This window comes from Pseudorca crassidens, chromosome 10 (assembly GCF_039906515.1).
Source record: "Pseudorca crassidens isolate mPseCra1 chromosome 10, mPseCra1.hap1, whole genome shotgun sequence".
Taxonomy (NCBI): Eukaryota; Metazoa; Chordata; class Mammalia; order Artiodactyla; family Delphinidae; genus Pseudorca; species Pseudorca crassidens.
The window spans coordinates 53387834-54474067 of record NC_090305.1 but is presented as its reverse complement, the minus strand read 5'-3'; the positions used below and the strand labels follow the sequence as shown (position 1 = coordinate 54474067).

General features: G+C 42.8%; 6 protein-coding genes, 1 long non-coding RNA gene, 2 other non-coding genes and 4 pseudogenes across 20 annotated transcripts; 5 read left to right on the top strand and 8 right to left on the bottom strand.

Moving 5' to 3' along the window:
* The first annotated feature begins 12598 nt into the window (after positions 1–12598).
* CMTM6 (CKLF like MARVEL transmembrane domain containing 6) lies at positions 12599–64677 on the top strand. The gene is made up of 4 exons (XM_067753603.1): positions 12599–12832; positions 38906–39082; positions 59075–59173; positions 61708–64677. The coding sequence occupies exons 1-4, from the start codon at positions 12695–12697 to the stop codon at positions 61837–61839; spliced, it is 546 nt and encodes a 181-aa protein (XP_067609704.1). The 5' UTR covers positions 12599–12694; the 3' UTR covers positions 61840–64677.
* A 137-nt stretch (positions 64678–64814) lies between these two features.
* On the top strand, positions 64815–72187 carry LOC137232200 (ATP synthase subunit a-like; annotated as a pseudogene).
* Positions 72188–91019: 18832 nt separating this feature from the next.
* Positions 91020–109564, top strand: LOC137232913 (ATP synthase subunit a-like; annotated as a pseudogene).
* A 4185-nt stretch (positions 109565–113749) lies between these two features.
* CMTM7 (CKLF like MARVEL transmembrane domain containing 7) lies at positions 113750–155959 on the bottom strand. 2 transcript variants are annotated; one of them, XM_067753602.1, is made up of 6 exons: positions 155598–155959; positions 123310–123483; positions 118513–118611; positions 115926–116007; positions 114428–114542; positions 113750–114322 (listed from the first exon to the last, which is right to left on the bottom strand). In XM_067753602.1, coding segments are annotated over exons 1-6 (630 nt in total). In that variant the 5' UTR covers positions 155757–155959; the 3' UTR covers positions 113750–114321. The 2 variants fall into 2 exon arrangements, with proteins under 2 accessions (XP_067609703.1, XP_067609702.1); XM_067753601.1 differs by lacking the exon at positions 114428–114542 and having other exon boundaries at positions 155598–155849.
* A 10410-nt stretch (positions 155960–166369) lies between these two features.
* On the bottom strand, positions 166370–258255 carry CMTM8 (CKLF like MARVEL transmembrane domain containing 8). 3 transcript variants are annotated; one of them, XM_067753599.1, is made up of 4 exons: positions 257974–258255; positions 172309–172482; positions 168249–168365; positions 166370–166803 (listed from the first exon to the last, which is right to left on the bottom strand). In XM_067753599.1, the coding sequence occupies exons 1-4, from the start codon at positions 258118–258120 to the stop codon at positions 166720–166722; spliced, it is 522 nt and encodes a 173-aa protein (XP_067609700.1). In that variant the 5' UTR covers positions 258121–258255; the 3' UTR covers positions 166370–166719. The 3 variants fall into 3 exon arrangements, with proteins under 3 accessions (XP_067609700.1, XP_067609699.1, XP_067609698.1); XM_067753598.1 differs by lacking the exon at positions 257974–258255 and adding an exon at positions 198766–199367 and having other exon boundaries at positions 172327–172482; XM_067753597.1 differs by lacking the exon at positions 257974–258255 and adding an exon at positions 198766–199029.
* Positions 258256–265844: 7589 nt separating this feature from the next.
* LOC137233073 (uncharacterized) lies at positions 265845–311963 on the bottom strand. The gene is made up of 4 exons (XR_010947282.1): positions 311306–311963; positions 310967–311100; positions 267510–267576; positions 265845–267385 (listed from the first exon to the last, which is right to left on the bottom strand). It is a non-coding gene; the product is annotated as an uncharacterized lncRNA (long non-coding RNA).
* A 5613-nt stretch (positions 311964–317576) lies between these two features.
* GPD1L (glycerol-3-phosphate dehydrogenase 1 like) lies at positions 317577–374496 on the bottom strand. 3 transcript variants are annotated; one of them, XM_067753594.1, is made up of 9 exons: positions 374335–374496; positions 361749–361926; positions 348078–348218; positions 346481–346619; positions 339813–339925; positions 328741–328974; positions 328393–328499; positions 326258–326410; positions 317577–320628 (listed from the first exon to the last, which is right to left on the bottom strand). In XM_067753594.1, the coding sequence occupies exons 1-8, from the start codon at positions 374379–374381 to the stop codon at positions 326293–326295; spliced, it is 1077 nt and encodes a 358-aa protein (XP_067609695.1). In that variant the 5' UTR covers positions 374382–374496; the 3' UTR covers positions 317577–320628; positions 326258–326292. The 3 variants fall into 3 exon arrangements, with proteins under 3 accessions (XP_067609695.1, XP_067609697.1, XP_067609696.1); XM_067753596.1 differs by having other exon boundaries at positions 326258–326386; XM_067753595.1 differs by lacking the exon at positions 326258–326410.
* A 209-nt stretch (positions 374497–374705) lies between these two features.
* OSBPL10 (oxysterol binding protein like 10) lies at positions 374706–751447 on the top strand. 7 transcript variants are annotated; one of them, XM_067753588.1, is made up of 13 exons: positions 374706–376016; positions 464629–464836; positions 557850–558025; positions 564461–564540; positions 605791–605982; positions 667749–667959; positions 685273–685427; positions 717179–717328; positions 730904–731285; positions 740389–740575; positions 743694–743876; positions 747248–747401; positions 750123–751447. In XM_067753588.1, exons 1-13 carry the CDS (start codon positions 375893–375895, stop codon positions 750165–750167), a joined length of 2247 nt encoding a protein of 748 aa, XP_067609689.1. In that variant the 5' UTR covers positions 374706–375892; the 3' UTR covers positions 750168–751447. The 7 variants fall into 7 exon arrangements, with proteins under 7 accessions (XP_067609689.1, XP_067609687.1, XP_067609690.1 ...); XM_067753586.1 differs by having other exon boundaries at positions 374708–376016; positions 730904–731381; XM_067753589.1 differs by lacking the exon at positions 374706–376016 and adding an exon at positions 460221–460374 and having other exon boundaries at positions 730904–731381.
* On the bottom strand, positions 558939–559011 carry TRNAW-CCA (transfer RNA tryptophan (anticodon CCA)). Its single transcript has one exon. It is a non-coding gene; the product is annotated as a tRNA-Trp (tRNA).
* Positions 676331–676792, bottom strand: LOC137232197 (large ribosomal subunit protein uL23-like; annotated as a pseudogene).
* A 14716-nt stretch (positions 751448–766163) lies between the features above and the next one.
* STT3B (STT3 oligosaccharyltransferase complex catalytic subunit B) lies at positions 766164–864064 on the bottom strand. Its single transcript, XM_067753585.1, has 16 exons — positions 863321–864064; positions 812900–813008; positions 809387–809674; positions 795676–795741; positions 793951–794050; positions 785681–785779; positions 784403–784549; positions 783103–783151; positions 781563–781717; positions 778953–779164; positions 777543–777730; positions 776645–776816; positions 775595–775768; positions 773066–773179; positions 770833–771045; positions 766164–767810 (listed from the first exon to the last, which is right to left on the bottom strand). Exons 1-16 carry the CDS (start codon positions 863629–863631, stop codon positions 767730–767732), a joined length of 2478 nt encoding a protein of 825 aa, XP_067609686.1. The 5' UTR covers positions 863632–864064; the 3' UTR covers positions 766164–767729.
* On the top strand, positions 819100–819578 carry LOC137233072 (non-histone chromosomal protein HMG-14 pseudogene; annotated as a pseudogene).
* A 197935-nt stretch (positions 864065–1061999) lies between the features above and the next one.
* LOC137233165 (U6 spliceosomal RNA) lies at positions 1062000–1062104 on the bottom strand. Its single transcript, XR_010947335.1, has one exon. It is a non-coding gene; the product is annotated as a U6 spliceosomal RNA (small nuclear RNA).
* Positions 1062105–1086234: the final 24130 nt, after the last annotated feature.

The following is a 1086234-nucleotide window of genomic DNA, read 5'->3' as shown; positions in this document are numbered from 1 at the left end:
TACTAAATGGTTGCAACTTAGTGAAATTAATTTTTACTTCATCAAGGGAATTCTTAAGTGAACTTGGCTTTATATTTTCCCACAGAGTGGTAGAGTGGTGAAGAATACGCTGACTACAAGTTCAGTTTGGTGCCACTGCCTTGCCTTGTGCTAGAGTGCTAGCAGTTTTACTCCACCTGCGGTGCAAACAAATGTTCACACAGTGAAAAAGGCAGATGACCTCTTAGTAGTTGTATGAGAATAGTTTTGACTTTATGGAATCCCAGAAAAGTTCTCAAGACCTCTAGGGGTCCTCTGAGCACACTCAGAACTGCCATTATAACCCAGTAGCCAAAATCAGTCATTTGATTTTGTCCTGTGTTGCCTTAGAATTTAAAACAAGGCTTTGGTTCAGAAATTTTGGTTGACGTCCTGTAGGATGTGACTCTTCTAAACATTTTCTATTAAAGTGTGTTCTGTCTTTAATGCTACAACTTTGCCAATAGTTACCTGGGTTAGTCTCCTATTATTCTGTGTTTTGTGCATGTGCACTCTGGTCTTTTCAAGTTCTACTCAGATGGGAAACACTATTAAAATGACAGGTGAGGGCTTCCCTGGTGGCGCAGTGGTTGAGAGTCCGCCTGCCGATGAAGGGGACATGGGTTCGTGCCCCGGTCCAGGAAGATCCCACATGACGCGAAGTGGCTGGGCCCGTGAGCCATGGCCACTGAGCCTGCACGTCCGGAGCCTGTGCTCTGCAATGGGAGAGGCCACAATAGTGAGAGGCCCGCGTACCGCAAAAAAAAAAAAAAGGTGATAACCAAATTTTATACAATTTTTAAAGGTTACTTTCCATTAATAGTGATTACAAAATATTGGCTCTATTCCCCATGTTGTACAGTGTATTCTTGAGCTTATCTTACACCCAGAAGTTTGTGCCTCCCACTCCCCAACCCCTGTAACCATTAGTTCTCTATATTTATGAGTCTGCCTCATTTTTGGTTATATTCACTAGTTTGTTGTATTTTTTAGATTCCACATATAAATGATATCATATCTGAGCCTGGAGCAGCCACCTGCACCTTGTGTTCCTGTCTCCCTGTGTCTGTGTGCTGCCCTGGTCCACTCTCCTTGAATTCCCCCTGGTTAATCCCCTAGTATTTGTCTTTCTCTGTCTGACTTATTTCACTGAGCATAATGCCCTCCAAGTCCATCCACATTGCTGCAAAGGTCAAAATTTCGTTCTTTTTAATGGCTAAGTAGTAGTCCATTGTATATATGTACCACATCTTCTTTATCCATTCATCTGTTGATGGATTCTTAGGTTGCTTCCATATCTGGCAATTGTAAATAATGCTGCTATGAACATTTGGGTGCATGTATCTTTCCGAATTAGTGTTTTTATTTTTTTCGGGTATGCACCCAGGAGTGGAATTGCTGGGGATGGCCACATCTTTTGCTGTACTCCCAAAGCTTTTGCTGCTCTTTAACTTCATATGCAAGAACTGCGGTGCCAGGATGCTATGGAAGACCGTGGAAAGAGGCAGAAGAGCTGGATTACTCCATTTATTAATCCCTTGACTCTGTAAGTCATTTATTGTTCCGTAGCCTTAGTTCCATCGTCTGTGTGGTGTCAAGGACAACCTGCTTAGGTGTAGAGTTACAAACGTGGTAAATGAAATTGAGGCTGTGGAGTCCTTTCTAAACTGAACCGTTGCACAGATAAAATTTTCATAGCCGCAGGGAAGGAGTTTTAATTTACATAAATTCCTTAAATACTAGTCCCATGATTATTCAAGTATGTTTAGCTATCTGCTCTAAATATATTTGTGTAATTAGACCACTTCTGAAACACCTACTGCCTTGTATGCTTGTTTCTATAAGAAAAGTTATATATATACACACATATATATATTTATACATGTGTGTATATATTTATACATATATGTATAAAATGGGATTATACCAACTGATAGCTATTTGTAAAGATAAAATTAGATCCATACCTGACATCAGTCACAGGAATCAACTCCAAATGTATCAGACCTAAATATAAAATATGAAACCATAGAATTACTAAACGAAGACATAAAATTGTTTTGTGTCTGAGTGGGGAAAGGCTTTCTAACTTTAACTCAATGCACATGCAATGAAAGAAAAATTTTATATTCACCTACCTAAAAATAATTGGGGAAAAAAAAGCATGATGGCAAAAAGCACCATAAGCAGAGCCAAAAGACAAGCAAAAAGTTTGAGATAGTAGTTGTATCACAGATAAAGAGCTGATATACCTAATATTTGAAGAACTCTTAAAATAGAGGTGGGGGAACTAAAATCCTTATAGAATATAAATAGGCAAAAAACTGAACAGACAAGTAAAACATAAAAATAGCCCTTGAACATATGTAAGTATGTTCAGTTTTCCTCAGGGAGAAGTGCAAATTAAAATTACACCAAAATACTATTTCTCCCTATCTGAACGAAGAAAATTCAAAGCTTGATTCTGCACTTTGTAGGAGATGTGGAGATGTTGGAGAAACAGCTGTGTTCACTATTCCTGGGAGTGCAAAACAGTGTAACCTCTCGCAAGGGCAATTCACAGTATTTAACACAACTACACAAACTTAATACTCACCTACCTAGGAATTTACCCCAAAGATACATATCTGACAATACAAAAATAATATTCACACAGTTATTCATTGTGACATTATTTGTAATTGCAAAATATTGGAAACAAGCTAAATGCCTATTCATAGGAAATTGGGTGAATAAACTGAGGTATGGCCACTCAATGTAATTATTCAAAAAAAAACAAAACCAAAAAATGAAGCTGATTTCTATGAACTGACATGCAGGAACTTCAGAACAGTGTATGTCTCTTTCCACTAAAGAAACACAGGGGAGATAACCAGAAGCAAACAAAATGTTACCTGCAGAGGGTGATTGAGCAAAATGAGACAGAACAGATAGACTGAACACCTAAGTGTACCTTTTTGTATGTTTTTACTTATGGAACTTTTGTTTATGCTTCACATTTTCAAACACTAATACTTAATCGATGATGAAGGGAAAACAGATTGTTTTCTGGAATCTTTAATGACGCTCAGTGTGAGGCACCCTGTGTTAAGAGTGGCCTTCTAATGACAGAGACACCCTGTAATCTAAATCCCAAACTGGACCCCACCCTCTTTTCCCAAAGCAGTCAAAAGATTCCACCTTGCTCCATCACATCTCCCACCCAAGCAATCAGACTGTCCTGAAGTAAAATACCCAACTAATATTAAGGAAGGAGGCTAAGTTATCTAGAGTCTTTTCCCGCAAATACCTCTGAGGAATTAACTCCGCACACAGGAGTGCAGAAAGCCTAGAACGAAAGGCATCACTAGCATTCCTTTGCCATCGCAGCCCTCTGCTGGTATACATAAAATGTGGAGATTGACGAAGTTACTTGCTTATCCTCTAATCTTGTTGATAAACTATCATCCCTAGGAGATTTCTGATCCAAACTTTTCTTTGCTTACTTGGCACACCACAGCACCAAACACTGAAGTGTTTGGAAACGTTGACGAGGAAAACTTGAGACCTTTTTCTTTGCCTCTGTGACACTACTTCTGTGTTCTCCTGCTCTCTAAACATGCCTTTATTTCTGTGACTCCTGTTCACCTTCTCTCGCACTCCTGCCAAAGTCCTAGCCTAAATCCTTCTCTCTGTAGGTTCTTCCCTTGAATTTTTTTTTTCTTTTTTTTTTTTTCTGGCCGTGCAGCTTGGGGGATCTCAGTTCCCTGACCAGGGATTGAACCCAGGCCATGGCAATGAGAGCCCGGAATCCTAACCATTAGGCCACCAGGGAACTCCCTTTCCTTGAACCTTTGTACAGTTCTGTCAGTTTGATGAGTTTCCCAAATGTTTTATCTCCTCCAGATCCATATTTGAAACTAGGTACTAAGAACTCCACTTGAACTTACTTCAGGCACGGAAACCTTGGTGTGTCCTAGTCTGAGTTCTTCACCTTGGCTTTGTTTAGACAAAAGATCCAAAACCTGAAAATAAGGCCGAAGGATTACCAAGTGCCCTTTCGATGCCATATATCAGACTAGAGCAGTGCTTTTCAAAAGGTGGCCCTGCGGATGAATGGATAAAGAAGATGTGGCACATATATACAATGGAATATTACTCAGCCATAAAAAGAAACGAAATTGAGCTATTTGTAATGAGGTGGATAGACCTAGAGTCTGTCATACACAGTGAAGTAAGTCAGAAAGAAAAAGACAAATACCGTATGCTAACACATATATGGAATTTAAGAAAAAAGAAAATGTCATGAAGAACCTAGGGGTAAGGCAGGAATAAAGACGCAGACCTCCTAGAGAACGGACTTGAGGTTATGGGGAGGGGGAAGGGTGAGCTGTGACGGGGCGAGAGAGAGTCATGGACATATACACACTAACAAACGTAGTAAGGTAGATAGCTAGTGGGAAGCAGCCGCATGGCACAGGGATATTGGCTCGGTGCTTTGTGACAGCCTGGAGGGGTGGGATAGGGAGGGTGGGAGGGAGGGAGACGCAAGAGGGAAGAGATATGGGAACATATGTATATGTATAACTGATTCACTTTGTTATAAAGCAGAAACTAACACACCATTGTAAAGCAATTATACCCCAATAAAGATGTTAAAGAAAAAAAAAAAAAAAAGGTGGCCCTGGGCTAGCAGCAGCAGCAGCACGTTGGAACTTGATATAAATACAAACTCCCAAGTTCCACTCAAGATCTCCTGAGTCAGAAACTGTCGGGGTGGAGCCCTAGAAATCTGTGATTCAACAGGCATTCCTGGTGATTCTGCTGAGAATCTGAGGTAAGAACTACTGAACTAGAGTGGGATTGTCAGACTGTGGCTTGTGGGCCAATCCGGCCCAGTGCCTGTTTTTATAAAGTTTTATGGGGATATGGTTGCAATATAGCATTTATTTATGTATCATTTATGGCTGCTTTCACTCTACAACAACAGAATTGAGTACTTACGACAGAGACTGCATTGCCCTCATGGCCTAAGACATTTACCATCTGGCCCTTTACAGAAAAAAGTTTACAAACCCCTAAACTACAGCATTGTCCCCCACACCCTCTGAAGGGTCATCAGTGGTCTAGGGAAAGATAATTTTACTTACTATTTATTATTGAATTGGGCCCAGAGTCTATAACGTTAGGTGTTAATTATAGAAGATATATAAGCTACAAATAATTTTTTGTCTTTATTTATTTTAATTTTAAACATTGAAGTATAGTTGATTTACATTGTGTTAGTTTCAGGTATACAGCAACTTGATCAGTGAGACGTATATCAATTTTTTTCAGATTCTTTTCCCCATATAGGTTATTACAGTGTTGAGTTCCCTGTGCTATCCAGTAAGCCCTTGTTGATTACCTATTTCAGTGGTCCCCAACCTTTTTGGCACCAGGGACCAGGTTCATGGAAGACAATTTTTCCACTGACCTCCCCCCTGCCGCCAGTGACCCACGGGGCGGGCGCGGGGGTATGGTTCAGGTGGTAATGTGAGTGATGGGGAGCGGCAGATGAAGCTTCACTCTTTTGCCCACCACTCACCTCCTGCTGTGCGACCCAGTTCCTAACAGGCCGGGACCAGCACGGGTCCGTGGCCCGGGGCTTGGGGACCCCTGATCTATTTTATATATATTAGTGTGTCTATGTTAATCCCAATTGCTAATTTATCTCTCCACCCCTACCTTTCTCCTTTGGCAACCATAAGTTTGTTTTCTAAGTCTGTGAGTCTCTTTCTGTTTTGTAAATTAGTTCATTTGTATCAGTTTTTAGATTCCACCTATAAGTGATACCATTATATTTGTCTTTCTCTGTCTGACTTACTTCCCTTAGTATGATAATCTCTAGGTCCATCTGTGTTGCTGCAAATGGCATTATTTAATTCCTTTTTATGGCTGAGTAATATTCCATTGTGTATATGTACCACATCTTCTTTATCCATTCATCTGTTGATGGACATTGTGGTTGCTTCCATGTCTTGGCTATTGTAACTAGTGCTGCAGTGAACATTGGGGTGCATGTGTCTTTTCGAATTATGGTTTATCCTGATATATGCCCAGGAGTGGGATTGCTGGATTATGTGGTAGCTCTATTTTCAGTTTTTTAAGGAACCTCCATAGGGTTCTCCATAGTGGCCATTACCAATTTACATTCCCACCAAACGGTATAGGAGGGTTCCCTTTTCTCCACGCCCTCTCCTGCACTTATCGTTTGTAGACTTTTTGATGGTTGGCCATTCTGACTGGTGCGAGGTGATACCTCGTTGTATTTTTGATTTGCGTTTCTCTAATTAGCGATGTTGAGCATCTTTTTGTGTGGTTTTCTCTTTTTAAACAGTGTGAGTAAAATTTACCTCTTGAAAGTGCCCGGTTTTGAATATTTTTTTCTTTTTTTAAAAGTATTTATTTATTTATTTGGCTGTGCCGGGTCTTAGTTGCGGCACGTGGGATCTTTGTTGCCGGTGCGGGATCTTTAGTTGCAGTATGTGAGATTTTTTTTTTTAGTTTCAGGACGCAGAATCTTTTAGTTACGGCATGCGAACTCTTAGTTGTGGCATGTAGGGTCTAGTTCACTGACTGGGGCCCGAACTCAGGTCCCCTGCATTGGGAGCTTGGAGTCTTAGCCACTGGACCACAAGGGATGTCCCTTGAATTGTTTTTTGATGACCTACCCCAGGACATTTCTTGAGGGCAAGTGTCATATACAGCCCCTCAGGCCTTGTGAAGATGGAAGTGCCCGTAAGTCGAGGTTTTAAAGTTGTTGTTGTGGGAAATAGCCACAAGGTGGCAGGATTTCTTCATGCCCAGGTCTGATTACTCAGGCAACCAGAGCCTTAGCGAAAGTGGTGTTCCTGGGTTGTCAGTTAGAGTGGAATGTGCCAGAACAAAGGCCCAAGGACTTGTGTCTCATTACTTCTTACCCTTTACTTTTCACCTTTCCCCAGACAAACCCCAACCCCTAGAAAACCGCTACACCGAGGGTGCTTTCGTCTGGAGGTGGGGCGATTCTAAGGAAGGAGGCTGGAGGTGAGAACCCCACCACCAGGAGACGTGGAGACCAGGTAAGTTTTCAAAACTCTTCCAGCCCAGAGGGTCCACCCTTCTTTGCGTGCACTGGGCTTGGTTTAGCTGTAAGAGGGCCCGCCTGAATCTGGAGATTGTGGTCCCACCCAGAGGGGACCAGGCACTAGAGGGTCAAGGGGGGCTTATTTGATGGTACATCCTTTCTAACTCCCTGAATCCCAGGGTAGTCCAGCCTTGAGACCCAAGCCTACTCAGGCTCCAGGGATGGGACACCAGCTTGGGTCACCAAGGCCTGAGGGGAATATAGTAGGTGTTTCTTTTTTTCTCTTTTTAATTTAAATTTAATTTTTATTTTATATTGGGGTATTGTTGATTTACAGTGTTGTGTAAGTCTCAAGTCTCAGCGACTTGATTCAGTTATACATAGACATATATCTATTATTTTTCGGATTCTTTTCCCATATAGGTTATTACAGAGCGTTGAGTAGAGTTCCCTGTGTTATCCAGTATCCAGTTATCCCTGTTGATTATTTTATATATATTAGTGTGTCTATGTTAATCCCAATCTCCTAATTTATCCCTCCCCCCCACCTTTCGCCTTTGGCAACCATAAGTTTCTTTTCTGTCTGTGAGTCTGTTTCTGTTTTATAAATTAGTTCATTTGTGTCCATTTTTAGATTCTACCTATAAATGATATGATGTTTGTCTTTGTCTGACTTACTTCACTCTTTTCTGATAGAAGTGAAAATGATTTCTCTGCTAGAGTTAATCACAAAGGCAATAATTTGTGATTATTACAAATTAGCCATTTAGCTAATGGCTAAACATTAGCCAGTTTCGGATCTAACCTAGTAATCTTATTTCAGCTTTTTTTCATACATAGACACACTCACAGACATATACACACATACCACGATCTTTCATATAATTCTCTGAACCATTTTGCATTCTTTTGATTGCTAGTAAGTTAAATAATTCTTTGAAGCATGCTGACATACTTGGAGGACCGTCATGTTTTTCACTTTTTGAAGTTTATACTTTGATCCTGACAAGAGTTAATTCCTCCCATGTTCCTTGTCTCTGTCAATCTTTGTTATATGGCTTGAAATTTTAGCACCTGTTCCAATTCCTCCCTTTTTCTTCAAACACATCAATCGCCAAATCGCTCTGGTTTTCCCTCCCGCACGGTCTTTTCAAGCCACCCCTTCTGCTCTCTTTCCATGACCACTGTCTGAATTTGAGCCTCTCCTTCCTACTTCCAGAACTTCTACAACAGCCCCTACCTGGCTGTTTGTAACCAGCCCAGTCTACACAAGGCTGCTAGAAAAATATCCTCAAGCAAGAGCTCTGGTCATTTCACTTCCCTACTTTGGTGGTTCCTCATTGTTCAACAGTAAAGGAAAGCCCTAGTTCCTTAGCCTGATTTCTAAGGCCCTCCAAAATCTGACCCTCAGTTTATCCTCCTTGACAACCCTTTGTCCTTCCAACCTCTGTTCTATGTGCAGTCTCTTTGCTTTCCATCCCGTTGCCCCTCTGCCTGCAGTGCCCTCTGTCTTCTTTCTGCATGTCCAAAGCTCAGTATTCTTTAACCCCCAGCTTGAAGCTCTACCACGTAGATCCTTTTAGCTGAAAGTCATTTCCCTCTACTCTGAGTTCCCAAAACATTTACTTTGTATCTCTTTTATGGCACATACACTTTGTTTTGTGACCTGGTCTGTTATGTATGTTTCTTGTTTCTGTGGCCTCTTTGTTGTTTTTTTTTTGCGATTCGCGGGCCTCTCACTGTGTGGCCTCTCCCGTTGCGGAGCACAGGCTCCGGACGCGCAGGCTCAGCGGCCATGGCTCACGGGCCCAGCCGCTCCGTGGCATGTGGATCTTCCCGGACCGGGGCATGAACCCGTGTCCCCTACATCAGCAGGCAGACTCTCAACCACTGCGCCACCAGGGAAGCCTTCTGTGGCCTCTTTGTAGGACAGTGTCTGTGGTCCAAATTTGTATCCACATTACTGCCTAACTGTGCTAACATAGATAAGAGAGCCATGAAGTTTTTTCAGTAGGAGCTGCTGGAAACTTAAAATTTCAACTGAAAAGGTAGCATCAAATTATTTTTTTAATGTTGAAAATCTCCTCAAATTATATTTTCCCAAACTATCTCTTTTTGTGAATGTTTTCTTTCCTTCATTTAAAAAATATTAACTATATTAAAGGAGAAAACTGAATACTCTCCAAAACGTAAATGAATCTTCCTTTCTTCTATTTAGTGTATCTTTTCTCTATAAATAAGATTTCTCATTTCAATGCAGCAAGTCCCAGCATTTAACTATCCAGTGTTCTTTATTCATTAATGAAGCGAAAGTTTTCTATGTGGCTGCCATTTCCACATCCAAAAGACTCCCTAGTACAGTCATCCTATGGTGTCCGGCGGGGGGACTGGTTCCAGGACCCTCCCTGGATACCAAGATCCTCAGATGCTCTAGTCCTTTATATAAAAACATGTATTTGTATATAACATATGCACATCCTCCCATACATTTTAAATCATTTCTAGATAATTTATAATACCTAATACAATGTAAATGCTATGTAAGTAGTTGCTGACATACAGCAAATTCAAGTTTTGCTTTATGGAACTTTATGGAATTTTAAAAAAGTATTTTCTATCTGTGGTTGGTTGAGTCTGCAGATGCAGAACCCATGGATACAGAGGGCCAACTGTACAAGTGTTTGTTCATGAAGACCTAAAATCTTCAGTTGGTCTTTTAATTTATTAAGAAACAATAAGCAATGCACATTTTTTTAAACTGGCAGGGTATTAGTGTCCAAATGCTAGGCACCCCCAAATCAATCAGAGCAAAGGAGGTTATGGCACATCTGCTGTCTCCTACCTAATAGCTTTCATTCCCATCGTGTTATGAAACAGTGTTCCTCCACATTTGGATGGATTTCTCACCGGTAGTATCTGGAGAGCTTCTTACAAAATTATATTCCCAAGACCCACCCAAATCCAGACACTTTGGGGCTGGATCTCCAAGGAGCTTTATTTTATTTTATTTTTTATTTTTTTTGTGGTACGCGGGCCTCTCACTGTTGTGGCCTCTCCCGTTGTGGAGCACAGGCTCCGGACGCACAGGCTCAGCGGCCATGGCTCACGGGCCCAGCCGCTCCGCGGCATGTGGGATCTTCCCGGACCGGGGCACGAACCCGTGTCCCCTGCATCGGCAGGCGGACTCTCAACCACTGTGCCACCAGGGAAGCCCCAAGGAGCTTTATTTTTAACTTCGCAGATGATTCTTCGGCACCCTGAAGTTTGCGAATCACAGGCTACATTCTATCCTCTTCTAAGTTCAAAGAGAAGCAGAGAACCTTTTTAGACTTTCCCAAGTGCACCGTAAACAAACCAAGAGCGTTGAGAGTCGTCCATTTTTTCTCCTCTCTCTAAGTGTCCTTCTTTGTAACTTTCCCTTAATATTTTATTTTGAAAATATCCAAACACAGAAGTTGAAATAATTGTGCAGTGGACACCTATGTACTACACCATTAACATGTTATCACAGTTGCTTTATCACAAATCTCTCCTTTCATCCATCTCTCTATTCATCAACTCATCTTTTTTTTTTTTTTCATGAATTTCAAAGTAAATTTCAGACACAGGTAGTATCTAATTTGGGATGATGCTGACTTGAAGAATAACAAGGCAATGAATTCTTGTAGCCCTTGTGAAAGCACAGTGGCTTTATTGGCCAGGATTGGTGGCTGCTTGACCTCAGCAAGAGGTTAAGAATGTGTTTAATCAAAGACAGAAGGATAGTTTGGGCTGACTGTAGATTATCTCCCCGCCTGCCACCCTCATCCCCTGCAGCAGAGTAGTTTCTGTTTGTCTCTATTCATTTGAATGGGAGCTTTTGTTTTGTTACTGGGAGAAGAAAGGGAGGTTTGGGGCTGTGGAGAACAGAAGATAAATGTGAAAGCAGAGGGCAGCAGTAACCCCTCCCTTTAACACTGTTTCAAGGCCCTAATGGAGAGATGGGTTACAGGCTGAGGTTGCTGGCTTAGTGGTTAGCAGCAAGGCCATGAGTCATACTGCCTAGGCCTACATTCTACTTGTCCCTGGGTGTTCGACCTCGGATGTGATACTCAGCCTCTTGGTCTTGTTTCTGAACCGAACTTGGGTCCTCTTGCCCAGCATGCAGCAAAGCCAGTTTACTGACACTGGGTTGTAGTAAAGGAAAGTACTGCATTTATCGGAGGGCCCAGCAAGGAGAATGGACAGCTCATGCTCAAAAGACCCGAGCTCCTTGATGGTTTTCAGGGGAGGGTCTTAAAGGCAACATTTGGGGTGAGAGTTGCAGAGGGCATGACTTTCTTCTGATTGGTTGGTGTTGAGGTAACAGGGTGGTGTTTCAGGAATATATTTTTTTTGTGGTATACGGGCCTCTCACTGTTGTGGCCTCTCCCGCTACGGAGCACAGGCTCCGGACGCGCAGGCTCATGGGCCCAGCCGCTCTGCGGCATGTGGGATCTTCCTGGACCGGAGCACGAACCCGTGTCCCCTGCATCGGCAGGCGGACTCTCAACCACTGCGCCACCAGGGAAGCTCTGTTTCAGGAATATTAATCACCAACCTTCTGGTTCCAACCAGTCTGGGGTCTATGTGCTTGTGGTCAGCATGTAGTCACTATCCTCCACCAGCATGGGGGTCTTAGTTCCTGCAGAACAACTCAAAGATCTGTGGTCAGATTATGTGTATATATGCCCTGAGGAAGAACTAGGACTCTGTTTAATCCCTGAGCTATCATTTCTTGACTGCTTTTCTTTTGTTTCTGCATTCGTCACTTCCATAATTAGTAATTGCTTGACTCTGCTCTTGGAAACTCAGGGAAGGCCTAGGAAGACTAAAGCCTTTTATTAAAAACAAGAACTGGGGGACATGGAGGGGCTTTTGTACCTGGGAGGACTGGGTTCCAGCCTCAGTTTTCTCATCTGTAAAATGAAAGTAATTACAGTACCTACATTATATTGTTGTGGAGAAAATATGTGTGCCTAGCATGTAACTTGATCAACTTCGGTTGCTAAAATATAATTACCTTCCTTGATGAGTATCTTTAAGTTCACACAAAATTAACATATAGGGCTGTAGCAGCTGGTGAACAAAAAAGAGACAAGTAAATGAAACAATTTTGATAGTTAAGCCTAGAAGGAATTCAGAGAGAAGCAGGAGGGAGAAATCCTGAAAGTCCTTCAAGAAAACCCATAGCACTTAAAATGAAATCCAAGTTTTTCCCTTGCTCTGCAAGGCCCCTACATTATCTGGCCTCTGCCTACATCTCCAACTTCATCGCCTCTCTTTCTCCCTTATTTAACCTAGCCACACCAGCCGTTTCATAAGGACCCGAGCTCATTGGATCCTCAGGACATTTGCACCTGCTGTTCCCTTTCCTTGGGTCTCTCCGCAGATCTTTACAAGTTAGAAAAGAGGTAAGGCCTCGCGGCAGGGGGCGGGGCTCTGGAGGAGGCGGGGCAGGGGCGGAGTCGGCCGGAAGTGGGGCGGAGGGCCAGGAAGTGAAGGCCCTGGTAGCGGAGTCGGCGAAGTCTGCGAAGCCAGTTGCGGCCTTGCGTTCCCGGACCGTGGGCGATGGAGAACGGAGCGGTCTACAGATCCACGACCGAGGCGCACCCGGGGCCCGCCAGAGGCGCCCGGAGCGGCCTCGTCGCCTACTTCAACCTGCGCCGGCTCAAGGGGACCCGGCTAATCATCAAACTCCTTCAGCTGGTGAGTCCGCGGCCGGGGCTCCCGGGCGAGAGGAGACAGTCGAGCGGCTCTCAGCTGGCAGTTAAGAAGCGGCCGTTTCCACATCTCCAGTTCCTTCCCTCTCCGCCTGGGGAGGGTCCGTTCCCCTCGGGGCTCCCCCTTCCTGCCGGCTCCCCCTCATCCCGGCTCCCTCCCCCGCTGGGTCCCCGACGGCTACCTAGGACCACCGAGCGTGTTTGGCGGGCGCAGGAAATGCGTCAGAGACCCAAGTCAGCCGCGTAGACTTTCTCTCCTCCTCTGTAGGACTTCGGCTCTTCTCCCAGCTGTAACTCTGCATTATCTCCCAAAGTGCCTGTATTTAGACTGTGAAACGCTTTTTGTTTATCTTTCTCTGGTTCTTGCGGGTTTCCTGGTGCGAGCCCAAGGGGGCAGTTTAATTTGTTGGACAAAGTCTTCCGATACTACACGAGGCATAGAGATGTGTGTGTCCAATAAATTGTCTCCCAAAAGTTTTATATTGACTGGAAAAGAATTACTTCTGAATGAGCAATATGTGTGTACCAAATACGAAGTCAAAAGGACAGCTTTTTGTGTGTTATGTGTAGGTAGCAGAGCGAGGGCATTCTTTTTCAATGTCGCTGAGTTTCAGTTTACTTTGGGCATTGGTTAAGGACCTTAAACCTACTACTGAAAATATCAAAACATCTTTGAGATTTAAATTTTAATTCAGATTACACACATATTAAGTTCCTATGTTTTGTTTTAACCAATGATGGGTAACATTTTCTGCAAGAGGAAAACTCAGACTGTTTATAGAGTGTTTATGGGTTGGGTTGGTTTTTTGAACCAACCAAGTGAAAATAGCCAGTTAGTTTCCTTGGAAAAATCTTAAGTTCTTAGAAATCAGGTAACCAGAACTTGTATTCTTAGAACTCAGATGACCTGCTTTTATTGGATAGAAAAATAGTAGTCAGAAAACAAACAGTACTTTTTAGCCACCAAAAAGATCACTTCTGAGAATAATTGGGGAGTCATTTGGAAGCAAGTGACACTGTGGCCTGTGGAACCCAAGGGTCTGGCTCTGTCTCCTTTTAATTCCATATTGGCAACCTTTCTGTTCTTACCAGGTGTCATCAGCTCCCTCCTGCCATTGTTCCTTTGCATGGGCGGTTCCTTCTACCCAGAAGGGCTTCCTTCTGCTCTTCCTCTTGTCAGCTCTCACTTGACTTTTAGATATCAGCCATGTTTCTCTGCCTTAGAGCTAAAATGTTTCTACATAAATAGAACTCTTTAGAACAGAAAAGGGGTAATATTCATCTGAAGCACTCTTGCTGCTCAAAAGACATCATCAATTCTGGTCTGTTGCCCATTAAATCTGCTTTTAGTTGCCTTTATGTTTCCTTTCTAATCAGAACTGGCAAATCTAAAGTAAAATTTCCCATTACCTTGTTTATAGTTTAGTAAACTGTAGTTCCATATCTTCAGAATAGAATACAGCCAGAAGTTTGGATAGACTTTTTACTTGGATGTGGAGAGGAGAGGAAGATGAGTTTGCCTTTCGAGGGTTGTTAGACTATTCCTGCTTGTTCTCCATCATCCGTAGGAGAAAGAGTGAGAGAATAAAAACTGCCACTGCACAGCTTGCGGGATCTTAGTTTCCTGACTCGGGATCGAACCTGTGCCCTCTGCAGTGAAAGCTCGGAGTCCTAACCACTGGACCGCCAGGGAATTCCCTCTGTTTATGGGGAACTTGTAATGTTACAAGAACACTTTCTTTAATATAGATAAAAAAAATATTTCATTATTGCCTTTCATTTTGATGGTTTCCTTTTTGTTCCTGCTTTGTCTGTTTTAATGTCTTGCCTCTTCACAACAGTATATTATAGGAGTTACCCAGAAAGTCCCAAGGAAGTTATATATAGAATAAATGAAAACTGTCATCCAGCCAGGGGCAACAGGCAAAGTCTTCTTTGCCTTAACTCAAACTCTGCCTTTAAGTTGTTTTACTTTAGATAACTTATTTTTTAATTAAATAGAATTGGAAAGCTCCAAGAAGGAAACAACCATAGTGGAGAAACCCCTAATCAAAAGAGGAGGTACTTTGGGCTTCCCTGGTGGCGCAGTGGTTGAGAGTCTGCCTGCCGATGCGGGGACACGGGTTCGTGCCCCGGTCCGGGAAGATCCCACATGCCACAGAGCGGCTGGGCCCGTGAGCCATGGCCGCTGAGCCTGCGCGTCCGGAGCCTGTGCTCCGCAACGGGAGAGGCCACAGCAGTGAGAGGCCCGCGTACCGGAAAAAAAAAAAAAAAAGAGGAGGTACTTTAATAAGAGACCTGCAAGCCCTATGACATTTTATTCAAAATATAGTGCATTTCTGTGTTTGGGTACATTATTCTAGACCCATAAATCTTATCAGATTCTCAAAGACCCCAAAAGGGAAATGAATCTTATTCTAAAACTTAAAAAACACTGTGTACTTAGGAAATTCTTAGAGTCCTAGGAAGTTGCATTGGATTTCCTCTGAGGTTCTTTCCACTCTTAAGATTTTTAGAAATCTCTGAGGCTCTGTGGGATGTGCTTGCTGGTACAGAGCTGAACACCAAAGGGTAGACAGAGAACGGAGCCTGCAAACAGAAGGGGAGGTTAGAGAGAAAAGAGAATAACCAGTTCTTGAGTTAACATACTCTGGGAGTTACATGGCTCTGTCTACCATTCAGATGTGACCTTAATTTTTTCAAAGGCTTGTCCATGCACCCTTCCAGAGCTGAAGAAAAAATAGAGACTCAGCTGAGAATTTACCATAAGGAGTCATTGCAGGTCTAAATTGATGCACTTTATTTATTGTACCCTTAGACTGGTCCTTATGCCCATATTTTATTTTGTGACGTTTTTGTTATTGTTATTTTTGAGGGAGTTTGTTTTTGTTTTAAGGGAAGAACTGACCTTTGGCAACCTAATTCCTTGCTAGTAAACTGGTGCAGTCATCTAAGTATGTGTGATATTCTCTCTGCCACAAGCCAGCATGGTGTTTATGGTACCAATTGAATGTCCTGAAGGTTGCATAGTACTATGATTATAATGACTTCTTTTTTTTTTTGGCTGTGTTGGGTCTTCGTTGCTGAGCACGAGCTTTCTCTAGTTGCGGCGAGCCAGGGCTTCTCATTGCGGTGGGCAGGCTCTAGGCACGCGGGCTTCAGTGGTTGGGGCATGCTGGCTTAGTAGTTGCGGCAGGTGGGCCCTAGAGTGCGCGGTCTTCAGTATTTGTGGCACGTGGGCTCAGTAGCTGTGGCTCGCAGGCTGTAGAGCGCAGGCTCAGTAGTTGCAGTGCACGGGCTTAGTTGCTTCGTGGCATGTGGGGTCCTCCTGGACCAGGGATTGAACCCACGTCCCCTGCATTGGCAGGTGGATTCTTAACCACTGCGACACCAGGGAAGTCCCCATAATGGCTCTTCAGGCAAGCAGTTTGATTTAGAATTCACCAGTCATTTAAATTTATTAAATTATAAATATTGTTACTCTGTAAGTGCCAAGAAACAGATCACTTAGAAACAGTTTGTATTATGTTGGTGCTCTTTTCATGATTTAAATGTGAAAACTGTTAGGTACTAAATTGAAATGCTCTGTTTTTACCTTGAAGAAGATCTGTAATGTCAGCAAATTATATCTTCGAATGTTTGGGAGAATAAATGTTTGCCAAAGGCAAGGGAGGCTTACCTGATTTCAGGCTGACTGATTTGTTTACTTGAACCTTATGTATCACTACAAGGTTTTTAATAGCAAATTCAGAAATTCACAGACTAATATAATTGTGTAGATGGAGCCTTATAATCAATAGCAAATGTTAAAAAGTTCTTTTCATGGGAAGTTTTTTGGTGGTAGACTGCTAAATGATGGAGAATTAGTATGTAGTATGATGACTGTTAATTTTAGGGAAGACTGAAGTTTCAGAAAAGGTAGTGAAACTGAAATGGAGACACAGGGTAGTCATTATCTGAATATTTAAGTCACCAGAAGTGTAAGGCCATCTTTAGTCACTAAGACTTCCCAAATGTGTTGACCCTAGCACATTGGTTTTAATGTATGATTTACCAGCAAAAGGGGAAATGCACAAAACTATGGTTGTAACTTCAAAAACCCAACTTACAGGGAAAACCTACACAAACATACATAGTCGTAAAATGAACTTAACAAACAGTGCTTTATGGGGGGAAACAAGTACAGAGTAGGAGTTAGGAGACCCGGGTTCTTGTCTGTGCCTGGCTCACTTGGGATTTAGTCTGTCAGAGATTAAGTCCATCAACTGTAAGCATGAGGCTGGGAGACTGTGCTCTCCAAGGGCTCTCCCAACTCTAAGAGCTTGATAATTCCCTTAATTATGTTTGGGTAAAATTTCGTCATTAGAAGGAGCCGCATTGGGTGTACGTACTGTTGTTAGATACTTAGCCTAATATCCAGTAAGCAATCTTTAGTACATGCCTTCATGCCATTGAGAGCAAAACTGTTTGCCAGAAAGTAATCAGTGAGCCTCTAAATTTATGGGTTGCATTCACCATTATTTCCTTATGCAATTCAGTGACTTTATCTCTTTTCCAATCTTTAACCACTTTGGTATTTAATGCTGGTGACCACACATTTCTCAAACTTCTTCCCTTAACTTTCACATCTTTTTTCTTTTTTAATACAAAAAAGTGTCTGCTTACAAATATAAACATAAATATATACGATTACTTACATATATATGATTAATAAAATAAGCCACATTTCAGCCCTCACACCACTCACACACTCCGCAGCATCATTGTTAGATTTACAATTTGGAGGAGTGTGTTTACTTCCTTTCTTTTTTTTGGCTGCACCGTGCAGCCCCCTACATCGGAAACGCGGAGTCCCAACCGTTGGACCACCAGTGAAGTCCTTGCTTTTAAAATTTTTTGAATTTATTTGTTTGTTTATTTACTTATGGCTGCATTGGGTCTTTGTTGCTGCATACGGATTTTCTCTAGTTGCGGCGAGCGGGGGCTACTCTTCGTTGTGGTGCGCGGGCTTCTCATTGTGGAGCACGGGCTCTAGGTGCGCAGCTCAGTAGTTGTGGCACACGGGCTTAGTTGCTCCGTGGCATGTGGGATCTTCCCGGACCAGGGATCGAATCCATGTTCCCTGCATTGGCAGGTGGATTCTTAACCACTGCGCCACCAGGGAAGTCCCGGAAGTCCTTGCTTCTTAAGGAGTTTAGGAAAGAAGTGTTAAACTTCCTGTGACTTGCTTGTCTGGTGCAAGTTGCCCTGTTCTCTCCTCCCCTTGAACTGTTGATGTTCCTTCAGGCCTCATCCGGACCTCCACTCCTCCTGTCTGCTAACCAACTAAACCAGACAGGCAGTGCCTGCATCTAGAAGTCCATACTCCCTGACACGATCATCACTGTCACTCAACTCCTTAACCATTTTCCTCATCATTTCCCATCCAGTTAGGTTGGTTGCCTTATTATCCCTTTTGGGCTACTGTGCAAATCCTTGCTGGCATGAATCTGTTCCTTTTGTGCTGCACCTGGAATGCCCTCTGCCTATCCTGATCCTGTGTGTCTCTTGGCCCTGATTTGAGTCTTGCTTTCCCACTCATCTTTCTCCAGCTATTATTAGTGCAGGTGGATCTGAACATTTTCCTGATATTTCCTGAATTTATGTATAACAAATGCTCAATTATGAGATATAAAATTATTGTTTTCTTATACATTGATCTTGTTGCTCTGTTATTACATGTTCCTATATATATTACAATGTTGGATACATGATACTCAATACACTGTATTTTTTTAACTTTTTTTTCCAGCATCTTTATTGGAGTATAATTTTGTTTAAAATTTTTATTTATTTATTTATTTATGGCTATATTGGGTTTTCATTGCTGCGTGAGGGCTTTTCTCCAGTTGCGGCATGCGGACTTCTCATTGCGGTGGCTTCTCTTGTTGCGGAGCACAGGCTCTAGGAGCGTGGGCTTCAGTAGTTGTGGCTCATGGTCTCCAGAGCGCAGGCTCAGTAGTTGTGGCGCATGGGCTTAGTTGCTCCCACGGCATGTGGGATCTTCCCGACCAGGGCTCGAACCCGTGTCTGCTGCGTTGGCAGGCAGATTCTTAGCCACTGCGCCACCAGGGAAGCCCTATTGGAGTATAATTGCTTTACAGTGGTGTGTTAGTTTGTGCTGCATAACAAAGTGAATCGGCTATACATATACATATATCCCCATATCTCCTCCCTCTCGCGTCTCCCTCCCACCCTCCCTATCCCACCCCTATAGGTGGTCACAAAGCACCGAGCTGATCTCCCTGTGCTATGTGGCTGCTTCCCACTAGCTATCTATTTTACATTCGGTAGTATATATAAGTCCACGCCACTCTCTCACTTCGTCCCAGCTTACCCTTCCCCCTCCCTGTGTCCTCAAGTCCATTCTCTATCTCTGCGTCTTTATTCCTGTGCTGGCCCTAGGTTCTTCAGAAACATTTTTTTTTTAATTCCACATACATGTGTTAGCATATGGTATTTGTTTTTATCTTTCTGACTTACTTCAATCTGCATGACAGATTCTAGGTCCATCCACCTCACTACAAATAACTCAATTTCATTTCTTTTTATGGCTGAGTAATATTCCACTGTATATATGTGCCACATCTTCTTTATCCATTCATCTGTCAGTGGACACTTACATTGCTTCCATGTTCTGGCTATTGTACATAGAGCTGCAGTGAACATTGTGGTACATGACTCTTTTTTACATCTTTATTGGAGTATAATTGCTTTACAATGGTGTGTTAGTTTCTGCTTTATAACAAAGTGAATCAGTTATACATATACATATGATCCCATATCTCTTCCCTCTGGCGTCTCCCTCCCTCCCACCCTCCCTATCCCACCCCTCTAGGTGGTCACAAAGCACCGAGCTGATCTCCCTGTGCTATGCGGCTGCTTCCCACTAGCTATCTATTTTACGTTTGGTAGTGTATATATGTCCATGCCACTCTCTCGCTTTGTCACAGCTTACCCTTCCCCCTCCCCATATCCTCAAGTCCATTCTCTAGTAGGTCTGTGTCTTTATTCCTGTCTTACCCCTAGATTCTTCATGACATTTTTTTTTCTTAAATTCCATATGTATGTGTTAGCATACGGTATTTGTCTTTCTCTTTCTGACTTACTTTACTCTGTATGACAGACTCTAGGTCTATCCACCTCATTACAAATAGCTCAATTTAGTTTCTTTTTATGGCTGAGTAATATTCCATTGTATATATGTGCCACATCTTCTTTATCCATTCATCTGATGATGGACACTTAGGTTGTTTCCATCTCTGGGCTATTGTAAATAGAGCTGCAGTGAACATTTTGGTACATGACTCTTTTTGAATTTTGGTTTTCTCAGGGTATATGCCCAGTAGTGGGATTGCTGGGTCATATGGTAGTTCTATTTTTTTTTTTAGTATTTTAAGGAACCTCCATACTGTTCTCCACAGTGGCTGTATCAATTTACATTCCCACCAACAGTGCAAAAGGGTTCCCTTTTCTCCACACCCTCTCCAGCATTTATTATTTGTAGATTTTTTGATGATGGCCATTCTGACTGGTGTGAGGTGATAACCTCATTGTAGTTTTGATTTGCATTTCTCTAATGATTAGTGATGTTGAGCATTCTTTCATGTGTTTGTTGGTAGTCTGTATATCTTCTTTGGAGAAATGTCTATTTAGGTCTTCTGCCCATTTTTGGATTGGGTTGTTTGTTTTTTTGTTATTAAGCTGCATGAGCTGCTTATAAATTTTGGAGATTAATTCTTTGTCAGTTGCTTCATTTGCAAATATTTTCTCCCATTCTGAGGGTTGTCTTTTCGTCTTGTTTATGGTTTCCTTTGCTGTGCAAAAGCTTTGAAGTTTCATTAGGTCCCATTTGTTTATTTTTGTTTTTATTTCCATTTCTCTAGGAGGTGGGTCAAAAAGGATCTTGCTGTGATTTATGTCATAGAGTGTCCTGCCTATGTTTTCCTCTAAGAGTTTGATAGTTTCTGGCCTTACATTTAGGTCTTTAATCCATTTTGAGCTTATTTTTGTGTATGGCGTTAGGGAGTGATCTAATTTCATACTTTTACATGTAGCTGTCCAGTTTTCCCAGCACCACTTATTGAAGAGGCTGTCTTTTCTCCACTGTACATTCCTGCCTCCTTTATCAAAGATAAGGTGACCATATGTGCGTGGGTTTATCTCTGGGCTTTCTATCCTGTTCCATTGATCTATCTTTCTGTTTTTGTGCCAGTACCATACTGTCTTGATTACTGTAGTTTTGTAGTATAGTCTGAAGTCAGGGAGCCTGATTCCTCCAGCTCCGTTTTTCTTTCTCAAGATTGCTTTGCTACTCAGGGTCTTTTGTGTTTCCATACAAATTGTGAAATTTTTTGTTCTAGTTCTGTGAAAAATGCCAGTGGTAGTTTGATAGGGATTGCATTGAATCTGTAGATTGCTTTTGGTAGTAGAGTCATTTTCACAATGTTGATTCTTCCCATCCAAGAACATGGTATATCTCTCCATCTATTTGTATCATCTTTAATTTCTTTCATCAGTGGCTTATAATTTTCTGCATACAGGTCTTTTGTCTCCTTAGTTAGGTTTATTCCTAGATATTTTATTCTTGTTGCAATGGTAAATGGGAGTGTTTTCTTGATTTCACTTTCAGATTTTTCATCATTAGTGTATAGGAATGCCAGAGATTTCTGTGCATTAATTTTGTATCCTGCTACTTTACCAAATTCATCGATTAGCTCTAGCAGTTTTCTGGTAGCATCTTTAGGATTTGCTATGTATAGTATCATGTCATCTGCAAACAGTGACAGCTTTACTTCTTCTTTTCCGATTTGGATTCCCTTTATTTCCTCTTCTTCTGATTTTTGTGGCTAAAACTTCCAAAACTATGTTGAATAGGAGTGGTGAGTGTGGGCAACCTTGTCTTGTTCCTGATCTTAGTGCAAATGCTTTCAGTTTTTCACTGAGGACGATGTTGGCTGTGGGTTTGTCATATATGGCCTTGATTATGTTGAGGAAAGTTCCCTCTATGCCTGCTTTCTGCAGGGTTTTTATCATAAATGGGTGTTGAATTTTGTCGAAAGCTTTCTCTGCATCTATTGAGATGATCATGTGGTTTTTCTCCTTCACTTTGTTAATATGGTGTATCACGTTGATTGATTTGCGTATATTGAAGAATCCTTGCATTCCTGGAATAAACCCCACTTGATCATGGTGTATGATCCGTTTAATGTGCTGTCGGATTCTGTTTGCTAGTATTTTGTTGAGGATTATTGCATCTGTGTTCATCAGTGATATTGGCCTGTATTTTTCTTTCTTTGTGACATCCTTGTCTGGTTTTGGTATCAGGGTGATTGTGGCCTCGTAGAATGAGTTTGGGAGTGTTCCTCCCTCTGCTATATTTTGGAAGAATTTGAGAAGGCTAGGTGTTAGCTCTTCTCTAAATGTTTGATAGAATTCCCCTGTGAAGCCATCTGGTACTGGGCTTTTGTTTGTTGGAAGAATTTTTTTTTTTTTTTTTTTTTGCGGTACACGGGCCTCTCACTGTTGCGGCCTCTCCCATTGGGGAGCACAGGCTCCGGACACGCAGGCCCAGCAGCCATGTCTCACGGGCCCAGCCGCTTTGTGGCATGTGGGATCCTCCCGGACCGGGGCACGAACCCGTGTCCCCTGCAACGGCAGGCGGACTCCCAACCACTGTGCCACCAGGGAAGTCCTGTTGGAAGGTTTTTAATCACAGTTTCAATTTCAGTGCTTGTAATTGGTCTGTTCATATTTCTGTTTCTTCCTGATTCAGTCTTGGCAGGTTGTGCATTTCTAAGAATTTGTCCATTTCTTCCAGGTTGTCCATTTTATTGGCATAGAGTTGCTTGTAGTAATCTCTCATGATCTTTGGTATTTCTGCAGTGTCAGTTGTTATTTCTCCTTTTTCATTTCTAATTCTATTGATTTGAGTCTTCTCCCTTTTTTTCTTGATGAGTCTGGCTAATGTTTTATCTATTTTGTTTATCTTCTCAAAGAACCAGCTTTTAGTGTTATTGATCTTTTCTATCATTTCCTTCATTTCTTTTTCATTTATTTCTGATCTGATTTTTATGATTTCTTTCCTTCTGCTAACTTTGGGGGTTTTTTGTTCTTCTTTCTCTAATTGCTTTAGGTGCAAGGTTAGGTTGTTTATTCGAGATGCTTCCTGTTTCTTAAGGTAGGATTGTATTGCTATAAAGTTCCCTCTTAGAACTGCTTTTGCTGCATCCCATAGATTTTGGGTTGTCGTGTCTCCATTGTCATTTGTTTCTAGGTATTTTTTAATTTCCTCTTTGATTTCTTCAGTGATCACTTCGTTATTAAGTAGTGTATTGTTTAGCCTCCATATGTTTGTATTTTTTACAGATCTTTTCCTGTAATTGATATCTAGTCTCATAGCATTGTGGTCGGAAAAGATACTTGATACAATTTCGATTTTTTTAAATTTACCAAGGCTTGATTTGTGACCCAAGATATGATCTATCCTGGAGAATGTTCCATGAGCACTTGAGAAAAATGTGTATTCTGTTGTTTTTGGATGGAATGTTCTATAAATATCAATTAAGTCCATCTTGTTTAATGTATCATTTAAAGCTTGTGTTTCCTTATTTATTTTCATTTTGGATGATCTGTCCATTGGTGAAAGTGGGGTGTTGAAGTCTCCTACTATGAATGTGTTACTGTTGATATCCCCTTTTATGGCTGTTAGTATTTGCCTTATGTATTGAGGTGCTCCTATGTTGGGTGCATAAATATTTACAATTGTTATATCTTCTTCTTGAATTGATCCCTTGATCATTATGTAGTGTCCTTCTTTGTCTCTTGTAATAGTCCTTATTTTAAAGTCTGTTTTGTCTGATATGAGAATTGCTACTTCAGCTTTCTTTTGGTTTCCGTTTGCATGGAATATCTTTTTCCATCCCCTCACTTTCAGTCTGTATGTGTCTCTAGGTCTGAAGTGGGTCTCTTGTAGACAGCATATATATGGGTCTTGTTTTTGTATCCATTCAGCCAATCTGTCTCTTTCGGTGGGAGCATTTAGTCCGTTTACAGTTAAGGTAATTATCGATATGTATGTTCCTATTCCCATTTTCTTAATTGTTTTGGGTTTGTTATTGTAGGTCTTTTCCTTCTCTTGTGTTTCTTGCCTAGAGAAGTTCCTTTAGCATTTGTTGTAAAGCTGGTTTGGTGGTGCTGAACTCTCTCAGCTTTTGCTTGTCTGTAAAGGTTTTAATTTCTCCATCAAATCTGAATGAGATCCTTGCTGGGTAGAGTAATCTTGGTTGCAGGTTTTTCTCCTTCATCACTATAAATATGTCCTGCCAGTTCCTTCTGGCTTGCAGAGTTTCTGCTGAAAGATCAGCTGTTAACCTTATGAGGATTCCCTTGTGTTATTTGTTTTTTTTCCTTTGTGGCTTTTAATATGTTTTCTGTGTTTTTAATTTTTGATAGTTTGATTAATATGTGTCTTGGCGTATTTCTCCTTGGATTTATCCTGTATGGGACTCTCTGTGCTTCCTGGACTTGATTAACTATTTCCTTCCCCGTATTAGGGAAGTTTTCAACTATAATCTCTTCAAATATTTTCTCAGTCCCTTTCTTTTTCTCTTCGTCTTCTGGAACCCCTATAATTCGAATGTTGGTGCGTTTAATGTTGTCCCCGAGGTCTCTGAGACTGTCCTCAGTTCTTTTCATTCTTTTTTCTTTATTCTGCTCTGCAGTAGTTACTTCCACTATTTTATCTTCCAGGTCACTTATCCGTTCTTCTGCCTCAGTTATTCTGCTATTGATCCCATCTAGAGTATTTTTAATTTCATTTATTGTATTGTTCATCATTGCTTGTTTCATCTTTAGTTCTTCTCGGTCCTTGTTAAATGTTTCTTGCATTTTGTCTATTTCCAAGATTTTGGATGATCTTTACTATCATTATTCTGAATTCTTTTTCAGGTGGACTGCCTATTTTCTCTTCATCTGTTAGGTCTGGTGGGTTTTTATGTTGCTCCTTCATCTGCTGTGTGTTTTTCTGTCTTCTCCTTTTGCTTATCTTACTGTGTATGGGGTCTCCTTTTTGCAGGCTGCAGGTTTGTAGTTCCCGCTGTTTTTGGTGTCTGTCCCCAGTGTCTGAAGGTGGTTCAGTGGGTTGTGTAGGCTTCCTGGTGGAGGGGACTAGTGCCTGGTTCTGGTGGATGAGGCTGGATCTTGTCTTTCTGTTGGGCAGGTCCACGTCTGGTGGTGTGTTTTGGGGTGTCTGTGAACTTATTATGATTTTAGGCAGCCTCTCTGCTAATGGGTGGGGTTGTGTTCCTGTCTTGCTAGTTGTTTGGCATAGGGTGTCCAGCACTGTAGCTTGCTGGTTGTTGAGTGAAGCTGGGTGCTGGTGTTGAGATGTAGGTCTCTGGGAGATATTTTCGCCATTTGATATTATGTGGAGCTGGGAGGTCTCTTGTTGACCAGTGTCCTGAAGTTGGCTCTCCCACCTCAGAGGCACAGCACTGACTCCTGGCTGCAACACCAAGAGCCTTTCATCCACACAGTGCAGAATAAAAGGGAGAAAAAGTAGAAAAAGAAAGAAAGGAAGGAAGGAAGAAAGGGAGGGAGGGAGGGAGGATGGAAGGAGGGAAGGAAAGAAAGAAAGAAAGAAAGAAGGTAAAGTAAGATAAAATAATTATTAAGAAAAAAATTTTTTTTAAAAAAGAAAAAAAAAACAAGACGGGTAGAACCCTAGGACAAATGGTGAAAGCAAAGCTCTACAGACAAAATCTCACACAGAAGCATACACATACACACTCACAAAAAGAGGAAAAGGGGAAAAAATCATAAATCTTGCTCTCAAAGTCCACCTCCTCAATTTGGGATGATTCATTGTCTATTCATGTATTCCACAGATGCAGGGTACATCAAGTTGATTGTGGAGCTTTAATCCGCTGCTTCTGAGGCTGCTGGGAGAGATTTCCCTTTCTCTTCTTTGTTCTCACATCTCCCGGGGCTCAGCTTTGAATTTCGCCCCGCCTCTGAGTGTAGGTCGCCGGAGGGCGTCTGTCCTTCTCTCAGACAGGACCGGGTTAAAGGAGCCACTGATTCGGGGGCTGTGGCTCACTCAGGCCAGGGGGAGGGAGCGGCATGGAGTGCGGGGCACACCTGCGGCGGCAGAGGCCGGCGTGTCATTGCAGCAGCCTGAGGTGCGCCGTGTGTTCTCCTGGGGAAGTTGTTGCTGGATCCCGGGACCCTGGCAGTGGCGGGCTGCACAGGCTCCCCGGAAGGGGGGTGTGGATAGTGACCTGTGCTCGCACACAGGCTTCTTGGTGGCGGCAGCAGCAGCCTTAGCGTCTCATGCCCATCTCTTGGGTCCGTGCTTTTAGCCGCGGCTCACGCCCGTCTCTGGAGCTCCTTTAAGCAGCGCTCTTAATCCCCTCTCCTCGCACACCAGGAAACAAAGAGGGAAGAGAAAGTCTCTTGCCTCTTCGGCAGGTCCAGACTTTTCCCCGGACTCCCTCCCGGCTAGCCGTGGTGTACTAACCCCTTGCAGGTGTGTTCACGCCACCAACCCCAGTCCTCTCCCTGCGCTCCGACCGAAGCCCAAGCCTCAGCTCCCAGCGCCGCCCGCCCCTGCGTGTGAGCAGACAATCCTCTCGGGCTGGTGAGTGCCGGTTGGCACTGATCCTCTGTGCGGGAATCTCTTTGCTTTGCCCTCTGCACCCCTGTTGCTGTGCTCTCCTTCGCGGGCCCGAAGCTTTCCCGGTCCGCCACTCGCAGTCTCTGCCCGTGAAGGGGCTTCCTAGTGGGTGGAAACCTTTCCTCTTTCACAGCTCCCTCCCACTGGTGCAGGGCCCATCCCTATCCTTTTGTCTCTGTTTATTCTTTTTTCTTTTGCCCTACCCAGGTACGTGGGGACTTTCTTGCCTTTTGGGCGTCTGAGGTCTTCTGCCAGCGTTCAGTAGATGTTCTGTAGGAGTTGTTCCACGTGTAGATGTATTTCTGGTGTATCTGTGGGGAGGAAGGTCATCTCCGCGTCTTACTCTTCCACCATCTTCCCCTCATCCCCATGACTCTTTTTGAATTACGGTTTTCTTAGGGTATATGCCCAGTAGTGGGATTGCTGGGTCATATGGTAGTTCTATTTTTAGTTTTTTAAGGAACCTCCATACTGTTCTCCATAGTGGCTGCATCAATTTACATTCCCATCAACAGTGCAAGAGGGTTCCCTTTTCTCCACACCCTCTCCAGCATTTGTTTGTAAATTTTTTGAAGATAGCCGTTCTAACTGGTGTGAGGTGATACCTCATTGTAGTTTTGATTTGCATTTCTCTAATGATTAGTGATGTTGAACATGCTTTCATGTGTTTCTTGGCTGTCTGTATATCTTCTTTGGAGAAATGTTTATTTAGGTCTTCTGCCCATTCTTGGGTTGTTTGTTTTTTTGATATTGAGCTGCATGAGCTGCTTGTTAATTTTGGAGATTAATCCTTTGTCAGTTGCTTCATTTGCAAGTATTTTCTTCCATTCTGAAGGTTGTCTTTTCATCTTGTTTATGGTTTCCTTTGCTGTGCAGGAGCTTTGAAGTTTCATTACGTCCCATTTGTTTTTTGTTTGTTTGTTTTTTGCGGTACGCGGGCCTCTCACTGTTCTGGCCTCTCCCGTTGCGGAGCAGAGGCTCTGGACGCGCAGGCTCAGCGGCCATGGCTCACGGGCCTAGCTGCTCTGCGGCATGTGGGATCTTCCCGGACCGGGGCACGAACCCGTGTCCCCTGCATCGGCAGGCGTACTCTCAGCCACTACGCCACCAGCGAAGCCCCCATTTGTTTATTTTTATTTTTATTTCCATTTCTCTAGGAGGTGGGTCAAAAACAATCTTGCTGTGATTTATGTCAGGGAGTGTCCTTTCTGTGTTTTCCTCTAGGAGTTTTATAGTTTCCAGTCTTACATTTAGGTCTTTAATCCTTTTTGAGTTTATTTTTGTGTATGGTGTTAGGGAGTGTTCTAATTTCATTTTTTTACATGTAGCTGTCCAGTTTTCCCAGCACCACTTACTGAAGAGGATGTCTTTTCTCCACTGTATAGTCTTGCCTCCTTTATCAAAATAAGGTGACCATATGTGCGTGGGTTTATCTCTGGGCTTTCTATCCTGTTCCATTGATCTGTATTTCTGTTTTTGTGTCAGTACCATACTGTTGATTACTGTAGCCTTGTAGTATATTCTGAAGGCAGGGAGCCTGATTCCTCTACCTCCATTTTTCTTTCTGAAGATTGCTTTGGCTTCTCAGGGTCTTTTGTGTTTCCATACAAATTGTGAAATTTTCTGTTCTACTTCTGTGAAAAATGCCATTGGTAGTTTGATAGGGATTCCACTGAATCTGTAGATTGCTTGGGGTAGTATAGTCATTTTCACAATGTTGATTCCTCCAATCCAAGACATGTTATACCTCTCCATCTGTTTGTATCACCTTTAATTTCTTTCATCAGTGTCTAATAGTTTTCTGCATACAGGTCTTTTGTCTCCTTAGGTAGGTTTATTCCTAGGTATTTTTTTCTTTTTGTTGTTTCCTTAATTTCTCTTTCTGATCTTTCATTCTTAGTGTATAGGGATGCAAGAGATTTCTGTGCATTAATTTTGTATCCTGCAACTTTACCAAATTCATTGATTAGGTCTAGTAGTTTTCTGGTAGCATCTTTTGGAGTCTTTGTGTGTAGTATCATGTCATCTGCAAACAGTGACAATTTTATTTCTGTTCCGATTTGGATTCCTTATATTTCTTTTTCTTCTCTGACTGCCGTGGCTGAAACCTCCAAAACTATGTTGAATAATAGTGGTGAGAGTGGGCAACCTTGTCTTGTTGCTGATCTTAGTGGAAATGGTTTCAGTTGTTCACCATTCAGAATGATGTTGGCTGTAGTTTTGTCATATATGGCCTTTATTATGTTGAGGTAAGTTCCCTCTATGCCTACTTTCTGTAGTGTTTTTATCATAAATGGGGGTTGAATAATGTTACAAGCTTTTTCTGCATCTGTTGAGATTATCATATGGTGTTTCTCCTTCAGTTTGTTAATATGGTTTTTCACATTGATTGATTTGTGTATATTGAAGAATCCTTGCATTCCTGGGATAAACCCCATTTGATCATGGTGTATGATCTTTTTAATGTGCTGTTGGATTCTGTTTCCTAGTATTTTGTTGAGGATTTTTGCCTTTGTTTTCATCAGTGATGTTGGCCTGTACTTTTCTTTTTTTTTTTTTGGCTGCATTGGGTTTTTGTTGCTGCCCGTGGGCTTTCTCTAGTCGTGGCAAGCAGGGGCTACTCTTCCTTGTGGTGCTCAGGCTTCTCATTGTGGTGGATTCTCTTATTGCAGAGCACGGGCTCTAGGCTCGTGGGCTTCAGTAGTTGTAGCATGTGGGCTCAGTAGTGGCTCGTGGGCTCAAGAGTTGTGGCTTACAGGCTCTAGAGCACAGGCTCAGTAGTTGTGGTGCATGGGCTTAGTTGCTCTGTGGCATGTGGGATCTTCCCAGTCCAGGGCTCAAACCCGTGTCAGCCGCATTGGCAATCGGATTCTTAACCACTGCGCCACCAGGGACGTCCCTGGCCTGTAGTTTTCTTTGTGACGTCTTTGTCTCGTTTTGGTGTCAGGGTGATGGTGGCCTCATAGAATGAGTTTGGGAGTGTTCCTCCCTCTGCTATATTTTCGAAGAGTTTGAGAAGGCTAGGTGTTAGCTCTTCTCTAAATGTTTGATAGAATTCACCTGTGAAGCCATCTGGTCCTGGGCTTTTGTTTGTTGGAAGATTTTTAATCACAGTTTCAATTTCAGTGCTTGTGACTGGTCTGTTTATATGTTCTGTTTCTTCCTGGTTCAGTCTCGGAAGGTTGTGCTTTTCTAAGAATTTGTCCATTTCTTCCAGGTTGTCCGTTTTATTGGCATATAGTTGCTTATAGTAATCTCTCATGATCCTTTGTATTTCTGCATTGTCAATTGTTGCTTATCCTTTTTCATTTCTAATTCTATTGATTTGGGTCTTCTCCCTTTTTTCTTGATGAGTCTGGCTAATGGTTTATCAATTTTGTTTATCTTCTCTAAGAACCAGCTTTTAGTTTTGTTGATCTTTGCTATTGTTTCCTTCATTTCTTTTTCATTTATTTCTTATCTGATCTTTATGATTTCTTTCTTTCTGCTAATTTTGGGCTTTTTTGTTCTTCTTTCTTTAATTGCTTTAGGTGTAACTTTTGGTTGCTTGAGATATTTCTTGTTTCTTGAGGTAGGATTGTATTGCTGTAAACTCCCTCTTAGAACTACTTTTACTGCATCCCATAGATTTTGGGTCATCGTGTTTTCATTGTCATTTGTTTCTAGGTATTTTTTAATTTCCTCTTTGATTTCTTCAGTGATAGCTTGGTTATTAAGTAGTGTATTGTTTAGCCTCCATGTGTTTTTTTTTTTTTTTTTTTAGAGTTTTTCCTGTAATTGATATCTAGTCTCATAGCGTCGTGGTCGGAAAAGATACTTGATACGATTTCAATTTTCTTGAATTTACTGAGGCTTGATTTGTGACCCAAGATATGATCTATCCTGGGAATGTTCCATGAGCACTTGGGAAGAAAGTGTATTCTGTTGTTTTTGGATGGAATGTCCTATAAATATGAATTAAGTCCATCTTGTTTAATGTATCATTTAAAGTTTGTGTTTTCTTATTTATTTTTATTTTGGATGATCTGTCCATTGGTGAAAGTGGGGTGTTAAAGTCCCCTACTATGATTGTGTTACTGTTTATTTCCCCTTTTATGGCTGTTAGCATTTGCCTTATGTATTGAGGTGCTCATCTGTTGGGTGCATAAATATTTAAAATTGTTGTATCTTTTTCTTGGATTGATCCCTTGATCATTATGTAGTGTCCATTTTGTCTCCTGTAATCGTCTTTATTTTAAAGTCTATTTTGTCTGATATGAGAATTGCTACTCCAGCTTTCTTTTGATTTCCATTAGCATGATGTATCTTTTTCCATCCCCTCACTTTCAGTCTGAATGTGTCCCTACATCTGAAGTGGATCTCTTGTAGACAGCATGTTGGTGGGTCTTGTTTTTGTATCCATTCAGCCAGTCTGTGTCTTTTGGTGGGAGCATTTAATCCATTTACATTTAAGGTAATTATCGATATGTATTTTCCTATTACCATTTTCCTAATTGTTTGGGGTTTGTTATTGTAGGTCTTTTCCTTGTGTTTCCTGCCTAGAAAAGTTTTTTTAGCATTTGTTGTAAAACTGGTTTGGTAGTGCTGAATTCTCTTAGCTTTTGCTTTTCTGTAAAGGTTTTAATTTCTCTGTCTAATCTGAGTGAGATCCTTGCTGGGTAGACTAATCTTGGTTGTAGGTTTTTCCCTTTCATCACTTTAAGTATGTCCTGACACTCTCTTCTGGTTTGCAGAGTTTCTGCTGAAAGATCAGCTGTTAACGTTACGGGGTTCCCTTGTATGTTATTTGTTGTTTTTCCCTTGTGCTTTTAATATTTTTTCTTTATATTTAATTTTTGATAGTTTGATTAATATGTGGCTTGGCATGTTTCTCTTTGGATTTATACTGTATGGGACTCTCTGCACTTCCTGGACTTGAATTAACTTTTCCTTTCCCATGTTAGGGAAGTTTTCAACTATAATCTCTTCAAATACTTTCTCAGTCCCTTTCTTTTTCTCTTCTTCTTCTGGGACCCCTGTAATTCCAGTGTTGGTGCGTTTACTGTTGTCCCAGAGGTCTCTAAGACTGTCCTCAATTCTTTTTTCTTTATTCTGCTCTGCAGTAGTTATTTCCAATATTTTGTCTTCCAGGTCACTTCTCCGTTCCTCTGCCTCAGTTTTTCTGCTGTGGATTCCTTCTAGAGACTTTTAAATTTCATTTATTGTGTTGTTCATCATTGTTTGTTTGCTCTTTAGTTGTTCTAGGTCTTTGTTAAACGTTTCTTATATTTTCTCCATTCTAGTTCCAAGATTTGGGATCATCTTCACTATCATTACTCTGAATTCTTTTTCAGGTAGACTGCCTATTTCCTCTTCAATTGTTTGGTCTGCTGGGTTTTTACCTTGCTCCTTCATCTGCTGTGTGTTTTTCTGTCTTCTCATTTTGCTTATCTTACTGTGTATGGGGTCTCCTTTTTGCAGGCTGCAGGATCCTAGTTCCCGTTGTTTTTGGTGTCTGCCTCCAGTGGCTAAGGTTGGTTCAGTGGGTTGTGTAGGCTTCCTTGTGGAGGGGACTAGTGCCTGTGTTCTGGTGGATGAGGCTGGATCTTGTCTTTCTGGTGGGCAGGACCGTGTCTGGTGGTGTGTTTGGGGGTGTCTGTGACCTTATTATGATTTTAGGCAGCCTCTCTGCTAATGGGTGGGGTTGTGTTCCTGTCTTGCTAGTTGTTTGGCATAGGGTGTCCAGCACTGTAGGTTGCTGGTTGTTGAGTGGAGCTGGGTCTTAGCGTTGAGATGGAGATCTCTGGGAGAGCTTTCGCCGTTTGATATTACATGGAGCCGGGAGGTCTCTGGTGGACCAGTGTCCTGAAGTTGGCTCTCCCACCTCACAGGTACCGGCCTGACACCTGACCGGAGCACCAAGACCCTGTCAGCCACATGGATCAGAAGAAAAGGGAGGAAAAAAAGAAAGGAAGAAAGAAAAAATAAATAAAATAAAGTTACTAAAATTAAAAATAATTATTGTGCTTCCCTGGTGGCGCAGTGGTTGAGAGTCCGCCTGCCGATGCAGGGGACATGGGATCGTGCCCCTGTCCGGGAAGATCCCACATGCCGCGTACTGGCTGGCCCGTGCGCATGGCCGCTGAAGCCTGTGCGTCTGGAGCCTGTGCTCTGCAATGGGAGAGGCCACAACAGTGAGAGGCCCGCATACTGCAAAAAAATGATAATAATAAATAAATTATTTAAAAAGTTAAAAAGTAGTAAAAAAACGAAAAAAAAAAAAGGAAGAAGAGAGCAACCAGACCAAAAAAACAAATCCACCAATGATAACAAGTGCTAAAAACTATACTAAAAAAAAACAAAAACAAAAAACGGACTGGCAGATCCGTAGGACAAATGGTAAAAGCAAAGCTATTCAGACAGAATCACACAAAGAAGCATACACGTACACACTCTCAAAAAGAGAAAAAGGAAAAAAATATATCTCAAAAAAAAAGGAGGAAGAGAGCTACCAAATCAATAAACAAATCTACCAATGATAACAAACTCTAAACACTAAACTAAGATAAACATAAAACCAGAAATAAATCCGATGCAGAAAGCAAACCTCAAGTCTACAGTTGCTCCCAAAGTCCACCGCCTCAATTTTGGGATGATTTGTTGTCTATTCAGGTATTCCAGAGATGTAGCGTACATTAAGTTGATTGTGGAGATTTAATCCGCTGCTCATGAGGCTGCTGGGAGAGGTTTCCCTTTCTCTTCTCTGTTCGCACAGCTCCTGGGGTTCAGCTTTAGATTTGGGCCCACCTCTGCGTGTAGGTCGCCTGAGGGCGTCTGTTCCCTACCAAGATGGGATGGGGTTAAAGTAGCAGCTGATTAGGGGGCTTTGGCTGTCTCAGGCCGGGGGGAAGGAGGGGTGTGGAATGTGGGGTGAGCCTGCAGCAGCAAGAGGCTGGCGTGACATTGCAACAGTCCGAGTTGCACGTGTGTTCTCCCAGGGAAGTTGTCCCTGAATCACAGGACCCCGGCAGTGGCGGGCTGCACAGGCTCCCGGGAGGGGAGGTGTGGAGAGTGACCTGTGCTTGCACACAGGCTTTTTGGTGGCTGCAGCAGCAGCCTTAACGTTTCATGCCCGTCTCTGGTGTCCGTGCTGATAGCCATGGCTCACGCCCATCTCTGGAGCTCCTTTAGGCAGTGCTCTGAATCCCCTCTCCTCGTGCACCCTTTTGGGAGGTCTGAGGTCTTCTGCCAGAGTTCAGTAGGTGTTCTGTAGGAGTTGTTCTGCATGTAGATGTATTTCTGATGTATTTGTGGGGAGGATGGTGATCTCCACATCTTACTCCTCTGCCATCTTGAAGGCCTCCCTCTAACTTATTTTTTAAATTGAGGTATAATTGACATGTAACAGTTTCAGATGTACAACATAATAATGTGATATTTGTATATATTGTGAAATGATCCCTTTATTTGGTATTAGAGACTGTACAGTGCTGTGGGAGATTTTAAAGGAAGGTTAGTAGCATCAGAGATGGGGAGTCAAGAGAAATTTTCATACTGAATATAGCTTGTCATGTTAATTTCATGGCCTTTATCTGGGAATAGGAACTAGTAAATTCCAAACTTGATCTACTACCCCTTCATTCTCTAAGATGTCCATGCAGAACCCTCCTCTTGATACTGCTTTAGGGCTTAAGGTCAGTAAGAATGACTCCTTTAATAAGTTTGGAATAGGTCTTGTAATGACTTGTCACTGATTGCTTCTGGCCCAGCTGGATCCTGCCCTTTTCTTAGGGAGAGTAGATAAGCAGTCTGTGTCTCTACTACAGATAAGATTTTATTGTCTTACAGCCTGCACTGATGAGTGTTCCTCATAATCTCATTATTGTAGAGAAGAATGGTTCAAGATCAACTATTCTCACACCCCTATTAGAGTTTTAGGCTCATATCTTCTCATAGTTAATTGACTTTCATACACCTCAGGTGTATTTTGCAAATGTCTCATAGAGAAACTCCTAAAACTTGGACAAGATTTAACATAGAGTCAAGAATAAAGCAAATGGAATATTAAGACATTTGGTATCTTATTATACTGTAGACTTATAAAAACTCCTCTTGTAATTATAATTACAGGTGAAGAAGTACTTTTACACAATGACCTTTTGGGACTTGGCTTGATGTGTTGCTTTATCCTGTGGTGCGGTGACTGGGAACGCCTCGCCTAACATCTGTCTGATGTGAGGAAGTTGTTTGGGATATTCTGGACCATTTTATGCCTCATTAACTTACAGGAGATCACAGCAATAGGACCTATTTTCGTCCTTACATGCATTCTTTTTCAGTTGTGGGAATATATGAATTTTGTATTGCCAACAGGAAGGGGGAAATCCCTTAGAGGTTTAGATGCCAATTTGGATTTGACTTTTTTAACTTTTTATTTTGAAATAATTATAGAATCACAGGAACTTGCAAGAACAAAATGTAAAGGGAGGTCCTTTGCATCCGTGTGTGTGTGTGTGTGTGTGTGTGTGTGTGTGTGTGTGTGTGTGTACCTCTATGCTCTTTTATCAAGTGTAGCTTCCTTAATCACTGCTGCAATCAAGAATCAGAACTTTTCCATCAGACTTCCCTGGTGGCGCAGTGGTTAAGAATCCACCTGCCAGTGCAGGGGACATGGGTTCAATTCCTGGTCCGGGAAGATCCCACATGCCGCGGAGCAACTAAGCCCGTGCACCACAGCTAGTGAGCCCGCGCACCTAGAGCCCATGCTTCGCAACGAGAAGCCACCGCAACGAGAAGCCTGCACACCGCAATGAAGAGTAACCCCTGCTCGCCGCCACTAGAGAAAACCCACACACGGCAACGAAGAAATATTGCAGCCAAAAAATAAATAAATAAATGAATAAAAATTCAAAAAGAAAAAACAAAACTGTTCCATCACCATGTGGTTCCCTCGTGCCACCCCTTTATAGCCACACCTCTCCCCTCTCCCCTGGCCACCACTAATTAGTTCTCTATCTCTATAAGCTTTGTTATTATATAAATGGAGTCATGCAGTATGTAACCTTTGGAGATTGGATTTTTTTCACTTTGTATAGTTCTCTGGAGACTCATCCAGATTGTTGCACATACCAAGTTTGTTCCTTTTTATTGCTAAGTAGTATTCCATGGTATGGATTACCACAGTTTGTATAACCATTGAAGGACATCTGTAGTGTTTAGAGTTTGGGTCTCTGATGAGTAAAATGTTATGAACTTTCATGTATCAGTTTTTGCAGGAACGTAAGTTTTCATTTCTCTTGGTCATATACAGAATGTAGGAATGCAGTTGCTGGGTCATATGGCAGTTGCATGCTTAGTTTTTAAAGAAACTGCTAAACTGTTTTCCAGAGTGGCTGTACTATTGACCTCTGATTTGATGAAAGTGTTTCGTAGGATAAAATTTTGATTGCCTACTTAACGTATGTGTTGATTTTGGTAGCAGTTTTATTGCCATTAATATATCTGGTGGCTCCTGCTGGCCTGACTTGTGTGAGACGGCATTTCCCAAAAGGCTTTGACTTGGGTCATCAGTCATTTTGATGGTTTAATACCCAGAAGGAAATTCCCTTAGCTTCTACAAAACCCACACAAACTGCACAAGTGAATCTCTTCTCTCTCTTCCTTCCTATTTCTAGAGAAGAGTTAGCCTTACACCTTGAGCCCTGAATCTTGCCTTTAGAGATCCTCTTTTCTTTCTCTGTCTTTAGACATCTTACAGGTTTCTGTCTAAGCATTTAAACATGCTCAGTTCTCTCCTGTCTTGAAATTCCTTTCCCTTTGACCTCATCCACTACTACCCTTTATCTGGCCACTCAAAGCTGCACTGGGTGACTGGGCTGTCTCTATTGCACTGCCTTGTCCAGCCCTCACTTCCAGTGTACAGTATAGTAATCTAGGTTGCCTCCCTGAGCACACTGAAATGGTCCTGTTGATGTCACCAGCAACCCTGTAGCTCAGTCTCATGTAAGCGTTTCAGTACTGTGAGTAGCATTCAGCACTCTTGATTACTTGCTCTGAGTAGAAATACTTTTTTCTTGATCGACTACCCCTTGGACTGCTGCTCCTAATTGTCCTTTGCTGTTGTCTCCCCCTCTGCTCATCCCTTAAATCTTGGGGTTCCTCACAGTTCTGCAGAGGGCCGACTTTCCTCATTCTGGGTAATCTCCTACATCTTAGTCTCCACCTCAGACCTGTCCCCTGAGCTCCAGACCCATATATCCTTTTGCCTCCTAGCCAGCTCCACCTAACTCTTCTGGAATTTATTCTCTTCCCAGCACCCTTGCCTCTTAAAAAGAAGAAGAAAAACTCTTCTTTCTTCAGTGAGGCACCAGTGTGTTAATACCACATCACACAACAGTGGGAGCGCTGTTAAAACCACCTGCATTTAATTGAGTTGCCAAATTAGCCAGAGATAACTGTTCTCCATTAAATACAAATGCATAAAAATTATACTTAAAATTATTTATTTAGCTGCGCCGCGTCGTAGTTGTGGCACGTGGGATCTTCACTGCCACGTACGGGATCTTCATTGCAGCATGCAAACTCTTAGTTGCAGTATGGGGGATCTAGTTCCCTGACTAGGGATTGAACCCCGGCCCCCTGCATTGGGAGTGCAGTCTTAGCCACTGGACCACCAGGGAACTCCCCAAAATTATACTTTTTATGGCCAGTTAAATAACTGCAAGACTAAAATTGAATGTGAAAAGGAATTGTTTCTATGAAAATAAATTGAATGCTTTGGAAAGACGAAAAAAGCTACTAAAATACTTGCAGTGGAATTAAGTAAGAGCAAGGCAACTGTGAAAGGCTAGTAAAACTAGTCCGACTCTAGAAGGATTCTGTGCGCTGCTTCTCAGGTGTCCCAGATCTTGCTCCACTTCAAATAACATCAGTCTGGAAGTGGTAGTCATAAATGATGGAAGTGATTAATGCAGAAAACATGATGAGGAATTCCAGTCAGGTGCATTCTCAAAGAAAAGGCCCACTTCAAAAGACTGAATAAATAAATGTGCCTTTTGTTTTAAATGAAAATAAAATGGTTTAAGCATATATGTATTAACTTCTTTCCTATTCCATTTGTATTCATCCTGTCTGATGAGGGCTTCTACTGCATCTTCCAGTGATTTCACTCTTGTCCATTACTACTACCCTGCTCACTGTCTTTCCTCTGATTTCTGACATCAGCTTCCCCAACTGGATGTCCAGCCCCAGTTTTGCCCTCCCCCACTGTCTCCCCCTCCCCGTCTCCAGCCCCACCCCGGCTCTCCTCCCCATCCCTTCTTTATATTGTAGCTATAAAGAACTACTAAAAGCATAAACCTGATCATGTTACCCCTTTGCTTTATACACTTATTTATTTATTATTATTTTTAAATTTATTTTTGGCTGCATTGGGTCTTCATTGCTGCATGCAGGCTTTCTCTAGTTGCGACGAGCGGGGGCTACTCTTCGTTGCAGTGCGCGGGCTTCTCATTGCAGTGACTTCTCTTTGTTGCAGAGCACGGGCTCTAGGCGCGCGGGCGTCAGTACTTGTGGCATGTGGGCACATTCGTTGTGGCTCGCGGGCTCCAGAGCACAGGCTCAGTAGTTGTGGCGCTCAGGCTTAGTTGCTCCATGGCATGTGGGATCTTCCCAGACCAGGGCTCAAACCCATGTCTCTTGCATTGGCAGGCGGATTCTTAACCACTGCGCCACCAGGGAAGTCCCTACCTCTTTGCTTTAAAAACGCTTAAAATCCAGATTCCTTAAACTAGTAAAAGGAGGCATTTAGATCTGGCCTCTGCTTATTACCTCTCTGGTCTCATTTCATGATTTCAGTGCTGCCATCCCCTCCCCTCTGACATGTTAGCCATGTTGACTCAACTCACTTTCACAGTTGAGTGGGGCTTGTGGGATATCTGTGTGTGGTTGGCGTGGGAAGGTACCGAGCTCTCTCACTTCTAGGTCTTTCTGTGCACTGCTTCTCTGCCTGGAACTTTTTCCCCTATCTTTCACCCCACAACTGACTCTACTGTCCTTCTGGTCTCAGCTTTCCTTCAGGAAGCCTTTCCCAACCTCCAGATTGAGTGCTTTTTCTGTGTGCTTTTATAACAACACCCCGGATTTCTCGTATTCTAGCATTTAGCACACAGTAGGTAGTTAATTATCTGTGTACCTATATTCCCTTCAAGGCAACTGGAGTGTAAATTATGTGTAGATCAGGTTCATTCAGTAATCTTGTTTGCCGAGTCTCCACTTGATAAATATTTGAGTGAACAGGTGGTGTTTTCTGAATACTATAGGTTTCCCTGAAAAACACTTAAGCAAAATGTTTTGTTTCTTTTGTAGGTGCTGTCTCTGTTGGCCTTTATCTGTGAGGAAGTTGTGTCACAATGTACTTTGTGTGGAGGCCTTTACTTTTTCGAATTTGTAAGCTGCAGTGCCTTTCTGCTGAGTCTCCTTATGCTGATTGTGTACTGCACTCCAGTTTATGACAAAGTTGATCCCGCAAAAGTCAAGTCATCGGTAAGCATGAAAAAATATAATCCCTATAACAAGAATTTATATATTTTTGGATCTTGTGTAGTTGTATTATTCACAGTAGTAATGCTTTCATAACTCAGTAACAGGAAAAGACTCTATCCATTGTTCCAGCTCTGCCTCTAAGCAACTCAGTTTTTCCCTGCCAGATGGTATGGTAGAGGGGGAAGGTGAAATTAGAATGAGAGTGACAGACACTGCTGATAATTTACAGTTATTGGTGGTTTAATCTAATTCACATGAGGTATTTTGTAAAAACTAGGATTTTGTCACTTTTGATTTCTCACATTTCAGACTGTCACTCACTGGTTCTACAGTTATTCACTGTGTGCCTGTTGTAGGCCAGGTGTTATGCCGGACGTAAGAGATGGAGTAATGAACTAATGGTGATATATTGATATTTCTAAAGCCTCTAAACAAAAGAGCATGTAATTCTACCTATTTTGTTTTGATTTTATTTTATGAAAGAAAGTTCTCTATAAGTGAATTTAGAAGGTATTTGTTAAATTCATTGTGCAAAAATTTCCCTTTTAATAAAAGTCTATGTGAGAATTTTATACTCACAAAATTAGAGATGTATAACTTTCTAAAGACTTAGTCTGCTGACCCTCTTTTTATTTGAGTATAATATGGATTTTTGAGATAACAGATGAGATAATTTATATAGTTACTGCATTTAAGAAAGAAAGAATTGAGCAGTTTACTTCTTCAATAGCATTCAAGTTATCAGGAGTGGTTTATGAGGAATTGTAACTATCAGGGTTGCTTTATGAAAGAATTCACAGTTTTGAGGGAAGAGATCAAAATTAAGGTAAATTTTAACTATTAAAAAAAGAGAGGGACTTTCCTGGTGGCACAGTGGTTAATAATCCGCCTACAAACACTTCTCCTCGGCCAATTGGCAAAAAAAGTGGCCCACAACATCCAGAGTCCCATTGTTGCTGTAGAAATAGAAGCCCAGAGAGAGCTACAGGGTGAAAGTGAAAGGGAGATCAATCAAGAAAAAATGTACAAAGAAGACAGGAGATAAACAGAAAACAGGAGGAAGAGGGTTTTTTCTTGAGGAAAAAAACAGAAAAAAGAGAGAAATAACAGATGGAGCCCTATGGCTGACAGGATCTTGGTGCTCAGGCCGGGTGTCAGGCCTGTTCCTCTGAGGTGGGAGAGCCAACTTCAGGACACTGGTCCACCAGAGACCTCCCGGCTCCACGTAATATCAAACGGCGAAAGCTCTCCCAGAGATCTCCATCTCAACGCTAAGACCCAGCTCCATTCAACAACCAGCAACCTACAGTGCTGGACACCCTATGTCAAACAACTAGGAAGACAGGAACACAACCCCACCCATTAGCAGAGAGGCTGCCTAAAATCATAATAAGGTCACAGACACCCCCAAACACACCACCGGACGCGGTCCTGTCCACCAGAAAGACAAGATCCAGCCTCATCCACCAGAACACAGGCACTAGTCCCCTCCACCAGGAAGCCTACACAACCCACTGAACCAACCTTAGCCACTGGAGGCAGACACCAAAAACAACGGGAACTAGGATCCTGCAGCCTGCAAAAAGGAGACCCCAAACACAGTAAGTTAGGCAAAATGATAAGCAGAGAAACACACAGCAGATGAAGGAGCAAGGTAAAAACCCAGCAGACCAAACAATTGAAGAGGAAATAGGCAGTCTACCTGAAAAAGAATTCAGAGTAATGATAGTGAAGATGATCCCAAATCTTGGAACTAGAATGGAGAAAATATAAGAAACGTTTAACAAGGACCTAGTAGAACTAAAGAGCAAAGAAACAATGATGAACAACACAAAAAATGAAATTAAAACTTCTCTAGAAGGAATCCCATAGTAGAATGACTGAGACAGAAAAACGGATAAGTGACCTGGAAGATAAATTATTGGAAATAACTACTGCAGAGCAGAATAAAGAAAAAAGAATGAAAAGAATTGAGGACAGTCTTAGAGACCTACGAGATAACAGTAAACGCACCAACATTGGAATTATAGGGGTCCCAGAAGAGGAAGAGAAAAAGAAAGGGACTGAGAAAATATGTGAAGAGATTATAGTTGAAAACTTCCCTAATATGGGAAAGGAAATAGTTAATAAAGTCCAGGAAGCGTAGAGATTCCCATACAGGATAAATCCAATGAGAAACACACCCAGACACATATTAATCAAACTATCAAAAATTAAATACACAGAAAAAATACTAAAAGCAGCGAGGGAAAAATAACATACAAGGGAATCCCCATAAGGTTAACAGCTGCTCTTTCGGCAGAAACTCTGCAAGCCAGAAGGGAATGGCAGGACATATTTAAAGTGATGAAAGGGAAAAACCTACAACCAAGATTAGTCTACCCAGCAAGGATCTCACTCAGATTAGACAGAGAAATTAAAACCTTGACAGAGAAGCGAAAGCTAAGAGAATTCAGCACTACCAAACCAGCTTTACAACAAATTCTAAAGGAACTTCTCTAGGCAGGAAACACAAGAGAAGGAAAAGACCTACAATAACAAACCCTAAACAATTAAGAAAATGGTAATAGGAACATACATATTGATAACTACCTTAAATATAAAGGATTAAATGCTCCCATGAAAAGACATACACTGGCTGAATGCATACATAAACAAGACCCATCTATATGCTGTCTACAAGAGACCCACTTCAGACCTTGGGACACATACAGACTGAAAGTGAGGGGATGGAAAAAGATACATCATGCAAATGGAAATCAAAAGAAAGCTGAAGTAGCAATTCTCATATCAGATGAAATAGACTTTAAAATAAAGACTATTATAGGAGACAAAGAAGGACACCAAGGGATCAATCCAAGAAGAAGATATAACAATTGTAAATATTTATGCACCCAACATAGGAGCACCTCAAAACATAAGGCAAATGCTAACAGCCATAAAAGGGGAAATCGACAGTAATACAATCATAGTAGGGGACTTTAACACCCCACTTTCACCAATGGACAGATCATCCAAAATGAAAATAAATAAGGAAACACAAGCTTTAAATGATACATTAAACAAGATGGACTTTATTGACATTTATAGGACATTCCATCCAAAAACAACAGAATACACATTTCTCTCAAGTGCTCATGGAACATTTTCCAGGATAGATCATATCTTGGGTCACCAGTCAAGCCTCGATAAATTTAAGAAAATTGAAATCATATCAAGTATCTTTTCCGACCACAATGCTCTATTAGATATCAATTACAGGAAAAACTCTGTTAAAAATACAAGCACGTGGAGGCTAAACAGTACACTACTTAATAACCAAGATATCACTGAAGAAATCAAAGAGGAAATCAAAAAATACCTAGAAACAAATGACAATGAAAACACGACGCCCCAAAACCTATGGGATGCAACAAAAGCAGTTCTAAGAGGGAACTTTATAGCAATACAATCCTACCTCAAGAAACAAGAAACATCTCAAACAACCTAACCTTACACCTAAAGCAATTAAAGAAAGAAGAACAAAAGAGCCCCAAAGTAGCAGAAAGAAAGAAATCATAAAGATCAGATCAGAAATAAACGAAAAAGAAATGAAGGAAATGATAGCAAAGATCAATAAAACTAAAAGCTGGTTCTTTGAGAAGATAAACAAAATTGATGAACCATTAGCCAGACTCATCAAGAAAAAAAGGGAGAAGACTCAAATCAATAGAATTAGAAATGAAAAAGAAATAACAACTGACACTGCAGAAACACAAAGGTCCATGAGAGATTACTACAAGCAACTATATGCCAATACAGACAACCTGGAAGAAATGGACAAATTCTTAGAAAAGCACAACCTTCCGAGACTGAACCTGGAAAAAATAGAAAATACAAACAGACCAGTCACAAGCACTGAAATTGAAACTGTGATTAAAAATCTTCCAACAAACAAAAGCCCAGGACCAGATGGCTTCACAAGCGAATTCTATCAAACATTTAGAGAAGAGCTAACACCTAGCCTTCTCACACTCTTCCAAAATATAGCAGAGGGGGGAACACTCCCAAACTTATTCTACGAGGCCACCATCACCCTGATACCAAAACCAGACAAAGATGTCACAAAGAAAGAAAACTACAGGCCAATATCACTGATTAACGTAGATGCAAAACTCCTCAACAAAATACTAGGAAACAGAATCCAACAGCACATTGAAAGGATCATACACCATGATCAAGTGGGAACGCGAGGATTCTTCAATATACGCAAACCAATCAATGTGATACACCATGTTACCAAATTAAAGGAGAGCCATCATATTATCATCTCAATAGATGCAGAAAAAGCTTTTGACAAAATTCAACCCCCATTTATGATAAAAGCCCTCCAGAAGTAGGCATAGAGGGAACTTACCTCTACATAATAAAGGCCATATATGACAAAGCCACAGCCAGCATCATTCTCAACGGTGAACAACTGAAACCATTTCCACTAAGATCAGGAACAAGACAAGGTTGTGCACTCTCACCATTATTATTTATTTATTTATTTTTAAAAATTTATTTATTTGTGGCTGAATTAGGTCTTTGTTCTTGCACGCGGGCTTTCTCTAATTGCGGCAAGTGGGGTCTACTCTTCGTTGCGGTGTGCGGGCTTCTCATTGCGGTGGCTTCTCTTGTTGCAGAGCATGGGCTTTAGGCATGCGGGTTTTAGTAGTTGTGGCTCACGGGCTCAGTAGTTGTGGCTCACAGGCTCTAGAGTGCAGGCTCACTAGTTGTGGTGCACGGGCTCACAGGCTTAGTAGCTCCACGGCATGTGGGATCTTCCTGGACCAGGGCTCGAACCCGTGTCCCCTGCATTGGCAGGCAGATTCTTAACCACTGCGCGACCAGGGAAGCCCCTCACCACTATTATTCAACATAGTTTTGGAAGTTTTAGCCACGGCAGTCAGAGAAGAAAAAGAAATAAAAGGAATTCAAATCGGAAAAGAAGTAAAGCTGTCACTCTTTGCAGATGACGTGATGCTATCCATAGAGAATCCTAAAGTATCTACCAGAAAACTGCTAGAGCTAATCAATGAATTTGGTAAAGTAGCAGGATACAAAATTAATGCACAGAAATCTCTTGCATTCCTATACACTAAGAACGAAAGATCAGAAGGAGAAATTAAGGAAACACTCCCATTTACCACTGCAACAAAAAGAATAAAATACCTAGGAATAAACCTACCTAAGGAGACAAAAGACCTGTATGCAGAAAACTATAAGACACTGATGAAAGAAATTAAAGGTGATACAAACAGATTGAGAGATATACCGTGTTCTTGGATTGGAGGAATCAACTTTGTGGAAATGACTATACTACCCCAAGCAATCTACAGATTCAGTGAAATCCCTATCAAACTACCAATGGCATTTTTCACAGAAGTAGAACAGAAAATTTCACAATTTGTATGGCAACACAAGAGACCCTGAGTAGCCAAAGCAATCTTCAGAAAGAAAAATGGAGGTAGAGGAATCAGGCTCCCTGCCTTCAGGCTATACTATAAGGCTACAGTAATCAAGACAGTATGGTACTGACACAAAAACAGAAATACAGATCAATGGAACAGGATAGAAAGCCCAGAGATAAACCCATGCACATATGGTCACCTTATTTTTGATAAAGGAGGCAAGACTATACAGTGGAGAAAAGACAGCCTCTTCAGTAAGTGGTGCTGGGAAAACTGGACAGCTACATTTAAAAGAATGAAATTAGAACACTCCCTAACACCATACACAAAAATAAACTCAAAATGGATTAGAGACCTAAACGTAAGACTGGAAACTACAAAACTCCTAGAGGAAAACATAGAAAAAACACTCCTGACATAAATCACAGCAAGATCGTTTTTGACCCACCTCCTAGAGAAATGGAAATAAAAACAAAAATAAACAAATGGGACCTAATGAAACTTCAAAGCTTTTGCACAGCAAAGGAAACCATAAACAAGATGAAAAGACAGCCCTCAGAATGGGAGAAAATACTTGCAAATGTAGCAACTGACAAAGAATTAATCTCCAAAATTTACAAGCAGTTCATGCAGCTCAATATCAAGAAAACAACCCAATCCAAAAATGGGCAGAAGACCTAAATAGACATTTCTCCTAAGAAGATATACAGATTGCCAACAAACACATGAAAGTATGCTGAACATCACTAACCATTAGAGAAATGCAAATCAAAACTACAATGAGGTTTCACCTCACACCAGTCTGAATGGCCATCATCAAAAAAATCTACAAGCAGTAAATCCTGGAGAGGGTGTGGAGAAAAGGGAACCCCCTTGCACTGTTGGTGGGAATATAAATTGATACAGCCACTATGGAGAACAGTATGGGGGTTCCTTAAAAAACTAAAAATTGAACTACCATACGAGCCAACAAATCCCACTACTGGGCATATACCCTGAGAAAACCATAATTCAAAAAGAGTCATGTACCACAATGTTCACTGCAGCTCTATTTACAATAGCCAGGACATGGAAGCAACCTAAGTGTCCATCAACAGATGAATGGATAAAGAAGATGTGACACATACATACAATGGAATATTACTCAGCCATAAAAAGAAATGAAATTGAGTTATTTGGAGTGAGGTGGATGGACCTAGCATGTGTCATACAGAATGAAGTCAGTCAGAAAGAGAAAAACAAATACCGTATGCTAACACATGTGTATGGAATCTAAAGAAAAAAAGATGGTCATGAAGAACCTAGGGGTAGGAAAGGAATAAAGATGCAGATGTAGAGAATGGACTTGAGGACATGGGGAGGGGGAAGGGTAAGCTGGGACGAAGTGAGAGAGAGGCATGGACTTATACATACTACCAAAATACATAGCTAGTGGGAAGCAGCCTCATAGCACAGAGGGATCAGCTTGGTGCTTTGTGACCACCTATAGGGGTGGGATAGGGAGGGTCGGAGGGAGATGCAACACGAAGGAGATATGGGGATATATTTATATGTATAGCTGATTCACTTTGTTATAAAGCAGAGACTAACACACCATTGTAAAGCAATTATACTCCAATAAAGATGTTAAAAAAATAAAAAACAAAAACAATCCGCCTACCAGTGTAGGGGACACGGGTTCAATCCCTGGTCTGGCAAGATTCCCACATGCCACGAAGCAGCTAAGCCCGCGTGCCACAACTACTCAGCTCTGTGCTCTAGAGCCCGTGAGCCACAACTACGAAGCCCGCACGCCTAGAGCCCATCCTCCACAACAAGAGAAGCCACTGCAATGAGAAGCCTCTGCACCACAGTGAAGAGTAGCCCCTGCTTGCTGCAACTAGAGAAAGCCCGTGTGCAGCAACAAAGACCCAGTGCAACAAAAATAGAGAGAGAACTGGATAAATACAAAGCAGTAAGATTTTATTGTTTTAAATTAATGAGAACCAAGCGTTGGGTCCTATATTGATCATACACCTAAGATTTACTTTTTTCTGTATACTCTTTTGTACCTCTTAAGTTTTGTACCATAAGAATCTATTGCCTTCTTTCACTTATTTATTTTTTTGCATTTAAAAAATTTTATTGAAATATAGTTAATATACAGTGTTGTGTTAATTTCTGCTGTACAGCAAAGTGATTCAGTTATACATATATATATCCTTTTTCACTATGGTTTATCACAGATAATGAGTATAGTTCCCTGTGCTACACAGTAGGGCCTTGCTGTTTATCCATCCTGTATATACTAGTTTGCATCCGCTAATCCCAAACTGTCAATCCTTCCCTTTCCCACCCTCCCTCCCCTTTGGCAACCACAAGTCTGTTCTCTAAGTCCACGAGTCTGTTTGTTTAGTAAATAAGTTCATTTGTGTTGTATTTTAGATTCCACATATAAGTGATATCATATGGTATTTGTCTTTCTCTGTCTAACCTACTTCACTTAGATGGACCTAGAGGTCATCATACTATGTTGCTGCAAATGGTGTGATTTCATTTTTTATGGCTGAGTAATATTCCATTGTGTGTATGTATTTGTGTGTGTGTATACACACACACACACACATATATACACCACATTTTCTTTATCCAGTCATTTGTTGATGGACATTTAGGTAGTTTCCATGTCTTGGCTTTTGGAAATAGTGCTGCTGTGAATATTGGGGTGCATGTATATTTTTGAATTACAGTTTTGTCTGGGTATATTCCCAGGAGTGGAATTGCTGGATCATATGGTGACTCTATTTTTAGTTTTTTGAGGAGCCTCCATACTGTTTTGCATAGTGGCTATACCAATTTACATTCCCACCAGCAGTGTAAGAGGGTTCCCTTTTTTTCACACCTACTCCAACATTTATTATTTGTAGACTTTTTAATGATGGTTATTTTGACCATTGTGAGGTGGTGTACCTCATTGTAGTTTCGATTTGCGTTTCTCTAATAATTAGCGATGATGAGCATGTTTTCTTGTGCCTATTGGCCATCTGTATATCTTCTTTGCAGAAATGTCTATTTAGGTCTTCTGACCATTTTTTAATTGGGCTTTTTTTGTTATTGAGTTGTTTGAGTTGTTTGTATATTTTGGAAATTAAGCCCTTGTCAGTCGCATCATTTGCAGATATTTTCTCCCAGTCCGTAGGTATAGTCTTTTCATTTTGTTTATGGTTTCCTTTGCTTTACAAAAGCTTATAAGTTTGATTAGGTCCCATATGTTTATTTTTGCTTTTATTTCTATTGCCTTGGGTGACTGGTATGATTGGTACAACTTATGTCAGAGAATGTTTTGTCTACGTTCAAGGAGTTTTATGGTGTCATGTCTCATATTTAAGTCTTTAAGCCATTTTGGATTTATTTTTGTGTATGGTGTGATGGTGTGTTCTAACTTCATTGATTTGCATGTGGCTGTCCAACTTTTCCAATACCACTTGCTAAAGAGAGTGTCTTTTCCCCATTGTGTATTCTTGCCTCCTTTGTTGAAGATTAATTGTCCATAGGTGTTTGGGTTTATTTCTGGGCTCTCCACTCTGTTCCATTGATCCACATGTTTTGGGGCCAAAACCATGCTGTTTTTTTAATTTTTAAAAAATTTATTTATTTATTTATTTATGGCTCTTGTTGGGTCTTAACTGCTGCGCGCAGGCTTTCTCTGGTTGCTGCAAGCGGGAGCTACTCTTCATTGTGGTGGCTTCTCTTGTTGTGGAGCACGGGCTCTAGGCACGTGGGCTTCAGTAGTTGTGGCACATGGACTCAGTAGTTGTGGCTCATGGGCTCTAGAGCACAGGCTCAGTAGTTGTGGCTTAGTTGCTCCGTGGCATGTGGGATCTTCCCAGACCAGGGCTTGAACCTGTGTCCCCTGCATTGGCAGGCGGACTCTTAACCACTGCACCACCAGGGAAGCCCAACCATGCTGTTTTGATTATTGTAGCTTTGTAGTATTGTCTGACGTCTAGGGGGATTATACCTCCTGCTTTGTTCTTTTTCCTAAGGATTGCTTTGGCAATTCTGGGTCTTTTATGGTTCCATATAAATTTTAGGATTATTTGTCCTAGTTCTGTGAAAAATGTCATGGATAATTTTATAGCGATTGCATTAAATCTGTAGATTGCTTTGGGTAGCATGGCCATTTTAACAGTATTCTCCCAATCCAAGAGCATGGGATATCTTTCCATTTCCTTGAATCCTCTTTAATTTCCTTTATTAATGTTTTATAGTTCTCAGCATGTAAGTGTGTCACTTCCTTAGTCAGGTTTATTCCTAGGGGTTTTTTGTTGTTGTTGTTGATAGTGGTGCTATTTTAAAAGGTATTGTTTTTTTACATTCCCTGTCTGATATTTCATTGTTAGTGTAAAGAAACGCAACTGTTTTCTAAATACTAATCTTGTATCCTGCCTACTTTGCTGAATTCATGTATTAGATCTGGTAGTTTTTGTGTGGAGTCCTTAGGGTTTTCTATGTTTAGTATCATGTCATCTACATATAGTGAAAATTTTACCTCTTTCCTTCCAATTTGGATACCTTTTATTTATTTTTCTTGTCTGATTGCTGTGGCTAGGACTTCCCAATACCGTGTTGAATAGAAGTGGTGAGAATGGGCATCCTTATTCCAGATGTTAGCAGGAAGACTTTCAGCTTTTCACTGTTGGGTATTATATTGGCTGTGGGTTTGTCATAAACAGCTTTCATTATGATGAGATATGTTCCTGTATATCCACTTTGGTAAGAGTTTTTATCATGAATGGATGTTGAATTTTGTCAAATGCTTTTTCTCATCTATTGAGATGATCATGTTATTTTTTCTCTTTTTTTTAATTGATTTATTTTATTTATTTTTGGCTGTATTATAAAGCCTACTGCACGTGGGCTTTCTCTAGTTGCAGTGAGTGGAGGCTACCCTTAGTTGTGGTGCACGGGCTTCTCATTGTGGTGGCTTCTCTTGTTGTGGAGCACAGGCTCTAGGAGCATGGGCTTCAGTAATTGTAGCATGAGGGCTCAGTAGTTGTGGCTCTTGGGCTCTAGAGCACAGGCCCAGTAGTTGTGTCACATGGGCTTAGTTGCCCTGTGGCATGTGGGATCTTCCCGGACCAGGGCTTGAACCCGTGTCCCCTGCGTTGGCAGGCGGATTCTTAACCACTGCGCCTCCAGGGAAGCCCGACCATGTGGTTTTTGACTTTTGTTAATGTGTATTACATTGATATGCATATGTTGAACCATCCTTGTGAACTTGGGATGAATCCCACTTGGTCATGGTGTATGATCTTTTTTATGTGTTGTTGGATTCAGTTTGCTAATATTTTGTTGATAATTTTTGCCTCTATATTTATCAAAGATATTGGCCTGTAATTTTCTTTCTTGGTGGTATCTTTGTTTGATTTTGGTATCAGAGTGATGGTGTCTTCATAGAATGTCTTTGCGAGTGTTCCCTCGTCTTCAGTCTTTTGGAAGAGTTTGAGAAGAATTGGTAGAAGTTCTTCTTTGTATGTTTGGTAGAATTTGCCTGTGAAGTCATCTGGTCCTGGACTTCTGTTTGTAGGGAGTTTTGGTTTCTTTTTTTTGATCACACCATGCAGCATATGGGATCTTAGTTCCCTGACCAGGGATCAAGCTCTTGCCCCTTGCATTGGAAGCATGGAGTCTTAACCACTGGACAGCCAGGGAAGTCCCTGTAGGGAGTTTTTTTGGTTTGATTTTTTTTTTTTTATTATAGATTCTGTTTCACTTCTGGTGATTGGTCTGTTCAAATTATTTCTTCTTGATTCAATTTTGGTGGGCTGTATGTTTCTAGAAAGTTGTCCATTTCTTCTAGATTGTCAAATATGTTGGCATATAATTGTTCATAGTATTCTCTTACGTTTTTTTTTTGTATTTCTGCAGTATCAGTTGTGATTTTTCCCCTTTCATTTCTTATTTTGCTTATTTGGGTCTTGTCTCTTTTCTTCTTGGTGCACCTGGCCAGAGGCTTATCAATTCTGTTTACCCTTTTAAAGAACCAACTCTTGGTTTTATTGATTTTTTTTCCTATTTTTTTAATCTCTATTTTATTTATTTCCTCTCTGATCATTATTATCTCCTTTCTTCTGCTGACTTTAGGTTTTGTTTGTTCTTCTTTTTCTGATTATTTTAGGTGGTGGGTTAAGTTACTTGAGATTTTTTTTGTTTCCTAAAGAAGGCCTGTGTCACTATGAACTTCCTTCTAAGAACTGCTTTTGTTGCATCCCATAGATTTTGTTTATCTTTTTTGGCTGCGCTACATAACTTGTGGGATCTTACTTCCCTGATCAGGGATTGAACCCGGACCCTCAGCAGTGAGAGCATGGAGTCCTAATCACTGGACCACCAGGGAATTTCCCCATAGATTTTGTATGGTTGTGTTTTCATTGTCATTTGCCTCGAGGTATTTTTTAATTTCTTCTTTGATTTCACCATTGACCCATTGGTTATTTTAGGAGCACGTTGTTTAGTCTCCATGTAATTGGTTTTTTTCTTGTTTCTTTTTCTGTTGTTGATTTCTGGTTTCATGCTGTTGTGGTCAGAAATGATGCTTGAAATAATTCCTATACCCTTAAATTTGTTGAGGCTTGTTTTGTGCCCTAGTATGTGGTCAATCCTAGAGAACGTTCCATGTGCGCTTGAAAAGAATATGTATTCTGCTTTTTGGGGGTGTAATGTCCTGAAAATATCAACTAAGTCTGTTCTGTTGTATCACTTAGGATCTCTGTTGCCTTATTGATTTTCTGTGTAGAAGATCTGTCCATTGATGTGAGTGGGGTGTTAAAATCTACTATTACTGTACTCCTGTCAGTTTCTCCCTTTATGTGTGTGTTTGTTTTATGTATTTGGGTGCTCCTATATTGGGTACATACATGTTGACAAGTGTAATATCCTCTCCTTGTGTTGATCCTGTTATTATATAGTGTTCTTTATCTTTCTTTATAGCCTTTGTTTTAAAGTCTATTTTGTCTGATAGGAGTATTGCGACCCCCACTTGTCGTTTTTGTTTGCATGAAACATCTTTTTCCAACTCCTCACTCTAAATCTATATGTGGCCTTTGTCCTAAAGTGGGTCTTTTTTGTTTTTTTAATTATTTATTTATTTTTTGGGGCTGTGTTAGGTCTTCGTTGCTGTGCATGGGCTTTCTCTAGTTGCGGCAAGCGGGGGCTACTCTTTGTTGCGGTGCGTGGGCTTCTCATTGCAGTGGCTTCTTTGGTTGCGGAGCACAGGCTCTAGGTACGTGGGCTTCAGTTGTTGTAGCACACAGGCTCAGTAGTTGTGGCTTGCAGGCTCTAGAGTGTAGGCTCAGTAGTTGTGGCACACAGGCTTAGTTGCTTCGCAGCATCTGGGATCTTCCTGGACCAGGGCTCGAACCCGGGTCCCCTGCATTGGCAGGCGGATTCTTAACCACTGCACCACCAGGGAAGTCCCTAAAGTTGGTCTCTTGTAGGTAGCATAGTGTATGTAGGCTCGTTTCATCCAGTCTGCCACTCTGTGTCTTTTGATTGGAGCATTTAGTCCATTGACATTTAAAGTAATTATTGATAGATATGTATTTATTGCCATTTTAAACCTTGTTTTCCCGTTGATTTTATATATCTTCTTTGTCCCTTTTTGTTTTTCCTTTTGTGGTTTGAAGACTTTCTTTGGTATTATGCTTATGTTCTCTTCTTTTTGGTGTTTGTGAACCTATTGTGTGTTTTTGATTTGTGGTTGCCCTGTTTTTCAAGTATATTAACCCTTCCCACTTGCTTTAGACTGATAATCATATGGGTTCGAACACATTCTAGGAAATTACATTTTCTTACTCTCCTCCCCCACATTTGATGATTTTGATGTCTTCTTTTACATCTTCATGTTCTTTCTTTTGCTGTTCATTGTGGTTATCATCACTTCCACAGAAATTTTTGATTGTCTTTTTTTAAATCTATATATGAGCTTACTTAAGTGATTTACTTTCTGATTAGGATTTTCTCTTTTCTATAGATTTTTCTTTTCTATTTAGAGAAGACCTTTCAATATTTCCCTTAGGATGGGTTTGGTATTGCTGTATTCTTTTAGTTTTTGCTTGTCTGAGAAATTCTTCATCTCTCCTTCTATTCTAAATGATAATCTTGCTGGGTAGAGTATCCTAGGTTGCAGATTTTTCCCTCTCAGGACTTTGAATGTATCTTGCCACTTCCTTCTGGCCTGCAACATTTCTTTGTTTTTTTTCCATAGGCACCTTTTTTGGGGGGGGGCGGGGGAGGCTACATTGGGTCTTCGTTGTGGCCTGTGGGATCTTCATTGCGGCATGCAGGATCTTCTTTTGTTGTAGTGTGTGGGCTCTTCGTTGCAGTGCATGGGCTTCTCTCTAGTTGTGGTGTGCGAGTTTTCTCTCTCTAGTTGAGGTGCATGGGCTCAGTAGTTGTGGTGCATAGGCTTAGTTGCCCCACAGCATGTGGGATCTTAGTTCCCCGACCAGGGATCGAACCTGTGTCTCCTGCATTGGAAGGCAGATTCTTTACCATTGGACCACCAGGGAAGTCCCTGGCCTGCAACATTTCTGTAGAGATATATGTCTTGGTGTAGGTCTGTTTGGGTTTATCTTGTTCTGGACTCTCTGTGCTTCCTGTACCGGGATATCTGCTATCTTCTCTAGGTTTGGGAAGTTTTCAGCCATCACATCTTCAATTCCCTTTTCTCTTTCTTCTCCTTCTAGGATCCCAGTTATGCATAGATTGGCATGCTTTGTATTATCCCACAGGTCTCTTATGTTGCTTTCATTTTGTTTTTTCATTTGCCTTTCTGTCTGCTGTTCTGATTGGGTGATTTCCATTATTCTATCTTCCAGGTCACTTGTTCTTCTGCATTATTCGTTCTACTATTCATTGCCCTTAGCTCAACTTTCAGTGAATGAGTTCTCTAATTTTTCTTGGTTCCTTTTTATAGTAATCTGCATTTCTATCAATACTCCTTAACTTCTTCAGTGTTTTCATTATCTCCTTTTTGAACTTGATGTCTATTAGACTGAAGAGGTCTGATTTGTTGTTTGTTCTTTCAGGGGAATTCTCTTGATCTTTTAATTGGGAATGGTTCCTCTGCTTTTTCATTTTACTTATATTTCTCTTTATGAGTTGAGGACAAACAATTATCTACTGTGGTTTGGAGGGCTGTTTTTATGTGGGGGTGTTCCTGTGTAGCCTTTGTGGGTTTGATATTCTTTGGTGTGAGGGCTGTTTTTAGCTTGGATGCCTGCCACCTCTTTCCTCGGTGTATGCTAGCTGTTATTATCCCCTTGCTAGGTGTGACTGGTGTTGTGGTGACCAGAACCTGCACTGGATATTGAGTGGGGCCTCCTCCTTGCTCTGTGGTTTTCACTGCTCTATCAGAGGCTGGGTTTGTTCCCTAGCTGTTGGAGTAGAAGCCCCCAGATGCATTTCTGAGTGATGGTGCATGGTAGGTGGGATTGGCGTGCTCCCATTGGGAGAGGAGCCACTGACTATTTCTCTGCTAGATCTGTTCACATGTGAGTGTGCTCACCTGTCACCCGTTGTGCAGGCTCACAAAGTACACTGCTGCTGGCACTGCCCTTGCCCCTGTCTCAACCTTGGGAATGCCATCAGTCAGCTCTGGTGTCCCCCTGGCCTTGTTTTCACGAGGCCACCAACGCAGATCCACTGAAGTCAGGTTCCAGGACTATAGTAGTTGTGCACCTGGACCCGCTATGGGGGCTATAGAGGCAGCTCAGACCCTGGCCCAGCCCAGTCCCCACATGCATGTGCCCACAAAGCCCACAGCTGCTAAGGCCAGATCTGTCCAAGCCATGGGAGGACCCGTTGTCCCTCGGATGTCCTGCAGGTGCTGAACTTACACGGCTGGCAGTGGAGGTGTAAGTCTGAGGCTTGCACAGCTGCAGGGAGAGATTTCAGCCCTACCTCCTAAGTCTCGTGGCCGCTGGGATCCAGCTGTGGTTTCAGCTCTGCCTCTGTGTGTGGGCAACCCACTGGCGTTTGCTCCCGGAGCCCGCCGAGGCAGCGGCTGGTTCGCCGGAGCCTGTCAAGGCAGGAGCCCCCAAGGCGGTGGCTGGGGTGCGCTCACCTGGAGCCTGCCAAGGTGGGGGCTGGCACGTGAGAAAGAGGCTGCTATGGCGGCCTCCATTGCCTCCTCATACGCCACTTAACGATGGCGCTTCACTTCTGTGACGGGCCTGGGCTTCTTCCGCAAACATCCCCAGTTGCGACCACACCACATTCCAGCCCCTTCAGGCTGTTTCCACACAGCCAACAGCAGCCCTCTCCCTGTCTGTCCTCTAAACCCTGAGTTTCAGTACCCAGCCCCTTCCCCTACCAGCAGATGTGCATCTCAGGCTGGAATGCGCAGGGCGGTGGCACGGCTGTCTGTGCAGGTCTCTGTTTGTTCTGCCTGCCACAGACCTGAAGCTCCCTTTCTGTCCTGGTTGATCTCCCTGCCAGTGAGGGGGTATCCCATGGTGTGGGAACCTTTCCTTTTTCCAGCTCCCTCCCATGGCCACAGATCCCGTCCTGCTTTCCCTTTTTTTTTTCCCTTTCGTCCTACCTGGTCACATGGAGATTTTTCCTGTCCTTTCAGGTGTTTGAGGTCTTCTGCTGGTGTTCAGTAGGTGTTCTGTGGGAACTGTTCCATTTGTAGGGGTATTTTTGGTGTATTTGTGGGAGGATGTGAGTTCCACATCCTTCTACTCTGCTGTCTTGACTGGAGCTCCTATCCCCTTCTTTTAATTCTTTAAGCATGAAATATTGCCATTTGCAGTAATATGTTAGTTACTGGACCTAGAGAATATTAAACTTAGTGAAGTAAGTCAGAGAAAGACAAATACTATATGATATCACTTATATGTGGAATCTTAAAAAAGAATCTGTATACAAAACAGAAACAGACTTAACAGACATAGAAAACAAACTTATGGTTACCAAAGTGGAGAGGGAAGGGAGGAGGGGACAAATTAGGGTTGTGGGATTAACAGATACAAACTACTATACATAAAATAGATAAGCAAAAAGGAATTACTGTGTAGCACAGGGAACAATATTCAATATCTTGTAATAACCTATAATGAATATAATCTGAAAAAATATAACTGAATCACTTTGCTGTACACCTGAAGCTAACACAATATTGTAAATCAACTGTACTTTAATAAAAAATACATATATATATAATGATTCTTTTAAGTTTGAAAAATTAAAAAACAAAAAGTTGATACCAAACAGCTAAAAAAATAACTTTGAAAAACAGGTAGAGTCTGAATCAAATCCATTAAGCCTTTGATGAACACATACGTGCAGTTCTTGGTATGGCCAATATATGACAGTTCCCGTTATCTTACCCGATAATAGCTGCTGTCAGTGTTTACTGTGTGCCAGGCACTTTATGTGCTGTGATTTAGAATCTTCACACCTCAGTGCTCCATTTTTCTGTTGAAGAAACTTAGGTTGAGAGTGGTTAAGTAACTTGTCCAAAGTTACACAGTGAGGGTGAAAATAAACAGATTTGAACCCAGGAAAGTTCTCACACTCTGCAGTCTATCATGTGGCCTAGGAAGAATGCTGCTAGAACCACTGCCCTAGTAACTTTAGATGCTATCGTGGCAAATATCGTCACCACAAGAGTCTTTGTATAGCAATGACAACAGAACCCATTTGTTTTATGAAATATGTATTAAGAAGAGGATGCAGAGAATATCTTAGAATTTTTGTTAATTATATTTTTAATCTTTGAAAAGTCCTTTTTACAGATTAGTATGTGATAAGATTTGAACAAGGGAAAAATTCACTAGCATCTGAGCTGGTTGATTTGTAGCTTGAATGTGTAAATTTATATTTTAAACATTAAAGATTGAAAATATTTTTTTCATTTCTTATCTCAACAGCAAATAGCACTACTGTCCATAAAAATATTTTTAGAAATGTTTATAGTTTTTTAGTGCTGCATCTGTAGTGTTTAAGAACATTGATCTTTTTGACAAGAAACAATATAATATTTTCCAGTTTAGTATAATGGTCAAACTAAGCAAAATGTAAAGCACTTATTACATCAAACTTGAGCATTTAAAAAGTTATTTTAGAGTAAATACTAATTTTAAAATACTGAGGAGGGCTTCCCTGGTGGCACAGTGGTTGAGAGTCCGCCTGCTGATGCAGGGGACACGGGTTCGTGCCCCAGTCTGGGAAGATCCCACATGCCACTGAGCGGCTGGGCCCGTGAGCCATGGCTGCTGAGCCTGCGCGTCCGGAGCCTGTGCTCCGCAACGCGAGAGGCCACAACAGTGAGAGGCCCACATACCGCAAAAAAAACAAAAACAAAAAAATACTGGGGAAAAAAAGAAAAATTAGTCATTTCATCCTAAAATAGCTTTTGTAAATATTTTACTGTATGCCTTTTGGGTCTTATAGAAAGTTTTAAACATAGTTGTAATTGTAGAGTATGTATGTTCTACTTTTCACCTAACATCGTAAGGAAGTCATGTTTGTTTGAATGGTTTAAAAATTACTTTTACTGTCTGCTTATTAATATACTTAAATTAAAAAAATCTTTATGTAAGGATTTTTCTGTTTTAGAGAAAATGTTTTGAGTGTGTGGTGGTGGTAGTGTCTAGGGAGGAACAGTAATCTTTTTGGAAAGAGAATCTTTTCTATCCCATGCTCTTGCGGGTCCCATTGTATCAAGAATAACAATAGCCAATGTTTATGGAACATTTATTGTGTTTCTGGCACTGATCTGAGCACTTTCCATGGATTAACTCTAATCTATAGAATCACCTATGAATACGATATTGTTACTACTCTCATTTTGCAGATGAAGAAACAAAGGCACACAGACATTAGGTAACTAATTCAATCATGTAGCTAAGAAGTAATATTACTGGAATGTGAACTCAGGTAGTCTCGCTCTAGAACCCATGTTTATTGAATACTACATTGTTCTGTCTCAAAATGATTGTCTTGTTTTAATACCTCCTTGAGTGTACTCCAAATATTAGTAAATAGAGTTTTATGTTTGTATGTAAGAGATTTAAATAATATTCATTTCAAAGGAATAGAAAAAAAGAGAAAGTGCTGCAGAAAAACACCTCTTTTAGAAGCAAAGAGGAAATCTCTGAAATTTCTTATAAGTGTTAAGTGAACTAACAAAATAGTTAATTCTGTTTTGGGTAGTTTTACTGATAGTAGGTTTAGTGGAGATTGCATTTAAGAAAACTCAAAAAATATCAAACTTAAAACACTTTGGAGTGGCTATCATTTTTCCCATTTCTCCTCTGAATCAAGTATGTATATGTCAAGCTCTGTTTTCACTTGGCATTTGAGAGCGAGCCTCATGAGTTGATGCCTGAGAGAACACTTGGAAACGATGAAGAATTCCATTGCTGTAAGCTGCACTATGATGAGATGTGGATGCTTTTATGTAGTAGATAATCTCATCATACAAGCTCATGTTTGATTACCCACTTGGCACAATTGAAAAACAACATGCTATTCCAAGAAAGTCTAAGTGTCTTTAGTTAATGATGGGTGATCCTTTTGAGTCTCTCTTTTCCAAAGTGCTTTAAAAGCACTGAAGTACTCTCAGGCCATCCTAGCATGGATTATGTTGAAAGGGAAGAAAAATGCTATTCTTTGCTGGAAGTAATGTGGGATTTAATAAATCCTTTGGCTTTGATCTTAATATGTCCTAGAAAGGGGACTTCCCTGGTGGTCCAGTGGCTAAGACTCCGTGTTCCCAATGCAGGGGACCTGGGTTCGATCCCTGGTCAGGGAACTAGATCCCACATGCCGCAACTAAAGATCCTGCACGCAGCAACGAAGTCCCCACGTGCTACAACTAAGACCCAGCGCAGCTAAATAAATAAATGAATATTTTTTAAAAATTAATACATCCTAGAGAAAAAGATAAGCACACACATGCATGACCTTTGGGGAACTGTTTTTATTTTATTTCATTTTTATTTATTTGTAATAGAATATAATTGATTTTACAATATTGTATTAGTTTCAGGTGAACAACGTAGCAATTCAATATTTTTATAGATTATACTCCATTTAAAGTTCATTAGCAAATAACGGCTAGATTTTCCTGTGCTGTACAATATATCCTTGTTGCTTATTTATTTTATACATGATAGTTGGTACTTCTTAATCCCCTTCCCCTATCTTGCCCCTCCCCTTTCCCTTTCCCCACTGGTCACCACTAGTTTATTCTCTGTGTCTGTGGGTCTTTGTTACTCATTTGTTTACTTTTTAGATTCCACAAATAAGTAATAATGGAGAACTATTTTTATTAAAACATTATCTTGTGATGTACTCTCTGAATATGCCCTGTCCAGAGTGTGCATAGTGTTCCTTTACAGGGTATTTATCAAATACCAGGCTTATTGAAAAGTTAGAAGTTGAAGTATGTAAGTTTGAGTCAAGAAAAAAAGTCACTGAAGTTTTTTAAAAGTTAAAAATTAAAACATTTGTTTTCAGCCACCCTAACCATGCTGTATTCCTTATGTTTTATGTGTATGTATAGGATTTTTATATTACTGTGGGAACAGGATTGGTGTTTTTGGTGGCATCCATCTTATTCGCTTTGACACATGACAGTACCCCGGCTGAACTTGCTGCAATTGTAAGTACCTTTTATCTTCGCTTATTTTTATTTGCTTAGAAATATGGAATTTGGAAAGTACTTGACAGGTTATACAATAAGGGAGAGTGGTTTGTCTTTTAACTTATTTTTTAGTGTAATTTGATTAGAGGCCTAAAAGCAAATAAATATGGTAGCCTTAAAAACCTAGAACCTGTCTTTAGAATTTGAGTTTTGTTAACAAAAATCCATTGAAGCCACATATGAACTTTATTGCTAATGGAAGTGGTAAAATTGACTTGATTATCTTATATTTCTCCCCTTTTTGTTTCAACAGAAACACACCTACATATCACATGCTGTTTTAGGTGTAGAGAATAGACAGGAGAAATGACCCCAAAGTTCAGCCTAGTATAAGAGATAGATAAGTAAATGTTTTTATCTGAAATCCTTGAGGGACCAAATGTTTTTTAGAATTCAGAATATTCTGCACTTTAGAAAGGTAATACTGTGCATATACTGTATTACACACCTTCAGAGGGCCTGGGCAGCACCTTGTAATCCAACATATTAATTTTTCTGAAGCATCTGAATATTCACAGTTAAAGAGATAGATAAAGACTGTAAAGAGTTTTACCTTGTGTCAATTTTCAGCCAAGTAAATCATGAAACTTCGAGTTTTTGTTGCTTTTTGGACTTCAGAATTGCAAATCAAGGATCATGGACTTAATTGGTGCCAGTGCTGTGAACATGAACAACTAACAACTGGTTAACAAGTCCTCTTACTAGTCAGCTGATTTCCAATTAATGCTTTGTTCATAAGAAAATTGAAGTTGTAATTAATTGAACTGTCGGCTAATAGATCATTAAAACTGCTTTTTATGATAGAACAACTCAAAAGGAGTTCAGAGAATTAGATGGCTATAACGTATCTACCTATTTATGTGAACACGATTTCTTAGTACTTACATGTATAAAAACAAAACAATAAAATTAATGCCGAACCTTGATGCATTCTAGCAATAAGTAATATTTAGTCATGGATACATGAACCAGTTGAAGAGAAAAAAAGCCTTATGCTTAATTTGTTTGTAATCATATTTTTGTTGCAGAAGAGTATGATAGGGTGAATCAGTAAAATACTTTCTAGTATAAAAATGTATTGCTGTAAAATCCTGTGGAGGATTTTAGTTGAGGAAATGTTGAGTTCGTGGGGGGAAAGAAAGCATGTCCTAAAATTACCAGCTATTAAAAAAAAGCTTATTTATGTGTTTTAATTAGGTGGTATGTCAGAATGTTACAGTATTCAGATTTCATTAGATATATTTAAGAGTGACTGGTGGTTTAAAAGCTCAGTATTTATAATCTGCTGGAAATTAACCTTTTGCAACTATTTAAATTATGAAAGTTATACAGACTGAAATGGGTGAGGGAGTCCATTTTTTAAAAAATTGTGATGTGAGCAGAAGAGGTAGAAGATCATTTGGGTTATATGCATAGAGGGTCCTGTACGGACCAGAGCTTTCTAAGGTGGTCAGAGATGTCTTCGTAGACAAGATGACATCTGATCTGCCTTTAAAGTGTCAAATAAATTTGCCAGTCAAATAAGGGGACAGATGCCATCAAGCCAAAATACAGACTCCAGAGTGGAGAAGGGACTTGGGTTTCGAGGGGTGGAATTGATAATTACATTTTGGTTGGATGTGTTGGGGACATCCAGGTGAATTAATGAATAGGGAGCTCCGTTAGCTTTACAGTGAAATGAGGCAGAATGGAGGGATGGGGTGTGAAGGGCAAGAGACTGCAGCAAATGACAACAAAATGTTAAACTTCATGGAGCTGGAGCCTTAGAATTGGGACTTTAGCCGTAACCTACATCGATTTTCTCTTTTTACAGAGCACTTCTTTGGCCCCCTTCCTTAAGGGTTTTTCTAGTGAAGAAGCTAAATTTGCACCATGGGCTTCTGTCTCTTGACAGAATTCTCAGAATGTTTGATTAGATGTTAGAAGAGTATAATGAGGAAGTGATTTAAGGAAGAGGTAGTAGGTAGTGGCGTCATGTTGCTGTGTCATTACAGTGTGACAGTGAGCTGGAAAATATTTTTTAGGTAATTGAACCATTTAACCTAAAAGTATCTTCAAAATAGAATTTCTGTTTTGATACAAATAACCTTTTCCATTTTTACGTAGGCGTGGCTGCCTGCTCTTCTCATCTGTCAGTCTAAACCATTGCTAACAATCCAGTGTTTTGTATCATGTTATAGGATTTTGTTTTTCATCTATTAACCTTAGCTTCATAGATTGGCACCTCACACATACACACACACACACACACAAGACAGGACATTAATATATTGTGACCTTGACTAATGGCCATTATTCTGGAATTCTTTTTTTGTAACTTCTTTCCATTTTTTGATCTTAAAAGATTTTTAACCACTGATGTTAAGAATGATGTGTATAAGATAAATTGATGAATTGTCTTGCTTGTATAAAACACGATCAGAGCCAAGTAGGAAATGTGAGAGTATATTGCAGCATTCCTCATATAATCTTTGCCCCTTTTCCCTCCTCAGGTGTTTGGATTTCTAGCAAGTTTTGTGTTCCTGTCTGACTTTTTCCTTATGGTCTATGAAAAACGTAAGGAGCCCCAGCCAAGAAAACCTGAGGCTACTGTTAATGAACCACTTAATGCTCAGGGACTCTAGGGAACAGGTGTTACGTCGCCACTGCGTGGTGCCTGAGCCCTGGCAGAAGCTCTTGTAGAGTCTGTCATTATTAAACCACTTCTTTTGGAGCACAAGGCAGAAAGGCAGTTTGATCAGTATTGATTGGACTGTGTGTCAGTCACCACAAATTGGGCCAGAGGGCTTTTTGTTTTAAAAAATATATGTATATTTTTTGGTAACAGTTGAAACTTCTGTCAGATGAAGTTTTGTTTTGTTTGGAGGTGAGGGCAATTGTTTGTTTAAATCACATAGCTCAACTGATGATAAATTATTCTGTCATTGTTACCAGGCTTAGCTTTCAAATTACGCTTTATAGCTGTATAAACAGCATGATTAAGTTTATCCATTTAGAAATGGTTTCATTTTTAAATTAACTTGCTTAACTATAACTTTGCTTTTTGATGACTTGATAAAATTTAATGTATATTTAAGAGATCAATATTTTAAATGTTGGTCTAGGTTTTTTTCCTTAAAATGTAAAACCCAGTCTTTACTGTATCTCACGCAGACTTAAAATTATACTGTAACATTTTAGGATAATAATAATTGACTCTTTCTGAGACCTTTTATAGGCTAATAGAAAATGTATGGGAGATGTTGATATTTTACATGTTACAAAAGCAATAGCATCAGTAACCCCATGTTCATACTGTACTTTGCTTGTCAATATCTTGTAAAAAAAAAAAAAGATCTTTATATAGAAAGATAGAAAAATGGAAGAAACTGCTATCATGACTAAGGACCAAAGAAAGATAAGATACACTTTTGCACAATGCAGTGAAAGTAGTTATAAAAGTAGGCCTCAACCACTTCCAGATGCCTGAAGAGATGAGTTCATACTAGAAGACAGAAGATGGTTTGCTCCCTTTTGCCATATGATTATTTCTACTGAAGTTAATACAGCTCTGCAGGTTCTGTTCAGTGTTTTCTTTGGAGCCAATCTTCTTTTAAAACCCCAATCTTTGATTTTTGATTTGAGAGCCTCCCTCTTCTGTCTCCTTATAAGAATGGTCCATGTACTACTTCATCAGGCATAGCTGGGCCTCTGGCTCTGGCTTCCTTGATGGCAGATTCTCCGGAATCTTGGGCCCTTTTAATTGCATAGAGTATAGAGCAGGATCTTTAGGGTTCTTGTTCCCACATAGGCATTGCTCTGGTTTCTCTTCAAAGGAGACCTTTTCTTTTTTTTTTTTTTTTTTGCGGTACGCGGGCCTCTCACTGTCGTGGCCTCTCCCGCTGCAGAGCACAGGCTCCGGACGCGCAGGCTCAGCAGCCATGGCTCACGGGTCCAGCCACTCCATGGCATGTGGGATCCTCCCAGACCGGGGCACGAACCCGTGTCCCCTGCACCGGCAGGCGGACTCTCAACCACTGTGCCACCAGGGAAGCCCAGGAGACCTTCTTAAGAAAGTGAATATCCAGAGATTCCTGCCCAGTTTAATACTGCTGATGGTGTAAGGGAGTAGTCAAACCATTCTCAGAAGACACTTCATACCCAGTTCTGATAATTTGGAAGAACTGTCTGTTGCTGGCAGTCTGTCTTAGAGCCAGCCAGCCAGGGCACTTTGAGCAAGACCTTTCTTAAAGTGGGTCCTTTTTTTTTTTTTTTTTAAACGGGACCTTTCTGACCAAGTGGTTCACAGACTAGACCTTTTCTGTCCTCCTGGTAGATTTTTTTGACTCAAGACTGTAGGGCTCAGGCAATGAGCCCATGCATCAGATCCTTCAGTACTTTGGTGAAAGTCTTCTGGGCTAGTCGGTTTTCTGTCTGAAAGAGTGGAATCATGTTTCCAGTGAGGTAGTTTAATGACCTCATCCTTTTTAAATTTCTCATCTGCCAATTGTGTGTTGTAGATGGTTTTCAGACGCAGATGGCCGGACACAGCTTCTGCTCTTACTGACTTAGAACCTTATCCATTTGTATCAGAGCTTGGATGCTAGTGCTAGTGGTGATGTCACCACTACCTGCTTGGGAGATAATGAAACCAATCTTGGATGCTGATTTTACTAGGTGTGCTGTCTGAGAGAGGAGAAATAGCCTGGGTCTTGGGTTCAAAGATAAGCAGCTTATGATAGGCAGGTTCTCAAATTTCACATCCAGCTATACCGTTGTCCTTTTAAGTATCATCTGCACCCAGCTAGGATTCAGAGCAGACCATCTGGGCTACCTCAGGGTCCCCAGTCATGCACTGGGCTCAGTTGAGTTTGATGGAATGTCCTCTGCTGGCCTCACATCCACAGCATGTTGGCGTGGAACTTTCAAGCTCTGCTTGTTCTGAGGTTTCACTTCCATTTGTTTCATTGGCGCAGAATGGACCTCTTAGCTGGCCACCAAAAGGTAATATCTTCACTGGTATTTTGGGTCACTCTAGAACCTTTCTTCACATTGTTTTTTACAGGACCCATGACTGATTAGCCTACGTCTTCTATTGTAGAAGGAGTTAGGAGTAAAAAGGTCTTTGTGGTAAATAAAAATTTCAAGGTGAACTTGAAACCAAAGATACTGTTACTTACAGAAAAGGGCACACTCAGTAAATTCAAATGTAAAATAATTTTTTATTAACATTTATGGTAAATTTATATTTACACAAATAGACTGTTTAGAAAGAATGGTTCTTAAAAATGATAAGGGAAATGCACATACAGTACAAAAATTTTATAATTGCTATAATTCTGTTTGGGGACTGGGAAATGTATTTTTTACATTGTTTATAGCCAATCATTTTTGTATTTAATAATTTTAAATCCTGAGTCTTTTATATCTCTCTGTGTCAAATTTTGTAGTCTTCTTTTTAAATAAACCCACTTTATTGTTCACACCTTTGCAGTTGTTTAATTATTATAAAAACATGGTGTTTAAATGAAAGCTTTCTCCAGGGTTCTAGGAGTTGGCTCTACAACCTTGGTAAGAATACTGGACTTTGGATCTGCTTGGGCGTGGGGCATGGGTAGAAAAGAAACACGTCCAACTCCTACCCATGGACTGTCCCTCTTCTTGGAAAGTTGGAATACACATTGAAACAACGTTTTTAGGGAGCCCTGTGTGAAGAGTTACAAAGAAATGGGCTTACCTGGTGGCGCCACGTGGTTGAGAGTCCACCTGCCGATGCAGGGGACACGGGTTCGTGCCCCGGTCTGGGAAGATCCCACATGCCGCGGAGCGGCTGGGCCCGTGAGCCATGGCCGCTGAGCCTGTGCGTCTGGAGCCTGTGCTCCGCAACGGGAGAGGCCACAACAGTGAGAGGCCCAAGTACCGCAAAAAAAAAAAAAAAAAAAAAGAGTTACAAAGGAATGTTATGGACTAAATATGGCTTTAAATACTCCCAAAGAAGCAAATTTGGACTCGATCACATTTCTCAGTGTGGCCAACAATCCTAAAAACAAAATAGGTACATTCTCTCTCAAGCTGTTCAATGATTGGGAAAGTGTGAAGCAAAACTGAGGTGGTGGTTCTGGTAAAGCTACAACTATTTGTGTAGTTTGCAAAATTCCTGCCTCCAGACATACAGAATAACAAGGTCTTTATAGTCGTCAAGAACTCACTGGAATTTGTACATTCTTCAGTTTTGTGTTTCGTTTTGATAAAGAGTGTGATTTTATCAATGTGCAGTCAACTGCAAGGAGCAGAAACCTAATTAAATAAGTGGGTCTTAAACAGTAAGGAAAATTTATTTCACAAGAAGTCTGGGTAGGGCAGTTCCACAACTGGTAAATTCAGTGGCTCACCAGGGACCCAGGCTCTTGCCATGTTTTTCTGCCCATCCACCTTTTTTTTTTTTTTTAATTTATTATTTATTTTGGCCATGCTGGGTCATAGTTGTGGCATGCATGTGGGATCTAGTTCCCCGACTGGGGATCAAACCCAGGCCCCCTGCATTGGCAGCACGGAGTCTTTCCCCTGGGCCACCAGGGAGGTCCTTGCCCATCCACCTTCTGCTGTGAGAGTTTTTGTCTTCTGGATTGACCCTTTATGGTTTCGCAAGATGGTGGCAACATCTCCAGGCATCATCTGCTTGTACAACAATGTCCAAAGGCCAGAAGAGGTTGTTGATTCTTCCATGTCCTTTCAAGGTGTTCCTTTTTCACAGAAGCCCCTTGGTGGACTTCACCTACTTATCTTACTAGGAGATATTAAATGCCTGTTTCCAAATCAATTTTTAACATGGAGACTAGAATTTCTGTGATTGGCTTAAAGTAATCAAGATTCCTCCCCTTAGGTTGTGAATATCCTTTGAAGCCTATAGCCTTCTGATACCTGAACAAAATTGGTTCTGTTAGCAAGAGAAAGCGTCATGGGTTAGGGATCAACAGTGTCTGTCATAAGCATGTAAAGGATTGTGACCTAGCTAGGAGAAATAAAATCTCCAGTTTTAAGAAATTCCTACAACATTGTAAGTCAACTGTACTTCAATTAAAATTAAAAGCAAAAAATTTCTGTAGGCCTGACTACCCCAAAACAATTTAAAATAGAAAAACTTGTTTTATTTCTTACACTAAATTATAATTCTACAAATAACGTCTACCATAGAAAATTGGTTTAACGAAAGTGGGAAGTATTGTTCTTTCCCTGATATCTTTGCATTTAGCTACTTTAAAAATTTTTGAAATATGTCAAGCACTGGAAGTACAGAGGATAATGCTTGTTGTAGATACCACCCAGCTTTAGTGGATCATAACATTTTGCTGTATTTGCTTTAAGCGCCCTTGTTTAAAGAGAAAATGAAGTTATACTTTTAAAGTACCACCACCTCTAATCTTATTCTCTTTCCTTTTCCAAAGGTAAACACTGTCTTGAATTTGGTGGATATCTTTCCTGTTTTTCTTGTCTGACATGTATATAGATGTATCCATAAACAATGTACAGCGTGGTATAGTTTGCTTTTTTTAGTCAGTAGTATTTTTTAAATTTTATTTATTATTTTTGGCTGCATTGGGTCTTTGTTACTGTGCACAGGCTTTCTCTAGTTGCGGTGAGCAGGGGCTACTCTTCGTTGTGGTGTGCAGGCTTCTCATTGCGGTGACTTCTCATTGCAGAGCACGGGCTCGAGGCACTCAGGTTTCAGTCAGTAGTTGTGGCACGCAGGCTCAGCAGTTGTGGCTCGTGGGCTCTAGAGCACAGGCTCAGTAGTTGTGGTGCACGGCCTTAGTTGCTCTGCGGCATGTGGAATCTTCCCGGACCAGGGCTCAAACCCATGTCCCCTGCATTGCCACGCAGATTCTTAACCACTGCAGCACCAGGGAAGTCCCCCCAAATTTTTTGACATTATAAAGTACCATAAGGTAATGATGAAAGAAATATTAAAAGTAATAAAAAGCAAAGTTTATCCCTTTTACCTTTTGCATAGTGATTTAACTAGTAAATATTTAACAAAGAGAATTTAAGTTAAATATCCCAAAGGCAGACGAGCTACTTACGAACAGTTTACCAGAATAAACTCACCTATGTGGCAAAACAGTGAGAAGATTTATAAGTAGAGGTGATAAGCCTAATGAGCCTGGTGATAGCTGGTTGTCCAGAAACTTAGTTCAACTTTAAAAATTACCAAAAAAACTATAAATTTTAATGTATTTCTAAATGTTCATCTAAAAAGGTACAGCTTTTTAGAAACAGGATACAACCTTATCTAGAGAGTAAATATAAACAATACCATAGTTGGCTTAAAAGCAGCCACCAATTAAGAAGGCATTCAAGCTCAACAATATAATTATCTTCTCTCTTTTTTTTTTGTTTTGTTTTTTGGCCACACCATGTGGCTTGCAGGATCTTAGTTCCCCGACCAGGGACTGAACCCGTGCCCCCTTGCAGTGGAAGTGCAGAGTCCTAACCACTGGACTGCCATGGAATTACCAACAAAATAATTATCTTAATACCAACAACAAATTAACTCCTAGTTTAATACTGGACTTATTAATAGAAGCAGTAATGTTAATGAGTAACAAGAAATATTTCTCCTTGCATAAGCTTACATCAGTGACCAATGCTATACTGATAATTAACAGTAAATAAACAAAACCAACGATAAACTATTTATCAAATACACCGTTAACCTTTATACAGTTATGCACCTAAGGAAGATTTTAAAAAAGTAAAAGGAACTCTGCAAACACAAACCCCACCTATTTACCAAAAACATCACCTCTAGCATAAGAAGTATTAGAGGCACTGCCTGCCCAGTGACATCTGTTAAACGACCGAGGTATCCTGACCATGCAAAGGTAACATCACCATTTGTTCTCTAAATGAGGACCTGTATGAATGACCACACGAGGGTTTTATTGTCACTTACTTTCGATCAGTGAAATTGACCTTCCCGTGAAGAGGTGGCAATGACAAAATAAGATGAGACGACCCTATGGAGCTTTAATTAATTAACCCAAAATATAAACGATTAAGGGACAACAAAAATTTCATGTGGGTTAACAATTTTGGTCCGGGTGACCTCAGAGAACAAAACAACCTCCGAGTGATTAAAATATAGACCTGCTAGTCAAAATAATTTATCATTTATTGATCCAAAAAAATTGATCAATAGAACAAGTAACCCTTGGGCTAACAGCACAACCCTATTCTAGGGTTCATATCAACAACAGGGTTTACAACCTCGATGTTGCATCAGGACACCCCAATTGTGTAACCGCTATTAAAGATTTGTTTGTTCAACGATTAAAATCCTATTTGATCCCAGTTCAGACAGGAGTCATCCAGGTCGGTTTCTATCTACTCTATATTTTTCCCAGTTTGAAAGGGCAAGAGAAATAAAGCCTACTTTATAAAAATGCCTTAAAATAATTAATGATATAGGGACTTCCCTGGTGGTCCAGTGGTTAACACTGTGCTTCCAATGCAGGGGGCGTGGGTTTGATCCCTGGTTAGGGAACTAAGATCCCACATGCCGTGTGGCACAGCCCAAAAAAAAAAAAAAAAAAAAAAAAATTAATGATATAATAATTCCTAATTACTCAAGAAAAGGGTTTGTTAGGGTGACAGAGCCCGGTAACTTCATAAAACTTAAACCTTTATAATCAGAGGTTCCACTTCTCTCCCTAACACAATGTTTATAATTAATATCTTAATACTCATTGCAATTCTTCTAGCCGTAGCATTCCTTACATTAATTGAACAAAAAGTACTAGGTTATATACAACTTTGAAAAGGACCAAACATCATTGGACCATATGGCCGATTACAACCTATTGTGGACGTGGTCAAATTATTCATTAAAGAACCACTATGGGTCACACTGGTTAGAATGGCTATCAAAAAGACAAGTGATAACAAGAGTTGGTAAAGATGTGGAGAAAAGGGAATCCTTGTGCACTGTTGATGGGAATGTGAACTGGTACAACCATTATGGAAAATAGTATGGAGTTTCCTCAAAAAATTAAAAGTAGAACTAATATATAATATTATCCAACAATTCCATTTCTGAGTATAACTCCAAAGGAAATGAAACCACTGTCTTGAAGAGATATCTGCAACTCATGTTCATTGCAGCATTATTCACAATAGAAAGATATGGAAACAACCTAAGTATCCATTAAAAGACAAATGGATAAAGAAAATGTGGAATATTTATTTATATAATTCAACCATAAAAAGAAGGAGATCCTGCCTTTTGTGACAGCATGGACCATGAGGGCATTGTGCTAAGTGAAATAAGTCTGGCACAGAGAAATACCGTATGTTCCCACTAAGCCCGTGCGCCACAACTACTGAGCCTGCGCTCTAGAGCCTGCGAGCCACAACTACTGAGCCTGCGTGCCAGAACTACTGAAGCCCATGTGCCTAGAACCCACGCTCTGCAACAAGAGAAGCCACCGCAGTGAGAAGCCCGCGCACCACAGCGAAGAGTAGGCCCCACTTGCCACAACCAGAGAAAAGCCCACGCACAGCAACGAAGACCCAGTGCAGCCAAAAATTAAAAAAAAAAAAGAAAATGGGAGTTTAAATCTCCCCTTAATGATATGCCACAACCAGAGACATAAACAAGATTCATTACTATTTCATCAATCATTCTAGCCCTACTTATTATAGTCCAATGAAAAATTTCAAACTATGTTTATCACTTAAACCCAGAATTAAAACTCAAATGCAAAAACAATCCACCCTTTGAGAAACAAAATGAATGAAAATTTATTGGCCTCTTTCATTACCCCAACAATAACAGGACTTCCTATTGCTATCTTCATTGCTCTAGTCCCAAGCATTGTATTCCCCACTCCTAGCCCACGAAGCCACAACCGTATCATTTTTACTCAACAGTGACGAGTCCAATGCACATCAAAACAAATAATGGCCATTCATAATCACAGAGGACAAACCTGAATACGAATACTTCAATCACTCATTCTATTTACTGGGTCAACAAATTTACTAAGACCCCTACCACCTTCATTTATACCCACCACACAACTCTCAATGTATTCAGGTCTAGCAATCCCTCTATGAGCAGGAACTGTAATGACTGGTTTTTCCCACAAAACAAAAGCATCCTTGGCCTATTTTCTACCACAAGGACCCCAGTGTCTCTTATCCCTGTGCTAGTCATCACTGAAACTATGAGACTATTTAGTCAACCAATAGCCTTAGCCATTCGATTAACAGCCAGTATTAGAGCAGGTCACTGATTAATTCATTGAATCGGAGGGGCAACTCTAGCACTACTACATATTAGTAGTACCCACCACAGCCCTTATGACAGCCATTATTTTTTTTTTTTAATATTTGGCTGCATCGGGTCTTACTTGCGGCATGCAGGCTCTAGAGCTCGCAGGTTTAGTCGCCCCTCGGCATGTCAGATCTTAGTTCCCCGACCAGGGATCAAACCTGCGTCCCCTGAATTGAAAGGAGGATTCTTAACCACTGGACCACCAGGGAAGTCCTGACAGTCATTATTCTTATCCTACTCACAATCTTCGAATTCGCTGTCCCCCTAATTCACACTTAAACATTCACCCTACTAGTAAGTCTCTACGTATATGACAACACACAAAGACCCACGAAACCCCTGCATGTCAGAGTAAATCCTAGTCCCTGACCCCTTACAGGAGCTCTTCCAGCCCTCCTAATAACATCTGGCCTTGTCATAGGATTTCAGTTTAATTCAGTACTATTATTAGCACCAGGCTTACTAATACTCAATATAACAGTGATGACAAGACATCGTCCAAGAAAGCACCTTCCAAGGCCATCCTGTACCAATTGTTCCAGAAGGACTTCAATATGAACGCATTCTTTTCATGATTTCAGAAGCCCTCTTTCTTACCAGCTTTTTCTGAGCCTTCCATCACTCGAGCCTCACCCCACCCCTGAACTAGGCGGATGCTGACCATCCCAGGCATCTGCCCTCTAAACCCACTAGAAGGAGCACTCCTCAACACCTCAGTCCTATTAGCCTCCGGGGTACCCATCACCTGAGCCTGCCACAACCTCATAGAAGGAAACCAAACACATACGCTCCAAGCCCTTTCTATGACAATTGCGTTGCGTGTTTACTTCACACTTCTACAAGCCTCAGAATAGTACGAAACGTCTTTTACAATTTAGATGGGGTATATGGATCAACTTTCTTCATGGCTACAGGATTCCACGGCCGACATGGAATGATTGATTCTACTTTCCTAATCGTCTGCTTCTTACACCAATTAAAATTTCACTTTACATCCAGTCACCACTTGGACTTTGCAGCCTGATATTGACATTTTGTAGACATAGTATGACTATTCCTTTACATATCTATTTATTGATGAGGATCTTCTTCTTTAGTATTAAATCGTTAATTGACTTTCAATCAATTACTGTTGGTATAATCTGAAAAATAATAAATCTTATACTGATATTAATCACAAATAGAGTACTATCCTCACTGCTTGTATGTATCACATTCTGACTCCTTCCATTAAATATTTAGAAAAAACAAGTCTCTACGAGCGTGGATTTGACCCCATATGGTCGGCACGCTTACCCTGTTCCAGAAAGGTTTTCTTAGTGGCTCTGACATTTCTTCTCTTCGACTTAGAGATTGCTCTCCTTTTACCTTTACTCTGAGCATCTAAACAACCTAAAAAACAATGCTCATTATAGCTCTGTTTCTAACCTTACTACTAGCAACAAGGCTGGCCTATGAATGAACCCAAAAAGCACTAGAATGAACTGAAAATGATCATTAGTTTAAGCTACAATAAAGGACTTAAACTCATTAGATTATGATTAAGTTCATAATTATCAAGTGCCTTTAATATATATATTATTATAGCATGTTCAGTATCTCTTGTAGGATTACTAATGTAGCAATATTACCTAATATCCTCACTAGATACTATGCCAAGAAGGAATATATTATCACTATTCATTATAGCAACCTAATAATTATTTGCACCCCTAATAATTCTAAACACATTTCACTCTAGCAGAATACCCATTGTGCTACTAGTATTTGCAGCTTACAAAGCTGCACTTGGACTATCCCTATTAGTAATAGTATCACACATACATGGCACCGACGAGGTACAAAATCTTAACGTTTTCCAATGTCAAAAATCATTATCCTTACAATTATATTAATACCACTAACAGGATTATCAAAGAATAATAGAATAGGAAGTAACCCTATAGCCCACAGCTTTCTGATTAGTTGAATAAGCCTACTCAGCCAATTTAATGATTATAGCCTCAACTCTTCACTAGTTTTTTTCTCTGACTCCCTATCAGCACCACCATTAGCTTTACCAACACAACTTTTGCCACTCATACTTCTAGCCAGCCAATTCCAGCTGTCCAAAGAATCCCTAACCCAGAAAAAACTGTACATCACCATACTAGTAAAATGACAAATATTTCTAATCTTAACATTGACTACCATATATGGAAACACAAAAGACCCTGAATAGCCAAAGCAATCTTGAGAAAGAAAAACAGAGCTAGAGGAATAAGGCTGCCCAACTTCAGACTATACTACAAAGCTACAGTAATCAAGAGAGTATGGTACTGGCACAAAAACAGAAACATAGATCAATGGAACAGGATAGAAAGCCCAGAGATAAACCCACACACCTATGGTCACCCAATCTATGACAAAGGTGACAAGAATATACAATGGAGAAAAGACAGCCTCTTCAATAAGTGGTGCTGGGAAAACTGGACAGCTACATGTAAAAGAATGAAATTAGAACACTCTCTAACACCATACACAGAAATAAACTCAAAATGGATTAACAACCTAAATATAAGACCAGACACTATAATACTCTTAGAGGAAAACATAGAACACTCTTTGACATAAATCACAGCAAGATCTTTTTTGACCCACCTCCTAGAATAATGAAAATAAAAACAAAAATAAATGGGACCTAATTAAACTTAAATTCTTCTGCAAAGCAAAGGAAACCATAAACAAGATGAAAAGACAACCCTCAGAATGGGAGAAAACATTTGCAAACAAAGCAACTGACAAAGGACTAATCTCCAAATATATACAAACAGCTCATGCAGCTCAATATCAAAAAAACAAACAATCCAATCAAAAACTGGGTGGAAGACCTAAATAGACATTTCTTCAAAGAAGACATACAGACAGACAACAAACACATGAAAAGATACTCAACATCACTAATTATTAGAGAAATGCAAATCAAAACTATGAGGTATCGCCTCACACCGGTCAAATGGCCACCATCAAAAAATCTACAGGCAATAAATGCTGGAGAAGGTGTGGAGAAAAGGGAACTCTTTTGTACTGTTGGTGGGAATGTAAATTGATACAGCCACTATGGAGGTTCCTTAAAAAACTAAAAACAGAACTACCATATGACCCACCAATCCCACTACTGGGCATATAACCAGAGAAAAACAATTCAAAAAGACACATGCACCCGATGTTCACTGCAGCACTATTTACAATAGCCAGGACATGGAAGCAACCTAAATGTCCATCAGCAGAGGAATGGATAAAGAAGGTGTGGTATAAATATACAATGGAATATTACTCAACTGTAAAAAGGAATGAAATTGGGTCATTTGTAGAGATGTGGATTTACCTATAGACTGTCATACAGAATGAAGTAAGTCAGAGAGAGAAAAACAAATATATATTAATGCATATATGTGGAATCTAGAAAAATGGTATAGATGGTCTTATTTGCAAAGCAGAAATAGAGACACAGATGTAGAGAACAAACATGGATACCAAGGGGGAAGGAGGGGTGGGATGAATTGGGAGATTGAGATTGACATATACATATTACTGATACTATGGATAAAATAGATAACTAATGAGAATGTACTGTATAGCACAGGGAGCTCTCTCTACTCAATGCTCTGTGGTGACCTAAATGGGAAGGAAATCCAAAAAAGAGGGGATATATGTATACCTATAGCGGATTCACTTTGCTGTACAGTAGAAACTAACACAACATTGTAAAGCAACTATACTGCAATAAAAATTAATAATATAAAATGTTTCCTAGAAGAAAAAAAAATGACTGCCATAGAACGAATCCTAGTTTACATTTTATTTGAAACACTAGTTGAAACACTTATTATCATTACCCGATTATATAGTCCAACAGAACGACTGATGCAGGACTTTATTTCTTATTCTACACACTAGTAGGATCCCTCCCACTTTAGTTTTTTTTTTTTTTTGGCCACACCTTGCAGCTTGTGGGATCTTAGTTCCCCGACCAGGGACTGAACCTGTGGCACGACAGTGAAAGTGCTGAGTCCTAACCACTGGACCACCAGGGAAGTCCCCCCATTATTTTTTAAATTTGGGGGATGCTTCACCTCAGCTATGGCATCTGAGGCCCTAACACAGTCAAATACATGTACATTTGAGCTTCAGCGTCTTTTTTTTTTTTTTTTTTTTTTTGCGGTACATGTGCCTCTCACTGTTGTGGTCTCTCCTGTTGCGGAGCACAGGCTCTGGATGCGCAGGCTCAGCGGCCATGGCTCACGGGCCCAGCCACTCCGCAGCATGTGGGATCTTCCCAGACCGGGGCACGAACCCGTGTCCCCTGCATCGGCAGGCCGACTCTCAACCACTGTGCCACCAGGGAAGCCCAAGCTTGAGCATCTTTTAATATGTTTGTTGACCTTTTAGGTCATGAGCCCATCTATACCAGTAGGTACAGATGCTGATACATGATCATACTTTACATCAGCTACTTCAATTATCGCTATTCCCACAGGAGTAAAAGAATTTAGCTGATTAGCCACTCTTCACGGAGGTAACATCAAATGATCCCCCGCTATATTATGAGCCCTAGGATTTCTTTTCCTTTTACAGGTGGTTTAACAGGAATTGTTAGAGCCCACTCATCCCTAGATACTGTCCTTCTTGACACACACTACGGAGTTGCACTTTTCCACTGTGCATTAAGAGCGGTCTTCACCACCATAGGAGGCTTTGTGCAACTGATTCCCACTATTCTCAGCTTATACACTCAATTCAGCAGGAGCAAAAATCCATTGTGTACTTATATTTGTAGGCATAAATATAACCTTCTGCCCACAACATTTCCTCGGTTTATCTGGAATACCACAATGATATACTGACTACCCTGACGCATATACGACGTGAAATACCATTTCATCAATAGGTTCCTGCATTTCAGGTACAGCAGTCATACTAATACTTTTCATCATCTGAGAAGCACTTGCATCACAAAGAGCGGTCTCAACAGTAGATGTAACCACTGCAAACTTAGAGTGATTTACATGGATGCCCTCCACCATATCACACATTTGAAGAACCCACTTATGTCAGTCTAAAATAAGTAGGAAAAGGACTTCCCTGGCAGTCCAGTGGTCAAGACTCTGCCCTTCCGATGCAGGGGGTTCGGGTTTGATCCCTGGTTGGGGAACTAAGATCCCACATGATGTATGGCACGGCCAAATAAATAAAGTAACTAGGGGACTCCCCTGGTGGTCCAGTGATAAAGAATCCACCTTCCAGTGCAGGGGACACGGGTTCAATCCCCTGTTGGGGAACTAAGATCCCACATGCCCCGGGGCAACTAAGCCACAGCTATTTAGCTCGCGAGCCTCAACGAGAGAGCCTGTGTGCCGCGGACTACAGAGCCCATGCGCTCTGGAGCCTGCGCACCACAACTAGAGAAGAGAAAACCCACATGCCACAACTAGAGAGAAACCTGAGCATACCGCGCACCATAATGAAAAGATCCCACATGCCTCAAAGATCGCGTGTGCTGCAACTAAGACCCAATGCACCCAGAAAGAAAAGAAAAGAAAAAACTAGGAAAGGAAGGAACCAAACCGTCTTATACTGTTTCAAGCCAATACCATAACCATTATGTCTTTCTCAATAAATGAGATATTAATAAAAAGTACATAACTTTGTCCAAGTTAAATTATAGGTGAAAGCCCTATCCCTCTCCATGGCATATCCTTTTCAACTAGGCTTTCAAGATGCAACATCACCCATGATAGAAGAGCTTCCTACATTTCCATGATCACACATGAATCATCTTTTTTTTTTAATTTACTTATTTACATAGGCTGCACCGAGTCTTAGTTGTTGCATGCGGGATGTTACTTGCGGCATTCAGGACATTACTTGCGGCATGCGGACTTCTTGGTTGTAGCATGCGGGATCTAGTTCCCTGACCAGGGATCGAACCCCAGCCGTCAGCATTGGGAATGCTGAGTCTTAGCCACTGGACCACCACGGAAGTCCCAAATCATCATATTTTTCATTGGCTCTTTGGTTCTTTATATTATTTCACTCATACTAACGACTAAACTAACACATACAAACACAAGAGATGCACAAGAAGTCAAAACAATCTGAACAATTTAACAGCCATCGTCACAATCTTAATTGCCTTCACATCCTTATGACTTCTTTACATCAATCATCCTTCTCTGACTGTAAAAACTCTAGGGCACCAATGAGACTGGAGTTACGACTACACAGATTATGAAGCTTTAAATTCTGACTCCTCTGTAATCCCTGCTTCAGACCTAAAGCCAGGAGAACTGCGATTGTTAGAAGGAGATAACCGAGTAGTTCTACCCATAGAAGTGACAATGCGAACATTAACCTCTTCTGAAGAGGTTTTACACTCATCAGCTGGCCCTTCATTGGGCCTAAAAAGAGATGCTACTCCAGGATGCTGAAACCAAACAACCCTTATATCAACACAGCCAGACAGTGCTCAGGAATCTGTGAAGCAAATCATACCTTCATACCTATCATCTTCGAATTACTTCCACTAAAGTATTTCAAGAAATTAACCTGCAACAATATCATAAATTCATTAAGAAGCTAAACTACATGAAACTTTTAAGTTAAAGACGGGAGTTTAAACCTCCCCTTAATGATATGCTACAACTAGAGACATCAGCATGATTCATTACTATTTCATCAATCATTCTAGCTGTATTTATTACATTTCAATAAAACATTTCAAACTATGTTTATCACTTAAACTCAGAACTAAAACTCACTCAAACACAAAAACAGGGGGGATTGGGAAGATGGCGGAAGAGTAAGACGGGGAGATCACCTTCCTCCCCACAGATACACCAGAAATAAATCTACACGTGGAACAACTCCTACAGAACACCTACTGAACGCTGGCAGAAGACCTCAGACCTCCCAAAAGGCAAGAAAGTCCCCACGTACCTGGGTAGGGCAAAAGGAAAAAGAATAAACAGAGACAAAAGAATAGGGACAGGACCTGCACCTGTGGGAGGGAGCTGTGAAGGAAGAAACGTTTCCACACACTAGGAAGCCCCTTCGCGGGCGGAGACTGCGGGTGGCGGAGGGGGAGAGCTTCGGGGCCGCGAAGGAGAGCACAGCAACAGGGGTGCGGAGGGCAAAGCGGAGAGGTTCCCGCACAGAGGATCGGTGCTGACTGGCACTCACCAGCCCAAGAGGCTTGTCTGCTCACCCGCCGGGGCGGGCAGTGCTGGGAGCTGAGGCTCGGGCTTCCGTCAGAGCGCAGGGAGAGGACTGGGGTTGGCGGCATGAACACACCTGCAAGGGGTTAGTACACCACGGCTAGCCGGGAGGGCGTCTGGGGAAAAGTCTGGACCTGCCGAAGAGGCCAGAGACTTTTTCTTCCCTCTTTGTTTCCTGGTGCGCGAGGAGAGGGGATTAAGAGCGCTGCTAAAAGGAGCTCCAGAGATGGGCGCGAGCCACGGCTAAAAGCGCGGACCCCAGAGACGTGCATGAGACGCTAAAGCTGCTGCTGCCGCCACCAAGAAGCCTGTGTGCGAGCATAGGTCACTATCCACACCGCCCTTCTGGGGAGCCTGTGCAGCCCGCCACTGCCAGGGTCCCGGGATCCAGGAACAACTTCCCCAGGAGAACGCACGGTGCACCTCAGGCTGCTGCAACAACACGCCAGCCTCTGCCGCCGCAGGTGCGCCCCGCACTCCATGCCGCTCCCTCCCCCTGGCCTGAGTGAGCCAGAGCCCCCAAATCAGTGGCTCCTTTAACCCGGTCCTGTCTGAGAGAAGGACAGACGCCCTCCGGCGACCTACACTCAGAGGTGGGGCCAAATGCAAAGCTGAGCCCCTGGGAGCTGTGGTAACAAAGAAGAGAAAGGGAAATCTCTCCCAGCAGCCTCAGAAGCAGCGGATTAAAGCCCCACAATCAACTTGAGGTACCCTGCATCTAAGGAACACATGAATAGACAAGGAATCATCCCAAATTGAGGAGGTGGACTTTGAGAGCAAGATTTATGATTTTTCCCCCTTTTCCTCTTTTTGTGAGTGTGTATGTGTATGCTTCTGTGTGAGGTTTTGTCTGTATAGCTTTGCTTCCACCATTTGTCCTAGGGTTCTATCCGTTTTTTTCTTAATAATTATTTTTTATTTTAAAAACTTTATTATATATTATTTTATTTTATCTTCTTTCTTTTTTTCCTTCCTTCCCTCCTTGCTTCCTTCCTTCCTCCCTCTCTCCCTCCCTTCTTTCTTTCTACTTCTACTAATTCTTTCTTTCTACTTTTTCTCCCTTTTATTCTGAGCCGTGTGGATGAAAGGCTCTTGGTGCTGTAGCCAGGAGTCAGTGCTGTGTCTCTGAGGTGGGAGAGCCAACTTCAGGACACTGGTCCACAAGAGACCTCCCAGCTCCACATAATATCAAACGGCGAAAATCTCCCAGAGATCTCCATCTCAACACCAGCACCCAGCTTCACTCAACGACCAGCAAGCTAGAGTGCTGGACACCCTATGCCAAACAACTAGCAAGACAGGAACACAACCCCACCCATTAGCAGAGAGGCTGCCTAAAATCACAATAAGTCCACAGACACGCCAAAAAACACCACCAGACGTGGACCTGCCCACCAGAAAGACAAGATCCAGCCTCATCCACCAGAACACAGGCACTAGTACCCTCCATTAAGAAGACTACACAACCCACTGAACCAACCTTAGGCACTGGGGACAGACACCAAAAACAATGGGAACTACGAACCTGCAACCTGCAAAAAGGAGACCTCAAACACAGTAAGATAAGCAAAAAGAGAAGACAGAAAAACACACAGCAGATGAAGGAGCAACATAAAAACCCACCAGACCTAACAAATGAAAATGAAATAGGCAGTCTACCTGAAAAAGAATTCAGAATAATGATAGTAAAGATGATCCAAAATCTTGGAAATAGAAGAGACAAAATGCAAGAAACATTTAACAAGGACCGAGAAGAACTAAAGATGAAACAAACAATGATGAACAACACAATAGATGAAATGAAAAATACTCTAGATGGGATCAATAGCAGAATAACTGAGGCAGAAGAACGGATAAGTGACCTAGAAGATAAGACAGTGGAAATAACTACTGCAGAGCAGAATAAAGAAAAAAGAATGAAAAGAACTGAGGACAGTCTCAGAGACCTCGGGGACAACATTAAATGCACCAACATTCGAATTATAGGGGTTCCAGAAGAAGAAGAGAAAAAGAAAGGGACTGAGAAAATATTTGAAGAGATTATACTTGAAAACTTCCCTTATATGGGAAAGGAAATAGTTAATCAAGTCCAGGAACCACAGAGAGTCCCATACAGGATAAATCCAAGGAGAAACATGTCAAGACACATATTATTCAAACTGTCAAAATTAAATACAAAGAAAACATATTAAAAGCACCAAGGGAAAAACAACAAATAACACACAAGGGAATCCCCATAAGGATAACACTTGATCTTTCAGCTGAAACTCTGCAAGCCAGAAGGGATGGGCAGAACATATTGAAAGTGATGAAGGAGAAAAACCTGCAACCAAGATTACTCTACCCAGCAAGGATCTCATTCAGATTTGATGGAGAAATTAAAAGCTTTACAGACAACAAAAGCTGACAGAGTTCAGCACCACCAAACCAGCTTTACAACAAATACTAAACGAACTTGTCCAGGCAAGAAACACAAGAGAAGGAAAAGACCTACAATAACAAACCCAAAACAATTAAGAAAATGGGAATAGGAACATACATATCGATAATTACCTTAACTGTAAATGGACTAAATGCTCCCACCGAAAGACACAGATTGGCTGAATGGATACAAAAACAAGACCCATATATATGCTGTCTACAAGAGACCCACTTCAGACCTAGAGACACATACAGACTGAAAGTAAGGGGATGGAAAAAGATATTCCATGCAGAGGGAAACCAAAAGAAAGCTGGAGTAGCAATTCTCATATCAGACAAAATAGACTTTAAAATAAAGACTATTATAAGAGACAAAGAAGGACACTACATAATGATCAAGGGATCGATCCAAGAAGAAGATATAACAATTGTAAATATTTATGCACCCAACATAGGAGCACCTCAATACATAAGGCAAATACTAACAGCCATAAAAGGGGAAATTGACAGTAACACTTTCTATATTAGGGGAATTTAACACCCCACTTTCACCAATGGACAGATCATCCAAAATGAAAATAAATAAGGAAACACAACCTTTAAATGATACATTAAACAAGATGAACTTAATTGATATTTCTAGGACATTCCATCCAAAAACAACAGAATACACATTTTTCTCAAGTGCTCACGGAACATTCTCCAGGATAGATCATATCTTGGGTCACAAAGCAAGCCTCGGTAAATTTAAGAAAACTGAAATTGTATCAAGTATCTTTTCCAACCACAACACCATGAGACTAGATATCAATTACAGGAAAATATCTGTAAAAAATACAAACACATGGAGGCTAAACAATACACTACTTAATAACGAAGTAGATAACTGAAGAAATCAAAGAGGAAATAAAAAAATACCTAGAAACAAATGAAAATGGAGACACGATGACCCAAAACCTATAGGATGTAGCAAAAGCAGTTCTAAGAGGGAAGTTTATAGCAATACAATCCTACCTTAAGAAACAGGAAACATCTCGAATAAACAAGCTAACCTTGAACCTAAAGCAATTAGAGAAAGAAGAACAAAAAACCCCCCAAAGTTAGCAGAAGGAAAGAAATCCTAAAAATCAGATCAGAAATAAATGAACAAGAAATGAAGGAAACGATAGCAAAGATCAATAAAACTAAAAGCTGGTTCTTTGAGAAGATAAACAAAATAGATAAAGCATTAGCCAGACTCATCAAGAAAAAAAGGGAGAAGACTCAAATCAATAGAATTAGAAATGAAAAAGGAGAAGTAATAACTGAGACTGCAGAAATACAAAAGATCATAAGAGATTACTACAAGCAACTCTATGCCAATAAAATGGACAACCTGGAAGAAATGGACAAATTCTTAGAAATGCACAACCTGCCAAGACTGAATCAGGAAGAAATAGAAAATATGAACAGACCAATCACAAGCACTGAAATTGAAACTGTGATTAAAAATCTTCCAACAAACAAAAGCCCAGGACCAGATGGCTTCACAGGCGAATTCTATCAAACATTTAGAGAAGAGCTAACACCTATCCTTCTCAAACTCTTCCAAAATATAGCAGAGGGAGGAACACTTCCAAACACATTCTACAAGGCCACCATGACCTTGATACCAAGGTCAGACAAGGATGACCACAAGGATGTCACAAAGGACATCCACAAGGATGTCACAAAGAAAGAAAACTATAGGCCAATATCACTGATGAACATAGATGCAAAAATCCTCAACAAAATACTAGCAAACAGAATCCAACAAAACATTAAAAGGATCATACACCATGATCAAGTGGGGTTTATTCCAGGAATGCAAGGATTCTTCAATATACGCAAATCAATCAACATTATACACCATATTAACAAATTGAAGGAGAAAAAACATATGATCATCTCAATAGATGCAGAGAAAGCTTTCGACAAAATTCAACACCCATTTATGATAAAAACCCTGCAGAAAGTAGGCATAGAAGGAACTTTCCTCAACATAATAAAGGCCATATATGACAAGCCCACAGCCAACATCATCCTCAGTGGTGAAAAACTGAAAGCATTTCCACTAAGATCAGGAACAAGACAAGGTTGCCCTCCCTCACCACTCTTAGTCAACATAGTTTTGGAAATTTTAGCCACAGCAGTGAGAGAAGAAAAGGAAATATAAGGAATCCAAATGGGAAAAGAAGTAAATCTGTCACTGTTTGCAGATGACATGGTACTATACATAGAGAATCCTAAAGATGCTACCAGAAAAGTGCTAGAGCTAATCAATGAATTTGGTAAAGTAGCAGGATACAAAATTAATGCACAGAAATCTCTGGCATTCCTATACACTAATGATGAAAAATCTGAAAGTGAAATCAAGAAAACACTCCCATTTACCATTGCAACAAGAATAAAATATCTAGGAATAAACCTACCTAAGGAGACAAAAGACCTGTATGCAGAAAATTATAAGCCACTGATGAAAGAAATTAAAGATGATACAAATAGATGGAGAGATATACCATGTTCTTGGATTGGAAGAATCAACATTGTGAAAATGACTCTACTACTGAAAGCAATCTACAGATTCAATGCAATCCCTATCAAACTACCACTGGCATTTTTCACAGAACTAGAACAAAAAATTTCACAGTTTGTATGGAAACTCAAAAGACCCCGAATAGCCAAAGCAATCTTGAGAACGAAAAACAGAGCTGGAGGAATCAGGCTCCCTGACTTCAGACTATACTACAAAGCTACAGTAATCAAGACAGTATGGTACTGGCACAAAAACAGAAAGGTAGATCAATGGAACAGGATAGAAAGCCCAGAGATAAACCCACGCACATATGGTCACCTTATCTTTGATAAAGGAGGCAGGAATGTACATTGGAGAAAGGACAGCCTCTTTAATAAGTGGTGCTGGGAAAACTGGACAGGTACATGTAAAAGTATGAGATTAGGTCACTCCCTAACATCATACACAAAAATAAGCTCAAAATGGATTAAAGACCTAAATGCAAGGCCAGAAACTATCAAACTCTTAGAAGGAAACATAGGCAGAACACTCTATGACATAAATCACAGGAAGATCCTTTTTGATCCGCCTAGAGAAGTGGAAATGAAAACAAAACTAAACAAATGGGACCTAATGAAACTTCAAAGCTTTTGCACAGCAAAGGAAACTGTAAACAAGATGAAAAGACAGCCCTCAGAATGGGAGAAAATATTTGCAAATGAAGCAACTGACAAAGGATTAATTTCCAAAATTTACAAGCAGCTCATGCAGTCAATAACAAAAAAACAAACAACCCAATCCAAAAATGGGCAGAAGGCCTAAATAGACAATTCTCCAAAGAAGATATACAGAATGCCAACATACACATGAAAGAATGCTCAACATCATTAATCACTAGAGAAATACAAATCAAAACTACAATGAGATATCATCTCACACCAGTCAGAATGGCCATCATCAAAAAATCTAGAAACAATAAATGCTGGAGAGGGTGTGGAGAAAAGGGAACACTCTTGCACTGCTGGTGGGAATGTGAGTTGGTACAGTCACTATAGAGAACAGTATGTAGGTTCCTTCAAAAACTAAAAATAGAACTACCATATGACCCAGCAATTCCACTAATGGGCAGATACCCTGTGAAAACCATAATTCAAAAAGAGTCATGTACCAAAATGTTCATTACAGCTCTATTTACAATAGCCTGGAGATGGAGACAACCTAAGTGTCCATCATCGGATGTATGGATAAAGAAGATGTGGCACATGTATACAATGGAATATTACTCAGCCATGAAAAGAAGCGAAATTGAGCTATTTGTAATGAGGTGGATAGACCTAGAGTCTGTCATACAGAGTGAAGTAAGTCAGAAAGAGAAAGACAAATACCGTATGCTAACACGTATATATGGAATTTAAGAAAAAAAATGTCATGAAGAACCTACAGGTAAGACAGGAATAAAGACACAGACCTACTGGAGAATGGACTTGAGGATATGGGGAGAGGGAAGGGTAAGCTGTGACAAAGCAAGAGAGAGGCATGGACATATATACACTACCAAACGTAAGGTAGATAGCTAGTGGGAAGCAGCCGCATAGCACAGGGAGATCAACTCGGTGCTTTGTGACTGCCTGGAGAGGTGGGATACGGAGGGTGGGAGGGAGAGAGATGCAAGAGGGAAGAGATATGGGAACATATGTATATGTATAACTGATTCACTTTGTTATAAAGCAGAAACTAACGCACCATTGTAAAGCAATTATACTCTAATAAAGATGTTAAAAAAAAAAAAAAAGCTGCTTAAAGGAGCTCCACAGACGGGCGCGAGCCACGGCTAAAAGCGCGGACCCCAGAGACGTGCATGAGACGCTAAGGCTGCTGCTGCCGCCCCCAAGAAGCCTGTGTGCGAGCACAGATCACTATCCACACCCCTCTTCCAGGGAGCCTTGCAGCCTGCCACTGCCAGGGTCCCGGGATCCACGGACAACTTCCCAGGGAGAACGCACGACGTTCCTCAGGCTTGTGCAACATCCTGGTCGCCTCTGCCGCCGCAGGCTTGCCCCGCACTCCGTACACTTCCCTCCCCCCGTCCTGAGTGAGCCAGAGTCTCCGAAGCAGCTGCTCCTTTAACCCCGTCCTGTCTGAGGGAAGAACAGACGCCCTCCGGCGACCTACGTGTAGAGGCGGGGCCAAATCCAAAGCGGAACCCCCGGAGCTGTGCGAACAAAGAAGAGAAAGGGAAATCTCTCCCAGCAGCCTCAGAAGCAGAGGATTAAAGCTCCACAATCAACTTGATGTACCCTGCATCTGTGGAATACCTGAATAGACAAGGAATCATCCCAAATTGAAGAGGGGGACTTTCTGAGCAAGAATTATTATTTTTCCCCTTTTCCTCTTTTCGTGAGTGTGTATGTGTATGCTTCTGTGTGAGATTTTGTCTGTATAGCTTTGCTTCCACCATTTGTCCTAGGGTTCTATCAGTCCGTTTTTTTTCTTTAAAAAATTTTTTTTCTTAATAATTATTTTTTATTTAATAACTTTATTTTATTTTATCTTACTTTATTTTATCTTCTTTCTTTCCTTCTCTCTTTCCTTCCTTCCCTCCTTGCTTCCTTCCTTCCTCCCTCTCTCCCTCCCTCCCTCCTTTCTTTCTTTCCTCCTCCCTCTCTCCCTCCCTCCCTCCTTTCTTTCTTTCCTTCTTTCCTTCCTTCCTTTCTTTCTTTTTCTTTCTTTCTTTCCTTCTTTCTACTTTTTCTCCCTTTTATTCTGAGCCACGTGGATGAAAGGCTCTTGGTGCTGCAGACAGAAGTCAGTGCTGTGCTCTGAGGTGGGAGAGCCAACTTCAGGACACTGGTCCACAAGAGACCTCCCAGCTCCACATAATATCAAATGGCGAAAATCTCCCAGAGATCTCCATCTCAACACCAGCACCCAGCTTCACTCAACGACCAGCAAGCCAGAGTGCTGGACACCCTATGCCAAACAACTAGCAAGACAGGAACACAACCGCACCCATTAGCAGAGAGGCTGCCTAAAATCATAGTAAGTCCACAGACACCCCAAAACACACCACCAGACGTGGACCTGCCCACCAGAAAGACAAGATCCAGCCTCATCCACCAGAACACAGGCACTAGTCCCCTCCATCAGGAAGCCTACACAACCCACTGAACCACCTTTAGCCACTGGGGACAGACACCAAAAACAATGGGAACTACGAACCTGCAGCCTTCAAAAAGGAGACCCCAAACAGAGTAAGATAAGCAAAAAGAGAAGACAGAAAAACACACAGCAGATGAAGGAGCAACATAAAAACCCACCAGACCTAACAAATGAGGAAATAGGCAGTCTACCTGAAAAAGAATTCAGAATAATGATAGTAAAGATGATCCAAAATCTTGGAAATAGAAGAGACAAAATGCAAGAAACATTTAACAAGGACCTGGAAGAACTAAAGATGAAACAAGCAATGATGAACAACACAATACATGAAATTAAAAGTACTCTAGATGGGATCAATAGCAGAATAACTGAGGCAGAAGAACGGATAAGTGACCTGGAAGATAAAATAGTGGAAATAACTACTGCAGAGCAGAATAAAGAGAAAAGAATGAAAAGAACTGAGGACAGTCTCAGAGACCTCTGGGACAACATTAAACGCACCAACATTCGAATTATAGGGGTTCCAGAAGAAGAAGAGAAAAAGAAAGGGACTGAGAAAATATTTGAAGAGATTATAGTTGAAAACTTCCCTAATATGGGAAAAGATATGGTTACTCAAGTCCAGGAAGCACAGAGAGTCCCATACAGGATAAATCCGAGGAGAAATGTGCCAAGATACATATTAATCAAACTGTCAAAAATTAAATACAAAGAAAACATATTAAAAGCACCAAGGGAAAAACAACAAATAACACACAAGGGAATCCCCATAAGGATAACACCTGATCTTTCAGCAGAAACACTGCAAGCCAGAAGGGACTGGCAGAACATATTGAAAGTGATGAAGGAGAAAAACCTGCAACCAAGATTACTCTACCCAGCAAGGATCTCATTCAGATTTGATGGAGAAATTAAAAGCTTTACAGACAACAAAAGCTGACAGAGTTCAGCACCACCAAACCAGCTTTACAACAAATGCTAAAGGAACTTCTCCAGGCAAGAAACACAAGAGAAGGAAAAGACCTACAATAACAAACCCAAAACAATTAAGAAAATGGGAATAGGAACATACATATCGATAATTACCTTAAATGTAAATGGACTAAATGCTCCCACCAAAAGACACAGATTGGCTGAGTGGATACAAAAACAAGACCCATATATATGCTGTCTACAAGAGACCCACTTCAGACCTAGAAACACATACAGACTGAAAGTGAGGGGATGGAAAAAGATATTCCAAATGAAAACCAAAAGAAAGCTGAAGTAGCAATTCTCATATCAGACAAAATAGACTTTAAAATAAGGACTATTATAAGAGACAAAGAAGGACACTACATAATTATCAAGGGATTGATCCAAGAAGAAGATATAACAATTGTAAATATTTATGCACCCAACATAGGAGCACCTCAATACATAAGGCAAATACTAACAGCCATAAAAGGGGAAATTAACAGTAACACATTCATAGTAGGGGACTTTAATGCCCCACTTTCACCAATGGACAGATCATCCAAAATGAAAATAAATAAGGCAACAAGCTTTAAATGATACATTAAACAAGATGAACTTAATTGATATTTATAGAACATTCCATCCAAAAACAACAGAATACACATTTTTCTCAAGTGCTCATGGAACATTCTCCAGGATAGATCATATCTTGGGTCACAAATCAAGCCTTGGTAAATTTTAAAAAATTGAAATTGTATCAAGTATCTTTTCCGACCACAACGTCATGAGACTAGATATCAATTACAGGAAAAGATCTGTAAAAAATACAAACATATGGAGGCTAAACAATACACTACTTAATAACGAAGTGATCACTGAAGAAATCAAAGAGGAAATAAAAAAATACCTAGAAACAAATGACAATGGAGACACAACGACCCAAAGCCTATGGGATGCAGCAAAAGCAGTTCTAAGAGGGAAGTTTAAAGGAATAGAAGCCCACATTAAGAAGCAGGAAACATCTCGAATAAACAAGCTAACCTTGCACCTAAAGCAATTAGAGAAAGAAGAACAAAAAAACCCCCAAAGTTAGCAGAAGGAAAGAAATCCTAAAAAATCATATCAGAAATAAATGAAAACGACATGAAGGAAACAATAGCAAAGATCAATAAAACTAAAAGCTGGTTCTTTGAGAAGATAAACAAAATAGATAAAGCATTAGCCAGACTCATCAAGAAAAAAGATAGAAGACTCAAATCAATAGAATTAGAAATGAAAAAGGAGAGGTAACAACTGACACTGCAGAAGTTCAAAAGATCATGAGAGATTACTACAAGCAACTCTATGCCAATAAAATGGACAACCTGGAAGAAATGGACAAATTCTTAGAAATGCACAACCTGCCAAGACTGAATCAGGAAGAAATAGAAAATATGAACAGACCAATCACAAGCACTGAAATTGAAACTGTAATTAAATATCTTCCAACAAACAAAAGCCCAGGACCAGATGGCTTCACAGGTGAATTCTATCAAACATTTAGAGAAGAGCTAACACCTATCCTTCTCAAACTCTTCCAAAATATAGCAGAGGGAGGAACACTCCCAAATTCCTTCTATGAGGCCACCATCACCCTGATACCAAAACCAAACAAGGATGTCACAAAGAAAGAAAACTGCAGGCCAGTATCACTGATGAACATAGATGCAAAAATCCTCAACAAAATACTAGCAAACAGAATCCAACAGCACATTAAAAGGATCATACACCATGATCAAGTGGGGTTTATTCCAGGAATGCAAGGATTCTTCAATATACGCAAATCAATCAACATTATACACCATATTAACAAATTGAAGGAGAAAAAACATATGATCATCTCAATAGATGCAGAGAAAGCTTTCGACAAAATTCAACACCCATTTATGATAAAAACCCTGCAGAAAGTAGGCATAGAAGGAACTTTCCTCAACATAATAAAGGCCATATATGACAAGCCCACAGCCAACATCATCCTCAGTGGTGAAAAACTGAAAGCATTTCCACTAAGATCAGGAACAAGACAAGGTTGCCCTCCCTCGCCACTCTTAGTCAACATAGTTTTGGAAATTTTAGCCACAGCAGTGAGAGAAGAAAAGGAAATATAAGGAATCCAAATGGGAAAAGAAGTAAATCTGTCACTGTTTGCAGATGACATGGTACTATACATAGAGAATCCTAAAGATGCTACCAGAAAAGTGCTAGAGCTAATCAATGAATTTGGTAAAGTAGCAGGATACAAAATTAATGCACAGAAATCTCTGGCATCCCTATACACTAATGATGAAAAATCTGAAAGTGAAATCAAGAAAACACTCCCATTTACCACTGCAACAAAAAGAATAAAATATCTAGGAATAAACCTACCTAAGGAGACAAAAGACCTGTATGCAGAAAACTATAAGACACTGATGAAAGAAATTAAAGATGATACAAATAGATGGAGAGATATACCATGTTCTTGGATTGGAAGAATCAACATTGTGAAAATGACTCTACTACCGAAAGCAATCTACAGATTCAAAGCAATCCCTATCAAACTACCACTGGCATTTTTCACAGAACTAGAACAAAAAATTTCACAATTTGTATGGAAACACAAAAGACCCCGAATAGCCAAAGCAATCTTGAGAACGAAAAACAGAGCTGGAGGAATCAGGCTCCCTGACTTCAGACTATACTACAAAGCTACAGTAATCAAGACAGTATGGTACTGGCACAAAAACAGAAAGGTAGATCAATAGAACAGGATAGAAATCTCAGAGATGAACCCACGCACATATGGTCACCTTATCTTTGATAAAGGAGGCAGGAATGTACATTGGAGAAAGGACAGCCTCTTTAATAAGTGGTGCTGGGAAAACTGGACAGGTACATGTAAAAGTATGAGATTAGATCACTCCCTAACACCATACACAAAAATAAGCTCAAAATGGATTAAAGACCTAAATGTAAGGCCAGAAACTATCAAACTCTTAGAGGGAAACATAGGCAGAACACTCTATGACATAAATCACAGCAAGATTCTTTTTGACCCACCTCCTAGAGAAATGGAAATAAAAACAAAAATAAACAAATGGGACCTAATGAAACTTCAAAGCTTTTGCACAGCAAAGGAAACCATAAACAAGACCAAAAGACAACCCTCAGAATGGGAGAAAATATTTGCAAATGAAGCAACTGACAAAGGATTAATTTCCAAAATTTACAAGCAGCTCATGCAGCTCAATATCAAAAAAACAAACAACCCAATCCAAAAATGGGCAGAGGACCTAAATAGACATTTCTCCAAAGAAGATATACAGACTGCCAACAAACACATGAAAGAATGCTCAACATCATTAATCATTAGAGAAATGCAAATCAAAACTACAATGAGATATCATCTCACACCAGTCAGAATGGCCATCATCAAAAAATCTAGAAACAATAAATGCTGGAGAGGGTGTGGAGAAAAGGGAACCCTCTTGCACTGTTGGTGGGAATGTGAATTGGTACAGCCATTATGGAGTACAGTATGGAGGTTCCTTAAAAAACTACAAATAGAACTACCATATGACCCAGCAATCCCACTACTGGGCATATACCCTGAGAAAACCAAAATTCAAAAAAGAGTCATGTACCAAAATGTTCACTGCAGCTCTATTTACAATAGCCTGGAGATGGAAACAACCTAAGTGTCCATCATCGGATGTATGGATAAAGAAGATGTGGCACATGTATACAATGGAATATTACTCAGCCATAAAAAGAAACTAAATTGAGCTATTTGTATTGAGGTGGATGGACCTAGAGTCTGTCATACAGAGTGAAGTAAGTCAGAAAGAGAAAGACAAATACCGTATGCTAACACATATATAGGGAATCTAAGTAAAAAAATGTCATGAAGAATCTAGGGGTAAGACAGGAATAAACACACAGACCTACTAGAGAATGGACTTGAGGATATGGGGAGGGGGAAGTGTAAGCTGTGACAAAGCTAGAGAATGACATGGACACATATACACTACCAAACGTAAAATAGATAGCTAGTGGGAAGCAGCCGCATAGCACAGGGAGATCAGCTCGGTGCTTTGTGACCACCTAGAGGGGTGGGATAGGGAGGGTGGGAGTGAGGGAGACGCAAGAGGGAAGAGATATGGGAACATATGTATATGTATAACTAATTCACTTTGTTATAAAGCAGAAACTAACACACATTGTAAAACAATTATACCTCAATAAAGATGTAAAAAAAAAAAATACAAAAACAATCTATCCCTTGAGAAACAAAATGAATGAAAATGTATTGGCCTCTTTCATTACCCCAAGAATAACAGGACTTCCTATTGCTATCTTCATTGCTCTAGTCCCAAGCATTTTATTCCTCACTCCTAACCCACGAATCCACAACCGCATCATTTCTTTTTTTTTTAATACAAATTTATTTATTTAATTTATTTTTTTAGGCTGCGTTGGGTCTTGTTTGCTGCACATGGGCTTTCTCTAGTTGCAGTAAGCAGGGGCTACTATTCGTCGCGGTGTGCAGGCTTCTCATTGTGGTGGCTTCTCTTGTTGCAGAGCACGGTCTCTAGGCACACGGGCTCTAGAGCGCAGCCTCAGTAGTTCTGGTGCACGGGCTTAGTTGCTCCGCGGCATGTGGGATATTCCCGGGCCGGGGCTCGAACCCATATCCCCTGCATTGGCAGGCGGATTCTTAACCACTGTACCACCAGGGAAGCCCAACCGCATAATTTCTACTCAACAGTGACGAGTTCAATGAACATCGAAACAAATAACAGACTTTCATAATCACAGTGGACAGACCTGAACACAAATAATTTGATCACTTATTCTATTTATTGGGTCAACAAATTCACTAAGACCCCTACCACCTTCATTTATACCCACGACACAATTCTCAATGCATTCAGGTCTAGCAATCCCTCTATGAGCAGGAAATGTAATGACTGGTTTTCCCCACAAAACAAAAGCATCCTTGGCCTATTTTCTTTTCTTTTTAAAAAATTAAATTAATTAATTTATTTATGTATGTATGTATGGCTGCGTTGGTTCTTCGTTGTGGCGCGGGCTTCTCATTGCGGTGGCTTCTCTTGTTGCAGGGCACGGACTCTAGGCACACGGGCTTCAGTAGTTGTGGCACCCAGGCTCAGTAGTTGTGGCTCACGGGCTTTAGAGTACAGGCTCGGTAGTTGTGGCGCATTGGCTTAGCTGCTCTGCAGCATGTGGGATCTTCTCGGACCAGGGATCCAACCCATGTCCCCTGCTTCGGCAGGCAGATTCTTAACCACTGAGCTACCAGGGAAGTCCCCTTCCCTATTTTCTACCACAAGGAATCCCCAGTGCCTCTTATACCTGTGCTAGTCATCATCAAAACTATAAGCCTATTTAGGCAACCAATAGCCTTAGCCATACGTAACAGCCAATATTAAAGCAGGTCACTTAATAATTCATTGAATCAGAGGGGCAACTCTAGCAGTATTTCATATTAGGACCACCACAGCCCTTATGACAGTCATTATTCTTATCTCACGATCCTCGAATTTGCTCTCCCCGTAATTCAAGCTTACATATTCACCCTAATAGTGCAGTTAGTCCCCTACATATGAACAAGTTCTGATCCAGGAGCACGTTCGTAAGTTCAATTTGTTCATAAGTCCAAAGTTAGCCTTGGTACCCAACTAACACAATCGGCTATACAGTACTGTAATATGTTTATAATACTTTTCACACAAATAATACATAAAAAACAAACACAGAAAATAAAGAAAACATTTTTAATCTTACAGTACAGTACCTTGAAAAGTACAGTAGTACAGTAAAACAGCTGGCATACAGGGGCTGGCATCGAGTGAACAGGCAAGAAGAGTTACTGACTGGAGGAGGGAGAGGAGGTGGGAGATGGTAGAGCTGAAGGATCATCAGCAATAGGAGACGGAGGGCAAGCTGCAATTTCACTCACGCCTGACATTGATGGCATAGGTTCTGGTTCCTTGCTGGATTCAATTCTACCCACCCTCTTGCTTCCAGACATCCTGGGCTTGAAATAAAGATACTGTACTACTGGACTCTATACGTTACTGTACAGTAAAGTACACAAAAACACAACTGTAGAGGATGCAGGTATGTGACAGTGTACGCCAGACACGTGAACTAACTTACGTGATTGGACATGCAAATGCAAATGCACATTCGCATCTTTGAAAGTTCGCAACTTGGAGGTCCGTATGTAGGGGACTTACTTTAAGTAAGTACTTACTTTAAGTCTCCACTTAAATGACAACACACAGACCCGCCAAACCCCTGCATGTCATAGAGTAAATCCTAGTCCCTGACCCCTTACAGGAGCTCTTCCAGCCCTCCTAATAACATCTGGCCTCATCACAGGATTTCAGTTTAATTCAATATTATTGATAGCACAAATCTTACTCTAATACTCTAATAATGTATCAGTGATGATGAAACATCATCTGAGAAAGCACCTTCCAAGGTCATCCTGTTACCAATTGTTCAAAAAAGACTTTGATATGGACTCATTCTCATCATGATTTCAGAAGCCCTCTTTCTTACCAGCTTTTTCTGAGCCTTCCATCACTCGAGCCTCACCCCACCCCTGAACTAGGCGGATGCTGACCATCCCAGGCATCTGCCCTCTAAACCCACTAGAAGGAGCACTCCTCAACACCTCAGTCCTATTAGCCTCCGGGGTACCCATCACCTGAGCCTGCCACAACCTCATAGAAGGACACCAAACACATACGCTCCAAGCCCTTTCTATGACAATTGCGTTGCGTGTTTACTTCACACTTCTACAAGCCTCAGAATAGTACGAAACGTCTTTTACAATTTAGATGGGGTATATGGATCAACTTTCTTCATGGCTACAGGATTCCATGGCCGACATGGAATGATTGATTCTACTTTCCTAATCGTCTGCTTCTTACACCAATTAAAATTTCACTTTACATCCAATCACCACTTAGACTTTGCGGCCTGATACTGACATTTTGTAGACATAGTATGACTATTCCTTTGCGTATCTATTTATTATTGAGGATCTTACTCTTTTAGTATTAAATTGTACAACTGACTTCCAATCAGTGTCAGTATAATTCAAAAAAGAAGAAATCTTATACTGACATGAATCACAAATAGAGCACTAGCCTCACTACTTGTATATATCGCATTCTGACCCCCTCCATTAAATATTTACACAGAAAAAACAAGTGTCTATCACTGCGGATTTGACCCCATAGGACTGGCACGCTTACCGTGTTCCATAAAATTTCTTAGTGGCTATGATATTTCTTCTCTTCAACTTAGAGGTTGCTTTCCTTTTATTGTACCTTTACCCTGAGCATCCCAAACAAATAACCTAAAGACAATGCTCCACGAAAAGATGTTCAACATCACTAATTATCGGAGAGATGCAAATCAAAGCTACAATGCGGTATCGCCTCACACCAGTCAGAATGGCCATCATCAAAAAGTCTACAAACAGTGGGCTTCCCTGGTGGCGCAGTGGTTAAGAATCTGCCTGCCAATGCAGGACACGGGTTCGAGGCCTGGTCCGGGAAGATCCCACATGCTGTGGAGCAACTAAGCCCATGCGCCACAACTACTGAGGCTGCGCTCTAGAGCCCGCGAGCCACAGCTACTGAAGCCTGTGCACCTAGAGCCCGTGCTCCGCAACAAGAGAAGCCACCGCATTGAGAAGCCCGCGCACCGCAACGAAGAGTAGCCCCCGCTCGCCACAACTAGAGAAAGCCCGCTCACAGCAACAAAGACCCAACACAGCCAAAAATAAATAAATTTTTTAAAAAAGTTTACAAACAATAAGGTGTGGAGAAAAGGGAACCCTCTTACACAGTTGGTGGGAATATAAATTGGTACAACCATTATGGAGAACAGTATGGAAGTTCCTTAAAAAACTATAAACAGAGCTACCATATGATCCAGCAATCCCATTCCTGGGTATATACCTAGAGAAAACCATAATTCGAAAAGATACATGCACCCCAATGTTCACTGCAGCACTATTTACAATAGCGAGGACATGGAAGCAACCTAAATGTCCATCAATGGTGGAATGGATAAAGAAGATGTGGTACATACATACAATGGAATATTAGCCATAAAAAAGAATGAAATAATGCCATGTGCAGCAACATGGATGGACCTAGAGATGATCATACTAAGTGAAGTCAGACAAAGACAAATATCATATATCACTCATACGTGGAATCTAATTTTTTAAAAAACGGACACAAATGAACTTATTTACAAAACAGAAACAGATTTACAGATACCGAAAGCAAACTTTTAGTTACCAAAGGAGAAATGTTCGGGGAGGGACAAATCAGGAGCTTGGGATTAACATACACACACTGCTATATATAAGATAGATAACCAACAAGGACCTACCGTATAGCAAAGGGAACTCTACTCAATATTCTGTGATAACCTATATGATAAAAAAATCTGGAAAAGAATGAATATATGTATATGAATAACTGGAATCACTTTCCTGTACACCTGAAACAACATTGTAAATCAACTCTACTCCAATAAATTTTTTTTTTTTTTTTTTTTGGTGGTACGCGGTCCTCTCACTGTTGTGGCCTCTCCCGTTGCGGAGCACAGGCTCCGGACGCGCAGGCTCCGGACACGCAGGCTCAGCGGCCATGGCTCACGGGCCCAGCCGTTCCGCGGCATGTGGGATCTTCCCGGACCGGGGCACGAACCCGTGTCCCCTGCATCGGCAGGCGGACTCTCAACCACTGCGCCACCAGGGAAGCCCCCCAATTTTTTTTTTAATGCTCATTTTAGTTCTGTTTCTAATCATACTACTAGCGACAAGCCTGGCCTATGAATGAATCTAAAAAGGACTAGAATTAACTGAATATGATCATTAGTTTAAGCTAAAATGAATGATTTTAACTCACTAGATTATGATTAAGTTCATAATTAGCAAGTGCCTTTAGTATGTATAAATATTATTTTAGCATGTACAGTATCTCTTGTAGGATTATTAATATACTAATCTCACCTAATATCCTCACTAGATATTATGCTGAGAAGGAATAATATTATTACAATTCATGATAGCAACCCTAATAATTCTAAACACACATTTCACTCTAGCCAGCAGAATACCCATTTTCCTACTGGTATTTGCAGCTTACAAAGCTGCACTTGGATTATCCCTGTTAGTAATAATAGGGATATAATAATAAGAGTAATAATAATAATCAAACATGTATGGAACCAACTAGGTACAAAATCTTAACCTTCTCCAATGTCAAAAATCATTATCCCTACAAGTATATTAATACCACTAACAGGATTATCAAAGAATAATATAATCTGAATTAACCCTAGAGCCCACAGCTTACTGATTAGTTGAATAAGCCTACTTCTTCTCAGCCAATTTAATGATAATAGCCTCAACTCTTCACTAGTTTTTTTCTCTGACTCCATATCAGCACCACTATTAGTTTTAACAACACGACTTTTGCCACTCCTACTTCTAGCCAGCCAATCCCACCTGTCCAAGAATCCCTAATCTGAAAAAAAAAAACCTCTACATCACCATACTAGTAATACTACAAATATTTCTACATAACATTGCCTGCTGTAGAACGAATCCTAGTTTATATTTTATTTGAAGCAACACTAGTTCCAACACTCACTGTCATTACCCGATGAGATAATGAAACAGAACGACTTCACACGGGACTTTCTCATTCTGCACGCTAGCAGGATCCCACCCACTCTTAGCAGCACTAGGACACATCCACAGTACTACAGGCTCATTGAACTTAATAATTCTTAATAATTCACGGACACAGAGAACAGACTGGTGGTTGCCAAGGGGGAGGGGGGTGGGGGAGGGATGGAGAGGGAGGCTGGGGTTAGCAGATGTAAGCATTTACATACAGAATGGATAAGCAACAAGGTCCTACTGTATAATACAGAGAACTATATTCAATATCCTGTGACAAACCATAATGGAAAAGAATATGAAAAAGAATGTATATATATGCATAACTGAGTCACTTTGCTGTACAGCAGAAGGTAATACAACACTGTAAATCAACTATACTTCAATTAAAAAATTTTTCTAAACTTCTTAATAATTCAACATCAAACACAAATAATACCCGACTCCTGATCTAACATTTTCATGGGACTAGCAGGCATAATAGCCTTCAATGTAAAAGTGCTTCTCGACAGCATTCACCTCTGATCACCCAAAGTACAGGATCCATAGTAGAAGGTAGAAGCCCCCAGTGCAGGATCCGTAGTCCTTGCAGCCGTACTACCAACACGTGGAGGCTACAGCGTGCTATGGTCACAACAATTCTAAATCCACGCACAGATTTCAGAGCATATCCCTTTCTCATCCTTTCCTGACGAGGAATAGTTCTCACTCGCTCCATTTCTTCACACAAACAGACTTACGGTCACTCACCACATATTCATCAGTCAGCTGCACAGGACTAGTCGTCGTAGCCATTCTCATGCAAACTCTTTGAAGCTATAGAGGAGCTGCCGCCCTAACAATTACCACCGCCTCACATCATGTATACTCTTCTCCCAGCAAACTCACACCACCAACGCATTCACAGCCAAACAATCGTCCCAGCACAGAGGCCCACAAACACTCCTCCCATTCACAGCAACACGATGTTGACCAGCAAGCCTTACAGATTTAGGCCTACCCCCAACTCTCATTCTAATTGGAGAATTTTTTTAATTGGACTATAGTTGATTTACAATGTTGTGTTAGTTTCTGCTGTACAGACAAGTGAATCAGTTATACATATACATATGTCCACTCTTTTTAGATTCTTTTCCCATATAGGTCATTACAGAGTATTGAGTAGAGTTCCCTGTGCTATCCAGTAGGTCCTTATTAGTTATCTATTTTATATATAGTAGTGTGCATATGTCAATCCCAATCTCCCAATTTATCCTCCGGTGACCAAAAATTTACTTTCTACATCTGTGACTCTATTTCTGTTTTGTAAATAAGTTCATGTGTACCTTTTTTTAGATTCCACATGTAAGTGATATCATATGATGTTTGTCTTTGTCTGACTTACTTCACTTAGTATGATCATCTCTAGGTCCATCCATGTTGCTGCAGATGGCATTATTTTATTCTTTTTTATGGCTGAGTAATATTCCATAATATATATTATTATGTGTATATATATAATTATATAATGTATATATATAATTATATATAATACATATAATTATATATTATATAATAATGTATATAATAATGTATATATTATATTATATATTATATATAATACATTATAATATAATATATAATATAATATATATAATTATGTATATATAATTATGTATATATATTATTATATATATTCCATAATATGCATATAATATTCCATTATATATATTGGTATATATAATGGTACATAAATATATATCTTTATCCATTCCTCTGTTGATGGACATTTTGGTTGCTTCCATGTTAGCTATTGTAAGTAGTGCTGCACTGAACACTGGGGTGCATGTATCCTTTTGGATTATGGTTTTCTCCAGATACATGACCAGGAGTGGGATTGCTGGATCATATGGTAATTCTATTTTTAGTTTTTTAAGGAACCTCCATACTGTTCTCCATAGTGCTTGTACCAATTTACATTCCTACCAACAGTGTAGGAGAGTTTGTAGAGTACTATTTGTAGTAATGTCATCTTTCTCATGATCAAACATTACCATTATCCTCATAGGAATTAAAATAGTAATGACTGCTTTAGACTCCCTATAAATGCTAATCATAACACAACGAGGTAAATATATACATTATGTTAATAACATCAAACCATCACCGACATGAGAAAATGCCCTTATAACTCTCCACCTCTTACCTCTTTTACTCCTGTCACTTAATCCCAAAATTATTTGGGGGCCCCTCTACTGTAAATATAGTTTTAAAAACCCCACTAGATTGTGCATCTAGTAACAGAAGCTCAAACCTTCTTATTTACCAAAAAAGCATGCAAGAACTGCTAATTCACTCCTCCATACCTAACAGGATGGCTTTTTCAGACTTTTAAAGGATAGTAGTCATCCCTTGATCTTAGGAGCCAGAACAGTGGTGCAACTCCAAATAAATGGAATAAACTTATTTGCCTCTTTCACACTAGTTACATGATTTATTTTAACACCACCAATTACAACAACAAACTCTAACATCTATGAAGTAACATATATCCATCCTACATAAAAACCACTATCTGAGAGGCTTTATTACCAGTCTAATCCCCACAATATTATTCATTCACTCAAGCCAAGAAATAATGATTTCAAACTGACATTGAGTCACCCTCCAAACCTTCAAATGATCAGTTAGCTTCAAAATAGATGACTTCTCAGTAATATTTGTACCAGTAGCACTATTTGTTACATGATCTATTATAGAATTCTCAATGTGATATATATATACACAGACCTGAATATCAACTGATTTTTCAAATACTTACTCCTCTTTCTAATTACGATACTAATTCTTGGTACTGCCAACAATCTTTTCCAACTTTTCATCAGAGGAGGAGTTGGAATTATATCTTTTTTTACTGATTGGATGATGACATGCTGAGCAGCTGCAAATCCAGCTGCCCTTCAAACAATCTTTTTTTTTTTTTTCTGCGGCCATGCCGTGGAGCTCGTGGGATCTTAGTTCCCCACCAAGGGATCCAAGCAGCCCTGTCAGTGAAAGCATGGAATCCTAACCACTAGGCCACCAGGGAACTCCCCCCCCCCCTCAAGCAATCTTTTATAACCGCATGGGAGATACTGGATTTCTTATATCGATAGCATGATTCTTATTCAACTTAAATGCACAGGATTTACAACCAATTTTTTGTTTTGTTTTGTTTTGTTTTTTTGCGGTACGCGGACCTCTCACTGCTGTGGCCTCTCCCGTTGCGGAGCACAGGCTCCGGACGCTCAGGCTCAGCGGCCATGGCTCACGGGCCCAGCCGCTCCGCGGCATGTGGGATCTTCCCGGACCGGGGCACGAACCCGTGTCCCCTGCATCGGCAGGCGGACTCTCAACCACTGCGCCACCAGGGAAGCCCTACAACAAATTTTTATACATAACCTAGACTACCCAAACTTACCCTTCATAGGACTTCTTTTCCAGCTGCAACTGAAAAACCCGCCCTATTTGGCCTCCCCCCTTGAATTCCCTCAGCAAGCAAAGGCCCTACCCCTCCCACCCCCTCCCCCGCCCCCAGCCCTACTCCACTCAAGTACAAAAACGCAAGACTGGTAACAGCATTTTTCTACTTATTCACGTTTACCCCCTAGTAGAAAATAACAAGTTCCTTCAAACAACAGCATTACGCTTAGGAGCAATCACCACACCCGTTACAGCAATGGGTGTTCTCACCCAAAACGACATCCAAAAAATGGTTGTTTTCTCCACTTCCAGCCAAATAGGCCTCATCATAGTAACAATGGCATGAATCAACTTCACTGAGCCTTCCTGCACATTTGTACACGCGCCTTCTTCAAAGCCATATTGTTTCTATGCTCCGGATCCGTGATCCACAATTCAAACGATGAACAAGACATTCGAACAATAGGAAGTTTATGGAAAGCCGTATCTTTTACCGCAACATCTCTGGTCGTCGGAAGCCTCGCGGGAACAGGAAGACCCTGCCTCACAGGTTTTCATTCCAAAGACCTAATGATGGAAACTCCTGACGCGTCATATACCAACGCCTGAGCCCTGTTAGTCACTCTCATCACCGCATCGCTCCCAGCTGTCTACGGCACTGGAATTCTTTTCTTCCTGCTCCCAGGGCAACCTCGCTTCTCTACATTAATTCTCATCAGTGAAAACACCGGCTCTTAATCAATTCCATCAAATGTCTATTAGCCAGAAGCAACTTCACTGGATTCCTTCTCTCCAACAATATTCCCCCACCAACAATTCCACAAATAACTATGCCTCATTATTGGAAATGAACTGCCCTGGCCGTGACTGTGTCAGGTTTTATTCTGGCCATTGAAATCAACCTGACTACACAAAAATCTAAAATTGAATTATCCTTCAAACCTCTTCAAATTCTCTCACCTCTTAGGATATTTTCCAACTCTCATGCACTGCCTCTCACCATACTTAAATTTATCAGTGAGCCCAAAATCAGCCTCATCGTTTTTTAAAAAAAATTTATTGAAGTATAGTTGGTTTACAATGTTGCGTTACTTTCTACTGTACAGCAAAGTGAATCAGTTATACATATACATATATCTACTCTTTTTTAGATTCTTTTCCCATATACGTCATTACAGCATACTGAATAGAGTTCCAGTAGGTCCTTATTAGTTACCTACTTTATATATAGCAGTGTTCCTTTGCCTTTTTTTAAATATTGAGTATTTTCTTCATTTGAGAGTTCTTGACATATTATAGATATTACCCTTTGTAACATGCCTTGGAAATATCTTCTCATATTCTATGAATTATATTTTAACTTTGCTTCTGTAGTTACCTCAAGGTCAGAGATGTTCTCTACTTTCTAAAATGTTTAAGGATTTGCATCTTATATTTAGTACTTGCTTCTGCCTTGATTTTTGTGTGTGGTGTGAGCCTCTCATCCCCTCTGATTTATTATTTCAGTGAGTGACTCTGCTCCTCTAATAGACAATATTGCCCTTGTCATTTACCAGGTTTATGTATATGCCTGGGTCTCGTGCTAACTTTCTTGGGCTATTTTTCCCCTTGCTCATACCACAGTCTTGATAAAAATCTTAATATCTGATATGGCAAGTTCTAAATTGTTTTATTCTTGGCACTTTTTTTAATTTTAAAGACTTTTTAGAGAAGTTTTGGTTTACAATGAAACGGAGAGGAAGACTACAGAGGCACTTTAGTTTTTATTATGAATTCTTAAGACGGATTTGGCAAGTTTCATTAAAAAATGAAAAAACCTTTTTGATTTTTTTCTTGGAATTGCATTAATAGATTCATTTGTGGAAAAATGATTTATTATTGAACCTCACAGTCACGAACATAGGATCTTCACTGATTTAGGTCCTGTATTGATTTTCAGTACAGTTTCATGGTTTTCTTCATAAAAGTCTTGCCCATATTCCGTCAGGTTCATCCTAATTTTTGTAGCTACCCAGAATGGGATCTTTTTCTTTTTTTGGCCGTGCAATGCGGCTTGTGGGATCTTAGTTCCCTGACCGGGGATTGAACCTGGGCCCTCGGCAGTGAGAGTACGGAATCCTAACCACTGGACCACCAGGAAATTCCCCAGAATGGGATCTTTATTTAAAAATTACATATTCTGATTAGAATTGTGGAACAAGGATGGGGTTAATTTTGATTACTTTGTATTCAGCAATGTTGCTGGCATCTTTTTTTCCCTCTAATAATTTGGATTCCTGTAAGACATCTCACATTCTGGATTTATCTGTTTGTGTTCTTGTGTAATTTATCTTGTTCCTCCATTCCTAATATTTCCTCAAAACAGAAAGCAAGCTCTAAAGTCTTGCTTAAATTCAGGTTAGGCTTCTTCTTGTTTTAAGCGTTTCTTGTAGGTGATGCTGTGTACTTCAAAAGGCAGTGTGTACCCTGACGTAGTGCCACTCTTAATGCACACTTAATCAGTGGGTTCAGGTGCTGACAGCCTGACTCCTCCCACTGTAAAGTTTCCCATCACCTTTTCAGCTGAAAAGTTTCATCCATTGACCTTTGTCTAAATCTGTTATTTTAGTAAGGGTTGCAAAATGGTGACTTTATAATTCTGTAATTCCTGCCTCTTTTATTAACTAAAATTCTTCAGTAATACTGTTACATTTTTAGAATGCATATTTGATTTTATACAAACGTATAAATTTAATCAGTGTTCCTACCCATCTCCCAAACAAAACTGACCTTAGAATGAATGCCCATCAGTTCTTCCCATCTACTGCATTGTTGTTGCCTAGTCGTTTAAATTTATCTTGTTTTAACATCTCCCTCAAGTTAGCTATTATTGTTGTTTTATGCAACCATTGCTTTTTTAGACTTGCCAATATATTTTATTTTTTCCTCACCGTTGCCTCTTTACATTCTACTTATTTTTGGATTCCATTTTCTTCTGACTCAAGGGTTAGTTGTCCTTTCAGCAAGAGTGCCCTTACACTTAAAAAATAGCTAAGCTGGATGGTGAATTCTAGATTGACAGTTTTTGTTTTTTTTTAAAATCTCAATCCTTCAGAGATATTATTCCATTGTCATCTGGGCTCTAACATTGCAAAAAAAAAAATCTGCTGTGAGCCTACATTGATAGTAGGTCATCTTTGGTTCTTCTAAGATTTTATCCTTGCATTTGGTATTGAGTTTCACTGGAAGACATCTAGGTGGATTTATTTTCATGTAACTTGAGAGGGATGTGGTATGCTTCCTTAGTCTGAGGATTGATGTTCTTCATTTCTAGAAAATTCTCATTTGTTTTCCACTTTGAAAGAAGCTCTCCTTATTCTCCCTCTGGATTAGATTCTGCATCAGACATGTGTGGGACCTTCTCATTCCATCCTCTGTAAATTTTTTTTTTATGAGAAATGTGTGGGTTTTAAAAAAATATATTTATTTTTTGGCTGCATCAGGTCTTAGTTGCAGCACATGGGCTCTTCGTTGCAGTGTGTGGGCTTCTCTCTAGTTGTGGCGTGCAGGCTCCAGAGTGCATGGGCTCTGTAGTCGCGGCACACGGGCCCTCTAGTTGTGGTGTGTGGGCTTAGTTGCCCCATGGCGTGTGGGATCTTAGTGCCCCAACCAGGGATTGAACCAGCGTCCCCTGCATTGCAAGATGTATTCTTAACCACTGGACCACCAGGGAAGTCCCATCTTCTATAACAATGAACTCTTTAATATTTTCTAATTCTTTATCTCTCTGTGCTACATTCTGGATGGTAGCCTCAAACACTAATATTTTTCTTAAGCTGTACTTCACTTATTCTTTGAATTTTAACTCTAAGTTACAGTATAGCAGCTCCATTGAGTTTTTAACTTTATTTACTTTTTTTTTTTAACGTCTTTATTGGGGTATAATTGCTTTACAATGGTGTGTTAGTTTCTGCTTTATAACAAAGTGAATCAGTCATACATAAACATATGTTCCCATATGTCTTCCCTCTTGTGTCTCCCTCCCAACTTCATTTACTTTATTTTCTTTCAGATTATTCTATGAAGATGCTAAGTTCTTTTGATGCTGATTCTCCTATTTGTTGGACTTACTGAATCTTCCTCACATTGGTTCCACTGTATCCTTTGGAAGTGCAAACTCTAGGTTTCCAATGGCTCAGCCCTTTTTATTTGATCCTCAAGTTCGACTCAACCACCTGTACACTTGGCCTAGCTTCTGAATACCTTTCCCAGCCACCAGTTACCCCCCTTCCCTCACAGTCAGAATATTTAACAGCTACAAAAAGATTGTTCCACCAGAAGCCAGTAGCCAGTTGGAACCTAATCCTGGCTCTGGACAAACCAATGTCAACCCATTGCTTCTGCCTTTGAAATCCTCTCAAGTTAGGGTTTAACCTAAAATCTACATGGGCAACAGAGAAGAAGCCAGATCTTTTTTTTTGGCCACACTGCAAGGCATGTGGGATATTTGTTCTCTGATCAGGGATCGAACCCATGCCCCCTGCAGTGGAAACCCGGAGCCCTAATCACTGGACCAACAGGGAATTCCCAGAAGCCAGCTCTTAATAAAACCAGCCTCTATGGAGCAGGAGGTATAGTTGGAGACCCTGAAGTTCTAAACCCCGCCTTGGTGCCTTCTGTAACTATCTCCACAAATAATGATGCATACTAAGTAACTCCCAAATTCAGTGACTTAACACTATGTATTTAGCTCATGAGTCTGTGGGTCATAGTTTAGGTTGTGTGGCTTTTCTTTCCTTGGCAGGGCTGACTTGAAGTCTGGGCATAGGCTTGCTGTTGGCTGGAAGCTCATGCTTCTGGGTCATCTCCCTGTCAACAGGGGAAACCGGTCCTCCTCCATGTGCCTCTCATATCCTGCCAGCAGGCTGGCCCAAACATGTTCTCATGGCAGTGGGAGAAGCAAGAGGGACAAGCCCCAAAGGGAAAGTGCTTTTCAGGTCCCTGTTTTATCCTGTTTTAACATCCCACCCATGTCTCTACTTCCTTGGGCACATGCCCTCACAACGAAGGATGGTAGCTGCCACCCTGATGGGCATCCTCTGATTAAAAGCTATTTTCCCTCAGATGTGAATCTATAGGGGAATACGTTCACTGAATGGAATACAGAAATTCTCTACTGATATGGAAAGATATCCAATTTAATATGACACTGTGCCTCTTGGTACAGATATAAGTAAGGCATATCGGGGGGGATCAAGCAGGTTAGAAGTTGAGTGTGTGCAGTTCCCTAAGCTTTCATTAGCCTATAGTTTGTTCGGGACATGAACAGACTACAGGGAGAGGGGGACCCCACCCCACAGTGCTCCCATGTGTATGTACAGAAGGTACAGGGGGCACTCGAGTAATCATTCAACTCTCAAAGAATGGAAGCTCTCTGGAAGAGCGGCCTTATTGGAAAAGGAGACCCTCAAGAGCTCAGGGGCTGGACAATCCCACTCCTGGGCGTATACCCAGAGAAAACCATAATTCAAAAGGATGCATGCACCCCTATGTTCATTGCAGCTATTTACAATAGCCAGGATATGGAAGCAACCTAAATGTCCATTGACAGAGGAATGGATAAAGAAGGTGTGGTATATACAATGGAATATTACTCAGCCATAAAAAAGAACAAAATAATGCCATTTGCAGTGACATGGATGGACCTAGAGATTGTCATACAAAGTAAGTCAGAAAGAGAAAGACAAACATCATATAATATCACTTATATGTGGAATCTAGAAAAATGGTACAAATGAACTTATTTGCAAAGCAGAAAGAATCACAGATGTAGAAAACAAACTTATGGTTACCAAGTGGGGAAGGGGAGGTGGGATGAACTGGGAGATTGGGCTTGACATATATACACTACTATGTATAAAATAGATAACTAATAAGAAACTACTGTATAGCACAGGTAACTCAGTGCTCTGTGGTGACCTAAATGGGAAGGAAATCTAAAAGAGAGTGGATATATGTAAATGTATAACTGATTCACTTTGCTGCACAGCAGAAACTAACACAACATTGTAAAACAACTATACTCCAATAAAAATTAAAAAAAAAAAACCTCAAAGGCTGGAATCAGTATGTTTTTCCACTGGGCTAACTCAGACCTTTAGAGTCATCTCTCCAATAAGCTACCAAAATGAGGGAGGAAGCGAACCTCCAGGGCCATCCAAATTTGTCTTAATCCACCCCTGGCCCTGGGGCCCTGCAGCTGGGTTAGATGAGGGTGACATATTCAACATCACGAGAACTAGAAGATTAGGGGAAGGACATTTTAAACTGTTGGTCCATACTTGTAAAAGGGGGAAAAAAAAAAGTTACTCATGTCCCCTTGACCTCCGTGTATTTCTGGGGTCAGACATGTTCACACCTGATCAGTTGAGATCTGTCATCCCCCGTCAGGGATGAGCCACATCATCTTCCTTTCTGGACTCAGGAGTTGCCATTTTCCAATGTAAGTAGACAGTGGGCAGAGGAGGGTGGCCATAGAATACCTGGGACAAAGTGTCCAAGTTTGTCTACATAGATTTGAATGAAATGAAACATCCACCCATTCATCTGTTGAGGTCAAAGCAGGCGCAAAAGTCCTTGAGTACCTAGGAGCTCAGGTAGACAGAGGCGGTAATCACCTTGTGCAAGTTGTAAATAGGTGAAGCAGACCAGCTGGCCCTGGGGAAGTCATCACTGAGGACTCTGGTATAGTTGGCAAATAATACAAGTCTTTGCAGTGAAGAGTTGCTTGCATGATTTCTCACTGGGCATCTCAAGCTTTATGGTGGTTGCTTACTCATGGTGGACTTGAGCACAGTCCACTGGTCTGTGGTAGAGGTGATGGCCACACATGTTGGCTTTTTCCATGTATGTTTGTCTCAACCCTTTTCTCTAGATGTGGTTGCTTCATCTAAGCATACATATAATGTAAATATTGAGTCTGTAATTAGTTATGTTTCCAAGGGGGACGCACCCAATATGTGGTATGTCTTTACAAGTCCAGTCCTGGGTGGCCCAAAGACCTGACCATTACAGCTAGGCCATTAGTGACAGCCCATGAGCTTATATACAGATATTGTTCATTAAATCCTGGGGGGGTGCACTCTGGCTAGAGGTCCTACCTTAAGTTCAGCTCATCACAAGGGGCATCCATTGCTGTGGGCCATCGGCCGTTTGCTCTCACTGAGAGGCTCTAGCATCATAGAGGACCTGCTCACCTTGGAGGTCGGTGGGCTCCTTTGTCACTGATTCTTGTCAGCTGGCCTTCATGAAACCAGCAGCCCAGTAGGGAAGACACCTGTTTGTAAAGTTAGTTAAAGGCTTAGGGGCTGGCCTTCATTGGAAGATCCATGATATTTTCATGATAGAACTTTCCCACCTATGGAATTTAGTTCAGAATTGCAGGATGTCAAGTTGGAGGCTGTTTTGATTAGAGCTCAGTCATTCTCACAGTCACTTCTCAGCGGTAGGAGAAAGTTCTCAAGTTCAAAAGCTCAGAGTCCCAGGAGAACTGGAGGAGTGGGCATTACCAAAGGCCCCCTTCAGCGGTGTGGTTGGTCACAGACACCTGTACTTCCTCTAGGTCTGAAGGAGACAGAGGTGCTAGGGTAAGGCGTCTTTCATTACTGCCCAAACGGCTTCCAAGATTGTTGCTTATTTGGGGCCCTCATTCAAAGGTGGCCACATGTCTGACGACTTGGGGTGGAGGCTGTGGGAATATTTCCAGGTTGGGGATGTACTACTGTCTCCAACAGCCAATATGCAGAGTGGCCAGTTTGGGGGTGGGGCCCCTTTTTTGGTAAGCAGTGGCTACGACAAAGTTTGTCCTTAATTGATTGTGAAATGTCTCTTTGGCTGTGACGCAGCTCCCAAGATGGTTAGTTGGAAGGCAGGTCACTTGGATTTGGTCCTCACTGAGAGGCCCATCTGTCTTTCATCAGCTGTGCTTGGGTGATGCAGCAAAGTAGTTTTCTCTGTGGGGCCATTACAATGCCTGCATACCCACCAACAGTTCACCTGATACCAGGTGTGTCCAAACCACTGATGCTCTCTCACTGGAGAATTCAGGGCAATAAGTGTGCTGCTGTGTGCTGTGCTAGGTGAAGGCAAACTGATTCCATCTGTCCCTCACCCCCAACACCCCCATTTAAAAAATAAAGTGTTAGCAGTACCCCAGGCTGCAAACTAAGGGCCAGGTATGATGGCAGCAGCACCTCCATCCACCTTGGAGACGTCGGGCACTGTGGAAATGAAATTGGCCACCTTCTTATTTAAGCGCCCAGAGTCCACAGTAAAACTCCCAGCTTCCATCGGCCAGACAGCGGGGTGCAACTTCTAAGGAAGCTTGGAAGCTACGCGAAGCACCCCTGGCCATCCGAAACCTTGGGTGAAAAGACCTTGTACCTTTTCTTCTCCCAGGAGAAGGCACTGTTTCAAATGCTCGGCGAGCTTGATGGGGAAACCCTGTCCTCGGCTCTGCCTCTGACCCCCTTACATGAGCCACCAACAGTGGATGCAATGAACGGATCCCGTGAGCAGGTTCTTACAGAAGAGCAGCAAGCACAGTCCAGACCCAAACCAACCAACCAAAACCCCACGAAAGTACAGGCAGTATCTATAATAGAGTTTAGGAATAGTAGGGCTTCCCCTTGGGTGGGGATGAATCCCGCCACCCGATCCTGTACCTGAGTCTTGTCCCTGCTTGTCTCGTGGCTGTAGTTTATCCGGCCTGAGATAGTTTATCCGCTGAGTAGTTCTTTGCTGCACAGGAGCCGTGGGCTCGCTCCAGGTTTCTGCCTCTGCTGGTCCGCTCCGCCCGCCCCTTTAAGGCTGTCAATCACCTGACTTGGCTTTTAGTCGTAAAATAGATGCATCTGTGCAGGAGTTTTCCTGGGCTGCCTTCTTCCCGGCATTCAGTGGCCTCATTACCCAGGATTTTTATTTGGTAGGTGACTCACCTCTTGTTCAAACGACTCGATCATCTGAGAATCTTAGTGGCTTTCTGTCCACCCACTTCTTGGGGTCCCTGGCCGTTCACTGCCCCCTTGAGGCTGTGTATTTTCTTTCCTTGGATGAGTCAGATGCTCAGAGCTCTGGCCACTGGGGCCGCCAATCTCCACTACCGCCTTCTGAGGCTGCCCCTGAGTAAGGCTGTCGGTGCAGCTGCCGCATATTGTCGGCTTGTAACCACAGATCCAGATGAACCATCTACGTGGGCAGTGAAGCCGGGAAGGAGAGAGAACCAGCCAGTAGGAGGATGCGCTGCCGAGTGGACCACCCTGTGTGATCATTTGCATGGTCCCACGGGACTGTCCTTGGAGACACTGTATAAAACCTGCCTCAGGACAGTCTGTCCCGGGAGAGAAGGAGGACAAATGTATCCACTGACTCCTATGTCCCATTAGCCAGCATCACCCCACGGGGCAGGAACTCCTGCACCTGCGGGCTGGACACCCCTGGCGGCGACCACAGTAAAGCTCTGGTGTGACAGTCAAGAACTGTCAGTGAAGCGTGCAGCCCAGCTCCGTGGTTGCGCTGGAGTGAAACTGGTCACAGCTCTTGCAGGGCAGGCACGCAGGGGGGATTAAGAGATGGGGGGGCAAGAGGATGTCCAGTGCTTCCTAAAAGGCGGTGTCTGTTACAGCAACACTGCGTTAAGGATGACATACAGCTTGGGGTTTCATAAATGCCATACTTAGCTGCACTTCTTAGGCAATACATCAAGCGACGCTAGAATTATGTAATAAGAAAAGCAAAGGTGTGGTGGATGGTAGATTCGGAAGAGAAGAGGACCAGGGCGGGGGAATGGGAAGCGTGTAGTTACAGTTAAATGGAGGCTGCGGTCACGAACCAGAGGATTATGATTCATCTGAGCGCCTGAAGTCCAAATAAAACGTGCAAGTTGTGCTTCTGTTCCCGAACCCTGGAGTCGGACGAACTGGGCTCCCCGCGGCCACCAAAAGGCGGCGCTGCGGGCGCGGGCGGCCACCTGCGGGGCCCGGTGAGTTTCCCGTTGAAAGGCAGGCCGAGCCCCCGGGGAGCCGCGGCGGCGCCGGGCAGCGCGCCTCGGGCTGGGGACCCCGCTCCCGCTCCCCGGGGAGGACCCGCCCCGGCCCAGCGGTCGGGAGGAAGCAGCTGACTTCCTGCGTCTCCCCCCGCCCCGCCCCAGCACCGCCGCCCCGGGGCGGGGTAGTAAACCTGGGGCCCGCAGGCCGCAGCCAGCCCCACGCAAGTTTTGTTTGGCCTAAAAATCCAGATTTCCACTTCGCTCAGTCACTTGGAGCATGAGGGTTTCTTTTTCCTTTTTACAGTTTTGGTCAGATCAATAGAGTGCCCATTTTCCTGGCGGCTATCACTCTTCAGAACTGAGCGCAACGCTTCATACCATAGCATTTCCTCTTTTGCACAATTTTATATATTAATCATGGTCTTTTTTTGGGCATAATTACTTATCTATACAGAAAATTACAGTAAATCCTCAACAAGCCACCAGTGGCCTCAGTCTCCTTACAAGGTCCAGAGGCACCAGGTATTCTCACCGCGGTCTCCTGAGGAAGTTTCTCCCGGTGTCCTGCCCCCTCCAACCTGGGCCGGTCGCTGTGTCCATTTGTCTGGTGCCCCGTGGGCAGCCTAGCAGCTCCCTTCAGTGCAGGGGGTGCCTGACTTTTTTTTCTTTTTTAAAGCAGAGAAATCCCCTTTCTCAATCAAAATCCCCCATGAAATTCCACTATATAAAACAGGAAATATAGTGTTCATATAAATTACTCATTTACATTTATAACATTGACTTATTATGAAGTGAGTCTAGAAGAGTAATGGGATTAATTTGAAAAGCGTATGATTTGGAGGAAGGAGCTAACTGGGGCTGTAGCCTCATCTTCCATTCATTCCACTGCTTGGTGCTGGTGGCAGGAGTTGGAGGAAGCCTGGCTCGCCCAGGACGTCGTGGAAGGTTCTCAGCCACTCACCTCCCACTCCTGGCGTCTCCCTGGACCAGCCCAGGTGCAAGGCCAGCCTTCCCCAAGGGCTGCATGAAACCAGGAAGTCTGTGCTGGAGCACGGCCGGCCCAGGGGTTCCCACCTTTCAGTGTTTGCCACTGATAACGAAGAGTGTGCGTTTTAAGATGTTAACATTATTTTTCACATAAAATCGACATCTGTGAACTCCTCGGAGCACCTGTGAGAGTTCACAGGCTGCAGTTCAGAAACCACTACAGTGGGGAAAAGATGGGACTGAGAAGGGGCCCAAAGGTCTGCGGTGTCTCCATGGCAACAGAAGTTAGCTATCCTTGCTAAGGAAGAGGCCTGGGAGGTGGTGGCACAGGGAGTGGGACAGCTCTGGGTCACCTGAGCATCCTGGCTGGAGGCCCAGGCTGAGGGCCGAGCAGGTCACCATGTCTGGAAGAGAAGCCGCCAGGCCCACTGCAGCACAAGGGCTGTGTCAGGCCAGGGCCTCCGTCAAGAACACACTTGTGGGGCTTCCCTGGCGGCGCAGTGGCTGAGAATCCGCCTGCCAATGCAGGGGACACGGGTCCGAGCCCTGGCCTGGGAAGATCCCACATGCCGTGGAACAACTGGGCCCGTGAGCCACAACTACTGAGCCTGTGTATCTGGAGCCTGTGCTCCGCAACAAGAGAGGCCACGATAGTGAGAGGCCCGCGCACCGCGATGAAGAGTGGCCCCCGCTCGCCGCAACTAGAGAAAGCCCTCGCACAGAAACAAAGACCCAACACAGCCAAAAATAAATAAATAAATTTATTTTTAAAAAAAAAGAACAAACTTGTTTCCTTCTCTGGGCCTCCTGCAGACACCAGGGCTACCCGCCTGTGGAGGAAACCAGCTGGCACAGGCTGGCTCTGGCCCCGCCCTGCCTGCCCCCCCAGAGGACCTGGACTCAAATCCCAGCTCTAGCCCTAACCTCACTTCCCCTCGGCTGTCTCCTTGGGTCACCCTACTCCACGGCCCGACCTTCAGGATAGATGTGCTTCCTAGAGGGGCCCTCAGAGAAAGAGGCAGTACTATGGCTACACGCCACCTCCTGCAGAGAGAAGCACAGCTAAGCTGTTTTCCAGAGCCTCTCTGAGCAGCAGTCTTTCTTGTGGGTAGTGAGAAAACGCCTGTGCAGAGGCCTGCAGGACAAAGGGCACCAAGCCCACTGTCCAGCCCTCCTACCCAGGTCTCTGCTGGCCAGGAGCTGCCCGCTCATGGGAGATGATGTGGGCAGACCCACTCTGGTCTCATCTCCCAGTGTCCCAAGTGCCCCAGGTGCCAACACCCTATCCCGGGCCTGCGGTGGCCACAACGAGCCAAGGCTGGCTCTTGGTCCTTGGGGCAGGTACCTGACTCCCATCCTCCCCCCATGGGTCCAGTCTTCCCTCCTCTCACACCTTGGCTTGGTCCTGCCCAGCCGTCTGCTCAGTGGGTCACCTCCCCGTGCTGGGACAGAGTTTGGCTTACGCCTGGGCACTCCCCCTGGGTGAGCAGCCCCAGAGAGCACCTGGTGTAGAGAAGACACACACGTCCTGCAGCCTGTATCCTTTAGACCTGCGACGCTTAGCTGTTAGAACACGGCGCTGGCCTCTGCTGGACTGTGGTGCCTGCTGTGGGGTGTGCGTAATTGGACCTCTGCCTTCCTCCATTTCCCAAGTAGCTTTGCAGCTACTTAGGTGCCTTACACAGAAGGTCCTGCATTGCTTTAAAAAAAGAAAAAATTGTGGTAAAATATACGTAACATAAAAGTTAACCGTTTTAACAATTTTTAGTTATACAGCGCAGTGGCGTTAATTACATTTAGATTATTGTGCAGCCATCACCACCGTCCATCTCCAGAATGCTTTGTTTTTTTTTTTGGCTTCTCGGCATGTGGGATCTTAGTTCCCCGACCAGGGATCAAACCTGTATCCCCTGCAGTGGAAGCACAGAGTCCTAACCACTGGACCACCATGGAAGTCCCAACCAGAATGTTTTCATCTTCCCAAATGGAAACTGTACGCATTAAACATTCACACCAGGGCCCCCTCCCTCCAGACCCTGGCAACCAACCACCATTTTACTTCCTGTCTCTCTGAATTCTGCCTACGGTATGCACCTCGTGTAACTAAAATCATACAGTATTTGTCCTTTTGTGTCTGGCTTATTCATCCATGGGGTAGCATGTGTCAGAACTGCCCTCTTTTTAAAGACTGCCTGTGTTGCTTTTGAGTCTTGTGTAAACAGTACTGGCTTCCACCCTTTATATCAATTTACTTTGAAAATACACAAGGACTTCCCTAGTGGCGCAGTGGTTAAGAATCCGCGTGCCAATGCAGGGGACACAGGTTCGACCCCTGGTCCAGGAAGATCCCACATGCTGCGGAGCAATTAAGCCTGTGTGCCACAACTACCGAAGCCCGCGCGCCTAGAGCCAGTGCTCCGCAACAAGAGAAGCCACCGCAACGAGAAGCCCACGCACCGCATGGAAGAGTAGCCCCTGCTCTCCGCAACTAGAGGAAGCCCGCGCCCAGCAACGAAGACCCAACGCAGCCAAAATTAAATAATTTATAAAAAAAGAAAGAAAATACTCAAATCTTGAGAGGCCAGGACCATCTGCACCCTCTGCTCCTCTTACCTCCAGTGGGCCTCCAGGTAGCGCTCACTTCACAGCCTTCTTCTAACTTAATAAATCCTTCTGCAATTAGCCAAGTCAACATTTTATTTAAAAACACATAAACACGTACACAATGGTAACAACAGGAAGGGAGCCAAGATCTCCTATTTGGGGACAGGCTGACAGCATGGTGTTCCCGTAAGCCTCACTTTAAGAAAGAGGGTACCTTCAAGACCAGATTTCCAAGCGAGATAAATTAGGAGGTGGCTGTGTTTTCACAAGACGCCCCTTGGAGGTCTGGGGAGAGGGGAAGGGTTCGGCAGAGTATTCAAACACCACCCCTTCACCTTAACGGGGGGAGGGGGGCATCAGTCCCTGAGGCTGTTCTAAAGCAGGAGGGAGAGATCAGATTTCCCTGGAGGCTGCTTTTCTTTCCCGGAAGGGGAGGAATATTCTCTGAGGAAGTGAAGAAGGCTGGCGAGAGAGGCTGGACCCGCTCAGGAGCCGGAGGAAGGGCCCGTCCCGCACCCACCGGCCCAGGGACCCAAACCCCGGTCTCTCCTGCGGCCGCCGGCTCAAGCCCCTCCATCAGCGTGGGTCACACGTCCTGCAGCGCCTCCTACAGGGCTGGCGGGCTGTTAGGGCATCAGACGGCGGCATCTGGGGAAGGAAGCGGCAGAGTTGGGAGAGCTCGGCCGGCAGGGCCGCCCCACGGCTGCGCATGCGCTGCCTCCCCCCCCCCCCCCCCCCGGCCCCCGTCCGCACCACTTCCCGTGGGAACGATGATTCCTCTCCCTGCTCCTCTCCACCCCAGGCCTCTTCCTCAGAGGTACTGTAACTTCTTCAGCTGTTTGTTTTGGCTCTTCCTCCGTAATTTTACCTAGTATATGTATACTTACAGATTACTTTTAGACATTACCTATTAACTTTTTCGCATTCTTCTTTCATCATTCAAATTTTCTTAAACAGCTTCACAGACATATAATTCATATACCATACAGTTCACCCATTTAAAGTGTTCAATTCCGCCGTTTGCACTATATTCACAGAATTGTGCAGCTACCCCAATTTTAGAACATTCTCATCACTTCCAAAAGAAGCACCACAGGCATGCGCAGTCACCCCTGTATACCCTCCCGCCAGCCCTAAGCAACCACTACCCTACTCTCTGTCTCTGTGGATTTGTCTATTTTGGACATTCTTCCTAAATGGAATCCTACAATATGTGGTCTTTGGTGACTGGCTCCTTTCACCTAGCCTTCTGTTAGCTTTTTGCCAGTGGGACCATTAAAATTGAAGCGCTGCTGTTGGCAACCTCTCTGCTGGGCAAGGTAAGGTGCTTCGATATTTTAAATGTATTTTTAAAAAACAAAGAAAAAGAAGAAAGAAAGGAAGTGCTGGATCAAAGAAAGAAATAAATTAACCGAAATAGCTGGTTTGATTTTCAGCAACTCTATTTCTAGAAATTTATTCTAAAGATAAAATATATTAAGTATGTGTATAGGGATATATTTACAAGGATATTCATTACAGCACTGTTTAGTAGGAAAGAATTTAAAAAAAAAATAAAAAAAACAAGCATAATGCCCCCAAATAGGAGACAAGTAAACTACGGCACTGACATGCAATGGAGCCAGTGCAACACCGTGGAGCCACGAAGGATGCCAGAGAAGGACACCTAATGATGTGGGGAAAGTGCCTGACAGGAGGCTAGGTAGGAGCAGAAGAGAAGGTTACAAAATAATACATGAACTCTGATCCTTTAATAAATGCACAGGTGTTGGGACTTCCCTGGCGGTCCAGTGGTTAAGACTCCGTGCTTCCACTGCAGGGAGCATGGTTTCGCTCCCTGGTCGGGGAACTAAGATCCTGCCAGCCGCACGGGGCAGCCAAACAAACAAAACAAGCACATCTCTCTATATATATATATACTCAGAGAGGAAATGCAGGAGGGAGAGACACCCAGCAGGTGCTATTTCTGGGTACTGTGATAATGGTTTTTATTTTTTTAAATTTCTTTTTCTTATTTCGATTTTCTAAATGTACTACATTTTATTTTTGTCATTAGGAAACTTATTTAAAGAAAACGCTTGGCCATCAGAGACGTAGATGTCAGGGTGCCCCTGGGCGCTGTGGAGACGAGACGGAGCAGAGGGTCCTCTGCAGCAGGGTGGTTCCCTACTGCCGAGCTCCAGAGCCTGTGTCCTCCCGTGCCTGAGCAGAGGGAACCTTCTTGGTCATCTGTTTTCAGACCAGAACTCACCTGTTGACTGGGTCACGCACGAGATCTTGTAGGACAGCCACACACTCGCCAGGCAGAGGAAGGTGGCCAGGAAGCCAAAGATCTGCACGGGAGAAAGGGGGCAGCAGGCGCCCAGGCCAAGGGCAGTCACTCGGGCAGTCACCCTTCATCACCCTGCTCATCCCTGGGCCTGTTTCCTACACCAGCTGTGGCTGGGAGGGAGCTCAGGGACTCAAGTGACCCGGCCACCTGTCCTCGCTCAGGTGTGGAGGTGACGCCCGGGCCCTGGCCGGGCCCACAGCTGGGACACAGTCAGGCCTCCGGTCGCCACCCCTCACCTCTTCTCTAGGCAGCTACCTGCCCACGCTCGGATTTATGTTTACAACCGAGCTGGGGCCAAGCCACCGGACTTTAATTATCCTGGGCTAATAAGACAGAAAAAGGAGGAACGGTACATTTTAATTTGGGTTTTTAACACATTAACGTTCAAATGGATTTTCTTGGTGTGGTAGCATCATCTGCACTTCATCCAGAAAGGCTTTCTGTCTGTCTGGCTTTACAGCTGTGTCGGAGCCAGAAGCTGAGGCCCCAATACCTAGTCTTAGGTTCGCATGTATTTAAGTAACATTAGGCTGAAGTAAGTTCAGGCAGCGCTCCTTTTCTTTCTGTGCTCAGCTGTGAGCACCTAGCCCAGAGCAGCCGCCTCATTTGTGATAAGGAAAGGGCCTCACGGTGGCTCATTAAATGATGGAGCAAGAAGCAGACAGGGACTCAGGTGTCTCTGCCTGGAACTTGGAAGCCTGCAGCCTCTCCTGACTTGTCAACAACACTGGCAGCTGCAGCAGCTAACACTGACTGAGCACTTACTTCGTACCAGGCAGTGTTCTAAGCCCTTTAAAGGAACCCGCATAGCTCTGCCAGGTGGGCATGGCTGTTACCTCTCCCCCCCTCATTTTTCAGCTCAAGAAACCAGGGACAGGAGGTCAATTCTTCAGCCCAGGAATGTGGAGCCAGCAAGGGCCAGACCAGAGATCTGAGCCCAGAGTCCACCTCTGCTTGCCTGTTGCCCAGGTGTCCTCGGGCCCTCCAAGTGCACGGCTGGGAGCTCCCTGAGGTCCAGCCCAGGAGCAGCCAGACCAAGCGCGGGCTCATCCAACCTAGCTGCTGGTTTCCACACATGGCTGCCCGTCACCCCACCCCCGACCATTGCCGTGCCTCCTTTTGTACCAATTGTCTGCACCACATAATCAGCCTGTTAGAGCCTGTCCTGGCCTCTCATTGTCTGTTCCGCACAATTAGCACATTATATGCCATCCCAGTCTCCAACTGTCCACACTGCATAACTGAACAGTTTATTATCAGGCTACACAATGCTCCTCTGGATGACAGTGCCTTGTGTGCTCATTGTTTCATGTGCCCTGGCCTCCTAAGCTAGATCACCACTTTCTCATCAGCAGGGACCATGTCTTTTCATTTCTCCTGGCCCCTCGCCCGGCCCATGCTTGGTCCTAGGCACAGAGATCGTGTACGACAAATGGGGTTTACTGGGATTCCAGGGCTAACATTGTCATGTGCCACCTCAATGAGGAAACCCAGTGGGAATCTCCCCGCGTGGTCCTGAAACACAGCAGGCGCCAAGCTCTTCTGTCCCCCCCTCCGCCAGCCTGCCTGCAGCTGGGCAGGGGGCAACCATTCCTCTTCTTGGAAACTGCCTGGGGAGGGGGGGAAGGTGCTTAGGGGGCAAGAGTGCTCAGGGGTTTGGCTGCCCCTCCGCGGTGACCTTCTGCCCCATGCAGACTCCACCCCTCCGTGGAATTCCAGGCACTCACCCACTCTTGGCCCAAAGTCCAGAGAATTTTGGTACCGTGCGGAAGTGAGTGACTATCACACAGAGAGCTTTTCTTAAAACTCATTTGAAAAGTGAGGCAAATCAGTTCTGGCCTACAGACTTCCAAACTGTAAACAATTAGCTAAATCAGAAATCAGATGACAGCAATCTATAGATCTTTTTACAATAATGTATATACACATATGTGTATCTGTGTAATAAATATATATAGCTCCCATAGCACTATGTTTTGTCCATTTCCATGCTACTTCTATTCATGTTAGCAGATGGGTCAATTTTCACCTATGAAAGGTATAGGAGTATTATTTCCTGGCCTGAATACTGTTAAAAGTTAGGAAGGGCAAAGCTAGGACTCACGGCAGATTATCACTAGCTGATCACAAAAATGTTCCCCTGGGCTGGAAAAAGGCCTCAGAACCTTTCCCTGAACAGGGCTGAGACAGCCATGAGCAAATTACCAGAGTGAACATGAGAATTAAAACCTACTTGCCCGTGATTTAAGGAGTGGCTGTAAGAGAAAGAGGCCTGGGCCGCTGGGGCCATTTGAGTTCGTAACAGCCCTGCCCATCCACCTTCTGACACCCTCCACCGTGGGCCCAAGTTTAAGGCTATTTGGAGACCACTGCTGGTGGATCAAGGTCCGGACTGATTCTGAGAAAGAAAGGCCCCAGAGAACAACCCCTCTGCTGCCCTGAGAGGAAGAAAATGAGCATTCGGAACAGGAATTCACTCCTGCCGCTTCCCGGAGAATGTCCTCACCGCTCCAGCCACCAGTCGGCTCTGGTTGTAACTCTTGGAAGCTGCCACGATGGACGCGATTAGGAGAAGCAGGGTACCGATTAAATAGTGCAGGAGTTCCTGGGGGCAAAAACAAAGCAGAGCAGTGGGTAGGGAGCTCCATTCCTGGTTCTCAGAGGCACCTGGGCGTTAGGAGAGATGAATGGAGGGGAGGGAGTGACACTTCCTCTTCTCCCTGTAACACCCCGGCAGGAGCAGCGAAGCTCACTAGCAACGAGAAAGGAAGGCCAGCCAGGATGAGGCCACACAAGACAGAAAAGACGCCAGGCAGGCAGGAAGAGAGGCGACAAAGAGAAAGGATGCTTCTCGGGTGAGGAGAGATGTCCCCTAAGGACCACTCCACTCCTGAGGTCAATCTGTCCACGGTACCTTGACCTCCGGCCAAAGCTACTAACAAGCAAATGAGCTGCTTCTAACTCCAAGGATGGAGAGTTTAAATGAAGCTCCAGCTCTGAGAAGCAAAGCCCCTTAAAAAGATGTGTGCCTTTGCTTCTGCTTCAGAGAAAGTTGGGGGCTAGCAATGTGCTGGTTTTGGTGGCTGCCTGGAGGGTCTCCCCATTCCGTGAACAAAAGTCCTCCCAGTTCTGTCCTCATTTTGTCTTCCCTCTTCTTTTCTGTTGGAAGTGTGCCCTCAGGCCAGACTGCTGAGGGGTCTGCAGGAAGGGCTGACTCTGCCTTTGCTTCCCTTGGGTCCACAGGGGCATCCATTTCTGCCCCATTCACTTTCCATGATAAAATGGGGTCTTTGCAGGCCCTGGATGAGGCGAGGCCTCTATCATTCGACAACAAAGGAATGCTTCGCCTCATCCTTTCCCCTCCCCACAAACGCCAGATCAGAGGAGAACTGGGGCTTAGGGCCACTGACAGTGGGGTGCGCTCCCGAGAGAAATTTATAGCTGTTAAGGCTTATATAAAAAATGAAGAAAGGTTTCAAATTAACAACCTAACCTTTACCTTAAGACACTGGAAAAAGGAAAGCAAACTAAACCTAAAGCAAGAAGAAAGAAGGAAATAAAGATTGGAGCAGAAACGAATGATACAGAGAACGGAAGAAAAATAGAGGAAATGAATGAAATCAATAGCTGGTTCGTTGAAAAGGTCAACAGAATAGAGAAACCTTTAGCTAGACTGATCAAGAAAAAAAAAGAAAACATTCAAATGACCAGAATCAGAAATGAAAGACAGACGGGAATCCCCTGGTGATCCAGTGGTTAGGACTCAGTGCTGTCACTGCTGGGGCCTGGGTTCAATCCCTGGTCTCGAAACTAAGGTCCCACAAGCAAAGAGGTGTGGCCATAAATAAATAAATAAATAAATAAATAAATAAAAGCGGGGACATCACTACTGGTGTTACAGAGATAAAAAGGATTTTAAAAGAATACTATGATCAATCATATGCCAATAAGTTAGATAACTTAGATGAAATGGAGATATTCCTAGAAAGACATGCTACTGAAAATGACTCAAGTAGGAATAATCTGAATAAAATTTATAATAAGTAGAATTTGAATTAATAATAAAAACACTACCCACAAGAAAAGCTCAGGACCAGGTGGCTTCACTGCAGAATTCTACCAAACATTTAGAGAAGAATCAATTCCAACTCTTCCCAAACTCTTCTAAAGAACACAAGAGGAGGGAACACTTCCCAGATCATTCTATGAGGGCAATATTACCCTAGTAACAAAACCAAAGACATCACAGGAAAACTAAAGACCAATAATATATCTTATGAATACAAACGCAAAAATCCTAGCAAACCAAATCCAGCTACACATAAACTGAATTATACACCACAGCCAATCAGAATTTGTCCCGGGAATGCAAAGTTAGTTACACATGTGAATATCAATGTAATATGCCATATTAATAGAATCCTGGAGGGAAAACCTACATGACTATCTCAATAGACAAAGAAAAAGCATTTGACAGATTCTAACACCCTTTCATGATGGAAACAACAAAGTAGGACTAGAAGGTAAGTTTTTCTATTTGATAAACCTCCTACAAAACCCCCACCTAACATCATATTTAATGATAAAAGATGAGTGCTTTCCTCCTAAAATCAGGAACAAGATAATGATATCTGCTCTTGCCACTTTAATGCAACATTCAACTAATTTCTTGCAATGAGCCAAGAAAATGAAGCAAAAAGCATCTAGATTGGAAAGGAATGTAAAACTGTCTCCATTCACAGATGGTATGCTCTTATAGATAGATTTGAAAATCCTAAGGAATCCACTAACAATCTATTAGATCTAATAAATGATTTCAACAAGATTGAGGCTACAAGATCAATATACAGAAATCAATTGTATTTCTATCCACTTGCAATGAACACTCCAAAAATGAAATTAATAATTACGGTTGAAATAGTATAAAAAGGATAAGATACTTAGGAACACACTAAACAAAAATAGTATAAAACTCATACTCTGAAAACTACAAAACATTGTTGAAAGAATTTTTCTTTTTTTTTTTTTTTGCGGTACGCGGGCCTCTCACTGTTGCGGCCTCTCCCATTGCGGAGCACAGGCTCCGGACGCGCAGGCTCAGCGGCCATGGCTCACGGGCCCAGCCGCTCCGTGGCATGTGGGATCTTCCCGGACCGGGGCACGAACTCGCTTCCCCTGCATCGGCAGGCGGACTCTCAACCACTGCGCCACCAGGGAAGCCCAAGAAATTTTAAAAGATCTAAACAAATGGGAAAACCTCCCATGTTCATGGATCATGACTTAATATTGTTAAAATGGTAATACTCTCCAAACTTATCTACTGATTCAATGCAATTCGTATTAGAATCCCAGGTGACTTCTTTGTAGAAACTGAAAAGCTGATTCTAAAGTTCATATGGAATGGCAAAAATCCAAAACAATCCTGAAAAAAGAGGACAAATGGGAAGACTCACACTTCCTAATTTCAAAACTTACTGCAAATCCATAGTGATCAAGGTAGTATAATAAGATCAGTGCAACAGAGCTGAGAGTCCAAGAATAAACCCATGCGTTTATGGCCAACTAATTTTCAACAAGCTGCCAAGACCACTCAGTGGGAGAAAGAACAGCCTTCCCAACAGATAACTGGGACAACAGGATATTCACACGCGAAAGAATGAAGCTGAATCCTTGCTTCATACTATACGCAAAAATTAACTCAAAATGGATCAAACACCTAAATGTAAGAGCTAAAAGTATGGAAGGCTTAAAAGAAAACACAGAGGTGAATCTTCATGATCTTGAATTGGCAATGGCTTTTTAGATATTATACCAAAACCATAAACAACAAAAGAAAAATATAAATTAGATTTCATCAAAATAAAAAACTTGTCCTTTAACAGATACTATCAAGAAAGTAAAGACAAAAAGAAAAGAAAAAGAAAAAATTATGGGAGAAAATATCTGATAAAGGACATTTAACTAGAATATACAAAGAACTCTTACAACTCAATAATAAAAAGACAACTTAATCAAAAAATTGGCAAAGGATCTGAAAAGACATTTCTCTAAAGAAAATATACAAATGGCCGAAAAGATGACTAACACCGTTAGTCATCAGAGAAATGCAAATCAAAACCACAAGCTGTAACTTCACACTCACTGGAATAAAATCTCAAAGTCAGAAATAACAAGTGTTGACAAGGATGTGGAAAAATTCGAACCTTTATACACCACTGCTAGGAATGTAATGTGGTACATCCACTTTGGAAAACAGTCTGGCAGTTCCTCAAACAATTAAACATAGTGACCATGTGACCCAGCAATTCTACTCTTAGGTATATTCCCAAGCAAAATGAAAATATGTCCACACACAAAATTTGTACACAAAATGTTCATAGCAACATGATTCATAATTGACAAAAGGTGGAAATTCATAATTGCCACATGTCCATCAATGATGAATGAATAAACAAAATGTGGTATATCCTTTCCATGGAATATTAGCTATAAAAAGAAATGAAGTACTGATATATGCTACAACATAGATCAACCATGATCTATGAAAGAAGCTCTAAATGAAAGAAGCTAGTCTACTACTAAATGAAAGAAGCTAGTCACAGAAGACCAAACATATGAGTCCATTTATATGATATGTCCAGAACAGGAAAAGTTACAGAGGCAGGAAGCCAATTAGTAGTTGCTCAGGGCTGGAGGTGATGAGGGATAGGAGGCAACAGCTAAAGGGTACAGAGTTTCTTTTTGAGGTGATGAAAACATTCTAAAAATAACTGAGGTAATGGTTACACAAGTCTGGGAATACACTAAAATTCATTGAATTGTACACTTCAATGGGTAATTGTATGACATGTGAACTATATATCAATAAAGCTGTTTTTAAAAAGAACATAGTGGGAAGAAAAAACCCTAGCAACTTCTGACATGTTTCCTCAGACTCTGCCAGTCCACTTTAGCTGACAAATCTTATCAATACTCACACAGTGTAAATACCCATTACCCCTATCAGCTTCTTCCTTCTATGTTCCTCCTCCAAGTCACACACACACACAGCCCATTTTCTGTCACTTGAGAAAACAAGCACTGAGGTGAGAGGCACAGCCTTCTTGTAGCTGGAAGGTGAGTTTTAGAAACCAGTGGGACATGAGGCATAGACGTGCACCCAACAGTGGGAAATTCAGAGCTGAAGCAGCCAAGGATGGTGCAGGAGGCGGGGTAGGCAGACAGGAAGGACTCCGTCAGGTCTCAGTGCCCAGCCTGCATCCTGACTCGTGCAAGCCGAGAGCAGGCCCAGCCACTCCCTTACCGACAGGGGCCAGCTGATACAGGTGAGCACGCGGTACAGGCGGAAGAGGTGGACCAGGTAGAAGGCGAGAATCATGATCAAGTTGCAAATGGTGACCACTTCAAAGTAGCTGTAGGCACTGTAGCTGGTCCACAGAGAGCTCCTCACGCAGATGAAGGCAATCAGCAGCGAGACCTGGGACGTGAACACAGAGACATCAGAGAAATGCCCACCCAAGATGGGCACCCAGGGAACGAACAACACAACAGAAACACAGACAACCACAGGGGACCGAGGAGCTGCCACAATCCAGGTTACCCCATCACAAACTGGCTAGAACAGTGCAATTTCCCACAGTACAAGCTTTTGAAACACAAGCCATTGTGAACGCTGAGGACGGCAGGGAGTGGTCTGTTCTCTCTGTTCTCTGTGGTCCATGTGCCGGCAGGATGCATGCTCAGGGAGAGGGCAGGAATTCTGGAAATAACCAGGCAGGACCACCTCCCTTATTTGCTGGACCTCCACTGAGTCAGCATGATATTGAACCCCAGGTTTCCATGTTAGGTTGAACTGAAGGAAGTTGCCAATATTTGATTGTTTTTGACCCACCAAGATGTCAGTTCATACGTATAACCTACCAGCTGGCAGACAGTAAGTTACTGTCAACGAAAAATCAAATAACCAGCAAGCTAAGAAGAAAGAAAAGAGAATTGTATTCGCGCCAAACTGAGTACTATAACCTGGGAAACAAATTATCAGAAGCTCTGAGAACTGCTCCATTGATCAGGCGTTAGAAATGCAGTTTTATATATATTTTAAATAAATTTATTTATTTCTTTTTGGCTGCATTGGGTCTTCGTTGCTGCCCATGGGCTTTCTCTAGTTGTGGCGAGCGGGGGCTACTCTTCGTTGCAGTGCGTGGGCTTCTCACTGCGGTGGCTTCTCTTGTCGCGGAGCATGGGCTCTAGGCGTGCAGCCTCAGTAGTTGTGGCGCACGGGCTTAGTTGCTCCACAGCATGTGGGATCTTCCCGGACCAGGGCTCGAACCTGTGTCCCCTGCATTGGCAGGCGGATTCTTAACCACTGTGCCACCAGGAAAGTCCCAGTTTTATATATTTTTGAGACAAAGAAATTATGTATCATATTGACAGGTTAGCATTGTGTACACAGTTCCTCAAGTGTTTGTTTTTTTTTCAATTATGCATGTAGAGACAATCTTTTTAGTCAATGCAACCCCTTATAGAAGATGAAAAAGAAATATATTAATCATAGAATTACAATGCTGGCATGTGAAGAAAGGGGCCAGCTTTTTCTCAAAGGTTGATCTCATCCTCCTGCTTTGAGGAGGTCTGGTTAATGTGTAATGCAGATGCACACTGCCCATGGGGTAAGGCCTACCACAAAGGGGGCATGTCATTTGTTGTTGCTGTTTTTGTTTGTTTTTTTCTGTTTGTTTGTCCTGCCATAGAAAATTTACGATTTTCCTCGTCGTTACCACTTACTGATGCTTGATGTACATGATCTCCTTGAGACTCCCCACAACTCTGCCAGGTCAACAAGATCACCCCCATGCTCATAAGGGGAAATGGAGGCACACAAGCCTCCATAATCAGCTTAAGGCTACGTCCACGGTAAGCTGCGGAGGCACGATTTGAACCTTAGTCTATCTGATTCCAGGGATCGTGTTCCTCCACGTCAGATGCGCCATCAAATGTGTGGGAATCCTGGCTACAAGGTGGTGCTTGCTCCCCCCTGGGCCTGCGGTGAGAGCTTGCTAAGCATACTGTTACATGAATGAATGAGTGTGCAGAATTAATAAACTAATCACCTAGTAATGAACGAACGATCAGGTCAATTATTAGCAACATAAGAATACCATGGAAGGGCAGACTGGAAGAGGGGAGAGAAGATTCTGAGTTTCTGGGAAGGCCACTCACAGAGAACAAAGTCTTGTTCACCCCACACAGGGGATAAACCAATAACACACAGGTGTTAAACGTATGTAAAGTCTCAGGGTCTATTTTAAAAGCACAACTAATTTAGGACAAAGGTTAAATATTTCACACTGCCTCTTTCCTACAGAACACTGATTCTCCAAGGGTGTGTGTGTGTGATTTCGTGTCCTATGGGACATTTGGCAATGTCTGGAGACACTCCTGGTTGTCACAGTTGCAGGGGGGATGCTACCCACCCTCCACAATGCACAGGACAGGCCCCGTAAAACAGAACTATCTGGCCTCAAGTGTAGCCTTCAAACTACTGTCCTACTGTGGAGAAACCCCGCTGTAGAAAATTGAGTCTACAATGAGAATTAGATCACGAAATGCATCTAACGCTGGTTAAAGAGGCTAACGCTAAAAACTCTATTTTCCAAAGCCCCTCATTGCTAGCATTCTACCAAGGTCCTCGGGTACAGGGACACCAGCTAGCAAAGAACACTGAGCTTAAGCCTAAAGTGGGCGTGAAGAGTGTTCTGCTCAACAGATCAAAGCAGAAGACTGTGGCCCTGACACACAGGGACCCTCAACATTTGCGTATTTCCCTTTGCTAATGAGCAGCATGAGGATTTTCATTTTCTCAGTTCCTCTCCAGCCAGCCGGCCACAGTGATACAATGATTCACACCTTGAGGTTGTTTTAAAGCCTCAAAGGGAGGCTTTGCTTCACTCAGGAGTGAGCATGACGGTCAGAGCTCTGCTGCCCTATAAGCCCCCATTTCCAGGCCTCGTCTCTCTGGGGAGTCTGGGGGGTCTCCCCAGCCTTTCACTGACCCTCTCACACACACTGGGGCATTTTAATTCAAGGCCTGCCTTAAAATGCAAATAACCCAGGATTATGCAGTGGATTTCTAGGTGGAGAAGCTGTTTTGCACCTAATTCAAAGACTTAGAATAATTTTTATAAGTCTTCATCTGTGACAAAGTCTGCAGACACGTGGGTGAGAGTTTCCCCAACCAACGAAAGGGGCCCGGGCAGGTCTTCCCCTCCGAGCCCCGGGGCTGAGCGCCGTGCAGCAGGAAGTACATTATTGCTCTACCCCAAACTGTCTCAGACCTCTCTGGGAAATCTGACTGTGAAATAAGACTTCCTGAATTCTGACCCCTGGGTCTCAGGCCGCCTACCACGTGCTCTTCTCCAGCAGAGCCCAATTTTGGACAATCTCGTTTAGACAGCGGATGCTGTGTACTTGTGCACATTACCAAAAGTGTCCCTTTTGCCGAAGCAGTCATTTATTACTACGTTAGCTAGCCAGCATCTTAGCTAGTGCACTTAAGAAAAAAAGAGAGACTTGATTGACTCTAAACTTTCCAAGAACTCCTCCAGGGCCAGTGGGTAACCTCTGCAAGTGCCCTGAATCCTCTAGATCAATACTCAGGGGGCAGCCAGGAAGGTGAAGCAGAAGAAAGAACAGACAATGGAGAGAAAAGGCCTGGGATGTGGGTGACTGCCCCGCCCCCTGCAACCAGCCCTCTCATGACCTCTTCTTCCCCCACCCTTTTTAAAAATTTGAAGTAGAGTTGATTTACAATATTGTGTTAGTTTCAGGTGTACAGCAAAATAATTCAGTTATGTGTGTGTGTGTGTGTGTATGTGTGTATACATATCTATATATCAGTTATACATATATGTTCTTTTTCAGATTCTTTTTCTATTATTCAATATTCCAAGACATTGAATATAGTTCCCTGTGCTGTACAGTAGGACACTGTTGTTTATCTATTAGGACCTTTTCTTGTTCTCAGTGAGAAAAGCCTGAATTCAGAGAAACTGAAGTGAAGAAGGCTGGGAGGCTTTTGGAAGACACATACAGTTCTGTTTATTCATTTATTTTTTCTTAAAAATTTATTATTAGTTTTTGGCTGTGCTGGGTCTTCGTTGAGGTACTCAGGATCCTCGTTGCGGCATGTGGGATCTTTTAGTTGCGGCATGCAGATTTCTTAGTTGCAGCATGCATGCGGGATAGAAGTCGAGCCCCCTGCATTTGGGAGCATGGAGTCTTACCCACTGGACCACCAAGGAAGTTCTGGCTCTGTTTAGAGTAACGTCAATGTGATACCACCTAAAAGGACTCAATTGTTTCTCTGGGTGCTTCCTAGCTCCTCTCATAAAGGTCTGTTCTTTTTTTATTTATTATTATTATTATCTTATTTGGCCTCACTGCGCGGCCTGTAGGAGCTTAGTGCCCCGACCAGGGATCAAACCCATGCCCCCTGCAGTGGAAGTGAGGAGTCTTAACCACTGGACCATCAGGGAAGCCCCAGGTCTGTTCTTTTATAATGAACTGTCATGAAAGTTGAAGATAAGGTATCTAACATAAATGTCCAGGGGTTTAAAAGTCATGTTGCAAGAACCCTCAACTCAAAGCCGGGTCTCAGACACCCCGTGGCGCTGTCTACAGACACTGGCTTTCCCTCAGACTAGAAACCACTTCCTCTCCCTCAAACTGTGTCCTTTCTGACTCCATGCTATCAGAATTCTTACCAGAAAGAAGAGATAATTTTTGTGAAAGGAAGAGATAATTTTTGTGAAAGCAGCAGTGTGTCTCAATTTCACAGGAGACGAAGCACACTGAATGTTACCTGAAAGAGACGATCGACCCCTGAGAATTTTGGAACTAAAACAGGCTGGTCCCTAAGTCCACGGCCAGGTGCCAGGCAGCAGGCCTAGGCCTGGGTGGGTCTCCCTCAAGGAGGAAATGGAATTTTGAAGTCTAAGATGGACAAGTTCTGGAGAAGCCTCCAGAGGCAGTGCTCAGGAGATGACCTCTGGTGGTCTCAGGGTCCCGGCTGCCTGTGCCCAGGGACATTCCCTCGGCAGGCCTGTCCCCCGATGCCCTGCCACGTCTGGGGCACTGAGTGTGCCTGTGTCTGGCTGCAGATGGCACCAGACACCTTTGTTTGAGAGCCCAGGGCTGGATGCCAGCAGGTCACCCACCCCACCCTCTCGCAGCATTTTTATTCTGACCTTGGGATAATGTCTCAGTGAGAGAGACAGGCAGGAGGAGAGAAAGTAACTGATAAAAGGCAACATCAAAAGGCCTCAGACCAACTCTAAGAGGCTTTTCTGGAAAAGCCCAGGAGATGAAAGCCAAGCTTGTTCAAAAAGTCAGAGATGTGGACGATGATGCAGGGCTGGGAAACTGCATTTGTAGATTCGAGCAGGCCCCTAGTGACTCTGCTTGGCAGCAGGCAGGCAGGCAGGAGACTCTGCAGTGTTCCAGCTGAGCTCTGCCCTGGGGCACGGGGAGACGCACCTGTCTGCTGGTGAAGCCCCCTCTAGGGACCAGGAAATGGCCCCGTGCAATCTCATGAACAGCCACGTGCCACAGGATTATTCATTAGTTATTAAAATCCACTTATTTTGCTTTCTTGTATTACAAAGATCACGTCAAGTTGTAAAAAGCACCTTATGACACGTCTTGGAGCTCTTTAATGGCACATATATAGATCTACCCTTTCCTTTTAATCAGCTGCGGCTTCACTGGACTCAGGGTCTCTCAACCTTGGCACCACTGACACTGACCAGGAGGATGCACTGTCGTGGGGGGCTGCCCTGCAAAATGCCTAGCTGCCACCCGGTCTCTTGTTTTACATGTGGATTTCCTTTCTGTCACACTGGCCCTCCTTGACTTGATGCTCCACAAAGGACAGCCCTTCGTGAGCACTTACTATACCCAAGCCCAGGGCTAAGTGCTCTACAATTTTTAACCAAGTTCATCCTCACACAGCAGTCCTAGAAGGTAAATACTACTGTCATCATTTTACAAGGAAAATGAGGCACAGAAAGGTTAACTGACTTGCTGAAAGTCACACAGCAGGGAAGTAGAGCCCGCTGGGCCCCCGGCATGCGACTGCATGTTCTTGCTCCCCACCATGCTGCTGCCCTGCCTACAGGACCTGTTTGTTTCTCTCTAGGACCGTTTCCTGGCTCTTGCCTCTGTTTTCAGCCAGGGGCTTGAACTCTCTGTCCAGTTCCCACTAGGGGCGGGCACGGAACAGCCTGTGGGACCCCAGATAAAAGAAGGGAATCCTACCCTGATTCAGAGTCCCACACACTCGGAGGCAGGGCTCTGGGGCTCCAACTCAGAAAGGTGGGCCCGTTAAAAATGGCGGTCATGTCAAGTGTCCTGCTCAAACAATAGGGTTACTCTAATTACATAATCAATACTTATTCAGTAGAGAAAATTAATTCATACAGGTGTCTATTTAAGAAAACAAAAATCACCAATAATCCCACTTCTCAGAGATAACCACCACCCCTGGTATTTCGGGGTACTTCTTTCCACATATGGATGTTATGAGCACATATGTATTATTTTTCCTTTTTGAAGATTGGATTACATGCTATATACAGTTTTATACTCTGCTTTGTAAAAAGATTAAGTATTTTATCATCTGTAGTCTCTCCTCACTCGGTTATTCTGCTTTAGAGCCGCAGCAAGCTGTGTATTTCACCTGTTTATTTTTGTTGTCACCTCCCGAACATGAGCCCCCGATGATGGGGGCTTTGCTCTGTTTTGCTCACTGTTGTTGCCCCAGAGCCAGGAACCCTGAATGGTGCGTGGGTTCTCCATAGTTATTTGTGGCTGGAATGAATGAATATAGTTTACGGTGCACCCCTGAGGCCTTCCACGTTCCAGGCACTGGGCAAGGCCACGCTCCTGCTGCCTCGTGCTGAGAGGGGGATAGAGAAAGGAAAAAGCATCGCCCTGGACGGGCCCTACCTTTTACGCGCGGGAGGAGACCAGTACGTTTGCGGTTCTCCTGTGCATCTGAAACAACTGCAAGCTTTAACCCCAGAAGCAAGGGGTCACCAGGGAAGCTGTGCAAAATACACATGCACACGTTCAGGTGTGGATCAGGCCAGAGTGACGCTTTGACAAGCTGGCCACCCCAGCCGAGGCCACCGCTGGCCACTGTGTTCCTCATTGGAGATGGGTCAGCTGTGGGCACACGGGCAGGGCCCAGAGCGAATTCCCTGCTGTACTCCCAGGGCCCAGCACAGAGGAGGCCTTCAGTGCCGTGTGCAGAACTGCATTTGGGGTGAAACTGGATTCTCACCGGGACCCCGTAGTAAACATGGCCTGTGGGCGGACTGCAGCCTCTGCTCCGCAATCACGTCCCCTTGGCTCTCAGGTTACAGGAGGCAGCACTGGATGCAGGGGTTTGCTTTGGGGGCACAAGCAGGAGGGGGGCTGCCTTAGCAGGGGCCAGCACAACTAGCAGATGGAGTGCCCAGCAATTGAGACACACCCTGAGATATTTATGGATGAGCCAAAACATAGTATAGGAGCTGCTTCACAATAATATGGGAGCAAGTGGGCATGAGGGGTCTCTGGGGGATGATGGAAATGTTCTAAAATTGGATTACGGTGATGGCTGCACAACCCTGTCAGTTTACTCAAAATCACTTAATAGTACGCTTAAAACGAGTAGCTTTTACAATATGTACATTATGCCTCAATAAAGCTGTTAAAAATAATATGGAAAGAGTAAGGGGATGAGGATGTATTTCAAGGAGGACTGGGCATGAACTGGTGACTGTTACAGCAGGTGATGAAGGTGACAGTACACCCTCTAAGGATGCTATGAGGATTAACTTCAGTTAACACATGGAAAGTCCTGGTGCTTCACCCCAAATAAGTATGCAATGAACCGTGAAATAATATTAACATGAACTAACATGTGAGGGTTAATATTGAGCATGGGGGACTTCCCTGGTGGCGCAGTGGTTAAGAATATGCCTGCCAATGCAGGGGACACGGGTTCGAGCCCGGGTCCGGGAAGATCCCACATGCCGCAGAGCAACTAAGCCCGTGCATCACAATTACTGAGCCTGTGAGCCACAACTACTGAGCCTGTGAGCCACAACTACTGAAGCCCGCGCGCCTAGAGCCCGTGCTCCGCAACAGGAGAAGCCACCGCAATGAGAAGCCCACGCACCGCAACGAAGACCCGACGTAGCCAAAAATTAATTAATTAAAAAAAAAACAAACTGAGCATGGGCTTGGGAGGCACTGCTGGGCTCAACACCAAATCGTCAAATATCTTTTAAAATGCGTATTCTTTGACCCAGTAATGCCATCTCTAGTAAATTATCCTATTGAAACAGTGGTGGGTTTTTTTTTTGTTTGTCTTCTAGTCTTGCAGAATCTTAGTTCCCCAACCAGGGACTGAACCCGGGCCTCGGCAGTGAAAGCGCTGAGTCCTTACCATTGCACCGCCAGGGAATTCCCCAGTGGTGGGTTTTCAATTGAGGAAACACAATATTAATTTAGGACAGGGGGAAACATAGAAAATACATTAAATGCTCTTTTTTAAGATTCTAAGATCAGGATAAAATCAGATGATGAGACCCCTGTGTGCAGCCAGGGTCCGACTCAGTAGGAGCCAGTGTTTCCCAGAGGTTCCCTGATGAATAATAAAAATAAAATAAAAGAGGGTGACTGACAAGAATCTTCTCCAGGACAGGGGGAGCAGGGGCAGGGTCCACAGCCCTTGCTGGGACATGAGCTTTTTACAAAGTGCTGAAATAATGATGATTATTCTCACGAATGGCTACTACTCATTAGGTACCTCCCACGTGCCCGGCACAGGGTTGTGCTATTATGACTCCCCTTCTACAGATGAGGAAACAGATGTGGAGAGGTGCCTGCCCCGGGCCATAGAGCTATTTGCACAGAGATGGGATTCAGTCTTTTCCATCTGGTTCCCAAATGCGGTTCTTAACCACAGTACCCTGCTTCCTGCCTCTTCTATGTGTTTTTTTTCCCCCAAGCTGTGGGACTGGGCAGATGACTTCATCAGCAAAGCTTTAACTGTAAAGCTTTCCCTGAAGACTCAACGGGCTGTGGTAGGAGACGGGACCGGACCGGACCGGGCTGCACAAGAAGCTTAAACTCTCTACAACCAGATATTCTGATTCCTTCGGCCTCAGCAGTGCCGGGTAAAGGGAACATCCGACCCCCCGTTAGCACACTGTGGCTGACTATGTTTTCCAAAAACGGCCACAGCAACATTTCCAGGCTCCTGTGCTCTTCCAGAACCTTGCTGCTCCCCACCAAGAAGCAGAATCCAACCGCTCCCCTTGAATCTGGGCAGCCTTGGCACCGCCTGGCATGTGGTGGGATTGACAGGGCAGGCCTCCCACGGCTGGGTTAGGGGCCCCGACATAGCTTCCCTGTGGCCCCCCCATATGCAGACGCATCCCTGGAACTCTCCCACCAGAGGTCACTTGGTGAGGTCACGGGTGGGCGTCTGGCCAAAACCCTAGCTAAGGGCTGGTCACCAGCCAGTGTCAACCACCACACGTGAGAAAGCTAGTCTTCAAGTCATTCCAGCCCCAGCTCTCGAGGTCTCCCAGATGCAGCCCAGTCATCCTGGAGCAAAGACAAGCCCTGTTCACTGCATCCTGCCCAAGCTCCTGACCCACAGACTCTGTGAGCGTAGTAAGTGGCTGTTTTACAGCTACTAACCTTGGGCGTGATTTGCTGTGCAAGCACAGCAGCTGGAGCAGGCGCTTAAACAAAAAAAAAGGTCCCGCTTGGTCTGTTTTGAAAGTTGCATATGCATTGTTCTGGGTTTCGTGTTTTGATTCTTTGCAAGGGGAAGTTGAGGTCCGCTCAGAGGGCAGTGGTGTGCCCAGGTGAGAGATCACATCTGCGTCTCGCACCTGGCACTCTGGCTTAGACACGTCCCCTCTGTGGAGATGCTCTTGGGGCAGCTCAGCTGGAAGGCAGCTGTCGCCTCCGAGAACGTTGTCACTGACTATTACATAACGAAGCCGCTGTAAAGAGGACGGCAGAGGATGGCTCGATAGATCCCCACCGCCATCCCACATCGCATCTGAGAGGATGCTTGTCCTGGATCGTCCTCGACGAGAGGCTCTGATGGGGCAAAAACTGCTGGGCCTGGAGGCTCCGGGTTCGATTGAGAAAAATGAAAAATACCAGTGACAGTCAGAGGCTACATCCTCGGCTCTCGGTCTGGGCTTCCCTGCAGCTGTGGCATCTAAGAGGGAAAAGCAGGAGCCCAGGACAGCTGCCTTAGCATCCTCTCGGCCCACCCCGAGTGGCTCAGCTGGTGAGAACCACTTATTTATGCTTCCTGGTAAGATTTCACTTGAAAAGAAGATCCTCCTACCAAATACATCTACGTATTGATTTTCTTTAAATTCAGGGCGGCAACTGTCTACACAGTGCTGAGCACAGGCAGCTCCTTAAGTCTGGGGAGCGGGTACTGCCCACCATGAGCTCTGTGACAACGCCACCTCCCACCATGTCACGAGACTCAAGCTGCTAGGCTCCCAGAGGGTGACAGACACGTGGATAGTGCTGAACCCAGCTCAGATCAGACTAGAAACTAACCTCGAGACATGGAAGCCAGCCCGGGTCATGATTAGCAGGGTCAATCCCAGCTGACCTCCGTCATGTGAGCAACAAACACTCATTGTTGATGCCACCAAGATTTTATGACTGTTTGTCATGCAGCAAAAGCTAACCGATGCATCTGTTTTCAGAATTTCCCTGGTTTCCCATTCAGGCAACCCCCGTTTTTAAAGTGGAAAGAAGAATAAATTATTTTTTCAGTGATTATTTATTGAGTCCTAACCATGTTCCCAGCCCTGCTGAGGGACACAAGGCTACACTGGTTTCCACTTTGCCAAAGACAATCCTACGGAAACCTTGATGCAGAAGAAAGGGTTATGCCACTCAGTACTTTGGCCAGATCCTGGGGAAGTAAATATTTGAAGAAGCTGTGCGGCCGGCCCCAGCAGGAGGCCTGGTATCCAGCCCTGGGCACGTGCCAGAAGTAAGCGCCTGCTGAATTTGAGAATGTGGGTGTGGGACACCTTGATTAAAAACCCAGGCAGCATGATGCCAAATCAGTGCCAGCCTGGGGGAAAAAGAAATTAGTCTGGGCTAAAAAATGACAAAGCAAGTACCTAAGCACCATTAAAGGATTGTAAGCATGTGTCACTGATGGAAAACCACACTGGTTAAGGATGCATGATTGTCGTCTGGTATCCTGTGAGGAGTGGAGAAGGACGCCTGAGTGTTGGCCAAAGGCCACCTCCAATCAGAACGAGTGAGGCTGAAGGAGAACAGTAAAGAACGGCCAGCAACCATGATAGGTCAAATAGTCACTTAACAAACACAATTACTAATGAGCCAGTTAACCTCGCTGGGCCTCAGTTTCCTCATCTTTAAAATGGGGATAGGGTTTCCCTGGTGGTGCAGTGGTTAAGAATCTGCCTGCCAATGCAGGGGACATGGGTTCGAGCCCCGGTCTGGGAAGATCCCACATGCCGCAGAGCGACTAAGCCTGTGCGCCTGTGACTACTGAGCCTGCACTCTAGAGCCCGCAAGCCACACCTACTGAGTCTGCGTGCCACAATTACTGAAGCTTGTGCGCCTAGAGCCCTGCTCTGCAACAAGCCACTGCAATGAGAAGCCCGCGCACCACAAGAAAGAGTAGCCCCCGCTCACCCAACCAGAGAAAGCCTGCGCGCAGCAATGAAGACCCAACGCAGCCAAAAATAAATAAATTAATTAATTTTTAAAAAGTCCTTGCAGAGGTATTTTGGGAAGAATAAACAGGATGATGTTTAAGAAGCTCTTAGCACAGAGCAGCACTTAAATGGTGGTTCATCTAAGTGCAGCCAGTTGTCACCAGGAGATGAGCACAACGTAAGGACAGTTTAGACATCCATGCTGTCCAAAGGGCGAGGAGCCTCAGACCCAGACACAGGTACCTAAAAAGAAAATAGGGGACGAATGCCATCAGGGAGGTACCATTTGTGAGGAAGGATGCTGGAGGAGAGGAAGGCCAGGGACGTCCTCTGTGAAGAACGGGTGTGGCCCAGCGTGGACCCACGGGAGGCAGGATCTGAACACACAGGGAAGGGAAAAGGAGGCTTCCAGCTGAGGGAACCTGGTGGGAAGGCGTAGGGTGGAAAAGCACGGGGCGTATTTGGGGACAGGTGAGTTGTTCTCCATTGTAAGCAAACCGCACATGTGCGCGACGGGAGCAAAGCTGGCAGGGGCGTGGGGGGCGTCTGATTCCAAGCTGAGGAAGTAGATATTCCGGGCAGGCAATGGGGAGCCAGTGAAGGTTACTGAGCAGGGAAGAACCACAACAGAACTGCAGGCTTGGAAAACGAATCTAGTGGAGCTGGGGGAGAAGGGGTGCGGGGTCAGTTAGGAGGAGGCTGTCCATCCTTGCAGGGGACAAGGAGCGGAAGCAGACATTCAGCCAGAGGAGTGGGCAGGGAAGGTGGGTGGCAGGGGGACGGCAGGCGGCACAGATGTTCCGGGGACCCTTGGGGGTGGCGTGGGGAGCAGCCCCCGCATCACAGCAGGCGGAGGCCAACAGGAAACTCCCCCTGCGAGCCCATTCGGGAGGGGGCTGCCTCGGATTCCTGACTGCTGACCACAGGCTCCAAATGAGCCGGCAGTCCCATCTGTCCAGACCTTGGCACAAAGCCACTCATGAAAGAAAAATGTGCCAGGCTCCCCCTCCTGCGGGCCACCAGTGCCCCCTCTCTTGCTCTCTGGCCCAATTCTAGAGAACAACTCCCCAGAGAGGACAAGACCATGGGGCTGGCATGGACACCTCGCCCCTGTCTTCTTCCCTCTCCAGCCACCATGTCCTCGGTTCAAGGGCACAGTTACTGTGACCTGCGCCCCTAGCTTCAGTGACATCACTCCCAAAAGCAGGCCCTTCTCTGATGCCTCGCTCTCCTTTGCTCTCTCACTTTCGAGTCACCTGTGTGCCCGGTGAAAACAAAGACTTTCCTTCAGAAAGTTCCCCACCCCCTTGACCTTCACTTACAAAATAACGGGTAAGGCTAGAACGTGGCCCCTCCCTACACTTCCCCTCACCAGGCCTGCAGGGTCACCCTGAGCCTCCTGGCTGCTGTAAAACCTGCCTGGTGGTAAGACACAGGGCCTTTCGGTCCCCACGGAGCAGCCCTGCCTCTGCCCTGGTCTAGATGCCTGTGGAGGAAGCAGGAAGGACAGAGACACGGACATAAAGTTCATCCTAAACAAAGCCCCCTCTCGTGCACCTGCTAAGAGGGAACCAGACCACTCAGATAAATGCAGCACAAATACACTGTCCCCAGGGCTGCACTGGGGCCGGGCACAGAGCAGGACCTCAGTAAGGTGAGACAAGTCACCTTGGATCTGGAATCAAATGCTTCTTTTTACATCCTGTTTCTGAATTGAGTTTCACTACGTTATGCTGTTCTAACACGTGGGCAGAAGTGAGACACAGCTAAAGCCCAAAAGAGCAGCAACCACAGGAAGAGGAATGAGAGACAAGGATTCAGAACAACCCGCGCTGGCTTATCAGTATGTGAATGTCTCAAAGAGAAGGTCTGGAAGTGGGCTGGGTCATTAGTAAGCTGCTGGATCAACTCTTTCCAGGCTATCAAAACCCTCAACAAAATATTGGCATATTGAATCCAACAATCTATAAAAAAACATAAATGCTCAAGAATTAACTAAAGTTTGTCCCAGGAATGCATGGCTGGTTCAACATTTGAAAATCAATGTATGTACCGTATTAACAGACAGAAGAAGAAAACCCAAATACTCATATCAACTGATACAGAAAAAGCATTTGACAAAATTCAATATCCATTTATGATACAAGCTTTCAGCAAACTAGGATAGCAGGGAACTTCCTTAACCTGATAAAAGGCATCTACGAAATAATCTAAAGCTAACAATGTACTTAGTAATGAGAGGCTGCATGTTTCCCCCTAAAATAGGGAACAAGGATGTCCTCTCTCACCACGCTTATTCAACGTATTTCCCAAGGTTGCAGTAAGAAAAGGAAATAAAAGGCATGTAGATTGAAAAGGAAGAAACAAAACTTCTTTATTTGTAAACAACATGATTATTTATGTGGAAAATGCCAACAGAATCTACAGAAAAGGATTCTAGAACTAATAAATGGGTTTAGCAATGTCACAGGTTTCAAGATCAATACCACAATCAACTGAACCTGCAGATCTAATTGCCAACTGGTAAGAAATACTGGGGACTGAAGAACTGGTTAAGGACACTGCAGGGACGCACTCAGACGCATCTACTCAATGGGAGTGAACCACAGGAATGAATGAACAGCTTTATTCAAGAAATAAATTGTAATGAAAAAGAAGGAAGAGGAGGAAGCCGTAGATTAAAAGAGACTTGAGAGACACATGAACAAAATACAGTGTGTGGTTTTTATCTGGATCCTGATTTGAACAAACCAACTGTTTAGACACATACACATACAACTGGGGAAACCTTAACAGACTGGATATTTGATATGGCTTGTCTTTTAAGCTATGACAACAGTAATATAACAATATAATATAGTAATAGTGGTCTCTATTAAAAAGTATACATACTGAAATATGGAATCTAGGATTTGCTTCAAGACAATCCATGGGGTAGATGGGAGACAGACATAAAACAAGATTGACGGTGTGTTGATAATTGTTTTAGTTGGATGATGGATGCAGGGTCATTATAATAGTCTCAATATTTTTATGTTGAAAATTCCCCATTATAAAAACTTTAGACTTTCAATGAAAGACCCAGATGAAACAGGTAAATTAACACCCTCACTGCTTGATTAATTCCCCCAGCAATTTTGATGAGGCAGTTGACAAGGGGGAGTTGATGGGGAAGCTGACAAGGGGGAGTTGATGGGGAAGCTGTCAAAGCCTAACAGAACCATGGCAAACTGATTTCTATGGCTGACAGCGCTTCCATACCTCACCACTACCAAAACGCCCATTCTGTGAACCAACCAAGAATTCTTCCAAACTCTACGCCTTTGCACAGGCCGTTCCCTCCTCCAGAACGCTCTTCCCGCCTTTACCTCCTGCCTCGCCATCATCCCACGCTCAGGTCTCAGCCTGGAGGCGCCTGTGCCGGCAAGGTCTGAGCACAGGCTGGGAGGACCCAGAGCACCCTCTGCCCCCTCCTGCAAAACCCTGGGTCCCTATGCTAATCACACTTCAAGGATTCAAAGACACTCCGTCTTTTCACACCATCCTTTCCCTCCAGCTGGAGGCGGAGCTACGCCCGCTGCTGGCCAGCCCAGACAGCACCTGTGGAGCAGTTGCCATTGCCTGCCACGTGCCAGCATCAAAACTTGCGAATGGATGTCAGCACGTGGAAGAAAATCCCAGAGGCCAGAGCAGAGCACTCTTCGAAGCCCTGGGAACCAGAGGTTGTGGCGCTGAGATGGTGAAACAGGCACATTTAGCATCATTTCCAGAAGCAGGAGTCAAAAGCCAGCTTACGAGCCCAGCACCAGTAGCTTTTAGTTCTTTCATGGATTCTTCTAAAGAATGCTGCACTGCTCACACTTTGGATGGCACAGAGGACCCGAGTATGCAAAGATATTTAAAAAGGATTTCTTTAAAAAGAGTCCTTAAAAAAAAAAAGAAAGAAATTTAGAAGGGGGCCGCTTTAGGAATATCTTAACCAATTTATTTTCCTTCATCAAGTTTCCTTTTTATGTATTCACAAGAATATATAAAATCTCCATTTAGTTAAGTCTAAAGGAACTCTTTCAAGGAGCATAAAATAAAATTTCTAAATGATAAGAGATTTGCATCCTCATATAGTTAACATTGGCTTCCTTTCCTAGCAGTGCCTAAAACAATGTGGCCTTGGAGGTGATGAAACACAACACCTGTATAGTGTCCAGATCTTCTGCCCAAGGGGAAAGGTCTGATCAGCCTTGTTCACCGCTGTCCCCCTCAACATCTGGCACAGGGCTGGGACAGAGGAAGCATCAAATAAATATCTGGTGCAGTGACCTGAATCAGAGCCTCTGCCCGACAAAGAGCCACGACTAGGACCACACGAAGGTTTATCACTCGAGCCAGAACTAGAAATCCGAAAGTGAGCTGGCTGCGTCAGGTCTTCTATTCTCTCAGCCTTTAATCCACTACAGCGATGCCATTGTTCAGTGTTTGCTGGTGTTGCTTTAAATTAGGAGCCCCGTCCTGACAGCCTGACAAACCAGCAGACACTTCTCTCATCCCTCAGCTCATCTCTGCTTGCTTTGGCGTTGGAACCCCGTTTTGCGTGTGTAAGTCAGTGGAAAGCTGTTGACCCAATTAAATAAAATTGAGCATCCAGCTTCTCCCCGCAGGCTCCTGCCTCCTGGCCTGCAGGCCTGAAGCGACTGCCCCGGACCCTTCCACAGCTGGGCCACTCCCCTCTCCCTCATTATCCCTATTAATGACCATGATTAATAATTATCATTACTGGGTCTTCTGAGGAGGTCCACGTCTCTCAAGCACTTCACCCAAGCTGACTTTACTGAAAGGACTGCTGTTACCAGAGGCTTTGGCAAAGAAAATCTTTCATTTCATTCAAAAAAAAAAAAAAAAAAAAAAGATTCTGCATGGACATAGAGAACAGACTGGTGGTTGCCAAGGGGGAGGGGGTCGGGGGGGAAGGATGGAGAGGGAGGCTGGGGTTAGCAGATGCAAACTATTATACACAGAATGGATAAAAAACAAGGTCCTACCGTATAGCACAGGGAACTATATTCAGTATCCTGTGATAAACCATAATGGAAAAGAATATTTTTTAAAAAGAACGTGTATATATATATGTATAATTGAATCACTCTGCTGTACAGCAGTAATTAACACAACACTGTAAATCAACCATATTCAATAAAAAATAAATTTTAAAAAAAGCAAAAACAAACAAACAAAAACGACAACAAGAAAAAAAGATCCTGAGTGCTTTCTAAATTCCAGGCACCCTGTGGTGAACCCAGACAGGACGGTCACTGCCCCTACGCAGGTTCAGGTCCTGGTAGAGAAGACCCACCACCAACAGGTAATGAAGGTGTGAGCAAGGGGATTTCAGCTAAAGAGGTGCTGGGAAGAAAGCAGAACTGGGCAACAGAACAGGGTGATGGGGGGGTGGCTGGGTGGAGTTGTGGGGGACTACTTTAGATGGGGGGGTCCTTCAGAGGCAGAACGGGGAAGCAGGCAGTCTCTAGACCTGGGATTGTTTCTGTTTCCTTATCTTTAAATAGGAAAAAAAGGCGAAAACCACACGGTCCAGTGGTTAGGACCCAGCGCTTTCACTGCCGAGGGCCCAGGTTTGATCTCTGGTCGGGGAACAAAGATCCTGTAAGCCGTGTAGCGTGGCCCAAAAAAACAAAACAAAACCATAAATATGAAAAATACGGCCTTGGAGTCCTCTGCACACAGCTGACAGAAAAAAAGAGTAGAGAATCCTGCCTCTTAAAAGCCTCAAACAGGAAGCGACAAATAACACTTCTGCGCTCATTCCATGGGTGGGAACTAGCTGCATGGCTGCACAGCTGTCCACCAGAAACAAGCCTGCACCCTGGGAGAGGGAGCACAGGTTTTTGGTCAACAGCTAAATACTTCAGCTGAACTCTGTATCTGATGGCATAAATTACCGTGAACTAGGGTGCATGGCAAAAAAAAAAAAAAAAAAGAAAGGAAAATAACAGTAACTAAATGATAGAGGCTGTTGTGAGGAATCCCCCAAGCAATTTTAGCCGTTGTCCCAAGGATATTACCTTTTTTTTTTTTTTTTTCGGCCAAGCCATGAGGCATGCAGGATCTTAGTTTCCCGACCAGGGATCGAACTTGTGCCCCCTGAAGTGGAAGCGTGGAATCTTAACCACTAGACTGCCAGGGAAGTCCCCTAAGAATGTTACCTTTGAGCTAAGCCATTTTTGTTTTTTCTTTTTATTAACAGGACATGCAGTTAAGCTCAACTTGAGCTATTACCTCCAGATAGGAAGTCTGCAAAAGGGACTTTTGTGAAAACAAAAGCACTAAAAGGGAGATAAGTCACCATGATCCAAACACTTTTCTTTCCTTTCTTTCTCTTTTCCCTCTGTTGTAGCCACAAAACACGGAGAATCAGAGGGTCCCTCCAAACCAACTTCAATATCCAATGCTGGGGCTGCTCTGTCCTGGACTCTTCACAAATGTCAAAGTCACGAAAGATAAGAGAGACCATTCCAGGTTGAAGAGATTACAGAGACACAACCACCGAAGGCAACATTAGACCAGAAAAAGGACGTTAGTGGGTCAACTGGTGAAACCCGAATAAGGCTGATAGATTAGACACGACAGCACTGGTGTCACTGATCTCCAGATGGAGGGAGCCATAATGCAGTTTGTAAGAGAAGGTCCTTCTTAGGAAATGCTCACTGAAGCACTGGGGACAAAAGGGCATCATGTCTGCAACTTACTCTCAAAGGGTCCAGAGAAAAGTAATAACGTGTATATAAATTAAAAATGATTAAACAAATGTGGCAAAATGTTAACGACCGGAGAACCTGAGGGAAGGGTATGTGGGGAGTTCCTTGTGCTGTTCCTGCAAAGTTTCTGTATATCTGGAATTGTTTATAAATAAAAAGTTACAAAAGTATATATAGTTTAGAGACAAATCATTGGGCACTTCAACAAACATTTAAAACAGCAACTATTTCACAAGCAGTAAATTAAGCAGGGTTCACTCGACCATTTTAAGATGTATTTGAGCTCCAGTCTCTTATCTGTGAAGATTCTACTAGAATGCGGTAAAATTTATTTGGCATTCTAACAGTTTGCGGGAATTGGGGACACTTCATTTACTGTCTGTGGAAGGCCAGACAGCACATCTCTGGAACCCACTTTTCATCTTTTGCCTCCACCCTGCCATCTGAGAATGACTCTGATGCTCTCTCCCTTCAAGTTTGCTCTGTCTTTATGGTTCTGCTTTTCTCAGCAAAAATTCAAGGACCGCTGCTCTCTCTGAAGAAGCTATTAAGGAAAAAAATGTGCTAAAATAAAGAAGATGGAGGCGTAACTGCCAGCCAGAGCGGCAGAGGGTGGCCATCACCTCTCCAAAACTTCATGCTTCTAAAAGGACAAACTAGGAACTTCCCTGGTGGTTCAGCAGCTAAGGCTCCACACTCCCAATGCAGGGGGCCTGGGTTCGATCCCTGGTCGGGGAACTAGATCCCACATGCATGCCGCAACTAAAGATCCTATGTGCTGTAACTAAGACCCGGCACAGCCAAATAAATAAATATTAAAAATAAATAATCAATTAAAAGGACAAACTCTGAAAAGTCTGCCCACAACTGACAGCCTTTCATTGGTTTATTAGTGTCCTGTGGCTGCTGTTACAAGTTACCACAAAATTGGTGGCTTAGAACAACAGAAATGTATTCTTTCACAGTTCTGGAGACCGGAAGTCCAAAATCAGTATCCCTGGGCTGCAATCAAGGAGTTGGCGGGGCTGAGCTCTCTCTGGAGACTTCAGGAGGGTGTGTTCCTTACTTCTCCCAGCTTGCACGGCTGCTCTGGCCGTCCTGGCTCATGGCTGCATCACTCAAGCTCTGCCCCACCTTCACATCACCATCGCCTTCCCCACAACCCTGCTGTTGAGTCTCTTATAAAAACACTTGTCGTGGGATGTAGGGCCCACCCAGAAAATCTAGATAATCATTTAAAGACCCTTAACGTGATTAAATCTGGAAAGACCCTTGTTCCAAATAAGGTAACATTCACAGCTCCCTGGGTTTAGGACGGGGATATAAATTTGAGGGGAGGGGGACCAGATGACCCACTACATCTGGAAATCAATTTTTTATCCCTAAATGACACTAAGACAATTATATGTTGAAATGGTGATCACAGCGCTAAATACAGGCATATCTTGTTTTACTGCATTTTGCTTTATTGCATTTTTTACAATAGCACTGGCGTCACTGACCTCCTGGAGTATCTATTGGTGCCTGCAGCATTTGCTCATGTCATGTCTGTGTCACACTTTGGTAATCTTTGCAGTATTTCAAACTTTTTCATTATTATTATATTTGTTATAGTGATCTGTGATCAGTGATCAGTGATGTTACTATCGCAATTCTTTCAGGGCACCACAAACCATGCCCGTGAAAGACGGTGAGCCTGGGAGTTTCCTGGTGGCGCAGAGGTTAAGAATCCGCCTGCCAATGCAGGGGACATAGATTCAAGCCCCGGTCCGGGAAGATCCCACATGCCGTGGAGCAACTGAGCCCGTGCGCCACAACTACTGAGCCTGCGTGCCACAACTACCGAAGCCTGTACACCTAGAGCCCGTGCTCTGCAACAAGAGAAGCCGCCACAATGAGAAGCCCACGCACCACAACGAAGAGTAGCCCCCGCTCGCCACACCAGAGAAAGCCCGCACGCAGCAACGAAGACCCAACACAGCCAAAAATAGATAAATAATAATAATAAAAAAAAGATGGTGAGCTTAACCAGTAAGTGTTGTGGGGTTTTGTTTGTTTGCTGGGGGTTTTTTTGGCCGCACCCCACAGCATGTGGGATTTTAGTTTCCCGACCAGGATTGACCCCATGCCCCCTGCAGCAGAAACGTGGAGACTTAACCACTGGACCACCAGGGAAGTCCCTGTTGTGTGTGTTCTGACTGCTCCACTGACCAGCTGTTCCCCATCTCTCTCCCTCTTCTCTAGTGTCCCTATTCTCTGAGACACAACAATATTAAAATTAGGCCAATTAATAACCCTACAACGACCTCTAAGTGTTCAAGTGAAAGGAAGACTCACATGTCTCTCAGTTTAAATCAAAAGCTAGAAATGATTAAACTTAGTGAGCAAGGCATGTCGAAAGCCCCAACAGGCTGAAAGCTCGGCCTCTTGTGCCAAACAGCCAAGCTGTGAATGCAAAGGAAAAGTTCTTGGAGGAAATTAAAAGTGCTCCTCCAGCGAATACACGAATGATAAGAAAGCAAAACAGACTTAATGCTGATATACAGGAAGTTTTAGGGGCCTGGTTAGAGGATCAAACCAGCCTCAACATTCCCTTAAGTTAAAACCTAATCCAGATCCAGGTCCTAACTCTCTTCAATTCTATGAAGGCTGAGTGAGATGAGGAAGCTGAAGAAGAAAAGTCTGAAACGAGCAGAGGTTGGTTCATGAGGTTTAAGGAAAGAAGCTGTGTCCATAACATCAAAGTGCAAGGTGAAGCAGCAAGTGCTGATGTAGAAGCTGCAGCAAGTTATGGAAAAGACCTAACTAAGATAATTCACGAAGGTGGCTACGCTAAACCACAGATTTTCAATGCAGACAAAACAACCTTCTATTGGAAGAAGATGCCATCCAGGACTTTCATAGCTGGAGAGAAGTCAATGCCTGGCTTCAAAGCTTCAAAGGACAGGCTGATTTTCTTGTTTGGGGCTACTGCAACGTTAAGTTGAAGCCAATACTCACTCACATTCCGAAAATCCTGGGCCCTTAAGAACTATGCTAAATCTACCCTGCCTGTGCTCTCTAAATGGAACAACAAAGCCTGGATGACAGCACATCTGTTTACAACATGGTTTACTGAACACGTTAAGCCCACTGGTAAGACCTATTGCTCAGAAAAAAAGATTCCTTTCAAAATATGACCACTCGTTGACAAGGCACGTGGTCGCCCAACATCTCTGACGGAGATGTACGAAGTGAATGTTGTTTTTAAGCCTGCTAACACAACATTCTGCAGCCCGTGGATCAAGGAGTCATTTTGACTTCAAGTCTTATTATTTAAGAAATACATTTTGTTAAGACTATATAGCTGCCATAGATAGGAATTCCTCTGATGGATCTGGGCAAAGTCAACTGAAAACCTCTGCAAAGGATTCACCATTCTAGCTGCCATGAAGAACATTCATGATTCATGGGAGGAGGTCAAAATAGCAACATTAACAGGAGTTTGAAAGAAGTTGATTCCAGCCCTCATGGATGACCTTGAAGGGTTCAAGACTTCAGTGGAGGAAGTCACTGCAGATGTGGTGGAAACAGCAAGAGAACTAGAATCAGACGTGAAGCCTGAAGATGGGACTGAATTGCTGCATCTCCTGATAAAACTAGAACAGAACAGAGGTCACTTCTTATGGATGAGCAAAAAAGTTGTTTCTTAAGATGGAATCTGCTCCTGGTGAAGATGCTATAAAGCGTGTTGAAATGACAACAAAGGATTTAGAATATTACAAAAACTTGGTTGATAAAGCAGCAGCAGGGTTTGAGAGGATTGACTCCAATTTTGAAAGAAGTTCTCCACTGGGTCAAATGCTATCAAACAGCACTGCAGGCCGCAGAGAAATCATTTGTGAAAGGAAGAGTCGATCTATGCGGCAAACTTCAGTTGTCCTATTTTAAGAAATTGCCACAGCAGCCCCAACCTCCAGCATTCACCACCCTGATCAGTCAGCAGCCATCAAACACCAAGGCCAGACCCTCCACCAGCCAAAAGATTATGACTCGCTAACGGCTAGAGGAGCATCTCTGTGGTGCACCTCACTCTCCAGAGCTCCCCGCAGGATCAGGCTGAGGCGAGACTTCTCAAACCCATCTGTCTAGTCCTCCTCTTGCCCTTGACTGCTGCCCTCACTCAAGGACCAGATGCACAAGAATGCCCATCTCTAGATCTCCTTTTAGGGAAGCTGACTTCAACACTCCCTGTGATGGATGTTGGGAAATTCTAAGAAAAATGCTGGTCACGCAGGTCTTCTTGTTCCCTAGACTTTTCTGGTTCTTAACATCTTAAATAAAGTTCAGTGGGAGTCTAGAGCAGTGGAACTCTGAACCCTGAACACGAAGTAGAGTCTCTCAATGGCAATGAACGTGGAAGACCCCTGAAACCCTCTGGGAGAAGATCACAGGAGATGTGTGAGAATCTAAATTACAGGACAGATGAACAAATTTCCAAGAGCAGGCAACATCTGGTCCAGGAATTCTACTTTTAGGAGTTTCTCCTTCTGATTACCTTGTACACACACAGAACTATGATATGTACAAGGGTATCCACAACAGCACTACGACACAACAAAAGATGGGAAATAACCTGAATGCCTGTTGAGAGGGGACTAATTAAATAAATTATGGTACATCTATTCTCTGGAACACAACGCAGCTGTTAAGGAAAATGAGGAGAATGAGAATACACTGAACACATACGGAATTATCCCCAAGATGGAAAGAAGATGGACAAACACACAAACACACACACACACATCGAAACATAAAATAACTCCTGAAGGATATACAAGAAACCAGTATCACTGGTAGCCTCCAGGAAGGGAAAGCAAGAATTGGAGGACTTTTTGAACTTTTAAAATCTTGGTCATGTGAATGTTATCTGTTCAAAAAAACCAAATACAATTTTAACAATTGTACAACCATAATTACTGTTTGCATCAGGATTTTATTTTTTAGAGTGGCTCTGGGAAGTGACCCTGGAGGACAGTGGGACTACTGGGCGGTAGAGGCCGTTCTAACATGTCTAGTAGCTGCACAGAAGGTATTTAAATTCCCCACACGGTTTCCTCATCTGTAAAGTGGAAGTACTGACACCTCTGAGGGATGCTGTAATGACGAGTGAGTTCTTGCATTTAAAGCATTCAGCATAATGCCAAGAGCAAGAACTCAGCCAACAGATTTACTCCACAGGAATTCAATGACATGTGACCACAGCCCAGATAAAAACTTGTATAACTGTTATTGTAAAAATGGCCACTGTACCTCCTGTCTCCTGCACGGCTGTTGCCCCATGTTTTCTTGCTAAGGAGCAGCCGTGAGACCACCGGATTTGATGCAGGAGGCCCGGGCTTCTGTGGGTGTGTGAGATGTCTACGGCTGCATAACAAATTATCCCAAGTTGGTAGCTTAAAACAGTACTCACTTATCATCTCACAGTTCCCACCAGTCAGGAGCCCTGGCAAGAGACTTCTGCTCAAGGCTGCAGTGTAGGTGGTGGCCAGACTGGGGTTTCATCTGAGGCTTGGGGTCCTCACCCAAGCTCATATGCTACTGCAGCTATAGGAATGAGGTCCCTGTTTTCTGGCTGGCTGTCAGCAGAGGGCTGTTCTCAGCTTCTAGACAGAACCTACAGATGCTCGCCACGTGCTCCTCTACCAGGCCGTCTCCCAGCAAGGCAGTTTACTTCTCCAGGGCCAGCCGGAGCATCTCTCCTTTGGGAAGAAACCAGTACAGCAGGTCCCCTATGTACGAACCTTCAAGTTGCGAACTTTCAAAGATGCGAACGTGTGTTCGCGAGTCCAATCACGTAAGTTAGTTCACATGTCTGGCGTACACGTGCGTGCATCCTCTACAAGTGGTTGTGCTTTTGTGTACTTTACTATACAGTACTGTAGAGAGTACAGTAGTACAGTATCTTTAATTCAAGCCCAGGATACCCACAGAGATTCACAATGCAGGAAATGGCAAGGGGATTTTCTTTATTTGAGGAGGCACTGTTAGTTTTTGAGGCACAGGACCTGAACATAGAATGGTACATAAAGGTTGCAGCAGCCATTCAAAATGCAATCCAGTGCTACCGTGTCATCCATGACGAGACAAAAGGAGCTACTAGCAGTGATAGCTACTACTATCACTGGATCATTTTTCAAGAGGGTAGATAGAATTGAATCCAGCAAGGAACCAGAACCTGTGCCATCAATGTCAGGCGTGAGTGAAACTGCAGCTTGCCCTCCTCCTATTGGTGACGATCCCTCAGCTCTACCATATCCCACCTCCTCTCCCTCCTCCAGTCAGTAACTCTTCTTGCCTGTTCACTCGATGCCAGCCCCTGTATACCAGCTCTTGTACTGCACTACTGTACTTTTCAAGGTACTGGACTGTAAGATTAAAAATGTTTTATTTGTTGTGTTTGTTTTTTATGTATTATTTGTGTGAAAAGTATTATAAACCTATTACAGTACAGTACTATGTAGCCGACTGTGTTAGTTGGGTACCTAGGCTAACTTTGTTGGACTTACGAACAAACTGGACTTATGAACGCACTCTTGGAACGGAATTCGTTCATACGTGGGGGACTTAACTGTACCTCTTTTGAGGGCTGTCACCTGATTAGATCAGGCCTACCTGGAGATAATGTCCTTTTGATCAACTCAGAATCATGTGATTTAGAACCTTAATTACATCTGCAGCATCCCTTCACCTTGGCATATGACATAACCATGGGAATGACATCCCATCATCTTTGCTATTTCTTACTGGTTAGAACAAGTCACAGGTCCTGCCCACACTCAAGAGGATGGAGTTACATAAGGTTGTGACTCATTGGGGGTCCCCCTAGGGTGTGTCTGCCACAGTGGGCTAGCCTGGGAGCCTGTCTGCCATACACAGACAGACAGACAGACAGCACACCATTGGGGGAAGGGTTGGGCCTTGGCCACACCTAGGCTCAAATGCTGGCTCCAGAATTTAATGGAATTTTTGAAACTTGGGCAAGTTACAAACCCTCTCAGCCTTCATTCAACCAACAGAAAGGGAAAATAAATAACAGTCATTAAGGGTTAAACAAAGGGAAACTGCATGTAAAATTGCCTGACATAATAAAGCAGACACCCGAACCTTAGTTCTCCTCTCAGGAGGAACCTAGGACTTAAACACAAAGATGATACTAATGGTTTCCTCTTAAGCCTTCCAGCAGCCCAGAGAGTAACATGTGAAACGCTTTATAAAATACGACGCCCACTGTCTGGCCTATACCCCAGTGAGGGGTTTTCCCCACTCTGGCTGAGTTCATCTCTGGCAAAAGGTGAAACTGTCATTAGTACCTGCTGTCACATCTCAGAGCACCTCCTTTTAGCTCTGCTACCGTCTGCCCACCAATGAGGAGACAAATGGATAAGTTATGGTCCAACCAACTACCATGTGTAGTTATCACAGCATCCTTTTCAAATAAGGTTTAATCACATGGAAAAATTCTCATGGCATATTGATAATAAAAAAAATAACCCCAAATTGTCCTTTTATGAGCTCAAGATTTGGACTCAAACTGCTTCGCTATTTATGGCTTTGTGACTTTGGGCAAGTTACCTAATTTCTCTGTTTCCTCATCTGTAAGGTGCAGATAATGATTGGACCTACCTATCATGAGGATTAAATGAGGTCACACATGTAAAACACCTAGCCCAGTGGCTGTCACCTAACAGGAACTCAATGTGTGATAGATGCTATTACAATTAGTTAAGTATCACTTTCATCATTTGAGAGGAAAAGTTTAAAAAAGACTTCTTTATAAACAATATTAGCGTTGTTGCCACCTCCTTAGGGGAATAAAGAAAACCTAAGAGGAAGAAGTGAGTAAAGAGATATGGAGGGTCATGCTATATTTAATCGCTCCCTCTGCCTTCCAGAAGGTCCAATTTACTCTGTACCCGAAAGCCTTTAATTTCTCCCTCCTCCTTCTCATTCCCTTCTGAATTCCCTTCACTTTCTCCACCTCTAAAAAATGAAAATGACACCCTCTTTACTCTTAAATTTCACAGCAACCCCTTCCATGAGTAATGTGTGGCAACCATTTTATAGACAATTTCTCTTTCTCTATCAATCAATCTATCCTTCTATTTATGTAAAGTAAAAGGCTGTTCAAGGGAAAGGAAGAGCCTTGTCACTGCCTCTGCGAAGTAAAACACAAACCAGGTGAAAGGCTTTCTCAGCAGGACGCTGAGAAGCTTCACGGTGCTGATTTCCGCCAGGGAGCAGGACAGGGCTGCGCTGGGGAGAGGCCCCGTTCTCCTTGCCAGCCCTCATCTCTCAGGAAGACCCGGGGCTGGAGGACCAGCCGCCAGCACCAGGCCCCGAGCCAGGCCACGGATGCCAGGAGTTGCTAAGGACCCCAGAGAGGAATGCCCGGGAGTGAGCAGTGGGCAAAGGAACTGCTGAGCCAAACTGGTGACAAAGAAGGAGAGCATCTGGCAGGCGGCGGGTCAGAGGGAGGCTCCCAGGCAGCAGGCCTGGGGCAGCACCTCGGGCAGATGGCAGGGGGAGGAAACAGATGGACAGCCAGGGGCCCGGGCAGGAAGCGCCAGCACTGAGAGTGGGGGATGAGGGATGGGAGGAAGGGAGCAGAGAGAAGGCCTTCCCTGGTACAGAACTGAAATCAATGCACTGACCCACACAGGGAGGCCTCGGAATGTCCTGGAGGGTCTCCAGGACCCACTGTAATACCAGAAACCCTGTGCAACTCTGTCCAGACTCATGCGGGACCATGCACCAGCCCCATTCCCACCCTGGTCCCCCAGCCTCATGGACCCTCAGCTGCTGTTTGCATCAGGACCATCTTCTCTGGCCAGTGGTTCCCAATCGGGGGTGGAGGGGACAGGCAGTTATTTGGGGTGCCCTGGAGGGGAATTCTTGCCAGCAGTTAGGAAATCCACATACTCTGCAGCCTGAATAAATAATGCCTCATACCCGCGTGGTACTATCATCCTTCCGGTGTACGCGGCTATTGTCATAGCTTAAATACAAGTGCCTTTAAAAGTGTTTGATGATGGGCTTCCCTGGTGGCGCAGTGGTTGAGAGCCTGCCTGCCGATGCAGGGGACGCAGGTTCGTGCCCCGGTCTGGGAAGATCCCACATGCCGTGGAGCGGCTGGGCCCGTGAGCCATGGCCGCTGAGCCTGCGAGTCTGGAGCCTGTGCTCCGCAACGGGAGAGGCCACAACAGTGAGAGGCCCGCGTACCGCAAAAAAAAAAAAGTATTTGATGAAAAGAAAGGCTGCAGTAGACGTTATACAGTTCTCATTTCATACTGGACATACAGAAGATGATTTCTCCAAGACCCCTTGCTTTTGGAAAGGACATGCGGCTGCTTCTGACCAATGGTATCACCTTTGAGCCAAAGAATAAAAGAGAACCTGTAAGATCCTTATGTGCTTATTATCTTCTTTGATTTCAGTTGAAGAAGGCATGTGTCATAGAAGGTGTCCCAAAGTCACAGTGGTGACTCCATCAGCCTTGCACCGTGTGACTTGTGAAAAAGATATATTTTCACACCAGCAACCAATGACTGATAGAAACTCTGAAGAAATAAATCTTTTCTTATTAACCTCTAAAAAAATAAAATAAAAGCATTACGAAATTTCCCAGTCCACCCATGTCACTGTTGCTTTTCCAAACCATCAGACACCAAAAATACGACTATGACTTAAAGTGTTACTACTATCACATTTGGCTATAAAGGGACAACCATTGATTTCTAGATGTTAACAAGTCTAGACAGTTGTTTAATGCCAGCATGCCCAGCAGGGCAAGAGGCGCTCCATTCCTCTCTCTGTGAAAGGTGAGGGCCATTTATCCCTGGGAAGTATTTACGGCTTTGCACACCAAAACTTCTCTACAGGGGAGTTCATCACTGTCTTGTTCGTGAATGGGCAGAACTGGAAGCTTCTTGAGCCACAAAAAGGGGGAGGGGGCTGGTCACACAGATGAAGGGACATTTGTGACTGGCTATAAAAACGCTACTGAAAACCTAATTGCAAACAAATCTTAAGTGACACGAGAAATCATTCATCACATATTAAGCAAAAAGAGCATTTTACAAACTGTGGAGTATCACTCTTTTGTAAAACCAAAACAAAACCAACAACCACAAATTATCTCTCTCCTATGAAATAGCAGAAAATCTTACTTTAAATATCAATCTTGGGGGAGAGGGAGTGGGAGACTCTAGTTTCTTCCCTGTGTTTCTCAAAGTTTCTACAATGAGCAAGTATTATTTCTGTTATTGGGAATAAAGCCCATAACTTATGTCTTATCATTTTTATTTGTTTGACCATTGATGGACAGCAGTTTCTTGTTCTTGGATCGGGATTGGGTTGGGGTCAAAGACTCTAGACAGTGAGGTTCTTTGCTGCCCTTAACTCTGCAGCTTCCAGGAAACAGGGCATGGGGGTGCAGGTTGCATTGGGGAACCAAATGATCTGAAACAGAATATGGAGGGGTGGGCCATTCTGGGCTATGCTAGCTCATTCTCCACTCACAGGTCTATTCACGGTTATATCGGAGGCTGCGATCCCCCAAAGTCTAACTCCATTTGGAATCCCGGCTGTGAATGGCCAGGGGAAGACCATACTTGCTCCGACCTCCTAGAAAGTCTTTAGGATGCTCTCTCTGGCCAGAAAACTCAGGCACTCTCCCCCGACTCACACACCCACTTAGGCTCCTTCAATCGTATTTCTGACAATTCACCTCTTTAGAATCGCAAATAAGCACTTGCAGTGCCTTCGTTCTATACTGAAATGAACAAGATGCATCCTGAATATGAGCCTAATCCCTGTGGCAACCAAACAAAGCTTCCACAAAGTTCCAAAATGACCCCTAGGGGGCTGTACAGCCCCAGGTTGAGAACCATCACTTCAATGGTGGGTTGATATCGACATGATTACTTCTGGGATAGTCTCAGAATAAGGACCATATCCTCAGCACTATCTGGCAGACCCTAGATGGTCTAGTCTTGGAATACTTCTCCAGACTCACCCACATCACTCCCAGCCTTGCTCCTTCCCTCCAACCATTATCACTACTCCTTCCTCCAGCCTCAGAGCCATTGTCTGTGCTCTTCCTGCTTTTGGTAACACTGTTCCCTCATCCTTCAAATATCCTTTCCTCAGAGAAGCCCATCCTTACCTCCCAGACAGGGCAGACCCCCTAGTTAATTCTCTATGACACTGAGGACCTCTCTTTCATAGCTTTTGTCCCAGTTTATAATTTTATATCTAAAATCATTTGATTAATACTTTCCCTATTACAGTATAAAGAGAACAGGAGCTGACCTGTCTGGTTTACTCTGCTTTCCACACTGCCCTAGCATATAGTAGGTGCTCAATATTTACTAAGTAAAGGAACCTTCTTGGAATTCCCCGGTGGTCCAGTGGTTAGGACTCCATGCTCTCACTGCAAGGGCCTGGATTCAATACCTGGTCGAGGAACTAAGATCCCACAAGCCCCGTGGTGCAGCCAAAAAATAAAAATAAAATAAAGGAACCTCCTGGAAGGTTAAATTTCCATCTTTACTGCTTATGAAACTACACACTGATTCTCCTTCCCTATTACGGTTCTGCAAATGTCCCAGTCACTGCCGAAAGGATCTATCTTGTTAACGGCTGTATTCCACACGCCTCGCTTGCACAGAGGTAAGAAGAGAGCAGATGCTCAAGAAGTGACAGAAGCCTCTTTATACGTGTCAGGGTGAGAAGGGGAAGAACTGCCCAATACTGGCCCATGTCTCGCCCTACCTCCTTCCTTTCCACCACCCCAGCATCACCCAGCTCTGACTTACCCACACTGAATAAGGAGAGGCCAACGGGGCACGCCCAGCCCGACACACCCACATTTATCTCTCAAGATTCAACTCAAATGTCACCTTCGTCTTCCCTCCATCCTTCCTCCCTTATGTGGGCAACCACAGAGCTTCATGTCCCCAACCAGGGAGTTTGGGGACTTGTGTGTCTCTTCAGAACCAAAGATTCCTTGAGGGCAAGGGTTTTGTCAAATCCATCTGTTTGCAGGAATGGAGATGAACACGGCACTCACAAATGTCTGCTGAACAAACTGATGAGGAGTGCTGGTGGAGCCCTGAGCAAGGCCCTCTGGATCCCTGCAGCTCAGGCCCCTCAGGGATCCAGGTGATGCCAGGAGACCCGGCTCCAGCTTACACTCTGTGAAGTTCCAGATGGACAATCCTTCCTCGACTAGTGGACTTGGGGAGACTCCCAGAAAAGAGGAGAAGGAGGAGAATGGGGAAGAGATGGACAAGGGGCCCACGCAGAGAGTCCTAAGTGGTCTCGCTGTTGTAATATGACCATCCAGCAAGGGCAACTTCATTCCCAGGGGCTCTGCTCAAACCAGCCTGCAGCCACACGGCAGTCCCCAGGGAAGGAAGATGTGAGAGTCTCTGGGCACAAAGAGAAGCAATCCTCCAAGTCTTTGTTCTCTTTGGAACAAGCGGCCCATCACTGTCACCTGCAACTTGGCACAAGAGCCTGATGTAAGAGGCTAGCTTAGGAGCTTAGAGTGAAACGGAGGTTTCTCTTCTCCATAATCTTTGTCCATTAAACTCGTGGACCGAAACGGAGGATCTGACCGTGATTTTTCTCCACCAAACTCATCATTCAGCTCCTGATAACATTTTCCAATGCTCAGTTAAGGCCTGACCCACTCCCACCCATTTTTTTTTAAGGATGGGGAGGTAGGCTGGTCCCCTCTATTTGGCTGATCAGATCTCTTAGCCTGAACCCCAAAAATGCCTTGCTCAAAACCAACACAGCTCAGCATGATTTTTTTTGTTAGTAACTAAAATGCCTCTACTTCCTAATTTTTAGTCCATCTAGAAGCTCTTCTTTGAGAAAAGGGAACTAAGTCCCTCTTTCCTTCAGGTCTGGCCCAAGCAGGAAACCAGAGCCCCCTCTACACACACTCAGCACCCAGAGTAACAGAGCTGTGGATGCCTGGGCAGCCCTCACCCCGTGTCCAGGCCTGGGGCTGGCCCACCTTGGTAGGCCCTACCTCTGGATCTGTGACCTTGCGTCTAACCCACATTCCTTCCTTCACCCCCCCCCTTTCAAAACTACCACTTCCCCCTCACCATTCTGGCTGCAAACATGACAAGGAGTGGAGTCACAAAGAGCCCAGCCCAGTTTCAAAACTTACCGAACAAACGGGAAAGGTGTTTAAAATTTTAAAATTGTAAGGAAGAAAAACATGGGAAGGCAGAGAAGAATGGGGAACAGGAGAACAGGCCGGGCAAGGTCTGCGCTGCTGAAGGTCCCTGCAGCGCCGGTGGCACTCGGCGCCCAGGCCTTCGTCCTGCCCGCTCCACAGTGACCCCCATTCCGGCGACTCCCGCTCTCCCCAGATAAGTACCGGCTCCCCAAAAGGCCTTCCCCATTGACCGCTGCCGTCCAACGGCCCCGAGAACCGGCCCGCCCTTGGAACTTGAGGGGCAGGGCCCGGGACGGCTGCCCCAAGGGTCCCAGGGCTTTCTACCCCCGTGAACGCCTGGCCTTCGGACCCCGCGCTCGGGCGAGGGTGAGCCCCGAGCAGGAAGCCCTGCGGCGCGGGGTCCGGGGAAAGAGGCGGCGGGAGAAGGTCGGCTTCCGCGGCCTGAGCGCCGCCGCCCGGCCGCTCTCCACCCCCGGCCCGGGTCCGAAGCGGCGCTGCCCGAGAAGAGGAAGGAAGACACACAGGAACTTTGGCCGTGGTTTCGGTCACCAGCTCGCAGGCTCCGCAGAGTGGCTGGAAAAACTTGGGACCTCCGAGCGGGGGCGGCGCGAACAGGCCTGCCGGGTGCGCCGAGTTCCAGCGCGGCGGCTGCACGCGCAACTCGCCCGAGGAAGCCCCCTCCAACTTGACTTGGGCGGCGAGACCCCCGCCCGGGGCGCGATGCTCCCGCCGCGGGAGCGGCCCCTCCGCGGCCACCCCGTGTGACCCCGGCTCGCGCCCGGGCCTCTCTTACCATCTGGGCCACTTTCAGCAGCGCTCCGTGGGTGCGGGGGTAGACGGGGTCCAGCAGCCCCTCCGAAGAGCTCGCGCCCAGCGGCCCCGCGCCGGCCCCGGCTCCCGGGGCGCTGCCGCTGCTGCACGTGGTGCGGACGAGCCCGGGCCCGTGCGACATCGCGCGGCCCTCGCCGGCCGGCAGCCTCCAGCTGCCGAGGCCGAAGGCCAGAAGCGGAGAGGCTGGGTGGGGCCTCGGGGGCGTGGCGCAGGGGCGGGGTCCTGGGGTGGGGCGGGGCCCGCGCCCCCGGCCCGCGCTGAGGACGCCCACCCAGCCTCCGCCGGACGCGCGGAGGAGGGCCTGGCCCGCGTTCTCCGGAAAGGTGGTGGCAGCCCCCGCCCTCTGGGAGGCGCGAAAGTTGGGCTGGAGGGAGGAGGGAAACGGACGCCCTGGGCCGTGGCCTTTCCGAGATGGGCGAGGCCAGGGCACAGCTGGGTCTCAGCCTCCTGGGATCTGGTTTGGGTGCGGCTGCGGGTATGTGCTAAGGGTACTTGATTGAAGTATAACTCACATACACTGAAATGCCCAAAGCTTCCGTGTTCAGCTCCGTTAATTGTTCTGTATGTGTATGTACACCTGTGTAACCACCGCCCACAGCAACAAATACCGGCCGATACCCCCAAAAAAGTTCCCTCGTGCTCCTTCCCTCTTTCTGTCACTATAGATTCGTTCTGCCTCTTCTCAGACTTGATGTACTTGAAATAATACAGAATATTCTCTTTTGTGTCTGGCTTCTTTCACTCAACAAGATGCATCGAGATTAATCCCAATAAAGCTGTGGTGAACATTCTGGTGAGATTTTTTGGTGGACAGCAGCTCTCATTTCTCCCGGGAAAATACTTAATGAGTGGGTTTGCTGGGTCACAAGGTGAACATAGGTTTACTTCTAGTAGAAGCTGTCAAACAGTTAGAGATGCTACATTGCACTCCTTCCAGGTTACTTTTAAAATGAGCAAGCAGGACTACAGAAATGAAATGTTATCAGTGTTCTCTCTGAGCAGAGTGTCCCTGTGGCCAAACTTGATATATCTCCAAATGTTTCGAAATAACACAAAAAATCTACCTCATGACATCATTGGATGCCACTGCTGTCCTGTCATCAGAAGACTGTCAATGTGGCAAAGTCTTGATAATTCAGAATGTGGAGATAATCATGCAATCTCTGTTTTGACAAGTCTCCCAGGTGATTCTGATGACCACTCAAGTTGAGCACCATCATTGCCAAAGTTGAGGCATTTCAGGAATCGTAATGCCATGTTCTCTACTTGTGTGTACATTTGAAAGTTTTCATGACCAAAAAAAATTGCCTCTAATATCTGTTTTCTGTTTAGATAACAGTCACGGTGCCTTCCATTTCGTTCTCTATAAAACAAAGATAATTGCATCTCGGGGCTCCTGTGACAATGTGATAGCCGTGCAGGCGCTCTGTGACAGCTCCTGATGCATGTCGTTTTCCATACAGATTTACATCTTCACTTTTGTACTTTTCCAAGGCTTCGGAACCCATCATGGAGATGACAGGGGGTCTTTGTTGAAGTGAAGGCTTCAGGAAAGCAGAAAAACCCAGCAGTGGATAATTTCCCCTCCTTCCAGGGGCCTTCATCCAATTCTCCAGCTATCTTCTAAATCAGTGATTTTCAATGTATGGTCCCCAGCCCAGCAGCACCAGCATCACCCCGGAACTAGTGAGAAATGCAAATTCTTAGCCCCACCCCCCCATCCGCCCCAGACCTGCTGAATCAGAACCTCTGGGGGTGAGGCTCAGCAATCTGTGTTTTGGCAAGGTCGGCCCTCCACCTCCCACGTGATGCAGATGCATGACGGAGTTTGAGAACCACTGGCATTTCCGGAGTCCACTGGAGCTGAGACTTGGCTGGGTTTCTCGGACTGCCGTTGGCCCACGTGCCACCCAGCTTAGATCGGAAATAATCACTGCTGGTGGCCACTCTGTGTTAATCATTTTATCATGATCACTTAAAAGCCCGAGCGAGAGGCTTGGCAGCACAAGAGCTGTGTGCTGGCCCGGAGTGCAAGAAGAGGTTCCACAGACCAGACCTGCGGCCAAGTACACGGAGGTGTCTACACGGGGTGATGACTTCTTGGCGGGAAGGGCTGCCCCCTGGGGAGGAAGGGCTTTGGTGGGTGCAGGGCTGGGTGCACTCAAAAGAGTGAGGGGGCCCACCCACCTTTGCCATCTTGTCTTGCCACCTCTCCAGCCACATCTAGCAGCTTCCACTCCTTTGGACCCCATGCTCAAGCCTGAATGAACGTCACGCCCTCTGCTATATCACGCTTCTGAGCGTTTGTCTGAACTCCCTTCTCCACTCACTGACGGCTGGTTAACAGCTCTTTATCCTTCAGTGTGTGTGGTTGAGGTGGCCCCTCCTCCTCCAGGAAGCCTTCCCTGACTTCCCACCACTTCCCAGTAAGGGTAAGGTGACCCTGGTGGGCTCCCATCATTTGATTAGGAAGTTGCATGGTGATACTGTCAAGTCATCTTTGGAAAATACCACCTGCCATGACTCCTATGAGGATTAGATAAATTAAGGCCTGGAAAGTCCTCAGCACAGTGCCTGGCATATAGCAAGTCCTCAACAGTGTGCAGGCTCTTCTGGGCCTTTATCCTGACATCCATGGCACCAATCACAATGCCTGGAACACAACGGTGCATCTTTATTACTTTTCAATTTGATAGTGGAAGAACCATTTATTTATGCTTAATTGCCATGAAGCCCAAGAATAATCGTGACTATCAGGTGTGACTAACAGGTCACATCAATTTCACTGGTCTATTAAATTAAAACTAAGTCTGAACATGAATGCTCACTTTGCATTATTTGTTGTGCATAAGGAATAATCTTCTACTTGAAAATGGGGGGGAAACCTATCTGGAGATTCAAGAAAAGAGTAGCGTGGAAAGAGCACTGGATTCAGAGTTAGAAGACCTGGCTGGGAATCCAGGTGCCTCGGAGCAGGAATCTCCAGATCTGCAAAGCAGGGGGCGGCGCTGCTTACTCACAGGGCTGCTGTGAGGAGTGAATGAGATTACACATGTTCAGGCATTTGGTACACGTTAGTGGACCCTGAAATAGGCTGGGATGGAGGACGGCTGTGTCTGGCAGGTTGGGGCACTGGCAGACGGGCAAACAGCATTCTGAGCCACGACCTAGCAAAAACCAAGCAAGCAAACAAAGCAAAAACCTCTGGGCTGCCCTTGGTTCAGACCTGCCCTTTTTGTTCATAAACCTTGACCAGCTTACACGCCTTGTACCATGTCCCTCCGATACCCCCAAGAAACGTCTGTAAACAACTGAGGGACACGAAACATTGCTAACGCTTGCTGCCCCGCTCAGGATGTTTGTACTTGGTTCCTGCCTACACTTGAGAATTTGGCGCTGACTCACACAGGTGGTCCCCGAATTACCACCCCGCCCCCCGCCCAATGTGTCTCTGGAAAGCCCACCCTATATGGTGGATGTCACATTGCAGACTGATGTCTGGCAGTGGTTGATGAGAGCATGGTGACACTGGATGGATCAGCAGCGGAGCTGACCTTGGACAATTTTCTCTCATTTTCTGATAATTTCCTGTGTGTTGCCGTGACTCCCCAAGTAGACTGTAGGCTCCCTGTAGACCATCTGCTTTGTGAATGCTCTCCACTGGCTGTGACTTGCTATGCTTTGGGGCTGTACATTTGCAAGAGTGGGGCAATGGAGGACCCCTAACTCCTTTAGCAGTGGGACAATCTGCATAAGGTCCTGGTTTTATTTGCTTGACCTTTGGAATGAGGAGATGGGACTTTGGTTGCTGGTCTGCCCACAAATGAAGTTATCGGGACCTCAATGTTCTTATTTGTGAAATGGGCTGATAGCGCTCATTTTTGAGGTTCAAACAAATGAATCTGAAAATGTTAACAAAGGTAACAAAGCAACATACAAATGTAAGGAATAATTAGCTTTTTGTGCTCACGTTTTCTATCAGCATCAGTATTCCTATGAAGTTATCAGGACAGGGGAGGGAAGGAAGGGGAGAGGGAGAAGAGGAGAGGAGGCTCTTTTTCCTTCTTTATCCATGAAATCTTTCATAAATGAAATAAATGATGACCAAAGATGACTACACTTCCCTTCAAAAGGAGACCAAGGAATGGGCATAGTCCTCTGAATGGTTTTTATGCAATGGCTCTGGTCACCTGCCCACCTTTATAAGAGAACTTGAAGATGTTATTTTTTCCACAAATAGTAAGGATCCTTTTTCTGTTTTTGACCTGCTGAAACCACTGCCTTCTCTTGTCTTTTAAAAATATTTATTTCCTGATGATGAAGGTATTTCCTGCTCATTGTAGAAAATTGGGGGAAATTCAGAAAAAACAAAGAAAACTGAAATCACCCCATGATCCCACCACCTTTTACAGTTTGGTTTGTTCTGCCTTTTGTAAACTGCAAGTTATACCACAAACATTTCCTGTTAAAAATTACTCACAAAGGGTTTTTAGTGGCAGCATTGATTTTTTGTGTGTGTACAACTTATTTTTCTCCATTATATATTTTTAGGAAGACAGCACTTTAACAACTGCTCTTCGTTTTAATAACCAATCTAGCAACCACAGTTCAAGCACAGCTTGAAAAAGGTGTTAAAAATACAAAGTTAAATCATTAATGATGGTGACTCTGAATAAACTTGGGTTGTAGTGCATTCATTTCTGAAGTCTCATTCAATGGATTTAATTAATTATTGAATCATTCTCCTACTGTTAGGGTTTCAGGCTAATTTAGTTCTTTTTCCCCTGTATTATACATAAGACCAGGATTAGCATCTTTGTGCGTGAATCAAGGAGTAAGGAGCTTCTCTTACTCCTAAGAGAAACATCCCCAAGTTCAAGGGAATGGATCATTTTTAAGGCTCTTCATATGTATAGTGAAATAGATTTCTGGAAATGTACCACTTCATCCCTACAGCCTATGTAGTTTTCACCTGGTTCCTTTCCTCACAGTACAGATGTTCTCTATCCACTACGCTGGAGGAGCTGGAAGCTCAATGATGTCATCATTAAGAAGTTTCTTTCCCCCCCCATCTCTCTTCCAGTCACCTTCATCCCGCGACTGGCTTCTCCTCGTGGTCGCAAGATATTTGCCAACAACTTCCTGCCTACGCACTTCCTCAGAACTCCTTTCCCAGAACTCCCCAGCAAGCCTGGTCACGTGCCCCTGCCTGAACCAGTCGCTGTGGCTGAGGTGGGACTGGCTTAGGCCATCCCTAGAGCACAGTGGAGCTGGCTTTCCCCGAAGTTGCTGGGGTGTAAGTGGGTGGTATGGATGTGCAATAAAAACTAGGGTAGTCGGATAACAAGAGGCGGGGAGAAGGGATGCTGAGGCAGCAACAAGGTCGGCTACATCCTGGATGAGGTATTCCGAATATTCTAGAAAAAAGTTTGCCATTGACACAAGTTTTCTCAAAACACACCTTCCAAATGGAATGTCTCTTCAACTTTCTTGCCACTCACCTTCCTAAGTTTCTGAAAAATTATCACCTCTAGATTGCCAAGCACTTTCCCCCTAACCTGGTCCTCTTTTATATACACCGAACACCTAAGTTTACTTATAACAACACATATTCTAATCTTCCCCATTATCCTAGGTCATCAGCACTGGAACAGTTACCTCACCTTCCTTTACAGCTGTCTGCTTACAACTGGCAGCAAGAACATAGCCAGAACATTTATGTAAGGCCAAGTTAGGAAATACTTCTCAGGTTGCCCTTTTTCAGCGTAAGTGTGCACACGTCTGCCCCAGGCTTATATGGGCTTTCCTCGGAAATACGGCAGGTCTGGTCCCAGACCACCACGATAAGGCGAGTCACAAAAATCTTTTGGTTTCCCGGTGCATATAAAAGTTCTGTTTAGGGCTTCCCTGGTGGCGCAGTGGTTGAGAGTCCGCCTGCCAATGCAGGGGACACGGGTTCGTACCTCGGTCCGGGAAGATCCCACATGCCGCGGAGCGGCTGGGCCCGTGAGCCATGGCCGCTGAGCCTGTGCGTCCGGAGCCTGTGCTCCGCAACGGGAGAGGCCACAACAGTGAGAGGCCCGCGTACCGCAAAAAATAAAAATCCTACCCATCACCTGAGCCTTCAGTGAGTCCTAATCTTTTTGCTGGTGGAGGGTCTTGCCTGGATGTTGATGCTGCTGATCAGGCGGTTGCTGAAGGCCAGGGCGTCTGTGGCAGTTTCTTAAAATAGGACAACAGTGAAGTCTGCTTCATCAATTGACTCTGCCTTTCACAAATGACTTCTCTGCAGCCTGCAGTGCTGTTTGATAGCATCTGACCCATAGACCTTCTTTCCAAACTGGAGTCAATCCTCTCAAACCCTGCCACTGTTTTATCAACTAACAGTCTGAACCCTCGGTTGTCATTTCAACAAGCTTCACAGCATCTTCACCAGGAGCAGACTCCATCTCAAGAAACCACTGTCTTTGCTCATCTATAAGAAGCAAACTCTCTTCCGTTCAAGTTTTACCAGGAGATGCAGCAATTCACTCCCATCTTCAGGCTCCATATTTAATTCTAGTTCTCTTGCTGTTTCCACCACATCTGCAGTGACTTCCTCCACTAAAGTCTGAGGGCTGGAATCAACTTCTTGCAAACTCCTGTCAATGCTGATATTTTTTACCTCTTCTCATAAATCAAGAATGTACTTAATGGTATCTACAACAGTCAATCCTTCCAGAAGATTTTCAATTGACTTTGCCCAGATCCGTCAGAGTAGTCACTATCTATGGCAGTCAAAGTCTTATGAAAAACGTTATTTCTTAAATAATAAGCTGAAATGACTCCTTTATCCATGGGCTGCAGAATGGATGTCGTGTTAGCAGGCATGACAACAACATTATCTTATTGTACATCTCCATCAGCGCTCTTGGGTGATCTGGTGCCTTGTCAATGAGCAGTAATATTTGGAAAGGAATCTTATTCTGGGCAGTAGGTCTCAACAGTGGGCTTAAAATAGTCAGTAAACCATGTTGTCAACAGATGTGCTGCCATCCAGGCTTCGTTGTTCCACTTACAGAGCACAGGCAGGGTGGACTTAGCCTAACCCTTAAGGTCCCTAGGATTTTCAGAATGGTAAATGAGCACTAGATTCAACTTAAAATCACCAGCTGCATTAGCCCCTAACAACAGAGTCAGCCTGTCCCTTGAAGCTTTGAAGCCAGGCACTGACTTCTCCTCTCTAGCTATGAAAGTCCTAGATGGCATCTTCTTCCAGAAGCCTGTTTTGTCTACACTGAAAATCTATTGTTTAGTGTAGCCACCTTCATGAATTATCTGATCTTCTGCACAACTTGCTGAAGCTTCTACATCAGCACTTGCTGCTTCACCTTGCACTTTTATGTTGAGACGGCTTTTTTCTTTAAACCTCATGAACCAACCTCTGCTAGCTTTAAACTTCTCTTCTGCACCCTCCTCATCTCCCTTAGCCATCACAGAATTGAGATTTAGGACCTGGCTCTAGGTTAGGCTTTTTTTTTTTTGGCTTAAGGAAATGTTGAAGCTGGTTTGATCTTCTTTTCATCCAGACCCCTAAAACTTTCTACATATCAGCAGTGAGTCTGTTTTGCTTTCTTATCATTCGTGTATTCGCTGAAGGAGCACTTTTAATTTCCTCCAAGAACTTTTCCTTTGCATTCACAGCTTGGCTGTTTGGCACAAAAGGCTGAGCTTTGAGCCTGTCTGGGCTTTTGACATGCCTTCTTCACTAAGTTTAATCATTTCTAGCTTTTGATTTAAACTGAGAGACATGTGAGTCTTCCTTTCACTTGAACACTTCGAGGTCATTGTAGGGTTATTAATTGGCCTAATTTCAACATTGTTATGTCTCAGGGAATAGGGAGGCCTGAGGAGAGGGAGAGAGATGGGGAATGGCTGGTTGGTGGAGCAGTCAGAGCACACACATTTACTGATTAAGTCTGTCATCTTGTATGGGCATGGCCTGTGATGCTCCCAAACAATGAACAATAGTAACATCAAAGATCACTGATCACAGATCACCATAAGAAACATGAGAAAGTTTGAAATATTGGGAGAATTACAAAAATGTGACACAGAGGCATGACATGAGAAAATGCTGCTGGAAAAATGGCACCTTGCTCCACATAGGGTTGCCACAAACCTTCAATTTGTATAAAACACAGTATCTGTGAAGTGCAGTAAGGTGAAGCGCAATAAAATGAGGTCTGCCTGTATGCCTGGATTGTTTTTTTCTGTGAAAGTCTCTCTTTTCAATTTAATAATTGTCTAGGGAACAGAAATACAGACTTTTAAATTGATTTTCTACCCAGGGCTGCATCTTCAGTTAGTGGTTTTAAATGTCTGTCCTCTACGCAGAGATATTTTATGTATTTAAAATCTTTTGTGTGCTGATACCCTGAAGGGATTTTCCTATGAAGGGAGCAATTTAAAAATGTACAAAAGCAACTGACACTGAGAACATTCTTGTCTCTAGATTTTCTTATAGTTTTAAAATATTGGCTAAATATTTACCTTTGGGGGCTATGAGTTGGAAATAGCAATGGTGAGAGATTAAATGCCTAAAGCATTTCATTGATTTGCCGTGAGTGTGGAAATACATCAAATTAAAACCCACCCGGCTCTATCAAAGAGAACGTGATGGTTCTGGAAGGGCTGAGAGGTGAATGCAGACAGCGAACACAGACAGCAGAGCGTAAGCACACTCTATACTATCCCTGTAACAACATTTTTCAACCCCAGAAACCTATTCTTCTTGTTATGCTGGCTGTGTTGCATGTGGCTTTGCTTTTGTTTTTTTCTTCTTTCTCGAGAGAAAAATTAAACCCAGTTCAAAACTTATAGCTTTAGCTGAATAATAGAGAATCATTTTGTTGTCTAAAAACCCACACTTAAAAATTATTCATGAACAAAGTCTCTCAGCATTCAAAAGAAGAAATAATTTCCTTTCAGCCAAAAATAAATGTTTTTTGGTTTTTTGGTGGTTTTTGGGGGTGAACTTTTAAGGCAACACAAAGGGTCATGCTCTTGAAAAGCCACATATAAAAACACGACAGCAAGTCCCCTCCGCATGGATGCAAATGAATCACTGATCTCTTGAAATAGATCTCTTTGGCGCTACCGGTTCAGGAAAGGCCTATGGCTGGTTGTGGTCTATTTGGAAGACATTTCAAAGTGGCTTATGAAATCTTTTACTCCGGAAGTTACTTGCTATATATGTGTCCATGATTATAGAAATCACACTCACACACACACACCCCCACACAATCCTAAAAGCAGGCTTCTTTCTTTATGACTGTTTCCAGAAACAGACCTCTTAGGTTACAGTTTTTCTGCCTCTTATGGAGACTTGATTGCAATATAAAGTACTTTAAAAATCTACCAGGTAATGAAAGAGAATGTAAAAAAGAATATATGTGTACATATATATATATATATATATATAACTAAATCACTTTGCTGTACACCTGAAACTAACACAACATTGTAAATCAACTATATTTCAATTAAAAAAAAAATCCACCAGGTGCATGCAAGGGGAACATGCTTCTGGGAGTGTGAAAGGGAGAGACAGACAGAGAGGCAGCACACACAAACCCTGACTAGTTATTTCAGCTCTTCTTGCAAAATCAGCGAGTCGGAGGCTGTCCGGGTGATGACTGGGAACACCGCTCCAGAAAGACCGCAGCCCCGGTCACCTGCAGGTCTGCGTCACTGAAGCTGAAGCTTCATGGCTACATGCGGGACCCAAAGAGGCCTCTCATGTTCCCCACGCCTACCCACTCCCACCCTCCACCCCACCTCTCCCTCTTGGTGTCCCCTCCCCCCTACCTTTTTGGACACACAACCCAAGAACATTCTTCATTGTTCCTTTCAAAGGTCTGGGGTGGGTGTCATTAGACACTGAAGAAATCCCAACTCTCCTTTATAGGGGGAAACAGAGCTTGTTGGCTAAGGAATTAGCTGAACAGGAAAACCAACGCAAACAACACACAACAGATAGAAAACAGCACTGCCAAACGAGCAGAAAAGAGGAGGCCACGGGGCCACGTCCACAGAGTGCACGGCTGAACCCTCTCCCTATCATCAACTATACTAACGTTTCAGTGGTTTTTTGTTTTTCAGTTTGAAAAATCACCCAAGATACACTGCCATTCCAGCAAGAACCATCTTGCCTAAAAACACTTCCTCTAAGTGCACATCTGCCTTCGGAACACAGTTCTTCCCATGGTCTCATAATATCTAATAACAATGTTACAAAATATTAGGGCTTGGAGATTTGGAGCCTTTTGGTCCAATATGTTCCACCTAATATGGTACCTGTGTCTCTATGGTCAGCAAGATGGTTTTTAAGGTACATGCAAGTATTTATCCTTTTAATGGTTATGAGCTTATTTTAATCTGTATTAGAAAAAAATACCACCAGCACCTCAGCCACTGTGCGCAGAGCACCACTTAAGGCGAGCTCATTACTAAGTTCTAAGGCTAGTGTCTCATTAGATGCTTTCTGTGCCAACCTGTTGGCATGTGGGACTCACGCCGCCAGCGATCCCCAGACTTGGGGAGATGGGTCTCTCTGACCACGCTGGCCTGGGGGCTGTGGACAGTGTCTCCTGGCAATATCACTCCAGGCAACCCCATGAGGATGAAGAATTCCGCACAGCCCCCAGCTTCAGGCTTCAGCAATAAGTCTCCTTTCCTGAGTCAGACGCCACATTACCCTGGATTGCGAAACATTTAATGAAAAAAGAATCTGGCATTTTTAAAAGTTAGGTTTACAAACTTGATGCATTCTTAATATTAGCAATTTATCTATTTCTAATACATTGCCTAAGAAAATAAGGTCTATGAAGACATCAACAAGATATTTAAGATTCATTATAAGCTACAGCACTTTGCAAATAAGTATCCAGTTTAATTATAACAAACCACTGTGAGCAAATTTAACTAAGTATATAAAAACATTAGTTAAATACAATTCTCTGGAAATATACATTATACCTACAGCTGTTTTTACAGTGAGATTCTTCCTTTTTTTTTTCCCTTTTAATTCTCAAAATGGCGAATCACTGTATGGTCCTGGATCTCCAAGCTATAAAACTGAAATATGTGTTTCCAGCATAGCAGATGGTGACCAGGAAGGCGAAGAACTGGAGAAAACAAAGCATAATAGAAAGGGGGTTTAGGGCACATCCTAATTAGCAAAAGTTGTCATTTCACCTCTACTGAATAATGCACTTATGGCATCCCTTGACTCCAAGCTTTCTCATCTAAACCTGCTTTATTGGTTCAATTACCTTCCTTCTGAAACAATTTCAGGCTAGGCTGTTTTTCTTTTTTGGAACCTATCTGGAAAGCCTGTAGTCTTACTCCAATAAGCCCAGGGTGTTCACGTGGGGGTGAATATGGTGGTGTGCATCTGAGAAAAGCCCGTGTATTTCTAATTTAGTATCGGTGATTTTAGACCAAAGCTTAACCTCACACTGTCACAGGCTCAGTTTACACAAACAAGCTGAGTGGGCGGAAGGAAGCCAGGGGCCCACATGGGGTGTGAGTGCAGAGGCGGGAAAACGCCAGGCCCTCTCCTGGGGCAACCACGGCCCAGTTCCACCTGATTCTTCATTTTTAAAAAAATTTTATTGACGTCCAGTTGATTTACAGTGTTGTGTTAATTTCTGCTGTATAGCAAAGTGACTCAGTTATACATATATGTACGTTCCTTTTCATATTCTTTTCCATGATGGTTTATCACAGGATATTGAATATAGTTCCCAGTGCTATACAGTAGGACCTTGTTGTTTATCCATCCTATATATACTAGTTTGCATCTGCCCAGCTGATCCTTGCTGTGTGCTAACTTGAGCCCTGTGACTTTTAATCTCACGTGGACCCACGCTCTTTACCTTTAAATAGAGATTTTGAGACATAGGTCAAGAATACGATGAACACCCATGGATCACCCACCAGCTTTAACATCATACTGTCGGTCTTCCTGTCTAACTGCCTGCCTCCCGCCCCCATCACTTCTACTGCGGATGGAATATTATAAGGCCCATCTCAGAGAAACTTTTAAAATTAGTTTTTTAAATTTGAAAAATACACACTTATGGTTTAAAAATGCAAACAGTACATAAACGCATAAATTAAAAAGTAGAAGCCCCTCATCCCACACTCCTCATGGTCCATCACAGTCCCTGGAAGGAGCCTCTGCTGGTGTCTATCTTCCTAGGCATCCTCAGAGCATGAATAAATATTTCTACTTCAACAAACAGAATCCTAGTGTGCTCATTTTCTGCCTCCTCTCCCACTGACACTGTAGGCAGCAGAATTATTCTTAGAATCCCTCAAATGTTTTTTCTCCCTCAAACACTTATTTTGTTCTAGCATTTGGCTTTCACTCGAGCGGACTCTTTCAGCCTCTTTGTGCTCCAGGCCATCGGGAGGCCCCATGATGCTCAAACCAGGAAGTTCACTGCCAAGGTGTCCCTCCCACAGGTGATGCTTTGCCCTGCAGATAACTTTGTCCTCCTCGCCCAGATCCTCAGCCGGCCTTGGGGAGGGAGGAGGAGACCGTGGGGATGAAATGCTCACTCACCGACGAGGCTGCCCAGCTGTTGAAGTTGTGACTGTCCCTCTCCGGGGAGACAGAAGACGCATCCACAATAGCGGCTGAGAGGTATAAGACGAAGGCACTGCCATTAAAGCATAGACCCTGGGAGACAGAGGCGCAGAGTGTTTAGGGAGCCTGGGAAGGTCCGGGCATACCTGGACCTCAGAAGCGGCCAGAAGCGCACCCCGGCTGTGGCAAGGGGCCCACCTGGACTTGTGAGCGGGGCAGGGGACAAGGGCGATGAGAAGGCAGCTCCTCGGCGCCTTGGGGGTACTCAGTGCACGCTGCTTCCTCGCTTACCAACGCTTTGAGGGGTTGCAAAGGGGCTCCTCAGTTGGAGCAGCAAATAAAATATCCCAACCAGAAGGCAGACGCGTCTGACGTTTAGCATCTGCCAGCAGCAAGCAAAATTTTCAAAATTTGTCTGTAAACATCTTAAAACTGGGGGAGTTTACACAGAAACCCAGATTTCTGGATTCCCTTAGGAAGGGAAAAAAACAACAACAACAGAAGATCTAGCGATCCTGGGAGCACATTTCCAGCTTACTTCTCTGTGAAGAATATCCTGCTGTTGTTTAAGTCAGTGCATATGGGTGGCAAGGGTTCAACAGTTTACGCTCACTTGCATGACTTTCTGGTCTCTTCACACGCGTGAGTGTGGAACCCCAACATGGAGGGGTCTCCTGACTGCTGGCCAGGGCTCTACTCACTACTCAGGCAGAGGAGCACCCAGAGCAGGATGACATCAGAAAAAACTGCTGGATGGAAGTCGAGAGACATGGGCCCAATTGTGCGTGAACCTGTGCAAAGTCAGGAGGCTCCAAACCTCAGTTTCCTTAGCTATAAAATGGGGACACACCTCATGATGATAAATTCTGAAAATGCAAATCAGAGCATTTTAAAACCAGGGAGTTTCGGAAGGGAGCAGTGTTAAACAAGAAAAAAAAAAAAGTAACATGAAAGGCAATATTTTAAGTTCTTAATGTAATAAATCAATGAAGGAGGCTTAGGTTTGGAGGAGAGACAGACTAATAGATGCTCTAGGCCAGAGGTCAGCAAAATAAGAACCCCGACCAGCAGTCAGGAGACCAAGACTTCGAGTCCCTTCAGAACTGTCACAAAATAGCTAAAAATATGGAAGTGGCTTTGGCACTGGCTAATGAAGAGCGGCTGCAGAGTTCTGAGGCACATGCTAGAGATATGGATGTTTAAGGAGATTCTGGTGAGGTCTCAGATGGAAATGAGGAATATATGTTATTGGAAACTGGAGGAAAGGTGATCCTTGCTATAAAGTGGCAAAGAATTTGTCTGAAAGGTGTTCTAGTGTTTTTTTAGCAAAGTGCCAAAGGAGTGGCCTGGTTCCCCCGACAGCTTGGAGGAAAATGCAAAAGGAGAGAGATGAATTGAAGAAGGAATTGTTAAGCAAAAAAGAACCAGAACTGGGACTTCCCTGGCAGTCCAGTGGTTAAGACTCTGCACTTCCAATGCAGGGGGTATGGGTTCGATCCCTGCTCAGGGAACTAAGATCCCACACACCGCGCAGCGCAGTCAAAAAAATAAAAATAACAAAACCAAAAAGAACCAGAACTTGAAGATTTGAAAAATTCTCAGCTCAGCCATCTTGCGAAAAATGAGAAAGCTCTTTCAGAAGAGAACACTCAGGGTGTGGCCAAACAGCCTTTTGAGAAAGAGATTACAGGTACAAACCACAGATCTAATCGACCGTCTCAGCAGAAGCCAGGAACAGGGAAGGGATTATACCAGTAGAAACTTTACAAGTTTGAACTGAAGGGGATGCAGACGGGCCAAAACGAAGGAGGGCTGTGGAACTTCTTGGATTCTATGGGACAGAATGAACCACAGAACTATTTGACTGCAAAATAGCTTTATCTTTCACGAAAAGAATGCATCACCCGAAGGTGATTCCGAGATCATCAGGGCTGCCACCCAGTGGGCAGGCTTGTTCCTCCTCAGTTTCAAAGGGTGGGTTTTCTGAGTCAGGATGTCCCCACCCAGTGTCCCAGGGGCAGGGCCGCCCTGCAGAGACACTAGGGTGACAACGCCGCCCCAATGCACCAGGAAGGCAGAGCACTGAACCAAAAAAAGGATTGTTCTGGAGCCTTAAGATCAGATGGAATTTGCCTCATAACTTTTGGGCTTGCTGGGGACCTGTCACCCCTTCCTTCTTTCCTGTTTCTCCCTTTTGAAATGGGAGTGTCTATCTGTACCCGTCTCACCGCTGTATTTTGGAAGCACTCAACTTGTCTGGTTTCACAGGTTCATAGCTGGAGAGGAATTCTGCCTCGGGATGAACTGTACCTCAAGCCCCACCCATATCTGACATAGATGATACTTAAAGGAGACTTTGGATCAAGACTTTAGTTGATGCTGGAATGAGTTTGGGGGATGTTGAGATGGAACGAATGTATTTGCATGTGAGATGGTCAAGATTGGGGGGGGCCAGAATTTTTAAAAATATATTATTATTTTTATTGATATTAGTATAGTATTTTTTATACATTTATTTATTTTTATTTACTTATTATTTTTGACTGTGTTGGGTCTTCGTTGCTGCACACAGGCTTTCTCTAGTTGAGTCAAGTGGGGGCTACTCTTCGTTGTGGTGTGCGGGCTTCTCATTGCGGTGGCTTCTCTTGTTGAGGAGCACAGGCTCTAGAGCGCGTGGGCTTCAGTAGATGCGGTGCGTGGGCTCAGTAGTTGTGGCTCGTGGGCTCTAGAGCGCAGGCTCAGTAGTTGTGGCGCACGGGCTTAGTTGCTCCGTGGCACGTGGGATCTTCCTGGACCAGGGCTCGAACCCGTGTCCCCAGCATTGACAGGCGGATTCTTAACCACTGCACCACCCGGGAGGCCCGGGGCAGAATATTATGGACTGAATGTGTCCCCCCAAATTCATATGTTGAAGCCCTAACCCTCAACGTGATAGTATTTGGATACGGGGCCTTTGAGGTAATTAGGGTTAGAGTAGCTCATGAGAGTGGGGTCCCCCGAGAGGGTTAGTACCCTTCTAAGAAGAGACGAAAGGGAGCTCACATCCTCTCTTTCTCTCTCTGCCATATGAGGACACAGCAAGATCAGCAGGCATCTGCAAGCCAGGAGGAGAGCTTTCACCAGAAACCAACTATACTGACACCTGATCTTAGACTTCTGGCCTCTAGAACTGAGAGAAATTTCAGTCATTGAAGCTTCCCGTCTAGAGTATTCTGTTTTGGCACCCAAGCAGACAAAGACAGGTTCTGTAATCTACACATTTTCTTATCTATTCCCCCTGCCCCACCCCCAGGCTGTGACTCCCTTTGTAATCATGCACCCAGCATGGAGTCAGGACAAGAATCCAGTCACTCTTTTTTTTTTTGTGGTATGCAGGCCTCTCACTGTTGTGGCCTCTCCCGTTGCGGAGCACAGGCTCCGGACGCGCAGGCTCAGCGGCCATGGCTCACGGGCCCAGCCGCTCTGCGGCATGTGGGATCCTCCCGGACCAGGGCACGAACCCGTGTCCCCTGCATTGGCAGGCGGACTCTCAACCACTGCGCCACCAGGGAAGCCCAAGAATCCAGTCGCTCTTGACCACTCCTGCTCCCCCATGTGAGGTCACCTAGTTGCTCTAACAGTGACTTTCATTTTTCATTCTAACTCTTCACCTCTCAACATCAAAGAACTCTGGTACAAAAAGTGTTAAAGCCACGGCCCCAGGAGGGGTTTGGAGGACAGAAGATCTGCAGGGGCTATGCCCTGACACACCTGTTCCTAGATGACACTGTTCATAGGGAATTAATAAAACAAGAGTGTACGCAGTGTATCTCTTGATTCAGTCTTCTGAGGACCGGTTTGCTACTTTGCCTAAAAGGAATTCCTGGACCTTCCAACAATGCTGTTTCACACTCAGGTTTAAAACACCTGTGCTGGGTTCTCCCTGGCTTTGCCCTCTGCTTTGCTGGCAGAGACAATCCTGAATTGTCTGGAGAAGGACTAAGTTCCGTCCTACCTAATGGGCAGTGGACAGGAAGAACACCCATGGTTTCCTTACCACCGTGGTCCAAGGCACCTGGGGAATCCTGGTGTAGGTCATCGTTATGTAGATGATGAGGAAGAAGACAGTGAGGACCCAGTAAAACACAGCTACAAACATGACCCAGCCAAACGCAGGGACCCGGAAGTACTCAGTTCCAGCGATCAGTGTCCATACCAGCAGTCCCAGAACCTGTAAAAGAGAAAAGAAAAGGGAGGCGGAAGAGAAAATGAAGAAGGAGGAGGAAGTGGGGACAGAGAAAAAAGTAATTATACAAAGTGTCAATTACAATTTTTACTCATATATATGGGTACATGTACCAAATGTAATCTGGCCGCAAGCTCACATTCTTGCAAATGCTAGGAAGGTAAAATGAATGAACAGAACAGGCAGGGCAGAGACCAGGACAAACAAGAAACCCACGCCTTGTTTCCGGGGTAAGTCTCTGCCCGGCTCTGGCCAGCTGTGGGCTGGTTTTCTCGATATTTCTCCCACCCCCACCCCCAGGAGAACACAGAAACTCAAGTTTGTACATGATGATCTCGATTTTTAAATGTCAGCACTAATAAAGAGGGGCAAAACAACATACATCTGTGGCTGGAATCTGCTCCCAATACTTGTGAAGGGAACAAGATATAAGTCATGCATTTATTCCAACAACGGTCACCCAACTTCACTGCTGCTACAGAGCAAGACAAGCCCGAAGCCCCATCACACCACCACTGAGTGAAGGAAGGATGCTGGTCTACGCTGTGTGAGTCTCTGGTCCTCAAGGAGGGAGGCCACGGTGAAGTGTGCCTTCCAGGGCCCAGGAGGACTTTATTCCTAACTCAGGAAAGTTGGCATCTAAACTTTATTCCCAGGAGACAGCATCAGGCGTGTGGGATGGACTCTGGCAGCAGATCTGGCTGCTGTGTAACTCGGGGCAAGTGATTTCCTTCCTGTCTCAGCTCTCTCCATGGGATGTGGGACAAGACATGAAAGTGACTCTGATCACAAAGCTGGTCATTTGGCATTGACACCTGAGCACCTGCCCTGAGCACATGCCACAGGCTGGGCTTCCTGCTCCGCGGGCCCCGAGGATAGAGCAGGGCAGAAACCAAACAGACCTGCTCATGCATGACTTAGAGTCTCATGGGGGGAAATATCTGAATAGTTACAGTTGTGAAAATGCTCTGAAGGAAATAAAGGGTGTGACAAGGGTCTGTGACAGGGGCTGTGACCTTTTAGGCAGGAACAACAAATGTCCGAGGGGGCTGTGCTGAGGAAGAGCCTGAAAACCCTCTGGGAGCTAGTAAGACGGGCAGAAGACACCGTCCCAGGCAGAGAGCATGGCATGGGCAGAGGGTTGCAGGGGAGGGGCCTTCCAGAACCTGTAGGAGAGTGGAGGACATTAGGACATGGGTACAAGATGTTAGAGGGCTTGGGGAGGGTCAGATTACGTGGGTCCAGGACACCTAAGGATTTTGTACTTTATTCTAAGAGCTACAGGAGGATCCTGAGCCAGACAATGATAAGATCAGGTTAAGTTTTTGCAAGATCACTCTGACTGCATGGCGAGAACAGGCAAGCAGAGGTGGGGGTAGGGGTGGGGAAACAGTTCGGAGACTGCTGCAATAATCCAAGTGGAAGAAGATGCTGCATCCAACACCAAGATGCTGGTGAATACTAGGAAGTGAGTGATTCAAGGGAAATTTCAGAAGGAGACAGAACCTTCACAGATTTGACAGATTAGATTAGGATAAATTGGAATTACCCCCAGGTTTCTGGAAAGACTCCCCAATGCATTAGGGTGTCACTTCCTCAGCTGGAAAGATGAAAGAGGAACAGGTTAAAGGGCTGACCTGGGCTCAGTTTACAACCTATCCAGTCTAGGGAAGCCAGAGACCTCAGGATGGGGTTAGAAGTGGACAGTCCAGGAGGAAGAGTTCAGGCCCCTCTTTAGGAAAGACTTCGTGTTAGGATCACTTAGCCCTCAGACAGGCTTCCAGGGGACCTTTTAAACTGTTCACTGAGACAAGCCCACCTCCCTGGCGAAGTCTGGATGTCTGTGCTGGGGAACAGGGAACAGACTCTAAGTGCTGTTGCTTCCCCTCCTTAGAGCTGAAAGTTGATGTTCTTTTATCTGCTTGATGTCGTATACGAATTCCGAAGGAACATTTAATGGAGATGTACTTTTGTGTTTACATCTGTGGCAACGGAATTGACTGCAAGTGAAGCAGCACAAAACAGGATAAAATCCCAGAAAGTGCCAAGCCTCAACACCCATGGGGTTTGGGTCCGGAATTCATCACGACTGACAGGTCATCTACACACACAGGTGTGCTATTCCATTGGATCAGTAAGACAGGTAACACACCTCATCCAGCATGGCAGGGTCTGAAACAACGAGAAGGGCTTCCTGATTCAAACTGAAGAGGTCAGAAGGGCCCTCTGTTGATTCACACAGGAAATAACCACAGGAAGAGCCACGGCAACGTGGCAGCTGTCTCTCCAGGAGTGTGCAAGAGTTTAAGAGCTGCCGGCATAAGCCTGTGCCAGCTAAACAGGCTCAGCTAACAGCTCTTGGCTCTGAACGTGAAAATGGTTTTCATTATTAAAGCAAGCGGAGTCCACTATCCAGAGACGCTGTCTAATGTGCTAGCGGCAGTCATCTTTTACACACAGACATGATATTGCTAACTGAGCTGTCTCTCAAAAAACAGGAATCCTTGACCCAAGATCTTACCAGCAAACACAGGAAAAGAACTGTCAGGAAAAGAATTACTCTACCTAAGTGAATTTCCTAGGTAAGTGAAATATATCCAGAAGCACACTTTTTGTCTCTCACTATAACCAATACTGATGAAAAGCACTCTACAAAAATGTTACTCAGCTCTGTGTGTGTGTGTGTGTGTGTGTGTGTGTGTGTGTGTGTGTGTGTGTAAGTAGATCTTTGTTCAGACTACAAAAATAGTTTGTTTTTTCACTGATAAACATTATTTTAAGCCAACCCCTTTTTTTGAATGGTAAATCTAAGACTTAAAGTTTAAGAAAGTGATAAGTGCAGGTAAAAATAAGCACAGCAGTATAAAAACTATACATAAAACACACAAAGAAGTTACAAACACCAGTTGTAAATTCTCGAGAAACCAATATAAAAATTTTACATTGAGCCTTCCTAACTTCTTTCGCTTGCATTTATAACTACCACCTGCAAATCCTTTTCTTTCTCCTTTAAAAATACGGATCACTCAGTATATGGTGCCTATAACTTGTTTCTTTCAGTCAGCCATGCCACCGAGGACCTCTTTCCAGATCTATGTCGATTTTAACAGCTGCCCAGTTTTCCATAATTCATGTAACCAGTTCCCTATGGAGAAAAATTTAAGTTGCCTCCTTTATGTTTGTACAAAAAATACCCAGGGAACATTCTTATATAATGTATACCTCTGCAAACATGAATTCCAGGATAGATTTCTAGAAGTGGAATTTCTAGAATATTTTAAGCTTTAGAGGTATGTCAAATTACTCATCAAAAAACTTGTGCTAACTCATCCTCTCATCTGAGTATGTTTGCTCTTCCCTTCCAACCTCATTAAATGCCCAGGTTTTAAATAATTAAAAACCTGAGTAAAAAACAAAACAAAAGAGATCTCATGTTTTGCCCTTCACTGCTTGACTGAAGTACAGCACAGAGAAAAGTGTACAAATCCTAAGTGAACAGCTCAATGAATTTTCACAAACTGGACCAACTTGTGTCACCAGCATCCACTCAAGAAAGAGAACATGACTAGCACTGCTGTGGCGGAGCGGGGGGTTCCATCACGCCTAGTTATTCCTTCCCTCCTCCGAGGGTCCCAACCCCCCTGGTTTCTGTCATCCTGTTTTGGAACTTCAGAGACATGGAATCCTATCGTCCATGTTCCCATGTTTGATTTCTCTCACTCAACACTGTGAGTTTCATCCACGACACTGAACGTCATTTGTTCACTCTCTCAGCTGCCCAGCAATGGTTCTCAAACATCAGAATCAACTGAAGGGCTTGTTAACCTACAGGTGGATGGGCTTCCCCCCAGAGTTTGTGATTAGCAGTAGGTCTAGGAAGGGATCTGAGAATCTGCATTTCTAAGTTCCCAGGGGATGCCGCTGGTTCAGGGACCACACACTAAGAACAGATGTACTGTATCCTTCTTGTTTATTTTAGTTTGCATTTTCCTGATCAGTCCTGAGGATGGAAGAGCATCTTTTCAAATATTTATTAGCCACTTCTAGTTCTGATTTATTGACGTTTTAAAAAAATCACTTTCTTACTGATCTGTAGAAATCTTTACTTAACAGGGATGGTAACAAACTACATATGAGGCAATATTTTCCCATCCAGCTTTTTTAAATTCAGTCTTTAGTCACATGGGAGTTTAACATTTTTACACAGTTAACTGGTAGCTCTTTGAGCCTTCTTCTATTCCTATGTGCTTAGGAAGGGCTTTCTCAGCACAAGATTATAAAAATATTCTCCTATATTTTCTGATAGTTTTGTGTGTATGCTTAAATCTTTAAACAAACTAGAACTGAATTTTATATATGGGGTGAAGAAAGTCCAACTTTATTTTTTTCCAGCAGATGGTCAGGTGATCTGTTATCACTTACTGATGACTTCTCACATTTTGGGTCAGTTTCTGGAAACTTTATTCCACTCATCTGTGTTGACTGCTGTGCTAGCACCAATTCCTGTAGCTTCAGCATGTATTTTAGGCTTTTAGGTAAAGATGTCAAAATGGACACATGACTCTAACTTTGTTCCTTTCCCAAACTCTTCTAAAATTATCATCAGAATGAGATGAATAGGAAAGGAGACAAAAGTGACACATTTTTGGAAGGGGCTCCCCTGAGTACCCAGCATAATGGATGAAAACAGACCCAACCGAGGTTCAGAAATCTCAGAACCTCAGGTGCAAAGAGAAGATGTTTTGAACAATCAAAGAACCACCAAGGATCAGAAAACAGAAAGGCTTTTAACCTTTTCCAGAAGCAGACAGAATGTTAGAAAATAATGGCAAATGCCTTCAAACTGGAAAGTGGTTTCTAACCCAGAAATTACCCAGGAAAATAATCAGTGAAGAGCAAGAGGCAGACTTTTTTTTTTTTTCAGATATGCAACATCTAAAAAGAATCCACCTTCCACACATTCTCTCTCAGTAATCTACTGAAGGATATGACCCAACAAAATGAGGTATAAACTCTAAAAGAGGAACTATTGAGTAAACCAACAGAACGCTGTGGGAGAAAGGGTGAGGGTAATCCCCAGAAGGAGGGGAAATCCAGGCATGACAAACGATCCAGGCACAGAAGGTACAACCCGGTCAGATCAGAGCCGAGTGACTCAAAAGACAGGGACTTCCCTGGTGGTCCAGTGGTTAAGACTTCACACTCCCAATGCAGGGGGCCCCGGTTCCATCCCTGGTCTGGGAAGATCCCCCCCATGTCGCAACTAAAAGATCCTGCGTGCCACAACTAAGACCCAGCACAGCCAAATAAATAATAATAAAAAAAAACCCAAAACAAAAGACAGGCATGGTGAAGGCCATCACCACCGTGCCTTTTGTCACTTTACCTTCTTAACCTGGTGAGTCGATTAGGGAATCTGCTTCACCCCAAGTGAGGGAGGAAGCCAAGAAAGGGGAAGACAAGGGATCCAGGAAACCAGAAAGTCAGCCCAACAGAAAGGTAAAGGGAATTCCAAGGTGAAGGGAGATCCCCAGGAGAAATGCATCCAAGATAAAAACGAGAACTCTGATTATCTGATGGGAATGGCTTGTGGGAAACTTTACTGAAAGGCTATTAGAAAAACACGAGGTGAATTAGCTACAAAGAAAAGTGAGCAAATTCTTAAAAAATATGTACGTTATTAATGTCACTAAATACCAGAAGAAACTATTAGCAGCTGTTTGTAATTAAGTGTTCACTGTAACACGACTCTAATATTTACACAGAGATAATAAATACTGAATATTGACCTGAACAAATGATAACAAGGAGAGGAAAGCAATAGGGATGATGCAATGGACTGAATATTTCAATTAACTGCCTTGTGGAATGAGATTGATTGCCCCACCCACCCCACTTCCTGAATGGTACCAGATATCTGTGTTTTTTCTATGAAGAAAGTTTTTTAAAACTGAAAACCTTCAACGCCGTGAAGGTCTTAAGACCGTCAGCGAGCTGATTCCAACAGCCCTGCTGGACCCTCCGCATGCACATGCCCCCACGCAGCTTCCTTATTCTAGGGTCCTGTGGACCAAGGAAACAGATGCCTTAGATTTTTAAAAATCACACTGAAAGACACACTGAGTTTGTCTGTGAGTTCTCTCCTGCCTCTGAACTTTGTGACAGCTGTTCTGCTGCTCAGAGGAGTTTAAAGGGTCTCATTTATTCAAATGTACACTGAGCATCTCTTATGAGCCAGGGCTTTTTCAAGGCACTACGGGTTAGCTGATTTCTTTCTGACTTTATAGCCTGGAACCGGGATGGGCACCATCTGTCCTGCAGCCTTGAAAACAGGTGACTACTGACAATGAACTAGGCTACCCTGGGAGCAACGCACCAGCTGTTTCCAGCTGGCTTTGCCCCGGAGGAGTTGTGTTGATCCAGGTGTGAGCTCAGCGCACCTCCAAGATACCTCATTGGGCTTTAGATCATTGACCATATTAACTCCTTGCAATAAAGTGGCGTTGAAAACTGGCTACTGTAGACTTACTCTTATGTGTCCTGCAAGGAGAGAACCAAACAATATGACCATGCCAGGCTGTCTCCTCCTGCCATGTTTAATACCACACACACGTGACAACATTCAAACATTCAAAAACCTCACTGAGGGCTTCCCTGGTGGCACAGTGGTTAAGAATCCTCATGCCAACTCAGGGGACAAGGGGTTCAAGCCCTAGTCCAGGAAGATCTCACATGCCGTGGAGCAACTAAGCCCGTGCGCCACAACTACTGAGCCTGCGTTCTAAAGCCCGCAAGCCACAACTACTAAGCCCGTGTGCCACAACTACTGAAGCCCACGCACCTAGAGCCTGTGCTCCGCAACAAGAGAAGCCACCGCAATGAGAAGCCCGCGCACCGCAACGAAGAGTAGCCCCCGCTCGCTGCAATTAAAAAGAAAGCCCACAAGCAGCAATGAAGACCCAATGCAGCCAAAAATAAATAAATAATTTATTTAAAAAGAAACTCACTGAGTGTGCACTGGTGGTGCAATGATGTGGGAAAATGGACATGGTCTCTGCCTCTGGAAAAGGTCCGTCAATGGATATTCGACTATGAACTGTGGTTAAGTCCTACGAAAGGAAACTAGGCTGATACAAGAATGTAAAGCACAAGGACCCAACCAGGTCTGGATGGTCAGAGGCAGTTTAAGATTAAGTAGGTGAATGGGAGTTAGCCAGGCAACATTTGGGTGATGGAGGGAAAGCCAAGACTCTGAGATCTCAAAGACATCCCATCTGATGACGTGAGTCTCCCACAGGCTCTGACCTAACACACGAAGGTCAGATGGAAGTTCAGTTCCAGAGGAGACTGACCCATGGCTTGGCATCGGATGTCAGTCTCCAGAGAGCACCTTTTCTCAAAGTCAAGGTTCATTCCATAGCGGTTCAAGGGCCAAAGAATGTGAATGTTGGAAGAGAAGTTCAGGAGATGTTTGGGATCAACAAGCTTAGAGCTAGTTAGTGGTCAGAGCAGAACCAAACATCTAGTCTGATGTTATTTTAATTGGTAGCATTGGATCTTGGTGTCTTCCTCCCCTTCTCCACTTCCCCATTCTTTGGCTGGGGCGATGCTAGCACTCGCGGTAACGTCAGACTGAGAAGCAGAGCTGGCTCAGTGGGGAAATCAGGTACTCCAGATTCCGCCTGTCCTTGGCCAAGTTACCAACCTGAGCCTGTTTCCTTATCTGTAAAATGGGGATACAGAAACTTTCCTCATAGGGTTGTTGGAAGACAAAGGGAGTTAATATATGCACAGCAGTGCCTGGGATCAGCTGGGTGCTGGGTCAGTTATTACTATTATGCTAGTATCATTATCAGGGTTGACAGTGACTCCCGGGAATCCATCCCCTCCTCCTTTCCCAGTATCCTCTTCTCTATATTTCAAGATTTTTACACCTGTATGGAGCCAAGGAGTCTTACCTATGTCCAGCTCCCGGACATATGGACTGAACTTGAGGCCTCTCCTATGGGCAAGATGCCCAACAAGATGCCAGGCTAAGTGAACCAGGAGCGTTTGACCCTTCAGCTCTGTCCTCTCTGCCTGTGCGGACACCCTCAATATCATGGTTACCATGTCCTCCGTTCCTATTTGGTTAAATGGTACAATGCCAAGGCCATCTGGCCTGGTAGAAAGATTCAGGCTTTGAATTCTTACCAGCTGTGTGACTGGGCAAATAACATTTCTCTCTTTAACCAATATTTTTTTTTTTTTTTTTTTTTTTGCGGTACGCGGGCCTCTCACTGCTGTGGCCTCTCCCGTTGCGGAGCACAGGCTCCGGACGCGCAGGCTCAGCGGCCATGGCTCACGGGCCCAGCCGCTCCGCGGCATGTGGGATCTTCCCGGACCAGGGCACGAACCCGTGTCCCCTGCATCGGCAGGCGGACTCCCAACCACTGCGCCACCAGGGAAGCCCTAACCAATATTTTTTGAGCACTTACTATGTGGCCAGGCCCCAGGTAATAGTAATAGCATATTATGTCCTAGAGAGTAAGGAAGAGCTTGACATGCCTCACCTCGCTTTAACCCACACAGCTGCCCTCTGAATAACTTTCATCAGGACCGTTTTACAAATGGAGAAACAGGCACTAAGTGTTACATAACTTAGCCCAGACTTTTAACTATGCTGCCACAAAATATCAATAACATGCCCCAAATCAGTTAATTTCTCTGTGCCTCAGTTTCTTCATCTGTACCCAGGGATAAAATGTATCTTCTAGAATTCACATGAGACAAGATGCTCTATAAATGATAACTACTATTGTGATTAATAATGGCAAAAACAGAGCGTTTGGCAGACCACAAACCTGCCCTGAGGGCCAGCCACATGCAAGGCTGAAGAGGCCAGCACCTGCTCTGTTTTCTTTCTGTGCTGGTTCGGAGCGTCACCTAGAATGCCACCAGCCAACCCCTCCCAAGTGCAAGTCTCTGGGCAGAAATAAGCTCTGGTAAAATGAGCAGATGCCTTGATGCAAACCCATGCCTGGTTCTGCGAAACAAAATTCCTCAGAGCTGCCCACTGATGCTGGGCCACCAGGCAGTGCTCGAGCTCATCGTTACAAAGCCTATTATCTGCTGGCCTTTCACGTGGCACCTTGGTTCCTTTAAAATAGAGACAAATAGAAAGAAAACAGGGATGGCTGCAAATCCTATCTGCTCTGATGCTTTAAACATCCGATTCAGAGAGTTGCTGTTTTTAACTCAATGAAGACCAAGAAATCCTGGAAGAAAGCTGATATATTACAGAGGTTGACATCAGAGCCACCTCAGGTCAGCAACCACGCCGTGAGCACCTGCTACAAGCCAGACACAGTGCTGGGTGCTCAGGCTCCAAACGTGAGCAGGGCACGAGTCCCCACCCCTGAGGACTCTACCACCTCGTGTGAGAGATGAACACAATCCACTTCCTTCTTTTTCATGGGGGTTGACAACTGTGGGCCATGGTCACCCGTAGCCCCGCTGCCTGTTATGTACAATCCACAAACACGGCCAATGCTCATCCATTTAAGCGTTATCTAAGGCTGTTTTCATGCTACAACAGCAGAATGCACGGCCTTTGGCTGCAAAGCCTAAAATATCTACTATCTGGACCTTTACAGAAAAAATTTAGCCAATCCTGTTAACCGTCACACTTACTCTCTGCATCAGGAAATATACACACGTGCACATATAGTTGTTATATTTTTGTTTCCTGCATTGTTTCAAATAAACCAGATTATTAACACATTGAGCCAGAGGAGATGATAGGGAAAAAGCCTGCACCCTTTCCCTGCACCACCGAGGAACTGCATCATACTCAAGATGACAGCTCCCTACACCTGCTGAGTGCTGTCGAGTCACCTCCACGCCCCTTCCAGATCAGTAGTGCTTCTGTTCAGCAAGCATGGCGAACTTTTCCATTTACCCACTAGAGGGTGACCAAACACAGCTTACGAAAGATTTAGGAGCTACGGTCCCTCTAAGGTGGGACGAGATCAGAGTTTACCATCTGTCTGGATAAGTTCCTACACTTGAAGCACATTCCACAGAGGTGGCAGGATGTGGAAGAATAAACTCGGTCTAGGACCCACCCATTAGACCCAGATGTTGCCTGGAAACAGATCTGACAAGAAATGTACTCGGCTGGCTTGCGATAAGGATTAATTAATACAAAGACTTGGAAGGGCAAATTTAATCCATGCGCCCCGACTAAGCTTTACTGAAGTATGCTTAATACCTGCTGCTTTCTTCAACAAGAAACTGTGCCTCTTCAGGCCTCTGCTTCCCAATCTGGGAAATGGGGAAGACAGAGTTAGGAAAGTAGTTTTCAAATGGGAGTGGGGGGACCAGCACCTGGGAGATGCATATGTGAGTCACCCGGGGGTATTTCAAACCACTTTCTTCTTGGTCGTCTTCCCACTTTCACACACCATGAGGGTGGGTGTCTCCCTCTGGCCCTGCTTGACCGCTCCTCAAGTACCATTACAGGAGACCTTTGGGTGCTGCAGAGCAGAACAAAGCTTGAGGCCTACGTGATGCTAGTAGTTTGTGACTTAACCTTGCTCTCGCTTGGAACTTTAGTGTGACATCTATGATCAATTAAAGGCCTGCTCTCAGGGAAACCACAGAACCTCAGTAGTCCCAGCAGGCGACTGAATGGAAATCTGCATACTGGGCTGGTTTTCAAATATATTTACAAATTCTTTGACACACCTCTTGAGTACAGGCTCCTCTCAAATATTTCTGTTGAACGGAGTGCGGCAGAAATGATGCTACGTGATTTGGGAGGCTAGGTCATAAAAAGGATCCAGCTTCTCCTGGGCTCTGGGGAAGCTGGCAGCCACTTTGTGAGGACACTCAAGCAGTCTTGCGGGGAGGCCCACACAGAGAGGAACAGAGCCCTCCCACCAACTTGCCAGCAGGCGAGTGACTGCCTTGGTGAAATGGATCTCCAGGCTCAGTCAAGCCTTAACTGACTGCAGCCCCAGAAGACACCTGACTGAGCCCCAGGAAAATGCCTGACCCAGAAATGCCCAGTTAAGTTGATCTTGAATTCCTGATCCACAGACACTGCGAGTGATAATACATATTTACTGCTGTTTAAAAGTGTTACGCTTGGGGGTAATCTGTTACGCAGTTATAGATGGCTAATACACAAAGTTCATCCAATGTGGGCTTGTGTCCAAGAGGCAGAGTGGTAGGGAGGGAGGACCGAAGACCTAAGTTCGTCACTAACTTTCTGGCCCCTCTAAGCCTCAGTCTGTGCCTCCATGAGATGGGCGTGGCACCATCTAGGTTGCTGCAGGGTCTGAAGGTGTTTTGTGACCTGCAAAGAGCTACATAAACAGCAGTGATGACTGGTCTCATGCTTTTCTCCTCTAGGAAACATGAGGCAATGCTTAGCAGAGCTGGCATCTTGGCAGTAAGGGTCCTAGAAATAAAGTGGGGTCTATTCCTGTAGTTAGAACCATGGGGCTCAGGGCATTAAGGATGTGCTAGAGGACACGCTGGCACACTTTCCCTGTGAAGGGCCACATAGTAAGTATTTCGGGCTTTCTGGGCCATATGGTCTCCATCACAACTATTCAATTCTGCCCCTGTGGCATGAAAACAGCCACAGACAATATGCAAAAGGATGGGAGTAACCGTGTTCCACGAAAACTATTTACAAACACAAGTGGCTGGCTGGATTGGCTGGCAGGCTATCATCTGCCAACCTCTGCCCTCGAGCCTTGCTTCTCCAAGTGTGTGGTCCCCAGAGCAACAGGCACACCTCCAAGGAGCTTGTTAGAAATGCAGACTCTGGGACTTCCCTGGTGGCCCAGTGGCTTAGACTCCACGCTCCCGATGCAGGGGGCCCGGGCTCGATCCCTGGTCAGGGAACTAGATCCCACATGCCGCAACTAAGAGTTCGCATGCTGCAACTAAAGACCCCACATGCCGCAACTATGACCCAGCGCAGCCAAATAAATAAATATTTTTAAAAAGAAGAAGAAATGCAGATTCTCAGGCCACCCAGCACTGAATCGACATCCCTGGGGAAGGGGTCCAGCCACGTGTCCTGAAAGCCTCCAGCAGCTCAGCTCTGAGAAGGCCCACCTTCCTTCCCTCCTTTCCCCCAAACCCCATACACCAGGGGCTTACGAGCGATCTTGGGTGACAATGACCTGATCAAAGATTTCAGGCCTCACAAAGGACACACATCATCTCAATATTCTCCATGAATCAGTGAACAACACTGGATTCATGGTCCTGGGTCACCAGTAAGCAAAGGAGCAGTCAGTCCTGGTCAAATAGCTTAGAGTCTTCAAGAAAACAGAACAAACTGTGTGGTAGCAGCACTCTCAGGGTGAAAGGATTGGGTTCAGTGACACCCAAAGTCCTCCTCAGTCCCTGAGGCTGAGGGAGCCCTTTGTGGTCAGACGCCGGCCCGGCTCCCAGCCCTGCTTGCTTCTTTCAGCAAAGTTCTTTGAATGCTGGCTTCCTTCCGTTTCGATGAAGCGCTGGGGTATAAAAGGCAAAGGGCGGAAGGAAAAGGGATACTTTTTAAGGAACAGAAGAGAGAGGAAAGGCTTATAGGGAAGAAGCAATACGAAGGAGGAGAAAAAAGGAATTATGGGGAGTGGGGATCACTACAAAGCAGCACCTTCCTCTTCGACCTGGGGAGACCCTCCATCCCATCACAACGTAACTGTCTTGCTGTCTCATCAGCATCAGTGTCTGCCTATGGTATTGCCAGTTACATCACTCATCTCATTCAGCCACACACAGCCGCATGGTGTAGAGAGTCATGCTCCCCAGTGTAAGGTCAGGTCCAAATCCACAGTCTACAAAGCCGGGTCTGAGGACTCCTTTCTGCTATAGAACCTCCCAGCACCGCCCACAGGAGCACAGCTCTGCTTGAGGTCAAGGAAGCATCTCACACAAACGAGCCTTCCTGTGTACTGACTCTACTGCATCGCAGGCCCCCTGTGGGCACATCCCCCCAGGGGTGGGGCTCCACCTCTGTCCTCCACCCTTGAGGCACCAGGAGAAGGAGGAGGTCAGACAAAGCAGTTCAGACACTGTAAACAGTACAGTATCAGAAGTCACAGGGCCGCTCTTTAATGTCAACCTTAAAAGCACTGTAATAAAAACCAAGCAAGGAGGATTATGAACCACTTTCCTCCACCAAAGATGCCAGAGCGCTCGACCCACAGCTGTGGTGTGAAAAGCCGAACCCTCACATTGAGGAAGCCGGATCAATGTGCTGGACGTTGGGGGCTCTGCAGCTCTCTGTCCAGGCTGCTGATCTATGCAGTCTGTCCTTCCCTCGGTCCACGCGCCCTCTGGGTGTCTAAGTGACTCTGAGTGCAGGAAATAAGGTTGTGCTTCATCTTTAGCCGAGGGCTCGGATCCCTCAGCAGTCAGGTCTTGCTTCCACGGAGCTGGAAAGGCACCAGCGACGTGCTCCCCTGCTGGTCCAGCGGTTAAGAATCCGTCTTGCAGGGACTTCCCTGGTAGCACAGTGGTTGAGAATCCGCCTGCTAATACAGGGTACACGGGTTCAAGCCCTGGTCCAGGAAGATCTCACATGCCGCAGAGCAACTAAGCCTGTGCGCCACAACTATGGAGCCTGCGCTCTAGAGCCCGCGAGCCACAACTACTGAGCCTTCGTGCCACAACTGCTAAAGCCCATGTGCCTAGAGCCCATGCTCCGCAACAAGAGAAGCCACTCTAATGAGAAGCCCACGCACCGCAATGAAGAGTAGCCCCCACTCACCACAACTAAAGAAAGCCCGCACAGCAATGAAGACCCAACACAGCCATAAATAAATAAATAAATAAATGAAAATAAAGTTCCCTTAAAGAAAAGAATGGGCCTCGGGCCTGGAGCACAGCATTACCAAGAGAGCCTGTGCAGGGCTTATCACCTTGTGTGGGAATATCTTTCCGTTTCAATCGCAACGAGAGTGTTCCTTTGTTCTGCTTTAGTATGTACACAATGGCCCTCAGGCATGTCCCCAGCTTTCAGACTCCAAAGGGGAAGCGTTGGGGGCTTTCTGCTGTGGCTTAAGAAGGGTGTTCACAGGCCAACTGCCCTATGTTGGCCACCAGGGGGGCTGCCTAGTGAGGAGGGACTGATGGCTACTATTGAAACTGATGTCTACTATTGAAACTGATGTCTCTTCTCTACTTAGGTAAAGCGATGTCCCATCCAGTTGTGGTTTTCTTGGTAACTCCAATTCCAAGGTGCAGTGGCAGAAGTGTTTGAACTGAGATTGGTGATCAGTTCAAGATGTTCGCCTCCCTTGGGATTGAAAACTAGTGATGGTACTTAGCTTGACATCTGTCTTTATGTCATTTCCATACTGCTTTGATTACTGCAACTTTATAACAAGTTTTGAAATCAGGAAGTGTGAGGCCTCTAGCTTTACTTTTCCTTCTCAAGATTTTTTGGATGTTCATGATCCTCTGAAATTCTATATGAATTTTAAAATTTTTCTGTGCTTTGGTGCTGGGAAAACTGGACAGCTACATGTAAAAGAATGAAATTAGAACACTCCCTAACACCATACACAAAAATAAACTCAAAATGGATTAAAGACCTAAATGTAAGGCCAGACACTATAAAACTCTTAGAGGAAAACATAGGCAGAACACTCTATGACATAAATCACAGCAAGATCCTTTTTGACCCACCTCCTAGAGAAATGGAAATAAAAACAAAAATAAACAAACGGGACCTAATGAAACTTAAAAGCTTTTGCACAGCAAAGGAAACCATAAACAAGACGAAAAGACAACCCTCAGAATGAGAGAAAATATTTGCAAATGAAGCAACGGACAAAGGATTAATCTCCAAAATTTACAAGCAGCTCATGCAGCTCAATACCAAAAAAACAAACAACCCAATCCAAAAATGGGCAGAAGACCTAAATAGACATTTCTCCAAAGATATACAGATTGCCAACAAACACATGAAAGAATGCTCAACATCACTAATTATTAGAGAAATGCAAATCAAAACTACAATGAGGTTATCACCTCACACCAGTCAGAATGACCATCATCAAAAAATCTACAAATAATAAATGCTGGAGAGGGTATGGAGAAAAGGGAACCCTTTTGCACTGTTGGTGGGAATGTAAATTGATACAGCCACTGTGGAGAACAGTATGGAGGTTCCTTACTAAAAAAAAATAGAACTACCATATGACCCAGCAATCCCACTACTGGGCATATACCCTGAGAAAACCATAATTCAGAAAGAGTCATGTACCACAATGTTCACTGCAGCTCTATTTACAATAGCCAGGTCATGGAAGTAACCTAAGTGTCCATCGACAGATGAATGGATAAAGAAGATGTGGCACATATATACAATGGAATATTACTCAGCCATAAAAAGAAATGAAATTGAGTTATTTGTAGTGACGTGGATGGACCCAGAGTCTGTCATACAGAGTGAAGTAAGTCAGAAAGAGAAAAACAAATACCATATGGTAACACATATATATGGAATCTAAAAAAAAAAAATGGTTCTGAAGAACCTAGGGACAGGACAGGAATAAAGATGCAGACGTAGAGAATGGACTTGACGGAAGGGTAAGCTGGGACGAAGTCAGAGTGGCATGGACTTATATACACTACCAAATGTAAAATAGATAGCTAGTGGGAAGCAGCCACATAGCACAGGGAGATCAGCTCGCTGCTTTGTGACCACCTAGAGGGGTGGGATAGGGTGGGGGGGAGGGAGGGAGACGCAAGAGGGAGGAGATATGGGGATATATGTATATGTATAGCTGATTCACTTTGTTATAAAGTAGAAACTAACACAGCATTTTAAAGCAGTTATACTCCAATAAAGATGTTATTAAAAAATTTTTTTTCTGTGCTTTTGCAAAAAATGCCATTGGAATTTTGATAGTATTGCATTGAATCTGTAGACTGCTCTGTGTAGTATGGACATTTTAACAACACTAAGTCTTCCAATCCACAAACACAGATGTCTTTCCATTTATTTGTCTTCTTTAATTTCTTTCAGAAGTGCTTTGTAGTTTTCATTGTACAAGTCTTTTGCCTCCTTAGGTTTATTCCAAAGTATTTTATTCTTTTTGATGCTATTGTAAATGGGATTGTTTCTTAATTTCCTTTTCAGATTAGTCACTGCCAGTGTACAGAAATGCAACTAATTTTTGTGTGTGGATTTTGTATCCTGCAACTTTGTTAAATTCATTTACTTGTTCTAACAGCTTTGTTTGGTGAAATATTTAGGGTTTTCTACATACAAGATCATATCATCTGGGAAGAGAGCGAATTTTACTTCTTCATTTCCTATCTGCATTTATTTTTTTCTTGCTTACTTAGTTTGGTTAGGACTTCCAGTACTATTTTGAAAGAAGCGGTAAGAATGGACATCCTTGCCTTTTTCCTCATCTCAGAGGGAAAGCTTTCAGTTTTTCACCATTGAGTACATTGTTAACTATGGGCTTTCATATATAGCCTTACTTATGTTGAGTTTGTTCCTAGTTTGTTGAGCATTTTTATCTTGAAAGGGTGTAAAATCTTGTCACATGGTTTTTCTGCATCAATTGAAATGATCATGCAGCTTTTGTCCTTCATGTGTTAATGTGGTGTGTTATACATTAACCTTCATATGGTGAATCATCCTTGCATTCCAGTAATAAATTCCACCTGATTATGATGTATAATCTTTTTAATGTGTTGTTGAATTGGGTTTCTTAGTATTTTGTTGAGGATTTTTTCATCTACGTTCATTAGGGATATTGGTCTGCAGGTTTCTTATAGTATCTTTGTCTCATTTTGGTATCAGCTCACCTCATAGAATAAGTCTGGTAGTGCTCCCTCCTCTTCAATTTCTGGGAAGTCTGAGAGGACTGGTGTTAATTCTCTTTTAAATGTTTGGTAGAATTCTCCAGTGAAGCCATCTTGTCCTTGGTTCTTTTTTTGGGAGGTTTTTGATTACTGATTTAATCTCTTTCTAAGTTATACGTCTGTTCAAGTTTTTAATTTCTTCACAATTCAGTCTTAGAAGATTATATGTTCCTAGAAATTTATCTGTTTCTTCTGGATTGCCCAATCTGTTGACGTATAATTGTTTACAACAGTCTCTTGTGAGCATTTTAATTTCTGTGGCGTCAGTTGTAATGTTTCCTCTTTCATTTCTTATTTTGTTTCAGTCTTTTTTCTCTTTTCTTAGTTAGCCTACCTAAGGATTTGTCAATTTTGTTGAATCTTTTCAAAAAACCAATTAAGTGTTTCTTTCTTGATGGTGAGGATCACATACCTCTATGGCACACATATAGGTATATATTCATGGGTTTTAATATTCACTGATTGAAGGTTCACCTATTACTGCAACAGAAAAGAATCCACGGAGAAGGAGGCTGATTTGCCATATTACTGAAGACTGTCCAGGCAGTTTCCGTTATCAGTATATTCTACACGTCAGTCTTCTGACCTGTCATATAAAAAATGAAAGTTCTCTCTACATTAAGGACAAGGAGAGGCTGCAGCACAGCTTATACAATTTGGTCGTTTGGAATGGACCCTTCCAATTGCCTTCCAAAAACCCCTCATGTGCTGAATCTGATATTTTGTAATTAAGAAAAATGCAATGGGATTATTTTGGCAATCTTGTTTCGGAGTCTCAAATTCAAACTTCACTCTAGCTTTTTTCCTGAAAGATGTTATCAAGTTGCTGTAAATCAAAATTTATTTTAAAAGCCTTAGAGAAGGGCCATTCACAAGAGGATGCATAAAATTCTGTTTGGGAGCATAATTACCTTCTAACTCCACGTAAACTTGAGTTTTCCTAGACTGCATCTATTTATAGCACATCTGTGTGAAACTCCATTTTTTCCTCCTTCCACCAGCTGAAGGAGGGGCACTAATATTACCGTACACCAGGACAACCAAAGAGATGGGCTTGCACGAGGCCAGTGCATGCAAGAGAAAAGACACAGCTCTTTCCCTTGAAGAATGCTCAGTGTGGCCAGGGAGATGAAACAAACAGAAAACAACACTGCAGCACAGCCCAGGGTAAGGGCCTAGGAAGTACAATCAGGTCAAGAAATGCTGAGAGGTTCATTCAGAAGGAGCAAAAAATGACTCTGGGTGCTCAGAGAGGACTAACAGCCTCAGGAAGGCCAGGATGGCAGGCAGTGGTGAGGTGGGGGCTTGGCACCCACCTGCTTTAAGGATGTGGGCAAAAACAGAGGGTTGGCAGCGAGAGACGGGGAGGACAGAGTGGTTGGGGCCACACTGTGGAGAGTTCAGGATGGCAGGTTAAGGAGTTCAGATTTTATTCACCAGGAGGGCATGACAGGACCAGAGGCACTTTTGGAAACAGATATTTCTGGCATCAGCATTTCTGAGCTGGCACACCTTCAAAATCTCCTTTGGCAATGGCTGCATGGGGTGAACCGGTCATGTAATCGAGCACGGCTCGTCGTTGGGAGGATCTGTTTCAACGTAATGTTGCCTGGACAGCCAGCAGGTCGGGGGAGTGCCAGGGCCCCTGCCGGGCTGGCCTCTGCACCACCTGGCTGCGTCTGCTTCATCTTAGGAGCAGATCTGAGCTCCTGAGGGAAGGTTCTAAGCCAGCTGTCCTGAGCCGGCTTATTCACGGCTCCCATTAAGTGTCTGCATCCTAGGTGATGACATCACCTACCACTGCTCCTGGGAGGGTAATGTCCCTCCACTCAGTGGGTTCAGATGCTCAACCCGGCATTTTACAGTCAGCCACTGGCCCCTGGGGACTTCCTTTGTGACTGTCCAGGAATACTGTACACATGACTAACCTTGGGGAGGACGTGGCACTCTGCCACATTCCTTCTTCCACCAGCTGAATGAGGGGCACTAAGGTTACCATACACCAGGACAACCAAAGAGATGGGCTTACACGAGGCCAGCGCATGCAAGAAAAAAGATACAGCTCTTTCCCTTGAAGAATGCTCAGTGTGGCCAGGGAGATGAAACAAACAGAAAACAACACTGCAGCACAGTTGTATGGGAAGCCACATTATCTTAGCATCAATTTTATCCAAAGATTTGGGGGTGAGTTAGGGCAAAAGTGCTATCACAGATAAATAACTTAATACCTGCTATAGACTGAAAGTTTGTGTCCCCTCCAAATTCATATGCTGAAACCTAACCCCCAATGTGACGGTATTTGGAGGTGGGGCCTTTGGCAGATGATTAGGTCATGAGGGTGGACCTTGCACGAGGCCAGTGCATGAATGGGGTTAGGCCCCTTCTAAAAAAGTCATCAGGGGGCTTCCCTGGTGGTGCAGTGGTTGAGAGTCAGCCTGCCGATGCAGGGGACACGGGTTCGTGCCCCGGTCTGGGAGGATCCCGCATGCCGCGGAGTGGCTGGGCCCATGAGCCATGGCTGCTGAGCCTGCGCGTCCGGAGCCTGTGCTCTGCAACTGGAGAGACCACAGCAGTGAGGGGCCCGCGTACTGAAAATAAATAAATAAATAAATAAAAATAAATAAATAAAAAAGTCATCAGAAAGTTCCCTCTTCCCTTCTGCCATCGAGGACACAGTGAGAAATCAGCCAATTATGAACTAGGAAATAGGCTCTCACCAGACACCAAATCTGCCAGCACCTTGACCTTGGACCTCCCGCCTCCAGAACCGTGACAGAGAAATCTCTGAGGTTTACAAGCCACCCAGTCTACGGTATGCTGTTAAAGCAGCCGAACGGACTAAGACAGTACCTTTTCACTGAAAATCAAAACCAGAAATATCACAGAGGAGAAGGCTCACAGGAATTTTAAAAATACAATATAAAACTCCAAAAAAAAAGAAAAATCCACCTGGGCAGCATCAAGCCTCACCCTCAGATCCCTGAGTTCACTCTCAGAGGTTGGGGAGATTTTTGGTTGAAAAATTTGATAAGCCCAGGCTTATAGAAACAAGACTTGTTAATTTGCATACTTACTGTCACATTTTCCTTCCACTGAGCGTCTAAAAATGACAAGTCCCCTCCCCTCCCCTCCCCTGGGAGAAGCTAATTATCCGTGGCTCAGCTTGGACTTTTCTCTGAAGAACAGGCGACCATGGAGGTTTTTTTAAGGCTGCCAATAACAATGCATCTCTATTACTGGAACTTCTTCCCTGCAGCTGAGTTACACCTAGAAACTCCTTAGTTTATTTCACAATTTAACTAGGCAGGCGATGCTCCACCGGGCATGGTCACAAACCAGTGCTCCCATTAAAACTGGAATAAGATGCTGCTGCCAAAGGAGCTGAAAATTTAAACAGTTCACCAAGCTCCTTCCTGGGCAAGATGATGTGACAGACCCCAGCCTCCTTTTCCCTTAGACGAGCTTAACAGTAATAATTCCTTAAATGAGAAAAAAAGGTCCACCCGCTATTTCCTGTGCTCTTGCAGAGAGGCCTGGCAGAGCTTCGCATTAAGAGGAGAACACACAGGCCAATAAACCTGAGATGATTACACTAAATTGGCAGCAGCCCACTGGGGGCAGAACATTTTAACAAATAGGCATTTATAATATTTATAACAAGTCCATGTTGTTTTTGGAAAGGAGAGCCTAGAGAACATCTTTCACAGGGGATAACTAGAAGGTATTTGTGGATGGAAGAAGGTTTCCACCACTCACAAGGTAGGGCTCCTAGACGGGAGAAATGTTTTCACGTTACAAGCAAACAGCTTCGCGACCAGGACCCCGACACCACACTTTACTGTTCTTAAGTAAATGGTCCAATAGATCGTGTTGCAAGCCACCAGTGAAAAGTCTCATCATAGTGAACACACAGAAATGAAGGGAAGGGCCCTGATGGCAAAATAAAGCCCAGCCAACTGAGTTGTAGAAACGTGGGGCTGGCATCCGAGTCAAAGTTCACCAGAAATACCCCAAATTCACTTGGCCAGTTTCAAAGCCATTCATTGCTGCGTCTACCCAAATGTGTTGGCAACTAGCAGAACTGATCGGCCTTGGGCTGGGTCTGCATCATTTTACACGGGGGGAAAAAAAAGAAACAACTAGCATTCCTTGAGTCCATATTATGGGCTAGGGGATTCCTAAGTATCACCACCTATCAAGGCAACAACTTGACAATGTTGGTAATTTTGTCCATATTTTTTTTTTTTTTTTGGTGGTACGCGGGCCTCTCACTGTTGGGGCCTCTCCCGTTGCTGAGCACAGGCTCCGGACGCGCAGGCTCTGTGGCCATGGCTCACGGACCCAGTCGCTCCGCGGCATGTGGGATCCTCCCGGACCGGGGCACGAACCCGTGTCCCCTGCATCGGCAGGCGGACTCTCAACCACTGCGCCACCAGGGAAGCCCAATTTTGTCCACATTTTAAAATGCAGAGACAGAAGTGAGGATGGCAATCTGCCCAAAGCCAGCAGCAGGTGTAGGATCTGCACCTGCTTTTCTGATTCTAGAGGCTGTGGTCACTTAGAAGATCTTGGGCCGCCTCTTTGGAGTTATGCTCAAAAAGCCGGAAACGGATGTAGCAGGTCAGACTCCTTGGATGACAGACACCGCTCTGTGACAGAGCCTCAGAGCTCTTGGGAGTCTCTCGGATACTAGGAAAAGCTTGTGATGACTCGGCCTCTGGTTCAGGAGCTACGGGGAACTATTTATGTGGGAGGATTATTAGGGGTAGAAACCACAGAGCTACATTATGGGTGAAAGTGACCAAGTTTGAGAGTCAAAGTCTGGCCCTGCTGGTGTAAATTTTAAAACACACTTTTTATACATAGAGCTTGTGTGTGTAAACGACTTAAGACGAAGATGGAGAGTCAGGGGAAGAAGCGGAAATGGCTGTTTTACTGCTGATGCTCGCTCCCAGAAACCCATGAATGCATCCCAAGGAAGCGAACTTGGGCAGGTCCACAACATCCAGCCCGCAGTCCCGTCTCTGCCCCCAGCCCTACCGGCCTCGGGAGCTTAGCAGCTGTCAGAGTGCAGTCGGGAGGACCAAACCTCTTCCAACCAAACAGCCTGAATCTGCTCCAGCAACCTCAGGCTGTTTGACAACCACTGTGCTGGACCTCACTGCCTCCCTGCTTATGGGAAAGGTCAGGCCCCAAGGCTGGCACCTGGGCCAGCGTTTATGGTGAGAACTCAAGTGGTTCTCCAGGAGGTCCAACCCCACCCGCCCCTAAAACACCCACTTGGCAGAAACTGGAACCGAGATCAACCAAGATGCCGTGGGGAAGGCAAGAAGCTCCCTCTGCTGTCTCCACCTCTGGATTTCTCTGTAACCCAGCCACGAAGATGAAAAAGGCCATCTATGTTGCCAGTGTCAGTGCTCTGGCCACTTAGGGAGAGATGACAGCAACTCAAGTCTCAAGTCTAACTTCCTGGAGAAGGACTTCCTTCGTGGTTCAGTGGGTAAGACTCCCCGCTCCCAATGCAGAGGGCCAGGGTTCGATCCCTGGTTGGGGAACTAGATCCCTCATGCATGCCACAACTAAGAGTTTGCATGCCACAGTGAAGATCCTGCGTGCCGCAACTAATACCTGGCGCAACCAAAATAAATAAATATATTTTTTAAAAAAACTAACCCGGCAACACCACTGATGGGCCGACTTGGGTCAGCTGCCCATCCCCAGACCACCCAACTGTAGCCATGGCTGGGTTTGGGGGGAGGTGGCTGCCACCATTGCCTCTTCCACTGCCACCATTTGTAGAGAGAAGGAAATTCCTAGAAACCCTGTCAGCAAATAACTCAACAGGTGTCTGGGACCAGGACAGCATTGAAAGTGGCCCAGCAAGCAAGCTACCTGGGTTACCAATCCACGAGGACATTAAAACCCTCATGGATAAAATATTAAACTTGATGTCATGCAAAATGTAAATTAGCTTCATGCCAGCTCCTCAATGACTTTAAATGCTCCTAATAAGTTATAAACCCACCACTAAAGAACACTTGCAAGATGACCAAAAATAATGACCTACCTGATAACTCCAAGGGAAAAAAAAAAGAGCGAGCCATCTGATTAAGACAGAGCTAACATGCCGTGCAGAATAATCTGGATTGAACTGTCTGCTAACTTGGCTTCTGTAGTTTAGCTCTGGGACCTGTGGTTTTTCCTCTCAAACACACATAGTGCTCAAGTTCCAAGTACCATGGATATAGGCCTGTTTCCGGACTCCCATGGGAAGGGAATTCATCACTGAGCACTGAAGTCAGCAAACTTTTTCTGTAAAGGGCCAGAGAGTAAATATTTTAGGCTTTGCAGGACAGACAGTTGCAGTAGCTCATCTCTATGGCTGAGGCCTGGGAGCAGCTGATACGCAAACAAATAGGCATGGCTGTGTTTGAACCAAGATTCCTGAAAACTGGCAGCAGCACAGATTTGGCCCCCAGGCTGTAGTCTGCCAACTCCTGATCTAGCAGATGACAGACACAATTTCCCTGCACCTAAAAAGCGGTTTGGGATACTATGGTGGGGCTCCCCTACCTGTGAGGCACGCTGCTGCTCACCAGAACATCCCCCTGAAGATGTCAGGACAGGATGTGCCTCTCCCTCTTGTGTCCCAGGAGGGAGGCCCGAGGAGTCAGTCCACACACACGCACACGCAGGCCCACAGGCACACTTTCACCAACTGTGTGGTCCTCCCCCTCTCCCCATACAATTTTCTATTTTCAGCAGATTGTCAAGTGAACAAGCTGGTGCAAGACCCAAGCCTCACTTAGGTCCCCAATGCCGTTTAAATAGCGCCACGTTTCCCTGGGAGGCATGCTGGCATGGCTTTTACACCAGCAGGAAAATACACCTCTGACTTGGGTGTTGCTTTTATTTATATTTATTTTTTTAATGTTTTGGCCCCACCACTTGGCTTTCGGGATCTTAGTTTCCCGACCAGGGATTGAACCCAGGCCCCCAGCAGGAGAAATGCAGAGTCCTAACCACTGGACCGCCAGGGAATCCCCTTGGGTGTTGTATTTAAACCCTGTCTCCTTGTGGGTCATATAAATAAAACAGCTGGTCGTTAGCCGATACCAGCACTGACTTCTCAAGACCAAAGTAACTGCCGACATAGGAAAACTCCAGAAAAGGAAAGTCACCGACTATTGCCCAAGAAGTACAACAATGCTTTAAAATAAGTTTGGGGGGGGGGTCTTGGGTAGAGAAGGAAGGAAGCCATTAGCTGCTAAAGGAACCACTGTCCTAACCCCGAATGAAGGACGGGAAGTAAAATAAGATCACAGGGTCAAATAAAGTCACTTCTGTTTTCCAATGATTTTGCGGGGAGAGAAACTAAGTTTACGTGGAGTTTCAGAGATGAAAGGAAACCACATCGCCTTCCTCCCTCATCTCACCCACCACACCCCAAGTCCAGGACAAAAAGCAAAAACAGATGCCAAGGAAGAGGTTCAGGTACATCTTGAGGCATTGTCAGTTAATCCAATGCTATTTAATAACAGTTTTATTGAGATGTAATTTACACACTATAAACCCCACCCATTTAAAGTGCACAATGCAATGAATGCATTTTAGTGTATTCACAGAACTGTATACCTGTCACCATCATTTTCGAACATTTTCATCACCCTAAAGAAACCCCCTCCCCATCAGCAATCCCTCCCCCTTTCCTCCCACCATCACCACCCTCAGCCCTGAGCAAGCACTGATCTACTGTCTCTACACAGCTGCCTACTCTGGACATTTCATATAAATGGAATCATGCGATACCCAGCCCTTGTGTCTGGCTTCCTTGTTGCAGCATGTATTTTTTTCAATGGCTGAATAACATTCCATTGTATACCACACCACATGGTGTTTGTCTGTTTATCAGCTGATGGAAATTTGGGTTCTTTCCACTTTTTGGCTTTTATGATTCACTATCATAATGTTTGTGTGGACATACATTTTCATTTCTTTGAAGTCTGATTTGATTTCAGATGTACGAGGGAAACCGACTAAGGACCTGAGGGAGTGGCACCGTTTGGGGTCAGTTTAGGTTTTCAACAACAGACTCACAGATCTCGGGTGAGAAGAAGAAGTTTCTCGGGGCACTCCCTCTCCGACACAGCTGCTCCAGCGGAGCACGCGTGCAGGAGGACGTCCACAGGGGCCTTGACTTTCAAGTCCACTCTGCACATTGCTGATTGCAGCTCCCAAAGCCTTTTATATCAAGTATCCCAACGTGAACTGACAAACCACTATTTCCACCAAGGGTTGTTTTTTTCGAGGATGGTTTTGACAGCTCTGCCATGCCTCCCTTCTCAGCAGAGCTAGTTTGCACCAATATCTGAATATTTTGTGGCGTTTTCCCCTTCTTAGCTCATTAGAGCGAGTGTTAAATGGAACAGTGGAAGCACCGATGCAGGCGACAGCATCGTTAACTATGTGTTCACAGGATGGAAGTCAGTAGACCATCCAACTGAGAAGAACAAACTTCACACATAGAAAATGCTGGAAGTAGCTCTCTGGAGAGCACCTAAAACGCAAGGTGAAGTGATGGGTGAAGTGGTAAAACCTTTTAAAGTACGGACTGAGAATTAACATTTCAAAAAAACCCCACCATGGTCAATTTTCAAATGAGACAGTATTGTGATGGTGGGTGGGGGAGTAGAGAGAAGCTGACTTAAATTTTTTTTCTATTTTAAAATATAATATTTTCAAAAAATATTGAGTTAATTCCTATCTTTTAGAGCTACTCACCACAATGTTTATGGATGAAATGACATTTCCTTCAACATCTTCCTGGAGGAAGAATGGGTAGGAATACGGAGGAAACAATACTGACCATAAATTAATAATGACTGGGATTGGTTCAAGTTGATGGAGTAGAAGGACGTGTTCTCACTCCCTCTTGCGAGAACACCAGAATCACAACTAACTGCTGAACAATCATCGACAGGAAGACACTGGAACTCACCAAAAAAGATACCCCACATCCAAAGACAAAGGAGAAGCCACAATGAGACAGTAGGAGGGGCGCAATCACAATAAAATCAAATCCCATAACATCTGGGTGGGTGACTCACAAACTGGAGAACACTTATACCACAGAAGTCCACCCACTGGAGTGAAGGTTCTGAGCCCCACGTCAGGCTTCCAAACCTGGGGGTCCGGCAACAGGAGGAGGAATTCCTAGAGAATCAGACTTTGAAGGCTGGCAGCATTTGATTGCAGGACGTCGACAGGAATGGGGGAGACAGAGACTCCACTCTTGGAGGGTACACGCAGAGTAGTGTGTGCATCGGGACCCAGGGGAAGGAGTGGTGACCCCATGGGAGAATAAGCCAGACCTACCTGATAGTGTTGGAAGGTCAGCTGTAGAGGCAAGGGGTGGCTTTGTCTCACCGTAAGGACAAAGACACTGGCAGCAGAAGTTCTGGGAAGTATTCCTTGGCATGGCCTCCCAGAGTCCGTCATTAGCCCCACCAAAGAGCCCGAGTAGGCTCCAGCATTGGGTCGCCTCAGGCAAAACAACCAACAGGGAGGGAACCCAGCCCCACACATCAGCAGACAAGAGGATTAAAGTTTTACTGAGCTCTGCCCACCAGAGCAACAGCCAGCTCTACCCACCACCAGCTCCTCCCATCAGGAAACTTGCAAAAGCTTCTTAGATAGCCTAATCCACCAGAGGGCAGACAGCAGAAGCAAGAAGAACTACAATCCTTCAGCCTGTGGAACAAAAACCACATTCACAGAAAGACAGACAAGATGAAAAGGCAGAGGACTATGTACCAGATGAAGGAACAAGATAAAACCCCAGAAAAACAACTAAATGAAGTGGAGATAGGCAACCTTCCAGAAAAATAATTCAGAATAATGATAGTGAAGATGATCCAGGACCTCGGAAAAAGAATGGAGTCAAAGATTGACAAGATGCAACAAATGTTTAACAAAGACCTAGAAGAATTAAAGAACAAACAAACAGAAGGAATCAATAGCAGAATAACTGAGGCAGAAGAATGGATAAGACACCTGGAAGACAGAATAGTGGAATTCACTGCTGCAGAACAGAATAAAGAAAAAAGAATGAAAAGAAATGAAGACAACCTAAGAGACCTCTGGGACAACATTAAACACAAAAACATTTGCATTATAGCAGTCCCAGAAGGAGAAGAGAGAGAGAAAGGACCAGAGAAAATATATGAAGAGATTATACTCGAAAACTTCCCTAACACGGGAAAGGAAATAGCCACCCAAGTCCAGGAAGCGCAGTGAGTCCCATACAGGATAAACCCAAGGAGAAACACACCAAGACACACAGTAATCAAATTGGCAAAAATTAAAGACAAAGAAAAATTACTGAAAGCAGCAAGGGAAAACTGACAAATAACATACAAGGAACTCCCATAAGGTTAACAGTTGATTTCTCAGCAGAAACTCTACAACCCAGAAGGGAATGGCATGATATACTTAAAGTAATGAAAGGGAAGAACCTACAACCAAGGTTACTCTACCCAGCAAGGATCTCATTCAGAATCAATGGAGAAATCAAAAGTTTTACAGACAAGCACAAGCTAAGAGAATCAGCATCACCAAACCAGCTCTACAACAAATGCTAACTTCTCTAAGTGGGAAACACAAGAGAAGAAAAGGATCTACAAAAACAAACCCAAAACAATTAAGAAAATTGTAACAGGAACATACATATTGATAATTACCTTAAACGTGAATGGGTTAAATGCTCCAACCAAAAGACACAGGCTTGCTGAATGGATACAAAAACAAGACCCATATATATGCTATCTACAAGAGGCCCACTTCAAACCTAGGGACACATGCAGACTGAAAGTAAAGGGATGGAAAAAGATATCCCATGCAAATGGATATCAAAAGAAAGCTGGAGTAGCAATACTCATAGCAGATAAAATAGACTTTAAAATAAAGAATGTTAAAAGAGACAAGGAAGGACACTACATAATGATCAAGGGATCAATCCAAGAAGAACATATAACAATTCTAAATATATATGCACACAATATAGGAGCACCTCAATACATAAGGCAACTGCTAACAGCTATAAACGGGAAATCGACAGTAACACGATAATACTGGGGGATTTTAACACCTCACTTACACCAATGGACAGATCATCCAGAGAGAAAATTAACAAGGAAACACAAGCTTTAAATGACATAATAGACCAGATAGATTTAATTGATATTTATAGGACATTCCATCCAAAACAGCAGATTACACTTTCTTCTTAAGTGCGCACAGAACATTCTCCAGGATAGATCACATCTTGGGTCACAAATCAAGCCTCAGTAAATTTAAGAAAACTGAAATCATATCAAGCATCTTTTCTGACGACAATGCTATGAGATTAGAAATCAATTACAAGGAAAAAAACATAAAAAACACAAACACATGGAGGCTAAACACTACGTTACTAAATAACCAAGAGATCACTGAAGAAATCAAAGAGGAAATCAAAAAATACCTAGAGACAAATGACAATGAAAACACGACAATCCAAAACCTATGGGATGCAGCAAAAGCAGTTCTAAGAGGGAAGTTTATAGCTATACAAGCCTACCTCAAGAAACAAGAAAAATCTCAAATAAACAATCTAACCTTACACCTAAAGGAACTAGAGAAAGAAGAACAAACAAAACCCAAAGTTAGCAGAAGGAAAGAAATCATAGAGATCAGAGCAGAAATAAATGAAATGGAAACAATAAAACAACAGCAAAGATCAATAAAACTAAAAGCTGGTTCTTTGAGGAAATAAACAAAATTGATACACCATTAGCCAGACTCATCAAGAAAAGAGGGAGAGGACTCAAATCAATAAAATTAGAAATGAAAAAGAAGTTACAACAGACACCACAGAAATACAAAAGCATCCTAAGAGACTATACAAGCAACTCTATGCCAAAAAAATTGACAACCTGGAAGAAATGGACAAATTCGTAGAGAGGTATAACCTTCCAAGACTGAACCAGGAAGAAATAGAAAATATGAACAGACCAATCACAAGTAATGAAATTGAAACTGTGACTGAAAATCTTCCAACAAACAGAAGTCCAGGACCAGATGGCTTCACAGGTGAATTCTATCAAACATTTAGAGAAGAGCTAACACCCGTCCTTCTCAAACTCTTCCAAAAATTGCAGAGGAAGGAACACTCCCAAACTCATTCTTTGAGGCCACCATCACCCTGATACCAAAACCAGACAAAGATACTACAAAGAAAGAAAATTACAGACCAATGTCACTCACGAATATAGATGCAAAAATCCTCAACAAAATACTAGCAAACAGAATCCAACAACACATTAAAAGGATCATACACCATGATCAAGTGGGATTTATCCCAGGGATGCAAGGATTCTTCAGTATATGCAAATCAATCAATGTGATACACCATATTAACAAATTGAAGAAGCAAAACCATATGATCATCTCAACAGATGCAGAAAAAGCTTTTAACAAAATTCAACACCCATTTATAATAAAAACTCTCCAGAAAGTGGGCATAGAGGGAACCTACCTCAACATAATAAAGGCCATATATGACAAACCCACAGCAAACATCATTCTCAGTGGTGAAAAACTGAAAGCATTTCCTCTAAGATCAGGAACAAGACAAAGATGTCCACTCTCACCACTGTTATTCAACATAGTGTTGGAAGTCCTAACCACGGCAATCAGAGAAGAAAAAGAAATAAAAGGAATCCAAATCGGAAAAGAAGAAGTAAAACTGTCACTGTTTGCAGATGACATGATACTATACATAGAGAATCCGAAAGATGCCAGCAGAAAACTACTAGAGCTAATCAATGAATCTGGTAAAGTTGCAGGATACAAAATTAATGCACAGAAATCTCTGGCATTCCTATACACTAATGATGAAAAATCTGAAAGAGAAATTAAGGAAACATTTACCACTGCAACAAAAAGAATAAAATACCTAGGAATAAACCTACTTAGGGAGACAAAAGACCTGTATGCAGAAAACTGTAAGACAGTGATGAAAGAAATTAAAGATACCAACAGATGGAGACATATACCATGTTCTTGGATTGGAAGAATCAACATTGTGAAAATGACTACACTACCCAAAGCAATCTACAGATTCAATGCAATCCCTATCAAATTACCAATGACATTTTTTACAGAACTAGAACAAAAAATCTTAAAATTTGTATGCAGACACAAAAGACGCCAAATAGCCAAAGCAGTCTTGAGCGAAAAAAACGGAGCTTGAGGAATCTGACTCCCTGACTTCAGACTATACTACAAAGCTACAGTAATCAAGACAATATGGTACTGGCACAAAAACAGAAATATAGATCAATGGAACAAGATAGAAAGCCCAGAGATAAACCCACGCATCTATGGTCAACTAATCTATGACAAAGGAGGCAAGGATATACAATGGAGAAAAGACAGTCTCTTCAATAAGTGGTGTTGGGAAAACTGGACAGCTACATGTAAAAGAATGAAATTAGAACACTCCCTAACACCAAAACCCTCAAAAAACCCTCAAAATGGATTAGAGAACTAAATGTAAGACCGGACACTATAAAACTCTTAGAGGAAAACATAGGAAGAACACTCTATGACATAAATCACAGCAAGATATTTTTTGATCCACCTCCTAGAGAAATGGAAATAAAAACAAAAATAAACAACTGGGACCTAATGAAACTTAAATTCTTTTGCACAGCAAAGGAAACCATAGACAAGACGAAAAAACCCTCAGAATGGGAGAAAATATTTGCAAATGAATCAACGGACAAAGGATTAATCTCGAAAATCTATAAATAGTTCATGCAGCTCAATATTAAAAAAACAAACAACCCAATCCAAAAATGGGCAGAAGACCTAAATAGACATTTCTCCAAAGAAGATATACAGATGGCCAAGAGGCACATGAAAAGATGCTCAACATCACTAATCATTAGATAAAATGCAAATCAAAAGTACAATGAGGTATCACCTCACACCAGTTAGAATGGACATCATCAGAAACTCTACAAACAACAAATGCTGGAGAGGGTGTGGAGAAAAGGGAACCCTCTTGCACTGTTGGTGGGAATGTAGATTGACACAGCCACTATGGAGAATAGTATAGAGGTTCCTTAAAAAACTAAAAATAGAATTACCATATGACCCAGCAATCCCATTACTGGGCATATACCCAGAGAAAACCATAATTCAAAAAGACACATGCACCCCAGTGTTCACTGCAGCACTATTTACAATAGCCACGTCATGGAAGCAACCTAAATGCCCATCAACAGACGAATGGATAAAGAAGATGTGGTACCTATATACAATGTAATATTACTCAGCCATAAAAAGGAACGAAATTGGGTCACTTGTAGAGACGTGGATGGATCCAGAGACTGTCATACAGAGTGAAGTAAGTCAGAAAAAGAGAAACAAATATCGTATATTAACGCATATATGTGGAACCTAGAAAAATGGTACAGATGAACCGGTTTGCAGGGCAGAAACTGAGACACAGGTGTAGAGAACAAACGTATGGACATCAAGTGGGGAAAGTGGCGGGTGCTGGGGGTGGCGGTGGGATGAATTGGGAGATTGGGATTGACATGTATACACTGATGTGTATAAAATGGATGACTAATAAGAACCTGCTGTATAAAAGAATAAAATAAATAAAAAGCAAGGAAAAAAAAGGACTGAAGCTGTGCGGTGGGTAGATGGGAGTTTATTACCCTTAGTTTGAAATTTCCCATAATAAAATTAAAATAAAACTACACATTCCCGAGACCTAAATACGGAGAGAAATTCCCAGGGTCTCAGCACTGTTCGGCAACAGTTTGCTGTCACCTTTATCAAAAGTGGAAGGTTGTGGTGGAAATTCCTTCTGATTATTTTAATTCATCAAACAGGTAATATACTGACATGGCTCGGAAATGGAAAAGTATAAAGAGTCAGAGAGCAAGGCGTCTCCAGGTCACCGGATCCCTCTTGGGTCTCTCCTACCACAGCTTCACCCACCCCCTCCCTCCGCCCAGAGGCAAACGTTGTTATTAGTTTCTTGCGCATCCTTCCGAAATTACACTTAACCCTCCCCCTCCGCCTCCCCTTGCTGTCCTGACTTAATATGTTTTGGAGCTCTTTTCCAAGAACTTAGAAAGCATCCTTATGTCTCATTAAACTGCTACATAATGTTCCCGAGTGCAGAGTCTCTGCTAGTTCCATATTGGTGGACATTTCGGTTTGTTTCTGGTCTCCTGCTCTGCAAACAGTGCTGCAAAGGCTCACCTTGTACAAATACCATTTTGTATGTGTTAGGGTTCGCTGTGGGGTAGATTTATACAGCAGTGTAACTCCTGAGTCAAAGAGTACCTGTGCCTGTCCTTACAATACCTGCTGTTAAACTGTCCTTCATAAAGGTTAGACTTCCATTTACTTTTATTTACTTTCCCACCAACAATATGTGAATTTCAAAATAAAACCCAGACAAAGTTCCGAGCATCTCTTTCCTCCTTCCCTTTAGCATTGTCTTTCCTCCGACATGAATGCTTGTTTTCCTACTAAATGTCATTTCAGTTGAGATGGACCAGGCCAGACGTGAAGAGTTTACTTTAAAGAAGTAATCACAATTGTCCATGCTTACTGTTTAATCTATGTTTTAAGTCCTTACATAAAAAATAAGCTAACATTTACTGAGCAGCCCCTAAGAGCCAGGAGGTGCTTCGAGCCCTTTCCGTGGACCCACACACTTAGACACTGTATAGTTTTGAGGTCAATTCTATCACCAGTCTCAGTTCAGATGAGGAGAGAAGCCCGGACTGAGTGACCGTCCCAGGTCACACAGCTTGGGAGTGACAGGTGATGTCAGGGGTCCCCCACCTCTCCCTCCACCACTCTGATGGTTAGAAAAACTTAAAAATTCAGATTCCAGGCCACTTCCCAATATCCAGGTCTCTAACAGTAACATGTAAATCTGGTGTTCCGTTTTCAAACAGTGGCTTGTCCTGCATTTTTGGGAATAAATTATACACAAAAGCATTTTCTTATCAGAGGAAAATGTCCACCATATTGGCAAACAGACTTCCAAATCTGTGCTCACAACCAGTCGGATGTGAGCTGAGCGTGGAGCCCTGAAATATTTATAAATGGAAAATGTTTGACATTAAAAAAAAAAAACCACAGCAGTCCATATATTCTATGACTTAGGGGGGAAAAAAAAAAGAGAGAGAGAGAGAATTGGGACTTCCCTAGTGGCGCAGTGGTTAAGAATCGCCTGTCAATGCAGGGGACATGGGTTTGAGCCCTGATCCAGGAAGATCCCACATGCCGCGGAGCCAACTAAGCCCGTGCGCCACAACTACTGAGCCTGCGCTCTGGAGCCCACGAGCCACAACTACTGAAGCCCATGCGCCTAGAGCCCGTGCTCCGCAACAAGAGAAGCCACCACAGTGAGAAGCCTGAGCACCACCACGAAGAGTAGCTCCCGCTCGCCGCAACTAGAGAAAGCCCGCGTGCAGCAACGAAGACCCAACGCAGCCAAATAAATAAATAAATAAATAAGAATTGAACTTAGGGGATTTCCCTGGTGGCACAGCGGATAAGCCTCCACACTCCCAATGCAGGGGGCCCGGGCTCTGCAGACGGGAGAACCAAGGCACAGAGAGGTTAAGTAACGCCAAGGTCGTGAACAAAGACAGAGCCCAATCTCCTTGTGTCCTATATCAGTGTCCTTCCCACTGTCCCACCCAACACTCCAAGGCTCTGGAGAAGGACCTGGGCAGTGGAGGGGCCCAGGTGTGTGCTAAGGGGCATTCCTGCCAATCGTCTGTTTTCTTCCGAGCACATATACACACAGAGATGGGCAGACAACTTTATACGTTTGTTTCTCCCCATATAGAAAACTCAACAGATTACTCTGCAGCTTGCTTGTTTTTTTCTTCACATCACTAAGGTCCCTAACAGTCTGTAGACATGAACCTGCTTCTGTGTTGTCTGATGCTGCCGAGAGCAGGACCCTTTAGCCTGAAGGCATCCTCCTACCCAGGCCAAATTAGAGACAAGCGGTGGGTGGAGTCTGAGGGAGCCATGGCTCCTCTTCTATTTTTCTGAAAAGGAAGCTTATGTCTCTTCCATCCTGAAGTAGTAACATTAGGAATAATAACAATAGTAATAATACTAATGTTAATAATAGTACTACTAATAATAAAAGAAAAAAAATATGCTTCTCTCCATCTCCCTTTTTTCTCTTTTCTTTCTGCATTGTGCTCCTAACGGGAATGGCCTTAACTTGCACCTCGGTTTCTTCTTAAAGCAGTATCATCTTGTCTTCTAAGAGCTTACGCTCTGCCAGATTCTTGTGCTGCTTTGTTTTCCTTTGCTCATTCCCTGAACGTGGTCCTCCAGGGCCTTCTCCACTTGTCCTCTTGTCCTACACTGGCGGTCCCCAGACCAGGAGCAGCATCACCTGGAAGCTCCACTCCAGACATACTGAGTCAGAAACCCTGCGGGGGGATCAGCGAGTTGAGATTTAGCGATCTTCCTGGTGGTCCTAAGGTTTGAGAGCCGCTGCCCCCGACAATTCCAGACCACAGTCACCTCCCCTCATCGTGTGTGCCCAGATCCTCACCTCTAACCTCAACTTCTTTCCAGCTGCACATCCACACATGCAGGTGTGTTAACACTGACCCCAAGGACTTCTTCTCTCCCCCAGGGTCCCTTCTTCCCATACCCCAATACCACATCCCCACCTGCCTGGACGAGCCGGGCAGGTGACACCGCAGACTCCTGCTGTTCCCTCACCTTCCCCATCCAATCGGCTACCAGGCCAGGTCAATTCTACCTCTTCTCTCCATTTCTAGGGCCTTACATCTGGTCCTATCATGTCTCAGCTGGCCTAACCTGGGGTGCTTCCAAAGAGTTGGCGGCAGCGTGGGACTACAAGAACACTGAGCACGGCTGGTCTGAGTGAGGCCTAAAGCAAGCGTCTTGAAGAATGTCTGCATGTAGTCAAACTAAGTGTAGGCATATGCTGTGTCTCAGCAATCTTATTCCTGGGACTGTGTCCCCCATATTCTCACATAGGTCCACGGGTGACATATACAAGGATGGTTATCACAGCATCCAGGGTTGGAAGCAACTTGGCCAAGCATCCCTGGGAGACAGGATAGGTAAAAGGTAATGGACGCACACTCTGGTTGACTAATCGCATTGATGGCCCCAATTAACCTATTACCATGCCCTTTGCAATATGACTTTTCCGCTCCTTCCTTCAAGAGGTAGAGCATTTCCCCACACTTTGAATACGGGTTGAACTTGCAACTTGGTTTAGCCAACAGAATATGATGGCAATGAGTGTGTGCAAGTTCCAAGTCTAGGCCTTGTGCATTTCCCTCTCTTGGACTCCTGTCCTGCCACCACGTGACCAAGCTTGGGCTAGCCTCACAGAGGACGACCACAATATACCCAAGACCTCTGAAACTACCCAGTCCCCAGCAGACCCCAGATGAATGAGTGATCCCAGCTGAGAGGGGCAGGGCCAGGCACAGATCAGCCAAACCACTCAACCAATCACTCAGACTCAGGAAAACTCAACGACTGTTGTTTCAAGTCACTAAGTTTGTGGTGGATTGGCGCTAAGCATAACTAACTGATAACACACACTCCAAGCAGTACTACGCAGCAACTAGAAGCAACAGAACAGATGGGTGTGTAGCAAAATGAACTGATTCTAACAGCATAGAGCTAACTGGAAAAAAAGGTGAGTGAGATGATTTGTGCAAATGCAATTGTGTTAAGATATTCACACAAGTCAATAAAACGCATTTTATGCAAAAAAAAGAAGACATGCAAAATCAAAGACTTATATTTAAACCCTAAGTATGGTTGCCATGGTGTAGAGGAAAAGGAGGATAAAGGGGAAACAATAAGAGGCCTCGCAGAGGTCAATGCTAATGTAGGAACAGAAGAGTGATTTTGCAACCCTCCACGCTGACTCATCCTGTAAACTCCAGCTCGGAGGAAGCGCCTGTTCTCAGCCTAATGCACCAGTTCCTCTCCAACAGTTAAGGTGGCCTGTAAACTAAGAACGTGCATTTACCAGAGTTTGGTGATTGTCTACTGGTCTGTTTTCCTAATGAGATGATCAGCTTTGAGCGCAGTGTCTTAATTTTCTTGGAACACCCAGTGCCTCACATACTGCAAACATTTGTTGATAACAGAACTCTTTTATCCTGTAAAAAGGAGCTTTTCCACCTTGGTACTACTGACATTTTGGACCTGATATTTCTTTGTTGATGGTAGTATGTATGTGTGGTGGTGGACGGTGTCCTGTTTACTGCAGGATATTTTAGCAGCACCCCTGCTTCTACTTAGTAGACGCCAAATAGCACCCTCCCGGTTGTGACAATCAAAAATGTCTCCAGGGACTTCCCTGGTGGTCCAGTGGTTAAGACTCCACGCTCCCAATGCAGGGGGCACAGGTTCCATCCCTGGTTGGGGAACTAAGATCCCTCAAACCATGAGGTGCAGCCAAAGAAAAAAAAAAAAGAAAGTCTCCAGATGTTGCTATACATTCCTTACAGATCAAAACCACCCCCTGGTTGAGGACCACTGCCATAAAGGATTGGGCTACACGATGCTACGATTCTGAGCCGGCACTTTACAAACAGTGAACATGTTTGAAATAAATAACGTCTAAGATGACTAAATTATACCACACTCTACAGAATACTTCTCCAGGAGGATTCAGATTGCCAACATTTTTCCTTCTTAGATGGTTCTCATCCAGTAGCCCAAAACTAGTGTCTTCGCTTACTACCCTAAGGGGAGAGATGAAATATTCAATACAAAATGCACTTGAGTTTTCACGTCCATGCAGAAATATTTCTAAGTTTTTAGTCAAACCTTTTCTTTTCTTTTTAATTAAAGTATAGTTGATTTATAGTATCATGTTAGTTTTAGGTGTACAGCACACTGATTCAGTTATACGTATTTTTTTCAGATTCTTTTCCCTTATAGGTTATTACAAAATATTGAGTGTAGTTCCCTGTGCTATACAGTAGGTCCTTGTTGGTTATCCATTTTACAGTCAAACTTTTTATTTACAAAGTTTAAATGTCCCTTTAAGCCAGCGGTAGATGCTGCAGATTTTTCTCATGACACTGCAGAGGCTGTTTATCTAAGCCAGCGCTGCTGAAGCAGACATCCCTGTTCTGTCCTATTAACTAAACATGAAAACCAATGCGTAACCACGCTCACATAATTCTGCCTCATTTGTCTTGTGTGCGCCACCAGGGCAAACACCAGGCATTTCAATAACCTCACCCAGACCTTCAGAAATCACTGCAGGCTACTGACTCCAGACAAATATTTGCCTTGGAGGCCTCTCTATGGGGAGACGGAGCTCAACTAAGCTTCTTTTGTTCATATAGACTGAGTGAAACAATCTGGAAACTACAGAGCACTCACATCATTCATTTCTTGCAATTATACAAATAAAGGAGCAACAGGGATGGTTCTACAAAGATCTGACTGGACGCCCTTCCTTTTACTTCTTTTTCCCTTGCAGCCTCCAACAACAAATCAAACAGGGCTAAGAAGAACATCAGTGGGTGAAAGTCTTTTGGGGAGGAGTACACTCACATGGTCTCAGAAGAGGCCCCTACAGACTTATGACAAGAGCACCCCATTTTACAAGATCTGGCAGATACCCCTGTAACCCAGAGACCACACTCAGCAACGCTGCTGTGGAAACAAGCCATGATCATGTGCCTCCTGATGTGACCTGGTCAGAAACATACAGCACCACCTACCTTGTATTCTTGCCCACACGGTTTAACCTGAACCTTATCATGAGGAAACAGACAAACCAGGCCGTGGAACACTCCAGAAGAAAATGGCCTGGACTCCTAAAATGTCAGTGTCCTAAGACAACAAAAGGCTGAGGACGTTCCTAGATTAAAAGTGACTAAAGAGACATGGCCACCAAATGCAATTTGTGATCCTGATTGAATCATTGAACAGAAAACGTGGAGGGAAAGGACATTAGAGGGACATACTGGGACATTAAAGAACATCTTGGGAATGCGAATATGGGCTGCATTAACTATATAGTATTGAACTGATGCTAAATTCCTTCAGTGTGATAAAGGGATTGCAATTATAGAAAAGAGCATCTTTGTTCTTGGGAGATACACTGGAGTATTTAGGGACTGTCGTATCTGCAACTTCAGGGTGACTGAACAAAAAATAAAATACACAAGCAGAAACTAACACATCATTGTAAAGCAATTATACTCCAATAAAGATGTATTTTTTTAAAAACACACACACACAAAGAGATACAGCAAGTGTGGCAAAATGTTAAATGGGAAATTTAAATGAAGGAGTCTAGGGACTTCCCTGGTGGTGCAGTGGTTAAGAATCCGCCTGCCAATGCAGGGGACACGGGTTTGATCTCTGGTCTAGAAAGATCCCACATGCCACGGAGCAACTAAGCCCATGTGCCACAGCTACTGAGCCTGCACTCTAGAGCCCCGTGAGCCACAACTACTGAGCACGCGTGCCACAACTACAGCGTGCCTGGAGCCTGTGCTCCACAACAAGAGAAGCCACCACAACGAGAAGCACACGCACCACAATAAAGAGTAGCCCCTGCTCACCGCAACTAGAGAAAGCCCGCGCGCAGCAACGAAAACCCAATGCAGAAATCAATCAATCAATAAATAAATAAAAAGAATGATCTGGGTCTTCTCTGGTGGCGCAGTGGTTGAGAGTCCGCCTGCCGATGCAGGGGACACGGGTTCGTGCCCCGGTCTGGGAAGATCCCACATGCCGCGGAGCGGCTGGGCCCATGAGCCATGGCCGCTGAGCCTGCGCGTCCGGAGCCTGTGCTCCGCAACGGGAGAAGCCACAACAGTGAGAGGCCCGCGTACCGCAAAAAAAAAAAAAAAAAAAAAAAAAAGAATGATCTGAAATCAGTAGTTTTGATGCATCAGAGTTCTCAAAAAGCCTAGAAATTTCTCATGGATACAATAATGGGCTTCAAGATTGTGAATCCCAAGCAAAGATTAAAGTAATCTTTGTAACATGTTAACAAACTGAATATATAGAAATCTTGCCAGGAAAGGCCTCCACTTCCCATCAAGCAGTGCACTCTCAGCAACTTAGAATAAGACAACGAAGATTTTCTTTAAAAAACCTTACTTATTTACAACCCAAATTTATTTACTTTGGACTCTGAGACCCGTACAGTTTGGACAGTCAGTAGAGAGTTCATATAATGGTGACCAAGAACAATTTGCTGAGAAAAGGAGGAGGCTGCCCAGTTGGGCACATGGTTGTTTGTAAGGGTTGGGGGTTAGAGAGAGAAAATTAATCATTTTTTTTTTGGTCGCACCCCTGCACACGGGATATGGGATCTTAGTTCCCCAACCAGGGATCGAACCCGTGCCCCCTGCAGTGGAAGCGCAGAGTCTTAACCCCTGGACCACCAGGGAAGTCCCTACTTTAAATCGTTTAATAGGGCCGCTTGGATATTAAGACCAACTCCTTCTTCAAAGATGACAAATTTCTGCACCAAATGCCCTGGTTCCTTTGTTCAAACTTAGCGAGTCAATATCTTCCTGTCTGGGATCTCAAAAGACCCTGAAGCTACAGGCAAAACTTGGTGTGTGTGTGCACACATTTATGAGGAAAGGAAGCTTAGATTTCCCTGGTTCTCCACAGACCCCTGACCTCCGCAAAAGGTTAAGGGCCAACGCCTTCTGAGATCTGCTATAATCCCTTCTCTGGGCTTGAAATACCCAAGGAACTTCAAGCACCCCACAAGAGTACTTTTTAATTCAAAAGAGCCTCTGATTCCTTATTTTCTGTTTCCATCTCTCTCCCCAAGGTTCTGGCTTGTCAGGATGCCAAACTGCCTTTTTGAAGCTTTGTTTCATCTTTTCCTCCCTTGGCCCAGGAAATCTTTGCTCTCAGACTTAAAAACTGACTTTGAACACAGAAGTGGCCCTAAGGTATAGGGAACAGAAAGATCCTGTTAAAGGCACTTGGCACCATAAACTGAACAGCAAACAAAGGCAACACAATTCCACTTTGTACTTTTCCACCATTATTTGTTCCAAGGAGAGAATTAACTTGAAAGTGGTTATCTTTATCTTTTATAGGTTATTTTATTATAAGTGATTATTTTATGCTGTATATAAGAAGTCTAAACTAGAAGTCTAGATTCTAAATAGACTATGCTATTCTTTTTTTAATTGATTTTTAAATTGAAGTATAGTTAATTTACAATGTTGTGTTAGTTTCAAGTGTTCAGAGCAAAGTGATTCATTTTATATATGTGTGTGTGTATATATATATACACACACACACACACATATATATTCTTTTTCAGATTCTTTTCCATTATACGTTATTATAAGATATTGAGTATAGTTTCCTGTGCTATACAGTAGGTCCTTGTCGTTTACAGAGTATGTTATTCTTATGTAGGAAAAAAATTAGAAATTAGTGACTACTCTTAATTCCACCAAAGGAATGAGTCTATTTTTGTGACAAAATTTTCAGCACCAGAAGGAATATTAATGACTAGAGAGTCCCAGGTTTCCATTTTACATATGATATGCAAAAACAAAAGTACCCTGATTTATCCAATGTCACACAGCTAGCTGGCTACAAACTCAAAACTCAGAACCTCTAAAGCCAGTCCAATGTTCTCTGGAATACCACCTGGCTTCTCCACATTAATGCCTCCTGAAAAAAATATTTTTCCTCCTTCTTTGTTTTAGACTATCAATAATAAGAACCTCTGGCTGGAGCCAAAAAGCATTCTTGGAAAACTGTGTGAGCTGTCAGGAATCTCCAGTACAATGTCACCACTGTGCCTGGAGAAGCAATGCTACAGCTCCCCTGAGCCCAAGTGGGCACAAGAGATTCCCCCCCAGCTGTGTCTCCCCTCTGCCCCTCTTCACCCACCTCCGCCCTACCTTGACCATTTCCTGCACTCAGCTGGCAGGTTGGAAGATAAGGCATAAATCTTTTACTCTTATATTGAATGATTTATTGAATTGCCTTGTTCTTAGTTTTAAACAGAAATGAACAGAAATTTCTACATTGTTATTTAAAAGGTACCATGCTGCTTTTTATCCATGTGGCTGTCAAAGTATACTTTTTGAAAAGTTAAACACTTGCCTCTCATGTAAATATAGAGGAGACATGCCAAAGATTTAACTCATTGATGAAGGAATCAGTAGGATGACAAAGCTGGCTCAAAGGAGGGCACAAAAACCGAAGTGGAGGAAAAAAATCTATGGAAAAAACGAACTCTGGAATAGACTAGAAATTCTGATACAAAACTAGTTAGGAAATTCCCTGGCTGTCCAGTGGTTAGGACTCCGTACTTTCACTATTGACGTCCCAGTTTCGATCCCTGGTCAGGGAACTAACATCCCACAAGTTGCGTGGCGTGGCCAAACAAAACAAAACAAAACAAAAAACCCAAAAACTGATTAATGTCCTACAGGGCATAAAGCTTTAGCCTTGATGGGCCTTTCCTACCTGGGAGAAATCATTCACATCTTAATTGGACAAAAATCATTTGCAACTTATTAACATCAGCCTGTTTTTATAGGGCTTGTGAGTGAAAAATGATTTTTATATTTTCAAATGATTGAAAAAAATCAAAGGAAAAATATTTTATGACACATGAAAATTACATGAAATTCAAATATCAACACTCATAAATAAAGGTTTATTGGAACACAGTTGAATGCATTGTTTATGGCTGTGTTCACAATACAACGAGTTCAATAGTTACCACAGAGATCAAACAGCCTGTAAAGCCTAAACTATTTACTATGTGGCACTTTACAGAAAAAAATTGCTGACTTCTGCCCTAGAACATCAGATGATCTTCAGGAGGCTTGTTAGACAACATTCTAGTAGGATACAGAAAGGGCACTCGGTCATCTCTTTTCGCCGTATTTTTAAGTTCTGGATAAATTTTTCTTAAATCTTTCCACCAGTTTTTGATGTTTCTCCCCTTGAGTAAATGACTCCTGTGGAAGAAAAACCTATGTCTAGTGTAGGAACAGCCAAGCTAGATAGAATCCTGGCATTCTTATGGTTAAACCGAAGTACTCCAACGTGTTTACAAAATACAGGGTAACCTAAGCCAACGTTTTCATTGATTTAAACCAATGCTCCCTTTTGAACACATCTCCAAAAGGAGGAGTAGAAGGAAGAGACACTCACATTTGAAAATGGTGCCACAACATCCTCTGACCTCGGGCTGTTTGTCTAGGACTTCCGACTGTTCTCCGTGGAAATACACCAGACTCTTTGAAAAATGAACCCAACCACGATGGGTTTAAACTAGCCATGTGATGAGGGGCTGGCTGATAGGGGACAGCAAATGAAATATAAAATCAGGACTGTTTTCATTTTATAAGCAAAGCTGGATGTAAAGAAAAATTCCCGCTCAGGTTTCTCTGGAAAGAGGCTAAGAATTCTGAAAAAAATTTTTAAGGAAAGATTTCAAAAAGCAATGAGTCACATGCCAATTGCATGTCTCATATTTTAGATCTTCCAATACTCAAAGTTTTTAGTTAGGAGATTATCGAGAGTGTGTGGGATTCTATGAACAAGGAACACTGCCAATGACCATGAAATGTGCTGGGGAACACAGACCAGGCCTCCTTGCCTTCGCCCTGGGGTTCCTTGGCATCTCTGACTTCTCCCTGGCTATTCTCATCCAAGGCTCCCTCATAAGCAAACACTCCAAGTCCTTAAATTAGTACCGAAACTATCCCCCAAATTCTTCCCACATACAGATCTTCTTTTCCTATCTTAAACTGCCAAGGCCCCCTGAGTTTAAGAACTTTATTTTCTTTAACTACCACAAGCTGGTAATGAAATATTCCTCCAGATAAGGCCGGTGAACAATAGAAGAGATGATCTTTAACCACCATTTTGTGCAAGATGCTGTAACGACACTACTGGGACTTCAGGCAGACAAAGCAACCTGGAGCACCCACTCCAGCAGTGACAGGGCTGAGACCAGCTATGGGGTTGTCTGGGTGAGGCAACCATTTATTCCACAAGGGGAGTTTGAGTCACAAATGTTGCTTCATAGAAGAGAAGAGCCTGGTTAAAAGTTCAAGCTCAGACTGTGTCCATTCAAGGCAAGGAAATGGTGTGATCCCTCTTCCAAAGTAGAGGGCAATTTCCCTAAAATCATCTCTTTACACTAACACATAATACGGGGATTGATTCTTTGTCCAGGGGGCTAGGACACCCATCTCCCGGAAAAACAACCATCTTTTGAGAGCAACCACATAGGGAATGAGCTGAAAAGGTAACCTCCTGAGGTTTATTAAAATGATAAAAACGTGGACATTAGGTGGGCTGCTCTGCTGCCCTGTACCGGCGGGGCCAAGGATCAACAACACACAAAGGCACCCACGCAAACGTGGGCACACACACACCCCTCCTGTGCCTCTGGGGTCGAACGAGGCACTGCTCTTCCCAAGAAAAACCTGGGTAAGCAAGGCGGAGGCTGCAACCCACGGAATCTCAAATCCAGCAGGAACATCTGAAGCAACACAGCACATTATGCAACCCTACGGGCGCCATTCCCATGGAATAACGTCGACAGAGCCCTCAGAGTGAAGCAACACTGCAGCCCCAGCAGGTCATTTAATAAATGCTCTAGAAGAACAAGTGATCTCCCCAGGGTCATTGGGCCAGTAATGGGGCCAGAAGCAGAACACGAGGCTTGTCTCAAGGGAGTGGCAAAGGGAAACCAGATTCCTACAAAGGAAAACAGGTTCCAACTGGGCCAGGTTGAATAAAGCCACACAAGAACAAGCGTCCACAGTCTGTCCTATGCTTCAACTACCTCAGAGGAGATGGCGTTTGGAAGCCTCAAAGGACAGTGAAAATTCTGAAAGCGAGGAGGAATAGCATTCTTGGGGGAGGAACGGCAAGAGCAAAGACCCAGAAATGGACAAGTGCAGGACACGTGCCACTCGGGAGAGCAGATGAGGCTGCATTTCACTGAGCGCCTTGTTCAACGTGAGTAAGGTTATTAAAATAGATGTTGGGACTTCCCTGGCGGTCCAGTGGTTAACACTCCGAGCTTCCACTGCAGGGGACACGGGTACCATCCCTGGTCGGGGAACTAAGATCCCACGTGCTGTGCGGCGCAGCCAAAAAAATAGAAAATTAAAAAAAAATTTTTTTTAAACCGATGTAATGCTGGCTGATGAGGAAACACGTGGCGTTGCTCACCTACAGAGCCAGCAAGAATCCGAAGTTTCTACAACACCGATGGTGTGGCAGTGGGGAAAGAGCTGACGGGACTGCCAAAGGGCACGGCCCTCGTGGAGGGGAAAGCTGGCAAGAGCCACCAAAATGAGAGGAGTTTACCCCTGATCCAGGAGCCCCACTTCTGGGGACCTATCCCACGGATACACCTGCACAAGGGGACCACGGCCATGAACAAGCGGCTGACCAGCAGCAGCCTACAAGCCAGGGCCCAACGACAGGGGACTCGCTGACTCCACCACGGCGCCGCCACCAAGGATGCGGGCAGCCGCCCAGGTGTGCGGACCCGGGGGGTGGCTGGGATGTCTGTACACGGAAAAGTAAAAATAGGCAGACAGACAGAAAGACAGGCAGACAGATATCACAGGAAGAGGAGCTGTGCATAGAGCTTGTTAAGGTAAAAAGGGGTGGGAAATAAAGATACTTGCTTGTATCTGCCTGAAGAAGCAGTTCTCAACTTTGAAACAGTTTTGCCCCCGGAGGCATTTGATGACGTCTGGAGACATTCTTGATTGTCATGAGGCAGGTGGGTGCTTCTGGCATCTAGTGCATATGCACAGGACAGCCCCCTGCCCCCCAACAAAGAACTACCCAGCCCCAGACGTCAACAGTGCTGAGGCTGAGGAACCCCAGCCTAAAGAAATGACAGAAGGATAAATAAGAAGCCTAAGGCTGTCCTGTGTAAGAGGCGGGGTTAATGACAGGGGTGGGGGGCAATATTTCTGTGCACAGCTTTTCGTAATTTTGCCTTTTGAACCATGTAGACATATTACCTAGTATATGCCTGTTTGGAAACTAAGTGCAATTAAGAAAACAGAAACACAAAGTCGTGATGTGTGTGAAACAAGAGAGGCTCCACACTGGGACTCGGGGCCCAGCTCTGCCACACCCCAGTCTCCTCATCTGTGAAACGAGGCACCTCTGTAAGAGGAGCTCCACGTCCCTTGGGAATCTCCTCCAATTCCAAGCTGCCCTGCACCACAAGGAGGTCACGACCCAAGGTGATGTGGGTTGAATGAGGGGGCAGACATTTCTCCCACACACAAACTCAAACTCAGGAATGCTCAGATCTTTTTTTCTGAATATTTTCTCCAATAATCGCCTTGAAAAACACGAAACATTCTCTGTTTCCAGAGCATGTTGTTAAAAATCAAGCCACGAGGTAAGCCTGGACAGAAGAAAATGAGAGCTACAGATCATGGGAGGGATTTAAGGAGATATAATCTCACCTAATTCACAGCCTATATGTTCAATTACCAAGTCATACAGGCTGGGAAAATAAATCCCACTAGCCATCCACAGAGTGGCGGCAAAGGCCACCTCCTCCTCTAAAAAATAAATTCACACGGAAGGAACTAGGTGTAAGGGGGCAGGATGTAGGGCCCAGGACTTGTGCCCAGGTCACTGGCTTAACTCATCACAAACCAGGTGGGTGCCAGGTACCTCAGACCTTTAGGTGGGAAAAGGAAAATTCAAGAAATAAGGTTTCCAGATTTCTTCCTTTCCTGGATCCAACTGTGACCATCCCAGTGAGGCCACCACTCATCCCTGCATGACAGCTTGGTAGAAGGGGATGCGGGCTGAACTGGTGTCCTCCCTGTTTCACTTCCAGCTACGTGGCTTTCGATAAGTCACTTAACTTTTCTCCATTTCTTCATGTGATTAAGTGAAACGCCTAAAGACTTGTCAACAGTTGACCTACAACAAATACGCTTCTCCACCCAAACTCATCTTTGCCTCTCATCTCCCATGAGATTGCCAGCAGAGAAAGAAAATAGAATCTACATCATATTCCAGCCCTACTCAGCCTGTTTTAGTATTTCTCAATCTTCAATAGTACATGGGCCTCTTTAAAGTGAACATAATTCTTACAACAACCCTCAGTGACGGCTAAGCCATGTAATGTCACTATAAATGAGAACTAATCGTACATCCTTTCTTTCTTCTTTTTGGCCACACCTCGCGGCTTGTAGGATTTTAGTTCCCTGACCAGGGATTGAACCTGGGCCCCAGCAGTGACAGCATGGAGTCCTAACCACCGGACTGCCAGGGAATTCCCAAACACACATCTTTTACTTGTAGGTTCCTCCACACTGATAAACCAAACCAAACTTGCAATTAAATAGAATACAAAACCATAAATCCAATAAACTTCTAATCAACAACACTAGTTATTTTTCAGTAGCAACATTTTATGAAACCAGACACTCTTTGCAACTGAGATACGGTACTGAAAGTGTGTCAGTTGTTTTGTGTTTACTAGCCATGTCATATCCTGTGTGGAAATACAATTCTCCAGTCACTTTACTCCAGCTGCTGCAAGCCCCTTCATGAACTGTGGCATTACTTGGCCTCACTTGGTCTAACCAGACCCCTATATAATCAGTCTGTTTGTTCTTTTGTCATTAGCCCATGATGGATGACTACAGCCCAGCATCAAGGTGATGCAAACACAAACACAAGTGTCTGCCCTGAAGATGCCTGGCAACCCTTGGGCAAACTCAGAATGTCCAGAATTTGCTTGTAACACTACAGTTACTCAAACATTTTTTTAATTTCTGAAAACACAAACACTGACTCCAGCCTAAGAAACACTGCCATATTAGATCACATCTAAACTCCATAATCTAGCACCAAAGTACTCGAAATTTGGCCCCAGACTATCCTGCTTCACATAGGAACACATTTTAAAAGCAGCTTAAGTTACACATACCTTACACTTACCCACACAAAGGTTTTGTGATTTGGACTGTAATTATTTTGAATGAATTTATTTGGGAAAGAGTTGACATCTGTACAATACTGATGCTTCCCCATTCATGAACACGGTATAGCTTTCCATTTTTTTAGATCTTCATCTTTCATAGCTCTGTTCTATAAAGGTCATATATAGTAAGTTTTAAAAATTATATTTGCAAACTGTTTATTGCTTGTGTACAGAAATGGAATTGACTTGGCCATCTCTATACAGTTGGAGGATACATGAAATAATGAGGATTTTTTTTTTTTTTTTTTTTTTTTTGCGGTACAGGGGCCTCTCACTGTTGTGGCCTCTCACTGTTGTGGCCTCTCCCGTTGCGGAGCACAGGCTCCGGACGTGCAGGCTCAGTGGCCATGGCTCACGGGCCCAGCCGCTCCACGGCATGTGGGATCCTCCCGGACCAGGGCACGAACCCGTGTCCCCCGCATCGGCAGGCGGACTCCCAACCACTGCACCACCAGGGAAGCCCAATGAGGATTTCTATACAAAGACTAATTTTCTAAAGTATTTATTCAGATTCTATCAATCTAATCAACCTTTAAAAGCCTCCCAAGATGCATTATATATTCTACTAAACTTATATCACACTAAATCCAATGTTCTAATTTAAGTGTATTCTGATTTGGTAGAATAACTGTAGTTCCTATCATACACAATGACAAAATATAAAACTTTACTAGCACCCAATAAATCTAACACTAAAATTTATTTGAACACTAAGAAAATAATTCACCTAGTAATAGTTTAATAGTATTAGCAGCTGAAGTATTTCGTGATTTTAAGAGTAAAAGTAATGATCACATTGGCCCTCAACCTGGTTAGGAACAAAATATCTGGGAAGTTTAAGTAAAACTTTGAAAAAAAAAATTCATGACTATGTGTCATGCTAATTCTGATAAAGATAAAATATTGAAGAAAAACTTCAAATTGAGAGAACTGAGCAGGTGTGTGTGTGTGTGTGTGTGTGTGTGTGTGTGCGTGTGTGTGTGTGTGTGTGTGTGTGTGTGTGTCTAAGAAAATCGTGGCAATCTTACTGTATTCCTTTCTATCTGGGAACTTCCTTATCTCATCTGGGTTCAACTATCACAGAAGGTACCCAATAAAAATGGTAGTTATGCACAAGGGATTAATTTCTAAAATATGCAAACAGCTCATACAACTCAAGGACAAAAAAAACAAACAACCCAATCCAAAAATGGGCAGAAGACCTAAACAGACATTTCCTCAAAGAAGAAAAACAGATGGCCAATAGGCACAGGAAAAGATGCTCAACATTGCTAATTACTGGAGAAATGCAAATCAAAACTACAATGAGGTACCACCTCACACTGGTCAGAATGGCCATCATTAAAAAGTCTACAAATAACAAGTGCTGGAGAGGGTATGGAGAAAAGGGAACCCTCTTATGTTGTTGGTGGGAATGTAAATTGGTGGAGCCACTATGGAAAACAGTATGAAGGTTCCTCAGAAAACTAAAAATAGGATTACCATATGATCCAGCAATCCCACTCTTGGGCATATACCCTGAGAAAAACATAACTCAAAAGGACACATGCACCCCAATGTTCACTGCAGCACTATTTGCAATAGCCAGGTCATGGAAGCAACCCAAATGTCCATCAACAGAGGACTGGATAAAGAAGATGTGGTACATATATACAATGGAATAGTACTCAGCCATAAAAAATAATGAAATAATGCCATTTGTAGCAACGCAGATAGAACTAGAGATTATGACACTAAATGAAGAAAGTCAGGCAAAGACAAATATCATGATATCACTTTCTAAAAATCTATTCAAATGAACTAATTTACAAAACAGAAACAGACTTAGAAAACTCATGGTTACTAAAGGGGAAAGGTGGGGGGAGAAGGATAAATTAGGAGGTTGAGATTAACACATACACACTAATATATACAAAATAGTAAACAAGAAGGTTGGGACTTCCCTGGTGGTGCAGTGGTTAAGAACCCGCCTGCAAATGCAGGAGACACGGGTTCGAGCCCTGGTCCGGGAAGGCCCCACATGGCGTGGAGCAACTAAGCCCATGTGCCACAACTACTGAGCCTGCGCTCTAGAGCCCGCAAGCCACAACTACTGAGCCCACATGCCACAACTACTGAAGCCCGCATGCCTAGAGCCCATGCTCCACAACAAGAGAAGTCACCGCAATGAGAAGCCCGCACACCGCATCGAAGAGTAGCCCCTGCTTGCCGCAACTAAAGAAAGCCCGTGCACAGCAAAAAAGACCCAATGCAGCCAAAAATAAATAAATAAATAATAAAATCAAATAACAGGCAAAGATAAATATTTTAAAAATGAATTAATAGAAAAAAAAACCCAACTCGAATTTGTTTGGAAAAAAAAAGAATGTAGGTATATATGTATAACTGAAATCACTTTGCTGGACAATAGAAATTAACACAGCATTGTAAATCAATTCTACTTCAATAAAAAAATATTAAAACTGAAAAAAAATACGGTGGTTACGTGCTAGGGACCTTACATATTGTTGTGTGTCAGTTCTCAAAGCAACATGTTGACGTTATTTGTTGGGTGAGTGTAACTACTTAAGCAGAAAAGGGGATTCAGTGGATGTTAGCCAGCTCAAAATAAAAGATGGGAAGCACCACAAGTCTGACTCCACTGCACATCACAACTCCAATTCTAACGTGGAGGCAACTGGGTTTCAGAGGGACTGAGGGACGTGCCGCCCTCCCGGAGCTGAGAGGCTCTTCAGGCAGGCTGAGCTCAAATCTGACCTTCCAGGAGACAAGTTCACCTGGAGAACAGTCCACAGCGAGGTGCCTGGAGCTGACGGGATTTCTGTGAAATCTGCACATGGGAAATGGAACTTCCTGGACAATGCAGGCTGAGGCCCCAGGAGCGGCCTTCCTCCCATCCCAGAGAGGGACGGTTACACTTAACCCCTTGTGTGGGGGAACACTGACTCTGCCCCAAAGGCTCGAGTTTCCAGAGTTTCTGTGTGTGCCTGTGGCCAGTGACATGGAGAATGAGCTTGGGAAAAAGGCAGGGCCCACAGGCCCATGAGCTAAGGATGATTTCTATATTTTTAAATGGTTGGGGGAAAATAAGAAGACAAATACTTCATAAAGTGAAAACTACATGAAATTCAAGTTTCAGGGCTTCCCTGGTGGCACACTGGTTAAGAATCCGCCTGCCAATGCAGGGGATATAGGTTCGAGCCCTGGTCCGGGAAGATCCCACATGCCGCGGAGCAACTAAGCCCATGCACTACAACTACTGAGCCTGAGCTCTAGAGCCCACGAGCCACAACTACTGAGTCCACGTGCCACAACTACTGAAGCCCGTGCGCCTAGAGCCTGTGCTCCACAGCAAGAGAAGCCACCGCAATGAGAAGCCCACGCACCACGATGAAGAGTAGCCCCTGCTCGCCAAAACTAGAGAAAGCCTGTGCACAGTAACAAAGACTAACACAGCCAAAAAATAAATAAAATTTAAAAAAAAAAAAGAAATTCAAGTTTCAATGTCTGCAAATAAAATTGCACTGGAGCACACGCAGGCTCACTCAGCTACAGGCTGCCCATGGCTGCCTCACTGCAGTGCAGAGCTGCATGGCCTGCAAAGCCCCAAACATTTTCTCTGGCTCTTTATGGAAAGTGTGCCAAGCCCTGAGTTGAGTGTTTGCTCTCAGGCAGGCCCTGAGTTCCACCCACATTACAGACATTTAATTCTCCCAATGCCCGAAGGAGGTGGCATTGTTCTCCTTGTCAGAAAACCAGAACAGCCTCAACTTCAAAGTCACCTGTGCTACCTTCATTCAAACATTTGAGTACAAAAAACAGGTGCCAGGCACTGTGCTAAGTAGGGGGGAACTTAGCAGTGAACAAAACGGATACAGCTTCTGCTTTCAAGGACTTTATATTCGCAAGGGGAGAAAGGCAAAGAGCAGTATGTAGTTATCAGTCAGGATAAGGGATACGGAAAAGTCACCGATCAGCACAGGGTAGTGTGAGGCGGAAGCCAGTTCTGTTGCCAGTCCCTGCTATAAAAACCAAAAAAAAAAAAACCCCAAAAACACAAACCTTTTATTTTAAATTATAGACTCATAAACAGTACAGAAAGGTCTTGGGTACCCATCACCCAGCTTCTCCCAATAGTGGCATCTTACATTAACTGTAGTACTTTATTAAAACCAGGACACTGATACATTGAGACAGGCACAATACACTTAACTAGTCTACAGAAATTATGTGGATTTCATCCATTTCTGCAAATACTTTTTTGGGGTATACGCTTATGTATAATTCTGTGCAAAGTCCCTGCTTTTTACTACTATATTACCTAACTTCCAACCGAACCGCCTCCAGCATGTACCCGCTGCTGCCCCGGAAGCAGTAACATTTAGGGGCTGCTCTCCATGTGCCCTGAGGGTCCTAAGCTTCCTTCTTGGGTCAGGTCAGATGTGCCTAGACTGCATCGCTGGAGACTCTGAAACGCTCCCTCATTCAAATGCCCTGTGATGCCAGACCTGCAACTTCCCTCTACGAGGAAAGGCCGCATGGACCCTGCGTCAGAAGTTTCTCCCAAGCTTCTCTGAGGACAAGATCCAGGACACCACTCAACATTCCTGATATAACTGCCCACATGAGAGAACTCTCAAAAAGAGCCAGGAAGGGGGGCAGGGATAAATTAGGAGTTTGGGATTAACATATACACACTAGTATATATAAAGTAGATAACCAACAAGAACTTATTGTACAGCACAGGGAGCTATATTCAATGCTTTGTAATAATTCATAAGGGGAAAGAATCTGAAAAAAAGAATATATATATGTATAACTGAATCACTGTGCTGTATACCTGAAACTAACACGACACTGTAAATCAAGTATACTTCAATTAAAAAAAGAAAAGAAGGGCTTCCCTGGTGGCACAGTGGTTGAGAGTCCGCCTGCCGATGCAGGGGACACGGGTTCGTGCCCCGGTTCGGGAAGATCCTACATGCCGCGGAGTGGCTGGGCCTGTGAGCCACGGCCGCTGAGCCTGCGCGTCCGGAGTCTGTGCTCCGTAACGGGAGAGGCCACAACAGTGAGAGGCCCGCGTATCGCCAAAAAAAAAAAAAAAAAAAAAAGAAAAGAAAAGAAAATTCACACACAAGAAAAACAAAACAGGTACTTTCCTGGTGGCGCAGTGGTTAAGAATCTGCCTGCCAATTCAGGGGACACGGGTTCAAGCCCTGGTCCTGGAAGATCCCATATGCCACGGAGCAACTAAGCCCGTGTGCCACAACTACTGAGCCTGTGCTCTAGAGCCCGTGAGCCACAACTACTGAGCCTGCGTGCCACAACTACTGAGCATGCACTCTAGAGCCCGTGCTCTGCAACAAGAGAAGTCACTGCAACGAGTAGCCTGCACACCGCAAGCAAGAGTAGCCCCCCCTCGCCACAACTAGAGAAAGCCTGCGTATAGCAACAAAGACCCAATGCAGCCAAAAATAAATAAATAAATAAATAAATAAATTTTATAAAAAGAGAGAAACAAAACAAAATGAGCCAGGAAGAAAACCAAGCAACCAAACAAACTATCCCTCAAACAACTGACTGGCTGCTTCTGTTCCAGTAAGGAGAACTGTAGTACCATTCATTTACTCAATAAAATATTTATCGAGTTCCTCCTGCTTTCCAGGTACCAGAGTACCAAAATGAATAGGCACAGTTCACGGCCTCTCTGAGCTGTGATCTTGGCCAGAGGTGGAGGCACACACGAATCATCTAGAATGTCTACTCTAAGTCCTAAATACGCTTTTTTCGATGATGCTATAGAATCAGTTACTTAGATTTTTCAATAAAAAACACAACATGATGACTAAAAGGAATAAAAAATTATGAGTGACAAAGCAGAGTGCGGCAGTCGTGGGGGGCAGTGCACCTCCCCAGCTCCTGGTGGGTGGGCAGCAGAGAGCACAGGGCGCAGGTGACACCCCCCCCCATAGTGGGTCCCTCCTACCCGCCACCACCACGGTGCTCACTCACCTGCTTCCTCCTGCTCTCCCGGGCTAGAGTTTTTCCCATTTTCTTTTGTTAAATTTAAGTGTATATTTGCGTGGGGGTTTATATATATATATAAAGCTACTTCAAATCCTTTTTAGAAACAAGTGGGCTACAAATAAGATACCCAGTGGATAATTATAAACGGAGTTTCAGAGAAGACACCAAAGGCATTCTGAATATCCAGAGCATCATTTTCTGGCCAGAAACTAACAGTGCACTGGAGTCTCTGCATGGATTGCCTCATTTCTTTGTTATCCCTCCTCAAAGGCTCTCTGTGCCCCAGTTCTCAAATGGGGGTATGTGCTCGTGTGTGAAATGTACTGAAGATGGTTTTGGTGTCAAGATCAATCCTGGGAGCCAGAGGCAGTAAACATCTTATCACGGGGGAAGAGTCCCAAGCAATGGTCAACATTAGCCACATAGGATGAGCTCAAGAGATTGTGGTTCAGTCCAGAAAGAAGAAATTCAAGTGGGCTTTCCCCTGTTAGAGTCAATTAGAGCCAAGTTCTGCTCCATGACATGTAGCGGTCACGGATAAAATGACACAGATTGTCCCACATGGGAAAAGAGCAAAGAACAATACAGTAAGGAGGGTAATGGCAGCTCCTAGGTCATCACGAGCTTTCCCACGACCTGGGCTAAGGCCCATTTCTCAACCTTTTTTCATGATTGTCCCTCATTCCCAAAGAACCTTTGTAAACGTTTTTTCCCTAATGTCCTCCACTTCTCCCCTCCATGAAACATGTTTTTCTTTTAACAAACATTTATTTAGTGCCTATGATGTGTAACGAGATATTTCAAGCCCTGGGGGTATAGCAGTGAGCAATATAAACAGTCCCTACTCTCACATCGCGCTCATTCTAGTGGGAGTATCAGCCCCACAAAAGTACGTACGTCAGATCGTCAGATGGTGATACATGTTATGGAGAAAAATAAGGCAGGTACAAGGAAGCCGAGTAGCTGGAGAGGCTGACCCGGGAGCGGAGTGGGACGTGGGGTCTTGTAGACTGAACAGATTTTGGCTCTTACTCCAAATGAAATGGACGGGGCATAACATGACACATCTTAGCAGGATCTCCGTGGTTGCTTTGCTGAAAACAGACTGGGGCTGGGGTGGCAGAAGCAAGGGGATCAATTAAGAGGCAACTGTAAAAATAAGACAAGAAAGGATGCTGGTTTGGCTGAGGGTGGTAATACTGGAGGTGGGGAGAACTGGTAACATTCTGGGTAGATTTTAACTTTCTTTTCTAGTATAACCAAATCACCATCATCACAGCTAAAAAAATTAACAGTGATTATTTAATACCAATACTCAGTCAATATTCAAATATCCCTGATTATCTCATAATTGTTTTTACCATTGGCTTGTTTAATCAATATCCAAATAAGGTCCCTATAATGTAACTCACGAACATTTACCTCTTAAGTCTTTCTTAATCTATAAGGTTTCTCTCCCATTACTCACTTTATTTTTTCTTTAAAATTTGTATTTTGAAGAAATTGGGTAATTTGTCCTATAAACACAGTCTGGATTTTGCTAACTGCATTCTTTTTTTTTTTCAGATGTTGGGGGTAGGAGTTTATTAATTAATTAATTTTTATTTTTGCCGTGTTGCGTCTTCGTTTCTGTGCGAGGGCTTTCTCTAGTTGTGGCAAACGGGGGCCACTCTTCATCGCGGTGCGCGGGCCACTCACTATCGTGGGCTCTCTTGTTGCGGAGCATAGGATCCAGACACGCAGGCTCAGTAGTTGTGGCTCACGGGCCTAGCTGCTCCACGGCATGTGGGATCCTCCCAGACCAGGGCTCGAACTCATGTCTCCTGCATTAGCAGGCAGATTCTCAACCACTGTGCCACCAGGGAAGTCCTCTTTTTTTTTTAATTAATTAATTTATTTGTATATTTTTGGCTGCGTTGGGTCTTCGTTGCTGCGCACGAGCTTTCTCTAGTTGTGGCGAGCGGGGGCTACTCTTCGTTGCAGTGCGCGAGCTTCTCATTGCGGTGGCTTCTCTTGTTGCGGAGCACGGACTCTAGGCACGCGGGCTTCAGTAGTTGTGGCTCGCGGGCTCTAGAGCACAGGCTCAGTAGTTGTGGCGGACGGGCTTAGTTGCTCCACGGCACGTGGGATCTTCCCAGACCAAGGATTGAACCCGTGTCCCCTGCACTGGCAGGCAGATTCTTAACCACTGCGCCACCAGGGAAGCCCCCACTAACTGCATTCTTGTGAGTTCTTTTAACATGTTTCTCTGGCCCCCATATTTCCCGAAAATTGGTACTTAGCACTGAGTTGCCAATGAAACATACAAGAAGAGACCTATACAAATCTGGGAAGATTCAGGGGAGAGGTCCAAGCTGGAGACAGAAATTGGGAATTGGGCTTCCCTGGTGGCGCAGTGGTTGGGAGTCCGCCTGCCGATGCAGGGGACGCGGGTTCGTGCCCCGGTCCGGGAGGATCCCACGTGCCCTGGAGCGGCTGGGCCCGTGAGTCATGGCTGCTGAGCCTGCGCGTCCGGAGCCTGTGCTCCGCAACGGGAGAGGCCACGGCAGTGAGAGGTCCGCGTGCCAAAAAAAAGAAAAAAAAAAAAAAAAAAAAGTAGAAATTGGGAATCATAGGGACTTCCCTGGCGGTACAGTGGTTAAGAATCTGCGCTTCACTGCAGGGGGCACGGGGTTTGATCCCTGGTCAGGGAACTAAGATCCTGCATGCCGCGTGGTGCGGCCAAAAAAGAAAAAAAGGAAGTGGGAGTCACAGACATTGAGAGAGAGCGTTTAAAGCATGATTCTGGAGATCAATAAGCGCAGACAGACAAGAAAAGTGTTGTAAGGCCTGAATCCCCGCACTCCCATGTTTAGAGTTGGGGAGATGAGGAGCACATCCAAGGAGATAAAAGAGAATGAATTTAGGACAATGACCCCAAATCCAAGAAAAGAAGGTATTTAAAGAAAAAAGGAGTAGTCAACTGTGTCAATGTATTACACAGCTTCAGTAAGATGAGGACTGAAAGTTTACTGTTGGGTTTGGCAAAGTGGATGCCAGTGGTGACCACAGCTGGCTGGGTGGGGTAGTGACAGGCTGACTGGAGTGGGTTCAAGAGTGAATGGGATGAGAAAAGTACAGGCCAAGATCCCTGATGAACACAGATGCAAAAAATCCTCAATAAAATATTAGCAAACCAAATTCAAGAATACACAAAAGGGATCATACACCATGATCTAGTAGGATTCATTTCAGGGATGCAAGGATGGTTTAACATCTGCAAATCAATCAACATGATATACCACATTATAATGAAGGATAAAAATCATGTCAGTAGATGCAGAAGAAGCATTTGACAAAATTCAACATCCATTTATGATAACTCTCAATAAAGCTCTTTGACATCAGTCTTAGCAATATCTTTTTGGATATGTCTCCTCAGGCAAGGACAACAAAAGCAAAAATACAAAAAAAAAGGGGGGGTCTAAACTGAACTAAAAAGCTTTTGCACAGCACAGGAAACCACCAACAAAATGGAAAGGCAATCTACTGAATGGGAGAAGGTATTTACAAATGATGTATCCAGTAAGGGGTTGATACCCAAAATATACAAAGAACTCATACAACTGAACATCAAAAAAACAAACAACCGATTTTAAAAATGAGCTAAGACCTGAATAGACATTTTTGCAAAGAGGACATATGGAATACCAATAGGCACATGAAAAGATGCTCAACATCACTAACCATCAGGGAAATGCAAATCAAAACCACAATGAGATATCACCTCACACCTGTCAGAATGGCCATCATCAAAAGGACAAGCAATAACAAGTGTTGGCCAGGATATGGAGAAAAAGGAACCCCTGTGCACTGTTGGTGGGAATGTAAATTGGTGCAGCTACTGTGGAAAACAGTATGGAGGTTTCCCAAAAAATTAAAAATAGAGTTACCACATGGTCCAGCATTCAAATTATGGGTATTTAAGCAAAGAAAAATAAAAACACTAATTAGAAAAGATATATGTACCCCTACGTTCATTGCAATAGCCAACATATAGGGACTTCACTGGTGCAGTGGTTAAGAATCTGCCTGCCAATGCAGAGGACATGGGTTCGATCCCTGGCCCGGGAAGATCTCACATGCCGCGGAGCAACTAAGCCCATGCGCCACAACTACTGAGCCTGCACTCTAGAGCCTGCGCACCACAACTACTGAGCCTGCGCACCACAACTACTGAGCCTGCACGCCACAACTACTGAAGCCTGCGCGCCTAGAGCCCGTGCTCTGCAACAAGAGAAGCCACTGCAATAAGAAGCCCGTGCACTGCAATGAAGAGTATCCCCCACTTTCTGCAACTAGAGAAAGTCCGTGAGCAGCAACAAAGACCCAACACAGCCATAAATAAATAGATAGATTTTTAAAAAAATAGCCAACATATGGAAGCAACCTAAGTGTCCATCAACAGATGAATGGATAAAGAAAATGTGGTGTCTATATACATATATACACACATATACAGTGGAGTATTAGCCATACAAAGAATGAAATCTTGGGAGTTCCCTAGTGGCTTAGTGGTTAGGATTCGGCGCTTTCACTGCCATGGCCCAGGTTCAACCTCTCGTCTGGGAACTGAGATCCCACAAGCCGCGCAGCATGGTGATAAATTAAATTGAATTTAAAATAAAATAAAATAGGGCTTCCCTGGTGACACAGTGGTTAAGAATCTGCCTGCCAATGCAGAGGACACGGGTTTGAGCCCTGGTCCGGGAAGATCTCACATGCCGTGTAGCAACTAAGCCCGTGAGCCACAACTACTGAGCCTGTGCTCTAGAGCCTGCGAGCCACAACTACTGAGCCCGCATGCCACAACTACTGAAGCCTGCGCACCTAGAGCCCGGGATCCACAACAACAGAAGCCACCGCAATGAGAAGCCCGTGCACTGCAACGAAGAGTAGCCCCTACTCGCCGCAAGTAAAGAAAGCCCATGCGCAGCAACGAAGACCCAATGCAGCCAAAAATAAATAATAAAAATAAATAAATTTATAAAAAATAAAATAAATAAAATAATGAAATCTTGCCCTTTGTAACAATATGGATGGATCTAGATAGCGTTATGCTAAGTGAAATAAGTCAGACAGAGAAATACAAATGCCATATGACTTCACTCATATGTGGAATAACAAACGAAACAAATGAACGTACAAAACAAAACAGAAAAAGACTCACAGATACAGAGAACAAACTGGTGGTTGCCAGAGGCGACGGGCAAAATAGGCAAAGGGGATTAAGAAGTATAAACTTCCAGTTATAAAATAAATAAGTCACAGGGATGTAATGTACAGCACAGGGAATACAGTCAATAATAATGTAATAACTTTGTATGGTGACAGATGGTTACTAGACTTACGGTGGTGATCACTATGGTACACCTGAAGCTAATATAATACTGCGTATCAATTATAATTCAGTTTTTAAAAAGAGCAAATGGGATGAGAGGAATTAGGAAATAAAGACAAGTCTTTCAAGAAGTTTTGCTGCAGAGTTCCCTGGTGGTCTAGTGGTTAGTATTCAGCGCTGTCACTGCCGTGGCCTGGGTTTGATCCCTGGTCGGGGAACTGAGATCCGCAAGAAAGTTTTACTGCAAAGAGGAACAGAGAAAAGAGTGATAACGCGAGGTGCATATGATCTTGAAGAAATTTGCTGTTGTTTTCGAGAGGGGTCCCATGAGAGCACAGTCTCCTCATGCAATTTTAATAGCACAGACAAATCACTCCCAGACATAGAAAACAAACTTACGGTAAGCAAAGGGGAAATGGGGGGCAGGGAGAAATTAGGAGTTTGGGACTAACATATACACATATATATATATACTGTACACAAAACAGATAACCAACAAGGACCTACTGTACAGCATAGGGGGCCATATTTAATAACTTATAATAATCTATAATGGAACAGAATCTAATATATATGTATGTGTATATATATACACACATATACGAATCACATTACTGTATACCTGAAACTAACACAATACTGCAAATTAACTATATTTAATTTTTAAAAAACTGTAAATTTACTAAAAAACAATGAACTGTACACTTAAAAACAGGTGAATTTTTTTTTTTTTTTGGCGGTACGCGGGCCTCTCACTGTTGTGGCCTCTCCCGTTGCGGAGCACAGGCTCCAGATGTGCAGGCTCAGCAGCCATGGCTCACGGGCCCAGCCGCTCTGCGGCATGTGGGATCTTCCCAGACCGGGGCACAAACCCATGTCCCCTGCATCGGCAGGCGGACTCTCAACCATTGTGCCACCAGGGAAGCCCAAAACAGGTGAATTTTATGGTATGTAAATTATACCTAAATAAAACTATTTTTTAAAATACCACAGATAAACCATATATCTATTTGTGTACTATACGTATATATGCACTTATACATGAAAAGAGTAAGATTTTTTTTTGTTCCCCCCCACTGGGAACCAGTTTTCGCTCCCTTGCAGATAATATTGCCTCCGTTGGGAATGCATGTGCTAAAGTAACCAAAATGTTCCAAGAGAAGAATCCAGCTACCTGACTCCTCCTACTTCCATTAATGTAAAATGAGTTCTTTGCTAGCCAAGGAAAGTGTTTTCAGGTATAGCCACCAGATGTATTCCAGGGAAAGCAGAGCTTATAGCTACATGTGTACTTCTACACAAAATCCTCCCGTGGTGGGGATACTAGATAATTCCATATTCTGACAGTCATACATAAAGGCATCAAACCTCAGTTTTCCCCAAACAAAGACAGGAGTTCCAGGGTCATTCACTCTCCAAACAGTTGGGTGCAGTGAACTAAGCACCCACCATTTGGAGTCAGAAAGACCTGGTGTGAATCCCACTTCTGCCACTTCCTGGTTGTGATCTCAGATCCCCATAACTTCTTTTAGCCTCAACTGTGAAATGGGATAAGGGTAGTTCCAGATATAGTGGGCTCATGCTTTTGCCTGTTTTCTCTCTCCTTGGAGAGCTACCTTTTCTGCAATGTAATTTGAGAGGGGATGACTCCATCTCCTGGTACCAGAAGTAGACAGATGACCCAGGTGTGGCCAGTGTGTTCTATCTCCTTGTCCATACTGACTGGACCAGGAATGGCCATACGACTTAAGGTAGGCCAATGCGAGACCTCCTCCAGCACTTGGTTACCACTATGAAGAAAAAGATTCATGTTCTTTTTTTTTCCCTGGAATCCGTAACTATAAAAATAATACTGAACTGTGGGTGGCAACTTTGTCATCATGTAGAGAAAGCCTTCCTGAGAACAAATTCTACACAGAGAAAAGCATGGCCAAGAGATGGAGAAAGACTGAGTTCTGCTATCATTTGTGCTCCTAGGTCCAGCCATACCTGAAGCTAAACCCATACCTCCATTTCTCAGATACATGAACCAATAAGCGCTTCTCCTTTCTGCTGTTGTTCAAGTCAGTTTGGGTCAAGTTTCCATCATCTCCAACTAGAAAGGCCACGATTAACATGCTATTTCATTGTGGTACATTAAAAATGTTTATACAAGTTCTACGAAGTGTCTTTCTCTGAGTAAACACTCAATAAATGGTACTGATCATTACCCTGTTATGCACTAGGTGCTTTGCCAGGCATCGAGGATATAAAGGTAAGTAACAGGTATCGTGTAGAATTAGCAGTTTGTGTATTAGGATGGGACAAAGCAGAGAGAACTCAACTTGGGAAAGGAAGAAGGGGCTGAGTTATCCTGAGAAGGAGTTTGCCAGGCCTGAAAGGGAGGGAAGGGAACTCTAAACAGAGATAACGGAAGTATAAAAGCCTGAAGGTATGTTGAAAGATATGATCAGGGTACAGCTGAGCAAGCAACCTCAAATGTCTACTGGGACCAAGCAGGTAACAAAATGAGTGAAACCCATGACGTATAAGGCAATGAACAGCTATGACTCTTGGGCTCAGCTGTGAGCAATCTGGATGGGGTGGAGGGCTGCATCGAGGTGAACACAGGGCCTGCAGTGGCATAAAACAGGACCCACTCTCACCTTCTCTCTTTATGAAGAAATGGGTTTTAGTTATTCACATGGCCATAGAGACAGAAACCACATTTCCCCAGCCTTAGCTGCAGCCAGATGTGGCTAAACCAACGGGACATGCCAACAGAGAAGAAATGACACATGCAACTTCCAGGTTGGGTCTTGAAGGGGTGCAGCCTCCACTTTGCCCTCCTACTGGAGCCTGGTGCAGACGTGACGGTGGGAAACAAAGTAGGATCTGGGACCACAGATGAACCCACTGTTCAGGGCAGAGAGAAAACAAGACAGAAGCAGCTGGATCCCTGGCACCTTGGAGCCGTCCTATCTGCTCTGGGAAACTAGCCTTTTGGCTGCTGAATGCAAGAATAACACATTCCTGCCTGGTTTAAGCTCCATATCTTGGTCTTTGTCACAACAGTCAAACATGCATTTAACCAGTACTCTTAGAGGCCAGCCACCTTTTGGTTCCAGAGGATGACTGCCATGAGGGACTGTAGGCCCCAGGTTGTGCCTTGATCCAATTTTCCAAGAGAACAGGGAAATCTAGATTTTCTTTTCCTTTTTTCTTTCTTTTTTTTTTGGCCATGCTGCTGTGTGGCATGCGGGATCTTAGTGCCCCGACCAGGGATCAAACCCGTGCCCCCTGCAGTGGAAGCGCAGAGTCCTAACCACTGGATCACCAGGGAAGTCCTGGGAAATCTAAATTTTCTTAAAATAGCTGATTTTTACATATTGGCAATGAATTCTGATTTTCAACACTATACAGGCTCATTTCTGTTCCACGGACTTCTCTGAAACAAAGACTTGTCATTAGAATAAATAACAATTTAGGGTGACAATAGTGACAAGACATTCAGAGTTCTGAATGTTTGGGCCACACAAGAGAGTTCGTACAAGCTCTTATCACTCAGTACAGGCCTCAGGGCAACTCCGCCTCCAGAGCACCAGCTGTCCAAGCCCCAGAGCAGCAGCAGCAGCCATGGGGTCTGACCCGCCTGCAGCCCACCATGCAGGGCCTCCCTGGATACCAGTGGCCTCTGCCAGGGTGAACGCTTCCCTTTCTTTCTCTCCCTTCCCCCTTCTTTTCAAGATTAAACAATTTCTCATGAGACAGGGATTGACAGCAGTGTCTGGAGATGTCACCCATTTGTGCAAAAAAAATAGGTGGTGAGAAAGGCATCCCTCAGTTTCTTATGGAAGGGCTGGGAGCCTCATCGAACAGGTTCACCCAGACAGACAGCTCCCTGGAGAAGGAGCGGGAGGTGGCAGAAGACCTAGAAGGTATGACATCCACTGCTCATCCACCAACTGAGTGGTATCGGCGCCGGGCAGGGCCCCAAGTGATCCTTCTAAAAAGTAATCTCCTGGTGACGCAACTTCAGTTGAGCCCTCCTTCTGCCCAGGAATGCAGGGGAATCACCCACGCAAAGGTCCACGGTTAACCAGAGGCAACTCCTCTCACTGCCCAGAGGCGATGACGCCCATCAAGGTGCTCAGACAGGTGCAGACCACATGACATCCTCGCGAGCCGATGTAACGACAGGAGAAATACCAGGGCATTACTGTTGCTCAAGGAGCACAACGAACAAAACAAAACCAATCACGTTATAGAAGAAGTAGTTCCTATTTATAGTGCCATCTGCCCTCTGGGGAGCTGGTTCCTAGCTTGCTGCAGAACCCTTGTTCTGTGGCGCCCTCACCGGATTAAGATGCATAACAGAGGCAGACGGATTTGGAGTCGAGGAGGGCGACTAAGCCAGGAAGGAAGGGTGACACAAGAACACTAGAATGGAGGCAGAGGTCAGTTTGCACTGGCCAAGCTCCAGCCCCCATCACTGGTCAGTGCCCAAAACCCAGCACTTGGGCGGGTGGGCTTCTTATGGACACGGGAGACGGGCAACAACGAAGGGCAGGGGAGATGGGGGAGGAGGCAGGAGACCAAGAGAACACTGGCAGGGGGCCTTTAGGCTCCATCTACAGGGATACTGAGGTTCTGAGCCATTTCACCAATACCCTTGGCAATGGTAGAGGGGGAAAATCTGCCTTTCAATTTAGAGCCATATGCAGTCTCTCCTTTGGGTTGGGTCCGAGTCTGTGAAGACTGTGATAGGCATAGTAGATAGGAAAAAGGTAAAGAATTTCTAGAAACGTAAGAGAATTGAAATTAAAATTTGAGTATATGAATTAAACTAAAGAAAGAATTATTAAAATGGAAGATACAGCAATAACATTGATACATATGTATATCAGAACACAGAGTTGGAAATTATTAATTTAAAAGACATGGCAAGGAATTCCCTGGTGGTCCTGGGTTAGGACTCGGCACTCTCACCGCCGAGGGCCTGAGTTCAATCCCTGGTCAGGGAACTGAAATCCCACAAGCCTCGCAGTGTGGCCAGAAAAAAAAAATAAATAAATAAAAGACATGGCAGATAGAGTCTGAGGATCTAACACATATTTAGTTAGAGTTTCAGAAGGAGATGAAATAAAATGAGAAAGGTAATACTTTCAACATTTCAAGAGATAATGGCTGAGGGTTTTCCAATATTGTTGAAAGATCAATCACTGGATTCACGAATCCCAATTAAACCCAAAGATATATAAAAAGAAATCCTCAGCTTGACCTATTATAATGAGATTGCTGTACATACAAAGACAAGTTTAAAAGCAAAAGCAGTTCAGTTAAAAAGGAATGATGGGGACTTCCCTGGTGGCGCAGTGGTTAAGAATCCGCCTGCCAATGCAGGGAACACGGGTTCGAGCCCTGGTCCGGGAAGATCCCACATGCCACGGAGCAACTAAGTGCGTGTGCCACAGCTACGGAGCCTATGCTCTAGAGCCCACGAGCCACAACTACTGAGGCCACGTGCCACAAGTACTGAAGCCCGCATGCCTAGATCCCGTGCTCCGCAACAAAAGAAGCCACCGCAATGAGAAGCTTGCGCACCACAACAAAGAGTAGCCCCTGCTCGCCGCAGCTAGAGAAAAGCCCACATGCAGCAACGAAGACCCAACGCAGCCAAAAATAAATAAATAAATAAATTCATTTAAAAAAAAAAAGGAATGATGAATTACGCTTTGACTGCCAACTCTGACAGCAACCATGGAAACCAGTAAGACAAAATAACAATACCTTCAATGGACTGAGACAAAAATGACCGTCAGTTTGGAATTTGGCCTAATAATCTTTCAAGAATGAGGAAGAAAAAGATTTTCAGAAAAACAAAAACAGATGGGAGGTCTGAGATGGAAGAAGGAACAGTGAGCAAAGATGTCAGGCAACCACGTGGGCTGTGGATAAAACTAAATTGTTGATTACATACAACAAGTGTCATGCCTATCTTGTAGGTAGAAAAGAGGACAGAACTAAATGGCTAAACCATATTTTAAATTGTGAGGGACGTCATCTGAGTTAGAGTTCCAAGGTCTCTGTTTCTGTGTAAGAAAAAGGGGAAAATACGGATTCATTTTAACCTGGATGACAGACTAAGCCTGCTTGTTGCAATAGGTAGAGAATCTACCTAACTAACAGACACAGCATAACTTCCAAACAAACAGGAGAAAGGAAAAAAAAAAGAGAAACACAAAAAAGAGAATTTAATCCGTCTAAAACATGGCAGTCCAGGCGGCCACCAACACAGAAGAGGCAGATGACAGTACATTGATATAATGGACTACAACTTGGAAAGCGAGTGAATACACATGTAGCAACGTGGAAGATGCTGAGTGATGAATGAAACCAGCAAGTCGTAGAAGAAAATATCACGTGATACTATATTCTGTTAACGGTCAAAATAAGTCAAGGCTAAAGAATGGCCGGACCATGAACTTTACAGAATACAAAGCCAGGACGGTGGGTTACCTCTGGGGAAGTGGGCAGGGCACACCAGGAGCCTCTAAGATAAGGTCATGTTCTATTTCTTACACTGAGTGGATAGCATATGATTACTTGTTTTATTATTCTTTAAATTATATATGGGTTTAGTGATGTATGTTATTTCACACAAAAAAGTTTGAAGGAATCTTAGTTCTGGGGGCATGATAAAGTCTGCAGAGGACACACCTCCCCACTTCTCAATTATATGTCAGCCATGAAAAGACTGTGGCTCCACCTTTTTTAAGTGCCTCGGGAGCTGGGAAATGCGAGCGCCAACTCCCACCCGAGCTTCGTTCCACAGCTGGCATTTAAGCCAGCCTGATCTTAACGAGTGGCCTAGTTAACCTGAGCTCTGGTCTTGCACCTGTCGCTAAATCAACCTAATCACATAAAGGGAAGTTAAAAAATCCAACATTTGCCTCCCAGGGCAGTGTGAACATCAGCTCATGATTTGAAATGTGAATGAAAAGGAAAACCGCTCAAGATTCATGTCACAGTTAAAGGAACCTTAGCCATGACTTCCAAACTATAAGCTAGGAGAATATTAAATACAGCTACTTTAGATCTCCTCAAACATCCATCTCTAAAGAAACTTCTGGGCCTGTGAAATCCGAAGAAAGGCAGGGCCTCAAAGCACACAGACTTTGTTCCCCCTAAAGTAAACCTAAAGCTGAAGGAAGATTGGCTGACAAATCTTCCATACTTTCTCCCCTCGACGGCCGCACACGGTGTCGGGCAACACAGTGGCTTTGTGCCTCCAAAAGTCTTATTCAAGAATGTCCCTTAGAGTCTGTTCAAAGTTTAGTGCTTCAGATAAAGTGTTTCTTTTTCTAAAGTGATCTTTGATGCCTACCAATCCATGACTGATATAGATTTCTTGTTGCATCCTTTAAAAACCTCAATTCAAAGATTTTTGTCCTGCCTCAAGTCCTTTCTGGAAACAAGGCAGGTTATAAATCAACGATAAACATGTCTTTCTCCTCTGAATTATTTTTCCCCCAGAAAGTGGCACTTCTGATAATTAGATGTGGGATAGATGAAGGAAAAGGGGGAGGCAAGAGAAGAAGCAAGGTCAATGCCTTGCATGTTTTCCAAAACACCGCATTAAACTCAGACTTTTGGAAAACAGACCCGCCCCGTGGCTTTTTAGACCTTCTCTGAGTAAAGTCTACACAGGAACACAAATAGATGAAATCTTTCCACTGCACCTACAAACCTGGCATCACTCATAATTGTGGCTAGATCACTCTACTAATCTTTCACAGTCTAAATGAACTAATTGTGTTGAAAGTTAAAATAAGCAGGTCTTTGTGGTTCTCAATGTAACTTTTAAGCTTTCTTTAGTTAAAATTCTAATCCTAACCCTAACCCCACTACACACCACAGAGGCTAAATTCTATATTCATGCTCATTGCTGGGTGCATGAGAACTCACAAGAAACTAAGATTTGGCCACTCATTCTAAACGCAGCCCTGTTCAAGGAGGATTAATCTACAGAGTCTGGACCTACTGAGGGAAGAAATGAACCTACATTTACCCAAGAAATAAACTAATATTTCCATCTGAGACAGGGCTTACGTATATTTTAGCTCACTTCATCTGCTAACCTGTGAAGTCATCATCACCCTTCTCATTATTATAAATGGAAGTTCAAGAAATCTTAGGTTGGTCATGCAAGGTCACAGAGCTAGAAATCAAACTCACATCTAGAGGGAATTCTCTGGCGGAACTGACAGGTTCAATCCCTGGTCGGGGAACAAAGATCCCGCAAGCCGCATGTCCAAAAAAAGAAAAGAAAAGAAAAGAAAATGCACATCTAAATGGAAAAAGGGCAAGTCCTTAGAATGTTCTAGAAGTGTGATAAATCACAGGAGGTCTTCCACCTCCAACACAGTGACCCTGGTAGAATCCAGTGAAGGTGGCTGTAGCAAGCACTGCACGGGGAGCCACTCAGCTCCACTCCCCTCCCCTCCCCTCGCAGCGTTGCTTACTCTCACGAGATGCTGGAAAGCCAGACCGCTGCAGCTCAGGTCCCACACATGATGGAGCTCTGGCAGACACACCCATGCAGGATTTAGAAGCCAAAGACCACATCGTGGGGCCAGAAGACAGGATTCAGCAGCTACTGCATTCCGAGGCAGCGTTTGTTTTTCGGTGGCAGCCATAACTGAAACCCCAGTGTCCCATCCCTAGCTTCAGAGTGTTGATAGATAAGTCAGGGGGCACGTGGGGCCGTGTGTCACAATGGAGGTCCAAGATCCAGCAGCAGTGAGGAGATCCTGCTTCCTTGCCTTCCTAGGATGGGCCAGTTCTGTGGTGTTATACTGGGAGGTGTTGCTGGAAGCTCAGCCAAGAGCCTGCTCCCCCAGCTCTACCAAAAACCTTGGAAGCCATATAGTGATTTATAATAAGTCTCCTGATGCTCCCACTAGCTAAAGTGGATGCTGTCGTCTGCAACTGAACCTTGACCGAGACAGTGCGTATAGTACGTTCCCGCAGAAGGGAGATTCCACTGGGCTGGTTACCATGAATCTCATGGGTAGGTATGGAAGAGGGAGAAGCAACCAATGGAACTGTTTCACCTTGCATCCCACAAAGATGTGGTTGACTCATTCACATATAATTTGAGAACTGTTTCCTCAAATCATGGCTCAACTAGAAATGGGAATGAAAGAAGGGATTCCCCAAAACCTGGGGCTGGCTTCATATCAAGTGAGATAATAAACACGGAAATTCATTTACTTTTAAATGAAAATGAATGGCAAAATGCTCATCTAAGGAAAAGTACTACTACCTTCCTGGGAATAACTCTAGCCATAAATCTTAGCAAAAAAGGGAAACAAATTGTATTCTGCATGTGTTAAATTTCAGATTTAAGTCCTTGAGATGAATAAAAGACCAAAGGCCAGCAAGGAATAAATGCCTCTTGAGTTTCTGCTCAAATTTGAAAATTTGAGGATTTTTAAAAAACTACCCTTCGATATCATCCTAAGCATATTTTTCTTTTCATGTCTTACATCCTATCATTGATCATTCCTTTAAATAAAAATAGAAAGGTGCGGGCTTCCCTGGTGGCGCAGTGGTTGAGAGTCCGCCTGCCGATGCAGGGGACACGGGTTCGTGCCCCGGTCCGGGAAGATCCCACATGCCGCGGAGCGGCTGGGCCCGTGAGCCATGGCCGCTGAGCCTGCGCATCCGGAGCCTGCGCATCCGGAGCCTGTGCTCCACAACAGGAGAGGCCACAGCAGTGAGAGGCCCGCGTACCGCAAAAAAAAAAAAAAAAGAAAGAAAGGTGCTATACCACTATATTTTAAATGCTAGACAAAGCTTCTGGAACACAATAACTATTCAACACATATTTGATGACTGAATAAATAAGATAAGCATTATTAATTTACACTGTAAAACTCACAGCATTATAGACTGGAAAAGACCTTGAAGAGCTTAAGAATCAATAAGAAGATGTAACAGAAGACAAGGGAACAGCTGAGGAGTCTTCTTCTTAGGAACTATAAAGTAGTATAAATCCCTTTTCCAAAAATTAATCTATGTATTACATAATAGCCCAATCAAAAGCCAAGATAATTTGACAGAGGAGAGGGGACACAGCAGTGAATGACTCTTTAAAAAATTCTAAAACTTATGGCTGGGGTGGTTTACGTTATCAGATGGTAAAATGTATCCTAGAATGACAGATTTTAAAACTTGGGAACAAAGACTGGAATAGACTAGAAAGTACAGAATTGAGCCCAAGTCGATACAAGAACCAAATAAATGAAAAAAGAGAGCAACCCAGATGACTGAATGAAAAATAGATTTATAGATTATCATTATATCATATTGGGACGACCGAGAAAATACCTAAAAGCAAAGTTAGAGCCCAACTTTCTACCTTCAGCTAAAATAATTAAGGTTAAACATTAAAAAGTACTATAAGAAAAACACAGGTTAAAAATTAATGTATAATTAATTATATTTAGTTTTGTTAGAGAAATAGAATTTTCTAATGAACCAGACATGAGGAAAAAACATGACTGATAAATTTAAAGATAAGCTTTACATTGTGTAAATAAAGTCAAGGCATGAAAAGCTAGAAAAAATGTCTGCAACACAGAAAGGGGGTCAATACTCTATATACATAACAAATGCCTTTATATGAATAACAAAATAGCAGAACTTCTCTCTCAAGGCAGCTGACTAGACCTGTATGTTTATCTCTCCATCCTTCCCAAATTCCACTGAAATGACCAAAAACAAAAAACACCACACACATGCAAATAATTTTAAAATACACAGTAGTGCTGAGAAGCTGCAAAGAGCAACAGCAACAATCTATAGCCATGAGGGATTCCTGGGAGGCATGTGGGAACAAACTAAGGGTAAGCAATGGGGTTTCCAGTCTTCAGCTCTGGAGAGGAAAACAGAGGACCATCAAAAAGGGGAATTTCCAAGCAGACGCTCAGAAAAATTCAAAGATTAAAGGTAACAGCAGAAGTGGGAAAAGGTATGAGCCAAGGGTAATCTGATAAGGACTAAATTTAAATACTTAGAGAGCTGTCAATCATTCTCTCCACATCCCCTCTAGCAGTTACTTCTGGAAACAGTCTCCAAGATAAAGCTTCAAGACTTCCAGGTGCTTCAACAAGCTATGTGGACACCTCATAACAAAGCCCGAGCAGCCACACTGCCCCCAGTGCCCCTTCTACCCCATTAATAATTCCTTTCCTCTGAGAAAAAGACACTACATGCAGGTCATGTGGTGAAAACCTGCATTCGCTGCTGGGGGCACAGGGATTCTCACTTAAGCTGAGCAAACAGTCTCCAACCATCTCATCTACAATTACAAATCGACAATCATGAATCACCAAATGACTGAGGAAAACAGCCGTACAGAAGCAACAGACTCAACAAGCAGAAGTGGTCCCTTTGTAAACTAAGAGAAGCTTAAATACGATTGACCTCTGAACAACACAGGGGTTAGGACCACCTCTGACCCTCTGCGGTTGAAAATCCGAGTATAACTTATAGTCAGCCAACCTCGGATCATGTGATACTGCAGTACTTGCTACTGAAAATAACCTACCTGTAAATGGAACCAGACAATTCAAACCTGTGTTGTTCAAGGGTCAACTGTATACCCAAGAGTCTTAAAGTGGTTCAGTAAAAAAGCAATCAGACTACAAAGTAAAAGAATGACAAAATGTTGGGAATTAAAACTATCAAAGCCGGGCTTCCCTGGTGGCGCAGTGGTTGAGAGTCTGCCTGCCGATGCAGGGGACACAGGTTCGTGCCCCGGTCCGGGAAGATCCCACATGGCGCGGAGCGGTTAGGCCTGTGAGCCATGGCCGCTGAGCCTGCGCGTCCGGAGCCTGTGCTCCGCAACGGGGGAGGCCACAACAGTAAGAAGCCCGCGTACCGGAAAAAAAAAAAAAAAACAACTATCAAAGCCAAAATAAAAATTCAGCAGTTGGGCTGAAGAGCAGAACATACTCAACTGAAAACCACCTGAATTTGGGCTGGAAGTGTTATTGTCCTGGAACTCTGCAAAAGAACAAAGAAACGGAAAGTATAAAAGAAAAGTTAGGAGATACTGAAGACAGTTTAATCTCTTCTGGAACTTCTTTTGAATGAAGATTATTTTTTGAAAGAAAAAACAGAAAAAAAAAAAAAAGATGCAGGAAATACAAGGAATTTCCCTGCGCTGAAGACAGATTTGAATATTAGTTATAAAGGGCCCAACGAGTACTGGGAAAGATGAATTTTAAAATGCCCTTCTGGATTCATAGTGGTAAAGCATATGATTTCTAAGGAAGGGGAGAAAATTCCAAAAGCATTCAGGGAGATTTTTTTTTTAATTTGGTTACTTAAAAGGAAATTAAAAAAAAAAAAAAAAAAGGAAGTGAGAACCTAATTTCCCCAGAAGAGTGGGTTTGAAGCCTAGTAAAACAAGCCTTTGACTTAAATACTATAAAGCTCACAGTTTACTGCAACTGATGCAAAGGACATGTTCTCAGCCGGGAACATCTGGCTAGAGCTGTCCTGAGAGAGGGGTTTCAAGGTCTTCCTGATTTCTCCCAGGCTGGAATGAGGGCGTTCAGCCTGCCCAGGCACAGATCCCACCAGGACTCAGGAAACTCCAGGTGGAAGCTTAACAATCTTTTACTCCCAACCACATCAACCTGATGCTCCAGTATAATTACCTCATATGGTTGCAAAACTGCCTTTCAGGAGCCATTTCACCCTGATACAGTAACAACATTCCACCTACAATTTCTTGCTACACCATCAACACCAGCTTTCTACATTCTCATAGGTAATTTAATGTGCAAGGCATCATTCATGTAAGGTTGTACTGCAACTAAATCTGTGGGAATGGCAATCATGAGACCAAGGGGGGTGGGGGGGACTGAACCTTACAGGCCTGTCCAGGGACTACCAGACCATCAGGTCTCTTATTAACACCACCAGACGCTAGAAGACAATGAAGCAACATCTTCAAAGAATTAATGAAAAGAAATTTTAAGACCTACAATTTTATACCAACCAAATTATTCAAGTATAAAGGTAAAAGAAAGATGTTATTAGATGTGCAAGGATTCAAAAAATTCAACACCTTCAAACCCTTGCTAAAAGAATTACTCAAGGAGGTACTTCAAAAGTGAAAAATAAACCAAGAAAGCAAATAACACAAAAAACGGCATGAAAAAAATTAAACCTGTAGTCGTCAAAATAGTTGTTTGGTAATATGGGTGGAAAGCTTCAGACAACTGGCAAGTAATTATTCCTAAGAAATCATTTTTTAAAAAAGTAGCCCAGGGATTGTAAAATGGTGCATTCACTTTGGAAACCAGTCTGGTAGTTCCTCGTACAGTTAAATATAAAGTTATCACACAATCCAGCAATTCCACTCCTAGGAATACATCCAAGAGGAACGAAAATATATGTCTACATAAAAACTTGTACATAAATGTTCTTAACAGCATTACCAATAGCTAAAAGGTGAAAACAACCCAAATGTCCATGAACTCATGAATGGATAGATAAAATGTAGCCATACAATGAAATAATATTTGGCAATAAAAAGAAATGAAGTACTGATTCATGCTTCAACATGGATGAACCTTGAAAATATTAGGCTAAGTGAAAGAAGAGAGTCACAAAAGATCACATATTGTGGGATTCCATTTATATGACATGTCCAAAATAGGCAAATTTTATAGAGACAGAATGCAGAATTAGTGATAGCATAGGGAGAGTTGTGGGGAAATGGAGAATGACTGCTAATGGGTATGGGGTTTCTTTCTGGGACAATGAAAATATTCTAAAATTGATTATGGTGATGATTGCACAACTCTGTGAATATTCCAAAAGCCACTGAGTTGTACACTTTAAGTGGGTAAACTGTATGGTATACGAATTATATGTCAATAAAGGTTATTAAAAAACAAAAAATTGTCTAACACAAAGTGCATGGTGAGGAATAGGTTAAGTGTTATCTCTTGAATGGAATGTGGTTACACATCTTAATTCTCTGGGTAGTTAGAAAAATATGTATAAATATTTTGGGTAGATTTTTAAAAGTAACTCCAAACAAAATAGAAATGGAATTTATAACTTTCAATCACTAGAGGAAAAAATAAGGAAAACCAAAAATTCTAAATAAGTTATCACAATAAATATGTGTTAAAAATTTCCACATTGAAAGACAAATTCTCAGACTCAGTATAGAACTAAAATCTAGTTATATGATCAATACAGAAGATATAACCAGATGACAAAAAGGAAGAAAATTAAAGGTAGGGTTTCCTTTGAGGAGATAAAAATGTTCCAGAACTAGAAAGAAGTGATCACACAACATTGTGAATGTACTAAATGCCATTCAATTGTTCATTTTAAAATAGTTAATTTTATAGACATACCTCATTTCATTGCACTTTGATTTAATGCACTTCAAAGATATTGTTTTTTTTACAAATTGAAGGCTTGGGGCAACCCTGCATCAAAAAAGTCTTATTGGCACCATTTTTCTAATAGCATTTGCTCACTTTGTGTCTGTCACATTTGTTAATTCTCACAATGTTTCAAACTTTTTCATTATGTTAAGTAGGGTACTTTCTGGTTTTTTAATTAATTTAATTAATTTTAATTTAATAATAAAATAATAATAATATAAAATAATAAAAATAAATAATATAAAATAATAAATAATATAAAATAATAAAAATAATAAATTAATTTAAATTTAATTAATTAATTTTTTTTGGCTGCATTGGATCTTTGTTGCTGCGCGAGGACTTTTTTCTAGTTGTGGCGAGCGGGGGATACTCTTCATTGCAGTGCGCGGACTTCTCATTGTGGTGGCTTCTCTTGTTGTGGAGCATGGGCTGTAGGTACGCAGGCTTCAGTAGTTGCAGCATGTGGGCTCAGTAGTTGTGGCTCACGGGCTCTAGAGCGCAGGCTCAGTAGTTGTGGCACACGGGCTTAGTTGCTCCATGGCATGTGGGATCTTCCCGGACCAGGGTTCGAACCCGTGTCCCCTGCATTGGCAGGCATATTCTTAACCACTGCACCACCAGGGAAGTCCCAATCTTTTTCATTATTACTACATTTGTTATGGTCATCTGTGGTCAGTGATCTCTGATGATACTATTTTAATTGTTTTGGGGCGCCATGAACCTGGTCCATGTAAGATGGTGAACTTAATCGACTGCTGAAATGACAACCGAGGATTTAGAATATTACATAAACTTAGTTGATAAAGCAGTGGCGGTGTTTGTGAGGACTGACTCCAGTTTTGAAAGAAGTTCTACTGCGGGTCAAATGCTATCAAACAGCACTGCATGCTGTAGAGAAATCCTTCATGAAAGGAAGAGTCATTTGAGGTGGCAGACTTCACTGCTGTCTTGTTTTAAGAAACTGCCGTAGCCTCCCCAACCTTCAGCAGCCACCGCCCTGATCAGTCAGCAGCATCAACATCCAGGCAAGACCCTCCACCAGCGAAAAGATTAGGACTCACTGAAGGCTCAGGTGATGGGTAGCATTTTTTAGCAACAAGGTATTTTTAGTTAAGGTATGTACATTTGTTTTTTGAGATGTAATGTTATTATACACATAATAGCATACAGTATAGTGTAAACATAACTTTTATATGCACTTGGAAACCCAAGAATTCATGTGAGTAGCTTTGATATTTGCTTTATTGTGGTGGTCTGGAACCACAATATCTCTGAGGTATGTTATGTGAATCTCACTTCAATTAAAAAAGGACAAGAACACATCAGATAAATGCTAGCCAAAAAAAGCTGGGGTGAGTGGCAGTATTAAAATCAGACAAAATAGAACACAGCAAAGTGATCTACAAGGCTGGTCTTATATATGAACATAGACACAAAACCCTCAGATATGATACTAACAAATCAAACCCAAGAGTTAAAAAAAAGTCTTAAAATCCACTAGTTTATTAAAAGAATACCTTATAACTAAATAGAGATCATCTTAGGAGTACAAGAATGATTCAACATTAGATCTCCTAATACAACTCACTCCATTAGCAAATAGAAAAAAATAAAAACCTATATGATCACCTAATAAAAAGGCACCCCCCAGCCAAATCCTATCTCCCCAATTCAACAACCATTCCTGATTAAACTAGTTACACAGTTAAACCTACCTTCCTTAATTCAATAAAGAATATCTACCAGAACCTACAGTAAAACCTGTATTATCATTAAAGCATTAGAAACACCACAATTAAAGTTATGAGTCCACCAAGGATACCCATCTCATCCCAATCATTCAACATTACACTGGCAGTCTAACCTATGTAATAATGAAAAAAAAAAGTATAAATATAAAAAGGAAAAGAAAATCATCATTGTTTCACAGTTATTACTATAATTTACTTATAAAATAATAAAACTATTAGAACTAATTACTCAAATAAAATGGCTACACACAAGAGTAAAACAAGATAATCAACAGCTTTCTTACAAACCACAAATAGTCAGAAATTGCCAAATCCAATTCATTTTTTATAAATCCTATTTATCAAATATAGTAAGAAGTACATACAACTCATCTGGAAAAAACTTACGACTTCAAGAGCATAAAATGACCTTAAATAAATAGAGAGATACAATATCCCTAGGTGATAAGATTCAATATTATAAGGACATCTCTTCAAAATAATTTATAAATTTAATGCAATCTCAATCAAAGTTGTAGTGGAATGTAAGGAACACTGATTTTAAAAATCACCTCTGGGTGGGAGGGAGGGAGACGCAAGAGGGAAGAGATATGGGAACATATGTATATGTATAACTGATTCACTTTGTTATAAAGCAGAAACTAACACACCATTGTAAAGCAATTATACCCCAATAAAGATGTTAAAAAAAAAAATCACCTCTAAGTGTTAGTGTAAGTATACAAGCACAGCAAGAAAGAGAAAAATTTGTATGATTTACCCTACTGAATATTAAAATGCATGATAAAGCTACAGTCAATTTGGAATGACTCAGAAATAGAACAGGGTCAAGAAATAGTTTCACGTATGTGGGAATATAATATGATTAATGGTGAGACAACTAGCTATGCATTTGGGGGAAAACAGTGAGATTACATTCTCATCCACACAGAAAGAACTTACAGCTTTAGATGGCAATTTTTTTAAAAAAATATTTTTTTAATTTATGTATTTATTGTATAATTTGTATTTATCAATAAATAAATACACCCTGTGCGGCGCGCGGGATCTCAGTTCCCCAACCAGGGATTGAACCCAGGCCATGGCAGTGAAAGCCTGGAATCCTAACCACTGGAGCACCAGAGAACTCCCACTGGTAAATATTTTTAGCATTTAAAGAAACTATATTTTCTTCAAATATTTGTATAATCCTGGGGATAAGGAAGCCGTGTTTAAGCAAACTAAACCCCGCAAGGCTAAATAAAGGTAACACTCTAGATTTCATGCAAATTAGAAACTTATTTTGATGAAAAATGTCATGAATGATACTAATAACAAATGACTAAAGAAAATTAATACTCATAATACACAGGAAACATAAATCAACAAAAAGCGATATGGAAACATATCAAGATATTATTAAATGAAAAATAAATTGCAGAATATGTAATACACTCATTCGTGTGTATTTGTTTTATACTACATGTGTATTTGCAAGTGTACAGAACAAGTGTACAGAAAAATGTGAATGGTAGGGACTTCCCTGGCAGTCCAGTGGTTAGGACTCCGTGCTTCCACTGCAGGGGGCCCGGATTCTATCCCTGGTCAGGGAACTAAGATCCTGCACGCCGCAGGGCGCAGCCAAAAAAAAAGAAAAAGAAAGAAATGTGGAGTGAAGGAGGTAGGTTAGCGGAGACCAGAGACATTCAGTTTTCACTCTATAGATACATGATTTTAAATTTATTTGTACAACGAACACACTGCTTTAAGCTTCTCTAATTACATTAATGTATAAATATATTCACTATAAAAAATTTAAACCATACAAAAGATAAGGAGTTAAAAAGCAAAACTCCCTATTCAAACACATCCCCCAAACCAATCTTATTTCCCTCCTGGAAGTAATTTTCATTAACGTCTTTGCTCCCTTTTATATCTCTAAAACATTTTTTAAAGAAAGAAAGAGCCCCGGGATTTCCCTGGTGGTCCAGTAGTTAGGACTCCAGGCTTTCACTGCCAAGGGGCCGGGTTCAATCCCTGGTCAGGAAACTAAGATCCCAGAAGCCATGCAGCCGGCCAAAAAAAAAAAAAAAAAAAAGCCCTATTTTTTTAAATGGGTGAAGGAAAAAAAAAACAACAGGTAGTTACTAAAAGAAAAAATAAATGGCTAATAAGCATATTTAAAATGTTCAATTTTAATAATCAGAGGAACACAAACAAAAACCATTTGCTTTCTGTGTGAAATCAGACAAAGACAAATATATGATATCACTTATATGTGGAATCTAAAAAAATAGTACAAATGAACTTATTTACAAAACAGAAATAGAGTCACAGATGTAGAAAACAAACTTATGGTTGGGGTGGGGTATAAATTGGGAGTTTGGGATTGACATATACGCACTACTATATATAAAATAGGTAACTAATAAGGACCTACTGTATAGCACAGCCAACTCTACTCAATACTCTCTAATGACCTATATGGGAAAAGAATCTAAAAAAGAGTGGAGATATGTATAACTGATTCACTTGGTTGTACACCTGAAATTAACACAACATTGTAAATCAACTCTACTCCAATAAAATTTTTTTTAAAGTTTGCTTTTTTACACATGTGCAGGGCTCCCCTGAATATTAGCTGATGGTCTGCCTGGTGGGTGTTTTTGCCAAGTCAGTTTTTATTAATCTGAACATCTCCCACCCCAAGAAAACGGGCAAATATTAAAAGTTTGAGCATTTGCAGAAACAAACCCTGTCAAACACTGAAACACCACTAAAGGGAATGCAAATCAGTTTAAACCTTTCTGTACAACTTGGCAGTAATAACAAAAGCCTTAAAAACACATAGGCCAACCCCACCCCACCCCCTACACACACACAAACACACACAAAACTATTAGAACTAATAAATGAGGTCAGCAAAGTTGTAGGATACAAGGTCAAGGATACAGAACTCAGTTGGATTTCTATGATCTAGCAATGAACAATTTGAAAATGAAATTAAGAAAATAATTCCATCTTCAATAGCATCAAAAAGAATAAAATACTTAGGAATAAATTTAACAAAAGGAATGCAAGACATGTATGCAGAAGACTATAAAACACTGGTAAAGAAATTAGAGAAGATCTAAATAAATGGAAAGACATCCCATGTTCATGAATCGGAAAACAATTTTTTTAAGGCGGCAATACTCCCCCAGTTGATCTACAGGTTGAATACAATCCATATTAAAATCCCAGCTGCCAGGGCTTCCCTGGTGGCGCAGTGGTTAAGAATCTGCCTGCCAATGCAGGGGACACGGGTTTGAGCCCTGGTCCGGGATGATCCCACATGCCGCGGAGCAACTAAGCCTGTACACCACAACTACTGAGCCTGTGCTCTAAAGCCTGCGAGCCACAACTACTGAGCCTGTGTGCCACAACTACTGAGCCTGTGCTCTAGAGCCTGCGAGCCACAACTACTGAGCCTGTGTGCCACAACTACGGAAGCCCGCACGCCTAGAGTCCACGCTCCGCAAAAAGAGAAGCCACCGCAATAAGAAGCCTACGCACCTCAACAAAGAGTAGCCCTCACTCACCACAACTAGAGAAAGCCCGCGCACAGCAACAAAGACCCAATGCAGCCAAAAATAAATAAATAAAATAAATTTATATATATAAATTAAAAAAAAAATCCCAGCCGCCCTTTTTGCAGAAATTGGCAACGTGATACTAAAATTCAAGGGCTTGTATTTGTATTTGGATATACAAACCACTATGAGATACCACTTCATACCTTGTAGGATGATTAGAATCAAAAAGAAAATAAATCTTGGTGAGGATGTGGAGAAACGGGAACACTCATATTGCTGTTGGGATTGTAAATCAGTGCAGCCACTTTGGAAGCGGTCTAGCAGTGCCTCGAAATATTAAACAAAGAGTTACCATATGATCCAGCCATCCCTTCCTAGGTAAATGCCCAAGAGAACTGAAAACTATGTCCACAGAAAAACTTATACATGAAGGTTCACAGTAGCATATTCGTAATAGTCAAAATGTGGAAACAACCCAAATGTCCATCAACTGACAAATGAATAAACAAAATGTTATATATATATATATAATACAATGAAATATTATTTGGCAAGTAAAGGAATGAAGTACCGAGACATACTACAGCCTGGATGACCCTTGAAAACATTATGCTAAGTAAAAGAAGCCAGACAGAAAGGGCCACATATTGTAGGATTCCATTTATAAAGAAATGACCAGGATAGACAAATCCATAGAGGTAGAAAGTAGATTAGTGGTTACCAAGGGCTGAGGCCAGGGGAGACCAAGGAGTGACTGCTAACAGGTAGAGGTTTCTTTTTGCAGTGACAGAAATGTTCTAAAATCAGAAGTGAAAGCTGTACAAATGTGAATATCCTAAAAATCCCTAAACTGTACACTTTTAAAAGATCAACTTTTCGTGAATGATATCTCAATAAAGCTGCTTTTTAGGGCTTCCCTGGTGGCGCAGTGGTTGAGAATCTGCCTGCTAATGCAGGGGACACGCGTTCGAGCCCTGGTCTGGGAGGATCCCACATGCCGCGGAGCAACTAGGCCTGTGAGCCACAACTACTGAGCCTGCGCGTCTGGAGCCTGTGCTCCGCAACAAGAGAGGCCGCGATAGTGAGAGGCCCGCGCATGGCGATGAAGAGTGGCCCCCGCTTGCCACAACTACAGAAAGCCCTCGCACAGAAACGAAGACCCAACGCAGCAATAATTAATTAATTAATTAATTAATTAACTCCTACCCCCCAACATCGTCAAAAAAAAGAAAAAGAAAAAGCTGCTTTTTAAACACGGCTATGCCCAAACTCATAGAACTCTACACTAGAAAAGGTAAATTTTACTGTATACCTCTATAAATTTGACTTTAAAGAAGATTCATATACCCTGTTACTCAATTCTAAGTACTCATCTGTAGAAAATATTAAAGACCACCCAGAAAGATGTAGCTTAAAGAATGTTTGTTACAACACTGTCACAGAAAAGAAAGAAACCTAAACTGAGCAGCAGGAACCTGGATATTTATGGAATACTAGGTGGCCTTTAAGAATGCCAGAAGAGAGCTTCCCTGGTGGCGCAGTGGTTAAGAATTCACCTGCCAATGCAGGGGACACAGCTTTGAGCCCTGGTCCAGGAAGATCCCACATGCCGCAGAGAAACTAAGTCCGTGAGCCACAACTACTGAGCCTGCATGCCACAACTACTGAAGCCTGTGCGCCTACAACCCATGTTCCACAACAAGAGAAGCCCGTGCACCGCAACGAAGAGCAGCCCCCACTCACCGCAACTAGAAGAAAGCCTGCGGTGCAGCAACAAAGACCCAATCAGCCAAAAATAAATAAATTAAAAAAAAAGAAAAAAGAATGCCAGAAGAAATTAATCACTGATGGGGAAAGGTAACTTATCAGGTCTCCCCAGAAACTGGCACATTTAGATTGGGTAATCTGAGCAGAGTTTAATAAAGGTCTTATTTAGAAAGCAGGGTGCAGAAGACCACAAGCCATAGCGCAGTGCCTGGCAAGAGGAAGCGGCTGGGAGTGACCAGTCAGCAGAGCCAGGGAAAACAGCCGAGTGCAGAGGGCTGCCAGACGGCCCGCCCAGCACGGAGGGACACAGCCAGGCTGCTGAGCCCCAGCAGGGAGGAATCCCAGGAACCTGCTCCCCTCCCACCTTACAGCCTCCTGCGGGTGCCGGGAGGACATCGGAATCCAGTGGGACATCAGAGGGGACCCTGGACACGATCCGTGCAAGTCAGCCTGCAGGGTGGAGAGCCGGGTGGAGAGTGCATCCAAGTAACAAATGGAAGATGTCCAGCACAGATGGTCACAGCAGTAAACAAGGAGTAGTTTACAAGTGACTACATTTAAAAAAAAATAAAGATAAGTAACATACAACCACTTAAGAAACTCTAGAATGGTTTACTCCAAGGGGTAAACAGTGGTTCACCCAGAGTTCCTCAACGGTGGTGCTGTTGGCAGCTGGCAAAGCAATTCTTCATGGTTGGGTACTGCCCCAGGCACTTTAGGACATTAGCCTCCCTGGCCCCCAGGGCACTAAACACCAATAGAAACCTCAGGCATTACAATAACCAAAAATTTTTGAAAAGCCTCCCCACTCCCAGACATGGGTTGGTACCATGCCTGATAGTAACCACCGTGAGGGTGAGAATTAAAGGGTGTTTTTATTTTCTTACCTGTATTTTTATAATTTTTCTACCAAGACTAGGTATTGTTTTTTGTGAAGCAGAAAAAATATGTTCACTATTCTTTAAAAAGAACTCAACAGGATAGAATAATTTAGATTCCAGCTCTCGGGAAACCCTATTTTGTCCTTCCCCTAACTTTGCTCATGACAGTAAGTAAATGAAAGGCGATCTGACATTATTACACGGATGACATAACTCATTTTGAAGTCACCAATAACAGGAAGGATGAGATTAACTCACCTTCTGACAAATCACTTTTATTCTTCATATACTCATAACTGTTATGAGATCACAGCGTCCTACGAGTCACAGGTCAAGTACTAGATTGCTTCCAGCTTGTTATAAAACTTTAAAAGGAAGGAAACCATTACAATTTGGTTTCTACACGATGCTACATTGGCACAGCCTAGAGTATTTTAGCAGGTTTACCTATTACCACTCACCCCTGTGAGAAAGCCAGGGCAAGGGATTTTGACAACAGGTTTGGGGAAACATTGTGTTTTGTTCTCTATTACTTCCCCCAGGCTCAAGCAGGGAGTCAGGTTCTTAGCAATTCTTTGTCTCAGTATTTTGTATTTTCAAGGCAGAAAGTAGCATTCTTCTGGGGGCAGGTCTAACTTAATCTCAGGGCTGGAAGAGTAATAGTTTGAAACCGCCCTGCCGCCATCCTGGGATAAAGAAGCAGTGGTACAATTTTTCACTAAGTTCAAGAAACCATCCATTGTAAGCTGCATCCTGACCCAGATATTAAAACATGAACAAAAAACGATCTTGGGTCAATAAAACATAGTATACTATTTAGGGTGGTCCTTAGCATTTTTAATTTTAAAAGTTCTTCTAATGTAAAAAAATATTTTTAGTTTAATAGGCTCACATTACTAATGACAGTTTAAATTAATACAGCTTTGGGGAAAGATAACTTCAGGATATATATCAAAACAGAATATGTAAATTTGTATACCCTTTGACACATCAATATATACTTTAAGGAACTTTCCCTCAATAAAGTCAACTGGAGGGTTTCCCTGGTGGCACAGTGGTTAAGAATCTGCCTGCCAATGCAGGGGACAAGGGTTTGAGCCCTGTTCTGGGAAGATCCCACATGCCGCAGAGCAGCTAACCTGTGCATCACAACTACTGAGCCTAAACTCTAGAGCCCGCGAGCCACAACTACTGAGCCCATGTGCCACAACTACTGAAGCCTGCGTGCCTAGAGCCCGTGCTCTGCAACGAGAAGCCACCGCAATGAGAAGCCCACGCACCGCAATGAAGAGTAGCAACCGCTCGCTGCAGCTAGAGAAAGCCCATGCGCAGCAACGAAGATCCAACACAGCCAAGAATAAATACATAAATAAAATTAATTAATTAAAAAAAAGAAAAGAAAGTCACCGGAAAAGTGTGGAAAGAGAGGGAAAAACAGGAAGATTGCTACACCACTGGCTATACTAGTAAAACCTAGAACATGTTAGTTTTAAAACAGAAAGCTGAGGAAATCAAATATAGTACTTCTATATGACAGAAAACTGTAATAATGCAAGAGATCCAAGACCCTGAAAAATGTTCATGGTAAGTAAACACAGCAGTTAAATCCATGAGAAAAATTATAAGAAAATACATGCGTAGGGGAAAAAAAGTATAAAAGGAATTTCAGGAAAAAAACTAAGAAAATGGAAAGATAAAAATTCCATTTAAAAAAAATCTCCTTAAACGTCCATGAGTTTTCCTGATTGAGAGAACACACCAGGTCCTTAGTGCCTCCTATGAAGGCACATCATTATGATGTTACAGATCTCTGGGGAGAAAGAAGATTCTACAAGCTTCCAGAAAGGGTGGGGGGTGGGGATCAAGAATTGGAATTTTTCTTAAAGAATTATAAGAGCTAGAAGATAACAGAGGAATACTTTCAAAATTCTGAGGGAAAACAATTTCCAATCTACCATTCTTTACATAGTCAACCTATTAATTATGTGTAACAGTGGAATCAAGATATTTTGAAAGATGCAAATCTCGATTTACACACACATCCTTTCTCAGGAGACTACCAGAGGCTGTGTATTCCCCTAGCGGCAGTGAGTCAAGACAGAGAAGGGCACAGGTCATGGGAAGGAGGGGGTCCAACCCAGGAGAGAGGGGAAGAGAATCTCCAGGGTGACACGCAGGAGATCCCAGGCCATTAGCTGTGCCCAGGTGAGCAGGCTGGGTGGGAGGAGGTGAGTAGCTCCCAGAGAGGATTGGTCAGAAGGATGACCCTGACTGAGTACCTGCTGTGTCTCAGTTTCCAGAGAGGGGATTCAAACAACTAAGGTAAAGTTAGTGTCTAAATATCTAGAGAACTAAAACACAGAAATAGAATTACAAACTGCAGGGAAAACAAGAAATTGGGCAGAAAAGGAAAAGCACTCACAGACCACTCAGTGGCTCCGTGAACAGGGTTTCCTGTATCCTAAGGTAGCACTGGTTAGTGATGTAACCCAAAGACAGGAAAGGTGTATGTATAATGGGGGTGGGAAAGAGGTGGTCCAAGAGAGCTAAAGCCTCATCTTTCAGAATGGGAAGCCACTGAATAACATCTACAATTTGGGGGAGCGGGGGGAATCAAGAACCAGCGATGGTGGGGGAAACTTACATTTTTACCCGTAGAACCATGACTCTTTAAAACTTGTGCATATACAGACGTGTTAAAAATAAAAACCCAACTCTACTAGTAATAAGGACAATTTTTCCTGCATATTTTTCCATTTTTTTCAAAAAACGTATTGAGGGGCTTCCCTGGTGGCGCAGTGGTTGAGAGTCCGCCTGCCGATGCAGGGGACACGGGTTCGTGCCCCGGTCCGGGAAGATCCCACATGCCGCGGAGCGGCTGGGCCCGTGAGCCATGGCCGCTGAGCCTGCGTGTCCGGAGCCTGTGCTCCGCAACGGGAGAGGCCACAACAGTGAGAGGCCCGCGTACCGCAAAAAACAAACAAATTTTAAAAAAAGTATTGAAATCGTAAAGTATACATGCCAACATCAACAGTGGTTATTTCTAGTAACGCGATTGTGGACCATTTACATTTTTTCTTTCACTTTCCAACTTTCGGAAAAAGTATGTAACATGGAGTTTATTGACCATAAATCAGAAAACAAGAGGTGTTTTACTTTAAGCCTGGTCCACATCCACCACAGGGTAGAAGCCCCATCTCTGTCATTTTAGCTTCTGCTCTTTCTGCTGGAGCAGGGGAGCCTGCCAACTCCTTCATTCACACAGCAAATATTTGTTGAATTCCTATAAGCCAGGCCCTGCACAGTGATTCCAATACCCCAGCTTTTTTTTTGGATCTCCTGAAGGCCTCAATGCCAGCTGGGGGAACCAGCTGGGGCAACCAGCTGAGAGAACCAGCTGGGGCATGGGCTAAGCCAACACTTCAAACTCCTCGTGCACTGGATACACCTGGGATTGATTCAGTTGGTCTGGGTTGGGCTCTGAGGCTCTGGAGGAGCAAGCAAGCTACTTGATGTGCACAGGTTTTGCTGAAGGTTTCTCAGAGGAACCGCTGGGGTCCTCAGTCACTTCGGCACCATCATGGCCCCATATAGGCTAGATTTCAATCCCACAAATGTTTAAGTGAAAGTATACGAGATACAGCAAAAGGGGCGCTGCTTAGACAGCTGCAAGGGATGCCCCTTGGCAGTTAAGAGCAGGACTCTGGAGTAAGGCAGGCCTGGGTTTGAATCCCACCTCCACCACCCCCAGGTGCGACCTACTTCCTCTCTCTGAGTCTCAGTCTCTTCACATGTAAAATGAGATAATAATTAAAGCTACATTCACAGGATAGGGTTGTTGTGTGGTACATGAGAGCACGAAGGCATCTAAAGCGCTTGACGAGACCCTGGCACAGGATGAAGACAATAAATAGTGGCAATCACTAGCTGCTAACACGGCCGGCGTCCTTTCTCAGCCACGATGGGACCTAAGGGGCGATCACTCGACCTCTCAGCCTCCATGTCTTCCTATGGAGAGGAGAAGGCACATGCCCGGCCTCCTCCCCAGGAACGTTCTGAGTCTTAAACCAGGATGTGCACAGCACCAAACAGGAGACCCTTTGGTCTTCAAAGAGCACCAGACAGGAGACCCTCAGATTTTATTCAGTAAATGTCTCCTGATTCACCTCGATTTTACTACCAGGGAGATAAATTTAAAAAAAGAAAAAGTCTTCTCCTCTCCTCTGATCTTCGTAAAGTTTTTCTTTTAGGGAAAAGGCCACCCAGGTAGAGAGCAGATAAGGGAGGCGCCAGGTGTCCCTGACACTCATTAACACAAACTCAATGCCCACCAAGCATCCTGCTCTCAGAACACACCACGACCACAGAGAGGACCCAGCAAGTCGAGTTTCTCTCCAACGGACCTCCCAAGGGTCACGACCGTCTCCCCCAAAAGAGCCCAAGGTGATGAGACCTCGTTCAGAGAGGGGGTCTCTGAGTTCGGCACCTGGGGATGAAGAAGAGGCTGAGCAAAAAGGATTCCTTCGAAGCCCTCCCGAGCATGTGAACAAGCTCCCAGGCGAGGAGCACGGCGCGGGGCCCACCTGCGCCCCTGCCCCCAGCCCAGCCCGCCCGGAGGCACTCACGATCTCCGCCACGATGAGGAGTCCGGGCAGGGTGCGGAGGAACTCGCGGTCGTAGGCGAAGCTGCTGCTGGTGGTGGAGAAGTTCTCCGCGAAGGAGCTGGCGGTGGTGGTGACGGTGTGCGAGCGGGCGCGCTGCGGCTCCTCCATCGTCGCGCCCCGGCCGGGCCGGCCCCGCCTCGGGGACCCCCGGCGCGTCGGGGCTGGCCGCGCGGCCCTGAGCCCGGGGACACCGGCGGGGGGGGAGGGGAGCGCGGCGGCGCGGGGCCCAGGGCGCGCGGGGGGAACCGCCTGGATCCGTCCGGCCACAGTGCGTGTCCGTAGAGTGCGCGGCCTCCCCTGCTCCTAGGCGCGCGGGCTCTCGGCCTGCGCGGGGGCCCCGGAGCAGGAGACCGGGCGAGGGGAGGCCGCCAGCAGCCAAGGGAGGCGGCGAAGGCCGGGCGGAGGGGAGGGGGCGTGGAGAGGGGCGGGCGCGCGGCTAGCGGGGAGAGACCGCCCCGCGGAGGCGCCGAGGAGTGGCGGCCGCTTCACCTGTTGCGGGGCTCAAGGACGGAGGGCGCGCTAGCGCTCGCGGGGCGGCAGGCTGCACGGAGAGTTGGGGCAGGAGGGCGCGGGGAGTTGCGGGAGGGGGGGAGGGCGCGGGGAGTGGGGGGAGGGAGGGCGGGGGTCGCGGCCGCTCCGCCAGGCCCCGCCTCCCGGGGGCGGGCCGCCGTTAACCTGTCTCCTTCCACCTGGCGGCGGCCAGCCCTGGGTCCTTGGACCCCGGGGAGAGCCAGGCCTCCGGGCCCTGCGGCTCCGGGAATGGAGGGTGTGGGAAGGGGCGGTGACTCTAGGGGCGTAAGAGCGGCTGGAATTACGATCCGGCCGGACCTTAGACCCGAGATCGATGCGAGGCCGCCGGGACGGTCCAACCAGAGCTTCTCCCCCTGCCGCCGCTTCCGCTGCCGAAGCCTGGCGTGATTTCTTGCCCCTCCTGCCAGGAACAAATTTGAGGAACCAACTTTTTCGCCGGGTTTGGAAAGCGAGATGCTTCTTGGCGCTCGCAGTGGCTCGATCGCCGGGATCCGTGGAGCCTCGGGGCCGGCACCTGGCCCGGAGATAAGAGCGGGGAGATATTTGGGATCCCTGGTCATGATGAGTCAGTGTCCCATAACCCTCGGGAGGAAATGTTGGAGGAAAGCTTGAACGGTGTGTGTGTGTTGTGCAAACTGAAGTTTCTGACTAACGGGCTGTATTTTCCTGGGGTGCGGGAGAGGATGAGGGAGCCCTACACAGTGAGGCAGCTTGTTAGAGGGTCGGGCTGACCCGAGCTCCAACACCGGCACTTGCATTTCTCAGCTGTGTGACCAGGAGCAAGGGCCTCCACCTCTCTGTGCCTCAGTGGTGCCATCTGTAAAATGCGTACATGGGCGCCTTGCCAACAAAAGCATCTTCATGGCGCTCTCTCCTTTTGTATTGTGAAAGGATGGCAAGAAACGTTCTATTTTATTCAGAAACCCCCAAAAGGAAAGGAAATAATCCTTGTTCACAAATAAAGCGTCGCTCTGGAGTCACCGCATCTGTCTTATCCGTCCCCAAGACACGTCTAAAAAAGATCAGAAGGGACATTTTTTGCCACAATGTCCTATCAGCTGAGCAGAGAAAGCAAAAACTATTGCATACGATCTAATAAAACAAAACAAGGAATTCGTTTCTTTTAGTCTAGGGCCTACTCAGGAGGACCTCAGGGAGTAAAAAGTTAAGGCTTCAAAAGCATTACAAAGACGACGATTTAGAGAAATTCCATCTATGAGCATTTGCTAAGCATCTTGGGCTGGTGGGTAAAGAGAATAAGAAATATAGCCCTTTCCCCGAGAGCAGCCGTTCCCAACGTGTGGTACCCGGACCAGCAGCATCAGTATCAACCAGGAACTCTCAGAAATGCAAGTTCTCAAGCCCCTAGACCCACTGAATCAGAAACTCTGAGGGCAGACGCCAGGAAGCTGTTTTTGAACCAGCCTTCCAGGAGACTCTGATACATACTGAAGTTTGAGAGCTACTGGTTTAGAGAAGTTTGAGAGCTACTGGTTTAGAGAAACCAATTTTGCAGCTGTGGAAGTAAGAGATACACACATGGAATGGCTGGAGAAGCTGTCTGTGGCATCATGCAGGACCTATAACGAAGGCAGGAAGGAAGTCGAAACAGCTCTATTTCTGTATTACAAAGGGCAAGCCCTTCTCAGAGGCCAAATGGATTTCAAAACTCAGATCTTTAATTTAGAAAGGTAAAAATGTACATATACCATACATCATATAACACCTTCAGTGAGGTCTGGAGTGGTACTTTCATCAAATACACTAGTTTCCGGCAATGAAAATACGTGAATGAATTAAGTGTGTGTTTGGCTTATCTACTGCAGTGTGATAAATGCTCCCAAACATCAGTGGTTTAAACTAACAACCATCTAGGGCTTCCCTGGTGGCGCAGTGGTTGAGAGTCCACCTGCCGATGCAGAGGACACGGGTTCGTGCCCCGGTCTGGGAGGATCCCACATGCCGCGGAGCAGCTGGGCCCGTGAGCCATGGCCGCTGAGCCTGCGCGTCCGGAGCCTGTGCTCCGCAACGGGAGAGGCCACAGCAGTGAGAGGCCCGCGTACCGCAAAAAAAATAAAAATAATAAAATAACAACCATCTTACTCATGAATCTGTGGGTCAGGAATTTGGGCGGGGCTTGGCTGGCAGAGTCTTCTGCTCCGCAGGGTGTTGGTTGGAGTCATTAACTCAGCTGTTTTCGGCCGGTGGCAGGGCAGGTGTGGAAAGGCTGAAAAGCCTTCACTCACATTCTGTTCACTCCCTTTCTGGCACTTCAGTGCCCCTCTACCTGGCCTCTCTCTCTCTCCATGAAGCTTATTAGGCTTCCTCATAGCATGGTGGGTTCAGAGTAGTTGGACTTCTACACAGTAGTTGGCTTCCAAGAGGGGAAAAATAAGCAGAAGCTGCAGATCTCTTAAGATCCAGCCTTGAAATTTCTGCCACATTCTATTGGTCAAAGCCAGTGATAAGGGCAGCCTGATTCAAACAGAGGGGAAATAGACACCATGTCTGGATGAGAGAAGCAGCAAAGGACTGTGGCCTTTGCTTTTAATCCACGGCCTTTCATTTTTTAATCCATTAAGTGGGATTAAAAAAGACAATGAATAACTTCACAGCATAACTTCACACCAGGTTAAGTCGTATGTTTCTACCAAATACATTTTCTGCAAACTTGAAACTTTTGGTTTTCAGCTTCTTAGATTTCAGAATTACAAAGAAGCAATTATACACTGGTTGTTGACAAATGGGCTGCTCCTTTCCAACTGCTGCCTAAATTCAGGTGCTCATCTTCTGCCTGGAAGCCTCCTGATGGGATGTCCATTCCTCCAACGACATGTTTATACAATCCACCCTTCATCTACCTGCAAGAATTATTGTCCTGAAACCCCAGGCTCAGATCTGGGTTAATGTCCCACTGTGCACACTATAAAAGCCACTAGGAGGTGGCACACCTCATGCTTCCAGCCCTTTTCCCAAACTGCTCTAGAATGCTTCCCATTCCAACTCCAAATACATTTTCACATGTCTCTGTAGGTGTGACCACTTTATGTCCATAACCAGCTCTTCTCAGCCTAGAAAGCCTCCTACCTTCACCCACAGCTCAAATCTACATCCTTTGGGCCCATTTCAAAAGCCACCTTTTCTGTGATTTCCATTAGATTTCCATAAAGCTTATTCTTTTCTTCTTTGCTTTAGAATTCATTCATTTTATGCACCTCTCTTTACCACTTCTTGAGGGACTATGAACTACCCTTCTATATCTCCCTCCCCACCAGAGGAGGTATTGAATGAATGCTGAAACCCAAACTTTATTCTTTTTTTTTAATGATGAAGTCTAGCTTATTTTCTTTTGTTGCTCATGCTTTGGATTTTATATCTAAGACTCCATTGCCAAATCCAAAGTCATGAAAATTCACACCTGTGTTTTTTTTTTTAGTTGATTAATTAATTTATTTTTGGCTGCATTGGGTCTTCGTTGCTGCGTGCGGGCCCTCTCTAGTTGTGAGCAGGGCCACTCTTTGTTGCAGTGCGCAGGCTTCTCATTGTGGTGGCTTCTCCTGTTGCTGAGCACAGGCTTTAGGCGCACTGGCTTCAGTAGTTGTGGCGCACAGGCTCAGTTGCTCCGTGGCACGTGGGATCTTCCCAGACCAGGGCTCGAACCCATGTCCCCTGCATTGGCAGGTGGATTCTTAACCACTGCCCTACCAGGGAAGTCCCCCAAACTTTATTCTTAAATGCAGAAAAATATCAGAGGAAGAAAAGGTAGGCCCTGCCCTCCTATAAAAGACTTCAAGCAGAACAGAGCTTTGAGCTTAGACTTGTAGGAGGTATCTAATTCACTAAAAGGGAGGAGAAGGTGGACAGGTAAGAAAGACATCACCCAGCCTATAGGAACAGGCGAAGTGACACCACAAGTGCCAGCATGAGTAGGCCAGGTACAAACAGATACAGAGAAATCTAAGGAGATCTGTTTGCATGGAAGAAGGTTCTCGTGTGGGTTGTTGAGGGTTTATACAGAGTCTGAAATATGGTTTCCACTAGGCCATATTACCCAAGAAAAAAGCTATGAGATGTAGCATTGCCAAGAATCCGTGGAGCCCAGGCCATTCCATAGGGACCCAAGGCTCATCAATAATTCAGTGAAAAAGTGGACACCTTGTGACTTTTACCTACTATCTGAAAGAGGACCAAGGGACATTCTCATTTATAAGAATTTTTTATAGATTCCTCTAACACTCGTTTCTCTTCATTATTATTCTAGTTTAAAATTAATTAATTTCAGGCAAGAATCATCAATGGATGTTAGAATTAGTGAGTGGAAGTATGATGAGAAAAAAGGATATTTACATCATCTCTAAGTATCTCCCCAGAAGATACAGTTTTCCCTTTGAATACTTATGAATTCATAAGTAACTGCAGTAGGGAGACCTGTGAGACACCACCAGATGTCAAAGTCAGTATTATCAGATAGCGTGTACCTCCTGATCTGATGCATCGAGGAGAAGGCAACATCACTTCTGTGGTCTTCTTATCAAAATGAATAACCTGACTTCAGTCATGAGGAAAGAACAGACAGACCAAAATCAAAGGACATTTTGTTAAGTATCAAGGTCATAAAAGACAAAGAAACACTGAGGAATGGTTCCACACTTGAGAGCCAAGTGCAAGGTAAAATGCTAGATGAGTTGGAAAAAGAACCTCAGGGGACTTCCCTGGCGTCCGGTGGTTAAGACTCCATGCTTCCAATGCAGAGGGTTCGGGTTCGATTCCTGGTTGGGGAACTAAGATCCCACATGCCATTCGGCCAAAAAATTAAAAAATAGAATAAAATACATGTGAATTCAAAAATATACAATTAAAAAAAAAAACACCTCAGTGAGACAGTGGGGGAAATCTGAATAAATTTTGTAGATTAGATAACAGCATTGTATCAGTGTTAATCCCATGATTTCAATCTTGATACTCTTGTTATGTAAAATGTTAATATTTGTGGCATCTGGGTGAAAGTTTACAGAAAATCTTTTTTTTTTTTTTTGCAATTTTTTTGGTTAGTCTGAAACTGTTTCCAAAAGTTAAGAAAATAAAAATAATTATTTATGGTTGATCACAAATAGGGTTCTCTAGTTCCAACTGTAGTTCAGATTCTCCAAGCACATTTGATTTTGTAGTTTATCCACCCCAGAACTTCCTGTCTCTCCTCCTCTTGTTATTAATGTGTCTTGTAGGGAAAGCAGGAGTTTGGCTTAGAAGTGAGAATGTTCTTTCACTCAGTCCTGAAAGCTACCAGTCAGTCTGGTCTGTCCTCAACTTGAAAACAGGCAGACATGGGGCCCAAATCCATTCACCAATGAAGCTGTAGGTCTGTTTGTTTGTGTTCCAAGATGCTCTCTCAGTTTGACCAGAGGCCTTAAGTCCTCTGGGGTTAGCAGATAAGGTCAAACAAGTAAATGTATCAGCCAGTTTTGTTTCAGAATGGCTTCTTGAATTGTGGTCTTCTAACCAGATACACTTGGGCTTAAAATATTAACTTTGTAGAAGGTTCTTACCTCACACAAAGGAGTCCATTCACTCCCATTTTCTTGAAACATATGATCACCTGGGTCACACTTTATTTTTGTGTTTTAGTTTTAGAAACAGGGACCAGAAATATTTCACTTTCCTCTTACCATAAATCCACATTTGGGAACCTGGAAATGCAGTGAAATCAGCCCAACATTCAAACTCAGTTGAGGGACATGTAATAGAGAATGGTGGGGTCTGTGGTGAACAAGAGCACGAATGCTCTAAAATGGCCACCTGGGTTTCTACCCCACCTGATTGCTACCTTGCAAAACTTTGGGCCTAGTATTGCTAGAAATCCCAGTTTATTTATTTTCAGCCACACAGCGCAGCTTGTGGGATCTTAGTTCCCCGACCAGAGATCGAACCTAGGCCCTCGGCAGTGACAGCTTGGAGTCCTAACCACTAAAATACCAGTTTTTAAATATTGCCAGTTAACGTCCATTATTTTAAAAGACTGTATGTGTCACCTTTGTGGGCTGAACAACGAATCTGAGAAACCATCAGTTGGCATCACCTGATTCAGGCAAAGGGGGAAGGCTCTCTTCTCCCTTCCCAGCCCCCTCTCCCTCTCCCTTCCCCTGGGAGGCCCTCTAGAAGTCTGAGAGGGTGACTCTGAGGGTGACTCTGAGGGTGGAGGGGCTGGAGGAACTACTGAGGAGAGAGAGGTGAGTGAAACGTGAAATCAGTGGAGGGGTACTTAGGGTTGACCAGGGTTCTCTGGAGCCGAGGAAGGTTAAGAGTGGGAAAATTTAGAGGGGTTAAGAGTCAGCTGATTTAGAACTAGGTGTTTAGAAGGTGTAATAATAATAACTAAGTAGTAATTAATTTATCATTGGCTTATTTTGGGTCAAGCACTGCCTTAAGTTGAATTCTATTTGATTTTTTAAAAATCTTGGGACTTCCCTGACAGTCCAGTGGTTAGGACTCGGCGCTTTCACTGCTGAGGGCCCGGGTTCGATCCCTGGTCAGGGAACTAAGATCCCACAAGCTGGGCAGAGCCAAAATAAAATAAAATGAAAAATAAAAATAAAAAATAAAAATCTTAAGGGTCTTGATCTCAATGAAAAAGATGGGCTCCCCAGAGTTCTTAGCTGCAGCCATTGGCTCAAAAAACATTGATCTAATATCTACAATGTGCTGTGCTCTATTGGACTACACAGCTCTGTACGACTGTCCCTTCCTTTACTGAATATGTCATCAGAAACGGGGAGAGAGCAGTAAATGAGTGATGAGTGGGATCCCTGCCAGGCCAGGGGTGGGCCCAAGGTCAGCCTGCACAGTGGGAAGGCAGCATGGTCATCCTGGGGACCAGGGACTGTTTCTTCCAGCAGCAGACATTTAACTGTTTTCAAGGGCCATTCGAAGTTAACTAAGCAAAGAATCGGATAGAGGAGGAAATTCCAGAGGAAGGACACAATTCCCCCATCAGGAAGCACTGGATCGGTGTGTTTGCTGAGATATATGGTGAGTTGGGTTTTCAGCCCACCTGGCTGTCCAGGGTAAAAAGCAATGGGCCTGCTCCCTCTCCATTTGGTCCATAAACATTAATTACACTGTGCTTGGTCAAAGGGGGAGATGGGGAGAAATTCCATCAATGAGCATTTATGAAACTCGTTATCATACCATACCCGCTCCTGTTCGAGCCACTGAGAGCTGCAGGGGTGCATGTGTGTGTGTGTATGTTATCATCTTCCTAGAGGAGTGAATAAAGTCAAGGTCAGGTACTTGAGGCTCTCGTGATCGTCAAGCTTTTTACTTTTTCTGCAAGTACTTTACAAGCAAGTAGAAAATTCAATTGACGATACATATAACATTTCCACCAAACCAAAGCTCACGAAGAGGACTGGGGGCTTCCCTGGTGGCGCAGTGGTTGAGAGTCCGCCTGCCGATGCAGGGGACACGGGTTCATGCCCCGGTCCGGGAAGATCACACATGTCGCGGAGCGGCTGGGCCCGTGAGCCATGGCCGCTGAGCCTGCGCGTCCGGAGCCTGTGCTCCGCAACGGGAGAGGCCACAACAGTGAGAGGCCCGCGTACCGCAAAAAAAAAAAAAAAAGAAGAGGACTGGGAGGTGGGGGGGTGGGTACCGTTCACTCCCTCCCGAGGGGCAGCTTAGTTGACCCCTCACACCAGGTCCTAGAGTGGAAAATGACTGAGGTTTGTGGAAGGAAGGGCAAGTTTTCCTGCAGCACCTTGCAGGGGCCCATTTATCACATTCAAACAATAAAACAGCATCAATCACAAGCAAATGGAAACCCTGGAACGTGTCAGAATGAGGCCCACGCGGCTGGGCACTGGATTCAGAAAGGAGACCCAGTGCGTTTGGAGGAGCCGCCCTAGAAGTTCCAAAAGCGGTGGGAAATCGGAAGCAGCCGCTGCTAAAAATGCCCTGTGCTTGTGAATATCGCTTTGCGGAGGCTCCATGGGCCTCACCTACAGACTTTGCTTTGTAGGACTGAAAAAAATTCTAGGCTCTTATAACAATTGGAAACAGAGGTGAATTTGAGGGTCCTGTTGCCAACACCTTTTAATGAATAAAAGTTAATTAATGCTAATGAATAGCGTTAATTAGGTGCCCACGAGCAAATTCCTCTGACCCAGGTACTGGATGAGCAAACACCTGTCCCCACATAGCTGACCACACCCAAAGAAGCGCCAGGAACCTTCCCAAATGAAATCAGAAGCACATCCAAAAACTGGATGGCAGAGATAAAGATCAGAGCAATTATACCCACAAGTGTCTCTCCAGAAGACTCTGGAGAGGTACGTATTAAGCAAGCAATTTACGGAGTGGGTGTTTGCTTACCAACTACCTTTGCTTTAGAAAGAATTAATTGGAGGGTTTGTTTATAGATGATTAACTGTTTGACTGAAGAGAGAGGATGCTGAGAAATTTAAAGGCAGCTAGGATCTTTAGCCAAAGAGTCCGAGAAGCACCAATGAAACACCCCATTTGTACAAAGAGATACATTTAAATGCATTCTTGAAGAGTTGCTGGCAAATAAAAGGTAAAATGTATTGTGGGGTTGCCTGTTTATAATGCCAAGAATCACCCCCTTGTGTATTTGTCTTGGAATTCCCACGTCAAATCCACTTTGTTCACAGGTAAGTTGCTATTTCTTTGCCCGCAGCATGTACTTGCCTTGGATGGTGGGGGAGAGGCTCCAAGCCTGGGTAGCACGTCCACATTTGCACAAGCCCAAGTCATATTAGCATCAGGCTTATTAACGGATGGATGACAAACTGCACTTGGGTTTCTCCCCTCCCTCGACCTGGTGAATCTGTAACCAGAAAAGCCAGTTAGGTCTCCTGGCACAGTCAGGGGTGGGGGCTGACTGTGGGATCTGTGCTTTTCAGAGGGGAGCATCCTGTGAGAGCTTTGGAATGTATTATAAACTCACTGACCTCGAGAATGGAATTCACCACGGACTCCTAGCCTCGTGCGTGGAAGCTGATAAGCACGCAACAAGATCTGAGGCGGGAATAGAGTAAAAAGAAGTACTTTTCATAAAACCACAGTACTGTGGGACCTCTAAACAGGTTGTCACAGACAGTTGAGACAGCGCTCGGCACAGAGCCTCATACGTTATTCTTATTTTTAATTCTTATTATTATTTTGGCCTCGCCGCACAGCTTGCAGGATCTCAGTTCCCTGACCAGGGACTGAACCCAGACCAGGGCAGTGAAAGCGCCAAATCCTAACCACTGGACCACCAGGGAATTCTCACGTTATTATTGTTATGATGATTGTCTCCATCTCTAGGAATGGATCATGTCCACCCCATCACACAAGGAAGAGTTGACATAGGGTTTCTAGGCCCAAATTGGAGATTACAGTCGCTTCTCATCAGAAGTCTTTTTACAGGACTGATTTTAGCAACTCTGACATGACAGAGACTCTAGCTGTCTTCAGATGTCCCCTCCTTCCTTTAATAACAGAACTCTAGAGTTTTAGCAGGGCACACAGTCACCTGGTTAAGGACATTTCCCAGCCTCCCTCAAAGTTAGGTGTGGCCATGTAGCTAAACAAATAATAATAATAACAATAACAACTTACGGTCTCATATGTTTCAGGTAACTATTCTAAGTGCTTTAGATATACCAACACATTTAATTTTCACAATAACCCCATGAAGGATTAGGAAACACAGGTGCAAAGAAATTAACTGGCTTGGCCAAGACCACAGATGGTAAGTGGTAGAACTGGGATTTCAACCCCAAAATCTAGCTCACATTCAGCCCAGTGGAATGTGAGTAGAACTTCCAGGCCTGCCTTCAAAGGGGAGAGGCTCACTCCCCATCGCCCTGTCTCTCCTTCCTACCAGTGGGAAATTGCCATCTTAAGCCACAAAATGGAAGCCACCTGTTGAAGATGGCGGGACAAGATGAAAGGATGGGTACCCAACACCACAGAACCCATCAGCCTGATGCCTTATGCTCAGCGTGTAACAGGAGAGAGAAAGAAATCTTTATCTGATTTTAACCATTGCTATTTGGGGAGAGAAGGGTTAGGGTTAGGTAGTCTTCGTTACAGTAACACTGTAAGAACATAACCTAACGAATCCACCTTAGGTCAAGAGTGAAGTCATGGAGGGAAGGGAAACATGTCTTGGAGCACCTACTGTCTTCACACATTGTCTCATTCATTCCCCACAGAAGTTCTGCAAATAGGCATTGTTAGCCCATATTTGGAACGAGGAATCTGAGGCTCAGAGTAGGTAAGAAACTTGCCTAAGACCACACAGCTCGTAGATGGATGGGCTGAGATTTCAAGAAACCTTCTCCAAAGGCCTCTTTTCCACTGTTCCACAGTGATGCTCTGGGAAAAGTTGACTCATTTATAAGATGCATTTCTACAACATGTGTAATGTGATCAATACCCTTTTAGGAGTTACTCCTCAAAGCAATCTGATCAGATTGGTGCTCTTAGTTCCATGCTGTAGATGAGAAAACAGGCAAGACAAGCAATTATACCCCCAACATCCACAGAGGGCTAGATTTAGAAGCCACAGCTGCAGAAATTCAAGGCTGATGATTCCTCTATAAAGAGAACAAATTTGAGAAGCTAGCAGTCCTTATTTTTAAACTTGTGAAGTGTCTTCTCATTTTTCAGGAATTTTAATGGTGGAGGATAGAAGAGGAAGAGGTCAGTTGCTGATGATACAGAAGTGCTGTGTTTAGTATGAGTTTTACAGATTTTTCCTATTTGACTATTCAAGGTTTGTTGGTCACATCAGACCTTCTGAGTTGCAGGGGACAATTACGTAAAGACCCCCCAACCCAGAAGCTGGCCCTCTTCTAGAGACAAAGGAGGTGGTCACCGAGGGTCTCGCTCATTCTGGTCATAGAGAGCCTCAAGATGGGAGACCTGGGGACCCCTGGGTCCTCAGTACCACTTTGCCTCTTCTCCTGTTTCATGCAGGAAACCAGCTTTCTCTGTTCCTGGTCTGTCTGCAGGGATATGGTAGCCAAAACTTCTCTACTCCATTTCTCCTGGGTTAACAAGGGCAGCCAGACCACGCTGGAATCTGCATCTCCCACCCAACTTCCCAGGGAAGGGGTCCAAGAGTGTAGTTTAAGCCCACTGCCTGCCCCCTCATACAATCAACGATGGCCGATGCACCACAGCCCTGTGGATTGGGGGTGGGGAGGCATTCCCATGGAAACAGCAGTGGCCAGATGACTTAGTACAAGGGGTCCTCAAATCTAGCTGCACATCAGTCATCTGAGGAACTTAAAAAACTGTCCAAGTCCAATCCCCACCTCCAGAAACTTTGATTTAATTGGTCTGAATGAGATGGAGTATGGAATCCTGGCATCAGTGTTTTGGGGAAAGTTCCCCAGGTGACTCTTCGTAGCCATAGTAGGGCATTTGCAATGTATCTTAACAGCAAAGAGGAACATTTTCAGGAAGATTTTTAAGCAGGAAGCTGTGTGTTCTGAAAAGCTGTTTGCTTTGCTGTGATTTGTCAGTGGCTCCATTCCTCTCTTATATTAAAGAAACGTCTGAAGATCTTGCTACGTGAAGAGTGGTCCCTAGACCAGCCACTGCAGCAGTGGCACTGCAGAACCTCGGGCCCTGCTCAGACCTGCTGGACTAGACTCTGCATTTTAACAAAATCCTGGGTGCTTCTGTGCATATTAGAAGCACTGCTTTAAGCCCCTGGTTCTCAAACCTGGCTGCACATTGGAGTCACCTGGGGAATATTAAAAACTACTGAGGCCAGGCCCTACCCCCAGGGATTCTGATTTAACTGGGCTGAAGAACAGCCTGGGTATTGGGATTTTGAAGAGCTCCCCAGATGACGGTAATTGGCAGCAAAATTTGAGAACTATGGCCTTAAGAGTCTTCCCTTCCCACATTCCCCACCCCACTTCTCGCCCTGTTTCCCACCCCCCGCACCCACCCTGCCAAAAAACAAGTAGGGGAGTCAGTACTGAAGATCCTACTCTGTTAGGATGGTGAATTCCAAGAAAGCAGTTTTCCTGCTTTGTACAATTTGCTGTAGGCTTAAGGATGGTAAACAGCTCCAGGCAAAAATACAGCCCTAAAGATTCGACTTAAAGTTTTACAAGAATTGATTTGGAGACCGTATGCCTGTCCAACTCTCTACCCTTTCCCTCTCCAGAGCCGTACCCCTAGGTGTCAGCCTGGCGTTCTCTCCAAGCCACTGCTTGAGGGCAGGGGAAGGGGGAATAAATATTAGGCTTCCAAACACCTCGGTATCCACAACACAGGAGAGAGTTTTTTTCTTTCTTTCTTTTTTTAAGTGGGCTGCTCAGTTTATGCTTTGCCCTGCTCTGAGCAGCTGAACTGAAAAGCACTCCAGAGTCCATCAAGCGGGGCAGACAGCTTGGGAGGGAAATAATGGAAAACCATAGCAGAACAATTGTCCTTTTATACAAGGTGACCTTCGCTGGGGGAGGGGACTCTTTTGTTTTATTTTACTCCAAATTAGCCTCACAGTAAAGGGTCTGTGCTCTCCCCCAAATGCCCATCTCCCCAATCCTGGGCTTTTCTTTGTCACCTTTCAATCTCCCCAACTCCGTAGTTTTTCTTTTCTTGGGAAAGAATCACGTTTCCTAAAAAGGGTTGAGGCAGATTTTGAAACTCAAAACCAGAGAACTTAAATCTGTAGGATTTCAGGAGCACCAGTGACCGATGAAATACGGCAGAGTAGAGACAAAACTGAACGAACAGGGAACTGGGTCATCTCCCCAATACCTGGCTCCAAGAAGCAGCCACCTGGAACTATGAAAATATGCCACGGTTCCTTAGATCTTCCTGAACCAGGTCTTGAAGTCGAAGGGTAACTTCCAGTGTGACAGGATGGGTTTGTTGGACTTCGAGTTTGCCTCTCTAACATCAATCATATCCCTCCATCATTGTGGGGTTGCCAAGGTGGGAGAATGAGCCTGACCCCACCCCCAGCCCCTTGGCTGGTCCCTGATTGGTTCAAGCCAGTCGGGATACTCCTACCCCTGCATCCTGATTGGTTGAAAGAGAAGCCTTTCTCAATACTGTGAGGGGAAGCTGGACTGAGGACCAAGCCTACACGAGGGAGGAACACTGAGCTAAAAAGCAGAGATGCGCCCCTCAACGTGGCCCTGAGGAGTCAGCGCATATGCAGCCCAGCGTCCTCATCCCTGGGTCGGGAGAAATCTGCGGCGTGTGTTCCACCCCACTTCTGAGAGCTTCCCGAGGGATTAAGCTTAGGGGCCCGGAGTCTGTAACTGACTTAACAATGCTCCCTTTATTGGCCGCCTTCCCTTCCCCTTATCACTTCGCAGCGCTTTTCTCGTGTTCCCTTCAGATCCCAGAATAAACTACTTGTACTCAAATCCTCATCTCATGTCTGCTTCTGGGGGAAATCTAAGCTAAGACAGTTTTGTTCAAGTCGAACTTTTAGAACAAATAGGTAGCTTTCTCTTTGTGGATGCTGTGGTGCTTTTTGATCCTCTGCCTGGATTGATTGCCCCTTCTCCCTGGTCTCTGCTAGACAAACTCCTACTCGCGCTTCAAGACCCAATTCAGGGCTTCCCTGGTGGCGCAGTGGTTGAGAATCCGCCTGCTTAATGCAGGGGACACGGGTTCGAGCTCTGGTCTGGGAGGATCCCACATGCCGCGGAGCAGCTAGGCCCATGAGCCACATCTACTGAGCCTGCGCATCTGGAGCCTGTGCTCCGCAAAAAGAGAGCCCGCGATAGTGAGAGGCCCGCGCACCGCGATGAAGAGTGGCCCCCACTTACCACAACTAGAGAAAGTCCTCACACAGAAACAAAGACCCAACACAGCAAAAATAAATTAATTAATTAATAAAACTCCTACCCCCAACATCTAAAAAAAAAAAAATTCTTTTAAAAGACCCAATTCAGACTTGTCCTTCTCTGTGGGTTCTTCCTAGAAGACTTAGTTATGGCCTCCCTCGTGCCATCACTGGACTGTGAACAACCCTCCACTGTTGGAATGACCTTATTGGAGACGGGCATTTACCTGGCAGTCTTTCTTCCAAACCGAGTCAAGCTCCTCTTCCCCATGGACTTGCACAGAAGGTGGCACACAGCTGTCATTCAATAAATATTTGTTGAGTCCATGTGTGAATCCCTGACATGATAACACGGTGGCTGTTTTACATCACTAAGTTTTGGGATGGTTTGCTACATAGTAGTAGCTAACCAGAACAGCCATGATTAACTTTTTTACCTTGTGCATTCTACTTGAACTTTCAGATCGCTTACCTGAAAAATGGGGATGATAATAGTCATACATGCGGTCTAGCTGGGTTTTTGTGAGTGTAAATTAAGGGATTTGTGCCTGGCACGTAGTAATTGCCCAAGGAATACTTTCACTAGAGTTCTTACTGGCAGGGCCAAGCACTGAACTTGTGATCTTAAAGAGATGTTTAATAACCAACACAGCTGGCTTTCCAACAGGGTCCTTTTAAGCAGTTTCAGTTCTGAGACTAATTCCTCTCCCAGAGGTTTAGTTCTTCACCTGCCACAGGTGGTGTTTTTTTGGGCTTTGGGAGGCAGGGGCTTGTGGCAGATGGGTACCCATTCCCTAACCCTTTCCCTGGCCTCATCCAAGGCCAGAGGGCTCACTTTAACTGCCAGTAGGGGAAACAGGCTTCCCAATTCCCTTAATCCCTGATTCTCACAACATTCTGCTGCCATCGTACAGAAGATGAAGCAATCAGCCTGTGCCAGCCTTGCAAGGGCCTCCCCTCCCCTCCCTCCAATCTCCTGCTGAGGCTCCCGAGTGGCTAAAGAGAGCAGCCTCCAAGAGCAGTTTGGTACCAGAGCAGGATGGGAAAGGGTAGAGAGGAGACTACAGGGGCAAACGGAAGTCCTCCAGCTCAGCATCGGTGTCTTGATTGAATTTTCAGGGGAAAAACCATAAAGAATCAAAAAAGATTAAATCACTTTCCCAAGGATACAAGGAAATGGATGGCGCTCCCGGGAGGGATGGCCTAGCTATTCTCCTTATAAATATGTCTTTGAATGCAAGTTCCTTGATAATATCAGAGCAAGATTTTTAAAATTGTTTTGGTGGTGGAGGGAATGGGATGCAACCTAAATATATTTGAATCTTCTTTTAAATCATATTTATGTCAATTAGGTTGGTTTTTTTGCTTTGTTTTTTTTTTGCCGCACATCAAGGCTTGTGGGATCCTAGTTCCCCAACCAGGGATTGAACCTGTGGTCTTGCAGTGAAAGCATGCAGCGCTAACCACTGGACTGCCAGGGAATTCCCCAATATCAGGTAGTCTCCTTGGGAAAATGTTTCTCTCACTGGGCTGGGTCTAGGGCTGGGCTGAGAGCAGGGTGACAGTGATTAAGGTAACTCCCTCGAACCCTGGAAATCACTGGTTTTGAATGGAAAGGCACCCAACATTTTTCCCATTTTTCCAACTAGGTTTACAGTGTGACTTAACTCCGTTTTTCCTTTTCTCATATGTTTCAGCTAAGTCTGGGTTCTAATAAAGACTAAACTGAGACATGTTGGTCTCCCTTTCTAGTGAGCAGTCATTATTTGCGGTATCTAAGGACTGCATACCGTAGGCAAATGCCAGAGGCTTGGAACTACTTCAGGCATGAATAAAAGCCGGCTTGTTTTTAACTATTGCTGGTCCCTGGATTTCCCTGAGCCTTATCTGGGAGGCAGGAGTGTAGCCAGAAGCACAGATCCTGAAGCCAGAACACGCAGGTCTGCCATTTCTAGCTGTGTGACCATTGGCAACTAACTTAACCTCTCTGTGCCTTGGATTACTTATATATATATAAGGAATATATTCAGTCATATATATATATATATATATATATATATATATATGACTGAATCACTTTGCTGTTCGCTTGAAATACTGTAAATCAACTATATGTCAATAAAGAAAAAAAATCCCTGACCCTCTGGAGCTGACATTCTAACACTGTTGGTCGTAGACATCAAAGGTAGACTTACCATGAAGATCAAGGCTACAGGTCCCTCAATTGCACAGGCCCTTCCAAAGGCTCTATGGGGGCCCCTACCAACGCCTTTTCATTTCTTGCCTAATTTTGTGCTCATAATTGTGTCTCTTTCTTCAAGAGGGCCCTCAAAATTGCAGAAGCCTGAGTCTGAAAACCCCACAAAACCTGAGTCTGCCTTCTTTTTTTTCTTCTTTAAAAAATATTTATTTATTTATTTGGCTGCACTGGCTCTGAGTTGCAGCACACACGATATTCATTGCTGCGTGTGGGATCTTCGTTGTGGCACGTGGGATCTTTAGGTGCGGCATGCGGGATCTTTTAGTTGAGGCATGCAGGATCTTTAGTTGTGGCATGTGGGATCTACTTCCCTGACCAGGGATCGAACCCTGCATTGGGAGCACGGAGTCTTAGCCACTGGACCACTAGGGAAGTCCCAAGTCTGCCTTCTTACTGTTTATTACTAGTAATAATTATTATTTGGGTGATAATAATCATTATCATTTGTTGGGAAATGAGGCAATGTTGTAGGTGACTTCTGAGGTCTTATGTTATTACTCTGAATATCTATTCCTTTAAGTAGCCCAAAGAAGGCCATCCCTGGTGGACTCACAGGCCAGGTGCAGAGCCTTGTGGATCCAAATAGGAATTAGAGCATCTCTTCCTTTGTCACCTCCCCCATCCCCTTTGGCACACTGTGCCATCTAGTTAAGCCTAAAAGCTGTCAAAAAAGAAAATTGTTTGCATCAGCTGCTCCACCTGATTCATTCCCTTAAGGCTGTGGACTGGGCTTGGACTCTTTTGGTGAGAAGGGGGCCTGGAGACCATAGGGCTCCAAACCCTCATTTCACACACACAAGAGCAACCCAGGGTGCTCAAAACTAGGACCTGAATTCAATACTCTTCCCTATAGCGGCCTGGATCCAGCATCCAGAGAGGGGACAACCCATATTTGTCAAAATATCATGTAACAAGTATTCAGGTGTTTTTTTCACAATGTACCTACGGCTCAGGTATCTGCAATACACATGCAAATATAATTTCTAACCTGCCCCCATGGAGTGGCCTCTTTGGATGGCAAACAAGACTTTGCTTCCTTTAAATGCCTCTGTACACAGAGTGTGTGCAGCCCACCTCACCCCACGCAGCTGACTTAGGAAAACAAACATATTTATCAATAGGCACAGCCATTAAAGACCCATGCAGGAATTTTATTTTACAGGTTCTAAGTCCCTCTAGAAAAACTTTTGCTTTTTGGACTGGGAATATCTAAGGAAGTAGATTTTAAATAGTTGGTTTCATATCAGTTATCTTGTGCTATTTATTGCCATTCTGAAAAAAAAACGTATAAAATACAATTGCCTGTCATGTAGATTCTGGGGGGAATTACATGCAAAATTAATTTACTCCTTAAGCCAGACAGCATATATAATTATCTGCTGTGGCTAGGATAGCAGTTTTAAAGAGTGCTGGGAATAGCAATGGGTGAAAAAGGAAAGATTTGGATAGGAGCTTTCAAATAATTATTCCATTAGAGCTGGTTTATTAACTTTGGTATTAAATTAATATATCAATGGCATACTCGTTCCAGGAACAAATTTTCTTTAACCTTCTCCATGTATCCAAATGCCCACAGAACTTTCAAAAATTATGCTGGGCAATTTTGCTTTTAAAAATGCCTTGAAGGGGGCTTCCCTGCTGGCGCAATGGTTGAGAGTCCGCCTGCCGATGCAGGGGACACAGGTTCGTGCCCCGGTCTGGGAAGATCCCACGTGCCGCGGAGCGGCTAGGCCCGTGAGCCATGGCCACCGAGCCTGTGCATCCGGAGCCTGTGCTCTGCAACGGGAGAGGCCACAACAGTGAGAGGCCCGCGTACCGCAAAAAAACAAAAACGAAAACAAAATGCCTTGAGAGACTTCCTGGTGGCGCAATGGTTAAGAATCCGCCTGCCGATGCAGGAGACATGGGTTCGAGCCCTGGTCCAGGAAGATCCCACATGCCAGGGAACAACAAAGCCCGTGCGCCACAACTACTGGGCCTGTGCTCCAGAGCCCATGAGCCACAACTAACGAGCCCATGTGCTGGTAGTCCAGTGGTTAGGAATCCTCGCTTCCACTGCAGGGGGCATGGGTTCCATCCCTGGTTGGGGAGCTAAGATCCCACATGCCCTGTGGTGAGGCAAAAAAACCCACTGCCTTTTATACAGTAGTCTTTTGAATAAAAATTCGGGGCTTCCCTGGTGGCACAGAGGTTAACAATCCGCCTGCCAATGCAGGGGACATAGGTTCGAGCCCTGGTCTGGGAAGATTCCACATGGCGTGGAGCAACTAAGCCCGTGCACCACAACTACTGAGCCTGTTCTCTAGAGCCCGAGAGCCACAACTACTGACCCTGCATGCTGCAACTACTGAAGCTCACGTGCCTAGAGTCCATGCTTCTCAACAAGAGGAGCCACCGCAATGAGAAACCCGCACACCACAACGAAGAATAGCCTCTGCTCGCCACAACTAGAGAAAGCCCACGGGCAGCAACGAAGACCGAATACAGCCAAGGATAAATAAGTAAATTTATTTAAAAAAAAAAAAAAAAAAGTTCTTCACAAGTTAAATAACTTAATTGCACATGATTTTTCAAAGCATAACTTTAAAGTACTAAGGGATCTGAAATGGATGGCAATTTTTATTTCAGTTGTTTTGTTTTTTCAGCCCGTGTGAGTTTACGTATCTTGTCTAGGTCTCATGGTAATATTGGTTGGCCAAAAAGTTCGTTCGTTTTTTTCCCTACGATGGCTCTAGTAGCACTCAGTTGTCTTTAACTTCATTCGAAACAATTTTGTTAGATTGTATTGTGACAGCTGTCATATTAGCGTGCATTTAGAAAAAAACTTATCAATTGGTGAATTTTTGTGTAGCCATTTTAATATTGAAGACAGAAGAAAAAAAGCAACATTTTTGGCATATTATGCTTTATTATTTCAAGAAAGGTAAAAACGCAAGTGAAACGCAAAAAAAGATCTGTGCAGTGTATGGAGAAGGTGCTATGACTGATCGAACATGTCAAAAGTGGTTTGCGAAGTTTCATGCTGGAGATTTCTCGCTGGACGATGCTCCAGGGTCAGGTAGACCAATTGAAATTGATCAGATCAGTTGGATTTGATCAATCCAGTTCGATAGCGATCAAATCGAGACATTCACTGAGACCAATCAACGTTATACCACACGACCGACATACTCAAAATATCCAAATCAATCGCTGAAAATCATTTGCACCAGCTCGGTTATGTGAATCGCTTTGATGTTTGGGTTCCACATAAGTTAAGTGAATACAGCCTCCTTGACCATATTTCTGCATGTGATTCTCTTGTGAAGCATAACAAACACGTTTTGGGTTTTTTCTGTATTTTTTGTTTTTTTTGCGGCACGCGGGCCTCTCACTGTTGTGGCCTCTCCCGTTGCGGAGCACAGGCTCCGGACACGCAGGCTCAGCGGCCATGGCTCACGGGCCTAGCCACTCCGCGGCATGTGGGATCTTCCCAGACCGGGGCACAAACCCGTGTCCCCTGCATCGGCAGGCAGACTATCAACCACTGCACCACCAGGGAAACCCAAACGTTCTGTTTTTAAAACAAATTGTGACGGGTGATGAAAGTGGATACTATACAACAATGTCGAACCAAAGAGATCATGGAGCAAGCGAAAGGAACCACCACCGACCACACCAAAGGCCAGTCTTCATCCAAAGAAGGTGATGTGTATATGGTGGGATTGGAAGGTAGTCGTCTAGTATGAGCTTCTTCCGGAAAACCAAATGATTAATTCCAACAAGTACTGCTCCAAATTAGACCCACTGAAAGCAGCACTCGACAAAAAGCGACAACAGAAAACGTATAATCTTCGATCAGGATAACGCGAGACCACATGTTTCTTTGCCTTTGTAACAGGCAAAAACTGTTACAGCTTGGCTGGGAAGTTCTGATTCATACACCTTAGGCACCAGACATTACACCTTCGGATTTCCATTTATTTCAGTCTTTACAAAATTCTCTTACTGGAAAAAATTTCAATTCCCTGGAAGACTGTAAAAGGCAACTGGAAGAGTTCTTTCCTCAAAAAGATAAAAAGTTTTGGGAAGATGGAGCTATGAAGTTGCCTGAAAAATGGCAGAAGGTAGTGGAACAAAACAATGAATACGTTGTTCAATAAAGTTCTTGGAGAAAATGAAAAATGTGTCTTTTATTTTTACTCAAAAACTGAAGGGGGACTTCCCTGGTGTTGTAGTGTCTAAGACTCTGCGCCCCCAATGCAGGGAGCCTGGGTTCGATCCCTGGTTGGGGAACTAGATCCCAAATACATGCTGCAACTAAGAGTTCGCATGCCGCAACTAAGAAGTCCACATGCCACAACTAAAGATCCCGCGTGCTACAACAAAGACCCAGCGCAGCCAAAATAAATAAATAAATATTTTTTTAAAAACCGAAGGAACTTTCTGGCCAACCCAATAGTATCTTCTCTGGGAGTTCCCCGGTGGCCTAGTGGTTAGGATTCTGGGCTTTCACTGCTTTGGCCCGAGTTCAATCCCTGGTCGGGGAACTGAGATCTCACAAGGTGCGCAGCCAAAAAAAAGAAAAAAAAGTGTCTTCTCTGACTCTCAGAACTGTCCCACCTTGAGGATAACTTACCTGGTCACCCAAATTCTACTGCAGGTCATGTTTGGTAAAGGTGTCTCCCTACAAAGACTATCAGTTGTTTACTGAATGATTAACCTCCAGTCACCAAAGGACTGATATTTCCTACTGAGGTAGATGGACTAAGCCCAGTGTTAATGATTTCATTCTGTTTACTGAATTGTGCTGGAGCCCATTAGCTAACCAGCAACTGGCCATTAGCATGCTGGGAAAAGAAAAAAATAAATGATAGAGTTACAACAATATACCAGGCAGAGGAAAACAAAGGAGATGAACATGAGCAAAAGCCAGGGAGTGTTCCAAATATAGAAATGACCCCAGAATCTGTTTTTCCTTTTAATTGAAGTATAGTTGATTTACAATGTTGTGTTAGTTTCTGGTGTACAGCAAAGTGATTCGTATGTGTGTGTATATATATATATGTATGTATGTATGTGTATATATATGTATGTATAGATATACAGATATATTCTTTTCCATTATGGTCTATTACAGAATACTGAATGTCGTTCCCTGTGCTATACAGTAGGACCTTATTATCTCAGAATCTTTTTATTTAACAAGATCTGCTACTGAAAAACCAAAGTTTAAAATAACCTATCTGGGAAGAGAATCTGAAAAAGAATGAATATATGTATAACTGAATCACTTTGTTGTACACCTGAAACTAACACAACATTGTAAATCAACTATACTGCAATATAAAATAAAAGTTAAATAAAAAGGGAAAAGAAAAAAAATTAAAATTATATCTGGATATATAAAAACAACAACAACAAAAACGAATTTTTGGAAAAAATGGAATCTACCATGCAGTCAAAAATTATTAAGGGGACTTCCCTGGCGGTCCAGGGGTTGGGACTCTGTGCTTCCAATGCAGAGGGTGCGGGTTCGATCCCTGGTCTGGGAACTAAGATCCCACATGCAGCGAGGCCAAAAATATATATATATATATTAATATCTTTCAATATTTACAGTAATATCACAGCTGGAAAGATAAAATTATTTATAGTGTATGACTTAGCTGTGACTGGAGAATGATATATTTTGCTCCTGAAAAAATAAAAATGATGTTTTATGAAATTTTAATAACTAATCCTTTGTGAAAAAATCTAGAACGTTTGGGGAAATGCATGCAAAAAGTCAGTTTTAATTCAGTACTTCATATTTATTTATCAGAGTAGTAGAAATAGTTTTGATGTATAAATTTATTCCCATGCTGAAATTATTCCTAAAACATAAATTTCAGAACCACGAAAAATGGAAAAAGGTTTCCCTCTGACAATGAGGAATATTCAGGAACATTTTCACTGGGTGATTTGAGTCTTGTAGCTGTTTGAGGAAAAGTCTACTCTGAGCACGTTTCCTTCCCCAAATTATTAAAGCAATAAAAATTCATTGTATAATATTCCATCAGTAAAGAAATGCCAGAAATGAAAATTACTTCCTCCCTATTCCACTCTCCAGAAGTAACTATCATTTTTGCTTTCAACTGAAGTGGGATTTTTTTTTTAAAAGAAATCTTTTTTTTTTTTTTGGCTGCGTTGGGTCTTCGTTGCTGAGCACGGGCTTTCTCTAGTTGTAGCAAACCGGGGCTACTCTTCGTTTCTGTGCGTGGGCTTCTCGTGGTGGTGGCTTCTCTTGTTGCTGAGCACAGGCTCTAGGCACACGGGCTTCAGTAGTTGTGGCACATGGGCTCAGTAATTGTGCCTCACAGGCTCTAGAGCACAGGCTCAGTAGTTGTGGCGCACGGGCTTAGCTGCATGTGGGATCTTCCCAGACCAGGGATCGAACCCGTGTCCCCTGCATTGGCAGGCTGATTCTTAACCACTGTGCCACCAAGGAAGTCCCTAAAAAGAAATCTTTAAAGCTTAGAATAAATATGCTTTGTGAACAAAAAAAGTGAAAAAAATTAATAATATCAAAATGCAAAGATACTTTTTCCAGGGGGCAATTTCTTTTTACTTGTTAATGGTGTAAAAATCAATTTCCAATCATAAAGCCAAGACATAATGATCCAAAAGATCACTTTTTTTTGAAATTTTTATTTTGAAATGATTCTAGTCTTGTTATGGACTGAATTTTTTTCTCCCTAAAATTCAAATGTCGAAGCCCTAACCCCAGTGTGATGGTATTAGGAGGTAAGTTAGGTCATGAGAGTGGAAACTTCATAAATGGGATTACTGGCCTTAAAAGAATAGGCCAGACAGCTGGCTTCCTGTCTTTCTGCTACGTGAGGATACAACCCAGAGGCCTCTGACCAGACCCCGACCCATGCCAGCACCCTGACCTCTGACTTCCAGCCTCCAGAACTGTAAGAAATAAATTTCTGCTGTTTATAAGCCACCCAAGTCTCTGGTACTTTGTTATTGTAGCCCGAACTGACTAAGTCTCAAAAGAAGTTGCAAAAATAGTACAGAGGTCCGAGGTATCCTTCACCCAGCTTCCCCTGTTGGTTACTTCTGACATGACTATGGTATACTATCCAAACCAGGAAACTGACAAGATCATTTCTTTTTGAAACACCAAGTGTTTGGGGGAAAATCCTGCCATAAATATGATAAGAGACCAGTTGGATTCTTTATAGTCAAATAAGGTTATTCTCCAAGGTATCTATATAGTAGAAGGACCTAGTAACAACTATTATTATTATATGTAACCTGACATCACGTCACAGGCCTGAATAGATGTCAACACAGAATATTTAATGGGTTTTGATGGACTACATATTGGTTTAAATGCTATGCCATCCTGGTTTAAATAAGCTGAATTTAAAGTAACAAAGGATATTGATGGAATGAATACATTTATACTTAATGGTAATGAGATTGGAAATACATTTCTCTTTTTTTCTTTTTCTTTATTGGAGTATAGTTGCTTTACAATGTTGTGTTAGTTTCTGCTGTACAGCAAAGTGAATCAGCCACAGGCATATATATGTCCCCTCTTCCTTGGATTTCCTTCCCATTTACCTCACCACAGAGCACTGAGTAGAGTTTCCTATGCTATACAGTAGGTTCTCATTAGTTATCTATTTTACGCATAATAGTGTATATATGTCAATCTCAATCTCCCAATTCAGCTCCCCCCTTCCCCACCTTGGTATCCATATGTTTGTTCTCTACATCTGTGTCTCTATTTCTGCTCCACAAATAAGTTCATCTGTACCATTTTTCTTGATTCCACATATATGTATTAATATACGATATTAGTTTTTCTCTTGCTGACTTACTTCACTTTGTATGATAGTCTCTAGGTCCATCCACATCTCTGCAAATGGCATAATTTAGTTCTTTTTTATGGCTGAGTAATATTCCATTGTATATATGTACCAGTACCACATCTTCTCTATCCATTCCTCTGTTGATGGACATTTAGGTTGCTTCCATGTTCTGGCTATTGTAAATAGTGCTTCAATGAACACTGGGGTGCATGTACCTTTTTGAATTATGGTTTTCTCTGGGTATATGCCTGGGAGTGGGATTGTTGGATCATATGGCTCTGTTCTTAGTTTTTTAAGGAACCTCCATACTGTTCTCCATAGTGGCTGTATCAATTTACATTCCCACCAACAGTGCAAGAGGGTTCCCTTTTCTCCACACCCTCTCCAGCATTTATTGTTTGTAGATTTTTTGATGATGGGAAATACGTTTTTCTTTAAAGTACTATTTATTTAATTTTTAAAATTATTTATTTATTTGTTTGTTTGTTTGGCTGCACCAGGTCTTAGTTGCGGCATGCAGGATCTTCATTGTTGTGTGCGGGGTTTTTAGTTGGTGGCATGAGAACTCTTAGTTGCAGCATGCATGTCGGATCTAGTTCCCTGACCAGGGATTGAACCCAGGGCCCCTGCACTGGGAGCGTGGACTCTTAGCCGCTGGACCACCAGCAAAATCCCTAAAGTACTATTTAAATACAACATTGCTTCAAGTGGAAATCAGCAGCTATACACAACCACAGAACTTACGGCACTGATATTTTAGTTGTAACAGAAAAGCCTGTCTCCCAGGCCACACTTAACATTAGTTCCTCAAAAGCAGGGTTTTAATTTATTTTGGAAACACCTACATTTGGTGGATCCTTCACTCTTGAGATTGCATTTAGCAAAATCCAAGAAAACAAATAATAAAGTAATGTGGGTACTACCACTATAGTTTTATAGTTATTAAGCAGGTGGTTTGGGGCTTGGAAAACATAATGACAGTATATTTTTATAGGCCAGAACTACTGAACAGAGGAACATAGAAGGTCAAAGGACTTTTCAAGATAAAAAAAAAATCTATTTATTCAAGAAATACTTGTTGAAGATCACCTGGTAGGCAGGCACAGGCCTGGGCACTGGGTACACAATGCTGGAATAGCCTTTTTTTTTCTTTTTCACATTTTGACACCTCAGAAATAGAGAGGTCATTAATGGTGTCCTAAAATCACTGTTGGCCGTAAGGCAATTGTGGTGTAGTCATCTCTGCCTACAAATTTGTGAATTTAGCTATAATTCCTGTTTGTGATACTGGTTAACTGCTACCCTTCAATGGTTTGGTCAACAAATCATTTAAGAAGCATTTGAAGAAGGAATATGAGTCCTAGTTGTTGTATGAAAATCTTCCATTGACCCTTCCAGTAGCATCTTGAAAGCACAAAATCAAAACTTGCAAAATGGGCATCAGGTCATTGGAAAAAAAATCTAGAGACAATAGTGGAGTACTTTCTAAAGAGATCCTGAATATATGACATTCTTGATGTCTTAGAGGATAATATCATGTTGGAAAACATTTACACAAAGACTCTGGATTGAAAAGTGGTTCAGAAGAATAAGATTACAAATGTGAATTTTATTACTCATGTATATATTATATCTACATACAGGGTATATATGTGTGTAATATGTAGCATATCATACACATGATATATAAGATACATATATATGAATCAACAAATATATTTCCTTCTACATAAATGCAAGAGGGATATATGATCAAATATATGTTTAAATAAGCTTATTAAAAAGGCCAAAGAAATCCAATAGGAAAAGGACATTTTTTCAACAAATGGTGCTGGAACAATGGGTATCTATTAAAAAAATAAAAAATAAGGGCTTCCCTGGTGGCACAGTGGTTGAGAGTCTGCCTGCCGATGCAGGGGACACAGGTTCGTGCCCTGGTCCGGGAGGATCCCCCATGCCGCGGAGCGGCTGGGCCCGTGAGCCATGGCTGCTGAGCCTGCGCGTCCGGAGCCTGTGCTCCGCAACGGGAGAGGCCACAATGGTGAGAGGCCCGCGTACCGCAAAAAATAAATAAATAAATAAAATAAAATAAAGAATACTGACCCCAACTTACACCATATACAAAGTTATTTTGACAGCTTAAGGCTGTGGATATATGGTGTAAAATTGTTTCAACTTTTTTGTATGGTTGAAAATTTTCAAAATAAAATAAGTCTAAAAGAGCTCTATCAATCAATATAAAATAAAAATTCTAAGTGGTAAGGAGTCATTGTCTCCTAGTTTAATTGACAGGGTGTTTTTTTTTTTTTCTTTCTTAATTGTACACAAGATAATGATGTACCTTAAAGTTGACAGAATTTCAGATTTGAAGAAATACAGTGGTTCCTAGGATGGAGGAAAATACAGTCCTCTTTCACCCTTTGGGACATGAATCTGAGATTGGGAGGTGTTAAGTGCTATAACAGGGTGGTGTGAATGCAGCCCTAAAGTAACGCTTACATTTTAGAGCTTTGCAGTTTGTATTGGGCATCCACATTATAATTGCAATGAATTATAATTCACTGTAATTTCTTAACCATCTTGCAGGTAGGTCACACGATTAGCCCAATGTTCATTGGTCAACGAATGAATGAATGAACACATAAAGAAACTAGGGCCCACATCATTAAAAAGTCTACAAAAAACAAATGCTGGAGAGGGTGTGGAGAAAAGGGAACCCTCCTATACTGTTGGTGGGAATGTAAATTGGTGCAGCCACTATGGAGAACAGTATGGAGTTTCCTAAAAAAACTGAAAATAGAATTACCGTATGATCCAGCAATCCCACTCCTGAACATATACCCAGACAAAACTCTAATTCAAAAAGATACATGCACTCCTATGTTCATAGCAGCACTATTTACAATAGCCAAGACATGGAAGCAACCTAAATGTTCCTCAACAGATGAATGGATAAAGATGTGGTACATATACACAATGGAATATTATTCAGCCATAAAACAGAATAAAATAATGCCATTTGCAGCAGCATGGATGGACCTAGAGATTATCATATTCAATAAAGTAAGTCAGATAAAGACAAATATCATATGATATCACTTATATGTGGAATCTAAAATTCAATACAAATCAACATATCTACAAAACAGAAACAGAATCACAGACATAGAGATCAGACTTATGGTTGCCACGGGGGAGGAGGGAGGGAGAGGGATGGAGTGGGAGTTTGGAGTTAGCAGATGCAAACTGTTATACATAGGATGGATAAACAACAAGGTCCTACTGTATAGCACAGGGAACTATATTCAATAACCTGTGACAAACCATAATGGAAAAGAATATGAAAAAGAATAGATATGTTTGTATAACTGAGTCACTTTGCTGTACAGAAGAAACCAAACACAACATTGCAAGTCAACTATACTTCAAAAAAAGTTAAAAAAAGAAAAAAAAATTTAAAAAGAAAGAAAAGGAAGAAACCAGAAGGTGCAGAAAAATTAAGTATCTTAACCTAAGATCATCCAAGTAAGGGTTCTAAGATTTGGTTCTTCTGAGACCTCTTCCTGCTAAACCATTTATCTTTGATTGGGTTCCCTAAAAGCAGAGCCTGAGCTGAGGATGTCCTGTGCATGATTTATTGAGGTTGTTATCTCAGGAAAAACCTGTAAGGGACGAAGGGAGACAGGATAGGGCCAGGGATTGAAGCTCCGTGGAGACGGGAGTTCAGCCAAAGTCCAGCCTCAGGCTGCTCACAGGAACCCTGGAGAGGGAGTGTCCCACCTTGGGGCGGGGGGCTGGGCTTGTTTACTCCTACATCAGCCTGTTCACCACTTGGGAGGCCCCACCTTCTCATGTAGCGGGTAGGCATCTTAGAGCAAAGTGGCTCTGAGCCAAAACTCAATTGCAGCTCTAGAATGGGGGCACCAGCCAGGGATAGGGGGCCTGGGCAGAGCAACACAGCCTCCCCTCTACCAGTGGGAAGAATGTTCTCTTTAAGACTCAAGAGAATATACAATGGAATACTACTCAGCCATAAAAAAGAACGAGATTTTGCTATTTGCAGCAACATAAATGGACTTGGAGGGCATTATGCTAAGTGAAATAAGTCAGATGGAGAAAGACAAATACTGTATGATATCACTTATATGTGGAAACTAAGAAATACAACAAACTAGGGACTTCCCTGGTGGTGCAGTGGTTAAGAATCCACCTTGCCGGGGACACGGCTTCAAGCCCTGGTCCAGGAAGATCCCACATGCCATGGAGCAACTAAGCCCATGTGCCACAACTACTGAGCCTGAGCTCTAGAGCCCATGAGCCACAACTACTGAGCCCGCATGCCACAACTACTGAAGCCCGCATGCCTAGAGCCAGTGCTCTGCAACAAAAGAAGCCACCACAATGAGAAGCCTGTGCCACAACAAAGAGTAGCCCCCGCTCGCCGCAACTAGAGAAAGCCTGCGTGCAGCAACAAAGACCCAGCACAGCCATAAGTAAATAAATAAACAAATAAAAAGAACTACAACAAACTAGTGAATATAACAAAAGAGAAGCAGACTCACAGATACAGAGAACAAACTAGTGGTTACCAGTGTGTGTGTGGGGGGAGGGGCAATATAGAGCTGGAGGAGTGGAAGGTAGAAACTATTGGGTGTAAGATAGGCTCAAGGATGTATTGTACAACACGGGGAATATAGCCAATATTTTGTAATAACTGTAAATGGAATGTAACCTTTAAAAATTGTATTAAAAAAAAAGACTCAAGGGCTTCCCTGGTGGCGCAGTGGTTGAGAGTCCACCTGCCGATGCAGGGGACACGGGTTCGTGCCCCAGTCCGGGAAGATCCCACATGCCGCGGAGCGGCTGGGCCCGTGAGCCATGGCCGCTGAGCCTGCACGTCCGGAGCCTGTGCTCCGCAACGGGAGAGGCCACAGCAGTGAGAGGCCCGCGTACCGCAAAAAAAAAAAAAAAAAAAAAAAAAAAGAGACTCAAGAGGAGAGGAGGCCTGATTTAGCCCACATTGTTTACCCTCAGCTTCATGCTTTGGTCATGAGGAGTAAGGAAATGAGGCTGAGCCTGCCAGTTCTGCTTTATGAGTGACAGCTCCACAGGGCGCCAGCTCTCCCCACGCTGCCTCCTCCCCCTCCTCCCTCCCTCCTCCCCTTCTCCCCTCTTCCCCCCCTTCTCTCCTCCCCCTCCTTCTCTTCTTCTTCCTCTTCTCTTCCTTCTCCTTCTTCTTTTTAAATTACGGAGCGACCAAGAGCCAAGCACAACAACTGAATGAGGTGCTCAGTATGCATATTATCCCCTAGTTGGTGTGCCAGCAGTCCACATCCCCTTGGATTTCTTTACCACTTCCCTTCACACAAACTCCCTAGCTGAGTCTCTTTGGTGTCTTTGTCCTAACACAGCCCTCAGGCTGCCGGGCGCCAGCTTACAAATGCCTGGCAGTTTACAGACCTTCCCCAGGAGCCCTTAATCCCTGTGGCCCTGAGTCAAAGGGACCGTCCCACCATCTAGTTCCGCCGTGGGTTTCTTCTGGGAACCCTTCCCGATACATAACTTTCACATGAATATATTTGCTGTCCTACAAAATTTACCACATTGACATTTTTCCCTCCTTTTCATTATGGCAGTCTCACATGAGACTCTAGTCTCAGAGTCTGTTTCTGGGAAATTCAACCTAAGACATTTCTTTTTATCACTCAGGGAAACTGAGATGTAAGTTGCCCGAGCAAAAAAAAAAAAAAAAAAAAAAGTGATTAATACTGAGATGGCTCTCTTCTGGTTCTCAAATCCACATACCAACTATTCTATTCAATACGGCTTTGTGAATCAAGGTCCTCATTAACGTCCAGGTCTCTCTGCAGGACAGCTCTGCACAAAATGCTGCTAGGAAGGGCCAGCCATGCCAGTCCGGCCACCTCTTTATCCACCATCCCAGGGTTCATTAAAGTTAGTTCTTAGAGAGTAGACTCTGCTGTCCTCAACTTTGCTCCCCTCCTCCTGTAGAACCCAGCAAATTTTCCAATATCCAGATATCAAGGACCAATGCCTGGCAATGATAAAGTTTTCATTGTACCATAATGAAAAGGAGGGAAAAATGTCAATGTGGTAAATTTTGTATGACAGCAAATGTATTCAATTTAAAGGACTCTTCTTTACTCTGAGATGGTGTCCTTCCAACATTTTTTTTTTTTTTTGTGGTACGAGGGCCTCTCACTGCTGTGGCCTCTCCTGTTGTGGAGCACAGGCTCTGGACGCGCAGGCTCAGCAGCCACGGCTCACGGGCCCAGCCGCTCCGCAGCATGTGGGATCTTCCCGGACCGGGGCGTGAACCCGCGTCTCCTGCATCGGCAGGTGGACTCTCAACGACTGCGCCACCAGGGAAGCCCCCTTCCAATATTTTTAATGTTGAAATATCCTTTCTTATATAAGATAATAGTAAAAGTAGACAGCAGTTGACTTTTTTAAAGTGGTCTAATGTAATAATATTAAAGTTGGCAACTCTGTTATAATAGATTTTTTTAAGGTAACGGTGGGTGGGTTGGGGGGCAATTTTATTCCTCTTGAAATCCAGTAGCCCAGAAGTTACAATCTTGGGGTTGTACCAGGCCCTGCGGGTGTCAGGAAATTTTCTTATTTCAGTAGAACCCTTCCTTAATCATGACTACCAGTGTTAACCAGGATTCTCTTGATAGCAAGTGAGAGAAATCCAATGATCTTAGATTAAAGAGGATTTTGCAAGGCTCTCATTACTTCAAGAAGGTGCTGGTAGGCCTCACAGACAATGGAGCTAAGCACTCAAAAACCACTGTGACTAGGAGTTTGGGATTAAAATATACACACTACTATATACAAAATAGGTAAACAACAAAGACCTGGGAACAGGGAACTCTACTCAATATCTCGTAATAACCTATGATGGAAAAGCATCTGAAAAAATACATATACATATGTATAACCGAATCACTTTGCTGTACACCTGAAACTAACACAACATTGCAAATTAACTATACTTCAATAAAAATTTTAAAAAACCTCACTGACTCTCCATGTTCCCAAGTATAACAATTGTGTATATTTTTAATTTATTTATTTATTTGTTTATTTTTGGCTGTGTTGGGACTCGTTGCTGCACGGGGGCTTTCTCTAGTTGTGGTGAGCGGGGGCTACTCTTCGTTGCGGTGTGTGGGCTTCTCATTGTGGTGGCTTCTCTTGTTGCGGAGCACAGGCTCTAGGTGCACAGGCTTTAGTAGTTGTGGCATGCGGGCTCAGTAGTTGTGGCTCGTGGGCTCTAGAGCACAGGCTCAGTAGTTTTGGCACACGGGCTTAGTTGCTCTGCGGCATGTGGGATCTTCCCAGACCAGGGTTCAAACCTGTGTCCCCTGCATTGGCAGGCGGATTCTTAACCACTGAGCCACCAGGGAAGCCCAACAATTGTGTATTGTTACATAACAAAACACTTCAAAAATCAGTAGATTAAAACAACAATAGTCACTTATTACGCTCATGAATCTGCATTGGACAGGGTTTGGCAGAGAAGGAAAGGCTCGTCTCTGCTCCATGCGGTGTCAGCTGGAGGCCTCACTTAAGGCCTGCTTCTAAGGTAGTGCGATCATGTTGGCAAATTGGTGCTGTTAACTGGGTGATCATCTGCGCTGAGGGCTCCAGGTGCAGGTCTCTCCATGTGACTACTGCTAGCATGAGAGCTGGATTCTAAGGGCCAGCGCCAGAGGGCCAGCCAGGGGGGAAGCTGTATTGCCCCCTATGAGCTGGCCTCTTAGTCAGACGGTACCGCTCTGCCCTCCCTACCAGGGGAGGGCAGTCACAAAGCCCCACCCTGCTTCAAGGGTTGGGGATAAACTTCTCCTCTTGACGGGGAGTGGCCAGGTTCTGGAAAAGCGTGTGGCATGAGAAATACGACTGTGGCCACCTTCTGGAAACACCATTGGCCACATCTAGCATTGTCTTCCTTCTCTCCAGTGGATTTCTCCCAGGCATGGAGGACATGGCCATCTGTGATTCTCAGGCTCCTATCTTCAGCTCCTTCATCTGAGAGGGATGTCCTCTTGCCTTTGGCCCAGCTTGGGGTAGATCTTCGTACCAATTATAGCAGGAAGAGACTGAATAATGTGATTGGCTTATTTGGGGTTAGGGGTTTACCAATCACTGTGGCCTACGGGGTGAGATCTGAAAGAACATGGCCCTAAGCATGGGACCAGGGGCAGGATAGGGGCAAAACACAGAGCCAGCAGAGAGGGGAGTACTATTATGAGCAGACAGGTCAATAGCTGTCTACCACAGGGCTTGCTCGTAAAGGCTGCTCTTCCCCTCCCCCACGGGGTGACAAGGAATGCGGCCAGGGCCCTGATAAATGGGATCTCTGCTTACAACCCCAAGAGAGGAATTGTATTACTTTATAGACCCAATTCTGACAATATAACTACAGGTTTGGGTGGAAGCTGTGAAGATTTACGTTTAAAGAAGCAAACCCAGCAGGCTTAGCAATAAATGGAATTCATTTCTTTCTGGAAGTTTCTGCCCCCGAGGAGGTGTGACGTTTCAACCTATATGCTCCTGATGGCTGCAAGCAACTCACATACGTTTCTCAAAACAACTTCTTTGGTTGAACACTTCAGCTTTTGAACGCCAACTTTGGCCCCCAAAATGCAAGAAGCCACTTGAGATCATCTGAATAAAATCGAGATTTGGGGATAGTCAAGACCTTCTACCATCTGGCTCCAGCTAAAAAAAAAAACAAGCCTCGGGGCTTCCCCGGTGGCGCAGTGGTTGAGAGTCCACTTGCTGATGCAGGGAACACGGGTTCGTACCCCTGTGCGGGAAGATCCCACATCCCGCGGAGCGGCTGGGCCCGTGAGCCATGGCCGCTGAGCCTGTGCTCCGCAACGGGAGAGGCCACAGCGGTGAGAGGCCCGCGTACAGTAAAAAAAAACCCCCAAAAAAAACAAAACAAAACAAAAAACAAGCCTCCATTTCCACTACCAGTGTAAACTGTAACAAATAGAATTTAAAATAACGTTTTAGGGGGACTTCCCTGGAGGTCCAGGGCTTAAAACTTCGCCTTCCAATGCAGGGGGTGCCGGTAATATCCCTGGTCAGGGAGCTAAGATCCCACATGCCTCGCGGCCAAAACACCAAAAACATAAAACAGAAGCAATATTGTAACAAATTCAATAAAGACTTAAAAAATGGTCCACATCAAAAAAAACTTTAAAAATAAGATAACGTTTCAGGGAATTCCCTGGCAGTCTAGCGGTTAGGACTCCATGCTTTCACTGCCGAGGGCCTGGATTCGATCCCTAATTGGGGAACTAAGATCCCATAAGCCATGTGGTGTGGCCAGAAAAAACAAAACATGTTTTAAACACTTTTCAGTATTTTTATTTGTCACCTTTGCTAGTTTCCTAGGTGGTGGATTATGGACCCTTTTTGTTTTCTTCTTCATCTTTTTCTGAATTTGAGGAAACCTAATAAACATTATTTTGGGGGAAACAAAATTCTTCCCTCAGTAGAGGGGTCCTCTCAAACCTGTCAGGCGCTGCTGGAGCTCTTCCGTGGGGGAGAGCACACTGCGTGAAAGGCTGTGCATCTTCCATCACCCGACTGTTATCCCTGTGAGATGATCACAGCAGCCCCCAACCTGCCTCTCTCATGCTCAGGAATGCAGTTCTGGGCTCTGGACCAAGATGCACAATCCTCAACCACCTTCCCACCACTGCCCCCTGGGTATGTTAAGATCCTTATCCAGGTCATCTCACACCTCAGCCTAAGCTCTGTCACCAAGTTAACCAGATTCAGGATGGTAGACAGGAAACGCCACCTGCCATTCTAGTCAACAACGAATGTTGCCCACCATCAAGCCATCAACCATTGCAGCACCCCCGATGGTATAACGTCCAATTTACCTTCATTTACAAGTGTCAAAAAGAATAACTTTCAAAAATGTGTAAGGTCGGGCTTCCCTGGTGGCGCAGTGGTTGAGAGTCCGCCTGCCGATGCAGGGGACACAGATTCGTGCCCCGGCCAGGAAGATCCCACATGCCGCGGAGCGGCTGGGCCCGTGAGCCACGGCTGCTGAGCCTGCGCGTCCGGAGCCTGCGCGTCTGGAGCCTGTGCTCCTTATCGGGAGAGGCCACAACAGTGAGAGGCCCGCGTACCGGTTTAAAAAAAAAAAAATGTGTAAGGTCAACTAAGGCATCTTCTAAACCATTTTGCTGGTCATTTTGAAGCCTGGACGACTCAGGAAGAGTCTATTTTTGTGCTTATTGTTGAGAGCGGCAGGAATCAACAGGAAAGCAAACCCCATGAATGACATCAGATCATCTCGGACAATGGGTTGTAGAGCCACTGTCCCAAAGCTGCTGGGTGAGTCTGAGAGTTAGGGTCTCCCCCACCCGCCACTGGAGCAGCCCAGGTGCTTCTAGGAGCTTCACAGAGCAGAAGTCAGAGGCTGATCAGAGGGGCTGGGAACCTGCCAGTCTCTGATTTGTGTGGGGTAACGGTCAATGAGGTAAGACAAGGAAATAGAAATGGTTTCTGCTTGTGCTGATGCAGGCCAGGCCCTTGGGCTGGAGTGTGTGTGCCTCTGTGTGTGTGTGTGTGTTTCTATGTATGTCTGTTTGTGTGTGTGTGTGTGAGCACGTGTGTGTAAGCATATGTTTTCCTGACCAGCACAGACCTATCTCTGCTCAGCGTTGGATTGTTAAAACTTCTGAAACCAAATATTGCTTCTCATCTTGCTGTTTATAGAGACTGATAGATTTCTTTTATTATGTAAGTTTAAAACCCTTTATGCCTCCTAAGAAGTTTATGGACCCCTAACCCACTGCTGTGTGAGGGAGCCGGTCTGGTTTAGACACCTGGGAAAGCAAGCAGTCCGGAAATACTTAGAGAAATCAGATTTGCCAATATGTATCCATAGCCCAGCCTTCCTCACTCCTGGGGATATGCCAAGAGAAACTCATTCCTGAGTTCGTGAGGACACATATAGAAGAACATTCATTGCAGCATCCTATGTGTGACAGAGGGCTATGTCTGCCCATCACTGGGGAGTAGAAAAGTAAACTGTTGAAGAGAGGCAGACCATGGAATTCCTGGATCAGCCAGCATCAATGAACTAAAGATACACACAATAATATGGACAGATCTTTCAAATATGATGTTGAATGATAAAACTTTAAAACTAGAGGGAGAGGGGACTTCCCTCGTGGTCCAGTGGCTAAGACTCTGCGCTCCCAATGCAAGGGGCCTGGGTTTGATCCCTGGTCAGGGAACTAGATCCCACATGCCGCAACTAAGACTTTGCATGCTGCAGCTAAAGATTCCACATGCTGCAACTAAAGATGCTGCAACTAAAAGATCCCGCATGCTGCAACGAAGATCCCACGTGCTGCAACCTGATGCAGCCAAATAAATAAATAAATAAAGATATTTTAGAAAATAGAGACTTCCCTGGTGGTCCAGTGGTTAAGAATCCGCCTTCCAGCTCAGGGGATATGGGTTCAATCTCTGGTTGGGGAACTAAGATCCCACATGCCACGGGGCAACTAAGCCCGTGCGCCACAACTAGAGAGCCCACGCACCGCAACTACTGAGCCTGCACTCTCTGGAGCTCGCGTGCCACAACTAGAGAGAAGCCTGCACTGCACAACTAGAGAAGCCCGTGTGCCACAATGCACAATGAAGATCCCATGTGCAGCAACTAAGACCTGACACAGCCAAATAAATAAATTTAAAAAAAAATATATATATATAATAGAGAGAGATCTAAAACAGTACTTCTCAACGTACAGATGACCAACAAGCACATGAAAAGATGCTCATCACCGCTAATTATTGGAGAAACACAAATCAAAACTACAATGAGGTACCGCCTCACACTGGTCAGAATGCCCATCATTAAAAAGCCTACAAATAACAAATGCTGGAGAGGGTGTGGAGAAAAGGGAACCCTCCTACATGTTGGTGGAATGTAAATTGGTGCAGCCACTATGGAAAACATTATGGAGGTTCCTCAAAAAATTAGAAATAGAGTTGCCATATGATCCGGCAATCCCACTCCTGGGCATATATCCAGACAAAACTATAATTCGAAAAGTTAATGCACCCTAGTGTTCATAACAGCACTATTTATAATAGCCAAAACGTGGAAGCAACCTAAATGTCCATCGACAGATGAATGGATAAAGAAGATGTGGTACAGGGACTTCCTTGGTGGTCCAGTGGTTAAGACTTCATGCTTCCAATGCATGGGGCAGGGTTGAACCCCTGGTCAGGGAACTAAGATCTCACATGCCATGCAGCGCGGCCAAAATATTAAAAAAAAAAAAAAAAAAAAAATGTGGAATCTCAGCACCACACAGACCCACAGAATCAGTGTCTGGGGTGGGGCCCAGGAATCTGTGCTTTCTCCAGGTGATTCTTATGCAGCTGAAGTTGAATTACCATTTATACGCATTTCAAATACATACATACATTAAACAATTCTCTGTATTTTCCCAAAGTAGGTTCATATCCAAAGAAATCTACACATTACAGTAAGTGCTCATGGGGAGAAGCATGGAACTGAGGTGAAGGGGGAAATCCAATGAAATAAATATAAAAGTGAGGCCCAGCCTGCTCTTGATGATAGTAAGTGATAAACTGAATGAGTAACTTAATTCTGCAAAATCCTAAAAGTAAACTGGAGAGAGAGGCACTGCAGACACAGAGAAATCTTTTTTTTTTTCCTTTGCCCTGTGTGTTAAGTGCACTGACTGCTCCAGCCAGCAGAGGTATACGCTGTGAAGTGTTCACACCTGTGCATGAATAGAAGCTCGGTTCCTCCTACTCCCGTTAAACAATTTTTTTTTTTTTTGGCTGCGTTGCGTCTTCATTGCTGTGCATGGGCTTTCTCTAGTTGTGGCGAGCGGGGGCTACTCTTCGTTGGGGTGCATGGGCTTCTCATTGTGGTGGCTTCTCTTGTGGAGCATGGGCTGTAGTGCGCGGGCTTCAGTAGTTGCAACATGCAGGCCCTAGAGCGTTTGGGCTTCAGTAGTTGTGGCGCATAGGTTCAGTAGTTGTGGCTTGGGGGCTCAAGAGTGCAGGCTCAGTAGTTGTGGCACACAAGTTTAGTTGCTCTGCAGCATGTGGTATCTTCCTGGGCCAGAGAACGAACCTGTGTCCCCTGCATTGGCAGGCGAATTCTCAACCACTGCGCCACCGGGGAAGTCCCTAAGCAAATATTTAAGTATATCAGTTTGAGGGAATGCCAAAGTATTAGCCTGCCCAAAACGTCCACATATTTTATTCCAGCCCTGAGAGGATTACCTTATTTTAAGAGGCCTGTCAAACAGGTGAGAGGCTATAGTTGGAAGAAAAAACACACCTTCTCCAGGAACAAGTTAGCCCGCAGATCCCATAGGACGTGGCCAGAAAATCAGGTCCAAGGAGCCCTTGGCCCACCCAACAGGGAAGCTGAATGACCACAAAGAAACAAACTTCTCTCCTGTTATTTTTTTTTCCTCTTTTGTTTGAGAATCTTACTTCTGACTGTTGGGAAAAGCAGAGCAGTGGTTTCCTTGGCTGAGCCCTTAAGCATTAGGTTATTTAGGTGCCAGAGGACCTGATAGATGTAGTGGTGAACAGGTTGGCACCATGCAGACCAGGAGCCCTGTTTATCTGGATGCCCCCTCAGTGGTGGAGGGGCTGAGTGGCCAGCTGGGATGGTTTATGGTAACAGGTCCCCAGGCTGGGTGTGGAGAAGGCTGGGTTTATCCTAGGAATGCAAGGTTAGGAACAATTGAAAATCCATCAATGTAATATACCACAAAAATAGAATCAAGGGGAAAAAGCCACTCCTACTGTGTAACACAGGGAACTATATTCAATATCCTGTGATAAACCATAATGGAAAGAATATGAAAAAGAATGTATATATATGTATAACTGAGTCACTTTGATGTACAGCAGAAATTAACACAACATTGTGATTCAAGTCTACTTCAATAAAAAGTAAATTTTAAAAAAAGTGAAAAAAGCCACATGATCATCTCAACAGACACAGAAAATGCATTTGACAAACTTCAACACTTTTTCATGATAAAAACACTCAACAAACTAGGACTAGAACCTCCTAAACTTGAAAAAACAAAACAAAACAAACCTAAACTAAACTAAACTAAGCTCACATCAACTAAACTAACATCATACTCAATGGCAGAAGACAGAATGTTTTCTTCCTAAGACCAGGAACAAAATAAGAATGTCTGCCCTCACCATTTCTATTCAACAGTCAACAATTTGACAAGTCTACTAGGCTTGTTATATTAGAAATAAAAGGCATCCAGATTGGAAAGGAAGACATAAACTGTGTGTCATCTATTTGCAGATGACATGATCTTATATATAGATAATCATAAAGGACCCACTAAAAATTATTAGAACTAATAAACAAGTTCACCAAGGTTGCAGGATAAAAAGTCAGCATACAGACCTTGTTTTATTGCACTTTACTACACTTTGCAGATACTGAGTTTTTTATAAATTGAAGGTTCGTGGCAACCCTGCATCAAGCAAGTCTAGTTTACCTTCTTCCACCAGCATTTGCTTACTTCGTGTCTCTGTGTCACATTTTGGTAATTCTCGCAGTATTTCAAACCCTCCACCTACAAAAAGGTTACGACTCACCAAAGGCTCGGAAGATGGTTAGCATTTTTTAGCAATAAAGTATTTTTTAATTAAGGTATGTACATTTTTAAAGACATAATGCTATTGCACATTTAGTACAGTATAGTGTAAACATAACTCTTATATGCCCTGGGAAACCAAAAAATGCATGTGACTCAATACCGCGATATTCACTTTACTGTGGTGTCTGGAACTGAACCCACAATATCTCTAACGTATACCTGTACAATAATCAATTATATTTATATACACTAGCAATGAACAATATGAAGATGAGATTAAGAAAAATTCAATTTATAATAGTATCAAAAAGCATAAAATACTTAGGAATAATTTAACATGAGAAGCATAAGACTAGTACACTCAAACTATAAAACACTAAAAGAAATTAATGAAGACCTAAGTAGATGGAAAGATATCCCATGACTATGGATTGGAGGATATATTGTTAAAATGGCGTACTCCCCAAACTGATCTACAGATTCAATGCAGTCTCTATCAAAATCCCAGCTGGCTTTTTTGAAGAAATTGACAAGCTTATCTTTAAAATAATATGGAAATTCAAGGGACCCAGAGTAGCCAAAACAATCTTGAAAAGGAGGAACTAGGCTGGAGGACTCACACTTCCCTATTTCAAAACTTAATATAAAGCTACAGTCTTCAAGTCAGTGTGGTACTGGTGTAAGAATAGACACATAGACCAATGGAATAGAACTGAGAGTCCAGAAAGAAACCCATACATCTATGATCAATTCATTTTTGACAAGGGTGCCAACACCATTTAATGGGGCAAGAAGTCTCTTTCATAAATGGTGCTGGGATAACTGGATAGCCACATGAAAAAGAATGAAGTTGGCCCCTACCTCACGCCATATATAAAAGTTAACTCAAAATGGATCAGAAACCAAATATAAGAGCTAAAACTATAAAACTCTTAAATGAACACATAGGTTTAAATCTTCACACATATACACACTACTATATATAAAAGAGATAATCAACAAGGACCTACTGTATAGCACAGGGAACTCTATTCAATATTCTGTAATAACCTATATGGGAAAAGAATCTGAAAAAGAATGGATAAATGTATATGTATAACTGAATCACTTTGCTATACACCTGAAACTAACACAACATTGTTAATCAACTATACGCCAATATAAAATAGAAATTAAATTTAAAAATAGAATAAAATAAAAGTACTCTGCTCAATACTGTAAAAAACAATCTTCAAGACCTTGGATTAGGCCATAGTTTCTTAGGACATGCAAAAGCGACCAAAGAAAAAGTAAATAGGACTTCATCAAAATTAAAAACCTTTGTGCTTTAAGGACAGAGTCAAGAAAATGAAAAGAAACCCCACTGAATGGGAGAAAATATTTGCAAATCATGTATTTGACAAGAGACTTGTATCTAGAATATATAAGGAACTCTTACAACTCAATAATAAAGAGACAATCCAATTTAAAGATGAGCAAAGGATGTGAATATCAGTTTCTCTAGGAAGATATACAAATGGGCAATAAGCACATAAAAAGATGCTCAACATCATTAGTCATCAGGGAAATGCAAATCAAAACCACAATGAGAGGGCTTCCCTGGTGGCGCAGTGGTTGAGAGCCCGCCTGCCGATGCAGGGGACACGGGTTCGTGCCCCGGTCCAGGAAGATCCCCCATGCCGCGGAGCGGCTGGGCCCGTGAGCCATGGCCGCTGAGCCTGCGCGTCCGGAGCCTGTGCTCCGCAACGGGAGAGGCCACAACAGTGAGAGGCCCGCGTACCATTAAAAAAAAAAAAAAAACCCACAATGAGATACCACTTCACACCCACTAGGATGGCTATAATCAAAAAAGCAGAAAATAACAGGTGTTAGCAAGGATGTGGAAGATTTGGAACCTTTGCGCACTATTGGTGGGCACTTAAAATGGTACAGCTACTGTAAAAAATAGTATGGCAGATTCTCAAAATGTTAAACGTAAAGTTACCATATGACCCAGCAACTCCACTCTGAGGTGTATATGCAAGAAAATTAAAAACATGTGTCCACATAAAAACCATACATGAATGTTCATAGCAGCATAATTCATAATAGCCAAAAAGTAGAAACAGGGATTTCCCTGGTGGTCCAGTGGGTAAGACTCCACGTTCCTAATGCAGGGGGCCTGGGTTCAATCCCTGGTCGGGGAGCTAGATCTCTCATGCATGCCGAAACTAAGAGCCCGCATGCCACAACCAGGAGTCCGCAGGCTGCAACTAAGAAGTCTGCATGCCGCAGCTAAGGCCTGGAGCAGCCTAAATAAGTAAATCAATAAATAAATAATTTTTTTAAAAAGTGGAAACAACCCAAATGTCCATCAACTGATGAATGCGGTATATCCATACAATGGAATATTATCCAACCATAAAAAGAAATGAAGTACTGATACCTGCTACAACATGAATGAACCTTGAAAACAATTATGCTAAATGAAATAAACCAGATACAAAAGACCACATAGGGTAGCATTCCATTTATATGAAATGTCCAGAACAGGCGAATCATAGAGATGGAGAGTGGTTGCCAGAAGCTGGGAGAAGGGGAGAGTGGGGAGGGATTGCTAATGAGTCGCCATATAGTGTGGCCAGCCTTCTTGGTTTGTCTGGGACTGAGGGATTTGCATGGTGGGTCTCTCAGTGCTAAAGCTGGGACAGCTCCAGGCAAACCCGGAAGAAGTGGTTGCCCTATTCCGTATCTGTAAATGAACGTGTTATATTAGGTTGTCTCTAAGGTCCCTTCTAGCTTACAAATTCTTTGAGATTTTATTTGTGAAAAAAACAAACAAGCAACAACACACGATCAAAGCCCAGAACAAGAAAAGCCTGTTTTTCTTTCCCTGTCTGGTAAATGATACGCCCCGGGCAAGCTTGCTGTCCAGACCTCTTGGTCATTCCCAGGGTATCCATAGCCTTCCCTGAGTGTGGGAGAAGCATGGGTACCATGCATCTACAAAATACCCCTTTTCAGTCTCTAACCCCAAACCAAAGAAATCAGAACATCTGGATGTGGGACACAGGCCAAGAGGATTTTTTAAAAATCTGCCAGGTAATTCCAATATGCAGCCAGGTGTGAAAACCAGAGGCAGTGGGATCTGACACCCGCCCTGCTCCTCTTTCCCAGCCCCTCCCATGACTGGGCTAAGGGCTGCTGCGAAATATCAGAGGAGCCGATCAGAGGCTGTCTCAGGGATCTGAACTAAGACATTTTGGGGGAAGCTTGAGAAAGGCAGGAGAGGCCATAGTAGGTCACAGGTGAGAGGTTGTGGAGGCGCTTGGGTTGAGAGCAGAGGTCAAAGGAAATTGAGGAAGATCAAGAAAAACTAAGCAAAAAAAAAAAAAAAAAGAAAGAAAGAAAAACTATGCAGACAGGGACCCAAGCACAGATTTCGCAGGAGGCCACAGACTAGTGACTGCTGGTCCCGCTCTGCTTCCATTCCAGGGTTTGCCTAATTCTGTTGAGTTTTATAATAAATCCTCTTTCTCTTAGCAGGAGGAGATATTGCATTTTCTAAAGATGGCTACAACAATATTTCCAGCCCGCATGCTCCCCTAAGTGTGACCTCACCACTTCCCCATTGGAAGGTGGCAGGTAATTTCTCTCTCCTTGAACCTAGGGGGTGACTTTATGTTGTAGCCAACAGAATGCAGCAGAAGTAACTGTATGTGACTTCCAAGGCTGAGTCAGAAAAGCCATGCAGCTTCCATCTGGTCCTCTGGGGACCTTCTCTCAGGGAGCCCTGAGCCACCAGGTAGGAAATCTGACTTCCCTGAGACCGCCATCTGAATGGTCACGTAGGCTCTCCAACTGACAGTCCCAGCTGAGCCCAGCCCTCCAGGCATCCCCACCAAGCCACCATATTGGATTCTCCGGACAAACCCACCCACTAGCTAGTACCACTGAGCGACCTCAATCAACATCATGAGAAGAATTGCTCAGTCTGAGCCCTGCCCACATTCCTGACCCACACAATTTATGGGATGTAATAAAAAGGTTGTTCTCAATCTACAAAGTTTGGAGTAGTTTGTTACACAACAAAATAGAAATAGGTAGTCTAAGAAAATCTGTATTCCTTGTCATCAAAGAGCCTGATGGGTACACCAACTCTCTCCCAAGGTTTGTTCCCATTCCTAACTCACCTTTGGTTTAGTTTGTTTTTTGTGTTTTGTTTTTGGCCGTGCAGCATGTGGGATCTTCGTTCCCTGACCAGGGACAAAACACACGCCCCCTGCAGTGGAAGCACGGAATCTTAACCACTGGACCACCAGGGAAGCCCCACCATTGGTTTAGTTTTCATCAGGCCCCCAACAACCAAACTCCCACCACCGATGGGTGAAACTTGCACTGTGGATAGGAACTGCTGACACTTTTCAAAATCAGAATTGTTCCTTAAAAAACCCACAGCACAATTGTAAAGAATTAAAAGAAAATATAAGCAGTATATTGTTTAAAGTTGTAAAATATACATAAAACCGTTTTAACCATTTTTAAGTGGCATTAAGTACATTCACATCATTGTGTAACCATGACCACCATGCATCTCTAGAATTTTTCATCTTGCAAACCTGAACCCCTACATCCATTAAACAATAGATTCCCATTTCCTTCTCCCCTCAGCCCCTGGTGACCACCATTCTACTTTCTGTCTCTGTATTGGACCACTCATGTAAGTGGAATTATACAGTATTTGTCCTTTGGGGTCTGGCTTCTTTCACTTAACGTAATGTCTTCAGGGTTCATCCATGTTGTTGCAAATGGCAGAATTTCCTTCCTTTTTAAGGAATAGTATTCCATTGCATGTATATACTGAATTTTGTTTATCCATGCATCTATTGATGGACACTTGAGTTGCTTCCACCTTTTGGCTATTGTGCATAATGTTGCTATGAACATGGGTGTACACATACCTGCTTTCAGTTCCTTGAAGTGGAATTGCAGGATCATATGGTAATTCTAATTTTAGTTTTTTGAGGAACCCCTGTATTATTTTACATAGAAATTGCACCATTTTTCATTCCCACCAGCGGAGCACAAGGGTTCCAACTTCTACACGTTCTCACTAACTTTTTTTTTTTCTTTTTCCCCTGGCGGCGTTGGGTATTTGTTGCTGCACGCGGGCTTTCTCCAGTTGCGGCGAGCGGGGGCTACTCTCTGTTGCGGTGCGCGGGCTTCTCACTGTGGTAGCTTCTCTTGTTGCAGAGCACGGGCTCTAGGCGCACAGGCTCTATGCACACGGGCTTCAGTAGTTGCAGCACGCAGGCTCAGTAGTTGTGGCACACAGGGCTTAGTTGCTCCGCGGCATGTGGGATTTTCCCAGACCAGGGATCGAACCCGTGTCCCCTGAATTGGCAGGCAGATTCTCAACCACTGCGCCATGAGGGAAGCCCTCTCACTAATTCTTGTTATTGTTATTATTATTATAGACATCCATCCTAATGGATGGAAAGTGGTATCTCATTGTGATTTTGATTTGCATTTCTTTAATAACTAGTGATGTTGAGCATTTATTCATGTGCTTTTCATGTACTTATCTTCTTTGGAGAAGTGTCTATTCAAGTCCTTTGCCTGCTTTTTCACCCGTTGTTTGGTTTTTCATTGTTGAGTTGTAGGAGTTTTTTGTAAATTCTGTATATTAACTTATTATTATTATTATTTGGCCACACTGCGCAGCTTGCAGGATCTTGGTTCCCCAACCAGGGAACACGGGCCACTGCAGTGAAAGCATGGAGTCCTCACCACTGGACCACCAGGAAAATCCCTTGACCCCTTATTAGATTAATGATTTGCAAATATTTTCTCCCATTTTGTGGACTGCCTGTAAGCGATATTGAAAGAGCTGGGACTAATGCAACATTGTAAGTCAACTGTACTTCGATTAAAAAAAAAAGAGGGACTTCCCTGGCAGTGCAGTTGTAAGGACTCCACGCTTCCACTGCAGGGGACAGGGGTTCGATCCCTGGTTGGGGAACTGAGATCCCACAAGCTGCATGAACCAGCCGAAAAAAAAACAAAAAGAAAAAAAAAGAGAGAGAGAGACAGAGAGCTGAGAAACAGCTGGGTACTTTCTGAGCATGGTACCAAAACAGAAATAATAAAGGAAACAGTCAGTGGATTTGACTACATAAAAATATGTTTTAGATATGATTAAAAAATACCACAAACCGGGACTTCCCTAGTTGCACAGTGGTTAAGAGTCCGCCTGCCAATGTAGGGGACACGGGTTTAAGCCCTGGTCCGGGAAGATCCCACATGCTGCAGAGCAACTAAGCCCGAGCGCCACAACTACTGAGCCTGCGCTCTACAGCCACAAGCCACAACTACTGAGCCTGCGTGCCACAACTACTGAAGCCCGCGCAGCTAGAGCCTGTGCTCCGCAACAAGAGAAGCCACTGCAATGAGAGGCCTATGCACCACAACAAAGAGTAGCCCGCGCTGGCCGCAGCTAGAGAAAGCCCACGTGTAGCAACAAAGACCCAACGCAGCCAAAAATAAATAAATAAATAAATAAATAAATAATTAAATAAAAAACAAAATCACAAACCACATCAAAAGTCAAATGATGCAGGAAAAATGGTTTTGCAATACACAGCAATGGATTTTTAATATGTAGCAAGTAAAATACAAGTAGTCTAGTAAACAAAAGCTAAACCCCAATAAAATTAAACAGGGCAAAAGACACAAATATATAGTCACAAAAGAAGAAATACATGATCCTTGCTACACATAAAACGTCTTGTGGAAGCAAAACTGACATCTTGCTTCCATGAAGTCCCAGGTTTGGGGGAAAATACACTTTCAGGCCTGTCAAATTCTAGCCCCTCGAATAAATGGACTCCTGAGCATGGCCTGTAAGGTGCTGACAACTTAAGGCAAACAACTTTATCCCTGACTTTGGCAATGCTGCTGTCTGAAGTCTGGCCACAACCTCACAGAAATGATAACCCTGTAAGGAAATTGCTGGTTTTCAGTCCTGAACATACCAACTGTAAAGTCAGTCACCTTGGTAATTCTGCAGTGTTTGGCTTTAATGACCTGCTGTGTTTTTTATTTGAATAGCAGATCCTTCTGGCTGTCTCATATTTCTTGCAAGTAAACTTCTTTCCTTTTCTTACTGCTGTTATCTGAGTCTTCAATTCACTGGGAATCAATGAAATGCACATTAAAATAAAATATTAAAATATCAAGGTACCATTTTCACCTATTCAGTGGGCAAAGATGTATTTTGCCAAGATACTGCTCAATGCCAGCTGGGTGGGCAGTAAGTTGGGCCCACCTACGTGGCTACTAACTTTTAAAATATACACTTTAAATCCTGTAATTCTAGTACCTGCAATTCAACAATGGTTATTTAGGTATATCCTAAAATTAAAAAGAAACAAACACTAAAATGTCATCAACTTACAAACAGTCAAATACATTTTTTAAGAATATGTAATACTCTGGGGAAATGCTCTTGATTTAATGTAAAATGAAAAAAGTGGGATCATACAGGATGATGGAAAATTTGCTAATAAAACCATATATATGGCATTTTCAAAACTGATGAGAAAAAGAAAGCATTTAAATCACCACCCTTTCCTTTTCTTTAAGGAAAAAATAATTTATATGACTGCTGTCATTTAATAACAGAGCACACTAGAACTTATAAAGTTCAATTAAGGTGGACTTATATATAATGTTGTGTATTAAGGTCAGTTAAGGTGGGTGGGACTGGATGTGGTGGTTGGGAATGAGCAAAAGAAACAAGAGCGGGGAAGAAAGAGCTGGGATAGGGTGGGGGACGGAGAGAGACAGACAGACAAACCTAGAAACTTAGGCAGAACAATCAAATGAAACCAATTCCTAGAGCATTGTTTCATGTCCTCTCTCTCTCCTGCCCCCCCCCGCCCCCGTCTGTCTGTCTGTCTCTCTCTCTCACACACACACACACACACACACTCTCCCGGCTATTGTTTCAGAAGGTTCTCTAACAGAAACCAACAAAGAAGACAGCTCTCTGAACCAACAAGAACACAGACTCTCCTGCAGTTACAAGTGAAAGGAAACGATGTTCACATCGAATCCTTGTCAGAACAGCAGGACATCAGAGACGGCTCAGAAGTTGTGGTGGGCTGTTCTGGAGACAAAATAAATCTTATGGCAAACGGCTCTACACCCTTCCCTGGAATCACCAATAAATGTCGTGCAGGGGCTCCCACCTCCGGGAGGCGGGGACTTGGGCTCAGGCTACTGAATTATTTATTAGAGCCCTAATTTACAACAATAAAACCAGTTTAAACAAATTAAAAGGGCAGGTAAGGGTAAGCAAGCACTGGCTGAAAGAAAAGAACAAGCTGTTATTTACAAAGGACACACAGGCACAGGCGCAGATATGCCATGTGATCAGAGAGGCAGCATACCAACAAATTAGCAAACGTCTTTTGCAAAGATCAAAAACAGGAGTAATTGCCCACAGCCGGCCCAGGTACCAGCTGCTGAGCAAGCGATCCTGGCTTCTGTCGGATACAGAACTGGCTCTGTGTAAAGAGCTTTGAAATGCTGGGTCAGATGAGGTCTGTCCTATCTCAAACTGAGACTCACACCTTGAATTGCCCAGGTTTGAGAAGGCTTGACTGGATGAAAACCCTCCAAGGAGCCTGCTTTAAGTAACAGGGAATGTCCCAGAGCCGGAATTAGGAAAGTGTCACCAACACAGGAGATTTAACACTCGGTGCCTGGAAAATAAAGCAGGGTTCCTTGGCACAGTATGAGAGAAGCAGGTCGAGTTAGCAGCTTAGCAATTCAGCTACCCCTGGAGAGAACCCAAGAAGCCATCCAACACCTGTGAGTGCCCTGCTGGTGTGCATTTCAGGAACCTCAGGGTCTTTGATTCTTGTGTAGTCACTCCTTCCAATAAGTCAAATTGGCCCAAGCCCTGAGGTGGCTGCATATAATGTAACAGAAAGTTCAAGAGGACCTCGCGCAAGATGTGGTACATATATACAATGGAATACTACTCAGCCATAAGAAAGAGTGAAATAATGCCATTTGCAGCAACGTGGATGGACATAGGCATGATCATAAACACTAAGTGAAGTAAGTCACGAAGAGAAAGACAAATATCATACAATATCACTTATGTGTGGAATCCAAAATAGGACACAAATGAACTTATCTATGAAACAGATACAGACTCATGGACATAGAGGACAGACTGATGGTTGCCAAGGGGGAGGGGGTTGCGGGAGGGATGGAATGGGAGGTTGGGATTAGCAGATGTAAGTTAATACATATAGAATGGATAAACAGCAAGGTCCTACCATATAGGACAGGGAACTATATTTAATATCCTGGGATAAACCATCATGGAAAAGAACATTAAAAAAAAGAATGTATGTACATGTATAACTGAACCACTTTGCTGTACAGCAGAAATTAACACAACATTGTAAATCAACTATACTTCAATTAAAAAAAAAAGAGGACCTCGCACACGTATCTGTGAGTTAGATAATGGCAGGATGCACAGAACAGACATATCTCCCTGCCCTCCTCCCTCCTGTTTCCTTTAACTCGGAAAAGTGGCCTCAGCCTCAGCGCTGGGGCATGGCTGTGACACTGAGACAGATGTAGGGCAGGACTGTGGCAGGGAGATGTTGACAACACCCGGTAAAGGGATGAAACTTTCTACCAACATGCAAAGTGGAGTTGTACTGCCCACCTGGAACCGTGAGCTGGTCATTGTAGCCATGAGATCATAACAACACGACAGGGCACATAATCAGGGCACAGAGGAAACCAGCACATGGAAGGAAATCCTCGGAGAGATGAGAAGACGGCAGGGAAATAGATTTGACAGCTTGTTGCTGCCAGAGCTTCCTTAGCAAAGATAAGATCAGGATTGGGTTTATTTAAAAAGAGACAAATCCTGGTGTCTACCCAAGATGTTTGTTCCTATTGTATTTAATCTGTTGGCAGAAGCAGGAAAGAAGTCAGTTTGGGGTAAACACTGCTTCCAGCAGCAGCCGTTCCTCGCAGAGCAAGTTCGGACACTGGATGCTGAAAATGGACCAAGAAAAAACAGCACATCCTGGCAGCATGCCCTGCGCAGGGGCTTCAGCTGTGTTTTTTGAGAAACACAGACCATCTTTGTCAGCAGAGCTTTGAACGCCCACTAAGATGGGAGGTCAGAGAGCGGAGGTGAAACTGGCCATCACACTCCAATTCCTTAGAAAAGGGACATACGGGTCCCTTCCTGAGAGCCATCCAGTCAGTTTTGCTAAACAGAACTGCAAACCCTTAAGACATGTAGAATAAATATTCCTACATTAAAGTGGTTTACAGGAAAAAGTTGAGATTGCTCCTAAAAGACATCTCTATCAGATCTTCTCAGGCCAGCAGGTCAGCGGAGTCACCCAGGGAATCTGGGACCCGCTCACGACCAGTGAATCCAAATCTCTGAAAATCGTTGTTTGCAGAGCCTGCCAGGTGGTTTCAATATGGATGCAGGGTAAGAAATAGCAGTGTAGAGCAGAGCTTTTCTAACTTTAATGGGCATACATCTCACCTGGGGATCTCCTTAAACCGGAGTTTAATCCCAACAGGTCTGGGGAAGGCTGAGAGCCTGCACTTCTAACGAGCTCAGGGGATGGGGATGTTTGATCCAGGGCTACACTGAGGATGCCAAGGGCCTATAGAGCTACGTCTTTAATTATGGGCATTGGATTAAGGTTTCGTATCAATAAAGTACAATTCAAAGCCAGGGATAAACCTTTGTATCATTTTGGTCAAAACAACTTTTCTTATCATGTGTGGGAGGAAGACAGGGGTAAGCAATCAGATCAGATGGGCAGAAATCAGAACAATTTTTAATTTTGGTCACATTTTTCAGTAAACATTACTTCAACTGATGAATCAGTAAACTAAATGTGGTACATCCCTACACTGGAATATTATTTGGCCATGAAAAGGAATGAAATCTTGATACACACTACATGGATAAACCTTGAAAATATTACGCTGGGAATTCCCTGGCGGTCCAGTAGTTAGGACTCCATGCTTCCACTCCAAGGGGCCTGGGTTTGATTCCAGTTTGGGGAACTAGGATCCCACAAGTCTGCGGTGTGGCAAAAAAAAAACCCCAAAATCCCAAAACAAACAACTATGCTAACTGAAAGAAGTCAGTCACAAAAGACCACATATTGAATATTGCATTTACATGAAATGTCCAGAATTAGCATACTTATAGAGATAGAAAGCAAATTAGTTGTTGCTTAGGGCTGGAGGGATGGGGGGAAAGGAGAGCTAGCTAAAGGGCAGGGGGCTTCTTTACGAGGTCATGAAAATATTCTAAATATTCATGAAATATTCTATAATTGTACTAAAAAACCATTGAATTTTACACTTTAAATGGGTGAGTTGTATGACATGTGAATTATCTTTCAATAAAGCTGTTAAAAAATTACTGAAAGGGCTTCCCTGGTGGCACAGTGGTTAAGAATCCACCTGCAATGCAGGGGACACGGGTTCGAGCCCTGGTCTGGGAAGATCCCACTTGCCGTAGAGCAACTAAGCCCATGCGCCACAACTACTGAGCCTGCGCTCTAGAGCCCGTGAGCCACAACTACTGAGCCCGCGGGCGCACCTAGAGCCGGTGCTCTGCAACAAGAGAAGCCACCGCAATGAGAAGGAGCCCACACACCACAAGGAAGAGTAGCCCCCACTCGCCGCAACTAGAGAAAGCCTGCACGCAGCAACGAAAACCCAATGTGGCCAAAAATAAATAAATTTATTCAAAAAAAAATAGTGAAAGATCTTTGCAGTGCATATAAGCAACAAAACATATAAAGAATGTATAATATTTTTATGTATTATACATTATGTTCTTTATATACTATCTTTAATATTATATAGAATATATAATATAAAATACAAAGATTATGTAAAGCCTTGTAGGAGTAAGTCTATTAAAAAAAAAAGGCAAACAACCCAACAGGAAAAGAGACAGAGGATGTGCACAGACAATTCACAAAAGAGAAAACCAGAAGGGTCAATATACACATGGAAAGAGGCTCCACTTCTTTGGAAGTCAGGGAAATAAACATTAGTATATCAACCAGATATCAGTTCAGACCCATCAGATTGGAAAAAGAAGTACAAAAATTAGGATGATGACACTAAGCTATGCTAAATGTATTCTCATGTATTGCTGGTGGCAAGAGTAGACTGGTCCAAAATCTTTGGAAAGCAATTTAGCAATATTTGAGTACATCTAAAGTGTGCCTATTCCATGACTTGCTAGTATACACACATGAGAAAGTCTCACCCATGTATACAGGAGGCATGCACAGGAATATTCTTCCATTATTTTCTGTATTAGTAAAAACCTTCAATAACTTATATGTCATCCATAGGGAAATGGATAACTATATTGGGATTTATTCACATAATGAAAAATTAGCATTTAAGAATAAATGAATTTGAGCTGCTGTATGTAGTAAAATATTTAAAATATGATTCATATTACCTCCTAGAAGTAGTCTAAAGAGAGCAAAGGTACAGGAGAAAGTCAAGTTGGCAAATACGTATGTGACTTGAACCTGACACTCCATCACCTCCACCCCGTTGCCTTGGCCAAGCCAGTCACACGCCAAGCCCTATCTGCAAGGGCTGGGAGATAGACTCTGTCTTGTAAAGTCTCATGGCCAAGGTGGATTCAGGGAGGGCCCAGGAATTGGGGCCATGATTGAAATGAAACAAAATGAAACGTGGACTCTGTCCAGGCCTTGCCCCGGGCACCTCAGTCTTATTTAGTGTTTCCTGGGCTCTAGACCCCCTCCCCTCCACACCTCATAGACCTACCTCAGGGCAATCCGACCTCATAACGGCCTCACCCAACACCTCTGACGCTCATCCGCTTTTGATCTGTGGTCCACAATGTTCTCTTGTCTCCTGGACGTCTCCCTGCAGAAGGCCCCAAGCAATTCAAACCAAGTATGGATTTATATTTTTCTCCCCAGGTTCTTTCCATCTTGAACTTCCCTAATGTGTTCAGGGAACTGTAAGAAGCAACTTATACATGTTCTGACTCTTCAAAAAACCTGACACTATCTACAGACAAGGAAACTGAAGCCCAGAAAGGTTAAGTAATTTGCCCAAAGTCCCACCAGGCCAGAACTTGAATCCCGACTTGACTCCAAAGTCTTGAAACTAGATGTGGACTCCATGTAAGCGGGCCAGAAGCTTTTAGAACTTGGTGATTTCTTTTTAAGAAAAAGAATACAGGTAATTCCCAGGCAATCCAGTGATTAGGACTCTTTTTTTTTTTTTTTTTTTTGGTATGCGGGCCTCTCACCATCGTGGCCCCTCCCGCTGCGGAGCACAGGCTCCGGACGCGCAGGCCCAGCGGCCACGGCCCAGGGGCCCAGCCGCTCCGCGGTACGCGGGATTCTCCCAGACCGGGGCACGAACCCGTGTCCCCTGCATCGGCAGGCGGACTCTCAACCACTGCGCCACCAGGGAAGCCCCAGGACTCTGTGCTTTTGATGCCGAGGACCTGGGTTCGATTCCTGGTTGGGGAACTAAGATCCCACAAGCCACGCAGTGCAGCAAAAAAAAAAAAAAAAAAAAAAAAAAAAAATTTAAGAAAACAAAGTTAGGTACAAGGCTGTGTAGAAGGGATAAGTACAAGTAAGAGTCTTGAAGCTTAAATTTCATTCACTTCCTGATAAAATAGCCTCTAAATGGAAATCACACTATCTCCAAAGATAATGAATAGGCAAACCAGGGAGAAGATTCAGATGCGAAGAGGGTTTTTTCTTCACTGCATACCACCCTCCTGGCTGAAACTTCTTTAAAGCATGGAAGGAAGGTCCATCCTTTAGAAGCATTTCCCCAAATATGTTCCTGGAGTCTTTCCTGAGAATAAAAAGGAAGCAGATATTTTTGCTTTTGCCAGAATGTCAGTGTCAGAATAAGAGGGAGAAGAAGACAGACATTTAACAAAGACAGACATGAGTGGGAGTCCAAAATCAAGGAAGGGAAAGAAATCCAGAAGCAACAAAATCCAGTCCAATGTTTAAGTGGATACAGAACAGAGTCAAAGCAAAACATCAAAACTTACGGTTCTGGGTTACAAAGTCAAAACGAAACCTAGATACTGGACAATTGCCCAGCACAAACTCCACTCAGCTCATAAGAAATGCGCGGCCTTCTCGCCACTTGACCAAAAAACCACAGGAACGATGATGCTACTTTTTGCAGGCTGCCGACTGCCGGAGGCAAAGTCATTTCCAAAGAGCGACCTCTAGTGGATAGGAGGGTCATCGTTCACTGGAACCGGGAATTTCCTGACAATCATCTTAACCCATTTCAGCTTGCTTTTTATTGATACAAGAAAGAGCCAGTGAATTTATGATGTTTTAAATTTAAAATTAACGTTTCTTATTTCAACATTCCTCGTGAACAGCTCACTTACATGACATATTCTGTGCCTATATAAACCTTCAGCACAACCAACTCTTACAGCTGTTAGTAAGACGGCTTTTTTAACAAAATTGTAGGGTTTTTTTTTTTCAAATTGTATCTATTTATTTATTTATTTTTGGCTGTGTTGGGTCTTTGTTTCTGTGCGAGGGCTTTCTCTAGTTGCGGCGAGCGGTGGCCACTCTTCATCGCGGTGCACGGGCCTCTCACTGTCACGGCCTCTCTTGTTGCGGAGCACAAGCTCCAGACGCGCAGGCTCAGTAGTTGTGGCTCACAGGCCCAGTTGCTCCGCGGCATGTGGGACCCTCCCAGACCAGGGCTCGAACCTGTGTCCCCTGCATTGGCAGGAAGATTCTCAACCACTGTGCCACCAGGGGAACCCAAAATTGTAGTTCTGAATAACAAAATTTTACTTTTTATGGTAAAACTGGTAGGAGAGACTTCTAAATTCCTTTTTTTTTTTTTTTTCTTTTTTGGCCACACCTTGCAGCTTGCGGGATCTTAATTCCTGACTAGGGACTGAACCTGAGCCCCCGGCAATAGAAGCACCGAGTCCTAACCACCGGACTGCCAGGTAATTCCCCTGAATTCTTGATAAATATAAAATTGTGTATTTCTCGGATTTATTGGTTCGATTTAGATCTGTTATAAAGGTATCCCTAGTAGAGGTTATACAAGTAATCAGGAAAAGAAAATGAGGTCAGAAGTGTAAATTGCAGCCATCCTTCTGAAGGTTAATTTGGCAGTGTTTGTTAAAATATAAAACACATAACTTTGTGCCAGCCATTCCACTTCTAGTACTTTATCCTCTAGATTTACTTACCTAAGTGAACAGAGATACATGTGCAAGGATGTTTACTGAAGCAATTACCATAATTAGAGAAAACAATCTAAGTATTCATCTGTAATAAATTATGGAAGAGTCATATAATTAAACATATGCAGATATTTAAAGGATGTGGGAGGTCCATATTTTCCAATATTAAGACTATAAAAGAAAGTGTTAGAACAGTATTGTTTTATTTATTTTTTATTAATTTTAATTGGAGTATAGTTGCTTTACAATGTTGTGTTAGTTTCTGCTGTACAGCAAAGGGAATCAGCTATACATATACACATATCCCCTTTTTTGGATTTCCTTCCCATTTAGGTCACCACAGAGCATTGAGTAGAGTTCCCTATGCTGTGCAGTAGGTCCTCGTTAGTTATCTATTTTATACATAGTAGTGTATGTATGTCAATCCCAATATCCCAATTCATCCCACCCCTCCTTCCCCCCTTGGTATCCATGTTTGTTCTCTACATTTGTGTCTCTATTTCTGCTTTGCAAATAAGTTCATCTGTACCATTTTTCTAGATTCCACATATAAGCGATATTATATGATATTGTTTTTCTCTTTCTGACTTAATTCCCTCTGTATGACAGTCTCTAGGTCCATCCACGTCTCTACAAGTGGCACAGTTCTGTTCCTTTCTATGGCTGAGTAATATTCCATTGTATATATGTACCACAGGTTCTTTATCCATTCCTGTTTTTTTTTTTAATAAATTTATTTATTTTTGGCTACGTTGGGTCTCTGTTGCTGTGCGTGGGCTTTCTCGAGTTGTGACGAGTGGGGGCTACTCTTTGTTGCTGTGCTCAGGCTTCTCATTGCGGTGGCTTCTCTTGTTGTAGAACATGGGCTCTGGGCACGCGGGCTTCAGAAGTTGTGGCTTGCAGGCTCTATAGCGCAGACTCAGTAGTTGTGGTGCAAGGGCTTAGCTGCTCTGTGTCACGTGGGATCTTCCCAGACCAGGCCTCAAACCCGTGTCCCCTGCATTGGCAGGCGGATTCTTAGCCACGGTGCCACAGTCCCATCTGTAGATTTTTTGAAGAACAGTATTATGTTTTAATATCTAATACATGCATGAACACTGTGTATGTATACAAGTTTTCAGGAAGAATTGAGTGATTGCACCTTTGACCTTTCCAGTCACTGTCTGACTTTGTTTCACCATGAACGGCCATTACTCAAAGGAGGTGACATAACCTAAAATTTAAGAACCCAAACTCTGAAGGCAACCTGCTTGAGTTCAAATCCTGGCTTTATCAATTACTATCTCTGTTAGGTTAAGTTCTTCAGCCTCTTTGTGCCTTAGCTTTCCCGTCTGTATATGGGATGATAAATTTTGAGGATTAAATAAATTCATATATATGAAGAACCAGAGTAGTAAAGCTAAAAGTGCTTTACCACTATTATTTTAACTTACAATTTTAAAAACTAGGTATTGATATATTCAGGGAAACTGGGTGGCCCTGAGAGTTTTCTGTACTATCTTTGCAACTTCCTGTGAATCTATAATTATTTCAAAATAAACAGTTCTTAAAAAGTTTAAAACAAACCACTGATATAAAAGATGGTCAAGATATAATGTTAATTGAAAAAAAAAGCAAGCTGTATAGTAAGCTCTATTTTGTGAAGGAAAATGGGAAAGGGATTAAGTATATATTTGCTTATGTAAAATGAAATTCTAGAAGAGCACATTAGAAACTAGTAACAGTGGCTACTTGGGTAGTGGGCAAATGGGCTTTATTTTGGAATCAAGTGACTGTTTCCCAAAGGTTATTTTAAATAAGAGGTATAACAAAAAAGAATCACAAATAACACTTATATCAAAGCATAAAAGCACTGCATTTCCATTTGCAACAAGTTGAATAACACCAACTTGACAAATTACGAGTTCAATGATGAAGGTACTTTTCCAATGGCTCAATTTTACTCAATGTGTAAAATTCAGAGATGTTTCATTCCTTAGTTTTTGAAGCGGAGCTGAAGAGTCACTCCTTTTGGCTTCAGCTAGACAAGGTTTTTATTTTTAAAAAATTTATTTATTTTTGGCTGCACTGGGTCTTCGTTGCTGCGTGTAAGCTTTCCCTAGTTGCAGTGAGCAGGGGCTACTATTGGTTGCAGTACGTAGGCTTCTCATTACCGTGGCTTCTCTTGTTGCGGAGCCCAGGCTCTAGGCACATGGGCTTCAGTAGTTGTGGCTTGCGGGCTCTAGAGCGCAGGCTCAGTAGTTGTGGCGCATGGGCTTAGTTGCTCCGCAGCATGTGGGATCTTCCCGGACCAGGGCTCGGACCCGTGACTCCTGCATTGGCAGGCAGATTCTTAACCACTTCGCCACCTGGGAAGCCCTAGACGAGGTTTTTAGAGTTGACAGCAGGAATGTAGGCTTATCGAAAATCTAATGACATTGTTAATTAGAAGCTTTTGAAATGAGGAAGACAACTTAAGGACACTCCAGTGTTAAAGAAGCACATGTTAGGGAGGTCCCTGGCAGTCCAGTGGTTAGGACTCGGAACTTTCACTGCCAGGGCCTGGGTTCAATCCCTGGTCGGGAACTAAGATCCCACCAAGCCACGTGGCATGACCCCCCCCCAAAAAAAATATATATGCACACGTTATAAATCCTGGACCTTGACGGCATTAATCCTGGAGAAGGGACAATTACATATACAAAGTCTGGACTTAGCTAGTTAGTCCTGGGAGGAGAGGAACAGACATAACCACAGTGTGCCCACCCACATTGCAATACAGCCTCCTGTGTTCAAACAAGCGATGCCAAGATAGATACTAGGATGCTATAGGGACCAATGTATAAATTCTCTGAAATCTCTTGATATTTCTGTAAGTTCCATCTCCCCTTAACTCCTCAAATGTCTTTTTAGCAACATCTTAGGGTAAGTTATGCCAGCTGCTGTAATAAATAACACTTAAATCTCAGTGGCATAATAATTTTTGTAACTATCACAGTCCAACGTGGGCCGAGGGTGGGGGGACTTTCTCCACACAGTCATGTAGGAATCCAGGCTTTAGAAGCCAACATACAGCTTCCAGGTCATCCTGGAAATTGATATCTCGTCAGCACGCAGGAAAAGAGTAAAGACAAACAGAATCGTAACCCTAGGAAGTGGCATTTTTTTCTTCCCTATGTCATTGGACAGAATTCAATCACCTAACTGCAGGGGAGGCTGGGAAATGTAGTTTGTGCATCTCAGAAAAAATTTTATAGTTTAGTTAATATATATCCTTGTCTCTGCCATAAGCAGCTATAAATCTTTCTCCTTTGTTAGGATTTCCTGGGGTGGGATAGGGAGGGTGGGAGGGAGGGAGACACAAGAGGGAAGAAATATGGGTACATATGTATATGTATAGCTGATTCACTTTGTTATAAAGCAGAAACTAACACACCATTGTGAAGCAATTATACTCCAATAAAGATGTAAAAAAAAAAAAAAAAAAAGATTTCCTGCTTTTCAGTGACCTTCACAGTAATCCTTTGAGCTAGACTGCATGGATATTATTCCTGCTTAAACAATGAGGAAAATGCACTTCAAAGAGGACTTGGCTGCCTTGACCAAATGTATACTAAGACAATGAAGCATGATCTCGAACCCAAGCCTTGCCACAGTGCTACACCTCCCACCCAAACCAAAGGGGACGCAGCTCGCTTCAGTACTCAAATCAATCACACCTTCAGTAAAGTAGTAGATTGTGATTATAGCTTTGTCATACAACTTATTTCCTCAAAATAAAAAAGAAAGAAAAGGTTCATCATCAACTTAAGTTTACAAGTAGTCATAAAAAGTTATAAAGATTATGTGGTAAAACTTTAATGGAAATATATTTGGGAGAATAACAAAACTGGTCACATACAATAAATTCTGGACAAATTTCAGACTTTATTTTTTCAAAAATTGCCTCTCCCTCTTCTTTCTTCTGGAACTTCTCTCAGATGTATGTTGAATCTTATCCTATCCTCTACTTACTTCTTAAATTCTGATTTTCTCTGCTACTTTCTGTTAATATCTCCATACCTATTTTCCAGTTTGGTAATTCCCTCTACAGCTCTGTCAAATCTACTCTTTAATCTGTCCAAAGACATAATGTAAATTATATTCATCTCAAGATGTTCTAATAGGTTTGTTTTCAAGTCTCTTTGGTTGTTCCTCCACCCCCAACAGTAATTTGACCTTAATACTTTAATCCTCCTTTTATGTCTCTATTTTTAAAATTACCCCTCAAAGCATCTCTCATTTTGCTCAATTAAATATCTGGGCATCTAATTCTTCTGTTTTCAAAAAGCTGTTGACTTTCACTCACAATGAACTATTTTGCAATTATTTTATAATTTTAAAAGTGCATATTCAGTGGGAATATTTGTAGGAAGTGCATACTTACGGGAAGCCTGTGCAGCCTGGATCCAGAGTGACTTCTGCAGGTGTTTTTGTTTTTGCTTCTGTCAGTTACCTACTGGCATTACTGGCCCAAGTTCCGACGTTTATGCTAACTTTGGCTTGTGGTTCCTGGATATAAAAATTCAAACCCAAAGCCTGTTTGTGGTGCTGGCATGATCACAGGTTTTCAGCAGAGACCTTTTTCTCTACCCGGAGTCCAACTTTCTTGCTTCTTCCCATATATGTGTTTTCTTAGCCCATTTTCTTCCCAACAGTGTAGCCCTTGGAGGTTCTAGCGTAAGTTTTACAGCCCAAACCCCTAGGTGATAATGGAGAGCACTCCCACACCCTCCCCTGAAGCCACAGAGCCACCTCAAAGCCTTACTGCTCTGGCCATCAGCCCCCATTTGTTTCAGGCTCCTGGGGATTTCCCTCACAGTCCACTGGATGGCTGCAACTGGAAGGCCTCCATCCTACATTTACAATTTTATAAAAAGATCAGCAAGCAATAGAAAGGAACACAGACAAATGGAAGCAGATGTGTTTGAGGAATGCATTAGAGGTAAAGCCTTTCTTTTAAAATTTGCCTTTTTATTGTTGTCAGTGCAACACAATTCAGGAAGGGAAAAAAAAAGAGCTTCTTAAAGCTATTAAATAAGCTGATTTTAAAAAACAGGATCAGTAGCACAGGTTTGGGGGATTAAATGTTTATTAAATCAAGCTTTTAAATTATATCCACCTACAGTCTGTAAACAAACATAGTACATGTGTAGGTAAAAGGCTCAGATTAGAGCTAGTGGAAAAACTGAAGATCCCTTTGTACAGTGGCACCTCACTACTCCCTGGGCCGATACCATGGGGCCAATGTTATAGCTAAGAGTTAAATGAAAAACCAGAAGGAGTTTAGCTCAATTCCACCTGCTAGGATGGGTTTCAAGACAGATATTTGTTCCACATTATAGTAGGTTGGATTATACAAGGCAACAGTGTAGTTTTTACATTCACAGATTTGGCTGAAACAGTATAAATTAAGCTTCTCTTCTAGATGTCTCCCTCCCCTATTACCATAATTAGTAAGAAAGGTGAATTAAAATAAATGATGGACCACAGGTGGTTATAAAAATAGATAACTCGTAGAGTAATAAATATCTACAGTTAGCAAAGCACAAACTTATATAAAATTTACCTTTTTCCATATGTGCAGAATATTATAATTATGTTCAAGAGGTACAGTCAGAAGACCTCAGAGTGGTAAGAGGGCATTTATAAAGAAAAAACACTCAAGTACAAAACCCAGAGTAGGAAGCTGAATGCAGATGACAATATACAAAAGACAAAATCCAAATTCCTCACATCTGATGATCCTACTTGACAGACACCACAATTAGCTTACAGCCCTTTATGTATCTTAAAAAGCAACACTTTGTTACCTATGTATAAACTTTTCAAAAGATTAATTATGAGACAAGCAAAAATGGATTGACTTAACAGTGGCCCTAAAATCAATGAAACTTGTAGCATTTTGTGTGCTTTCATATACTTCTGTGTAGAGGAGTTTTTAAAATTCCCACAAAACCCGTTCTATAATCATTTTGGGTATAGAAGGGAAAAAGTTCCAAGCTGGAAAATAAAAAAGGTCAAAATCTCGGGCTTCCCTGGTGGCGCAGTGTTTGAGGGTCCGCCTGTCGATGCAGGGGACACGGGTTTGTGTCCCAGTCTGGGAGGATCCCACATGCCGCGGAGCGGCTGGGCCCGTGAGCCATGGCCGCTGGGCCTGCGCATCCGGAGCCTGTGCTCCGCGGCGGGAGAGGCCGCAGCGGTGAGAGGCCCGTGTACCGCAAAAAAAACAAAACAAAACAAAAAGGTCAAAATCTCAAAGTGACTGAAAATCCATGAATATGTAAGACATTCATAACATTCCCTTAAACACTTATCAAGTACTATGTAAGGTAACTGCAATGTTATCCTGAAACCAATCACATTTACGAAGATACAGTAATTCCCATTCTAATTCTAGAATTAAAAGCACTTAGTCCACACAATGTGCGTTTCAGCGAGGTTGACATCCACTTGGCTGTACCTCATAGTGTCACCTTAAAGCTGCGTCAAAGATCCATGGCAGACCTGAACTGTAAAGGTTCAGAATGAACAACACCACAGGTAGTCATTCATCCTCATTTTTTGCAGAAAGTGAAGGGTATAGTTGAGCTGTCCTAAGGTCACCTCAGCCTGGAAACTTTGGCAAGTTTCCTTGCCAAAAAAAAAAAAAAAAAAATCTCCACAATCTGTCTGGGACTTGCTGGGCTAAATAAACAGGTTCCACTAACACACATTCTACCCCTTCAGGAGGGGTGTACAGATGCAGCTTTTCCCAAACTCACTGGACCTTGCCAGGGAACACCGGAACCACCACTGGATCCCGGGACACTCGTTTCCTATGGAACATGATTTGAGAAATGCCAATCTAAAATAAATTTCTACAGTAGTGGTTCTCAAACAGTAGTGAGCACTGAAACACATGGAAGGCATGTCAAAGCAGAGACACAATACCCCCACTTCAGAGGTCTGGGGTGGGACCCGGGAACCTGCATTTCTAAGAGACTCCAAGTGAAGCTGCTGGAGTGAGGTCCACACTGAGTGATATCCTTCTAGACAAGGACACACGCAAGCCTCAGCTGCAGGAAGCCCGCCGACGGCCTCAAGAAAGGCTGCAAATGGCATTTGCTACAACCAATTAGCGTGAGTTCAAACCAGCTCTCAAGCCTGAGAGCCTCTGGCTGTGCCCCTACTCACTGGGCGACAAGGCACAGTGACTGCACCTTAGAAGAGGAATAACAGCAGCCCCCTTTCAGGGGATCTGTGAGGCTTAAAGGAAATATTTGCACAAAAGTACGACCTGACAAAAAGCATCATACAAGTGTCATTAATCAGAAGAATGTGTCAGTCACAGCAGAAAAATCCCAGATGAGTTTTCTGTCTTCTGCCACTGCTGAGCCTTTATGAAAGCACATTCTGGTAGCTAATGAAGAGAAAAGAGGCTAAAAATGCAGAAAACTGCAGTGAGAGGAAAATAGATGAGTGGATTACCTAATTAAAAATAAGTAATTGTTAAAAAAAAAAAGATCAACCCACAATCGAAGTAGTTAATTATGTTGGCTTTGAGATAGAGTTTAAAAGTTTCAGTATGTTGATCTTTGAACTCACTCACTCATCCACTTTACCATGCTAATGTTGGTTAAATTTTAACCTCAAGAGAATGAAAAAAAAAATTCCTTCACTGGAATACATAGGAATTAGATCCAAAACATTTTGCTGCGATAGTTCCAATCTGATAAGCTACCACAGTGGGAAAATTTCAACAGTGATTTTTAAAAAGGGCCTTTAATTTTGGTTCATAAAAATATCCACAGAATGAAAAAGGAACACACACTCACACGTTCATATATGTGCGTCTAGATGTTGCCCAGTAACATCTTAGCCAATGAACTTCATCTCGCAATTCAAAAATGAACCTGTAAAAATTCATACACATCCATGATGGGATTACGGTCAAGCAAACATCTTGTTGCCAAGTCCCGGCTTCCATCTGAATCCAAATGACTGATTGGAAAGGCAGGCCTTTCCCTGACAGGTTTCAAGATTCACTTTATGTATGCTCTGGATGGCTCTGGAGACAAGACAACATCTCTTGAACGGGCCTGCCTTCGTAGCAGATCTGGTACACCGCAGTGAACAACGGAAACCTGGTCGAGGGGACAGGAAAAGACAAGTTAAGCCATCTGGCCTACCTCACAGAACCAACTAGTCTTTCTCTCCTGCCTAATGGACTACAGACTAGCATATGCTCGTATTGGAAAACAAAGCGACCTCCTTCACATCCCTCCATTATTTGGTCTGCAGAGAGCCTCTGCACGGTGGCTGTAAGAACTTGGTACAACCTAAACCATCCCCTGCCTCGCTGTTTGGAGTGCGCCGTCTACACTCACATCCCAGGGTAGTCTTTATAGGGTGATCTGTGGTCAATGACATCAAGAGTTGTGGCTCAGGCTCTTGGCCAAATCTAGAATGAATCCAAGTTTTTGTCACTATTTTAAAAGGTTGGAGAATAAATTTTAAATTGCAGGGAGGTACTGCTCTTGCTTCTCCAAGAAGAATCATCCAAGAATGAAGATGAGGCAGCCCACACAGCACCATAAATAATGCAGGCCTGGAACATTCTCAAAAGAATCAACGTGGGGACCCACAATTAGCCAAGTGCTGATCTCATGTTGGAAGTGGGGTTTATTCTGCCTTTTCTTCCAAGATGTGAACACAGGTATAAATGAAAGTTTGAAATGGATGAGGGCACGAAGGAGTGAGCTAATAATCCACTGTAAGAAAAGATAACATTATGCCAGGGTACTACTGGCTCAGCAAGTTATTATTATTTTTTAATGGCAAAAATCACTAAGGAAATAACTTTATAATTTCAATCAGGCTTTTAAACACACACACATACACACACAGCCTGAAGTGAGCTTGAAAGAATCACAGGAATCTTAAAAGCCATTCTGAAAATTATCTAGTTAAGCATCCTATAATGACAATGTAATTTAAGAACAGCAAACAGTGCTGATTAGTCATATGTCTTTATGACAGTCTGTCACTGTGGGGTTTTTTTTTTTTTTTTTTTTGCGGTACGCGGGCCTCTCACTGCTGTGGCCTCTCCCGTTGCGGAGCACAGGCTCCGGACGCGCAGGCTCAGCGGCCATGGCTCACGGGCCCAGCCGCTCTGCGGCATGTGGGATATTCCCGGACTGGGGCACGAACCCATGTCCCCTGCGTCGGCAGGCGGACTCTCAACCACTGCACAACCAGGGAAGCCCCACTGTGGGTTTTTTAAGGTTCAGAATGTTCTGGGGGTTTTTTGGAGTCAGGTAGAGAATCAAATCTGACTCCACAGCTTATTAACTTTGGGCAAGTTTCACAAACCCTCTGACCCTGTTGCTCATCTGCAAAATGGGGCTGGACACTCAAGATTATTGTAGTAACTGACTTATGTGTAAGGTGGACAGTACGACACTTGACATATGGTGGATGTGCAATAAATAAACAGCTTATAAATGCAGCCACAGGGTGGCCACTGGGTCCCAGACTGTTCGAGAGGACAGGGCCCAAGCCTAGTTTGTTCACCTCCGCATCAGCACAGCCTGGCCCAGTGCAGGCAAGGGGCAGGTGCCCAGTGAGTATTTGTTGAATGAATTCTTGTGAATGGGAGTTAGAGCCTGGAGATTTCAACCCCTTCCATGGCTGCGTTTTCCTCTTCCTAAGATGAGAACAACTTGTATGTCCCTCAAGCAGGGTGGCAGGTGGTTAAGTGGCCACCTGAAACCATTCCCAACCCCTTTCTCTCCTTATCGAGATTGGAAATAGCCTAAGGCTCACTTTCGTAGCCTTTCTTTCACCTAGAATTGGCCCAGTAATTTCTAGCCAGCAAGACACATATACATCTGGGAGAGTTTCTGGGGAAGATCTTTCTCTCCTTGAGAGGCACTGGAGGAAAAATCTGCTACCCAGACTGCCCTTGCTCCCTGCCCGAGTGCAGTTGTGTATGTGATGCTTGGAGCTGCTGGAGCCATCTTGAAGCTTTGAGGGAAGGTTAACAAGATCATTAAGCTTCTAATCCAGAGGCACTGAGCCAACACTAATAATGTCCACCTCCAGATTCTTTGTTACGTGGGAAAAATAACCCTACTGTTCAAGGCATTTTAACTGGGCGTTGCTCTTGAAGCCAAGAGCAATTTTCATGACCAGCCATTTCCAAAATGTGTTCTGTAGATGAGATGTTAACAAGTGATACAGAGGTAGGGAGAGGGGGGATTTCTATCAATAAGTTATTTATTTAACCCTCACAACTGCCCTATGAGGTAGATAATATTATCTCCACTCTATAGATGAGGAAACTGAGGCACAGTTTCTGACTTTGTAGCCAACACTCAACCACTAGGTTATAATGCCCGTCTCAATGCTATTTTCTAAATTTTAAAATGCTACGAAGCCAATTAGATCAGTTTGGGGAACTCTCTAAAGAAGGTTAGAAGTGAAAGGAGGACAAGGAAACCATAAACAGAATGAAAAGACAACCTAGTGGATGGGAGAAGATATTTGCAAATGGTATGACCAATAAGGGGTTAATATCCAACATGTATAAACAGCTCATACAACTCAACAACAAGAAAACAAACAACCCGATTAAAAAATGAGCAGACGAAGTGAATATACATTTTTCCAAACAGGAGTTGCAGATGGCCAACAGGCACATGAAAAGATGCTCAATTATCAGGGAAATGCAAATCAAAACCACCATGAGATATCACTTCACACCTGTCAGAATGGCTATCAAAAGGAACACAAATAACAAATGTTGGCCAGGATGTGGAAAAAATTTACAGTCCTATTGGTGGGAATGTAAATTGGTAGAGCCACTGTGGAAAACAGTATGGAGGTTTCTCAAAACACTAAAAATAGAACTACCATACGACCCAGCAATCCCACTACTGGGCACGTATCTGAAAAAAACGAAAGCACTAATTTGAAAAGATACATGCACCCCAATATTCATAGCAGCATTATTGACAATTGCCAAGATATGGAAGCAACCTAAATGGTCATCAACAGATGAATGGATAAAGAAGATGTGGTAGATATATACAATGGAATATTACTCAACCATAAGAAAGAACGAAATTTGGCCATTTGCAGCAAATGGACTTGGAGGGTATTACGCTAAGTGAAATAAGTCAGAGAAAGACAAATACTGTACTATATCACTTATATGTGGAATCTAAAAAATACAACAAACAAGTGAACATAACAAAGAAAGAAGCAGACCCACAGATATAGAGAACAAACTAGTGGTTACCAGCGAGCACGAGGAGAGGGAAGGGGGGAGGGGCAATACAGGAGTGGGAGAACAGGAGGTACAAACTATTATGTATAAAATAAGCTACATGCATATATTTTGTAACATGAGGAATATAGCCAATATTTTATAATAACTAAATGGAGTATAACCTTTAAAAAGTGTGATTCACTATATTGTACACCTGTAGCATATAATATTGCACAGCAACAATACTTCCCAAAAAATAAATATTTTTTTTCAAAAAGTGAAAGGAAGACAAAAGATAATATTTTATTAAAAAATGGGTGTAAACCAAATAAATCAGCTATCCTACTAATGGATACTGAGGGCTTAGATGTGTCAGGCCTCAATCATGAGCAGGGATGTGCAGTATTATAAATGAGGCCCCAGGCCTCAAGGAGCTTACAACACTGTTATGGGCTGATTGTACCCCTCCCCCAAACTCACCCAATGCCCCAGCCCCTCAGAATGAACTATATTTGGAGACAGGGCACTGAAGGAGGTAATTAAGTGAAAAGGGTCCATTAAGATGGACCATGGGACTTTCCCAGCAGTCCAGAGATTAAGACTCTGCCTTCCAATGCAGGAGGCTCGGGTTCGATCCCTGGTCAGGGAACTAAGATACCACACGCCGGGTGGTGTGGCCAAAAAAAAAAAGATGGGCCCTAAACCAATACGGCTGCAGTCCTCATAAGAAAAGGAGACTAGGACTCAGACGTACACAGAGGGGGGACCACGAGAAGACGTGGGAAGAAGAGGCTTCAGAGAGGTCAACCCTGCTGACACCTTCGATTTCTGTCCTCTATAACTGTGAGAAACAAATTTCTGTTGTGTGAGCCACTCTGTCTGTGGCATTTTGCTGTGGCAGCTCAAGCAGACTAATACAAACACCTGATACTCACACATGGTCATAAAGACACAGGCACAAGGACGTTAAGTAAAGCAAATTTCACAACAGCAGAAAAACCCCAACAATGTCTATTAATGTCTTAATGTCTATCAAGAGAAGGTTGGTTAATAAATAAACTGAGGTTCTCCCACACCATGGAATGTTCTGCAGCCATTAAATGAGACCTCTAGGTGCAGATGTGGAATGATTTTCAAAATATATCCTAGGGGGGCTTCCCTGGTGGCGCAGTGGTTGAGAGCCCGCCTGCCGATGCGGGGGACACGGGTTCGTGCCCTGGTGCGGGAAGATCCCACATGCCGTGGAGCGGCTGGGCCCGTGAGCCATGGCTGCTGAGCCTGTGCGTCTGGAGCCTGTGCTCCACAACGGGAGAGGTCACAACAGTGACAGGCCCGCGTACCGCAAAAAAAAAAAAAAAAAAAAGACTCAAGAGGAGAGGAGGCCTGATTTAGCCCACATTGTTTACTGTCAGCTTCATGCTTTGGTCATGAGGAGTAAGGAAATGAGGCTGAGCCTGCCAGTTCTGCTTTATGAGTGACAGCTCCACAGGGCGCCAGCTCTCCCCATACTGCCTCCTCCCCCTCCTCCCTCCCCTTCTCCCCTCTTTCCCCCCTTCTCTCCTCCCCCCTTTTTTATATATATATTTATATATATAAAATATATATAAAAAATATATATATATATCCTAGGGGACTTCCCTGGCGGTCCAGTGGTTAAGACTCCACACAATGTAGAGGGCACAGGTTCGATCCCAGGTTGGGGAACTAACATCCCACATGCTGCATGGCACGGCCAAAAAAAGAAAAAGAAAAAGAAAAAAAAATCTGAAGTGATGAAAAGGGACAAAGCAGACTGTGGAGTTCGTTACCCATCACACAAACAAAAGGGCCATGTGGAAAGTTCAATGAACCCTGAGAAATCCACCTCCATCTGGCGTAGGGATCAGGACCCACTTTAACCTGTGTGCCTTTTTCTTTTCTTTTTTTTTTTTTTTTCTGTACACGGGCCTCTCACTGTTGTGGCCTCTCCCACTGCGGAGCACAGGCTCTGGACGCGCAGGCTCAGCGGCCATGGCTCACGGGCCCAGCCACTCTGCGGCATGTGGGATCTTCCCGGACCGGGGCACGCACCCGTGTCCCCTGCATTGGCAGGCGGACTCCCAACTGCTGCGCCACCAGGGAAGCCCCTGTGTGCCTTTTTTGTATGACTTTAATTTTTTTTTCTTTTGTATGACTTTAATTGTTTTTTTTAAGTCCATAGCACATTAGCAGCAATAGTGTCTAAACCAGGGGTTGGCAAACCATGGCCTGAGAAGCAAGTCTGGCCTGTGACTTGTTTTTGTGCCGCCTGTAGGCTAAGAATCATTTTTACCTTTTTAAAGAACTATGAACAGAAACAAAGACTGTAGAGCAGAGTCCTGTATGTGGTCTACAAAGATGAAATCTTTGTTATGTGATTCTTTGCAAAGAAAGTTTGCCGACTGTTGCTCTAAACAGTAAGTTCAAAGCAGGGAAAATGATTTGTATCTGGAGGATACGAAAGAGGTTCTCTGAGGACAGACCTGGCTTGCCTTGTGGGCGATGATGGCTGAGATGCTCATAAGGGGGTGTCCAGGCAGGCCAAACCGCAGGACAGATGCACACAGGAGTCTGAGAAGGAGGCGGTTGGGGCCAAGGGAGGTCCGCTTCCACTAAAGCAGGGGTCACAGGACACGCTGTTAGAAACAAAGTTGGTACTCAACTGAGATGCCAACCTAAGGCCTGTGGACCTCCTTCTCTAAGAGCAGGAGGCCTCTGAGTTAGAGGTGACCACAGCAGTCATCTGGTCTACCCCTTTGACTTTGTGGATAAACAGCACAGAGCAGCTAAAAACATGACCTGCCCAAGACCACACAGCTAATGAGACACAAGGCCACTGTCCTTCTGCTCAGCGCTCTTTCTATAGCAGGCAAGGGAGAAGGAAATGGAGGAAGACCAGCATGGTGATGGCTGGAATGGAAAAGAAAGAAATCCAGGTAAGCGGTGGTGCAAAGGGAGAATAGCACGACTTGGCTCTACTTGTGCCACTGGGGGCAGGCGCAGTGGGGGATGGACCCATGGGACTCGGCACTAGGCCTGGGAGAAGGGCAGGTGCCCCTCAATCCAGCAGCGACCTCACTAAGCACAGGGATGGCTGGGTCGATTTCTAATCAGAAGAAAATGGGACATGACTGTGGAGAGGCAGGTTTCTCCTGCTTGGTTATACTTGCTTTAAAACAGGCAGGTACTGATCCCAGAACACCTGTTCCAGCCTGTATCCTCCAGTAGTTAGACAACACACACAGACTCACACTGGCCAGTGTGTCAACTCATAGAATCCTATCAAAGGACAGGACCCTATCCTATCTGTATACTACTGTGGGATCCTAGGACTCTACCTTGGTTGCACACAGATGCCACTTTAAAACTGTGATTGGGAGAGACTCACCATCATCAAACACCCAGGTATTTTTTTTAAGACTTAAAACAAAAATTCCTGATAAAGACTTAACGGTCATTAAAGTAGCCCCAATCACACACAAATCCATCAGTGTCTGCTGTTAAATAGGTAAGGAAAACCATGCATGTCATGGGTATTTTCCTTTTAATCATGATTAAAAGGTAGTTCTCCTCCTCCGACGCTTGTTTATGACTCCCCCCTCTGCCCGGCTGGCATTGAAAGCCGTTTCAAAAAAATCAAATGCAAATTAAGGAAGGAAGACAAATGCTCTGTTGCCCCTCATTTCTAACTTCCAATAGGGAACTGGACGGCTGAACAAGGGGGAGAGCTGGATGCAGGCGGCGGGGTTAACATGCAGGTGCTTGGGACCAGCAGCATCTAGACTGAACTGTAGAGGGTAAGGGAGCTGATGGCAGACCCGTGACCCACCTCCCGGTGCAGAGAAGTGCACGCTGGGGACCAGCTCCCCACTCTCCCAGGCACCCACCTCTCCAGACTATTACGGGAGCGTTAAGGACGCCCAGGATGTGCCACACAAGCATTTACTGGGTGGTGTGGTAGCATCGTGATTACAAAGACAGGCTTAGCAAATCGACAAGAGGAAGGGCTGGGGCAGCCTCAGACGCTGGGCAGCTTCTGCGGGACTACCGGGCTTCCTCCCTCCATCCCGCAGCACGGCAAGCTGAGCCAAGCCACCTCTAACACGTGACCCGCCTGGACAGGCAGCAGAGGATGGGTGGGGAGACTACAAGGCTGCTCATCACACCTTAAACAGGGCATCTCTAGTGCTGGAGTCCTGGGGGGAACTTGTCCTTCCTTCTTTTCTGAATTGTTTGACATTTCATTAACAAGAATGTATCTTTTTATTAAAAGGACAAAGTAATCTTTTTTTAAAATTTAAAATGTATGTCATGTAGCTCTTACCAAACACCCTGCAGGACAAGCCAGAATCTCAAACTTCCTATTTTGTACTATGCCCTACAGCGCTGAGCCTTCCTCCCTCGTTTCATGTTTTGTGTAAATGCTCATTTTCAGGGTAGGCAGATGTTTCCTGCCATAGACCCTCACATCACATAAAGGACGGAACTAACCCAGTAACTTTCTGCACACACTCATCAAGTGCCTGTGCTCATGTGCTGACCAAGCTGGGGGTCGTGAGTGAGCAAGGCAGGGGGATGATGGCCGCTCCCCTGGCCTCATGGACAATGGGACACTTACTTGTCGAGCAGCCCCTTCTGTTTGAGTATGCGGTACACCTCGGCCGAAGTCTGAGGTCCTTGCAGCTTCTGCCCATTCAGCATCTCCTTCTCCAATTCTTCGATGGTCTTAAAAACAAAGGATGAAAACAATCTCCTGTAAAATCTAGAGCATCACTTATTTTAAGAGCAGAGTGGGGGAGGAGAGCTGCAAGCCAAGAAAAGATAACGACATACAAGGCAGAGGGCGTAGGACTGAAGCACTTTTAAGCAAAGGCAGATGGGGGTGAGCAGGACAAGCCCAGCACACACAGCCTCCACCCACAGGTCAGCGGCTCTCCCCAGACTGGGATCCCACACCGGGGGCTACCTTTCCGGTCCTGGCAAAGGCCTCGGCCACCCTGCGGTTCCGGCCCCCATAGCAGGTGGTGATCAGATCAGCCACGCCGCAGCTCTCCAGGAAGGTGGCCGTGGACACCTGGCCCTTGCAGAAGATCCTGGCAAAGGCGATCATTTCCATGAGCCCCAGGCGGATGACAGCGGCTTTGGTGTTGTCGCCACAGCGGAGGCCGTCGCAGAACCCGGCTCCCACGGCCACGATGTTCTACAAAGGAGACAAGAAGCCCGGGGATGCCGTCACATGCCCGCTGGGGGAGAGAATGCAGGGAAGGAGGGACACTGGCTCCCCTGGGTCCCACATGACCCAGGGTTCTTTTTTTTTTTTTTTAACATTTATTTATTTATTTGGCTGTGCCGGGTCTTAGCTGCAGCATGCGGGATCTTCGTTGCTGCGTGCGGGATCTTTTAGTTCCAGTATGCGGGATCTAGTTCCCCGACCAGGGATTGAACCCAGGCCCCCTGCACTGGGAGCTCAGAGTCTTAACCACTGGACCACTAGGGAAGTCCCACGACCCGGGGTTCTGCTTTTGTACCCGTGAGAGAGAGTAGAAAGAAGGGACCAGGCTCCCATATTCCCATTCACAGGGCAAAGAGCCTACACCTGTGCTCAGAGGGTGGCATCAGCCAGAATGGGAACGGTGGATGGTAGTCTCTGGTCAAATACTGTTTGAACAAACGGTTTTTTTTTCTTTTTCTTTTTTTTTTTTATTTGCAATAGGTGCTTTTATTTATTTTATTTTTTTCTCTCCCTCTTTTTTTTCTTTTATAGTTGAATAAATCAAAGGCTTTATTCAACTATAACATTCACAGAAAAGTAGTCAAATCATAAGTGCACAGCTTGATGAATTTTCACAAACCAGACACACCTGTGTAACCATCTCCCTGATCAAGGAGTAGAACGTAACCAGTGCCCCAGGAAGCCCCCTCTGACTCTCTCCTGGTCACCCCTGCACCAAAGGTAACCTCTCTCCTGACTTCTAATGGCACAGATTTACTTTCCTTGTCCTTAAACTTTATATGAACAGAATCATACAGGGTGTAATCCTTCGTGTCTATCTTCTCTGTCTCAATTTGACAACACGTTTGTGAGCCTCAGCCGTATTTTTACACATAACGCATTTATTTTCATTGCTACGTTATATTCCATTGTGCAAATATACTGCAATTTATCTGTTCTGTTGATTGGCATAGGGGTAGTTTCCAGTTTGGAGCCATTACAAATGGCTCTGCTATGACACCTGGTACATGACCTCTGGTGGCCGTGAGCAGGCACTTCTGTTGGGAGTGTACCTGGGTCAGAATTGCTGCGTGATGATGAATGCATATGTGCAAATCAAGTTTCTGCCTTTTGTTTCATTTAATAATCCCTGGGATTTCCCTGGTGGCACAGTGGTTAAGAATCCACCTGCCAATGCAGGGGACACGGGTTTGATCTCTGGTCTGGGAAGATCCCACATGCTGCGGAGCAACTAAACCCGTGCGCCACAACTGTTGAGCCTGTGCTCTAGAGCCCATGACCCGCAACAAGAGAAGCCACGGCAATGAGAAGCCCGCGCACTGCAACAAAGACCCAACTCAGCCAAAAATAAGTAAGTAAATAAATAAATAAATTTAATAATCCCTAAATGAGCATTTCTGAAGCGCTGGGTTGTTGCGTGGCTCTTTGCTGCACACCAGGCAGATCAGACACAGACTTGCCTCTTCAGAAGCTGATAACCTAGTTCGGGGGTCAGCAAATCAGGGCCAAGTGTTATAAGTAACGTTGTACTGGAAACCAGGAACTCCCGTTCAGTTACATACTGTCTGTGGTTGCCTGTGTGCTGTCAACAGATCTGAGTAGTTGTGCAGAGACCTTTAAGGTCTGCAAAGCCCACATTTTCTAACGAGCTCTTCTGGAAAAAGTTCGTCACCCCCAACTTAGCAGGAAAATAAAACCTGTGCACAAATCACAATGATGCTCAGCAGAAAGCGATATTCCGTAAGAGGTACTGAAGGTTGGGTCTCATTTCAACCCATGTGTACTGAGCGTGCACTGTGGGAAGCCCCGCTGGACCCTGGAGGGGCTGAGGGTGCCCTCAGGGGGCAGGGGGCTGCAAAGATAGAATTAGACACAGGGTGTCCTCAAGGAGTTGACAATACCACTGGGAAAAGACACAGAAAAGCACATCAGGAGACAGAAGGACGAGATTGTGCAGAGAAGCTTCATTTCAAAGCAGGGAAGCCTGCATGGAGGAAGTGGCATCTGAACTGGGTCTCAAATCCTATGTAAAACCAGACAATCACATATGCCAAGTAGTGCCTGAGTGGAGGTGACAGGGGGTGGCGGTGGGGGGAGGGGTGGACTTTTTTGGGACACCAGTCAACCCTCAGGTTGCCAGCTCTTTCCATGTTACCAGCTCCCTCTCCAAGAGCACTCAATGCAGGAAAAAATGCAAGTATTCTGCCTCTGTCTAACCACACAAGCATTTTGCCATAATACCTGATGCCTATATATGGATTTGTGCCTTAAGACCTTAAACTATGAAGCCAGTTAGTAACAATGAGAAATAAGCTAACATAAGTGCATTTCTTCCTCACTCCCCCTAATTTTTAAAAATTAATTAAAGACAGAATATTTTTAAAAACATTCAGGACTATAAAATCTGAGGGATAAGATAGAAAATGGAATGACCCGGGGAGGAAAAATGTCTTCTCTGGTTGATATGCAGTTTTTTATAAGACAGATCAAACACAGCACTGATGTGGCCAGGCTCTCCCTGACAGGACGCGGCCACTTCAGATGAAGAAGTTCCCGTGAGCCCTCCAGAAGCTTCGGTGGGCTTCCGACAGAGCAGGACCCTCTCCTGGCTCCCTGGGTGGCAGCAGATGAAGACAGCTGAACGAGGGAGCTGAAGGCAGGGGCCCTAAAGGAACCTTCCCTTCCTCAGCAATCACATCAGGCCTTACTCTGGTTCTGGCTATTCCTCTGCAAAGGCCAGGATCCACGCAGACCCCGGCTCCTACAGCTGCAGGTGGAGCTGAGGAATCCAGCCTCCTGACCCGGGAGCATGTTTTCATAAGGTACCACCTCTGCCTGTACCTGTGAGCTTCTCCAGTCCTTCCCACCACACAGGCAATGCAGACTGTAGGTCTCAGCAGCTACCTGACGGCAACCACCAGCCCCAAGCACCTGCTGCGTGTGCACAGGGATGGGGGGAGGGCGATTCCCGGCTGGGCGCGCTTGGCATCTGGCAGCATCACGTGCAGAGGAGAGGGGACAGGCAGAGTGAAGGAGCTGGAGAGATGCTGACGGGCGGACTGGGATCCATTCTGCGGCTCTGCCCCAGAGCTGCTGAGTTGGGATGGAACAGCCGGACCTTTTAGATGGGACACTGTGCAGAGACCAGGAGCGAGAGAACACCCAAGGCTGGGCCCAAACAGGCCCAGTCACCCCTCCTGGCATAGCAGCCAAACCGAGGAAGCGCATAGGGAGATACGAGGGGCACACGCATGACATCCAGTGGGCTTCTGGTTCTCAGTTTGCCTTGTCGCTGTGTGACCTTGGGATAATCACTCCATCTGTCTGAGCCTTCTTGGCCTTGGTTGTTAAATTCAGGGCTTGGACGAGATCTCTCAAGGCTCTTCTGCTGGTGACATCCCTCCAGGGAATCTGGATCAATTGTGGCCTGAACTGCAGTCCCAGGGGACCACAGACAGTGGGACAGCCCTGGGGCAACAGAGAGACACCTAAGGATGTGCAGAGAGACTGACCACAGAGACCACGAAGCCAACTGCTGGTGAGCCCACCAAATGGTTTTATCGAAGTTACCATGGCAACATGCCAAGGCCTAGCTTCCAAATGGTTAGATTGTGGAAATGGCTCTCTGATGCCTCCTGGGCTGTGTCCCTGTGCCCCCCCCCCTCACAACGCGACCCACTCTGGAGGTCACTTGACAAACCAACCCCAGCCAACGTCTACAGACTGGATGGGACATAACACGGACGTCCTTTCAACAAGGGGCTCCTACGGATTATTTACGAAGCGCCTACAGTGAGCCCACCAGGCCACTGCACACACGGTCTCATCCAAATTCTCATGGCAACCCCGGCAAGTGTGTGCCTGTCCCCCTGGCTGGCTCAGCGAGGGTCAACGGCTTGCCAAGAACGCCCGGCTGGTAAGTGATGCACATGGGACACACCCCCGGTGTCTGGCTCCACGGGCCCACTGTTCCCTGTCCCCTGCTGCTTCCATGGTATGGCAAATGTGGCCTGGCCACTCCCACCCCTCTCCAGGTCCAAGAGACCTTCCTGAGACCTCTGCAACCAGATATCAAAGAGGACTGCCTCTTGGGCCTGCATGGAGGCTCAGGAGGCAAAAGCAGGAGGCCTAGGAGGAGAAAAGATTTATGGGAAAGAATAATAAAAATAACAACAAAATTAACCTTATTGATACGGGGAGGGGGAAGGGTAAGCTGGGACGAAGTGAGAGAGTGGCATGGACATATACACACTACCAAACGTAAAATAGATGGCTAGTAGGAAGTAGCCTCATAGCACAGGGAGATCAGCTCGGAGCTTTGTGACCACCTAGAGGGGTGGGGTAGGGAGGGTGGGAGGGAGGGAGATGCAAGAGGGAAGAGATATGGGAACATATGTATATGTATAGCTGATTCACTTTGTTATACAGCAGAAACCAACACACCGTTGTAAAGCTATTATACTCCAATAAAGATGTTAAAAAAAAAAAGTTAACCTTATTGAACTGTTTCTAAGCGCTTCATATATTATTAACTGATTTAATCTTCACAACGTTCCTACAAGGCAGGTCCTGTTACTACACACAGTGAGGGGCAAGGAAACTCAGGCACCTGGGTAAGTAGCACACCCAAGGTTGTACAGTCAGGATCAGGAGAGCTGGGTTTCGAGCCCTGGCAGCCCAGCTTCCTAGTTCTCTCCAGGGAGCAGATCACGCAAGGCTGCTCCAGGCCAGTGAGTGGAAGGCACAGAGGGACCAGCTCAGCAAGACAAGAACTTTCTAACAAGAAGAGTTGACCCCACCCAACGGAAAAGACCAAAGCAAAGGGAGTGCGCTCTCAGTCACTGGAAGCATCCAAGCAGGAGCTGTAATGCACGAGCCCTGACCTCCAACGCGTTCTTCTAACCTTCTACGTCACTGCGCTCAGAGAAAAGGCAGAGGAGGGTGCCCGTGGCCCAGGGGCACACAGGTTGGGACCACCTCCCAGTTTCCCCTGGATGTCTGGCCTCCTCACCACGGGGAGGAGGGGCCACTGCAGAGTCAACCCCTCCCTTCTAAGGGGACCCTGGGCCCTGTTTAATCACCATATGATGCATCCTGAAATCCTTACTCTCTCACCTACCACTTATCACTGTCAAAAGAAAAATAAACACACTGAGCTGGTCAGATCATGTCTGAATAGCACCCGCACAGATGTCCTCTGAGGTCGCTCAACTGAAATTTATCACTATCCGCTAGGCATTTAAATCTGCTTTAAACTATTCATGTGAATAGTGAAAATTTATTCACTATTTTAAACAGAGCTAAAAATACCATGATTTTCAGAAGACAGGCGTCCTTAAGCCCCTGCCCATTTCCCGGGTGATAGCAATACTCAGAGGCAATCATCCTCCGTGAAGTGCGGTCTCTGCAATCCTGAATCGGGGCGGGTTGGATAGGGCTCAGTTTCTTTCGCTCCCACCCACCCACAAAAAGACTACAAAACTGGAGGAGCAGCCCATGTGACCCGCAGTTTATGCCAACACTCTCACCACCTAGGGAGAATGGCTCTGCTGAAAACCAAGTCAATATTTTCTGTAAGTCCAACAACCCGCCCGACTCTTCTTGAGGCCACCTCCAAGTGCATCTGACCTCGCCTCGCGGAAACCTGAAAAGTGTAGGCTAACTACGTCGAGGTACCACGTATGGCTTGCAGTTGGGTACTGTGTAAGGCCACCTTGGCTGAGATGTCTAGGAGGCCAAAAGTCAAGCCCACGCTCAGCCCACCAGGCTGCACACCCTGATGAGAAGCTGCCTTAGCGAGAGCAGTGTTGTCCAGCAGAAGTTTCTGCGATGACGTAAATGTTTGCTATCTGCTCGTCCAACAGAGTAGCCACTAGCTGCTGAGACTCACTTAAGACTAATGTGGCTACTGAGTCTCTGAAATGGGGCTACTGTGACTCAGAAACTGAATTTTGAATTTTGAAAAAAAGTTTTAATTAATTTGCATGTAAATGCACACAGCCACATGTGGCCCTGGCTGAGACGGGGCACCAGGCTGTGGCCCACAGTACATTCATCACAGCCAAAGCCCTGGAGGAAACCTACACGCCCAGCAATTAGGGTGGTGAGCCTCACCACAGACAACCCTACAAAGAATGCCGAGCCTCTGTGGCACAGGTAATGGGTGTATCTCCCAATCTACTCTCCTTTTCTTCCTGAGTCCTAGAGTTCCTGATTTTCATGCAAGTATATGGCTACCCAGAGAGAGGGGGAAATGTCCCAACCTCCCCTGCAGCAGGTATAGTCACACAATTAAGTACTGCCCATTAAGATGAAGCCAAAGTGTTACACTGTGACTCCCAGAACCTGCCTTAAAAGACAGCTGCCACATGCCCTTTATCCTTTTTTTCACCCTGCTGCCTGGAAGGCAGGTGTGATGGTTGGAGCTCTGGTCACCATCTTGGAATACAAGTACAAGAGCCATACCTCGTGAGCTGGAAGGAGCCTGGGTCCCTGAGAATTCGGTGGAATGGAGTTGTCATATGGATTCAGGATTTTTACACAAGAAAGAGATAAACTTCTACCTTGCTTAGCCACTAATTTTTTTTTAAATTGTTTGTGAAACTAAATCTGGTTTTAGTGCACAGGTTTTATTATTTATTTATTTCTATAAATTTATTTATTTTTTATTTTTGGCTGTGTTGGGTCTTTGTTGCTGCACATAGGCTTTCTCTAGTTGCGGTGAGTGGGGGCTACTCCTTGTTGCGGTGTGCGGACTAATTGCGGTGGCTTCTCTTGTTGTGGAGCATGGGCTCTAGGCGTGGGCTTCAGTAATTGTGGCGCGCAGGATCAGTAGTGGCGCAAGGGCTTAGTTGCTCTGCGGCACGTGGGATCTTCCGGACCAGGGCTTGAACCTGTGTCCCTTGCATTGGCAGGTGGATCCCTAACCACTATACCACCAGAGAAGTCCCAGCCACTATTATTTTGGGTCTCTGTTAATGAAACTTAATCCTGATAAAGTATTTATTAAAAATAACATAGGTTGAGGACTTCCCTGGTGACGCAGTGGTTAAGAATCTGCCTGCCAATGCAGGGGACAGGGGTTCGAGCCCTGGTCCGGGAAGATCCCACATGCCGCGGAGCAACTAAGCCCGTGTGCCACTACTTAGCCCGCGCACCGCAATTACTGAGCCTGCGTGCCACAACTACTGAAGCTCATGTGCCTAGAGCCCGTGCTCCACAACAAGAGAAGCCACCGCAATAAGCCTGCACACCACAATGAAGAGTACCCTCCATGCTCCACAACTAGAGAAAGCCCTCATGCAGCAATGAAGACCCAATGCAGCCAAGAATAAATTAATTAAATAAAAAAAATAACATAGGTTGAGCTGTACACTTATGGTTTCTGTACTTTCCTATATGAAGTACCTCTTAAACTTTACATTAAAACAAAAATTCACTGCTAGTGAAAGAAGCCAGACACAGAAGAGTACATATTGCACAACTCCATTATAAAAATTCTATAGTGTACAAAAGCAGATCAGTGGCTGCTGGCTTGGGAGAGAGGGGTGAACTACAAAAAGACATATACGTGGGCTTCCCTGGTGGCGCTGTGGTTAAGAATCTGCCTGCCAATGCAGGGGACACAGGTAAGCCCTTATCTGGGAAGATCGCACGTGCCGCGGAGCAACTAAGCCCGTGTGCCACAACTACTGAGCCTGTGCTCTAAAGCCCGCGAGCCACAACTACTGAGCCTGCGTGCCACAACTACTGAAGCCCATGTGCCTAGAGCCCATGCTCTGCAACAAGAGAAGCCACTGCAATGAGAAGCCCCCGTTCGCGGCAACTAGAGAAAGCCCACGTGTAGTAACAAAGACCCAACGTAGCCAAAAATATATAAATAAATTTACCAAAAAAAGACATACAGAATTGTTTGGGGTGATGGAAATGTTCTGTATTGTGGTGATGATTTTCAGGGTATATACACCCAACTGCATTATATATTTAACTGGGTGCAGTTTAATATACACGAATTATGCCTAAATAAAGTTGATATTTAAAAAGGAATACTCCCGTAGTGATTAAGAGATTAATTTAGCTAAGAGGTGAAGGACATTCTGAAGCAGTAAGATGCACTGGTACAACATGATTTTGCATTTTGAATTTTCTTTTTCTTTTATCCTTGTAAGGAGCTGTTATCTTTCTTCCTCCTTTTTTTCCCCTTTTTTTGGTAAGTCAAATGCCCTCATGTTTTTGAGCACAAAAAAAAGTGTACTTCAAAAATATTTTTAGTGTGGAGATTACTAAAGGTTGTTAATGTGGAAAAAAACAAAAAAGAATGCATATACGTGTGTAACTGAATCACTTTGTCGTACAGCAGAAATTAACACAACATTGTAAATCAACTATACTTCAATAAAATAATTTTTTTTAAAAGTAAAACAAACTGCTTGAACAGTAAGATCCAGTTTTTGTTTTAAAAAGGGGACCTAACAAATGTGTGCTTGCTAAAAAGACTGGCAGGGGAGACAACAAACATTAATAGTGATTATCTCAGGATGTAGGGACTGTCTATCAGTCATTTTCACTTTCTTCTCTACACCTCTCTGTTGTGTGAAACTACCTTTTATAATCAGGAAGAAAACAACAAAATGATTAATTACATAATCAAAGAAACACACGCCCATTTGCCGTGGTTGGGCAGGCTCTAGCAAGGGAGGGCTTCATTTCATTCAACTTGCCTGGACACCAACCAGAAAAGTCAGGTCGTCCAGAGTAACAAAAGACACCGGACTGAATCTTAAAATCCATGATCACATTCTGACCGTGCTAATATCTGCTATGTTTGAGTCATTTACTCTTTATTTTTTTTTAATTTAATTTAATTTAATTTTTTATACAGCCGGTTGAGTCATTTACTCTTTGGCTCTCTTATCTCCTTATCTGTCCAATGGGATGGTTAGACTCAATTACTGCCAAAGCACCTGTTTCTCAGTTTTCAAAACTCCCAGCTCTGATGCAAGCCAGCAGCAGTGATGGTAACTGATCCTGTTTTAAAGGAAAGCCAGGGGAAGGATGCTAAATGGTCCTCAACCCCCATCTGCCTCTGCCCCCCACGAACCACTCTATCATGGGTAGCAGGAGGCTTCCTGCCAACAGACATGAAAAGCCATGCTCAGTTCAGACACAGGACCAGCATGTGGTCCCATCAGCAGAAACTTCTCCAGAGCCCTCAATCTAGAATCTTTCTTCTCCCCCTGTTCCTTTGTTCTGGGCGGGTTCTCACAGCTTCCCCATCCACCACCGAAAATAACCCAGTCACTTCAAGAGAGCTTTGGAGCACACAGACCATGCTGAGCAATTAGGCCTTCATGGTGCCACTGCTGGCGAGTTGTCATTAGTTTAATGAAGGACTATTAAAAACACATAAAAATCTCAACCAACAAAAATAAACAACACAGCCAAAGCCAGCATCTTAAATGTATAGCAGGCCGTGTGCAATGTGAGAATCCCCCACCAGCATTCAAAAAGACAGACTGGGGCTTCCCTGGTGGCGCAGTGGTTGAGAGTCCGCCTGCCAATGCAGGGGACACGGGTTCGTGCCCCAGTCCGGGGAGATCCCACATGCCGCGGAGCGGCTGGGCCTGTGAGCCACGGCCGCTGAGCCTGCGCGTCCGGAGCCTGTGCTCCACAACGGGAGAGGCCACAACAGTGAGAGGCCCAAAAGATGGACTGCCTGGGAGCCCAAGTCTTTCATTGGCTTCAATTTTTAAAATTCTCATTGTATGGAGACGTGACCACACATACACACACGATATTAATTCTACAAAGTGGTTTTCAATTCTGACCAGGAAAAAAGGTGTACACTTTGGAGAAAGCATGGGAAGGCACTCTTTGGACTGGTCTCCCCTGCATTCTTTTGATCTTTGCAATTTTCACCTGACAAAGTGAGGCGAATGCCAGATTACTTAATTTCCTGCCCTAGGTGCTCAAATTCCTGAAAGGCCGCTTCTGCTACAAAAGAAATTAATCAAAAGTGACTCAAAGGGGTTATCCATTCACATGGAAGCTCTTTACTTCCCCCCCCCTTTTTTTTTTTTGAGATGGCAGCGAAGGCAGCTTTGATTCCAAGGGGAGAAGGATGAGAAGATGCAGCCCAGCTTCCCGTGGGCTGTTCCCCATAGTCAGGATAGAGGGACCCCGACCACGACTTTTAAAGGCAGAGGGGAACAAGCCAGGAGCCCAAGACCAAGTGCGGAAACTTCCCTTGACCCTCCCAAGCCACTAGCCAATAGAAGCTGGTTCTTTAATCTGATCTTTTCCCTTTACAGGCAAAGATAAAGCTGTTCTTAGAAAGACCTGTCAGCAGCAGATTGGTTTTTTTCCTTTAAAAACAACCAACCAACCACACCATCAAACCAGTAGAGTAGCATCATTCAGAGGGGCCAAGTTCCTCTTCCTGCTCAAGACAGTAAGTAGGAGAAATGTATAAATTAATAGAATACTTCACTCCCAGGTAAGACTCCACAATCAAAGTAGTCCCTGGCTTTCCAAATGTTAGTGCTGTCAATTTCCCAAAGAACAAACACCCACGCTTCTCCCAGATTTACAAATAAAAGCCAACCATGAGTGGGAGAGGAAATCTAACCGCCAAGGAAAGGCTGGGGCAAAGCAGGAAGTGATAAACAAGGCTGCCGATTCACTATTCTCCCCAGAAGTACGTGCACAGAACACAGAGGCCATTCTTCAGGACTGGCTGCAATGATGCTAGCAGTGGCCCTGTGTGATCACTCCTCCTGTGAGCAGAAATATCAAGGCTGCTTTACCTTCAGAGCACCGCACAGTTCAACCGTGTCTGCATCATCCACCACCGTAATTCGAAAATTTGGAGTCTGCAGAAGTTCTTTGAAGAGAAGGCCGTTCTCTATTACCTTGCTGCCTATTGAAAGGTTAGAAAAAAGGAAATTAGTAACAGCCTCTCATCTTAATTTTTGCATCTAACACAGTTTAAAATGACGTTTTTCTGATTACAAAAATAACATATTTTCCTGATAGGAAATTTTGAAGAGTCATAGGACTAGAAATAGAAAATTAAAATATTCCACAATCCCACCACAGGATCATTAACAATTTGGCATACATCTTTAACTTACTGAAATAGGAATATACATAGTTTTTCTCAAAATTGAGAACATATGTGATTTCATAATCTGCTTTCCCCCGTTTATGGCAGGAATAATTTTCAGTGACATCATACACTTTCTACTTTACTTTAAATGGCTGCTTTGCAGTTTACTGCATCCATGCATTATATTTTATCTAAGCATCTTTCTATTATTTGATATCTAAAACTGTTGCAACTTTTTGCTACCATACACACTTATAAGCTCCTTCCAGGGGAGGAAAGTACATCCCTTTCTACCAGCATTTGGCTTGACCAGAGGATGTGCCTGGACTCACAGAGGGTGGGACAGATTTCCCCACCCCTTGACCTTGGGCTTAGTCATGTGACTGGCTTTGGTCAGTGGGACATTAATAGACCTGACACAGTGGAGGCCTGAAGCCTATTTGTGCAGCAGTAGGGCTGGTTCCCTTGTCCCTCTGCCTTCACTGTGAGAATACATCCTGGCTGGCCCGCTGGACTCTACAGGAAGATGAGACAAAGGAGCAGAAGGACCCCAGCTTTGATCCGCCAGCCTCCAGCGGACCCACAGCTAACCCACGTGTTAGCTGTGCTTATTTTGGATGCCACTGAGAATCTGGGATTGTTTGTTACTTAGCATCACTATGGCAACAAGAGAACTGATATAACATCAACAAACATGTTCCTGATAATTGTGGAAGACGGAAATGCATTCAAAGGGTCCTCATTTTTGTTCCCGTTGTATCCCCTCCCTTGGGACCGTGCTTAGAATGACACAGAGGATCAGTACTTTTCACCTTATTTTTTTGGTTAGCGACTTTCAGTTCAAAGCAAAAATAAAACTTTACACATAGAGCCTGATGTGAGATCTGCTCTGGTTGGTGGGATGCAGCGTGGCGCTCTGCTCTGGGAGGGCTCCAGAAATCAGGATGATAAAATTCACCAGCCAAGACCTAGCTCCCACGTGATGATCTCCACACAGAGCCTGGGGACTATGGCACTTTGGCCCTTCCTGCCTCGAGGTTCTCAAGCCTATTCCCAAGCTTGTTTTCACATTACAATCACCCAGGATCTTTAAAAACACGAAAGTCTGGCCAAACCCCAGACCCATTAAATTACAAGCTCTGGGGTGGAGCAGGCATCACTAATTTCTGAAGCTCCCCAGGTGACTCCAATGGGCAGACAAGTTGGCAAACCTCTGATTTAACCTCCTCTAGCCTCATGAGTAAAACACTATGGCACTCAGGACTGGCTGAGGTTAAATAGGAATCAGGTGTGAAAACAGCCTAGGCTCACAACGATCACACAAAGGTCTATATAATAATAATAATAAGATAGCTGATACTTACATGCCTATGACTGATTTGCCCCATTGACAGACAGGAGGCCCAGAGAGGTTTACCAAGTTGCCCTAGGTCACACAGCTGGTAGGAGGTAGAACCCCAATTCTAACCTAGGTGCTCTGGCTCCAGGGCCCGCACTCCCTCTCTACACTATGTTCCTCTCAGGGGTGGGAAAAGAGAAGATAAACAAGCAACAAACATCACAATCAGAACTATAGTCTTCCAACGCAGGAAAAAAAGAGGATTGTCAACAATCAAAATTACACCCAGAAGTAATATAATGTCAAAATGATCCAGGGGAGAGTGGAAAGAGGGTGGGAAACAGGTGAAATATGGCCAGCCAGCAGTTAATCATCACTAAAGATGGGCAGTGGTGTCATGATACTGTTCTCCCTACTTCTGTTTGGTTTAAGGAAATTTGCCATCATATAATAAAATATTTAAAATACTTACACCCGATACTCAGAAACACATTTTCAGGACCTCCCTGGTGATCCAGTGGTTAAGAATCCATGCTTCCAATGCAGGGGTTACGGGTTCGATCCCTAGTCGGGGAACTAAGATCCCGCGTGCCGTGCTGTGCGGCCCCAAAATAGACAACAACAAAAAAAGAAACACATTTTCTATTCTACAGGAATTGCTATGATGTCATTTAGCTGAGTTCTCCTCTGTCCAAATATTAGAAGTATGTCCGCTTGAGCAAACTGTTCTCTTCCTTTTTTAAACAGTCCTCCAGACCAGCAGCACCGTTTCTTCACCTGGGTTGGGCAAACCAGCCCTGGTCTCACATTGTGATGTTATTCCTGTCTTTTTCCTCTGTCCTCACCGTCACGGCCACTGCCTGGTGCCTCTGACACGAGGGAGGCTCACAAGCATTACAGACAGGCCCTCACTCCTCCCACTCGAGCCACTTTAATCCAACCATCAGCAGCTGTGAGTAACCTGACACATGGCAGGGAAAAGACTGTTCTCCATTTGCCACTGATACAAGGTGGCATCTGCTGGTACCTCTGTGGCTGCAAATTACACATGGTGTCCATTAGATAGGTGAGCTTGATTTACAGCAATCTTACATTTTCTCAAATTCACCTTTTATTTATTTTTATTTTTTTCCATTATGGTTTATTATAGGATATGGAATATATTATATATTGAATATAGTTCCCTGGGCTATACAGTAGGACCTTGTTGCTTATCTATTTTATATATAGTAGTTTGTATCTGCTAATCCCAACCCCACCCCCTTTCCTCTTTGGTAACCACTGTTTTCTATGTCTGTGAGTCTGTTTCTGTTTTGTAAATAAGTTCATTTGTATCATATTTTAGACTCCACATATAAGTGATATCAAACGATATTTGTCTTTGTCCGACTCACTTCACTTAGTATGATAATCTCTAGGTCCACTCATGTTGCTGCAAATGGCATTATCAAATATACCTTTTAAATTTTTAGATCTTTTACTGTTTTAAATCATGGATAAGAAAGCACTGACCATATTATTATTACCAGTCATGAGCAGTGATGCAGCAAGCAGGGACCCATGGCACCTGGTCCAGAACAGGAAAGGCCCATCAGCCACATGGAAGGGCTTCCCAAACTCAATATGAACCAAAAGACAGGAAAATTCCACTTCTCTTCCACACCAAGTTTTGGAGATAATCAACCTATTTAATAAGACTCCTTCAAAACACTCATCTGTAATTCCCTATTGTTTGTGTACCTAGAAGCTCCTTCTGCATAGAAGGGGCTTATGAATCCTTGACATTTCGCATCATGACTGATACATAACAGACTTTGAACAATATTTGTGGGTTGAGTGGAAGTCTCGGACTCTGTGAAGTCAGTCCCAAGGAGGAACGGATTTCTCACCACGAGGGGGTGCTGCAGTTCCCCATGCTCCTTAGTATTTTTACCAGACACTGAAAACAATGCCATCTTCCTCCTCCTCCACAGGAGACTCAAGTGGACTAAGATTCCTGAATCTGTCATAATTAAAAATGAGTTGGCTGCTAATGCCATCAAGAAAGGAGACCTGGATAACCACAGCACAACGATCAAATCCGGAAAATTTAACCTTGACACAATTATCTAACTACAACCCATATTCAAATCTCCCCCATTACCCCAGTGTCGCCTTTATGGCAACCAGGATCCAGCCCAGGATCCTGCACTGCACTTAGTGGTCAGGTCTCTCTAGACTTCTCCTTTAGCCTTTCAATATCTTCTATGACACTGACATTTTTCAGGAGTGTGGACCAGTTGTTTTGTACCAATGTCCCTTCCTTTGGGCTTGTCTGATATTTCCTCACAATTAAATTCAGATAAAATAAAAAAAATTTTTAAATATCACTTTCCTGTTCTATCTTACTTTCAACAGTTAATTTAATTTAATTCAGGTCACTCTTACCAGCCATGGACCAACCCACAGAGAAGGCAGTAGAAGCACTGGGTAAACAGAAGCCAGAGGAAGAGATGTAACTTCAGTGCATTTGTCTGTGTTACACACCCAAAAAGTCTAATGCACCCAACTGGGAGAAACAAGGCCAAGAGGCATGTAAAAATCCTAGCTAAAATCTACAGGGTTTTTTTTGGCTGCTTCAGGTCTTAGTTGTGGCATGTGGGATCTTTCATTGCAGCATGGGCTCTTCGTTGTGGCTCACAGCCTTCTTTCTAGTTATGGTGTGCAGGTTTTCTCTCTCTAGTTGTGGTGCGTGGGCTCCACAGAACGTGGGCTCTGTAGTTTGTGGCACACAGGCTCTCTCATTGAGGCGTGAGCTCAGTAGTTGTGGCACATGGGCTTAGTTGCCCCCGGCATGTGGGATCTTAGTTCCCCAACCAGGGATCGAACCCGCATCCCCTGCATTGGAAGGTGGATTCTTCACCACTGGACCACCAGGGAAGTCCCTCAAATCTACAGTTTTGAATCAAGGATTGGAGAAGTCTCAACCCTATAGAATGATTGGTGTAACCAGTCAATCCTAACCAACTGATTAGCAAATTGATTACTGGCAAATAGGATTGAGCTGGAACAACTAGTTAACAATTATTTTTGAAAAATAAAAGTAATTACACAACAATTTGACAGGCTACATTAAAAGCATAGATGAATAAAAGAACTAACTGTGAAAGAATAAAACCTATATACAGACTAGCACACATATGAAAATTTTTTTTCTGGAAGGATACATAGGAACTGCTAAGAGTGATTCTCTTTGGGAAGAGGGAATAGGTGGGAAATTACAATCTTAATTCTAATTTATACCTCCTTGTACTATTTGAATTTTCTTACCTGTGACTACATTGCTCTTGTAAATATCAACCTGGGTAATGTTATTATAGGTCATTTTGTTTTCCTCCTTTTACTATTTGTGATATCTCTCCTCTCCAAAATTACTGTTTCTCCCCCCTCAAAAAAAATTTTTTAAGTGCCCAGATAAATGGATTGCCAACAGAATGCTACGCAACTATGAAGATGTATGCTGATAGAAGTAAATGAAACAATTATAAAAGAGTATATAACAACTACAGCCGTAAGTAGTTTGCCACAAATAGACAAAAATAATGAAATTTAAATGAAATTAAAAATGGTTTTTGTAAGTCAGAGAAAGACAAATATCATATGATACTGCTTATATGTAGAACCTAAAAAAAGTGGTATGAATGAACTTATTTACAAAACAGAAATAGTCGCAGACATAGAAAACAAACTTATGGTTACCATGGGGAAAAGCAGGGGGAGGGATAAATTAGGAGTTTGGGATTGACATATGCACACTACTACATATAAAATAGATAACTAATAAGGGCCTACATATAGAGCACTGGGAACTCTACTCAATACTCTGTAATTACGTATATGGGAAAAGAATCTAAAAAAGAGTAGATATATGGGTACGTATAACTGATTCACTTTGCTGTACAGCAGAAACTAACACAACACTGTAAATCAACTATACTCCAATAAAAATTTTAAAGAAATTTTTAAAAAATGGTTTTCTTTCGATTATCTCTATTTTCCACTGTAATCAGATAATGTCTGTACAACAGAGCTTCCTTTAACAAAGCTGCCAGGGAGAAATGATTCACATTGCTGGTGTGTTTGACAAGGGTGGAAGTAAGTTCTGGAGTGGTAGATAAACTTAAATACACTTCTGCAAAGCACCTGCAAACCCAACAGTATTACTCTTCTGAAGAGTCCTATAATATGGGCACTTGGGAATTCCAAAGCCCTTTTTAAAAGAAACAAAAATTTTCACAACACCAATGTATAAGAGTAGAAAGAGCTTTCTGTTTCAAGAAACAGGAGACCCAAGTTCACGCCTGGGTTCTATATTAGCTGTGTGACCTTGGGGCTGGTAACTTACTCTCCGGGCCTTGGGCTTATTCACCTGAAAGTGGGGATCATTCCCATTAATTTCTAGATCTCCTTGGAATCTAATGAGGATCCAGATCCTGGCATTTGTGAGTAAAGAAAAGCTGGGTTTCCCTTAAAAGAAGACGTACCAGAGAACTTGCTTTCCCGGATCCCACCCCCCCCCCCACCCCCATGTAAGAAGGCAGCTAGCTGTCTGCAAGCCAGAAAGAGAGCCCTCATCATAGAAAAGTGTTGGTTAAACCTTAATCTTAGACTTTCTAGCCTTCAGAACTGTAAGAAATAAATTCCTGTTGTTTAAAAAAAGAAAAAGAAAAGCTGGGTTTCTAAGGCCCCACCATGGATGTAACCACCTGCTTCTTGGTACAAGTACCCTTGTGTTTTTGTGTTTAACCTCGATAATGCATTACTGGATCACAGCAGGTCAACATGGTCTCCTTGGCTTTACTTTCACTCCAGAGGTTACTGAAATGCTTCAGTCCCACAGAATGGCCTCCTACATAAAATTCCCACCCCACTGAATGTCCACCCCAAGAATGTTAAGGGCAGGAGGGAAGAGTCCACTATAGAAAATTCCAGAAACGGAAAGTGTGCCTGTTAAGACACCCAATGTCCCTTCCCCAGGTGGCCCTCACCGATGGTGGTCTCGCAGAACTTCCCAGCGGCCACCTCATTGGCAATGTTGGCTCCCATCAACACGCTGATGTCAATGCCCATCTTCTCTCGGATGATGTCGGAAATGAGCTTCAGCCCCTCAGGACCCTCGTCTATGCCCTGCAAGGATGTCAGCAAGTTAGGGGAAAACGAACCACCAAGGACAAGAGGCAGGAGATCATTGCTTTATAGGTCACCTAGATTCAGACTTCCAATGGCATACGCAACTTGAAAAACCTCTCTTATTTACAACAGTAAACAGACATACTGTGTATGTACCATTTAAAGAGTAAAATTAAATGAAAATGTAACCACCCAGGTTAAGAAAGAGAACATGAAGGACACCACTGAAGTCCCCTGTGTCTCTCCCCAAGTGCATCCTCCTTATTAGTGTTTCCTGGTCCCCACCAGGGTGAAGCCCTATCCTGAATGCTTTATGCCCTGTTCCCTTGCTTTTCTTGATCATTTTGCCACATAAAACTACACCTAAACAGTAAGTTATATCAGTATATTTTTGAAAACCTATAAATGAAACTGTACTGCTCACCTGTGTGCTGTTTTGTGCTATATTATTACTTTGGAGATTCACCCACACGGCTGCACGAATGCTCTGGTTCATTCCCATTTACTACTGTGTAGTATTCCATCATTCATCTGTCCAGTTTATTGATGACTGACATTGAACTGTTTGCTTTCGTAAACATTTACCTATGAACACTATGGAACACACTCTCTCACAGAGGGTTCTTCCCCTGGCAGCCTGGGGAAGTTTATGGACTCATTCTCAGACTTCATATGCATAAAGCAAAATACATAAGATTACCCAGGAAGACAATTATACTGAAATATAGTTATCAAATGTTAAAAAAAAAAATTTGTGACAAAGTAGTATATGTATGTTATCAATGTAATTATAAAAAGATGTCATGGCAGGTATAATAATTACCATAATTTCCAAGTAGTGATGAGCATAAATGATACTTTGAGATATCTGAAGCCGCTGTAAAGTGATACGAAAATACCTGTAATTTCTATTGATCACAGGGTCAAGGTCCTGCTAGTACTACTGTCATTGAAACTCTGGCCTGTGGCCTTCACTCATAAGCGAAGGAAACACTTGTTTCAGTTAGAGGTTAAAATGAATAAAAATGCAATTCCGCCCCCACATTTAGGACCATGAACTCTTGAATTCTATCTGTGGACCACTGTGGGTGGTTTGTGGACTTCTGGTTAAAAACTCTCTCTTTTGGGAATAAACCCAGGAGTGGGAAGTAAAGATGATTAATTTCCCAGCGAATGCAAACCAGGTAAGATTTCCAGAGCTGGTGGTTCTTTCTTTGGGGGACCCCACTCTCGCGCCCCCCGCCCCTGCCCCTACGAACCCTCTCTACATAGAAAGCAGCCCCTCCTAAATGTGAGAGGAGCAAGGCTCGTGGATGGCGTGGTTTTGATTCTCTTCCAGGCATCTTTAAAAAACCAAATCCAAACCAGCCATAACTTCCCTTCAGCTCCTTATCTCCAAGAGGTGAAAGAGGAAAGGAAGTTCCCAGTAACCGGCACGCAGCGAGGGCCCGTCACCTTGATGAGGGTGATGCCTAGCGCGTCCTTGGGCACCCTCCCCGTGATCTCTTCGCAGATCCGGTGGATGAACTGGTGGGGGATGACAAACACCAGCAGGTCTGCGTCCTGCACGGCCTCGCTGAGGTTCGCAACAGCAACCTGCGAGGGCGAGGGGGACACGGTTACTCCCAGTCAGAAACACATCTCTCCACGCGCTGACCAGGCATCAGATGCCTCTGCTGTGCAGACTGACAGTCAAATCAGAGCTGTGTTTGCGCTGCCTTCCCCACTCGGGACGTGCAGACGTGCATCTGAGGCCAGCAGGGTCCTGCCTCTGCTGCTTACCAGCTGGGGGAGTGCCCTACCCTCTCCCCACCTCAGTCCCCTTCCCTGTAAAAGGCGGTCATAACCATCCTGTGCGGGTGGTTCTCTGTTGCTCTCCCACCCACCCCCACCCCACTCCCCCGCATCCATTTCTACCATTCTTTGCCCCACTGTCTCCCCAGGAGGCTGCACTCTGTGGGCTGTTTCCCCAGGTGCCCTTGCTCTCTGGCTTCCAGGTGGCTTCAGCCCAAGGCGGGTACTGTCGGGGGCTCCAAGGTGGGAGGAGAAACAGGCAAGGTGTTGACTTGCTCCTGGGGCCACTCCTACCCGGCTCGCAGGGCTGCTGGCCTGGCTTCCTTCTACAGCTCCACCTCCTGACCTGGTCTGAGGCAGCCCCTCTTCCACGTCTCTAAGCTCTGGTGGGGCCGGTGGAGTGACACTGGTCTGTCCCCTTGCCCTTTCAGGGGTGGCCATGGCTTCCTGCTGCTGCTAATCTCTGGATACTTCACTGAGCCCTTCTGGTTCCCCTGACTCCGCCCATGCCTCTGTCAACAGTCCTATGCTAAGCTCTCCTATGTAAGCACTTTAAGAGCGCTGTTGTGAAGAATAAATGACATAGAACAGAGTCTGGCACCTGGTAGGCACTCAATAAATGTCAGCTATTATGATGATTTCTTCCCTTCAGATAAGTACAAAGATGGGGTTTAAAATTTAATGTGGGCACGTACACACACACACACACCCCCCCCCAGAGGCAGAGGTGAGGCCACCAAGTGAGGACACAGGGGCATGTGGTCTCTATCAGAGACTGCCTGTTGTTGCCCAATGTCTGTTCTCCCCCTTCTTCCTCAGCAAGAGAACCCCCAGTTTAGGGTGAGACTCATAACTGCCAGGAAAGAAGGCTACATCTCTAATCTCCCTTGCAGCTAGGTGCCCTGTGTGACTAAGTTCTGACCAATAAGGTGTAAATGGAAGTGTTGCGTGTGACTTCCAGGAAATGCCTTTGAAGGCCTTTCTTCCTCCTTTTGCCAGAGGGAATGTGAAGAGATGGCTGGAATTCAGGCAGCCATCTTGGACCATGAGGAAGAAAGCAAATGCTGAGATGGCAAAACAGAGTCCCTGACATCATGATGCATCATTATGACAAATGTGGTTTTTTTTTTTTTTTGAAAAGTATATAACAGATTTCTTTTTTATTTACAATCAAGTTCTGTTGGGCAACAAAATTAAATAAATAAAAGATGTGATGAACGTCTTTTATCTAAGAGAAAAAAAGCACAAACGTTTACTTTGCTTAGGTCACTGTTATTTTAGGTTTTCTTTTTTTTTTCCTTTATTTATTTTTAATTTTTTTATTTTTTGGCTGTGCCACATGGCATGTGGGATCTTAGTTCCCCAACCACGGATCGAACCCACGCCCCGTGCAGTGGAAGTGTGGGATCTTAACCACTGGACCGCCAGGGAAGTCCCTATTTTAGGTTTTCTGTCGTATATACCCGAACCTAACTGAAACTGACATAGTTCCCATTAAGCACTCCTGGTTCCCAAAATGAAGGGAATTGGATGCAGAATCTTCCCTGAGGAAGTGCTATCTGCCACAGGAACATCATTCAGAATGGATAAGCCTCCTAGGAAATCTAGTTTGGGAGTTGTGATGGAGATGCCAACTGCTTGACAAAATTTCTTCTCCCCTTTCTCCATAAACACAGAGCTGCAAGCTGGTCACTGGTCACCTAGCTCAGGACTGCATTTCTCAGCAGTCATTGCAGTTACACAAGGCCAAGGACCAAGTTCTCATCAACAGAATGTGAGACGGAGCACTGCACACCACTTAAGGCCCAGAGCCCTTAAAACATTGGCTGCTTCCTCCACACTTTCCCTTCCTACTTTTGTGCTAGTTGACAACCTAGATCTAGGAGATGACACAGAAATGATGAAGAAAGATGGGACCAAGAACAATGGTGTGAAGCAAAGCTGCTAGACCACTATTACGTGAGAGGGAAATAAAATCCCTTTGTCCTTTAAAAGTCACATCATTGTCTCTCCTCACAGCTTAGTCTAGCCTATTAACTAACGTGTGCAAGAGTTACTCCCTCACTGAAAAAATTCCCCAAGGGAATCTACCTGGCACTATTTCACTCCCTCCTCCCTTTGGCTGGTATGCAAGACCTGTCATTTACCACCCAGCCTTCATTCCCCTTCTTTCTAGCAAAAGTGCCTCTAAATTTCATTTCAAAAGCTACTGCTTTCCCATTCTACCATGCAATTTGGGTGGAATGGGCCCCCCGCCTGCTCCATGGATGGTCCTTAAGTTGTCCAAGCCAATGGGCACATAAAACAATAGGAGCCAATGTTTGCTGGAGCTTCTGAGGAACAGTTGCTTCCTTATACTTCTGCAACAGCTATTGGGTCTTTCCTTGAAAAATATGGGATGACAGTGCAAGGTCTGGAACAGCTACAACCATTTTACAAATGTGAGGGGCAGAACCTAGACCTGCCAAGGGGCTCCCATGTGAATGAAGGCAGAGCAGAGAAACAGAGGAAAACAGGGAGGGCCTCACTGACATCACTTAAGCCACTGTTTCAGGCCGCATCTGAAACCGGCCATATAACCCAAAACATCAGCTTAAGCTGATCTGAATGGCAACAAAGTCGTTCCCCATAGAGCAGAACACAACCCGGAGCTTAGCACTTCTCCCTCCTTATTCATACCCCCAAAGGCCGGGGGAAACCTGCCTTCCTCTTCAAAGGGTCTTCTTCAGGTTGGTAATCCAGGCTGGATAGCAAGGATTCATCACCAAAACTCTACCTGCCTATTAGTTCCCTGGCATCTGGAGATTCTACCTCCTCCAAAAAAGCAGTTACTTATTCTATTTCATTAGCCCCGATGCCAACATACAATGGCTCTGTTTGTCCCTGATTGGCAAGGCTCATTATGTTCATACACATACACACATTATGTTCTTCTCCCTGTGGTCCCAGCCAGAAGCACCAGCCTTTGTAAGACCTCTGACCCCCCAACTCCCCCTTGGGTTACTAGCCTTACTTAGGTAGGGACTTCTGCTCTCGACCCCCTTCTCATACAGAGCCTGGCCACCTAAGTTTTAATGAAAACCCTTCTTCTCTGGACCTGTTGTTTCTCCTCTTCCCCATCCATCTCCACACACACACACACACACACACACACACACACACACACACACACACACACACACACACACACACACACACACACACACACACACACACACACACACACACACACACACACACCCTTGTACTTCCCTGACATGGTGAGATAAAAAGGACAGCAGAACCAGAGAAAAGATGGAAAAAATGTACGTTTGTGTTCCATGTTTGCAACTGATCAGCTGTGGGACCTGCACAGATGACTCCTGTTCACTGACAGTCACCCCGCCTACAGAATGGGGATAAAAATCACCTTTCCTAACAGCTATTTCACAGAGCACTTTCAAATTCATATAAGTAACAGCACTCTGCAGTGATACGAAACAAGTGAAAGAGATTACTCATCAGAAAAATCTACCTGCCTCCTATAAATTCTTAACCTTTAAGGCATCAGCCCATCCCTATGTCCCCCGCTACAAAATATTCCCATGGAAGCTGCCAGAGGGCCCAGGATTTCTTCCTGTCTCTTACATTTCCTTTCTCAACAAATTAAAGAACTTGTGGTTGGTTGGGAGTGACGGGTCTCTGGGACAATATGCCTGGGGGCTCACTCAGCGTGGACTGATGTCCTTCCATTGTCCTTGACCTTGCCCAAGTGCGTAGGGTTTAACCCGCAGAAGCAACCTGTAACCCGAGCTGCATTTGTGTGGTGCACACGGCCCGTGATTCCTGTTACACAGGATCAAAATGAGCTCTCCTCAACGAACGCAGTAAATCAAATACCCTCTTTCAGAATTAAAGCTTTAGCTAAGCCTCTATCTTATCTTTTACCCTGAACCAAATCGGGACACTGCTTTGGAAACGCTGACCTATTTCATGGGTCACCTGCCAAAATCTTCCGGAGAGTATCCACCATTAAAGATCCTGAAATGTGTTGGGAAAGACAGCTCAGAAGAAAAGGGCTTGCCTTTCACTGGCAAGGAGGACAGGTAATCAAATCAGAACAAAGGCATCATGGCTGGTCCGCTTGATGCCAGGAATCCAGGGCTCTTGGTCCAAGATAATAAAGAAACTAATAATAATTAAAATCATTTAAAACAGAGCCAGTAAAGTCTGTGGGCCAAGCCTGAAGGTTCTTTTGTTTCCCCCTGGATTAGCTATCACTGTGCAGTGTGTGGGCATCTTGCCCCACCTCTACCATGAGTTAGATAACTGGACACCACAGGCAACTCGCCTACATTCTTCAGGGAATAAGCATTTAGGTTAAACACAACAGCATGAATAATACACAGAGCAAAGTACAGCTGGCACACAGTAGGGGTTCAAAAATATTGTGATTTCCTCCTGTTCTCCTAACCTCAACATAGGCCAAGATTGTAGGTGAAATTCACATCCTTGGCTCTACACTCAGAAAAATGATTCTCAGGTACAGACAACCTTACCTGATGATTCTTATATAAATATACCAGCGTGGTAAGTGAGGTTGCTTCTGGGGGGAAAAAAGAAAGCTGCAACCCCCTGAATTCCACAATACTATATGAGTAATATAAACTTATTATGTAGACCAGTGGTGCCCAAACTGTGGTTCCTCAACCAACAGCATCACCATCACCCGGGAAATCCTTAGAAATGCAAATGCCTGGGCCTCCCCTGAGACCCAGTGAATCAGAAACTCCAGGGGTGGATCCAGTGATCCCTGTTAAGCTCTCCAAGTGGTTCTGAGGAACACTTAGGTTTGAGAAGCAACAGTGAAGATGAATCCTCCAATGAAAATGAAAAAGCTAAACTCAGGCAGGAAAGAGTTAACACTGAAGCTCCTACTGAACTGATATTCTAATTTCCAGAAGCCTTTAAACCAAAATTAATAGATATACTCGCAACCCTACTACCCAAGTCAGTGGTCATTTTTTTTTTTTTTTAAATTATCTTGGCCTAACCCTCCATCCCACAGGACACCACCGAAAGCACTGAAACAGAACACTCCAGCCTGGTTAGTTCTCCCTCAACCATGTCTGCTGTCCCTGGCACTAAGCCAAACCACAAATAATGCCTGGCACTATTCCAGGCACTGAGGACGCATCAGTGAATGCAGGCCTGGGCAAGGAACCAAATCCTGAGAGTTAGTAGCAAAGAAAAATATCTAAATTGGATTTCAAAACTTAAAATTTTTTGTACTTCCCTGGTGGCGCAGTGGTTAAGAATCCGCTTGCCAGTGCAGGGGACATGGGTTTGAGCCCTGGTCCGGGAAGATCCCACATACTACGGAGCAACTAAGCCCATGTGACACAACTACTGAGCCTGCGCTCTAGAGCCCACAAGCCACAATTACTGAAGCCCACGCACCTAGAGCCCGTGCTCTGCAACAAGAGAAGCCACTGCAATGAGAGGCCCGTGCACCACAACGAAGAGTAGCCCCTGCTCGCCACAACTAGAGAAAGCCCACACGCAGCAATGAAGACCCAATGCAGCCACAAATTAATTAATTAAGTTTAAAAATGATATCAAAACTTAAAATTTTTACACTTTAAAGGATACCATCAAGAAAGTGAAAACTCACAGAATGGGAGAATATACTTCCAAACTATGTAGCTGAAAATGGATTTGTATCTAATAAAGAATCCTTACAACTCAGTAATAAAAAGACAACCCAGGGCTTCCCTGGTGGCGCAGTGGTTGAGAGTCCGCCTGCTGATGCAAGGGACGCGGGTTTGTGCCCCGGACCGGGAAGATCCCACATGCCGTGGAGCAGCTGGGCCCGTGAGCCATGGCCGCTGAGCCTGCGCATCCGGAGCCTGTGCTCCGCAACGGGAGAGGCCACAATAGTGAGAGGTCCGCGTACCACAAAAAAAAAAAAAAAAAAAAAGACAACCCAATTTTTTTAAATGGACAAAAGATCTGAATACACATTTCAGATATATAAGATATACAAATGGTATACTGTTTTATATTTTTCAGATATAAAAGATATACAAATGTCCAATAAGCACATGAAAAGATGATCAACATCATTAACCATCAGGCAAATGAAAATCAAAACCACAATGAGATACCATTTCATACCCACTAGGATGGCTGGGATCAAAAAGTTAGATAATAACAAGTGTTCGTGAGGATGTGGAGAAACTGAAACCCTCACACACAGCTGGTGGGAATATGTATAATGGTGTGGCCACTTTGGAAAACAGTCTGGCCAGTTGCTCAAAAAGTTAAACAGTTGCCATAAGACCCAGCAACTGTACTCCTAGGTATATACTCAAAAAGAACTGAAAACGTATTCACACAGAACACTTTACACAAATGTTCCCAGCAATATCATTCATAATAGCCAAAAAGTGGGAACAACCAAAATGTCCACCAACTGAAGAATGGATAAACAAAATATGGTACACCCATGAAACAGAGTATTCAGCCATAAAAAGGAATGAAGTACTGATGCAGGGTACAACGTGGATAACCTCGAAAACATTATGCTAAGTGAAAGAAGCCAGTCACAGAAGATGACGTATTGTATGGTGCCATTTACATGAAATGTCCACAACAGACAAATCTAGAGACAGAAAGTAGATTAGTGGTTGTTTAGCGCTGGGGACAGGAGGAAATAAGAGGTGACTGCTAAAGGGCATGAGGTTTCTTTTTAAGGTGATGAAATATTCTATAATTGATTGCAGTGATGGTTGCCCAACTTTGTGAATATCCTAAAAACCACTGAATTGTACACTTTAATGGTAAATTGTATGTCTGTGAATTCTATCTCAATAAAGCTGTTTTTAAAAACAGAGCTGGCAAGGCTTAGGAGGCAAAGATGTGGGCTTCCCTGGTGGTGCAGTGATTGAGAATCTGCCTGCCAATGCAGGGGACATGGGTTAGAGCCCTGGTCCAGGAAGATCCCACATGCTGTGGAGCAACTAAACCCGTGCGCCGTAGCTACCTGAGCCTGCGCTCTAAAGCCCGCAAGCCCCAACTACTGAAGCCCACGCACCGCAACGAGTAGCCCCCATTCCCCGCAACTAAAGAAAGCCCGTGCCCAGCAATGAAGACCCAACGCAGCCAAAAATAAATAAATAAACTTGGGGAAAAATAAAAAGAAGACGACAAAGATGAGATGCCATGACAACTATAATTCACAGAAGATGCTGCAATTGTCAATACTGGTGTCACACTGAGGTTGGTTAAAGCTGGACTGAGGCAGAAGAGCTCTCTACCTGGGTGACCTCCTCTAAACAAAGGCCCTGGACAGACAGCCATAACACAGGACCAACAATTTTTAGCCTGCAGTGACAGGAAATAAGAAATGTTCTTCCATTCAGGTCTAAGGGGAAATCAGAAACCCAGACTGCCCCAGTTTTTAGTGAGAAGTTGATGACATGGTCATGTCATTGTTACAGAAGGTTCCCCTGTGGAGGGGTCACATATGAGCACGTGATGACCTGGAGAAGGGTCAGGCGGGCAGCAGTCTGGGGGCACCAAGCAAGGATGACTCAGAGTCTCAATCAGCAGAAGTGGCAGACGTCATAAAAAACAATTGGACATAGATGAAATGCAGCACATCTCTTCTGCTTGAATCCGCAAGACAGAAATGAGTAAAGCCAGCTTTTTAGCTCTAGATCCATATTCGCTCTGAGTCAATTAATCTTATGTCTGGCTTTTCATCTTAAAAAATGGTAACAATGATCGGTCTTGGTCTAACACTAGTTGACTTTTTAAATGATCGAATGAGGTATTTGAAAAACTCTGAAATAAACATAAAATTTTTTTTAAAAAACCAACAAAAACAAAGCCCTGGCTTTGTAACAGATTCTTAACACTAAACAATGTATGTGAATCATCTCATTTACTCCTCACAGCACCGCTAAGGAAACTACTCACAGGGGCCCATCTTACCAAGAGGAGGGGGGCTGCCCAGGCTCACTCAGAGCAGGCCCTCGACTCCAAGGTGTGCCCATCACCACCATGCTTCACCACTGTTCAACTTTTAAAATTACTTATCATGAGACATTTCATACATACAAATTCTAGAACCTAGAAAGCACAAAGAAAAAACAAACAATCAAGCACCTGTGTACCTTCTGCCAGCTTAAGAAATAAAACTTTCCAATACCCTGGGCGTCCTCTACCAAGTGCCAGCAAGGATGTGGAAGGATGTGAGTTCTCAAACCCCACTAGGTGTGTGGAGATGGGCACAACTGAAACAGGAGGGAAGGGGGCAGGGCACAACCTTTAAAAGAAGGACAGCCATTGAGGATACAACATACACTGGTTAGAACCAATTAGGCCCAAGATGGCAGAAGATTCGACTTCCGGTAGACCTTGAGCCTCATTAAGCTCTCATTATAATACATTAGCATATGCTAAACAACACACCCACAGGCACCATGACTGAAGGCCCCCCATAAACGGCCCAAAAGTGGGTGGGGTCCAATTGCTGGAAATTCTCACCCCCTCTCCAAGACTGTTAGAATACTCCTCCCACTCATTAGCCTATGAAATTAGCCAGCCTGTGAACACTAACAACCCTGTAACCCCGAGGCCTCTGGCCTTCTGAGATGACCCACACTCTGTCCGTGGAGTGTGTTTCTCCCTGGGTGCTCTTGCCTTTTGAGACGGACTGCATTCTGTCTATGGAATGTGTATCTCTCTAAATAAATCCACTTCTTACCTATCACTTTGTCTCTCACTGAATTCCTTCTGAGCTGAGACATAAAGAACCTGAATTTCAGTAGGTCCTGATACCAGGTGTATGATTTTAATTAAAAGACAGTGGGTTCAAGTCCCAATCTGGGTTGTGCAGTTTCACTATCATGCTGGAAACCAGTGGTGCCATCTGGCAGATTACAGGCTGCATCCCTGTGACCCAGCGATGCCATCCCTGCGACAGAGACAAGGCCTTTCCCAGGGGCACTGTCTATAACAGCAAATGACCGGAAACCATGCAAATGTCCAGTCCAGGGAACGGATACACTCATCGTCATGAGCCTACAAGGCTTCAGATATCAACCATCTGGGAGCAGAGAGTTCCTCCCTCGTCCACACCTGGGCACCCAGGAAGGTGGGGGGTGGAGTCAGTCATGGGCCAGGCTCTGAGGGACATGGCTCTTGACTCCCTCCTTCCCCCCTGCTCCCCTGTTCTCTGTGCAGGCAGAGAACCATCGGGCAGATTCACCTCCCCCCACGTTCCCTGAGCACTACGCTAGGAACCTTGGTAGAACGAAACCCCAGAAAGTCAAGCCCACATGCCTGGGGCAGGTGGGGGTACAGAGTGCTCCACACAGAGTGGAAGGAACTCTCTACAGAAGGGAAGGAGTAATTGATCCCGACAGGTATGAGAAGGGAAGCTCGGAGGAATGGTCTGCACCAAGCATGGTTAGAGATGACCTCAGAGGCCTTCCAGAGCCGCGGGAACAGCGGCACCTTTACTCTTTCCATCAGATACTTGGGTAACTTAACTGCCCAGCTCAGAACCCTAGGGAACCTTCCTCTCCTCACTTACTGCACCAGGAGTAACTGCAGGGAAACGCTGCCCGGTCCTAGTGCAGTGACACAGGGAAGTCATCAAGTCATCACTGTCTAAAAGGCCATGACTCAGCAGGCTCAGGAACAGGTGTGCCAGCCACCAGCTCTGTGACCTGGGGCAAGTTCATTAACCTCTCTGAGCCCTGGTTTCTTCCCCTATAAAATCAGAATCACCATCACAGTAAGAAAGCTAATAACACCAACCTAAGAGGGTCACTGAGAACATTAAATGAGACTGTAACCAGACAGGGATGGGGTTCCCTGGAGAAATAGAACAAGGCATGGCTTTCTTGACAAAAGAGAAGCCATCTTTGGCTTAAGCCATTTTGTGATCTGAGCCACAGTGCTTGCCTTTGAACAGGTCTCAGTAATTAAGGATCAAAAGGACAAACTTATCAGGCAAGAGAAGTAAGAATAGCAAAGATAACACATCAGTTGTAAAGACTCCCAGTTAGACTGGCCTAAAGCACTATCTTAAGCGGTTTGCAGGATTTAAACCAGCCTCGGGTTTAAACACCACCAGATCAACTGGAACCTAAGGAATGATGATGTTGACCATTTCTGACCCTTGTAACTTTCAATCCACTTTAGCTTGGACTCACTCAGTCCACCACCCAAGCCCCTTCGTGAGTATGCATGTTCCTGTAGCTTAAAACTTCCCCAATTTTTCCTCTCCCCCTTTCCTTTGACTATAAAATTGTAGCCCACTTAAACCTCAGGGCAGAGCTCCCTCGCCTGACCGCTTGCATCTCATACAAGCGTCCTATATTAATAAATCTACTTCTTGCCAAAAAAAAACTTCCCCAATTTTGTTGCTGGGGAGACACTGCTTTAGGAAAGATCCTTGGTGTTCTCCTTACTTGTTCCAAGTAATAAATCCAAGAGGTAAACCCAGTTTCCGGGTAACATGATGATATATGTAAACTACTTTGCACAGGGCTTGACACCAATGAACACTGTAGCCAAAGGCAACTGGAAATCCTCAATGAGCAAAGTCTTTGCATCTCCAAACTTGCTGGCATTCATCAGCCAACAAATCTGTCTCCCCTGCTAGGAGTCAGGCAGCCACCTGGGCTGGTTTTCAAACAGACTCTTACAGAAAGCCATCCAGGGGTGAATCTGGAACAGGAGTTCATGAATTCCACTCACACAAGCTGCCGGGTCACCATTTTCATTCTCAGGCTCACCTTCTTCCTCTGCAAGTCACTGGAATGAGGCAATAACCTAGATTTTTCCTGCTCAGGCCTAATAAGCTGGAATTTTAAACTGTCAGTCTTCCCATTTTCTATTTTCTCCAATCTTACTTGGTAATTTAGGTCTTGACCTTGGTTTTAATCACAGACCAATAAAACAGGAGGGAAGGGGGCAGGGCACAACCTTTGAAATAACGACATAGCCCAAGGACATGACATAAACAGATTAGAACCAAATGGGTCCAAGATGGTGGACAAGTCAACTTCCACCAGCCCTTGAGGCTCAGTATATGCTCACTGTAACATAAGGATCAAAAAGTGGGCGGTGGCCCAATTCCTGGAAATCCCCGCCCCTTCCCAAAATAGCTGGAATACTCCTACCACTCATTAGCCTATAAAATTACCCACCACTATAAAAACTGACAACCTCATACCCTGGTGCCTTTCTCACCTTCTGAGATGGCCCACACTCTGTGGAGTGTGTTTCTCTCTAAATAAATCCATTTCTTACCTTTCACTTTGTCGCTCACTGAATTCTTTCTGAGATAAGACATCAAGAACCTGAGCTTCGTTAAGTTCTGAAACCAGGTGTGTGACCTCAGTTGGAAGACTGTGGGTTTTGGCTGGGTTTGAGTCCCAGCACGTGAGTTCAAGTCCCAATCTGAGGTGCACGGTTTCACCAGTGCATTAGCTGGCCTAGGGATGGACCAAAGTCCATGCGCTTAGAAAGGGTATGTGAAATAAAATTCATATTTTGTGGCAAGACAAGAAAAAATTAAACAAAAAAAATTTTCTTTGCCCTTTGGCCTCCTCTCTCCCTTCTACTGTGCATTGTGTATCTGCATTACACATGGACCAAACCTTCCCCATCGGCGGAAATACCTGCTCAACCATGAAGAGCAACGTTCTCTTAGCATCAAGGAGACAACTCCTTAAACATAACATTCCTTCTTTATCTTGTACAGATTTGGATTGTATGAACTGTCAGTAATTCATTTAACATAAAGCCCTCTGTCTCAAAAAACATATGTAACTATGCCTTGACTTCTAATGGGCAGAACAGTTCTCAACACTGAGATGCTATTCCCAAGTTATAATCCTCAATTTGGCTCGAATAAAATTTCTACTTCTTTCTTAGACCGACTGATTAATTTTTCGTCAACAGGTATCTCGGGAGTTACCAAGAGACACAATACAAAGGCAAAATTATTAGTTCTAGCTTTGATGTGACCACCACTCTGAATGCCAAGAAAGTAGCCTGTGATGAGCTGCAATGTGTTTCCCCAAAATTCATATGCTGAAGTCCTAACTCTCGTACCTCAGAATGCAACTGTATTTGGAGACAGGGTCTTTGTAAAGGTTATTATGTTAAAATGAGGTCACTGGGGTAAGCCCCATTGCAACATGACTGGTGTCTGTCTTAGGACACAGATACACAGAGGGAGGACCATGTGGAGACACGGGAAGAAGAGAAGTCCAGGAGAGGCCTCAGAAGAACCAACTCTACCAACACCTTGATCTTGGGCTTTGCAGGGGAGTAGATTTTGCCACCTCAAAATATGCCTCTTTGGCACATTAATTATTATTATTTTTTGCGGTACGCGGGCCTCTCACTGTTGTGGCCTCTCCCGTTGCGGAGCACAGGCTCCGGACGCGCAGGCTCAGCGGCCATGGCTCACGGGCCCAGCCACTCTGCAGCATGTGGGATCTTCCCGGACTGGGGCACGAACCCGTGTCCCCTGCATCAGCAGGCGGACTCTCAACCACTGCGCCACCAGGGAAGCCCTGGCACATTAATTATTTTAAGGTGGTTGTTTTTTAAGAAACAGCAGACAAGGAGGAAACTGAAAACCAAGTAGGAGTTGTCCTTTTGTAAGAAACATTTACATTCATGAGGGAAATCTCCATTTGTAAGGGGATCTCCCTCCAAGTACCTGGAAGAGCTGGGAGGACCAAATCTCTAGAAACTCTCAGGAAAGGGGAAGGCACTGACTTAAATCTGCGTAACCACCTTACCCTTGTTTACTGTGCTTTCCCCATCACCTCCCAGAACTGACTATCCCCACCTTCAACATCCTCTTTTGTCTTTAGCTGAGGATAATATTTAAGATGAGGGCTTCCGCCATTTTGGTGAATGACGTAGTTTTCCTGGGTCTCTCCTATGCATACATGTTATTAAACTTTTGTTTGGTTTTCTCCTGTTAATCTGTCTCATGTCAACTTAATTCTCAGACCAGACAGAAGAACCTAGAAGGGTAGAGGAAAATTTCTTCCTCCAGACAACGTGAAGCCTCCAGATCTGTGAGAAAATTAATTTCTGTTGTTTAAGCCACCCAGTCTATCGTACTTTGTTATGGCAGCTCCAGCAAACTAACACAAGGCCCACGTTCAGAGTCAGGAAAACCAAAACGGACCAAGCAATGAACCTGGTGGTAGAGAGGAACAGGAGACCGGGGAAGCAGGTTTCCCATCTGCCCACGTCCCAAGTGCTAACTCAGCTGAATGTAACTTTTAGAATTAACCAAAGTCTTACCACGTTTTCTGGCAGCTTGTGTCCAGGGAGATATTTTACATTTTCATGGTCATTATTTATGATGTCTGTCAGTTTTCTCCCATTAACCGTTTCTTCAAAGACCCACATCTTGACCGTGGAGGCAAACTTCTGAAGTTTCTTGACATTATCACCAATTATTTTTGCAACAGCTGAACCCCTGCAAAAGAAACAGTGGAAAAGAAAACAAACTCACTCGAGCAGAAGAGAAAAAGCACTAGATTGTATTTCAGGAGACTTGCGTTCTGATTCAAGCACTGAGCTTAGAACTCAGATGTGATGTCGTCTCAGCCGCAAGCTGTTTGTTCGTTTGGTTTTTTAATAAATTTATTTATTTATTTGTTTGTTTTTGGCTGCATTGGGTCTTCGTTGCTGCGTGCAGGCTTTCTCCAGTTGTGGCGAGCAGGGACTACTCTTCGTTGCAGTGCATGGGCTTCTCATTGCGGTGGCTTCTCTTGTTGCAGAGCACGGGCTCTAGGCATGTGGGCTTCAGCAGTTGTGGCTCGTTGGCTCTAGAGCACAGACTCAGTAGTTGTGGCACATGGGCTTAGTTGCTCCGTGGCATGTGGAATCTTCCCAGACCAGGGCTCAAACCCATGTCCCCTGCATTGGCAGGCTGATTCTTAACCACTGCGCCACCAGGGAAGTCCAAACTGTTTGAAACTTAGTTGTTTTCACTTGGAAATACCACCCCATGATCAGGAAAGCCCCAGAATTTGCTACAAGGTCAGAAAGCACCACCCCTTGAAACTAGTAAGCACCAACCTATCTTGGAAGAGAGTATCACAGAAGGAAGAGAAATCCACCTGAAAGATGGCATAAAAATAACACTTCAAGCGTTCATGAAGTCTCCGAAGCAACTAGGCTATATTTCAAATCCATCAAGATTAACATGCAGCTACCGTAGAATAAGCTGTGTTCTGGTGAACTGCAACAGGCTCCATGTGCAGTCATAAAGGAAAGACAAGCCCCAAGTGGATTCCAGAAAAGGAGCAGAGCAAGGGCATGGGTCCCCCCAGAAGACACCCAGAGGCCTCTAAAAGCTCCCTTTTTTCTGCATCTCTATTCACCAAACCTTTTCTGGTAATGAATCAGTCTCCAATAGGCTTTCCCACAGGGGAAGAGAAGATGCTAGTTAACGCCAGTCCTCTGCACAAGAGCCGCGGGTGTGCGGCTGGTCCCCGTGGCAGAGGTGATCATGGTCAGCGGGTACCTTGCCCATCTCACAGGTGTGTTGAGTGCACACTGATTGGGCCGCGGGTGGTACCTAATCCCGGCTGAACCAATCAAGTTCTTTTACAGGAATCTGAACAGAGAAATAGTTTCTTAGATAACTTTCCTGGTGTGAGGAGCAAAGGAAAGAATGGTAAAGAGCACCTTGAGAATTCACGTGTCAGGGCATTCATTATTTTTTCTAATGATTTTTCCTAACGATACAGACAATTTGTGAAATGGAGTAAGGGGTGATGACGGAAAGGGGGTGGGACCAAGCTGATGCAGAAGAACAGATTGGAGACAGTTATCCTTATGTTTATCTTTGGCTGCACAATAGAATTACCTGGGAGACTTGGCATTATCACCAATTATTTTTGCACATAACACCTTGGGCTAGATGCTGGTGATATAAAAGGCACAGCTCTCAAAAGCTTCCCACCCAATTGAGAGATGAACAAGGTAAAAGGAATTCACAATCCTGTGTGTGATAAGAGGTGAAAGGGAATGAGGGACACGAGATTAGAAGGGTAAACTGCGAGGGACTTTTAACATAAAGGACTCAGATGCAACCCAGGTAATCCATGGGAAGGCTCGCCTGCCCAGCGTTCAGCTGAGGGAACCACGGTGGACAGACCTGGCTGGGGTCCAGGGAGAAGACATGGGAACGGTGCTGAGGAAGACCATACCTCTGCAGACAAGCAAAAAGGGCTTCATGCATCAGGGATGGGAAAAGCAGGCAAAGCAGAGCTTCCAGCCAACACTGAGCTAATCACAGACACGTGAGGGAGCCGGGCCAAGCCAAGAACTAACCAGCTGATCCAGAGATGCACAAGCAACAACATGTGCTTGTTATTTTCAGCACCGAGTTGGCAGAGGGTGGGCTGTTTTGCAGTGGTAGCTAAGGGATGCATCAGACTCAGCAACGCTGAGGTAACTCCAGGTAATTCTGGGCCAAGCTATTGGATCTGCCACTCATGGATGGGGGAGGGGAGGGAAGGGAGGAGATGGACACCGGGAAGAAGCATGAAATTCAATTCAAGAATGAATCCAGGGAGGGACTTCTCTGGTGGCGCAGTGGTTAAGAATCCTCCTGCTAATGCTAGGGGATACGGGTTTGAGCCCTGGTCCAGGAAGATCCCACATGCCGCGGAGCAGCTAATCCCGTGCACCACAACTACTGAGCCTGTACTCTAGAGCCCGTGTGCCACAACTAGTGAAGCCCGCGCGCCTAGAGCCCATGTTCTGCAACAAGAGAAGCCACTGCAATGAGAAGCCCGTGCACCACAACGAAGAGTAGCCCCTGCTCACCGCAACTAGAGAAAGCCCCCACGCAGCAAAGAAGACCCAACTCAGCCAAAAAAAAAAAAAAAAAAAAATCCAGGGAGATGAACAAAAAGATTCTAATGCCTATAAGGCCTAGTCTTGTTCTTTCTATATAACTTATACAATAATATATTTTTTGGGAGATCAGAAATGAAAACACTTTAATTTGTTCTGCTTTAATCTCTTTCAGTACTATCTCCATTTGAACCAAGGATTTTCTTTGCTGTCCACCTTTTCTGTGTTGTTTATAAAACCTCAAAAGTATATAATTCACCTCAACATAATAAAGGCTATATATTCTATACGACAAGCCCATAGCTAACATAGTACTGAATATTCTTACCACCAAAAATGGGGAGATGGGGGCAGGAGGAAACTCTTGGAGGTGATGGATGTTTATTACCTTGATTGTGGTGATGGTTTCATGGGTGTATCCCTATCTCCAAACCCATCAAATATTAAGTATGTCTGAGTTTTCTGTGTTTCAATTACACCTGAATAAAGTTGTTTTTGTTTTTAAGTATAATCCATACCCAAAACTCCTTTGTGGCTCTGAAATGGTACTAAATGTGTTTGTCACATATGTGTAAGGAACAGGATCAAATAGCAAAGGGAGTGTTTTGGAAGAACCCGTGTGTTTGAAGGCAACTACATAAAATCCACATATAAGTGAAAACCCTGTCCTAAAAAGATGCCTGGCCTACAGAGGACCAGTCTAAAAACATGCACAGATATATTAGAACTGAGTCTAAAATAAAAGAAAAATACTGCGTCCAGTCCAGTCCATGGAGGCAGTTTGTGTGTGGCTCAGCCATGGTCGGGGCTGGGGTCCCATGGCCACGGTGGTGGCGTCTCCTTGTTTCAGGGGCTGTCCTGTAACTGTTCCAGCCTGGTCAGGCACAGATCATTAACACGGCTGGGTCAAGGGCACAAGCAGCCATTGCTCCACCTGCCAGCTCGTCCATCTACTAAAGGCCAGGTCTGCGATGAGTCCGGTTCTCCCCCAAGTGAGGAGTGGGGGCCAGAGGTAGCCCCAATGGCTGAGCGCTTGCCCCCCCCCCCACACACACGCACACACAGCACCAAGTGACAATGACGCATGTGTGCCCTTTTCAACTCTCCTGGCCTCCCTGAGAGAGCGCCGAATGTCTCATGTGAGTGTTGCGGTGTTTCCCAGCTCCCCAGCCTGTGTGAATTTCCCTTCTTCCCAAAGTATGAGGCGGCCTCCACTCAGAGCCTCGGCAGGGACCAGTATCTGGCAAGGGTTTTGTAATACTGTTTTGTTTCCATTCTATTGGTGGCTGCTGTTACCTTCTACTTCCAGTCTTTGGAGTGGTGATATAAAGTTTTCTTTTAAAGTCAACTTTTAAAGAAAGTCTAAGTGAATAAGCCAAACAAAAGCGAAAAGGGCAGTTTAAAGAAGGTTTAATTCCATCTAAACCTCCACCTGGCAGATTAAGACACGACACAGGAGGCTCGGTCACTCTGACCTTGGGTTACTCAACCAGGTAGTGGCAGAACTCGGAGGGGGACTCAGCACGGCTGACGGCCAGTCTTGGGTCTTTCCTCCGGAGTATAATATCACATTTCCTATGGAATCATGAATTACTTATCAACAAGTCTTGGGCCTCAAAGTACAGACTAGTTTGCAACCTCAGCAATATTATGCCAACAAAATTTAAAAGGGACTTAGGGTGGGAAATCACGACCCAGTGCCAGCTGGGTACACACTGGGTATTTGACACAAGAGCTCATTTCATCTTTCCAGCAGCCACGTTATCCCCACTTTACAGATGAAGAAGTAGAGGCTCAGAGAGAATGAATAAGTCACCCGGTCACGCTGTCCATGTAGAGCCAGCAGTTCTGGCCCAGATCTGTTTCCAAAGCCCACACTTTCTACTAATTCCTGTTTGCTGAGGGGTAGAGTAGAATCATTTTGTTGAGAATACACATTAAGCACCTATGCCATGCAGACACTGTGCCGGGCACAGAGGACACAGGGGATAAAGCTGGTAAGTCTAAGGTTGGGGTGGGGGAGAATTCGAGCCAGAGGGAAGGGCCCGTGGAGCAAAGGTGCAGGAACGGGGTGGGGGCATGGAGACTGTCCTCTGCTTTTACCCAGAGTCCACACCTGGTGGGAGGTGGAGGAAGGGGGAGGGGAGAGGTTATGAGCAGCAGGGGGAGACAGGGAGAGGAGGCTGAGAAAGGAGCAGAGGAAGGGGAAGAGGAGAGGGAAGGATGGGGCAAGAGGCAGAGGGTAGGGGTTTGCTGACTACCAGGTGTCAGGCACTGTTTGTTTGCTTTTTGTTTTTTGATTGACATGTAATTGACAAATAACATTGTATAAACTGAAGGGGTATAACCCTTTCATCTGATACATTTAGGTATCGCAATCTGATTACCACCAGAGTACTGTTTTCAATGCTTTACCCACATTATCTGTTTTAAGCCTTAGCAACCCTCTGAGACAGGGACTATCACGATCCCCATTTTTCAAGTGAAGACACTGAACTCCCGGGATCACACTGGTGGTCAGTGGAAGAGGAGAGATCCGCAGCCCAGGCCATGTCTTCACCACTCTGCTCTCCCTCCTTGGGTCCCAGCTGGACACTCACCTGCTGGAGGTCCTAACCTCCACTGGCAACATCCCCCTTCCTCCAGCCCCTTGGCATTCACTCACCTCTTCCTCTCTAAAAAGATGTGACATTTTAATCAGCCAAGGAACAGGATGCCTATCAAGTCAGGTTGACAATTCCCAGAACTGCATGGGGTGCAGGAGCTTACTGGCACAGAAAGGACGCCACAGACCATCCCTCTTTTACCAAGGAGGAAACTCTCTAGGGAGAACAAACAAGGGTGCAGCTAGATTCTCCCCATCCCGTGCCCAGAGCTGATCCTACGTGTGGATCCAAGGGAAGAGGGTGATCAGTTTTGGCTTAAATAACATCGACTTTCTTATTCATAAAAGCAATACATGAGAGACAAAAAAAAATTATCATCTTACCACCCTGGGAGAACCACTGTTAACATTTTGTGTAATTCTTTGCAGTTAAAGGGCTTTTAAAGTACAATCAAATGCCAGAGTATTAGATGCAAATGTGAAAAATAAAGTATTTTAAAAATAGATTCAACTTGGTGAATGTTTATTTGATCTCTGGATAGGGAAGCTTTATAAGTTAAAAATCAAAGATAGCAACCACAGAGGAAAAAAGATCAATGTGAACAACTTCACATAGAGAAAAAAAGGAGGGGGAGAAGCAGATGAAAACAGTCTTTCTGTCTATCAAAATCCAAACTGCAGAGGAAAAGCCTCAAATAGAATGTTACATTTAACAAAAAACAGGATGCAAAATTGTATATGCCATATGATCATGTGCATCACATGCGATTAACAAAATACATATCGCCTCACACCTGTTAGTGTGGCTACTATATTAAAACAAAAGAAAAACAAGTGTTAGAATGTGCAGAAATTGGAACCCTTGTGCTCTGCTGGTGGGAATATAAAATGGTGTAACTGCTATGGAAAACAATACAGTGGTTCCTCAAAAACCTAAAGATAGAATTACCATATGATCCAGCAATTCCCCTTCTGGGCATATACCCAAAAGATTTGAAAGCAGAATCTTAAAGAGATATTTGTACACCAATGTTCATAGCAGAATTACTCACAACAGCCAAAAGGTAGAAGCAACCCAAGTGTCCACTGATGGATTGAACAAATAAACAAAAGCTGGTATATTCATACCGTGGACTATCAATTCAGCCTTAAAAAGGAAAGAAATTTTGGCACATGCTACAAAAAGAAGTGAACCTTGAGGACATTATACTAAGTGAAATAAGCCAGTTACAAAAAGGACAATTACTGTATGATTCCACTTATGTGAGGAATTTACATGAACTCTCTCTTGAAGTTGGAATCCAGCCACGACATGGAGAAGCCCAAGCTCGCCTGCTGCAGAAAGATAGACACGTGGCCGGTCGCCCCCATTAGCCTGGCCAAAGCCTGCCCACTGTGAAAGGGGGCATCGAGGACCAAGAGCCCCAGTCCACTAAACACCTGACCGCTGCCTTATGAGTGAGCCCAGGTGAGACCAGCAGAAGACTCTCCCTGCTTAGCCCAAATTGCTGACCTCCAGAATCAGGAGCTAATCAATGATTGCTGTTTGAAGCCATTAAGTTTCAGGGGAGATACTGGGGCAGCAACAGATAATCAATGAAGTTCCTAGCACCCAACTGTGGAAGGAACTGAGCCCCAAAGTAGAATGATGGCAAAGTGCCACTAGGATAACCTTAAAGGAGTCGGGGGACTTCTGGCTTAGTTTCTGACATCATCAAGCCTAGGAGTTAGAGATGTGGGGAAGGAGAAAGACCTGGATGGTTGACAACCCCAGACACAACTTGCCACCAGCAAGGATTGAGAGGCTTGGAGATACTACTTGGCCGGCGACAGGGAAGATTTAGGGGACATGTGACTCTTCTATCCAATGGGACATGTTTTAGAAAAGAGTGGGCTCGGCTTCTTCTGGTGGTGCAGTGGTTAAGAATCCACCTGCCAACGCAGGGGACACGGGTTCGAGCCCTGGTCTGGGAAGATCCCACATGCCATGGAGGGACTGAGCCCGTGCGCCACAACTACTGAGCCTGCACTCCAGAGCTCGCAAGCCACAGCTACTGAAGCCCACTTGCCTGGAGCCTGTGCTCCGCAACAAGAGAAGCCACCACAATGAGAGGCCTGCCACTGCAGCGAAGAGTGGTCCCCACTTGCCGCAACTGGAGAAAGCCCCCACACAGCAACAAAGACCCAACGCAGCCAGAAAAAAAAAAAAAAAAAAAGAGTAGGCTCGCCTCAGCGCTGCTCACAGACTAATGGGTAGAAGCTGGAGGTGACAGATTCTCCTCTCAAATATAAGACTTTTCTAATAATTAATTTACTAGATTAATTTTAAGATCAGGTGCCTTAAAAACAGTAAACTATGATCATGTCATGTCTACAAGAAATGGGATGCCTCCTTTGGAGGGAAACTGAACAGGATGTTTGTTTTTTTTTTTTGGCCACACTGCAAGGCACGCAGGATCTTAGTTTCCCAACCAGGGATCGAACCCGTGCCGCAAGCAGTGAAAGCACAGAGTCCTACACACTGGACTGCCAGGGAAGTCTCTCCAGGATGATTTTTAAGACCTCATTTCAATTTGATTTTTCTTAAGTGGAATATTGTTATACTAGACATTTTTGGGAGGGTAAGCTACTCAATATTTTTGTGATGATGGGATTTGTTCTCAGGTAAAAGTATGCTTCTCATTAAAAATAAGAATTTATAGAAACACGGACATTGGAGTTAGAAAGATCTGGGTTTCAACTCCACCTTATTAACCACTGACCTTGAAAAGTTTTCTAATCTCAGTTTTGTCACCTAAAATAGGAATAATAGTAGTACCGCATAGACTTGTTATGAGATTTAAATGAAATAATGCACATCCGAGACACAGAAAATGACCCTAAGTGGTAACTGTTATGATTATCCCCCTTAAGGGAGGGGAGGAAGTGAAGAATGATGAAAGAGGTGAAAGAGGGCTAAGATATGAAAATCAGACTCATCCCCAATATAGCTGTGATGTATACACTGCACAACAACAGAAACAGGTGTGCGGATCAGCCTGGCAGGTGTCCTCAGCCTGGCTCCTGAGGGAAATGGGTCTCCTCCCAGGTCAGCCCGAACCGCCACTACCTCTCCCTCCAGCTTCCACAGTAGAGGTGTGTCAGCGTCGCCTGTGGACCAGGAAGGGGTCGTTCTGACCTCAGAGGAGCTAACACGCAGATGCCTAAACTGTTTCGAGCTCTCCACGTGGGGGTACAGCAAGAATCATCACAGGCACTGAGCAGAACAGTCAAAAACGATGACACTGGGGGATGAAGAGCTGCCAGGCTGCATTCAGATGTTTCCAACAGGACAAAAAGGGTCAGCCACATGTCCAGCTTCACTCATCGGTGCAAAGTAGGCCAAAGCTCTCCCTGACTTTCAGTCCCAGGAGTCAAGCTGTGCTGAAAACAAGGGCAAAAGATAACTCCTGGAAACACCTCCTGCTCTTTTATCTTCTCCCTTCTTCTGCCTCTATTCCTTAGCATTTTGTGATTGGCATTGGTAAAAGTACACTTCTCACTGAAAATGCTAAGAATTTATAGAAACATGGACATTGGAGTTAGAAGGATCTGGGTTTTAATTCCACTTTATTGACCACTGACCTTGAAAAGGTCTGTTTTGTGATGGCTCTGGTCAAGGATGATGGAACTAACACAGACAGCATTTTTTCATTAGCTGACAACTGCTGGGTGCTAGTCACTTTGCATTCTCTCAGATCATCTCATTTCATCCTCACCATGATCCTAGACAGCAAGTACCCATGTCAGGAGCAATGATTCTTGGAGAGAAGCAGTTTGCTCAAGGACCTAGAACTTGATGGGGCCAGAAACCCAGGGGGTAGGAATCCCGAGTGCCTCCTTCCACCGCTGCCTGACCCGGCCTCCCAAGGAGGTGTGGGGTGTTTCTGGACTTAGACTGCGAATACAACCCTGAGGTTTTAGTTCTAGAGCTGCATCTTGCACTGTGTCTGGGTGCCCTTCCCAAGGTTCTGGTGAAGGAACTTTATTTCATCTTCGGAGGAACCTAAGAAGCTTGTTTTTTCCTTTCTGTTGCTATTGTGAGTCACCAGGACCAAGAAAAGCCATGCCGCTTAGGAAGCACCTCCCTGCATCCTCACAGGGGGCAGCACAACAGGGCTCAGCTGGATGCAAGAGGCCCCCTTGGCCTCCTCTCTCCCACCGTCTAGAGGAAAAGAGGTGAGGGAGGGCGGGACAGGCCCGTCAGTCTTCAAGTATCTGCATAGCAACTGATGATTATTTACATTGGGGGACGCACCAATGTGAGCTTTAGACCCACCTTTTAGCTACAGATGTAACATCATTATTTCCATAAGCATTCTGAGCTGCTTCAAAGTCCCAAATGTAGGGACTTCCCTGGTGGCGCAGTGGTTAAGAATCCGCCTGCCAATGCAGGGGACACGGATAAGATCCCGGGTTCGGGATGATCCCACATGCCACGGAGCAACTAAGCCTGTGCGCCACAACTACTGAAGCCCGCGTGCCTAGAACCCGTGCTCCACAACAAGAGAAGCCACCACGAGAAGTCCATGCACCGCAACAAAGAGTAGCCCCGGCTCTCTGCAACCAAAGCCCGGGCGCAGCAACAAAGACCCAACACAGCAAATAAATAAATAAATTTCTTTTAAAAAAAAGTCCCAAATGTAAACACTGCTTAAGTAAGTTCCTATTCCTGAGCATCTGGAAGGGTCCGTCTTTTGGTAACCTGTTTTAAAATCAGCAGAAGGCTAAAATCTCTTAGGGAAAAATCTGTTTCACTCTCAGGGAATATGATTCAGCAAGTCTAGCTTCAGTGCTAATTCTGATGCAAGTTGTCTTTGGACACATTTTAAGAAACATTACTAAAAACACTATTTAAAACGTCTACTCTTGGACTTCCTTGGCGGTCCAGTGGTTAAGATTCCGTGCTTCCACTGCAGGGGACACAGGTTCAATCCCTGATTGGGGAACTAAGATCTTGCATGCCACGTGAGGAAAAAAAAAAAAAAATTCAGAACAGAAACCAAAGAAACAATCTAAAATGTCTAATCTTGTGACAGATATTTCATTCAACTTTGTACTTCTTTTGAATTTATCTTCCATATCCTTATCTATCTGTGACGTGAAGGAAGAGATGGTGTCCACTTGTGTTCCTATCCCTGGAAAAACCACCATATCTGCATGGAGCAGACAGTCAAATGTCTTTGACCAGAGCTGAACACTCAGTGGGCCCCTGGGCAGCCTCTCTGTGTCCTTTTCTGTCCCTAAGTTCCTGAATCTCTCTGAGGAGGTCGTGAGCCTCTCTCTAGGACTAGCATGGCTCTGCACCCAGGGCAGCGACAAGGAAGCCAATGACTGTTCCAGTCTGATCCCATCATTAACAGAACCGGCAGCCAGCCCAGACCATCGGCACATTTCTCAATTGCTCTGCTCCAGTGTCACTAGCCAAGTTCTACTCCATTTCCTTGGGCTGGAGTGAGCCAAGAAAAAGTCAAGTACATCAGAGAGAAGCTGCGGGAAGCCGGGGGCATGGGGCCAGCGGGGGGAGGGGGGACGGAGGGGCAGGGCCCCAGGAGGGTCACTTCACAACTCTTGTTTCAGGCCCATATCTGGCGTAGCCCAGCCATGCCACTTCTGCACCTTGCAAAGGAGGAAGAGGTGCTGTCATCTGTGGTTCTGTGGCCTCTTACAGAAGAGGAAACTAATGTTAAAGAACATGCGCTGAATGGGCACTTTTTCAGTCTCACGGCCCACAAGGTAGCTGACATTTCACTCAAGTGACCTTGGGATCAGAACTGGCAAAGTCCAGCTGAAAGTCCATACGAAGCTCTGCAGTGGGCAGGTACCAACTCCATTACATGTGGGACAGAACATTCTGTTGTTGGTTGAAAAAAAAAGTTTACAGAAAAGTGCATAATATCCTAGTATTTGCAGGGCAGAGAGATAAAAGAACATATGTAAACATTCGCTTGCATCTGATAGAAATCTTCCAGAAAGAACAGAAGAAACTGGTAACAGTGGTTTTCTTCCAGGAGATACCTTGGGAGACAAGAGTGAATGAGAGATGTTTCACTGTGTTTTTTGTGGGGTTTTTGGTACCTTTTAAACAATGTGAATTATTGCCAAATCATATACAATTACATTTTTACATTAAAAAGTTAGTTTTTAGACATTCATTTAGTATTTACTTAGCATATGCCCGGCACTAAGGTAGATGCTGTTCTCAAGAGCTGGGAGGGGAGGAGTGGAAACAGATAATCAAATAAATCATCACCTTGCAATGACAGATGTCAGCAACAGAGGAGAGGGCCCTCACCTTGCTGGGATGGAAAAGTGGAGAATCAGATAAGGTTTCCTGCAAGAAGTACTTTCTGGGCCAAGTCTTAAAGACGGAGACCAAGTAACTAGTACCAATTGCTGCAGGACTCCTAGAAGCCTGAACAGTGGTAAGTGTCCGGCCACCAAAAAACACAAGGACTTTAAGGACATCACTCTGAACTATTCTATACTAGTCCCTCGGATGTGGGAAAAATAGGGCGCAGCTGTGGAAAAAAGACTGAAAATATCAGATGCTATACCATATTCTGCCTCCTCTCCCCCGGTCCACTTTCCTCTACAGTAACCCAAACACACCAAATAATCCCACTGTGTAAGTTTCAGAAAAGTAACTAAAAGAGCTGACATTTAAAGCGCTTACAAGAACGCCTGGCACAAAGTGCTTTATAAACGCTAAAGTCAAATAAAGCCTATCGGAGAAGCAAAGCTGCGCAAACACCCCCCCAAAGGAGAATTCCCAAAGTCCCTGAGCTACTGGGGGAGCCCGGCCTGTAGGAACTTGGATTTTCTTCCCGATACTTTATTAAGATACTAGACTTCACAGAAGCCGGAGCGGGACCCGCACTTGGAAGGGCAGAGCCGGCCCCGCCCTCGACCTGGATAGCAGGCGCCCTTCAGTCCCCTCTGCCTCGGTTTCCTCGATTCGGAAACCCCAGCAAGAACGCTCGAGCCTCCTCCAACTCCTCGACCCAGGCGATGTGCCCAGGAGAAATGAAGAACGCCCTGAGGATGTTGCGCAAACCCCCCGGGCATGGCGAGCAGGTGGCCTCCATGCGCCCGCCGCGAAGTGCCGCGAGCGCAGACAGGTGCCCGCCGGTGCGCCGCCCCTCTCTCCGCGTCGCCCCCGCGAGCACACGGGCCCAGGGCCTCCCAGCCCAGTGCCTCAGCGCGGCCTCCCCGGACGCGCGGTGCCCAGCCCGGCCGCGAGGCCGCCCGCCCCGCCTCCCCACGCGCGGTGCCCGGTGCCCACGCCGTGGCGGGGACGTGCGCCCTCGGACGTCCGGCAGAGGGGCTTCCCGCAGGCGCAGCCCGCGCCGCCGGCCCGCCGTCGCTCACCAGTTCCCCGAGCCCACGATGCACACTTTCAGGGGCGCCGCTGCCATGGCCAGGCCGGAACGCAGCAGACCGGCGCGCGCCTCCCTGGCCGGCCGCCCGCTCCGCCTCCGCCTCCTCCCGCTCGGCCTGAACCAGCTGAGGCTCGCAGCAGCCCGCCCCTCCCGCCTGTCGGCCAATGGCCGCTACCACCCCCGCCCGAGCGCACAGGGCTACAGCTGACAGCCGGGAGGGCCCGCCCCGCCACTCCCGAGAACCACCGCGCACGCCCGGGCCCGGCTGGCCCCTGGCCCCGCTCCGGCACCGCCCAGCCCTGCCCGAGGCCTGTCGGGACTTGTAGTCCGCGCCCCCTGGATCGACGCTCCCGCCGCGCCCCTTGCTTCCCCGGGCGGTTGCGACCTGACGCGCGCTCCGGGCGCCGGGGGCTGCACTAGCCTCCCCGCGGAGCAGTCCTGACCCGGCTGGCCTAGGTGCCCCCCACTCCGACCCTCTCGGGAAGAGCTGCCGGGGCTGCAATTTGGAGCCGAGAGAGGAGCCTGGATTGACTCTGAAGTCAACCAGGCTTGGTCCAGAGCTCGAAGTGGCCACCCCATCCTCTTCAGCTTCCGCCTCTCTTGTGGAAACAAGAAACCACCTGGCACCGCCGAACTTCGCGGTGGCCGTGTATCTTCTGAGGCCTTCGGGACTTGGCCGGACAGTACCTGCGCTCTAGGGAGGGGGAGACCTAGACACGGGCGGCGTCGCCGTCACCCACTGGCTTGGCAGGACTGGCCTCCTCATGGTCTTCGCCCCAGGACACCAGGAGGTTTGCGGTTGAGACCACGCTTCCCTCCTTCCTGAGAAACGGGACGCTGTGTATCCATTGTGAGCATCACTTTCCACCAGGCGCCACGCTGGACCCTGAGGAGGAGGACAAAGCGGTGTGAACCAGGGTTTCTGAAACTCCGCTGCAGCTCTGAGTCTCCGGAGCTTTTCAAAATCCCCACGCCCAGTCAGCACCCCAGACCAATTGCATCAGAATCTCCCGGAATGGGATACAAAACATTCAAATTTTTTAAAGTTCAAGGGGTGATTGCCAAAGGACTCAAGATTGAGAACCAGAGAACTAAAATATCAGTGGAGACTGGCTGAGGAAACAAATACTCTAGTACCTAGAAAAATACTAGGCTTATTAGTTTGATGCCCAGAGGATTAACTGTTATTTTTGTTTTCACTTCTACATTGTATGAAAAATTTATCTCTCTTACTTATGATACTTAGGCAAGGAACTACTTAGAATGAGTGAGACGGAGCATGCCCTCCACTCCTTACTGGTGGTTAGCTCTCAGTTATTTGCCAGGAAAGATACCAAAGCGGGAATGATGTGAAGGATGGGCTATCCAAGCTTTATTCATTTTTTTCCCCTTGCCATTTGTGTTACCAAACAGGTTTGTCTAATTAAGTAATGAACTCATGTACTTGAGGAGTCAACATACTTTGCCAAGATTCACACCAACTGATCGGCTCACTTTTAGCCTTTGCCTAAAAGATTTGTTCTTTATATGGACGCTCCCATTCCGCAATGCTGCAACTGCACCTGCATGAAAATGAACTGCTTGGATGTTCTGTGGACCCATTCTGCACAACATCATACAGGATTTATCAATCAGCGGAGATGCATGACATATTGTGCCAGGATGGACATAGTGAGTAGTCATTTATTTTCTAGACTGGCTACAAAGATCATGCAAAATTACATGTATCAACAGGGATATGTACATACATAGTATACCTGTAAGGGAAAAGAAGGGAAGGAAACACAAAATACAGGATTGTGGTTCTAGTGGAGAGGAAGGTTGGTTATGCTTTACATTTTTACATATATTATAAACATTTTTGTGTATTGATTTAATGAAGGTCGTGGGGGAGGGGAGAAGCTCCAGGACAGAGGAGTGAGACAATCCAGTGCTGAGATGGCTGGTCCTCTGCCAGTCCCCCTCCTGGTCAGCTAAGATAGCAGGGCTGCCGAGGTTGGCCTCCTGTGGGTCACCCAGAAGAGGGTTAAACAACTTGGAGGACGACAAGTTAGCCCATCTCACTGGACGTGTGAACTCTTGAGGGACCTGGAGAAGTCCCAGGGTGTATACGATTTGGTGTGTGGAGACAGCACCTGACAACATAACTGGGGTATGCATGTATCTTGGTAAAAACTCACCAGGCAGCGAGGAGAAGCCAGGCAGCCCTTTAGAAACTCAGCCTAGCAATCTCCTTAGCCAGGTCATTGAGTTCACGCAGCACACTTCTGATTTTCTGCATTACAGGAGGCACAGCAACACTATTCCAAACTTTCCTATATAACTGGAGTCTCCTTTACTCTCTTGGCTCCAGCTAACATTTTCCTTCGTTCTCTTAAGCCCTCACCACCAGGCTCCTACCGTGTCCCTAACACCCTCCCAGGGCCTTTCGACTCCTGCCTGCTACCCGGTCCCAAAGCCAATGCTGCATGTCAGGTGGCAGCAACACTCCACTTGCAGGTCTCAGCATCCGCCTGGTTATTTCTTGTTGTTTAACAAAGCATCCCAAAGTTAGATCTCCAAGCAACCACATTCATTTCTTTAGCTGCAGAATCAGAGAGGGAGGCTCTCTTCACATGGGGTGCACGGTCAAAGGGGGCTGGAGGATCCACTTCCAAGCTGGCTCATTCGCATGCTGGCAAGTCGGTGCCCACTGCTGGCTGGTGGGCTGCAGGCCTGAGTGTTCTCCACGTGGGTGGGCCTCCCCAAAAGCTGCTTCCCCTTGTGCCTGTATCCTACCAGCAAACATCTCAAGGGAAAGGAAACGAAAGTTGCCAGTTTCTTAAGACTTGAACCCCTAAATAAATCACAGCATCACTTCTGTCATGTGATCTTTTGGTCAAGAAATCACAGAGGCCAAATTCTAGGGGAGGGGACATAGGCCTCACCTCTCAGTAAGACAATGTCAGAGAAGTTGGGGGCCAGGTTTTAAAACTGCCACAATCTGTAGTGTATTTTCATATTATAAGTGAGGACAAGAGATACAGCAAGACTAAAAAAGACTTCCCAAAGTTCCCATGGGGAGTCAGAGCCAGGAATTGGGGATTCTGTATCTTACACTCATCTGACTACTCATTCATTCAGTGTGTATTTACTGAGCACCTGCTGTGTGCCAGTTGCGGTGCTAGGTCCAAGGGATGAAGTATGAAACGAGAGGCAAGGTCCCTCCCCTCTTACATACTTACATTTAGCGGGAGATACAGGGCCAGTTGACAGGTAATTACCCTACAGTGTAATTTACTATGGCAACCCAGAAAAAATCTGTCCCAGATTTGGGGGCTCACGGAAGGCTTCTTAAATAAAGTAAGATCTTTGTTGAAGCCTGAAGAAAAAGGTGCTGTTGGCAAGGTGAAGGGCTGGCGGCGGGTCGGCACACAAAGGAGCTCTTCCAGGCAGAGGGAAGAGTATCAGCTAAGATTCAGAGACAGATGACATGCTCAGGAACTAAAAGGAGCTCAGTATGGTTGGAAGGGAGAAGGAATAAGGGAAAGAGTATGAGGCGCAGGGTAAATGGAGAGAAATGAAGGTAGGGAGGTAGAGGAACTGCCTGATCATGATTGGCCTTATAAATGATATCAAAGAATTAGAACTTAAATCCTGAGGGCAGAAGAAGCCATTGTAGGGTTTAAAGGAGGAGCTTGACATTGTCAGGGCCAGGAGGCAGAGGCCAGGTGGGAGCCTGCTGCAGTGTTTATTCTTTTTTTTTTTTAATTAATTTTTATTGGAGTATAGTTGATTTACAGTGTTGTGTTAGTTTCAGGTGTGCAGGAAAGTGATTCAGTTATACATATATACACACTCCTTTTTAGATTCTTTTCCCATATAGGTCATTACAGAGTACTGAGTAGAGTTCCCGGTGCTGTACAATAGGTCCTTATCAGTTATCTGTTTTATTTATTTATTTATTTATTTATCTATTGGCCACACCATGCGGCATGCAGGATCTTAGTTCCCCGACCAGGGATTGAATCCGGGCCCTCAGCAGTGAAAGCATCAAGTCCTAATCACTGGACCACCAGGATATTCCCTAGTTATCTGTTTTATATATAGTAGTGTATATATGTCAATCCCAATCTCCCAATTTATCCCTCTCCCCTCTTCCCCCCCTTGGTAACCATAAGTTTGTTTTCTACATCTGTGATGCAGTGTTTATTCTACATGAGAGGTGATACTGGCTTAGATAGGACGGAGGCTGGTGTGGTGGTGATGGCGATGGGGAGACATGGGTGAAACTGAGACATATCTAGGAAGTAGAAAAATAAGACCTACTACTTTCTTGGGGGCAGAGAGAGGAAGGAGTCTAGGACGACTCCAGCTTTCAGGCTTGGGCAACTGAATGAGTATCATTTGCTAAAACAGGAAGAGGAATTGATCTGGAGAGAAGGGTGATGAGCTCAGTTCTGGAGAAGTTAAGTCTCAGGAGTCCATTTGGATTCCATGTGCAGATTTCAGGGAGGCAGTTAGAGACACATTTGCAGATCATCAGCACATACTTGGAAATCCCAAGGGGTCAGTGTCTAGGACACTGCCAGGCACAGAGTAGACACTCAATAAATGTTGAGTGAAAGTGCTTGACATCACTCACAGAGATGGGTCAAGCATCAAAGGAAGACAAACCAGGACAGGACTCTGAAATGGACTTAACATTTAAGAGCCTGAGAGGATGAGAAAGGAGCAGCAGGAATGCAGAGTGTGGTGTTATGGTTGCAAAGGAAGACCACATTTCCAGAAGGAGGGGTGGTCACAGGGGAGTTTGAGAGTGGTCAGACAAGATGAGACCAGAGTGCATCTTTCAAGCTAGCAGAAAGAAGGCTGCCAGCAAAGTATGGTCGTGCAGGTAGCACACTGCACAAGGCCAGTGGGCGCCATGCACATTGTGGACATTGCAGATTGGTGTGCTTGAGAGGACCATTTTCTGACAGAGGGAAGCAAGTATCTTGAGGAAGGGATACCTTTTTCCAGTCCACACTGGAAAGGTCTGGTATGGGCTAACCACTGCCCTTGTTGTTGGTGGGCCCGGTGAGAAGACTTCAGTTTCAGTTCTGGGCAGAGATTTTGGTGGGTGGAGGCATAAATGGAAAGCAAAGAAATAGCGCTTGAGAGAGTGTAGACTCTGCTTTCTAGAAGTTTGGCTGTCAGCAGAAGATGAGGGCTAGGGATGTGTGGGGAGGGACGGCGAAACCGAAGGGGGAAGGGAAGAATTCATAGGGCTTTTTTTTCCCTTTAAATTATGCGGGAAAGGCTAGAACATGTTGAAATATTCCTAGGAAGGAACCAGTAGAGAGGAAGAGGTTGAAAACACAGAAGAGGAGAATGAGAGGGAAAGTAGGAGAGGGAGAGAGGGATTAGCCTTAAATTAGATGAGATGATCGGAGAAGGACTCTGAGCAGGGACACCTGAGTGAATCAAAGGAGCCAGCACTCCAGGGAGGGGGAGTAGCCAGTGCAAAGGCCCTGAGGCAGGAAATAGCCTCCGTGTTTAAGGAACAGAAAGAGCTGTAGAATAGTGAATAGTGAACAAATATGAGAAAGGGGAGAATTGCAAAATCTGTGTCAACACAAGCATTAAAGTAAATAATGATAAATAACAAGAATTTACAGTATAGCACAGGGAACTGTATTCAATATCTTGTAATAACCTTTAATGGAAAAGAATCTGAAGAAGAATATACATATACATGTATAACTGAATCAGTTTTCTGTACAACTGAAACTAACACAATGTTGTAAATCAATGTACTTCAACTTAAAAAACTAATAAGTAAATAATAACTAAAAATAAATAAATAATGATAGTAATGGGCTTAAACCCTTTGAATGAACTAAAAATTCATGGGTCTATGGTGATTTAAAGAAATACGTAAACAGGGCTTCCCTGGTAGCGCAGTGGTTGAGAGTCCGCCTGCCGATGCAGGGGACACGGGTTCGTGCCCCGGTCCGGGAAGATCCCACACGCCGCGGAGAGGCTGGGCCCGTGAGCCATGGCCGCTGAGCCTGCGCGTCGGAGCCTGTGCTCCGCAACGGGAGAGGCCACAACAGTGAGAGGCCTGCGTACCGCAAAAAAAAAAAAAAAAAAGAAAAGAAAAAGAAATACGTAAACAATCTAGCAGAAGGGAGGGCTCCTGCTTACAGTAGCATGCCAACTAGTAAACACATGAGGGAAGAACAGTGCTCCACAGTCGTCAGTGGGTGCCAAAATAGTGGTAGAAGTTTGATGAGGGACAGGATATTTACGGAGCGTCAAAGTTTCCACGCAAATTGCTTACAGGGGATAAAAAACTTCACAGTAGAGAAGACTGACCGACACCACCTTAACCAATTGGGCAACATCGACATTACCCGTGATGGGACACACATGCCTTCTTTAGCTGGATCGAGAAGGCATTTAGTTAACATTCGTTTGTCGAAAAAATATTTTGAAATAACTCCCAGGATTTTATAAATTAAACACATTTTTACTTGTCTGGAAGTCTGACAGAGAATCATCATTTTTTTTTTCCAAGTAAGGATATAAACCATTTGCCATATACTATTCGCATTTCATTTATTTTGATTCATCTTATTTATTTTAATTTGATTAATTAATTAATTTATTGAATAACTGCTGCATTCACAGGATTTAAAATCCAAAAGGATGGAAAGGGTATACAGTGAAATTCTCTCTCCCTCCCTTTTCCAGCCCCCAGTTCCCTCCCTTGAGGAGACATTGTTACCAGTTTCTCTTACAGACACATTATTCTGTTGCCTGCATCCCCACTTAACATTATTTCATATTGCAAATGCCAGTCAATGCCAAAAACTATGCACATAATTAAAACGCAAAATGAAGGATGTAAAGAATAAATTAAGCTCTTTAGAAAACTCTCCCCACAGAGTCTTTCTTTTCCTTATTTTTCTGTGGCACTGAAGACGTTTTCACAGGCTGGTATTGGTTAAATTCATTCCTCTAATTCCAGGGAAGATGTAAACTTGGGTTGCCCTCGAGAAACATTTTATCTACTCTGTCCCGCAGTACATGCATCACTTCCTAATTACACACCGTACAGCCCCCAGTGGTAACATTTGTTCTTAGTACGACAGGCTTCAACTGAAATTGCCCATCTTCAGTATTGGTATTGACAGTCTAATTAGAAAGTACAGATTTTTGGCCAAAGAAAACAGTGTCTCATTCTGGAAATGTATATGGGCTTTTATCTCACTTCCTTGGGGAAAAGAGACAGAATAGATGAAAGGCAGATTTCGCTGCTTGAAGAAAACAAATAGAGTTCCAGACACAGCAGTAGCCAGTGTCAATTATAATCTGTTCATACCAAAGTATTAAATTATCAAAAGGGTTGTGCACCAGGTTGTATCCACCAAATGTACCTTTTCACCAGCCCCTTAGACTGGGGTGGTGTAAGGATTTGTTGCTTGTTTTAAAGATCATACTACTATAACCTACCTTTTTTTTAATATATAAATTTATTTATTTTATTTTATTTTTGGCTGCGTTGGGTCTTTGTTGCTGTGCGCGGACTTTCTCTAGTTGCGGCGAGTGGGGGCTGCTCTTTGTTGCGGTGCGCAGGCTTCTCATTGTGGTGGCTTCTCTTGTTGCGGAGCTTGGGCTCTAGGCGTGCGAGCTTTAGCAGGTGTGGCTCATGGGCTCAGTAGTTGCGGCACATGGGCTCAGTAGTTGTGGCACGCAGGCTCAGTAGTTGTGGCTTGAGGGCTCTAGAGCGCAGGTTCAGTAGTTGTGGTGCATGGGCTTAGTTGCTCCACGGCATATGGGATCTTCCCAGACCAGGGATTGAACCCATGTCCCCTGAATTGGCAGGCGGATTCTTAACCACTGCGCCACCAGGGAAGTCTATAACCTACCTTTAGTTAGGAGCCAGCTCTTAGCCAAGCACTGGGTATTATTATTCATTACATCTGGTGTACCAGCCACCTTGGATGACTTGGAGAACTTGGGAGTTTTAAAGATGAAATTATCAGACTCAGCACTGTACCCTACCAGAGAGAGTCAGAGATACTTATTCAGTTTCCACCTGATTAAAAATCAAATGTTAACCTGGTCTTGGTTCTAGATTTGAGTCTTATTTGTGTGCTTATTCAACACTGAACTCCTACCATATGCTGGGAGCTGAGGATACAATGTTGAACAAAAGAGGCAAAGGTTAGTCTGGAAAGGAGATCAGATAAAGAAACAATATCTTCCACAGAGTCCAGCCTGATGTTGCTCTGATAGGAAACAGGGGACTCTGGGAACAGATGGGAGTGGTACCCACTGTGCCCAGAGCACCAGGTAAGACTTTCTGGAAGAAGGATGTCTGAACTGAAGGATGAGTAGTAATTAAATGGGAGAAGACTGAGGCAGAGAGAATAGCACATGTGAAGGCTTGGAGGCAGAAGAAACCTAGCTCTTGGTTCCTTTGAGAACTGAAAGTTCAGTCACTTAGAGGATAGAGCAAGAGGTAAAGACAGATGATGCAGACAGGAGGACAGGGACCAGGTCATGGAGAGTTCTCTTGTAGGGGTTGGGATTTTATTTTGAAGGCAGAGGGGGAATATTGAAGCATTTAGGCGGATAAGTGATGTGGTCGTATTTGTCTTAGAGACGATCACTCTGGTTGCATTTGAAGGGGTGAGGGGGGGAGGAAGTTAAGGATGACTTGCAGATTTCTGACTTGGGTAGCTGGGTGGGTGGGAGTGTTTTGAGGCAGAAGTTGCCTTTCTTGGCAAAAGCAAAACATCTGTTGCTTTTCTAGTTTTCCTCTTTTCCAGACCATGAAATTAGATGCCATGCCTGTGTTACATTCATGCCCAGCTGTATTCAAGATTGCTTGTAGTTTTATGTAAATGACCTGCCAGCATAAGAGATGTGATTAAATTTGTAAAAGATTGGCACTTCGGAGGAATTAAAATTTTTCCATTCTTAGGTCAGTTCTCCATGCAAGACAGAGTTGGGTACAGCTTAGCCCTCATAATATCACTGTCACTCTCCATGGGTTTTTTTCTCTTAATTTTTAAAAACCAAAGTAATACATACACATAGTTTTAAACTGTGTATTGTACTAAATACTACTAAATGGAAAGTGACAATCCACCTAGATTCCACTCCCTGGAAATAACCACTTTCAACTACTTTTGGTCTTTCATCTGATATTTACTTCCATATTTCTAAATAGTGTTCTTATACTACTATTTCTTTTTAAAGTAAAGTTTTGCGGTAAGTAATATGTTCATGTGGTCCTAAAATAAGACATGTAGAAAGAAATACAGTAAAGAGTCTCTCTCCTTCTATTTCCCATCAGTCTACTTCCCACCCAATCCACTTTCCTCAGGTCACCACTGTTAGTTTTCTATATGTACCTGTATACGAGAAAATAACATTATATATTTCCTTTTCTTTTTTTCACACAAAAGGTGGCATAGTACCCCTCGTCAATCAGGGTGAAGTAGAATGTGTTGCGGTAACAAACCATCCAGACACCTTAGCGGCTTCTTTCTCATTCATGCTCTGTGTCCTCCCTTGGTGGTCTCACGTTTTCCTCATACAAGGTTGCAAACCAGCTGAATCTCTGCCATCGGGAGTGTCATGCTTGTGATGGCAAGAGGCAGGGAATATAACAAATTGTTCTTAGGCCCCTAAAGGCTTCCTCCCAGAGGTGACATGTGTCACTTCTGCTCCCATTCATTGAGCAAAGCATGTCACGTGGATCTGACTGTTTAAAGGGGGCAGGGAAGTGCAAACGTATCCTGTGCCCAGGACTCAGAGAGCTGGATGTGCTGGTGGACCACATTGATGGTCACCTCATAGACACACCACTCTGCACCTTGCTTTTTTTCAGCAAAGAACATATTTAATCATGCCCTATTTGCTCCATTTGAGCAAATAGAGCATCTTTATTTATTTATTTTTTTTAAAAGGAGATGGACATTTGCATTTTCCCCAATGTTTCCTTTACAAAAAAGGGCTGCAGTGAATATTCAGATGTTATTTTGCACATACGTGAATATATGTCTAGGATCAATTCCCATAAGTGGCATTGCTGGTTCAAAGAGTACACACATTTGTAATTTTGATAGGTATGGTCAAATTGCTCTCCACAGAGAATAGGCCAGTTTACCTTCTTCCCAGAGCCTTGCGAAAGGAGGGAGTGTATTACCAAACTTGTGGGATTTCACCAGTTTGATGGGTGAAAATATTCTCACTTTATTTTTACACTATTATTTTTACACTCTTATTATGAATAAAGTTTTCTGCTACTTCTTGATTTGTATAATTCAAATATCCTGTAATAGTAGACGGGGAGTTACTTCATTAACACTGGTGCCCACCCCACCTCCACCACTCCACATGCACCTATTTCCTCCCCAACATCCTCTCTGCTCTGTAATTGCATCACAGTTTGGGGTCGATTCAGTAATTAGTTTGCCTTTTTATGACATGTAAACATATTTAGCTATAGCACTGAGAAGTGTATTATAATAAGATTTCCTCTTGTGTATTCTTTCTCCCCCTTGGACTTAATAATTGCCTTGGTTTTTTGCTCACATTTTTTTTTTCTACCAATCCTTAAAGTTTTATCATTTGCTCCATTGGATCAAGTATATTCCTGTCAGTAGTTTCCCCCAAATGATCAAATGTATTGACTATTTTATTGATCCTATCTTTACCTGGTGATTTCCTTCCCACTGTCTTCTGTCTCTTTTTTTTTTTTTTTTTTTGGTCTTCATGGCTGCATGCGGGCTTTCTCGAGTTGAGGCGAGAGGGGGCTACGCTTCGTTGTGGTGCGCGGGCTTCGCGTTGCAGTGGCCTCTCTTGCCGTGGAGCACGGGCTCTAGGCGTGCAGGCTTCAGTAGCTGTGACACGCGGGCTCAGTAGTTGTGGCTCGTGGGCTCTAGAGCACAGGCTTAGTAGCTGTGGCGCACGGGCCTAGCTGCTCCATGGTATATAGGATCTTCCCGGACCAGGGCTCGAACCTGTGTCCCCTGCACTGGCAGGTGGACTCTTAACCACTGTGCCACCAGGGAAGCCCTGTCTTCTGTCTCTTACACCATCCTGACCTATTTGCTCTCTAAGCCTGCTTCTTGGATCCCATGTCCTTCTTCTTGGATTACTCCTTAGTTAAGTAGAGCATATCAATCAAGAACTTCTTAAAAATTCTGTTTCTAGGTCTTTAATGGCTTTGTTCTGACCTCACCTTGATATTGGACTAGTATGACATCGTTGGGTAAAGATCATTTTCTCTCAAATTATGGAGATGTTATTCATTGGCCACTAGTATCCAGTGATGTGTGAAATAATACAGTTCAGTTCTGTGTGTCCTCCAGGATCCATTCTTCCTTTTTCCTTTAGTAAGAAAATGCCTGACTTCTAGCTTCGCTGGAGATCACATTTCCTAGCCTTCCTTGCAGTGCTCTCTGGACAGATGACTTGAGTTCTGACCAGTAGACTGAGTTGAAATCCTGCTTTCCACTTCCAGATTGTAACCTGGAAGGAATCAGTGTCCAAAGTCCTTTCACTTTTCCCTCTTCCCCGAAGAGGGATGCAGACATGATGGAGGGACCTAGGTTCGCCCCCTAAACTCAGAACTAGAAGCTGGACTGTGGATTCCTGAGCTACCCTTCCAGCCCTGGGCTCTACCTCTGAGCTATGGCTGGAGCTGGGAATAAATTTCTATTTTGATTACACTGCTCCATTTTCTGTATCTCCGTGTTAAAGCCACTCAGATTATTCCCTACTACACTGTTCCTTTCTATACGACCTGTGTTTCTTTCTCTGAAACTTTTAGGATCCTCTTTTTAACCCCAGTGTCCTGAAATTTCATGATTATGGCCCTGTCACGGGTCTTTCTAAATTCGGTGATGCACTTTCCATCGGAATTATTATGTTTTTCAATTCTTGTCTCATTTCTTGAGGAGTTAGATCCTATCTATTTTCTCTGTAGTTTCTGTCTGCAACTTTCATCATTTAGCATTTGTGTACTTCACTGAAGTCCTGCCGCCACTCTTACTTTCTGGATTTTATCTTTCAGCTCTTTTGGTGCTTCTTTTTTTTTTTTTTTTAAAGGCTGTGTTGGTGGTTTCATCTCCAAGAGTTCTTTCTCATTATTCTTTTTTGTCTCTTTGAACATATTAAGAATAGATTTTTTCCCCTTCGTTGTCTTTTGTGTTTGCATTATCCTGTGTGTGTTATCTGTCACGGCAGAGGCTTTTCCACACGTTTGGTGTTGTGAGCTGTTCATAGTTAAGCGTGAGGCACCTCTAGGTGGCTTGGGCGGGCTTGTCAACAGAGGGGCAGCAGGGCTTTTATGTAAGGCACTCCCAAATGTCATTATCCTGATGACTTTTCTCCAGAGCAGGTTAACTTCTCAAGAGGAGAATTCTGTAGTTTCCTGGCAGGGTGGAGGGCATATGCCTCATCCTTAAAGTTGAGAGGGAGAGAGATCACATGTACACTTCAAACTCGCTTTCACATATAAAGATATTAATGATTCACTTTAGTGAGCCAAGGATCATAACATATGCATACTGTAGCATGTTTGTTCATTTAACAAATATTTATGACTCTCTCAGTGTGTGTGTGTGTGTGTGTGTGTGTGTGTGTGTGTGTGTGTGTGTGTGTGTGTTTGTAATGCTGGTAAGACAGAACTGAGAAAAACCCCATCTCTGCTTTGGTTTGTAGCAGATGTGATCACAATGTATGGTCAGATAAGGACTGCCGTGATGGGGGTGGCGATGCCAGGCAGGGGAATCACCTGTATTTTGCAGGGAAAGGGGGAGAGTGGGTGGGGGAGGGACTCTACTCCTTTCTGCCCATTTTACAGATATGGAGTTTCCCTTCCTGCTTGTCCCCTCTCCTGCTCCCCCCCCCCAAAAAATAAACCCAGGTCTACCAATTATATATTGATAAATCAATATGTGTTGGTAAAACCTTTGACATGCCAGTACTCCTGAGAAAATGAAAGCCTACCTGTCATTCATACCTTGGTATTAATTATGTTACCCAGATAATCACTTAAAGTTAACTAAACTATGGGATGTTAAATGTAAGAAAGGAAGATCACTAACTGCCCGTCTAAGAGAAAGCTGAATGTATTTGCTTGCCTGGAAAGGGAGAGCTATGCCATTCAGTCTGAGTTCAGAGTGTTATCCAGAAACTGGGTTTGCCTCTTGGTGAGTGTCGAGCCAAAAGACGCAACCAAGCCAGAGATCGAGAGAAGGAAGGATTTACTACTTGCAGCAAATAAGGAGAACACTGGGGATCTTTCCCAAAGCAGTGTCTCCCCGAACTGCAAAATTGGGGAAGTTCTAAGCTAAGGGAACATGCACGCTCATGAAGGGGCTTGAGCTGAGTAAGGCATCAGCATAGAATCAGGACAAAGGTCGACAGAGTCCAGGCTTCAGCCGATTGAAGCCACAGTGGTCAGGAAAAGTCAACATCATCATCCCTTAGGTTCCAGTTGATATGGTTGTTGAGCACCCCCCGAGGAGGGTAGGGTTAAATTCTGTAAAATAGCTCAAGAAAGCGCTTCACGCTAATCTTTACCATGAAACAGAACTGGGAGTTTACAACTGGTTTATTATCTTTGCTGTTGTTACTTTTCTTTCTTGGTAACAATAGTTTGTCCTTTTGTTCCCTTCAGATCATTACTACTGAGACCCATTCAAGGGCAAGCATTGGCCAGGCTTAGATCATAAAATGTCTTAGGCCAAAAATGGCTTCTCTTATGTCAAGAAAGACATGCCTGGTTCTCTTTCTCGGGGGACCCTTGACCTTATCTGCTTACAAGAGCAGAAATTGGAAGGGCTAGGTACAGAGCAAGAAGGGAGCAGGTAAAAACAAGGTAGCCTGCTGAGCTCTGGTCTCTGCATGGTACACAGGGAGGACTGTAAACTCTCCTTTGTAAACAGTCACTTTCCTTCCAAGTGTCACATCAGTGATTCTGAGAAGCCTAGATTCAAACAGATCCAGGAGGGGCCCAGGACAGGATTCAGTAGACAGGATTGTCTAAAGATAGTTGAAACTTAACAAGACGTTCTTGTTGTTTTGTTTTTTAAAACAGGGACCAAGTGGTTCCATGACAGTGTGGATTGAGTTTACAGGAAGCTTGGAGGCCTTGCAGGTGGGACATTCCCGAGGTAGCATTAAGGGGTCTGAAATAAAGGAGGAAGTCTTTGACAGTGTCAGGGGGATGTAGAGAGCCTTAAGTGTGTCTGTTTGGAAGAGGAACTTAATAGACTTTGCTGCTTTACCTAGGGTCTTAGGGTCTCTCTCCCCTACATCTGCAACCATTCCTGGTGGTCTTGGCTCCTCTCCATGCAGTAATGAGGAAGTTGGAAAGTTGATCACATTTAGCTGAATCAAAAGGAACCCCACCCAGTCCTTTGGGACAGGCTATCCATTTAGAAACCGTCTTGGGACTTACCCGGTGGTGCAGTGGTTATGAATCCACCTGCCAGTGCGGGGGACATGTGTTCGATCCCTGGTCCGGGAAGATCCCGCATGCTGCAGAGCAAGTAAGCCCGTGCGCCACAACTACTGAGCCCATGTGCCACAACTACTGAAGCCCGTGCACCTAGAGCCTGTGCTCCGCAACAAGGGAAGCCACCACAAATAAAAGCATGTACACCGTGAAAAAGAGTAGCCCCTGCTCTCTGCAACAAGAGAAAACCTGCGTGCAGTAATGAAGACCCAACACAGCCAATAAATAAATAAATAAATAAAATTAATTTTTAAAAAATTTAAAAAAAAAAGAAAGAAACCATCTTGCACAGCCTTTGGTCTCTTTTTGTTGCCCTTCTCTGACTTTAGTCTTTGTTCTTGGTTTTTCCTTTTTGATGTCTTTTCTCCCTACTTTCCCTGAGGTTTTAATTCCCCCATGCTCCCCAGGATCCACCTCTGTGGACATTTCCTGAGCTGTACCTTCCTCTATTCCTATAGGGTCCAGATCCTTCACCTCCATTGCCAGTTAAACTTCAGGAAGTTGTGTAAAATATGGAACAGATCAGTGATGAATATCCTAATATAAAAGAGCTCTTATAACTTAGAGAGAAAACTGAATATCCTAGCAGAAAAATGAGCACAAGATAGGAAAAGAGAATTTGTACCAGCAGAAACACAAAGGACCAATAAACATGTAGAAACCTTCAGGATCAGAGGTAATATTTAGATGAGGGAAAGAACAGGTAACCTTTAAAAAATGTATATCTTCTAAATGTTCAATAATAGATATGTATTACTTCTGTAACAAAAGAACAGCAATAAAATATGTTCAAACCATCCGGGATTCAAGTCCTGCTTGGTTCATCTTGGTTGAGGAGTTTGTAAAGGATGGAACAGGCTTTTTGTATTCCCCATTCAAAAAAAACATTTACTGGGACGGTCCAGTGGTTAGAACTCTGCACCTTCACTGCCGAGGGCTTGGGTTCAGGTGAGATTTCTGAGCAGGCCTCTGATGTTTTAGATTCTACTTTGTGGGGCAGCTGCCTTCAGAGAGAGCTGATAAGGACTCAGTGCTGATGGTTTCCTTGTCAGCTGATTCCTGGAAGAGAAACCGGTCTTTGGGTGTATTTCCAGAGGCAGTACCGTGATTCTTGGGAGTCACAGAGAGAGCTGGACAGAGACAGAATGGGCCTCACAGGAAGGAGGATCTTAGCATGGAGGTCTCAGAGCAGAGCCTCGATGACTGTTTGTAAGAGAACCTGCTAGACGGGCCCATCCTTGGTGGACCACACACCTTAACGGCTGCTTTTGTACTATTTACATTCTATGACTCTATTTGTCCATGTAACTGCCCCTAATGGCACCAGCAGGACCAAACTAGAAGACAAAGCTGAGTTTATAGCTCGCCATACGCTACCTGCACAAAGGCAGGGGAAGGCAAGTTGGAAAGGGATTAGAATAAGGATTTCGGTTTGTGACCTTGACCAGGACTGGATGAGGAGGCAACTATGCAGGACTGGCGAGGAATTTGAGGGATTCAAAGAATCTTAAGGTGCAAAGTATCTGTTGATGGTTTCCACTGAAGGGTGATGTATCTTTCAGGAAGTTCCTGTTCTGAACAATCTAGCCTTTTGTCTCGGTGTAATCTTCTGGAATAGTAGTCATGCTGAGGAGGACAGTGGAATTCTAAAGTTAAATCAACACAGCCTCTAAAGGGTGTGGGGGGCAGGTGGCCTCAGTCCTCAGGGCCCAAGCTGCCTGTGTGGGGAGATGGTTTGCATTCTCATATTTAAAGTTGAATCTAAGAGAAGAGTGCTCTTTTTTGTACATTTTTACTCACCTTGCTTTCCCAGGTCGACTGCTTTACTGGGGAAGAGGACACATTAACTGCCGATCAGTTCACCTGCGTTTAGATTTCTTATCCCAGGTGAGCCCTTGTACAAATCAGCCCCGTGGTGTTCCGTGTCCCAAGCTCTTTATGTAATTCATTCAGTCAATGCTAGTAGTATTTACCATGAGGCAGGCTCTTTGTTTAGCATTTCACATTCATCATTCATTTATTTATTCATTCAATAATTTTTCAATGAGCACCTATATAGTGTCAAGCAGAGTGCCAGGTGCCAAATGCACAATTGTGACCAAGACACAGCTGCTGTTCTCAGGTGGTTTATCCTCTAGGAATCTCATCTTCAAAGTAGTCCCAAGGGATACTGTGTCAATGTCCTTTATGGAGGAGGGGACAGGGATGCAGAGTGCTCACGTGATTTGCCCTGTCTTCCTGATTGCACATGGTGAGTTTGCAGGAATCCTGGTTAATCTGACTCTTACGACCCTGCCCTTAACCTCTGGTGTTGGTCTGTTTACCCCTGGCGTGGTCACTCTGTGATGTTAAGGCCCAAAGATCCTGAGCTGTAGAGCTGAGACCCTGGACTTCTACTTGGCCGCCTTCCTGGTCTTCACGTGGCTCTAAACCCCTTGCTTCCTTGGCAGCCTCCAGCCCAATGCAGGATTAAATGGGGAACAAACTGGTCACTCTGGTGCTAAAAATAGTCAGCAGCCACCTCTTCCTGTGAGGTATTTCAGATCAGTATCACTCCTCACTTCCTCCAGAGGGAATGCAATGCTCTGCTATTGTACCCTTGAAACATACCCAGGTTGATTCAGCAACCAAGAAATGGAGTTGAAACTAGAAATAGGGAATTCCCTGGCGGTCCAGAGGTTAGGACTCTGCGCTTCCACTGCCGAGGGCCTGGGTCCAATCCCTGGTTGGGAAACTAAGATCCCACAAGCTGCATGACATGGCAAAAAAAAAAAAACAACCCACAAAACCTAACAAAAAACCTAGATATGACTCAGGGCTACAATTCAAGTTTTATGACATCCCACTGCGTGGTTTTTGAAAGATCACTATGGTGCTCGCCAAGACTGGGGAATAGGGGCTTCCCTGGTGGCACAGTGTATAAGAATCCGCATGCCAATACAGGGGACATGGGTTCGAGCCCTGGTCCGGGAAGATCCCACGTGCTGCGGAGAAACTAAGCCCGTTTGCCACAACTACTGAGCCTGTGCTCTAGGGCCCGCGAGCCACAACTACTGAAGCCTGCTCACCTAGAGCCTGTGCTCCGCAACAAGAGAAGCCACCTCAGTGAGAAGCCTGCGCACCGCAATGAAGAGTAGCCTCCCCTCGCCGCAACTAGAGAAAGCCCGCGCACAGCAATGAACACCCAATGCTGCCAAAAATAAATAAATAAATAAAAACCAAACAGGTAGTCAGAACATCGAAGAATTACTGTTAATTAAAGAAAACCAGGCATCTCAAGTTAATGAATTTAGCCCTTTTCTATGTATGGGCAGATGCAAGAGTCTGAGATCACTGAAATCATTCTTTTGATATGCACCTTAACTATCTAGGACCAGTGTCCTGCTTTTCTCCATCCTGAATCCCCTCAGGGTGAACTGTGGGGGGCGGGGAGGGTGACTTCAGTGGCTGAGGGCTTGGCAGCCCTTTGACTCCATCCTGAGTTCCCTCAGGGCTCACTGTGGGAGGGCAGTGGTGGCTGTAGTGGCTGATGACTGCGACATCCTTCACAACTGGAAGTAAAAGGCGTCAGTAGGTGGTAACGCCAGGCCATGGCCACATGAGCACCAAGTGCAAGTCCTGCTGGAACCCCACACCCCAGCCTTTCTCTCCCTTTTTCAGTTCTGCATCCTGGGGCAAGTTTCCATATCTGCGCTCAAGAGTTTTTGTCTGGCCCAACCTGAAAGGACTTTCTGAATCCTAAGGACAATCTGTATCATTCAAACACCAGCTATTGTGATTGAAAACAACTGAAATCCTAAAGGACAATTAGAACCAGATAAAAACAGAGATTAGCTTAGAGAGCCTTGTGAGAAAGTAGTACTTAGCCACAGTGAGCACTGTTACATGCCTAGCCAAGATCCTTAACATTAAAGGGTTTAATTCGTCCAAACTCTTCTTTCATTTTTGTCTTTTGAGAAAAGTGTCACTGAAAAGCAGCATTTTTTTTTACATCTTTATTGGAGTATAATTGCTTTACAATGGTGTGTTAGTTTCTGCTTTATAACAAAGTGAATCACTTATACATATACATATGTTCCCATATCTCTTCCCTCTTGCATCTCCCTCCCTCCCACCCTCCCTACCCCACCCCTCTAGGTGGTCACAAAGCACCGAGCTAATCTCCGTGTGCTATGCGGCTGCTTCCCACTAGCTATCTATTTTACGTTTGGTAGTGTATATATGTCCATGCCACTCTCTCGCTTTGTCACAGCTTACCCTTCCACCTCCCCATATCCTCAAGTCCATTCTCTAGTAGGTCTGTGTCTTTATTCCTATCTTACCCCTAAGTTCTTCATGACGTTTTTTTTTTCTTAAATTCCATATATATGTGTTAGTATACGGTATTTGTTTTTCTCTTCCTGACTTACTTCACTCTGTATGACAGACTCTAGGTCTATCCACCTCATTACAGATAGCTCAATTTCGTTTCTTTTTATGGCTGACTAATATTCCATTGTATATATGTGCCACATCTTCTTCTTTTTTTTTGCGGTACGCGGGCCTCTCACTGTTGTGGCTTCTCCCGTAGCGCAGCACAGGCTCCGGACGCACAGGCTCAGCGGCCATGGCTCATAGGCCCAGCCGCTCCACGGCATGTGGGATATTCCCGGACCAGGGCACGAACCCACGTCCCCTGCATTGGCAGGCGGACTCTCAACCACTGCGCCACCAGGGAAGCCTCGCCACATCTTCTTTATCCATTCATCTGATGATGGACACTTAGGTTGTTTCCATCTCCAGGCTATTGTAAATAGAGCTGCAATGAACATTTTGGTACATGACTCTTTTGAATTACGGTTTTCTCAGGGTATATGCCCAGTAGTGGGATTGCTGGGTCATATGGTAGTTCTATTTGTAGGTTTTTAAGGAACCTCCATACTGTACTCCATAGTGGCTATACCAATTCACATTCCCACCAGCAGTGCAAGAGTGTTCCCTTTTCTCCACACCCTCTCCAACATTTATTGTTTCTAGATTTTTTGATGATGGCCATTCTGACGGGTGTGAGATATCTCATTGTAGTTTTGATTTGCATTTCTCTAATGATTAATGATGTTGAGCATTCTTTCATGTGTTTGTTGGCAGTCTGTATATCTTCTTTGGAGAAATGTCTATTTAGGTCTTCTGCCCATTTTTGGATTGGGTTGTTTGTTTTTTTGTTATTGAGCTGCATGAGCTGCTTATAAATTTTGGAGATTAATCCTTTGTCAGTTGCTTCATTTGCAAATATTTTCTCCCATTCTGAGGGTTGTCTTTTGGTCTTGTTTATGGATTCCTTTGCTGTGCAAAAGCTTTGAAGTTTCATTAGGTCCCATTTGTTTATTTTTGCTTTTATTTCCATTTCTCTAGGAGGTGGGTCAAAAAGGATCTTGCTGTGATTTATGTCATAGAGTGTTCTGTCTATGTTTTCCTCTAAGAGTTTGATAGTTTCTGGCCTTACATTTAGGTCTTTAGTCAATTTTGAGCTTATTTTTGTGTATGGTGTTAGGGAGTGATCTAATCTCATACTTTTACATGCACCTGTCCAGTTTTCCCAGCACCACTTATTGAAGAGGCTGTCCTTTCTCCACTGTACATTCCTGCCTCCTTTATCAAACATAAGGTGACCATATGTGCATGGGTTTATCTTTGGGCTTTCCATCCTGTTCCATTGATCTATCTTTCTGTTTTTGTGCCAGTACCATACTGTCTTGATTACTGTAGCTTTGTAGTATAATCTGAAGTCAGGGAGCCTGATTCCTCCAACTCTGTTTTTCGTTCTCAAGATTGCTTTGGCTATTCGGGGTCTTTTGTGTTTCCATACAAATGGTGAATAAATTTTTCTAGTTCTGTGAAAAATGCCAGTGGTAGTTTGATAGGGATTGCATTGAATCTGTAGATTGCTTTGGGTAGTAGAGTCATTTTCATAATGTTGATTCTTCCAATCCAAGAACATGGTATATCTCTCCATCTATTTGTATCATCTATAATTTCTTTCATCAGTGGCTTATAATTTTCTGCATACAGGTCTTTTGTCTCCTTAGGTAGGTTTATTCCTAGATATTTTATTCTTTTTGTTGCATTGTTAAATGGGAGTGTTTTCTTGATTTCACTTTTAGATTTTTCATCATTAGTGTATAGGAATGCCAGAGATTTCTGTGCATTAATTTTGTGTCCTGCTACTTTACCAAATTCATTGATTAGCTCTAGTAGCTTTCTGGTAGCATCTTTAGGATCCTCTATGTATAGTATCATGTCATCTGCAAACAGTGACAGCTTTACTTCTTCTTTTCCGATTTGGATTCCTTTTATTTCCTTTTCTTCTCTGATTGCTGTGGCTAAAACTTCCAAAACTATGTTGAGTAAGAGTGGTGAGAGTGGGCAACCTTGTTTTGTTCCTGATCTTAGTGGAAATGCTTTCAGTTTTGCACCATTGAGGATGATGTTGGCTGTGGGTTTGTCATATATGGCCTTTATTATGTTGAGGAAAGTTCCCTCTATGCCTACTTTCTGGAAGGTTTTTATCATAAATGGGTGTTGAATTTTGTCAAAAGCTTTCTGTGCATCTATTGAGATGATCATATGGTTTTTCTCCTTCAATTTGTTAATATGGTGTATCACGTTGATTGATTTGCGTATATTGAAGAATCCTTGCATTCCTGGAATAAACCCCACTTGATCATGGTGTATGATCCTTTTAATGTGTTGTTGGATTCTGTTTGCTAGTATTTTGTTGAGGATTTTTGCATCTATGTTCATCAGTGATATTGGTCTGTAGTTTTCTTTCTTTGTGACATCCTTGTCTGGTTTTGGTATCAGGGTGATGGTGGACTTGTAGAATGAGTTTGGGAGTGTTCCTCCCTCTGCTATATTTTGGAAGAGTTTGAGAAGGATAGGTGTTAGCTCTTCTCTAAATGTTTGATAGAATTCGCCTGTGAAGCCATCTGGTCCTGGGCTTTTGTTTGTTGGAAGATTTTTAATCACAGTTTCAATTTCAGTGCTTGTGATTTGTCTGTTCATATTTTCTATTTCTTCCTGATTCAGTCTTGGCAGGTTGTGCATTTCTAAGAATTTGTGCATTTCTTCCAGGTTGTCCATTTTATTGGCATAGTGTTGCTTGTAGTAATCTCTCATGATCTTTTGTATTTCTGCAGTGTCAGTTGTTACTTCTCCTTTTTCATTTCTAATTCTATTGGTTTGAGTCTTCTCTCTTTTTTTCTTGATGAGTCTGGCTAATGGTTTATCAATTTTGTTTATCTTCTCAAAGAACCAGCTTTTAGTTTTATTGATTTTTGCTATCATTTCCTTCATTTCTTTTTCATTTATTTCTGATCTGATTTTTATGATTTCTTTCCTTTGCTAACTTCGGGGTTTTTTTGTTCTTCTTTCTCTAATTGCTTTAGGTGCAAGGTTAGGTTGTTTATTCAAGATGTTTCCTGTTTCTTAAGGTAGGATTGTATTGCTATAAACTTCCCTCTTAGAATTGCTTTTGCTGCATCCATAGATTTTGGGTCGTCGTGTCTCCATTGTCATTTGTTTCTAGGTATTTTTTTTATTTCCTCTTTGATTTCTTCAGTGATCACTTCGTTATTAAGTAGTGTATTGTTTAGCTTCCATGTGTTTGTATTTTTTACAGATCTTTTCCTGTAATTGATATCTGGTCTCATAGTATTGTGGTCGGAAAAGATACTTGATACAATTTCAATTTTCTTAAATTTACCAAGGCTTTATTTGTGACCCAAGATATGATCTATCCTGGAGAATGTTCCATGGGCACTTGAGAAAAATGTGTATTCTGTTGTTCTTGGGTGGAATGTCCTATAAATATCAATTAAGTTCATCTTGTTTAATGTATCATTTAAAACTTGTGTTTCCTTATTTTCATTTTGGATGATCCGTCCATTGGTGATAGTGGGGTGTTAAAGTCCCCTACTATGAATGTGTCACTGTCGATATCCCCTTTTATGGCTGTTAGTATTTGCCTTATGTATTGAGGTGCTCCTATGTTGGGTGCATAAATATTTACAATTGTTATATCCTCTTCTTGGATCGATCCCTTGATCATTATGTAGTGTCCTTCTTTGTCTCTTGTAATAGTCCTTATTTTAAAGTCTGTTTTGTCTGATATGAGAATTGCTACTCCAGCTTTCTTTTGGTTTCTATTTGCATGGACTATCTTTTTCCATCCCCTTACTTTCAGTCTGTATGTGTCTCTAGGTCTCAAGTGGGTTTCTTGTAGATAGCATATATATGGGTCTTGTTTTTGTATCCATTCAGCCAATCTGTGTCTTTTGGTGGGAGCATTTAGTCCCTTTACAGTTAAGGTAATTATCGATATGTATGTTTCTATTCCCATTTTCTTAATTGTTTTGGGTTCGTTATTGTAGTTCTTTTCCTTCTCTTGTGTTTCTTGCCTATAGCAGTTCCTTTACCATTTGTTGTAAAGCTGGTTTGGTGGTGCTGAACTCTCTCAGCTTTTGCTTGTCTGTAAAGGTTTTAATTTCTCCATCAAATCTGAATGAGATCCTTGCTGGGTACAGTAATCTTGGTTGTAGGTTTTTCCCTTTCATCACTTTAAATATGTCCTGCCAGTTCCTTCTGGCTTGCAGAGTTTCTGCTGAAAGATCAGCTGTTAACCTTATGGGGATTCCCTTGTGTGTTATTTGTTGTTTTTCCCTTGCTGCTCTTAATATGTTTTCTTTGTATTTAATTTTTGACAGTTTGATTAATATGTGTCTTGGCGTATTTCTCCTTGGATTTATCCTGTATGGGACTCCCTGTGCTTCCTGGACTTGATTAACTATTTCCTTTCCCATATTAGGGGAGTTTTCAACTATAATCTCTTCAAATATTTTCTCAGTCCATTTCTTTTTCTCTTCTTCTTCTGGAACCCCTATAATTCGAATGTTGGTGTGTTTAATGTTGTCCCAGAGGTCTCTGAGACTGTCCTCAGTTCTTTTCATTCTTTTTTCTTTATTCTGCTCTGCAGTAGTTATTTCCACTATTTTATCTTCCAGGTCACTTATCCGTTCTTCTGCCTCAGTTATTCTGCTGTTGATCCCATCTAGGGTATTTTTAATTTCGTTTATTGTGTTGTTCATCATTGCTTGTTTCATCTTTAGTTCTTCCAGGTCCTTGTTAAATGTTTCTTGCATTTTCTCCATTCTATTTCCAAGATTTTGGATCATCCTTACTATCATTATTCTGAATTCTTTTCAGGTAGACTGCCTATTTCCTCTTCATTTCTTAGGTCTGGTGGGTTTTTATGTTGCTCCTTCATCTGCTGTGTGTTTTTCTGTCTTCTCATTTTGCTTATCTTACTCTGTTTGGGGTCTCCTTTTTGTAGGCTGCAGGTTCGTAGTTCCCCTTGTTTTTGGTGTCTGTCCCCAGTGGCTAAAGTTGGTTCAGTGGATTGTGTAGGCTTCCTGGTGGAGGGGACTAGTGCCTGTGTTCTGGTGGATGAGGCTGGATCTTGTCTTTCTGGTGGGCAGGTCCACGTCTGGTGGTGTGTTTTGGGGTGTCTGTGGACTTATTATGATTTTAGGCAGCATCTCTGCTAATGGGTGGGTCTGTGTTCCTGTCTTGATAGTTATTTGACATAGGGTGTCCAGCACTGTAGCTTGCTGGTCGTTGAGTGAAGCTGGGTGCTGGTGTTGAGATGGAGATCTCTGGGAGATTTTCGCCGTTTGATATTATGTGGAGCTGGGAGGTCTCTTGTGGACCAGTGTCCTGAAGTTGGCTCTCCCACCTCAGAGACACAGCACTGACTCCTGGCTACAGCACCAAGAGCCTTTCATCCACACGGTTCAGAATAAAAGGGAGAAAAAGTAGAAAAGAAAGAAAGAAAGGAAGAAAGGAAGGAAGAAAGGAAGAAAGAAAGAAAGAAAAAGAAAAAGAAAGGGAGGGAGGGAGGAAGGAAGCACAGAAAGAAAGAAGATAAAATAATACAAAGTAAGATAATATAAAATAAAGTTATTAAAATAAAAAATAATTATTAAGAAAAAAAATTTTTTTAAAGAAAGAAAGAAAAAAAAAAAAACGGACGGATAGAACCCTAGGACAAATGGTGGGAGCAAAGCTACACAGACAAAATCTCACACAGAAGCATATACATACACACTCACAAAAAGAGGAATAGGGGAAAAAAATCATAAATGTTGCTCTCAAAGTCCACCTCCTCAATTTGGGATGATTCGTTGTCTATTCATGCATTCCACGGATGCAGGGTACATCAAGTTGATTGTGGAGCTTTAATCCGCTGCTTCTGAGGCTGCTGGGAGAGATCTCCCTTTCTCTTCTTTGTTCTCACTGCTCCCGTGGCTCAGCTTTGGATTTGGCCCCGCCTCTGCATGTAGGTTCCCGGAGGGCGTTCAAACAGGAAGGACAGGGTTAAAGTAGCAGCTGATTAGGGGGATCTGGCTCACTCAGGCCGTGGGGAGGGAGGGGTACGGAGTGCGGGGCGAGCCTGCGGAGGCAGAGGCCGGCGTGACGTTGCACCAGCCTGAGGGGCGCCGTGCGTTCTCCCAGGGAAGTTGTCTCTGGATCCCGGGACCCTGGCAGTGGCGGGCTGCACAGGCTCCCCGGAAGGGGCGTGTGGATAGTGACTTGTGCTCGCACACAGGCTTCTTGGTGGCGGCAGCAGCAGCCTTAGCGTCTCATGCCCGTCTCTGGGGTCCGCACTTTTAGCCGCGACTCGCGCCCGTCTCTGGAACTCCTTATAGCAGCGCTCTTAATCCCCTCTCTTCGCGCACCAGGAAACAAAGAGGGAAGAAAAAGTCTTTTGCTTCTTCGGCAGGTCCAGACTTTTCCCCGGACTCCCTCCCGGCTAGCCGTGGTGCCCTCGCCCCCTGCAGGCTGTGTTCACGCCGCCAACCCCAGTCCTCTCCTTGCGCTCCGACCGAAGCCCGAGCCTCAGCTCCCTGCCCCACCCGCCCCGGTGGGTGAGCAGACAAGCCTCTAGGGCTGGTGAGTGCCGGTCGGCACCGATCATCTGTGCGGGAATCCCTCCGCTTTGCCGTCCGCACCCCTGTTGCTGTGCTCTCCTTCGCGGCTCCGAAGCTTTCCCCCTCTGCCACCTGCAGTCTCCGCCCGCGAAGGGGCTTCCTACTATGTGGAAACCTTTCCTCCTTCACAGCTCCCACTGAAAAGCAGCATTTAACAAAATTTCTGAACTATTAGTAAGGGTCGTCTGCGTGAAACCCTTCAGTTTGTTTGCAAATGGGGAACCTGAGACCCAGGGAGACTAAGTTGGTCTGACGAAGGCCACACAGCAGGTTCGTGTCAGGCTGGGTCAAGAATCACACCTCCCAGTGCGGCCAGCATTGCCTCCCTCCATGTTTCTGATTCGGGGTGTTGGGAGCACCCCAGGTTTCTGCCCTGGTTTCCCTTAGATGATACATTTCCTCCAGTGTCGCTCCTGCTCTCGCCCCCTTTTCCTCCCCCAGCTCTGTTCTCCAAATCGACGCCCAGCCTGGCATATAGTGGGCACACACAGACCATTGATTCTCCTGCCCCAAAGTAGCCATCTCCCTCTCCCTAAGTTGGCTAAGTTGCTCTCCAAGTTGCTAAATCCAGCAGCTTGTATAGAAACTGCCCCCTCCCGTTGGCCTGGAGGAGAAACTTGACAATTGAATGGAGAATGCATTCGTTAAAGGGTTTTAGGTTGTAAGGACCTCAGGTTCCCCCGCCCTCCCCGAAAGGACTTCACCTAAGCTAGTGATAGATAAGTAACTTTAATTTTACCACGGATCATTTAAAAAGCATTTCTGCATCCCATCACTCATTTATGATTTCACTTACGTAACAAATATTTATCGCACTCCTACTCTGTGCCAGGCCACGCTCCTCAAAATAGAGTGGTGCAAGGGCAGACACCATTCTTGCACCCACAGTCCTGCAATTTGTCTGGAAAACAGATATTAAACAAATCCTTGTGGGGGCTTCCCTAGTGGCGCAGTGGTCGAGAATCTGCCTGCCAATGCAGGGGACACGGGTTCAAACCCTGGTCTGGGAAGATCCCACATGCCATGGAGCAACTAAGCCCATGCGCCACAACTACTGCGCCTGTGCTCTAGAGCCCGTGAGCCACAACTACTGAGCCCGCGCACTGCAACTAGTAATGCCTGCGTGCCTAGAGCCCGTGCTCCACGATGAGAAGCCACCACAATGAGAAGCCCGCGCACTGCAACGAAGAGTAGACCCCGCTCGCCGCAGCTAGAGAAAGGCTGCACGCAGCAGCGAAGACCCAACACAGCCAAAAATAAATAAATAAAAAATAAATAAATTTATTTTTAAAAAACCAAATGCTTGGGACTTCCGTGGTGGTCCAGCGGTTAGGACTCCGTGTTTTCACTGCCCAGGGCCCAGGTTCGATCCCCGGTCGGGGAACTAAGATCCCAGCAGCCGCGTGGCACGGCCAAAAAACAAAACAAAACAAGACAAAACCAAAAAACAAATATAATCAGATGTGGTGACTGTTCTGACAGGGCGTCTGGGGTTCTCGGGGACAGAGCAGGAGGACCTTCTCAGCGTTGGCCTCCACAATGGGCTCTGGAGGAGGTGCCTGAAGGATGCACAGGGTAGGTGAGATGCAGAGGGGAGAAGAGTGATGTGCGGGGCCTGGGGGACAGCCTGAGTGAGGCTCCTGTGAGGAACCAAGAAGCGCCTGTGTGTCTGATGGACAGAGAGGGGGCTGGAGAAGGTTCCGAGGAGAGGGAAGAGGCAGCAGGGTCAGATCAAGGAGGGCCGTGTACTCTATGCCAAAGAGTCTGGGCTTTGTCCCCAGGGCAGGGGAAACCAATGAAGTGTTCTTTAAGCTGGAGAGAGACATGGTCAAATTTGCCTTCTTGAACATTAATTCTGGCTGCACCTGAAGAGAACGATTGGAGACAGAGTGGATTGGAGACCGTTACTCTGGGGGAATAGTGCCCTTGGCGAGGGCAGAAGTGGGGAGCACGGGGTAGATTTAGGATAAAGATAAATGGTAAAACCAATATTATTTTTGGTAGCTGAGTGTCTGTGCAGGATAAGAAAGAGGGAGGAATTGAGAGTGATGGTGTCCAGCCTGGGTATCTGATGGATAGGGAGAGAGAAAGATGATGAGCTTGTTGGAAGCACATTGAATTAACCTCCATACATGTGGGAGGTGGGAGGATTGAAGTGCAGAGGAGGCCAGACCTCGCCTGTAGGAGAATATAGCCAGCAGCTATTTAGTTAACTGTTTTATTTTATTTTTTTGATTTTTTTAATCGAGGCATAGTAATTGATTTATAATATATTAGTTTCAGGTGTACAATATAGTGATTCACAATTTTTAAAGATTATACTCCAGTTAAAGTTATTATAAAATATTGGCTCTATTCCCCGTGCTGTACAATACAGACTTGTAGCTTATTTATTGTATACGTAGCAGTTTGTACTTCCTAATCCATCCTAATCCCCTACCTCTATTTTGTCCCTCCCGCCTTCCCTCTCCTCACTGATAACTACTGGTTTGTTCTCTGTATCTGTGAGTCTGCTTCTGTTTTGTTATATTCACTAGTTTGTTGTATTTCTTAGATTCCACATATAAATGATAACATATACTATTTGTCTTTCTCTGACTTATTTCACTAAACAGAATGCCCTCCAGGTCCATCTGTGTTGTTGCAAATGGCAAAATTTCATTCATTTTTAAGGCTGAGTAATATTCTATTGTGCGTGTATACGTACACACACACACACAAACACACACACACTCAGGTTGCTTTCATATCTTGGCTATTGTAAATAATGCCACTATGAACATTGGGGTGCATGTGTCTTTCCAAATCAGCATTTTCATTTTCTTCAGATATATACCCAGGAATGGAATTGCTGGATCATATGGTAGTTCTATTTTTAGGTTTTAAAGGAACCTCGAAACTATTTTCCACTGTGGCTGCACTGATTTACATTAGTTAGTTAGTTAATTTTTATTTCTTTATTTTTTATAGCACTTTTCGTTTGTTTGTTTTTTATTTGTTTTGGCTGTGCCGAGTCTTAGTTGTGGCATGCGGGATCTTCTAGTTGCAGCATGTGGGATCTAGTTCCCTGACCAGGGATTAAACCTGGGCCTCCTACATTGGGGGTGTGGAGTCTTACCCACTGGACCACCAGGGAAGTCCCTCAGGAATGCCTTTCTTTCTTGTCTTCCTTTAATGTCTCTGAGCTGTCTTGATACAATTTTTTTTTTTTTTTGCCACGCCACGCAGCTTGTAGGATCTTAGTTCCCTGACCAAGGATTGAACCCGGGCCCCGTGCAGTGGAAGCTCAAGTCCTAACCACTGAATCACCAAGGAAGTCCTGTCCTGATACATTTTTTAAAGGTGACAATCAGACTGTTTGCCTGAACAGGTATCACGCTACCTGAAGCCAAGAGTATAATATTATAATCAAATAGTCCAGCAAGTTTGTTTGATGTATGCTTACTGATTCAGAACCAGTTAAGACATACAGAAGTAGTCAGGACTCAAAAAAGGCCATACTTTTCTATAGTTAAAACACATTTTTCGTGTTTTTTTTCTTCTCAATTTGTTAGTTATCTATAATCATATTTATGTCAATGTTTTTGTCTGGATATCTCATCATGAAAATTTTGAAACATACAGAAAAGTTGAAAGAGTTTTACAGAGAACACCCATATACCCACGGATTAGATTCTGTAACTGACAACATTTTGTTAAAGCTGCTTTAGCACATACATATCCAGTTAGCCATCATCAATTTATCTGATTTGTTTTGTTTTGTTTTGTGTGTTTTTGGCTGCACCACACAGCTTGTGGAATCTTAGTTCCCTGACCAGGGATTGAACCCAGGCCCACGGCAATGGAAGCTCAGAGTCCTAACCACTGGACCGCCAGGAATTCCCTATCTGATTTTTTAAAATTAATTAATTAATTAATGTCTGCGTTGGGTCTTCGTTGCTGCGTGCGTGCTTTCTCTAATTGCGACGAGTGAGGGTACTTTTCGTTGCGGTGCGTGGGCTTCTTATTGCAGTGGCTTCTCTTGTTGCAGAGCACAGGCTCTAGGCACGCAGCCTTCAGTAGTTGTGGCACACGGGCTCAGTAGTTGTGGCTTGCGGGCTGTAGAGCACAGGCTCAGTAGTTGTGGCACACGGGCTTAGTTGCTTAGATCCCACGGCATGTGGGATCTTCCTGGACCGGGACTCGAACCCGTGTCCCCTGCATTGACAGGTGGATTTTTAACCACTGTTCCACCAGGGAAGTCCCCCCCCACCTGATTTTTAATGCATTTCAAAGTTGCAGACATTGGGACAATCCCATGCATATCATTAATTAGAGTTCAAGGTTTGGTTACAGATTTTTTTTTTTTTTTTTTTTTGCGGTACACGGGCCTCTCACCGCTGTGGCCTCTCCCGTTGCGGAACACAGGCTCCGGACGCGCAGGCTCAGCGGTCACGGCTCACGGGCCCAGCCACTCCGCGGCATGTGGGATATTCCCGGACTGGGGCACGAACCCGCGTCCTCTGCATCGGCAGGCGGACTCTCAACCACTGCGCCACCAGGGAAGCCCACAGATTTTTTTTGAGGTAAAATTTATATGCAGTGAAATGCACAGATCTTGAGAATGCTATTAGATAATTTTTGAATGTCAATGGTTTCCTGATAACGCCATGAATTATTAATCCTTTGAATGATTCCTATCACCATACCCACACAAGTCAATGCAATAAAAGATCAAGGTCATTCTCACCTCAGACTGATTTCTTTGCATCGGTTACTTTCCTCAGGCTCCAGAGCTAAGTACGTGTGTCCCAGCTGCTCCTCTCCTGGGCTGGTGCCCCGACCTGAGGCTCCACGTTTCCCTTTCACCCCCATGGGGGCCAACAGGTGGTAGACAGTGTAGAGCAGATATTACCAATCCCGGGGCAATGGCTGGATCAGTTGGCAGTGGGATGTGGGGTTGGGGCATGGAGGAAAGAGCCAGGCTACCATGACGATGTGCAGGAGAGAAGGTAGGTGTGAGAATGGGTTCTGGATCTTTGAAGTTTTGGATGTTGGGAGTGGAGAGGTGGGAGGGGGATACCTATCAAGATTGGGGAGAAGGAAAAGGAAAGGAAAATCTAATAGATGTTGCCCAGCGCAGTGGTCAGAGGAGCAGGTGTGGGGTCAGACTGCCTACGTTCATGCCCCTGCGCCTCCATTTATTAGCTGTACATTTGTTTTCACTGAACTCTCTGTGTTCCACAACTCTCAATTTCCACATCTGTAAAATGGGGATAATAAGAGTACCCACCATTCGATTCTTGTCAGGCACACGTGAAATCATGTAGGTGAGAGTGAACAACACTGTTTCCTGGTTGGTGAGGGACAAATGTTGGCTGAACAGGTTGGCGGAGTGGTTGTCTGGTTTACCTCTGGGGCCAGTCTTAGACATTTACAGTTTAGAACACGGAAGGCCTCCTGCCTCTCTTCCTCATTCCCGCATCCTCATCACTCTGCCATCTGCCTGCCGTGGAAGCAGCATTAGTTTCACAGGAAGTAGAGCTACTCATTTTGCAGAAAGTCTTAGTTGCAGATGCCCAGAAGAGTTACTATATTAAGTGGGTTTCATTTAAAGTGAAGATCTCTGATCTTTTTTTTTTTTTTTTTTGATAGGGAAAGGTAGAGAGAAGTAGGAGTCTAAAGAAGATGGAAGAACTAAAGCCACCAGGAGTGGGGGATAAGCAAAGGGGAGAGATGGGTACATCCAAACTGATTCTGTGGAGTGTCAGTTATTATTTTTTTTAATTGGAGTATAATAGCTTTACAATGTTGTGTTAGTTCTGCAGTACAGTGGAGTGAATCAGCTATATGTATACATATATCTCCTCCCTCTTGGACCTCCTTCCCCACCCATCCCACTCATCTAGGTCATCACAGAGCACCAAGCTGAGCTCCCTGTGCTATACAGCAGGTTCCCACTAGCTATCTATTTTACACATGGTAGTGTATTTATGTCAATCCTAATCTCCCAATTCATCCCACCCTCCCCTTCCCCCTCTGTGTCCACACGTCTCTACATCTGCATTTCTATTCCTGCCCTGCAAATATGTTCATCTGTACCATTTTTCTAGATTCTACATATATGCATTAATATACGATATTTATTTTTCTCTTTCTGACTTACCTCACTGTGTACAACAGACTCTGTCTAGGTCCATCCACATCTCTACAAATGACCCAATTTCATTTCTTTTTATGGCTGAGTAATATTCCGTTATATATATGTACCACATCTTCTTTATCCAGTCATCTGTCGATGGATATTTAAAGCAAGCAGTGTTTTCATATATGGAGGACCCCATTTTTGCAATGCAAAGATTTTCTGTATTGTAACTAAGAAATAAGAAGCTACAAGAAAGTGGGTTCAGGACAAACAGTAGAGCTAAGATTCCGGATTTTTTTTTTTAAACCTTGAATAATCACATTTATTCTTTTTTTTAAAATTAATTAATTAATTTATGGCTGTGTTTGGTCCTCGTTGCTGCGCGCGGGCTTTCCCCAGTTGCGGTGCGCGGGCTTCTCATTGCGGTGACTTCTCTTGTTGTGGGGCACGGGCTCTAGGCATGTGACCCTCAGCAGTTGTGGCACGTGGGTTCAGTAGTTGTGGCTCGCGGGCTCTAGAGCGAAGGCTCAGCTCCGCGGCATGTGGGATCTTCCCGGACCAGGGCTCTAACCCGTGTCCCCTGCATTGGCAGGAGGATTCCTAACCACTGCGCCACCAGGTAAGTCCCAATCACATTTATTCTTTCTGCGATTTTGTTTCGTGCTGCTGAGTCAGCCCTGTGGGGGAGGTAGAGAGGAGAACACCGCTTTCCCCCAGTTCCCCTTCGAGGAAGATCGCGCGGGAAATCTGAGAGGCTGACGGAATTTTCAAGCTGCAGGGCCAGTACCGCCTCTAAAAGTGCTTGTCAACTCTGGCTGCAGGCTGAACGCTATCAGTTGGGAACATCACCGCCCCTCCTCCCCCCACCAGGTAGAAAGCCAAGCTTGCAGCCCTTCCCTTGTTGACGTTGTGTCCATTTCCTGATGACTCTGCTGTGTACACAGAGGTTCACCTTCTGCGCCCTCAATATGGCTCTTTCACAACCGTCTCTGCCGGCTCTTTGCAGATTGATCTGTTAGCATTAACGCAATTATCAGTTTACCCTTATCATAATCACCATAACAGCTCCTACTAAAATTTACTTTTGATAGTCATTAATGGAATCTAGCTCCTAAGTGACTCACAAGTGTTTTCCTGCCTCTGGGAGAAGCCCAACCGAGCCTTCATGCAGAGGGAGTAGGAATGTTCTCTGGCAGGAACCACACTCCTAAGTGCCTTTAGGAAACCACTCAAGGCTCCACCCGGACTTTCTCACTCACCCCAGCTCCTGGCACCAGCCCTGTGTCATCTCAAAAGGCAAGGCATGCAACAACAACGAAAAATGCAGGTTAAGGGAAATTAAATACAATACTGTAATTTATCTCACACTGTAAATTAATTTTAAACGGAATACACAATTAGGTTACTCTGGAGCCTTTCAAAGCAGGCTGTTCATTCAGAAGTAAGCCTAGTTTGCCCTCCAAAATCAGGTTCCCATTCCTGCAAATTTCCAGGAGAGGCTGCATTGAATTGTTATTTCAAGTAAGATTCTTTTTTTTTTTTTTTGACCGCGCTGCGCCGTTTGTGTGAAAGCACCGAGTCCTAACTACTGGACCGCCAGGAAATTCCCTATAAGATTCTTTCAACAAATCATCTGTGAGATCCTGCAACGTGAAGGGCTCTCCACTAAGTGCGGCAGCTCAGGGAAGGGAGGGGCAGCCGTGTGCCACTAAGCATCCCAGCAGGCTGACCACAGGATCAATTCTGACCCTGGAACTAACTGGTGGTGGGGTGGGGTGGGGTTGCTTTTGTTGCCTTTTTAAGGAAGAATAGGACTTTGACCCCTCAAAATGGAGAAAAATGGTATGTTCTAGTTCCTACTACTGCATAATAAGCTGCCCTAAAACTTAGTAGCCAAAAAGAATCATTTTATTATGCTCACAGACCCTCTGCTTCAGCAATTCAACAGGAGTACAATGGAGACAATGGTATCCAGGTTCCCCAATAGAAAGACTTCAAGGCTGCAGGTGACCCCACAGCTGGGGGCTGGAATTATCTGGAAGCATCTTCACTCACAGGGGTGGCAGTTGATAGTGCCTACTGGATGTGACCTTAGTTGGGGTTGTCAGCAGGATACCTGATGGTGGCCTCTCTGTATGGCAGGGTCTTCCTTACGACATGGTGGCCGGCCTCAGGATGGTCAGGTTTCCAACCTGGTGGCCCAGTGCTCCAAAAGCGAGTGTTTCCAGAGAACCAGGCAGAAGCTGCATGGAGTTTTCTGACCTAGCTTTGGAAGTCACAGCGTGTCACTTCCACCACATCCTATGGGTTACAAAAGAGGCACCAAGGTGAGCTAGCTCAGTTTCAATAGGAAAGGACAGAGACCCTCACCTCTTAATGGAAGGCATATGGCCATTTAAACACTTGTCACAGGTCTGCTGAGAAAGCACAAGAGCATGTGGTGCGCTTCCAGCTGCCGGGTGGTCTGTGCTGCTGGAATTTCCCGTGCAGAGTAGAAAATGGGGCTGTGAATGTGGACCAGAGCCCCAGTTTGAAAAATCTTTACTGCCTTTGTGGCAGGCGCCACATCTGAAGCCACACATCACAGAAGAAATAGAACTTTGTTTTTCTGTGAGTCAATCTGATCTTTCTTTTGAGAAATTCCATCAGGGCGTGGAGACTTAATCTCAATTCTGGCAGTTCTCTGCCACTCTGGGTCACTCACCAGGAGTGAGCTCAGTCCCCCCTCCTCCCTTCTCCGGGGCGTATGCAGTGGGGAGGGAGCGAGGTCAGGGCTGACTTCCATCCCAGCTGGCATCGGCCCAGATGTGCCTGTACCTGATTCGTCCCGGGATGTGATTCCAGCTGGGTGTGCCATGTTGTCCCTTACTGCTGGGCTTCTTGAGCTTGGCTCTAGTTCACCTAAAACTGCCCCCTTCACAGGGCATGTGGGGGTGGGGTGCATTTTGGCTCCTCTTCTGCACGTCCCTGGGGCTGCAGGGAGCTCTGGGAGGTGCTTTGGGATCTTCTCTGTCTACCTACTGCGTTTCACTCCTGTGCCAGGCCAGCTGCACAGAGACAGCTCAAGACTTCAGAGGTAACAATCAGGCTCCTTCCCCTCTAGAACTTCCAAATCTATCTGGCAGCTCTCCCTCACTCCCTTTGCCCTCAAAAACCAGGTTCCCTGCCCCTGCAAGATTCAAGTAGAGGCTGCATTGAATTGCTATTTCAAATAAAGTTGAGAGATACCATTCTTTCAGCAAATAATTTTAACCATTCTCCCTTACCTTTTTTCCACCCCAAGCAAGGATTCCTTAAGATCTAACCCAACAGTAAACCCCTGGGACTCGGAATGTGAATTTGACCACATTCTTCCAAAACCTTTTGTATTTATGCCCAGAGGACCTCTCTTTTCCAAACTCAAAGGTAAAGATTGGACTCAGGTCCTGAGTCATCCCTTCCCTGAGGCAGTGCAGAGGAAAAGACAGCTCCTCAGCCTGGTGAAGGTCCGAGGGGTAAGAGTGAAGAGGGAGAGCAGTGATCACCTCGTCTACTGAAAACATTTCCATTACAAGCCTGGTGAGGCAGGCACAGAGGTGCACAGCTCACATCCCCTTTCAGGGAAGGGCTGGTTGCCCAGCTCTGAGAAGTGTGCTTGTCTGGCAGCTTCCAGCTTCTAGCTTCTTCAGAATCTGCCTCAGCTTCCCCCCCCCCCCAATTGTAGTAAAATAAACATAATGTAAAATTTACCATCAGTGGTATTTAGTCCATTCACAATATTGTGCAGCCATCACCTTTATCTAGGTCCAGAACATTTCATCGCCCCCAAAGGAAACCCCAAATGCATCAGGCAGTCAGTTCCCTTTTGCTCCCTCCCCCAGCTCCTGGCAACTTTCCCTCTACTTTCCGTCTCTATGGATTTGCCTACTCTGGATATTTCAAATACATGGAAGATACGGCCTTTTGTATCTGGTTTCTTTTGCTCAGCGTATATACAAGGTTCCTCTATTGGCCATTGTGATTAGTGCTGCTGTGAATATTTGTGTGTAAGTTTTTGTTTGAACACGTGTTTTCAATTCTTTTGGGTATATTAACTTAGGAATGGAATTTCGGGGTCATATGGTAATTTTATGTTTAACTTACTGAGGAACCACCAAACTGTCTTCCACAGTGGCTACGCCCTTTCACATTTCCACCAGCAATGTATAAGGTTTCCAATTTTTCCGCATCCTCACCAGCACTTATTATCTGTCATTTTGATCATAGCCATCCTAGAGGGTGGACAGTGGTATCTCATTGTGGTTTTGATTTGCATTTCCCTAATGATTAATGATGTTGACCTAAAAAAATGCACAACGTGCGAGTTGCGAGTTAAGTTTTATTTGGGGCAAAATGAGGACTTTAGCCCGGGAGACAGCATTTCGGATAACTCTGAGAAAATGCTCCGAGGAGGCGAGGGGAGGGACCAGGATATAGAGGAGTTTTGCAACAAAGGGCAGGTAGTCGGGAACCTCAAAAGATTGTTAATTGAAGAAAACCAGATATCTCAAGGTAAGGAATTTAGTGCTTCTCTATGTATGGAAATATGCAGGAGTCTGGGCTTACTGAAATCATTCCTCTGTTATGCACCTCAGCTATCTGGGGCCAGCATCCTCTATTTTCTCATCCTGTATTTTCACCTCCTGAGTTTCCTCAGGGCTCACCGCAGGGAGTGGCTGCAGTCTGATGGCCGCTAGATGGCAGGTATTCTTTTCAGACCTGAGTTTCCTCCCAGCTCACCGGCTCACATTGGAGGGCTGCAAACGTTGATGACTGTGACATCCTTTGTTTACTGATATGGCAGGAAATACTCCATGTATAAATATTCCATTTATCAATGATGTTGAACACCTTTTCATTTGTTCCTTAGCCATTCGTATATCTTTGGAAAAATGTCTTTTCAAATTCTTTGCCCATTTTTCTTTTTTAGTTTTTTTTTGGCCGGTGGTGGGTAGCACACCCGCCCCCCCCCCCCCGGGGGGGCGGCCTTGAAGCTTACGGGATCTTAGTTCCCCGACCAGGATTTGAATCGGGGCCAGGGCAATGAAAGCGCTGTGTCCTAACCATGGAACTGCCAGGGAATTCCCCTCTTTGCCCATTTTTAAATTGCGTTGTCTTTTTCTTGTTGAATTGGAAGGGTTCTTTATATATTCTGGATACCTGCATCAGCTTTTAAGTTGAGATTCTCTCTCCTGGGGCATCCCCTGGCCAATGACCAGGTAAGACAGCGATAGGAGGTCTTGGCCAATTCCATCCTATAGAGGATGTCTCTACAGGGAGAAATGTTGCCAGGTCTGCCTCACAGTCAGTCTGAGATCTCACCCTGCCCAACCCTGCTTCCTCCCCTTTTTTCTCTTGCCAGTGTCACTCCCAGTAAATCTCATGCATTCCCCGCTCCATCCTAGCAACTGCTTCCCTAAGTACGCAACCTGCAACAACCAGATGACAGCGGGGTTTATCCATTCTTCTTGTTTGACTGAATGTAGTCACAGCCAGGTGACCACATCAAGGTCGGGTGGGGGTGGGGGAGGGTGTGTTCCGTCCACACGACTGTTTTAATTTGGGGCCTATAGTGTTGTCCAAACACATGCACACAACACACACACACACACACACACACACACACACACACACACACACACACACGAGAAAAAATACATAATACTAATATAAGAACATTTTGAATTGTAAACTTTAAATATTTTCAAATATACCTTTTTGTTTCTGTATTTTATTTACTTATTATTATTTTATTACTTTTTTTTTTTTTTTTTGCTGCACTGCATGGCTTCTGGGATCTTAGTTCCCCAACCAGGGATCGGACCCAGGCCCTCGCAGTGAAAGCATTGAGTTCTAACCACTGGACCACCAGGGAGTTCCTGTTTATTTTCTATTAAATTGAAGTATAGTTGGTTTACAATGTTGTGTTAGTTTCAGGTGTACAGCAAAGTGATTCAGTTATACATATATGTATATATATATATATATATATATATTTTTTTTTTCTTTTTGAGATTCTTTTCCCTTATAGATTATTACAAAATATTGAGTATAGTTCCCTGTGCTATACACTAGGTCCTTGTTGGTTATTGTTTCTTCTTAAAGCAATCTGGGTAATTTGTATTTTCTAGAAGATCATCCATTCACTTAAAGTTTAAAAATCATTACTTATAAACATGCACACGTATAATAGTATTTATAATCAAAATTGTGTTATTACAGGGAATTTGGAAAAGTAAGGAGAAAATAAATACCACTTATAGTCAACTTAAAGAGAGAGAATCACTCTTAACATTAAGGGGTATTTCTTCTGTCTTAAGTTTGAAAAAAAAATCCTACATCTTTGTTTTTATACCTATGTTAAAACCAACACAACAGGCCCAAAATGTAGTTCCTTATGCCACACCCAATGATACCAAAGAGTCTTAACTTAATTACAGTTTCAGCCTCTCCCAGAAATGGAATCTCTCTTTTGTTTTTGTTTTTTTTTTTTTACTTTTTTGGCAGCACTGCGTGGCTTGTTTTATCTTAGTTCCCAATCAGGGATTGAACCCGGACCCTGGCAGTGAGAGCTCAGAATCCTAACTACTGGACCACCAGGGAATTCCAGGAATCTTAAACTAGTCAGTCCGGAATCACCTGATCAACCATTAGGTCATCTGCTTGATAGACCCTGCCATGCCCTAAAGGAAAGTGACTACGATTACCAACGAACCTTTTTTTTTTTCCCCGTATGCGGGCCTACTCACTGTTGTGGCCTCTCCCGTTGTGGAGCACAGGCTCCAGACGCGCAGGCTCAGCCGCCGTGGCTCACAGGCCCAGCCGCTCTAGCGGCATGTGGGATCTTCCCGGACCAGGGCACGAAACCGTGTCCCCTGCATCGGCAGGCAGACTCTCAACCACTGCACCACCAGGGAAGCCCCACCAACGCACTTTTTTGCCTAGTATAGCTTCCTTATTCCTGCTCCCTTCTGGCTACAAAAGCCTTTCATTTCATTACTCAGTTGTAAAAAAGAATGAAATCTTGCCATTTGCAACAACATGGATGGACCTAGGGGATATTATGCACAGTGAAATAAGTCAGACTGAGAAAGACAAATACTGTATAATTTCACTTATATGTGGAATCTAAAAACAAAGCAAATGAACAAATATAACAAAACAGAAACAGACTGACTCATAGATACAGAGAACAAACTGGTGATTGACAAGGGAAGGGGTAGGAGATGAATGAAGTAGGTGAGGGAGATTGAGGTACAAGCTTCCAGTTGTAAAATAAATAAGTCACAGGGATATAATGTGTAGAATTGGGAATATCATGAATAATATTGTAATAACTTTGTATGGTGACAGATGGTTACTGTACTTATCTTGGTGATCATTTTGTAAGGTATAAAAATATCGACTCACTATGTTGTACATCTGAAACTAATATAATATTGTAAGTCAATTGTACTTCAATTTAAAAAAAAAGTCTTTTATCCTGTGTAGCTTCTCAGAGCTCCTTTCTCTCTGCTAGATGGATGCTGCCTGGTTTGAACCAATTTTTGCTCAAACTCAAAAATTTCAATAAGCCTCAGTTTGTCTTTTTACATCTCCTTTAAAATTTCTATGTTCTTTTCTTCTTTTTTTAAAATACATTTTTTTCTGAAGTTTAGCTCTTTATTAATTCTTTAATAGCTCCTAAAATTTTTATATTAATCTTACTGTTTTCTAGATTGTTACTAATTTTTTATTTTGTCTTTGTAGTTTACTTGGAGTAGTCTTTTAGTTCATCTTAACTTCTAGATAAGGCTTTTTGTCCATTTATTTTACTCCTCTTGTCTAGGATATGGTTTTTGTTTCTTTTTTTTTGAACAGCTTTATTGAGTTATAATTTAGCTACTGTGAAATTCATCCATGGTTAAATGTACAATTCAGTGATTTTTAGTAAATGCACTGAGTTGTGCACACGTCACCACAATCCATTTTAGCCCATTTCCATCATGCCATTTTATAACTCCTGCCTGTTTGCAGTCAGCCCTCATTCCCACCTTCAGCCCCAGGCAACCACTGGTCTGCTTTCTTTATCTGTAGATTTGTTCTTTCTGGACCTTTCATGTAATGGAATCATATAGTACCCAGTCCTTTGTGCCTGGCTTCTTTCACTGACCATAATGTTTTTGAGGCCCACCCACGTATCAGTACTTCTGATTTTTTAGATATGTCCACCTACTTCTTTCTGGTGGTTTTCCCCCTAGATTCAGGCAGAAATCAGCACTTTGCCGAAATCTCAAGAGGACCCTTTTGCAAATCTCTGGAACTCTCAGTGCAACTCCCTTATCTCTGCTACGTTACTCCAGATCTTTTAGGTATTTTATAAACAACTTTTTTGCTCTTATATAAAAACACTTTTTTTTCCCCCCCGAAGTCCTCAGAATGATGCTCCTTTTCCCTTGAAAGCTTCAGAATCTCTTCTAGGATGTATAGATTCTCTCCTCTGTGAATGAGGAGGTGGTCACCGGTCAGGTGACTGGACTGTTCTTACCCCCTTCATTGAGGGAGGTGTCAGATTTCTCCCTTCAGGCTGATGGAGAACTGGACTGCACTGTTTTCCAAAACAATTTCTGGTGACCATGAGACGTTCTTCTTTTTTTTGGCTGCATTGGGTCTTCGTTGCTGTGAGTGGGCTTTCTCTAGTTGTGGCGAGCGGGGGGCTACTCTTCCTAACGGTGCACGAGCTGCTCATTGAGGTGGCTTCTCTTGTTGTAGAGCACGGGCTCTAGGCGCGCAGGCTTCAGTAGTTGTGGCTCCTGGGCTCTAGAGCTCAGGCTTAGTAGTTGTGGCGCACGGGCTTAGTTGCTCCGTAGCATGTGGGATCTTCCTGGATCAGGGATCAAACCCATGTCCCCTGTGTCGGCAGGTGGATTCTTAACCACTGCACCACCAGGGAAGTCCCTGTGAGGCTTTCTTCTGACAGAAGCAAAACTTTTTTCTGCTCACATTCTAAGATTCTCCGACTGCAGAACCAGTCCAGGAAGCTGCCCAGTGGAGTGAGAGGGCCATCTGCCTCCTGCTTGCTGCCCAGCCCTCCTAGTGAGCCCAGAGGCACATCGTCTGTCAGATGGGGTGCATGGGGGGCCCTTTCTTCTAGCACTTATTGTTCTGGGGTTGCTGCCTGAGAGGATGCTCACCTCCCAAGATGCAGCGGGCGCATCAGTAACGGTAGTTGTTGTAATTGAATGGGGAGGGTGCCAGACAGTGAGGCCCAACTTTGGTTAGACCAGTTTATTTTTTTTAATTTTTATTTTAAAAGATTTTTATTGGAGTATAGTTGATTTACAATGTCCTGTTAGTTTCAGGTGTACAGCAAAGTGAATCAGTTATGCATATACATATATCCACTCTTTTTTCCCCAAATAGGTCATTACAGAGTACTGGGTAGAGTTCTTTGTCCTATACAGTAGGTGGTTCATACCAGTTTAGATCAAGCTAGCTTGCCTAAACTAGCAGGACTTCTGCCTAGGTGTTTGGTCAGAATGGGGGGATAAGTCATCTACTTTGTGGCTGTCCATGGTGCAGAGAGCTGAGTGGGTACCATCATGAGTGTGTTTTACAATCAGTGTCTGTTCAAACACAGCATTCAGTGGGAAGGTCTTTTTTTTTTTTTTCTTTCAGACTTTACTGTGTGACCTCTATCTTTCACTTGTCTCCCTGTGTCATTCTGAAGGAGCAGCATCTTAGCAAGTTGGGAGGTGCTGGGGGTTTACCCCCTGTTAGCCTTGAGGCAATCTAAGGATTTTGTATTTGATTGTGTAGGAATTAGTAAACTCTTGACAGTTTCAGAGTGGAAATGGAGAGGTGAGGGGGTCCTGGCTCAGAGTCGTGACTCTGGAATGGAGACTAGTTATGGGGCTACCACCACCATCTATAATACATAAGACAAAAATGGTGGTCTGGCCAGGGTGGGGCAATTGGGATGGAAAGGAGGGAAAAGTTTCTCATTTTTTCCTTAAAATTTTTTTTTTTGTGGTAAAATATATGTAACATAATGAGGGACTTCCCTGGCGGTCCAGCGGTTAAGACTCTGTGCTTCCACTGCAGGGGACACGGGTTGAATTCCTGGTCGGGGAACTAAGATCCCACATGCCGCATGGAGCGGACGAAAAAATTAAATGCATAAATAAAATAAAGGATATGCAAAACAAATTCAATTTTTAAAAAAAGCTTTAAAAAAAAACCCCATTATGCCGTACCTGGAGTAGTCAAATTCATAGAGACAGAAAGTAGAATGGTGGTTAGTTATCAGAGGTGGAGGCGAGGAGGACAGGGGGTTAGTGTTTAATGGGCACAGAGAGTTCTGGAGATGGATGGAGGTGATGGTTGCACAGCAATGTGAATGTACTTAATGCCACCGGACTGCACACTTAGAAATGCTTAAGATGGTAAACATTATAACGTAGAATTTTAACCTCTGTTTTATTTTCTGTCTCTATGAATTTGCCTTTTATTTTTTGCTTGTTAAATCTGCGAAGATAGCTTGAGTTCTCTTCCTGCCAGAAGGTTGAGGGATAGAATGAATGGATATACTCTTAAGGGCTCTTCCAATCATTGTTATTTCTCTCTCTCTCTCTCTCTCTCTTTATATATATATATATATATATATAATTTTAAAAAAAAATAAATTTATTTATTTTTGGCTGCATTGGGTCTCTGTTGCTGCGTGCAGGCTTTCTCTAGTTGTCGCACGTGGGCTTGTTGCGGAGCATGGGCTGCAGGTGCTCGGGCTTCAGTAGTTGCAGCACACAGGCTCAGTAGTTGTGGTGCACGGGCTTAGTTGCTCCACCGCATATGGGATCTTCCCGGGCCAGGGCTCGAACCCGTGTCCCCTGCATTGGCAGGCAGATTCTTAACCACTGCACCACCAGGGAAGTCCTGCAATATTTTTATTAAAAAATAATATCAGTATCTGATCCTATTGTACAGACGACATTATCTGTTGTGAGTTTCTGTTTTAACATACTTTTTTTCTTTTTTTAATTGCTCTATAGTTGATTTACAATATTGTGTTAGTTTAAGTGTACAGCAAAGTGATTCAGGGACATATATATATATTCTTTTTCAGATTCTTTTCCATTATAGGTTATTATAAGCTATTGAATATAGTTCCCTGTGCTATATAGTAGGTCCTTGTTGTTTATCTAGTTCATGTAGAGTAGTTGGTATCTCTTAATTCCATATTCCTAATTTATCCCTCCCCTCTCTTTCCCCTTTGGTAGCCATAAGTTTGTTTTGTATGTCTGTGGGTCTATTTGTTTTGTGTGTAGACTCATTTGTAAAAGTTTTAGATTCCACATATAGGTGATATCATGTTATATTTGTCTTTCTCTGTCTGACTTCACTTAGTATGATAATTAGCATATTTTTTCTATAAAATATCTTTATGGTGTATCCTACAACCCAACCCACTCCCACTTTCCCATCTCCAAGTTCTCTCTGGGGTGGCCGGCTGTGTACCTGATGAGACTGTCTATTGCATTTATATTTCCTATTTCTCACTGTTTGCTTTTACCTATATGCTCTTCCTGTATCAGTTTTTTCCTCTTGAGTCTACCACCAAATAGTCCTGTAAAAGTTACTAATATCATTAAATCAGCTATACTTCAATTAAAAAACCATTTAAAATAATTTAATTAAGTAATTAAAAAAATTTTAAAGTTACTAACATCAGAATTTTGTGGAGTCTTTCAGTATATTCAAAGCCTTTCTGATTAAATGATGGGAAACAATCTAAAAAAATTTTTTTTTGCAAGAAGTTGGCCTCTGGCCCAAATCATAATTAAAAAAAATTATGTTCAATATATGAAAATTAAAATTTCTAAATACCAGCAACCTTGTCTTCATCTGTGAGCTTAAAATATATTCAGACAGGACAAACCCAGTTTCTGTCCCTGAAATTCTAAAATTGTGAAGTGGGGCTCCCCTGGTGGCGCAGTGGTTAAAAATCCGCCTGCCAGTTCATGAAACATGGGTTCGAGCCCTGGTCCGGGAAGATCCCACGTGCTGCGGAGCAACTAAGCCCATGTGCCACAACTACTGAGCCTGAGAGCCACAACTACTGAGCCTGCATGCCACAACTACTGAAGCCCGTGTGCCTAGAGCCCATGCTCCACAACAAGAGAAGCCACCGCAGTGAGAAGCCTGCACACCACAATGAAGAGTAGCCCCCTCTCGCTACACCTAGAGAAAGTTCACGCGCAGCAACGAAGGCCCAACACAGCCAATAAATAAATAAATTAAATAAAATTGTGTTTATTTTTTTGGTAGGTGAAGTTCACTTTAGTTTTCCTTGATTATTTTTAATCTTTCTATTTCACTTGTTAAAATATTTCATATCATCTTACCACCCCCTTGAGATAAAGAGGTACTTTTGGACAAAATGTGATTCCAACCAGAGAATATTTTATATAACTTAAAGGTTGTGCTTAGTAAAATTTTATCACTTGCTTCCTCAAGGAAATTTAGATACTATAAATTTAGCCTCTAACCTCCTTTGACATAATCCTCACTCTCACTTTATGACACAGTCTCTTCTGTTTTATTTAATGGTTTAATAGAATCGTGTTTGAAACTGGCTGGAAAGCAATTTCAAGAAATGGTTTACAGGCTACGTTCAATGGGCAAAGTTAGAGGATTTATTGCCCTTGGATATAACATTATTATTATTATTAAAAATTATTTGTTGATTGCTGGTGGTTGCACTTGGAGCCACGTGAGACATAAAGAAACCGTAATCACTGCCCTACGCCCCATTATCTGGCAAATAAAAACGATGTGTCTCTATACGGTTTCTCTGGCTCTGCCTCAGATATTTTCTCCGTAGAGTGAGACGATGCAGTTTCACCTTATTTTCACTGGCTCTCTTCGCATGTGTATTAGATTCCCTGGCAGTCAAGTTGAACTCCCTAAGAGATAAAGCACTAGAGTGCTGAGGTGTACCAGTGACCTCTGCTGGCACGTAAAGTTGATTCATGACTCCAGGACGGGCCTTAGGCTGCCGTTGCTCATTTCTGTGAGTGAGTGTTGGAAATAACCTTAGAGGTTAGTGTCATTCCAAACTCACTGGAAGAGAAATTTCCCCACAGGAATGAGATAAAGGGATTTCTTCCCTCACATTGGCAAGGACACTTGGCAAACTCTGCTTGTGCCCACTTTGACAAGCGTTGTCTCTCTTTACCTTGTTCATGCCCACTGTACAGTTTATTCTCTGCAGGCCTGTTTACCAGATCGACAAGGGCAGGGGCCACGGGGCGATGCTCTCTGGACCAAAGGCCCTGCCCCTTTGGTTCTGGATTCCAGCTGAAAGCAGAGTTTCTTAAAGCACGGCTTTCCAGCTCTCTAAGGAAGAAAGGCGGGAGGGAAGGAAGGATAGAAGGAAGGGAGGAAGGAAGGCATTTAGAATTAGGCAGTCACTCAAAAGATTTATTTGTTTATTTACTTATTTATTTATGGCACTTACCTGGTGGCTCAGTGGTTAAGAATCCGCCTGCCGATGCAGGGAACACGGGGTCGAGCCCTGGTCTGGGAAGATCCCACATGCTGCGGAGCAACTAAGCCCGTGAGCCACAACTACTGAGCCCGCGCGCCTAAAGCCCGTGCTCCGCAACAAGAGAAGCCACTGCAATGAGAAGCCAGCGCACCACAACAAAGAGTAGCTCCCGCTCGCCATAACTAGAGAAAGCCTGCACACAGCAACAAAGACCTAATGCAACCAAAAATAAAAATAAAATAAATTTATTCATATTGAAGTATAGTTGATTTACAATGTTGTGTTAATTTCTGCTGTTCAGCAAGGTGATTCAGTTATACATATATATATTTTTTTACATTCTTTTCCATTATGGTTTATCATTGGATATTGAATATAGTTTCTTGTGCTATACACTAGGACCTTGTTGGTTATCCATCCTATATATAATAGTTTCCTTCTGCTAACCCCAACCTCCTAATTCTTCCCTCCCCCAACTCCCTCTCCTTTGGCAACCACAAGTCTGTTCTCTGTGTCCGTGAGTCTGATTCTGTTTCATAGATAGGTTCATTTGTGCCATATTTTAGATTCCCCATGTAAGTGATATCATATGGTATTTGTCTTTCTCTTTCTGACTTACTTCACTTAGTATGATAATCTCTAGGTCTATCCATGTTGCTGCCAATGGCATTATTTCATTCTTTTTTATGGCTGAGTAATATTCCATTGTCTGTATATACCACATCGTCTTTATCCATTCATCTGTCGAGCGACATTTAGGTTGCTTCCATGTCTTGGCTATTGCGAATAGTGCTGCTATGAATATAGAGGTGCATGTATCTTTTTGAATTATAGTTTTGTCTGGATATATGCTCAGGAGTGGGATTGCTGGATTATATGGTAATTCTATTTTTAGTTTTTTGAGGAACCTCCATACTGTTTTCCATAGTGGCTGCACCAACTTACATTCCCACCAACAGTATAGGAGGGTTCCCTTCAAAAGATTTTTGTAATGGACTGTGTTAGTCTCTCTGATGATGGGGCGGGGTGGGGGGGGAACACAGGTAAAATATAGAAGGAACCTTTCCCAAGCAGTGTATAGTTCATTAGAGAGGATAAACCATGTGTTCCAGTAACTGCAGCACAAGGTCAAAAGTGGGAAGTGCCACAGGGGATCTAGATGGAGAGCTGGGGAATCCAGAGCACAGGGCAGACTTCTAGTTGGTCCTCACATTCATCAATAAGGACACAGCAAACTAAAAATGCACCATACCTTCCACAGTCTCTCTTTCCTCCTATCTTCCATCAATTATTTCTCATAAAAGGAGCAGATTTCTTAGCAATAGAAAATGAAAGACGACAGAATGAAGAGGATACCAAACATTTAAAAATACAAAAAAGGAAATAAAGAATCTATGAGCTCCATATGTTTCCAGCCTGCTTAGAGAGGCTTAAAATATAAAAACCACCTCTTTGTAACATTCTTCCTTTTCAAGAAAAGGGAAGAAATACATTTTATATTGCAATTGAGTGTGCATATTATGTGTGTGGGTATGCGTGTCTGTGTCCAAAACACAAGTTTTACAAACCAATACTTGCGATGAAAGAATTATCTGTTATCTATTCTGTAGCTGATGGTGGCTGGGATGTAGAGGGGGAGGGAAGAGAGCACTCTGGCCTTTGGTTGAAGCAGTTGGGTCAGATGGTGGTGTCATTTACCGAGATGGAGAAAATGGGGGAGGGACATTTTTCAGACATTTAGAGAGAAGAAAATGAATGGAATAAAGATCTCTGATTCGGCCATGTAATGTTTGCATTACTTACGATAGTGGCTCTCAGACATTTTGACTGTGACCCACAGTTGGACAGACATTTGACGTCAAGACAAAGTTGACTGCCACATCTACCTATGTGAGCACGTGTGCGTATGAGAGAGCGTCTGTATGTCCTCCTTCCTGAGCTGGACCACGTAAGCTCTGGGCTGAGAGATGGGTTGGAAGATACCAGCTAAAGAGAGGACCTGCTGAAGTGGCGGGGCCATCATGAACGGGGAGGGAAATTCTCGATGTCTCCCTTAATCCTAGGCTGAGCCCCCATCCAGAACCCACTTCCAGAACCCAGCGGCTAGTTATTTTCAAAAGGCCAAGGTGGCTGACAGATCGAAGACAGCTAGCCATTCTCTCCATTGCTCCATCAGGAAAAGAACAGGAAGGAGGAAGCTCTAGGTCTTGTCTTGCTGTGAGATAAAGCTAAATTGTGAAGCCTGAAGAGGCGTCTCCATTTTTTGCAGGAATCTGCAAAAAATCCTCTTGCGTAAAATCTGAACACATTCCAAAAAATTTTTTTTTTAAAAAAGAAATAAAGAAAAATAAAAAAAGGAATTCTCTGGTGGTCCGGTGGTTAGGACTCTGCGCTTTCACTGCCGAGGGCGTGGGTTCAACCCCTGGTCAGGGAACTAAGATCCCACAAGCTGTGTGGCTGCGGCCAAAATTAAATTAAATTAAAAATCTGAACATATTCAATTTTCTATTAGTTTTTTTTTTTTGAGCTAAACATACTGAAAAATATATGGAAAAATTTAGCAAATACTCCCATTTCCAACATCAAGATTTTTGGGGATTTTTTGGCTTTACTGCCTGGCTTGCAGGATCTTAGCTCCCCAACCAGGGATCGAACTCAGGCCCTTGGTACTGAAAGCACCGAGTCCTAACCACTGGACTGCCAGAGAGTTCCCCCAATGTCAAGAGTTAATAACTGTTAATGTTCGTCTGATTTGCATCTTGTCTTCTCATTAACGAATGTGAAACATTATACATGAAGCCGACATACCCTTTAATCACCGCCCCAACCTGATTCCTCTCCTGTTCTGTGCTCTGACTTCAGTCAGCCCTGATGAGTTTGGGCTGTATCTTCCAATCCATGTTTTATAATTTTCATACATAATTATTTATAGCTAACGTAAGGTATTAATTTACATATCATTTCATTTATTTATTTATTTTGGCTGCACTGGCATGTGGCATCTTAGTTCCTCGACGAGGGATAAACCCAACGCCCCCTGCAGTGGAAGCACAGAGTCAACTGCTGGACCGCCAGGGAAGTCTCCACATATCATTTTATTAATAAATGACTCCTTGGCTGGCCATGGCTATTCTCACTCAAGCTAGTCTCCTAGAACTCCAAAGTTTGTCCTCTCTGGGTGTGACAACAGCCAGTCTGGGGGCTGATGCAGATCTGTGGATGCCAGTGCAGCATCTCTGGCCCAGAAGTGAGGGTATTACTGAGGAAGTGAAGAGGGCTCTGGGGAATTTTGGTCCTGCACCTGCTTCCTCAGCTTAGAGCGCTCTTGGCTAAAAATAGCAGAAGTTGTGCACCATCTGCAAAGCGCAGCTGTGAGGGCCCCTGTTTGGAAATGAAGGGAACGTTAGCATCGCTGGTCATTTCCCAAGAACAATCTTTGTTCACGAGGCAAAATGTACTGCATATACTAATTGATGGAGGGTTTTCTCTCATGACCAGTGGTATGTGGTAGGAAGCACCCTGGAGTAACAGTCACTAAGGGATCTTTCAGACACACATAATTCCTTTGGCCATCCCTTTAGGCATCCCTGTAATCACATCAGTCTGGGTTCTAAGTTGAAGTTATATTAATCAGAAAAGGAACTCCTTAAACAATATTAAGGTTCTTACACAATCTTAGCGAGGACCAAGGAGTTGGGCTTGGAGGCCACGGAGCCGAGAACAGTGCCCAATGCCCTGCTCCAGCGTTTCTTCCCAGACAAAGCTCGTTTCCGTGACTTTCAGCTTGTTTGTGGCTATGCTTCCTTATACTATAAATATTTTTATAAACTAAAAGTGTGTGTGTGTGTGTGTGTGTGTGTGTGTGTGTAGGTAATACCTGTACATGGTACACAATTCAAAAGTTATGAAAGGATAAACAGGAAAAAGAAGTCTCCTTCCCTCTATCCCAGTGGCTCTTTCACAGAGGCAGACTTATTTTCAACTCCTTGCATGTTCTTCCAGAGAAATGCTATGCCTAAGTATATATGTTTATAGATTTGTTTTTCCTTATACAAATCATAGCACACCATATACCATAGAGTTTGTAACATGCATTTACCACCTAACACTATATTTTGGAGGTTGTAAATACAGACCGGCATCATTCTTTTCAGCAGCTGTATCACTCAGTCAAGGGTAGGTTAGGCTACAGTAACAAAGAGCCCCCACATGTGATGGCAGCATTACCCTGATACCAAAGCCAGACAAAGATATCACATGAACAGAAAACTACAGATCAAAATTCCTCATGAGCACAAGCACAAAAATTCTTAATGAAACTCTATCAAATCAAATTGATCAATGTAGAAAAAAGGATTATACATCCTGACCGAGTGTATTCCCAGTATATCCTGTGTCCTAGGTATGAAAGGTTGAATTAGCATCCAAACATTAATTAATTTAATACACTATACTTATAAAGTCAAATAAAGTAAAAGACTACATAATCATTACCATAATATAGAAAAATCTAACATTCATTCATGATAAAAGCCTTCAATAAACCAGATAGGGCTTCCCTGGTGGCGCAGTGGTTGAGAGTCCGCCTGCCGATGCAGGGGACAGGGGTTTGTGCCCCGGTCCGGGAAGATCCCACATGCCGCGGAGCGGCTGGGCCCGTGAGCCATGGCCGCTGAGCCTGCGCATCCGGAGCCTGCGCTCTGCAACGGGAGAGGCCACAACAGTGAGAGGCCCGCGTACCGCAAAAAAAATAAAAATAAAAATAAACCAGATAGAAGGGTACTTCTCAGTCTGATAAAGGGCATCCATGAACAACCTACAGCTAACATCAGTCTTAATGGGGGAGGACTAAATGCTTCCCTTCCCAAGACTATCTACTCTCATCACTTCTATTCAGCCCTGTACCGGAGGTCCTAGCCAGGATGATAAGGACAATAAGAAAACAATTCAACTTAGAATCAAACAGAACAAGATACTTAGGGATGAATTTATCAAAAGTAGTGCCAGGAACTTCCCTGGTGGTCCAGTGGGTAAGACTCCACACCCCCAATGCAGGGGGCCCAGGGTTCGATACTTGGTCGGGGAACTAGATCCCGCATGCGTGCCGCAACCACGAGTTCACATGCTGCAACTAAGAAGTCCTTATGCCGCAACTAAGATCCCGAGTGCCGCAACTAAGATCCTGAGTGCCACAACTAAGACTGGGCACAGCCAAAATAAATAAATAAATATTTTTTAAAAAGTAGTGCCAGATATATACACTGAAAACAAAATATTGCTGAGAGAAATTAAAGAAAATATAAATAAATACACATTATAAGTTCATAGATTGGAAGACTCAATATTGTTAAGATGGCAATTTCCCCAAAACTGATTAATTCAACACAATTCTTAACAAAATCCCAACAGATGAGTTTTTGCAGAAATTGACAAGCTGATCAGAAATTTTTAAAAAAATTATTTATTTTTGGATGCGTTGGGTCTTAGTTGTAGCATGTGGGATCTTTCGTTGTGGTGCCCAGCTCTTTGCTGCAGTGCACAGGCTTCTTTCTAGTTGTTGTGTGAGGGCTCCAGAGCACGTGGGCTCTGTAGTTGTGACACGCAGCCTCAGTGGTTGCAGTACGCGGGCTTAGTTGCCCCGCGGCATGTGGGATCTTAGTTCCCCAACCAGGAATCGAACCCATATCCCTTGCATTGGAAGGCGGATTCTCAACCACTGGACCACCAGGGAAGTCCCCTGATCAGAAAACTTATATGGAAATACAAATAATCTTGCAGAACCAAAACAATTTTGAAAAGGAAAAACAAAGTTGGAGCACTTATGTTGTTCAGTCTCAAAAACTTACTATTAAAGCTCCAATGTGCCTAAGGTATTATTATGCTAATTAGGGCACCAATATACTGAGATGTGCTACAAAAGCGATGACTCTTGAAAACATTATGCTAAGTGAAAAAGCCAAATGCAAAAAATGAGTATAGTATGATTCCATTTATGTAAACTGTCCAGAAAATACAAATTTAGATACATGGAAAGTAGATCAGTGGTTGCTTGGGACTAAATGTGGAAGGGAGATTGTCTGCAAAAGGGCTCTAGGGAATTGGAGGAAGGGGTGTTCTAAAATTCTAATGTGATGATTGTACAGTTTTGTAAGTTCACTAGAACTCATTGAACTGTGTACTTCAATGGGTGAATTTTATGGCATATAAATTGTATGTCAATAAAGCTGTAAAAAAATAAAAAGGACAAAAGATAAAATTCAAATGCTGCACAAAACCATGAAAATTCACTGTCAGAGCCAATTGTATCATAAAAGTGCACAGGCATCCAGATTTCTAATGTTTTGTGTGATAGGCTCATTAACTCTGCTTCTATAGAGCATTTTGAGTGGAATTTGGAAAGAAATCCCTCCATCACTTTGGAGTCCACATTTGAACAAATATGTAGAACCATCCGAAGAGGAAGAGGCCTTTGCTACCCTGGCCAAAGATCACAAAGTAATTGTGATTTAATTTCTATTTTCTAGTTAAATAGAAATAAAGGATAGGGCTTCCTTGGTGGCGCAGTGGTTAAGAATCCGCCTGCCAATGCAGGGGACACAGGTTCGAGCCCTGGTCCGGGAAGATTCCACATGCCGCAGAGCAGCTAAGCCCACCAGCCACAAATACTGAAACCCATGCGCCTAGAGCCCGTGCTCTGCAACAAGAAAAGCCACCGCAATGAGCAGCCCGCGCACCGCAACGAAGAGTAGCTGCCGCTCACCACAACTAGAGAAAGGCCGCGCGCAGCAACGAAGACCCAATGCAGCCAGAAATAAATAAATAAAATAAATTTATTTTTTAAAAAGCTATAAAAAAAAAAGAAAGAAAAGATAAGAAAGAGAACTAACTTGATGAAGAATCAAACTACAATTCAAGCCATTGATCATGGAGCCAAGTGGAGATAACATGATGAAAGACTGCAAACAATTTCACATTTAACAAATTGTATAATTGCATTTTTAAAATGTGTTGAATCTTTTTTAATAACTCACTTCCACTCAATTATTTACATATGTGACCAATCCCCATTAAGTGGTGTGTGGCCGTTGAATATACAAAAACATCAAGTTAAGAAAATGCTTTCTATACCGACTATCTAATAGAAGCTTACATGATCTTTGTCACCAGTCTTTCTTTGCAAATGTATTCCTTTCTTTGGAACTTTCCTCCTACCACACATTTCTGCTTTGTAGGAATTTCCACCTCTCCTTAAAGACTTAGTTCAAATACCACTCCATAGCTCATTCCTTCTTGAGCTCTGATTATTTGTGTAAATAGATTAACAAGTATACTTGTGTACGAAGAATGGTGCCTTATTCGTGGTGCCTCTAGGGCACCCTGCACTTGGTAACCTCGAAGTGTTTGTTGCATTGAGTGGAATGTGCCACCCCCTGGTGGCTGAATAGAGGAACAACGTCAACTTTGCTGAAGGATGGCCCAGTTCTTCAAACTCCTGTGGACTTTGGAGGGCTCAAAAACTTGTGGAATTCAATTCAAGAGAGTTTTGAGGGTGATGTTCTAAAATCAGAATGAGGTGATGTTTGCATGACCCCGTCAGATCAAGAGTGGCCTGGGCTCTCTCTCGGTGGAAATTACCTTTTTTCCATTTCTCCCCGCTCCTCTTCCCCTCTCACTTTCCCTTTTTCTCCCTTGTGGACCCCCCCTTTTTTTTTATCCACCAATTTTGAAGTTTTTCTTCTTTCACTTCTTGTTCTCAACTTTTCACTACTCAGTTCTTTGAAACTGTGGTTTCCTTTTGATTTCTGCTTGTTTAAATTCAGTTATTTCCAATGTGATCACACAGAAACAATATTTTCTTTCTTGTTGTATTTAATGGACACAGTGGACCAAACTCCAAACTCAGCCACTGATGTTCAATTCCGGGGACGAAGAAGACCTCTTCAAAGAGGGTGTCTTGCATTTTTATTAATTTTCTTCCAATGTTGTTTCCCATCTATTCTCTTGCTCACTCTTTTTTTGGTACTTGAAGGAGCCTTCGTAGGGTGAACATACAGGTATTAGAACACTCTCCACTCAACCAAAAAGCAAACTGAAACAGAATGAGAAGGAATACCTGTCTCTGATCACAGATACTCAATCTGAATTTTTTTTTAATTTAAGTATAGTTGATTTACAATGTTTCAGGTGTACAGCAAAGTGATTCAGTTATAATAGTATATACACATATATGTATATCTATGTACAGATACATTATTTTTCAGATTCTTTTCCATTATAGTTTATTACAAGATATTGAGTATAGTTCCCTGTGCTCTACACTAGGTCCTTATTGTTTATTTTATACATAGTAGTGTGTATCTGTTAATCCCAAATTCCCAATTCATCCCTCCCCCCTTTCCCCTTTGGTAACCATAAGTTTGTTTCCTATGTCTGTGAGTTTATTTCTGTTTCATAAGTAAGTTCATTTGTATAATTTTTTTAAGATTCCATATATAAGTTATATCATATGATATTTGTCTTCCTCTGAGTTACTTCACTTAGTATGATAATCTCTAGTCTATCCATGTTGCTGCTAATGGCATTATTTCATTCTTTTTTGTGGCTGAGTAATATTCCATTGTATACATATACCACATCTTCTTTATCTGTTCATCTGTCGGTCGATATTTAGGTGGCTTCCATGTTTTGGCTGTTGTAAATAGTGCTGCTATGAACATTGGGGTGCATGTATCTTTTCAAATTAGGGTTTTCATCTTTTCCAGATATATGCACAGGAGTGGGATTGCTGGATCATACGGTAACTCTATTTGTAGTTTTTTAAGGAACCTCGATACTGTTCTCCATAGTGGCTGCACCAATTTACATTCCCACCAACAGTGCAAGAGGGTTCCCTTTTCTCCACACCCTCTCCAGCATTTATTATTTGTAGACATTTTGATGATGGCCATTCTGACCAGTGTGAGGTGATACCTCATTGTAGTTTTGATTTGCATTTCTCTAATATTAGCGATGTTGAGCATCTTTCCATATACCTGTTGGCCATCTGTATGTCTTCTTTGGAGAAATGTCTATTTAGGTCTTCTGCCCATTGTTTGATTGGGTTGTATGTTTTTTTGATATTGAGCCTCAGTGTGCTCTTTGTTCCCACTGCCCATTCACTGATGCACTAATCCATGTACAAAGCTGATTTCCAAAGCACTGGGATCAAACTTCTTTACCATAATGGTTTAACAGCTCTAGTTTTCTTTTAGGAGTCTGTAATCACTTATTTCTTTAAGTTTAGTGATACAATGAATGTAATTGCTCAGAATTCACCTGGCATGATAGAACGTTAAAGCTAAGAGGATAAATTCTTTTTTAACAAATGAGAAAATCGAGGCTCAGAGGTGAAATGACTTACCTGATGTCACACAGCCTGTTTGTAACACAACCAAGATGAAAACCCAGGTCTCTTAAATTCCAGTTTTGTTCACTTTGCAGTGCTCTGTGCAGTCTAAACACAGTGTGGAGGCATTAAGGCAGGGCACAAAGAGCCAGGACCTTGGACCCAAACAGACCTGAGTTGAATCTCAGCCTTGCCACTTCCTAAATCACATTAGGTAAGTTATTTAAGCATGTTTCCTCCTCTGTAAAATTGATAGAATCTTGCACTGACCTTATCAAGTTGTTGTGAAAATTAAAAATATAAAACACTTAGCATAGGGAAAATGTGTAGTTCTATAAAAAGTAATTATATATATATATATATATTTTAAAAGTAATTATATTTTGAGACCAGTATAGCATAGTAGCTAAGAAAGTGATCTTTGAAGTCAAACACCTGGTGTTTCTAGTTGTAGGACCTTTGGAAAGCTATTTACCTTCTCTGAGTGTTAGTTTCCTCATCTGTCAAATGGGAATAATAATAATACTTGTCTTTTAGGGTATCTAGAAGCTTGAATGAAATAATGTATGAAAAATTCAATGTGCTTGGCACATAAGTCAGAGCTCAGTAACTCAGGCCTCCTAATGGGCAATCCACTGAAGTGAAGAATTTAGTCTAGGAAATATTTTATTAGAAAATAGCACTTTCTTTGCAAAGGGATGAGGTTTGCAAGGAGAGCAGCAGTAGTGACTTTTCATTGTCAAAAAAGTGTTAACAGCCACAAAGCATGAGCCATGGCGCTGCCGGGTCTTTACAGTCTTTTCCTTAATTTAACTCCCGCAATAACCCGACGAGGTAGGTATCAGAATACTCAGATGCAGACAGATGAAGTAACTGACCCAGGGTCATCCTACTAATAAGCAGTTTCATTCGGGTCCAGGTTGCTCCAAGCTCTGTACTATTATTCTGCTGTGCTATTTTAAGTCTGTCTCCCCAGCTAAACTGGTAGGAGAATTAAAACCTGAGACTTTGAAAAACTGCACTAGATTTCGATAACCTATTCTAACCACCAAAAACTGTTAGAGATAGCATCTGTACATGGCTTTTATAAAGTCAGGAAAAGCTCTTTTTTTTTTCTTTTTAAAATATTTATTAATTTATTAATTTTATTTATTTGGTTGTGCCAGGTCTTAGTTGTGGCAGGAGGGCTCCTTAGTTGTGGCTTGTGGGCTCCTTGGTTGCGGCTCACTGGCTCCTTAGTTGTGGCTCATGGGCTCCTTAGTTGTGGCTTGCCAGCTCAGGAAAAGGTCTTTTAATGCTTAACCATTCCACGAAATCTCTTGATTATTCCTAAATGTAGCTCCTACCACAATTGGCTTTTAAACCCCGTATTAGTTTGCTAGGGTTGCCATAACAAAATGCTACCACCCGGGTGGCTTAAACAGTAGAAATCTATTTCTCACAGTTCTGGAGGCTGGAAGTCCAAGATCAAGGTGCTGGAAGGTTTGCTTCCTCCTAAGGCCTCTCTCCTTGGCTTGCAGACAGCTGCCTTCTGTGCACACGCATCCTTGGTGTCTCTTCCTCTTCATGTTTTGTTTGTTTTTCGGTGAGAACACTTCACTTGAGATCTAGTCTCTTAACCAGTTTTTAAGCGCAAAACACAGTATTCTTAACTATGTTGTACTCAGAGCTCCAGAACCTATTCATCCTGTGCTAACAGAAATTTTTACCCATAGAGCAACATCTCCCCATTTCCTCCTTCCCACAGCCCCTGGCAACCACCATTCTACTCTCTGCTTATATGAGTTTGACTAGTTTATATTCCTCATATAAGTGGAATCATGCAATATTTGTCCTTTTGTGGCTGGCCTATTTCACTTAACATAATATCCTATAGGTTCCCCTATGTTGTTGCATATGACAGGATCTTCTCTCTTTTTTTTAATGTATAGAATGTTTATTGAAGTACTGTTTGTAATGACAAAAATTGACAACATAAAACATCTCATTTTAAGTTTTTACTTAGACCAAACCAACTATGCTATAGACTTATGACGAAATACTGTTAAATCACATAATATAGCTTCATAGTATACATCAAAGTGCTATAGTATTGATAAATCTTTACAAACGTGGGATGATATTCACATGTGTGTTTGTGTGTAACAGGTATATATTTGGAGAGAGGAAAAGATTAGCAAAAGGTACATTTAACTGTATAGAATTAGTAAGTTTGATTGGGTTGTAGGATCTTCTTTTTTTTTTTTTTTTTTTTTTTTTTTTGCGATACGCGGGCCTCTCACTGTCGTGGCCTCTCCCGTTGCGGAGCACAGGCTCCGGACGCGCAGGCTCAGCGGCCATGGCTCACGGGCCCAGCCGCTCCGCGGCATGTGGGATCTTCCCAGACCGGGGCACGAACCCGTGTCCCCTGCATCGGCAGGCGGACTCTCAACCACTGCGCCACCAGGGAAGCCCGGGTCTTCTTTTTTAAAAGCTGAATATTACTCCATTTTCTCTCTCTCTCTCTGTGTACACCACATTTTGTTTATCCATTCATGTGTCAGTAGACATTTAGATTGTTTCCATATCTTAGCTATTGTGAATAATAATGCAATGAACGTGGGAGCGCAGATATCTCTTTGAAATCCAGATTTCAATTATTTTGGATATATACCCAGAAGTAGGATTCCTGGACCTTATGATAGTTCTATTTTTAATATTTTGAGGAATCTCCATACTATTTTCTATAATGGCTGCATGAATTTGCATTCTCACCAACAGTGTACAAGGATTCCCATTTCTCTACATCCTGGCCAACACTTGTTCTTTTTGGTCTTGTTGATAATGGCCATCCTAAAACTTGTGAGGTGATATCTCATGGTTTTGATTTGCACTTCCCTGGTGCTTCAAGATGTTGCGCACCTTTTCACATACCAGTTGGCCATTGTATGTCTTCTGTGGAGCAATGTCAATTCAAGTCCTTTGCCCATTTTGTAATTGGGTTACTTGTGTTTTTGATAATGAGTTTTACAAGTTCCTTATATATTTCGGATACTAATGCCTTATCAGATATATGGTTTGCAAAAATTTTCTCCCATTTCATAGGTTGCCTTTTCATTTTGTTATTGGTTTCCTTTGCTGTGCAGAAGCTTTTCAGTTTGGTGTAGTCCCACTTGTCTATTTTTGCTTTTGTGGCCTGTGCTTTTGGTGTCAAATCCAAAAAATCATTGCCGAGACTGATGTCAAGAAGCTCTCTCCCTGTTTTCTTTTAGGCGTTTTACAGTTTCTGATCTTACATGTCAGTCTCTAATCCATTTTGAGTTGATTTTTGTGTAAGGTGTCATACAAGTGTGCAATTTCATTCTTTTGCCTGTGGATATTCAGCTTTCTCAACACCATTTGTTGAAGAGACTATTCTTTCCCCATTGTGTATTTGGCGCCCTTGTTCAAGATCAGTATGTTACCGACCTGGGTTCTTGGACTCTTTAATCAATAGAAATTGATAAGACGCCAGAAGAGGAATTCAGGCAAGGCTTTACTGGGACTCATGCTGTAGCAGGGGGGAGCAAAAACAAGTAACATGTGTCCTTGCTTGCTCCCTGAGGTGGGGCGAGCTGGTCCCTTATATGGGGTGAGGGTGGGGGCGGATTGGTAGGTCTGGCAGGAGAGGGGGCTCAGGTGGTCTGCCCACCCCCTTGGTGGTGCTGTGTGCAGGGTGCATGTGCAGTACCCTGCTTTTGCTCCCGGCACCTCAGAAGTGGCAATTGGATTCTGGCCTTTTTGTATCTTGCTCATAATTTGCCCCAAAAGGCGCATGCATGCAGTTATTTTTAGTCCCTTATACTTTGTCTTCTGTTGCTTGAGGAGATGTTTGTCCAGGTGCAAGCACTACAGCAAAGGGTCCCAGGTCTCAGACTGTCTCAAGTTCACCATATAAGATTAGGTTTATTTCTGGGTTTTCTCTTCTCTTCCTTTGGTCTATATGTTTGTTTTTATGTCAGTATCATACTTTTTTTTTTTTTTTTTTTGTGCGGTACGTGGGCTGCTCACTGTTGTGGCCTCTCCCGTTGCAGAGCACAGGCTCCGGACGTGCAGGCTCAGCGGCCATGGCTCACAGGCCCAGCCGCTCTGCGGCATGTGGGATCTTCCCAGACCGGGGCACGAACCCATGTCCCCTGCATCGGCAGGCAGACTCTCAACCACTGCGCCACCAGGGAAGCCCGTCAGTACCATACTTCTAACTTCTGTAGATTTGTATTATATTTTGAAATCAGAAAATGTGATGCCTCCAGCTTTGTTCTTCTTTCTTGAGATTGCTTTGGCTATTTGGGATCTTTTGTGGTTCCATATGAATTTTAGGTTTATTTTTTGTATTTCCATTAAAAATGTCATTGGGATTTTGTTGGGGATAATATTGAATCTATAGATCACTTTGGATAATATGGACATTTTAACAATACTAAGTTTTACAAGCCAGGAGCATGGGATGTCTTTCCATTTATTTGGGTCTTCTTTAATTTCTTTCATCAATGTTTTGTAGTTTTCAGTATACCAGTCTTTCATCTCCTTCATTAAATTTATTTCTAAACATTAAAATTGGGAGTGTTTTCTTAATTTTTCTTTTGGATACAGTGTTAGTATATAAAAACGCAAGTGATTTTTGTGTGTTGATTTGGTATTTTGCCACTTTATTGAATTCCTTCATTAGTTCTAAGAGTTTTTTTGTGGACTCTTTAGGGTTTTCTACATATAAGAGTGTGTCATTTGTGAACAGAGATCATTTTACTTCTTCCTTTCTGATCTGGATGGCTTTTATTTCTTTTTCTTGCTTAATTGCTCTGACTAGCACTTCCACTACTGTGTTGAATAGAAGTGATGAGAATGGGCATCTTTGCCTTGTTCCTGATCTTAGAGGAAAAGCTTTCAGTTTTTCACTGTTGAGTATGATGTTAGCTGTAGGCTTTTTATTTCTATTTACTTTATTTTATTTTAGAGGGAAGCACATTTTATTTTATTTATTTATTTTTGGCCGCACCATGTGGCGTGCGGGATCTTAGTTCCCCAACCAGGGATTGAACCTGTGCCCCCTGCACTGGGAGCGCAGAGTCTTAATCACTAGACTGCCAGGGAATTCCTGTGGGCTTTTTATATATGACCTTTATTAGGTTGAGGTAAATTCTTTCTATAACTAGTTTTTTGAGAGTTTTCAATCATGAAAGGTATTTTTGTGGGAGAACAGGGCCTGGGACTTGTATTCCATCATCTTACTAATGTCACCCCTCTTCCTCCTCTTATAATGACACCAATCCTATTGCATTAGGGCCCCACCCTTTTGGCCTCATTTAACTTTAATTACCTCTTTATAAGCCCTATCACCAAATACATTCATTTCGGGGGTCAGGACTTCAACATATGAATCTGGGGGGGGGGGGACAGTTCAGTCCATTAAAGAATCCAAATTTTTATCCTCAAAGTAATAAGAGTGTTTTCTATAAATACTTTCAGAAACACTTTGATTGACAAACACAGTCATGAATTTTGTGTCCAAGTCCCCCAAATTATACAATGTGAGTGCTAGAGGGGACCTTACAGATCATAGTTCGGTGCCTTCAGTTTTCAGTTGGTGAAACTTAGAGCCAGAATAGGGAAGGCGCTTGTGTGAGGGTCACACAGTTGGGACTCACTGGCACCCATACTGGAACCCAGAATTCCCATGTGGTGCAGGGGTCATTTGATTGCAGTGCACCTGGCTATTTCAAATCTGATTTTATATGTGATATCCTCCCTGCTATTCACCACTTTGAATTTCACCAATGCTTTCTTTATATCTAGGCAGATAGCAACTCAGCTCACGCCAAGCACATTTTCTCATTTTATAGATAAGGATGTCTGAGAGGTTAAGTCACTTGCTCAAGGTTCTCCAGCTCGTAAGAGACATAGCCTGAGGCAGATGTAGATTTGAAGGTTTATGTGCTCATGAATTGAGTAGCTCCTGTGTTTGCTCACTCTGAAAGCTGAGTCACCAGCTTCTTTCTCCACTCCTATTATGACGTATCACGGCAGGTTCAACAACAGACAGCAAAAGAGGGCAACTACAGACCTTCACAGGGCACTGAAAAATGATTCCTTTGTTCTGATTCTCGTGCAAAAAAGGATTGCTGGGAAAAACAAATAATTTCTGCATGGCAGGGCCAGGGCACTTTAAGCAGATGGCCTGGAGAATACTTTATAACAAAAACACTTTACAGTGATGGTAAAAATATCCTGTCCATGATTTTAAAAAATCTAAACAATGTAGAAAGGTATAAAGGAAGAGTAAATTTTCTCATCTTCCTGATCTCCAGTTGCATTCTCCAGAGGTGATTATTACTACTTTCGTGCATGTATTCAGAAGTATATTTTAAGCACACATAAGCACATATCTAATATATATAAATTATAGTGTAGGGTAATACTATAGTTATTGTTCAGCAATGTACTTTTTAATCCTTAATGGTACATCTTGACATAGTTTCATATTAATATATGTAGTTCCATTTCATTCTTCTTAATGATGGCAAAATATTTCACTGTAGGAATATACCACGATTTATTTAATTTTTCCTATTATAGACTGAATAATGTCCCCTCCCTCAAATGTCCATCTCCTAATCAGTGGAAACTGTAAATGTTATCTTATTTGGAAAAAAGTCTTTGCAGATGTGATTAAATTAAGTATCTTGAGATGGGGATATTATCCTGGATGATCTGGGTGGGCCCTACATGAATCACAAGTGTTGTTTTAAGAGAAGCGTGGACAGGGACTTCCCTGGTGGTACAGTGGTTAAGACTCTGCACTTTCACTGCAGGGGGCACGGGTTTAATCCCTGGTCGGGGAACTAAGATCCCACATGCCACGTGGCGTGGCCTGAAAAAAAAAAGAGAGAGAGAAAGGCAGAGATCTGATACACACAGAGGAGGAGGTGATGTAAAGACAGAGGTGGAAATTGGAGTGTTGTGGCCACAAGCCAAGGAATGCCAGCACCTGCCAGAACCTGGAAGACGCAAGGGACAGATTCTCTTCTAGAACCTCCAGAGGAGGTGCCGCGCTGCTGCCACCTTGATTTTGGACCAGTGTTATTGATTTCAGACTTCTGGCTTACAGAACTGTGGAAGAAGAAACCTGTGTAATTTTAAGCCACCAAGTTTGTGGTAATTTGCTAAAGCAGCCACAGGAAATGAATACAATTCCCTTATTGATGGACATTTAGGATGTTTCTACCATTGTGAACATGAGCTATAATGATTAGTTTTCACATGTAGCTTTAACCACTTGTACAATTACATTTGTAGGACAAATTCTATGAAATGGATATCAGAGGCAAAGGATGTACATGTATAAAACAAAGATTTCATCTGGCCCAAAGGGAATATTTTATGCTTCCCAAATGAATTCCCGATACTATATGTCAAGATGTATATCTTTGAATTTATAGCTTTAAATATTTATCATAAAACAATAAAGACTGAAACCAAATGACCTAACCACTCAACTCAAAAATCAACTTAAAGAAAAGAGTAAATTTGAAAAACTAAAACAAAAGGAAGTAATAAATAAAGACAAAAATCAATAAAATAGTGAATAACAATAAAACAAAACATGATGTATATCAATATAACCAATGTTTTGTCAATGTAACTAGTTTGACAAACCTCTAGAAAGATTGAGCAAGAGAAAAAGAGAGAAAACGTGCAAACAAATTACAAAGTAAAAAGCAGGAAATCAGATATAATAGAGATTTAAACACAGTAAAATAACATTTAAAAATTTATACATAAACATATCAAAAGTAAAAACTGATGGGAGAAGAAATAGGAAACTTGAACGGACTTACTAGTATCTTGAGAAAAAGTATCTCAAAGATCTCTTCCTATGCACATTAAAAACCACAGGCCCGGGCTTCCCTGGGGCGCAGTGGTTGAGAATCTGCCTGCCAGTGCAGGGGACATGGGTTTGAGCCCTGGTCTGGGAAGATACCACATGCCGCAGAGCAACTAGGCCCGTGAGCCACAACTACTGAGCCTGCGCATCTGGAGCCTGTGCTCCGCAACAAGAGAGGCCGCGACAGTGAGAGGCCCGCGCACTGCGATAAAGAGTGGCCCCTGCTCGCCGCAACCAGAGAAAGCTCTCGCACAGAAACGAAGATCCAACACAGCCAAAAATAAATAAATTAATTAATTTTAAACAAACAAACAAACAAACACAGGCCCGTGATGAATTGGGAGACTGGGATTGACATATATACACTAATATGTATAAAATGGATAACTAATAAGAACCTGTGGTATAAAAAAATAAATTAAATTAAATTAAAAACTTAAAAAAAAAAAAAACTACAGGCCCGTGATGAATTGGGAGATTGGGATTGACATATATACACTAATATGTATAAAATGGATAACTAGGGCTTCCCTGGTGGCACAGTGGTTGAGAGTCCACCTGCCGATGCAGGGGACGCAGGTTCGTGCCCCGGTCCGGGAAGATCCCACATGCCGCGGAGCGGCTGGGCCCGTGAGCCATGGCCACTGCGCCTGCGCGTCCGGAGCCTGTGCTCCGCAACGGGAGAGGCCACAGCAGTGAGAGGCCCGCGTACCGCAAAAAAAAAAAACCAATGAAAACAAAACAAAACAAAAAAAAAAATAAAATGGATAACTAATAAGAACCTGTGGTATAAAAAAATAAAATAAAATTCAAAACAAAAAAATCCCAAACAAACAAACAAATAAAATAAAATAGAGGAAAAAACCCCACAAAAAACCACAGGCCCAGATGATTTTACAAATGTCTCTCAATCTCTCAAGGAGTATATCATCCTTACTTTATGTAAGTTGTTCCAAAGAATAGAAAAAGAAAACATGCTTGACTCATCTTTTGAGTCTAGTATAACCTTGATTCCAAATCCATATAAGGAAAGTAGAAGAGAAGACATTTCTAGGTCTGGGCAGATATAAGTGTGGTAATTTATAAGTGACATTCACCCAATATTCCCAGTTCTCCCCCAGATTTCTGAGTGCACAGTAGAATTGAATATATTAACCTGCTTGAGGCTGGGTGGGGCCTCTTTAAGTTCTGACCAATGATTTATGAGCGTAAATGATAGGTTATTTCCAGGCTGGTAAGTTTAATGGCTGGTCTGAGACCCTCTGGTGTCTGTTTACCTTTGTCATGGCAACCAGCAATGTGCGATGTGGCACTGGCTCCATCAGTCTGGGTCTCTGGATGACTAAGATGAGCAGTTACATCCCTGCTGACCAGTGACAGGCAGGTGGCATATCTAAGAACTAAACCTGTGCTATTTTAAGCCACTGTGGTTTGGGGCTTGCTTGTTATTGCAGCATAATCTCGTCCATCCTGGCCAATGCAATGGTCAATTGATACTCACTCTCCAACCCAGCGTTCTTCCAGCGAGCCCACCCGTACTGCAAAACCCGGAAAACGAAATGCAACCTTTTCAGTCTCCTTTGCAGCTGGAGTTCTTGGTGTGATGAAGTTTCAACAATTAGCTGCACTTGAATAAAATGTAGACATGCCAAGTGTGGAACAGGCCGTCTTCCCGCTGCTCTTGCTGTTACTTTGCTTAGCGTGGTTATGGAGACGCTACTAGAGCAGCATTTGGAGTCCAGTCTCTAGCTGTGAGTGTTGAGAGGCAGTTTGGGAAGCATCAGGCTCTGGCGTTTGCATTCTTGTGTGTAATCACTAGCTCCTTTGTGTCAAGGGGCTGTCGTGATGGTTCGGCGGCTTCCTGCCCTATAGGTCACAGCTCCAGGTGGGGTCTGGCAGCTGCTCCTCCGTGGCAGTTCTTAGTTCTTCCTCTGCAGCTGTGGCAGTGGAAATAACACCCATGGTCTGTTCTGAGAGTCATTCCTGGACACCCAGCCTAGCGCCTGCTTCACCATCCCTTTTATGACTTTATAAGCACCCCATTCCCTAAATTTAAACCCTTTCTGCTTATGTGACTTCATACATACAATTAAACCCTGACTAATTTAAGGCCTACCTCACAACTACAGATGCAAAAATTCTAAATTAAATATTAGTTAACTAAATCTACCAGTAACTATGTATATATATGGGTGTGTGTGAATTATACACACATATAAACAGACATATATGTACGTAATGCAAGGATGCTTCAGCATTAGAAAATCTCTATATGCAACCAACCCTATTAATTGATTAAAGGAGAAAAATCACAAAATTATCATAATATAGAAAAAACATTTAATCAAATTAAACAACTCATGCTAAAAACTCAGAAAATTAAGAATAAATGGTAATTTTATTTTCTTGATAAAGGCTATTATATTAATCAGGGTACAGTGAACTGCTACAACAAAAAGGTCTAAACAGTGGCCTAAACAAACACTATTTCTTTCTTACTTACCCATCTCACTGTGAACAGACCTGGTCTGGGGGACAGATGACCCTCTCCATGTCATATTCAAGTTTCCAAGTTTCTTCTGTTATAGTTCCAGCATCCCACAGGGATGTCATTGTCTTTGGTGGAAGCTAGGTGGCTGCCACAACCACGTTCCAGCTGTTAAAAGACATCACAAAGGAGGCATGGCCAGTGTCTTAAGTCCCAGACCCAGAATGACTCATATTGTTTTTTTTAAAATTTATTTTATTTATTTTTGGCTGTGTTGGGTCTTCGTTGCTGTGCGTGGACTTTCTCTAATTGTGGCGAGAGGGGGCTACTCTTCGTTGCGGTGTGCAGGCTTCTCATCGTGGTGGCTTCTCTTGTTGCAGAGCACGAGCTCTAGGCACGCGGGCTTCAGTAGTTGTGGCTTGCGAGCTCTAGAGTGCAGGCTCAGTAGTTGTGGCACAAGGGCTTAGTTGCTCCAAGGCATGTGGGATCTTCCCGGACCAGGGCTTGAACCCATGTCCCCTGCATTGGCAGGCGGATTCTTAACCACTGCGCCACCAGGGAAGCCTGACTCATATCATTTTACATTCCAATAATGATAGTTTAGACACATGGCCTCGTCAAACTGCAAACACGTCTAGGAAACATGCCAAGCTCTAACTCTGCTGCCATGTGTACACAACCATTATGCACCACTCCAGATCTGCTTGGCTATGCCTACCTCAGTCCCTTGCAAGGGTGCCCCTGGTGACAGCTCATGCCATTCCTAGGGCCTTAGACACCTAGAGGTCAGGGGAGAGGACCTGAGAGGGTCGCGGTGAGCCACCATCTGGCATTTCTTGAATGCACGCTTGGTGGCAGTGCTATTTCCACAGTCCAAGGAGTCCCCACCTGTGCACTGCCCAGAATGGACCTGCAGAGACTCTAAGTCTCCTTCAAGCTGTTGAGGGGGATGAGGGATGAATCCAAACACGAAGGAGGTTAAGGCCTTAAGGGGATGACCTGCACCACTGGGAGACAGAACACGGCAGGATACAGCAAAAACAGTGCTCCCTTTTCACCTGTATCAGGTGGTACTGTGCCTCAGTCATTTCACACAGCCTCTATGGAGACAAGCTTCAAAGTCCAGGCAGCACTGTTTGAAACTGTTTCCAGCCTGGGAACATATTCCCTGTTTGCTTTGACCCCCTCCCTTTTTTTTTTTTTTTTTTATGCGGGCCTCTCACTGTTGCAGCACACAGGCTGCGGACGCGCAGGCTCAGCGGCCATGGCTCACGGGCCCAGCTGCTCCGTGGCACATGGGATCCTCCCGGACTGGGGCACGAACCCGTGTCCCCTGCATCAGCAGGCGGACTCTCAACCACTGCGCCACCAGGGAAGCCCCTGTCCCATTTCTTGCTTTACTTCCTTGATTTGCTTCCATGGGTTTGCGCCTCTCCCCAGTAGAGTGTTAACATTTAAACTTTACCTTAAATTCCATTTTCTAGGGAAACTGGGCTGAGACACCAAGGCCCACAGAAAGCATCTTACACTAAGGGACAATTTTAGATGCATTCCCTTAAGATCAGAAATAAGGCAGGGATGATTGATATCACCACTGTTGTTCAACACAATACTGCTGGCTCTAGCCAATGCAAAAAGACATAAGAAAGAACTAAAGGGGCTTCCCTGGTGGCGCAGTGGTTGGGAGTCCGCCTGCCAATGCAGGGGGCACGGGTTCGTGCCCCGGTCCGGGAGGATCCCACGTGCGGCGGAGTGGCTGGGCTCGTGAGCCATGGCCGCTGGGCCTGTGCGTCCGGAGCCTGTGCTCTGTGGGGTGTGGGGGGTGTGTGGGGGGGTGTGGGGTGTGTGGAGGTGTGGGGGTGGGGAGTGTGGGGTGTGTGTGGGTGTGTGTGTGGGGGGGTGGGGGGCTGCGGCAGTGAGAGGCCTGTGTACTGCAAAAAAAAAAAAGAAAGAAAGAACTAAAAGGTAAAAGGATAATAAGGGAAGAGATAAAATTGTCATTACTTGCGAAAGATATGCTCAACTGTATAGAAAACCCAACAGAATCAATAAACAAACTATCAAAATTTATAATGGTTTAGCAAGGTCTCTAGAAAAAAGACCACCTTACAAGACTCAATAGCATTCATTCCTTACACTAGCGATAAACAACTATAAGGTATAATAGAAAGTGTATCTTTCATAAGTACAAAAAATATAAAGTATCTAGGAAGTAAGATATCAAGGAGGTACTCAAAACCTCTTTGGAGAAAATTTGAAAAACTTAAAAAAATAGAAAATGATCTGAATCAATGAAGAGAGAGTCCATAATATTGGACTGGATGATTTAATATTATAAAGATGCTAATTTCCTTCTAATTAGTAGGCTATATATTCAATGCAATCGAAGCAATATTCCAGTCGGATTTTTTTAAAAAGAAACCTTACCATCTTCCTATAAAATGTCTAAGGAAGGATACACGTCCATAAGGATACATGTCACTAGGTTCACTTTGAAATAGAAAAGCCAGGCTTCATCTTCCCAGATATTAACACACACTACAAAGCAACAGTAACAAAACAGTATGGTAATCATGGATGAACAGACTGGCCCAAGGGGACAGAACAGAGAGCTCAGAAACAAACAAATCTTTGTGTACAGGAGAACTTGATAGATTGTAAAGTTGGCACAAATCAATAGAGAAAGGAAAAAGTGCCTTAGTATTGGAGAAAAATAAAATTGGGTCCTTACCTCACTTCGTTTATAAAACTGGACTACAGATGGACTAAGGTGCCCTGGAAAGATAAAAGTATAAAGTTAAAAGAAGGGAATTCCCTAGCGGTCCAGTGGTTAGGACTTGGCCCTTCCACTGCAGGGGGCACGGGTTCCATCCCTGGTTGGGGAATGAAGATCCTGCATGTCACGCAGTGCGGCCAAAAAATAATAAATTGAAAAAAATAAAGTTGAAAGAAGAAAATGAAGGAGAATATCTTTGTGATGGGAGTGGGGTTGAAGTATTTCTTAAGCAAGGCCCAGAAAACACAAACCAAAAGGTGAAAAAGTTAAATGGGTTATAGTACATAAAAATTAAGAGTTTCTTTTCTTTTCTTTTTTTCTGGCTGCGCCGAGCATCTTACAGGATCTTAGTTCCCTGACCAGGGATCGAACCCCGGCCCTCAGCAGTGAAAGCACAGAGTGCTAACCACTGGATGGCCAGGGAATTCCTAATAATTTATTTTAAATACGATACAAGTGACAAAGTTGACAGTTGTCTTACAGGGAGATTTTTACATCATCAAAAAGTGACACAGAAATACAATCTAGATTATAAAGCAAATCTAATAGAAAAATGCACATAGGGACTATCTAAATGGCCAGCATTGCTCAACTTGGTTATGTAACTGAGAAATGCAAAATAAAATGAGATACCGGGCTTCCCTGGTGGCGCAGTGGTTGAGAGTCCGCCTGCCGATGCAGGGGACACAGGTTCGTGCCCCAGTCCGGGAAGCTCCCACATGCCGTGGAGCAGCTGGGCCCGTGAGCCATGGCCGCTGAGCCTGCGCGTCCGGAGCCTGTGCTCCGCGACGGGAGAGGCCACAACAGTGAGAGGCCCGTGTACCACAAAAAAAAAAAAAAAAAAAGAGATACCACTTTATAGCCTCTGGGGTGGCAAATGTTAGCATCTGATGATTCCAAGTGTGGGTCTCAGGAGAGCAGCGTGCCCAAACTTAGGGATGCTGCATACACCCCATGACCCAGCCAGCCCACTCCTGGGTGAGGACTCCTGAGTGAGGACTCCTGGGTGAGGACTCCTGGGTAAGTACTCCAGAGAAACTTGCCACAGCCCACGAATGGATGCGTCTATGGGTGTTCATCTCAGTATTCACCTGGTATTGGGCAGGTGGAGGCAACCAGTCTTTTAACAAGAGGAGGATGGAATAAGGACTATGGAACAGATCAACCTATGGGGTAACTTTCTGCAGTTAGGTACTATAAACTTGATATCCAGGTGCATCCTGGGCAGATCTTATTTACTTATTTATTTAACTGAAGTATAGTTAATTTACAATGTGTTAATTTCAGGTGTATAGCAAAGTGATTCAGTTATACATACATATATATCTATTTTTTTTCACATTCTTTTCCCTAATAGGTTATTGCGAAATATTGAGTATAGTTCCCTGTGCCATGCAGTAGGTCCTTGTTGGTTATCTATTTTATATATAGTAGTGTGTATATATTAATCCCAAACTCCTCATTTATCCCTCCCCCCCCCTTTCCCCTTTGGTAACCATAAGCTTGTTTTCTATGTCTGTGAGTCTATTTCTGTTTTGTATATAAGTTCATTTGTATCATTTTTTTAAAGATTCCTCCTATAAGTGATATTGTATGGTATTTGTCTTTCTCTGTCTTAGTTCACTTACTATGATAATCTCTAGGTCCATCCAGCTTGCTGCAAATGGTATTATTTCATCCTTTTTTATGGCTGAGTAATATTCTATTGTATATATGTACCACATCTTCTTTATCCATTCATCTGTTGATGGATATCTAGGTTGCTTCCACGTCTTAGCTACTGTACTAGGCAGATCTTAAAATCAGTGTTGACTGAAAGAAGCAGATTCAGATCCATGGACAATATGACTCCTGTATATTTTAACAAGGATATCAACATATGCAAAAGTACTTATCAAGTCCATTAAATCAGAGGAGGAGGGGAGAGAATAGGGGTGGGAACTGGAGGGAGAAAATAAGAGACTGGTGTAGATGCTGGGAGTTGAGGATTATAATTAACTCAATTTCTGCACCTGTTTTCCAAAAACCAATTTAAAAAATTCTAGCCATCTTTTATTTTTTGTCTATAATATGCCCTGCATTGTTCTAGGACCTTGACACACTTTGAAGCAGTTGTTTGTGCATCTATCGCTCTGCGAAGCTGTGAGAGTCTGGAGAGCACCCATGTTCCCCCCAAACCCCTACCCTCCATTGTTCCCTTGGTACCTGGCACAAGCAGGTGACAGTCTTGTTGAACGAAAACTCAGAACACTTTGGAAACCAGTTTGTACATTCCTCAAAAGCTTAGAAGTGTAGAAAAACCAAAGAATGTGGTGCTTAGAACCAAGATTTTCTAAATCTCCTCCTGCATATTTTCAAGGCTTGAGGCTGGAAAGCAGGTCCTGTTTTTGGTGCTTGTGTTCTGTCTCCCTTGACTGGTTCCCTGTCTGTTCTCAGCTCTTTCCAGCTACCCTTTCTCTCTGGGCGGGAAAGTCAGCTGACCGTGGCATTGATGTGCAATCCTTCCTGGTGGTAGAAGTGAGAGGCCAGGAGTTCGCCTATCACGGCAATAATCCAGCGAAGGCGGGCCAGGGAACTGTGCTCTCCTGCTTCCACCCCTCCTTCCCTGGGGTTGGGGGGAGGTCGGGGGTGGGGGGGCATCGGGGGCGGGCCCACACTGCCCTCAGGGTAAAGTCTCTACCTGATGTTCCAGATCTGCTCAGCCATCGGGCCTCAGCCTTTGCCACTTGAATTGGTATGATCTGCTTCTTTAACCAAGGGTACAACCATGGTCACGCTTTCGGCTTTTTAAATTCAATAATAAATGATTTTAAATAAAACAGTTAAAATGAAAACTAAATAAGGGAGTAATCAACAAAGCTTTCTTATTCCTGGCTCCGGAGGCGTCACTTTGTAGCAGACACCATCTCCACCGACCTTGGGTCTGCCCCTCCCTGCTGTGCTGTAAGTAACAACTCCTTTATCTCACTGTTTCAAACTCAGCTGTTGGCAGGGTGAACAGGTTGGAAAGCACTGTCAGCATTAACCCCTGTGCTCAGAGTTTCCACTCTGCCTCTCCAGACCCATGATTCTCCCTTCACCACCCTGCTCTGGGCCCTGGAAGGCCCACCTCTCCAGAGAGCATCCGCAGGCTTCCTCCCCTTCCACTTCCGTTTGGGTTCAGCCAGTGAAGAGACAAGCAAGAGAACTAGCCCGTTTCACTGTGCAGTCTGTTCCCTCCCAGGACCTGGAATGATACCACCCACTGCTAAATCCAGGTCCCTCCTCGAGGCCACCTTATGTCTCTGTAGCACTTTTATCTCTGGAGTCTCATTGTCCTTCCCTGCAACTCAGCATTGGTTGAAGGCCAGCCTTGTTCCCCTGAATGTTCTCAGGAAGTAGGATAGGATGGTTCAGGGCAAAGTCGACAAAATGGCTCTACTTCCTCTTCAAGGATCAGCTTTGCTCCATAACCAGGTGCCTTAGGAAGCGGCAGCCCCATGCAGCCTACTTGCCTTTCACTTGGGCATATATAGGAAGAACACGCCAATAACCCTTCCCTGAACAAAGAACACACACTCTAAGGTGACTGTGCGTTCCACCCTTCGATGTAGGAGAGTCCTACGTCAGTTCCTCCTCTCCCTCTTACGCCTTTGCCCAAGTCCTTGCTGTGCGGTAAGGTAACCCACCCTTCATTTGCCCAACTCCTGCTTTTCCCAGAGCGGGGTCTGCCTCGTGCAGGCAGTCTTCCTTAACCTAACTTACGTCTAAAGTAAATCCCCTAATTCGACACCTTTCCGCACTGTATTGTAATGACCTGATTATCTGTGGCCCTCACAGAGACATAAGAAAGTAAAAATTAGCACGGACTTTTAAAATCTACCTGGCCAGTCATCAGGCTGGGATAAAAACACAGATAAAATCTTTTCCAAAGTTAACAAAAATTAATCTCTCTCTCAAGGACACTGTAGCTATAGAGTGTTACAACAACTCCCTTCTTAGAGTGAGTACTGGTTTCTTACTCACTGAAGAATTTTTTCTCTAAAATAATAGACTATCAGAAACTTTGCTGTCTGGAATTATGTTAGTTAGAATGAAGCATCCACCACAAAAAAACAAATGATAGTTATGTGATGTGATAGAAGTGTTAGCTAAGGCTACGATGGCAATGAGATTGCAATACGTAAATGTATCAAATCAACATGCTGTGTACCTTAAACTTACATAATGTTATGTGTCAGTTATAATAAGAAACATTTTAAAAAGTGAAACATCCCACGGTGTGGGGTGGGGGGGAGGGGGGAGGCGCGTCTAAGTCATGACACAGAGAAAAGCCTCATTTACAAACCAGGTGCAGAGCTTACAACCCAGGTGCAAAACTTCGGATAACAGTATTCCAACGCTATCATAACTTTGTTTCCAAGTAAACAGGTCCCTGGGTCCACTTCATAGTCCAGGACTTATGATAATACCTTAACACAGCCCTGCTTTGCTTTGAGTCTATCAGTATATGGCTTCATTTACATTTCACCTAACCGCCATTCTTTCCCCCAGTCCTGTAACTCTCTCTTTTCCTTTGTTTGGTGAGATCGCCTATGAATTCTCTGATGTGCAGTCCCTCTGCCATACGTCAATGAACCTGACTTTATCAGTCTGAGGTTTGTGCCTGGTGGTCTTGGGCTGATTGAGACAGCAATTCATCACAGCACCTAGAACACAGGATAAGAGCAATATCTGTTCAGTGGGTGAATGAGTGAGTGACACGTTCCCCTAGATAGACTAGTGTGAGGCAAGAAGTGTCCCTAGGCCCTGGCCAACTTGGATGGTTTAGATCAGAATTTTGGAGTCAGGGCTGCGTCTGAATCCCAACCTGCCATTTACTAATTATGTGAGCAAAACAAGTTTCTTACTTCTCTGGGTCTCAGTTTCCTCATCTCTAAAGGGATTATTATTATTATTTATTGAATATAATCATCCCTCTGTTACAGAATTGTTGTAATTATCAGAAAAGATTGTCCAAAGATTGAAAATGGACAAAAGAGGGACTTCCCTGGTGGTCCAGTGGTTAAGAATCCGCCTTGTGATGCAGGGGACACCGGTTTGATCCCTGGTCAGGGAACTAAGATCCCACATGCCGTGGGGCAACTAAGCCCAAGTGCCACAACTACAGAAACTGCATGCCGCAATGAAGAGCCTGCACGCTGCCACGAAAGATCTCGTGTGAACCAACTAAGACTCGATGCAGCCAAAATAATATATATATATTAAAAAAAAAAAAGAAAATGGACAAAACAGATTATTGGGTGTCCTATCAGGGAGTGCTTGCCATTGTTTAGGGGAACTTCTGAGATATGTTTCCATAGGGGCGTGCACATTTAATTGACTTGCTGTTGGAGAGACTTTTTTTTAAACCACTCTCTGAGGGTAGAAATTAAGTTGAGAAAACTGATGGCTCATAGTAATGCAAACGGTTCCTGTTCATGGCACTGCCAGCTAATTTTGTCTGATAGAGAATACAAATCTCTGTAATTCCAATTCTTATTTGAACCAGTTTTAACATCTTACCAGCCTCCTATAATTAACGAGTTGGATAAAACCTTTGACACGTGTTCATTTCACATGTGTACCTGAGTCATGATTTTACCTTTTGAGATTGTAATTTAGTATCATGAAGAGCAATGATGGGTGTGACATGCTTCCTCTGCTAGAGACCCTTGAGAAGTGGCTGTGATGATTATTTCATCGGCACACTGAGATAGGAGACAGAATGTGCCAACAGAGCAGCAAGGGCATAGGGAAGGGGTGAGGAAGGCGTAATTCTTTATTTTTAATGTACTAGATATATATTTAATTAATTTATTTATTTACACATATCTATTCTTTTTTAAAAATAAATTTATTTATTTATTTATTTTGGCTGCGTTGGGTCTTCGTTGCGTGCGGGCTTTCTCTAGTTGCAGTGAGCGGGAGCTACTCTTTGTTGCGGTGCGTGGGCTTCTAATTGCAGTGGCTTCTCTTGCTGCGGAGCATGGGCTCTAGGCGCCCGGGCTTCAGTAGTTGCGGCACGTGGACTCAGTAGTTGTGGCGCACGGGCTTAGTTGCTCCGCGGCACGTGGGATCTTCCCAGACCAAGGCTCGAACCCGTGTCCCCTGCATTGGCAGGTGGATTCTTAGTCACTGCGCCGCCAGGGAAGTCCTCTATCTATTCTTTGCCAGATTCTTTCCCATATAGGTTATTTACAGGGTATTGAATATGTTTCCCTGTGCTATACAGTAGGTCCTTGTTGATTATCTATTTTATAAATAGTAGTGTGTATATGTTACTCCCAACCTCCTAACTGGAAGGGGTAATGCTCTTGGGACACATTCTGGCTGGATGGATAAGCTTGCCCCTCATCTTAGGTGTCTCTTGTTTTCAAGCACAGAACCCCACCTGGAACAATGGTGGGGAGCTCATGCCACGAAGCATAGGTGGAATGGCCAGGCTTCAGGAAGAACAGACACTGACCTGGATCTGAGGGCATCTTTATTCAAGGACCCCAGTGGCACGGGATGTCTTCTCTCCCCCTCTGAACTCTGCCTGTTTGTTGGCTTGATTCTCTATTCCTGCCATGGACCTTGTCCACACAGCCAGGAACATGGCTGCCAAGGCTCCCAGGACCCACTCTTCAAGGCTGCCACCAGGAAAGAAGGACGGTCTCTCCTCAGTCCCAGTTCCATGGCTCTCCAGGGAGGACTCTGTGTGGTCTAGTTTGACAAGCTGCCCATCTTAGAGTCTTCAGCTGTGACCATGTAAGAAAAAGGTCTTTGCTGTGAACCACGTGGCTGGAGACAGGGGGGGGGAGCAGTTCCAGGAAGAAGAGAGAGATGCTGAGCAGAGAAGGTGAGATGTTGGAAACTGGAGTGTAACCTACATGGAACTGGCATTGAGGGGGGACAGCTAACAATGTGAAAGGAGGAACAGTCGGGGTAGGGGCTGACACACTGTGCTGAGAATAGTGCCATGATTTTGCACAGAAGATGTTGCGGAAATACCTGTAGAATGAGTGAGGTAAGCGATGGGCTTATATAGGTGTATTCATTACCCTTCACACATGGGTCAGTATGCTGGCCTCCTTACAGGTGTCAGTTAGCCCTCACAGAGGCCCTCTGGAGAGGTATGATGGTCTTTACCTGCCACTCAGTTTTGGATAAGGAAGCCCACAGAGGTCATACAGTTATTGAAGTAGCAGAACCAACTGGAGGCAATTTGATCCTAAATACCATTTGGAATGGACCTTTGGTTTTGTAAGCACGTATTATAATATAATATAAGCTTGGACATGACTCTGATCTTAATTTTCCTCCTTTATCTCAAGTGCTAACTCACCTGAGCAGAATGACCATGCCACAGTGAAGGTGTAAGGAAGGGAGGGAGGCTGACACGTGTATAAGACCCAGGAAAATGAACACCATTTACCAGGTACAGGAAGAAAGCCTTGAATAGAATAACCTGGTACGATTAAGGAAGGCAGAATGAAGGCTGAAATTTCCGACAGGGAGATAATCTCCCCATGAAGACAATCATTAGACCATGTGACTCAAACCTTGAGGAACGGCCAGGGTCACAGCTCTAGATGTTAAAAAGGAAAACGAATTAGTCTTGAAGAGGCCTCTCAGGAACACTTCGGCACTGAACTCAGGTGAGGGAATTGAATGATCCCTTTCACGCCCTGTCTTTAGGGCCGGTTCTGTGACGGCAGTGAAATTATTTAGAGTCTGATTGGAGAGTTCCATTATAAAATAGAGTGCTCTGTGGGTCGTACTTCCCTGGGTGGTGGGTGTGCCTGGGAAAGGCAGAGCTGTCAGGGTAGTGATCCTATTCCTGACACCGGGGTATAGTTGAGACAGCCAGATTTGCTGAACCCCATAGCAAGATAGATGAATGGCTAATGATTTTTTTTTTTTTTTTTTTTTTTTGCGGTACGCGGTCCTCTCAGTGTTGTGGCCTCTCCCGTTGCGGAGCGCAGGCTCAGCGGCCATGGCTCACGGGCCCAGCCGCTCCGCGGCATGTGGGACCCTCCCGGACCGGGGCACGAACCCATGTGCCCCGCATCGGCAGGCGGACTCTCAACCACTGCGCCACCAGGGAAGCCCCTAATGATTTTTTTTTTAAATGATTTTAAAATATCTTTTTGGAAACAACCTCCTGGGGCATAAATAGGTAATCAGATTTATTGAAAAGAAAGAAAAAATTGGGGGCCATATCATCACCGTTGACATAGGGGAACCTAGTGGGGAAGGGGCTAGCAAGGCAGAGAAAATGATACTTTTGCCCCGTGCCACACCTCAGGTGACTACTGCAGCCCGGGTACAGCCTGTCCCTGGAGTTAAAATAATGCCATCAAGAGAGCAGAGGGGAGATAGCTGATCAAGCCTGTAAGTCCCAGAGCAATGCTGACAGCAAAGCAGGACCAAAGGAAAAGTAAAAATTAGGCCCTCTCCTGGAGATTATCATCTGTATCTGACTGATTTGAATTTCGCAAATTATGCCCCTCCTTTTTCTCTTTCATGCATCTTCCTCAAACTTGCATTTTCTTATGAATGCAGATTAGTTAAATAGATGTTAAAGATCCATTTATTCTAAAGTGTGAATGACTACCCAAAGCTGGTGGGTACTCTCATTTGGAAAAATAAATTTTATTTATCCAAAACTCTCTCAGTTCTTGAAAAAGAACTGAGATAGTTGGAAACTCTCCAGTAATGGTGGAGATCTACCATAACCAAAGGGGGAAGAACTCTATACGGACAGAAAAACCAATAGACATGGGCTATTAAGGGAAAATCAGGAACAGGAGACTAGAGCCAAAGAGGGAAGAGGTGGAGTTCCCAATATGGACTGAATTAATGGGTAGCCAGTTGGAAAGAACAGCTTTAAAACAGGAAATCCAAATTACCTTATTTGTCATTTATGTATCAAAAATCAAAAATATCCAATGAAAGAGACAAGGTGATTGGAAATTGCTTACGGGTTCTGCTGGTGACAGAATGAAGTATCTCAAGCCATGCGATCCCAAATTAAAATACTTGTGAAGTTCTCTTTCTCAGTTGTAAATAAACCCAGTGCTTGGGGACAACTCTCTGCTGAAATTCTGACTGTTAACAATTCTCCCTTGCCAGCAAGAAATCAACTGACTCAGTGCTCATGTGGAATATTTTGTGAGTAGTTTTCATTTGACGGGCTGAACCACCAGTGGTGAGGTATGCTGATGGGGAGTATAACTTGATGGTGAGGACATTTTTTCTCCCTTCCTTTTCATTTGGGGGAGAAATGCTGAAAGGAAAACAAAAACCCAAACACACCCTCTCATTTTTTGGTACTTTACTATTCACAAAGCATAACACAAAATATCTTATTTGAGCCTTAAAACAGCATCCACATTTTTCTGATGAAAACACTGGGGCTCCAAGAGAGAGAGTTGGTTACTTCCATGGCAAGGAAGAGGCAAAGCTGGATGCACATTCAAGTCCACTGGACCCCAAATGCCACTAAGCCCCAGCCCTTCCATCTCCCATCCCAAAATATTTGTTTGATGAAATGTGTTATAAGCAGACTATCTGATGTGGAAAGCTAAATACGAAATTCTCCTTGTGTCTGGCATCTGCCAATTCACTAACTCCTCTCTGTCTCTAAAAATGAATGATGTCCCTAAATGATCATAAGACTACTAGAACTTAAACACTGTCTATTGCAACTGTAATAGTCATACTCATGGGGCTCTGCTAGGCACATACATCGGGCATGCTTTTATAGCCAGAAATAATTTACTGCATAATGTCTGCCAGTAAATTGGAGCATATGATGATCCTAAATGTGTCTTGTAAGGAAGTAAACCATTCAACTGTAGAAAGGGCACGATATCTGTATATAAAGGCACCCACCTTTGCATCAAGATGAATCTCCATGATCATCGCCTTCCTTTTGGTTTCTATCCCACTGTGAGTGGGGAGCCTTGTGGGGAGAAGGGGAGAAGCCCTTTGATTTTCCTTAAGTTCTCCAAGATTCACAAGCTCCCTGTTATTTGAAATGAAGTTCTCACAACAATGAGCTTTCTATCTCCTGTCCAGAGATACTTGTCAAGTTTTTGTTTGTTGTTGTTTTAGGATATTGAGTATAGTTCCCTGTGCTATACAGTAGGACCTTGTTGTTTATCCATCCTATATATACTAGTTTGCATCTGCTAATCCCAAACTCCCAACCCTTCCCTCTCCCATCGCCCCTTTTGGCAACCACAAGTCTGTTCTCTATGTCCATGAGTCTGTTTTTGTTTTGTAGATAGGTTCATTTGTGTCGTATTTTAGAGTCCACATGTAAGTGATATCATATGGTGTTTGTCTTTCTCTTTCTGATTTACTTCACTTAGTATGATAATCTCTTGGTCCATGTTTGTTTGTTTTTATTTATTTTTTAAAGTCTGCACTCTCTGGAGAGGAGTATGGGATCTCTCTATTTATTGCTTTTTGGTCTTTTGCTTCGGGCAATTTTGTATTCTTTCTTCAGTAGTTTCAAACTACAGAAATTGACCCGAATGTTAGGATTAATCCAAAAATAAACTTCAATACATGGCAGTTGCTTGTCTCTGGAATTCCTCTCTTTCCCTTGACTGGGTAGTACAAAGATACTAGATTTCCAGTAGAGTGGTCTGTTCTCTTTCTAAACTTTAGGAAAACCAATTCTTAGATTTGTGGATAAAAGCCTTAAGGTCCACAAACCCCCTTTCTTCCTTGGAAATTTATATCTTAAAAAAATTCTTCAGATCAGAGCATAGGTTGGCTCATATGCAGAGGTTGAGAAACCCTCTGAGTAAAAGAACCCACAATCATGTCGTTGTTCTCTTGCCTGGGAGGGCAGAGAGAAATCACAGTCCTCCCCAGCAGATTGCAGCAAAAAGAATGTTACAATTCTCAGTTAAATTTAAAAGGTTTCCTGGGGCAGATGTTTTTCTTTGTAGGAATGCTACATTGTTTTTTTTTTTCATTTTTATGTCTCTGGAATATTTTGCCTATTTCAGTAATCTGCCAGTCTGGTTATATGGGCTCAGCCACTGGGAAGCTGGCATAACTATTGTGCAGACCACTTAAAACTGAATTGAAGTGGACTCCTGTGAAGAACATTCAGCACGAGACTGGGGCTCCAGCTCTACCACCAGCTCACAGTGTGACCCTGGGGACGTCTCTTCCTCTTTCTGGGTTTCATTTTCCTTTTCAGGAAAATTCCGAGATTGGCTTCATCTTCTCTTTCCAGCCTTTCATAGAGCATTTGTCGGATGTCAAGTTGGGAAGGGGACATGTCGTGGATGGTCATTAGTGGTGGCTTTGTACCACAGGTACCTTAAGCATTCACTGCACGTGTATTTCACTGCATCTTTGGACGGGGGTTTTCTATGGATTTTTAAGCTGGGGTATTTGTTTTGTGGCCTTTCATGAGGCTCAACATTGTTGCAGAACAAATGAATGTCTAGATTGTTTCTTCCTTTAGCAGTAGCACAGCTGACATTCGTATTACACTTTTAGTTTATAAAGAATTTTCACATTTGGTGTCGCATTTAGACTCAGACACTCACTGAAATGTAAACGGAGGATAGTTATAGAAAAGACACTGGCATTCCTTCCTAAAAGTTCTGAGTAGGGCTTCCCTGGTGGCACAGTGGTTAAGAATCCACCTGCCAATGCAGGGGACATGGGTTCGATCCCTGGTCCGGGAAGATCCTACATGCCGCGGAGCAACTAAGCCCATGAGCCACAACTACTGAGCCTGCACTCTAGAGCCGCGAGCCACAACTACTGAGCCCCCGCGCCTAGAGCCCGTGCTCTGCAACAGAGAAGCCACCACAATGAGAAGCCCATGCACCACAATGAAGAGTAGCCCCCACTAGCCGCAACTAGAGAAAGCCTGCACGCAGCAAAGAAGACCCAGTGTAGCCATAAATAAATAAATAAATAAAAAGAATAAAGGTCTGAGTAATATCAATCAATCAGTAAATAAAAAGGTCTGAGTAATATCACCTGGGAAACCTAAAGATTTGAGCAGGTGATGATAAGTATGCAGGTAGGCAAACATTCATCCATCCCTCCTTCCATGCACCCATGCATCCATCCATCCGTCCTTGCATCTATTCGTCCTTCTGTTCCCTGACATAGGGAACCCATTCCCTAACATGAAGGTAACCTGGCACTTGACCTCATATATCTTTTTTTCTTTCTTTTTAAAAATTTGTTTAAAATTTTTACATTTAATAAAATTCACTCTTTTTTGGTGGACAGTCTATGAGTTTTGACAAGTGGATAGAGTCCTTATAACCACTGCCATAATCCTCCTACAGAGCAGGTCCATCACCCCACCCCACTCCAAAAAATCCTCTCCAGCTGACTCTGTAGTCAGACCCTGGCTTCACCCTTACCTCTCGGCAACCACTGATCTGTTCCTTGTCCCTGTACTTTTGCCTTTTCCAGAGTGTCCTATAAATGGGATCACATAGTACGTGCTTCAGTCTGGCTTATTTTTCTTAGCATAATGCATTCAAGATTTACTTGTGCTGTTGCAGGGATCAACAGTTTGCTCTCTCTTATTGCTGAGTAGTTGTCCGTTGTATGAATGTATGTTTTGTTTTGTTTTCAGTTCATTCCCCAGTTGAGGGATACTCGGGTTGTTTCCACATTTTGATGATTATGAATAAAGCAGCAATAAACATTCTTCTAGAGGTTTTATTGTGAACATAGACTTTTGTTACATTTAGATAAACATCCAAAGTGGGATAACGGGGTTGTATTTGTTGTTGCTGTCACTGTTGTTGTTCTTTCACTTGTATTTAATTGAGGTAACATAGATTTATAACATTATATAAGTTTCACGTGTGCAACATTATATTTCTACTTCTGTATACCCTACAATGTGCTCACATCCAAAAATTTGGTTTCCATCCCGTTTACCCATTTCACCCTCCCTCCCGGCCCCTCCTCCTGTGGTAGCTACTACTCTGTTCTCTGTATCTTTGTGTTTGTTTTTGTTTGGTTTGTTCATTTATTTTGTTTTGTTTGTTTTTTATCAATATTTTTATTGAAGTATAGTTTATTTACAATGTTGTGTTAATTTCTGCTGTACAGCAAAGTGATTCAGTTATACATATATACATATATATATATGTAAACATTCTTCTTTAAAATAATCTTTTCTGTTATGGTTTATCATAGGATATTGTATATAGTTCTCTGTGCTATACAGTAGGACCTTGTTGTTTGCTTGTTAGTTTTTTATATTCCACATGTTGATGAAAATAACCAATAAACAATCTATAAAAGGAATAGAAAAGAGTTTTATTTGAGCCAAACTGAGGACTATAGCCCTGAAGACAGACGCTGCACAGTTTTATGTCTTGTCAGAACAAAGAACATCAAACAAGTCAGGGAAACATTCCTTCAAGGTTTCAAAAAATAGATCAGCATGTACACAGCAAGTCAGCATGGCCTTGGCACCTGGGAAGGGAGTCTTATTGCCAGAGGAGGACCAACATTGGTGTCCCACGAAGGGAGGCATTTCATCTTTATTTTTTTTATTTTTTATTTTTTTTTTGCGGTACGCGGGCCTCTCACTGTTGTGGCCTCTCCCGTTGTGGAGCACAGGCTCCGGACGCGCAGGCTCAGCGGCCATGGCTCACGGGCCCAGCTGCTCCGCGGCACGTGGGATCCTCCCGGACCGGGGCACGAACCCGCGTCCCCTGCACCGGCAGGCGGACTCACAACCACTGTGCCACCAGGGAAGCCCCTAATCTTTATTTTTAACATGGACATTCTTGACTTCTGGTCAATGTGCCCTTTTCCTTAATAATTAAAGGAGATGTACAATGTATGTTTGATAAGCCACAAACAGGCTGTTTTAGCATGAAATTCAAGTGCATTCATGTATAAGCCAGAATGACTTCTTATATCTCCATATGTGAAAATTTCTTTTACTACACATATGAGTGAAATCATAGTCTTTGTCTTTCTCTGTCCTATTCACTTGGTAAGTGTATGTTTAACTTTAGAAAAAACTGCCAAAAAGTTTCCCAAAGTGGCCGTCCTAGTTTGCATTCTCGCCAGCAATGTATAAGTGTTCCAGTTACTCTAAGTCTTCACTAGCACGTGGTATCATTAGTTTTTTGTGGTGTGTGTGTGTGTGTGTGTGTGTGTGTGTGTTTAGCCATACCAGTAGGTATGTAGTATATCATTGTAGTTTTAATTTGTATTTCCCCAATGACTAAAGATGTTGAGCATCTCTTCATGTACTTATTTGTCATCTGTATATCACATTTGATGATTATTTAAAACTTCCACCATTAAAAAAATAAGGCTGTTTATTTTCTTAGTTCTACATTTTTAGAGTTCTTTACATATTCTGGGGACAAGTCCTTTGTCAGGTACGTGACTTGTAAATATTTTCCTCAGCCTGTGGCTTGTCTTTTCATTCTCTTGTCAGTGTCTTTGCAGAGCAAAAATTTTTAAATTTTGATAATGTCAAATTTTCAATTTTTAACAATATATTATGCTTTTGTTGTAGTATCTGAGAACTATTTCCCTAATCCAAGTTCATAAAGCTTTCTCCTATGTTTTCTTCCTAAAGTTTAAGAGTTTTACCTTCCACATTTTGGTTTATGATTCATTTTGAGTTAATTTTTGTATAAGGTGTAGGTAAGGTTCTTTTTTTTTTTTTTTTGCATATGAATGTCCAGTTGTTCTAGCATCATTTGTTGAAAAGATCACCTAGGTAGGCTCAATGTAATCACAAGAATTCTTGTAAGAGGGACACAGGAGGGTCAGAATCGGAAGGAAATGAAACGACAGAAGCAGAGGTTGGGGTGATGCCATTGCTGGAGGGGCCATGAACCAAGGGATGCAGGTGCCCCTAGAAGCTGGAGAAGGCAGGAAACTGTCTCTCCCCTAGAGCCTTCAGAAAAAATACTGTACTGCCTGCTAATACTTTGATTATAGCCTGTAAGACCCATTTTTGAATTTCTGACTGCCAGAACTGTAAGATAATAAATTATAATAAATTTGTATTGTTTTAAGCCACCAAGTTTATGGTACTAGTTTACAGCAGAAACAGGAAACTAATACAGAAAGCTCCACTGAATTGTGTTTGCACTTCTATCAAAAGTCAATTGGCTATTCTGTAGAACTATTTCTAGATTTTCTATTCTGTTCCATTTTTCTATGTGTCTATGCTTTTGTCAATACTACATTGATATATCATTTTTTTTTTTTTTTTTTTTTGCGGCACACGGGCCTCTCACTGTTGTGGCCTCTCCCGTTGTGGAGCACAGGCTCCGGACGCGCAGGCTCAGTGGCCATGGCTCACGGGCCCAGCCGCTCCGCGGCATGTGGGATCTTCCCAGACCGGGGCACGAACCCGCGTCCCCTGCATCGGCAGGTGGACTCTCAACCACTGCGCCACCAGGGAAGCCCCTGATATATCATTTTTATTTTAACCTGCCCTGAGTTATTTTATTTTCCCTGCTTCATATCTTCAGGATATGAAAATTTGGTCAAGGGTAGTGAAAAGGAAACAAAGAGATAAAAATTACAAAATGACAACTTTCAAGGTAGCCATCTGTATTAGTTAATTACTGCTGAGTAAAAAATTATCCCAAATTTAGTGGCTTAAAACAGAAACACTTACTGTCTCACAGTATCTGAAGGTTGGGAATCCAGAAGCAGCTTAGCTGGGTGGTTCTGCCTCAGGGTCTCTCATGAGGTTGCAGCCAAGCTGTCGGTCAGGGCTGCAGTCATCCTGAGGCTTGACTGGGGTGGATGTGCTTCCAAGGTCCCTCATGTGGCGGTCAGCTGGCCTCTGAAAACCTGCCTCCAAGATGACTCACATAGTGGCTGGCATGCTTTAATTCCTCTCTGTAGGCTGCCTGGGTGTCCTTATGACATGGCAGCTGGCTTCCCTAGTGCGAATGATGAGAGGCAGAAACAGAGAGAACATTCACCTAAGACAGAAACCATTGTCTTTTTATAACATAACCTTGGACATGATGTCTCATTACTTCTGCCAATGTTCTCTTCACTAGAAGTGGGTCACCAAGTCTATTCCACACTCAAGGGGAGAGGAATTAAGCTCCACCTCTTGAGAAAGTATCACAGAATTTGTAGACATATCTTTGAAACCACTATAGTCTGGCTACAAATTATTTATATCCCTCCCACATGCAAAACACAGTCGTCCACTCAAGGGCCCCTAAGAGTCTCCTCCCATCACTGCACCAGCTTGAAGTCAGAATCACGTCCTCTAAGCTGAGTCCAGGAGAGGAGAGGATGCTCAGGGGTAGCTATTTAAGATCAGCTCCTTGAGTTCATTCCTGCAACCTGTGAAACTGAAGAAAGGCTGTCTGCCCCCTCCCCCCGTCAACAGACAGTGGTCAACAGACACAGACACAGGATAGCCGCTCTGATATTCCTGTTCAAAAAGGGGGAAATGGGAAGCAGGAAGGAATCAGTGGTCCACGGTGATTCTAAAATCCAGTCAACAAGTTGTAATCCTCTTTCGAGTCCCTTGATTGCATCTCAAGACCTGGGAATAATTCTCCCGTGGTCCTTGACTCCCTCTCCAAACCCTTGGTTTTGCCTCCCAGTCAAACTTCCCTCTTCACAAGAGGTACTCTGTTTTCCTAACCCCAGTTCATAAAGATTTCTCCTATGCTTTCTTTTAAAAGTGAATATTTTTGTTTCACCTTTTAGTTTTTGATTCCTTTTGAGGTCTTTTTTTTTTTTTTTTTTTTGCGGTACGCGGGCCTCTCACTGCTGTGGCCCCTCCCGTCGCGGAGCACAGGCTCCGGACGCGCAGGCTCAGTGGCCATGGCTCACGGGCCCAGCCACTCTGCGGCATGTGGGATCTTCCCGGACCGGGGCACGAACCCGTGTCCCCTGCATTGGCAGGCGGACTCTCAACCACTGCGCCACCAGGGAAGCCCTTGAGGTCATTTTTGAATAAAGTGTTAAGTATGGATTTTTTACTTTTTTGCATATAAATGTCCAATTGTTCCAGCACTGTTTTTTTCTGGGGTTTTTTTTGTTGTTGTTTTTAAAGCAACTTTATTTTCCAACCACCTTTTTTCCATTTTCTGTCTAAGAGTCTGTGGAAGAACAGCTTCTGTGTGTTCCTGCTGCAAGGAATTTGAAAATGTCTTCCTTGTTCATGTGCAGGACCTCAAGGGCTCTGGATATTGTGGAAGTTTTCCCTTAAGTTACCATGGGAACCCAGAACACTACCGTGTTGACCCCTCCCTGGGTATGTTGGAAAGTCAGCACCTTTGTTGAAATATGGCAGAAGTGACGCTGCGCCAGTCCCTAGACAAGGCTTCAAGAGGCTTTGCATGCTTCCTCTTTCTGGAACCCTCTCAGTGCCCTGAGAACAAGCTGAGGTGAGGCTCCAGGAGGATGAGAGATCCTGGTAAGGACGAAGAGCCCAGCTGTCCCAGCCAAGGCCAACCTAGACCATTCAGCCATCGCTCAAAGGCGCGAGGAGACCCAGACAGGATCAGCAGAGTGAAAACTGATTCACACTTTCTGGGAGAATTTTGTAATACATGAGCCATGTTTTTTGTTTTTGCGGTATGCGGGCCTCTCACCGCTGTGGCCTCTCCCGTTGCGGAGCACAGGCTCCGGACGCGCAGGCTCAGGGGCCATGGCTCACGGGCCCAGCCGCTCCGCGGCACATGGGATCTTCCCGGACCGGGGCACGAACCCATGTCCCCTGCATCGGTAGGCGGACCCTCAACCACTGTGCCACCAGGGAAGCCCTGAACCTGTTTTTGAATAAGATAATCTGTAACTATATTTCTGCATAGAAAAATGTCTGGAAGAACATACACATAACTTATTAACAGTGGTTTCCTCTGGGGAGGTGTTACAAATATATTTCACTTTCTATTGTACATTGTATCTTTGTGTATATGAATCTTTACAAATGATCATCCATTTAAATAAATTAATTATCAAAACATGACATAATTTCCATTTTGGAAAAATGTCAATATAATGTATATATGGCTGTATTGCAAAGTTGCATATGACCATTGCAGTAATTTGATTTTCCTGGATATAACCCCCAGGGCGGTCCTGATGGAGCTGCTAGTTCACAGGGTGATGGGCTGTCCCTACTCCCACTGTGGTGTTTCCATCTTCCCAGCGGCTGGTAAAGTTGCGAGTACATACTGCTGCTGAAGTCCAGGCAGTGAATTTGTAAGAACATTGGACTTGGCGTCAGAAGACCTGAGTTCAGGTTTAGTATTGGCTTCTCTTTTCTGAGTTTCTGTTTCTTCCCCAGTAAAACTGCACTTCATTCATCAAACAATAAACATTTATTGAGGATTATGGCGTGCAGGCCCTGTGGCTGGATGCTAGGGGCCCAAGCTCCTGCCCTGCTTCTCTCCCAGTGGTGATGGGAGAATCAATTCCTACATGAACAAAAGTGTAACAAGAAATGGAATTCCAGGCACTGAGCTGTACTTTCAGTGGTTTCATTAAGTAGAAGAAAGAAGACTGAATCCATTATGAAGCAAGTGGAATAGCCAAACTGCCTGAGTTTAAAATCTAGCTCCAACAGGGTTTGGGGGGGAGGCTGCTTTTTTTTTTTTTAAGTGGTTTAAGCCAGATATTATACATATATTTAATTAAGAAAAAATTTTTTGGCTGCACTGTGTGGCATGTGGGATCTTAGTTCCCTGACCAGGGATCGAACTCATGCCCCCTGCATTGAAAGCATAGAGTCTTAACTACTGGACCGCCAGGGAAGCTCCTTAAAATTTTTTTTATTTAAAAAAATTTTTATTGAAATATAGTTGATTTACAATGTTGTGTTAGTTTCAGGTGTACAGCAAAGTGATTCGGTTATACATATATGTGTATGTATATACATATATTTCTTTTTTAGGTCCTTTTCCATTATACAGGGGATGTTGCTTAACTATTTTTTTGAAATATAAATTTTTTTTTTTAGTAAATTTATTTATTTTTGGCTGCGTTGGGTGTTGCTGCGCGGGCTTTCTCTAGTTGCAGCGAGAGGGGGCTCCTCTTCGTTGCGGTGCACGGGCTTCTCACTGTGGTGGCTTCGCTTCGTTGCAGAGCACAGGCTCTAGGCACGCGGGCTCAGTAGTTGTGGCTCGCGGGCTCTAGAGCGCAGGCTCAGTAGTTGCGGCGCACGGGCTTAGTTGCTCCACGGCATGTGGGATCTTCCCGGACCAGGGCTCGAACCTGTGTCCCCTGCATTGGCAGGAGGATTCTTAACCACTGCGCCATCAGGGAAGCCCTAAAATAAATTTCTATTTCTCCTTGTAGAACAAGAATAAAATTTTTTACATCTTGCCCTATTTTTGCTGAACATTTCTTTGATTCAGTTTTTCTCCACCTGTAAAATAGGAACAGGAACAGTACACAGCTCATGTGGTTGTTGTAAAGATTAAACGAGTTACTATGTATAAAACACTTGGCACAGTGCCTGGCACATAGTAAGTGCTCAATAAATATTAGCTATGATTGTTATTATTTGGGATGGAGAACACATTAGATCAGTTGTTTCTAACACAAATGTGACCAAGTTGAAACAGAGGGTGATCTGCTTGTGACAAACTTCTCTCCACTTGTGGCTTCATGTATGGCATCTGGCCAACCATGTCAGTGACTAATTACTTTTTCTAAAATTTATTTTGGGACTTCCCTGGTGGCGCAGTGGTTAAGAATCTGCGTGCCAATGCAGGGGACGGGTGTTCGAGCCCTGGTCTGGGAAGATCCCAGATGCCGCAGGGCAATTAAGCCTGTGCACCACAACTACTGAGCCTGTGCTCTAGAGCCTGCGAGCCACAACTACTGAGCCTGCGTGCCACAACTACTGAAGCCCACGTGCCTAGAGCCTGTGCTCTGCAACAAGGGAAGCCACTGCAATGAGAAGCCTGCACACTGCAACAAAGAGTAGCCCCCACTCGCCGCAACTAGAGAAAGCCTGCGCGCAGCAAAGACCCAATGCAGCCAAAAATGTAAATAAATAAATAAAAATAAATAAAATGCTGTGAATTCAGAACACAAAGATAAAAAAAATTATTTTATTGAAGTATAGTTGATTTACAATGTTGTGTTAATTTCTAGTACTATTTACTCTTGCTGGTCCATGAACATCCTCTTAAGACTTTATGTGCCGTTGACAAGAATGACAGTCCCAGCTAGAAGAGGGGGTTCCGGAAACAGTTACTGGAAACTCCAGACCAGCTCTCTGGGTCCATGTGGAGAAACTGTGGTAGTCAGCTCCCTACTCGGGGTGACTGTTTCTGCCCATTATTTGAAGAGGTGTGGTGTGTTTGTCCTTTTGTTCCAATTATGTATGGCTTCCACTCACAAAGTCTTCACATGGTCCAAGATGGCTGTTAGATTTTCAGTCATTCTACTTACACTTGTATCTTTCTTAATGATTTATACAATCTGGGTAAGTTAAGGAAATAAGTCCTTGTTTTGGGCATGTATGTTTTGCAAATATTTTTGCCAATTTATTATTTCTTTTGTTCTCAAATTGTTTTTCCAACATGAAGAGAATTCTGCAGATATCTTTTCTTCACTTGCTATTCTACAGTGGGTCAAGGAAAGCTTTCTAGAAAAAGTGACTTTAAATTTAAAACTCCAGTGATCCAGCAATCCCACTCCTGGGCATATTTCTGGAGAAAACTCTAATTCGAAAAGATACATGCACCCCAATGTTCACAGCAGCACTATTTACAATAGCCAAGACATGGAAGCAACCTAGATGTCCATTAACAGATGAATGGATGAAGATGTGGTACAGATATACCATGGAATATTACTCAGCCATAAAAAGAATAAAATAATGCCATTTGCAGCAACATTGATGGACCTAGGGATTATTATTACTAAGTGAGGTAAGTCAGACAGAGAAAGACAAACATCATATGATATCACTTATATGTGGAATCTAAAATATGATACAAATGAACCTATTTATGAAACAGAAACAGACTCACAGACATAAAAAACTTATGGCTACCAAAGGGGAAAGGGGGTGGAGGAGGGATAAATTAGGAGTTTGGGATTAGCAGATACAAACTACTATATACAAAATAGATAAACAACAAGGTCTTATTGTATAGCACAGGGAACTATATTCAATATCCTGTAATAAACCATAATGGAAAAGAAAAAGTATATATATATATAACTGAATCACTTTGCTGTACACCTGAAACTAACACAACATTGTAAATTGACTATACTTCAATTAAAAAAACAAACAAAAACAACAACAAAAAAACCCAATTCCATGGGTGAGAAGCACTAGCCTGGTGAAGAGGCGGGGAAGAGTGGGGACATGTGTTCTCCTCTCTCTGTCATGGTCTTGCCTCTTCTTGCAGCACATCTGCTCCATGCACCTCTTGCTACTGACTTACCTCTTTGGCCATTTCTGATCCCACACAGCTGGCTTGCTCTCGCTCCACCTTGGTTTCTATGGTCTGAATATTTGTCAACCACAGTTTCTGAGAAACTCCCTCAATCATGTTCTACATAAGTGTATTTGACATAAATTACTACCATGACTGGGATGCAGGAAAATTAGAGTTATGATATCTCATTTGTTTTTTTTTGTGACTTGATCAAATTACTCACTTTCCCTATAAAATTCCTACACTGTCTGCAAGAGTAATTAAAGCATTATATGAAGTAATACAAGGCGACAATGCATTGGAAAAAAATTTTTTTTCTTCTTTTTGGCAGAGGGTTTTGAATCCTTTATCAATATCCACCCAATTCCTATGTTGAAATCCTAATGCCCAATGTGATGGTATTAGGAGGTGGGGCCTTTGAGAGGTGCTTAGTTCATGAGGGTGGGGTTAGTTCTCTTATAAAAGAGACCCCACAGAGCTCCCAAGACCCTTCTGCCACATGAGGACACAGTGAAAAGTCTGAGGCTTGGAAGAGGGTTCTCACCAGAACCTGAACATGCCAGCACCATGATCTTGGACTTGCAGCCTCCAGATCTGTGAGAGAGAAATTTTTGTTGCTTACAGGCTCCCAGTCTGTGGTATTCTGTTACAGCAGGCTGAACAGACTAGCACTCTGACCTTGACTAGTCCTTTCAGTGTAGCCCCTCCCCCCTTCAACTAGACTATCTCAAGGGTCTCAGTTTTTTAGTCCAAGGTGAGAAGTCACAGGTGGGCTGGGTAGGTGGTAGAGGTTTGATAATATGAAATAAGATGATGGCACCTCCCACTTTTAGCCGGACCCGCAGGTGGCAGGCCCCCACGAGGGGTGCTGTGTGGGCATATAACGACTGACGATTATTGTTCAGTATGCGCCCACCTCCCAGTCCTCATGCCAATGAAGGGCTTCAAGATCGCTCATACACTGACCAGCTGGCTCAAGGAAAGTTATGCTGTGGGACAAAATGGTCCCTAAAATCTCAGCGGCAAAGATTTTGTGCATGTGGTATGGCCAAGGCTAACTGGCTTCAGCTCTGTCACACGTCTTCTCACTCCAGGACCCAAGCTGAAGGACAGCCCTGATCTGAGACATGCTGCTCACCTGGCAGAAGGAAGAGAAAGATGGTGGAACCGTGAGATGAATCTTAGACTTACGTTTGGACATAGCATCTATCATATCTGTTCACAGTCCACTGGCCAAAAGAAATCCATGGCCGAGCCTGAGGGTCATGTGGAGGGAGAACAGTCCTCCCAGGGGAAGAGGCGGTAAGTATTTTGAACAAATAAACATTCTCACATAGTTCATCCCAGCCAGTAGTATCATCAGTCCCATTTTGCAGGTGAGAAAACTAAGGCTATAAGAGGTATCAAGGTCATAGATTAGAACTCAGCTCCGTCTGGCTTCGAAGTTGGTCTTTTCTACCATGCAGTCTCTTGAGAATTTTTCTCTTTTTACACTGTGTGGGTACTTGGGATTGTAATTTATTCAGGGCACAACCAACTCTCATCAGCTCCAGAAGCTTCTCCATGAAAATTTCTAGAGCTAACCCACCTCTGAAAGCTTCCTGGAAGGATATGGAGCTAGAAAGGAGTCGGGCTGGGGGAACTGTCCCCATGAAAGCCGACTCTATTTCATTTAGTAATTTTTTAACTGTTGAATTATTTATCTGCTTTATGGGTTTGTAGATGGGGATCATCTATCAATATTTGTTTTTGTTTTCTTGTGTGTGTGTTGGGGAGAGTGTGAGGTCCTCAAAGCTATTTTCCAGGTAATTTTGGAAACTTCCAGATTGCATTGGATATTTATATGCACAAAAATGATGAGTGCAGTGGAGAAAGTGTAACCCATCTACTTCTGCGGAAGAGCAAAAACAACTTTAGATTTAGAAACCCAGCTGCAGCTCCGTGTACCTTGGGGCGGGGGTGGTGGTGGTGGTGGTGGAGGTGGGGGGGGGAGCAGAAGTTACAGCCAATAGAATACTTCGCTCTGTTTGTAAGTATCTGTGATTTCTCCTGCCTTAAGTGCAGTCTTACCCATTTCGGAGCCTCTGGTTCCCAGGTGCTTCTTGCTGTCTGATAACACCAGGTAGGGTTGGATTTGACAGGTTTACGTGTGTCCATCAGGGTGGGGATTAGGGTGAAGGCAGTGCGGCGCCTAGGACGCTCAATTTAAGGAGGCACTCGCAGGAACCCGAGTTCTCTTGCCTCTGGTCCCGGCCCTGGTGTCCACTGTGCCATAACTCCGCTGGCTGAAAATGCCCCGGGAGCGCTCTCTGCCCTCCCCTCCCAGACGCACAGGAGAGCCCGGAGAACCTCCCTGCCCTGTTTCTTGGCTCGGCCAGTGAGGTCGATGTCCAGGTGACCGTGTACGTGTGTCCGGGCCAGGCTCAGTGCGGAAGACGGAGAAGAGTGTGCGCGTGAGCCGGCGTTAGGCCGGGCGGGTCCATATCCGGGTGGACCCGGTGGGTGGGACCGCCCCTCCCTCCAGGTCCCGAGGTGGGTGGGGGTTGGGGAGTGACGCGCGGAGATTCCCTTTCGCACCTTCCCATCCGAGAGGGGGCGGCAGGGTGTGGATTCCGGGCGTGCCCACCCTGCGCATTGGCGCTGGGAGCGCCCCGAGCCCTGGGCCTGAGCGGCCGCAGGGACTGGAAAGCAAAGGAGGAGGAACCGGAGGAGGGCTTGCCGAACCGGCCACCCGCTCCGAACTTGCCGGGGAAACTAGTGCGGAGGGAGGGGCCGGGGCCCGGGCCGCGGCCGGAGGAGGGGCGGCCGCAGCTGCATCCAGCCCCGTTGGCTTCCTTCCCAGCTCTTCTTTGCCTCCTCCTCCTCTTCCTCCTGTATGAGTCAGGCGTTTCCCGGGGATTTGGAGCAGCCACGCGCGGCCCGGGTGCCCGGAGCTGTAGCCGCCGCCGCGCCAGGAGCTCCAGCGCCGGGGTCGCCACCGCTGCGGGCACCCGCGTCCCAGGCGCGCGCGAACCATGGAGAGGGCGGCCCAGGGCGCAGACGGCGGCGGGGGCAGCAACAGCAGCAGCCGCAGCAGCAGCCGCGCCACCTCGGCGGGCTCCTCGCCCTCCTGCTCCCTAGCGGGCCGGGGGGTCTCCGGTCGGTCGGCGGCCGCCGGGCTCGGCGGCGGGGGCAGCCGCAGTAGCCCGGGCTCGGTGGCCGCTAGCCCGTGCGGGGGAAGCGGCCGGCGGAGGGAGCCGGCGCTCGAGGGCGTGCTCAGCAAATACACCAACCTCCTCCAGGGCTGGCAGAACAGGTAACGCGCCGGCCGCCCGCCCCTCCCTGCGCGCCGCTTGTTGTGAGTGTGAGTGTGTGCGCGCGCGATCGGGCCGCCGGCGAGCCGGGGCCGCCTCGGCACCCGGGCCCTTCCCAGGTCCCCGCTCCCCTCAGCGCGCCGCCACCCCACCCTGGGACCGCATCGCAGTGGCGGGGAGGGAGGGAGAGCCCTGGCTCCTGCTGGGACTGGAGCGGCGGGCGGGCGAGGGCGCTGGTCCCCGGGCCCTGACTGCTAGCGGTTTCCCGTACTCCTGGAGAATGGCTGAGGACGGGAGGCAGAGGGGGCGTGCTTGACGCCTGGCTGAAAGAGCTAGTACATCTGGTCCCATCACAGCAATTCTCCCCATATCATAGTTCATTTAAAACTTTGTCGTTTAAAGACACCACCACCACCAGAAACCAGCCACTTATCCTCGGCGGCTTCCGGCGCGCATGCTAGCCCCCTGCCCAGTTGGTGGCCGGGAACCTCCAATCTCTGCGACGGAAGTTTAGGGTTTTTTTTGTTTTTTGTTTTCCTTTGACACTCTCTCCCCTTTCGAAATGGCAGGTCGCTATTTAAATTATTATTATTTTCCCCCTTTAGGTGTTTTTTGAAGTTCCCTGCTCACTCTACCCTCACAGTTGGGAAGCCTAGTTATGGACACGTGGAAGGATGGGTGTCAAGGGAAGGGGTCGCGGTGCTGTGTGGACTGAGTAGTGAGAATAGTGAGGAACACTTGAAAGGAGCAGATGGGGTACTGCAGCTGACATTTTTAAACTTTGTTTTTCAAAAGCAAGTCAAAGGAAAATACAAATAACCATGCAAGGAGAATGGGGCTTTTTGGAGACGTTGTTGATGAGATCTTGTGTCTGGTCCTTAATAGCCCTTGGATATTAGGACTTGGGGTTCTTAAGGATGCTTGTGAGATTTGAATCACACCCTGGGAACTCTTGCTTCTCTCCGCCGGTTAGTAGAGTACTTGGTCCTCTCTCCCTTTGTAAGTTTCAGATTGTTTACGGCTGAAACAGCAGGCAGTTATTTACATGAAACTCAACTAAGAGGAAGATGGAGGGTTCCATCCTACTATGGAACCTGAGTTGATATTATAGACAGAGAACTTTCACGGGGGTTTCCTTGGAGATCTGCTACTGTGTTAGTGGAAGTTGCACCTTAACTTTTGAATCCTTTTATTTCTTAAAATAGCCCCAGTGTCTGCTCTTGGCTCTCCCTTTTCCCCTCCAGTTCTTGGAGAGCTGAAAGGATGGGTCGAGTGCTGAGAGGAGACAGATGAGAGGGCTGAATCTGATTTCAGTTCCTGGTAATTGCGTTGTTAATGGCACCTCGCCATGCCTTGCTGGTGATAGCATTTGGTTTGTGTGTTGGACAGTCACCTTTAATGCTTTTTCTCCCAAGTAGCTTATGAGGCCAACAGAGCTTTTACCCTGGATTACTGTTATTTCACTTGGGGATGGCATTTTACCTGCAATGTATATTAAAGGATTTGTTCTTTGGAGTGGATTTAGGGGGAATTGGAGTAACTCATGCTTTTGTGTATCTAAATCTACTGGAGTATTTAGGTTGAAGGCCAGATTGAGAAGAGGCAAAATTTATAAGAATGATAATAATAACAACGACAACAACAACAACACGTACTTGATTGCAGGCTACACAGGTGAAATGTATTGTGTGTGCTGCTGAGGTCTCCTCTTTATTGAGTTTGTTTACTGTGGTTTGTAGCTGCTTGCCAATGTTTGTTCTCATCATAGTAGATGCACCGGTTTTGAAGTCTACCACTGACTCCAAAAGCATTGTCTCTTTCTAATGGTTAATGTCTCAGTGTCAGGTTTTGTTGCCCACATCTGTGGCCAAGGGTCCATTTAGTGATCCGGAGAAAATCTGTGATGGCTGTGACTGCATACTTTCTTCTCAAGGGGTCTTATAAAGGAAGATCTGGATCAGTGAAAAGGAGGAGGGAGGAGGACAAAGACAGAAACTTTGAGAATATATTCATTTGTCCATTTAATTATTCAGAGGCACCATTCCAGCTACTCCGGAGCTACTCCAGTGTTTAAAACACATGGGCATCTTCTCATCAAGTAGTGGAGGGGTCGCAGGATTCAGAATTGGAAGGAGCCCACCCTTCCCCAGTCCAGGGAATTGCCTTGGTGCAAGTAGGTGGGCTGGATCAAGCTCCCTGCATTTGGGGGCCTCATGGTGTGTTCCTTTGCAGTTCTTTTCAAATTGCCTGCAGTTAATGAGAAATCTCCAGCCTCGAAGTCCTTGGTGAGTGCTCCTAGGCTGCCACGCTGTTGATAACATCCTCCACCGGCTCCTAGGGCTTCACACCAGTCACCCCCTAGTCACCACTTTACTCTGGTGTCTGCTTGCACGCCCTCAAGTTGCTGTAAAGCTTATATTTTACCATTCAGTGTCATATTCTGCCTTATTTGTAGCACTCTCATTCTCATCCCCATGCCCTGAGGAAGGTGGTGTGGCCAGAACACAAAATAAATGACATAAACAGAGGTGACAGGAGGGAAAACTACACAGGTGGGACACGCCCAGGAGAGCATGTCCAGGACACTTGGCTCTCTCATTGGCTGAGAAAGTGTGAGGTAATCAGAGCTGGGGCAAGTGGGGAGGGGAGGGGAGGGAATACCCATTAAGGAGTTTCTATAATCCATTATTATAGTTCTTTAAAGAAAATATCTCAGACATTACAGCATGGTAGAGATTTGTAAGATGGCATTAAAGAGTAAATGCCTCTAAACAAATGAATACGATTTCAGAAAGAGGTAGGTGTGGTCCAGTGGTTAGGACTCTGTGATTCCAGTGCGGGGGGCCTGAGTTCAATCCCAGTTTGGGGAACTAGGATCCCACAAGCTGCACGGCCAAAAAAAAAAAAATGGAACCAGCTTCTGATTCTTTTTCAGGTGATTGGTGGGGTTGTGAGAACTCAGTAAAACACTGAAAAGCAAATCTTGAATAGGATAAGGAAGATGAGTGTTGGCAAAAGAAAACCTCAGGCCACCAATGGACATTTATTTGGAAAGTTAGAGCAGTGTCCTGACATCAGCATTTAGCACACCGGTTACCTTGGGCCAGTTCCCTAATTGCACTGGGCTTTCGTTTTCCCATCTGTTAAATGTCGAAGATGGTGTTACCCCTATACTTCTCATTAGTTCAGTGTGGGGATTAAATGAAGACACCGGTGTATAAGGGGCTGAGAATAGTTCAGGATCCTGAGAAGTGGGAGCTATTATTAGATCTTCAATTTGCCCCATGGTAAATGGACCCTTTCTGGTCCATAAAATTCTTGGTCTGTTTTTTGAATGCTGGGATGACTCTGGGACTCCATTAACGTAATTATCCTAGAGTTCTTTGAGAGGAGAGAGATCATTTAAAACTTGGAACTAGACATTTACATCTCTGTGGGAAGTGACTTACTCCCTCTTCCAGCCTCTAATCCCCATCTCCCTTCCTTGCTTTTCCTCCTAAACACTTAACCGCCAGCTGACATGCTCCGTATTTTACTCTTTTGTCTTTCTGCACTAGGTGTTAGCTCCCTGAGGACAGAGAATAATTTCGCCTGTCTTGTTCACTGCTATATCGCCAGTGCCTAGAACAGCGTGTGGCATATAATAAAGGTTCAGCAAGTATTATTGAATGAGTAAGCAAAGGAATGCATGACAGAGAAGAAATCAAACCAGGACTTAGTTCTGTTTTGGCCAGTGTTTGCTACTGTTATAATTCTTAGTTCTCTACCTGCTCATAGCCTTGTCCTTGAGTTAGTATGTTTATTATTTGCCCTGCTGTCTGCAACCATCAGTCTTTGTCTTCTGGGTCAGCAGACATGCCCACCCTGACTTCAGACCCACCACAACCCACCCAGGGTAGACCGTTAGGGACTAGATTTCCAGGGCTTGCTTTTGTCTTGATCTGCATTAACATACTTTGAGAAGGTAGTGTTTAGCCTCCAGCCGTGATTTCCCAGGATTTTGGGGCCACCTGGCCCATTTAGCAAAGCCAGTAGGGGCATATATTAACTTTAAAAATCATACTGCATTAAAATGAATGATTTTTGAGTATTCCAGTAGTTTTAGAGGTAATTGGTGGTGATACTAGGGATGAAAATCACTGCTCTGGTTTAACGTTCTTGCCTCTGTGTACTTTGGAAGGTTTTGCACATCTTGCTGTCCGGGTTGTCAGATTGTTCTGAGGCTGCACTCAAATAGTTTAGGGACACTAGATCGTTTCGTTGGCAATAATAATAAAGGGGCGGTTGCTTAGGTTACAAAACTGCATATTACATGTAATATATGTAATATGCACAATATATGTAATACATTATATATGTTATAACCTGCTGCACTCCCTGCAGGGTCCTCTCTTCCCCACCTTTTAATTATTTTATTATTATTATTTTTAAATTTATTTATCTATTTGGTTGCACCAGGCCTTAGCTGTGGCAGGTGGGCTCCTTAGTTGTGGCAGGCGGGCTCCTTAGTTGTGGCAGGCGGGCTCCTTAGTTGTGGCAGGCAGGCTCCTTAGTTGCAGCACATGGGCTCCTTGGCTGTGGCATGAAAACTCTTAGTTGCGGCATGCATTTGGGATCTAGTTCCCTGACCAGGGATCGAACCTGGGCCCCCTGCATTGGGAGCACGGAGTCTTAACCACAGCACCACCAGGGAAGTCCCCTCCCCCACCTTTTATTTCTTTTTTAAAAAAATTATTTATTTATTTGTTTTTTAATTTCTGGTTGTGTTGGGTCTTCCTTGCTGCGTGCAGGCTTTCTCTAGTTGTGGTGAGTGGGGGCTACTCTTTGTTGCAGTGCTCAGGCTTCTCATTGTCATGGCTTCTCTTGCTGCAGAGCATGGGCTCTAGGCATGCCGGCTTCAGTAGTTGTGGCACATGGGCTCAGCAGTTTTGCGGTCTCTAGAGCGCAGGCTCAGTAGTTGTGGCGCATGGGCTTAGTTGCCCCTTGGCATGTGGGATCTTCCCGGGCCAGGGCTCAAACCCGTGTCCCTTTCATTGGCAGGCGGATTCTTAACCACTGTGCCACCAGGGGAGCTCTCCCCTGCTTTTAAAACGTACATGTATTTGAGGAGATTTACACCAAATGGTTACCACAGTTTTCTTTGGTTGGTGGGATTGTGGGTGATTTTTATTTTCTTCTCTTCTCTTTTTTCCATTATTTTTCCCCCCTAAGGTGAACTTGCATCCATTTTGAGGTTCGAAAACGTTATTGAGAAAAAGGAAAGCTGCCCACACCTTTTCACATACTCTCTGAATAACTGAGTTTTTGAGGGTAAATTTGAAGTCTAACATACATTCAGAAAAGTACACAACTCATAAGCGTACATAATTCAATGACTTTTCGTACACAGAGCACACCCAGATCAAGAAGGAGCAGCCCCCAACCCCATCCCTTGCGGTCATCCCCCAACCCCCCCGGAGGGCTCCACTATTCTGTTTTCTAGTACCGTAGATTAGTTAGGCCTTTTTTTGAATTTCATATCATACAGGATGTGATCTTCTGTATCTGGCTTCTTTCTCTTAACATTATGTTTGAGAGCCCCATCCATGTTGTGGTCTGTTTATTTCCACTACTGTTTGGTGTTCCATTGTGTGAATATACTAAATATGTTTATATCTATTGCAGATCAGATAGACATTTGAGTTCTTCCCAGTTTTCGGCCCATACGAATAGTTTTGGGAAATAATATGTATGCCTTTCTGTGGGTGGATACCTAGGAGTGGAGATATTGCAAATGTCCCCTTTATGAGATATTGCCAGAGAGTTTTGCAGAGTGGTTGTGTCTGTTAATACTCCACCAGAAATGTGTGAGTTCCAGCTGTTCCACAGATTCTTGCACACTTGACATCATCTGTTGTTTTCATCGTAGCCAGTCTGGTGGGTGTGTGGTGGTATTTCATTGTGTGGTTTTGATTTGCCTTCCCTGAAGACTAATGAAGTTTAGCATCTTTTCATGTATCTATTGGCCATTTGGATGTCATGTTTTGTAAGGTGCTGTTTAAGTCCTTTGTCTATTTATATATTGGGGTATCTGCCTTTTTCGTATTGACTTGTAAAAGTTCTTTTCTGCATACAAGTTCACTGATGGGTCTGTGTACACATGCACACAGGCAGTGCATATTAGAGAAGGCAGCTATCTTCTTTCACTCTATGGTTTGCGAGTTCATCACTTACTAGTGTCTTGGTAAACATAAAATCTTAATTTTAATGTCATATTTTCAATGTTTTCCCTTTATGTTTGGTCCTTTTTGAGTCCTGTTTAGGAAATCTTTGCCTAACCCATGGTAATGAGATGTTCTCTGATGTTTTCTTTCAAGAGAAGAAAAACCTTTTATTAATTTGAAATTAATAAATTAATTTCTTAGGAGTTTGAGTTGATACTGGGGGAATGTAGACTGCTGGCAGAAGCAATACAGCTTTTTTTTTTTTTTTTCGATGTGCGGGCCTCTCACTGCTGTGGCCTCTCCCGTTGCGGAGCACAGGCTCCGGACGCTCAGGCTCAGCGGCCATGGCTCACGGGCCCAGCCGCTCTGCGGCATGTGGGATCTTCCCGGACCGGGGCACGAACCCGTGTCCCCTGCATCGGCAGGCGGACTCTCAACCACTGCGCCACCAGGGAAGCCCAGCAATACAGCTTTAAGGCTTCCAGTCTGTATTAGTTTTCTTATGGCTGTTAAGAAAAATGACCACAAACTTGGTAGCTTTAAACAACAGGAAGTTATTTTCTCATAGTTCTGGAGGGCAGAAATCCGAAATCAGGTTCACTGGGTTGAAATCAAGGTGTTGGCAGGACCGTGCTCCCACCGGATACTCTAAGGGAAGATTGCTTCTTGCTTCTTCCAGCTTCTGGTGGCTGCCAGCGTTCCTTGGCTCGTAACCGCATCACTCCAGTTTCTGCCTGTCTTCATGTTGCCTTCTCCTCTGTGTGTGTCAAATCTCCCTCTGCTTCCCTGTTAGAAGGACTCCTATGAATGCATTTAGGGCCCACCTAGATAATCCCTCCATTTCAAAATCCTGAATTTTATCAATCTTCCATATGCCAAAAACTTTGCTGTGTAAGGTAACAGTCACAGGTTTCCGGGATTAGGATGTGGACATCTTGGTGGTGGGGGGTATTTCATCCCAACAGTCATAATTCTAAGGTGGTTCTTTAGCTCACCAGCTCCCTTCCCCATCCACCTTTCCTGCCTTCCACCAGTTGCCATGGTGACAGCCATCTCTCCCATGGAAGGGTGCAGGTTGCTGTCATGACTATAATGGGCTTGTTAGGAAGCATCGGTGGTCTCATTCATCTTTGTTTGTTAGACAGACCCCTTGGGCAAATATTAGGTAGGTAATATTGTGAGGGAAATTGTTTTCCATTTTATCATCAGAATGACTCATTAGTCCAAGGACTTCTTTTTAAAGTTATAATTAACATACAAAAACAGGTCTTAGGTCTTCTGTTTGAATTTTGATACTTGTTTATACCATGTAACCACTGCTCCAAAAGGTACAGAACATTTCCACCCCCCAGGAAGTTTCCTTGTGCTTCTTTCCAGTCCATTCCCCTTTCCCCGCAATCTGTTTCTGATTTTTATCACCATGAATTTGTTTTGTCTCTTTGGGTTTCATGTAGATAGAACCATACAGTATATCCTTTTCGGAGTCTGATTTGTTTAGTTCAGGAAGATATTCTGAGATGCGTCCACATTGCCGCCCCTGTCAGTAGTTTATACTGGGTTTCTTCCTGTTGTTGAGTCATAGTGCATTTGTGGTTATACCACAGTTTGTTTATTGATATACCTGTAGGTGGACGTTTGGGTGGTTTCTAGTTTTTGGCTATGACAAATAAAGCTGCTGTTTGTGTACAAGTCTGTGTATGGACATAAGCTTTATTTCTCTTGGGTCAACACTGGGGTTGGAATTGTAGGGTCCTAAGAGAGGTGCATGTAGAAACTGTTAGAGTGGCTGGACCGTTTCTCACTGCTCACCATCAGTGTGTAAATGAGTGCATTGCTCTCCATCCCGGCCACCTTCTGTGTTGCCACCTGGGGAGATTTTGGAAGCTGGGACTGCCTCCTTCTCCTGGAATTGCCTTGCTTCTGAGGGGACAGCCTGCAGGAGCACAGGCTGGTGACGTGCTTAGACCCCCTTGCTGGTCCAGCTTTGCCTCGTTTTTGCTGCATGACCTTTACAAGTCACTTACTTCTTTGGACCCTGGTTTCCTCATCTGTGCATGAGGCCAGCCTCGTAGCGTGGCTGTGAGCTCCTGCATGCATCGCGCCTGGCACAGTGCCTAGCACGCAGTAGTTTGTTTGCTGGGAGTCTGGTATTTTAAACAGACCAGTGGGTGACTTCGTGGAACCTGGGGGTGAGTTGGTGGTCATTGTTGACCCAGCCGTAGCCAGTGTGCAGGTATTTCTCAGCCCTTCCTCCCCCACTCAGGGCCCCAGGTGACAAATGGTTTGATTTGTGTAGCGGATGCTGGTCTCCATTGGCTGCCCAGCCTCTGGCCCGGCAGGGTGTGCTCCAGTGGACAGCTGTTTGAGAACCCTGGGAGGAAAGGAGAGATGAGGGCCTTTGTGTCCTAAAAGCAGGATTGAGATGATTGTGCCAGAAATATGGGAGGTGTTTTGCACATTTCCTCTGGGCGACTCCTGATGGGATTTCGGGCCTGGCCAAGACAGAATTAGAAAGAAAAGCATCCAGAATTTGGTTTTGATAACCCAGACTCCATTGGATATGGTCACAGCCCAGAAAGAAAGTGCTTTATTTGTGCCTTGTGTAATGTTATCAAGAATAATGATACAGGGCTTCCCTGGTGGCACAGTGGTTAAGAATCCACCTGCCAGTGCAGGAGACATGGGTTCGAGCCCTGCTCTGGGAAGATCCCACATGCCTCGGAGCAACTAAGCCTGTGCGCCACAACCACTGAGCCTGTGCTCTAGAACCTGCAAGCCACAACTACTGAGCCCACGTGCCACAACTACTGAAGCCCGTGCACGCCTAGAGCCCATGCTCCGAGACAAGAGAAGCCACCGCAGTGAGAAACCTGTGCACTGTAATGAAGAGTAGCCCCCACTCGCCAACTAGAGAAAGCCCTTGCGTGGCAACGAAGACCCAATGCATCCATAAAAAAAAATAATAATAATAATAATGATACAATCAGGAAATGTGGTACACAAGCCTGTTCTTTGAAGGTCGGAGAAGGCATTTGAGCCGTGAATAACTTTTTCACGTTGTGCAGTAGTTTTTAAGGGACTATTTCTGTTTCTGTGTGGTTTGGTCCCTTTCTAGAAATATTTTGATGAAAATATAACAAGTTGAAAGACGACCGACCTCAGTGTTTAGTAACTCTTTTCCAGGATGTGTTGTGTTTATCTGCAGTGCCGGTCATGTGGCTGGTGAGCCACGAGCAGATATTGGGAACCACCAAGGAAGCCATGGGGTTCAGGTTCTCCTGAGTGTGCGAGGGTCTGGGGCTCTCTATCAGCCCCTTGTTTGGGGGGAGTTAAGTGGATCAGGGAACAGGTACGTCGCTGCAGTGGTCACTCCGTCAGAACTGTGATGGGCTGTGAACAGTGCCGGGAATGCCACCACGGTGGTTTTTCTGGGCCCTTTGGTTGTTCAACTGGGAGACTTTCCAATCCCTGCATGAGTTGGCAGCATCAGCCCCCAAACACACTGCTCTCTACGTGTAATTAGGCCTGATGGATGTTCACACCCCGTGTACTTGTTGAGCACCTTTTATGTGTATACCAAACGCCGTGCAGTATTTCTGGAGAAAACTCTAGTTCAAAAAGATACATGCACCCCAGTGTTCATTACAGCACTAGACATGGAAGCAACCTAAGTGTTCATTGGCAGATAAATGGATAAAAAAGATGTGGTACATACACACACACACACACACACACACACACACAATGGAATATTACTCAGCCCTGAGAAAGAACGAAATAATGCCATTTGCAGCAACATGGATCGACATAGAGATGATCCTACTAAGTGAAGCAAGTCAGACAGAGAAAGACAAATCTATGGTATCACACGTGGAGTCTAAAAATTGATACAAATGGGCTTATTTACAAAATTGAATATACTCACAGGCATAGAAAACAAACTTATGGTTACCGAAGAGAAAAGGGGATGGGGAGGGATAAATTAGGAGTTTGAGATAAACAGATACAGACTATTGAATATTATATATAAAATAGATAAACAATGAGGTCCTGCTGTATAACACAGGGAACTATATTCAATATTCTATAATAAACCATAATAAAAAAGGATATGAAAATGAAATGTACATGTATAACTGAATCACTTTGCTGTACACCAGAAACTAATACAACATTGTAAATCAACTATACTTCAATTAAAAACAAATAAACAAATGCACTGAGAGATGTGGGGGTCAGAAGAGCACAGTGCAGACCCTGCCTTATGGAGCTGACAGCCTGAAACAGGGGTGGCCGACTTTTCCTATGAAGGGTCAGACAGTTAATATCTGGCTCTGTGGGCTCTGTGGTCTCCATGGCAACTCCTCAACTCTCCCATTGTAAACAACTGGGTGTGTCTGTGTTCCAGTAAAACTTTATCTACAGAAACAGGTGGTGGGCTGGATTTAGCCTGTGGGCTGTGGTTTGACCATCCCTGGTCTGAAATGACATGCAGACCCCTCAATCAGGGAGTCAAGGCAGCCTCATGTGGTGGCAGAGGGTATGGATTCTGCAGTCCCAACAGCCTGTGCTTGCATCCTGGCTCTGCTGTTTACAACCTGTGTGGCCGTGGACCATCTAGTTTACCTCTCTGTGCCCTGGTTTCTTCATCTGTAAAATGGGGGTGTTATAGTGTCTGTGTCATAGGGTTGTTGGGATCAGCTTCAAAGCTGTGTGTAAAGGGCTTAGAACAGGGCGTGGCCCATAGAAAGCACTTATGATACGGGGTGGGGTGGGGTGTGGGGGGGGTGATGCTACCCGAGAGGAAGCACCTGGGGAGAGCCCTACCTGGTGGGGATAGAGGGGAAGTGGCAGGTGAGGGGAGACCTAGGATGTCTAGGGGGTTCATCGTGCAGCCCAGGGCTTGGGGAGAGCTTCCCTGGTAGAAGCTCTGTGAGTACAAAGGTTGGGAGGCATGGAAGGAGGGAGATAGTTTGGTATGGCTGGAATGCAGGTGGTACATGGGCTGTGGCCAGAGACTAGGCAGTGAAAGATAGACCAGGCTGGAAAAGCCTGTTTCCCGAAGGACATCACAAGCCGTGGAGACCACAGGTCGTAAAATGTCAGCACTGCCAGAGGGGAAGGGATACATTTGTGGGCCCAGGGAGCATCGGACACTTTACATTTAATCCTTAACATGGGATGAGAGGTGTTGCAGGTTTATTCAGTCTCCCCTTCTTCTATAGTCATAGAACCCCAGTTTTAATCTGGATGTGTGCTTTGACCTAGATAAAACTATATTTGCACCCCTCATTCCCCCCTCGCAGCTAGGGATGGCCATGCGATTGTATTCTGGTTACAAGCAGAGTGGTCACATAGTAGTTTCCTGGAACCTTCTTTGTACCTTTCCCCTTTTTTCCTTATTGGAATATAGACATGTGGCCGAAACTGGAATACAGACGTGATGGCTGGAATTCCAGCAGTCGTCTTTTTTTTTAAATAGATTCCTGGAGTCATGGCAGGTCCTCCATTTTTTAAAATATTCATTTTATTTATTTGGTTGCGCTGGGTCTTAGTTGTGGCAGGCGCACTCCTTAGTTGCAGCATGTGGGCTTCTCAGTTGCGGTTCGCCGGCTCCTTTAGTTGCGGCATGTGTGGTCCTTTGTTGTGGCAGGCGGGCTCGTTAGTCGCAGCATGTATGTGGGATCTAGTTCCCTGACCAGGGATTGAACCCTGGCCCCCTGCATTGGGAGCACGGAGTCTTACCCACTGGACCACCCAGGGAAGTCCCCCAGCAGTCGTCTTGAGTCTTTAGGTGACTGGGATGAAGGCTATCAGGGCAGAAGATGCCTCTGATGACTTTGTTGATCCGAGCCACCTCACAAATCCTGGGGTGCCATCTTCTGGACTTTTCTGTGATTGGGGGAATAAGCTTTTTTTTTAAGTCACTATTCGCAGCCAAATCTAACCCTAACTGATGCAGGTGGAATCTCTGTTTTACAGATGAAGAAACTGAGGCATAGAGTGACCTAAGTTGCCCAGTTAGTCAGGTATGGAGCCAGGATCTGTCTGACTCTGGAGCATGTTTTCTTTCCATTACCCGGGAAGGAACTTGGAGATCTTCTACCCCCTCATTTTATAGATAAGATCACTGAGGGCTTTGCCTCAGGGTAAACCAGCAGTTCATTCCACTGCAAGGTAATCATTGCTCTGTTTTATCCCTCAGTCACTCTCTCTTCAGCCCTGGCCTTCCCCAAGAAGGGCCCCTGTGTTGTAATTAGTGATTTTGTAGCCTTCCCCTGGGCAGAATTTCCTTCTGTGAGTAGTTGATGTTTGGTGGGTTTTCCCTGGTCAGAAACAGGCACTGTTTTGGGGCTGTATGTTTAGAGCTTTCACAGCCTTGCCTCTTGCCTCCTGTAGTTCTTAGTCATATCTTTTCTTACTGTACTGTCCTGTCTTCACTCGGGCTCCAAGGGCTGGCTAAGGGGCCCTGTGACTGTTTGGAAGCACTGACAGATGAATCTTGATTGACATGGAGAACTCCCAGGTCATGAAGCTCAGAGTGTGGACTTTGGCTAAAATGTTTTGAATCCATTTTGCTGTTGGGATTCTCGTGTAGCTGAGTTCCACCCTATTACTAATACCTTAAAAATGGGCCTCCCGACCCCTTTGGCTAACCGCTCAGCACAGAGCTTTTCTGTGTGCCTGTTCCAGCTGACTCATTTCGTGTATTGGTCCCAAAACGTGGAACAGGACAAAAAGCAATTTGTGTTGCTAGTGCTGTTGAGAGAGCATTGTTGCATACTTATTATATATGTGGCATTTCATATTTTGTCACTTTCTGTACTAGCAACAATCTTTGCGGTCATTTTTATTCGCCTGGCTAATGTATGCCTTTTTCTTTTTGTGAGGTCTCCATTTGATACCTTGCCCCGAAGTGCATTGTAACACTATTGTAGTCACTTAGTTAATCTGGAGTTTCCTGTAACTGAAATTTTTTTTGTTGAACGTCAGTTTTCGTGATTCCTTTGGGGTCAGCTGAAATTCAGGAAAAGAGTATTAAAAGCCAAAACTCTCTATATTTTTCCTCACATTGAATAACAAGATAGGATTGACATAAAGATACTTTAGAAAGTCTTTGTGTCAAAGAAACAGGACTAAACTTGTGAAATCAAGTTTAAGTCTGGGCGAAGTCATTTTTTGAACAAAAGCAAAGCATAACCTAACTTGGAAGAGACTAAATCACAGTTATCCGTGTCATGGAATTGTCTGAATTTCTGTTTATCTAAAGGCTTGCTTCCTTTTCCTTTCCAGCATTGTAGCAGTTATTGGTATTTTTAGTGTTTTTTGTTTTGTTTCCGTCTTTATTTTTGCTTTCTTAGTTTGAAACTGTAAATTCCCTTTTAACACTTCAAAATGTACATTTTGTAACAACCAAATATAACTTGTGATCTGATTTTTTCCTGTAAATGACATTGACAGTGTGCAGTCTATAACTAACAGTACTGTATCCACGTTAATTATTTGATTTTAATATTTGTACACTGAAGTATATGGGGATAAAGGGACATTATTTTGGCAACTTACTCTCATGTGGTTCAGGAAAAATGTGTGTGCGTATATAGAGAGAACGAGAGAAAATGATAAAGCAACTGTGGTGAAATGTTACTAGATCTTTAGTAATAAATAGTTCTTTGTATCTTTGTAACTTCTCTGTAAATTTGGAACTTTGTTAACAAGTTAGCAAAAATTTGTTTGGCTTATTTTTTAAAAAGGCTGTGGGGCATGCAGTATATACTTCCTGGCCCAATGTAGTATGTATCTAATAAAAATTACCCAGTTTGCCTTAACCTCTAATCTTCTCAAGTGGCCACTGAGGCAGCCATCCTGCCTACGTCATCCACTCTGGTTTGGAAGATACCCCAGGTGTGGTAAAATGATTCTAACAATTCCGGACGTTAGCTATAGTAAAGCTGGTGGGAATTGTTAGTGCCTGGGAGCAACTGTCCATTAAACTAGGTAATGCCACCATATTTGTAGCTTATGGAAAGACCTTTCAACCAAAGGCTTGGAGATTTGTGTTTTTAATCCCTTCCCTGTCTAGTTGTTTCATTTTATATGGATGTCAAACTTCTTTTTTTTCATCTGTAAATGAGATGAAGTGAGAAGCATATTGCTTGTCTCTCTGACTGCAACATAGGAAAATTAGAATGAATTATCATTTATAATCACTTTTAAACCTACAACTTATAAATTCTGTTATCTAGAATTATGGTGATGCTTGTTTTAAAATTACCTGTGAAACATTTGTTGAATAAAGAAGGCAACGGGGGGGCTTCCCTGGTGGCACAGTGGTTAAGAATCCGCCTGCCAATGCAGGGGACACAGGTTCGATCCCTGGTCCGGGAAGATCCCATATGCCGTGGAGCAACTAAGCCCGTGTGCCACAACTACTGAGCCTGCGTGCCTAGAGCCCGTGCTCCACAACGAGAGAAGCCACCAAAGTGAGAAGCCTGTGCACCGCAAAGAAGAGTAGCCCCCGCTCACCGCAACTAGAGAGCCTGTGCGCAGCAACGAAGACCCAACACAGCCAAAAATAAATAAATAAAATAAATAAATTTATTTAAAAAAAAAAAGGCAAAGGGAATGTGCCTTGGGAGTTTTGTGTGACGATGGGCCAGCTTCTGGGAGCAGGTCTGGGCATGTCTGGTGGCCTTGACTGCAGGACTGTAGATGAAGACTTTGGACAGGAAGTGGTTCAGATATTTTCTCCCATTCCTTTGGCTGCCTTTCCACTCTGTTGATCGTGTCCTTTGATGCACAAAAGCTTTAAAATTGGATGTTGTCCCATTTGTCTGTTTTTGCTTTTGTTGCCTGTGCTTTTGGTGTCATATTCAAGAAATCACTGCCAAGTCCAATGTCATGAAGCTTTTCTCCTATGTCATCTTCTGGAGTTTTATAGTTTTAGGTCTTTTGTTTAGATATTTAATCTAATTTTGAGTTAATTTTTGCATATTGTAAGATACGGGCCTAGCTTCATTCTTTTGCATGTGGATATCCAATTTTCCCAACACCATTTGTTGAAGAGACTCTCCTTTTCCTACTGAGTAATTTTGACACCTTTGTTAAAGATCATATGATCATATACAGAACAATATACTGTATGGGCTCTCTGTTCTACTTCATTGATCCACTTTCTTTGTGCCAGCACCACACTGTTTTGATTACTATAGCTTTGTAATATGTTTTGAAATCAGAAGTGTGAGTCCTTCAACTTTGTTTTTCTTTTTCAAAATTATTTGGCTATTCGGGGTCCCTCGAGAGTCCATATGAATTTTAGGATGAATTTTCTGTTTCTTCAAAAACTGTCACTGAGGGCTTCCCTGGTGGTGCAGTGGTTGGGAGTCCGCCTGCTGATGCAGGGGACACGGGTTCGTGTCCCGGTCTGGGAGGATCCCACATGCTGCGGAGCAGCTGGGCCTGTGAGCCGTGGCTGCTGAGCCTGCGCGTCCAGAGCCTGTGCTCCGCGGCGGGAGAGGCCACAGCAGTGAGAGGCCTGCGTACCGCAAAAAAACCCCAAAAAACTGCCACTGAGATTTTGCTAGGGATTGCTTTGAATCTGTAGATCCCTTTGGGTAGTATGGACATCTTTTTATTTATTTTTTATTTTTTGATTGTGCCATGTGTTAGGTGCAGCATGTGGGATCTTCGTTGAGGCATGTGGGATCTTTCGTTGCAGTGCAGGTGTGTGGGCTTCAGTAGTTGTGGCATGCAGGCTCAGTAGTTGTGGCTCGTGGGCTCTAGAGCGCAGGCTTAGTAGTTGTGGCACATGGGCTTAGTTGCTTCACGGCATGTGAGACCCTCCCAGACCAGAGCTCGATCCCGTGTCCCCTGCATTGGCAGGTGGATTCCTAACCACTGTGCTGTGAGGGAAGCCCTAGGGGTTTCTTTATTTAGGAAATATTTATTTTTTGGCTGTGTTGAGTCTTAGTTGTGGCACGCGGGCTTTTCATTGCAGTGCGCGGGCTTCTCTCTAGTTGTGGTGTGCGGGCTTATTAGTTGTGGTGCACGGGCTCTCTAGTCGTGGTGTGCCAGCTTAGTAGTTGTGGTGCTTGGGCTCCAGAGTGCGTGGGTTCTGTAGCTATGGCACACGGGCTCAGTTGCCCTGTGGCATGTGGGATCTTAGTTCCCCGACCAGGGATTGAACTGGCGTCCCCTGCATTGTAAGGTGGATTCTTAACCACTGGACCACCAGGGAAGTCCCTCTTTAGGAGTTTGTATACATGTCATTTGCAGAGATAATTTTATTTCTTCCATTCCAGTTTGGATGCCTTTTATTTCTTTGTCTTGCCTAATTGCTCTGGCTAGGACTTCTAATACTATATTGAATAGATATGGTGAGAGTGGGCATCCTTGCTTTGTTCCTAATCTTAGAGGAAAAGCTTTCTGTCTTTTGCTATTGAGTATGATGTTAGCTGTGGACTTTTCATAAATGGCCTTTATTTTGCTGAGGTAGCTTCCTTCTGTTCCCAGTTTGTTGAGTGTTTTTTATTTTGAAAGGGTCTGCTACCTGCTTTTGTAAATAAAGTGTTACTGAAACACAGTCATGCCCATTTGTTTACATATTGCCTATGTCTGTTTTCACTCTACAGTGACAAAGTTGAATAGTTGCTGCAGAGACCTTGAGGCCAGCAAAGACTGAAATGGTTACTGTCTGGCCCTTTTCTGATTGCTGCTTTCAACTATTAATGTGGTAGGTTACACTGATTGCTTTTTGAATTTTGAAGCAGCCTTGCTATCCTGGGATAAACCTCACTTGGTTATGGTGTATTATTCTTTATTTATGTTGCTGGATGCAATTTGCTGATATTTTGTTCAGGACTCTTGCATCTATGTTTATGAAAGATATTTGTAGTTTTCTATTACCGTCTTTGTCTGGTTTTGGTATCAGGGTAATGCTGGCCTTAAAATGAGTTGGGAAGTATCCTTCTTGTTATATTTTCTGGAAGAAATTGTGTAGAGTTGGTGTTATTTCTTCTTTAAATATTTGGTAGAAATCACCAGGGAAACCATCTGGCCTGGAGATTTCTTTTTTGGAAGGGTTTTTAACTACAGATTCAATTTAAAAATAGTTGTAAAGCTATTCAGATTATCTGTTTCATCTTGGGTATGTTTTGGTAGTAAATGCTGTTTGAGGAATTGGTCTATTTCTTATAAATTGTTGAATTTATAGGGTGTATAGAGTTGCTTGTATTATTCCCTAATTATCCTTTCAATATCTTGAAGCCTATAGTGATATTCCCTTTTTCCTTTTCCTGATATTGGTAATTTGTGTCTTTGACAGTCTTGCTAGAGATTTATCAATTTATTGATCTTACTAAGAGCCAGCTTTTTGTTTCACTGGTGGTCTTTACTGTTTTCTATTTTTAATTTTTTTTTACTTCTGCTCTAATCTTTTTAATTCTTTCCTTCTGCTATTTATGTTTAGTTTCTTCTTTTTTTAGTTTCTTAAAGTAGAAGCTTAAATTATTTCATCTTTTCTAATGTAAATATTTAATGCTATAAGTTTCCCTTGAAGCACTGCTTTAGTTGCCTTCACAAATTTTGATATGTAGTATTTTAATTTTAGTTCAGTTCAAAGTATTTTCTAGTTTCCCTTGAGTCTTTCTCTTTGACTCATGGATTATTTAGAAGTGTGTTAATTTCCAAGGGTTTGAAGGTTTTCCTGTTATCTTTCTGTTATTCATTTCTAGTTTAATTTCATTATGGTCAGAGAACATATTTTGTATCATTTCAGTTTTTAAATTTTTTATGGGTTGTTTTATGACCTTGGTTATGTTCTATCTTGGTGAATGTTCCATATATACTTGAAAATAATATGTATTCTTTTTTTTTTTTTTTTTTTTTTTGCTGGTACGCGGGCCTCTCACTGCTGTGGCCTCTCCCACCGCGGAGCACAGGCTCCGGACGCGCAGGCTCAGCGGCCACGGCCCATGGGCCTAGCCGCTCCGCAGCACGTGGGATCCTCCCGGACCGGGGCACGAACCCGCGTCCCCTGCATCGGCAGGCGGACTCCCAACCACTGCGCCACCAGGGAAGCCCTATGTATTCTTTGTCATTGGGAGAATTGTTCTGTAAATGTCAATTAAATCCAGTTCTTGTTGATATTTTTCAGTTCTTCTATATCCTGATTGATTTTAAAAAATCTTTAGTTTATAATTTTAGAGCTGTGTTCTAGAAAGAAAGCACAACCCCTGCTTACGTCATATGTATTCAAAATTTCCCCTGAATTTGTGTTCTTTCACAGACTGTCTTATTTGTATATTTACTTTTCCTGAATATCACCTGCATAAAGTCACGAGAACTTGATACTTGCTCATATTTTTGGAAAGCACACAAACATTACAGGGCGGGGTGCTGTTAATCTCTTTTTATGAGGTCCTCTCCCTGTCTGGCACTTGCCATTATTTTAGGTAAATATCTAAAAAATCAGTTTTGGAGCCACCTGGAGATACTTTTTTTTTTTTTTTTTTTTTGGCCTTGGGGCATGTGGGATCTTAGTTCCCTGACCAGGGATTGAACCCATGTACCCTGCAGTGGAAAGGCAGAGTCCTAACCACTGGACCGCCAGGGAAGTCCCTGGAGATACTTTTTCAGACAATTTAGGGAACTCCAATTCAGGCTTAATGTAAATATATTGGGTTCAACCCCGCAAGCCTCGTGGCACAGCCAGAAAAAGAAAATGTATGTATGTATATATATGCATTGGTCCTAATGTGTGGATGAATGGCCTCCAAAGAGGTTCTGAGACCACAGCTCCCCTGTTAAGACTGCTGAGTAGACTGAGTCACGAGGGAGACATCTGTGGAAGGAACCTTTAGACAATCCAGGTTCATCCATCCCCTTTACAAGAGGGGGATTTTCCTTTATTCCCCTAAGACTTCCATTCCAGCTTTAAATATGCAAAGTCTTCTGTAGTACTTTGAGCCTGTTATGGGGCCGGGGTAGACCCTAGACCACATCTGTAGAAGAGGGGCCGTGAGAGCTCTGATCCTTCGGCTCTGAGGATCCCGGGCTGGACTGGGGTCCTGTCTCACACAGGTAACACCTTGATCTCTCTCCTTTTTCTCCCCACCCTAGCTTGTGAATGGCCTTAGACAATACATTCTAAATGGGGGTGATAAAAAATGGTTCCTGGGGTGGTGGTGGTGAAAATGTCTCACTTTTTAATGTATAAAGTGCAGATATAGGTAGAGTACATGAATAGATGAACAGTCTATCTCTTGTATTAATTTCATTGGAGGGATGCTTAAGGAAATTTGTCTGAAAAGGCTCCCTAGGAAACTGATGATGATAAAAAAGGTTGAGAAATACTGCTTTAAATTGTAGTGCTGAGAGGCGCCAAGCAGAAGGGCTACTGGGCTTTGAACAGTTTCTAATTGGGGGGGGGGGGGGAGGGTGATGCTTCAGAATTTTATTACAAGAAAATATTTTTATCCAGAGATTTTCAGTGACTAAAACGAAAGGAAAATAGAATTAAGTCATATCATGAATTCAGGTTAAATGTGAGGTGGTTGTTAAGAGCTTTGTTAAGTAACACAGGCAGAAGTTATAAAATAGGGAGAATTTCCGTCTGCCTGGAGTCCTTTAGGAAAGGTCTTGTGGGAAGTAAACCAGGTCTCCTGGAGGGCTGTCAGTCCATTGGGTGGCTGAGGAAGGAGCCTTCAAATCAGTATTTTAAAACCTGGGTACCGGGCTTCCCTGGTGGCACAGTGGTTGAGAGTCCGCCTGCCGATGCAGGGCACACGGGTTCGTGCCCCGGTCCGGGAAGATCCCACATGCCACGGAGCGGCTGTGCCCGTGAGCCATGGCTGCTGAGCCTGCGCGTCCGGAGCCTGTGCTCCGCAATGGGAGGGGCCACATCAGTGAGAGGCCCGCGTACCGCAAAAAAAAAAAAAAAGAAAAAACCTGGTACCACCGCTTTTCCCATTGTTTGGACAATTGGCAACTTTTGAGTATGGGCTATGTATTAGGTAAAATACTATTGAATCAATGTTAACTGCCAGAAATTGATAATTGTACTGTGGTTAAATAAGAGAAGGTTCTTATTCTTGGAAAATACATGATGAAGTGTTTAGGAATAAAAGGAGATGTCTGTGCCTCACAGTGGTTCCAGAACACCTGTCTGTAAGGAGAAAGGGAGAGGGAAGGGGAGGAGGAGGCAGCTGGCTGGGTGTGGATGGAGGGGAGGAAAGCAAGGGGCAGGGCAGGAGAAGGGAGGGAGGGAGCCAGAGCCAGGATAAAGCAGATACCAGAACATCAGTAACTGTTAAATATGGGTTCAACAATATAGGAGTTCTCTGTAATATTCTTGCAACTCTTCTGTAAGTTTGAATCATTTCAGAGTATAAAGAAAAAGAAATAAAAAGGAAAGAAGAAAACACATGGCTCCCTTGAGACATACAAGTCATACTGTGTCCTGTAATATTATTTGATTTGATGGTTTATTTTTTTAATTTTAACTTTTTAATTGAAGTATAGTACATTTACAGTGTTGTCTTAGTTTCTGCTGTATAGCAAAGTGATTCAGTTATACATATATATACATTCTTTTTCATATGCTTTTCTGTTATGGTTTATCACAGGATATTGAATATAGTTCCCTGTGCTATACAGTAGGACCTTGTTGTTTATCCATTCTATATATAATAGTTTGCATCTGCTAATCCCAAACTCCCAATTCATCCCTTCCCCGCCCACCCGTAATGTTATTTGAAATCAACAAATCAATGAAATAGTTTGACTGAAGGCAGGATCCAGGAGAGCAGGTGTTGCCCTAAGTCCTGGCGCAGTGCCGGGCTGTAGTCGGCTCTCAATAAATATTTGTTAGAATGGATGGAATCAGAGTAGCAGTGATTTCAGAGAAGGCCTTGCAGGTTTGGGTGTGTTTCCCTAGACACACCTCTCTGTGCCTCTGTGGTCTCTGTGAAGATCACCAAATGACAAATTTTGTCTCAGGGACCTTGCATTAACGACTAGTGTAATGGAAGAGACTGAAACCCTAATTTTAGACTTCTTGCTGGTAAAGCATATGCGGCACCCAGCAGAGCATTTGTGACATTCTTCCTGTATTAGTTCCCGTTTAAAAAGTATGGAATCTCCAGAAAACTGTGTTTAGGTGGAAGCTGAAGTTCCTTTTACTATGGTAAAATATACTTAACATAAACTGTACCATTGTAACCATTTTGAAGGAGACAGTTCAGTGGCATTAAGTATACTCACACTGTTGGGAAGCCATCACCATTCTCCGTCTCTAGAACGTTTTCATCCTCCTAAAGAGAAACTCTGTATCCATTACGCAATAACTTTTTTTTATTATTATTTGCTTAGCAAACCATTTATTCTACAGAATTATAATCGTTACCTTTAGTGACAGTTGGCTACGGGACCCCAAATCTCAAATTGGTGGCACCAGAATTAGAGAACTTACTTTAATTATCTTGAAAGGCAAAACAAATTTAACAGGAACATCTACTGCTAGTTTACACAAATTAACTTTCCCTAAAGATTATGACATACATGGGGAGGGGCAATAGAGGGTAGGGGATTAAGAGGTTATAAACTATTATGTATAAAATAAGCTACAGGGATATGTTGTACAACACGGGGAATACAGCCAGTATTTTATAATAACTATAAATAGAGTATAACATTTAAAAATTGTGAATCACTATATTGTACACCTGTAACTTATGTAATATTGTACATCAACTATATTGCAATAAAAAGTTTTTAAAAGATTATAACATACACTATAATATATACTGTTTAAAGTGAAATGTGGGACTTCCCTGGTGGCACAGAGGTTAAGAATCTGCCTGCCAATGCAGGGGACACGGGTTTGAGTCATGGGCTGGGAAGGTCCCGCATACCGCGGAGCAACTAAGCCTGTGCGCCACAACTACTGAGCCTGTGCTCTAGAGCCCGTGTGCCACAACTACTGAGCCCGCTCACCTAGAGCCCGCGCACCGCAACGAAGAGTAGCCCCCGCTTGCCGCAACTAAAGAAAGCCTGCGCACAGCAACAAAGACCCAACACAACCAAAAATAAATAATAAATTAATTTAAAAAAATAAAGTGAAAAGTAAGATTTCTAGGGCTTTTAAAAATACTTCTTAAAATTAACCTTATGGTGGAATAATTAACAAAGGTACCTGTTTTCAGTGTATAGTTCAGTGACTTTTGTGTCTTTTTTTAATACACAAAAGGGGGGGTCATTCTCTGTTTTAATGACTTAGTTTTCTAGTTGTAAAGGTATTATTTCATGTTCCTTATAAAAAACTTGGAAAATTCAGAAAAGGCTACAGAGAAAACAAAAAACATTAATAATGATCTCTATCTCTCTTTAAAAATAGACTCTTTTTAGAGCAGTTTTAGGCTCATAGCAAAATTGAGTGGAACTACAGAGTTCCCATGTACCCCATGTGCATGCCCCCAGCCTCTCGTATTATATTTTAAATTATAAAGTGGAGAGTTGCTAGCCTTCTGAGTTTTCCGGGGTCACTTTTCTCCCGGAGCCTCCCTGGCGCTTGGGTTCTCCTACACCTTGTTTGGTGGCTCGTGACAAAGTCGTGCCAAGAACGCAGCCATGGGCTTCGTGTTTGCCTGGTAGGTCTTCAGTATTTGATGGTTGAGCCAACAAGGGATTGGCACAGCTTCAGATTTCGGTTTGTTATAGACTTGCTTAGAAGTATTCTTTTTGGGGTGAGTTCGGCACGGAGGCTCTAAAACAGCTCTGGCAAATAAAAGATACAGCTCTGGCTTCGTGATGAGACATTAACAGAAGGAGGCATCTGGGCATTTATGAGCTATGGCATGCGCGCGCGCGCGCACGTGTGTGTGTGTGTGTGTGTATGACACGTGACTGATGCCCTTGAAAGGGGGAGAGAGGTGGTCATGCAGTCTCTTGTGGCAGTTTCCAGGAAGTCAGGAAGGTTCAGAGCCACTCATTTGGTTTCTGAGCCGATGAAAAGGGAGACAGAGCTGCAAAAGGAACTCCCATGCTCACTCAGAACTGGATAGTTTTAAGCTGTGGGGGAGCATTATGTACGCTAGCTTGCAACCTTCTGGTGTCCATTCTAGCCTTGCTGTCTCATTTAGGTCAATTGGATCTGAGTTAGAAATTTGACCAGACAACAGAATATTTAAACTGGTTTCCCCTGTTGCACCTCATTTCCATAGTCTTTATAATCCGAATCGATGCAAATGCTCTTGTTATCCTGAATGTGCATGCAGGGTTCTGATTTGCTTAATTTTACATCATGTTAATAGACCCACAGACATAGAAAACAAAGTTATGGTTACCAAAGAGGAAAGTGTAGGGAGGGATAAATTAGGAGTTTGGGATTAACAGATACACATTATTATACATAAAATAGATAACCAACAAGGACCTACTGTAGAGCACAGGGAACTATATTCAATATCTTGTAATAAACTATAATGGAAAAGAATCTGAAAAAGAATGTATATGTATATAGACATATACATATATATAAGAATCACTTTGGTGCACCCCTGAAACTAACACAACATTGTAAATTTTACTGTAATAAAAATGGAAAAAAATGTTTACTTCACGTTGTTGAACTTGGTGAGTGTAGCTGAGGGTCTGAATGACAAGTGGGGTGTGGCTGGTGCCAGCCTTACTTTACGTGGTACCTCTGGCATCCTGGGCCACAGGGGAAGGGTACTTTAGTTAGGTTGATAAAACCCAAAAACAAGTTCAGGAAGGGACCTCCGGGACTTCCCTGGCGTTCCAGTGGTTAAGACTCTGCACTTCCACTGTAGGGGACGCTGGTTGGAGAACTAAGATCCCACTTGCTGTGGTGGGGCGCTGCTCCTGCCCTGAAAAAGTTAAAAAAAAAGGAAGGGACCTCCGAGGTTCCCCGTTTGCCCTGTGTCTTGAGCTGTTTGTTGCTCGTGGAAGCTTTTTTGTACGTAGTTTTTTAAACATTCAGCATGGCTCTAAGATGGCCCTCTCTGTGCCAGGGAGTTTGGAGGAACCATTTTACAACAGAATACATCAGACCCCAGGAGGGAGAGTTTTATATTTCTTAACTGCTAGGAAACTTTTTCATTCTCAGCATTGGAGAGAACTTGATTGTAAGTAACCCTATGACCACATGTTACAACTCAGGAATATTCCTGACGTTTTACCTCTATTCTTTTTCTGGAAGCATTTTCCAAAATAAATAAAAATTGCTTAACAGTAAAAGGCAGGGGTAGGCTGACATTTTCCTTCTCAGAAAATTATTCCGGGACCCCGAAGGCCCTCAGATGAACTTGCCCTCATCTCACAGGTAAGGAAACAGCCCCAAAGAGATGACATTTAATTCAAAGTTATACTCTGACTTTGTGGCAGAGTCAGAACAAGAAACTGGATCTCTGCTCCTCAGGCAATTTTGGAAAAACTCCAGAAGAGTGATGCTAAATATGGTCTTTCTGCCCTGTGGTTTTGTTATACAGCAAAGAATACCCACTGGTTTCTCATTATCTGGCCAGTGCCCTGAGATTCATTCCACATTTTAGTTTATAAGCTGTTTTGAATGATGGAGAAGCATTTCAAAACGTGCAGAGAGCTATTTTTGAACCCTGTGTTCCTGGGGTATTAAAAGATCGTGTTGGGGATATCTTATCTCTGAGTCTGATGCTAATTTCCTCTAATATATTGCAAAGAATAAGTCACTTTTTTTTTTTGGCCGTAGGGTTTGTGGGATCTTAGTTCTCTAACCAGGGATTGAACCTGGGCCCTTGGCAGTGAACGTGCGGAGTCCTAACCACTGGACCACCTGCGATTCCCTGTATCGCAAAGAGAACTGTTTCTTTTTAACTTTTAATTAACGAATTAATTTTTGGCCGCGTTGGGTCTTCATTGCCGCACGTGGGCTTTTCTCTAGTTGAGGCAAGCGGGGGCTACTCTTTGTTGCGGTGCGCAGTCTTCTCATTGCGGTGGCTGCTCATTGAGGAGCACCGACTTTAAGCGCGCAGGCTTCAATAGTTGTGACACATGGGCTCAGTAGTTGTAGCTCGCGGGCTTTAGAGCACAGGCTCAGTAGTTGTGGCGCACGGGCTTAGTTGCTCCACAGCATGTGGGATCTTCCCGGACCAGGGCTCGAACCTGTGTCCTCTTCATTGACAGGCGGATTCTTAAGCACTGTGCCATCAGGGAAGTCCAGAACTAGGTTTAGTAGTAGCTTTCTGTAGCCAATGTTGCTTTTATTTTATTTTCCAAATTATGAATAAAGAACCAGTCTTTAGGACTGCTTTGAATCTGTCAGTAGATAGTGCACTGTTTCTGGAGATGATGAAATAGAAGATGCACTTCTGAATTCTGGAAGGTACCTAGCTAAATCTGATTAGGTTGCATTAAACATTTGAGACTTCCCTGGGGACTGATGTTTCCTAGCAGGTCTTAGGACAGAGCATTCTTTAGTTGCTTGGCAGTGGCTCTGGCCTGGACCTTGGCACTTGGAAGATGTGGCATGTTTGTTTTTCTTGCACACTCCTCCATTCTTGAAGAACTGCTCTTTTGGATCACACCCTGGCTCCCTAGAGATGGTGTTTGACCTTTGGGGGACACTTCCCATGGTGCACTAGTGAGCTTTCCATGTGCTGCAGTGGCTCTTCCTCTGGTTAGGTATAGGGGTTGGCAAACTTTCTGTAAAGGGTCAGATAGTAAGTAATTTCAACTCTGCTGTTGTAGCATGAAAGCAGCCATGGACGGTATGTAAACAAACAGACATGGCTGTGTTCCAAGAAAACGTTATTTACAAAAAACAAGTGGTGGGCTGCATTTGGCCCATAGGCCATTGTTTGCTTATCTCTGGTTTAGCAGCTTTTTGGAAAACAAGGCTGAAGCACCCTGGCTTCTGTGGGTGACGGAGGAGAGAATCCAGTACTTGGGACATAAACATCTCAGTTGAGATTTAGTATCTGTGGTGAGGAAGATGCTTTTGTATTATTTTTCAATAACTTCTCAGTTATTATAACAAAAAAGGCTTCTTCTGGGAAAAATTTTCCCTTAATCTCACTGCTCTTGGGATCATACAACTGTATCTTCATTTTTGTACATTTCTTTTGAGTCCTGTCATTTTGTACTTTTACTTTTGCAAAGCCTTGATGTGTGTGCCTACCAGTTGGTTTTATTCAAGAGCCAGATGCACCTGCGTATCTGACAGGTGTTAGTACATTGAGATCTAGTAAAGCCTGAAAGGTATAAATGAGTTTTGGTGGAGAAGATCTTTTAAGGACTGATTTGTGAGGAGCAGTGTCATTTTCTGCTTTTTGACTTTTTCGATAAAAGAGTTATAATTCACTCTTTACTTAAGCCCTGAGCAGTAGCCAGAGGGCCAGCTATTGGAAGAAATCAGGCCAGGACTAAAGTGAATCAGGTAAATGGCTATTCAGTGCCAAAGTCACACTGTCGCTCTAAGTTAACTTTGTGGTCCCCAGGTTTCATGGCGGCATGAGCCTTCCTGCACCTTTGCCAATGGCCGCAGAGGCTAGACCACAGCAGATTAAAAATTTTTTCTTTCTTCTTGGTTGGTGCACACACAATTAACCAAGAAACAAATGACCACATTTCAATCTCACACTATATGAAGTGACTCTGAAGGTGTATTTTCCCCAACAGGAATTCCCAAATATATGTATCTCCAAGAATGGCAAGAGTCCTTTTTACAACAGTGCTACCATCGCTCAAATTATTTTGAAAGCTACTTTTTTGGAATTGCCTTCAGAACAAGTACAAGCCACCGCAGAAAAGAAGTCTGCCCGCTTTGTGGTCTTACCTCATTTTTGACTAAAAATCGCTCTGACTTGCTTTCTGCTGTTTCCCAATCTCATAACCATGCTCAGAGCAGATGGATTTGTCTCAACGGACCTAAAGGTTATGGGTAATGACAATAAGCCAGGAGCCTCTGAGGGTCTTTCATTGGAGGGAACAAAAATATTTATTTCTGTGTAAGTTGTGGTAGTTAAAAAACAGTCATGCCTTTGTACATCATTAGGCTGTTCTCAAATCACCATGCCAACATGACTTTTGAATGAGATGATTCTTACCTGAAGTGGCCTCCAAGAATGACCTGCTTTATTCCAAATCCTAGTCTAGGGTGTGAGGCAGAGGTCCTTGAAAGGCCCTCATTTTTTATGTGCTCTCTTGTTGCTGTTACCTTGGATATTTGAAAGGCTGTTCTAGGTTTGCTTTTCTGGGAGACCGTGTGTATATTCCTAGAAGCTGACAGACTGTAATATGTTCTCCCTGTTCCTCTTGTCCTCTCCTGCCCTCCCTCCAACATGGAAAGTGGGAAGCTTATGTCCTGTACTAGGGAGTTTTGTTGTCTGGCAGGCCGTTGTGTAGGCTCGTAACTTGGGAGACTGTCTCGGAGCTGCTCAGAAGCAGAGTTAGGATCTTCGTTGCAGACAGTAGATTCCTTCTAAGCCATCTAAGCAGCAGGCGATTTATTAGACAGGTTTAATTAGACAGTATTTCTGGGAGAACCAAGCTTCAGTGCTACACGTTCAGCAATGACACAACTTGTCTCCAACCAAATCGCAACCATAACATGGTTCTAATTCACTCCCACCCCAGTACCTGTGACAGTAGAGGCAGAACACTAAACCCTCTGCACAGCTGCTCCAAGACATCAAACACGCCTCCCACTGTCCTGTCTTGCTGCAAGTTCTGACCTCCCAGCCTGTGGCTGCTGCCTCCTGTTGTTCCCCTCTGCATTTGAAATCTTGCATGGGTGCATCTGCCTGTAAGAATCTAGCTGCAAGAGAGTCGGTGAAGGGAGCGTCTAGCTTTCTCACCTCTGCAGAGCAGGAAGGCAGGTGGGCTTGAAGACTGTTGGATAGTGCTGAACTTTGCAATATTTGTGACCAGGGGTGTTTGCATAGATGTGATGACTAAAACTCTGGTGGGTGGATAGATTCTTGAAGTGCAAAGAGCAGAGGGAGAAGGACTGAGTGTGGGAGACTCCGGGGCTATTGGGAGAATTCAGTGACTGGGATTCAGTGCAGCTGTCAGTGCTGTTACCACTGTGTGGCAGGTGGCACTACTGTGTAGGAGTAGTTTCCTGCCATGCCTGTGCCCTTGGCACGGTCCTGACCTTGGGAAGAGGGAAGAAGTGCTGGGCTCATGGTGCTCTTTCCTATTTAGCCCTGGGGTTTCGTGGCTGGCAGAACCAGTTTCAGTTTCCAGCCTGATGACCACAGGTAAGTTATTACGCCATTCTGAGTTTTAGTCTGCTTATCTATAAAATGATGATATGCTTATCATGCAGGGAGCTTGTGATGGTAAAGTCAGATAACAGGTGACTCTCTAACGCACATCTCTGATGTATGGTGGTTGCCCAATAAATGACTGCTATCATGCTCAACTTTGCCCTCTTTCTCTTTTCCTTTTGTCAGAGCAGGTCACAGCTGCCTTAAACCCCAGTGGGTACAGTAGCTTCTGTGCTTTTTCTTAGCAGTTAGCTTACCTACCCCCCACCCCCCGTATGGCTAACTTTCCCCTTGCTCCCTGAACATTTTATTTTGAAAAATTTCAAGCATACAGGAAAGTTGGTAGAGTTGTATAGGGAGCACACATATATCTATCATCTGGACTCTACAATGAACATTTCATTATACCTGCTTTATTACATAGCTTTCCATCTATCCATCTGTCAACCCATTTCCTTCCTTCCTCCCTCCCTTCCTTCCTTCCTTCCTCCCTCCCTCCCTCCCTCCCTCCCTCCCTTCCTTCCTTCCTTCCCCCACCCACATGGCTTTCAGGATCCTAGTTCCCCGACCAGGGATTGAACCCGGGCCCTGGCGGTGAAAGCGCTGAGTCCTAAACCACTGGACTGCCAGGGAATTTCCCATTTTATGTCTTTATACATTTCAAAGTAGATCACCAATATCAGTACACTTCCTTGTAAACATTTTATCCTATCATTAACGATCTGTTTGCAGTTTTTTTCTCTTGATGTAAAATTTCACAATGAAATGCATGAATCTTAAGTGTGTGTTTGCTGAGTTTTGACAACTGCATGCACCTGTTACCCAAAGCCATGTCAAGGTATAGAACATCACCACCTTCCCAGAGTTCCCTCATGCCCCTGCCCCTCCCATCACAGGCAGCCACCACCCTGATTTTCTCCCACTATAGATGAGTTTTACCTAGTCTAGCATTTCATATAAATGGAACCAGACAGAATGTACTAGTTACTTACTGCCTGGCTTCCTTTAGTTAGCCTAACGCATTGGGACTCGTCTGTGTCGTCATGTCTTATCAGGCACTGATTCCCTCTCATTGCTGAGATGGCAGCTTTAAAATCATTGCTGCGAAGAAGGAAGAGCCATGAGCCTTCCTCATGGAACTTGGAGGTGGTTTCTCCTTTTCCTTTCCAGTTGGATGGCATCAATGCACAAAGGCTCTTTGTAGCCGATTAGAGTTAAAGGGGCGCAGAGGCCATTTGGCTCAGTCTCTCTGAGTCTCAGCATCTGGGCCAGGGCGCCCTTTCTCGGATCTGTTTCCATCCCCTCTCCAGGAATACTGTTAGTGGAGGTTTATGTGCAGGAGGAGTGAGAAGGCCAGTGGATGGGCACCTTTGACATTTAATTGTCTTAGGGTTAAAAAGGATGGATCCAGCCTTCTTCTAATGATTTTTGTTGTTGAGGATTTCGTTATGCTGAGTACGTGCTGGAAATATAGGACCAGTCGGCCGCAACAGCTGGAGTTGGAAACAAATTGCTATTTAGCTTTTCTGTTAACAAATTAACCAGAACCTGAAGCTGCTAAATTCTCTGATGGAAAAAGGAGTCACTTTCTTGCCTCCTCTCCCCAATATCTTCCTCCCCCCCTTCCCTTTCTTTCTTCCTTCCTCCCTTCTCCTCGATCTCTCTGTCTCTGTCACACACACACACACACACACACACACACACACGCACACACACACACACACGAGACACACACCCCTTTTGAGCATATTTACATTTAGTGACTTACATGAAAGTTTAGGTAGATCATTTTTGAAGGTGATTGAGATGTTTGAGGGGCAGAAGGAAGAGGGTGGGAAGAGAATGGCACGGCTTGATGACAGGGCGGCAGTGCCCACTCTCCAGGGACAGGTTATTTTTTTAAATTTTTTTAAATTTTTTTATTTTTTTGGCGGTACGCGGACCTCTCACTGTTGTGGCCTCTCCCGTTGCGGAGCACAGGATCCGGACGCGCAGGCTCAGCGGCCATGGCTCACGAGCCTAGCCGCTCCGCGGCATGTGGGATCTTCCCAGACTGGGGCACGAACCAGTGTCCCCCGCATCAGCAGGCGGATTCTCAACCACTGCGCCACCAGGGAAGCCCCAGGGACAGGTTATTAAGTAATGTGACAAGTGTTGGACCCAGCAAGCGTCCGTATGTGCTGCTTCTTTCCTTGTTCTCTCATTTGCAGAGGCTCTGGAAACCTACCTGCACAGAAGTACTGGGAATTATTACAGAATACTTCCCACTCTGGACCAGTTGAACCAGAATGTGGGCCCCTTCCCCCCCACCGTTCAGTGTGCACCCACAGTTTAATATCACTTTGGGACCCATTTTCACATACATTATCGCCGCTAATCCAATCATTCAAGGCAGGCAGGTTTTAGTAAGATCTTATTATTTTAGCTGAGCCAGCTGATGTTGAAGTGGATGTTCGAACAGAGGGCAGTCTGATTGCAGTGGGCACATTCTCCCCATTACCCCGTGTCCCCTCGATCCCTTTATGTGGATGGTGGTTCATTCATTTGTTGCTCACCATCTGCCACGTGTGGGTGGAAGGTCATTGGTGGATCCCTCCCTCTGGGAGTAATGGGCAGGGAAGGAGATCCCGGACCGTGGCGTGGAGTCCCAGGGCACAGGGGGAGCACGGTGGAGGGGCACCAGTTCTGGATGTGGTAGGCAAGGAACTCTTTCTGGAGGAAATACCACCTACTTAGGACGTGGAGTTGTGAGAGAGCTCTGAAGCTTAGAGCCAAAAAGTAAAGAAGAACCAGGAGCTGGTTACTTTATCACTTTTACCATGAAACACTCAATCCACCCATCGTGTAGTAAGGCGTGGTTTCTTCCTTGCTCCAGCATCCTCTTTGCATTTGAAAAATAAAAGAAAATGCTTTATCATAGGTTTTCTTTAAATTGCAAATTTCATTGAATTTTAAAGGATTTTTTTTGGTCTGTTCAATATAACATGTTAAGAAGATGTAAAAAAAAATTGTGACTTTAGAGCTAAGAAATCCTGAGCAAATAGTGCTTATGTCCTACCACTCCTGGAAGGCATAGGTGTTCTGTAAGAAGAGTAGAATCATATGAATTATTTCTAATTTCTTTTCTTCCTGGTGGAAACTGTATAGTATAGCCTAGTGTTAAAAGCCTCAGCTCTTAACATTAAATAAAAGCCCAGGGGCTTCCCTGGTGGCGCAGTGGTTGAGGGTCTGCCTGCCGATGCAGGGGACACGGGTTCGTGCCCTGGTCCGGGAAGATCCCACATGCCGCAGAGTGGCTGGGCCTGTGAGCCATGGCCGCTGGGCCTGCGCATCCGGAGCCTGTGCTCCGCAGCAGGAGAGGCTGCAACAGTGAGAGGCCCGCGTACCAAAAAAAAAAAAAAAAAGCCCAGCTTTGTCACTTCCATTTAAATGTATGTATGAAAGTTACCCTACCTTTCTAAACCTCAGTTTCCTCATCAGTAAAACGGGAATAATAATACCACATATAATCTAAAAAATCACTTATTTATTGTTTGTTTCCATTTTGTAATTTTATACTGTGATGAAATGAATAGATGACTATTTTTTATCTTTTTTTAAAAATTGAGTTATAGTTGATTTACAGTGTTGTGTTTCAGGTGTACAGCACAGTGATTCAGTCATACATCTATCTATCTATCTATCTATCTATCTATCTATTCTTTTCCAGATTCTTTTCCCTTGTAAGTTATTACGAAATACTGAATATAATTCCCTGTGCTATACAGTAGGTCCTTGTTGTTTATCTGTGTTATATATAGTATTGTATATATGCTAATTCCAAATTCCTTATTTATCCCTCCTCCCCAGCTTTCCCCTTTGGTAGCCGTAAGTTTGTTTTCTATGTCTGTGAGTCTGTTTTTGTTTTATAAGTAAGTTCATTTGTATCATTCTTTAGATTCCCCATATAAGTGATATCATATATTTGTCTTTCTCTGTCTTATTTACTTCACTCAGTATGATAATCTCTAGGTCCATCCATGTTGCTGCAGATGGCATTATTTCATTATTTTTTATGGCTGAATAGTATTCCATTGTATATATGTACCACTTCTTTAGCCATTCATCTGTCGATGGACATTTAGGTTGTTTCCATGTCTTGGGTATTGTAAATAGTGCTTCCGTGAACATTGGGGTGCATGTATCTTTTTTTTTGTGTGTGGTATGTGGGCCTCTCACTGTTGTGGCCTCTCCCGTTGTGGAGCATAGGCTCTGGACGTGCAGGCTCAGCAGCCATGGCTCACGGACCCAGCCGCTTCGTGGCACGTGGGATCTTTTCGGACTGGGGCACGAACTCGTGTCCACTGCATCGGCAGGTGGACTCTCAACCACTGAGCCACCAGGGAAGCCCTGCATGTATCTTTTTGAATTATAATAGTTTTCTCCAGATATATGCCCAAGAGTGGGATTGCTGGATCATATGGTAGCTCTATTTTTAGTTTTTTAAGGAACCTCCATTCTGTTCTCCATAGTGGCTGTACCAATTTACTATTTTTTCTAGCTTTTAAAAATGTAATATTTGGTTTATACAAAAGAGTATATGTAAGTATATGTTATATATATATATAAGTATATGTCATAAGAGTAATAAGAACATGAACAGGTGTGAGTTCACTGCTCAATCAAGGAAGGATCATGTAACCACTAGAAGCTCACCTACGCATGCGTTCTCCAACTCCTACGCCTCCCCCCTTTCAGGTTACCATTAATTCTTGGGTTTTGATTCATCATTGTTTAAAAAATATTTTATTTATTTATTTATTTGTCTGCACCAGGTCTTAGTTGCACCACGTGGGATCTAGTTCCCTGACCAGGGATTGAACCAGGGCCACCTGCGCTGGGAGCGTGGAGTCTTAGCCACTGGACCACCAGGGAAGTCCCTTGATTCATCGTTGCTTTGTCTTTTTATAAATAATAATATAAATTATTTTTATAATATTTATTTAAGTAATTTATCATTTAGTTTTGTTTGTTTTCAGTTTTATATATTTAAAAAGTATGTTGTGGGGACTTCCCTGGCGGTGAAGTTGTTCCAATGCAGGGGGCCCGGGTTCAATCCCTGGTCAGGGAACTAGATCCCACATGCATGCAGCAACTGAGTTCGCATGCCACAGCTAAGGAGCCTGCGAGCTGCAACTAAGGAGCCCGCCTGCTGCAACTAAGACCCAGCACAACCAAATAAATAAATAAATAAATAAATAAATAAATATATATTTTTAAAAAGTATGTTGTATGTAGTCTTCTGTAGTTGTTGTTTTCACTCATTATGGTTCCACAATTGATCCCTGTTATTGTGTTTAACTGTGGTGCATTCTTAGAACACTCCTTTGTGCGAATTACTTACCTGGTGGTAGGGGTTTAGATAGTTCCATTTTTGCTCCCAGGAGCACTGTTGCCACTGTGCACACATGTGTGTGTGTGTCTCCCAGTGCACGCGGTCGAGAATTTCTCTGTGATGTACATGTAGGAATGGGATTTGGGGGTTTTAGAGTATCTGGACTCTCAATTTTATACGATGATGCTAACTTGTTTCCTAAAGTAGGTGTACCAGTTTAATGCCTGCCAGTGGAGTATAAGCGTCTGTCATCCTACATCTTTTTCAGTGTTTGTCATTGTTAGACATTAATTTTTTTAAAAAAACTAAATTGAAGTATACTTGATTTACAATGTTGTGTCAGTACATATGTATATCCTTTTTCATATTCTTTTCTGTTATGGTTTATTACAGGATATTGAGTATAGTTGCTTGTGCTATATACAGTAGGACCTTGAGCTTATCTATTTTATATATGGTAGTTTTTATCTGCTAATCCCAAACTCCTAATTTATCCCTTCCCCCTCCCTTTCCCCTTTGGTAACCATAGTTTGTTTTCTATGTTTGTGATTAGACTTCTTAATTTTGCTAAGCTACTGGGTATAAATAGTATCTCCTTGGTGTGTTAACTTGGGTATCCATGATTCTCAGAAAGAGAGCAGCTCTTCATTTGTTTAAGGGTCATTTTTTCTTCCACTTTTGTGAAATTCCAGCTTGTGTCTTTTGCTCAGTTATCTAGTAGGTTATTTATGTTTTTCACATTGGTTTATGAGTTGTTTATATATTCTGAATACTTATCCTTTGTTGGATGTATGTGTTACACATATCTTTTCTTAATTGATAGCTTGTCTTTTAACTTCGTGATGCTTTTTTTGGAAAACAAATTTTTATTATTTTTTGTATTATCTTTATTATGCTTCCCAACACTGACAGCTGCTCCCTTCACTGACAGAAACAGCCATCTCCCCTGGCAGGCTCATCTCAGATGCCTGGGAAGCCAACACAAGCAAACATAAGTAGAGTTTCCTGCAGAGACCTACTTTTAAAAAATTGCTGATTCTCAGATCACTGCATCAACCCACAGCACAACTGACAACTCAAATCTTTCACTGAGAGTAGCTCCCAGCTCTGACCCAAACCCCGTCAATCCACAGATAGTGACCTTAGGTCAAGAGGTTCTTAATTTTATTTATTTTATTTTTTATTTTTTTGCGGTACGCGGGCCTCTCACTGCTGCGGCCTCTCCCGTTGCGGAGCACAGGCTCCAGACGCGCAGGCTCAGCGGCCATGGCTCACGGGCCCAGCCGCTCCGCAGCATGTGGGATCTTCCCGGACCGGGGCACGAACCCGTGTGCCCTGCATCGGCAGGTGGACTCTCAACCACTGCGCCACCAGGGAAGCCCCTAGAGGTTCTTAATTTTAATGTGACAGGGTTTCTATATGTTCTTTCCTGGTTAGCTAGAAAGATATTCTTTTTTTTTTAAATTGAAGTATAGTTGATTTATAATATTGTGTTAATTTCTGCTGTACATCAGAGTGACTCAGTTATACATATATATTATTTTACATATTTTTTCCACTGTGGTTCATTACAACATATTGAATATAGTTCCCTGTGCTATGTAATAGGACCTTGTTGTTTATCTATCCTATATATAATAGTTTGCATCTGCTAATCCCAAATTCCCAATCCAACCCTCCTCCACTCCCCCTCCACAAGTCTGTTCTCTGTGTCTGTGAGTCTGTTTTTGTTTCATATATAAGTTCATTTGTGTCATATTTTAGATTCCACATATAAGTCATGTCCTATGTTATTTGTCTTTCTCTGTCTGACTTACTTCACTTACTGTGATCATCTCTAGGTCCGTGTAGCTGCAAATAACATTATTTCATTCTTTTTTTTATGTCTGAGTAATATTCCATTGTATATATGTACCACATCTTCTTTATCCATTCATCTGTTGATGGACATTTAGGTTGCTTCCATGTCTTGGCAATTGTGAACCATGCTGCTATGAACATAGGGGGTGCATGTATCTTTTCGAATTGTAGTTTTGTCCAGATATATGCCCAGGAGTGGGCTTGTTGGATCATACAGTAGCTCTATTTTTAGTTTTTTGAGGAACCTCCATACGTTCTCCACAGTGGCTGCACCAATTTACATTCCTACCAACAGTGTAGGAGGGTTCCCTTTAGAAAGATATTCTTTATTTTCTGCTGAAAGTTTCAGAAGTTTACCCTTCTCAGTTAAGTCTTTACTCTGTCTGGACTTTTGTGTCTGTGGTGTGAGGTAGGGATCCAATATCCTTTATTGTTTCCTGTACTGTACATTGTTTTCCTGAGAATGGAGAGTAATGTAAATACCCCAGCTCCTTACACAGTTCTGGGCACATGCAAGGTGCACTGTAAGCGTAATTTGTTGCTATTTTAACTTTCAGTCAACTTTTTTTTCTGTTGATTGGTGCATTTCTTCATGAAATCATTAATGTGTACATTTTAGGAAAGACAACTGAGGCAGGTTTGCATTGGTTAAGAAACCAACCTGCAATCTGTCCTCTCCCCAACTCTTCCCTAGTATTGTCAGAAACTTGATCTGTGAGTTTAATCAAAGGGTAAATCATAATTAATGAGTTAATTGATTTGAACATCTATTTCCTTTTGCACCTGGTTGGTGATTCAGAATTTCTCTGGCATCTTACTGAATACCTTCTCGTGCTGCCCCTGGATAATCAGATAATCTTTTATTACAAGGTTCATCTCATTACTTTGGAATTTGCTTATTCAGCTGTGTATTGCCATAGATGTACCCTCTAAATATGTGAAGACAGGGGCTGGGGCTTCAGCCAGGATGCTGGAAGTTCTCCTAAAGTTAATTCCTGCTTGAATGTCTTGGACCAGATTGTTTAGGCTGCCCAGAAAACTTGCTTTGGGGGCCTTTTCCAATTTCTCAGCCATGCTGTAGTGGAAAGGAGAGGTAGAGAAGTACTTCTTGGAAAATTAAAACTGCTTGGCCACACTCCTGGGACACATTGAGTGCGCACAATGAAATCTGGAAAGTAAAACATGCAACTTTATAAGGTGAGCGTAAAAAGCACCGTAAAAATTGGAGGAATGTTGTCAGTTATATGGCTGAGGATGACTGCCCGTTTATTGCTTGGGTACTGTCAGAGAAATCCACTCTGAGGCCGGAGGGGTCCTGGGCAGGAGGCAGGTAGAACTGCTGGCTGCTGTTTGTAACAGGCAACAGGAAACCCAAACCTGGGAGAGCAGCCTTCAGCCTGGGTTGTAAAGTTACACTCCCTGCTCGAGGCTTTTCAGAGATGCTCAAGCACCTTGTGGAGGTGAGTTTGTTAACCTCCTGGACAGTTTCCAGGGAGGTGGAAAGATGGAAAGATTCGTGATGAAGAAGGACCCTTCTCTGTTCTCCTGCCTAAATGTTGTTCTCATGGGCTTCTGGAATGATTCTGTAGCAGATGTTGTCGGTACCCTGTCCAGAACCCCTTTAATGGCCCAGTACACCCAGTGCTTGGCTACAGCAGGGTTGGTTGCTAACCCCTCACACCTGGATCCTTCACTGGAAGATTCTGCGTTGCTGGAGAGCAGCTCCGTAACCTGGAGATGACTGGGAGGAAACCCCTCATCCCCTACCCTGGGGTGCCCTGTGCCCAGGGGCTGACATCATTGACTGATGTCCATGACTGGGGTGTAAAACCTGGCCCTTTGCCTCCAGGCAGCATGAAGTCTGTAGCACAGTTGACTCCGGAGCTCCCTGTGGGATCAGACTGCGGCTCGCCTGCTCTTAGCCCGCATCTTTTCCTTTCCTTTTCCTTTCCCTTACTTTCTTGCACGTTTCTCTTGAGAGCACCTCCTCCAGCACCCATTGGCACAGGAATCCCCACATCAGTTTCTTCTTCTAGGGAACATGACCCAAGACAGACTCATCCATTTATCCTCTCTGGCCGTCACACTTGGCTCTGTACGTGGAGCTTCACATCTGAGTCTTTTCTGCCCTGTGAGGTTCTTTGGAGGGCTGGTTTCATGTCTTGTCCATCTTTAGACTTCCACCAACCTCCCAGCACCAGGCCCTGCTCCTGGGACCTGCTCAGTGCTTGTCCAACTGCGCGAGTGGAGATTTCATGTGTAGATGTCGAAGGGCTGGGGAGGTGACTACTGATGTTGCTGTGGGGTCTGGTATTGATAATGTGGACGGTTACCCACAAGCTTGCAGTGGGCAAAGCACAGTCCTGCCTCGGTGAGGAAGCCAGTGCTCGGATTTCTCACTCTTAGTGATGCTGTAGGAGCTGTCGTTGGCAGCCAGGTTGGGTGGAGGAAGGTGCCTCAAGCTTTGGTGCCAAGCCAGGGGCTCTCAGCCAGGCTGGATGGACAGTGGGGTGTGGCCCTGCCTTGACCCTTGATGGCCAGACTCTGCAGGTGGGATGCTGGCCTTTCTCTCTCGCCCCATAAACCCTCACTCCTCAGTCATTGCTCTTCTTGTGTCTCTTGTCTTGGCTTCACAACTCTGACATCCACTGAGTTGCTGGAGCCAGAAATTTTGTGACTCTCTCTGTCTCATTCTCTCTCCAATATCTAACCAGGCACGGAGCCCTCACTGCCTCTCTGCCCCGCTCTTCCTGCCCTTTACCTTTGTTCAGATGCTCCTCGCTCTGGCCTGGACACCCATGGTCGCTCCTTACTGGCCTCCCTGAACCCAAGCTGGTCTTCTTCAGCACCGTCTCCACGGGGATCTTCCCAAAGCGTATGGAATCCTTAAAGCTCTTAGCAACTTCCCATGACCTCCAGTCAAATCCAAGCTCTGCTACAATGGTACCCAATGCCCAGCCCCGGTGTCACCCCCCCATCTCATACTGTCGCTTCCTGTCCCCCCACCTCCCTGCCTGGTAGGTGCTGTGTCCTTTTTTTGTTTTTGTTTTTTTTAATTTTCTAAACTTTTGGCCACGCGGCAAGGCGTGTGGGATCTTAGTTCACCCACCAGGAATGGAACCGCACCCTTGGCAGTGAAAGGGCCGAGTCCTAACCACTGGACAACCAGGGAATTCCAGGTGCTGTGTCCTTTGGTAAAGGCGCATGTGCTGCTCCCAGGTGGGAGCTGCTACTACTGCACCTTGCTCAGCCTTCTGTTGTAGCACTTTTCACATGGCATCTCCCTCCATCTGCCCGTGACATTTAATCTGTGTCTTACTCATCATTGTGTTTGCAATAGGAAGCCTCATCTTTTGTACACAGTAGGCAGGAAGTAAAAAAAAAAAAGTTTAAAAAATTCTTTTCTTAAAAAGCTTTATTCAACTGTAGTTGATTTGAAAAATTTTTAATTGAGTTGTTTCTAATCTTTTTTGTTATTAGTAAAATAAAAATTTTGAGTTCCCTCTCGCCATTTAATACTTAATAGTGTTTGCTGTTTCAGGAAATACCTAATGGTAAAAGGTACTCTGAATTCAATTATGCTTTTCAATAATTTGGGTTTTTATTTGTTGCAGTGGGATCTGCAGGCATATGAAAAATAAACAATATTTATGTGCATAACACATTATTCCTGTCAGACCAGGGTCATAAGTGCAAATGTTTTGCAGGGTCCAGGCCCTCGAGCTCGAGGTCAAGGGTGGCAGCCTCAATGTCCTGAGTGGTCGGGAAGGTGGGATGTGGGTCTGCACCCAGCATCTGATGGGGCAGCTGCTTCTCAGCTCTGGCCTCTCATTGCTACGGGGTGAACATGGGCCCAACGCTGAGATACCTGGGTATTTCAAGAGGAACCAGATGTGGATTTTTGTGAGAAGCTCTTATTTTTTAAAGACTGGCAACTGGTTCAAAATTCAAAAACAAACCAAAAAAATGACAAAAATGCCAAAATAAACAAAACAAAACACCCTTTTCTGGTCAAAACCAAATGGATTAGTGGACTTGAGGGCTGGAGCCTGTGTTTCCTGCTGTCATTGGAGACTCTGGTCCAGATGGTCCTCAGAACACCTCTGTGGGGACTCCGGGGCCCCCTGGTTGCTGGTGCTGCGGTCGGAACCATAGCTTTGGACCTGAAGTCCGTGGTGGGATTTGACTCCTTGTTGGCTGACATGGGAGGGAGGTTTAGGGAATCTCCTTCTCCATAGTGACTTCCGGGTGCCCTTTGTTGGTGTGGCTTGTTCCCTCTTCATCTGAAGCCACCACACTGGCCAGGATGGGGCTTGTCTCTAAGTGACAAGTGGGTGTCACAGGTGGGATTTACTTTAAAATCACTGTTTGGTTTCTTTATGTGTTAGTTCATAAAGTGGTGGAGGGTGGACCTGCCCTTTCTACTAAAACCCAAGCACTGGATCTTTCTAAGTAAATACATTGTAGGCATTAGAGTTGCCTCTAAGTCTATCCAAGCTTGGGTGAAAGGGACAGAGAGGGATCATTGGGGAGTGAGGGCAGCCACTCATAAATCTTTTTCTCCACATGTCTCTGTGATTTTATTAATGCTTTAGCAGGTCTGTTCATTTAAAATAGGGATTACCATTTTCATAGATGCTAAGTCCTCAGATGGCTTGATCACATTCTTGAATAAGAAAGAAAATTGTTACCGCACACAGTTTAAAAGCAGTTCTAGGGCTTCCCTGGTTGCGCAGTAGTTAAGAATCCGCCTGCCAATGCAGGGGACACGGGTTTGAGCCCTGGGCCGGGAAGATCCCACATGCCGTGGAGTAACTGAGCCCATGCACCATAACTACTGAGCCTGTGCTCTAGAGCCCACGAGCCACAACTACTGAAGCCCGCGTGCCTAGAGCCCGTGCTCCGCAACAAGAGAAGCCACTGCAATGAGAAGCCTGCGCACTGCAATGAAGGGTAGCCCCCACTCACCACAACTAGAGAAAGCCCGCTCACAGCAACAAAGACCCAGCGCAGCCATAAATAAATAAATAAATAAAGGCAGTTCTATTATTCTATTCTATTCATTTTTAATTTTAGTAATATTTTGTTATAATCTTTAAAGTTTTTATTTTAATAATTTATGTATTTTTACATTAAAAAAAGCTATTTAACATTCCTGGTGGGAATGAAGGTTGATATGACTTTTATGGAAGACAGATATATAGTCTTTATCAACAGCCTTAAGAGTGTTCATGTGGTTTGACCCAGTGATTCTAATGTATCTAATGTATCCTCAGATGGCAATCAGAGAAGTCCACCAGAAACACGCACAAAGATGTTCATTGCTCTGTTATGTATAACCATGAAAAATAGGGAACAGTCTAAATAGGGGAATAGTTAAGAAAGTTAAGCTCCACCTGATGAAATACTATTCAGATATTAAATGATGTTTCTGAAGAACATTTCATGACAATGGAGTTAATGTTCCTGATACAATGTCAAGTGGGAAAAAGCTGGTTTCAGTGAAAATATCCACGTGTGTCTGTGTGTGTGTGTAGCTAGACAGTAAGATTTTAAGGGAATATTCCAAAATATTAATAGTGGTTTTCTTTGGGTGGTGTAATTATTCTTCTTCAGAATTTCCACAATGAACGCATATTGCTTTTATAGTCAGGAAAAAAATAACATTTGTTTTTCTTTCAAGCTATTAAATTAAAAAAAAACTGTTCTGTGACCAAGCAGTTCCACTTCTAGGTGTATAACCAAAAGAATTGGAAAAAGGAACTTGAACAGACACTCGTCTGCCAGTGTTCACTGCAGCATTATTCTCACAAGAGCCAAAAAGTAGAAGCAGCTCAGGTGTCCATCAACAGATGACTGGTTAAGCAAAATGTGGTCTATCCATATAATGGAGAGTAAGTCACCACAGACAGGGGTGAAGTTCTGATGCATCCTGCAATGTGGATGAACCTTGAATGCACTATGCTAAGTCAGATAAGCCAGTCCTGAAAGGACAAATGCTATAGGATTCCACTTATATGAGATTCATAGAGACAGAATGTACACCAGAGGCTGGGGATGGGTGCAGAGTTTCTGTTTGGGGTGATAAAAACGCTTTGGGAATAGATAGTACTGATGGTTACACAACATTGTGAATGTAACTAACGCCCCTGAATTGCACAGCTGCAAATGGTTATTAATGGCAAATTTTGTTTTATGTGTGTTACCACAATAGAAATAATTCAAAACACGACAAAACGGTGTTGGCCGGGTTGAACCGTGTGTTCGCTTTGAATGACAGTGGCTGTCACTTGTTGGTTCATTTATCTCAATTTTTGCTTTTCACTTTGACCCCACAAATATGCCTGCACTGTAAATGTGCTGTTTTGAAGATTTCAGATGCCAGGCCCAGACCTTGATAATGGAGCAGGGGGTTAATGAGGCATCTAGGAGGGTTTGAAAGAATTTGTAAAGGGAAATGTGTTACTCTTAATCTCGGGCCATACACTGAGTTCTGGCCTGGGAGGAGAAGGAAGAAAGAAAAGGCTTGGTGGTACCCAGCAGCCCATCACAGTTCTGGAATATTCAGAAGTCTTCTGGCACATCAGGCAGCCCTTGAAGAAATACAGCCTGCACTTTTTTGCTTTGGGAATTCACTTGGCAGCAAGCAGTGCTAAAGGAAGAGCTTTACTTACATTCTCTGCTTCCTGATATTTAAGGAATTCATTTCACTTGCAGCTTCACACCAGTGCATTTTCTTTCCCTTGCAAAGGGGAGGCGGTGCCCCTCTGACATGTTAGAGATGGTGGATGGCTGAGGCTGCTTCCCTTAAAGGTGACTTCTTTGCGGTCCATCTGAAAATGTTTATGGAAAGTAAGCAGTTGGGGTCAGCAGGGATCTTGGCAACAGGCAAGCAGCCAGATCCCTCAGGGGAGTTTGAAGTGTCTAGACTTGATGCTTTTGAACTCTTGGTATGTTTCCAGATCATTGTTCGGTTCCTCGCTGCTTCTGTTAGAATTTACACAGTTCACAGAGGTTTGTTGGAGTAAAGCTCAGCTCCCCTTAAATCAACTGAAAAAGTGACCACTTTTATATTCATCAAAGAGCCTTCCCTGCTCAGTATGCCTTCCCTGAGATTTATTTGTTAACCCAAGATGACTCCCATTTCCCTTTTATCTTTGCTTTTGGAGTAAGAGTTAGCTGAGTCTGTTTGTGTTACTTTTCCTTTCTGTTTGCAGCAGACCTTGATATAATACAGTCTCTTGTGTCTCAGTGGTTACCGAAGTATTAAATATAAAATATTTACGTTCTTTTTCTTTTGAAGTTATTTTTCCTTAAATACTGATATTGTTAAGTTTCCATCCCTTCGTGTTTAGCTTGAGGAGAAAACATGCTTTGAGTATTTCACTCACCCATTGAACAAATGTTAACTGAATACTTGCTCTCCTCAATCCCTGGCACATCTAGCAGTGACTAGCTCGCAGCCTCTGTCCTCAGGGAGTTTATATCCTAGTGAGGCAGATGGACAGGTACATTTCAGAGTAAAAGGGGTTGTGGTATCAGCAAGCACAGGGAGTGGCAGGAGCCCAAGGGAGGTACCTAATTTAGTGTTGGGGGAACAGGAAGACTTCCTGGAGGAAGTGACATCCACACTGAGTCTTGAAAGATAATAGGAGTCAGCCACTTCAAGGGTTGTGGGGCTGCCCAAAGCAGAGGGGGCCAGAGATGAAAGAGGACTTCATTTGTTTGGGAAAATATAAGAACTTCAGCGTGAGAGCACCATAGCCCATGAGGGAGGGTCAGGGAAGAAAAGTTAAGAGTAGACATTGGGGGACTTCCTTGGTGGCACAGTGGTTAAGAATCCGCCTGCCAATGCTGGGAACATGGGTTTGATCCCTGGTCCAGGAAGATCCCACTTGCCGCGGAGCAACTAAGCCCGTGAGCCACAACTGCCCACTCTAGAGCCCATGCTCTGCAACAAGAGAAGCCACCGCAATGAGAAGCCTGCGCACTGCAACGAAGAGTAGCCCCCGCTCGCTGCAACTAGAGAAAAGCCCATGTGCAGCAACGAAGACCCAATGCAGCCAAATAAATACATTTTATTAAAAAAAAAAAAGAGTAGACATTGGAGAGGAAGGTGGGTATGACCTTCCAAAGGCCTTTGTCATGAGGTTGTGGAGCTCTCAGAAAAATTTTAAATGGGGAAATAACTTGATCAGATTTTAATTTTAGCAACTTCACTGTAGTTGGAGACATATATAAATAAATACAGGTATGTGTATGTACATATGTGTATATATTTATTTATTTGAGATATAATTACATACGGTAAAATGGCCACAGTTTAGTCGACGGCCAGTTTGGTTGATGAGTTTTGACAACTGTATACATTCACGTTACCACCACCCCAAACCAGATATGGAAATCTCTATTCCCCCAGAAAGTTCCTCTAGGTCCCCTTCCATTCAGTCACCCAACCCCCACACCCCTACAGCCACTTTCTGACTTTTATCTCCAGTTATGTCTTTCTTGGAGTTCATGTAAATGGTGTCACACAGTAGGGGCTCTGTTGTGTCTGACTTTTTTTCAGTCAGCATAAATTGAAACTCATCCACATCATTGTATTTATAAGTAGCAGCTCCTTTTTATTTTTTAAATATTTATTTATTTATTTTTGGCCATGCCACGCAGCTTGAGGGATCTTAGTTCCCTGACCAGGGATCGAACCCGTGTCCCCTGTAGTGGAAGCTCAGAGTCCTAACCACTGGACCGCCAGGGAATTCCCATAGCAGCTCCTTTTTATTGCTGAGTAGTATTCCATTGTATGGATGAACCACAGTTAGTTTACTCACTCTCCTGTTGGACATTTAGGTTGTTTTTAATTTTTGGTTTTGATGAATAAAGGTGCTATAAACATTCTTATACAAGTCCTTTTTGTTTTTGGATGTACATTTTCATTTCTCTTGGGTAAATAATAGTGGGATTGCTAGGTCTGGCGGTTTTTTTTTTTTTTTCTCTTTACGTTTTAAAATAGATCTTTATTGGAGTATAATTGCTTCACAATACTGTGTTAGTTTCTGTTCTACACCAAAGTGAATCAGCCATATGCATACATATGTCCCCATATCCCATCCCTCCTGCGTCTGCCTCCCACGCTCCCTATCCCACCCCTCTAGGTCATCGCAAAGCACCGAGCTGATCTCCCTGTGCTATGCTGCTGCTTCCCACTAGCTAGCTGTTTTACATTTGGTAGTGTGTATATGTCGATGCTACTCTCACTTCGCCCTAGCTTCCCCCTCCCACCCCATGTCCTCAATTCCATTCGGTCTGGCTGTTTTTTAAACAATATATTGGAGTTGAAGGGCTGGGAACAGGGAGGCAATGGAGTGCAGTCCCACTGAGAGATGAAAGTGTCTAGAAATAAGGTAATTTGATCCTGGAGGTGGATACAGTGAAAAAATCCCTGTAATGAGGAAGTTGAATGAACAGGACTCAGCGATGGGTAAGATGGAGACGAGAAGAAAAAGCCTCACTGGATATGGGAATGAATGGCGGTGTTTTCTCTGAACCAGGAAATGAATGCAGGAGGTGCAGGGAGCGGGGAGGGTAACAGCTTTAGTTTGGGACAGTTGAGTTCGAGATGTTCGGCAGCAGGAGAGAGGGCCAGGAGGCAAATGGCTCTGTGAATCTGGAGGCCGGAAGAGCGATCTGGCCATCACATGAGGAGCAGATGGTGGTCACCATGGAGGCGGTAAAGGAGGCCATGGGAGTGGAGGAGATGACCAGGCAGGGGTTAAAGACCTACCCACAATGGGGAGAAGATATGATGACACACCACCGACAGTGCAGCACTTGATTTCAGAGTATATGAAAGAACTGCTAAATATCAGTAAGACAAGGGTAGCAATCTAATAGAAAATGGACAAGTGATTAAATGAGGCTCCTCAGAGAAGAGGAAACCAGAAGAGCCACTAAACTCATCATACTCTGCCCACCTTACTAGTCATCTGAGAGGTGCAGTTTAAACCACTGCGGCACACAATTCCACACCTTTTAGGTTGGCAAAAACAAAAACAAAAAAATCCTCAGCAACAAGTGACGGCAAGGATGTGAAGTAGTGGGGACCCTCACCCACTGCCGATCAGAATGGAAATGAGTACGACCTCCGTAGAAAAAAAGTTTGTTTGATGCAATAATAATAATAACGAATATACTCTCTAGGAGGGTGGTAATTCTCCTGAGCACAAATCCAAGTAGATCTGTCATGCATTTGCACAGGATATATGCACACCGAGGTTAATAGCAGCATTGTTTACACGCACACAAATATGCAGGAAGCCCAAGGGTCCACCAACCAAAGATGAATAAGTGAATAAATTGTGGTGTAGAATAGGAGATACACACATGCATGAATTCCACAAACATAATTTTAGGAAAAAAAAAAGCAAGTTGCAGAAGGGTGTGTAAAACGTGCTCTTCTAAAACATTTTATTTTTAATTTTTGGCTGCGTCAGGTCCTAGTTGCGGCGGGATCTTCCTCGCGGCATGTGGGATCTTTTGTTGCTGCGCGGGCTTCTCTGTAGTTGTGGCGTGTGGGTTTTCTCTCTCTAGTTGTGGCGCTGGGGCTCCAGAGTGCGTGGGCTCTGTAGTTTGCGGCACATGGGCTCTCTAGTTGAGCTGTGCGGGCTCAGTAGTTGTGGCACGCGGGTTTAGTTGCCCCACGGCATGTGGGATCTTAGTTCCCTGACCAGGGATCGAACCTGTGTCCCCTGCATTAGAAGGCGGATTCTTTACCACTGGACCACTGGGGAAGTCCCTAAAACATTTAAAACTGAGCAACATAGTATTATATATTGCTTAAGGACTCACATCCAAACATAGTAAAATCGGAGGGGGGGGAATACCAAATTAGAGTTGTGGTTTCCTCCAGGAGTGTGGGAGGGGGTGCCTGCCAGTTTCCCTGCTCTTACCTGGTTGATAATGCTTTGTTTTCTTGAGTAGGTGCTGAGTACTTGAGTGTTCATTGTGTGTCTCTTTATGCCTTTTTGCGTTTCTGGATGATTTTAAAAGGGAGGGAGCCCAGGACAGAACCTTGGGAGCACCCACATGTAAGGTGGCAGGATTTAAAGTGTTCTGACTCTGACCCACAGAAAGAAGTACTTTCTATTCCAGGTGTACACATGTACACAAATACAAACAAGACCCAGAGACCAAAGTTTCATGGGAGGTCTTTATCCTTTCTTAGGTCTTTATCCTTTCTTATGTCTCCTAAGAAAGGATAAACTCTGGTTTCTATTTTATTTCAGTCTCTTAAAAAAAAAAATATTTGGGTTGCAACCCTCTAAGCCAGTGGTTCTCAAATGGGAGTGATTGCCAGTCTGACCACGTCTGGAGACATGTTGGCTGGTCATGACTGGCATCTGGTGAGTAGATGCTCGGGATGCTGGTAGACAGCCTCTAAGGCACAGGGCGGCCCCCACAACCAAGAATCACGTGGTGTGAATGTCAGTAACACCAAGGTTGAGAAACCCTGCTCTGAGTTGATTTCCTGAAGGTTGAAGACTTAACAGTTTGAAAAGCAGTGATGGAGGCGGGGGAAGAAGATTGGCGAGCCAGATAGAAGGAAAAGCGGAAGTGTGTGTGGGTCTAGGAAGCTGAGGAAGGAGAAGGGGAGGGTGTCTGAAATGTGCTGGTGGAGTTTGGCAGCTAAGACCGTGCTGGTGTGAGTTTCGCTGGAGGTGTGGGGAACAAAGCCAGGGTTAGTGGAGGGGAGAGAAGATGGCAGAGACGTCTCAAGAAGCTTGGCTGTGAAGAAGAGAATGATAACTAGGGTAGACTGTAGGTTTGAAGCAGGATGTTTTTCCCAAGATGATAGTCTTGGCACATTCAAATGATGATGGAAGGGAGCTGGTAGAGAGGAGGATTTGAGGGTATAAGAGAGAGTTAACAGAATGGAGCCCGTGCCTGGGAAGTCAGGAGTGGATGGAGCCCCGAGCAGGGCTGGAGGAGGGAGGAAGGACGTAGAGACAGAGCTTGGGGTGGGGAGGAAGTTGAAGGTATTCTTGCTTCCTCCTCTGTGAAGCAAGAGGTGAGGTCATTTTCTGAGAGTGGAGAGGGAGGAGGGGGGAGGTGGTGGACTCCAAGGCTTAGGTAAAGTGGAGGAGGTTTGAAATAGCCTTTGAAGGGACTGGGAGAAGAGCTGAGTGGGTGTGCTGGGCAGCTCCAGGGGCCTCTGGAGAATGGAGACCATGAACCTGTTACGCCATCAGCTTTAGCGGATGTGTGATTTTCTCCTTGGTGTTGAGCGCCATGGAGAGAGACACAGAGGAGGTGATGGGGACCAGGGTCTGGGATTGGGACTCGGTTGGGTGGGTGTATATGGGGGCACAGGGGAGCTGAGATCATTGGCCAGTGGGTGGTTGATGGAGGGTGGAGGAGAAAAGGGATGGAGACAAAGGATGCAGAGAAGTAGAAGAGAGAGCGATCGGCAAATTGGAGCATCAGGTGAAATGGAGGAGCTGGTGTGGTTGGAGAAGCTGTAGGAGAGATCTGAAGGGGAAGTTTATAGAGGATGAAAAGAAGTGGAGCGAGATGTTTGGAGGGCCTGCTAGAGGTGGGGCAGTTCTGAGTGTTGACGCGAAGGTCCAGGATGGATCTTTGGGAAGAAGGCAGTAATGCAGAGAAGGAGGTTACAGAATGAGGACGAGGAACCAACTCGTCAGAGCTTGGGGAATTCTGAGGTCGCTCAGAATGACAGCTGGACGCAAGGAAGACAAGCCAGGTGACAGGGTCTTCAACGAATGGGGGGGAGGACTGGTAGATGTAGATGGAAGTGTCACCCAAGGGTGGAGGCCCTTAGTTTGACTTTGGGGAATAAGAAGAGGCTGCGGTGTGTTTCCATCGAAAGTGCCACTTTCAGCCAAGAAAGGAAGAGAGGCTGGGATGAGAGGTGGTTCCAGGGGGTAGGAGGATGGGGATGTGGGTGTAAGATTATGGGAAAGGATGGCTGGGGGCAGGAAGGGACTTCAGCTTGGCGTAGGGCTGAGAGGCATAACGGGAGTGAGTAGCCCTGTGGTTCTCTAGCTCCCCTGGTGGTTGGGAGGATCTAGTCTTCTCTCTGGAAGCAGTTTGGGAAGTGTTCTGCTGGACCTAAAGTGATGCTGTCTGACTTTCTGACTTGGAGTAAGTTGGCTGTACCTTTTCTTTTGTGAGTGATGAGCCCCTAAAGAGGATGGAGAATCTACATGGCCAGGACTTGCCACTAAAAGGTCTTTTATGGCATCTAAATATTTCATGGTCCTTTGACTTTCTAGAGGCCCGTGTACTGGAGACATGAATATTCTCAACTGCTTTTTTTTCCTGGTTTCTAGAAAAGAGGAGAGTTACAAGACCCCAAGGGGTTCAGCTCCATTCAGTGCCTTTGTAAATTGGTGTGATCAGACATGTCTGGTTCTTTCAAGTCAGCAATGAATAAAACCTTTCCTGTTATAGAGAATGGAGTTCCATTGGGGAGTTTGAACACATTTTCCTTTAATGGCTTAAATGAAGTGTTGCCTTTTTCATGAAAGTTTCATATATTTGACCTATTTAATTTTATTTTTTCTTCAGGAAATAAAAGATGACATTTTTTTTTTTTTACCTCCTTCCCACAAAAGAAAAGCATTGGAATTTTTGGCAAGGAAATACCTATAGGTGCTATGGAAATTGATGGGGTTTGGAAATGAGAAAAATGTAATCTCCCCCCACCTTTTTAAAAAACTATCAAAGTGAATTAAAAGAAATGAATGTTTTAATGGAACTAGATATGATTCGAAAGCTTTAGTATCAGGATGAAAAATTATGCGTTGAATGCTTTCCCTACTTTTTCTTAAAAATATGAACATTTCTTCTTGGAAACAATACTGGCATCTGTAACAGCATTTAATTAACAGCAGCCTCCGTGAGTTATCAAAGAAGGGTGGTTGAAAAAATCAAGTACAAATTATACAGGAAGGGCTGACTTAATAAATAAATGCTAAACCCCAGATTGTTTTGGTAGTATAAGAACATGGGAGAAGAAAGAAAAGTAATTAAAACATGAGAAGCTGAACCAAAGGAGGAGTGAAACCTTGGAGAAACTCTGGAATGGACTTTTTTTTTGGCCGTGCTGCATGGCTTGTGGCATCTTAGCTCCCCAACCAGAGATTGAACCCGCACCCTTGGCAGTAATGGACTTTTAAAGCCCAAGTTGAAATGTTCAGACGAGGGGAAGTTACATAAAGAAAGGACAGTTCTGGAGTTGAGAAGGGATGGTGGGGAGGAAATGCTTATAAAGGCATAAAGGGGAAACCAAAGATTTTTCTCACTGGAATTGTGACTTTACACTAAAAGTGAAAACACATCAGCTCCTGATTGTAGAATTCTGTTATCACTTCATTTATTTCCAGGACCCTTTGTTTAAATGCAGCATATTCCTTCTACCTTTCTAAGTATGAAAACAGACTCATAAGAGTATTTTTTCTTCTTTTAGTTCCCAAAGCAGTATTTTCCAAGATGCGTTGCACCAAATGGTGTTTCAACAGGCTGTTCAAAGGAAATAAGGAATTTTGTGTTCAAATAAGTTTGAGAAGTATTGTGTTAAAGAAAGGTAAACAGGTTTATTTACTGCAGTTTCTCAGAGTCTTTAATACAAAACATGCATGTTTGAATTTCTAAGATAAATAGGATGGATCTTTTAAATTCCTAAATAAACATTCAGTCTCTAGTTTCTTTTTGGTGCTCTGGTTTTGCTCTAGGTGACAATGTACCTAGGTAGAAAATTTCACCTCCCTGGACTCCTTTGCCACTAGCAGTGACCCAGTACTGGCCAATGAGACGTAAGTTAAGTCTCTGCAGGGTGGGGCTTCCAAGGAAAGCTATTGCTTTCTCAATAAACAGGATCCAAGGAGGCTGGCACACACCTTTGTCATTGTCCTTTCTAATTTCTCCTGCTTGAAGGAGCTGTAGTCAACTTGCACCAGGAGAACAAAAGCCACATGGTATGAGTAGCAAATCAAGAAGATCGAAGGAAGGAAGATGGAAGCAGTTCTTGATGGCTTCCTGAAGCTACTCCACCAGCCTTGGAATCTCCATCTGGGACTGATTGCCCCAGTTGAAAAATAAAGCCCTATTTTGTTCAACCATTGTAGCTGAATTTTTATTACATGTAACTGAGTGCAATCCTGTCTCATATGAGGGTGATGTAGCAAACAGCCATTGAACTTAACCATAGAAAGTTGTTTTGTTTTTGAAACTGTGTGGAAGACCCTTTGGGAAATGCTGCCTTAAAGAAAGAGTGGGGGATAATTAGGAGTTCGGGGTTAAAATATACACACTACTACATATAAAATAGGTAAACAACAAGGACCTACCGTATAGCCCAGGGAACTATATTCAATATCTTGTAATAACCTGTAATGGAAAATCTGAAAAAGAATAGATTTATATATATGTGTGTGTGTGTGTGTGTGCGCGTGCATGATCACTTTGCTATACACCTGAAACTAACATGACGTTGTAAATCAACTGTACTTACTTCAATTAAAAAATAAAGGGAAAAAAGAATATAATACAAACACAAAGGTAGTCATATATATTTAGCCCTGTTTCTGCAAGTATGAATTTTCTGATGTTCTTTGACTGTGGAATAAGTGTTTTGAATTTTGGTCTTTTTCTTCTATTCTTACCTCTTCCCCTCATACAAGAAGTTTCTGCTTCTTTAAAAAAAACTTGATAATTTTTTTATGCCTCTTACCAAAGTACTTTACATAAGCCAGATTTCAAAAAAAACTGAGATGATTTTATTAGCCTATTCATGCCTTCTTTATATAGTAAAATTGTCCTAAAAATTTGTAGGTGAGTTGATTCAGATGTACATTTATTTCCATCATAATATCAGAGATGTTTCTTTTGAATTCTTTTATTCTTGACTCTGGCACCTACCCTCTTTCTGCCTTCTCCTTCACAAAATTAATGTTGGGCAAACCAACACCTGAATGTTCTAGGGAAGCTCTTCATGTGAGTGATTTTTGTAAAGTTGGAAATCATTTGTAATTTGATTGAACACAGCATGATTGGTCTTCTTCTGTAAGTTGGGTTTTAATTTTTTTTAATTTTTTATTTATTTTATTTTTGGCTGCTTTGGGTCTTCGTTGCTGCGTGCGGGCTTTCTCTAGTTGCGGCGAGTGGGGGCTACTCTTCGTTGCGGTGCGTGGGCTTCTCATTGCGGTGGCTTCTCTTGTGGAGCACGGGCTCTAGGGTGCGCGGGCTTCAGTAGTTGTGGCGTGCGGGCTCAGTAAGTTGTGGCTCGCGGGCTCTAGAGCGCAGGCTTAGTAGTTATGGCTCACAGGCTTAGTTGCTCTGCGGCATGTGGGATCTTCCCGGACCAGGGCTTGAACCCATATCCCCTGCATTGGCAGGCAGATACTTAACCACTGCGACACCAGGGATGTCCCTTTCCTAGGGTTTTTTAAAAAATAGTGTTAGGCTATATTCTCTGATAAAAGAATTTTCTAATCTGTTTTTTAAAAAAAGACATGTAGGGGGCTTCCCTGGTGGCGCAGTGGTTGAGAGTCCGCCTGCCGATGCAGGGGGCACGGGTTCGTGCCCCGGTCCGGGAAGATCCCACATGCAGTGGAGCGCCTGGGCCCGTGAGCCATGGCCGCTGAGCCTGCGCGTCCGGAGCCTGTGCTCCGTCCGCAATGGGAGAGGCCACAACGGTGAGAGGCCCGCGTACCGCAAAAAAAAAGACATGTAGGGACTTCCTCATTCTACAGCTGAAGGGACTTACCTATGGCCTCAACGTTGAGCCAAATGGTGGCAGAACTGGGGTCATCACCACTTGTGTCCAGCTCACTCTGGTGACAGCCTGACAATAACACCACGGAAAGTTATAGTTCATTTCATTGATCTGGCCACAATTTCTCCATTGGTAAAATTGGGTATCTTCTTGTTTGCCCAACTCACAGTAAAATCTTTAAACTTTTTTTTTCTTTTTTTAGTTTATTGAAGTATAGTTGGTTTACAATGTTGTATTAGTTTCTGGTGTGCAGCAAAGTGATTCAGTTATACATATATATATTCTTTTTCATAGTCTTTTCCATTATGGTTTATTATGGGATATTGAATATAGTTCCCTGTGCTATACAGTAGGACCTTGTTGTTTATCCATTCTATATTTAATAGTTTGCATAAAGTATTTTGAGTTGTTTGGAATTGAATACTTTTTCTAGTGTACCATGTTTGTTGGGAAAGAAGGATATTTGGCTTCAAAAAAGTTTATATTTTTAAAAATCAGGTTTACATAGAATTCAGTCTTTTCATGTGTGTAATTTAGCGAGCTTTGACAAATGTACAGGGTTTGTCTACCACAAATAAGAAAGAATATTCCCACCATCCTAAAAAGTTAGAGAAGTTTATTTTCTTTGATTAATATGAAATAGTAATACTTTTGGCAGTAAAATTCCAATTAGTTGCATGCGGATTACCCATAGCAGTATTTTGTAAGTACAAGGTAGTTTTTCCTTTTCTCTCTCCTCCTTTCATTGCCAGTCTGTGTTTACTTAGGGAGGGCCAACTAATTTTTTTCCTTATTGAGGTATGATTGACATATAATACCATATTAGTTTCAGATGTACAACATAATGATCCAATATTTGTATATATTGTGTGATGATCACATTAAGTCAACATCTGTCCCCAACATCTGTCACCACCACCATTTGGCCACAGTGTGCAGCTCGCGGGATCTTAGTTCCCAGACAAGGGATTGAACCCAGACCCTTGCAGTGGATGCGTGGAGTCCTAACCACTGGACCACCAAGGAATTCCTGCAAACCCTTTTTCTTGTGATGAGGCTTTTAGGGTCTACTCTTTAGCAGCTTGCAAACCACATTTTCCTCATTAATTTGAGATGTTGCTTCTATCGTATTCTTATTTCTCACATGCATTTTGGATGGATTGGAGGACTGTCTGTTCTTCACTCATCTGACCCACTGCCCATACTGATTACACAGTTTTAATTGTTGCAGCTTTATGATATATCTGTTTGAATATTTTATAGGGCTATTCTCTCTTTGTTACCTTTATTTTCAGAATTTTCTTTGTTATTCTCCCCTGCTGGTTTTCCCATGTGAATTTTACAATGTGCTTATTCAGTGCTTCTCCCCCATCCCCCCAAAAAAGGTTTCCTAGTACTTTTATCAAAATCGTATTGGGTTTATCGATTAATTTAGGAAGAATTAACATCTTGAGAATGTGAAATTTATCCCTAAGATGTAATATCTCTTGCTTTTATTTAAGTCTTTTTTAGTGATAGCTTGGAGTGTTTTAAAGTTTTCTTCATATAAGTCTTGCACATATCTTGAAAAGTTTATTGCTGGATACTTTACTTTTTATTTCGTAGTCATCTTGAATGCTTTTCTTCTATTTTATATATATATATTTATTTTATTTTATTTTATTTTATTTTTTTTTATTTATTTATTTATTTTGCGGTATGCGTGCCTCTCACTGCTGGGGCCTCTCCCGTTGCGGAGCACAGGCTCCGGACGCGCAGGCTCAGCGGCCATGGCTTACAGGCCCAGCCGCTCCGCGGCATGTGGGAACCTCCCGGACCGGGGCACGAACCCGTGTCTCCTTGCATCGGCAGGCGGACTCTCAACCACTGCGCCACCATGGAAGCCCCCTCTTCTATTATATTTTATAATGGTTATTTTTCTCTATATTAAAGCTACTTTCTATTTATTTATTTATTTGGCTGTGTTGGGTCTTTGTTGCTGCACGGGGGCTTTCTCTAGTTGCTGCGAATGGGGGCCTACTCTTCGTTGCGGTGCGTGGGCTTCTCATTGCTGTGGCTTCTCTTGTTGTAGAGCATGTGCTCTAGGTGCGCGGGCTTCAGTAGTTGTGGCACGTGGGCCCTAGAGTGAGCAGGCTTCAGTAGTTGTGGTGCACGGGCTCAGTAGTTGTGGCTCACAGGCTCTAGAGCACAGGCTCAGTAGTTGTGGTGCACGGGCTTAGTTGCTCCATGGCATGTGGGATCTTCCCGGACCAGGGATTGAACCTGTGTCCCCTGCGTTGGCAGGTGGATTCTTAACCACTGTGCCACCAGGGAAGTCCCTAAAGCTACTTTCTGTTAATTTTATTTCAGTAAACTTTTTTCGTGTCTAATTACATTGATTGGAATCTCCAGATTCATGTTAAAAAATACTGATGATATATTACATTCTTACTTTGAACCTGACTAGAAATCTGTTAGGCAAGATGCTTGCTTTCATGTTGAGATAGAGTTTATGATGTTAGAAAATACCTATCTCCATCTTTTTTGTTCTTCTAAGAAAGGATGTTGAGCATTATCAGATGCCTTTTCACTGCCCGTGGCAATGATGGATGACCTATCATCTAAAAGATTTCTTTTTAATCCTAATTGTATATGAAGGAGGTAAATGAGGTAGTTGAAGGTTGGATGTCTCTGTGATTCTATTGTACAACTCATCTCTCTTATCAAATGGTACCGGTATTTCATAAACACAGACCTGATAATAGATTGATTTTTGAATAGTAATTTTATATTTCTACCTTCTTCCTCAACACCTTTTGGTACCTTCAGGTCAGACTTCTAGTCTAGATGGAGTTATATGGCTGTAAATGTGCATTCCGGGCATTCTTAGTTGTGCAAGTCTGGGGTAGATGCTAGGGCCTGTATCATCTGAATCAAGAGTAGGGTATTAGGGCGTGGGAAGGGATGGCTCACACTATAATTATTGTCTGGCAGCATGCAGATAAACTTTTAAAAGTCACCTTGATGTATGAGTCATTCCTGAAACTCTCAATTAGTGGGTTTTTTTTTTTTTTTCCTCTAGGCGGATTAAGATACATGCCAAATGGACAGGATGCTTTGCTTATGTGTTGCCTGTTTTAAAAAAATCAATACCTCTGAATCAAAGTTTTGTAAGGACCTAAGTGCTCATTTTCTGTAGAGTTTTAAATAACGCCTGCAAGTCTCAGTTATTTTTCTGAAAGGTATTTGTGCTTTCCGATAGAAGGTGATTGTTATAAATGTAACGATCTCATCCCTTGGGGGTTTCATGGCCTTATTTTACTGATTGTGGCTCCTATTTAATTTATTCTCCCTCTTTGTTCCTCATTTTGATCATGCAAACTAGCCTTTTGGGGCTTTTAAAACTTCTCACTCCTTACCTGTGTGTGGCTTCCTCCCTGTTCTTGAACAAAGGGCTAGGGGTTGGGGTGGATGAGAGAAACTCCAAGGCATGAACATGCTTAGATGTGAGAATTCACAGGCACAAAGCTCTTTGCCCTGTATTAGTGGAAGAACTCTTTAACCATCCATTCACTCAGCCTCTTACCCAGATAAGGTGTTTCTGGTTAATTACTTCACACAAGATTTCCAGACGAGCTGAATTAGAAGAGGCTGCAGATGAAGGCCTGGGCAGGTATGCCTGTTGCAGCAGGAATGATGGTTACAGCTTAGTGGGTGACCCTGGAATTAAAACAGGAGAAAACCAGCCATAGGGGGCCGTTTTGTGAAGGGCAAACCTTCTGTCCCTTTTCAATAGGCTGAGAGGGTTATATTAGTACAGTATTAAAGTAGTTAAGGTGACCCTGGGCATCCAGGAGAAGCAAATTTGACATAGTTTGTTCTGCTTATGAAAGGAGAGAGGTATGCCGTGTGTTTTAGACTCAGTTCTTGGGAAAATTTACTGAGCTAGTATTGAAGAGTGCAGACTCCTGTTAATAAGGAAACATAAAAGATTTGTTGGTGGCCAAGTTTTTCTTTAGAAATTAATGTTATAAGATTATATGGTTGAAAATATCCTCTAAATATTCTGGAGTTTCTGTTACATATAATAGTGGCCTTGGTTCTGATGGTAGTTGAGGAAGTTTCAGATTCACCTTTTGTAAAGAATATAGTTTTAATCTACTTTAGATCCCAAATGTCAGTGACTCAGAAAGTGTCCAGAATTTGCAGCTTTTACATCATCTTTGACTTTGTGTCTGGTTGAGGAAGTTCCACGTGTGTTAGTATTTCTCTTGCTGCCTATGTTCTGTATGATTCCTATGCTGGTTGAATAACCTCTGCTTGAGAGTCTTATTCAAAGCACTCTGCGTGACACTGTGTATCCACACTGCCCTTCAAGCCAATCTGTGAATCTTTACGGGATGTCTGTGCATTTTTACTTGTCTTACATTACACTAACACCTTGACTGTGTTGGCTTACTGAAGATGTTTATGGCACATAGGCTAAAAATTTTCATGTCTTTCTGTTTCTGTCATCCAGAATTTGTAGTAACTTCATGAGGAAGTGAGCTGAAGTTGTAAGTTTATTCCAGGGTTTCTCAGCCTTAGCACTATTGGCATTTGGGGCCTGGATAATTCTTTGTTGTTGGGGGCATGATGTGTGTTTTAGGATGTTTAGCAGCGTCCCTCTACCCACTAGATGCCAGTAGTATCTCCCCTAGTTATGACAACCAAAAATGTTTCCAGACGTTGCAGATATCCCCTGGAAGGCAAAAGTACCCCCAGTTGAGAACCACTGGTGTATGGTATACAAAGAATGGTTTTTGTTATTATAAGAAAATGAATAAACATTTGTTGAGGGCTAAAACTATAGGATAATTCCAGCATAAAGAAGAAACATTCTTCAAAGAAAAACACATAGGTGAATAAGTAAATATAATACTGTGTGATAAAGGCTATCATAGATATAAAGATAAGGGAGTGGTTACCTCTGCAAGAAAGAGGTCAAAAAACACAAGAAAGGGGGGAGGGGAGATATTTGACTTGGGCCATGAAGGATGAGTAGGAGTTGACCAGGATGAACTTGTAATGGCTTTCACAACAGAGGAGTCATCATGAATAAATGTTAAATGACTCTGTGGTCTCCCTTGGGCTATGCTTCTTGTCCTAGCATAGGTATTAATAACATTCCTTTTATTCTCAAAAATGCTCTAGTTTGAACAATACACGGTCACTCTGGTAAGGGCTTGGAGACCTGAAAGCACATGGCCAAATGATGTATTTGAGGTGCAGTGAGTCCTCTAATGTTGTCAGAGTGTAGTTTGGGGGTGGAAAGAGATGTAGAGAATGCCTGGAGATGACGTTGGGACCAGATGTGAAGGGTCCTGAGGGTCTTGTATGCCATATTACAAAGATTGGACTTGCTGCAGACATTTTAGGAACCATTTCAAAACTTCCACATGAGGGAGTGTGTTAGGAAGACAGCCACAGGGAAGGTAAGCTTTCTGGGCCCTTGAGAAGTTTCGGTTTGATCCATATGGTGTGTGCATCTCCCAAACACTTCCCCTTAGAGAAAACAGTTCCTTGAGAAGTTATTCTTCGCCAAGTTTTGCTTGGTTACATCCAGGTATTGTTACTGAGTCTAAGCTCATACTGCTCGCCGCACGACAGGCCAGTAAATCGAGAGACAGGGTGTTGGGGCAAGGAATAGTGACCTTATTTGGAAAGCCAGCAGACCAAGAAGAGGGTAGACTAGTGTCCCGAAGAACTATCTTACCCAAATTAGAATTCAGGCAGCTTTTGTACTGAAAGGGGAAGGGGTGTGGCTGGTTGTTGCAACTTCTTGGTGCAGGAATCCTGCTCTCCAGGTAGGTCTGATCACAGTGTTCCTGTAAACCACCACCAAGATAAATGTTATTCTCTGTTCTGCAACTTCTTATCTCTGTGTGAATGGAAAAGCCTGGGAGGCAGAGCCTTGAGAAGGGGCTATCCCATATAGTTCAGGCTATACGCAACATTCTTTTACAAAAGGTGCAGAGCCAGCGTGACTAAGTACAGACAACAGAACCCAAAGTTTAGAGCTAAAGGAATAGGTCCAATATGGAGTCAGGTTTGTTCTTCTCTGTTGCAGTACCGTTTACAATTGTGTGACTTTCAGCTGCGTTTCTTTAAGAAATAAGGAGACTTTCAGAGGATTCATGCAGATTTTCTTCCTGACTTATGAATGAAAAAAGTTTGGGTCTGTTCCTGAAATTTGAATGGATGGCAGCTATTTGAGAGAGAGAGAATGAATTATCTAATTCAGTAGTTGGCAGAGTACATCCTGTGTGTCAGATCTATCCTGCTGCTTGTTGTTATGTAAAGTTTTACTGGAACAGAGCCTCGACCATTCATTATTATTGTCTACGCCGTTGAGTGCTCCAAAGGCAGTGAGCAGTTGTCACAGATGCCCTACAGCCTGCAATGCCTGAAGTGAATAAGATAACTTTTCTCATAAAATCACTAAATCACTCAGGTATTTTTCACATCTTCACTCTGGCAAAGATAATTTCCAAATTATGCTGTTTTTTAGTACATGTACTTGTTCCAAGTGAGGCTTGTGTTTTCAGCCTTGCAGTAGAAACGGTGTTACCCAGGATTTTACCTGAGAGAGCCATAGTGCTCTAGAACTTGGCTTTTCTGTCTTCCAGGAAGTCTTGAATGTACTCACTGGATCCGTTACTGATCTCACGGGGACATGCTGACGGGCTGAGTGTGTGGTGGGGCTCACTCCATCCTGGGTGTCTGTGACACTGCTGCCCTGTTGGCTGTGGAGTGTGTCTGACAGCTTTTTCCAACTCCAGAGTCAAAGCCATAAAGGACAAATATATTTCACACGTTACGTTTTTTTTCAAGTTTTTTTTTTTTTTTTTTTAGAGAAAAGTGTTGTTTTACATGAATTTGTATGTTGGAGAATATTTTTAGCTTTTAAAAATACAGGAGGAAAAAGAGGTAGTGTTTGGTCGGCCTAGTGCATTTCCTCCTCATAATTTTCTGGTCTCCCCTCATTTTAATGGCCATGTTTGTTTGTTTATTGCCTTTCAGAGTGACTCTTGCATTCTGACTCGTGACAAGCTGCATACTGGTGTGGGTAGAAACAGGACCTTTGGCGAGACAGCCAGGGACAGCCAGCTATTAGCCACAGACAGTATTAATTAACCAGAATTGGTGGCCTCCTGCCCCCTTTCCAAAATCAGACTGGAGAGCTTGGCTTTTTGTGGAATTTGGCTGCTTGCCTTTAAGGATTCTCCAATGAAAAGAGAATGGTTACCCTAGGAACCCAATTCACATAAATGAAGAGTGCTTTTTAGTCCTTTATGGTCCTTGCCCCTGTTTTTTTGTGAAGTGTTCACACAAGGGTTTCCTTCATCTCTCATTTGCTCCTTTAAAGCCCCGAGTGATTTTTATACCCTGTGAACCCCTGACATTAACGGCTTGAGATTTTTCGGGAAATTGCTGGTGTCACTTAAAATAGCTTCTGTTCTGTGTTGTAGAAAGTTCTTGTTGCCAATTGCCGGTAGCTACATCTTTGAGTTAAAGAGGTTTGGCCGGATTTGGGTGCATTTGTGAGATGAAGAATTTCAACCCAAGGGAATTCCCTGGTAGTCCAGGGGTTAGGACTCTGCACTTTCACTGCTGAGGACAGGGGTTCGATCCCTGGTAGGGGAGCTAAGATCCTGAGGCTTGCGCCAAAAATTTAACAAAACGAAACAAAAAAACCTTAAGCATTTAAAAAAAAAAAAAAAAAGCATCCCATCTCCATCTCCCAAAAAAGCAAGATGGAGCCACACGTGAAGCCATCTGGGCTGGGGACCAGGTCACTGTAACACTCTGAACACTGACACCCCAGATCCTTGGTCTGATGCTTCTCTTTCCTCCCACTTTTAAAAAATTAATAGACTTTTTAAAGAACAGTTTTGGGTTTACAGAAGAATTAAGCAGCTAGTACAGAGAGTTCCTGTATATTCCCCATGCCACCCACACAACGTCTCTGTAATTAACATCCTACATTAATGTGGTACATTTGTTACAATGAATGAACCAGTATTGACACTTTTTTTTTTTTGGCCGTGCTGTGCAGCAGGCAGGATCTTAGTTCCCCAACCAGGGATCGAACACATGCCCCCTGCAGTAGAAGCTTGGAGTCCTAACCACTGGACCCTCAGGGAAGTCCCCTCGACACCTTATTATTAACTAAAGTATATAGTTTGTTCCGATTTCTCTTTTTTTTTTTTTTTTTTTTTACCTAATGTCCTTTTTCTGCTCCAGAATCCCACCCTGGATACCACATTTCATTTACCAGTCTTGTCTTGATTGTGACAGTTTCTTCGACTTCTTTTGTTTTTGACAACTTTGACAATTTTGAGCAGTGCCAGTCAGGTATATTGTAGGATGCCTCGGGTTGGAATTTGTTTGATGTTTTTCTCACGATTAGACTGCGGTGATGGGTTTGGGGAGGAAGAGCACAAAGATAAAGAGCCATTTTCATCCCATCATAACAAGGGTACATGTATCAACACGATTCATGACTGTTGCCAGTTAACTTTGATTGCCTGGCTGGAAAGTAGTGATTGTCAGCTCTCTCCACTGTGAAGCTTCTCTTTCCCCTGCCCTTTTCATACTGTGCTCTTTGGAAGGAAGTCACTATGTGCAGCCCACACTTAAGGAGTGGAGAATTATGCTCTACTTCCCTGGGGGAAGAGTATTTACATAATTTATTTAAAATTCTTGTGCACTGAAGACTTGTCTGTTTGCCTCCATTTAATCATTTATTCATATCAGTGTGGAATCATGGGTATTTACTTTTAACTTTGGGTTATGGTCCAATATTACTTTATTTTGTTGCTAAAATTGTTCCAACTTTGACCATTGGAAGTTCTTTCAGTTGGCTTCTTTGTCATTTTGACATGCCCCTATCCTTGTGGCCTTTTTATTTGTTTTTGAGCACTTCCTTCTTTCTGGCACTGCAAGACCCTCCAGGTTCCTCTTGTGTATTTCCTGCCCCAGTCCTAGCATCAGCCATTTTTCCAAGGAGCCCTGGTTCCTTTTATTGGAGAATGGTGTTAGAAACCAAGACCTGGGTGCAAGGTGTGCTTGTTGCTGATGGGGTGTCATTTCTCTTAGCACCTCTCAGCTGACAGAGGAAAAAAAAATGTGTGTGTATACTAAGCCGCGCGTGTGTGTGTGTGCGCGCATGCACGTGTGTGTGTATATATGTGTACATTTCTGTATCTATACGTGAGTTTAACTCATTTTTAACATTACTGATATCTCCAACTCTAGACTCCTCCTCTTGTTTATCTGTAAACCCCCAGTTCAACAGTGAGAAACTTGGATTTTACCTTCTGACATCCATTTACTTAATTGTTCAATTCCATTGTATATGTATAGTAGTATCAGAATTGTTAACTAATAGCCCTGTGGGAAACAACTTTATCAAGGAGAATAAGTGCTTAGGTGTAGTTTCTTTTGCCTTTAGTCTGACAAATTCCACTCATTTCCAAAGTTACTTAGGTCAGCACTTCTCCCCACTCCCTTCAGTGAGGTTGTTTCATACATTTGTAATACAGTTAGATTCTCTTGTCACAGTCTGGCTTCTTTCCTGAAACCCCCGACCTCCTAATTTCTTTCTTAATTTGCATACATCAGGGTTCACTGTTTGTGTTGTACATCCTATGGGTTTTGACAAATGCATGCCATATCCACCATTATAGCATCATACAGAACACTTTCACCACCCTGAAATGCCCTATGCTCCACCTATTTATTTCTCCCCTTTTCCCCCCAGACCATTGACAGCCACCGATCTGTTTGCTTTCTCTACAGTTTTACCTTTTCCTCCTTCCATTTAAAAAATTCTTTACATGGGAATTCCCTGGCAGTCCAGTGGTTAGGACTCTGCACTTTCACTGCCGAGGGCCCGGGTTCAATCCTTGGTCGGGGAACTAAGATCCCACAAGCCACACAGCATAACCAAAACAAACAAACAAACAACCTCCCTCTTTACGTTTGACTCTCTGAAGTAAGCTTCCACTGAGAATGACCAGCCATTCAGAGCTTATGGTCATTATTCTGCTGCTCTGGGAGGTTCAGGAAGGTGGACCTCTCTTTGGAATAAAGGAGAGGATAATTATGATAGTGTGTTGGAGGGGAGGCAAAGGATAAATTGGGAGTTTGGGATTAACAGATACACACTACTATACGTAAAATAGATAAACAACAAGGACCTACTGTATAGCACGGGGAACTCTACTGAATATTTTGTAATAACTTATAAGGAAAAAGTACCTGAAAAAGAATAGATAGATATAGATGTATGACTGAATCACTGTGCTGTACACCTGAAACATTGTAAATCAACTATACTTTAATTTTAAAAAAAAAGAAACCACCAAAAAAAAAAAAAGAAAGTGTGTTTGTTCAGACTTTCTGCACAGCCTGGTTTGGGGGGCACTGCTGCCCTGCCGGTGTCTACAGCCTTGTTTTCCCAGCCCAGGATAGGAATCCCCATTGGAGACACATTCCAGAAGCCATTCCTCCTTCTTTGTGGATTGCCTCCCGCGAACACTTGTTTATTCCCCTCTCTTAGACATTTTAAATTGCAGAGATGGGCAATCAAGGTGGGTTCTTGCTGGAACTCTACAAGGTGCCCCCTCAGGAGCTGGAACAGTTATGTTCATCTCTGGAGAAACAGAGATTAGAATCAGAGAGAGAGGGGACACTTCCTCTCTGTTATCTGGATTTCCAGTCTTTGCTTCCAGGGCTTTCCTAAGGCCTGGCCACCTCCCTTGGCTTCTATGAGATGCGTTGAACCCCCTTAGTAAGTCACCCCTGGGTTTGCTGAAGCAAGTTCAAATTAGTTTCTATTATTTGCAGTGAAGGAGCCCTACTTGAAGTGATCTGTGTTTCAGTTTAGTCTTTTCCTCTGCCAGGTGCCATTCTGAATGTGTTTGATGTGTCAGACTTACATTGATACTAAACTGTTATAAAAGCCCTAGTGGAAATCTGTGTAGAGGCAAAGGAAGGGATGGTTGAGGCTCTCTGTGGGCAGCAGGACAGAGCTCAGGACACAGGTGGGTCTGTCAGGTGGGCAGGGCAGGGCATTCCACGTAGAAGGTGCAGTCTGAGCAGAGGACTGGGGTTAGGGAGTGGAGTCATCTCAGGAGTTGCAATAGATTTATCAAAATCTAAATATTACAGTAGAAGAGATAGCTTTAACAACATATATTTAGTCCATGTATTTCTTAATGGGAGTTGAGGCTTACAATAAAAACATGTATTAAACAAGCACAGTTAAGTCAGAAAGACAAATACCATATGATGTCACTTATATGTGGAATCTAAAATATGACACAGGGGGAACTTCTCTGACAGTCCAGTGGTAAAGAATCTGCCTTCCAATGCAGGGGACGCGGGTATGATCCCTGGTTGGGGAACAAAGATCTCACATGCCACGGGGCAATGAAGCCCGTGTCCCACAACTACCGAGCTCGAGCACCTCAACTAGAGAGCCCGCGTGCCACAAACTACAGAGCCCACGTGCTCTGGAGCCTGCGCGCCACAACTAGAGAAGAGAAAACCCGCACACCACAACTACAGAGAAGCCCGCATGCCACAACGGAGAGGCTGTGTGCTGCAATGACGGATCCCATGTGCCTCAATGATGATCCCGCGTGCTGCAACTAAGACCCAGCGCAGCCAAAAAATATATATAAATTAAAAAAATAATAAATAAAACTTAAAAAAACAATAAATAAAAAAATATGACACAGGACTTCCCTGGTGGTCCAGTGGTTAACAGTCTGCTTTCCAATGTAGGGGATGCAGGTTTGATCCCTGGTGGGGGAACTAAGAGAGCCTGCAGGCTCTGGAGCCTATGTGCCACAACTAGAGAGCCTGTGCGCTGCAGCTACTGAGCCCACACACTCTGGAGCCTACGCGCCACAACTAGAAAAGCCTGCATGCTGCAATGAAGAGCCCGTGCACCTCAACGAAGACCCAGCGCAGCCAAAAATAAATAAATAAAAATAAAAACAAACAAAATATGACACAAATGAACCTATCTATGAAACAGACTCACAGACATAGAGAACAGATTTGTCGTTGCCAAGAGGGAGGGGGTTGGGAGAGGGTTGGATTGGAAGTTTGGGATTAGAAGATGCAAACTAGTATATGTAGGGTGGATAAACAACAAGGTCCTACTGTATAGCATAGGGAACTATATTCGATATCCTGTGATAAACCATAATAGAAAAGATTTTGAAAAAGAATTTAAAAATATTTATTAAACAGAAGAGTTAAAATTAAGCTGGAAACGGAGAGATAGGTGGCCATTTTTAGGGAAGGGCCAGGTGGTTGAATCAACCCAATTGGGTTCTTCAGCAGGAACAGGAAAACCGACTGATCTTGGTTTAGCTAATTGGAAAGAGGAAGGGAGATTAACAGGTGCCTGAGAAGTAATTAATCACAGATTTGTAAAGCTTTTATGTTGGGGCAGTGGGGGGAGGGAAGGTGATTGTGAAAGTGTCCACTTCAGTCTTTTGAGAGTATTGAGTGGAACAAACATTTACATTTTTATTGTGCTGATTAACATCCGTGGTGAGTGGTGAACTCTGGGAAATGATCATTTTAGGGGATGGTGGTAAAAAAAATTGACTGTGAGTCAATTTAGAGGGAGGTTGGTTTCTTTTCTTTTTTTTTTTTAATTAATTTATTTATTTTTGGCTGTGTTGGGTCTTTGTTGCTGTGCGCGGGCTTTCTCTAGTTGCGGCGAGCGGGAACTGCTCTTCGTTGTGGTGCCCAGCTTCTCATTGCAGTGGCTTCTCTTGTTGCGGAGCACGGGCTCTAGGCGCGTGGACTGCAGTAGTTGTGGCTTGTGGGCTCTAGACCACAGCCTCAGTGGTTGTGGTGCACGGGCTCAGTTGCTCCGCGGCACATGGGATCCTCCCCGATCAGGACTCGAACCCGTGTCTCCTGCATCGGCAGGCGGATTCTCAACCACTGCGCCACCAGGGAAGCCCCGGGAGGTTGGTTTCTCAAGAAAGTGTAGGATATCTCACTTCTGCCCTGCTCACAAGAACAGAGGCATCATAATGTCTGTAGGAGACCTCTTGTCACACTTGACCCCTCTGATTTTAGAGGCAGGGGGCTGGCCACTCACTCTAAAACCTGCCAGATGCATCCAGCCAGGAAGAAAAACCAAGAAGGAACATTTTATGGTTACTCTAAAATTGAGGAAATATGTTTTTGCATGTTGACTAACTTTGAAACGTTCTAGAATGTAGGCCCTCTGAGTAGAACTGAGTGTCTATCAATGTGTGTTTTAGACTTTTTGGTAGAATTTGAACCATGGCATTGAGAGTAAATAAATACTTACTGTGCATTAATTATTGACTTACTAGAGACAGTGCTGGATCCTTGGTAAGGAGATTTTTTTCCAACTTAATAAGATGTAACTGACAGACATGTAATGTTGTATAAGTTTCAGGTGTAAGATGTGATGATTTGATACACTTATATATTGCAAAATAATTGCCACAATAAGGTTAGTCAACACATCGATCACTTCACATAGTTACTGTGTGTGTGTGTTTGTGTGTGAACAGTTAAGATTTGCTCTCAGCAACTTTCAAGTATGTGATACAGTATTGTTAACTGTAGTCACCATGCTGTACATTAGATCCTCAGAACTTATTCATCTCATAACTGGAAGTTTGTACTTGAGGTATAAACTTGTACTTGTAGGATTTGACCAGCATTCCACATTCTTCCACACCCTAGCCCTTGGCGACCACCAATCTACTCTCTGTTTCTATGAGTTTGGCTTTTTTCGTTTCCATGTATAAATGAGATCGTGTAGATTTGTCTTTGTCTGATTTACTTCACTTAGCATAATGCCCTAAAGGTCCCTCTGTGCTGAGGGGATGCTGCATGGTGGTTCGTCGCCAGAGCATTTGAGGACAGGAGTTGGGAGAGGAGAGGGTGTGGTTGGAATGACTGCAGAGCAGGGCAAGTCTTATTCATGATAATTTTTACCCTGTTCTCATTCAACAACAATTTATTAAATGCTGTGTTCAAAACACTGTGTTGGGTGCAGGTGCGCATACAGTAGAAAACACAACAGACACTTCCCTGAATACAGGAAGTGTAGATTCTAGTGCAGTGCTGTCCAATAGAATCTTCTGCAATGACGGAAATGACCCATAGGTATGCTGTTCAGTACGGTAGCCCGTAACCATGCTGTGGGTATTGAGGAACTTTAAATTTTATTTAATTTTAATCAATTTGAGTTTAAATAGCCACATGTGAGTAGTGGCCACTTAGATAGCATAATGGGTCACGTAGATTCTAGTAATCTTCCTATTTCAACTGCCTCATTCTAGGAAACCAGAAAAATTTAGTTTTTGTCTTTTCTTTTGTTGATGTGCTGTATCACATTGATTGATTTGTGTACGTTCAACCATCCTTCTGAACTTGGGATGAATCCAACTTGGTCGTGGTATATGGTCTTTTTTATGTGTTGTTGGATTCGGTTTGCTAATATTTTGTTGAGAATTTTTGCATCTCTATTCATCAAAGATATTGGCCTGTAATTTTCTTTTTTGATGGTGTCTTTGTCTGGTTTCGGTATAGAAAAATTTGATACTAAGGACTAGAGTCCCAGGCTCAAATAATCCCACATATGGGGAAATAAGAATCCCATCTTGGATATATTATTGCTATGAAATTTCCCAGAGCAAGTTCCATGGAACACTAGTCCCATGAGCTATATTGCCCTCCCCCAAAAAACTTACTATGGTTTGTAAGTTTGGAAAACACTGCCTGCTGGATCCCCTTGTAGGGCTGCACAACAAACACAAGCATATTTATAGACTCTGATAAGTCATACAGTAGAGAAACTGATGCTTGGTTCAGTTTCGCTTTAGCTGAGTTTTTCAAACTTAGCTGACAATAGCACCTTTTTATTCACTGACACCTAGCAACACATAGAACAAGTTGGCGACTGAGCTTGGTTTAGGACTGGCTTAAAAACAAAAGGAAGAAATGGCTGTAGTTTTGTCATAGACTGAATATGTCCCCTTTCCTCCCTCCCCCAATTCATATGTTGAAGCCTAATCCCAATGTGATGGTATTAAAAGGTGGAGCCTTTGATAGGGTAATTAGGTCATGAGGGTAGAGCCCTCCCGAATGGGATTAGTGCTCTTGTATAGAGACCTCAGACAGCTCCCTCGCCCCTTCTACCTTGGTAGGACTCAGCAGAAAGCTGTCTGTGAACCAGGATGTGGGGTCTCACCTTGAATCTGCTGCACCTTGACTTTGGACTCCCAGCCTCCAGAACTGTGAGAGATAAATGTCTGTTGTTTGTAAGCCACCCAGTCTGTGGTATTCTCTTATAGAAGCCTGAATGGAATAAGAGAAGTCTCTGCTTCATTCTTAATTTTCCGAGTATATGAGAATCTTTCCATTCCCCTAGATTTTGGTGGGTAGAAATGTGACAGGGTCTGGGGCATAGAACTGCATGGTACACATTTGGGTGCTGAATGATTGCTTCTTGTCTAGAACAACTAAACTCTTCAGAGTTTTATGTATATAAATGTTGTCTAGTCAGTTTTGTAAGTTTTCTAAGCTAGGTTGTGGTCTAAGATAGCCTGAATTTATACATGCACAGAGAGATTGAACTGTTTGATTTTGCTTTTCTATTTATTTGTTTTTATAAAATACTCAGGCGGCCATTTCCACCTTCTGACTTGGTTTACAAAGGCCTGTATGAACTCCATGGCTGTTGTTTAAGTCCCCTGATCTACTTGGTTGTAAATTAGAAGCACATAGTCTAGGATATATTAACCCATATGGTATTAGCAAAATTCTGGTTGGATTGAAGTGTACATCAGTTGTCACTCACTATTTTTAATTTACTTAAAATTTTTTTTAAAATTGGGATATAGTTGTTTTACAATGTTGTGTTAGTTTCTACTGTACAGCGAAGTGGAGTTCCCTGTGCTCTACAGCAGGTTCTCATTAGTTAACTATTTTATACATATTAGTTAATATGTCAATCCCAATCTCCCAATTCATCCCACCCCCACTTTCCCCCCTTGGTGTCCATACATTTGTTCTCTACGTCTGTGTCTCTATTTCTGCCTTGCAAACAGGTTCATCTGTACCATTTTCTAGATTCCATATGTATGCGTTAATATACGATATTTGTTTTTCTCTTTCTGACTTACTTCACTCTGTATGACAATCTCTAGGTCCATCCACGTCCTGCAAATGACCCAGTTTCATTCCTTTTTTTTTTTTTTTTAGTTTCATTCCTTTTTATGGCTGAGTAATATTCCGTTGTTTATATGTACCACATCTTCTTTATCCATTTGTCTGTCGATGGACACTTGGGTTGCTTCCATGTCTTGGCTGTTGTACATAGTGCTGCAAATGAACGTTGGGGTGCGTGTATCTTTAGAATTAGAGTTTCCTCCGGATGTGTGCCCAGGAGTGGGATGGCTGGATCATATGGTAACTCTATTTTTAGTTTTTTAAGGAATCTCAGTAGTGTTCTCCATAGTGGCTGCACCAATTTACATTTGTCTATGGATACTTTTGTGCTCCATTAGCAGAGTTGAGTAGTTAAGGCAGAGACTCTGTGGCCCACTGAGCTTAAAATATTTACTTTTGGGACCTTTCCAGAAAAAGTTTGCAACTCCTGTTCTAGGGCCTCTGCCATTGGCCCGGAGTGTCAGCTGTGAGTGTCCTTACAGATCTGAAGGCTGAAGCAGGTGGGGCATTAGCCGAGTTCCCGGTGGGTGTTGCATTTAATATGAACCCTGCTTTGGTGTCCTGAAAGGCTGTACCATTGTGATGCAAAGAATCAAAGTAATAGCCCAAGTGTGGCAGACCTTGAAATAATCTTTGATTAAGGAGAACATTTTATTCTGGTCTGTGTTTGAAATAAGGATGTGCTGGCTTACAGAATGATTGGAATGAAGGAAATAGGGGCCCTTTGATTTATGAAGTGGATTAAATTGAAGTGGAAGGTAAAAGAAGCATGCTATAAATATTGGTAAGGCTTGGGAGACTTAGGGATGCAGTTGAAGGAAGGGACATTTTGCAGTGGAAGACCGAGCGGTGTTTCAACAGTACTGATCCAGCTCACATTCTATTTGCCAAGAACAGGGCTTCCCTGGTGGCGCAGTGGTTGAGAGTCCGCCTGCCGATGCAGGGGACGCGGGTTCGTGCCCTGGTCCGGGAAGATCCCACGTGCCGCAGAGCGGCTGGGCCCGTGAGCCATGACCGCTGAGCCTGCGCGTCCGGAGCCTGTGCTCTGCAACGGGAGAGGCCCCAGCAGTGAGAGGCCCGCGTACCGCAAAAAAAAAGAAAAAAGAAAAAAGAACAGCGGAGTGGGGGGCGTCTCTGGAGTCCTGGCCTCTGAATTCTGCAACTGCCTTGTCCCTTCCTGGAGCACGTGTCCCTGTATTGAGAGACCAGGGAGTTATGATGCTATTGGTTGTCCTCCCCTCTCCAGGGCAGCGGCCTCTTGGTTTTCTTGGACTTTGCTTTTCAGTGCCTCCAACTTCTCAGACTTTTTTTTTTTAAAGGATGTTAGGTGGTTGGTTTCGAAGCTGCTACTCAGAGTGGCAGCCATTCAGGGAGATGGATATGAGGTTCACAGATGGCAGAGTTGCCCAGCATGTGGAGAATGGCCCGGGAAGAAGAGCTGATGTGGACGCTGAGGGTCTGTGGAATCACAAGCGCCCGTTTGACCGGAAATTGCTGGGTACCACAGTGGCTCTGCTGAGTCAGTGAGTCACTGTAGGAATGTCATTTGCATTTTTTCGCTAATGAAATGACTTGCTGAGAGGAGGTGATTTGGTGAGCAGTCCCTCTCCCCTCTCCTTTTTTATTTTTAACCTTGAGCTGCACCAGCCATAGCTTTTCATTAGCCACAAGAGTCATCGAGTTAATGGAATCTTTTATTTTCCATTATCTTGTTCTCTTTCCCAGGACTAATCTCCAGGTGCCTCAGAAACAGCCTCAGAAAACAATGCACAAGACCAGAAACCAAGTCAGGAGGGTGTTATGGCTGAACGCCGACATATTTCCCTTGGTAGAGAACGCTGGTTAGAAACCAGAGGTCTTGGTGATGAGCGGATGTATGCCTTTAGTATAAAGGAGAGTGACTGTAGAAACAAAGCTTTGAGGCCAGGCCCTGCCACCTGAGGAGGCCACTTGAGCCCTCAGGTTACTTTCCTCATCAGCCTCTAGGGAGGGCTCCCGTAGCTCAGTCTATAAAAACGAAAATTAACATTATTAAGAATCCTGATGCTATTGTTGGAGGATGGAAGGAATGAAAAGTGCCCTCTGAACTGGGAAGGTATTTTGAGATGGAAAGATGAGGCAGGCAGCTCCATGTTGTTAATGGACCAGTTTATCACAGGATAAGTTACAGGGTGGGATCTGGATCAGGACAGCAACCTGGAAGCATTCGCAGCTGCACTCCACACCTCCGAGGGGACACTGGGACAGTTTTATAGTTAACCTAGGGTATGGGGGTGGGTGCTCGGAAACAGGACGTGCCTTCCTAAGTCAAGTTTATGAATGGGTAACTGGTTTCGTGGGTGCCTGGAATGTCAGCGAAGGTCTTCATCATTGTTTGGGGACTAGCAGAGCATGGAGGCCACCTGGTCCTAATGATTATTAAACAATGTCTATTAACTATTAACTACAAAGGCTCTGACAACAGAGAGGCGATTTACCGCGCAGTACGGTCCTGGGTAGGGTCAGCGGGAGAGCAGGAGGAGCCGCACGGGCCAAGATGGCGTCAGTTGTGCCAACAGGCATACGGCTGTGTGGTAAGGTTTTATTCTTTTTTTTTTTTTTTAAAGAAGATGTTGGGGGTATGAGTTTATTAATTAATTTTGGCTGTGTTGGGTCTTTGTTTCTGTGTGAGGGCTTTCTCTAGTTGTGGCAAGCGGGGGCCACTCTTCATCACGGTGCACGGGCCTCTCGCTATCGCGGCCTCTCTTGTTGTGGAGCACAGGCTCCAGACGCGCAGGCTCAGTAGTTGTGGCTCACAGGCCCAGTTGCTCCGCGGCATGTGGGATCCTCCCAGACCAGGGCGCAAACCTGTGTCCCCTGCATTAGCAGGCAGATTCTCAACCACTGCGCCACCAGGGAAGTCCAGGTTTTATTCTTTCAAGAGACCTCGTTCTAATCTAAGTGAGACTTCTCTCCAGTGAGCTACAGTCAGTGTTATTGGATGGCTGTTGACCAGGCCCCTCTCTCTGATGGATGCTGTTGGAGAAGTGATTTCAAGGTTTCTTGTTGGTTACAGATCACCAGTTAAGGGAGAGCCAAGCTGCGTGCAGTGCCTGAGGGGAGCTGCCCATCTTCTCTTCCACCTCTTTGCCCCAAAGTGCCCCCATCACCTATCGGAGATCAATATCCTCCAGTACTTGAAACACATCCTAGCCAATGGGAATGGACTATTCGATCAGGGAATTGATGGCCACAATCCAGAGAATCACACAGGCTGTGTAGAGGCAAGCAAACATCTTAAAATAATAGAAACCAAAGTCAATGCCTGTCCCTTCCTTAACCTCATCCTCACCCATGAACCACAGTCAATACAACTAGGCCATTTACAGTGGAAACGCCCTGTGCCCACGCCCAAGGTTGGCCATCCTGCCTCTGAGTCAGCGGATAGATGAACAAGTTATCAGGCTGCAGGTGGAGGAGAATGGGGTGACTGTTTTAGCTGTGCTGGAAAATTCTGTGTTACTTATCTGTACACGTTACATGTTATCTGCTGGCGTAAATCTCTGCCTGGACTATTGCAGTTAGCTCTTAACAGACCTCCCCGCTTCTCCAGCCACCCACTTGAGCATCGTTCTGGAGTGATCCTCTAGCGTCAGAGCCCTCCAGAAGCCTCCCCTCGTATCTGGAGTAAAATCTGAGGCCCTTACCGCAGTCTGCAAGGCCCTGCGTGATCTGGCTCCTGGCTCTCTCGCAAGTCAGCTCCCATCACTTGCCCGCTCACTCATCTGCTCCTGTTACACTGGCCTTTCTCCTGCTCTTTTCCAGCACGCCCAGCCTGCTCCCACCTCTGAAATTGTACGTATTGCCAGGAACACAGTATTTCCTTCAGCCGGTGCACCTCACCTTCCTTCTGGTCTCGGCTCGAATCCTCCGCGTATAGACAGGCCTTCCCTGACCTGGTGACCTTAGAATGCTCCAAATGGCAGCCTTTTTTCACTTTCTGACACTGTATTTTATTTTTTTCTAAAGCGCTCACGGACACTTAACATATTTGCTTAAAATTTCTGTCCTCCCACTAGAGCTCCATGAGGCAGGAATTATCTGTTTTGTTTACTGCTCTTTCCCCAGCATCTAGAAGAATGCCTGGTAGTAAATGTAAACCTAAGTTTAGGAAACCTTATCATTTAATGAAAGAAACCATGGACCAGAAGTTCAAACAGCCGGTCCTTTTACGAAGTAGCTGAGAGATAACAGGAAAGTCACTTAAATTTACCAGCCTTAGGTTTCATTTGCATAAAATGGAGTGAAGAATATCTCTGCATTTTATAAGATGATGAAATAAGGACTCAGATGAGTGTTGGGTGTGCTGGGTGCTGGTTGGGTTCGGGGCCACAGGACGCTTGCACTGCAGATGCTCGGGAACCATTGGCTCCATGTTGCTTTTACTCCTAGTCACAGACCCTTGAGTGTGTCTGGGGTGTGACCTATGACCTAATGGAGACCTTTCAATAAATTATGACATCAGTAATTCAGAGGCAGGCTGTGTAGTTTCCCTGATTCTCCAGAGGGCTGGGGAAATGTTCAGCTTCCCAGAGCCATCAAAGTTCTCTCGACGTAAAATCTTCTACAGAAGTGGGTTTGGCAGGTACGCTGTCTTCAGTGACCTGAATGACGATTCTTCAAAATCAAGTTTAACTTCAGGGAGTTCTCTGTTAGCCATGGATGACCTAACACCATCATTGTCACCATCAGGTGCAGCCTCTCTTATCCCTGAAAGTCGAATGCAATCTGCTCGTGGTCAGCTGCGTGGAGCCAACCTGGTTCTCTTTTCTTCCTGTTCAGAGAGGAGTGGCCAGTGGGGGAGGGGACTGGGGACTCAGGGTGGTCCCCAGATGGAGGAACTAGGTCCTGAATGGTTGGGGATTGATTATTCTGCTGACTGGCTGGTCTTTAATCAGGGATAAGTACACTGGGTAAGATGCAGAGTCAATGACTTGAGATTTCACAAAAGCAAAGTTTCCTATCCTGGTGTGGAGTCTCAGGCGTATTCATAGAGTACTAAAAATGTTCTTGGTGATGGAGAATAGTTTTGGTTTTAGAGAGCTTTCTATTCTGATTGTGATGGTGGTGATAATAGGTAAATGAGGACAATAAATGATAATGAAGGGACACGTTTTTGTTTACTGACCTTCACCTTGGTCCATCAGGGAACTTGTATTTGCCTCCTTCACATGGGAGGTACCGTGCCCAGCCCAGAGGGATTCTTAATCAAGTGACATGGCCCCAAAGGAGTTTCCAGCTTAGGTGGCAGAGATAGTCGTGTAACTGATGATGGTGATGATGATGATAATAATAACAGTAATAATGATAATAGGAAGCCAAGTGATTTCCCACCTTTTCAGCTCCAACAGTCGACTGCAGGAGGGTTGATGAAAGAGAGATGAATTCTGGCTGGGAGTGGTAGGAGCAGGCAGGTCATATATATTTTACGAAAAACAATTTAAGAGATGGTTGGGGGAGGGTATGAGAAACTTGAAGAATCAACTGAAAGGAGATTAGCTTTTTGTGAAGTGGACTGTTTTGTTTGCTGTTGCTCTGCAAGCTGAAGTGGCAAGTAACTGACCAGGCAAACGAAATAGTTGTCATGCTGCCCGTCCTTGATATTTACGTCTTTGAGTGCACTGTCTGCAGTGCGTTCTTGAAATACCACACAGCTTAGTGGGGAGCCCCCAAACTCATGTTGCCTCCACAGGAGAGGAGATTAATAAGGTCGAACAGTGGCCACTGGTGCTCAAAATTCAGGCTGGACTGTCCCTGTCTGTGGAGAACACACATCTCTTCATTCCTCTCTTTCTCCTGTTTCCCACTCTTTGAGGGATGGGAAGAGTCAGAATGGCGAATCAGGTGACAGTTTCTTGGCAAGAAATGCTGAACTGTCTTGCTAAGAAGGGTTAGATGTTTGTTCTGGAGATGGTGTAGTGGGCATTTCAAATCAGATTTGGAAAATACCGTTGATGTTTGGGATTCAGTTGATATTTACCTATCTTCATCCTCCTAAATCTCATTATTGAGATGAACAGCCATTAGGCTCTTGGACGCGGTGCTCTTTGTGGAATGCCACTCGCTCTGACATGTTGACAGGTTTGTTGTCGTCATGTGACTTGGGGAGTAGGGAGTCACAACTGGTGTGTATCCAGTACAAGACCACAGACACATGCCCCTGAAAAAAATAAGACCAGGATTCCTTTCTGCATATTGTTTCTTTATTGGTAGAATAGAAGTAATATCTATGTCACAGAGCTGTTAGCTCAGCAACTAGAATATAGTAAATTCCATAACCTGCTGTCCCCAACAACAAAAATAATAAAATAAAAGCTCTTTCCTTAATTGTAAAATGAAAAAAAAAAAAAAAGACCAGGATTTTTTTAAGGGTAATTGCTAAGTATCTCCTCAATATGTTATTTGAGAAATATTTGCGTATATATATTGTTTATATATGTGGAGTATATATATTGCTAGCAGTGTGCCGGACACTGTTCTAAGCATTTTACAAATAATAACTTATTTAATTCTCAAAAAAGTCCTTTGAGGTAGATACTTTCCTTACCTGATTTCTTTGTTGTGTGTTCATTTGTTTCGTGGCCACTAGAGACATGTTGGTAGTTGCGTCTAGAAAAATTCTTTCGAGAAAACCCTCAAAACTGGGAATTCTATCCACTCGCTGACACCTCCTCTTCCCCAGAAAATTGGGGAGGTTCCATGTTTCCTTGAGCTCAGTGGCAAAACACCAGCGGTTTCCCCAGGCGCAGATCTTGACAAGGTCAGACCAGGTTGGAAATGATTTTGACTCGGGCTCCCTGAGAGAGTCTGTGGCGGCGAGTGGGCATGTGTGGACACTTGGGCCTCTGTGTCCCCGCTCAGGATTCTGTGTCCGCAGAGAGCGTGCTGTGTCCACAACTCCCAGGAGGACCCGGCGACCTCAGGGTGGCTTTGTTTTGGCCCCGGTGTTGTGGTCGCGGTGGATCGTGTTGCATGGAGGCCTCAGAGCATATGTTGGAGGAACAGTTGAGACTTTAATCTTGTTTTGGGCAGCATTTTTGGTACGTTGGACCCTTTCAGGTTAGTTTAATGACGTGCCAGGTAGAGCTAGCCAGCATGCGGATTTCCCTTTGGGAATGTGTGTGTTTTTCCAGGGCCCTTGGTGGCAACCTGAGCTGAGCTGATCTGATCTGCCCATCTGTCATCTTGGCTTATTCTTGCATTAGTGCCTGGGACTTGTTGCCAGGCCTGCCCTGTCCTTCCTTCCCAGCCCTGAGATCCATAGGCGGGGGAGCTACGATGCTCCTGCTGAGTGTTCGGTTTCCTGGAGGACCAGGGAGAGAGTGAGCAAGCCAGCTGCCCACGGCGGCCGCAAGAGGCAAGACGCTGATCTCTCTGGGGTGAAGCCCATCAGCCCTGGTGAGAATTCTTTGGACGGTCCTGTTTGGATTTTCCCCTTTCATCTCCTCTCCTCCCCGTCTCTTCGGTGTTAGCTGCCTGCAGAATCCATAGAGGAGAAATTGCCACTGGGCAGCCGAGTTCACTGGTTTGAGCAGACCTCCCGCCTCTGACTTGCAGTCTGAATAGTCGACATTTTCTGACCAGGGCGTTCTCCCACCGCACAGCTCTGCTTAGAAGATGCTTGAAGGCCGAGGCGCCTTGTCCTGAGGGGGGACATTTAGTGTGCTCACAGCTTTCTGAGACAGGCAGGATGGTGCAGGGGTTAGGGGCAGATTGCCTGGGCTCACGTTGTCTCTACTGCCTATGGGCTGTGTGACTCTGGTAAAAGAGAGCCCCTCTCTGTTTCTTCATGGTTAGAAAGGGGTAGTGATGATACCTACCTCAGAGGGTTAGGCCAATCTGAGCAAGTACTGTCTTTTCCACCTTCCCTCCTCTCCTCCATAGAAGGACCATAAAATAAAGGCAGGGATTTTTTTGTTGTTGCTAACCTTTAGATCCTTCTTGTTTATTTTTTATTTACTTATTTTTTAATTGAAGTAGAGTTGATTTACAATATTGTGTTAGTTGCAGGTGTATAGCACAGTGATTCAGTTATACATACATATATATATATATATACATATATATATTCTTTTTCATATTCTTTTCCCTTATAGGCTGTTATAAAGTATTGAGTCTAGTTCCTTGTGCTATATAGTATAGGTCCTTGTTGTTTATCTATTTTACATCTAGTAGTGTGTGTGTGTTAATCCCAAACTCCTAATTTATCTCTCCCCCCTTTCCCCTTTGGTAACCGTAAGTTTGTTTTCTATGTCTGTGGGTCTATTTCTGTTTTGTAAATAGATTCATTTGCATCTTTTATTTTTAGATTCCACCTATAAGCAATATCATATGATATTTGTCTTTGTCTGTCTGACTTACTTCATTTAGTATGATCATCTCTAGGTCCATCCATGTTGCTGCAAATGGCATTATTTCATTCTTTTCTTATGGCTGAGTAATATTCCATTGTACATGCATGCTTTTTTGCATAAGCTTTGCAGGGTTGGTTTGGGGGTTCCACAGATTTCAGAGACCCATGCTCCTTCTTACTTTCTGCTTCATCATCCCTAGGGTGTGGCTGTGTCCTCAAAGTCCAAAAGGAGTGTTGGAATTCCAGCCATCACATCTACCTTCCAAAAAAGCAGGTAGAGGAGGGGAAGGGATCTAATTCATCACTGTTCTTCATGAGCTCGAACTTAGTCAGATGACCACATCTAGCTGAAAGGAAGGCAGGGAAATGTATTCTGGCATCATGTATTGGCCCACATAAAAATTGGAGTTCTCTTGATTTGAGAGAGACAATAGATATTTGGTAGGTGGGGTAGGTAGTCCGCTGTCCCCACTATACTTGGTTTCAGACCACAAGTTAATCCTAGCTAGAGCTGAGGTTGCAGCCCCTGGTTTCAACCCAGAGATCCATCTTTCCACTGTTTCTAGTAAAAATGGAACATGAGTATTGGGAAACAGCTGGTGGACTCAGTACATGTTTGGAAGAAAAGAGAAGTTCTTTTCTCTTGGGCTTGCACACCAACAGGAACTGATTTGCTTCACAATAAACTTAGGGTCATGGAAATCCATGAATCTTTTTTTTTTTTTTTTTTTTTTTTTGTGATACGTGGACCTCTCACTGCTGTGGCCTCTCCCGTTGTGGAGCACAGGCTCTGGACGCGCAGGTTCAGCGGCCATGGCTCACGGGCCTAACCGCTCCGCGGCATGTGGGATCTTCCCGGACCGGGGCACGAACCCGTGTCCCCTGCGTCGGCAGGCGTACTCTCAACCACTGCGCCACCAGGGAAGCCCCATGAATCTTTAAATATACAAATAGATCATGTATGGTCACAAAGAAGACATGTTTCAGTTCCTATCTTACTGACATTTTGTTAGCATTTGACACAGATGATTACTCCTGCCTTCGTGAACGTTCTCTTTCTGGGGTTCTGGTTTTCCTCCTACCTCTCTGTCTTGTTCTGTCCGCCTCTTTTCCTGCTTAATGTTGTAGTTCCTCACGTCTTGATCCTGGGCCCCCTCATCCCTGCCCCCCTTCTCCTCCCTGTATTCTCTTTCTGTGCAATCTCACCTATGGCTTTGGCTTCCATGGCTACTTATTTTTAGATGATTTCATCTTTATATTTCCAGCTCAGACCTTCTCTGGGTTCCAAATCCATTCATCCAATTGCTAGTCAACACCTTTTGGAAGTTTTAAAGGCGTGTGAAGTGCAACAGTCCCCAACCGGAATTCCCAGTTCATTATCAGGTCTTGACAATTGTACCCCTGCAGTGATTCTGTCACCTCCACCCTGGTCTAGGCTATTGCCAGGATTGTTGACGTTTTTTAAAAACACCTTTATTAAGGTATAATTTACACACCATAAAATAGACCCGTTGTAAGTATACAGTTCAGTAATTTTTAGTTAATTTATATAGTTGTGCAATTATCACCACAATCCAGTTTGAGAACATTCCTATCAGCAAAAATAATTTCCTCTAGCCAGTGTGTAGTTAACTACTGTTCCCATCCTCAGCCCCAGACAGCCACTCATCTGCATTTTGTCTCTATAAATTTCCCTTTTCTGGACGCTTCATATAAATGAAATCATATAATATATAATCATTTTGCATCTGGTTTCTTTCATGTAGCATCATATTTCTGAGGTTCACCCATGTAGCATGTATTAGTACTGTGTTCTTTTTATTGCTAAATAGTATTCCATTGTATGGATGTAACATAGTTTGTTTAACCATTCACCAGTTCATGGACATTTTGTCTTGAGAAGTGAGACTCAGCACAGCTATAGTCACACGTTTATTTTTGTAAATATTTTATTGTCTGTTGGCACCATTTTTCCAAGCCCCCATCAGATCAGGGACCTTGTTGCCCCCCCCCATATATTTTTAGCATTTAGCATATAGTGCCTAGCAAGGTTGGTACTCAGTTAAAATTTTTTTTTTTTTAAGAAATGTGGGAATTCTTGGAAATAAAACTTAGTTTTGGAACCAAAACTAAATTCTTTAAAAATAGCTGGGCTTATGTAGATTCTCTTTTGTTTAACCATAGAATGAGTAAATGTATCCACAATGCTTTACCCATATCACAGAACATGGTACAGCTGACCACACTGAGAACCTTGCCAAATAATATTGCCATGGCACCTCCAAAAAAGAGCAAACACTGGCTTGTGTTTTAAGTTCTGTCTTGTTGGCTTTGTAGGCAATTAACTAAACTGCTGTTGCTGATAGAATGCAATATGAGCATTGGATCCGACTCACTGTCTGCATTCAGAAATGTGATGTGGACTTTTGGAAGTTCTGGTTTTATAACCAGACAGACCTTGAGGCACAGCGATGGTGGAATGGTTCCGAAGAGAATGAGCCAGCTTTGTGCTTTTGCAGGTGTGGGCATCGAGGCTCAGGGTGGATAAGTACCGTGGCCAAGTTCACAAAAGTGAGAATTCAGTGGCTCTCAAAGTGTGGTCCTACCTGCAGCATCAGCATCAAATGGGAACTTGCTGGAGTTCTCTGGCTCCACCCAGACCTCCTGAATCTGGGGGAGGGGCACAGGAACTTGTGTCTTAACAAGGTTCCAGGTGATTCTGATGCAGCAGATGTTTGAAAACCACAGGTCTAGTCAGGCCTTTTGCTGCCAGATCACACCTCTTTCCTATATGCCGTGTAACCGTAGGGAAAAATAAAGGACGCTCTGATCCAGGGACAGTGGGGCTTAGGGCCTGACTCAGTTGGATATTTGGGGCAGAATAGCTGAGCCTAGGGGCCTGCTTCTGCTCCTCACTGCTTCCCTGGTCTCCACAGGCCAGCTTCCCATCTCTCTTCATTTTGATGGGTACCAGGCCTGGGCTTCCCACTCGTCTTTGTCCCGGGGCTTTAGCCAGTATCAGAATCCTTTTCACTGTGACTTGATGTATATGTTGAAGCTCTTAGTGATAGGCAGAGACTTGATTCAAGACTCGGTCCATCTCAAGGATTCCCAGGTAAGTTCCATGTGTTGTTGATGGCAAGAATGAAAATGAATTGTGAGCGTTAAGATGGGTCTCGATATTTTACAGTTTAGTTAAAGTAGTAGTTGAAGTTCTTACCTAATGTCCTTGGAAACCTAAGAGTTAATAGGAGTTCAGAAGGTGACGGGGCAATATTCTGAGAGCCTGTACTAACTTGTGTTAGAAAGCTCTCAGTTCTTGCTCCTGGTATTAAATCACCTGGTCTTTAAAAGCAGATGGTGTGTCATGATAGATCAAATCCAAGCGCAGTACATCAGATCTTGTGTTAAGAGTTCACTGTGAGTTATGCTGGTCCTTTGTCAGGTGAGGCGGTTCCCAAGGCAGCAGCCACTCGGGCTGGTGGCCCTTAATCTTCAGGTGCTTCATGTGGGCTGGTCCTGGGGCTGCTCTGCGCAGGTGGGCGCCTGCGTGATGCTAGTTGATGATCCGATTATACAGGAACTCCAGGCCTGGTGACTTCGTAACTTTTCTTTAAATCTTTCTCAAAAATACTTCCAATGTAACAGAGCCAAGATACCTACTGCCTGAGCTGTGGTGATTTAGGAGCAGGGCTTTGGCTCTTTCAGACCAAGACAAAATGAGGTCAGCTCACGCTTAAATAATATGTTCTGCTTGGTTGCATGGGCCCATAGTGCTGAGATGTTTGTTGAATGAATGCCTAGGGGTAAAAGCTTGAACGACCAGAAAAAAAACAGTGTGTGAGTAACACTCTAAGGTTTTATCCTGACTCGATTTTGTACTGGTTTTTCTACTTGGATGATCTAGGCAAACTTTGAAATTCAGTTTCCTGATTTCCTGATCTCAGCCACAAATAATCTGATTCTTTTTTTTTTTTTTTTTTTGCTGTACGCGGGCCTCTCACTGTTGCGGCCTCTCCCGTTGCGGAGCACAGGCTCCGGACGCGCAGGCCCAGCGGCCATGGCTCACGGGCCCAGCCACTCCGCGGCATGTGGGATCTTCCCGGACCGGGGCACGAACCCGTGTCCCCTGCATCGGCAGGCGGACTCTCAACCACTGCGCCACCAGGGAAGCCTCTGATTTTTTAAGTATGGGCTGGGAGTCAGGAATCCACATTTTTAATAAGCTTCCAGGCTGATTCAGAAGCAGGAGGAAGTAACCCAAACTGTAAAAAAACCATTCTTTTTAGAAGGCAAGACACTTCAGTATTCTTTTTTAAAACTCTGCTTTATTGGTTGTCTTTTAATTTTATTTATGGATTATTTTTAGCTGGAGATTTTTTTTTTTTTGCGGTACGCAAGCCCCTCACTGTTGTGGCCTCTCCCGTTACGGAGCACAGGCTCCGGACGCGTAGGCTCAGCGGCCATGGCTCACGGGCGCAGCCGTTCTGCGGCATGTGGGACCCTCCTGGACCGGGGCACGAACCCGTGTCCCCTGCATAGGCAGGCAGACTCTCAACCACTGCGCCACTAGGGAAGCCCTAGCTGGAGATTTTTTTAAATTTAGGAATATGTGTCAATACTTTTCTTTATGGTTTTGCAATCTCTTGTTATGGAGCCCTCCCCACCCTAACTGTTTAAAAATATCCACCCATATTTTCTCCTAATACTAATATATAATATGACATAATTATATGTGAATATATTATTAAAACTAATACTATTAGTTTATTATTTTTAAGTATTTAACATGTCAGATGTTATTTTGCTATGAGGTGCAAACATTGTGCCCTATAAAATTTCTACTTTTAGATGTTTGATGTTTTTTTAGACAACATTTTGGAAAATGTTCCATGCACATCTAAAAAGAAGTTATATTTTTCATTGGAGTATGTAATTATTTGTAACATTTGAAATAAAACTTGGGAATATATTGTTTTGAATCTATATATCCCCGTTTGTTTTCTGCATATCTGTCCAACTCTGGGTGAAAGGAGAATTCTAAAAATCTCCCAATCTGATTGTGTTTAATTTTTTTTTTCTTATCTGTCTGTCCGTTTTGATCCTATGTTTTTGCATCTTTGTAGTGAAAACGGTATTTTAATAAACACAAGGTATCTTAGTTTTGAGCCGTGGCCTGTAAGGCTAGATTCCCTGGTTAAAGTCTACCCCATAACTTCCTCTCCGTAAGATCTTGAGCGTGCTTTTTTACCTTTCTGCGCTTCAAATTTTCATCTGTAGAAAGAGGTTATGGTCACATCTACTTCCTAGGACTGCTGGGAGGTGTAAATGAGATAATATGGCAGCACAAATGCGTGACACATAGAAAGTGCTCTGTAAACATTAGCAATCATTTTTATCAGTGGTTCAGTTTATATATTTTTAAGACATCTGAAGACCAGCATAATGGTTCTGCTATAGACAGGCCATAGTACATGACATTTTTCTGATACATTTGAGGTGGAACTTGTATTGCATGCCTGGATATTTTTAATAATGGCTGAGTTATGTGACAGAGTATATTTATCCCTGAGTTGGTGATGTGCCTTAGGGCCCTCTGACAGTTTAGTACTTTCTGGAGTGTGTTGGAGTCTCTCACTTAGTGCTTTTGGTGGGGGCTGGTGGCAGTTGTGGAAGTCTCTGATGACAGGTTGAATAGTAGGGATTTGAGAGATGTAAGAAGGCCTCTCTGCTTTTCTCTCACCATCGCCCCAGTTTCATGTGTTGAGAGGATTCCAGACTTTAACACTTGGCTGGGATCGAGGTTGCCTGCAGGTGCTGTGCCTTGGAACCTTGTTGTGAGGTTTTGATGCTTGGATCCATCGTCTATCCTCTCCAGGAAGTTTGGTTATCCTGAGAGAAATTCTGGAAGATTTATCCTTCTTTCTCAAGCCAGAAACTCTAAGGGTTTTGAGTGTGAGCCCTTCTGAGGTAAGGAGACCACAGTGGCCAACGTGTCATAGGCCCACCTGGAGAGGCAGAGACACCCTCTCTTATGTGAGACAGGCAGCTCCACGGAAGTAACTCTGGGGAGAACTTTGATACATTCATCTCAAGATGAGAGGTGTTCGCTCAATGATCAGCAGCTGATAGTCCTTTTGAAGACTTAAGGTAAACTTAGGTAAATACACCCACAATTTGAAATCCTCCTTCCCTTCACGAGTATGCTTTGCTTTGCTGATTTTCCTTGAGTTTTTATTTTCTATAAGCAATAGGTTGGAAGTTGTAGAAACGTGGTGATACTAGATCTCAGAAATGGTGCTATTTCGGGTGGTTGTGGGCAAGAGGGAATTGGAAGGCAGGTGAAACCTGGAATATGGGTGTGTAGTGCCTGCACCGGGCAAGGCCTCCCTGGGACTGTGGGGAGAGCAGGACGCCCCAGGCCGGCAGGACCAAGCCGCTGCCAGTTTGGTGTGTTGCTGGCGTGTGGACTGGGATTCTGGAACAGTTAGGCAGTCAGTCACCCAACCCAGAGAAGGGTCTTTAGCTGAAGAACAAAGGTCACTGTTGTCATGGCCAGGACAAGGCACAGGTGGCCTCCAGCAGGACCTTCTCAGAAGACAGAGGGCCTGGCATATGCAGATTTCTTCAGAAATTATGAATCTGTGAAAGAGTTTGAGGCGGTGAAGAAGGTTGGCATCTTTCAGAGTGCAAAGTATTTTGGAATGTAAAGAATTTCTTTGGGTTCAGTTCCATGGAAGTTTGTCACTGAGCTGTGTTCTTGAACTATGAAGTGTGAATATTTGGGCTAAAGAATAGCTTCTCTCTCTCTCTTTTTAACATCTTTATTGGAGTATAATTGCTTTACAATGGTGTGTTAATTTCTGCTTTATAACAAAGTGAGTCAGTTATACATATACATATGTTCCCATATCTCTTCCCTCTTGCATCTCCCTCCCACCCTCCCTATCCCACCCCTCTAGGTGGTCACAGAGCACCGAGCTGATCTCCCTGTGCTATGTGGCTGCTTCCCACTAGCTATCTATTTTACATTTGGTAGTGTATATATGTCCATGCCAGTCTCTCACTTCGTCCCAGCTTACCCTTCCTCCTCCCTGTGTCCTCAAGTCCATTCTCTAGTAGGTTGGCGTCTTTATTCCTGTCCTGTCCCTAGGTTCTTCATAACCATTTTTTTTTTTTTAGATTCCATATATATGTGTTAGCATACGGTATTTGTCTTTCTCTTTCTGACTTACTTCACTCTGTATGACAGTCTCTAGGTCCATCCACCTCACTACAAATAACTCAATTTCATTTCTTTTTATGGCTGATATTCCATTGTATATATGTGCCACATCTTTTTTATCCATTCATCTGTTGATGGACACTTAGGTTACTTCCATGACCTGGCTATTGTAAATAGAGCTGCAATGAACGTTGTGGTACATGACTCTTTTTGAATGATGGTTTTCTCAGGGTATATATCCAGTAGTGGGATTGCTGGGTCATATGGTAGTTCTATTTATAGTTTTTTAAGGAACCTCCATACTGTTGTCTATAGTGGCTGTATCAATTTACATTCCCACCAAGAATAGCTTCTCTTGATAACTAGTTAATAAATACTGTGGGGGCGAGGGGGGGACAGAAGAAAGAAAATAGAGGGCCTGGGAAGGTGAGGCAGATCCCAACAGGAAAAACGCCTGTGCGAGCTGGGGGCTTGGTCCGCTTTCGCGCGTGGAGGGTGGTGGACGGGGCCTCATGCCTGGTGTGGAGCGAGCGGCGGAGCCCCGTGGAGAACGGGAGGGGTCCTGACTCCCTCCTGGAAGTACTACCGTGGGTGTAAAAGGTGTCTGCTCAGGCATCACGGGCCTGGCCATCACCTCCCTTCTCAAGCCCTTTCCTCTTGCTTTAATTTTCACTTTTCAGTTTAGATGAAATGATTTAGCTTTTTGTCAGCAGCAAGCCTGTCTGGCAAAGTTCCTGTTCGAAAGATTTTTTTTTCACTGCATTTTTTTCCTCTTTGTAACCCTCTTGTAGTTTGCTTGTACCTTCTGCTTCTTGGCATTAATGAACTGGTTCCCCCATGTCCCTCCCCACCATCCCCCCAATCCTTTCCCTTTATTTTTCTGCTCCTAACTGGATGCTAACGGCCATTGGTGTGCCTCCACCTTCTCAAAGTAAATATGTCTGGTTTTCAACTTCTAGATCCTGAAGTTGAACCTTCATGAAACTATGTCAGGCAGGTGGGGGTGGGAATTAAAAGGCTACAGGTGTTGACAGATGACCCTCAGCGAGGCAAGGCTTGGAGAGCAGTGATGGGTAGGGGCAGCTACTTTGTGTGTCGGCCCGCTCAAGTGAGCGTGAATGTGTATGCGCCTGTGAGTGTGTGTGCATGCAGGTGTGTCTACGTCTGTGCACGTGCTCACATGTTGTTTTCGAAGCAGTGGCCTGTCCTCAGCCCTCCTGAGGCAGGCCTGCCACTCGCCGCGGGTCCCGGCTTTGGGACGGGGTGAGGCTGCCACCCCGAAACTGGCCTGATCGGGACTGGTGGCTCTTTTCATGGGTTGGTTTGATGTCTCCCCCCTTTCTCTCTTTTCTCTCTCAGCACCCTCTTTGGTCTGTTAACATAGTCCCTAAAATATGTTCCCTCCGTATACAGTTAAGTTCACCTGCACATTGGTTAAGTTGCAAACTAAAGCTCGAGATGCTAATTAGAAAAGAACCCACTAGGAATTAGGTTCGTCTTATTCATTTCTCCAGAGGGAAAAACCTTAAAGAATGTTTCAGGATTTTATCCGGCGTTTGCACCTCATTTAATGAAGCCTCATCCAGGAACACGGTTAACTTTTCCATTTAGAATGAAAGCTGTGAGTTTCAGATACAGCAGCGAGCTTCAAACAGCAGTGCCTGACCAGAGCCCTGACCCTGCGGGGATCCAAATGCAATTTCTTTCCTCCCAGGGGATGTGACCCCCAGGCAATGCCCTTCTTAGTGCCGCGTGGACAGCTCCTACCTGCATGGGACACAATCTAAATCAACTTTCAAAGACCATCCTGAAAGAACACTTGATGTTTAGTCTGTTGTAATTTTTAATCAGATATTCTCCTTTCACTCCCTTCCAAATACGATGGAATTTTTAACTGTCTTTAGAAAAGGAGTAAATTATTGATGACCTTGCTTAGTGCACATGATTCAAACCTGTGCATTTGCATTAAAACTATTTTAGGAAGCAGTGGAAATATGTTTTTTTTTCTGCCTGAGGCAGGGGGTTAGAATTAAGTTGTCATTTTGAAATAGGTAATGTGAAAAATCATTAATGTGTTCCCGTATTCTGCATAATGTGACCTCAACTGGTTATTCTGTCATCCTTATTGAAAAAAACCCCCAGTATTCAATTCATTTCTTGGTACCAGCTTCTTAACAATGTCCTTTGCAAATATATGGTTGGTCTGAGCAGGACGCGTTTGTGAAGCTGCTTCTGGGAGCGGGGAAGGCTGATGGGGGCCTGGTTGATGAGTGGGCAGAGCAGAAAGGGGAGAGAGGTGTTCAGCCCTTTCTCCGTTCCAGCCAACGACACAGGGTGGATGGGGGGTGGGCAGGGGAGTTGAGGGCCACTTGCTCTTGCCTTTTCCTTGAAACCTGGTCAGGTTATGCGATGCAGTACCTTTCCTACTTCCTGCTGTGTAAAGGAGGCATGTTTATGGATGGGGGACACTGCTGCTCTGCCAGAGCGGTTTGGGGGGTGCAGGGGCGGCTGGAGACACAGAATGCTGTAGTCGGAGCCGAGGTTCCTTCCCTACGCTTGTACGGATTCTTGCTCTTCATCCTGTGATTTGCCAGGAGCCGTGTCTGCACAGCTGCAGTCACCATGACTGTGCTGACATTAAATATAGGTCACGTGGAAAACATTTGCTCTTTTTTTAATAGATCTTTATTGGAGTATAATTGCTTCACAATATTGTGTTAGTTTCTGTTGCACAACAAAGTGAATCAGCCATATGCATACATATGTCCCCATATCCCCTCCCTCTTGAGGCTCTCTCCCACCCTCCCTATCCCACCCCTCTAGGTCATCGCAAAGCACCGAACTGATCTCCCTGTGCTATGCTGCTGCTTCCCACCAGACAACTATTTTACATTCGGTAGTGTGTATATGTCGTTGCTACTCTCACTTCGCCCCAGCTTTGCCCTCCCACCCCATGTCCTCAAGTCCGTTTTCTATGTCTACCTCTTTATTTCTGCCCTGCAACTAGGTTCATCAGTACCACTTTCTTTTTTTTTTTTTAGATTCCATATATATGTGTTAGCATATGGTATTTGTTTTTCTCTTTCTGACTTACTTCACTGTGTATGACAGACTCTAGGTCCATCCACCTCACTACATATAACTCAATTTCGTGAGAACATTTACTCTTAAAGAGAAGCGCAGGGTCAGCATTTGAACAATGTGACCACTGGCGGCTCAGAAATCACCCCAGGTATTCTCTCGTTGACGGAATTTGGTCTTCACATCACAGAAGGGAGGAGAGGAGCACATTTCAAGTAGAAGGATGTGAAAATAGACATTTAAAAAATATTTTTTGTGAATTTGTCAGGCTGGCTTCTTTAACTGATCTTAGTGGCCTAATAAGCAGAAGCTTCTTTCTCATCCATGTAGAAATGAGGTGACTCTCTTCCAGGTGGTAATTCGGGGATCCAGGCTGCTTCCCTCTTGTGTCTTTGCCACACCTGTTGTGGATCCCGAGTTGCCCTGCAGGGTGTCTCCATTCCAATCTGTGTGTGTGTGTGTGTGTGTGTGTGCGCGCGCGCGGGCACATGTGTGCGCACATGTGCATGCGTCTGTCTGTATGTTATAGGCCTGGCTTGCATTTCTTCTGCTCACATTCTGTTGGCTACAGCTCAAATGGCCACAGGTCCTTACGAGGAAAGCTGGGTAATGTATTCTGCTTGTGTCTCCTGGAAGTGGAGGGTAGGGATTGGGTGATGAGCTATTAGTTTAGGCCAGTGCTTCTCAAATTTGAGCTGCATCAGAATCACCTGGAAGCCTCCTGGCCACCCCACACCCCCACCCGTTTCTGATTCAGCAGGTCTTGGGTGGGGCCAAGAATTTACGTTTCAGATAAGCTCCCAGGTGATGTTGATACTGCTGGGCGAGGAACCGCACTTTGAATAGTCCTGGTCCAGGAGCACATTTTTGTGTCTTGATTTATCCATGCTAATCGTGGATACCAGAAGTATATCCTTATTATTGTGACTCGAGAGATAGGGAAGGAGAGGGGTAAAAAAGGTAAATAGCCTTGGCCAGGACATTTGGAATGTTACAAATAATTAATGCTTCTTAGAGGAATTGGAGTTTTGGAGGGTTGAGACCTGGGTTGTCAGGTGCGCCTGCTCTGTGGGATGGGGATGAGGTGGGACCTCTGTGGCCAGGCAAAGGTGCTTTCAGCCTGGCTAGCTCTGTTGGAGCAGGAAGCTTTGGAGAATAAAGTACCTAAGTGGATACAGGAGAGGTGACACGGAGCAAGCGACAAGCGGGGGGACTTGCGTGAGACTCGAAGGAGAGTTTGTGAGTGCTGGACTGAACCAGGTGTGGATTTGGACACAGACAAGTGGGACTTAGATTTTGAGTTTCTTTGAGTCTTAGTGCCTGTAAAATGGGGAATAATGATGGCTGTCTGTCGGTTACTATGAGAATCGATTAAGTCAGAATTTTGTAAACTTTCTTGGTTCGTGGTGCTTAGAGGTTAAAAAATATCCTACAGTTTCATTTATTATGAAAGCAGTCAGCTTTTTTTTTTTTTTTTTTGCGGTACGCGGGCCTCTCACTGTTGTGGCCTCTCCCGTTGCGGAGCACAGGCTCTGGACGCGCAGGCTCAGCGGCCATGGCTCACGGGCCCAGCCGCTCAGCGGCATGTGGGGCCCTCCCATACCGGGGCATGAACCCGTGTCCCCTGCATCGGCAGGCGGACTCTCAACCACTGCGCCACCAGGGAAGCCCCAGCTTTTTAAAAATTATTATTAAAGCAGCCAGCTCCAAACAACTTCATGTACATTGATGTCCTAACAACTCAGTGGCCTTTTGAAAAAATAATCAACATAAATGTTTATGTTTCTACGTTATGAATATGTGTCTCCATTAAATAACTGCAAGTGCTTGTTGATGGACTGTGTGTGTCTGCGGATTCTGCACAGCTTCTCTCTCAAACCTTGGGATTTTGTTGGCATCGTTGCCCTCTTCCTATTCCCTGTCGATGTTTCCTTGTTAACCCAGCAACTGCTGAAAACCCAGCTTTGCAAAGATGCTATGTCTTTGAAAGGAATGCAGTGCAACTAGTATCGAAACTGTGAAAACTGCCTGAGTTGTTCGTATGCTTTATATCTGACCGATGTTGAGCATCACTCTATATCCCTCAGAAGTGTGACATATTTTCCAGTGCCTCTGCAAGTTCACAGTGGTGACCCAGCTGCTTTGGTGCACGGATTGAAAAGAGTGGAATTTGGTAGTTTTTTCCCTTTCATTCATTCACTGAATAAATATTAACTGAGTATCAGCGAGGTGTCGGGCACTGTCCGCCTCCGAACAGCGTAGAGTCTGGGGGGAACCAGACATTGAATCGCATAATCCTGCAAATGTAGACACCCGATGAGGCCAGGGCCATGAGGGGTGAGTTCAGAGTGAGAGCTTGTGGGAGGAAGATTTAACCTGGTCAGGAGACGCTTTCTCAAGTTGGTGGCACCTGAGTTGTTCCTGAATTTACCGTGCAGTTAATAGGGCAGGGAACCACGTTTTAGCCACAGGGGTGGCAAGTATATCTCAAGCTGATGAAGAACTTGCTTCCTCCCACCCCCCAATTGCGCCGTGGTTGGTTTGAGACTGGTATTGTGGCTTGTGTGCGCCATGTGTGTCAGACAATGTCTGGACTCTTTCTTTAATGAGACAAACCTACTGACGTGCAGTTGGATGGTGATGTGAAGCCCAATTGTGGGAAGAGTTTCGATGTTGTGGATTGGTAACGATCTGTATCACTTCGAGTAACTGCTCCAGGTGGGGGAAACGGCATGAGCAAAGTGGTGGAAGGCAGCTGGGTGAGCCAGCGTGGGTGGAGCAGAAAGTGAGAGGCTGGGAGAGTCAGCAGGGGCTGTGGTGAGCCTCTGGGTCGCAGGGGGCATGTGGGTCTCACGTGAAGACAGCTCGTCCTGGTGGAGAAGGGGAAGTGGTCTTGATTGCTTCCTGGTGATAGATGGTGACTATCAACAGGCCAGGTACTCGGCTAACCAAGATTTGTTTGAGTGATTCAAGCAACTAGCAGTTTCCCTGTTTTCACCCTGAATGTAGACTCCAGTGGCATTACAGCCTCCCAGAGCGGAGGGAATCTTGTCCCTTTGTGTGAAAAGTGATCCACGGAAGGGCCCGCTGGAGGGTGCCCAGGGGGCTGTGTGAGCACCTGCAGTTGGCTGGATTGACCAGCTCTGGAGCTCAGGCCCCATACAGTGTCCAGGCTGTTGGCTGGAGTCTGGCCCAGTTTGCTGCTTCTGGGCTGTGAATTTCAGCTGTTCCTGTGAGGTCACGTGGAGCCTGTTACCAGAGTCTGTGTCCCAATGCTTCTCTCTTCTTTACCATTCTGAGGCTTACGTATGAATGGGCATTGCATCGAATCGAGAATGGGCCTGGCCCTTGCCCTTGCCCCAGGGGCCATGACAGGTTCTGCTTTGACTTAAGAATTGGGTGCTCTCTCCCTACATGGGGATGACTTGTGTGGGTGCCTGGCAGGGACGTTTAGCTTCCAGCATCCTGGATTGGGAACCTTGATGTCAATTTAAGGATTATGTTCTTTTTCTTCTTTGCTTGGAGAGAAAACTGATGCACTGTGGTTTCTCCACACAGGTACTTTGTGCTGGATTTTGAGGCTGGTATCCTGCAGTATTTTGTGAATGAGCAAAGCAAACACCAGAAGCCCCGAGGGGCCCTGTCTCTGTCTGGCGCCATCGTGTCCCTGAGTGACGAAGTGCCTCATATGCTGGTCGTGTACTCTGCCAATGGGGAGATGTACAAACTGAGAGGTACGTTCTTCTCCCGGGAACTATTCAGACGGGCCTCTTGGGTTCACAGTTACCATGGTGATGGCTCTCTTGTTTTTTGATTTTTTTTAAAAATCACCTTTAACAATTTGCCGGGTTTGCGGACTCTGGTGACAGATGCTGCTTCTCCTACCCCTGGGGTGGGGAGAGGAGCTGACATTAGGAAGTGTTTGTCCTAATTAACTGAGCAATTAAGGACAAACAAAAGGTGAGTGATCGCAAACCTGGCTGAGCCTCAGGACTTGGGCAGATTTTTCATATTAGCTCAGTATATATTTTCCTGGACCGTATACTGTCAGTCTTTCCTCCAGTGCCCGTGGGGCTGTGATCTGAGCACAGGTCAAGCCTTTTAAGGGTCATGGTGTCCTCTGCTCAAAGTTCCTCTAGAACCAGCTCTTAGTAGAGGCCCCTTCACTTGTACTTTATTTAACCCATTGTGGCCCTAGAGCCTGGTGAAAAGCCAGCTGGTGTTATGTCCTGTTGTCCACTTTCTCCCCTTCTCTTTGCTTCTTGAAAGCTGAGGTCTGCTAAGCATTCTCCTCAGGTCTCGGGGGAGCCCAGCATTTGGCCGGAACTGTAGGTCTTGTCGCCCCCGAGGCATATCCACCTCGCAGGTTTTCTGATGGGCCAGAGTTGTCTGCAGCGGTGTGATTTGATCGCTAGATCATTCTTCCAGCATTCTGTCATGGGCACATTGCTGGAAAAATTGTCAGTCTTCTTCTAACAACATAACAAAACCAAACCCCAAATGCACATGTTTGCACGCTTGTGCATGTACACACACACAGAGTCAGTTTGCTGACCTTCCTCCAGGCTTTGCTACCCAGAGGCGGGCTAAGCTGAGGTTCCTTTATTTTTATTTTTTGGCCACGCTGTGCAGCTTGTGGGATCTTAGTTCCCCAACCAGGGATTGAACCTGGGCCTCTGGCTTTGGAAGTGCAGAGTCCTAACCACTGGACCACCAGGGAATTTCCTGAGGTTCTTTTATTATCAATATACAAGTCATATCTCAGGATCTATAAAACAATCCACAAACCTATGATATAAAATTGTCTATAGTTGAAGAAAGTTTTTTGTTTTTTGGGAACTGTGAGAAGATTCATGTTCTCTTTGGAGATTCATACAGTGTGTGTCCCAGATTTAATATGGTCCTTGGTTTCTCTTTGCTCTTTATTGCTTAATAAAGTGTCAGAGCAGAAACAATAGCAGGTGAAAAACTTAATGCCCCACCGCCGCCTGTGGTTTCGTTTTCTTTTCTATTGAATTTTATTTTTTTATACAGCAGGTTCTTATTTGTTATCCATTTTATACATATTAGTGTATACATGTCAATCCCAATCTCCCAATTCATCACACCACCCCCCCCACCCCCACTCGCTTTCCCCCATTGGTGTCCATACGTTTGTTCTCTACATCTGTGTCTCTCTTTCTGCCCTGCAAACCGGTTCATCTGTACCATTTTTCTAGGTTGCACATATATGCGTTAATATACGATATTTGTTTTTCTCTTTCTGACTTACTTCACTCTATATGACAGTCTCTACAAATGACCCAGTTTCATTCCTTTTTGTGGCTTAGTATTCCATTGTATATATCTACCACATCTTCTTTATCCATTCGTCTGCCTGTGGGCATTCAGGTTGCTTCCATGACCTGGATATTGTAAATAGTGCTGCAGTGAACATTGGGGTGCATGTGTCTTTTTGAATTATGGTTTTCTCAGGGTATATACCCAGTAGTGGGATTGCTGGGTCATATGGTAATTCTGTTTTTAGTTTTGTAAGGAACCTCCATACTGTGCTCCATAGTGGCTGTATCAATTTACATTCCCACCAACAGTGCAAGAGGGTTCCCTTTTCTCCACACCCTCTCCAGCATTTGTTGTTGGTAGATGCCCATTGTAACTGGTGTGAGGTGATACCTCATTGTAGTTTTGATTTGCGTTTCTCTAATAATTAGTGATGTTGAGCAGCTTTTCATGTGCTTCTTGGCCATCCTGTATGTCTTCTTTGGAGAAATGTCTATTTAGGTCTTCTGCCCATTTTTTGATTGAGTTTTTTTTTTTAATATTGAGCTGCATGAGCTGTTTATATATTTTGGAGATTAATCCGTTGTCCGTTGATTCATTTGCAAATACTTTCTCCCATTCTGAGGGTTGTCTTTTCGTCTTTTTTGTAGTTTGCTTTGCTGTGCAAAAGCTTTTAAGTTTCATTAGGTCCCATTTGTTTATTTTTGTTTTTATTTCCATTTCTCTAGGAGGTGGATCAAAAAAGATCTTGCTGTGATTTATGTCGAAGAGTGTTCTTCCTATGTTTTCCTCTAAGAGTTTTATAGTGTCCAGTCTTATATTTAGGTCTGTAATCCATTTTGAGTTTATTTTTGTGTATGGTGTTAGGGAGTGTTCTAATTTCATTCTTTTACATGTAGCTGTCCAGTTTTCCCAGCATCGCTTACTGAAGAGACTGTCTTTTCTCCATTGTATATCCTTGCCTCCTTTATCATAGATTAGTTGACCATAGGTGCATGGGTTTATCTCTGGGCTTTCTATCCTGTTCCATTGATCTATATTTCCGTTTTTGTGCCAGTACCATGCTGTCTTGATTACTGTAGCTTTGTAGTATAGTCTGAAGTCAGGGAGTCTGATTCCTCCAGCTCTGTTTTTTTCCCTCAAGACTGCTTTGGCTGTTTGGGGTCTTTTGTGTCTGCATACAAATTTTAAGATTTTTTTGTTCTAGTTCTGTAAAAAATGCCATTGCTAATTTGATAGGGATTGCATTGAATCTGTTGACTGCTTTGGGTAGTGTAGTCATTTTCACAATATTGATGCTTCCAATCCAAGAACATGGTATATCTCTCCATCTGTTGGTATCATCTTTAATTTCTTTCGTCAGTGTCTTATAGTTTTCTGCATACAGGTCTTTTACCTCCTTAGGTAGGTTTATTCCTAGGTATTTAATTCTTTTTGTTGCAGTGGTGAATGGGATTGTTTCCTTAATTTCTCTTTCTGATCTTTCGTTGTTAGAGTATAAGCAAGTGATTTCTGCGCTTTAATTTTTGTATCCTGCAACCTTACCAAATTCGTTGATTAGCTTTAGTAGTTTTCTGGTGGCATCTTTAGGATTCTCTATGTATAGTATCATGTCATCTAAAAACAGTGACTTTTTCTTCTTCTTTTCCAATTTGTATTCCTTTTATTTCTTTTTCTTCTCTGGTTGCCACAGCTAAGACTTCCAAACTATGTTGAATAATAGTGGTGAGTGTGGACATCCTTGTCTTCTTCCTGATCTTAGGAAATGCTTTCAGTTTTTCACCATTGGGAATGATGTTTGCTGTGGGATTTGTCATATATGGCCTTCATTATGTTGAGGTAGGTTCCCTCTATGCCCACATTTGGAAAGTTTTTATCATAAGTTGGTGTTGAATTTTGTCAAAAGCTTTTTCTGCATCTACTGAGATGATCATATGGGTTTTATTCTTCAGTTTGTTAATATGGTGTATCACATTGATTGATTTGCATATATTGAAGAATCCTTGAATCCCTGGGATAAATCCCACTTGATTGTGGTGTATGATCCTTTTAATGTGTTGTTGAATTCTGTTTGCTAGTATTTTGTTGAGAATTTTTGCATCTATGTTTATCAGTGATATTGGTCTGTAATTTTCTTTTTTTGTAGTATCTTTGTCTGGTTTTGGTATCAGGGTGATGGTGGCCTCATAGAATGAGTTTGGGAGTGTTCCTCTCTCTGCAATTTTTTGGAAGAGTTTGAGAAGGATGGGTCTTCTCTAAATGTTTGATAGAATTCACCTGTGAAGCCATCTGGTCCTGGACTTTTGTTTGTTGGAAGATTTTTAATCACTTTCAATTTCATTACTTGTGATTGGTCTGTTCATATTTTCTATTTCTTCCTGGTTCAGTCTTGGAAGGTTGTGCATTTCTAAGAATTTGTCCATTTCTTCCAGGTTGTCCATTTTATTGGCATATAGTTGCTTGTAGTAGTCTCTTAGGATGCTTTGTATTTTTGCGGTGTCTGTTGTAACTTCTCCTTTTTCATTTCTAATTTTATTGATTTGAGTCCTCTCCTTATTTTTCTTGATGAGTCTGGCTAATGGTTTATCAGTTTTGTTTATCTTCTCAAAGAACCAGCTTTTAGTTTTATTGATCTTTGCTATTGTTTTCTTTGTTTCTATTTCATTTATTTCTGCTCTGATCTTTATGATTTCTTTTCTTCTACTAACTTTGGGTTTTGTTTGTTCTTCTTTCTCTAGTTCCTTTAGGTGTAAGGTTAGTTTGTTCATTTGAGATTTTTCTTGTTTCTTGAGGTAGGCTTGTATTGCTATAAACCCACCTGTGGTTTCTAAAACGACATGAACCCGTACAAAAGAACAGCCCAACCAATTAACCATTTGAGCCATCTCATTTTGCCTTTTAGTTTTTATTCTCTGGGTTATTAAACCCCAAGTTTGTTTTTTTTAAGGGTTGTTTTAATAGCAAACATAAAAGTTTTATTATCTGTGTGAACTAATCACAAGGGCTAAATTTAGCTTAAACTTACCCACTACAGCAGAGGGAGGACACATTTCTGCCTCTTTCTGGCTGGTCCTTGGTCCACCCCAAAGAATCTGGGCATTGGTTTTGTCATTTCACGTCTCGCTACATGTAGAGATGAATCTTGATGTTAATAGATGAGCAGCTTTGGGAATGTTTTTGGAGCCTTTGGGTACTGCCACAAAGCAGCAATTCTTCATGTTCCTAAGGAAAATGGCTCAAGTTTCTGCAGAATCCTTTTATTCTTTGGAAGTAGGGTTCACCTAGTCTTACGCTGGTCTGCACTTCCAGATTTCTTCACCAGAAGGTCAAGCTGAAGTTGGGTTTTATTGACAGATGACAGGCTCATTTTTGTAAATGATACAAATTTCTAGGGGAATCATTTTGTTTTCTGCATATTTAACATTTATGCAGTATATATTCTGTTAAAATATTTATGCAGTGAGTTATGCAATTAAATTAACTTGGATTTTATTAGAACCTATTATGTATCCATGATCTTTTAAGAAAATAATTTTATATATTTGAGAGATGGGGGTGTAGATGGAAGATTGTGACTGTGCAAGTGACTGGTACTGTAATGTCTCTTTGGGGGACATTTGAGGGTCTGTAAGTCAACATTTTGTACCTTGTTCTGTTCAGTCATAATAAGAACCCTTGAGAACATATATTAAAATGGTAATTCAACTGAACGCTAATTTTGTAAAGGCTGATAACTCCACATTCCAACTCCGATAGTTAACAAAGGGGCCTTAAACACTGCACTTTGATCCTCCTTTTAGCCACATGTGGTAGAGGCATTAAAAATAATCATGTTTTCTCCTCCCTGCTGCTTTTTAAAGAAGTAGAAATGACTTTTTCAGAAGAGTTTAAAAAATTGGCCAAATTGTTCTCATAACAGACATTTCAGAATAAGTTAGGTTTTTAACGTGGTTTAAGAGGGAATTTTTTGGTCACTTCTTCAGGGAAACCTTCATTAAGCACCTGTCATAGGACTATATTAGGTGCCCCCACTGTGTACTACACAGTAAAGCAAAGTGTTTTAACAAAGCATATTTGCAGCCACTTAGATAATGCCCCACTGAAAAAGAAATTCCACCTCTAACTCCCTTCTAATGACAAGAAACTTACTTTATTCAGTTTTGTTCTGTTTGAAGTTTCTGAGTTGGTATTTATAATTTGAAAAGAGAGATTTAAAAAAAATGTGTTAGGGGCAATAAAAATGCTACAATGTGGATGAACCTGAAAAACATTAAGTAAAAGAAGGCAGCCACATACTGCATGGGAGCATTCATATGGAATGTCTAGAATAGGCAAATCTATGAGGCAGGAAGCAGTTTAGTGGTTGCCTAGGGATGGGAAAGGGGGTGGGGAGAGAGAAATGGGAAGTGACTGCTGATGGGTGGAGGATTCTTTGGGGGATACTGGAAATATTCTAAACCAAGATTATGGTCATGGTTGTACTATTCTGTAAATATACTGGAAATCACTTAATATTAAAAACAGGTGAATTTTATGTATGTAAATTCTATCTCAAAGCTGTTAAAAAATCTGTTAGAAATTTAAAAAAAGAGAAAGAATATAAGTGTATTGATTACTTTCGGAGAAATTGATCTGTATGTGTTCAAGTGATTCCATCCAGGAAGATGGAATTCTGAAAATCCCTTTAAGTTTCTCAAAACTTTTTAGATTTGTTAAAAAAAAAAAGGATTTTTGATTGAGATTTGGTGTCGTCAGATCTTTGGCATGAGTACCATCTGCATTTGCCTTTCGCTCCTTCATTCCCAGGCCCCCAACCCCTCAGGTGCGTGTAGAAATGGGTTGGATGTGTTTTGGCTCAATTGCTCCAAGCCTTTCTTTCTCTATTTTAGCTGCTGATGCAAAAGAGAAACAGTTCTGGGTGACTCAGCTTCGAGCTTGTGCCAAATACCACATGGAGATGAATTCTAAGGTAAGTCACTGCGAGGTGGGGTGGAGGGGGGGGCGTTGCATCTGCTGGGATCAGCCTTCAGCCCAGTGATTGGCTTCTTGGGGGAAGCTGTTTTCCATAGTATCTTTAAAGTTCTCCACCATCGAGGAATTCATACTTGTCCTGTGACATTTACATTTAAAGCCAAGAGAAAGGTGGGAGGATTTGCTTGTAGGTAGAGTGAAGGGGAATGCAGACACTTCATTGGAACTGATTCTGGAAAGACACTCCTGTGTCTTTCTGTGTTGTCCATTTAGGCAGCTGGTAACTGGTCTGCGGAGAAGCTTGAGCAGACGGTGTCATTGTGGCGGCGGCAGAGGAGTCAGACTTACTGTTCACGAAGACTCCTTGTCACAGACCCTTAAATAAAACGAGACCCCAGCTCGACGAAGCGCTCTGTAAGGTGCTTCTGCATCTAAGTGTGTCAGAATGTTCTCAGGTAGTTTGGTATCCATGTATGAATTAGCTTCTCCTCAGGATTCAGTCTGAGATCTTGGTACAGATGTGCAGGGGATAGGAGATAGGAGGTAGGCATTTTCATGGATTATTTGGAGGATCTCCTATCCTTAAATACAGGAAATAAATAAGTCAGACAGAGAAAGCCAAATACTATTTGTTATCGCTGATATGTAGAATCTAAAAAAATAATACAAATGAATGCATATACAGAATGGAAACAAACTCACAGACATAGAAAACAAACTTGAGGTTGCTAAAGCGGATGGCAGGGGAGGGATAAATTAGGCGTATGGGGTTAACAGATACAAACTACTATACGTAAAATAGATAAGCAACAAGGATTTGCTGTGTAGCACAGGGAATTACGATCAATGTCTTGTATTTTAATAATCTATAATGGATTATAATCTGAAAAAACCCCACAACTGAATCACTTTGCTGTACACCTGAAACGAACACAATATTGTAAACCAACTGTACTTCAATTAAAAAATTGTAGGGCTTCCCTGGTGGCGCAGTGGTTGAGAGTCCGCCTGCCGATGCAGGGGACACGGGTTCGTGCCCCGGTCCGGGAAGATCCCACATGCCGCAGAGCGGCTGCGCCCGTGAGCCATAGCCGCTGAGCCTGTGCGTCCGGAGCCTGTGCTCTGCAACGGGAGAGGCCACAACAGTGAGAGGCCCACGTACCGCAAAAAAACAAACAAACAAACAAAAAATTGTATAGGAAATAATTGACCAATGAATTTATTTAGGGCAATAAATATTTGTTAAAATTAACGAATTAACGTTCAAAGGACTACCCCTTTTATGTCATTAGTTCAAATTTAGTTACGATATCCGTTTGCATTCTTTTTCTGTATTCCATGTATCTGATAGGAGGACCCACACTTCAGACTTCTTAGGCTTCCATTTACTGTAACCTATCTGCTGTCTTGCTCAGGGAGGACGTGGAAATGTCTTGCTTGGTTATACCTCCCTGTTCTGCTTCCAAATACAACCTGAAATGATTTCTTCACAATGATTTTGTTTATGTTTTTCTTTCTGGAGACATCTTCTCTCCTTGACTCACTTACGACAGTTGCACTCACTGTAATGCCCCTCTTGACTTGCTCCAAATGTGGTCTTTAATCATAGGTAGGGCCCCACTTCTATTGAAGTCTAGTTGATTTACAGTGTTGTGGTAATTTGTCCTGTACAGCAAAGTGACTCAGTTATACATATGTATACATTCTTTTTCATATCCTTTTCCATGATGGTTTATCCCAGGATATTGGATATAGTTCCCTGTGCTCTACAGTAGGACCTTGTTGTTTATCCATTCTGTGTATATCAGTTTGCATCTGCTAATCCCAAACTCCCAATCCATCCCTCCTCCCCCACCCCTCCCCCTTGGCAACCACAAGTCTACTCTCTGTGTCTCTGAGTCTGTTTCTGTTTTATAGATAAGTTCATTTATGTCATATTTTAGATTGCACATATAAGTGATATCATCTGGTATTTGTCTTTCTTTTTCTTCATTTACTTCATTTAGTATGATCATCTCTAGGTCCATCCATGTTGCTGCACATGGCATTGGTTCATTCTTTTTTATGGCTGAGTAGTATTCCATTGTATATATGTACCACATCTTCTTTATCCATTCATCTGTTGATGGACACTTAGTTCTTTCCATGTCTTGGCTATGAAAAGTGCTGCTATGAACATAGGGGTGCACATGTCTTTTTGAATTATAGTTTTGTCTGGATATATGGGTAGGGTCCCACTTCTAAAGCTTTCTTCCCTCTGGCCTGGTTTATTTTCCAGGAATTATAGTAGGAGTTCTGGACATTACATCAGTATTTTAGAAACAGCTAGGCAGGGCAGTATAAAATTGTTTTCTTTTTATATGTATTGTTTTACTTTTTATAAAATAGAACAGAAGGGGATCAAATAAAAAGGACATATCTTCACCTGTTGCCATAAGTGCTCCTTGGAGGTGACTGCTCTTTGGTACATCAGCCTAGTAAATTTAGGCGTGCATTAGTGTGTATGTATCTGTAGCTGTATGTTTGGTTTTTACACAAATGGATCGTTTCACGCACACTGTTCTATCCTTTGGTTTTTTTACACTTATTAATGTATCTTGTAGATTTTTCCCTGTTGGACATCTAGATCTACTACACTCCTGTTAGGATGACCAGATGCTGTTCTAAGGGGTGGATGTCAGTGCTTTATTTGAGTCCTTCACTGACAGACGTTTAATTTGATTGTGGTGGTTATACATGATGCTATAATAAACATCTTTGAATACACATCTTCTGGTACCTCTAGGTGTGTATATATATGAATCTATACCAGCAGAAGTACTGGGTTATAGAATAGAACATGAAAGGTGGATTCGCTTGTGGGGTTGACTCGTATACTAAGTTCACAAAGTCTCTTCTACTTCTAAGGCTACTTCTGCTAAGTCTCTTCGGATGCTAATTGGGCGTTAGTACCTTCTCCCCTGCCTTTCAGCCCCTAAAGGAAGAACGTGTGACAGGAGGGGATGATTATCGTTGCCTCTGGAGGTTAAGTCTCCAGCCAACCCCACGATGGGGAGAGAGGCAGTGGGGTTCAAACTCCGGGGGGGCGCCCAGGACCCCCTTTTGGCTCAGCTGCCTCCTTTCTGACTGGCGCCCCCATCCCCACCACAAACATAACTCCTGTTGTGAGTTCACTGCTGACAGCTTGTGAAGGCATTTTTTTTTCCTGTAATGGAAGTAGCATTGTTTTTAAAAAGTTGCGAACATTACCTGTGCGCAATGCAAAACATTCAGAAGATAGGAAAGTATAAAGAAGGAAAAAAATCACCCCAAATCCCAGCCCCAGACCTAATCTCTGATGATACTATTTGAGTATGCATCCTTCCAGAGCCTTATCTGTGTAGAGAAATAGCAACAGAAAGAGGTCACGTGACCCCACGTGGGGCCCATCCTTCCAGTCTTTTCCATACAAGCATGGGGGTGTGTGGACTATTTCTGGGAATCAGAAGGCTTGTCTGTTGTGGGGAGGTATGGGTGGGGAATTCTATCAGGCTGTGTGTTATGCCTTGTGTGAAGAGTAAGGAGATGTGTAGCTGCTGCTTAATTGATTCTCCCAGGAAACTCGGTTTCTGATGGCGAATGACTACAGCTTTCCTGACTGTCTGCCGCCCTGGGGTGTGAGCCAGAGGGCTTTGGAGAGGTGCTTAGCTGTCTTGGCTGTGCGGCATCACAGCAGGGAAGCACCTGCCACCGGGACTAACCCAGTGGTGTCTGTGGAATCTGAAACCACGTGGTTGTGAGGGACTTCAGATGTCATCCAGTCCTGACCTCACCGCATACCACCATCCTCACAGAAGCACGTACCAGAATATTTATGGTCATAATGAAAACATGTGGGCTGATTCTCTCAAAACAATCCCTGGTTTTATTCACCTAGAGGGGGCACTGCTGGTACCTCACTGAGTGAATGCTAAGAATTCGGGGAGTCATCTAACAAATGACGTCGAATACCTCTCTTTTATGACTAAACAAATTTGAGGCCCCTCAGAACAGTTTGGAATAGCTAAGAAGTAATGGAATGATTAAAAAGTGGGAAGGGATCCCAAACTCCCTCTGTTCCATGTGTCTAAAAACAGTAGCTGTAAGGAATAGGACAAGAGGTAGGTCCTAAAACTGTGTGGTCCAATATGGAGGCCTTGGGGCACGGGAGGCTGTCCAAACTGAAATTATTTGAAATTAAATTTGAAATTCAGTTTCTCGGTCATGCTTAGCCACATCTCAGGTGCTCAGGGGCCATGCTTGGCTGATGCCTGCCATACTGGACAGCACAGGGTTAGAACATCTTCCGTAATCACAGAAGGTTCTGTTGGAAAGTGCTGATAAAGCTTCCATTACGGCTTCGTGGTTTCTAAGTAGGGACTTGCCAGTGTCCGGTTTAATCTCCTCTTGCGCCATGGACAGTGTTTTGCTTTCTTTAAATCTGAAAAGGTTGACTGGTGCTTCCCACCCGTCTGTCCTTCCTTCTGGGCTTCCCCTGCATCCTTCCGGTGAGGAGTTCTGGTCTGTGCCACAGCCTTGGCGTTGAACATCCTGCTTACTGTTACTTCTCCCGTGGCCTCATCTGTGCAACAGGGACCCTGGCCTTACTTGTCTGAAGTTAGGAACTGGTTTCTCATGTGGTCAGATTCCACTACATGCTTACTGCGCTGCAGCTGTTTGCCAAGAAAACTAGTTTGAGGTGTTTTTTAAAAACTTTTATTTGCATTTTTTTTTTGCAGAATTTATTCTCGGGCCATAAGTTTCTGTTTCTTCAGTTTCTTCTGGGGTATCTTTTTCTTCTGTGCAACCGCCTTTCCTGGTTTAGGGACAATCTGCTGGTTTTTTTTTTTTGCGGTACGCGGGCCTCTCACTCTTGTGGCCTCTCCCGCTGCGGAGCACAGGCTCCGGACGCGCAGGCTCAGCGGCCATGGCTCACGGGCCCAGCCACTCTGCGGCATGTGGGATCTTCCCGGACCGGGGCATGAACCCGTGTCCCCCACATCGGCAGGTGGACTCTCAACCACTGCGCCACCAGGGAAGCCCCAATCTGCTCTTTTTCAGTGAAGATCATCTCAGTGTGGCCGGGAGAGCTCATGCACAGGTTGATCGGACCATGGACTCTGCTAAGTCCTGAGCCGCATTTTGGGAGCTGTATTCACCTGAGTGTGCTCAGTGATCAGGGGATCTACATCTAGGCCCTAAAGGTCAGCATCCCTCTCTGCATTTTTGAGCATGTGCAGTAAAAATTCAGCACTCTTTTGGGGCCATCGACCGTGCGTCCAGCCCCACTGTTTGGCCTGAGCACACCTACTAACCTCACCACTGGAATGATGGAATGGCACCCATCGCTTCTGTAAAGGGACATCCTTCAGATACTCGGTAGCTTTTTGGATGTGCATACCTTTTATGGCCTGGGCAGTTTCACGAGTGTTCTTAGAATGCACGTGAAGATTTGAACCTCTTGTTTTGGATGATTTTGTGAGGTTTTCTGGGTCAAGTGAACAGCAAACCATTTTCAGAGGTCACCTCAAGGCTGCTTACTGGAAAAGCTAGTTCGAGCTTTTGTGAGCAGCAGAGGAGCAAGGGCAGGTTGCCAGTGGGGCTGCTCCCTGGCTCACACAGCCTTTGCTAGCACCCGCTTCCTAAGACAAAGTCTAGAGCTTTACCTTGGCGACGGCTGCCCCTTACATGCCAGGTCCGGTTTCTCCACCTTCACTCTCGGGTACCCGTGTGTTCCAGACACACGGCACACTGTGTACTTTTCCTGCGTTTGTGCTGTTTGCTGGGCTAGGAGTGCCTTTCCCTCTCTGTCCTTCCTGGGGCGAATACCCATGTGGTCTTCAAGGCTCGTAGAGTTCTGTGATGCCTTCCTGACCTGCCTGCTCAAGAGTGGATCTGCTGTCTCCTGTGCTCCTGTTTATCCCAGGACACATCTGTATGACTGCACTTTTCATGGTGTGTGTGTGCATGTGTGCACACGTGTCAGCCCTCAAGGCTGACTGTGTCCTTACGCCCAGGACTGTGGGGAAATCACAGCTGTCTCCTCCATACCTGCCACTGTCATGACAAGTCGCGATGGATATAAAGCATTTGAAGCAAAGAATGTCAGCCCTGCTTCCTCTTCCTCACTCCTTCCTGTGTGTGTTAGTAACAGTAGTGTTAGTAGTGGTAGTGGTGCTGGATTTGGGTTCCCTAAACTATACCCAAGTTATCATATTTTAATTTTCGTTGAATACTATTGTATTTTATATTAGATCGAGTACTTGAGGATTCTATGTAGAGAGAGCTCTGAGCTTCCTGCAGCCAAAAATCAATCAGGAGTAATTTCAAACAAAATGTATCCTGACTTTTTTTTTTTTAATTGAAGAAAATAGCAATCCAAAGGAACACATTTTGGGGAAAGGAAATAATAACAAATGGTCTCTATCAACACATTTCTACATGGCAGATACTAAGAGAGGTGCTTTTCTTGGATGATCTTAGGTGTGTCTCACAACAGCCCTACGAGGCAGGTACAACTATGACTGTGTTTTTTGTTTGTTTTTTTAACATCTTTATTGGAGTATAATTTTTTTTTTAAGATGTTGGCGGTAGGAGTTTATTAATTAATTAATTTATTTTTGCTGTGTTGGGTCTTCGTTTCTGTGCGAGGGCTTTCTCTAGTTGCGGCGAGCCGGGGCCACTCTTCATCGCGGTGCGCGGGCCTCTCACTATCGCCGCCTCTCTTGTTGCGGAGCACAGGCTCCAGGCGCGCAGGCTCAATAGTTGTGGCTCACGGGCCCAGTTGCTCCACAGCATGTGGGATCCTCCCAGACCAGGGCTCGAACCCGTGTCCCCTGCATTGGCAGGCAGATTCTCAACCACTGCACCACCAGGGAAGCCCTATTGGAGTAAAATTGATGACTGTGTTTTATAGGTGAGGATGGAAAGAATAAGTAGTATGCCTGCGCATGCCCGCATAGCTAGCAAGGGCTGCCATCTCTTTAAAAAGATTTGAGATATAATTCACAAACAGTAGAATTTACCCTTTAAAAGTGTACAATTCAGTGGTTTTTAGTGTATTCACAAAGTTGTGCAACCATCAGCACTGTCTCGTCCCAGAATCTTCGATCACCCTCGAAAGAAACCCCTCCTGTGCCCATCAGCAGTCCCTCCTCATCCCTCACCCACCTCCTCTCCCAACCCCTGCCAACCCCAAACCACTGCCTCTGAGAAGTTGCCTATTCTGGACATTTCATGTAAATGGAATCATTAAGTATGTGGTCTTTTGTGTCTGGCTGATTTCACTTAGCATAATGTTTCCAGGCTTCCTCCATGTTGTAGCATGAAATCAGTACCTCATTCCTTTTTATGGCTGGATAATCCCATTGTATGGATATGCCACGTTTTTATTTTTTGCCTTGGCCGTGCGGCATCTTAGTTCCCCGCCCAGGGATCGAACCCGTGCCTCCTGCAGTGGAAGCACGGAGTCCTAACCACTGGACTGCCAGGGAAGTCCCCATGATATGCCACCTTTTTTTAATCCATTCATCAGTTGATGGGTATTCGGCTTACTTTCACTTTTTTGTTATTGTGAATGATGCTGCTATGAACATTTGTGCACAAGTTTTTGTGTGAATGTATTTTCTCATTTCTTTCGGGTATATACCTAGGAGTGGAATTGCTGGGTCACATGGTAACTCTGTTTAACTTTTGCAGGAGCTGCTCTTTTCCAAAGTAGCTGTGCCATTTTACATGCTCAGTGAATGAGGGTTCCAGTTTTCCTACATCTTTGTTAACACTTGATCTTGTCAATTTTTGATTGTAGCCATCCTAGTGGGTATGAAGTTGTATCTCATTGTGGTTTCGATTTACATTTCCCTAGTGACTAATGATTTGGGGCATCTCTTCGTGTTCTTATTGGCCATTCATGTATCTTCTTTGGAAAAATATCTACTTAAATCCTTTGTCATTATTTATTTATTTTTAATTGTTGAATTGTGAGAGTTCTTGATATATTCTGGGAACTAGACACTTATCAGATACATGGTTTACAGATATTTTCTCCCATTCTGTGGCTTGTCTCTTCACTTTTCTCATCTTTTTTGACATAAACAAAAATTGTGAGGACAAATGGGACATCTGGTATGATGGAGTGGGGATTGGAGTCAAAAGACCTGGTTTCTGGCTGTGCCTGGACCACTCACAGCAACTAACTAGTCTTGTTGTCTGGAGTAACTTAATCTCTCTTAACCCCTGTAAGTGGGGCAAAATAATGGGCATCAACCATACAGGATGGTTTTTAGGATGAACTGACATTAAGTACTTCACAAACATCCGTTCTTTTTATAGCACGAACTCTTCCAGCTCTGCCAGAACATCTGTGTTGACAGGAAACTTGGTTGTAGAGCTGGGTTCCACCTGAAGATGGATCACTCAGGACTAGAGGCTAAGAACCTCCTCCAAAACCTGATTGTAATGACGCTTTCCCCGACAAGGTTGGCTAGACTGCCCAAAGGATTATATTCCCCATGCATCAGAAAGTTCGAGAATAATCCCGACTGAACCAGTTTGGCATTTTTCATATTGTGTGGTCTCGTGGCCAGTGGTTCCAGTCTCATTTTCTGAGGCTGTGGGGTGGCCCGCCACCTGCTTCACAACCCGTCCTCTAGTGCCACTTGGGACAAGTTACTGTCTGAGCCTCAGTGCCTCATCTATGAAAGGGGGATGACAGTTATCGATGTGAAGATCAAACTGTGGGTTGTGGTGAGGTTTCAGTGAGTTAACGTCTGTCATCTCTTACTGTAGAGCCAGGTGCTGAGTTAGTTTCCATAAGGGGTGCTGGGCTGGCAGGAGGACCCTGCCAAGTTGGACCTCATGAGGCAATCTCCCTGGGAAAAGGCCAGGGAGACTGCCCAAGACTGTATGCACGGCTTGCAACACGGGTATTTCTGATAAATGAGTCTCTAAGATAATCAGAAGAGAAATTTTTTTTTCTGGGTGCACCACACAGCTTGCGGGATCTTAGTTGCCTGACCAGAGATTGAACCCGGGTCCACGGCAGTGAAAGCGCCGAGCCCTATCCACTGGATCGCCAGGGAATTCCCAGAAGAGAAATTTTTTACCTGTTTAAATAGCCAACATTAAAATAGATGAAAAGTTTAAGGGGAAAAAAGAGTGGAGAAGGTGTACCATTGTGGAACCAGTCAACCGGTCAAAACAAACAACAAACAGAGCAAATAGAGATACACACCACACACAGTCTTTGGAAGGAAAGATAAGGACCTTGTAACAGTGGTTGCCCCTGGGAGGGAAGGGGGAAACTGGGGATTTAGAGTTGAAAGAAAGTAGGGGTTTAGCTGTACCCTTTGATACTTTTTGAAATTTTCATGTTGTGCATTGACGTATACACATATAGTAGTTACTCAAATGGTTAACATTTAACTTTGTAAAATTTTTCCTTTTTAAAAAGCATCGCTGAGGCTGTTTGGCAAAGTGCTGTGCTCTCTCAGGCTACTGTCAAGTTGGCCCTTTATCTGCAGACAGAAGCTCTTCCCCAGTCACTGATTAACCTGCTTCTCTTTATATTCTCTCCTTGAAGGTCTTAAAACCAAATGTCCTTAAAGATATTCAATAATTCCAGATTCCTGCCAGTTCAGATGAAGCTTCTAGTCTTGTTTCTCAGAATTGATTTTACTTGATACGGTTTGGGATGTTTAAAGTTTAATGCTCTTTGGGGGAAGTGTTCTTTCCCCCGCACCCCCCACCCCCTTATTTGAATCGAACAGTGATGAAGTGTGAAAGTGGCTCCCGCTTCTTCGGCTGAAGCCTTCGGTGCTGGGGCGATTGGCTGAGGATCAGGGAGCCTGCATCTGGGTGTGGGGTTCTGTGAGCAGAGCTTCTCCACTGGAGGTTGAAGGGGGTTTGTGCTGCCTACCGGACAACATCTTTAGAAATTGCCTGTGTCTCAAAAAAATTCAGCTCATCCTTCTTACTGTACAATATACTAGCCTGATTTAATATTTTAAATGTGTTTTATTTCTTTACCCAAATTGTTGGGTAAAGACCAAGATATCTGGGACTTCCCTGGTGGCGCAGTGGTTGAGAATCCGCCTACCAATGCAGGGGACACGGGTTCGAGCCCTGGTCCAGGAAGATCCCACATGCCGCGGAGCAACTAAGCCCGTGCACTATAGCTATGGAGCCTGAGCTCTAGAGCCTGCAAGCCACAACTACTGAGCCTGCGTGCCACAACTACTGAAGCCCACAGGCCTAGAGCCCGTGCTCCACAATAAGAGAAGCCTCTGCAGTAAGAAGCCCGTGCACCGCAACGAAGAGTAGCCCCCGCTTGCCACAACTAGAGAAAGCCCATGCGCAGCAACGAAGACCCAACGCAGCCAAAAATAAATAAATAAATTAATTAATTAAAAAAAAAAAAAGCAAGATGTTCATCTCCCACTGAGACCCTTAGGTAAAAAGTGCCCCAGGTTGAGAAGCAGAGCATCACAGGGTCCTATCTGTGTTCCTAAGTGGCAAGTCTTTGGGGGAATCTCATACGATGGGTTTGAGCTTCCTAAACAGTCCCCAGTAAGTAAAGCTGGACAAGCCCATCGGAGGATTTACTCTTCTTGGCTCCGTCTTCCTGTTTTCTGTTGTTGGGCAATTTTACTTTCCTGTTATATTGAGCGCAGTGCCATTGTTCTTCTAGAATTTTTCACAGATAATTACCTTTTGGGTACTTAAAACTAAGTGTAAAACATCACTCTCTGAAACACACCATCAAATTAAGTAAATAAAACACAATTTAAAAACAGTCTTTATTAAAACGATAGTTCGGGGAGTTTTTATTGCCTTAATAAAGTGCAACAATTTTGCATACTTTCTCGAGCATGATTTTAAAATTAGGCTGCCTGCCTTGCCCAAAAGAGAAGTATTAGTGCTACCAAGGAGGATGATCTTAGGCCAAGGGGACCTTCAGATTTTTTAAATTTTTTAGGAAAAAATAAGGGTACAGTTTTGATTCAGTTGAACTCATTTATTCCACCTTTTAACTGTGTGTGTGTGTGTGTATATATATATATATATATGGCTTTGTTCTAGAATAAGTAGTTGAGTTGCTGTTTCTGTCTAGAATATTGGTGGATGGTTTTATATTGTGAGGCCTCTTTGAGAAGTTTTGATTAGAGGCAGGATAAACAAGTCTTGGTCTGAGGACATTTCCTATACTTCATCGTAGGCAAGTACGAATGAACACACTAAGTACAGGAGAATCCAGGCATACAGTTGGGGTCCACTGTTCACGGTCTGGTCACTGTTTTGCTGACATTGGGAGAGAAGTTTAGAAGGAGGCCAACTTGGGAAGAGTATTCAACAAACCCTGAGTGCTTGGGTGCCATGACATTCTGGCTCTGGGGACATGGTGATTCCGTGGAGAGTGGCTACGTGGAGCTTACACTTTTTCGGGGAAGACAGTCAACAGGTAGGTACTGTCAGGTAGCCATAGTTCTAGAAGAAATAACAAGGTCAGAGACTAGAAAACAATTGAAGATTTTAAGGTATTCCTACTCAAAAATATATCCCATGTATGCTGTATTCTTTAAAAATGTCAATATCTTGAAAGATCAAGAAGGCTGTGGAAATATTCCAGATTAAATGAGCCTAGAGACATGACAGCTCAATACAATACCTGACCTTAAACTGGATTTGAGTCTGTATTGACAAAATTAGATAATGGATCGTGGGTTAGATAAAGGTAGCTGATAAATGTTTTGTGGTTATGTAAGGAAATATCCTTGTTTTTAGGAAAGACACCCTGAAGTAGTTAATATCTAAGGGCAAAAGGCCATGATGCATGTAACCCTCACTCAAATGGTTTAGGAAAAATTTTTAATATGTCTTATAATTACACTTGTGTGTGTGTGCACGTGTGTGCATGTGCATGCACCTGTGTACTGGGGAGAGAAAAGAGAGGGAACAAATGATAAACGGGATAAAATGGTAATTGCTGAAACTGACTAAAGGGTACACAGGAGTTTTTCTTTTGGTGTGTGCAACTTTAAGTTTGAAATTATTTCCCTGTAAAAAATTTTTAAAAATCAGGTATAGTCTAACACTTTTGAAAACAAGATCCTATTCTTAAAAAAACCATATATTCCTTGGGAGAAATTTTTTATAAATCATTTATATATTAGTATGACTTTTTCATTCTTTTTTTTTTTTGGCTGTGCTGTACGGCATGTGGGATCTTCTTTCCCCAACCAGGGATCGAACCCGCGCCCCCTGCAGTAGAAGTGCAGTCTTAAACATTAGACCAGGGAAGTCTCATTTTTCATTCCTTTTTTCTTTTATTTTTAATATTAGTATGACTTTTAAAGAAAGTAATTTTTCACTTGCTATTATCTAGCTGAGACTAGCTACCAAGGAGCTTGGTGGTTTTCTGAGAATTAAAGATAATTTGGGGAAAGGAGGCATGATAGGGTCATTGCAGTCAGGCTAATATGGAGAACTGGTTAGAATACTGGGCTTTGAAGACCGGGGAGGATGATGAGTTATGGGTGACGGAGACTTAGAAAAGAGGGAGGGGGGCAAGCCAGTGATAAACTACCCCCGACTGAAGGTGGGCAACCTCTCTAGCCCCTTCTATGTGTAACTTTGGCATTTATCTTTAAAAAAAAATTTTTTTTTATTGAGATATAATTTACATACCATGAAAGAAGGTTGTGGATGACTAATAATAGTGATATTTTATTTTTTTTAACTTTTTATTTTATATTGGAGTATAGTTGATTAGCAATGTAGTGTTAGTTTCAGGTGTATAGCAAAGTGATTCAGTTATACATATACATGCATCTATTCTTTTTCAGATTCTCTTCCCATTTAGGTTATTACAGATTATTGAGCAGAGTTCCTTGTGCTATACAGTAGGTCCTTGTTGGTTATCCATTTTATTTTTATTATTATTATTTTTTACATAAATTTATTTATTTATTTTTGGCTGCGTTGGGTCTTCGTTGCTGCACGCGGGCTTTCTCTAGTTGCAGCGAGTGGGGGCTACTCTTCATTGCAGTGCACGGGCTTCTCATTGCGGCAGCTTCTCTTGTTGTGGAGCACAGGCTCTAGGCACGCGGGCTTCAGTAATTGTGGCACACGGGCTCAGTAGTTGTGGCTCGCGGGCTCTAGAGTGCAGGCTCAGTAGTTGTGGCACACGGGCTTAGTTGCTCCGCGTCATGTGGGATCTTCCCAGACCAGGGCTCGAACCCATGTCCCCTGCATTGGCAGGTGGATTCTTAACCACTGTGCCACCAGGGAAGCCCTCCATTTTAAATATAGTAGCGTGTACATGTCAATCCCAAACTCCCTAACTATCCTTCCCCACCACCCTTCCCCCCAAGTAACCATAAATTTGTTCTCTAAGTCTGTGGGTCTATTTCAATAACAATATTTTATATCACTATATTGTAAATTATTATGCCAGTAGCTATCACAACCGATCAAAATGCTAGGCACGGTGGTAAGTACTTTAATAGACATTATTTCATTTATTCTTTAAAAGATGCTTACAAGGTCGTTTTAGTTTCCTAAAAGAGAACGAGGATAACAAAACCCTGAGAGATTATAAATAACTCCCTTGGGTCACATATCTGGTAAAGGGCTGGATTTTGAACCCACGTCTCTGATACCGTGAAGCCAGTGGACGAGGCTGCCTCGCCGTGTCCGGGACCCCTGCTGCAGGAATTGGGCTGGCAGGGTGAGCAGAGATGTTTTACTTGTCTCTGGTACCTAGAAACAGAACACGGGGTACTTCTTGAAATGTGGAAGAAGAAAATTGATACTTCTCAGCCCAAGAAGGGAAGAAAGATTTTGTAAGTAATAGATCTTTAATGTGTTAATGTAGGGAAATGAAAATACTTGGAAAGTTAATTGAGTGGTTTTGGGTTAGTATCAGTGGAGTCAGATCTGGGCTGAACCCCTCCATTTACCCACCCACCCATCGGACTTGGGTCCTCAGGTGACTGTCTAACACTGATCTGTAGTTTTTTGGTTCTGCCAGGCACCTACAGCCCCAACCTCTCTTGCCCGTGCTGCAGGTTTGATGATCCTATTTCTCTACCACAAACTTTACCCTCATCGTCTTCTACCCTTAGCTGCTTTCTTTTTCTGGCCACGCTGTGTGGCATGCGGGATCTTAGTTCCCCAACCAGGGATTGAACCTGTGCCCCCTGCAGTGGAAGCGTGGAGCCTTAACCACTGCACCGACAGGGAAGTCCCATACTCTTAGCTGCTTTTAAAGCCCCCCACAGACTCCTTGACACCAATCTGGAGAGGTTATGATGAAGCCCACTGGAGTTAGGACACAGGGGCATTTTCAGTGAACCCTGAGTTCCATTAGTAGGTTGGCATCTGCCTTCAGGATCTCTCTTCCCCCTGAACCCTCCTTGGCCAGGTCGGCAGCTGGAAAAGTTTGCTGATGCTGACACCTGTATTTAAGGTAGCTTCTCTTTATGGCATCTTGGTAGCTTCTCTTTATGGCATCTTCTTTTTTTTTTTTTTTTTTTTTTTTGCGGTACGCGGACCTTTCACTGCCGTGGCCTCTCCCGTTACGGAGCACAGGCTCCAGACGCGCAGGCTTAGCGGCCATGGCTCACGGGCCCAGCTGCTCCGCGGCATGTGGGATCTTCCCAGACCAGGGCACGAACCCGTGTCCCCTGCATTGGCAGGCGGACTCTCAACCACTGCGCCACCAGGGAAGCCCTATGGCATCTTCTTTTTATCCCCCTTCAGCCCTGCTACTTGGCAGGCCTGCATACCTCTCTGGATTCCAAAGCTCTTTCCTTTGTGCACTAGACAGCAGGCATTTATTAACCACCTACTGTGTGCATTAGACTCTCCCTGGTGCTCTCTCCTTTACAGCTTATAGCATAGAAGCTCGAAGTTCCTAGATCCTCATCATGTATTGAGGTAAAAAGCAAGAATGACAACAGGAAACTGTTTTTGTCCCATGGAAATAGTTTGTTCAGATGCCACAAGAACATGTTCTTCCCTCATAATAACAGTGATAAGTGGTGCCCTGTAGTTGCTAAGTTCCTTCCGTGCAAATCATGTGGTACCAGGGTTTCTCAGCCTCAGCATTGTCGCCATCTTTGGCTGCATCATTCTTCGCTGTGAGGGTGTCCTGAGCATCGTAGGACACTCAGCAGCATCCCAGGCCTCCACCCACTAGATGCTAGAAGCACCCTCACCACCAGCTGTAACTCCCAAAAAACTCTCCAGACTCTGCAAATGCTTCTTGGTGGGAGAGGGGAGTGGGGGGGGCATCACCCCTAGTTGAGAACTATTGCCTCGTATAATTCTCACAACAGTCCTATGAGGTAGGTGTCATCTCCACTTCACAGATGAGGAAACTGAGGCTCAGGAAGGTCCAGTGGCCCCAGGGCTAGGACATGACAGAGGGGAGACCAGAAGCCATCCCCACACCTTTGCTTCTTCAGCTGAGCCTCTTTTGGACCCGGGGCTGCTGGGAAACTGCTTCAGTGGACAGGGAGCGGCCAGGCCAGCGGGGCTGCTGTGCACTTGAGCTTTTGCTTTTGGGAGAGGCCTTGCTCTCTTGCCAGGTGTGAGACAGCTCATCCGTCACGTCTTGAGATTCCTGGGCCGCTCCCCCCGCCCCCTACCCCGTGAGGGAGGCAGCGAGGAACTGAGAGAGATTTTAGCAGTGGAGCAAGGATGCACTCGCTGTCCTTCTCCACCGAGCCGGGTCCCCAGGCCCAGCCGTAAAATGAAGGGGACCCCACACTTTGCAGTCGTGGACCCCCTTAGCCAGGATTCTGCACGAATCTGAGAAGAGGCGGTGGCACCTGGCACGTGTTTCTGAAGTTTAATTTCCCCCACGCACTGCGCTGCACTGATGGACAGAGAAAAGACAGAATGTTTGCTGGAGGCTGAAGCTTGACGGCCTGTGTGTGAGCCGTGCTGGGCACTGGCTGGGGGCTCTGGGCCTCCTGATGGGCTGCAGCCACTTGGCCGCCGTGAGGACCCCCAGTGGCACATCTTCCTGCCTCATCCCACTGTGGGCCGAGGCAGAGGGAGGCCCTCGCCTGCCCCCTCACCCCTGGTCATCAAAGGTAAATGGGGTCCCAAGAACTGAGGAGGGGGGTTAGGGACGCATTTACTCATCAGCTCCCCTTCATGTCTCCCTTGGGACAGTGTGGTCTAGACTCCCAGGGCACAGGGGTTTCTGCACATTTTGAAGCCATAAATATTCTTTCCCCCAGTGGATGCACAGTCCAGAACAGCCAAACTTGAGGTCTCTCTTTATTTTTATTTATTTATTTTTATCTTTTTTGGTTGGGGCACGCGGGCTCTCATGAGGACTTGCCACAGCTTCAGCTACTGACCGCAGGTGGCTGCTTGGATTTGCTGGCCTTTGAAGCCCATGTGAGTCATCATGTTGTTAGTTTCCCCTCATCTCACGTATGGGGATGCTGTGCAGACACAGCCCGTGCGCGGGGGCAGCTCAGTTCTGAGAGTCAGGAGACGGGGTGGTGGGGTAGGGTGGGTGTTTTGGTGGTGCTGCTGTGGGCCTTGACCTTGAGCTGTTTGCTTTCTTTTGTACCTCGGTTTCTTATTCTGTAACATAGGTGGAGCCGTTCCCCTCTTGTGTTTTGCAGAGATTTTGCATGATAAGTAAATGACTACTTTCAGAGAGGCTTAATGAAAGTAGCTATTCATATCATAATTATGAAGATGATGAGTAGTATAATTGCCAGCTTTCTGTGCTCAAGGTGCCATGAGGGTGACCTGGGGGGAGGTCTCCTGTGGACCTCCGTGTGTTTCTGTGGGAAAAGAAGGAAGGACATTTCTCTCTCGCTCACACTTATTTTAATTTGGGAATGGACAGAAAGTAGATTTGCTTTTTGATGTGTTCGAAGTTCTCTGCCTCCCCCTTGCTCTCTGCCCTTCCGTTCCGTTCTGATCCTGCAAAGTCAACATTTTAGGCACCCTTTTCAACAAGGAAGGGAAATGAGGCCCTCTTTTATAAATTGTTTTGAGGTTTACAAAGTTGCTTTTGTATTGTTTTGTTTGTATTTGTCACATGATAGTCTTGGAAATCTTTCCATGCCACTGGGTGAACCCAGCTGCATGGCATGTAATGAATGCATTTGTCATAATTCTGTTAATAATCTCCTGGTGAGCATTTTTTGAGTACATAATAGACCCTTGGATGTAGAGAAGGGCCTGGTGTATCTGTGGTATGAAGTGGTCAGGCCAGTGAGACCTAGAATAAGGTAGTCTCCTAGTCTTGGCTCTGTGCACTTGGAGTTAATTGTTCAGCTTCTCTGGGCCTCGATTTTCCTTTTAAAAAGACAGATTTGGACTAGAAGGTATTCTCAGATCCTATCCAGCTTTCAGTGTTACAAATTCATCCTCAGATCTCATGTACTAGTTGTCTCCTTCTGTGGAACCAATAACAAACATCCTGAAACTTCATGTCTTAAAGTCACCACCACTTTATTCAGCTTAAAGTTAGGCTGGGCCTTTCTTCTTGTCTGAACTGGGCAGCTCAGTGGCTCTCCTTGGGCTTGTTTATGTGTCTGCAGTCACCTGGCAGGCGGGTTGGGCCTGGTATTCCTGGATTGCCTTACTCACATGGCTGGTGGTTGGCTGACTGTTGGCTGGGCAGTTGGGGTGAGGGTCAAAGAATATATCTCACCCTCTAGCAGGCCACTCCGGGTCGCACGTGGCTGGGCAGGGTCCCCAAAGTAGCAAGAACAGAAACTGAAAGGCCTTTTGAAGCCTGGGCGTGGAACAGACGCAATGTCATTTCCATTGTGTTCATAGGTCAGAGCACATCACAAGGCCAAGCAGATTCGCGGGGCAGGGAGACAGACCCCTCCCCCTCCTGATGGGGGAAGTGCCAAGGATCGTGGCCATTTTAACAGTTTAACGTGTCCTGCGAACCGAGCCTTTGAATAGCAGGGAAAGACTGTAGAAAGGGAGGAAGAAACAGAGAGAAGCTGAACATGGAGATTTCAAGAACTTCTTCTGGTCAGCGGTAAATACCCTTGATGTAAAACAAACAAACAAACAAACAAAAAAAGCAAACAAAAACACTTCTTTGGACTGCTACGGTATATATGCTAGATGTGTCTCCCAGCACCAGGGTTAAGAAGATAAATTCCACGTGGCTGCTGTTTTGAGACAGTTTAGTGTGGGATTTGATGGCTACTCCAATAAACTATAATCCAGAACAAACATTTCTGGTTGAAATACAAAACCAGTGCTGTGCAATCCCCAAGAAGGGACCCACCTAGTCTATCTGGGGGGTCAGAGGAGGTTTTGGGCATCTGATTCTAGCAGGATGAGTTGGCATTTAGTGAGCAGAGAAGGGCCAGAGTGGGCATGGGAGGAGGGTGGCAGATAAAGGAAACAGCGTGAGTGGAGGTTCTGTGCCCTGGAAAGACCAAAGGACTCAGAATCAGGAGGCTATGGGGTCAGTAAGGTCTGAGCTTAGGCGGCAGATATGGTGGATGTCACAGATGTAATGCCAAAAATGCTTATCTCATCACTGAGGAAATGGAGCCACACAGGCTTGGGAGCTCTTTTAACTTTTTCTGAGATGGTGAAAGTGAACCGGAAGTTCAACATTTCCACTGAATTTGTCCTTGTATGTTCTGGAAGACAAGAAGGTAGTGTATTTGTTTTCCCCTTCCTTTATTTCTGAGGCATTTGTTGAGTCTAGTACATGCCTGTCATATACCAGGTCAATTAAATGAGGGAATAATACTTATCTCTTATTTAGCCCTGGCTGCTTCCTCGATGACTTTGAGGTAGGTGAGAATAGCCGTGAAAGCCCAACGAAGAGAATTCTGCCATCCTGTTCTGTACTCAAAGTGTGTTCTTTCTTTCAAGCAGCCTAGAAACATGATTCTGGGGAGACTGCCTGTGACAGTAGCTGTTGGATGCCAACCCAATAGCCATTCCTTGTTTGTTCTTGCCACTGGACCCCTGATTTGCTCCACAGCCAGTGGTCTTGGGCCCAGGGATGAACTGTGCTTGGTCTGAGCCACTCATGGCCAAGTACTCGCCCACCAGCCCCTCCTGTTGCTAGGGATGGTCATGAGACCCATTCTGACCAGTGGGGCTTGGGGAGGGGGCTGCTGGGAGCAAAAGGGGAATGTTTTGATTCTGGTAAAAGGAGAAAGCTACAGAAGGAGGAAGTCCCTTGGTCTCATTTCCCTGGATACCCATGTGTGTTGACATGGCACCTGGAGTAGTGGCAGCCAGTTTGTCACCATGAGGGCTTGTGCTTTGGGCCAAAGCCACTACACAGAGAGTGGCTGAGCAGAGGTGTGGACTCCGGGTCCACCCAACTCTGAACTTATTGCTAAATCATAAAAAGGGTTATAAAGTTCAGGCCACTATCAGTCAGTTTTGTTACCTGCAACCTTTCCTAAATGATAGACTGTCTATATCATGATCAGGGATATGATGAAAAAAAGAAGAGAACCGGGGTGTACCTTTTATCCAGCCACATTTAAATGTGGGAGGAAATATTGCAGACCATTTTGCCATGCTTTTAGATGGACTGGCATCCTTGGCTTTTGGCTAGAAATGCTCCCCAGCTTTTCCTGTGTTAATCCTGAAACCTGGGCAGAGAGGTGACAGCACAGAGTGGTCATGTAGTGGGGGCAGGCGTTGCTCCTACTGATTCTGGGACAAAAGCACCATTAAGAGGATGGTCTTTGGCATGGGAACTAGTTGTTCTTTAAAATGTAGGCTTCTTTTTGTTTTAAACACAGTAGGAGATTTGAGAATGGTGGAGCGTGAGTTTTAAAAAAGAACTGAGGAAAAAAGTCTGTGGGTGGAATTGGAGCCAGCCTAATGGAACTTGTGATCTTCATGTTTGGAATGAGAGTTGTACCATGCTTTTAACCATGACCTTGTACCTGCCCTATGTCCATATTTGAACAAGGGGTTGGGGGTATGTGAAATTCCTGCAGGAAGAGCAAAGAGCAACAGCAGGAGACAAAATGAAGTGTGACCCTGAGAAAGGGCAGGCGGTTCAGCAAGAGGTAGGATGGAGGGTTAAAGACCTGGAGAAAAAAATAACAGAGAATTATGCCAGAGTCTCTAGAAGGACACCATGCTCAGGGCCTAACAAGCAAACACCAAACCTTTAGGGCAGGTGCCCTGGCATGTAAACCCTGGTTCTGAATAATCTTGTAGTGCGCAAACTTGCCTGTTTGGCTGTGTGTAAGGAAGGCCTTTATGGGATGCCTTGCTCTGGGTTCCGTCGGGCAGGTTCAGTCCGTTGGGGGGGTTGGGGTGTGTGTGGAAGCAGCGTGGACGGGGGGGGCAAGGAGGGTGGGCGTGGCTGTCCGTTTCCCTCCGCCTGAGGTGGGCGTGGGCCCCGGCCAGCCCCACCCACCAAGTCCGGCCCCTTCCGGGTGCTGCTTCCACCCCTCTCCCCAGGATCCCTTCAGCCCTAGAGGTAACCTAGAGATTACACGGACCTCCAGGAGGCCTCACCCTTCCCTGGTGGTTCTTTCTGTTCTTCCATCCTGTGTTTAACCAGTTTTCCACATAAAATTTCCCCTGAGAGATTTCCACTTTCCTGACTGGACACAGTTTTGTTATCTCAGAATGTGCACAGTTCCGTGTGGGAGAAGCCCAATTCTGATCACCCCTTTGGAGGACTTCTTTGGTGGCCAGCACGGACGTGGACTGGGGTGGTGGCCGGGAGTGGGACAGGAATGGTCAGCTCTGAACAGGGAAAACTAGACAGGAATGGTTACCAGAGTGTGAGAAATAGAGTGGGGAGGATTTAGAATGACTTGTGAGTGGGGTTTGGGCTGGGAGAAGCCAGCCTGTGGGCAGATGATGTAATAAGAAAGCGGGGGGCGCTGAGCGGGGGAGTACTTCCCTAGTAGTCCAGTGGTTAAGACTTCCCCTTCCAATGTAGAGGATGAGAGTTCGATCCCCTCGTTGGGAAGCAAAGATCCCACATGCCTCGTGGCCAGAAAACCAAAACATAAACAGAAGCAATATTGTAACAAATTCAATAAAAAGACTTTTAAAATGGTCCACATCAAAAAAATCTTAAAAATAGGGGTGGGGGTGGAAATGGGGCAGGGAGGGGGTCCTTTGAGTGAAGGCATTTTTAAAAAATTAATCTTTATTGGAGTATAGTTGATTTACAATGTTGTGTTAGTTTCTGCTGTACAGCAAAGCGAATCAGTTATACATATCCACATATCCACTCTTTCTTAGATTCTTTTCCCATATAGGTCATTACAGAGTATTGAGTAGAATTCCCTGTGCTATACAGTGGGTCCTTGTTGGTTCTCTATTTTATATACAGTAGTGTGTATATGTCAGTCCCAATCTCCCAATTTATCCCTACCCCGCCTCCTTTCCCCCGTGGTAACCATAAGTTTGTTTTCTACATCTGTGACTCTGTTCCTGTTTTGTAAATAAGTTCAAGGGAGGGCATTTTATAGATGATTGGAAATCTGTAGCTTGAGGGCTGACAGTGAGCATTTGTAATTCCTCTGAGAAAAGGCAGCAATTGAAGACACAGTGAGAAAAAGCCCTTTGTGGACAAAGGTACATGCATAGGACTGCGGATTGGCCCTCAGGGTTCACCCACAGCTGGGTGGTGGAAGATAACTAGAAGACTTTGGTGAGAAAGACGACATGTGCCCTGCCGCAGATGCAGGAGGGGCCTGGGGAGGGTTCATCATCCCCGAGGCTTTGAAAGGTGGGAGTGCTCAGTGGCATCAGAAGCTGCAGGAAGAAGGGTGATTGGGAAAAAGCATTGAGATTTGCCCCGAGGAAGGTGAGAGAGCAGGATGTTTATATTTAGCCACGAGCATTAGAGGAATTGTTTCAAGTAGGATTTTAAAAACAGCCATTTCTCACTGTATCATTGTTCAGTGGCCTCAGATTTGCCCTCTGCAAGGGGCACATCTCATCTTCCCAAGGCCTTGACCTCAGGTGTGCAGGATCCTTCTCGAAGTCAATAAGTGATGCTCGGATGAGCCATGCAAACTGTAAATGGGGCAACAATGGGACTGAGAGAGCCTGCCTGCGGCACTGACAGAGGTTTGCCCACACCTCCCTCTTTCTGGGGCACCTGGACCAGTAGAGAATTTCACATCTGGACTTGAGGGAGTGATTGTGTGGGCCTGGCAGCATCTCTGGGTGAAGTGAGAACTGCGTCCTACTGAGTTCTGCTCTGTGTGTAATACAGTCTACCTAAGAAGGCAATTCCAGAATGATATAATTTATTTGTTAGTTTAACTTTTTCGATTATAGAAGTAATGTAACAGGATGTGACAAACTTTGGAAAATAGAAGAAAGAACAACGTGGTCTCACCACTGTAGAACTTCCGCTGTTAACAATTTGTGATAGTTTGTGCAAATAGTTTTTTACTCCTGTGTTGGTTGACTGACTTCCTATTTTACTAAGAAAACTTGAGCTGTTGTTTAGAAATGCCTCCCAGTTTTTAGCCAGTGGCCCTGGGTGTATAGTTCTGCCTGCATTAAGGGGAAATAAGACCAGCCTTATAATAAAATAAAGTTCCATATACATGGAAAAAAGAGAAGAATCGCTTTCAGGATGTGTAGGAGGACGTGGGGAGAGGCTGACAGACACAGATTATGTTAGAATTGTCTGTGGAGGGTTCTCTGATTCTTAAGGCATTAATCCTTTTTTTTTTCCTTCATTTTTTAAAAACTGAGGTGAAATTCAAATATCATAAAATAACCACTTTATTTTATTTTTTTAATTTTATGTTTTTGGCCATGCCTCGAGGCATGTGGGATCTTAGTTCCCCAACCAGGGATCGAACCCGCGGCCCCTGCATTGGAAGTGCGGAGTCTTAACCACTTGACTGCCAGGGAAGTCCCTAAAGTAACCATTTCAAAATGGACAATTTGGTGACATTTAGTACTTCCACAATGCTGTGCATCCACCACTTCCATCTTCCATCTTGTTCCAGAACATTTTCATCACCCCAAAATAAACTCCTGAAGCACTTACTTCCCCGAGCCCCTGGAAACCACCAATCTGCTTTCTGTTCTACGGTTTTACCTGTTTTGGGTAGTTCTTACAAGTGGAATCATACAATAGGTGACTTTTGGCGTCTGACTTCTTTCATCCAGCATCATGTTTTTGAGGTTCAACCACATTGTAGCACATCTGATCATTTCTCTTTATGGCTGAATAATATTCCATTGTATGTTATGCTGTAATTTGTCCATTCATCGGTGGATGGAGATTTGAGTTGTTTCTACCTTTTGGCTCTTGTGAATAGTGCTGCTGTGAATGTTTGTGGACGTGGATGTGTATTTGTTTGAGTACCTGTTTGCAGTTCTTCTGGGTGAGGCACTGATCTTAACTCCTCACTCCCTAGGTTGTAAAACACCTAGATTGAGGCAGACCACATAGACCCTGGCAGCTCTCTGATGGAACCCACACATTTTGCTGCCTGCATAGCACTGCTCTGCTTTATATTGATTTTGGTTGCAATCCCAAAGATAATACATGCAGCCTCTTTTGCCCAATAGAGGGTGATTGCTGCTTTGTTACAGGAATCCTAGTTCAGCATCTTCTGTGTATGGTGTGAAATAGAAGACGGAATCTCATTGCTCTTGTCACAACTGCTCATGGGGTAAAACAGTCTCTTACTGCTCTGCCTGTCAGCGGATCTTAGTTCCATAGCCCCAGACTCTAGAGTCCCTGTCATTGCCTCAGAGAGGGGCTGCCTTCTTTGTTTGGCTCAGATCTGAGGGTCCAGGGCTGCCGGCGACTGTGGACCATTAGATGTGTGACTCCCCATGTCCTGGAGATACCCCGCCGTGAACTTTTTAATCAGTTATGTTCTATTCGCAGTGTCTAGATCGGGCCCTTGTCTGGAAATTTCTCTCTCTATTCCTCGATAGGACTCTTGAAAGATTTGAGGAGGAAATGAAATTTGACATCATGCTTATGGAACTTCAGCCTAGAAGAGTGAATCTGGATGGAAAAGAAAAGAGGAGGGACCAGCAAATAGCTCTGATGACAGATTAAAGCAAGTGTACCATTTTGGCTACTGTCTGGCACCCTGTGTAACAGTGCGTAGTACCTATTGTTTTAGGTGGATTCTCCCAGAGGGCAGAGCCTGAGAAGGCTTGGGTGCAGGATTTTGGAGTTAGGGAGACCAGCAAGAGGGAAATATGGAAATTGACAAAGGCAACCAAAAGGGCAGGTTTTTGTGCTGGTTACCGCCGTGGGCGATTAAAGCAGAATCACCGTCGCCCTTGTAGGAATGTGCTTCAGAATTCTCTACCCCAGGTCCGGAAGATGGGATTATTTATCCACTGGCTGCCAACCCACTGATCAAGGGTTTCCCCATGGGCGTGTTAATTCTCTCTTGTACTTCCAAGTTTGCTCTTGAACCTGTCAGGACAGGTACCTGTACCTCTTGAAAGTTCGTTCCCCTTGACTTTTTGAATTGGCTCCCATAGAACAGCCCCAGGTCAGAAAGTAGGAGGTTTTAAATAGTGCAGCCAAGGCTGGTACTAACATCTGTGCACAGCTGGTCGCCTCAGAAACTGCTGGAATTGAAAGGTGGGCTGGGAGGATGTAAGGCAGGACACACCTGTATCTGACACATGTCACTTCCACATCCCCTGTCTCTCTTTTGGTCGCCACTGCTTCTTTGTCTTTCAAAGCTTCAGGAATATCCAGAATTGATGGTATCTGATCATAGGGGATTTTCTCAGCCAGGTTCCAAGTGAAGGTCATGTATTTTTCCCAGTGCCCTTAACCTCTTTTTTCTCCTCTATTATTCATTTTGGTGGAATTAAGCCAGTTGATCTGTTAAAGTCACTAAGTCTGTTAAAACTGTAGGAATCCAATTAGATTTTAATACAAGACAAAACCGTCTTTTAAAAAATGAGTGATTTGGACTCTTCAATAGGTAGTGGAGTCTCTGGAGACAGTAAGGAATGAGGAAAAATCTCTCGAGTATTATCATGCAGGGAGCGATCAGAGTTTAACTTTCCCCTTCATGTGCCCTCGAGTCTGTTGTAACAGTGACATATTAGCTCAGAAGCATTTTGAGTCCTAGAAGGACCTATTGTGTGTCTGTAACACCCAACAGCTTTGCATCCACATTTCCTGTGAGGATCAGGCCATCTTCCTCCCTGTCCCCTGAGTATTAACATACAACTGACCTGCCCAGGTATAGAAACCTGGAGCCAATACCACCTCCGCTGTGATGAGCCCAGAAGCTCTTGGCCGAGCCAGTATTTGCGCTGGTGAATTCATGGAAACTGCTATCTTGCAGCTCACTCATTGGAGAGCAGGGTTTCACTCCAGGGCTGACACTCCAGGAGAAGTTCTCTTAGCTGATGATTTGGAGACACTGTCCCTTGATAAAAATCAGTTGGCTAACTATGGAGAACAGTATGGAAGTTTCTTAAAAAGCTAAAAATAAAGTTACCATATGATCCTGCAATCCCACTCCTGGGCATACATCTGGAGAAAACTATAATTTGAGAAGACATCTGCACCCCAGTGTTCATTGCAGCACTGTTGACAATAGCCAAAACATGGAAGCAACCTAAATGTCCATCGATAGATGAATGGATAAAGAAGATGTGGTACATATATACGATGGAATGCTACTCAGCCATAAAAAAGAATGAAATAATGCCATTTGCAGCAACATGGATGGACCTAGAGATGATCATACTGAGTGAAATAAGTCAGAAAGAGAAAGACAAATATCATATGATGTCACTTATCAGTGGAATCTAAAAAATGACACAAATGAACTTATTTATGAAATAAAAATAGACTCACAGACTGCGAAAACCAACTTATGGTTACCAAAGGAGAAAGGGTTGGTGGGATAAAATAGGAGTTTGGGATTATTATATACACACTACTAAATATAAAATAGATAACCACCAAGGACCTGCAGTGTAGCACAGGGAGGTATACTCAGTATCTTGTAATAATCTATAAGGAAAAAGAATCAGAAAAAGAATACGTATAATATATTTATATATAACTGAATCACTTTACTATACACTTGAAAGTAACACAATGTAAATTAACTATCCTTCAATTAAAATAAACATTTAATTTACAGTATCAAAAAAACCCCACCGAAACCAGTTGGCTAAAGCTAGGAATCATAATCTTAAGCACGTATGTCATTTTAACTTAAAATCCTCACTCACCAGTCTCTGTGGGAGGGAATGAGCTTCAGGTTCTACTACTCCACCATCTTGATTGTTCTCCCTCCCTCACCAGTCTTTAGATGTAGGTGCAAGGCCCTTTCACCAAGCATGGGTTTACTGGTGGAAAGTCTGCATCTTCTCCCCTGTAGAAAGCATATCTGTAATGTATCACCTATAATCTTCTGTTCTGGTTTCTTTAAAGAACAGGACAAACTGGTTACAGAATCCTTCTAGATTTTTCGAAATGGTTTCTAGTCTTTTACAGTTATCATGACCACACCTAATTGAACAGCAGTTTTTAGCAACTCAACTTTTATTGACATTTTCCAAGTCATCCAGCTTAGTTTCATAGAGACTTTATGATTTCATAAAGAATTCATCACACTGATCTTGGAGAGGCAGCAGTGTGCGGTGGCTTGAAGTGAGATCTTAGTTCCCTTCCCAGCAATTGAATCTGGGTAGCCTGGATGAAAACCAGAAATCCTAGCCACTAGACCAGCAAGGGCTGGAGGCTAGAAGCAAATTTCCCCTGGCTCTTGCCTCCATTGAAAAATGCATTTCTCAAGGAGGGAGAAACTGTAAAAACAGGTACAAAGTTTATTATTAGAAACAGAGCACAACAAGTGGGGGAGCACACAGAGAAACAGTTTCAATTAAGACAGAAGCAAGGCAGAGATACACACTGGGAGAGAAAGGGTGTGGGCATCCCCCCCTAATCAGGAGTGCAGTGAAGAGGCAGTTAAATCATTTATATAGGGCAGTTCTTCTGGGTCTTTGTTTACCTTTGGCCAATTATCTGGTTTCTTTTTCCACACGTGACCTGCCCTAGGACCCTCCCCGACATGCGTGTGCAACTTTTTTCCAAGATGGATTCCAGCCCAGAGGCCTATGGGGGGCCTTGGCATCACCTATTATGGGGTGGCGCCCCCTCCTTTTTGACCCCCAAGGAGGCTTTCTGCACATGTGCAGTGTCTCCCTTGACCCTAAGGATGGGAAGTATGTGACCTCTTGATGTTTTACTCAGACAGGGTTTAGCCCCTCTCTGTCCTTGCCATGACTGTTATCTTAAAGTGTCCACAGGAGACAAAGTCCAGCTATTTACCCTGCTTCTGTTGTTATTTCTATTTCGCAGTGCAAACAGGAGGCTGATTGTAAATGTCTAACCTGGAGCCCACCTATCTCCTGTCTCAGGAAATGCAAACAGGAGGCTAGTTGTAAGTGTCCAGACTGAAGCCCATCTTTTTCTCACCCCAAAAAATGTAAACAGGAGGCCAGTTGTAAATGCCTAACCTGGAGCCCACCTATCTCCTGCCTCAATACATTGGAATTATTTTTCGTAGTTATATTTTGTCAGTGTACTATGTAAGTCAGGCTGTTAAAGTAATGCATACACCAACATCAACAGAGTAGGGACTAAATCCACGTGGCTCCTTGTGGACCCCCAGCTCCGCTGGTGGGCGAAAGTGTGCAGGCATCACTGCGGGGGTGGGTGGTGGACTGTGCGCCATGAGCAGGCTTTACCCGCTGTGCTGGACGGTGGATGGAAGGAATGGAAAGTGGTGGGAAATCCGATTACTTGGTTAAATTGAGGACATTGAGAACATCCACTAGAGCTTTTCTAACTCTGCTACCTGATACCCTAAGGCTGGACATTGCAAAAATCCTCACGTATAATATGACATTTACAGCTGGCCTCCTGTTTACATTTCTTGGGGTGAGAAAAAGATGGGCTTCGGGCTGGTCACTTACAAGCTTTTCTGGGCTGTTTCTAATGACTCCATCCGCAGACTTTCTGCGTGGAAATTACTGGCACCCACTGGGAGTCCTACGGGCTTTTTTGCTCTGCCAGATACTCATTTGCTGGGCCAGCTTCTGCAAATTTCAGTGATTGGAATGACAGGGCCTAGTCCTTAAACCACTTATACTTCTAATGACTCCCGTCTTAAATTCTTGGCTAAAAATTGAGAGATCTAAGAGTGAGTCAGGTTCTTTCCTTTGCGGTCCAGAAATCAGTTGTAGGGGAAAAAAAAATCTTGTTGGCTCTGTATACTTGTCAAGTCTTGTGTCTGGATTGTTAGAAATCCTAGACACAGATAAATTCCTCAGTGTTTTAAAAATAAGCTTAGCTTAGTTTTAGCATAAGCTTATGAACCTGTGGTTTGTTTCTCTTCAGCAAGAAGTGCCTTAGGGAGAATTAGGGAGGGGTTACATAGGTGCAGAATACCTACCTGTGTGTGTTACATGCAGAGAACAAGTCCAGCAGGAAAGAGGAGGGCAGATATCAATAGCTTCGAAGGTTCTGGTCAGATATAAAATTTTAGGAAAATTGCAGCTTCCTGTTGCTACCACCCCACCTCCCACCATGTGGGTTGGTAAGTTGTTATTTACCCAGATTCCCTGAGTTATTAGCAAGTCCTGCATTTCTGTCTTAACTTCATCAGTAATATGAAACTTGAAATAAGTCATTTCAACTTGAAATAAGTCATTTCAAGTGGGATTTATTCCACGGATCCTGTAGGATTCTGCATGCAGCTGAGGCATGTTGACAGTGGTGTGATTTAATTTTTTTTCTGTGGAAAGCATCTTGAAACACAAGTAAGAGTTGCCCTTTTGCGCTTCCTGCTTTTGTGCCTGAGCATTTGGGGAGGAGATAATGATCTCTAAGTAGATAGGAGTGCATCTGTCATAGATGAGTTATGGATTGTGGGAAAATCACATTTGCTTCTTAAAATGTTCTGTCTTAGAATTGCACTGGACTTTCCGTCCCTGTGGCTGCGTTGACCCCACTGGTAAGTGATGGAAGTTTAAACGTAAAATAAGAGCCCCCTTTCTGCCATGTTATGGAGTGATCATTTATAGAATCCCTTGGCGTGCAGTCTCCTTTTGTTCTGTGATTCATTTCTGGCATAAAGTATCTTCTAGTTCGATGATATTGAGATGTGAGAGGAAATAGGGAAGGGAATAAATCGTGAAGTGCCCATCTGCAGGGCAGTACAATTTAACCATGAAAATGATCCAGTAGAGATGATCTGTGCTATGTAGACATATCTAAATTGTATGCAAATAACAAGTTAATGCCTGAATATGGCCCTGAGGAGGAAAGCTTGCTGGAACCCATTGTTCTCATTTGCTCATCTTTCTGAGCATCTGAATCAGCCCCAGGTTATACCAGGTACTCTGGCTTGCCTGGCCATTGTCTGTAATGTCTAATTCAGGAGCTCATCTTTCCAGTCGTTACCTCTCTGACCTCATCTCTTACTGCTCTGTACCTTGCTCATTTCACCCCGGCCATGCTGTCCTCCTTGCTCAAATGTGCCAGGTGGACTCCTATCCCAGGACCTTTGCACCTGTTGAGTTTCTACCTAGAATGCTGTTCCCCCGTTGTCAGAGCATGGCTCACTCCTTTGCTTCACTCAGGTCTTTAAATCAAATGTCACCTTCTCATGAGGGCTTCCCTGGCCACCTATCTAAAATTGGTAAGCCCTCCTACTTTTGTCTATCCCTGCTTTGTATTACTTTTGTCTATTATTCCTGCTTTAGATTATTATATATTATCTAAAACACTTTATATTTTAAGTCTATCTGTCTCTTTGCCTTCCCAGAATGCCACTTCCATAAGGACAGGTATACTTGTCTGTTTAGTTCACTGTTGTATCTCTATTGCCTAGAGCGGTGCCGGGCACATAGTAGGTGCTCAGTAACTACCTGTTGGATCTCTCAGGTATGTGTGTTGGTTGAAACTGTACCAGGTTGCTTTTTGAACATTTCGGGCTTGGATATAATTAAGTGGGAGTGGTGTGTCTTTTCCAGACTCTTCTGCCTCTTGGAAAAGGAGAGGGATATCTCCCTTTCCTTTGAGTCATTGTTGGTATTTTAAAAATTAGGTTTCCAGGGAGGGAGCAGTAGTGTAACCAGCAGTTAAAACTGAGGTTGGGGGGATTCGTTGCTCTCATTTACTGCATTCGTACCACTTGCCAGGTGAGGCCTGTGTCAGATTCCACAGGGTACGCAGTGGCTGGATACAGTCCCTCGCCTGGGGGAGGTCACAGTCTAGGGAGGACAGTGAATCATGGACAGACCACCCATGGGTAAAACACACTAAGTGCTACGAGGGGTGTGAGCTGCATTTTATTCTTGATACCATTGCCCCTATTATTATGGATGATTGATTAAAAAAATTTAAATCCATGTATTTTCACCTTAAAGAGCTTATTGTTTGAGTATTTGAGAACTGGCACGCTTACGGGGCTTTGATATTATAAAGGATTTTTTTCCCTCCAAATGCTAATTAAGCTATTAGTTATGGTTATAAAGAGTTGTGGTGACTTTTTCAGACCTCAGTTGAAGAGAGTGGGTGAATCACTCTAGCAAGTGCAATGTAATGGGCCACGGAGGCAGCTCGCTTGGACTTGACTCCCAGCTCCATTGTTTACTAGCTGTGTGACCCAAGGAAAGATGCAGAATCTTTCTGTGTCTTATTTCTGAAATGGAAACAATAGATCTACCTCATGGTATCATACAGATTTATTATAAATTTTTATTTTAAAGACTTACATTATTTAAAGATTTATTACATCTTTTATTATAAATTATAAAAATGATTTAAGGTGTGTATATAATACTTAAAACAGTTCATGGTACATAGTGGGTGTCATGTAAGTGTTAACTATTATAAATATACTTGTAATTAAAGTTATAACCATCATTACAGGATCATGGTAAACTCATCAGTCCAAACAAGTCCTTCTCTTAAAAATTTTTTTAAGAAACTCTTATAATTATTTTTCTTTTTTCCTGGCTCCCATTCCCCAGTCAGCATTAATTCCTGGCATACGTATGTGTCTTTGTTTGCCTTGTTGTATGCGTTTTGAACTTACCTAAGTGGTATTGTCCTGCTGGTCTTATCATTTTCTTCTTAAACTTTTCTAACTCAGCAGTATGCTTTATCAGTGTTGCTCTACATACCTCTAAGTCATGACTTCTACTTGATGCATGTGTATTATTGTATGAAGGAAGAGTCTGCTTTTTATTTATACAGACTCTTACTGCTGTACACCTACATTGCCTCAAACTCCCCACCTTCATCACCTGGGAGCATCCTTGTATCTCTCCCTCTGTATACATGTGACTGGGAGCATATTTGTTGGGTACCTGCCCAGCAGAAAGTTTGAGGTTCATAGGGAACATACGTATATATTTTCACTAAATTCTGCTTTACTGCTACTAAAATGGCTGCCCCAGTCTACCCTCTCACTAGCAATGCAAGGGGTTCCAGTATCTTTGCATCCTTGCCATTATTTGGGGTTGTTTTACTCTTTAATTTTGGCAAATCTGGTGGGTATACTATCTCCTGGTGATTGTAATTTGTATTTCTCTGATTACCTTGATATATTATTAGCCATTCGTGAATCTCCTGTAAATTGCCTATTCTATCCTTTGCCCATATTTTTTGCTGTGTTTTCTGACTTCTTTTTCTAGGAGCTCCTTTTATAGTCTAGATATTAATCTGTCTTCTCCCAGTCTCTACACACTTGTGATTTTTGTCTACAGTGTCCTTGTTGAATAGAAACTCTTACTTACAATGTAGTCAAATCCATCAAATTGTTCAACTTGTGATTTACACTTTTGGTCTTGGTTAAGAAATGCTTTTCTATATGTTACATAACTTTTCTCCTACCTTTTCTTTTGTTAGCTTGTAGTTTTACTGTTTACATTTAGATTTTTGCCTTTGTATATCCCGTAAGACAGAAAGCCAGCAATATTTTTGCTTTTCCCAATAGCATTTTTTCTCTCCACTGGTTTATGGTGCCGCCTCTGTAATATACCAAGTTCTCATATATACTTAACATGTTCTCACACCCTCTTTTCTAGTTTTTAGTCCAATTGCTAGTTTCTGCATGAATACCATATAGTCATCGTGGCTTTGTTGTTTTTTAGTATTTGTATCTGGTGGGAGGGTGAGCCCCTCTCCTTTTTCTGAATTAACTTGGCTCTTCACAGACCTTTATTCTCCTATTTATATATTGTAATAAATTTGTTGAGTTGCTCAAAAAATCCTACTGGAATTTTTTTTTTTTTTTTTTTTTTTTTTGAGGTACGCAGGTCTCTCACTGTTGTGGCCTCTCCCGTTGTGGAGCACAGGCTCCGGACGCGCAGGCTCAGCGACCATGGCTCACGGGCCTAGCTGCTCTGCGGCAGGTGGGATCTTCCCAGACCGGAGCACGAACCCGTGTCCCCTGCATCGGCAGGCGGACTCTCAACCACTGCGCCACCAGGGAAGCCCCCCACTACTGGAATTTTTATTAGAGCAATTATATAATAATTCGGGAGAAATGACATTTTATAATAAGTTGTCCAATTCATTCACCTGGGTGTGTCTTCATCTTCTCAATTCCTCATTGATTTATTTTCACAGATTTAAAAAAACTCTTCTCCACAAAAGTCTTATGTATTCCTTATTGGATTAATACCTGTACATCATAGTTTTATTGTTATTTTGAATATCCTATTTTCTACTGTATTTTCTAGTTGGTTATTGCTGATACAGAGGAAGGCTGTTGCCCTTTCTAAGTTCATCATATATCTGGCAACTTTGTTGGACTCACTAGTGTGCTTGCTTTTTATTTTTTTGTAAAATGGTCACACCTACAGTCAATGCCATTCTTGTTGCTTCTTATCCTTCTACCTCTTTTTCTTTTTTGTTCCTATTTTGTTGGCTAGTGCCTCTAGTACTATGTTAAACAGTGATGATATTGGAATCCTTATCTTGTTTCTAAAACTAAAAGCAGTGAAACTAAAATTTCTGTATTAAATCTGGAGGTTGCTCTAGGGTTTTGGTGGTTGTTCTGGGTTTTTGGTGGTTGCTCTGACATAACTAAGTTAAATTAACTTCTTTCTAGTCCTTGTTTTCAGAGTTGTTTTTTTCCTATTGAAACAGCTATTCAGCATTAAAAAGTCTTTGTTTCATGTTATTTACAAACAACATATATAAAATAAAATGACTTTCTTTGAGGATCTGCAGTTCTAAGAGAATATATAGTACACAGTTATCCTGCTTTCAAAGGAGTGTTGCATGTGTATTTTTACAATAGGTGAATGTGCAAGAGGAAAGGTGAAAATGGATAAACTGGTATCAGCTTTCATCCTTTCTATTAAATGTTTTAATGTCAACCTTGTGTCAGACACTGTTTCAATGACTAAGTCCTCATTTAATTGAGAAGGACCAGCTGGAGGGCCTGAGTCTCTCGTCAGGCTTTTTTAGTTAAATCTTGAAGGAGGCTCGTAATTGGCTCCTCTTTTGGTATATTTCACTTTATCTTTTTGAGGCTGTAGTTTTTAGATCTATAAAGTGGGAGGACTAGACTCGAGATTTCTTCTAGCTCTAAAATTCTGTAATTCCACAGCAGGAGGATTGGAGAGAATGGGGCCTGGACAATCGAAAGAGGGAACCTTCACACTTTCAGAATAAAGCATAGAAAAGGAGTCTTGGTACGTGGAATCACAAGGTCCCAAGTAAAGGATGTGGATAGAAGGTGCAGGAGGTGAGAGGGTGGGTGTGTGGAAGGTTTTAAAATTGCACATGACCACTTCTAGGTGGATCTGCAAGATGGTGGAAGCTGGGGGAAGTGGGAAAAAATAGTAGTGTGTGATGTGCCAAGTGCATGAGACCAATGCTTTCAGCCCAGTTGTTTTCTGTTTTTTGTTTTTGGCCTTGCCATGGGGCATGCAGGATCTTAGTCCCCGACCAGGGATCAAACCTGTGCACCCTGCAGTGGAAGCACAGAGTCTTAACCACTGGACCACCAGGGAAGTCCCTTTCAGCCCTTTTGGGACCTTCACCTTGACCTGGACAGAGGCTGGGCCAGAGTATGGGTTAGGGATTCTGGAGCAATTGGATTAACTGTTAGAGAAGAGTCAGCAGAATTTATTTGGTGGATGAAAATGTTGGGAGAACAGGCAAGCTGAAAATGTCAAGATTTCTATCCCTCTATTTGCATAAAATGGAAATATATGCATTTTGCTTGCCCTGATTTTTCAGAGATCTAGCATTTGCATATATAATCAGGATGATATGTTTAGAAGCAAGCTAGAGCCTTCCTCTCTGGGGAAAACCACAATTTTTCCTTTGCAGACATGTTTGTATGCATTTGTTTGTGTGTATTTTAACAGAATCTTGGTATAAAGTTAGTGGAAAGTGTTTAAGATGTATTCAAGATTCACATATAACAATGGAAGAAATTTCCTAGGCTTGGTAACTTAGAGTTGAAACTATTTCTGTAAGAGCTGAGTATAATTTTGGGAAGTTAATCATGGCAATGAACTTGGAAAATGTCCAAGTTTTAAGCTGAGGTAACAGAATATTAAAAAGCAAAAGCAGGGCTTCCCTGGTGGCGCAGTGGTTGAGAGTCCGCCTGCCGATGCAGGGGACATGGGTTCGTGCCCCGGTCCGGGAAGATCCCACGTGCCAGGGAGCGGCTGGGTCCATCAGCCATGGCCGCCGCTGGGCCTGCGCGTCTGGAGCCTGTGCTCCGCAGCGGGAGAGGCCACAACAGTGAGAAGCCCGCGTACCGCAGAAAAAAAAAAAAAAAAGCAAAAGCAAACAAATAAAAAGCAGGGCTAATGAAAAGGTTCATATGAAACTATTAAGCAAAATAGTAGGATAGATTCATTTTAAAAACACTCCACATTAAGAAAAAAAAAAACTCCACGTTTTATTGAGATGTTGACTGCCAAGAAAACAAAAGTCTGAATAATTTTGAGGCCCTGAATGTAATATTTAAAAAACTGTTATGCTTTTCCCTTTTGGTTGATTTTGAGGTATGTTTCCTTTTGGAAGAAAAGGAATAAACCACAATTTTTATGATTAGCTTTCACATATTTAGAAATGGCACATTAATTTGTTTTTTTAGAGGAGAGAGAAGGAATGTGATGAAATGGTTTTAGTCAGTTGAATTTATTTTTCACAAAACTTAACCAGGCCGGTTTGATTTTTCTGCCTCCCCTGGGCTATTTTATTCTGAAATATAGTGTCTTTTTTCCCGTTGCTGTGAAAGAATTCAAGGAAGTGAGGAAAATATGCACCAAAATTAAATGGCATTTGAAGGCTGTTATAATTGACTCTCAGCAATTTTTCCCATCAGAAAAATTTTCTACAGAAACAGTTGCCATGAATGTATATTTAAGATATTCCCCTCCCCTACTCCTTTTCAGCTTTTTAATTTCAGCTGCAGCAAGCTTAATTATAAATTTCTGATATAAGTTTTAAGACGTTTTTATGACCAGCTGATGATCTTTGCAGTTTGAGGGTTTGTTTGTTCTAAAATCCTAATGGGAAATAGCTCATTACTTATTTATACTAATTCTTTGCTTTTGGTACCCATGCATCATTGGAGCAATCTACAGTCACTTCGTGTTCTACAACAGATAGGTTTTCAAAAACGTGCAATCATAGTAAATGTACTTTGTACTTTTTTCTCTGAAGCAAACTTTTTTAGTAATTAGGATGATTACTCTTAATTTACCTTTTTTTTTTTTTGTAGGTTAAGGAAGTTAAGGTAAGGCTATGTCTGCTTAAGGCACTTGGATGAAAACAACCTTTAAATCCATATACTTGACTCTGGGCCCACTTAACAATCATTCACCTACTCAGTACCCAAAGGCCTCATTTTTCTTAATTTTTGAATGATAATGATGACATTTATTGCATGCTTCCTATATGGCATGTGCTTTACCTCTGTCTTTTCATGTTACTCTCCAACAACCCATGAGGTAATATTAACATTTTAGAAATTAAAACACCACGTTACTTTACTAGGCCGCATAGCTCATGAGTGGCAGAGCGCAGATTTGAACCCAGACCCTCAACTTGAGAAACCGTGGTCTTAACCACTCACCCACACTGTCCTGTGGGACTGGGTCCTCTTGCTGCTCATCCTGTGATTCTCTTCTAAGCTTCCCAGACTAGACTCTTTCTCTCCGGCTTGTTGCTTGGTTTCCCTGCTAGAAATATTCTTTCTAGCTAGTGCTGCTTCTCCCTTTCCAGTCACACCTTTCCTTTATGCCAGTTTGGGCCAGTAAATACAAAAAGGACGTCTGTGTGTCCCTGCCTTGAAACCTTGGGAAACGTAGAAATCCAAGGAAGAAAGTAGGGAAAAACCAAGAGGTTGGTAAATATAACACCTGATTACAGGTGGAATCCTGGGTGGGGTCTGAGCATCTGTGCTGTGTCTTACCTGCTACCTGTTCTCTTCTTTGGCTCACCCCATTTGTCAGGCAGGAACCCCACTTATCTACTGCTACTTGCTGAGGGAGGGGACACAGGGGGTGACTCTCCTAAGTAAAGAGTGGATCTCACTCCCAGGTAGGAGCCATTACTCTTGCCTCAGAATTTTCTGCAGATGTGGCACACTTGGCATTTCTAGTTGCTCCCTTGAAGTCAATATTTGGAGCAAAACCTTGACACGTTGTTCCTCAAACTTTGATAATATTTTGTTTTAAATTAGTAGCAGAGAGGTGTGTGTATGACATCTAAGTGTAATTTTCATTTTTTTCAATATAGCCGTGCCACGCAGCTTGCAGGATCTTAGTTCCCCAACCAGGGACTGAACCCACGCCCTTGGCAGTGAAAGCGCCGAGTCCTAACTACTGAACCGCCCAGGGAATTCCCTAAGTGTAATTTTCTTTTTTAAATTAATTAATTATATATCTTTGGCTGCGTCGGGTCTTAGTTGTGGCACGCGGGCACGCGGGCCACGCAGCTTGCAGGATCTTAGTTCCCCAACCGGGGACTGAACCCACGCCCTTGGCAGTGAAAGCGCCGAGTCCTAACTACTGAACCGCCCAGGGAATTCCCTAAGTGTAATTTTCTTTTTTAAATTAATTAATTATATATCTTTGGCTGCGTCGGGTCTTAGTTGTGGCACGCGGGCTCTTCGTTGCTGTGCGCAGGTTTCTCTCTAGTTGAGGAGCATGGGCTCAGTAGTTGTGGAGCGTGGGCTTAGCGGGGGCCACTAGTGGCAGCATGTGGGATCTCAGTTCCCCGACCAGGGATCGAACCGGTGTCCCCTGCATTGCAAGACCGATTCCTAACCACTGGACCACCAGGGAAGTCCCCCTCGTGTAATTTTCAAACACAACCTGGACATTTTCGACAGGCCACCTTTTGGAAAGAGCCGCTTGTTTGTAGTGGTTGAGGTTTGCTGCCTTTTCTGCCTTTTCCTCAGGGTGCCTGATGACCTACGGGATTTACCGAGAGAGACTTTGTTTGCTCATATTTGCCCTGAGAGGAGACATGAGTGTGAATTAAACCACAAGAAACATACAGTGAATGGGAAATTAAAGGTTTTTCGACTCAAATTTACTGCTTGTGAATTGAAGTGACAGCCGTTAAGTAATGAGCGTGGGGTTTAGACATCCACAGCAGAATCCTTTGGCTCCTGGGTGAATTTCCTTGTCGTTTACGTGATAGTCCTTCAGGTTTCAAAGGCTCCCCTTACCAGAGAGGTCTTCCTTTCTGATTTCTGATGGGTTCTCATTCTGCTCAGAATTTAGAAGTGTGGTTCCCCCTACAGTCTTGCTGACCATGTAGGTTCTCCAGTAATTATTTAATTACATTTTGGGCTTCATCACGACTTTGACCCTATAGAAAATAAGGAGCAGGTCAGTGACTGCTTACAATTTTGTGCTAAGCGACTTCTTAACATTTAAAAAATCAGTAATGCCTTCATCGATCAAGTTTTAAGGGCTATAAGGGAAGAAACAAACTTTGGCCATGCGGCTCCTGCACGGGAGGCACTGTGCTAAGCATTTTTTGTGCATGATCTACTTTAATCCTCATGATGGCACTTAAGGGTCAGTATTATGATTCCTTTTTTAAAGATTAGGAAATTGATGCTTAATAAGAAAGCTTAACTCAGTTGAGGTCACATAGCTAGAACCTGGTAGAGCTGGGGGTGTGGGTGAAACCTGGCTATCTGGCTTCAAAGCCCAGTGAAAAAATCTGCCTTTTCTTGGGTTGGAATAAGGCTCCCAAACAATCAAAGTGTATTTCAGATTGGAACAAAGGGTGAATACGTTGTTCAATAAAGTTCTTGGTGAAAATGAAAACAAAACAAACCAGAAAAACAAAATGTATTTCAGTAGATTAATGCTTAGGCAAACTTGCATCTTTGAAGAATTAACGACATAGCTTCTATCCTCCTCTTCACTCCAAGGGAAAAGATTGAAGCTGAAAGTAGACGATTGTTGTATTTCATTGTGATCAAGGTATACTTAATTCTTAGACCACAGGTTTCTCCAGTTACCTGTATATAAGCTGACATAAAAGCAATACACTGCCTCCTGACTTTATCTGTCTTCCTATTAATTCTGTCCAAGTTCACATCCAGAGAAATTTACAAGCTACCGTGGTACTGCAGGCTAACACAAAATTCTGATTTCTACCCTGGCTCCCACCCTGCTCCCCAACCCCTTGGAGATTTGTAAAATTGTGGATCATTAATTTTTAACAATTTTTAGACCTGTGACTGTTATCCAAGGCTGGAGGCTTTGAACTTCCTGTCTGGGTTGCTTTGTACGCCACCCGTGTCTCTTTATCTCCCTCAATTCTACTCAGGCTTCAAATTCTTTGCCCTCAGAACAGTCTCCTGTGATGAGATCAGCTCGCCTTGATCTTTCTGTTCCTCACTTTGACATTTTCTGGCTGTATTGCCAAATTAGTATCTTGTCATGCCCTTCCTTACTCTGTGTGTGTGTGTGTGGGGGGGGGGAGGTGGATGGGGAGAGGAGAAACAACAGGTCCAGAGAAAGGGTGTGTGTGTGTGTGTGTGTGTGTGTGTGTGTGTGTGTGTGTGTGTCGCTGTCTCTGTGGCTGTGCTCTTATATCCCCAGCAGTACTATAAAGCATCTATGGTGAAAGATGGCCTCATACATCTCATGTTTCACCTTGACATCACACATCAGATATTCTCCTTGGCACATAGTAGGTATTTGGTAGATATTTGATAATTGAAATAGAGAAACTAGCATGAATCCAAGCATAGCATCTGCTATGAATTGAAATAGAGAAACTAGCATGAATCCAAGCATAGCATCTGCCTTTTGTTCTCAAGCTGAAATGAAGTATAGAAACATTTAGAACACAGGTTTTTATGTAGAATGTAGAAAATCTTGGATCGATAATCCATTCACATGGTTCAGAATGAAAGAATATGAAAACTCTGCAGTGAACAATCTCCCTCCCTCTCTGTTCCTATTCTCTCATTCCTAGCTTCTCCATGAATAAGTAGCCCACTTTGAGTTTCATGTGTATCCTTCTAGAGTATTTTTTGTTTTAAACAATGATTATAAACAAATGATAAAAACACTAATTTTCCACATTTTGACACAGAACTTTGCATACTATAGAACAGTTAGGAACCTTGCTTTTTTCACTTAACTGTAGAGTTTAGAGATTTCTTTTTCCAGACCAGTTCACGGAGACCTTTCTTATGATCCTGTTATGTCCTGGTAATGTTCCATCATGAAGGTGTGCCATGTCTTATTAACCTGTCCTGGACGGAGGGACGTTTGCATTGTTTCCCATCCTTTGCCATTAAACATATGACTTTGGTGACTCCAGGGTACAGATGCCGTTCCACCTGCATGCAGGTGTATGGAGGAGACATTCCCAAACAGGGCATTGCTGCATCACGGGGAAGCGAATCTGTAACTGGGACAGGTTCTGCCAGATTGCCCTCCTCGGGCTTTCTGCCACCTTATACTCCCACAAACCCATCTCTCTAAGGTCCTGTCGGTAGACTGGGTACTCATACTTTAGGATTTTTGCCAATCCAGTGGGTGAAAGATGGTATATCTAAATGTGGTTTTATTGTATGAGTACAGTTGAACATGTCTTCATATAATTTAAGGACCATTTATATTTCTTTTTTTTGTGAATTGTCTGTTCATATCTTGCCCTATTTTAATAGTTTGTTGTTCTTTTTAATTCCTAGGCATTATATTCCTATTTACAAATTAGAATGATGAGCCTTTTGTCTGTGAAACTAGTAGAAAATAATTTTCCTAGTTTATCGGTTGGCTCTGTCAGTGGCGGGAGTGGGTTTTTAAAATTTGTTTCCCATGAAGAAGTTTTCAATTTTTAGGGCATCAAGTTTATTGAGCTTTTCTCTTATGGCTTTTGGATTTGGAGGTGTTAGGTATTCCCTACCCCAAGGCCACATGTTTTATTCTAGTGCTTTTTTTCTTTTTTTCCCCTTAAGTCTTTGATCCGTTTGGGGGTCTGTGATCTGAGAGGTAAATCCAACTTTGTTTTTCAGTTGGCTGCCCAGTTATTCCAACACCAGTTATTGAAAAATTCATCTCCACTAAGTTTGTGATGCCGTCCTTATCATATACTCAGTTGTTATTTGGATGATACGTTACAATAGGATGAAATACCAGCACTACACTAACAAATGGGGATTAATTGGTGGATTACTTGGTACATTCATTTCCTTATGCAGCAAACATGTATTAAGTACTTAATAAATAACAATCATGATGTGCCAGGTCTTGGGGATATAAAGATGAGTTTGAAAGAATCAAAGTTTAGCTGGACAATGAATATAACCTCGATGTAGTGGAATAAGGGCACAGAGGGGCTGAGACAGACAGGGGTTGCTCCACACAGCATAGAGCGTTGAGCTGGCTTCGCCAGCGGGAGGGGAGGGCATTTAGGAAGAGGAGCACAGCACCCCGAGAGCCCGCAGTGTTGGGGGGGCTCAGAGTAGATCTCCACGGCCATATTTTGAGGCAGGAGACATGACTGGAGGTGAGACTAGAAGCGTAGTTAATGGAGACAGTCTCTCTGGCCTGAGTGAGTGTGGGATTAGAGCATGTCGTGCTGGGCACCTCCCCAGCCCCTCATCCCTCTAAAGACAAAGGGGAAAGCCTGAGAGGTCCAACATAAATGGAAGCCAACACTTGGTTGTGTTCTGCAGGTCGGTTGTTGAGTTTTGACGCCTGTTGCTTATTCTAGACGACTCCAAGCTCCCGAAGCCGAAGTCTCACTTTGCTCCCCCATGGAACACCCAATTCTGCATCTCCCTGTAGCCAGAGACACCTCGGTGCGGGGGCCCCCGGCGTGGTCACAATCACACATCACAAGTCACCTGCTGCCGCCCGAAGAGCCAAGAGTCAGTATTCCGGCCAGCTTCATGAAGTCAGAGAGGTACGTCTTGTTCTTCTCCTAGGTTTAGTCTTCTGTGGGAGGTGAGGGCTGTGATGTTGCTCTGCCAGCTTCTCTTCCTTTGTACCGTCTTGACTGATGGAGAGAGAGGACCAGAAGCAAACCTCCCAGACACGGCCATGACAGTCCCTCCTGGTTTAAAAAAATAATTATTTCTGGGAATTCCCTGGCTGTCCAGTGGTTAGGCTCCACGCTTCCACTGCAGGGGGCATGGGTTGATACCTGGTCAGGGAAATAAGATCCCGCATGAAAAAAAAAAGATTAAAAAAATTATTTCTGTTTCTTGGGTTAAGTGAGTTTTAGGAGACCTCTGCCAGAGCTCAGAAAGCAGAGGACACCAGCCCATAGTAACACGGAAGGAGATGGAAGGGCCATTCGTTAAGGCCTCCATGCTCATAGCAGAGAAGAGAAAGAACAAAAAGACGGTAATTAGGAAATAATTGAGGGCATTTTGAAACTCAGGAAGTGGTGGACCTAAAGCTGGTTTCTCCTTTTCTGCTTCACTTTATGAAAGGCTTACCTGCTCTCACCATCACATATATACTCCAAGGAGGTGTGGGGCAGTGAAAAGAGCACTGTCCTTGGAAGCAGAAGACTCTGTCGCCTTAAAGCTTGGAACCCAAGTTTCTGCATCCATGAAATGGAAATAACACAGGCCCTACCAGCCTCTCAGGGGAGATTTGAGGATCACATATGTTAGTGGACATGAAAGCCCTTCCACTGGGTGTGCCTTAGGGGTTATGCTTTGTTTTTACTTTTGATTCACTGGGAGGTCATCAGTTTGGGGCTCCCAGGTCCTTAGTATTCGTATCATCCTTTGCGACTGTTGCCAAGAACAGACTGTATAATATCGCTTATATGTGGAATCTAGAAAAATGGTACAGATGAACTTATTTGCAAAGCAGAAATAGAGACACAAATGTAGAGAACAAACATGGATACCAAGGGGGGAAGGAGGGGTGGGATGAATTGGGAGATTGGGATTGACATACATACACTACTATGTATAAAATAGATAACTAACGAGGACCTACTGCACAGCATAGGGAGCTCTACTCAATGCTCTGTGGTGACCTAAATGGGAAGGAAATCCAAAAGGAGGGGATATATGTATACATATAGCTGATTCACTTTGCTGTACGGCAGAAACTAACACAACATTGCAAAGCAACTATACTCCAATAAAAATTAATTAAAAATTTTAATTTAATTTAAATAAAAAAAAGATTGTATAAAATAAATGATCTTCATGTTAGTTTTCTAACTTGTGTTGAGTGCTGAGGCTTTTTGCCCTGCAGCTGACTTGTGTAGGCACCAGCTTGTCCTCTTAAAGAAGTAGCAGAGTCCTTACTCCGTGTCAATCAGGAGAATGGGGCTCCCAGAATAGGGTCTTGCTATGGCTTGAATCAGCATGCATCTTGTTTTATTTTATTTTATTTTTTTTTTTTGCGGTACGTGGGCCTCTCACTGTTGTGGCCTCTCCCGTTGCGGAGCACAGGCTCCGGACGCGCAGGCTCAGCGGCCATGGCTCACGGGCCCAGCCGCTCCGTGGCATGTGGGATCTTCCCGGACCGGGGCACGAACCCGTGTCCCCTGCATCAGCAGGCGGACTCTCAACCACTGTGCCACCAGGGAAGCCCGCTTGTTTTATTTTCTAAATGTCGCGAGCCAAGTAGTGCTGTGTCAGTCGGCTATCTTGTTCTAATTCTGGCCCAGGACAGAAAATCTGAAATCTGCTGACTCAGATCAGTAGATGCATATGAAAGACATTTTTGGATATAGATTTACACATGCATATACTCTTTATTGCCTGATAAAGAAAAGGTACAGAGTCGGATGCTCCCTTTGAGATAGTCACCCTGATGTGAAAAAAAAAAACAAACCCAAAAACTGTTTGGCTGTGAGCTTAATTTCGCTACCTTGGGTGATATATGAGCAGTGATTGTGGTGCACATGTGTATATGGCTTTTCGCTTGTCATGGTACCTTTTCAAAAAGCTATATTATGGAAAAACTTTGAATGTACACAAAGCAGAATAGAATAATGGTCCCCATCACCCAACTTAAGTAATTCCAACCCTCTGTTGTTCTTTTTTCATCTATTTTCCCCCATCCCTTTCTTTGGGGTGAGTTGAGTATTTTAAGGAAATCTTAAATATTTTATCATTGCCAGTAAATGTTTCAATATATATCCAACAGATAAGGACTTTAAAAAAAAAACAGGAAAACCGCAATACCATCATGTCGCTGTTATGTAAACCTCATTGCATATATTTTTTGCAAGTACTTTAGAGACTTTAACCTTAAAAAAAAAAAAGCGAAGAGTAAGTTCATGGTATTTTGGAAATTCTTTTAATTCTAACGAATCTCTGATAGACTTACTGTTCTAAGTGTTGATAGGAGGCCTGGTACCTATGAAAACAAAAGGAGGAGGGGGGTGCTTGTGTTTAGTGAGCAGTGGCCCAAATAAAAGTTGGGGGATCTGGCTTAACTTTTAGTAGCATTTGATTTCATATAATGCCAAGATCTGTTCTACATCCATTTTTAAGAATTCAAGTTTTTAAAAGGATAAGAGTATGTTCTTTGGGTATGTCTGTATAAAAACGTTTAATTGTATGACGTATATAATGCAGAAGAAATCTACAGAAGATCAGAATAACCCATGACCCTACCTCCCTTCACATAACCACTGTTAACCTTTCAATAAATTTACTTCTTTTTTTTTTTTTTTTTTTTTTTGCGGTACGCGGGCCTCTCACTGTTGTGGCCTCTCCCGCCGCGGGGCACAGGCTCCGGACGCGCAGCCCCAGCAGCCATGGCCCACGGGCCCAGCCGCTCTGCGGCACGTGGGATCCTCCCGGACCGGGGCATGAACCCGTCTCCCCTGCACCAGCAGGCGGACTCTCAACCACTGTGCCACCAGGGAAGCCTTACTTCTTTTTTTTAAACTATATTTTGTGAGATTCCAAAGAGAGAAATACTCATTTTCTTTTTTTACTTTATTATTTTTTAAAAATTGAAGTATAATTGATTTACAATGTTGCATTAGTTTCAGGTGAATTAACTTCTTTTTTTAATATATAAGTTACATATGTAGATATGTAAAAATTCTATAGTATAATCTAAACTTTGTAAATGACTTTTTGCTTTATCATATTGTTTTCTCTCCATTTTCCATCAGTGGTGGGAAATATTGAAATTTCCCAGGGAGTTTTCATTATATGACAAATAACTAGGTGACATAACTCCATAGCTGTTTTGGTTTGGTTGTTGTACTCCAGGGCAACAACCAGGTATCTTCTTCAGGTGATTGCTTTTGTTTGTGATGACGTTCCTTGCTGAAAATTAATTGTAAGTGAGCTTGTCGAGATATATACAAACACTGGCAGTTGAGGGTTGCAGGGTGGTGGACATCTTGAAGAGAAGGCAGAAGTTTTGATTCACAAATTTCATGCCCAGCTTCCCTCCTGACTGAAGAAGGGTGACTGTTTTGTGACATCTGTCCTTTTATGATATGAACCAGTCCACCTTGGGAACTGAGAAAAATTCATCCTGACCAGAAAGTTCTGCAGTTTTAAAAGTCTATTAATCTCAAAGTATAAAGGCACCTCAGCTTTTGAATGCCACTGTATTTATTTATAAAATAACTAGAAGAAAATGGAATAGGGTTTTTAATCCAACCGTACAGGGAAGATAAACTTATGGCCACTGAAGCAAGGTAGAAAATCATCGTCCTCAAGACAGATGTGCTGGAATATCTGAAGAACAAAAGAAAAATAGCCCAGCCACAGGCAACAGAATCGATATTAAATGGAATGCCACAGCATGGGTGAAGATAGTGAGACAGTTTAAAAGATTAATTGGTTATTATCCAAAATATAAAGAATTGAGATCCCAAAGGTCAGTACCCAAAGTCATCTCTGGAAGTGGCAAGGAGAGATGAATATAGAAAATTCAAGACGTGATATCATCGTGAAGAACAGGTGTATCCTCCTTAGCAAATCAAGAAATGGAAATCACGACTACTTCATCTATCAGATTACCAGAAATAATTGCAGGTTACGGTGGTAAGAAATATTGGCAGTGCTGCATATTTTCTTTTTGCTACAGTCTGGTGATATATAATAAGAACTAAATATAAAACAAAGCTCTTCATTGCCATTGACCCGTAAATTCCCTGTTGGGAACTATATTCTGAGGAAATCCATGGAATTGGGGGTAGAGGAGGAAAGTTAATCTGGGTTAAGGTGTTCATACTAGTAAAGTGAAAGATTCAACACAGAGCGTTCTGAGAATGACTGAATAAACAGTAATACACTTAACATGCTGAATTACTATATAGCAATTCAAGATAAAAGTCTTGTAAGTATCATTTCTACTTGGACATATGTATATAAAATAAGAAAATCAGAATAGAGAGTATTGTACACACATTGGCCCATATGTCCATATTAATAAAGTCCAGAAAGTGTTTAAAAGAGGTGGTTCCAGAATTTTGGATTTTACTTGCGTTTAAAATTTAGAAATAGAATTTTCAGAGAACTTAGTGTTGCAGATTTAAAAATTTGCCTGGTACAGATGTTTTTAAAGCGCAGTGACAAACTGTGGTTACCACCAAGTCATAAAAGCACATTTAATCCCCCCGCCCCCGCCAAGGCATATAATCTTAGAATAAAGGGCCATTTATTGCATTGAATAAGTTTAGTTTTATGAAAACCATACTGCATTTCCCTTGTTTTTAATTTTTTATCTTATATTGGAAGAATGTTCATCATGGATTGATTCTGGCCTATGAATCTGTGTTTTTAACCACTGATTAACACTGATTTTTTTTTTTTTTTTTTGCGGTACACGGGCCTCTCACTGTTATGGCCTCTCCCGTTGTGGAGCACAGGCTCCAGACGCGCAGGCTCAGCGGCCATGGCTCACGGGCCCAGCCGCTCCACGGCACGTGGTATCTTCCCGGACCAGGGCACGAACCCGTGTCCCCTGCATCGGCAGGTGGACTCGCAACCACTGCGCCACCAGGGAAGCCCAACACTGAATTTTTTAACTGTCTCACCCTTATGCCCCGCTGTCCACAGGGTAAAGTTTGCACTCTTCAGTGTGGCAAACAAGGCCTTCTGAAGTCTGCCCATCTCTGCCTCTCTGTCTGGCTGCCTGGCCTCAGCCCTCCTCCTCCCCACCCTGCACTTCCCGCCTCCCTCTGTTGGGAGGTACATTGTGCAATAGAACTTTCTGCCACCATGGAAATGTTCTATCACTTTGCGCCCCACTCCCCAGGGAGCCGTTGCTTACATGAGGCTAATGAGCTCTTGAAATGTGTGGGCCTGAAGTGAAATGTACTTTAATGAACACTGCATGTGAAAGTGCATGTGAGATTTCAAAGATAGTACCCCAAAAAGGTAAAATGTGTCATGAATAATGTCTTAATACTCATGGCAGGTGGAAGTGAACATCTTTTCTATATGTTAGGTTAAATTAAGTATATTAAAATTAACTTCATCTGTTCCTTTTTATGTTTTTAAGTGTGCCTACCAGGAAATTTAAAATTACATATGTGCCTCCCATTAGTGGCACTGCAATTGTTTTATAAATAGAATCGAATATATTTTATTTTTATTTATTTATTTTAAAATATTTATTTATTTATTTGGCTGCGCTGGGTCTTAGTTGCAGCACGCGGGATCTTCGTTGCTGCCTTTGGGTTCTTTAGTTGCGGCTTGCGGGATCTAGTTCCCTGACCAGGGATTGGACTCGGGCCCCCTGCATTGGGAGCATGGAGTCTAACCACTGGACCATCAAGGAAACCCCGAATCTAATATATTAAAAAAAAATCAATTTGAGCCCCTAGCTGTTTAAGCATTTGAGGATTGAAATGTGTGGTATTCACTTGTATTCTAACTTTTACACTTTTAGTGGCATAACAGGTTTTAACGTTATTTAATGTTATTTAAATGGACACAAGTTCAATTGGTACAGGTACAGTGTAATTTTTATAAAATTCCTGTTCACTAGATGCTTTCTGAAAATATACACCCCTCATACCTTTTTATATGTGTGTGCTGTGTGTGTGTGTGTACACACCTGCATACATGAATTGAAGAGCTTAAAGTAGGAAAGTCAGAGGTTTCTTCCTTTCCTAATTTCATTGCTGTTTCCCAGGAGTGGCTACTGAGGAAATGATCTGAGTGTCTGCACACATGACAGCACATGTCTGTGCACAGAGCTGTGTGTATGTGTGGGACTATTTGTGGTCTCCAACAGGTTTTAACTATTTTCTTCCTGAGATTAGAGTTAAGAAAATTCTCTAAAGAGAGTCCCTACTAAAATTTTTCTCTAAGTCCAAATATGGTAACAGGCATGGGCATAATAAATATTTCAGCAACACGGTAAGCTTTGTAGAGCCCGGGTTCTTCTGGCTTTGACCAAATAATTTTTTGTAGCTGTGACATTTGAGACTTAAATACACTTAATTCAGTAGGGAGACTTTGGACTCTGTAGCTTGATGACAGAAAAGGTCATGTTATTGCATTGTAATAGGTGTGGGTGAAGCATAAATGTAGATTTAATTAAGCATTCAATGATCATTTATTGACAAATAGCAATTATCCTTCTGTTAACTTTTTAAAATTGTTAGATAGCCTGCTTCTAGCCACATCACATTACGTACCTTTTTATTTTTTGGCCGTGCTGTGCGGCATGCGGGGTCTTAGTTCCCCGACCAGGAATCGAACCCGTACCCCGTGCATTGGAAGCGCGGAGTCTTAACCACTGGACCACCAGGGAAGTCCCCAGGCCACATACCCATTTGAAGAGAGGGCTGTGTGCTGCCCTGGTGTATAATGGGTAGATAAACTGTATTGTGGCCATGTCCTTTAATATGGTTTTAAATAAACCTTTCACAGAGTATAATGTGTGGAGGAAAGTGTGTTTATGTGGTTCCAGCTGTGTGAATTTATATGTATGTTTCTTCACTTAATGCACTGTCATGTTTACTTAATGCACATATAAGGAGAGATGCTTTAAGGAGGTGCGACCTTTTTTTTTTTTTTTTTTTTTTTTTTTTGGTACGCGGGCTTCTCACTGTCGTGGCCTCTCCCGTTGCGGAGCGGGCGCGCAGGCTCAGCGGCCATGGCTCACGGGCCCAGCCTCTCCGCGGCACGTGGGATCCTCCCGGAACGGGGCACGAACCCTCGTCCCCTGCATCGGCAGGCGGACTCTCAACCACTGCGCCACCAGGGAAGCCCGCGGTGCCATCTTTATAAATGATACTGATTCAGTATTCTCCCTTCAGGACGGTTTGGTTTGATTCTGGTACTCGCGGCTGTAGTGAATGCCTGGTTAGAAACCTTGATTCATGTATACAGCCTTAGCTATGGAAGCAGTAGCTGTCAGTACCCTAACGAATTTTATTAGTGGATCAGTGTTAAGGTAGTGGTCAGTACCGGCAGCACTGAATACAGCCCATCCTATCACCAGGGAAACCGCATTTAGGGTATAAAGTGCATTTATCCTTTGTGTAAACAGAATAATTATTTTTAAAATGTCCCAAATTAATTCTCTTGTGTACTTTTTGGATAAATGATGACCAGTAACCCTCAAGTACATTGGAGTGGCGATTTGCAATCTCTCAAAATATGTCAGCCCCAGACTTCAGTTTTCGTTTCAAAATTCAGGTTTCCAAATGTTTTTAAAGCAGTAGAGTATTATTTTCAAATAAAAATATTATAGAGCCCTACTATATAAAAACAGTGCCTTATTAGTGCAGATTTACTTTAGAAGGTGGAATGGGCATTTACTGATTGATTCCAGGTTGACTTGGAATAGTATTTATGACCACCATTGTGATCTCTTCGTTTCTGTATCCATGCAATTTGAAACAAACATTTGGTGGTGCATGGAACCTCTTGGAGATCCTCTGAGAACCCAGTTTGAGAGTCACTGGATTTTGGCATTAGCAGTATTTCAGGTGAATAACAACAATAGCAAAGTAGTGAGGTCATGTCCCCTGTCAACCTCCAACTTGCTGTCTCTCAAATTGCTGCCCTGGGGGAAGGAAGCTCTGCCTGCTTAGGGCACCACTGGGGGCATGCGGAAGGTGGGAGAGGCTGAGGGTGGAATTAACCACAAAAGGACTAACTGCCTGGTCTCCCGGAAAGCTGGGGTTGCTCACAGCTTTCTGTTCCTTACCTTGGTTGAATGATAGGTTCTGGCCTTGCTGGTTATAATTCTAATCCCTCTTTTCCCACTTTTATCCCAACTCTTCCCAGAATTCCTTTCTTACCCTCAGTTGCTTCTCTTGCTAGGCTTGTTTTTCTTTCATTATTCTGTTACATTTGGAAATGAGGCGTTTATTTGTTTAATGTCTGAGCCCTTTTGTCCATCAAGAGTTTTTTTTCTTAAAACCTCTTTATTTCTCAACCTTTAGCACAGTACCTGGCACGTAGTAGGTTCTCAATAAAAATTGGAGTAAATGAGTGATTTTTCATGAAGGGGATCATAGCCTTTGGGAAACACTTCTCTGCAGATTTGGCTAAAAGCTTTTGGTGAGGAAGGGGTTTCTTGCCCTGTAGCATATTTTTAGGAGAGTTATGGTCCCAAAACAGAAGCAGTGGGGTTCTTGGGCCCAGCTGTATTATGTATTTACAGTGGGCCGCCTTCCACTCTGCCCCAGACATGCTTAAGTCTTTCTTTTCTTAGTTCCTGGTACACTTTATATCTACCTATATTTTTAGCAAATATGTCTTTATGTTATAATTATCTTTAAAAATCTCCCTACTAGTGTGTAAACTTCTTCCCCAAAGGCATGGATTCATTAATAACAATAGCGACTGTTACATGAACAATAATATTTCATACTTGTTGGGGTCTTACTGTGACCCACGTACTGTGCTCAGCTTTACTTGTGTGATCCTCAGGTCAGCCCTGCAAGGCAGATATTATTATTGTTATCTGTTTTACAGATGGGAAACTGAGGCATAGAGAGGTTAAGGCAAAGAGAGGCATATCAGCCAGGGTTCCACCAGAAAAACATATGCAGCGGAAGATGTATGTGAAGAGATGTCTTGCAAGGACTTGGCTTATGTGCAGTTGTGGGGCCTGCCTCTCAGCTATGCTGGGAGTTGTGCAAAAGATGAGATTCCTGATGCATCGTCAGTCTATACAGGAGATACTAGGATTCATGCCTGGGAGTATAGTGATTTCTCTGGGCAACCCCTACCCCTGTCACTAGTGATTAAAAAAAGGGGGCGGTTGAGTGGTTAATGATGACCAGCCTATTGAGTTTTGTGCCATGTGACTCTACCATCCTGAACCAAGCTGTCAGACCAGCTGTTGCTGCCTTGTCCTCTAGCCCGGCCTTTGGACTCGAGGTGGTCTTAAGTGGGAACTCTATAAAGAGATTACTTGCCCCTTTAGAGTGTGAATGGGAAGCACACAGATGCCAAGTGCTGGAGAAGAAGCAGTTAGTGGAGAAATGAACTGCTGTCAGCAGAGTGTAAGCAGCTAAGTCCCGAACTGGTGGATCCCAGAGGTTACCATTGTATTAGTCAGCAGGCTTCAGGGAAACAGAACCAATAAGGTTGGGGGTGGGGCAAGGGAGAAGGTTTATTTTAAGGAATTGGTTCGTGTGAGTGTGGAGGCTGGCACGTCCAATAGGTAGGCTGTAGGGTGGTCAGGCAGGCTGGAGACCCAGGGAAGAGCCAGGGCCACGGTTCACGTCTGAAGGCTGTCTACCAGCAGAATTTCCTCGTGCTTGGAGGAGGTCAGTCTTTTGTTCTATACAGGCCGTTGGCTGATTGGATGAGACCCACCCACAATACAGAAGGCAATCTTCTCTGCTCAGAGTCTACCAACTTAAATGTTAATCTCATCCAAAGGCAACCTCATAGAAACATCCAGAATAATATTTGTCCAAATACCTGGGCATCATGGCCCAGCCGAGTTGACACATAAAATTAACCATCACAGGCACCCTAGACTGTTGTATTCCCCCTGTAGCCTTCCTGTATGTGTCTGCCCTTGTTTCTGGAAAGCTCACAGGGCTTGACTGTCTTCAGTCAAACCAGGCTCGGGTCCAGTGCTGGCCTCTGATGTGGGCTTGGAACGATGTGTGCAGCCCTGGCTCTTGTCCAGGGACTGGATAATCTAGGTGGTTGGTTAAACTAACATGAAAATTATTTGGTGCTACAGTGGTTAATGGCAGTAGGAATTCACTGGAAAGTGAGGCCAGTGTGGGCTGGCCATCCCTCCACATGAACCCGTACCCTTTGGGCTCCACAAGTCACTGGGACCCCTGGAAAAATCAGACCCCTGGATTATTAGACTGTTGCTGAGAAAAATGATATATATGGTGAGGGAACCTGTTTGCCTCTCTCTGGCTCACAGAAAATTCATGGTTCAGACACCTTTGAAGCGTTACACTCAGAAGGAAGCTAAGTGGCAGATTATTTTACAGTCACTTTTCTGTGACAGAAAAGACTAATGCATGTTTTTACCCTAGGTGGCAACTTAATACAAGGAACCTTCCTATCAGTGCCCTCGGGCCAAGAGATAATAACGTATTTTGGATGTTGACAAGGAGGGAAGTTAGACAAGTTCGTCCTTTGGCGCTCAAGCCACCCTTGGAACTTGTGTCTTATGATCTGATTCTTGGTGATTTTTGCAGAGGATGTTGTTTTGTTCCTAGTGGCTCATAGTAGCATTTCAGGATAAGACAGGGATCCTTCCTCATTTAAAACCCAGTCATCTTGGTCTGTTTCCAGCAGAGGCACTATTCCTCTCTCCCACTCACACTGGATGTTTGGGCACAACAGACTTGCAGGTGAATTACAGCATTCCCTTAACTACCCACCTTCCTTAGCCACCTCTTTGCCCCCCTGCTGGGACCATGATCATTTTCCATTGCTTTGATCCGAGTTTTCTCTAGTTCATTTTTAAGGTGTAGCATCTTTTGCTTCTATTATACTTTTGTGTTAGAGATTGAGCAGCATAAACAGCCCTGATTGAAAAATCAAAGCCCGGTTGGACTTTGATTCCTTTTTCTACCAGGGCAAGCAGTTTGCAAATGGCTGTGAACAGGTCACAGTCAGGGAGTAGAAAAAAACTTCTGAAGTTTTCTAAAAGCGACAGAAGACAATTCACAAGTGTCTTTAAAGAGGATACAAAGGAAACCAGGAGAGAAGCAGTTGATTTCCAGTGAAAAATCAAAGGATATTACATGGTGCCACAGAATTCCTATTAACCTTAATCTATTACTGTATTTCTTGACTTCTTTTTTTTAAATAAGAACTGTGTCATTAATGGGCATCACTATTTTATATGAAGTTCTGTTTTTGTACGAAAAAGCATGTTCATGTCTGGAAATGTGTACTAGATGCTTGGAGTCTCCGCTAACCAGGCTTAAGGCATATGTGTGCCTGTGAAGCTTATAGGACTGTAGTCCAGTTTTCTGCAAACATACTTGATCACCCACCCTTGTCAAAAAATGTATGCCTCCCATTAGATATGTATTTATTTACGAAGTATTACATCTAAAACTGATTTGATATTTTATGAACATTAATCAAATATATAGAAACAGAAAGAAATAGATTAAAAAACCAATAAACAGCCCTGATTATCTATTGCTGTATCACAAAGCAGCCTCTAACCTGACAGCGTGAAACTACAACAATCCTCACATTTGTTCAGGAATCGGCCATGTGGGCAGGTGTATTAGTATGACGTGGCCTCACACTGAGGGTGTCTGGGGTCCTTGGGGAATCCTCTGTCTGGGGCAGGCCGGGCTCCTCCCTGTCTTTGCGTCCAAACAGGCCCTCCAGCTCGGTGGCTTCCGACTTCTTAGGTGGCAGCTCAGGACTCAGGGCAAGTGTCCTGGGAACAGGAAGTGAACGTTGCTGGTTTCTTGAAACCTGGGCCTTAAATTGGCACTTTGTCACTCATATTTTAGGGCTCACAGAACACAGATTTAGGGGGAGGGGACAGAGACCCTGCCCCCTTGATGGGAGCAATAGCTAAAACCATTTTTCGTCTACCAAATAAGCCATTTATGTGTTTTATGTATATTACTGTAACCGAAATAGCCACATATCTGTTTCTTGCTCCTTTGCTTCCAGAATTTAGATCCTGTATTAGTTTCCCAGGGATGCTACAACCAAGTACCCCAAACTGGGTGACTTAAAACACATACATTTATTGTCTCACAAACTGGAGACTGGAAGTCTGAAATCATGGGGTCTGCAAGGTTGGCTCCTTCTGGAGCCTCTGAGGGAGCCTGTAATTCCATGCCGGTCTCCCGGCTTTGGTGGTTGCCAGCAATCTTTGGCTTGTAGGTGCATCCTTCCACTTTCTGGCTCCTTCATCCTGTGGCCCTCTCCCCACGTCTCTACCTCTTTCCCCCTCTTATAAGGCTACTAGTTATTGAATTTATGGTCCACCCTAGTCCAGCATGACCTCATCTTAACTAATTACAGTTGCAAAGACCCTATCTCCAAATAAGTTCACATTCTGAGGTTCCAGTGGACTTGAATTTTGAGGAGCACCATTGAACTCGGTACAGAAGACCCCCATGAAGTTAAGCTCTTTTATGTCACAACACTTGAAGACTGTTCTTCCATTTGTCACTGTGTGATAGTGATTTAGTACAAAGAGTTGTCCATATGGGCTTTAAGCTCTTGGGTTTGTTTTTCAACATGGCAGGCCTGGCTTGGAACCATAGTTCTCTTGACCTCACAGATGGGCTGCCTGGGATAGGTCTGGGCCAGGTGGAGTTTGTCAGGCCCCGGGCAAATGTTGCCTTGCCCCTGGGGTTCTTGCCTGTGCCATGAAGTGAGGGGAGGCTTTGAGGGTAGGATGGCTGATGGGACCAGGCTCTGTTGGAGATTCCAGCTCCGGCTTATTGAAGCCTTGGACAGTGGCAAGGCCCAGCATGTGTGCTCAGGGCGTTCCTTCTTTGTCCTGATTCTTCATGCGGACAGTGGGGTTCAGTACGTACATGCATCCCTACTGCAGGGAGCTCACGCCTATCAGATGCTAATGTGTGTCTTCTGCATCCTGGCACTGTCAGATGGGTTTCATTCCCACTGTACAGATGAGGACACGAGGCCTCGAGGGCCCAGCCGTGTGCTCAGCTCCTTCAGAGAAGCAGCTGTGCCAGAATTGGAGCCCACGGAAGCCTCATCCTGGAGCCCTCCCGCAGCCAGGCACATGGAGTCATCTGCGCATGCTCCTTGGCGCCGCCCACAGCCTTGGAATCATGCCTGTGTTTCTACTTAGCGACAGGGCAGGTATAGCGCTCACAGCACCTAGACAGCTTGGCTCAGATACCTTCTTTTACGTGTCATTCCCAGCTTACAGTTGGTGCTAAAGGCAACGACAGGAAGTTTGAATTTTTGTAGCTTTGAGGTATATTAACACTTTGTCCCACATGTCATTTCATAGAGAAAAAAACTGCCTGTGTAGGTGATAAGTAAGTGGTATAGGCTGTGGGGCTGGTGGACAGCCTTGTGAGGGCGTGGGTCTCTGTTCTGGGCCCGTGAGCTGCTCTGTGACCCTTGGGTGGGTTATCTGACCTTTGCCCCCATCTGTGAAATGAACGCACCAGGCTGGGTCGCCAGCTCAAAGATGCTTTGGTCGTTTATAAATCAGAACTCGATGTCACAGTGAAAAGGACATGATAGGATTTCTTTCTGAAGGTTGTTCATCCCTCTATTTTACTTTCATTCTTCGATGTTTACTCTCCCCAGTGCAAGAATACAGTCTTAAAATAGGTCTGTGAAGAAACATTTCTGTATTTTCATTTACAGAGAAATTCCTTATATAATATATGCTTTATTCCTTGTATTGGAGAGATCCAATGTAAAACATATGTGATTTACACAGGTTGTCCACAAGGGATGAAATAAGAATCCTAAAAGTAAACAAAAACTTCTGCCCTATATTTAGGGAGAAAAAAAAAAAAAGAAATTACATCATTTTAGTACAAATTTTTATCTCCAACATAAATATAATTGTCCTTCTGACATGCTATTGGGTAAATTTTTTTTTTTTTTTTTTTGCCTGTTGTATAAACTGTTCCAAACATACCTCAGAATAAACATCTATCAGCTTAACACTCAGGAGATGAGAAGGTAAGGTGAAGATTTCTCACTGGCAGAGAAATTATCACAGGAAGCCATGTTATTTAGAATTTACTAACATTGGGGCACGTAAATCACAGCAATAATACTTCATAATTACACAGCACCTTTCATTTGAGATTCTAGAGAGAATTTACAGACCAAGTTGGGAGCTGTGACAGTCGTGTTAAACTTTGTGCTTGGAAGGAACTGATAGATATAATTCAAGAACCAGAATCTAGATACCAGGGAAGGTGCTCTCCAGCCCTGCCAATGGGGAGGTGAGCCAGGTATTGAGTTGTGTTGGTTATAATAATCTTGCCACTTGAGATTGGCAGTTATCTACTTTTGTTCAGAGGTAACTTCCATGTTAACTCTATTTTGTTAAACAGATTAGAGTTTTGAATTGCTAGTAAGTACACAGGAGATCAGAAGGGACCTGTGTGTCTGTGGAGATGGGTGTTGGCCATCCGTTGACAAAGGGCTTTCTTTCTTTTTTTTTCTTAAATTAAAGTATAGTTGATTTACAACGTTGTGTTAACTTCTGCTGTACAGCAAAGTGATTCAGTTATACATATATATATATATATATATATATATATATACACACATTCTTTTTGATATTCTTTTCCATTATGTTTATCACAGGGTATTGAATATAGTTCCCTGTGCTATACAGGAGGACCTTGTTGTTTATCCATTCTATATACTAAAAGCTTACATCTGCTAACCCCAGCCTCCCACTCCATCCCTCCCCCAACTCCCTCCCCCTCGGCAATCACAAGTTTGTTCTCTATGTCTGTGAGTCTGTTTCTGTTTCATAGATAGGTTCATTTATGCCATGTTTTAGATTCCACATATAAGTGATATCATATGGTATCTGTCTTTTCTCTTTCTGACTTACTTCACTTAGTATGATCATCTCTAGGTCCATCCATGTTGCTGCAAATGGCATCATTTCATTCTTTTTTTATGGCTGCGTAGCATTCCATTGTACCACATCCACATCCATTCATCTGTCGATGGACATTTACATTGTTTCCATGTCTTGGCTATTGTGAATAGTGCTGCTAGGAATATAGGGGTGCGTGTATCTTTTCGAAAAGATAGAGTTTTGCCGGGATATATGCCCAGGAGTGGGATTGCTGGGTCATATGGCAACTCTATTATCAGTTTTCTGAGGAACCTCCATGCTGTTTTCCACAGTTGCTGCACCCATTACATTCCCACCAACAGTGCAGGAGGGTTCAACAAAGGGCTTCCTGCCTCCCCTTTACCAGCCTGCTGCCCTGACCAAAGGCAGCCGCCGCCATTAGCCTCTTGTGTGCTCTATACATGTGTCGGCATGTATGTTTTATGTACCTGTACGTATATGTATAAAATATTCTTATTTTTAAAACAATAGTCTTGTTTTAAAAAACACCAACTGTAGTGTATTATACACATTGGTATGTACTTGTTATATTCTGTTATGAACTTTGCTTCTTTCTCTTGGAAATGGCTCCTTGTCGATCACATAAGAATTCTTTCTCTGTTTGATATCAACAGAGTGCTCTTCTGTACAGATAAACCATGGTACGCTTCAAGACTCCTCTCTTTCAGAACTGCTACGGGCCAAAATTCCATGTGTGATCTTTTGGGCTGTGCACAGGCAATTACGAGGGCTTTACCTGGCAGACCTCATAAGGAAAGCTGCCCTCCTGGGACCAGACTGGATGTGGGATCTGGAGGGAGTTACAGTCCCATGCTCTTCTGTGCGTCTGCATTGCTAGCCTTGGCGCCTCTCTCCGAGGCCTCGTTATCCAAGGGCCCTGGCCAAGGCCCTTCCCCGGCACCTCTGCTGACATCTTGTGAGAGGAGGGGGCTCAAAGACACTTTTCTCCACTCTCAGTCCTCAGTACTTTCCCCTTTGTAGCCCTCTCCCCTCTCCCTTGTCAGCGAGAGGATCGCCTCCCTGTCACACCCACCCATAGATCTGACCCTCCCTCACCTTCTGCTGTTTCGTAGGGGAAAATGACACCTTTTCCCTGTTCTGCCTCTTGCTTACACAGTAGTCCTTCTGTATCAGCAGGAGATTGGGTCCAGGACCTGCTGCAGATACCAAAATCTGTGGATGCTTACGGCCCTTGGTTGGCCCTCGGTATTCGCGGGTTCCGCATCCGTGGCTTCACCCAACCACGCGTGGAGTACTATTTACGATCTGCTGTTGGTTGAATCTGCAGATGGGGAGGCAGTACTATCACAGTAAGTAAATAAAGGCTTAATTGTTACTTTCAGTTTGGCTTCTTGTCCTAATTGACGTCCTCCTCACCAGGCAACTCAAGCTCTTGACACTTTTAAGGAACAATTTACAGTATTTCTGATTTTTTACTGTTATAAACAACACTGTAAGGCAGCGGTCCCCAACCTTTTTGGCACCAGGGACCGGTTTCGTGGAGGACAATTTTTCCATGGACTGGGGCGGGGAGGAATGGTTTCAGGATGATTCAAGCACATTACATTTACTGTGCACTTTATTTCTATTATTATTACATTGTAATATATAATGAAATAATTATTCAGCTCACCATAATGCAGAATCAGTGGGGGCCCTGAGCTTGTTTTCACTTGCCACTCACTGATAGGGTTTTGATATGAGTCTGCAAGCAATTGATTTATTATGGTCTCTGTGCAGTCAGACCTCTCTGCTAATGATAATCTGTATCTGCAGCCGCTCCCCAGCACTAGCATCACCGCCTCAGCTCCACCTCAGGTCATCAGGCATTAGATTTTCATAAGGAACACGCAACCTAGATCCCTCGCGTGCACAGTTCACAGTAGCGTTCGTGCTCCTATGAGAATCTGATGCCGCCACTGATCTGACAGGAGGCGGAGCTCGGGTGGTAATGCGAGTGATGGGGAACAGCTGTAAATACAGATGAAGCTTCACTTGCTTGCCCGCCATTCACCTCCTGCTGTGTGGCCCGGTTCCTAACAGGCCATGGACTGCTACCAGTCTGTGGCCCGGGGGTTGGGGACCCCTGCTATAGGGAATATCTGTGCCTGTGTGCTGTTTAATAAAAGGAAGGATTGTGGATGGAGAATTGCTTGATGGAACCATTTATACAACCCCCAGTGATGTTAGGGAGAGGAAGTTTCTCTACACCTTTGTGGACTCCCTGGGTTTTCAAACCTTTTGCATTTGCCATTTGGCTAGAAGGAAAACGGTATCTCAGAATTTTAATGTTATTTTAAGTGAGGCTGAGTATCATTTCATATTTATAAGAGTGGTTCATGTTTTTTGCCCATTTTTGTTTAGTAGGTATTCCTTATTTTGTTGATTTCTAGGAGTTTTTTATATATTAAGGAGATTCACCTTTCCTAACTTGTCAGTTGTCCTTTATTTAGGGTGTTTTATTCTGTGTTGAAATTTTTTATTTTTATGTGGTCAAGTTACCAATCTTTAAGGATTTGGAGTTCTGTATCATACATAATTAGAAAAGTTGTTTTCCACTCCAGTATTATTTAAAAAGCACCCATATTTAAAAAAATGTTATAGTTTCATTTTTTAAACAGCATTATTGAAATATATTCCATACCATAAAATTCACTCATTTTAAGTTTTTTTTGTCTTTTTTAACAGCTTTATTGAGATATAATTCATATACTATATAATTTGCCAATTTAAGGTATAAAAATCAGTGACTTTTAGTATATTCACAGATATGTGTAACCATCACCATAGTCATAGTCACATGCGCCTCGGCATGTGGGATATTCCCAGACCAGGGCTTGAACCCTTGTCCCCTGCATTGGCAGGCGGATTCTTAACCACTGTGCCACCAGGGAAGTCCCGCACATTTTGTTTTTACATTCATCAGCTGATGGACATTTGGGTTGTTTCCATATTTTGGCCATTATTAATAATGCTACTGTAAACATTTATGTACAAGTTTTTGTGTGGACATATGCTTTCATTTCTCTTGGGTATATACCTAGGAGTAGAATTGTTGGGTCATGTGGTAATGACTCATTTGAAGTTTACAGTTCAATGAGGTTTAGCGAATCTTTATAGTTGTGCAGTATGGCCACCGTCCAGCTTTAGAACACTTCCATTGCTGTTTTATTTTTATGTTTTAAGTATTTCAAAAATTTGTTCTGTTTTTGTATTTGAATTTTTGTTTGATATGGAATTTATTTGGTGCACAGAGTGAGAACAGCATCCATTTGCATTTTTTTCTTTGTGCCTATTTATTTTTCCAACACCGTTTATGGAATAGTCCATAATTTTTCTACTGATACGGCAGTGCCACCTAAACTGCATACTAAGTTAAGTGTTTGGGTCTGTCTCTGTTCTTTCTTTTCTTTCTTGTTGATTTGTCAGCCTGTTAATGTGCCAGGACTATAATATTTTATGTACTGCCACTTTAGAATATGCTTTAGTATCTGATGAGGCCAGCACACCTTAGCCACATTTTATTTCAGCCATTCCTGGATGATTGTTTCCGTAAGAACTTTAGAAACAGCTTGTTTAATTTTTAAAAACTCCACGGCCGCCATCACCTTATGGGCTTTTTTATTAGGCTTGCATTAAAGTTATACATTCCTTGAGAATTGATATCTGAATGATATCCTTTTCAAGAATCAGGGCATAGTTATTCATCTTTCACCTCACTTCAGCATTCTTTTGTGTCCCTCAGGAGAATTAAAGTAACATTTTTTTGGCCTCTTAGCTTGTGGGATCTCAGTTCCCCAACCAGGGATCGAGCCCCGGCCCTCGGCAGTGAAAGGGTGGAGTCCTAACCACTGGACTGCCGGGGAATTCCCCCTACATGGTCCTTTTAATTGCTCAGTATCTTGTCCCTTTTATTGCTACTGCAAATGGATTTTTTTCATTTATATTTTATAACTGATTGGGCGACTTGATTCGGTGGCTTGTAAATAAGGAGGCTGTTTTCTGTGGGTTGAATTTATTCCCAGAAATCTAAATACCTTGTGTCATTTTGTTTGTTGTAGTTTCTCTGTTGATCTTCTCTGGTTTTGCAGGTGTACAGTCTTATCTGTTACAAATAGTGATCATTCACCTCCTTCTTGATTTTTAAAATTTTTTTTTAATTAATTAAATTTATTTTTGTGTTGTCTGTGTTGGGTCTTCGTTGCTGTGCGCGGGCTTTCTCTAGTTGTGGCAAGCGGGGGCAACTCTTCGTTGCGGTGCGCAGGCTTCTCGTTGTGGTGGCTTCTCTTGTTGCGGAGTGCGGGCTCTAGGCGCGCGGGCTTCAGTAGTTGTGGCATGCAGGCTCAGTAGCTGTGGCTTGCGGGCTCTAGAACGCAGGCTCAGTAGTTGTGGCGCACGGGCTTAGTTGCTCCGTGGCCTGTGGGATCTTCCCGGGCCAGGGCTCGAACCTGTGTCCCCTGCAGTAGCAGGCGGATTCTTAACCACTGTGCCACCAGGGATAATTGTGTTGGCTAGTGTATCCAGACAAATTTTTTTTAAAATTGTGGTATAGTTGATTTACATTATCATGTTAGTTTCAGGTATACAGCATGGTGATTCAGATATATACATATATATATATAAAATTTATTATTTTTCAGATTATTTTCCCTTATCAGTTATTACAAAATATTGAGTATAGTTCCCTGTGCTATACAGTAGGTCCTTATTGTTTATCTATTTTATATATAGTAGTGTGTATATGTTAATCCCAACCTCCTAATTTATCCCTAAACAAATTTAAATTGTAGTGGTTATGGTGATAGTTTGTGCCTTCGTCCTCATTTTATTCAGAATGCTTCTAGTTTCCCCATTAAGCATGAAATACATGTATATGTGTTATATATAAAATATGTTATATATAATACATATATATATTATAGAAAGCATATTATATGTAATATATATAATATGTATTATATAGTATATATCATATAATGTATGTATAAAATATATTTAAAAATGTATATATGCATTAGGGCTTCCCTTGCGGCGCAGTGGTTGAGAGTCTGCCTGCCGCCCTGGACTGAGAGGATCCCACATGCCGCGGAGCGGCTGGGCCCGTGAGCCATGGCCGCTGAGCCTGCGCTTCTGGAGCCTGTGCTCCGCAACGGTAGAGGCCACAACAGTGAGAGGCCCGTGTACTGCAAAAAAAAAAAAAAAATATATATATATATATATACACACATTATTAAGAGCTTTTTAGAAATCTAGAAGAGATATTAATTTGCCCATTTGATCAATATTATTGCAGGTCTAAGATGTTCCAGGAAGGATTCTAGTTCTGAGGATATAGTAGGAAGTTAAACAGAGACAAAGCCTTTGTTGTCACGAAGGTCAAAGTCTAGTGGGACAGACAGGAAAGAAATCAAGTAATTAATAAATGTCGGGTTCTATGAAGTCAAGCGAGGAGAGAGAGAGGGAATAATATGGTGAATTTAGTTAGGCCGGTCAGAAAGGGATTTAGAATTGTTTCAGGTGTCTTTTCATTAGCTTTGTCTTTTTCTTTTTATTTAATTTGAAATTCTGGGTACACTTGCCCCCGTCCCGGTCTCTAGCATTTTCTCCGGGGCTGTGGGGACTTCAGAGCAAACCCAGCGCGAGTGATGTACCCTCTCAATCCACTGGCTGGTATTTGCTTGTGCTCAGCTTATTTCTAGGATACTGATTGTTTAAGAAATGAACTGAATTCGTTAGAGAGTGGGGTAATATATCACTACATTCCGGGATCACAGTCTGCAAACTCCGCCACCCACAAGACCTCAGGGGCCCTGGAGCTTCCCTGGCCGCCAGCCCTCCCGTGTTGCTCGGGCCGCTCCCAGGTGGCTTCTGTGTTCCCTCTCCTCTCCCTGCTGGCTGCTGGATGCCTACCTTTGCCTCTTCTCCTGGCTCCTCCCTCTTCCAACTTCCGGTCAGACCTGCTGGGATGACAGGAGTAAAATGGGAATGATTTTAGGCTTACAGGGTGAGTGTGGAATCTTGGCTATTTTTCTTCTCAGGGATCCACCAGGCTGTAGGTGACTGATCCTGGGTGACACTAAGGTTATTGTAGCTAGTTGCTCATTTGACAAAATCAGAATAGAACTGTGGACTGTGGAACTGTCTTCATGCTATGTAATTCCACTCCCTTTTTAAATTGAGGTATAATTGACATATAACATTATATTAGTTTCAGGTGTACAGTATAATAATTCCATATTTGTATTGTGAAATGATCACCACAATAAGTCTAGTTAACATCCGTCCCCATACATAATTACAAATTGTTTTTCTTATGGTGAGAACTTTTAAGATTTACCCTTTCAGCAACTTTCAAATATGCAAGACAGTATTATTAACTCTAGTCACCGGGTTGTACATTACATCTCCATGACTTATGTATTTTGTGACTCCAAGTTTGTACCTTTTGACCCCCTTCATCCATCCCCGCCCCACCGCCTTTAGCAACCACCAGTCTGTTCTCTGCATTTATGAGTGTTGGAGGATGGAGGGAATGAAAAGTGCCCACTGAACTGAGAAGGCATCTTGAGACAGAAGAACGAGGCAGGCAGCTCCATGGTATTAATGGACCAGTTTATTACAGGATAACTTACAGTGTGGGATCTGGATCAGGACAGCAACCTGGAAGCATTCGCAGCTGCATTCCACACCTCCGAGGGGACACTGGGACAGTTTTATAGTTAACCTAGGGTATGGGGGTGGGTGCTCGGAAACAGGACGTGCCTTCCTAAGTCAAGTTTATGAATGGGTAACTGGTTTCGTGGGTGCCTGGAATGTCAGCGAAGGTCTTCATCATTGTTTGGGGACTAACAGAGCATGGAGGCCACCTGGTCCTAATGATTATTAAACAATGTCTCTTAACTAGAAAGGCCCTGATGACAGAGAGGCGATTTACTGCACTGTACGGTCCTGGGTAGGGTCAGCGGGAGAACAGGAGGAGCTGCATGGGCCAAGATGGCGTCAGTTATGCTAACAGCCATACAATGAGCTTGGTGTGTTTTTTCCTTTCTTTAAGAATCCACATGTAAGTGAGGTCATGTGGTACTTCTCTTTGTCTGTCTGATTTATTTCATTTAGCATAATGCCCTGTGTGATGTTCTTTATACAAAACGATAAGTTTATTAATGCATCATGATATCATGGCCCAGCATCTGTATTCTACTTCTTAAATATTTTCCGTTTCTTAAATAATTTCTTATTTCTTACAGAGTCCTCAGTGCCTGTGTCCTCGAGGCGTTTGGTTCTAAATTCAGACAAACCATATCTCACTCACCGCCTCCACCATTACTGCTCTGGTCCAAACCACCATCATCTTACCTTTTAACTCTCCCTTCTCCTGCCCTTGACCCCCACCCGGTAGCCAGAGTGATCTTTTCATGGCCATGTCAGATCATGCAACTGTTAAAGAGCTGTGATGGATTTCCACTGTACCTACAGTAAAACCCCCTATCTGATCTGTGGCCCCAAGCTCTATATGTCCAGGTCCTTGGCTGTGTGTGACCTCATTTCTCAGACCTTTTTCACCCTCCCCTTTCCTGGGTTCCAGCCGCCTGGCTGCTGCTGTTCCTGAGCCCAGACACCCCCCATTTCGGGGCTAAAAGCATGTAGGACTGAGCACTGGGTGATGGTGGGAGAATGAAGCATGCGAGGCAAGTTACAGTCACGTTGATTAGTTTTCTTTCAGCTCATAACAAGAATCACTTCTGTATTTAGTTAGCACTGTGGGCTTCTGGAAAGGCACCCTATAGATGAGGGACCAGGGGACGTGGCCAGGTTTAGTAGGTACCTCTCTGGTGCGTACAGACCTCAGTCACATCCTCGTGTGCAGAGAGAGTGAGCGAATCCCCAGAAAGGCTCAATGTCTGTCGTACTTTGGCTGATTGGGGATTTTGTTTGAAAGTTCATCTGAAAGGAGGAGTCTGAAATACCTTGCCTGAAATCACTTGCCTAGTTCACTTTTAAAGAAAATAGAAACCCATACTGATTCATTTAAAGCATGAGCGAACAATGTCTTAAAGCTGAGAATGATTCAGCAGACCCTGTACACATTTTAGATTAAATAATAATTATTATTATTATTATGAATTTCGTCGGTGATGTAGAAAACCAGAAGGAAAGTTGGGCATGATAGTGGAGATGTTAAAGTCATCAGGCAGTAAGATGCTCCTCCGGGCATAGTTTGCTTGTTCGAATTAAAATCTGAATCATTCCACTGAACAGACACACAAAGTGAGAACCTTGATCCTTTCAACAGCCCCAATAAATTGCAGACCACAGCAGATCAGGTAGTTGGGAAAGTGAAGTGTTATTAAAGTGGAATAACCTCTGAAACAGCTTCATTTAGATCACTAATGTTGCTGTTTATTGCTTTGGCAGTCAGCACTTTGAGTGTGGGTAGAATTGCCCTGAGTCCTTATGAAGTGCCTTCGGTGGGCTCTGTCCACCATGGGGTTGGGGTGCTTGCTGGGAGAATAGCAAGTAATTTGGGGGTAAATAATTCTGCTTGTTAAGATGAAGAGCTTCAAGGTGTGTTTTTTTTTGGTTATTCGTTTTTTTTTTTTTTTTTTTTGCTCTTCTGTCCTAAAGTATGATTTCTAGTTAGTGGATCACAATTTGCTCTTTTGCTAATTGAAATGACCTCTCTGTTTACTCTAGAGGCTGAGTCATTTGCTAATGGAGAACTTGAACTTGTCACTCAGTCCTACTGGCTTTGCATCTTGGCTCCTGACTTGCGGAGTAACCTTAGGCAGGGTCTTTAACCTCTTCCTGCCTCATTTTCCTAATCTGTATAATGGGGGTAATATCAGAATTATCAGGACCAAAAATCCATTATGTTGAGAGTATTGGGTTATAAACCTTAGAATAAAATAAGTATCCATGATTCGTGCTGCTGTAAATAAATAACTGAATAAACAAACAAATGGGGCAGAAGGAACAGCTCTTCCTTATGTAGAATTCCAATTAATAAATGTAGAAAGAATGAGCAATAGAAGATCACTACTGGGCACCATAATAATCATTGTTGCAGGCAAGAACTATCAAAGTATACTAAAATTAGTGAAGGTATGATGAGAAACAGGATATTTCCATAATCTCAAATTATCTCCCCATAAGAGACTTAATAATTAAAAAGAAAAAATAGTACTTGATAGCAGAGTGACACAGCAGACACCACCGTGACCGAGTGATCAAAGTTAACATCACCAGTAATAAGATGTCCCGAACCCCCAAATATGATGCATTGAGAAGGCAGAATGGCACGTCTGTGGTATTCTTGCCAAAAATGCATCTAATAACCTCACTGTAATCATTAGAAAACCAGAGGGACATTTTGAAAATAACTGGCCTGGACTTTTCAAAAGTATCACAGGTTAGAGGAAGTGAAGAGAGCTGATGGCTAAATGGGATACGGGATCCCGGATCCTGGACCAGGAAAAAAGAACTGAATGGGAAAGCTGGTGAAATGCAAACAGGTGTGAAAATTCAGGTGCTAGCCATGTATCAGTGTGAATTTCCTAGCGTTGCTAATTGTGCTGCTTTTATGTAAAGTGTTAACCATAGGGGAAGCTTGGTGAAAGGTATATAGAAACTCTCTACAATTTTTGCAACTTTTCTGTAAGTCTAGAATTATTTCAAAATAACATGTTTTACAAAATCCATTATGCATGTGAAGCACCGGACAGAGTGTCTGAGGAAACACAACAGTGATTGCTGATGCTGCTTTTGGTTTGGAGGAAGGTGGTTACAGATGTTGCCGGTTCTGCCAGGGACTCAGCGTGGCTCTGTGACATGGAGAAAATGTCCTTCTGTTTTGTCATAGGGTTACAGGCTTGGGCTGTGGTGTCCCTTGACGGCTGGCTATCACTGACCCTCCCTGGAAAAGCTGAGGCCATCAGGCTGACCTTAGGCCAGCAGTGCCACTCTGCAAGAAGAAGAGCTATAGCTGGTCACTGGTCCAGTGGAGCTTTTCTTGAAAGCTGGGAGTGGGACCACCAGAACCTGCTTCCTCATTGCCTTCTTCCTATGTCAGCATCATATCTGGGTGGCAGCTGGTGTTTATAGACAACTCTCATTGATTCAGGAAAAAGCATTTGGGGGGGATGCTCACGGAGTCATGTACGATTTTAGGAAATCCATTTTGTAGACTGGAAGAGTGTATTAGTCAAGCCCGGAGGCTGTAACAAAGAGACCCCAAATACCATAGTTTAAATAAGGTCCAAGTTTGTTCTCTCTTAGAGGGTCCAGAGGTTACCAACGGGAGCTGGCCGGGTGGCTCTTTGATCATCAGCACAGGCCGGCTCTCCAGTTGTTACTTTTTCCAGCTTGTGGGAAAGGAAGGGAGGGGCCTGGGCTCTGAGTTGGCTTTATGGTGAGATGGAGAATGTAGACCTTTTGCCTCTGCTTATGAATCATGTGCAGGAACTTGATGGCGTGGTCATGCCTCTCATGCGAGTGAGGCTGACAATACGGTCCCCAGCTGGGCAGCCAAATGCCCTGCTGAAGCCAAGGGAGGAGGCAAGGGGGGATGGATACCAGGGGAGCGGCAGCATCTTGCCCTAGAGCCCCTTGTGCTCTCTTGGTCAAATTCAGAGAAGTCTTTGTAGAGCAGCTTGAAAAGTGTTCCCCACGCCTGCAGCCCTGCCCTTTGCTACCAGTCTGCAGGTAAGGTCTAGGCTCTTACAAACAGAGGGGGTGATAATCGGATCATAACCCCGTGGCATGAGAAATTGATACGGATTTCCTGGCATAACACATCACTGAGGGCATTCATGGCTCTTAGGTATCTAAGCTGCTCCTTTTCTTTCCTTGTGATGGAATTATGTTTGCTGTCAGGTGAGAAGCCAGGATCTGTAGAGCTATTGAAGGTGGGAGGTGGCAGGAGGCTAGAATCCACCCTCTCAGATGGGGCCAAGGTCCCCTTTTCACATCTCATCTGTCCTTCCTCCACATACGTGATGCTAAGAGCAGCTGTTCACTGTAGGAAACTTTCTGAGACTCGGGGACCATAGCAGCCCCATCACCGCACTGCAGAGATACCATGCCGCCTTGTGTGGACCAGTTTAGTTCTACCTAGAGAGTCCCCATCCTATGATCCTGGAAGGTTGCTGGTCCTCATGCCTGACACCCAACATCCAGGGACCTGAAAGAAGTTTGGGGTGGCGGGGCCCTAAACCCCTGACTCCTACCCCCTTGGAGACATCCTAGCTCTGAGAATATCAGCAAGGTTATCTTTATCTAGGAAGAACAGAACATTTGAGAGGTTAACTTTTTCTCTTTTCTTGGTGACAGAACAGTAAAGCATTATATTGTCGCTGAATTAAAATCTAAGAAGATAAAACCTGAAACACAGTCCCTGTTGTAGGCGTATTTCAGAAAAGCTTCAGAGAGAAAGCCAAAGGACGTTACAAACTGAATAATTCTGATAACACTTTTCTTCTTAGGGACTCATATAATTTCGAAGTTTCCTTCACTGTTATCAGTACAGTTTTCTTTTTAAAATAAAATTTAAACGTGTACCATAAGTTTTTATAGCATACTGAACTTCACGGTGTAGCTATGAATTTTAACTTGCCCCAAAATATGGCTCATTAAACGCCTTTTCTTGCCATCAACCGCATGATTTTATGCTGATTGTTTATCCCTGTAAGCAGTGGTGTTTTACCTAGTTATTTGCTTTCAGTGAAGGAAGGTGGTTGGAAGGATGGAGAAGGAAAGCACCTCTTCGGGAGAAGGGTTATTAGCAGGAGTTGATGGTCTGTGGGCTGAAGCTCTCCTTGTTAGGATGCCCAGGAGGGGCTGGAACGCACACTCTTTGATGACCCCATCAGCCCTGCAGCAGGCTGGTGTCAGCACTGGGCCTGGTGGCTTACTGAGACTCGTCATTAAAACTTCTCCCCCCTCCCCGAGATGAGCTTCACTTTTACCCGAGTGTAATGGAGACAGCAGGGTACAACCATCTTGAAGTGAAATGTTGCTGCCTGCCGGTGGTAGACCAGCATGAGTTCATTGACCTGGACTGTGATTGAGGATTTTTTTTATTTTTTTAAAAATTTTATTGGAGTATAGTTTACAGTGTTGTGTTAGTTTCAGGTGTACAGCAAAGTGATTCAGATATACATATGTTCATTCTTTTCAGATTCTTTTCTCATATAGGTTATTACAGAATATTGAGTAGAGTTCCCTGTGCTATACATTAGATCCTTGTTGATTATCTACCTTATGTATAGTAGTGTGTGTATGCCAATCCCAAGCTCCTGATTTATCCCTCCCCCCATGTTTCTCCTTTAGTAACCATAAGTTTGTTTTCTAAGTCTGTGAGTCTGTCTCTGTTTTGTAAACAAGTTCATCTGTATCATTTTTTTAAAAATTAGATTCCACATATGAGTGATATCATATGATATTTGTCTTTCTTTGTCTGACTTCACTTAGCATGATCATCACTAGGTCCATCCATGTTGCTGCAAATGGCATTATTTCATTCTTTTTTATGGCTGAGTAATATTCCATTGTATATATGTACCACATCTTCTTTATCTATTTGTCTGTAGATGGACATTTAAGTACAGCAGAGAATGTGGGGAGATGGTCTGTTTTAGAAACATCTGTGGTTTCTACACAAGAGTACGTGGCCCCTGAAGCCATGTCATCAACATGATACAAGTTCATGTGAGAAGTTGGACAATCCCTAAGATCATTTTCTTCTCAGAGCGTCTTGTCCTTTTACCCACTGGCCAAACTGAACCCAGACAGAGAGTATTAAATGTGCACCTTTCACTTGTAAGATTCTGAAGGTGCTGCACTGGATTCGTGGGATTTGGAGCAAGCAACTTCTGTTCCTGGTCCCTTCATTTTCTTACCTGGTAAAGGAGGTTGATCGATGGTTTCTGCCATAATTTCTGGAGTGTTCACCATGTACCAGGCACTGTGCTGAGTACTCATTCATCTTCACCAACAGCTCTGTGAGCTCTGCCCCGTTATGGTCATCATCTTACAAATGCGGTGCTGGAGACACAGAGGGTAACTTGTCCAAGGTCAGATAGATGACAGATGTGAGGCTGGAATCCAGACTGGCCCATCAACTCCCCACTCTCTGAGTCGTGCCTATGCTTTAGTCTTCTTCTCTCTCTTGGCGTATCTGAAAATCAGATCCAGAGGGTTTGCCTGGCAGACAAACCCCCATGAAGAATCAGATGAGATCTAGTCCTGGAAGGGCCTTGGGTGTAAAAGACTGACTGACGTCTGCCTTAGAGTGACAGTTTTCTGCACTCCAGATTCAAACTGTATAGAGGACTTGAAGAAACCTGTTTTCTAACATTAAATAAAAGCTTACTTAGGGACTTCCCTGGTGGCACAGTGGTTAAGAATCCGCCTGCCAATGCAGGGCACACGGGTTCGAGCCCTGGTCCGGGAAGATCCCACATGCCGCGGAGCAACTAAGCCCCTGCGCCACAACTACTGAGCCTGCGCTCTAAAGACCACAAGCCACAACTACTGAAGCCCGCCTGCCTAGAGCCGGTGCTCAGCAACAAGAGAAGCCACCGCAGTGAGAAGAAGCCCATGCACTGCAACAAAGAGTAGCCTGCACGCAGCAACAAAGACCTAGTGCAGCCAAAAAAAAAAAAACTTGCTTAGTTGCAACTGAGTATGGCCTTGGGGGGCAGGGGGAGGGGCAGTTAGGTTATCATGGTCCAATAGAAATATAATGGAAGCCACATATGTAATCCAAATTTTTCTTTAGCCATGTTAAAGGTAATAAGAAACATGTCAAATTAATTTTAACATATTTAACTCAGTATATTCAAAATTTTACGATTTCAACATGTGATCAATATGAAAACATAATGAGATACCTTATATTTTTTTCCATATCAAGTCTTTGCAATTCAGTGAGCGTTTTACACACACTGCACATGTCCCAACTGGGTCTGGTCATGTTCCACATGCTTGTAGCCACTTGTGGCTAGAGGCCACTGCACTGGGTAGCCTTTATCAGTAGATGAATGTATTAAGACAGCCTTGCAGGCAGCTTCTTGGGCCTGGACCCAGAATCTGGAACAATTTGTACAAAAGTGATCATTACTGTTCCATTTTACACCACAGCCTATGAATGTATGTGGAGTCTAGGTTGAGAGTGCTGGGTAAAACCATAGCTGTCAGTTTTGTTACTGGGTCCAAGCTTGTACTGCTTGCTGCACGACAGACCAATAAATTGAGAGACGAGTTGTTGGGGCCAAGAATACTGACTTTATTCGGAAAGCCAGCAGACCAAGAGATGGCGGACTAGTGTCAAAGAACCATCTTCCCTGAGATAGAATTCAGGCTTCTTTTATACTAAAAGGGGAGGGGTTGTGGTTGGTTGCTGCAGACTTCTTGGTGTCCGAATCCTTTGTTCTTGCAGTTGTCGTGGTAGGTCAGGTCACAATGTTAAACCTGCAACAAGATAAATGTTATTCATTGTCCTGCAACTTTTTATCTCTATATGAATGGAAAAATGTTAAGCCTTTAAAGGTCAGAGCCTTGAGAATGGGCTGTCCTGCATATTTCAGGCTGTAGGCAACATTCTTAACTTGTAGCCAAAGCAATAGAATACAAAGGTTAAAGTAAAAGAGACAGATCCGGGCTTCCCTGGTGGTGCAGTGGTTGAGGGTCCGCCTGCCGATGCAGGGGACACGGGTTCGTGCCCTGGTCCGGGAGGATCCCACATGCCGCGGAGCGCCTGGGCCCGTGAGCCATGGCCTCTGGGCCTGTGCGTCTGGAGCCTGTGCTCCGCAACGGGAGAGGCCACAGCGGTGAGAGGCCCGCGTACCACAAAAAAAAAAAAAAAGATTAATGGGAGAAAAACAAAAGCATATGAACATGTATACCTCATGTAAACATGGGAGATAGCCAGGGGAAAATGACTCAAAGAAGTGGCTTAGAATTCTGGTTTATTCAGCATCTTCAACAGAGGACAATAAATTTGTGGAGAAATGACAGGACAAAGGAAGTCAGTTTTGGGGTTCCCAGGGCGAAGATGAAGGATAGGGAGTGAAGTTTGTTTTGTAGGTTCCTCTGGTGTCACCAGGCGGATAGGGCCTAAAGCTACCTTAGGGGGTTAACCTTTGTCCTTCTTGGTGGAGGGGGAGGAGGAACACCTTTGTAAATTTATGGCCTTCTTGGAAAACAGGAGGGCAGAGGGTTTTTCTTGTATCTGCTTCTTCCCAGTTGCCTTCAACTCATAATAATCCTTACAGCGAAGTGGCATATTTGGGGGCAACACCATCTGCTACCCTTCAGAGGCCAGGATACTGAGGAAGATGTCTGGGGTCACACAGGGTTATTGGCTTTGCTGGCTTTGTGATATATTGTATTGTGGAAAAGGCGTAAGAGACCACGCCTTTGTGTGTGTTTGATATACCCCCTTTTATGTGAGAAAATAGCTGTGACCTTTTGCAGGGTTCACAGAAACCCTAGATTGGAGAAATGGAAACGTTCTCTGAGATCAGCTGGTTCAACTTCATTTTCGCTACTGGGCCCGAGGGTCAGAGAGGTTAAATGGTTTGCACAAGGTCATAGAGGTGGGTCTCTTGCCTTGGAGCTGTTGTTTTGCTGTTACACTCGGAAGACAGTCGCAAGAATCCATGGCTTTAAGACAACACAGAGCAGAGGAAGGAAAGTCCAACTAAGTGCTAAGGATCTTACCTTTCTTCAGACATTCAGCTTGTTTCCGTGTAGCCCTGAAATTGCTGGTGAGGTTTGTGAGTCTCTCTAGAAGGAACGTGTGTGAGGATGGGAGAAAATGCTTCAGTTGGGGAGAAAAGGGGTCAGTGGCTGCTGGCAGAGATGAGGGATGAGGTTGACACCTCCTGAGTTTGGACATTGGGCGGCCTTCCTTAGCCAGGAGAGGGTCAGCTGTGAGCAGTCATTCACAGCAGGGGTTGTCAACCCTGGGGTGTTTGACAGTGCCTGGAGACATTTGCTAACTGGCACCTCGTGGGTAGAGGCCAGGGATACTGCTAAACATCCAACAATACACAGGACAGTCTTGTACAATTAGCTGGACTAAAATGTCAATAGATTTGAGGTTGGGAATCCTTGACTTAGGGAGGGGCAAAACTCATATATTGGAACTCTCTGTATTTTCTTTTTCTTTTTTTTTTTTTTTGCGGTACGCGGGCCTCTCACTGCTGTGGCCTCTCCCGTTGCGGAGCACAGGCTCCGGACGCGCAGGCTCAGCGGCCATGGCTCACGGGCCCAGCCGCTCCGCGGCGTGTGGGATCTTCCCGGACCGGGGCACGAACCCGTGTCCCTTGCATCGGCAGGCGGACTCTCAACCACTGCGCCACCAGGGAAGCTCCTATTTATTTATTTTTGGCTGTGTTGGGTCTTCGTTTCTGTGCAAGGGCTTTCTCTAGTTGCAGCGAGCGGGGGCCACTGCTCATCTCGGTGCGCGGGCCTCTCACTGTCGCGGCCTCTCTTTTTGCGGAGCACAGGCTCCAGACGCGCAGGCTCAGTAGTTGTGGCTCACGGGCCTAGTTGCTCCGCGGCATGTGGGATCTTCCTAGACCAGGGCTCGAACCCGTGTTCCCTGCACTGGCAGGCAGATTCTCAACCACTGCACCACCAGGGAAGCCCTGTATTTTCTTTAATACATCTGAACAATATTGTTTCTTATGAGTCTGAATTTAATTACAGTGACTTTTTTGCTTGGAAAGCTTAAAAAGTCTTCATAATTCCTTGTTATTTTTCATGAACCAGAGGAGCTTTTTAAGGAGAAATTGTCATAGATAACAAACAAGGAGCTCTGTATAGCACAGGGAACTCTGCTCAATATTCTGTAATAACCTAAATGGGAAAAGAATTTGAAAAAGAATAAGTACATGTATATGTATAACTGAATCACTTTGCTATACACCTGAAAGTAACATAACATTGTTAATCAACTATACTCCAATATAAGATAAAAATTTTAAAAAAGGAGGAGGAATAGTTATATTTGTGAGATCATCTTATTTCAAAAGGCAAACATGTATTTGGTGCTGGGTTTGGGGTTTCTTTAATTCCCATACCTGATCCCCTTCGTTAAAACCACATTGTGTTGCAGACTAACAGCCTGATAAATAAGCAGATATCGTCTATATTATCAGATATTTATTGCTAATAAGAGTACATCTAAGTTTAGAAATTTAAAAAACTCTGTACGTTTTCATTTTCTGCATAAATTATTTGTGCTGCAGGGATCCTACAAATGGGTCCTTGATTGTGGTGCTGAAAACTTCAGCAGAGCCAGGGGAAGTGCAGTGTCTGGCTGCTTATGTTGTAACTATTTTAAGCAGAGAGACAGTGACAGGAGCTTTCCTAGTCTGGCTGGGAGTTCACAGGAGGTACAGATGCCATTGGAAGGGGGAGGCAGGACCAGAAAGTGATGAAGGGATTACGAAGGCGTTTCTGCTGCGTTTGGTTGGTTTGTGAATAGGGAGGACTGGTGGAAATTGGGGAGCTGGTGAAATTGACTAAATCGATACCTATTTTCTCTCTTCCCTTTGAGGATACAGCAAAGGGAATCTAAAACTTGTTTCATGCTTCCCTTCCAGGAAATCCAAATTGTGTGAGTTCTTGGGGACAGAGCCAGCTCCTGTCACTTTCTGGACCATCTGGTGTGTCTGGATGGCTGAGAGTTTAAAACAAATGGACACACATACACAGACACACACATGCACAAAAACAAAGCAAAACTGCTGTGGTGGTGTCATTTTTAGGTAATTAGAAGCCTTTCAGACATCTCATATGCTGAGTGTGGGGGAGGGGAGTTGCTTTGCTCCTTGTTTAACCTGGGGTGTTTGAAAGCCACCCTCAGCTTTCTCGAAAACTTGCAAAAGCTTCATTGAAAGGATCAATTCTACAACTTGATAATGATTTTTCCTCCTTCCTGAATTCCTGAATGTTTATTGAAAGTGACGCATAATGTCTGATTGCTTGAAAGCTCCTGGAATGTTCTTTGAGGTTCCAGATGATAATCTATCTTGCTCATCATGTTTTAATCCCTTAAGTCACCTATACCCACTGTGTAAACCTTGGATGGCTCAGTCAATGTTGGATTGAACTGGAGTATACTGGGTTCTCTTTTTTCCTTCTTATAAATATAACCTTTGAAATGCAATTTTTCATTTAAGCACTGGGTGCTTTTAAGATCATAATCACACAATGATCTGTTTTTCTCAGTTGGTAGTAACTAGCTCTGTTACTTTGGCCTTAGGCAGCTCAGCTCAGCAAGGCTTTGTGAAGTAAAATTAACTAGTGTGCTCGCTTCTATGAACCAATACAAACTCAGGCTTTTGATCCATGCACACTAGAATATAAGTAGAGTGAACTCCTTCCAGAGTGTAAGACTGAGTTTATCCCGCCATGCATGCTCATACAAACATTTTTCTGAGGCCGTCAGAAAAATGTCAGAACCTCAGGGTGAGTGCATCTGTATTTTTTTTTTTGCTGTTAATCCTGCTTTTATAACTCTGTCCTGGAGACTCCCACCCCCTTCAGATGTATACTAAATACTGTGGCTTTTACTAAAAGGGGGTTTTGAGCCCGAGAATGTGCCCTGCACGTCACTTCTTCCTCTCAAAGCCACTGTGCATTTTATCCCAGTCTCTGCGGTCTGCAAAGATGCATTATGGTTTTTCAACGACAAGATTTTTCACCTTGCTTCAGAGCCAAATCTTTAGAAGAGCGGGCTGTTCCAGCGTGAAAAATGACATTTCTATTTTAAAACAAAAATGTTTTGTTTTGCAAAAAGGTCACACAGGTATTTTTTTTTCCCATGACATTTATTTTCTTGATCCAAGTGCACCAGACTTGAGCCTTCTCCATCCTTCTCTCCTTCTGCACTTGGTAATTTGTTTATGAGTCTCAGAGGCCCAGTTCCTTATGCCAGCCAGCCAGGGAACCCTCGACCATCTGGCCTAGGTTTGGGGGATAACATGAAAACGAATTCCAACAATCAGAGCTGTGTTTCCTGCACCATCTGGCCTTTAGACACGTATGTGGTTGATCTTTCCTGCCTGGGCTGGGGGATCTGCTTTGGATGATGTAAGCCTATTACTCAGGAAAGACGGTTGTGTAGAGCACATCTTGTGGGTGAGTGTGTCCTGTTTATTGCAAGGGTCACCAGGAGGCAGGGGGTGCTTGGGGCTTTCAGATCTTCAAATTCAAACTTTGGGGTCGGACCCCAGGGACTGCTACCAGTTCTAAGGACCTTCGCAGCTCTGCAAGCATCTCAGTGACATCTCTGCCTGCAGGTGGCTAGGAGAATGCTGTCCTGTGGCCTCTTAATCTTTATCCTCCATCAGTATTTAGTGATTGGCAGATGGCCGCTCCTAACATCTGTGATTTGGAGACATAAGAATTTGATACATATGACATGTAAATCAGCCGCTGACTATTTGGGGGTAATTCAGGACACGTTCCTCGTTGAGCACATACTCAGGGGTTTGCCAGTACCGCCGCACGCAAATCGTCTTTGAAAGGCTCCGGGAACTTATTGCCAAATGGCTCAGAGAAAAGTCATCCTAATTTACAGCCTTGGCCAGCAGTGGGTGTGACTGCTCACTTCCCTGAACTCTTGCCAACACCGACTTTTATCATATTTAAAATTTCTTGCCAACTTGCCCAGTAGACAAAAGACGGCATCTGATTCTTCTGCTCATTTGCATTTCTTTAATTACTTGTGAGATCAAAAAATGTCACATGCTAATCGATCATTTGTAATTTTGGTAATTGCATTGCTTACAGTTTAAAAAATATTTTTAAATTTTTAATTTATTTTATTGAAGTATAGTTGATTTACAATTTTTTGTGTTAGCCGTTGCTTACAGTTTTATCTCACTAATTTCTGCTTAGCTGAAGAAAGGAACACCCATGTGGTAGGATACCAGATAGTCCTTAAGCTTATGTTTTGTTTTTTTAATGTAAATTTATTTATTTTGGGCTGTGTTGGGTTTTTTTTTAATTTATTTATTCATTTATTTAATTTTTGGCTGCATTGGGTCTTCACTGCTGCACGCGGGTTTTTCTCTAGTTGCTGAGAGCGGGGGCTACTCTTTCATGCGGTGCGCGGGCTTCTCATTGTGGTGGCTTCTCTTGTTGCAGAGCGCGGGCTCTAGGCTCGCAGGCTTCAGTAGTTGTGGCTTGCAGGCTCAGTAGTTGTGGCGCACTGGCTTAGTTGCTCCGCGGCATGTGAGATCTTCCCAGCCCAGGACTCGAACCCTTGTCTCCTGCATTGGCAGGTGGATTCTTAACCACTGTGCCACCAGGGAATCCCTGTGTTGGGTTTTCATTGCTGCATGTGGGCTTTTCATTGCAGTGGCTTCTCTTGTTGCAGAGCGCGGGCTCTAGGTGCACGGGCTTCAGTAGCTGTGGCACGCGGGCTCAGTAGTTGTGGCTCATGGGCTTAGTTGCTCCACGGCATGTGGGATCTTCCTGGGCCAGAGCTCAAATCCGTGTCCCCTGCACTGGCAAGTGGATTCTTCACCACTGCGCCACCAGGGAAGTCCAAGCTTATGTTTTTTAAAAATATTTAATATTGTAGTGAAGTATTCATAATCTATTAAGCGAAAGAAAATCAGTAGTAAAAATGTGTCTCATGATTCCAATTTAATAAAACATTAATAAGGTATATGACTATGGCACAGAGATTTAAGAGTCGCAAATTTATATACCCTTCAACTCAGATTCCAAGGAAAAAGCACTCTATTTTTGGTGACTGGTCCAGCCATCTCATGGGCCTCTACTCTGGGAGGGAGGAAAGAACTTTCCAGAGTGTCTTAGTCTCTCCTAGCTTGTGCTTTTGGTTCAGCCAGTGCCCGATGATCCTCCTAGACAAGACCTGGCCTCAGTTCCCCACGGTGCTGCCAACCCCTGACCCTTGGCCGCATCCTCATCCATCCGACTGGGCCCTTTCCCTCGTAGCATCCTTCCTGAAGCAGCATCCCTTCGGGTGGTGCTGCTGCCTGTCAACTTGGCCCCACCTCTCCTCCCACCGGCAGGTGCTAGGTTCTTGGCCTCTTGCCCTGCAGGGCTCATCATCCCACCGGCAGGTGCTAGGTTCTTGGCCTCTTGCCCTGCAGGTCCTCTCTGCCCTGTAGCCTATGGGAAGGGTCTACAGTTCAGACTTCGAAGCTGTGTTTTGGAGTTTCAGGATCCGTTACTCTTACAGTAAAGCCTGACTACACCACTGTCTCATGGGAGACTCAGATAAGACCTGAAGGATGACCCCTTTGTGGTGTCTACCCCATCCCCTCCATCACTCCCCCTTGGGTACCTTCCACTGAATCCATTGATGGGACATTTTAGGCCCGCAATTTATAGGATATGAAAGTACATCTGACAATATTTCGTTAAGACTATATTTAAAGATACTGGGAGGAGATATACCAACATGATTTTTCTCTGGATTAATGGGGTTATATGTGAATTTAATTTTCTTCTTCATGCTTTTCTGTATTTTCCAAATTTTTTCAATGTCTATACTATGTTTTTATAGTTCTCTAAATCCATTTTTAAATGAAGTATTTTTTTCTTTTTTGTTTCCTTATAAATGTTAAAGAAAGGGGGCAAATGAGTCATTAAATATAGTATACTTTTTGGATTATGCACAATTTTTAGTCTTTCAGACTTCTTTTTCTTCCAACTTTCTTTCTCCCCCTCACCCCAAGTTTGCAAAACAAGATTAAAAATTATATGCATGCCTGTCACCAGCAGATGGAACCAGGCAAAGGGCTGAGTGGAATTAAGAATTGAGGAAAATCATTGTTTATCATTTTTTTATTTTTTAAATTATTTTTTAAATTGAAGTATAGTTGATTTACAATGTTGTGCTAATTTCTGCTCTACAGCAAAGTGATTCAGTTATATATATATATATATATATATATATATATATATATATATATATATACACACACACACACACACACACATTCCTTTTTATATTCTTTTCCACTATGGTTTATCATAGGATATTGAATATAGTTCTCTGTGCTATACAGTAGGACCTTGTTGTTTATCCATCCTATACATAATAGTGTATATCTGCTATGGTATTTGACAAATACGGTATTTGTTGTTCTCTTTCTGACTTACTTCACTTGGTATGATAATCTCTAGTTGTATCCATGTTGCTGCAAATGGCATTATTCTGTTCTTTTTTATGGCTGAGTAATATTCCATTGTATATATATGTACCACATCTTCTTTATCCATTCATTTGTCGACGGATGTTTAGGTTGTTTCCATGTCTTGGTGAATAGTGCTGCTATGAACATGGGGGTACATGTATCTTTTTGAATTAGGGTTTTGTCTGCATTTATGCCCCAGAGTGGGATTGCTGGATCATATGGGTAATTCTACTTTTAGTTTTCTGTGGAACCTCCATATTGTTCTCCGTAGTGGCTATACCAACTAACAATCCCACCAACAGTGTAGTAGGGTTCCCTTTTCTCCACATCTCCTCCAGCATTTGCTATTTGTCGAGTTTTTAATGATGGCCATTCTGACTGGTGTGAGGTGGTACCTCACTGTAGTTTTGATTTGCATTTCTCTAATAATTAGTGCTGTTGAGCATCTTTTCATGTGCCTATTGGCCGTTTGTATTTCTTCTTTGGAGAAATGTTTATTTAAGTCGTCTGCCAATTTTTTGATTGGGTTGTTTGTTTTTTGTTGAGTTGTATGAGCTGTTTCGTTTATTTTGGAAATTAAGCCCTTGTTGGTTGCATTGTTTGCAAATATTTTCTCCCATTCTGTAGGTTGTCTTTTCGTTTTGTTTATGGTTTCCTTTGCTATGCAAAAGCTTGTAAGTTTGATTAGGTCCCATTTGTTTCTTTTTGTTTTTATTTCTATTGCCTTGGGAGACTGACCTAAGAAAACATTGGTACGATTTATGGCAGAGAATGTTTTGCCTATGATCTCTTCTAGGAGTTTTATGGTATCATGTCTTATGTTTCAGTCTTTAAGCCATTTTGAGTTTTCTTCTATCATTTCTTTAATTCCTGTTTTGACATTTGTTTCACATCAATAAAAGTTATCTTCTATTAAATAACATTGTGGCAAGTGATCCCTTTATAGGATAAAACTTGGTGCAATAACTTCTTTCAGTGTTTTTTGGTGCACGTTGATGATCTAACAAAATAATTTCTGTAACCCTGCCAGGGTTAGATTGCTGAGATCTCTGCAAGTTAGAGATAGGCTGATCCCTAGACAACCTTAAAATTTATTCCAGAATCATCTTTTTCTTGGGGAGAAAAAAATTATAATAATGTGAAAGCAAATTAAAAGAAAAGAACCCCATTTTAATGGTTTTGTAACATTTTCTCATCTTTGTCAATTTGCACAGATATTGTTCATACATTTATTACAGAAAACATATGGTCTTTTTCACTTAATGTATTTATTCCATTTATATCCTATTTATGTATTTTAAGATAAATTATATATTTACTTAAAAATGCCTAAATTTCTCTATAATTTATTTAAATAGTACTCACACACACACACAGACGCACACACACACACACGTCCTGGGAATAACGGCTCAGCATTTGCTAATTCACTGTTCATGGTGACTCTGTAGAGCATATTAACTGCAAATAATGAGAGTCAACTATACCTGCTAAGTGTTCTACAAGAAAAGGATTACAAGGAAAAACTGGCTTTGATACTAATTGAAACTAGCTTGTTTTACAAGGACCTTGGCAGACAAACCTAGTGGTGGACCAGAATGTCACTGCAGACTCACGGGACCCTCATGCTGTATTTCCCTTAGCAGTGATGGTACAGTATTCCATAATCAAGCATCCATGGCCACTTCGTGGACTGTAACTACTGTGAATGATGGGATCCGACTGCAGTCGATTTGGTGAGGTTATTTTTTAAGAACAGGGAAGTCAACTCCAGTAGGGAAGGAAATGGTTCTGCAAGAGATGTGTAATGTATTTGACATTGACTGTATTGCTTTTGAAACAGGTTTCATGATGGTCTGGTGAAAACCACAGGATAGAAAGATTCCACATCTGTGTTTATTTTCCTCTGGTGCTCACCATCACCATGGTTGCTGACGTGTTCAGTGTTTCCTATTTGCCTATCACTGTTTTCAGCTTGTTACACGTAATCTAATTTAACCTGCAGAATAACAGTCGCGGTAGTTATAGCAGGAGTGGAAACAGAAACAGCTGCAAACACTTGTGTGATGCTATGTCAGGTTATGGACTAATTCACCCCTCACACATGCCTCTGCCATGAGAACTGTTATGAGCCCCATTTTACAGGTGAGGAACCTGAGGCCCAGAAACAAGTAAACCACATACCCAAGGTCACACTTAGTAAGTGGTCCTGAGTCTGCACGCTTAGACCCTAATTAGTTCTGCTGCTTTCCAGAGTGGATGTGTTGGAGAAGGCGTTTTCTTCACCAATAAGCAGATTCACTGGATAGGAACTTGTATGCGCTCTCCACTTTTTATTTACGTATTATTAACTTTCCATGCCCTGAGCTCAGATTAGTGCCTGCAGGCTCTTCAGCTGATCAGTTTCTATAGGTTGTGACATAGCAAGTGTCAGATGATTAACTCCTGTTTCTCAAACCAGCCTTGTAAACAGAGGCTGACCTGTTTGCCAAGGAGAACTGACCACACAGGATAAATGCTTAAGAGTTATGGTCTGTTGTGGTTGCCATTCCTTTTTTTTTCAATCTTTAAAATTTGTTGACTGAAAAAAAATGCACAACGTGAGAGTTGTGAGTTAAGTTTTATTTGGGGCAAAATGAGGACTATAGCCTGGAAGACAACATTTTAGATAGCTCTGAGGAACTGCTCCAAAGAGGTAGGGGGGAAGGTCAGTATTATATATAATTTTAGTGAAGGGTGGGTACGTGCAGTCAAGCACCCCATTGTGGCCGAAGGTTGCTGCTAGGCACGAGGACCAGATGTTGCCGTTAATGATTTTAGTGCTTTTCTAGGTATAGGGAGATGCCAGAATTGGGCTTATAAAATCTTCCCCTGAAAATATCTATCTGAAGACCTGTTCTGCCAGTTTTTCCCAGCATACAGAGGGCCTTATTCCTGATCTGCACCCTGAACTCCTTTCAGGGTGTGTTGAAGGTCAGAGTCTGCAGTGGCTTGTGACTTAATCCTTGTAGAGGCAGATGGCAAGTGCCAATTTTTAGTAGGCAAATTGTTGAAGTGATGTGGGGTATAAGAGTTTGGTGGAGTTAGTTTGGAAAGGAAGAATAGATATTTTTTTTTATTTTGAGAAAAACAAATAAAGGCCAAGATACATTTCTTTTTTACTTAAAAAAAAAAAAGAATAGATATTTTTTCTTCAATTTAAATCTGAATGGATGCCTCTCAGGATAGGAACCGGAGAGCATGGCATCTCCCCTGGAATTGCTCTCTGCACCCTTCACGTTATCTGAACCGGGAGTTCTTAGCCTGACATCATAGGCCTACAGATTTTAGTTTTGTTTGTTTGTTGATTGATTTACTATTGGCCACAAGTGCCTTTGAGAGTCTCATGGAAGCTAAGGACTCTTTCCTCAGGAGCAAAATGCTCACAGGCATAAATAACCCTGTCACTGAATCCATTTTGTAGGCACCAGACCTCCTGAGAAGCCCACTGAGAAAGCATCTTAGGGTTCATGGATTCTAGAACCTTCTCTCTTAGGGGATCTGTGAGCTATTTTCATCATTGTAAAATTCCCTAACTGAAGCCAAGCACTTATCTATGTTTCTTTGCTCTTGGCTGGATATAGATGAACGTTTGCTGGGTACTCTGGTTTCCTTACGTGCAAGGAGTCCATGCAGAGTGAGGTGGGGTTCCTTAGCGTGAAAGATTGGGAACCACTAGTCTATATGGGGCCTTTGTCTTCATCGACCTCACCCTTCCCAGAATCTTGTTCGTCTGGACAGCCCTTACTCTATAACTTAACAGTATAGTTTTATACTGTTTTGATGGTTTTGTATGTACATGTTTTGTCTTCTCTGTTCATTCTTAGAATCCTGAAGGAGCTGTGTCTCTTGCCCCTTTCTTCTTCTCTGTGGCACTTGGTACCCAGTAGGCCAGTGGGCTTATTATTATTACTTTTTGCTTATCAGTATTATTTGTGTTTTTTTAAAATTGAAGTATAGTTGATTTACATGTTGTTAATCTCTGCTGTACAGCAAAGTGATTCAGTTATACATATATATATACATTCTTTTTTAATATTCTTTTCCATTATGGTTTATCATAGGATATTGAATATAGTTCCTTGTGCTACACAGTAGGACCTTGTTGTTTATCCATTCCATATATAAAAGCTTACATCTGCTAACCCCAAATTCTCACTGCATCCTTCCCCCAACCCCCTCCTCCTTGGCAACCACAACTCTGTTCTCTGTCTGTGAGTCTGTTTCTGTTTTGTAGATATGTTCATTTGTGTCGTATTTTTTTTTTACCATCTTTATTGGAGTATAATTGCTCCACAATGGTGTGTTAGTTCCTGCCGTATAACAAAGTGAATCAGCTATACATATACATATATCCCCATATCTCCTCCCTCTTGCGTCTCCCTCCCACCCTCCCTATCCCACCCCTCTAGGTGGTCACAAAGCACTGAGTTGATCTCCCTGTGCTATGTGGCTGCTTCCTACTAGCTATCTATTTTACATTTGGTAGTGTATATATGTCCATGCCACTCTCTCACTTCGTCCCAGCTTACCCTTCCGCCTCCCCGTGTCCTCAAGTCCATTCTCTATGTCTACATCTTTATTCCTGTCCTGCCCCTAGGTTCTTCATGACAATTTTTTTTTTTTTTTTAGATTCCATATATATGTGTTAGCTTACAGTATTTGTTTTTCTCTTTCTGACTTACTTCACTCTGTATGACAGTCTCTAGGTCCTTCCACCTCACTACAAGTAACTCAATTTCGTTTCTTTTTATGGCTGAGTAATATTCCATTGCATATATGTGCCAAATCTTCTTTATCCATTCATCTGTCGATGGACATTTAGGTTGTTTCCATCCCCGGGCTATTGTAAATAGAGCTGCAATGAACATTGTGGTACATGACTCTTTTTGAATTATGGTTTTCTCAGGGTATATGCCCAGTAGTGGGATTGCTGGGTCATATGATAGTTCTATTTATAGTTTTTTAAGGCACCTCCATACTGTTCTCCACAGTGGCTGTATCAATTTACATTCCTACCAACAGTGCAAGAGGGTTCCCTTTTCTCCACACCCTCTCCAGCATTTATTGTTTGTAGGTCTTTTGATGCTGCCCTTTCTTACTGGTGTGAGGTGATACCTCATTGTAGTTTTGATTTGCATTTCTCTAATGATTAGTGATGTTGAGAAGCTTTTCATGTGTTTGTTGGCAATCTGTATATCTTCCTTGGAGAAATGTCTATTTAGGTCTTCTGCCCATTTTTGGATTGGCTTTTTTGTTGTTGTTGTTATTGACCTGCATGAGCTGCTTGTAAATTTTGGAGATTAATCCTTTGTCAGTTGCTTCATTTGCAAATATTTTCTCCCATTCTGAGGGTTGTCTTTTGGTCTTGTTTATGGTTTCCTTTGCTGTGCAAAAGCTTTTAAGTTTCATTAGGTCCCATTTGTTTACTTTTGTTTTTATTTCCATTTCTCTAGGAGGTGGGTCAAAAAGGATCTTGCTGTGATTTATGTCATAGAGTGTTCTGCCTATGTTTTCTTCTAAGAGTTTTATAGTGTCTGGCCTTACATTTAGGTCTTTAATGCATTTTGAGTTTATTTTGTGTATGGTGTTAGGGAGTGTTCTAATTTCATTCTTTTACATGTAGCTGTCCAGTTTTCCCAGCACTACTTATTAAAGAGGCTGTCTGTTCTCCATTGTATATTCTTGCCTCCTTTATCAAAAATAAGGTGACCATATGTCCGTGGGTTTATCTCTGGGCTTTCTCTCCTGTTCCATTGATCTATATGTCCGTTTTTGTGCCAGTACCATGCTGTCTTGATTACTGTAGCTTTGTAGTATAGTCTGAAGTCAGGGAGTCTGATTCCTCCAGCTCCGTTTTTCTTTCTCAAGATTGCTTTGGCTATTGGGTTCTTTTGTGTTTCCATACAAATAGTGAATTTTTTTCTAGTTCTGTGAAAATGCCAGTGGTAGTTTGATAGGGATTGCATTGAATCTGCAGATTGCTTTGGGTAGTAGAGTCATTTTCACAATGTTGATTCTTCCAATCCAAGACCATGGTATATCTCTCCATCTGTTGGTATCATCTTTAATTTCCTTTATCAGTGTCTTATAGTTTTCTGCATACAGATCTTTTGTCTCCTTAGGTAGGTTTATTCCTAGGTATTTTATTCTTTTTGTTGCAATGGTAAATGGGAGTGTTTCCTTAATTTCTCTTTCAGATTTTTCATCATTAGTGTATAGGAATTCAAGAGATTTCTGTGCATTTGTTTTGTATCCTGCTACATTACCAAATTAATTGATTAGCTCTAGTAGTTTTCTGGTAGCATCTTTAGGATTCTCTATGTATAGTATCATGTCAGCTGCAAACAGTGACAGCTTTACTTCTTCTTTTCCCATTTGGATTCCTTTTGTTTCCTTTTCTTCTCTGATTGCTGTGGCTAAAACTTCCAAAACTATGTTGAATAAGAGTGGTGAGAGTGGGCAACCTTGTCTTGTTCCTGATCTTAGTGGAAATGCTTTCAGTTTTTCACCATTGAGAATGATGTTGGCTGTGGGTTTGTCATTGTGTCATATTTTAGATTCCACATATAAGAGATATCGGGCTTATTTTGTTGCAGCCGCCATTTTCAGGGATGGGCAGCAGTGTCTGGCAAAGGTGTGCATCCCTTTGTCAGCAGGGGGCAGCACTGGAGAGGGTAAAAATGGTCATTGTTCTTCAGATTAGCCAATCTCAAAGCGAGGAAATTGTTCCCCAAATAAATGCAGCTCTATTAAAATCTAGCATGTATGTCAGTTTGAAGCAATACTTTAAACTTTTACTAGAGGAATGGCTCTACTTTAGATAAGTAGTTTTTGTTTGTTTGGCCATGCTGCTCTGCTTGTGGGATCTTAGTTCCCTGACCAGGGATCGAACCCGGGTCCCCAGCAGTGGAAGTGCCGAGTCCTAACCGCTGGACCGCCTGGGAATTCCCAGTTCTTTGTGTTTTTTTGATGCTTTGGAGTGGGGTGGAGGGTAACACACACAGTCAGAAACATGAATATTTCCTTTTGCCGAGGGTTACCTTTTATTGCTACTAAATTTACATGAAGATAAAGCCAATTTATCCCTGGGGTGAAATATGTATTTACATTGTAGTTGTGGAAAGAATTACAGACTGTGTTTATTTTGCATTTGGGAAACGGGAGCCAGTATCTGGAAGAGTCGCTAATAGTAGACATTTTCTAAAAGGTTAGGTTAAAGCTGGTGAATTAACAGGACACAGGTGGGCCTAAGGGGAAACAGTCATTGCTAAGTATTTTCTGCATTGAAGGAGAAAATGCATTTTTTCTTCTGTAAATGCCCGGCTTAGCCCAAGTTAGGCAGCCCCAACTACTGACACAAATATACCAATGGAAGCAGAGCATTTTCACTGGGAAAGAACAAACCTGGAACCTGAAACAGTGGCCCAAAGCCTAGGAATGCATCTAGTGAGAACATCATTGAAAACTGGTACTCCCAGCCAGGTGCTGGGGGCACACGGGCGTGGGGCTGCTCCCCTGACCTCAAGAACTTAAAAGAAAAACGGTGAGCACTCATGGGGGGTTGGAGGGGCTGGGGTTGTGCTGACTGGTGACCTCTGCCTGGGAGTGCAGAACTTCAGGAGCTGGGCATTGGAAGCCTAGTAGGACTTGACCATGAGGGATGAGGAGGAAAGGATTTCCAGGTAAGATGTAACCTAGAGAAAGTCAAGGGGCGCAGGGCTGGCTGAGGAGGTAGAATATTCACGAGAAGACAGGGGCATGATACACAAGCCACCTGTGAGAATTACACCTAGTTCTGTTTTCAGATCCTGTACTTTCCAAGGTCATTGCCAGGGCCAGACATTTTCTTTTTCTGTCTCAGGTTGGGTGATGGGAAGAGAAGAATTTATTCCCATGAAAAAGAGAACTGTTTTCATCACAGCTGCATAGGGGAAACTCCAGAGGGCTCTTGAGGGAGCGTTGGCTAATGTCAAAAACCGAGAGCGGGGCTTCCCTGGGGGCGCAGTGGTTGAGAGTCCGCCTGCCGATGCAGGGGACACGGGTTCATGCCCCGGTCCGGGAAGATCCCACATGCTGCGGAGCGGCTGGGCCCGTGAGCCATGGCCGCTGAGCCTGCGCGTCCGGAGCCTGTGCTCCATGGCGGGAGAGGCCACAACAGTGAGAGGCCTGTGTACCGCAAAAAACAAACAAACAAACAAAAAACCCAGAGCTCCTTGGTGCTAATTTTAATTTACACAAAGTTAAGGGTGGCGTTAGACCCGTGAACCTGATAGGTAACACAGCTTGGGGGTTGTCGTCTAGATGTTGGAAAGTCTCAGGAGAGGTGTGAGCTGAGAGAGGACAGGGGACTGAGTCCCTGTCTCTTCTTAAGCCCCCTTTAGCCTGTGGGACCCTATTGACCTTGCGTTATGAGGTGGTATCACAGGTAAGAGAGCGGTGAGGGGGTTTGAGCTGAGTTAGAGTTGGGTGTTTATCATACACATTTATAAGAAGTTAGTAAACTTCTAGAACCCTCGGACAGGAGGCTGTGCGAGTGTGGCATTCATGCTTAGGGAAACACCTCACCACTGAACTAAGTGTTTTGGATGAAAGCGTTGACTGATGTTCCAGCTGAGACATACGTCTTCCTGTGAAGTGAGTTTTTAAGGTATTTGTAAAGAGTGTGCATCCTTGTATCTCATGCATGTCAGAATCCTGTATCAGGTTAAAATCACAGTCAAAGAGAAGTGGGTGGAGGGGAAACCCCATCCTGAAGAGGTTGGTCTGTGTGTGCAGGGCTGTGGCATCACATGACACCATTCTTCATATCCCTGGTGTCAGCTGACTGGACCAGGGCAGGCATCTGACCCATGACCAGCCCGTCATATTCACTTTCTCTCAAATTTGAAATCAGACCTGTGAGATGGGGTCGATGTGGCTCCAGGGCCTCTGCTGGGATTTGTCCAAGTGCAAGAAGTTTTCAGGGGAGTAAAATGAGAGAGAGAAGTGCCGACATCAGAGACCACAGAGACCGGAGGGATGGAGAAGAGAGACCGTGGTATCACTGCAGGACAGAGAGTGGTCCTTTCTGGCAGATGCTAGGCACCTCTGTCGCATATCCATGAAGGGATCCCCTTGTCTTTGAACTTGCGTGGGTCCGGTTTACGCTCTTTGCTGCTAAACACTCTCTATGACCACGATCAGCTAGACCTGGGAGGCACGTGACCACTGCAGTTTTCCGACGAGATGTGGCAGGAAAACAGTTAACCTGCTCCGTTCATCCCCAGAACTGGCACGGTGCCTCCTTTCCTTGTCAATTTTGAAAGGCCATGGCTGTCACTCAGATGGTGTTCGGGCCTTTTATTCATCTGGATGAGTCTCAGGTTGCCCTGTCTTTTTTCATGCCTGAAGGGAGGAGAATGGCCGTTCCCAGCTCTTAAGAGATGCCTGGGTGCTCCCGTTCATCTATTCATTCACTCATTCTTTCCACCAGTATTTTTTGCCTGCAGTTTCCCAGGCTTTGACCTAGATTCTAGAGAAGCAACAGTGAACAAAAGAGCCATGGTCCTTGTCCTCATGGAGCTCGGAGGCTCATAAGGGCGAGAGAGAGGAGCCAAGTAATAGCATAACACATCGCTTAATTACAACCATGATGTGTTCTGTGGGTGACGGGGATCGTGACCTTTTTGGGAGATGGTGGAAGGCTGCCTGGTGAAAATAACGTCTAAGCTGAGTCTGAAGAAAGAGTAAAACTTAACCAAGAGATACACTTTTGGTGGGAATGTAAATTGATTCAGACACTATGGAGAACAGTGTGGAGGTTCCTTAGAAAACTAAAAGTAGAGTTACCATATGATCTGGCAATCCCACTCCTGGGTGTATATCCAGAAAAGACTAAAACTATAATTTGAAAAGGTACATGCAACCCAGTGTTCATAGCAGCATTATTCACTATAGCCAGGACATGGAAGCAAGCTAAATGTCCATTAACAGATGAATGGATAAAGAAGATGTGATACATATATATACAATGGAATATTACTTAGCCATAAAAAAGGATGAAATAATGTCATTTGCAGCAACGTGAATGGACCTAGAGATTATCATACTAACTGAAGGAAGTCAGACAGAGAAAGACAAATACCATATGATATCACTTATATGTGAAATCTAAAAAAGTGATACAAGTGAACTTATTTACAAAACAGAAATAGACTCACAGACATAGAAAACAAATTATGATTGCCAAAGGGGAAAGGTGGAGGGAAGGATAAATTAGGGATTTGGAATTAACAGATACACCATTATATATACTACTATATATAAAATAGATAAACAACAAAGACCTACTGTATAGCACAGGGAACTACGTTCAGTAGCTTGTAATGACCTATAATGGAAAAGAACCTGAAAAAGAATATATATGTATGTGTAACTGAATCACTTTGCTGTACACCTGAAATATTGTAAATCAACTGTACTACAAAAAAGGACAAAAAAGACAACCAGGAAGCAGATATTCCATGGTTGAGCCTAGAGCCCATTCAGGTAGGGCTTTGTTTTTCCTAGGAACATACAGATTAATTTAGAGGCTGTAAGAAATGTGGGGTTGTTGTGTGCCTGGAGATGTCTCATGTGCAGTTAAAACATCCCATTCCCTCTGTCCTCCAGGAAGGACTAACACTTAAGGCTGAAGGTCTAAGGTCACAGGCTACAGGAGGAAATATCATTTATTCCTTGAGTGGAAGTGGCAGCTCCAGACTAGGGGCATTGGAAGGGAGTTCTTGGATTTGCTAGAGGACCTTGCCAGCTTGTCTACACTTCCCGAAACTTTGGAGCTGTGTCCTTCCTTTCCCCCTTGCTTTCTCGGTAGTCTCCCCTCCTCCCCTCTCCTTCTACCTTTTCTCCCCCGCCTCCATCCCCTTCCTTTCACTGCCCTCTCTTACTTCTTCCTCCTCCACCCATCCACCCATCCACCCAGCATTTGTCAGGCATCTCCTGTGAATAGAGTCTTTTGATGAATTAAGATCCTGTGGGCCCTTCTCACAGTGTGTGTGGTCGTAGATTAACTGATTGATTCTGTCAGTAGGCTGGGCCCTGGAGATGGACATGTATGGAAATCATTATAATAAATTCCCTTTGCATGTTTATTCATGTGAATAGTGGTGATGGACTACACACTCTTATACTTCCTTAAAAAGTGGATGCCAGAGTCATGAGGAAGAGTGGAGAAGATGTAGGAATGGGTCCAGGGCAGTTCATTTCCATCACACAAAAGCAATTTCCAGTGCAGGCGCCTGTGAGGGGTGTTAGCTCTTTTGTAAAGCACTGTATATCACTATGCTAGCTCGTATTTGAGCACCTCAAGGATTACATTGTAAGCAGTTTGTGTGCAGGAATTGTGTTCTCTGTTCTGTAAAATGGTGACTGCAGTGTCATTTACCCAGTGGGGATACAATAAATATTAATTACTGGTAGCTTATCCCTTACCATAATTTTCCCTTTCAAATTAATGAAGCAGATTCCTGATAAATGCATTTGTCTCCCCAGAGTTTCATTTGCCAAGTCTCAGATGCTGTAAAGGATTTGCCTGGAGATGTGACTTTCTTGTACAATTTTGTCCCCCTCTTTCAAGTATCCTTTGGAGATGCATTTCTTTCCTGAAAATAATTGGCACTAGTGAAATTAATTTTAGCTGGAAAAGAGAACTATATTGTCATGTTCTTGTCTGCTGCTTTGCATAGATATTTGAACTAAAAACAACAATTAAGTTTTGAAAGAGAGTAACAGGCATTAGTAGGTAGAGCTACGGCCCAGTGGGAGATAAGAACGTGCTGCTAACCTGAAGTTAGATATAGATGTCTACTGGCTTTTCTTTTTTCCCCAGGAATTCTTAGAACAACCTTCGAATTTCCCCAAATGGAGATTACATCTCCAGAAGCTTAGAGGTTCTCTGAGACAGGCCAAGCATGTACGTGGAATATGAGTGTGAATAAAGGTAAAGCAGACTCAGGAAAGTGGTTTAATTTCATACTCGTTGATCTTTGGTTTGTAAGGTTCCATTCTGCAAGAGATAAAAACCTGATATACCAGCCAGCATCTGCTGAGAGATGGCAGGTCGACCAGAAGGCTTCTGACATGGATCAATAAAGCAGCATTTTAGCTTTTGTTTTATACATGAGGTATATTTAACAGTTTCTGCTGAGGGGACTTCTGAGAGATACTTAAACACTTGAGTGAAACTTCCACACCATTTGCAGGACAAATCCTTACCCTTTGTTGTTCAGGCTTTGTTTATGAATCAAGATTTCTTTCTGGGGATTTTACCCAGGAAGACTTTGTGGTCTAACTTGTTCTCTTTCAGTTCAGAGTGAATTGCATCTTAATTCCTTTTAGGCAGAAGGCCTTGCCAGGTGAGCATCCCTGTGTGTGTGTGTGTGTGTGTGTGCGCGCGTGTGCGTGTGTGCTGTGATCACGAATCATCTAGGGCAGTGCCGTTCTGCGTGCCTCCTGGGAGTGAGGAAGGGGGGCAGAGAAGTTTGGGTCCAGGACACTGCACTTCAGTCCTCACATCTCCACTTGCATGGATTATGATTTGGGCCCCAGGGTCGTAAAACAAGAATCACGATGACCAGCCTGCCTTGGGAGCAGGGCAGAGCTGGGAGAGTGAGAGATGATGAGTGTGGTAGCACTTTGTAAACTGTAAGGCTCCCCCTTGGTCCGGACGTGAAATGGCCCTACTTCTATTATTCATGTCGATGGTTGTGACTGGTGTGACTGCTGTACCGGAAGTAGATGGAGAAGTTGAGACGGAGGAACGTGGGAAAGCCAAGAGCCAGTTTCTGCTTTCCTCTTCAGCTTAGATGCTGGATTCAGATCAGACACAGGACCTTGCTTGGCGAGCTTGGCAAAGGTGGACAGTCCTGCCCTTATCCAGTGGGTCCTGGGGGCAGAGCAGGCAGTAGGACAGGGTCCAGGTAGACGCTCCCTCTGGCATGAGGAGGGTGTGGGCACCTCGGGCATTGTTTCCCATTGTCTCTTTGTCCTTGGACCTTTTAGGAGAGAGCTATGGCTTCTTCATGAGCTTTCTGAATCCAGTGGGTTCTCCTGGTCATCCTTCCCCTCCCAGCCAGGGCTGTGTAGCTTTCCTTCCATCGCTGGGGCCCCCTTGTCCCTTGCCCTACACCTACCCCCCCATCCACATGGCTGCTTCCACCCTGATGAAAGAAGCGTGCTCTCTGGACTCCCTTTAGTCTTATATGCTTGAATTTTCTTTACTGGATATGGAAACTTCTTTTTTGTTAAGTATATTTTACATGTAACATTCTGTAAATTTAAGGTGTACCGCATGTTAATTTGATACATATACACAGGGTAATAGGATTGCCATTGTAGTGAGATTCAGCACCTCTGTCACATTACATAATTATCCCTTCTTTTTAGTGGTTGGGGTAATTAAGTTCTAGTCACTTAGCAAGCTGGATGATTTTAGTACAATATTATTGTGTATATTCATTGTACTGTGCATTAGGTCTCTAGGGCTTATTTACTGCTCGTTGTAGAAATTTCTTAACCTTTTTTTAGCCCCATAGTATACAGGGACATGTGCAATGAATTAAAATTTTAAAAAGATACTGGTTTTCATTTTTTGAGTTTTTTTGTCTGTGAAATTGGTTATGAAAAAAAGATGAGTTTTAGAGAGTGCTAATAAGAAAGAGGACAGCTCACACATTGCTGAGGGAAAACAAATTGATAACAATTTTTTTTCGATGGTGAGCTGGCAGTATTTCTCAAAAGGCTTAAAAATTAATGTTAAATAGCCTTAAATTCAGCAACTCCTCTTCTAGGAGTTTATTTTAAGGAAATCATTACAAATTTATGCTGAGATCTACCTACAGAGAAGTTTGTGGAATTGTAATTTGTCACAGAGAAGAAAGTTAGACCTCATTGTAAGGTTCAGTGATAGAGAATTGGGCAATAAATTGTGGCCCATTTATGTGCTGGAATGACCTGCAGTATCGTAAATAGTATTGTTACAATTCAACATGGTATATGGAATTTTAAAAAAAGCAATATTATGATGTGCAACCACTTTCGTAAAAAGTAAAAGTACATATTTGTGCATAAAACTGTTGTATGTATACCAAAATTTTAATACTTATTTCTCTAGTTTGGGATATGTTATGGGTATTTTTTTCTTCTATTTTACTATGTGTGGTGTTTTTTTCCGTGGTAAGTATTGTTTTTGTTTAAAAAAAAAAAGAGAGATTTATAATGAAAACCATCAGTGGGTGGCACTTGCACCAAAGCCCAGGTCGTGGGTGTCATGCGGGGGAGGCCAGCCTTGTGCTGGTAAGGGTGAGCGCCTTTATCGCATCCAGCACCCTGCCGGGGCTGTGCCTGTATGAGGGAGGCAGAGGTACAGAGCGATGAGGGATGAAACAAGGCGGTGATTTCCTGACCCCTTACCTTTTACTCACAGTCCTTCTGTTGGCCTATGGTGTTTTCGTTGAGAACAGGATAAGAGACCATTCCTTTTGTACCTGGCACCCCTCATTACCAACTTAACATTCAGTATAGACAGGTGGAGTGAAAAAATAATACTTAAAAAAAAATAAATTTATTTTTGGCTGCTTTGGGTCTTCATTGCTCTGTGCAGGCTTTTCTTTAGTTGCAGTGAGCGGGGGCCACTCCTCTTTGCGGTACGTGGGCTTCAGTAGTTGTGGCACGTGGGCCCAACAGTTGTGGCTCGCTGGCTCCAGAGCGCAGGCTCAGCAGTTCTGGCACACGGGCTTAGTTGCTCCGTAGCATGTGGGATCTTCCCAGACCAGGGCTCGAACCTGCAACCCCTGCCTTGACAGGTGGATTCTCAACCACTGTGCCACCACCAGGGAAGCCATAATAATACTTTTTAACATTTGTGTCAGCATCTTCTGTTACCTTATTCTGAAAATGCATTCTCCACCTCAGTTTTCCTTTAGCAAAAATTCCATGAGAAGATGTGATGGTGACATTGCAAGCAAGGAGCTTCTGCTCCAGAGCCAGGGTTGACTTTGCTTGGAGTGAAAAGCTCTTCCATGACGCAGCCACTACAGTGAGATCTGTGGAAAGATGTCTGTGATGTGTGTATTAGCTTTCTGGGGCTGCGGTATCAAAGTACCACCGACTGGTACTTTGTCTCCCAGTGATGGATCCTAGAAGCCCTCAGTCCAGGCATTGGCAGGGTGGTGCCTTCTGAGGACTGTGAGAGTCTGTTCCAGGTCTCTCTCCTTGGCTTATAAATCAATCTTCTCCCACGGCTTCTCTCATCTGCCCTCTGTGCATGTCTGGGTCCTAATTTCCTCGTTTTTTAAGGACACCAGTCGTATTGGATTAGGGCCACCCTAATGACCTGATTTTACACTGATGACCTCTGCAAAGAACCTTTCTCCTTGACTGCAGCAAGGATTGAAACTCCTTGATAACAGCCAATCATACTCTCTTTCCTGAGAATTTGAAAAAATGTGATTGGAGTCACGCACACGTGCGGCAAGTTTGGAACCCTTCATGGCAGCCCCTAGAGAGGGGATCCTCAGGCTTCTGCTACTGAGAGTCCCCAAATCTCAGCCCTGTTCTTGTCCTTTCTGAGAGTTGGTTGTTCATCATCTTTAATCCTACAAGAAACTCCTATATTTTTCTAATAATTTTTTTTATTGAGGTATAGTTGATTTACAATGTTATATTAATTTCAGGTGTACAACACACCTGATTCAATATTTTTATAGATTATATTTCATTTCAAGTTATTATAAAATAAAGGCTATATTTCCCTCTACAAAAAAAAAAAAAATCCTGTCTCCAAGTTAGGTCACATTTAAGGTACTGAGGGTGTGGGATGTCAACATATGAATTTTGGAGGGACACAATTCAACCCATAATGATGTATTTCCCCCCTATTAAAAAAAACTCATTATTTTGAAAAATTTCAAACGTAAAAACATTAGAGAAGATAACATTAAACCTCCATGTCACCACCAACAGCTTCAGGATCCCCAAAGCCAGTATCATTTCATCCTATCCCCCACCAACACCACTGGAGTATTTTGAAGTAACTCCCAGCTATAAGAGATGATGCATTTCAAGTGGTAAAGGTTACACAATTATATATAAGGGATATCCTGTTAAATAAAATAATACTGTGTGTGTGTGTGTGTTTGTATAAATTGGAAGAGTCAGAGTAATACCAGAATGTTAGGGCTTATCTCTAAGAATTAGGATTTCAGGTAATTTTTACTTCCTTTTTTAGAACTGTATTTACTTTCTGATTTTGTTGGGATGGTGATTGATGGTGTGAGTCAGCCTTTTGTAATCAGAATAACAAAAGTTGTTTCCAGGTGGTGAGAAAAGGTGGGGTGAGGGACAGTGGAAGAAACGTCACCATCACCGTAGTTGTTTTCTGAGGCAGAAAGGGTATTGTGCTTCCCGAATAAGAGAAGGAAAGAGGAGGAAGTATATCAGATCGTGCCTCGGAGTGGAGCCGCCCCACTGTAGGAGGAGAGTGTAGGAGGAGAGTGAGGGCTGCCACTACAGGTGAAGCTGTGTGTGACCTCAGCACGGACTCCTGGCTTCTCTGAACCCAGATTTCCTGCTTGCAAAATGAAGGAGACAGACTTGACAGCCATAGATTCCTTTGCCCATGAATGCTATGATCTCATAGTTCTTTTTTCTTTTTTGACGTATAGTTGATTTACAGTGTTATGTTAATTTCTGCTGTACAGTAAGGTGACTCAGTTATATATATATATACACACATACACATTCTTTTTTATATTCTTTCTTATTATGGTTTATCTCAGGATATTGAATATAGTTCCCTGTGCTATACAGTAGGACCTTGTTGTTTATCCATCCTGTATACAATAATTTGCATCTACTAACCCCAAACTCCCACTCCATCCCTCTCCCGCCTCCCCACCCCCCAGCAACCACAAGTCTGTTGTCTGTCTGTGAGTCTGTTTCTGTTTGTAGATAGATTCATTTGTGACATATTTTAGATTCCACATATAAGTGATATCATATGGTATTTGTCTTTCTGACTTACTTCACTTATTATGATAATCTCTAGTTACATCCATGTTGCTGCAAATGGCATTATTTTGTTCTTTTTCATGGCTGAGTAGTATTCCATTGTATGTATGTACCACATCTTCTTTATCCATTCCTCTGTCAGTGGACATTTAGGTTGCTTCCATGTCTTGGCTTTTGTGAATAGTGCTGCTATGAACATAGGGTGCATGTATCTTTGTGAATTAGATTTGTGTCTGGATATAGGCCCAGGAGTGGGATTGATGGATCATATGGTAGCTCTATTATTAGTTTTCTGAGAAACCTCCATACTGTTTTCCACAATGGCTGCACCAGCTTACATTCCTACCAACAGTGTAGGGAATTCCCTTTTCTCCACACCCTCTCCAGCATCTATTATTTGTAGACTTTTTGACGATGGCCATTCTGACTGGTGTGAGGTGTGGTACCTCACTGTAGTTTTGATTTGCATTTCTCTAATAATTAGCGATGTTGAGCATCTTTTCATGTGCCTATTGGCCCTTTGTATTTCTTCTTTGGAGGGATGTTTATTTAAGTCTTCTGCCCATTTTTTGATTGGGTTGTTTGTTTTTCTGTTTATGATCTCATAGTTCTTGAACATTTCAGTATGGGTTTGTGTTTTGGGAGTTGGTAAAGATAAAATGTGCATTTCATATGTGAGCAATGTGGAGTTATTACTGGGGGTGGCGAGGAAATGATTGTAGAAAAGCCAAAGGTGAAGGTAAGACAGAAAAGAATCCGTTTTTAAGAAATGTGGGGACCCATCCCCATATCTTCAGAAAGTGTTTCTGAGTATGTGCATGTGCAGTTCAGAATTTTGCCTTTGCCTTTTGCCTTTTGCCTTGGATGGCATGGGCTGCTGTATAAATAGCACTGAGACTTCTTGGTAACACTCACGTTCTCATATTGAAACTATGGAGGGACCAGGATGGATGTCCTTCATCTCTGGATTGGCCTTTCAACCACTCATTTCTTTTCCCCTAGTCTTGCATGATAAAGGCCACGTGTCAGAATGTTGAATTAAAAATGCCAGTAGCCTGTCCTGCCTCCCAGTGGTGGGGGTGGACAGATAGATCTGGAGTCAGCGCATAAGTCATCTGGTAACAGTCAGCCTCAGTCGTACCCCCTGAGGTCCAGCAAAGTGGGTATAAATCCAGAAAGTAGGTAAAAATGTAGAAATGATGAATGCTTCTCTTCTGTCAATTTTCTAAAAGAGAGAATAAATTCTGTAACCAAAAAAATGAATGACTGGTGCTTGACACTCTTCCATCTGGCTAGTTAGATCTGCTTAGGAAGCAGCCTTCAACTTGGAAGTGGAAATAATATGTATGCACTTACATACCTTTGAGAGGAAAGCAAACTTTTCTGCCCAAAGGCATAAAAATGACTTCAGGCCTGAGATTCCCCTCCCCCACCCAGAGCTGAGGGCAAGGGGGATCCTGCCAAAACAGGCACCTGTCCCCTGTGTGGAAGGTCTGGACTCTCAGGTAGACCAGCAGGGACCAATGGAGACCCCGGGACAGGAGATAAACCAAGCAGATCAAAATAGCCCCACAAAGTGTCTGAAATTAGATTGTCATTGAAACCACGGGCCATAAAAGTAGGCTAGGGCTTGTGTGCTCAACCTAAACATGTGATTGCCTCCTAAAAAAATTCACATTGGACCTGGAATCTCCTAACACGATAGCCAAAATGTCCAGGATATGGTCAGAAATCACCAGTCACTCCAAGAACCAATAAAATCACACATTGAATGAGAAAAGAGAATCATCTGACATCCAAACCGAGATGAGTCAAATGCTAGTTGTATGTGGGCACAGCCTCACCCAAGTGTTCACACGGGGACTCTGCCTGCCTTCCAGCTGCAGGGGCCAGGCTGAGCAGTCAGAGATCCCATGGTTTGCCAAGCCTTAAATATTTACTCCCTGGCCTTTTATAGACGTTTGCGGACACATGTAGTTAGGTCATCAAAGATCTAATGGTCAATTTTGGGGAGATCTTTCCTTCTTTCTCCCATTTTTTTTTTCCAATTAAAATTTTTATTGAAAGTTGAATTTCAGAGCAATACCTCTGAAGAAATTTTCACTACAATTTAGGCTTCCAAATTAAATTTAAAATTCAACTGCCCATGTTACTATTTATTTGAAAAACTCAACAAAGATGACAAGATGATTAAGGCCTGTATTTCAGATGGTTAAATTTACATATGCCCAGGCAACAGTAACTCCGTCATAATTCACTCCTCTGCCTAGAAGACAGTAGGTTGTTTTGATGTTGGATACTTTAAAAGGTGGAATTTTGGTTTCCCTTGGTTTATAGTTGGTTTCTTACGTTGGTTTCTCTATTCTCTTCCTGTGTTTTGTCACCTTGTTCTTCCTCTTTATCTGTAACCTCATCTGTGTAGCTGGCAGCCTCACCCCTGGAGAGGGACCCTGTTTCCTCCCGCTCATCTTTGTTCCGTATTGTCACTGTCACTCTCTTACTCCTGTCAAGTAGTGTGGATTTGAAGATCTGCCCACTCGATGGGGTTTTCTTTGTCTGCTCACCGGATGAGCCTGGAGAGAGATTTGGGAGTCCAGGAGATGTTTAGGACTGGCCTCCGTGGGGTCGTGCTTGGGGCCACGGAGAGCGGTGCAAAGGGACCCGGGACCCTGCTTCAAGGAAACTCTTGGCTTGTTAACATTCCTGTTATGCCAAGAGCTGGAACAACAGACAAAGCCCAGGGAGTGCAGGAGGCAGGCTGAGAGTCAGGGAAGCGACTCAGCAAGAGGGAGAAATTGTTCAGGTGAGGCCAGGCCTTAACTGGGTTCCCAACACTCAGAAACATGGAGAAAGGCTGTAGAGGTTGGGATGTTGCCTCTCCAGATGTCACCACCACCCTCTGATGACAAGACCAAGGGACTTTATTGTTCACACTGTGGGGGAAATGCCACCTCCGTGGGGCAGCGTCTCCCAGCCAGGAGGGCAGCGTCTGGATACGAGAATTAGAACTTTGGTTGACAATATAGGGACTTGATTGGGATCAAGAGACAATGGCTCAGGATTGGTGGAAACAAGGCAAGGACTTTGAGACAAGGCATTTTACAAATTTTAGGGTGCACACTGTTATGTTGATGGCTTCCATTAAAGAGCTGATGGATGTTTCAGGAAGCTTCTGTAAGGAGCCCTCAAAGCCATTTCTGGGGTGGGGAGTCTGGAATTTTAAAGTAATGCTAATGAGGGTCATTGAATAGTAAATCTGTGTTAATGGAGATAGTAAGCTCTGTGTGTGTGTGTGTGTGTGTGTGTGTGTGTGTGTGTGAGTGACAGAGAGAGAGAGAGAGAGAGAGAGAGAGAGAAGTGTTAGTTTTAGTTAGCTAGTTAGTTAGTTTTGGTTCCAAGGTCTTTGAAGCCTGAGTTAGCCAAGGAGTGATCCCTGACCCAGACGGGAGACTTAGAAGGAGCTCTGGAATTCCACCAGGCTGAGGAGAAATGTCAAACCAAGGCCACCTTGAAGTTGGCATCGAATTGTTTGTTCTCCTTCCAGGCAAGAGGGATTGAGTTACTGAAGGTCCCAGGGAGTCTGTGAACCCAGAAGGCTCGGCCAAGCAAGGCCGGCAGCCCTGGTGACATTAGGATAAGAAATCCGAGCCTGCTGCTGCTGCTTTGGTTACTGACGGACGGATGAGTGAGGAGCTGGTATTCGTTGATGTCTAGCCTGTCAGGACTGGACCTTTCAGGCGCCTCTCAAAACCTACACCAAGCTTTGCAGGTCAGAACGGTCTGAGGCCATCAAGGCGAGCGAGTGTAGCTGCTGCCCCCTTGCTGCCCCCTCCTCAGTTCCCTCTTTAGCAGGATCTCATCTTGTTGAGCTGATGTCACTGGGTTTTGGTCTTTGCCTTCCGCTTTGGTTTCAGCTTCAGTGAAATAAAACCGTAAAATCTGCAGCCACTGACTTTCTTAGCTTTGATTTTGCAGTGCACATGCCATTGTTTGTGCTATGAGAAGTGGACCTTTTTTCTTTCCCTGTGAAGTTGGATTTGACCTAAAGTTAGACTACTTCACAACCTCAGAGTTGACATTCCCAGGGGGTGGATCTCTGAAATTTCACGGGGGTCCCATTTTGCACCTGTGTTAACAAGGTGGCGATACCCCTGATTGTGGAGGCCAAACGCCACAAGAAATGAAATGCGTGCTTTTTTTTTTTTTTGGTTTTTAAACACCACACATGGTTGATGTTGTGCTTCAGAAGAAGTGTTTAGAGCTCTGACTTGAAACTTATGTAATTAGTGGTTCAAGCAGTTCAAAGGCTGGTGGCCATCACTGGCCGTGCTTTGCTCTTGTGTTGAGGGTGTGGGAACCTTGCAGGGCAGAGGGAGCTGCTTTGGGACTTTGTTGTTGGTGTTTTTGTCATGTACAACTTTGAGACATCTTCTCATATGTGCCCTTCATTAAAATTAGATATGGAAAAAACAGCTAAAACTTGTTCTTCCCAAGTCTGATGAAGGTTCTCCATCAGTGCCTCCCAGTGTGAGAAAAGTTAAAGCAGTGATAAGCGTGATATACAAGCGCTGAGGCTGGGAGTCCTGTGTTGCTTTCAGGGTTCGTTCAGTTTCTTTTGGAGCCTGATGATGCTAATAGAAAGTGAAGGTTGGCATCGATTGTGTGTTTAAAGACTAAAGTTCTGTTTTGTGTCACATGGAAAAGGGGAGAAAATGACTCTCGGTGTCTCCTGTGTGTCACGCGCTGTGCTAAGCTCGTTTTAGTGCTCAGTGTACCAAGAAAGATGCTGAAATCTGTCCAGTGTCTGGTCCTTGGTAAGTCTGTAGCACAGGGTCACTCAGGGAGCGCTCTCGGCATTTTGAGCAGGAAAGTTCTGCCGTGACTTGTGGGGCATGTGGCACCCCTGCCCCCTCCCACTCAGCGCCAGCCGTTCTGCAGTCATTGTAAACGTCAAATCCATCCACTGCCGGTTCAGACGTCCTTTGCTGGAGGCTGTCCTGCCTCTTGGCGCTGGCAACAGGCTCCTATAAACACTGTTGAATGCTTTCTAGAGAGCAGATACGTGCCTTCCATCTCTGGGAACCTGCCTCTGTTGTAATAGGGTAGAAGATTCTGGAAGTCACTTTTGTGTTTTTATTACCTGAGATTTGCATCATATTTTATGCTTGTGAAATAACAAGTACTTATCCTATACTATATAATTGGAATACAGTTCTCCTTTTCGTTGATTAAAAAGGAGTATATTCCATATTTAATGGCTTCATTTTACTCACCTTTTAAGCATTATGTTATCGTCCATAGTAGTCAGGAACATAATATACATTTATACATATACATACATAATATACATTTATATTCCATCATTATATTTGCTTCTTCCCTTTCAACACATCATTTTTCTAAGACAAGATTTTATGGTAGGAATTTACAGAAATGCTGACTACAACAAGTAGCTTGAAATCAACTTCTCCCTAAATGTTAGCAGTTCTACATAGAGTTGACTGTCGAAGAGTATAAAAACATTTTATCTTTTTCAGTGTTAAATTTAACCATTTTCTTGGCAAACCTAAACTGATAACGGAGGTATTATTTTTTACTGAATCTTCAGCCATGTTGTCCTAATAGACTATAATGATTTGTGTAGACTTTGTGTCATAAACAGACTCTCTTGCGCCTCAGTGAGAAAAAAAGGGACCCTGGGGTTTCGTTCATTCTTTCAACAGATCCATCAGTGAACAGCACAGATAGAATGGTCCTTGCTTTCACACTAGTACAGATGAACATAAGAAATAAGTAAATTACAAGTTGGGTTGGAAGATGGTAAGTGCTATGGAGAAAAATAAGTTGGGAAGGAGCACAGGAGCGCCAGGGTTTTGGTTGGACATATGATTTTAAATTATGTGGTTCAGGAAGCTTTCCTGAGAAGGCAGCTCTTCAGCAAAGACCTGAAGGAGAAATGAATTCTTATTGAGCTCCTATTATGCCCCAGGTACTGTTTTAAGAGCCAGAATGGCTAGGTATAAACTCTGTAATCTGCAAAAAATAATTTACATGGCCAGAGGATGGGCATGTAATATGTTTAATGTCGATATTTTTAAAAATCTTTTTGAAGTAAGGGCACTGATTTTGGTAAGTAGGATTGCAATGGGGGAGCTTTTTTTTTTTTTTTTTTTTTTAAGGAGATGACTACACAGAGTGATAGGAAATAGCAGAAAGAAAATAGAAAAACAAGCCAAAGCATGGGCTGAGTTTTGTGTCCAAGTCCAGCAGTCCTTACAGAGTATTGCTTCTTCCCAGCTGGTGGCATCTTGATGGTAACAAGGATCCTCCTGGGATGACAGTGACAAAGCAGGAGCGATTGCTTCAAATTAAAGGATGGCTTTTGTGAGGGATGCTTAAGGAACAGTGGACCGGAATCCAGAGAACAGGAGTTGGTTCCTGCCTCTGATGCTGACCTGTGACCCTGTGACCTTGGGCAGGCTGCTTTAGTTCCTCCATGTATCAGCTCGACTGTTTATTTGTTTGCCATGCAATTTATGCTCATCATCTTGCTTAGCGAGATAAGTTGTAAAACAGGAGGGGCATGAACTTCACAAGATCACCAGTGAAGTCCTTTTCTAGTTCTTGAGTTCCTTTCTCCTTCATTTGTCCAAGGAGACACTGCTTGTCTATAGCTTACGAACTGAAGCCAGGCCACAACACAGGGTTACTGGTTTGTCACAGCTTCAGCCATGGAGCAGGGCTGGCTCTAGAACTCCCAGTTTTTCTCCTCCTCCTGTCACCCTACACACGGTGTTAAGGAAGTCGCGGGCTCTCGTAGCATTTTGGGGTCAGAGTGGGTCGGCACTGGTCTCGGTTTGATCTCACCCCCACAAATGCCAACCCCAGATGTCACTTCTGTTTCTTGAACTTCGAATAGGACTGCCAGGGAGTTAGGGATGGATTGCAGCTGGAAGGAAAGCATGGAATTAACCATGCTCTGAGGCAAAGCCACACACTTCCACCATCTCAGATAACCTTCCGTGGTCCAAGGACCTTAAAGTTGGTCACAAGACTTCTATACTTTTAGTATATTTATTATTACCTTCCAAAGATCTGTAAACCGATACACCCAGGTGGCCCCGATGGTCCCTTTCAGCTCTAAAGTTCTAAAACCCTCTTGTGATCAGAGCTCTAGAGGCGTGCCTTTGCGTGGATGGACCCAGGTAGATTTCACCCAGGCCTGCATCATCCCAGGAGGGCTGTGCGCCGAGCACCCTCCGAGCTGTCTCCCACGCAGCTGGCAGTCTGGGTGGTGATGTTGTCTCTCACCACTTCCCCCGCACTTTCATCCACTCCTGTGGTTTAAGCGCTGGCTCCCCGCCTGTGGAAGAGAGGACTTCGACCCTCACCTCCTCGCTGTCTTCCCGTTCCGCAGATGATGACCCAGGTGGAGGGACAGCAGAAGAACCTGGTGCATGCCATCGAGTCTCTGCCGGGGTCCGGGCCCCTCACTGCCTTGGACCAGGACCTGCTGCTCCTGAAAGCTACCTCTGCTGCCACCCTCAGCTGCCTTGGGGAGTGCCTGAGCCTGCTCCAGCAGAGCCTGCACCAGGCCGGTCAGCCCAGCCACAGGCCCGGGGCCTCGGGTAAGACCTCCGGGGGCCCGCCCGGGGCTGCAAGTGCGCGCTCTCCGATGTACGCATGCGTGTGTCTGTCTGCCATCGCCTTCCTCCTTTAAATCCATCCATCTCGCCTTTTATCCAAGCGCTTCTCCATTTACCCCTTCTTCCTTCCCCACCTCGCTTGGGCTATATTTTTATTTCTGTTTTACCCATTAGCAATTGCCATCCTATGCACAATTTAACGTGTTTCCATGAATACTCTGAAACTACTTTGAGACGTGCTGGCACCCTGTTCTCCGTTGCATTGCGTTTGTGAATTTTGCACTCAGTGTTGTGTTTGCAAGACTCATTGCTATGCAGCCTCTAGTCCACTATTTTTTTTTTTTTTTTTGCGGTACGCGGGCCTCTCACTGCTGTGGCCTCTCCCGTTGTGGAGCACAGGCTTCGGACGCGCAGGCTCAGCGGCCTCCGCGGCATGTGGGATCTTCCCGGACCGGGGCACGAACCCGCGTCCCCTGCATTGGCAGGCGGACTCTCAACCACTGCACCACCAGGGAAGCCCTAGTCCACTATTTCTAACTGTGCCTGTGGAGTGCGTCCCCCGACACTTGGCTCCACACCTTCTCCTGATGGACACCCGCCTTACCTCCTGCTCTCTGGACACCCGCTCCCCCATCCATTTCCTGTCCCCTCAGGGCTCGGTATGAGAATTTCTCTGGAATACATAGCAGAAGCATTTCCAGTTGTTTATCAAGAAGCTAGATATAATAATAACCCCCCTTAAGATGCTCCAGTCCTTTTGAAGTGTTTAATCGATAAGCACATAGAAAGATATTAGGGAAGATTAAATTAAATGATAAAGGTGAAAATGGCTTGAGATTGGTCATGTCATATAGAATTGTAAAGTATTAGAAATAAGAGACGAATTGAAGCCTCATGGAGCTTTGTTGCCCAGGGTTTAATTAATTAATGAGAAATGAGGCAGTTCAGGTGATGGAAAGTATAGCTTGGTTATGACAGATAGTCTGTATTTCACGCTTCCCACAAGCCGCCTTTGCCTTCCTCTTTCACCAAGGTTAAAAGCGGGATGTTGGTTTCCTACAGTAAACCGTATAAGGGTAATTCGGATTTCTTTCTGTAATACCCACCATCACGTACTAAGCGCTGATTCTGTCAGCATTTGGCCTCGTCCAGAGGTGGGCTCTTCCCACTGTGGCAGGTGCCTGGGGTCCTTTGTTCAGTCCAGAATGGAACACCCAGCGGCCTCTGGGTTCCCCAAACTGGGGCCAGGGACACTGTCCTGCTCACATCATAATTTTCTCAGAGCAGGTCTATCTTCTTTTTCTTTACTTTTTTTTGGAAATAATTTGAGACGTCTAGAAAAGTAACAAGCATAGTATGAAAAATCCTCATATCTCCAAATTCTCTGAATGCCAACATTTTCTGACATTTGCTTCATTATCTTCTGTCTGTATATAGAAGCCTATTATAATATTCTAACCACTTAAGAGTAAGTTGCAGACTTGGTATATATCTTTACTCTTATATACCTCAGTGTAAATTTCATTAAAAGAAAGAAAAAAAAAAGGACACTCTCCTATGTAATAACAGCGCAGTGGTCAAACTCAGTAAATTAACATGAATACAATCCTCTTCCTAATCTGCAGACCTTACTGAATTTTGCTGATGGCTCCATCAATGTCTTCTGTAACAAAAGGAAAAACATTCAGGTACAGGATACAGGCTGGGAGGGGCATGTGTGTCGAGGCACAGAGTGAAGGCACCCAATCTGCTTTTCTCCTTCCTTCTTCCTTCTCCACTTGAAAAGTGGGACTCTGATGCTGAGTCTCCCTGACTTTTCCTGATCTGGATGGAGCCTCGGTGAGTGCGTCGGGGCTTGGGCACAAATCAGTGTTAGACCGGATGCTTCTCAAGATTCCTAGGATCCCTCTCACACCAGATTGTATGTCCAGCCTCTGGAACAGGCTCATTCCGAGAATGAGTGGATAGAAGCTTGACCCATTTTCTTATTCCTAAAATTCATCCTTTACATTTTTCTTCAGGGTGGCTTTCTAGCAAATTTCTAATTTTTGTTCCTGATTTTCATTGTGTCTCTGGGGTTTTTAAGGGCCTGGAGGGACAAAGCTCGCGGTGGAATTTCAGATGTGGTGACACGTGGAAATGAGGACTATTGGGGTGGGAGGAGGGGGAGACCGAGCAGTGTTGCCGACACTATGCCACCCACCATGCTGCCTTCTGCAGCTCTTCACTGTCCCACCCCTGGCCTGGCCCCGTTTGTCCATCCTCCCTTCCTTTTAGCCATTTTTTTTTTTAACATCTTTATTGGAGTATAACTGCTTTACAATGGTGTGTTAGTTTCTGCTTTATAACAAAGTGAATCAGCTATACGTATACATATATCCCCATATCTCCTCCCTCTTGCGTCTCCCTCTCACCCTCCCTATCCCACCCCTCTAGGTGGTCACAAAGCACCGAGCTGATCTCTGTGTGTTTTTAGCCATTTTTACCAAAGAACTTGGCTGAAGATTGGAGAATAGAGCATGAAGCATCATAAGAGTTATTTTGTTTCTTTGTCTTCTTAACCCTTCCAAAGTTACATTGCATATAACACAACCCCTTAGGTTTTAAAACATTCTGCATGTGTCTTTTAAATCTGTGCCACATGCAGTGGTTAAGAATCCGCCTGCCAATGCAGGGGACACGGGTTCGATCCCTGGTCCGGGAAGATCCCACATGCCATGGAGCGACTAAGCCTGTGTGCCACAACTACTGAGCCTGCACTCTAGAGCCCGCGAGCCACAACTACTGAGCCCGTGTGCCACAACTACTGAAGCCCGCGTGCCTAGAGCCAGTGCTCTGCAACAAGAGAAGCCACCACAATGAGAAGCCTGTGCACCGCAAGGAAGAGTAGCCCCCGCTAGCCACAACTAGAGAAAAGCCCGCGCACAGCAACAAAGACCCAACGCAGCAAAAATAAATAAATAAAGCTGTGCCACACATTTGGGGGAAGAAATGGAATCACTTCCTGCATCCAAAGCATCTCAGTTGCCTGCAGTTAAAATGGATTTCCAGGCTCTCAAGCTAGCAGAATAAGAGAATCTGACAACCCTGGGAGTGTCACCACAAAATGTGTTTGTTTAGAATCTCAGGGCTCTTGAGGTTGATAGTGGCTGTGGCAGACTGACTCCCGCTGATAAAAACATAATGGTTATATCCAAGGAGTGCCAGGCTGGGTTGATGGAAATCAAAATCTCATTAAAGCCAACCTCTGTCGGGGTTTCCTCTAGATGTTCAAGGGGCCTGGGGTGGGGCGTGCAGATCCCCTAGCACAGCCGGTATCCATGGGCATTGTTCTTGAAATTTCTATGCTTTCTGACTCCTGCACTGATTTTTTTTCCTTCTGCCTCTCTTCAGAATCAAAAATTAATTTGTGGTCTTGCAGCATTTCATCTTCCGTAGCCTCTCATTGCATCTTCTGGGGAATGTGTCAGCTCTGGAGCCTTTGTCTGCAAATGTTGCTCCCTGATCCTGATTTCATTTCAAACACGCAGAGCAACTGGACCAATGTCCAGAATTACCTGAGCGTTCACCTGCTCCCACCTATGCATTTCAGGCTCTGGGCCTGTCTCTGATGTTACCTCTAAGATACGCGGGACTGAAATGCTTCATTTAACTTCTGTTTATGAAGAGGTTTATAGTTAAAATTAATAAAGTAACTTGGCTTTGTGGCCAAGGCTTGTGTTATGCAGCTCTCCTCTGTCCTGTTGACTAGATCTCCTCCAGCATCTTGATGGAGGCAGTTGATTGACGGGGTGGGGCAGGTGGGCATCTGGTTTCCTGAGTCTAGATGTGTGCCTCTGATTTTACGTGGAGAGGCAGGCAGGGCTGCTCCAGAGATGGCTGGGCTGCTTGGGAATCTGGGCTTGAGGGGGGTTCTGGAACCTTAAAGTGGTCTAGAGGCAGAGTAGTCTGCTGCCTGTGCTTCTGGGTAGTTCCTCAATTGCACCCTTGATGCGGGGAACTTGCTTCAAAGTCAGTGCAGACACCTGTGACCAGACCAGCACGTTCTAGTGCGAGGTCAGAGCTGAGTACCAACGAATGGTGGGTGCAGGGCACGTTGGGAGAGAACATTGGGGTCGGAGCTGCTGGAGCGAGGATGGCAGAGCCTCAGGGAATAGCCGGATGATGCCCATGCCCTTGGACATAAATCAGGGCCAGAGATCAAAACAAGTGTAACTGAAGAGAGGAGAACCGGAGCGGAATTTAATATGTGCTTCTTCACTTGCCCTTCCAATGACTTTTTCATTCTCTTTTAAGATTTGTGGGGATTGTCAGTTAATAAGCCAGTTGCATTGGTTCCTCCTATTTTGGGGTTTGGCCAACAGGGTCAAATCGGTGACACTATTATTATAGGTACTCTTCTTGGCTTTTCTGGCCCGTTGCCGTCTTCCTTCTGCTCTGCTTCACTTTTTTCCAGAAACAGCTTCAGATTCTCAACCTTCATCTCTTTTCCCCACTCAGAGATTCTCTTTGCTTTGCTCTGTCTCTTATACCTTCTTTCTCAATACCTGCTGCTTCTGGTGAAAATGAGTCCCACATAAGTCACCTTCCCTTATTTTGTGATTAAAAGCCAAGATAGAAATGTGACAGTTCCTTCAGTAAACAGCATATGGAGAAAATGGACAAGCTAGCATTGCAGACTATTTCAGATGGTAGTTTTTTTTTACAACTGTATAAACAGATTTTTTGAGTGGCAGCTCCTCCGTAAAGAAAGCAGTTAGATCCTAACATTCCAGCTTTTCATCATAAATATGCCTTATGTTTTTCCCACGTTTGTCAATGTCAGTCTTATTCCATTTGGGAAAACCCCTCTCAGGTTGACTGAACCTGGGAGGCGTGAATTCACTGTGTTACAGGAAGAGGCAGGGGACCTTCCAGGGACCTTCACCTGTCACTGGCCTCTGAGCAGAGGTGTCACAGCCCTGGCACGGGCACTGCAGCTCCCAGCACTCAAGCAGGGTGTAAACCGAGGCTAAGGACAGAGGAAGACAGTTCCACGGTCAAACCTTAAAGCCCACAGTTAAATCTTCTGTAGCTTTCTTTCTGCTTCTGGTTGGTTCAAGGAACCAGAAACCCTTTTTTTCCTTCTTCCTGGCATTCTTCTGTCTACTTAGGCATGTTGTGTGAGGAGATGCAGGCATGTGTCAAAGCCTGGTTTAAGGACTGGGTTTGCCATTTGGTGGACATCTGATCCTTTGTCTTCCTCCTCTCTTCTGTTGGATCATCTTTGATGGTCTCCTGCTCACAAAGGTTAAGGTGGACCAGAAAGTGGAAGGTAATTAACATGCAGTTACCTGATTGACACCAGTCAGCAGCCACATGGTAATATTTGATCCCAGTCTTCTTTGCATTTGTACTTGCTGGTGTGTTTGTGATCTTCTGAGTCACTTTCTATAAGTGAGGCATATTTTCTCATCTGTCAAACACATCAACAGTAACACACACCATTAGCCTTTGTGCCACTAAGAAAAAGCTGCCAATTAAACTATGACACGCCATTGAGTGTAAGATGAGCTCCAACTTCAGAGTCGTCAAAATGTGAAAATTGCTGTGTCTTCCGATTAATGAAATATGGTTTAGACTTGCATTTTGTTTTATGACACAATCTTGAGAATCTATCTTTCAAAAGAATAACGCAGTCCGTTTATTTTTTCCCTTACACTGGTGGTTGTTTTTCTGTTGGTCTCTGTTACACTTTTTTTTTTTTTAAATAAATTTATTTATTTATTTGTGGCTGCGTTGGGTCTTTCTCTACTTGCGGTGAATGGGGGCTACTCTTCATTGCGGTACGTGCACTTATCATTGTGGTGGCTTCTCTTGTTGTGGAGCCCGGGCTCTAGGTGTGCAGGCTTCAGCAGTTGTGGCTCGCGGGCTTAGTTGCTCTGCGGCATGTGGAATCTTCCCGGGCCAGGGCTCGAACACGTGTCCCCTGCATTGGCAGGCAGATTCTTAACCACTGCGCCACCAGGGAAGTCCCTCTGTTATGCTTCTTGTTTTCATGTTTCTATGCTGCTTTTCTTGTTTCCTCTTATTTTGCTACACAGATTGTATTCCCTTTTCTTTAGTGTTTTGGGAAAAAATATGTACATAAATTCTAGTAGTAGTTACAATGCATTGTTCATAAGCATTCTTTAACTTGTGTTTTTCTAATCATCAAAATCAAGAATGACACTGTGTCTTCACTCTTTCCTTTAGTGCTGAAGACTTAGAATACTTTAACTTCTTTGTTTCTCAGATAGACTTCCCAATTTTTGGTAATATAATATGGGGGCTATTGTTATTAGTATTTAAATATTAATTGAATACTTAATAATGCGTGATAATGATTAAATCTCTTTAAAAGAATTTTAACTTCATAGTTGTGTAATCATGTTTATAAAAAGTATTTAGGGGCTTCCCTGGTGGCACAGTGGTTGAGAGTCCGCCTGCCAATGCAGGGGACACGGGTTCGTGCCCCGGTCCGGGAAGATCCCACATGCCACGGAGTGGCTGGCCCTGTGAGCCATGGCCGCTGGGCCTGCGTGTCCAGAGCCTGTGCTCTGCAACGGGAGAGGCCACAACAGTGAGAGGCTCGTGTACCGCAAAACAAACAAACAAACAAAAAGAAGTATTTAAATTCAGTTCTAGGACTGGGACAGGATGAAATGAAGTGAGGCACCCACCGTGAGCACACATTTAAGGGTGCCAAAGTAATTAAGGTAAATGCTATTTTAATGCAATATCTTTAAACCAAAATTATTGCAAAAAATCCAGGATGAACAAAATATCAAAACCTTAAATAAAAACAGGATTAGATAGTGTGAGGCAGGTGAGACTGAGTCCTTTAAGACAATTTTTGTTTTGGCATTAATTTTGATTTAAAAAATATTGCGTGAACATGTCATTTATCTTGACTACTGAGTGGTTTGGCGCCTCTTTAAATCTTACCCCTGGACAAGTGTCTTTTTACTTCCCCTGAGTCCCAGCCTTGCTCAGCTCTATGTTCAACTGGGTTCATTGCTCACTGCCAGTCCTTTTATACAGCTTCTCCAGTCTTGAGTTCTTAATTCTGCTTCTTTTCTTCATGTATTGGGATATGTCCTCAAGTCGTTTTTTTCTCCCAGAAGGTAGAATATTTTCTGAGTCTCTGCAGCGCTGCTCAGAAGGCATACAGTGCAGAGTTTAAGAGTCTGGGCTCTGGAGCCAGGTGGCCTGGGTTTTCATCTCCCTTGTACCCTGACACTTACCAGCTCTTGTGCCTTTTTGTTTCTTTACCTGTCAAGTGGACATAACAATAGGACCTACCCATGGGTCGTCATTAGGATTAGATGAGTTCACGCACGTAAATTTTATATGGTAGTCCTTGGCACCTAGCAAGAGCTCAATAAATGCTGACTCTTTTTGGCAGAGGAAAGATAATTTGTCTGAAGATAAGCATTATCCCCCCAGCCCGCACCCACCTTCAAATCTGTAGACTTTTATTTGCATTATTCTCTTCATCTACTCACCTTCTGGTGTTTAGCAAAATCCAAGACTAGCTTGATTTCTTTTTTCCTTTAGGGCAGGTCAAACTTTTCTGCCTAAATGCTTGGAAAATTTTTTCTCATGTTTTTTGTTTAATTAAAAAATGTTGCCAAACTTCATGAGCCAGGCAGTCATTATACTACTCTAGTTTTGTATGTGTTTGAAATTTCAGTGAGAAAAAGCCTAAGAAAATATCGCCAAGCTGTGTCTAGATGTGAGTCTTTTCCCATTGGTTTTGCTGGACTGAGGTGGGCTGTTTTCAGCAGAACCCAAAGCCCTCTCTTCCGCTCGGGCTGTGTTTCTTTACTTCTGTCACTGTTTATTGTTTCTGTCCCACTGATCTGATCTCTTTACTTTAGGGTCTCTGTTGTGTATCTTCTGTCTTATGTTCTGTCTCATTGCTGGGCTTGTGCCCTTTGCAGCTGCTCACTGGTAGAACTTCATCTTCTTGACACACTACTTACTCGACTTTCTACATTGTAGATTCTACTTTTTCCTCGTTTCGGTATTAACCTTAATTCTGCTAATGTTGACTTTGTTTCCTTATAATAATTCCTTTCTGCCTCTATCTCCTTCTTCACCTCAGTCTGTTTTCTTCTTCTGGCTCTCTGTTCTTGTTTCATAGCGGCTACTTTATTTTGTATTGTTGCAAGGATACACCTCTCCTGATGTTTTCTCTGACACCTTATGTTAGAAATTTCAGAGATATATTGTTCCTATGAGTATCCTTCTGAGGATACTGTTTCTTTTCCCAAGCACTATAGGGTCCTTTTTTTTTTTTTTTAACTAGTGAAAACTTTTACATTTAAAATTAGCCAGCTGGACTCAGTTTAGATGATCCCAGTTTTGTTGGCAACATCCAAAGCATCATAGTCAGGAGCCAGTCGAACATATGCCTTCTTCTCTCCATCAGGCCTGATGAGGGTGTTCACCTTAGCCACGTCAGTGTCATAGAGCTTCTTCACAGCCTATCTAATCTGGCGCTTGTTGGCCTTGGCATCCACAGTGAACACCAGTGTGTTGTTGTCTTCTGTTTTCTTCATGGCTGACTTGGTGGTGAGGGGGAACTTGATGATGGCATAGTGGTCAAGCTTGCGTCTCCTAGGGGTGCCCTTCCTGGGATATTTGGGCTGCCTCCGGAGCTGTAGTGTTTTGGGCCGTTGGAAGGTGGGCGACATCCGGATCTTCTTTTTTTGTGTGACCGTGGACACCTTTCAGCACTGCTTTCTTGGCCTTCAAAGCCTTTGCTTTGGCTTCGGCTTTGGGAGGGGCAGGGGCTGAGAGAAGGAAAGAAAATGAGGGTGTGGGCGTGCTCACTACTGGTCTTGAGGCTGGAAGTGATTGATTTATACACTCGTTTTCATTCACTCTATATTAGAATTTTCCTCCTTTATCCTCACATGAGGCAGCTCTATCCAGACACCCAAACCAGTGGCTGGTGGTTAGAGCCGCTGGACTGGTCTGAGGCGGTCTTCTCTCCTGTCCTCCCTCACTGGTTCTTTGATGCTCTGACTCCACAGAATGTACAGAAAACTGCATTAACCAGCATGCATTGCTACCCCCACCCTTCCTGTCCTGGTCTTTGTCTCAGGATGCTGTGTATCACAAGCAGGCCAGACTCTACTTCCTGCCCTGTTGTCTGTCTCCTGGTTATCATCTCTGAATGATGGTGGTGTGGAGGGGAGGGAGGGACAGAGTTAAGGTATGGGAGTAATGGACGGAACATTGTCCCGATTGCCTAGGAGAGCAGATTTCATTTTTTCCCTTAGTGCTTTTTTAAGTTTTCCTAATTATTCTAGAGGACATTTACTACTTGCATAATAAAATAAAATGAAGAGAAAGTAGTACCCCTGTATTTATGAGACAGCTGCCCAGTATTTAAGATATGAATCCAACTTCAGGTCTCTGAGGAGGAGTTGGTCAACAGGACAGGTAAGAAGTATCTTTCCACCTTTCTTAGGGAAGATTCTGGGTCTTGGAACCCTGGGTTGGTTTTCTTAGTCCAACCCCATCCACCTTATTATTTATGGGGATTCTTCATAAGCCTGTCCTTAGCTCATCCTTCAGCCTTTGATTTTAGTGTTGTGAGTTTCTAACTTTTTAAAAATGACATCAAGGACTGATATATGGATGCCTTTTTGCCATTAAAAAAAAAAGTTGTGGTAAAAATACAAATTAAAAAAATTTGGATTGGTTCAAGATGGTGGAGTAGAAGGATGTGCTCTCACTCCCTCTTGCGAGAACACTGGAATCACAACTAACTGCTGAACAATCATCGACAGGAAGACACTGGAACTCACTAAAAAAGATACCCCACATCCAAAGACAAAGGAGAAGCCACAAAGAGACGGTAGGAGGGGCGCAATCACAATAAAATCAAATCCCATAACATCTGGGTGGGTGACTCGCAAACTGGAGAACACTTATACCACAGAAGTCCACCTACTGGAATGAAGGTTCTGAGCCCCACGTCAGGGTTCTGAACCAGGGGGTCTGGCAATGGGAAGAGGAATTCCCAGAGAATCAGACTTTGAAGGCTAGCAGGATTTGATTGCAGAACTTCGACAGGACTTGGGGAAACAGAGACTCTACTCTTGGAAGGCACACACAAAGTAGTGTATGTATCGGGACCCAGGGGAAGGAGGAGTAACCCCATAGAGATTGAACCAGGCCTACCTGTTAGTGTTGGAGGGTCTCCTGCAGAGGTGGGGGGTGGCTCTGTCTCACCATGAAGACAAGGACACTGGCAGCAGAAGTTCTGGGAAGTACTCCTTGGCGAGAGCCCTCCCAGAGTCCACCATTAGCCCCACCAAAGAGCCCAGGTAGGCTCCAGTGTTGGGTCACCTCAGGCCAAACAACCAACAGGGAGGGGACCCACCCCACCCATCAGCAGACAAGAGGATTAAAGTTTTACTGAGCTCTGCCCACCAGAGCAACAGCCAACTCTACCCACCACCAGTCCCTCCCATCAGGAAACTTGCACAAGCCTCTTAGATAGCCTCATCCACCAGAGGGCAGACAGCAGAAGCAAGAAGAACTACAATCCTGTAGCCTGTGATACAAAAACCACATTCACAGAAAGATAGACAAGATGAAAAGGCAGAGGGCTACGTACCAGATGAAGGAACAAGATAAAACCCCAGAAAAATAACTAAATGAAGTGGAGATAGGCAACCTTCCAGAAAAAGAATTCAGAATAATGATAGTGAAGATGATCCAGGACCTCGGAAAAAGAATGGAGGCAAAGATCGACAAGATGCAAGAAATGTTTAACAAAGACCTAGAAGAATTAAAGAACAAACAAACAGAGATGGACAATACAATAACTGAAATGAAAACTACACTAGAAGGAATCAATAGCAGAATAACTGAGGCAGAAGAACGGATAAGTGACCTGGAAGACAGAATGGTGGAATTCACTGCCACAGAACAGAATAAAGAAAAAAGAATGAAAAGAAATGAAGACAGCCTAAGAGACATCTGCGACAACATTAAACACAACAACGTTCGCATTATAGGGGTCCCAGAAGGAGAAGAGAGAGAGAAAGGACCCGAGAAAATATTTGAAGAGATTATAGTCAAAAACTTCTCTAACATGGGAAAGGAAATAGCCACCAAAGTACAGGAAGCACAGAGAGTCCCATACAGGATAAACCCAAGGAGAAACACACCGAGACACATAGTAATCAAATTGGCAAAAATTAAAGACAAAGAAAAATTATTGAAAGCAGCAAGAGAAAATACTTAAAGTGCTGAAAGGGAAGAAGCTACAACCAAGATTACTCTACCCAGCAAGGATCTCATTCAGATTCGATGGAGAAATCAGAAGTTTTACAGACAAGTGAAAGCTAAGAGAATTCAGCACCACCAAACCAGCTCTACAACAAATGCTAAAGGAACTTCTCTAAGTGGGAAACACAAGAGAAGAAAAGGCCCTATGAAAACAAACCCAAAACAATTAAGAAAATGGTAATAGGAACATACATATTGATAATTACCTTAGATGTGACTGGATTAAATGCTGCAACCAAAAGACACAGGCTTGCTGAATGGATACAAAACAAGACCCATATATGTGCCGTCTACAAGAGACCCACTTCAGACCTAGGGACACGTGCAGACTGAAAGTGAGGGGATGGAAAAAGATATTCCATGCAAATGGAAATCAAAAGAAAGCTGGAGTAGCAATATTCATATCAGATAAAATAGACTTTAAAATAAAGAATGTTACAAGAGACAAGGAAGGACACTACATAATGATCAAGGGATCAATCCAAGAAGAAGACATAACAATTATAAATATATATGCACCCAACATAGGAGCACTTCAATACATAAGGCAACTGCTAACAGCTGTAAAAGAGGAAATTGACAGTAACACAATCATAGTGGGGGACTTTAACACCTCATTTACACCAATGGACAGGTCATCCAAACAGAAAATTAGTAAGGAAACAGAAGCTTTAAATGACACAATAGACCAGATAGATTTAATTGATATTTATAGGACATTCCATCCAAAAACAGCAGATTACACTTTCTTCTTAAGTGCGCACAGAACATTCTCCAGGATAGCTCATATCTTGGGTCACAAATCAAGCCTCAGTAAATTTAAGAAAATTGAAATCATATCAAGCATCTTTTCTGACAACAGTGCTATGAGATTAGAAATCAATTACAAGGAAAAAAATGTAAAAAACACAAACACATGGAGGCTAAACAATACGTTATTAAATAACCAAGAGATCACTGAGGAAATCAAAGAGGAAATCAAAAAATACCTAGAGACAAATGACAATGAAAACACGATGATCCAAAACCTATGGGATGCAGCAAAAGCATTTCTAAGAGGGAAGTTTATAGCTATAAAAGCCTACCTCAAAAACAAGAAAAATCTCAAATAAACAATCTAATCTTACACCTAAAGGAGCTAGAGAAAGAAGAACAAACAAAACCCAAAGTTAGCAGAAGGAAAGAAATCAGGAATATCAGAGCAGAAATAAATGAAATAGAAACAATACAACAATAGCAACGATCAATAAAACTGGTTCTTTGAGGAGGTAAACAAAGCTGGTCCTTTGAGGAGGTAAACAAAATTGATAACTCATTAGCCAGACTCATCAAGAAAAAGAGGGAGAGGACTCAAATCAATAAAATTAGAAATGAAAAAGGAGAAGTTACAGTGGACACCTCAGAAATACAAAGCATCATAAGGGACTACTACAAGCAACTATATGCCAATAAAATGGACAACCTGGAAGAAATGGACAAATTCTTAGAAAGGTGTAACTTTCCAAGACTGAACCAGGAAGAAATAGAAAAAACGAACAGACCAGTCACAAGTAATGAAATTGAAACTGTGATTAAACATCTTCCAACAAACAAAAGTCCAGGACCAGATGGCTTCACAGGTGAATTCTATCAAACATTTAGAGAAGAGCTAACACCCATCCTTCTCAAACTCTTCCAAAAAGTTGCAGAGAAAGGAACACTCCCAAACTCATTCTGTGAGGCCACCATCACTCTGATACCAAAACCAGACAAAGATACTACAAAAAAAGAATATTACAGACCAATGTCACTCATGAATATAGATGCAGAAATCCTCAACAAAATACTAGCAAACAGAATTGAACAACACATTAAAAGGATCATATACCATGATCAAGTGGGATTTATCCCAGGGATGCAAGGATTCTTCAATATATGCAAATAAATCAATGTGATACACCATATTAACAACTTGAAGAAGAAAAACCATATGATCATCTCAATAGATGCAGAAAAAGCTTTTGACAAAATTCAACACCCATTTATGATAAAGATTCTCCAGAAAGTGGGCATAGAGGGAACCTACCTCAACATAATAAAGGCCATATATGACAAACACACAGCAAACATCATTCGCAATGGTGAAAAACTGAAAGCATTTCCTCTAAGATCAGGAACAAGTCAAGGATGTCCACTCTCACTACTGTTATTCAACCTAGTTTTGGAAGTCCCAGCCACGGCAATCAGAGAAGAAAAAGAAATAAAAGGAATACAAACTGGAAAAGAAGAAGTAAAACTGTCACTGTTTGCAGATGACATTGATACAGGTGACATCTGATAGGCAGATGACATAGAGAATCCTAAAGATGCCACCAGAAAACTACTAGAGCTAATCAATGAATTTGGTAAAGTTACAGGATACAAAATAAATGCACAGAAATCTCTTGCATTCCTATACACTAGTGATGAAAAATCTGAAAGAGAAATTAAGGAAACACTCCCATTTACCATTGCAACAAAAAGAATAAAATACCTAGGAATAAACCTACCTAGGGAGACAAAAGACCTGTATGCAGAAAACTATAAGACACTGATGAAAGAAATTAAAGATGATACCAACAGATGGAGAGATATACCATGTTCTTGGATTAGAAGAATCAATATTGTGAAAATGACTCTACTACACAAAGCAATCTAGAGATTCAATGCAATCCCTATCAAATTACCGTTGGCCTTTTTTACAGAACTAGAATAAAAAATCTTAAAATTTGTATGGAGACACAAAACACCCCGAATAGCCAAAGCAGTCTTGAGGGAAAGAAACGGAGCTGGAGGAATCAGACTCCCTGACTTCAGACTATACTACAGTAATCAAGACCATATGGTACTGGCACAAAAACAGAAACATAGATTGGTGGAACAAGGTAGAAAGCCCAGAGATAAACCCACACACCTATGGTCAACTAATCTATGACAAAGGAGGCAAGGGTATATAATGGAGAAAAGACAGTCTCTTCAATAAGTGGTGCTGGGAAAACTGGACAGCTACATGTAAAAGAATGAAATTAGAACACTCCCTAACACCATACACAAAAATGAACGCAAAATGGATTCGAGACCTACATGTAAGACCGGACACTATAAAACTCTTAGAGGAAAACATAGGCAGAACACTCTTTGACGTAAATCACAGCAAGCTCTTTTTTGATCCACCTCCTAGAGTAATGGAAATAAAAACAAAAATAAACAAATGGGACCTAATGAAACTTAAAAGCTTTTGCACAGCAAAGGAAACCATAAACAGGACGAAAAGACAGCCCTCAAAATGGGAGAAAATATTTGCAAACGAATCAACAGACAAAGGATTAATCTCCAAAATATATAAACAGCTCATGCAGCTCAATATTAAAAATACAAACAACCCAATCCAAAAATGGGCAGAAGACCTAAATAGACATTTCTCCAAAGAAGATATACAGATGGCCAAGAAGCACATGAAAAGGTGCTCAGCATCACTAATTATTAGAGAAATGCAAATCAAAACTACAATGAGGTATCACCTCACTCCAGTTAGAATGGGCATCATCAGAAAATCTATAAACAACAAATGCTGGAGAGGTTGTGGAGAAAAGGGAACCCTCTTGCCCTGTTGGTGGGAATGTAAATTGATACAGCCACTATGGAGAACAGTATGGAGGTTCCTTAGGAAACTAAAAATAGATTTACCATATGACCCAGCAATCCTACTACTGGGCATATACCCAGAGAAAACCATAAATCAGAAGGATACATGCACCCCAATGTTCATAGCAGCACTATTTACAGTAGCCAGGGCATGGAAGCAGCCTAAATGCCCATCAACAGACAAATGGATAAAGAAGATGTGGTACACATATACAATGGAATGTTACTCAACCATAAAAAGGAATGAAATTGGGTCATTTGTAGAGACGTGGATGGATCTAGAGACTGTCATACAGAGTGAAGTAAGTCAGAAGGAGAAAAACAAATATCGTATATTAACGCATGTATGTGTAACCTAGAAAAATTGTACAGATGAATCAGTTTGCAGGGCAGAAATTGAGACACAGATGTAGAAAACAAACGTATGGACACCAATGGGGGAAAGCAGTGGGGCGTGGAGGTGGTGGTGTGATGAACTGGGAGATTGGGATTGACATGTATACACTGATGTGTATAAAATGGATGATTAGTAAGAACCTGCTGTATAAAAAAACAAAATTCAAAAAAAATTGGGGGTCCTAACCATTTTTAAGTATACAACTCAGTAGTGTTAAATACATTCATATTATTGTACAATCTCCAGAACCCTTTTCATCTTGCAGAACCCTTTTCATCTTGCAAAACTGAACCTCTATACCCAGTAAATAACTCTTCCCCCAACCCCCTTTTCCCCACTTTGTCCCCTGCCCTTCTCCACCATGGACATACAGGCTTTTTGAAACATACACTCTTCTTGAAATTGACCATCTCTGAAAGTCTTAATGGTCATCCATTCATTCAGCACAGATTTAAGGAGCTCACACTCCTTGCCAGACCCTGTTCTAGGTTCTGGGGATACAGCAGTGAGCAAGGGCAGTGTTGTCCCTGTTTTTAAGGAGCTAATGTTCTAGGGAGAAGAGGAAGGCAGACAATAAACGAATGAACAGGGTGAGTTCAGAGAGTGCTAAGAGCCGTAAGACAGTAAACCAACAGCTGGGACAGGGGGTGCCTCTGGGGTGCTGCTTTGGCCAGCGAAGTCCCCCGGGGCCTTTCTGAGCACGTGATCGTTGAGCAGACCCCTGGATTTACTCAGGAGATCTCCTCCCCCAGGTAGAGGAACTAGAGGCTGGCAGTCTGAGCAGGGAAACAGCACACACAAAGGCTCTCGTCCCTTTGAAGAATGGGAAGAAAAAAAAAAACAGCCTCACTTGAGCGTTGTGAGCAGTGGGAGAGAATGAGGAGATGCTAGGCAGCATCTGAGGTGCTGAAGGGCGGCTGAGTTCTAGTTCACGTGAGGTTGTCTGCACTTGAGCCCACCTTTCCTTCATCACTCACTCCTGTGCTCAGGCTGAGAACAGAAGCTCCAGATTCAGCTGAGTTTGAAGCCTATTTTTTTTCTAATGGCAGAATTGCTACAGGGTAAAGAAATCTACCTCTGATCATTCCTGTCCCCCTTAGCAAGCATATATACAACTATTCTGTAATAACCCATTACTCTTGGAAAGATCAGTATTAGAAAGTTTTTTTTGCTGTTCCCAAGGGTTGAGGGAAAATCTTTAAAATGCTTTATAAGGAATCCCTGGTGGTCCAGTGATTAGGACTATGCATGTTCACTGCTAAGGGCCCGGGTTTGATCCCTGGTTGGGAAACAGATCCCAAAAGCCATGTGGCGTGGCCAAATTAAAAAAAAAAAGAAAAAAAGCTTTATTAACAGCAATATGGTAGCTAGAATGGCATGACCGCATCCATCCTCCATACCCATGTCTGTCCATGATGTGGCTTCCTGACTTCTGCCACCCGAATGGACTTCGGCCACATCTAATGGCCGATCACACGTGACGTGATCACACCGCAGCGTCTTTTCTCAGCTGTGGTCATCATGTCAATGGGCATTCAGACTGCATTTCGAGCAGCCCATACCCGATACAATTTGACTCTTGTTTTTATTGTAAATATTTATAAGTATTTTTGAAAAGTTAAAAAAAATAAGAAAAACACCCTCAAGGAAGTACAGCACATGTGAATTTTGTCCAGGGACAGGGAGAGACACAGCCTATGGTCATTACGCAGAAACTCGTTTATAAATAGGTGACCTGAATCTACACTTAAATCCACTGAATCAGCTTAAATCCTCTATGGTCCACTTAAAATTGGACCCACTTCAAGTCGGGTTTCTTCAACAGCATGGTATGGCTATTTCTTGAGCTCTAAATGTTGGATTTGGAAAATACTTGGCATCATTCTAGGTCTTTATTTCAGAAAGCATCCTGGGATGGCACGGGCCTAAGTCACACTCCACAGAGCAGCTGAAAAATGGGACACTGGGCTCTTTGCCATCGGCCAGCGCCAGCATAACCTGGGCCATTTTACCCAACTCCGTGGAGGATGAACAAACCTGCCCGCCAGAGCCAGAGGTAAGCTCGCCAGCCTCTCTTCGCACCTTTCATGGCTTGTGTTAGCGCTTGTTCAGAAGTAGAGTAATTATATTTGTAACTTGCTCACCGCTGGGTTTTAAGAGGAGACAAATTATAAAATGGAAGCATCGCCCAGGGAGACAAAATCAGCTCCGTGCACGCCTGGCGCTCCTGCTCTTGTGCCTGGCAGCTGCCATGGGCGAACGGTGATCCAACTGATGCGGAATCTCCCATTTTCACTGAAATGGGAGTCGTTTTCACGTCATGTGGGAGAAACTAACACGCCCACTAACGTGATGCCTGTTGACATGATGGGAGTGGTTACAATCTATTATGTCGCTCCCCTCAATATTGGCTTCTTCGTGTGATTGTGCTAATAATATGAGCTCCTTTCTCCTATGCTTGATCCCCGCATGCTACACAACCGGGCCAGCCCAGGGGCAGTGGCTGGGACTCTTCTAGGCGTTGCACTAGCCCAGGTCCAGGGAGGAGCAGCCCTGCAGACCTTCGGGGCTAGCCAGGCCCCCACAGGCTCCCTGGACCCAGTCATCTGCCCACGCAATCTCCGTGACTAACTGCGCCTCTAAGTGGCAGCTGGAGGGAAGCCAAATGCAGCCTGCATTCTGTCAATTTCCCCGGGTGTCATAAGTGAATTTCTCTTTCTTGGTTGCACGTGTCCTGTTGACAGGATCTCGTGAAGTGGGCTGGGACCTACTTTAACCATGTGTTAGAGGTGGTTCTTCATTTGAATTGAAATCACTTTAGCCTGAAAATTGTGCAGCAAAATCTATTTTGTAAGGTTGCAAGTCCCAAGGCAGCTTCTTCAGTCAAATGGTCTTGGTTATCCATTGAAATGTTTCTCCAAGCTTCACGTGATTCTATTCTCCGAGGGCCGCTTGAGGGCTCAGGTCTTCCAGAGGCAGGATCGGCCTGCCTGCAAGTATTTCATCAGCATCTGTAAGGTGACTTTGCAGGGTATGAAACGATAGGGGATGTGAGATTTTGAAAGGTATCTGCCTCTGCCTGTACACCGAGTTTCAGGGGGAAAACACTTGTAGCTGACGTGTGGGTGCCTCGCAAGGTAAGTTGGCAACTGAGAAGATGTCGGAGCTTGCTGTCAGGTAGTTTTTTTGAGAGCCTCGGGGGGGTCACGTTTGAGGAGGTCGTGCTTAGCTGCTAAGGGGTTGAGAATTCCAATCACCTCCATTCTGTTGGAAAAGAACCTTTGGGAGTTCACACCATAATACACATACCTAAATCTTGCTCTAGAAAGAAATTAAAAGAGAAGTTCTTAGATCTTTAGAAATAACTGTTTAGATCTTCATCCCCAGCAGCATCACGGGGAAACCCTAACAGAGGCTGTCACCTAATAAGCTTTTTTTTAAAAAAATGATTATTTATTTACTTAAGTGTAGTTGATTTATAATGTGTTCATTTGTACTGTACAGCAAAGTGATTTAGTTACACATATATATAATTATTAAATATTCTTTTCCATTATGGTTTATCACAGGATATTGAATACAGTTCCCTGTGCTGTACAGTAGGACCTTGTTGTTTATCCATTCCATACATAAAAGCTTACATCTGCTACCCCCAACCTCCCACTCTATCCCTCCCCTAACCCCCCACCCCCTTGGCAAGTACAAGTCTCTTCTCTATGTCTGTGAATCTGTTTCTGTTTCATAGATAGGTTCACTTGTGTCATATTTTAGATTCCACACATAAGTGATGTCATATGGTGTTTGTCTTTCGCTTTCTGATTTGCTTCACTTAGTATGATAGTCTCTGGTTGCATCCATGTTGCTGCATATGGCATTATTTCGTTCCTTTATATGGCCGAGTAGTATTCCATTGTATATATGTACCACATCTTCTTTATCCATTCATCTGTTGATGGACATTTAGGTTGCTTCCATGTCCTGGCTATTGTTAATAGTGGGGCTGTGAACATAGGGGTGCATGTATTTTTTTGAATCAGAGTTGTGTCTAGATATATGCCCAGGATTGGGATTGCTGGTTCCTATGGTAGCTCTAATTTTAGTTTTCTGAGGACCCTCCTTACTATTCCCAATAGTGGCTGCCCCGATTTACATTCCCACCAACAGCGTAGGAGGGTTCCCTTTTCTCCGTGCTCTCTCCAGCATTTATTGTTTGTAGTTTTTTTTTTTTTTTTTTTTTTTTTTTTTTTGCGGTACACGGGCCTCTCACTCTTGTGGCCTCTCCCGTTGCGGAGCACAGGCTCCGGACGCGCAGGCTCAGCGGCCATGGCTCACGGGCCCAGCCGCTCTGCGGCATGTGGGATCCTCCCAGACCGGGGCACGAACCCTTGTCCCCTGCATCGGCAGGCGGACTCTCAACCACTGCGCCACCAGGGAAGCCCTATTGTTTGTAGTTTTTGATGATGGCCATTCTGACTGGTGTGAGGTGATACCTCATTGTAGTTTTGATTTGCGTTTCTCTAATAATTAGTGACGTTGAGCATCTTTTCACGTGCCTGTTGGCTGTCTGTATGTCTTTGGAGAAATGTCTACTTAGTAACCTGATAAGATTATTATTAGGGCTGCTGATCTTCCCTATTCTGAGTCCTTCCTAGTGTACGTGCTGCCTTTCCTGTGGATGCTTTTTCTAACCCTGAAGTTTGAAAGGGTTAGTCTGTTCTTTTTACATAAAATTATTGCCCACTTTGCTTTGCCAGTCAATAGCATTGGCAGAAGATAGTATATCATTGTCCAGACGAAATAACTAGCTCCCAAGTTCAACTTTTAAAAAATACTTTGAAGGAGAAGAACTAGGGAGAGCTTTTAAGTTAGGAACAATCATTAATTTCTGATTGTCGTTTTTGCTCTTACTCCTTTTGTCAGAGTGATAGGAGGTATTCTCTGGTACTCTCTTGCAGCAGTGAGAGGCTTATGGGGTGTGATGCGGGTGTGAATGTTTTCTGAGAAGGAAGGATTAGAGCTCTTTTGCAAAGACGTCCTTCATTTTTTCCAGTGACAGCTCTGGTAGATGATTCTCACAACCCAAACAGCTCGTGTTGGTTGGACACTATTTTTATTTTAGGCCATTGTGCTTTGTCACTTTTTTTTTTTTTCTTGTCCTAACAGTTGAAGAAGCTAGCCATAGCCACCCAGTAGTTTTCTTGTCAGAAAAAGGAAAATGTTTCCATTGCCTCCCTTTTGTACAATTTGGAAAAATAACCCAAGAAGGAATGAAGTGAAATTCCTTATGAGAAGGTTTCTTATCCCTTTTGATGTGGAGAATGTAGTTACTATGTGATCATTGGGAGACTAGGAATTGTAGTTATTGTGGTGCTTTAGCCAAATATTTTCTTCTGGCTTATTGTTTTGATCATATTAGGTCTTTAGGAGCATAAATTAGGGTATAAAACATACCACATCCTAATGTATATATATTTTTTAATGCCATCAAGCAATTAACTCAATCCAATTCCCATCAGACATAGACTGGGTATCCTACAATTCAACTCAATTCTGATACTGTCCACCTGGAAGGAGCGTCAGATCTCACAGGTGAAGGGCTTCAGTCCTGCAAGACTGAGCACCCCATCAACTTCAGACGCCAGTCACATATCCAGGTTGTCACCTGTGCTTCTGACCAGCCGGCTGTGGATTGGAGGTTCCCATGTCCTCTTCCTCAGGCTTGATTAATTCGCTAGGGTGGCTCACAGAACTCAGAGAAACATCTACTAGTTTGTTACAAAAGGATGTAATTCAGGAACAGAAGGAAGAGATGCATACAGCAAGGTCTGTGGGAAGGAGCTCGGAGCTTCCATGCCCTCCTGCCCTCTCCGAGTGCACCACTCTCCCCACCAACCGTGAAGCTCTCTGAACCCTGTTCTTTAGGGTTTTTAAGGAGGCTTCATTACATAGGCATGGTTGATTAAATTACCCTCCAGGCCCTCTCCCCTCCCTGGAGGTCAGGGGTAGGACTGAAAGCTCCAACCCTCTAATAACCGGGGTTGGCTCCACTGGCAACCATCTCCCATCCTTAGGGGCTTTGCAAAAGTCATTCCTTAACATAACAAAAGACACTTTAAAGCTTTCATCTCTTAGGAAATTCCCAGGGTTTTAGGAACTCTGTGTTGGAAATAGGGACAAAAAAGCAAATATATATTTCTTACCATAAATCACAATGTGACACTCCCCTCTGCTGTTTCTGGCTTACCATAAAACAACTTACAGATACCTGGAAAATGAATGCATTTTCAAGCTTAGTCTGTTTCATTCTCAACAGAATAGAGCTCAGAAGAGCAGCGTGTATTTAATATGTGTGTTACAAGAGAATTGTGGTTGGCTCTGTTATCAGATGCAGTGATCTCAAAATTTTATTCGGCTGGGGCTGGGGCTGGGACCCACTAAATGTGAAAATGAAATATTCTTCCATAACAAAGTGAGTTAGGATCTTGGTTTCCCCGTTAGGAGAACAATATTTCAACTCTCTCAGCACGGTTTGAAATTTAAGTTTAGACAGAAAAGGGTTTTGGTGGTGCTTTCTTTGTCGAAGAGAGCCTTGTTTTAGGACAGGAGGAATGGTGACTGGGGAGATGAAGTACTGGGCCTGGCGCTCTTGACCTTCCACCCACCCTCCGGATTGGAAACCTACCAACGCACGTCCACGTTGCAGGCATTCTCCCAGGGAGGTTTCTAAATTCATGACGGTTTCCTCAGTGCATTTGTCTGAGAGCTGGAAGCTGAGGCGGGGACCACATTCCTTCTGCTGGTGCTGCTGGCGGACAGGGTCAAGGGGATGTGAGTATTTAGAGGCAGGTGCAGTGGCCAGACTCGTTGTTCTGGGGCCTCTGTCCCCCTGCGCTGGCAGGAGAGGCTGTTGTGGCCGCAGCGCCGGCAGCATCCCGACACTTGGATCAAGGATACCTGCAGTGGTGTGTCCTTGCATGAAAAAGTCTAAGGGGGCCTTCTGTTCTGGCCTTCCGCCAGACCAGTGATGCTATAAGCACCTAATTCCCATATCAAATCCCTTCCTGATTGAAATACCTGGAGTGGTTTCCATTCCTGGCCCTGGATCCTGACTGGTTGGGCTGTTGGCATAGGGAAGCAGTGGGTGGCATGGGGACAATCCTCAACGGCAGCTCACATGTCACCATGTTTACCCACCTTCCTGGAGGCTGTTTCTGAGAGACAGAAACCCTAATTTTTGGTAAAAGTCAGGGTTATCGAGGTAAATTCATAAATAATGAAATTCACCCCTTTAAAATGCAATTTTACCACTTCTGAACTTCGATCTGTTACAACAGTTCCATCGCTTTCCAAGATTCCCTTGTGTTCCTTTGTGTTTAACTCCTCCCCTAGCCCCTGGCAAGCGCTCATCTGCTTTCTGTCCACGTAGTTTCGTCTTTTCCAGAATGCCATGTAAATGGAATCACGCAGTGTGTTCACGTGAGCCCGGCTTTCTTTGTTTAGCATAATGTGTGCTGTGTGAATTGTTGGAGGCAGTTATTAGGTGCCCGGACACCGACCCCTGGCCTGGAGGGAAAAGATGGAGAGTCAGTCCTGTTAATCCCTCTCCACTGGGGACCTGCAGCAGGGGGTCTTGAAGCCGTGTCTCAGGAGTACGTCATCAGCTCCTATCAACCCCTGGGTTGACTGTTTCACTAGAAAACTTTGCCTGGTGACTTGTCTGCATCGCAGTGGCAGTAATGCCATCAAGAGACCACATGACCTACACTCCCCAAATCTAGCAGGTTCAGAAGGACTTCTCATAATGTCCCTAAGTACTAAGGACTCGATCAACATATAAATTAGCCAGTGGGCTTTGGTTAGAAAACTGCAGAATTTAATTTTCAAGTAAGTGTGTCAAAATCCCCACTTCCCCAAGGGAGGGCATTGTTTTACAAATAAGGGAAAGAGACAGATATAAAGATTTAGCTGAATTTTGCCTCAAGAAGAATTTTCGGGCTCTTGGTTGAATTGTCATCTTTAGCACTGAACTTTTGAACCACTTAACCGCATATAAAGCTGTTAGTTTTGAAATCCTCTGACATTCAAGTTGAAGCCTGACCAGTGTAATCTCAACCCATTTTGATCCTTTTTATTCTTCATCTCCACAGTACATCAATGTATAGGTAGATGTTAACTGAGCATGAAGTGTCAGGCATGGGATGGTGATAGAGTTTTTCAAGATAAGGTAATATGCTGTTTTGATCCTTTGGATAATTCTTTTTTTTTTTTTTTTTGTGGTATGCGGGCCTCTCACTGTTGTGGCCTCTCCCGTTGCGGAGCACAGGCTCTGGACGTGCAGGCTCAGCGGCCATGGCTCATGGGCCCAGCTGCTCCGCGGCATGTGGGATCTTCCCGGACCGGGGCACGAACCCGTGTCCCCTGCATCGGCAGGCGGACTCTCAACCACTGCGCCACCAGGGAAGCCCTGGATAATTCTTTTAACACGCATTTTCAACCTTACTGATTTGTTCAAAATATTTGACATGTACTTGTTGTCAGCTGTTTGACCATGGAGTGGGTCAGCTAACACATCCCTGTAATGGTTGAAAATCAATTTAGTGAATTCTGTGATAGCTCCACAAAGTTAATGGTTGCTACGTAGGAAATGTTGTCGATCACATTTGGACTTTGTAACAAGTAAGGTCGTGGGTGATATGATTAACCCCTTTCTACCCCACTTCCCACCCTGTCATTAGAGAGTTTGATTGCCTCTTCTTCCCAGATCCTGTAGGACAGATGTTTTTTCTCTTTGAGCCATGGCCTTTGAGTCACTACATCTTAGAATAATCTTTAGGGGTCCAGTGGCCACTCCCCAAACTGGAGTGACTGACTGACTTGCCAAGAGTCACAGAACTGGCCAGTGGTAAAGGCAGGATGGACATCTAGACTTCCTTTCTCCCCAGCCAGTGCCCTTCTGTATATACCACACCATCTCCTGTGCCTAGGAGGATTCTTTCATCTGCAAATAACAGAGAACCCAACCGTTAGAAGCTCAAGCAATAACTACATTTAATTTTCTCACACAGTAAGACTTCTGCCAGTGAGTGGCCGTGGGTTTGTTGCAACCACTCCCGATGGCCTCGAAGATACAGGCTCCTGGAAAATGGTATGCAGTTCCTGAAAAAAATTAAAACTAGGACTACCATGTGATCCAGCAGTTCCACTTGTGTGTATTTATCCAAAAGAATTGAAATAAGGTTCTTGAGATATTTGCACCCCAGGGCTCATTGCAGCTTTGTTCCTCGTAGCCAAGAGGTGGAAACAACCTAAATGGATGAATGAATGAAGAAAATATGGTGTATGGATGATATGATAGATTGTTATTCAGCCTTAAAAAAGGAATGGACCTTTAGAAACATTATAATAAGTGAAATAAGCCAGTCATAGAAGGACAAATACTGCATGATTCCACTTACAGGAAGTATCTAAAGTTGTCAAACTGATAGAAACAGGAAGTAGAATGGTGGTGGCCGGGGCAGTGGGGAGGGGATGGGGAGTTGCTATCCAGTGAGTGGAGAGTTTCAGTTGTGCAAGATGAAGGGTTCTGGCGGTCTTCTGTGCAGCCATCTGCGTGTAGCTAACACTACTGTTCTATGCACTTCCACATTTGTTAAGAGGGTAGATCTTATGTGCTTTTTATCACAGAAAAAATCGATCACTTCTCTCTTAAAAAAAAAAAATGGTTTCTTCCATTCTTCTTGCTGTTGGCTTTTCATCCCCATGCTTGTCATGGTGGCAGCATGCCAGCTACAGTCCCAAGCATCACCTGCTCACAACATTCTTTTAGAACGTGGGACGAGATGAGAGCTCTTCCCAAGACACTCTGTGTGGGAAGGGAGGTCCCCGGCACACTTTTCTTGTTATCTCATAACCAGAACTAGAGCCCCCCCAAGACCCAGCAACTGGGTTTCCATGACTGCTTTAGAGTTACCACAGTCACCCTCCATGGCTTTGGAGGAGGGTGCTAAATCACAGGGATCTCGAGTCCTGGGGGGACCCACATTGGGTCCCCATTAGCCTTGGGGAGTAACAGAGAGTGTGGCTGGACCCCCATACCTGCCCCAAGCAGGTTTTCTTCCTGCAGTGCTCATCTTCAGTTTCCATAGGACTTTTCTAGTGGGGAGGGAGGGATAAATTGGGAGATTGGGATTGACACATACACACTACTGTATCTAAGATAGGTAACTATTAAGGACCTACTGTATAGTACAGGGAACTCTACCCAATACTCTGTAAAGACCTATGTGGGAAAAGAATCTAAAAAAGAGTAGGTATGTGTATATGTATAACTGATTCACTTTGCTGTACAGCAGAAAGTAGCACAACATTGTAAATCAACTATACTCCAATAAAAATTCAAAAGAATTACAGATTCCCAGATCCCAACCCAGGAAAAAAAAGGCTTTTCTAGCCCGACTGTTTCATCTCATAGACCAACTTTTTTGAGTGTAGACCTCTCTCTGATCCCTCATTGAAGACTCCAAAATATTTAGGAAAGCACCGTGGGCATAGTAGACACTCTGTAAATATGTGATGAATGAATGGACGTGAATGATAAAGTCCATCTGTACTGTTCATAGCCTGAGGGCATCCTTCTCCCCGTCTTCATCTCTGTCCCTCTCTCTTTCCTAGGGGTAAGTCTAACCTGTTGAGTGGCAGGTGAGTTATGTATGCTGCTGTGACAAGTGATTCATTGATGGCCAGTGTCCTGGACCTCCCTAGTCAGATGGCTTTCTTACTAATTAGTCCATTTCTGGTCGTTGGCCTCGACCTATCCAACAGGTACTAGGTGGTGGTGGTGGTGATGTGTGGAACTCTTATTAAAACCTTTTCAGAAGATCCACAGAGGGCATTCCATTTAGGTTCTGTCATTATGGAATGGGGAGTGTCTTTTAATCATCTGGGTTTTTTCTTCTCCTCTTCTGGCTGTTGGTTTGGAGAGAAAACAGTCCATCCACTGTGCAAATGTAGAAGAGACACCTCCTGGCTACCAGACCCTCGACACTTAGAAATCAGAAGGATCCAGGTTGTTGCTTGTGCTTGAAAATAGACTGCTCTCTCATAAGTATGCTCTGTGTTCTCAGTATAGTAAGATAGTAATTATTCATCTTCTCAGTTATTTGTTCATTCATCAAACATTCATTGCACTACTATGTGATGGACATGGAATGGAGAACTCCTTAGTTTAGCAGATTTTCATAGCTCAGTACTATGAGATGACTTATACACTCACCTCCCTGCAAATTCATATGTTGAAGCCCTAACCCCTAATAGGACTGTATCTGAGAGTTAGGGTCTTTAGGAGGCAATTAAGGTTAAATGAGGTCTTAAGGGTGGGGCCCTAATCCAATAAGACTGTAGCCTTGGAAGGAAGAGGGAGAGAGATCTCTCTCTCTCACTTTCCACCCTGTGAGGACACAGCAGAAGGCAGCCGTCTGCAAACCAGGAAGAGAGCTCTCACCAGAACCCAGCCATGCTAGCCCCCTGATCCAGGACTTCCAGCCTCTAGAACTGTGAGGAAATAAACTCCTGTTGTTTAAACCACCCAGTCTATGGTATTTTGTTAGCCTGAGCTAAGATACTCAGCTTATTAACTCTGTGCATTTTTCACAATAGTTATTTTTTTATAACTTGAGATTAGAAGCAGGAGAAATGGTTTTTAGCCAAGTGATGTTTCCAGGTTAATTTGCCAGCACCATGGAGGTGCTGGTTGTCTGTGGCTGCAGGCCGTGGTAGTTAAGATGACCGTCTGTGGCATCTGGCATCATGGCATTTGGAGACATATTTCTGCGGTGTTCTCACAGGCTGTGATTGCTGAGAACAATCTCTCTTCCCATGGCCGAGAGCTCCTATCTGTCAAAAAGAGCGTTTTTCTGCCCTCTTCTCTTCTTAACAAATGGACAGCAAACATAGCCATCACACACAAACGTAAGCTCTGTGTGCATTTTTCAAGGGCTTCTTGAACTTGGTTTCTGGCCACATTAATGAGCTCTCAGAGGCACAACAGTGTCATTTCCTGTGCAGCTTTGGGGGATTCATTTCAATTTTTGCTACTTTTTTCAACGACTTGTTCTGCCCTTCATTCCTTTTCCTTTTTTCGTATCCCTTTTTGTGGGTGATAATAAAGTTTTGTTTTCTTGGCTGGTGTTGCTTTTATAAGAGCGAGGTGGAGTATAGTCATAGGTCCCCAATCACACCTGCTCAGGGGCCAGTAGGGTGTGTCTGGGGCTTCCAGTGGGTTCAACCCTAGAACAGGCCAGTCTTCGGGGAGCCTTGGGGGTGGTCACCGTGTTGCCTCCCTTTCCTCCCCTCCCCCCAGGCCACTGTGGCTTTGTGACATAAACACCCACCAGAGTGTTGGGGACACAGCCATCTTGGATTTGCCAGTTGTGAGCTGGAGCCATATGAAAAAAAATCAGCACCAGGTGGTATAATCTCTTCTATCCCGCCGCAGTCCCCAAAGGATTAAGCACTTTGAAACTGGTGAATGAAGAGGGCTTAAAGCACTGCAGTGTTTAGTATGGGTTTTCCCTCCCCCCAACCCCCTATCCTGAGTCCTCTTCTCTTTGCCCTGATATCAGTTCTTTGGCCATAGAGGGAGAAAGTCAGATCTGAAGCATTGGTGAAGAGTTGAAGAGATTGTAGCCATGTGGTAGGATAATGTTTAGTGTCCTGTTGTTTTGGGTATTTATTTTCTTCCTATCCCTGTGACCCCAAATTTCACAACCCTGTCTGCTTTCCCCCTAGCCTGCCTCGCCCCATGGGATACTACCAGTAGAAACGAGCTCTTCACCATCTGCCCGGCTTACATTTTTATTTGCCCACAATGAATAACTCTTCTCGAGGTGATTTATATGCTGTCTCAGATGCCGTTCACTTTCCAGAGATGTGAAGTCGATGCTCAGAGATTTATGACCTTGGGGAAAGAATGTTATGGAAGAAAAGAGGAAAATCTTTTCTCACATATACTTCGGGCTCTGCCTGAATTAATCAATGAGTTCTCGGATCCCTTTTGCAATGTGGATTGAGTTTTGTAGATGGATTATGGGGTGCGGTGCAGGGGCTGCCTCTGTGCTATATTATAATTGTAAATTTAAAATTTTTTGGTAATGGTGATAGATGAGCAGCTCAGCAGAATGGAGATGGTATGTGTATGTGTGAATGAAATTGTCTAAGTTCTGATAAAGATTTTACCCCCTCTGGATATAGGACTCAAACAACTGCCCCTCTGATACTTGAACTTACCTTACCAGCAGCTGTCTGGCTGTCCATCCTGTCCCCAGTCACCCCAGCACCAAAGCTCTCCTTGCCCCTGCAGATATTAGAGCAGCAGGGGCCAAGCAGGTAGGCTTTGTGAGGTGACAGATGAAGTCAAGTGTCATGTGACACCCTGTCACGACCGTCTTCTTTCTCCTCTGAGGACAACTCATAGCCATCGCTTCCCCAAAGCCCTGGGTCCCTTTTCTCTGCCATTCACCATCTGCAGCCAGCTAATGAGACATCGGACTGTCCTATGTCATTTGTGGCTCCCTTTATTAGCTACAGTAATCCCGGCAAATGACCTCATCACAAATAAGTATAAGAAGATGGGCAGAAATACAGCCATTTGGAGGAAAAGGAAACCATAACTTTTTTGGAAATGAAATTAAACCTAACTGAGAACAGTATATCAATCCTTAAAGCCATAAAAATGTCCTTCAGATTGCCCCAAATCTCTCTTCACATTTTCCTTGATCTCATCAGAATTGCTTTCCTTGAAAAAGAATAAGAAATGTATAGAACTTGATTGTTTTATAGTTAAAGTAATACTGCAAGAGTATCAGATCTTCCTACAGCAAATGTATAGTATTTAATCCACATTCTGAGTTTGAAAGAGCTTTGTGGGTTACTCTGGAAATGCACCTACACCATGAATGACATTCTTCTTTGGAAAATGTGTTTCAGATCCCAAATATCTTCTTTTCAATGGCTTGTGTACTAAAATGCAGGGCCAGTTTGTAGTTCTGTCTTAAAAAAAAAAAACATGTAATCTGGGGAGAAAACAACTCCTTTGGGGAGTGTGAGGTTTTCTTATAGTGACTGAAACCAATTTCCTGCACTGAAGTGAGAAAAGAAATGCAAGCAAGAGAAAGGGACTATTTTTATGTTTACGTGCCTTTTAATTTCATTATGATGCATTTTTAGAGCTAAAAACCTTACTTAGAATGGGATCTTACATAGAGATTCCCAGAATGAGGAAACACCTTTCTGTTTTAGATGCTGCTCTGTGAGATCAGTGGTTCTTCACTAGGTGAGTAGAAAAGTGGGGACAGATGTCATAACAATTCCTTCCTGAACCTCAACAGAAGACCTTTATAAGCATCAGAGTGCCCACCTCACAAAAGCAAGCTTTTTGTTTATATTTTTTTAGAACACAGATTCCTTAAAGAAGCAATCAGTAGAACATAAGATACAAAACAATAACAAAGACAGTGAGAGATCCTCTTTCAGGTAGTTTGGCTCTTGAGATGAGTAAAAAGGTGTTTCAAAGCTACAGGGGTATTTTGGAGAGGTGAGGTTAAATGATTGCATTTCTAGATCATAGGAATGAAGCTGATTCTCTTTCTTCTCTTGGATCTGGTCTAGAGTAGATGTCAGTTTAAGTTGTCCCTCGATGCGGGGGTTAGCATGATGTCTCTAGGGTTCCAGCTGTGGAGGCTCACAGAGTTGGTTGGACCCCAGCTCTTGGACTTACTGTCTGTGAGAACGTGGGCATGCGAATTATCAATGGTAATGATCGTAGTAATTTCCTGATGGAAATGTGATGAGAACTCGATGAGACAGTGTATTGTCAGTGTTCATCTCGGTGCCTGGCATATAGTAGGTACACAGTAGTCAGAGTCTTATTCAAATTGTCTTTGACCTGCCTCTCTTACCCCAGTCTGTAGATAGGAAGTTGGTTGAGGAAGCCCTATGAGCATTTGTTGTTAAGCTCTTCTGGGTTCCTCACGCGAGATTCATTTCTCTTATGTAGTCTTCCAAAAGAGTATTCTGGGTGTAAATGATGACAAATGTATATATTTATACGCTGGGGCCTGATTCACAAAGGGCTTCCATTAATAACTTACTCAAACTGGGCTTCTCCAGGTAGAGCTGATTTAAGCATTATCAAGGCAGTTTTGTTGCAAGGTAGGTGTCTTGCCTGGCTTCTCTCTGAGGAAGTCCTAAAATCACCCAGCCAGCTGGCAGGGTGGGCCCAATCCAGTGGGCATCTCTAAGGCAGGCTGCCCAGGTGGGTTGATTTTCACAGCACACCCCAGCTTTGCCCACAAGAGGAAGTCTGGAGTGTAGAGACATAAAGGAAATATCAGGTAGGTTGTATTAGTTTCCTGTTGCTGCTGTAACAAATGGCCACAAACTTAGCCTAAAAGACACAAATTTATCCTCTTATAGTTCTGTAGATTAGAAGTGTTACGCAGGTCTCAGTGGGCTAAAGTCCAGGTGTCAGCAGAACGGCATTCCTTTCTGGAGGCTCTGGGGTGAATCCATTTCCTTGGCTTTTCCAGCTTCTGGCGGCTGCCTGCATTCCTTGGCTTGTGGCCCCTTCCTCCATCTTCAGGGCTAGGAACCTTGCATCTCTTTGACTCTGCTTCCATAGTCCTGTCTCCCTGTGATTTCTCTCTTCTGCCTTCCTCTTCCACTTTTAAGGATCCTTGTGGTTACACTGGGCCCACCCAGATAATCTAGGACAGTCTCCCTACTTTAAGCTGCTTAGCACCCTGAATTCCCCATTGCCATATAGCCTAACCCAGTCACCATCCTGGGGATTAGGACCACACATCTTTGGGCTGTTATTCAGCCTACATAGCAAGTGAGTTGGTTGGCAATCACAAAGACGTTAGATAAACCATGAAAATAAAAGTGGGATGGACCTCTGACTTGAAAGAGAGCCAGTGGTTCCATTGCTCCCTTGGAGGAAAGCAGTCAGCTCAGCTGGATGTGTTGTCGGGAGGAAAGTAACTGGCTGTGCCTTTTGTCCAGAGTGAAACTTTGCCAAGCTGACTTTTCCCAGCCTGCTGCTGCTCCTCACCCCTCCATCCCCTCTGCTGCCCCCAAGAGCCTCAGTATTAAGCCAGACGTGACCCATGAGGTCGTCTCTGACAGTTCACACAGTTCAGATCTTGGCACCGGGAGGAGGAGGACCTGAAAAATTTTTGCAGAGTAATTGTCGCGTAAACACAGCATAGGACTTATAGGAAGTCAGAAGTAAAAGTCCACTCTTTCTTCCTTCCAACATACCTCCTACAGGGAGCTACTGTATCTCTTCTGGGGAGTCTGTTTGCATAGCAAACATATATACTTTAAACAGTTTTTACAACAGTGGTATCACACTATAGATAATGTGGCTCTTTAATTTACAATAGACTTTAGGTATATTGTTTGCATTCCTTTTAACAGCCACAAAGCATTCAACTCTGGGTGTATCATAACTCGTGGAATCATGTACCGTAATTTATTTAACCAGTCTCCACGAGAGACTTGTAGATAGTCCAGTTTTCTTTTACAGGTAGTGCTCGACATATATTTGGCATACTAATGCACATATGTCTTATACAGGGAAACTGTCTATCAGTGGAATTCAGGCAACGTACGTGGGAATTTAAAATTTTGCAAAGTATTACCAAATTGCCCTCCGAGATTGAGCCAAATTTATACTCTCAGCAATGTGTGAGGGCTGCTGTTTCCTGTTCTTTTGCCATTAAGAATGAATATCAAGGTCCTATTTTCTTTTCTTTTTTTTTTTTTTTTTGCTGTACGCGGGCCTCTCACTGCCGTGGCCTCCACAGGCTCTGGACGCGCAGGCTCAGTGGCCATGGCTCACGGGCCCAGCCGCTCCGCGGCATGTGGGATCCTCCCGGACCGGGGCACGAACCCATGTCCCCTGCATCGGCAGGCGGACCCTCAACCACTGCGCCACCAGGGAAGCCCAAGGTCCTATTTTCTTACCAGTGCTTTTTAAGAAGAAAAATGGTATCTTGTTTCATTTCTATTTGTATGATTATGAATGAAGTTGAGAATATGCTTCACGTATTTATTAGCTCTTTGTATTTCTCTTGTTTTCAGTGTCTTGTTCACAGCCTTTGCACATCTTCCCATTCAGTTGGACTTTCTAATTAATGTTTTATAAGAATTCTTTTTATATTAAGCCAATTAGTCCTTCATAGTATAAGGAAAATATTTTGTCCTCTTTTTGGGTGTACTTTCCCCAGGAAGGAGCCCTTCGCTTGAATTGGTTTGAGTCAGATTCCCCTTACTTACATCCTTTCAAATGAATTTTGTGTGTTGCTGTCTAGGGCTGCCCACTGAGATGAGCCACGGTGTTGCTGTGTTTGTGGTGGCTGTTTTATAGGGAGGTATCACACTGTGGGAACGTACAGGAGCTGATATGTACACCCATCCCTCCTGGAAACATCATCGGCACGAATCAAGCATCCTCTCACTGAGAGCATTGGCTCTCCTACCCTCAGCTTCTCCCTCAGGCAGATGTCAAACTGTGTAGTGACTCATTCTCTGGTGGTTCTGGTTTGGACACTGTCTCCATCCAGGGTCTAATGTTGCTGGATTTTAAGGCAGTTTTAAGCAGGATATTTATCAAGTTGAAAAAAAAAACCCCAATAGTTCTATTTCTCAAAAATGAAGTACTTAATGTCAGAAGTTAAATTGTTTTTTCGTTTTAAAGACATTGGGTTATAGCATGGTAAAATATTCAGTTAAATATCACCTACCACGGGGTATTTTCAAACTCACAAGAGGGCTGTGTTTCATCATCACCCTTTATGAATGGGATGAAGATTTATCGTTCAGGAACAGAGCATTTTTCAAATGTCTAGCCAGGTGACAGAAAGCCTGGCTCTGAGAGTCATTGCAGGACTGTGTTATACTGGAGACATGGAAATGCTGTGCATCAGAATGATCTAGAAAAGGAAGAGACAATTTAATATTTAAAAGAATGTGGGTCCTACCTGAGACATTCATACCTTAAAATTTACTGTGCTCTTTTTGTGCTACATATGATAATCCCACAGTTAAAAAAATATATATTTTATTGAAGTATGGTTGATTTACAATGTTAATTTCTGCTGTACAGCAAAGTGATTCAGTTATACATATATATATTCTTTTTCATATTCTTTTCCATTACGATTTAGCATAGGATGTTGAATATAGTTCCCTGTGCTGTACAGTAGGACCTTGTTGTTTATCCATCCTGTATATCAATATAGTAGTTTGCATCTGCTAATCCCAAACTCCCAATCCTTCCCTCTCCCACCCTCCTCCCCCTTGGCAACCACAAGTCTGTTCTCTATGTCTGTGAGTCTGTTTCATAGATAAGTTCATTTATGTCATATTTTAGATTCCACATGTAAGTGATATCATAGATATTTGTCTTTCTGTGTCGGACTTACTTCACTTAGTATGATCATCTCTGGGTCCATCCCTGTTGCTGCAAATGACATTATTTCATTCTTTTTTATGTTTGAGTAGTGTTCCACTAGTAGTGTTCTACCACATCTTCTTTATCCATTCATCTGTCAGTGGACGTTTAGGTTGTTTCCATGTCTTGGCTGTTGTAAATAGTGTTGCCGTGAACATTGGGGCGCATGTATCTTTTCGAAATATGGTTTTAAACCCACAGGTCTGATCATTAATAGTGCTCACTACACAGTGTTTTCATTACCCTGGGATGATTACAGCTGTCTCACACATTTCCCCTTGACATTTTCATTGAATAAAGCATTTGAGAGTGGGGCAAAGCAGAGTATGATACTGTGATGGTTTTTAACGTAGAAGGCATAGTAAGCCTCATCTGGATTTTATGGCCGTGAATAATATGAAAAAAAAAATTGCTGCAATTACCCTCTTAGATCCCGAGTATCAATTCCCACTTGAATAAAAGTACAGGGAAAACTTCTTTTAATATCCGCTATCACAGTGGCTAGAAAAATGGTTGCACGTGATGCAAATTAAAAAGCAGAGAAAATGCCAGCTATTTGAGCCAAAATGTACTGAGTGGGATTTAGAGATTGTAGGTTTAATTGAGCCTTATTGGTGCTTCCTCATTGTAGAATTAAGAGCTGTGGTGGTTTTCTTTCTGGTTTATTTCTTTTTTCTACAAGACACTAGATAGAGCCTGTTTTCTCTGAGATGCTTTTCCCTAAGTTTGTTAGTTTTTACTGAAATCAAGACATGATAGACAAATACCAGAGAGTTTTTAAGAGAAGTGAAGAATCTAAAATTGTCCAAGCTTGGGGTTGTTTCTAAAATTCCTAGCTTTTGATCTTCTTGTGATACTAAATCATTGGATCTTCTGAGAGTCAGAAATTCCCAAAGGGGATAGTAATCCAGAAACTCTACCCCTTGAAGTGAAATGGCATAGATTTCCCTGATTTTGGTCCTTGAAGGCTGGGATGCGTCTGTGTGTGTATTGATATGTGCCTGGCACACAGGAGTCCCCTGTGAATGATGTCCCTGGTGGCCTGGACAGAGCGTTATCTACAGAACAGTTTTCCATTATTCATGATGCAATCCCTTTTTGTCTGCAAAGAACAGTAAATACCTCTTGCTTCCAATGACTTGTAAATCAAAACTATTCTGTGTGGATTCCCTGGTGGCGCAGTGGTTGAGAATCCGCCTGCCAATGCAGGGGACATGGGTTCGAGCCGTGGTCTGGGAAGATCCCACATGCCATGGAGCAACTAAGCTCGTGCGCCACAACTACTGAGCCTGCGCTTTAGAGCCCGTGAGCCACAGCTACTGAGCCTGCATGCCACAACTACTGAAGCCCGCACATCTAGAGCCTACACTGCGCAACAAGAAAGCCACCACAGTGAGAAGCCCGCGCACGGCAATGAAGAGTAGCCCCCGCTTGCTGCAACTAGAGAAAGACCACGCGTAGCAATGAAGACCCAATGTAGACCCCCCCCCAAAAAAATAAATAAAAACAAAAAAAAGTTTATAGCTTTCTGATCCTGTTTTTGGGCCATCAAGTGAAATTTCCAGAGCCTGGTCTAATGTTGAGAAATACAATTTCCTTTTTCAACTTATGCCTACACAAGATTTTGATGGAAGTTGTCCATTTGTCCATGTTTGACTCCCGTGTCCACACTGGGCACTCAGGATTGGGTTTGGGGAATCAGAAGAGGCCAGTGACACATTTTCTGCTACATCTTTCCTGGGTGCCAGGCCTCTTAACACGCCTGCTGCTTTTCTGGGCTGCTCTCCGGAGCCCCTATGGCCTGGGATCATTAGAGCAGCGGTTTCTCAAGTGCTGGCATGCACCCCAAACACCTGGGGGGCTTTGGTAACACTGGGGTTCTCCAGGGGGAGGGGAGGAGGTGGGCTGGAAGCCTACAGTGGGCGTAGAGTTTCAGTTCTGCAAGATGAAAAAGTTCCAGGAATCTGTTGCCCGGCAATGTGAATAGAGTTGATACTGCTGAACTGTACACTTAAAAATAGTTAAGGTGTTAGAAAAAAAATAGTAATTGAATATAAAGTGATTTGTCATAACTCATGGAACTACGCACTAAGGCCTGTACATTGTACCACATATAAATTCTATTTCGATTCAAAAATAAACATCAAAACACAAACATAACACAGGTCTGGGCCCCCGTCCCCACAAACGTAACACAGGTCGGGAAGTCTGGGATGGGGCCCAGACTTTGCATTTCTGTCAAGTTCCCAGCGATGCTGAGGCTGCAGGTTCGGGACCATGTGTTAGGCCTGATCCCGAGCTTCTGCCTGCTCCATTCTGCATCCCCTCATTGCTTTGCATCCTTTTTCCCTGTGCCTGCCTCTAAGTATGAGCCCATGACTGCATAATGTGTGGAAGAAGCAAGGTGGTCTAGCAATTAGCGGCATCAAGTGTAGACTCTGAAAGGACCACTAAGGGGGTACCATCGACTTTAGTCTCCTTGTGTTTATTTTCTGAATAGAGGCATTCACCATCTGCAGAATCAGGAGAAATCTATCACCCAGCACAAAACATAAATCATTAACAACTGTGGATATAGAAAGCCAGAATTCTGTTCTCGGTGCGCATCCATGGTTACAAAAGAAGCAAATCACAGGGGGACCCCCCCCCCGATATATCATTCTGTCGTCTTTTTGTTTCTTCGGTGAAGGTGCTTGTAAAATGGTTCATCTGTGGTTCAGTAGGAATTTTAGAGTTTTAAAATGATCTGTTCTCACTGAGCTTTTTATTGCCAAAATGTCAGGAAAAGATAGGCAAGGCAGTAACCTGTGAGCGACCCTGGCAAGGCTTCCATGTGGGGTGTTAGAGGAGGGACGGATTCCCTTTGCCCCGGGATCATCAGAGCCTGCATCAGGGCATGGGTGCTCTTTCTGCAGAGAAAGTGTAGAACTTGGGACTTCCCTGGTGGCGCAGTGGTTAAGACTCCACGCTCCCAACGCAGGGGACCTGGGTTCCATCCCTGGTCAGGAAACTAGATCCCACATGCATGCTGCAACTAAAAGTTCACGTGCTGCAACTAAGCAGCCTGCGAGCCGCAACTAAGAAGCCCACAAGCCTCAACTAAGACCCAGTGCAACCGAATAAATAAGTATTAAAATAAAATAAAATAAAGTGTAGAACTTGTGCGATGATGAAAATATTTTCTTTGCCAACTGACCAATATGGTAGCCACCAGCCACCTGTGGCTGCTAAGTACTTACAGTGTGGCTGGTTAAATTGTATTTCATTTTAATTAATTTAAATAGCTACTTGTGGCTGGTGGCTACTGCGCCGGGCAGGGTAAGTCTAGGCTGCAGGAGGATTAGGTGAATAGCAGGAGGGGATGTGACAACAGGGGTCTGGGGGACGAAAGCCCGAAATGCTGGGCTGAGTGAGTGGATCGTTTTCTCTGGGCTGTGGGATGGCCTTGAAGACTTTGAACAGAGAAGCGGATGTTTTGGGAAGAACATTCTAGTGGTGCAATATGAAACAGAGCATAAGAGGAGGGGTCTGCAGCAGATGAGAATCTGGGAAGTGTTCGGATCCTATGAGATGTGCCCGAGGCCCAGCGTGTGATGGCAGAGATGGGAGAGGGAAGGGATGTGTAAGCGGGTGGGTGTCGGGGTGCTGGGGCACTGGGGAGGCGTCTGTGAAGCTGCAGGCCTCAAACCTGGGTGACAAGGAGGATGGTGAGTGAAACAGAGGAGGCGGGGTGCTGCAGGGGCCCGTTGAGGTGTGCGAGGTGAGATGCTAACGGCTCTTTCCCACTTGAATGATGCTGCGTCTGAATATCCTGAGCTCTCTCCTCTGTGGCTACATTTGCTCCCTCCAGAGCTTGCTTCTTCCTTCTGAACTGCCTGCCGCCGCCTTGCTGCTCCCCCGTGGCTCCTGCGGTGCTCGCTGTTGACCCTGCAACTGGGAGCCCACACCAGCCACTGTCTGCACAGAGGCTGCAGGCCCAGGGGGACCCAGGCCGTGTCCTACACTGTCTGTGCTCCTCTCCTGTGCCTCACACAGAGCCTGATGGGTCTGTTTGTGCACGCCGTTCTCCCTCACGCTGAACCGTGGCTTCAGGAAGCTTCCAGAATGGTTCTCAGTGCCCGTCACCCCTGCGACAGTCACATCGTGGCTTAATTAACAGGCCATTCCTTGGGGCCTGGGTTATATTCTTCAGCCTCTTAGTGATCGTCCGTAGTTGCTCACTTCCAAAGGGGAAAGCCAAGTGTGTATTTACTCATTCAAGGAATATGTCAGTGTCAAGTCCTATCTTTGTTGATAGAGACACAACAGTGAACAAAACACAGCCTGGTTCTCGTGAGCTGACCTTCTCCAGGGGACAGAGGTGATCAATCAGCATATGATACGATCAGTGCCAGGAGTGAAGGAGCAGCTGGGGGCGGGGCATGATGGAGAAAGTGGAGAGGACGGTCAGGTGACACTTGAGTAGAGATCTGAGTGAAGGGAGGGAGGAAGCCATGCAGGAATCCAGGGGGAAAAGGGTGGTAACAGTAGGTGCAAAGGCCCTGAGGTAGACGTGCACTTCATGTGTTCTAGGAACAGAAAGTGGCTGGCGGGGCCTGAGGAGGGTGTGGGAGGGATGCGGTGGGAAGGAAGGTAAGAGAAGCAGTGGGGCGAGATCACATGGGGTCTCCTGGGCCCCAATAAGAACTTTGATTCTGAAGGAAGTGGGGAGTGTTTTGAGCATGAGTTAGAGGATCTGCGTTATGACTGAAGATGACTGCTGGTTGCTGTGAGGAGACCGAGGCCATAGAGGGGGTGCGGGAGACTTGCTGGGAAGCTGTTGCAGTAAATAAGTGAGAGCTGACGGTGGCCTGTGCCAGGGAGTGGAGGTTGTGAGAGTAATTGGATTGTGGATGCAACTGGCAGGGTTTGCTGGGGGCTGTGGTGTGGGTGGAACGTGAGGAAGACTGGAGTCAGGGGTGGTGCTGAGGCTTTTGGCCAAGTGGCTGGAAAAATGAAGTTGCCATTTCCTGAGACAGAGGATCACGTATTGGAGGTGTGAGTTGCAAGGTGTGTTTTGGATATATTATGTTTAATATGCCTATTAGGTAGTGTGTTAATTTTCTATTGCTGCTGTAACAAATTATCACAGACTTGTTGGTTCAAAACAGTGCAAACTGATCGTATTATAGTTCTGTAGGTCAGAAGTCCGACATAGGTCTCATGGAGCTAAAATCGAGGTTTCTTTTGGAGGCTCTAGGGGAGACTCAATTTCCTTGCCTTTTCCAGCTGTCAGAGGCTGCCTGCTTTCTTTGGCTTGTGGCTCCTTCCTCCATCTTCAAAGCCAGCAATGCTGCATGTCTGACCAGTTTCCGTGGGTACATCTCCTCTTCTGACCACAGCCAGGAAAGAGTCTCGAATTTTAGGGATTTCTGTGATTCTGTTGGATCCATCTGGATAACCCAGGATACTCGCCCTGATTCCAGGCTTTAATCACATCTGTAAAGCCACTTTTTCATGTAAAGTAACATATTCACAGGTTCCAGGGATTAGGACGTGGGCGTGTCTGGGAGTCCGTTGTTCTGCCTAATAGCTTAGGGGGTGTGGATAGACAGTTGGACACACAAAGCTGGAAGTCAGGGGAGAAGGCTGAACTTGAGATATAAACTTAGAAGCCATCAGTGTACAAATGGTTTAAAGCCACGGCATCAATCACATGGGCTTTCCAAGGGAGTGAGTCTAGTCCTAAGGGCAAAGCCACATACAGTCTGGCCTGAGCCACACCTCCTTGTCACGTCACTCTGGTTGGAAGGGCCCCGCCTTTCTCTGCTGCCCTAAGCGCTGCTCCTGGGTGAGACTCAGGCCGGAGTCTGGCTCTGCACACGTCACCTTCCTTCTGGCCTTGTTTGACTTTGCATCATGTGTGCATTTATTTATTTGTTTTTAATTTTATTGAGATATAATTCACATGCCATGTCAATTCACCCATTGGGAGTGTGCCATCCTGTGGATTTGAGGATGCTCCCAACTATGTACCACCAGCGCTACGGTCAGCTTTAGGATATTTTCATCACCCCAAAAGGAACCTTACCTCTTAGCTGTCACCTCAAATCCCCCCGTCCTTCCGTCCCCACCAACCACTAATGTACTTTCTGTCCCTGTAGATTGGCCTGTTCTGGGCATCTCATATAAGTGGGATCATGTCATGTGTGGTCTTCTGTGACTGGCTGGCCTTCTCATTTTAAATCTGGATTTTGTCTTGCACGCTCCAGTTTTCCCAATTTTTCTTTAGTTTTATTCATTCAGTCCTTACAATTTTTTTTTTTAACTGAGCAGCTATTATAAAACCAGGCTTTGTGTTGGGATTCTAGAAATGAAAGCCTGAGTAAGACAGGCTTCCCATCATCACGGAGCTCTGAGGTGGGTAAGCTGACAACGCCATGGCTGTCACTCTCCCCTCCTGAGCTCCCGGCTGATGTTGCTGCTGGATCGGGGCATTCTTCCTCCCAGATCCTGGAGGAGGCTTCTAATCCACATCCACCCAGAGCCCTAAGCAGCCAGCCCCGATCATCAGTGTTCCTGTACCAAAAGAGAGCTGACTGTCTTGCTCCGACGGGAAGGCAGATAGATGGGCAGTTGCATAAATACAGTTGGGTAAGTGCCGAGCTGGGCACGGACAGGGTGCTTAGGGATTCCTGGTTAGGATGGAGGCATCGCCTCTGCTCCCGTGAAGCATGATTGAACTAAGTGTCGAATGATGAGTTGGGAACTTACCAGTCACACCCAGGGCTGGAGAAAGAAAGGTCCTCCAACAGATCCCCGCTGGTTGAATGCAGAGACCGTGGCTTAAGACCGCATCCTTCTGTCTTCAGTATCTCACGCGGTGCTTTGAGTTCGAGGCAGCTGGTGCAATGGTAACTCATTCAGGCCTGGTGACTGCTTACCCTTCAGCCCACCCCAAGTAGGAGGGGGGGTCCTTTTATGTCTTAAACCACCACTTTTCCTCTTATCAGAGGCCAGGAAGGCTAGGATGGGTCTCAGGGAATTTCTTCCCTACCTTTCCTGGGTAGCCTTGGATGGCAGACACCCCTGTACTGTCACTCCCTGCAGACCACAGCAGGTCTCCTGAGGCCAGGGGATGGCCCGCACTGTCCGATTCACTGTCCTGGCTACTGTGTATTTGTCCCATGTGGTTCCCGGATCTGCATGTGACTCTAGGCTGAGATTTGTTGGAGGATGGATTTCTATGAATCCCTTCCTGCTGCAGCCCCAGGTCCAGGAAGTGATGCTACCTCATGGTCAGGGCCATGGACTATTTGGGGGGCCTGGACCTTTGCAGCCCCAGAACCCTCGGTGTCATCATTGCTGAGGAGGGCCTGGGAGACAGCATGGGCAGCATCCTGCAGCTTCCAGAAGGATGCTGCCGGGACGGGAACGAGCGCAAGCAGGGGTGGTGGGCACTTCAGCTGTGGTTTCTAGATCCCCGTGGCCGCAGGTCCACCATGTGCCCATGAGGATGCTGCAGCCTCACGAGAGCAGCAGGCTTTTGCTCAGTGTTCCCTCTGCACCCACTTCCCGTGCTCTGACTTCCCCGGGCCTCTCAGCAGCCCTCCAGGGGGTGGGTGGTACCATCTCCACTTCACAGGTGAGGAGACAGCCTGCCAGGTGGAAGGTGGCGGATTCAGGATTTATGTCCAGGGCCGTCTCTCTGCAGCCACCGCGCAGAGCTCTCCCTGGATGCTTTGCTGCCTTGCAGAGCTGTGGTGATGCATCCCCTTTCTTCTCCTTCTCATGACCTTTATCCCCATCCTCAGGGGCTTCCTGTGAGTTGGGAAGCGTGACCCGTGCTGCTGGTGCCACCCAGGACTAGGGCGCGGTGGGCGTGCCCCTTCACCCTGCAGAGCTTTGCTGAGCCCTCGGCCCGGCTGTGAATTCAGTGCTGGGCTGGGCTGGAAAGGGCTGGACTTCTGCTGATGGAGAAAAGGCCGTAAAGCACTGGATGCGGCGCTAGTACTTTGCTTGACCCACCATGCTGGCACCCTCCCCGTGATTCCCGGTGCCCACATGCCAGGGCCAGGGGTCCTGCTGATGTGCTTCCAGAACCTCAACTGCAAAATAATCACCTCCCTCTTTGTTTGCAGCTGCTGCTTCCTTTTTCCTTTGCGGTGCTTTCTTGAGGTTTCCTTTGCTCCTTCGCAATTCCTTTCTTTTCTGCTTTCGTTTAAAATGATTTTCAAGTAGACGCATGGATGCTGGAAAAGGGCTGGCGATTCTCCTCCCTCTGAATGCTTACCTCACGTGTCTTGAAAGGAACGCTTTTCAAACCTTCTTGGTGTGATGTTCCCGATGACCTTGGCTGATGACGAATGTACCCCCCCACACCCCTCCCCAGAAGCAACTTCCTTCTGCCTTCCAGGATGTCTTTGATTTAAAATTAACCTTTCTGCAGGTCGGCCCCTTTGCTCAGGACGAGCATCTGTGCTTGCAGTCTGTGAGAGCCAAGTGTGGTAAATGTGTATGTATGTGTGGGTAGAGCCAGAAAGCCAGCGCATCCACTGGGAGGCGGCAGAAGGATTATGATGGCAGTGGCAGCCAACTCAGTGCCCCCCAGATGGCAGCTGGGACCAGCAGGCTGCGTGGACATGCTTGTACTTGAACCTGTCAAGGATAAGAGCCAACTTCTCCGTCAGGTCCCCCCCACCTCGCCACGGTGGCCTCATTGTACCTACCTCCAAATGGCCAGATGAGGTCCCCTAACTAAGGGGGTGGCCTCCGAGGCCCAGTCGGTGGCCTGGCTTCGACGTGTCTCCACAGAGAGGATGGTACATGTGAGGAGCCTTCAGCTGCCGCCCTGCATCAGGGCCGAGGGCCGTCAGCCGGACCAGACACCATCCGAAGACGTGTGGCCGACGGCAGCCCTCTGGCATGACTTGTGACCAGAGACAAGCATCCATCCGTTCCGACCGAGAGCCCTTCCACCGAGCAAGGATGGCCTACTTCTGGGGAATTAGAGAGACTCTTCTGGAGGAGAAACCCCACCTGTGTCGAGCGTGGGGAGAACAGTAGGTCCCCAGGAGCAGCCACTGCACGTTCAGAGGACAAACTTCACGTCTGTGTCTGTCCTCAGGAGATAATTGTTCCAAGCGCGTAGTAGGGAGGGCCGTGCACTTGACAGTCACCGGGTAGACGTTTCCTGTTGGGGAATGAGGGCCAGAAATTACTGGTGGAATTTGCTGGACGTCTGGCTGTCTTTGGGGGCTCCAGGCTCTGCTGATGCTTGCTGACTTGAGCCCCAAGTTGGACCGGCTCCTCGGATCCAGCTGTGCCAGTTCTCGTGACCTTGGGCTGTCAGGCGGGGCTTCTTAGGATTTCCTGATAAAATGTTACTGATGTGAAGATGCGCTCTGAGGACCGAGTCATGGTTGTGATAACTTGGTTAAATACACTGTGACTATTGAGATGAAAAATGACTAGAAATTAAAGAGACAGTAATACCATTTATCATTAGAACCAAAAAAAAAATTGATTTGGTTGTTGGTCCGTGGGTACTTGTACCTCTTAGACACTCAGACCCTCTTGCTTTTCTTCCAGTATTCACTGAATTTCCTTTTTTTTGTCCCCTTGGTCTGTCTCCATGTACCCACCCTCCCAGTCTCTCTGACCCCCTAAGCTCTGTCCATGTTTCACGTTCCTATTTTTCCTAAAACCTCTTATTTTCTGGAAGACCAGCTTCTCTTGACTTTTATCCCCTGGTCAGCAAAAGCAGACTCGCCCTGGTGGCCGCGATTGCATGTCATTGCATGTTCTGTGTAGTTGTGGGCTTGAGAAGCGCGTCACGTAAGAGGACACGTCATTTCCTGGTTACTCTTCTGCCTGCTGCTGTGATACAGACATTGCTCTCATTTGAGGGTATCTGAGGGCGGTGATGCTCTGGGTCTTCTTCCCCGCTGCCCACCTTTCGCTGGCCCCCAGAATACCAGAGAGTCTTCTTGACATGGCTGTGTTCCCCCCTTTTCCTGTAAGGACAATATCTGGGCTACGTTGGGTTCTTGCGTTCAATGCCAGGGTTCTTTGGGATGGCACAACCCACCCGTGCCTCCATGCCAAGGTACCAGCGTGCGGGGAGAGATGCCAGGCTTTAAAAATGATTGAGCTGAAGTGTGTTCGCTGCCAGAGGAGAATGTTCATTCTCTAGCCGGCTTTGTATCTTGGTCCGGTAGAATTTCAGGAGGGTGGTGGCTAACATGAGCTCAGTGGATTATGTTTTTCTGCTGAAGACGTTGTTTAGTTAAGAATACCTCTTACCTGGCAGAAGATGGCTATAGGAGTCCATCCCGATCCTTGCTGGAAGAGACCCCTCACACCTGCATGTCTGGGTTTTCAGGGCTCTTTGTGGAGCTGCTCCCCACGCAACAGTGAAAAGGCTTTTGGGAAGGCTGGGTAATGCCCAGGCCTCTCTCTAATGCCTTGAGTCTCAGGGTTCAGCCCTTTAAGACATTAGGTTAAAGAGGATGTTAGTACAATAGATCCAACTGCTTATACTGGCCCCAGCTGTCTGAGGGCCAGGTCTCAGTTAAGAAAGAAGGAGAGATCATTGTGAAGAGAGAAGTAGACCGTCTGAGGAAGGGAAAATAGGGAGCGAGGCCTGGGAAAGGGGGGTGGGGTGGATTTGGGAGCGTGGGGGTGGAGTGAGGCCTCCGACAGGGAATTGAATGGACTCTAAAGATAAATGTCTGTTTCCTGGGGTTTTTTTCCTGGAACTGACTCCAACTGTAATTAAATCACGTATGTGTATTGAATAAAAGAGGTTGGAATTTCAGTCTTGCTTAGAATTTGCATTTGTATTGAAGAATTAAAATTTTGTGAAAAAGAAGAGACGCTAAGAATGTTCAGTGTCTCCCCTACACCGGTGTCCCCCTTGACAAGACTGCTGGACCCACGTAAACCTAACTCAAGTCACGGTGTTGCTTCTGGCTTTGGTCCTTGGCCCGTGGAGGAGCTGCCTCCTATCAGATAAGGAGTAGAGGTTGGTGGTAAAGCAGGGGCACGTCTGCAGGTGCTGGGACCGTCTTTGATTCAACCACTTCCCACCCTGAGAGCCCATCTCTGTTCCATGACCCTTCAGACCTTGAGATCCTGCAGACCTTGCGAGGCCTGAGGTCAGCCCTGGACAGATACCCTTCTAAGAATCCATGGAGAGCAGGACCCTCTCTCCGTAAAATGCCCAGACACACAATTTGTATATGAAATGTCAAGGGTATGGGTAGGTATCTTAACGAGTGTCCATAGGGCCCAGATTAAGAATCCTTGCTTTAGGGCCCAGGTCACTGCTGAGCTACCAGGGGTGCCCCTGGACCCCAGCTGCCAGGTGGCCTTTTCCTGTCCATCACCTTTGCTTGTCCATCCCCCCACCATTTGCTACCAAGGCAAGAGTCACTGGATTGTTGTAGCACCCCATGTCCTGCGGTACTCATGTGGTAAGCAATACTGTCATAATTTTTTGTTTTTATTAAAGACCTCTTTTTTCCAAAGCCTGCTTCTCTTTACAACATATTCTAATTCCATTTTATCTTCACGTTTGTGTACATTTTTACGGTTCGGGCTGGCTCATTTGCAAAGCTCTCTGGGGAACGGCAGTATTTAAAGATTCTTCTTGCTTGAGTCTTAGGAACTGTCTCAGTCTTAGGAACTGTCTCAGAAAATAAGAAAAAGCCATTTCTTATTTTCAGTTTTCTTCTGAGGTGGAGAAAGACCGTTCTGCCACCTTTGATCACCTCAGGACGGTTGTCATCACTTTACAAGCAGAAATCCATTGGTACAGGAGGGCGTGGGCATACAGGGGTACCCAGGAGAGGAGCAGAACTTGATGAGCTGGGGGGGTGAGGATGTGATGAGCATGTGGGCCTGACTGTGGAAAGCAGACTTGGATCCACTGACGGTTACCGTTGTTGTGGATTTCACATCAGAACAGCAGAATCTGCAAACGCTTGACCCTAAAAGGGAAGGTTTTCTGTCTTTAAAACTCCATCAAAGCCTGGTTCTTCGAAATCTCCATTTCTCAGAGCCCCTGCTAACCATGGGTGCTTTGCGGGTGCCCACAGATTGGTGTTTACACGGCCAGTTGACCTCCTTCAGACCGATGTGCCCTGTTGGGAACCCCTACCCTCCATCCACGTGCCCCCATTTTGGACCCACACCAGAGGGTGGTCTCACCTTCTGCATATGGACTTGAGTTCCAGTGTGGGTGGAATTGGGGGTGTCCTCTAAGACGTTCACTGACAACGTGATGAATGAAACCAGCTTTATTTTTAAACCCTGATTATTTACTCAAGGTTGGATAAGAGAATTTTTGCAAGTTTTCCGAAGCTGCAGGAGACAGAAATGTTGCTGGATCCTTGTTTAAGCTTAGGGCACCGTCTGCTAAGGGTCTGTGCCAGTGAGGGGATGTGTGTCAGGCTCCCCGTGGCCTTTCCTCCCTTGGCGGGACTTCAGGGTCCCCAGGAGCTCTGGCCGCCATTCGCCCTGGAGTGAGTCAGCTTCTGAGGCCTGTGCACCAGCCTTAATTCTCCTTGCTGGAGCCAGTGTCCCTGACGGCATCACCAGACACAGGAAACGTGACGTTGATTGAAGTGGGACAAGCTGGAGAGGTTTGTGTGCACGGTAATGTATGTTCTTTGTATGATGTGGCGGGAGCTTGCAGAAGGCGTCTTGGCTCCTGGAAATCAGGGACCAGCTGCGTTTGGTTTCCAAGGAAGGCAGACAGCAGGAGACGCTTGGTCCCTGTGGTTTGTTAAGCATCTCCCTGCGAGTGTGGCAGTGGGTGGGAGGGGTGCACTGGCTTGTGGGCAGATGGGAAAATCACAGTTTCAGAAGAAAGAACAACTCTTCACTTCATAAAACTTGCTTGAGCTATTGATTTGTTTAGTTTACAATCAGTGCTTTGTGAGAGCAGCTAATTTCAAGCAGGAACAATTGCACTCCAGGTGGAGCTCCTTTTCTCTCTCTCTTTTTTTTTTTTGGTTTTTGTTTTTAATTTTTATTTTATATTGGGTATAGTTGATTAACAATGTTGTGTTAATTTCAGGTGTAAAGTGATTCAGTTATACACATACATGTATCTGTTCTTTTTCAGATTCTTTTCCCATGGAGCTCCCTTTCTTGTTGAGATGTATAAGGACCTTGAAAGCTGTGCCCACCCCCTTGAGTGCAGGATGGTAGCGTGATTTGCTTTCGATTGTCCTTTTTCCTGCCACACAAGACACCCAGGCCTTGCCCTCTCCTGCCCCGCTGCCCTGGGTGGAGGGGATGTCTGCTAATATAGGTGACCACCCAGCACGTTACTGCGAAGGAAGTAGCAGCTCCATCACCTTGGCATTGAAGGGAGTGTGTCTGAGCTCTCTGGCTTTGGTGGCAACTGACGGGAAATGCAAACTCACAGTGAATGGAGACAGCCACCCTTTAAAACTTGCCTGAAACCCAGAGGAGGGGGAAAGAGCAGGGAAGGTCAGGAGGGCAGGTATATGGGACGGTGGCCCTGCTTTAGCCCGTCAGACTCGTAACCACAGTGACCTTGGCTGCCATGGGCACTGCAGCACAGGAGCTGAAGCTGGAGGAGAGGTAGGCGGCTTCCAGGCATTGACAGCAAGTGCTGGCTCCTGTCCCTCTGTCTCTGATTTCCCAGTGTGGAATCAGGGTGGCCCATGGCCCCAGACTCCCCCTCTGGTTAGTCTTCTCTGGACCATGGTGGGGGTCAGGGGCCCTCAGTTATTTCAGTATATCTAGCAAAGCACCTTTCCAGTGATGTCACATAGCACACATGACATGAGTCTAGGGAACCAGGCACATGATGGAAACTTGACTTGTGGCTGGAGGAAAGCCCCATGGCCTTGGGAATAATTTGAGCAGTATGTCTATGGTAAATGTCCATTTCAACTGAAATCTTAAAAATGCTACCCCAGTGGAAAGAGCACCATATTCCCTCTGGAGTGTTGGTGAGGAAGGACAATTATAAACACCTTGATCGCTAAATAACTTTTGTGTTTTGGAAGTAGATGAGATGGTTCTTTGTAATGAGACTGAAAATGATTAGTTTTTGCTTGGATATTTGGGCAAGTCTGTATCCTTTTATATTAAAATGTTTGGGCTCCCGTGTTTCTGTATGTTAAGTTCATTAGTAATTACCAGTCAGCAGCAATTAGAAACAATTACGTAGTGTTTTGTGTAGAGTGCTTTTGCTGACATAGAAACAAGTACTATGAGAACATACATAAATGAAGAATGGTGAATAGGATTATTTCTTTCAACAGAATTGTGAGGACAGCTGTAATTGTAGCCAGAGTTCTTGGTAATTAGGTATTGGAAAATTATGCGCTCAGCAATCCACCTTGCATATTTTATTAACTTGCCTGCTTCCTCTGTAATTTGGAAAACTGGAATCAAGCAACTGAATGAATAAAACTTGCATCAAGGAACGTGCAGGGTCTGTTAGCCAGGTTGAAGCTTAGCATTATTATAAAATTTCAGACTTTTTCTTTACATTTTCATTTTTGTTTCCCTCCATAAATTAATGCCAGCACTGAGCCTTTTTTTTTTTTTTTTTTTACTTGCTGTAGTGATATTCACTAATGGGAATAGAAATAATTTCAGAGTAAATTTTCCCATAAATAAGGTAATGTCAGTTTCTGGGGTGTCTGACTTTTGCTTATAAACAGAGAAATTTACGTTAGCTATAGTGCTCTGCGTTGTACAAGTTAACAGGAGAATATTATTTGGGAATAGCCAAGGTGAAGGGACTCACACTTGAATATTATAGTTAGTTTCTTAGAGGGCAGGAAGCTTTCTTGTCAGGGGAGGTGCTTAGGCTAGAAGGCTCACTCACAGGTGAGGGGAAGATGAGAGGGCTCCTCAGGTGCTTAAAGGTGGGGCCTGCACCCCAAAGATCGTCTTCTGGGCTTCCCTGGTGGCGCAGTGGTTGGGAGTCCGCCTGCCGATGTAGGGGACGCGGGTTCGTGCCCCGGTCCGGGAAGATCCCACATGCCGCGGAGTGGCTGGGCCCGTGAGCCATGGCCGCTGGGCCTGCGCGTCCGGAGCCTGTGCTCCGCAGCGGGAGAGGCCACAACAGTGAGAGGCCCGCGTACCACAAAAAAAAAAAAAAAAAAGATCGTCTTCTGCCCACGGCCGGGAGGACCAGTTTATGGAGAAACTCTATCTGGGCAGGCTTGGGCTCTCTGCCCTTGCTAAGCACATGGGTTCGGTGCTGTGCTTCTAGCTTCTCAGGACCAGGCTGGTGATTTTTACTGATGATCTCGTTTTAGCCAAACTCAGGCCCCGAATTGGTTTTGTCAGAAGATGAGAAAAGTGACACTGAAGATCAGGAAGAGACAGAAGTGGGCGTCATGGAGGATCAGCGCAGTGTAATCCTTCACCTCATTTCTCAGCTCAAACTTGGAATGGATCTGACCAAGGTAGGTGGGCGTGTCCCCTGGGGCTTGTGGCCAGTCGTCTGGGTGCCTTCTGTCCCTCACAGGCTTTCCCGCTCGGGAGACTGGGGATGCAGAGTGGGGAAGGGTCAGAGCTGCAGTCAAGTGTGGATGTTCCGGGGATTATTGGAAAGGATGTTTTATGTAAACGATTATCCCCAGACCATGAGCCTTGCGTTTGCTTCTCTGGAGGAGCTGCGACGCTTCAAGGGCAGGGAAAGCACACAAGATGATAAGGACAGTTCAAGATGGGATTTCTTTGTCTCCTGCTGTGTCCTAGAGAGGATTAAAGGTGACCTAGAGAGATGGACGTGGCGCATTGGCCACAGAGAGAAAACAGGAGGAAGGAAATGGTGTGGGCAAGAGTGAGGCTGCCTCCACCTGCACCACCACCACCACCCGCCCCTGCCCCCCCCCCCCACGGCCTCTGGGCACCTGGCCACCTCCTGTTGCTGGCTGTCATTGGCCTTAACCCCATTGATGATCCAGACCTCGCTGCTCACGTGGAGAGCTGTGTGCCCGCTTGTTGGTAGACGCACAATAACTCTTGTTGGTGCTGCGCCCATCCCGGGAAACCTCATCGAGAGGACCCAGCATCCTCCACGCTGGTGGCCGGGCGATGGCCCCCCGTGGAGCCTTCCCCGCCTCCGGGCAGTGGCTTCGTTCTGGAGGAGAGAGGGAAGGCCGCTCTGCGTGCAGCTGAGAGGTGTGTGGGCATCAGGAGCGTTGTGGGTGGTGGGAGATGCCTGGACTCGGCTGTCCAGCCCACCCGGCTTCCCTTGCCCGTCCTGACGCTGATGCCGAAAGCTCGGCTTCTTTGCACTGGTGCCGAATCGAATCTTGGAGACAGAGTTTTGGGTGAAGTAGAAAAGAATAGCTTTATTGCTTTGCCAGGCAAAGGGAGACACAGCGAGCTCCTGCTCCACAAAACCGTGTGTCCCAAACCGGGAGGTAAGGAGTTCAAGGGTTGGGTTGCTGATAAGGATCAGGGTGTGTGCGGGGCCTGCACTCCTCCAGTCTGGCCTCAGGTGGTCTTCTCTGGAATGAAGAATGCTAACATTTTCCATTTGTTGAGGGTTTTCTTTCTGCAGAAGAGCTCAAAGATGTTGTTATGTGTATCCCTTGAGGCGGAACCAGGACCCTGCCCCAAGGCTGCACTATAGTTTCCTGACTGCTCCTCCCTTGTCTCTGCATCCCCTCCCTTCCCTGATTAGCAACTGTTTGAAAGGCTTCCATGCCCTGGAGCCCCACAGGGTCCTGCTCAGTTTCGGTAGGTGCTTCCTGATTAGGAGGGAGGGACGCGACCATGGGAAGGGTGTGCTGGCAATGAAAGTTCTGGATCCGGAAGGCCTACTTGAAATGGTCGGAGCCCCTGAAGGCGCAGCCTGGGGAAACTGCCTTGAGGGTCGTGGGCTTGTTTGGCTGCAGGGAAGGGGCTGGATTCCACAAGCTCAGCTTGGCCTGGAGGCCAGACCAGTGAGAGGGAGGGGGCGGGTGAGACAGGCTCTTTGAAGAGGAAAGCTACAACAGGGAGCCTCAGAGGGGACAGAAAAGCCTTTTCTTGGGGATGTTCTCATGGGTTTGATCATGAGGGAGTCTGACATCCTGGGAACCTGCACTACTTTCCATGGGATTGGGGGCGCATGCTGAGCAGTGTGACCTGGAAGGTTCCCTCGTCTCCCCTTTCCCTGCCCTCTGCTCGGGGGCTCCACACACCAAGCTGACATCCTGCTGCCTTCCCTTCATTTCTGTCTCCTGGCCATGTAATTTGCATCCTTTTTGCTAGAAGAATCGTTTAAGTGCTTGCCTTTTAAAAAGCCCCCTCTCTGATTCCTGTCTGAGTGTAGACCACTCAGACGGAGCTTTGAGTGAAGACCTGGGGGCTGGAATCTGGGCTGTGACATCACTAATTTGACCCCAAACCATGTTTCCAAACTCTGGTTCACAGCCCGTTTTGTGGGTTGTAAAACCAGTTTAGTGGGTCAGATGATCATTTCTAAAAAATGAAATAAAATACATTAGAAAATACCAGAGTGTACAGCAGGTGAAACTTTTTAGTTCTGTTGATACGTGTGTACTGGGTCACCATGTGAAATATATTTGCATCATGGATCATATTCTATAATTCAGTGTAGACTCCTGAGTGATACAGGAGAGAGACTGTCAGAGTAACCGAAGTTGCCCAGGTCAGATGTGGAGAAACCCAACAGCACTGAGGGGACTGTATGACGGCAGGTGGAGTGTGTCAGAGACATCACCTTCTGGCTCCTGTGTTTTATTTTTTAATTTTTTTATTTGGCTGTGCCGCACGGCATGTGGGATCTTAGTTCCCTGACTGGGGATCAAATCCATGCCCCCTGCAGTGAAAGCTCGGAGTCCTAACCACTGGACCGCCAGGGAAGTCCCTCTTGTTTTAAAATATGGAAATCATGAGAAGTGTACATCGCCTTTTCCTAAAAGAGCAAACGTGTTTATCCAACAGTCAGCTATCAGAAAGAAAAACTTTTCTAATCTATTGTTCATTAACTTATTTACTGGGAAGAAGCTGTTATTCAGAAACCAAGGGAACATTTGACAAGCTGAAATACTTGTGAAAGGAAGAGGGAAACCTTTTATTGTCCCATGAGGCTTTTGGGCTTTCGTTGCCCTGCCCTGTAAAAATGTTGATGAAATTGTATCTTCCCCTTTTTAAAAAAAATTTTATTGAAGTATAGTTGACTTACAATGCTGTGTTACTTTCTGCTGTACAGCAAAGTGATTCAGTTATACATACATATATATTCTTTTTCATATTCTTTTCCATTACGGTTTATCATAGGATATTGGATATATTTCCCTGTGCTATACAGTAGGACCTTGTTGCTTATCCATCCTATATGTAATAGTTTCCATCTGCTAATCCCAAACTCCCCCTCCATCCCTCTCCCACCCCCTTCCCTTTAGCAACCACAAGTCTGTTCTCTGTCTCTGAGTCTGCTTTGTTTCATAGATATGTTCATTTGTGTCGTATTTTAGATTCAACATATAAGTGATATCATATGATATTTGTCTTTCTCTGTCTGACTTACTTCACTTAGTATGATCATCTCTAGGTCCATCCATGTTGCTGCAAATGGCATTATTTCATTCTTTTTAATGGCTGAGTAATATTCTATTGTCTACATGTACCACATCTTCTTTATCCATTCATCTGTCGATGTACATTTAGGTTGTTTCCCTGCCTTGACTATTGTATATAGTGCTTCTGTGAATATAGGGGTGCATGTATCCTTTTGAATTATGGTTTTTTCCAGTTATATGACCAGAAGTGGGATTGCTGGATCATATGGTAGCTCTACTTTTAGTGTTTTGAGGAACCTCCATACTGTTCTCCATAGTGGCTATATCAATTTACATTCCCACCAGCAGTGTAGAAGGGTTCCCTTTTCTCCACACCCTCTCCAGCATTTGTTATTTGTAGATTATCTCTTTCCTTATTGTCTCTTCTTGGCTCTTGTCTGCGTCATTCAGTTAAGCTTGTGCTAAGCTGGCAGTGGACGAGCTTGGCCTGAATGGCACTCGGTTCGATGAGCAGGCGCCCTGGAGAGGTTACCTTCCACGACTTGAGGATGAAGCTTTGATCTCTCTGTAAAATAAGTGTGCAGCCCCATCTTTGTGGAGGTGTCCAGCACAGCTGCATTCCCAGGTCACCAGCCTCACTGGGCCTTGAGTGCTGTATTTTGCTTTAGTTCATTAACCGTGGTCAGCAGTTTCCTGGGCAAGTGACCAGTGGGGTGGTATAACATCCCATGCTCAGAAGCATCCCAGGCTTGGTTTACTGCTCTGCTGTTGCTGTCTTGAAATTCTTAATCATTTTGAACAAGAGAACTTGCATTTTTGTTTTTCACTGGGCCCCCCAAAGTAGGTATCTGGTCCTGCCTCCAGAAGCACCTTGGTCTGTCCTCCTTCCTCAGTTGTGGTTCCAGAAGCCCAAGTTGCTGGTGAATTCCTCTACTGGATAACCTGCTACAATTGCACAAATCATGGGTAGCCCAGGAAGGAAAATGAGGGAGAAAGGAGGAGCCAGAGAAGATGGAGGGCACAGAAGGGCTCTTTGACAAAGGGACATGTAGGTTGAGCCTGAAGGGTGAGTGGGCAGTAGTGGAAGGAACTAGAGGAAGGGCATTCCTGGTGGAGGGAACAGCATGGGCGAAGCCAGAGAGTGAAGGCGGTGAGGCTGGGGGGAGTGTATGCTGGCGGGGCATGGGGGAACCTGGAGTGGGGGCTAGGGTTAGATCTGCAGAGCCTTGTGGGCCGTTGAAGGAGGGTGAACCTGATCCTGAGGGTGATGGGAAACCTTTGGAGGCCTTGGAGCAGGTGGGAAACATGTGTTTTTCAGAGTTGCTGCCCTGATAATTTGTGGGCTTCAGGGAGGGGGTGCCCACAGGATGCAAGGTTGAGCTTGGGGGTTTATGACGATTTTTACCGTGTTTTCAGGGCTATGAAAGGCAGCCATCAGTAACGCATGTGCTCTCTCATCTAACAAGTACTTATTGAGCACTACACCTGCCAGGTACTGTTCTAGGCGCTGGGAGTGCAGCAGTGAACAAAACAGTTAGAATCCACGCCTCACGGAGCTTGTGTGATGGTGGAAAGAGACAGACAATAAGCTAGAGAGAGAAGAGAAAAGAATGTGGAGCTGCAAACACAGTGGAGAGACACAGAGCATGGCGGGTGGGGATGGAAAGCTGATGGGGCCGGTGAGCCTCTTAGATGAGCCGCTCAGCGCAGGATTCTCCAGGTGTCACTGGAGTACAGGCAGGTGAAGATGAGGAAGCCAGCCAGGTGGCCATGTAGTGGAAGGCTGTTCGGGCCAGCGGGGTCAGTGAGTGGACAAGGCCCAAGGTGGCCCTTGCCTGGCATTTTGAGGACGAGCAGGGATCCAGAGTCTGGATCAGAGTTGACCCGCGTGGGTTGGCAGGACATTAAATCGGCAAGACAGCAGGGGCTGGATCGGAGGGCCTCGCCGGACATTGTGAGGACTTGGGGTGTTGCAATGGGTGATGTGGGTGGCTGTCAGAGAGTTGTGAACAAAGGAATGCAGGGCTTTCCTTGTATTTTAAAAAGATTGTTTTGACTCTTTTGTAGAAAGTAAACTGGGACAGGGCAAGTGGGGTGCAGGCAGCAGGGTCAGGGTGGGAATGGAGGAGGTGACAGACAATGGCAAGGGCAGTGGCAGTTTCTGGGTGTACTTAGAAGACGTGCCAGCAGGCTACAAGTATCCTTTTTGCATGTGGTTTGGTTGTAAGGTATGAGCAAAAGAGGAATAAAGAATGACTCTTAAGATTTCAACCTGAGCAACCGGAATAATAAACATTAGAGCTGCTGTTTGTTTCAGTGACCTATTGCTGAGGGATTGACCACTCTAAACGAAGTGGCTTAAAATAACCATTTTATTTATGTTCACAGTCTGGGCTGGGCTCAGCTGGGTGGCTCTTTTGCTGGTCTCGCCAGGGGTCACTCGTGTGCCTGTCATCAGCTGGTGGGCTGGTTGTAGGCTGAACGTGGCTGGGACAGCTGGGCCTCTCTCTCCTCATGAAGTCTTGTAACCTTTCTGTCTCCATGAATCCTTCCCACATGGTCTGTCCAGCTGGGTTGCCAGACTCTTACACAGTGGCTCAAAGCTCCCAGGAGGGCCAAACTGGGTGCTGATAAGCCTTGGGCCCCAAACTGACACTGTCACTTCCACTCTGTTGATTAAAGTGCCCCAAGGGGACTCTTCAGGGGTGTGAATTCCAGGGGCTTGGGTTCATCGAGGGCCACCCATGGAGCAGACCACCGGCCCCGCTTACCAAGGGGGGAGAGGCTATGGGAAGAGGAGGTTGGGGTGTTTGGGGGGATGTCCCAGATTCAACCTTGGGTCTCTTGGGTCTGAGGGATCCATTCAGTTCTGCATCCAAATTGAGAGGATGTGTAGGCAGCTGAGTAGAGAAGCCTGGGGTTTGTGAGTGAAGCTTGGGTACCAGTTTGGGAGTGAACAATCTGCAGGGGGTGGTCCAGTGCAGGAGATGGTAACCCCCCTTTAGGGAGTGAGTAGAGATGTAGGGGGAAAGTCCAAAGGTTGAGTCCAGGGAATCTGTATGTGAAGGCTGGAGAGATGAGAAGGGTCCAGCAGAGGAGACTGAGGAGGGTCAGCTGGGGGGAGGTGGGGTAGGAAGCAGAGGAACATGATGACATGAAGTCACACACAGGCAGTGTTTTAAGGAGAAGGGAGTTCTCCGCTGCGAGGCACTGCTGCCAACACGCCTGCAGAGGGACCACTCCCTTTGTTTTGGTCAAAGTTTGATTAGGTGGCTTCAAGGGAGGATGGGGAGAAAAGTGGTGACAGGGAGTAAAGATGGAGTTTCAAGGAGCTTTGATGCAAAAGGGAAGCAGAAAATTGGGACGAAGCTCTGGAACAGAGATCTTTGGTTTCTGAAGATGTTTGAATGCTGATGGGAACGGTAGGTCGGGAGAGAGGGCGGGGATGCCTGCGGGAACTCGAGAGGGGAGGGGTTCTGGGATCCCGTGCGGTGCGGAGGGTCTGTCCCTAGCTAGGACAGCCCACCGTTGTAGCAGGAGGCAAGCAGCAGAGCGGAGGGGCGGGGACCCCGGGGGACCCTCAGCTCTGTGTTTACGCACGTGGTTCTGAGCCGGGACGCGCCCCAGCTGTTACCTCACTTCTGAATGTCTCTGTTTCCTTGCCTGTAAAGCAAGGATAATCCCGTCTTGATCCCACATCTGCACAGCCACGTGTCAAGGATTCAGAGCAAGTGAGGGTGATGAAGAGGGAAGGGCTGTTAGAGATTTGGGGAGGGAGGAGGCAGCAGGGATGAGTGGCGCTCTCAGGCGGAGGAAGGAGGTGGCAGGATTGCCCCTCGCCCCGCCCCGGGGCGGGGCACGTAAGGATTCTAGGTCACGAATTTAAAGTGAGACCAGCGAGCATGTGTCTCTTTTCTCCAGGTAAGTTGAGCTGCCAGGTTGAGGCTCGGAGAACGTGAGGAGGTGGATTAAACCAGGGTTGGGGTTTGCTGGCTGACCCCCCAGAGGGAGAGAGGGCCGAGGGGCCAGGGGGTGGTGGTGGTGGCAGATCAAGGAAGTGAGTGTCAGGTGGGGCAGGGATGCCATGCTGGGCGTGGAGGGAAATGAGGCGACAGGGGATGGTGGACGTGAAGGGGTCGTGGGGCTGGGGCTGTGATGGAGTGAGCTGGACGTACCGGGTGATGGGAGGAGGGGGGTGCTTGAAATTGAGATTTTGGGGGGTGGTGGTTGTGGGGAACAGCAAGGTCCAGGGTGGGCCTGTGACCTCTGTGGATTCCTCAAGGGATTTGGTCTAAACTCAAATTTTACAGATTCAGATGGGACAGAGATCTGCTGGAAGAGGGGATCGTGAGCCCTTCCAGAAGGCATAACTGATTCCATAGAGCAGGTGGGAGTCTGGGGCTGCAGACTGTGGTTGAAACTAGTGCAAAGCAAAGGTGGATTGAACACTCCTTGGGTGCCCCGTGCACATCCTGTCCTCAAGGATGTTAGACAAGATTTGTACATGGAGAGAGAAGCTTGCTGAGATCGTTGTGAAGTTTCTATGATTCTTAAAGAATTATTTAACTGGTTCCAGTAGAGCTGTTTGTTGAACCAAGAGGAGACGTGGTTTGTGGTTGCGTTTTGTGTGCCCCTGGGATAGAGAATTGCCTCACGACAGACACCCACGTGCCTGCCACTGGGTTCAAGGACGAGAACATTCTCATGGCCTGCGTTCCTGCTCACGGATGCATAACCTCCCCCCAGGTCGCTGCGTTGTCTTGTACTTCCTCCACAGGTGGCTTCTTGGTGTTGTAATGATACAGTGGACATCTTGAACTCACAGCTTTTTCCTTGATTGAATTATTTTATGAGGCTGAATTTCCAGCGTCAGTCACAACAAGCACGGATTAACAGTGCTGTGCTTAAGCTCCTTCTTCTAAGGGGGAAATTTGCCCAGGTCCACGTGGTTGTCGCTGCCAAGAGATGAACCTCGGCTCACGGTTTCTGACTCTCCTGCAAGCTGGGCCGTTTATTTATTTATTTATTTACTTACTTATTTATTTATGGTACGCGGGCCTCTCACTGTTGTGGCACAGGCTCCAGATGCGCAGGCTCAGCGGCCATGGCTCATGGGCCCAGCCGCTCCGCGGCATGTGGGATCTTCCCGGACCGGGGCACGAACCCGTGTCCCCTGCATCGGCAGGCGGACTCTCAACCATTGTGCCACCAGAGAAGCCCAGGGGCCCTTTTTTAAAAAAATATATTTTTATTAAAAATAAATTTTTATTGAAGTATAGTTGATTTACAATGTTCTGTTAGTTTCAGGTGTACAACAAAGTGATTCAGGTATATATATATATATATATTCTTTTTCAGAGGGTTTTCCATTATAGGTTATTACGAGATACTGAGTAGAGTTCCCTGTACTATAACAGTAGGTCCTTGTTGTTTATTTTATATATAGTAGTGTGTATCTGTTAATCCCAACCTCCAAATTTATCCCTCCCACCCACCTTTCCCCTTTGGTAACCATGTTTGTTTTCTATGTCTGTGAGTCTATTTCTGTTTTGTAAGTAGTTTCACTTGTATCATTTGTTTTAATGAGTGCCTTTCCTGGTGTCCCAAGCACCATGAGATGCACAGGAAGGGAGCTGGCCCTTTAAGGAAACCAGGGGGAGCATTCCGTGGGCCTTCGGCAGTGTGAATCCTCTCCTGCTCATTTTGTAAGGCTGGATTTTTATGTACTTCCCCTGGTTTCCTTAAAGGATTGCACAGGTCACTCTCAGGTGGTTTTGGCCTCCCTTCCTTGCTTGTCTGCACCGGGTAGGTTTCCCAGACTGAGAACAGAGTATTATGTAGATGACTGTCAAGGTTATTAGGTTAACTGATGTTTCTTTGGAGAAGTCGCACCTGCTCTGGCCTTCCATATCGGAGGCCCGCTGTGCTTCCCTTTGTGGGGAAGGGACGGACCATTGCTCTTTCGGGGGACCCTTTGACTTTCTCGATGGTGATCAATTGTTTCCAGATTCTAAGATCCCCATCCAAACGTAAGTTATTTACTTCTAGATTGATGCAACTTTAGCCGTAATTAATTGTTCTCTCAATCCTGAGTGCAGATCTTCTTCTTTTCTTTTCCTTTCCCCAAAGTAGTTTATCGTCTTAATTATGTTAATGGCAGAAAAGGCAGCCCTGACTGATGGCTCAATATCTGCAGTAGCGATGGCAGCCATTTGGCTGCCATAAGTCTCAGCAGCTGGGCCATCGCTCACCGCTCAGTTGGAGGCAGACAGTCCAGTTAGTCCTCACCACTTTGTGGCTCCCTGTCTGCAGTGTCCACTGCCCAAGAAACAGATGATTAAGTGACTTATTGGCAAAGGGACCAACAAGAAGTCAGGGAGATCACAGAAGAGAGAGAATCCACTTTAATGAAACGTCTTGCCCACAGTGGTCATTGTGCTGGCTTGAAAGGACATAGGTTGGGTATTCTGCACAAACACCAGCAAGAGGTGAAAGGGGAGATGGTCACCCCACTCCTGCCCATTCTCCTCCATCTCTCTGGGAATTCTACTCTTCCCAGCGCGGACAACGCCACAGCATCACTGTCAAGTGCAGAATACATGCCTCGAGGGTTGAATCTGTTGTTGGCTGTGAGACCACATTCCCTGTGTCTTTCATTTCAGGAGGGTTGTCTTTGACAGTAAGTTCTCAGGTATTGCATCCCTAGTAGAGCCTTTTTTTTTTTTTCTTTTTCTTCCAGCTCTTTATTTAGCACATCTTCCAATCTACAGTAGAGTTGCAAGAGTAGAACAATGAACTTCCACATACATGCTTCACCTTTATTGGCCAATTGTTAACATTATGCCACTTTGTATTTTTCTTTCTTCTTTCCCCTCTCCCACTCTCTCCCTGCTTCTCTCTGTCCGCCACACAGCAGGTACACACGCACATGTATGTATGTGTTTATTTTTTGATGAGCCATTTCAGAGCTTGTCGTAGACATGACACTTTTCCCTGACATCCATCAGTGAGTGGACCTCAGTGAGCCATCAATGACCTAACAAGGTCATTCTCCTACACGACACATTTGTCACCCTGGGGAAATTTAACATGGCTTTGATACTGTTTCTTACACGCCCATAGTAAAATTTCCCCCCAGTTGTGCCAATAATGCTCTTTATAGCATTGATAAGAGCAAAAAGAACCCTGTGGATGCTACAATGTGGGTGTGTGCTGGGTACAGCGAAGTGGGGGGTGGATGTAGGAGGAGGTGTCAGAAAAGACCTCACGGAGGAGTTTACCTCCTATGAGCTGAGTAGCTGTTTCTCACTTAGACGGGGGCAGGAGGGAGGGCAGCAAAAGGAAACAGGAGTGAACTCGTGTGTGTGTATGTGTATGTGTGTGTGTGTGTGTGTACATACTTGGGAGGGCTGGGGCAGAAAGTGAGGGATACTGTGGGACTGGAGGAGGAGGGGGCCAGGCTGGACTTTGTGTCTTACAGAGATTTTAGAAAGATGACTCCAGCTGTGGTGTGGAGAGGAAATAGTGGCAGGCGTGACAGCTGGAAGGCGGGTTAGGAAGCGTCAGCTGTACTTTTCCAGACAGGGGGCACCGTGAGTGTCCTTAGTTGCCTATGGTCTCCCTCCCATCTGCACATTAATGACAGTCTTTGGGTTGGTGGATTGCCTTGTCATCCAGGAAGAGTAGAACGGACTAGAAGGTGGGGCTCTCGTCCCACCTTTTCCCCCTGGGCTGCCTCCTGACCCCTGCAGGAGAGGGGGTGGCCAGCCGTCCCGGTTCTGACGTCCAGTGACCGCTCACCTCCCTCGTCCTCTGAGGGAAAGAAGATGCTCTCGTTGGCCCGAAGCAGAGAATTGTGATGTGTCGGGTGATGGACAGAACTTGGGGGGCAGTTGGGAGCCCTGAGGTTCCCCACATTCTCCTACACCTTCCCTGCCTTCTCCCCAGTCTGACCCCTCACCTGTGAGACCAGGGGCTTGACCTGCAGCATCCCGAAGGGGCCTTCGGGTTCTGATACTGAGCGATTTAGGATTCTGCCTGGGGTTCTTTTTTCTATTTGTTTTGTTTTAATCCTTCAGCTTCTGAGTGCAGAAATGCTAAGTTAGGGGAAATGCCTTAAACTCTTGCCCTTTTCCAAAGTACCCCAAGAGAGCGTAAACATCCACGCGATTCTTTCCTTTTAATTTCAGTCTCGGGTGCAGCCCTGACCAGAGGTGGGATTGTTGTCGGAGACGCCCCATCCCACGCGGTTGGGGAGGAGGAACCCGGGTCTTGGGACCGTCTTCACGTGGAGCTCCTCAGTGTAACTCTGCACCCTACCCCTGCCCTCCATCAGAGGGCCCCCTGCCCGGGAGGGAGCGCAGGAATGCAGTGTTTCAGGGAGGTCTGGAGATGCGGACCTTGGTGGCTTCTTTTCTTTTGCAATTGATTTGGTCGCATTGGCCGGGGGGGGGGGGGGGGGGGGGGGGGGGGGGGGGGAGTTCCAAGGTTGCTGAAATCCACAGCCTCAACCTGCACAGCCTGGGTGGGGAGCATTCCTGGGGGGACCTTGAGTGGCTCTGTGGGGGGCAGGCATGGGAGGCACAGCCGGGCCCCCGTGAGGCTCATGAGAAGGGCAGGCCTCACAGGGCACGGGGACGGCAGCTGAACTTGACCTGTTCCCACGCAGAGACGTAGGAGGTCATAGCAGTGGCGTCTGAAGGCGGTTCTGAGCCAGGATGCACTTTTCCCGGCCATCTCAGATTCTCAGATACTCAAGTTTGTCAAGTTGTGGCTCAAAGAAACTTAGGAAATCTCCATTAATTTGCATAGCTGTGTTTTAAATAACGTTTCTTCTTCTAGTTTATTATAAAAGTAAAGCAGAAAGATACTCAGAAGGAATGTAGAAATCACTCACTTCTGACACCCAGAGAGACATGTTAGATTGGGAGTGTTGCTGTGATACCTGGGTTGTGTGACATGCTCATTTTATATCTGGCTGCTTTGCGACTTAGCAAGGGTGCGTTGTCCTCTGACATAGTTTTCAAGTGGGACAGAAAAGCATTAGAAGGGGTACCAACCTCACCTCCCCAGCGGGCTGGGCTTCCCCCAGTTTCCTCTGAAATCTCTGTGCTTTGCTGCTCTCATGTCCACCTGTCTGTCTCATGTCCGCCTGTCTGTCGGGACACCTCACTTACACGGTATCTCCATCTTTCCCCAGGAAGGGTCCCAGCAGGCTGAAGTGGGGGCCAGGTCACAGATCTGTGTGTGGTATTATTGGTTAGCAATGCTTTCGTGGGAGTTGGGGCCTATGATGTGACAGAAGGACAGACCTGGCCATGTAGGGAGGAGTGTAAACCGGCTGCGTGACCTCGGTCAACCCCTTCCCTCACCCGGACGGTTCAAGGGGGAGCCAGCGGGTCAGGGCTGGGCTTCCAGCTTCAGAACCCCGTGACTGCCACCACGAGAAGCAGAGTGAGACGCTCCAGGTCAACGCAAGCTTGTCTTGCAGCCGAGGGGTGGAATGGTAGTACGTCATCAGACCACTGGGGGGGGGTTGATAGCATATCAGGGACGGTGAGGGCTTCCCAGCTTCCCAGAACGTCCATCATTTGCTTTAAGTGACCTAATCCTTGGGTTCTAGGCACTTGGGTTGTATGGTGCCTGAGGGACCACTGGGATCCACTTTGGACCAACGAGGAGTCCCTTAGTGCCTGACAGAGCATCCAAGTTTCTACCTGTCTTCAGTAACGGGGCCAATGATACACTGAGGGGATGGCCCCTGTGCCAGTCCATTTACCAGAAGCTTCAGTATTAAGTACCAGCCTACTTCTTTGTAACTTCTGCTTATTTCTTCTGACCCAGCCTAGGGGGCAGCCTCTACCCATGGCTCCTCTTCTCCGTGGCAGCCACTGTGGACACTGCCCTCTAGCTGGCCTTGCCTCCGGAGACGTTTGTCGGGCCCTTTCCACATTCCTTCCCTGCCCTGATCCTGTGAGGGTTTATACGCTGCTCTTCCTACAGAGATCTCCAAACAGATGTTCTCAGTGGTGGGTCCTGCTCTACCTGGGCCCCGCTTTGACGCAGCACCAACGAGCCCCCGTATCTGTGTTTGTGGGAACACACTGAGCATCCCCCTTGGTCGTGCCCGATGGCAGGAAGGATACGAAGAAGCCCTTTGGAGCTATTTGCTTCACGTCTCTAAATGATGGGGTGTGAAAGAGGGCTGCATGTTAGCAGGGCGCTGGCCATGGAGGGAGGGACAGAGGCTGTTGTTTCAGCCCAGGTGAGCAGAGAGGAAGATGGCTCAGAGCAGTCTAATCCATGAAGCTGGGTCGGCGTTGATGCCACCGCTGCGGCCACTTCCAGTTTCTTGGATGTTCTTTCCTCTGATGTGTCACGTGTGCGTAAATCAGAGGAACTGGTCCCTGGCACCCGCCCTTAGGACCTTTCTTTTTTCCTCTCCAGCTTTCTCCTGCACCCACAGGGCTTGCTGTCTGACTTTGTCTCCTCTGGTCGCAGGTGGTGCTTCCCACGTTCATTCTTGAGAAGCGGTCCTTGCTGGAGATGTACGCAGACTTCCTGGCACACCCAGACCTGCTGCTGGCTGTCACTGCAGGGGCCACGCCACAGGACAGGGTCATCGGCTTCGTGGAGTATTACCTCACCGCCTTCCACGAGGGCCGCAAGGGCACCCTGGCCAAGAAACCCTACAACCCCATCATCGGCGAGACGTTCCACTGCTCCTGGGAGGTTCCCAAGGACAGGTTCAAGCCCAAGAGGACTGCCGCCCCTACTCCCTCCGGCCATGAACACCCGATGGCCGACGACCCTTCCAAGAACTACAGAATGCGGTTCGTGGCCGAGCAGGTGTCCCACCACCCGCCCATCTCCTGCTTCTACTGTGAGTGCAAGGAGAAGAGGCTGTGCATTAACACTCACGTATGGACCAAAAGCAAGTTCATGGGCATGTCCGTGGGGGTCTCAATGATCGGGGAAGGTAAGCCAAATCGCTGGTGGAGTTGGGCTCTGACCAAGGGACATTTGTGTACCTGATGGACACTTGAGGATTTGTGTGTGGAGGCCTTTGTTTTTATTTCGTTACGGAATTGGGAGTAAGTGGGCGGGTTGGAAATATGGATGGGTTTTGCTGTTTGGGAACCAGGTTCTGGTCATTTCCCAAAGCGGCCGAGGCGATGGGGTAAGTGGGATGCAGCTGTTTGCCTCTTAGACTGCCCACCTGGATCTTCACCTGCTGCTCATGTGTGAGCCGCCTTACAGATCCTTTTCTTTCCAGCTCTGTGTGAATATTAGAGTTGGCTTCAAATCTATGAAAACACATTTTTCTTCATTCTCACCAGTTTCTGGCTCACAGACAATGAAGACCATAGTGCTGCCTATTCAAAATCTGCTCATAAATAATTCCCAAGGCAAATCTCTGGACGCTGGGCTTGCAGTTCTGAAGGGAAAACCCGGTATAATCAGACCACTCGTGGATCACACGTTTCTCTGTTAGCAGATAGCTGTGAATGAAGGTTATTCATTGTTTGAGGGAAACTGTAATCATCCTTGTCAAATTCAGGAACCTGTGTTCGTGGTTCTTCAACTTCTTTTGAGTCGTAAATCCCTGTGAGATTCTGGCTGTAGACTCTCAGGAAAAAGAAAAATCCAGCACAGAATGTGGCTTTCAGTTTCAGGGCACACACGGCTCCTTGGAAGCCCTTTCCAAACCCCAGGAGATGAGAACACCTTTCACTGACTTAGCACGCTCTTATTGAGCGCCCACTGGTTGCCAGCCCTTGCCTTGGGAGCCATGGGTACTTGAATGAGCAAAGCAGACAGAAGAATCTCTGTTCTCACAGAGCTCTCTCTTCTGCTGGGGAAATACAATTGTGTAGTGCTTTGGAAGGTGTGAAGTTCTATGGAGAAAAATGAAGGCGGGAAGGGACCTGGGAATAAAATAAAGGATCTAGGAATGGTGGGGAGAGAGCAGTGGGACTTTGGGATGGGTTGGGGTGGCGGCTGGGAAGACGTCACCGAGAAGGTGACAGTTGAGCAAAGACCCAGGGGGGGATGAAGGTCCCAAGAAGGTGATGATGGACAAGCTTTGTCGATTACCCGGGGAGTGTGTCTTGGTGGAGAGAACAAGGCCAGAGGCAGAGGGGCCAGAGGCAGGGGCATCCCTACGTGCTGGTCTGAGACAGGAAGCCTGTGTGGGTGGAGCCGGGAGAAGGGAGGTGGGACGGAGAAGATGCCGTTGGAGAGGTGACTGAGTCCAGGTCACGTGGGGCCTCGGGGGGCCACCGGCAGGGGTGTTGGCCGTCCCACTAAGTGAGCTGCCAAGTCTCTGTGGGCTTTGAGCAGAAGAGTATCATGATCTGACTTTCAGTTTAGCAAGATTGTTCCAGCTACTTGTTGAAACTAGACCATAAGAGGGGGAAGGCGACGCAAGGAGACCAGTTTGGAGATTATGATAATAATCCAGGCAAAAGGCGATGATGGCTTGATCCAGGGCAGGAATGGTGCGGAGGCAACACAGGCTGGGAATCTGGATGAATTCTGAAGTGGAGAGATCAGATGTGGGGTATGAGTGAAAGGTGATGCCAAGGCTTTTTTTCTTTTTTTAAAGATATTACATAATCATTGACGCTCTTCCCTACATTGTGCACTGCATACCCATGACTCATTTATTTTGCAACTGGAAGTATGTACCTCTTAATCTCCCTCATCTCTTTCTCTTCTCCCCTCTGGCAACCACCTGTTTGTTCTGTGAATCTATGACTCTGTTCTGTTATGTTTGTTCATTCGTTTTAGATTCCACCTATAAGTGAAATCTTACAGCATTTGTCTTTCTCCGACTTATTTCACTTAGCACAATACCTTCTAGGTCCATCCCTGTTGTCACACATGGCAGAATTTCATTCATCTTTATGATTAAATAATATTTCACGGTGTATTTATACCACAATTTTTTTATCCATTTGTCTGTTGATGGGCACTTAGATTGTTTCCATATCTTGGTTATTATAAATAAGGCTGCTATGAACATAGGGGTGCGTATATCTCTTTTAATTAGTGTTTTCATTTTCTTTGGATAAATACCCAGAAGTGGAATTACTGGATTGTATGGTGGTTCTGTTTTTAGTTTTTTGGGAACCTCCGTACTGTTTTCCATAGCGGCTGCAACAATTTACATCCTACCAACAGCGTAGGAGGGTTCCCTTTTCTCCACATGCTCTCCAGCATTTGTTATCTGTGATCTTTTTGGTGATGGCCGTTCTGACAGGTGTGAGGTGATACATCATTGTGGTTTTGATTTGTATTTCGCCGATGATTCGTGACGTCGAGCATCTTTTCATGTGCCTCTTGGCCATCTGTATGTCTGCTTTGGAAAAATGTCTGTTCAGGTCCTCTCCCTATTTTTCAGTCGGGCTGTCTGGTTTTTTTTGATGTTGAGTTGTATGCATTCTTTGTATATTTTGGATATTAACCCCTCATCGGACACATCTGGATTGGATGTGAGGTATGAGAGCAAGGTGACATCAGGCTTTTGACCTGAGCAACTAGAAGGATGGACTAGCCATTAACTAAGGTGGGGAAGACTGAAGAGGGGATTAGTTTGGAGAGAGAGCACAGGAGCCCAGTTAGGTTGTGTTGGGGTTTAGACATTTGAGAGGGGGGCTTGAGCAAGCAGTGTCTCTACAGGCCAGAGTTCTGGGTGAGGTCCCGGCTGAGGTTAAAGCTTGGCATGTAAAGCCTGGAGACTTGTATGTGTTGCGTGTCTGTGTCGCGTGAAGGGTCGGCCTCTGATGTTCGGGATCTCGGCTGCCCTGTTCCTTCCAGGCAGCCGGTAGGGGTTGCAGCCTTCATTCACTCTGCACAGCCCTGGACAAACTCTTAAGGCTGTGCGTGTGTGGGACACCACGTAACACCCTCTGCTGAGACCCTCGGCCGTAGCATCCCTGGAGCAGAGCTGGCATTTGCTGCCCTCACTTCTTCTCTCTGCTTGAAAATTCTACTTAGAACTTCTCAGTGAAGAAAGCAGAAGGAAGATTCTGGAGAGAGACTGTGGAAGGCCCCTTCCTGGCCACCCCCCACCCCCATGTATTCCTGCTGTCGACGGGCCTGGAGAGGGTCAGGGGACCATCTCTCATTCTTGTGAGGCTTTAAGTTTGTCTCAGTCCTTTCAGTAGCTACGTCCCCCTTTCTTTCATGCTAATTAAATGTGAGCTCTGTAACACACAATTTTTCTGATTTTTCACACAAAATGCTTCTAAGAATCCCCAGACTTCGAAGCCAAAGGTTCTGGTTCCTGTCCTCAGGGCTCCTTTGGGGTGTGGGTTATGGGGAGGGCGGGTGGGGGAGGTGGGATGTTTTTCTTTCCTCACTCCATTCCCTGCACTGATCCAGCACCTTCCATGCATTTGTTGATAGGGCATGAAGTGACGTTTTTTTCCCACCTTTCATTTTTCTTTTCTTTTTTTTTTTTTTAACTTTTGGCTGCCGTGCAGCGTGTAGGATCTTAGTTTCCCAGCCAGGGATCAAACCCGCGCCCCCTGCATTGGAAGCGATGAGTCTTAACCACTGGACTGACAGGGAAGTCCCTCCAACCCTTCATTTTAAACATTAGATGAGTCCACTTGAAATTTTATATGTAAATACATGGGCTTACATTTTAAATTATTGCCCTAAGGCTGTGGCCTATTTGGCTATGATAAAATGCCATTATCAAGTGCTTCATTATGCCTTGAATTCCCCGAGGTTGTAGCTCAGAGACCTCCCCCGAATGGTCCCTCAGCTCTGACACTGAAAGTCCCTAAGCGTGACACTGTTGAGCCAACCCCGAGATGACATCCATCCGTGGATGGAAGCAGACGCGCCTCTGCTTGGTACCCACCCTCACCGCTTGGGACATAGCTCGTCCAGCTTCTCTTGAAACCCCTCCCCACCAGAACTCCAGACCAGCGCCCAGTAAATGGCACAGCCTCTGAATTGGGTCTGTGGGGACAGGTAGGGACCCGTTTGCCCATGAATGCCGGCACTGTGGGCCCTGAAGACCAGTTCCCCGGAGTTGCTTTCCGTGATTCTGTGCTTTCTTTCCAGAGTCAACGCCCTGTCGGAATATTTTGGTTCCTCAGAGTTATTTTAAATTTATCAGTTTCAAAATCTTAATGCTTGGCCTTACGTTTATTGATAAATCAATTTGTGGGATATAAAGCAAAAATCTCCCAGCATGAGGACTAGCTATGTCCCGGAAAGATGGATTATTCAGTGTTTTTCAGCTTCTCTCAGCTCTTAGGCTAATTAAAAAGGAGCTTTCATTTGTGAGCCCGTTTGCAAGTCTAGTTTTAATATAGTCTTTTATTCATTATTAGGGACAGATTTTTGTATGCAATCCTGAAAAAAAGAGTCCTGGGAAGGCATAATTGCCGGTGATTTAATGAGTGAGTGCACATTTATGGATTTTCAGAAAAGAGCCTGGGAGTGTGGTCTTGCCAGTGCTTTAAACCAGCCTTGCTCTGGGGCTCACTTTTCTGATTTCTGTGGACTTGCGGGAAGTTTCACCTTGGTTTGGAAGCGGTTTTTCTGAAGATGAGAGGGAGGAGGGATCCCCCATGTGCATCAGCCGTCAGCAGATTCTGTGATTTCTTCTTTGTTCCCAAGTACCGCTGCTGAGAATTCACCTGCCAAGAGATGGGGGTGTGATCAGGATTCCAGCGGTGTAGCAGGCTGCGTGCCCTTAGCTGAGTTTCAGTGTTGCCTTTTTTACAGCCCCGTGAGGTGCGGGTACCATTATCCCTGCATCACGGATGAGGCAGCCGAGGGGCAGAGAACTTAAGGTCACCAGGCTGGCGAGGGACGGAGGAGTTGGAATGATCCTCTAAGATCTCATCTAGGGCTTTTAAAAAATGGTGGCGTATGCTCCAGGTAAGTATGTTCTGAAGAAAATATCAGTGGCATGATCCTACCTCACCAAGTTTATATTCATGGATGAGACCAGGAAGACTCAGCACGTGGCGCTCGTGGCTGTCGCGTGGTCCTGGCCCGCTGAGAGAGGCCAGTGCAGGATGTGCAAATGGGTGGGGGTCCCCAGAGTACGGCAGGTCAGAGGCTGGAAAGGCTGACAACAGAGGGGGACATTGTAGACATCGAGGGTGGGGCAGTGCTGTCAGGGGACATTTGGGCCCCTGGGAGGACTTTACTGCCACATAGTCCATCCGCATGGAGGGTGAGGATGGGGGACAACGAGCTGCCTTCTCTGGGCCCTTGAAGGCAGGTGACACAGGGACCAGCAGCCTCCTCCTCAGGGTCTCAGGGCCCCTCCCGCTGTCACAGGCCGTGAGGCTATGAGGATGCGGCTGGCACTCAGGGAACTGGAGGCTTTCGAGTAGAACTGGGGCGGAGGGGTGGGTGGGGAGTCTGCTGGAGCCTCTCTCTTTCCAACTTCCACTTCCGGTTCCTCTTGACTGTTGGTGTCAGACCTGTTCGGCATAAACTTTACCACCTGCTTCGCTCTCTTCTTAGCAGCGTAATTCTAGGAAAGACACAAAGTACGCTTGGAAACAAAAAGTATACCAGGCCTGGCCATTCTTCTTCCAGGGTCCTGAGCACAAGCTGTAAGAAGCGACACATTGGTGTCGAATCCTCCTTGCAGACACAGGTCCACCCTTGTGCATCACAGGACAGGGCCTCAGCGGTCACCTGGGGCAGCTCTGCCCCCTGAACTGCGGGGAGGGATAAGTGACAGAGGGAGGGTGTTCGATGGCTCAAGGCTTGGCTTTGGGAAAGATGGCGTAATTTCATTGGGAGCTCTGGCGAGTGGGGAGGTGGGGAGAAGTAAGTGTGCTCTGATATTCAGTGTATTTGGTGTAGTGGAGCCGTGCTGTCTGTGCGTTTATGTTACATGTATTCAGTTCTCTTCCTGGTTAAGGAGAGAGATTTAAATGTTGCTGCGATCTCTGCCCCTTAGTCCTGCCCGCGCGATTGTGAGTGACCTGAGTCTGCTTTTTCTCGGGGTGGGGGGGTCTTCTCTCCTGCCTGTGCCCATGTGTGAGCATCCTGCCTCCCTGGGGGAGGTCACGACCCCCAGACGCACATGGGCCCCTGGGGTTTCCACACCGGCCCCCTGTGTCTGTGGGTCAGCAGGTGTAACTTCGCTGGACTTACCTGGGGGAGTGAGGTTGCGGGTTCTGGACAAGCCTGGTTTATTCCAAAAACTGTGGCTCCTGGGCGATGCAAGGAGTTTTTAAGGGTAAATTGAGTGACTCCTGAGTACATCTTCATATTGACTTTGGAAACTCAGCATTCTTGATCGCTTTGTACCTTTAGTCCCCTCTCCTCAGACTCTCCTGGCGAGCTCCCCAGGGCTGAAAGGGACACACACACATACACTGTCTCTCTGCTGGGCAGATTCTAGCTCTGTTGATTGATTGATTTTTTTTAATTTATTTTAATTTTATTGAAGTATAGCTGATTTACAGTGTTGTGTTAATTTCTGCTATACAACAAAGTGACTCAGTTATAAGTATATGTGTGTGTGCATGTGTGTGTGTGTGTAGATATACATTCTTTTCCATATTCTTTTCCGTTATGGTTTATTGCAGGATGTTGAATAGAGTTCCCTGTGCTATACAGTAGGACCTTGTTGTTTATCCATCCTATGTATAATAGTTTGCATCTGCTAATCCCAAACTCCCACTCCATCCCTCTCCCAACCCCCCTCCTCCTTGGCAACCACAGGTCTGTTCTCTATGTCTGTGAATCTGTTTCATAGATAAGTTCATTTGTGTCATATTTTAGGTTCCACATATAAGTGATATCATATGATATTTGTCTTTATCTGACTTACTTCACTTAGTATGATCAACTCTAGGTCCATCCCTGTTGCTGAAAATGGCATTATTTCATCCTTTTTTAGGGCTGAGTAATCTAGCTCTGTTGATTGACATGCTAATCTAGTCTCAGAGAGAAGTACCGACCGGTCAAATTACTTAACCCCTCTGAGTTTCCGTTTCCATCTCCTCATTTAAAAATGATAATAATTGATGCTGCGTTGAGTAGTTGTGAAGCTCACAGAAGACACTGCACGTGAAGCCCCTGGAAGTGCTGGGTGGCCAGGAAGGGTCCCCCAGGGCACATGGAGCCCCCTCCTCGCTCTTTCCAGTGGAGGAACCAGGGGCCCAGGGAGGGGACATCACTAACACCTCCAGTCACATAGTTCTGGCCGAAGGACAGAACTGACCTTCCTGAGGCTCTTGCTGCACTTGACCATTGCAGGCCCAGAGTGGGCAGGAATAGAGCTGGGAGGGCTTTTCTACAGGGAGCGAAGCCCCACTGCGGGGTGGGAGGCCGAGAAGGCCCCTCACACAGAGCAAACCTCAGTGAGCCAGGCGTGTGGGTTCCCAGGCCTCTGCCGGCCCAAGAGGTGCTGCCCTCAGCAGAGGGGGCCCTGTGGGTGCCCGACCGGACAAGCCAGAGCAGGGGCTGGGTGTCAATGCACCAGCCGTACAGCAGCCCCGGGAGACGGCGCCTGTCGGGGCAGTTCACGGCAGCCTTTGAGAACTTGTTCAGAACTGGTTCCTTTCCCTAGAAAAAGAGACAAGCCCACGTCATTTTGCATTGTTTCAAGAGGATCAGGTCTCTCCGAGACTAGTACTTGGCTCCCAGCCTGGAGAACCTCTGATCAAGGGGTGGGTGCCCCCCGGGTGGGGACAGCAGCTGTGCACTCTTGCTTTGTAACTTCCTGAAAACCTTTGAGGTTGTCTCTGCTGCTCTCAGGATAAAGGCAGAACTCCTTAACAGGCTTTTTCGAAGTTTAAAGATGAGGCCTGGCCCCTGTAGACCTGGGCAGCCTCCATACCTATACACACCACTTCCCTTTCTTCCCTGGGGCCCTTTTCTCAGACCCCCATGTTCACCCAGCTCCTTCCCACCACAGGGCCTTTGCACATGCCTCCCCCTGCTTCTACTTTCCCTCCCCTCTTCCCCAACTCAACTCTTACCCAGCTCGAATGTCCCTTCCACCAGGAAGCCTCCCCTCCCAGCTCAGCCCCTGCTGCTGGAGGCCCCGGGCACCTCCCCCTCCCACCCCATCACGGTCACAGTTTTGTGTTTGCAAGTGCTTCATTCACGGCCACCTTTCTCTTTGGCTCCTTGAGGGCAGGGAGCGGGTCTGTCTTGTTCACCATGTGTTCTCAGCATCTCTCGTGCAGTAGAGATGCAGCAAATAGATAAATGGCACGTGGGTGGCCGGCCTCTGTGGAGGTGGGAGGCGTGACATCTGTTGCAGGAGTGTGTTTGGTTTCTCATCTTTGCATCTTCTGGTCCCCAGTGATGCCCAAAGCTCAGCTTCTCTGTGCACCGGTGCTGAATTGAATCTCGGAGACATAGTTTTGGGTGAAGTAGAAAAGGACAGCTTTATTTCTTTGCCAGGCAAAGGGGGACACAGTGGGCTCCTGCCCTCGAAAACTGTGTGTCCCAATTGGGGAGGATTTGATGAGGAGTTTTATAGCAATGGTTCAAGGGTGGGGTTGCTGACAAGATTAGGGTGTGTGCAGGGTCTCAGGTACTATTAGGTCTCCGTGGTACACGGGGCCTCTCACTGCTGTGGCCTCTCCCGTTGCGGAGCACAGGCTCCGGACGCGCAGGCTCAGCGGCCATGGCTCCCGGGCCCAGCTGCTCCGCGGCATGTGGGATCTTCCCGGACCGGGGCACGAACCCATGTCCCCTGCATCGGCAGGCGGACTCTCAACCACTGCGCCACCAGGGAAGCCCAGGTCTCCTAATCTTGATGAGCTTCTCTGTTCCTTTAATCTTTTGCCTCCGGTGGTTTCTTGGCTCCGCCTCCCTTGATTAGCAACTGTTGCAATCTGCCCTTTGGAACTCAGGGAAGGTCATGGAGGCTACAAGAAACGGAAGACAAAAAGGCCTCCGTGCCCTGGAGCCCCTCAGGGTCCTCCTCGCTTTCCCCGTGTGCGAGCCTAACCTTTCCCTCCTGTCTCCCTCAGGTGTGCTGCGGCTCCTGGAGCACGGGGAGGAGTATGTGTTCACCCTGCCCAGTGCCTACGCCCGGTCTATCCTCACCATCCCTTGGGTGGAGCTCGGAGGAAAAGTCAGCATCACCTGCGCCAAGACTGGGTACTCAGCGACAGTGATCTTCCACACAAAGCCTTTCTACGGGGGGAAGGTCCACAGGTAGGAGGGGCCAGGGAGACTCCACCTCTGTCCGATCACGATGCCCCAGGTTTCTTGTCTGCATCAGAAGACTGGGTTCCAGCCGTGGGATGAGTTGAAAAATCAAGATCAATTTAACAGATGTGTTTCAGATGACATGTCTCACCGGCGGCGTCTTGAACCCTCCCCAGTCTGGTGATGTGTTGGCGGAACATGCCCCAGAGAACAAAGGGCTTCTGGCGTTATCGTAACCTCTTGCTTCCGAGGCCGGAGGCCTGACCTGCACTGATGCAGTTCTGTGAGCTCCATGCAACATCCCGAATCCTGCATCTATGAGAGCAGGACCGTTTCTCTCCTTTTGGAAGCTGGGAAGCAGTCCTAAGAAACAGAAGGAGAGGCCCGCTGTTTGAGGGGAGCATCACCTCGTTTTTATGGCTCTAATTATAAATTTCCCCCTTTGGAGCAGATCACTGGATAATAAGCAAGCCCCCATCTTTGACCTTTTTCTTGGAAAGCTTTTCCGGATGGCGTTCATGTGGGGTGCTGGAGTGTCGCCTGGAAAGTAGGCACCTTCAGTGGCCGTTTTGGAGCCAAACATACCAGCCCCCAAGAGCTGATTATGCGCGTTTCTCCCCAGCTCCGGGGCCCCTCATGCCCCAGTGGTAGCTTGAGATCCGCTGTGGGTGGGGCAGCACAGAAACTGGCAAAAGCTGTAAACCAGGCGTTTTCCCTCCTGGCGAGCCCGTTGTTAAAGCGTTACCAGCACAGCACGGATACCCTTCCGCTGTGTGCCGTTGGGAGGATTCCTGATGCCACCTGGGCTCCCGGCGGTGTTCAGGCTCAGGGAGAAAAATTCCAGACCTAGGTTTGAAAACACCAAATTCATCCCAAGCTTGGCCATTAGGAAAAGAAGAACCGGGGCTTCCCTGGTGGCACAGTGGTTGGGGATCCGCCTGCCGATGCAGGGGACACGGGTTCGTGCCCCGGTCCGGGAAGATCCCACATGCCGCGGAGCGGCTGGGCCCGTGAGCCATGGCCGCTGAGCCTGCGCATCCGGAGCCTGTGCTTCGCAACGGGAGAGGCCGCAATAGTGAGAGGCCCCCCCAACAAAAAAAAAAAGAAAAAGAGGCCCCGGGCTCCTCCACCTCCCGTTTCTGCTGTGTTACTCTGCCTGCAGCAGGCTCCTGGGGAGAGGGAGGTGGGCTCTGCTTTCACCCAGAGCTGAGACCCGGAGCCCCCGGGCCGGGTCGGTGAGGCAAAGGGCCACACATCTCCACCAGGGGCCCTTGTGAAGCCAGGCTGGAGGGGTTCGACCTTGTTTAGTGATTGAAAAGTTCCCCCCTAGACTCTCACACTCTTTTGGTGGTTGAAATGTACACTGTTAGTTGTTATTTGAGGGAGGAGAAGGGTATATATATATATACATATATATATATTTTTAAGTTTTATATATGTGTATATATACATATATATATATATATTTTTTTTTATTTTGCGGCACACGGGCCTCTCACTGCTGTGGCCTCTCCCGTTGCGGAGCACAGGCTCCGGACGCGCAGGCTCAGCAGCCATGGCTCACGGGCCTAGCCGCTCCGCGGCATGGGGGATCCTCCTGGACCGGGGCACGAACCCGTGTCCCCCGCATCGACAGGCGGACTCTCAACCACTGCGCCACCAGGGAAGCCCTAAAGTTTTATATATATTTTTTATTGGAGTATAATTGCTTTAGAATCTTGTGTTAGTTTCTGCTATACAGTGAAGTGACTCAGCTATATGTATACATATATCCCCTCCCTCTTGAACCTCCCTCCCCCCTCCCCCCTCCCCCCTCCCCCCCATCTAGGCCATCGCATAGCACTGCGCTGAGCTCCCTGTGCTATACAGCAGCTTCCCACTAACAATCTACTTTACACATGTTGTAGTGTATTTATGTCAAACCTAATCTCCCAATTCATCCCACCCTCCCCTTTGCTCCCCGCATCCCGTGTCCACACATCCGTTCCCTATATCTGCCTTTTCTATTCCTGCCCTGCAAATAGATTCATCTATACCATTTTTCCACATGTATGCATTAATATACGACATTTGTTCTTCTCTTTCTGACTGACTTCACTCGGTATGACAGTCTCTAGGTCCATCCACATCTCTACAAATGACCCAATTTCATTTCTTTTTATGGCTAATATTCCATTATATATATGTGCCACATCTTCTTTATCCATTCACCTGTCGATGGACACTTAGGTTGCTTTCATGTCCTGGCCATTGTAAACAGTGCTGCAGTGAACATTGGGGTACATGTGTCTTTTTAAATTATGGTTTTCTCAGGGTATATGCCCAGTAGTGGGATGGCTGGGTCATATGGTAGTTAGTTCTACTTTAAATGACACAATAGACCAGATACACTTAATTGATATTTATATTTTGTTTTTACTGAGTTTTGTGATTTCCACCCCAATAATAACATCTTATAAAACCTTGGCATTTTTATCAAAACTAAGAAATTGATGAAATTCAACTAAACAAATCACAGTATATAGTGTGTACAATATAGTGTTAAAACATGTATAATTTTCAACCGCCTATCTAATTTATTGTCAAAAATCAATAAAACAATATTAGTTGAAAAAAACTAAGAAATTGGGGGATAAATTAGGAGTTTGGGATGGACATATACACACTACTATATATAAAATAGGTAAACAACAAGGACCTACTGTATAGCACAGGGAACTATGTTCAATATCTTGTAATAACCTATAAGGGAAAAGAATCTGAAAAAGTGTGTGTGTGTGTGTATGTGTGTGTGTGTGTAACTGAATCACTTTGCTGTATACTTGAAACTAACACAACATTGTAAATTAACTATACTTCAATTGAAAAAAAACTAAGAAATTAACATTGCTGCATTCCTATGAACTAATTTACTGACTTTATTCAGATCCTACCTGTTTTCCCACTGATGCTTTCTTTATTCTGCTCAAGGATATTAGATCACATTTTAAGAGCTAGTCTTTGAGCAAAAGAGCAAAAAGCAACCCCATAAAAAAAGATCTCTACATGTGAGGATGCCTGTTGAAGTCGGTCTCTGTTCTGATAACCTTGCAAAGCGTGTTTATTCGATGCTTCATTAATTCAGGGTCACAGCAGAAGTGAAGCACAACCCAACCAACACCATTGTGTGCAAAGCCCACGGGGAGTGGAATGGGACCCTAGAGTTCACCTACAACAACGGGGAGACCAAGGTCATTGACACGACCATGCTGCCAGTGTACCCCAAGAAGATCCGACCCCTGGAGAAGCAGGGCCCCATGGAGTCCAGGTGGGGACCAGGCCACGTGCTCCTCTCCAAGCTTTGTTGTCCTCAGCACTTGACCCAAGGGGCAGAGAGGAAGCCCAATGCAAAGGGGCCAGGAATCATTCCTTTGGAAACTTGAATTGTCCTCTGTGTGTCACTTAGGTGTAGATCCTTTGTTTAGTTGCTCTGCAGTCATGGGGTGGAGTGTGAAAACAGCCCGCCCAGACTTTAATGCCTGACCTAAAAGAGTTTGTCAACTCTGTGGGTCTGTTACTTAATTGTAAAGTTAAATACAGAGAGATGCTAGTAATCAAAGAGCTGTGCAGCAAAGCAATGAGATACTTTTTTTTTTCTTACCAGATTAGCAACATAATTCAAAAAAATTCAGTGCCTGCAAGGCTGTGATAAAATTAACACTCTCTGCCCTGTGCTTCCAGTAGGAAGGTGTGCAGGTTAGCTGCGTGGATCAGTAGCTTTAAATTTGTGAGTTCACCTCTTGTAGTCCATTTCTGGGAATCTCATCTAAGGGAGAATTCTTCGATTCACAAAAGGTTTTAAATATGAAATTTGGGTATTAAAAAAAAAAAACTAAAACAAAAGGAAGAAAAAGAAACCATCTAACCGTGCAACAATTGGAAAACAGTTAAGTGAATTATGGTGAATTCACTCTATCATGTGAATATCCCGCAAGCCACTTAAAGTGATGTTTATGCAGGTACAGAAGCAGAATCTTCTGGAAATATGCCATTTTAAATTTTTAATCCAGGAGGTCAGCCAGCTATGGCCCATGGGCCAGATCCCATCTCTGGCTGATTTTTGTAAAATTTTACAGGAACGCAGCTGCATCCATTTGTTTGTATCTCGTTTGTGGCTGCCCTCTGGCTACAATAGCAGTGAAACAGTTGCGACCAAGACCAAATGGCCTGTAGAGCCTAAAACGTTTAGTCTCTGGCCCTTTACAGAGAACGTTTGCTGGCCCCGCTCTTATCTAAAGGCATGCTGCTCTGTAGAAAGAGGATATAGGGTTAAAGTGAAATGACAGATGATTCTTTGAAAGGGTTTGCCATTACAGGAAGAGTTTGTAACGAAATTGGAAAGGTGCTTTTTATGTGGAAACAAAGCAGGGATACCAGTGTGTATAAATCATACATTATCACCGAGTTTAATAGAAAGAGGGCTGCAGTGTCCTGGAAACTTGGCTTTGTGGTAGGATTAGTCCACTCGTTCTTGTTGATCAGAATGTAACCTTCTCTGAGTCCAAATGGAGGGCGTGAACCCAGCCCTTTGGACTGTGACAGGAAGGAATCCCTCCCCTGGCCTCTGACGACACCTCCCCAGAATCAGGAGCCCTGTGGTTGCTGTCACAGCACCGCTTGTTTCTGGTATGGCTGTTGACAACAAAACTATGATTCCTTTGAGCTGTTATTCCAAGACTGTTGAGTAGGTTAGCTGCTCCTCATTAAGCCTTGCTGGGAGTGGAATGGATGGAGGATGGAGTCTGCAACCAGAGAGAGGGGCGTATCGCCTCTTCTCGTCTCGCATACGTGGACTTTACTGTTGACAAACCCAGCAGCCCACCTTGTTCTCCGAGGCGGGAATGGCCTTGAGGTGTAGCGCCTGCCACTCAGAGCACCTGAGCCCAGCCACCTGTGCAAGGCCTCACCTGAGGAGGCGAAGGAGGGCCCGCCTAGTGGTCTCAGCCCCACAGTGGCCCGGCCCCCACCAGCCCCTGTGGAGGGGAACCCCTGCCCCATGAAGGGGAGAGCGAAGCTGCTCTTACATTGGCCCACTGCTGTCAATGTGCTCGCGATGCTCAGAGCCCGGCCCGCGCAGGCATCCTGCTCGGGCTGGAGCCCTCCACACGGCAATGCTGGCCACACCCAGCCTAGCCACCACCTGGCCCTTGGCCACCGGGACCTCCACTTCTAGCAAAGGCTCCCCTGGGCTTCCTTTTAGCTTTTCTTGCCGACTTGCCCCCGCCCTCTCCGCCCTGAAGGCTTTTCCGCCTATCCCTTTGTCCTGAAGTTCAGAGCCTTCAGAAGCAGAGCCCCTCCAGGGGGTTCTTGGTGGGTGTCTGGGCATAGCCCTTGACCTGTGGGCCGGCTCTTTGCTCACCACCCCATCTGCAGTCCCTGGGGCTCTCTATCGTCTAAATTTGGGGCCACTATTTTATGATAGGCCTTATCAGGGGAGGTCCTGCCCTGAGAGCACCCCAACCCTGGATGTCCGGGCACCCAGTCCTTCCCTCAGCGCCAAGGTGTGTGTTGAGGGTTCAGGTGATGGAAAAGACTGATTTGACCAGGCACCAGCCCTCCCTGTCTGCTTCGCCACCTTCCTTTCCTGTATTAGGCCATCTTTTCCCCTCTTAAGTCAGCTGTCAGGGCGTGGTAGAAAGAGCAAGCGCTGTGAGGCTGGTAGGACCTGGCTTTCTCCCACCTTCCACTGTGTAAGTTCGGAGCCAGGGTGCCACTGTACCCTCTGCATGGTGGGGTGCTGGGCGGCGGTGGGCAGGCTGGCCTTGCAGCCAGAGCCCGGGCCCCATCGGTTCCTGGGCTCGGGTCCCCCAGGAGGGCTGCTGTCCTGGATGCACTGGCCACTCCCCTGCGGGCTCCTGGCCCAGGATCTAACGGGGAGCTTCTGCTTGGCCCCAGCTGCAGAGACATCATACCCCCAAAGCCTGGTTCCCTTGTGCGGAATACCGACTGGTCCTGATGTGCCGAAGTGAGGAAGTGTCCTCCCTCACCTCAGTGCTGGTCCCCTCCCTCCAGCACAGAGTGGGACTGGAGGGGGCACCCTGGCTTCCTGAGGAGGGAAGCTGCCGCCTTCTCCAGTGAATGAAGGAGTGAGTGAGTGAATGAATGAATGTGTCTAACTTTGCGTGTAGACACAGGGAGGTGACGGATCCCCCAGGGTCTGTAACTCCTAATACGGGGCTCCCGGTGGGAGAGCAGCCACTGTTCACATCCATCAGCCTGCTGACCTCTGGCAGGTCACTTCACCTTATGTGGATCTGTTTTTCTCCCCTTTACAATGGGGCGATAGTATCGCATCTATATCCCTGGGATGTTGTGTTGATGAGATGAGTTAATCCATATGTAAAATGTTTAGGAATGTGGTGAATGCCCCGTGGCAGGGTCTGCTGTAGATTTTGTCTGTAGGAGCAGTTTGATTGCTCCAGTCTTCCCTAGATTGGTCTAGACGCTCAGAGCCCGGGAGGGGAGAGGGGATTCAGATCTGGGCGCAGGTGGGGCCCTGGGCCTGTGGAGTGAGCTGCTCATCCCCTCCTGCCCCGCAGCCCAGCATCCTCGGCTCGGGCCCTTCCTCGCCCAGGACCGCAGCCTCAGGCTGCTGGCCCTGCCTGACTGTTCCCTGTTCCCAATGACCCCTGCCCCCAGGAACCTCTGGCGGGAGGTGACCCGATGCTTGCGGCTGGGGGACATCGACGCTGCCACCGAGCAAAAGCGGCGGCTGGAGGAGAAGCAGCGCACAGAGGAGCGGAAGCGGGAGAACCTCCGCACTCCCTGGCGGCCCAAGTACTTCATCCAGGAGGTGACCGTACCGGGCGTCCTGGGCGGGGAGGACGGGCTGTCCCCTATCGCGGCCGCCGGACGGGCAGGGGGGGCCCGGGAGGTCTGGGCATGGTGGCCGTGGCTCCCCCATCAGGGAGGCGTACCCGCCCGCGGGGAGGCATGGAGTGGGGCTGCTTCACAAAGACCACGGCCCAGCTACTCTGCCTTCAGTAGCAGATTGATCGGGAAGCCCCTCCCAGACCAGCTCCACACCTGGGTGGGTTGGAACCTTCTCCATGACAGCACCCTTTCAGAGCTTTGCCTCCCAGGGGCCCAATGGGGGATGGACGTGCCGGGGAGGCCCGCGGGGGTCTGCGTCCCGGCGCTGCTGCTGGAAGTGGTGTTGGAAGGGGACCCCCACACACGCCCCTCACCTCCTGACTGGGCAAGGCGCCCTGTGCCCAGTTGTTTGTGGCACAGCCGGGCAGCATTCTGAGAACAGAACTGGAAATGACAAAGGTGTAGGAGACACCATTTTTTTTTTTTTTTTTTTTTGCGGTACGCAGGCCTCTCACTGCTGTGGCCTCTCCCGTTGCGGAGCACAGGCTCCGGACGCGCAGGCTCAGCGGCCATGGCTCACGGGCCCAGCCGCTCCGCGGCAAGTGGGATCCTCCCGGACCGGGGCACGAACTCGCGTCCCCTGCATCGGCAGGCGGACTCTCAACCACTGCGCCACCAGGGAAGCCCGGAGCCACAATTTTTAAGGCAGGCTGGTCAGGAGCTTGGCAGCATCAATGAGAGAAACAGGCTGGTGAGGGCAGGGCAGACCCAGGGTCTGTATCTAAAAGGGTGGATGCCACTGACCTCCAGGCCGTCACAGGCTGATGGCCCAGTTCTTCAAGAGAAGCCAGAAATCAGAATTTTTATGAGATCTGATATTCACCTGGTGTCAAGGAATTTTTAAAAGTTTAAACACTAAGGGCCAATTGAAGTCTGTCTGGGCTTTCCTTGCCTAGGCACTGCTGGTGTCTGACTTCTGCTCCTTGGAAGGATGGCTCCCTGGAGCTGGAGGTCTGCGGGGAGAGTTAGTGACCTTGAGCTGGGCTTCTGGTCTGGGCAGGAAGCAGCCATGTGTCTCCTAGAGGCAGGAACTAGGGCCGTGGGCTGAGCACAGATGTCAAGGTCAGATGCTGGTTCAGACAGGAAGCCTTCTTGGGGAGACTCTGAGTGTATCCCTGTTTGGAGGCCTTGCCCAGGGGAGGTGACTCTGTATTAGTCAGGGTTCTCCAGAGAAACAGCACAGAACCAACAGAAGATAGAAATTTAAATAGATTTATTATGAGATCGTGGAGGCTGAAAAGCCATGGGATCTGTGGTTTGCGAGGTGGAACCGCGGGAAAGCCAGTGGTATGATTCAGTCCAAAGGCCTGAGACCCAGGGGAGCTGACAGTGTGAATCCCAGCCGAGGGCAGAAGTCAGGATGAGTGAGGCAGGAAAGAAAGGGCCAGTTCCTGCTTCCTCCACCTTTTGTTCCATTCAGGCCCTGGGCACATTGCATGATGCTCACCTCATGGGGGTGGGATATCTACATTATTCCACCCACCAATTCAAATGCTACCCTCATCTGGAAGCACCGCCCCCTCCCCTGTGCTCAGAAACAATGTTTAATCCAGAGCCAGTCAACACATAAAATTAACCAACACAGAATCCCCCAGGGATCCTTCTGCCGGATCTTGTCTCTCTGAGACAACTAGGTTGCCCGGCTTCTGTGGAAAGTTGCACAGTAAAAAGTAAAATGGGGCTTCCCTGGTGGCGCAGTGGTTGGGGGTCCATCTGCCGATGCAGGGGACGCGGGTTCATGCCCTGGTCCGGGAAGATCCCACATGCCGCGGAGTGGCTGGGCCTGTGAGCCGTGGCCGCTGAGCCTGCACGTCCGGAGCCTGTGCGTCCGGAGCCTGTGCTCAGCGACGGGAGAGGCCGCAACAGTGAGAGGCCCGCGTACCACAAAAAAAAAAAAAAGTAAAATGACAACAACCAAAAAACATCGTTTTCCTCCCATAGGGTGTAAGAAAAGCCAGTCTGTTTATAACAGGAGGCTTGAGGATATTTAAAGAATACAAATCATCCCCGCACCAGCATGATTACCATTCAGTACATCCCTCTAGTCTAGCACCAGATTGCATACCATTTTGATTCCTGCCTTTTTCTCACTGGTATTTGACTGGTGTCCTCTCCTGTGTGTGCTGATGTCTTTTGACTGCGGCCTTGCGTGTGCCCTTTGTTGGGCACTCCCCTCCAGCCTGGTGGGTGGTAAAAGTCACTGGTTTGGGCAGATTCCTCCTATTCAGGCCCTTGTCTTTTCTCTTCCCTGTCCGTTTGTCCAACTACCCTCCTTTTTCTCCTGTCCCCGTTTCAAAGGCCTTTTTTTTTTTTTGGCCAACTAATCTTGATGTAAACCAACAAAGCCCTCCCCCTCGTTACTTTGGTCGTTTTGTGGGGTTTCCTCCCAAAATGCCAGATACGAAGATCCCATGGGCTCTGAAAAGCAGCCGGGCTGAGGAGGGGTGGTGAGACCACCAGCATGGCTTGGCTGTGAGACATCAGGAGAGGCCGGCACACAGGTTGGTGGTCCTGAACAGATAGATGGTAACCAGCACTGCATGGTACTGTGTGGTACTAGCGCAGCAGGGGATACCCTTGCTTCTCCCCTTGCCTCGCCGACAGGTCTCCATGTAATGATGTGTCCTCCTCTCTCTTGCAGGGTGACGGCTGGGTATACTTCAATCCGCTTTGGAAGGCACACTAATGGGTGGAGATGCAGAACTTTCAGAAACGGTCCTGTTTTTGGAGGAATTAAAGTGGTACAGTATCAAGGTTCTTCTGGTATTCCCTGAGACCTCTTGCATTCAAGACATGGTACCTGAGAGGGAAATTATGTACTGTGAAAAATGCACCCCCAGACTCTACTATGGGATTGAATTTATTCAAGAGCCATTTGGGGCATGCGTGTGCACACACGTCTGTGTGCAAGCTCTCGGCACACTGTATGTTCACACGCATGTGCTATGTCTGCTGGATATTATTACACGTGTAAATAGTGCACTTAACAATATTGAAGTGGGTAATTATGAGCTCCTTTTTATCAATGAGGTTTGAAGTTTTCTACTTTTCACTTTGCCAAATACTTTTGCACTCACAAAGTATTCTCCAGTTGACAACTCCTGTTCAAACAAAGGTGAACTGGCGTGGCCCTACTGCTGTCCATCTGGTAGAAGGTGGTTGTCATTTCAGAATAATCGCTGTGCTTCCCATTCCCCTCCCAAGTCAACATTTGTTTGTCCATATGCAAGACAGATCAACTGCCATTTCCTGCTGGATGGGGAGCAGGCAGGACGCTGTTAAAGGTTTATGCCGGAGCCTTCCAGGATGGAGCACCCCTGGGAGAGCCCAGAGCCAGGCCTACCTTGGAATGTTCCTCCCACCTCCTTGCCCCAGAAGCTTTCTGATAATTTCTCATGCTCAAAGCTCTAGTCATACAATTTTCAGAAGCTGCTTCTTTCATGGTAGAAAACAAGTCATATGGAGACTGCACTACTTTTATCTTGAAAAAAGGGCTTTAGAAATGAAATACACGCATTGCAAACATGCAGTGTTTGCAAAGGTGCACCACCACAGCCTCAATCTTATATTTCATTTGGGGAAAGAGAAAAGAATATCCTGTGGATTTTTTTTAAAGTGCACCTCTTGTTTGACCCGAATTCTGCAAGGAAACCACTGTGATTAAAACATCCATAAAGCCTGCGTAAGTGTTTCATGGTTTCAGTTCAGTTTCAGTCTTCAGCCTTTACAAATGAGGTCAAGACATGACCAGAATATAAGAAAGCAAGGAGAAAATGAAGTATTTGATCTTTGCTCAATGCTTAATTTATTTTTTACTGTGCCACTCTAATGAGAATATTTATACAATCCAGTAGCATGAATGCTTCTCTGTAGTAATACTAATTTTGTGCCTTTTGTCTGCTTTCTTAAGACCAATTGTTCACACTTTGTAGATATTAGACAAATATATTTCGATTAAATACTATACTTATCTGTGTGTCTGTATTTTATCTTTAGGGATTCCTAAGTTCTGTTGGAATTGGTGGCTCTGAGTGAACTCAAATTTTATGGATTAGTATTAATTTGATGTGAACAGCAATGATATTTTCATCAAAACATCATGTATGGATATTTTGTGACAAGGTCATAAGGTCACATCTAGTGAATAGTCTTGTTTTGAGAGAAGTGACTTACCAGGCAAAACCATAATGTAGGCTTGTTCTAGTCCATCGTCTTAAAACATCCAGGAGAGTAAAGTGTTTGGAACCATTTTATTTCTGAGAGGGAAAGTGGAATAGGTGCTATTTTGAGAAGAAAATCCTCAGTGAGAAGACCGAAAAGTAATCACTGTGGTGTTTTTAGATTTTCCAGTCTTATACCAGAGTATAAACCATCTGGGTAGTAAAAAATGGAGAAGGGTCACATTTTTTTTTTGAGGGGGGGGTTCATTTTGCCTTTTTAAAAATTGTGAAATATATAAAAAAGATGTACACGAAACATAATACTGTTCAAGAATAATTATAAACACCCAGGTACCCACTGCTTAGGGAAAGAAACCTGTTTGTTCATACCTTAAAAGCCACCTTTGTGCCCCGACAAAATTGTGCCCCTACAAAATTCTGCTCCTGGACCCCAGAGGTAACACTGTCTTGACTCCTGGAGTAATCATCCTCTTGGCTTTTTTTTTTTTTAATTTTTGAATTTTATTTTATTTACTTTTTACACAGCATGTTCTTATTAGTTATCCATTTTATACATATTAGTGTATATATGTCAATCCCAATCTCCCAATTCACCAAACACACACACACACACACACACACACACACACACACACACACACACCCCACCAGTTTCCCCCCTTGGTGTCCATACGTTTGTTCTCTACATCTGTGTCTCTATTTCTGCCCTGCAAACTGGTTCAACTGTACCATTTTTCTAGGTTCCACATATATGCGTTAATATACGTTATTTGTTTTTCTCTTTCTGACTTACTTCAGTCTGTATGACAGTCTTTAGGTTCATCCACGTCTCTACAAATGACCCAATTTCGTTCCTTTTTATGGCTGATTGTATATATTGTATATATTGTAAATATTGCCTTGTATATTTGTACCACATCTTTATCCATTCGTCTTGTCGATGGGCATTTAGGTTGCTTCCACGACCTGGCTATTGTAAATAGTACTGCAATGAACATTGGGGTACATGTGTCTTTTTGAATTATGGTTTTCTCAGGGTATATGCCCAGTAGTGGGATTGCTGGGTCGTATGGTAGTTCTATTTTTAGTTTTTAAGGAACCTCCATACTGTTCTCCATAGTGGCTGTATCAATTTACATTCCCTCCAACCGTGCAATAGGGTTCCCTTTTCTCCACACCCTCTCCAGCATTTGTTGTTTTCTGATGATGCCCATTCTAACTGGTGTGAGGTGATACCTCATTGTAGTTTTGATTTGCATTTCTCTAATAGTGATGTTGAGCAGCTTTTCATGTGCTTCTTGGCCATCTGTATGTCTTCTTTGGAGAAATGTCTGTTTAGGTCTCCTGCCCATTTTTGGATTGGGTTGTTTGTTTTTTTAATATTGAGCTGCCTGAGCTGTTTACACATTTTGGAGATTAATCCTTTGTTGATTCGTTTGCAAATATTTTTTCCCATTCTGAGGGTGTCGTCTTGTTTGTAGTTTCCTTTGCTTTGCAAAAGCTTTTAAGTTTCAGTAGGTCCCATTTGTTTATTTTTATTTCCATTACTCTAGGAGGTGGATCAAAAAAGATCTTGCTGTGATTTATGTCAGAGTGTTCTTCCTATGTTTTCCTCTAAGAGGAATACACACACACACACACACACACACACGCACGCACATACACACACACCACATTTTGTTTACCTGTCGAACATTTGGGTGGTTTCCATCTTTTGGCTATTGTGAATAATGCTGCAATGTGCATGGGAGTGCAAGTATCTCTGAGTCCCTGCTTTTAATTATTTCAGGGCTGTGTGTGTGTGTATGTGTGTGTGTGTGTGTATAGTGTTGTATCGTATGAATATTCCACGTTTAATTTTTTTGAGGACCTGCCATACTGTTTTCTACAGTGAGTACCCCATTTGGCAATCCCACCAGCAATGCACAAGGGTTTGATTTTTTCCATATCCTCCCCAACACTTGTTATTTTCTCTTTTTTGTTTGTTTTTACAACAATCATCCTAATGGGTGTGAAAAGCTATCTCACTGTGGCTTTAATTTGCATTCCTCTAATGATTAGTGATGTGTTTATTGGCCATTTGTATATCTTCTTTGGAGAAATGTCTATTCAAGTCCTTTGCACATTTTCTAATTGGGTTGCTTTATGTGTTGAGTTGTAGGAGTTCCATATATATATATATATATATATATATATATATATGATTTGCAGATTATTTTCTCCCATTCTGTGGGTTGCTTTTTCACTGTTGATAGTGTCCTTTGATATACAAAAGTATTTAACTTTGATGAAGTCCATTCTTTTTAATAGCTTGTGCTTTTGTTGTCATATCCAAGAAATTATTGCCAAATCTAATTTCATGGGGCTTTCCCCCTATGTTTTCTTTGAAGAGTTTCAGTTTTAGCTCTGATGTTTAGGTTTTTGATCCAGTTTAAGTGAATTTTTGTATATGGTGTTAGGTAAGTGTCCAACTTTATTACTCTGCATATCAATATACTGTTTTCCTAGGACCATTTGTTGAAAAGACTCTTTTCCCCATTGAATGGTTGTCTTATCAAAAACCATTTGACAATTCCTGGACTCCCTAGTCTATTCCATTGGTCTACTATGTGTGATTTTATGCCAGTACCACCGTTTTGATTACTTTTGCAGTAAGTTTTGAAATCAGGAAATGTGAGACTTTGTCTGCTTTCTCTACTTTATTTACCTCTATGCTAATCTTTTATTATTTCCTTCTGTTAGCTGTGGGTTTAGTTTTGTTTAGCTCATTTGTTTCTTAAGGTTCAAAGGTTGCTGATTTGTGAGCTTTGCAAATGTAAGTAATTATAGCTATATATTTCCCCTTAACACTGCTTTTTGCAGCATCCCGTACATTTTGGTATGTGTTTTTATTTTCATTTGTCTTTAGATACGTTCTAATTTCTCTTGTGATTTCTTCTTTGATCCATTGGTTAAGAGTATGTTGTTTAATTTCCACGTATCAGTGGATTTCTCAGTTTTCCTTCCACTATTGATTTCTAATTTAATTGCACTGTGATTGGAAAAAATACTTTGTATGATTTCAGTCTTAAAATTTACTGTTCTATGGGCTAACATAGGGTCTGTCCTGGAGAATGTCCCATGCACACTTGAGAAAAATGTGTATTCTGCTGCTGTTTGGTGGAGTGATCTGTATGTTAAGTCCAGTTGGCCTACAGTGATGTTTATGTCTTCTATTTCCTTATTGATCCTGTCTTGTTGTTTTTATCTGTTGATAGTGGGGTATTGAAATCTCCTACTATTATTGTAGAGCTATTTCCCCTTCAATTCTGTAAATGTTTGCTTCATACATTTTGGAGCTTTGAGGTGGATGTATGGTTATAATAGTTGTATCTTCTTAGTGAATTGATTCTTTTATCAATGTATACTGTCCCTGCGTCTTGTAAGGTTTTGAGTTAAAGTTTAGTTTGCCTGATATTAGTATAATCACCCTTGCTCTCCTTGGTCACTCTGCATGAAATATTTTCCCCATCCTTTGACTTTGAATGTACACCGTGTTCTTAGATCTAAAGTGAGTCTCTTGTAGAGAGCATACAGTTGGACCTTGTTTTAAAATCCATTCTGCCAGTTTATGTCTTTTGATTGGAGAATTTAATCTATTTACATTTAAAGTAATTACTGGTAAGGACTTACTTTTGCCATTTTATTTGTTTGCTGTGTGTCTTATAGTTTTATTGTCCTGCATTTCCTTCATTATAGTCTTCCTTTGAACTTAGTTGATTTTTTTTCTACATTTTGATTCCCTCTCATTTTCTTTTGTCTTTATTCTATAACCATTTCAGTTGTGGTTACTAGAGGGATTACACATAACATCCTAAAGTTATAACAATCTATTTTAAATTAATACCAACTTAACTTCAATCACATAAAAAAACTAACCCTCTACAGCTTCACCCACCCCACCCCCTTTTTTTTTTTTGAGGTACGCGGGCCTCTCACTGCTGTGGCCTCTCCCGTTGCGGAGCACAGGCTCCGGACACGCAGGCTCACCGGCCATGGCTCACGGGCCCAGCCGCTCCGCGGCATGTGGAATCTTCCCGGACCGGGGCACGAACCCGTCTCCCCTGAATCGGCAGGCGGACTCTCAACCACTGCGCCACCAGGGAAGCCCTCACCCCTTTTTATTGATGTCACAAATTACATTTTTATATATTGTGTACCCATTAACAGGTCTATGGTTATTTTTATGTGCCTGTCTTTTAAATCACATAGAATAAGTTATAAAATTATACAAAATTGTATTGGTTTACATGTTTCTCCATGTATTTACCTTTATATTTTTATAGCTTTGAGTTATTGCCTAAAGCTTTTCATTTTAACTTAAAGAATGACTTTGTGTAGTGGTAATAAACTCTCTCAGCTTTTGTTTATCCAGAAAGCTCTTAATTTCTCCTTCATTTTTGAAGGGCAGTGTTGAAAGGTATAGAATTCTTGGTTTACATTTTTTCTTTCTTTCAGCACTTCGAATGTATATTCCTACTGCCTCATGGCCTTCAAAATTTCTGAGAAATCCACTGATAATCTTATTGAGGATGGCTTTTATGTGACAAGTCACTTTTCTCTTCCTGCTTTCAAGATTTTCTTAGCTTTTGGCTTTCAACGGTTTGATTATAAGGTGTCTCAGTGTGGTCTGTGGGTTCCTTTGGGTTTAACATACTTGACATTTGTTGAGTTCCTTGAATTTGTAGTCATGTCTTTCATCAAATTTAGGAAGTTTTCTGCCATTATTTCTTCAAATCACATGGGCCATTTCTCTCTCTTCCTTCTGGGACTCCCATAATGTATATCAGTCCGTTTAATGGTGTCCTGTGGGCTCTTTTCACATTTCTGCAGTTTTTTGGTTTTTTGTCTCTTGAGAGCTAATAACTTCAGTTGACCTGTCTTCATGACTTTTTCTTCCTGTTAAAGCACTCTACCCAACTTTTCATCTTATTTGTTTCAGTTTCAGAATTTGATTTTTTCTAAAAAGATAATTTCTATCTTAGTTGATACTCTTAATTGTGTGTTTTCTTGAGTTACTTTAGTCCTTTGTGTTTTCCTTTATTTCTGTGAGCATATTTAAGACAGTTGGTTTAAAGTTTTTGTCTAATACATCTGATGCCTATTTCTTAAGGACAGTTGCTGTTACATTATTTTCTTCCTCTGCATGGGCCATGTTTTTCTGTTTTTTTCTTTTTGTATGCCTTGTGATATTTTGTTGGAAATTGGGCATTTGAAAAAAATAACCGTCTCTCCCAGTGTTTTCATTGCTGCACCCCAGGGAAGACCTTCACTGATGTGCAAGGTGTCTGAGCCTTGGGATCAGCCCAGCGTGGAGGCTTAAGGTTCTCTCAGGTCTTTTCTGGACATGTGTCTTGCCTGGGGCTGTGTGCCGTTTTTGATCCCCCCTTACACATGACTATTTTTTACATATCTTAATTCTTCAGAGAGTTTCCCTTCAGCTTCTTCTCAGGACCTTAGGTATTCTCTTGTTCCTCTATCCATAATTTCTTGCCCAGGCATCTCCAGGTCTGTAGTCTCCCTGCAGCCTTCTTCTTCTTCTTTTTAATTGGAGTTTAGTTGATTAATAATGTTGTGTTAGTTTCAGGTGTACAGCAAAGTGATTCAGTTATACATATATCTATTCCTTTTCAAATTCTTTTCCCATCTAGATTACTATACAACATCTAGCAGAGCTCCTTTGCTGTGAAGTAGGTCCTTGGTGGTCATCCCTTCTAAATATAGTAGTGTGTATCTGTCAATCCCAAACTCCCAATTTATCCCCCCTGCTTTTTCCCTTTGGTAACCATAAGTTTGTTTTCTAAGTCTGTGAGTCTGTTTCATACAGAAGTTCATTTATATGTTTTTCATATAAGCGATATCGTATGATATTTGTCTTTCTTTTTCTGGCTTCCTTCACTTAGTATGATCATCTCCAGGTCCATCCATGTTGCTGCAAATGGCATTATTTCATTGTTTTTTTATGGCTGAGTAGTATTCCATTGTATATATGTACCACATCTTCTTTATGAACATTGGGGTGCATGTAACTTTTTGAATTAGAGTTTTCTCTGGATATAAGACCAGGAGTGGGATTGCTGGATCATATGGCAACTCTATTTTTAGTTTTTTGAGGAACCTTCTTCTCCATACTGGTTGTACCAATTTACATTCCCACCAACACTGTAGCAAGTTTCCCTTTTCTCCATATTCTCTCCAGCATTTATTGTTTGTAGACTTTTTGATGATGGCCATTCTGACTGGTGTGAGGTGATATTGTAGTTTTGATTTGCATTTCTCTAATAATTAGCGATGTTGAGTATCTTTTCATATGCCTCTTGGCCATCTGTATGTCTTCTATGCAGAAGTGTCTATTTAGGTCTTTTGCCCATTTTTTTTTTTTTTTTGCAGTACGCGGGCCTCTCACTGTTGTGGCCTCTCCCATTGCGGAGCACAGGCTCCGGACACGCAGGCTCACCGGCCATGGCTCACGGGCCCAGCCGCTCTGCGGCATGTGGGATCTTCCCGGACCGGGGCACGAACCCACGCCCCCTGCATTGGCAGGCGGACTCTCAACCACTGCGCCACCGGGGAAGCCCTGCCCATTTTTTGATTGTGTTGTTTTGTTGATATTGAGCTGCATGGGCTGTTTGTAGATTTTGGAGATCAATCTCACATCATTTGCAAGTATTTTCTCCCATTCTGGGTGTTGTCTTTTCGTTTTGTTTATGGTTTCCTTTGCTGTGCAAAAGCTTTCGAGTTTAATTAGGTCCCATTTGTTTATATTTCCATTACTCTAGGAGATGGCTTGAAAAAGATATTGCTGCGATTTATGTCAAAGAGTGTTCTTCCTATGTTTTCCTCTCAGTTGTGTAGTATCAGGTCTTTCTTACATTTACAGCTTTAATCCATTTTGAGTTTATTTTTGTGTATGGTGTTAAAGAATGTTCTAATTTTATTGTTTTACATGTAGCTGTCCAGTTTTCCCAGCACCATTTAATGAAGAGACTGTCATTGTGTAGCCTTGCCTCCTTTGTCATAGATTAATTGACCATAGATGCATGGGTTTATTTCTGGGCTTTCTATTCTGTTCCATTGATATTTGTGTTTTTGTGCCAGTACCATACTGTTTTGATGACTAGCTTTGTAGTATAGTCTGAAGTCAGGGAGCCTGATTCCTCCAGCTCCATTTTTCTTTCTCAAGATTGCTTTGGCTATTCGGGGTCTTTTGTGTCTCCATACAAATTTAAACATTTTTTGTTCTAATTTTATGAGCAGTGCTTCCCTCTTTCTGTAGCTTTCCCCAGCTATACTACTTTTCCCTGAGACTAAGTTAGGTGAAAAGTTGTTTTTTTCCTTCAGGCAGCCCTAGACACATCAGAATTTTGCAGGTGAGTTCTGCTTTGTTCCCTCCTATTTAGGAGAGGTCATTGAGAGCTGGGCTGCTGCTTTCTCTCAACCATGCCACTGTGGACAGGTGGGGCCAAGGGAAAAGCACTGTGAGATTTCATACTATTTTTAATGTGACTTTTTCTTGATTGGGCATTCGATCAGTGCTGTAGACCAGTGATTGTTTTCCAGAGCCCTTATAATGGTATTCTAGCCAGTCTCTAGTTTGTTGTTAGTTTGAGTGTTTCCATGAAGGAATGATGGCCTGGAGCTTCCTAGTCTGCAACCTTGCTCTCGTGTGTGGTATAAGCACAGTGCAAAAATCTAGTGTGCAGTGTAATGAATTAAAGTAGAAGCAGACACATGTAATGAATTATTTTAAAGTAGAAGCAGACACATGTAACCACAATCCAACTCCAAAGAAACATTGCTATCACTCCAAAACGTTCTTACATGTTCCTAGTCAAATTCCCCATTATTCTCCCTCTACCCCCACAAAGTTGACCATTAATCCAACTTTGTGGGTGAATCACAGCCTAGTTTGCTTTATAGCTTTAACACTATGTATACATCCCTAAATGATACATAGTTGCCTGTTTTTGAACTGTATATAACTGGAATCATGTTATATATCCTTTGGTCTGGCTTTTTAACTCTAATTGTTTTTAAGATCACCAATGTTATTCCTTATGAATGTAGTTCATTCTTTTTCCTTCAATACTATTCCATTATATGAACATACTGCTATCAATGTTTATCTTAGCTACTTCTGACAGACTTAGAATTGCTGGGACATGGGGATATGCATCTTCACTTGCATCAGCTAATGCTGAGCAGTTAAGTTCTCACCAGCAATATACACGTTTTTGTACATCTTCTCACTTATTTGCACATTTTAGCTAACCCTGGTGGGTATGTTCCTTTTCATATATTTATTTCCTATTTGGTTTCTTCTGTTAAGGACTAATCAAAATCATCTGTGTTTTTTCCTAAGCGTTCTTTACCCAGTCTGGATATTAATCCTATGTCAGCTGCAGGTTGGGTGACGACACATCCTCGTTTGCCCAAGATGCCCAGTGTATGCCTGTGGTCTCAGGGTAAATATTAAAAGTCATTGAACAAAGGTGTAGAACTCACATTACCCGAGTTGAGTTCAAGACTTACTGAAAAGCTACAGTTAATCAGTGTGATGTTGGTGTTGAGGACACACACAGATCGATGAAACAAAATAGAGAATTTTGGTCAGTTTAGTTTCTACAAAGGCCAATTAAATGGGAGAAATAGGTCTTTTCAACACATGGTGTTGGCCCAACTGGATATATAAAACTCACACCTCGTCATACACAAAAATTAAATCAACAGATTACAGACCTAAAAGTTAATTCTGTGTGGACCAAAGATACGAAATGGGAGATTTGCTCACTGACAAGTGTGTTTTTCATATTCCTGGCAGAAGGGAGGTGACAGAAGCTTGACTAGTGCCCACCTTCCTCATAAATAGCTAGGGCCATAAAAACATTAAAAAAAACATAGATTATATGTTTATATATAATATATATTAAAAGATACAAAGTATTATTTTTTCCTTCAGCAGGATACAAGCCTGAGCTCTGATTCATGTTAATCTAGTTTTGTTTGTTAGGAGAGAGAGATGATGTTTCATCTATTTATCTGGCTTGTTTGTTTGAATAATTATGATAGTGTGCTGAGGTTACAATGCACTGTTGTCAGTCAGTCAGTCTGGCTGCAACTTGATCTTGAGTTTTCATTCAATCTCATTAGCTTCAGCTTTCACTGAAATCCAATTCAACAAAAGCAGACACTTGGTATTCTAATCAACCTGTCACCAGGATTTTAAACTAAGACGACTCTCCAAGAATATTCCATATTCTCCAAGTAAATAAAATACTGAGATTGTGACTATCTATGGGATGCACAAAATTTGGATTGCCAAAGTCTAGCTGTTACACAGCAAGATAGAGGTGAAAATGTTAAGAAACAAATACTATATCTGTTTTAGGATCCAAAGGACCACAGGTAACATTGTTTCTAATATTCAACTTCTGACAGTAGTGGACTGGGGGAGTTTGGACCAACTCTTTGGCTAAGGACAAGTAGTAATAAAGCTGGACAAGAAATAACACCTGTTTTAAGACTTCACAGAACCAAGACATTATCACCACGCTAGAACCCAGGAGAAGATGCAAATCCTGAGAGAAAAGCTTGGCATTTGAGGCCATTTTCCCCTGGAAATTGGCAGAGACTGAACTGCAATTTCAGTAACCTTGTAGAACTAGGAGGACAAATGTTGGTATTGAAACCTGCATATGGATGAAGTCCTTGCAGGGTTTCAGCCTAGAAATAATGAACCAGCCCTCACAGTGATGGCAGTCTAGCTCTGTGTATCATATAGCATCCCTTAAATTCGATTAATGTGACTCTGGCTTGCTAGTTTCACTAGGTACCTAGCAGAAACAAAATCTTCTAGAAAGGAAAATATCCTAGGCCTAAACTTACTTAAACAATTTCTTAAATATGTGTCCAGAGCACACAATCTGCCCCCTCTCTCCTCCACACGTTAGGAGGAAACACACACCAGAAACAAAACCCACAAGAGCTGAGTTAGCGGATTATCAAACACACTTTAAAATAACTATGCTCACTGTGTTAAAGGACTGTCAGTGGGTCAGCTGTAAACCATAAAAAGAAACAGCAGATTTGGCATGGTAAGAAAGATAAACTCCAAAATTGAAAAACAATAAGTAAAAAGAACTCAATCGATGGGTTTAAGAACAGATTAGCCATAACTGATGAGAGAGTTGCGTCGAGAAAATACACAGAATGGAGAGGCAAAAGGAGAGAGCCAATAAAGAAGGCTTAATTAACTATGTTCAATTGGAGTCTTGGAGAGCAAGAGCATATGGGGCAGAAACAAGATTTAAAGAGATGATTTGGGAACTTAAAAAAAATGATGAAAACCAACAAGCTACAAGGCTGAAAGCCCAACAAATCCAAAATAGGGTACACTAGAAGGATTAAAAAGATACATCATGCAAACATCTTAAGAAAGTTGATATATTACTTACTAATCAGACAAAATAGGCTTTAACAAAAAGCATTACCAAAAATAAATCCTGATATTTCCAAAAAAATTGAAGCTTCAATTTACCAAAAGTTCTAAATATATATACACCTAATAATCTGGGTTCAAACAAAAAAAATTAACAATTCAAAGAAGTATAGGCAAACCTGTAACAGTATACAATTTCAATACATCCTTCTCAGAAAATAACAGAACAAGCTTCAGGAAGATTTTACACACAAACACTTTGGACCACAGAGCAAATTGCAAACATCTTCAAAGGATTAAAATCAGAGTATCTGATTACAATACAATTAAGGTAGAAACTGATAATAAAAGGACAACTAAAAAACCACCATATTTGAAAATCAAGAAATGTACATCTATATAACCCACGGTTCAAAAAAGAAAGTACACAAATTATGCATTAAACTCAATGACAGTTCACATCAAAACTTGGGAGAATGAAACAGACTATGATTGGAGTAAATTTATAACTAAATTCATGTATCACACTAAGGTAAAAAGAACAACTCTCTTGCAAGCAAACAGAAGTAAATTAACACTAATGAAATAAAAACACACTGGAGAAAATGTCAACAAAGCCATAAGCTGGTCTTTGATTAAAAAACTAAAGGAAAATGAGAAGCAAGGTAATGAGAGAGAAGAGACAGAAATAGGGATGCAACAAGAAAAAAGAAAACCAGAAATAATCATATTCCAGGAATGCAAATTTAGTTCAACAATGTAAACAGAAAGTCTCTGTAATTCACTATTAACAGAATAAAGGAGAAAAATCAGAATCATCTTAATAAACAAAGGAAAAAATCACCTGATAAAACAACACTCATTCATGATAACTCAGGAAATTGGGACAGATATGTACTCAATCCGATCAAAGATACCTAAAGAAAACTACAGTAAACATAGTTAAAGGAAAAATATTGAAAACTTTGTGTGAGACAGGAGCAAGACAAACATGTTACCTTTTCTATGCAGTACGATGCTGGATATCCTGACCAGTGCAGCAAAGGCAAGAAAATCAAATGTATAACCACCAGAAAAGGAGAAATAAAACTGCCATTATTCCCTAATTATGATGGCATATGTTTATAATAATCTGAATTATTAGGATGAGTTTAACAGGTTGTTCAGTACAATTTCAACATATAAAACCAAATGTTCTATATACTGACAACTGGAAAATAAAACTTTATAAGACAGTATTTATCAAAAAATATACCTTGTAATAAAACTTATGAAAATGTGCAAGACCTATTGAAAAACTACAATGCAGACATTAAAGATGACCCAGACCTTTATAAATTGAAGGATATGCCATGTTCACAGACAGAAGACTCAGTATGTCAAAGGTGTTAATTTTTCCTAAATTCATCTATAATTTCAATGCCTAATGCCCAGTCAAGAGCCCAACAAGGTTTTTCTTTTTTTTCTTTTTTGGTGTTATTTAATAAACTGGTTCTAAAATTTATATGGAGAAACAAAGGGCCAGAAATAACCAAGCAAAGTCTGAGAAGGTGGGGATGGGAGACATTACCATATTAATTATCTTAAAGCACATTAAATCAATACAGAAAGGTAAGAAATCTATGGATTATAACATACAGCCCAGAAATAGATTCATGTATGGATTTACTGCAAAAGGAGAACTGCAGAACTTTAGGAAAAGGACAGTCTTTTCAATAAATGGTGCACAATTAGATTTGCATATGGAAAAAAAACAACCAAAAACCTAACGAACCCAAAACAAAACCCAAACAATTCACACTGTACTCAACAAATGAATTCCGGGCAGACTGCAAACCTAAGTATAAAAGATAAAACAGGGCTTCGCTGGTGGCGCAGTGGTTGAGAGTCCGCCTGCCAATGCAGGGGACGCCAGTTCGTGCCCTGGTCCGGGAAGATCCCACATGCCGCAGAGCAGCTAGGCAGGTGTGCCATGGCCGCTGAGCCTGCGTGTCTGGAGCCTGTGCTCCGCAACAGGAGAGGCCACAACAGTGAGAGGCCCACGTACCGCAAAAAAATAAATAAAATAAAATAAAGATAAAACAATATTTCCTGGAAGAGAATACAAGAGACTATCTTCACACCGCAGATTAGGAAAATATTAAACAGGGTACACAGAAAGCTACAGTCACATGGAAGACTGAAAAATACAACATTAAAATAATAAATTCCTAGGCAGTCTGCAACACAAATGATGAAGAGGTTATATACAGGATACGTAAACAACTCCTACTAATACAATTTAAAAAAAAAGAAAAACCAAATCCTTATAAAAAGGGGATTGCCAAATGACCCTCATTAGCAACCTGGAAATGGCAAACTAAACCACAATGGAAAACCATCATTCACCCACCATAAAGGCAACATTAAAAAGCCTGACAAGGGCTGATTAGGATGTGGGAGTAACAAGAACCTTCATACCCTACCCAGCAATTCTACTTTATTAGGTAAATACCGACTAAAATGTGTGCATGTAAGCTCCATGTGAGTTGTAAAAGAAAATTCCTATAGCCTTAACTGTAATATCCTCCAACTGGAAACAACACAAATATCTATCAATAGAATGGTGTGTGTGTGAGAGATACACACACACAGGAATACTATATACCTCAATGAAAATAAATCTACAGCTGCATGCAACATTTGGAATTTCATAAAAACTAAGCAAAAGCAGCTATATAAAAAAATACATACTTTGGTTCCATTTTATTGTTCAAAGAACATGTACAATTAAATATGTTTAGAAACAGAAATTACTGTAAAACCTAGGAGACTGATTACCTCCTAGAGGGGCAAGTAGGACAGGCCAGTGACCAAGTGGGAGCATGAGGAAGCTTCTGGAGTCCTGGCAGTGTTGTTCTCTTGATCTGAGTTGTGGTTACGAAGTTGCTTGTCTTGTGGTAATTTGCTAAGATGTACATTTTTGTCTTCCTGGTGTCACACCTCACACCAAAAGAAGGATTACTTTTTCATTTCAGACACCTGCCATTTCTAACAGAGAGCTGTTTCTACATTCATTCATGACTCCACCTACCTCAGTGAGGCCTGGGTAACAAGGCAGGGGGTCTGACAGCACCCACATCCAGCAGCACCCATTCCAAAGGAGGAAATTCGGAGAGGGTTGCACAACAATGTGAATGTGCTCAACACTACTGAACTGTACATCTTTAAAATGGTTAAGATGGTAAATTTTATGTTATATATTTTACTACCATTTTAAAAAAGTGTGCAGAGGCTCCAGATTTCATAATCTTATGACCTTAAGCTATGGAAACGATAATACCCTATAGGCTGCTTTTATACCATCTAGTTCTCTGGCCTTTTGGTCGTGGCCTGGGGACTCGAAGTTAAAACTCTACAAATGCAAACTCAAGTAAGTAGATAAGGACGTTAAGTTTGAAAAATAAACTTTATCTTTGGACTTGCTGCCTCACTGCCTTATTTATACTACAAAGCACTCAGCTTGTTCAATTCTAAGATGTGGAATAAAAATAAAAGCTGTTTTACTGTCTATAATTTCACTTTTCTGTTACAATAAAATCTCAAGTGTGGTTACAATATAGTTTTTGCTGAGGCAATCCACTGAACCAAAATGGGGTTCCCTAAAACTGGAAAAGGTGAGAGATCATTCCTGCTCTTAATGAGAAAATTATACAAGACTTGGCTGATTAAATATCGGAACTTACAGAGCAGGGCTTTTTTGTTAGAGTCCTAGCCTCATTTACATGGAGATTAAATTCTTATTTGGCTAGGTGTCTTCCCCTCACTCACCCATAAAAAGTCAAAATGAAATTTTCACTCTGGGGTGGAAAGGAAGGCAAAATAAATAATAGATTAGTTCAACTTAGACCTTAGACCTAAGTTGAACTAATCTAGCACTTTTCCTACACGTGTTCTCTAAAACCTTTGTAAAAGTGAACAAGAAGGAAGTATGTGTCAATACTGTTAGTCCTTTCAAAAATAAAAGATGTATAAAAGATAACACTTAACACAAAATTTGAATTAACTTTATTTTCCCTACAGTCAACAACTTCTCTGCACTGAATTTTAAAGCAACAAAGTAAAATAAAATCCTCCAAATGACAAGGTATCAGAAATCCAGATTTAGTTACACTTTTATTGTGAAAAGGTTCAACCATTTTATTGGTATGTAAAAGAACCATCATCTGGGTCAAAAATGGATTCTATAAATCAAAGAATATTCTACACTTTGGAAAAGAAAATCAGCAGTAACATTCTCAATGAATACTGTAAATTACACTTTTCTTCATAAAAGTTACATACTATTCTGCACTTTTCCACCAAAAGCAGTGGTGTAAATTATACTTGTTTATATAAAAAAAAGATATCCTGTGGCAGGAAAAACCCTTTCTCTTTCACTTTTACTAAACAGGAGAAAATTTTCAAGTCTATATAAAGTTGCCTATGAGACGGAAAGTGAACATGTTCAATCTCCATTTATATTTTAGTGCATTTTTTTGGACAATTGTCACATTTTTAATAAAAATAAGAAAATGCATATAGCATTAAAGAGTGTTTCATCAAATGCCTAAGGGACTAACAAAATATGGAGCAGAGGACAAAATCACTGTGATGGATGAAACTGTTATAAAAATGAGAGAAATCCAGGCGAACTTTACAAATCCTTTGTCATTTTGAAGAATCACACAAAATGAACTTTGGCTACCTGTCCACTTTAAGGGTTTCTTCCTTAATCTTTTGCATGTAAACAAAATGCTAACCTCAGGACTAAGATACCAAACCCAATCCTGGTAATTAGCAACATCCTGTGCAGTTGCCATGATTTCCAAAGGATATAAATTTAGCCCTTGAATGAACAACGTATGAGATCTGCTCTGTAAGTACCTGGTGAAAACAACTGCTAACAGCAGCAATAATGTTTCAACATAAAAAAAAAAAAACTTTGAATCGATTAGTTACAGGTCCATCTTTGAAACAGCAGCTTCTTCTCAGAGCAAACAGTAAGCAATAGAAAATGTACATTTGATGAAACATTCTTTGCACTGGAGAAACATGAAAATAAATATAGGTCAAGGAAGTATAATTATTTTTCTAATACCTCTTTCTCAGACCGTACTAGTTTACTGGTTCAAGAAGCTTGCATCACATTTTGTCATTCGTATTTTACGTATTGCTATCTGGGTAATTCAAATAAAATCTTGTAAAAGAATAAAAACATTGACAAGTATGCATGTGCCAGGGACCAAATTAGAGGGTTCTTTGGTGCCATTAGTCCAAATTCTCAGATTTGAAGGATAACATGTACCAGTAAAAAAAAAATCTGCTGTTAGACATTTACAGCAGTGCTCTGTCTTGCTTCACATTACAAATCAAAAACAGCTGTTCTCAGTAAGCCAATTTTATTTTTTAAATCAGGCATTGCCAGAAAGTTTTGTACATTAACCTGGACCAGTGATGGTTCCAGCGATGGTTCTGTACCCTCCGTCGCTGTGAAACATGACATGAGCTAAAGGCAAAGACCGGTTCTCACAAGGACATCTGCTGCAAGTTAGGAACCAGAACAGTATATTTAAACAGTCTTCTTAGATATTTTCTTGCCTTTCTTAAAAACTAGTTTATTCTTAATGTAGCCACGCTTCCTTTTCGCAGTCTAAAAAGAAAACAGAACACATGGTGTTAGTGCAGGTTTCCTACGGATTAAAACTACAGATACACACATGGTTTACTGCAGAATGATGAAGACTGTCTTTATAATCCCTCAGATCTTCCTAGGGCTGGACTCCTTGAAACAGTCAATGAGCACCATGAACTGCTCTATGCCAAGGATGCTGAGATCCAAGATGAACTGGACTAGGTCCTCACCTTTAAGATGAAGGACGACCACAGCAGTCCTCAAATGCCTGTCATACATTCCTCACCATCAAGTGAATGAATCCCCACCTCCCCTCTCAACCACTAAATGCTCAGGTGTAATAATTACTCACATTTCCAGGCATGATAGAATATATAACTAGACTAAGGATTCAGAAAATGTTAATGGTGCTCCTAGTTTAGTTTCCAAGAATTAGCTGTGTCAGAAATACAAATTAACTTAGTAACTTTTGGAGCCCCGATTTTCTTATCTGTAAAAAAGGAGGATGATTATACCTATCTACAAAAATAAAGAGAAATAAAGTTACTTGGCACATTCTCCAATTTAGGTAGGAAAATAAGCACTTAAATATTAAAACAAAACCCAAACACCAAGAAAAAAAAACCCATAACATTCCTTGAGCATCACAGATCTTTAAAAAACTAAGATATTTTTCATTTTTCTTAACACTTCAGGATTCCACTTAAAATACTGTCAACTGATGTCTGTGGTGTAAGAAATAAATTACTACAAATGTGGTGATAGAAATTACTGCAAAAATGTTTGCTATTTTAGAGTCTCACAAAGATAAATCAATATAGGACATGGATCTGACAATCTGACATATTCATAGATACTGAAAAAAGCAAATTTCTTGGAAATTAGTACTTTAAGGCATCATCAAAGCACTGGGTTAGCAGCAGGTCAAGACTCAGGAGATTGACCCCTCAATTCAATTCTCACATTTAAATACAACTTCTGGAGGTTTCAGAAACTCTGGCAAATGCTATGTCGTGTACATATATTATGATGTTCAGTTTAAAACAATTTATAATTTTTTTCTAACAGTGACAAAAATACAAGGCAGAATGCAATCCTTCTTAAGGTCACAAAAATTAGCTACTGCTAACTTGCCCACAATATATGTTACCTTATTATTAACTTATTTTATTAGGGCAAAAAGTAAAGAATTTCAGAGGACACAATTTGTAAAAATTCAAACCAGGCCAAGGAGTTGGTTTCTTTATCATCATCACCTACATTACTTCTAACTTGAAACCTTTTCTGTGAGATCCTGTAAAATGCCCCAGGTCTCTGCACGTATGTATCTAGGTCCTCAGGGTGTTTTCTCTCTAGGAGCAGGTGAGCCATGCAGCCCTGGACTACAATTCCCAGTGCCTCAGCCATGTCAGCTTGGCAGTGGCAAGAAGTGGCTGCTGTACTCACTCACACCCCCTTCAACCCCCAAAATAAAAACTGGGCTGGAGAGAGGAAAGCAAAACAAATAAAAAGCATTCCTGCTACTACAAAACTGAGTATAAAGCCATGGAAACCAGAAATACTAGATCCAGGTTGTTGGCTAATAGAATATGTTTTCGGCATACAAGACAGATGGATTTTTATTTATCCATTCACTTATTTGGGGGAAATGATGAGAAGACAAAGAGGTCAGATTAAGAAACTTCACTATCAACAGTTATACAGCAAGTTCAATGCCTTGTTTTCATAACTGGGCTGAGATGTCTTAGGAGTGACTGCCTTCAGACTGTCAGCATTTGTTCTGACTTCTGCACTGATGTGACTCATCAGTTTCTCCTACCACGTGCCTATGAGACACCAGATCACTTGATATGACGACACAGTGAGTGCCAGCTCTGACTTATTTAAATACGTTAGTCTAGATATGGTAACCTATTCCTGGCACAGAAAGTATTCAGTTAAAGTTTCTACCATACAGTTAATATTCAGCACTTTATAGTACAAATTGAAATGATCTGTATTCTGAATATATTTGTAGTATATTTTAAGTAATACAAAGGGATAAGACAATTCCTTCAATGATTTAAAATAACTGATCTGAGCAATGTACACCTAAGTATCTTTCAAGATTTAAGACTGAGATCAGTCTAATAACAATTAGTATTATAAGGGTAGTACCTTAAAATACAATCTTAATATTTCTTCTAACTGCTCATTATTTTCCATCTCCCACAGAGGGCCAACCATATAAATACTCATTTTTCAGTAGCTTTTATAGCAAAGATTAGATCTATTTGGCTTAAGTGAGCCATAATGACCTCCAGTAAAAGACTTCATATCTTATTATTTATTACAAAAGGACTGCCAATAGTCTCATCATCATAATTCTACCTACAAGCTTTGTCATGACAATTACATTTAAAAATAATTATCTTAAGATAAATGATTTTTTTTCATTCAAGACTCAAACCAACTCAAGTTTATTTTTTATTCAATGAATAATACAGTAACGTCGTACTAGAACGGAACATGAAAATGCTATATAAATTTGCTTTGACCAAAAGATGATGAACGAATCACAACTGTTATTACTTGTTTGGCATTTTTACTTTCACAAAGGTTCAGAAGCCACAGCCACATCTCACTTTACAAACAAGTCGTACTAATGGGAGTGGCACAAGCTAAACCCAGAATGCCTCTGGAAAATCTTAGCTTGGTTCACTGATAACCACTCTTCCCTATCGAGAACTATCCAGAACAGTTGCTGCTTGGGGTACCTGAAGTGCTGAGTTTGCAAGGACTGCCCTCAGCAGGTTGGCTTTATATCTACTTTGTATATAAGCCTTGGTCTTTATTCATCTGGCAAATGAAAATTTATTCGCAATTTTCAGTAATTATTTATCAGTCAAACCAACCAATCTTGAGTTACCCTTTTTTTCTCTTTTATTTGAATTTTATTTATTTTTTTTATACAGCAGGTTCTTATTAGTTATCCCTTTTATACATACTAGTGTATATATGGAGTTACTCTTTCATAAACATGACTTCATTTGGCACCCACCTTCTTTGACAAATACTTCTGTTTTGGGAAAATGTTGGTTACTCGAGGTTTGTGGTCTAGTGTCTCCCTGTTATCGGGTGCTTTCACTTTATATATCCTTACAAGCCAGTGCTCTGATGTAAAGGCCTCCTCCAAATGCTTGAATTTAATGTCCTTGTTTCCAATCTCAGCATTACGTGTTCGATCAAAACCTGGGGGTGTACGGAAATCCAGCTGCAAAAGTGACATTAGTATTGGATGTTAACCATATTGGAAAGCTTGCAATATTAGAAGGTAGTAAATGTTAGCAGCAGAGTAAAACTTTCTCCTTTTAAACTAGGAAAACACAATCAGAGCAATATATTGTAACAGTTCTTATATGTTGCTAACCAGATAGGAAAAACTCTGCAAGAGAGAAACTAAATGAACCCGTAGAGTGGATGAACAGCCCACAGGCATAAAAAAACCAATAGCAAGATAAAATCCATTAAAGCCCTTCTTATAGGTATTCAGAGAAAACACACAGAAGGGCCTGCTTTTCTGCCCCAGGGCCTTGCACTATACTATCTACTCTTTCAACCTCAAAGTTCTTCATTCAGTGATTTTGCATGGCTGGTCCCCTTTCTATCCTTTGGTCTCAGCCCAAATACCATCCCTTCAGGAAAATATTTTCTTGAGATTGATGGTTGCGAAGTCTCCTCCATTGATTCCTTATTCTTTTACTCTATAGTGTTTGTTGCTAAGGTTTTTATTTATCTTTAAAATTACCTATATCCTCCAACAGGATGTAAGCTGCATGATGACTTTACCTTATTCAGTGTGGCTCTATCTTACCAGCATTACTTGTTAAATCAATGCACAAGTAAAGCAGTGATGCTAACCAACCTGAAATTGGGAACTACAAAGGAAGTCAGACAAGCCAAACCATGGGAAGATTAACCAAGAATGAAAGGAGGAAAAAATGGAGGGACGGGAGAAGATTTTAAGAAATTCTCAGACTAAGTTTATATGTTGCCACACAGAACTTAAATGAATTCAACTTAAATATAAATCCAAAAACCAAATCTCCTCCAGTGCGAGAATAACTTGTTATTGCACATCTATACAAGAGCAAAGTTATATACCTCATGTCTTAAACATATTATTCTCGAGCAGGGAAAGGCATCAAAATGAATGCATGCTACAGGCATGGCTTGGAGCTCTTGATAAACGTGACAGAAAAAAAAAAGTCCTTCAATGCTCTCATTAGTGAACAGAGAAACTAATCTTTCACCCATTTTCTGAGGTAGCTAATTATTATGGCTTAAGTTGCTTCTTTCTTAGCATGAGTTTAGAGACCAGGCAGTGGCCTTCAAAGAAAACACAAACAAAAACGTAAATCTGGTAGTAAAATTTTTGTCTGTTTTTTCAGAGCCACCTGTAGAGTAATTCCAAGCGAATAATGCTGAAACATTATCTCGATCCCTGGTATTTGAATAAAATTAAACAAGCAATTTTTCCTCTGCCATTGATGTGACCTTAGTATGAAGGTGTAACTTGGTATGACAGTCACACAATCTGAGAGCTATGAAGAATCATAGAAGCCATCAGTCCAACCCCCATTATACACAGACAAGGAAAAAAACAAGTCCAGAGAGAATGTGACTTGTCCAAGGGTTATGTGACCTGACAGAGCCAGATCTGGAACCCAGGTGTTGTGACAGTCCATTATCTGTTCTTTTTGCCACGATGCCTCTTTGCCCATTCACTCATTTTTGTCGACTCTTAATCTTTTGTACCATATCATTCCAATTTTCTGGGGAAACTCTGACCCAGAGAGTCCTAGCTCTCTGTGGTAATGGAGAACAGGGAAACAGTGAATATATGAAGTGACTAAATAATTCATCTCTTTAATTTCAGGCTTTCCCCAACTAGGCAGTGAAGTTAAACTACTTAAGATCACACTGCTTCCCAGCTGGAAGACCTCTCCCTGGTCTTCCAAAAACATGAAGTTGAAAAGTGAGATGGCAAACAAAGAATGGATTTGAGCCTATGTTAATTAACAATTTTGGAAGGAAATCTTTGATCTAAAAAATATTTCCTCGTTTTTTACATACAAGTTTCAGAAATTAAATTTAATAGAGAAAAGAATCTTTAGATGAGCACATTTTTCTTTACAGCGCAACCAAAACATCATTATCCTGTTTTTTAGAGTCAAACAAGGCTACTTAATATTCGTTTGAATAAAGATTATAGAAAAATTGATGTAACTAACCTGCATTTCTCCAAATCTGTAGTACGACATTTTATACATAAGGCAATTCAACAAAGTAGGGGATCCTGCTTTGTCTACACGGAATTCTCCTTGTGGGGTGAAATAGTCACTTTCCTACAGGAAAGAATCCAGAAGTTTGTGTCAGTTTAATGTAACCAATTCAAAGCTACAGGTTCCCCTTTTCATTTCCCCATAAGAACTAACTTTTGAGGGTATCTTCATAAAGCCATATTTAGTTACATCTCAAAAAAATATAGTATCAGAAGACGAATTTATAAATTTAATGTCGTCTCTTAAAAAACCCACAAAACTATCATGGGTGTTTTTTAAAGCTCAGTATAGAAATCATTTATAGGAAATAAACAAGAGTATCCAAAACACAGAGAAAAAGAACAATAGTCTGTTAGAGTGAGGGAGGGCGATTATTTATTAATTCTACCAGATTTTAAACCATGTTATAATAAAACCTCAATAATTTAAGGAAAAAAAAAGGTACCAATACCATGATTTAATATCAGGTAGGCCAACTAAATTTGTTCTTTATTTTTCCATATGAACTTTTAAAATCAGTTCTTTAGTTCAGAGGGGAATGTTTAGAAAACTTCTGTAGGAATTTTTATTGGGAGTTCATCAAATTTATGAATTAACCTCTAAGAGGGCTAATCTGACACCATCGATAGAAATTCCTCATCTAGGAATTTATCCTACAGAGATACTTATACATGGGCAAAATGATGAGTGTAGAAAGTTATTTATCGCACCACTGTTTATGAGATTAAAAAACTGCAATCAACCTAAATGTCCATTAACAGGGACAGGTTAAATAAATCATGGTGCACACACACAATGGAAGACACTATGCAGATATAAAAAAAAAGGAATGAAGAAGCATCCCCATAAGATCTCCATAATATATTGTGAAGTAAAAAAAGCAAGAACAAGGTGTATATTTTGCTACTAGTTATCTGCTTCAATAAGAATCATAAGAAAATAGTAAGAGACTACCATGGACTTTTTTCTTTTCCTTTTCTTGGGGTGGGGGGTGTAAACTTTTACTGTATATCCCTTTATATTTTATTTTTTGAACCATGTGAATGTGTAAATTACCTATTCACAAAGCATAGGAATTTAGGATTTTTCTCTATATAAATGGTTCAAAGCATATATCTGGATCTACCACGTCAGTTTTAACACTGCTAAAGCAAATGCACAAATGAAAATTATATACTAGGAGGATTAAATTAAGACCAATTTAACACAAGGTAATACTGTTTATTAATCGTAGTTAAGGGGAAATGTCACAGCATTTACACTTAAACAAGAAATCTGGGGCTTTACTCGACTTCATCCCTGTCACATAAAACACATTCATACATTTTCCCAAAAGGTTCTTTTATTCTGGATCAGCAGTGAATCTTACTCTCATCTTTTGTGCCTTCACCACGTAAACCACAGTGCTGGGTGCCCAACCTCTCTGAGCTCACAGCTGAGTGGGAGAGATACAACAGAATCTACCTACAAACCAGGCTGGATGTGATCTGATAATGCACCAGAGAAGGGCTTCTGGAGAGGGGACTAATCTGTGGTAGGGAAGGTACTCCAAGAAGAAAACTGTATAAACACGTGTGTCAGATGAGCCAAGGAAAGAAACCACGAGGCAAGTTTCACGGGCTAGAGTAGATCGACAGAGTAGAAAAAGGTGATAGAAGGACAAGAGGCCAGCAAAGGAAAGTGAAGTATTAAGGGGTTGTGCATTCTGAGCTAAAGCGTTTGGATTTCATACCACTGCTTCATTATTTCAATCATCATTATGATTATTTCAAACCAGCCACTAGGCTGAGGTTTCATCTATGTTACTATAAATTCTCATAACAGCAGTACAAATGAATTATTCCTGGCATCTGTTAGAGATCAACTGAAACAGCCGTAATCACAATTACAACACTAGAACCTAGAACAAGACCTAGTGCTCAAAGCATATAATGCTGACTGGCTGAAAAACAACTTGCCCATAGCACCAAGCTGGCAGTGGCAGGGTTTAGTTCCAACTCATGTCTGTCTGGTTTCAAGGCCCCTTTCCTTAAACTAATGAAGGCTTAAAAAAAAAAAAAAAAAAAAAGCTGGGAAGTTACATGATCAACGTCATGTTAGACTGGGAGAGGGAACAAGACTAAGGCAAAGATAGCAAGTTCAAGGCTACTGTCCTATTTCAGGTTTACGAGCATAGGGGTCAATGCCAGAGTGGAAGCAATGAAAATGGAAGGAAAGGGCAGAAGTGACAGGCTGTAAGGAGTAAAGGCAAGAATTCTGACAAGGGATTGCTTTGTAGGGGAGAATGGAAGTACCAGGTATGAGTTTCCAAAGTTTTAAACCTGGGAAAATGCTTGTGGTATCTTTAATAAACAGTAAAGTCAGACTGAAGAACTAATTTGGGGGATAGGATAATGAAAACAAACACAATGCAATTAACAAGGTAAGAGGGCTACTGGGAGCTGTCTTTCACACACCGAGAACGACCTAGTTTCTTACCCGAATGTCTTTTGGATGTTCCCCTTCAGCTATCCTAACCATCCAGAGAAATTTGTTGATATCATCACCAGAATACCCAATAACCCCTCCAAAAATAACCAAAACATAATCTACATCCAGACTCCTCATGATTTTATAGGCTGCTGTTTCATTTGAAGACATGGCTTTTCCCACCTACAGAATAAAAAATGAGAATGGGTGTACTTAGTCCCAAAATACACTAAAAATAAAAATGGACGTACATTTTTACTTTAAGATGGAATGCATCTCAAGAGTTTGATTTACATGGACTTTTTTATAAAAATGATTTGCTATGAATTCAACAGATTTACTGAGATTTATAAGCACCTCACTTACTACAACCAATTATAGCAGAAATGTCAAAATCAGAAATACATGCTCTAATATTTTGCTAATAATTAGGTCTCATGAAATTAACATTTTAATATGAAAGCAGGCAAGCTTAAAAGAAGTAGAACTTCTCATAACCTCAGGCCGAGGATGACCATCCATCTAGCTAGCACAAATATATTCTTCTCTTCAGTTTACTAAACATCTAATGATTAGTTACAACACTAATACAAAGAGAATTCATTTGGCTAACGCCCAGTTATCTATTTAAAATCTTTAAAGAACAGAGAGGTGATTACTTTAATTAACGTAAATTAGTTATTTAATAGCTAGAGCGAACATAATTTGCATGCCCATAAAACACAGTGCATTTGTTTTACATATTTGCAAATACTTTTCTTAACTTATGAAATGGAAAATACAAGACAAATATAATATTTTAAGTTTCAGATTTTGCCTATTCTCCAGCAAACAGCCTACAATTCTGAATGATACTTAAATAAATTCTATTCTTAAAAACAAAATAAGCATACCTTGAACTCACTTTATTGAATAAATATGTAGAGAAGTATGTTCAAAATTCAGCAAGCAAAGAGTACTTTCACCCACATTTTTCCTACTTAATCACAAGTGAAGTCTGATTGCTAAGTAGTGAATAAAGGTTTGTAACTTTTGATCTTTTGTTGATCAAATTCTTACCAGTGCTATGTGGCTGTTATTCCAGGTGTTATTATCCACCAAAGTAGTTCTATTAGCCATCCCAGCTATTTGATAGCCATAATCCCACCAAGACATCACTCGGGCATGTTCATCTGTATTTTGCCTCAGCCAAAAGTAAGCTTCTCTAAAATCATCTAAGATATTCCTGGTGCTGAAAACAATCACAATATTCTTTTAAATGATATCTTGGAAGTGTGAAGATGGTAACTTAAAACCTTGAGGTGCCAGGCCACTAAGTAATTTCATATTTTAAGGATGGTAGTTAAAAGCCTCCATGGTAGGGAGGAAAAAAAAAAAATCAATGGAGAGCTAGACTAGTGCTTCTTAGACTTTAATATGCATACAAACCACCAGGCCATCTTGTAAAAAAGCAAATTCTGGTTTAGTAGTTCTGGGGTGGAGCCTGATACTGGGCAAGTCTAATGAGCACCCAAGTGAAGCAGAAGCTGGAGTGGGAATGCGGGGTTGCAGTACATAAACCAGCTGTTCTTAAACTGTAGCTGTATCAGAATCACCAGGGGGGCTTATTAAACCACAGATCACTGAGTCTCACCCCCAGGTTTCTCATTCACACACTGAGGTGGGGTCAAGAATTTACATTTCTAAAGGATTTCCTGGTAATGATGATGCTGTGTCCAAGCACAACACTTTGAGAAAGACTAATGTGTATGTTATATATGCAAAGATATTTTGGAAAAGAGCATGAAATACAATGATTATTACCTACTTCTACCAAAGGGGACGGGCAGGGGAAAGGTCACAAGAAAAGCACAGCAGATTCAAATGCAGAGCTTCACAAACATCTTTGAATTCTATCTTTTGAGACAGGAAAAAAGGGTAGGTATAAAATCCTCTTGTAGTCAAGTTGTCTTCTTACCCGTCATGATTGTAAGAGGCCAGGACCACACTTGGGCTGGAGTAGGCATTGCTTGTGACCCAGGTACAGTGGACTGCAAACATCATCAACAGCATCAGCATCAACATGGTAACAATGCTTTTTATATTAGGACCTAATCCCTCTTCAGTTTTTTCCTGTTCAGTTACATGCTTCCTCACTTTACCTGCCTGAAAATGCAAAAAAAACTGATGAGACAAATTCATCATTTGACTTGCTTTCATTAAGACACTCAAAAGGGAGAAGGTTGGGAGAATGTTATCTATCAATTTAATTCTTTCTCAGGAATTCTCGTGTGGGTCATACAACATTTTCTAAAAATTATCAAGGTGAATTCTAAAGTCAAATGTGAATGAGAAGGCTTCCTGGAACTAAACCCAATCCAGGAGCAGGTTGCAGAGCAAAAAATCTCCAGTAAGAAGCTGCTTTCAAACTCAACTGTCCTTATGTTTTATGTAAATACAAAGGAGATAACCAAATGGTCTCATGCTGGCCACCTTTTCTTATAAAAAATCTGAATTCCTCACCGTGAAAACAGCAATATCCGGCTTATAATCCAGACCATGTAGGACTTTAGTATAGGAAAAACCTGCATTATCAGAATCAGTTTTCTAATTTCCAAACCCCAAACCAACAGACTTGTTAAAATCAAGATTACATTTTTGAAAACAAAACAAAAACCTCACGGAACAGAGAACAGAACAGTCAGGTTCTAAATTGCAAGGCTAGTTATTAAGAAACCACAAAACAAAACATCACAAACACAAAAGCAGGTATGTGCCTTATTAGCACTAATCTGTATGAATAATACTGGACCTATCATAGTAAAGAAAGAAAATTTCAAAATTAATACATATACTGCGAAGTTCTTCATTGCTTATTGCTACTTAAAAATCTAGTTAATAAAGTTTACTATGTCATCCAAGACAAGTGCTCTGATTCTAAGTCTTTTCCACACTTGCACCAAATATAATCCTGCTCTGTTAGCTGAGAAGTTAAAAGTGAATTACATTATTATATGGGCCAGCCACCTAGTGCTAACGAACTGGAGACTTTTTTTTTAAGGCACTTATTCCCCTCGTGAATCACTATTCAGTCAACCAAATATTTTAAAAGTTTACAGTGAATATGGACCTCAAGGATAAGCACTTTGCACATTGTTTCAGAAGGATTTATAGTGCTAAATTTTATGTAATTTAGTAGAGCACCAGCTTTCTGAGTGAAAAGACCAACGAGGATTCAAAATTTGAGGCAAGCAGTAAAGACCAACTAGAAATGTCATAGTTTGACTAAATTCTTGTTTAATCACCCTTCATAATATATACAAGTTCTTACTGTGGTGGAAAAATAAAACACGTAAAAATTTTAAAGGCCTTACTTTAGATTTCCCACCTTATCATACAAATTTCCTGGGTTTCTCTTGTCATCCTCATCACTGCTGTCCTCCACAGGTGGGTTTTCCCTTTTCATGTCATCCCCCAAATAATGCTCAAAAACATTTGAGAATGCAATTGCAGACAGCATACAGACGACTGGAGTCAAGGTCAACATCAGCCGCACCATCACGCCAGCAAAGTAGACAGCACTGATGGCATACAGAGCAACTGCAAAGACAAGTTCTCTCGTAACACTTTAGAAGAGAAAAGGGTCCCTGGAAACTCCACTAACTATTTAAAACTATTTAAAACAAAATCTAAAAACAGACAAACATCTCATAAAAGGGCTGTTTTATTTATTTATTTACTTAAAGAGGAACTTTTTTAAAAAAAAATTTATTTTATTTATTTTGTTTTTGGCTGTGTTGGGTCTTTGTTGTTGCACGCAGGCTTTCTCTAGTTGTGGCAAGCTGGGGCTACTCTTTGTTGCAGTGCACAGGCTTCTCACTGCGTTGGCTTCTCTTGCTGCAGAGCACAGGCTCTAGGTGCGTGTGCTTCAGTAGTTGTGGCACGTGGGCTCAGAAGTTGTGGAGCATGGGCTTAGTTGCTCCACGGCATGTGGGATCTTCCTAGACCATGGCTCAAACCCGTGTCCCCTGCATTGGCAGGTGTATTCTTAACCACTGTGCCATCAGGGAAGCCCTGTTTTTGAATTGATAATGCTAACCAATTTAAAAGTCATATTTAGAAATTATAACTAGTGTTGACAAAATAAACACTGCATATCAACAGTTTAGAGAAGCATATCATGTTTCAAGTTTAATTATAGCTACTATGGGGAATGAGACAATTATTTGTCAACAGCATCACATATTAGAAAAATACATTAACTGACAGATGAAAACATGTTTGGTGAATTGTATTATTAGGCACAGTAAGTTTATAGAATCAAAGTCTATGAAAAGTCTGTGCCAGTATCTGGCATAAAGCCTGCTTTAAAGTAAGAATGGGATGAGAAGAATATAATTTATTACCAAAGGAGGAACTTATAAAGTTATTGCCAAGAAACTTAAAAAACAAAAATTGGAAGTAATTTCCAATAGTCAAAGCTTTCCAGATAATGTGCTCACCACAAGGAAAGGCTCTATCATTTCTGGCTAGAGGCTATATGACTTTACAAAGTTAATGAGTCATTTGGGTGCCTATCTCATTTGAAGCTAATTCACATTTTTTTTCCTGACTAAAAAATACATTTATTATACCATATTGTTTATCTCAATGGATTTTTATATATGCACACACCTATGTAATTACCACCCATATCGAAATACAAACATCTGTATACCTCCTCAGGAGAATCCCTCATGCCTCTTCCCAGTCAATAACTGCTCCCCTCACCCCCCACCCTTTTTTACCTTAAAAGTCCAAAAAGGTAATCACTATTTGGACTTTTAAAGCAATAATTTAGTTTTCCTTATTCTTAAACTTCATAGTAATGAAATTATATAAAAATGTTCTCTTTTGTACTGGTTTCTTTTAATTACCCATGCTATTCTTTTATTAATTGTTGTGTTGTATTCTACTATACAAATACATAATCTCTTTATCCTACTGCTGATAACCTTTGGAATGTTTCTAATTCAGGGCTATTATGGATAAAGTTGCTATGTATATACTCTTAAACATGTCCTTTATGGGACACATGCACTTACTTCTCTTGGGTATATACCTAGGATTGGGACTGCTAAGTCATGAGTGGGCAATATGTCTAAGCTAAAATCTTTTTGAATGATGCAATATTAACATGGCCTTATCCAGAGTCCACTGACCTATAAAACCAGAAAAGAAGGAGTGTCATCCTTTGGTTAGAACCTATGCAGATGCTATTTTACCTCTCCTGACTTCACTCTGGAACAGTAACTTTTGAGTGTCTCTAATGGTCCAGGACCCATACTTGCACAAACTATTTGCTTGTGTGACCCTGTGCATATTACAAAGCTTTTTCAGTTTCAGGTTTTATCAAATGCAAAACAGCCACAGCATACTTCTTGTGATGACTGAATTACATAAAAGTGTTTGGTATCTGTTTATTCTGTCCATTTATATTTTGAATGTCAGATCCTAAACACTGCCTTTAAAATAGTTTGTATATCTAAGTCTTGTAAGTTGGAAATTACACAAATCAGTCAAGAGGGTGTTACTTAAAGGTGATTCTTATTCCATTACAAAATGTACTTTTGCACTGAAATTTGGATCATGGATGCCCCTGCAAACTTCTTCCTACTTGATTGGATTTAACTGAGAAAATAAAGTCAAGTCTATTCTGTCAACAGTTATAATTTCCAATTCTCAGCCACAGACTATAATTACATTAACCTCTCAGAAAACAATAAATTGAATGAAAAATTTATATACTAGTCCAAAATGAAAAGTTAATAATTAGAGTATATATATATATATATAATGCAAATTCACTGAATTTTTCTTAGTTAAGCACTTATGCAAAGTAAGAGGAAAGTTTATCTTAAATATGCATAGAGTCAAGCAAAGAAAAATAAAACTTTAAAGTGCAGTGATAATCTCAACAAAAATAAATAAGTCAAAGTACTTATTAAAAATCTCTTACCAAATACTCTTTCATCGTTGATATTTTTAATGCAGAACCACAGGCCTGCTGGGAAGGTACACACAAGAATATGTAGATCAAAGAAGAAAGATACCCAAGTTGTAGGTTGATGCTCAGACACTGACGCAATAATTGGAATGTGTATTTTTGCATACCTGGTATTAAAAAAAGTTAACATTATTTAAAAGTAAATGATAAAACAGGAGTTCCTTTTAGATGACTAAACTTTCTCTGATTGTAGATATGGTTCCTATCCCTACCTCTTCTTGCTTAAAAGTATATTCCAATGTAACCAGCTAGAGTGGAAATAATTCTGATACACACTGGTAAAACCAAAACCAATATGCCCCTCCTAAAATCAGAATTATCTAAGGCCAGTTATAAAAGTGTTGGCTCTGACTTCTAACACAAAAATCTTTGCTCAAATAGGAATTTGTTTTGCAGTTTTAACTTAGTACTTTTCTAAGTTTGCATCAACGAGTTTCACTATCTTCTGGACTTATTACTAGCAGAAATACCTTATCCGATAACATATCATATTGCCACAATACCTTTCTTAACAAGGAGATGGCACAGAGGCTGGTGAGGGAAATGGAAAAGACAGGACAAATTTTCCCTGAAATTCCAAAGTGGTCAGTTAAAGTCTGAAAGCAAGAATAAGTATGACTAAGAAAAATTTAACCTAGGATTTTAACCTAATCAGAATAACTAACTTCTACAACTGGGGTTTTCCCTCAAACTCTGGTGATGCAAAGGCTGATCTCTGGAAGTTTGTGTCTATTAGCTTCAGCCATTCATACATAATTTGCTTATGCCCTTTAATTAGTCATGGGCAGGAGCCCTTTTGGTATCACACCAAAGGGCAGGCCTGTTCAATAAATTGTGGTAGGTTTTTTATTCGGCCACATGAAGAGTAACAAAAAAGATGGAATAGCAGAATCAAGGGAGAGAAGTAAATTATCACCAAGAGATATTTTCTTATCCTTAGGAAAACATTTCTAGAGATAAAAAATTATTGAGCTAATTTAAAACTAATTTTTTTTTACTAACTCTTTTTACAATAGCACTCTTAAAAAGCACGACAAATATTCTCTAGTATATTTGATAGGTTAAAAAATATCAAGAAACTTAGATAATGTGGTATTAAAAAGAAAGTTAAATTTTTCTTCATATCTACGGCATACAAATGCTATAACATAGCATCTATCCTTAATGATTAAAAATTAAATATTACTAACAGATGGAAACTTTGAATACATTGGTAAAAACAAAAATCAATTACTAAAATGGCACACGTTACCTGAAATGTTTTAACAAATAAAACTAAAATAAGGAGTTGCCCATGAACAGAAATGTGACTTACATAATCACACTAAAGGTGAATTCCAAACAGGTATTATAACAGACAAACTACAACATTTACTAAACTAGTACATGCTAGATACTTTAGAAATGTTGCCCAGGTATTGACAGAGATACTAATAAAGAACAGACGACAAAAGGAAAATAACATGAGGGCAAATAACTTATCTGCACTTACCCAGTATCCCACAATGAGTAAAACCTGCCACTCCACGGTGCAATGTAACCTTGGAAGGAAAAGTGTAGAGGAAATTAATCTGCCTTTTCACTGTTTTTATGTTTATTGATTATTATGGATTAATTTAAGCTAATATTAAAAGAATTCTTGTTTTTAAAAAAATAGGTGACAACGTATTTCACACAGCTGGCAGTCAGATAAAATAAGATTAGGGATCAAATAAAAAAAAATCCATGGACATTACATTTCCAGAGAAATATAACAAGTTGACAGATAAAATTGTAGAACGTTTTCCAATTCTCTCTTAAACCTCTAGTTGACTAGTAAAATAAAGCTAAGGTATTAAGATAGCATTGGATAATTTTAAAAAGTGAGGTGTCCAGTATGCCAAATTTAGATAAATTACAAAGATGATTTTAATTTTTAAAAAACTTTATTTATCTTTTATTTATTTTTGGCTGCGTTGGATCTTCATTGCTGCGAATGGGCTTTCTCTAGTTGTATCGAGCGGGGGCTAATCCTTGTTGCGGTACACAGGCTTCTCATTGCGGTGGCTTCTCTTGTTGTGGAGCATAGGCTCTAGGCACGAGGGCTTCAGTAGTTGTGGCTCACAGGCTCCAGAGTACAGGCTCAGTAGTTGTGGCACATGGGCTTAGTTGCTCCACAGCATGCGGGATCTTCCTGGACCAGGGCTCGAACTCGTGTCCCCTGCATTGGCAGGTGTACTCCCAACTACTGTGCCACCAGGGCAGTCCACAAAGATGATTTTAAACATTCATGCCTTTTATTCCTGTCAATTAATTCTTCATGATTTTATGACGTAGGCTGGTACATTAATTTGACATACCTTCAGAAAGAATTTGACTTATTTCTAGGGACTAGTAGAGTCAGGATTAGAAATTAACTCAGAATCCAGAAGCAGACTGAAACTTATCTGGTTGACTGTTTAAAATCAGGAGATAGAGTATATGTACACAAGGGAGGGTAAACCTGCACTGTTAATACTGGAAGCTTTGAATTTTATACATTTTGGGTCTATTCATCCATCAAGAGAAGGATGTTTGGAAGTGGATTTATCAGAACCTGAAGCAGCAAAATTAAGATACTGTTAAAAAAAAAATCAAAATTTGTACTGCTATTCACATTTTAGAACCTTTGACTATTATTTTCATACAGTTTGTAAAGAAACCACAATATCTGAACTACTAGGATAAATGCAACATGTACAAAATTTGAAAAAGAATTATCTTTTGCAATAACCTAGAGACAAGATTCATATCCTACAGGTGATGACACCTACCTGTATAAGTCAAATAGATGACACTAAGGAACACAGCACCTGCAGCTAGTGATACACCCAAAAAGAACAGGGTCTGGAACTCTTGTTTTGTTAATCGGTCTCTCAGATACTGCAAGAAAGCATAAGCTTGCAGCAATGCAAAGACACCTAATTAAAGAAAAGGTTCATATAAGTAATCAACAAAGCATTTTTACCAAGGACATTTACAAACGTTAATTTGGAAGACCTTCTTAGAATACCTTGTACCATTCATATATCAGAGACTAGTCATTTGATCTGACATTTCCTTTGTCAAATGACAGTTAACCAATTAATACACCCAAAAAATTGTGTTACATATTTTTTTCAAAATGATCAGACTCCCCATACATGGACCAGGCAAGAAAAATCTCATTTCAGTAACTGAAGCCTATTCAGCACATTAAATTCCACCCTTTGTCCCATATTTTAGCAACATGTTTTCTAGGAAAAAAAATTTAAAAAATAAAGAAACATCATTAAAAAAATAATTCTCAGATTTACTGAAGGATACAACTGACCTGGATCAGAAGAATCCTGATATATGGTTACTGTTTATAGTTGGGTGGGGGATGGAGATGGTTCAAGATTCTTACTGAGAATCTGATGATAAAAGCTATGGAACATCATCTCAGAAAGTTAAATATACTGATATTTATAAAATGCTACAAACAAAATAACTACCCACAGACTTCCTATGGATCATGCACCTTGTGTGGAGAATCTCTGATAAAGTTTTATTCACAGATCTCCCACTGTATCTTGTTATTTGTGACCGAGATTAATGATGGCAAAATGCTCTGCTTTAGGGAGAGAAATTATATGACCTTATAATCAATATGAAAGCCATTAATTCCAGTTAGTAGATATGGATAAAATATTTTAGTGAGATGTATGGAACATAAAAATGAAATGTTCCATCTAAATTTGGTAAAATGAACTCAGTGATACAGTAACTCAGTGTACAGATACACTATTTAATTTATACAAAGCAAATGTTATTTAGTGTTTGCAAAAAAGGATGTTTTGCTTTTTCAAAACAGTCACAGCTGGCAAGATAAGCACTTTTAGGCGTACAGTATCAGAAAGTCTCGATAAACTCTATGATATTCATATTTTATAGTGGTGATGTTTTAGAACCAATACGATGAAAATTAAAAACAACTACAAAACCCCAAAAGAACCCTTCATTCCACTGAAGATCGGCCAGTCATACCTTCACAGATTCCTTAGAAGAAACAAAATAAATATTTTTCATACCTGCAGCTGCCATGTGTTCACTTGTTCTGATTGGCTGGAATCCCACAAAGGGTATCTGCATGGATAATATTAAGCCCACAATATAGAAAGTGCTATATGCTATAAAGACAAAATAGGAAACAAGGATAATTTACTACTACCAATAAGTACTTCAAACATAAATATATACACAACTCATATATTTTTAGCAAAGTTTTAACTGAACTTATTTTAAGAATAGAATACTGAAGTGACTATTGTATTTGATACATATTTGATGGTTAATCATACATTATAAATCGTGAAATTCTTTCTGCCATTTTAAAAAATATTATTTTAAGGAGACTGGTGCTGTTTTACTCTCCTGAAAATGGAATCAAGTTTTTTTTCAATCTATCATTAATAATCAATGACATAACCCAAGAAGCTATGTAATATATAAGTAAACACCATTCCTATTGGCATTAACCCATAAATAAAGTATGCATGACCAAATGAATACTTATCATCATATTACGAATAGCTGCTATTGTCTCAAAAGCTTTTAAGTATTCACACCCTATTTATAGTCTCCTACCACTTTTGTACAGTACTTAACCAGTTTAAAAAAAAATCTTATGTCTATCCACTAAGTTTTATGTGATTAAAGAACAAAAGAACTAAGTCCACAGAAGTCAAGCCATAAAACAGACTAGTTACTGAATTTATTAGGATCTAATAAAGGAAACTTATTTGCTCTTGGCACTGAATATACTATATATTATTCTCGGCTTATATCAACCTAAGTGTATAGGTAAATTGGGGAGGGGCTACAATTTGTATAACAGACTTATTTTTGCATTTAGGTGTTCACAGATCACTACCAGACAAGCTGATTACAGTGAAAGTATTTGGAATCACTGTAATTAAAAATTATTTAGAAATGGAGTTAAAACTCATGTAAAATAGTTAATGTGAAGATTATTCCATTTATAAAGCTTACTCACATACTTTATGAAGTACAGTCAATATTTAGTTGTTGGCAAATAAAATACTCTATTAGAAAAAAAAAACTGCAAGAGAACTGTTATAGCAGGCATATCTGTATGCTACACATTGTACAGCACAGCATATGCTTCTCTTCACTCAACTCAGCTGAGAAAGAATGCTTATTTGCTTTTAAAAGAAATCCATTTATAGAAGGTAAATTATGTGTTAATGGTTCAAATGTTAAGTTGCCTTCCAAGCTGTCTGATGAGAGATGACTACAGTGTTAGAAAAAGGATAAGAAGCTTAAGTAAATGTAATAGGAAGGACCAACGTATAAAGTTTCTGATGACCTCAAGCTAATAGAGAACCAGTTGTCTAGAGGACGCTGCAGAAGTAACACATCCAACAATGTACTTTCCAGACATATTAATGTTGGAATACAATTTCCCTCAATAAGACAGCTGAACACAAATGCAATAAAAGTTAAGTAAATATAAATAAGAATTTCTATGTCACATATATTTGAACTGCCAACCAATTTGGTTGATGGGTTATCTAATAACAGTATGTTTCTTTAACAAATCAGTCTGTGTAGACACCCAGACGAAGAGTCACAGAGGCAGAATTAGAAAAAAAATGGGAAAAAGGTCATTGTGTGACTTTGAACAACTACTTAAAACAAAAGTTTGTCTCCTCGCGACAGAATGAGGAGTTTAGACAAGATTTGTAGATCCCTCCCCTCTTCTGCCCCAATAATAATAAGCTAAGATTCTATGATCAACAGGTCTTTCAGACACCTAGAGCTGAGAAATTAAACCCTGGAGAAATACTGAACACACAAAGGCACAATTAGAGGGGCTTCCCTGGTGGCACAGTGGTTAAGAATCCGCCTGCCAATGCAGGGGACACAGGTTCGAGCCCTGGTCCAGGAAGATCCCACATGCCGCGGAGCAACTAAGCACGTGCGCCGCAACTACCAAGCCTGTGCTCTAGAGTCCGTGAGCCACAACTACTGAAGCCCACACGCCTAGAGCCCATGATCCGTAACAAGAGAAGCCACCGCAATGAGAAGCCCACACACTGCAACGAAGAGTAGCCCCCGCTCGCCGCAACTAAAGAAAGCCCGCGCACAGCAACAAAGACCCAACGCAGCCAAAAATAAATAAATAAATAAAATTTAAAAAAAAAAAGAAGTAGGTACACTAGAGTTCAAGTTAATAAAAAGATGAAGATGAGTTCAAGAAAAAGAAGTTCAATCTCGGCAAACATAAAAAAGGCCAGGTGGGACTTTAATTTGTAAACATTACTTTGTAAATATAGGTTAATGTCAAATAAATCTGAACTAACAGAAACAGACAAGTTCTCAACAATATTTTACCTATAAACATTCCTCTATCCAAATTAACCTCATTTATACCTACTTACATGCACCAATGATACAAAGCTGATAAATGTGCTATATGCAATAATCCAAAGATAACCATTTCCTTTTCAGAGAATTGGATTCATGTCTTCCCTATTTTTATCTTTTTTGGGTCACTGATACTGAGATGTTTACATAGGGGGATATACGTTCTACTTCACAGCACTCTTTAACACACCAATATTTCCATTGTTAAAGAAATGACAGGCCCCAAATGGAGTCACCTGGGCTAAAATCAAAACTTAATTCATAACCTTAATTGCAGTCACAACCTTCCCCAGGAATGCAATCCTAACTGGTCAATGTGGAATTTTCTGGTCAGCACCAATGAGGTAATTCTTTCTAAACCCCCCCGCACCAAAGAAAGATGAGGTAATCTGACACATAGACCCTTCCCTCCCCAAAAGGTAGGTTACCTAAGCCTGAAAGGCATTTCTGTTTGTGAATTTCCTTGTCTTGCCTATAAAAATCTTTCCCTTTCTGAGGCTCTTTGGAGCTCCTTTCTACTTGGCTAGATGTGATGCCACTCAACTTATGAATCACTCATAAAGCCAATTAAATACTTAAAATTTACTCAGTTGAATTTTGTTTTTCTAACACTATTAAATTCAGGACTGCCTGCCAAGTAAAATAAAATGTCACAAGCTCATCTTGCTTTTTTTAATACTGCCCTTCTTCTTGAACCTGTAAAATTAGATATACATCTCCATACCTCAGTTTAAATCCCATTTACAAACCCATGTTTTAAAACAAAGAAAAAAAGAATTAGATATACTTGAGTATTAAGAAATAGTGAAGTAACTTTCAATTCTTAAAAATAAACACAATCTCCACTGCAAAATGAAAACAAGTTTTTCTCCAGTCTTTATACCACAGCATCAAACAGTGTGTTTAAAAATTATCTCTTTAATTAATTCATTCAAATATTAAGTTTATGTCTATCATGGTCAAGACTTTCTAAAAATACAAAATCTTATTAAGATCAAACCTATCGTCTAAGAGTTAGATATGTAATTAGGAAAATCAGAGATGTACACAAATAACCACAATACAATGAAGCAAGTACATGTGACATTAGTGGAAAAACCCCTGGCTCTATAAAAATTTAGAGGGAGAGAGCTCCTCTTCTTGACATGGGCATTGAAGAGGCAGTTGACAACACCCGTACCATTCTCTAATGTTCTCAAAAGACCTCAACAATACAAACACATGGCAATCATTCTCCACCAATTCTTCCTCCAGATTCTTTATGAAATTTGACCAAACTACTATCTACATCTATCACAACCTTCTATCCATCCATCTTAACCTACTTTTCTTACCCTTTAAAGCAGATGAATAAAGCTTTCCATCAAAGTAGTAAGCTCTAAGAAAACGCACAAGACCAATAATGTAGTAAATCATTTATTACATCACGACAATGTTTATCACACTGCCATCCTGTGGAAGTACAGTTACTGGCCTTCGCTACAGCAGACCATACTTCCAAAGTGTCAGAATTCCCCCCAAATTACCATTAGGAAGATATATACAAGGTCTGTTATTCTGTTTGGTTATTTTTAACCAAAGAAAATCTCTTGGGTTTGGGACAAATAGTAATCTTCTGAAACAGAACCTAAACATCTTTTCACTCTTAAGTACTTTATGTTTTTGGGGACTTCCCTGGTGGCGTAGAGGTTAAGAATCCGCCTGCCAATGCAGGGGTCATGGGTTCGAACCCTGGTCCAGAAAGATCCCACATGCTGCGGAACAACTAAGCCCGTGTGCCACAACTACTGAGCCTGTGCTCTAGAGCCTGCCAGCCACAACTACTGAGCCCGTGTGCCACAACTACTGAAGACAGCACACCTAGAGTCCGTGCTCCACAACAAGAGAAGCCACTGCAATGAGAAACCCACACACCGCAAGAGTAGCCCGCTCGACGCAACTACAGAAAGCCTGTGCACAGCAACAAAGACCCAACGCAACCAAAAATTTAAAAAAATTTTTTTTAAAGTACTTTATTTTTTTTTTTAATCCAAGGGTATGGGGTGGGACCAGACTGATATAGAGAAGAAACAAACCACTGTCCTTGACTTAAGGTGTACAAATGAATTGTTCTATTAAATAAAAGGCACTGAAAGACCTGATTCGAGTTCCAAAAGAATGTCAAGTTTTCAAGAAGCTCCTGCTGTTCCCCAAACTAACCTTTAAGTACCTTCTTAAACAACTTACGTTGACAGTACCCTTCATGCTTTTAAAGTACTGCTATACTTCCTTTTACTTAAATAAAGTTAGAAAAGGTTTTGTGAATATTATATTCCTGTTAACTTTGATCCACCATTAAATCACCTTACCATTTCTGAGTTGCTTTATCTCCTGGGTGATAATGAAAGGGCTAGCAAAATATTCCTTTGCCACCCCCTGTCTCTCTCAACCAAAACAGTACTAACCAAAAGAAACATAGTGAGGAAATACTTTAAAATTCAACCAATTTTGCTTTATTATTAACAAATATGATTAAAGGCTTGTAAGACTGTTGAAGCTTTTGACTAATAAAGATACTTTATTACGGCTTGACTACTTGACTACTGTGAATGCTGGTAAATAAGCAGGGTGAAAAATGCTAAGAAACTTGTATGAAATTAAAGCTCACAAGATTCCCCCCCAACGCCCCCCAAAAACTAAAAATAAAAAAAACCCTCCACGGATTCTTCTCGACCAGCAGAGAGAAATCCAGTGACTAACTTAACAGATATACATAATGAGAAAAATAATTTTTCTTTTTCCAGGATGCTGTTCATTGCAAACTATGTAGAGAATGAGTCTTGTAAACTATTATTTTATAAGCTCTATTTGTAAAAGCAGCAAGAAGTGACTTGTTCAAAACACCTGAGTGGAGAGACACACAACTTTTAAAAATAGCAAATATACTTAATACTGATACCTAAAATGAAATCAAGGATAGTACAGCAGAAAAAAAACAAATAAATATAATTTGAAAGTATAAGGTGATGTTCCTTGGTAACTTCCAGAGCTAAATAGAAACAAGGAGGGCGGGGTGGAGAATTTGAACACCATGAAATTATCTAAGAGTTTGCTAATCTAACTTCATACACATCCATAACATCCCTAACCCATTTTATTTTTCTTCCCTCTGAAAAGCTCTTCTAATATTCTTATATTCTCAAGAGCCAACCAAAGCAATGTTAACTGTATGCTTTTCTAAAGTGACCAGAGAAATCCTATTCATCAAATACAAGGTCTTTTCTCAACTCTCATCCTACTTGATCTTAGTGCTAACACTTAAGAGGACTTGGTCACTGTTCATGCTTTAAACTTTTATGTAGAAAATACTCCCATTTGACCTCCTTAACAATGTATTTATCTGGCTACTTCTAACTCTTCCTTTAGTTCTTCCTCTTCCTGATTCAGGGGCATTTCACAAAAGTCTATCCCTCAATCTTCTCCCTAACTCTGTTCTCCTGATCATTACATTCTCAGGACCCCAATTTTTGAAATTAAACAAAGAAACTCTTAGTTCTTCCCCATAAGCATTTAACTTAAAATGTTTTTCCTTGTATAGTTCCAAAACAAAAAGCCAAGAGTTATTGTTTAATCTGTCATCTTCTTTTCTGGATTCCAATGATTGTTTACAGTGTTTTCAGGGTAAAGAGATTTATCATAGGTTGATATATTTCCCCAGTAAGGTATTTATTTACATGGCAGGCACACAGTTACAGTGATTTTTTTGCATTACGGGCTATGGAGCCAAAATATCTAAGTTCAGGCTTCAGCTCCATTACTAGCTACATGATTTTGAGCAAATTATGTCTTCTCTTGTTTCCTCATCTGTAAAATGAGGATAGTAATAGTACCTATCCTCACAGTGTGGTTATGAAGGCTAAGTGAGTTAAATACATGTGAAGAATTTAGGATAGTTTGTGCTTATATAAGAATAACTTGATACATACAGATGTACTATTTCAGTGGTGATTATTATGAAGTATGCTGAAATGGCTATAAATATAATTAATATACTCTTTTAAAAATTGATATAATTTGTACTAACAAAAAAAACCTTATCCTTTTAAAATGTACCATCGAGTGGTTTTTATTATATTCACAAAGCTGTGTAACTATCACCACTGTCTAATTCCAGAATATTTCCTCACCCCCAAAAGAAACCCCATACCCATTAGCAGTCACTCCTCTACTACCCAGACCCCTGGCAACCACTAAATCAACTTCCTGTCTCTAATCTGCTTGCTGTCTTTATGGATTTGCCAGCACTGGACACTTCATACGAAAAGAATCCTACAGCATATGGCCTTTTGTGTCTGGCTTATTTTACTTAGCACAGTGTTTTCAAGGCTCATGATGTAGCATGTTATCAGTACTTTATTCCTTTTCATTGCCAAATAATATCCCATTGCATGGATATACCACACTTTATCCATTCATCAGTTGATGGACATTGGTTTGTCTTCACTTTTTGGCTATCATGAATAATCAATGCTGCTATAAATGTTACAGTACAAGTTTTCGTGTAAATATATATTTTTTCTTTTCTTTTAGCTGTGGCCCACTGGCTTAGTTGCTCCGTGGCACATGGGATTGAACCCGTGTCCCCTGCATCGGCAGGCAAATTCTTAACCACTGGGTCACCAGGGAAGTCCCAGAGTCACAGTCTCCCTTCTAATATACCTTAAGCCCAAAGAATCCATGGAAAATTGTTACAGAAAATAAGACAATAAAATATTCTAAGGACTATAACGGAAGCATATAGTACACAGTTCATATAGACACATCCTAAGCAGTTACAAAGTAAATATATATTTTCAATTCTCTTAGGTATATACCTAGGAGTGGAATTGTGGGTCATATGGTAACTCTATGATTAAATTTTTGAGAAATTGCCAAACTACTATGTTTTTTAATCAAGTAAATAAGATTTATATCTTTTTGTTACTGTTTTCCAACATTATAATAATGGAATTATATTATTTTACTAAGACACTGGTTTCAGATCATAATTTTTCTGTGATTAGTTCAACCCATAAAAGTTCTGTCTCTCTCATAGAAAATGAGCTCTAAGATTTGAGACATCATCTATTATTAAGCATCTTATTCAAAAGATATGTTTTAAAACCTGTAGAGCAAATTAAAATCGTGCAGAGAAAATACTCAGTCTCTACTATGGTCCGAATGTTTGTTTCTCCCCAGAATTCAATGTTGAAAACCTAATGCCCAAGGAAATGGTATTAGGAGGTAGCCTTTGGGAGGTGATTAGGTAATGAGGGCTCCAAGGGAGGAGTGCCCTTTTAAAAGAGGCCCCAGAGAGCTTGCTCATTCCTTCTACCAGGTGGGGACAAAGAAGGTATCAGCTGTGGAACAGGAAAACAGCACTTACAAGAATGTGAACATTCTGGTTCCCTGATTTTGGATTTTTTAGCATCCAAAGCTGAGAAATAAATTTCTATTGTTTATAAACTACTCAGTCTCTGGTATTTTGTTATAGCAGCTCGAATGGACTAAGACAGTCTGTTGTATATTATACAGAAAGAGCTTTCAAAAGTTTATTAAACTGTTAAGGATCCTTATCTCTTACAGTAAGCTGAATTTGAATAATATGTATATGTGAATGACAGAAATGCCCATTCCCCCGAATTAACAAAAAAGGTTGACAAATATTAAATCTAGACTAATTTCAACAAAAACTCATTAAGGGAAAGTTGGTAACAACATACTTAGTAAAAATGCCTGACCCTCCTTATTAATACAAAAAGCAAAATAACTCTAAAATTATTTTTACCTCCTCATGAATAATACTAACCTAACAGAAATGTCTGTTCAATGAAAAGAACGTATATGAAACACCTCTTAGAAGTTGACAGCTATCAGAAGTCAAATCACTTACCTATGTAGACTCTTTTGCTGTATCTCTGCATTAGTAACAACACAAAAACATGCAGTGGAATAAGGTTGATAATAAACACATAACCACCCCAAGCAGAGACCTATGAGTAAAGAAATGCTAAGTTAAATAATTTATATATTTGCTTTTTAAAATAGATAAGTTTTGTGATGACATGTCATGACAATCTAAACATATAATAAGCAAATATAAACACTAGGATTTTTAGCAATTTTGAGATGCTTAAAAATGGATTTGTAACCTACAAATAACCTATTTTTCTTTATTTTTATTGATAAGTAAAACAACACAATACCATAAATCCAATACACTTTTATATATTCACTGGAGAAATGGTCAAATTAAATTAAACTTATAAGAACACTGAGAACAATATAATTTGTGAATTGGCAATAGAAAGACTGTCATGGAGATAGACTTTTAGAATATAGATCATCAATTTTTTAAAGAAAAAAAAACCCTTTTACTCCCTCCATTTTTGATGATAAATACATTGCAAGAAACTTCACTAAGAATAAGAACAATGGATGTTAGCATTAGTCAACAACTAAAAGGAATACTCAGATGATCTGGATGTGCTTTGTGATCCTCAAGACAAAAGGTGCTACCTTGGGTATAAATTTCTTCCTACCAATGGATACAAATCAAGATCCCAGTTTAATGTTTCGCCTGTAGCACAAAATTAGAATAATTCTATTTACCAGACAATTGAGTATGTTATGTTCTGGTCTAAATCAATAAAGGTTCTAAAGATAATGTTTATTCCAAACCAATAGAATTTATTAAGTACATTCAGTAATAGGCAATAAGGTCTGTCAAGATCAAAGTTCTTGCATGTTCTCTAATAATTAAAAGCTTAAAAGAACCATTTGTACCAACAGTCACCTTAGGAGACTATATGTTAACATACATGTTCTAACAACGCTGCCCTTGTCTAAAACGTAGAAGAACAATTTATAAGAAACGGTCTTCAGTTTACAGTTCATATAAGAACACCGGTTTACTGCTTCAGTCATATGCTATTTTTCACCAAAGACAACATTACTTCGGTTAAGTTCCAGTTCTAACTGAAGGACTTCTGGTTATTTCCAAAATTTCAGCCTAAACTTGAAAGAGAATGGGTTTGCTATTATTGAGTACAACTGCACAGAATGTGCCCTAACCTTTAACCACTTTAAAAGGGGCATGGATAATATGGAAGTACAAATTCCACGACATTTGTTTAAGAAACAAAAAAAGTTACTTAAGATTATCATTAATTTTCAGCATAAGGCTACTATATAGGCTGTGGTGTGGGAAAGAAAGGCAGGAGATTAAAGAGGTAATACTGAACCCCAATTTTAAGTAATCTGTTGAAAAAAATTATGTTAAGTAGTTTACAGGTTAACCTAGAGAATGTGATCATTATTTAGGAAAAGTTGTACATTCGAAAGAAAAGTTTTTGTTTCACTTGCTGCAAGTATTACGTTTGAGGGGTTGAGTATTAACCCTCCCCACTAAAGTAAAAGTCCATACCAGGCCCTGAAGGTGGGAGTAGGGAAGAGAGTGGTAGTAAGGAAAGAGAATACATTAAACAAAAGATCTTAAAGACTGCAGGAGAAACGAAGTGGGGAAGTAGCCCTGGCTGAGAAGGGAATGATGAAGAGTCACTGATCCAGCTGCCAAAGACTTGTTTGCCCTCATGTAGTTTCAAACATGAAATCTTACCATATAGAAATATGACAAGCAGCAGCACATCGTCCAAAAAACTGACCCAGTTTTTACAGATTTTACCTAAAAAACAAACAAGCAACTGATATAATAAAGTTTATAAATATTCCTGCTGAATGAAAAAAGGTTAAATGTTTAGTAAACTTGTATTACAAAAAGCAAAGATTATTTTTAAGAAAGAGTAATGAGATTATACAGATACTTGGATCCACTTAATATATATTACATTTATAACACTGGACAGTAGTCAGACATTTTAGGAATAGCTTTGTTTTTTTTTTTTTATTACATAGTTTTTAGTAAAAAGAATCATCTTAAAAGGAACAACTTCTATTTTTCCATTTGTAATAGTTTCTATCGTAAGATGATTAATATCAACAAATTAAGATTTTTAACTAATTTTTAACTAAAGAATAAATTTGTTCGGTAAGTCTACATTTTTACATGGTAGGTCTGCTTAGACATAACACCTTAATCTGTAGTTTTTCTTCATCTGAATGTGATCATCTATATCTCAATTATGAGCATCCATTTTTGAAAACTTATCATTACCTAGAAATTTTCAGATACCACAATCATATCTTCAATAAATTTATATTCTTAAAATTTCTAGAAGGCCTAATGATATGTCAGTAAAATTCTCAATTACTCTGAACTGGAAAGACAACGTGCAATAAATGAAGGTTCAAAAAGTTGACAAATCTCTATTGTCTTAAAAAAACTAATCAAAGAGTTTACATGCTCATTTGAAAAATCAAAATATATTAGCACCTTCAGAAAACAGAATTTAAAATTCTAGAAACACAAGCTCTAAATACTTATGCCAAGAGCAAAGGGTCATCTTTAAGATGAACTGAGTAAGAAATGATAGATGTAAGTCCTATTATAGGTAATTCTGTATTAAACATTATAGGTAATTCTGTATTAAAAGAGTTATCTCCATGTTCAAATTTAACAGTATGCTTTCTATAGAGCTTATTTCAAGGAATTCTTTACTTTCAAAATGGGCTTCTATTTCTGTTAGTACATTAAAACAAACTACAAGTGACATCCAATCTTTGGGGAAATTGTAAAACAAACAAACAAACAAAAAAGGAAGGGAGGGAGAGAGAAAGAAAAGAAAACACTCTTAGTTTTACAGCACTTAGAGCTGTAAAAGACTTCTAACAGACTATGAAACACTGCTTTGAATTCAATGTTACAGTGCACATGTGGGACAAAATACACTCCAATCTCCTCCCCCAAACCATGCCAACTTTGAAAAGGTTTACCTTTGAACAGGGTCAAATAACAAGGTGGGTCCTATTCTAAGATGTGAACAGGGGAGGGAGCATATTAAAATATTGAAAAATTTTAAAGTGAGAAAATTACAACCCTGGAATTTGTGTTATAACTTTATTCATAAACTAAAAGCCACTGAATTGTATACTTTAAAAGGGTAAATTTTATGGTATGCAAATATTATTTCTCAAAAAAAGTCTGTGCAGTGCAGCTAAAACAGTGCTTAGAGGGAAACTTCTACCTTTAAGTGCTTATATTAGAAGAGATGGTCTCAAATGACTAATTTATAATCTAGAAAAATTAAAGCCAAAACTGAGAAATAAAATAATGAAAAGAGATAACCATGTTCATGCATCAGAAGACTTCATATTGTTAAGATAAGAATTCTCCCCAAACTATGTATAGATTTAATGTACTCCCAATAAAAGTAGAAATCCCAACTCATTGGGGTAGATGTTGATAAGCCAATTTAAAATTTATATGAAGCAAAGGACTAGGAACAGCCAAAATAATTATGAAAAGAGGAACAAAGTTAAATCACTCACGCTACCTGATTTCAAGACAACATGGTGATAGATATATAGAGATCTCAATAAAACAGAAGAATCCCAAAATAGACTGACGTGTATACAGTCAACCTATTCTGACAAGGCTATCAAGGTGAGTAATTCAGTGGAGAAAGGAGAGTCTTTTCAACAATGATGTTCGAATGACAGGATATCAATATCCTCCCCAAAGAGAACCTCAGCCCTTTTCCTGCACCACAGACCATAATCAACTTGAAACAGATAACAGATCTTAATGTAAAACCTAAAACTATTGAGTTTCTAGAAGTAAAAACATGAGAAAATGTTTGTAACTTTGGGGTAGGCTAAGATTTCTTAGATGACACACCAAAAGCAAGATCCATAAAAGAGAAAATGGTAAAGAAGACTTGATCAAAACTAAAAATTTCTACTTAGAAAGATGTTAAAAAAATAAAGACAAGCCACATACTGGGAGAAAATGTTTGCAAAACACACATCTATCTGATAAAGGACTTATTTCCAGAATATATAAAGAACTCTTACAACTCAGTAATAAAAAGCCGAACAGCCCAACCAAAACATAGGCAAAAGATATGAACAGACATTTCACCAAAGAAGAAAAGGAATGGGAAATAAGTACATGAAAAGATAATATTAGTCATTGGGGAAAAGTAAGTTAAAACCATGAGATACCACCACAAAACTGTTAAATATGAACAAACTATGTGCTGGTGATGCAAACAAAATAAATGCAACTCTTCATACTCTGATGAAGGGAATGCAAAATGATAGTCACTTGCAAAAACCATTTGGCAGCTTTTAATAAAATTAAACATGTAGTTATTTTACAAACCAGCAATCCCACACCTAGGCATTTATTCAAGAGAAATGCTAGTTTATGTCCATATGAAGAACTGTATGCAAATATTTATAGCCTCTTTATTCATAATTACCAAAAGCTGGAAAACAAAATAAATTACAGCACATCCATACAACAGAATACTACTCAGCAATAAAACGTTACAAACTACTAAAACATGCAACAACATAGATGACTCTCAGAAGTATTATGCTACATGAAGTAAGTCAGACACAAAAGGCTACCCCATACTATCTGCTTCTATAACATGGCATTCTGGAAAAGAAACTCCCAGAGTCATACAGACAGAAATCAGATCTGTGGTTGCAAGTAATACGGGTTAAGGAGAGGACTGATTACAAAGGCACAGGAGGAAACTTAAAAAAAAAAAAAAAAACCCACAACTATAGGAGGCAATATGGTAGTAAGTATTGTTCTAAGTACTATTCTATCTGCATTAGCTCTGTTTTTGGTGACAGTAACAATAGAAGTAATAACAAACATGTACTCATCACTTTCTGTGTTCCTACAATGTTCTATACCTTTACATGCATTAACTTATTTAAACCATATGAGGTAGGTACTATTATTACTTCCATTTTATAGTTGATGAAATAGATATTCGGGAGGTTTAAACAACCCTGAGTGATAGAACTGGAATTCAAACAAACAGGAAGAAGATCCAAGAAAAACAAAACAGTGAAACAAACTAACATTTGAAACTATAATCAAAGACAACTTTCCAGAAATAAAAATGATCAATATACATGTTGAAAGGGGTCACCATTACCAGAAGTGTCAACTTTGGGACATATCCTAGGAAATTCATTAGACTTCAATGCTATAGAGAAAAAACTAATTATTACTTCAGGATAAAAAGATCATGTTTGTTATGAAACACATAAAATTAGGTTCTTGACAATAACAAGCAAAATGATGATAGTACAACAATTCCAAGAAATTCAAGTAAAGAACAAATGACCCAGATCTTTCTATCTAGCCAAACCCTCATAAATGACACTATAAAAAACAGATTTAAACATGCGAGGACTTCAGGAATATGATACTCATGGGCCTTCCCTGAGGAGTCCAATTAGAGGAATACCTTCATCCAACTGAGAGATATCATGTATAAAAAATGTATAAATAACATTAATATACAAAATACTATGCACTAGTATATAGTATAAAATATATTACATACTTAATAACATGTATTACATGTTAATATATAACAAAAGCCATATATGAAAAACCCATAGCAAACATATTCAGTGGTGAAAGACTGAAGTTTTTCCTCTATGATCAGGAACAAGACAAGGATGCCTACTTTCACCACCTCTATTCAACATAGTACTTGAAGTTCTAGCCGGAGCAATTAAGCAAGAAAAACAAATATAAGGCATCCAAATTGGAAAGGAAGATGTAACATCACCCCTGTTCGCAGATATGATCTCATAGGGAGAAAGCACTAGATTCCACATACACAAAAAACTGTTAGAGCTAATAAATGAACTCAGCAAAATAGCAAGATAGAAAGTCAACCCACAAAAATCAGTTGCATTTCTATACTCTAACAATGAACAATGCAAAAAGGAAATTACAAAAAAATTTCCAATAGCATCAAAAAGAATAAAATACAAGTCAACTAATGAAGTAAAAGACTTGCATGATGAAAACTATAAAACATTGTTTAAAGAAAACATAAACAAATGGAAACGTCTCATGGTCATTCATGGATGGGAGGATGACAATACTACCCAAATTGATCTACAGAGTCAATGCAATCCATATCAAAATCCAATGATTTTTTTTTTCTTTGCAGAAGTAAAAAACCCACCCTAAAATTCATATGGAATCTCAAGGGACCCCTAATAGCCAAAAGAATCCCGAAAAGAACAACAAAGACAGAGGACAAACACTTCTTGATTTTAAAACTTACTACAAAGCTAAAGTAATCGAACAGTGTGGTGCTGGCATAAAGACATACATATAATACACACAGACCAATGGAACAAAATAAAGAACCCAGAAATAAACCTTTGCATATATGGTCAAATGATTTTCAATAAGGGTGCCAAGTCCTCTCAATGGGGAAAGGACAGTCCCTTCAGCAAACAGTGCTGGGGAAACTAGATATCAATGTGCAAAATAATGAATTTGGACCCTTACCTAACAGCATATACAAAAACTAACTCAAATACACCTAAATGTTAGACCTAAAACTATAAAACTCTTAGAAGAAAACACAGGGCAAAAGCTTCATGCCATTAGATTTGGCAATGATCTCTTGGATATGACACCAAAGGCACAGCAATATAAGAAAAAATAGACAAACTGGACTTCATGAAAAATTAAAAATTTTGTGACTCAAAGACAATATTAACAGAGTGAAAAAGGCAATCCATAGAATGAGAGAAAACATTTGAAAATCATGTAACTTATAAAGGATTACTATTGAGAGTATATTGAGAACTCCTAAAACTCATCAACCGAAAACCAAAAAATCCAATTCAAAACTAGGCAAGGGACTTGAGTAAACATTTCTCCAAAGATATACAAATGGCCATTAACCACATGAAAAGATGCTCAACCTCACTGATCACTAGAGAAATGCAAATCAAAACTACAATGAGCTATCACCTCAAACCTGTTAAGACGGCTTACTATCCAAAACAAACAAACAAACAAACAAGTGTTGATGTGGATGTGAAGAAATTAGAACCCTTGTGTACTGCTAATAAGTATGTAGAATAGTACAGCTGCTACAGAAAACAATATGGTGGTTCCTCAAAAAATTGAAAATAGAATTACCACATGATCTGGCAATTTCACTTCTGGATATATACCCCAAAGAATTGAAAGCAAGGTCTTTAAGAGATATCTGTATACCTATGTTCATAGCAACATACTCATAATAGCTAAAGCATGGAAGCAACCAAAGTGTCCATCAACGAATGGGTAAACAAAAGGTGGTATACAAATACAATGGAACATTATTTCAGCCTTAATAAAGGAAGGAAATTCTGACATATGCCAGAGCATGGATGAACCTTGAGGACATTAAGTGAAATCATCCAGTCACAAAAAGACAAAAACTGTATGATCCCACTTACATGAAATACTTAGAGCTGTCAAAATCATAGAGACAGAAAGTAGAATGGTGGTTGTCAGGGGCTGGGGAAAGTTAAAATGGGGGGTTATTGTTTAATAGATATAGTTTCAAGTTTTACAAGATGAAAAACTATGGCGATGGATGGTGGTGGTGATTGCACAACATTATGATCTATTTAACAACACTGGACTCTACACTCACAAATAGTTAAGATGGTAATTTTTATGTTACATGTATTTTATCACAATTAAAAAAACACACAAAAAAACAAAAGCAACAACCATGAGATACCACTTCATACCAACAGGCAAGTAAAACAAAAAAACTAGGAAAAAAAACAAGAATTGGCGAGGATTAGGAGAAATTAAAACCCTCGTACATTGCCAGTGGAAATGTAAAACTGGGAAACCACTGTGGGAAACAGTCTGGCAGTTCCCCAGAAAGTTAATCACAAAGTTATCACGTCAACCAATAATTCCACTCTTAGGTATATATGGAAGAGAAATGAAAATATATGTCCACATAAAAACTTGTACACAAATGTCATTAACAGCACTATTCATTAACAGTCAATGTCATCAACTAATGGTGAATTTAAAAAATGTGGTATTGGGTTTCCCTGGTGGCGCAGTGGTTGGGAGTCCGCCTGCCGATGCAGGGGACACGGGTTCGTGCCCCGGTCTGGGAAGGTCCCACATGCCGCGGAGCGGCTGGGCTCGTGCACCATGGCCGCTGGGCCTGCGCGTCCGGAGCCTGTGCTCCACCAACGGGAGAGGCCACAACAGTGAGAGGCCCGCGTACTGCAAAAAAATAAAATAAAATAAAAAATAAAAAATGTGGTATTATCCATACAATGGATTATTCAGCCATAAAAAGGAAGTACTGATACATGTCAAAAATATGAATGATTATGCTAAGGGAATGAAGCCATACATAAAAGGTCACTTTTTTTAATGCAGGTTTTATTTACATGAAATGTCCAGAATAGGTAAGTCTTTAAACAGAAATTAAATTAATGGAGGAAAGGCATAATTGGGAGGTACAAGGTTTCTTTAGGAGGTGATAAAATGTTCTGTAGGTACACAGTGGATACTAAAAACCACTGAACTGTATGCTTTAAAATGGTTGAAATAGTGAATTCATGTTACATGAATTTTGTCTCAATTTCTTACAGTGAAATTTTAAAAAATGTTGAAAGGTAATTAACATGCCAGTTAAGGCACTCCTGCAATGATTCAGACTATGCTATGTTAAAAGAATATAAAGAATAAAAAAACTATATATAAACAATACCAGTTTTGCATTTCATAAAAGCATACAAAATTTAAAAAATATGACAAAATGCAAATGTAGTAACACCTGGGTGATGGCTTCTTTACATTAGTTTTCTATGTTTCTAAATTTCCAACATACAGAATATATTATTAAAAAATTTATTACAAAATGTTTCAAACATATATTTGCTTTGGATGATTTTATTTAAAAAAAAATTTTTTTTTTTACTGACATAGTTGAATCTCCCTTCATACTTTCTTCCTCAATATCACCCACCCATACTCAGGAGTAACCACTATCAAAGCTGGTATATATATGGATAAATGCCATATTTTTATACTTTCATTACAAACAGGTATAAACAAACAGTACACAATATGGTCTGTACTATTTAAAATTACTGTATGTATTCTACCTTAACTTATTTTTCCATTTGGCATTATACTGTCAAGCTCCATCCATTCATATGTATTGTCAAGATATATACTTAATATGTAATTTAAATACTAAGTACTAGTTAAAAGACCTCAAAAGGATATTCCAAATTTTAAGGGTTTTTCTCAGTTGTTTTTAAACATTTTTTGGTGAATACAACAGCATCAGCAGCATCCGGCTGCTTGTCATCATCTTCATCAGCATGGGTGCTTTTCTTTCTTCTCTCTTAAACTCAAGATCAAGCAACTGTCTATGTTGATTGACTGCAACAATTCTCCTCTGAAATTCCTTGCCAAAGCAAAAATATCCACAAGCTAAAGAGCTTTAAAAGATGTAAAATACAAAAGAGAAAAATGCTACCATTTTGCTACCATTCACCTAGCTACCTAAAAATATATGAGTATTCATATATTTTGGATCAATAAAAATTTGGAGCAATTTCCAACACTGAAATAGTATGAACATAGGCTAAAATAATAAAGAAGAAAACAATTAAATATATGCAAGGTTTAAATTGAAGCTAGTACTAAGGAGCATCCTTTCCCTTGCAGGAAAAACATTAAGTTTAGATAGCTTAGCAATAAATAGATTTCTGGTTTCTGGTTCTACATGTAAGGAGCTTGGACGTCACCACTCAGTCCTAACAAGTAAAAAGCTGAACAGACTGAAAAATCAACAACTCTTCCTGGATCTGTGAGTGAGGGGAAGACACAGGACAAACTGCTGCTCGCAACAATGGAGAGACACACATGCAGGAATCAATACTGCAAATAACTGGGGGCAGGGAGGTGGGTAGGAAAACCTAAGTCTCAGTGTGGAGACTTAAAAACTCCAGGATGGACTAAGTCATATGGTGGTCCCCACAATTATGCTGGACTTGCCTTGAAGATCTTAATCGGGTTCTCACAATAAATATATGGAAAAGCAAAATCCCTTTGTTGCTTCTGGCACAGGGAGCGGAACAGAAACCATTTTGAAAAATGCAAAGGCATTCTATTCTTAACAAGGCCTGTCCTCAGAAGAAACTATTAGCCAGAGCCTGACCTGCTGGGGTGTTATCAGAGCCTAACTGACCTGGGGAAGGGAAATACATAACTCCAGTCAGCTCTAGCCATCCTTTCCCACCTAAGCGGGGAGAGAGAAAAAAGAAACATTTGTAAAGTTCACAGTCCAACTTACTAAAAGACTTAGACCTAATCATAGGACTATACCTTACCTCCTGATTACTAAAGGCTTATTCACAGCAATTCCTTTTACCAAGTGTATCATGTCTGGCTATGAAGACAATATTGCAGGGCATACCAAAAGGCAAAAAACCACAATTTAAAGAAACAGAGGAAGCATCAGAACCAGATATGGCAAGGATTCTGAAAGTATCAGACCAGGAATTTAAAACTATGATTAATATGCTAGGAGTTCCAATGGATAAAGGAGATAGCATGCAAGAATAAATGGGAAATGTAAGCAGAGAGCTGGAAATCCTAAGAACCAAAAACAAAACAAAACAAAAAACAAAACAAAAAAAAGAGGCTACAGGTGAAATGAAGGATGCCTATGCTGAGTTTATGAATAGACTGGCCATGGCTGAGGAAATCATCTCTGAATTAGAGGCTATATCAATAGAAACCTCCAAAACTGAAAAGAATGAAGACTAGAAAAAAAATAAAACAGAATATCCAAGGTCTGTGGAACAACAACAAAGGTATAATATACATGTAATAGAAATACCAGAAGGAGAGGAGAAAAAGGAACAGAATATCTGAAATGATAATGACTGATAATTTCTCCCAATAAAGTCAGCCATCAAACTACAGATCCAGAAAGCTCAAACACTAAGCAACAAATGCCAAAATAACCAACCACAACTAGGCATACCTTTTTCAAACTACAGAAAATCAAAGATAAAGAAAAAAATCCTGAAAGAAGCCAGAGCAAAAGACACCTTGCCTATAGAAGAACAAGGATAAGGATTACATGACTTCTACTCAGAAACCATACAAGCAAGACAAAAAGTGAAATATTTAAAGTATTGAGAGAAGAAAACCTCCAATCTAGAATTTTGTGCCCTGTGAAATTATCCTTCCAAGTTAAAGGAGAAATAAAGACTTTCTCAGACAAACAAAAATTGAGGGAATTTGTTGACAGATTTGCCTTACAATAAATGCTAAAAGTTCTTTAACAAGAAGGAAAATAACATAGATCAGGATCTTAGATCTACATGAAGAAAGGAAGAGCATCAAAGATGAAGTAAAGGTAAATTTAAAACTTTTACTTTTCTTATTCTTAATTTATCAAACAGAAAAGTCTGTTGAAAATAATAATACCAACAATGTATTCTATTATGTATGCTCATATAAAAGTGAAATGAGTGACAAGTTATGATACAAGGGACAAGAGGGAGGAATTAGGATTATTTTGTTATTATAAGGTACTCACTGCCTATAAAGTGATACAGACAGACCTCAGAGATATTGTGGGTTTGGTTTCAGACCACCACAATAAAGTGAATATTGCAGTAAAGCAAGTCACATGAATTTGTTTCCCAGGGCATATAAAAGCTGTTTCCACTAAATTGTAGTCTATTAAGAGTACATTATGGGGCTTCCCTGGTGGCACAGTGGTTGAGAGTCCGCCTGCCGATGCAGGGGACGTGGGTTTGTGCCCCGGTCCGGGAAGATCCCACATGCCGTGGAGCGGCTGGGCCCATGAGCCACAACTACTGGAGCCCACACACCTAGAGCCCATGCTCCGCAACAAGAGAAGCCACCGCAATGAGAAGCCTGCGCACCACAACAAAGAGTAGCCCCCACACGCTGCAATTAGAGAAAGCCCGCGTGCAGCAACAAAGACCCAACGCAGCCAAAAATAAATAAATTAAATAAATTAAACAAAAAGAGTATATCATGCTTTAAAAAACCAACACATATACTTTAATTAAAGAGTACTTCATTGCTAAAAAATGCTAACCATCATCTGGGCCTTTAGTGAGTTGTAATCTTTTTGCAATAGTAACATCAAAGATCTCTGATCACAGATCACCATAACAAATATAATAATGAAAAAGTTTGAAATATTGTGAGAAATACCAAAATGTGACAGAGACACAAAGTGAGAAAATACTGTTGGATAAATGGCACTGACAGACTTGTTTGATGCAGGGTTGCCACAAACTTTCAATTTCTAAAAAAGCAGTATCTGTGAAGTACAATAAAATGAGAATATGCCTGTATAGTATTCTTTGAAAGAGAACTTGGATTAGCTGTAAATGTATGTTGCAAACTCTATGGCAACCACTAAAAAGTTATAAAACAAAGTATAACTGATATGCCAGAAAAAGAGAGAAAATTGAACATATAAAATGCTTAGTTAAAACGACAAAAGGGGGGCTTCCCTGGTGGCGCAGTGGTTGAGAGTCCGCCTGCCGGGGCAGGGGACGCGGGTTCGTGCCCCGGTCTGGGGGGATCCCACGTGCCGCAGAGCGGCTGGGCCTGTGAGCCATGGTTGCTGGGCCTGCGCGTCCGGAGCCTGTGCTCCGCAGCGGGAGAGGGCACAGCAGGGAGAGGCCCGCGTACTGCAAAAACAAAAACAAAAAAAACGACAAAAGGTAGAAAAAAAAAGAGTATAGAACAAAAATAAAACAAAGAACTAAAGAGTTCCAACTAGAAGACAGTAACATATATGGTAAATATTAATCCAACTAATAACAGCCATCTGAACATCAATGGTCTAAATGCACAACTTAAAAAAACAAATTGTCAGGGTGTATCAAAATCCAAGACCCAACTATATGTTGTCTACAAGAAACCCACTTTAAATATAAAGATTCATATAGTTTTAAAATAAATAGATGGCAAAAAATACACCATGCTAACACTAATCAAAAGAATGCAAGAGTAGCAATATTAATCTCAGATAGAGCCGACCTCAAAGCAAAGAAGTGATCAAACAAGGGCATTACACAATGACAAAAGGATTAATTCTCAAAGACGACATAATCCTTAAAGTGCATGTGCCTAACAACAAAGTGTCAAACTACATGAGGAAATACTGATAGAGCCACGAGGGTAAATGGATGAATCCACTACCATAAATGGAGACTTAAACCGCCCCCCGAGATGGATGAATCCAGCAGGTAGAAAATCAGTAAGATTTTCATGATTTAAGAAAATCATGAAACTCAACACCACCACCGATCAACTGGATATTGGATATAATGGACATCTAAACTCGATTTCATCCAAGGACAGCAGAATACATATTCTTCTCAAGCCTACCTGGAACATTCACCAAGGTAAACCACATCTGGGCCATGAAACACATCTTAACAAATTTGAAAGAATAAAAATCATGTAAGGTGTTGCTCTCAGCCCACAATGGAATTAAACTAAAAATCAGTAACAGAAAATTAACTGGAAAATCTCAAAATAAATGGGGATTAAACAACATACCTTTAAACAAATATATGGGTCAAATAAAAAAATCTCGAGAAAAATTTTAAAATATTGTTAACTAAATTAAAATGAAAATACAACTTACCAAAATTTGTGGGATGTAGAGAAAGCAGTGCTCATAGGGAAATTTACAGCACTGAATGTATATACAGAAAAGATAGATCTAAGACAATTATCTAAGTTTTCACCTTAGAAAACTAGAAAAAGAAGGGCAATTTAAATCCAAAGGAAGCAGAAGAAAAGAAGTAAGAATCAGGGCAGAAATCAATGAAGTTGAAAACAGGAAATTTATAGAGAAAAATCAATGAAACCACAAACTGGTTCTTTGGAAGATGAACAAAAATCAATACACCTCTAAGCCAGGCTAAGAAAAAAGGAAGACACAAATACTAATATTGGAAATAAAAGAAGGACAATCACTACAGATCCCACGGACATGTATTAAAAGGATAATAAAGGAATACAATAAACAACTCTATGTGCACAAACTTGATAACCTAAATGAAATGGACCAATTCTGTGAAAGAAATCTCCCAAAACTCAAATAAGAAGAGATAGACAATCTGAATAGCACTCTATTAAAGAAATGGAATCAATCAATAATTAATAACCTTCCAAAACAGAAAGCACCAGGCCAAGGTGGGTTCACTCGTGAATTCTACCAAACATTAAAAAAAAAAAAGCAATACTCTACAACCTCTTTCAGCAAACAGAAGTAGAGGGAATACTTCTTAACTCATTCTACAAGGCCAGCATTGTCCTAACGCCAAAATCAAAGACATTACAAGAAAAGAAAACTATAGACCAAGATCTCTCTCATTAACATGGATGCAAAAATCCTCAACAAGACATTAAGAAATCAAGTCTAACAACGTATTATAAGAATTATATATCAATATCATGACCAAGTGAGATTTATTCCAGGTATGACATAGTGGCTCAACATTTGAAAATCAATTAATGTAATTCATGACATCAAAAAGTCAAAGGAAATATATCATGTAACTACAGTTGACCCTTGAACAAGGCAGGGGTTGGGGCAGTGACCCCCTCACCCCCACTTGGTATCAAAAATCCACATATAACTTGACAGTAGGCCCTACATAATCTGTGGTTCCACATCTATGGATTCAACCAACCTTGGATCATGTAGTACTGTAGTATGTATTTACTGAAAAACAAACCTGTGTATAAGTGGACCTGCAGAGTTCAAACCCGTGTTGTTCAAGGGTTAACTGTGTATCAATAGATAGAGAAAAAGCATTCGACAAAATCCAACATCCATTCATGATAAAATCTCTCAGCAAACTATTGACAGAAATAGAGTGGAACTTCTTCAACTTGATAAATATTACCTAAAAGGCAAGGATGTTTCCTCTCACTACTCCTTTCCAACATCATACTGGAATTAGTAGCTAATACAGTAACACAAAAAAAGGAAATAGAAGGTATACAGATTGGGAAGGAAGAAATAACTTTGCAAGAGTAAAATAATACAAGTTTTGCAAACATAATTCAATATCCTAAGCCACTGAACCACATTTCATTTTCTTAAGTATTTGACTCCTCTCTCCCTTACAAAAGAAACAAAATCAAGAGCTCATTTTTTGATAGCCTCTTTATTGGAGCTATGACTTACTTGTTACAAACAGTAACAGAGTTCTCTGTATACAACTATAATTGATAAAAGACAAATGCTGCACAACAGCATTTCAGCAGGAAGTTCATGGGTATTAACGATAACAAAACATTAAGTTTTACTTACCCACAAGTAATACGTAAACTGAAGTGCAAAAATAGCAATGCCTTCATTATCAAAGGATCCAGCTACTGACCGAGAAATGTAACCTGGTACAATAGCAATAAAACAAGCAGCTAAAAGTCCTGCTCCTTGGTTCCAAAGTTCTCTGGTAAGCAGGAAAGTAGATATAGATGTAAGGCCGCTAAAAGTTGGTGCAAGGAACACACATACATCTCTTATGTGAACTGTTATGTTCAGTGTATTTAAAATCCAATGGATAAGGCCAGCTGTTATCATCAACCCTGGGTAAACCTAGGAAGAAAAAAAGAGGACAATTTAATTACATATAAAATGAGGTAGCTGAAAACACTAACATAAGCTCCTTTCTTTATTATTACATATTGTTTATAGTAAGTTTGAGAATAAGTTCTTACAATAGTTTGCCTTCACACATTACAAAATTAAATGTTCTTTTGGATTAGATACAAATAAAAATCTGATATTCAGAGATACATATTTAAGCAAAAGAAGAAAGATCATATTGAATGAATGATTAAAAGTGAAGAGGTTTAACAATGAAAAACTAGGTAACTTTCTTATTGATCCCACTTATCTTTTCACTATAAAACAGGGTCCTAATCTAACATATCCTTAAGTTTGGAGTTTTAATGTGCTCCAACATCGCCTATACTTGTGTTCAAGGGACTGAGAAAAGGATGGAAGATGAAAGAAAGTTATGTGCAATATTACTTAAGTGGTATTTATAAATGATTTTTCCCTTCTTTCAAATTCAAGATTTGGAAAGTAAACAATTCTAGCTAGGAAAAGAAGGACTAGTTAGTTGGTGAATTCAGATATAATATTTTCAGACTCCTGGAAGGTTAGACCTTTTTACACTTCTTTAAATATTTAAGGATAGAAAGGAAATAATAAACTAGAATAGGCCAGTTAACAGTTATATTCTTCACCCTCCCTCTAAAAGAGAACATAAAACATTAAGAGGATTCAAAGAACAAGAAATAGGACATTAATTCTGAGCTCTTCTTCAGTGATTAAAATGTGTATTTATATTTCCATCCTTATCTAAATCCTAAAAGATTCTTTTTCTTTTTCCATCACTGAAACTACAAAGAATGTTATAAATTTCCTTTCCTAGCTATCCTATTTAAACTTGCGAACTCCCCATGGTCTTTAACCCAACTCCCTTGCTTTTTCTCCATAGCACTTATCACCATTTCACATACTATTTATTTTACTTATTTATTGTCTATTAACTAAACACCCTCACAAGAATATAAGCTCCAGAATAGCAAGAAAAATTTCCCCAGCATCCAGAGAACAATGATTGACACAAAATGAATGCTTGATAGAAGGTACAGAAGGCGAATGGGATAATGGAAGGGGGAAAAAGTATGGCAATCATCACCATTCTTAAAAATCAAAATTTTGTTCCATTTCATATACGATACCAGGCCTCAGTGTATGATTTTGTTAGCAATATTCAAAGAAAATGGAAATGAATTTGAAAATACTCTAAATATGGCAGACTGAACTGGCATATGAAATACAGCCAAAATATGTAGAAGTACTAGATGAAAGGACCAAAAAACTCTAAACAAACAAATAAAACCACCCAACAACAAAAAAGGCATATTTAAGCTCAAAAGGAAGGGAACCCTCCAGGTTCCAAACATAAAGAAGAAATTCGAACTAGGTACTGATGTCGTTGGAATCTAAAAAGAGAAAAAACAAAGCAGGCTTGATATATAGGTACTCGAGGTTGGGGGGTAGTTACTACTCACCACAGGGATCAAAGAAAAGGCCTAATTCCCAGCACAAAGCCAGGGCCCGTTTATGAAACTAGACTAGACAAGTTCTACCCATCCATCAAGGGAAACAGTAAGGAACTCTTGCCTTACTTCCAAAGCTTTGAATAGAAACAAAACAAGAAATAAGAAACTCATTCATCACATGGGTGAATATGGGTTCCACATTTGTAACAACTTCATGTATAAAAAACATCAAGCTGAGAAATAACCTCTAAAAACTGTCCTAAAAGCAGTAAGACCTCTAAGGGCTCCAGCAAAGGCAAATGAGAAAGATTTTAAGGATGGTCCCAAACACCAAGTCTCAGAAAACAAGCCTTCATTGAGGGTGAATTCAAGGTAAAAATTTATAAACACACCAGGAAACAAACTATAGTAATCAAAGACTAGTACAATGAAGTATATGATAGCATTCACCCCACAAGAAGTACAGATACAGCCATCTACCACATCTCTCACAATTCTTTCTAATTCACCCTAATTCATGACTATTCTCCTGTATCTTTCTCTCTGTTTACATCAAAGAACTTAATGTGTGACAAGAGATCCACTTGTCAGAAATAGTGGCTAGTATGAGGTAATCCAAATTATAAACACAGATTATAAACACAACATATGACTACCATGGAGAACATATTCCTTTCCAAACACCGAGGGAACATTTATAAAAGTTGGCTATATCTTGGGCCACAAATCATGTCTCAAATAATTTCAAAGATTAAAATTACAGAATTTGTTCTCTAACCATAATATATTGGAAGTATAAAGCAAAAAAAAAGATAACTAGGAAATTCTATTATGTTTAAAACTTAAATACAACCCCAAGTAACCCATGAATCAGGGCAAATTATAGTGGAAATTAAAATACACTTTGACCTGAACAATAATGAAAATACTACATATCAAAACTTATGCAATGTAGTTAAAACTGATTATTGGGAAATTTAAAGCTTCAAAATGAATACACTAATAACAAAGAAATGTTGAAAATTACTGAGCAAACTGTATCAGGAAGACAGATAAAAACATCAAAACAAACTCAAGAAAGTGGGAGGAAGGAAATAAATGGAAATTAACATAAGAGAAAGCAAATATTTAATAATCAACAAAGTCAAAGTTTCTTTGGGTTAAGAAATCTACTAAAATTGATAAACCTCTGACAAAACTGATCCAGAAAAAAATACTACACATATATATTGCCCAAATAGGTGTCTTGTCTTTCATTTTCTCTTCAGGATTCTCCTTACATCCCAAATCCTAAAAATATTTTCTCTTATATCATCTTCTGGACATTATAATTCCCCATGAACTATGATCAATACTCAATTACCTCGAGTAATTGGGACCTGGAAAATTAGAATTATCTGATTCTTCTACATTTCTATTTCCTTCCAAAAATTTTTTTTCAATAAAGTTGTTATAGAACAAGACAAAAACATACAAATAATCTGAACTTAAATGTGTGACAAGAGATCCACCTGTCAGAAATAGTGGCTAGTATGAGGTAACCCAGAAACAGGTTGGGGGGTGAGAGTGGGAAGAAGAGGGTCAAGAAAAGAGATTTAGCAAGTTAAATACTAATCAGCCACAGAAAAATGTGTTAGTTAACTATACAAAGCTTTCAAGAATTGCCACCACCTTAGTGATTAATGATTTACTCAAATAACTGCAAGATTTTAAGATTAACATAAATAACTGCAAATATACTTACAGTACCACCGACTATTCTTCCTAGTGGATACCATGCTCTTTCATCAAACCAATTTAAAAATTCATAGAACCCATGAGATGCAAGATGATGTGTTGATCTATAATTAAACCTAGAGAAAACAGGAAAAAAAGAAACGTTATAAAACTTTACTAGAAAAAAATAGCTCTATCTTTCTAATATTATACTTTATATTTAACTCTTTATATATAGCTCTATGGCTACATAAATACATCTTTTATAACAATTTTCCTTAAACCTAAGTAACACATTATTTTCCAAGAAATAGGCAAATACCTCTAAATATAACTAAAAACAAAGTCCCCCCCCCAAAAAAAAACAACTCACCAAACCAGTAATGCTCAAAATTTGGCCACTGCCTGGGGTACAGATGGTAGACAGCTATGCATCTGAATTTTTAAAAAGTGAGGGTACATACAATTTACCAAATGGTCAAAGAAGTCAATGACTCTCAAAAGATTAAAAATCACTGACAGAAAATAGCATCAAAATGAAGGATGCACATTCAACATAATTGCCTCCAATCCTATAACCCTAAAAATTACAGAAATAAAGAATAAGTTATAATAGCACTAAAACCATGGGAGATGAACTGTAACAGCACTTTAAAACAAGAACATGACCTTAACGAATGAGAAATTTCATCAACGAAAGACAAAAAAACCAAATGAGAAGAAATGAGATGGAAGAAGCCACAGCCCAAACTGCAACCAGAAGTAAACTGCAAACTATGGTATGTGTGTGTGTGTTGGGGGGGGTGGGGGAATGGGAGGAGTTTCCAGGATGTTCCATGTTTAGTATAAAGTTGTTATGGGGCAGGGGGGCAAGAGAAAATCCTGCAGCAATCCTCAGGGTAATGAGCATTAGGAACAGCCAGGGAGGTGGATCCCCTCGCCCTACCATTGCCAAGCAAGGAAGTGGGCCTCAAAGGTATCTGCAATACACGTAGACAAGTGATTCAAAAAGTGGAATAGTGCTTGCCAGAAAGAAGATGAATAGGAATCCTCATATCCAAATTCAGCTTGATATATCCTTCCCAATAGCAAGCCATGACTCTCCCTCCCATAATCACTAGATACAAACACTGTAGTATTTGTAGACAGACTTGATCAAATACAAAAATAAGCACACATCCAAAAACCAAACATTTAAGAAAAGTAGACAATATGAAATCTAAGCATCGAAATCAATGAGTGGAAGAACTAATACCATAGAAAACAGAAATAGGAATATCTTCAGAAATAAGATAAGCCACAGCAGCCTGAAAGGAAGCATATCCTAGAGGTTAAGACTACGAGTGTTAGAATCATACTGCCTGGGTTTGAATATCTTAGTTCCATACTTATTTGCTATGTGACCTTGGTTTGGCAAACAACTCATGGTCTCTCTGTGCTCTAGTTTCTTCATCTGTAGAAAAGGGATAACAATAGTACCTATGTCAATAAGGTGGCTATGATAAGTAAACAATATAATGTCTCTAAAGCACTCAGAGGCTACTGCTACTATCACTGTGAAATGAAGATCTACGATAAAAGCACTATTTAAGTTTTTGAATGTCAAATGACTGTTAAGATAAACAAAATAAAGGATGGGCTAAATAGTAAAAAGGTCAAAGATGCAAAGCAAATTAGTAACAAGACAGAAAGTATTCTGAGGGGTGGCATTAGAAAGATGGTGCAGTAGGAGATACCAGCCTTCATACCCCCAACAAAAAACAAGAAATAGACAACTATCCATGAAGGAAAATATCCCCAGGAGGCTCATGCAGAACTGAGATCCTACAGCAGCACAATGAAGCAAAAAATGGGGATCAACCATACAGAAGGATCACTAGGGAGACAGGCTTAGCTGAGACATCTAGAGACAGCCAGGAACAAAGAAGGGTAGAGGCTATCAGTATCAGCCATGTGGTAGGACCACTGCAGTGTCCAGTGTGGTCTGCTCTGTGGAGGACCTAGGCAGGCTCTTCAACTGAGGACAATAGCACCCATGACAGCTTTCACAAAGGAGGACCCCATAAGTATTCATCAGGACAAACTCCAGTGGCGTGCTCTGCAGAGGACAACAGCAGCTTTCACCAAAAGCCATCACTGCCACAGGGCCCCTGGAGAGGGAGACATTGCTCTGTCCTCAGCAAGAAAGAGCTACTGCTGCACTGCCCCATGACCAGGGCTGCCACAACCCCCTAATCCCACAAATGTTCTGGACTCCAGAACCACTGTTGCTCTGTAAGTGTTTACACTTCAGACTCCAGCTCTGCAGCTGCTTTGTGTGTGCCTGAGCTCCAGACCCTAGCTCCATGGCTACTCCATGGGCACTCATCAGTACTACCATGATTAAGAGGACACCTGTGAGCTGAACCTGGTGCCAAGAGAGATCCCCTTGGCCACAACAACTCCTGTGGGAGAAAAAGAGACCAGAAGGTCCCCAACAGCCCTTAACAGCCCCATGGACACTTGCTGCCTTGGCCATTGAGGACCCCTGCAATCTTCACTAACACTGATCTCAGCTGTTGGAGCTACACAAAGACTACACCCCTGGATCTTCCCCAGAGTAAGAACTGCCACAGCCTATTCAGCTGGCACCCTCACACTTACCCACAGGTAAAGGTCTTTCCCGACCAAAACCACTCCATCAAATGGGCAGGCATAAATGCAAGGCTTCAACAAAAGTGAAAAAAATCAAGGAAACATGACACCACCAAAGGAACCCAATTATTTTCTAGTAACTGATCACAAAGAAACAGATCTATGAACTGCCTGACAAAGATTTCAAAGTAATTGTTTTAAGGAAGCTCAGCAAGCTATAAGAGAACCCAGAAAGGCTACTCAACAAATCAGGAAAACAATACATGATCAAAATAAGAAGTCCAAAAGAGAGATAGAAATTACAAAAACAACAACAAAAAAAAACCAAAGAGAATACTGGAGCTGATAAATACAATGAATAAAATGAAAAAAAATGCAGCAGAGAATATCAACAGCAGACATGAACAAGCAGAAGAAAGAATCTGAGAACTAGAAGAGAGGTTACTTGAAATTATCAGGGCAGAGGGAAAAAAAAAGTGAAAAATAGCCTACATTAACTATGCATCAAGGGTAATGATGGCTGCATTATGAGAGTTCTAGAAGGAGAGAAAGGGGTAGAAAGCTTGTTTAAATAAATAATGGCTAAAAACTTTCCAAATCTGGGGAGAGAAATTGATGGTCATCCAGGCATGTGATGTTCATAGGTACCAATACATATTCAACCCATAGAGGACTCCACTGAGAGACATTATAATAAAACTGTCAAAAATCAAAGACAGAGAATTTTGAAAGCAAGAGTAAAAAACTTATACATGGGACCCACATAAGGCTATCAGCAGATTTCTCAGCAGAAACCTTGCACCAGAATAGCATACATATAGTCAAAGTGCTTGAAGAAAAAAACTGCCAACCAAGAATATTCAGCAAAGCTGTCCTTCATAAAGACGTTCCCAAACAAACAAAAACCAAAAAAACAAACACTGAAGGAGTTCATCACTACCACACTGCCTTATAAGAAATGCTAAAGGGAGTCCTTCAAGCTAGCATGAAAGGGCAATAATTCGTAACATAAAAACATATATAACAGTATAAAACTCACTAGTAAGATAAGTATGTAATCAAATTCAGAAGATTCTACTATTGTAATGGTGTATAAATCACTTAACTAGTATAAAGATTGAAAGACAAAAATATCTATAGCTACAATAATTTGTTAAATACACAACATAAAAAGATTATGACATCTATAACATAATTGAAGGGGGGGTGTAAAAGAATAGAGATTTTGCATGCAACTGAATCAAATTATTAGCTTAAAGTTGACTGTTATAATCATAAAATGTTTTATGTAAACCTCAAGGAAGCCACAAAGCAAAAACCTATAGCAGATATAAAAAGATAAAGAGAAAAGAATCAAAGTATACTGCTAAGAAAAACTATCAAATCACAAAGGAAGACAGCACAAGAAGAAAGGAACAAAGGAACTAGAAAACAATTAACAAGATGGCAGTTGTTAAGTCTTTATCAGTAATCACTTTGAATGTAAATGGATTAAATTCTCCAATCAAAAGACATAGAGTGAGTAAATATATTAAAAACACAAGACTCAAACATATGCTAACAGAAAACTCACTTCAGCTTTAAGGATACACATAGGCTGAAAGTGGAGAGATGGAAAAAAAATTCTATGCAAACGTAAAGCAGAAGAGAGCAAGAATGGCTATACTTTTATCCAACAAAATAAATTATAAATCAAAAATTGTAACAGAGACAAAAGGTCATTCATTATAGAATGATAAATGGATCAACTGATCAACAGTATATAACAATTGAAATAGACAGCAATGCAATAATAGTAGCGGGCTTTAATACCCTACTTTCAATGAACAGATCAGAAAGAGAGAGTATGAATAAGGAAATACTGGACTTGAACTATGCTTTAAACCAAATGGATCTAACAGAGAACATTCCATCTAACAGCAGAACACACATTCTTCTTAAGTATAAACAGAATATTCTCCAGGAGAGATCACATACTGGGTCACAAAACGAGTCTTAACAAACTTAAGACAGAAATTATACCAAATATCTTTTCTGACCATAATGATATAAAATTAGAAATGAGTAAGAAAGCTAGAAAATTCACAAATATGTGGAAATTGAACAGTATTCTCCTGAACAATCAATAGGTCAAAGAAATAAAAAGAAAAATTTTAAAGTATCTTGAGATAAACACAAATGGAAAAACAACATACCAAAATGCAGCAAAAGCAATCTAAGACAGAAGTTTAAAGCAATAAACACTGGCATTAATAAAAAACAGACCTTAAATAAACAGCCTAACTTTATACCTCAACGAACTAGAAAAAGAATAAATTATGCCCAAAAAACAGAAGGAAGGAAATAACAAAAATCGGAGCAGAAATAAATGAAATAGAGACTAGAAAAAAAGAAAAAAAATGAAGTTTTGTTCAACTTTTTTTTTAAAAAGATAAGCAAAATTGACAAACCTTTAGCTAGACTAAGAAAAAAAAAAGAAGACAAAATCAGAAATGAAAGAGGAAATGTTACAACTAATACCACAGACACACAAAGGATCATAAGAGATTATTATGAACAATTATACACCAACAAATTGGATAACCCAGAAGAAATGGACAGAGTCTTAGAAACATACAACTTACATCAAAGACTGAACCAGGAAGAAATTTAAAAATCTGAACAGATCAATAACGAGTAAGGTGATTGCTGGGGGGTTTTGATCACTGATTCAAAGAAAAGCCTAGGACCAGATGGCTTCACTGGTGAATTCTACCAAACATTTAAAGAAGAATGAATGCCAATCCTTCTCAAACTCTTCCAAAAAATTAAAGAAGAAACCCTTTCAAAATCATTTTACAAGGCCAGCATTACCCTGATACCCAAGTCAGACAAGGACACAACAAGAAAATGACAGGCCAGGGTCCCTGATGAACAAAGATGCAAAAATCCTCAAGAAAATACCAGCAAATCGAATTCAACAGCACATTAAAAGGATCATACACCATAATTAACTGGAACTTATCCCTGAGTCAAGGACGGTTCACCATATGAAAATTAATAAATGTGATACCAAATTAACAGAATGAAGGATAAAAATCATATGATCATCTCTAAAGAGGCAGAAAGGGCCTCTGACAAAATTCAACATCCTTTCATGACAAAAACTAAAAAAATTAGGTATAGAAGAAATGTACCTCAAAATAATAAAGGCCATAGATGACAAGCCCACAGCTAGCATCATACTTCAATGGTGAAAAGTTGAAAGCTTTTCCCCTAAGATCAGGAACAAAACAAGAATACCCACTCTCACTCTTCTTTTCAACACAGTCCTAGCCTGAGCAATTAGGTAAGAAAAAGAAGTAAAAGGCTTCCAAATTGGGAAGGAAAAATTTAAATTGTCTGTTTGCAGATAACATGATCTTATATACAGAAAACTCTAAAGGCTTCACCAAGGATACAAGATCAACATTTAAAAAATCAGGTGCATTTCTATACACTAACTGAATTATCTGATAGAGAAATTAAGATAGCAATCCCGGGTTCTCCCACCACCCCCTCTGTGGGTCCCAGCAGCTTGGGCAGCAGGAGGAGTGGCAGCAGCCAGGCAGCCCAGCTTCACAAAGGCTCTCAGCGTGCCGCGGCTCGCAGGCACCCGGCACATGTCCACTCCACCGCCACGATGCCCAAGAGGAAGGTCAGCTCCGCTGAGGGGGCGGTGAAGGAGGAACCCAAGAGGAGATTGGCAAGGTCATCAGCTAAACTGGCTCCTGCAAAAGTGGAAACGAAGCCAAAAAGGGCAGCAGGAAAGGATACATCTTCAGACAAAAAGTGCAAACCAAAGGCAAAAAGGGGAGCAAAGGCAAAACAGGCTGAAGTGGCTAACCAAGAGACTAAAGAAGACTTACCTGCAGAAAATGGAGAAACTAAAAAAAAAAGAAAATGGAGAAACTAAAAACGAGGAGAGGCCAGCTTCTGATGAAGCAGGAGAGAAAGAAGCCAAGTCTGATTAATATCACACCCCTGGTCCTATCAGTGGTCCCCATCTCCCTTCTTGTACAATCCAGAGGAATACTGTTATCAACTATTTTGTAAATGCAAGTTTTTTTAGTAGCTCTGTTATCAACTATTTTGTAAATCCAAGTTTTTTAGTAGCTCTTGCATTTTGTAAAGGCAAGTTTTTTAGTAGCTTAAAAAAAAGCATTTAATGTAAATGCTTTTTTTTAAGAGGTGAAATCATTTGCTGGTTGTTTATTTTTTGGTACAACCAGAAAATACTGGGATATTGAATATGGGAGGCTTTGATTGTCTTGGGTGTCAGCTTAACATTCCACAGATGCGAGGGTAGCTTTTACATCTTATAATACAAAGCATACTAAATGGCAGTTTGGAGTCAGCGGTGCATTTAATGTCTTAAACACTTTAAATTACTTCTCTTCCCATGTTGTTTTTGGTATAATTGTTTCCTAAAGCAAACCACTCACCCCCTGGTCTTGGCTCTCCTGGGCAGAATTTTGTGCACTATGTAACATCTTTGGTCATGGTAGTCTGGTTCTTCTAGTAACTGTTAATGTGCTGTGAATGACTGACAATTTGAGTATGTAGGGTATATGACATTAAATTGTGAATTAGTGGGACTTACGATGTAACAGCATATCAATATTTGAAGATACTGGTATTTAATATCCAGTGAAGGAAAATTTGCCTCCAAATTTTAAGCTGGAAAGTCACTGGAATAACTTCAGAAAAGAATTACAACTACATGGTTTTTTAGATTTTTGGTACGTATGTTGAGAATTGTGTACAAATTGAAATGTCTATGTACTGATTCTCAAAACAACCAATAAAATCTCAATTATGAAAGACTTTCTTGAAGCACATAAAAAGAAAAGAGCAATCCCCCTTACAACAGTATAAAAATCAATAAAATATTTAACAATAAATTTAACCAAGAAGGTGAAAAACCTGTACAGTGAAAACTATAATACACTGATGAAAGAAGACACAAATAAATGGGAAGATATTATGTGCTCACGGATTGGAAGAATTATCAATAGTATTGTTAAAATGTCCATATAACCCAAAGCAATCTACAAATTCAGTGCAATCCCTATAAAAATTCCAATAGCATTTTTCACAGAAATAGAAAAATAACCCAAAATTTGCATGGAACCCCCAAAGACACTGAATAGCCAAAGCAGTCTTGAGAAAGAACAACAAAACTGGAAGTATCACACTCCCTGATTTCAAACTATGTTACAAAGCTATAGTAACAAAACAGTATGGTACTGGCATAAAAAAAGACACACAGACCTTTGGAACAGAACACAGAGCCCAGAAATAAACCCACACTTTTATAGTCAACTAATCTTTGACAAGGGCACCAAGAACAAACAATGAAGAAAGAATAGTCTCTTCAAATAAATGGTATTGGAAAACTGGATGTTATTAATATATGCAAAAGAATGAAACTGGACTCTTATCTTACACCATACACAAAAATCAACTTGAAATGCATATTGACTTCAATGTAAAATCTGAAACCATAAAACCCCTAGAGGAAAACAGAGAAAAATCTCCTTGACATGGGCCTTGGCAATGATTTTTGAGCATACGATGCCAAAAACACAAGCAACAAAAGCAAAAATGAACAACTGGGACTATATCAAGCTAAAAGGCTGTGCATAGCAAAGGAAAGAATAAACAGTATGAAAAGGCAACCTATGGAATGAGAGAAAATATTTGCAAACCATATATCTAATAAGGGGTTAATATCTAAAACACATAAGGAACTGATACCTCTCAACAGCAAAAAAAAAAAAAGCCAAAAAACAAAAACCCACAAAAAATCTGATTAATAAATGGTCAAAGAAGTCAAAGAACCTGAAAAGACATTTTCCCAGAGATATACAAATAGCCAGTTAGGTATATGAAAGGTGCTCAATATCAGAGAAATGCAACTGAAAACCACAATGAGAAACACCCTCACATCTGTTAGTGTGGCTACTATCAAAAAGAAAAGAGGTAACAAATGCTGTCAAGGATGTGAAAAAAGGGAACCCTTGGTACATTGTTGGTGGGGATGTAAATTCATACAGCCATTATGGAAAATAGTGTAGAAATTCCTTAAAATTTTTTAAAGCAGAACTATCATGTGATCCAGAAATCCTACTTCTGGGTATAGAGTAGACCCTTGAACAATGTGGGGGTTAGGGGCATCAAGCCTCTGTAGTTGAAAATCTGCATATAACTTACAGTGAGTCCTCCATATACTTGGTTCCTCCACATCTGCAGTTCCTCTGCATCTGCAGATTCAACCAACTGCAGGTTGTATTTATCAGTGACAAATATCCACATATAAGTAGACCCATGTAGTTCAAACCTGCACTGCTCAAGGGTCAACTGTATACGTAAAGGAAACAAAATCAGTATATAGAAGAGATATCAGCACTTCCATGTTCACTGCAGCATTATTCATAATAGCCAAGACAGGGACTTCCGTGGTAGTCCAGTGGTAAGGAATATGCCTTCCAATGTAGGGGATGTGGGTTGGATCCCTGGTCGGGGAACTAAGATCCCACATGCCGCGGGGCAACTAAGCCTGTGCGCCACAACTAATGAGCCCGCACGCCTCAACTAGAGAGCCCGCATGCCGCAAACTACAGAGCCCACGCGCCACAACTAGAGAGAAGCCCACGTGCTGCAACAAAGAGCCCGGGCGTGCAATGAAAGATCCCGCATACTGCAACGAAGATCCCGTGTGCCACAACTAAGACCTGACATAGCCAAAAATTAAAATAAATAACTACATACATAATAGCCAAGATATGTAAACAACCAAAGTGTCTGTTGATAGATGAATGGATAAAGCAAATGTCATTATACATTTATATAATGGAATACTATTCAGCCACAAAAAGGAAATCTTGCCATTGCCAATTTGTGACATGTATGAACCTGGAAGGCATTTACGCTAAGTGAAATAAGCCAGGCAGAGAAAGAAAAATACTGTATGGTATCACTTATATGTGAACTCTCTTTTTTAAAAAAAGTTTAACTCAGAATAGAATGGTGACTGCCAGAGGATGGGGGATGGGACAAATGGGGAGAGGTAGGTCAAAGGGTACTAACTTCAGTTATAACATGAATAAGTTCTAAGGATCTAATGTATGACAAGGTGACTGTAGTTAGTAATACGTACTGTATTGTATAATTGAAATTTGCTAAGAGATGAGATCTTAAGAGCTCTCACCAAAAAAAAAAAAAAAAAAAAAAAAAAGGAAGAAAGAAGGGAAGAAACTATATGAGGTGACGGATGTGTTATGATTGTGGTAATGAGTTCACAATGTGTATGTATATCTCAAATCATCATGCAGTACACATTAAATATACACAACTTTGTCAATTATATCTCAATAAAGCTGAAAAGTATGAAAAAATTAAGAAATCTAAAGGTAAATCCAGTTTTTACATTTAATCTTAAAAGAAGAATCATTATGCCCCACAGATGATTAGGAAAAAACACAAAAAACTACATACACCTCTCAATAAATTTCAAAACGCTAAGAATAAAGTGCAACTTAAAATCATTCATAGAAAATAAACAGATTTTCTCCAAAGGAATATATCAGTCAACTGGAATCACTGAATGCCATAAAGGCAATGGAAATAATATAAAGGCAATGGAATAATATACCAAAATTTCTGACTAAGGAAAAAGGATTTTAAACTCAGAACTTAAAACAACATTTGTTTTCCAGCAACAATTCTGGAAATCTAAGCTAGAAATGCTACACACCCTCTAAAAGAAAGTACCAGAGCTAATTTTAAAAGCGAAACCTCCAAATGCTAGAAACAAAGTATTTATTGTACTTAAAGGCGGGACCATGGGAAGACTATCCCTTCAGAGATGAAAAACAATGTATCCACCAGCATGGAAGTGGCTAAATTTTTCTCCTCCCCAGGGAAGAAAGACTCCCATAAGAAAGGTAAACTCTTAACCTTTGTACCACTGCATGTTAAATTTACAAGGGGTCTACAAATCAAGAAGTTAACACTGAAACCAAGGTCCAAAAGCTTGGATTAACAGTAAAAGCAAAAACCAAAAATAACTTGAGACTCAAATGAGCTTCATAAAGGACAGTTACAAACTATAGGAGGTAGAGGAGCACCATTAGGAAGTACACAACAGGAAAAGTAAGTAACATCCCCAAAACCTGTGAAAATAGTTCAAAGACAAAAGGCCTAGTATTTTAACAAGAATCAGGATTTTAAACGCAATTTTTCACTTAAAAAAATGGACTCCAAGAGATTAATATGTTCTTAAAACTAAGAAACATGGGGTTCCAACTTCATAATCAAAATTGTTCTGAGTGGTATTTTTCACTTTCCATTTCGCATAAATCTTGTCCTCTCCCTCTCTGTTCAATCATTCTCTTCCCTGGCTTCTATAACTACAATAGTCTCCTATTTTTTTACCCCCCATCTCCAACCCTCTTCTCTGCTTTCTGTACAGGCAGCCTCCTCTACCCAAGATCCTCTCATTAACTGTAACTCTCCCCCAAGAGATGTCAGTCATACCTGGGCCTTCAATTACTATCAGTATGCCCACAATTTGCCAATGTTATCTCCCTGTCTACATTTTTTTTCCCTTGAATGTCACAAAGGCATCTCAAACTCAATATCCAACTAAACTCATGACTGGACACCACCTATCCACCCTCAAAACAAATACCTACACTGTGTCTGCTTTTAGTATTTTCTATCTAATTACCACCTAAATTGAAAAAGCCAAAAATCTAGGTGTCATCCTAGAGAGCTCCTTCCCTCTCACATCCTATACACAAATCATAACCAGGTTATTTTACTACTTAAATATCCTTGAAATTTGTCCACTCTTTCCTACTCTGATACTAGCACTGTAATCCAAGCTATCATTTTTTTAACTAGACTACCGCAGTAGCCCCTAACTCATCCCCCTACATCCATTTTGCCCACATCCTAATTCTCCAATCTGTATACTGTTTCTCAACAAAGAACATCTTTTCAAAATGCAAATGTGATCATATTGCAACTCCCTGCTGAACTATTCAAGGGCTTCATCTCTTAAAATTAAAAGGAAGGAAACTTCACTTAACATAATCAAAGCCACACACACTCTAGCTCTTACATAACTCTAGTCTCATCTCACACCTTACTATCTCCCTACTTTCCATATACCCATCCTTCAGTCCTCCAGACTCACCTTATCCCCTCCGACCTCAGAACTTCAGACTGCCAAGTTCCTTCACTCTGGATCACTGCTATCTCCCCTCTTAGCCTAAATAACTCATTCTTCAAACTTCAGCACATTTCTAAGGGATGCTGTTGACAGAAAAGGCTCAATGTACATTTTTCTTCTAGCACTTGCCGCAGGTGCAATTTCACATTAGTTTACTTGATTAATATTTACCACACTAGATAAATACTCCCACGAGGAAACCACATGTCTCCAACAACCTCGCACAGCACCTGGTACATAGCAGCCCTCAAATATTTGTTGAATGAATAATTGATTTCATAAATATGTTTTTAAATGGAGATGAAATACACTCTAGATAGCTTCCCAGATAGCTACCTAACGTCAATTTTAAATGGTATCCCCAAAGTTAAAGACTAAAACTAATTTAACTATACTTCCTGAGATCTAAGCCTGAAGGCAAAATTAAAGAGTTAAAACAAACAAGCAAGCTCATTAAGATTCTACTGAAAACCTAGTCAAAGTATCTAAAAACTAAACATAAATGGATGTAGAATGTGTTTAGTCCTATTTTATCCCCAGGATCAAGTCAATCCTGGTATGCAAGGCTCCCACAACTCCCTTAACTTTATTTTTTTTTTTTGGCCGCACCATGAAGCTTGTGGGATCTGAATTCCCTGACCAGGGATCGAAGCTGTGCCCCCCTGCACTGGAAGCACGGAGTCTTAATCACTGGACTGCCAGGGAAGTCCCAACTCACTCTTATAAACCCATTTTCTTTGATTTTCAGTTAACTTCTTCCTGTCTGATTTGCTGTTCATTTTTCTATCCTATTTTCCAGCCCAGTTTCCAACCCAGCACTGTGAATAGTTTACTGAATGCCCTTATGGGTTTCCCTTCTTATCGCCTGGAAGTGAAATAACAGGACTTTAGTAAAGGGCAGCACACTCTTATTTCACTGAGCACTTTGAAGGTAGTAGTAGTCACTATCTTCTTCTTAGGCCCGTAATACAGTACCTCCCCCCCATTCCCCCCGCCCCATACAACACACCACTACCACTAAACTAATCAGCCCTGACAGCTAAATGAACTGACTATAGAGATAAATAAAAGGTGGACACCCTACCCAAGAGTTCTTGCTGCTTAGTAACATTACCAACACTTAGGATTATCAAACAATTTTTGCCAACAATGGTAATTTGCATTTCTATGATGTCTTGTGAGATTAACACTTTTCATGTATTTAATGGTCATTAAATTTCCTCTGAAGTATGTATTGAAGTACTCTGCACATTTTTTCTAGTTAATTTGACTAAGTTCTTCATATTGTTCTTTTGTCAGTTATGTGAGTTGTAAACTGTTCTCATTCATAGCTTCTCTTCACTCATGATGGTATTTTTTAAAGAACAGAAATTCTTGACATAAAACCTAATTTATCAATTTTTTTTTGCTGTGAGTTAGTGTTTTTTTCTGGTTAAAAAAGTCTTTTACTGTCCCAAGGTCATAAAGATATTATTTTCTTTTTCATGATAATTTAATTTAAACTTACTTATTTAGGTATTTAATATACCTGGAATCAATTATTTTATATGGTGAGAAATATTTATCTATTTTTATTTCCTCTGTATAAATAATTGTTCCCACATCATTCACTGAAAAATTATCTTTTCTCCATTGCTGTACAGTTCTACCTCTATCATACACTAAGAGTTCATTAATGTGCAGATCTGTTTCTGGACTCTATTCTGCTCAAGTGGTCTTTATGTCTATCCTTGCACCAATAATATGCAAACTTAATAACTAGAGCTTTAAATAAAATCTTGACATCTGGCAGAACATTCTAAAACTGTGCCTTGTATTTCGTCCTTTTGCATCTCCACATGAATTTTAAAATAAGCTGTCAATTCCACCAAAAAATCCATGTGGGGTTTTGACTAAAAGTCCATTAACTCCTCATGCTGATTCGGGGAGAATTAATATCTTTACAATACTGACTCATCCAATCCATAAATAGAGTTATCTCCTTCTTATAGGTCTTCTTTAATGTCTCTTCAGAAAATGAATAATTTCAACCTTAGAGATCTTACACATATTTGCTTAGATTTATTCTAATTTTTAATAGTATTTTCATTTATTTTTTAAAAATCCTGTTTGACATACAGGTATCTCTTTTTAAAAATCTTTATTGGAGTATAACTGCTTTACAATGTTGTGCTAGTTTCTGCTGTATAACAATGTGAATCAGCTATATGTATACATATATCCCCATATCACCTCCCTCTTGCGTCTCCCTCCCACCCTCCCTATCGTACCCCTCTAGGTGGTCACAAAGCACTAAGCTGATCTCCCTGTGCTATGCGGCTGCTTCCCACTAGCTATCTATTTTACATTTGGTAATGTATATATATGTCCATGCCACTCTCTCACTTCTTCCCAGCTTACCCTTCCCACTCCTTGCGTCCTCAAGTCCATTCTCTACGTCTGCGTCTTTATTCCTGTCCGGTCCCTAGGTTCTTCAGAAGCATTTTTTTCTTTAGATTCCATACATATGTGTTAGCATATGGTATTGGTATTTGTTTTTCTCTTTCTGACTTACTTCACTCTGTATGACAGACTCTAGGTCCATCCACCTCACTACAAATAACTCAATTTGGTTTCTTTTTATGGTTGAGTAATATTCCATTGTATATATGTGCCACATCTTCTTTATCCATTCATCCATCGATGGACACTTAGGTTGCTTCCATGTCCTGGCTATTGTAAATAGAGCTGCAATGAACATTGTGGTACATGACTCTTTTTGAATTATGGTTTTCTCAGGGTATATGCCCTGTGGTGGGATTGCTGGGTCATATGGTAGTTCTATTTTTAGCTTTTTAAGGAACCTCCATACTGTTCTCCATAGTGGCTGTATCAATTTACATTCCCACCATCAGTGCAAGAGGGTTCCCTTTTCCCCACACCCTCTCCAGCATTTACTGTTTGTAGATTTTTTGATGATGGTCATTCTGATACCTCATTACCGTTTTGATCTGCATTTCTCAAATGATTATTGATGTTGAGCATGCTTTCCTGTGTTTGCTGGCAATCTTTGACAGGTATCTCTTGATATTTTTACATTGATTTTATAACCAGAAACCTTGCAAATGCTTATTAATTCTAATAATTTACCACTAGATTCCTTCAGACTTTAAATTTGAAAATCAATAAACATTCCTGTGACTATGTTAAAATGAGAGAGATGTCTCAAAGACTACTCGACAAACTTCCAAGTTTTTAAAGCCCTGTTATCAGAGGTAATGTTTTGTTCCCACATCATTCTATCCCATTATCTATCCCTTATAATTGCCAATCTTTTCAATTATACAGAAAATACAGATAAATATTAACTTCATTCAAAGTAAAGACATTTAACTGAAATACTTAATTAAGATATATAATATGAAATTCCAAAATGAAATAAGCTACTGCATTTCAAACTTTAAAGGCTTGGAACCTTTATTCAAATAAAATCTTCATAAAAAAATAAAGGAAAAATAAAAGTATTTTTTAAATAGAAATTTAAGTCCAAATTTATAACATTTACTAATAAATCAATCAGTAAGAAGAACAATTAGGTTCTTTCAGTAAACACAGAGTCTTAAACTCGAGGTTATATTTCATAGTTGCAAAGATGCTAAACATTGTCTAATTTATTTTGGTATTTTGTTTTGGTTCACAAAGTTGTAAAATATTTGACTCAGAAGTAACCGTCAAACAGTCATCAGTTTTTAAAAAGTTTTTCTTGCTGTTAAAGATATTGCTCAATTAAATGATGCAGAAGTTTGTTTAGAGCCTAATAGAAAATTTTAGTAATGCTTGTATTTCTCATTGTTTGCATATAAACACACATATATAAATTAAACCAGAAGCACCCAAATCTAAATTTGTAACACTGTGTTGCAGATTCAGTTGTTACTACAAGTATACTATAAGTATAGTCTGGTTATTTACTTTTACGTGAATTCCCATGAAACCTCAGTTGAAATATTAAACACCCAATCCAAACTGATTCAGACATTTTCCCAAAGGAAACCAAATACCAACAGGTACATGAAAAGGTGCTCAACATCCTAATCACCAAGGAAATGCAAAGAGGTTATCACCTCACACCTGTCAGAAAGGCTATTACCAAAAAGACAAATATTGCAAGGATGTAGAAAAAAGGGAACCCTTGCACACTGTTTGTGGGAATGTAAATTTATGCAGCCACTATGGAAAACAACATGGAGGTTCTTCAAAAAAACTAAAAACAGTACAATCATATGACCCAGCAATTTTACTTCCAGGAGTTAATCCAAAGGCATTAATCCAAATCACTATCCTGAATAGGCATCTGTACTTCCATGTTTGTTGCAGCATAGCCAAGACATGGAAACAAACTAAGTGTCCATTGACAAATGAATAGATAAAAGAAAATGTGGGGTGTACACACACACACACACTCTCTCTCTCTCTCTAAGGAATATTACTCAGCCATAAAAAGAAGGAATTCTGCCATTTGTAACAACAAGCATGGACCTTAAGGGCATTATGCTACATGAAATAAGTCAGATAGAAAGACAAATACTAGACGATCTCATTTACGTGGAGTCTAAAAAAACCCCCCAAAACCAAAACAAACCAAAAAACCTAAACAACTCAGATACAGAGAACAAACTGCTGGTTGTCAGAGGTGGGGTTGCAGGGGTGGGGGAAATGGGTGAAGGTGGTCAAAGGGTTCAAACTTCCAGTTATAAGATAACTAAGTTGTAGGGATGCAATATACAACATGGTGACTACAGTTAACGATACGGTATTATATATTTGGAAGTTGTTTAGATCTTAAAAGTTCTCATCACAAGGGAAAAAAAAAGGTGTGGTAATAAATGTTAATTAATTAAACTTATTGTGGTAATCATTTCACAATATATACATATATGAAATCATTATGTTTTACACCTAAAATTAATACACTGGTATATGGTAATGATTTCTCAACTGAAAAAAACAAAAGAACCCGAGGCAGGGGGGGAAGTTAATAACCAGGGGAAACAAAAAAAAACCAATCCAAAACAAATATAAAAGGCATTTAGATTAATCATACAACTACTCTTTTCCATTACAGTAAATAACCAAAAAAAGAATTGTATCTATTAATCTTTTGTTTCACCTTCTTATTGAGCAATTTTAGCATGGTCTTTCCTAGCTCTTTGTTCCATCTACATAGAAACACACCACAGCCATGCATTTTATTCTCCTTTCTTCCTGAGATCCCCTCAAACCTGAAATTCATTCTTGAAGAAGCCTTCTCTAATACTCCATCCTCCCCTCCCCAGTCCACTTGAATTTGTGCTTTGAAAACATCACGTTGGAACCTCTATTCTAATTTACCTGACAGTGGAATATTTTTTTCTTAGTGACTTTTGCATCCTTGAAGGTATCATATAGTTCCTGGCACTTCACTTATGAGGGTCAATTAATTCTTTCTGGCATACTAGTAATAAGTAGTAACACTGACTTAAATTTTGGCTTCTATTTTCTTCTTCATTAAATGCAAGCAATTGTGTGCACAAAAGCAGTCTTCAATTTTAGCATGTCCAATATACATATCAAAAAAATTTAAATAGCTGGGGAGGGTGTTATAGATGAAACAAGATGGGCCATAAATTGAAAACTGTTGAAGCTGGGTGATGTATACACATTCGGAGGTTCATTACAGTATTAACTCTACTTTTGCTTATGTTAGAAATTTTCTACGATACTGCACGTGTGCATGTGTATGTGTGTGTATACAGAGTTTACATATACATGCACACATATCTATATATGCAATTATAATACTTACATATACATAGATAGATGATCTACATAATTATATATATGAGTAATACATATTGTTAAAAATGTTGGGAGACCAGAAAGGGGAGCTCTCATGCCCTGCAAGGACAGCAGAGCCCAACAGGAGGAAGAAAGGTTCCTCTCTTCTTCCCTGGCAAGGACTCAGCAGCCAATGAAAAGCCATAGACTCTGTTTAGCCCCTCCAACTTCCTTTTCCTCTCTATAAAATGGCATGCTGGGACTTGCACATGGCCTGCTGTGGTTGCAGATCCCTAATTGCAATTCTCTGCTGATCCCGAATAAACCCATTTTTGCTGAAGAAATATCTGACAGTCTATTTGTTTCAAGTTAATTATATGTAAACTTTATTATGGAAAATTTCACACACACACACACACACACTCTCATATATACAATTTACAGTTTTCATCAAGTAAAACTAGGTGAATTGACTGAGAAAAGACGTACTAAAGGTTAGGAGACACCAAAATAAAACTGAAATAAAAGAGAAAACACAAGTGGTAAAATAATATCTAACTCAGTCTGAGAAAACTACCAGATTTTACATATACTTTTATTAATATTGTCAGAACAACTTTTGGTATTTTAAATTCAATAAAATGATTTGTTTTGAAACAAGTGTGAAAAAAAGATGCTAATTATTGAATACTCTGTATAGTAGATACATGTGATTCATTGTGGTCTTCTCTACTTTTGGTTTATTTATTTTTCATAAAAGTTTTCTAAAAAATAAATGAACGCCTTCCCCCAAATTCTCTCAACCCAATCTCTAGAGCCAACCTGAAATTCCAATGTGGGAGAATGACTTATTAAGACAGACAAAATAATTCTCACATGAACTTTTTCATTCTAAAAGGGGCATATAAATAATTTTACTGCTTTCCAGTAACAAGCAAACTGCTTCAAGATGTAAGGAGAAACTGGGGATCACAGGAAAATGTGAGTTTTAAATCTGATAAAGAGAAACAGCCATATTACAAATTAAAAGAGGTCTTAGAGACCCACCTTTACAAAGAAGCTAAGATACATAAATTTAGTTTTCTTCTGCAATGTATATTCCTAAGACCTCCGTGTCCTTTGGCTATTCAAAGACACCGCATTTTATAATGGCCTTTCCCGATATCTATAAGAGACAAATGAAAAGTAACAAGATAGGAATAAAACATTTGCTTCTGAAAGCCACACACTTGTTTTTAATCCTTATAAATTCCGTAGTATTAATTCTTCTTCATCCCAAGAAACCCTTCGAAAGCTAAGAAAAGTCTATGTGCTTGAAACAACCTCTTAAAGCAGCAAGATGAGATTAAATTATGGAAGTCCATTTATGGAAAAATGGTTACACCTTTTGGGTTCTAATAGAGGTTAGCACAATACTTGAATTCAGAACATTACAGCTTAAATAGAACTTTACAAACTGGTTTACGTCTTATTCAACATATACCATATTGTTTCCTTAGGAAAACAAACACTCAGTACCAACCCATTTGTAAACTAGCCCTGCCCTTCTGAACAAAGAGGGAAAGCGCTACCTCTGCATTTTCCTTCTACTGATCTTGTTGGAGACCTAACCACTTCATACGCTTCGTTTTATGTTTGTTATTTCACCTTATGTTATACTGAAACACTTAATGTACACTCAAAAACAATAACGAAATCTCACAATTAGGTACTGAAGCAAAATACAATATACCCTTAATCTTAAAGGTTAAAAAAAATTTATACCTCAGCTCTAAAGTTAATGAAAGGCTTTTCTATCTTCAAGAGGAAATTTTTGAGGTGGGAAAGCATTTTGTATGTTTAATTAACATTTCCAGTTCTCTATAAAAATATGGCACTGTATCATAAAAAATATTAATTGGAAGATGTCTAGGAATAAGTAGAACAGTATATTCTTAGCCTTAAAGCTATGACCAACCTGAAGTCATCTAAGACCCCTGTGACTAGCTTTCGTAACAGAATATATGGTATGTGTAGAATATGAGCTAGAAAAGCTGAGAAATAAAGGTCTCAATTTATAGCTAAGAAGTAAAGATAGAGAAAGTTCCAGCCTAAAGAAATGGGCTAAGGCAGTGCTAAAAGTAAAACACAAGCAAGTCTCCCAAGGGCCAGTTCCGTCCTCCTTTTCCCTAAACCATTACTTCTCTAAAACTATCTACCAAATGCATATAACTATAATTAAACCTTTAACTAAAGTTTGCTAACTGACATTTTCCAGGGCCTATGTCACTGCTTTTTTGTAAGACTGGCATCAAAATGACTGTCTCAAAATAAGCGCTTGCTGTAATAACCCCTACTCTTTTCACTTCTATATTAAATTCTTATACAGATTCAAGATTAACACACTTTTAGATGAACACAGTTGAAACCTCAGAAATTTAGAAACCAGGCTTTACATAAATAGATTCAAATTAGGAAGTAACCGAGAAACAATAGAAAAAGACTGCTTTTGGCAATGAAAGAGCAAGATAAACACAGAGGGGATGGGAGACAAACATGTCCCACACCCCACAAATGTTCAGTGCACAAATCTAATTTCCATAAGACAACACAAGTCTAGTTTAGCTTAGCCTTTGCAAATAAAATCTAAAAAGCAGAAGAATAAATCAGAAACAATGGAGGAAACAAAGGAAAGGCAAGTGGCTTTGCTCCATGATGGTGATAAAGAACAGCAAATATAAGTAGCAAAGAAGGGAAGGAGAGGAAAGAGATAGGGCAAAAGGGAAGAGAGGAAGTGGAGCTCTGTATCAAGTACTACCACATCTCAACATTCCCGTTAAAGTCAAAGCCTTGAATCATCCCACTATTTTATTTTATTATTATTATTATTTTTTTGCGGTGTGCGGGCCTCTCACTGTTGTGGCCTCTCCCGTTGCGGAGCACAGGCTCCGGACGTGCAGGCTCAGCGGCCATGGCTCACAGGCCCAGCCGCTCCGCAGCATGTGGGATCTTCCCGGACTGGGGCACGAACCCGTGTCCCCTGCATCGGCAGGCGGACTCCCAACCACTGCGCCACCAGTGAAGCCCCATCCCACTATTTTAATTTGCTTTGTGGTGAAATACCAGGTTAACTGAAGTTTCTATCAAAAATAAGGATATGTGAGGGCTCATAGTTGTCTCCTATGAATAGAGAACCTATGTCAATTTGACAGCACATCTTTCAAAGCTTCCCCAAAATTCTTGTCTGTCAAGACATTATAATATGTGCCTCTAAGGACAGCTATTCTACATTGAACATTAGTATGGTTTTCATTTTTAAAAGGTAATAATCATTTACCATTTTTTAAAAAAAAATTCTAAGCAACTAATGTGTCCCAGGTTTCCATTCAGCACTAGAAAGAGAGCAGTGAAAAAGACAGGCAAAGTCTCTCTCTTGGAGCTTAAGTGCAATAAACACAAACCAGATAATTATAGGTTGAAGCAACAGTTTTGGAAGACACTAAAGGGATGGGATAAAAGAGTGAAATAGGAAGAAGGGGAAGAAAGGGTAAAGATGGCTTTAAGCAAGGTATAAATGAAGTCTTCTAACATTTGTGAGACCTTAAGGATGGGAGCAGCCAACCATTCCAAGAGGTGGGGAGAGCTGTCCCTAGGTAAAGAAACTAGCAGTGCAAAGACCTTGAGATAGGAGAGGTTAGCGTGTTTAAGGAGAGAAAGGGGTCCAAGAGGGGTAGTAGTAAAGAGATGCATTTTTAGCACTATTTATTTAAACACAATTATTCTTTTTTAAAAATTTTTATTTATTTTCGGCTGCGTTGGGTCTTCATTGCTGCATGCAGGCTTTCTCTAGTTGCAGCGAGCAGGCTTCTCACTGCAGTGGCTTCTCTTGTTGTGGAGCACGGGCTCTAGGCGTGTGGGCTTCAGTAGTTGTGGCACGTGGGCTCAGTAGTTGTGGCGCATGGGCTTAGCTGCTCTGCAGCATACGGGATCTTCCCGGACCAGGGCTCGAACCCGTGTCCCCTGCAATGGCAGGCGGATTCTTAACCACTGTGCCACCAGGGAAGCCCATAAGTACAATTATTCTTTTAAAAAATTGTTAACAGTTGTCAGGTACTGTTATTTAATCATCACAAAAAAAAGAAACCTTTGAGGTAGGATACTATGCCCAATCTATCAGACTAAAGCACAGAGATGTTAAATACTTATCCAAAGTCATACAGCCACTAAGTAGTCAAGATGGGATTTGAACCAAGCAGCTCTGACTCCAGTGCCCACGTTCTTGAGCATGATCACAAGATGATTCCAAACAGCAAGAGAATAATAAATGCCAGTAATAATTTGCATCACCTTCCGGGCACTGTGAACCTTTTAAGTGGATCTTAAATCATTCCCTGTACCTCAGATTCCAAAGAACTCCTCTCATACTACCTTTTCTGACAGGAGTGGGGTATACATTTTCAAGTGAGTAGAATATATACTTTTGAAAGGAAGAGGGTACCATCCCATTTAATCCACACTTATCTGTATATTAGGCTCTTGTGTAAACTCTCATTTGAAGAAAGGGTTCAAGAGCTAAAATAAGTGTTTAAAAAACACTGGCATATGTTTAAAATTATATAAGCAAGACCATTAGCATAGTTCTCTTAAGATGTTTTAAGATGCAACTTTGAACTTTGAAGCTTTTGCTCTTTCTTAAGTTACTTTGGAAACAAAAGGACAGAGAAGTCCAATATACCTCTGACTATATCATTTCAGATTTCAACTCTGTGGTACAGATATTACCTTTTAAACAACCATGGCCCTAATAGTCACTACCTTGAATGTTGCAATCATTCTGCTGGAGAAAAGAATTTTCTAATTCTTTTTAAGCACAACAAATTTTCAGGTGGAAAGAAATACACATCATTTACACTCTTGATTCATTGGCTAGTACTAGTCACATGGCCCCACCCATGTGCTGAGAAAAGAGGGAAACCAGATACTGGTGAATAGCACTATCAGCTACCATATATGTCATGCTATTTTGTAGATGAAGCAAAATTCATTAGTCTGTATAGTATGATCGTATTTATGCCAAAAACCTAAAGGTTATGTGTGCGTGTACACTTACATAAATTTCAAAAACTGTGTATCCTTTGAAGAAATCCTAGCAGAATATATAACAAGCAATTAATAGATTATGCCTCATTCTTTGATTTTTTTTAAACAATGAGCAATTTTTAACAAAAAAAGAAGAAAAAAAAGCAAAACCAAAAAGGCTAGGCAAAGAAAACAAAATCATAGCCAGAAAACTTCATTAAGTACTGCATGACCAAAAATAACAACCATCACTACTACCTACAAGCTTCACACATAATCTATAAAATAGTTTTTTACCAAATCCTCCAACAACTATTAATTATTACTCTCACAAAGGAGATACAAAGCAAGTGGTCCCCATCTCTGCCTCATATTTCTCCCCTTCTTGGCACCTTTCTCATATTTAATATATTAACCAATTCAACCACCACTGTCAAGCTCCAGATAACCACTCTTACCAGTAAGCTATACTTTCTAATCTTTACTCCCTCAAAGTTTATTTCTCATCTTATAAAGGTATGTGTAAACCTGGGTAAACTTCCTTTTCAAAAAGACTTGAAATCCCTCCTTCCACTTCTACCCAGTACAGGTTTGCTTTACCCAAACCAGTCTTCCCATCATAGACAAGCTTGCCACATAAATTTTAAAGAACTATTTTGGGAGAATGTCTCAATGATAACATGACATTGATGTCTGTTATCATTTGCATATTCAATGTCTCCAAAAGGAGAAAGGATGAGAAAAAAGTTTTTCTCATGCAGAAATTTTCCTTCAAGCTTTTAAAACTCTGTTTACAAAGTATAAAGAGGGAACTAGGAATTTCTATTTGATCTTAAAAAGCCAGTTCACTTTTACAATATACCTGTTATACATGGATCAAAAATATATCTGATAGAAAACAAAGTCTCAGTTCTCATGAAAAGAATGCAGGACAGACTTGTTAATAGGTTGCATCTATTGTCCATTATTGCAGCATCTTTCAAGAGATGTATACAACTTTCAGTATTATCACCACAATCATCTATCAGCATTTTGATTTGAACAGATTACTTATGACACTTAAAGTTTAACAATTTATTTTGAATCTCTTCCTCTTTCTCCTGTTATCAAGTATTTTCTAATTCCACAGGACTTTCAAATATAGTTGTTTCTCTTCCTTTAATGAATTTAAAAATCACATTTTACTCTTTATCCCATTTTTTCCTTAAATCTTTAAATAGTCTGGTTACTGACAAGTGAGAAAATTATTCATATACCCATTTCAGAAATGAAGTCTATGAGACTTATTTAGTCTGTCTTAAGAAGTCATTCTCCCTCTCTTCCTGAGGAAAAAATATCCAAAATGTGTAGGGGTGGTAATTTTAGCTCCTTGTGACTTTAACTCTTAGATTATTCAAGTAATATATTACACTACCGAAAAGTAGAGTCTCTACCTTAAATGAAACAAGGGAAGCTCACCTTCTTCATTACATACTTCTAATACTTTACTTCAATTAGTCTCCTTTCTCTCTTGCATAAGTCTAGGTCTTCTATAAGAGAAAAAGACTTTTCCTGTTTCCTCAAATATAGTAGTAAAAACTGTAATATGAAAACATAAGAAGAAAAAGCACTGTCTTCTAAAAAAGATATTGGCTTTATGGAAAAGATCTATTTTTCTAATTTCAGAGTTCTACATTGCTTCCTAAAGAACACTGTTCAACCACCATCAGCTTTATTAGAGTAAGAAAATCTATGCTAAGCTATATAGAAGCTTGATCTGTCCTAAGGGAGACCATCTGTACACCAACATTCCAAATGAGACACCCCTCACCAAAGGCAAGCATCTCAAGGTTTATACTGTAATTTCTGTCCCTAAAACTGACCTCTGTCCACTTTTTTCCCCTTCTCATTAATACTGACTTTTCTGCTCTATTTCATGCTTTAGAATTAGTAGGATAGTGTTAATAAAAATTTTCAGACTTACCCTCACAAATATCTCAGGATATATATTAGTTCTTTCAAGATAAATTTGCTACATTCAATCTGTTTAGATTATGATCCAACAAATAAATTCCTGAAAACTCAAATTCTCAGAAAGAATCACAGAGCTTCCTCTGTGACATCTCCATGACAGATACCTGATTTGCTCTCTTTGGGAGAAAGGTCAGTATCTCCACATGAACATTGTGAACTGTGCTGTGCCTTCATTTGGAAACCTAGAGATTTTTATACCTCAGGGCAACATATAGGGACAGGTGAGTGGTATGCTTTCCTTTTGTAAAATGGGAGATGCATGACTGTGCAATTAGAGATGGGGAAAGTGAATCAGTATGATGCCTGGACCTCAGTTGTAAGAAAAAGTACATGAGGAAGCTAAGAACGTGAAAACTTATTCTCTTCCAAGTGCCCGTTCCCCTAAGTCCCTTAGATGAAAAAAATTTTTTGTGTACCATATACATTGATTTTCTTGGTCACTATGCTCCAAAGATTGATGTCAAGAGTCTGACTGATGCCAGACTCTTTTCACTGCTACCTCTCCTCTTTCCCTCATCCATTCCCTGAATTTTGACTACCGTGGATTATTCCTAAGTACGCAATTCCTTTTTCTAAATTCTAAATCCTCATATTGAACAGCCCACCAGAATAGCTGCTGAGATGTCTTCATGGGCACATCATACCTAAAACTGAACTCATTTTTACTCTGTTCTCCACTAGTAAAGTTGCTCGCTATCTTGGTTAAAAACTTTACCATTATCACAGAGAATCATCTTAGACTACCCACTCCCTAAACCCAGCTCCTAAAATTTCCCAATAAGAAGTCCTCTTCATATTCTATCTAGACTATTTCACTTGTCTCTACTGACTTCTCACCACCTCCCAATCCATCCTCCATACAATTCTCTCTTAAAGGAACTATTAACCATACTAATCCTTCACTGTTTCCCAAAATCTATAGGACAAAGTCCTGATGTTTTTGAGACTCCCTTCCCCATCCCCACCCTGAAATGTCTCCTCCCTACTTCCTTCTCACCTCATATATTCCCAACTTTTTTTCCCTAAATATATACTATTAATGCTTTTTCATACTTCTATACCTTTGCACAAGCTGTTCTTGTTTCCTGAAGAGCAAACCCTCTTCCATATCCTCTCACACTTGCCCTTCAGGACCTAACTCAAGAGATACCTCCTCCTAAGCCTTAACTATCCTTTTCAGCTAAGGGCTGGCACTCCCTCCGTTATGCCTCTACTGGATCTTGCACTTTGCATTTTATCTCTCTCCAACCAACATACTAAATAGCATAAATTTACCTATTAGGCTCCATCGTAAGTGAATAGTAACAAAATTAACAAACAGTGAACATTTAATAAGTGCTTATTATGAATTATATACTGTTCTAAGTACTTTTATTTGTATTAGTTCATTTAATCTTTATGGTAACTTACTGAGACGGGTACTATTGTCATTCCCAATTTACAGACGAGAAATCAAATGCAAAGAGGTTAACTTTGCTCAAAGCCACTCAACTAATGAATAGCAAAGCCAGGCGTCACACAATTTGGTTTCTAGGCAAAGATGAATGAATAGATCTTCCTACCCCTACCACCAAGCACCCAGCATATAGCAAGTTCAATAAATGTTAAAGCACCTCTGAACATTTTATATATGATCCAATTTTAAAACATTTTCCCACGAATGTCACCTGGGTAAGGTGATTTAATGCTAGTGTGAAGTTATGAGTTGTGTAAAATGTTTTAACTCCCACTCTAAGGTAAACTATTCTTTCTATAGAAATATACCATTCAGGTAGAAGGAAATAAAAATAGTGTAACTGGGTTAATCAAATTTTCATTGTCTGAACACTCCATAGTCAATGCTATTTCGGTCCCTCTTCATGTTCTGGCCTCTAAAGTCTTTCATCCATCCTTTGTATCACCCACAAAACCATTCAGTATTATATACAGAAATGAAAAACATCTGCTACAGCCAAATTAACTTCTGCTCCACTTATTTTTTAAATTCATCTGAATAAGGGTTTAACTCCCACAATTACCAATCTCCGTACTTGATCTGGCCTTATCCTATCCCTATCTACATTATATCCTTTCTCATTATATCCTGGCCATAGGGGCCTTATTTTCCTTCAGCATGCCAAACTTGTTCTTGCTTGGAGAGATGGTCTTAATTCAGATCTTCACAGGGCTAGCTAACTCCTTGTCATCCTGGTCTTAGCTCAAATACCACCTCAAAAGGGCCTCATTCACTTCCCTCTCTGAAGTGGTAGGCCCACAGCCACATCCTGGACACTAGCTAGCATGTTACTTTATTTTTTCTTTTTATTTGCTTACATTTTGCTTGCCAGAAAATATGCTCCATTACAACAGAGACCTCCGTATATATTCCAAACACTTGGTACAGTGCCTGGCACATATTCAATAGTTATCACACAGTAAATATGTTAGGTAATTTGAACATTGAAGGTACCATTTAGTACTAAAAGCATTTGCTCTACTATAATTCAGATATGCAATCAAAGTCTATGGGGTGGGGGGGAAAACTCAATGCTTTTCCAAGTTCTAAGATCTGTAAGACGCCTTAACTTATCACCTTTTTGTTCCACAAAAATACATAATAAACTAAAAGTAACATAGAAAGATAAAAGACATGAGAAATATAGATTAAAAAATTCAACACTAGGTAAAAACATACCAAAATGTAAGTCATAAGGGCCTACAAGTTCAACTTTAAATCTGACTTCATTTCCCAGCAGTCAAAGCCAAATAGGAGAGGCATGAGTAACATAACTCAACAGAAAGGATAAAAAATGTCATTTCCTCAATCAAATTAAATTTTGATTGAACGTATATCAATATGACAATGTTTTTGAACTAAGATAGAATACAGATATCAAAATGCAGTTAACTCTAACATGAATTTTCTTAAAATATGAAACTTATCCTAATTAATTTTTTGCAAGAATCATGCTATTTTATAGGTTATTATAGCTAGGTACCACCTCAAGGATAAGAGTAACAAGATTAGAAACAGGAGAGTCAGGACAGAATAAATTAACAAGTGACAGAACATGCATGTAGCCACAGATTTAGATTTTGACATTCCTGAACATCTTGCCAAGAAGTATATATTTTCCCGCAAAAAACTGTTGTTATAATTGAGAACAAGCATTTCTGACCAGAGATTCCCTAACAAAAATCAGGTTTACTAATGGAAGTATTTCTTTTTCATCATTCTTACACCTATATCTGGATGGTTTGGAATGCAGAAGCAAAGAGGACAGTCTGTGGAACCCAGTAATTATGATTTAGTTGTGCAACCAAAAAGGTAAGAAAAACAGTAAAAACAATGAAGAAATGAAGGGAACCACCAGACATATAAAATACTACACTTTCACAGTGTTCAGTACAGGTGAACACTCAATACAGAGTAATTTCTTGCCAACTTAGAGCTGGTTATGTTTCTGAAAAGTTGGCAAAACCATCACCTGGCAATGAAAAAAAACCTCATAAAAAAAGGAGGGAAAGGCGGGGGTTTTAATCCTTCTGGATTAGAGCCTCTGAGAATCTGATGAAAATATGGATTCTCTCACCAGAAGAATGTGCATAAAAATTTTGCAGAATTTTGAATTTATTTTTAGAAGACCCCCAACATATAAGTCACAATAGAAAGTCATTTCTTTCCAGCACTGAAAAACCTACTCTGAGTTATCTTCTTCAAGAGTTCAGAAAAACTACACCTGTGATCTACCAGTTTTGGGAAATCAAGAGTATACTTATTCAAGTTTCTGACTCAGCCATTAAAAATCGTTTAAAATTTACTGTTATTTTCATCAGGGAAAAAAATAACACCATGACCACAAGGGATAGCACCAGTTAGGCAAAGTGCTATGTAACCACCTGGTTCTTTTTCAAATTACTGTGGTGCTTAAGGGCTTTTTGTATCAAAACAGTAAAACAATAGTGTCTCCATTCTTTGCTCCATCTCAAAAAATTAAAGAGAGGTGGCAGAAAGAGGAGAAAAAATAATATTTAGTTTTCATTTGTTTAAGAGGAATATAATAAACTTCACATTTACAAAAAAGATCTGATTTTTAAATTTTGGTATATAAATAAAGCACCGTGCTATCTCAAACTGTGGTTGGCAAAGATGTAGTTGGTGCGAGATTACTCTACCAACTTAAAACAGATGTCTTTTGTGCATCCTAGAAAAGAAAAAACTAGAAGCTACATAAAGAAAAAACACTGAATACAAGATTCTGAAATAATACAAATATTTTTCTTGAAAAAATGCAACCATGAAACATGGATACCAACTTATGAATAAACTATAGTTCACAAATAACTTTTCACTCAGAGCCAATAAGCCTGGGCATTATGCATACAAGTACACAATTCTAACTAAGAACCAGAGGCAAACTTGGTCCCTGACCTCAGGAAGCTGACAATCTTTGACAATCTTACAGGAGGGATAGTCAACAAGCAAATACAATCAGAGAATAGAACACACAGGATTCTAAAGAACATCTGACATTTTTTTCATTTTTAAAATCTGAAGTATAATTTAATGCATTAAAATACACTGATGTTATGTTTGATTCAATGAGTTCTGACAATTGTATAATCTCATCAACCATAACTATCACCCAAAACCATCACTGCAGAAAGTTCCCACATCACCTTTAAAGTCATTTCCCCCTCCCACTTTCTGAGTGCTTTCATCACAGATTAATTTTGCTTGTTCTCAGATTTCATATAAATGGATATTTTATTCTCTATAGGTGTCTGGCTGCTTTCACTCAACATAATGTTTCTGATATTTATTCTTGTAGGAGCAGTTTGTTCCTTTTTTCTTGCTGAGTAGTATTCCATTTTATGAATACTACAACTCATTCTCCTATTGAAGAACAAATGGGTTGGTTCCATTTGAGGCAATAATTAATAAGGCTATAACATAGTTTTCATAATGCTAATACAAAATAAAGCTAGATCAAATTTTGTGATGGCAAGAATATACTAAAAAGAGAGAGAGAAAAGCAACCTAGGAAGAATATTTTAAAAAGTTGAGTAAGTCCTAAAGAGATACTTGGTGTTTCATTAAGTCTGTTAGATGCTCTTGTGGTATGCATCTTCACAGCATTTGCCATTCTAAACTGTTTCAAATCTCTCTCCCCCACTAGACTAGAATCATGTCTATCTGGGTTCACACCATTGTATCCACAGCACCTGGCAAATAGGTAACATTCAGCGATGGGAAAGGTTTTTTTAAGGGTATTTGTATTCGTTTTCTATGGCTGTGTAACAAATTACAACAAACTCGACGGCTTAAAACAACATATATCATTATCTCATGGTTTCAGGGGTCAAGAGTCCAGGCACAGCTTAACTGGATCCCCTGCTTAGTGTCTCACAAGGCTGCAATCAAGGGGTTACCAGGGTTGGACTCTCATTTGGACTCAGTTAGGGAAATAATTCACTTCCAAGCTCACTTAGATTGCTGGCAGAATTCATTTCCTTGAGGACCCTGGTTTCTTGCTGGCAGTTCTCTGGAGCCTCATAAGGGTCTGTCTGCAGTTCCTTGCCACATGGACTTCTCCAACATGGCTGCTTAGTACTTCATAATGCCAACAAGGAGAGTCTCTGGTGTGAGTCCAGTAGTAAGACAAAAATTTTATATAACGTTAACATAATCATGGAAGCTACATCCCAACCGCCCAAACTCTGTCCACCACTCTATTCTTCAAAGACTATCAATAGATAAGCTCTTTCAAAAATAAGTCATTCTGTGAAAAGATTCACAGTCAATTATAATTCTAAGAGGTTTTTTTTGCAAAGTGTAGCATAAGATTTTACAAAATTGGCTGGGTTAACACGTATTCACCTCGTAAATGAGATGGCAACCAGTGCCACCAACAGAAATGATCAATTATGGATGCCAAATGTAAGCATAAGAGAATCGAGAAATAAAGGAAAGGAACAGAATTTCACAGAGATAATAAAAGTGAAAACCAAAGTGTTAGAACACCAATGATTACATCCAGGATTAAAGGTTTTCTGTTCCTTCTCTTTACCTTGTCTAAGAACTTTCAGGCTACACAAGGTACCAGATCTACATAAATCCCACTAGTTAGGAGACTACATATATACCCAAAATTCACACTAAAGGGAACAGAAAACAACCAAGGCAAGCGAAGAGTACAAAGCATCAGCTCAAGCTGGCATTTCAATCTACCTTTTATTATTCCTGCCATCTAGTGGCAGGATCAAAAACAAAAGCATGCCACAATGACATGCTAATAAATAAGTACATGAGAGGAAAAAAACCCCAATTTACTAACACTATTAAAATGAACAATCTAAATCCAATCCTACCATGTGATACATATAAACACTGTTTATATAATCATATTAAACACACAGCCAATTTTATAACTATGGAAACTCATATGTGAGGATATATTCAAGCCTAATACGATTATAGAGATTCATACCAATATTTAAGTAACAACAGCAAAACAATAAAATTTCAAAGGATTACTAATGATACAGAATAAAGAAGTCATTGTTTTTTTTCTTTCTTTTTTTTTTTTTTTGCAGTACGCGGGCCTCTCACTGTTGTGGCCTCTCCCGTTGTGGAGCACAGGCTCCGGATGTGCAGGCTCAGTGGCCATGGCTCATGGGCCCAGCCGCTCCGTGGCATGTAGGATCTTCCCGGACCGGGGCACGAACCCGTGTCCCCTGCATCGGCAGGCGGACTCTCAATCACTGCGCCACCAGGGAAGCCCCAAAGAAGTCATTTTTTACTATTTTATTATTACTAGGTCAATTCTGAAGTTTGAAAAGACCCACAAATGCAGTCTGACCACTACCACACCATCAAATCATGACTCATTTATGTAAAAGCAGTTGCTACTGGGTCATAAGAGAACTCTCACTAACCTCCCTGGCTCTTACAGCTGATGGGTGGGTCATTTTGACTCGAGGTCTTCCATAAGCAGAGAGCATGCTGTATGTATCAGATGGACAAACTACCTGTTTCTCTACTCCTGAGCAACACATGGAAAAAAAACAAGGGTTGTTCAAAAGCTGGAAATGTCCTGCAGAACTTCTCTGTACCATCCCACTTAAGGTGAAATGCATTACAAATGAAAAAGATATCAGATCTCACAAGAACACACAGAGCAAAACTACTTTCAAACATATATCCATATTTTAGTTCTCTCTCAACTTCTGCCTTAACTGGCAATGAGAGCTATCAGTTTTCTTAAGTATCCATGTGAAACAGGAGTATGTTGTGCTTTATAAAGGACACTTAATAAACTGAAAAAAAGAAAAAATGATGAGAAGCTGGCACCAAAAAATTATATCAAAATAAGTATCTTAATGCCATTTAAAAAATCTAAAAAAAATTTCTAGGATCACATATAAAAGAGTGTATTTGATAAATTAAAATTATCCAATGATACTTTTTGCTCAGTTAAATGCAATACAGACTGAAATCTAAAAAAACCTACACGAAAGGCAGATGCACACGCCTTCATGTATTCTTTCTCCCTACGTGTATGTGTAATACACATTTTAGTCAGGCACACATTCATATATAATTGCAACAAGATCTCCAACAAATGTTATAAACATGTTGATTTACATTTATTTATTGTTATTAGATATTTCTAACATTGCCATTATATAATCATTATGTAATATACTATATAAATAAGATTTCCAGCTAATAAGCATTTGATGTATAAATATGTATTATAATACATATATTTAAGTCAAGACACATATTCATATACTATAGAAATAAGATTTCCAACTAACAAGCACTATCTATAGTAGTAATATCCCATGACCCACAATTTGCTGTGATTAAAGAACCAAAGTGGTTTTGGTCAACTAATAAATTCAAAAGCTAAGCAAACATTCAGGGAGAAAGCAATACCAAGAGATAAACTAAAATAAAACGGCCACTCAAAATAAGCAATGTATACAGGCCTTCTCTGGACATCTTAATTTTTAAGACCTAAGGGAAGGCGTATTCATAAGCTATATTGCAATGTTAAAATCTGACAAATTTCCAAGTACTGAAGAGCTGGGTGTCAAAATACTCAACTTAGTCACCAAGACAAATCGGGGTGATGGTATAAATGAGCAGATACTTGTTTACTTATGAAAAAATATATACGCTCCCATTATAATGTGGATATACTCGATGGTCACAATGCAGTAATTCTTTCAAACCTGCAAGCCTGTCAGTCCTAGTTATAGCTCTGTGACTTTGAGAGAGTCACTTAGTATCATTAGGCCTCAGGTTCCTCATCTATCAAATAAAGCAACTAGATCAGTCTTTCCCAAACTGCATTGCACTGAACACTAATTAAAAAGCTACAGTGATTCCTAAATTAAACATGTAAACACTGTATTAAATAAAATCAATACTGTGTTCAAAAACTTCTCAGATTTTAACATGCATTGTTAAATAAGTGTATGGGGTATTCAGTTTTTCCAAATTTAAATTATCATAGGTTATTTAGTTTTGAACTACAATTCCTGGGATATGTGTTCTGCAGAATACACTTTGGGTAAGTACTCTAACAAACAATTTCTATGTTCTCTTCTAGGTATGAAGTTCATTCTACATTCCAGAGGGGGGAAAAAGTGATCCAGTTTACCTAGTTTTAGTCACCCCATTTTCAAACAAAGTGTCAGCAAACATACTCAAGCAGTTATGAAAGAATAAAGGGAGAGTGATTCAATTTTCTCCTCCCTTTTGACCCACATTTCAGGCTTGAGGAAGAGGTGCTAGGAAATAGTGAACTATAAGAAAGTTTTAGTATCCTTCACATATCAAAGGTAATTTTATTAATTTCTATAAACTAATAACATGTATTGAACTCCTCAGAGAATAGAATGTTTTTGGTATACTCTTATTTTTAAAACGTGTTTATTCTGAGAATTACAAATGTTACAAATGCATTTATTGAATTTTAAATGAACTTAATTTTTTCCCTCTTCTACAAATGGTGTTGTACTATACTCAATCTGGTGGAATCTAGCTTTACACTTTTTGCCAAATTACCTGACACCTATACTTTATCATGGGAAAATTATAGCAAATGTTATATGTCAGTTTACTTCTTGAGGAAGGGTAACTAATTCTCATGCAGGACACTGGAATTGGAAGAATATGGGGCTGGGAAAAATAAAAATGAATGAGAGGTTCAGCCTTGTGATGCTGGTATCACTGGTGGAAAAAAACACTTCTGCCTCACAGTCCAAAGATGCTCTGAATTCCACTATATGTCAAAAATCCCTCCAGTTACGTACAACTACTATTATCACTTTCATTTCCGCCTTTGAATCTTGGACCCAAGAAACCTGAAGTGACATGAAAATAAGTCATGCTGCCTGAAGCATTGCTTTTACACTGGGGAGCTGTACTGAGGTGTCTGTCTTCAATATATAGAACTGTAATGATCAGAAACTGTACTTGTACAAAGAACAATTTCCCTAAATTTGAGGGTTGGGAAGAAGTGTCTACAAGTTTATTTCTGTATACTGTGCATTTGCTCAGGCATGAGAGAAAGTTGCCTCATTTTATTCGAAGTCTTACATTGTAGAATTCAGAATTGCTCTGTGGCATTTTCAGTTTTAAAGCAACTCAGCTGCGCTTGATGCGTGCCTACAGTGTTCTTTTTAAAGTACTTATGGCAAATATTTGAATATTGTGAATAGCTTTATTAGAATTATTATTAAACATTCTTACCACAACACTTATGAATCTTAATTTTCATGATAAACTTTTTAAGTAGGGTTAGTCAAGGAAATCTCCAATATCAGCCAATTCCTTTCCACTGTGTTCTGAGAACTCCAGCAAACCCTTAAAGTGAGTGACTGAGTGCAGAACTAGTTTGGCTATCAACACAAGTGTTTGAAATGTACTGGCAGATCGTGAATGAATGATCCAACTGAATAATTTAGAGGAAGAAAAGTGAGGACTGGGGAAGGCAGCAAGACTAGAGAACTTGGACCTGAATGTACTGGTTCCAGCTCCATCACTCTGGCATCACCAGGCCTGTATCCTAACAGAAGCCAAACTTTATCTAAAACATTATAATTGACCATAAATGAATTTTAAAAACCTGTAAATTTTTCCAAGCGTCAATCTTTTTTTTTGGGGGGGGAGGTGTAACAAGCAGATTGATGTCATTTCATCATGCCATTTCATAATTGTACATGTTTGCATATGCTATTCTTTTTTTTTTTTTTTTTTTTTTGCTGTACGCGGGCCTCTCACTGTTGTGGCCTCTCCCGTTGCAGAGCACAGGCTCCGGATGCGCAGGCTGAGCGGCCATGGCTCACGGGCCCAGCCGCTCCGCGGCATGTGGGATCATCCCGGACCGGGGCACGAACCCGTGTCCCCTGCATCGGCAGGCGAACCCTCAACCACTGCGCCACCAGGGAAGCCCGCATATGCTATTCTTTATACCAAAAATATCCCCTGAGGCTGGCTGACTTCAAGGCCTACTTTCTTAACACACTAAGCAGTACTGACTCTTCTCATCTGTGAAATGGGGGTAATAAAATATCTATCTCACAGGACTGCTTAAGGACCAATAAGCCACAAAATGCAGCAAGATTTGCAACAATTTTAACCTAGACTTAGTATCACCTCCCCCTCACACACCAAAATACAAAACAACCCAGTAAAAAAACGGACCAAAGACATAACAGATATTTTACAGAAGAGGAGATAAAAATGATAAATACACTGTGGTAGCCAGTGTCCTAAGATGGCCCGAAACAATTGTCCCTACTGGTATATGCATCTTCTCCCTTGACTCAGAGATTGGCCTGGCAACTTCCTCTCTCGGGCCACTCTTTCTTAGAACCCAGCCACCATGCTGTGAGGGCAGTCCTAGCAGCCCCCCCCCCACCCCAGGTATGTACCCTAGCAAACATGTACACATATGCATCAGAATATATAGTTTTTAATGTTCACAGTAGCATTATTTATTCATAAAAACAAAAAACAGGAAACCCAAATGTTAATCAACTAGAAAATGTAAAAATACAAGTCAGAGAAGCTTATATGTAGGATACTATTTTTTAAAGCTCCAAACAAAGCAAAACTTAGGAATATACTGTCTAGAAATACCTACATGAACTGGTTTTTTTTTTTTTCCCCCAAAGGAAATGTTAAATAGAACTCAGGATGATTGTTTCCTAGTGCTAAGAGGAAAACCAGGAGGATAGGCTAGAGAAGGAACATGAACAGATGTGAAATTGATAATGTTTTATTTCTATAGTTAGGTAAGGGTTTCACAGGTGTTTATCATTATGTTCATAATTACATATATGGGTATATATTGATACATTCTTTTATATGCAAGTTGCATTCTCAATATAGTTTGATTTACAAAAATTTTATAATATTGTGGCCAATTCATATCGCACAATTATGACATCCAAAACTTATTACACACTTTTTAAAAGTCTAAATGATTATTTCAGAAGGAAAATCTTTTTTTGTTGTTGTTTTAAATTGTTTATATCAGATACTTCATTTAAATGCAGTAAATTATTTTAACAACCAAAATAAAGTATCTTAGAAAAGATCTCCCTTTCTAATGAAGTGACTGACTCATTTTTAACAACCTTCAAAAAATATCCTTGGGCTTCCCTGGTGGCGCAGTGGTTGTGAGTCCGCCTGCCAATGCAGGGGACACGGGTTCGTGCCTCGGTCCGGGAAGATCCCGCATGCGGCGGAGCGGCTGGGCCCGTGAGCCATGGCCGCTGAGCCTGTGCGTCCGGAGCCTGTGCTCCGCAATGGGAGAGGCCACAGCAGTGAGAGGCCCGAGTGCCGCAAAAAAAAAAAAAAAAAATCCTTATATTTAAAAAGATTTTAGTTGCGCCTCAAGTTCATTTTTCTACTTTGAACAAATGACTGGGCTTTACACAGTTGTTTTTTTTTTAATTTATTTATTTATTTATTTATTTTTGGCTGCGTTGGGTCTTTGTTGCTGAGCGCGGGCTTTCTCTAGTTGCTGTGAGTGGGGGCAGCTCTTCGTTGTGGTGCACAGGCTTCTCATTGAAGTGGCTTCTCTTGTAGCGGAGCATGGCCTCTAGGCACACAGGCCTCAGTAGTTGTGGCACATGGGCTTAGTTGCTCCACAGCACGTGGGATCTTCCCGGACCAGGGATCGAACCTGTGTCCCCTGCACTGGCAGGCAGATTCTTAACCACTGCGCCACCAGGGAAGTCCTTTTACAGTTTTAAGATTACAGTTCATCTGCTGTACATTGTTTCATTATCCTGTTCTTTCAAGTGTCAGAAAGCTGCTTAGCATATTAAAACAAAAGTCTTCTTTAGCTAACTAGAATAAAAATATTAAGATTGAAATTAAACTTCCATGAAGCAAGTTTATTAAATTTTTAAATTTAACATATTCAATAGTTTAATTGTCAATTTATTCAACAAACCCTACTCACTATAACAGATTTTTTTTAAAGGCACACTAATGGATGAAGGCTAAAAAAAAACATTTTTAAGCAAAAACATCTTGTGAGATCATTACAGCACATCAGGTTTAGGACTCACAGGAATGCTGCTATTATTACATGGAATAATAGTATAATTAAAGAGCTGATTAGTCATTTTGTTAGAGCTCAATCCATAGTAAAAGAAGATAAATATATATCTTGGTTTACTTAACTCTTAAGATCTACAATATTCAATGATCCTCCCAATGACAAGACATAGACAAAACTATTTCCACTGCAGACACTTTAATGGAGACAAGCAACTTATTTCATCCCTAGTGAGTATTTTTATTTAGTATCCTTTAACCTGTTATGGTAAAGTTTAAATGAGATCAGAGCTGGGATGGCTTCCTAAAATGTTGCTTAATTTCCATATAAATTACCTATTATCATAAAGTTAAGAGCCAAGAAACTAAATGGATCATTAATCTAATCCCACCCAAACTCATCATTTGTATGATTTAGTATATTCTAACTAGTGACTGTGTATACAATGATCATTTCTATTCTTCCACATCAAGATATTATTCCTCACGTTCAAACAAAACGCCAGCTTGTGAATTTTACTTTGGTTGCTGATATCTTTTTTCATTTATCATCTCAAAAGTTAACAACACTGGAACTTTTATCATTCATATAGTTATTGGATATTAACTTGTCTGTCTTTTCTTATTCAATGTTCCTTAACTAGTGAGTTAAAACTTGAGACAGAGCTTTTACTCAAGAGTTGTTTGTATTTGGAAGAAATACTTCTGTAACTAAAATCTCCCTCCCTTAAAGTTCTTCCTAAGGTATCCATCTGTCCAACTAGCCATCTCTCAATTGCTGATGGCAATCACTGATGCTCACATAAACTACTTCTATAAGCATTATCACCTCCTTTCTTCAACTCTTTCCTTCTTAAGATTAAAATGACACTTTTATTGAGAGCAAGATTTTGATGTTCACTATAAGAGGTTCACCATAGCAATTCCAGTGTGTGTGTAGGGGCTGGGGGTGGGTGGTGTTTTTCAACACCACCAAGCAATTCTCTGACACCATCTGCATGTTCTACAATTCAACTGACACTATCTACCTGGAGAGAGCATCAGATTCCACAGGTTAAGGGCTCAGTCCTGCAAGACTGTGCACCCCATCAACTTCAGATGCCAATCAGAAGTTCACGTTGTCACCTGTGCTTCTAACCAACTGGCTACAGATGGGAGGTCCAAGAACCCCTTGGGTTGGATTAATATACTAGCTCACAAAATTCAAAGAAATATTTTGTTAAGTACATCACCGGTTTATTATAAAAGGGTAGAACTCAGGAACAGCCAGATGGAAGAGATGGTATGTGGGAAGGGGTGCGGAGCTTCCATGCCCTCTCCGAACCCACCACTCTCTCTCAATCTCCACATGCTCACCAACCAAGAAGCTCTCCAAACTCTGATCCTTTTGGTTTTTATGGAGACTCCATTACATAGTCATGATTGATTAAATTATTAGCCACTGGTGATTCCAGTGATTAAATCACCTCCAGCTCCTCTCCCCTCCCCAGAGGTCAGGGGGTGGGACTGAAATCTCCAACCCTCTAACTGGGGTTGGCTCCACTGGCAACCATCTCCCATCCTTAGGTGACCCAGGGGCTTTCCAAAAGTCACTCATTAACATAACAAAAGACACCTTTAAAGCTCTCAACATTTAGGAAACTCCAAGGGGGATTTAGACCAAATATGTACTTCCTATTAAAAATCACAACATCCCAACTACACATATGATTTTCCCGACAGCACAGTCAAGTCCAAGGTTTATCAAGGTATTACACGATAAGCACTTCCTGTACTATTACTATCATCACCAAAACATAAAATGTGGTTATCATTAAGGATAAAGGATCCATGTTAATATAAATTGAACACTCACTAAGTTCCCAATATAATGTAGTTATTCTGGGAAGAAAATTTTCTTAAGGATCTTCCGTTTGTCTTTCTATAGTAACAGTAACAATAAATTGTTGTTATTATCATTCATTAGAGGGGGAAATGAGCACCATATCACCACAACAGTATCTCTCCAATTTAGGCAAAGAACGCCAATTTAGGCAAAGAACGAATAATAACTTAGTCTCCTTGAGTGTTTTTACATTACACGTGTTAAAATCTTCAAAATGGCTCTGGCCTATTTAGTTAAATGAACAGTCATAAAATTTAACTGAAGTAAGTCTACTTTATACTGGGATTAATAAAACTTGTACCTATACCTCACGTAAAGCAGATAAGCTATACTGGATTGTTATTTCTGAAAGAAGTATGCTGGGCATGTTTCCTAATAGTTAATACATTTCAGAAAAATATCCCTACTTCCCTGAAGAAGTCACACAAGAGGAATACTAGCGGTGTTAAAATAGCTTAAATCATTAAGTTGGACCATTATCCAAACAGAGCCTAATTCAAAGTTTCTCTCTGGCATGTGGATTTGGGGGAGAAAGCGTAATAAGTATATCTTCCTTATGATACTTGATTTAAATTTTAAGTTTGAATTCTTTAGAAATATTGATTGACTACATTGGAAGTTTGAAGAAAGACAGTCCTAGATTTAAATTCTTCTTCAACTAATAATGAATTAACCATACAGTCTTTTATTTGTTCACAAACGAAATCAACGGTTATCCATTCAAGTAGCATGGGTTCCATAGTAATGCACAGCAGAAAAATACCAACCAATTTCATCAAAATCATTCTGACCAATAGATAGAAATGCATTAGAAGCATTCATGTTTATTTCACTTAAGAACTGCTTTCTAATTAAAAGCTCATAAGCTGGAATCACATTTCCAATAGTATCTTTAAATCACTTGCTAATACATAATGACGAATTCTCATATCCTAATAGATTCTAAGTTCCTACCTAAAGATCAATGACCTTTTACCATTCTTTGAATACAACTTTTTATCCCCTCAAGACAGTTTCTGAAAGGATCTTACTACTATCATACCTCTCCTATTCTTCCTGAAGACTAAGACAACTACTAAATCAATAGAGATAAAGATATTGAGACAGGCTGGGACCTGGGACCCTTTACTGCAGTGCTTGCACCTGGACAAACATCTCCTGGAGCAACAGAATACAAAGAAACTGTAAAGGACTAAAAATAACGTGTGCATACTTAGTTGGGGCCAATTATGAACAACATGATACAAAACAGCCAAAACCCAACTGTCCTTTCTGAGGTGCCAGGACCAAAATCAGGTACTGCGAATGATCCCTGCACACAGCATCACCAAGGGGGTAGGAAGACCCCCTAAGCCACCCCTCTGGCCCGACCCACCAATCACCCCTACCGTCACCCCAAAGGGACCAGCTCGGGGAGCAAGAAGGAGCAAGCTCCCGCTCAGGGAGCAAGCAAGGGATCCCGTTACTTATTTTTGCTCCCTTCTGCTGCAGCACAAGTCCCAGTAAAGTCTTGCCTGAATTCCTCATCTGGGTCTGGCCTTGAACCCGTATCTACTGATTAAAGAGGCCTTGTATCAATTTCTACTGATTGAAGAACCCAGGTCGGTAACAATATGGGAAAAGAACAGAAGTGGTGGCCAAGGAAGATTGGAAGAAAGCAACCGGAAAAACAACATTCAGAGAAACGAAAGCTATTCAGGAGCCCATGATATCAACACAAACAAAATCACACACAACCCAGGGTCAACAATCCTCTACAAAAATACCAATACATTAAACAGTCCAGTCTTAGGGTTTTCCTAAATTCCTATAGTTCAGATCCCCTTTCAACATTCTCTTTCCTTCTTTCTTTCAAGAACTAACTACAACAACTCTTTTCCTTACATAAATTTTAATATATATTCTTTAAAATGAACAACAGTTGGTAAAAGCTTCAGTTTAAAATCCAGTAATTTTGCATTTATGATTACTTGATTATCATTTGGCTCTTGAAAGTGATGTCTCCTCCCCCCAACAACCCTCTTCTTTGCAGTCTGTGTCTGTTGAAAGATTACATCTCTCTGGCCAGTTAGTACCTTTAAAAAACTTGTCAAGGTTATCTAGAGACAAGGTTGGCTAGAGCTCAGTGTTCAACCATGAGACAATCTTTTTATCTCAAGTGAAGACAAGGATGCCTTCTCTTTCTAACAGATACTTCCTTCCTGCTGCAAAAGAGCAGGCAACCTCCTCGGTGAGTGAGAAGCCTGGTTAATGAAATTATTGCTAAACCTTATTATCCACATACACTCAACAACCCTTGATCAGTGAAGATGAATCTTAAAAACAATGATGAGCAAAAAAAGCAAGACACAAAAGTCACAAGTGCGTTTTTCTAAAGTTTTTAAATAGGCAAAACTAAATTATATTACTTAGGAATGCACTCAGAATTATACCACCTAGGGGAAAAAGCAAGAATGTAATTATTGTAAAGTGTGTGGCGTGGAAGGGGATGGATTGAGAAAGCACACACCAAGAATTCTGAGGTCATGGCAATTTTCTTGATTACATGAGTGATGGTCACATGGGTGTTTATTTTATAATTACACTGTATATTAGGTTTAAATACTTTTCAGAATGTGTTATATTTCACCATAAGAGAAAAAAATTTTTAAAGGCTGAAACTGAACATCTTCTCACTGATAATAAAAAGCCTCTGTAGAATACATTTCTTTTCTCATTTATGTAAATATTTAAGACATTTTCAAAGAATAACTCAAAAACTACAAGAGTGCTACCTTCCAATAACTCTGTACTCCATTATTTTTCCTGTGGATTACACAAGTAAGATTGTATAATTTAGTTTAACAATAAAAACTTCTTAAATAGGGTGTATTTTTCTTTACAGGTGTTACGGGTGTTATAAGAATAAGAATGAACTGCTAAGAGAGTAGATCTAAAAAGTTCTCATCACAAGAAAAAAAAATTGGGGGTAACTATGTTAAGATGATAGATGTTAACTAGACTTACCCCAGTGATCATTTCAAAATGTATACAAATATTAAGTCATTATGTTGTATATCTGAAACTAATGTTATATGTCGACTCTACCTCAATAAAAAAAAAAAAAAAGCATTATGGTCACAAGTGAGTTTCCAAGCATGATTCTTTTCACCAACTCCACCCATCTGGCCAGCAACAAACAATAATTTCAGCTGCGCACATACTGGCACTTTAGAAATTAATTATGAATGAATATATTTTCATTTTTTAAATAGTATAGAAAACAGTATGTGCTGTAATATTATCTGTCCATCTATCTATAGAAAGAGAAGTCCAATAATTTAAGTTTAAAAATCAAATTCACTTGAAGTCATTTGCAGGTTGGAGAGTTTGCTAGATAATATTAAAGAACAGAACACCCATAGTATGAAGAAAAATCTTTACCTGAGAATAGCTAATAAACCTTTAAGGCATAAAAAAGATATTAAAAGGAAACCCCAAAAGAAACATTACCAACTTGGTTATCAGCAAATCGCTAATACTTTACTAAGAGAAACAAAATTTCTTTATGTTTTTATGCATTAATATTTCCCTTGGGATAAGAATGAAGAAAAATTAAGAATGAAGGAAAAAAAGGTCAAAAAATAAAAGTTTGAAAATTTAAACTATGGAAATTATTAAGTTATGGAAATTACAGATAACTGATGCAGTTTTTAAAATCACTAGTTCTAAAGAAGCCAAACTTCACACAAAAGCTGTTTCCATGACTAAACTTGAATTGCCAACATCTCCCACACTGTCAATTTAAAGTGAACGGTAGGGGGCTTCCCTGGTGGCGCAGCGGATGAGAGTCCGCCTGCCGATGCAGGGGACACGGGTTCGTGCCCCGGTCCGGGAAGATCCCACATGCCACAGAGCGTCTGGGCCCGTGAGCCATGGCCGCTGAGCCTGCGCGTCTGGAGCCTGTGCTCCGCAACAGGAGTGGCCACAACAGAGAGAGGCCCATGTACCGCAAAAAAAAAAAAAAAAAAAAAAGAATAAAGTGAACGGTAGGGACTTCCCTGGTGGTCCATTGGCTAATACTCCTCGCTCCCAATGCAGGGTGCCTGGGTTCGATCCCTGATCAGGGAACTAGATCCCACATGACAACTAAGAGTTCGCATGCCACAACCAAAGATCCCACACGCCACGGATTTGATGACCTAAGACCTGATGCAGCCAAATAAATAAATACTTTTTAAATAAAGTTATCTCTAAAAAAATAAATAAAGTGAATGGTAGACACTAACTTCCCCTCATCTTCTGAAGTAACAATTTTCAAACAACTTCTCAAAAACTTCCTCTAATGCAAACACAGGTGCAAAGAAAACAGAAAAGAATCTAGCCAAGCCACAACTGCACCACCTTAGAAAAAGTACTTCACCACTCTGGCAATCAGCTTCTTCACCCAGAAAACAAGCCAATCCAACCAACATATACTCTAAAAGTCCTTTAGTCTATAGAATTCTGAGTCTACTCCAAAAGTTTAACTTCCACCCCATAATTCTCTAACTCAAATGGCTTAATATTTCCAACCTCATTACTCTGAACTTTTTACGGACAAATGTAAATGAAAACAACATTCAGTTGGATTCATCTTTCCCTCTCATTCAGCTATTCCCTTAAAAGCCCGTCTCTGAAAATTCCCTAGTCATTCAGGTATAACAACTTTAAGCCACCATCAACTCTTCTCTCTTCCCTACATCAAAACAAACAAAGTAATTAGCCATCATCCAACTAATGAGTGTGGTTAGCTTGGGCAGGGACTGTGCCCAGGGCATTTTGATAGGTCAATGTGTTAAGACTTAAATCAGGGCCGCTGATTAAAAAACATTAAATTAAATGGAGGACACGTTCATTTAAGCCTGCCTTGGAGGCAGAGAATGCAATAAAAAGCACATAGATTTTGTAGAACAGGCGGAGACATAGATCTTGGAGAACAGGTGGACCTGTATTATTCAATCCTTGAGAGGAATACTGAATTGAAATATTTTTTATCTACAGAAATAAAAGATGTTACCTGATCTCTTCAATTCTAGGATCTAAAATCAAGTTATAAGACAAGGTAAAAAACTAAGTATCTACCACTATTTAGAACACATGTTGAAGTTACCCTGCAACACTAAGTTCCAAAGAAAGAAAAAAAGTCACAGATGATATGGTCAAGTACCAGTCACAATTTTCTAGAAATTTGTTTTCCTAAAAATAGTACAAACTTCTCCAACATAAAGACACCAACTTACATACAGGTTATACTCGAAAATATGTTTAAATGTCTTTCATTTAAAACTATGAAAGCACTTTTCCAAAGAAATAAAGCTCCAAATAGTAGTTAGGTTTCCTGGAATGTCTACAAATGCCAGTTAACGTACATTTATCAATACTAAAACATGAGAGCCTCGAGCAGTTGCTCCTATTTCTTCCAACCCTGACCTAACAACCATTTTTTTTTAATCTTATGGTATTGACACTTTCTATCAATTTCTAAATCCCTGGAAATTATTCATGTAAGAAAAAGGTAAAGTAAGGACACAGAAACCTTCTCAGAAAAGAGTAAGAGGTTTAAAAACAAAAAATGTCCACCCGAATAAGGTAAAGCAAATAAAGGAGTGAAGATGGAGTAGCAGGTTAACCATTTACATTTTTTCCCTTTCAACAGTATTAATTTGCCCATATAGTATAGTTGTGGGTCCTACATTATTTGAAATGTTTTCCTATCTTCCTATTTATTGTAGGGATTGACAGAAGCCACTTTTGCAATCATACATAAAACTCCATTAAGCAGGGCTTCCCGGGTGGCGCAGTGGTTGAGAGTCCGCCTGCCAATGCAGGGGACACGGGTTCGTGCCCCGGTCAGGGAAGATCCCACATGCCGCAGAGCAGCTGCGCCCGTGAGCCATGGCCGCTGAGCCTATGCGTCCGGAGCCTGTGCTCCGCAACGGGAGAGGCCACAACAGTGAGAGGCCCGCGTACCGCAAAAAAAAACAAAAAACCCCCGAAAACTCCATTAAGCATTCCATGTGGATAAAACATGGCAAAGAAAGAGCATAAGACTCATCATAGTAAGCAACAGGCTGACCAATAAAAGGCTTCTAATAATTCAAAAGTTTAGGAGTTCCACATAAACTAAATCTAATAAAACCAACATCAATATCTTTCTAATAACTTCAGAGTTTCTCCTGAGACACCAGATTCAACAGTCATTTAACAGACTTGGGCTAATGCAATGACTTATGATGTAGGTTAGGTAAGTTACTAACCAAAACCTAGGATGATTGAATCTGGTTCTAACCTGCACTCCAATCAAAGACGATATATAAACAGTATTTATACTCATTATATTCAAGTATTATAGAAAATAAGTGCTACCCAGAAATAAGAGCTCCTCTTTATCATGGAGTTGAGGAACAAAGATAACATTCATTACATTACAGTACACTATCGGTATCCTACAAGTAAGATTTAAAAACAGTAATGGACAGATAAAAAGATACGATAAAGCAAATAAAGTAAATACTAACCGTAGAATCTACATGTTCAGTATGAGTGTTCATTGTAAAAATCTTTCAACTTTTTTGTATGCTTGAAAATTTTCATAACAATTAGCATTATACAGGTCTACTGAATTGTAGGGTGCTTTATAATTCAAGTTAACTGCAATATTGTCTTTCTCTAATAGCACTAAGTTTGCAAAGTAAACAAATTGAGGAAAAAAATATGATTCAGTCACTGGATAATATTAATCTTTCCGGTATTTCTGAGAGCACATATGCACTGATTAATAAGATATCACGATGAAGAGAACTTTTAACATTTTCTCTCATACCCCAAAGCACCCAAAACTTATTGAGAGCATAAAAATCAGAGACAGATCATAGGCAGACTAGTAAGTTTCCTCATATTCATAATAACTGTGTCAGAGCCTATAATGCAATCCTTATTCTAAGTTTCTACGACCGATGTTGTCTTTTTGCAAACTACTCATGGCAGTATGTCATGTGCAGTATTATTCAAGTTAGCCCTCAACGTATGAATACTCTAAAGCAAGAAAAAGTTCCAAAGTGGTTGCTGACAGAGCCTAACTCCCCCAGGACATGCCTCAGGAAACCCAGGATTACTACCTATAGGAGCCACCACACTCACCCAATGGGATGAGGTCCAATCCCATCATCCAACCCAGCAGCTCAAGGCACTCCTTTCACCTCCTCCCTGAGTGTTCCTACAACATAGAATGATCTCAAGAGCTCAAGGCTAGAAAAGTTTTAAATTACAATGAAATCAGTGACAGTATACAATAAGTCCCCTACATATGAACGAACAAGTTCGTTCCTCCAAGAGCACATAAGTAAGTCTAATTTGTTCCTAAGTCCAACAAAGTTAGCCTAGGTACCCAGCTAACACAATCAGCTACATAGTACTGTACTGTAATAGGTTTATAATACTTTTCACACAAATAATACATAAAAAACAAACACAAAAAATAAATAAAACATTTTTAATCTTACAGTACAGTACCTTGAAAAGTACAGTAGTACTGTACAACAGCTGGCATACAGGGGCACGTTCCCATCTTTGAAAGTTCCCAACTTGAAGGTTCGTATGTAGGGACTTACTGTACCTATTCTGAAGTGCATTTGGACTGCTGTTGCTAATGATTCCATAAAGTGCCTTTTTAAGATTTAGGGATGTTTCTGATCTAAAATTTGTTTTGTTACCCATTTTCTCTTCTTCAGAACTGAGGTCAATAGCCTCTTTTTGTCATCTGCAAAGTGAAGAAAAACATGGAGACCTCAAAGTACAGGAAGTAGTCCCCAACTTACAAACAGCTTATGTTCCAAAGGTTTATCACTCCTTTGAAAACATGTTTGTACTAATTAACCTATTTATACCATAGTTTCTATGAAAAAATGCATCCCAATTTTCAATTCTAAATTGCAGCTTTCTGCCCTGCAAAAAGGCATCTGCTGCCCTTTTACAGCTAACTGCAGCCAGAACTCAAAGCTCAGAGAAGTCTCCTTCTAGGGCTCCAAGGAGAACCCCCTACAACCTGTGCAGGCAGGGAAAAATGCAACTCTTTTATAGGGAGCTTTTCCATCGTCTCTGTGGGAAAAGCTACCACAATTTAACAAGATAATGGTTATGGGAAAAGCACCTGGTTAATATGAAAGCATTAATAGTTACAACAAAAATAAGTAGGAACTACATTCTGCTCCAGATAAAAAGAAGATAAAATTAGGTGCTGTTAAACTAGTTGGTCAACCAAATGTTTGCCAAGTACAGACAACAAATTCTCAAACTGTGTCCTCATGTCTGATCAAGTCAACTGATAAGGGAGGAAATTACTAAAGTGAAGTGGTGGAGATCATTACCAAAAATGCGACGAAGTTCTAAAAAAGTGTACTTTAAAATTCAACAAATACTATTGAACATCACATACCAACCCTTATAACAACTGGTAAGATTTATAAAATAACTTGAATGACAAACTTAAAAAACAAGTATAACTTTGTGACAATGAGTCACCTTTGGCAGCTAACTAGAGTCTTACGCAATTTAAGTACTAATGTTAAAATTTACAGAAATAACTCACAATCAAACAGAGAAAGTAAACTTTTCACTAAAAAGATTTCAGAAGTGAATCCAGTACAGAGACATGAGAAAAAGGGATCAGGGAAAGCCAGAATAAATTGGTTTGTGGATACACAACCTGAGAGGAACATTTAAACATTATTAAAGGTTCATGTTACTACTACATGTTAAAACAGTAATCTGAGAGACTCCCAAGATAGTATAACACTAGAATGCTTGTAGAATCAAAGTGCTGGTACTATTAGTAGCTTTGAAGGAAAACCACTTTTAAAATTCAAATTTTTCAACAGGAATGGATTATAAAAATAAGATGCCTAACTGAGATCTTTGAAAGACATGAAAAGAAAAACATAAGTGAGCAAACACGGGATTTTTTTTTTTGACTGAAAATTCTCTCATTAAGTCACGTGAATTATACTTAAGACATTAGATTTATACTGGCCAATCTCCATTCACAATAAAGGATAGGGACAATTCCTTTTTATAAAAGGCTATTTACTACTAGTCAGAATTACCTAACATTATGAACATAAACACAAGCCGAAAACCTACATTAAGTAGGTCTTTAAGACTGAAGAGGTTTATATACCTTTACAGTATATGAATTAAAATTCGAATGTAGAATGTCATTCGTTCTACTAAAGGATGTTTCTGAAATGTGTTTTATGCACAGAAAGATGCAAACAGATTTTTGTGTGAGTAAAAAAGGGTTATGCTCTCCAAGCATATTCTTGAAACTAGAGAAGAAATCAACTTTTAAGTTTTTGCCATATTGAAAAAAAAAAAAAACTTATCTGTGAAGCAATCCGATAAGACTTTTCATGATTATAATACTCAATTTTAGTAGAAACTCTTTGGCTCACTTGATGCAGATTTCTAATCTTCCTTCAAAATTAGGAAAAATATCAATCATCTCATCATTCAGTTGTGAATTTTTCTGCAATCCTTAATTTAAGCCTCAATGTTACTACTAAACATTATGCAGCCTTCTGTTTATAAAAATGATACTCTCCAGAAATATTATTCACAATTTTTGTTACCCGTAATGTTTGGTCAACCATGCACTTCTGCTCTTGTAAACTGAAAAAACACAACTTTCTCTTTTTACATGTTCAGCAAAACATTAGCAGTTTTCATTTTCTGGTTTCAATTTCATTTTTATCTAATTTGCTTATGTGTTTCAAAGCTAAGACTAAGAAAACTCTGTCTAGTTCATAAGCGTCACAGTAATTTATTTTCTTCTGTGATTCCAAGTAACACAGAAGTTGTTTTTTTAAAAAAAATCAAACCTCTAAAATGGAAAGGAAACGTTTCATGGAAGCATGTCACAGCTGTTAACTGTCTACCTAAACTGGATTCTCCAGAAGTGGACCCCTCTGGTGTTCAACAGATGATGCACTACCAATTTTTCTATCTGTAACAGAACTTCAATTGGTATTTTAATATATGGGTAACTCACTCCCCCAAATATTTATTATCCATATATTTAGTAACTCTCAAGAAGATTCTCTCTCTGTACTTCCAATGACAAATACCCTCAAGTTTAGTTGGGCCTAATTATAAGGAGGTAAGATGAACTCAAGGGTGATGGGTCAAGAAAATGAATTAAGTCAGTTTAAAAGGCATAGACTAGGGCTAAAACAAAAAACAAAGAAAACTTAACCCAGGTTGGTCAAGTTGGAAAAAAAAAATAAAGCACTCTTCCTATCTAAATAATTCACAGACCAGTGAATTAAGTTAGCTAAATTAGCTACTGCTCTTTATGTGGTAATTTCCTAAAACATTCAGGTCAGTCCCTGATACCACGTGAAACTTCAGTATTACAATCCAGCGCTCCCCATCACTATGGTACTGTTTGTTCTCTAATCCACAAACCTTCCTGCAAAGACCAATGAAGGAACTACTGCAACGCTTTCGGATATTGTGCATAACATACTGAGGGTGACAGTTTGGCTCACAGAGTAATGAGCCTGCTCTAAAAAGTAGCCCAAGATAATTGCGGACCGGTGAGGTGCAGAGTGCACTTAAAGACTTGAAAAAAAAGCCACTCTTGAAAATATCTAACATTAAATAAGCGTCCCTAGCTTTCAGATCACTTTTAGGGTTCTTATTTCCTTTCCTCCAACACCTCACTCCCTCGCTTTTTCCCTTCCCGTCTGAGAGCCAAGAGAAACACGGTAAAAGCGTGCAACCGCGAGGCTGCGCCGACGAGACTCCTGCACATCTGGACTCACCTCCAACTGCAACAGGGCACCCCCTGGGCGAGCCCATCCCAACCGGCCGAAAACGCGCGCGAGAAGCTGAGAGCAGGCGAGAGCCGCGGGCGGGGAGGCGGATAGTCCGCCGCCCGGCGCGGCGGGTCGGGCTCTGCGGGCCGAGGCGGCTACGAAGAGAAGCGTTCGCCCTCCTGGGAGTCTGCAGACTCGCCCGACCCGAGTCAAGGTCCCGCTCGGGCCCCGACGCCCCGCCTCGAGCGGCGCGGGGGAAACTTCGCTTGCAGGCGGGGGCGCGCCCGAGCTCGGGACCAGTGGCGGGTCCGGGCAGAGCGCGGGGCGGTGAGGGGGGGGGAGGGAGGCGCCGGTCCCGGTCCCGGGCCCACGGCGGGGGAGGGGCGGCGGGCACTTACCACGGGTCGAACTCGTGGATGATGCTTTCGAAGCGGATGACGGCGAAGAGGCGCGAGCTGAAGCCAGCGAGCCAGGCCAGGAAGAGAATGGTGAAGGAGAGCAGCGACTGCCAGCCGGCCGGCTGCGACAACCCCCCGGACAGCCCCGCGGGGGCCGGCTTCGGTGCCGCGCCGCCCGCCGCCTTGTGCGCGCACTGGGCCCCGGGCCCGTGGTGGCCGTGCCGGCTGTTCCCCAGGGCCATGAGGCCGCTCCACGGGGATGAGTTGAGGGACGACTTGTGCTTGCTCTCCGGGGCCGAGGGCTCCGCCATGTTGTGCCCCGGCGGCGGGTCTTGCTCCGCGCCGCCGCCGCCGCCGCCGCCGCCTCCGGGTCCGAGGGGTGCTGGGCGGGGACCCGGAGGAGGAGGAGGAGGAGAAGGAGGAAGAAGAAAGAGGAGGAGGAGGGAAGAGAGCCGCGCGCGCCTGCCCTTAGCGCCGCGAGGCCGGGGGACGGGGGGTGGAGGCGGCGGCGGGGAGTCTCCGCCTCAGCAGCGGCCGCGACCGCCGCTCTCTCAACTCGGATGGCCCCTGCGCCCCTCTAGCCATCCGTCTTCCCAGTGCAGTTGCGGCAGCGGCGAAAGCCGACGGGACGAGGGCGCCAGAGAAAAAGCAGGAGCAGACGGAGGCGGCACCACGGCTCGGAGCAGCAATGACATTCCCCCCACACCCGCCGCCCGCCCCGCCGTGAGGAGCAGGAGGAGGAGTCCTGGGGAGTCCGGGCGGAGCTCAGGCTACCTCTGACTCCGCCCCCGACCCAACAGGAACTGGCCCCTACGCCTGTCACAATGCGACAGGTCCGTTAGGGGGCGGGCCCAGAACCGCGGTGCTGGCCAATGGGGGCGCGAGCTGGGGCGGGGCTTGGCCCAACCGTTCTCCCCTCCCCCTCCCTGCCTCGCGCTCGTTCGCCCGGAGCGGCCTGGCTGCGCGGTTACTGCTTCATTGTCAGTTGAAAGACGCAGTTTCTCGCGCCTGTATTGGCGGCCAGGAGGGGCGCTAGGCGACTCCGCGCGTTGCTTCGAGCTGAGCCGGGCCAAGGGGGCGGGAGGAGGTCGAGGACAGACGGGCGGCCTCCTTTAGAACCGGTTTAGGGAACGCAGGGAGCGCCGCGCCGACTGGCCGGGCGCTCGCGGGCGCTCCGAGGTCGTGACTTTTAACCCGCTTTGCGCGGAGCGCCCATCACGTGACCGGGCGCGCGGACGCGCAGGCGCGCAGTACTAGTGTCCCGCGCGTGGGTCTGGCGCGTAGGGATCTGCCGCCTGGGGCTCCCCGCTCCTGGCGCAGCGAATCACCAGCCAGCGGCCCCGCCACGACCAGCCCAGCGAGCTGCGCCAGGCGGCCTGCCTCCGAAGTCCCGGGCGAGGGCACGTTTGCCGGCGCTGGGAACTCGCCGGAGCCGGCAAACAAGCCCCTAGCTCGGGAAGGACCCGTGGGACAAGCGAAGTGCGACTTTCTCCGGCTTTTTTCTCTTCTTGTATTCTCCTGATTGCAAAGATAACGTGTGTTCACTGGAAATGTGGGCAAATGTAGGAAATTGTTAACAGTTGCATACATTCCATCAGACGAGTGAAACCTTCTGTGGACTTTAAGCTGTTACCCAATCCTCTCTTCATTAGGTGATAGCGAACTGCAGATCCCTGTACACGAATTTTTGCACGTCTAGTTTGTATTTTTAAACCTTTCTCCCCCTTTACCCAGTCCCCTGCCCCCCAAAAAAAAGTGCTACCCGGTAGACTAAACTCAAAGCAAAATGAGTTTAAGTATAAGTGGAGTAATCAACTTTATTTCAATAAAAATTTATATATATATATAATATATGGAGACTAGAAGTGCTCTGATATAAGCCCCAGGAAAGGCACGGAGCTTTCAGTATGATCAACACTCCGTAAATACTTGATTAACTTTTCATGTAAATTAATATTTACGTAAAATTGTCCATTTTGTTAGGTAAATAACATCTGAACTTAAAAGCGTGTATTCGCGTAATATTATAAAGGCACTCAATTATTAAGTCATTAAAAAATTTAGTAAAGAAAATGTAAACACATCTAGAAGTTGTGTTTAAATAGTAGGTCTTTTCAAAATGTTAGCTAAATGAATAAGTAGCCTTAGTTAGCGGCTGCTCTTTGAAACAACTGGACCCAGCTACGTACTCAACCTGCTAGATGATTAACTTTTCTCTCATTTCCCTACAAAATTAAATAAATAAATAGTCTCATTAAGGAAAGGATGAAAAGGTTTCCAGAAATAGACTTTCCCACTAATGATTTAATAACCGACATTTATTGAACATCTAAATTTTAATGAGAATTATGATAGAATATTAACTGAGTCCTGCTGTACCAGAATTCTAGGTGACTTGCTCTATGTAAGAGCCCAAACCTTCTAGGCTAAAATGCCAGCATTTAGAGAACTTGTGCCCGTATTCCATGAACCAAAGTTCTATCAGCCTAAAATAAATCTTATTTTGTATTTTTATTTGGATATCTCTATTTTATTGCCTTTTGTGTAGATACTGCCTATTAAGTTGCACGTTATCTTCTTTTGCTTCCTTTTTGGTTGTTTAATGGCCAGAGCCCTGGTCTGAAAAGTGACAAAGCTTGGTTCTGGTCCCACTTTTTTGCTTACTAGCCGTGTAACGTTGGACAAGTCACCTGCATGGGTTACCCTTTCTACTCTTCGAGTCAATTGTTAATATCAAATTAGATCGCTTATCTGGAAATATTTTGAAATTTTGTTAAGGTACATATGCAAATACAGAGTAGCCGCGAGGGTAAAAGCAGCAGGGAAAACTCCTGTTATTCTTTTTTTTTCCCCCCCATTTAACATCTTTATTGGAGTATAATTGCCTCACAATGGTGTGTTAGTTTCTGCTTTATAACAAAGTGAATCAGTTATACATATACATATGTTCCCATATCTCTTCCCTCTTGCATCTCCCTCCCTCCCACCCTCCCTATCCCACCCCTCTAGGTGGTCACAAAGCACGGAGGGAGCTGATCTCCCTGTGCTATGCGGCTGCTTCCCACTAGCTATCTATTTTACATTTGGTAGTGTATATATATGTCCATGCCACTCTCTCACTTCTTCCCAGCCTACCCTTCCCACTCCTCGCGTACTCAAGTCGATTCTCTACATCTGCGTCTTTATTCCTGTCCTGCCTTTAGGTTCTTCAGAACCATTTTTTTCTTTAGATTCCATATATATATGTTAGCATGTGGTATTTGTTTTTCTCTTTCTGACTTACTTCACTCTGTATGACAGACTCAAGTCCATCCACCTCACTACAAATAACTCAATTTGGTTTCTTTTTATGGTTGAGTAATATTCCATTGTATATATGTGCCACAGCTTCTTTATCCATTCATCTGTTGATGGACACTTAGGTTGCTTCCATGTCCTGGCTATTGTAAATAGAGCTGCAATGAACATTGTGGTACATGACTCTTTTTGAATTATGGTTTTCTCAGGGTATATGCCCAGTAGTGGGATTGCTGGGTCGTATGGTAGTTCTATTTTTAGTTTTTTAAGGAACCTCCATACTGTTTTCCATAGCAGCTGTATCAATTTACATTCCCACCAACAGTGCAAGAGGGTTCCCTTTTCTCCACACCCTCTCCAGCATTTATTGTTTGTAGATTTTTTGATGATGGCCATTCTGACCGGTGTGAGGTGATACCTCATTGTAGTTTTGATTTGCATTTCTCTAATGATTAATGATGTTGAGCATTCTTTCATGTGTTTGTTGGCAATCTGTATATCTACTTTGGAGAAATGTCTATTTAGTTCTTCTGCCCATTTTTGGATTGGGTTGTTTGTATTTTTTTTGATACTGAGCTGCATGAGCTGCTGGTAAATTTTGGAGATTAATCCTTTGTCAGTTGCTTCATTTGCAAATATTTTCTCCCATTCTGAGGGTTGTCTTGTTTATGGTTTCCTTTGCTGTGCAAAAGCTTTTAAGTTTCATTAGGTCCCATTTCCTTATTTCCATTTCTCTAGAAGGTGGGTCAAAAAGGATCTTGCTGTGATGCACATATGGTCACCTTATCTTTGATAAAGGAGGCAAGAATATACAGTGGAGAAAAGACAGCCTTCACAGTCTTCAATAAGTGGTGCTGGGAAAATGGACAGCTACATGTAAAAGAATGAAATTAAAACACTCCCTAACACCATACACAAAATAAACTCAAAATGGATTAAAGACCTAAATGTAAGGCCAGACAATATTAAACTCTTAGAGGAAAACATAGGCAGAACACTCCATGACATAAATCCTGTTATTTTATTTATTTTTTTTTTTTTGCGGTATCTGGGCCTCTCACTGTTGTGGCTTCTCCCATTGCGGAGCACAGGCTCCGGACGCTCAGGCTCAGCGGCCATGGCTCACGGGCCCAGCCGCTCCGCGGCATGTGGGATCTTCCCGGTCCGGGGCACGAACCCGTGTCCCCCGCATCGGCAGGTGGACTCTCAACCACTGCGCCACCAGGGAAGCCCAATCCTGTTATTCTTGATCTTCACTCACTCGCGGATTCATTCAAGTATTCATTGAGCTCCTCCTTTATGCCAGACTCTATGTGGATCATGGGATGCAGGAGAGAACATGAGGGATGTGGTTCCAGCCCTAGGGAGGTGGACATTGAACCATCACATTACTAAGTACCAAAAATGGAATGTGGCAAATACAATGGAAGGGAGATACACAGGGGATTTGATCTTCAGAAGAGGAGAACATTACCCTTAGCAAGCAGCACTAGGGCTGAGGACTGGGGGTGAGAATGAATGGACCAGGGGAAGAAGAATGGAAAGAATTATCCAGAGAGAGAAGCACATGCAAAGGCCCTGCCGTGGGGCTGGGTAGGCAAGTACAAGGAACCCAGAAAAGGGCCAGTATGCCTGCAACACGGATAGTGGAACAATGTGGGATAGGAGTTGAAGAAATGGCCAGATAGTGTGGATCATGTTAAGAGGTGTTTTTTGTTTTGTTGTAACTGCAGAGTAATATGGAACCATGAAGGGCTTTAAGCAGGATGTGGTGTGTGTGATATGGTGTGAGAGATGATCATTGTGCGGTTTGAAAAGATTACTGGTGTACAATGTGGAAAGCACCTTGGAGAGGGGACCAGTGAGAGATCTCATCGGTCTATGAGGGCCAATATCTGAGATTTCCGAGGTTCCTTCCGTGAGGAATGCATTACTGAAGAACTACTAAGGAACCCATAGACATAAATTGCAACACGGTTCATTCTCAGTTTCCAGCTCACCAACATAGAAAAAATGGTTTCCAGTTTGTGCATGAAGCTTGGGTGTACTGTTTTGCCTCTCTGCACTTAACTTCTTGATCCTGCTAGGTGCTTATAATGTCCTCACTGAGTTCACATCTCCGAGGGGTTAGACAGTCAAACATAAGTGGTACAGCGTGATGAGTGGAGTGGTGAAATAACAGGAGCAAAGCAGAAATTCACCAAGACACACCAGGCAGAGGGATGCGGGCATTCCAAGCAGAAACAAGGAAGTCCTTGGAAGTCATACTCGAAATTCAGTATTAATGAAGGTGCGTTGAAAGATGAGGCTGAAAGGGAGATAAGAACCACATTATCAATGATTTGTCTGCCTGGTTAAGGAGTTGAGATATTAACCTTTAAGCAGCTGGGAGTCACTGAAGCATTTAGAACAACAGTAAAACCATCGGACTTGGTTAATGGAAAAAAATGTTTGACAGCAGCGTGAAGAGTACACAGGAAAGGATGAGAGTAGAAGGGTGGGGTCCAGAGAAGAAGTGCTAGATTGGAGAGGTATCAAGGGAGCAGAATCCAAAAATTGATGGTGGAAGTCAGGGTTAGGATGAGCCTGGGGTGGGAGGTGGTGTCACACAAATGGGGAGCACAGGACAAGGCACAGGTTTGGAGGGAAGATGATCAGATCAGCTTTGGACATGTCATGTTTTAAGTCTCTTTAGGATACGCAAGAGGAGGTGTCTAACATAGAGACACATAGATAAAGAGATCCGATGCTCAAGAGGTAAACGTTTTTCTGGGGATAAAGGTTGAGGACTTCTTGGCCATGGATGAAATTTTGGTGGAACCTAATTTAGAGAGAATGATAGCAGGGTTGAAGACAGAATCCTAAGGAACTCCCAAATTAAGAAGATCGAAAATGAGCCTATAAGGGAGGCGAGACAGGAGCCAAAGAGATGGAAGGACCAGCAGAGAGGGTGATGTCCCAGCAGCTAAGTGCAGAAAGGGGCAAAAAACGAGGCTAGCAGTGGCACAGAGTGGAGAGAAGTGCAGTGTGACACTGCTGGAAAGTGTGCCGTGTTTGGCAACCAGGAGTTGGCCAGTTCCTTTCGCAAGGCCGGTGTAGGGAAGCAACAAGGAGCAGAAACCAGATGGCAGCGGGTGAGGGGGGATTGGAAGCAAAGGACGCAGAGGCAGGGAGTGTAAACCACCCTTTTTAGAGGTCTGGCTTAGAAAGCACACAGAGGATCAAGTCAGGTTAAGAAAAGACAAAATGACTGATCCTCAGGGCCTGGCATTTCCTCTGTGGTCAAGAAAGACCTAAGTGATGATTCTGTGTCTCGGGAGTGGCACAGGTCTTAGAGGAGTTTTCATCCTTCCTAGAGGAACAGAAATGGCATGACACACATCCTTGTACTAAACACACCACAGGAGGAGGTGGCCAGAGCCTGGTATTTAACTGGCATCTATAAATATTTGGTGACTGAGGGACTTCACTCTTACATCATCCCCTTCTGATAAGCATCAATCAGAGTACCTGTCTGGTGACCTGCAGCCCCAGAGGGGAGAGGGAAGCAGAGAGGGAGAAATGTGGGAGAAAAGTGATGAGGTTGTGAGCTCCTAGCTGGGCTGCCTAGAAGCAGTGTTACCTGGTGGTTTAGAGAGCACAGGCTCTGGAGACATCCTGCCAAAGATCAAATCCCAGCTCGACTTCTGAGTCACGTGGCCTATGGCAAGTTTCTTCACCCTTCTGTGCCTTGGTCTCCTCATCTGTAAAGCATGGATAAGGATTGCACCTTCCTTTTAAGGGCCTAATGAGGAATAAAGGAAACAATCCAGGAGAACTTGGACCAACACCTAGCACAAAGGAAGCATGAAATCCATGTTGGTTTTTGACACTATTACTGGGACTACTTCTATATCTAGAACAATGACAGATGGGCTGTGAGACTTACCTCTGTGGATCTCCTTAAAATAATCCCCCATGACCTGAGCCCATCTCAACACTTCTCTGTTTCTTTAAACTAGGAAGTACCTGCCTCAGATCAACCACCACCTAGGAATGCTGTTTCACTGAAATACCTGCTAGATAAACTAGTGGGGAGCTAAGGTGGCAAGAAAACCTCAGAGGGCAGGTGTGGTAGGCAGCTTCTAGTGATCCTTGATTCCTGGTGTTCATACCCTGTGAATCTCCTCCATCGGGTATGGGCTGGATGGAGTGACTACTTCTAAGCAACAGAATATAGCAAAAGTGATGGGCTGTTGCTTCCAAAATTAGGTTACTAAAAACTAGTCTCTTCTTCTCCTCCCCCGCTTCTTCCCCCTCTCCCCCTCCCCGTCCCCTTTTCTCCTCCTTCTTTCCCCTCTCAGGAAAGCAAACAATAGTACTGTGAGTAGTCCCACAAAGGGGCCCCACGTAGCATGGAACTATTGTCTCTGGCCAGCAGCCTGCAAGTACCTGAGGCTGTGAACAGCCACAAGAGTTTGCTTAGCAGCAGATACTTCCACAGCCCAGCCTTGAGATGGATGTGCCCCCAGATGACACCTTGACTGCAGCCTAATGAGATACCCTGAGCCAGAAGACTCAGCTAGGCTGCACCCAGATTCCTGGCCCACAGGAACTGTAACAAAATACATGTTTATTATTTTAAGCCTTGTGTAATTTGTTACACAGCTATGGATAACTAATACAGGGGAATGATAAGATTATCAGCAATCTTTTGCATAATTTTCCTAAGAATGTACCTAAATAACCTGCAAAGATGAAAAGAAACAACCCTACTGTCACCACTTAACCACCCAAAGAATATTCTAAGGCACACTCATCCCATAAGATACTTTGGGAGAAAAAAAAAGTTTTCCCGGTCAAAATAACCAACATGCTTTATTTCCCCCTTGGAAATTTATGATAAATGTTGCCATACTCAATGCTCTGGAAAGTTCTGCAGTAACTCAATTTTACCTCTGCACTGCCCAAGCCTATTTGACCTGTTTCCTCATAACATCTTTTAACAGGCTATGAAACATCCAGTCTTCAGACATAGTTTGGAAAACACTGCATGAGATTAAAGTTGACACTTCAACCTCAGCTGTAGAACTACAAGCACCTTTCGTATGGAAGAGCCCTGGATGGGCAGCTGAGAGTTGCATTCTGGGTCAGGTCTTACCAGTAAGTCAAGTGACCTCAGGCAGGTCACTGAAGTTGCCCACAGGCACCTGTCAAATAACTAGAGCATCAGCATGTTTAACTCACCACAGCCCTGCAGGGTTGGTTTTCATTCTCTTGACTGCTGTCTCACTGTCATAAGATAGCTGCTGAAGCTCCAGACATCACATCAGCATTTGAGGCAGAATGTCAGGGGAACAGGAAGTGTCAATCATGTATGTCTCCCTTTTTTAGGAAAACAAAAATTTCCCAGAAATTACCTTAACTTACCTTCTCTTAGGTCATTGGCAAGAACCCACTACCACCCCCCCACACCCCTGTGATCACATTGAGTTTCTATCGCCCCAGGGCTCCAGCGTAACTTCTTCAGGCATGTCTGGCTGTGCTGATAGCTCAAACAAAAATCCTGGAATTGGGTTTCAGTGGGTCTGATTGGCCTGACTTGGATGAAGTGTCAATTCCTGACCAAATGCCTTGGCTAAGAGGATGAGAAACACTCACTGATATAAACAAATGAGGTGGCTGTTTTCCAATACAACTTGATTTATCAAAACAGGTGTCAGGTCAGATTTGGTCTGCAGGTTGTAGTTTGCCAACTCCTGAACTAGAGTATTCCTTATCCCTGAAATGATGCAAACTGGAGAGCTTGATTTATTATTATTATTACTACTACTACTACTATTACTGAATGCTTTACAGAGGTAATACAGTTATGTGAAGACTCTGCCTCCCTCCCTTTGTCCTGAAGCCAAATTCCTTTCTTTTCTCCCTATAGGTAATCATTTTTATTATTTCCTTTTGTATCCTTTCAACATTCTTTATGAAAAGGCAAGCACATATGAACATGTTTTCTTATTTTTCCATTCTTTTTACATGCTCTAAACACTTCTCTCTGTCTTATTTTTTCTAAATATTTATCTTCAAGATCTTTCCACATCAGCTCATAGAGAAAATTTTTATTCCTTTTTATGGCTGCCTGATATTCCATAGGATGGAAGTATCATATTAATTTAATCAATAACCCATTGGTGGGTGTTTGAGCTGTTTCCAATCTTGTGCTACTACAAACAAAGATACAATGAATAGACTTATAAGGAAGCAATTTTTCCCAAGTGCAAGTGTGTGGGTTGGAGAAATTACCATACATGAAATTTGGTATGAGTTTATTTGTAATTTCAATAGATAAATTGTCCTTATATGGGTTTTTATCTATTGCCTTACCACAGTGTGTGAGAGACCCATTTCACAGGGCTCACCAACAATGTACATTAAGAAACGGTTGGTTTTTTGCCAACAAGTGAGATGCAAACTCATAGTTTTAATTTACATTTCCCTCATGAGTAAGGCTGAGGGTACTTGATTTTATATTTAAGGCAATCTTTTCACATCCTCAGTGAGGCAGAATTGCCATCACTGATTGTGTACCTTTAAGCATACTTATTGGGGTAGTAGCTCCAATATTATGGAGACCATTAACATGTATAGTTTTATTTGCTGGTTGCTCAGAAAACGAGGCCATCTACAGTGAATTCATGCAAATCTGTTCCTAAACCACCACCCCCCGCAAACTCTTCTACTGTTCAATTTAGCATATCCTCTAGAATATCTATTTTACATCATGTACTTCATGAAAGTACCCCTGAGGTAATGACGGGATTTTTTACGGTGCATTAAGAAATTCAGATAGAATTTTTCTAAAGAACAAGTAACTGTTTGCAAATGCCTCCCCTGAAAGAAAGATGGTTGTTTCATTTTGTTTTAATGTCAGGAAGTTTTGTGCCTTCCTGATATGTAGCTAACTGTCCACCTCTTCCTGAGAGTCTTATAGGAGCAGACGAGTAAATAGTTTACTTTGGTAAAAAATATTTTCTTTTAATGTATTTCAGGTAAAATCACAGTGATCTGATCACCAATCCTTATACACTGGGGATTTTTTTTTTTACATATTGTAAAATGATCACAGAATCAATAACTGCATTATTTTTGTAAGACAATGTATTATATTCTTATATAAAGTAAGTCAGAGTGATGTTCAAAGAAGTTTATAAAATATGAAGTTGCTGTTATTTCACCCTACAGGTGTCCGGAAAACAGGAAAAATTGACATAAGGACTTTTTCTTGCTTAACCAGAGAATTTAATATATATTGAGCTGCAGAGTTCATGTATTCATTTTTTTTAAGTCTCCCCACTTCTTTCTATTGTAAATTGTTCATATCTCAAACACTTAATTTTAAAATTAGTTACAATAAATATTATGCTGAAGAAATGTCTTCCACTTAATAACTACACAAAACAAACTCATTTACCAAGGAGTTAGAGATTTTGTTGGTTATTAAATTAGTGACATAATGAAGAATGGAAGGCACATTAGCTGGAAGTTGTAAAATTGAAAACTACATTATAATTTGTATAATAAAAACAAAATTAAAAGGAGCTGAAGGGATATATTAATTGTAAAAATATTCTGAACATCTAAAGCATTATAAATGCATTTACGATTGGGACGTTCATTTCATTTCTGATAATGTGGGTTTCTTAGGCTCTTTCAAGTTTTCAAAGAACAGAGATGTATTTGGGTTCCGGGTAATGGAACTTATTGAAGGGATGCACAGAGGATTAAAGAGAGACAGGAAGACTTCTCTGCAGATGCACAGCCAGACTGCAGAGAAAACAATAAGTTATTTTGGAATGCACAGCAATTCTAGTGTCTCAACAAAACTCTGCTAGGCCAGTCATATGACCTGTCATCTTCCTTGCTCCATGTCCATATGCTGACGCCACTGTTCTGTCTTGGTTTCCATTGTGCTGCCTTTCCTGTCTTTACCCTCTAACACACTCACTATTCTTGTTCTCAAAGACACTTACTCATGCTTCCTTATGGCTCCTATTGCTCTGCCCTCTCTTGAACATCTTTCCTTTTTTATTTTTGAATTGTATTTTATTTATTCCTTTATACAGCAGGTTCTTATTAGTTATCCATTTTATACGTATTAGTGTATATATATCAATCCCAATCTCCCAATTTGTCACAGCACCACCACCACCACCCCTGCCGCTTTCCCCCCTTGGTGTCCATACGTTTGCTCTCTACATCTGTGTCTCAATTTCTGCCCTGCAAACTGGTTCATTTGTACCATTTTTCTAGGTTCCACATATATGTGTTAACATATGATATTTGTTTTTCTCTTTCTGACTTACTTCACTCTGTATGACAACCTCTAGATTGATCCATGTCTCTACAAATGACCCAATTTCGTTCCTTTTTATGGCTGAGTAATATTCCACTGTATATATGTACCACATCTTCTTTACCCATTTGTCTGTCAATGGGCATTTAGGTCACTTCCATGACCTGGCTGTTGTAAATAGTGCTGCAGTGAAAATTGGGGTGCATGTGTCTTTTTGAATTACGGTTTTCTCTGGGTATATGCCCAGTAGTGAGATTGCTGGGGCATATGGTAATTCTATTTTTAGTTTTTTAAGGAACCTCCATACTGTTCTCCATAGTGGCTGTATCATTTTACATTCCCACCAACAGTGCAAGAGGGTTCCCTTTTCTCCACACTCTCTCCAGCATTTGTTGTTTACTGATGATGCCCATTCTAACTGGTGTGAGGTGATACCTCATTGCACTTTTGATTTGCGTTTCTCTAATAATTAGTGATTTTGAGCAGCTTTTCATGGGTTTCTTGGCCATCTGTATGTCTTCTTTGGAGAAATGTCTATTTAGGTCTTCAGCCCATTTTTGGATTGGGTTGTTTGTTTTTTTAATATTGAGCTGCATGAGCTGTTTACATATTTTGGAGATTAATACTTTGTCTGTTGATTCGTTTGCAAATATTTTCTCCCATTCTGAGGGTTGTCTTTTCGTCTTGTTTGTAGTTTCCTTTGCTTTGCAAAAGCTTTTAAGTTTCATTAGGTCCCATTGGTTTATTTTTGTTTTTATTTCCATTACTCTAGGAGGTGGATCAAGAAAGATCTTGCTGTGATTTATGTCAAAGGGTGTTCTTCCAATGTTTTCCTCTAAGAGTTTTATAGTGTCCGGTCTTACATTTAGGTCTTGAATCCATTTTGAGTTTATTTTTGTGTATGGTGTTAGGGAGTATTCTAATTGCATCCTTTTACATGTAGCTGTCCAGTTTTCCCAGCACCACTTATTGAAGAGACTGTCTTTTCTCCATTGTATATCCTTGCCTCCTTTGTCATAGATTAGTTGACCATAGGTGTGTGGGTTTATCTCTGGGCTTTCTACCCTGTTCCATTGATCTATATCTCTGTTTCTGTGTCAGTACAACATTGTCTTGATTATTGTAGCTTTGTAGTATAGTCTGAAGTCAGAGAGTCTGATTCCTCCAGCTCCGTTTCTTTCCCTCAAGACTGCTTTGGCTATTCGGGGTCTTTTGTGTCTCCATACAAATTTTAAGATTTTTTGTTCTAATTCTGTAAAAAATGCCATTGGTAATTTGATAGGGATTGCATTGAATCTGTAAATTGCTTTGGGTAGTATAGTCATTTTCACAATATTGATTCTTCCAATCCAAGAACATGGTATATCTCTCCATCTGTTGGTATCATCTTTAATTTCTTCCATAAGTGCCTTATAGTTTTCTGCATACAGGTCTTTTGTCTCCCTAGCAAGGTTTATTCCTAGGTATTTTATTCTTTCTGTTGCAATGGTAAATGGGAGTGTTTCCTTAATTTCTCTTTCAGATTTTTCATCATTAGTGTATAGGAATGCAAGAGATTTCTGTGCATTAATTTAGTATCCTGCAACTTTACCAAATTCATCGATTAGTTCTAGTAGTTTTCTGGTGGCATCTTTACGATTCTCTATGTGTAGTATCATGTCATCTACAAACGGAGACAGTTTTACTTCTTCTTTTCCAATTTGTATTCCTTTTATTTCTTTTTTGTCTCTGATTGCCATGGCTGGGACTTCCAAAACTATGTTGAATAATAGTGGGGAGAGTGGGCATCCTTGTTTTGTTCCTGATCTTAGAGGAAATGCTTTCCGTTTTTCACCATTGAGAATGATGTTTGCTGTGGGTTTGTCATATATGGCCATTATTATGTTGAGGTAGGTTCCCTTTATGCCCACTTTCTGGAGAGTCTTTATCATAAATGGGTGTTGAATTTTGTCAAAAGCTTTTTCTGCATGTATTGAGATGATTGTATGGGTTTTATTCTTCAGTTTGTTAATATGGTGTATCACATTGATTGATTTGCGTATATTGAAGAATCCTTGCATCCCTGGGATAAATCCCACTTGATCATGGTGTATGATCCTTTTAATGTGTTGTTGGATTCTGTTTGCTAGTATTTTGTTGAGGAGTTTTGCATCTATATTCATCAGTGATATTGGTCTGTAATTTTCTTTTTTTGTAGTATCTTTCTCTGGTTTTGTTATCAGGATGACAGTGGCCTCATAGAATGAGTTTGGGAGTGTTCCTTCCTGTGCAATTTTTTGGAAGAGTTTGAGAAGGATAGGTGTTAGCTCTTCTCTACATGTTTGATAGAATACACCTGTGAAGCCATCTGGTCCTGGACTTTTGTTTGTTGGAAGATGTTTAATCACAGTTTCAATTTCATTACTTGTGATCGTTCTGTTCATATTTTCTATTTCTTCCTGGTTCAGTCTTGGAAGGTTGTGCATTTCTAAGAATTTGTCCATTTCTTCCAGTTTGTCCCTTTTTTTGGCATAGAGTTGCTTGTAGTAGTCTCTTAGGATGTTTTGTATTTCTGCAGTGTCTGTTGTAACTTCTCCTTTTTCATTTCTAATTTTATTGATTTGAGTCCTCTCCCTCTTTTTCTTGATGAGTCTGGCTAAGGGTTTATCAATTTTGTTTATCTTCTCAAAGAACCAGCTTTTAGTTTTATTGATCTTTGCTATTGTTTTCTTTGTTTCTATTTCATTTATTTTGCTCTGATCCTTATGATTTCTTTCCTTCTGCTAACTTTGGGTTTTGTTTGTTCTTCTCTCTCTAGTTCCTTTAGGTGTAAGGTTAGATTGTTTGAGATTTTTCTTTTTTCTTGAGTTAGTCTTATATTGCTATATACTTCCCTCTTAGAACTGCTTTTGCTGCATCCCATAGGTTTTGTATCGTCGTGTTTTGATTGTCATTTGTCTCTAGGTATTTTCTGATTTCCTCTTTGATTTCCTCAGTGATCTCTTGGTTATTTAGTAACGTATTGTTTAGCCTCCATGTGTTTGTGTTTTTTCCATTTTTCTCCGTGTAATTGATTTCTAATCTCATAGCGTTGTGAACAGAAAAGATGCTTGATATGATTTCAGTTTTCTTAAATTTACTGAGGCTTTATTTGTGACCCAAGATGTGATGTATCCTGGAGAATGTTCTGTGTGCACTTGAGAAGAAAGTGTAATCTGCTGTTTTTGGATGGAATGTCCTATAAATGTCAATTAAATCTATCTGGTCTATTGTGTCATTTAAAGCTTGTGTTTCCTTAGTGATTTTCTGCTTGCATAATCTGTCTATTGCTGTAAGTGAGGTGTTGAAGTCCCCCACTATTATTGTGTTGCTTTCCTCTTTTATAGCTGTTAGCATTTGCCTTATGTATTGAGGTGCTCCTATATTGGGAGCATATATATTTATAATTGTTATGTCTTCTTCTTGGATTGATCCCTTGATCATTATGTAGTGTCCTTCCTTGTCTCTTGTAACATTCTTTATTTTGAAGTCTATTTTATCTGATATGAGTATTGTTACTCCAGCTTTATTTTGATTTCCATTTGCATGGAATATCTTTTTCCATCCTTTCACTTTCAGTCTGTATGTGTCCCTAGGTCTGAAGTGGGTCTCTTGTAGACAGAATATATATGGGTCTTGTTTTTGTATCCATTCAGCGAGCCTGTGTCTTTTGGTTGGAGCATTTAGTCCATTCACCTTTAAGGTAATTATCGATATGTATGTTCCTATTACCATTTTCTTAATTGTTTTGGGTTTGTTTTTGTAGGTCCTTTTCTTCTCTTGTGTTTCCCACTTAGAGAAGTTCCTTTAGCATTTGTTGTAGAGCTGGTTTGGTGGTGTTGAATTCTCTTAGCTTTTGCTTGTCCGTAAAGTTTTTGACTTCTCCATCAAATCTATGAGATCCTTGCTGGGTAGAGTAATCTTGGTTTTACGTTCTTCTCTTTTATCACTTTAAATATATTGTGGTACTCCCTTCTGGCTTGTAGAGTTTCTGCTGAAAAATCAGCTGTTAACCTTATGGGAGTTCCCTTTTTTGTTATTTGTCATTTTTCCCTTGTTGCTTTTAATAATTTTTCTTTGTCTTTACTTTTTATCCATTTGATTACTATGTGTCTTGGCATGTTTCTCCCTGGGTTTATCGTGCCTGGGACTCTCTGTGCTTCCTGGACTTGGGTGGCTATTTCCTTTCCCATGTTAGGGAAGTTTTCGACTATAATGTCTTCAAATATTTTCTCAGCTCCTTTATTTCTCTCTTCTCCTTCTGGGACCCCTATAATGCGACTGTTGTTATGTTTAATGTTGTCCCAGAGGTCTCTTAAGCTGTCTTCATTTCTTTTCATTCTTTATTCTTTATTCCATTCCACAGCAGTGAATTCCACCATTCTGTCTTCCAGGTCACTTATCTGTTCTTCTGCCTCAGTTATTCTACTATTGATTCCTTCTAGTGTATTTTTCCTTTCAGTTATTGTATTGTTCATCTCTGTTTGTTTGTTCTTTAATTCTTCTAGGTCTTTGTTAAACATTTCTTGCATCTTCTCGATCTTTGCCTCCATTCTTTTTCCAAGGTCCTGGATCATCTTCACTATCATTATTCTGAATTCTTTTTCTGGAATGTTGCCTATCTCCACTTCATTTAGTTGTTTTTCTGGGGTTTTATCTTATTCCTTCATCTGGTATATAGCCCTCTGCCTTTTCACCTTGTCTGTCTTTCTGTGAACATGGTTTTTGTTCCACAGGTTGCAGGATTGTAGTTCTTCTTGCTTCTGCTATCTGCCCTCTGGTGGATGAGGCTATCTGAGAGGCTTCAGCAAGTTTCCTGAGGGAGGGACTTGTGGTGGGTAGAGCTGGCTGTTGTTCTGGTAGGCAGAGCTCAGTAAAACTTTAATCCGCTTGTCTGCTGATGGGTGGGGCTGGGTTCCCTCCCTGTTGGTTGTTTGGCTGAGGTGACCCAACACTGGAGCCTAACCAGGCTCTTTGGTGGGGCTAATGGCGGACTCTGGGAGGGCTCACGCCAAGGAGTACTTCTCAGAATTTCTGCTCTCAGTGTCCCTGTCCTCACCGTGAGACACAGCCACCCCCTGCCTCTGCAGGAGACCCTCCAACACTAGCAGGTAGGTCTGGTTCAGTCTCCTATGGGGTCACTGCTCCTTCTCCTGGGTCCTGATGTGCACACTACTTTGTGTGTGCCCTACAAGAGTGGAGTCTGTCTTTTCCCCAGTCCTGTTGAAGTCCTGCAATCAAATCCCGCTAGCCTTCAAAGTCTGATATCCTAGGAATTCCTCCTCTCGTTGCCGGACCCCCTGGTTGGGAAACCTGAGGTGGGACTCATAACCTTCACTCCAGTGGGTGGACTTCCATGGTATAAGTGTTCTCCAGTTTGTGAGTCACCCACCCAGCAGTTATGGGATTTGATTTTATTGTGATTGCGCCCCTTGTACTGTCTCATTGTGGCTTCTCCTTTGTCTTTGGATGTGAGGTATCTTTTTTGGTGAGTTCCAGTGCTTTCCTGTAGAAGATTGTTCAGCAGTTAGTTTTGATTCTCGTGTTCTCGCAAGAGGGAGTGAGAGCACGTCCTTCTACTCTGCCATCTTGAACCAATCTCTTGAACATCTTTCTGCTTCTCATAAAATCTTTGTACATGAATTTTAGATCCATTTCCCAGGAAGAAGTCCGTGAGATGGGCTTGTGTGTGATTTACTAAGGAAGTGCCCTCAGGAGAAATTGGCAAGGGAGGGAAAGGTCAAGGAAAGGGAAGAAGCCCAGCAAGGACGCAGCTAGAAAAAAAAAGACCTGAGTGCAAAGGCAGCAGCCAAGCTAAACTGTGAAGCTAAAGGTGAAGGACTGGTAGAAGAACGTCATCAAGAGACTGACGGTCAGCAATTGTGTTCCAGACACAGTGCGAATGTATGTTTGGTGAAATGCTGACCAGTTCAGCACTGCATACTTGGGCCATGTGGTATACCTGGGCCACGTGGTATGGCCAGGAATGCTGTCCTTGATGTAGGATAATCTGAGCATATCCATGGAATTTTGAAGTGTTACTTTTGACCCAAGTGAGAATGCAGGAATCAGATGGGACTGAAGTGCTGTCATATCCAACTTGTAATGCAGACCTCGCTTGCCAGGACTTGGAACCAGACTTCCTGTGTTTGTATCCTGGCTCCTTTTACGTGCTGTGTTTCCTCGAGTGAATTACTCAACCTCTCTGTGTATCAGTTGTGTCCATCTGTTAAAGAGAATAATAATGATATTAATAATAGGATCTACATAAGAGGGTTGTCAAGATGAAATGAGTTCGTTGAAGTAAAGCATGAGGACAGTACTTAATATGGTGAGTGCTCAATAAATCTTGTCATTATTATTACCAAACCACTTTGCTTTTCCCTGAGAAAAACTGTTTCCCAGCTGCAACATCTAACTTCAGCCAGAAATTTTGGACACATGTGCACTGGGTCACAAAGGCAAACCACATGAGAGGGAATAACAATGCAAACCTCAAACCACTCTTGGAAAAACAACTCAAAGGTCATGTTCAGTTGAAAGTGGTCGGGCAGTGTGGTATTTATGGCAAGAGCGAGGGCGTGTGCATGCAAAGTACAAAATGTCAAGCAGCGAGACGTTTGAGAAACCACACATGAAATTAAATCTTGAGAGTCCCTCCTCACGTATCCTGTACATAATATAATGTGTTTAGACAGGGTCTTGTTTTTTTTTTTAATTTATTGACGTATACTGCATTTACAATATTGTGTTAATTTGTGCCGTACAGCAAAGTTGACTCAGTTATACATATATATACATTCTTTTTCATATTCTTTTCTATTATGGTTTATCACAGGATATTGAATATAGTTCTCTGTGATATACAGTAGGACTTTGCTGTTTATCCATTCTATATATCATAGTTTGCATCTGTTCATCCCAAACTCCCAATCCATCCCTCTCCCACCCCAACTCCTTGGCAATCGCAAGTCTGTCTTCTATGTCTTTGAGTCTGTTTCTGTTTCATACAGAAGTTCATTTGTATCATATTTTAGATTCCACATATAAATGATATCATATGGTATTTGTCTTTCTCTTTCTGACTTACTTCACTTAGTATGGTAATCTCTAGCTCCATCCATGTTGCTGCAAATGGCATTATTTCATTCTTTTTTATGGCTGAGTAGTATTCCATTGTCTGTATGTACCACATTTCTTTATCTGTTCATCTGTCAATGGACATTTAGGTTGTTTCCATGTCTTGGCTATTTTGAATAGTGCTAATAGTGCTGCTATGGACATAGGGATGCATGTATCTTTTTGAATTATAGTTTTAGACAGTCTTGTACATTCATGAATCAAGAATTAAAACTAGACTAAAACTATAGATTTTACTTAATTGACTCTCATCTCACGCACACACACACACGAAATGTATTCGATCTCTCCTTGGCTACTGAGACTGGAGAACATTCTAGAAAACCCCAGTACTTCTTCAACTTTTATTCCTTCTTTTCTAGACTGTCTCTGTGGGGAATGTGATTTCTCAGTGACTCTGTGAAGGATTCACAAGCATGATTACATCTTCACTTTCTCCGCAGGGATGTGAGACTCAAAACAAGCTACCAGGAGTTTGCCCACCCTGCCAGGGCAAACTTCTCCCACCTGCCAGCATCTCCTGGATGCACTCGACTCCCTTTCATTCCAACACTGAGAACCCAAACATTTGTGAGAATAAAATCTTATTCAGGTATACCAACAATACTGGAGCATTAACTTTAAAACTAAATTCACTTCTGCTTGAATTCACGTTTTTTTTTTTTTCTCTACATCGACAGTACTCATTAAGTGTCTGCAAGCTTACTATGTCACAGAGATAAGAAAAACACTCAAGAGTCTGAGTACACTTCAAAAAAGTAAGTAATTTTGAAAGAAGACATTCAAGTCTCCTTCTCTGTACATTATTTAACAAAAATCATGAATGGTTAATGGTAACTTCTATGAGTATAATGAGAGCTTAATTTAGTTCTCTCCTATTTTCCCCTATTCATCTTTGTGCTCTTTAAATAAAAGAGATTTATTTTATACTCTACACATAATTATGGTTTTGTGCCTTGTATTAGTAGTAGCGAATGCCTTGTTCCATCTCTACTTAAAAAGAAGGTTTTATAATTTTAGAGAAATAAATAAGCATCTTAAAGGCAGAGCATGTGAGCACAGATTATAAAGTAGACACTGACCCAATACTCTTGATATTAAGATGTAGGCAGAAATTCATAATGCTCAGGGTAAGTAGCAAGAAACAGCCCTGAGAAGTCTCAATAAGTTTAAGAGGTTTTTAACTCTGCAGACCAGGATAAATGTAAGGAATATATTCAATGAATATTTATGCTCCTCTCTACCAGGTACAGGGCATTTCCACCAAGTCAATGGCGCATTTATTATTCTAGTTTTGTTTGGGTTCGGGTTGAACTATTCATTTTCCAAACAATAGCCTATAAGAATGAACTCTATTCTCTCTTTCTTTCTTCTGTTCTTTTTTTTTTTTTTTTTAATTAATTTATTTATTTATTTTTGGCTGTGTTGGGTCTTCGTTTCTGTGCGAGGGCTTTCTCTAGTTGCGGCGAGCGGGGGCCACTCTTCATCGTGGTGCACGGGCCACTCACTGTCGCGGCCTTCTCTTGTTGCAGAACACAGGCTCCAGTCGCGCAGGCTCAGTAGCTGTGGCACACGGGCTTAGTTGCTCCGCGGCATGTGGGATCTTCCCAGACCAGGACTCGAACCCGTGTCCCCTGCATTGGCAGGCAGATTCTCAACCACTGCACCACCAGGGAAGCCCTCCTCTGTTCTTTAATAACTGTTTCTGGTTCTCCACATCAATTTCCTTTGCCATGTTGTGTACCTGATCTATATTTTAAAAAGTGACTTCCTCTCCAAAAAAACACTAATTTGAAAAGATACAAGCATCCCCATGTTCATAGCAGCACCATTTACAATAGCCAAGATACGGAAGCAACCTAAGTGTCCATCAACAGATGAATGGATAAAGAAGATGTGGTACATACATACAATGGAATATTGGCCTTAAAAAAGAATGAAATTTTGCCATTTGCAGCAACATGGATGGACTTGGAGGGCATTATGCTTAGCGAATTAAGTCAGACAAATACTGTATGGTAACACTTGTATGTGGAATCTAAAAAATACAACAAACTAGTGAATATAATAAAACAGAAGCAGACTCATAGATTTAGAGAATGCACTAGTGGTTACCAGTGGGAAGGGGGAGAGGCAATATAGGGGTGGGGGAGTGGGAGGTACAAACTATTGGGTGTAAGACAGGCTCATGGATATATTGTACAACACAGAGAATGTAGCCAATATTTTGTAATAACTGTAAATGGAAAGTAACCTTTAAAATTTGTATACACAATTAAAAAAAACTTTAAATGATTTCCTCTGAAGTTATAAAACCTGCCTGAGGTCAAGAAGGCACAACACCTTGGGCACATTTTACCCTGGGCTGAGATGCCGTTGTACAGGTTTAAGTAGAGGGATGAATTCTGGGTGGAGTCTGAGCACCACACACCTACAATTTTGAAGGAGTGTGGGTGGGTTTTGTGTTTAAAATACAGTAACACACCGGGCCCCATTGTTTCTCTTACCCTAGTAGTTCCTGTTCAACCTTTCTTAGAAATTCCAAACCATGTGAGGAAGAGATGTGAAGGGAGAGAAAAGAGGAATGGAAGGGAAAGAAAGAAGTGATGTAGTTATGGGAGTAGCTGTTGGAGAGACAGAAGAGAAACTTCTAGGGAGTAGGAAACATGGAGTCGGTGGGGGGAAAGATCTCATATAAATGCTGTTTTCAAATAATCATAGTAACTAAGAATAAAACCACAGCTAACTCTACCTGTGAGATGTCAAATGACTGAAAATAAGAAATTTGTGTGCCAAGGGAACCAAGGCAGCCCAGGTGCTGACACAGCAGACAAGCTTGGGCAGCAGGAGAAGCTGGGCATAGGACAGGGAACCATAGTGTCACATCACCCATGTCTTTCTTTTCCACCTTGATCAATATTTTGTTATTTTTCCACTATTGCTAATGGATAGAATCAAAGCTTATTTTTCACAAGAGGTGATTAATGTACTTTAAAATTTATTTGTATTTATTTATTTATTTTAACTGAAGTATAGTTGGTTGACAATGTCATGTTAGTTTCAGGTGTACAGCAAAGTGATTCAGTTATACGCACACACAAACACACACACACACATCTCTATTCTTCAGATTCTTTTCCCTTATTGGTTATTACAAAATACTGAGTACAGTTCCCTATGTATTTGTATTTATTTTTTAATTTTTCATTTGGAGATTCCAGAAGTGTACCACAAGAGAGTTCCCATATGCTCTTTACTCAGCTTCCCCGATACTAGCATCTTACATAATCTTAGTACAATGATTAAATGAGTTCATTTGTACCATTTTTTAAGATTCTACATATAAGCGATATCATATATTTGTTTTTCTCCATCTGACTTGCTTCACTCAGTATGACAATACCTAGGTCCATCCATGTTGCTGCAAATGACATTATTTCATTCTTTTTTATGGCTGAGTAATATTCCATTGTATATATGTACCTATTGTATAGCACAGGGAACTCTTCTCAATACTCTGGAATGACCTATATAAGAAGAGAATTTTAAAAAAGAATGGATATATGTATATGTATAACTGATTCACTTTGCTGTACAGCAGAAACTAGAACAACATTTAAAATCAACTATACTTCAATAAAAATTTAGAAAAAATAAAAATAAAAAACAAAGGAATGAACGTTGGTACCTGATTATCACTAAACTAGAGACTTTCTTTGGATTTCACTGGTTTTTCTATTAATGTCCTGCTAAGCCTATCAGAGCCCTGGGTCACAGTGATCAGCTCAGGGATTGGCCTGTGACCCGATAAGAGCCACCGAGAAGCTCAGATGCATCTTTGGGCTTTTGAGGAAGAGGAAGGTGTAGTATCCTATGGGGCTTTACCTCACGGGATATAAGCCTGGCACTGTGGTAAGCATTCTGCTATGTGTGTTAATTAATATTAGGCTTTGCTAAGAGACAGAAATCTCACATTTGCAATAATCTAAACAAGATAGAGATGTATTTTTTTTCTTACATGAATGAAGTCTGAGGTAAGCAATTCAGGGTGGCTCAAGGTCAGCAGGGAGTGGTTTCTTTCTTGCTCTGTCATCCTTGATAACATGGATGGTCCCAGATGGATGCTTGAGCTTCTAGGCTGCAGGGAGGAGGAAAGGGTGAAGAGGGAAGCTTCAAAGACACTTGCTGGAAATTGCCCATGATGCTTCCTCTGCTTGTATCCCATTGGCCACGCTACTATGCATAAATGCAGTAGAGGTGTGGAAAATGTGGTCTTTACCTCAGGAGACGTGTGCCCAGCCACAGGTGAGAGGTTTTATGATAAAGGAAGTAAAGGGAAAATAGCTGTGGGTGAACAATGAGCTTTTTCTGCTGCTCTCTCCACCAACCAAGAGCCTGACTGAGAATAGAGCCTGTCCTGAAGGAGCAAAGTTGAAAGATGAAAATAAATCAATCTTACCCCAGTGGTATCTTTGAACCTCTGGATCAAACTGCACCTGAAGACAGACCATCCCTGCTACTTAAGCTAATAACTCTCCTTCCCTCCCCTCCCTCCCCACTTCCTTCCTCCCTTCCTCCCTTCCTTCCTTCCTTCTCATTGTTTTTTTTGTTTGTTTGTTTTTTTAACTCTGAAAAAATCTGGATGGGTACAGAAAGGAGTATTCTCCCAAAGAGCATTTAAAGTCATTTTTATTTCTTTGTCCTCTCAAGCTCTCCATTCCCCTCACAGTTGCTCAGAAAGACAACTGAATTTTCCCTTATATCTCCTAAGGGCCAAATTATGCGTCTCCATGCTCTATTTCCTTTCAGCCTAAAGGAGAAGGAACTGCTGGTGTTTCCTAGAACTTGCCTTTTAGGATTTGATTAAAAATTTCAAAATATGTTGGCTTGTAAATCTCTACTAAGACTTGTAAACTGGAATTCTCAGCTGGACCTATTCTAGGTATGTTTACTTATCTTTAGCAAATGCTTCTTGGAATTCTTTCCCTATTCAGTAAAAACTCCTCTGCCCAATAGCTTGGCTACATACCACCTCCTCTTTCTCAGTTCTGACTTTTACTAACATTAATAGCATCTGTGAGAATTAGAGCTTAATGGATTTCTTTCTGTTGATCCGAGAATCCTGCCATAATAGATCTCATTTTAAAGGATTCCAAACAATTGGTCAGCAGTCCAACTTTTTTTTTTTTTTTTTTAAATAACTTTGCTAGTAGAATCAATTTGCCCAGACTGTTCCCTTGGCATCTTTTTTTCTGGGTCTTTCCTTTGAAGCAGAAGATCCAAAATATTAGGTTTGGAAGTTTTCCTTTCAGATTCTGAAAGCATGGTTTTCACTTAAATTATTATGCTTCTCTGTCCCTACTTATATCAGTAAAGTGATTAAGAGTGTCTACCAACTGCAATTCTCAAGCTCTGAAATTTGGCCTTTGGAATTTAAATTATACCGCAGCACCATATGGTGAGGCAGAGGAGAAAGGAGTGCTCAGTTTCTCGTCTAACAGAGAGCTCCTCTCAAGCAAGGGGTATTGCGGTCACAGTCCAAGTTTCCCCGGCCCTCTGAGGCTTAGCATCTCCTGCTGCCTCTCAAGGCACATGTGCACAGGATTTTCTAAAGCAGCTGCGAGAAAAGTTGCTACAAACCAGAGACATGAGTAAGAGCCCACCTGAGTCCACCATCACCCGTCTTCCCACCACTGATACTGACACAGCCATGAAGCCAAGCCCTAGAAATGGGAGAACTCTAGGTGTCCTTCACTTATATGCATTAAAAAAAAAATGTATTTAACTTGAGGCATATTCAGAACATCATTCCTTTCCCTGAGGGCATGGTAAGCAGTGGCTACCAGCCTAATGCAATTTTGCTTGGGAGCACCACGGAGACCCCTAAAGCTTCTGAAGCCCAAGGTCAAATGCTACAAAAGTCCAGGTGTGTGGGGCGGGGAGGATGCTGCTAATTTATCATTATGGGGACTCTTCTCTCTGAATCTGTCACAAATAAATGGGACCCAAGGAACTACACATCCTCTTTAGGATTATAAATGGGATCCTGACGTTTTAGACTCACTGCCACCATCGTGACTGAGTGTCCTTTCTCTTACTCCCGATATTAGGGGGCACCTTACCACTTACTGAGATGGCGAACTTGTACTTGCCTTCTCTCAAGTCAGTGTCAAGACTGTTCAGGACTACCCAGGGGTGGAGATCGCTCTTGTTTAGTTTGCATAGGAATTGAGCAAGGTCCTCTCGTATGCTGGTGGCACTGGATATCTGCTCTTGTCCTCCAGACCCGCTCTGCACATGCGCTCTGCTCCTGGTGGCTGACCTGGATGGCTGACATCCACAGGACCCTGCCCTTTGGCTTCCAGTAGGGGTGTCCAGCAGCGAGTACACGCAGGGAGGTTGGGGTGCTTGCTTCCCTGGCCCCCTTTCTGTGGGGTCAGCAGTGCTGACACACCCACAAAGCTCCTGCCACGTGGCCCTCTCCTCTCTGATTTCTGGTAACCTCTCTCACTGCCTGCCCCTCCGGGCTCTGAATCTCCTCCCTGCTGTCACTAGCCCTGAATAGTAACACCATCCATGGTGGTTTCCCTAATCCTGCCCACACTTTTATAAATAATCCATTTCTTAAACTCTCTCCAAATTTCTCAATTCCAGTGTGCCTCGTGTTTCTTGCTGTAACCCTATGTGTTAAAACAGCGTTGTCTTGATTTATCCGTTTTCCCTTCTGCCTCTTCCACATGCTCTGACTCAGTCTTTCCTCTTAAGTGTCTGTAAAAGACCACCATCTTTGTTTGCTTGTGCTTGCTTACTTCATGCACTTTTGCCTCGCCTGATTTCCAGAAGGATGTGATGATGTGCCTGTTGGCTGGTTGTGCCCCAGCGCTGACTTTCCTCTGCCCATTTTAAATATCGGGCTTCCCTGGTGGCGCAGTGGTTGAGAGTCTGCTTGCCAGTGCAGAGGACACGGGTTCGAAGCCCTGGTCCGGGAAGATCCCACATGCCGCGGAGCAACTAGTCCCGTGAGCCACAACTACTGAGCCTGCGTGTCTGGAGCCTGTGCTCCGCAACAAGAGAGGCCGCGATAGTGAGAGGCCCGTGCACCGCGATGAAGAGCGACCCCCGCTTGCCGCAACTGGAGAAAGCCCTCGCACAGAAACGAAGACCCAACACAGCCAAAAATAAATAAAGAATTATTCTGCCTTCCTCATGGAATTACTTATAAAAAAAATGCACTATATCTTAGGTCACCCACACAGTCTTTTAAAGAAACTCGGGGGAAACCTTCAAACTGGCTATTCCCTGTCACGAAGACAACCTCTAAAACTAGATTTTATTGAATTCAGTCCCTTAAAATAGAATTTGATTGACCCTTTTGGAATGGATATAACCTCAGAAATATAATATGCACTTGTCTGGTAACATTGAAGTATGTCCTATTTCGGTTAGCACAGATGTCACTTTGATTCTTTTGAGATAATTGTCTTCTTATAGAAAACGGAAAATTATTTTCTTATGTACCCATTGCCCTATCAGAAAAAAAAAAATGCCAAGAAAAATAATGCCAATGTATCACACTTGTGATAAAAAATAATCCAGATATGGGTGCTAATTTCTAGGTTACTCAAAATCAGGATAGGTTATTCAAGACTCAAGTAGACACGACATAATTTGTAGTACAAGAGAAGTATATGGTGCCTTTAAATAGTGGTAAAATGTTTTGAATCCTAGGTATTCTGATGATGGCTTTGGACTAGAACTTTTACCCAAATAGGAAAAGGAGATGTGGCAGATGCTATGAATGGCCCACACACCTCCCCGTCACCCCTCCGCCCCCAGACGTCACCTGCTGCTTCCATGGAGAATCCCTCTACTTGCACAAAGCTTCCTCTCGCCTGTATCTCTCTGCCATTGGGATGTGCTGGGCCTGGGTGAGGCGGATGCCCCAGTAGCAGCCCTCAAGTGTATAGGGACAGGAGCTGCAGGATAAATATCCACATACCTTTATCCATCTGGGAGAAGGGACAATTCTGAGATGTGCTCTATGCAGGCACCAGTGGATCCCCAGCAGGACTGAAACCCTGTTGCCCACGGCAGTAACATCTTCATTAGCATACCCTTTATTGGTTTTCCTCTCTTTCCTGTCTCACTTCGCTACTCTCTCTGTGCTTCTTGTGATCGCCTCCCAAATAAACGACTTGTACACAAAATCTTGTCTTAGGGACTGACTTTTGGGTGAACGTATTTAGGACAGGAAACTTCAGAAGGACAGTGAGAGGAGAACTATGGAAGATGAGATCAGGTCATTCTTAGCTACAAGAGAATCGCTGTCTTTTATGTTCTTCTGAATCATCTCTGTCTTTAGATTATAAACTACTGAGAACACTGGCTGTTTCTAATCAAGTCTATACATCTCTACACTCTATGTGTGCAATGAAGAAAGACTCGATAAATATTTGATAATAATGACAATTCTAAGATCATGCTATTTATGGTAGTCATTACCCTAGTGAAGGGATATAATTATTGCAAAAGAGCAAATTGAATTCTGCCTTTTATAAAAGGTAAGTGCTGTCAGCTCCCTTTGAGTCATCTCCAGAAGCTAAAAAAAATATAATGTCTTCCTCAGATGAGAACTGTTAGGGGGTGATAAGTTGATACAGTGAGTTCAAGGCAAACTGAATTTCTTCTCAGGTAGCTTGTCAGTTTTTCACATTCCTCCACTCATGTTGCACATACATGGAGTGATTGCAACATCTCTGCGTAGTTCCTTAGACAACACAGCTTCACCAAATGCACATTGAGGGTCTGTATCTGCATGCACAGCTCAGTCTTAGCATTTAGAACTGGCTGCAGACCTTTCTGAATCTTATTGGAAGAAGCCCAATCCAAACACAAATGGCAGAGAATTCAATGGAGAAAACAATAATGAAACAAGAATTATGTGCATTATTTAACTCTCAGCAACTCCCCAAATTCTGGCCTTTATTCTTTGACTTGTCATCCACCCACTTATTCAATGATATGAATAATGTTTTCTGCATATTGTTTAGGATTTTTTTCCCATAAATTACTCACCAGCATTGATCATATAGTAGAACAGTGAAGAGTCACACCCAGGATGGTACCAGACAATTTCTTCATCTAGCTAATATTAAAGAAATTGAATAGGCTCCCACAAGCCGCATGGTACAGCCAAAAAAAAAAAAAAAAAAAAGAATTGGAATACTGGAATAAAGTTAATTGGTCAGCCTAAGGGAAAGTGAACCTAGGTGTGTGTTTGATTACCCTTGAGACTTTTCTGTGAGTTTGGCATTTTTCAACACAAAAAGTTGGAGAAAAAAAGATGTGATTAGCTAAATAATCACTAAAAAATTTGGTGGAATTAACTGGAAACAGTTTTAAAAAACCAAAGTGAATTGTGCTTCAATACTAAATTAACTGCATAGCACAGGGAACTATACTCAATATTTTGTTATAACCTATAAGGGTAAAGAATCTGAAAAAGAGTATATATATATGTACTGAATCACTTTGCTGTATACCTGAAACTAACACAACATTGTAAATCAACTATCCTTCAATAAAAAATACTAAATTAACTAATTAATTAGTTAATTGAATAAATGAATAAACGATCTGATCTCCAACCTTTTATTTTTTATTTAGAAGAAAATACTGAAAGTGAGAACTATCAGATGGAGAATTTGTTACCAGAAAGATTTCAGAAAATGGAGGAGTTGGAGACTAAAATGAAGCTTTTCTTCTTAGTTGCATTGTTGAAACTTGCAACCAATTAATTTCCCCAAAAGCTCCCCATTCTATATTAGCCTCTAAATAGAAACCTGTTTCTGCTTTCATTTCCAGTTAACCCTCCATTGTACAGTAGACAGGGAGCAATACTGTGGACCAATAAAAGCAGCAAGAGGACAGACCACAAAAGATACCAGCTGGTTGTGCTATTCCTTTCTGGTTACCCTCAGAGCCCACAGTCCCTTTCTGCAGAGGATTTTACCTATGAAACATCATGCTCTGTACCATGCGCCCTCGCCATCCAGGCCACATCCTACTGGAGTAGTGAAGGGGCCCAGGTTCAAAGATGGCCAAAGGTCAGCAATCTTCCAGGTGGCCTGGATCTATCCTGTTTTGTGGCTGGCTTCTCTGAGGATGTCAGAAGATGAGACACACACAAACATACAGCAAGAGGAGGGCAGCACGGAACCAGGGAGGTAACAAAGAGATGCCTCTAAGTGTGGATGCTGTCATGGGAAGAGAAGTGAGTCCTTAGACAATGGCTGCAGCAGTGGAAGCAAAAGCAGAAAATTATTTGTCAAGATTCTTGTCCCTTGTTTTCAAGGGACAAAAACCCAACTTGAACTTACTTAGGCAAAAAAGGGAAATTTATTGGCTGACATAGCCATGAAGATTAGGTATGTGGGGTTTCCCTGGTGACGCAGTGGTTGAGAGTCCGCCTGCCAATGCAGGGGACACGGGTTTGTGCCCCGGTCCGGGAAGATTCCACATGCCATGGAGCGGCTGGGCCCGTGAACCATGGCTGCTGAGCCTGTGCGTCCGGAGCCTGTGCTCTGCAACGGGAGAGGCCACAGCAGTGAGAGACCCGCGTACCGCAAAAAAAAAAAAAAAAAAAAAAAGATTGGGTATGTGGTTAGGTAGGATGAGAAGCAAGAATTGATCCCAAGCAGAAATTACAGTCTTTGTCTTGTAAGCTTGTTTCCCTTGTGTCTTGTGTGTTTTATTTTCTCTATTTGTCAACAGGCATCATCAATACAGGGAGAGGGGACATGACAGCTGTAACACTAAAACATTTTAGGGAAAGGCTCTGATTGGTCCTGCTTAGGTCACATAACCATCACTGGACAAATCAGTGTGGCTAGGAGGGCTATGTACTATGGTTGACAGTTTTCATGGTTTGCACAAGAGAAAAAACAGACCTTCAAGAGAAAGAAGGTAAATTTCCCCAAAGAAGGGGGAAACTGGGTAGAGTAAATCATTGATACCTACCTTAGTAGCCATAATGGCAGAATGTTAGAGAAGGAATCAGTGGACATCTATTTTGGAGCACAGTAGCACTTAAGATTTGGTTGTGTCATCAGAGCATCTCCTAATCTCCTAAGGCTACAGCTGTTCATGTGTATTAGCCAGCTATTACCATAATAAGCTGCATAACAAACATTCCAAAGATCTCAGTGGCTTACCACAACAAACATTTATTTCTCATTCATGAATTGGGGGTCAGCAGGGATGACTCTGCTTTGTGCTTTGATCCCGGTTTTCTCTGTGCATCTTCTCATTCTGGGATAAGTGCTATCTGGGGCATGCTCTTTTCATGATGAAGGACAAAAGCTCAAGAGATCAAGACAAACTCTGCACTAGTATTTTTAAATGTCTCTGCCTCTATTTGCATCATGTTTATCAACATTCCCTTATCCATGCCCATCATCAGGGCCAAAGGAATTCCACAGAGGTGAGGAAGAGAAAGTGGATACTTGCTGGATAATAAGACAATCTACCATAATCCTGAATGGCATTGAAAGACATTCTAGGAAGTCTGCTGAAATTGCTTTTGCTGTTTTCTTGTTTTTCTATATATTTATTTAGTGGATCTATATCTCAGTTCAGAAATCCAAGCGTTGAAGTATACTTTATTTCCTCTAATGCAACTTAATTCTATTTGGAGCCCCCATTCAGCTGAGTGGCTGAAACTTGACCTCCTTGAATTCAGAATCATCTGTGTCTTTTTCCCGATCGGATCTAAATCCTGGGGGTTTATGTATTATCAAAACATATCTGGAGAGCATCTGGTCTTCGAGGCATCTTTCTGCACATACAGCCGCTGAAGTGTTCATCATTCTTCTGTCTCAGAAGTCAATCCTTGCAAATGACCACTGGGAGCTCACATCTGTGACTTGCTTTACATGAGAATCATTCAGCAGTTTCTGTGCTATGGTGGGCTTTGTGGGGCCAGGAATGACCAAAGTTCTGCCTGCTTAGATGCACATGACTCTCCCCAGTCTCTATAGACTGTGCTGCTACAGCTCCAGGCAGCTCCATTCACATGGGCAACAGAGGTCAGGTACCCATCCCTTGGTCCTACAAATCTGTCTTAAGTTTGCTGCCTACTGGGGGCTCTGACTAGGAAAAAGGGTACAAAGCCACAGTCTTGAGGACTTGCTCTTTTCCAAATATTTAATTTGTCCCTGGATTTCTCCCGCCAATCAAGAATTTTCTAACTTTGAAGAAACCCTAGTCTACCCAGTGACTTTCCCCCAACTCAACCCTGTTCTCAACCATGGAGTTTCTCTGTCTCTGCTGAGGATGGTCTCCATCTGTCCTCTCCTCCTTCAAAACAGGGCCTAGGACTTTGGAAACCCAACCCAGGAAAACGCCACTGTTTCAGCTCTCCACCAGGGTGTGTCCCTGCCTGGAGGCAGTGAGCTCAAAACAGCCTAACTGTTTGGAGAGGAAAGAACATAGGGAAGAAATGAACTACTGGGGGAAATAGCTTAAAAATATGACCTTTACTACATTTACAGGGACCCACTGATCATGCATCAGTTCTTAGGAATTTGAAGGAAATAAAAATTTAACAACACACTTTCATAAGTCATATCAGTTAGGCTTCAAATGGATTTTGGTACTTATGTTAAAATAGGGATTTGTTTGACATGGTGGAAAATCACAACATTTCTAACTAAATAGCAAACATATTCACATTATGAAAAAAGGTTCAAGAGGAACTAGAAAGTTGTCCAAAATCCCTGTTATTTTCCCTGTGACAAGCTGGAAAGGGTGGCCATTCCCTTGCAGAATGTGAAACACTGGCCTGAAGAGTTCCTCATTTTCCACCCCAATTGCCAAACTTGCTATTGCACACTTTCTGTGGGTCACAGTGTTTAAATATTTTGGTGTATACGCACACACACACACACACACACACACACACACATACACACACACACACACACACACATATATATGCTATTCTTTGGTGGACTCTTTTGGAGATGTTTGATCAGCTAATGAGACTGCAACTCCCCATTTTCCCAGGAACGACTCTCACCCTAATAGTTCGTTCTTCAGCCACCATGATTATTCTGTGCAAACCCATCTCTAGCTATGCCACCTGGACCAGAGTTGGATATAAGCTCTAAACTTGACAATCTCCTGGGCCTCTGGGGCTGACACTGAAAGGTGAGTCTGTCTCTTGGCTGAATCTTCAGGTCCTGGAAAGCAGAAGCTGATTTGGGGAGAGAACATAGAAGAAGGCTTTGCTGAATGTGTCCTCCTAGTTTTGTCATTGCCAAGTCCTTTCTCTCCTGAGGTCGTGTGTCTTGCTCCCTCCAGGCCTTTGAGACTCTGCACCATCTCACAACAAATCCCCTTCCTTTGTGAACTTGAGCTCATCTAATTGTATTTCTCTTGTTTGCAACTAAAGAACTTAAACAAATACACTTTTCCTTTTGCTGAGCTCAGTTAAACCAGAACCTTATTTATATCAACAAAGGACTTAATTAAGCTGAGTGGGTAACAGTGTCAAGAAGAACTTGGATAACCAGGAGTAGCTGATCATAGTTCCTTTAAAAGAAAAGAGAACATAGCGGTGGCTACATGTGGAGTCACAAAGTCCCAATCTATAATTCTGCATGCATCAAACTGTCAGTGTGGAGTGCTGGTTGTTTATATGAGAGCAGGATCTGAAACATTTATGCCCCTAGTTATAGAACAGTGTGAACAAAGGAAGGGGAACTTTTACAGCCTGCAAGGAGCAGCTGAGGGTTCACAGGTGGAGGGAATACACAAGAGCAAAGTTTTCACTTCAGACACAGGAAGTTTTTGTCATGCTTATTATTTTAGGCTACGAGACTGCCTGCTTTCATGTATTGATATATTGACTTTGCAAAAATAAAATCATTAAAAAAATGTTTGATCACATGATTCTAGCCATCTGCTTCTGGTGACGAAGTTGGGGGGTGCAGAAAGCCAAGAAAGGATGTACTTATCTTTTGTCAACCGAGGCAAAAATAAAATTCACAGATCAAAACTCGGAACTTGGGGGAAGGAACATCCGGATTTCTCAAATAAGTCGAGAAATACGCAAACTGTAGACCGCTCTCGAATTCTGGAAAAATCTAACTTTGGGGGGTGAGTTTTGCCTGCTTTCTAGAAGATGAACTCGGGTCAGTGGATGTGGGTGTTATAGGAAGTGACTGGAGTTTGAGGCTTCAGATACAAGCATCACTGAAGAGGAAATTTCCTCTTTCTCTGGATAACCTCTGCTAGAGGATACAAATAGAAATGAGTCTATTTGAGTACCCTTGAAATTTTGCCTGATTTCATTTGTTGAGTATTCCATTTAAAGGCCCCAGTTTCCTGGTGTAAGCCCCAGAAAAACACTTGCCCTGAAAAAAGCTGTATTCCACGATCACATCTCACAGTATCGGCCGACAAGAGCATCTGGCAGTTAGCTTTTTATAGAGCGGGGGAAACAATCTCTCTTTTGAACCATTTTTCTGGTTCTTTAAATTAATAGAACTTCTTTTTCTTGAGGACGTTCCTGGAGTGTAGCAGCAGGGCGTTTATTCTTCATTCTTCAACTTCAGAATTTATTTAACTTCTAACTACACTAAGTCTGCCCTCAGCCTTTGACCTCCTTTCTTGCTGTTAAATTGAGCTTTCTGTGATTGCTGTGGACAAGATGACTCTAGACAAAATTGGAAGGAGGTCACATTTGTCATTGGCTCCCTTTCACCCCCCCATTAGCACGATTCCCTTTCTACTTCCCATCCACGCCAAGTCACTCACATTGCCTGGGTGATCCATCTTATGTAGACCCAACTTTCTCTGTAGTGCCCAGAAATCCCACTTCTGTACTTAACTATGAGCAAAACCATATTTACTTATTTTTGTTAACTTAAAACATACGATTATTGAACATATATTGTGTTAGGCATATAGATACAAAAGCAAATGCCAGGGGCTTCCCTGGTGGCGCAGTGGTTGAGAGTCCGCCTGCCGATGCAGGGGACACGGATTCGTGCCCCGGTCCGGGAAGATCCCACATGCCGCGGAGCGGCTAGGCCCGTGAGCCATGGCCGCTGAGCCTGCACGTCCGGAGCCTGTGCTCCACAACGGGAGAGGCCACAACAGGGAGAGGCCCGCATACAGCAAAAAAAAAAAAAAAAAAAAAGGAAATGCCACAGGGCGCCTGTTTTCAAAGACATCACAGTCTAGGCAAGATAGAGGCATACAAATGTACGTATGTGCAATAGCAAAGCAAGCAACTATCATAATAATCCTTAGGTAAATAATAGAAATGTGACACGATAGAAATGGATGAAAGCCCTTGGCAATTAGAAGGAAAAGCAGAATTGGGAGTGAGGGAAGATTTGGGAAGGATTCAGGTTAGCTGAATCAAATCTATTCCAGAAAAAATGTGAGATAGCAGATTTTCAGATTGAGGGGAAACTGTATTTCCTTATTTTAAAGGGGAAAAATAAGAATGCATTGTCAGAAACAAGGGTGAACCTCAGACCAGGACCCAAAGATGGCAACTAAAAAACATTTGAAATCGGGTTGACCCTGGAAGATCTAGGCTATGTGGTCACTGAATGAATCCATATTTCCTAAGAGATTAGGAGATTGGATCATAACCTAAAATGTAAAATGTTGATTGTTTCTTCTTACAAAAATAATGTGCAATGAGTTGAATATCAATTTTGAAGTTAGAACTGGAGAAAACTGGAATTGAGGTGAACCACGTGGCATATTTATTGATCTGCTTTGGCTTAGTGGCTTATCCTTTGCAATATAGGTTTTCATAAAGAAGGAGAGTAATATGATAGGTTTCTTCAAAAGTCTATTATGAAAATAGAAAATGACATTTTATTCCTGGGTAGAATTAGCCTGATCCCGGTAGATCTCTCGGGACATTGTTTCGTGTACTGTCCTTATTGAAGAGCTTGATGGATGCCATTATGGGGTTAGTGGGTGATGGGGCTGGGGTGGAGGTGAACTTAGAGAAACACCAGAGGGCAAAACAGTGAACATGCACCTTTTAAATTCAAATGGAAACATGCCATCAAGGAGAAAAACTCAGAAAAACGTGACATTTCCTAAACTATGGTATTTAAATGCTGTATTTATCCTAGGCATTTTTTCTCCAAAGAAGAAATACAAATGGCCAATAGGCACATGAAAAGATGCTCAACATCCCTAATTATTAGAGACATGCAAATCAAAACTACAATGAGGTACCACCTCACATTGGTCAGAATGGCCATCATTAAAAACTCTACAAATAACAAATGCTGGGGATGATGGGGAGAAAAGGGAACCTTCCTACACTGTTGGTGGGAATGTAAACTGTTAACAGCCACTATGGAAAACAGTATGGATGTTCCTTAAAAAACTAAAAATAGAGCTAACATATGATCTGACCATCCCACTCCTGGGCATATATCTGGAGAAAATGCTAATTCAAAAAGATATATGCACCCCAATGTTCATAACAGCACTATTCACAATAGCCAAAATATGAAAGCAACCTAAATGTCCATTAATGGATAAAGAAGATGTGGTACGTATATACAATGGAATACTACTCAGCCATAAAAGAATGAAATAATGCCATCTGCAGCAACGTGGATGGACCTAGAGATGATCATACTAAGTGAAGTAAGTCAGAAAGAGAAAGACAAATTTGCATTTGGCAATCTGCCTGTAGGAGGAGAGCTTATAACTAGAAAGAGGACATTCCTGTGCAAACAGAATTGTAGACTCAGCCCCTGGGAACGTGTTTCTTAGTCTTACAAAGATGAGGGTGGCAGCAATGAGGTGGTTCTCTAAGTGTGAACTTGAGCTACCTGGGGAAAGTTGTTGAAAACACAGATGCCTGTAGAGAACAGACGTGTGGTTGTCAAGAGGGAGGGGGTTAGGGGAGGGACGGAGTGGGAGGTTAGCAGATGTAAGCCATTGTATATAGGATGGATAAGCAACAAGGTCCTACTGTATAGCAAAGGGAACTATATTCAATATCCTATGATAAACCATAATGGAAAAGAATATGAAAAAAAAGAATATAAAAAAAAACCCCAAAACATAGATGTCCGGGTTCCACTTAGACCCTCTGAATCAGAAACTCTGGTGGAAGGGCCTACGAATCTGCACCCCAGCAGACTCTGACACCTACTACAACCTTGTTGCTTAAAGTGGAGTACAGGGCCAGCCTCACCTGGGGGCCCCATCCCTGATCTCCTGAATCAGGGTCCGCATTTTAACATGTTCTCCCACGTGATTCTTCACGCAGTCAATTTGAAAAGTCCTGGCCTAATGGTTTGAGAAACATTCATTTCCCCCAAAGGATTCTTTTCCTGACAGATTCTGAGAAGTGGGAGGGAGAGGCAAGTCACAGAGTATTCGTTTGATGCCCAGGTGAGGCAGCCTGGCACACAGAGGTCCTCCGACAGGGCGCCCAGATGATTCTGCTGCAGTGGGGACTCTAGGGAAGGGGTATCAGTCTGCCATCTCCAGGGCTGGCATCTTTAAATGCTCCTGGAGGCAGCATGGACGTCCTGATGGGCACTGGCAGCAGTGCTATGGGGGGTGTCCTCAAATGGCTTACCAGGTGACAGATACCCAAGGAAGGGGGAGAGGGAGGCAGGCCACCCTGCTGAGTCCCAGAAGGAACAGGGGGAGACTGTGGGGCTTTGAGAACTGACAGTCTATGTAATATCACTGTGAGCAAGATCCGCAAGTACAGATCAGAGGCTGGGAAGGCTGAAGGAAAGCAGGTCACATTACAGTGTGTTACACCAAACAAATGCGATCAGAGGCAGTGTTTATGTGCCCCAGTGGTTCTCAACCAGTGGCTGTTTTTAGACCCCTGAGGGCATTTGGCAATGTCTGGAGACTTTGACATCTCGGAGGTCGAGGCCAGGGTGTACGGCTAAACATCTACAATGCATAGGGTAGCCCCGATAACAAACCCTATCCGGACCAAAATGTCAGTAGTGCCCAGGTTGAGAAATTTGGAAGTGTATCCCAGAGATGAATTTACAAAAACACAGTATTCTCCATCAACTTTACAACCATCATTGGTGATATTTAAAGATGTACCACACAGGTAAGGTACTGAGGGAAGTGGGAAACCTTCTAGCTGGCAATCAGTTGACTACAGCATCATTTCAAATTGGCTCTTTTTTCAAGTACCTTTGCAGATATTGAAGTTAAACTGATTAATCTCAAATAGCCAGTGGAGTCTTCTGACCTCTTAAAACTACTGGGCACTGTATTTATCCCATTTCCTGATTCTTTTTTATTCAGTACTATCAGTTCTGAAAAATAATGACAAGTGACTCAGCAGTAAGGCGACCAATTCCTGCCGAGTGCTGAGAACCGTGTTATCGGGGCCCAGCAATTGGAATACTCTTGTTTTATCACACACTAGGCCTCCAGGCTAGAGGAGGGGAGAAAGTGATTACCCATCACACACTGGTACCCAGCGCTTGCTCTTCATATCTGATCAATTATGAGCTTAAAAAACAAACTACATATATATAAAAATACATTTTTGGAATAACCAGTTATTAGGTTTTTATTCCTGTTATCAGTGGGCCATATTGAGAACTCACCCAAAAAAGGAGAAAAGTGATTCTAGGAAGTCAAATTTCTGGGCTGGGAAAAGAAGACACTTTCTAGGGAGGGCTATGGACCTTAGTAAAAATCCACCAAGAGACACATGAAAGTAAAAATAAAATTAATTTTGTTTGTTTTTTGGAAAGAAGAATATAAAGTTTCAAGAAGAAGCATGCTGTAGGTAAAAGAGCACTGGAATTTAGATTAGACAGACTTTTGTGTGAATCCTGGCTCTGCATAATACTAGCTGGGCGACTACGGGCTTGTTCTTATTCTGTTTCCATTTTGGTTAAAAAGGGATATTACTATTTACTTCATAGGTTTGTGCATTGGTTAGCTATTGCTGTGTAATAACCGCCACAAAATTGCAGTGGCATAAGGCAATAAAGCTTTGTTTATGTTGTGTGGGGTCAGCTGGGAGGTGGCTAATCTAGGTTAGTTTTTTTAAAAATTATTTTTATTGAACTATAGTAGATTTACAAAGTTGTGTTAGTTTCAGGTGTACAGCAAAATGATTCATATATATATATATATGCTTATCATAAATACATATATATATATATATTCTTTTTCAGATTCTTTTCCGTTATAGGTTATCACAAGATATTGAATATAGTTCCCTGTGCTATACAGTAGGTCCTTATTGTTTATCTATTTTATGTATAGTAGTGTGTATCTGTTAATCCCAAACTCCTAATTTATCCCTCCCGGCCACCATTCCCCTTTGGTAACCATCAGTTTGTTTTCTAAGTCTGTGAGTCTGTTTCTGTTTTGTAAATTAGTTCACTTGTATGAATTTTTAGATTCCACATGTAAGTGATGTCATCTGATGATATTTCTCTTTCTCTGGCTTACTTCACTTAGTATGATAATCTCTAGGTCCATCCATGTTGCTGCAAATGGCATTATTTCGTCCTCTTTTATGCCTGAGTAATATTCCATTGTGTGTATGTACCACATCTACTTTATCCGTTCATCTGTCGATGGACATTTATGTTGCTTCCATGTCTTGGCTCTTGTAAATAGTACTGCTGGCTTAGAGTGATTTTGTTCTCTGAGAGCCTCATTCCTCTCCTGGGACCAGAGGGCTGCCTGAGAATGTGTTGCCCTATTTCAAATCTTTGCTTGTATCCCATCTATTAACACACTATTGGTCAAAGCTGATCACATGACTGAGGCCAAAGCCAAGGGGAGGGAAAATACACCCTGCCCCATAGAAGCAAAAGCAAATCACATAGGCAAACTCAACATCCCTGGAGCAGAAAGTCTACACTTCCCAGGAAAGTGAGGGGCAGGGAGTGAACATTTCTGAAAAATAATCTAATCTACTACTGCTGCTAAAGTGATTAAGTGAATTTATGTCCTCAGAGCACCTTGCATAATGTCTGGCACCAAAGTATTTAATAAATGTTAGTTCCTTTCTCCTCCTCCAAACTCTGATTTTACAATGAAGAATGGCGAGTATGAACTTAATTTCAGAGATACCATGACTATTTAAAAATAAACTTGGGGCTTCCCTGGTGGCACAGTGGTTGAGAGTCCGCCTGCCGGTGCAGGGGACACAGGTTCCTGCCCCAGTCCGGGAGGATCCCACATGCCGCGAAGCGGCTGGGCCCGTGAGCCATGACCGCTGAGCCTGCGGGTCCGGAGGCTGTGCTCCGCAACAGGAGAGGCCACAACAGTGAGAGGCCCATGTACTGCAAAAACATAAAAATTAAAAATAAATAAAAAAATAATAAACTTGAGTTCTGTAGTATGATCAGCTGTGAGAGAAGGTATAAAAGGAAAGGAAGAGGTATTGAGAAAATATGGAAACAGTCAGAAGAAGAATGAGGGGAGAAAGAAACAATACCTCCTCAAATTTGTAAGGCGGGGGATAAAAAAGTTATAGCAATACAGCCACACAACAGAGGAACAATAAAGAAGGAGGAGGAGAAAATGACTGAACAAGAGAATCACCATGAAATCCTGGGAGCTTTTTCAAAATATATACACCGTTCTTCCCTCCCCTCTCTCCCAAGTTCTGAACTGCATGTTTTTTACACGGAATAGCCTAGGAAACGAAGAGGAATGTGCATAGTTTTATGGCCTCTCTCAAGGTTTTATGACTAATTGGCGTTTTAACCACCGTTTACAAGGTCATTGAACGCACTCTATGCCGATACTTCAGAAGCTCTAATCTGAATGTGGCTATTATTTCGACCTGCTAAATGAGTGATCATTTATTTCCTGGGAAGGTAGTGTGAGGGAGAGAGAAATGGTATCATAGAGATCAAGTGAAATTGACTTGTGGTTTTCGACTCATGACTTGGTCCATCCAGAAAAAAGAATATTCTCTGCACAACCCATCTGATCATAAAGTATTTCACATCACCCCACTGCTCAGTGTTCCATAGTAGGAAAAAAATGTGCAGGAATTATTTTCTAGAGCCTTCAATATAATACTCTGCCTACAAGTACTTCCAGAAGAAGAGAAGAAATGCTTTGGTCAAATTGGACTTGGATAACAAGAAACAAAAGGAACCCCTGTTAGGATGAAAAGTGTTAATATTTAACCAGGCTCTCCTTGTAAAGAGCAATGGTGAATGGTTTTAGCTACATCACATACTTAGGGAAACAAAGATATACAAATTCAACCCTCTTTATTTTCCATAGTGAAACTCTTGTTTGCTTTTTGCCTGAGCCATCTTGTTTATGGTCACACTGCCAACAGCCAACACACAGGAGATGCTTAGATATTGGAGTAAAGTCAGGAAAAGGCCGTTTTCGAAATTATAATTAGCAAAAATCTGACTCGTCGTGGACATTAGTGGGAATATGGAGGGGACAATCCCTCCACACACGTTTCTTTTAAAAAAAGAAAGCTTGTACTGCTTGAAGAAATGAGAGCATTCTAAGAAAAATATTCAGTGTTTCATATCAAAAAGATAGGCTTGGAATGTAAAGGTGTAAAAACAAATGTTGAATGGTGCTGTCAGCTGGTAAACTGACATAAGGAGTGACTTAAAAAAACACCACCACCACCACACTGATTCTTAACTGAAGGGTTTCATGGAACCTGGAAAGAGGAGGCCAGAATCCAAGAATTTTCTGGTATTTTTCTTCTACCACTTTCCACTCACTCCTGCCAGCCTCTTTGTTCTTTCTCGTCACGTCAAGTTCATTGCAAAGTCCAGGCCTTTCCACACGCTCTGCCCTGGGCCTAGGGAGGGGCTTCCCAACCTAGATACTGGCTCACCTCACCTCCTCACTTCCTGTACTCAGAGCTGCTTAAACATCACGCCCTCATCGAGGCCTGCCCTAACCATTTTCCCTGAAATTGCTCTCTGTTCCCCTCTATCCTCTAACGTGGCATTAAAGTTCTTCCTATCATTTCCTACTACCTGACATTACATCATACACTTACTATGCTAATCTGTTTCTTGTCTGTTCTTCACTAGAATGTAAGCTCCCTGAGGCCAGGGCCTTTGTTTTACTCACCACCGTATCTTCAGTGTCCAAGGCAGCACCTGTGTCTGGCACACAGCAGGTATTTCAGTAAACTCTGCTCAGTGAATGATTGCCTGTAGGGAGGAAAGGACATCATTTTGTACTATTCGGCACAGTTCTAAAGATGAAAATATCCTTAACGTGAAGAAGAGAAACCCTTGGCTACCACTGCTTTGTGAAAAATTCTATTGGACATATACATTCACTCCTCGAATAGCCAGTTGGACCTACCGGGCGTGGAGCACCTTGCTAAGTGTCATACGCAGAACCGATGCAAATAAGGCCGGTCCCTGCCCTCAAGGAATGATCATCTAGCGGTGGAATTGGATCTTCCTGTGTGATCGTTGGGGGTGCCATTCACATAGACATGACATAAATCACACCTTCCTAAAGCTATAAAGTACCCAACCTCTCCAGCTGAATACAACAAGCTAGGACACAGCATTTCTCTTCCCTTCAGCAAACATGGTGCTTTCTAACAACCCAGATAGCAGGGGACTTTCATTCATTCATTCAACTAACATTTATCAAACACCTGCTACATACAGTAAGTCCCCTACATAAGAACATTCAAGTTGTGAACTTTTGAAGACGTGAAAGTGCTTTCCATCAATGTCAGGCATGAGTGAAATTGCAGCTTGCCCTCCATCTCCTATAGCTGACGATTCTTCAGCTCTATCATCTCCCACCTCCTCTCCCTCCTCCAGTCAGTAATTCTTGCCTGCTCACTCGATGCCAGCCCCTGTATGCCAGCTGTTGTGCTGTATTACTGTACTTTTCAAGGTACTGGACTGTAAGATTAAAAATGTTTTCTTTATTTTTTGTGTTTGTTTTTTATGTATTATTTGTGTGAAAAGTATTATAAACCTATTATATTATAGTACTATATAGCCGACTGTGTCAGTTGGGTACCTAGGCTAACTTTGCTGGACCTAAGAACAAATTGGATTTACGAACCCGCTCTTGGAATGGAACTTGTTTGTATGTAGGGGGCTTACTGTAATGGGAGTGGGAGTGGCAGGGTTGCAGAATAGAGGTGAATATGAGAAATTTGTACAACACTTTGTGCTTTAGGGTGAATAGGAACAAAGCAAATCAAATGCAATTCTCTATTTTGATATGCTATACATAAATACATCTCCCAAATCATTTCCATAGTTTTGCAAACAAGAGTGACATGAACAGAATACAAAACACAGGAAAAAGTTCACCTACATTTTTACCACCCAAACAAACGAGTACTTTCATTTTTGCATCTTTCCGGGCCTTGCAGGAAAACCTATGAATGTTTCTATCTCTATAATCAGAGTGTTGATACGATTTTATGGTCAGGCCATCTTGGGTTTGAGGCTTTGCTCGTCACCTCTGAGCTTGGAGGATGTTATGCAGGGAACATCTGTACTTCCGTCTGCAATGCCTTCAGCACACAGATACTGGATTTTATGACAGGACCGTAGTGAAGCGGCTTAAAGGGGGGCGTGGAGGTGCAAAGAGCCAGCTGGCTTAGGGCAGCATAGTCGTGTGCATGCATCTTGTCAGCTCTAAAGCACTGAGCCAAAAATGTGCACGTGGCAGAAATAAAGGAGAAGAGAACAGGTTATAATGAAGTGGTTGCAATCTTCCTCCTTCATTAAGGAGGAAGGATTCTAGCTTGGTCATTCTAGAGTCTTTCTTTTTTATTTTCTGGAATTGGGAAAATTGAACAACTCCCCCAAAAAAAGAAAAACAAGCAAAAATAAATTTTTAAAAAAAACCCTCAACCAGAGAGCTACAGAATAAAGACCTAAGGTGAAGGAAAGACAGGGACACCATAAAATGGAATGGTTATCTTGCAAACGACATCACAGCAACATCATAGTATGCAATGCTGCTAAATGTTTAATACAGGCTTTCTGAAAAAACAAAACTCTGTGTGTGTGTACACATACATAAGTTTATTATATATTTTATTGCGTCATGCACAATTTAGATAATAAAATATGTAATACTCTTTATTATAAATTCTTTGTAAACAATTGATTCCCACAGAATGCTTTCATTGATTTTTGTTGAACTCTTAGATCCATTGCAACTGATAAATGAATATTGTTCTCACATAAACGTTGGTTAATATTTTCATTTATTTTAACAAGTTAGACATAAGAAAGTGAAACAACAAAGAATATGTTTAACTTGATACATTCATCAATGATGTGAGTGACTGACTTTTTTGCTAAGTTGGATAATAGTTTTGGAGCCCCGAAAGAATCTTTTCTTAATTTTTTGTGCTGTTCACAATGTAAGGCATAACACAGTTTTAAGTTTAATCTGTGTTACTAGAATTTTTTCCATGACTTTCTTAAGTCTTGACAACCAAGAAAACAAAAAATCAAGCCCTGGTTTGGAGTGTCTGCTGATTTCCACGGTGTAAACACGCCCATCGTGGCCAATTTCAAGCTACCAACATGAGGTCACTGAAAATGGAATTGGGAACACAGGCCAGAAGCACTATTGTATAGTATCTCCACATTACAGATACAGAGTGTAAAGAAACCTTAAGAGTATATAGATAGTAGTAAAATGTAGTAAAATAATTAGAGAGTGATGGATTTCTAAGTCTTTATTACAGCTTCTTGAAGTATAACTGACATACAGTAAATTGCATGTACTTGAATTTGATAAATTTTGACATTTGTATATACCTGTGAAACTACTACCACAATCAAATCAAATACCCACAAATCTCCTCACGTCCCTTTATAACCTGTCTCTTCCACTGCCTCCAAGCCCTGCCCTCAGATGACCACTGGTTGGCTTTCCATCACTATAAGGGTGATTTGTTTTCTATAAATGGAATCACTCTGCATGCACTCTTTTCTTGTCTGGCTTCATCATAACTATTTTGAGATTCACTCATGTTGTTGCACGTTCATTCCTCTTTTTCCTCTGAGTATTGCATATTTATCACTTTGGTGTATAACTTATTTTGTTGTAAGTTTCTATAATTTAATTTTTAATAATGGCTGTGTTGAACAACCAGCTGGCAAAATTCCTGAAAATTGACCAATTGGCTCTTTCAAGCTGGTGCAAGCCGGCTCTGGCATACCGCTGGTGGGCTGTGTGCAAGTGTGTGTGTGTGTCTTGCTTTAGGGAGAAGGTTGAGAGCCTTTGGGACAGTTGCAGGGTTTGAGGAATAATTGGAAATAAATGAAAGGGAAGAGAGAATTTCTAACAAGTTCTGTGTTCCCTCTTTGGCGTTCTTTGAGAGTAACTGCAGTAAAATGCTAATTAAAAATTACTTTTTGGGGGCTTCCCTGGTGGCGCAGTGGTTGAGAGTCCGCCTGCAGATGCAGGGGACGCGGGTTTGTGCCCCGGTCCAGGAGGATCCCACATGCCGCTGAGCAGCTGGGCCCGTGAGCCATGGACGCTGAGCCTGCGCGTCCAGAGCCTGTGCTCGGCAACGGGAGAGGCCACAACAGTGAGAGGCCCGCGTACCGCAAAAAAAAAAAAAAATTACTCTTTGGTTGCTGGCTTGTTGTTGTTGTTTTAATGTAGGAATCTTTTAAAAATTTATTTTCCTTATTTTTTTGGCTGTGTTGGCACATGGGATCTTAGTTGTGGCACGTGGGATCTTTGTTACGGCGTGCAGGCTTCTCTCTAGTTGCGGCCTGTGGGTTTTCTCTCTCTAGTTGTGGCACGCGGGCCAGGGCATGTGGGCTCTGTAGTTGTGGCACGCAGGCTTAGTTGCCCCACAGCATGTGGGATCTTAGTTCCCCGACCAGGGATCGAACCCGTGTCCCCTGCATTGGAAGGCGGATTTTTTTTTACCACTGGACCACCTGGGACGTCCCACTTGTTGTTCTAAAGAATGCATGACTGGGAGCTGGGCTTTGGGGGTTTTACAGGAGGGACTTTTATTCCTGAGGTTTCCAAGAGAGAATTCCAAAAGCCAGAGTCAACTTGCTTCTGGTTCCTCAGGGCAAACTGGTAGAGAAGGATCTGGAGCTGATGCCTGAGCACAAGGATGCTGGGAGTTGGCTACTCACAGACCGCTTCACCTCTCCCCGAATGCACTAGACAGGCAGGTGTGTGGGAGAGGGCTTGGGCTAGGACTTCATCCTGTGTCACTGGCACATTGTCATCAGGGAGATGCAATTTAGGATGTGATACTCACTGTGTACATCCCTGAATATATCCTTGGGTAGAGGCCGAGGGGTGGGAGGTTGTTCAATGTTTCTTCTGTGCTGTAACAAACTAAAAAAGCTAGTAAGGAAAGCTGCAATGCTAACTATTTATTGAGTGTTTACTACATGCAAGACACTCAGCCGAGGGCTCTCTGTACAGTATCTGATTTAATGATCAGAGCAGCCCGAGCTGAGTCATAGGATCATACCCATTTTACAGGGAAGTTAAGTGCTTTGCTAGAGATCACAGCAGGAAGTGGTGGAGACAGTATCAGAACCCAGGTCTGTCTGATTCCTCTGGTCTTTACCCCTACACTGTGCAGCCTTCTGGTTGGCTGACCTGTAGGAAACTCAAGAGTGTAAGGAATTAAAACAAGAGTTACAGGCCTAGTTGGCAAAGGGTCTTTTCCCAACTAAATGACAGCCTCCCCAGCTGCCTAGAGAGCGTGCCTGGAGGTGACACTGGGGTCCAGTCATCTGGGGCCTTTTAAACTTTTTTTTGAAACTTGGCTTCACTCCTAAGGGTAATGGGGGTACCATTGATAAAGTGTGGAGTGGGGGCTCAAGTATGTATTAGAGAAAAATAGGTTGGAAAGTGGTCGTATAAGTTAAGATATAGGCTAAAGACATCCCAAAATACAAGGTAGATGTGCCTGTACTCTCTCATTTTGACAAATCCTTCCAATTATTATTTTGCAGATTAGGTTCAAAGAAGGTAAGGAACTTGCCCAAGGCCATACTGCTCCCCAGAAGCTGTGTTAGGATTTAAGGCTGTACTTTATGCAGTGAAGGAAGGACAGCTCATCCTCTGAAACCCGAGGAAGAATGAAGGATGCCTGAAAATGGAAGGAGTGGGAGTGGATAAGGGGAGGAAGGTGACTGGAACAAAGACATATAAACTATAGTGGCTTAAGTAAATAGGCTTATTTATCTCCCAAGAACAGTCTAGAATGAGCTCACTTGGGCTGGTAGGGTGGCTTTGTTCTATGAGGACATTCAGAGACCCTGGTGCCTTCCATCTTACTGCCCTGTAATCTCCTCAAATGTCCTTAGGGCTGATGCTGGCTCACTTCCACATTGGTGGTCTAGCCTGGGGCAGGTCAATCTTTTAGAAGACCCTGAAGTTGGCTACATCCCATTGGTCTAAGTAAGTCACATGGCCACACTTAACCACAAGGGGGTCTGGGAAATGTAGTTTCTTCTTGGGTGGCTAGATTTCTAGCTAAAACTCAGGGGTCCTACTACTGAAAAGAAGGAGAAAATGGATACTGTATGATCTGAGTCTTTTATTAGAATTGCTCCTAGGCAAGTCATGTGGGAAAACAACAAAGGCTGCCTGTATAATAGACACACAAGACAATTAATGAAAACAGTATTCTGCGACAATTTAAAGTGTGTCGTGTGGCAAATAGTGTTTCGAATAGACGGAGAGAATACATTCAGTGTCCTGTTTCTGTGTCATTCCTCTGTGGCTCTCCTTTTTGCCCAGCAGGTGGGCATCTTTTGGAGATGGTGGCTGTGGCAGAGTGGGTATTTCCCATGGCTTGGGTCTTCTGCAGATCGTTCAATTGGTTGTAATATTCTGCCTGTTCTCATGAGAGGTGGGAACCAGTGGATATTTATGCTAAAAGGAAATGGGTGATGCTGATGGAGACAGTGGTCGGTGGAGACAACGGGCCCTGGGCAACCACTCCTCAGCTTTAGCTATTCCTTCCTGCCAGGAAGGAATGTGGCCAGGGTTTCTGGGAATTTGAGAGTCTCAATAGAATCCAGAAATTCAGATTTTAGCACGTCATCCAATCTTTAAATGTTGGCTCAAATATTTCAATACTACTCTGTGGGCCAAAAGAACATCCCTGTGAGCTGAGACCAGGCTCTGGTCTCTGACTTAATCTCTTAGATCCTTATGTCCTCATCTGTCAAATGGGAGCAATACGCACCTCAAAATGTTACAGGAAGGATGGAAGGCAATATATGTCTGGGCAGATAATCATTATTGTACCTGATTTTTTTCATGATGCATCTGCCTTAGAACTGGGAAATTCTCGTGCCCCATCCTATTGGATGGGAAGTTCAGGATGGATGTTTTGAAGAAGCTAAGAGGGTAGAGTCTATAAGATTTACTGGAATTGGCTGTTGTGATTCAGGACTTCACAGCTATCCCAAAGAACATTTTCCAACATTGCCTTTTGGAGGTGTCATGCTCAAGAGTTGGGTCTTGCTTGATCAATAAGCTTGAATTAGAGAGTAAGATAAATCTGTTCTCCACTCAGCCCTTGCTACTGTGTGACTTTGGCTAAGTTATATTATATTTCCTGTTTTAAAAGTGAGAATAATAATAACTTAACTGATAAAATAATTGTCAGGACTCAATGAGATGATACATATAAAACCCTTAGTGTATACTGCTGGGCGTATAGTAAGTATTCAATAAACATTAATTGTAATTAAATATTATGTCTTACCCAGGTGGAAGATTATATAAAATACGTTGCTTGTTATTTTTATTTCTGGTAAAATTTTTAGTTTCAGGCAAATCATTTTACTTAGTCAACATCTTGAGGTTTTTTTCTTTCTGGGATAATTGCAATAATATAATAGATAAAATCTTAGGAAATATTGCATAAATCATCTTTTGTGCAATTCCCTACTGCAAGAAGATGGTGCCAGGTGTAAAGTGTTCTAAAGCAACAAAGTGACCTTTAAAGAAAAGCAATTTATTCTTAAAGTAAATCACTAAAGGAAAGGGGGAAAAGGTCTTGTATATTGCTAGTATTGGATCTTTGGGCTAGCGCCTTGTTTGGCATCATTTGGGTTGGTTACATGCTATGTATAAAGACTTATTTCAGAGCTGATAGATCCTGTGAAAAAGGAATATTGAAATTTACTACAGCAAGGAATACATGATCTGTCCTACAGAAAGCCCCACAGGCAAAAACAGTGGAGGCAAAATGCAAATGGTGAATGGGTCCTTCCAAAACGTTATCAACCAGCAATTAAGCTCTTTTTTCAAAAGTAGACAAACTCCCACAGGATGGTTAGACCTATTGATCATCTTTATCTGTACCACTATTATTATTACTAGTAGCAGTAATAATAATTACTGATGCTTATTAGGATTTTCCTATGGACCACCCAGTGGATAAACTGCATTACATGCTTTATCTCAGTGAATTCTCTCAATAACTCTATGAGTGAGGGGATATTACTATTCCCATTTTTCAGATGAGGAAATTGATGCTTCAGAATGTTAGCTAACTGGCCCAGCTTCATTCATTTGTCAGGGGCATGGTTTGGCTTCTAACCTAGCACTGCATGGCTCCAATGTTCATGATTCTGTGAGGGAATGGAAATTCTGGTGAATGAGATGGAAAGAGAGAAAGAGATTTGATTTGGAGCTTTAAGCCCTTTCCCAGAGGGTATGTCTGAATCGAGTACTTTATTGTGGGTCTGTGGGGAGAGGGGGAAGGGAAGCCGGAAGGTCCAGGAGGGGAGCGAAGGAGCAGTGGAGACTTTGAAGACCAACTCTGAGTGCTTTACAATTTCAGCAGCTGGGTGGCTATCTCACGCTCATTCTTTGATAACCTGACTTATTTGCTCTGACTGGGGATGGCTTTTGTTATCCACGTTGGTGATCACCATTCTGGAATTCCCGTGATGTCCCCAGAGGTACATTCACACTTGTCAGACTGGGTTTGGGGACCGTGGTCTTGCAATTACGATGCAGTTTCCAGACGCACAGTTCCAGCTCACTGACCCCAGCTGTCAGGGTGACCCCTCTCTCCAGGTGCAGTCAGCCTCTGTCAGAAGATAAATGTCTTCATGACAGCTCTGACAATTGTCCACTCTCCTGTGTGGAGAGGAAATGTCATTTACAACTCTGTGCTGTTGGTTATTCTCTTCGCAGCGTCATCAGACTTCAGTCTTCTTGTTGAATCAAATAGTCTGCATCCCTTTCATGATAATAATTTAACATATATCCTCACTTTGATCACATTTTTTTATATTAAAAAAATTTTAAACATCTTTATTGGAGTACAATTGCTTTACAGTGGTGTGTTAGTTTCCGCTTTATAACAGAGCGAATCAGCTATGCATATACATATATCCCCATTGGTAGCTTGGTTGAATTTATTTATAATTACATAATGCTGTCCTTGACTATGTTAAGGGGGATTTTTGACAAAGAAACTACTTCAATTATGAAGTTGCTGATCTTGAATGGGATAAGATACAAACTAGATATATACCCATAGAAATAAGAGAAAAAATATTTTCAGGTGTAATAGGCTGGGGAAAAACTCCAAGAGTCCTGTCCTAGTAAAAGCAAAACACTATTTCCATTTTTTCTTGTTGGCTTTGGAGCCTACCAGCCACATCCTGCTGGGTAGAGCTATGGAAAGAACAGTGGACATTGGGACAGCTGGGCTCTACTTTTGGCTTTGTCATTGTATAGTCCAGAATTCTTTGGCTTGTACATCGCAGAAAGGGTAACTCAATCACTTAAGCAAGAAGGGAGTTTCTTGCTTAAGTAACTTAGATGTTCAGGGGTAAATCTGGCTTCAAGTAGCTCAGAGTTATAAATTATGTCGTGAAGGCTTCTTTTCTTTCCACCCCTCAACTCTACCTCTGCTTCTTTCTCAGACTCCACAAGGCAGCTTACATCAGCTCTGGTCTCATCTTCTCCCAGGCTCTAGCCCAGCAAGAAAGCGCAGGACAATTTTCCAGCAGTCCTAAGGTTCACTCTGAATGAACAGGCCTAGGGATCCATGTTATCCCTGGACCAATCACTGTGGCGCTTTAATTGACCATGTCTGGATGGAGCCTCATCCAGATCCCATAAGAGTAGGGAGGGTGGATCCCCAGACAAAAGTGTGGGTTATTACCAGGAGATGGGGAAATTTACACAGGTGAGTGTCAATGCCACTCACCAATCATGTCACCTTAGAAGGATAACTAAACCTCTGTGAAAAGTAGAGTTAATACTGCCTACTAAAAGTGGATTAAAAATAGTTTGTAGACCAAATAACAAACGCTGGAGAGGGTGTGGAGAAAAGGGAACCCTCCTACACTGTTTGTGGGAATGTAAGTTGGTGCAGCCACTTTGGAAAACAGTATGGAGGTTCCTCAGGAAACTAAAAATAGAACTACTATATGATCTAGAAATCCCACTCCTGGGTGTATATCCAGACAAAACTATAATTCAAAAAGATACATGCACCCCAATGTTCATAGCAGCACTATTCACAATAGCTAAGACATGGAAGCAACCTAAATGTCCATTGACAGATGAATGGATAAAGAAGATGTGGTACATATAGACAATGGAATACTACTCAGCCATAAAAAAGAATGAAATAATGCCATTTGCAGTAACATGGATGGACCTAGAGATTATCACACTAAGTGAAGTAAGTCAGAAATAGAAAGACAAATACCATATATCACTTATACATGGAATCTAAAATATGGCAAAAATGAATCTATCTACAAAACAGAAACAGACTCACAGATATAGAGAACAGTCTTGTGGTTACCAAGGGGGAGGGGACTGGGAGAGGGATGGACTGGGAGGTTGGGGTTAGCAGATGCAAACTAGTATATTGATATATAGGATGGTTAAACAACAAGGTCCTACTGTATAGCACAGGGAACTACATTCAGTATCCTGGGATAAACCATAATGGAAAAGAATATGAAAAAAGAATGTCTATATGTGTATAACTGAGTCATTCTGCTGTAAAGCAGAAATTAATACAACATTGTAAATCAACTATACTTCGATAAAAAAATAGTTTGTAGACTACATATACCAATAACAGTGCTTTGTAAACTGTGAAATGCTATACAATTTCATGTTATTCTCTTTAGAATTTTATCTGGGATCTATATGTAGGAGTGAGCTTGATGAGTTATACACAGACTGTGTACATCTTCAATCTCACCAGGGAAGGCCAAATTACTTTCTACTATTAGCAGTGAACAGAGTTCCTGTCGATCTACACTGTTTCAAGCACTTGGTATCAGACTTTCTAGTTATTTTAGGTATTAGACTTTAGTTATTTTCCAATGCAATGTGTATCTCATTACAATTTACATTTTCCTGATAACATACAAAGACCATCTTTTTTCATATTTATTATAATGTGGTATTTGTTGGCTATATTTAGAGTTGTTCACATTTTTTACTCACTTAACAATTGTGTTTTTTTTTTTGCTTTCTCAATCATTCGTAGGGAGCTCTTTTTATTTTCAGGATACTAATACTTTGTTAGTTACCTTATTACAAATACTTATTCTCAGTTTGTGGCTTGCCTTTTCGCTTTTTTTAGCGTGTAGTTTGATGAATATAAGCTCACAATTTTAACAGTCTAATTTACCAATCAGTGCTATCCTATAAGGTTTGTACTTTCTGTGCTTTAAGAAATCTTTCTGCCCTCTAACCCCTTGGGTCATAAAGATACTCTCTTCTAAAAGTTTGAATGTTTTGCCTTCCATATTTGAATTTTTAATCCACTGGGAATTTATTGTGTATGTTGGAAAGTAGTTGCTCAATTTCAAATTTTCCATATGGACACCCACCACCTAGTCAATCACTGTCTTTCTCTACTGCTGTGAAGTGCCACCTCCATTTACACAAAGTATCCTTCTAGGCATGCACCTGTTTTAGGCTCTCTGTCCTATTCCCTTGGCCCATTTGTCCATCTCTCTCTTTTTTAAACGTAGGACTTACATATGCTTGCAATGGCTGTGAGAAGAGTATGGTCTGCAGAATTGGGTTCACACCCCGAAGGCTCTTCCTGTGCTTCATCATATATCCTAACAGTATTTTGCTGATCTGGTTTCAAGAAGTTTTTTTGTTTGTTTGTTTGTTTGTTTTGCGGTATGCGGGCCTCTCACTGTGTGTGGCCTCTCCAGTTATGGAGCACAGGCTCCGGACGCGCAGGCTCAGCGGCCATGGCTCACGGGCCCAGCCGCTCCGCGGCATGTGGGATCTTCCCGGACCGGGGCACGAACCCGTGTCCCCTGCATCGGCAGGCGGACTCTCAACCACTGCGCCACCAGGGAAGCCCTCAAGAAGTTTTATTGAACTCTACCTACTAGATATCACTGCTAATCCCTGTCCTCATCCACCCATTTGTAACAACAGCATTGCTGGTTTTTTTTTTTTTTTTAATCACTTGTGGTATTGGAATTAAATGAAATTGAGCTTAAAAATCTGAGGGATTTGGGAAAGATTATGTATTTCTTTTTACCTGTAGAAAACCTGGAGAGTGAAATATAATTTGGAGAGAGGACCTGAAAGGTTAACAGTTTCAAAATGGAAGGTTCATGATGAGTGAAGCTAGGTGAGAGGGGAAGGGGGAAGGGGCTGCTCAGAGCTAGGGTTTCAGGACAGAAAACCCCAAAGGAAAAGTATCCTTATGGCTCTTTTAGCCTATGGCACATTATTGATACTTCAAAAAATATACTGGGGGGACTTTCCTGGCGGTCCAGAGGTTAAGACTCTGCACTTCCACTGCAGAAGGCATGGGTCTGATCCCTGGTGGGGGAACTAAGATCCCGCGTGCCACTGCCAAAAAAAAAAGAAAAAAGAGAATGGGAATAAAGGCAGATAAAAGCCAGACAGGATGTAGATAAAATATATATTTTGTGAATATGGCTTTTTAGTCTACAAAATATTTTTTTCTCTCTCTGTGAATCGGTTTAACTCTTAATATACGTACTATCTCAATGTGATTTTATATTAACAATACAAAAAGAACATGATTCTTGGTTCCATGCTTTAATTTTCTGTCCCTTCTCCAGGGACAAGTGAGCACTTTTGTTTTTCCTCAAAGAAATTTCTTTGCCCGCAGCTCTCCCAAAGCACGGGTTGGAGCAAAATTCACGGAGAGGGGAATTCAAAAGGCTACTTGCTTCAAATCAGCGAACTGTATTAGAAAAAAGTAGGGGAGTAAGACCCTAGAACTCCATGATTAAAACAGAAACTAAGCTGTTTAGCTTAGAGCTCATGTCTTTTCAGGCTGTCGTGATTGGCACACTGTGTGTGTATGTGGGGTTATTGGTAATAATTATAAGTATTACTTGAAGAATGTGTAGGAAAGCAGCTGCCCTTAAGATGAATTGGACCCAAGCCACAGCACACAGTGTCTGATGAATTAAAAACCCTGGTCCTTGTTCAAATCACCATTCCCTTCAACAGAAGCCAGCCAAGGAAATACACAGCAAGGTTAAAGGCTGCAGGTGCAATCAGACATCAGCTGTGCTCTTGGCCTTTGACCTCCGCATGGAACATGTTGAACATCAGCCAACTTGGATGCAAAAGTCAATCCTTGTCCACTTCTCCAGCCAGAATCCCCTCCCACAGAAGCATTACCAAGCAGAGAAGAATTGGTGGCAACATTTTGTAGGGAAGGTGGAGAACTGGGATTTACATTGGATACCCTACAACAAACTAGTTTAAAAGTCCCCTTACATAGTTCTGATTTCCCCAGTCTTTTGAGCCCACCCCCAAGGGAAGAACTTTCTCTCTGGGTCCTCTCAGGTACCCCCCAGTGATGCTGGGCCTTTCTCGGTACACCTTGCCTTTGTTTTTCTTTTCCTCTCTCTTTAGAGCATGTCGAGTTCTCCCCATTACCTTAAGCCTGGCAGGTTAGCTACCACATTTCATCACTTGGTCATATCCCGAAACGGAGGCTCTTATATCCACGCTAAGGGGCTTATTCATTCATTCAAGTGTTTATTAGGTGTTTACCATGTGCTAAGAACTGTTCTAGGCCCTGGGGATTCAGCAGTGAGCAAAACAGACAGAAATCCTTACCATCAAGGAGCTTATATTCTAGCAGAAGGAGCCTAACAAAAATAAATCAATAAAACAACTAAATAATAATTAAAACATATAAAGTGTATAAAATGTCAGATAGTGATAAGAGCTATGTGCAAAAATGAAGCAAAGAGATAAGGGATTCTGGAGAGGCGGTTGCACTTTTTGAGGGGTGGTCAGGGAAGATTTTGCTGGCAAGGTAACATGTGAGCACATTCCCAAAGGAGGTAAGGGAGTAAATCTACGATAAATCAGATGAAAGAGTATTCTAGATAACAGGAACGGCAAGAGCATGGACCCTGGGGCAGAAGTGTGCCTGGCTCGTTTCTGCAAGAGCAGGGAGGCAGTTGTTGCTGAAGCTGAGGAAGGGCGAGAGTAACTAGAGATGAGGTTGGAGAGATAATTGGACAAGATCCTGAAGGGCCTTATCCTGTGAAGAGTTTGGTTTTTACACTGAGTGAGATGGGGAGACATTGGGGAATTCAGGGCAGACAAATGACATGATCGGATATATGTAAACCTCCCTCTGGCTACAGGGCTGAGAGTAGACGATAGGAGGGAAAGGGAAACTGGTTAGAAAACTCGTACCATAACCCAGTCTAGAAATAAGTGGCTTGGAGAATGGTGAATGGGGTGGAGGTGGTGAGAAGTGTTGGATTCTGGATATATTTTAAAAGGAGTGTTAATAGACTTTGCCGATATTTTGGATGGGTGTATGGGGGGAAGAAAGAGGGAAAGTGAAAGATGTCTCTAAGGTTATTGACTTGAGTCCCTGAAAGATGGATTTTCATTTTCAGAGATGAGGAGGATTGTGGGGGGGGGGGTGAGGTGTGGGAAGAGCAGGAATATGATTTTGGCCACAGTAAGACTGAGATGCTATTAGCTATTCCAGGGGAGATGTTGACTAGGCCCTTGGGTATAGGATGCTGAAGTTCAGGGGAGACATCTAGACTGGAAAGACAAATTTGGGAATTGTAAACATAAATAATAATCAAGAGTGAGGGTTCTTGGGATCACCAAGATGGCTGGCATAATCTGATGACATGACGTTCAAAGCTTATCAGACATTCCGTTAAAACAAATAAGATGCTCTCCTAGGGACTTCGCTGGTAGTCCAGTGGTTAAGACTTCACCTTCCAATGCAGGGAGTGCAGGTTCGATCCCTGGTCGGAGAGCTAAGATCCCACATGCCTTGTGGCCAAAAAACCACAACATAAAACAGAAGCAATATTGTAACAAATTCAATAAAGACTTTAAAAAAAATGCTCCACATCCAAAAAAAATCTTTGATTGGGATTGACATACATACACTGATATGTATAAAATAGATAACTAATAAGAATCTGCTGTATAAAAAAATAATAAAATTCAAAAAAAAAATCTAGGGCTTCCCTGGTGGCACAGTGGTTGAGAGTCCGCCTGCCAATGCAGGGGACATGGGTTCGTGCCCCGGTCTGGGAAGATCCCACATGCCGCGGAGCAGCTGGGCCCGTGAGCCATGGCCGCTGAGCCTGCGCGTCCGGAGCCTGTGCTCCGCGACGGGAGAGGCCACACACAGTGAGAGGCCCGCATACCACACACAAAAAGAAATCTAAACCAAAGGGAGGAAAAAAGAAAGATGCTCTCCTAAGTGGGCGTCTCTGTGCACGTGACTCTGGCAGGGTGGAGACACATAGACCCTATGTGATCTGACCCTGTATTTCATTCTGTTCCTGCTGCACTATCCTCCGTGCTGTTCCTTGAACTTGCCACACGTGCTCTGATTTCATGGCTTTGACACTTGCTTTTCCTTCCTCCTGAAAGGCAGGAAAAGGCAGGAAAAGGAAGCTTCGTCTTGCTTCCTTCCTTCAGGTTGCTCACCTTATGTATTACTTATCTTTTGCTGCCTAACAATTTACTTCAGTGTAGAGGCTTTATTATCTCAAGTTTTCTGTAGACCAGAAATGTGGGACCAGCTTAGCTGGGCGGCTCTGGCTAAGGGTTTCACATGAGGCTGGAGTGCAGACTTGAGCTGGGGCTTCAGTCATCTGAAGGCTTGAGTCCGGCTGGAGGTTCCTCTTCCACGGTGCTTTATTTACACGTCTGACATTAGAGCTGCTGGAGGGGAGGTCTGAGTCCCTCTCCATGTGGTTCTCTCCCAGGACTGCTTGAGTGTCCTCCTGACATGACGGTTGGCTTGCCCCAGAGGGAGTCATCCAAAAAAGCAAGGTGGAAGCTTTGACACCTTTGATGATCCAGCCTCAGAAATCAAATACCTTCATCTCTGCTGTACTTTATTACCCAGAGACCATCCCCAATTTTTTTGTGGGAGGAGACTACATAAGGGTGTGAATATTGGGAGGTGAGGCTCACTGAGGGCCATCTTGAAAGCTGACTGCCGCATCTTATCAGAGATGCCTTCTCAGACTATCCTGTATATTATGGACTGAATGTATGTGTCCCCTCCTAAATTCATATATTGAAGCCCTAACCCTCCAATGTGGCTCTGTTTGGAACGAGGAAGTAATTAAGGTTAAATGAGGTCACACAGGTGGGACCCTGGTCAGATAGGATTAGTGTCCTTATAAGAGACACCAGAGGGCCCTCTCCCTCTCTCTCTCTCTCTCTCTCCCTCCCCGCCCCCACCCTCCATGTGCACATATTGAGGAAAGGCCACGTGAGGACACAGAGAAGGTGGCAGTCTGCAAGCCAGGAAGAAGAGCTCTCACCACAACTGAATAGAGTGCAATCTTGATCTTGGACTTCTAGCCTCCAGAACTGTGAGAAAATAAATTTCTGTTGTTTAAGCCACCCAGTCTGTGGCACTGGGTTGGCTAAAAAGTTTGTCTGGGTTTTCTGTAACATCTTACGGAAAAACCTGAACAAACTTTTTGGCCGACCCAATATTTTCTTTGGACAGCCCAAGCAGACTAATATACTGCATAAAGGAGCAACTTTCTTCCTGAGCACTTTCTATTCCCTGTATTCTGCTTTATTTTTCTCCACAGTATTTATCACAACCTGACATTTTCTCAGTTCATTTGTTTATTGTCTGTCTCCCTTACTGGACTGGAAGCCCTCCGAAGCAGGGACTTTGTCTATTTGGTATACTGTTGTATCCTCAATTCTGAAACCAGTGCCTGGTACATAAAATGTGCTCTGGGGAATTTCCTGGCAGTCGAGTGGATAGGACTCTGCACATCCACTGGCAGGGGGCACAGGTTTGATCCCTGGTCGGGGAACTAATAAGATCCTGCAAGCTGTGCAGCGCGGCCAAAAAAAAAAAAAACGGTGCTCTGAATTACTTGTTGAATGACAAATGAATGGATGCATATCTGACCTTATTTTATGTCTCCTCCTCACCCTGTTGGTGGCCAGGATTATCCTTACTTTAGGTAAACGTGGGGTTCATCATATTCCAGCACCATTTCTGAAATCAGGCATGAAACAGAATATTTTAAAAATCTCTGTTTATCTGGTGCTTGGATTATTCATTATAAGGAGTTATTTGAAATTTAACCCAGTGAAATATAAGCCCATCTGAGGTAATTTTGAGGTGGCTTTCACCTAGAGATGAGAGCCTAAGCAATTTTTTTTTCCTTATTTTTGAGGTTAAGCAACTTGCTTGAGGTCACACAGCTAGAGAATGACAGGGGAAGATCTGAACACAGGAGGTCTGGCTCCAGAATCTGCCTACAGCCCCAGCCATTGCTGCTTCTCCATGTCACTGTGGTGGTTGTTCCAGGTGGAGCCCCTGGAGCACACCAAGAAGCTTCTCTACCAGTACCAGTACGAGGCCATATGAAACTGACGAACGAGGAGAAGTTGTCCAGGCATCAGGCCTGGGAGTTGGAGCCGGAGGTCGGGTCCCCACGGAGAGTGGGCAGACGGGAGGTGGCAGGGGTAGGGGTGTGTCTTAACCATGTCCGCCCCTACTTCCCAATTCAGGTGCTGGAGATCCTGAAGCTTTGGGAGGAAAAGGAGGAGGGGCATGCGCTGACCATCTCATGGTCAGCTTATTACCTAAGCAATTAACTGTGGGAAACCTTCCAGTTCTTGGGGCTGTTTTTCCTGCCTGAGGGTGAGAATTCTGCACTTTGTAGAGCACATGTAATGACTAATCCTGATGAAATGCTACATGTGTTTTTTGCACGCATGTAACAATAAAAGAGAGCGAGGTTGAAAAGAAATGCAAAATACATTTCTGTGTATTCCAATTTTCCCATCACACTTATGCACTTACTTCTATAGTTAGAAATGCAAAAGTTATAGAAGATGAAATAAAAAGAATAATCTAGAAGTACGATAAACGCATTCATATCTGTGCTCTGCGTCTTGCGGATGGGATTAGTTATTTAATCTCCCTGAGTCTTAGCTTCCTGCTCTGCAATTAAGAAACAATAGTATGGAACTTCAGCCTTGACGTTGGTAGAAAAATGTCCCAGTGTTGGAGTGTGTTGGCTCATTCCTGTAGCTTTCAGTCAAGTCCTGAAAGAATGGGACAAAGTTTGGTCCAAGATGGCTCTTATAAGAGGAAACAGGATATAACTTTGATACGAAAAGTCCTTTCTGTTTGCAAAACCAGGGGCGGCCAGATTGGCTGACCAAGGACATCACTTCACTGCCAAGGACAGGAGTGCCTGCCAGTCTTCTCAGGCTGGATAGAGTGTGCTCAGGACTGGGTGTTCTGGGTGGTTATATTTGATTTTATCCAAAAAGGACTCAGCTGCGGTTAACTTATTTTTTTTCTACCACTGTTGAAATATTTAGATGCTGGAAATATTTAAATTGATCGTTGCTGGACTCTGAGAAATTATACGTGGACCTGCTTGGAAGAAGAGACAGTCCCCAGGAGATGCCGGGCTTGGAGCTAGACGGAGTAATGGGGTGAGACTTCTGGTTGCCTCTCCCATAAAGCCCCTTAGCCCATACTAAAAGCTGCTACCATCGTCATCATTATTATTAATGCCACTGTTTCTTCTCCCTCTGCAGTAACACAGACGCCCCCATTAATCTCAGTTCCATCTGGGTTTGCTTAACCCTGTGGGCCTGAGCTTCCATGGAAGCATGACTATGCTGACAGCTGAGATTTTAAAAAGCTAGAGCAACTGGAAATCAGCAAACTTTCAGCCAACAGGCTGCTGGGAGGATCTCAGTCAGTAGGGATAAATTAGTTATAATGCAGATATCGATGAACACAGGCAATTCTAATGAAGCTAGAGTGGAAACATAGGGGATTCAGAAAGGCAGATCAATAAGCAAGAAAACCCACTGGAAAAGACTACCTTATAATGATTGGACTTCCAGTCTTTGGTCTCTTTCCCATCCTCCCAAGGGGGGCAGTACTGTAGTCCTCTCCTTTAACTGCCTCCATCTGGGCTCCCCTCTCTGGCTGCCTTCCGGGGTCTGCCCAGCCACCACGTTTAGAGCTTTCTCCCATTCTCATCCCTCACTTTTGCATGGGCCTGGCAATTTCTCATAGCTTTTAAAATCTGTTAATCAGTATACACTGCCAAGAGAAGTTGGTTTCAGACTTAACTAGCTGCTATGGTCTGAATGTTCATTTTCCCCTCAAATTTATAGGTTGAAATCCTAACCACCCCCAAAGGTGCTGGTATTAGGTATTTGAGAGGTGCTTCGGTCATGAGGGTGGAGCCCTCATGAATGGGACTAGTGCTCTTATAAAAGAGGCTCCAGGGGCTTCCCTGGTGGTGCAGTGGTTGAGAGTCCGCCTGCCGATGCAAGGGACTCGGGTTCGTGCCCCGGTCCGGGAAGATCCCACAAGCCACGGAGCGGCTGGGCCCGTGAGCCATGGCCGCTGAGCCTGCGCGTCCGGAGCCTGTGCTCCGCAACGGGAGAGGCCACAACAGTGAGAGGCCCGCGTACCGCAAAAACCCCCAAAAAAACCATATACATACGTTCCCATGTCACTCCCCTCTGGCGTCTCCCTCCCTCTTTTACTAGATTTTTATGTACTCCTTCCCAAGAAAGTCTACACATGTATACAGTTAATATATATCTCCTTTCATGTTATACCAAATGGTAGCAACCTGCAGACGGTTCTGCATCTTCCTTTTTTCACTTAATGATACATCTTGCAAATTACTCCACATCAGTGTAGATTTGCCTCGTTCTTTCTAAACCCTGCAGAGTATTTCATTTTATTCATGCCCAGTGATTTAAGTTTATTGGTGGGCCTGTAGATTGTTTTTAATCTTTTATGAATACAAACAACACACAATGAACATCCTTGTACACATTTGGGATGGGAAAAATATGGCAGCGTGTCTGCCAGCTGTCTTTTGAGAAGTAGAGTTGCTTGGTCCAAGGATACAAGCAATAATGTGCTGGAGTCAGTTTATACAGGCCCATGAGGACCAGGTCAAACGCATCTCTTCCTCGCTCCATGGTCAGTGACATCACACCGGTAACTTGAATTGGCCATAGTGAGAGTATTTACATCATGGGAACCTGCAATCGTTACACATGAGGGCTTCCCTTGTCCCTGGAGAGATGGTTGTTAAACACTGTGGTACCTCAGTTCAATTCTGCCACTACCTGGAGTTAGTGCACACTCCATGGGTTAAGGGCACAGCCCCCAACAAGGCTGGCCTCACTTCAGATACCAGCTGCAAGTCTGGAGGTCCCCAGGCCACCAACACTTCTTAGCTAACTAGTTACAAATGTGGGGGCTCCCATGACCCCTTCTGGTTTGATAATTTACTAGAATGACCCATGGAACTCAGGAGACCACTTCACTTATTACAGTTATACTATGTAGGATGCAAATCAGGGCCAGCCAAATGAGGAAACCTATTGGGGAAGGCTGGCAGGTTCCCAAATGGAGTTTTTGTGGCTGCAGGGACACATCATCCTTCTGGCATATCAATGTGTTCATCAACCAGGAAGCTCCTGGAGCTTCAAGTGTTCAGAGTTTTTATTGGTGTTTCAATATGGCAGCATGATTGATTAAATTATTGACCATGTGATTGAACTCAGTTTCCAGCCGTGTCCTCTCCCAGGGGAGGGAGGTTGGGCTAGCAGCAGGTGGCCTAAAGCCCCAACCCTCTAACTACAGGATCAAACTCCCTGACGCGGCCAGCCCTCATCCTGAAACTTCCTAGGAGCCCATCACAGCCACCTCATTAACATAAACCCAGGTGCAACCCCAGGAGCCCACCATAAATAACAAAAGCACTCCTAACGTTCAGGAAATTCCAAGGGTTTAGAGGTTCCATCCCAGGAACCTGAGACAAAGACTATTCAAATTCTTTATTATACAACAAACACTTAGCATATGACTGGGTATAAGCATTTAAAGTGTTGACAGACATCTCCAAATTGTCCTCCAAGGAGGCTGGACAAAATATTCAGTCCCACACGCATGTATGAGTTTTTGGAGGGAAAATTCTGACCACAGTGACTCATCATAATGGACCACTAGACTATACCAGTTATTTCTTAGAGACCAAACATGAGGAACTCAAAGTTACTTCTCCGGGAGAATACATTCCTATTCTCGCTGAATCTTCAGTGAAACCCAACACTTGCAAACCTTTCTTATGGCTTTATGCTCCTGCTACTTAGGCAAATAGTTACTGGTGAAAGTTGCCAGCTACTGACGGAAATAAGATGACTTCAAATGCCTCATACTTGGTCTTTAACCTTTTTATAATCACTACTCTATTAGAAAATTTCCCTAAAGATTATCTTTTAAGAGTAAATTCCATGTATGATAAAAACCTTACAAATCTGGGGAAAGGTCATTCTGACATAGTGACAAGTAGGAATAAGAAAGTTTTGAAAATGTCATCGTGTACTTCTGTTTTCTTACACATGACAATGCTAAGTTGTTTCAAAGTATTGTCAGATCCTATTGGGTAATGCTTTAGTAGAATATAAAGAAAATAAAAAATACATAATCACTAAATAAAGTGACTTAGTCATTGAAATTTAATGAACGTTATTCATATAAATTCTAAGTGATTGACACATTAACTCCTCTCATCCTCTCAACAACCATATGAGATAGGTAGTAACGCTATTCCTATTTGACAAATGAGGAAACTGAGGCATAGAGATTGAGTCATTTGGTCAAGGTTGCACAGGTGGGAAGTGGTAGACCTAGTACTTGAACTCAGAAATCTGGCTTCTGAGACCATGCTCTTTGCTGCAACACCACACTGCCTTTACATTTATATGCAAAGAGGATCAAAGTCATCAGTGAGCAGTATCTCTGATTCCCCAAATGAGCACTGAGAATTGACATGAGTCTCAAGGAAGCTGGGGATGGGGGTGCTAGGGTGGGAGGGCCAGAACTGGGGTAAAGTAGAGAGGTGAGGACTTGGCCTAGAACCTTCCAGGGCCAGGCTGCTGCCTGGAACTTTCCATTTGATGGAGCTCATCATGGGGGCCACATAGGGTGCTGTATCAACAGTTCTTCCTGGTATGGCTGGGAGAATATCCACCGACAGTTTCCTGTGGATATTCTAGCGACAGAAGGCCCACCCATAACCTGAGTTTGGTGATACTTCATTAAAACAGCTAGGCTAGCTGTCTGGATTGTTCTGTCATTAACACAGTTCAGCTGGGACTACATTTCCTAGAATCCCTTTCCCCCTATGATTCTGGGTTAGAGTTGGCCAAAGAGGAACTTGCATAAAATTTGAGAGGCAGAAGTGAAGGGCTGGCCATCCCTTTCTGAAGGTCTTTTCAGTCAGGTATAGTACAAGTCATAATCAGAGGGGCCCTGTCAGTTCTCTGGCTGGATTCCCCAGGTCCCATACCTCTTCTCTGTGTATTTTTGTTCCAAAGGCTCACACCTGCAACTCTTCTTCAGAGGCCTGTTATCAGGCTACTAGAGATAGTCAAAATCACCTGGGAGTTTACGGCCCCTGAGGGTGACCCTTGGAAATGACCTATGACTGCAATCATCACGAAAGCTCTGAGGCCACTCACACGCCAGAGCTCCCCTGGAGGCCAGGCTGGAGTGACCCTGGGAGGCCTGGTTGCATCCTGCCTACACCACCCACAATAAGTCACTCACACAGGACCCTCACCTTGGAGAATTTTTCTGGATAAACTAACCTAAGACCAAGAGTATCTAAGAAAAAACACTGGCTTCCAACCTGGTTTGTTCGACGTGCATCAGCCAGCTCTAACTACCTCTTCTTTCTGGGCAGGTCTGTACTTTGAGTCTTTTGATGGAAAGACTCAAATGGAATTCAAAAACCCACGATACTGAGGGTAGATAAAGGGTTTCACGGACTCTGGCCCTTGTCAATGAAAGTGAAAGATGCAGGTTTTCCTCATCTAATCAGGAAAACAGATGATCTAGATGTTGAACTAGAAGGTTGGTCGTGAGGTGTTAGAAGAGCTGGAGGACAGGTGGGAGGGTATGACTTCCCAAAGATCAGTCACTGCAACAAGTGTCTGCCACCTCCAGTTCAGAAAGAGCAAGAAGAAAAAAGAAAAATTGCTGCTCGTTGCGCTTAGCCTGCTGTTGTCAGGGCCTAGTTGGCAGAAAACCAGGAGCCTGACCCTGCCCTCAGCCACTGCCGCCTCCCCTTCCATGGCTGCCCCGACTCTGCAGAAGCGCAACCAAGTCTACAGAAAAAAAGCTTCTTCCGAACTCCTGCCAGGGTCTCCCCTTGGCGGCATCTGACAAGGAGCCAGGTGGCAAGCCAGGCTGGAAAATATAGTTTGCAGGCTCTGTACCCGGCAGTGGAGAAGCAGCTGGAATAGGGGATTGTAGGGCTGAGACAGGAGACACCATCCACTCTCACCTCAAAGTCCCGATCCTCTTCCTTGTTGGGAAAGTCATCCCAAGATGCCCAAAGCTTCAGAATTGGTGTCGGATGACCTTGTTGGGATGGAGGAGTTGGGGAGAGGGGAAGAGGGCCAGGGATAGGACACTGAATGGATGGCAAAAGGCAGCACCTGCTGTCTAGAAAGCATCTTTCAAGAACCCTGGGAGACTTCCAGGTGTGGGACGGTTTAGTCCCTTTCACTCCTGTAGGACACAGATTACGGGACACACTTTCTTTTATCTTCTTTGGGACACTGGCGGATAACCTTTCATCTAAACTCTAACAGAAACTTCAACCTTTCCCAGGCACAAGCAAGCAAGCATGCTTTCAGACACAAATGAGCTTGAAGAGGAGAACTGCAGACCCGTGGGTGCTTCTGTTTGGTTGCCAAATATAGTTGATCTCCTAGATCAGGCCCGGAGACCTTGGCATTTGTTATTCAAGAATCAAAGTCACAGTCTATTAATCCCATCTGCTTTTGAGAAACAGGAACAGTCTGTGTCCTGGTTCTCAGGCTCCACCCAAAGCCTGCTCCCTTGGGCCTCCTGTAGGTCTCTCTTTGTTCAGAGAATTTTCAGCTCTAGAGTGAGAAGAATAATTTAAAACCCCTGTATTAACTTTCTATCGCTGCTATAACAAATTTTCACAACTGTAGAGGCTTAAACAACACAAATGTATTACCTTATAGTCTTGGATGGTACCGCTGGTCTAAAATCAAGGTGTCAGCACACTTGTTCCTTCTAGAGGCTGTAGGGGAGAATCCACTTCCTTGTCTCCACCTTCAAAGCCAGGGGCCCAACGCTTCTCTTGACCTCTGACCTCTGCTTCCATCCCTTCCCTCTGACTCTGAACTGCCCATATCCCTCTTATAAGGCCTGTCAGATTACACTGGGTCCACCTGGGTAACCTAGGCTACTTTCCCCCTAACTTAATCACACCTGCAAAGTCCTTTTTATCTTGTGAGGTAACATATTCATAGGTTCCAGGGATTAGGACGTGGGCACATTTGGGGGCCATTGCTTAGTCCACCATGCCCACTGTCTGGAACGTATATTAAATGGACAGGAGGTGGAGGCCCAGCAATGAGTGTTGAACTGGGCTAGAATCCCCCGTGTATTGGAAAAGGCAGCTTCCATGTGGCCTTTAAAATGAAAATTAGTCGGCAAATAAATCAATGTTAATGAACCCAAATTTCCTTGCCCCTTCACTAGTTGAAGTAAACCAGTTTAGGCCTCAGTTCCTTTTGACTGAAGAAGCATTTTTTAGAACAGTTGCCACACTAATAAGAATCTACTGTACAGCACAAGGAACTCTACTTAATACTCTGTAATGACCTATATGGGAAAAGAATCTTAAAAAAAGTGGATATATGTATATGTATAACTGAATAACTTTGCTGTACAGCAGAAACTAACACAACATTGTAAAGCAACTATATTCCAATAAAAATTAAAAAAAAAAAAAAGGGCTTCCCTAGTGGCGCAGTGGTTGAGAGTCCACCTGCTGATGCAGGGGACACGGGTTTGTGCCCCGGTCCGGGAAGATCCCACATGCCGCGGAGCGGCTGGGCCCGTGAGCCATGGCCGCTGAGCCTGCGCGTCCGGAGCCTGTGCTCCGCAACGGGAGAGGCCACAACAGTGAGAGGCCCGCGTACAGCAAAAAAAAAAAGAACAGTTGGCACATATGCCCTGGGTCTGGGTGGTCACATGGAGGGCAGACAACAGGTCATCGGGGAAACAGAGCTGGTGTGAAGAGATATGGGCTCGAGATTTGCCCAGGAATCAGTGTGAGCATCCAACCAGGTGACTCCAGGCAGATGCTGGACTCGGGAAATCTCACCCTTAATGTACCAGCGTGCATGCGTGGGGCACTGGCGTTCTCACACCACAGGGCAGTGGTCAACCATGGTGTGCATCCAAACCACCCACAGAGCTAGTCAACCACACAGCTGGCCTCCCCGCCCTGTCCTGTTCAGAGTTCCTGAATCACAAGGTCTGGGGTGAGGCCCTGGGATGAATATGTTTAACCAATGCTGAAGATTATTCTCATTAAAGTTTGAGAATTATTGCACTTGTGTCTTGGAGCCCTTATTAGCATCAAAACCCCAAGGGCAGTTTTTGTGAAACAGAAAAGTGTGTCATAGAAACCCAACCCAATGCCAGCTGGGTAATTGCAAGATTTATTTCCATAAAGCTACACATTCATGTTTAGAATGAATCTCTTCTAGGGCTCATTCTAAATATGGTCAATATGCTCAAAATTGCAACAGGCAAGAGGTAGTATATACAGATAATGAGCTGCAAAAAGCACTCCAAGTTTTGGGTATAGCTGTTTGCTTCTGGAAGTGTCCAAAAGGGGCTACATCAGAGAGGAAATTCAGTTTTTCCTCTTTGCTTTCACACACCTGCATTTAATATTGAAGTCTAGTCAATTCTCTCTGGCTGAGTTGACGTGGATTGCCACATTTCATCTAAACTCAGACATTACCAGTTTTAAGGCACACCATTATTTTATGTACCACTATGAAAGAAAAAAGCCAATTAAACGATGATAATTACTAGACATGCCTTCATTTCATATATGTTAAATTCATAAGGGGAGGGGGAAGTACGTTGTTAAAATTCGGTATTTCAAGGTTGCCGCTTCCCATGAAACAGGAAGCTATTATTTCTGGGATGAGATCAAGTTTCCCTTGAACTTGGAGCAGGTTATTTTCTCCACACTTGGCATCTATGCACAGGAGAGCAAAATCTAGTTCTGTGTTAGCACGTATTTTGTATGACATTGATCTCTATCTTGCTAATTAAAGAACAACATTTTAGAGACTAAAAAACCAGTGATTATGGAACTAAATTGAGAATTAGGATTAAAGTTTAACAAGAAAATACAATAACATCAAGTTGTAACAGTGTCTCTGCTGTATCATTTAAAGAAGAACAAGCTCAGAAAAAAGAAAAAGAGAAAATACTGTTCTACTTATTGTGGAATTAGCCAGGAAAAGTGTCTGATCTGAAATATCCTTCTAGACTATGTAACTTTAATAGGCAGATTTCACCCCTGAAGCTTACTAAATGGCATTGGAACACATGTTTTTTTCCATCTCAGGCACTGATATAACCAAGATTGGTTTTTGTCGCTCACAAAGAGAAAGCTAGGTAGGAAAGCTAGCTATAAAACCCTAGTGGGATTTAGGAATCACATTCCGTATGCTATATGCCGTAAGGCAAGTGGTACATGGTAACTGGAATTTGCTTTTCTAAACTACGAGAGTATATATTTGTGACTCTTATTCAGCCAAGACAAGAAGCCGCTCCACTCCTATATTTGAAAATAGAGCAACCAGGTTTGGAAACCAGATCTGCAACCCCTGTCATCTGATGGCAATAAGATTTTGTCCCCAGGGCAAGAGGTGATTTGGTTAAGTTTTTTTTTCCACAGGACACCTGCCTTTCGGATAGTTTGTTGTGCAGCCATAGATGAAGTTTGACACAACAATAGATACCTGAATTTGGGGTAGTTTCTGAGGTAGCAACAGATGATGGAAACAGGAAGAAACCCAGTAAGGGTAAGCTTTCAAGCCAAATCCTTTAGAGGGTATCTCCAGCTTGATCCTGTTGAAGCAATCTGAATTATGTGTCAGAGTTATCTTAACCTTAAGTTTTCATGTTCCTGGTTATTGGATAAGGACCACCTGTGGGGGAGAGATGGTGGCATAAACTCTCTGGCTCTTCTGGCTTTCTTCAGGGTGTAGACAGTGTCAGTCACCCCTCAGAGTGTACCTGGCCTGTAGCTGGCACTGCACCATCAGATCAGAGCAGGTAGTAGTAACTTATCTGTTATTATTTCTCAATATTTAACAGACTATACAACACAAGCAAGAAAGCCATGCAACAATCCAAGGCTGTAGCTTGTTTGATTAAGGACTTTATTTAATAGTGACACATTGTGGGAGGAATCTTTGTAGGTAGAGGAACAGTTAGGTGCACTTTCTTTTTTGCAAGATAGGAAAAATAAGCCCTGAAAAATGACGCAGGTGAAAGATGCTTGCGTAGCAAAGCACAGGAAAACAGCTTTGTGACAGCACCAAACATTTTCTGCTGTTCAGAGAAGTGTGAAGTGGGAGATGCTAAGTCGTTGACTGGTGTGTTAGACAGTAGTGTTGGCACAACTAACTTCCTAATTCCTGACCCTACTGAAGAAATGCCTGTAGTCTTTCTTGTTGGGTTTAATTAGAGCATAAATATGATTTTTAAAAAGTGGAAATTGGTTAGAATTCGAGAATTAATTTTCAACAAAGTGTCTTAGAAAACCTGTGCTGGCAGTTTGGGGAGGAAGGTCTCATTTTCTAAAGGCAAATTTTGGCTACCTCTGTCCTCTCCCTTTTACCTCAACACTTAAAAAAAGAGAAATAGGTTTCTTCAAATCCACAATATAAAGCAATATGTTTTGTGATATTCTTTCCTAGATTTATCTTACAACAGAAAACAAGTTTTTACTTGGTCTAGGGTTTTTAACATACAGATGTTCAGAATGAATGAAAGAATTTTACACACCACAGTTGAGAGCTGATCTATTCCACTTGCTGTAATACACAACCTGGACCTCTTCTGGGCACCCAAAGCTCTGCCGCTGGGGTTTTTGCTGGGTGGGACAGCAGCTTTTGGCAGTGCCATAAAAGCTTAAGTGCTGAGGTTAAACTAAGAGTTCTGGGTAAATGCTGCCTCAAAACAGCTGCTGGCACCAAAGCCAAATAAGCCAAGGAATCAATTACCCTCAGATGCTGGCACGTCAGATGGCTAGAACCATCATCACTGGAGCTGCTGGGAGAGAAATCTCTGGTTAAGTCGGGTATCTGATGAAGCTAAGAACAGAATACACACCCATTTCCTGGGCAATTATTTCGTTTCCGTAACCTCCCGCCGAGGGACACAGACGGCATCATTTGGCCCCAAGTGGCAGCCCTTCCAATACCTGGGCACCGTTTCCTCCTTCATTCAGATATCTTATCGGGAAACGAAGTTTTTTTTTTGTTTTTTTTTTTACATCTTTATTGGAGTATAATTGCTTTACAGTGGTGTGTTAGTTTCTGCTTTATAACAAAGTGAATCAGTTATACATATACATATGTTCCCATATCTCTTCCCTCTTGCGACTCCCTCCCTCCCACCCTCTCTATCCCACCCCTTCAGGCGGTCAAAAACCACCGAGCTGATCTCCCTGTGCTATGCAGCTGCTTCCCACTAGCTATCTACCTTACGGTTTGGTAGTGTAGTCCATGCCTCTCTCTCGCTTTGTCACAGCTTACCCTTCCCCCTCCCCATATCCTCAAGTCCATTCTCTACTAGGTCTGTGTCTTTATTCCTGTCTTACCCCTAGGTGCCTCATGACATTTTTTTTCCTTAAATTCCATATATATGTGTTAGCATACGGTATTTGTCTTTCTCTTTCTGACTTACTTCACTCTGTATGACAGACTCTAGGTCTATCCACCTCATTACAAATAGCTCAATTTCGTTTCTTTTTATGGCTGAGTAATATTCCATTGTATATATGTGCCGCATCTTCTTTATCCATTCATCCGATGATGGACACTTAGGTTGTTTCCATCTCTGGGCTATTGTAAATAGACCTGCAGTGAACATTTTGGTACATGACTCTTTTTGAATTATGGTTTTCTCAGGGTATATGCCCAGTAGTGGGATTGCTGGGTCATATGGTAGTTCTATTTGTAGGTTTTTAAGGAACCTCCATACTGTTCTCCACAGTGGTGGTATCAATTTACATTCCCACCAACAGTGCCAGAGGGTTCCCTTTTCTCCACACCCTCTCCAGAATTTATCGTTTCTAGATTTTTTGATGTTGGCCATTTTGACTGGCATGAGATGATATCTCATTGTAGTTTTGATTTGCATTTCTCTAATGATTAATGATGTTGAGCATTCTTTCATGTGTTTGTTGGCAGTCTGTATATCTTCTTTGGAGAAATGTCTATTTAGGTCTTCTGCCCATTTTTGGATTCGGTTGTTTGTTTTTTTGTTATTGAGCTGCATGAGCTGCTTATAAATTTTGGAGATTAATCCTTTGTCAGTTGCTTCATTTGCAAGTATTTTCTCCCATTCTGTGGGTTGTCTTTTGGTCTTGTTTCTGGTTTCCTTTGCTGTGCAAAAGCTTTGAAGTTTCATTAGGTCCCATTTGCTTATTTTTGTTTTTAATTTCCATTTCTCTAGGAGGTGGGTCAAAAAGGATCTTGCTGTGATTTATAACATAGAGTGTTCTGCCTATGTTTTCCTCTAAGAGTTTGATAGTTTCTGGCCTTACATTTAGGTCTTTAATCCATTTTGAGCTTATTTTTGTGTATGGTGTTAGGGAGTGATCTAATCTCATACTTTTACATGTACCTGTCCAGTTTTCTCAGCACCACTTTTTGAAGAGGCTGTCCTTTCTCCACTGTACATTCCTGCCTCCTTTATCAAAGATAAGGTGACCATATGTGCGTGGGTTTATCTCTGGGCTTTCTATCCTGTTACATTGATCTATCTGTTTTTGTGCCAGTACCATACTGTCTTGATTACTGTAGCTTTGTAGTATAGTCTGAAGTCAGGGAGCCTGATTCCTCCAGCTCCGTTTTTCATTCTCAAGATTGCTTTGGCTATTCGGGGTCTTTTGTGTTTCCATACAAACTGTGAAAAATTTTTTTCTAGTTCTGTGAAAAATGCCAGTGGTAGTTTGATAGAGATTGCATTGAATCTGTAGATTGCTTTGGGTAGTAGAGTCATTATCACAATGTTGATTCTTCCAATCCAAGAACATGGTATATCTCTCCATCTATTTGTATCATCTTTAATTTCTTTCATCAGTGTCTTATAATTTTCTGCATACAGGTCTTTTGTCTCCTTAGGTAGGTTTATTCCTAAATATTTTATTCTTTCTGTTGCAATGGTAAATGGAAGTGTTTTCTTGATTTCACTTTCAGACTTTTCATCATTAGTGTATAGGAATGCCAGAGATTTCTGTGCATTAATTTTGTATCCTGCTACTTTACCAAATTCATTGATTAGCTCTAGTAGTTTTCTGGTAGCATCTTTAGGATTCTCTATGTAGAATATCATGTCATCTGCAAACAGTGACAGCTTTACTTCTTTTCTGATTTGGATTCCTTTTATTTCCTTTTCTCTTCTGATTGCTGTGGCTAAAACTTCCAAAACTATGTTGAATAAGAGTGGTGAGAGTGGGCAACCTTGTCTTGTTCCTGATCTTAGTGGAAATGCTTTCAGTTTTTCACCATTGAGGATGATGTTGGCTGTGCATTTGTCATATATGGCCTTTATTAGGTTGAGGAAAGTTCCCTCTATGCCTACTTTCTGCAGGGTTTTTATCATAAATGGGTGTTGAATTTTGTCAAAAGCTTTCTCTGCATCTATTGAGATGATCATATGGTTTTTCTCCATCAATTTGTTAATATGGTGTATCACGTTGATTGGTTTGCGTATATTGAAGAATCCTTGCATTCCTGGAATAAACCCCACTTGGTCATGGTGTATGATCCGTTTAATGTGCTGCTGGATTCTGTTTGCTAGTATTTTTTGAGGATTTTTGCATCTATGTTCATCAGTGATATTGGCCTGTAGTTTTCTTTCTTTGTGACATCCATGACTGGTTTTGGTATCAGGGTGATGGTGGCCTTGTAGAATGAGTTTGGGAGTGTTCCTCCCTCTGCTGTATTTTGGAAAAATTTGAGAAGGATAGGTGTTAGCTCTTCTCTAAATGTTTGATAGAATTTGCCTGTGAAGCCATCTGGTCCTGGGCTTTTGTTTGTTGGAAGATACTTAATTACAGTTTCAATTTCAGTGCTTGTGATTGGTTTGTTCATATATTCTATTTCTTCCTGATTCAGTCTTGGCAGGTTGTGCATTTCTAAGAATTTGTCCATTTCTTCCAGGTTGTCCATTTTATTGGCATATAGTTGCTTGTAGTAATCTCTCATGATCCTTTGTATTTCTGCAGTGTCAGCTCTTACTTCTCCTTTTTCATTTCTAATTCTATTGATTTGAGTCTTCTCCCTTTTTTTCTTGATGAGTCTGGTTAATGGTTTATCAATTTTGTTTATCTTCTCAAAGAACCAGCTTTTAGTTTTATTGATCTTTGCTATCGTTTCCTTCATTTCTTTTTCATTTATTTCTGATCTGATTTTTATGACTTCTTTCCTTCTGCTAACTTTGGGGTTTTTTTGTTCTTCTTTCTCTAATTGCTTTTGGTGCAAGGTTAGGTTGTTTATTCGAGATGTTTCCTGTTTCTTAAGGTGGGCTTGTATTGCTATAAACTTCCCTCTTAGAACTGCTATTGCTGCATCCCATAGATTTTGGGTCGTCGTGTCTCCATTGTCATTTGTTTCTAGGTATTTTTTAATTTCCTCTTTCATTTTTCAGTGATCACTTCGTTATTAAGTAGTGTATTGTTTAGCCTCCATGTGTTTGTATTTTTTACAAATCTTTTCCTGTAATTGATATCTAGTCTCATAGCGTTGTGGTTGGAAAAGATACTTGATACGATTTCAATTTTCATAAATTTACCAAGGCTTGATTTGTGACCCAAGATATGATCTATCCTGGAGAACGTTCCATGAGCACTTGAGAAAAAAGTGTATTCTGTTGTTTTTGGATGGAATGTCCTATAAATATCAATTAAGTCCATGTTTTTTAATGTATCATTTAAAGCTTGTGTTTCCTTATTTATTTTCATTTTGGATGATCTGTTCATTGGTGAAAGTGGGGTGTTAAAGTCCCCTACTATGAATGTGTTACTGTCGATTTCCCCTTTTATGGCTGTTAGTATTTGTCTTATGTACTGAGGTGCTCCTATGTTGGGTGCATAAATATTTACAATTGTTATATCTTCTTCTTGGATCGATCCCTTGATCATTACGTAGTGTCCTTCTTTGTCTCTTCTAATAGTCTTTATTTTAAAGTCTATTTTGTCTGATATGAGAATTGCTACTCCAGCTTTCTTTTGGTTTCCATTTGCATGAAGTATCTTTTTCCATCCCTTTACTTTCAGTCTGTATGTGTCTCTAGGTTTGAAGTGGGTCTCTTGTAGACAGCAAATATATGGGTCTTGTTTTTGTATCCATTCAGCCAATCTGTGTCTTTTGGTGAGAGCATTTAGTCCATTTACATTTAAAGTAATTATTGATATGTATGTTCCTATTTCCATATTCTAAATTGTTTTGGTTTCATTATTGTAGGTGTTTTCCTTCTCTTTTGTTTCTTGCCTAGAGAAGTTCCTTTAGCAGTTGTTGTAGAGCTGGTTTGGTGGTGCTGAACTCTCTCAGCTTTTGCTTGTCTGTAAAGGTTTTAATTTCTCCATCAAATCTGAATGAGATCCTTGCTGGGTAGAGTAATCTTGGTAGCAGGTTTTTCTCCTTTATCACTTTAAATATTTCCTGCCAGTCCCTTCTGGCTTGCAGAGTTTCTGCTGAAAGATCAGCTGTTAACCTTATGGGGATTCCCTTGTGTGTTATTTGTTGTTTTTCCCTTGTGGCTTTTAATATGTTTTCTTTGTATTTAATTTTTGACAGTTTGATTAATATGTGTCTTGGCGTATTTCTCCTTGGATTTATCCTGTATGGGACTCTCTGTGCTTCCTGGACTTGACTAACTATTTCCTTTCCCATATTAGGGAAGTTTTCAACTATAATCTCTTCAACTATTTTCTCAATCCCTTTCTTTTTCTCTTCTTCTTCTGGAACCCCTATAATTCAAATGTTGGTGCATTTAATGTTGTCCCCGAGGTCTCTGAGACTGTCCTCAGTTCTTTTCATTCTATTTTCTTTATTCTCCTCTGCAGTAGTTATTTCCACTATTTTATCTTCCAGGTCACTTATCTGTTCTTCTGCCTCAGTTATTCTGCTATTGATCCCATCTAGAGTATTTTTAATTTCATTTATTGTGTTGTTCATCATTGTTTGTTTACTCTTTAGTTCTTCTAGGTCCTTGTTAAATGTTTCTTGCATTTTGTCTATTCTATTTCCAAGGTTTCCGATCATCTTTACTATCATTCTTCTGAATTCTTTCTCAGGTAGACTGCCTATTTCCTCTTCATTTGTTAGGTCTGATGGGTTTTTATCTTGCTCCTTCATCTGCTGTGTGTTTTTCTGTCTTCTCATTTTGCTTATCTTACTGTGTTTGGGGTCTCCTTTTTGCAGGCTGCAGGTTCGTAATTCCCGCTGTTTTTGGTGTCTGTCCCCAGTGGCTAAGGTTGGTTAAGTGGGTTGTATAGGCTTCCTGGTGGAGGGGACTAGTGCCTGTGTTCTGGCGGATGAGGCTGGATCTTGTCTTTCTGGTGGGCAGGTCCACGTCTGGTGGTGTGTTTTGGGGTGTGTGTGGACTTATTATGATTTTAGGCAGCCTCTCTGCTAATGGGTGGGGTTGTGTTCCTGTTTTGCTAGTTGTTTGGCATAGGGTGTCCAGCACTGTAGCTTGCTGGTCGTTGAGTGAAGCTGGGTGCTGGTGTTGAGATGGAGATCTCTGGGAGATTTTCACCGTTTGATATTATGTGGAGCTGGGAGGTCTCTTGTGGACCAGTGTCCTGAAGTTGGGTCTCCCACCTCAGAGGCACAGCACTGACTCCTGGCTGCAGCACCAAGAGCCTTTCATCCACACGGCTCAGAATAAAAGGGAGAAAAAGTAGAAAGAAAGAATTAGTAGAAGTAGAAAGAAAGAAAGAAAGGAAGGAGGGAGGGAGGGAAAGAGGGAGGGAGTAAGGGAGGAAGGAAGGACGGAAGGAAGGAAAAAAGAAAGCAAGAAGATAAAGTAAAATATAATAAAGTAAGATAAAATATAATAAAGTTATTAAGATAAAAAATAATTATTAAAAAAATAAAAGAAAAAATTAAAAAAAACAACCCCCCGCCCCCCCCCCCCCAGAAAACGGACGGATAGAACCCTAGGACAAATGATGGAAGCAAAGCTATACAGACAAAATCTCACATAGAAGCATACACATACACACTCACAAAAAGAGGAAAAGGGGAAAAAAATCATAAATCTTGCTCTGAAAGGCCACCTCCTCAATTTGGGATGATTCGTTGTCTATTCAGGTATTCCACAGATGCAGGGTACATCAAGTTGATTGTGGAGCTTTAATCCGCAGCTTCTGAGGCTGCTGGGAGAGATTTCCCTTTCTCTTCTCTGTTCTCATAGCTCCCAGGGGCTCAGCTTTGGATTTGGCTCCGCCTCTGTGTGTAGGTCGCTGGCGGGCGTCTGTTCTTTGCTCAGACATGACGGGGTTAAAGGAGCAGCTGATTCGGGGGCTCTGGCTCACTCAGGCCGGGAGGAGGGAGGGGCACGTAGTGCGGGGCGTAGGGAGGGGCACGTAGTGCGGGGCGGCCTGCGGCGGCAGGGGCCGGCGTGACGTTGCACCAGCCTGAGGCTCCTCCGTTCTCCTGGAGGAGTTGACCCTGGATCACGGGAGTCTGGCAGTGGCAGGCTGCACAGGCTCCCCGGAAGGGCGGTTTGGATAGTGACCTGTGGTCGCACACAGGCTTCTTGGTGGCGGCAGCAGCAGCCTTAGCGTCTCATGCCCGTCTCTGTGGTCCGCGCTTTTAGCCGCGGCTCGCGCCCGTCTCTGGAGCTCCGTTAAGCAGCGCTCTTAATCCCCTCTCCTCGCGCACCAGGAAACAAAGAGGGAAGAAAATGTCTCTTGCCTCTTCGGCAGCTCCAGACTTTTCTCCGGACTCCCTCCCGGCTAGCCGTGGCGCACTAACCCCCTGCAGGCTGTGTTCACGCTGCTAACCCCAGTCCTCTCCCAGCGCTCCGACCGAAGCCCGAGCCTCCGCCGGGTGAGCAGAGAAGCCTTTCGCACTGGTGAGTGCCGGTCGGCCCTGTTCCTCTGTGCAGGAATCTCTCCGCTTTGTCCTCCGCACCCCTGTTGCTGTGCTCTCCTCCGCGGCCCCGAAGCTTTCCCCCTCTGCCACCCACAGTCTCCGCCCGCGAAGGGGCTTCCTAGTGTGTAGAAACCTTTCCTCCTTCACAGCTCCCTCCCACTGGTGCAGGTCCCATCCCTATTCTTTTGTCTCAGTTTATTCTTTTGCCCTATCCAGGTACGTGGGGACTTTCTTGCCTTTTGGGAGGTCTGAGGTCGTCTGCCAGCGTTCAGTAGGTGTTCTGTAGGAGTTGTTCCATGTGTAGATGTATTTCTGGTGTATCTGTGGGGAGGAAGGTGACCTCCGCGTCTTACTCTTCCAGCATGTTCCTGGAAGCCGGGAAACGAAGTTTTAATTGGAGACAATGAGACCCCCCTGGGCTTCCAAGTGCCAGCTGGTGGGGAGAGGGCTTCTGGGGTCACAGACCCAATCACTGCTTACATTTGACTCCACTGATTGCTCACTGCTGGGGGTGATGGGGATATGCAAGTTGATTAAAACTGGAGATTTAGTTGCAGAAATAGAATTTCTCAGATAATTGCTGGAAATGGGCCAATTCCTTTGCTGGACTGAGTTCCATGTGGCAGATGATATGCTCTCTGACTGAAACCAGATCCACAAGAGACAAAAACGATTCTTAAAGACACACCGTCCAAACAGGTGCTTGGTCTTGTGATCAGCAGAGCAAGGGAGGACAGGATGGGATTCTCCTGTATTTCTATTTCTTTGCTTTAAGGTGTTCACCAAAGGAGTGTCAGAACCTATTCAGGTTTTTTAAATTGGTATTTGACACCACAGCCTTAAACTTATAAATGGACTTCTTGGGCTTGGGATGGTTTTCTTTAGAAAATGAAATCAACATGAAGATTGTTCTGTTTCTCTCTAGAAACAATTTCAAAGGGCATCCTATTTCTTTCTTCACCTGAATCTTTTCTTTTGTAATTGCATAGTTTTCTGCTTGTAAATGTGTGTGTGTTTCATGATTTTTCCTGCACAAGACCATGTTTGACCCTCACAGTCGGTGTCATTAAAACAGTGTGAGCTTGTGAGTCCAAACCAAGACCCCGCACAGCTTTGTGCTGCACAGAGTTCAAAATGTTTTAAATGTTGTGCCTGAAAGACTTAAAAAATTATACCACCCAAGATTGGTGAGGGGGCCTGGAAAACGGTACTCCCATACCCTGCTGCTGCTCCTGGAAAACAATCTGATGATGTTGATCAATGGCTTTAAAAATGTACATGTCCTTTGACCCAGCGCTTCTTCTAGAACTTAGTCTTTAGGAAATAGTCAAGGATGTCAGCAAAGTTTGGCTTCTCTTAACATTAGTGGCTGCCTGTCTAGCACAATTGTATCCAGCAAAATCTTCTCTAGCAAAATCTTGGCAGTAGAGTTTAACTTCGAAGGACTAGAATAGCGTGTATTCTGTAACAGCAAAGGTGGAAATGTTAACAGTGGTTGTCTCCCCCCCTTGAGTTACAATTCTATTTTGCGTATCTGTATTTTCTAATTTTTCTTCAATGAGTATGTTACTCATTTAAAAATATTAAAAAATTTTTGAACTGTGAAAGAATTTTGCTGTAGAAGTTTGTCTACGGACATGATAAAAGTGTTCACAGGAAGAACAATTGTAAATAAAAGGGCGTTAAACTGCATGTACAATGATTCTACTTTTTAGAAAAGAGAAATCAATTTCTTCTCTGTCTTTGCACCTTTCCTCCCTGCTCTCACAACACAGAAACACGTTCGCACACACACACATCTGGAAGCACACACACCAGTATACCGCAGTGGTTCTCTTTTGGTGAGAGATACGGAACAATTTCTTCTCTTTGCTCATCTGTATAATTTATATTTTTTTCAATGAACATGTAATACTTGTATAATTGGAAAAAAATAGAGCTTAATTTCACACACAATAGACAGGATGCTGGAAGTGTCCATATGAAGGGGGTTGTCAGGGCCATGTTCTCAGTCCTCCACCCCCTTTTCCTTACTGAGTGCTGATGTAGGTTTGGGATTTCCTTCTATCTTAGGTAAAATGGAGCCTCCCGTTTGCGCAGAAGTGTTTTGGGTCAGAAAGCCTCAGACAACCACCAGGCAGCATCTCAGTGGCCTTTGGAATAAGATACACATCTGGGATTTAGAAGCAGGCATGGGGAGGGAGGATTTGTAGCCTGCCACCTCTAAATATTGCACCCAGTGACCTCCTTTTAAAAGCCTTTGCCTGGCCCAGCCCACTGGCTCCGGGGGTGGCTTCTGGCTCTTTCCTACCTGGGATGGGCAGGAGGGAAATGATTGTCAGCGGCGCTGATCTGTTAGAACCAGAAAGCTTTCCCCGGGCTCTCATAAAACATACTGCACTTAAAGTCACTTCCCTCATCCATTTATTCCCCTAGAGAAATCTGTGTAACATGGGAAGGTGAAGGAGGAGTTAGAGCAGAGCTTCTCACAGCTGGGGACTTATAGGGAGTGACGTGTAATGGCTAGAAGCAGGCTTTGCTGTGCCAGCTACCGCTGTGTGGGCAAGACTCTGCCACACACTAGCTGTGTGACCTCGGGCAAACACTTAACACCTCTGGGCCTTAGTTTCCTTATTTGTAAAATCTAGATGACAACATTGTAATGATTAAATTAGGTAAAACAGGTACAGCACTTTGAACAGAGCCTGGCGTTTGGCAAGCACTCAACAAATATACTACAACTTCCACAAATGTTGCCGTATTGTTGTTCATATGTACTCTTCTATTATTTTAATTATTTTAAAAAATAGATGACCCATACCCATGGTACAAATTACAACCTCAAAATGTTAACGAAAAACGTACAGTGATGTGGTAGCTCCAATACTGCCCCCTCCCAAAGATGTCCATGCGCTAATCCTTGGATCCTGTGAATGTGTTACATGGCCAAAGGGACTTTCAGATGTAATTCAGTTTATGAACTTTAAGATAGGGAGATTAGCCTGGATTATCTAGGTGGGCCCAATCTAGATAAAGAGAGAAATTTCCCGGCTAGCGATAGAGAGGTGCAGCAGAAGAGGAAGGCAGAGAGATTCTGAGCATGAGTGAGATTCACTAGCTGGTGCTCCAGGTACCATGTGGGATGCAGGCAGCCTGGAGGCTCCAAGCCCAGCCCTGGATGACAGACAGTGAGGACACTGGGACTTCAGTCCCACAACCGCAAGCAACTGACTTCAGCCAACACCCTAAATGAGCCAAAAAGCAGATTCTTCCCCAGAACCTCCAATAAGGGACGAACACTGCTGGCACCCTGGTTTCAACCTCATGGAAGCCAGAATAGAGAAACCAGTCAGTCCAACCCAGACGTTTGACAGCGAGACAACAAATTTGTATTGTCTTAGGCTGTGAAAGTTTTCATAATCAATAGAAAACTAAAAGTGAAGAGTAAGTTTCACTCCTACCCTTGATTCCCAGCCCCCATTTCCCTTTCCTGGAGACAACCTCCCTGTGTTTAGAAGGGAAAATCAGAAAAAGGAAGGAAATAGGTCTCTTATTTAGGATATTTTAAGCTGAGAGATTTTGGTTTGGGAAGATCAAAGAGTAGGAAGAATGATAGTTCTTGGATGTTTTCTTAGGGAAATCTGTAATGCTGCGTTGTGCCAAGTGTGATACTGTCCACATGAAAATGATTAATGAAGCAGTAAATTTGAGATATTTATGAATCTTTATAGAAAAGAGAATCACAACTATTTAGAAAATGTGGATAATTATGAACATAATGGTGAACTTAAAAGATGTGAATGTATCATAAAGGAAAGCTCCCTCTGAAAATATGAGGTTTTCTTTTTAGAACCGTCAAAAAGCTTCTGAATACTTCAGTCCTGTCCCTCCTAGAAGCCAAATTCTCTAGAAAATGGGGAGAGAGAGAGTGGAAGGGAGAAAAGGAAGAGACCATTAGTCAATATGAAGAAGAGAAATATGAACAGAAAAGAACTGTAAATACTCCAAGTGGAATCAGAGCTTGAATCATTTTAATCAGGTCTGGGACAAGGTAGACAAAAGATGGTCCTGTAGATAGATTGGGTCATTTTATATGTCCCTCCTTCTATTGATAACCAGTCTGCAGCCTTATATTTCTCCTACTGACATTGGAAAGTTGACAATCTATCAGCTATTACTTATATTTTAAACCTGGCTTTGCAGGATTTTTTTTTTTTTCTGGTGTTGGTGGCAGGGAGGTCAGGAAAGGAATGCAGTAAGCCATCAAATGGACATGCTGGCATATTCTTTCAGAAGACTCACCAAACCTGACTTACATATTGAAAACTTTTTGTGTTTTACTTTAACCAAATGACTCATAACTAAGAAATCAAGGGACTTCCCTGGTGGTGCAGTGGTTAAGACTCCGCATTCCCAGTGCAGGGGGCCTGGGTTCGATCCCTGGTCAGGGAACTAGATACCACATGAATGCCGCAACTAAGAGTTCGCATGCCACAACTAAGATTTCACGTGCCGCAACTAAGGAGCCCAAGTGCAGCAACTAAGGAACCGGCGAGCCGCAACTAAAGGAGCCAGCCTGCCACAACTAAGACCTGGCACAACCAACCAACTAACTAACTAACTAACTAAGTAGATATTAAAAAATGAAATCAAGTTAAAAATGCTTTATGAATATTTGGAGGAAATAAAGTATATTGACTAGTCTGATGACTGTTAGCCCCAGTGGGAATATTGTAACCATTCCTATATCATATGGATGGTGGAAATAATAATTGTTCAAGTCAGATTACAAATAAGGCAAAATGCAGCTTTCTCATGACAAAAATAGAATATACAGTGGTGCTGTCTGAATAGTTATTTTTTATTTTTAAACAGAAAAAAACTTAAAAAAATCCAATTGCTTTGCAATAATTTTCTCAAGAGATTTCGTCCCGAGAAGAATAAGATGTAACTCAAAGACTTTTATTCCCACCCAACAAATGTATCACAATGTGTGCAGTCACCCAGGAGTTCACTTCTAGACTTGTACATCCTCAGACTCCCAGTTATTGTTACATTGATTTCAAAGAAAGGCCGGAAACAATTTCCTCTGAAGTTTTTCTGTCTGTTACGACACAGTGCAGAGCACCAGGAAGATGCTCCCACCTGGCCCCTTTTTCCAACAAAAGAATCCTGGGCTTCGAGGAAGTGCTTTCCAGTCAAGGCTCTGCAGTCTCTCTGCTCTTAGCTGCATAAGAAAGGTGTCTCAGCTAGGTGGCTTTGATCAATAGAACGCCTTCAAGGTCAGCAAAGAGAACCTGGTTTAATTTGCTTTTGTAGAGGAATGAGGACAGAGGCACCTATCATGAGTAGAGGACAGGGGGATGTTCTTGTGATACCCACCAAGGCCATACCCTTGGGCATGGAATTAGGTTTCTCATGGCCCTCTTGGTCCATCCCATTCTCTTTAAAAATGGTTTAAAAATAATTTTCCAAAGGGGAAAGTTGGGGGGGGGAATAAATTTGGAGGTTGGGATTAACATATACACACTACTCTATATAAAATAGATAATCAACAAGGGCCTACTGTATAGCACAGGGAACTCTCTACTCAATACTCTGTAATAAGCTACATGGGGAAAGAATCTGAGAAAGAATATATATATATATAACTGAATCAAGTTGCTATAGACCTGAAACTAACACTACATTGTAACTCCACTATACTCCTATATAAAATAAAAATTTAAAATATTTAAAAATAATTTTTATTTTTTATACAATTTTTAAAGGTTACTTTCCATTCATAGTTATTATATAATATTGGCTCTATTCTCTGTGTTGTAGAGTACATCCTTGAGTCTATCTTAAACCCAGTAGTTTGTACCTTCCACTCCCCAACCCCTATATTGCCACCCCCATTGGTAAGAACTAGTTTGTTCTCTACATCTGTGAGTCTGCTTTTTTGTTATATTCACTAGTTTTTTGTATTTTTTGGCTTCCACATATAAGTGATATCCTACAGTATTTTTCTTTCATTGCCTGACTTATTTCACTTGGCATAATGCCCTTCAAGTCCATCCATGTTGCTGAAATTTACAAAATTTCATTCTTTTTTATGACTGAGTGGTATTGGTATTCCACTGTATATATGTACCACATCTTCCATATCCATTCATCTATTGATGGATATTTAGGTTGCTTCCACGTCTTGGCTAAATAGTGCTGCTATGAACATTGGCATTCTGTTCTCTTCATGTGGCTAATGAAGAAGACACCACATGTGGTTAAAATAACCCCCAGAAGAAACTGGCATCCTAACTATGAGAATCACATCAAAGAACATCCTTATTTGCTATGATCACACATCTTCAAAAGACAAATTATTAACACTCATGCAGTTGTCCTGCCTGTGGTCAATTTGCTAAGAGTTTTCCACATCCAGCCATGTCAGTCACATCAAACTGCATGCATCTGATGGCCAACTGGATTATTGCCTGTTAAACTGGGTAGTTGCTCATTTATGAGAAATACGGGATCAAATGCTCTGGTCCTGATGAGAGCATGACATTTTAGAAAAGCGATGTGTATTTTGTCTTTAAACCTAAGAGTGATATTGACTGTTGACAACACCAGCTGTTATTTGTCTTTCTGCACCCATCTTGAGGGAAAGTTTTCAAATACATTTTCCAAACCATTGACAAGAAGTTCCTTCTTCTTCCATTTATAACGCTACAGTTTTGGACCTCGTTATCTTTTAGAGACTGTCTCGAAGAAAGTGGGGCACAATTCTTGACTGTGAGAAAGTGTAGTTACCATGATCTTGGCAGGAGTTTTTGACTATCTGTTTTACAGAATCCAAATTAACTCACTTCTGTGATGACCCATCTAGTAAACTTTGGGTTTCTCCATTTAAACTTTTTTGGACTGAAGTCATCCTCAACTTATTTCTCCATTTATTTGTCTTCTTGTCTGCTTTACGGAATAAGGTGGGTGGTTGCTGCTGAGTTTTGATGATTGGGATGTGCCGTGCATGGTGGGAGCTTCTTGGATGGTAAGATGGGAAGCTGACAACAGTGAGAATCTCCGTGGGCAGCGATAGGAGCTGCCATGTGCTCTAATTAATATTCCACAAACCTCTTAGGTCTCAGCTTCCAAGCCATTTCCTCAAGGAAGCCTCTTCTGACTCCCCCAAATTAAATGTCTCTGTATTCCACAGCTCCCTGTACCTCTCCTTTCACACCATCCATCAAATTTCCAAATATCTGTCTTCTTTCCCCATAGGCTGTAGGCTCCACATGGGATGGGAATAGTGTCCATCTTGTTCATGTCTGTGTCTCTGGCACTTACCTTTCAATCATGGTGGACTGGCTTTATGTCCACCAATCTTTCTTTTTTGATTGTAGCATTTGCCTCTTTGAAGGTGTTCCTTTTTGCATAGCAGAAGGCCATCTTTATGGTGTGGCTTTAAGAAAATTTTACTTCACCCCTAGGCTTTGCTATCAGTGTTCTTCCAGGTTTCTTTGTGAATATAGCTCAAGCCAATGGAGATGCACATCTTCTCATGTTTTCTGGGCGGGGTTAATCTAAGAGTCCACGGGAGCTTGTTTATTTGACCAGGTTGTCCTGTATGTCCGTCTGCTCAGAAGTGAATGGGAGGTGCTTCATTGCTTGGTGGGTGAGTAAATTCTGCACTAGTCATTCTACAGCCCAGGATGGTTGGATGGTAAATACTTGCTGAGTTTAGAAATCAGTGGTAAAGGAAGTGGTCATGTGGGGTAAGAAGCTTACACTTGGGAAAGCACATTTGCCCTCCCACATTCTAATCTTGACAAGAGGGTCTCAGATCTGTAATAACGGTATTTCTATTTTTAATCGTGTTTTCCCATGGAACTAACATTTAGTGGTCTACAGCAGAATAATTGGAGGAACTTCAGTTTCTGTCTCTTTGGGGCTGAAAGCAGATGAATGAAAATAAACTGGGACTCACGGATAGTCTGTAGATAGAGCTAATTGCTTTAAACGCCTCAGGATTCCTTCAACCTCCCTGCCCCTGTTGGGGTTAAATGCCTCCCTCTCTGGGGCTGAGAGGATTCCTTTCTGGCCTGGAAGGCATCTGTGCATTTACAGCCCTCTGCTTCCTACCCCAGGTCTTTAGAATCACACAGCTGCCTTCACCTTTTTACAATTTCTACCGGCGAATTTTTGGAGAGAAAAGGTAAGAGTTAGCATGGGTGGCAAGTAATTATAGTTTTTGATTCCCAATCTTTACATAGAGAACTAAGACCTTTGTGATGATTAAGACTATAAACCTGTGGGTGCTCGTGGAAGCTGTGGGGAGAAGACGGGCTGTACAGATGGGGCTGAGCACCCTCCCACCCGTCCCCCACCCTGCTGCCTCCCCCATGTAACTCCCGGAAGACAGCCGCAGAGGAAGACGATTTCAGGAGCTCAAAGGGCGTTTGTTAATCATTTGCATTTCCCAGAATTTCGGGTAAGCTGAGTGGATTTCATTTCAGACACTAAGTAATGAAATGCAGGGCTAATTTTAGAAGTTATTATTCATCAATCAATTAAGTCAGGAAGTTATTTAATACCCTCCCAAAACGATTTTCTAGGCTTCCTGTTTCAGTCACTTAGCCATGATGAGCAGGCAGGGGAAACCTCACCTTGGAAAGCAGGATCCCCGGTGTGAGCATCCCTCTGCTTTGTGGGGAAACGGGGCCAGGGCTGTGGTAGCCAGGAACAGGGGACAGAGCTGACTCGGCTTTCTATTTTCTTTCTTTTGTATACTATTTGGCTTTTCCACTGGAGACTGTCAATTTTTGGTGAATGTGATTTTTACGCCAAACTCTTTATTTTGGTCTCGAGGGACCAGATGGCTCTGATGGTATTGCTCTTTGTGGTAGATTGTGTTATTGTTCAAAACATCCATCGTCTCTCCATGTGGAGTCCTTCCTGCTGGACAGAGGATTATACCTCCCTGCCCTGCTGAACTCAAGTGTGGCCATGAGGCTTGCTTTAGCCCAAGAACTGTGAGTGAATGTGATGTGAGACTCCAAGCAGAAGATCTCAGGGTTACCCGTCTGAATTTCCTTCTGCCACAAACTGGCCAGGTCACAGGCCGGGTGCCAGGGGGAAGCTGGGCTGGCAGAGCACCGTGGCAGATCCGAGACAGCCGGGCAGCAGGCACAAGAAATAAGCCGCTGAAACTTGGGGTCACAACGGCACAGCGGCCTCTTCTGAATGACGCCACAGTGAAAACATTTGGGGCCTAATCAGTGAAAATAATTTTTGCCCGCCCCTCTCTTTCTTTGATTTCTGCTCATAGAAAGCAGCCCTCATTACCGTTTGCAAGGATACTTTTCCAAGTAGCCAAGGATACTTCTCCAAGGCTCAGGAGAAAGCTATGATGTTGCTAATGGAAAACTGAGGCTTCCCTGTAGTAATATACTCAGAAGAGCTGGACAGAGAGGTTGCTCCATGATGGCCGAGATCACACACATCTTGCTGTATCTCTGGTGCTTACCAGTGTGCCTTGCCTGTAAGTGCTCAATAATTATCTGTTGAAAGGATGCTGAGTGATTGAATATACAAGAAATCAGGCATCTCCATGTTTATAGGTGGCAGAGAGCACTTTGGATTTAAAAAACTACAGGCACACCTTGGAGATATTACAGGCTTGGTTCCAGACATCACAATAAAACCAATATCACATGAAGCGAGTTACATGAATTTTTTGGTTTCCCAGTGCCTGTAAAAGTTATGTTTACACTGTACTGTAGCCTGTTAAGTGTGCAACAGTGTTACTTCGAGAAAAATAATGTGCCTACCTTGATTAAAAAATACTTACTGCTAAAAAAGTGCTAACTCTCATTTGAGGCTTTGTTGAGTCGTAATCTTTTTGCAGTTGTAACATCAAAGATCACTGATCACAGATCATCATAACAAACAGAATAATAATAATGAAGAAGTTTGAAATATTGCGAGGGTTACCAAAATGTGACACAGAGACACGAAGCGAGCAAACGCTGTTGGAAAAATGGTGCTGACAGCCTTGCTCGATGCAGGGTTGCCACAGACTTTCAGTTTGTTAAAAGAAAAAAAAAAAACTGCAGTATCTGTGAAGCATAATAAAACAAAGCGCAATAAAATGAGGTCTGCCTGTAGGTTTAGGGTTTGAAACACAGGTTAAATCAGATGAGGAACCGAGAGGCTGAGGTGGGTCTAAAGGAGTCTGCTGGGGTCAAACCAGGTATCAGAACCCCACGTGTCTCTTGGGACTGTGCACTGAGCATAAATAAGTGAGACAGCCTGGCTCATTTTGGCCCAGAAATAGGCTTCCCACCCCTTCTTCTTGAAACATGTGGTTCTTTTAGTCTGTCTCTAATTTCCCCAAGTTTGGGTAGAGAAATATTTTTCTAACTTGACTGTAAGGAAAATAAAAGCATGATTAGGATGGCAATCAGTCACTCGTGGTCAGCCTCAGTTTCTCAGGGACAGAAGCAGGGGAGGGCTGAAGAGCCCGTGTCCGAGCAAAGGAGTCAGTCGTTTCCCAGCTCCGGCTGAATGCTGCCATGTTGGAATATGGGTCCAGTTTTCCTACAGCATCCTAAATTTCATGAGAAGCTGGCAATCTGGCTTTTGGTTTTGAATTTCCTAATTTTTAAATGTTGGCACATAAAAGACAACATTAAGTTCAGTGCAGGCTTGCAGTGCACCTTGGCAGGGCAGACTTGACCCTATGCCACATTGCAACTTTGACCGTAGTCTGTGTCTACAGGTGTGGCTTCTGGGATGAGAGCTCTGGACTCTAAGGTTATATTTGCATAGGTGTGTGTATGTTTTAGAAAACACCTGGAGGGAGGGCTGATGCCAGTTCCCACTGCGCCCAAACCGCAGACTGGTGACTCACTATCCAAGCTGCCATGAGGGCAGCAGAAGGCTGCCAAATGGCCTTTTGGAGTCTCTCCTCCACTTAGGCCAACATCCTTTAATGCTGAGTTGAATATTTCTAAGATTAAATTGGAGACTTGTGTACTAAATTACATATTCAGGGGGTCCTTGCTGAAATAGTGTTTTTGTTTTTTGTTTGTTTGTTTGTGGAAGTGTGTTTGTCTCTTGTTTCTTTTTCTCAGATAACATTAGAAATGTCCAATCTCCTCCAAGGGAAATGAAGGCCTGGATGAAGAGGCAGAGGGTTTGGAGTCCCAGGACGAGGATGTTCTGGAAGAGGACAGAAAGTCCTGTGTATGAGGAGGTCTTTGTTTTCTTCAGCTATTTTGATGTTGGAGATTGTGGGCTGCAGCAGTGGCTACTGCGTGAAGATGTGTATGATCTTTGGGATGTACCCAACTGATGGAGTTTAAAGAGGACAATTGTCTCACTTGTGTCCACCCAGCATCACCAGAACATTCTATTTTAGAAATTCTGTTTTGGAAATTTCCCTCATCCAAAACTCCTACCTCCAGAAGGTAGGAGGCAGGTCTCACATACCCAGCCCTCACACTCCCGTTCTTACAGCTGATGTCGAGGCCAGTGACCTAGGCTCTGGGTTTCTTCTATTTGTCACTCCAGATCTGCTTTCCACCCCTCTCTACATGCTCTGTCCACCAGGAGGCTGCCCTGCGTGGACTATATCACCAAAGTTTCCTTGCTTCTGGCTTCTGGTTGGCTTTAGCCAATGGGAGGTAATAGCAGGAGATTGGACAGTGGAAGGAGAGGGCAGTGGGACACAGATTCCTCCAGCTCCATCTGTGCCAGGAAGTGTTCTAACTGTTGCTACTGCTCCAGAAATAGAGTAGGGATAGTAGAGAGTCATAGAGATCATTGATGACCTTGCCAACCTGGTGGAGAGCACAGATGAGAAACTGCACTGAAACCAGGTGTGTGAATATGGTGGACAGAAAGTCAACATCTTGTGGGATGATTGGTGATTGTTATTGCTGCTTGTGGCTACTGTGGTCACTACACGCTGGCCTTCCAACTAGTACTGATGAAAGAACCACCAGCTGTGACACCTGCCAGTGATGGAGAAAAGCTCACTACATGAAAGCTGCTCTTGGTAAAGTCCCCCAAAACTCTGAAACAAAACAAAACAAAGCAACAACCCACAGAATGGGAGAAAATATTTGCAAACGAAGTGGCTGACAAGGGATTAATCTTCAAAATATACAAACAGCTCATGCAGCTCTAATACAAACAGCTCATGCAGCTCTATGTCAGAAAAACAAACGACCCAATAAAAATATGGGCAGAAGATCTAAATAGACATTTCTCCAAAGAAGACATACAGATGGCCAAAAGGCACATGAAAAGATGGTCAACATCATTAATTTTCAGAGAAATGCAAATCAAAACCACAATGAAGTATCACCACACACTGGTCAGAATAGCCATCATCAAAAAGTCTACAAACAATAAATGCTGGAGAGGGTGTGGAGAAAAGGGAACCTTCCTACACTGTTGGTGGGAATGTAAGTTGGTGCAGCCACTGTGGAGAACAGCATGGAGGTTCCTTAAAAAACTAAAAATAGAACTACCATATTATCCAGCAATCCCACTCCTGGGCATATATCTGGAGAAAACCGTGGTTAGAAAAGATACATGCACCCCAATGTTCATTGCAGCACTATTTACAATAGCTGGGACATGGAAGCAGCCTAAATGTCCACTGACAGATGAATGGATAAAGAAGATGTGATACATATATACAATGGAATATTAGCCATAAAAAGCACGAAATAATGCCGTTTGCAGCAACATGGATAGATCTAGAAATGATCATACTAAGTGAATAAGTCAGACAGAGAAAGACAAAATCATATGGTATCACTCATATGTGGAATCTAATTTTTAAAAATGATACAACTGAACATATTTACAAAAAGGAAACAGACTTACAGATACGAAAACAAACATATGGTTACCAAAGGGGAATCGGAGCGAGGGGGAATAAATCAGGAGCTTGGGATTAACATACACACTACTATATATAAAATAGATAACCAACAAGGACCTACTATAAAGCACAGGGAACTCCACTCAGTATTCTGTGATAACCTATATGGGAAAAGAATCTGAAAAAGAATATATGTATATGTATAACTGAATCACTTTGCTGAATACCTGAAATTAATGCAACATTGTAAATCAACTATAATCCAATAAAATTTAAACCAAACCAAAACAAAAGCTACTTACTATCTCTACTTTCTCTACTGACCTCCAGGAATGGCTCCTTCCCTTGGCCCTTCAGTTCTAGGTATGGTAATGGTTTCCGCTGTTACTAGCCCTTGGGTGTGTCACCATCTCTCCCCACATCACTGTAAACCATCCTCTTAATAAACACTCTGCAATTATCCTTCTGAGTGTGCCATTTCTTTCCTGCCCGGACCCCCACTGATTCACTCTGCCAGTCAAACATGTCTTTGCCAAACTTTGACCCAAAAGCTAGTGACAGAAGAGGGCTGGATTGGTGGGATGGTTACTTTTTATGTGTCAACTTGGCTAGGCCATGGTACCCAGATATGTGGTCAAAGATCACTCTGGACTGTCTGTGGGGGTGTTTTTGGATGAGATTAAGATGTCAATTAGTGGACTTTGAATAAAGCAGATTTCCCTCCCCAATGCGGGTGAGCCTCATCCAATCAGTTGAAGGCCTGAATAGAACTGACCTCCCTCAAGCAAGAGGGAATTTTGCCAGCAGACTGCCTTTGGACTTGAACTGAAACTCTTCCCTGCCAGCTTACCCAGTCAGATTTTGGACTTAACCAAGCCTCCATAACCACATGAGCCAATTTCTTAAAATAAACCTCTCTTTTGTATATACAGTTGACCCTGAACAAGGCAGGGGTTGGGGCACTGACCCCCTGTCCCATCAAAAATCCATGTATAACTTCATAGACAGCCCTCAGATTGAACCAACCACAGATCATGTAGTACTGTAGTATGTATTTGCTGAAAAAAAATCTGCATAGAAGTGAACGCATGCAGTTCAAACCTGTGTTGTTCAAGGGTCAACTGTATATACCTCCTATTGGCTCTGTTTCTCTGGAGAACCAGTGAAATAATACAGATGGTGAACTTGCTCTCTTTCTTTGGAGGTGAAGGCTGTGAGGTAGAATTTCTGGCATGGATGGCTTGGTGGTTCAAACTGCATACTTATTGCCTGCTGGCAGTGGTGGCGGTAACTATTTTCTAATCAGACTAGTTCTGCTGTGTGGATTTGGGAACTCTTTCTGGGAGCTCATCTTAAGCCTGGGTCTCCAGCCCTCTAAAGGATTTGTGACATCCTTTGAATATTCTCCTTTTCTTCATTCAATCAGAGTCCAGCTTCTGTTGCTTATAACCATTAATCATGACAGAAGCATGGATTAAGTTACAGTTGGAGAAAGGTCAGATTGTAAAAAAGAATTGTTTTTGTTTGTTGATTTAAAGAATAATTATCAAATGTAGTTTCATGGTATTAAAGTAATTCATTTTTCTTGCAGTAAAAAATGAATATACCGTCATTCAGCTGTACTGTTATTTCTTCCTTTGGAGTGTAATGTATTTTTCCAGACTGGGATAGATTATAAACCATTCAAGCATATTGCTACCATTCCCTCATTTAATTTCACTTCTGAATGTCCCTGTGATCTTGATTTAGCATGAAGAAGCAAATGTGATTGTGTTTGCAAGCGTGCATTCCAAGACGGTGTGTGCATGTTGGTCTATGAACCTTTTCTTCCTTCTCTTTATATAAACATGAAGCTAAGCTTGCAGTTTCTGTGATGTTTGCGGAAGGATTAATTTCTACAAAACAGAAGATTTCAAAACCTGCCTAAGAATAGTTCTACTTCCTGTATAGTGCAACCAATGGCTTTTATTTCTGATGTAATAACGTTTTAACTTTTTGGTTTCCACGGGAATGCAGGAAAGGAGGAAATTTGTGAGAAAACACTGGTTTTCCTCTTGTCACAGGATCAGTAAGCCAATGGCTCTATCCCTAAATTGAGTATCTTTTGTACAATATCTTTCTAAGTGTAACAATTGTTTTTTTCCCTTTTTTAATATATATACACTTAATTTTTTTTCAAGAGCAGTTTTAGGTTCACAGCAAAATTGAGTGGAAAGCACAGAATTCCCATATACCCCCTGCCTTCACCACAGGCAAAACCTCCCCCACCATCAATATCCTCCACAAGAGTGGTACATTTGTTACAGTGATGAACCAGCACTGACACATCATTACCACCAAAGACTGTAGTTTATATTAAGGTTTGCTCTTTGTGTTGGATGTTCTACAGGTTTTGAGAAATGTATAATGTATCTACTATAGTATAGTATTATACTGAATAATTTCCCTGTCCTAAAAATCCTCTGTTCTCTGCCTAGCCATCCCTCCTCCCCCACAAACCCCTGGCCATCACTGATCTTTTCACTGTCTCCAGAGTTTTGCCTTTTCCAGAATGTCATAGAGTTGGAATCATACAGTATATTGTCTTTTCAGATTGGCTTCTTTCACTTAGTAATATGTTTTTACATTTCTCTCATGTCTTTTCATGGTGTGACAGCTCATTTCTTTTTAGTGCTGAATAATATTACATTTTACAGATGTACCACAGTTTATTTATCCATTCATCTATTGAAGAACATCAATTTAAAACAATTTTTAAAAGATGGCACAAGATCCATATTTAATTTTAACCGCTGTGTATATCATGTCAAGGCAAACAGCAGTTAAGAGCAGGATAAGAACACAAGCAAATTTATGAATTAAAATTTTTGTCTCCTTTTCTCATTTGTACTACATGACCACCCTTATGTCTTTGCTGCTCCCCAAGGCACATATTTCTGAATAGATTATGCTCCAGTTGTATTAATGAGAACTCTTGGCTGCCCATGCATGGCACCCCAGACTTCTTATGAGGGCCCTACTCCATCTATTCTAGTCAATGTCTAATAGGAAAATAGAAACCTTTCTAAATATTCCAGACATAGAGAGATTTAATACAGAGAATTGGTTGTAAAAGCCTTAGGATGGCTGGAGAAGCAAAAGAAGGAAAATGGTGTTGCCTAGAAATCAGGAAGCTACTCCCCACCCACCAAAAAAACAGTGTGGAGATTCAGAGAAGACATCAGTACCATATTAAGAGATAGCAGAAATTTTGGAATTACCACACCGGAAGTGTATAATAACTACAATAAATACGTTGAGGACGCTAATGGAAAAAGTGGACAACATGCAAGAATGGGTGGATAATGTGAGCAGAGAAACAGAAATGCTAAGAAAGCATCCAAACAAAATGCTTAGAGAACATTAACCAGGTTAAATACTAAATAATCTACCTAAGCATATCATTTTCAAACTGCAGAAAATTAAAGACAAAGAAAATCTTGAAAGAAGCCAGAGGAAGAAGCCCACATTGCCTGTAGAGAAACTAGGATAAGAATTACATCAGGGACTTACCTGGTGGTCCAGTGGTTAAGACTCTGTGTTCCCACTGCAGGGGGCCTGGGTTCGATCCCTGGTCAGGGAACTAGATCCTGCATGTCGCAACTAAAACAAGATCCCACAAGCTGCAACTAATGATCCCGCATGCCGCAATGAAGATCCCGAGTGCCGCAGTGTAGATCCTGAGTGCCACAACTAAAACCCAGCACAGCCAAATAAATAAATAAAATATTTTAAAAAAAGAATTACATCAGACTTTTATTCAGAAACAATGCAAGTAAAAGAAAGTGGGGTGAAATATTTAAGGTATTGAAAGAAAAGAAAAGCTATCCACCTACAATTTTGTATCCAGTGAAATTATCATTGAACAGTGAAGGAGAAATAAGGACTTTTCAGACAAACAAAAGTTGAGGGAACTGGTTGTCAGTAGACCTGCCTTGTAAGAAATGTTAAAAGGAATTCTTTAGACAGAAGGAAATGATATAGGTCAGAAACTCAGCTCCACATAAAGAAAGAGTGTTAGAGAAGAGATTATGAAGATAAAATACAATCTTTTATTTTTCTTATTCTTAATTGATCTAATAGATAATAGTTTGTTCAAAATAATAATAGCAACAATTTATTGAATGAATATGGTTATGGATCAGTGAAATGAATGGCAGCAATGTTATAAGAGCTGGGAAGGAGGGATTGAGAATACTCTATTGGAAGATACTTGCACTACCTCTGAAGCAATATAGTGTTGTTTGAAAGTGAACTTAGTTTGGTTGTAAAGGTATATTGCAAAATTGAAGGCAATCACTAAAAATTTTTAAAAAGAAATATGATTGAGAAAAATGGAATCATGTAAAATGCTCAGTTAAAACTAGTGAAGACAAAAACAGAAAAAGAAACAACAACAAGTAACAAATTAAGTTAATTAAGTTACAGATTAATGTGTAACAAAGTTACAATATGGTAGGGAAGAAACATCCAACTATATTAATAATCAATTTACATGTATATGATCTAAGTAAGTACACCAAGTAAAAGACAGAGACTGTCAGACTGGATTAAAAAAAGAGACCAAACTCAATTTTATCTGCAAGAGTTAACTCTATGTTATCTATAAGAAATCACTTTAAATATAAAGACAGATAAATTGAAAATAAAGAGATGGAGAAAGCTATACCATGTTAATGCTAAAGAAAGCATTAACACGGCATTATTTCAGACAAAGCAGACTTCAGAGCAAGGAAAGTTATCAGAGAAAATGGGGGTATTACACAATGATAAAGGGGTCAATTCTCCAAGAAGACATAACAATCCTTGATGTGTATGTGCCTAACAATAGAGTGTAAGGATAAATGAAGCAAAACCTGATAGAACTGCAAGGAGAAATAGACAACTCCAATTATAGTTGGAGACGTCAACACTCCTCACTCTCTGATTGAAAAAAAGGTAAACAGTAAATCAGTGAGGGTACAGAAGACCTGAACAACACCATCAACCAGCTTGTCCTAATTGACATTTATAAAAACCCTACCAAATAGTAAGAGAATACATATTCATTTTAGGTGCACATGGAGCATTCACCATGATAGACCATATCCTGGATCATAAAACAATTTTTAGCAAAGTTAAAAGAATTGAGATTATTTGAAATATGAACTCTGACCTTACCGGAATTAAGCAAGAGATCAGTAACAAAAAATATTGGGAAAATCTCTCAATATTTTGAAATTAAGCACATACTTTCAAGTAACCTACGGCTCAAAGAAGAAATCTCAAGATATGTCAGAAAATGCTTTGAATATTCAATGAAAATGAAGATACAATATATCAAAATTGGTGCGATGCAGCATTTAGAGAAAAATTTGTGGCATTAAATGCAAATATTAAAAAAGAAGAAAAGTCTCAAATACATAATCTAAACTTCCACCTTACACAACTAGTAAAATAAACAGAAAGCAAGCTGGAAGAAAGAAATAGTAATGATAAAAGCACAAATCAATGAAATAGAAAACAGAAAAATCAATGAAACAAAAAGATGATTCTTTGAAAAGATCAACAAAATGTATACACCTACAGCCATATTCTGAAGGAAAAGAAGAGAGAAGACACAAATTACCAATATCAGGACTAAAACAGGTGATATCACTATAGACTCTGCAGATTTTAAAAGGATAATAAGGAAAAAACTATGAACAGCTCTAAGCACATAAATTCAATAACATAGATGGCATGGACCAATTCCTTGAAAGAAAAATAATTACCAAATCTCATTCAAGAAGAAATGGATCATCTGACTAGTGCTATATCTAGTAGAGAAATTTAATTCATATTTAGAAACCTTCAAAAAAAGGGCCCAGAAGACTCTACTGGTGAATTCTGCCAAACATGTAATGAAGAAATAACACAATTTCTACAAAATCTCTTCCAGAAAATAGACAAGGAGGGAACACTTACAAACTCACTTTATGAGGCTAGTATTTCTTTGATACAAAAATAAAACAAAGAGACTACAAGAAAGGGAAAGACCAATAACAAATAACCTATAACAGAACAATAACCTTCATGATACAGATGTAAAAACCTTCAGCGAAATATTAGCAAATTGAATCCAGCAATATGTGAAAAGAATAATGCATCACAACCAAGTGGGGTTTATCCTGAGAATATCAAGGCTGGTTCAGTATTCAAAAATCGATCAATGGGGCTTCCCTGGTGGAGCAGTGTTTGAGAGTCCGCCTGCCGATGCAGGGGACACGGGTTTGTGCCCTGGTCCAGGAAGATCCCATATGCCGCGGAGCGGCTAGGCCCGTGAGCCATGGCCACTGAGCCTGCGCGTCCGGAGCCTGTGCTCCACAACGGGGGAGGCCACAACAGTGAGAGGCCCGCGTACCACGAAAAAAAAAAAAAAAAATCGATCAATGTATTCCACCATATTGACACACCAAAGAAGAAAGACCCTTTGGGTTAGGTAGAACATTTTTCTGGCCTGGGCTATGCTCCCTCTCCAGTGTGTGTGATAAGTGGGTGTTGGGTGAGCAGCTCTGCTGATCTTTTGTGATTGAGGGTCAGCTGCTGCTGTAGGGTTTAGGATAACTTTGGGTGGGATGACTGTTTTCTTCCACGTGGTCTCTCATTCCCCAAAAGGCTTCTTTCTGTGGTGGTAGCAAGGATCCGAAAAAGAATTGTGCATCCTTTGAGACCCAGACTTGGAATTAGAATCACTTCCGTAGCATCGTACTGTCAAAGGAGGTGACAATGTCAACCCAGATTCAAAAGGTATGGACATGGATATGCAGTAGACCGCTTTTATCCACAGTTTCACTTTCTGTGGTTTCAGTTACCTGTGATTAACCATGGTCCAAAAATATTAAATGAAAAATTCCAGAAATAAGCAATTCTTATATTTTAAACAGTGTGCCGTCCTGAGTAGTGTGATGAAATCTGGCACCGTCCTGCGGTGTCCTGCCCTGGATATGAATCTTCACTTTGTCCAGTGTCTCCCACCTGTTAGTCACTTAGCAGCTGTCTCAGTGATCAGATGGACTGTCTTGGTATCACAGTGCTTGTGTTCAAACAACCCTTGTTTTACTTAATAATGACTCCAAAGCGCAAGAGTAGGGGTGCTAGCAATTTTAATATTCTCTTACTGTGCCTAATTTATAAACTAAACTTTATCATAGATATGTACAGGAAAAAACACATAATAAAAAAAAAGGTTTGGTAATATCTGTGGCTTCAGGCATCCACTGGGGGGTCTTGGAACGTATTCCCCGTGGAAAAGGGGGACTACTGTACTCTTTGATTCGAAGATTGACAAAATCGCATTGCAGAGGGGCATGGATACAGGGGAGATGGAGAATTTGGCCCACTTTTGGCAATTAATGTACTCCCAGATATTCACTTAGGTATTTTCAAGAAAAAGAGGTTTGCTATAAAATGCACATTTCTAGATAGAGTAGCATAGAACTAGACCTAGCTACTCCTAGCTACCCTCTCTCTGTCTTGTTAATTGGTGTGTCTTCTTCCGTCACATCTGTCTAGACCTCCAGTACTAATTCCTGAGTGAGAATCTGATGGGTCTGTTCCATCACGGACCACCCACCAAACAGTAGATTGACGGATGAGTCCCATGAATGTGCCTCCTCATCCACCATTTCAGTAATTATCAGCTCTGTGCTACTCTCAGTATCAGCAGTTCTCTGCTGGAGGAGGGCTTGCTCTTGACCCAAGCCTGTGGGGCAGTCTGGCAGCACTGAGGAATTAACCTAAATCAACAGCAGATGGCAGTTGGTGGATACGGTATATTGTTTGCCTTGATAGTACCAATTCTTTGACCCTCTCTTAATACACATCCCTTGCCCTATGACTCTGCAACTTCTCTCACTAAAGAGATGGTGTCTATTTCCCTATCACTTGAATCTGGGCTTCATGGGTTGTCATTGGTCTATAGGATGTTAGTAGACTTGCTACAAACAGAGGCTTGAGAAAGCCTTTGTGCATTTCTGCTTTCTCGGCTACTCCTCTGTGATTACCATAAGAACGTGGCCAGGCTAGCCTGTCAGAGGATGAGACATATGGGGAGGCCAAGGCCTTTGCAGGACAGCTGAGAGTCAGATGACCCCTGGGCACGGAAGAGAGAGCCCAACTAGGATCAGCAGAGCCAAATAGCCAATCCACAGCTGGGCTGCAGATGTATGAGTGAGCTTAGCTGAGATCAGAAGAACCTGCCCGGCTGACCTGCAGACATGTGAGCAGAATAAAGCATTGTTATTTTAAGCTACTAAATTCTCCTTGAACTACCAGCCTGGAGGCTTCAGGTAGGAAAGGTTAGGTTCCTGACTTCTTTGGCAAGAGGTAGGCTTGGGCATTAGGCATTGTTGAGAAGGGGGATTTTCCTAAGTTCCTTTAGTTCTTTTTGTAGCATAGCAAATGCTAGTCTTCCTAGAGTTTCCCTTACTTAGTAAAGAAAGAAATATTTATCCCTATTATGGCTTGGCCTTGAGGCTGGAGTTGGGAGGAAGAATATGACACAGGAGAAAGCCTGTCCCTTCTGGTGAGATGTTTTAAGGGCAAAGAGGAGGCACACAGAGAAAGAGACATTGAGGCAGAAAAGGGAGTTTGTAGGACATGCGGGTCCTGATATTCTCTCTCATGAAGAAGAGGCTCATCATTAGAGGAGACTGTGTAGGTCTGAGGACACCATTGCGTTGCCATGAAGACACTTGAGTCCCCTACTCCTTATACCCAAATGCCATTTTGAAAAGGAATGTTTGAACATAGGTGTATTGTATGTATGTGGGGTTGCGGAATGCCATAATAAGAGAGACTGAGAAGGATAGTAGTTACTTCTAGGGGGAGAGAAGGGGTTGTGGTCAGGAAAGGATGCATGAGGGATCTCTGGGGTAGTGGCAGTTTCTATTTCTTGACTGGGTGGTTTTCATAAGAGGTGTTCATGGCCATCTTTAACATGCTCTCATGATTGCAAAGTGGCTGCTGCATCTCATGGAGCATATCCATGCTCCACACAGGGTAAAGCTGAATCTTTTAAAGGGCTATCCTGAACAACCTAATCGAAAAATGGACAGAAAACTTAAACAGACATTTCTCCAAAAAAGACGTACAGATGGCCACTAGGCATATGAAAAGATGTTCAACATCACTAATTATTAAAGAAATGCAAATCAAAACTACAATGAGGTACACCTCACACCAGTCAGAATGGCCATCTTTAAAAAGTTTACAAATAACAAATGCTGGAGAGGGTGTGGAGAAAAGGGGACCCTCCTACACTGTTGGTGGGAATATAAGTTGGTGCAGCCACTATGGAAAACAGTATGGAGGTTCCTCAGAAAACTAAAAATAGAGCTACCATATGATTCAGCAATCCTGCTCCTGGGCGTATATCCAGACAAAACTATAATTCAAAAATATACATGCACCCCTATGTTCATAGCAGCACTATTCACAATAGCCAAGACATGGAAACAACCTAAATGTCCATTGACAGATAAATGGATAAAGAAGATGTGGTACATATACACAATGGAATATTAGTCATAAAAAAGAATGAAATAATGCCATTTGCAACTAGAGATTATCATACTAAGTGAAGTAAGTCAAAAAGAGAAAGACAAATACCATGTGATATCACTTATATATGGAATCTAAAATATGACACAAATGAATTTACCTATGAAACAGAAACAGTATCATGGTAATAGAGAACAGACTTGTGGTTACCAAAAGTAGGGGCAAGGGATAGATGGGAGTTCGGGGTTAGTAGATGTAAACTATTACATATAGAATGGATAAACAACAAGGTCCTACTGTATAGGTCAGGGAACTATATTCAATATCCTGTGATAAACCATAATGGAAAAGAATATAGAAAAGAATGTATATATGTGTATAACTGAGTCACTTTGCAGTATAGCAGAAATTAATGCAGCATTGTAAATCAACTATATTTCAATAAAAAAATAAATTAAAAAAAAGAAAAAGGGCTTTCCTGGAGGTCATAGGTGGCAAATTCCATTTATATCTCATTGACCAGGACTGAGTCATTTAGCCATATCCAGTTGCAAGGGAATATAGAGAGGTTAGTACTTTTAAGTGGACACATTGTCAACTTTAAAATACTAGGGTTCCATTAGTCAGAAAGAAGGAATGGACAGATTTGGGGTGGCTATACAAGTTAGGGTAATGTTAGCTGTTTTAACAAGGAAACTCCAAAATTTCAATGGCTTAACACTACAGAATTTTATTTACAGGTCGCTAAAAGTCCAGTGTGGGTATTCCTGGTCAGTGGGCAGCTTTCCGTCTTGTTGATCAGCTATGCTCTAGGGCACTGAAATCCTCTTCATTTATTAGACAGATGGGAAGAGAGAATAGAGAAAGTATACAGTGTCTTAGCCACTGAGGCCTAGAAATGACACATCACTTCTGCTCACATTCTATTGGTAAGAATGAGTCACATGGGTCCATCTAAAAGCAAGTGGTTCTGGGAAATGTCGTCCCTGCTTTGGCATCTGCTTCTACTGACAACTCTGTACCTGGAAAGAACACACTGTTTCCCAGTGTATTCTATTTATTTGCCTATGTTGTGTAGACTGGATCATTGATATTTTAAAATTTTATTTATTTATTTATTTATTTTTAATTTATTATTTTTTTGTCCTCACCGTGTGGCCTGTAGGATCTTAGTTCCCCGACCAGGGATTGAACCCAGGCCCCTGGCAGTGGAAGCACGGAGTCCTAACCACCGGACCGCCAGGGAATTCCCTGGGTAATTGTTTTTAGACACTTTTTACTGTAGTACACAATCAGAAAAGTGCATGTATTATAAATGTACAGCCCAGTGCATTTTCTTTTTTTTCCTATTTTATTGAAATATAACTGACTTACAGCACTGTGTAAGTTTAAGGTGTACAGCATAATGATTTGACTTACATACATCATGAAATGATCACCACAGTAAGTTTAGTGAACATCCATCATCTCATATAGATACAACATCAAAGAACTAGAAAAATATTTTTTCCTTGTGATGAGAACTTTTGGATTTCCTTTCTTACGTTTCATATGTAATGTAAAACAGTGTTAATTATATTTATCATGTTGTACATTGCATCCCTAGTACTTAATTCATCTTATAACTGTAAGTTTGTGCCTTTTGACTGCCTTCATCCAATTCTCCCACCCTCTACCCACTGCCTCCGGTAACTAAAATCTTATCTCTTTCTGTATAAGTTTGTTTGTTTTTGAAGTGTAATTGACCTACAGCACTATGTTAGTTCCTGGTACACAACATAGTGATTCAATATTTCAATACATTTCAAAATGATCACCATGATAAATCTAGTTACCGTCAGTCCAGTGCATTTTCACAAACTTAATACACTTGTGTGATGAGCTCCAGATGCAGAAACAGAACATAAACAGCACTGCCGAAGTCCCTTTGGGGAGGATAACTTTTTGATGCATAGGTAGCTGTTGCCATAGTAGACTATCAGGGGTCTCTGCCACAGTCATAAACAGCAGGAATTTATATTTTTCAATTTAACTATGTTGCTTCTTAAGTGCCATATCCATCATCAGTGCAGTTTGGTTGCTGGGTTCTGATAGGAGTTTAAACAAACAGCTCCACATGTGGCTGGCCACAGGTTCCTGATTGGCTGAATTTCTGGTGGTCTGTTGATATTCACAAGGGTGCAGGTAATTTGCAAATAAACAATGTTGTGAATCTTTTCACTTTGTCTAGTACATGAGAGTGTTTTTGGTTCTAAGTAAATATTGGTGATATTCAGTTTAATGGATCCTACAAATGAAATGCCTGAAACAGAACATTTCTCCTTAAAATATAGCTGACAGGACTTCCCTGGTGGTCCAGTGGGTACGAATCTGCGCTCCCAACGCAGGGGGCCCAGGTTCAATCCCTGGTCGGGACCTAGATCCTGCATGCATGCCGAAACTAAGAGTCCACATGCTGCAACTAAGACCCGGAGCAGCCTAAATAAATAAATAAATATTTTTAAAAATAGCTGAAATTGTGGGTACCTCTGTATTGCAGAGTTTATATAAAGGTAAATGAGGTAGGCAAGTATATGAGGTAGGCAAGTATACAGGAACTGTTCAAGTGTTTCACATGCTTGTGTTAGTCTGGTAGGGTCTTTATTATGGTTTAGTTTTTTTTTTAAAATAAATTTATTTATTTTATTTATTTTTGGCTGCATTGGGTCTTTGTTGCTGCACGCAGGCTTTTCTCTAGTTGCGGCGAGCGGGGGCTACTCTTCTTGCGATGTGCGGTCTTCTCGTTGGGTGGCTTCTCTTGTTGCAGAGCACGGGCTCTAGGCATGCAGGCTTCAGTAGTTGTGGCACTTGGGCTCAGTAGTTGTGGCTCATGGGCTCTAGAGCGCAGGCTCAGTAGTTGTGGCGCACAGGCTTAGTTGCTCCGCGGCATGTGGGATCTTCCCGGACCAGGGCTCAAACCCGTGTCCCCTGCATTGGCAGGCGGATTCTTAACCACTGTGCCACCAGGGAAGCCCTATGCTTTACTTTTGAGGCATAGAATCTTTAATAAGATTCTACCACATGGAGTGCTGGGTGGGCACCATATTTTTCTTTTGCTGGAGTAACCTTTGAGCACATGTATGCAGACACCATGCCCAGTGCTCTGACAGCTGCGTGATGTAGGCACAGAGCAGTGGTTATGAGCACTGGCTTTGGCATTAGAAAGATCTAGATCAAACACCTGGATTTGTCACTTTTTAACTATTTTTACTTGAGCAAACAACCACTCCTAGCTTCCTTTCCTCTCATAGGATTGTGGTGAGGCTCATCTGAGATAGTGCACGTTATATTCAACCTATTAGATGTTCAGTGAAATGTTTTTGTAGCTCAGACATAGGCTGAGCTCACACTTGACACTGCTCTTTAGCAGCTGGGTGAAATTGTCCTGAACCCTACTTAATAGTTTGTGGAAAGTCCAGTACCCCATCTTATGGACTCTGGCCCTCATGCCACTCCATGCTTGTACTCCATGTAGGCCCTCCAATGCCCTTCACCCTAAAGCTTATCATTTCATTAGCAGACACTAAAAATTGAATATTAGACATCCTTGTACTTAGAAAAAGCTTTGCCCATTTCTGTACCTCAGGTTCCAGCTGCTATCAAAATTCCTTGGCAAGGCCACTTGTTCAGTTGTGTAGTTTGTGCACCACATGAAAGAATCTGGCCAAGAGAGGTGAGTGAAGGTAAAATCCAGCCTGCGATCTGCTTGTCAAGCTGTGAGCCTTACTGAAGGGCTTTGTTTACTCAGAGATGGTCCTTTTCTCTAATTAATACACGCAGATGGGACACTTACAGATACGTCACACAAGCGCCAAGTTGTTTGGTCATTTTACTCTTTTCTGTCCTCTTCTCCTTCCTGCTCTTTATATCCAAGGAGAGAAAAAACAAATGCTTTCTATGAGTTCATCTTCCTTTAGCCTAAACCCTTGGGGCCACATATTTGTTTCTCAATTTGGAGATTTTCCGAGTGAGAAAGGTACACATACCCTGTATTATGTAACAGCTTCAATAGGGTCTGGGAAAGCACTCTGTAATTAAACACATTACTATTTCCTGGCAAAATGCATAAATATTCATGCTAAGTGGGATGGATAAAGAGTATAAATAGTTGAGTCTTGCCACCAAGTGGGTTCAAGTCAGGTCACATTTTGCTGCCATTGAGTTTGGAAAAAACATTCAACTTTCAGAGTCTTTTGGGTTTCAGAATAAGGGATTATGGACCTATATTTTGATATGCAGAGTCATTGGGGTCTCTCCAGTTCCTATGTACAAACCCAGCTCAGGGCCATCTTCTGCCTGTGCAAAACTGTGTTGTAGACTTAAACTCTTGGTTGTAGTCTGATTGGCTAGATTCGATTTCTGGATTTGTGGGTATAAACTTTGCTGCACTGCTCATTAGAATCATCTGAGGAGCTTTAAAAAATTCTGGTTCCCAGGTTGTACCGCAGACCAATTAAATCAGAATGCCTGGGGGTGGGAGCCACTCTTTAAAGATCTCTAGATAGAATAGACTTGTGGTTGCCAAGGGAAAGGGGAGGTGGGGGAGGGATGGATTGGGAGTTTGGGATTAGCAGATGTAAACTATTATGTATAGAATGGAGATTTTATATATATATATATATATGAATAACTTTGCTGTACACCAGAAACTAACACAATATTGTAAATCAACTGTACTTCAATAAAAAAAAAATTAAATAAAGATCTGTAAATGATTCCAACATGAAGCAAAGTCCGGGAACTTCTGGCTTTGGTGAAAAGGCCAAATCATTAAGAAAGATACAGGGGTCTGTTTGCTAATCACAGGGAGGGCTAAGCTGAGGCTGAAACAGGGACTCAGAAGCCGCTTCCTGCATCTGCCCTGCAGGCTGTCACCCTAACAGCAGGGCTTCTGCTCACCGTCGTTCCACTCTGAAGTCTTTATGCTCTGCATCCCACTTGATCCTATTTTGGTACTAGAAAGCGGGGAGTGTACAAGGGGTCAAAATCATCCAGTAGCCAAAGCCAGCCTGGCAGTTAGGGGTGAGGACACCTCAAGATGTGTAGTAGGGAGGCTTCCCTGGTGGTGCAGTGGTTGAGAGTCCGCCTGCAGATGCAGGGGACACGGGTTCGTGCCCCGGTCCGGGAGGATCCCACGTGCCGCGGAACGGCTGGGCCCGTGAGCCATGGCCGCTGAGCCTGTGCGTCCGGAGCCTGTGCTCCGCAACGGGAGAGACCACAACAGTGAGAGGCCTGCGTACCGCAAAAAAAAAAAAAAAAAAAAAAAAAGATGTGTAGTAGGAGAAGCAGGGCAAGAGATACATGATGTAGTGTGACCTACCCAGTGGACATTCGCTCCCCTCGCCCTCACTTTCCCACCCTGTAGATGGTGGGCTTGGCTGCGTGACTTTTTTGGCCAGTAGCATGTGAGCAGGTAGGGTATGAACAGAGACCTTAAATGGACTGTGTTACTGGGCTTTCTTATGCTCCTAGATCTGCTGTGAGATGAGAACACCTGGATTCTGCTGCTGCCTCAGCCTGTGGCCTGGGATGGGAGAGCACAGCTTAGGGCCCAGCCAGCCAACTGGGAGTCAAAAGGTAACCATCCCCGAGAATTGGGAGTGACAAAAATACACGTTTGTTTTTGGAGCTACTGAGTTTGGGGTACTTTGTTATGTGACATCATTGTGACAATAGCTGATTAATACTGAGAGGAACCAGGGGAGCATTCGAGGGTCGTTCCAGCCTCAGCAAAGACATAGGGCCAATCTTAGCGCATAACAGCCTGGAGCTGGCAGGTAAAAGCAGCCACACTGAGTTGCTAATAAGTATGTCAGCCCTGGATGGGGGTGGGAGGAGGGAAGAGGACTAATTCTGACAGTTTCACATTCAGAACTTGTTTTAAATGACAATGAATCTGGGTAAGCAACAACTCAACAGCTCCCTTTTATAAAAGCATCTTGTCCCAAACTGCAGCAAGCACACACGCTGGACCAGAAACCAATCAAAATCAGTCACATCTCCAAAGACTGTGAATCACTGTATTGTGCACCTGTATCATATAATATTGTACATCAACTCTACTGCAATAACAAAACACAACAAAACAACTCTAAGAAATATTACTATACCACAGTAATACAACGTACTATACTATACAATCAATATCACAAAAGATTTGCTATAAATTGCGCTAACTTAATTGGGGTGTTTTTTAAAGTTTTCAAATCAATGAAAGAAGGCAATAAAGGATTTGATGGCAAAAAAGTCAGTCACTTCTCAGAAATACTAACCCCCTCATCTGTCCTAAATCTTTCTAGTGCTGTTTTAGTATCAGAGGATGACCCAAAGGGTGGGTGTGCCTTTTATGTCTGTCTTTATAGAAAAGCAAGTCTGACCTTGGCCTCAGGCACAAGAAAAGTAAATAAAAAAAGATTTAAATCAAACAGAACCCCAGAGGCCCTCCCAATCCAGTTCCCATTTTTTTTCCTTCTTAAAAAAAAACTTGTCTTAGTCTAGATTATTGGGAAAGAAATGCACTATTTTTTAATTCGACATTAAAATACTGAATAAGCAAAATGAAAACTTTTAAATTCTACTCTGTTACACAGTATGGTGAAGGATAATTTGGACTGTACAAGATGTAGGTATCAGTGAATAGAAGGATCCTCATGACCCAAGAAATCAGGGAATTGTTGGGTTAAACAACATTTAACAGCTTTCTTTACTGCAGGACTTTTCAGAGCCTTTGCTAGGCCAGAGGATATTTTAAGTCTCTAAGAATAAAACTTTTCCCAAGTTTAGTTGAAAATGAAGCTCCCCTCCCCACCCCCCATTCATCTCTTGGGGTTGTGTGGAAAATGCTTTAGGAGATGTTGTATTAGATAAATTTCTGGGCTTGTAATAATCAGCGACTACGGTGGGTACCCTACTGGAGGGTAGATCCTGATCAGCCTCTGCCGGGTTTCCTAAACCTGAGGTCATCTCTCCATCAAGGGCCATGTCTCTCTCTTCTCTCTTTCCTGGGACAACTCTTGAGAATGCGTGGAACGAAACTGGCAAGATTGTTAATGTCTAGATATTTATAAATGTGTAAATATTTCATCACTGCTGCCTTCCTCTGTACAATGCAAGCTCCCTCGTGAAGGTATTTGTACTGACGGAGCTCAAATCCACTGGCACCCCACATCTGTCATTGTCTTTCTCCTGGAATTCAATTGGCAAGAAACACTCATGGGACTGTATTTGTTAGCATTTGAGGAAAGACTCTTTCTCCAAGGGCTCAGGGTCCCAAGGTCTGATTTTATTTTTCTCCTGTGGTTGACAAGAGGGGCTTCTAAGCTGTAGCCCCTTGTGCAGGGCTTGCCACGTCCCCACATGCTGCCCAGCCATGTTTTAGGATTCTGGTTGGTTCTTGTACACGGCGCATCAGAGGCTGGACTGGTGTTCAATCTCGGTTCCTCACACCAATGCTTCTTTCATCACCAGGGCAGTGTTCTTCCCTCTATTCCAAAGATAGGAAGGCTTGCTGGTGCTGGGACCAAGAGCTTATTGGAGGGTGAGATAAAAAGAAAAATTGCAGGAAAAGAATTTTTCCCAGAAAATTTGGGTATTTTCCAAGGTAAAAAAACCACATTTTTGTGGTTTTTTTTTGGTCTCTACGTCTTTCATTCATAGCCACGTGGAGTCAGGCTTGATAATTTCAGTTACTCAGCACTTTTTAGTGCATGTCAGAATCCAGGAGGTTAGACACGAGAATTCCAAGTAGTTTTGCAAGAAAAGGATGAAGAAAAAAATATCACTTGCCTAAAAATTGAGAGCACTCTGAAGAGGATGCGGATGTCAGATCTTCTGTGTTTTATTTTTTTGCGGTACGTGGGCCTCTCACTGTCGTGGCCTCTTCCGTTGCGGAGCGCAGGCTCCGGACGCGCAGGCTCAGCGGCCGTGGCTTACGGGCCCAGCCGCTCCGCGGCATGTGGGATCTTCCCAGGCCGGGGCACGAACCCGTGTCCCCTGCATCGGCAGGCGGACTCTCAACCACTGCGCCACCAGGGAAGCCCCGGGAAGTCCCTGATGTCAGATCTTTCACTGTGGGCTAGAGCTTTCCATGGTTTGGGGCCATCACATCATTTGTGTTAATGCAAATCCAATCTCTAGGCCACATTTTGCATTTTGTTTCCTTTGCTTTAAATTTACAGGTCATTTGTGGAATTTGTCATTTTGAGTTTTCGTTTTACTAAAAATTCCCATTGAATCTCTGTAAGAGTGGTTTATTAGAAGGGAAATTACCCTGTGACTTGGAATCCTACCACACATGCCCACAAACAACCCCACTTCCTCTGTTAATATTCCTTGCTGTAAATGGGTGTCCTCGCAGCGGCTCTGGCTCTTTTAATCTACGCAAGAGACCCATTTTCTGCTTCTCACCATGTTTAATTGTAGCAGGTAGCTTCCTTCCCAATGTTCTGAATAACCATCTAACTTTACTTTGATTTGCATTGTCCTCATTTTTCCATTTATTAGCAAGCATATTGGCTCTGCCAGAGTCATGTAATTATCTTTGTGTCTGCCAGATTAGGGCATATGGCATATTATTTTGGGAAGGCAGATAATGCTCCCATTTGGAGCAGTATCCAGGCAGTCTGAACATGCCTTAGAAACGATTTCTGTATAAACTAATTTCCCCTATCAACCGTGTAACGACAGTATATTAATTTTTTGCTCTTTGAGGCATGCAGACTTAACTTGGAGAGGATTTTATAATGGCCTCCCATGATACCATTGGTTCAGCAATTTGAATATCTTAGCCTGGAAGATTTTTTTTTTTTTTTTTGAAGAAAGCAAGCTGACAATCTGGTGTGCCTCTTAGAAAAAAGCCACCAAATCAACAGCATTGGGTCAAAAGAGAAATACGAGGGTTGTCAGATGCTTTCCACCACTTTCAGAACATCAAACGCTGTGTCTGAGAAGGGGAGATGGTCCATCAGAGGTAAAGACTTCAAAGCATCTGCTGGACATCTCCTGTGGAGTCTAATAGGACTCCTGCCGCTGAATCCCTGGCAAGCACTTTGGAAACTCAGAGATGAGTCCTGAAGATATCTCAACCTGGAAAAAATGGTCATGGACAATAATTTTAAGGGAAAAAAAAATGGAGTTTTTCTTATTCTTTGTTCATTGCAGTGCTATGTTAAAAGAAGATGATCTCTCTAAAGGTAACCAGCCTGCAGTGTTGACTACTTTTGCAGGTTCTCTTGTTAAGGTTTAAGGAACCCTTAGGTCATCTAGAGTAGATGACTTTGATGATGCCCCAGCCTCACACTCCTCACTCCCTGACTTCCATCATCACATCTCCTAAGAGTCATGGAGCAGTGATTCTCAAACTCCAGCTCAGAATTAGCCAGAGGGCTTGTTCAGAGAGAGCGCTTGGTCCCGGTCCCAGAGCTTCTGTGACCTGGAATTCTGTGACCTGGACTGAGGTCAAGAATTAGCACTCTGCCAAGTTCACAGATGACGCTAACCATTCTGTTCTGGTGGCTACCCTGCGAGAACTGTTGGTGTAGGTGGAGGCTATGTGTACAGACTCTGAAGCTGAGCTGCTTGATTTCGTATATGGGCAGTCATCAATTTTCCAGGTACTGTGTTAACAGAAATATATACACATCAGACCTGTACCCTTGGTATTGTGCACCATGAGGACTGCCTGGGACCTTCAACCCTCTGTGCTTCAGTTTCCTCATCGAGGATGAGCATACTAACAGCTACCCAATACAGTTGTTGGGGGTTAAATGAGACAATACTTGAAAAGTACATAGAATGGTGTCTGACACAGTAAATACAACCAATGAGTAACTATTATAATAAAATTATTATTATTCGAGCAATACTCTTAGAATTGCAATGTTTCAGACCCTGAAGTGACCTTAGAGATAATGTAGTCTAACTCTTCACCCACCCTCTTTTCTTAGGAAAGGAAAAAGAGTCACAGAGAAGTGGAATAACACACCTAAAGTTCTATGAAGAGCTAAATGGTGCAGCTGTCAATTCTTAATTCAGTACTTTTTCCAGAACATCATGTGATTACTCTACTTTTAGAGATTTGTTCACAAACGATCATTCAGTCTATATTAAAGATGTTTTGATCTTGTTCAGCTAATTTTAAGATCAGAGAGACCTGGGAGATACAGGAACAACGTTGTAATAATTTAATTATGTGTCTGGCTTGAGAACAAGCTCTTTGTACTCAGTCCGTCACTTTGTGTCACAGGGGCCCTGGTATAAGTGTGTTTGGTAGGAAAGACCTGCAATTCACTCTTGTGTGTTATCATTCCAAAGCCTCTTCCCTTAGTCAGCTTAGATACAGTTATTTTATTTTTGTTTCATAAGTGACTGGACTTGTGTGGGGCAAAGTCACTGGTCGTAAAGAAAAATAGGGAACCGAGTCTTCCTTTGACACACAGGAAGTGGATTCTTCAGAATAGTTCCTTAGTTTGCTTCCTCCTCTAGGTATTCACATTGGTATCTAGGGAAAGCTTTGATGTGTGCACTCATTCATTCAACAAATAGTTAATATCATACTGTATGCCAGCTACTCTTGGATGATGGAAAGAACTTTAGACTTTTGCATGCAGGCAGTTTTGGGCTTGATTAATTGCATTCTTGGTTCCACTTGTCTTCTTTTCTGCTTGTCCAGGGCCCCTGGCCTTAGACAATAGGCCAGGGTTACCAGTTCATTGTAGGTGCTCAATAAATAATAGTTGAAAGAATGAATGAAAGATGGAAAATAATTGCAAGGGAGAGGCTGAATTCCCATCCTTGGCCCAGCCTCGGGTCCCAACTTCCCAATTTTGAAGCCTTAGGGAGGGATCTGACATTATTCATAATCTCCACTCCCACCTCATCAATACCATACCAAAAAAATTGGCTTCAGTTTATTTTCAGTGATTGACTCCAAGGACTGCTCTGACCATTTAGGAATGGCTGGGTTATTTGCTAGTGGACCTTTTCCACGTATGGTTTATAACATGTATTTATCCGTTTTAAAGGCTGAGCAAAACACCAGGGCCAGCCAGGATGCTGCACTCACAAACAACAGCTTTCCAGAAAATGAGTCTGCATTGGATATTAGAACCGTTATAATAATAGCCAACAACTATACACCTGTGTTTGGGGACCTGGGTGACAGCCACATGGAAACATTATCAAGCTCTGGGTATTTGAATAGGGGCTGGGGACAGTGCTGTATAGCTCTGTGAGTCATCATCATGCAGCTCAAAACCTTGGGCTGTGGATGACATCAGCCTGGGCATGAGTGACTCCTTAAAAAGAACGAAAGAGGGCTTCCCTGGTGGCGCAGTGGTTGAGAGTCTGCCTGCCGATGCAGGGGACACGGGTTCGTGCCCCGGTCCGGGAAGATCCCACATGCCACAGAGCGGCTGGGCCCGTGAGCCATGGCCGCTGAGCCTCCGCGTCCGGAGCCTGTGCTCCGCAATGGGAGAGGCCACAACAGTGAGAGGCCCGCGTACCGAAAGAAAAAAAAAAGAACGAAAGAGGGAATTCACTGGTGGTCCAGTGGTTAGGACTCCGCGCTCTCACTGCCGAGGGCCTGGGTTCGATCCCTGGTCAGGGAGCTAATATCCCACAAGCTGCCCACTGCAGCCAAAAATAAAAAGAACAAAAGAGTCTCTCTTCAGATAACGGTCAGTTGCCTATTAGGTGTTGTCGATTGGTTAGGCTAATTGGTTGCATATTTCTCTGTAGAGAGATTTCTGAAGTAACCCTGGTTGTAACTTATGTCTGTTATTTATTTATTTTCATTTTCATTTTTTTAAAGATTGTTTTGATGTGGACCATTTCCAAAGTCTTAACTGAATTTGCTACAATATTACTTCTGTTCTACATCTTGGTTCCTTGGCCGCGAGGCATGTGGGATCTCAGCTCCCCAACCGGGAATCGAACCCACACCCCCCTGCAATGGAAGGTGAAGTCCCAACCACTGGACCGCCAGAGAAGTCCCTGTTTTTTAAAATTAAATGTTTTGTTTTAGAATAGCATAGATTTACAGGAAAGTTATGAAGATTATAGAGAAAGTTCCCATATACCCCATACCAAGTTTCCCCTAATGTTAAGATCTTACCTTACCAGGCGGCATTTGTCACAGCTAAGGAACCAGCACTAGTACGTTACTATTCACGAAACTCCATACTTTATTCAGGTCTCATTACTTTTTCCCATGTCCTTTCTCTTTGCCAGGCTCCCGTCCAGGACACCACACTACATTTGGTTGTCATGTCTCTGTAAGCTCCTCTGGGCTGTGACGGTCCTCAGACATTTAGACATTCTTTGTTGGCAGGAGTACTGGCCAGTGCCTGTAGGATGTACTTTGTACTTTGTAGGACGCTCCTCAGTTTGGGTTTGTCTGATGTTTTTCTCATGACTGGACTAAGGTTATGGTTTTCTTGGGAGGAAGACCACAGAGGTAAACTGCCCTTCTCACCTTATGAGTTAAATGGTCTGTATTTTCAAGATGACTTATCACTGATGATGTCCATCTCGGTCACTTGGCCAAGGCAGTGCTACCAGGCTTCTCCTTGGTGAAGTAACTTTTTTCTCTCTTAACACACTCTACTTGTTGGCAGCAAGTCACTGAATGCAGCCTACACCCAATGGGTGGGGAGTTAAGTTCTATTTCCTTCAAAGAGGAGTATTTACACAAAATATTTGGAATTTTCTGTATGGGAGATTGCCTTTTCTGCTCCATTTTTTAATTTATTCAGTACTTTATTTATAACAGTATGGTCTCATGGACCAAAGTTTATTTTGCACTTTGGATTTTAATTCAATCCTACATCATTTATTCTGTTTCTCAAATTGTCCCTGTTTTGGCCTTTGGGAGCTCTTTCAGGTTGGCTGTTGTGCCCCTTTGACATATCCTCATTATGATTTTGGGGAGCACTTTCTTACTTTCTGGTACGACAAGATGCTCCGGGATCATCTTGTATATTTCCTGCCCCACTCCTAGAATCAACTATATCTCCAAGGAGCTCTGGTTTCTTTTATTGGAAAATGATATTAGAAGCCAAGATTTTTACACTGGGTGACTTGATGGTGCTTTTAATAGAGTCTCAGCTAGGGAACAACGAGGTGATCATCTGTGAGTTAATTAACATTCTTACATGGCTGTTCCAAGATTTGACAAAGCCAACAAAAATAACTTTAGAACAAGGAATGGCTTCCCTTTAAGAGTAAGCTTTTGGGATATTAGGGTGAGGGGTAGTTACTTGTTTGGTGTAATAGGAAAAGTCCTTTATTAAGCAATATTTTTTAAGGAGTGATGTTATTATTTTTTTCATTGTTCCAGTCTCAAAATCTTACATGCATTTCTTCTTTTTTAATTGAAGTATAGTTGACTTACAATGTTATGTTAATTTCTGCTGTTCAACAAAGTGACACAGTTTTATATATATATATATATATATATATATATATATATATATATATATACACACACACATTGTTTTTCATATTCTTTTCCATTATGGTTTATCACAGGATATTGAATATAGTTCTCTGTGCTATACAATAGGATCTTGTTGTTTATCCATTCTATATAAAATAGTTTTGCATCTGCTATCCCAAACTCCCAATCCGTCCCTCCTCTCCCCCTCCCCTTGGCAACCACAAGTCTGTTCTCTATGTCTGTGAATCTGTTTCTATTTTGTAGATAAGTTCATTTGTGTCATATTTTATAGATTCCATATATAAGTGATATCACATGATATTTGTCTTATCTATTTCTGACTTACTTCACTTAGTATGATAATCTCTAGTTGCATCCATGTTGCTGCAAATGGCATGATTTCGTTCTTTTTTATGGCTGAGTAGTATTCCATTGTATATATGTACCACATCTTCTTTACCCATCTACCTGTCAATGGATGTTTAGGTTGTTTCCATGTCTTGGCTATTGTAAACAGAGGTGCTATGAATGTTGGGGTGCATGTATCTTTTCGAATTAGAGTTTTCTCAGGATATATGCCCAGGAGTGGGATTGCTGGATCATATGGCAACTCTATTTTTAGTTTTTGAGGAACCTCCATACTGTTTTTCATAGTTAGTCCTCAAAATCTTGACTGTAATCATCATGATGGGCCATCTCATTCTGCTTTCTCTTTATACCAGTACCTGGTGGGGCATTTTTATCTTGGGACTTGGAACAAATTACAGAAGGATTAGTTTGCAATGACTAAAGACTTATATGACCACATCTTTCTCTCCTCCCTGTGTTTCCCTAGCACTAACTCTCATCACCCAAGTTTATATGTCTCATATTGATGGAGTCTAAGGTGGACTGGAGCAAAGATTGAATTTTTGATTTAATTTGTTATTTAAAACATTTTTATATTCAGGCCAACACAGACACATGCAACACTGGAATGAATTTTAAAGATAAATATTGAGGCTTCAAAAAATTTTTTTTCAAATTTGCTAAACAATCTAAAGGGCTATGGGTCCATACAATGGACAATTCAGCAGTGAAAAATTAAGTACTGTTATAGGCTACAGTATGGATAATCCTCAAAAAGATTATACTCAATGAAAAAAGCCAGATGAAAAAGACCACATATTGTATGATTCCAATTATATGAAATGTTCAGAGTTGGCAAATCTACAGAGACAGGGGATGGTGATGGGAGTAGGGATTAACTGTAAGTAGGCATGAAGGATCGTATTGGAGTAATAGAAATGTTCTAAAACTGGATTATGGTGATGGTTGTAGAACTCAGTGAGTTCATTGAATTTATTAAAAATCATTGAATTGTAAATTTAACAGGTGAATCTTCTCAGTAAAGTTGTTTACAAAAAAACGGAAGATAAGGAAGACAGAAAGAGAAAATGGTATGGCTCCTAGAACCTCTGGAGGTGTGAGCTTAGCTATTAAGGGTACTTGCTGGAAAAGTTTTGAGTGTAACTGTAAAGTAACTTAGGAGTGCCTAGTCCCTGCAACGTGAAAGAACCTAACAAGGAATGTGTATTTTACTTACTGCAAAAAAGAGCATAATTTATTTAAAATAATTATGACTTCTATACAATAGATTCTTATATCCATTTTCAGTACATTCTCGTGAAGGAACTGGTGATAAATCCGAACCAGATAAGACTGATCTGTCTTCTGAAAGGGACTAGATAGTGCATTTCAAATTTTTATATGCATAGAATCACCTGGGGGTCTTGCTAAAATGCAGATTCAGATTAAGCAGGTCTGGAGTGCCACCTGAGATTCTGCATTTTAAGAGGCTCCAGAGGGACGCTCGTGCTACGGTTGGTCCATGGATCACACTTTGAGTAGCAAGAGACTAGAGCATAGTGGCAAGGGCTAAGGATTTGCAAACAGATGGAGATGGATTCAAATCTGGACTCTGCTACTCACTTGCAGTGTGATTTTGTGCAAGTTGCTTGAAGTCTGGATGCCTCAGTTTTGTCTTACCTCACAGGGCTGTTGTGAGGATCAAATGCATATAAAACACTTAGGAATAGTCCTGGGCACACAGTGACTGCTCAAGATAGTTGTCAATATTACTCATTATTCCACTGCTGACCATAATCCTCTTCCCTTTGTTTCTTTTGACACTGCTTACTGGAGACCCTTTGCTCTGTCTTGGTTTTGTGTTAGATTATTTTATTTTTTTCTTTCTTTCTTCTCCCTCTTTTTAATATCAAAGCACTTATTTATTAAAGTTTATGGAAAGTTGCCCATGTCTGTTTATGTGCTTCCAGAAGGTTCACTTACGTACCCGCTCTTGACTTAAGAGGTTTGCTTTCCTCCTGTATTATATACAAAATGCCTGGCCATAAATTATTTGTTACTCAGAAATGGCTTTTATCAGGTTGGAGCTGAGACTCTTCCGGTCTGCTGTCTGTCCTGTTTGTGGGCTGTGGAGTAGTGAGGAGTTTTTCAGCTGTTCTCCCTCTTTTTTTTTTTTTTTTTTTAAGAATAATTTCCTGATTAGAGTTTGAGCCGAAAATGGAATCTTCCCTTTGTTGAGTAGAAAAATCCTGGAAACCAAGACAATTCCTGTAAAACAATATTAAACATCTCCCCGACTCCACCCCACCACCCCACCTGTACCAGTTCAGAGGATATCCCTGTTTAATAATTCTATTTTCAATATTGCCTCACATGCAAGTGCATTTGTGTAGAGAGACCAATGCTTTTGTCTTGATGGAATGGTTCCACCAAGCGCCATCTTGCTTGTGTCTCCAGGTCACATAAAGAGTTGATTATTAAATAATTTTCCTTTTTTTTTTTCTTTTTGGCCGTGCTATGGGGCTTGTGGGATCTTAGTTCCCCAACCAGGGATTGAACCCGTGCCCTCAGCAGTGAAAGCGCCGAGTCCTAACCACTGGACTGCCAGGAAAGTCCCTATAAGATATTTAGATGGACTATATTGTACCATCTCTAAGGGGTGTGTGTGTGTGTTTGTGTGTGTGTTTTATTCAGAGGTACCCACAAGAGACTAGGCCACCACAAGAAACCAAAGGAGGCACATCTTCACTTTACACTGGTGCTAGAACTTGAGGAAATCTAAACTTGGAATGCAAAATCCCAGGCTGCTGAAATCCCTGTAGTGTTCTTTCAGATTCCAGAATGATTAACTTATGCTTCAGTAAAAGTACAGCTAGGGGATATTTTTCAAAAATCCATTTCATTGAGGTATCACTATATCATTAAATGCGTGCATTCAGTGTGTAGAATTCATGAAGCTTGACAAATGTGTGTACTCACGTAATCACCACTACAGTCAACATATGGAACATTTCCGCCACTGATGGGCGATTCTTGATCCCTGTAAACTCCTCTGGGAGGGGAAGTGTGAGGCCTGCGGGTAGGAAGTGGGCGCTCGTAAAAGAGGGAGGGAAGTCATATTTTGAAGGACTATGGGAAGTGGTTTCATCAACTAGAGGAGGATGTGATGGTCGTGGACCACAGGAGAAGAAAATGAGCTGGGAACTAGAGTTTCCCCTGAGAAGGTCCCAAGTGAAGTCTTCCCATGTTTTTCTTTTCCTATTTTACTCTAAGTCATATTTAGTATTCTGTGTTGTGTCACCAAATCTTTTACAAAGGCACAGACTCTGTTAGTGGTGTCGGCAGGTGTCAAGAGGCAGAGAGCAAATGGAAACTCCACCAGCTCTGCATCACACCTTGGCTGAGGCCAGCAAGACAGAGGCTACACCTCTTCAGGATGAACAAGGGCCTGGGAGGTCCTGGAATGACCAGGCACAAAGAAATGATGGCTTGAGATGGACTGAGAATGGTGAAGAGGGAGGACGTGATGAAAACAACAGCTGCAGCTTAGACTGATTCAGAAGCAGATATGAGATGAGTTCGATAGAGGAAACCCTTAAAATAGGGTTGTCAGATTTAGCAAATAAAAATTAAGATGCCCAGTTAAATTTGAATTTCAGATAAACAATGAATAATTTTAGGATAAGTGCGTCCATTGCAATATTTGAACATATTATTTGAAAAAAATTTGTTCTTTATCTGAAATTCAAGTGTAACTGGTCATCTTGTATTTTATCTGAAGACCCTACCTTAAAAGAAAGGAAGACCAATAACTGGATTGCAACGTTAACCACTTAATCAAAATGACTAAAAGTGAAGTATGAAAAATAAGAATCCATATCTTCGGGAGGTTTGAATAAAGAGTGATATGTGTGTATATATATGTGTATATATACATACACATTAAAATGATCAAAGAAGATTAAAATGGAAAGACCAGGGCTTCCCTGATGGCGCAGTGGTTGAGAGTCCGCCTGCCGATGCAGGGGACACGGGTTTGTGCCCCGGTCCGGGAAGATCCCACATGCCGCGGAGCAGCTGGGCCCGTGAGCCATGGCCGCTGAGCCTGCGCCTCCGGAGCCTGTGCTCCGCAACAGGAGAGGTCACAGCGGTGAGAGGCCCGCGTACCGCAAAAAAAAAAAAAAAAAAAAGACCAATATATATTTTTGGACTTGAACATAAAGTGAACTTGATATTTTATTTATTTGATTTGAATCTGTTTTCTAGGGAACTAAATATGTTTTTTATTTTTAGTTCCAAACTGGTTTAGTTTTTCTTTTTGGTTTAGTTTTTAAAAGTCTTTTTGAGTGGGTTATGGTTTCCTTAGAGACTTTTGAACTGGGCACCATTTCAACAAGAACAATTTTGTATCTATGGGCATTTGTTGATAGAGATTGGGTCACAGAAGCCAATGACCTTTTTTCTTTCTTTTTTTTCCTATTGGTTTATTTATTTGTTTGTTGTTTAGTTTGCTCCTTATTTTATTTTTATTGAAGTACAGTTGCTTTACAATATTCTGTTAGTATTAGGTGTACAGTGTAGTGATTCAGCACTTTAAAGGATTATATTCCATTAAAAGTTATTATAAAATAATGGCTATAATTTCCTGTGCTGTACAATATAACCTTGTTTATGTATCTTATACATAGTATCAATAGTCTGTATCTCTTTAATCCCATACCCCTATCTAGCTTTTCACCATTGAGTATGCTGTTAGCTATGGGTTTGTCATAAATGGTCTTCATTATGTTGAGATATGTTATCTCTTTACCCAGTTTGATGAGAGTTTTTATCATTAATGAATACTGCACTTTGTCAAATGCTTTTTCTGCCTTTATTGAGATGATCGTTTGATTTTTATCCTTCCTTTTGTTAATGTGGGGGTATCACATTGATTTGTGAATATTGAACCATCCTTGTGTCCACGGAATAAATCCAACTTGATCATAAGTGTATGATCCTTTTTATATATTGTTGGATTTGGTTTGCCAGTGATCTTTCTTATTCCTTCCTCACAGTTAAAAAAATTATTTATATGAAAGTTTTATATGTATATAGTAAAAAAATCCAAACTGTGTTAAAACACTTATCATTCCCTACCTCCAATCCCCAGAAATAACCACTTTCAATCCTTTTTAGAAATTATTTCTGATACATAATTCCATATGTCAAATAATATTCTTATGTTGTTAATTCTTCACATTATTTTTTTGATTTCCTGCTGGGCAGTTGAGAATTTCACTGTTTTATACCCCTCTCTGCAATTCTCTTTCCACCTCTCTCTGCCATCTACCCAATCTTTCATAATTTTGGTTCAATCATGAGTTGGTGTTTACATCATTTTAATTTATAAATGTCAGTCACTGCTGAGAAATGTAATATATTATGGTTGCATTTTAATACAATTTTTGTTTTTTTGAGTTCCTAGTTGCCTCTGCTTTTTTATTTTTTAAATTGAGGTCTAACTGACATAGAACATTATATTAGTTTCAGGACTACAACATAATGATTCCATGTTTGTATGTATTATGAAATGATCACCACAATAAGTCTAGTTAACATCTGTCCTCATACATAGTTACAGAATATTATTTTCTTGTGATAAGAACCCTTACCATTTACGCTCTTAACAACTTTAAAATATGCAATACAATATTATTAACTCTAGTCACCATGCTGTACATTACATCTCCATGACTTATTTATTTCATAACTCCAAGTTTGTACTTTTTGACCCCCTTCATGGGTCACTAACCTCCTGCCCCACCTCTGGCAACCACAGTTGCCTGTTTTCACTTTTGATTAGTTTTCTATAGAATTCTTTTTATTTTTTCCCAAATGCTGCTCTCACTGATCTGTTAATGGTAGCCATTTATATATATATGTATATATGTATGTGTGTATATATATATACACACACATATTTTTTTTCCAAACAATCAAACACATCAAATAATCTGTTCCATTTTTTTTTTCCACTCAGGAGCTCTCCCTACAGCCATCTGCCTTCCATCTGAAATGGTTGATCTCTAGGACTCCACTCTGCTATCATTATGAGTCTTCCCTATACAATCTGCTTGTGAATTCCCTCCACTTTTTCCTTCTGTTGAAGAAGAAAGGATGTGTCCTAAAACTCATACCTTCCTCTTTCTTTCACTGAAGCATATTATTTAATAGCTTCCCATCAAAAGGGTGCATGGGAGATTTGTTTATTTGAACATTTCATGCTTGAAAATGTATTTTCTCCTTGTACCTGATTGATGATTAGACCTTGTATAGAATTTTAGATTAAGAATAATGACCCTCAGAAATTTGGAGGCACCTAGGGTGGCCATTCTTGTTTCCAATATTTTTATGTGACATATTTTCTCACTGTGAAAGTGTTTAGAGTCTTCATTTATTCCAGATGTCCTGATTTTTCATGAGGATGTGACTTTGTTTGAGCCTCTACTAAAACACAGATGATAATTCATTGTATTTGTCACTTAGAGAACTAGAGACTCAAGTCTTCAGCCATGGGCTATCTTCTTGTATTGCGACTTTGATAATTTTACCTATTCCCTTCCTCTGTTATTTCTGGAATTCATATTATTCAAATATTGAACTTCCTGGGTTATCTAATTTTGTTTTATTTTCCCTCCCATTTATCATGTCTTTGGAAAATCGTTCTACTTTCTGGGTAATTTCCCTTCCTCCAATGTAAGTTCTGCAAATTTGCCATCTAGCCTTTCCATCAAAAATTTAATTTCAGTTAAATTTTACGTGATAGCTCTTCACTGTGCTTTGACTAATACTTTTTACTAGCTTCTTATTCTTGTTTCACAAATGTAAATACCTTCTCTTAGCTTTCTAAAAATACATACTATAGGTTTTTCAAACTTTTCTTTTCTGTTTGTTGTCTCTGTTTCCTTCAGATCCTTCTTTTTCTGTTTGTTTTGATGTCTTCCATGCCAGAAATCTGCTCTCATAACTGGCGATCTTTGGCTTTCCATATATAATTGAGAGTAAAGCACCAGAAAGCAGACTGGAATCTGTGTGTTATGGGGAGGGGACCTTTCCACTGGTGGGCTTCATCTGAAGATGATGAGGTAATGAGGGGGTATTTTTATCAGGGGGCTTTACCTGTCTCGAAAGAGCTTATATTTGTGTTGTTAGCTTCCCTACGGAAGAGAGTCCAGCTTGCAGATGGAGTGGTATGAAGGGACAGTAAATTACTTGGCTACTGTCACTTTGGGGCAGGTGGAAGGAGAAAGAAGAGGTTCTTGTAGTTCAGTATGTGGGTTTTAATTGCTCCATTTTCAGTCCCACCTCTAATTTCATTCCTTTGCTATCTCCTCTTCCCTTCTGTTTTTGTCCTTTTGTGTTAACACAATTTTTTATTCTTTTACTGGAATTTCATTGGAGTCTGGCTGAAAAGGGAGAAAACCATAGAGGATTATCCATCTTTATTTAGAAATCTAAGACAACTACTTTTCACAAAAAATCTTTATCAATCAAGTCCCCTTAATTTCCACATAAATAGACTGTGTTGACTTTAAGGAATGGAATGTACTACTCTCCTTTCCAACCAGACTCTGAGCTGAGTGGTATCTTGCCGTTGACCTGGGTCCTATACCGGACCCTGTGGTTTTGAATTCCCATATCTTAGATCATCCTTTGTTTCTTGTGGGCTCATTTTAATGAGCCAACCATAGCCAGACGTAGGCCAACCTGGAAACAGCTCAAAGTGTAGGTGCTGGGAAGTGGGCTGATGAACTACATGAGAACATGATTAAAGATTTAAAGTCCCATTGAGTGCTAAACAGAGATTCTTTGATGTTGGGTCCTTTAATCAAGTTAAAAAAATTCTGCTGAAGTGAACCTGTGCCTTCATTATTAGGAAGTAGGATAGCATTTGAATTGCAATTGTAGAAGCAGTGAAATACATCCAAGAATCCATGAAGCAGACATAACTCTATTATCACCCATAATGGACCCAAATATGAAGAATTTGATTGAAGTCTTTTGGACATCTGTGATTTCTAAATCTATTTGTGATAGCTAATGATAGTCCCTGGTTATTATTAAGAATACTATTTGTCCTCCCCAGGGGGAAGAGAGATTCTTAAGGATGTCTTGATGTATAATTAGGTGGGAATGCAGTTATATTTCTCTTTGAAAGTTCTGAGGATAACCCCCTAGCTTACCAACTGACCTTATTATAAAGCTATTATGCTTATGGAAATCGGTGGAGTTTTTATGATCTCATATGAGTATGGAGAAGGCAATGAATGGGAAAATATTCTATTAGATCAGTGCAGCAATTTTGGAATGCCTGATTAGGTGGGAAAAAATTTTATTGAGTGTCTACTATATGCTAGGCATTGTGCTAGAATTTAAATGCATTATCATTATTTAAGTCTCTGGAATCACCCCATAAGGTGGGTACTATGATTATATACATTCTATAGAGGAACAGACTGAGATCACAGAGGGAGTAAATGGTGGGAACTTATTTTGAAACTAGGTATTTCAGTTAGGCTGTGTAGTGGATGATATAGGAACTCTTTCAACCCTCTAGGATCTGATTTTGCTGTGTGTGTGTGTGTGTCTATGCTTCAGTGTGCTTTTGCTTGTAGTATTTACCACTTGCAGCTCTTTTTCAGAGGTCTGCCCTCAGGATACTGGAACCCACTTTTCCTGGGGTGGCCTTTAAGCAACAACTGCCCGATGTGAGACTATGAAAGGTCAGCTTTCTTATCACAACTTGGCACAGCTGTGAGGTGTCATTGCACAATTTTCCCTCAACACACAGGGAGGCAACCGAGGCCAGCTTTCCTCACTCTGCCTTGTGACGGGCCACATTCTACATGTACTGAGAAATTCAAACTTTTGACCCTGGTCTTTAAGACCCCCATGTCCTCACGTGATCCACGTTCAACTCGCTGCTCCAGCTTCCTCTCACCATCACCCTCCTCACCTTCGCAGGCATGTGGCCTGCTTTCTGTTCCTGAATGCACCAAGCTCATGACCAGCCCAGGGTCTTTGGACTTATTCATGCATTCTAAAGTAACCGCTCTATCTAAAGTAACAGCCAACCCCCAGATCAGTAAGAAAACCACCTTACTCTGTTTCATTTTCTTTCCACGTTTATTATCTCATGATAGTGCATCCATTTGTTCATGTACTTACTTGTTGTCTCTTCTTCTCCATTAAAATGTTGCTCCCCTGTCCTGTTGCGCACGTCACCCCTCGTGCCGAGGTCTGTGCCTGTCTGTGTCCTGCTCCGGTGACACATGCTGAACAGGCTGCCTGCATCAAAAGGGCAAAGTGGGGTCCTTTTCCTTCCATGCTTTTTGCATTCTCTCCTCTCCGTGACGTTGTCAAACATATCAGATTACTGGAGGTGGAAATAGAAATCTGTGATCTATGTCTCAGAAGCACACAGCAAGGATTGACATGTTACAGGATAGAGACAACCCGGATGGCCATCTAGTGTGTTAATGATATAAGATTTGTGTTCAAAGCAAGTTTATGTTGCCCCTTCTGAGGCTTGATTCTAGAATTCCTGACCCAAAACGTTTCTGCTGGCAGGGAATCTCTTCTTCTTCTCCTTTCCTGCAAGGATATTTTTTATTCACTGCATCCCTCTGTAAGACAGAAAGGCTTGTTCCCATTCCCACATCCTCACCCTAGCCCTTGACTCCCAAGAGGGGCTTCAATAACATTTTCATATTTCCAAGTAGATATTTTGCTCTGAACGTGACAAGTCTCTGCTTGGACACTTGAACTGCCTAAATATGGATAGTTGATTTGTTCTTGTTCATAGTTCATAATTTTTGAGAGCAGTTGCCTGATCACGTAGCTATATGTGCAAACGTGAATACTGCTGACTGCTATACGCCTGCCTCATCAGTTTTTATTTTGTTTCACTTCATTTTATTTATTTTATTAATATTTTATTTTTGGTGGCTTAAAGTAACAGAACTTTATTCTCTCACTGCAGAGAAAAAATGAGAAGTCCAGAGGCCAGAAGTCTGAGATCAAGGTGTCAGCAGGGCCATGCAGACTCTAGGGGAGATTCCTTCCTTGCCTCTTCCTAGCTGTTGGTGGTTGCCAGCAACCCTTGGTGTTCCTTGGCATGTTGATATATCACTCCACTCTCTGCTTCCATCCTCACATGGTGTTCTTTAGGTGTGTCTCAGTGTTGCTGTGTCTTCATAGGGCCTTCCTTTTCATTCCTCTATTTCTTTAAACAATTTTTAATGCAATTTTAAAGGTTACACTCCATTTACAGTTATTACAAAATGTTGGCCATATTCCCCATGTTGTACAATATATCCTTGTAGCTTATCTTATACATAATAGTTTGTACCTCCCACTCCCCCACCCCTATATTACCCCTCTTCTCTTCCCACTGATAACCACTGGTTTGTTCTCTGTATCTCATTCTGCTTCTTTTTCGTTATAGTCACTAGTTTGTTGCAATTTTAGATTCCACATGTAAGTGATACCATACAGTTTTTGTCTTTCTCTGTCTGACTTATTTCACTTACCATAATGCCCTCCAATAAAATAAGAGACAACCAAACCCATAAAACAATTCTTGGCTGAACCTGCACAAGTCTGTGTGCACATGTTTCTGACATTTTGCAACAATATCCTGTTACTTTCTTTCTGCTTGTCAATGTCATTGTTTCACAGTCAGTGTGTTTATGCCAGGAGGTTCTTTTTTCTGGAGAATTTGTGGGGGGTTAGCATGAGACCTGGATAGTCACAGGTCAGACAGGATACAGGACAGTCTAGAGAAGATGCCAAGTCACAGGGCCTTGCCTTCAAACAGAGAGGAAGGAAGGAGGAAGTGGAGCCGTAGACACAGGTACACAGAACCCACCTGCAAGCCAATGATGGGACCACAAGGAAACAGAGCTTGTTGTGAAGCTAAGACTGTGATATGACACTGGTCCGCATGGAGATCAGGAAAAGAACAATAAAGGGGAAAATGTACTGCTGAGGACTATGGAAAATGGGCTGCACACCATGCTTTTCATTCATGGATTTGTCCAACCTTGTATTCGTTGATCTATCAGGTGTTTATTGAGCACTTACTTTGTTTCATCTTGATGATGACCCTTGCTTGGGTGTTAAATTCTCTGTATCTAGTTCATCCTCTTCCCTGAAAGGTGCTGGCTGTTGAACCATTTTGCAATTGAAAGAGTTTCTCTAATAGACAGCCTTCCTAGCCGCCTAACTTCCTGTTGCTGGTTTAGATCGTTAGTTGGGAAGTTGGAGCAGAAGAGGAAGGGAGAGAAAAGAGGATGTGGTGTTGAGGCTACAGAGCAGCTGGGGCTGAATGGACTGGACACTGGCCAGAGTGATAGGGAAGTGGGCGTGTCTGTGTGGGTTAATTCTGCCAAGAACTCAGGTGAGTCTTGGACAAGGAAAGGCTACACCCTATGGTCCCAAGAGCCTCTCTGTATATATGTCCTCTTTGATAGCAGTGCTGTCCAAAGGCAAGGTTGTTTTGAGAGCTTTGGGGCGCTTTTACCTATTATTTCCTCCTGCTTTCCATCTTCTGGGCACACAGTAGAATTAAACTTCCTGGGCCCCTGTGGTTGTGGGGACCGTATGGCTTACTTCTGGCCAATGAACTGAGATGAGAAGTGACATGTGTCTCTCCTGAGCTGCAGCATTTAATTGCAGGTGTGAGACCTTCCTGACTGCTCTTTCCCCTCTGCCACTGGCATCCAGCAACAATGGAATCGGTGGTTTCTCTGTCCGCCTGGACCCTGGGGTGAAGAGATTTGGGGAGCAGCCCCCACACCATTCCCTTCCCACTCCCACCACCTGACCTGTGATATACAGGGAATGTGAATGAGAAACAACTTTGTTGTTAAGTAGATACTAAGATTTCAGATTTTTTGTTACCAAGCAGCATCTAACCCATGCATTCTTAAGAGGGACAGTATTGCCACCAAGGGGGTGAAAATTGGTTCTTGGGATGGGTGAAAATATACAGTATGTACATACTGTAAATAAACAAATATATAAAGTATCTGTGGTTTTGAAATTTCATGGGGGGGGTGAGGATTAAGAAAAAATGTCTAAAAAGGACTCCCTGGGGAGGTGATAATGAAAAATAGGTTGAGAAAACTGATCTGGCTTATCCTGAATGATAGAGCTATGAAGCAGAGTCTTTTTTTAAAAATTGAAGTACAGTTGATTTATAATATTGTGATAGTTTCAGGTTTACAGCAATGTGATTCAATTATATATATATTTCAAATTATTTTCCATTATAGGTTATTACAAGATACTGAATATAGTTTCCTGGGCTATACAGTAAATCCCTGTTGTTTACCTATTTTATGTAGAGTAGTTTGTATTTGTTAATCCCATACTCCCAGCTTAACCCCCCTTTCCTCTTTGGTAGCTATAAATTTGTTTTCTATGTCTGTGAATCTGTTTCTGCTTTGTATATAGATTCATTTGTATTAGTTTTCAGAGTCCACATGTAAATGATCTCATATGGTATTTGTCTTTCTCTGTCTGATTTACTTCCCTAAGTATAATATTCTCTAGGTTCATCCATGTTGCTGCAAATGACAATATTTTATTCTCTTTTATGGCTGAGTAGTATTCCATTGTATATATATACCACATCTTCTTAAGCCAGTCATCTGTTGATGGACACTTGGGTGGTTTCCATGTGTTGGCTATTGTGAATGGAAGGAGCACATAGTCTTTGTCTTTCTCTGTTCCTTTCTGCATGCTTTCCCCCCTTCTCTGTCAGCTGTAGAACACTTTTGGCTACCAGTGCCAAGACGAATATATGTTTGAAACTTTTTAGGACAAGCGTATTCTTAAATTTTCTGTTTCTCTGTCACCATAAGTACTTTTGAATATTCCAGGCATGTTCTTGATTTTGGGCTTGAAAAAATATGTTTAATTTACCCCAGGGCCTCCATGGTTGTTTGACTTATCTTGAATAGAAGGGTTCTGAAAGTTTTGTTCATGTTCTTTTGTAGGGGATGAGAAAAAGACCACCAGGGTCAGCTTGTGTCTGGGGAATTTCCAGAAGTTCACCTTGCCTTGAGGAATAGTGAAGGAAGAAGCACTTTAATTTTTTGGTTAAGACATTGAGAATGTTTGGGCTTAGAGTAGAAAGTAAATCAGAGATAGCTTTTTCGGTCCCTAAGACCTGGCTAAAGAAGGCTTTTTTTTTTTTTTTTTTAATAAATTTAATTATTTATTTATTTGTCTGTGTTGGGTCTTCGTTGTGGTGTGCAGGCTTCTCGTTGTGGTGGCTTCTCTTGTTGCGGAGAGCAGGCTCTAGGCATGCGGGCTTCAGCAGCCGTGGCTCGCGGGCTCCAGAGCGTAGGATCAGCAGTTGTGGTACGCGGGCTAAAGAAGGCTTTTGAGGTGAGGGGGGAAATGCCGAACACTAGCTCCGTAAGTAAACAGAGGAGGCAGATCCCCATGGGGCACCCCTGGACAAAATATCTCCCTAACTGGAGAACACTGTCTCCTGAAAGATAAAGCAAGGGAACCAAATATAAACGAGCCCGTGTAACTCAAAGCTATAATATTAAACAGCCCAATGAGAAGTAAGACTCTACTTCTGGGGAAAGGTTCAGGAGACCAGCCAGCCCCCAGATGGACAGAAGGAGTGACAGGGACCTAGCCAGAATGTGGGACCATGACGGTGAGCTTCTGCTTATTCGATTGATGCTGTGAGACTTGAGGTGACCCTCTTGGCATATAATCATTGCTTAGTAAATATTTATTAAATGAATGCACACATGAGGGAGTAACTGTCATCGACCACAATGATTCCCAGGGAAAACAGCTAGGCTGTGATGATGTCTTGCCCTGGAAGCAAGGGTGGAGCAACCCTTGGGGGAATAGGCCCCCTGTGCCCCCTTTTTTTCCCTCTCTTTGTCCACTGCTTTCAGTAAATAGGCATCTTTTCTTTTTAACCTCCCTGGTGTTGGGTGCTCAATTTGAACAGTTCTGTGGGTGGTGACTTCTTTAGTTAAATTTGGGAGGTCTTCTAAAACAGCTCCTCTATTCTTTATCCTGTTATTCTACAAATCCTTGCTACTCAGTGTGGTCTGTGGACCAGCAGGATCACCCTCACCTGAGAGCTGGTTTGAAATGCAGAACCTCAGGCCTGGCCCCAGACCCACTGAATCAGAGTCTGTGTTTTACCAAGATCCCCAGGAAATTCATCTGTCAATCAAAGTTTGAGAGGCTCTGCTATAAATGATTGTAAAGACGATGTTTTACCTCTTATAAGTAATAAAACCACAAGAAAAAGGAAAGACTGTAAATAAGTAATTGTTCACATCCGTGAGCTAGAAAAAGAAAGCATTGTGTGAAGGGATGCCCCAGAGACCCCTACGTCCCCCACCTAGTGAATCAGTCATTGGCACCTCATCCTTTGGGGTGAGATGTCCCCATTGGATGTGTTGTTCATGATGCTGACTGCTTGAGAAAGAGAGCTGGTCCATGTCTTTGTGATGATCATATAGTAAGAAGAGGATTTGCCCTTTTCTTGATTTTAAATCCACTGCTGCACAACCGTTGTTTTTGAAGGTTAATAACAAATCTAATAGAAATTTTCTTAAGAAGAAAGACTCCTTAATATAAAGGTATATATTTTATTTGAAATCCATTTTATGATCAGAACATTCTCTTAATAAAATAGTTTATTGCTCACCTGAGCGCAAGAATTCTTCAGGTGCCAGGTGTCTTATTGTAGGAATTTATAAATGCTCAGCACGAACCTGTGGAGTGCGATACTTTACAGCGTGTACTTGAACATGTATCAGAATCTTCCACAGAGCTCATTAAAACACAGGCTACGGGCTCCGTCCCCAGAGTTTCTGATTCAGTAAGTCAAGTGGGGCCCAAGAATCTGCATTTCCAATAGTTCCCAGGTGATGCTTGTGTTGCTGGTCCAAGCCATTCTACAAACCACTATGATAGGGACACTTCAAAAATACTGGGCCTTTCTCATTGAAGTGGGTGACCTCTGGCTGGCCCAAGAGCCAGCTTCAAGCCTTTGGCTCGATTTCATGTACATTGTTACATTATTGCTTGTTATTGCAACTTCAGTCCAGGAATTCATATATCTCGGGGGGAAGTCTGAGAGAGGCTGTAAGTTGTCCCTTGAAATCTCACTTCCCTTTGTCTATACAATAAGTTCCCTTAATATGAACCTTCAAGTTGTGAAGTTTCAAAAATGCAAATGTGCCCCTGTATGCCAGCTGCTGTGCTGTACTACGGTACTATTCAAGGTACTGTAAGATTAAAAATGTTTTCTTTATTTTGTGTGTTTGTTTATTTTTTATGTATTATTTGTGTGAAAAGTATTATAAACCTATTACAGTACAGTACTATATAGCCAATTGTGTTAGTTGGATACCTAGGCTAACTTTGTTGGACTTTTACAAACGTACTCTCGGAACGGAACTCGTTTGTATGTAGGGGACTCACTGTAGTGGTAGAAGCCCTGATATTTAGCTGGGCACCTGGCTCCCCAGAATAGTGACTACATTTCCTAGCCTTCCTACACCTAGATGTGACCATGTGACTATGCTGTAGTCAGTTATATGTGGGCAGGAGTGATGTGTGTAATGTCTGCATTATGCCCTTAAAGGGAAAGGACACCTTCCATTCTCCTTCTTCCATCTTGCTGCCCTGAATGTGGATATGATATGGGTACCATTTTGGACCAAGAGGAAAAGCCAACCAGCTATGCTAGAAGGAAATGCGATGCCTGACAAAATGGAGCTACCATACCACCCTGGACTGCTTAGTGGCTGAATTGTTAGGCTCGAAGTAGTCACCTTTCTTATTGAGGCCACTCTTATTTGGGGCCTATGACACAGAAGCCCAACTGATATTCTAACTAATGCCAGAGGATACCGTGACAATTCTACTTACTGGAAAGATTCTATTTACTTTTGAAGATTTTTCAGGATACAGAACCACGAATGAGTTTGGAAGAGCAGAACAGAGAACTTATTGTTTTGTTGGGTTTTTCATTTTTAAGTGTTCAGAAGGAAAAATACCTGCCCACTTTAAAAAATAATTATGAAAAAGAGTAGGATGAAGCTTACAGAGAAAAAGGTCTTAAGCAGCTTAATGTTAATCCAGATCAAATGTCATAGAAATAGGATCTGAGCACAATATGTCTATTATCTCCACTCTTTTCAGGCCAAGAGCAATGCTTAAATGGTAAACCTATAGAACTGTCAAAGGAGGGAAATATCATAGTCTCAGTGTATTGTGACTTGAGGGAAAAATTGAAATAAAGTCTTTCATGGTAGCTTTATGAATAAAATAGAAAAATTAGGGTTGGACTTCGCTATGGTTCGACAGAATTGTGTCTGACTGATCAACTATACTTTTTTTTTTTTTTTGCGGTACGCGGGCCTCTCACTGTTGTGGCCTCTCCCGTTGCGGAGCCCAGGCTCCAGACGCACAGGCTCAGCAGCCATGGCTCACGGGCCCAGCAGTTTCGCGGCACGTGGGATCTTCCCGGACCGGGGCACGAACCCGTGTCCCCTGCATCGGCAGGTGGACTCTTAACCACTGCGCCACCAGGGAAGCCCTCAACTATACTTTTAATATTGACTCATGGTGCCGTTCTAACTAAAGGTACCATTCAAGCCATGTTTGACTGTAAAGCACAGAAAACCCAATTAATAGTGGCTTAAGCAATAAAGAAACAGTTGTTTCTCAAAACAAGAACTCTAGCCGTAGGCATAATAGGCTGGTTCAGAAGTTCCTCCATCTTCATATTGCCTCTGCCTTCATGCTTGTTACCTCAGGGCCACAGGATAGCTGCTATGGCTCTAGGTATCACAATCACATTCAAAGGTAGAAACAATGGAGTAATCAGTGTTGAGAGCACAGGTTAGATTGACCTTTTCTTGTTTGTTTGTTTTAAAGTGGGAGCAGAGTATTTCCCCACACTGCTTCCTCCTTGTAGATGTCCCTTTGTGTCTCACTAGCCACCACTAGTTACAGGGAGGCTGACATATTGGGTTTCTGGCTTTTCTTAGCCTCTATAATTGAAAGAGAGCAAGGAATAAGAAAGTTGGGAGAAATGGCTATTGGATGAATTGACCAGTTATGTCTGCCACACTGGGAAAAAGGCCCGTAGGGGTATTTGCAGGGTTTTGTGGGGCTAGCATGAAGGCACCATTTCTTAACAACTTTAAAAAAGGCACAGCAGTCATGATTATAGTATTTTCAAGTAACACCTGGTGAGGACAGTTAATATCTTGGATGACAGAATTCAGTTTCAAAAATTACATAGTTCCCCTAAAGATAAAAACTTTACGTGCAGATGAAACATGCATTACCTCTGCACAGAGGCATATGTGGCTTGACATCAGTTAATGTGGAAAAAGCCACTGGGGTTTATGCTGGTCATGGATTTCAATATGAGTCATTGAGGAAGAGCATCTGACTAACTTCACAGAAATAAAAATATACAAATTGTAACTTGGTGGCAGAAAAATTTTCTCTTGTGATCTTATCTCTATTTCTATTATTCATTTACTAATTCCTTCAGGATAGCTTCATTAAATGTGCAGGATATAGTGCCAGGCACTGGACATATAGCAATGCAAAAAATAGAAAACAAGTAACTGCAGAGTGGGTTAATTAGAAAGCATGACAAATCCTACAAAAATAAAAAGTCAAGGAGACTGTGAAACTGGACAAGTGGAGGTTGTGACTTGGCCTTGGGGACATAGGACGGGTGCTGTGAGGAAGGCATAATTCTGCTGACACTGGGAGGATGAGGGGAATTGGCCCAGCACATTCATGGGGAGAAAGCAGGTGCCGGCAGAGAAAATGAGCCCTTTTGAAGGCACTGACGTGGGGAGGAGCTGGGCAAGAGCCGGGAGGGGGATTGGGATTGAAATTGCACCTCAGATGGGACTGAACCCACAATATTTCAACTGAAACCACACAGCTTGTCTCAGGATTCAGTGAAGCTCAGGTTCTGTGCACCTCGGCGCAGAAGGAATTCAGCGAGAGGCAAAGTGATAGGTAAGAAGTGGATTAATTAATCCAAGGAAAAGTGGGGAGGGAAGAGGAGACCACCTTCCCCCTCTTGCTTTGTAAAGATGTTGCAAGAAAATGGGGCGCAAGAGGATGGTCATGTCCCGGGTCTCCAGCGTGTTCCTGGGATGGGCCACCGAGTGAGGGTCCCTGGCTTTGTGCAGAAAAGAGTTCAAGGGTGAGCAGTAGTAAAGTGAAAGCAGAGATACACACTCCATAGGCAGAATGCTGGCCATCTTAGAAGGTGAGAGGTGGCCCTAGGGCAAGAGGTCATCTCAGAAAGTGAGAGCGGCTGGGAGGCATGGGGGTGTTCACCGGCTGGCTAATTTCATAGGTTAAGGAGAGGGAGGAGTATTCTGTCTTGGGGAAGGGGTGGGGATTTCCAGGAATTGGGGCCCCACCCACTTTTGGGCCTTTTATGGGCAGCTTTGGAACTGTCATGGCGTCTGTGGGCATGTCAGATAGCATATGCTAACATATTATAATGAGCGCATAATGAGGCCCAAGGCCGACTCCCCCCCACTGACAATCAGTGGCAAGAGCTTTTATAGGCAGAGGGAGGGGGCTACATGCAGAAACAGCAGAGTCAGCTCTGACGCTCATCTTGAAATTGGTCATTGGTGGTCTGACCACCCTCATCTTGACTGTTTTAAGTACAGTTAATCTTCAGTTCCAGGGTGGGTTTGTTCCCTTGTCTTTGAGGCCAATTCTCGGGATTGTGGCAGCTTATGTCATGGCGACAGTCTGGTCATCATGTAGTTAACTTCTTCCACCTGGTGGGGGTTTTAGTCTCTATAAGACAGCTCACAGGACGCGGCTCAGAATATTATCTATAGCCCTTGAGGAGGAATTAAGTTCCTTGACTTTGCTTAATGACTAAACTATTATTATTTTGTCCTGTTTGCTTTCCTTTGCTTCTGCATTTTTTCTCTCCTATGATTAAACTTATTCTTTGACTAAAGTTCTTCCACAGACAACAGGCAGGCTGAGGACATGGGGTCCTGCTCTGTTTCAATTAGAGTGAATATGGTTCCCTGTGCTATACAGTAGGACCTTGTTGTTTATCCATCTTATATAGACTAGTTTGCATCTGCTAATCCCAAACTCCCTGGGCCTGGAGCTTTAAAGAAAGTCTGGCTGGAGAGCAAATGTGTGACCATCTGCTTAGAGATGGCGAGGAACCAGGCTGCGGATGAGGTGTTCCAGGTAGAGGGCACATGGAAGGAATCAAAGCAGACCTAGGACTAAGCCATGAAGAACCAACTTTCAAGTCTGAGAGATGGGGAGGAGGACCTGGCAAATGACTCAGAGGAGGGGGATGTCTGGAGGTGGGAGGAAAGCCAGGAGATCGCTGCGTCTCAGAAGCCAGAAGAGGCTAATGTTGCCTGGAGGGCACGTTGCCTGGAGGCTAGCGTTGCCTGTGGACATATTTGTTGGACCAGCATGAAGTCTGATGGAGGTATAGGCACCAAAGCTCCCCTTACCTGCTTTCCACCTGCAACTGAACTGCTTTCACCCACACTGGGTTTACTTAATAATGTTGAAAATTCCTTCTTCTCAGCATTTCAGTTGTGTGAGTTTACCCTTTGATCTGTCTCATTTTGTAAACCACTCAGCCTAAATTACTTTTTGGTGATTATTTTTTTTCCCCTTTGTGTGACAGGGGACCTCAATAGAAGGAGAGTTTCCAACCCTCAGCTCTGGAGGTTTGCATTTCAAAAGGCCATTCAGCGGCCGGTCAGAAGCCCGATGGGTTTGCAATCAGTCTGTCTGTTCACTTCCTCTGGCACAAGAGCAGCCAGGCAGCTCGCAAAACAACGAGGATGGGGTGTCGACCTCGAATTGGCCCCGATCCACTGTGCGTTTCAAAGCAGATTAGGAGACACTTTGAACAAGGCCTTGCTGCTTGTCAGGTGTCCTTCCCAGTGCCTCAGGTGGAACTAGAGATGAGCTCCGTGAATTGTTAATGCTGATCCGAAAGGGGGCTTTCAATAATTCCTGCCCCATCTCTTCCCTGGGTGCAAATCCCATCCCAAAGGAGAGCAAAAGGCAGTCCTCAAAGGGAACCCCACAAGTGATCACTGACCAATTAGAGAGATGAGAAATTCAGGGGCAAAATTCAAGTTGATTTGGTTATTTTTTTAGGTCACTGTTTTTTCATTCTGAATAAGTGTATGTAAATCTTGCCTGATACCTTCCCCCCCTTTCTGGCAGCTGGGGATGATTTCTTATGAAGCATTTGGTGTGGCATCATTAATATTTTTAGCTGCTGTGACCAAATAACAGCTTTATTTGGGTAATGTAGAATTTTATGTACTAAAGCACTTTTTTTTAAATTGACAAGTATCTTTGAAGTTGCAGAAGTATCTATCTTTTTTTTTAACTTTTATTTTTCATTGAAGTATAGTTTGTTTACAATGTTGTGTTCCTTTCTGATGTACAATAAAGTGATTCAATTTTACATATATGTACTTTTTCAGATTCTTTTCCATTATAGGTTATTGCAAGATATTGTATATAGTTCCCTGTGTTATACAGTAGGATCTTGCTGCTTATCTATTTTATATATAGTAGTGTGTATCTGTTAATCTCAAACTTCTAATTTATCCCTCCCCCCTCTTTCCCCTTTGGTAACCATAAGATTTTTTTTCTATGTCTGTGAGTCTGTTTTTGTTTTGTAACAAAGTTCACTTGTATCATTTTTTAGATTCCACACGTGAGTGATACCATATATTTGTCTTTGACTTACTTCACTTAGTATGATCATCTCTAGGTCCATCCATGTTGCTACAAATGGCATTGTTTCATTCTAAAGCACTTTAAACAAACACGCATGCACACACACACACAGACACCCAGAACTAAGGCTTACTAGACTTTATTTTCAATTTTAAGTTCTTGCTTTGTGTCGCCGAATTACCATAAATTTTACCCCCGTTTCTTGCCAGACTCACCCCCAGCTTCTCGGACATGCTGTTTCTTCCCTCTGCTACCCACTGCCCTTGCCCCTCCTTTGCTAAGTGAATTCTCTCCAGGCAATGTGACGCCTGGCAGTGAAAGAAGAAATAATCAACTGCAGCTGAGAAATATTCCCCAGTGATATTTGGAAGCCTGACATTTCAGCCTCATGTCAAGGAGAGAAATGAACGGATTACTTGCAGGAAGAAGTTTCCCATTCTAATCTGAAAAAATACAAACAGAGAGTACACAGTAAAGGATTAGGAAAAAAGGATCATAAAGCTTTCTTAATGTTTCCAGCCCAGGAATCCAGAGTCACAGGGTTTAAAGGACTTTCAGGGGTCATTTAACTCAATGGACCTGAATTATTTTATTTTTTATTTTTTTAACATCTTTATTGGAGTATAATTGCTTTACAATGGTGTGTTAATTTCTGCTTTATAACACAGTGCATCAGATATACATATGCATATGTCCCCATATCTCCTCCCATTTGCATCCCCCTCCCACCCTCCCTATCCCACCCCTGTAGGTGGTCACAAAGCACGGAGCTGATCTCCCTGTGCTATGCAGCTGCTTCCCACTAGCTATCTATTTTACTTTTGGTAGTGTATATATGTCCATGCCACTCTCTCATTTTATCCCAGCTTACCCTTTCCACTCCCCGTGTCCTCAAGTCCATTCTCTACGTCTGCGTCTTTATTCCTGTCCTGACCCTAGGTTCATTAGAACCTTTTTTTTTTTTTAGATTCCATATATATGTGTTAGCATACAGTATTTGTCTTTCTCTTTCTGACTTACTTCACTCTGCATGACAGACTCTAGGTCCATCCACCTCACTACAAATAACTCAATTTCGTTTCTTTTTATGGCTGATCAATATTCCATTGTATATGTGTGCCATATCTTCTTTGCCATTCATCTGTCGATGGACACTTAGCTTGCTTCCATGTCCTGGCTATTGTAAATAGAGCTATAATGAACATTGCGGTACATGACTATTTTTGAATTATGGTTTTCTCAGGGTATATGCCCTGTGGTGGGATTGCTGGGTCATATGATAGCTCTATTTTCAGTTTTTTAAGGAACCTTCACACTGTTCTCCACAGTAGCTGTATCAATTTACATTTGCACCAACAGTGCAAGAGGGTCCCCTTTTCTCTACACCCTCTCCAGCATTTATTGTTTATAAATTTTTTGGTGATGGCCATTCTGACTGGTGTGAGGTGATACCTCATTGTAGTTTTGATTTACATTTCTCTGATGATTAGTGATGTTGAGCATCCTTTCATGTGTTGGTTGGCAATCTGTATATCTTCCATGGAGAAATGTCTATTTAGGTCTTCTGCCTATTTTTGGATTGGGTTGTTTGTTTTTTAGATATTGAGCTGCATGAGTTGCTTGTATATTTCGGAGATTAATCCTTTGTCAGGAGCTTCATTTGCAAATATTTTCTCTCATTCTGAGGGTTGTCTTTTCATCTTGTTTACGGTTTCCTTTGCTGTGCAAAAGCTTTTAATTTTCATTAGGTCCCATTTGTTTATTTTTGTTTAATTTCCATTTCTCCTGGAGGTGGCTCAGAAAGGATCTTGCTGTGATTTATGTCATAAAGTGTTCTACCTATGTTTTCCTCTAAGAGTTTTACAGTGTCTGGCCTTACATTTAGGTCTTTAATCCATTTTGAGTTTATTTTTGTGTATGGTGTTAGGGAGTGTTCTAATTTCATTCTTTTACATGTAGCTGTCCAGTTGTCCCAGCACCATTTATTGAAGAGCCTGTCTTTTCTCCATTGTATACTCTTGCCTCCTTTATCAAAAATAAGGTGACCATATGTGCATGGGTTTATCTCTGGGTTTTCTATCCTGTTTCATTGATCTATATTTCTGTTTTTGTGTCAGTACCATACTGTCTTGATTACTGTAGTTTTGTAGTATAGTCTGAAGACTGGGAACCTGATTTCTCCAGCTCCATTTCTCAAGATATTTTTGGCTATTTGCGGTCTTTTGTATTTCCATACAAATTGTGAAATTTTTTGTTATAGTTCTGTGAAAAATGCCATTGGTAGTTTGATAGGGATTGCATTGAATCTGTAGATTGCTTTGGGTAGTACAGTCATTTTCATAATGTTGATTTTTCCAATCCAAGGACATGGTATACCTCTCCATCTATTTGTATCATCTTTAATTTCTTTCATCAGTGTCTTATAGTTTTCTGCATACAGGTCTTTTGTCTCCTTAGGTAGGTTTATTCCTAGGTATTTTATTCTTTTTGTTGCAATGGTAAATGGGAGTGTTTCCTTAATTTCTCTTTCAAATTTTTCATCATTAGTGTATATGAATGCAAGAGATTTCTGTGCATTAATTTTGTATCCTGCTACTTTACCAGATTCAGTGATTAGCTCTAGCTTTCTGGTAGCATCTTTAGGATTCTCTATGTATAGTATCATGTCATCAGAAAACAGTGACAGCTTTACTTCTTCTTTTCCGATTTGGATTCCTTTTCCTTCTCTGATTGCTGTGGCTAGGACTTCCATAACTATGTTGAATAATAGTGGTGAGAGTGGACAATTTGTCTTTTTCCTAATCTTAGAGGAAATGGTTTCAGTTTTTCACCACTAGAACGATGTTGGCTGTGAGTTTTTCATATATGGCCTATATTGTGTTGAAGTAAGTTCCCTCTATGCCTACTTTCTGGAGGGTTTTTATCATAAATGGGTGTTGAATTTTGTCGAATGATTTTTCTGCATTTAGTGAGTTCATCAAATGGTTTATCACATTGAATGATTTGCGTATATTGAAGAGTTCTTGCATTCCTGGGATAAACCTCACTTGATCATGGTGTATGATCCTTTTAATGTGCTGCTGGATTCTGTTTGCTAGTATTTTGTTGATATTTTTGCATCTATGTTCATCAGTGATATTGGCCTGTAGTTTTCTTTCTTTGTGACATCTTTGTCTGGTTTTAGTATTAGGGTGATGGTGGCCAGGTAGAATGAGTTTGGGAGTGTTCCTCCCTCTGCTATATTTTGGAAGAGTTTGAGAAGTGTAGGTGTTAGCTGTTCTCTAAATGTTTGATAGAATTCACCTGTGAAGCCATTTGGTCCTGGGCTTTTGTTTGTTGGAAGATTTTTAATCACAGTCTCAATTTCAATGCTTGTGATGGGTCTGTTTATATTTTCTATTTCTTCCTGATTCAGTCTCAGAAGGTTGTGCTTTTCTAAGAATTTGTCCATTTCTTCCAGGTTGTCCATTTTATTGGCATATAGTTGCTTGTAGTAATCTCTCATGATCCTTTGTATTTCTGCAGTGTCAGCTCTTACGTCTCCTTTTTCATTTCTAATTCTATTGATTTGAGTCTTCTCCCTTTTCTTCTTGATGAGTGTGGCTAATGGTTTATCAATTTTGTTTATCTTCTCAAAGAAGCAGCTTTTAGTTTTATTGATCTTTGCTATTGTTTCCTTCATTTCTTTTTCATTTTTTCCTGATCTGCTCTTGATGGTTTCTTTCCTTCTGCTAACTTTGGGGTTTTTTTCTTCTTCTTTCTCTAATTGCTTTAGGTTTAAGTTTAGATTTTTTTTTGAGATACTTCTTGTTTCTTGAGGTACGATTGTATTGCTATAACCTTCCCTCTTAGAGGTGCTTTTGCTGCATCCCATAGGTTTTGGGTTGTTGTGTTTTCATTGTCATTTGTTTCTACGTATTTTTTGATTTCCTCTTTGATTTCATCAGTGATCTCTTGATTATTTAGTAGTGTATTGTTTAGCCTCCATGTGTTTGTATTTTTTACAGATTATTTCCTGTAATTGATATCTAGTCTCACAGCATTGTGATTGCAAAAGATACTTGATACGATTTCAATTTTCTTAAATTTACCAAGTCTTGATTTGGGACCCAAGATATGATCTATCCTGGAGAATGTTCCATGAGCACTTGAGAAGAAAGTGTATTCTGTTGATTTTAGATGGAATGTCTTATAAATATCAATTAAGTCCATCGTGTTTAATGTGTTATTTAAAGCTTGTGTTTCCTTATTTATTTTCATTTTGGATGATCTGTCCATTGGTGAAAGTGGGGTGTTAAAGTCCCCTACTATGAATGTGTTACTGTCGATTTCCCCTTTTATGGCTGTTAGTATTTGCCTTAAGTATTGAGGTGCTTCTATGTTGGGTGCATAAATATTTACAATTGTTATATCTTCTTCTTGGATCGATCCCTTGGTCATTATGTAGTGTCCTTCTTTGTCTCTTCTAATAGTCTTTATTTTAAAGTCTATTTTGTCTGATATGAGAATTGCTACTCCAGCTTTCTTTCGGTTTCCATTTGCATGAAATATCTTTTTCCATCCCCTTACTTTCAGTCTGTATGTGTCTCTAGGTCTGAAATGGGTCTCTTGTAGACAGCAAATATATGGGTCTTGTTTTTGTATCCATTCAGCCAATCTGTGTCTTTTGGTGGGAGCATTTATTCCATTTACATTTAAAGTAATTATCAATATGTATGTTCCTATTCCCATTTTCTTAATTGTTTTGGGTTCATTATTGTAGGTCTATTCCTTCTCTTGTGTTTCTTGCCTAGAGAAGTTATTTTACCAGTTGTTGTAGAGCTGGTTTGCTGGTGCTAAACTCTCTCAGCTTTTGCTTGTCTGTAAAGGTTTTAATTTCTCCATCAAATCTGAATGAGATCCTTGCTGGGTAGAGTAATCTGGTTGCAGGATTTTCTCCTTCATCACTTTAAATATGTCCTGCCAGTCCCTTCTGGCTTGCAGAGTTTCTGCTGAAAGATCAACTGTTAACCTTATGGGGATTCCCTTGTGTGTTATTTGTTGTTTTTCCCTTGCTGCTTTTAATATGTTTTCTTTGTATTTAATTTTTGACAGTTTGATTAATATGTGTCTTGGTGTATTTATCCTTGGATTTATCCTGTATGGGACTCTCTGCATTTCCTGGACTTGATTGACTATTTCCTTTGCCATATTAGGGAAGTTTTCAACTATAATCTCTTCAAATATATTCTCAGACCCTTTCTTTTTCTCTTCTTCTTCTGTGAACCTTATAATTCGAATGTTGGTGTGCTTATTGTTTTCCCAGATGTCTCTGAGACTGTCCTCAATTGTTTTCATTCTTTTTTCTTTATTCTGCTGTGCGGTAGTTATTTCCACTATTTTATCTTCCAGGTCAGTTATCTGTTCTTCTGCCCCAGGTATTCTGCTGTTGATTCCTTCTAGAGAATTTTTAATTTCATTTATTTTTTTGTTCATCATTGTTTGTTTACTGTTTAGTTCTTCTAGGTCCTTGTTAAACGTTTCTTCTTTTTTCTCCATTCTATTTCCAAGATTTTGGGTCATCTTTACTATTATTACTCTGAATTCTTTTTCAGGTAGACTGCCTATTTCCTCTTCATTTGTTTGGTCTGGTGGGTTTTTACTTTGCTCATTCATCTGACTTTTTTTTGTCTGTCTTTTCATTTTGCTTAGCTTACTGTGTTTGGGGTCTCCTTTTTGCAGGCTGCAGGTTCATAGTTCCCCTTGTTTTTCGTGTCTGCCCCCAGTGGCTAAGGTTGGTTCAGTGGGTTGTTGTAGGTCCTGGTGAAGGGGTCTGGTCCCTGTGTTCTGGTGGATGAGGCTGGATTTTGTCTTTCTGGTGGGCAGGACAGTGTCTGGTGGTGTGTTTTGGGGTGTCTGTGACCTTTTCATGATTTTAGGCAGCCTCTCTGCTAATGGGTGGGGTTGTGTTCCTGTCTTGCTAGTTGTTTGGCACAGGTTGTCCAGCCCTGTAGCTTGCTGGTCGTTGAGTGGAGCTGGGTCTTAGTGTTGAGATAGAGATCTCTGGGAGAGCTTTTGCTATTTGATATTACGTGGAACTGGGAGGTCTCTGGTGGACCAATGTCCTGAACTCGGCTCTCCCACCTCAGAGGCATAGGCCTGACACCTGGCTGGAGCACCAAGACCTTTCAGCGACATGGCTCAGAAGAAAAGGGAGGAAAAAAGAAAGAAAGAAAGAAAGAGAGAGAGAGAGAGAGAGAGGGAGGGAGGGAGGGAGGGAGGAAGGAAAGAAGGAAGGAAGGAAGAAAGAAAGAAAAGAGAGAGAGAGAGAGGGATGGAGGGAGGTAAGGAGGGAGGGGACGGAAGGAAGGAAGGAAGGGAGAAAGAAAGAAAGAAAGAAAGAAGGAAAGAAAAAAATAAAATTTATTAAAATAAAAAAATTAAATTATTATAAATAATAAAAGATTAAAAAGTAATAAAAGAAAGAAAGAAGAGAGCAACCAAACCAAATCCACCAATGATAACAAGAGCTAAAAACTATACTAAAAACAAACAAACAAACAAAAATCGTACAGACCGAACCCTAGGACAAATGGTAAAAGCAAAGCTATAGAGACAGAATCACACAAAGAAACATACGTATACACACTCACAAAAAGAGAAAAAGGGAAAAATATATATACCTATATATATAAAAAACAAAAAAGGAAGAGGGCAACCAAATCAATAAACGAATCTACCAATGATAATAAACTCTAAATACTAAACTATGATAAACATGAAACCAGAAACAAATTAGGTGCAGAAAGCAAACCCCAAGTCTACAGTTGCTCCCAAAGTCCACCGCCTCAATTTTGGGATGATTCGTTGTCTATTCAGGTATTCCAGAGATGCAGGGTACGTCAAGTTGATTGTGGAGATTTAATACGCTGCTCCTGAGGTTGCTGGGAGAAATTTCCCTTTCTCTTCTTTGTTCACGCAGCTCCTAGGGTTCAGCTTTGGATTTGGCCCCACCTCTGTGTGTAGGTCACCTGAGGGCGTCTTCTCTTTGCTCAGACAGGATGGGGTTAAAGTAGCAGCTGATTCGGGGGCTCTGGCTCACTCAGGCTGCGGGGAGGGAGGGGTACAGAATGCGGGGTGTGCCTACGTCGGCAGAGGCCAGCGTGACGTTGCAACAGCCTGAGGCGCACCGTGTGTTCTCCTGGGGAAGTTGTCCCTGGATTGCGGGGCCCTGGCAGTGGCAGACTGCATAGGCTCCCTGGAGGGGAGGCGTGGATAGTGACCTGTGCTTGCACACAGGCTTCTTGGTGGTTGCAGCAGTAGCCTCAGCGTTTCATGTCTGTCTCTGGTGTCCACGCTGATAGTTGCAGCTCGCGCCTGTCTCTGGAGCTTGTTTAGGCGGTGCTCTGAATCCCCTCTCTTCACGTACCCCAAAACAATGGTCTCTTGCCTCTTAGGCAGGTCCAGACTTTTCCGCAGATTCCCTCCCGGCTAGCTGTGGTGCACTAGCCCCCTTCAGGCTGTGTTCACGCCGCCAACCCCAGTCCTCTGCCTGGAATCTGACCTCCGAGACCTGAGCCTCAGCTCCCAGCCCCCGCCCGCCCCGGCAGGTGAACAGACAAGCCTCTCAGGCTGGTGAGTGCCGGTCAGCACCAATCCTCTGTGTGGGAATCTCTCCGCTTTGCCCTCTGCACCCCTATTGCTGAACCCTCCTCTGTGGTTCTGAAGCTTCCCCCCCGCCCACCCCCCGTCTCCGCCAGTGAAGGGGTTTCCTAGTGTGTGGAAGCTTTTCCTCCTTCACAGCTCCCTCCCAGAGGTGCAGGTGCTGTTCCTATTCTTTTGTCTCTGTTTTTTCTTTTTTCTTTTGCCCTACCCAGGTACGTGGGGGAGTTTCTTGCCTTTTGGGAAGTCTGAGGTCTTCTGCCAGCATTCAGTAGGTGTTCTGTAGGAGTTGTTCCACATGTAGATATATTTCTGATGTATTAGTGTGGAGGAAGTTGATCTCCACATCTTACTCCTCTGCCATCTTGAAGGTCTCTCCCTGAATTATTTTAGACAGGTGGTTGTCTATATCTGATTTTAAATGGCCTCTGGGGAAAAATTCCACAGCTTCCCTTGGTAACCAGTTCCAGTCTATAACAACAGTGATGGAAATGAGGATGGTTTACTCAGAGACATCTGATGGCATTACTGTCAATTAATGAAGGACCAATGGGCAGGACTGCATTGTTTGCATCTGGGTTTTTCTATGTTTATTCCTCTTTCCTAACCCTCTCATGTCAGCCTTCGCTTTACAACCATGACAGCCCAAAGACTCTTTCTTCCTTGTTCCTAACCCCGTCCTCTTGCTGTATTTTCAGCTAGTTTCTTTTTGTTTGGGCCTTAAGGGGGAAGAGCCTTGCTGGACCCTTTCTTCTCTGGGTTGTCTTTCCTAGACTAAGAAATTGTTATTGTTCTTTCAGATCTGTCTACAGTTTGTTCCCTACTGTGTCCTCAGTATGGTTGGCATTGTCAGTGGAAATCACAACATAACATTAAGGCAAAGCTGCTCATGAGCTTGCCACATCAATGGCTCAGACATTTCATCTGTAGGGGCTTTCTTCTGGTACTTGTCCATATGTATACATCATTTTTAATATAATTTTTATTACCTCGATGTTCTGGTTTTAAAAATTTAACATTGTATGTTAATCATTTGTCTTTTCCTCAGAACTATTTTATAAATCAGTGCATACAATTCAGCATTGGTTTTCCATAACGTACAGAACTATTCTCTTCTTGTTGGGCAGTTAAATAAGTTCCAATTTTCGAAGACAAAATAAAGAAGTTGATGTCAGAGCAAATAGAAGTCCCCAGCAACTCCCAAAGTTGGCAGCTGGATGGGGAGGTGCAAAGCACAGAGAGGTCTCTGGAATCTCACCGAGGCTCAGACTCCAAGTTCTGCTGAAGACAAAGCGTTGATCTTTCCCCAAAACATTTGAACGAAATCTCACGGAACAAGCTGCCAACAAGGCCCAACTGTAGATTAGCTACACTCACTACTGTCCCGTCTTCCCAGCCCCGCCAGGCTACCCACATGCTAGCAGCTGACAGAGCAATGGGCATGCTCTTTTCTGGGGGTAAGTCTTATCGACTTCAGCCCTTATTGTTCCCTTGCACACAATTTTGGGCATACAATAAAAAGTAGTGAGTCATGAAACCAAGTAGGAAAATGTGACCAATAAACCAGAGAGAAAAGAGTTGAAAGAATTGACCCACATATGGCAGAGGTGTTGGAATTAGCAGATGCCTACTTTTAAATAGCTATTATAAATATGTTAAAGAATCTAGTGGAAAAGATGAATAACACATGTAAACATAGGTGGAATTTCAGCAAAGAAGGAAAATGTTAAAAGGAACCAAATGGCAATGCTAAAAAGTGTCTATCAGAATTGATTTTTATGATTGAATTGATATACCTAACAGCAGGAAAGGATCAGTGAACATGGAGACAGGTTAATAGAGATTATACAAGCTGAAAACAAAGAGGAAATAAAAATGAAAAACCAAAAAGAACATCTGAGACCTATGATCTAATGTAACAGGAATCCTGATAAGAGAGGAGAGAGATAATGGGGCAGAAAAAATATTTGAAAAGATAATGCCACAAATTTCTCCAAATAGATGAAATATAACTACCCACAGGTCCAAGAATCTCAGTAAACCCTAAGGAGGATAAATTCAAAATAAACCATAGGCAAACAGTAAACTTCCAAAAAAGAAAGATGAAGAGGAAATTCTAAAATTTGCCTGAAGAAAAAGATATATGACTTACAGAATAATGACAGGTTTCTCACCAGAAATAATGTATTTATAAAAAGTATATATCTATAAACACATACATATATTCTTTAAAAGGTTATTGGCCACTTAAAACAGTAATAAAGATGTATTGTGGGATTATAATATATGTAGAAGTAATTTATGTAACAACTACATTCTATGGGGCCCCCTCTAGTCTGTTGGGGACCGTAGGGCCCTGACAACTTAAGGCCATATTGTGGAAGCCACTAGTGCCATAGGAGAGCAAGTGATGGCTACCAAGCTTCACCTTAGTCCACCCTGGAAATGCTGTGTGGGGCTGGGTAAAGGTGTGAGTACTGGTCCAGACCTCGGTGGTACTACCCACTACCTGGGAGAGGGTGGTATGGGTGTTCCTGGAGACAAAAGCCAACTTTTAAATGCAGGGAGGAAGAGCTTGGCATAACTTTTTCTGCCTTTGATAAAGAACAAGCAAAATTTCTGAGCTCAGGAATATTAAGAGAGATTATGAAGCACTGGAGTCCTTTTGGAAAGAGGCCAGCCTTGAGACCAAGTCATCAGAAATGCTGAGCCTGGAGGCAAATAATAAAAAACTAAAAAGTTTCCTTCTTGAGGTTAAAACAGACTTTTCAGTAAAAGAATGGAGGAAAGAGACACCTAGAAGTCCAGGATGAGCACTGGTGAGGGCTCCTCACAGGATGCCCAGTCACTGGAAGGTGCATCAAGAACCATTCAGCCCCGAGCGCCTTACAGTTATGTCAGGGGAGTGAGAGCAGCTATATAAGCTGGCACTGAGGAAAGGCGTGGATGGGCACACCATCTCCAGGAAAGCACAACACTACTTCAACAAGAGGCTGAAGGACAGAAAGAGGGAAAAACTCAACGAACGCGATGAACAGAAAAAAAAAAGTTTGATGACTTGACAGCAACAGTTTTCAAAGTTTTTGGTGTCAGGACCCCTTTACTTTCTTAAAAATTATTGAGGATCCCAAAGGGCTTTGGACCATGTGGGTTATATCCATTGGTTTTTATTGTATCAGAAATTAAAATGGGGAAATTTTGAGAATAGTATTCATTATTTTATTATCATAATAGCTAATTATACAAAGATTTGTTATTTATTATTATAAACCCCTAACATTTTATTTATTTTATTTTTTAAAAATTTATTTATTTACTTTATTTTTTTGGCTGTGTTAGGTCTTTGTTGCCACAGGGGAGCTTTCTCTAGTCGCGGCAAGTGGGGGCTACTCTTTGTTGCGGTGCGCAGGCTTCTCATTGTGGTGGCTTCTTTTGCTGAAGAGCACAGGCTCTAGGTGCACAGGTTTCAGTAGTTGTGGCATGCGGGCTCAGTAGTTGTGGTGCACGGGCTTAGTTGCTCTGCGGCATGTGGGATCTTCCTGGACCAGGGCTCAAACCCGTGTCCCCTGCCTTGGCAGGCGGATTCTTAACCACTGTGCCACCAGGGAAGCCCCCCTAAGGTTTTAAAATAACACATTTTAATGAAAAATCACCATTTTTTTCCACCCAAAACAACAAAAATTTAGTGAGAAGACTGGCATTATTTTACAGATTTGTAAATTATTTTAAAAGTCTAACTTAATAGAAGATAGCTGGAATCTTATATCTGCTTCTGCATTCAATACTTTGCAGTGTATTGCTATAATTCAGATATATGAAGAAAACCCTGTCTTACACAAATATGTAGTTGGAAAAGGGAGGGATATGTTAACAGCTTTTTTAGATAATTGTGGGTATTCTTCTTTGTTACTATACTAAAACTTGACAATTGTTTATTAAAGGATAGTTGTGATGTGGAATCTGACAGCATATCAATGAAATTTCCATACTCTGCTACATTAAAATTCATTGGTCTAACTTGCATTTTATTTTTTATTTTATTTTTTTAATATACACCACATTTAAAAAAAAATCTTTATTGGAGTATAATTGCTTCACAATACTGTGTTAGTTTCTCTTGTACACCAAAGTGAATCAGCCATATGTATACACATGTCCCCATATCCCCTCCCTCTTAAGCCTCCCTCCCATCCTCCCTATCCCACCCCTTTAGGTCATCACAAAGCACCCAGCTGATCTCCCTGTGCTATGCTGCTGTTGCACTTTAAATAGATCTTTTACCTAGCATTATTATATAATATCATGCATTGCCCTCTTGAAAAATATTGGTTTACTGAGTTATTTATATCTTCCAAATGTTGACATATTTCATTATAAAATATAAAAATATTATATTTGTTATTAACACCACTGATTTAATCAGAAAAGGCTTTAAGTATTGGGAAGCTGTCAAGCTTATGATGACTAATATAATTTTTCCCAAAATTCTGATGTTCACTTGATAACTTGGATTTTATCTTGGGCAAAAAATACTGTCAGGGGGCTTCCCTGGTGGCGCAGTGGTTGAGAGTCCGCCTGCTGATGCAGGGGACACGGGTTCGTGCCCCGGTCCGGGAAGATCCCACATGCCGCAGAGCGGCTGGGTGTGAGAGCCGTGGCCGCTGAGCCTGCGCGTCCGGATCCTGTGCTCTGCAACGGGAGAGGCCACAACAGTGAGAGGCCCACGTACCGAAAAAAAAAAATACTGTCAGTTGTTTTCCTTGATGTGACAGGCTTGCTTTGTTTATTTTCAATTACGTGTCTGCCAAATCCCTAAATCTGTGTGGTTTTTCAGTTTTTCTTTCAAATGAATATAGTGTTCTGTGAAAAAGTGGCTAGTTCAGCTTGTAACTCAGTCAATTGCACACGTGCTTTCCCTCCAGATAATCTTCACACTCAGTATGAAGCAGAAGCTGCTTTTTTTTTTTTTTAAAGCCGACATTGTAAGGTGATGAAGAATACAATGACTACTAGTACAGTTTGGTGCTTCTGCCGTGATTCATACTAAAATGTCACCAGCTTTACTCATCATTGGTTTTTGCACTGTTCGTGCAAATGTCAACTGTGAAAAAGGAAATAGTGTCTTAGTATTATTATGAACATAGTTTTGACATCACAGATACTCTAAAAGAGTCTTGGGGACCCCCTGGCATCCACAGACCACAGTTTGCGAACCACCGTTCTAAAGCTTGGACGGAAAAAGTTCTACTTGAGAAGGAACGTCAGACCAAAACTCTGACTAAATGTCTGCTAAAGATGGCAGATTTGGCTGGTGTCCTTGGAAGAGATAACACCAGGAAAAGGACATAATTAGAGAATGAAAATTGGACACCACTTAGATGATAAGTTAATATGACCTTTGAGGAAACTGATTGATGCCATCAAGCTAAATGCTTCCTCGTAACCCCTTGAAGTAGGAAGTAACCAAATATATATTTCACTGGATAGAGAAGATAAAACAATCCCTGATGGATTATACTGCAACTCTCCAAACAGACAAAAAAAAAAAAAAAATGCATGATTGGAATCAGAAAATGCAAAGATTAAGTGAGGTTCAAAAGCTTCAGCAAAAGCCTAAAGACCGAGCTGTGTCAAGACAAGGCTAAGTAATCTCCCAGGAAATTAGCCTGTGGGGAGAGAAGAATGATTTAAAAACTGAGGAGAAAGGTTTTAAAACATAGCTAAAAACATGAGCTGTGCCGTGAAGATCTGGATGCCAAAACAAAACAAAATCCAAAAATCCTGATCAAATCAAACTAAAAAAAAACATGCCTGAGCTCTAGAAGAAGAAATGGAAGGACTCATTTGTCCTTTGAAAAGCCAGCTCACTGCTCTTGGTTACGGAAAATGCACATGGAAGACGAAAATCAATGCAGAAGATACAACATTTGAGAGTTTAGAAAAGGATCCGTAAGATGTCGATGATCCAAGCAGAGCATTTGGCAGAGGCCCAGGAGAACCAGGGAATCCTCTGGATCATTAGATCCTCAAGACAGGAGGTATCCCATCAAGCTGGGTTGGTTTAGGTATTCAGGGTTCAATGTTGCCCTGCTTCACCAGATGTTACCAGATGTCATGTCCATGGGCTCAGGGGGCCCAGGATGATAGAGTGTCCACCAGGCCATCTGTATCCTGGTCCAGCTCTTCCTTCACATGTACAAGACAGAGTTTCCCTTTCTGCTTCAGACACTGGTCCTCTTTCTGCAACAGCAAGATTTATAAGTTTTAAGGGGCCTTCTTTTGAGAGAGTGATTTGTCCACATCTTAAAAAGGATGCCTGGTGGGACTCATCTTGAGGATGCTTTTGATAACTTAGGTCCTCCTGGTCCATCTCTAGCACTGGAACGTGAAGCTGGTGCAGGCACTTTTCTCCAACCCCATCATCCAGGTGAGGTTTCCATGCTGGGAAGGGATCCATGTGGTATTCATGAGAGAGGGCCTCATCTATCTCCCTGTCCTCCAGTAAACCTGTGTGAAGCCCTGAGATTACTTCCCGCAGGGGATTTTCCTGGCCCTTCATCCTCCAGAACCACTGAGGAACATCGACCCATCGAGGGGGTTTCCTTGTGATTCTTTCCCAAGAGCCACTATTAAGGTGTGGGTTTCCTAGGGCTGAGTCAGTCTTCCAGAGGGTGTCCTTCTGAAAGTCTGCACCAGAGCGATCATGTTAATAATGTTTCTGTCACTCTTCTAAAGACATTCTGAATTCTTTTTTCATTTAACAGCTGTTGTTTAAGTGATTGTACATTTGTTCAAATTGAGGCTTGATGGAATTATAATACTTAGAGTAGTATTTTGTAGTTAGTGGAGTGGTCTTACAGATTAGAATCTTACGAATGAATTATTTCCATCTTATTGTACTCTGTAGGTAGTAGAAGATTTGATTTTGATTTGATTAACCAGTCCACCATAACATAAGCTAGAATAGGCATTTTGCATAAGCAACTACACACATTTAAAACTTCAAAGCCTGTTTTTCTCTGCGAAGAACTCGGTTTTTTCCATTATAGCACTGAGAAAAATTTGAGGGTTGTTTGAAGTTGACTGGAATTTTCATTGGGGTTAAAAAGTAGTAAAGAAATGAATAAAGTGGTGGCACAGAATGCCTTTTTGTTTCAGAGCTGCAGCTGGGGTGAAAGTGTGTTAAGTGACCAAGCATCCAAGAGAGGGGCTGGACCACCTATGTGGTCCTTCCTAAAGGGAGCTCCAAAGAACCCAAACTGCCCACATAGCCCATCGCTCACCTCTATTCTTTGGGGTTTTTTTTCAAGTTTTAATTTTTTTAACTTTTTATTTTATATTGGAGTACAGTTGATTAACAATGTGTTAGTTTCAGGTGTACAACAAAGTGATTCAGTTATACGTATACATGTATCTATTCTTTTTCAAATTTTTTTCCCAGTTAGGTTGTTACAGAACATTGAGCAGAGTTTCCTGTGCTATACAGTAGGTCTTTGTTGGTTATCCATTTTAAATATAGCATTGTGTACATGTCAATCCCACCTTTCTGCTCAGGTAACCATAAGTTCATTCTCTAAGTCTGGCTCACCTCTATTCTATACATGTGGAGGCTGGAGGAATTAGTGGATCTTGCTAGGGAGATGCTCTCTGGGGAGAGCTGAAGGGGTGCGGTGTTTCTCCCCATTCACACCCCCACATTAGGCCTAGTGAGGGGGTTCTCAGTAGAACTCCTGGAGGCATGTCCTGTGTTGGAGTACACAGCTGCTGGGGTCTGGTTCACTCGTAGACAGAAGCTAGTTATAGCTGCTCTTGAGGTCAGGGCATTGAGAGGGCAGGGGCAGGAGCAAGGAGCACTTTCAGCCTTTTTAGAACAAAGGTGGTCCTTGGAAGGTACCTGGGCTTGTGTGAAATTTAAAGCATCTGCCCAAGGGGTCAGCCTGTGCCAAAGTGGTAACCCAGAAGCAAGCACCCTGCCCAAGGGGGTCCCAGAAGCAAGGGTCTGTGCTTTACTGGAACAGTGTAGTGGGAGCCCCGCAAGTGGGGAATTCACCCCCAAAAGGGACTAAAGAGCAAGGGATACTAGTATTTAGGTATCTGGCCCCCACAGAGAGTTCTGATCCCAGATTTATATCAGTCAAGCAAGACTTTTCACCACCTGCCTTACCTTTCCTCTTTTCTCCTATCCCCATCCTGAGCAGGGAAGTGGGAAAGGAAGTATTTAAAACAAAAAATTTAAAAAGCCCCACCCACCTCCACTGCCCCCCAGTCTACACTGCAAGTTTCTAAGCTCAGATTATATCAAGAGTTTTAAATGAAATGAGACTGAAGTTTTAATTCCGATTTTATTGAACATTTTAATACCCCCAAATGAGACTGTTATTTAGTTTTAATACTTTAAAATGATTGAAAGGGCTGTAGGATTGGCTTCAAATATCATCTAGTGGAGAGATAGAAATGTTAAAAAGGAAGATGATTCAATACTTTACTCCCACTTGGTTTGGATTGTTAAATATACGTATTAGGATACTAATGAATATCTTTGGGCATGGACCTTTATTCTTCTTTGGAGTAATTTCCTTAAGATAAATGCCCAGGTGTAGAGTAATTGGTCAAAGATTTTGAATATCATTATGGCTTCAGGTAAGCAGTACTAAGCTGACAACCCATAAATTTACCAACATAAACTGCTGCTGGCTACGTAGGAGAAAATCAATTTCATGACAAACTTCATGGTACAGTTGTCACCCTTGTGAGAAGATGTCCCAAGTCAGGGCCATGATAATACAGTGTAGAAAGCAGAACAGTACTCAGAACTCATAGTTTTCTCTCTGCATCTATGACCGTATATTTAGGAAAGAATTACAAATATTTTTACAGATTTTGTTTTGCCAAAATAAAAATGTGTTTATACAGTACGTATTCCTATTCATTTGGTTGTTAGTATTTTCCCATATCAAAACACAAAGTTCTGTCTTATTCTGTTGATGGATGTCCCAATCTCTTTGAACAAAACAATAATATATGTGAAAAATTAAATGTTGGGGAAAAGTCACATTGAACTTCTCATAACCAATTAATTGATTGATTTTTACAAACACTGTAGTCTTTTTTTTTCCTTCCTGCCCCTTTCCTTTCTTTCTTTATGGCTGCATTCTACATTATACATTATTTTCAAGGTGCTGTGTTGTGCACTGTAGCACTCACTCATTTAATATACAGACACTTTATATACAGGCATGAATGAAACAAACATAGCATCTGCCTTCTGGAGGAATTTCCACCCTAATAGAAACTTTCACTTTCTACTTTGCCTCCTAAGGGTAAGCTTAATACTTAAACCCCAAATGCATATTATATCCTATATAGTTTGCTAGAACTTTGGCTACAAATTAATAGTGATCTTCCTAGTAGCCAAAACAAAGTGAAACATTTAAGCAGTTAACATAAGTTACAATTGCTGAGGAAATGCACTGCTATTCACAGTTTGGGGGATAGAGTGCATTTTTTCTGCAAGTCTTCATTAAAGAGATACTTTATGACATTGAGAACTATGTTCTCAACATTATCTCATTAGTCAGCACAAACTGAATTTCATAGCACTGTTTTCCATTGTGCTTTTCAATACAGGTAATGATGTAATGCCAAACACAGTTCAGGAAAATAAGTTCTCTAAGGAATACAGAGCTTGTGGACCAGGCATACAGCTTTCTGACTTAATCTGATGCTATAATTTAGAGGGTCTAGAGCCTAGACTCCAGAATATATTTATACATATATATATTCTTTTCTATTATGGCTTATCACAGGATATTGAATATAGTTCCCTGTGCTATACAGTAAGGTCTTGTCATTTATCCATATATCATAGTTTGCATCTGCTAATCCCAACCTCCCAGTCCATCCCTCCCCAACCCCACCCACCTCCTTGGCAACCAAAAGTCTGTTCTCTATGTCTCTGATTCTGTTTCTGTTCCATAGATAGGGTCATTTGTGTCATATCTTAGATTCCACATATAAGTGATATCATCTGGTATTTGTCTGACTTACTTCACTTAGTATGATCATCTCTAGGTCCATCCATGTTGCTGTCAGTGAGGTGGGTACTATTAATATTCTCATTTATAGGTGAGGAAACTGAGTTAGGGAAGGTTAAATCACTTTACTTCAAATAACGCATTAGTAGCAGGGCTTGGATTGGGCCCAGGCACAAAGTCTAATTTAGAATTTATGTTTTTAAACCACAATATTAAAGGGTTTAGGTACAGGCTGAGAAATCTCAGGGTACAAACGCTTTTGGCTTCACAAATGACAGGTACCCAGAAAACCATCACAGAATCCAGCTTTGTCAAACTGAGGCCACTGAAAAGAACCATGTCTATGAACGTCTCCCCTTCACTTTGTGGTGTTTCTCTGATTTCCAGGACGTGAGGATTAAGGATGTGGTGGGCCATTTTCCAGGCATATCTTTGGGCCCAAAGTGGCTCTTCTGGACAGCCTCCCAGGCCCTAAGACAGGGTCTATTCTCTCAGGTTCCTGTACTTGTGTGCCTCCCGCCCCTAATTTCCCTTTTTGGAGCTCCAGTCATGGTAACTTCCACAAACTGCTTTCTCCAGTTTGTATTCTGATTCACTAAAATACAGGTATTGTTTTGGGATCTCTTGTTTGGTTTCATTCATTCATATCCTTTCCTCGATGACCTGACTTCCCTATTTTTCTGTTTCCTGTTGGTCAGTTTCTGACATTTTAAACATCAATATTTATACTATCCGCATTTATGTTTAATTTATATAAAATGACTCTTGTTATCTTCACTTGAAGAAATGGGCTATTTGTCACATACCACTTGCCAAGGTTTTACTTTTCCTACAATTTCCTACTCTTGATGGGACATGTATGGGCTACTTTTATCTTTATTTTATTTTATTTATTTATTTTTTTGTGGTACGCAGGCCTTTCACTGTTGTGGCCTCTCCCGTTGTGGAGCACAGGCTCCGGACACGCAGGCTCAGCGGCCATGGCTCACGGGCCCAGCCGCTCCGTGGCATGTGGGATCTTCCCGGACCGGGGCACGAACCCGCGTCCCCTGCATCGGCAGGCGGACTCTCAACCACTGTGCCACCAGGTAAGTGTATGGGCTTCTTTTAAAACACAGATCTGAAGACTTGCAGGAATTTTCTCCAAAGTCACAGTTCCTGGAGTCATCTGGAATTTTCCATATCCTTTGGTAGTTCAGTTCTACACAGGCAGAATTTGGGCACCAAAAGAGATGCCTCCTCTCATACATTAGGCAAAGAAGTATTTTCCTTCCACGTTAGCTCACAAAATCGAACCTAATCTGAAAATCCCTTAGCTGTGTTCTGAGATCCCTGATGACTTAAACTTTGATGGAGTGAGAAATTAATCAGTTTCTGCCTCGAAGGTTTCTGTTAGTGCTACCAGACTAAGGGGCCTCACTGAAGCCTCTAATTGATAAACAGCTGGAAGTGGCAGCCAGACACAGCCATCTCCAGTGGGACTCTGCACCGTCGGAGAGCATGAGGGCTTGTGGGGTTGGTATTGGCATGCTTGCTCCTCCTTTTGGGAAAGGACATTCTTAAAATAGGTCATCTGCATTAGGTTGGGGTCCCTGAGACAGAGATTTGGGTACACGTGACTTATGAGGGAGTGCTCTTCTGAAATAACTTGTCCGGGAGCAAGAGGAAGGGGATGGGAAGAGGAATGAGTGGAACAGGCAGTGGTCTCAGGAAACAGCCTTGCTTGGTGTTGGTCCAGGGGGCTCTGGAGTGTAAGTAGTGCCTCAAAGCTGCCTCACCTTGAAGCAAGGGAATGGGCTTTAAATTTTTTTTTAATTTTTATTATTTTTTAAAATTAAAATGCTATTTATTAAATTATTGCCCCCATCCCTCACATTTGTATAGGACTTTTATCCTCCATTTAAAATCCAAATGGTACTACAGTTTCTCTACATAGAAGTTTCTTTTTTTAATTTAATTTTTTAATACAGCAGGTTCTTATTAATCTATTTTATACATATTAGTGTATACATGTCAATCCCAATCTCCCAGTTCATCCTACCACCCCCTCCTCGCCCCTGCCACTTTCCCCCCTTAGTGTCTGTACGTTTGTTCTCTACATCTGTGTCTCTATTTCTGCCTTGCAAACCAGTTCATCTGTACCACTTTTCTAGATTCCACATGTATGCGTTAATATACGATATTTATTTTTCTCTTTCTGACTTACTTCAGTTTGTATGACAGTCTCTAGGTCCATCCACGTCTCTGCAAATGATCCAATTTCATTCCTTTTTATGGCTGAGTGATATTCCATTGTATATATGTACCACATCTTCTTTATCCATTCGTCTGTCAGTGGGCATTTAGGTTGCTTCCATGACCTGGCTATTGTAAATAGTGCTGCTATGAACAATGGCGTGCATGTGTCTTTTTGAATTAAGGTTTTCTCTGGGTATATGTCCTGTAGTGGGATTTCTGGGTCATATGGTAATTCTATTTTTAGTTTTTTAAGGAACCTCCATACTGTTCTCCATAGTGGCTGTATCAATTTACATTCCCACCAACAGTGCAAGCGGGTTCCCTTTCCTCCACACCCTCTCCAGCATTTGTTGTTTGTAGATTTTCTGATGATGCCCATTCTAACTGGTGTGAGGTGATACCTCATTGTAGTTTTGATTTGCATTTCTCTATTAGTGATGTTGAGTAGCATTTCAAGTTCCTCTTGACCATCTGTATGTCTTCTTTGGAGAAATGTCTATTTAGGTTTTCTGCCCATTTTTTGATTGGGTTGTTTTTTTTTTTTACTATTGAGCTGCATGAGCTGTTTGTATATTTTGGAGATTAATCCTTTGTCTGTTGATTGTTTGCAAATATTTTCTCCCATTCTGAGGGTTGTGTTTTCATCTTATTTATAGTTTCCTTTGCTCTGCAAAAGCTTTTAAGTTTCGTTAGGTCTCATTTGTTTATTTTTGTTTTTATTTCCATTACTCTAGGAGGTGGGTCAAAAAAGATCTTGTGGTGATTTATGTCAAAGAGTGTTCTCCCTATGTTTTCCTCTAAGAGTTTTACATGACCGGTCTTACACTTAGGTCTTTAATCCATTTTGAGTTTATTTTTGTGTTAGGTAGTGTTCTAATTTCATTCTTTACATGTGGCTGTCCCATTTTCCCAGCACCACTTATTGAAGAGACTGTCTTTTCTCCATTGTATACCCTTGCCTCCTTTGTCATAGATTAGTTGACCATAGGTGTGTGGGTTTATCTCTGGGCTTTCAATCCTGTTCCATTGATCTATATTTCTATTTTTGTGCCAGTACTATATTGTCTTGATTACTGTAGCTTTGTAATATAGTCTGAAGTCAGGGAGTCTGATTCCTCCAGCTCCACTTTTTCCCCTCATGATTGCTTTGGCTATTCGGGGTCTTTTGTGTCTCCATACAAATTTTAAGATTTTTGTTCTAGTTTTGTAAAAAAATGCCATTGGTAATTTGATAGCGATTGCACTGAATCTGTAGATTGCTTTGGGTACTATAGTCATTTTCACAATATTTATTCCTCCAAGCCAAGAACATGGTATATCTCTCCATCTGTTTGTGTCATCTTTGATTTCTTTCATCAGCGTCTTATAGTTTTCTGAGTACAGGTCCTTTACCTCCTTAGGTAGGTTTATTCCTAGGTATTTTATTCTTTTTGTTGCAGTGTTGAATGGGATTGCTTCCTTAATTTCTCTTTCTGATCTTTCATTGTTAGAGTATAAGCAAGAGATTTCTGTGCTTTAATTTTGTATCCTGCAACCTTACCAAATTCATTGATTAGCTTTAGTAGTTTTCTGGTGGCATCTTTAGGATTCTCTATGTATAGTATCATGTCATGTGCAAACAGTGACAGTTTTTCTTCTTCTTTTCCAATTTGTATTCCTTTTATTTCTTTTTCTTCTCTGATTGCCATGGCTAAGACATCCAAAAATATGTTGAATAATAGTGGTGAGAGTGGACATCCTTGTCTTGTTCCTGATCTTAGAGGAAATGCTTTCAGTTTTTCACCATTGAGAATGGTGTTCGCTGTGGGTTTGTCATATATGGCCTTCATTATGTTGAGGTAGGTTCCCTCTATGCCCACTCCTGGAGAGTTTTTATCATAACTTGGTGTTGAATTTTGTCTAAAGCTTTTTCTGCATCTATTGAGATGATCATATGGGTTTTATTCTTCAGTTTATTAATATGGTGTATCAAATTGATTGATTTGTGTATATTGAAGAATCCTTGCATCCCTGGGATAAATCCCACTTGATCATGATGTATGATCCTTTTAATGTGTTGTTGGATTCTGTTTACTAGTATTTTGTTGAGGATTTTTGCATCTGTGTTCATCAGTGATATTGGTCTGTAATTTTCTTTTTTTGTAGTGTCTTTGTCTGGTTTTGGTATCAGGGTGATGGTGGCCTCGTAGGATAAGTTTGGGAGTTTTCCTTCCTCTGAAATATTTTGGAAGAGTTTGAGAAGGATGGGTGTTAACTCCTCTCTAAATGGTTGATACAATTCACCTGTGAAGCCATCTGGTCCTGGATTTTTATTTGTTGGAAGATTTTTTTTTTTTTTTTTTTGCGGTACGCAGACCTCTCACCGCTGTGGCCTCTCCTGTTGTGGAGCACAGGCTCTGGACGCGCAGGCCCAGCGGCCATGGCTCACGGGCCCAGCTGCTCCGCGGCATGCGGGATCCTCCCAGACCGGGGCACAAACCTGTGTCCCCTGCATCAGCAGGCGGACTCTCACCCACTGCGCCACCAGGGAAGCCCCTGTAGGAAGATTTTTAATCACGGTTTTAATTTCATTACTTGTGATTTGTCTGTTCATATTTTCTATTTCTTCCCGATTCAGTCTTGAAAGTTTATACCTTTCTAAGAATTTGTCCATTTCTTCCAGGTTGTCCATTTTATTGGCATAGAGTTGCCTGTAGTAGTCTCTTATGATGTTTTGTTTTTCTGCAGTGTCCATTGTAACTTCTCCTTTTTCATTTCTAATTTTATTGGTTTGAGTCCTCTCCCTCTTTTTCTTGATGAGTCTGGCTAGTGGTTTATCAATTTTGTTTATCTTCTAAAAGTAGCAGCTTTTAGTTTTATTGATCTTTGCTTCTATTTCATTTTTTTCTGCTCTGATCTTTATGATTTCTTTCCTTCAACTAACTTTGGGTTTTGTTTGTTCTTCTTTCTCTGTTTCCTTTAGGTGTAAGGTTAGATTGTTTTATTTGAGATTTTTCTTGTTTCTTGAAGTACGATTGTATTGCTATAAACTTCCATCTTAGTACTGCTTCTGCTGCATCCAATAGGTTTTGAATTGTCGTGTTTTTGTTGTCATTTGTTTCTCAGTGTTTTTTGACTTCCTCTTTGATTTCTTCAGTGATCTCTTGGTTATTTAGTAACGTATTGTTTAGCCTTCATGTTTTTGTGTTTTTGATGTTGTTTTCCCGGTAATTGATTTCTAATCTCATAGTGTTGTGGTCGGAAAAGATGCTTGATATGATTTCAATTTTCTTAAATTTAATGAGGCTTGATCTGTGACCCCAGATGTGATCCATCCTAGAGAATGTTCTGTGTGCACTTGAGAAGAAAGTGTAATCTGCTGTTTTTGGATGGAATGTCCTTTAAATATCACTTAAATCTATCTGGTCTGTTGTGTCATTTAAAGCTTGTGTTTCCTTATTCATTCTCTGTCTGGATGATCTGTCCATTGGTGTAAGTGAGGTGTTAAAGACCCCCACCATTATTGTGTTACTGTCGATTTCCATTTTTATGGCTGTTAGCATTTGCCTTATGTATTGAGGTGCTCCTATGTTGGGTTCACATATATTTATAATTGTTATATCTTCTTGGATTGATCCCTTGATCATTATGTAGTGTCCTTCCTTGTCTGTGTAACATTCTTTATTTTAAAGTCCATTTTATCTGATATGAGTATTACTACTCCAGCTTTCTTTTGAGTTCCATTTGCATGGAATATCTTTTTCCATCCCCTCACTTTCAGTCTGTATGTGACCCTAGGGCTGAAGTGGGTCTCTTGTAGACAGCATATATATGGGTCTTGTTTTTGTATCCATTCAGTGAGCCTGTGTCTTTTGGTTGGAGCCTTTAATCCATTCACATTTAAGGTAATTATCAATATGTAGTTTGTATTACTGTTTTCTTAATTGTTTTTGGTTTGTTTCTGTAGGTAGTTTTCTCTTCTTGTGTTTCCCACTTAGAGAAGTTCCTTTAGCGTTTGTTGTAGAGCTCATTTGGTGGTGCCGAATTCTCTTAGTTTTTGCTTGTCTGTAAAATTTTTATTTCTCCATCGAATCTGAATGAGATCCTTGCTGGGTAGAGTAATCTTGGTTGTAGGTTCTTCTCTTTCATCACTTTAAATATATTGTGGTACTCCCTTCTGGCTTGTAGAGTTTCTGCTGAAAAATCGGCTGTTAACCTTATGGGAGTTCCCTTGTATGTTATTTGTCCTTTTTCCCTTGTTGCTTTTAATAATTTTTCTTTGTCTTTAATTTTTATCCATTTGATTACTATGTGTCTTGGCATGTTTCTCCCTGGGTTTATCCTGCCTGGGACTCTGCGCTTCCTGGACTTGACTAACTATTTCCTTTCCCATGTTAGGGAAGTTTTCGACTATAATCTCTTCAAATATTTTCTTGGGTCTTTTCTCTCTCTCTTCTCCTTCTGGGACCCCTATAATGTGAATGTTGGTGCGTTCAATGTTGTCCTAGAGATCTCTTAGGCTGTCTTCATTTCTTTTCATTCTTTTTTCTTTATTCTGGTCCATGGCACTGAATTCCACCATTTTGTCTTCCAGGTCACTTATCCGTTCTTCTGCCTCAGTTATTCTGCTATTGATTCCTTCTAGTGTATTTTTCTTTTTATTTATTGTATAGTTCATCTCTGTTTGTTTGTTCTTTAATTCTTCTTGGTCTTTATTAAACATTTGTTGCATCTTCTCAATCTTTGCTTCCATTCTTTTTCCGAGGTCCTAGATCATCTTTACTCTCATTATTCTGAATTCTTTTTCTGGAAGATTGCCAAATCCACTTCATTTAATTGTTTTTCTGGGGTTTTATCTTGTTCCTTCATCTGGTGCATAGCCCTCTGCCTTTTCATTTTGTCTGTCTTTCTGTGAATGTGGTTTTTGTTCCACAGGCTGCAGAGGGCAAGTTCTTCTTGCTTCTGCTGTCTGCCCTCTGGTGGATGAGGTTATCTAAGAGGCTTGTGAAGCTTCCTGATAGGAGGGACTGGTAGTGGGTAGAGCTGGCTGTTGCTCTGGTGGGCAGAGCTCAGTAAAACTTTAATCTGCTTGTCTGCTGATGGGTGAGGCTGAGTTCCCCCCCAGTTGGTTGTTTGGCCTGAGGCAACCCAGCACTGGAGGCTGCAGGCTCTTTGGTGGGGTTAATGGCGGATTCTGGGAGGGCTCATGACAAGGAGTACTTCCCACAACTTCTGCTGCCAGTGTCCTTGTCTCCACGGTGAGCCACAGCCACCCCCCACCTCTGCAGGAGACCCTCCAACACTAGCAGGTAGGTCTGGTTCAGTCTCCTATGGGGTTACTGATCCTTCCCCCTGGGTCCTGATGTGCACACTACTTTGTGTGTACCCTCCAAGAGTGGAGTCTCTGTTTCCCCCAGTCCTGTCAAAGTCCTGCAGTCAAATCCTGCTAGCCTTCAAAGTCTAATTCTCTGGGAATTCCTCCTCCCATTGCCAGACCCCAGGTTGGGAAGCCTGACATGGAGCTCAGAACCTTCACTCCAGTGGGTGGACTTCTGTGGTATAATTGTTCTCCAGTTTGTGAGTCACCCACCCAGCGGTTATGGGAATTGATTTTATTGTGATTGCACCCCTCCTACTGTCTCATTGCGGATTCTCCTTTGGCTTTGGATGTGGGGTATCTTTTTTGGTGAGTTCCAGTGTCTTCCTGTCGATGATTCTGGGCTTTTTTTTAACCTAAATAGACATTTCTCCAAAGAAGACATACAGATGGCCAAGAGGCATGTGAAAACTACTCAACATCACTAATCATCAGAGTAATGCAAATCAAAACTACAATGAGATATCACCTCACACCAGTCAGAATGGCCATCACCAAAAAATCTAGAAACAATAAATGCTGGAGAGGGTGTGTAGAAAAGGGAACCCACTTGCACTGTTGGTGGGAATGTAAATTGATACAGCCACCATGGAGAAAAGTATGGAGGTTCCTTAAAAAACTAAAAATAGAACTATCATACAACCCAGCAATCCCACTACCGGACATATACCCAGAGAAAACCATAATTCAAATAGACACATGCACCCTGTTGTTCACTGCAGCACTATTTACAATAGCCAGGTCGTGGAAGCAACCTAAATGCCCATCAACAGAGGAATGGATAAAGAAGATGTGGTACATATATATGATGGAATATTACTCAGCCATAAAAAGGAATGAAATTGGGTCATTTGTAGAGATGTGGACGGACCTAGAGACTGAGTGAAGTAAGATTGAAGTAAGTCAGAAAGGGAAAAACAAATATTGTATATTAATGCATATTTGTGGAATCTAGAAAAAAAGTTACAGATGAACTGGTTTGCAATGCAGAATTAGACACAGATGTAGAGAACAAATATATGGACACCAAGTGGAGAAAGTGGGGAGGTGGGTGGTGGCGGTGGGATAAATTGGGAGATTGGGATTGACATGTATACACTAATATGTATAAAATAGATAACTAATAAGAACCTGCTGTAAAAAAAAATACAGTTACTTGCCTCTGTCCCCCTGCTTCCTCAGTTCTATCAACTGCTAGGCATCTCCTGGCCAGCTGAAAATCATCAGTCAGGTACAATTTCTGGCAAAGTTTGCTCAGGTGAGCCATTTACTGCTGCATTTGCAGCCGTTGGGGGAGGGCCACACTGGCTGGTAAGGGGTGTTGGGTGTTCTGGTTCCAGTGGGGACCCACTTTCCAGCTTAATGACGTCTTCAAGCTCCCTTGTGTCTGCTCGTAAGGGCACTAATCCCATCATGAGGGGCCCACCCTCATAACCTCTCTAACCTAATTTCCTCTCAAAGGCCTTACCCTCTAATAACATCACGTCGAGGTTTAGTGCTTCAACAATATGAATAGGGTGAGGGACACAAACATTCAGCCCATAACAGCAGGAAGTTGCAATAAAGGAAAGAGTTGGCACCAGTGGATGTCTGCTCTTGCCTCAGAGGGTATAACTGTGTCACATGGCCACATTCAGCTATAAGAGTGGCTGAGAAAATGAGTTTTTGGCATTTCCAGTTTCAACAATAGAGGTAAGCATGAGGTTGAAAATGGAGGCTGGGCCAGATCCCCTGCAGTATCTGCTATGGAGCCTTTGTCGGCATTATTTTCTGAGGAGCTACCTGTTGATGACTAAATGTGGGCAGTGTGTTAGTTTCCTTAAAAAGGAACAAGAGATGCTAATGAGCTTTGGGGAGCTTACTGTCCAGGGAGGGAAGTAGATCAGTAGGTCACTATCTATACAGTGTGGCAAAGGCTGTGAGAAAGGACTGGCTTTACCACACTGTCCTGTAGAATAGGAGACACAGAGGATGGACTTGCCCAGTTGGCTTGAGAGAGGCAGTTGTTTTATCACATGTTGGGGCAATATTCTTGGTGTCTAATGTGATTGTGGGTGAGGAATAGACAGGAATTGGATGCTATCCCTCACTTTGCAGATTTGGAGAATGGCTGATGGTTAGATAAGAAGTTTAACTTTAGTATGTGGAGTCTAAACGCTCTTCTGGGACATTTGACAGGAGCTATCCAGCATGCAACTGGAAAACGAATGGCTAACATCAACTCGGCTCTCACTCTGGGTCAAGCACTAAGCCAAGCTCTTCATATGGACAAGCTTTCCTAAATCTCACAACATGGCTGGTCCCCAGTACATCATCCCCATTTTACAGAGGAGGAGACTGAGGCTTAGGAAGCTTAACTAACTCATCTAAGGTTACAGAGCCAGTAAGTGGTGGCATCCAGATTTGAGCCCAAATAGTCTTATTCCAGTCTCTGCTCTTAACCCCTGATGAATTCAGCAGATATTTCCTGAGCGCCAATGATGTGTTAGATGCTGTTCTAGGTGCAGGTGATACAGTGTATAAGACAGACAAAATTTTTGTCCCCATGGAGCTTATCTTTCAGTGTAAATAAAAAATACAATATTGTATAATAAGTAAATCTTGTTAACAACATATGTAATAAAATAATGGATTTAAAAATATATAACCATTTTATAAATCACATGTAGTAATAATGTAACCATGTAATAACAAGGCTTTAATTTTAGTGGTGATTTTGCTGCCACTGTAGCACCCCACTTGTGGCAGAACTGGGGCCCAGTGTGGGGTTAAGGTAGCACAGAACCTGTGCTGGGACTAACACAGGGATGGTAGTGACACTTCTGTGATGGGACTACAGCGTGGACACCTGGGGGACCAGGTTTCCAGGAGGGAAAGCCTGGCTGGATGGTGCTGGTTTTGATCAGAGCTTTGTCATGGAGGATCAGAGATAAGTGTACGTGATACAACCAAGACACCAGGGCAGGACAGGCCAAGACTGAACTCAAGGTCGGATAGTAAAATGGCAGATCTGGGACAAAACTCAGGTGTTTTCTCTGAGATCTAGCATGCAGCTAAAGATAAGCAGGGTGGGTTTGAGTTAGTCTGAAACCATCAACCTCTTTCTGTTTTCTTGCCAACCTCACGGACATGGTCAGAGATTGGGCTTGATATGGGAGGCTCTATTTTGTTAATTACATGAGGTTGGATCTCATTTTAGATTTTAGAGAGGCAGGCTGTAGAATCATACCATAAATTTGATTAAATAGGAATGGGATATCTTTGGTTGAAGAAAAGGAATCATAAACTATCGTATATCCAAAGAAAATAACACAGCTACAAAGGTCTGTGCCCATAACACTTTGTTTTTAGGGATCAGGATTGTTCAGGAAATTATTTAAATCATGCACTGATCTTACTATCAAAATAGGAGCAAGTAGAAGAATGAAAGGAAACAAAAGGAAAACAGCTGACTCAAGTGAAAAAGGGAGAAATTTCTTTAGCAGAATGATTGAGATCTTAGAGCATAGTCTAGGCAGATATGAAATGGAAAACGAGATCTTGGAGGCTGGATGAGACATATCTAAGAATGGACAGGAGAAGCACATCTATCTAACCCCCCTTCCTAATGAAGGAATTGCTGTTCAAGTGCTCTAAGATCAGAGAAGGTCTCTCATCTCAGGGAGGAGATGGGACAAATTTCCCTGGGGGTCCCTGACTTTGGGAAATGATTGAGGAGTGTCTCTTTAAAACTGCAGTTAGGTCTTCCTTAATAAGAACAGTTGGGTAAGCGCCCCTTGAGGACTGAGATAGCTGTGCACAATATTTGGACAGATGTGAATGAGGACGCCTGAGAAGCCAGGATAAAATACTCTAGGCACTGAGTTGTGAATTGAAAGCTGGTACAGTTGTCAGTTATCACAAGTGGGAAAGCAGGAAGTGCCTGTGCCTGGAGGGAAACTGCCAGGGAAATTTATGGAATTAGGGTCACCTCTAAGGGAAGGCACAGGGCAAATAAGACATACTCCAGGGGAGCCAGGCAAGATAAAAATAAACGGGGTCAGTCCTGAGTTGAGTATTGATCTGAGGAGGTCAGTCCTCCTGAGTGGCATTGAATAACTCAGGAAAGTGAAGATAGATAAGATTTGTTTAAAAATTATATACTTGGAAAACTGTTGACTCCCTGACTTGTTATCAGATACTCTGGGGGACCCCAAAAATGCAAACTCTTGAGGAGGAAGTTAGAAAGACAAATGTCTGGGCCAGAAAAGCAATATGAAAGCAAACAGAAAGAAAGCGCTGGGCCAGTATAAAGGTATTGTCCTACTTCCCTTAGGGGAGGCGAGGGGTCCTTCAAGAAGCAGGTTAAACTGCTGACATCTCACCTGTGGCTTCTGATGGGAACAGAGGTTCTCAGACACCAGAGGCCATTACACTCAAGCAGAAAATGGAACAGAAGGAAATGTTAAAGGGCCACAACTTTCAAAAGCAGAAGAAAGGCGGGGCCTCAGGGAGCATAAAATAGAGGACGCTCTTACCAAGCCCCCAGGGCATAGGCTTCTGAGCCGCCCCTGAGCAGCATCCTGGGGATGCTGAGAGTGTAACTGGCAAGACTCATTGAGGTGATGAGGTTGTGGAAATAAACAGAGACCACCTGAATGAGCACAGAGGCTATTTCCAGAGTTTGCTATAGCAAGGGGGTCAGCCATCATCACCTGTGTTTGCCAGAAACTCAGAGGCAGGCAGGAAAAGGGGGAGCTTTATAATGAAAAATAGGAAAGGCATCAAGAGTGCTCTGATTGGAGGCTGTTGGCACAGGGAATCTGGAAGTGGGCTAGCCTGAAGTGAAGCATCTTATGTGCCTGATTTGGGGAACAGAGTGGGCTTTCTCTGGCTGGTTCTGAGTTGGAACTGGGAGCAAACATTTGGGAAGCTGGAAGTTGTTGACCAAGTCCTGGCTGTCTGGGCTGATTGCTGCAGAGGTTGTGATTTGGCTTCCTGGACTAGTTGCTGCAGAAGTTATGGGTCAGAGTTCTATTTTCATCTATTGTCTGGCCATTGTCTGTTTATATATTTGGTCTCTCAAGAGTGAAACTGCCTCAGAGAGCAGATTTCATGGACCTGCACATTTCCACAGCAGGAAACCTGTGTCTTGGATTGTAAACGGCTGACCACAAAAAAATGTAGAGGTGATGCCACAGTTCTCAGCATTTTTCTAGCCTTGTGCACAGCTCTGGGCATGTACAGAACCCTGTGCGTATTTGTGGACATCTGGATTTCCAGGGATGTTTCAGAGATTTTCAGAGATCTTTATGGACTTTACTTTTCAAGTTTCTTTTCAGCTTGTTGTTTGTCCCAACTGTTATTGCCACCTCAGGCAAGTGCAATATCAAACAATTGTTGCTGATTGTTTTTGATAAATACCCCCGAGGAAAAGGTTGTTCACTCTGAGTAAGCTCTGAGTCAAGTCACATAAAGACCTGCTTAGTGACAATGTCCAGGGAACTGCAAGAGAGGGTCAAATAATAACAGTTTTCTGGAGTGGTGATTCTGGGAATTCCAAGCCTATCTGCTTCCTCCAGTGGCTGCTAAGCTGCTAGTTTTCACTCTGATTGCAGAACTGTGATTTTCGAGGCTACTGTGAAGCTGGGGAGAGGAGGGAATCAGAACAGGGCAAGTTAAAATGACACAAACCTGGCTATTCTTACCAAGATTCGGTTCTTTTCCTTGCATTGTTGCAAGCCTTTTGTTACTTTCCAGAGTTTTGGAAAAGTTGATTTTTACAATTTTGCTGATATTCTCATTGCTTTTCTGGAGAAGCAGATTTTCGGAGGTCATTACTCTTACATCTGGTATCTTTGATTCTGCTTCTGCAATATTTGCTGGAATGTATATACTAGTATCTCTTCCTTCAGCTGTCTGTCATCAGTGTTCTTTTGTCATCAGGCTTCTTTTTTTTTCCAATTTCCAGACTAAGTGGGTAAACTATTAGTCATTGTCCAAGACTCAGGATTGATCCATCCCTTTCACCATCTCTTTATTTAGGCCAAGTGGATAATCAGATGTACTACTTCAAGTTTTGTCCAGGGAAGTATTCCTCAATACTTTTTCACAGACACTTCAGAGTGAATCAGTAATATTTCCTTTTGGCTTGTGCCACAGTATTGTGTAGACCATTTGTAAACCAGACCTGAGTTTTATCTTCCTCAATCAAACAGTTATTTGAACGTTCCATGAGACTGCAGGTATGGTTTAAGGGATAAATGGCAATGCAACAAGAGTGATTGCTATGGGAGTCTAAGTCAGTGCAACGTACTTGTGCTTCCAGGACCTGTTAAGCCCGATCTTGGATAAACCACTTTCATATGATGATGGATTACTGCTATGTATACCGACCTTTATGGTTGGTGGGTCAGATAAAGATGGGAAGTTAATGATGGGAAGCTCAGACAACATGGTCACTTGATACCATGTTCAGCCTCTACCCAGGGCACAGTAGTGAGCCAACAACTATTTCTCACAATTAGAATAATTACAGATGAAGAAGACGTGGCGTTACTCTGAATTCTATAGATATCTGCCCTTGAATTCTCTGATTGGTGTTTACCAGAAGTTCCATTAAGCATCCCTGTTTGCCACAACATCCTGGGTACCATTGTAACTGCTGGACTTTGAGCCCCAAGTGGCAATCCAGTCTGCATGGCAGCCTGGACTTACTGTACAGCCTTCTATTCCTCTGAGCCCCAGTAATTATTAGCCACTTTATTCGTCATTTGATAAATGGAACGTGTGGTATATGTTGCCTCCAATAGCCAAAGAGGCCCTATAGTTCTTGTGCCCCCCTCTTAGTGATAGGTAGACAAAGTATAGCAATTTGGTTTTCAGTTTACAGGGACTAGACCCCCATGCCCCAGACCACTACACACCTAGGAACTTCACTTGAGGCAGGCCCCTGGCTCGATGGGGTGTATCTTTCATCCCGACAAACTTGTGTCTTACTAAATAGAATAGAAAGTTAGTGTTATTTTCTAGATTCAATTGGTGAAATACCACCAGTGTAGGGGACCAGTGTGATACTCTGGAATGTCGGGATAATCAAGTTCCCTCAAACCAGATAATGAGAGGAGAGTTAATATAAACCAGAAAATATGTGCTGTTACACATACAGTACATACATACCAGCTTGTGCTCTTTTCTCACCCACTTTTTTTTTTTGATTCTTTTTTTTTTTACATCTTTATTGGAGTATAATTGCTTTACAATGGTGTGTTAGTTTCTGCTTTATAACAAAGTGAACTCACCCACTTTTAAATTTTATATGAATGAATAAATTGTTTTGAATAGGTAATGTAAGTGAATAGTACAAAATTACAAATGTACAAAAGTATTTATAGGGCTTCCCTGGTGGCGCAGTGGTTGAGAGTCCACCTGCCGATACAGGGGACACGGGTTCGTGCCCTGGTCTGGGAAGATCCCACATGCCGCGGAGCGGCTGGGCCCGTGAGCCACGGCTGCTGAGCCTGCGCATCCGAAGCCTGTGCTCCGCGACGGGAGAGGCCACAACAGTGAGAGGCCCGCGTACTGGAAAAAAAAAAAAAAGTATTTATAGGTAAAAGTGCATTTCCCCATGACTCCACACCCTAGTCACATAATTCCCCTTCCTAGGGACAACGATTGTTTCCAATTTCTTGTCTATCCATTAACAATGTATTAAGGAGTAAAAATACATACACACATATATGTATATGTTTATATGCCAGCATATATGTTGGTATATATATATACATACACACATAACAGCATACATACATATCTTTGTAATACAAATAATAGCATACTCTTTAAATGTTCATACCACATCTTGGAGATAATCCTTCCACATCCATTCTTATAGAGTATTTTAAATAATGGCTGAAAAGTATCTATTCTGTGGATATGCTTTAATTTATGTAACCATCTCCTAATTGATTTTGATTATTTCCGTTTTTTTTTGCTATTAAGAACAATGCTGAAATGAATATCCTTTGTATATATCTTTGTACATATACATGCTTATATCTACAGGGTAAATTCCTACAAGTTCATTCATTTATTTTTAGTTTAATTTGACTTCTACTGAATATGTAAAGTATTGCGCACATAAATGATTATATCTACAAGGTAAGTTCCCTGATTTATTTCAAATTTAATTTCAAATCATATTGCATATTTAAGCCTGGTTAAAAATCTTCTTGTAACATGATGAGGTACAAACAAATAAGTAGAATAAATGAAAAGAATAGGATCAGTAAAGTAAGTTCCTAATTTTATGTATATATATAAGGTTAGATACTACTTCTGTAATATTTGCTGAACAGTATTTACCCCTGTTTCCAATAAAGTTGCCTTACCACTAGGTTCACAAAGAAAAGTAAGCCTGGTGAAATGTTTGCCGTATGTTAGACCATTAAAGCAAGCAGCTAAGGTGTCTTTCCTTAAACCTTGTAGACCTACTCTCCGTATTTCCTCCTTGCTCTGTGGCCTGGGAGGCTGACCCATGTGGGCTACACCAGGGCTTGGCAGACTGTAGACTGCAGGCCCAATCTGGTCACATCCATTTGTTTAAATATTGTCTATAGCCATTTTTATGCTATAAACCTGTAGGTTTGAGTGTTTGTGACAGAGACCAGGTGGCTCACAAAGCCGAAACCGTTATCTGGCTCTTTACAGGAAATATTTGCTGCTACCCTGTCTCCTTTGCCCTTTCGGTTCCAGCTGGGTTCAGTCCTGGGAGCATGGCGGAGACTGAAGGGGGCGAGGAGGGGTAGGTGGGGACTTCATTCCTTTAGTTCCCTCCCTTCACTGGCTCTGTTTTGGGACTAAAAGTCTCAGGTCCTCTCAGCCCCCCCCTCCAATCAGCCATCTCTGTCTCTGGGTTGTGGTAATTTCACCCCATCCTGCCCCTTCAGGCCCAAAGAGGACACCTCCCTGCTGTCATTAGCCCCAGGGCACTCTACTGTCCCTCATGGTTTCTGAGCCTTTGCCTATTCTTATGCAAATAGTCCTTTATTAAACACCCCTTAATTTACCTTAATTTAAGGATACCTCCTGCTCCTGCTGGAACTCTGACTGACACAGCAGATTACAATACTCTCTCTCTCTCTCTCTCTCTCTCTCGCTATATATATATATATATATATATATATATATATATATAGACAAATATATATATTCTGTGATCCTAATTTTATGGAAAAAAGAAGATACTGAAAATAATTTTACAAAAATGGTAACAGTGGTTATCTGTGCCTAGTGAGATTATCAGAGACTTTTATTATATACTTTTTGCTTTTCATTGACTTTATATGGTGACGATATATTACTTTTGTGCTAAAGAAAAAGTTAAATAAGTAATATAATCAAGAAAAAAGCCCAGAATCTTTGGCTTGTAGTTAATTGGGCCAAACCCAGCTGTGTCCTAAAACTCAGTAACCAGTGATGCCTTTTCCTGGAGGCTGTGTAGAGAATAGAGGGGCTAGTGCCTTTAGAATCTGCAAGCTCACCCTGTCACTCAGGCTGTGGTCATGGAAACAGATGGGAGACTCACACAGACACATTCACATGCATGTGTACGCACACAAACACACCACATACACACTATATACACACACACCACACACACCACATACACTACATACACACCACACACACCACATACACACACACCACATACACCCCCCCCAACATACACACACCATACACATACCACACACACACATGCATATCACATTAACACACACAGAGAACTGGACAGTTGGTCAGCCCAGTAGCACTTTTACTTCAGGTGTTGCCGTGAACCCTGTACAGTGTGACACATGCCTGCCGTGCCCACAGTGGGTGGTGCCTGGATTAGTATTAAGCCAAAGAAGCAAGATGATACTCTATTTCTGGAGTCCTTTCCCTGTGTAGCTTCCTCTTTGGGTACTCCACACTGAAAATTCTAGCCATCTCCACCTCCCTAAACTCTGACATTTGTCTCCTGAACTCAGCAAGATCGCCTAGTTCTGCTTCAGCCCCCCATGCCTCCACTGTGGTTTGGAAATTGTCTCTGGGCTGAAAGATGGGGCAATTATAGATTATTCCTCATTCGTTTCTCTTCTCCCAGAGATCATGGTCCTGAACTGCCTATTGTCCAGTATCTGAAAATATTTGTGTCCTATATCCCCACTCCTTCCTAGTTTTCTAGTTGTTTATTACAGGAGGGTCATTCTGGACTTTGTCACTCCTTTATCCTGACTGGCACATGCAAGTTTTAAATGCCTGCCTGCCTGAATGAATGACTGAATGAGTAAACGAATGGCATAAGGAGAAGTACATTATGATGAGCGAGAAGGATTGAAAGATCTGCACCTTGGGGTGTGACTAAGGTCAGCAGACTCAGGTAGGGAATCTTAGGCAGGAACTGAATTGTGAGATATCTTTAAAAGAAAGGCTTCTGCTCCTTCAAGAGGGAGAGGTGGCCCAACATAGTCTTGACTGTGGCTTTGTGTGGTGGAAAAAGCTCATGGATTGGGCCCCAAGGGACCTGCATTCTGTTCTTAGCTTTGCTACAAACCAGCTCTTTGAATGGGGCACTTAGCTATGTGACCTGCTTTGACCAATGAAATGTTAGTGAAACCGATATGAGTCACTTCCAGGAGGAATCTTTAAAAGCCGTGTGACTTCTGTCACGTTCTTTTTTTATTGTATAAGCATGTATCGAGAAGTTAGTGATCCAAGCTGGACATGTAGCATGGTGAAGAAATGAATTTTAGCTGGGTTGAGATTTGGGGATTGTTTATTACCCAAGCATAATCAATCACATCTTGATTCGCATAAACACTGTCCATGCATTAAGTTATGATTATAATTTAATACTCCTTACAATCTATGAGCCATAATTTGTAACCTCATTATTGTGGATGAGGAGACTGAAGTACAGAGGGGTTATGTAACTTCTCACAACTCACATCATTGGTAAGTGGAGGAGCTGAGTCAAGGATTCAGATCCAAGGAGTGGTCTCCAAGTCTAACTGCTGAACAGTACAAGTCAACAAGTCTAAGTCAATGGGAGAAAGGTACCCAGGACTTGGTGGTGACGGTGGCTGGAACCCTGAGGAGCAGACCATGTGGGATGTTTTTTTTACACTCTGAGGCACTGTTTGCTTTCATTTAATTACTTTGTCCTTTCAGTTACAAGCTTAGAGGAGGAGAGAGTCTGGATGTGTCCCTGAATCTGCTTTTGACATTTTGTATTTCATACTCATGAAATTGTGAAGATTTTCAATTGTTGGTTGCTTTTTCAGAATAAATAAAGCGGTTATATTCAAAGGGATTTCTGCATGCCACATGGAACATCTTTGATGATGTCTTGGCATTTGAGGAAATAAGCTTCCAAATGAACAAATAGCTATTGTACGTGTTTGGGCAGAATTTAAATGGCCACAAGGAAGGACCAGGAATAGCTATTCAGGTCTCTCCTGACTTTTGTAATCTTTTGAATACTTCATTGGATTTTCCTTCAAGTGCCTTTTCTCCCCCTCTTTTTTTTTCTTTTTTTCTTCTTTTTTTAAAAAATTGGAGTATAGTTGATTTACAATGTTGTGTTAGTTTCTGGTGTACAGCAAAGTGATTCAGTTATACATCTCTCTGTCTCTCTGTCATGTGCTCTCTCTCTCTCTGTCGCGCTCTCTCTCTCTCTCTCACTATATATACAGTCATCCTGTATCAGAGAAGTACTAATTGCTCATGTCTGCTAGCTTCCCAGTCCTTTATCTGTCTCCAAGTTATCCATAGCCCCATATGGACACCTTCTATATCAGACGCTTTGATACAATCCCTAAGGTATAGCCCAATATGTAGAAAACAATGACTGTTTACTAATTATGGTTGACAAGGAAATGTCAGATTTCAATGTCAAATGTCAAATTTGTCAAATGTCAAATTTCAAATGTCAATGTCTCGTCAAATTTATTGAGAAGGAGGATTAGAAATGCTTTATCCATCTCTTTCTGTAGGAAAGACTTGTTGGCCATCACTATCCCCAAGAAACCCCTAGAAAAGCCTGTTGGTCAAAGAAAGGTAAGCATGTTAGACATACTCCAGCCTTGTTAGCGTCTTAGGAGTATCCCAGAAGGGACATCAGGGAGGATATTTAGTGGTTTTAGGACCTGGGTTGGATGATTTTAAGGAGAGTCTTACAAGGCAGAGAACTAACTGGTATTAGACAGAGCTTATGACACGGTACTTTATGTAATATAGAGGTGAGGGTTTGGAGGTATGTATATTGGTGCATAAGCTGTTCGTTTTAAAAAGTAAACTAAGTACTTGTTTACAAAGTAAGTCATTATTTTACAGACTTACCTCCTAGGTGCAGGTATTTCTTGGATCAAGTAGCCAACTATTTTTTGCCTGGTCCCAGTATTATTAAGCGCTGAGAAAAAAAAAGTATGTTTGTACATAAATATTCCTCAATAAAGTTGATAAGGAAAAAGAAGGAGTACTCAGTCCCAGAACTGTTTAGCACAAAGCCAGGAAAGTTTGTTGGTTTCAGTTCTTGGGATAGACAGAGAACCTGGCGGGTCTTTTGAAGACTCTATAACCCCAGCCATTAGCCAATGGCTAATGTCTTTTCTCTAAACTTTCTCACAGTGAGTATTTGCACCACACACGTGGTACCAATCATGAAAGTATGACCTGAATTATTTAAATCCACTGGGGTTGAGCTAAGGTGATAATAGAATCCTCTGGCAGAGAAGACTTAGTTTTCTGCTTTTTACAATTACTGAAGTTTTCACAGTGTAAGTGAGTGGAGTATTTTTCAATGGGAGAAATAGTCTCTTTCTTTTGTTTCTAGTCAGTCAGAAATAATGTGACATTTGCATTTGTGGTAGTTCCTTTTTGAAATGGGTTGACCCTGCATGGTTATATAAATGGTTCTTACCAACACAGTGATATGTCCCAAAGGAGTTAATGTGATTGCTCCCTCGTCTTGAGTAAATCATTTCCTGCTCCCTACATGGAGGGGAGCAAAGACCTCTTTCCTAGAGAGCACAGTGAGTATAGTGGATTAGTTTGCTTATTTGACCCTTTGGCCATTGCATCGTAGCCCAAAGATGGCATGAAATGAAGCTGAAAATCACCTGTTTAAATGTCAATAATTTTATGCACTAGTGATTTGTGAAATGCAGGGAGAATAGAACTGAACAATAAGAAAACATTCCTGTGCCCACAGAAAGAGAAATTATACAGTCAGCATCTGGAATTTAAATGATATATTTTCCTCTTTGGATGTAAATAACAGTTAATGGTGACAAGGGCATAGCAATCCTAATGTAATTTCCCCTCTGGAAATACTTCTTGAAAATGATGAAGTTATTTTCAGTTCAAAAGATGACTTAAAAGAATTAAGTTAAAGGACTACCAAAACCAAAACAAAACAAAACAAACTCAGAAAGAATTAATTTGTTTTCTTTGAAAAAGCAACATCTTGTTCCCTATTAGTTCTTAAGTTTTCTTAGGAATATCAGCCTTTTCTCTGAATGATAAATAAAATCATCATCATCATCATTATGTCATTTGTTGAGTACCTACAATGTGATGGGCACAGTGCTAGACTCTTTAATTTTATTACCTCCACCCATCCTGCCAACAACCCTATGAGACAGGTATTATTACCCCACTTTACAGATGATAAATTTGAAGGTTAGAGAGATTATGTTATGTTCATAGCACATTGTTTCCCTCAGAGACTCTTGAGTCTTTGAATGTTAGAGACAGAATGCAACACAGAAATCATCCTGGTTTACAGATAAGGAAACTGAGGCATAGAGAGGGGAAATGACCTGAAGTAGAATCTTATTGTGAGTTGCACATTGTGGTGGACCTTGCGATTGGATATTCACCATCTACTCTAGGTCAACGTTGGTATTTCCTGCCCCCTCACCCATTACTGATTCAGGAATGGATGATTATGCCCAGTGAAGTGTGAGGGTAAGTGTGCTTCAGGGCTTTCAGGAAGAATTTCACCAATCCCCAAAGAACTACAAGGAGATAAAGTAGTCATCTTTCCATTGCTCAAGAATGATGCCAACCCCAAAGCTAGTAGAGTAGAAGAGTAGGAAGCGCTTGTATTCCTGATGACCTCGTTGGACCTCTGATTCAATTAAACTTGAAGTTCATCCTACCTCTAGACTCTATAATTAAATTAAAGGTCTATATAATTGTATAGTTATAATAAGTATATAGTAATAATAAATTCTCTCATTACTTAATTCAGTTTGAGTCAGGGTTTCTACTTGCTGCCAAAAGGATATAAACATTTAAGTTGGAGTTATCCAGCTCCCTCTCTAGCTCTGTTATCTCTAAGTCTGTGTGTTTAATACACACACCAAAGTCAGTGAACTCAATGAGGAGAAAAGCAAATTATTTTATATGTAAGCTTATAACAAAGAATTTGGGAAATTAAGAACACAGTGTATAGATACAGAATAAGACATATATCAATCCCAAGAGCCATGGGCAGAGTAGATAAAGTTTCAGAATGGGTGGTTGTTTGGAGATAGTTTCTCAGATATTATTTTTTTTTAATGAAGTATAGTTGATTTACAGTGTTGTGTTAATTTCTGCTGTACAGCAAAGTGACTCAGTTATACACATATATACATTCTTTTTTATATTCTTTTCCATTATGGTTTATCCCAGGAGATTGGATATAGTTCCCTGTGCTACACAGTAGGACCTTGTTGTTTATCCATCTTATATATAATAGCTTGCATCTGCTAATCCCAAACTCTCAATCTAACCCTTTCCCATTCCTCTCTCCCTTGGCAACCACAAGTCTATTCTCTATGTCCCTAGTTTTGTTTCTGTTTCATAGATAGGTTCATTTGTGTCATATTTTAGATTCCACATATAAGTGATATGGTATTTGTCTTTCTCTTTCTGACTTATTTCACTTAGTATGATAATCTCTAGGTCCATCCATGTTGCTGCAAATGACATTATTTCGTTCTATTTTATGGCTGAGTAGTATTCCATTGTAAATATGTACCACATCTTCTTTATCCATTCATCTCAGATATTACTTTTGAATAGAATCTTGAAAATGAGAATGAATCAGTATCAGTACACTAGAATTTTAAAATGAAAAACTAAGCTTCTAGGGTCATAATAATTTTTATAATTTGACTCAACTAAATGAATAACCAGGGTATGGATATTTGTACATCTGCAGGCAAGTCATTTTTGAGATATTTAGACTTGACCCACTCACTTATGTTTAGAAGTCTGAGACGTGGAGAAATAAATACTCATTTGCTTCTTTCTCCCTCCCCAAACATGGTCTTTCACACCAAAATAAAGGCTTTGAGTTTTGCCTGAGAAATATTGACATATTTACCTCCCTTTCACCTGCTTCTCAAGAGGTCAGAGGTTTCCAGCTAGAACAACTATCCCTACTCACCTCCACCTGATTAGGAATAAAGGAGCAAGTGAGGTCAGGGCTGGGGTTACTCTTTGGTGGGCCACTTAGCCGTGTTCCCTTGCATTGCTCAGTCTGGCTTTTCATGTTCTTGAGACCATGGCCTCAAGAACAAAGAGGATTGTGTAGACTGTATTCAAGTTCAAAAACATCAGTGCCTCTCCATCAAGGAGTCTGCTGGACTCAGGCACACCCACATGATTTGCTTTGGCCAGTAGAATATGAGTAGAGAAGCTTTAAGGGTCAGCGTGTCAGTTGCCATATCTACGTTCCCTTGCCTCCAAGATCATGGAAATGGAAATGGAGATGGGTCTTCATCAGCCTGGCTTCCTGAGTGATTACGGTGAGCAAAGCTGTGGCCAGCCCACTTTTAACAGGCTGGATGAGTGGAAGAGAAACTTCATTGTTTTAAGGCACAGAGATTTTGACATTATCTGTTACTGTAGCAAACCTAGCAAATCTTAACTGATACAGTGACAGAGAGCAGGGGGCAGTTATGCAGTGTGGCTGTTATCACTCACTGGAAATAACTAACTTACAGGTGGCACTTACCCTAAATATGGCCAATTTTTAAGACATTGTTTGCAATTTTGAAAGGAAAGATAAAAGAAAAGATGTGAAAAAGATGTTACCCCTGAGAAAAAGACCTGAAAGACTGATAAAATGGCAACGTAGTCCAGTCACAGAAAAAATTAAGTTATAGTTTGTGTACATCTTGGTTCATGGGTTTTGAAATTGCACCTACAGCATCTGTAGGTGAAAAGTTTCTAGTTAGACTCAGGCAGAGGCTCTGAGCTCTCTGTGGCCACAGCAAATCAACATGCAAAGAACGATCTTGGGATCCATTCTCGTTAATTTCTGTTAGAAGATTCCTATTTTATTTCTAGCCCTTTTTTCCCCTTGTGGGAAATAGTATGCTTACTACTAAACATACGTACTCACGTACACAGATATTATGTTCATGTCTCCCAATGCTGATTCTTATATAGCAATAGAAGGGTTGATTCAATCTTAAATATTTGGGGTCAATAATTTTAAAAATCTGAGCCTCATTTTCAGAGCACCTTCTATAGATTATAGGCTTCTATAGGTTTCTCTCTTAGTAAGTCATTTCACAAGTCTCCAGTTCCTTATCTGCAAAATGGGAATCATATTACCTGCTCCACCACATTATAGTTTTGTTGTAGTGCTTTATAAATGGTAAATTCTACATGTGTGATCGTTATTTTCTGTTGACTCTCTATTAAATTATGGTTACTGTTACCACCTGTATAGGGCTTGCTATTTGCATAGCAAATTAATCCATATTATTTATTAAATTTTCTCAGCAAAATGCATTTTGTTAAGGGTAGAGATGTAGGGAGAATATTTGGAACTCTCCTCTGCTTTTCTCTCTTCCTTCTCCCTCTCCCCTACTCCTTCATTTCTCCCTGGTCTCTTCTAAGAAGCCTGGCTCTGTGCTTTCTCTTTTTTATTTGTTTATTTATTTTAAAATATTTATTTATTTATGTATTTATTTTTGGCTGTGTTGGGTCTTCGTTGCAGTGCGCGGGGTTTCTCTAGCTGCAGAGGGGGCTACTCTTCATTGTGGTGCTGGGCTTCTCATTGCGGTGGCTTCTCTTGTTGTGGAGCATGGGCTCTAGGCGTGCGTGCTTCAGTAGATGTGGCTCACCGTCTCTAGAGCGCAGGCTCAGTAGTTGTGGCGCATGAACTTAGTTGCTCTGCAACATGTGGGATCTTCCCGGACCAGTGCTTGAACCTGTGTCCCCTGCATTGGCAGGTGGGTTCTTAACCGCTGAGCCACCAGGGAAGTCCCTGTGCCTTTTCTTGTGATCAGGAGGAATGGAATTTGAAAGCAGGTCAAATGCCTTTAGGTGGGAAAGGATGAGATTGGGAGGGGTAGCCTGAGAAGATGAGGGAACCAGCAGGAATAGGGGGAGTGGAGAGAGGAAGAGTGAAAAAGAGAGACAGAAAAAGGAAAAAATGAAGGGCAATAGGTGCTGTGTTGGGTAGCTTTGGAGAGAGGTGAATAACAATTATTTTTCGGAAGTTCTGCTATGTTGTGCTGTATAAATCCCTCGTCTCCAGCTTCTCAAGAGACGTTTTAAAATTCAGTTTGTCTAGTTCTAAAAAAATATGCTATTGGTATTTTTAATCTTATCACATTACATTACATATAGAGATTAGCTTTAGGAGAAATGACAGTCCTTCCATACAAAAACAGCATGCATATTCATTTCTTCAACTTTTCGTTTTCATACTTATCTCTGTTTGTTTCCTTCAACACTGTTTGTCTATTTCTTGTTAATTTGAATCAATTTTGTCCAAATTTATTTCTAGATATTTTATATTTTTGTTGCTTTTGTAAAGGGTGTCTTTTCTTCTACAATATTTTCTAACAGCTTGCTGTTTTTGTATAGGTACACTGTCTATTTTTTGGATTATTATTAGACACTCAACCACCATTATTATTATTATTATTATTTTTGCGGTACGCGGGCCTCTCACTGTTGTGGCCTCTCCCGTTGCGGAGCACAGGCTCTGGACGCGCAGGCTCAGCGGCCATGGCTCACGGGTCCAGCCACTCCGTGGCATGTGGGATCCTCCCGGAACGGGGCACAAACCCGTGTCCCTTGCATCAGCAGGCGGACTCTCAACCACTGTGCCACCAGGGAAGCCCTCAACCACCATTATTGAAATCATTATTTAGTTGATTTTCTTAGACTTTTTAGGTATACAATCATATTATCTGCAGATAATGGTAATTTTATTTCCTCCTAATTTTTTTATACTTTTAATTTTATTCTCTTAGATAATTGCTTTGGCTAGTACCTCCATAACAATGTTAAATAATGTGGCATGAGTGTAGGTCATCAACCCATTCCCCACTTTATTGATAATGTTTGTAGTGTTTCTCTGATGCTGCCTTTAGATTGAGATGTACAGCTATCAGTAGCCATGTTTATCTCTATCTCTATTGCTAAGGAAGTATTCATCTGTGTCTATGGAAATTAGCATAGCTAACTTGTCCCTCTTGCCTGGGTCTTTCTTGGTTTTAGGACTAAAAGTATAGCATCCTGGGAAAATCTGTTTCCAGACAAATCACAATGATTGGTCACTTGAACTAAAATCAAGAATGGATGTGAATCTTATCTGATCGTTTTTCAGCATCTATGTGGATACCTTATATTTTTTCAATTTGACTGATTGATACGATTAATTGTATTTATATATTTTATAATATAGAGCTGCCTTTTTCCTCTTGGCATGAACTCCAGTTACTCATATTATATTAGTTCTCTGGTTAATTGCTGGATTCTATTTGCTAATATTTTGTGTCAGCTATTTTTGTCAAGAATCATAAGTGAGATCAGTCAGACTGTGGTTTTCTTTTTTGTGCTATTTTTGTTGGTTTTAGGTACCAATGTTATGGTGATTTCAAAAAAAGAATTTGGAATCTTTATTTCTTTCTCTAGATTCTGCAACAATTTAAGTAACATTGGTTTTTCTATCCCTTAAAGTTTTGGTAGGTTTTCCCTGTGAAACCATCTGGACTTGGTGTTTTTGTGATGAGTAGCTATTTTTTTCTAGGCGCCTCCCCCCACCAACAGTAATTGGTCTGTTTAAACTGCCTGTTGCTTTGGGGTTTAGTTTTAGTAACATGTTTCTTTGAACAATCCATTCAGGTTTTCAAATTATTTCATAGTCAGGTTTTAAAAAATCTGAATAGAATTGATAAAAATAGTCTCTTATTATTCTTTCAGTTTACACTATATATCTGCATATTTTTCCATTTTCATTTTTTATGCTTCGTACCCTTATCCCTTAATTTAGCTTGTGGTTTTCAATGTTATTGGGGGGTTTTTCTCTTCCCCTCAAACAAATGTCTGTCTGTCTGTATTTTTCTCTTATCTATATGTCTCTCTGTATAGATTTTCTACTTTTCTTATATGTAATTCACTGATTTCTGTTTTATTTATTAACGATTTCCTTCTGCTTTACTTAAGCTTATTTTCTGTTAATTTTTAACCCCTTGAGAATGTGTGTGTAATTCATTTCTCTCATCCTTTCTTATTTATAAGGTAAGTGCTTAAGATTATGAATTTTTCTGAGAACTCTTTATCGCCCACAGGTTCTGACATGTGGTATTTTCAAAGGCTTTGTTGCTCATCTCTAGTGTAGTTTCGCTGTAATCAGAGAATGTTATCCACATAATTTCCACTTTAGGGTCTTGGCCTTATTACTTCCATCCTCCTGAAGAATTTAGGGAGCTTGCCAGGCAGCTCACATACCCCATCCCTGATCCAAAGAAAGGACTGTTAATTTTGTCCCTCAGGCTTCACCACTCTGTGCTTTCAGCATCTTCCAGAACTCTGTTTAATTTTCTCTGCATTTGGCAACTTTTCCTCATATATTGTGGTTCAGCTTTATAGATGCTCCCTACTTCTGTCAGAAATAGAGTTTGTGTTGTGTCTCTCATTCTTCTTGCTTTGGGTGATTTCCAAGGGCAATGGGGTCAGAAACTTCTTTATTCTGCCATCTTATAAGTGGCAGTCTTGGGCATGTTGTAGTTCTAGATTGTTCAGCAGAGGATTTGGGGAGGTCATCTGTTCCACACTCATGCCCCCAGACATTCCCATCAAGCTAGACTCTGGTGTCTCTGCCGAACCTGGTAGACAGACTCTTTCAGTGTGTTCACTCTGAGCTCAGACAAATCAGATTCAACTCTCTCAGTTGCTTCTCCAAACTACCTGCTTTCCATTCCTTTTCTTACATTTCTCCTCAGCTCCTCAGCCTCTGGAGAAGGAGTATTTAAGCTGAATCCTGTGAGAACATTCTAGGAAAGGGGGAAAACATGTGCAAAGGGCTGGAGGTGAGAGAGAACCCGGATGTTTGAGGAACTGCAAGAGGACCAGTGTGACTGGCTCACAGAGGGTGAGGAAGCTGAGGGGGAGGGGTACCTAGAAATGCAGGGACTTGTAAGCCATGGTAGGGAGTCGGGATTTTATTCTTTTGTTAGAATTTAAGGATAGTTGATGTAGAATATTATATGTTACAGGTGCACAATATAATGATTCACAATATTTAAAGGTTATACTCCATTTGTAGTTGTTTTATTCTTTTTAAGTTATTAGTCCTGGTTATCTGTACCTGTTGTACAGCAGGGTCTTCAGTAACTTTCTCTTTGCCCACAGACCAAGGAACATGCACAGTTCTTAAGTAAATGTGATGTTCAGTCACACTTGCTATCAGGGAGCCTTCTCCTACCTGTTCCCGGAGCCCAGCAGGCATGGTCATGAATGTCGTGTGCAGATCACACACCCCATGTAGGGGCAACTAGCTTCTCAGGGTGAGGAGCACATGTTGACCTAAGAGACCATTGGCTTCTTTCCCCTTTTGCTTATTAGCACCTTTCAAATGGTAAATGTCATGAAAATAGAAATATGTATTAGTTGCTTGTCACTGGTTCACTACAATGTGTGACGGGTGGCCGAGGCCAGCATGGCAGGGGTTAGCGTCTAGTCTAAGGGCTTCTTTTCTGTTTCCACTCCACGGGCCCCACAGCAGCAGCTGGTCCCACTGGAAACATCCTTCTGGCAAGTCTGTCCCTTTGATGAATCCACCAGCCTCTGCGCTCATCCAGCTCCTATCCCCTCATCATTGTCACTTTCTCTGTCCACCCGTTGCATGTTGCTGCTCTGTGGGCCTCTGTCCTGTGCTCTCTTTTCATCTCAGGCCCTGCATTCTGCCTGGGTGCCCTGTCCATATACATGGCAGGACATCCCCTGGATTCTGAGGGCATGTCCATCCCACCCACTCAGCCCTCAGTGGGGTATCTACCCCAGTCACCACCCCAGCAGATCTCAGTCGACAGGCCCAGAGCAGAATGCATTCGTCCCCTGGTCCACGTGCAGCCACCTCGGGAGATGGCCCCACCAGCCACAAGGTCACTCAAGGCCAAAACCCAGGGGTCGTCCTCAATGCTACCCTCTCCTGCACCTCACACCTCATCAGTCCCAAATCCTATTAACCCTGCCTCACAAACTCCTCTCCATTCCCTTCCCTCCTCCCTCCTCCTAAGGTCACCACCCAACCCACCAAACGTATCATTGCTTCTCTGGACTTATTTATTTATTTATCTATTATTTATTTGGCTGCATTGGGTCTTCGTTGAGGCACGTGGGCTCTTCGTTGTGGCATGTGGGCTTCTCTCTAGTTGTGATACACAGTCTCCAGAGCACTCGGGCTCAGTAGTTGTAGCAGGCGGACTCTCTAGTTGTGACCCAAGGGCTCCAGAGCGTGTGGGCTCAGTAGTTGCAGTGCATGGGCTTAGTTGACCTGCGGCATGTGGGATCTTAGTTCCCTGACCAGGGATCAAACCTGCATCCTCTGCATTGGAAGGCGGATTCCTAATCACTGGACCACCAGGGAAGTCCCACACCCTTCCCCCTCCCCCTTTTTTTCCCGCCTGGACTCTTAAAACAACCCTTGAGCCCATCTTCCCACCTACAGTCTTTGTCTGCCCCTCCCCCAACTCTGTCTTCTACCTTATGTCGGATTATCTTTCAAAAACGGGCTCTTGCCCCGACTGTCACCCCCTCCCCCGCACAGTAGATCAAAGACCGAAGACCAGATGGGCAGAGGGATGTTGTGCAGCCACTATGATTAGACGGTGGCCAAAGGCCCTCTGTTCCCCTCTTGGACTACGTGTTAATTTCCGGCAATGAGACCCAGCTCCAGGGAGAATAGCAGGGAACAAACCCAGGTCAATCCTGTTTCTGTCACTGGGGCAGAATGAGAGCTAGAAGTAGAATGACCTTGAGTTACAGAAGAAAGAATTATAAATCTAGCACACTTGAGATTCAAAGGGCTGCACTAGCTGTTTGCACATCTTTGTCTTTACTAGATGGGGAGGCCCTCCGGCTCTGTGTCTATGTAGGACTTGGGCCCAACCCAGGGCCTGGAACTTCAGAGGCTGTCAGTGCATCTTACAGAATTTTAATGCACGTCTCAGACCTCACTGCTTAGGTGCTCCTGACTGGGTCAGTGAGAGAATCTCTGAGAAAAAAGTTCTTCTCTTTTAGAGACGTTTGGGTTAATACTGAGACAGGCAGCTAGGAACAGAAGCAGAAGAGGGAGGGGGTGATGGGGGTAGGCAGAGAAGGAGAGAGAGAACGTGCATGAGCTAGACTTCTCTGGGTGTAAGAACTGTGGAGTATTATTCAAGCATCTCAGCCAGGAGTGTAGGCTGGATGCTTTTCAGTGGATTGGCTCTGGGGTTGGCAAGGAAGAATCTGGACGAGGCTGAGCAGGGCTCACTCACATTGCTTATTCCTCCTCATTGTGTGGGGAGGAAATCATCCTTGGCTGTGAACTGCACAGAGCTGTGAACCGCAGCGGCAGCCCTGGCTGATACAAATGTGCCCGAGCATCTCCCAGGGTGGCCTCACCAGCTGCCAGCGGGTTGCCCAGGGCTCAGACAGCCCCTTTCCCACCTGGCTGAGCCAAGGACAGCTGACCCCCTGCCTTCCTCAAGCTGCCCTCCCTCTAGGCAGTGGCAGGAGGCAGGAGGGTTTGATGACTTGTGTTCATTCTCAGAGGGCCTTCCTGGGTGGCTTCTGGATTTCCTACGAAGTCAGAGCTTTTTGCTCGTAATCCAGAGATTAATGCAGAAAGCCTTCCTCCATATCTTATTTTTTTTTTTTGTCTTTGTAAGTTAGCAGACTTATTTAAATGTTGTCACCTCCCCGAACCTGAAAGTAGCATCACTGGCCTTTCCCATTATTTGTTCTTCAGTAGACCTTTTATTTATGACGTAGAAGGTTTGCAGCATATACGGAACATACTTTTAAAATATCAGGCTGGGGCTTCCCTGGTGGCGCAGTGGTTGAGAGTCTGCCTGCCGATGCAGGGGACACGGGTTCGTGCCCCGGTCCGGGAAGATCCCACATGCCGCGGAGTGGCTAGGCCCGTGAGCCATGGCCGCTGAGCCTGTGCTCCGCTACGGGAGAGGCCACAACAGTGAGAGGCCTGCGTACCGCAAAAAAAAAAAAAAAAAAAAAATCAGGCTAGGGGACTTCCCTAGCAGCTCAGTGGTTAAGAATCTGCCTGCCAATGTAGGCGACACGATTCAAGTGCTGGTTCAGGAAGATCCCACATGTTGCAGAGCAGCTAAGCCCATGCGCCACAACTACTGAGCCTGCACTCTAGAGCCCACGTGCCACAACTACTGAGCCTGCACACCTAGAACCTGTGCTCCGCAACAAGAGAAGCCACTGCAATGAGAAGCCCGCACACTGCAATGAAGAGTAGCCCCTGCTTGCCACAACTACAGAAAGCCCGCTCTCAGAAACAAAGACTCAACGCAGCCAAAAATAAATAAATAAATAAAAATTTAAAAAATAAAATAAAATATCAGGCTGGGGCAAGTTTCTAGAAGAGTATGTGGAACCAGAAATATCACTGTAGTCATTTTCAGAAAATATAATCTACCTCATTCACCTTCAACAATTTCCCACCCAGCTCAATAAATTCCATATACACTGTTCTTTGAACTCTGTTAAATGTCTTTTGAAGGCATGTGCTATGGTCTGAGTGTTTGTGTCCCCCCATTCATGTGTTGAAAACCTGATGCCCAATGTGATAGTTTGGAATTGGGTCTTTGGACAGCAAAGCCCTCATGAATGGGATTAGTGACCTTATAACAGAGACCTCAGAGAAATCCCTGGCCTCTTCCTTCAGATGAGGACACAATGAGAAGTCTGTGCCTCAGAAGAGGGTCCTTACCTGACCATTCTGGCACGCTGGTCTCAGACATCCAGTTTCCAGAACTGTGAGAAATGAATTTCCTTTGCTTTTAAATTACCCAGGCTGTGGTATTTAGTTTACCCCAGTCTGAATGGACTAAGTCAGTCTATAGCCATTACAGCAATACTGCAGGTTAGGGATCATTATCCCCACCTAGAGGGTCAGTAAGCTGCAGAACAAGGATTTAAGAGTTTTCTTCTCTCCCATCACTGCTCTCGATGTGCTAGTTCAAATCTCGCTTCCCCCTTTCCGACCAATATCCTGAACAGATTCCATAACTTTACAGCCAACAATAGTCAGTAACACAATGGTTAGTCTATTTTAGCACCTACAACCCAGTCTTATTTGTGTTTAAAACCCTCATCTCCTAGCCACTGCTAAGACCTTGTCTTGTCTCCCCTTACCACCAGCTCAGCCAAAGCTGGGTTGTGAGGTTCGTGCAGTAGAGAGAGGTGTGGGGCTCTCAGGCACCCCTCTCCAACCCCCCAACCCTTTCATTGTCAGCGCCTCTGGGAGGAGAGGCTGGGATAGTGGCCGAGTGTCTTATTCACTGGTGGGAGTGGCTCCCAGCCTCTCTCTGGTTTCAGGTGATCTATGTTGATGGCCAGCAGATTTTCTTGGGATGCAGTTCACTCTGTCCCACCCTCCTGATAAAGAACCTTCTGAGAAGGCAATCGTATCATCGCTTCCAGAAGTTTGTATTCGAATCCTCTCCAGATGGGTGGTGGCCTTTGCCCACATAGCCTCCTGCCTTCTGTCTCCTTTTCTCACCTCTGTGACACTCCTGTGGAGTCACAAACTTCCACGGCCTCTTCCATGCCCTCCAGTGGCCTCGAGGAACGGGGTGTGGGATGGACATCACTCTCACCTTGTTTCCAAATACACCAGTTCCCTACGTTCCACACTGGCCGCCCAACCTGAGAACTCCCCAGGCAAGAAGGCTCTGGCCACTCTGCCAATTTCCTGGGGACACTGCCAATGTCACCTGGGGACTCCCTCCCTCCCCTTGCCCTGGCAGTGGGGATCTAGGCTGGATGTGTGGGTGCCTCTGGCCCAGTAGGCATCCGGTCATGGAGTAAGGTGTGCGCCTGCGGCCCCGCTTCACCCTGTAAGGGCTCCTCATTGGTCCTCATTTGACTTGGGGTACAAGGGGAACCAGTGCAGTGGCCTTTTAATGAAATTTGAGGAGTTTCCTGCTCTTTTTGGAATTTTGCCAGGGGGTGGAGTTCTTGTTCTCTTTCTCTCCAGCTTTATCCTGGATCTCAACTCTGGGCAATAAGAAGCTTCCCGCTCGGCCCCCAGTTACAGTCATACAGCAGCTGTGGTGGCCTCATATTTGTACTCTGCACTGCATGGGGCAGGGCACAAACCACTGAGGAAAAGTGGGCTTCACTCTAAGTGGACAAACTCAGGTCAGGTGCCCACCTGGAGCCAATCACTGGGGCTACAGAAATGTCACACGCTGATTAGCCTAAGTCTGTGGGGCTCACCCAGAAGCTGGGATGAGATCGTTCTCGCCCCAGTGGCGCAGCCGTGAGCTCCTGGAGGCGGTGTGGATTAGGACAGAAGACAGTTACTGAGAAACCCTCTTTCTGGTCTGTCTTTGCTATGAGACTGTAAGCTCACTGAGGGCAGGGCAGCTGTTTGGTCCACCGCTGTTAAGTGTTCCCATGCCTAGTCTTGAGCCTGGCACATGGCAGAGTTTTCTGTGAAGGGTTGGTGAGTTGGGTTCAGATAACAGGGAGCAGAGCTCAGAGCACTGAGCGTTTCTGATCTGTCTTCCTCAAAGATTAATGGACTCCACTTATATGCACAGGCAATGCCTACTTTTCAACCTTCCACAATTGTCTTCTTTATTTGCTCTTTCCTAATGGACCCTTAGGTTTATTTCTTGCCTTCTTGGTCCCTTCGTTCTGCAGTCTTTGGTCTGTGTGATGATTTCTACCCACATTGGCGGAGCCTTGCCTGGGTCTGCCTGAGGATGATTATTGCTATAACATCTGTTTCTGGGAACGTACTGTGTTTTAATTGCGTCTTAAAAGCAGAGGCGTCCAGTACCGAGTTACCTTTGGGGGATCTGGTGTGGAGTACTGTTGATTTATTTATAATTTATAGCTTACCCTCTTCTGGAAAAATAAAATCAACAACCTGAAGCTGTTGATGAACAATGAAATAAATTCTGGAGAAGAAACAGTTCTGGTCCTGGATTTTAATTCTGGTTGTCTCTAACTTGCTGTGTGACCTTGGGCAACTCATTTGACTTTCACGGACCTCAGTTTTTCTCATCTGTGTTATGGAGTACTGAATGTGTCGGAGTTGGGGAGGGTGAGTGGATAGATGTTTATGATGTGGAGCCCGGAGCTTCCTCCCTCCCCTCTATGATCCTGCAAGTGTGGATGTGTCACAAACCTTGTCTGATGTGCACACTTACAGGACAGTAAACTACAGAAACGGACTGTGGAAACACTGTAGGAGAGCTTGCTTATGAAAAATCACCTTTTAAGCTATTCTGCATTGTGGCGTGTTTGTAACTGATTGACGGAATGCTTCAGGAACCCACTAAATGCTGGTATTAATCGTACTGCCAGCACATGTCAGGCCGCGAACCCCTTGAACACGATTCAACTTCATTACTTTCCTCTCTGCTTTTGTTTTTAATAATGGTGGCACACCCCAGATAGATAAAGACATTTTAATAACTCTCTTTGGCAAAAATGTGTTCTGGCACCTGTATCACTGCTGAGAGCTGAGAGCATCAGTACCATTTCCGAGATCATGCAAGCGACTTAGCTTCTAAAGCAAAGTTATGACTATAATTTTCCTCAACTGCCGTCTCGTCTCATGTGATTTGTGCTCAAGTGTACTTCAGTTGGATTGGTTTCCACCAGTTGGAGTATCTTACTACAGCTGGAAGCCCAAAATGGAACACGCTCCACTGATTCTGTTAGGAACCAAATATATTTGGTATCCAGCGTAACCAAGGAATCCGGCTCCAGATTTGAGGAGAGTCAGGGGACACGGGGGGTGAACACTAACCTGAAAGTGTAGGGCCCGTTACCCCGGCACAGGAACTCTCCAGAAGCATCCACAGCTTTTCCCTTTGGACAACAAGTTGCAGCCTTCCCATGCATAATTGTTTATTTCTTCTGACTGGACACCACCAATGACCATTCTGACAAGAAAAAGGCTGACATGAGCAGTTGTCCGTAAGAAATCCCTATAATTAGGTATGTTAATTAGTCAGCGTTCTGCCTTGATTCTATTTTTAGCTGAAGACCAGTACCCTCACAAACATCTTTTCCAGAAAATTCTGTGCGCTCTTTCTTGCCAAAAGTTTGCAAAGTCCATCCTAATCCAAGATTAAATCAAAGGGGATCTTCTGCACTGTTCCCAAGCCCCTTGCATCCCTGGCAAGCAAAGGTCATACCTCAAATCCAGACAGGCCCTGAGCACCAGGCTGCTGGCACCATTCAGCAGGAAAGTGGGTGACCAATGGAGCTGCTCTAAACCAGCATCTGCTGGCTGCTTCTTTTTTCCACTTTTTATTTTATAATAGGGGAAACAGATGCCAAAATGGATTTGTATTTATTAATCTTTTGTCACTTGTCAGGATGATTTTCCTGTTCATCTGAAGTTGTATAAATTCAGCTAGAACATTAAGTTCTTAAAGGTAGGTTTATTCCCTTGAATCCACTGTAAAGGATTTGCAAAAGAGGAAAAAAAAAAAGAATTATGGTACAAAATGGAAAACGATTGATGGAAACAGACAGCCATGCTGGATATATATATTTTTATATATATATATATTTATATATATATATTTATTTATATTTATATTTATATTTTTTTACGCGGGCCTCTCACTGTTGTGGCCTCTCCCATTGCGGAGCACAGGCTCTGGACGCGCAGGCTCAGCGGCCATGGCTCATGGGCCCAGCCGCTCCGCGGCATGTGGGATCTTACCGGACCGGGGCACGAACCCGTGTCCCCTGCATCGGCAGGCAGACTCTCAACCACTGCGCCACCAGGGAAGCCCTGGATATATACTTTAAGGAAAGGTTTCCAAAGAGGAATCCATCAGGGCAGTGCTGCAAAGTATATACTCTATCACAGAAGTTCTAGATTTTAAAATCAAGACGCCTATTCTTTTCTCCTTTAAAAAAATTCTATTCAGGATATAAAATTATAAGCATTTTTCTTAATAGTTCTAGCTGAGGAGAAAACTAACAAACAATAAAATGTTCAACTTTTTGCCTGTGGCAATGGGAGTGAAGAGAAAGGCAGGCGGAGAAAACAAATATTTTCTCAAATCCTAAGTCAGGATGATTTGCCTTTGTTTATGGATGGAGGAGAGTACTGGGAGAGATGGCAGAAGCTGTGCATTGGTCAGTGTGGGTAGGTTATGCTTTGGTAACCCAGCATCTCAATGGCTTACAACATGGTTTGCACTACATGATCATGGTCGACCGTGGCTCTGTGTCACGTCATCCTTGTCTCAGGACTCAGGTTGATGAAGTAGCTTCTTTCTGGGGCTTTGCTTGTTGTTGGGAAAGAAGAAAAAAAAGAAGATGGTGAACCCCATGCTGAGGCTAAAAGCTTCTGTCTGGAAGTGACACACTTCACTTCTGTTCACATTCCATTGGCCAAAACAAATCATTTGGCCATTCCAGAGAGAGCAAGATATATGGTCCTCCAGTAGAGAGCATCCTGAATTGGGCGGAGGGGGAGGACAATTATATAATCCATGAGTGACCATGAGAATGGTCTCCCAGAGCTTGAAGAGTGGGAAATATAATTGACTCCACCTGTCGCACTTTGAAATCTGGCCTGTTTTTGCCAAGACCATACTCCCTATGGGCTGCTCCCCACCAAGGACTTGTGTGGTGGGGAAACTAAGGCAGACCTATTCCAGGAGGCAGGGCATCTTTTGCTAGCAAACGTGGCTCAAGGACTCCCCAGTAGCTTTGCCAAACCTTCCTCTGGCTGCACAGGGATCTCGGATGCATCCATGCAAACTCCTCTCCCCCTCCTTTACTTGGGATCACACTTGCATCATCATCTGATGACTGTCCCAGCTGTCTCTGGCTCAATCCCTATTTCCTTTCACACACACATTTGCCTATCAAGTCCTTGGATGTTCAAGCCTTTCTTGGCAGAGTCCATCACAGAATATTCTACTGAAAGAAATTTAGGAGGAAGAAGAAACAAAGTTGAGTGGCTGATGAGTCTCTGGAGTTGTTTGAGTCACTTGTACTCACAAATACATTTGGGAGCGTGGAATGATATGTATGTCCTATGAGGGGGACCACGCCATCTGTACTATCAGGATAGGCCTAGGTATAGACACAGATATTCAGGTTCTGGGCTAAACTGGTTGGTCAGAGTGCCTGTCCTGTTCAGAGTCCTTCTAAGGAAGATGGTCCCACTCATGGCAGGGAGGCAGCTCTTAGAGCCGTGTGTTACACACGTAACATGTAATTGACCGCTGCCTAAAGGGGTTTAGACCCGAGGTCTAAACGCAAGAGCAGCCAAGAATAGATTGCCTGTGCAGTAATGTGTGAAGAGCTCTGTCTCAATATGGGCAATGGTGATTAAGGGAGGAAAAAAATCAATCAGTTCTCTTGGGATTTGCACTGAGACTTTTTTAGTGTAGGTTCTCCCAGGAGCAGACTCTGAGAGAATAACGTGGGTGTAGGAAGTTTATTCGGGAGGTGCAATGGTTAATTTTATGTGTCAACTTGACTGGCCTAAGGGATGCCCAGCTGGTAAAACATGATTTCTGAGCATGTCAGTGAGGGTGTCTCTGGATCAAACACCCTGAACAAATTAGCACTTGATTCAGTCGACTCAGTACCCAGTGTGGGTGGGCATCATCCAACGGCCTGAATGGGAAGACAAGGCAAAGGAAGAGCAAATTCTCTCTCTTCTTGAGCTAGGATGCCCATTTTTTCCTGCCCCTAGACATCAGAGCTCCTAGTTCTCAGGCCTTTGGACTCTGAGACTTACACTTCTGGACCCCTGCTTCTCAGGCTTTGTAATCTGATTGAATTACACCACTGGCTTCTTGACTCCCCAGCTTACAGATGGCAGACTGTGGGACTTCTTGGCCTCCATAGCCGAGTGAACCAATTCCTATAATAAATCCTCTATCTATCTATCTATCTATCTATCTATCATCTATCTATCTACCTGTCTGTCTATCTTTCCATCCATCCATCAATCCTATTGGTTCTTTCTCTCTGGAGAACTCTGACTCATATTGGAGGTGATTCTAGGAATCACAAATAGAGACTATGATGGGAAAATGGAGTCAAAAATGGAGTCAAAATCTAGTAGAGTGAATGAGTGGTTACCACTGTGGGCGACTGGAGCTCACCATATTGGGGACCCTTTGAGAAACCACGTGGGACTCATATAGATTTGTCCCCCTGAAGGACATGGAAGCATGACGCACACTTACTCATTCATGGAGTGCCCATCACAATAAGTAATACCCCCCATCACAGTGAGCAATAATAACTTCATCAGTTGAGGGCTATTAATTTTAGGGCATTAACTCCTTTGCTCTCTGGGTTGTACCTGCCGCAGCTAAGCAAGCACCCATGGGACCTCCGTGAAGTCAAAAGGTGCTTGAACTGGGCAGCTCAGCCTACTGGAAACTCTACCACAGCTGCTGTGGCCTTAGGGGCAGGCAGAAGGGGCCTTGATAGCACCTGCAAGGACATATATGGAGAGAAACAGGAGCAGGAATTGAAAATTCCTTTGCACAGCAAAGGAAAATTCCTTTGCACAGCAAAAGGTTGTCTTTTCATCTTGTTTTCATCATAAACAAGATGAAAAGACAACCCTTAGAATGGGAGAAAATATTTGCAAATGAAACAATGGACAAAGGATTAATCTCCAAAATATACAAACAGCTCATGGAGCTCAACAAACAAAAAGACAAACAACCCAATTAAACAATGGGCAGAAGACCTAAATAGACATTTCTCCAAAGAAGATATACAGATGGCCAACAAACACATGAAAAGATGCTCAACATCACTAATTATAAGAGAAATGCAAATCAAAACTACAACAAGGTATCACCTCACACTGGTCAGAATGACCATTATCAAAAAATCTAGAAACAATAAATGTTGAAGAGGGTGTGGTGAAAAGGGAACCCTCCTGCACTGTTGGTGGGAATGTAAATTGATACAGCCACTATGGAGAACAGTATGAAGGTTCCTTAAAAAACTAAAAATAGAACTACCATATGACCCAGCAATCCCACTACTGGGCGTATACCCTGAGAAAACCATAATTCAAAAAGAGTCATGTACCACAATGTTCATTGCAGCACTGTTTACAATAGCCAGGACATGGAAGCAACCTAAATGCCCATCGACAGAAGAATGGATAAAGAAGATGTGGCACATATATATACAATGGAATATTCCTCAGCCATAAAAAGAAATGAAATTGAGTTATTTGTAGTGAGGTGGATGGATCTAGAGTCTGTCGTACAGAGTGAATTAAGTCAGAAAGAGAAAAACAAATGCCGTATGCTGATGCATATATATGGAATTAAAAAAATGGTACTGATGAAACTAGTGGAAGGACAGGAATAAAGATGCAGACATAGAGAATGGACTTGAGGACACGGGGTGGGGAGGGGGAAGCTGGGGCAAAGTGAGAGAAGCATGGACATATATACACTACCAAATTTAAAATAGATAACTAGTGGGAAGCAGCCACATAGCACAGGGAGATCAGCTCAATGCTTTGCGATGACCTAGATGGGTGGGATAGGGATGGTGGGAGGGGATATGGAGACATATGTATGCATATGGCTGATCTACTTTGTTGTACAACAGAAACTAACACAGCATTGTGAAGCAATTATACTCCAATAAAGATGTATAAGAAAAAAAGAAAAGACACAAAAGAACAGAAAGCAGAAAATAGCAAGACCCAATGAGTAAGAAGAAGCTGTGAGGTAGGAGACATGAAGTAAGAAAACACACATATTGAGTAGCTGGTTAGGTCATGAGTTGATCATGAGAAAACTTGAATGGGTGACAGGGACAGGCGAGTTCTGCTGGGGGCACAGACACTTCTTTCCTTCTCCATCCTCCAACTTGCAAGGCAATGTCCATGCTTTTTAGTGGATAACATTTCTTTGTGGCCCTTGTATTGCACTGATTAGAGATTAAGTCCTTAGTTCCAAGGACAAGTTAAGTGGGTTTTCACCCCTAAATGAATGGATTTTCATGCAGATTCTTGGAACACGGGGAAAACACAAGCAAGCATTAAGGCTGCCTTCTGGGGTTCTGAGACACGATGAGGGGAAGATAAAGGGAGACCTCAGCCCAAAAAGGGGGTGCAAAGTTCTTGTTTCTCCACAGGCCTGCTCTGCTGCTGTGGGGTGGGGCTCACAGGTTCACGGCCTGGGGCTCTTCCACAGCTGGGGTCCTGCCTTTGCTAAGAGGGGGAAACAGGCTCTCCTCTGTGGGTCTCAGCAGGTGCAGGGGCAGCCTTATGTGTCCTACTGCTTTGGCTGCCCCGAGAGACGGCTGGCTGGTCCTTGCTATCTCTGGGATCAGGTGGGTGTAGGTCTCACTCTTATCAAGGATGGCTGAGCGTTCAGGACCCGAACACCCCAGACCCGTGTAAGCCACTGATCCTTTTAAAATGCCTAGCTAAAATCCAGCCATATTCCTACATTTTAAATGTAGAATTAGTTCCTAAATGCGAAGTGTTACATTACTGTCAAGATGCAATATTCAGCTTTATATTTAAGATCTATAAATTTCAACTGCTTTAAGGGAAAGTTTGGTGACTAAAGAAAGTCTTGGTCCAAAGTGGTATTTGTTTGGCAGGGGTGGGAGTTACTCAGGACCCCTAAAGAGATTGCCCTGAAGATTAATACAATGACAGCATCTTATAAGCTTTGTCAACTGCCCCATACTTTCTTGGCCACTAAGGCAACATAACACCATGGAAACATCCCAGGCTTCTCCTATATATTCTTTCTGTCCATTAAAATGTACCTGTGCAGCATTCCACTCCCATCTAAGGTGTGCAAGGCTGAGCAGCGTTTACTGTCCTGAGATATTGGTCTTTCTGTGGAGAACCTTTGAGGATACTGCCAATTACAGGTTTGGTTCTCAGGAGAGCAGATGCTGAGATGAATTGAGAAGGGTGAAACATTTACTGGGGAGTCATGCCTGGGAAAACAAAAGAGTATGAAGCAGGGTTGCACAGTGGGAGTTGTAAGACCAGGGTGCAGGTTGAATAGAGCCTCTGCCAGCTCAACAGAGAACTGTGGAGCAAGATTGCCCTTTATAGGGTCCTGTGTTGGGTGTAAATGGCTAGTGCCTGTCCTGCTCAGTCACTGGCTGGGGACCACCCGTGAGAGCTCGACTTTGGCTTGAAAGTGGAGGATGAGACTCTAAAGACATTAACAGCTGAGGTTGTCAGCAGCCCACGCTCCTTGAGAGCGTGCATCTGAGTGGTGCATCTCTGTGTCCACCATAGTGATTTAACCCAAGGAAAGACTGTGTAATATGGAAATTGTAAGGCCTGTGGTGAGCTGAGTAGGGAGAAATCTTCAGTGTTTATAAATGTTTATTCGGGACCTACTTTGTGTTGGATGTGTTCACAAAGCATGTGTCTTCTGACACTTTGAGCAAAAGAAGAAAAAGGAGAGCTTTTTTGTTGCTCCCTTCCCTGCTTCTGGTTGTCTTTTGTTTGGTTGTCTTGCTTGGCAGAATATTTAAGTCCTACTTATCTTTCAAGGCTCAGATCAGGATTATCATGTGACAAAATATTTGAATTGGGACTCTCCCAGAAAATCTGGGACTTGTTTCAAAGCCTGTGCCTTCAAATCACCAGTGCTGGCCAGCTTTGCGGATTTTCTGTCGTAGGAGAACTGTTTTTGTTTTTGTTTTGGTTGACCTTGATCTGTTGTATGTTTCCGGACACAATGGCTGCTTGACCCTCATCAAGTCCTTAGCTCACTTGGGGCAAGGATCGTTCTCAGTGCTCCCCTGAGACCACTGTGAATTTCTATCCTGGACTGAGTGTACTGTCACAGAGGTCAATCTGCTCTCTCCTTGGCCTGAGTCCCCACATACCTCTTGTAGTATACATCTCTTGCTACACTGAGTGTGTTTTTGGTGCTTAACGGTATGTGTCATTTCTTACAACATGATCTGTTACACAAGCCAGCTGCTTCATCTGGCACTCGTCTGAAGACGTAGTCATGGGTTCCACTGCTGGAGGAAAACCTGCCTGTGATGAGCTGAGGGGGGGTGCCAGAATGTTGGTTTCCGATCTGGAGCACGTAGATATGGCTGCAACTAATTTAGCCATCAAGATGCAAGAAACAGTTGTATATTTCATGGGCCATTTGATGGATTTTCAAGGATAATGTTGACTTTGTGAGTTTCACCTTATGGACAGAATCACTACAGCCAAAGCTGTTGGTCCAATGTAGTCAAATGGGCCATTCATTGCATGTTTATTGAGCCCCTGTGATGTGCTGCACACGGTCTCCTCTTTACCCAGCTCCCACCTTGCAGACACTCAGGACCTTCCTGCTGCCTGTAGGCGTGTCCCCAGCCGATGGATGGAATCGCACTCAGGCCTGCCTCACCTGCTCAGTTATCTCTGTGCTCACCATCCTTCTTCCTCAGAACTTTTCCTTAATTCAGACTTAGCATCTCCTGCCTCATTCCCTCTGAACCCTGCTCCCTTCCTGCTGCACAGCCACTGGCCATTTTGATGAAGAATTTGTCCCCTGGATGCTAATCCATGGATCTCTATGGTAGGGCTTGTGTTGAGAGCACACGGCCTGGGTGGACAGAATGCCCTCTTCCAAGAAAAGACTTTGAGGGCAAGCATGAAATCGGGCAGCTCTTGAAATGGTTTCAGAATTACCCCTGGCGTGAGATGTTAGGGATCATACAGCTGGGTCTTACTGTTGAAGGCCGGTTGCTGCACGTAAGCAATAAAGTTAAGGTCTTCTTGGCAATTCCACTTTGTTATTATAGAAACTCTTTCTCTAGATTTGGCCTTCTTATGTTTTCCTTGAGCTTTCTGCCAATTTTCCCTCAGAATGTGGCTTTGCAGACAGGAGTTGCCCTGGAAAAATATCCTTTACTTTTTAAGGCTATTTATTTTCAAAGGCACTAAAACAATAATTTGTGATGCCTTTAATAGAGTTTAAACGAATGAATAAATTTAGCTTTTATGTTATTATGAAGTTTTTTACTTTCAGCTGTAAAGGATTTTTATAGTTTTGTGGACTTAGGCAAAAGGAGATGTGTATCAAAGCTAATACAGATTTCAGCTTTTGTGAATTAAAAATAGAAACTCTATAATATATTCATCAATGCAGGAAATTAAAATGGTGTCTTTTTCTTTATAAAAGTGGAAAATCAGTCATTATACCTTTTAATAGAGATTAAATGAATAAAATCACCTTTGAACATAACATAAATTTGACATTTTCATTATCTTTCCCCAGGTGTGGTTCTTGGCATGATGTTAACATTACCTTCGATTAGTAATTAAGTCTGGTTGTGAGAACTTTTGTTTCTCACTAGAGTCTAAGTTCTCCAGGTCACCTCTAGGTATTCTTGGTAGCTAGTGCATAGTAGGCCTACAGTATATATGTTGAACCAACACATAACTTTGGGTTTGTCAGGCCCCAAGAGCTGTGATTTGCACAAATGAAAAAACTTGGTGGTATGATCCCATAAATCTGTGTGAGAGGGAAAGGGAGGCACCTACTATGTGCTGGGCATCCTGATTATCCTTGTCACATCACACTGTATCTGTGGTACTAGCTTAGTTTACACGGAGTTATCTGTATGTATAAAACCCTTAGTCCTTCAAGAACAGGGGACAGACCAAATCCTGTCATAGCCAAGCCTATTGCAAGGAGAAACCATAAAGTATTTCCTTGTCCTTGTTGGTGGTTCCCTGATTTCAAGAACTTCCCAGGACAGGGAATGACCTTGCATTGTTCCCAGAGTTCACTCCAATGGGATTAGCCTTGGAAGAGCTTCTTGGTTTTTGTCTAAGTCTTCCTGGCTCATTTCAGAGTCACTTTTGGCCCAGGCGAGGTGAGGAAAAGCTCTGTCCCAGAAGTTCAGGTCAGGGTCATGAACCCACTTCTTTCTAATTATGTTCCAGGGTCAGGTTATCCAGAGAGTGGCTTCTGCGGTTAGAAAACTACTATCAAATCCAGCCCGAGCAACCCTAGACAGCTTACCTCATCTCTCCATGCAAATGAAAATTCTCATATCTGCCTTGTAGGTTGAGAATGAAATGAACTTATTTATATGCAACCTGCTGGCAGACTGTATCAGTTATCTGTTGTCCCAGGGATGCTTGGTAACAGATGACCACAAAACCTCAGGGGCATATAGTTATAAGTGTTTATTGCTCATGTGTTTGATTCTGCTGGGGGTTGGCTAGATGGTTCTTCAGATCTAGGCTGGGCTTGCTCATATGCCTGTGGCTTGTCTATCTGTTGGCTGGCTGATGTAGGCTGGGACAAACCACACGCTTCTCATTCTCTGTCAGGGTAGCCTGGGCAGAGGTTCAAGAGAATAAGCCCTAATGAGCAAGCCCACTGCAAGTCTCTGCTTATGATGCATCTGCTAACACCCCAGAGGCTGACACAAGAATGAGTCAAGCATCAAAGAGTGAGATGGATCACCCTGCCAATGAAGGGAGGCCACAGCAGGCTATATGATGAGAGGCATGGATACAAGAGGGGGGAAGAATTGGGGACATTTTGTAATATACCCCAGTAGATATTGAGTGGCTTTAAGGAACAACCGTCAGATTTTTGGCTATCCGGCATCTGAACTTCTTTCCTACCTTTGGCGTATTCCCCACCTCATAGGTCTTAATGAAAGGCAGAACCCATCTCCTCCCGAGGAAGTGAAAAAACCCGAGATCCTTGCTTTTCTGTGTTTCCATGCCTTTAGTGTCCAACCCCACCATCTAGTCCCAACTCCCCTGATGTACCTGCCTGGACCCTGAATCTGGACCTGGGATGCAAAGAAGCATGGAGAATCCACCAGGTGGTGGTGGCATTGATGGAGGCCTTGCACAGTTTTAGGGCAGAAATGTCAGGCGTGTTAATGACGGTTCCCTATGAGTAGTAGAATGATCGCATCAGTGGTCCCAACTTGTCACCCCCTGTATCAGGTCCTTTGTTGTGTGGTTTTGCAGTTTCCTCACTAAAGAGGCTATTTCCCTAGTCAAGCTTGTATTGTGACTTGCTTTGGCCAATAAGGTGATGGTGTTGCCAGTTCTGAGCCTCAAGAGATATTGCGTGCCTTTGCAATTCCTCTGCTCCTCTGCCATTGCCATGAGAATACACCTGGTCTGGACATGTGGGCAGAGCTGAGTCATCCCAGTCACCCCAGGCGACACCAGCCCAGGAGAGCTAATAGCAGCCAAGCTGGAGTCTCACGAGTGCTCCAGTCAAGATTCCAGAGCTGCCTCCCAGGCCCTGAGTGTCCCAGACACATGAGCAACAAACACTTATTATCCTCTTTCACAGAGTGTTTGCGGCTGTCGGTTAGACAGCATTATTGTAGAAACAGCTAAGGGATACTTGTTTCCACTGCCAGACTGTGTGCTGGGATTTTGAGTGGTCCTGGCTGTCTGGCATCTCTTTGTTCCTGTCCATTTTCAGAGCCTGGGCCTCCAGAATTCTTGGCGATTAAGCAAGTTACCCAGGATCTTTTCAGCAAATGCCCTTGCCAGAGCCAGTTTCTGTTTTCCATATTGAAGAACTCTGTCTAGTCCCGTGCAAAGATCGTGCTCTTATTATTATTCTCCCATTTCTGCCTCTGTTTGAACTGGCACTTATCTTCCTGAACTTGTTTCCTTCCTGAATTAAAGAGCGTCTGACACTCTATCTTCCCCAAGAAGCCTCTCTTGACTAATTGGGAGGCGCTGGTTTCTCCTTGTATCTTCTCTTCTTTGAGTGCCAGCATCTTCTCGGACTCACTTGTCACTGTCTTCCACCATGCTCAGAGCAGCAGTGAAGCAACTGCCATTGTTCTCACGGAAATGATTCATCTGTTAGATGTTTACAGAATTATCAGTGTTTGTTCATGTCATCATTACCTATTATAGAGAGTAAGTGTGCAGTGGACACAGATGGTGTTTATTTAACTGGTTTTTTGTACACCACATAGACATTCTGTTGATTCAGGTGAGTAGATTAGCCCTTTGGTGATGATGAGTAATCAGATACTGGACAGAGACAGGCAGTTGGTGGCCAGTCTAATTTGCTTCCAAAGAGATTGCCTGAACTGAGCCGTGACATTAGAATCGAAGAAGTGGTTTGGGACCCTTGGCATATTGAAAAGAATGTGGACCTTGGTGCCAAAGGGCTGAGTTTGCATCCCAGCAGTGTGCCTTGGGAAAATGACTTAGACTCTCCAACCCCCTGTTTCCTGAGCTCTAAAATGGGGACACAAACCAATACTGTCCCCGTTCATTGGTCTAAGTTGTTGTGACAATCAAAAGAAACACTGCTCACAAATGTGATTTGTAAATTGTAAAAAAAAAAAAAAAAGTCTAAGAGCAAGGGAATAATGATGGATGCTAACTATTGGGCTCTTTGGACCCCAGTTTCACTTTTTTTTGGAGGCCAGGAGAAGATGAGAAGTCAGTACAGGCCAGGAGTCTGGAGTCAATGTCCAGGTAGTTACTGGGTAATAAATTTCTCACCCTGGTCTGGAACCAATAGCCACAGACCTGATCATGCTAGGCTAGCGGACAGGGATGAGGAATCCTCAACATGCACATATCAGGGCATAGGGCAGAGTAACGCCAGCCAGCATGGTTCTCTGATTTTTCTTAAGCAAGAAGACTGGGTGAGAGTGAGTCCTCTAAGTGTAGTAGGGAAGTGAGTGTTAGAGAGGGCTTATATCAGAGAAGAATTGATTTTGACCATGACTAATAGAGACCTGGAAGGTAGTGGCTTAAACAATTATTCAAGATTTTATTTTCTCACCTAAAGAGAAGTCCTGAGGTGGGCAATTGAGGGCTGCTGTGGTAGCTCCAGGAACAGAGACTCAGGCTTCTAGAAATCCCCTCTGTCTATTCTTATGGTTTGGTCCCCTTTTTTTGCATGTTATTTATTTATTAATAATTTAAATTAAAAAAATTGAAGTATAGTTGATTTACAACACTGTGTTAGTTTCTGGTGCACAGCAAAGTGAGTCAGTTATATATATATTTATGCATGTATATAAAAATGCATGTATATATGCTTTTCCAGATTCTTTTCCGTTATAGTTTATTAGAAGATATTGAACATAGTTCCCTGTGCTATACAGTGGGCCCTTGTGGTTTATCTATTTTATATACAGTAGCTTGTATCTGTTAATCCTTAACTCCTAATTTATCCCTCTCCCCCCTTTCCCCTTTGGAAACCATAAGTTTGTTTTCTATGTCTGTTTCTGTTTTGTAAATAAGTTCATTTGTATCATTTTTTACATTCCACATATAAGTGATATCATATGATATTTGTCTTTCTCTTTCTGACTTAATTCACTTAATTCACTTAATTCACAATTCTCTAGGTCCATCTGTGTTGCTGAAAAAGGCATTGTTTCATTCTTTTTCATGGCTGAGTAGTATAGTGTGATCCTTTTTTTCATAAGCTCTCAAGATAGCTGCCAGGGCACCAGCAGTTATGTCTGTATCTCAGGCAGGAAGGATGGGAGAGGGTACTCACCAGCTAAGTCATTCCCCTTTAAAGACCTTCTCAGAAAACACCTTCTAGTGACTTCTGCTTGCTTCTCATTGGTTAAGGGAGGCTGGTAAAAGTGCCTTTCTAGCTGAGCATACTGTCACCTCCAAAGAGAATTGGAGTTCTATTAGTAAGGAAGTATGGGGGCAATCAGCTGTCTCTTCCATGGGATTCTTATGCTCTGACACCCCGGTATCATGACGCACAGTCCTCAGAGGGAAATGTGACATTTGGAAACAGTATAGCGTTATTGGCTAAGAGTCTGAATTAGGAGGACAGATTGTCCTGGTATCAAATTTGCCTCCATCACTTGTACATTTGTACAAATGAATGGCACTTAAATAAAATGAAATGCAGCATATCCAGTCTCACAAAGTGGAGAAAATTAGGGTCATCGTTTCTAATTCTGATTTAAAGAGCCCTATAATTCATTCATGAATTCATTCATCCATTTATGTACTTCTCAAATGTATATTTATTTATTTTGGGGAGGGATTCATTTTCCTACCCCCACAGCTTTATTGAGATATAATTGACATGTAACATTGTGTAAATTAAGGTGTACAATGTGCTGATTTGATACACGTATATATTGAGAAATGATCACCTCACCTATTACCATTCTTTGGTGTGTCGAGAACATTTAAGATTTACTCTCTAAAACGATGGAACGCCTCAGGAATTTGTGTGTCATCCTTGCACAGGGGCCATGCTATGTTTTGACATCTTTCCAGTTTTAGTACATGTGCTGCTGAAGCGAGCTCTAGGAAATATTCGTTGAGAATCTATCGTGTACCAGGTAACATGTTAGGTTCTGAGGAACCTTGATGGTCTCACAGTCTAATGAGGGAATGGGGCCAGGGGAAGAGACAGGTAAATATATAATTACAGCAACAGTCAAAAAGTTTCATGATATACTGTTGGTAAAGCTGTACTATCACCTACTGGTGAGAACAGAAATTAGGAAAGGACATTTGGCAATATTTATCAAAATTGCAAGTGTGCATACCTGTGGACCCAGCGATTCCATTTCAGGGAGCCTATCCGAAGGAAATAATGGTGCCAAATATCATAAGCACGGGATTATTTATTGCAGCATTATTTGTAATACAAAAGATTGGAGGCAACCAAAATGTCCCTAGATTATGGTACCTCCCTGTAATGGAATGCCACAGAGCTCTCTAAAAGAATGAAGCTGGATACAGAAAGATCTCCAAAATATGCTAAAGTGCAGGCACGGACCAGTGTAAAAGCGTTTGTGTAAAAAGGAGGGAAGGAAAGAACATACCTGAGTATATATACATCGAATATCCCAGGAAGGATACTGAAGGAATTGTTATTAGTAGCCTCTGTGGAGGAGAACTAGGTGTCTATAGGATAGGGTTATATATTCTTTTACCTTTCAAATTACCAATTGTGTGAACATATTGCTTTTCAAAAAATAAAAAAAAGTTTAAACTTTTAAAAAGGAAATAGTTACATCGAATGCGCCAAGTACAAATGGAAGTATGTGTAAAGTGCTCTTGGGATGCCAAGTAGATTTGTGTATTATAAGACATCTGATGGGGAGAGTTGGCGTCAGAATAAGTAACTTTTAATATTCTTAGAATCCTATGTTTCTGTGATGATAAAAGGAGACATTAGAGGATGGCTGAATTCCTTTCAAATGCTAGAATTATGTGATTCAATGGTTTTAAGAAATTGAAGAAGCAGAGGTTTGTGTATATGTGTGTGGGGGAAGGGAGAGCTTTAATAATTAAATGCTAAGAGTGCACCCAGTAACCGTCCCATCAACAAGGAAAGACAGTTAATCTATGCACATCTTGTTCAGGGCGCAGAGGGAAGAAGGCCTGCTTCCTGTGCTCATGGGCGTGGTGCCTCCTGCTAGCTGCTCAGGTACTGCTGTGTCTCTTTAAAGCAAACCCAGGGGAGTAAATTTAGTACCAGAAGTGGGAGGCTTCTGCATAACTAAAGATTTTCCCTTTGTTTTCTTGATCTATATGTTTCTCTGAGCACACCAGCTATTTTGTTAGCCTCCCACTGTGGGAAAGATGCAACTTTGTGACTTTGGCAGGTGTCAAGGAGATCTGAAGGAAAAAACTTAGCCAAGATTTATTAGGTGATTTATCTCAGTTTTTAATAAACCAGGGAAGAAATGTTACGAGCCAAGGAGCGGCACCGGGAAAAACAAGCCAAGGCCAGAGACAAAAATAACCCACAGAAAAGAGGCTTGCCTGCAGCAAACAGGATGCCAGGATGACTGCCAGCCCAGACTCCTTTGGGAGGCTTGGCCTCCCCCAGCAGAGGTTCCCAAGCTGTCTGGGAAGGCTCCCCTCTTTTTTTTTTTTTTTTTGTGGTACGCGGGCCTCTCACTGTTGTGGCTTCTCCCGTTGCGGAGCACAGGTTCCGGACGAGCAGGCTCAGTGGCCATGGCTCACGGGCCCAGCCGCTCCGCGGCATGTGGGATCTTCCCGGACCGGGGCACGAACCCTTGTCCCCTGCATCGGCAGGCGGACTCTCAACCACTGCGCCACCAGGGAAGCCCAGGCTCCCCTCTTGAACAAGGGAGCCGGGGATCCCTTGTTCCCGGAGCAGGAACAAGGGGCAGGCCCAGTGGATCTGCAACACACACACTGACCTAATTCACTGGAGTTCATCCATGGCTGGGCTTCTGGGTACCACAATCTCTTCTGGTTTCTTGCAGAGGTTTGTGACCTCCATATGGTCAGATGTGCTAGGTGTTTTTTATCCCAATCTGAAAGGCTGAGTTATGCACAAGTCATGCTTAACACTTTTCCATTTTAATCCCTCAGGCTTCCTAGAAAGGCTGTGGGGCCATTCCTCCAGGGAAACGGAGTCCCATTCATTGCCAGGTCCCTAGGACACCTCCTGGGTGAGCAGGAATCGCGAGTGTCTGCTGTACGTTTAAGATGGTTCCCAATGAAGGACTCATCCTCCCCTCAGTCAGGTGGAAGGACTCCAGGTTCCCAAGTTCAGAAGCCATCGAGAAGGGCATATCCTGGGGAGGCCTGACGGTCAGCTGCCCCCCCCTCCCCCACTCTGCCCTCTGTCCCTGAATTTCAGAGTGACGATGAATCTGCTTCTTGCCAGACTAGGTCTTCCACACAACTAACTAAACTATCCTCCACCACATGCCTTAAACATTTTGTGTGTGTGTGCTAAGATGTATATAACATGAAATCAACCTTTAGCCATTTGTAAGTCTACAGTCCATTAGGTACATTCACATCATTGTACAACCATCACCACCATTCAGAAATTTTCATCTTTCCAAACTGGAACTCTGTGTCCCTTAAACAATAACTCCCTACCCACCTCCCCAAGCCCCTGGCAACCACCATTCTGCTTTCTGCCTTTATGAATTAGACTACTCTGGGTACCTCATTTGAGTGGGATCATACAGTACTGTCCTGTTCTAACTGGCTCACTTCACTTAGCACGATGTTTTTAATGTTCATCCATGCTGTCCTGCCTCCCATCCCCTCTTTAGTTTTTGTTCCCATCCCCACAGGCTCTGCTGTCTCCTCCCCTTCCAAATTAGGAGTTTGGGATTAACATATACACACCACTATATATAAAATAGATAAACAACAAGGACTTACTGTATAGCACAGGGAACTATATTCAATATCTTATAATAACCTATAATAGAAAAGAACCTGAAAAAGAATATATATATATATAACTGAATCACTCTGCTGTACACCTGAAATTAACACAATATTATAAACCAACTATACTTCAATTTAAAAAGTAAAATAAAATAAAACCGGTACCCTTGCTTGAACTGATTTTAAGGTCACATCCTGACAGAAATTATGATAAGAGTATCAAGAAAGATACAAGGAAGCAGTAAAAGAAAGAGACCAGGAGACGAGAGGAAGGTATTGACAGGGCTCCTCCTGACTTAATTGAAACCGGGTGCCCTTGGAAGCATCCATCCCCCACAGCCCTTTCTTTTGGGGCGGGCGGTGGGCAGCTCCCCTCCCCCAGACTGTTCCTTCCCCCCGCTTTAGGGAACTGTCCGGGGTCCTGCATTATGGAACAGCAGAATCAGAGCAGTGGGGTGCAGGAGCTCCACAAATATCAGTGCATTTCCTGACATCTTTACGTGAAAACAGCACGAGGGCTGGGGGAGCAGCAGAAGCAAGCCGCTTGCCTGTGTGGAGGGGACGCGCATTACCTCTTTAATATCTTTTTATTTTTTAACATCTTTATTGGAGCATAATTGCTTGACAATGTTGTATTGTCAACGTTTCTGCTGTATAACAAAGTGAATCAGCTATATGTATACATATATCCCCATATCACCTTCCTCTTGCGGTTCCCTCCCACCCTCCCTGTCCCACCCCTCTAGGTGGTCACAGAGCACCGAGCAGATCTCCCTGTGCTATGAAGCTGCTTCCCACGAGCTATCGGTTTTACGTTTGGTAGTGTATATATGTCAGTGCTACTCTCTTACTTCGTCCCAGCTTACCCTTCCCCCTCCCCGTGTCCTCAAGTCCATTCTCTACATCTGCCTCTTTATTCCTGTCCTGCCACTCGGCTCATCAGAACGATTTTTTTTTTTTTTAGATTCCATATATATGCGTTAGCATACTGTACTTGTTTTTCTCTTTCTGCCTTACTTCACTCTGTATGACAGACTCTAGGTCCATCCACCTCACTACAAATAATTCAATTTCGTTTCTTTATATGGCTGAGTAATATTCCATTGTATATATGTGCCACATCTTCTTTATCCATTCATCTGTCGATAGACACTTAGGTTGCTTCCATGTCCTGCCTATTGTAAATAGAGCTGCAATGAACATTGTGGTATATGACTCTTTTTGAATTATGGTTTTCTCAGGGTATATGACCAGTAGTGGGATTGCTGGGTCATATGCTAGTTCTATTTGTAGTTTTTTAAGGAACCTCCATACTGTTCTCCACAGTGGCTGCATCAATTTACATTCCCACCAATAGTGCAAGAGGGTTCCCTTTCCTCCACACCCTCTCCAGCATTTATTGTTTGTAGATTTTTTGATGATGGACATTCTGACCGGTGTGAGGTGATACCTCATTGTAGTTTTGATTTGCATTTCTCTAATGATTAGTGATGTTGAGCATCCTTTCATGTGTTTGTTGGCAATCTGTATATCTTCTTTGGAGAAATGTCTATTTAGGTCTTCTGCCCATTTTTGGATTGGGTTTTTTGTTTTTTGTTATTGAGCTGCATGAACTGCTTGTATATTTTGGAGATTAATCCTTTCTCCGTTGCTTCATTTACAAATATTTTCTCTCATTCTGAGGGTTGTCTTTTCGTCTTGTTGATGGTTTCCTTTGCTGTGCAAAAGGTTTTAAGTTTCACTAGGTCCCATTTGTTTATTTTTGTTTTTATTTCCATTTCTCTAGGAGGTGGGACAAAGAGGATCTTGCTGTGATTTATGTCATAGCCTGTTCTGCCTATGTTTTCCTCTAAGAGTTTTATAGTGTCTGGCCTTACATTTAGGTCGTTAATCCATTTTGAGTTTATTTTTGTCTATGGTGTTAAGGAGTGTTCTTATTTCATTCTTTTATATGTAGCTGTCAAGTTTTCCCAGCACCACTTATTGAAGAGGCTGTCCTTTCTCCACTGTACATTCCTGCCTCCTTTATCAAATATAAGGTGACCATATGTGCGTGGGTTTATCTCTGGGCTTTCTATCCTGTTCCATGGATCTATGTTTCTGTCTTTGTGCCAGTACTGTACTCTTTTGATTACTGTAGCTTCGTACTGTAGTCTGAAGGCCGGGAGCCTGATCCCTCCAGCTCCGTTTTTCTTTCTCAAGATTGCTGTGGCTATTCAGGGTCTTTTGTGTTTACATACAAATTGTGAAAATTTTTGTTCTAGTTCTGTGAAAAATGCCATTAGTAGTTTGATAGGGGTTGACCTGAATCTGTAGATTGCTTTGGATAGTATAATCATTTTCACAATGTTGATTCTTCCAATCCAAAAACATGGTATATCTCTCCATCTGTTTGTATCACCTTTAATTTCTTTCATCAGTATCTTATAGCTTTCTGCACACTGGTCTTTTATCTCCTTAGGTAGGTTTATTCCTAGGTAATTTATTCTTTTTGTTGCAATGGTAAATGGGAGTGTTACCTTAATTTCTCTTTCAGATTTTTCATCATTAGTGTATAGGAATGCAAGAGATTTCTGTGCATTAATTTTGTATCCTGCTACTCTAGCAAATTCATTGATTAGCTCTAGTAGTTTTCTGTTGGCATTTTTAGGATTGTCTATGCATAGTATCATGTCATCTGCAAACAGTGACAGTTTTACTTCTTCTTTTCTGATTTGTATCTCTTTTATTTCTTTTTCTTCTCTAATTGCTGTGGCTAAAACTTCCCAAACTATGTTGAATAATAGTGGTGAGAGTGGGCAACCTTGTCTTGTTCCTGATCTTAGAGGAAACGGTTTCAGTTTTTTACCATTGAAAACGATGTTGGCTGTTGTTTTGTCATATATGGCCTTTATTATGTTGAGGTAGGTTCCCTCTATGCCTACTTTTTGGAGAGTTTTTTATCATAAATGGGTGTTGAATCTTGTCAAAAATTTTTTGCATCTATTGAGATTATTTATTTATTTTTACATCTTTACTGGAGTATAACTGCCCTACAATGGTGTGTTAGATTCTGCTTTATAACAAAGTGAATCAGTTATACATACACATATATTCCCATATCTCTTCCCTCTTGCATCTTCCTCCCTCCCACCCTCCCTATACAACCCCTCCAGGGGGCCACAAAGCACCGAGCCAATCTCCCTGTTCTATGCGTCTGCTTCCCACTAGCTATCTACCCCACGTTTGTTAGTGTATATATGTCCATGCCTCTCCCGTGCTTTGTCACAGCTTACCCTTCCCCCTCCCCATATCCTCAAGTCCATTCTCTACTAGGTCTGTGTCTTTATTCCTGTCTTACCCCTAGGTTCTTCATGACATTTTTTCCCCTTAAATTCCATATATATGTGTTAGCATATGGTATTTGTCTTTCTCCTTCTGACTTACTTCACTCTGTATGACAGACTCTAGGTCTATCCACCTCATTACAAATAGCTCAATTTCATTTCTTTTTATGGCTGAGGAATATTCATTCCATTGTATATATGTGCCACATCTTCTTTATCCATTCATCCGATGATGGACACTTAGGTTGTTTCCATCTCCGGACTATTGTAAATAGAGCTGCAATGAACATTTGGTCCATGACTCTTTTTGAATTATGGTTTTCTCAGGGTATATGCCCAGTAGTGGGATTGCTGGGTCATACGGTAGTTCTATTTGTAGGTTTTTAAGGAACCTCCATACTGTTCTCCACAGTGGCTGTATCAATTTATATTCCCAACAACAGTGCAAGAGGGTTCCCTTTTCTCCACACCCTTTCCAGCATTCACTGTTTCTAGATTTTTTGATGATGGCCATTCTGACTGGTGTGAGATGATATATCATTGTAGTTTTGATTTGCATTTCTCTAATGATTAATGATGTTGAGCATTCTTTCCTGTGTTTGTTGGCAGTCTGCATATCTTCTTTGGAGAAATGTCTATTGAGTCTTCTGCCCATTTTTGGGTTGGGTTGTTTGTTTTTTTGTTATTGAGCTGCATGAGCTGCTTATAAATTTTGGAGATTAATCCTTTGTTAGTTGCTTCATTTGCAAATATTTTCTGCCATTCTGAGTGTTGTCTTTTGGTCTTGTTTATGGTTTCCTTTGCTGTGCAAAAGCTTTGAAGTTTCATTAGGTCCCATTTATTTTTGTTTTTATTTCCATTGCTCTAGGAGGTGGGTCAAAAAAGATCTTGCTGTGATTTATGTCATAGAGTGTCCTGCCTGTGTTTTCCTCTAAGTGTTTGATAGTTTCTGGCCTTACATTTAGGTCTTTAATCCATTTTGAGCTTATTTTTGTGTATGGTGTTAGGGAGTGATCTAATCTCATGCTTTTACATGTAGCTGTCCAGTTTTCCCAGCATCACTTATTGAAGAGGCTGTCCTTTCTCCACTGTACATTCCTGCCTCCTTTATCAAAGATAAGGTGACCATATGTGCATGGCTTTATCTCTGGGGTTTCTATCCTGTTCCATTGATCTATCTGTTTTTGTGCCAGTACCATACTGTCTTGATTACTGTAGCTTTGTAGTATAGTCTGAAGTCAGGGAGCCTGATTCCTCCAGCTCCGTTTTTCATTCTCAAGATTGCTTTGGCTATTCAGGGTCTTTTGTGTTTCCATACAAATTGTGAAATTTTTTGTTCTAACTCTGTGAAAAATGCCAGTGGTAGTTTGATAGGGATTGCATTGAATCTGTAGATTGCTTTGGGTAGTAGAGTCATTTTCACAATGTTGATTCTTCCAATCCAAGAACATGGTATATCTCTCCATCTGTTTGTATCATCTTTAATTTCTTTCATCAGTGTCTTAAAATTTTCTGCATACAGGTCTTTTGTCTCATTAGGTAGGTTTATTCCTAGATATTTTATTCTTTTTGTTGCAATGGTAAATGGGAGTGTTTTCTTGATTTCACTTTCAGATTTTTCATCCTTAGTGTGTAGGAATGCCAGAGATTTCTGTGCATTAATTTTGTATCCTGCTACTTTACCAAATTCATTGATTAGCTCTAGTAGTTTTCTGGTAGCATCTTTAGGATTCTCCATGTATAGTATCATGTCATCTGCAAACAGTGACAGCTTTACTTCTTCTTTTCCAATTTGGATTCCTTTTATTTCCTTTTCTTCTGATGGCTGTGGCTAAAACTTCCAAAACTATGTTGAATAAGAGTGGTGAGAGTGGGCAACCTTGTCTTGTTCCTGATCTTAGTGGAAATGCTTTCAGTTTTTCACCATTGAGGACGATGTTGGCTGTGGGTTTGTCATATATGGCCTTTATTAGGTTGAGGAAAGTTCCCTCTATGCCTACTTTCTGCAGGGTTTTTATCATAAATGGGTGTTGAATGTTGTCGAAAGCTTTCTCTGCATCTATTGAGATGATCATATGGTTTTACTCCTTCAATTTTTAAATATGGTGTATCACGTTGATGGATTTGCGTATATTGAAGAATCCTTGCATTCCTGGAATAAACCCCACTTTGTCATGGTGTATGATCCGTTTAATGTGCTGTTGCATTCTGTTTGCTAGCATTTTGTTGAGGATTTTTGCTTGTATGTTCATCAGTGATATTGGCCTGTATTTTTCTTTCTTTGTGACATCCTTGTCTGGTTTTGGTATCAAGGTGATGGTGGTCTTGTAGAATGAGTTTGGGAGTGTTCCTCCCTCTGCTATATTTTGGAAGAGTTTGAGAAGGATAGGTGTTAGCTCTTCTCTAAATGTTTGATAGAATTTGCCTGTGAAGCCATCTGGTCCTGGGCTTTTGTTTGTTGGAAGATTTTTAATCACACTTTCAATTTCAGTGCTTGTGATTGGTCTGTTCATATTTTCTATTTCTTCCTGATTCAGTCTTGGCAGGTTGTGCATTTCTAAGAATTTTTCTATTTCTTCCAGGTTGTCCATTTTATTGGCATAGAGTTGCTTGTAGTAATCTCTCATGATCTTTTGTATTTCTGCAGTGTCAGTTCTTACTTCTCCTTTTTCATTTCTAATTCTATTGATTTGAGTCTTCTCCCTGTTTTTCTTGATGAGTCTGGCTAATGGTTTATCAATTTTGTTTATCTTCTCAGAGAACCAGCTTTTACTTTTATTGATCTTTGCTATCGTTTCCTTCATTTCTTTTTCATTTATTTCTGATCTGCTCTTTATGATTTCTTTCCTTCTGCTAACATTGGGTTTTTTTTTTCCTTCTTTCTCTAATTGCTTTAGATGCAAGGTTAGGTTGTTTATTCGAGATGTTTCCTGTTTCTTAAGGTAGGGTTGTATTGCTATAAACTTCTCTCTTAGAACTGCTTTTGCTGCATACCACAAATTTTGGGTCATTGTGTCTCCATTGTCATTTGTTTCTAGGTATTTTTTTATTTCCTCTTTGATTTCTTCAGTGATCACTTCGTTATTAAGTAATTGTTTAGCCTCCATGTGTTTGTATTTTTTACAGATCTTTTCCTGTAATTGATATCTAGTCTCATGGCGTTGTGGTCGGAAAAGATACTTGATACAATTTCAGTTTTCTTAAATTTACCAAGCCTTGATTTGTGACCCAAGATATGATCTATCCTGGAGAATGTTCCATGAGCAGTTGATAAGAATGTGTATTTTGTTGTTTTTGGATGTAATGTCCTATAAATATCAATTAAGTCCATCTTGTTTAATGTATCATTTAAAGCTTGTGTTTCCTTATTTATTTTCATTTTGGATGATCTGTCCAATGGTGAAAGTGGGGTGTTAAATTCCCCACTACTATGAATGTGTTACGGTGGATTTTCCCTTTTATGGCTGTTAGTATTTGCCTTATGTATTGAGGTACTCCTATGTTGGGTGCATAAATATTTACAATTGTTATATCTTCTTCTTGGATCGATCCCTTGATCATTATGTAGTGTCCTTCTTTGTCTCTTCTAATAGTCTTTATTTTAAAGTCTATTTTGTCTGATATGAGAATTGCTACTCCAGCTTTTTTTTGGTTTTCATTTGCATGAAATATCTTTTTCCATCCCGTTACTTTCAGTCTGTATGTGTCTGTAGGTTTGAAGTGGGTCTCTTGTAGCCAGCAAATATATGGGTCTTGTTTTTGTATCCATTCAGCCAATCTGTGTCTTTTGATGGGAGCATTTAGTCCATTTACATTTAAAGTAATTATCGATATGTATGTTCCTATTCCCATTTTCTTAATTGTTTTGGGTTCATTATTGTAGGTCTTTTCCTTCTCTTGTGTTTCTTGCCTAGAGAAGTTCCTTTAGCAGTTGTTGTAAAGCTGGTTTGGTGGTGCTGAACTCTCTCAGCTTTTGCTTGTCTGTAAAGGTTTTAATTTCTCTATCAAATCTGAATGAGATTCTTGCTGGGTAGAGTAATCTTGGTTGCAGATTTTGCTCCTCCATCACTTTAAATATTTCCTGCCAGTCTCTTCTGGCTTGTAGAGTTTCTGCTGAAAGATCAGCTGTTAACTTTATGGGGATACCCTTGTGTGTTATTTGTTGTTTTTCCCTGCTGCTTTTAATATGTTTCCTTTGTATTTAATTTTTGACAGTTTGATTAATATGTGCTTGGCGTATTTCTCCTTGGATTTATCCTGTATGGGACTCTCTGTGCTTCCTGGACTTGACTAACTATTTCCTTTCCCGCATTAGGGAAGTTTTCAACTATAATCTCTTCAAATATTTTCTCAGTCCCCTTCTTTTTCTCTTCTTCTTCTGGAACCCCTATAATTCGAATGTTGGTGCGTTTAATGTTGTCCCCGAGGTCTCTGAGACTGTCATCAGTTCTTTTCATTCTTTTTTCTTTATTCTGCTCTGCAGTAGTTATTTCTACTATTTTATCTTCCAGGTCACTTATCCGTTCTTCTGCCTCAGTTATTCTGCTACTGATCCCATCTAGAGTATTTTTAATTTCATTTATTGTGTTGTTCATTACTGTTTGTTTCATCTTTAGTTCTTCTAGGTCCTTGTTAAATGTTTCTTGCATTTTGTGTATTCTATTTCCAAGATTTTGGATCATCTTTACTATCATTATTCTGAATTCTTTTTCAGGTAGACTGCCTATTTCCTCTTCATTTGTTTGGTCTGGTTGGTTTTTATCTTGCTCCTTCATCTGCTGTCTGTTTTTGTGTCTTCTCATTTTGCTTATCTTACTGTGTTTGGGGGTCTCCTTTTTGCAGGCTGCAGGTTTGTAGTTCCCGTTGTTTTTGGTGTCTGTCCGCAGTGGCTGACATTGTTTCAGTGGGTCGTGTAGGCTTCCTGGTGGAGGGGACTAGTGCCTGTGTTCTGGTGGATGAGGCTGGATCTTGTCTTTGTGGTGGGCAGGTCCATGTCTGGTGGTGTGTTTTGGCGTGTGTGTGGACTTATTATGATTTTAGGTAGCCTCTCTGCTGATGTGTGGGGTTGTGTTCCTGTCTTGCTAGTTGTTTGGCATAGGATATCTGGCACTGTAGCTTGCTGGTTGTTGAGTGAAGCTGGGCGCTGGTGTTGAGTTGGAGATCTCTGGGAGATTTTCGCCGTTTGATATTATGTGGAGCTGGGGGTGTTTCTTGTGGACCAGTGTCCTTAAGTTGGCTCTCCCACCTCAGAGGCACAGCACTGACTCCTGCTGCAGCACCAAGAGCCTTTCATCCACACGGCTCAGAATACAAGGGAGAAAAAGTAGAAAGAAAGAATTAGTAGAAGTAGAAAGAAAGAAAGAAGGAAAGAAAGAAAGAAAGGAGGGAAGGAAGGAAAAAAAGAGAAGGAAGATAAAGTAAAATAAAATAAAGTAAGATAAAATATAATAAAGTTATTAAAATAAAAAAATTATTAAGAAAAGAAGAGAAAAAAGTAAAAAAAAAAAAAAGGACGGATAGAACCCTAGGACAAATGGTGGATGCAAAGCTATACAGACAAAATCTCACACAGAAGCATACACACACACACTCACAAAAAGAGGAAATTGGGAAAAAATCATAAATCTTGCTCTCAAAGTCCACCTCTTCATTTTGGGATGATTCGTTTTCAAAGGAGGTAAGGAAGGAAAGAAAGAAGGAAGGAAGAAGGAAAGAAAGAAAGAACGGAAGAAAGAAGGAAGATAAAGTAAAATAAAATAAAATAATTAAAGTTAAAAAAAAAAACGGACGGATAGAACCCTAGGACAAATGGTGAAAGCAAAGCTATAAAGACAAAATCTCACACAGAAGCATACACATACACACTCACCAAGAGAGGAAAAGGGGAAAAAATAATAAATCTTGCTCTCAAAGTCTACCTCCTCAATTTGGGATGATTCGTTGTCTATTCATGTATTCCAAGATGCAGGGTACATCAAGTTGATTGTGGAGCTTTAATCCACTGCTTCTGAGGCTGCTGGGAGAGATTTCCCTTTCTCTTCTTGGTTCTCACAGCTCCCAGGGGCTCAGCTTTGGATTTGGCCCCGCCTCTGCGTGTAGGTCGCCGGAGGGCGTCTGTTCTTCGCTCAGACATGACGGGGTTAAAGGAGCCGCTGATTTCGGGGGCTCTGGTTCACTCAGGCGGGGCGGGGGAGGGTGGGGCACGGAGTGCGGGACGAGCCTGCAGCTGCAGAGGCCGGCATGACGTTGCACTAGCCTGAGGCGCGCCGTGCATTCTCCCGGGGGAGTTGTCCCTGGATCCCGGAACCCTGGTAGTGGCGGGCTGCACCGGCTCCCCGGAAGGGGGGTGTGGGGAGTGACCTGTGCTCGCACACAGGCTTCTTGGTGGCGGCAGCAGCAGCCTTAGCGTCTCATGCCCGTCTCTGTGGCCCGCGCTTTTAGCCGCGGCTCGCGCCCGTCTCTGGAGCTGCTTTACGCAGCGCTCTTAATCACCTCTCCTCGCGCACCAGGAAACAAGGAGAGAAGAAAAAGTCTCTTGCCTCTTCGGCAGGTCCAGACTTTTCCCCGGACTCCCTCCCGGATAGCCGTGGTGCACTAACTCCTTCAGGCTGTGTTCACGCCGCCAGTCCTCTCCCTGCGCTCTGACCGAAGCCCGAGCCTCAGCTCCCGGCCCCGCCCACCCAGGCGGTGAGCAGACAAGCCTCTCGGGCTGGTGAGTGCCGGTCGGCCCCGATCCTCTGTGCCGTAACCTCTGTGCTTTGCCCTCCGCACCCCTGCCGCTGTGCTCTCCTCCGTGGCTCTGAAGCTTTCCCACTCCGCCACCCGCAGTGTCCGCCCGCGAAGGGGCTTCCTAGTGTGTGGAAAACTTTCCTCCTTCACAGCTCCCTCCCACTGGTGCAGGTCCCGTCCCTATTCTTTTGTCTCTGTTTTTTCTTTTTTTCTTTTGCCTTACCCAGGTACGTGGGGAGTTTCTTGCCTTTTGGGCGTCTGAGGTCTTCTGCCAGCGTTCAGTAGGTGTTCTGTAGGAGTTGTTCCACGTGTAGATGTATTTCTGGTGTATCTGTGGGGAGGAAGGTGATCTCTGCGTCTTACTCTTCCGCCATCTTCCCGGAAGCCCTATTGAGATTATTATATGATTTTTATCCTTCAGTTTGTTAATCTGGTGTATCACATTGATTGATTTGTGTATATTGGAGAATCCTTGTGTTCCTGGGATAAACCTCATTTGATCATGGTGTATGATCCTTTTAATGTGCTGTTGGATTCTGTTTGCTAGTATTTTGTTGAGGATTTTTGCATGTATGTTCATCAGTGATACTGGCCTGTAGTTTTCTTTCTTTGTGACATCTTTGTCAAGTTTTGCTATCAGGGTTATGGTGGCCTCGTAGAATGAGTTTGGGAGTGTTCCTGCCTCTGCTATATTTGGAAGAGTTTGAGAAGGATAGGTGTTAACTCTTCTCTAAATGTTTGATAGAATTCACCTGTGAAGCCATCTGGTCCTGGGCTTTTGTTTGTTGGAAGATTTTTTTTTTTTTTTTTGCTGTACGCGGGCCTCTCACTGTGTGGCCTCTCCCGTTGCGGAGCACAGGCTCCGGACGCGCAGGCTCAGCGGCCATGGCTCACGGGCCCAGCCGCTCCGCGGCATGTGGGATCTTCCCGGACCGGGGCACGAACCCGTGTCCCCTGCACGAACCCGTGTGCCCTGCATCGGCAGGCGGACTCTCAACCACTGCGCCACCAGGGAAGCCCTGTTGGAAGATTTTTAATCACAGTTTCAATTTCAGTGCTTGTGATTGGTCTGTTCATGTTTTCTATTTCTTCCTGATTCAGTCTTGCAGGTTGTGCATTTGTAAGAATTTGTCCATTTCTTCCAGATTGTCCATTTTATTGGCATAGAGTTGCTTGTAGTAATCTCTCATGAACCTTTATTTCTGCAGTGTCAGTTCTTACTTCTCCTTTTTCATTTCTAATTCTATTGATTTGAGTCTTCTCCCTTTTTTTCTTGATGAGTCTGGCTAATGGTTTATCAATTTTGTTTATCTTCTCAACGAACCAGCTTTTAGTTTTATTGATCTTTGCTATTGTTTTCTTCATTTCTTTTTCATTTATTTCTGATCTGCTCTTTATGATTTCTTTCCTTCTGCTAATTTTGGGGGTTTTTTGTTCTTCTGTCTCTAATTGTTTTAGGTGTAAGTTTAGGTTGTTTATTTAAGATTTTTCTTTTTTCTTGAAGCACCTTTTTAATCTCTTATTTTCCCTCCTGTCAGTCATGTCAGGGCTGATACATCTGGAAACCCATTGGTGAAAACCCCACAGGTTGTTAATCAGGTGAACTGGCTGGGAGATAACTGTTACCCAGAGCTGGCTCCGGTGAGGAGTGACCCAGTTTTATGGGGAGAGTCGGACTCTGATTTTTCTGTTCTTGTACTTAACGTGATTGGCCATTATTTCTAAGAAAAGGGAGCTGCCTGCAGCCTCTGTGTGGGATTTCTCTGGAAGGGCTCCTGCAGCTTACATTGAGCCCTTCCTTTTGTCAGGTCATTTATGATGGGTTGGATTGGACACTTACAAACAAATAAGTTCTTTCCTACTTGATTCATCAAACAGTCTGTTGTGGGTTGTTTTTTTATTGGCACTCTCAGTCTTAGCTACTGAGTAATGAAATATTGTTATTGTAGTTGAAGTAGCTGAGTTGGATGCCAGTGTTTATAGGGCTCCTGTGTTCTTGTTTTTTGTTGCGGGATGGGTGGAGGGGCGGCTAGTTCTTCCTTCACTGCCCTCCTAGAGGAAGAATGCCCAAGAGCAGACTCCAGGGTGGTCTGGGAAGGTGAGGAAATCAAGGAGGAGGAAATAGTCGGGTGGTCAAAATGGGCTTTGGTGTTTGACTCAACCTCTATTGATCGGCACATTCTGAAAGTGGTCTCAAGAAAGAGAGGAAGAAAAACAACCTGACAGAAGAGTTGCTGAATTCCAGGGTGTTGTTTGAGGCCAGCTGTCCATCTGCATTTTGCTCCCTGCTTGACCTGCTTTACCACCCCGCCTCTGAGAAAGGGATCTTCCCTCCCCTTGGGAGTCTCTTTCCATAAAAAGGTCCTTGTGATCTGAAAATGCTCACTTTTGCCTCACCTGGTTCCCTGATGCTGTGTGCAAGCCCTTATTTTTATCATTTCCATATGAGGTGGAGAAAAGCCAGTCACCACCCTCAGTGGATGTACTCAGCCCCTATTAATCTAGAAAATGAACCTTCCTTCATGTCTTCTCCAAGCTTACCAAAAAGCCAGTTTCTTTACTGAAGGCTGGCACCCTTTGCCCACACCTACCTGTGAGATCTAGTTGGTTATATGCACAGGCTTTGTGTTTGCCAAACCTCTGAGCCGAGGGTGTGTTGTGTTAGTAATCTTTTAATCCAGGGATAGGGAGAGGGTCTGCTGTGAAGGAATAGGTGTGGCACAGTTTAGGGGATCCGAGTGAATGAGAACTGAAGTGCTGAAGAGTGCAGGGCCTGAGGCTGGGCTGCCTGGTGGGAATTCCAGTTCTGCTGCATGTTGGCTGGTTGACCTTGAGTCAGGCTCTGTTCTGTAAAATAGATTTTCACAGAACCTCCTTTGTAGAGTTTCGCAATAGGATTACAGATTATACCAATAGGATTACAGATTATACCGTGTAAATGGCTTAAGACAGCACCTGGGCTATGGGCCACTTAATGTTGGCTATTATTATCATTATCATCATCTTTATCATTATCTCTCATTTGCTAGACTGTGAGCTGCTTGAGGACAGGGGTTAGATTTACCTGTGCAAAGGAGGACTCTGCGAGAGTTTGTTGAATGAATGAACAAAGGTTACTTAGTGACAGTCTTTCCTTTCTACCTATTTTTTTTTAACTTTTAAAAATTTATTTATTTTAAATTTAAAAAAATTGAAGTATGGTTGATTTACAGTGTTTCAGGTGTACAGCAAAGTGATTCAGTTATACACATATACATCTATTTCAGTATACTATATTATATTATATTAATATTATTTTTCAGATTCTTTTCCACTATAACTTATTACAAGATATTGAATATATTTTCCTGTGCTATACAGTAGGTCCTTGTTGTTTATCTATTTTATATATAGTAGTTTGTACCTGTTAATCCCCAGCCTATTCTTTTAGGACTGATTCTTGAGGTTTCCTTTTATTTTATTTTTTTTTCCCTTCAACCTCAAAGACAGTAAAGTAGTAAATGTTATTTTGGGGAAAAAGGAAGACAAAAATACTCACTCTCAATCTCACCAAACTAATCATGTTTCTCAGTTTTTTTCTGTTTCTGTCTGGTCTTCCTTATAGTATTGGGTTGGCCAAAAAGTTCGTTTGGGGTTTTCTGTAAGATGTTACGGAAAAACCTGAACGAACTTTTTGGCCAGCCCAGAAGATTATTGTTTAAAAGTATTTACTCCCTAACCTCCACTTCCATGGGGAGAAGTATGCTTCCCTGCTCAGGTGATGTTGGACTTGGCCGTGTGACTTACTTTGGTCTCCTGCAGTGTGAAGTGCACTTTCTTATGCCCTTATTTTGCTCAGCCACATGATTTACCTTGTTTTTGTTTTGGCTGTGCCAGGTGGCATGTGGGGTTTTAGTTCCCTGACCAGGGATCAAACCCCTGCCCCCTTCAGTGGCAGCATGGAGTCTTAATCACTGGACCGCCAGGGAAGTCCCTGATTTACTTTGACAGTGGGATGTGATGATGTGAACAGAGGCTTAAAGTGCACTTGTGCAGTTGGACTTGCTCTCTTGTACCACTGACATTGCCACACGAAGAGCTCCCCTTAGCTGGTGTTTCCCCTTCAGCCTGAGCCCCAGGACAGATGTGAGGAGCAGACCTGAGTCCAACCTGCATCAGGGACATAAGCCCAGCTGGACCGCAGCAAAGCCGCCCAGGTAAGCCCAGTCTGAAAACATAGATCCATAGCTAAGTAGCAGACATATGAGGAATAAGTGCTTGTTGTTTGTTATGCAGCAGTAACTGACTGATACAGTTATACAATGTGAACATATTTTGACATAGGCACAACCAGAAATAATTATGTATTTCACTTTAATTCACTATGTATTGTATGATAGCTGGATTTCTCCTTGTTGCCATACAGTTTTAATAATTTTCAACTAGCGTCACAATGCTTTATTAGATTCATCTAGAAAATAATAAAATAGTAATACTGACTCATATCTTGGGGACTTCATGTGTGAGAGTTACAGTGTCTTGTATACATTTAATCCTTTCAACAATCCTAGGAGGTAAGCCTGACTCACCATTCCATCATCTTAGAGCTAGAGGTAGTGTGACATACACTGAAGAATATGGACTCTGGATTGAGGCTGCCTGGGTTCAAATCCTGGCTCTGCCAATTCTTAGCTGTGTGACCTTGGGATAATCACTTAACCTCTTATGGCTCAGTTCCTCAACTGTAAGGATGATCATAATAATACGACCTACCTTACAGAGTTGTAGTTGTAAAATTTTAATTAGTTAATATACCTAAACATTTAGACTAGTGCCCAGCCTATAGAATTTGTGCTAGTTATCATGAAAGTTGAGGACACTGAATTTCAGAGACATTAGTAAATTACAGCAAATCAACTGTGTTACCTAGCTAGGGTACTTTAATGATTCCCACATATTGAGCAAGTATTGGGATTTTCAGGGTTTTTTTCCTGGAAATTATAAAATAAAGATGCACAGAAAAATAAGTTGCCTTGGCAAATGTTGTTGGTGAACCGTTAAGCACTGTCCAGGGAGACAGGGACTCTTGGCTAACAGACTTTGGGTATTAAGGTTTCACTCTAAGTCCAATCTTAGGCAGAGAGAGAAATTAGGCTTCAGGGAGTTTAATACTTGATTCAGAGTCACATGGTAGTAAGAGGCAGGGAAAGGACAACTTGGGTTTTCTGACTCCAACCCCAGAGTTTTTATCATGGCACCAGGCAGTTTCTCTAAAAACAATAATTGTTCATTTAAAGACAGAGGGAGCGATCCATTGAAGATTAATTTTGCTGTGTAGCAGGGTGACCCACTTAAAGCTTAGCTAGGGTTTTATTTTTCACTGCTCTAGCAAGACACGCTAAATATCTCCCTGGCTTGTGTTTGGGTTAGAGAATAAAAGGTGAGGAAGGGAAATTATTCCTCCCCCATTATGAATAAAGAGACTTCTCTCTCCCCTGGACTCTTGAAGGGCATCTGGTATCTCCTTTGATGTTACCATTGTCTATTGTTTTGAAAGCAGAAAGCCAGCAATGTTCATATTCCAGGGTCAAAGAGGTGAAGCTGTCTGGGCTTTCTTGGTTTTGAGGGTCTGAATCCTTCCATCACTACCCCAGTGTACCACTGAACAGAAGGGGAGTGGAGGAAATCTTTAATACTTGCAGTGTTGAAAAGGGAGATGATGGACGCCAGGTATGTGGCTGTGGATCCGTATGAGAGGAAAATGGAATAAACAGCTGTTTTGCTTGGCAAGCGATGGGCTTCTGACCCATTTCTGACTTGGTTCCCCTGGCTGAAGCCATGGTAGAAACAGCTCTTGCAGGAGTGAAAATGCCAAGGCCCTGGATACTAAGTGAGAGGCATCTGGAGCTGGCCTTGCAGTAGAGAGAGCGGAGGCATCCTCCCTCCCAGGACAGTGGATACCATGCTTGAAGCTGGACTGAGCCTAGGGTTGGCATCACCACCAATGATCCAGAAGGACTGTTGTCCCTGGAGCACCAAAAGGACACAGTGAGAAGCAAAGACAGCAGTGGTAATAGATGGCAGGGTGGACCCCGATGTTCACCCAGTTGGTGGGGAAGTTGGGCTGACTCTTTTCTCCTAAGATTTGTGATTCTGAGATTTGCATTTCCTGTAGTAGTTCCTGGGGAGGCAGGTTTCCCAGCAGGAAGATAACCAGCATCACTTCCAATATGGCAGTGGGGGCAGGGATGGGGAGGGTGGCAAGATCTTGGGTTTCTTCTGATTTGACTTGAAGACACAGAGAGAGGGGAACATCTTTGCACCAGGGTGTTGTGAAGCTCTCCAAACCAGGTAGTCATAGCTCCTAGGAGTTAAGAGAACATTAGCAATGTCCTTGTTTTTCAGAAGGAAAAAATCAAGCATGCCTTCTTCTGATTGAGCCATAGTATTTCCTCAACACACCCAGGAAAGCAATGGCAAAGGAGATGAAATTTTAAGTGTGAATTGCTTTTATATTCACATGAAAACTACCAAACGTGGTTCATATTACAAAATATTAAAAAAAAAAAAGCATACAGAATATTTAATGACATGGAAAGATGTTCCCAACATAGGGCCCAATGAAGAAGCAAGTTCATTACCAGGATGTTCAGTGTGATCTTCTTTTGCAACACTAGACAGATAGATCTCTGCAGAGGAAAAAGTCTGAAAGATGTATTCCAACACGCTCCCCGCGCTTATTCTTGGATGCAATAATGGGTGCTTTTTATTTCTCCACTCTGCTTGTCTGCACTGTTTGAATATTTTTATGATAAACAGGTATTGCCTTTGTAATAAGAAAAAAGTGCAACATAGGTTTTTATTTTTAAAAACTGAACGCACATCTAAACAACAACAAAAACCCTGCCGCCTTTGTGTTCAGGATGGCGGACATGGTAGAGCTCTTTCATCTAACAGGGGTGTAGATGTCAGGGCTGGAGGATAATGACTCAAAGCCGGTGGAAACGTGGCCTGCGGAACAAGTTTCAAACAGGAAAGTGCTTGTGGATGACCTCTGAGGTCAGCTGCGGAGCTTACTACAGATTCCACAAAAAGAGAAAGAGAATCCAAAAGGGGTGGGGTAGGGTCGGTTGCCTGGGCGTGTCCCAGTTTAAACAAAGTGGCTTTGATGTGCGTCCCAGTGGGCTGGCACAGGAATGCAGGGCCCTGCTTTCTCCCGCAGCCATTAGAGAGTTGTAAACATCCATCTCCAAAGGGAAGATGATCAGCTTCATATCAGCCACAAAGGAAAGATTTACAGGTCATTTCTCCCTCCTAGTACAGCAGTGTGATTAAGCATATGCTTGGAAGGATGTTTTTTTCCCCCTCTTTCCTACACTATAAATAGAGATGCTTTGTTTTTCTCTCATTCCCGGTGATGTTTATAATGACTTTTGTAGACACAGACTGATATTTGGTGCTTACAATGTGCTTTCCTCACATCTGTCAGGAGAGTGAGGCATATGGACTCTGCTGTACCCCACTCTGAGATGATGGGAGCTGCTAAGGTGCAGGGTTCTGGGCTGTGCTGGAGATCTGCTGGCCCTAAATTTCTGCAGACACCACAGTGCCTCCTCCTAGGCCCAGCCCAGATGGCCCTAGGGAGGGGTGGACTGTGTGGGGGGGGGAGGGAATACGCCCAGCCCCATTTTTTGGATCAATTAGCTAAGGGAATGCCTTGGGAGGGGATGGGGTTCATTTTAAGTCCAACCATCTTGAAAGCCCTTTTATTAAGACAACAGCAGTGGGGTGCTAAGACCTTGACCTGAAGTCAAACATTTGTTGGTTCAGATCCACGCCCTGCCGTAGACTGGTTGTGTGATCTTAGAAAGTGTAAGAAGTTTCCTGGAAACTTCACTTTATTTTTAATTGAAGTGCAGTGGATTTACAATGTTGTGTTAGTTTTGAAACTGCAGAAATGTGTCTCGGGGGGTTCCGAGGAGCTCCACTTCTTTATGTCTCAGCACAGAAAGAATTCAGTGAGAGGCAAAATGATAGATAAGAAGTGATTTATTACAATAGACACTTGTGAGGTTTATAAGCAAGCGGGCAAGGTAATGCCATGCTGAGAACTTAGTGGGCTACAGTTTTATAATCAAAGGAAAAGTGGGGAGGGGAGGAAGACCACCTTCCTCCTCATTCTTGAGTAGATGTCGAAGTTCCATCACCAGCTCCTCCTCCATGTCAAGCAGGGGAGTTTTTTGTCCCTACGTGGTCAAGCTGGGATTGCCATGGCGCAATGGAAATGAGCACAAAGGCAGTGACATATACTAAAATATGGTAAATCATCTCAGGTTTTAGTATAATGTTACCTTTTCCTTATATTTTTGTTTTTCATGTGTGCAGAGGAGCATGTCCTAGGAATCATTAACTTACTGAACTCACTGGGCAGGGTGTGGGTCTCATTCCACCATTGTTTTATTGTTTGCGGGCATGTCTCATGCTTCTGTTGCATGGATTTTTCGCTAAGCAAGCCTACTTGGTTTTTTGGTTAAGTAAAACCTGCTTTCTTGAGTGATCATTAACTTATGGGAGTCTCCCATACTTTTTTCTCTACTTACAATCCCCTAGTGGGATTAACTATTTAATCACCTACTTTTTCAGATTCTTTTGCATTGTAGGTTATTACAAGGTATTGAATATAGTTCCCTGTGCTATACAGTACATCCTATTGTTTATCTATTTTATATATAGTAGTGTGTATATTTTGATCCCAAACTCCTAATTTATCCCTCCCGCCACCTTTCCCCTTTGGTAACCATAAGTTTGTTTTCTAAGTCTGTGAGTCTGTTTTTGTTCATTTACAGAACATGTTCATTTGTATTAATTTTTTAGATTCCACATATAAATGATGTCATGTGAAATTTGTCTTTCTCTTTCTGATTCACTTCACTTAGTATGATCATCTCTACATCCACCCATGTTGCTGCACATGGCATTATTTCATTCTTTTTTATGGCTGAGTAATATTCCATTGTATATATGGACCGCATCTTCTTTATCCATTCATCTGCTAAAGACTTAACTTTTGACATCTGTAAACCAGGGGTGACCTTCTTGCATTGGAGGTGGTATACAGTATGCTAAATGAGAGTCCTTTCAGTGCTTCAGCTGAGATAGGTGCTGATGACTCCAGAACCCAGAGTGAGGTGCTAGTGAGGCCAACTAAGCAGGACTTGCAAGGAGGTACAAACCCTACCTGAGTACCTACCCAGAGACAGCACTTAGTGTGTGTGTGTGCCTCCCTCAGAATCTCACATGTGAAAACCTACAGGTCAGAGCCCATTATATATATATATTTTAAAATTAATTTATTTTATTAATTTATTTTTGGCTGCGTTGCGTCTTTGTTGCTACCTGCAGGCTTTCTCTAGTTGTGGTGAGCGGGGGCTACTCGTTGTTGTGGTGCGCGGACTTCTCATTGCGGTGGCTTCTCTTGTTGTCGAGCACAGGCTCTAGGCACGTGGGCTTCAGTAGTTGTGGCTCGTAGGCTCTAGAGTGCAGACTCAGTAGTTGTGGCATGTGGGCTCAGTAGTTGTGGCACATGGGCTTAATTGCTCCATGGCATGTGGGATCTTCGCGGACCAGGGCTCGAACCCGTGTCCCCTGCATTGGCAGGCGGATTCTTAACCATTGCACCACCAGGGAAGCCCACATTATATTTTTTAAAAGTGTTTACTAATGTGATGGGCAAAAAATGAAATCTCATTGTTCGGGTTTGCATTAGCAATTTTGATTACTGTAAAATGTAACATTTATTAGGATGTTTATTGACCATTTGTATTTCTCCCCTGGCTCTTGACCTCTTCATGTTTTCAAATTTTTCCATTAGCCTCTCTTAAATCAGTTAAATTTAACTGTGTGTTTTAATGTGCACCAGTCTGCAAAAGAAGAGGCAACATTCCAAATAGCACTGATTTCCAGCTCAGTAGAAAGAACCTGGTGAGCCCTAAACTTCCTTTTCCCACAGGGAAATCAGAACCTGTGCACATTCTTCTCCCACTAGACCCTTTTCAGGTTTAACAAAACAACGGTAGGTAGAAGAAATAAACAGTCAAGGACAGAAAATGCTCAAGAAAAAAGCAGAACTTGTAATGGAAAAATACACTCTTATCCACAGATCTTCAAAACAGGAAAATTAACTGCTTGGGGGATGGGCTCATCTTATTGCCATGTGGCCCCAGGAGCAGAAAGGGGCAGATGGTCATTCTGCAGACAGGGCAGGACCCCAGAGACAATTGCTTCAGCCTTTTAAGGGTGAGTTATTTGTTTCACTCCAAGGCATCAAGAAACAATTCCAGCATTGTCAACAGCATTTTCGTGTCCTGGCCCAACATTTTTAGAGAAAGATCTTAAATTATTTTGTCATCAAATCAAGCTCAATTCCATCTCTCAACAGAGGATAAAAGAGCTGGCCTTTCAGAAGTCATGAGGGTGGGGCCCTCAGACTTTACAGAGCTTTACAGAGGAGACCCAGGGTTTGGAGAATCTTGTAAAACAAAATGTCTGTTCCTCTCACCATTTCTTACCTTCAGAGAATTTCTGCAGCTTATGTAATAGGAAGTCAAGGGGACAAAGGGTATCTCACTGTCTTCCTTTGGTTCAGTCAATACAGTATGAGGGGTGGGGTAGGAGAAGCCACAATATGGATCTTATTTTACCTTTCATCCCCCAAAGTCTTTGGCAGCTGTTTGAGTTATTGAAGGCACCAAATCTCTCCAAATTCTCCCAACCCAACATAGATGACAACTTTGGTGAACACTAGTACTCTCCAATAAGCTAAGGTTGCAAGAAAGAAAGAAACCAGAATCCTTGACGTTTTGTACCTTGGCTATTTTAGAAGCTTTTTGGAGCCTGTTTCTATGAGCTCTGTTTCCAGAAAATAATTAGCAGCAAATGGAGGCGTCGCAGGAAAGCTTGGGGGACACTGAGCAATGTCCATGGACCATTAACTAGGGAGAGTTTCTTGGAGAACTGGAGCCAGCATCTTGTACCAATTCCATTTTCCTAGTTGTCTCCTGGTTGGGTGCCTGGAAGAGATAAAATTGAAATTTGACTTCCTGGAGGTAGGAAAAGGAGAGTCCTGGTCATATAATGGAGGAGGAAATAGGATATTTCTGTGGTCTTCTCTCCACAGTTATGCCTGCTCTGTTGCTCCCAGAGTCACACTCTGTTGGGTCCAACACTTT

Excerpts from the sequence above, each read along its gene's own strand:
- OSBPL10 (XM_067753586.1), top strand. The coding sequence starts at position 375,893 with ATGCTGCAACTGCACCTGCATGAAAATGAACTGCTTGGATGTTCTGTG. Across the intron at positions 376,017-464,628 it reads ATTGTGCCAGGATGGACATA|GACCCAAGCTGAAGGACAGC; the intron begins GTGAGTAGTCAT and ends TTCTCACTCCAG. Across the intron at positions 743,877-747,247 it reads CAGGGCCCCATGGAGTCCAG|GAACCTCTGGCGGGAGGTGA; the intron begins GTGGGGACCAGG and ends CCCTGCCCCCAG.
- STT3B (XM_067753585.1), bottom strand. The coding sequence starts at position 863,631 with ATGGCGGAGCCCTCGGCCCCGGAGAGCAAGCACAAGTCGTCCCTCAAC. Across the intron at positions 775,769-776,644 it reads ATAACAGCCACATAGCACTG|GTGGGAAAAGCCATGTCTTC; the intron begins GTAAGAATTTGA and ends TTTATTCTGTAG. Across the intron at positions 771,046-773,065 it reads ACAGATTTGGAGAAATGCAG|CTGGATTTCCGTACACCCCC; the intron begins GTTAGTTACATC and ends TCACTTTTGCAG.
- CMTM6 (XM_067753603.1), top strand. The coding sequence starts at position 12,695 with ATGGAGAACGGAGCGGTCTACAGATCCACGACCGAGGCGCACCCGGGG. Across the intron at positions 39,083-59,074 it reads CCGCAAAAGTCAAGTCATCG|GATTTTTATATTACTGTGGG; the intron begins GTAAGCATGAAA and ends GTGTATGTATAG. Across the intron at positions 59,174-61,707 it reads CGGCTGAACTTGCTGCAATT|GTGTTTGGATTTCTAGCAAG; the intron begins GTAAGTACCTTT and ends TTCCCTCCTCAG.
- GPD1L (XM_067753594.1), bottom strand. The coding sequence starts at position 374,381 with ATGGCAGCGGCGCCCCTGAAAGTGTGCATCGTGGGCTCGGGGAACTG. Across the intron at positions 339,926-346,480 it reads GTTCTGCGAGACCACCATCG|GCAGCAAGGTAATAGAGAAC; the intron begins GTGAGGGCCACC and ends ACCTTTCAATAG. Across the intron at positions 326,411-328,392 it reads CAGAAGGGGCTGCTCGACAA|CGTGTCCTGTGACCCCTGCT; the intron begins GTAAGTGTCCCA and ends TGTTTCTAACAG.
- CMTM8 (XM_067753597.1), bottom strand. The coding sequence starts at position 198,975 with ATGTGTGGGGCTGGGTTCCCTCCCTGTTGGTTGTTTTGCCTGAGGCGA. Across the intron at positions 168,366-172,308 it reads AGGTGCCTTGGACCACGGTG|GGTCTATGCTTTAATGGCAG; the intron begins GTAAGGAAACCA and ends TCTGTCTCCCAG. Across the intron at positions 166,804-168,248 it reads ACAGCTGGGCAGCCTCGTCG|TTCTTCGCCTTCCTGGTCAC; the intron begins GTGAGTGAGCAT and ends TGTTTTCTCCAG.
- CMTM7 (XM_067753602.1), bottom strand. The coding sequence starts at position 155,756 with ATGTCGCACGGGCCCGGGCTCGTCCGCACCACGTGCAGCAGCGGCAGC. Across the intron at positions 123,484-155,597 it reads TGCTGAAAGTGGCCCAGATG|GTCTCGCTGCTGATTGCCTT; the intron begins GTAAGAGAGGCC and ends TTCACGTCCCAG. Across the intron at positions 114,543-115,925 it reads GTGCGTGACCCAGTCAACAG|GTAAAATTACGGAGGAAGAG; the intron begins GTGAGTTCTGGT and ends TACATATACTAG.